This window comes from Bombus flavifrons, chromosome 13, assembly GCF_040668555.2.
Source record: "Bombus flavifrons isolate JBK064 chromosome 13, iyBomFlav1_principal, whole genome shotgun sequence".
Lineage (NCBI taxonomy): Eukaryota > Metazoa > Arthropoda > Insecta > Hymenoptera > Apidae > Bombus > Bombus flavifrons.
Genome location: NC_138454.1, coordinates 1,697,480 through 2,841,425, shown reverse-complemented (window position 1 = coordinate 2,841,425; position 1,143,946 = coordinate 1,697,480). Strand labels below are relative to the sequence as shown.

General features: G+C 41.0%; 12 protein-coding genes and 1 long non-coding RNA gene across 25 annotated transcripts; 6 read left to right on the top strand and 7 right to left on the bottom strand.

The window, feature by feature from the left end:
- Positions 1-721: 721 nt before the first annotated feature.
- On the bottom strand, positions 722-55,884 carry Ser (protein serrate). Its single transcript, XM_069126286.1, has 6 exons — positions 54,096-55,884; positions 31,562-31,861; positions 14,492-14,783; positions 4,314-4,932; positions 3,034-3,674; positions 722-2,588 (listed from the first exon to the last, which is right to left on the bottom strand). The coding sequence occupies exons 1-6, from the start codon at positions 54,141-54,143 to the stop codon at positions 871-873; spliced, it is 3,618 nt and encodes a 1,205-aa protein (XP_068982387.1). The 5' UTR covers positions 54,144-55,884; the 3' UTR covers positions 722-870.
- An 84,219-nt stretch (positions 55,885-140,103) lies between these two features.
- On the top strand, positions 140,104-140,853 carry LOC138186419 (uncharacterized). The gene has a single exon (XM_069126298.1). The coding sequence runs from the start codon at positions 140,104-140,106 to the stop codon at positions 140,851-140,853; it is 750 nt and encodes a 249-aa protein (XP_068982399.1).
- Positions 140,854-141,107: 254 nt separating this feature from the next.
- Positions 141,108-144,190, top strand: LOC138186413 (uncharacterized). Its single transcript, XM_069126287.1, has one exon. The coding sequence runs from the start codon at positions 141,140-141,142 to the stop codon at positions 144,188-144,190; it is 3,051 nt and encodes a 1,016-aa protein (XP_068982388.1). The 5' UTR covers positions 141,108-141,139.
- A 229-nt stretch (positions 144,191-144,419) lies between these two features.
- LOC138186416 (uridine diphosphate glucose pyrophosphatase NUDT14) lies at positions 144,420-145,720 on the top strand. Its single transcript, XM_069126295.1, has 3 exons — positions 144,420-144,985; positions 145,244-145,317; positions 145,485-145,720. Exons 1-3 carry the CDS (start codon positions 144,543-144,545, stop codon positions 145,640-145,642), a joined length of 675 nt encoding a protein of 224 aa, XP_068982396.1. The 5' UTR covers positions 144,420-144,542; the 3' UTR covers positions 145,643-145,720.
- A 68-nt stretch (positions 145,721-145,788) lies between these two features.
- Positions 145,789-147,604, bottom strand: Atg6 (Beclin-1-like Atg6). Its single transcript, XM_069126294.1, has 5 exons — positions 147,424-147,604; positions 147,052-147,212; positions 146,580-146,992; positions 146,017-146,505; positions 145,789-145,929 (listed from the first exon to the last, which is right to left on the bottom strand). Exons 1-5 carry the CDS (start codon positions 147,533-147,535, stop codon positions 145,812-145,814), a joined length of 1,293 nt encoding a protein of 430 aa, XP_068982395.1. The 5' UTR covers positions 147,536-147,604; the 3' UTR covers positions 145,789-145,811.
- Positions 147,605-294,942: 147,338 nt separating this feature from the next.
- On the bottom strand, positions 294,943-797,469 carry hth (Meis homeobox homothorax). Of its 5 annotated transcripts, none has more exons than XM_069126288.1 (14): positions 795,324-797,469; positions 782,693-782,952; positions 773,032-773,173; positions 764,696-764,746; positions 740,812-740,862; positions 731,477-731,668; positions 648,549-648,678; positions 575,721-575,729; positions 524,182-524,289; positions 493,969-494,117; positions 418,806-418,882; positions 328,898-328,956; positions 302,966-303,134; positions 294,943-301,934 (listed from the first exon to the last, which is right to left on the bottom strand). In XM_069126288.1, the coding sequence occupies exons 1-13, from the start codon at positions 795,336-795,338 to the stop codon at positions 302,968-302,970; spliced, it is 1,410 nt and encodes a 469-aa protein (XP_068982389.1). In that variant the 5' UTR covers positions 795,339-797,469; the 3' UTR covers positions 294,943-301,934; positions 302,966-302,967. The 5 variants fall into 5 exon arrangements, with proteins under 5 accessions (XP_068982389.1, XP_068982390.1, XP_068982393.1 ...); XM_069126289.1 differs by having other exon boundaries at positions 294,943-301,931; XM_069126292.1 differs by having other exon boundaries at positions 302,966-303,113.
- A 54,913-nt stretch (positions 797,470-852,382) lies between these two features.
- LOC138186140 (uncharacterized) lies at positions 852,383-853,172 on the top strand. Its single transcript, XR_011174819.1, has 2 exons — positions 852,383-852,716; positions 852,788-853,172. It is a non-coding gene; the product is annotated as an uncharacterized LOC138186140 (long non-coding RNA).
- A 569-nt stretch (positions 853,173-853,741) lies between these two features.
- Positions 853,742-855,018, bottom strand: Rrp46 (exosome complex component Rrp46). Its single transcript, XM_069125694.1, has 5 exons — positions 854,812-855,018; positions 854,640-854,753; positions 854,428-854,549; positions 854,216-854,359; positions 853,742-854,144 (listed from the first exon to the last, which is right to left on the bottom strand). Exons 1-5 carry the CDS (start codon positions 854,909-854,911, stop codon positions 853,962-853,964), a joined length of 663 nt encoding a protein of 220 aa, XP_068981795.1. The 5' UTR covers positions 854,912-855,018; the 3' UTR covers positions 853,742-853,961.
- Positions 855,019-855,417: 399 nt separating this feature from the next.
- On the bottom strand, positions 855,418-860,144 carry Rsph4a (Radial spoke head protein 4a). The gene is made up of 11 exons (XM_069125610.1): positions 860,026-860,144; positions 858,851-859,040; positions 858,511-858,719; positions 858,250-858,337; positions 857,817-858,068; positions 857,264-857,386; positions 857,008-857,161; positions 856,677-856,829; positions 856,120-856,336; positions 855,682-855,872; positions 855,418-855,596 (listed from the first exon to the last, which is right to left on the bottom strand). The coding sequence occupies exons 1-11, from the start codon at positions 860,142-860,144 to the stop codon at positions 855,538-855,540; spliced, it is 1,755 nt and encodes a 584-aa protein (XP_068981711.1). The 3' UTR covers positions 855,418-855,537.
- A 5,989-nt stretch (positions 860,145-866,133) lies between these two features.
- On the top strand, positions 866,134-1,023,369 carry Ppn (proteoglycan-like sulfated glycoprotein papilin). 9 transcript variants are annotated; one of them, XM_069126191.1, is made up of 39 exons: positions 866,134-866,272; positions 965,912-965,972; positions 982,200-982,387; positions 985,486-985,546; positions 995,060-995,142; positions 996,448-996,598; positions 996,947-997,070; positions 997,193-997,273; positions 997,381-997,553; positions 997,925-998,060; positions 998,734-999,077; positions 999,623-999,802; positions 1,000,012-1,000,185; positions 1,000,569-1,000,751; positions 1,001,325-1,001,466; positions 1,001,677-1,001,792; positions 1,001,998-1,002,361; positions 1,002,607-1,002,816; positions 1,003,096-1,004,007; positions 1,004,252-1,004,597; positions 1,004,857-1,004,981; positions 1,005,069-1,005,278; positions 1,005,793-1,006,191; positions 1,006,522-1,006,878; positions 1,007,163-1,007,339; positions 1,007,540-1,007,719; positions 1,008,457-1,008,636; positions 1,011,143-1,011,358; positions 1,011,496-1,011,666; positions 1,012,498-1,012,911; positions 1,013,494-1,013,706; positions 1,013,936-1,014,121; positions 1,014,685-1,014,921; positions 1,015,442-1,015,764; positions 1,016,096-1,016,246; positions 1,016,597-1,017,106; positions 1,017,696-1,017,851; positions 1,017,941-1,018,054; positions 1,018,480-1,023,369. In XM_069126191.1, exons 1-39 carry the CDS (start codon positions 866,253-866,255, stop codon positions 1,018,680-1,018,682), a joined length of 8,571 nt encoding a protein of 2,856 aa, XP_068982292.1. In that variant the 5' UTR covers positions 866,134-866,252; the 3' UTR covers positions 1,018,683-1,023,369. The 9 variants fall into 9 exon arrangements, with proteins under 9 accessions (XP_068982292.1, XP_068982293.1, XP_068982297.1 ...); XM_069126192.1 differs by lacking the exon at positions 866,134-866,272 and adding an exon at positions 869,004-869,133 and having other exon boundaries at positions 1,003,099-1,004,007; XM_069126196.1 differs by lacking the exons at positions 866,134-866,272; positions 1,008,457-1,008,636 and adding exons at positions 869,004-869,133; positions 1,010,413-1,010,583 and having other exon boundaries at positions 1,013,936-1,014,112.
- A 100-nt stretch (positions 1,023,370-1,023,469) lies between these two features.
- Positions 1,023,470-1,027,653, bottom strand: LOC138186418 (potassium/sodium hyperpolarization-activated cyclic nucleotide-gated channel 1). Its single transcript, XM_069126297.1, has 8 exons — positions 1,027,421-1,027,653; positions 1,027,109-1,027,330; positions 1,026,760-1,026,946; positions 1,026,522-1,026,656; positions 1,025,972-1,026,164; positions 1,025,706-1,025,897; positions 1,025,405-1,025,628; positions 1,023,470-1,024,022 (listed from the first exon to the last, which is right to left on the bottom strand). Exons 1-8 carry the CDS (start codon positions 1,027,651-1,027,653, stop codon positions 1,023,738-1,023,740), a joined length of 1,671 nt encoding a protein of 556 aa, XP_068982398.1. The 3' UTR covers positions 1,023,470-1,023,737.
- Positions 1,027,654-1,028,106: 453 nt separating this feature from the next.
- On the bottom strand, positions 1,028,107-1,034,065 carry Task7 (TWIK-related acid-sensitive K[+] channel 7). Its single transcript, XM_069126205.1, has 5 exons — positions 1,033,929-1,034,065; positions 1,032,589-1,032,744; positions 1,031,882-1,032,225; positions 1,031,475-1,031,593; positions 1,028,107-1,031,004 (listed from the first exon to the last, which is right to left on the bottom strand). Exons 1-5 carry the CDS (start codon positions 1,034,053-1,034,055, stop codon positions 1,030,746-1,030,748), a joined length of 1,005 nt encoding a protein of 334 aa, XP_068982306.1. The 5' UTR covers positions 1,034,056-1,034,065; the 3' UTR covers positions 1,028,107-1,030,745.
- Positions 1,034,066-1,070,135: 36,070 nt separating this feature from the next.
- LOC138186417 (probable splicing factor, arginine/serine-rich 7) lies at positions 1,070,136-1,075,626 on the top strand. Its single transcript, XM_069126296.1, has 3 exons — positions 1,070,136-1,070,265; positions 1,074,294-1,074,651; positions 1,075,383-1,075,626. Exons 1-3 carry the CDS (start codon positions 1,070,136-1,070,138, stop codon positions 1,075,624-1,075,626), a joined length of 732 nt encoding a protein of 243 aa, XP_068982397.1.
- The last annotated feature ends 68,320 nt before the right edge of the window (positions 1,075,627-1,143,946 follow it).

The following is a 1,143,946-nucleotide window of genomic DNA, read 5'->3' as shown; positions in this document are numbered from 1 at the left end:
CGAAACACCGATTGACTCGTAATTTTTCCAAGAGGGTGTCACGGAGTTGGTTAAATCTTACGCACGATATTCTCTCTCGCACTCTTTCTCTCGTTCGCTCTATGAGTATCACAATAATATCGTCCGATGGAACGTCCGAAGCCTGCGTTGACGCAGATTAATTCGCCTACGTGCTATAGCTCTACGAAACCTACGGTGGCTGCTCGCCGTCACTTGGCTATGTTCTTGACTTCGGATCGCGTGTGAATGCCTACAATTGTAACGCGAATACACGTCGATAATTACACCTTAAGGCTGGCCATGTGGACGACGGCGTTCAGAGATGATACAGGCTTAGCAGAATTAATAAGTACGGGCTATGTACATATGTACAACGATAAAATAACTCGGCGTTGCTGATATATAATTGTAGACTGTCGATTATTGTCGTGGAATAGCGAGGGGTTCATTGGAGGAAGTTAGAGAACGATGCTTCTTTCGCAATAAATCTTTAAAGTTCTGTTAAAAAATCATCTCTTATCTATAATCAGCAGAATCTTATTAAAAAGGAAATACAATCTCTTTCTCTAGCCTCCTACGTCGTTTTGTATTTCCCAGGAAGAAAAAATAATCTATAACGTAACATGTTTCTCGAAATCCTGATTTTAAAATACAATACACAATTTTTCACAATTTCATTTCCTAAAAGTGATTAATGATTCATGCTTTTAATAGGAAATTACCCCAATTACAGTTCGATAATTATTTTTCACTTCGTTTCTTCATACAACGTCCTTTACAACCGCTTTTTTCATCTTTGTTTCTGTCATCTAAAGATAGAAGATCTTTCCTTAGAAGTGGATATCTTCGAACATTTGCGACTCTATCATATTACACGTGAACCGTGAGTACTTGATGGGGTGCTGAAGTCTGGCTGGTGCCCGGTTGCTGATGAGAGGAATACGTCGGCTCCTGTAGTCTGGGTTTGCTGTATGGTTTATGGGGTCCTTCCTCATACGTGAAACTGGCAGTATTATTTCTAGCTTCTGCGCTGGGAGGTTTATAAAGCGGTGGCAAGCGATGTCTACTGTCCTCAGAGACCATCTCCAAGCTTTCCTCTGTTGTACCCAAAGCACCCAGCGAAGTTCCAGACAGAGGTCTCACCACAGAGACTCTTGGTTCTCCTTGGTCCTGGTCTTTCAAGGGATTTGCGTATCTTCTCAGGTTTTCTTCGTTCTGAAGATTGTTCGACTTCTCATCCAAATCGCTACGATGCCGATGCAACGAAGTCTCGCTGCTAGTTGTTGCAGTTAAACTCGATCTCTGTCTGACCATTCTAAGATACCACAATCCACCAAATAGTGCCAGGACCAGAACAGTCGCCAGGGCTCCGCCAAGAACGGCCACGTAGCTTCCGGCGCTGCTGGAGTTCGCGGAACTCGGTTCACTGAGCAAAGCCGTCTCCACTTTGACCTCCAGAACAGAGGCCAGAGCGAGAGGCCTGCCCAGAGGTCTGCTGAGAGCTTCGCCTAGATCTCTAGCCGCATCTGAAGCTGCCTCAGAAAAGATAGTCACTTCCACTGTATCGTTATCTCCAGGTTTAAGATCACACAAAAGAACAATGGATTGTGGCCTTCTTGGGTCAGCCAGGAGCTTTCTCAGCCGTCTACAGAGGATCTCAACGGACGTGCCAGCAGCAAGAGTATCTCTTCTAAGCAAAATAGTGAGTCTAGAGCAGGTTGGACCTGGTGTAGCCTGTCCAGGCCAACAGGAAGGCGGCGCGGGCAGAGCAGGTGGTCCTACTCGTCTTCCGGTTTCCACGGGACGACATTCACCCCAGGCTGGACACGATGGAGCCAGACAACTCTCGCTTGGACTAGGTACACAAACCTCGTGAGCTAGACACGATGTACCATTCAGACAGTTTCCAGGACCACACCAGATATTGCTGCACTGATTCTTCCCGTTTCTACACTCGCAGACGTTGCAGTCGTCGTCCCAACTGGCTACGGGACATCCTAGACCGCCCGCAGTACGGATTTCGCAGCGAACTCCTGTCCTTCCTGGCGAACAGATGCAGGAATAGCTCGCTATACCGTCTACGCATGTCGATCCGCCTGTGCAGGGATCACTAGCGCATTCGTTCACGTTTATTCGACAGTCCGGACCAGTGAAACCTGGCGCGCATTCGCACCTAAACCAGTTGATTCCATCTACGCATTTGCCACCGTTTAAGCATGGCAAAGGTTGACAGTCGTCCACGTCTCGACGACAATTTGGTCCTTCGAAACCTTCGCGACAGACGCATCTGTAGTTGCCATCGGCGGTGTTCACGCAGGTCGCTCCGTTCTCGCAGGGATTACTCGCGCACGCAGGTGATGCTATGTGACAGGCAGCACCTTCCCATCCTGGAGGACAATGACAAGTGAATCCGTCGCCACGATCTTGACAGGTTCCACCGTGGCGGCAAGTACCTGGTTCGCAGTGGCCGGCACGTAGGGTGCATGTTTTCCCTTTCCAACCACCCCTGCAGATGCAGGTGAAGTCCGCGACTCCGTCCACGCAAGTGCCATTGTTGCGACAAGGAGCTGTCGTGCACTCGTCCACGTCTGGAAGACAATCGTGTTGGATTTTAGTTGGTAAATCGCTTATTTCTTTAATATTTTTTAATAAATCTATCATTTTGAGTGACATAAATATGAGGTCGAATATTTGGAAAATTCATAGAATCGTACAGCAATTTTGAAGAAAGGTCGACAATTAATCGACACGAATATTAATAATTGTAGTCATTAAACTATGAATGCCTATATAAATTTACATCTTCATAGACCGATAACGATAATGGAACTTGAATGATCGTAAACATTGTACGCGTATCTGTATGTTATGTATAGTTTTTAATTTGTATATATATAATTCATTTTTGATATTTTATACATTGAACTCTTATCGATTCTCGATCATTTTTTCATATTTGCATTTGTACTTTATTATAGTATAAAGACATTGTAACTTCGAACGAAGCCAAAAGAATTGAACGTAATCACTCACCTTGGTCACACAGATCTCCAGTCCATCCCTCCCTACAGATGCACTGGAACGAGTTAACCAGATCGACGCATGTTCCACCATTCAAGCAAGGACTTCCTCTACAGTCATTGATATTCTCGTGGCAATGCATCCCGGTGTAACCAGCATCGCAAATACACCTTCCACCAGTACATTTGCCTCTGCCTCCACAAGGCGTACCTTCGCTACCACAGCCAGATTCTTCATCCATGACGCCAAATTGTGGATTGTGAGCTGCTGGCTCGGAGCAGTTTTTCCCCTGCCATTGTTCGGGACAGTGACAGTAGTAATCCGTTTGAGTGTTGAAGCAGGGTGCGGAATTTCTGCATGGATTCGGACTGCAGTGATCTCTGTCGATCTCGCATTGGAATCCGGTGAATCCGACTGGGCAAACGCACTCGTAAGAGTTCACCAGGTCTCTACATTCTCCGCCGTTTTGACAGGGTTTCGAGGCACACTCGTCGATGTCCACGTCACAATCCTTGCCCGAATATCCTGCGGTGCAGCTGCAATGGTAGTCGTCGACCAGGTCGATGCACAGTGCCCCGTGTTGACATTGGCCGATGCAGTCGTTGATGTTCTTCGTGCAGTTCTTCCCTGTGAAACCACTCCTGCAGCGACATCTGAGATCAGACCAATAGGATTCAGTTAATGATAGAGAAAAATTAGTAATAAACTATAAATGTTAGTATTTTTCTTTCAAAGTTTACTGTTGGAGAGGAGACTTATTTATGTGAATATTTGCAGAGGATTACACTATTGTGCTGGCTTGTACAGTTGTACTAATATTATTGGTGAAATTTTGCAAGTTAAATACATTCTGTCGCGTAACAGCAACAGGTTTAGTAATAAGACAAATGAAATTTTACGATAAATTTTACAATTCATAGGGTTCCCTCAGGCGATCAATAATATTGTCCATGTTTCGAACTTCTCAAGGAAAATATAGTTTGTCAATAAATATGGACAATACATATTGATTCTTTTAGTTGAGAAGTTTGAAATATTAAGAGCAACTATAAGTTGTTTGATTAATCTATCTGACGTAAAATTGTGAAAGTTCGGAAGAAATGAAATTAGTTTAACTTTCGAGCATAAAATGTGAAAAGTTCGACGTTATCCTAATATTAGATCAGGTATCTAATTCATGCGTTATTAAGTTTGTAAAAATTCTAAAGTTATCTGTACTAGAAACAGAACTTACGTCAACGTTCCAAGTTCTATATAAGAATCAAACAAAGTACAATAAAAATCGTACTCACTTGTAGTCACCAGCAAGGTTCACGCAAGTCAGCGAATTTTTGCACGGAGACTCCTTCAGAGCACATTCGTCCACGTCGAACTGACAAAGGATACCTTGCCAGGCTGTTGGACAGTTACACACAAATTCGTTCTTTCCATCGATGCAAGTGCCTCCATTTTGGCAAGGTTGAGACGCACATTCGTCGATATCCGTGCCGCAGTAAGGCCCGGAGAATCCAGGAGCACATTCACAGTGAGCGCTCTCCCCAAGTTCTCTGCAGGTCGCTCCATTGGCACAAGGATTGGAGGCGCACGGATTGTCGACTTTTTCGCAGGTTGGTCCTGAGAATCCTTCGGGACAGGTGCACTTGTACTGATCCGGCGCCGTATTTTCACACGTCCCACCGTTTTGACAGGGTTCGTGCGTGCCGCAATAATTGAGATCCTGGTCGCAGAGAATACCACCCCAGTTCGTGTCGCAGATACACTGCCAGCTGGAACCGTTGCAGTATCCGTGCTTGCAACCTGGATACGGGGTGCATTGGTCACAGAGTTCACCGCGCCATCCGTGTCGGCACTTGCACTCGCCGCTCACGTTGCAGTGGCCGTGCACGGGGTGGCAACCCTCCTTGCAGACGGCTGAAAAATAGTTTAAGCGATGGTTAGTTCGATATATTATTTAGTTTCCTTTTTATTACTATCAGAGTACGAATGTTTATGGAAATTTGTATTTTTGTGAATATGACTAACAGAATGGAGATCTAGATAAATATTTGTCTTCTCTCTGAATATTATAACGAGTGGTTTATTTTGGACGTGCATCTTTGCATCCTTGCATTTCTTATAGATGCATAAAAATTCACAGGTTTAATTATCATAGCGGGTGGTGTACATGGTGGTTTCTGTAGCTTAGTCGCTTCTAGTGTGTAGATACCGTCGGAGATCAAAAATGATCTCATTAAATATCGTAGCCTGCTGATACAGCGAATAGTCGACTGTTCAAATATTTTGACCATCTTTGTGCAATATATATCTCGTAGTTTCTATATACATTTTCAGATTCGTTTCAATTCTTGCCAATATAATCACGATAGTTATGTTTCATTATTCCTAAGAAGATTTCGCAATGTTTCACATATCACACATAATGGCACCATAACTATACCAACTCTAATCTGCCTCCACTTGTGTGCTGTTTAAAAATCCAACATTCCAGCTTCCCCAATTCCTTTATCAAGCTACTTACAATAAAAAACCCATGCATCTCCTTATTATAATCCACGAATATAGTATCGCGGAGCTATTTTATTTCCATCCATCCGTTTTCCCGGTTCTTTCGAGCGTCGCATACCGGGATTTCAATAACGTAGAGAAAGAAGAGCCGCCGGCAGCCATAATTCAAGGGACTTTCCAAAGGAATAATCTCGTCGTGACGAACAATAACCGGCGCTCCATAACGCGGTACAAAAGGTGTCCGTGAATGAAAGTTAAAACACAAACGATTAATCCGCCCACGGTCACGAAGGCATAAGTGTCGGATTATTTTCCGCGGTCGCGTTTACCCGCCGGATTATACGATCACCGACGTTTCATATATCTCCTCTGGGAATCATCGGCGTGTCCTTCCATCTGATGAAAAGATGGAAGGAGAGAAAAGAGACGAAAGAGTGGAGGAAGAGGACGGATGGCGGGATATAACAGGTACGAATTCTCCTTCTTACAGGTGGTAAGAATGACGAAATCCAATTTCATCCACGGTCGAACAGACGTACACCGTATCCGTGGAAACGACAGTTCCGTCGTTCGGACGCTGACGGTGAAACGGAGACGGGAGAAAATGAAACGTGACAGAGATCCGTGGCCGGAGCCGGAGCAACTCAATTAGCCGAGGGGACAGAAAGACGGATGAGAAGTGACAGAGAGAAGGATTATCCTTCTGACCGTGAAACGAAAACTCACGCCGTGGCGACACACGCGTGTGCACACACGTATCCGCACGACTTTTAGCCGACTCTTGCTGACTCTTTACCGTTAACCGTGGCCCCTCGAACCGGAGGAGGAATCGCATGTTACACCGACTCTCCACTACGCTATATATATTCTATGAAGAAATAGCTGAGTGATAATCGCTTCGATGTCGTTTCGATGAATTTGATTCGCCTTTACCAACGATTTTCGAACGGGATGACGAATAGCTATAGAGTAGGCAGATAGCATTTAATATATGGAATCCTATATAAATAGTAATTCCAATCACTATTGTTATTAATAGAGATTACTACTGGAGATAAGCATTTTATCCGAAGAATTGATAGAGCCGTGAGAGTAGATATCTCAAATTAATTATCATCTATAATAACATACATTGACGATGATATTTCAGAGTTTATTTATTTTTCACGCAGCAAATGCTACTTAAACGCTTCGTACGCGATTGGCAAACCCTCTGTCAACCGGTGTCTGCTTAAATCTAGGACATCTTACGCTTACACGCGGCTAACAGCTATTTTTCAACCTTAACCACAGGGTACACCAATCACGACGTGCAGCTGCATATTTTAACCTGTTCAAGATAGGTATACGTGTGCATACATTCGCACGTACGGAAGAACGTATATAAACGAAGGACTCACACTGGCTCGCAGAATCTTTAATGATTAATGGCCGAGCTTTCTCGTTCTCGCGCGGACAACGAACGTTTACGTATATTTATGCGACTGCAGCGTGACGTTCGTGGCCCGTCGGATCCACGTAATGATCCATCCGGCCGTTTTCTTGCATCCACTGAGCGCCGATCGATTCCGTGCTATCCGGCTTCCAATTGTTGCGTGGAAGATGGGAACGCCAAGATTTCCCTCGCGGGCAACTCGCGCCTGGGCAATTACGGCGCAGAGATCAAGGGAAGAAGCGAGTGTGCTCGATCTACGGTGGTTAGATGAACTCACCGTGGAGCCCTCTTTTTCTTCATCAGCGACGCAACAGGTGCGCGAGGGTTGAAAGAGAAAGAGGATCGCGCTCTCGTGACCGACGATTCGCGCTTCGTTTAGGCAAGTCGATTACTGGGGATATGCCTGGGAGTTCGATCGACTGCAACACGGTATAGTGCGCTAATTGCGCTCGTCTGCCCGTGAAATCGAGCAAATCGAGTAAATCTACCGTGATGAATGCGCCACGACTTCGTCTGGTTTGTTTCGGTTCGAATGTTTTTCGTGGATCAGTTTTATGGAAGAATACATGGCTAGTTAAGGTAACTTTGATTAGCGGAAGTTTTCTAACGTTTGTGATGATTCTTCATACTTCAGTTAATAGTAATAGTTTAGTAGAGATTCTACATATATGTAAATCCCTAAATTTTTTGTTTAGAGATTTAGACGATATTTGATCATTACGAGTAATGCAAAGATTTAGTCCTATGAGTTTAGATGAGTTTTTTTTATAAGAAGGAAGTTGCATAATTCGTATAAATGACGAAAAAACAGTGGTAAAACACGTTCACTAGCAGTGACAGAATGCGGGACCGACGTGCGAGATGAATCAGTGTCACATATCGCACCTTAACTTCAAAACTGACACGATCCAAAGGTATTAGTTCTTCAACAACTGCAAACATATTTATCATTCTCAATTTGTACAGAACCTTCTTGTAGCGAGTTTTCATTTTCAATTGATATAGATCTTTCTGGTGAGTTTTTTGAATTGTGTTTCTTTTTTGCCGTATCAAGTTGTAACGATTTCGTAACAATTAAACTAAATAAAATCTAACAAAGATGCTTGTGTATAATATATCGTACAAAAAGTAACAAACTACACGTGCTTTATTGTTGCAACAACGCGTATCATATTGCGTAAAATGCTTAAAATTTGCGCACAGTCTGTAATGGTCGGATTTTTTGGATAAAGAGCGGCAGGAAACATGTTAATTGAACGCGAGTCGTAAAATTTTGACGAATTTGGCAAGTTGGTCGTGCGAAAAGCAATTAACAGAGCTTTCACCGTGGCTATCTCGTCGAAGTACACCGTTTCGCATGTAGGATCCTCGACATTAACAACGCTTCGCGTACAGTACCGTTCTCTCGTTGTTCAGGCTCTATAAATCTACCCGGGAACGTCTACAGTTACACGTCTGTGGAATTTTTTGCTAATCCGCCGGCAGTAGGCGAATTAACCCGCGCAATTCATCTTCGTACACCGTGGTTTCTTTATTTTTGTATTCCCCCGATCTGTTGAACAGAACAGATGCGCGAAGAATCGGATTACAGGTGAAGGTTCACGACTTTCACGCACAACCGCTTCAACCGTTTTACCTTTGCCACCAACGACCGATAATCTCTCCATAAAACGATCAACATTTAGCTTATCTTGCGCTATTAGCCGCGATACTGTACAATTCATCATCTGTCAAATAACACAAAGACTGTGCATAAAAGCGCACTCTCATATGTACATCTCACCCACCAGCCACACTTACTATAAATTTACATATCGGTTAATTTTCTTATAAATTAAACTTTCTACGTAGAACATCATCTGTTTCAACTGAACTTTCCAATTCCTAACGACGGAGTAGATGACGTAATAAATAATATCGATACTCTTCGACTTGATTAAACTTTGTGTCTCAAAGCAATTAACGAAGTCAAGAGTTTGTGATTAACGCAGCATTTAATTTCACGGCGATTCTGCGTTATATTAAACGCGGTATTCCTTCCAACGCTTCCTTCTAACGCTTCTGATCCTCGTAAAAGAGCAGTATGGAAGGATTTTATGATCGTGGTGAAAAGGGGTCAAATGCAAACGAACGTTCGCGCTACGAGCCTAGAAATACGCTGTACTCTCGACAAGGAACGGTGTGTTGCATGATGCGGTCGGTGCATAGAGCTCGTGTGAAGACGATGCACGAGTGAAATTCTCGTATTGACCTTTCACAGCGCGACAAAAATGCCGGAGCCAGTTCTCTACCTCTCCATCTCTCTCTTTCCTCTCATCTCTCGTAAACGACCGACCGGCTCGTCGTCTCACGAGTACACGATTTCCACCGATAGTCCCTAATTGGGATCGTTTGTCCTTTCCTTTTTCCCTTGCGTTCGACGAAAGTGGAACGTGTCTAATTGTGATACCGATAATATGATCCTCCTGCATCGTTAAACCGTCGCCGCAATAATTCCGTGTCAAGGGGATGCGACCCGGTTCGTTCCACCGCAGAGATAACGGAATTTCTCTTTTTATAGACTGCTATTATTTTTGATAGACTCGATATAGATTACTGTTACTTTTATTACATATCTATCGTGAACTTGTTTACAAATTTAGCAATTTGCTTCATGGAATATTTGTCTTTCCTTATAGATTATTTTTCATTTTCATAAACTCGCTGTAGATTATTATTATTTTTATCGTGGATCATTGCGTGGAATTTTTTTAATGAATTTCATGATCAGTACTTAAAATATTTATGTTTTTTATAGAACCGGAGTCTAGGTGACTCCTTTGATCTTCTTTCTTAGCGATTTTAATGAACGTTTTCTGTTTTTAGAAGCCTGTAGCTACAGAAGTACGTTTGTAAGTTAAACTAGTTGGAAAAATTGTATCACAGCTATAAAAAAATGTGTTTGATTGCGTGAGTGGTTTGCCTCGCACTGTAAAGTTTTAAGGAGGCCGAGAAGATCGAAGTGTCTCTTCATAAATTATTGTAATTACATTTTTTATAGATTCGAGTTCTATCGCTTTCGATACGTCGTAAAATTCTGTCTCCTCGCAAAGCCCAGCATACGTGTTCTTACATCAATTCTTATGTTAACTTGGAAATTTCTGTAATGGATATGGAAAGTTGTGTTTAATCATGTGAATCTTTTATTGTGCACTTTGAGGTTAACGAAGTCGAATGACCATAATCTCATCGATAAAAGGAGCATTAAAACAAACGTTAGGCAAACGAGAAGATCTTAAAGTTCACAGTGTCAAGGGAAACCGGCTGCGTCTCCGAGGCAGCCACTGTTTTCTGTTAAAGTTGAACGAGCAATTTAAGAGATTCTTTGAATTTGATGAGTGTCTTGTCACAGTTCCTATTGCCCTCGAGCACCGCAAGTCCGAACAGTTCGGTTTCACACGATATCACAGCGGTTGCTAATTACTATACCGCAGAAAAGTCTAATAGTGCTTCGTCCTACTTTCTCTGGCTCGTTTTCAACTGTTCCAGCACATTTAAGCCTTTCGAAAAATCCTGCGAGCCTTTTGTTATCTATGTTGGATAGATAGTCGGTCTTAATGGATATATAATTAACGAACGATTATACTTGGCATTTGCATATGAAACGAAAGATAAAAAATGGAAGATATATGACGATTCTTGAACGACGCTTAGATAAACATCGTTAATGATATATTCATGCAACAAGGAATAAATAGACTTATTAAAATTCTTTATCGAAGGACAATTGGAAATTAAAAAAAGCCTTTATAAACAGTTACTATTAGAGTTACTCTCATTTTTTACATTCTGAATACATAAAAATACTATTTTCCTGCGATCTAATTCTCCATGATCGGAATTTTTTTCACTATTATGAAGATCACAGCTGTACGCTGTTTCACACGTTTTTTTAAGAACTTAAAACTCGCAATATTGTCGTAAACAGATCGATTCTTATTAGAACAATTATACAATAAGAAAATATAGAAATAATACGGAGATATACAAAAGACTTAAAATAACGCGAGCAAAGTAAAATGAGATAAAATATAAATTAAAAAATATAATCTCTAATTATAAATTATATATTATTACAAAGCATTAAATAGTTTCTACATTTTTAACTTTATGAATATGAAACACGTATTTCCCAATTATTAAGCTACACACAAGAAATTAATTTCTAATCATAAATCACGTATTTTTACAGAGAACGAATAAAGATTAAACAGTCTGAACGTTTTTAACTTTACGAATATCAAACACACTTTCTAAGTATCAAGTGACACACAAAGTTCAATTTTTATCATTTCGTTCTCCTATGATACGAAATATGAATCTCTTTCAGCGACCATTAGGGGACCATACTTTCTCGAACAATGTTACGAGATTCGAGGATGATTTAAGCGTTTACATAGCTGGTGCCTTTCGAAAACCATGTTCTCGAGGGGGGATACAACGTACCACAAGTCGGATAAACACACGGGGAGGCGGAAGTAACGATTAAGCAGCGAAGAAAGAGCTGGCGTATTAGCCCGGGCAGCATTGTGCTAGGGGATCTGGCGTGATGCTGCTCTCTACCTTTATACGATCGTACGACATGCGTCTAACGTCCGCCCATTAAGGCACGTTTCGAGATAATTCGTGTGTTTCGCTGTGCCGCGTGTTTGCATCTTTGCCTATCAGACACTCGCGAGACTCGCGCTTTCCGTCTCGATAAAAGCTCCACGTGGAACGAGCTTCTTGCATCTAACAGCTCGATGCTTATCTTTTTAGTCATTGAACTCTAGCGAAAATCTCTCCACATTTTCTAAACTTTTATTCAATCTCTTATCAGTTTTGAATCTTTCCTTTTTCTCCAAGTTCGAAATGGAGATAATTTCTCTATCGTCGAAAGTAGGAAATATAGAGAGGTAAGATTGATTTATATCTGCGTCAAATCTACTTTTCGAAAATTTTTTCATTTTTCTGCTAGAATACTCGATTAGAATAATCTTAACTCTGGAAATCAAACGATTATCCCTGGTGGAATTATAGTTACAAGATAGGTCTTACTTCTGGATGATTTACGTAGCATATCTTTGGTATATTTTTTGCAATATTTCGGAAGTTACAACAACAATGAAATATCTAGTGGAGAGCTTTTTATTATAACGTAATATCGATCCTCTTGATTAGTGGCTAATATGAACATTTAAATTCTATTAGCAACTCCACCTTAGCAAAAATCCTATTAATAAATAATTTACAAATGACTATTCATTACTTGTAATAGACTTATAAGTAGGCCACTTCGATAAATGAACGCCAAACAAGGAAAAATAAATTATTCTGAAAACGATCGAAAATAGATCGGAGCGCGCTGTAATTAAACGGCCTTTTCCATCACCGCTAAAACAATGTACCTTCGTAACCTCAGTCATTAAATTACCGAACGATTTTCAATTACCGGAAGCATTAAAACCAGACAAAGGAGGAGAACGTGTTGATCGGAGTCGAGCGGAACGACACACGATCGAGGGGATGGAGGAGAGACGAAAAAGTAGATTACTATTTTATAAAAATCAGAGCCATAGCAAAAAGCTGGCATGAAACGACGGAGCAACACGCTTTTGTCGTCGCTAAGATCTCGTTACGTATGCAACGAAGCGTCGCGCAAGGTCTTTGCCAGGATATTGGCGGCTAAACGATTCCACCAGCCTTTTTTTGTTCGCCACGTCTGGCTGAGGGAATAATTAATCGATCCTCGAAGCGTGAAACCTCGCGTCTCGAGTAGTCGCGCCTCGCGCTCTGCTCCACTCGCTTTTCTCACGGACGGCTGCCGCTACAACCAAAAAAAGCCGCGTTTATATTAGACACCTAATGATTCGAGAACCAATTAAATTATTTTCCATTTGTTCGAAATTGTAAAGGAAATTTTAATCGAATATTTTACAAGTTATTTTTAATTCTTTCCCTCTAACGGTATAATAAAATTAGGAAGAATTTAAAATGAGCGATTTAGGAATTAATTATTTCTTCGTCGACAAAATTTCTTCCATTTTTAGTAACAGAAATTAGATACATAGGTGGAATTTTTTAGGAGACATGAATATTATAATTATGGAAATATACAGGGGACGTGTAATATTGAAAAATATGCGGACCGTTCAAAGTAAAATATTCGTTATGAAATTTATAATTTTTATATGTATTTTAAAATTGTTTATCTGCGTTCATAAAGATATGATTTTACATGAAAATCCAATTTAATGGCAACATTTAAGATGTGAAATTTCCGATATATTATATTTGCTTGAGTCCCTCTTAGGTTAACCGTGAAATGGTTAAGATCGATCAACTTGGTCGGCTAATCAAAACTTCTCTAAAGCAAATACAGTTAAAGCGAATCACCATAAATCGATAAATTCGAATTCTGAGCGGAGAAATATACATAAATTCTTCTTTTTCTTGGCTTTTCACGATGAAAACGCGCGTTCGATTAGCAAAGACGATGGGATAAAATAGTGGCGGCTTTAGATCCTAATTCACGATAATAATTATTCCTAACGGGTAAGATGGTATATACGTATGAACGATTCTTTAAGTCGAATACAGCCGTTTAATCGGAGATACCGATGCGACTCGCAGCTAAGTAACTTTTCCGTGCTTCCTCGAGGTACATTTGATTAATTAGACACGTAGCTTCGCCGCCTCTTTGCAATAAATATAACCGAGAAACTGACCGTTTCTGTGTACGGTGTATTCGGAACCGAAAAACAATTACGCTTCTCTCTGGCTATAAATGCCTATCCAGCAATCCATGGAACCGATCGTATGTATGTTTCCCAGCGTGCTTGTCAAGCCGTGTCAAACCGCGAAGGGGAAAGCGAAAATCTTCCGGACATTCGCTCTCTGCATAAAATAATCGTATATGGATATTTATGTACGTGCATCTTGAAATGTCTACTCTAAAACAGCTACGAACGCTAATGTCGAAGTGAATTGACGTCAGTCCTACTTTTTTAAATTCTGCGTTACGAGCATTTGAAATCAGGAAGAAGAAGCTAATATTAGTAGAGTGTTCAGAATTAAATTTCTAAGAATCTAAAGTGTAAATTCTTCATCCTAAATACAAAGCGGATATACTAGTTCCAGGTGTTCAAAATTTCCATAGTGGTCATTCAAAATGTGATAACAAAGGGCTGATATATAGTAGATATTGATAAAGCCTTTAGAATTAAATTTATACAAGTTTAAAATGTTACGAATAATATTCCTAGCTGCAAACGCAAAGTGATATGATATTAGCTTTCTTTTCTCAAATTTCGATATTTCGATCTTTCGAAATTTGAAAAAGAAGGAACTAAGCAATTGTTTGAAATGAATATTGCAATGTTCAATGGACATGATAATTGTCTCAACGTTAAGGTTGAGATACTTTCTTTTAGAAGCAACGATAAGCTTTTTTTTAATGCAATCAGACTCGTAATGTTAATATGTTGAAATGAAATGTGAGAATTGACTCACCTATTTCACAATCGGCGCCTTTCCAACCCTGTATGCACGCCTTATCGCCATTCTCGTCGCAGGTGTAATGGCCGAATATGTCGTTCCTCGGCCTGCAGAACTTCGTGCAGGTCGCGTTGTAATAATGGTCCGCGCACTGGACCCGAACGCGATAAGCTAGATGAGCGTTTCTTCCTTCATGATTGAGAGTGTGCCACGTGGGTCCTGGCAGGACAATGCCGCTGAAACTCGCTTCCTCGATCACGCCTGTGCTCGCCTCGTCTCTCGCTTGCAGGATCAGCGTGAATTGCCTCTGCGAGCCAAGAAAAAAATTCGATAACGAGGCTGGGAATCTTCTAACTAAGGATTTTAGGAATTCTGGGAAATTTCCCAGAGCTCTTGGAAATTAGCAATTATGAGTTAAAAGTAATCCTTTATTTATATTTCCCGTTTTACTTTGTTCTGCTATACTTTACTATTTTATTATACGAATAAATAATTCTCAAAAAAACAAATTGTAAATTAAAATTAATTCTCCTTTCATATCTTTTAGTTTATTCTATACCTGGTTTTTACTTTCTTTTACGTTATAGCCTACGTACCTCATATTATTCATATTTTACACTGCATTTTACGTTATGTTACTTTATACGTATTTTGTAACCAGTATATGCTGAATAGTCGTGTTCCGGCAAACGCGAATCGAATACGGAAAGATGACGTCACGCTTGTCTAGGGCTGCTTCGAAAGAGGAAGAGAGGTGGTTTGATGAAGCCAGCAATTAACCCTTGGTCAGCTTGAATAATTCCTTAGCCAGTGTGGCCTCTAAGTGGAACCTTCCGAGATGCACTTTTGCAAATTTAACACAGGGCTTCCTGACCCTCGGTAACCTCCCGTATTACGCCACAATAGGATTATCAATTTTTTACTTCCGTTTCCCACCTCCAGATACTTTATAAATTTAATTCCGCTATTTTCATCGTATCTTCGGGAACACGATCATCGATCACGGATAAATCATTCCTAAATCACCCAGTTTACGATTCATACGTGTCCGATCAATCTACACATATATACATACGTTCGTACGTTCCATCAATATCTTTTGATTGGCGTCGAACCGAACTCGAATGTTGAGCGTCTATGAAAGATTAAACGCAACATTCAATCATCCCTCCACCATATCGAGACACCTTGAGAGCTCATCGATAATCTAGTAAAAAAGTAGCCGAGCTACCCGAGGAGGAGGACGCGACGTCCGACCACCGGGGATGCAACACAACCAGCAGGGATTAAAACAAATGTTCCATCAAAAGGTGGCCACCGTGTCTCCGATAATTACCGATCGTCGTTGTAATCAGAGCACCGGCGTATTTTTCACCCGTGACACCTGTGTTCAATGTGTCGCCACAAATCAGAATAATTACAGCCACAGAGAGAGTTTGCGTGCGTTCGTTGGTCTACCGATTCTTTGACCAACGTTGCCTCTCCTCTAACGGCCGTACCTGATTGGTACCACCAATCAAGGCCCGTGAGTGACGGTCGGCTAATGCAATAAATAAATTCCAATCGCGCTGTCGCGGAAGACAGCGGCTATCTGTTCGTCCGGAGGCTGCTGAAGCAGAGACAGAAACAGCAGCAGCAGCAGCAGCAAACGCGACCAGCAACGGATCCCAAAGGGGTGTCCAGGGGTCTGGGTTGTACGATAGAAAGCTGGAAGCGTTCCCGATGGAACCGGTCTCGTGGAGGAGAAAAAAAAAATAAATAAAAAAGGATCAGCGCATCGGCGATCTCGCGTGTGCTCGCTCGTGTGTGCGCGCGGTTTAATGAACTCGGTTGGATCCTCGCTGGTAGACAATGAGAGAAAGGACGAGTCCAAGCTCTGTAGCTCTTCGTTCGACTTTTTAATTAGAACCGCAGGTGTTTCGCGTGATCACTCAGACCACGGGGGTGGCTGAGTCGATGGAATCGGTGGAAAGTGAAAAATAAGCTGCGAGTTGCCGTTCCGCCGCATTGAGACCCGAGGATAACAAACGACGCCGAATAATAGATATCTTCCGTGCTTTTCAACGATCCACTCTTTTTCTTTCTCTTATTTCTCTTCTGGAGCCTACTTTTCGATTAGCGAGCCAGTGGTACGCCACGCGGGGTTCCACGCTGGAAAGAAGCGTTTCGTGTCACGATACATGTGGGAACCGTGTTGTTTCCCCTCGTTGATCGATTTCCTTTTCTGTCCAGGACCTATTCAATATGACCGGCTAACCGCTCGATCGTGACTGAACTGTCGATCGACAAATTAGCGAAAACATTCTCCCCCGCTGGCAACCCAAATACTTAGATAACGCGGCTAATGTCGCGCGCCTTTCTTGCGGACAAATAGCTTCCTAAAGCGGCGCGACACTTCCACCGTTGGAAACTCCACGTTTTTGCTCAGCTTCGACCGATTTGGCAGCGAACGATCGTGGAACCTGTTCGACGGTGATTCCCAGTGATTTTCAGTCACCCACGAGAGACAAACCTTTGAAACGAATTCCGGTTGCTGGTTTTTTTTTCTTTCTCTCGATACAGTTAGGATTGTGTGAAAGTGTGTCTTTAAAAGCTATTAGCCGATTTTTTTTAATTTCTCAAAGACATTGAAATTAATAAACGTTGGTTACTGTGTAATAATATATATCGTTTCATGGGTAAAGTGAAGATTATTTCTTTTTATGGCTAAAGTAAAGCTAGACAGGCTAATTGCTTGTATTCGTTTCGACTAACAGCGATAAGCGATAAAAAGTATATAATATTTATAAAGAATATATTAATTTAATAAAAATATTAAAGTACGAGTAAAAGTACGATATTGTCTGTATGATGCGAAACTACCATATTTTCTCCCACTAACCGTTGAAAGTCGCGAATTTCAAGAATATTTGATACAGTTCAAAATGCGAGTTATTCTTTGAGTTTGATTCAAATTAGCCAAGTTACCGAGTCCAAGTAGCTTGAAATTATTTTGCAAGTGTGAACCTGTTGTTTCTTGACTTAAAATTTCCATTTATCCTTCTCATTAAATCAAATCACTCCACGTCAAATTGTTTGAATTCAAATAACTCGGCAACATAAGAGAACCCGACTGCCAGAAAACAGTAACTGTTATTCTAAAATTAGTAGCTGCTTACGATTACTCTAAAAGCTTCTTTGACAGGAAGGGTACAACGGAAGGAGCGCTAAAAGCAAAAAGACAAAAGGGTAGAATGATGGAGTAGCTAAACGATGCTGTGTGATATAATCCGAAAAACGGCCTTGAGCAGCCGATCCATCTTGCTCGAAGAATAACTCGAATCTGTTCAGCTGTCATTTTCTATTTACCATCGATCGGATCGTTCTCCTTTAAGGTTTCGAAATTCATCGTTCCATTCGTTCCCTCTTCCATCAGCTGTCCCGTTGAAGAAAGGAAAAAAGAGAGAGAGAGAAAGAGAGAGAGAGAGAGAGAGAGAGAGAGAGAGAGAGAGAGAGAGAGAGAGAGAGAAAGAAAGAAGAGAAACGTTTCGATCCGTACGCCACGAAAATGTCAGAATAATAGAAATTTTATCTGATCGTAATCCACGCGCTGACTCATATCGATTAAGACGGCTGGACAATGAAGAAACGTCGGACGGTTCGCGAGCTGCAAAGGCACAAAGAACCGGCTGGATGCCGCGACGTGTGGAAGTGAACGCGACGGACGAACGAATTAGAATATATGTACGAGGTGCGAGAGAAAAAAAGGCGAGCATGAAAGTCGCGGGCGTGGGAACGACGGGCCCCAAGCGAGCCACCAATTAACACCAATTAGCGCTCATCTGCTCTAGGTAGTGGCAGCGACGAGTGAGCCGACTTTACATTTAGCACGAGACACTCGGCTCGACGAGGATTGGCTACAACGGTGCTCTTTGTGCTGTCCAGATCGGCCCCGAGAATTTTGCACTTCCGCGAAAGGTCGGGAGAAATGGATTAGGGGCACTCAATAGAGGAAATGTGTCTTTCTTACTATCTGCCAGGTCATTTAACCTTTCCAATTTTTATCCTCAAATTTTTACTAACATATTATTTGTATTATACGAAGTTTTCGGAAAATTCACGATTCTTGCGAATTGCATGCCTGCAATAAATATCTTGTAATCTCTAGTATATGCATTTTTAAATTCGTTTCAGATTTTATCAATACACGTAATCGCGATAGTTTGGTCTCATTAAAGTTTCCATGAACTTTCCAAATGTTTTCATAAATAAATTAAAGATAATATTCATAAAAGGTTTCTATATTAAGTATTCAAACACTTTCGCGAGCCACTGCATTCCTATTTATGTATTCCTATCCATTATGCCTATGTTCATCACGGCATACATCGCATCTAAGTTCTAAAATTTGCATTTCCTTGTTCCATCATCGAGGAAAGTATCCACTCACCACTCTGTCACAATACGACGAACGAAGTATATACAAACGAAGCGTCTAGGAATTTGCGTGGGTGTTCCGCAGAAAACTGCGTTACGTGCGAATTTCCCCTTTCGCCTTTCACCGAGCAAAACAACGGACTTCGTTTTGTTCGGACGCGTTTAAAGAGCGCGGCCGCGTCCTCGCACAGGCGTGTAATAAATTATCGGATGGATCGCGGGTAAAAGTCACGATCCGACCACCGGCGGTCTCGATCATCGATCGATCTATCCATGGACGTGGGTCGTCCGGTTTCGTGGGCGTAGGAAATTCATTAAGTCGGATATTATTCCGTAAGATGCGGTTCCAGGATCAATTAATTAATTTTCTGTAGCTTCGCGACATTAATCGTCACGAGAGTTCTCCGCACGCGTGTTTCTCAAACTTGATTTCAGACGCGTTATGGTAATGTGATTTTGCACCAGCAATATCGTGTCATTCGACAAATTCATATATCTAATGATGCAACGCAGACAAGTATGCAAAAACGGGATAGCACGATAGTGTGCATTGTGTTATTAGAAATATAAATCAGACATATGTGTCGGTGATTATGAAAGCGGCCCGAGTCGAGAATCTAAAAAGAAAAGGAGATTATCACTTATTTCACCTTGCGTCTATTTATACTACAATAATCTGAAACGATCTTCCAAAATTAATAGAAGAAAATAAACGAGTTAGATCACTTTTGTAATTGCCTGCATATATGTTGATACATCGTCATCGATGCGATATTGTAATTATGTCGCATAACTCGTTCATTCCAAATCTTAACTGGATTGCTATTTAGTTAGAAATTTCAAGATCTCGTGAAGTTATCTACAATGTTAGCGAAATATCGGAAATAGCTTTCTGTTGGATACGGTTTACGGTCCGGAAGCCTCAAACAGTATTAGACGTAAGTGTTTGTAGTGTTAAGTATAACGGTGTAAAGCGTACCTAACAGTGTTAGGTGTGATAAGCCAGGCTATAAAAGCATCAAGACTTCAGCTAATTTTATGATAGAGACTGAGAACAACGTCTTGAAGTTTGTCTACAGATTTCAGAATCAATTTATCTACATTTTGTAGTCACGGTGAGTCAGCATTTTTACCATCTTGATAATGGATCAGAGCATCACAACGTGAAAATAAGGTGTATTTGCCGGGAGCCGAAAGGGATGGACAGAAGCCGTAGCGGGCACGTAGAAGCGGTTGAGGAGCCTCTATCTGGCGTTGACTGTCGTTCCATCGCATCGTGGCGCTCGTCGATGGTAGACGCGTACACGTCGATCGTGTGGCTCGGTAACTACACGTACGTACTTACGTACGCCGAATAGAACGCCTTCTCCTTCTCTATGTCAGGCGACGTGTCTTTGGTTTCGCGGAAAAGATCGAACGAGCGGTACGTGAGGACGCGTACTAAGCAGAAACGAACCTCCAGCACGCCCGCTACCGATCCGGGAAGCCGTGAATGGTTTATGTCTTTTGTCGATTTATTCCGTGAGGCTTTCTACTTTCTTTCTTTCGACGACCCTCGTCCCGGCTTTATGTCTTTCCATAAACACTCGGTATGGAAAATTTGAAATTAAAATATATTTCAAACGTGCAGTTGAGCATATAGCGACAAATTGCGGATTTTGTTATGAGATTTTGTGAATGTAGTGTTCTGTGTATGAACTGCGTATTTGGTATGGAAAGAAGATCGTATTGGTTTTGGAAGAAGCGAATGTGATAAATCACGTTTTTTTTCTGTTATAGAAGAGCAATTTTCGAATCCAATACATTGCGAACTAATTCACCGATCAAATTTTATTTTTGCATGTTTGTATTTTATTTTAGTATCAAATAGCTGTTTTTGTCAGCCACTTGAACGTATCGAAAATATTAGTAACATTAATTATATAGAAAGTAGTCATATCTACAGTCTACCCAATATTTAATCGTTTTATTTCTTTTACCTTTCTTCTCCAAAAATGTGTTTCGAAGGGTGTACACATCCGAACGAGCCTCCGTGTTCAAATTTCGGTACAGATCTACACGACTATTAAGCCAATTTATTTCGTGAAAGTTCCTTACGTAAAATCGTTGCGATATATTATTATTCATTGTACTGTATCATCTCGGCGCATTCGTAACTCCATACTTGACGGTAACACAATGCCAATCACAAACCATTCTCCAAAGGTTGCTTTATGAAAATCTACTGTTCTCCTCACTTCTTTACGTTCGTATTTCTTCAGATATGTCCTTCCCTTATTATACTTTATTTGCAAAGAGCATGGAATATACAAAAGATCGAGTAAAATTATATTAGATACCATAGCCAAATATTTACTAATCGAAACTATCTAAATTTTAACATTTATCTATATTTTAATATAAAAAATCTAAAACTCGAATTCTAAAGTTGAAACTATCTAATACCTATCTAATTAACCTCTAATTAACCTCTAACATACCTCTATCTAATTAATAATACCTATCGACATCGATGTAACATCCATTTTGGGTCATATAGATCAGTGGAATTTGGCGAATTACAAGGCAAATTACTTAGCTCGGCTGAAGCATCCTTCTTATTCGAATAACCCTGCCTTACCTATTCCGAACATCACCTTTAAACAGACTCACCTTTCAGCGGCGCGTCGCGATAAATTCGATTCTCTCGCTATAAGACGGTTTGCAATGGAATTCCAGCGCTCCGTTCCTCCCAAAAGCTGCATTCCAACAGCTCCTCCATTACTTTCAGCTCTTCAATTACTTTCGAAAGCGATTTCCCAGGAACGCAAGGCGCGGACGAGGTCCCTGAATCCTTGTGGAATTCCGACTTTTGATCGCTTTCGAGCACCGCCTGGCCGTGATTTACCCTTGACCCTAAATCTCACCGCAACAATCGGGGGTCTCGAGGTCAGGCGTCGCGATGCGATAAATTCGCAGACTTATTCCCTCTCCTCTTATACTTCGGAAGGAACGATTCATCTGACGGCGGGCCAACGTAGAAGAGGGTTGTTCCACGTCCCCTTGAAAATTCCAGCGAGCGCCGAAGGGGAAGTTTCGTTCTGGAATCCTTTCCTGCGTCCTCGGTTCCCAATTAGCCGGCTGGCTAATAAATCTCGCGTTGTCCCCGACGAGAACCGTAGAGCGAGAGGACCGGCAGCGCGGAAGGAGAGAAAAAAAAACGAACGTCCGTGAGGAGGAAGCGGACACGCGGCCAGAAAGGGAAGGAAGAAAGAGTTGTGGGGGGATCCTCGAACGACAGAGGACGTAGAGAATCCTCTTGCAGCCGGTGGTAGCCACTGTTCGCAGGGGCACAAGGCCAAGAAGCCTTCGTACGATGTCGCGACCAGCCTCTTTCCTCGCTTCGAGACGCTCAAAGGAGGAGCTTCGCGAGGAGTCAGTACCTCGTGATACTGATGGTTGTGCTGTATGCTGGTACCTCTACCTGCATATCGCGGGGAACCTGGCATTCTTCGCGTTAAATGCCTGCTCGACGAGCGGGCTCGACTCTCGCGCCCATTTACACGTACACGAGTTCGTTCTTCTCTGTGTATATGGATGGCTATAAGATGAGCTTGGAAACGAATGCAAGTATTTCGTACGAGAGATATTGGAAGAATAGAATTCTAGATGCACAGGTGTCTCGAGTGAGACTGTTGGACATCTTGAAGTAGAATGATGTCTCTTGAGCGTCGTCTGTTTCCCAGACCAAAGTGTACAATGGCGTGCTGCAGATTCGTTTGATGTCAACGGATTGGAGAGTAATTTCGTTGATTTCAAGATGATGTAAATTGATTCTCTTTTAGTTAGTGCTACGTCGAGGGGTAAATTTCGTATTATTAAAAATATATATGGATGGTGCGAATTTTGGAGTTGTATTGGAAGAGAGAACGATTGATGGATTTTGAAAGTAAAACTATAAAGTAGAACTTGGAGGATTTTATTTTGATCGGTGTATATTCGATGAGTGAGATTCGAATGAAAATTCTTTTAAATTCCATCGTAAATTCTACATCGAGGGATTAATTTCGTACTATCTGAAAGATAAAGTCTGTAAAATTGCAGGCTTTATAAAATATAAAATAGAATGGTTGATTCCACGTAGAATGCAGATATACAATAGCTCATCTTGTTATTTTATCGTATATTTATACAAGTATCACAATGTTCCACTTTTACGCAGATTATTAAATCCTGTAGCACGATGCAACACAAAATATCGGAACGTTCCATAATTCACAGAAGCCAGCGAAAAAATTCTTAATATCCTATCGCCATAATTCTTGCGGCCATAAAATGGTCCCACTAAACATTCGTATTACAATCTCCTCTGAACACACCCGGGAATAATGGCAATATTTCAAGCAGGAACGATAGCGCATTCTTCATTCAAAAATTACCTCTAAAATTTGCCGACGTACAATACGTACACACATTCCCCTCCCCTAACTTTACACACAGTCACAAGTTGATATCGGTGTACGTGTACGCGAGGTCGCGGCGAAGAATCGAGGCCTGTACAGGGAACAGAAAACGTGGTTCGGGAGACACGACGGCAGCGACTCGTACACGGGCTAACTAGCGATGGAAGAAGACGAAGAGGACGAAGAGGAACGATTCTGCTGATGCGGATAAAAGAAAAGGAGGAGACGATCGAGGAGATTGGTATGCGGTCCGCGCAGCGGGTTCACACACGACCTAAAGGCGGCCCAAAGCCAGTCTAAAGGCTGAGTAAGCGGAGACGAGGAGAAGAAGAAGACGAAGGAGTCGTAGAAGGAGGTAGAGGACAAGCTCGCGAAGCATTGCCCAAACCGGGGCGACAGTTTCTTCCTCCCCTCTTTTCCTTCATTTGCATACTCGCGATGCGGTACACCTGTGTGTTTCGTTGGCTGCGTGTCCGTCTCTGGCCGCGTACACCTGACCAATAAGTTCCACAGTGAGCATAAATCTACGTTGTAAACGTGAATACTCGGCTGGCTCCCCTGCCGCGTCAACGAGGGCAGTTTCGTTGGCCCGGGATTAATCGATGACTTTCGCCTTTCTCTCAGAGAAATAATTAATAATGTCGATCCGTTCTGCACTTGCGGCGAATTATGGAGATTCCTCGTGGAATTAACAAGTCACGGGGAGCAATATAGATTGAATTCACACGTGTGGGAACGCGGAAACGCGCAGAATCTCTGAGACATCGAACGATATAGAAGCCTCGGGGACTTTATTTCTACGTACGTGCGTAAGTAGGTATATAAGTTCACGTCCTGGGAACAGGATCGTGCGGATGCGTGGACAAATCGATGGTTATATTACTTCGTTGAACGTTTAATCGATGTCCCCGGTAAATGGTGTGTCGTTAATTCATGGAAAAGGAATGATAGCAAAACCTAGAGACCGGATGGTCGCTCGACAAAATTTGTACGCTAATTGTGGGACGTTTTATAGTTCTCGAATTATAGTTCATTAGCGAGACATCCGCGAGGTGCGTCGTGGAATTTGAAAAAAGACTCGATGGAAGTTTTTCATTCGTGTTGAACGTAAATCTCTCGTGTTGGCCGACGACCAACAGGCAGCCTGATTGCGATCCCCGCGGGCGACCGAGAGCCGGCGGAACGATTTTGGAGCCGTTCGGTCGATTAACGACCGGTTCGCGTACACTTCTTGACAAATCGATCCTGCTTCCGTATCTGCGCCGCTGCGTGATTTATACGCGCTTAGAATCGGCCGCAGTCCCCAACGAAAATATAAATGACACGCCACGAATATCTCTATTGGTAGATCCACCGTCTACCTATGAAGGGTGATTTCGTTTACATTTGTAAAATGAATATCAACGTGGCCAATGAACAATGGTTTAGATCGTGAGATGTCGTTCCCATTTGAAACGTCGCTTCTCAAGAACCACACACATTTCGTTTCAGATTAAGCAGCTTAACAGTTAAAGTAAAGTATGTAAGCAAAAGCTACAAACGAAATTAACAAAATCAAGAGACCAGTACAGATAGCATCGCCGAGAGCGTTATGATCGTAGAATGTTAAATTAAAACACCATCTCCAGGAACATCAAAATACATCAAGAACCACGTCAGACCGTGTCCGAAAGCATAACTGCGATAGAAAATTTATATTATCAGACTCATTTAGAAATACGATTAAAAGCGATTGACGTGGTATAAACTGGTAATTCTAGACGATACTCTGTTCGCAGGTAATTCTCGAAACGAGGCCACGTTCCTCGACGAAACGATACAGTCGGATGGAATGTGATATCAACAAAGATAAACGAGAGATTCGATGGAGGGTCAGGAAACGAGTCTGGGCCCGAAAAGTATGCAGAGAGGCCATAGAGGAATCGTTGGAGGACGCAAAGAATACACCTGTTGGATTCTGACTCACGACGATGATCCCCTGCGGGGATTCGAGGCGTGCCTTCACGGGCTTGACTCCTTCATTTTCGTTCTCCCGCGGTTTTTATCCGTAGTTCGTGCGGCGAACACCGTTTAGACGACTATCGTTTATCATTACACGGGTTATTATCGAAGCTATAATTATCGGAATTTATCACGCGCCACGGAGAAAGGAGGGTAAAGCGTTTTCGTCTCTATTTCTCACTGGATTTCGACCGAGAGCGATTTTCACCTCTGTCTGGCCGATCTCTAAGCCGAGCCGAGGTCGTTTAATACGCCGGTGCTAATTATGCCAGAAACATTACCTGGGAAATTTAACGCCTACGGATTATTTGTGCTCTAGGCGGGACGAGAAACGGTGCTGCGTTTGGTCTCTGGCTACTCCAGTTACGTCGATCAAACGGTTTTAGCCATTAGGCTTCCAGCCACGGCGAACCGTAACGACGAACTTTATTAAAGCGTGAGAAAGTCCCCTCCCGGAGGTGATTAAAGCCGCTCGACTAATCTACTTACGCGACGCCGCGGTTTGGAACTCAATAGCGACCCGGCTAAATTGAATGATGCCGTTTGACGCGTGACACGGCCGCTTAAACGTCGCATCGATCATCCGACGTCCTTCGGCCACACCAACTTCAAGAATGAATCGGTCATTTTCTTCCTTATATTTTTTTGTGATTATGTGACATGTGTGTGGACAGAATCGATGAGAAGCTTGAAGGGAATCGGATTTTTAACGAGTGGATTGTAAATGAATTTTTAATTCTGGTGATAATTGGTTATTTATAATTATTTTCGTACTATAGTTCAATAAAATGCAATTTTATCATCTAGTAAGATTATTAGATATTGCCGTTAAGGTTATATAATGTCAATGAAAACTTACGATTTTATTTTAAATTTCTAGATTAAATTAACAATTTGTAAAAGTAGCGAATCGATGAGTTACTATCCTCCGCTAATAAAAACGTTAAAACAAAATCTCATATATTATTAGCTCATTTTATATTTAGGTTATCCGAAACTTTTCGTTAACTATGCATGATTTATGATTCAGTCAATTACGATTCAATCTCGACACTGCCAGTAGTTTCCAACAACAAAGTAAGAATATTACTCATCAAATTTTACGCGTGTATTTCGATGTTATTACGAACTCTACCTTATAGCTTACACTTAGTCATCGACGAATCGAGTTTCCGATTAGTATATTAAAAATTACTATTTTGAGATACGTCAATATCGACATATGATTGATTTATTGAGTCGCAATCAAAATCATGCAAAAATCTTTCTCTATGACGTGCGTATCATTAAACTCGCACGAGAAATAAGAAACAATAATCCAACTATAAACATTTTATACAAAATAGATTCAATTGGTTACTATAACAATTGTATTGCTTACCAATTTTACCAAATTCTACGGATACTATCTTTCATAAGTATTTCAAAGATACAATGAAAAAAACGTTTCTCGACAATTATTTGGAAGTATTCAAATACTTACGAACGTATATACTTGGTACTATACGATATAGTATACCAGTTGCCTATATTCCTCAACCAACAACGTCCAATTGAATCATCCAGCAGTTTTCAATCTCGCCACCCTCGAGCGAGCGAACACGTCGAGCGGGCGACTCGCTAATTCAGCCAACATAATGCCCGGTGAGTTCCACGTGGGCCCGGCGACTGTGACGTCACATCATTGATAGAGGCGCCCACATTGGATGCTTAGAAGTCGCGGATATTGTGTCAAGAATAGATACGCCAACGGGTTTGCTTATTTGCGATTCGTTGTCCGTGTATGGAAAATGAAAATGAAAATCGACGAAAGTTTGCGATTCAACGGACGAGAGAAAATGATCATTGTGGGAAAGAGCGAAGACTCTGGATGAAAATAGCAGGAAAGCGATAAAGGCTTTCGATGAGGCAGAGTAGACAAAGATGCCTCGAGGAACACGACGACAAAGATGACGCGTCTATATAACGTAGAACGAGATGAAAAAGGATAGAAACACGTGGTTGGAGAAAGGAAAGATGCGAAACGTGGTGTTTGCTCAGAAGACACACACAGACGTCAGGATTGTGCAAAAGCTCGGCTAACTCTCATCTCGCTGATCGTTTCCTGTGCCATTATGCTACCGCTGAAAAGGCGGCTGGTACTCCCTTCTTATGTATGCCTCTTTACGCCGCTATTGAAATCGCAAACGGAGAAAGTCGAAGGACGATTACTCGCCGTGCCAGATGTATACATATATGCCTGTTTGTTTCTTTCTTTGGTCGTAACCGGTATCGAGTGGCGTGCTTATTAACTGGAAGACTATGGTCTTAAGCGTGGTTTCGACCGAGCGAAGTGCACGCGGTATTCCAGAGAGGAAGATTATCCGAGGGTCTACGGTCGATTTCACCGGTCTCGAAATGTTTTATCGGATGGCGGTGATTGGGAAAATTTGTATGTATTGGATTGGATAGTCTATGGATTCATACATGCGGGTGGAACTTTTAAGAAAATAGGGTTCCTTTGGGAAAATTAGGATTTCTAAAATTATCCGTCAAATGCAAATTCAACGTTCCAATTTCTAGTAAGAATAATAACCTATTGCGTGGTCGTAACAATTAATACCTATGCCTCTGTTCGACGAGATGATGAGATGATTTAAAATGAATTTTAACAATACGTAGCTGTAGTTCTACTCTGTAATGGGCACTTTAACCAAGTGTATTAAATGTAAAAGTATATTAAATTATTTAGTCGTAATTTTATATGACTAGAAAAATGTGATATTATGAGGATGAAATTGAGAGCCTGGTAGGTGTAGAACGCTTCATTGCATACGTGCAACCATATGTTGCAAAATAATAGGGTTTGCCAACAATTTAAAAATATCTTTCACGATTTTCGTTTTAATTTATAAATTTCGAAATATCTAATTGTAAAATAAGTTCATCTAATTATTCTTCAGTTGAGCAAAAAACCACCCCATACAATAGCCAGGTTCTTGGGTGAAAAGAAACAAAGAATCGTCGTGTGTAACAAACAAATTTCTTCCCTTATGGTACTTGGTGCGAAGCAACAAGGTTTCAAGGCGGAAAGAAAGGAGATCGTCGTTTCAAGGCGTTCCTCCTCGAGCTAAAATCGCGCGAAATCTCATTTAGAGGCGGCGCCTGTGGCTCTATTAAACGGCGGCCTCTTGTTCTCATTCTCGAAATCGTTGAAAGGCAACCGAGTGAATCTCTGCCGGGCGGGCCGGCAATTTCGCAACAATACAGAGGGCTCCGGCCGCTCCATTGGAAAAGGACTTCTACGGGAGCATTGTATCGCGACGTCGATCGCAAATTTCTAGCCCCGATTCCTTTGTCGATGCGGGGCGCGCGAGAGCTATCGAATCCAAAGGATTTCCGGTCTGTTGCTCCTCTATCGACGAGTCGTTACGTAGAATTCCAGTTCGGTTCCAGTCGCTTGGCAACGTCTCCTCGTGTTCCTCTGCCTCTCCTTCTTCTTTCTTTTTGGCTGACCTCTAACTGTGGAATTCTTTTTCAAATCGTCCATTTTCATTGCTAATAGTCTCATTTTCTTTGGAGCGACAAATGACTATTAGTGGAATCGCGCGGAGATTTTTAAAGTAAGAGGCTTATAGAAGCGTAGGGAGAAGTTCTTGGTAAACACTGGAATAGTGTAAAACAAGGGCAGCCATAAACTAGAGAAAACAATATCATATGAACAATATAATATCAACGATACGATATCTTCCTATAATCTTTTCAAGTTGTTCATTTTCTTTGGCAATATGTTCGTTACCTTTAGAACAACAAGTGATTATCAATGGAATCCCATCAAGATTTTCAAAGTAAGAAATTTGTAAAGTTCCGGAGAAAAACTGCGGGGAGAAGTCGAAGAACACTAGAACGATGTAAGTTTCTCATTAATGATAAATCTTGTGCTAAGAAAGACAGATAAAGTAGTAGAAAAAGGTGGTCTCTGAATTATTTTCCTTAATAATACATTACTCTTTTCTAAAATTACAAATAATTATCGACGGGTACGAGCACGGGAACTACAGGAGCAAGAATTTCCTAAGATTAAATGCAGAAGCTCTTGGAGAACCTCAGAGTGGTACATAATAAATCCTCAACTAAAAGAGACAGCTACTAATTGGAGAAAACGTCTTCAGTTTACGAATTCATACGATTCACCAAACTTCTTTCATAATACCATACGAACTAGAAGCCGCTTTCCAATTATTACAAACTCCTCGAGGAACACTTGACTCGAGATGCCTAGCAATATATCTTCGCGTAATGAAAAAGCAGTCGTCGAATCTTTAAACCCAAACAGCAGCAGTAGTTCCAATGAACGATTGCCAACATCCCACCCACGTGATGTGTCACCAGGCCCGGTCAGGCGGCTGTCGAGCGTAATTACGTCGAGACGAACGGCCGATTTCGACGAGTGGTACCGAAGAGATCCTCTGAAGATCCTCGAGAGCAACCATGACGACGTGTTTCCGCGCGCAAGAGGTATACACATCGGCTGAACGTATACGTCAAGGGCTCTCCACTGGAACCTAACGGACCAAATCGAGGCACAGCTCTCCTTTTGTACTATGCCTGTGTGCGCGCATTAAAACTCGCGAGGTACGCGTTCGCACGCAGACAGGCAGACACGGTCAGTAGTGGATTATTTGAAGAGCACTAGCATGTTTGTATATTTCATAACTCGCTCGTGAGGCTCTAAGAAGACCCATGCCGGGGCCCGTTTCTTCCGAGGGCGACAAAGGGTGGGACCGATGCGTTCCCTCTTTCCTCGTTCCGTTCCCACTTGAGAGGAGGGCATAAACAGAGTCCCTTAAATTGCTTCCTTTCCGTGAAGGATCTTTTCTCTCCCCTATCCTCCAGTTCCACTCGCTTTTTCCTTCGTTTTTCTTTACCACGAGTGACTAGGTTCACGGGTGTGTACGTTTCTTTGAGCATTTAGCGCTCCCCGAGCTAATTCAATTATGGGGGGCCATGGGCGCGCAATAAAAAAATATATGGAAAGTAAATATACGTGCAAGCCGCCCCGCTGTTTTTTTTCGAGGGTAAACGTTAAGCACGGAAAACCGTGCAGCGTTATGTGCATATATGTAGGTGTGCGATATTGTGGTTAGGAATTTAGAAAATATCATAGATCTCGTACTATGTTCGGGTTCGTTGGTTTGGTTTCCTGGTATTATAGCAACTATGAAATCATTTTTGCGGCGCGCGTCTTGAAAAACTGCTAAGATTGACTTTCGTTACGGTAATTGAATACGGAGAATATTGAGTATATGGATATTATTTTTCCTGATTGGAGCCATATTGAAATATTGACTGCATTTAACGATCTCTTAGGAATTCCCACCTCGACTGAATTCTTTGAAGTCTCACCATGACCAACGGACAAAGATCTCTATATCCCAATGATAGAATCGCTCGCTACCAAGCGATTATTTGAAATTTTCAATTAAAGTTGTTACTTACAATTAGCGTTAAAATTCTCAGCTCATGTTTATGAATAGTCGTACAGTGTATGATATTTAATTAGCCCACGAATGGCACGTACTTTAAGTACTCTTACTTTTGACAGGTTAATCCTGTTCGAACGTTTCACACTTTCGAACACGGTCGTCTTTTTGCCTGAGAAAATATCATTATGCTGTTTATGATAATTCGAGGCTGGAATGAGAGAAACGCGTGTTTGTTTAAGACGTAATGGAGGATAAATATTTTCTTCTGTCAAGGTTCGTGAAACTGCGTGATTCATTTGAAAATTATTTTTTCTGGACATCATTATTTTTAGTATCGAACATGCTATATATTTGCAGAAATTTATTCCATTCTTCAACGAAAATTTATTTTTCTTTATAGTTGTAATTTGTCTGAATTTATAAAACTAATAAAATGAGACAGCTGTTCTTAACCTCCGGTGCGCGAATCTCCGGAGGCTACGAAGTTCTCGCAAGTTGTTATTGTATTATTCGAATAAAAGATATTTAGTATGTCTATTTGCTTATCTATAATGAATCTTTTCTTCCCAAAAAAGTTGTTCAGCAGTTGATGTGTGTTTTAATTACTTAATTATTAGTGGTTAAATGATTATTTAATTACTTAACATACTTGGCACACTGAGGATTTAAGTCTTTGGTGTCCGCGATAACAGGAAATTATTTAAATGGGGTTAGTGGTAAACAAAAGGTTAAGAATCACTGAAATAAAACATTTTACTCACCGTCCATCGAAAGGTGAAATGAAGTTGTAGGGTGACAGGTTCGCTTAGGGTGAAGGTGTTCTGGCCGAGGGCGTGACTAGATACGTTGCCAAAGCTGCAGGAGCCGATGGCGGTGACATTCGACTGATATTCCTTCAAGCAGAGCCAGAAGGCTGTCGAGCACGGTGTCGTGCACGGTGGTAATTCTCCCTTTCCTCCGCCATCACCTCCTCCGCCGCAACACCTACCGTCCACCAGGGTGCCCCTGTTGTTCGTTAGCGAGAGGATCTGTACCTCGAAGAATCCGCTCGCGTTCGTAGCCTATGACAATCGACAGAAGTATATTTATAATACTGTTCATAAACTTCGATCATACTATCGAAGAATTAATCTTTTATACGAGTTTATCAGTTAGAAAAATTGTACGATATGAAAATAAATTTTTCTTCGAATATTTATTCTATATTATTGTATTTTGGAAGAAAATATTGAATATCATATAATGAAACATAAGTAATGGATATTAAATATACATAATAGAATTCCATTCATCCGAACTTGTCGGAGGGAACAGTTTATATAACAGGAGTTCACATAATAGGAGCTCACCAATTCTCCTCGCTACCTATTATGTTTCGTTCACATAACAGTTCACGTTTAGACAAGTGAATTCAATCAACAAAAGTGCAGTTAATCGGAAATTAATTAAAATTTTGTTCCAATAAGTGAACTTGAGATAAATGGAGTTCTACTGTGTTATATTTGTTGGAATTATTTATGAAAAGAATAGGAAAGCGTTAAATATTATAGTTATATTATAATTAATATTATAGTTATCTTTTGTGACTTCTTTCTTGCGGTATTAAATTACCAGGTTATCACTGAAGGAAGATGTTATTGCAATTTAAAATATTATATTTTTAAGTTTATAATTTAAAAATTAAATTTTATAATTTAAATATTATATTATATTATATTTTTAATATTATAATTTTTATTATATTTTTTTTCATCGAAAAAGAGTCCAGTTTAGTTGCGGCAATTTATATTTTGATCCGTGCACATATCACTTTTACATCTGACATTTGGATACCCCTAATGGCGCATTAAACTCTATCAGTGCGTTTACATTAGCGACGAAGCTGTCGCTGTTTTTCCGTTCAATATGAAGGCGAATTTATCGGGCTCGTTACGCGGAGAAAACGGTCCGCATTAAACACAGCACGATTTCATTCGGCTCTTTCTAATGGGCATAATAAAACAGCGGGATTTTCCAGCTCGGGTCCCGCGAAAACGGAAGTCTCCGCGGCCTTAGGAGGCGAAAGGCCCCTCGAGTATCTATTACGAACGCTTCGCCAACTTCGAATCGATTCGCTGGAAAAAGTCGAACTATTTCGAAACTATATTCGAGCTCTGGCAATTTTTCGATGCTCCCTGTTCACCTTTCCATTCTGACATTATTTTTTTTGTACTTCATCCTCATGTTTCGTGTAATACCACGTGATTCGGTGCAAAAGAATGTTTCTCCAAAAATATATATAAATACTGTAAAAATTCCTTACGGTAGGATAATACAACATAGTTCTACAAGATTTGAACACGATATAATTTCTCGATGCTTCCTTTCATTTTTCATGATAATATCATAATTTTGCATTTCGCTTTCAAGCTGTCAGTTGTCAGAAATTAGATGGTAATACGAATTCCTAATAAATACAGTTTCCTAAAAATCTCCAATTAAACTCGTAACTAGCTCCAGGAATATTGACGCTTTTTCACGCTACTTCCTGTAGTTGCAAAATATTCTAAAATATTTCTCATGCTTGTTATTCTCGGCGATAGCAGAAAACTGAAATTTCATAATTTAGCTCTGCAAGAAATTCATTTGCCTAGAAAGGTTCTTCAATCCGACTCTCAACTTTCAAGAGGTTTAACTCCGATATCTTCTATAAATTGGCAGTCCAGGTTAGTCTACACGAAAGTCCATCTACTTTCCCATTCACGGTCAAAATTGCGCGGGGGATCTCGCAACCGCGCCGATGCCGCAACCCGTGGTGAATTTACATCGGCCTCTCGCTTTTGCCCACGTACGATTAACAATAAAAGCGGCACGAAATCGTCTCGTTTCAACGGCGGAGAGTCTTCCTTTCGTTGCAGTTACGAAACGCTCTCTATGTATGCTTCGCCTATACCTATCGGTTTCTAATGCATCGAGCGAGCACGTGTATTCGACGTACTCATACACTAAACGTATATATTATATGTGTATTTAAGCACGTATTGATATACGTATATGCCTAGACGTGGATACGTGGATATACAGGGTGTACCAGACTTTGAAAGTCAAACTTCGTTAGTATATTCTATAAGTATAACCGAATAATAAATATCGTATAAACTCAGAATATTAAAAAACTTTATTAGAAAGTTAGAATAAAAATATAAAATACGAAGAGAATTTCTCGAATTTTATGCCAGATAGATATTAATATTCGTGTGTACGATGAATTAGTACAAGGAGAGATTGGTCCATTGAGACGATGCAAGATCAAAATGATCTTCGTAGAGCAATAAATTCGATATTCTTATCGTTCTAAATTCGTGGTAAAAGTAAAGACAGGGAGATTGTTTGGTCAAAATAAGACGAAAATTAAGAGTAACGAAGTTGTAGGTAAATTCACGTATACTCGACAAGACTCGATTTCCTCGAGAACGTAGTTTTCAAAGCAATTTTCTTATTCTCCACTTTTGTCTTATTTTCAGCCATAGGATTTCTTCAACTTCGCTTGTACCGCTAATTTAAAACCACGATGTATTTTCGTTTATCATTTGAAATAACGAAGACACCCTGTACGTATAAGTGCATCGAGCGAACGAGCATACACGGACGAGCCCTGGGGGCCTATGTAATTATCGTAAGAGTAAGATCGAAGGTAGAAAGCGCAGAGGATCGTCTGCTGGCCTTTCCACGACGCGCTTCCTACTATGTTATATAACGTCGTCTCGCGAGTGACATTTTCGCTCTTGCTAGAGCCAAGCTTCTGTGGTTTCGTGCGAACAACGTGGAACAGTAAGAAGGGTAGAGGCTGGCAACTTCGCCAGGATGAATCCCGCGGAAATTGAAGAGTAAATCACGGATAATGTCCGGCTGTGGCGCACGGGAAATGGAGGAGCCATCAACGTTCGCGCGAGGGACACAATGCAGTGTTCCTTCCTCGAACGAGGAATCTTCGTTAAAACGAAACGTGTCCTCGCATTATCGTTACCGCGAATAGGCAGTTTGTTCAATGATGAATCTTCGGTTGGAATTTCTGTGATCGTTTCGAACATATTGCAGAAGCCAGTGAGGAATGTGTAGATATATGCACTCGGTGTCTGTTTGTTTGATAATCTTTTCTTAACTCTTTGTACGTTTGATTTATACCAAGTAGTAGATCTTGAGGCAAGTACAATTTTTAGATCTGTCGATGACGCATTGATCATTAGAATCTTGAGGAAAGATAAAGTAGAAGTTATATTTGATGCCTTTTAAATTCTTTTTTGTACGTTGCGTAGGGCAACACGGACAATTCTGTCCGATATTTGGATTAACTGATGATTCAATTGTCAGAATTATGAGAATAAAGCAAAGATCAAAAGTGTATAGTATTACGACGGAAGTGATAATAATGTGCCAGTAAAAAGACAAGTACAATGAGAAATTCTGTTTGATATTTGGATCGCCTGATGCAAAAAACTACTGTTCAACAAATTTACATAGGATACTGCACATAAATTTCATAACATTTGTCAAATTAGACTCTCGTATTTATTATATTCCATAATCCAGAGTTATACAATAAACGTTTCACTTACCAAGCAGTTTGCTCAACCTACCTATAAACCTAAACTTTCCTGCCAGATAGTAATCTACATCGAAGTTCGTCGAGTTATCAAGTTCAACATCAAGATCTTCAAACTAAACTCTCTCTCTCTCTCTCTCTCTCTCTCTCTCTCTCTCTCATCTTCCTATTAACAAACATATTTGTTCTATACATATTTTCCCACAATACACAACCAGCTTGCACAACACTGGTACACCCTGTACGCGATTCTGAAAAGATCTAACCGAGCTAAACGTCGATAATACGCAGCCTGCCGGCAATATCCGTTAACGGCGACGAGAGTCTTTCTCCTCGAGGGGAATATATCAATCGAGCGTGCAAACGGCGAGTATGTCGTGGCCGTAAAACGAGCAGCGTGCGTTTGCTCGAGCGGTTGGTCTCGGTTGGTACCGCGGGCGATCGTCGTCGTCGCGTTTACGACGCCTGGACCTTCACTTGGTCCAAGAAGCGGTGTGTTTCCGCCCTGTTCCGCGGCTGTGTTTGACCAGTCCGGCAGTGTAACGACCGTTCCTCTTCTCTGTCGTTTTATTAGCCGTGTATACTTATTCTGGAGGCACTCGCCTCTGGAGTAACCCGTTGCCTCCGAAAGCAGCTGAAAACCGTGAACGACTGTGACCAGGGTACAAGGGGGATTGCGTTTGCGTGGCCAAAGTTTGCACAGTCCGCTCACGTGCCGACGTGAAATTGCTCGGAGCCGCGGAGATGGCTTTCAGGCCGCCGACACGGAAGAACATGGCCTTCTTCAAAACTGGCATCGGCCAGTACGTTCGATGATACGTATACGGATGGGTATCGTCGTGGATACGAGGCTGGAATTCTTAACAGCCGATCGCTGTGCCACGACGCTACTCTTTCTCACGCGGTCGAACCGGTGAACTATGCGCGCCAACGCGTGATCTGATTCTCTTATGTCGGATTAATTGGGACGATTAGACGTCCCGTAAGAAATTTGTGGCTTCTTTTAGAACTTGCTCTTGTATTTCAGCACGCGTTTGACTGTGTTCCTAGTTGTATATAATTAGTCGTGTTTAAGCTAGGTCGTCGAGGAGTCATACGATATTTCATTGTTGGAATTCTTCGAAAAGAACTTCTATCCGTATCGACGAAAGTTTAAACTTCAGATTGTATATATTAATATACTTAATCTGACGCTGAAGTTTCTTGGATTTTTTGGAAGTTTAAAATAACCTTTCGCTTAACACAAATAAATTCGTCGTGAATAAAACGTGTTCAACAATGCGCCATCGATTAAGCCTACGCTTATCAATGTGCGAGAGGAAAGAACTTCAACAGACGAATATCAACAGTCAAACAGTATTACGACCTTAAGGAGAATTTTTGTTAAAATCAAGAATTCTCAAGGCTGCAAAGAAATGTTTAAAATCTCTGTACGGAAAGATTTACTATAGTTTAAGGATCTTTATGCCTGGAATTTATGCAAAGAATATAGCCTGGCATAAAAACGACATTTGTGTCTCTGGATGATGCTCGAGCATCGTGAAGAGGCTCGATCCGTTGTTTTCCCACAAGGTCGGGCTCCACCCAGGGATAATTGAAGTCTCTCAGAGCTGTCGAGAGGTGTAATAAAGGTGGACACCTCGTATTAACGTCCACTTCCCATCATGCTCCGCGCCTCTCGGCCACAGAACAATCACTTTGCCCGTGGTGCTCGCTTTCACGGTTATTAGGTCAATTGTGCGAAAGCTCATCTTTCACCGGGTACCTCCTTCGTGAAGTCGATTGTTCTTTCGGTAACATTGTTTCCTCCCGACCGTGTTCTGTAATCCTATTCTTCGAATCTTGTACGCGTAACTCCGCTTGACGATCAATTTTTACTTTCGATGCAGATGAGTGTGATATTTTCTTGTATATTTTCGTAGTATTATAAAATTGTTTTACGTACTAAATATATATAGGTATCACAAAATGTATGTTATATTATGAAACATAAAATAACGCAAGTATCGTTGCGATAAAATAACGCTTACGGTCAAACACGTGACAACAGTGTAAGCGTAAGTATAAGAAAAAGGATTCGGAATTTAAGAGTAGATATTCAAATAGAGAAAAAATCCTAATAAATAAGAGTTAATAAAAATCAATATTTTCAACGTTATACAAAACATTCCGCTTCCAATCACGTGTCAATTTTCATCTATCGCGAGCACTCTATAAATCGTCATAAATACACGAGAATCTGAGTATGTTCACTTGTATGCATTCCCCTCCATTTAATTCTATTCTGTGCGTTCTCTACATAATGTACATATTAGTAAAACAAAGTTCGCTATGGTATATCGAGTGTCATTGGATTCGAATTGCTTATGAAATATTTGCTAATACGATAAAACATTCTGATAATGTACTCCTTCCCATAATACGCATGTCACAATGAAAGATATGTTCACTCAATTCTATTGATCGTTCCTGGTAACGTTTCGCAGTTATGAAAGATTAATCCGCTTAGGAGGACGTTTAGTAACTGTCAAGCCGTTTGTCGGAAGTCCAGCGAAGTCATACAGCGGTCGATGCAATGAGCCAAGTCTTGTCTACGATTTTTCGCGTCCGATTCGTGCGAATACATGCACGATCATGGCAGTAGTACCGTAATATAAACAGGCATTAACGCAGCAACCGGTTAAATGCGTAAGAAAACGATGCACAGAGCCGACGCTGCATCAGTCATTAAAGTGTCAACTACCTCCAGCTGCTACTTAAAACCTTCCACTTCGTCAGGGCATCGTCTGTCTTTCGAATGACTGAAATTACCGCGCTTTTTCGAAGTTCCCTCCGCGAGTTACCCTTTCTTGTTACATTGTCAGACAGGTTATTGCTATGGTCTCCTAAAAGACTTTCTAGATGAAGACGTATCTAAGATGACCTCTATTTGAAAGGCTTATGGCTTTGGAATTGGAGTTCAATGAATCTTTAGTAAAATTGGAAAAAGTTAGAAATTTGTAACGTCTATCAAAACCTAACAGTAAATATACTATCACGTACTGGTACTAATACACATATACTAGTCAAATTGTACTGTAATTTTTACTATAAGATACTTAAATATAATATATATATATATATATATATAGATATTATAAATATTTTATATATAAATTCTTAATTTGTAAAACTATATTCTTTATTTTACGCTACTTCTTTTAACTATCATGTAATTTATATTCCAGTAAGGATTAAATTAAACAAATCCTGTAGATCTTTAGTGTTTACTATAAAGCAATCAATTCTGAATTTATAAGATTATACTCTTCAATATTTTACATTTCACGCTTTCTTTACCTACCACGTAGTTTATAACATAACAAAGAAATGTAAAGTCTTACAAAACTCTAATGCTACAAAATTCATTCTGACAGTGTAAGTTTGAAGGTCTGTTACGTTACACGCCATTCCCTAAGCCCATATCGTATCGTAACAATATTATAAAAATATTTATCCACGATATGATCCACGCAATGATCACCATTACATTCTTCATGTTTTTTAAGTAAAATTTCTCAAAGAGATTAAAAATTCGAGCAACGGAGCTTATACTTTGTCCAATGCTGAAAACATTGTTATATCGGTGGACCACCAAGGATCTGCGTAAAAAAGCGATCAGTCGCTGACACGGGGAAACAAAGGAGCGGCGTTTTGTCGCCAGATTGATTTCTGGACACCTGGTACACGAGAGTAGAGGGTTTTACGCGCGTTTTAGGGCTCCTTTCTGAGAGCATTACCGTGGCCGTCGACGCGTATACACCTCTGCTCGTGACTTGTTACGAGTTTGCCGGGCCTCTCGACGTGCACGACGAGGATGAGTCGTTTCTCTCTACCGTCCGTGTGCCGATTCGCAGGAGAATAGCCTTTCCTTTCCGCATAGCCAAGGTGCAGCGAGCCATACCTCGCTTCGGCTCTTAGTCTTCTGCGCGTCGAACATCGCGGGAGTTAATACGAATAACTCATTCGACCGAAAAAACGGCCGCGGAACGCATACTGAGAAACGATCCTACCGTATCCTTACCGGCGGTTCTCATGGAATTTTCTACGCCTGTCCTGAAGGATGTCGACGGAAGTCGATACTGTTTCCGAGCTTCTTTCCTTTGATCCCATATTCACTTTTCTTGTGTCCACTAATAAATTTTAATAATAATTTATTTGATTTTGACGAAACGCGAGCCGATTATAATTTTTTCAACCGCTTCCTCATCTGATCTTCTAACTCGTTCTTCCATACTTTATTCGTATCCTTAACTTGTATTAGATTGTCCAAAATGTTTCTTTCGTTTTATAAGGAAATAATAGATGCACAATTTTTTTTGTTTTATATTAGTTTTATGAATTATGCACGAACATAATAATAGAAGTAGAACGAAATGGATCATACCTAATTCAATAAAATAATATAAAACAGAAATTGTTGTTCATCTATTATCACCTTATGAAACGAAAGAAACTTTTCGGACAACCTAATACTTTTATCTTGATTTGTTGTTCAGTTCGAAAAATTAGATATTAAATAGTCAGCTGCTGGTAATGTTTGGATTTAAGTTGGGATTAGTCAGAGTGGATATACGAATTCATAGTTTCTTTTTATCCTCCTTTATATGCTAATGCATTCAAGCGAAAAGACATTGATTGATAGGAAGAGCGACATTTTCTTAATTAAACATGGCTTTCACTCACATTCTGTGTTTAATGTTCCATATTTAACATTTAATCTCTAGCTATCTGGGTTACAGGTGGTTTCGACATAGTCTCGAGGAAACATCTTAAAAATTTCCAATGCTCGACGTAATTTGCAATACAAAGAATGTTCGAACGCACACCTCTCATTTAGATCTTAAATTATTTTTATACGATCAGCGAATAGTAAACCAGCCTGATCAGTCTTTCCTATGAAAATGCAATCAAAACGATTCGATGCTAACAAAATCACCAAACATCCTACCAATCCAAAGATACTATCAGAAATATTCCAGTTTTATATCGGAAAGAATTAATTTAGCAATTATCCTAACTCTTAACTGTCTGGTGATTGATCGAAGAAGTAGCAAAGAGGCTAGAATAATCTATTCCATGGACTTCGGGACGATATTAAATGGCTGTGTTCTTCCTAGAAATAATTGAGCACTCGAGTTGGAACAAGAAAGAGGTCGAAGAGGAGGATCGTCGAACGAAACAGGTTGTAAGTGACTCATGGGAATGGATTATCGATAAAACCGTATTCCTCTTTCGCCGTTGGTAGAGTGCTCCTCAATCAGACGCCTTAATAACAGCATGACTCTCGAAAACGCGGCGATCATCGTCGATAATCGAGAGTAAATGGTGCACGGGGACGTTCGTTTAAGCGGGTTAATTGTTATCAGCAATCTCATTAGCGCGTATAAAGTTGGGGGCGGGGTAACGTTTATACGGAATACATATAATTATGTAAATACCTAATTAGAACTGGATGCAATTATGTAAAAGCAAGTGTGTGTTTAATATCTTAATTGAAAAGCAGCTAACCGGCCAAGCTCGTTATGGGGATGGATCAATGAATGTATCATTATCCTTGTTCGTGCATGCTAATTAGCGAGTTCCAGTTTCGTTTCTGATACTTTAAGATTAGATGTACGTACATAGAAGTATACAAATCAAGCAGCGACGGTGAGTAAATCTGCGCTTTGGAAATCCAGGAAATCCGAGAACGAGGAAATGAACGCTGGACGTGATTGAAGCGGAGGAAATTACGCATTCGAACCCGGAAGTTTCAGTTCAAAAACTATGCCTCTTTCATTTATTTAACTTATTTTTGGAATACTTGTGAGAATAAAATTTGCTTTACTAAAGTTATCCGATTCGAGAAACTTGAAATCAATAATGTGAACCTGTTATTTTACTGGTCTTGATATATTCTTTCAGTTTGAAGTTGAACATTTCCCAACTATTTACTGATTTGGAAGAAACACTATCGACGAATACTATCTAACGAAATGATATTCCACTTTTGTACTTGTAAACCCTTGAACCAATCTGAATTTGACTTTTTATGTGTTTTATGGATATCCTCAAATACTTCTTCTTTTCCTTTCCTTCTTCCAACTGATTTATATCTACAAGTTGACGCTTGTCTTCTGCTTGTTTCGAACAAGTCATTAAGAAGACATTTTTTGAAGAAGTCAGATGCAACATGATGACTTCCAGTGAGCTGGGTATTATCTACCCCTTTACGAATTATCATGTATTTCAATGCAGTTTTTATACCAAAGAGCAAAAAGAATTTGTATCGTTCTAAGATGTTTCACGTACAACTCCACCAAGAATTCATACACACCAATTAGAATTCTTATCTCGTTCAAACTCGAGATATCCTTTGAATTCGACTAACCCGATCAATCTACTTTCTCTGCACATCCGAACCTAATCAACCAGCCGATCACCTAACGAACTTCCTCCGTAACAATGCATACAGTGGATCAATCGTCCCATCTTCGACGACCATCGTGATCCTCGTTCTTCCCAATACGATGCAGAGAAAAAGAGAAAAAAGAAAGAGAGAAGGGAAGAGGGCCAGTTGCTCACGCGACCCAAGTCGAACCGGAAAAGGAACAAAACTTCGAAGTCTGCGGAGGGTGCACGCTGCGCTGGTTGCGCGATGGGTGCACGATGGGTGCCTCTACTGACTCTATGGCTCGGGAACGGCAACAACAACAACTGACGCGAATTCGATTTCGAAAATCGTCCGGGCCCTTTCATTTTATCTTTGAGCTCCTAAGTCGTAGGTAGTAATTACCGGTGGCCGCTACCTGCCCCGCCGAAATAGACTCGGCCGGAGCACCATTTAATTTTACACCGTAGCACGGACGAATCGTTGCTCCGTGAAACACGTTGCTCGAATCCTTCGCCCATGTATTCGCGTATATACGCGCGCGTGTGTACGTTTCAACAACCATATATCTCTCTGTTTTCGCGGAGAGGTCTATACTTAATATCGCTACCCACTCGATCCCATCCGCAGCCGGCTCGATCAGCCACAAATTACCAAAATAATTAAAAACTGTTAGCTCGCGTGGGAAGTCCTCCCGGGTTGTTCTGTTCTTCGACTACCGATCATCGAGCAAGGACGATTTTAATCGGTCCACTCTTTCAGCCTGCCAGTAGATGGAGAGAATAGAATAAATTAATCCGGTCGTTTCTTTTAGTTCGTTCCTCCTTTCTCGTTTTCGAGTGAAAGTTCGTACGGTGGATAGGAAGCAGAAGCTGACGGAGGCGTTGTTTCGGCGACGTTGATCGAGTGTGTTGATCGTTTCACGCCTCTTCTCGCTCTTATAGAATACCACTGCCTCTCGCGAGAAATTTAGACTGTAATTCGTGATAGGAACGTAATTTGGCGCAATCGAGATCGGATTGATAGAGTACTGTGTCTATAGAATGACTAATTACGTTTCCGACACGGTAAAATCTCCGAAGTTAGCGAAGATTGTAATTAGTTTGAGTAATCAACCCCGTGCTCTGTGCTTTCAGTGACATGCTGGCAAATAATGCGCGCCATTTTCTACGAATACCAAATACATCGAATATCAAACAGAATGCTAGCGAAATAGATATTTAACGAGTAAACTCTCGGAAGATCAAATATTCTAAGTTCTAAATATTTACAAAATGTTCGAAATTCTTCAAAGGTACCACTACGTGAAACGTTAAAAATTCATCAAATCCAAAGGTTATCTTTAGAAAATGCTCGAAAGATTCTCCAAAAATTTCTCACAAAACACACCGGCCAACGTCTTACCCTCTACAGAGGGATTTTTTCTGTTTACCAAATTACCCAGCAGGAATTCCTCCTGTGTACACAGGGCAACCCGACGCAATTTTCTGAACGGTCGTCTCCAGACGCACAGCAGAGCCGGAGGACGCCGACGGATGAAATTTTTACCGGGTCGATCGGCATTTTCTCAGGCGATTTAAGAAGTAATCGTTGCGTGGGTGTATCGTGTTCCCCGTGGGAAGAGCCATGGGAACTTGTCGCCGCTACTAAAAACGGCAGGCTGTTATCGATGAGCTTTTGTTGGCCCGGTCAAGGGTGGATGAAACACGATCGGCGAGTAAGCCTGGCGTACAGAGGGGAGAGGATCATCCAGTTTCTTCAACCTGATCCGTCTACCTGGCGGGAATCGAACGCTCGAAACAAGAAGAACAGGTGTGAGTCAAGACACTCGAAGGACTAGAGGCATCCGACGTCGATGCAGACGTTAGTCTCGCTCTATTAACTAATACCCTTGGTATCCCAAACTTTGTGCCACGCAGAGGTCTCAATAACAACCTGTTTCCCTCGTTGCTCGCCGGCTGCTGTCTTTCGTTGAGCTTCGGTTCTGCTGGAGATGAATGATGCGACGTTGTTGTGATTTTTCAATGCCGATGTTGTGATCTGCACGCTTTGGTTCGTTTGAAAATTTGATATATAGACGACGACGCGTTATGATTTTGTAACGGTGATGTTATACGATTCGTAGATTTATATTTTTAATGATTCGATTGTGAATTTTTATGAGTTTATGGCAAATCTGAAGGTGCAAAACACATAAAACGTATATAACGTGGAAAAATATAAGGTATAACGTGAAGAGTTTAGTACTCGTCGTAATATTTAGTAGACAAAACATCATTCTTTGTATGGATTTCGTTTTTGTTAATTATAATATGTTTATCGAGGCATGAATTTCTATAATTATACGCAGTTCAATGATCGTGTAATACATGTAAGTTTGAGGTTTCGATATTGCGAATATAAAGATGTCGAATCGTATAGTTTTATCACTGTAAATTATTTTATTTTCTTGTACTAACGAAATCGTACAACTGTGTGCACTGTATTATTAAAAAATTTAGAATTGTTGAATGCACAGCTTACCGGTACAAAATTACACCGTTAATTTTCATTGGGTTCTATATTTCTAATAACGGTATCGCGTACTTTGTATTGTATTCTTAGGAAACTACATTATTGTCAAAAAGTACAGAGTCACCACTAGGAAATCGCAACGCCATGGCATCGTTGTGCTTTATATACACATTATGTATTTCTAATAACGGGATCGTGCTTCGCGTACATCGCGATTAGAAATATAAACTTGCCAACGTCACATACGACGTCATTATTGCAAAGTCACAACAACAGCACGTTTTATTATTCGTTTGTATTGAGCCCAAAATGCAACGATTAAACGGTTTCAATATCAACATTTAATGACAATTTCAATCGTATTTTAAGTTGTATTTATTGAAAGAAAAGGAAACGTATAGGTCTCACATACGAAAGTAAAAAATTTCACTATTACGAATATTAATCGACTATGAATTTACAGCAGAGTTCGAAAAAGTAATTTGATTTTGGATCGATTTTCAGTTGGTTTCTATTGATTTAATCAAATTACTAAATTACTGTCTCGTCAGTTGATATCTCCAAATGATAACTATCATCTTCGCAAAATTTTCGTTCAATTGGATCCAATCGATTAAAATTAATCATGCGACGAAGTAACGAGGATTAAAGTGTCGCAACACTGACAGTGATCAATGCTTCGTAATCAGGTGCAAATTTCGCGTGCAATTTCTTGTCGTTTCTTAGCCTCGTTTTTTCGGCACGCTCAATGGCGAAGACGCGTTGGAACGTGTAAAACAATCGATCGTGTCGCCCAGGGCGTAAATAGGGCTGTTCGTCGAAAAGACGCGGCGCGCCAAGTCTCTAATCAAGCGACCATAGATCGTTCGGTCGATCATCGACGATTACACGTTGCGTAAGCACGCGTGACAGTGGCTGTGTGCGCTGTACGACGTTGGCGAATCGAACGGTGTGACAATAAATTAAATGGATACACGGGCTCGTTGATGGGTGTCAAGCGTTAAGGCGTACACTTAGTCACGATCGACGATGGTCGTGCACGGTGAACATGGAAATGAGCGTCATTGATGCTACGAGATATCGAGAGGTTCGAAGAAAAAGTGGCACAGGCGACTAAATTTATAATAACGTAATAAATATATAAATATCAATTTATAAACAGAGATTCTGAGCAAAATTAAAATCGTAATTGGGGAATCTGTATGTTATTAAATATCGAAACATATTATTTAAAAATATTTGAAGATCGATATTTAAACTGAATTTCTATGCGCTTGTGGGAAATTGAAAGATGCAAAGAAATATATGAAATATCTAAAATAACGTATTTGTTATAACATTTAATAAGCGAAGCAAACTTTTATTTAGGTACTTCTTCTGTAATTACATTCATAAAAATATGAATTTGAATATTTGCAATCTATATTTCATACCTAACAAAATCCTCTAGATAAATACGAATGTCGTGTTTCTTGTATTTATTTCACTTTTAGAAAAATTACACTTGCACCATTTTTTCCACTGAATCCTGCAGTTTATTGATATTCGATAGCCAGATTTGTGTATGCTTGACACTTTGTCGAAATTTTTAGTATGACGTATAATCGACAGGATATGAACGACGTTGTTGAGAACAAAGAGAAACTGGAACGCTTCTGCCGTTTGGAGATATTCTGGATCCAAATGGTCTCTTTTGTTCAGGCGTTATTATTCAAGATTTTTGTTCTCGATAAAATGTTTGTAGGAAGTATTTGAGAAAATAGGCATGCTATTCATCGAACGAAAGCTAAAATGTCTCTGGTGAACGAATGACAAGAATCGTGGGCAACAAGAAACGTCACCGGAGCAAGAGCAGGCTTCTTTGTTCAGAGTGCTACCGTGGAAACTGCCTTGGTAATTCGCTGTTTTGTCACTCGTTCCCGTCGACACCCGTGAAATTACCGCGCTTCTGCTCTCAAAGTTGATAAACGACGGCCGAGGTGGAAAGAACAGGCCACGGTGAATGTAACAGCTAGCTAAACATTGTAACTGCGACAGTAGCATTTGTCTTTAATTTGCCTAACATACCGTACCCTTTTCTTTCAATCTTCAATGAAATAAAAAGTTCAGGCGAAGAACTTAACGTTCGACTGTAATTAGTTTCTCTACTGTAGCAGAATAAATATGAATCTGTTACCATTTTGAAAGGAAAGAAAGAAAGTCAAAGAATAAAAATAGGTGTTTCCTTCCTTTTACGTGCCGACAAACAAATTTCCATCTCTCTAAATATTGTCTGTAAAATTTGTCATAAATTGGAAGGAATATATAGAATATCTACAAACTTTCTATTACATCAAAAACAAAAAAAGAAGGAGACTAAAAGATAAAAGAGGGATCTAGAAAGCTCTCTTACGTGTCGACAAATAAAATTCGCGTTCCCCACGAATTGTCTTTGTTTATTCCAAATTACTGCGACAGCCACACACCTACAAAAGCGAAAAAAGAAAAAAGAAGCAAAGAGATTAAAATCTCAGAAAAGAACCAAAAAATTCTTTCTTTTCACGTGTCGACAAACGAACTGCATCCCACCAAAAATTGTCCCTGTTTATCACAAATTGCTCGAAAGCTGCCCCCTTCCTATCCATTCTGTTCCCCGAACTCGTAAACCCCTGGCTACCTTCCCGTCAGTCTGTTCTCTTTATTTGTTCGGCCACCGCGTCGTGGACGACTGAAGAACAGCCAGGGAAGAAGGACTCGCAGGCACGCACCTGTACGCCACGGTGCACAACAGGGTAGAAACGCACGGGGCTAAGAAGAGAGCACACAGGATCACGGCGTGTAACACTGCCACGAGACGGTATTATCTGTCTATCTGGACGAGCATCCGGCGAGTCCAGCCTCAGGGCAGATTTTTATAGGAGGTTCGCGTGACCGCCAGCTAAACGCTTCGCTTTAACCCGCCCAGCATTGCCTCGGCAGCGGTTTACCTGTCTCTGTTTCTCCCTGTTTTCACCTTCTTCCCGGCATTACCTCTTCTCGTCACTCTCTTTCTCTTCACACTCGACTTTACTCGACACTACACGACTCGTCGACTCGTATATATCGTTTCTTTTTTCATCTACTCTTCTAGCGTTCGCGTGGGTCAGATTCTCCGCTTCTCGCTTCCTCGCGATCGCTTAACTCGCTCGTCTTTCAGTCACAGAACACGCCTGTCGTTCGATAGTCGACGAGAATAAATTTATCCCCCGCTTAGAGCCGATTTCTTTTTATATATGTTCCACGAGCAACGCGTGTATTTGCATTTTCCTTATCCGGAATAGGGATCGATTCGACGCTTTTCTCAACGGTACTTCTGCAACTCGGCATTCGTGTTACCTATTCGTCCTTGCGTTTCCACCTGTTCCACGTTCTCGCCGCGTTTATCTTTCCCGTCACGCTATTCACCCTTCTTACTTTTCCAATTCACGACCATAGGGTACATGCGTTATCTGGCTGGCTGCATCCCGCTGCAACTTCCTGCGAGCAACGAGACGGCGCTCTCACTTGTTGATAATTGGCCGCGGCGATAGCGGCGCAAGAAGAGGAACAAGAACGCAGCCGGGCGCCCGTACGGCCAGAGGGAACGTGTATACGTCGGGAGAGAGAGATCGGTTCCCAGGGTAAAAGCGGAAGCGACGCGCTAATGCGCTAAACGGGTCGTCGTCGAACGCCGCGGGGCATACGCGCGTCTTTTTCTCAACCCTTTCGCGTGGGACGGCTCCGATCATCCGCTCGTTGCTTTTGCAACTTCTGGGTCTAACAACTTTAATGTGCACTTGCCTTTTTTTCTTTTTTAGAATAGCTCGCTTGTGATTTACGCAGTATTATCTTTTTATTTTTTTTTTCTTACAATAGCTTGTTCATATTACGTCCACGTGATTTACGGAGTATTATCTTGGAATATTTCTTTTCTTCGTCGTTTTTCCGTGTTTTTTGGATGATTATAGCACACGATAAAGGTGTGTTATTACTGTTATTAATTTCTAGCCGCGGGCTGACGACTCGGTTCTATTTGTTTCGTGCGAAGTCGAGAAGTGGATGTTCTTCCAGGAGGCTAGATCCAGGCTATTTGACAGGGTGTTTCGAATGAGCCGAGTACATTAGTTGGACGATGATTAATTGTGTTGCAGGTTTTCCCCCGTTCGGTTTGTTTCGTTTGGGAAAGATCGAGAGACGAGATTTCTCGGACGGTAGTTGAGACGTTAACTTTTGCGTAAAAACCCGTTCGAGGCGCGATTTGCACGCGCTTGCTCCAGCTAATTTTCCCTGACAGGGTTATTGAGTTCATTCGAATGAGTTTCATCCGCTGGCGTTGATTAATTACGGTCCGTGTTTCTTTAGGATCCTCGGCTTCCTTCGTAACGACTATGAATGTCAATGTTTGCGGAAAAAAATTCCTCCACGTGTACCGTTCGCTCGCGTTATTTATTCAATATGATTGTCAAACACATCAGACGATGCTGTTCCTTATAATGTTCACTAAAAACCGTTCCATTAATGCGTTCCTCCAATTCTACTTTGCTCTACGCATACATTACTTTCTGACTCACAAATGGATTTGAAAACACCAATTTACTCCTACGTGTCTCTGAAATCCACGACCATGATCTAACTTTCAAATTCACCATCCACTCTAGTAAAAAATTTCACTCTCGACAAACGTAGAATAAAAGAAGATACATAACTAAGGAGGAAAATAGAAGATCGAAGAGGACGAACCGAATCAAATACGCTTAGAAAGCACGGCTTGCAATCCATATATATTCCTCTACATACCTCTACGTATCTCCAAAGTTCAAGATCGAAATCGTCTCTTAAATCTACCATCGATTCTAAGGAAAAACATGCTTATTAAATCTCAACAGGAATAAATGTAAATGAAGAATACAAAATAAAATGGAGCAGGATAAAAGATTGTTGAGGTGGAATCGAGTGAAAAAGGTCTTGTGTCTCTCGGTAGCTCTTGCCAAAGTATCGATATATCACACAAAGCAAGGTGAAAAGCGATCGTGACCGTCGTGATTTTCCTCACGATGGAATTTGATGGAACGACTCGATGGAATTCGACGCTCGTCGACGAACGTCGGCCAGCCCATTAAGCTCGAAATTGCACGGGATGCTTGTAGCAATTATCGTAAACCCCCGTTATGGAGGTTGGTACGAGAGATCGATCTGTGTCTGGACGTGGAATCGCGCACGCGAAATCCGACTCACTCGTACACGGCGGGGATTTTTCTCGGACCGACTCGATTATAATTCATCGTCTCCACCGTCGGCGCGTCTTAATTATCCGGCTTGGACGTGCTCGAAGGATGGATCGAGAGTCGGCTCTCTGGAAGAAAAAGCACACAGGAGAGAGCTGGCTTGAGATCGGTCACGCCTGTGCACAGTCCTCCGCAGACGAACGATCACCTCCGACTCGTGGTGCATGGATTCCTAAATGTATTTTTCCAGTCCTGGCTATGTGTGAGATTACCAGATACCCTTGGATACTCGAGGATTTTTTGAGCTTGTCATTAATCGGTAAGAATGAACAGAAGAAATCTTCACGAGCGGATTATTTTGCCTAGAAGATGAACTAACAATCACCATTGTAGGTGAATTCTTTTTCTTTAGAAGTTTCAATTTGAATTCTTAGAACATGGAGAATTTTTAAAGCTTCTAATTATTCTTAGAGAATATTTCTTGAGAAACTTTATACGTACACATATGCCTTGTAATAACAAATACATGTTGTATACATGAATTCCATTATAAAAGAATTGAAATTGTAACCCGCATTCTACGATTACCCTTCACCTTCTGAATTCAACCTTCCGCCAGCAAATTTTCCGTCCCCCAAACAAATAATTGGCAAATAATTACATACGTGAGGCAAAATCCCCATTTCATAAGAAATATCATAAAGATAATGAACACATATAGTGTTCTCTCTATATTTTTACACCTTCCGTTCCATCAAGTCTACCGTGATATTAAACGTTAGAAATGATCCGTGGTCGAAAAGTGACAGGGCGTTCTTCATGGGGACTGAGGTATCGGTTTCTTGGAATACTTTCGGCGAAGTTTTTTCGGATGGCAGCCACCGTGCGTTATAACGGTAATTCCAGCTCGGACTGTAATTGAAAGAGAGCAGCAACGGCGCTTAATTGCGCTAGGTCGAAATCATCGAGGGAACGACGCGGCCTGGCTCCAGCTTCCCGCGCACCACTTCTTCGAAAGTCATTTGGTAAGGGCCTCCCCCTCCATAACTCGTGGCCATTGTGTCCAACTTTTCGCTCCCGAGCTCCAATTACCCCCAGGTTCGGGGTTGCTTCGCCTCGAACGTCTCGAGTTGTACGGAGGCTGTGTTTAGCCGTCAACGAGATTGCGCTTCGCGAGCCTCTTTGGCAGCTTCTGTTGCGGATGCTTTTCGTGAACGAGACTTTTCGAGATCTGGAAATTGTTTGGCTATCCATGTTTTCAGTTGAGTGGTACCGATACATTTTTTAGAGTGCTCTTTGGAATAAGTTACGGTTCGTCTTTAATTTATTGGCTTGTTGTTTATGTAGCTTGGATCGAGTGCAAAGAGCTTCGCTAAGTGGTGCATTTGGAGTATATATATGCCACATTTTCAGAGAATTCCGAAGAATTTATGGATCGTCCTTAACTTGTTTATAGGGCTTGCATCGAATACAAAAAAATCTTGTTAGACCTCGTGATGCATCTCGAATATATATGATTTTTTTTCGGGGAATACTGAAGAATAATTCATGGTTTGTCTTTAACTTGTTATTTATGGAGCCTGCAGTATGAAGAGTTTTCTCGGATCCTGTGACGTGAATAGTAATTGAAAGATTATTCTATATATCGCGCAAACAGCTCTACGATATAATGGAATAATATGTTTCGTGAAATCGTGGAGAACAATTGGTCAAGTTTGTCTTTACGATAGTTAATATGAAACTTTTGGTTCTTCAGCTACTGTCTTTACATCACAAGGGGCGATGAAAATATTTAACAGAATTTTTGCCGATAATAGAAATGTATTTAAAATAGAAGTTGATTATCATCTACTAAAACATTTATTGAACCGTCTTGTATATGCTTTCAATCTAATATGCCTTTCGCTATAAATAACATGATACATCTTGAAGTGTTACCAATGGTTCAGAATTCGATAAAAAATTCTATCATCAACAGCTTCGATGATTCGAATAACTCTGCCAACATTTCAATCTGTGAACGACATCATCCCTTCTCAGCTGGAGAAGCCGCGCGTTCACAGCGAAGGAGGCACGCCGTGTCCCGGCCACACTTCCTGAACACACAACGCGTGCACGAGAGCGTGTAATAACCGCGCAGGAAGATACAAATAAGACGGTCCCATTACACTGATGCAACGTGTTATACATTTTTCGACGGGACATCGCGGCGCGGACAATAGCACGATACACGGAGCCGGCTCTGCAATAATGCCAACGCGTCGAGCAAAGAAACGACAAAGATACCGAAGCGAAGCCAGATGATAAGTGTGGGTGACGAGGCAACATCGGTGGTAAAAAAGGCCGCGGTTACACCGTAACTATGTATACGCTTGATGAGAACGAGCAGAAGGATGCGGCGCGTGTTCTCCTATTCTCGTGCAATGACACACAACCGGGAAGAAACCAGCAGAGAGAAGAGACAGTGGAAAGGCCGGGAAAAAACTTTGAGCGGGACAAGAATCGCATTTTGACGCACAGTCTTCAAGAATAGCCGTGTGACTGAGAAAAAGCCATGATTTTGATCATTTTCTATTATTTAAATTTCTATGTTCTTTGGGATTCTTAATTACTATGTTATTTGGCTGTGAAATTGGTTAAAGTAGGGTAATGTTTACATAAAAGTCAAGAATCATCGTCTCAAAGAATATTATTTAATGGCCGTGTTTCGTAGTTTCGGCCGTGGAGTGATATTATTTTTTCTTGCAAAAGGTAATATTTAAAACGAATTGTTCTATTTATTACAGATATTATATTTGAAGACTGATTTGAGTTCTGAATAGTAGACGTACTCAAAAGTAGATTTTTAAACGCATTGTAGTTTGATTTTTTAAATAAAACCATCTGGATCGTTACGAAGATGATCATAGCTACGAAGAATCCAGAATTATCTGGTTAGAAGTTTAGCGCTTTTATATAGATTCTCCTGGTTAAGTGTAATTTATGGTGGAAAAACGCGAGCGGAAGAGCCGATCACGTCAACAATGGAACAGTTTGGTAACTATGTAGTCCTGGGAAAGCGAGAGTATGTACATTAGATGATAATGTATGTGGATGTTTTTCGTGGCTTATTATTATCAGGAATTATTATGAATTTAGAAGATTATACCGTATGTAGAATGCTAATGATACGCGATTGTTTCGACTGAATTACAATTATCAATCGTTAAAAATTTGGAAGAGTATGCGATAGAAATGAGATAGATCGAGGTCACATAAGTACGAGGTATATTCACGAGCTGTGAAACGTAATTTGATTTGTCGTATTACGAAATGTATACAAATTTTTTTCTATAAGATTCACTTATAAAAAATTATAGCGACTAATAGATTCAATAAAAAGACGAAGAAAATATGAAAAAGCATTAGAACAACGAAACTGTTGAAGGAAATGGAACAGAAAAGAATACCTGTGGTTATCAGAACGAAGATTGAAAATAAGGAAAAAGGAGTATGGGAAGGAGAGAAGAAACGACGAATAGAATACATATGGTACGTCCAGTCGTCCGACTGTCTTTACGCGTTCATCGAATTAGCGTCTAAGATAAGTTAATAAACCTCGTCCCAATGATTCATCGCCGAGCCGGCCGCTACTTATCTAATCGTTCCACTTTGCGACAGTTTGCGCTTCGTTCACCCTGATGCATGTAATTAATATGTAATCGTTTCTTTTCTTTTTATTTTTCTCTCCCTTTTTTTTGTATCTTACACCGATACATCAAGCTCGATTCATGGCTATGGTTGCCGGTAATTACGGCTTATCTAGCCCCGCGACCTTATCGTTCAGCATCGGCGAGTAATTGCCCCGTCTCCCGTGGTTTGATTATCGGGTATCCAGTTCGACTTTTTTCCAAATGCGAAGCAATTTGATGGGGAGATTGCATCGGGTGTCTCAAGTATAAGCGCACGTCTTGTCCAACACGTACGACGTGCTGTTCCTCCGGTTTAATAATAACTCTAGATGCTGTGCCTGTATTCTAAATAGCTACAGGTTCTCCATAAATAATCGTACTTAACCCACTCGTTTAACAACCACAAACATCTGTCTATAATATCTATTTTATCTATTAGATACACGATAAATAATCGACTCATATCAGCTCCAAATATTTTGCCGCCATTTCTCTGTCTATCAGATACGTGATAAATGATCGATTTATACGAGCACGTTTGAGTATTGTTCGCAAATAGGATAAATTATGTTTATCTCTTAATGAGATTAATATTTTATTTTTTTCATATACCATAAGGAGAATCAATTTCTTTTTATAAAAAAAGAAAGAAACACTCGAAGAAACGAATTTGTTCAAATTAAAATCGCTACAAAGTAAATTAATCTCTACAAAGTAGCGAAAAATTCACGAGATTCCCAAGCGAAAGCGATGGAGGCAGGTTTACGAGAAGAACAAGACGGTACTCGTCGGCTCCATTAAACGCCTGACAGGATACATGTCCGTATGAGTCGAATACGGAAGAGAATCCGCGGTCCGTTGTCGCGAATAGGGCAGATAAAGCGTACACGTTACCTGTATGAGGTGGGCAAGGAACAGGACGTAGGCGGCGGCCGCCCTCATGTCTTTCCTCGAGGAATCCCTCGACTACCGCATCACCATTCCCCGTGGGTCACCTGCGTTCTTCTTCAGCCACTCCTAACGATTTGAAATCGAATAGATCTGTCGTTCCTCGTCAGTGCTGCTGAATATATCCGACGTTATTCCACGGATCGATCGGTTCAGAAAACACTGTTCACACCGTACATACGATCGACCGGTTTATAGACCCTGCCGTTCGTCGATCACACTTCACTTCTCCGATACTTATTAATATTATTTCCGGTCCGCGAGCACACACCGAATACCAGAGCCACTGTTGTCGATATATCTCGAATCTCACGGTTCTCCACTTCGTAGATACATCGCTCGTTGTACAAAAAATACGATATTCCCTCGAGACACTTTTTAAACACTCATTCAACACTGTTTTAGGAATTATCGTTTGGAAACTGAAATTTCTCTATGAAAATCTGAAAACGCACAAGGTTCGAGGTAATATAGAGTTTCGATTGCTTTTCTCATGGATCTTCTCGGATATCGTTAGACGGAAGAGGTACAAGGATCGCTCGTAGCAAAGAGAACGACTACGCTTTCCAACGAGGACGTATGGATCCAGGATACGGGACGAGCTCCGAGATGTTTACGTGCACTCTCGCGTCGCGACAGGTACCTTTCCCTCGTACGGTTGCCTTTGATCGTGCGATATCGGTAGATCGTTACGATCCTCTTCGTTTTCCCTCCTTTCTCTTCTCGTAGCCTTCTTCTTGCTCGGCCGTTTCACCTCGGTCGCCGGTAATTAATCGTGTCAAGTCGCGTCGTTGTGTGCACGTGACGTACACTCGACAACACCAGGCGTCTGTTCCTGGATCTTTCACGAATTCTCCACGACCCACTTCCACGAGTACTCAATTTGTTTTCCAAAAGACGTGCGTGAATAACACGTGATCGAGACGATGCGTTCGCTCCCGTTCCCACCTGTTCTCCGACGCTGTCTAAACCGTTCACGGAGCACGTGCTCACCGATACCGGGAGAAATTTACGCGAGATTCAGACTTCGTCTGAACTCGTTGGACGCTGTCCTAATTTCAGAATCGCCTCGTACTTCAACTGAAAATCCACTACACAAGCCAGGTAGTTGGGCGTCTTTTTATTATCTAACTTACACGTAAAGTCGAGCTCGAAGGATAAATCGAATATCAGATTCAATGCGATTGTAATTCGTACGGAGGACGATACACTTGCGTGTATCGGGAATTTGAAGTCCGACGTTAACTTCCACGGCTAATTATTTTTCATGTAATCCATCAACGAAACATTCACCGAATTCACTGGACTCCACCAAAAACACGCGTTCCAGTTATGTTGTGTTTAGCATCCACGCTCGAGAACTTGTTCCTCCAAAAGGGGGTGATTTCGCCCTTAGCTGTCGATGCGATGTAACCACGCGATGGTCTTGATAAACACGCGCGTCGTCGAACTGTCGCGGTCGTCTCTCGTCGCGAGATATCGGCGTGTCTCTCGACCGAAGGAACAGGTGTGTGGACGGTGGCACACGCGCGCCTACCTCGTGCACATACGCGCACCTTTCCACGGTTCTGCAGATGTGTAGGTGGGCCAGGCGTGCGTGCACGGCCACGTAAAACGTATCCGTGTAAATATGTATAAGGCTTGGAGTCGCGTGTACGTGTGCTTGTATGCGTGTTACGGCTGTGTCGTGCACGCTGGAGCACGGAAACGCAGCACCTCCGCGGGGTACACGAGACGGTCGCTCCGGGGATACTGAGTCGGAGCCGCAGGCCGGCCTGCGGGCCTCCCCCCTCCCCCTCGCTCCGACCACACTCTCGTTCGCTCTCTCTCCCTACCCTTCGTCTCCGTTGCACTCAAGCCACCTGTCTCCTTCGCTCTTTCTCTTTCTGCCGTGAGAGAGAGAACCCCCTACCCCCGTGAAGCTTTCCCTTCCCGCCTCCATTCTCCTCCACCTCCACCATCGGGAGCATCGATGACTCCCACCACCATCACCGGAGGGGCCGCTCTTCACCCCGACCCTATGGATCCAAGACCTAAGCATCTCTCTCTCTCTCTCTCCTCTCTTTCGTATAGTTACCTCTCTTTGTACACGCTTTGCGCGCTTGGCCTCTCTCGTATGTCCAGCGCGGCAAGCTCGTCCCGCGCGTTGTATATACGAACCGTCGTGGATACGCTCGCGGTGCACGCACGTACGCTGATCTAGTCTCCCCCCCCCCCCCCATGGATGCTTGGTGCAACACGTTTGTACGTAAGTATACGATTGTGTAAGGAGAATTGGCCGAGACCACGCTGACTCGTGTGTTGGTATTACATAGCGTATGTATGTATGTAAGTGTGTAGACGGCCAGAGACTTTGGATTTCTATCTCTGTCAGGTTAAAGAGGGATCTCTTCTCTCGCAATACCTTTCTAGAAGGCATTACATGATCGTACACTTGCTGCCCTGGACGGTGGATGCTGGATCCTGGTGCACACGCTGGATAACCGCGACGATCCGCTCGCGTATATCTTAAGATCGGTTTCATCGCGACCGTTCGTAAACGCCGTTTGTGTATTCTCACCTCGTTGAACGCGAGAGGAGATCGAGTTCCCCGCTTGTTCTACGACACGACAAAACGAGGAACGTTTACGTACTTTCCATCGGGTTCGACGGCGCGGATTTCGTCGATCGGGAGTCGGATTCCCGTACGATGGAGAATTTTAGCACGGAAGTCTTTGACGATATCGAGATCGAGTTGTCGAGCAGTTGTTCAGTTTCCGTTCCGTTTTTTTGCGTTTGGGAATTAATGCTGTTTAATGTACGGTTACACGATCAGAAGCGTAATGATACGAGGATGAAGGGAGAGAAGGGAAGAGAGGGGAGGAAAAAGGGAGACAAGAGGCCTCGACCGACGAAATTATGTATATTCCGGAAGAATGATTTTGGACGATGAATAATGGATAAGTGGCTGTCGCGTGTCCACCGTCATTATATTGCGGATCGGGAGGCATGGTACCGTGGCTTCTCGGCGAGAAATGCCATCGGCGCGGTTCGTCATTGAATTTCTGCCCCCGTATACGATGTTCCGCGTAATTCCCTGTGTCGAGTTATCGCGCGGGCCGAAGGGACGGCCGGTTAAATGGCAATAAATTATCAACGGTAACCGGGCCTCTGGCGAGCTTGAACTCCTTTCTAGTCGTGTCTCGTAGCGCTTGTTGAGCGTTATTCCGCGAAACGGAACATCGCAAAGAAACTTGTAGCGTCTAACGTCGGCCGATTTTCACCGACGTTTTAAATACCTTCTAAATCGATTTACCGTAATGTGTTCCACGTTTACAAGCAGTAATATGGATGATAAAATTAATTTCCCCCTGGTAGAGAACCGCTCGATCGCGTTAGCCTAATTGCGATCAGCCGCGCTCGATCTCGAACATTTATTTCCACCCCCTGCGTCTCTCTCTCTTTCTCTATCTTTCTCTCTTTCTCCTGCTGTTCGCGGAAGAAAAACGAGCGTTCATTTAACGATCCCCGCGGCGATCGAAATTAAATTTTCGCGATCCTCCCGGCAGCCCTGATCTCTTCCACTCGTTACACCGGCGAGGTCAGCTCTGGCTTGAAAGAACCTGTACAGCCGAGAGAGACGATACGGCGCAACATCGGAGTCGCCTCTGGTTTCCCTCTCCGTCCGACCGTCTCCGCGAAGGCAGCCCCGCGATACCCGACGAAGTCGAGCTACGACGCTCGGATGGTAGCGTGCCAGTATGGTGCACCGTGGACCACGAACGGACGGATGGACGGACGGACAGCCAGTAGTAGTGGGATACTGCTGCGCCGGTGATGCTGCCTGGACCGCGTCTCACCGACTTCACTATCTTTCTTCCTCTCGCGTATAATCCCCTTGGTCCCCTTGTATAAATGGTTGTTCGCGTCTCTTTCCCCCGTAGCCTCTCATCCTTCATCTTTTTCCCGTCTGCCTACCGCAGCCAGAGAGCAGTAGGTACTTATATCCTACTCCATCTCTTCGTTCGTTGGCGCGTTCGGTCTTCGTCTTCGACTGGCTTTACCTCTCGAGGGCCCCGAAGAGAAGTTAGCCGGCGGGCATCATGGTGGCTACACCGCTGGCTTCTCGCGTCTCTCGAAGCGCTCGCAACACACAGAGTGTGCCCCCCGAGGGTCAAGGAACTCCCTCGGGAACAGGTTCACCTCCTCCTCCTCCTCCTTCTTCCATCCATGCCGCGCTGTACTCCCTCTTCCCTCCTCCTATCGTTCCTTCTTCTCTTCGTGGCATGGTCCTCCCTCTCGCCCCCTTTCCACCTTCAGCCGCCCTATGCCCCCTCCGGTTCGTACCTTAGGGTTTTACTTATTTTCTCTTATTACCGGCTGGTGGGCATGTGGCCACGCTTAACGCACTCACACGCCTTACCTCGCGGAGTCATTGGTACACGTACGTGTGGTATATACACACAACGTGTACGTTGGTCCAGCTCGGGGCCCGTCAGTCTTCCTCCGACCCCTCTTCTTCTCGGGAGCATCTTCTTCTCCGTCCTTCCCGCTGTTTTCTTCGAGCTGTTCCCTCTTCTCTCGGCTCTTCTTGGGTACTCCAATATGTGAGCACATTATTACAGCCGCAACAGAGGCAAGAGCAAGAGCACACGGGGCTTTTCAAGGGGGTTACACGGGACTGGGGGGTCTGTAAGGATGGGGCTAAAACCCAAGCGAAACGCACACGCGCTTCTGCCTGCCTTGAGAAAACGCGTGTGCGGTACACGCAAGGGTGTTTAGGTGCAGCCACCACTGTTCTCCGCTCTCATCGTCAGTTTCTTTTCTTCCTCTCTCTCTTTTACACATTCCCGTTGTATCTTCTTGTCCTCTTCTCCGCGTTTCTTGCCTCGCTTCTTCGCTCTTCCTCATCCTTCTCCGTGCCACGCTGTCCCAGGCCTGCCTTTTCGTCAGATACCAGATTCCACCTGTGCTGCATGTGATATCTTGCCCGTTGCTGCCGTGCTCATCTGCCTTGTCTTCGATGTCTCCCCTCGTGTCGTGAGATCGTCTCGGATTCGTTCACTTGGGGTGTTTCTACTCTTCCCTCTCCTGCCTGCTCGAATATATACTGTCGAAATAAGAGAAATCGTTCCAGAACGAGGATAATTTCGTCGTTCCTTCCATATCAAAGATTTTCTTTAAGGAGATACACGGTTTCTTCGGTTGTTTTAATTTCTTCGAGACGAAAATTTATTAACCCTCGAGACGATGGTTCTTTTCCCGATTTCTCTTCTGGTTTTACTTATCGAGATGCGTTTCCGTAGATGCGTTTCCTTGCTCATTTCCATTTCGATTATTCCCGTGGGTATTATTCGTGAGTCGGTTTACCGAAAGGCCTTCGCAAAATTAAGGCGTAATGGATACGCGACGGGATACAAACCGCGCGAGCGTATACGCTGAGGGATTTTAATGATCTTTCTTCAGGTATTCGTCGGCTGGCTATAGATACCAGATTCCAGCTGGGCCGCCGCCGCACCGCTTGAAAATCCACTGCGTCTTCCCGTCGTCGTCATCGCTTCGCCGACCGAGAGCTTCTTGCCTCTGGCTTCTGCGTTTGATACACGCTGTCGCGAAATTACTATTCCCTGTTGACGTTCCTAAAGGAACTCCTACCGGTTATATGACGGAAATACGCGCCACGTCTAGAACGTAACTCTTCTCGATGTAAACAAATTTACATCGGGAAATTGACTCTAGGTTTGCAAAAAATGAATGAAGCGAGAATTTACTTTAAATTTATTTCGTAGAAAATAACACTATGGACGTGGATTTTGTGGCCTAGGAAAACTCCAAAGGAAAGTTGGACACATTATCTGATAGCAATTTAGGTGGATCCTACACAATCACTGAAGAAGAGTTTCTTTTTGAAAAATTATTCAAATACAAAGCAAAATATGACTCTAACAGAGTAATGTCTCTTGTAAGATAAATATAAAATTTTCTAGGTTTGTTCAAAATGAAATGTCTGTAGATTTTATGAAATTTTCTACAATCGTTACTTGGTAGAGTCAAGGAATCTCATCGTGTTTAATCTGTACATCTTTCACTGTATTTACAGTACCATTATTTACTATTAAAAGATTTGAGATTCGATTTCAGATTCATCTCTGTTTATTCATATCCTATTATCATTACAGTTATTATCTAAATCTAAAGACTGTCGCATGAAACAAATACAAAAAGTACAACCGTACAAATATGAGTAAACAAGCGTATCAGATTAATTTCGTTTGCTTCGTTTTAATTAACAAAACGACTTTATCTGGAAAAGTGGAAGAGATAAAAGACAAGAAAAATTACTCAGGACGGAGTGCTGGTTGATCGATTCCCGAGAGAATTTGCATGCGTATCACGAAGCATCGAGGAACCCGGTGTTCTTCCCGGTTCCGTTAACCACGAACACACGTCAGTTGTCCTTCTGACACGGCACGTTAATTGCTCTGGCTGAAATCGTGTACCCGTTACGTAGTCACGAATTAAAAATCGCATACCGCGCTGTGTTCGCTCGTCTTGCGCGTCGAAATCGCGTCGACTCTCGCTAAATCTAAACGGAGAACGCTTACACCGTGGCCATGCAAATGTTCGTGGCAGGATGGTGCAATTAGTATCGGTTCGATGGCGGCGAACCACGCGGGAAACAAGAAAAAGGTAGCGAAATCTTATCGCAAATTCTTAGCCAGAATCGGCATCGTAAACTCGCGCAATTAAAATCGAAGGACGAAGAAACGGCGAATTATTCATCGAATCGAAAGGCTTGAAAGAAAGCGAAAAAACGTCCGTTGCTTACGGCTTCTATCTTATTAAGTTACTCCAGCGGCTAACAACGTATTAATTCTCGTTCGAAAAGAGGCACAAAACGGTAAGAATAATAGCCCCGTGTATTCAGCCGTTGTTGAATCGTTAAACAGCGAGGACTAATAACACGTCGAGCCTTCTTCGAACGAGTGGACCCATCGAAGAATAAAGGGAAAAAACGGAGGAGAAAGAGAGAGATCCTTCCGCCATCAATAATGTATAATTTTTCTGCGCTGCTTATTGAACGCCTTTTCATCGATGCTCACGCGAGGACACCACGATTTCATGAATTAATAACCCGTGGCCTGGCTAAACATATTATTCAGTAAATTACACGTACCCGTGGCTCGCGCTAACTCGCGTCACGAAATGAGATACAATGCCGATTCCTTAGGTAATTAGGTTCGTGCATGTGAGACACGTTTCGATTGAAACGTGTTAAAAACGTTTGATAAGCGTTGTATCGCGCTGACGTATATGTACATCGCTAAGTACTTACTCTATAGGTATACATATAGAGTAAACTGCGATTCGAAGTAGAAAGACGAGACGGTTTCTATGCCTGGAAATAAAGTGATTAAGAATAAGAAAATTGCTATGGAAGCTCCGTTCTTGTGAGACACACGTTTGAAAATCAACAGAGTATTTAAGTCTACCTTAATAAATTCAAAGTTGTAGGACTTCTCTTTCACAATCTTATAATTTTACTTTAAATAAGATAATCAAATGACTTTTCTATTGAATCAATTGTGCAGAAAGGTTACCTGATATTATGAATTCCACTACAGTCCACTTTGTTCTCTTTGTACAGCTGTTAAATAGCATCCAATTATCCTTTTGAGAGAGTATCATATATTGTTGTAATTTGTTCTTAAATGAATACGACGCACGTGACAAGTAATAATACTGAATAGTCCACCTTACTTTTACTCGAGTTTGCTTTATTCTTTTCATTGAGATATTGCTTAAAATATGGTAGGGTCACAAGAGAAAGAAAACTCCCAACATAATTTTATCATCCTTAATTTCTATTTCATATTAACTCATACAACCATACTCCTACCCCCATTGTAACACAATTTACGACCCACCGTGTATACACGACGAGTACCTGCTCTATGAGCCTCTAATTCGTCCTTTGAGAAGGCGCCTTTCAACCGTGGGGAAACGTGGAAGGAAGGATCCGCAGCCGGGTTCTCGTACCGTTAATTCACTGACGTTGTCAATAACGATCGAAGACGGGCGAAGATGTATAGATAGACGGCCGGATAAAGCGGAGATTTATCGTCGTGGTGGAGGCTCGGATCCACGATAACCGAACCAAGAAAAATCGACTAGCGGACGCTGTTTAATGTTCGTCACCACGTAAAAAACCACACCGGAGCCTAACTCCAAAGCCGAGCGGTTTACTATTGGGTGGTCGTGTTGCGTTCGTTTTGCGGGCGTAATGCGCGACCACGATGCGAGACGATTTTGGGCGCGGCGGAGAAAAAACTTTGTAATTACACGGAGGATCCCGTGATTTTCTTTCTGGTTGTCTTGGTCGTTAAGCGGGGCGGGTCAAGAACGTTTTGGCCCGTAATAATCGAATCATCGTCGATGACGTTCCGGCATGGATACATCGAGAACGCCGCGAACCGGCTGATCGTTCAATTTTCTGCAGGCTGACCAGTCATCGGGGTGACCAGCAACATCGAACAGACCACGAGCGTGTGGCTACGTTCGAGCCATGGTAGACCAGGCAGATAAAAGCAGGCTCGGTTAATTAATGGCAGAGAAAAGGGGGCGAGATAAGCAGCGTAAAGAGGGTTTCGTGGTGCGTGCGTGATTTCGCGTGATGGTGGACCTCCTTCGTAGCACTGGCTCGAGCTTCGACGCGACACAAGCCAACGTGTATGCATATTGTGCTCGTTAAACGAAATAATCTAAGCCGAGATCGGAGTAAAAACTCGAGTAAGGACCTATCTAATCTGGCGCGACGGTCGTAGTGCCGCTGATCGGCATCCATGGGCTCGCTCAGCCTCGTTGGTCTCGAGGGTTCGATCATTAGGAACTCCCTTGCTCCGCCGTGGAGCGAGTCCCGAGATATTCTTCGTTATCTCACCGCTTCCAGAGACGTGCTCTCCTGACGCGTGGAAAGGAAGGAGGCATGGGAGAAAAGGGGTGGGATGGAAAGTCGATCAGCGAATTTTTAATTGAAGATTTAATGAGACTCGCCGGATTGACGTCGAAATCGCTCGTGCAATTCGGTAATGATTTTCGTGATATTGATGGGAACCTGATCGCGTGCTTGATTCGTTGTGGATTTATAAAGTGCATGGGAAGCTGATTTTGATAGTAGCACGGAGACGGCCGCCTCGTGAAAACTTGGGCGGAGAGAGCTCGATTAATTCCTTGATAGCGATCTCCCGGCGAGGTTTACGGGACGAGGAGGTGATTCGATTTTTTCGGATCTGTGTTTCTGAGATGCAACTTTCTCTGGTAAGGTAGGGCGAGAAAATAAAATTCTTAATGAAAATTGGAAACTTTGTCGGTGTCGGCGTAGAAAGCGGCTAATAACTATAACGATGATGGTTGAGTATTTAATTAACCTCTGACTATGAGAAAAATAAAAAGAAAAGCACGCGATGAATGACGTAATTGAAGAAATGTAGACGAATGAGAATACAAATGAACGCAAACGCAACCAAGAAATGGAAAGAAAAAGAAATATGTGGAAAAACAAAAGTCATATTTCATTCTTGATTATTGCGTTAGGTCACATTTCTTGAAATACCGATTATAATATTTTTACAGAAAATCTAACAAGAATATCATCGTATATATTAATATTATCAACAGAAACCAAACAACATATTACCAACACTAATCTCTTAATTATAATTTAAAAACTCGATAAAATCTTCAAACCGTCAATTTTTGCTAATTCCAACGGTTACAGACAGCGAATATTCGATTCATGACACGAAAGAATTCAATTTATTGCCGTGATACATTCTTCCTCGAAGCGAGAAGAGAGGTGAAGAAAGAGCGTAGTATCCTTAATTCCAGGGAGGCAGCGATCGATCGATTTGGTGCGTCTCGTCGCCAGCTCGGTTCTTGTCTACTGATCGTTAGTTAAAATCCCATTAGTCCGAAAGATCGCCGGTTTTCTGGAGGAGCCGTCTGTCCGTGTCAGCGGTGTAGCTGCCACCGCCGTGATATATTGAGAGCGAGCGAACCCTGGCTTTTTAACGAGTAACCGAGTGTCCTGCCTCGTGGGAGACGATTTTTGGGATGAGCAGAATCAACAGGTGTCTCTTCTACCTGTTTTCAGATTTTCGTGTTTCATCGAACTTCGTTTAACAGTTACGGAAGCAAATATGATCATCGAGGTTTGTTCACTTTTAAGAAAGATCGAAGGCGAGCTCCCTTTCACGTCTGATATATCAACTATAAAATGCTTTTTACGAATTTCTCTTTTCTATTTTGAAATACGGCTATGAATGATACATTTATTTGCATAGACAAAATAATTGAAAGCTAGAAAGGAAGGGAGAACGAAAGGAAAAATGGAAGAGAAGTATTATTTTCAGTCCGACTGATCCCAGGATTTCAATAGGAATGATCTAATATTTGTTTGACAAGAATATAACCTACATGCACACTAGAAAATTTTAAATTTGTTTTTCCATATCTCGATCATGATTTTTAACTATAAGCGATCACCATATCTTGTTCGAAGTTCATACGAATTTTTAGCTATTAAAATACTTTAAATATTAAGTAATTAAAGCAACCAAATATTAGGTTGATCCAAAAGTTTCTTTCTTTTTATAAGGAATTTTGTTCCAATAAAACAAAATGGATCATACATAATTCAATAAAATAATATAAAACAAAAAATGTTATGCATCTGTTATTTCCTTATAAACATTTTATAAAATAAAATAATATAATAAAGAAAATTTTGGGGCAATCTAATATGTCCAATAATTGCTACAAAGGTTAATTAAAACCTACATGGGTTATAATCATTGCATGGGTCGGTATTATCTTTTACTATAATTTTATCTTGTTAATTTGTGTATTTTAAATAAGCTATTAAATTTATCTTCTCTTTACAATTTTTAAAATTGCGAAATTTGAGTTTCGTTTCATTTTAATTCATACAAATGATTTCATTCAGAAATTTACCTAACAATTAACGAGAGGTCGAACCGCAGTAAAAAGAAAGCGAAGAGAAAGCGAATCCACAGGAAGAAGCGAAAGCAAGACTAACGCCGGACACCAATGGCCAGACATCCACTTTGAGGTATTGGGTGTTCTAGTCACTAAATAGAAACACTTGTCCCATCAATTACGCAAGTTCATTCGGAAAATTGACCATTTATCCTCCCGAAACGTCCTTTGTGAAAATTTAGGAAGACCTTTTAGATACGCACGATAGGTTATTAATGACTTTTGGTCCTCCTTCGTTAAGGCTCGGTGAATCTTTGGTTTAAGGAACCCAGGAAGATCGTACTTGATAAAGGATTACGGTTGGGACTCTCAGTTTGACGACGCGACGAAGTATAGATGGTTAGATTAACGAGCGAAATTTGAGAGTCCATAGAGCCATTCTACGATCGTTCGAAAGACCTTAAGGAATGTTTCAGGTATTTTTTTTCTATCTTCTAATAGACGAGCGTACATAGCGAGGCACGAGGCATAAATTCCAAAAATATTTCGAATATCCTGTCACACGCATGTTGTAATATTATAGAATTTACTTCTAAACTTCTATCGATCGATTCCATTTACCTAAGCTTGAAATCTTATAACTCGAAGAAGCAATCAGAAATAGTAACAAAATGTTAATCTTCGATGATTAAATAAATGCATAAATACAGTATAATTGTATAATCTTTATCTCCTGTCGAGTTATAGAACATACAAGTGAAGAACTTAAAAAGAAATTAAAAAGATTCCCTTATCCTAAAATGTTCTACGGTAAAAAATTTATCGAAGTACCGGAAATCGTTACTTATGTTATTAGTAATAATTTGTAGATGTAAATGGTGGCTAAAAAGTAAAAAATCGCGTGATCCATAGAAGCAAAGAACTTGAACGCAAATTTAAAAATTTCTTTATCTTAAAATGTTCTACGGTAAAAGACCTATCGGAGTGCAGGAAATTGCTATTGATATTCGCAGCAATAATTTTAAATTAGTAGCAAAATTGCTACAGGATTCAATGTGGATATAATCAGAGAAATGATTGCAAGTTCTTCAACAATAATCATCTGTACTTGCACACACGTAGAACATAGCGAAGTAGCGAAGATAGTAGTGAACACGTTAAATATCCGGAGCAGTTAACACAGTCACAAACGTACATAATAAACGCCCTGGAATACACCTGTTAATTACGACCAGAATTTTTAAGGGCCAAAGGGAAGCTGCTGAAAGCAAATCACGCATACATCCTGCGACACAAGGGCGCCATCGTCGGAATCCCGCAGATCCTTAAGAAATTCCCGGAATGTCTGCGCGTGGAAAAGTCGAGATATACACACGCCGCACCAACGAATTCCAGGCAGTTAATAAGCTTAGAATAAGCAGCTCGAATCTCGATGATATTATTTATAGGAGGAAGCGTGGTCGTTCGACCGCGTCATTTTCACTCCAATTGCGTTTCGTGATCCCGAACTCGAATCGATAATGAACTCTTGCGGATTTTTCGTCGCTATATACCCCAGAGAATCGTCTCGAATATCGCGCGTATAAATTATAACGACGGTCGAACACGGATCAGTACGTAATTGACGGAAAAATTATTACCGTTTCCAGATTAAAATCGTAAAATGGCGGCAGGATGGGTTCGAGCGGTATTGAAATTTCTTGAGGTAAACGCGAAGCGTTAGAGCGTTGCTCGCGGGAGAAACGTCGCGATTGCTAGCGAAGATTGCCGTAATCAAGACTGGTAAACCGAGCTGGCCTGTTAAACCGAGTTTTGTTAGTCGGTGTTTAACGCGGCTCGAGTCAGAACGTTTGGCACCTCGTTCTCTCGTTTCGCTATAAATTCTCCCGCTGGTTTATTGAAATACAGGAGACCGCTGATTAGTCGGGATATCGTGATTAATTCGCGGAATTACAATTGTAAAATGGGCTCGCATGACGTCCAGGCGTGTACGCTCGAGCCGCGGGAAAGAACACGGGAAACGTTTGTTTGTTCTTGCTGCAAACTTTTTCCTGGATTTCAAAAATATTGTTACTTATGGTTCAATGATTCTTGAAATGAATCGCAATCATGGCGTGATGATAAATTGCTTTTAATTTGTTGCAGTGCGTATTGGAATTTTAGTCTCAGATAAATCGGCGAGACGCCACTGATTTATTGAATTACGATAAAATGAAAAGTAAAATTAAAAGTCTCGTTTCTTACTAGAATCAAGTTGCACGCAGTAGTAGAATTTTGCGTGTTGAATACAGATTTCACTAGGGATGAAAAAATTAAATATAGATGCAATTATTGTTATTAATTATTGACAATAACAAGTGTCAATCTGATTCTTTAACCGTTCTTCTTCCAAGTGCATTAAATTTCTAAATAGACGTTATATGGTAAAAGAAAATATGCAACAACTACTATGACGTAAAGTAAATTCGCCTAAATTGTCGAATAGAAAGCTTGTCACATCGTTGTGATGTAGTTACCTATTCTGTACCTACCCTATTTAGGAGTCACAAAAAGAAATGTTACAGCCTCAAAGATGATCTTCAAACGAAGATTTTATTTGAACTTATTTAAAATTACACATAACCAATATTTTACAAACATATTCTCCTTAAATCCATTTCAAACCACTAGAAATCCCTACAATTGTACATATAATAATTTTGGAAAGAGAGCTACTAATTGATATGTGTAACTAGACATATCAAATCTAACAACTAGTAGTATACGTCTGTGTAAGCACGCCCATATATACTAATATATCCATATCCATCGACGAAGTCTTTCATCCTGGCACCAGATTCCCGTATCTTCATACGATTTTTCGAATCCGGGAAAGTACATGGATGGGAGAAAAATCGGCTGACATCGATGACGCCTAAATTTCGTCGAGGACACAAAGCCCGATTCTTATGAATGCCTTTCGGGTACGTGAATGGCGTATGTATCGGCCCAATGGCGACTGGCATCAAGTACCAATCAAAGAATCCCATTAAATTGCAGGAATTTCTTGCCAACCGGCTCCTCTCTTCTCCTTTTCCCTCCCCCGCTCTTTCTCGATCGGTTGCACTCGCTGCGCCGGCGAACTTACTCGCGCGCTCCCTCGCGCGCACACCAACACTGCTGTCAGTTTTATTACTGCTGCGTGTAAGTTTTCAGAAATAATACCGTGGCAAAACTGAATATGTACGTATATAGGATGTCTCAGAAAGTTGATACTAAACTTCAGAACTAAGCAGTGTTCGAAACAAGCAAACGAGTCTTGATAAACGCGTGTCTAAATATTAATTTCGCAGTTATAAAACGTTTTGAAGTACGAGCTTGTAACAGTCCAAGAGGCTTTATTGCGCGAAGAAGCTTTCGGAGATCAGAACAATTCCAAGCACTCGGTCAGCATTACGTTTGATAAGATAGGTTGATAAGATGAGTGTGGAAAGTCGAAATTAGATTGTATTTTTCATCAGTTTCATCAAGAATCTACGAAAATTCAGATGTAATCTGTCGAAGAGTAGTGTACATAAAGAGATTGTTAGCTATATGTATCACTATATGAAGAATTATGAGACTACCACTCGGTGTCTTCTTACCACGTAACAATTCTAGGTAACTTTGAAACTAATGATATTTGGTTCCATGTACACTCCTGCTGAAAAAAACTTACGGCATGTTTCACTCTTACTAAAACTTCAGTACTTTTGTAGATTATCAATTTTAAGCTATATACACGTTATTGTATACATTTTAATACACTAGCACTCTATATACTACAATATATACACAGTATATATAATTAGGTATTTTCTGAGTCATATATAGTGTCAAGGTAGATGATATTCACAGGAACATCGTTTAACAATTATTTTACTGTCTTCAGTTCTAAAGTAAATACAACAAATGTGCCAAGACCTTCGAGCGAGGACGTAGATCTTACTGCTTGTTTCTACTGGCACCACATGCTTCTGAATTTTTGCACCAACTTTCTGAAACGCCATGTATGGAACGTTTGTATGGAACGCGCGAATAGCGACAAAATAAAGGAGTCGAGTACATTCCTCCGCTTGCTGGTTCCTTTTCGGAACGGTTAACAAGTATATGCTTTAATAAAGATAAGGAGAAACATCGAGCTTATCGGTTTGCTCGATGCTGCGGAATAGTCGCCGTGTTGCGTGAACCTCGGGTATTCGAGAACGGTGGCGATTAAACGCGTGAAAATACAGAAAAAAATCGTTGCACCTCGTTGGTGAGAAGCGTTCCATTACGCGGGCGATATTTTAGCGGGGAATGCTCGGAGTAATAAAGTCGAACGTTCCGTATCCCGACGTTTCGCGTGTTAAACGAACGCTGCCCTTGCGTGCAGACGGGTGTAACCCTTTTTGCGTGAATGGCCGCTATATGAAGAAGCACGTAATGTATCGGAGAGAATGTATCGAGCACGGGTATTTAATTACAAGGACACGTCTTTGCGACTGCTAATAGGCAGAGGAAAAACAACCCTTGCGGATGAATTATCTTAAATCGGCTTCGTATACCTTATTATGAATCGCATTGATTATTTCTTATAGTTCTGGTCCGATTTCTTGTTAGAAACGACGATTTTGAAACAGATTACTATTGGTGTTCTTGCGAGGGTTTTTTTTTTTTTATAACTGTCAATTGTAGCTACCTTGTGAATTGAAATAGATTGGACCGTTCGTCAATGAAGATTTTCCTATTGGTAGTTTATAGCAACGTTGATTTTCTGTACGTGTAGTTAGTAATTTCTCGAGTACACTGGAGGAAATATTTTAGGAACGACGATTCTGCAATTCAGTTTTCCTTCTATTCTACCACCGCTCATTTCACTTTTAATACTCTTCCGTACATTCTGATTTCTGCCTCCTGCGCTACTATTTTTCACTACATGCAGTCACCCTAATTTTTTAAACGAACTGGACTAGATTTTCTATCAACAACGTTCACTCTGCAATCACAGTTACTTCGTTCGTAGGATTATATAATCCGTTTGTTTACTAAGCCGGTTAACTCCGCAAAGCAAAATGCAGGGAGAATTGATGAAATTGTATAAGATATACATCAATAACGTTTAATAAAAGTGCTCTATATGAATATACATTAAAACTGAAAAATTTCAACAAACGGAGCTAGCTATCTTGGGCGGCTCATATATTATTCCGAAGATTAATTTCATAGAATTATATTATTGGCATAATAATGGAACGTACTTCTATCATGATAGAAACGTTCCGATCGAAGTAGCAAATATAGCTTCATTAGCGTGCACAGCGACAGCACATTCAACTTTCAAACAGTTCTCCTTGAATCTGAAAAACGGAGAAACGTTCGAAGGCGGTTAGCTAGAGGTGGTCGTGGACATCAATGACAATCGCGAGAAAGCCACGTACGAATAAAAGGCGAAGGGGGGTCGTCAGAGCATTATTCGTGACGTCTAGACGTTTGCATTGACGCGACAGTCGTCAGGATCCGTACGCCTCCTCATCCCATCCCCGTTTCTCTTCTTCTTGTCTTTCTTTCTCCTTTCTCTCTCTTTCTCCGGTTCTCCATTCAATGGACCGCTCTTCAGGGTCTTACGGTGGTACTCACGCAAAACGCCGCCACGTGACGGGCATCCGGATCGTCGATGACCGATGGAGATTCCTCCCCGTGCCCCGAACAGGATCGACGAGTAATTGCTTTGGTGGAGCACGGGACACGGTGCATTGGCCCACGCAAATCTGGTCTTTGTCCTCCCTGGGGAGGCCATCGGGACGTGGACAAGCTCGGCTACCTTCGGTTTCAAGATTGTGACTCTGTTTCTACGCGATGAGACAGGGTGTTGAACTTGAAACTCTTGGAATTGTGCAACCATGGTGGGCGAGATAGGGTTTTCAGAGTTTTCTAGAGTTTGTTTGATATACAGGGGAATTTTACAGCAATAGTTTCTATTTACAATTACACTTGGAATTTTTGGAATTCTATTGTGATACCATGATACTAATTTTAGGGTAACGAATAATATTTCTGATTACGGTACAAATTTTGTTTTATGTACGTGGAAACTTCAAATTGGTGATTTTATTTGTAAAGTAGTTTGAAGCTTCTGGAATTGTATTTGCGACAGTAATTTCAAGGTAAAGAACAATGTTTCTGGTTGCAATAATAATATGAAATGTCTGGTTACAATGAGGTTCTTGAATTTCATGTTTTGTATATAATGCAGTTTCCAATTGGTAATTTTAACCAGATTTTTGAACCGTTTGAATTGTAACGTGATAATAATAAGAGGTTAAAAAAGAAGTTTCCGATTGTCGATTAATGGCGATTGAAAAATAATTTTCTACATTCTAAAGAAATGATAATAATTCGAGAATACAAAGTACGATCTATGATAATAATGGGATTCCTTGATTTTGCTCTGCCATCAGTTAGGTCTAGCAATCGAATTTACGATTTCGATTTTCGATATTAAATTCGTTCAGCTTCAGGGTTATGAAAATGTTCATACGTCGGTATCTCGAATATCTAACCAGCGAGCGTATGCAAGAAAATATAAATACACCTCGCCATCCCACAAACACTCGCGTTTAACCGTTTGCGGCTTAACATGCTTCTCCTGTTTCACGTCTTGCAACCTGACTTACTCATTCCAACACCTGAAACATCTACACGTGTACTTTCTAATGCCACAAACCGATACTTTACACCGCTAAACGTTGTCGTTAAAGCAACTTCAAAAAAAAAAAAAAAAAGGAATTATGCACATACATTATATTTCATCGGACGATTCGAGCTTCCTAGACCATGACTTTTCCTTCGACTTTGCTTGTTATCAGCCATTAGCTATGGATCGTTTAGCAGACCAAAATGAATCCTCAAGGAGATGTTAGAGTTGTAAAGCAACGGGAAAACAAAAGTTTCGTAAAACATCTTCGATAAATTGTTGATTCAACAATTGTAATTTGAATTGTTTGGTTTTATACTATACGATACGGAAATGATATATTAAATGGGATTTTCCGGAGTATTTCGTTATTACATTAAACATTAATAATCGTGTTTCGTAATTAGGAAGTTTAAAATTACAGGAATTTAGGAAATACGGATACTTGAGAAATATCCCAATAAGAAGTAAGATTCTTGAAAAATATTCGATAAATAAATACAATTAATCTTCAATTTCTAGAGATGTACTGCATAAAACAGAAGAAGAAGAAATCGAGATTTTTATCGGTAAGGATTTTTTCCACGCCTTTAGAATCTACGTATTGATCTGGTGGATTAATCTACGGTTAGTCTGGTTGAAAAGTAATGATCGATGATAGCGAACCATGTCGGGCGTTATCCGCGATCAATGTCAAGATACCGATCGTGGCTCATCGCGATTTTCAATAACGACCGAGCATGATGCAAATGCCACGGCTACGTAATAGAGGCACGCATAATACGCGGTGGGATAATCACGTTATCCTGCGCGAGAGAGCAGAAAGTGTGTCTGGAGCTTTGGTTAGAGTACCAGTGATCACAAGGATCCCATCTGTTCACGATCCCCGCTGTCGGATCTAATCGCTCGACTCCGAGAACAGATGAAAGGAAACGGCACGAGGCCGTTGTTACTCGCGTTCACGGTCGTTTCGATTGCGGATAGATTAACCCTTTCAGCGGTAGAATTCCGTTGTGGAAGGAATTCGTCGTAAATGCTACTAGTGGTGTTGCATGCGCTGAAATTTGTATGGTATCGATTATCTCGTTGAAGCGTAATTTGGAATAAATCTAGAGTTTAGAAATACTTCGAGGTGAGATCTGTGGCAAATGTGATTGCTGGACGATCCTTATGATGACGATTTTTCGTTGAGATACGATTTGAAACAAGTATGGGAACACATTTTTAAAATGTAGCGAACTTTGCGAAGGAATTTATGGTGAATGCTATTAACGAATAGCGGTTTTCAGATTTATGTGGAATTGAGTGTGCTAGGTGTGAATAATTTAGAATAAATTCAGAGTTTAGACATTCTTTATGCAAAGATTCGTGGTAAATATATTATTGGTGGTGGAGCATTTAGTCTGAGATCTACATGGTATCCGTCAATCATGGGGTAGTCGTAATTTGTAATAGATAAATTTGCTGTATGTTTAGAAAAATAAACGATAAAGGACGTTAATATAATACAACTTCCAATTTTGGAATTTGCAACGGTAATATCGTAATTTCTAATTTTAAATTCCCGAAGCTCTTTTCTTCAATCTACGATTTTCAATTCTATAGCTTGGAAAATCTTTGCTTAGTATAAACTTCAGCATATTTTACAACAGACATTGTAGCTAATTAACCGTTAATTTACTGTTTCTTTGATCCAACAGCATCTAAACGCAATGTCTTCGGAAGTGGTCGGTCCATCAACGACTTATCTTGCGGTCGAACGCACTAGGTCGTAGTAATCACGGCCGATCCGGGTCTCAGCCCCAAAAAGCGTCCGATATAGGACACACCGACCTTATCTAAATATATCCTCAAGGTGGAAACAGGCCAAGACGTTTTAATTAACTAATTAACATTCCTGGTGCCGTACCATCGTTCGACCAACCTTCGTTATCTACCAAATCGAACTTCGATCTAACCAAAAAAAGTTTTCTCGAGGTTTCTTCGATGTTTAAACTTTCGTCCTCGTGTTGGTTTCGTTCGTTTCTTTTTGTACTCGTGCCGCTGGAATTTCGACGTAAAGTTGCCTTTAAACTGCTGTGCTTTTGAGGCAGTTTTGTGTAGTCGGATGGGTCTCGAATGCGATATTAAGAGTTAAAAAATTGCATAGGCATCGTCTCACCTCCACTACTACGTCCCCCGCGAGAATGGGTTCCCTATGGGCCCCTCACGGAGTGATTCTGTCGAGGCAGGCTAATCGGTGGGGAACACTGCGAGCACGCTTCGCCGCCTCGGTTCTGCTCGAGAGCCTTCGGGGCTGGTATTAATAAACGGGCCTCGATTCTCTCCACCGGGATTTTCGTGTACCTTTCCGAACCCTGGGTCAGAGACCCAGCTCAATTTCATTCTTCAGGTACGCTTAGTGAACACGGTATTTGGTACAGGATATCTTGAACAAGGGTTGCACGATTTACTGGAATAATTTAATGGCAGAGTGTCGGATTAAGTTGATAGAAAAAATGAGTAATTACTGAAGTGATATATCGAAGGGCTGGTTTGAATTAATTCCGAGAAAAATAACGTTATAAATGAGAATAATCTGTATAAAATAAAACGTATTGCGAGAAATATTACTATCGTCACAGAATCATTTTATTAGATACAGTTACTATTACTTTATTTGGAACAATCATTAAACATTCTCAAACTTTGTAACATAGAAAACTTCGTCCTCTAATCTCTATTATATAAAGAAAGATCTGACGAGCACGTTTCTAAAAGCTTTGTGAAATCCATATTACATCTTTTAAAACTTTCATTAAATTAAAAATTTTAAGCAATTAACAACTCTGATTCGTCAGAATAAGGGAATTTCTGAAATTCGGATTACAGATAGCCTGATTCCAACTGAGAGGTGATTAATTATACAATTAGAAAATTTCTAAAATTCCGATTGTTCAATGAGCAGAATTCCCAAAAACCTACCACCGTATCTTTGTTCTGGATCTCTTAAAAGAAACTAGACCAGTTTTACTCGGCGGGGTTTAACCTCGCAACGTGCATACGATTCAATTAACAAGTGTACCAAATAGGAAACACGTCAGGCTCGTGTTCGCGCAAAGGAGAATTGGCAAATTAAAAGCGGACAGATCTCGAGGTATCTGAGTGCCGGCGGCGAATTACACCGCGTGATTTAGCTCCGTGGTATCGCGTCGTTTATCCTATTCGGAGATTAGCTTGTCGCGAGCAATTACGTTCGCTTGACAGCCGATAGTGACACCGTTATATCTTGGACGACTGGTTAACTTTGCCACTGAACGACAACGGAATACAACGACGCAAGTTGAGAGGTTTCGACTTCCCAACGGAGGGGAATTTCGTGGCGCTTTTAGTCGTTTTGTAGCGAGGCTGCGGCGAAAGTTGTGAAGACCGTTCTCGCGGGTCTGTTCTTTCACCTGTCACATCTTGACAGTCGTAGGAGGCCGAAAGGCTAATGCGTTCGGCTAACCGGATTACAGCCACGGATTAGGAGCGGTGAAAAGAAGCTGATTTGCCATCGAGGAGAGTCACGGCTAAGGTTCCAACTCTCACGCGGTTCGCTTCGACCGCAAACATTTCGTCCGTGTAATTAGAATCATAATGGCCGGCGATTTGTCCTGCATTGTTCGCCAGACGGAACGTTTCAAAGCGAATATTTTGAATAGGAAATTTTTCCAAGCAAATTTCATTCCACGATTTTTATCCATTTTTAGATGTCAGATATTTATCGGTTTTCTGTATCTGTCAAATTCGTTTGCAAGTATAATTATGGTATTATAATTGTGTTACTTGGTATGGCTATAGTAATCTAACAATATATTTTTTAAAGTGTAAATAGAATTAATGTTGAATAGAGAAATTTGTATTAAAACATTATTCTATATCTGTATATAAACACCAATAAAATCTGTTATTATGTATCGTTTTTCGTATTTATGTGTATCTTTTTTCCTAATGAGTCCGTAAAAACAATCGAAACAATAAGCGATTGTAAACAAAATCCAATCCGACCTTGAACGATGTTTAGGAGGTAAACAGGTTAAAGAGCGATCCACTGTACCTGAGAATTATCTAAATCCAACATGAGGATTGAAAATTTTCTATCATCCACGTTTTGAAAGATACTACGCTAAGATAATTTATTCATTCAATTACTTATATCACATAAAAATATCCAAACATTACAGTATCGCTAGGTTGAAGTTCAGCAAATAAAAAAAACTTCTTAATTTTAGTTCATCAAATATTAACCACTTGTATGTAAAATCCAGACTAACCAGGTATTAAGATATTCATAAGGGCAAGTTCAGAAATATTAAATACATTAAATATCACATAAAATTCGCCCCTAATTTCACAGCAAATAAGGGTATTTATTTTAGGTGCAAATTGATTCGAAGAAACGCGCCGCGTGATCGATACTCGTTCGCGTAAACGCGGCTCCGCGTGCAAAGGATTTTACTACTTACTCCCCCTGTTTCCCTCTGTTTTCGCCTTTACGCTTTTACAACGGAATATTACATGGGTGCCGGCGATTTACGAGGAGCATCGGCCGCCGTAAAAACGCTTCGTAAATTCGTGAAAGGACAAAGAAGCTGCCATATAAAGTTTACTGCTACCCTCGATGCTCTCGTTTCTCTCTCTCAGCACCTGTGCGTTTCACTGGCCGTCTATATACCTTTCACACGAGCCAACCTAACCGCTGATATAATTTCCGGGTAATATACTGAAACGATGTCTGTATCAACCGAAGTGATTTCCCTTCTTCGGCTTGGTTTAACCCTTTTCTTATGAGCTCGTTCGACGCGTCAGATCAACGCCGATCAAGTTTCACTTGCTCAAGTGAAATTTCCTTCATTTCCGCGTATCGTTTTTTCGTTCATTACAGAAGCAGATCAAAGTAATTTTCGAGTTCTTTTTTTCTACGATGATTACATATGGAATAGAGAATTATATAATGATTCGCATTAATGGAAGAAGAAAACATACGAGGATTTTCTAGAGCTTTCACTGAAGAAAAAGAAAATACCGCGAGGACACCTCTTAAAGTTATCGCTGAAAGGAGAAGAGGAAGAAGAAAGTTACGGAGGATTTTCTAAAGAATTCACCAAAGGATCTTCTCCTGCTTATTTCCTAATAAACATGCAAAAGTTTTCTAGAGTTCCACCGAGGAAAAATCGTAGTAGGTAAAAACATTCCTGTTAGAAGTATTGGATTCGAAACTATGTTTCGGACAACAATTATTTTACGTGAATCGGGTGCAATTTAATACCATCCATGAGAACAGGAACGATAGAAGCCAGAATTGTCTCGATTCCGCGTTCTTCGTTGTGAAAAGGATATACCTAAAGAAAAGGATAGCAACGAAGTAACTTGTGCAATTAAATTCACCTAGAACCGTGTGAGAAAAAAGATAGACAGAATCGAATACCGTTTTTTTTTTGTGAAGGAACTAGAGGAGAAGAAAGATTCGTTCTACGTCATCCTTAGAAATTGATACAATTATACGAGACAAAACGATCAATTTCTTAGGAACCGTCTATTCTTTGTGCCGTATTTCCCTCTCTCTTTCCTTCTCCCCTTTTTTCTTTTCCTTTGGTTCACAGTTCGGTGTTAAAGTCACCGGTACCAATTATAATACCCGAAAGGTAATAATGGCACGGCTCTAATGACAATGGCCAGACCCTTTCCACACGCAACTAGGATTTAATACGAATTAATATACGCGGCTCGAGGCCCATAGAAAACCAGCATGTACGGTCGCAGGCGGTTTCGTAAGGTGGCGGCGAGCTACCACTTTTTGTGTCAATTAATATTTCGTCACGGATCAGAGCCGGTTAAAAGGAGCGTCTAGAGGGCCCTGCGGGTTCTTACGGGGCCATTCAAGCGCGCCATCGGCCCTCGAAACTGGAATATCGAGCCACGATTTTCTTCTACCAGTCGAGCGCTTTGGTCCCACGAGTTCGATCGACCATCGTGCTCCCGTGTTATTAGAACAACCACGGCTTTCAAAATGGATCCCCGTATTTTGTCATTTCTCTATTCCTTCATATGTGTATAAAATTTTGATCAAAAATATGGTGTCTATAGATATTTATATTTATTTTCATATATATTATCGTATATACATAATAATAATAATAATAATAATAATAATAATAATAATAATAATAATTGTATTTATAATTGAAGACTTCTTGTAGACGACGCTGTAAGTGGCAAACATTGAATTTTTGAAGAACGAGATAGAACTTCTCCGATATGAAATTATTTTCGAAAATTAATTTATTTTGATTACTGTAAGATCTTAAGTGTATAAAAAATAATTCAAACGCATTACAAAATTTTCTATCCTTTGGATTAATACAATCGAAATCCGAAAAAGAATTGTATTTGTAGAAAAGTCTGTGTGTGCCACCTCTTGCTTATAGAGACTTGTATTTTTAAGATGTTTTTTTTATTTTTATTACAAAAGTATATTTTGTAATGTACCGAGTGAGAATTATTTTAAAATTTGTAATGTTTAGTGTTTGTGTGTTTGAGCATGTCTATCGCTTAATGACTCTTACATTCTTTTTTACAGAGGCAATGTTGGACGTATCGGTGGCATCACCTTTTAACGCTATTAGTAATTATTTACAAATGGAAATTACTTTAAAATTCTGCATTGTAATAGTTTCATCGGCATGTAGTATATAAAAAGATGAAAGAACAACATTTTTTAATTTTTGCACTTACATCGTTGTTAACAAGATGCTTTCAATTCTTGAGAGTATTACCATTTGTTATTAGTGAATACTATATAATTTGTTAAATATCGCATGATGATCGGTAATGGACCACAACTTAAACTTGGCATATTGTAATAATATACGTATTTAATATTATAGCTGTTCTTTAAGCTTATTAAGTTTCATCCAAATCAGATAACGGATACTATGAATCATAAAATCATTAAAGCCACTACAACTTGCAACCATTACACGTATCATTGCAAAATATCAATTTGTATACAATAAATTGGAAATACTCAGTGACGTTAACAAGATGAAATTCGCAGAATTCAAGACCGGTAGATTTTTTCTTCAATCTTTAAACTAAAAGACACTTTTGAAATGTTTCCAGGGAATCGATATGTACTATGATTTCCATGCATGTGATCCAATCCATAAGATTACATACTCGATAACAAGAGTATTTCGTTCAAGCAATCTTGGTAAATGAGCACGTACATGGCTTAATTAGAGCAAAGTTGAATTCCGTAAATCAAGACATGAAATTCCAAATCAACCGCTCTTCGGTACGTATCATGATCATACGCGATTTTCCACGATAAAGAGCAGCCACAGGGAACGTGTGTATATTTGTACGAACGAGCGGAGTAGAGGTAAAGTTTCGTGAAACAGCAGTCTCGCAGTTTCGACGCGCTCCGCCGGCTACAAATTTATGAACCGATAATGGGATATATTATTATTTACGAGTAATTACCGCGAGCCGGCGAGTAACGAGCCAGTAAATGCAAACACCATGGATCGTCGACGTCCGGCTTAATGAGCTGGAAAAAATCGGCTAGCCGAGGATTATTTAGCGCGAGGAGTACCGTTGATCTTAATCGATGCACCGCGGAATAAGCACTAAGCACTGGTGAACGTTATGCTACGTTTGCAATGCGGAGTTTAGTGTGGAGCTTGATTGGAACTGCCTGGGAAGGGTCTATTCTAATTTCTGGTTTAGAGGTTTACCGAGCATGGTAATTATGTGTACAGTTGAGCCTGTACCCGTGGGATTTGTTACGAATAGTCGTGAATGCGGATATATAGGGTGCGGCAAAAAGCTCGTGATCTACTGTAAAGTTCGTAGAACATGGTATAAGCTATCTTGAACCCATGGCTTTGATCGCAGTAAGTCTCAGTATCTAAAAATTAGGAGTATGAAGAACAAAATTCATATACGTACTCACTAGGGATCTTTACGTTTGATTGTTTCGACGAATAAAACGACTGTTGACCAAAATGCATATGCTCGTAAGAATCATCAGAGAATCTTTAGAACACGCAATTGCCATAACCATAGACTAACAAGTTGTCATGAGAGACTCGCAGTGTAGAAATTGATACCACAAGACATCCAGTTCTTCCAGACTAGTTCAAACAATTATAATAATTCGTAGAATTCGATGAACATGAAACGTTCGTGTGAACGATCTCGATGCAGAAGTTGGTATTTATGAGACTCGATACGAGTGATTCAGAGTCCATGGAATTCGGTGTGCGAATCAACTTATGACTCACTTTATGAAACTTCGTATGAACGATCGTGAATCCATAAAGCACGGTAAAAATGACATTAAGACTTATGGACTGTCTAAGTTGCACAAGCAATTCCAAAGACTTTAAAAAGCACGTATTACAAGTTAATTTTTCCAAAGTTTTTACATCCTACTATTTTCCCACAAACGCGATAATCATAGGATTCCTCGGACGCTTGCAATATGCAGCTTATTTGTCATAGTATGAACAAGCCTTAACACATTCGTGCGAAGGCTCGTTCATTTACGGTTTCTTCGCGATCCAAGGATAATCGGGCAGAAGGTTGGTTCGCGGCGGAAACCAACGATACGTCCGCATTGTCCGCTGATTCAAACACCCTCGAAGATTCCACCTCGAGATTCTTTCTTGCCACTTTCTAAGTAACTATCGGCTACACGATCCATCGATCCTTTCCGGACGAGCGAACAAGCAAATAGCTTCGCTATAACCGGTAGCTGTACGCGATATTCTTTTTTCGATTTTTCTATTTCCCTCGTCGTGAGGCGCGTTAATATCGTCCGGTTTCAATAAACTACGAAATAAAGATCGGCGTGCGCTTCGACGTAGCGAAACTTGCTTCATTACACAACGCAGCTGGAAAATAACGAGCGAATCGTTTCCACGGACGCCGACGTCTGCAACGAACGGACATCCAAGGCCAGGGAATAGCCTTCCGCTCTCAAGGATGCGCTCCCGAGACTCCTATCCTCTTTACGCGACTTTAAACTTCTGCTCAGGTGCATTAAATCGGCGGACGCGTTATACGCTGTTGGCGGCCGACTCCTTCTCGACCCAAGCTGCATCCTCGTTCCCTTTATTGCGGCTCGCAATCAGAATGATGCATTAGCGTTCCTCGAGCTTTCAATGTGCCATTGTTATTGCCAATAAAATTGAGTAGCCACCGTCCCCGAACGCCTTCGTGACGCGCACGGGCTTTTGATCCTCCGGTTCGCCGGCGAGGGTGGTTCTTCACGGTGTCGAATGTTTTATGAAGATTATGTTTGATTTGTATATGAGAACTTTTTGTGAGTTTCAAGGTGATGAGGCTTTTTGTGGCTTGTGTGTGCTGTTCAGATTGGAGTGTCGGAGCGTTGGTTAATTCGAAACAAGCAATTTATCTTTTGCGTTGATGTGTGTAAGTAGCTTTTAGAGGAGAATTTCAAGGACTGATTCGACTGAAGAATTTTAAGAGTATATCGAAGAAATGATTTTTCTTTCCTAAGCTCTTGCTCTCTTTTATCTGCGTTTAGTTGGTTCAATTCGTAAACTATTTTATTTTATATCTTATCTTTGGTCATTAATTCTATTGGCTATCAAGCTTCACATAATTTTGTATTTGAAGTAAAATAAATAACAGTCAAAGTAGAATGTAAATCGTATGATAATTTAAGAGAAAGTATTTTAAGATTTGTGGAATATAACATTTTCCAGTATTCTAAACACTAAAATCCTTTTCAAGCATCGATAAGTATTTTTCCGACAAAACATTGAAATTTAACCGTATCTTTTATAATCTTCAAAATCTATAATTAAATTGGAATTGAGTTAAAGCGGAGACTGAATAAAAAATGGATGAGAATGGTCGAAAATCTCTGGAGCATGAACAGAGCATCGATAGAAGCTTCTTCTTAACCTTTTCCTGAGCTCAGTCTCTTTCTCCTCGTATGAAGCGACCTATCTGAATTGCTATGCTCTGGCGAGAGAGCATCGTGCTCACGAATAAACGAAATGCCATCGTACGCGCACCACTGTCCCTCATAAATATCCCTAGAAAACCGGGACGATATCCAACGAGAATGTATGCTGTGTCGCAATACTGGTCGCGTTAAAGCTCGATGCAGATCAGCGAGTTTTGTAACGCGCTGCTGTTTCCCGAAGGCTATTATTCTCTTGTCTGAACGTCACAATGCTCTCAAATATTTCAACGATAACTAGAGGATTCGCAATGGTTAACTCTAATCTCGATAGAGAGGAGCAATGCAATATCGTTACAAATTTTTATCGGTAACTGATGATTGGATTTAGATTTATGTTTCCAATGACGCAATGCATTAAATTAATATTCGCTTTCATTAAAATTAGAACGGTTGCAATGTCTTCTTCCACACCAAATTCATCCAATCCCAATTAATTAAATTCCAATCAAATCTCCTATTCTCCCTCTATTATATTTCCAGAATAGACCGCAGATTTTTACGTATTTATGAAAAATTTATCAAATTTAAAAGAAAATGAGGAAATACAGAGAATTCGGCGCGTAATATAAAAAAATACATACAATATCGAAAGTCGTTATCGTATTTTTTGGACGAGAGAAACCTTCGATTTAAGCTTCATTTTCTTAATCCTGGTCGCAGAAATATGGATTTTGTATAAATATCCGCTCATGAGTAGGTGAATACATAATTAAAAATATAAATCTGCGGAATCACCAGCGTGAAATCAGAATGACGTCTCGTGGTTGGTCCGTGCAGTGTTTAAAAGCTTGATCGTGATCGTAGAAACGCTTGCGTGCGTTTCGATGCATCTTCCGCGACGTTTTCACTCGTTGATCCACGCTCAATCCGCTTATTCGGGTCACCATTGCGCGAGCGTCTCATCTTCGTTACATTCGCTTAACGAGCCCTGTCCATTGGAGAAATAGCGTCTCTGAACCTCGTTAAATATACGTGGCTTTTTGGCTCGTTTAAAACAGACGCGACACTTTCGCCGAGGAACTTGAGGGAAATGGGTTATTCGGTGGGAAAGTTCGTTTGAGTAATGTGTGAATAAATGGTACGAGTTTTTGAGGAGCTTTGAAACCGTTGATTAAGGAACATCAAGTAGTTACACTGATTTATGGGTAGACTTTTTAACGAGCACGATTCCTTTCATGTTTACTGTGTTTTAATTCCATTACCAGTTGCTTGTACATTAATTTAACGATGGAAAGATTGTACGTTAATTTGATTACGCTTCGCAAAACGTACGAACGGGCTGTTAATCAAAATTTAGTATCAGTTAATATATTTTTGACGACAACACGGTATGAATTATTAATATATTCGCAGCTGGTAATATTCATTTTACGGAGCTATTAAAGTAGAAGATTGCAAGTTTTTGCAAGCGAGGCAAGGATGGGAATTTTAAGATCTGTATCATTCATCGTTGTTAAAAAATGAGTACGAGAAATTCTCTGTTTTTTCCTCGAGTCACTGACAATTGGCCTACTCTACTTTAACAACGAAGAAATATATTGCGATATTACATGCCAGCAGTAATACATCAAAAAACAACTGCACGAAATTTCACGCAACAAATAAATTACGATTTTTCAGTAACAAAAATCCCACAAACACACTTCTACCTACTGAAACCTTGACGCCGCACACTCCTAACCACTAATCACCACTGTCTATAGCTAACCCTCTCCAATGCCGCAGTAGCCTCACCACAGATCAACAAGCAATACCTTCATCATTCCTCCTCCGAGCAATTTGTAATGCCCGAATATCACCCAGGTTGCCTCTCTAACCCCACGATATACAAACACTTCCTGTTGAGGATCCAACAGAGAAAAACGATCTCCGGAAGCGGGCCTCGGGGGACGAGCTCGGAAATCGTGGAGGATACGGCATTAATCTCGCGGCGGCGGCGTTTAGAATCGAGAGGAGAAGAGAAGGTGGTTGCGGGCGTAGGAGAATAAACAAGGAAAGAGAAAAAGAGAGAGAGCAAGATACAGTGAGGTGAAAGCGGTAAGGTGAAGAGTGGGAGGGGGAGACAAAAAGGGGATCGTTTGAGTTCGAGTAAGCGAGGTAGCGTGCCCTGGGGCCCGAGCAGACCGGAGCCGATGTAAACGGGGTCGTTGGTTGCACCGAGCACGGTGCCAGCGCCACCAGCGTCGCCAGCGACTGCCGGGGACCGGGACAACAACAACAACAGCACGCGGACCTGGTCTAGGAAAGCTGGCGGCAGCCGGAGGCGGCCTTTATGAATGCAGTCCTCGCCGCGTTTATGCCGGTAGCTGCAGGCGTTTATAAATAAAGCCTCTATCTCTCTTTCTTTCTCTCTTTCCTCCTCTCTTTCTTCGTCCCGTGTCGCAGGATGGAAGGGAACAGCGCAGTGACTCGAGGTTGAACAGGTGGATAGACAGAGCAGAGTAGAGGAGATCGGTGCGTGGTGAGCGCGGATTCAATTATTCCGCGATTACAACGCGACTGGCTGGCTGCTCGACCGGACTAGCTGCGTACGTTTCTGCGGAGGCAGTTTGTTATACCGGCCTCTAAGTGGGACGTTGTCGTCGATGGACAGTACGGAGGGTGGGGCACAGGGAGATTGCCTGCTCCGTTCGTGAGAATATGCGCGCGATTGTCGGGAAAAAAGAGGAAAATGGAATGAGCAAAGGGTAAAGACGAGGATGTTTAACTGGATCGATTTTGAGTTTCAAACTGTCTGTAGGGGTGAAATTGGAGATCGGTAAAGGTGGGTAAATTGTTCTCATCTTTGCAAATGCAAAAGCTACGAAGTGTTAGCGTAGCAGTATCATATACCATATAAACGAAAGTTACGGGAGAAGAATATGCAACAGAATTGTTACATGTTTGTTATGATTAAACAAAGGAATTTTAATACGACACAATTGAAAATGGAACAACCTATTAGGTTCAAAGGTATTTTAAGTAATCTTTTAAAAATAGCTGGCAAGTTAACGAAGTTTTGTAGAAGCCAAATAATTTCTGTGTTGCGATATTAAAGACATTTTCAAAATTTGGAAGAGAATGGAAAGATACGTGTTTAGCGGCAAAACTAAATAAGGGGTTATTATTGGTCAGCTATGCTCGTAAAAAAATAGGAAATATGACTTAGCACATTCTTCTCCTGTAGACTTTAAACATAAAACGAGTATTTTTATCATCTTCTACTTCATTTATTTTCCTATCAAGATATAGTGTCTACTTCCATTGATGACACAATTATTGATCCACGTTATCCCTTACGTTATTTACACTGCACGAAACGTAAAATAAGGGTAAATTCGTTGTTCAAGCAAGAATGACAAAGCAAACAGTGGATACATGATGGAATGTGGTGGGTCTCGCGTCGCGCAGGACACAGTCTGATCGTTGAAATAACGAGTTCACATTCTTCGCCACGGTTGCCGCTGGAAGAAACGGGAATTTTCTGTGTTACGAAGTCGCGTCGGTTTCGTAAGGATGCTGGCTGAATTTTTGCTTGACCACGAGCAACGAGGAAATCGATCCACTGCTACCACCTTTAGCCTCTCGTTATTTTCAAGTAACGGCTACCGATTATCATTTATATCCTGCCTTAACGAAGCGTTAAAGACACATTTATCGTCGCTGCTTTGAACTTGCTACGTAAGTAACTGGCGGTGGATAATTTGCTCGTAAATTTGCTGCCTAATCGATATATTGTGGGAACGTTGATAGCGAGAATTTGCATATGAAATAAAAGAATATACAATTTGATAGGAATGTCTATAAAGAGTAGGTAGTGGTAGTCAGATACTTACCGAATAAAAATCAGCGCATTATGCGGCCGTTTTACGGACCCCATTACGCATTCGGCAGTTTACGCGCAGCTTCTGAAAATTGCGTGTTTAGTTTGTTTATAACGAGTGACATACAATGTTTGAAGAAGAAGAGTACATCGCCATCGAAGATTTTGTAATTTATCTGAATTGAGATAAAGAAAAAGAAAATATACGAGCATTGGAATATACATACTATGTGGGAAATATGAATATGGGTAATCTTTGAATGGGTTAGTCTTTGTAGAGAATCGAGAGTGAAAGCAATTTTCTTTAGTCGAGTCATTTGCGTTGTTAAACCATTTTGTGCTGAGTTGTAACGTTGTCCTGAACTGTATGCTTAAGAATCACCTACCATGTATTCGGTTATATGTATAATAAATTATATTTTGAAACAGACTAAAATTAATTAAACCGAGACAATCGTCGTGACCTGCACTAAGTTTAATAAGTCAATCTTCTATAACTGGAATATACTTGTCAGAAACTCTAATCTGAATTACGTATATCTAAATTTAATGTGAAGCATAGTTCCGAATAATTAGTTAAATACAAATAAATCATTTAGTAAATCAGTGACGAACAAGTAAAACTAAATTAAAAAAGTACGGATACGCGAATACGTGACTTCAAAATCACGTGGCGTTACAGAAAATGAAATGACTAGGCAAACATTATCAAGCACTAAAAAAATCGCGAAGACAAATAAATTGATCAGAGAAATCGTACATCCGATACCATCAATTGCCCGATGATTCCCACTGAATCTTCCCTGGCTCCATTAAATAACACAATTTCCATGGTACCGCGAAATTGTCGTCGATTGGAACGCGTCATCGGCGTAGTATAGGCGCGGATGCTAATTTTCCGCGGCAAATCGATGGTCGCTTCGTCGCGTTATCAATCGCCACCGGCTCGAATGCCGGTTCCCGCGGCGAGTCATCAGTTTCGAATTATCGCGATTCGCCACGGCGCATCAAGGACTTATCATTTCGCGTGTCATAGCCGGGCGCCGATTCGCCGGCGGACAGGACGCCATTAGCGCGGTGTCCAGGCGTGCGCGTGAAATCGATTCATCGGCGATACTTCGCGTCGCTCGTTCATCCACAGCCTAATATCCATCTTAACGGTCCTTCCAGCCCTTTTACTATCGTTCTGTCCTCGGATTTATCGCGTCTTTCTTAATTAGTTCTGCTTCTTCGTCCTGCTCGTTCTACTGGTGGCCGTGCGTGCGTGTGACTTTCGGATCGGTTGTTCCTGGAGGTACGACCAGTCGGTGGAATCGGCGATGGTTCAGGGTGTGTAACCGGGTATATGTTATCGAGGAAGAACGGGAACGAAGCACGTATAATTACGTGGAAAGAATCGAAGTCGAGCGTGGACGGAGGGGTCTCTGGGTCCTTTCGCCAAGTCGAAGGATCAAAGAGGACGATACCCGCGCGATATGCTGGCTTCGACCGGTCCAACGATGCGTCACGGTTTTAACGGGGGAACGAGTTCGGGCATACGCGCTCGACGAAGGCGTTCCCGGTGAATTTGCGTGAAACGACTCCGCGTATCGGTGTGCTACGGACCAAGGATAAAGGTGGTAGCAGCGTGATGGAGGGCCCCCCTTGGACGAGAGCTGACTCGTGTGGAGAGAGAAAGGAAGGGATGAGAAGGATCGAGACGAAGAAGAGGACGAAGCAGAGGACGAAGGGAGAAGGGAAGAAGGAGTAGAAAGAGGAAGAGTGATGTACAAGGAGAAGAAGGAAGAAAATCGGAGGTAAAGGCAGACAGGTACTCACGGGCAGACCAGGTAGCCGAGGCTCGAGCTGTTGCCTCTGCACCGAAGCCAGATACTCTCTGGGGTAGGCAGCCTTGAGCCAGTGAGACTGGTTTCTGTTTTTGCTTCCATAGTTCCATCCTTCGAGAATCTTCGTCAGCCCGTCCTTCTTCCACTCTGGCTTTTTCCCTGGTTCCCGGCTGCCTGTTCGGTTGCCATCCTTCTTCTGTCTTTTCGCCTTCGATCCGTGTCTTTCTTCATCGATATCTTTCACCGGTCTCTTCTCGTCTCGACTTTTTTTTCTCTCTCCGTGCTTTCTACTTTTTCTTCCCTCGTCACGGGCGCACGGCGAAACCCCCTTCGTTACCGTGTCCACGGTGCTTACCCCTTTTGCGGCTCAGTACTCGGATAGCTTGACATAATCGTAAGGGAGAATTCGTGAACTTGCATTAGAAGTTGTTCCATTAGTTGCTTTGTTTTATGGAGTATGAAGAATGATCACGAACGAGGGTTACGTGGATCCTCTGTGCACGAATCATTTACGAGCTTTTCGCAGCCGAACCTGGTAATTATTTAGACTCTTCTGACCAATGTATACACATTAAGCGTTTTTTATCTGCTACTAATTAGTCAATTGGCAACGGTACAAAGGAATATACAATAAATATCGGTTTCATGCTCGATAAGTTCGTTCATTACGGCCGCATTCGTTGCACGTACCCTGCGTCTCCCGGTCATTTTATTGTATTTCCGGCCGTATCTGTCCGAGAAGGTAACTGGCAATAATGAAAATGTCCGCGACACTAAACGCGAAGATCCTGCGATCGCCGTGGCTTTTAATTACGGCGCGTGCGGTTTTACGAGTGAGCTGGAATGGATCTAAAAATTCCAGGCGTTCCCGTCGAGAGCTCGCAGCTCGTAGATGGGCCCCCATAAAAATTTCTTCCGGCGAAGTATGACCAAACCATCGTCTGCCTCCTCTAACCGCCCCTTCCTTTTACTCTCCTCTCTTTCTTTCGTTCCATCGTATCTTTTCCTCAACGTTTCCGTCTTTCGAATTCCGTCTTGCTCGCTCTGCCTTTCTTCTTCCTTTCACCATCGTCTTTCTTACCCTCTCGTTCCTTTTCTTTTTCCTACGTGTTCCCCGCCCTCCCGGTCGTTTTCGTTGTTCTTTTCACTCGTCGCCCTTTCCGAGTGAATTATTCGACGCCATTAAAAAGCCAGGAAAGAAATATACAAGATGATGTCACGGCGTACAAGGTTAATTCGAAGATGTTGAGCCTGGTGTTGCCTCATTTAAGAAATCAACCTGATTTATACCTGCGTAGATTAAACGGATCTACGTGACGCGAAACAGGAATGCCCGGGAACGAGGACTACGGCCGGCGCGGCGCTCATAGATCCTCAGGCCTCCTAGGTGTCCGCGTAATAAAGACATCCCCGACCTTATTAAAATACTGCGAACAGGTAATGGGTCGGTAAAAGAGCTCGTTCTATTGTGGTCTCGAGATCGATCGACCAACGCTGGGTTAATTATCGCCAACGGGCTTTGCACAATACACGGTCAGAGATAACTCGGTAAGAAAGGATTAAGACAAAAGACTCGGATCGCATACCGATGGTTGTACTGTGCAATATATCGTCGAATATGGAGCAATTAATTAAATATCAGAAATAAAGTTACGAGTGTTTTGGTAATTGAGTATTTATTATATCAGAATTGTCAGTGAATAATTGGAAATTTTGTCATTTTAATTGGAGTTAGAGAAATACAAATAATTGTGAGAAATGTGGAACTGGTAGCGTACACTGATCGCAAGAGCTTTGCGAAGAAGCATGGATCCTATAATGCACTATAGACGCTACAGTGTTATAAACTTCGTTTAATCGTGTATAGAAGGTGTAATTTTTCAAGAAATGTACAATTTTTATGGAAACTGAGAAAATATAAATTCCTCGCCTTTTAGAAGCAATACTTCAGGGTTTCGTAATTATCCCGTGGGATCAATGTGAACCGCTAAAGAACCACGAAACCCACTACGACATAAAATGATTCGTTTCTTCTACTAAATCTATTAGGCAAGAATTAAATCGTAGCAGATGAAAATAAGAATCTTCCACTATCAAAACATTAATATCACCAGGATTCCAATTTCCAAAGCATAGAAATCCAAATATCAATAATTCCAAAAGCAAACCTCACATCTTCCTCAATTTTTCTAAAGCTTTTAACTCAAAAACGGGTTAGAGATCTTCGTAAACCAATTCATCCTTCACAAAACGCGTCGCATAAATACCCAATGCTCGGACGTAAAAACAAACCTAAAAACAGGTCGCATTAATAAAATATCAAAATACGATCGTTTATGAATCATCGCAGTGGTTCTATTCAACCCACAGAAGTATAAATTCCGCGAACTATGGAAGCAAAACTGGTGAGCTTTGCAATTTTTCCGCGGAGAGCTGGCTGGAGCTACTCCGCGAGGGGGCCACGGTGGCGCGATAAAGCGATTTCTTCCCTCTTCTTCCCTGCCCCTCGTTCATCCTTCGCCGATCCCTCGTCGCGGGCTCTCCTTCTTGCCCCCTCGACTCGACTGCACGGTGGTACATGCCGGACAGGTTGGAACGGACCCGGACTGTACACCGGATCAGGACTCGTAGCATTCCTGAGTCGGCTTCTTCGTGCACCACCCCGGTGTTTGCCGGTGTAGCGGAGAAGGGGACGCATCCGTGGCGGACTTCTCCGTTTCGTAGCTGGAATCTGTTCTTCGTTCCGTCGCGTACACAAGTATCAATGGGGTCCAGAGGCATTAACATTAAGTAACAGTACCTGCCGCATACTAACTGCCGTATTATCGCTCCACCGGCCGTCTTGTCCCTCATTCAACCCGTACCCCGTCACCATAATCAGATACCATGGTCCGGATACTTGACGGAACAAGGACGACGTCGACGTAGAAGACGAGAATCACGACGACGTTAAAGTAAAAGATGAGGACGATGATGACGTCTACCACGATGATGTGTTTGTAAAAGACGAGGGCGATGACGACGTCGACGCAGAAAACGAGGACGATAACGACGTCCATAAAGATGACGACGATGGCGACGTCTACGTAGAAGACGAGGAGCATGACGTGATCTTTCTGCCATGAACTGAATTTTTCGTTCCTTATATTCCATTGGATTGGCGAACAACTTGCCTCGATGGCGAACAGGTCGATGCACGGGAAGCCAGGTCCATCTCACGTGCCAAAAACAGAACATTCGTGGTTCGGTCAGGGTTCGTTCAACGTTGAAACTCGCCAGGTTTCATTCACGAATCTGCTACTGCCTCGAGGGAACCAGGAACGTATGATTTGTCGGATGGACCGATCGTTCGATCCTTCGTTGCCATTAGTTTTTGGAGAACAATGGTAACGAGTAGTAGCAGAGCTGATGGAACCGCGTTTTGCTTTGTTTTTTAGTTAGGGAGAAGCTGTTTTTTGACGTAAACAGGGAGTTATAGCTGGTTTCGTTGGATTTTTCTTCTTGGTTGCCTGGTTTTTTTTAAAGAAGAAATGTTTGTTCGAAATGAGAGTTTGGAAAATATTCGTTAGAACGTGGCTTGGGAAGAGAAAGAAAGAGAGATAGACAGAAAGATGTATGTAATTGGAGAATGGTACAGAATCGAGAAGTCGGAGCCAGTGTTATTTCATTGCTTGCGGTTGCTTCGGGAAAGGAGATAATGGAACATCGGGACGACACATCGGGAGCGAACGTGAACAGAGTTCGTGATTGCTTCAGGTTTCGCGGGCATTGGTACACGGGAAAATTACAGTCTGTGTTGCGATGAAAACGCGACAGTGGTAAATGACAATTATTAAATGCCTCTTAAATGCCAGGCGGTATCTTTTTGCGAATAGAATGTTGCTGACGAGGTATGAAAGCATTTCGCGGCTTGTTACTTGAGTGTAAGTATATATAAAATACTCGATACATGCATTCATTAAATGTTTATAAATCCACACAAAAACTCGTCATCTGAGGTAAATCTTAAAAGTGAAAATTTGTTGAAAGGATTATGTGGCTAGGGACGAAACGAAGACTTTTCGAAAGTATACAAATTTTCAAATATAAGCTTTAAGAAAATCTCTCTCTAAACTAATTCTCTTGTAATCATAACGCACAAAGACGTATCAAAGCTACATAAAAAATTCCCCTGTGCAGAAATCTAAAACATAATTTCTCAAATATCCGTCCTGCCACAAAGTTCTCCGATTAAATTTCATCCTCGTAATCGTGCTCCCGATTCTTCGCCACCATACCGATTAACATGGACGAGCAAGGGGATCGTCGTCTGGCAATTACCGATCAGCCATCCGCTAATGCGATAATTCTCGAACGATCGTGCAACGAAAATAATCCTTGCGGCAACTGTCGGCCTGCTCTCGAGTGGCCCGCAGCTAGTTACCACGCTAACTTCGCCCGAGGCACTCTCGTCATCATTATTTTCATCGTGGCAAAAATAGACGAGTTTCCAATCGAGCGTCGGAGTTACTTCGTCATCGGGATCCTCTCGCCACGGCAGACGTCGCTCTCTCGCGACAAGCGTTTCACGATCGCTTCATCGCGCCGGCCAATCTCTCGTTGCACCATAAAACAATGCACACGGCGAATCTCCTTGAGATCGGCAATAAGTAATAACCGTGACGGGTAAGGCCGAGAGAGCCAGAGCCCGGTGAGCAACATTCTTAAAGGGGTCAGCTCGCGTGTCACGGGAAGAAAAAGTCACGGAAAGATCGCCACGGTTTGCCACGCAGTGCAGCTGCCTGTCGAGTTCCTTTTAGCGAAACCTTCGCCAACATTTTCTGTTCATTTTTCAGCTATATTCTTCATTGTCACGCAGACCTTCTACGATCCTGTCTTTTTTTATCAATCTTGGATGCTTCTGAGTACATACTTTGGCATTGAATTATGTTACGTTGTTTGTGAAGCTTCGTATGTTTCATTCTTTGACTTTTCGCAGTATCGAGGACCTCTATTCGAGTAACTATGCAATCAGTTAAACGTAAGTAGTAAAGACCGATATCTGTATGAGTCCGTATGAGTTTAAAAATTCATTTTGGTAGAGATAGGTTAATAAATGGTGTATGTTTGCAGTGGGACGTAAAGAAATTTTGATGCTGATTTAATTTTGCAACGAGGAACAAAAATCATTTAAGAAAGAAGTTTAAAGAATTTCTTAAATATAATCTCAAAAGATCTTTCTCAAATCAACCGACTGACTCTTTACAGAAGCGGAGAGTGCACGAATTTTTTTCTATAATAACATCTCAATGTAATGTGTACTATGTGTAATAAGTACCTGCTATCCAAGATAGTCTCCACGGTATATAACTTGCATTTCTCCGGAATTTATAAAGAATATCGTTTTCTCGAAAGTTACGGCCGCACCTGTGATTAAACAACAATACAAAGCACATATTACCAGAGGGTCGACATAGTACAACTTCCGGAACATGAAAAGGAAGCGAGAACATCACCGATGGCTTTCCAACTTCGCAACGTATCTGGCCGATTTATGAAAGAGGTGAAAGCTCGATGTAAATCAGGGACGCTCGCCGCTCAATTAAGCAACAATTTATTGCACAATTATGCGGGATCTGTACGGCTACGCTTTACTTGAACACCGTGGAACGAGCAATAGTAATATCTGTTGCATATGTAAGTCCAGCGACTACCGGTTCCTCCGATCGCGTAATATAGTGATAATTAAAACAGAAGCTAATAAACACTCTATTGAAATGCCGACTGTTTCCTTTCATTCTTTTTATATACATTATTACAATGCTTTTTACCTCTTTTATTAGAAATAATTAAAGAAAGAGAAGGGTACATTTTCGATATGTCTTCGTATAGGTTTAAACTAGGCTTTTTTATTTATATATACACTTTGATGGAGTTTCTTTACTTTTTTAATTATATAATTAATTGCATACATTTGTTGCGATACTTTTGTTAACTTGGATTTTTACCGTATACGAATGTCTATCTTGTTATTGGAGTTCAACTTCTTTATTCCTTAAATTTTATTACAATGAAATTTCTAATTTTTTTCATTTCTCTTTCCAAAGCATTTTTGAACCACTTTGCATATCTTGTTCCTTTGTCAGTGAAAGTTGGTTGTAGAACACAGAATGGCACTGTTATTTTATATACATTATTATTTTCCAAATGCTTCTTTTTCAAATAAAAGGAAACAAATTGAACTTTAGTTTAAAAACGTCATAAACCAACATGGTACTTTACTCTCCTCTTCAAACCAAATACATAGCTGAAAGAACTCTTCCTTGATAAATACAGCCTGAAAAGAAGAACCTGAGCGTTCATCGACCATAATCAACATACCTCCCTGTTTCTTAAATCCATACCTATATCCACATTCCCCTCTCCATCTTCAAATGTCATCAAACATGTTCGAAGCGGAACAAAGTCGATTTCGAAGGAGCGGCGGACAAATCGATGCTTAAAAACCGCTCGATGGGAAAGGTGCAAGAAAGCGAACGTATTGGAACGGAGGGACGCGGTGGCACGGTAATGAGGCTGCGTCCCGACACAGCGGGCCTTTCCGAATGCAAGAAATCGAACGAACGATATCCCGTCATACATACGTAATGGCGAGTCGCTATTATCGGGATATTCGCGGACCGCGAACAATCTGCCGATAATTCCAATCTAACGTCGAGACGCCGGTTGTACCACCGTGCACATGTAACGTACCGGTTAAATAGAAAAAGGAGCAAAAGAGACCGTGTACACGGACACAGAGACGCCGATCGTCGACGTTGCACCTAATACGAACTAATTGGATGCCGAGTTAATCATAGTTTCTCTACCTTCCACCAGTGCCGCCCAATTATCGTATCGGTATCTACCAAGCATTAATTAAGTTATTTTTAACACCTGCTTTGCGTTACCGTCAACCACGCGAGAGAACCTCTCAGTTAACCTGTATTTTTCTACTGAAACGAAACTGCGTATCTACGGGGGGTAGATTGAGAAACAGGGTGAATATCTGCGATAAACTGGCGCTCTATGCTTGTTGGCTTCCGGGTTCAACTACTGGTAAGATAGGAGCTATTAGTAGAAATATGTTGGGTTATGGAGAGCAAACAAAGATGATATTTTGATTCATTTATTTAATCCCATCGTATTACGTGGCACGAGGAGATAAGTTTTAAATATAGCGCACTATAAATTTTGTATCATCGTACGTTATGGAATCATTAATATTTTCTGTAAAAAAATGAAGATACGTATCTCTCACATTTGGTGCTATATATATAAGAAATCTTTCCTATTATCATATTATCAAAGAGTTAGTAGAATACGAAATGATAAAAGGGGTTCGAAGTTTATTGCTATCTTTTTATCATTGAATACTTGATTATTATTTTGTTGAAGTTAAATCAAATCCATCGCTATTTGTTTGCGAATAATGTGAGTGTGTGTAATATACACTTCTTTAAGATGATTTTAATTTTCATACGGTATATAAGAAGGTAAGTACAGAAGATATTATAGAATCTATTAAGATGATTTTAATTTTCCTATGGTAAATAGAAGGTAGACATAGAAGATATTAAAAGTATGCGAATCGCTCTTGGCACGAGTTTCGTGAGAGTCGTGCAAAGCAAGCAGCGATTTAACCGATCATTATAGTGAGAGGGTGCGAGAAAGCGACTTTCGGGTGTTACAGATGAAGTTTTCTATGTTTAAAAAGGCTTCCTCTCGGCTTTGATTGTAGTAGCTGTTAAGGTTTCACTTTCCCTTCCCGTTGAACTCGTGAGAGTGTTCCCTCGACCGGCGACGATCATTTTCTCGATTCGCCGCCGGCTCTAACATGCAGAAAACGCATGAATTCTCGGATGATCGCTGAAGCTGGGCCGCATTGGGCATGGTTGAAGCTTAGATGGGTGACTAGGAACTTTTCGACTGGCTGTTCGGACTCTACTTCAATCTGCGAATTCTTTATGGCGTGATCGTAACAAGCGCGAAGAAAAATCATGTTGAGTGATCTCGCGTCGTTGATTACTTCCGTTCGGAGAAAGATGCACAGACGATCGAGTATAAGAGAAGATTCTTATGAGGATCTTTAAATTTTATCTCCGACTTCCCTCGCATTACACTTACATAGTTGCATTATCATTCTGGATGTGATGTTAATATTCGAAGAAATGTCACCTTTCGAGGAAAAATCGGGCTGATTATGAGTGATCTCGCGACGTTGATTACTTCCGTTCGAAGAAAGGACTGAGAGATGACCAAGTAGAAACCTAAGGATTCTTCTTACGAGGATTTTCTAAACCTTGTCTTTAATTTCTGCTAAATTATCGTTAGCTACGTTGCTACTTACTCCTTTTTTAGCCCGAATATAATCGTAATGTTCTACTTTCTGTGAAATGTCTTTCCAAGAAATCTTTGGAGGAAAGGTCAGACTGCTTGTGTATACACTATCTCATGATTTAAGATTATCTCTCTACGAAGGAACAATTGTTTCGAATTTTTATATCTCAATTATCCTCTCGTTTATACAAAAAAAATTTCTGTATGGCATTCTAAGAAAAAACTGTAGCACAAAAACTAAAAAGTAAGAATATAATTCGTAATTTCTTGTTTTAATTCGTAATTTTCTATTAATACAAGAATACTGGGTCGAAAACGACGCAATCGATGTACCAGGATTAAACTACATTTTCAAACTGTTTCAACAATCGTCACCGCATTACTTACGCTACAATTAAATTCTACAAAAGTCATATGGATTAATTTCATTAATCGAAACTGTCTTTTTCCCCCCATTATTTAGCCGCCTTTCTTGCAACTAACGAACATGTAGAAATCATCTCTTTGTTATTCGTTCTTCAAAATTGAATATTATACTCACGTATATTACGTAAAGAAATTAAGAAATTAATAAAAAGTGTTGATTTCTTTAATTTTTTCGCGTATAGAGTAAAATTCCGATATTCCCATTTCCCAGCAATTCCACGGCGAATCAAGCGAATACAGTTACTCATTCAACCCTAGAATCCAGCAGAATTCTCTAATTACTCTCCGGCATACAATGTCTTCGCTCATGTCGCGAATAGTTGTGGTTTTCGTGCGCCTCCTCCTACCCCCTCAATACCCTGTGCAACGCTGGTAATTACAAAGCAGAGCGGGTTTCACAAAGGAGCGACACGAATCTCTAATTACGCATGGCTTGAAAAGGCGCGGTTTTCCAGCTTCCTCTCTCTGGCATCGCGGCGTAGGGCGAGGCGTGAGCGTCCAGGAGATTACAAACGTGCGGCATCGCCCCGTTAGTGGCAGGGTGGAATCGTGCGGGAAAGCGGACACCAGGCGGACGCAGTAAACAGAGCGAACGTACGAGTCACCGATCGCGATCCGCGATAACGCGGCAATGCACGCTGATAAGCGACGCCGTGATAATTAACGGCAACGGGCGAAACCGGCTCCTTCCTTTACGCTTGTGCACGCGCGTTAATTGTATTGCTGTCGCTCGTTACCAGCGACGATTGACCCGCACTGAACCGCTTGGCAAGAGAGCAAACGAGTGCGAGGAGGTTCTCTTCGAGAGATCGTAGAAATAATAACGGGACGGGTTTGCAGGGATAAAGAATATTCTTCGGTGACATCGCTATGGGACGCCCTGCCTCGTTACGGGAGCAGGAAGGTAGGTCGTATATACGTTACGACAGGGACGTGGGATGTGTTGAAACGTAGGCGTCGATCTCTTCATTTTCTACTGTTATAGAACGGCGGAACGCTGCAACTTTCGTGGAAGACATGAATATTGTATTTTTCGGCTGAGTAACATCGTGCAGTGTAAGCTTCGATGAGAATTGTTCCAGCGTGTGAGTTGAGATGAATGTGGATGATATTTTAAGCGGAAAAGGTATGTGAATCGCAGGGAAGAGATTTGTTAAAAAGAAACTGTTAAAGATAAATGGAAAAATATTGCAAAACAGTTTTGGCAATGAGTATTTCAGAGAAGAATTAACAAGGTTGAAGATAAAGTAAATATATTTGTAATTTCAACATACCCTTTTAGACTTCTTTTAGACTTTACTAAAATAATCACGGTAATCTAGTCTCATAACAGAGCTGACTATCAAAATGTTCCACATAACACACATAACGTGTTCACAAAAAATATGTACAGATATTCGAATATTTTTGTGAGCTCGTGAACGCAGCAGCAGCAGAAAATACGAGGGATGAACCTACTTACAGCCTCGCTACTCTACAAATCAACAAACTCAACTACCACTGATTTAAACAGAAAACAAACATTCTGGAAAACTTTTTCCCTCGTCACCTCGTTTAATTGAAGTTTCCGCAAACGACGTTCTAACGAAGCCAGGTATCTAACAGACGACAAGATGGAAAGAACGGCGGCGGTGGGTCGTGATCGTTTTAAGTCCGGAGTACCGTGAAATTCCGGGACGACGGAGGCCACACACACGGATTTCCGTTTTCTCGCCGATGATAGAACTCGGCGCGCGGTCGCGGCTGAAAGGCGAAGCTTAGTCACGCCAGTCATGCAACGAAATTCACTACTGTATCTGAATTTGCTTCCCACACTGTTCGAGCCGTCGGTCGTCGTCGATCGTTTTCTCCACGTGGAGAAGCCATCGGCTCATCCTTCGTAACACCTGAGCTATTACCTGTCGTTATTGAGTCTTAATAGGTGCACCAGTCGTTCGCTGGATGTGCTGATTATCGGTTTACCCGTCAACCTACGCCCATGCACCGGTAACTGCACGCTGTTATGCGTGTCCGACAGTACGAGCACAAACGAGCAACTGTTCTCCTGGTGAGCACGCGTGAGAATTGCTAAAGGGAAGACTATTGCCTGATAGTCATTTAATTTTCACTCGTGTGTAGGATATTATTGCTGTTTAGGAAAGCCTAGGATACGGGAGTAGAATCGAAACGTTTTGCTTAATAGGACTAATCACTGGTCTTAGAAATGCATAATCGTTTGAACGGAATAAAATCACATAAATCAATGTACTAACCTTTTTTTCGTTTCGTTATTAAATATTTTTTCGCTGTTTCATTACGCATATTAAATTCTCGATTCCATAGATCTAGAGTCTATACGATCTAAAATCTGTATATGTATCTTACAGATACAGAAAGTTTTGATTTAATGAAATTGATTTTGTCTCACTTTCAAAATGAAAAATTACTTTCTTTCTGTTGTATGCCTACGTGTATGCATGAAACGTAGTAAATAGACAAACCGAATATATGAATTATATAACGTGCCACACATGAGTGATACTGGTCTATAAAAATTTACAAAATATTCAGAATAGACTTTATTATAAATCACCACTGTTATTCGCGTATGATATAGGTTCGTTGGAAAGAACCAGAGACGCGATATTGATAAATGTGTGGAAGTTATCTCTCGCTGTTTTCGAACTTTTGTTAAGCTTCTACAAACTGAACGAAATAAATCAATATCCGAATTAATTGCTAATTTATACAGGTGCACGTAGCACCGAAGGGCACTTTGTAAGTATCATCGAGTTAAGATCGAGCGGATTCTCAACGGCTCGAGAGAATGACGTAAAAAGGAGGAAAAGCAGCGGACGCCTTAAGGCAAACATTCGCCGGCGCTGTTGGCCGCGGTGTAATAACAGAGGTTCACCGTGTGCTTTCGAGCAACGCTTGATATCACGGCTCCCGTTTGCCATACGGAATGCTTCGTGCCTCGATACGATCGCGGATCGAGTCGCCAGATACCACCGAGTCAGCGGTACTATCTACCGTTGATTTTTGGTTGAGTTTACCGTACTAATATGAAGATGCTCGAAAATAGTTCTAAGCCGAAATAAATTAATAAAAAGGAAAGTGTTCTAATACGACATAATTAAATTAACTACCATTGATTCGTGGTTGATTTTATCGTACTAACAGGAAGATGCTCGGAAGGAGTTCTAAACTAAAAAAAGGTAATAAAAAGGAGTAAATGTTTTAATATGACACAATTAAAGAAGAGAAGAAGCCTGTAAATTGAAAGACGTAAATTGTAGATTGGAATAGATATTTTTTAAAACGTTCACGAGGAAGATAAAGTAAAAAGGTAGTTCTGCTAACGTAAAATTGGTTAGTATCTATATTAATCTCTTCGAAGCAGCTTTTGTTAATAAAAACATATGCGTGAAAGTATTCAAATAGCTTGTAAGTAGATACAAATAATTTTGATATAATAAGTAGCATACAAGATAGGAGTGAAGCCGGTTTTATACCATCAACTAGCACTTCTAGCAGCTGATTATCCTACATTTGGACTCGGTATCGTATCAACAAAATTATATTTTAAAATCGCTCTCCTACAAGAAACTACTTGTACCTACCTATCTCCCCCTATGTTCTTTATACATGATAGATTTTTTCCAAAAATTATTCGTACGCATAAAACGTGTGTAACGAGAAGCAATCAACAGCAACATTGTTAACACATTGTTCCACATGTTGGAAGGATAACTACGTGCAGGAATATTCGGTACAATTATCCGAAGTAGAAACTACACGTTCATGATCAGGCAACGGGATCTACTTCCTTTACAGGGCTACCTGTTCTATGACCTTAAATAGTAGCCGGACTTAATAATCGAAATTGCTCGATCGCGGAGGGAATAACGATCGAAGACAGCGGTCACGTAGAGCCTCGTGGAAAATTTATCGAACTCACCGGCGGCGATGAGCCGGCGATAAAATTCACGACGGATTCTACAAGCTTGGATATATACGATAAATATAAATCGCGGTTTTGAGCTTTGTGCCGCGACGCCGGCCCCCGGGTATCGCGATTCCTGTTTGCCAAGCTGGATCGTACCACCGCCGCCGATACGATCACAGATCGACCCGCCAGATATTACCGGGGCCCCTCTTCCTAAGCCCGCGTTTCCGATGTTCTGTTTGCAAGTCGCGAGCTTGGAGTAGCCATCCTCGATCGAGTTTCCAATCGGGACCCAATATCGAAGGCCGTCAAATGCCCGGTTCCGATCGAGAGATCCGACAGATTGCGCTTCAGGCCTCGCCGCGTCAAAATGGATTAAGTTACGCGGCTGCCATTGATTCCTCGCACGCCCCCTTCGATCGATCTACGACTACGATCTACGCGAACTACATATATCTTTATCCCGCGCTTCGATTGCACACAGGCGGGGCTCGTTACGCGCCTTTTCATTGTAATGGATGTTAGACGTTAGATTCAGCTAGCCGGAGGCAATGTGTAATTTTGTATGTGTTAGGACTCGGTGTAGATATAAAGGAGGACTCGAATTATAATACTATAAGCGTAATATTATCTACCTTTCTCAATAGTGATTGAATCTTTGTTTAAAGGTAAGGCATACCTTACAGGATTTTGCCAAGCTCTAAGGATTCATTTTTTTGTTTGTTTGAGAGATGTACATATTAATTTTAATGCCAGGGCCACTGATTAATCACTTAGTATTTTAAAGAGAATGTAGTGTCGTAGAAATAAGAAAAAAGCATATGAGAAATTCCAGAAATAAAAAACAACGTGAGGACTGTGGAGAGAGAGTTCCAGGTATAAAGAGTAACACAAGAATATTTAAAAGGAAGCCATGGTTAGAAAAAGAGCAGCGCAAAAAATGAGTCTCAGTACTAAAACAGCAATGCAAGGACATTAAAAAAATTGCAGTAACAGACAGAAAAAAGATTTCATCAATAAAAAGTAGAACAGGTTTATCAAAAATATATCTCGAAGGACTTTCTTGATCTTAATCTGAAGGTTCTTCGACGAGCGCGGCCTTCTCAAGAATATCTTAGATTCTTAAGTACTAGTTTAGAAATGCAGCAGCGTGTTTAAACTGCGTAGAAGCAAGCGTACAAGAGCGCGCAGAAGATACTCTGGAATTTCTTTGGCATCTGCGAGTTTCCAGGGATGCTGAAATAATTGTCATTCTCCTTGCTACGGAGACTCGTCCTACCTTTCTCTTTCATTCTGTCTCTGGACTTTCCTCTCGTTAGAATATCTCATCTCATTAGTATCCAACGAAACCTCCTCAGCCACACCTCTAACGCGTACTTCTGTCTCTCGGATACCAACATCCTCGACATTCCAGCGCTAAAAGAACAACCAGTCCAAAACAGAGCTGACTTCCTGAACCGCTGCAATATGTAGGGTAAAGTAGAGTTATTTGAGTCAAGCTAAATAATTTGTGTTCGTTCATTGTAGCATATAGTATATTGATTATCAACATTTTTCATTTCACAGCACACATAAAGTAATTGTTAAAATTCTGCGGCACATTAAAAAGTATACCATATTTGGTTCAAGATAGCTATTGTCACTTTCTTCTGACAATTTAAAGGAAGAGTAGCTCTGACAAAGCAGATGATTGTACGAAGGATCATAGATGAGCGACTATGTTATTTCAAAAGCAATTCTACTATTTCTTTTATTTCCTAACATTTATTCCTCACCTCGGTACCCGATGCTACATGTAGCAAAAAATTCTTGCCGGTTGAATGTCGCGAGTATAGAGGCCCGAATTATCGAGCCTCGACAGTATACCCAAAACCATATCGTTACGTCACTCTCTCGCCCTATGAAACTCCCCTCATTTCGTAAATATTCAATCGGCGTAGAATTAGAAGAAGTGAAAGCAGCGGCGACCGCGTTTTTAATAGCTGTGTAGGTATCGCTACGTGATACGAGACGAGGCAGAAAACGAGCCGCGCGCGAGATCTCGTAAATTGGCCGATCCGCACGGCCAGAGCTGGAAGCCTGGAATCCCAGGCACTCGAGCGGTACGCCACGAGAATACTAAGTTTACCTTCGATCCGGTTACGAATCGCCGTGGGCCGTGTCGGGGCCGCAGATGCGGCGACGGGACGCCGGTGCTCGACGAGAACGGGGCGCCCCCGTGTTTTGCGCCCGCGGGAGCGTTACGCCGCCGACGCATCTGGACTGGTGTAGAGAGGAGACCGTGAAAGGAAGGGAGACGAGGGAGAAAGAGAAAGAGACGGGTCGCCAGCGTCAATGGGGAACCCCGGTGGCACGCACCTGTGTTCGTTTTTCAGCGGTGAATGAGCGCCCTCGCCGTTGGGGCCATCGGTGAACGAGGAGCCCTGCACGAGGGCTGCGAAAACGTCCTTTTAAAGGGACACGCGCGACCACGCATCTGTCGCAATCACCGCGGCATTGTCAGCAGGCCATAGGCGATTTAAATGGGGCTACGTGTTTAGTCGCCGACCCTTCTATCCACGCGCCTCCTCTCCTTTCAACGTACTTCCGCTTTCAGCTTTACGACCATTGGCGCCGCTTTTCGGAAGTATGATTTTATTAAGCCTGCTATTATTTACGTGGGCTGTTGTGCATGCGGTTTAAGTTTGGGGAGCGTTTAAAATTTTTAATGGATAGTATTGTTGTTTTATCCTGCAGCAGTTGAGGCGCTGGGTTTTCAGGGATAGCGCAAAATGTATATTGAAATGGTAATTGGAATAGCTTGTTCGTACGAGTATTGCACGAGCCAGTGTTGCTCTCGGTAACTCGTTTATGTTCGAATGTCTTGATGTATGATGGCTGTGGAATATATACACGTTTTGATTGCGTTGTATATTAAGTACTGTGCTCGATATTTTTATATTAATTACTGTATTTCTTCTTCTATTATATTCTACGTATTATATCCTCTGACAGACATTTGAACATTTCTTTCATTTTGCAACTGAAGGTTAACACATAAGCATGTCTCAAATATATTACGTAATCATCTTCTCCAAGATCAAATTATTTTTCCAATACTTGCTAGAAACACCTATTACCATTCTAAATAATCCTAAAACAATTATCCACAATTATAAAAACAAATTGAACGTATCATATAATCAAGTAACCACAAACTTTATACTCATAGAACAAACCTGACACGCTTTCGAGTCTTCTGTCCCTTAAATTAAGGAACCTATTTCGAATCAGGTTTGGCGATTCAAGAAACACCTATGTCGACGCCAATGATCGGAGGTTTGGCGTCGCAGCTTTGACGAATTTCGTGTTCACGCGTGATCCCGCACGCGCTTGGTGTCTGTGCACGGGCAGAATCCACGTGCGACAGCTTAGGACAGCTCGTAATTCGAGAACGGGAGCGTTTGCGCGTTCGTTCGCCGCTTCTTTTTATCCTGTGGCTCTCTTGTTTCCGAACCCCCATCGGCTAGCTTCCCTTTCCACCCTTCCTCGTTCGTTCTTTTCGTTTAGGCCGCGAGGCTAACACCAGTGGCGCCAAAACGTAAGACGAAACCGTGGAGCCGCTTAAACGAACCACCACTACGCATACGCGATACGTATCTGCTTATGTGGAACGCCACGAACGGGTTAATCTTTCAAATGTTGTGTTACGTTGGTATCCAGTTGGCAACTTAAGTTACGGTCTCTCGACGAATCGATGACGATGACGTTGCAACTGACGTAGTGCGAAGAAATGGAAATGGAGATGCGGATGTTAAGGTTGCAGTTGTGTTGAATGTTTCAAGAGAAAATAGTAGAAGGTGTAAAACGATAAAACGTAACGCTAGCCTAAGTTTCGACGTATGAAGAATTGCAGTAACGATTAGACTGCGCATTTTTATGCTTTTGTGAAGAACCTGAAGTTGTATGATGCGCAAGGATATATAAAATAGTCGAAGTAAAATACTCGTTATAATATTTAAGAGGTAAAACAGTTCTCTACTTAAATTTCATTTTTTTAATTATATTCGTAAATACATGAATCTGCGTAAACATCCGCTGTTTAGTAATGATAGATACATAGCGAATCACATCGATGTAATATGTAGGTGCTTAGATATTAATATTATTTTATCTCATATTCAATACTTAAGCATAATTCTTTGCTTCATTTTCTCTATGTTGCCGTAGCTGCCGCTGTACAAATATCAATAAGTAGTATCTATGTATCTCATATTATCTTTCACGAAAATTCTATTCAAACCTTATACCCCTAGACTACCAAGAAAAAGAATTTTACTTGTGAACAGCTGAGCCTTACTGTCGACGTATCAAAATCAGATAATTTACCGTTAAGATTTTGTATAATGTTTTCACGAGATGATCTCGATAGCCAGGTGCAACGAGGGAGACGTTGACGAGGGATGCCACGAGACAGTTTAGTTAAAATGGAGTGACACACGAGTGAAAGGATGTTGAGGACACTTGTTGTCTTCCCAGTAGCGACAGACGGCTCTTTTCCACATCCTGTCGTCGATTGATCGCGTACCCTTCGTCATATATAAACTGATGCAGCATCATGAACATCTCTTGGGGTTGATCGATGGTTTAGCGTCATATTTCACGACTTTCATTTTACGTACTCGAGCGACGAAGCTCTAACGAAACGAGGAAGTTTTATTGTGTCATTTTATTGGGGGTGAAAATTGGTAAAGCGATAGAGTGCACTCTATTAGAGGCATACTTGTGTCTGACTAACGACTGTACTTATTCTATTGAAATCTATCTGTCGTATTGCTCAATAACGCCTTTTTATTTTATGGCATATATCTCTGATTTCGCGTTAATGAAGTAGACCGTTACTGAGTAAAAGATAGGATAAATTATTGAAGAGTATGGACAATTTCTGTCCATATATATAGGCCTAATAGTCCACAGATACTGTTCCTTGTTTTCCATTTTAATGGTAAATTAATATTTGCTTCTCAACTTGTACCTTACATATGTTGTATTATGTTATATTGCATGTTGTCTATAGCTTACCCACAATATATGCAGACTGTTCTAGACGAACATGTCATATTTTTATAATAGTAATAGCGCGAAAACGTATGTGCTATACGTAATATCTGCAGGAAACTAATGAGAAGTAAACTAAGAGAAGTAGACATAACTGGCCAATTTCTACATGTTGTCATTTGTACAAGTAACAAAAGTGCGCATGTCCTGTTTTCAAGATTGTATCTCAAAATATACTTCTATTACATCAAAAACCAATTAGATTTGCATTCCCTTCATTTATCCAACCACGGGCAAGGCACCATCCACTTCGAGTAAATCAAAAAACCTTCCCAAATTACAGATCCCATCGCCGAACGCGATACCAATAAACCGAAGATACCTGTTCCTGGCAAAAACACCAACCAACCGAATCTGAAAGTTGCAGGTCCTGTTTATTCCGAGGCATAACAGATTGCTTCCGCAATGTTCGCCTCCAGGCAGCGTAACAAAGTTCGGACCAGCGTGGGGAATCGTTTCGAACGAATGGCAAAGCGATCGAAGGGAAGAAAAAAAAAGGGTGGAAGGAGAGAAGAACGAGAGAGAGGTAGTCGCGGAAAAACGATCATGCGCGGTGCGTAACGGAACCGTTGATCGATACGGCGTAATCCAGATTGGCTGTGATCGGCGTAACCCACGATTCGCGATCATTAATTCTCATCTAGCTCGGTCTTCACCGGCATAAGATTTGAGATCTATGGCTGCAGACGCACGTGGAGGTTTCATGCGATTTTACGCGGAGCCCCGGAGTGCTCGTGTTGCTGTTGGTAATGATGATATTGCTTGGAACTTAGGCTCGAGTTGGATACGTCTAAGCAGACGGATGGCTGAAGACTGATCGATCGGTTGAATTCCGATGGAATCGCGAGTGCTGACTGCTACAAGGTTATTAATTACTATCAGAAAGATAGCAGCCGCGATTTCACCTCGATGCTCGGATAGACGTCGATGAATCGTTCGCCGTTGGACTAAATGCGGTGTCGAACTGTGATGCATCTAACGTTGCATTTGCTCTCTTCGATATGGTGTCGATCTTACTACTTGTGAGAGGCTGTTTTATTGTTTAAGTTGATCGCAATTTATTCCTGGCTTGGATTTTCTTTTAGAGTAGCTGGCAATGTTCTACATTCGACTGATAATATCGATACATATCACTAGGCTGTCATTACCGATTACATCTTCAGTTTGATTATTTATCTTCTGGGTTCGTTCAGATTGTTTATCTATATTTTCGACGTTCACTTTTTTATTCATATTGGACTTGTTTATTCGTATGAAACTGTAGGTACTTTCATGCTTCTTTACTACTTTAATGTTGTATTTATTCGATGTTTACTAATATACATAATAATATAAGAAGGATAGAAGATTTCTAAAATATTAAAATATTAAAAATTAAAAAATGTACAACAAGGTTTCCAATCGCCTTATTAATACGGCAATTAAATGTAATGTGTCAATAAAACCCATTCTAATGATAAACCAATTACAATACGTCGAACGCTATTTTAGCGAGGCAATAACGCGTATTAAAAATTGGTTGTTTGAACCGAGTCTGCCAACTGCTACGCATAATTCCTGTATCTTAATAGCCGCGATCAATTCTCTCGGAGAGAATTCGAAGAGGAAAAAAAGATTGGCGAACGATAAAATTACCGTTTAAAACGGATTGATCTTATTAATGTTTCGATGGTTAATGGTGTGCGTAGACACGCGTATTACGCAATCGCTATCTCGTGCTTATGTTCCTCGAAACGACAGTAACGGCAAGCTGAAAGTCTAATGCAGAACGTGAGATCATTTAGAATCGACGGGGTACTGTCGATATGCGGGTATCGAATTATTAATTACCCTAACCTCGAACGAGGCGTAAGTTTGCACGTGTATTAGTCTCCTCTTACGAAGTTCGCCGAGAAGCTGTCTTTCATCGCGATCCTTCTCCTGTTCTGTCGCATCTTAACAATTTCTCATAATGATCCATTTTCGTTGACCTCTTAATTCGATTCCACTTCGATTTGATCTTCAGTTAATTCGACATGGTGATACGATAAAAACAAAGGAGTTACGACAGAGATCCTTGGAATCGCGAATAAGAGATCGTTAATTATTCCGAGTTGATCAGCGATGATTCCGATAAAAGAGATTACGTCAAACGGAATCACGTTGAAACCGACCGAAATAATGGTAATAAATGATCCATAATTCACGTTAATGCAGATACAAGTTTATAAATTGCGCTTGACAACCAGTCAGCGCGACCTCGTGTTTCTTCTCGACATAATTCATTCGGTCTTGCCGGGTGTCCACGGGAATAATGCGAGCGGGATACGAAAAGGATATCCCGAAGGATTTATTTCGATGAAATATCGTACTCATAGAAGCATCGTTACACCCTGATACTAAAATCCACAATTACATCGAATGATATTCGAAATTAGAAACTAATAAAATAAAATTGATAATAAATAATAATAATTAATAATAAAATAGAACCATCTTACTATTAAAAATACCATTAAATCACCGTTTTACTACAACAAATCAACAATACTAAAAATCACAATTATGTCACAAAATATTCGACTCTCAATGAAAATCAATTTACACAATCAGATGAATAAAAGCTACTAGTTAGTGTAATAAAAAGAAACCATCTTAATACCAGAAATATATATACCGCTATTCTATTACAAGATATTCGAGCTCGATTCAAATGAAGAACACAAAGCTACTACATAGCCATCCTCCTTAACAAATCTACCTTCTTCACCGTTCGTAGCCATCGCACAATCACGTTCCACTACAACGTATCACGTTATTACAAACAAGCTCTCGCGCACGAGTTTCGTGGATTAAAAAGCCGACGATGCATCCTCATGGTTGGGCCGTTCGCAATCGATCTTTATTACACACACAACATCGTTCGATTTACACCGCAAACCAAAAGTCACGATCCCCGGGGCCGATATCAGCGCGTGGAAGGTCCATCTGCCTGGAGGCCTACCTGGATGACTCGATCGCTCGCAGGATACGATCCGCGAGCGGATCGCGCGCCTATGAATATGAGGCCGGTGCACGAAGGGAGTTCACAGACGGGGGTAGAAAAATAAGGTAAAGAGGGCTCACGGCTAATAATCATTAGCCGGAGATGCGGGAGCAGATATCGGCCGGGGCAATCACTGCGGCGCTCGATCAAACGAATGGAACCCCGGACCACGGAGCGAGCTTACGTGCCGTGATATCTGCGTCACGATAAATCGACGGATTTCTCCACGGCGAAATGTTTTTCACGCTGATTCCGTGCCTTTGTGTCCGGACTGCCTGTTAATGGAGCGTCTTTGGACACTTGCGAGTCGATGAAATGTTTCTGTTTGCAGTTGAAATTCGATGATGTTATCTGGTGAATTTTATTCTTCTTTGTTGTTAATTGGTGAAGAAGAAGAAGAAGAAGAAGAAGAAGAAATTGGGAATAATACACGTGTATTTAATGCGAGTAAGATTTTAAATAGAAATGTCGAAACTTTGTCAATAGTTGTCAAGTTTGAAAAGGTAGGTCTTTAAGAGATTATTCTAAATAAAAAATGGTGTCTATATGAATATGCACTGTAAGCTATAATTATTAGAAACCTACCGTAGTACAAACTGAATGCTTTCACTATCCTTATTTTCTAGTTGTTTAATTATTTTGTTATTTTATTCGTATCACGTATGATTTATAATGTAAAACCCTAAATAAAGTCAAATTTATCAAAGTTTCCCAGTAAATGTAACGAGCAGTACCAATACTTATAGCCGGCAGCGTACACTAGTTTTGAACCACAAAGTAGAAGGTATCATGTATTTATATTTTACAGAACATAAATAACTGAAAAGAAATTAAAATCTTCTAAAAAAAAGACAGCTCAGCATAAGCAGGAATATTAAATTTACATCCAGTAATTGTCTACCAACTCCTGATCTTAACAAATTCAAATTTTATCATTTACCATATTAGTACATTAATTTCTCTCATCTCCCTAACTACTTCTGCATAATTTCTCGTCATCTCTAACCCAAAAATATACGAACTACCATTTTATGACTATCTCGAAGCAGATATTGCCAGAGATTCAATAACAAATGCAAATATATACCTAGCCCTTTTGATATCTAGTCGTCGATAAATTCGAAATTGCATTTCCTCGTGGAAAATCAGGCTTTCCATTTAATATAAAAATTCGTCGAGGGCTGACGAATTTTACGATGACATCAGCCTGCCCGCGGTGGTTGCGGACCTTCCAGGATGAAAGGCAGGGGACGAGGTAATTAAGCTTAACGCGCAGCGTCTCGCAAGCCACCGGCGATTCCTGTCCGCGGTATTCCACCGTAGGTTTTGCCGCGGCTGCGTTCTGCGGTTTACCGCATGTCCAACACGACCGCCACGGGGTCTGCGCCTCCATCGACCATAAACCATCATTACGCTAGTATATACAAGCGCATAAGAGGCATCGCGGATGGGTCGCCGCGTTCCCGGTCTCCCTTTGCTTCAACCAGCGCGCGGACAGCCGACATCCTTCGCGAAATTTCTGCTAATATTTCCAACCAACCGTACACCGGTCTCCGGTGAACATGAGATCGACTTGATCGGAAGCGGTTCCCATTAAATCGAATTTAATTTCCGATCCAGCCGACCTCGGGCTGCGAATCTTTGTTTTAGTTCTTGAATATCAGTTCAAGAGGTAGAAGTATTTTGTTGTTTATAGAATTTGAAGGTTTCAGAAATTAAAAATGCGTTGCATTCTGTTCGATTATTCGATTAGCGAAGAAGCAAAAGAGAAAATATTTTTAAAACGCGAACAGGAGTTGATACCGTAGGAAAACCGAGAAGATAGTTTGAGTTAGGGAAAGATTTAGATTAGATTGTAGAGTTTCTCAGATTTTTGAAAGAATATTAACATTATGCAACCACTGACGATTAGGACGACAGTTACTATATAATAACATAAGAATTTGGAAAAAGGTTTTGGTAATTACATAAGGGCCAAAGTTCACGAGCCGATAAACTTTATTTTTGGAATCTACTGAAGGGTATTAAATTGGTTTATGTTTCTCTTTGGAGTTGAAATTTATTCTCCGAAGGACATAAACGACTAATTTGTAATTACTTATTTTGATTAATTACTATTACTCAAGCCCGGACTAAAATACGAGAAAAGCATAAAGTATAGTAACAGTCGCGGTAATTATTAAATAACGCAACAAGAACACGTTTTATGTCGCGTTCTTTCACTCGACGAGTAATTTCATAAATTAAAGTTTCACTGGTGGCCGATCATTCCCAGGGAAAACTGGTAGTTGGATAACTTAATTCCAGGCACGCGACAATTTTCACGTAATACGAGAGAGAAAGAGAGAAGCAATAACCAACGGCACGCCTATACGCGTTCGTAATTACAATAACCAATAAACCAATTACAGGGGATCAGGATAGCGAACCGTGTATCAGGCGCGTTGTAAAAGAAGCAACCCGATAACGGGTGTCGAAGGCGCGAGGTAATGCCTCTAATAACGTAATCAGTGATAATTTCCGGCTTAATGGTATATATCCGCGCATGTAAAATCAACGAGATTCCCGTTCCCGAGATTCAGGGCCTGTTCATGGGAGGGACGCCGATAAAACTGGGACCGTTAAAGATCAACATAATTAAACGGGTATTTATAACGAGCTCGTGGTGGACCATACGTACTTATGTGGCCTTACGTACGTGCAAAAGGGTTAACGAAACGAACGTTAATGGGGGCGATTACATCTAAGCGGCTGAAGATAATTTGACTTCTTATCGAGTTGGCGTTAAGCAGTTTTGTTCATTAAGGGGACTGCAAGTAAAAGAGCAGCTCAGTTTCCCTCTCCTAACACTCGACGTAATAAAACGTGTTTGCCGTAACAGGCCGAACGGAGCCGGGCGACTACTTATCAATTACAATAATGGGACTATTAAATAATAATGGCGGACATGTTAGGTGAGCAAGAGCAAGCTTTTATGGCTGCAACTTTTATAATAGGGGGTAGGTGTTAGGCGGTGCTTTGGATTTATAGACGATGTAGTAGTACAAACACTATATCGGCCTCGGGCCGACAACTGCTCTTCAATCTTGTAACACCGCTCTGCCCTCGCTTCCCGCCTCATACATATGCCCGTCTTGTTTCCCTGAATCCTGTAACCGGTGATTTTTTACGCTCCCCTTTCCTTTTTCGCGGCGATCCTCTTTTTTTTGCGATCATCTTGATCGTAAAAAGGTTTATCCTGCAAGCAGACATCCGCTGCTTCTCTTGTCCCGGGCCAATCGAAAAACGGGGATGGAACGAGGGAACGTGAAACAGGCCCTTGATGAAATTATTTTTATCCGGATTATCGTCGCTGTGCAGATTCGACGAGAAGAAGGAAGAGCAACAGCAAGAAAGGAGAAAAAGAGTGTGATATTCTTATTGGATGGTGCACGGTGTGAATTGAGATCGAACGCAAGACAGGTCAATTAATTAAGCGCAACGCTCTGATTAAAAAGGCTCCAAAGCAGACTCGCTCCAAATCTTACGCACTCCTCCCGCGATTAATTTCCTGTAACGCGCGTATTCGTTTGTTGAAAGGAGGCCACCGACCGGTGGATCTGCGAGATTCACCATCGGTGACAACCGGTTCCTCGCGATAAAATGAAAAGCGACACCGTCCGGCCGGGACCAATTACAACCAGATATCTCGCCGCGTTCGACGATCAAGCGGCTTTAATAAAACTCTCATATTCGAGCAGAGAGAAATTAGTGAGGAACGTCAACAGCTCTCTGCCTTTGCCTTCGATCGACTTTACGAGCCTGCACAAGATCGACTGAGAATGAAAGGAGAAAATGTACAGGTGTACAAGAGAAGAAGAGAGAAAGCGTAAAAATAAACGGTACCACGAGTCAACACGGTCGAGCACGCTACGAAAGAACGAATTTAATTCTCGAAACGATTCGACACGCATCGCGATCGACATTGATCCTGGATACCCACCACGACCGTGTCATTTATTCTATTAACTTTCATACCTCCTTCTGACTTTTTTCAATTTTTTTCCAACATCGTTTCTCGACCCATCTTTTTCTTCCATGATTTTGTTCTCCTCCCCTTTTTCTTCCCGTTTGTTCTCTTCCTCTCGTTGTTCCCTTTTTATCGTCACCTCCCGTTCGCTGAACATAAGACACAGCCAACGGAGAACAGCCCGGAGAGCAGTCCGGAGAGCAGCCCAAGCAATCCGCCTTTCGTGTTGCGTCGATTCCACGGTGTTAGGCACGGGAACGGCCTTCTTGGACCGCCTAGCGTGATCCCGAATGCCCACAAAAAAGCACTCTCTATAACCGTGATACATGCTACAGATTTAATTGGACCGCCGGATACCTGGCCGGTTTTATTCTCTGTTCGTCGCGTTTCTGCCCGTCAATGCCATGCCGACGGTGATCCCTGGGAACTTTTAGCACGTTTTCCGACGGTTGAACGCTTTGGATTCTTTTCTTTCCACTCGAGACGACGAATCTTGTGGTTCGATAGGTTTTATCTGCGGATTGACGAGACAGGTATAACTGGACTCAAGAAGCGGAGATATCGATCGGAGAAAATCGAGGGAACCTGTTAAAAGTCTCTTATTTCCAATTAATATTCTGTAGGATTGAAATACTTGGATTTCTTAACATCTTTGAAACACGCGATGAGAGCTTCTCCTATTACTTACTACTTATTATGGAGTTAAAATGTTGTTTACTTATATTCTCTTCTAATGACAGGGAATGAAAAACAGTATTCCAGTACATCATGCAAACTAACATTTAACTTCTTTCATTGTCAAACATACGCGCACTGCTTACTGAGGCGACTTTCTATTTTCTCGATGTTAGAGCTTAATAACTTTTAAACGATTAATACGATTCTAGGAAACTCTGATCCTAAAGGAACAAGAAAAAGCAATCTGAATTTTTAGCAAGCATCGCTCATAAATCACCTCATTTCTCGCGCTTACTTTGTAAGGATTCTAGAGCTGCGTGCGCAATATTGAAAGTCATGGAATAATATTCTTAATAGAGCAAGAATTTATCAGGAACGCCGGAGTAGTGCGCGTTTCCGTGTTTCGTCTACAATAAGCCTTAATTAATCAATTAAACGCCGGTATTATCCTACGTTGCGTCAACGGTAAGGCGAATTCAATTAAACGCCAACATAATACCTTGGAACCGGCCGAACAAAAGCAATCGCGACGGGAATACGACTTCGAATTTCCGTCCCTTTTGTTTGTAGAAATCCACTGGCAGTCCTTCTCCCCTCGGGGATTAGCCTGTCGTCTGGTGAGCGTCTAAAAGAGCCGTGTGTATAACGCGTAGGCATCCTCCTACGTGTTATCATTCAGTGGGAATTGGCCACGGTGAACAGGCTTGTTTGCTGCAAACGCGGCACGCAGTGGCGCTTATTGTTACACACCGACTCGGCCAGCACGTAATCGTACAGCTCGTGAATACCCATCGAAAGTGGATGGTGTACAGCGGCGGAGGCGTACGATCGAACAATGATTCCTCGGGTCTCCATAGTTAGATACGTGTTCATCGGCCACTCGAATTGGATTCAATCGACTTCGCTCGGCGGAGACGTTCATAAATCATTCGCGTGGTCGGCCTGGAAAAAGCAGGTAATCCACGAAACGAGGCGCGTTTAAATACAGGAAAATTAATGATCCAAGGAGATAATCCCGGCACGGTATCCAACGCGTCTTGGCCGCTTAACGAGACGATTAATTAATCGCTTACATAACGCGGCTGGAAAGTGGCCGGCTGTCTCTCTCGCCGACAATTTCATCATTCCAGCCGGCGGGCTTGACAAATAGTACACGAATTTCTTGCCAGTTACCTTCCACTTTGTAACCTCTATTGACACATCCGCGGACCGGATGGCAGTCCTCGAGACCACGGATCAGTGCGGTTTGCTTTCTCCGATTTTCGGTCCGGGGATCTAGATAATTTGTGATTAATTAGACATTATAAGCGTTATTGATGGGAACAGCGGGGTCGGGGTGACCGAGAGCAAAGCAAAGTACCCCACGTGCGAGACGGACAGACGTACGAGCGTTACGAAGATCGGATCAGGAACGGTAGGTGGTCCATCGAGGTTTGCCAGTTTCGTTCTCCTTCTTCACTCTGCTTGAAAGACGGAGAAAAAGCTCTGGCATCTTCTCGAGAGCTCCCCCTCTTCAGGTATCTCCTTCTTTACCCATCTTCCTTTTCGTATTCCGATCGTCCCTTCTTTCTTTCCCCTTTCAACGTCGTTGCTCGTCTATCCTTTTTGAACATCATCCTCCTCCCACCATCGCGTCCACGTTCGTTCTTTTCTTCTTCCGTCTTCTCACAACCCTCGTCCCCTCTCTCTCCTACCTCGATCGATCACGATACTCCTTTCCTCTTCTTTGCAGCATCTTCCCTTCCACCCAAGGTAAGCCACGGTACACGGAACTTCTCCTCGACTACCAACACAACCACTCGACTACCATCGGGTACGCAGCGCGCCGAGAAAGAGTACCATAGGGTGAACACACGAGGGTGATCCTGGTCGAGCTTCTTCGTCGCGACGATCCCTCGATACGGACAGACGGAAGAGCGGGACCACCGATCGAATCTCAGTCGAACATCTCCTTTTCCCTCCCTCCGCATCGATCGTCCGCCGAATCTTGCTTCGTGCCGATCCACGATCTTCGAGGCGCGACTCTGGCGTGCGCGAGCTTTCCCCCTCGACGTGCCTCGTCGCGAATACTTGGGCTCGGGAGATCCTTCTTGTGACCCCGTGGGTCGTTACCTCTCGACCAACCATCCCGGTGGCCCGTTGACGAGACACGACCGCCCCTGGGACGCTGGACGCAACGCGCCGATCAAAAAGACGACCAGAGACGATCGTCGATCCCTGTCTGGCTGGTGTATGGCCAGGAGGAGAGCCTGTCGCTATGTTTTCGTGTAATTCGACGTGAAACGACCACTGGTTTGGATGGAGTGTTCCTCCTCACTGTACAGAGATGATTTCGTTGCTTGAGAGCAAGCTCGCCGAGGTGTTATCAGATGGGTGGTTATATTAGCTTGATTTGTATTTTATGTTTAGGTATTACGTACGAATGAATTTTGTAGATTCATGGGAAGAATCAAATGGTGGAGGAAAGGATATGGTAAGACTAGAAATGCAGTTGTTGAAATTTTAACAATTATAGGACATTATTAACGCTGCTATTGAAATTCCAACAATCGTATCTATATCCGCAAGCCTTAGTAAAGATATTTTAGAAACTTGTTCCTTTCTGTGAAATTTTTATTGGCAAAGAAAGAAAAAAGAAGTGGATACATCCCGTGAAGGTTTCGCAAGTTAATTAATTTTTTAAATACATGTGGAAGGATTTATATAGAATGCCAAACTATTACAATACGCATTTATATATCTGTTGAAACGAGATATTATCGGAAATTACATTCTAATCGAACGGATATCATTGGTAAATATAAATCGATTATCCTTCGTTAGGACAATTGAGTAAGATCTTATATGTACGCATATCCTCTCAACGAGAAGTGACGACCTTGGTGTTCGTAACTTGGTAACAAAACCCGACCTCGCGGGATGCATCGAGGAATTCCATTCAACAGGAATCCCAGCGATGCGCTCGCCTCTGAAAGAATCGAACGTTGCTTGTCCCGCGGCTATGTCCTCGACCCTGTTTCGCACCATTTTGTCGCCACTTAACCGTTGAAGTCATCGCTAAATCGAAACAATCAAGCTCTTATAAACATAGAAGAATAGTTACAAAAAAGAACTATTAAGTCACCATTAGACAAGAACAATACGAGTATAATTGTTTTGGAAGTTAATTGAAGGCTTCAGCTAGAATTATTTGACAAAGCGTCGCGACAGATGTTCCGACGAGCGAAACGAGCGACAGATTATCGGATCAGAGAGTCCCGTCGATTGGTATTTATTCCATTCGTTTGTCCCCCGTGTTTATCTCGATTGAACGACTGCTCCGTTGCTAATACGATAATTCTTATCGGGCGCCTCTCTCGAATGGACGAAAATTAGGCCCAGGCGCGCCGCAGCGAAATTTCGATCCTTGTACATACACGGTATCAGTCTGCATCGTTTGTGAACACGATCTCGGTAATCGAGACCGGTCCAAGTCCTGGTATTACTATTTTTAACGCAAAAAACCCATGGATCCGTACTGTAAGCGGACACTGGCAGTTTGCCGTTCGGACATTGAATGTGAAAGCTATCGTTAACGCAAAGAAAGGGGCGAGTTCGAAGAAACGAGACATAGTATTGAATGTTCACTTCTAGGAAAAATTCATTTAATTCGACCTTCGCTCTCGAGGAAGGTTTGATTCGCTTCATTTAAAGAAAAACGAAGGAAATCATAAGGAAGATGTTTATTGGTTGTCGCGAGGAACAAAGAATGATGCAGGATGGAAATTTTGAATGATCAGAGGAAGTTATGTTTTGTGTAGAGTTTCCAAAATTTGGAGACAACCTGTCTGCATCTAGGGGTTATATAAGAAATTCTACTAAAATCGATATATAACATTTAACAGGAATATAATATAAATTACTCATTATCATAATTAAAAATACATAATATTAAATAAATAATGATATTAAAGATACTCTAGAATATTAAAGATCTCTACAAAAATAAAGAAGATAAATTTCAAAACTTTATCGAAAAATGCACAAAATATGCGTAATATACAAAAATACATAACTATAGTATTTTCTATTATTTAGTACCTAATTAAAATAATCTTCTATCTAAATTCCGTCTTTTTATTTATATTCATGAAAGTATGAACGTGCATAAACATTCGCAGTCTAATAATCATAGGGACAAATAAAATCCCGCAGTTAGCTACCACTGTGTAATCTAGCGCATTATACCTTCTGATAATAACAAAACTTAACGTCACTGTCTCCAATTGCTCATCGTATTAATTGGTAGAAAGACTTGCCTATATGAAGTCTCCATAACGTTCCAACCTCGACCCTAACCACCCCGTCTAGAACATGTTTTTTCAAATTTCTCTGATGGTCGATCGTGATGAGCCCGAGGGAAAAAGGCGGTTACATCGACTGGATCGGATCCGTGTCACAAGCATTATACACGCGTGTACCCGCGTGCGGCGATCGCGCCGGATCTCTTCGGCTCGTTTTCCACGTGGATGGGCATGAGCATGAATCATCTGGTAGGTGGCCGAGCGTTCACACTCGTCGGAAGGACGAGGAAAGGTGGCCGGCTTTCGAGCTGGCGTGGAAGCGGCTAGTGGACAGCTTTCTCATTAGAGACGAGGCTAGTCGCACGGATCTTTGAAATTCCTCACAGAGATGTTACGATTATTGGCTGTCGTGACGGCACGAGAAAAGAAGAGAAAAAAGGGGAAAACTAGACGATGGGATATGGGAAACTGAAACGAGGACTTAGCTCGGCTGTTTCATGGCAGACGCTCAGGTGCCGTCGTTTTAATATGAAAATATTGCATTTTGACGGGCGCCAAGCTCGCTGAGTCAGTTTTATCTGATTTTGCAACAGGACGTTTTGTAACATGTTATAACACGGCTGTGACTAAGATAGCTTAGAGCCAAGTGGTCGTTGATTTGCTTAAGAGTCGTTTTTACAGGTTTTAAGGGGGCCGTATTCGTATGTAGGAAAAATATCAGAAATTGTTGTTGGATCGCATGTGTGTGTGTGTGTGTGTGTATGTATGTATATATATTTGATAGGCGACAGTTAAGAACTGCAAATACTTGATACTTCTCACAGATTTGCATATATATATGCATCGTATATATATACGTATATATACATAAATATATGTATACGTCTATCAAATTTCATGCACAGCGTAAAATCAATTTTGAGCATTTAAATAATGTCCCTGCTTAGGTCACTATTATTAGAACTTTGAGTATAACACAATTTATACACACATATTCCCACCAACAATATACAAGCCCCCTTTCTTGTTCCAATAATACAAAAATGTAAGATTTCAGAATTTTCAGATTTAGAAATTTCTTAAAAATGTTTACAAGTTTGCCTGTACTATAACAGATCTTCTACTGTCAGACGTCATACAAATACTTAAAAAGGTGGTAGTCTATTGACGACAGATATACAATAAGTAAGAAAGACAAGAATGATAAACACGTTTCATAGTTCGATTTGTTCACCTTCTGAAACTTTAACTCTGATACAGGTGGGCGGTGTTATCGTGTAAATGTCGTTGGACTTTCCCGAAATATTAAAACTACTTGCCTAATACGTCATCTTGTCAAATTTGTAGTACGTACCTATACAAAACTTTAAATATCGCTGATAAAAATCGCAACTTACATCCAGACAAGCAAATAAAGCAGAGGGAATGACCCCGAAGAGTCGAGGAGAAAAATAATGCGGACTATTGTCCTGTGAATGTGCAGGTTTCGCATGTGCTGGCCGGAATTCATCAGGATGGATGGCATGGTTATTGGTTGCAACGAGGGAAACAAGAAACGGCCGCAAAGGTGAATGCAACAAAGAGGGAATCAAGAGAACAAGTCACTCATGGACTCGTAATTACCCATTGATCGTTTCGATCGACTCGTCTCGTCTATTTCGAGACCAACTTTTTCCACTTTGTGATTTCTGCTTTTCTTTGCCTGCGAATTTTTTCTTCCTTCCACCCCCTTGATCGCATCTTTCGCAATCGTCTTCGATTCCCACCTTCTTCAGTTGCTACGTGACCGTTCGTTCCATAGTTTTCACTCGACAGCTACATGTTGTCTATCTTTAGCCGACTTCGTGGTAATTACGAGGAGACGTTGAACCTCTGTCGCACGATTACGTGCGCCAAAAGTGCCGACTGTTTTCCCGGATTTACGCGTGACGACGATCGTCAGTCGATCGAGAGTAAACTGAACTAAAATATCGATGCTCTAAGCACGATCAAGGAGAACAAAATAGCGTGAATTGTGTGAGAAGAGGTAAACTATATGTTTTGTAAAATCAGGCTTATTGCTTTTAATGTTACGTGTCGTAGACAGGTTAAGAATCTTGGTAAATTCTTTCTGAAACCGATCGGTTTTGTAGATAGATGGTAATCTACAAGAGTTCTGATCAAGTTGTTAAATTTTAGAGCACTTTATTTTAATTTGTATTCTGCATTTCATGTGACAATTGAATATGATATAGAATACAAATAATATTGAAATATAAATCCAAAATGAAGTAAGTTAAGTCTAATCCAAGCGCTTGTGATCACCTAGGATTCAACAATAATAGTTGAATGTTAATATATATTAAGAATATTGATTTGTATGTAAAAAATTTGATATTAAACATTTTATAGCAGTACTAGAACATTTCTTTTAAGATCACATCAATTACTATGTCTCTAATCTTCTTTAAAAATCTAACTGGAGTACTCTGTATGAAAGAATATATATATTTCCTTAACTGACGATAGTTGTATCTTTCGTTTGTCACCGATAATGCACAGAAACACTACTACTCATTATCAAAAATACATATCTCTTATATTTCCTTATCCTATAACGACAAAAGAGTCAAACTGAGAACCACTGCTCCCAACACTGCGCGTTAACCAGGGACGTTAGTAGATCCTTAATGAGGCGTCGATTAGATCGAACCGATATCGAGGATCCGGAGGATCCACGAAGCATCGCGATGACGAATCGCGAAACACGACCTGGAGAATCTCTTTGTGGTGCAAAAAGACCACACCGAGCTCTGTCCTTCTTCCTCTTGCTCCAAACTCCGCATAGTTTTAAAAATCTTGTTCGAGCTTGTTCTAAAACAAAATTCATCGTTCCCGATCTCATAAAACCGTCAGCCCACGGTATATCGGAATCTCTATACAACCTTGGCATCGCTGAAACAGGACCCTGAAACGATCGGTGGGCCAGGATCAAACGTGACAGATCATTAATTGCATTTATTGGAGCCGGCGATCGAAAGATCACTCTCGAAGCGTGGGTCCACGAGGATGAAACGTCGAGGAGGTCGGCGTAGGTCGAGTCAGGAGGAAAAGAAAAAGACGTCGGAGAAAGAGAAAAAGGAGTATCTCGAGGCCTCGAATCGGTTGGACCCGGTTTTCGTTCGGCAGCTTTTACGAGTCTGATCGCGGCGTTATTAGTAGGACGCTTTGTGGTACCTGTGTTCCTTGAGTTGGGCCCTCCCTGCGGTCGGTGTTTCGCGTTTACAGGTGCACCTTATACGAGATAGTCTTTACACGATCATTCGAATAAATTAGACAATGGCCGGTTGGAGGGGATAAAACGGGTTTCAACGGTGAACGCCGAGATTGATCTTCGAGTTTCTCTTCATTACGCTCTGCATCCGATTAACCGACGATCGAACCTCTCGAGAATGCTACAGAGGATAGGAAACGCGTTAATCGTACGGAATGGTAATGGGAATGCATCGAATGGCGCTAGCATGGGGAAACCAAAGCGCGTTCAGACGTAACGATTTTGTTTCCATATTTATAAATCCTTGGGATTGAGACCATGGGATATTTGTTGTAAAAGAAAGTTTTAAAATATGTGTTAACCGACCTTCGGGTAAAACTCCTTGACGATGGATTTCCTATCTTATATTGACTAGGAGGCTTTTATAGGGCTCACCAGCAAATGTGTGAGAAATACAAATTTACGTAACCGCTATTTCACGCTATGAATATTATATTTGCAGTAATTGTTTTTAATACACAAATACAAACATATGCATAATTGGCATGTGAAATTATTCGACGGATCTCTGAATGCTACAATCTTATAAACGAAGTAATATCAATGATCATAACTTGACATCTAAATTCGATTCGTTAAAATAAGTTTTTTCGCAACTTTATGCACTATCCCACAGTTTACGAAGATATATTTATTAAGAGAATAATATAATAGATATGTATACTAAACGAGATAAAGACTAGAACTTACTACAAAAATTAACATAAGAACCCTGTGTGAATGAATACTTCGAAATTTACAGTACGAGAATTAACTCCTAAAAATCGCTACTAGTTCAATAACATATGTACTATGCCGAATTTTCTTCAATTTTAATTACACGAGCCTAATATGTACTCTATGCAAATAATAATTGCTATCAGTCAAACCAGTACGAGTTCCAGTGATCGTTTACGGTTTTCATCAACGTCCACATTCTTTATTTAATTACCCAAAAAACAAAACCAGCAGATAAATTCCGACAAGAGATAAAATAAAAAGAAATGGCGATTTAACCGCGAAATAAAGCAAGCTGTTGATCGTTTGTGCAGAGTAGACCCTTTCGCCAGTTCCATTCGTGGTTACTGTTATTGACATAACAGACGAACGAGCACGAGAAGTCGAGGCGGCTTTCGATTCGATTTCGAGGGCAAATCGACAGCCTGTACTGGAAGATTGCCCCTCGAAATAACGGGAACCAACTCGTCAATACTCCGCAACCGTTCCATCGACGACCGAGTAATTGGCGCCGTAAAGAAGGCGCGCGAAACGCGCCATGAAAAAGAATTCTCCCAGCGGACGGTTGAGAGTTTTGTGATAAAACAGCGAGATCACTTGTGCGGCGCGACAACGCGTCGTCCTCGTCATTCGCGGATTAGCCGGCAGGAAGAAACGGCCCGGATTTCGATCAAGTTCTCACGAGGCTGAGGCCATTTTGACGGACGCTGCAGGCACGTCGATACGGAGGAACGATCGGAACGGGCGTAAAACAATGCGGCAAGAACGTACCCGGAGAATTATAACTGTTTTCAAAATCGAACAGACAAAATCGTAATTTCCGCTGGATGTTGAAGGAAGAAGTGAAGAGAACGAAAAAAGGATCTGGTTTTTTGTCGAACTATAGATTGCTTCAAGTTTAATCGAGTCGAGCAACAGTCTAAGACTATTTCTATGTAATTGTTTCTATGTATATCGAGTAGTTTGCAATTGGTTCAAACAAATTTTTTCTTAATGAACTTCTCGGTTTTGGGATGTACTTTTATACCTATACATATCCGAATTTTGCAGATGTGTGAAGGATATGGTATTATAGATCATTGGAATGATCTTAGACTTATCTATTTCGCGATGGTCACAGCATGTAGCCTTATTTAAGGAAATAACGATGACAATGAAATGTTGAAAAGTACGAGCTTGGGAAAATTTGTATGCTTATCGTATTTGTCTCTTCCTCTGACGTCTTACCCTGTGATTGAAAGTAAGGAAGTTAGGTGGAACACCGTGTAAAAAGAATAATGAGGCCCATTCACCAAGTAAAAATCAAGCAATTTTTAAAACTACGTGATGGATGTCTAATTAGTACAAGAAAATTCCATTCCCAGATTCGAAAAGAATTTTTTAGAAGTTACTTATCTCCCATTACATCACTTTTATACAAATACACAAATTTGTTCGAAAGAATCATACGAAAAAAGTGAACAACCCGTAAATGGCGAATTACACGCCTTCGCTCATTACATTTTCTCCGCCTCTTACAAATCTCGCCGAAAAACCAAAAGAAAAAGAACCCAGGAACGAAAAGGAAGACGAAAAAAAATGCAGTTGAACGAAGATCTTCGAAAGTATCTACGTAGTAATATTACTCACGGAGCCCCGCTGGAAAAGGTGTTTTAAATAAACGTTCGGGGCAGCGTATCGGATACACCTTTGCCTGTACCAACCTGTACCTACCTGTCTGACTGGCCGACGTTCAGCCGAGAGCCAACGTACGCCGGTATCTGCGCTAGAATCGTAAAGGCACGAGTTTTACGAGCCGTCCCGTGAAATTAATACACGTGTCTCGCATTCTCTCGAATTCGGTGCCGATTATATACCCAAGGTTCCTAACTTCAGTCCACCGATGTTTCTCTCCTCCGGTAAGATGTCCCCCTCACACCCTTCAGGCTTTTATTTATTTTCCAGTTTCGGGTTACCTACTCCTCCTTGTCGTGGCCGGCTACTAATTGATCGCCGGCTAATCCGAAATGCAACAGGCAGGGCCGCTCATTACCGTAATGAACAATAAAAGAGGACCGTACCGCGTAATGAGCCACGTCTCGCTGTCCTGAGTCTCCTCTCGACGTAAAGGGTTTTCGAGGCGGAGACGACTGAACAAGAGGGTGGAACGGGGCCACGTTGGTAGGCGACTTCCACGTCGACCGGCTGAATAAATGAGCCGGTGATGTGGGTTCTTGCCACCGTGTTAGGAACGAGCGCGTCCGGATACGTTTTCGCTCGACTCTTCAGACGCCTGGCGTTATCGTCGCGAATCGACGCGATCGTCCGACAACTTCGATTCCGCGAACCGCGAGTCGCAGCTTGATGACTTCTTCCTTTACCCCTAGTCATTGGTACGCGTCTAGTGGAATGTACAAGCTTGCTGAGAAGCGGGACTCCTAAATTTGTCTTGTTCGAATGAAAAATGTGAAAAACAGAAAAGCTTCTCTATTTGAAATGGGAAATTAAGCCAACTTTGTACGTGATTTTATCTTTGAAATTACTTGGAGGTGATAGATAGTATTTTAACTACGTAGCACTATATAGTTTTAAGTTCATAGTATTATGGTTCGGGGCAAGACAAGGTTCGATCGATGTAAACGTATATAATTTTTAAAGCAACAGTGAGTTGTTGGAAAGATTGGTTTATGATGGGATAGTGAATATCCTTGAAACAGTCAGCATGAAGAGAAGGTAACAATTTAAGCTGTACTGACGACTTTCCTATGATTGACAATGTCATTATTTGTACTAGCAATAAGTGCGCGTTACGAAACGCATTTAAAGAATAGATTTTAGAATGTTCACAAAATTCTTTGAAAAAAGTCTATTTTAACATATAATGATGATATATCTGTTGTTAATAAAGTTTATTGCGAAAATCTAACGCGTTTATTCATGCCCGCTTATCTCACACAGATATTAAACTAATTAGGAAGTGAAAATCGCAACGATATCTGTACAATAGGCATAACAAGAGTTCATTACCATGTAGAAAGCCATACGATTCCTAATAACCAGGTAATAATGATTTGTACCTATAACTTACATGCTTATTATGATCCGGCAATTATGAGTATTATAGTTACGTGAAGATATCCGTAATTTATATACAACGATACCGTTTTCGAGGCACCGCTTCGAAGAAGAAGAAGAAGAGGAAGAAGAAGAAGAAGAGGAAGAAGAAGAAGAAGAGGAAGAAGAAGAAGAAGAGGAAGAAGAAAAAGAAGAAGATGGAGAAGGAGAAGGAGAAGAAGAAGAAGAGAAAGGAAAGTATTTTTACGTAACGAGCCGATTACCGGATCGAGAGCGTGGCCGTGCCGGATCGTTCCGTTAATTTTCGATCGACGATCGTTTTATATCGAGCAACACGACGACTTACAGATGTAAGAAAGGGTATCGCAAAGATTTTCTGCACTATCTCTCAGGGGCCCCCAATGGGCTTTTATTGCCTTCAGATCGAGAACAGATAAAACAGTTTCCGAACCCTTTGTTAATTTCGCTGACCGATGATTTTGTAACCAGAACGATCGTAGGCGTAACCGAGCCGATCGGTGCCCGTAATTGTCTGGGACGCGGAATGCTCTGACGGTTGTTGCAACTTTTCCAGCCAGCAGACGCTGGACTTGGCCCGATGACGAAATTGATTCAACCGTACGATTCCCTGCGCTCGTTGTGAATCTTCGTCTTGTGAAACATTGATCAAGAATATATCGGTTCTTTGGTAAGAAATCGATCGTTCGAAGGAAAGAATCGTATCACATCGTATCGTTGCTAAAACGAAGAAAAATGGGAGCAACATTAGCAAACTCGTCGAACGCGCGGAAGTGTTTCGTAAGCCCCGTAATATGTGCCACGAGACGTCACAATGAGATAAAGCGTACGTCAACTACCTCGACGGTGAACGTGGATTCTTAAGGCTGCGTTTACACAGTCGGGTTTGTGTAAAGATCAGCACATTTTAATTAAAATGAATCACTGTTAAAAAGACACTGAAGATCAAATGTATGATGCTAAATATTATGTAGAATCGTGAGAGTTTATTTAGATAGGAGAATTGTAGAATCACATACCCATCATGTATTATATCTGTATAAGGTGTCTTATGAATTTTTCAAATTTCTAATTAGAATTGAAGAAGCTGATTGGAAGATAGTCAGAGAAAACTTTTAGTTAGGTAGTTTTTATAGGATTTACTGCCTAACTATGTAAACAAACCTTAATAACCGGGTTCGAAGACAATGGCGGGACATTTCAGGGAACATAAAGTACCCACACAGTTCTCCTTGTAGAGAGTTTAAAATGGGTGGCGCAACGGATGCGCCTAGTCAGTTTCCGTCTTTTTAGATTTGCGTATTTTCTTCGCGATTAATTCCCAAGATTTAATAAATGTGTTGGACATAAATAGTGGCAACTGCAGGAAGTAAGATAAGAAGGAGAGCGGTCTTCATGAAAGTAGAAAACGTGTAAGACGTTAGTTACTTTCGCGATGTTCTAGGATCTTGTATGAAATAACTGATACTTAATCCATATACCATTCCCGAAGATGTTGGAATTAAGAAGATATAAGAAGGCAACCAGCAAGATACTCATGTACATAAATATATTGTCATAAAATTTTGTTCATAATAACCTATGCAGGAATAGCAGCTAATAAAAGGACCCTGCTCATATTTCCATCTAATCGTTTCATCAAATTCAATCCTGATATTCTCCCAGATACCAGAATATCTCCTTACCTTCACCCTTTAACGAAACGTTTTCGTTTTATCCCATCATCCAAACTGTCCTCGAACGTACATACATCAGAATTTAGTGGCGATCACGATCATCCCGTAACACGTTCCATCATAAACAGGCGTAAGCTTCTCGTTAACCCCATTACAGCGCGAATACAGGAATAAAGCGATCTTTAAACGAGAAGCCGATAATCCCTGTATAATTTCAAAAGCTCGGGTAAAGCTTCGTGAATATTAGGCCGCTACAGATAAGCAGATATGGATATAATGACGAGGCTGGTTCGTTTGAGTGAGCTACGTACGCGTCTATTCGAGGACGCTAACTAAGATGCTATCTAACGACCCCCGCTGTGGCCCCATGATGTATCGATCCTATATGCCCCTGTCTCAACCCCATCGGTATTTGCTTCACCACGAATCGTTTCAGTTCGCTTAAATTCATTGGCCGGCTGCTGGTGGAACAGCGACACCGACACCACAGGTGCCTGTTCCAGAATCGTCTAACAGAGAGTCCCAAGACGAATCTGGAATTTGGAAGCGGGTCAACGACAAACGTCCGGGACTACCATTTATGGGACTCACAGATCCGATGAGAGATTGACTGATCGATGGGTGACGCGACCGATGATATCGAAGCCAGATAAAACTGGTATGACGGTCTGGTTGCGCGTGCAACGGTCCTGACGACCATTCAGGGATGTTGCATGATTAACGAGGAAGACGAATGAGGGAATTCGCGACGTTTAAAGAAACTTAAGTGAACAAGGAACAAATTTGAAGTCGTAAAGAATAATATCGCATGTTAGGATCTATGTTAGAAGAAATCTCAATAGGTTACCTCCTAGTGCTCTTTGACACATACGAGCTTGTGTTGTATACGTGATATCTGAGTAACTTTCTAGCAATCGCAAGAAATATCATTTATTCTTATGTAAAAATAGAAACGTGTGAATTAGATCTCTCATATCATGACAATGTATTCGCGTCAGTTAATTCTCGTTAACTGGAAGTATCGAAATGTTTGGAAGTTGAAGGGATAATTGGAGAATTGCAAAAGAGGTAAATAAAAATTAATCGAAACAGGTTAATTGTAACGTATCATTTAGAACAATGATCTACATGGTTCATGTTCTTCAAAAGACGGTTCTTTAACCTCTTTCTTTAAACCTCTGGAGGGAGTCACGCATGATCAGAGCCATTAATGACTCGTTAATGGCCACGGTTCTTCTACTTCAAAATTATATCAACGACGAGAGTCACGATTGCGTTGCGTTCTATCGTCCCGTCGGTGGTCCACAGTCCCCGGAACACGTGAGACAGCGTGACACGATGAATTTGTCACGGGTTTGGGTCACGCTACGTGCTTCAAACTACTTGTTCCGTCTTTTTTCTTCGTAGCTCTCTACGATCCCTCTTTTCTCACCTCGACTACCCACCGCGAGCACGTGCGATAAATTTCTCAAATACAGTTGCTTTTTACCGTACCCGTGGAAAATACTAAGCTCAAGCTCATCCATGAAACTGTGAGATTGGAACGAGTTCGATTAAAGACTGCCGCGAACCGCGCGAAGAAACTCTGGCTCTTTCATCATTACTTTCTTTTTACTGAACAATTTCTTGCTACCTGAACAAAGTATTTACAGTCATAATGCTACAAAAAATATTCTTGCACTCATTAAGACTAGTTACAGATAAGAAAAAATCTTTATGTCGAATTCACATTAAATCAGTTTATTTAATACTAAATTCCAAATATTTCTTAAAGATAGAGGGAAAGTGATTTATTTGCTATCACGAGCGACCAAAACGTCTTTTTTATACGCTGTGATACTTTCCTCGCTTAGTTATTAGTGCGTCGATCTGTACTTCAACAGCTTCTAAGCATTTCTAATACGTATCATCCTTATCGAATTACTTAACAGAAGACACCATCCGTCGTACCTTTCCTGAAAAGTAAAACATGTAGCTACTTGCGAAACTAATTTGTGGAAGCTGAAGACGTACAAGGACCACGGGAAGGATGTTGAATATCTACACGACACACATCGCACTTAATGACCCGTGGAATCGTCCAGACACGATTCCATTTCCTACTTTTGACCAGCAATTAACAGTTCTCTTGGAGTGTGCTCCAGTCGTGTCTTCCGCTGGTGGATACTAAATTACAATCACCGATAATAAACAGGAGACCGTTCCTATTAATCCGACATTTAAAGCTAGTTTCAAACGAAAGACGTTGCAAAAGCGGCTCTAATTTGCCTCTGTAACATTCCCTGTATCCATGAACATTTGTAACAACGATCAACCGAACTCTTTCATCCAGAACACTCTCGATATCGCTTCAGCCTTCTGTGGAGCGCAATATTTAATGCGTTAATAGCGACACGGCTGCTAAACACAGTGCCTTTAACCTACGGTAGTTATTCTTGACCACTCGATCTTTAAATCGTCTTATCTTTATTTCGTTTAAAAGATCGCGTTAACTGGTCGCGAAATTATTTGAACGAAAGATGCGGACACGACGTCGACTAATGGGAATGGGAAATTGCTGGCAGAAATCACGCTCAAAGCTGATCGTCTATATGAAAGAAGCGTTAAATCAAAACCTCTTAAAGATCGTCACGGTTTGCGGATCGAGATGAACGGCACGAAAATCGTTCCTTAACCTCAGCTTCTTTTTCACGGCGACAACGTTGATCGTACACGTGCTAGGGTAGGATCGAGTGTATCAACTATCTCGGGGGCGATCGCCAAAAACGGAGAGAAAAAGAAACTACGGGCTGCAGAATATCGGGATACAAAGAAGAATCGCGGGCAAGGGCATGCGCGAATCCGCGCCTAATCACGAGTTTAACGCTTTTTACAACGTCTACGGACCTTCTTTTGCCGGAGTCGATCGTTTTCCCACAGTCAGCACGCTGGCTCCTCGCTCGGCTAGAATCGTGGCGGTTCTTATCGCTTTTTCGTCCGTTGCTCCTTTTTCTCTTACGTGTGTCTACGACCGTCGATCGTTCCACTTTACACGATTTCGCGGCAAACCACCGAAACACTACTGCTTACTAAGAAAGAAAGAATGATCGGGAAAAAAAAGTTTCGTTGAACGATCCAAAAGTTATATTCTTGGCTTGTTAGAAGACATGCAAAGTCAATTTTATGATATCAGCAAAAAATTGTAAAAGTGAACTATGTATTAGTACAACAATAATACTCGTGTTTTCCTAATAAAATTATGTTCTTTAATAAGAACAATGTTATAACCTAAAATAGAGCGGATTTAACTCTTTCTTTAATACCAAAATTCAACCACTATTAGCTACACTGTTAAAAAAAAATTTTTAATTGCTAAATAGTTGAATAATTAACAAACTTTATATTCCAACCCAGTTTCCCTGTAAGTTTATTTTTCTTACAATTAGTTGTGTTATTCTTCTAGCAAATCGACGATACGGTTGCTTGATCGATCGCCTCGCGTGTCGAACTATAACTCAAGCCAAGTAGAAATAAACATTTCGCAAGTTGAGATGTTTTTGAACGATTCGATATTAAACCGTCCGATCGATGCCCTAGTTGCGCCGAGCAAGATATAACCAGTTGTTATATGTTCCGTATGATCCCTACTAAATGCTGCCCCACTAAATTCTATCTCTGTCATCCTATATCTTTTCTGTATCCTATACATGGGTGTATATTCCAGACCAAATGTTGTTTTGATTCAAAGCTACTCCAACAGTACTGATCGAATTATGTAGCTATAATAGAGCTACCAGTACCTTACGCTATCTTTCACTCCACATCTTCAGCGGCACTAATTAAAAGCTAACGCCGTCGTGTAATTGAAACCACCGATTAAATCGTATCACACTTCGAACAACCAAGAATTAGATCCAAAGGTGAGAATCGATTATACCAATCTATCGAACGTCCGGTAGCAAACTTCGATCTCTTCTCGAGTATGCACAGTCTGTCAAACGTCAGATACCCTATAATTATCACTTTACATGTCCTAATTAATGTCGTTGATATCGTATAATTAAAGATATAGGGAGTCGTTGTACATGGGATCAATAGATAAAAATCGATCGAGAATCAGTGATCGCGTTGTTATCGAGCCTCTGGCAAATAATCCCTGCTTTTTCACTGAGATCTGCTTTTCTTGCACGCATTCATTCGTTCGCATGATCGAGTCCGCGCCACCTTGATTTTATCGTAGACGCGTGGAAATAAATAGCTTACTCGAACGAGAAAGAACGGTCTGTTTCAGATTATGTAAGTCCACCTTGATCATATCGTCCTGGAATCGTTGATTCGTACTTTAAACTTCTTTCTCTTTTCTGTCATGGTTTTAGAAACGCGTACTGATCGGGGATACGTCGACTGTGAAAATAGGAACGATGAAGTTTCTAGAGTTCCACGAAGATACATGGCCGTGGTAGACAGCCGCGTCTAAATCGTAGGATACGGCGTCTGAAATTTTATGCGATCGCGTGATCACGCCTCCTCCACGTTTTCACGAGTCCTGACTTGGATGCAGCGAAACCGCTGGCTTCCTTATCGCTATTAGAATTACCATTTCGCGCGAGTTACTTGAAGAATCTCGTTCCAACTATTTTTAACCATGTTTCAGGCATATATTACACTGAAGTGCCACTTTTTGCAAACTTAATAATAATGATATAATGGTAATGTGCATATTAGTTTAAAAATATTGCAGTTTATATCAAACGAGATAAAGAAAATATCCGAGGAAGTAATTAATTCTAAGAAAATCTTTCACTCGAAACTTTTTAATGAAACTTGCGTGTTGAACAAAAGGCGACCTAGTTATTTTTGAGAAAATTAATATAGAATATCGAGCTATTTTTTTTTGTAAAAGAATATATAATAAATCAAGAATGTTTAAAAGTGAATGAGAAAGTACAAGTGCCAAATACAGCAGCGGACTGAGTCGGAAGTTAAGGAGGCAATGCGATCATTCTCTATGGTTCTTAAGCATTAGCAACAAGCAAAAATGTTCTCACACTGACCACCGTACCGTGTTTGTAGACACTGGTACTGTGAACGTATTGTAGTCAAGTACACGGTGCGGAGGACCACGGACTGTATAACACATAAAACGGGCGCATAAACGAGATGCTATCGGAGTTGGAGGAGGTTCCGCGTAATCTATCCAATTATCGTTCGATCAGAGCTGTATTCGTGATTGTTCGGACCCTCAGCCACCGGGAGAGACTTGACTGCTATGAAGAACTAGGGTTGTCTGTGCAAGAAATGAACACTCTATGCAAAACGACGTTGGAGAATGCTATTATTTTTATGGGAACTTTAACCTTAGGTGATAAAATATAGATTCTACGTTTAGAAAATAAATTAGTACTTCGTTGCTGAGATACCTTGTCGACTTACTTATCCTACAAAACTTTACATTATATATAAAATAATATCGAAACATTTTTAAAAATACTTATGTTAAATAACGAAACGCCATATTTCGGAAATAAATTAGTCTTTCGCTAGTCGGCTATACTACTTTGTTGCTATCTTCTATATTTTTTGCTGTATAATTACTACAATGAAGACAGGAAGTAGAAGCTTACTTAAGTTGAAGCACAATTACATAAATTAGATGTTATAGTAATACCACTAATCATATCTGTTCCCTTGTAATTACAAAATGCTGAAAAATAATTCTGCTACTAACAATCGCTGCTACTAAATTTACAAACAACTCTCCCTCTTTTCTCAAATACATTAATCATCCATATCGTCCCTATTACAAATCTCCTGTACAACGTAGCCAGCCACTCGTCGCCATCCAGTTATCAGCAATTTATTAGTTATCGAACATAGAACCACTTGCTTCTTCATAGGACTCGATTCACGATGTGGTTTCACAGGGTGGGGTCACCGAAGGTTGCGCAACTCGTGGCTATTGCGCGGCGGTGCTGCCTTCCACACGATTGCCACTTTAAGTGCGCCATAATGGCAGTGGGCTCGCTAAGAAGAACGCGATCTTAAGAAACGGCTCACGGTGCCTCAGCACAGGGCTCGCCGTTCGTCTCGGTTTCGCTTGGTCTCTCGTGAGGTTGCCTGTCTCGATTGCTCAGGGCCCCGCGGATGCGGATCGCCGTTGGGCCTTTCACTGAGGCCTGCGGGCTACGGGTCGCGACCTCAACGTGGTCCACTCCCTCTTCCCTTCCCGCCCCCTGTTCGTTCTCCTCTTGCCTCCTTCGCCTCCTTCACCTCACTTCATCTTTCTCCGTCTTCCTCTCTTTCCTATCTTCCCGCTTTTTCTTTTTCTCCAAACATTTTTACCTCCCTTCTCTCTTACCTTTGTGCTTTACCTAACCCGGCTCCCTTTGCCTACTCGCTCTTCTCCGGCTTCACTCCGGCTTCACTCCGGCGGCGCGGCGGCGTCTCGTTGCCTCTCCTCGCGTCTCATCTCAACTGTCCAGGATCCTTCGTAGTCGTCTATTCTTAGTCATTCTCGTTAGTAAAACCCAAGACGATGACCAATGGGAGTTCCCGACGGTTTAACTTCACCCGCTGGATAGATGCATCTCTCGCGGCTATCCGGATAGATTTGGGTTATCGGCGGTTAGGAGGTTCGGATCGGAGGTTGACATCGCGGCAAAGAACGGGTTCTTGGGAATATAAGAGAGGAGGACGATATACTGTTCGTGAGGTAGATGTCGACGTAAGTTCCCGCGACGTTCCCGCGAGAAGAAGTAGCTTGCCCTGATTTTCGAGGCGAGCGCATACATAGATCGAGCGACTCGTGATCACGACCTCCGCGATCGGAAGAGCTTAATCATGCGGGAACGTGTAGAGTCCTACGCGACGAATGGTATAACTCCGCGGAGAGAGAAGAATCGATCGTTCCACCGTAGGAATCAGGTACCCGGTCAAGCCACTTAATTTCTCCTGACTACGATTAACCTACGTTCTACTTCTATTCAGTAACCGGAATTTAATCGCGCGTTCATCGACGAACGCACAGGATTACGTGAATTTCTTAGCTACCGGCACCGTACTTCGACTTTACTTGTGCTTCGTCGCTGTTGCCTCGTTAGGGGAAACACTTGCGGCTGTAATTAACTTTCTGCCAGCCGCGGACAGAGGAATTCATGACGCTGCGCGATACGATTTTTGTCATCAGCTCCGCTACTACTTCCTAACTGTATCTCCGTAGGAATACGTCGTGTCATCGACGAACGTACGTATCCATCGACGAGCTCCGTTATCGTTGCGTAACGAGCTTGAAAACGCGCGAGAATACGCTTCGTCTGTAGCCAGCCCGACCGCAATTTCTTCAAATAATCCGAACGCATCGGATATATTAATTTGACGCGGCTGAAGGGTACCGCGGTAATTTTCAAATTACAAGTTGCCCGCAGGCGAAGTTACAGGCTGTGGCCGTTCGAGGCACCGGCCTTTAAGACATTGTCTAAATAATAGTCTAATGGATAAGGTATTCCATGGCTGAGGCCCAGTCGGTGGTGCCGTTTCCAAGACTTGCACCATTGTGGTTACGCTGGCAACGATAGTCTATATTCCCTTACGACTAGTTTCATTCCCCTTTAAAGTGTTTTAGAGGTTCTCGAAGTGGGTGCTCGGCCGTTTTCTCTGGCAAACTGCCTCTCGTCTCTGGATCCCGACTTGCACTTCACCGGCCGCTCAACGGTCGTTGCTAACCCGGTTCTTGAAGATTCATCCCGTGTCTCGTGCCGACGTGGCTGGAGCTCTTATGGTTCCTGGTAACGATCTTTTCCGATAGGTTACACGATTTAAACGCGAGCTGCACGTGCATACACGGCCCGGTGCGGCCGCATAATTTCTAGAACGTATTATATTTACGCGAGAAACTCAAACGATCGTTGAACGGAAGTCCTTGGTTTCTGGAAAAAGTGTTCGTATGCAAAAAGTGTTAATTTCATTACGAGATCCTTGAAATCTCGTTGGCTGTCGAGGATCGAAAGGTCTCTCAATACGAGGAAGCTCAAAGCAAGGAAGCTCAAAGTCGAAAGAATTGATACTAGCTATCGTTGGTGAAGCAAATAATCATCTTCTCGATATTCTTTCGAAGGTACGAAAAGAAACGCGACGCTTCTCTGCTGAAGAAGCACGGTAACAACGAGTGGAAATCATAACAGTTACCTTCCAGGAATCAATTGGATCGCCGTGGTAAAAACGGATTTGTGGTATCGAATGACGCCAAACCGCCTAAAAGAAATTCAAACATTTTCTATCCGCCTTTCTTTGGATTGAACAGTTATTCCAATACCATTCTCTGTCCTAAACAATCGTACTTGACAGCATGTTACAGCGATTGCAATGATTTCTTGGCAAGATTGTTCGATTTTTCCCTGTACATTTCTTTCACTACAGCCGATAGTCCAATTAAAATTTCTGGAAAAATATCAGGGAACCTATAGAGTTCGTTCACCTCCGTGTCTTCAGCGGCCGACCAAAATTTCCCTTTAGAGGCGAGGCTGAACGAATTGACCTTGAGATAAAAACTGCCCAATTCATTTCGCCGATAACTTTTTTCGAGCGTTCCGACGAAGATGATTGTTACACGTCCGAGTTAACCGGTCACGAGAGATCGTCGTAAAACAAACGTCGGGGTTAATGCGATCATCCTTTCATCTCTCGAATACTGTAGTGACTGCTGTCACGAGTCACGGTCGCGGCTTTGCTCATTAATTCTGTTAATTTGTGACGCAATCGAATGAGCTAGAAGTGTTATCTCCAGATGGATATATCCTACACACGTCGTAGCGTTGCTCTTTCTACGACTACTGTATATGAATGGATCCAACAGTCAGAGAGAACAACTCGGTGAGAATTGCATAACGATTTCTCCCACTTTTTTACTCTTCTTTTTACTCTCCACATTTCGTGAAGGATTACCATACAATGAAGTACAGCGGGGAACGTCTAGAATGGTAGCGGGCTGAGGTTTATGACGTTGAACAGTGTCAAGCGGTAAATAACTGGCTGTTAATTTGTAGCGGCCATCTGACGCGCGGCTTAGCGCGTTTACTTACGGTTTCCGGCGAGCAAGAAATTGCGCCGTCCGATAATCATCTGCAACGTTATCTGGCTTACGATCACGGACCGTGTCCCCCGTCCGATACGGCTAAATTAGTTCTGGGAACGCGATTACCCGCCACCATGCAAATTGAAATAACATGGCGCGTTACGCCCTCCGTATCTTCCTTTGTATGTATATGTATACGTCCGTATGTATGATATTCCCTTGATTAACATTATTTTCGTCGCCTAATTGCGCTTGATAACGTCATGATTTTAATCAAGCTACTCGGATCTTGCTTAAACGGTGTGCGATAATAATAGGTACATGACGTGGACTTCGACATTGATTCTTAATTCGTTTCACGGTAGCACTTGTCTTTTTGTACAGAACAAAGGAACCAATCGGTATCGGAAGATTTATAAATGTATCGAACGAGTTAGAGACACGATATTAATTCTCGAGCTTTTAATAACCTAATAAGATCATTGGTAGCAACGATAACGACCATCCACTGATCGTGCAGCGAAAGGTTCTCAGAGAACCACCTACGGCTCTTTCATCGTGGTAAAGACACGCAGCAGAACAAATTGGGGTCCGCTGGGTTGTTTGACAAATTTCGTCTAGCGCCGCGGGAGAGTGCCTTCTAATATCCTCCCGGTTGATTCTTCCTTGTTCTCCGGCATCTCCCATCCCCCTCGCTCCTTCTTCCCTGCCCTCTATTCCAGCACAGTTGGTTCGCCGCCGCCGGTCATCCTTTAGCATTCGTTGCACGACCACTTTTCTCCTGCTCTATGAACAGGTCCGTGTGTTCTGTCTGTACTTGTGTGCAGAAGAATCTGCATGTGCATGTGTATATGGATGCGCGCGAGCACGAGCTCGAGGAACGTTCGTACTGGAGCGTGCAATGCATACTAGCACGATAGGTGGTAGGACGTGGAGGATGAGGCCTTCCTTGGCTCTGAAGAAGGTACCGCTATCGCCCTCTGACCTCTGGAGGCGAGCGAACGAGGCCTCCTTCCACTGGCACCGGTAATTTTGCCTTCGGTCCTGGCTTCCTGGTGCTACCCAGATCTAGATCATCGAAAATCGGAGAAGAGGGTCTCTCTGGTTTTGCGAACCTGGCTCTTCACGCTGAAGATCAACGTAGTAGATCGATTTAACCAAAGAGACTCCCTTGAAACTCTCTTGTGCACGCGATATTTCGATCGCCAAACAGATTCGGAGAGTCGATAGCTTGCTTCTGTCCTTTTGTTCTTCTCCCCCCATTTGTCTGGGATATTTTAGGAGGCACTACATTGTTCTGTAGACAACTCTTCTATTAGGTCAATTTACGGATATTACATAAAGGAAGTAAATGTTCGTTGGTCTTAATGAAAGTTGGACCCTGAATGGGGACACTCAGAGACTTTTACTTGGAAAACGGAAATCGGATGGCAGAACCAGGGAGTCGCTTCGCAGACTTTTCTCCGTGGGAATGGAACATTTACGAAGTGGCGTGGAGCAGAAGCACTCGCATTCCGAGGTAAATAGCAAGCGAGCCGACCGGTGCAACAAAAACATCGGACGTTAGGCGAATTCGAGATGAGAAACCGTTCCTTTCGAGAGAGAATTATTCAAATTGCCGATGAACCCACCAGTTGGAACAGTATTCCGCGGCGAGCACAGTAACAAGTACGTAGAAGCGGTGGGCGCGCGCGCGCGAGCAAGCCCAAGAACAACTGGAAACGGGGAGCTCTGCAGAGGAAATAATGTCGTGGGATTGTTTCGCGCGCTATCAAGGTTTCAACGAGTTGCTTCGAGGCCACGCGTCCCTCTGGATGCTGAATAAATGAATGCACTGCTGGATATCGGACGACAAATGATTCGATAGATTATAAGATATAAATTGAATAAACGAACGTGAATAACTATCGAGGCAAAAATGTTTAAGCTGTTGCTAACTGCATTGCAATGTAATAAAGGTTCTGTAAGAAATACGATAAATACGATAAAATACTAGATATATAAAATTCTCCTAACTGAAAAGTGGAAATATAAACAGAAAGAAAAATTTCTATTAATGTAAGAAACTACATATGCTTCATGTAAATAACTAGCTATAGACGCTATAACAACATTCCGCAGTGCGCAATATTTTCTGAAATACCTTAATATAATATTATATCCCCCATGTTAAAATTAGTAGCAATATGTTAATCAAATAATGTTGGCTTACCAATCATAAACATGTATTGAATGTACAAATCATACCTACAGTGTTCAGATCGAAAATCGATATGTTCGAGGATAATGATCAACATCATCTATGTATATTATCCACGTATGTATAAATGAGCAAATCGTTTGCGTGTACAGGCTCATCATGGATTAGCAAGATGACTAATCTCAATACCGAACGTCGGGACAAGGGTAACCGCTTTCGAGCAATACCGAAATAACGGTTATCGGCGAGAAGGCAAATTAACCTGACTGGATTCGAGACCGCTACCGTGGAAAAAATCGCAAATCACAATGGTCGATCCTTAAGTGGCCGCACGGCATTTAATTTCACTCGAGCTCGCCGTTTTCGCTATATAATTCTGATCGTTGATACCGAGCCGCGAACAAAAGCAATTCCGCGAGAATCTTGAGTAAATAGCAGGCGTGCACGTCCTCCGGTTTCTACCACGATTTAATCGCAGTCAACATTATAACCAGGACAGCGATCATGTGTAATTTCTTTATAGACTCCGAAACAGACTAAAATGTGTCAAGGAATTCGAATCGTATGGTTGCGGAAACTGTTACTTATCGTTTTTAAAGTTGTTGGATATATGAAGTTATGATCCTGTTTTACGATGTGTTGCAGAACTTTCTGTGTAAATTTTATAAAGGCATGATGCTATTTATTACGGAACAAACGCCGAAATCTCTCCTGGTATCGTATTTAAAATCGTGCACAAGTTTAAGATTATAAAGAGAGAAAACGAGTATCTTATATAATCCCTAACAAGACTTCGGCAACTTGTATTATCGAAGCGTAAAATGTGTTTTTACTTCGAACCAATTAACTCTTCAATTTATATACTGTACAAGCTCTCTTATATATTACAGACAGAATATTACCCGAAGCACCCTTTTTTTAACACTCCATATACTTGCTGTACCGATGCAAAAATAAATACTATTATTTTTTTTGGAAACAAGCTGATAGCAGAACCGATACCATGAGGATTTTAATACCGTTCTAAAAAGTAGCATGAAAATTAATAACCGTGGCCATAAAACGCAATTAAAAACAGTGGACGTCTGGCGACCAATTTTCGGCTTAACAAGCCCCCTTTTGAGGCTAAATACGATCAAATTAGTGTCCAGCCAGTTCGGTATTTATTTCCGGTCATCCGGATGCCAGTAACCGTTCGCGCGGATTGTGGCCCGCTTGGATTCTCAGGCAAGCGAGCAAGAAATGTCTCCCAATCCCGTCCGGAAAGTGATCATCGTTGCCTCGAGTCGCACGATTAAGGACGCCATTCTCCGTCTCCCTGGTCTCGCGACCAGAGAAAAGAAGCTTCAAAAACGGCCTGGTCGAGTGTCATCGTTGCCAGGTAGAAGATAAAATCGGCCAATCTACACAGAGACCTCTTTCCTCCTCTCTTTTTCTCCTTTTCTAAGGTGAGTCGATAAAAGGCGCTTTATACGAACGTTACTCTGTCCACGCGGTTGGGGACAGTGAAGAAAAGGGCAGCGACAAGAAGACGACGCATTTTGAACGGTGTAGAAAGAGAGAAAGAGATGTTCGTTCGTTTTAATCGCTAATCGCCAATTACCTGAAGCGTCCCGCGCCCGAAACCCCCAGAAGCATTTTAACGAGCCACCGTGTCGCCCAGTCCGGAATTTTACTTCTGCCTGGTCGGCTTCCAGAGCGTCTTCCGAACCAGAGGCGACGGCGCATTCACGATATCTCTTCTCTCTCCGTTCTCGCTTTACAAGCCTTCCTCGACCATACGACTGGGTCGCCCCTTTCCGGTTGCCTCGATCTTTACGTAGGATTCGAGTCTTCTTTCACGTGTGTGCGTGCGTGCACCCGTACCAATTAGTGCATACTTCGGCCCTCGGTGTTCGGCTGGTCCTAACGTTAGCCCAGTCGGTCGCTTTCGGTGGCCAAAGTCCAGAACAGAAACCGCGGCCACGGAATGGAACGAATCGTTCCAAGGTTGTTTCACATTTCGGCATCTTCTGAAAGTCTTAGCTTCCGAGGAGAAAGGAAACTTTCGCGCGGTTCCTATGACTGCAGGTTGCAATGGACGCAAATGGTCAGCTTGTTCGCGAACAGGCGGCGATTACGGATTATCACGGACTGATGAGAAAGAATAGGGATGTAAAAGGTGTAGAGCTACCTGGGATTACGCGGTGTTTCGGATATACTCGACGACACCGAGTAGCGGGATTATCACGCGGCTAGCAAAAAAAAAGTGACGGTTTTGCGACGAGGCTTCCCTTTAGATTTTCGTAACGGTTCTGGCAAGCTGTTTCACGGCGCAAGATTAAGTATACACCACTGTGGGAGCTAAGTAATAACTGCCAATGGAATTAGAGACGCTGTACGGTCGCGTATGCTAGATGGGATATACGTGACTATACGTCGACGCGATTTTTATCGGTAGACTGATGATGGGATATCTATAGACACGGAAGCGAAGTATAGGAAGAGAGTCATTGGTGTATCGGTGTTTAGATTCCCCTTGGAGAAAATTGTCGTAAGAGATAATCCATCGACGCGCTAACTCGATGATGCTGAGAATTTGTAGGAATAAATAGATACATGTATAAATTCACCGATGTCATCAATCATACATCGTACTCGCGATTCGATTGTTACGCATTCGATCCGTCATTCACTCTCGACGTACTGAACCTCCAAAAATTCCCGGTATGAAAATTATTACATACATATAAAATATCATCCTACCTTCTTCTGGATCTTCTGTCGATGCTAATCATTTTCAACACCATCCAATTCCAAGATGTCCTGTTTCGGTGGTAGCGACGATCAAATCTACATGGTCGAAATCCTGATTCACAAGTTGACGTTGACAAAGAGTAAAATCAAAGACATTGGTGAATATCCAGTTACGGTGAAGGTCTCGTTTCTTGATTTCCCCACATTTGAGATTACGCAAGACGACTTTTACTCGGTGAAACCACCACCACCAACCGAGGATGGCACCTTATACTTCATGATAGGCAGAAGTTGTCTGTTTATCAAGCAACCGAAACACCTGGTAGCAGAATTACAATCAACTGCGATGAAAGTCGGTGTGTTTCGCCTTGGGGACACATATCCCATTGCTGAAACCGAAATAACGTTACCTGGTTGTTTATGTGATCAAGTAGCAATGGCTCAAAACGATCCAGAAAATCTGCCAAAACCGTTCAAGGTAAAAGGTAGTTTCAATCTGCTGGATCCTGGCGAAAATCCCTCAGGAACATTGGAAATGGAAATGAGGATGTCGTGTTTCGGTAGCTCGATCATGACTCACTATGAACTACATCCTAAGTTCTTCGCCTTTAGGAATAAGGACCGGGAAAGAGAGTTCTGCGTTAGACGCTTAGTACCATCTAGTTATCAGGAAGGCGTTGCTAAGAATATTTCGGAGTATCCGGATAGAACGACTCTTGATGAACTGAAAGGAAAGGCAAAAGAACAACCATCAAAAAAGAAGAAAGGAAAAGGAAAGGGAAAAGGTGGAGGGGGTGGAGGGCGAGCCAGATAACAGCTTTTAAGAGCGTTATTAAGCATTAAGAGCGTCAAGGAAATTATTTATAAGATGATCACCTGATATAGGAATTCTGTTAATATGGGTTGCCATAGTAATCATAAGAGGCACATTAAATACAAAACTGACCGACTAGCGTGGTTAGGTACATAAATTTATTGGCCATAAAACGACCACAAAATTAATGGCGCGTTTCGGCTAGTCTCTCCAGAAGTTCCCGCGGGTTCGCGATTCTTTTCTAAATTCCCGTGTGCAACGAACATCGAGCAAGACAAAACGGAAAATGGCTCTGAAAAGGAAGATTGCGAAATCGAAAGAGGAACAGCTCTATATGCTCGAGGTGTTCGCCGATCAAGTGACTTTAAGTCCCGAAATTATAGACATTAATAAGGATAATTTACTCGTATGCGTGAGATTCGTCGATCTGCCAGAGTATGAGATAAGTGTCCCTCAAAGTAAAGAAAATGATAATAATAAATCACCTGCAGATTCTAAATTTGGAAAATCGTGTTTGTTCGCCAAGACTCCTAATTCCCTGATTAGAGCTCTAAGATGGTCACCTATGTATTTAGACCTGTATCGTAAAGACGTTGCTTGCTCAAACAAAAATGGTGCTTTTTTGGGAACCGCAAAAGTGTCTTTGCCTACTTGCATGTGTAAGCATGTGATTGCTTCACAAAATGACACTAACGGTTTATCTACGCCATGTACAGTAAAAGATTCGTTCGATGTAACCGATTCTAGTGGGAAAACGTCTGGTAACATAGCCGTAGTTTTAAGATTATCGTGTTTTGGAAGCAGTATCATCGAGCAATTTTCTCTGAGCGGCAAATCTTTTATGCTGGAGGACTCACCACTTCAAAAATTTCTATGTCCTTATATTCTTCCAGAAAGTTCAAAGGTTGAAAAAGATCCGAAAGATGAAAGTGGTTTGGATAAATCATTACTGAAGCGACCAGACTCTTCTCCACGTATTCCAATGGACCATCCCGCTTTTAAGACTCTAACAATGGCCGAAAAGCTCAACGATCCCAAATATCGAGAACTGATATACAAAGCCTATCCAGATGAGCCGACGTGTAGCTGCTTGCCCAAGGATCGTTCGATACATCCTATGATATGTCCATCGGGCTGTACTTATCCTTGCTGCATGAAATTAAGAAATCCCGATATACTACTCAAGGACGAGAACAAACGCGTGGAGGATCCATTAGTCAATACTTACTGCGTTGACAATACCCTGTCTGCGTTGTACGTTCTGAAACAAGATTCTTCGTCTAGTAAACCAACTAGATTGAAAGGCGGCGGAGAAATAGAGCAGATTTATCTGGATCCGTCTAGTTTCAGATGGATCAATTACGATACTGATCATCCCTGGTACAATGAAAAGCATAATATGGAAAGTCGACTAGAAGGTGGCGGCGAGGATAGAGATATGTCCAGCTGCAGCTGTTCCGGTGGCCCGGTTATGGTTTCGGCACAAGCAACTTCTCGAGATAACGACGTAATTCCCATCTTCGACGCTTGCACGCCTCGTATAACGTCGACTGGGACGACTCCTGGTTGCATTTGTCCTGGAAAAGATGCCAAATTTCCTAGAGGAGCTGCTAAATGTATGAAATCACCGTGTTTGGGGATAGATTGCTTGATTCGAGCTTTCAAAGATGCACAAGACTTTGTAGATTCCATTGGGAAAGTACCAGGATTGCCAGGACTCGGTTTAATGGATCCATCAGAGAGTCCTTATTTTGGTAGAGATATCAACAAAGACTACGTGCCTCCAGATCGACTAGCGTCGAAGAGGAAGATACCACATGGGACTTCGCAACCAGCAGTAGCGACAACGACTCCTACTTGCACCGCTCCCTGTAGCATCAAACCTATGGACGATATGCGTCCTCACGTTGTTGCTTACTCGCCTTCGATTGCACGAGGAATCGTGCCGCCTCGGTTGGGAATCGTCCGCGAGGCTATACCTGTTTTACCAGAGGCCGGTTTACCAACCGCGCCTGTAAAACATAGGAAGAAGGAGGAGAAGAAGGACGAGAAAACGGACAAACAGAAGGAGCTCGAAGCCACGTCGTCCGCGCTGATGGACTCGGAGGTGGGTCCTTGCGGTGAACCGAGATGCAAATCGAGGAAAAAGAAGCCACCAGATAATGGTAGCGCGACCCAGAGTAGCACTCATGTCTTTTCTAAGACGCGGACCGGTGTAAAGCGTGCCGCCGCTATCGCGCCAAAAGCCCGTCGTAAAACGAAGAAAGGATCCAAACGGGACTTGAAGCGCCGTAGTCCGCACTCGAAGCAGGACAATCTGACGGTACACGCATCGATACACGATCAACACCATGATGCTAAGACGGTGACTCGACGAAGTGCAAGAGAAAGATCTCTAGGACCTGGTGGTGATCGCTATGTAGCTGGATCAGGTATTATGACCTCGCAACCGGCATTTCCAGTCAGCAGACGAGTAATGCGATACGTCTATTTCGTCGGTGATTATTATCCTGGGATTCACTTCGGTCACAGAGACTGTATCGACATACCCATGAGAGTCCCGGCTAACATGGGTTGGTTATGGAACACGATGGACAAGGCGGGAAAATTGAAGCCGCGCATTGGTTGGAGGCCGGGTGCCATTGGCCGCTATTTGTACGAAATGTTGCAAGATGCGAAGGATGTCTCTATGGATGAAATAGAAGAAGAAAAAGCAGGAATAGAACGATCTGATCGTGCTCGAGCCGATCGAGGAAAAGTCGATCGTGGAAGAGCCGATCGTGGCAGAACCGATCGTGGAAGACTCGATCGCGTAAAAATCGATCGTGGAAAAACTGATCGCACAAGAATAATAGAACGCGCGAGATCAGCACCTTCGCGGCCAAAGAGTGGCACCAGAAGACAGAGAGCCGGAAGAACTATGAGTTACCAGTCGATGCAGAAGCAATCGAAGATGGAGGGAGAAGATGAAGGATCGGGATCTCCACCGACTTTACATATTCACAGGAAAGATGGCACTTACTATGTAACGATGTATCCCATTAGGCAAGAGACATCTGCCGAGCCTCGTTTGTCCGAGCCAATGAAACCGTTGCAGTTTAAAATCGTGAAGAACAAGGACGATGCTTCTATCACGTCTAGCTCGACGGCGTCTGATATGGAGATTGAATTCTCTCCTCCCGCAGCTGTAACCAGGTATCGTAAAAAGCCTGATGTTGTTCACGTTGATACCCAGGTTCGTCAGCAGGAAATTATAGACGCGTACAAAGCGGAAGAGTTTAGGAGAAAGGCTAGAAGAGGACCTAGGAGGGAAAAGAAGTTGAAAAAAGAGTCATAAAAGAGTTAAAAAGAATTCGTCTAAAACCGACCATTGAATAGTGAAATTTGAAACGTACGATATGATTACAGCATAGAATAGATAGAAACTTTTTGAACAGTGGTACAGAGTGTTGAAAAGAATACATTAATACCGCTTGATATATTCTTATCTTACCTAGCACAGATAGTGGAATGATTTATAAATGTTACTTGAACGAAACTATTCTAATGCAAGTTTGAGACTGCGCATTTCAGTTTGGTATTGAGTGCGGCATCTGCAGGTCTTCAGCGCGCATGTTCATCGAAATATTACCGACGGGAGTTAAACGGTTGAATTAAATCGAATAATCAGTTTCTATAGCGCGTAAGAAATGGATATAAAGGCACAAGAGAAGCAAAATAAAAATATACGTCGAAGAATACTCGATGTGCAACAATTGCGTATAGCAGAATGTCCGTCGGATTCACCGTGGATCAGACCCGTTCGGATACATTACCAACAAGATGGCGAACAGAAAGATTGGGATGTGGTAAGAGCACATGATGGTGTGAGTATAATTATCTTCAACATCAGCCGAAAGAAACTAGTGTTTGTTCGACAATATCGCCCAGCGTTCTTTTATACGTTTCTTCCGGAGAAACAAGGTCCGGTAGATCTTAAACAATATCCACCGTCACTGGGTTTAACTTTGGAACTTTGCGCCGGTATTGTGGATAAAGATAAACCACTTGTCGAGATTGCGAAAGATGAAGTAAGAGAAGAATGTGGATACGAAGTGCCAACAGAAGCCTTTAAATATGTTATTACTTTCAGGTGTGTTAATGGCAAGCATTTATTGAAATTTTAAAATTTTGTTGAGTAAGTTGTAAAGAGTTGTCAATATTTCATTTCGTGATGTAAGAAATAATAAGTGAAATGTCATAGTGTCTGTATACGCGCATGTGCTGTACCTTTTTATTTGTCCATATGTAGAAAATGTTTTATTAAAAATAATAATAGTAATAACAATAAATATATGTCATTTGTAATTTGTTATATTTAGTTATTTATTTTATTGTGGGTTGATTATAGGTATGTTTCCACTTCAGTCTGCAAACATACACTGTTTTATGTGGAAGTTACAGATGAGATGCATACACATCCTGGTAAGCTTAATTATAAATATATTTGTTTTCAATATTCCTCTATTTTTTAAATTATATTAGAAATAATGATACAAGCTTTAAATAAATTTATAATGTTCAATAAAATGTTTTTGAAAAGATCTTATGTCTTTTATCCTTATAAGTTTGAGTAATTCGTCAAATTAAAGGAGGGGGTGCTGCATCTGAAGGTGAACTGATCGAAGTGGTGGAACTAAGCATCCCAGAAGTAAAAGAATACATCAATTCTAAGGAAGTTCGAAGTCCACCTTGTTTATTATATGGTGTCACCTGGTTTTTAGCTAACAAATCTCAACACTGTTCTTAACTTAGAATCAAATATCTTTCAAACTTGTTCAAAATAAGTATTACTGATTGGACTCTAAATAAAAGGATTATCCTTTAACTGAGTTTATTTACAAATAACGTGTATGTACATAAATGAGTGTAAGAGAGATGTATCAAGACTGGATGAATTTGCATAAATTAACATGAAGCTAATGTTCAGCCTCGTCTTTTGTGAATTGGGAACTAACCCAAGCAAGACCCCATTTTAAATTCGTTAACAGAAATTTCAATGCCTTGGTCCATTGTTCTTCTGAATTAAATTGTATTCTGAAACACAAAACATAGAATACATTCATCAAATAGATATAATTAAAAAAATCATACATATAAATCATACATATAAACAATAGTTACTTGATGGAGTAAGAGTTTCCTGTTGCAGAATCTTCTATCTTTCCACGATCCATTCTATATGGAAGACAGAATCCGCTGTCTCCTTTTTCCACTTGTTCTTTAAATTGTTGCAAGCAATCAAGAAACGCGACCATTGCTGCATCAAATTTTGTATCCCATAGAAATTTAAATCCTCCACTTCCATATAATGGTAGTTCTCTGTGTTGATCTAAAGCTTCAATATAACTGTGATTACCAAATGGCACTAAACGAAAACGTTTAAATGTGAGATTCATTTTTCTAGCAAGAGCTGTTAATAGCAAAGTGGTCTGTCCCCAAGCAGCGTTTATTTCACTCCAATCTACTGGTGCACTTGGTAATCTACCTAACCGGAAGGAATTTATAGTTCCAAAGTGTCCTGAGTGCCAAATATGAAATGTAGCATTGAAAACGTTTGTTTTCTTCAGTCTCTCTAGTTGTGAAGCAGCATAAGCTAACTGACACTCCAAGCTAAATAAAATTATTATTGTTAATGAAACAGAAATATGAAAGGTATATTTAATGCAACAACATGTCATTATTACCTACGGTATTCATCTTCTGCTAATATGAGATCTCTTTTGTGTTTTGAATATTCCTTCCAATACCTTTCTTCTTCGCTTTGTAACCTTTCCCTTTCCCTTTCTTGTTGAGCTATGGCATTTCTGGTTGCAATTTCTTCCTTTCTCAATGCCTCTAATTCGCTTATCATTCTTTCTTCTTCAGATTTTACATCTTGCAATTCTTTTGTGAGATTTTCCATTTCTGTATCTTCATGACCCTGATGTTGTTGCTCTATTTCTAATCTCTTTAAGTACTCATTATAATCTGACCATTCCCCTTCAGTCATTCTCAGTTGTTGATCCATTAATAATAAAAGACTATCCGTACATTCATCACAGAGTGGATGATCAGCACAACTACTACTACTAAGGATATCAAACAATGTTGCCCGTACCTTCAACAAATAAATTTCATTAATATTTTTCGTAACTAAGTAGTATAAATTTTAAATACCTTTAAATGATGACTTAAACTTTCTGTTTCCCCAGAGTCCCCAACTAACATGAATCCATTTGTTCCATTTGCAGATTCAGTTAATTTGAATGGTGGCACTAAATGTTCCATACTTCCACTTTGGGGCTCTAGCTCACCCACCACATGTTGTTGAATGGGAACTATATTAATTAAATTAAATTAATATAAATGAAATATTGATGATGAATATAATCACTCTTAAGATATAAATAAATCATAAAAAGTCGTAGAATAGCATAATTTAAAAATACTATTACGGGGAAAAAATGTTATCTCATTTTTCTTCTTAATAGAGATAAAATAAGCAATGAAACTTATAAAGTCATATAGTTCGAAATAGAAATTACCTACGTGAAAGTTCGGCTAGCGTGTGTTCTCCGAGATGATAAAAACTTGGATCTAGTCTGAGAGGTTGTAGACATCGTTGACACGCAAAACTCACATTACTTTTCATATCAACCATTTTGATGTTTGGTTATTGAAAAGTAACTTCGGCTTCCGATGAACTCGGTACACTATTTATAAATACGCATTTGACGCTTGGAAGACAGGGTCAGCTGATTTTACTTCTAGAATCTTCCGCAAGGAGACTCTGGTATCTGCGTGTATTTTCTGTTTGGCTTATAGAATTTTATTTTTACAAATAAAATTAAAACAAAAAGATGCTGGGGAAAATTATTAATTATAAATTATATTAAGAAAAACATAAAAAGAAGCACACAAATTACGTATACTTTATACAACAAACTTTTATTGTACAAAAATATAGCAGGAAATTAACTTTTAACAATAAAAGAGGTAAAATTAATATTTTTATAGTTTTTAATTTAAATTTTTTGTCTTAATATTATTATAATGTAAAATAAATTTAACAATTTTCAAGAAAATATCGCTTATTGAACTTTAAGTAACCAGGTTAGCCAACGTTTCCAATATTATTCTAAAAATTAGAACTGGCCGGAACAAAATACGCGCGTCATCTAGCGGTAATTCCTAGAGTAGTACGAAATTGGTAAATTAAACTGGTAAAAATGTAAAGAAAGATTCTCTTGCTATCTTTTATGCTATATTTAACTATTAGGTTGTGTTGTTGGAGAGAAAATTACTGGATACTGCATCTCATTGCAACAAAAAAATAATATAAACATATGTATAAAGTACAATTACAATTTCCTACTAATAAATAATTTTATTTCGTATCAAAAAGAATATCGTCTTTAATTATCTTCTCTGTTCATTATTCAATTTCATTTGTTTGAATTTTAAACAATGCACTACGAAAATATTGGATATATTTCTGATCTTTTTCAGGAAATCCTTTACTCATGTACGTATATGCATCTTCTAACGAGGGAAAAGGGAAATATTGAAAATTTGTCATCGCTCCTAGTCCCAGACTTCCATAATTCGTTGACTAGGAGAATATTTATGACGTTAATATTTCAATTTTTCGCGCGGTTGCGCGAAAGCAGTCGCGTGCCATCCATTCAATAAGGGATCGTCTAGGCGAAACTCTAACGCGGACAATCACTCTGCTCACGAAAATTTATGTGTCAATATGAGTTATTCCGTTTCGACTTTCGACTTTCGACTTTCGAATTTCGACAACATAGTATTTTTCTGGATATTCTATTACTGTTTATTGTCTATTATTACCCTTGTTTAATAAGTACGTGTTTATATAATAGTTTATTGGATATTGTTATCACGAAGTTATACATGTATATGTATAGTTTCTTGTTCCTTTTCCCTTAAGCACGTATTTCATACTTTTATTTTCCAATAGCTTTTGTCATATGGTTTTGAGACAGAATTTGAGTTCGTCTACTTTTTCTTTTTTTTTTTTTGGTGTAATTAATTTCGCTCTTATACATTTGTTTTAAATCTTTGATTTTCTTTCCCATTAGATGATTTCAGAAATTATTTCGAAGATGCAGAGGGCGCCTTGACAATTAACAGTCAATTCGGTGACTTTGAATACCGATTTGCTGACGCCATGATTTACTGTAATAAAGGAAAGAGATATAACGTATACGAATTACCATTATTTAATTAATAATTATTTTTAATGAACAAACGCGTAATATATTTTATATACAATTGATATATGTACATATATATCAAATATGCTCTTCATAACACATAATTTATATATAATATAATTAAATTATAAATAATTTTATATTTCATTCAAAACGTTAAGGTGAAAGTGGAAAAGGTTAAAGAAATCATTTTTATACTTCGAAAATATTGAATCATTTCTTTATTTTAAATTATTTCTTCGTTCCAATCTATATTGTAAAGTAAAATTGCGAATAGTTTAATACAGTAGATTTTTATACATTATAGATTTTGCTACTTTACAACACGAAAACGATATAGCTTTTTTATTTTGCTCCGTTTCACACGTAAATTCTTCAGTGTAACATCGCCACTGATACTTTATCAACAAACCTTTTAAATGCTCAGACACGAACATTGTCGAATATTTATAGAATATCACATAGCTTATTTCTGAAAAACATGTTTCGCTAAAAACTTCGATAACAAGCAGGTGCAGTATAATTTTTGAAATCAGTTATGTTATCTTTATGCTGTTCTTATATATTTATATCTATTTTAAATGCGTAATTCGTGTCTGTAACATTGGTTATGTTAGTTCGTAAGATAAATAATAGTCAGTTCTGATAGTTTTAGAAAAAATAGCAATACTTTTCTAAATAAACGTTGAATTACTAAGTCCTTGTTATTTTCAGAGAATTTTTGTGATCTTGCGCGGTCAGTAGAATCAGTGTTTGCTGCGTAATAATATTTTCAATTATATAAATTATATAATTAATAATTTTTTTAAAAAAATTTATAATTTCTTTAAATACATTTTAATAATTGTAAATTCAATTACAATTCATACGCGAAATTAGAGTCAGTGTTTGTTTGCCGATTTGTATAAATATTTCTTTTAAATGTTCGCTTTCGGTATTAGAATCAGTATTTCTCTCAAGAGGACCTAATCTTTCCAGGAGCCAAAAATAGTAAGCATCTTTGTATATACAATAGCAATATAGTAATGGAGAAATAAAATGTGTTCGAAACTTTGAAAAAATCAAAAGTAAACATTTTGTATAGTTTCTACTTCTATCATGGGGCCAATGAGTCCTTTGTGACGACAATCTTTGTGTTGCAAGATCCAAAGATGTGAGTATTTTTTAATATTGTACTTCAATTAATTCTATTTTATTATTATTAGGATTTCAATTTTCATTATTATTATCATTAAAATTTAGTTGTCACAAATTCTCAATTAAAATTTAATGTCTGCGCGATATTTGTCCCTGGGCTATTGTAGCACTGAAGGCAACGTTCTTCGTATCTGATCGTGAGTCGCATACATTTTTATTCCTCCGATCATTCAATCATAACGTGCGATAAAAGGTCCGAATCAGTACGGATGATTGGTTAAATCATGTAGATTTTATGATTTTATGATGAACAGAATTTTGATGAGTATAGTGATTGCGGGACTAGAGAAACAGAAAACATTATATAAGCGATTTATCATGTACCATTGCGAAATGCAATTCAATTACAAATTAATTAATTTTTGTGCCATTCGTGAGACAAACACGTTTATTTATATATATTGTGTTATGATTTTCGATTTTAATGCATATAGCTTCAACGTGTTCATAATATGAGACGGTAAAGTTAAACTGTCGATGGTCGATATAGTAGGGAACCGGGAACTGGGAACCGGCTTAGGTATACGGGGCAGCACAGATGATGTATAGAAGTGTGGCGATTGGCGAAATACGTACGAATCGAATCGAAACTAAGAATTAATAAATTTTGTTATATCTATGTAACAAAAGATTTTAATAGTATCTCCATTATTAATAATTTATCTCTGTCGTGTTAGTTTTCATTATTTTTTAATCATTTATTTTATTATATTGATAGTACTGGTGATATTTATCAGTATTATATTATCGTAAGTTATTGTGATTTTTCATTATTTATTAATAATTTATTTAATTTATTCATTTCGAAAATAAGAAATTCTCAAACTTTACACATATTATAGCGTTTGTCGGTACGGTAGAAAGTAGGTTGGTACCATAGACGAGTTATGTTGGTACATCTTCACAATAGACACATCAACACACTGTTTTTCACAAATTTTATAAGAGGGCAGTAACAGAGTTCCTGGTTGCTTCTGCCCTCTATACGGGAGATCTTTAAATACTTTTAATTGAGAGAAACAAAACAGACGATAAAACTTAGCATACATTTTTTAAATTCATCATTAATTCCATTATTTCAATTATTGTATAAAATTCATGTTTCCCATAATGGAAAGTGGTATTCCAACTCCGAACTGCTGGTTCCAAAGATTCTTCCATTTCATCCATTTCAACAGACAATTCTCCTCATTCTAAGCAGACATCCAAGTAATTACTTCACGATTCTTCCAACTACTATAGTCTATCACGCAATTCACAAAATCTGTCAAGAAAGAATTCTGCAAAAATGCAACGAATTTGCCTACGGTTAATCTTCGCGTTTTCCAAACTCTTTAAACTTAGCAAAAAAAGAAAAGAACATGAAAAGAGAAAGAAAGAACAAGCTAAATCCTGAACATGTCCACGAATCCAGCGGCGTTTAAAAAGAAGCAGGATATCTGTCGGTAGGGCCACGCCCGGTCGCCAATCACAGCCAGTACCGAGCTTCGACGTGGATCCTTTGTGTCCTCCGGACCCTTTTAAGTCCCTCTTTCTGACTCTCGGGAGCCCAGGGACTCGGTGGCCATCTCTGGACGTCCATTAAATACAGAAATGAGCCTTCCAAGAGCGCCACGAACGGGTCGAACCAGATCCTCTGGTCGGGGCCCCGACCATCGTAGGAAAGAACGAACCGGCAGAAAATAAGAAAGTGCAAAAGAGAAAGGCTATAGGATAAAGAAGGATAGAGCCGGGTCAGACCGGGCCACGTTTAGCTGAGGTCGCCCCGGGCCCCCAGACCATTAACAAGGAGCGGAGCAATTTATGGACCGGCTCGCTCATTTCCACTTTATTATTATTTTCTCATCTCATAGATGGTCTTCTGCATCGTTTTGTTCCGTTCGTTCCCTCGGCACGCTGTTCCTCTCCACGTCGTAGCGGTCGTTCCCTCTTCTGTTTCCGTTTGGCCCTCTCCTTCTCTCCCGGAATTAATACCCACGGCGGAACCGGGAGAGCCGGTGGCGCAACACCCGAGTCGTCGATGAGCCTCGAATGGAACTCACGGCCGGGCAAAAAATTGCGGAACGCGAAATATTATTGCTCGGGACCGCCTCTGCTCCCTCTGCCCCGACCAACCGTCGATAATGCCGTATAGCCGGCCGTTCCTCTCTTTCGCTAATTCCACCGAGTCTTCCACTCTCTGCCCCCGGAAGTCTTCCATTTTTACCTTTCTTCGACGACCGCGATATCGCAATTATAACGAATCATTCATTATATCCGATATAATACGGAATTTAATAAGCATCATGAGCTACATACTTGCTTAAAAAGCAATATCCTCTAGTCGTTAACAATCAACTTGAAACACATCTTTCTACCACTACTGTAAGGGGGCTATATGTGTTAGTCGATTTGTAACATTCGTTTGCTCAATGTCAATCGTAATGATTAAACGTTCGTTGTCCCAACGATACCCAAGAGTATGCAACCGAAGGAAAGGATCAAAGAGGTCAATTCGGAATCGGCGTACACGATCGTCGAACACCGTGGCTGGCGAGGTACAGAGCCAGCTTGGCGACCGTGCACGTCGTTCTAAGTAAGTAACGTTTCTCGGTGATATAACCTCGCGTGACGGTGTGCCACCACTCGCCCCGATAAATCCTCGGTGCGCGAGTTAATTTTAAACGGTCACGACTTCCAGCGGCGATGACAACGCGGTGTACGCCAACCTTTCCCTACCGATAGTCTGCCGTCAGCATCACCCGCGGCTCGTTCAACCTCTATCGGCCACAAACTCGAAGATGAGCTCTCCATTTTACGACTGGGGGCCACGGTGAATGCGCGGACGCACGGTTGCTGAACGAAATAGGCGGCTTTCGTTGCCTCTTCACCGGGATGGAGGTGGACCGAGTCTCGCAAAGGCTCCGATCTCCTTTACCCTTATTTCTGCTTCTTTTTTTTTGTGTTATTTGTTCAGTCCCTCGCGGCCAGTCGAGCCTTCGTTTTCGCTGTTTTCTATAGCTGGCTCGCCCATTGGCGCAAGGGTAGTTGTTATGAAATTAGCATGAGCGATCGGGCCGAGGCTACGTAGGTAATCGCTTGCAAGGCTCCACGTTGGGATTGGATAAGCCGGTTGGAACCGGATGCTTTGCCCTGTGCCGCCAATCGTGAGCCCGAGACGGTACCATCGCCACGTCCCATTGGCCTGCAACGATTTACGAGCCTTTTGCCCCCAACGTCTTTGCCCCGTCGATGAAGAAGATCTTCCACTCTTTCCACGCACCCCCGTGTGTTCCGTTTCGGCTTCTTCTTCATTTCACGTACGCCGTTGCAATTAAGAGTTCCGATGTCTCAATGGAAGCTGCGTGCCAAGATTACACCGCGGACCCGAGCTATGCATCTCTGAACGACCAGCTCGTTCGGTTAACTAATTGCGTTCATTAGGCGATGTCACTTATTGAGGGATTCTTTCGATCGGGGCGGGATTGTATCGTGCCAGGCGAGAATTTTTCGAGACTTTGACTGACACACCCGATATCCGTGTGTTATGGTTCTTAGATTAAGGATATTACAATAGACGCGTATTCTGCTGAACTATGGTATCGACGAATAAACCGAAACGATGAAATACGATACGATGAGTCATATTTCCTATTTTTCTTTACAGAGAAGCAGCTTTCAAATTTCGTTCGCTTCCAATGTTATGTCGTCGTGTTTCTTCGAAATTTTTAAAACATTATTTGTCACAAAATTAAGATATCAGAGACGTTAAAACATTGCTTATGTTAATAAGTATGCTTTTGACTTCTCAGCTATTTTTAATCTTTGTTTAATTTTTAAGCTACGTCTTTAAGCCAGAGCAGACTTACATTTCTGATAAATTTATAAAGCCAGTTCATCGGAACACGCACCCGTTGTAACCACAGCCTTAGAAGCGAATGTTAATCATTTAAGAAGCCTGATGCGTATTAATGCGATATCTGGCCTGTTTTTAATTAACCCTCTGCCACGATGTTAAGGGCGGGGAAAGTATTTCGATTCGGACAGAATTCCTCGAAGAACGTCGCATATATTTGCATACAGAAAGATTCAATTACGAACACAGAAACGCTGCATCTGTTAATTTTTTTCCCAACTGGTGGCAATTTTATTGAGACGTGTATTTATGCCTCCTATAATTAAAGCAACGATGGGCGACCGTGTATTCTTCCTTATAAATTACGTAACACGTTCATTTGTTACTCGTTTCTTATTCCATGTCGTACCACCTATGCTATATATTACTTTGCTGTATTGTATTAATTGATAAACCAGTTAGGTTAACTTGCCAACCCTATATACATTCTATCGTACACCATCCATATTGGTTCTTCGTAGAAAGGAAATAGGAAATTTTCTTGAAGTTACACATCGTACCTTCTTTATAAAATGGCCCACAACTCAAGAAACGTATTTTTCCAACACAAAGTACTTCTCTAACATTCTCGTTCAAAAGATTTTTCTCCCCAATAAATTCTACGCACCAAATGGTATGACATTTAAACACAAATACGTTTCTTAATCGTGTCCGTTTCGGAGCAACACATTTACTAGGAATCCGATTTTCATCATCTACGATGTTGTATGTTAACAAATAAGTTTCATACGACACCTATCTGTTTCTATCTTATAAAACTTCGCATATGCAGAGCATAGGGGAAAACGTAAGTGTGACCCTTCTTGTCTTCCAAAATGTTAAGTCAAATACAATAATCTAAACCAAATAACTTGCAGCTTGTAAAGCTTGTTTCCGCTTTATAAGACTATCATCATTGTGCAAGAGGAATGTAATACTAAAAGCTCGTATCTTGCGACTCGTCAAATTCTACTAACGACATTACTTAGATCGCGCAAGAGGTTCCAGCTAGTCACGATCTTCCTACTTACAAAAATGCCGAGCTTTCTCAAATAAAGCGACACGTTTATCAATCCCCCGGCAATTAAAAGGCAAAATCACGAAGGAACGTTGCTCTCGCCCCTTTCGAATTCCCATCGTTCGTATTTAATTACATACATATCAATAATTAGAGGGCAGGGATGGCGAGCGCGCGACGCTCGATATCGGTCCCGTGCATCGGCCCTCATCGTCCGATATTATCGTCCAACGAAACTAATTACACGCGCCGTAGCCCGCAATTAATACGCGTCGCGGGCCTCGCGGATCCTCCCGTCGGAATTGAGTCGTCGGCCCTGAACGGATTCGTTCCAGCGCTCTCGTTTCGAACGAGAGCCGAGATCGGTTCGTCCGGCGTTGCAGGCCTGTATTCGACCCTTTTTTTGCGCGGTCCCCGGTGAAATTTCGTGGCGTGGTCCATGAATGGAATCCAGGGGCCGAACGACAGTAGCTCGAACTGCTGGAGCGACAGAGAAAGTCGTTTGACGTTTGACATGACTCGAACTGACAGCCGCCTTGTGTAAGACAGGAATCGTGCATCGTGAAACTGACACTCTCGGGGTCCGTGGCGCGCCCGTCAGGGGACCAAGATGCGATTTTGGGACCGTCGGGGATGATGGATTCCCGTCACGCGTACCATCCTCTCGCGGCCACAGTGGAAAGCTTCTGCTGGGCGCTGTTAGTTTTTCTTCTTGAGTTTGGTCAACGATGGAACTCATCAAACTCGTCAAAGTGGTGCATTTTACATTTTCTCTTTCACTATTAGTAAAAACGTGAGAGCATTTTTGATAAAATGAATGGCAATGCTTACTTAGGAACAGTTATAATTATATATAGAGTGGTTGCAGAGAGTATTTTATATTAAGTATTACGTTATATTGTATTACGTTATATTGTATTACGTTATATTATACTACATTATAATGTATTACGTTATACTGTATTACGTTATGTTGTATCACGTTATAATGTATCACGTTATATTATATTAGGTTATATTATATTACGTTATATTACAAAGAGTATTATATACTGTTACCTTTCAATGATGGTTTTTTTTATTTAACATTTCGCTTTCATAGTATTAAATTGAACTTTTGTAGTTGTATGAAAATATATAACGCTAGATGGTTTGAAATTTAATATGCTCGAATCTAATTGATCAGCATGTAAACGTCTTAATAATTACAATCGAATGCAAGTACTTTTTGTATGTTTTCATTGTAGATTTATACTTTTCTTAATTAGAGAAGTAAGTGATTTATCTGATGCATTTTTGTGATATAATAAGAGCTAATTCTGTGATACTATGTTTACTTTCTACGTAGTAGGGGCCGGATGATATACGAGGTATTGAAAAGCATGAAAACGGTGGAAAACTGCGCAATAATGATTGCATTTGATATTTTAACGAATTGTCATATTATTGCATATATGCACCGCATGTATCAGGTAGAACTTGAACAAGAGGATTCTCTAATAAGATCGTGCGATAACGGCGAATTGAATAAACGCAAATGACATGCAATAGTGCTTCGTCATCGGAGAACGTATTCCAAATAAACGTCGTACAAGAAATCGCACTTCGTGTGTTCGTATCTAGATGTCGATCTCACAGGTGTTTATATGATAAATTCATTGGATCATAGGTGTCCAAGAAGGAAAATTGGTGTAACGTTCACACCAATCGTTGAGAATAACGTAATTCCTGGTGAAACCGGGATTCTGCATGGTGTGACGTTATCTGAGCGTAGATCGATTAATTTCATGCTACAAGTTCTACGTTTGACAGCTGACACGACTGGAAGTGACACCCGTTGTTGGTGCACGCGTATACCCGTTCACGCAACACGCGTAAGGAAAGGGAAACGTACGGACACGCACAGGCAAAAAGAGAAAGAGATAGAAACGAAACGGTAGGGATTGTTTTTTCGGTCTGTTTGGGACCCCTGGTTGGAACAAGGCCCGACTTGGATGATGGATTCCCGTCACGTAGCTCGTTCGCTAAACGTCTCCGGTAAAATTCCCTCGATACGTCTGATGCGCGTATACGTGCCGCTATAAACGACGTTATTATCGATAATCTTTTATGTAATTCCTTGGCGAATTGTTGACTTACGACTGACAGCTTGTGCGATCTATGACTTCCATGGTGAACGACCAATCGATGTTCCTTTTCCTGCTTTAGGCACTGTGATATTTAGAAAATGATCTTTCTGGTATGCTGCGATACTTATAATTCGTTTAGATAAACTACATTGGAATACTTAATGAGAGGGAAATGACATTTTTGGTCATTCGGTCTGTTGTTGCGCTTTAAGTTCTTCAGCAATGTAACATGCGATATTTTCATTCGTACAAGGAAAACTTCTTTTTACACGTTACGCTACAATTTATTACGCTACAACGCTAGTTATTTTTGTTGAGAATTGTGGATCTTAGTCACCGAAATACATGTATAACACTCACATTACACACATTAGAAACGATATTAAAATAGTTTCATATTTATTTAATATGTGATTTACAAGATATTTGTAGATACACATTGCACGTGTTTCAGCATTATTTTTGTCTCATCATCTTTTTTACCACCATGCGTACGGAACAGTTGCATTCTTCTGTTCTACGAGACGCTGCGCACACACATACTCCCACATACACTCATACTCATATATGTGTGTCACTACTACGCGGCTAATCCAGTGTAGCACACAAAATTACATATATCTCAATAATTTTATTTGAGTAATATGATAAATGAGCGTTATTTTTATTCATTTAACGAAAATTTGATTCCCTCGGTTACACAGCTATATTTCAATGAGCGCAATATACTTAATTCGAGACGACATATTTAAAAGAGTTTTTGTAACGCAAGAAGTCTCCACACCCTTCAATCTTCCGTCCTAATCCTTGCTCCTTTTGACAAGCCCTCGACGATCATCAAGATCGAGGTTCCTAGCGGTTCCAGCTCGAACATCGTTCACCTCCTGTCCAGTAATCCACCAAGTATCCCGGTTGATCCTCGAACAGGACACGGTGGAAGCGGATGTTTACACAGGAGACAAAAAGCCGGCCACAATGATGACGTTACGGTTCCGTTGTCGATCTGTCAGCCTCGCTTACAAGCCATAACGTTGCCCCCTCGAATGATTAACCGGTCTTTGGTGATCGGATCGGTCTCGTCGATCGGATGAAGACCCAGTCAGTAAAAAGGAAGCAGAAGATCAAGACGAAGAGAAAGAGGGAAGAAAAAAAAAGTCAGAGATCCGATGGTCGAGTCGTTTTCTCTGCCGAAGGGGCGAGGAGATGGTGAAACGAGACCGAAAACTGGCTCTGGTGGCGAAGATAAAGCGCGAAAGAGCGAATCGTCGAGCTTCCGACGGTGTTCCTGGTACGTGTAAGCATAACGCCGCGAAGGAAAGGTCAACGAACGAAGGAGGAACACGACCAGAACCCCGTGGCGCGACGCCGCTCGATCCAATCGCCCGACAAGATTGATGGTTTCTTAATAACCGAGAAAAACCGGCGAAACGATCGACGCAACGCAGCACTCCAGGTGGTCACAATACGCGTTACCACTCGAACGACATGGTTTTTCGTCGCTGACAAGGACCATTTTCTCTGCCCACGTCTCTTGCTCTCTGGGCACCTTTCACAGTTATACTCGCGGTGGTATAACTCTTCGGTTATGCGAAATGGAGATCAATGGACTCGTCGCGTGATAGATTAACGTGCTCTTTCTTCGGAGAACCGTTGTAGATAAAATAGTTTTTAGGTTCTCTTTCTGTCTATTTCAAGTGGCTAGATACATACGTGTTTCAGAGACGGAGGCTTTTAGGTGTTCCAATACGTCAGTAGTTTGAATAACCCGATGTTAATATCGTGTTTTCTGATAAATTTACACGAGAGATACTATCTTATTATGTAAATTTGTTTCGTAGCTTCGTACTTCGCGTGTTATCGATACTTGTTGGTAATAAATCAAAGAAATTGAAAAAGTGGATCAAGTAGGTACATTTTCTAAACAGGTAACGTGTTTAAAATCTTTAGAACCACGTAGATTCTTTTATTTCAGTATGTTAGTGGATTTCTACCATCTCTTTTACCTATCCTTAACGTAAAACACTGACAGTCGTACGAAAAAGTTAAACTTGGACAGAAATTTATTTTACCTTCTAAATATCACAAGTACTTTACTTTTGACATTTTCTCCATTTTTAACCCATTTAACAATTAACCCATTTGCATCGTACAGAGCTACATTAAATTTGTCTTTATCGCAAAATATATTTTTTTTATTACATATCACAGACACCCTGTACATTTTTCTATATTCAACAATCCAGATTAGAACATTAAAATGCTTATAAATCTTGCGAAGAATTCAACTTCGTGTTCTTCGTGTTCACAAGCTGATTATCTCAAGATTATAATCGAAACCGTACCTCAGTGTCTGCAAGATTATCGAATCCTGGAAATGAAACTCGGCGACACAGGAGGGATTTCTCAGTGAGATCGTTGCGAAGATCGTGCGAATAATTCGTGGCGCTGGATACCGTAGCAAGGCTGAGACACACACCGTGTTACCCTTTTTTTCGATGGGCGCCGGGGGAATAAGAAGAACGAGCAATTTCGCCACGGCCGCCGCCTACGTCGGTGCTCGAAACGAGCGGGACAGCGAAGTCAGTTTGGTTCTTGTCACATTCTTGTCAAGCGGGACAGCGTGCCACGTCAATCTCCAGCTCGCTACGCTCCACCACGTTGTCCGCCTTCTTCGTCTTCGTGCGGCTCCACAGCACGAGAGAAAGAGAGGCTGAAGCCACGAAGCCTCTCTCGGACGGATGGATGGACGGACAGTCGGACAAGCGCTCGATGCGTCAAAGAAAAATATAACCGGCTTCCCTGACGCAGCCAAACTGCCTCATTAGCCCGGTTTACCCGCGAAGGCGTACCGTTCTGAGACGCCCGGTCGGACACTCGACTCTCCTCGATTCTTCTCTTTTCATTGGTTCTCAATCGTTTGCTTTCGCGTAATCAACAGAGATGAAGACGAGTCGAGTTATTGAGAGATAGATTAGTGTTCTTGAGGAGCAAGTATAACGAGGATAAAGGAAACGTTTTTAAAAGATATTGCTTCCGAGGATGATTGAAAGCTGAAGAATTTCCAGTTGGAAAGTTTCCTGACAGCTACTGTCGGAAACGTTCTTTCCATTATGTGCATCTTTGGTAAATTTAATTAAGTAATATCGACAGATATTCGAAAGTATCCTATTAATTAGGCAAGAGTCGCCAGGATAAAATGGGAGTTATATCTTTCTAAAAGTAACGACCATATCGTTCTACATATAAATAACAACACGGTGTTTTCGATATTATTCTTCAACGATTATTTGTCACCTGGTATCAAAAAATTTCATTGGTATAAATACTATCGACCGAAGTATCTATCAAAGTAGAGACATCGAAGCTGCACGCGAAACGACCGACAATTATCGAGGCATCGTTCGCTCGATGAAGTGGAGCGCGAGATGGTGGAAGTTCGGCCGCCAGCTCGTCGCTTTGGACAACCTTCATCGACGAGTCGGGTGTGTAAGGAGCGGAGTGGAAGAGGCCGCCGAAAAATACGGCGGCGAATGGGCCCAATTCACCGCGGCCATCGATCAATCCGTAGCAACGAAGGAAAAGGGGCAAAGGGAGAGGCGACTGGAAGAAGGAAGCGACACGATGCGGCGAAGGTAGCCGCTCGATGTTGCATACGGAGGGACATTAATTGACACGAGGTGGAGGCGGGGTAGGGAAGAGCGAAGGAACAGGGTCCCGAATGCTAGCGAAACGAGGGGACCCCGTTCTCTTCATCGACGTGTAGTAAGAGAAAGGATACGCTGGAAAGGGACGAAAACAACGGGTGGTGGCTGTCCAGGAGGCAGCGATGCAACAGCAACAACGCCAGGAGCAACAGCAACAACGCCAGGAGCAACAGCAACAACGCCAGGAGCAACAGCAACAACGAAGAAAAGGATGAGCACGTAGGCGGAGCTCGTGCTTTGTTTCGCCGCTTAGGTTCGCATTGGTCGCGTTCGAAACGAACTTCCGAAGCAAAGATTGTCTTCCGTCAGGCACGTGATCGTCGATTGTTTTCCTCGTCGATTCAGCTACTGCTGGTGGTTCGTTCATGCGAATTCCATGCCTGTCGCTTCTTTGTTTCTTTTAGCGTCTTTTCCTCTTCTTCTTTTTCTTCTCGTGTTTTATTTTCATCCTCTTCTTCTGTCCCTTCTTCTTCTTCGTCTTGTGGCACTGGCTGTGCGTTGTCGTCGTCGTTGTCGTTCACGTTGCTTCTTAGGCTCACTGGCTCCTCCGAGGCTGAACTAAGATTTATGCCTGCCGCCAGTTGAGACGTTTGCGTGAAGAGATTGGACGAGATACAGGGGAGGGCCGCTACGCCGTGTGCGCAGCAGAGACACCGCCGGTAACTGGACGATGATAGTGAAATATGTACGGGATCCGTTCGCCGGAGAATCGCTTCTGTACACCTGTAACGCTTTGTAATCGAACCAGTCCGCTGACTCTCCATCTTGCTGAAGGTATCGATGCGAGACGTTGATCGCCGACAGCGAAATTTTGATGCACGACCGACCATAGTTTTTAGGAGCAAGGGATTTGTTTGTTGAAGAATGGTGAATTACAGAGAATTTCCGACCCGTGGCGTAATTATGGTCTTTTATGAGTTATTAAGTAGTAACGATTTATTTTAAAGTAGTAATGATTACGAACGTTCATGTTGCTACTGTTTCGTGATTTTAGAATAATCTCTACGAAAACGGAGGAAATCATTAAAGAAAAAACATAGTTGTAACACTGTTATAATAAGAACCAACTGCTATGGTACTCATAATAACGTGACTAGAGAATTTATCGTTGCAATTAACTGATTGCTGTAATTTCTCTGCCTCTCTTATTCATGTTGGCATAAATAATTTATAATGCAAATGCAATTCTGAAAATGAAAATACAAATTTTATATATAGTGCAAACTTCACGACCCATAAAGATTAAAATTAATCAGAAACTTAGAAAGTATAAAATTTTAACTCTAGTATGGGAATGATGATTGCATAGCTAAACATTATTATGACCTATGTCTATATCTACCTTTCTCGTGGGAGACTCTAGCTTAACCCATCTACAGATGTAGCTGAAATAAACCCGTATCGAAGCTTCAAATGTTTAGTTAAAAGAAAAGAATGAAAAAAGTAGATTCAACGTTTTTCGTTCATTCGATTTCTAACGAAAGTAAGTAAAGCTATGATTTTGAAAGTAGGACAAAAATTGTTTATTTAAAACATTAGGAGTATATTAGGATTTTTGAGTCACACAGGTTTTCAGCATTTCTACCGTACGCTGCTAGAAAATATTAAAGGATTATGTATGATCGCCTAGGGCAATCGGTACCCGGCGCGCCCGTCAGGACCGTCCAAATAACACGTTTCTGTTTAATTTCACTTTACTACTGTAAAATTGCCCGGTAATAACGAAAATGAAACTGCTCCGGCGTGCCCACTAATAATGGTGATCCGTCTCCCGTTTCTTTCTTCCGTAGCACTGTCTCGAGATCTTTCCGACCAGTTGCGGTTTCAAAAAACTCTACCTTGGCTGGAAACTATCGCCGATTCTCTTTCAAAAGAACGCTTCAACTTTTATCCCCATAATTTATCTCTTCACCGAATCTATAAAGCTCCTGTTCACGAACCTTTCATCGATTTTAAATCTTAACTTACGTGCCCTCGTATGTTATTCCATAATGTTATCTTCGAAGCACCACAATTTCTAGTTTAAAACGTTTCATCAGTTTATAACGGTACATATCCATGTAGAATTTACCTAAAAGAAGAAGAAAAAGAAGACCATGCGATTGGTCTGGGAATGGATCCGCGGAAACGGAACGAAGATTCATGCAACGAGGGACGATCGTCGCGACAAGCTGCCAGTATTCATCAGCGAGCTGCCTCCACGCAGAACGACGCGATTTTCATTAAGATCCGCGCGTGCCGTCGCGTCGCCTTTCCTCTGCACTCGCCGTAACGAACTACACACTCCGCTCGAGCGGTTATTAAATCAGATCCACGGTAAATAACGCGTTTCATCGTTTTCCCTTTCCCATTCCCAGAGCTCGACCACCGTCTCGTTTCATCTCTTTTTCCTCCTCGTCTCTATCCGCCCATCGATCTCTTTCCCTTGCTGTATCTGTATCTATAATCGCACGGTGAACCCGGTCTCGTTCGTTTCGTCGCTAATTATTTTAATTGGCCGGCGCACATTCAAAAGAGATACTAAGAAGAGGAAGGTGGAAGGTTCCCCAACGGCGAGTCCACTTCGATTACCGATCAGACTCTCTCTTCCTTCTGTTCGTTCTTCTTCTCTCTGTTATTCCAAGTCACCCCCACCTCGTCGGTTCTGTCTCACCCCGTTCCGAGCCACGGAATCGCTCGTTAGCATATTGATTGGCGATGACGGGATCTCTCGCTGCGGTGGGCCCGCCTCGAGAAAATTAAATGGAATCGCGAATTAATATCGCCGTTCTAGTCTCCGCGATCGCGATAACCGAAGAAGGCGTCCTTGGAGCCCGATCGTAATGGCTGAAACACGGCGACAGCCGACTTGTGGAATCTTCTCTTCCCTTTGAAAGGCGAGAGTCTGGCACGTGTTGCTTCCTTCTAATCGTTTCGAGTGCAGAGAAGAAGGGAGAATAAGAAATTTCGGCGCACTAGTTTCCGATGTTCGTTTCCTCTTTAGAGTTTACTCGTGCCGAGGTGGCGTTGGATAACGAATTTAGAGAATGCTGCTTCTTTTCGTTCATTATATTTTTCAGTGCACCTATCGTACTGGAAATTTCTTTCCAGTTTTCGTCTCTCGCCAGTTTCGCCTGCGGTTGTAAAGATAGGCGAAAGTTTCCCAGAAAATATCATGTTCTTTTCTAATACCGACCCTTCTAACATTTTAGGGAACTAATTTAAGGAAAGTTATTCAGTTTGATAAGTTGGAGGAAAGCAAGGACGAATAGGTAAATTGGTTTTTATTAGCCCTTTAAATATGGTTGTGGTCGATGAGCGAAGATATAAGATTGTATCCATAATGATATCGTATTTAGCTTTGTCGTCCTTTTCGTTTGGAGAGAACAATTTATGAAAATGTGCCCATGCTTGAATTATTAATTTCCAGCTCAAGATCTAGAAACGGGTTGGATTGCAGTTTCTATATTTAACTACCTATTTATCCACTTTTTTTCCTCCAATCTACTACTTCAATAACTACTGTAATTGCCGAAACGAGTGTAATGTAATTCTCGAAGAAAGTTACAGATTCTTTAAAAATAACACGTTTTCCACTTGAAAAATGTGAACACGCATTACCTCGATCTTAATTACTCATTAAGCATACTCTTTTACGCGAATGATCGACGCGTCACTGTCTGTCGATCGAAATCGATTCGAGAGTCGCCGCGGTGGTACACGTAGGAGATAGGAAAAAGAAGCAGCGAAACGATCGGGGACGCGGAGTCGTGAACGAAGGGAGGAGGGAAGGGGGTGAAAAGCGGCGAACTCCCTTTAGGCTTCGTTAGTCAGCCAGCGACTTATCAAAGAGCAGGCCTCGGCCGATACAATGGCTGAAAATCCTGCAGCGTTGCTCTTCTGTAAAAGATGGCCCTGCTGTCTCGTAAATTCACCAAAGACCCGCACGGTCTGTTTCTACTTTGACAGGCAGCGCGGCTCTATACGTAAATCTGGCGCTGCAAACTTCGACGCTATTATGTTTCGACAGGGCTCTCCGTTCGACAGTAATCGATTACGCAAGCAGCAGACACGATTATCGCGTTTCTTTGTTTCGCCTCTGGTCGCCATCCTTGTATTTCTAATGAGAAACAACACTCTGCTAGGTGATTGTACGTTGTACGTTGGTGAAAGGTACGTTTGGTATGCAGAGTCTCTATAAATGCCTTTGTCGAGATACGAGTTATTAAAATGGAAATTTTTAATTCAAGTAAAAGTTGTCTGAATAGGTGAACTCGTGTAAGGTTGTTGATTTCAATTTTGTAAAAATACCGTATCCTGGCTGTGTTTCGATGTGCTTTTGTTAAGATTATATTTTTGAAAAATGGTTCAAGATCATGTTTCTGTACGTGCTACTTCTAGAGGAGTAATTGTTTCAAGAATATTATTAAATCAGTGAAAAGTAGTTATGTGTGTTTAAAGTTTAAAGCGTAAGAAATGTGGATTGGGATAGGATTATTTAGTTGAACAAGAAAATGGTATGTTTCATAATAATACGTTTGTTTATAACCGAAACATTTGGAGAATTAGAAAGGAACATTTTTTTATGGTATACTGAGCATCGCACGTGTCCGCGTATGAAAGTACGAATCTACTTGCGTTATACGTTTCAAGCGTAGAGCAATCGTATAGGAAAGAATCTTGGAACATTAATCGTTTCTAATTAATTACTGATTTGGAAAACATTTTAAGCTGACTAACAAAGATTAAAAATCGAATTACATTTGCATCCTAAACGGAACATCCACAAAATCTTCTTTTTATCTATGTTTTACTCCTATTTTTTTCTAAACTCGATACTCATCGCGCGCCCCTTCGTCAACGGGTCAATTCCACAGAAAATGCAGTCGTCTCAAAAGAAAAAGGAAAGAGAATAAATAAAAGAAAGAAGACGATACGTGGAGAAAAATCTGGGATCGATGTTATTTTATGCCGTATCCGGACAGATACTGGTGTCACTAGGAGTTGTGTCCGATCGCAGGTCAGTCGCCGGAGATGTTAGAGGGGATATCCTAGATCGGGAACGACGTTGACAGGGGTGGAAGCCTAGAGGGCGGGTGGATCGGGCCGCGGCGTCGTTTCGCGGGCGTCGTCGTTTATTTTGGCGAACGCTTAAAACATTGTCCCGTTGAAGGACTGCTGCCGTTCGTCCGGCGAAACCTGACTCGCGTTCGAAACGGCCGCGCGCGGCGTTTCATTTATTCAAAGTAAGTTATTGCGATCAGCCCGGCCACTATATTACCGGCCAAAGACTCCTCTCCTCCGCCGTCCATTTCTCTTTCCACCGTTTCCGTCTCTGTCCGACAACCGATCCCGCGTTCACGGTCGGCCTTTCTTGATTTCCAGGTAAGATATTCATCTAATTCCCCCCCGATTAGCTGGCCCCGCGGACGACCGAATGGCGATCCCTGGTCGCCGCCTATATAAGCTTCTCAACCGTTTGGACAGCTACCACTAACTTCTGCGTGGCTGGTCAATCCGTTATATCCCTCGCACACGAACGCGATCCTCGACTCTAAGACGCGTCATCGTCCCCTTACCAAGCGATGGATGCCTGTTTTTCTGCACACGCTTCGTTAACGCAGTCTCCCCTGTTTACTTCTCTGTCGTTGATTGATCCACGGATAGATTTGTCCTCGCAGCTTGTAATTTCTGAATTCCCTGGTGTTCCTGGGTGGTTTATACGGTTCCGCGGTGGAAGGAGACGAAGGTTTCAATGGACGATGGCAGGTTGATGCGGGAAGTTGACAGAGTCTTGTAGGAATCCTATTGATGACAAGAAACTTTTTGTTGGAGGAGTAGAAAGTTCTACATGTTATGAAATACGAAAATATTTCTCACATGTAAATAATATAATTTTAGTGGATGAAGGGTGCCTTTGATGATCGACGACTTTTATTGAAACAGTAGAAAACTGTGCGCTTCTATAATGAGAATCTAAAATAACTATAATATATTCAAGCATACAACACAATATCCTATAATTAGTCAGCTGATCACTTAACATGACTTGTGACCAAGAAATAATTCATGACACACAATGGTACCAGATACATGACAGTTTCGTTATATCTGTTGACCTTCTGAAGAACCTGCAATGCTAACAAACACGTCTTACACGCTAAATTGTGAACTGGCCTGAACAACATACGATCAAACGCGAAAGCTTCAAATTCTTCGATCTTACGATTAATCTAAGGTCAAAGTTCCGAAATCTTCAACGACTCCGTTAAACAGTTTCTAAGGCTTCAGGCGATGGACGAACGATGATCCTGGAGGACGTCAGGAACGGAAACACAATGGTGAGCCGGACGGAGAACGGAATCGTTGGAAGTTGTCGGATCTGGCCGCTCAGTATGCCGGTGCGCGTCGGTGGAGGACCCCTGGGAAATTTCTTGACAACGGCTGCCGCGCAACGTGGGAACAATTTGCAAGCCCATGGCGGTTCCGAGCCACGGTTCGTAACATTCCTAAGCTGAACGGTAAACGGTTATTCGGGACGCGTCCTCGTACGTGCATCTACCGCGTATAGAAAGAGGAAGAGAGAGAGAGAGAGGCTTCGTATCCCTCGTGTGACGCCGAAGACGCTGGCTGGAATTCCGGAATTCGTCGGCGAAATTCCATTCCCCGCCAAGCGTCTCGTGCGTTCCGAGCTCGTTCGTCTTTCGCCACGGAAGACGCTTCTCTCTTTTGTCCGCGCCTCGCGTTACGGAACTATGCTGACGTACTCGGAAGAAGAATTCTCCGGCAAGGTTCTATTTCTCTCGAAGCCGGTAAAATGGCGTCCCCCTGTCCCTGCTTTGTCGAGTTTCTGCGTGATTGCTGTCAGAAAGATGAGAGGAGATGAGAATCATTTTCGGAAGTTATGATGTCTCGGCTGGACATCAAGGTACTTTAATTTTGGGAGAAAATTGAACAGCAGTGCTGACTTTGGAAGTTTGTTGGAAGAGATTTTGAAGTTTCTTCGTACCACGTTTCTTGTTTGTTGCGTCCTGATTATGATGCAAACATATTGTAACATACGGTAAGAGCAGGAACTCTTCTTGAAGAATTGATCGAGTCAGAATGTTTTTCATGCGCGATGGGACTAAGTATGACGCGAAAGATGCCTCAATGAGTTTGTTCGGAGTTTGTAGTATGATTAAAATATGAGTTTGCAGGTACAACTCGAGGTGATTTGTTATTAGATCTCGGAAAGAGACTAAAGGGAACAGGGGATCCAGTTTAGATGAGAGAAAGATGAAAATATCGAAATTCTTTGGAATGGCTATCTTTTGGGTAGTGACGTTATCAATTTGAAAATTGTAGGTTCGAATGTTTTCTTACGATGATTTTCTTCTCCCTAACCTTGCTAACAAGGCAAAATGTGAATTTGTCGGTATATTTACATGAACATCGTTCATGGAAATATATTTCACTCAGAGTCCTATACGTTTCTGATTGTCTTCTTCAACTTCTCGATGCAGGAATTGATAATAACGACGATCGGAACCACGATAGCTAAATTGGAAGGGAATGAGAATAACATGCAATATCGTATAGGTGACAATGATCTTCATGATATTTGACAATTATAGTGATAAATTTTACACGTATAGTACCTGGTAAACAAACTCTGTCAGCGATAAATAACCCATTCTTTCAAGAACGTAACCAGTGTTCACGCGATAGATCACATTATCATTCCTGACTCGTATCAGAAATACGATCTTTGATTCGGTGTTATCCGAAGAAAGGAGCAGATTTTAGGCTGACGGTTACGCGTGGATAACGTGCGGGAAACGGAAAAAGAGGTCTGAGATGTCGCCGTTGCCGTTGGCTAGGAGAATTGTAAACGTCGACGCGGCTGACACGCGTATTTCGAGCACGCGGCAACGAAATCCCGTCGGTTCTATTTGTGGGGTGGCACGGTGATGTTTCACATTGACGGGACGACGAGTCTGTTCGGTTGTACGCGGTCGCGCACGTTGAATCTTCATAGCCGAGGAAAACTCGCCCCTTTTTGCCATTCGAACGTCTCCCGCTAGACGTTCCGCGAATTTATTCCGGACCCGCGCGATCTATCGCCCGGCATCCTCGTAAATTCTGTTCCCGTCGTAGGGGGAATCACGGCCTGATACGATCCTGTTATCGCGGTGATTAAGCGTTCGTCGTGTCTTTCCCGTTTTCCGTGGTTTTCGCTTCGAATAAAGGTAATATTTACACTGGAATTTAACTTGGTTGTACGTTTGATAAGATAACATCTTAGGAATATTAAAAAGAATTTTTTTAGTGAAGGGCAACGAAGTTTTTGCTTCTTCGAATGGTAGAAATAATTCGGTTCCGTAAAAATATTAGAATCAAAGGAAATTTTATGTTTTTAATATTTGATAGTTTTAGCGAAAATCATCTCTCATCAAACGAGACTGGATTGTTACTATAGTGATCAAGCCAAGAATCAAGTGAAGATGTTTTTTTATTTTAGAAAATATAATCAACAATGTAGTTTGGTAAAGTAATAATGATAAAATGTAACGTAGAAAGTAACAAACGTGATTATTGACTTAGCCTTCGCTGTTCGATGGTTAGAAAACCGTATCTTGAGTGCATGCAGCGTTTCATTATTTCTGTGATTGAGGATTGGTGAAACCAAGTTGCGGAAATAATGGCAGGCCATATGATTCCACAGAGCGATTAATTATCGACTTAACTATCAGCTAAACATGCTACTATGACAACATTATCACCGTATTATTTTTACGCTTTGGAAAATCTCATAAAACCTGAACATTGCCTTGTAATCTGAGAATCAACACGAGTAATAAATCTTCGCGCGTTTTGAAGCAGACTTGTTTTAACGATTCTTTTTAGAATCATGGCTGCGTTTTTAATTGGAAGAGTATTAAAAGAATCGTCACCTCGCTAGACCTCGAGAGGGGTGTCGACTATTTCTATGGGAATGGGGTTGGAGGCGATTGTTTCAGGAGAGTCGACCAACCAAAGCAATCATATGCTCGTTACCAGGCTCATATGGGAAGCCATGGTGAATTTACCGTTTGTATATCAGTTTGTGTGAGTGACAGATAATGCACACCACCTGCGTGGCCATCGTTTGCGTCTATGCACGCGGTTAGTTCGGTCAAGATGGCGATCGTCAGGCCTCTCGTGCCACGAGCGTGTTCATTATAGCGACCGTGTACCTGTCTTGTTACGCGAAAAATAACGCGTGAATAATAATCTCTCATCGTTGTTACGCGTGAAAGTGCTCTGTCCTTTGAACGTTAATTAAACGGCGTCTCTCTGCTATTCCAGCGGTTGTTAAACCAAATTGAACTACGTAGATTTACTCGGCAGATATTATTAATTACAAGTTCCGTATCTTTAATGTTTTGTTAAATGTGTTTTGGCTGTTTGATTATCGCGGATGGGATAGTGATTAAACAATTATGATGATTCAAAGTCAATGCCTTTAAATGCCGTATGAGTCTGATAGAATATGTTTTGAAGCAATTTTTAGGAAGGTAGTTAGGTTGCTACAATTTTTTTATCGTTAAAACCCATTGAAAGATAGGATCTCGTTATAAATGGAACGACATATGAAAAAATACAATTAATCAATTTTTTAAAATTCAATCATAAAAAATTTTTTAAAATTCTATCATAGTTTGTATTGTTATACATTTAAATGCGTTACTTTCGTATCGCCTTATTGTATTTCTTCCTTTAAATCTCTACAAATCGTAAAGACACGATAAAATAGTATTCCCAGTACAACTTAACCATTTTTATTCACATTCAAGGTAAAAAAATCTCGGACGATCGAGCGAGTATCGGTGCTCTCGAAAGTATAAAACCTCACCCAGCCCTTGACAGACGAACAAATTGCAACGAAACCTCGAAGCACATTTAAAACGACTTGAATGGCGAGACCCACATCGATCACGCGAATAGTCACGCGAACGTTGGGTGGGGTTCTCGAGAAAAGTGGTGGGCCCTTCGTAACCAATGCGTTGTTACCGTGCCTCGAATTGTTACCGTAATCCGCAACCATTATGGTGGTCGTTCGAAAACCCTCGACCATGTGAACGATCAACTCGAGGAACTCAGGTACACCCACGCGTACGTTTTGAAGTTCGCGCTCGATTTGCGAAGAATCGCGGTGTCCCAGTTAGATGTTGCTCGAATTTATGGGAACGATTCAGCGGCCGGATACGAGCGAACACTGGAATGGTTTTCGGGAAATGTCGTCAGTGACGCTGGAAATATGGAAAACGTCACGCCGATGCAACTCGAGTAGAAGTTGTCAACTTTCGGTACATCGATCGAATTTTTGTTATCATAAAGGACTTCGTGGTTTCGCTTACAATATTTATTGATATTATACAGAATTTATATAACATCAATACGTCTTTTAACTATAGTATATATTTTTATATACGTAATACGGGAGCAACTTAAACTTCGTGTAAGTTTCTCTTAATGATGTAGAAATTTTCTTTTTTAAAAATGTCTATGAGAAGTGGAATCTAATAATACTTGTATTTTCGCTACTTTTTAAGATAGTTTTATCGTAATGAGATTTCCGAACATAGTTACGATTTAATCTCCTCTCCAGTACAAATGATTAAATGTCAATTGTAATTTCATTTCTACATCGTACGTACCTTATTCTTCAATTGACTGTACACAGAATACTACTTAAATTCCTAATTTACACGAACTTTTATTTCTAACCAAATCTACGCCTCTAGTGCGCTCTTCGCATAATAAAAACGTTTACTGCGTACGATCTGCCGATTAATTTAAACACTGGAACCGTCAACTGCTGGCGGAAGTCGAACATAAAAGGCAAATATATCGGCGGCTAGCCGAGAATACGAGGATCCAAAGTTTCGACATCGCGCAGCGATTAAAACAGGCCGACAAACCATCCCCGGGCCATCAGCGCCGGGCGAAATTACTGCGGGGCCATTAAACGAACTTTAGCAGCGGCGTTTCACGAATAATCGTGGCGCGTGCGAAGAAGGTAACGGTGCCGGCTTCATAAATCCGCCGCTTTTTCATCAGTGCGCCGCCATCGTAATTTCGTGGGAAGGGTGGATGCGCGCGGGGCGGAAGAAAAATTCGGGCAGATGCTTCCACGACGAGCCTCGCTGGATATGGTGGCCTCCTTCGCGGGTTCCTCGTCCGCTATCGGTTTCGAGGAACTCGCAAGGAAAGCAGAGATGGGGGCCGCCGACAGAAAGGGAAACAACGGCCGAGGGTGTAAGTAACGAGTTCAGAATTTCATTAGCGGACGAGCGGCGAGATTATTTTAAAGAGATACGGAATTACCTGATTAGCGGGGAAAAAGTCATTAACTCAGGCGAAACTAATTAACGGTAGGCTCGAGAGGAGCCGCTATTGGAGCAAGGGCGAGCCTTCGAGACCGCGACAGAACTTTTTCGCTTCTCTTTCTTCACCCTTTTTCTATTTCGGTTCGTGGATACTTCGAGATATGTAGAGATTGTCCTCGCGATGGAAACCGATTCTCTTGTTCGTAGTTGATATCTAGATGAAAATGAAAGAAGTGATTTATCCACACGAATGAGTTATTTATATAGTCTTATAATATATTTGATATGTAGATGGAACGTTGATTTAATTCAAATTAACCTGGAGATAATTCCGAACTTTCTTGGTGGTCTGCAGGTCACAATCAGTTAATGTTTCAACGCAACGTATTAAGAAAACATTTATGATCCCGCGGGAAAGCATGGTCCGTGGAGCACTTCGTCAGAACGCTTACTTAAAGGGAAACGTGTAACAATGCGTCCATTATCGCAGGTCGGTGTGAATTACGCAGAACGCGTGATTTCGTGCGTTTATCGAGAACTAGAATGTTGAAGAACCCTTGTCGTTCCACACGGTAACGTGCCAATGACACCACGATTGTTACATTGTGTATAAAAACTCACTAAGATAAGACTTAATTTCCTGCTGGTTACTTTATGATTTCCCCATGATTCAGATAATCAGAGGCAACAGACAGCGGCGTGACTCACGCCTCGACGATCCAATTAGTGGGAAAACAAACACGTTACGCTTATAATTAGAGTATCGACCGCGACGAGATTTTTCAATCGAGATCTCCTGTTATCTCGAAGGGACTGTATCATTGAAGGAACAATAATAGTCACTCAACGCTTTTATTCGAAGGAACTAGCGCGATAATCGTTCTACTAGGGTAATTATCAAGTTCCAAGCGGATCCTCGCGAGACGAAGCATATCAAGGCGTATTAAAGCACGAGGAAAGACTTCATCGGTCGGACGGGGCGAGAATAAAATTAACCCGCGTCCCTGAGTAGACAGCATTATCCTGAGTACGGCGATTCATAACCGTAACAAGATTAGCCGAGCTCAACCCTACCGTCCGGCTTTTATTGTTTACACTTCCCTTCTTATCCTACTTCCGTCAGGACCCTCTTCCTTTTGTCTTCCTTCGTGGTTCCTCGCTGTCTCCGCTCACCAGGGATCCTAGGTGTTCCTCGAATCGAGTTACGAATTAAGAGAAATGATCACGCAGATGATACATAGCAACGTGAACGAAGGTGACTGGAGAATTTAATGTTGGTAGTTTAGAAACGCTTTCTGTATGATCCTCTTGCACGATAATTTACCAAGTAATAATATTGGTAAACTGACAAGTTATAAAAGTTTCTAGATTTCTCTTTTCGAAGTTCATAATTTTTCGTCGAATAAGATAATTACAGAATTTGTAATTTGTAAATGAAGTAAAATGAAGCAGTGATTATTTACAACCTTTCAGAACAACATCTTTTGACTTTGAGAAAAACTTGTTTTTATCAATTATTCGTAATAGGAACATACCTACCTCTTCTGATATTTTTAATAATATTCTTATAAATTAATTTAGCAATAATGCCGGTAAAGTAACAAGTTGTAAGTTTATAGATTCCTGTTTTTTAATTTCGTAATTTTTCATCGTTCAAGTAAAGCGGAAACGGTAGGAAATGAATGGTAAAATGGAGCAGTAAGTCGATTATTTACAACCTTTCAGAACCACATTTTTTGACTTTGAGAAAAATTTGTTCTGATCAATTATTCGTAATAGGAACATACCTATCTCTTCTGATATGTTTGTAAGAAGGACATAATGAAAAAAGATTTGCAATCTTGTTAAAAACAAATAAGTTTATTACGTAGTTAGTTAACAACGTATAAAGCACAATGTTAGGCATACGCAACATCAAAACATAGAAGCATAGACAATAGACTAGTCAGCGTATTTAAATGGGAATTTGAACAGGAATGAATATAATGGTATATACATTCGTACAAATGCAACGAAGTATAATACACGCTGGCTTCATCATGCCTCGCTTCCGTCTGTTAATAGTGAAAATATGTAGATCTGTAATGTTCTAATTCTTGGACGTTAATAAGGTATTCATGAACTCATAGCAACGAGTGATTCCAGACGTTCGAACAGTGGTACGCATTGCCAGCAGTTCATTTCCATAAATTGTGATCCATTAACGATGTTGCGTAGTATCTGATGTTAAACGGGAGGAATAATTAATCAGTTGCGTTCTTTTGCCTCTGCTCCTAATTACCAGTCGCGTTTTTAAAAAAAGGTAAAACAAGAAAGGAGAAGAACGTCGTACATCTTGAAGTTGGGAATTACACGAAAGCTCCCGTTTCTCAACATTCAGCACAACATTCAAGATCTTTCACTAATTACCCCGTAATCACGGTTTAACGAAACTATTGTTTTGCTCCCTTTTCCATGGGATAAATCTGAAACGATCCCACGATCATGTTGAGAAGCATCGTCAAGTTTCAAGTTAAACGCTATCACTTTTTTCTAATAGTAAAATATGTAGTTATTTTTCTGACGATTATAATAATGATGGTATTTGTGATGATAGGTTTTTCTTTATGAATAGTTTTATACGAAGTTAAGGAAATGAGCGGAAGACTCTGAAGAGCGTTACGAATTCATTCATTAATGTCTGTTACGCTTCAAAAAATTCATCATGTCAGAAAGTCATACAATGGTCCTAAATATTCTTGATTCAGATTTTTGTTTACCATCTTTTTCGTTACACTGACGATCTTCTGGAAACTTGCATTTATTAACGATTAACTAGTTAAGAAAATATACAACTAGAAAACAATGTCATTTTGATAGTTAGAAAATACTTAGTAAAAAATCTAAAATGAAAGAATAACAGGACCTACGGAACGATTTAATACAAGTGTATTATAAACTGTGTTTTTAAGGAAGAACTATCGAAAGGAGGTCTGGCGAACAATAAAGCATATGTTATACATTCGTATTATCGTTAAATATTTATCCGTTTTATGACCGTAGACGAAGAAGTATATTGCCCGCCAGTTAGGTTTCGTAATTCTTCGACCAGTCACATCCGTTTCGTGTAAATATCTGCTATCTGATCGAAAAACGACTGTTTCCATTGCTTTTGAACGCGTGTAATTCGCTAATTAAATAAAGATACGGGCCACCGCTCGTGCCGGGGAACTGCACAATTTCGCGCCGTATATCGCACTGCTCTGCTTGCACCGATAAAAGCAGCTGCGATAACAGGAGTACGAACATCATGGCTGACACCCGACACAACAGCCGCACGTCCATCGTGATCGCGATTGTCGAGAACGTTGAATCGTTTCCGTGGTTGGTCCTTGTTCCTTTCTTGTCTCTCTTTGTCAGAGCTGGTTTTTGTAGCGAATTAAGACATCCGTGGTTCGCAGGTGTGAAAAAAAGGTGAAGCATACTTTATCAAGGACTTTGAGAGAAATGATTACTTCCTTCGAAACCCACATCCAACTTTAGAAACTCTCGCATTAACGCTCGAACCTGTCTGGGAAAGTTGCGATTCTCGTTTCTTTTTCGTGGTAACGTGGAAATGGATATACAATAATTTGGTCGCTGTTATCACGATCAAAGTCGATGGTGCTTTCCTAGACGGGGATCCGTACAACGCTACCTAATTATACGAGGTCGTAATGAATCGCGGGGCGCCATCAGGAATACGTTAGTTAACGCAACGAAAAGAACCCGCTTCTTCACGCGAGGCAATTATCGCGTTAATAATTTATCCGGCTGAAATATTCATAGATGGTTGTTCGATGCAAAGATGTTAGCTCGAGGCGGAGGAGAACGAGAGACGAGAGAAACAGAGGGTGCGTCTCACCTTCTTCTTTCGCTTTGCCACTCGGTTCGAGGGTTCCATCAGGAACCACCTTTTACCAAGCTAATGCTCGAATAAAATTCTGCGCTGGCCGTAAGGTCAGCTACTGATCATCCCCTCCGGGGGTTCGTTAAGCGAGAAATTTTTCGAATCTCTTCGTCGCACCCTCATAAAGTTTGCGACTAAAGCCGGCGACAAAAATCCTCGGAGTTATGGCTGAGCCGTTTTAACGTGCAAAGCATGCAGCTCGTTTTTAGCCGTTCGTGGAAGCTCGAGAGGGTTGTTCTCCACCTCTCCTCTGTTCTAACCCCTGTCTGCTTTCTTCTTTTTTTTCTTTGCTCCTGTCTATTTTACGCCGCTCCTCTTTCTACGGAATTCGCTCTCTTTCTCGTGGTCGCCGCCGTTCCTCCCGCGCATGCAATTCCCATGCATATTTGCGCTGTTCTTTACGAGGTACATTTTTTCTCCCTGTCATCGTCTTGCTGGATATTCGGGAAGGGATACTGCAGTAGCCAAGTAACGTACCTTGCTCTACCTTTCATGCTTTTAATCGTAGCGGATCTTACCAGAGAGCGAGTAGTAAAACATGATGATTATTAGTTGAAACATTGACTGCGAATATTTGATAATCGTAAAGGATTTATTTATATTTAGCGAAGCCTCCTTCTAAAACTTTTTCGAAGTATTTATGCTTTACGAAGTATAATTCTATAAAATTGATATTCAGATTTACAAGCATCCAGATTAAACAATATGTTTCGTACCAAGTAGTGTTTATGTTATTTGACAAAAGTAAAACATTTCACAGAGGCGAATGAAAATATTGTTCGAAGTATTGTTCAAAATGTCAGATATTTATCCAATCAAATATTCTAACGCTGACTTTTCTGGTGGATTTAATATTGCTACAATTTTACTATTATTATGACAATCACTTAACACAGGAGCGAGCATAGATTGTTCTCAATTTACTCAATTATTTCAAACATTGGTTCTTATGGATTCAGATTACAATATATTATGCGTGCAAAAATATATTACGCGGCCATTTTCGTGTCTTTTGTTACAAAGACACTTCATCGTGTTCGCTATTAAACCGAGTAAGAATTTGCGTACTGAGAGGTTAATCACCTGAAAGAGCCAACCCGAGATGATTGATTCTGCACATTGACCATAACGAATACCATTAACAGGAATCACGTTCAACTACGTCGTTCACCATGAATTACTGACTTTGATCCTAAAAGTACACGTAGTATATCAACGAACAAGCTCTCTGATGATCCGCATCCCTCACGGTTCACGCGACGTTCGATCGACGACGACGATGATCGTGATAGTTGAGCGTGATCGTTATGCATCGATGAACCCGAGAATGTAACTTCATCGTGGCTGGCTGGCAGCCGGGCATTCCGGGCTGCGTTCCGAACCGGTTTCGCTTTACAATATAACTTACGACGGCAGAAACGGACGGTCGATAAGCTGATAAACAAATCTGTTCGCTACCGAAGGAACGATTATTCTTCGACCCGGTCACGAGTAGGAGGGAATCGTTACCACGCGAAACTGCCTTTTAATCGCGCCAATTTATTGCCCGGTCGCGTTCCATTTTAATTAATAAAAACGTAGATCCGCTGAAAATGCTTGATATCGAGCGGTAGTTGAAACAGACCGAGAACCAACAAGGGTACAAACAATTTCGTCCGGCCATCCACGTTTGTATCGTAATCCGGCTTTCGTGGCAGGGATTAATTAAAAACGGATTAACCGGTGTCTCGCGAATTCGTGATGTATTCCTGGCTATCGGCAACTACAGCCGCTCCATGCCTACGATATAATTTTATATCGCGTTCGTGTAGACGTTAATGTTCGCATTTAGAACCGTACGTTTGTTATGTACGTAATAAATAAGGCAGTTCGTTGCGCGTTGTACGACGAAATTGCCACGACTTAGTGCCTAGATTTTTCGGTTCCCAGTACGACGGTGAAAGCTTGTGGAAAAATGAGCGAGTAATCGAGACAAAGCCGATGCGATTTCTCAAACGATGGTGTTGCGCAAAGTGGAACGAATACCTCGTATAAAACTAGTCGAGAAATATTAAGACTCTTGTTTTATTTGTTCAAATTCCTCCGGACGAAATGTGTTTTCTTTTATTAACAAAATACACGTGCCTTGGTGAGAGTATCAATTTTCTCGAGCCCCGATCTTTTCGCAGTCTCGACAGGTATACCGCGGTAGCCAGTACGCCACTAAGTACATAAGAGCGCGAGCCATTGGTGTTGCAGATCGATACGAAAGAAACCGCGGCCGAAGAAACTCGTTACGCCGAAGGGACCACAAAAATCGAGAAAAATCCTTGCGACGAAAGCTGACTACGTCCGGCAGACGGTTAAGGGCCAGTAAATATCAGGCCGCGTCGGCTGCACGGAACACGATGCAAGTTTACGCTCGGTCATATACGAGCCGGCACGTGTAACAGGAAACTTACCTTAACCTCTTCACCCTGCCACACTTATTTCGTGGTCGCAGTCGTTTTCATGGTCTTGGCTAGTAAGCGATTTCGAGAGAGACTACCGGAAGGTACTATACCGCGGGTGTACGAGCCACGTGAGCACTCAGAAATAGAAGCCGCCGCGCTGTCACTGTCAACGCCTAATGAACAATATATATAAGGCGGCGAACAGCCGGCTAAGAATCCAAGATGGCCACCTGCATCCCGAAGGATCGCTAGGGAATCCTGTGATTACATTCCATGCCTCTACCTCTACACGGCTTGCCAGCATCCCCGTCTCGCACGCTTCCTTCGAAACCATTCTCCAACCCGTAAGAGCTCCGGATCTCCCTGGGACGTTATTTCAAGGGAGCCAAGCGTCTTGGATAGTTTTAGAACATCCTCGAGTGACACAGACACAAGGCTACTGGGTTCACAGGAAGGGAGAGGTTTAATAAGACTCGCCAAGCTCGATTTTACGTACATGTGTAATAGCGAAGAAGTTGTACTTTGATCAGAGATATTTGCTGTGAGCAACGTTTGTTAGAGATCCGGAGTTATTTAGTTCGTTGTTTGTTAGATCCGAGTTAGGTTTTCTTCATTTCTACGTTTCCGTCTATCATCGAAGTTTGTTGTCCTAGGATTATAAAAAGCACCAGCTCCGAAATTCCAGTATTTTTCGAGTGCTGTCTTAACATAATGCTTCTTTATTTTGGAAGAATTTATTCTCATTGAATAATTGTCTAAATATTTGGAAATAGGACAATTCGTAAGTCTACGTTGTAAAATTCGAGAATTCGTCATATTCATCTTTCTTTATTTCTTTAATGTTTTCCCAAAGGTCGAGTAATCAGAAAATAACTTAGTTTTGTTTCATGTATTATCCTCTTTACTACTTGTCCATGAAAGATTATCGTCGGTAGCACTTTCTAATATTCCACATATTCTCCAATAAAGGATCATTATTTTTAAATTATACGAATCGACTTCAAACAATCTTAACACTTGAACATTCCAAATTTGAAGTCGTAAAGAGAATTATACAAATATCTGAAATAATATCGTGTTAATTCTTCTTGTTTAGTATGTATAACGTTCGATAAAAATTTGAGACAAAACAAGTAATTCTGCCGATAGTAAAGATTTCGAAGTGGTATTTAAATGTCAGGGAACAACCTATTTTATTGCATTTTTATCGCACAGTTACATAGAATTATACCTGTCACAGCTGTTCACGAGCGATCGTGGTCTAGCGATAGAAACCTCGCGCACGAACTCTGTGACAGCGTCGGGGTCGAGGATCCATCGATCATCAGGGCATTACGATCATTTCGACGTTTCCGTCCCACGTTATACACGCGGGACAATATATTCCCATGTACCTTATTCGATCACGACTCTCGTCGATCGCAAATCGTACACGTTGATCGCGGCACGTCTAAATATCTAACTATCTGACAGTCTCGACTTTCGAAAAATAATTTCCACCACCAAATTTTAATATAAATACATAAGAATAATACATTTTCGTGTTATCGATCGACTCGTTTTATTAGAAAAATGTTAACAAACCTTCGACATTAGCAAGCAATCGTTCAACAAACGACTCTTTTACGACCGGTCGATAAATTTTCATGCGCTATTGAACGCGATGGTTATTGGATCGTAATTATACGCGCAGGTTCATACATTCTTTATACTGATGGAAGGTTCGCGGCTGTATAAACGACATAATCCTCTGAAAAACAGTAGATAAGACGTCACATGAGCCTGATAACGATAATCATGTATTAACATAAAATTATTGCGAGTCGAGCTGTTTCTCTAAACTGTCTGGTAATAAACTGTATAACGTAGTATTTAATAGCGAATAAGGAAATTAAGAGCGGAACGGTAAGTCGACATAACCGATTAAAAAGCGTAACAGAGACGTGTATTTTAACGGGGACGCGTTTCACGCTGCGACGAAATAATCGATTTCAATTTTCCATTGAGTGGGAAAGAGTGCGCGTAAGAAACGGTTGTTGCGTAATTTAAGTCGAATCTATTTCACGTTTTATTGACATTGGCGTCGATGCCGATTCCGTAGCCGCGTAACGTTTAATTTAATGAACTGTCAATAACCGACTCAAATCGACAGTTAACCGCGGTTCTTTTTTTTTTCTCCCTCTCTGGCTGGCGGAATCTGCGAACATCGAGCGTTGTTTATGCACCAACGAGAGGTAGATTACATCTGCAATGGAAAAAGATATTCGACGCTGCAAATTACGTGTCAGTGTGAGCAATAATTACTCGTTTGATGAGCATCGTTCGGAAACGAAAGCGCGCGTTTTATTTCCAGACGATCGAGAATTATTATTTTATCTTCGTTGATTGTTACATCGATATGTTGTAATAAAAGTATCGTTATCTTGCTCGCTTAATTTAGTCGTTCCTTGGTGGGTAATTGATTGGTCGGCTACATAGAAGAATTTTCGAAACGAGTTCCATTACGGAAGGCGTTGTTCGATTTACGGGTTCCGCATCGAACGCGCGATATTTAATTTCGCGTATATAATAACAAATATAAAGCCAGATCGCGGTTTCGAGTCATCGTTGCCACTGTCACGCATGATGAAGCTTTTCAATTTCACTCAACAGATAACACCGCTATAAATATTTCGTATCGATTAAAACGGAGGAAGGAAAACTGCGATCGAAAAAAAAAAAAAAAAAAAAAAATGAAACGCAGGAAAAAAGAGAGGAAAAAAGAATAAAAAAAAATACATTACTCATGATAATCACGCGCGTATCGACGTACCACTTTGCAAATTGCGTTCATAAATATTCATCGATAACGTTGGCCCCGTAACGAAAGCGGGAACCGTCGAAAGCGCACGAAATTTATCGATCAGCCTGCTCGATCTCGAATCGACTCGAGATCGAAACGTTTTATCCCAGCCTTTCTTAATGCCCCCGAGATTAATATCGGGACAGTAGAATGGAGAGAAATTTTCATCGTCGGAATAATTCAGATCGAATAACGTTAATAACTCAATAACCGTATAATTTTGCAAGTCGCAACGCATCGAAATCTTTGGATAGTAATCGATTAAGCAATTAAAATCCTATTTGTCTCCTGACTCCGGAAATTCTAAAGCTCACACAATGATATTTGAAGCGCCTACATTTTTTAATTTTCCAAGTCAAAAGGCGTAACGTACTTATCCGCGCATACAAATTTATAGGAGCTATAACATGCTCCAATTCTAAATTATCAATTACCAGTTCTATTTTTCTCAGATTTCACAAATTACGAGGTATAATACTCGAAACATTCGAATTCAATTCTCTAGTTGAAAATTTTACAACTCTATAAAAAAAAAAAAAAAAAAAAAGAAGAAGAGTAGCGTGCGATTCAATGCATACGAATTTACATTAATTTAAATCAATACCACAGCAGTCACAAAATACTCCAACTTTAAATCAACGAAGATTAGCATTTCGAATCGCTATTTTCAGTGCTCCAACTAAACCCAAAGAACTTGAACGCCGGCGCACAATCTACCAGCTTTCATTCATATCAAAGACGTTGCATTATTGCGTTGACGCGACGATTAACTTTTGCAAACTGTGAAACCTAACAGCATAGCGAGAAAGAGAGAGAGAGAGAGGGAAGGAGGGAAGAAAGGAGAGATGAAGAAATGAAAAAAGAAAAAAAATACGTCGATTGCGCAAGGAATCCGTTCGCTGTGGCATCGACTGCATGCGAAAGTCGGTTTCGAACTGTCCGCGCGTTTTACGCAATACTAATTATGCAAACGAGAAAGGAACTCACTGGAAAAATGCACGCCGGGAATAATAATGCTGTCGATCATGCTAATGGCGGAAGTGAAGGCGAGGATAATCGTGGAGGTAATAACAATGGCGTACGCGTCTCGCCGCGACCGCTGACTGAGAGCGTAGAGGTGATAAGGTTGACGTTAATGCATTGCGATCGGAACGGTACACGATCGCAAACAGTTTCGTCGTCTTTTCTAGAGTTTGGCCTGCCGGCGATTTCGTAATTTTGAGCAGACACTGGGGAAATGGTTGTATGGCTGTCGTTAGCTACGACTCCGAGCTGACAGTGACACCATTACCCAGGGAATTGGCGTCGTTAATACGCGCCGCCGCTAAATCATGGAAATATCATCGGCGATATTAATCATCCGACTTTTACGCGATTACCTATACGACTATTTCCGATATTTCTAATCTTTGAAGAGGAATGTGGTTGAATGATGGCAATATCAAGGTAGTTTTTATAGGAAACTTGGAGAAAGATCGTTGCTTACGTCTTGTCATATATCAGAGGTTATTAAACTGACCGAATACGACGCGCACTTAGGAAGAAAATACGTACACGGTGAAAAGTGGTAAAATTTTAGCGAGGAAATTAGAAACTTTAATTAACCTTCGACCCGCACCATCGAGACCTTGTCGTACATTGAGTGATTTTTTGAGTGTATGCAATTCTTCCGAAGGCGACAGAAATTGCTGTAGTTTTGCTAAACATGGGCTGAAGAGTAGTTCGATTAACGCGATCACGTCGCGAAGCTTCACGTTCAGGAATAAATAAGCACCACGTCCCTTTCGTTCGCCGTGGCGTTTATTTTACGTTTTCGAGGTAGACGTTATTAGAAAATTCCGGGCGGCGCGCGACTACGCGAAACAACGCGAACAATTGGCCGACTTGGTTTTTGCCCGGCGCCCAGATTAAAGTCGACTTTACGAGCGAGCTTCGCGAGGTAGAACAACGGATCCGAGGAAGTTCATCATCATCAAGTCGCGAGGCACGCTGCGTGACCAGTACGGGACACGAACGTAAAGCGAATTTATACCTTTTACGGCTACCGCTCGTTAGGTCCACGATTCAATGACCTTCGTCCCCGGTTTTCTGCCTCGAAGTCGCCTTTCGACGCGGAAAGCTTCATTGCCTTGGTATCAACGTGACCAGATCGCTAGATATTTTTTGAATGATTTGTGGACTTGTACTGTTCACTCTGATAACCAAGTTTGAATATTCATGGGCGTATCCTGAGCTCCATAATGGACGCAAAGCTCCGATAAATATGGATCACCATTATGATGGTTACTAAAGATCAGTGACTTTTATTACCAGAATATTCGTTGAAATAGTTGCGAAGCGTATTAGATTTTTGATATGTTTTTACAGCAAGTAAATCTTAATTCAATAAACCTTTCGTTTCTGAATTACCTTAGTTTATGCTAGAAAAGGTAGAATTTACAATATTCCGTACGCTCGTAAGATGTTACGCATCACAATATGTTAATTCATTGCACCATAATATCGTTACGTATCTTTGGAAATGCAGCGAGATTGCTGGAACGCGTGTACATGTCAATGGAGAACGCTTAATACGACATAATTCAATAACTTCAAGTGGTCGTATTTCAGAAACGTAAGGTTCGTGAATATCGGTTTATTAAAACATGGGACACGTGTAAATCTTTCTACTACAATATATTATCGAATATTATCTGTGTATTCCCTTCGATGTTAACTTTTGTACGGTCGTTCACACCGTTTTAAAGGTTCCATTTATATTATATATATGTATATATAACACTATTTTCTCAACTTTTACGTATCTTTCTACAATTCATGTAGTAATTTGTACATGCAACATGAATTTAACCATTCTATAATGCCTAACAACTCGAATATTAGCTTATGTTCTTACCTAAAGAAATTATTCCTAGTAACTAGCTCTTTGTCATTGATCAATTAAATCAGATATTTCCAGATATTTTATGGTTTTCAAAGACAATATTTCCTATTTCAGATTTAACTTGCATATATTTATTAAACTTTTGTATCACGCGTATATTATTTCACGCGTATCTATTATTACAATCATACAAATAGATATGAAAATTATCTTGCAATGATTCCTTTACACGGATAATAGACGTATTTCAGTTAATACAGTACAAGACAATGTCCTTTCTTTTCTCTCTTTTGACAGTAATAACAAAATTCTTATCGGGTAATTTACATAAATAAATTTTATCATAGAAAATGAGATTCGAGGGTCGCGTCCATCGATCGAACGCCGACGGAAAAATAGGTTCTTATATAAAAGAATGGCGAGCGTTCTATGAGGTTACGGAGGCTCCGCCGTCGACATGGATAGCCTGCTGGTAGCGGTAATTATTCCCCCTCGCGACTTAAATACAGTAATCTTTGAGTTTCTTCGGCGTGTTGTTTATGGTAATCCACCTGTGCCGCTATAAATATTCCTGCAAATACAAAAATTGCAAGGCTCGCCCGCGCCGCGATCGCGATGGCCGCCGCTCACGCCACAGGAAATCACCTGTGGACGTTAAAAAAGGACGAGGCCCGGTGAAACTCGGTTACGGGACGCGCGCGGCCACCTCACCAGTGAAATATTTTCGACAAGCGCTCGTTAAGGGTTTCACGCGATTATTTTTGTCTGGTGAACGTATGTGTGTAAAGGATCGACGAGAAACGGAAGTGGATGCTCGACGTTCGATCGTTCCGCGATATTCGATGGCATATGCTAATTATCGGGCTATAATTGGATTTATTGCACTGACATGCGATCACCGGGATCGGTTTCAATTGTAATTTCAAATAAAATTTGCATAGCTTCGAGTGACATTCGAATTTAATTTTGTTGCTTTCGACACATGTAGGTACATTGAACGCCTAGTACAAATCGATCAGAAAGTTGATATCTTCGTCATATTTTGAAAATTATAGCGGAACGTTTATCAATTGTTAATTATTTACTTTTTTTGTATAATTGGAACCGAGTACTCTGTTAAATTTAAAGTGCAATGGCAAGCATGTTTATATCATTCAAGTTCTATGTTTATTTGTAATGTGTAAAACTTTTAGAATGTGGTTGGGAACACCTTTTTCAATTAAACTTGCTTATCTCAGGCATCTGTATAAAATGAATTGCATTATCATCTAACTATCGTTATTTAAGATAAGAATAGATTATTTAGATAGAGGTAAAGATTATATTAAAAAAGAGTTTCATTTACAGTATATCTTATACATTTGCAATAATTTAGAAGCGTCCAAGTACTTGTAGCCTTCAATATAAATGTAATTTCATATAAGCATTTGATTTTTTTCCTATTTACCTCCATATTTAAAGAACACAGATTAAGGATCGAATTGAATATCATTTACAATTAGATCATTATGAATCATTACAAACAATTATAAATAATTCATCATCAAGACCCTATCGTAGACGTATGATCGCTATAGCAGAATCCTCCGACTAATCGTTGGCAACAGAGAATTCCCATCGCCGTTTCTCCCACCGTGGCAACATCCTCTTGCACCACATTCGAGCGCGTGACTGTTAAACTAATCAAGAGGAACGAGCTGCGGGGAGGACGAGTCTCGCGAGCAATGCAAATTACAATTCTCTTTTCATTCGTTCCAGGCACCGATCGTCATTTCGCTTTCCCATTTCGCCCCGGCGGATTCATACTCACGACTCCAATCCAAGACGTCGGTAAATACGTTCGTGCTCGCACGATATTTGCGATAGACAGTCCCTAACGAACAGCCGGGCGAGAAGACAAACGAGTTATTCAGTCGATTATTGTCTCCGCCCACGCCGTGGGCTCGATTCTCCGTCTTCGTTTCTCTGCTTGACTTTCTGTCTTCTACACGGCTACTCTTTCTCTAGCGTTGCCAGGCGTTATCGACCAGCAATGTTAATGTTAGATGAGCGGGGGCACCTGGCGCTCGCGTTGTAGTTATTGTCACGAGTCGCTGAAACTTTAATCGGCTTCCTCACCTGGCTACCTTTCTCCTATTTTCTTGGAAGAACGCGCCCTTCGACCGGCGAGCAGTCGACGTCGCTGTATTTTCACGTGAATATGCAGCCCACGGTGTGTACATTTCATGGCGTAAATTTGGTCTTTGGTGGTCTCGTATTTAGTCCAGAGTGCAAAGATAAAAATCAATGGAGGAGAAGTTGTTATTCAGACTCTTGTATAATTGTATAATCATGGAATTAAAAATAGTTGGACATTTTTGAAGATGAATCAAACTGAATTAAGTTGGTTCTAATCCTTGCAAATGTGAATGTGATATAATTTATTTTGAAATGAAACAACGCGTAAGAAGGTAATAAGAGCTCCTTGAATAAAGAAATTATTACGTACTGAGAAATTGGCAACCTGAATGGCTAGTTAATATTTACCAAATGGAACGATAAAACGAAATAATATAATCTATGAGCAATACTTAAATGAATTAAAGGAGTTTTCTAGCTTTTATTCAGCTTTTGATCATTGTTTCACAAATTCGTTACTTACACAGATGAACCTACTTACACGATATCTGTTTCCTGGACAGATTCAGTTTCAATTTCTATTCTTACCCATCGCAGTACATCATATCGTGTTATTCAATATTAAAACACAGTATATGCAAACGGAAACTATTTCACCAAACGAACTATATTCTCCTGACTATTTTATCATCTCCTAATGTAACTACTCTCTCATTTTCTTAAAAGCTTCTATCTTCTAATAAAATTCTACTTGTAAAAAATGCATAGTAATGCTCTCCAGTACTGGATCATCTTAAGCGTATACCATTGCAAGAAACCAACTAAAATATTACAAGAAACCCACGAAACCACGAGAAACGTTACAAGGAAATCAGCCGTCGAACCAACCCGCAGACTGTCAAATCCAACGATCGACTTTCCAACTTTATAATTTCACGATGTGTTCCTCCATCGATTACTCTGTTTGTTAATAATCCTTATCGTTGTCGCGTGATAATTATTCGAATTTAAATTTCTTAATTCCACAATTTAGAAAGCGTAACGTTCGGAGCATACAAATTCAGCCTGACTTAAATGAATGTTAAAAACATTATGACATCCTCCGCATCTATATCAGCAGGAACTAAATATATCAAATCGTCATTTTCTACTTTGTCAAACCATCCTGCCAACTGCCAAATCTAATGATCGAGCTTCTTACTTTGTAATTGCTGGATACGTTCTATCGATCGTCGTATTTCTTAATAATGCGCATCGTAATCGCGGATGCACGGAACGCGTGTCAGACGCTAATTATTCTCCGGGATGTCAGACATTCCGATCCAATTACCAGACGCGAGTCGACAATCGGCCTCGATGCCGGTTAAGTAATCGCGCGTATTACCAGTAATTACTGGCCGCTGGTATCGTCGATTTATCGGGCCAGAGTTTTCAGAAGGTACCGCTTAAATTAGCCTTCCGCATAATGAGATAACGCGGGGGTATCATTTGTCTCGATCTCTGGAGGAACCGAGCCGCGATGCAATCAACCGCGTGCGCGCGCGCTTATCGCCGCGGCCGTATCGTGTTCTAGTGAGTTGTTATTGGATTATCCTTCTTCGGCCGAGTTCTTTCGTTCTCTGGTGATTAATAGCCGCTCTTAACGGCGAACAATTCTGTTACGTATATACGTGCGAGACGCTGGACCGTGGCCTGCTGCACCACCCTTATCGAGCATCGTTTTCTTTGCTTCGAAATTTTATTGCGTCGGTTTGCCCTAACAATCGATTGAGGGAATCGTTAGCGAATCGATGGACGATGCGAAAGAGGTTTCGTTTCTTTCTTCTATTTTAAGTACAACAATTTTGTAATTGTGTTGTAATTTTGTAATGTGTGTAATTACAACAATTTCTGATTTTGTAATAGAAACGCCTTAAGAGCGCTCAAAGAATCTTCATTCTTTGAGTAATTAATCTATGGTTACGCGTGGATGCGTGTTTTGATAAATTGCAATTCCAATGAATATGAACAGAGGAAATGTATTTATGTGTAGACAGATTTTTACGAGTGTATGCATTTTGGTTTACAGATATCTCAATCAGTTAGAACAGACATTCATTATAACCATAGAGTCTTAATCATTTGTACGTGATCAAGATCTAAAAGAAATTCGAGGTGTTAAGCTTCTAGATACCTTAATTAATTAGACTTGCTTGATAACAACGTGGAAAAATCGTGATACGGTTTATGAATTAATTGTGAAAAACACGAGTCATGCTTGTGCTATGTATTAAAGGCTACAGCTTACGAACAAGATTCCGATTCGTGATCTATTTCTGGATCGAGATAAATAGTCATTCCACTTGCCGCGCCTAGTCACAAATAAAAAATTGTAGACCAATCCACGTTTTATTCTATCTACAAGCAATACGGCGAACTACTACAATCTATAAGAAACTATAATCTAACCCAGAGTTTCCTAAATCAACACGTACAGATACGAACAACTTCCTCCGACTCGCAATTCGCTCGTAAACCGATAACCCTACCGCCGTAAAATTGAAACAAGAAGGCCTCAGCGTTTCACGATCAACCGCATCCCTTTTAGAAAAACGTTACTCAACTCTTCCTTTCGTTTCATCCCTTGATTAAACCTTTCTGAGAAAAGAAGAACACGAAAAAATAACGGACCATCGTGCTTCAATCATTCATTTTGTTGCTGATTCTCCGCAAAGCTTCGATCTTCCGGTCTGTCTTCGCGACTGCAGGCGCCACCGAACGAGCCATGAGACCGGAAAACAGCATTTCCTCGCGTTTCAGCGCGAACTTTTGACAAGTACGAAGGGAAAAGTAGCATCGAAACGAAAAGTCACGTCCACCGCGAATCCCTCTCTGACTAGACAGCAAATAAAAAGCGTCGTTCTAATAATATCCTCGAGTTAAGTCGACTCGTTCGCGCGTGTCACATTTTTCCGTTTAATCGTGGCACGTACGCGGTGAAGTGGATGCACGAGGGTGGCTCGATCTCAACCACCGTGTATCTGGTGATACAGTGGCGCGAGAGAATATTTCAGGGGATGGGTGGTAGATGGGGAAGGGTGGGACTGTTGGAGCTGGCGAGAATGTAATTATGAAGCGGAGATCTACGGGAGGAGATAAGGCCCCGCGAGCGTGATGGATGTTTTCAGCGTCTGCTACGCGTCTGCTCCGTATTACTGACTTACGAGCTCGCAACTATGGACACCGTTGTCCTTTTCCCTCTTCTCCTCTTTCTCTTTCCATTGCCTCGTTGTGTGTCGCTATTGCTCTTCCACCACCTTTTTTGCTTAACCACCAGTCTCTTCTTCGTCTCTTCTGGCCCGTTTCTTCGTCTCTTTCCTCTTCTTCCTCTCCTTCTGCGGGTCTCTAATGCCGCCGATATACGCCCCGGCAGTCGGCCATTCTATGTAAATCACGTCGTAAAAGACCCGACACCACCACTGGACCTTGAGGAGGACCGTAGGACGTGTAGGGCCTCCTCCAAAGGACGACGTCGTGGCACGACATTAAAACGGACGACCGCTTTGATCGCAGGGGAAATTAGAGTGCCGCGGACCCGATGCCGGGGTGTGTACTTTGAATATCGATTTCTTTTTCGTTCGTTCTCCTGTTATTCTTCTTTCCCTTTCGTCCTTCTTCTCCCTTTTTCTTTCTTTTCGGTACCCGGTTCGTCGCTCCGTCTCTTTCGTTCCCCAGGATCGGCCCCTTTGGCATTGTTGCCTCCTCGATGGTATTGATATTGCGGTCGAAACGCGCGCGAGCACGTTAGAAACCCTGAATGGCGGTCCTTTATTGATAAGCTACACCGTTCGGGCCAGAAGCCGCCGCTGGAAGATTTATGGAAATTGGATATTAATGTTGCATTGGTGGCGTTCCTTACTTCACGGACGATCACGGAATTCTGACATTGTAAAATTGCCACTGTATATGCGTAATTCTTCCTGAATTCTCATAATGTCGACAGCTAGTTGACAAACCAAACGATGGAGGAATCCCGATAGGTTTCTATTAACAGTGTAAAAGTTTTATCTTGTGAATGAGACGCAGAATGACGATGGGAGCCGCTAGAGAACTTGTCAGAAAGGTAAATCAAATGCTTTAGACACTGAGGATAGAAGAGGTCGGATCGGAAGTTCTAATTATCAGAATTGACAGACGGAAGGTTTGCGAGAAAGTGTCGGCGTCGATGGACTTCTGGCGGCGAGGGTAGGGAGAGTGCGTACAACCCTATTAATCCTAATTTTTGCGCAATCTTCAGGTTACTACAATGAATTAAATCCTACATCTACGGTGCATCTAAATCGCATTAATCCTTCTCAACAGTTTCAACAGCAAAGTTCTTTCATCACCATCAGAGTTCTAGACACGCGTTTCCCGCGAGGAAACAGCGCGGGAACGCGTTGCTGGCTATCGAGATTGAGAATCTATCCTGGCCACATCCCCAGAAAGATCGGCTAGAGGGAACGAAATATTCCAGCAGGCAATTGCCGGTCGACGAGGAACCAAGTCTGCCCCACATACACGCCGCTGTGTGCACCGGACAAGTTCTCCGGGTCCCGCCCAGGTCTGCCGACCAATAGTCATTAGCTGGGCCCATTAAACCCCCGGACGTGCACGCACGCACGCAGTCCGCGGGGCCACACGGTACACCGTGAGCGGGTACGCGCGTTTGCACGAAGGCGGTTTCGATGGTGGTGTACGAAGGACAGCGCTAGTTTGCTGACAGAAACGATCGACAGGGATGGAAGAGAGGAGGGCTGAGCAGAAGAAGGGGGGAAGCGTGTTGTCGGAGGGCAGAGAGAGGGGTGCGCTTGGTCATGGAAGAAGGGTAGGAAATGGAAGAACTGCGAGAAGAAGCGCGAGAGAGAAGGAAAGTGGAGAACGAGTCGTGGCGAAAAATTTTGGACAGCTGACGATGCTATTGAACGATTGCTACGGAGATCTGATAGATTTCTACTTGTGTGTTCTTGGAATAGTACCATAAAATGAAGGAGTGTTGCTTGGAATTTGGATTGTTTTCTGTATCAGAAGGTTGTTAAAACGGTTGGTTAAAAATAGATTAAAAGTAAATTGGTAAAAAATCGCTCAAGTGGTTAGTTCAGATGGATTTTTAGTTTTTGTCTTTGGAATTTTTAAATGAAAATTAATTATTAGGAGTTTGAGTCGACTTTTGTCCAACTCGTTTGAGTTTCTAAATTGAATTCGTACTGCGATTCTACAGTTTCATTTCATTAAATGACGTTAATCAAGATACCGAACTCTACTTACTAGCCTACCATTCATCTGCTAGAAATCTACCAAATCTATATATCTACATTTTCGTTTCTTTCATGCAACCAGTCGCGTTACCTACTTCACCTATCAAGTCTGCGCACAATCGTTTAAATCTATTTAACTACATTTGCTTCGTATCCGCGAAGCGAAAGTGAGAACAAATCTCAATAACAAAGGAAAAGCTTCACGCTGTGATCAATTAAACAAAGCAAAACGAACGAGAAACCAAACTAAAGAATGTTTGAATGGTCTGCGTAAAACTATTTACATCTTGATCTAGGAAAGTTGATTGTGTTTACTTCGTATCTGTAGAACAGAACTGAAACAAGATCCATGTGGATAACGAAGAAAAGTCTGCGCGTTGTAATTAATTAAAGAAAACAAAACGAACGATAAACCAAACTGAAGGAGTATATTTGGAAAATGAAGGAGAGAAAGAGAAGACACGGCGAGGGGCACGTTGGAATGGCGTGTTACGTAGCCGTTGGCTCGCGATCGTCCGGCAGTTCCGGCGAGGCGAAACGCCAGCGCGGCGAGCAACTTCATGGTTAGCGGCAGGTCTGGTAGCGTCTCCCGGTGAGAGACGGCGAAAACGGTGGGGGATCATGCACAGGAGGTAGAGGCGGGCCCGAGAGGCGGCTTTAACGCCCGCCTTCCATCGACTTTATAGCGGCTGATAGCGGACAGCGTAATCAAACGGCACTTGCCGCGACGTCGAGCGTTATCGTGACTCCGCGTACTCGCTCGCTCGCTCGCTCGTGCGCCACCGTTTCTGGCTGCCGTAGGAGCAGGGAAGTGGTGCCCGTCGACGTGTAAAATGAGCATAATAATGGCCGAAACTGAACGCGACCGGAATCGTGTGCCACTGGTCCCCGCTGGTTTACGCCGCGCGTTAAGTTACCACGCTTACGAGCCTCTCGTAACTCCATCGTGTATGGAGCGATCAAGCTTTCGCGCGGTATCGCCAATCTTTACGAGGTTTTACGATCGTTTTGGGGCGTGACTTCTTCGCGTGCTTCTCTCCGACGCTTGTTCGGTTTCTTTTCACTATAGAACCGCGTTTCATGGTCACATGAGAAACGATACTCATGCTCGTACTCTCTGATACTCTTAAACAGCTGCGATGAAAGATCGATACTTTTAATTAAAATTAAAATAGAATTTCAAATAGAATTGTGAGCACTAGGGAGCTCGATAATACACGACACTATTGACACCGTTTGAAGTTTACACTGTAAACACTCGAAACACTTTCACATTGGTTGAACGTCGTAAAGCTGTTTGATGGATCTTGGTCGCGGGATTCCGCGAATCCTGTAGGATTCAGGCGCGACAGGAAAGACGGTGAAGACACTTCCGTGGCGAGGTACGTCGCCTCCTGGCATCGTGCGAGGAACTGCCGCCAGTCTGCTGGCGGCGTGAAGCAGAAGAGGCAGAGCAACGAGCGGATATTTCAGCTGCCGGCTCCTGCTGAGATGCGGCGATTATGTTTGTCCATTAATATGCGCCGAGACAAGGCAGCTTGGTCCTTTATCCGCTCGTCCGCGGCGCTCAGTGGGTCTCTGGGTCTGCGGGTCTTCTAGGGCCTCCCGGTACGTTCTATCATTTATCACCGGGCTTTCACGCACACTTTTCGTCCTGCCCTCTCGTTCCATGCGAGAACGACCGTTAGTCTTCCACCAGAGACCGGCTTGAAAACGAACGACTCTTCTTTCTGCTGTCTGATCGAGAGTCTTTGACTTCTTCTCGAATGTTTTGGTAAAACGTGAGTAACTTTTATTCTAATCGCCATTGATGGATGTAAATTTGTTTTGTGCAACGTAGTTTTACGTTAAATGTTTCTCTTTCTTTTAATGCGACGGAAAATTGTTTAGATGACCACTTTGATTTTGATGATTAGCTTGAGAAATTACTTGATTTCTTTTCGCATTTTCGGCCGAATAAAAAAGACTCGTTTAGTCTTGCATCTAGAGGTCGTTTCGAATGTTTCTCTCTCTTCTGATGTAGTGTCACATGATTCACGCGACAGTTCTGTTATTGGTCATTGTTCGTTTCTAGAAACTCCATCTGTCGTGTAGTACAGCAGAATTCCATTTCTACGTATTTATATATTTGATCGTGAACTCGTATCGTTTGAATGAGAAATCGCATCGTGGTAAGAATGTAACGAATTTCAGTTGTATGAGTTATTTGTCTCTCGATAAATTCGCATGAACAGGAAGCTCATTGTACAGAAAAATTGTAATAGCGTGAACACACAGTGTACGATTATTTGCGATACAGTTTTCAACAGAACTTATCGAGCCAACTTCCGGGTTGAATACGAGATTCACAGTCTCTAATGGATCAAACTTACTCAGACTTCAGTAACGAAATCCACCAATAAGGATATTACAATAACAAGCGGATAATTCCTTCCGGAAGTGGCACGAGGTATCGCGAAGGCGTCAGGAGCTGTCTCCTTGGATGACGAGCGGATTTCGAGTATCATTCATTATTACAGCAAGTAGCCTGTCGTGACGAGACACGGCTCTCTTCCATTATTCCCTTGCTACGTAGCAATGTATCTCAAGAATTTTTCCGCTTCTCCCTTCTCATCTGCATACATTTTTACCATTTCTGTTCGCATAAATTTCTGATCCCTTCTCACAAAAAGTATCTTCCAATTATGCTTATACAAGGTAATAATTCAACCGTGCATCTCCTATCATAATAAGGAGGAATAAAAGCTAATATCTTCTCTTTCAAAGTCACTTGGAAACGTCGAATACCAATTTACTCTCGATCCCTTGATTCCTCCTTCCAGCTGGCGGAGCGCCGCTGGACGATTCTATAATTTGGAAAAAAACGAACGCCCACCGAGTGGGACCGGCCGAATCGATCCAATCAACGGGGCCAGTCGGTCGAAATTAGACCCGAGAGGAAGCTCGTCTCCTAACGAGATCCATCGTTCCAGGGTGATCACAATGAACGGAGGCGTCCAGAGTCGCGGCTGTCAGCTATTCGTGAACGAAACCCGGGTTACCAGGATATTAATAACAATTCCTGGTCGGTTCCACGGCTGGGTCCGACCGGTGATTTAGTAACTCGTCGGTTAACTCGTTCCTTTTTTCCCCCTTCCTCGGATGCGGATAGAACGGCGGGGCTCCAAGAACACCGCGTCAATATGTTAATCCACGGAATATAATCCCCTCGATACGAAAGAAGGACCGAGGTTATTAAAGCTCCCGAAGGTCCTGTCCTTGTCCACTAGAACACGTTATATACCCGGTACGTCGTCGTAAATATGAAATATCGAAGCCCGGATCCACGAATCGTCGGTTTCGTTCTGGGCCACGAGATCGTCCAGGGCGACGATGATCGTTTCTAACGTCTCCACCTCCTGCGTTCACGGTTGTCTTTCTCCTTCTTTCTTCTACGCACGCTCCTCCATCCCTCTTGCCACTCTACGCCGTTGCAACGTGACTTCCATTCGACTGCTATGCCAATTAAAAATCTTCCTTTCGGCGATTTTACGAGAGAACCAGAGAGAAGAGAAGTTCTCGAGCCTAGCGAGACCGTGGGATCGAAGCACGACCGGATCCTCTTCTTCTCTATGCTTCTATGGAATTACCGTCGGGGACGAGGAAATAATGCCCTCCACGTTCTCTTGTTGCACCACGATCGGCTGGAACTCGAGGACTTTTGTCCTCGTTAATTCCAGCCCGGGTTCGCCGGTCCTTCCTACGAGCGAGCTAACGGCTTGGAAAAATACTTGCGGACGGTTTTTGGACGGTGAACGGGTGCAACATCGCGCAGGATTATGGTCTAGGAATATTAATGGAAAGGAATTTGGACGCTGAGTTTTTCGGGAAATTATTAGGGATATACCACGGCTTGAAACTTGTTTAAATTTTGGACTAAGTTTAGTTGAAAGGAAATTGTATCTAGTTGATTCAGTGAGTCGGTTGATTTTATTATCTTGAAAATGGAATTTCGTAAGAGCGTTAAAAACGAAGAAAATCAAGAAATTTGAGGACCGCATTTCAGAAAAAATTATTGGCGATATATCACGACTCAAAACTTTTTTAAATGTTATATTAGGCTTAGTTAAAGATTAATGTAAACTAGGTGGTTTAGTTCGAGAGATGATTTTATTACTTCGTAAATGATAATTTATAATAAAAATGAAAATATATTTTTTTAACAGGATGATAAGGGTTGGAAATGTTTATACGTAAGATGGTTCTTTCTAATTAGCTACAACTTTCTTCGCTGGTTACGACATAGCAGTGATATCTCATTGAACGACAAAAATTCAGAGGATCGAATCGGGTTTCTGTCTTCCATTAAGTGATTCGCTGCGATATAAATGAAAGTACGGTTCGACTCGTATTTCTCGTGGCGCAGCGAAGGAGAGAGAGGTCAGGTACGAGACCGAATTAAATCTGTGCCATTAGCGGCAGTATTTCCCGCGCGTTCTTCTGTTCATTCATGATCGTAATCGGGGATTAAACAAGAACGAAGCTCGCGATATCTGGCTATTTTGTGCATTGATCGCGATAAATTGCGCCAGATGTAATTGCATCCTTTTCTTCCATCCTCGTCTTCTCGTTTCGACTGTTAGAGACAGTCGAAGAAAGAAGCGAAGCCGGTCGAAAAAAAGTCAGGAAGTGGAAGAAGGAGAAAAAGAAGGAGAAGTAGGAAAAAGAATTGCAGCGAATGGAGGAAAAAGATTGCGATAAATTGAAGTGCAAGAGGAATTTGAAGCTCGCCGAAGAAAAAACTGAAGCAGATTCGGTGGCAGAAGAAGCGATAAATTAAAACGTGGTAGGAATTTGAAGCTTGTACAGGAGGGGGTTGAGCAAACGGTAGTAAGAAAAGAATTAAATGGCGAAGTACAGGCAGAATTACGGTACAGGGAGAGCAGTAGGAATTTGTAACAAATTGATGTACAGGAAGAATTTGAAACCTCTGAGTAAGGAGTAGAAGGAGCCACGGTAACAGGTACTGAAGAAGTACATTAAATTTTGTATTTCTTTTTATATTCTGGGTCCTTTCTAATGCTCTACAGCGCTTTAGCAAAGAAAAAGAGGCATTTTTCTAAACGTTTTTCAACATGCATGGAAACTTCACTTGGAAACGAACTTGCATTTTTTTAAATTTATTGCCATTGTCATTGGAAGTTTCAATCACAAGTATTAAGCGACAAATGTAAATTTAAAACTGGTAGTAGCAGCAAAAAAACTTTCTTAATTTCCATAGACAAGAATTGATATCCTTCCCAAGAGAAAAGGTATAGATTCGGGGGATGATGGCGACTGCGTGATCACTGGTGCATTCGTCGATCATGCAAAGGTCGAAAGTATGAAAATAGGAAGAAAACGAGATTTTTCCGTGAAGCAGCCGCTAATTTCGCGTGCTGCGCAATAAAAGCGTCGTCTAGTGTATCTCACGAAGCAAGCACAGTTATTTATCGTTCTGGAAATTGCGGAGTGCTTCTGCAGAGTTAATATCGTCAGAATATAATTCTATCTTTATAATGACGACGATCTTTTCTCGCGGGCGAGTCCAGGCATATTACCGGTAGTTTATTCTCCACCCGGGAAATTTACACCCTCTGTGTCCCTATGGTGCTCGGTTCTCCGTTGGAATTTTCGGTAAACAGCTTCTTGTTACATTTTAATTATTCTTCGCCCCTTTATCGCTTCACTTCCTGCGTCGTGTTGTACAAATAGGTTCCGCGTTTCTTGTAGCTTGAAACAGGGAACTCATTGTGCTTTGCCTTGCTCGAAATATTTTCTGAATATTCTATTCGTGATTGCGAACAAGTATCAAATTATTTTCCCGTTTTTCTCGCACTTTAGACCATTAGATCAACACCTTGCCTTATGAATCTTTCTATGGCTACATACATCAACGTTAACTATTTACTATGCAATTTTTTACTATACAATGTTTTATACAACACGTATTATTTACAATCATCGTAGTATAATCTAGCCGTTGTTCCAACAAGGTAAATTATCTATAATATTCGAAGAAGAATCTTAGCGTATAATTGTAACGAGAAATTCTTTCGGAAAAGCAATTCTTTCTTTCGTATGTTGTTCAAATTTAAGAACCTTTTTAACGACAGAAGGGAACATGAAGAGAATGAAAACGGAAGTAAATAGAATTGTCAGACAAGTATAACCTATCTCCAATTCGACGTACACGTCGTAAATGTGACTCTACATTCTGCGTTATAAGACGAAGGGTTAGATAAATTTCTACGTAGAGAAAATTAGAGATCTATATAATACAAGAACAGAGACAAGAATTTCTACTAAAAACTACTTTTTGCAAAACGATATTAAACCCTTTAATACCATTGAATTTTAACAGTTCAACAAGTAACCACCAAAACTCCCACGAAGGTATCGAAAACTTGCACCTCGTCGTCGAATTAAACAAACGAGAGACCTATATGGAAGGAATGTCCGAGCATCCCCGCGAGACAATTCCACCACCCGACAAAGAGTAACCATCTAACGTGGCGAAACAAGCATGTTCGCGATCCCTTAACGAGAAGCCCGTCTCTGGAGTTTACCCTGGGGCCAGCGTCCGTTCTCCGCTGGCACGATTTTATCTTCGAATTCCGTAACTCGATAAACAACGTCGAGATGTCACGGCAGGTCCCGTGCGCTTCTTCTGTTCGAAAGCAGGGCCTCGTGCAGCCCCGTGTCTCGTAAAGATCCCTCTTTATAGCCGCCCCTCTCGTTTCCAGACCGCTTTTATAATTTCCTTTTTGAAAAATCTCCGAGTGGAGCCAACGGCCAGCGCCGCGCCGCGCCTTCTGCCCCTTTTTCTTTTTCTCTGCCTGTTCTTTCTTTTCTTATTTTTTCTTTTTTTCTTTACGTTGTTATTTCATGTTCGCCATCTCTGCGTTCCGTCGATTCGCGCGATCCCGAGCTTCCTCGTTTCTCCAACGAACGAAGATTTCATTTTTTCGTCTTTTCGTCATGAAGGTTCTGTATGAGAGAAAGGAACAAAAAGAGAAACGGCGCATAGAATACGTTCTTTCAATCGAGGATTCCTCTCCATTCACGAGATGTTCGAACCGCAGTTCCTCGTCGCGTCGTTCGTCCTACACTGTCGCGATCGTATTAAGATGCGAATTCGGAGACGGCTAGCCTCGTTGATCCGAATTTATTGCGACCGATCCTCGCGGATAAATTCCAGTCTTATCGGTCGTACTCCTCGCTTCTTCGTCTCGGTAGAGGAAACTTCGTTTCTTACTATTTTCTTCGTCCTAGACTTCGTTTTGTGTTCCTCCGGCGTAGGTTTCTGTTCGTTCTCTATTGGCTTGTCATCGATATCTTGTTTCCATTTGCCTTTTCCTTTTAATACCAGTATTGCAGTTCTTGAGAGGTGTTTCTCGACTTTAGTTCGAGGCCTTTCATTCTAGAACCATATTGTGTATCTACTATCTAACGTGTTTGATCTATATATTTACATTGGTAATTATGATTACGATGAAAATTGATAGTACATAATCGTGTCTCTATTTCAGACGTTCGATGTCATATAATAGTGAATTTGTTTAAGATTTAGGTTTTAATTTCAAGTTACAAAACTCAGTCGCAGATAATTGTTGTTTCTAACAAAAATATGTTATAATACGTATAAAAATGAGTATAAAAAACAAAATATAGTCTGCGGTGACTATTTTGCTCCGATTCTGTGTGTTAAATAAAAATTAACGTATTGGATGAAAGTTTTCAATATTCCATTTGTCAGCGCTAGAACGACCTATCCTTAGCAACTAAAGAAGCAAACAAGTCTGAAATTTGTATCAATCTTAAATATTAACCGATTAACTTTCATTAGTACTTGGCAAAAGCAAAAGATAATTCTTCCATCAATTGCAGACTCACCTTTGCTTAACACCTAGTATAATTTGATTTGTCATAATCCCAGGCGATTTCTTACCGCTCATACGAGACATAACTCTCGGTTAATCCCATTCGAAGTCCGATCTGAAGTGTTCTCGCGAACAGAAACGTTGAACGTTGCCCCTTTCTCCCGGGAATTTACGTCGCGTTACTTCCAGCGATTAACGAAGAGGTACCTCAAGCAGCAACGACGCGTACAAATTGCAAGCAGCAACATTATAATAATTCCTCCCACTGTGATACCGGTAACTTCGAGTCCATAAACACGCAGGAGACCTGAATTTATCGAACGATCGCTCGAAACGCTTCTGCATTCCTCGTCCGCTTGAATTCCGCGATTTAACCGCGTGACCCACCGCCACGAGCACGCTCGTCTCATCCTTCGCTTATTTCTCCGCGTTAATCCGCGAACGGCGCAATCCAATCACGGAGAACCCACGCGTCGACGTCAGGATCCGAGTCGATTGCAATTTCGAAATATCAACGAAAGAACAAAAAGAGAGTAAAGGAAAGTGTGCATATTCCTACTTGTAAGTATTGGGACATCTCCTTATCTATTATAAAATTTGATGACTCATCGTGTTACGTCTGGCGACACTCTACCCAGACCAGGCCACACACCGCGGGCAAGATGGCAACCAGATGTCCGCACATCCTTACTGCGTACCTTCAATAGTCTTAAGGACCTATCATAAATCTCAGGAATTTTCTAGCTAAGGTCCTTCAGACCGAACAAACATCTCTTTACTGAATTGTTTCTAAAGCTTATTGTTTACTACAGGATGACACGGGAAAGTTAGTTTTTCTCATGTATGATGCTTACCACTAGCAACTTTATATCGAGGGCGGCTAAGACCCTTCCTAGCCCACGAACCTTCTTATCATCCAATCAGAAGCAATGTCTACTGCCCTCACTTTCCTAACCAAAATTGTCATCAACAAATCCGATGGTCCCTTGCGTTAGACACACCCATCACTAGCTTTCCTCCGACACAGCATCGTCACTTTACTTCACTTATTCTTCATTGTTAGAATAGTCAACATATTTTTACCGGGTTTCTACCCTTAAATCAATCACTTACTTAACTTATACGTACGTATCAGTGTAACTATCTTCTTTACAAAGTTGTTAGAATAAACATTAATTTATACCTGTTAATTCAGTGTAAACTCAATTGAACTACCCCTATTATCGTAACAGAAATCAGGGGATCGATCAGTTCGTGGCGTCGATTATCTAATCGTAACGGGAATTTACGAATCCCGTTGACGTGCTTTCTCGCGATCGCGTCTCTCCGTGAATGGTCGAATAAACACATCAAAATTATCAAAGGAACGATCAGAAAATAAGAACTTTCTGCTTATGCAAGATGATGATTCACAGTTCAAATTTGCAGAAATTATCTGCAAGAATCACAAGGGGAAAAAATAAACGAAGATTGATCTATGTATTCGCCCTTTAATTTTTTTTTAACTGATTTCCACAGATAAGATTTGGAACAAATTATATGGAAAATTGATAGCAAAATGTGCCTAAATTTGAAGGTGGTTTGTGAAATCTTTTACCATAGAATTAATAATACAAATATAAAAAGCGAGAAAAATACTTCATTCTATTACATGTGATTCATCAGATTGTCATTACAATACTAAGAACGCTTACAATCTTAAGTTTCAAATAAGACGATAATTCTTAAAGAATGTAACAATTTTCTAATGATTACATAAATTTATTTTCTTTCCTTTAAGTGTTATGATATCTATGAATGAAATTTGTTCACGAGGGGAATCGATCTTTCGGTGACGATAAATAATTACACGGAATGAGGTTCCTTCAGGCAAATTTCGTTCATGGTAATGTGCGATGCTTGTATGGTTTTTAGTGCGGGAATGATTTTTAATAAGCACGGAGGTAGTTTGATTAATAAACGTCGATTACGGGTCGTACAGCGACCAAGATCGTCGGCATGTATCGCGGCCAGCTTTTGATTTACAGGCGAATTTTAGCTTTAATGCCTCACGTTGAACCGTTCTCCTCGCGATGATGCATACGTCGTTTGGTTAATAAACCGTTTCACCGAGCAAGGAATCGTTTTTCGGGAAAAAATGAACAAGATCTTTCTTGATAGCGTGCCCGTATTTAGGTGGAGTAATGTACCTAAAGAGGATTAAGCATGTTAGAAGTAAACATTGAAACTTTCCTTTGATGTTAAAATAATTAGAGGAAAACTATTTCCAAGAAACGAGAAGAAACTCACGAAATTAGTACCAAGAAAATTAAAATCCTCCACTTAGATTTCGTTTAGCGTTAATATGTAAAGAAAAAGAATTTTTAAGGATGTTTAAAGGAAATTTAAGCATTTAAATTCAGATAAGTACAATACAAGATACAATCGTCTACTCGGACTTCATTTAACGTTAATTATTAAAGAAGAAGAATTTTTCAGAATTTTTAGAAAGAATTTAAGAAACTAACATCAAGAAAATTAAAATTCTCCGTTGCTAAAAATGAAGTATTTTCATGGGTTTTTAGAGATAACTGAAGAAACTAAGACGAGAAAAATAATAATTAATCAGTTGTCTGTATAATTGGCAGGAATATCCATGGACATTATTCTCGAAGGGTCTCGATTGAAGCGCCCGGTTTTTCACCCTGTCAGTTTCTCTTTTTTCCAATCGATTCTTTGCATCGCCGACTCATTATACACGAAATTTAGTCCTTCAAATTTGTTTCCTTGTACTCAATTCGATGATCGAGCTTCGCTCTTGCCAGTTACACGTAATCGTGCTCGAATTCACCGGTGAGCACGCATTCGACCGCAATTTGCATAATTCACGTATCAACGATCTCGCTTTATTGCAGCAAAGAGAGAGAAGAAAGAAGCAACGTGAAAAGGAGAAAAAAAGATCGAAAGGCTTGATACTCGAGGTTATTATTCCGTCTGAACGAGAATCCTGAAAGAACGTGCGGGCAAATATTTAAAGCGCGGTAATATTCCGCGCGGCGCACGCACGAAATCGCACGAGGAATAATAAAAAGGGACGTGTTCCGATGTTTTCCATTTTGAAAACATCTGTATATATACTAGCTCGTTAGTGACGTACCTGGACGAAATTTCAGTTAAATTGGAGTCGATCCGCTAGTCGTTCATGAACACAAGGCGTTGTCCACGTGAAAATCTCGATTTTCGAGATGATTATTCGTGTCTTGTTAATTTTTCCAGCACCATTTCGTAAGAATTATTTCCTATTACTTTCTATAAATATGTGATTAAATTTTTACTTCGTATCAAAAATCGTACATCAATTGTACAATGACAATATGAATTTTGCTATTCTTTCTATTCGGATGTTTCTATAGCAGAGCCATTTAAATCCTCGTTCTTCTTAAAAACTCTAATCCTCCGTTTCTGTTCGCTACTGACATATGCTGTTCAGAAACTTTTGCTTCAAAAAATTCCTCCGAGGCATCAATGACATCTCTTACAAAGTATTAGCAAACCTCAAAGATTAAACGTATATAATAGAAGGATATCAAGCAATAAGAGTACTACTCCGATATTTAAATTGCATTTATTCGAAGACAAAGAAAGGTGTATATTCAAAAGTGCAAAGCTTATTACTATGAATAATTATTATAACCAACTATGAATTTATAGTACGTTTGAAAAAGTGATTTGATTCCCCTTGAGTTGGTTTTTGTTCGTTGATTAAAATTACTGGAAAATAGGGCCTGCTTTTTATCGCAGGAGTCCTTTATATTCAATTACATTGTGCATTCTCATCCAGTACAGTATCACCAATACTTCCAAAAGCTCGTAATCAACCGCATCCTTACGTAATATCGGAATCAATTAAGCGGGAATCCGTGGTTGCATCACTTGATCGTGGCCGTTCCCAAAATCGTTCGTATCGTCGACAGCGGTGCATGTTGCATCGTTTACACAGCCTCACGCTTGCTACACGTGCACGTGATCGAGCACGGAGCGCACGTCAGTTGATTTAGTGTCAGATTGGTCACGGGTTGTCGCCTCACCCTCCGACCTGCAGGTTCTCTCGCTTTCTTTCCGTTGCAAGCCGCAGCCTCCTTCTCCGACTAGGCTCGACACCCGCAATATTTTTTCGATTTTTCCCTATCCTCTTTTTCTTCTTGCTCTTCCTCTCGTTGGTTTCTTTTAGTTCCTTTCTCAGGCAGTTCGTAAGGGCGCAGCCTGGGATCTTTGATCACCCCGCCGACCATCGAGAGCGACCTGATCATCCGCGGTCTCGCGTCGAAAAGAAACCGATCCCCCGACGCGTCTTCTTCCTTTTCTTCCATCTCTTCTTCGAGCTTGACTTCTTCTTCTTCTTTCTGGCCTCTCGTCGGAGCTCGAAGGAGGCCTGGGATCATTAGTCGAGCTTTCTGCTTCGTCAGAGGATCCGGCGACGGAATTTTTCGAATTGTCCGCAACGTTTGTTTACATGGTTGGCTGCGTATTTTGTGAGAATTGTACACTGCAACTATGGGCGAGGCATATTTCGTATTAATAATTATCTCATTAGAACCTGAATAGAAAGCTGTTTCGAAATATCACTATGCAAGTGTAATAGACGACAGCTGGAAAAACGATTAGGCTTTTTTCTGATAAATCCGGCAGAATCATAAGGATGAGCACTCTGTATTCAGCGAAAGTGTCATTGTATATTCAAATAAGACCAAATAGCAACGCATTACGCTGAGCGATAAAAAATACTTCTTTTGTTTCTGCAACGTACCCGCTGATCATCTTTCCTTTACTACTTTACTTTATTTTAGGTATTTTGAGTATTGTTGCACATCCTGTAGGTAGGTTATATATTACAATTTCCCATAAACACGTTTAAAGTTACTACCTTGCAAGTATGAAAATTTATCGCATAGAATTGGCAGCTTATAATTTACGAAGTTTCATTAATTGAGTTCTGCAGTAGGAGACAGGAAAGGGTCAGAAATTCCCAGGAAAGGTCGAGTTACAAGAACAGTAGCATGATGTTGGTGCCGAACCCTCGTTACAAGGGCCATAATCACGCGTGTTTCCAAGTGACACCGACGATATAACAAGCGTTCGGTGACTTTTATTCTCGCTCGCGCGAGAACATCGTAATCTTCGGGGTCGGGAAGTTTGTTCCGTCGCGTGGCCTACCATTATCGCGATTAAACGGTCGAAAACGTTCGTAACTGCTCGCACGCTGCAATTTCGTGGTGCACAGCTGTGATCCGTTCACGGACAGACTGCTCGTGCCGTGTTCACCACCCCGTTTACCCTCGTCCGCTCTCTCTTTCTCCTTTTTTCCATCGACCGAGGCCCGTTTCTCTTACTGCCTCCTAATGCCTAGGTGTGGAAATGACTTGTGGGATCGGCTGGTAGCGGAATGGCAGAAAAGTAGTACTTTCGAGACGATACCCTAAATCATGGAATCGAGGGAGAAACGTACAGCCGGTTTAGCGTCGGAACAGATCGTTTTACTCTATTTTCTTTAACTCCTTTTTGTTCGTCGAGATTGCGATGATGTTACGATGGTGTCTTGTACATTGATAAGAGAAATCAATGTACCGAGCGTTTGACACGGTAATTCGCACTGATTGCTAACTAGATGTCAGTGGAAGTCATTTGAGACACGTGAAAAATGATTTACTGCTTATGACAATGCATTCTACGAAATTAGATATATAGAATTTGGATAGTGTAGCGAAAGAGCAGAAAATCGAAGAATGTCTTGATGTTCATAAGAATTGTACATTCCTGAATATAAAGTCGATGAAAGTCAAGAAACACATTGCACAAGTAAAAAATCGTAAAATGTATCCTTCATAGACATTTCTGATTTTCAAATAAAATCTATGAAACCGAGGTAACTCGTTCTGAAAACAAACAATCAAAAACTGAATACGGTAGAGTAGAAACTCACGAGCAGAACGGAGAGCGAACGGGAAGCGTTCGAAGCAGAGCGAAAATGGAAAAAGGCAGACAACGGTACAGAGAGGAGTGCGTATTTGATTTTTTTCATTAGAAACCTGGTAAGTTCTGGTCTACTTTTTCGAACGCTCACGATTATCACAAGTACCACAATTAGCGTTTCGATTATACATATAGGTTCGTGTTTGAGTAACAACGTCCAGTTACATGCTATAATACTTCGTATAGTTTGTATAATGCTTCGCATAAAGAAAAGCAGGAACAAAAGCTAATGAACGTTAGGTAGCCAGGTAAAAGGTATTCACGTATTTTGATTAATTAAAGAGACGCGCGATGCTGAGCATACGCTTTGAATACGGCTTTTTTCGTGGGCGGGCAAACGCAAGCGTCGAGACTGAATGGCTGATGAATTTTTGAAAAGCGAGAAACGCGGCTAACGGTTTGGATGGGTCGTTTAAATGCGAATGCGGGAAAGATGAAAAGGAAATACGCCGCCGCGTTCGTCCCCCATTTGATCAAATAAATACCTCGAAGCTAAAAATTGAAATAAAAATTGAAATAAAAATTCCATCTCTATCGGAATTTTTAATATGAGAACGCAGATGATATTCAATTATGGAATTCGTAAAAACTTGCGACAATCTCAAAATTTAATTATTCAATTTACAAGGCACGAAAGAGTGATTGTCAGCCAGAGTGGATATTCGAAGTGTAGCAAAATGAGCGAGAGACGTCGATGAATGAAATGGAATTTTTTAACCTGGCGTTTTGTTAATTGTAATTATGTCTAGGTAGGTGGCTAGGGGCGAACGTTAACGAAAAATGTCTGGGTCACGGTGGGGAATAAAATGAGAAGAAGGGGGATGACGGCATGACGGACAGGAGGCGTTTCAGGGCGGAGAAGGCGTTTCCTCTCGTGTTCACTCGTTCACCGGCTGTTCCATCGTTTCCTTTTTTTCTCGATCCATCGAACCTACCGCTAACCTTTCCTAACCACTTCCTTTTTTTCCCAGAATTAACGAGAGATAATCGAACGTGTCCAGTTCGTAATCAACCCTTAAATCTTTGTTCGAAAAGCCACGAACATCGTTCTCGTTCGAGCATATCGTTCTGTGTTCGTCAGAATAAACGAAACCGTAACGATGATACGTCGACGAATCTGTCGATCGTGAACTAGCTGGATCGTTCGTGATTCGTTCCATCGTCCATCATAATAGGTCAACCAGAAAAGTAAACGTCGCAACGACAATCTGGCAGAAGTTCCCGTGAAATAACGGTCCGCTCGCGAATGAAGGATGGATGGGCCGCAGTCGGAGATCGCGTGACAAATTATCAATAACTCGAACCGTGAGTCTAGCAAAAAGACACTCGGGCAAGAAGTGAGCGAGGAAAAGGAAGACTAATGACGAGATTGATGTCGGCCGTGGTTGTACGAGCGTTGTAAAAGAGTGGCCGACGACAAGCGACGACGACCGGCTGAAAAGGATCCTCGTATCACCTTGCCAAACAACTGTATATCATTTCGTGGTTCCGTCGCGGGAGGACCAAAAAAATCGCTTCTCGCGCTCTATTTCCCGCCTGGATCTATTTTAGGGATTGTATTAAGAGCTCCGAGTCGACGTATCGATTTAACACTGTATTTTTCAAAGAAGCTGCTCCTAGAAATTGGTCGAGCATAAAATACACTATAAAGATTTTAATGGAAAATACACGTAAGACGAAAACAAGAGATAAGACGTAATATGTGAAAAAAAGTAGAAGAATAAATTTGATAGATTTTCCGCCAGACAAATTAATTCAAATCTAATTTTCAAGTTTCTACGACGTGTACTCAACATCGGCATTTAATGGAAACAAAACCGAACAGCCAATTTTTCTTAATTTACGTGCCTTGTGATAATTTTGAGATTTGACAAATCGCTTCGAACAAGTCTAATTTCGTTCGGAAGACACTTGTTCGACCAGTAAACTGGAAATGCTAGAGGAAACGGGAAGATGAATGCAAATCTCCGATTTGACGTAGATAATACGAAATCGTTTTGAAACGGCGAAGCTCGAGAGGGTAAGAGGCACTTAAGGCTGGCTCGGTTAGAGTTTCACTTAAACGAGGAGTTTATCCGAAACGAGCTCGTTTCGCGGATTAAAGCGTAACGCCGCGGACGGAACTGTCTGCGGGGCCGCGAACAGATGGCAGAAGACGAGGCAGTCCGCCACCAAATTGGCCGGTAAACGTAACAGGCCGCCATGTACAGCGCGTATAATGAGTATGCACGGACCGTGAAATAATAAGGCCGCTTACATGGATGCGGAACGCCGCGCGTTCCCGCGAGAAACACGTCTGTGCGCGTGCTGCAATTCGACGAAGATTTATATGCGATGCTCGCGGGAGAATGGTCAAGAATGTCTGTGGTCCAGATTTCAATCGTGTCCTGCTAAATAACGAGAATCGTTTAGGGAAAGGTAATAAATCATTGGAGGGAAGAGTTCTCAACGTTTCTGTGGAACTCGGCGATGAGTATTTGATCGAATAGTAGGTATATTCCGAAGGCCGTGCAATGGAATAATTTATCGTCGATGATTTTTATCGGGAGAAGGTTTCATTTTTCTGTGGAAGTAGCTTCTTTCGGAAGAATGTGCGTGTAAGTCAGAGTGGCTTTTTTCAAAAGAAGGTGGAAGTCTACGGCTGCGGTTGAGATGGATGCGTGTTTCGACGAATAGTCAAAAGACGACAAAGAATTGTAGGAAATATGAAAAAATCGACCTACTGGGGCAAATTCGACGAGTCGTTATTTATTATTTAATACTTATTATCGCGAAGATATTACACGATCGAGGTCATCGTGCTCCATCCTCAACGACACTTGTTCGACTATGACTAAACAAAATTGGATCAAACTCCGCAATTTACGGATATTCTCTTTTTCTCTCATTAAATCCTACACGAAAGAAAGCTGGTAAAAAGGAAAGGGGAAGAACCGCGAAAGGAAGCCCGCGTATCTCGACGCCAATACTCCGGCTCCTAAATACTAATCACTGAGCCGGAGGCTCCACTCGAGGGAAGAAGTAACGGTGCGAGAGAAGATGGCGAAGAGGAGGAAGGAGTGGAAAATGAAGCGGGAGCACCTTCTCGTAAAGCAACGGAGAAAAGAGCAGGATGATGGAAGAGGAGAGGAGAAGGCAGCAACAACAGCAGCACGGGCCAGCAGTTGGTGCTCGGCTGTATTTTAATTATACCGCAGGCTGCGCGAGAGCCTCATCCAATCTCGTTGGCTCTCTCTGTTCCTTTCTCTGTCCATCTTTCGTTCTCCACCTCTGCGCCTCCGTCGGCCTCCTCTGGTTTCGCAGGCCAGCCGTGGTACACCACCGAAATGCGAACAAACAAAAGCAGAAGAACCGAGGACGGCCCACCGGCTTCAGCCCCTTCAACCACGCTCGTCTCGCTTGTAGCCTCTGATGATCGTTACTAGTATTTCCTTCCTTCTCCTTTTGGATAAGGAACAAGATATCTTTTTATGCAGAGAGAACTACTAGAAAAGCGGACGAATATCAGAACAGGGAAGGAAGGGTGGATGATGGCTCGGAGAAACGACGAGGCAGATAGTAAAAGTCAAGCTCGATGGGCGGTGATGAGTAGTTTAGATCCTTTTACTATTAGGGACACCGAGAAGTGGAGAGTCTTAAATACTTCGAAACTACTTCCGTAGAAGAAATCTAAAATTCGATACTCCCGCGAAATTAAAGACTTGCGTTCTTAGAAACGAGGAATTGGAAAATAACAAATTGGGAGGCTAAGGATTACAGTGCACGAGTATTCTGATAAACTGTCTTTCTAACGAATCTGAAGACCGAAATGCAAATACTCTCGAGTCTTTTATCTCGACGAGTTCCATTGTCCTAAATTCAGTTTTTTAAAAAGCCACACTGTTTGCGCAATTGCCTAATACATTTTTAGAAATTCAGCTGCGCTCTATTTGCATTAGGGCAAGATGGATAGAATTCTTTAACTTGGAATCTCATGCTTCCGAAACTTGCTCTCACGAATCACAGTTCTACTTAGAAATCGTAATAGTATCAAGAAATTAGAACGAAAGCTACGTAATCGTTTAACAAGCGAGTATGCTACGGCGAATTTAAAACATCTTTGATACCGAAACGCAATAAGGAATCATCGATCCGTTGCAAGGTAGAAAAAGAAACCGATATACCAATCCCCTTATGCATCCGAAAATTTTTCATTGTCGCGAGAGCTTGCTCTGGCTGCTCGGTTCATTACGCATAACGAAGCGATGGCTCATATCGATGCAAAGAGCACGCGGCTGGCCGCGTGGATACGCTTCACGCCAGCAGATTACAAATTACGATACCAACCGTCTCTTTCCTCTCCTGCACTCCTTCACCCTCCTCGTTCCTCTTCCCTCCCCCTTCTTCTATCTTGTCGTGGTTCCGTTCGCCTTCGTTGACAAATAATTAATATTCATTACATATTAACGAAGCTATCGCATAAATCGCGGCGCCCGCGGCAAAAATGGTGGCAAAATAGCGGACGAGCTGGCGGTTGTTCCGATGGAGAATGGTACATAGTTCCGCGGGACACCGACAGATGTAGCGAGGAGTATCGATTGCAGTGGAAAAGGACGAGCCAGCAGGTTGCGAACAGCGGTAGAGAATGGTACTTCAAGGTAGCAGAACGTAGAACTGGATCTCGATGTGATAGATGAGAAAATATCGTAGAAATTGAGAAAAGAACATTATAGAATTTGAGGAAAAGGAGTGGAGAAGAAGAATTTCAGGATAGATATTTTAGAAGTTAGACAAATGTAGTTTGGGACATTTGCCAGATTGAAATGGTTCTGTGGAGAAGGAAAGAAGTGTTGTATCGTTTAGAGGAATTTATTGTAACAGAACGACGTGGAAGATGGAAGAATGTTTTTGAATTTAAGGGAAGAGGAAATTAGATAGGATTTTGGAAAGGCAGGAAGACGTAATTTCCCGACGTTCCTTTGATCGGAATAATCTTGTGAAAAATGTGCGAGATATGAGAATGTGTTTTTAAATCTGAGACGAACATTTGGAAAATTAAATATAATTTCTGATATCGATTTGGTTTTGCGAAGAAAAAGATGCGTAGAGATTTCCTAAAATATGTTGTATAATTTAAAGAAATTTATCATAACAGAAAAAGAATCTCGATTCAATATCGTCACCTTGTAACCAAAAGATATGATTTAGTGCTGAAGGATTCACACGGTTTCTTTTGGACTTCGGTAAACGACAATCATAAAACAAGCTTATTGCACGATTTCAACAGACCTGAAGCTACAATATCGTAACAAAATATGAAGTACATAAATCACGGAAATCTCAAACTTTTTTACAACATCTAAACGATCGCAGTATCGTTTCTCAATGTACCGTGAAAGGGATCGACAACACGAGATCTTCACCTGTCTTCCCAACTTTCCCTCTCGAAGCGACATAAGCGTGAATACCAGAGTTAGGCTCATTTTTTTAAGCGATAAAGCACCGTTTTATCGGCTCGTTTAAGGGTTATCGTACAATAAAAACGGTATTATTATCAGTTAGGCGGTAGGCAAGGTCAAGGGCCAGAGAAGAGAATAGAAGAGGGTCGAAGTCCTACTCTTCGGAAGCGACTTGTGAGAAGCACGAGTGACTTTATGACTCGTAAAAAGCTCGAGACCTCTATTCTTCGCCCTCTTTCTCTTCTTCACATTCGAAGAAGTCCTCTTTCATCGTCGAGGACATATTTCCTTTGTTTTACGAAATCGCAAAATTCGGACCATAACGGAGGAGTTTTAACAATGAAAAAAGAACCTTTAGGTCTAATACATACAAGTATAACCGCTAAGCGTACAGATATAGAAAATATTTCCAAAGTAACATAGTGGTTATGATATTTATCAGTGAAACTAATCCCCACTTGGATCCTACTCTTTTAGTTTTATACATAAAACTACGAATTTGGATAAATGTCCGCACCTGAATAATTATCAGTCCAGTCGTAGCTAATATAAAAAAAATTGGAACCAAAACTTTCTCAAAATTACTATTTATTGCTATTAATGATCAATGAACAAATTTCTCCAACAACCCAAAAAGATGTTCAGTCTTCAAAGTATTAGATATTAGACTCTTAAATTACTAAGGATCGTATTAATAATATTCAAATAAATAAGGATCAGGCAGTGTCTCACAACCGTCCGGTAGACTGGGCATGTCAATGGGTTAATTCTCTAGAATTTCGAAATGCCTATAATTTCCATTTCTCTTTATCGTGAAGCTACGTCTAGCTAATCTCGCTGGCCACGGGGACTCGTCCAGGCTTATTTAGAGATTTTCAGATTAGATACGCGCTCAAGATCGCTGGATATGTCTCGCCGTGTGGCAGCCTTTAATTAACTCTTCCGCGATTTTAACGGGGTCCCTCGAAACATACGGCGGATCGTATCTCCCGGTGAATTCTGATGCGAAATAAATTCAGAGTCGAAAGATCGTGCGGTTTCTGAAGAATGTCGCGAAGATGGAAAATAAAGATTGCGCTCCTCGCTGCCCGCGATAATTGCTCGCTGGGAACGCGACTTACCAACGAGCGACGTTGATGAGTTTATATGAAACGTCTGGAGCGGAGACTTCACGCGTAAATTCTGACCGTGTAACAGGGGGAATTGGGTTAGTCGACTGGTTTTGTGATATCCGTTCGTTTAAGCGAGATTGATCTTGTTTTCTCAAAATAACTTTTTATTGCTTGTTACATCTCTGATTCTTTTTTTCTTTTTGCTTTCTTATTTCAACTACCTCTTTGGTATTCGAAATGTGATTTTCTCATTTTCTACTTCCTACGAGTATTACAGTTTATTGTTTGATACAAACAATAATGAAGTCGAAGTACCATGTTTCAAGGTAGCAGAAGCTATTCTTCTTAATATCATTATTCAGACAATGTCGTAGGATTTCAAACATATGATTTCATCAAGCGGATAATATATTAACACTTTACAGCTCACTGACATTGCTGCAATGGAATTGGCAATATGAAAATTGTTTCTTTTATTTTTTTCATTAATAACGAACGAAGAAGGAAAAGATACTATATGAATAAATTTAGAAACATCTTAAACCTTCCTCTTCTCGATATACATTTTAAGATGCTTCACTGTAAATTAAACACTGCGCCAATGTGCTTGGTCGATCGTATCATAAAAGTCTTGTGAATGTAAAAGGTTAATCGTAAAAACCTTCATTAACAATGCTTGACTACTTCGCATTGATTAGATTCAAGTTTGGTTGATTTATCTGAATTTTACTTTAATATAATCTTGGCTACTGTCAAGTGCCACTCGTTTATTAAAATCAAGATTAAGTTCGCTGGCTTTCTGTAAATATACGAGGCAATAGTCAAGGGAGCTTTAAATAAGCTTGAAGCGAGAGAGGAAGGAACAAATCGCGGAAGCACGAAAGGGGAACGAATTAATCCGGGTGTAAGTGGAAACGCGTGTCCACGCTGTAAGAGGCACCGTTTGAGCATTGACCCTGAGGGATTTGACAGTGATCGATCGATATATTTCCTGGACAGCCGGCTTATTTTCAGAATTCATAATTCATCTAGCCGATGTGACACGTCAACGTTCGCTTTCACCGGTGTGATAAATAAAACAGGCAAGGATATCGGTACCGACGAAACGTACATAAGTGCTGTGTCAATGGCAAAACGTTGACTAGTCGGTGGACAACCGCCCGAGATTTATTCCTTCGATCGGATCATTGTTTTCGCGTCGTAATAAATTTATACGTGTAAACATGATGAATTATCCTTTTTTTGCCGGAATTGGACCGCTTCTTGTCACGAACCACGTTCAAAAAATTGTTTCTTGTTTTATCGTGAAAAAACGGAAGGAAGAACGTGCTTTATCTTCCCACGGTTGTATCGAATATTTATTGACGTATAATTGCTACGAGACTGGGTAAACATTCGAATAGTCTTCTCGATCGAATTCGAAGGGAAGTTGTCATTTCAAATTAGCGGAGGTGAGGCGGAAAGATTGATCGTTGCGAGATTGTTGCAAGCTGGCAGCCTTTCGTGCGATGGAAGCACAAGCATCCGATGTTACATTCTTAATGACATCCACGTTTAACCTTCCTATCTGACATTTTGCCTAACCTCCGTCGACGTTTCTCGGAATCGCAAGCAGCGTTTGGCGCAGTCGAAGGTTACATACGTCGCAAATGGTGAAGCGCGCTGAAATATACGTACGGTGCTTCGTGCATCGACGCGACGCTATAGTAGAATAAAGTACGATTCGAATAATTAAATGCGAAGACAAGAGGGTATAAATAGCGTCAAATGTTCCTCAATTACCATCAGAAAGGAGTTCCATCGTATAGCAAGTGAATATTAATTTCTTTCGTAATTTATCTATGCCTTTAGAACTCTCGTGACACTCTCTTGCAAAATCTTTTAAATCATAGGTTATAAGTTATCAATTTCATTACCTAGAAATACGACTAATACATTCGATTCTCAAAAAATAAATGATTTACTTTCATAAGTCTATCTATCTTAAGGAGGTGTCGTAAATAATAACAAGTCGCAAGGTAAATGAAAAAAAAAGCTTTCTCACCATATCATTATTTTTCTTTACTTTTCTATTGAGAGACTTGATAAATGTGACTTTTGAACGACTCACACGTATATGTTGACGATTCGTCAACTGTGCAGCTTGATAGAGGTTCGACTGACACATCGATAGTTCATCATAATTTATTATTGTGTCAATTTATTGACAAAACTGATCGAGACACTCAAATGTCGCGATTATCATAATTATCCATAACGATAATTAAAGACCACAAGAATAAAACATGATAAGCCACATTCACAATCTTTTGTAGAATAGCAATTTTAAAAATGAACACGTTGTCGATCAATTCCACATAACCTGCTATCTTTTCATTACTTTTCAGAATTAAATATTTTGAATATTCTGAATTTGAATGAATTATTGAATGATTTACGTCAACCACAGGGACATTTAAAAAATATTAAAAACATTAGTTACATATGCAGACTAATAGTAAGCAAAAACTTAAAATTGTTTTTCGTTTCGTAATGTTATCTAGCTATCTATGTTATCTAAAATGTTTTATTACTTATCAATCGTTATAAAATATTTAGAAATAAATAATATTATAAATAATATTATAAATAATATTATAAAAATAATATTAAATAATATTATAAAATATCCGGTCACCGGTGACCATTGTGTCAACGTGTTAATGGATTAAAAAAGCATTTTTCTTCCCAATCTTCTTCCGCCGGATCGAACATCTATGCGAAAAAAAAGGAGAAAAATGGAGGGCCAGAACGAGAGTTCGTACGGAACGATATATTTTTCCGCGTGCAACGCGAGACGTTCCGCGCGTGTTGCGTGCAACCGCGACGAAGGCGTCTCCACATTGGCGGAAGGGCTGTTTGAGATCCGAATGCGCGATACGTCGGCGATAACGTTTATGTAGCGTGGTTGGTACGAGCGGTCTGGCGCGAGCAAACTTCCTTCCAGGTTGTACCGGAAACTCATTGTAAATCTCGGTAGTCAGCGAGGAGGAGCGAGGACGGGCACGGTTGCTCGCCGCACGCGGACCCACGCCACGGTTTCCGTGTGCCGTAGCTGAACACGATAACGTGCGCGCCGCGGCCGGGATTCCACGGGCTTTCTCAAATATTGAAGTTGGCCCCGATCTTCTCTGCCATGCCGTGGCGACGGGCCACCGCCGCCGCCTCCGCGCCAAAGGTGGCGTCAACGCGATCAGGAAACACAGCTGGCGTGCCTGAATTAATCGCTGTAAATCTTGCGCGACACCGGCCTCTCTGCTTTCGTCGTTCTCTTGCACGCTGCGGCCCGTCATTCGCACAGACTGAATATAGTGTAGATATTTAACCGGTGATGCATGTCCAACGGATCGGCCTCCTTCTGCTGGTCTTTCCTCTTCTCTTTTTTTTTTGTGGAGAACGATTGGGTTCATGGACAAGTGATTTCGGGGCGATTAGTTTTGACTCTTTAACGGTACAACTCGAGTTACACAGAGAGAAAGAGAAAGAGAAAGAGAAAGAGAAAGAGAGAGAGAAAGAGAGAGAGAGTAAACTCATATGCTTGTAAATTTCAGCTCTTAAATATCATCGTACATGCATAATTATTAATATTTCTTTTTCATAAAAAAGTGTAGGTGTGCATTTTTTGCATCTAATATCAGAAATTCAAATCTTGACGATGGAAGGATAATTATTTTATAAGTTCATTTGTCTGTGTCATTTCATTACACTGTCAGAAAGTAATACCGTGGGTGTGAGTGATACGAAGCGTGTCAAGTTACAGGATGCAGTAACTATTAATGGATTTGTTTGAATGAAAGTTGAAGATCTACTTTTGAGTTCCTGCGGTCTTTATAATAATCATCTAATATTGAGTTCACCGATTCTTCTTGCCATCTATAATTTTCTTATTCAACTAGTAGAACTAGAACTTCAGGTTCAGGCAAGTGAACTTAATCGAAGGAAGTTGGTTTAATCGAGCATGTGAACTAAAATTTTGTTTTAATAAATGGGATTCTATTGCATTTACGATCGTAAATCTGGCCTCTATGTTTATGTAATATTGTTTATGACCATTTCCTATTAAGAGACGTCTAATTAAAGAAGCCTTGTCTGTTGAGACTGCCAGACACTGTTTAGTATGTCGCATCTTTGAGGGTTTTTTTCTAATAGGAACATGTCGCAGACAGGAGTGGTCAGGCATCAATAATTCATCGACTCTAGGACGATTACTTTCTTTTCTGCACTCTCAGAAACTCTTCAGACTTCCACGATATCAAAGAGAAAATAAAAGTATGAAGGAAAGGAACAACGAGATAATCCTTTATGTGTTTAACAAATTTGAGTTTTCCAAGTTAGTGACGTACAGGCAGTGGACGTGGGAAGGCTGGCGCGATAATTAACCGCCTTATTCCGTATACCGGGCACCGGGCACAAAGAGGAAAGAAGACATTGAAGAATGAAAAGCTCGGATGGCAGTCGTATAAAGAAGGATTTTCGATTCAACGGAGGGAGAAATCCTTATAAGTTGACGCGCCTTGGATCGGTAATCCCGGCTATCTTGGCAGAAGGACGACAGACCACGCTCTCGGCGTGCACCTCTGATGCACCTCCCCCGGCTGTTTTGCATACTGCAACGTTCGCTGACGCACACGGCCGTATGCAAAGTTCTGACGAGAAACAAATACCAACTAGTCCGTGGATGTTCGAGAGGTGCGTGCACCTCATTATAAAGCAGCAGCCGGATCCGCGATGAGATGATTCGAATTTACGGTAGCGCGCCGCTGGGTTTCTTCGTTTTTTCCACGCTGGAATTCGCCGCGACCTTTTCCACGCGGAGACGCTTCTCTCAAGCTTTTGCTCGAACAGCCGATTGTCCTTTGATTAACGTGCTCAGGATGTGCGTCGCGTCCTGCTGGAACGGGTATGGTAACAATGTCGGGTAAAAGTCACGGTTGCTCCTGAGAATTTGTAGCGGCCTCGTCAATTTCTTGCTTAGCTCGCGAGAATAAGGTATCAGGAATTGTATTAGTTTTGCAGATTTGAGAGATGGATTGTTTACCTAATTTGTCGGCAAACGTACATGGTATACCTGATCCTACCATCTGATGTATCTTAATTCTTCTAATTTGCGTCGTCATTCAATCCGATTTATTCTTGATTTACATTGTGTACTTAATTTTTGTAATTTATTCGATTCGTCTAATTCGCTTGATTTATCTGATTCGTCTAATGTACCTTTGTGTCATTTGCTTGATACGATTGTCTATGTACAACCTGCTTCGTTTGATTCACCTAATTCTTGTAATTAATCAGCTCGATATTATTGTTCTTGCAAGATTCGTTTCGCCTTATTCACCTGATTTGTCTGATTTATCTAATTCATCTAATTGATCTACTCGGTACGATTCTTACGCGATTCATCTGAATATCTCGATTTATTTAATTCACCTAACTGAACGAATTTATCTTCTTGATGTGGCTGTCCTTATATCGCTTGCTTCATCTGCTTCACCTGACTTTCCTGATGTACTTAATTCATTTACCTAATCCGTTTGACAAGACTTGTTTCACCTGTTTCGATTAAATTACCGCACAAGCTTTCTACCGCCTTTCGATCTTCCGGCGTTATCTACAGTTACAACCAGAGAACGCTATTATGTTAGTCATGACAGTGCTAAAACTAAGAAGATTTATCTAAGAAGATATCGACCGGTTCACTCGTTCAAATATCCAGGTACCTGAAAGCATCCGCGGAATGAGCAGTTTCAGCTACCGCAGGAGTCGTTTGCGAGCGTTGTCTCGCGCTCGCGTACGCGAGAGAGAGTAACCTGCATCCTGTCGCTGCAGTTGGGTGCATTCGTTGCCTCTCGACCTCCTGCAACTCGATCTCCAGAGGAGAAAGAGGCCGGGTAGATCTTATCGCGGGAAACGCAGCCGGTTCGACGTAGCAGAAAGATAAAAAGGAAAAGGAACAGGGTGTTCGGAGAGGGCAAGAGAGGGGAACGATCCGCGACATCCCGGTAAATTAACTCCGTTTGCTTCGTTCTGCCTCCCTTCGCGTCTCTGAATTCTCCACTCTCGTTTCGCCTGTTTCACCTCTCTTCTCTTTTCTCTCCTTTCTCGTACTTCTCCCTGATTCTACCGCCTCCTTCGTTCGCCTCGTGTAATTACAGAACGCTTTAAATACTCGAAATGCCTCCATACCGTCGGCGGCGGATTTAAAAGTTACGTGCCGCCGAGATCGATAAAACGCGCGATCCATAAATTTCCTCCTGGCGAAATCTACGCTCCTATCTTGTCCTTTATCGTGTACCAGGGCAGAAATGAAGCGAACACATCGGGGACAGAGGTATTAAGTTGACGCGGAGAGAATAAAATATCACGATACAGAAGATTAAAACGATCGTCGTAAGACTTATCTCTGAAAGACAACCCTTGAAACTAATCTCTGTTCGAACGAATCGCTTTCTATCTCCTGAACAACACGACAGATTAAATAAAGCCAAATGAATATCGAAACGAATGAATAACTTGGAATAGTCGCATATATTTTTTTCTTCTCATATAGAGATCCAAATCCACTGTCAAATTTTAAATTACTCGCGAAGAACTCTCTCGTATCTCAATCTTACTGTGCCTTTAAAAATTTTATACGCGCAACACACGTTCTTGCAACATTGTAATCAAATTTCTACGTATTCTACTACCATGTGTACCAACTCTCCATGGGCATTCTTTGCTTCATCCTTCCAACTTTATCAATATTCTGAAATAGAAATTCGCTTGATTTTCCACCACTCGTCACATACACGAATTTCCACTGCCACAAGATCAACGAACGCGGTTGGAACCACGATGCTCATTACCGCTGCACGTTGCTGGTCTCAGAAACGTCGCTGGCCGCAATAGTGGAGGCTGTAACTCAATGGTCCCTCGACCTAGCGACCGTGAACCAACTGCTGCCGTGGCCCACGCCCACAAATATATATATTTTAGCTTCTCGACCTATGCGGTGGCACAGTAAACACACTTCGACCACACGGTGCACCGTATCTCGACGATATCCAAGAGAAATCCTGGAGAAATCCGCGTGATAACTAACCACGGATTAATATATCGTCTCGTCGGGTCACTCGGATATTGCTTCCACTGGTAGACGATCGATACTTCGTCTAAGTTTTTGCGCTTTCGGTGACTTCGTTTCTCGTCCCTCGGGGAGTTTGCTGGAACAAGGGGGCGGGTGGATGATGGAAGGAGTTGCCGCTTTGGTTCTGTGAAACGGGAGCTTGAGAAGGGTTTGACTTAGTTCTCCTTACTCGTTCTCCTTCGCTCGTGCTTCGCTAGATCTTGGAATGTCCGTGAATATTTCGCTGCTCAGCAAGAGCAATAATACGATTTCAAAAAAGTAACTTTTTAGAAGATGAAAGAGACTAACTTTATTTCGTCAGACTTGCAATTAAATAGCGAAATAAATGTTTGACGATGATACTGGCTAAATGATTGATGATGAAAGGCGAAATAATTGTTGGTTACTTCGTTTCATTGGAAGAACTAAGTGTTTACGAGATCAAACGTCTCGATCGTGTAATCAAATATTTCTTCGTCTTTCTGTCTCTTACAGAAAGGTTTATCTGGTTAACTAAATGGAACAAATCTACTCTAAAGAAACAACGCGTTTAGTTTGTCCAAAATGAGCACGAAGTCTCTAAGTATTCCAACTTCTGCCCTCAAAATTGGCTGCAATGAAAAGAAGCTTAAGGTTCCTGTCCTCGAAACTCGGAGGAAATGTTTGCGCGACCACGACCGCGACCGTTCCCTCATAGCTTCCAGTGTCCGTCGGTTAATGGAGTCTGAATATTTATTAAGATACTTAAATCGAATTCTCCGGTTTGGATCTCCCTTGATCGAGCTCTTTCCGAAACAGTTCACCGAGCATCAAGCATAGCTGGAATTAGCGAATATTTCGTTTGCGTGATAAAACGTCCACTAGCTGCCTTCGTTTCCCAGCTCGACGAGAATCGATGGCGGCGATAACCGGTGTGTTCACGATTCTTTCGTTCGCGTTCCGTGGGAGAAAGGAAGATATCACGAAGCGTTATCGGTGCCGCGCCGCGGGACATCGCTCGAGTTTGCGAAACATCGCATGCAAAAATATTCAGCGGCGAGCGTCTCGCTGAGATCCGTGAATTCAATCTACCGAATGATTAAACATCTCACTCCGGAGAGAGATCAGCCCCGGAGTGCTCACCAGTGCCAAGACGAGAGAGAAAGGAAGAGAGAGAGAGAGAGGGAGGGAGGGAGAGAGAGAGAGAGAGAGGGAGGGAGAGAGAGAGGGAGGGAGAGAGAGAGAGAGAGAGACAAAGAACGGACGAGCAAACGGAGCAACAGGGAGAAAGAGAAACGACGGGGAACTCGTCGGGGGATGGGGAATATAGGATGAGACAGCCAGAAAGGCTCAGGGTATTCCTCTGCGAAACTTTTTCTTTTCTCCTTTCCTTTATTTTTATCTCGGAAACCGACCGCGTCCCCGTACAAATTGCCTTTCGTCCCGCTTATCTCGCCGTGGCCCCTCGTGCGCACATATTTAATTAGAATTAATGCTCGAGCCGCGTGAAAATTAGCATCGTGCCCAAGCTCGACTCCGCTCTCTCCTACCATCGCCACCTCTTGCCCGTGTCTTGCCTTTCTCCCTGGCTCTTACGTCATTACCGGAAATAACCTGGCCTCGCAAGGTGCGAAAACCCGAGTCGTTCGTGTGCGAGTTCCACGGCCGTCGAGGCCCACGAGGAGTGGCCAGGGGTCGTTAAAACTTGGAATTCTTATCTGGCCGGATCGCGGACCGGTGAACGCACCTTTTGCCTCCCGACTCCATCTGCTCTCTTTCTCGTTGCTTCCACGCGTCAGCTACGAGTGGCTGATCGGCGCCATCATTGATGGAAAATTCGACGGTGACTTGTTTGGTGTAATTTTGGTAGATGGAAAGTTTATAGGAAGGAAAGTGGGAATTACCGTCAGTAATCGGGTCGGGTTGATTGGGACAAACTATCTTTTCACGTTTAAGCGGCTTTTAACGTAATTGGAATAATGGTATTACTCGTTTTAATTTTGTTCTGAGTAATTTGTTTTCGACCATCGATTAGCAGCTCTGAGCGGTATATATCCAAGCTTTAATTTTTGTTAGAATACTTTCAGTAGAAAGCTGCTATATTAGAAGGCTATGGGAAACTATCGTAGCCACCTGTAACCAAACAATGCCAGTTGAGGGCTAAGTTTGATATAAGAATTTTCTATGAAGTTAAATTATTGTTTCATACTCGATTTCTCCAATTATTTTGGATATTTTTGGTAGAAGCAGAAATGATAAACAGTAATTTGATCGGATTTCCACTGTTACAATTCGTCGGATCTCGTTGGTTACATTACAGAAATCTAACTGGGAGCATAAATCATGCGAAAGTGGATGCACGTGCATTCAGAGAAGCCATCGATGGTGTACGGCGTGGACGGCGGACTGTCGATCCCTCGTATCGCGATCGTACATCCCCCGGGGAGGGAGTCAGGATTTCGCGGGAATATCTTTTCCTCCTTGCATGCTACGATTTTCGAGCGTCGGACATATATTATATTCGGCATTCAGCTTTTCACGCGAAAATAGCATTCCTCCCTCGAGTCCAATACGATAACTCAAGCTCGTTGAAACAACGTTATACACGCTGCTCTTTCTCTAGCAAACACTCGCTCGAACTTGCGTATGTATCATCCGTTCGCCAGGCTTTGCATTAGAAACGAATTCTCATGGATCATCTGTCGTGGTCACCCTTAATCTTCGAATTTGAATATCTGCAGAGAAAAAAGCGACGCCTTCTTCCACAGATTTTAAAGCATCGGCAATATTTTGTCTTCTTTATATAGCTGGAAACTCGTATTTCTGTGAGTGGAAAGTCAAAGAATCTCGGAGGTCTTTTAAATGTATGTATGTAAATAAGTGTATTTCATATGAATAATTTTAACAGAGGTTGTGTCACACGTCCAATGTAGTTGATAGTTGTGTTCGTCAGCCTCCATCGTAAATTTTGTCATTATCGTCAAATGTCGAAGAGGTTACATCACAAATCAACTTTACAACCGATATTTTTACATTCTTATTGTCTAAGGCCTGATTATTTAATTGACAAGAAACCACTATACTATACTATGCTATATACAGGTTAAAAAATATAGTAATCAACGAAGAATTTTTAACTTATTCGTATTATAAGATTCGTATTTCTGTTACGTTTTTCTCTAACAGATACGTATAGGTCACTCGTATACTATACGAGTTAATTAAAGGTAACTACAATGAACGATTATCAATAGTTTTCTCTTACTTGGTTAAGATCACAACAAAAATTACACCAGACATCGTTGTCACTTCTGGTATGGCCGATTCCGCGTTTCTCCGATGAAAACGACGCATGACGCTTTAATTACTTTCCTTTCCAGGCCGGACAGTCGGCCATCTGAAAACTGATAGAACGTCCCTCATCTTTCCGGCGGTGACACACGAGCTCGAAACTAGCTCTTTTGTCGCGCCATTGTTCAGCTTGAAAGTGGCACGATGGGTACGATTCGCCGATCCAATTATCTAGCGACAATGTCTCGCGCCGCATCCTGTAGGCGGAACACGGGCTGACAATCACGTTTCTATCTGGCAACGGCAACGCGGACGTTGCCTTCGCGCTGCCTCATCGGATCCGATCGAATTGTTCGAGCTTTCAGTTTCGTGCCTTTATTCCATGGACGAACGAGCCGGTCGCGAAAGTCTTCTACAATGCGAATCGGCTTTTATCGTAATTTATATTCTAATTAGGTCTCATACTTGCGTAAGTTAATCAGACGTAGGAGTAGATTTGGATAGATCGTATTTACGGAAGGGTTGTATTTCAGCCTCTCAGAAACCAAACTCATCAACTCTGCTTTCAGTTAATTTCGTGATTTCATTACGTAAGAGTGTTCGAAAAGATAAGCAGTTATAATAGTTGGAAAGCGAAATTAAGTAACTTCATTCAGACTACTATAGATCACTCAGCATAATCGGTTGAGGATATACGTAGTATCGTTGCGTTATATGGCTATAATAATATATAATAGACCACTAAAATTTAGGCTGTTTCATTTTATTTTGTATGTTGAATTCTCCGTTACATATTATAAATTACTAGAGTAATTAAATTATCTAACTCCCCAATGCTCCAACGATACTACTTAAGAGTTAAAACAAAAAACTAATCATCGAGACTACTGAAATCTATGATACAATAGAAGGTTATACAACATTTCCTTAACCTATCATCCCTAAAGACATACATCAATCGTAAAACACGAACCACGTCGCTCGCCATTCACGTACGAACGATCGCATTAATGGCATCCAGTTTGAGAAGGTCATTCACCATCTATCCACAAGAACGCTCCCCGTTCAAAGTAGCATCATCGATATCCCCGCGTTCCTTTCGACGGCCTCGATGAAACACGCATCGATCGGAACGTGACGTGGATCCGATCTAATTATCCAGCGATAGCGTCTCAGCGTCGCGGTGGTCAAGTGACAATCGCGCTTCTATATCTGGCGAACGATATCGTCCGGTGGTTCTGGCCGCGTTGCTTCGTCGGATCTGTCAGGGAGAACCAATCACAGCGGAGCCGTTCCCGTGCCGGAAACCGGAAGCGAAGGAATCTCGTCTGACGGTGTACGTGGCGTACGTACGCGTACGTACGCGCCCGTTTCGCCAACGCTTCTCAACGTTACCGTGAACGTGTGTTGGCCCACGGAGGGGAAGGATATTGAGAGCGACTCGCATCGCGCTGGACATAATTTCCGCCCGACGAGATCGGAATTGCTAATGACGTCACTACCGCCTTCGCATCATTCAGCAGAGTACGAAATGCTGCCAGGTTTGCGCCAGAATCTCCGTGCCTTGGACACAACCAACCCCCTCTCTGTCCTTCGATGTCAAAGGGTCTGGTTAAATGTCGCCGGGCCAAGGGTGACACGGCCTTTTCTGAAAGTAGGAAATCGTTGATCGATGCGATGGGACAAGATCTGACAGGTAATTTGTGTCGTGAAGGGTTTGGAGAGGTAGCCTCCATTATGAGATTATTATGAGTGAAAGTTCGAAAGATTGAGAAATTAGTGAATATTTAGTATTACGGTATCTGTAGGGATGAAGGAAAGATTCGAAATATACATATAAATTAGTATAGGATGCATACTGCAACATGGAAATTTGGCCACGTGAGATTTTTCAGAGTGTGATATAATCAAGAAGAGAGAAAAATTTGCGTAAATTATCGAAGAATTGAGACAGTGATTTGATAGTCGAAGTGGTGAGTCCCGAGAGAATTAACAGTTGTTTTGAAAATTGACATTTTTTTGGCTAACTACTTGGTTGCACATCACTCCCGAACATTAGTCTGTCCTTTGTTTCAAAGAGATGACTCGTAAGTTTGTTTAACCTCCTCTTATTATAGTCGTAAAACACAAATTTCAACGGATCAGCCTCTAAAGCGTCACCGTTGAAGGTAATCTACGTTCTTCCTTTCTCTCACGGTTACGTCTAAATCACGCTTCCAGAGAACAAATATCCTTATTTTATCCTACTACATAAATCGAGCAGCCGTCGAACTAGTCGACGAAAACGCGACGAGTTAACAGATTAATGTCCCAAAAGTAGTCTATGCCCGGATCCAGGGGAGAACAATGCTGCCGAATCTCCCGCGAGTCGGCCGGAATGAAATTCAATTGTTAAGCACGCAACGAGACGTAGTAGATTTACGATCGCGCCTCGATCTTACAAATTCGAAAGCGTCCTACCCTCGCTGACGGCTATATGCCGCGATAAATATTTCCCGCCGCGATCATTGTCAGCTCGATCGAACGAAGAAGAAAAGACAAACGTTCCTGATACTCGTCATCGCGTCACCGTTCTTTTCCTGCTGAAACGATTTTATTTCATAAAAACTGTCTCCGGCATGAAGAGCGTCCGTCTACGAGTCGATATTCGTTCGCGCCGCTGTTTCTTCGCGAATTTCAATCGGTCGCTGTCGTTCTCGCCGGCTGTCTTTCTCATTAGTGTCACACACACGCCGATGAGGTTTTTCATTAGTCCCGCCGATGCATTCCTGTTAGACAGCCCCGTGGTGCCGCTTCGACGCGAAACCTGGGAGCGAGAGCCGATTCGCGAGGGGGTGGTCGCAGTAGGGTAAAAAGAGCGGCGGCCGGAAGGGGTCGGGAGACATTTTTAATTACAAGCCGGAGGTAGTGGCCTCCCTCGCGCTCCAAATACTCGCCATCAGCTGCCAAATATTTCCGGCGTGTCAGTGGATGGCCAGCCCACCCGTCGTCCTCTGCCACCCTCTTAAAACGCTCTCGATTCCTCCACAGTAACGAGTTCGCCGAATTAGTTTGAATTTCTACGATTCCGTGTCACTTGAAGGAGGGTAGACTTCTTTTTCCCTGCAACATGAAACCTTTAACGTATAGGGTTAAATGTTAGATCGCGTTGAATGGTATTTAATCGAGGGTGAAGTGAATTCGAATTTCATGATCGGTAGCAAGAGGTAGGACAGGTTATACTCATGGAAGGCTTTCGTGCAAGGCTCTTGCGCAAGGTTGTAAGTTTTATTGGGATACGGTTAATGATGAATTAGTAAACCCTTTCACGGAACGTTAAAGGCAAAGTCCCTATGCGTTAGACTTCTAAAAAGTGGAGAGTGGCATCGACGACGAAACATGGACGCAATTTTATCGTCGTTTTACATATTACATATCGAAGCGCTTCCATTTGATCAGTCCATAAACCCCCCGCACGTTTTTATTCTCCCCATGACGTTTGGAATATCTGCACGCGGACCTGGTAATTCCCGCGGTAATAATTCGTGAAACGAAACAGAACTGGGAACGTCACCTCGAAAAAGCGTCGACGAAGAGTGACCAAAACGAAAAGAAAGGAAGGAGAAATCGAACAAACGAAAATGAAAAAAGTAGTATGCAAAAACGGGGAAAAAGGAAACGAGAAAACGTAGATATATCGAGCCTAACTTTCATATTTGCACGATCTATATGGTGGCTAGCGTGGCGACAGGGACGAGGGGGGTAAGAGGCGTGTTTTCCCTTCCGCGTGTGCAGTCTGTGGCGAGCGTTCCTCGCACTGGTAGGGACGATTTAATAACGACGCGGTAAATTAAAATGATAGACGTCATCCCTCGACTGGCGGCCACTGAGAGCCCATCAATTAATGGAAGCCTCTACTTCATTTGCCTATAAATAAATAATCGTCGAGTGCCTTCGCTCGTACAAGAGGTGTCACTCTGCGTGGGACGGAGAACGTGTGGAGGTGGAACGATGGAGGACGGAGGATGAGAAGCCAGCGGGAAGATGGCTTTCAAATATTAACGTCGTCTCGTGGACGTCACATACGTTACCCTTGCCCCGACGTTCCGTGTTCGAGCAGATGCGTACCGCTTCTATGTAGCGTTTTTCTCGCGGGACTACACGAACAAAGTCGAATTTTGAAGGATTATTTTACTCCTTAAATTAAAGTTATCGCAGGTACAAAAAAAAAGAGGATTGAAATTTATTCACGGCCATTGTAAGACACATTATTTGATAAAAGTTTTAATTTTTATAGTGTCTTTAACTCGATACGATCCCCACCAATCCTCCCGCTTATTTCAACAACTTCTTGTCCACAACTCTTACCCCTTGGCTGTTTATTTGCTTCGTGATCCAAGAAAAATCGTTGCACCTCGTTGAATAGGGAAGGCGATGCAAGCTCCGGTTGTTTTAATTAGTTTTTAATTTGTTCTGTAATGGCGGGGCGTGCCTTTATAATTCCAGGTATTTTTACCGCGCGACTCACCCCTTTTCGTTGGCTAGTTCGCGCGCCGTATCTATATTCGTCCCGAATAATATTCAGACCGTGAATAGTCGCTGGGTATCAGCACTCTAGGGACGACTACATCACCGGAAACTTTCTGCAACGGGGAAGCCACGAGCCACCGCTAACCAGGTAGAATTAGTTTACAGTTAAAAACGTATCCTTATCTGCTGCATTGCTACCATTTTTTATCCCACTGGCTACTTATCTCCTCCTCCTCACGGGTGATAAAAAGAGGTCGATTAAATATATTAACCCCGCTCGTCTCGCGGATAGACGGCACTTTATCGCCAGCTCGTTGGATTATCGCCGTTGGACACCCTTATTTGCAAGCTTCTAAATTTGGAAAGCGATAGGTTATGAAATTTTAGATTTTAATTTTTTAGATTTAATCTAACGCTCGCTCGTAGTAACTTAGATGGCAAAATGAAATTTTATGAACGTAACGGGAAGTTTCGCTTTTATTCGGGCAACAACGATGGATAAAAAGTGGCCACATCGGATGCGCTATTTCGGTTTGTATTTTCCAGCCGAACCACATTGATGAAGTTCTCCCAGCGCAATAATGTTTAATTGTATCGGCGAGGCTCGCTCGTTTACTCGTGTTCGGTCCCTCGTGAAAAATAATTCGATGCTGTATCGATAACGAAGTGAATGAGCACCTGTCACTCCATATAATTAACAATTATTGCGCCGGACCTTTATTTCCAAAAGCCATGAATAATCGTGAGCCCGGTTTTTGAACAAACACGGCGAACGGAAACTTCGACGAACTTCCTCAGTATCTAAGGCACCTCAACCTCCAAAAAGTACGAGAAAGCTCTGTGCCAGGCGCAATAATGACTTCGAAGCTGTCGAAATCGCTGCCTCGTAAAATCTCGACGAGGTCGAACTTTCCGACTGGTCAGGAGTTAACCTTCCGCAACAAGCGGCGCGAGTTGCTTTCGCGGCGGCAGCAGCAAGGCAACGCGGCAGACAGAGCAGTGATCGTTCCGGAGTAACGAGGACGGAGTAACGAAGAGAACGAAGGACGCACTCCGTCGGCGGGTAAGCTCAGGATTTATGGTAGCGTCGCGACGTCCGTCTTCACTCGCCGTGACGCCCTTCCACCACTTGAAAAGTCCAAGGTGAGAGCGCCACGGGGAACGACGCAGCCAAAGCTACGTCTCTCTTCTTAGCTTCTACTTCTACGCGCACCGATTTCCCCCAACGTCGCAAAAAGAACAAAAGAGGTGTCGCTTTATCGTTGGTGTTTCACGAATTTTATGAAGAAATTAAATTGTTCTGGTATTTTGTTAGAATATACAGCAAAAATATTCGTAGGTTTGCTCTGTCTGAGTAGAAATGTTTTCATCTACATACGTGATTATATTTGCAAGGCAAAAATGTTGTCATAAGAGAATTTATGGTACCTTTCATAGTACATTTTATGCTCAAACTCAGCCTACATAAAAGGTAGACTATAAACTAGGTTAAAACTTAAAAAGAAAGTCTCATTAATATGTTTTCGAACAATCGGTACGTGTTTAATAATAACGAGGATAAAAACAAAAGTAAAACACATTACTGAAAAAGAGCAGAGGAGAGTATATATTCGCACAGGAATATCTTTCACAGACAAAGACATTAATTTATGTACGTAGAATTTTGGCAAATAGAAATTATTCAAGCCTAACTATGCTACCGTGAATCGTGTTTCAAAGCTTCAAACTTCTGAAACCTGTCCCATTTCTTCTCAGCATTTATTTTTCTTCTCGCAATTTCTATCCCCACATATCGACAACAAAATCACCCTCATTACAAAAGGAATGAAACAATACAATTCAACGTACGCGTGCTTTCATCGATCGACACGAAGGAGCGGAGAAAATCGGAGAAAATAAAGAGCGAGAAGGTCCCCGCTTCCCTTGCTCCCACGAGCTTATCATCGGGGGTTAATGGTACGAGCGGCTCGCGTATTTCACGAGCACCTTTCGTGGCGCGCCAGCGAGGCTCCGCCGTGGAAGGTTATCCCGGTGTATATATGCTCCACGAGTATCTGGACTTATGATGGAAACAATTTAGAGGCTTTGGCTGCGAGGCGGACATGTGCGGCGGCCAGATCTGTGCACGGAGCTACGCTCGGCTCGGGGATGTGCTCAGGGTGCGAGCAACCGGTCACAAGGACGAATACGATGCCGTGTGTGCCACGTTGGAGGGAGTTAAGCCGCAATAAGTCGAGGGATGAGCGCGAGATGTGGCCGAATCGTAGCTCGCATACTGATACCGTTTTCCCGTGGATGTTACCGAGAGAGAAACGGATATCCAGCAGACCCTTTCGCCATTCCCTCCACCTCCTCACCTTCACTTTCCTCGTTGCTCCAACGTGTCGCGGTTAGAATTTTCAAGTAATTTCAGCAAAGGCCATCCCGTGTGTCAACGATCCGGTCCATAGGTCCCTGTTTTAAGAGGGACACTCCGTTTGGTTGAAAAGACCAACGATACGGAACGAAAGCGACTGCTCTTTCACTCGAAGAGCTATGGTACAACGTTCTTAAATCGTCGGAGTAATTGCGGGTAATTCGAAGTTTCGAGCAATTTTGTGATCGACTGTGTTACACGTCGACGAACCGGTTCTATCAGAGCAGCTCTTTTTGCTCGCCACTACGATGCGTATGGAAACCGGGCGTCTTTCCTCCAGACTCGATTCAGTTTTATTTACCATCGGATTAACGAATAGTTGTCTTTTTCTTCGAACTACTTGTTTCTGATTTTTTACGTTCGGGGAGATATTTGGAATTCCACTGTATCTGTTTGAATTCCATAGACTGTCGCGTCTATTCTTACAATACCGTATGCCAACAAATAACTTCCATATAATAATTTAAATATCATAATTTAAATTTACCATGCATAATCTGAAATTATATGCGTACCATATCGAAGTCGTGTCGTATGCAATGAACGTGTTAATTTCTCATGAAAATATCTGTAATTATACGGGATGAATTTCTAGAAGATTTAGTCACGGAACTTTGAGTAGTCTCGTACGAGCAAAGGCGGCCGCTCATTCCGATATACGTTTGCCAATAACCCCAGAGGCCATATACATTTTTATCCTCTCGGTGCCAGGAGACCACCTACCGGCAGTTTAATACCTTTGCATCGAAACCGGCAGACCGGATAAGCGTCCCGATGCGAGACCGAGAATTATGGATCCGGTAGCCGCACCGCGTGGATCTCACGCGGTACCTTGTCGATCTCTCAAACGATCGAACGATCCGGTAACGACAGCGGGAGCAAGCGGAGAAGCTGCCGCTAACGAGTGCTTGAAACGAAATTGCTCCATCCCAAAGTGGAACGGTTGTTTTATAAATTTCATCGGCGATACTTAATCGACCTGGCGCCATCACGCTGCAAGTTTTATGCGTTTGGCGATAGAGCGTGCTGCTTCGAGGACTTGTTTCGGTAACAGAAATTATTAGGAAGACATGTTTTGTTAATTTTATAGTATGGAACATGTTTTTGTAAATGTAATATGTTTATGGGCCCATAAAGTGCAATTACAGATTTCTTTTCTACGGTATAATTGCCCCCTTTTGTAAGCGTGTTTTACGAAATTTACAGCGGTGTACGAAAGTGCCTTTAGGATTGAATGTATTAATATCGAGTAAGGATTTCGTGGAAAAAATTTCTTGCACGGGTTTGCATTGGTATGATAATTTTATGGTTTCATCTGTACATTTACAGTACTTTGAAGAAAAGTTTTATATATCAGATAACCACGAAAGTCGTGTTATTTTTTCGTAATACAATGTAACAGAATTATTCTATTTATTGAGTTTATAGTTCCTTCATATTAAAGTGCTTTTTCTTATAATAAGTGGGAAACAAGCTTAAACATACAGATCTTATAAAAGCCTCATAATTTTGAGAAGTGATGCTTTCATAATTGCAAACACAAAGGTTCTAAAGCCCATTGTTTCGACAAATTTGGTAGTTCTAGCGTAAATTGTCGATTTAATTTCCAACAACAGCAAGTGCAAATCTTTACTCACTCGCCCCACTTTATCCATTGACTTCAAAATCTCCAAAAAACAAACCAAATGTTTCCAACATTCATTATCCATCATTTACATCCCTTTTGCTACGTACGTTCAGTAAAAATACCTTGCTATCGTTAACACACGATTCTGTATTGAAACAGTGAGCATTTCCTTGATTCCATTATTACCTACAAGTTGTACGTGTAAGAGTACAATTATTCAATAAACGTCCATCGATTATTGAATCCTCGAAACATCATAATTAGCAACCCACGAAGGTATCTACTAGGGTACATGTCCCTGTTAACAGGGTTCGAGATCAACTTTAATGTCGCTTCGCGATCTCAACGGATCGTGACCGCGGATGCGGAGGATCGGGATCGCGGAAACTTTGCCATTTTCCGCGAAGCACAGCAGGTGGGGCCGGTGCAAAACGGCACTCGAGCATTCCCCCAGCCAGCAGCCGGTAGCGTCAAAGTGTCGCAATGCGGTATAGAAGATCTCATACGTGTTTTATAGGCGTCGTTGTGTAAACCCCGTATCGGTATGGAACGTTGGCGGCAGGGACGAGCAGGGTGAAGAGAGCGAGAGAGAAGCTGGTCGATGGGATGAAACCGCGTCTACGACGATGGAGACCATGTTCCCGCAGAGCTGTACGGGACGAGCTGAAACGAGAAATACAGCGGCTCACGGGGTTAGATACGAATAGGGTGGAAGGGGAGGCGGGCGACGGGATGATAGCGAGGTCTGATTACGTATTTACTAGGAACGGAGGCAGAAACGGAAGGGAAAATTCGCTCGGTTCCGCGGTTCCACGGACGGCTGTGCGACTATTTGAATTATGCATGGACACGGCTTGCCTACAACGTGTATTGTTTGCGCTACCCGATCCTCCGATTCTTGAGGCTTCACCGCGCGCACGTATGACGTCGGGCGAAACATACCCGTGGTCCCACGGTCGTCGTTGGAGTTCGAATTTAAATTCGGCCCCGTTCCCGCGTCCTTCCGCGGTCACGCTTGTCTCTCGTCTTTACGCACGTCGAGGATATTCGAACTATCCAACAGATAAACGCGTTAAATGCATTTTTATCAATCTTTTGATTTCACTGTTGTTTTATGGTAGGAGAAGAGTATCTTAATGGGACGTAGCTGAAAATGAAAACAATTTGTTAGGTCTAAAGGATGTTTCACCCTCCTGATCCTTTGGTTCCATAGGGTTATTTTGCTAGAATGCTAGAAAATTGCGCGACTTATGAGACACCAGTTGGGAGTTGATATAATTACTAGTTGGAATTTAGTTTCTCAACCATTATACAGAAAGTCTTCGCGTCAAAGATCACCGGACAGAACCACATTCCCGAACATAGCACAGCTATTTTCGGCCTTCTCGGTCGGTTCCACTCTTCCCCGTGTCGCCGTTAACTTATCCCGAAGAACGTGGCGCGGTCGCAACGTGAAACAATGCTCGTCGATAGCCGATATCGAATCCGAAATGGAACGGCGTAGTGGTGGCAGCCAGCAGCCGGAGCTTGCACCGTGCTATTGGAATTTACTGCTTCGAATTTCACGGTGCACCGCTTGCTGGAATCGTCGGAGAAAGCTTTCCTTGGCTCGATTCCTCCCTTCTTCTGTCTCCTCACCTCTTTCCCTTTACGCTCCACCCTCCACGCAGTCCGTGTATTCCTCTTTCAGGAAAGAGTTTCGCGGGGCGACAGTTTAAAGTGCAAGACAGAACCATGGCGCTGTACATTAGCATTCCGCAGCTGCGACGACGTTTTTCACCGGGGCTTGACAAAAAGAAAGGCACGCTCGTCCGCGACGATCAACCGCGCGAAACTGTTGCGAAGGATGGTGCGGGGATAATGTCGAGAATCGGCCGCAAGGGCTGTAAGCCACCCTCGAAGGAAGTCGAGGAATTTTGCAGCTTTTGCAGAATGTTCGTGTGCCCGTTCATCTATCATTCTTTTTTCTATAGCGACGTTTTACTTTGGAGATTTAACGTACACGCTGTAAAATTGTTGTATTTGTGCGTTTAAAGCTGTGGTCAGATTTATTAAGTTAAAGCTTGAAGCAAACGACCTGAGTTCAAGTAATTTGAAATCGCTTTGCTGATGTTGGTCGGCTGGAAGCTGGTCGGTTAGTTGGACACTGGTATTTTATTTGATAAGAAATATTCTTTTAAGTGTCAAGAGCAGTTGGGTTTCCTTTTACCATAAATGGTAACGTTATGAGCTGATGTATATTTTGAGTACCATTTGTAGGTATCTAATACTTGAAAACAAATTGTTTGAATCCAAATTGCGTTTAGATTAAAGCGACATGGATTCATGTAACTTGCACACACTTAACCTTACACTTACACACACACATGTAAACTTGGACTCATGTACTTTAATTTAAGCAACTAGAATAATCTGAACAACGTTTTACGTTCGTGGAAAGCACACCTCTAACAGGCATTTTCACTTTAACCACGTCTAATAAATACGTAATAAATGCAGATCTGCAAAGTTAATATAAAAAATCTTGAATTATCCAAATTTTCCATGCAGTAAACCGCCGTATAATACTTAGTATAGCACAATACTAATATCGGTGCAACCTTAATACGGCAAACAAGACAATGTTGGTATAACGCGTTATGCAAACTTACAATTCAGTGATATCCTATATTACGAGATACAATCAATGAAAAAAATATAGCAAAGCCATAAATTAAAACACTTAATGGATTCGTAATATCGATTGATATATCGCAGTACCTAAAATTATATTGTTATAAAAAGCTATACATATGCATAGAACGAAACGAGTCTACTCCTCGAACTTCAGATTTACTTCAAAATAATCTCCAAATCCAACTCACTCCCAAATTCCACACCATCCTGACGAATCTGGTTCCTCGAAGACGCAGGAACCGCGGGTGGTGCAATTAAGCACGATACACGTTCGTCGAACGTGCACGTCCTTTAATTTTCCTAATGGACATTATAGCGTAGCGGGGCCACTTAGCGTGACATTTTCATCGGGAGATTTTCGTGGGATAAACACGCGGCAGTCCCGGCCACGAGAGCCCGGAGTAATGCTTGCGGTTCACGAGGCAGTCGCGCGGAGCTTCGTCCTCCGGTAATCCGGCGTGACACATCGCCGATGCATCGAGCTGAACACCGCCGCCGTTGGTAGAGGGAGATGCATTTGCAGCCGATTGTCACGGCTCTGTGTTTCTGGCGAGGTACCAGACGAGGACAGGGACTAAACCGAGACACGAGTACGCGCCGTTCACTAAAGCGAAACAGAGATGCAACGGTACAGAGTGGAGAAGGCCGGAGGGGGAAGAGAATCCGTTGTCGCGGCGCGGTTGCCTTAAGTCGGTTGGTTGTTAAGCCGCGAGACGAATTCCCCTGGACGGGAACGTTTCTTGCTAATGCCAACGCCGTCCCTAATCTGCCTTTCGCCTTTCCTTCATCCATTCCGGCTGCATGGCTCGTTCGGGATCCTTAGCCAGCGGAAAGCTCTTTGCGTGCATTAGCGTGCGCCTGTCATTTGCCTTGTCCATGTTCGAACGCCGCGTGCCCACGGATTTTTCAGTTTAATTTTGGATTTGATGAGATCTCGTGTGGCTATACGTACGTTGGTTTTATATATTCGATATCTTGAAAATGTGACTCCTCGATGTTCTAGGAATGGTGCATTGCAGAGACGTTCGTAATAGAATTGTGAAACGAACCATTCAGAGGACACACGATGAACTTCGTAAAGTGAAGAGTACAGAAGAACGATGATATTACAATTGTTTTTAAAATTTACCTCAGTATTTGACATTATTATTATTGGTCGTTACGAATGAATTTATGGAAGTAAGTCATTTGTTTCTTGAGAGCCGAATATTAATCGTGTGATCGTGTAATGACATTAAGAAATTAATGAGAAGTAGAGCTAGCTTGGAGTTAGAAAACAATTCTAACTGATGAACTAGTTAAAGTGCATTATCTTTCAAGATTTAACAATTAAACTTCCAACGTTTTTTCATCGGAACTATAAAATCATTCTGCAAAATGTTCAAATTGCTACAACTTCAACCAAACGAAGATTACCGAAGGGAAGTAAAAATGGCCTCTCGTGGGACCTTATGAAAATTTAGCCAGCAACAGAGTCTTAAATCTCATTAAAACGCGGAGCTCGCCTCGGGGGGTGATCGAAGGGGGTTCGCAATCGAGACAGAGAAGAACAGAAAACTCGCAACGATATAAAGGGAAAAAGTGGGAAAAAGAGAGAGAGAGAGGAAGAGGAAGAGAGATTCACCGGTTGGCTGACGACGTTTCGAGGGAGTAGTGACTGCAGGGATGCCACCCTAATTACCCTTGGCTCGATAAAAAAAAACGAATTAAAGAAAAGAATGAGGTGGAGCCGAGGGTGGGCTGCTCGTGACAGCTAGCTAATCGGGGTGTTTAAGAGTCTACATTGATCGCCCAGGCCTCGTTAAAACCGGGCAGAGGAAAAGGCTCTCGCCGCCTTATTTTTGCCAGGCGTGATAATGGGGGTTGAACGAGGCGACCTGGGAGGCGGCGGAGGGTGAAGCGGGGAAAGGCGGAGCGGGGGCCGAACGAAAGAATGCTGAATCGTATGGCCACGCTTGTGATTTACGGGCCTGGGCTCGCGCCACTTTGCATACCGATCGACGAAATCGCGCCCGGCCATTACCGGATGGCCAATGAGGAGCCCACAATGATTCATGTATTACGTGCAAAAAATTGCCGGATAATTTGGCCGATAATTAAACGCGCGATCGATCGGCCCTTTTCTCGTAAACGCTACCATCGTATCTTGGGAGAATACCAATCATGCGACTACGAGTGAAGTGGCTTTCGTATCTTGCAACATTGAAATTCGCGGTACTTTGATATATTAGGATTCGGAGATATCGGTATGGTTATAACTAACTTGCAGTTGCTCTCGTTTTTTATTCCTACGATTTATGAGTCTTCGATGTTCGCTTTAATTCTCAGATATTATATTTACGTGTATATCTATATAGAATCTTGTTAATCCTAGCTTGGGTAACTGAATGTTTCAACTATGAAAATAATAGAACAGTATAATTTTATTGACAGCCGCTTGAAACAAATTCAGACCTATTATTGAGTTACATACACTTCTTGTAAATATGAATTTTAAAAGAAAATGGGCGAAGAATGCAGCATTTTATTATAAAATTCCACAGTTAAAATACCTGAAATATTCGTATAAACTGAGATAGCAATGAAGGTTCAAGAGATTCATCAATGTTAATTCCAATTATAATCCGTAATTTCTTATTGTAATGATTAAACGCACGGTATCATTTTTTCAAAATTTCTCGACAGCGGAACTGTCTTACTCGCCTAAAGCCAGGCTCTTCGTGCCAAGCTCATGCATATTTTCGAGCTGTTTCGAGAGTCGAGACGAAGCCAAGGCGGGATCATCGATTTCGACGTTAATAATGAAAAGAAACGAGATAACTGTGCGTCCGTTTCCCTGGACGACGTGGAGGGCTGTCGGCGGGGGAGAATCGTAATTAAATAAAGTCAGCTTCTTCCGTTCTCCATTATCTGTTATCTGAGCGTCACGATGCCGCTGCCGTCGTCGTGACGCCGACCGAGGCGCGAGTCCGATATTTTATTTATTTAGATGCCGAGATGAGAAAAAGTAATCAAGGGTGCGCTAATGGATGGCCCCAGCTCTTCCTCGTTTCCACCGTCGGACAACTTTTTGCTTCTGTTTCCTTTGCCCCCGTTGGCCCCATCATCCGCCATAATTACGCGGCGACTGAACTCTTCGCGCGCCTGTCGACTCGCTTCGAATGAATAACGCGTATGAAACTCGTCCGTCTCGATGATAATGACGCGGTTCCATCTACTACTTGTTTGATCCAGCGTTTCTTGAGTATAGAGTCGCACATTGTGATTAACGGGTAATTGCTGGAGAAGGAAATTCGCGATGATGTTTTGCCGAGAATTATGTTACGAGATTAGATGGAGTGCAGAAATGGTAGAAGTAGATCGTACCTTATGTGTCAAACAGGTTTTAATCGCTTTATAATTTTTTTAGCCTTAGACGGGTTTCAATTTTTTTTATGGTTTTTTTAGTTGTAGGGACGATCTACATAATACCTTCTCTTATAATGATTTATTATAGTTAACATATATAATCTAGAATAATAATGAGACAGTTTTACAATAAATTTAAAGGTGAATATAATATGTGGAACATATATAACATTGATGAAACAAATCTGTATCTAAGTTCTATTTCTCCGCTTATATCCATAAGAGTATGAATTTACATAAACAGCCGCATTATTATTAAATATCCACTTACTGATAACATTTCAATTTACGAATTAGACACTTACCCACTAACTTGGTTACAGTACTATTTCCTTGATTTAAATCAAACTCTAAATATAATCTACGTAAAAGAATAGTATGAACTTAAGCAGAAATTCACCCGTAGATTTTCTTCTTCTTTGCCAATCTATGGCTCCCTTTTTCAGGTTCCGTTTCCTCGTTCCCAGTTTCCTGCGGTCGGTGCAGGGACCATCAGATTGCGCTTCAAGGAAATTGAAACATCCACTGCCTAGAGGCGAATCGAGACCATGATTTAGAGTGCAATTTTGAATTATGCGTTCTCCTATATTAAAGTATTTCGAATGCAAAGTCATTTCGCGCGATGCCCTTCTTACACCACCATTTCCGGCAACTACATTCTCTACTATTTTTTTTACGAAAATTTTCTCTCAAAACACGATTCATCGATGCTCGTCGGAAATTCAACGTCGTAAGTTATTAGAGCGGTATTAAGGCGTTTCAGTTTCGATCGAATTGGGATTCGGGGTCGGTATTGAATCTTTTAGAGGGTAGCTTACGATATTAATGTATCGAATATTGGTTGGTCGATATAAATCTATCAATGATTCAGAACGCGTCAATTTCGAACGAGCGAGTCGCTGGAACGTAAGAGGATAAATGAAAATTGATCGAACTTCGGATTCTGATTTATAATGTGAGGAAAAGTCAAGGAGCTATTACTTCCTAACTTCCACCAAGTTTCTTTTTCATTGCCTTATCATTTCTTTTCCACCTATCCCATTTACCACACTCGTTAAGCGATCAGAGCTATTTTTCTAGCCGCGACCTTTTCACTCTCAGTCGTAAAAGCACGATTGCACCAACTACAACATTATTTCCAATAAGAGTATTAATAGATTTTACTCATCTTTTTTACTGTGTTATTTGGCCGATAATACTTGCCTTCGTACGAATATTTCATTCTATACGTGTATGATTTAAACATAATCAGATTTTTGAAAATTCTAATTCCTAAAATATGTTGCGATCTGTGAGTCTTTAAAAAGTAGACGATATCTCGGTTCTTTGTTAGAACCTTTATACGATCCCCTCAGAATTCGAACTGATCAACTCAACTTTTTAGCAATTACTAAATTCTATCACATAAATACACAATTAATATTCAGTTATAGAGGGATAAGTTACTTATCGTCACGAGTTCCATTATTACAAGAACTTGAAGCAATAGCAATTTCCGAGGTAAATGAAGAAAATAATGTTCGTCACATCATTACCTTTTTCAGCTTTTCAATTTATGGCGCCGATCAATGTGTCTTCTGAACGGTTCGTATAACGGATATGTATTAACAGTTATTTTCGGTACCTTCTCAACCCCTGTTGAAGTATTCACGAGTCATACATTCTCTTCTACGCAACGAACCTCTACTTTCATCCTCACTTTAACCATTTAAGCAACTACAATTTACTCGGACACCCAGCGACGATATATCCAAAGTAACAACGTGTTTTCCCTCGATAACGCCATAATCCAATCTTCCATCCCACCAACCTCGACAATCAAGACCCGGAGCAGCTTTTTCCTGTGCGGAAGGCCCATCGACGAAGATCGATCAAGTCTGATGACGAGAACAGGCGTTGAAGAACATCCACGCTCGTTTGTCCGATCGTCGTCGGCGCGATCTCCCGAGGAACGCGAGTAGCCGAAATCGAATTTGTCTCTCGCGACGATCCATTACCGAGCACATCCCTTCAGCCTTTTTCTCGAGTCCTCCGTGACGTCGGCGGCGTAGGAAAACCGGTGCTCGCGCACGTCTACACAGGTAGCGAGGCAGGCGACCAGGCGGGACGGGCCATGCATTATGTATAATACATCACGTTATTGGTTCTCTCAGTGATTCCACCCTTGCCAGCCTTATCGTGTACCGCGCCACGACTCGGCCTAGTAAAACATAAGCATCGGGAAACGATAAATAAGGGAAACGTGGGCCGCATGCCGCGCCACGGTTCCCGCAGAAAGCGTGCGCGGGGAAAATGTTCTGGGTCGAGCTCCTCTTTCTCCTCTTTTTCATTTGGATCTCGTGGTTCGGAGAGGGTAAAACTGGTAGTTGTATGGTAGCCAACCTTTTCACAGGGCCACCCTTGGATTCTTAAGGAAGGTTCGAAAAGCAGAACCACTCGACCCTCGACCTATCACGTATGCACGTTTCATGCCACCCTCTGCACCGCTTACGTGCTCTTTTCGATATTGCGCCAACTTGTTTAGGTTATTTAGGTTGTTTAGGTTGCAATTTATTAGAGTAATTTTGTAGAATTTGCGAATGGACGAGTTTGAAATTCATAGGAATGATTCGTTATCGATCGATGTTACCAGAATTACGGGTACGATAATTTACTATATTGCTTGTTTAGTATCATTAGTTAGTAGTAGCTACGTAGTGTGTAACTACGAATGTCGGATTTATTAGTACTTGTTACAGTTACAATTTCATGTTATTAATCGATACTATTTCTGACAAATCTGTTTTGTGTAAATATTACAGTTCAGACTAGTTAATTCCAAAATTATCCATGCATTATGTAGCCTTTATCAATTACAACTAACTGCAAAAAAGGGAGAAAACGAAAGTAAGGGGAAAAAGAAAAAAAGGTTTCAGAAATTTCTAGTTATTAAAACACTCTAAATTGATTGAACCAACTATAAACTGCTTCAAATAAACTGCTTTAAACCTCACGAAAAGAAAAATAGAAGCACACAGCCATAGTTCCCATTTTCTTTCTATATTATCTGACTCATAAACTATCATCTTTCTCTAAATCCAGCCTTATCCAGCGCTCGCTAACACGGTAACCCATATAAAAGGTGCCAGGGTTCGCGGATATTTTTCCAGCGTGATTCCAACGAAGCGCGTTTCCCTCGAGTCCTGGTATCAGTCAATCGATCATCTCGTCAGTGTCGTGACACGGTTGCTCGACACTCGATACTCGTCGTTCATCGGCAGCCACCATGATAGAACAGGGGGAAAGGCGGTTGGTACAACGGCATTCGTCACGTTATCAAGTCGGCCGCACACGCCGCGTGTTGATACACAATTATGCATGGAAACGTGCCGACAGGGTGGAGTCGCCGCGCCGTTCGTTCGCTAGATTCTGCTCGGAGACGTTCTTTCGTAGAAACAGGGGGCTGTCCAACGTTTATCATACAACGTTGAGTGCCAGCACTCCGGTGATCCATGACTCCTTGGAGAACGCGACAGAACGAGGGAGTCAGGGAAATAGGTTTGAGAACTTGTTCGCACAGTGCGACAGCGTCCAGCTTCTCTGGTAAGAATACGAAATCGAGTGAAACAGCAACCGGTAAAGTTGCGTGGGAGACTTAACTCTTCTTATGTGAATTTAACATTTTTACTTCGCTTTTACAAGTACCACCGGTTGAGTATTTTAGTTTAATTATTTTAAATAACTGTTCGATTACACGAATACAGCCTCTTAGGGATTAAATCGATCAACTCTACATTTTTCTAATTTTTTAGTTTCATTATATAGACATACAATTAGCGTTTTATTCTCAAGAGGCGATTGACTTTTGCAAATTCATGTATAGCAAGAGAATGACATAAAAAATGACCTTTCTGTATTTTTTTATCGTGGCTTCTAAACGCATCATATCACAGGTTTTATACGAGGCCACAAGATGTCTTAGTATTTAAGAACAGGAGTATATTAGGTTGTCCCAAAAGTTCCTTTCGTTTTATAAAGAAATAATAGATGCACACCATGTATTGTTTTATATTATTTTATTGAATTATGTAGTAATAGAACAAAATGGATCATACATTTTGTAATAATAGAACAAAATGGATTATACATTTTGTAATAATTGAACAAAGTGGATAATACATAACTCAATAAAATAATATAAAACGAAAAATGTTGTGCATCTATTATTTCCTTCTAAAACGAAAGGAACCTTTGGGATGACCTAATACTAAATATTTTTATCTTATCGCGAATATCGTTACTTCGATTTCTGCAGCTCCTTCGATCTTCAATTTATAATCTATCTATTATCGCTCACTACGATGGCGACATTAAACTTGAAGAAACGCGTTCGATTTAAGAATTCCACGACAATCTCCTGAACCTCGGTCGCCATATCTGCCCGGCACGCAACACACAATAATCTTACCGATGCACGAAACGTCTGCGGGGCACTTTACATTCTCGTGATTTCCTGTCGTTCGGCCATTCTCTCTCCCGTTCTGCATTCATCGACGGATCTCTCCGCAGGCTCTCCTCTCTTTCTTCGGCTGACGAATTTATTGCATCCGAAACGGAGCGAAGATTTCGCGGGACCGTGTGAAAGCGAGCGACTCGCGCGCGCGAAAGAAGCTCCCTTTGCTTGGCCCGGGACGCGGAATCTCATTTAGAATTCATGCAGTATGTACGACCGAGACTTCAGAACAGAGTAGATCGTCCTATCGGGCTGCAGGGGGTTTGGGGGTGGTTCTTCGTGGTGTTGGGGAAGATCCTGAGCGTCGGGAGAATAAGAGAACGAGGAAGGATGAGGACATAGGGAAAAGGAAAGGGGGCGAGGAGGGTGGCAGCGCGGTGACACTCTCATTTCGGGCAAAATTTACAAGCCGTTCCCTCGCGTGCCTCGCATAGTCAGACCTAGTCTAACCTTACTATGTAGATATTCTCGACATAGCTAACGGTCTGATGTAATTCAACGTGCGGCAGCTACTATTCGGTACTTGTCTTTTAGACTCGTTTGACGGTGAGCTGAGTTCGGGGTAAATAATTGGATGGATAAAACAACGTTTATTTGATATTGAGAATGGATACTGAATGAATATCAAAAATGGATACTGGTAGTAATAAGATATTTTAACTGACTGAAGACCATACAGGAAAAATATGTTAAGTTAATTTTTGTTGATTTTGTAACTTAGATTACTTGGTAGCTAAAAAGTAGTACTTCGATATGAAATTGTTATTATTATTAGTCGCGGATATATAAGTCTTAAGTATACAATTTTATTACAAGTCGTTTGTGGATGACAAAGTTCTATTAATATCATACCTGAAAGAGGATTGTGAACAGAAAAAATCTATCGAATCACAAACTTTATTGACGTTTATTATTATGCGGTTAACGCAATTAAATCGTTTAGAGATCGTATGGTAAGCTTCTTGATGTAGTAACATACGATTTCTTCCGAATGACATATTTAACTTAAAAAGAAACAGTATCTCAGGACACATGATAGTATCATTTAGCATTTTATGTGTCATCAGTAAATCAAGTATAATGGGCCTGCGACCCATTCGATGGGCGGTTGGTACTTGCGAACATGTTACAAATGTAATGCTGATATGGAGATCAGACAGCTCTCAAGTATTCCAAATCAGGACGGACACATAAACAATACAGAATTCTCAAGGTATTAATATTCTTAAAAAATTTTAATATGCAGGTAACCTAAAGCTTTAAATGCACTAGATAGTTATATTCACGTGTCTAGTAAAAGACAGGTTCGTCCAGAAAGTGGCGCCAAGATCACAAATATCATTTGCACTAGACAAAATTGCTGAATAACTTGATACATTCAAAGATATAAGCTTTTTGAAAATAGGCAATAAATTAGCAGAATAATAGTTAGGAGTACTCGTTTTCAACTTATAGGAACAAACATGAGAATCTTACGAACTTTTAACACTAGAAGCAATAAGTTTGTTTCTTTTCTAGCATTGTGTATCTTATGTTGAAAATTCCATTTTTATTTCTTGTTCTTAATACAAGGTTTATATCGCATATTGCCCATAACTCGCTGATAGAGCTACTTGAATTGTAGGTGTTAGTGATGATAATACCCTAAGTAACCCATACATCAACGCCACCCTGCTTCTTTTTGGCTCTTTTCAATAGGGCGTCCTCCATGTACTCGTCATCCACGAAACACCTCACTACCGGTCGGCACGCAATGATCGCGAGCTGCCCTCGCGATATCCCTGCTGCTGGCCACGCCAACCGAATTGTTGCGCCATTATGGAAGTTACGTGGGCGTGCACGATCGCAATTCGCCGCTTGCCAACTTTATTTACGAATTGGATCGGTCGACGGCACGAGAGCAAGGGATCGAGAAACCTGTTCCTCTTCGCGCGGCTCTTCCGCAAGCCAATCGTGAGTCTCAGGTTCGTTTCGCAGCACAAAAGGGAAAATTAACGATTCCCTAACGAATCGATGTTTATTTGACTTCCTCATGGTATGTGCTACAAGTGGTGTAAGGTTTATCATTGGTTCGGTACTTAATTTTTGGAACCGAAGAAACTGAATGTCCACATATTTTTGTTTGAAGTGTAAAAATGATATGGAAATGTGTTCAGTATGTCGTAGATGGAAGATAGTTCGAGATAGGAGATTTCTTGAACTTCGAAGAAAAGTAATATAACTGTTTGACTATTAGCGCCCAGAGTGACCCATCCTACTTAAATACTCTAAATCATAATATAAGAGACGTCAGGAATTCGAAGGAAAGTAACATTACGGCCTGGCTAGTAAAGTTTAATCCGACCTATTCTACTTAAACTGTCAGAATCAGGTATCTACGTAGCGATTATAACAGTTACATAACAACTCTTACGTCCATGACAGATTTCATGTTCTCTTCCGCTTCTCATAGCAACCTAAATTATTAACTAGACTGTAAATGTTCATATATTTATGAAAATATGTTAAAATATACAGGTTGTATATAAAACACAAACTATCGAGATTGAAGTTCTCATTATAAAATTTGGGGGATGGAACAATGCAAACAACATTTCCTAAACTGTATTCGTAACGATAAGTCCATAAAGTTACAAAAAAACCTTTGACAATCAAATAGTACTAAAAAATGTCTTATCACATCCAACACCACAAAACTGGACTGCCACCACAAAACATCACTGAGCTCATATCCGCAATATCTCGACCCATATCTATCCCACGTCAAACATCGCCAGAATTCCAACACTTTGTTCAAGAGTCGAGAGTGCAAAGGTCCTCGAGTCTCGGTTCCAGGTGTGCATCCTGCGTGAGGTCGGGATTCTAGAAGCGGAGACGTTGCGGGATAAGGATATGATAGGACAGGACAGGGTCGGGCGGGGAACGGTTGCGCGAGCGTGAAAGGTACGTGTCGCCGCGAGGGAAACTTACATGCATATCCTGAGGGAGGTCGCGCAGCGTCAGGTTGGCACAAGGGTGGCAGAAATTACGGCGTCTCGACGACGCCACTTCCTAAGTCTGGCCCGGCATTACTTTACCGCCGCGTCTAACCCTGTATCCGTGGCTCTCTGCCGCAAGCTATCCTCCTTCAGCTCGCAGCATCCACGCTAGTCGTGGCCCAGGTGTTGCTTTCCAGCCGGTTAAAGCTACTCCGTCGTTCCTGTCTCACAAGGAAACGTTGCCTAGGCCCAACAACGTGTATCGAGCCTACTCGACAGAGGGTGGAGGCGACTTGCACGGCTTCGAGTTGACTCTGCTTTCGCTCCGTTGGAGCACCTGCAACGCCCAGCTTGCCATGTCGCGGGCGAAACGACGAACTTGATGTGCCTTCCGGGCTGATGCAAGTTTCCCAAGAAGTTTTCCTCCGGCTGGTCTTCCTGAGTTCCGAGAAATTTTAACGCGTGGCCCCGGGAATATTAAATTTGTTTAACAAGCTCTCTTTCTCTCTCTTACTCTAGCTTGCTCTTCCTTTCTCCTTTTAATTCGCTGTCTTTGTTGGTAGAGTGGTTCGGTTCTCGCAGTAAGTTTCGGTCCTTCGTTCGAGCCTTCGAGAACTTAAGGGATCGCAAAGGCTGAAATTAAATTTCGTCTAATTAACGACTGCAGACGGGAACGGTCCCGGTGATAACCTCTCCGCGGAAACGTTATTGCCATTCTGCAAATATTCCTGGAACTTCGCTCGTGATTTTATTTCTCGCTAGATGGTTGGATAATCGAAGACGCGCTTATTAATACGATGGAAGAGAGAGATGGAAAGTTTGCATATAACCGTCGTAATTGCTGGGCCGTTGAAATCTCCTTTATATAATAAAAGTTTTAAAGCTAATATACTTTTAAATGGTTACTTTTAGATTGTGTATTATAATTTGTAACATAAATTGCGTATATCTGTTGTATGTACTAGTATAGACAGTTGAAAAACATAATTATATTAATATAATATCCACTTTAAATGGGTTGAAATTTATCGTAAAATAATATTCACCTTTCTAAAATCAATTAAAAGATTATAAGAAAGAATGAATTATAAAGAATCACCATATCATGGGAACGATAAAAAAAGAATAATATTTTTCTTTCTCCATTTTTCTTTTTCTTTTTTTTGTAACACAATTTTTCAGTATTAATTGATTTGAACAATTAATACTGAAAAATTCATTTAATAAATCCACAGCAGAAATTAATCAACCGCCTTTTATATTAAAAATTTTGCAACGCAGGTGCCTGATTAATATCCAATTCTAAAGGAACATATGATTCACTTCCACAACTTTGCTTAATGCAAGAAGGTGACATAAATAATATTAAAACAATATAATAAGACAAATTTCAAAAAGTGGCTACACCATCGATTTCCATTATTTTACGATTGTATGGGGTAAAAGAATTGCTATCAACGTTCTCTGCGCATTCTCTTCGACTACCAACCCCCGCGACACGGTTCTCCATACATTATCGCCGACAATTCGCCAATCAATCTGCGCTCGCCTAATTATCGCTTAGAATCCATCGATCGGTCGCGTGTCCCTTTTCGCCATTCTTCGAGCGGTTGGCCGCGATCTCGCATAAAGAAGGAAACGTCGCGACTAATCCGCTCGGTGTGGTGGACAAAGCCGTTCGTCGATCCAGACGGACGAAGATCGTGGCCGGGATATCTTCATCCATATCAATTACTCCGCGATTAGATGGATGAAGATACGGATGCCGGGGGAACCGTCGCGGCTCTTCGACGACAGACGGACTCGCGCAGACGTCCGGGTGGACCCTTGCGGCGAGGACCGGAGGTAAGAGGCCCCTCGTGATTGACAACGAGGCTGCCACGATCGGGGACCGGCTGATTCTTTGATTGAACGCTGTCACTGGCCCGATAAGAAATGGTCCGTCGAATATCTTAATGAGAGTCGCCCGTAGAGAGTCTGGCCTCCGCCTCTCGGAATACGGAGCCCCGTTTGCGTTTCACGTGGCTAATTAACCAGCATAGGATCTATTTACACCGCAGGGTATCGGTCTCTCCTGTTGACGTCGCGAGTCGAAGACGCTGCCAATTAACGTTGGCCAATCGATCTTGCGCGCGTACCGCAACGTACTTGCGGTAGCGCGCTTCGTTATCGCTGGCCAAGTGTCTTTTTGCCTGGAAACGTAAACCGAGGGGGGTGACTGAATCGATCGCTGCAATTAAAGGAGGCCGCGTGTTAATTGATCGGCGAACTTGCGACAGATCGGAGCAGGATTATATAGATGGGATGTCGAATAATGAACAACGTGGTGAATAGGTCTGGAAGAATTCTGCGAGGATATGGATTGGTGTACTTGAAGTAAAATATGCGGATTTCATGTTTTTCTTATTGCGGGTTCGATGGATTTCATATTTTTAAATGAAATTGTGGGACAATTTTTATACTCACAAGCAGAGGTTCGAAGTATCGCTCACGTTTTGACGAGTTTTTCAAGAATGGTGCGTAAGCCTTGAAAAAACAGAGCTAATAGTATTTTTAATTTAATGTTGATGTTTAATACAGTAGCGTCTCGTTATCCTAGCTACAAGTCAGCACCATAACTCGCCAGTTACGAAGAGTGATATGTTTCTAAAAAATCCCAAGAATGTTTCTTCAACGTTGATTGACATTTGTTTATTCTATATACGTTAGAAATACTCATCCCACAAACTCATCTTCAAAATAGCTGTCGAAGGCCGGGTCGTAACTGGCTGTCGCTGTTCTGAGGCTATTCGATCTTAAACTATTAAACAGCAACACCCACCCACGCAGTAAACTTTTAAACACTTATCTTCTCACTGCTATATTCAGAAACTCCATTCCACGGGAAACTGTAAAATACGTAAAAAAAAACCACACGTTCGGTATTAAAGTTTCTTTTCTTTCTTTGAATGGCAAACAAAAGAACAATATGGACAAATAGTCTAATCTACGATCGATAAGGAGCGGACGATCACGATATCGGTACGCAAAGGCGGGTTTCCAAAGCGGGACCAGCATCAGACAAGAGGACAGGGGGAGAGTGGGAGTAACGTCGGTCGAAGGGAAGCGTGGAAGAGTTAAGGAGATGCGGTGCATGTAAGACGCGGTCGTTATCTTGTCGATCAAACAATTAACAATGCCAGCCGGTAGAAGCGAAGCGGTGAGGAAGAAGAAACCGGCACGCAGGAGGTGCACCTTGATCAAGGGGATCCACTGAGTCGAGAGATACCGGCACGGTACAGATAGAAGGGACACAGAGGACCCGATCGCCTGTGTAGGGGAGCCTGGCCTCTCGTCGACGTCTCCTTTTCGCAGTGTTACCGTTAATTACCCATTAATTAGCCGTCCCTTAATTGCCAGTGACCGTGCATGGCCGCGTACTAGTCGAAGGACAAGGTCGAGGCTATATCTGCTGCTCTTTGTGATCGGATACCGTTGCGACGATCTCGTTTTCAGTTTCTTCGATGAAGTCTAATCGCGAAATCACCGTGGTAAAGAGATTAGGTTCGAGGATCTTTTCAATTTTGGAAATTCTGTCGCTGATTAAGTTAATTTTATCTTTTGAAATATATACAATCTGGAAAATGTCTGTAACTTAAACACGTGGGCGAAAAACCAAAAAAGAGAGAAAAGGATGACGAGAGAAGTAATTAATTTTACATTGAAATACCCGAAACTGAATATCGCGTGTGAATGTTTGAGCAAATCTTCGATAAACTGTGAAACTAAATTCCTAATACACAAGTATCCAAATATTTGTTCATCATACACTAGTTAATAATAACAAGTTCATATAAAATCAGCTTGACTCATCTATTACACTTAGAGAGGCAAAACACGAATATCGCTGGGTGAAACTATACCACATCTAAATTATGGTATATCTACAATTTAAAGGGACCCTAATGAAATTCCTCAGAAGAAATCTTTCTTTCCTAGAATACATTTACATTGTCTTAAGTCTTCGATTTCAATTACACGAGATATATCGAAAAGAAAGGAACTATAAATATAGCAGCATCGGCGAAGAAGATATGTCTTAAAACGTATCTCAGACTCCTTGCTTGAACCTTCTCCATAACAGGAACTCATCATCGAAGGAAAAGACACATCACGACCGCATGAAGAAAGCAAGGAAGGATGGTCCCACGATACTGGAGATAGTCGTGGGGGCAGAGCGCGGTCGGACTCAAACGGCGAAAAGCGATCGCTTCATAAGTCAACGCCAATCAGGGAAACGTTGCGGTGGAGGCTGGGCGCCGGTTCGGCTCGGATGGAGAAGAGGAAAGAGCCGTGGAACGTCTGGGGGCCGCGAATCGCGGCGCAACAAGAAATATAGCACGAGGGCCGCTATTTCACCCGCTAAAAGAGAACTGGCAGGACGCCCGGTTCGACGAAAGTGCAAGAGAGAAGAATGAAGAGAAAGAGAGAGGCCTGGCAGGATATAATGGCACAAAGCTTCTTTGAATCTTAGAGCCTCGCCGCCCCGCACTGGTCTTCGCTATCGACGATCTGCTGCATCGTATGCAAATCCTCCTCCTTATAAATACATCAGCCTCCGCGGATCTTAGTTGCCCCTCTTTCAGCCTGAGCCTCTCGGTTCTCCGCGTTCGCCTAACCCGCCGTCCCGCTGTCGGCGCATTGACAGTTGACTGGGGGACGCGGCGTCGCCGGTTCGAATGAATATTCGAATCGGCCGACTTTGTGTCCGCGACGGAACCAGAGATTGATGGCCGAGTCGATACGCTGCGGGGTGTTGCCTCCCTCGACAGGATAGCGCGAAGGAAGCTTGAAAATTGCGCGTTCGCTACGTGCAACTCGGTGGTTTAGGTGAGAAGCACGAGGTGGTAAGTGGTTGCGAAGAGTCGATGGCTAGGATTTATCGCGCTTGAAATTTATTGCGATAATGAGAGTATTTGTTAGAGTTTACCAGGGTTATATCCCATATATATGGGAGTATATTTATTTATTAGAGGAGATCGTAATAAGTATCGACTTAGGTTTGGAAAATTCTTAGAATTTGAAACAATTTGAAGATAGTGTGATTTTACAAAATTAACGCTTTGTTAAATGACATATATAATATTTTTCATGTAGTATTGAGTGTTTTTGCGGGACACTCGTCTTTTCTGATAATTTGTTGGGGTTTTAAATATTCCTTGAAATAGCTTCTCCAGATTTGTTCACTCTTTTCTTATCACAGAAGAGGAAGTTTTGTGAACATCAGAATGAGCAATAGTTGATTCTAATGATTGAACGTTTCTTAATTTTTTTCATCGAATTTTATATAAAAATGTTTCTCTTCAATCCCCATCTAGAATTTATTTTATCCAACAGTATTCCATAAAAGTACATAATAAATAATTCTCTTGAAATCTGTCCAAATATACAATGCACAAAATATTATAGAATAAAGCAATCATTAAAAGCGCAAAGAATTTCCAAGCAACTTAACGTACAGTTTACAAAATTAAGAAGAGAAAAGAGAATTAAAAATAAGTTTAAAAACAAGATGGGAAATCAAAAAGAAAAACAGTCAGTGTTTCCATTGTTTTCTTCTTCAACAACTATTCCCGGTACAAAGCAGCACCCAAATTACCAAAACACTTAAGAATCAATAGACGCTGTGAATGGCCGATTACTTTCGATCACCATCGAAAATCGTCGTTGTCTGACTGGAATGGCGATTTCGGGTGTCGATTTTTCTGAGAAAGATCGCGTGCTTTGGCAATCCGGTCAGGCCTGCCCCCGGCGGTGCGAACAAATCGTTATAATCGACACGACGCATTCGGTACGCTGACTCCGTGACAAGATGTGGCAGGATAAGGATGATACGTGTCTCATTGTACGAGACCACGCCGCCGCCACGGGGGCCAGTCAACGAGGGCCGGATGATCGGCTCCATCAAAATGCACCGCGCTTCTTCTCAGCCTCGATTCCCATTGTGGATGGTCTTTCAAAGCCCGTGATAGCCAAGCCGGGCCACTACCAGGACACCTGCACGCCGTTGCATTAAATCACCATCGAAACACGTCCAAAGAGTTTCTCGCGCGCCTCACGGTGGTCCTCATCTCCATGCGCCCTCGCCGCGGAAAGCGGACGGACACGCGCCCATTCCCCGACAAGATTTATCGCACCCGTCAATGAACAGGCTACTCGAAGGGGTGAGTTCGGTGAGAAAGAGCTTGGATTGGTGGATGAATTGTGACGGGGCGAGTTTAGGGGTTTTTAAGTGTAGAGGAGTTACGTTAATTGTTATAGTACAATACATATTGTGTATATTTGAGCTGCAGGAAGTATTTGCACACCGTTGTATTTGTTATTTATTTATTTATTATCGGGTTAAAGAAGAACACTTTAGTGTACAAGTAACTATGCAATTATTATCATCGTGAAAGATAAGAAGATACGAATAAGACGGCATCTAAAGATTGTATATGAACAAGAAAAGTCAAGGACCTCATAGATCTCATTAATATTTATTTATTTATTTATGGGTTGAATAATAACCCTTTGGCGTACAAATAAATATGTAATTATTGTCATTGTCTATACGAAAGCAAGACATGAATAAGACCCAGCCTAAAGGTGGTATGTGAACAGGAAAGGTCGAGAACCTAGCAGATCTCATTAATATTTACAATGATGCAGCTGATACAACTAAAAAGACCATAAAGAGCATTATATAATTCTTGTATGAGAAGGAGACGCTTTAAGTCGGGCTGAGAAACATACAATTTAAAACAGGATTATAGTATTTGGAGATATGGTACAAATAGTGTTACAGTATTGAGAATCTGGTTAATTATGACTAAGCGTATTAAATTTTGTATATTTTGAATAAGTTTTATCGTTAAAATAAGGATCTTATAACAAAAATAGATATTATAATAGATATTGAGATTGTATAAGTGCTACATTCTTGATATTTTATTTAATAAAAACTTAATCTATCATTCTTACAAAATAAACGAGACTCAAAATACCTATATGTTAACATACACCTTCGTTTATTCACAGTTTAGTTTGTCCATTTTCATTTTCAGTTTGTAAATTTCCATAAATTTCTACACGTTTCTTAACACCATATAAATTTACAAACGTTCTAACCACCCGACCACAACAATTTTAATCTCATCAAAATCCGGAAATCAACGTGTAATACAATTCCACATTGTATAATAAAAAAACATTATTATGTGTTGCGAAACAGAGACGCGAGGTCACAATATACAAGCACAATGTGTTACGTTATTACCATAAAAGGAACAAATATCGGAGATCTTGCAACGATTAAAAGATACGTTTGAAACCCGGTCTAACAGTTTTCTTTTGGCCGTGTTTCCTGGGGTGAAATGAATTACTACAGTCTGCGTGGACAGGCTCGTTGAACGCAGGAATTACGCGGGCCAGCATTACGCCATGTTACATCCACCGTATTTCCATATTTTTAATTCTGCCGCCGGTGTAACGAGAAAAATGTTACCTTCGCAATTATAGATAACAAATGGTTTGTTTGGTGGTCGGCACGTTTTTCGGGGATGGACCAACACGAATGTAGCAAGCGTACACCGTCGTTTTGTTCCCTACAAACTTGGGAACGACGGAAAAAGGGGGACACGGCGCGGCGGCGGCCCACGCGCAATAATGCTGGCCTGGAAAAGCTGAAAAAGAGGGCCAGAAGGGCAACCATTACTTCCGACGTTTCGCGTCCAAACGATCGCCATTTGTCTCGTCGCAGCCGGTATTATGCAAAGAGCCCTCTGCCATTCGGTGACTCGGCTCGTACTGCTAGTGAAAGTTATAAACAAACGACATGCCTCCGTTTTTCTTTTCCTGTTCCTCTTTCGCCATCCTCGTCCTGTCATTCTCCATCTATTTCTCTCTCTCTCTCTCTCGTGCGCGCGCGTAGCCGTCACCAAACCGGAATACGTTGGTGACGTACTGCGAAAACAAGGTCAACTTTCATCCCCCGAATTTATGAATGTTTGAGAATTTTTCGTCCGCCAGTGCGGGAATTTGTGGCTGGCATTCAGCCCAAGAATTATAATCGTGCCTGCATCATGTCCACACCGTAGAATTATGCAAATTCTTGGCCGCTTCAGAGATGAATGAGTTGGATTAAAAAGAATACGAGGTAGGCTGGCTGTGGCGTGGTCTTTGGTTTGTCATAGTAGAATTCTTTTAGAATAGTTTTTGAAGTATTTATGTATACTACAATATTGGGATATTGGAGATTGAGGTTCTGGCAGGTTGAAGGAAATTGGATAGAGATGCTATATTGTAGGTGTTCGTGATGGAATTTTCAAAGTTATAGGACGTACTTCTGTTCGTACCTTTCGCTAGCTACCAGCCAGCGAAATACGAACGTGATCGTATGGAAACGCGGGTCAAGAGATGACCAGATGAAGGCGAAGACAATGTATGCCCCCAGCGCTGCTGGACAGAGACATCACAACGTCTGGAACGTGAGTATTCTCCGCGGAGGATCTTGGAGATACCTTCAATCACGATTTATCGTCCCCGATGTGTTCTACCCTTTGGAATTTGTATGATTTCTAACCTAAAATATACATAAAGATTTCTATACGAAGAAAATATATACATTTTCTTCATAGCAAAATATATCTCACTGTCTTGTCGGCCTAAAAATTTTTGTTTTTGCAAAAATTCTACAGAAATTTTATTAAAGTATGGATAATAAAATATAGTTGGAAATAAGAACAGAAATGGTATGTAATAAAGAAGTTATATTTCAAAGATTCCACGTTGGATTCTCGGACGAAATTTCTATTGTTTTCGAGAAACGACGATCGCTGGTGTTTCTCGCCGAGTGAACGTATAAAACGTGCAGGAACCGCAGTAGTGAGTCGGGTTACGTGGTAGACGATGGTCGATCCGACGGCCATTAGCTCTGGGTAAACAGAGCCATACTTTATTCGAGGGGCGTCACTCTTCCTCCAACGCGATTCCGCTCCTTTTTGCCCTGAAACTCGTAATGTTCTGTGTCAGAAATACGCTCGAGATCGGAACGGCAACGGTGTTCGTTTTCGCGTTTAAACGCAAAAAAACGCAACCCCTTCTCAGCTTCCTCTCTATCATCCGTAAGGAAGTATCTCTTCCTTCGCGTCGATCGTGCTTCTTGCCGTTTTCCTCTTTGTTCCTAGCAATCGAACAATTTAGGCCTATCCCTGGTACTATTACTTTCGAAGAAACGAAAAATTTAGGTCGATTATTGCAGAAAATTTATCTTATGAATTGAAGTAAAGAAGTTTTGTTAAGTCAATCAAATTTTCTTTTGTAAGCAATTCTGATCGATATTCTAGTTTGTAGGTCTTCTGGGTTGTAGGCAAATTTTTATTCATGAAATATAAAATGGAATAATAGACATACTCAATAATACGATAACAGGTTTCCGCGAATACGGCTGGAATTTTCTTATTTCTCACAGGACATATAAGGACAGGATATATAATCCTGCAATTTGCAGTCAAATTTCCACGTGACACCATGCATCTCAGTTCATTTGCGCATTCTTCATATCACTTCTCATCGCACACAAGCAATCACATTTGAGATCGATACTTCTAAATATTCGTTCGATTCTTAATCCATATAATTATGAAAACATGTTTCTCGAATACCAAGAATATTTTTAAAAATCTCACCCCTTTTTACTCGGAATTTTAAGAATTATCATCATCATAGCATCAAAATTAATTCAATCTACAAATTGTGTCCTCCATGATTCACTTACTGGTAAACATCTTCGTCCTCCTTCTCTCTCTCTCTCTCTCTCTCTGTCTCTTTTTCTCTCCTCATCCTCCTCCTCCTCGTCGTCTGCCTCTGCCTCTCTTCCGTGGCAACTCCTTGACTTGTAAATAAAATATCGTAGTCACGAGGAAAAAAAGCGTCATGTAACAAGATACAAGCGTCATCGGATGACGGCGTCCGCGTCTGCACGGAAACGGAGGCCGGAGGATCGAGAAATACACCAGGAGCGGAAGCATCGCAGACGGCGGCGTCGGCGAGACATGGCGAACAGTCAGACGAGAGCGTCGATCGAAGAAACGACCTTGTCGATCCACGACATGCAGACCGCGTCTTCCCTTTCGCGGAAACTCGTGGCACGCGAGGAGACGGATTTTACGAGGAGGCGGACAAAGTAACGCGCGCAGGTTAATTGCCGGGAAGGGCAACGCACGGATAATGGCCGAATAGCAGGACGGCAACGCGTCGAACTTTCTTCGAGGGCGCCTTCTCATTGCGATCACGTGCCTCCGTTAGCTCGTCGCGTCTTATTATTTTGTTGCATCCTTTTCGCCATATCACGCAGTCGAAGATCGGACGAATTATGATTTAGGAATAGGGAAATGAAGTTTTGCTTGTGTGAGTTGTTTTCTAAAGAGATTGTGTAACATGTTCTAATTGGTTGTTCGATTGATGGTACGATTAGTCAGAAATTTTAGTTTAGATTGGTTAGAAGAATTAGTAATGAGAGTATGTTTCTTTCTCGCAGTTTAACTGTCAGTGGATTTAGTGCGCGTTAATCAGACATAGATGCATAAAACGCTGAGAAGTTGATCGATTCATTACAGGCATTGTTTTTTTTAAATTTTGACTGAGAACTTGTAATCATTTATGCTATCTTTTTGTAATAAGTAAATTTATGAAAACATGTTACTTGTTTGTTAATTAACGAAATTAGCAATTTCATAGCAAGTGTATTTGATTGAATCTTATACTTAATTCGTATAAAAGTGATGCTAGAATTATACAATTCGCACTATCGAAAATATGTGGTTCACATATCAGCAATCGACCAATAATTAATACTTCATTCGACTGTGACTTTGTGTTAATATTTCTAATTGTAACAAATATATCAAGAATCTGTAAGATTTGTATCTCATCTTCGTAACTCACACACTATCTTCACGATATTTAAATAACCATCGTATCCACTGAAGTTTAACAGAAACCAAAAAATTGAATCTCAACCATCATCTCCACAACACCTCATCTCTACATCATCTGAAAACACTTTAGACCATCAACAAGCGAGACGACCCAACGCCACGATCCCTGCAGAAACCCCATTATTCCCAGAGGCCTGTGGTATCTCGTGCACGGTACGCGCCACCCCCTCGAGCGAGGTTCCGTTGAATCTGTCGGAAAGTGGCTCGTCGATACGTCTTTTCGCGGGGGAAGCTAGTGACCGGGATGGCGATTCACGTCGAAAGCTCCAGCAGGGGATAAGGTGGCCGTGGGCCAGGGCCGTTTAACCGGCGATAAATCTCGGCGTTGGGCTTGGAACAGCCCTGCGGCAGATTCGCGGCGGGGAAATATAAAAAGTCGATTCCGCGGCCGAGCGAACGAGTTCTCCAGGTATCGGGGGACCCCGAAGAAACCCCGAGCAAAGGGGGGAAAAAGAAGGACGGCGAAATGACGGTGAAGCGGACAGAGAGACGATGGAAAGAGGAAACGAGTGAAAGACGAGGAAGAAGAGAAGAAGAAGAAGAAGAAGAAGAACAGGAGGAGCATGGAACAGGGACAGTTTGTGCGCGACTCGAAGACGAGAGGAAAAGAAAAGGACCAGGCCTCGAGGATAAGGAATACGCTTAGTGGAGAACGGGGCCACAGGAGAGGAGGGAAGGATTCGTTAAATATACGAGTGTATTGAAATTCCGCTTGGAGACGGAGCGCGATGGGACCCGGTCGTTGTGGAAGGACAAGATCGCATGACGGCTCGAGGGCTTGGGAGCCTCCCGCTGTTTTGAATACGATCCACCGTCCGTAAGTCCTCGTGTTTGCCGCGTTGTGTGCAAGCGAACCGCCCGTACACACACCGGGTCCGTCCTACCACGGAGACGACAACGACCCGACGCGACTCTCCGCCACGCATACCGTCGTCCACTCTAATTTGAATGTAACAACGTTCCGTTCGCCCGCAATCCGATACCATCTCCGAGAGTTTCTCTCTCTCTCTCTCTCTCTCTCTCTCTCCCACCCCAGGGTACGACGAGTACCTTCCCTTCGCAGCAAGATTCTCCCTCTGCCTTTCTTTCTCTCTCCACGCCTTCCTTCTACAGCTCGCGGTGTCCTCTTGCTGCATCCGCCGCTAGGATCGCGGACAAAGAGTATCATTACTGGAGCAACGATGGTTCCGTGATTGGAAAGGTATCGATGTCGTAGCCGATCCGTAGTTGGTGATCGTTCCTTGGTGCGAAATTACGAAGGTGATGATTTTTGATGCGATTGAGGGGACGGTAGTGTAATTTGGTTTGTATGGAAATTGTTAAAGATTCTTCTGAGTCTGTCATATCGATTACACGTTAATCCTCACGTAATATAGTTGGTTCATAGTTGACGATGACAATTTTTTTTTAGATTTTTTGGAAACTGAGGACGATACAAATAACAAAATTAAGCTCGAATATAAACGTCTCAGTTTACCTGAAGGACCAAAGATTAAGTAACGTAATCCAAATTCTTCGCTTATAATGAACATACTAATATAATGACATACTAATTGAGAGGTAACATCAGTTCATGGGTACTCGCAGTAATTCACTTCTCGCCATATTTTTGCTAAATCAATCTTCATAAACATCTCGTGGTACATTTGCTCGGTGAGCAACCGATTTATTCTCATTTCGTTTATCCTTACAAGCTGTTCCTGTTATTCCCGAAGCCTGTAAAATGAACACGTGAAATTATACAAGCAAAAACGAATCGAAAGTACCATCTGCAAGATACAAACGTCATTCCGCAACGGAAGAAACAAAACAGGCAATCGTCTGTTTAATACAAGCCTCGGAGCATCTAAATAAAACGTGTGTAATGCCCGAGCTTACCGTCTCCCCGTACGGGTATAATATCCGATTACAGCGTACAAATACGACAGGTACCGAATTAAATGCACGTCGATTGTGTCAAGCAGGCCGTCTGTGCGAGCGGGACGTTGCACGAATTTACCGTAATGTTGCCTGCAGCGATTCATGTCAGCCGTTCAATCGGGCCGACAGTCTTCGTTTCTCTCGTAGTGCTGCTGCTACGTATCCCCGAAGCACCACGGGGAAAAAAGACGAGCAGCGGATGATGAAAAGGGTGAAACGCCTCCCCGCCGGGGCTCGATCGTTCATGACAATATTCGGTTACACATGGTCCCGTGTCGCCTGGCGAATACGTTGTTGTTTCCCGTTGCGATGGAAAATTACCTGGAGCGTTGTACGTCACCTGCCTCGTCCTTTTTCATTCCTGCCAGCCGATCGGTTGAGCCCAATAGACATGCGTGTTCTCAAAACGTCGGCTGAGCGTGAAAATTCCAGTTTATTTTTCGCCCTATTTCGATACGAAGTGACAGATAAACGCTCCAATTCGTATAGACAGGTATAAACGGTGTAACGCGATTAAAAGTTAACGTAAATGAAGCGAAAGAAATTGAAGATTAATCGATACCGATGTATCTTGCCTGTGGAATTATTCCAACGATATTCACGCAAACTCTCGACTAGTATCCTTACGTTCTAGGTGATTACGGTAGTTTGGACCAAATTTACTTTCGATTTCGCGATATTTTAATTTTTCTATACCTCATATGATGAATTCCATTTTCTATGTGTATATGCGATGGCTTTTGTCATACGCAAAATTAAATAATTTCATCTACATTTTTATGGATCATTTACTATGCAACGATACGAATAAAGGGTCAAGAAAACCTTCTTTTAGTTTATGTTCTACGTAATAAATTCCATTGATGACACAGAATAGAAGCTATGAAATGAGATGTCTTAAGATGGAACAATTCCGTTTAAACTCTTATGGATCGCCTACAATTTAACAACACCGATTAAGAATTAAGACAACTTCCTTCAATTTCATCCACAGAAACATACAAATTACATCTTCTATCGCTGTTATCATTCAAATTAGCAGCTGACATCTGATGTCAGTTTGTGAACCACTGTCCTAAACTACACGCGGATCCTCTCCGCCCGACAAATGCGAAAAAATTCGAAAGAGCAGCAGAAACACGGATTGTTTACACGATCGGGCAGCCGGACCGGTGTTTGGTTATATTACATGCAGAGTGCGCGATGACGGGGACGTGTCTCTGGATGATTGACGGACGACGGTGCACCATGTCGCATCGCAATGCAGGACGTCGCCTGGCTTCCCGGTAGCCGCATGACGCGAATTCGCAAGTTCTGCTGTGTCTGTGCGTGCCCAGAACGGGAGAAAGAATGGGAGAAAGATCGCGTTGAGGTGAGAGTGCGCCGGACACAGTGTGGAACAAGGGAGAAACGAACGAAGAAAAGGGAGATCCATCGTGAACGATTGCGAATGCGTGGATGGTTCGGTTCGCGCCGAGGCAAGGACGATCCCTTATCTTCGGATGGCTCCTCTTCTACGAACTCAAGGGCTCCGCGCCAAATTACTATAAATAGGCGCTAATCGATGCGGTGGGAAAAACGAACGGACGTGGATCGAATACCAGTCATCTTCATCGAAGATGGAACCATGACTTGCGCTTGAGCAATGAGAAGATTTTGGAGACTTCACTTTCTCGTGATGTCAGATTTGGATTATCGTCGACTCGCAGGAATTATTTTTTATACCATTATCCATGGAATGAAATATATTAACAACGATATCTGCGGAGTAAAGAAAATCGAGTTTTTTAATCGCAAAAATGATTTAGAAGCAACCCATATTTGATCAGAGAATAATCACGAACTTCGTTGAACGTATGTGAGAGTTTATAGGGTGAATTTTTCCAGCGAATATATGAGCCAGTTAGAAGTCAACCTAGTCAACTATATTTTCCAAAAATATCTTAAAATTTTGGATGGATTTTGCTTAACATATGGAAGAATTCATATCATTGAACAAGTTTAAGAATGTTAGATCGCGCAGGAAGAAGTGTCTGCTCGTGATTAAAACGATCTATCCTGTAAGAGGATATTTAAAGTATTCTAGAACGATTCGTTTATTGAAACCCTGTTACTTTAGTTTCCAATGCTACAAATAGTATTTATATTGATTCATCAAGATACGAAACGATATTTTAAATGAAGCATACATGAGACACGATACATAGTAAATTCCCCGTGACCGCCAATAATTTCGTGGCAAACGCAACATGTTAGCTCAGCCATAGTAGACCGAAAACGGTCTGGTTCGTGGCATCGTTCGCGGGAGACACAACAATTGCCCCGATAAATCTATACCGACGATAGGAATCTTCCGGCCGGCTGGACCGTTGGTGGGCTGAATATAAACCGTGACATATTCCTTTCCGCCGATGGAGAACGTCGACGTCTACCGTTAATTAGTTCCTGACAAGAGAGCCGTTTCCCCCCTGTTACCTACACCCTCGTGCCACCCGATCTGACTCCCCACCACCACTCTACCAGGTTCCCCGTGTGTCTGGAATCGCTTTTTTGTCGTTATAAAGTAACCGAACGTACGTACGTCAAGCGACGCCACTAGACAGGGAGAAAAGGCCAGTCGATTGGTAAATGGAAAATACGTAATCCGGCCGACGGGTCCGCGGACAGCCGAGGACAGGCTTCAGAAAATGAGTTTGCCAGCAGCCTCGCATCGCTGCGTGTAACATCAAAGAAGTCCAGCCTCGTTCGTTGGACGTGCACGTCGTCCATACGGCTGTTTCACGTATACACGAACGAACATAGAAAAATGTGTGTACGTGTGTGCATGTGTATTGGAGGATCAGTAGATCGGTGTCGATTGGGACCGGATTCTGGCATCGGTGTGTCCATTCTTTGTCTCGAGAATAATAATTATCACGTCCGTTTGGCGATTCTTTTGCGGCGACGATATGTAGTATCGTGAGCCACGTTTTCGTCGGGCTAGGCAGGCAAATTAAAATCGGTATCGGGCACGGCGATATTTCACAGGCCGATTGCATTACAACGACGACACTTGTGATTGGTTGTCACCCGGGCCTTTGTGTATTTTTTAAACGGCCGATGCGACTACGCTTTAATCGTCCGCGGCTCGTGTTGTTTCTCGTTTCAGAATGCCCGATCATGGCTGTCCTTTTCTACTGCGCGTCGATCGCTCTCCGCTCGCTGACTTTTCCTCGATACATGGAACGAATGTTGTTTCCTTTTCTCGTGTCGGGTAATTGATTATTAATTATGATTGAGGAAATCAAATGGTAAACGACGTTGTCAAAAGTGACAAAAGTGAAGTAAGATTATAGGGAGGCATTCAATGTAGATACATTTTTAGGAATCATTTTAGGATTTTAATCTTCTGATTTGCAATGTTTTTGCGTTAAATATAACGCAATAAAATACATTTGTAGGTTTTCCATGATAATTAAGATCGCACGAAAGGTTGACTAATCACATTCGAGTTCGGTTGTCAAATTAATATTCGATTCCGATGGAGGTCGAAGGCACATTAATGTCGAGACGTATAATTGCTTAAAAAACACTCTTGACATGCTTTTAAAATTATTATTCCGCGAGGATCCAGTCTCTCTTGTCAAAAATTTCTGCTTCATAGACGTAAATTAGTTTTCGATGGACACTTGGGTCTGAATTTAACTTCATGAATTTTACTGTATCTGTCGACGATAGCGACAATTTCCTCGATTCTGACAATACTATCCTACATAATAGAAAAATGACAGCTAAGACATTCCAAGATGTAAAATTTGACGTATAGAGGAACAATGGAGATTCATCTTCTTCTTTGATCCAGAACAATTCTAAGAGATATTATATTGATATTTCTCTGGAAATAAAGACATTCGTACGTTAATTTGTAGGATATAAAACACGAAGACGATTGAATATGGTTTCGAGTGAAAACACGGATTGCCTTGCAAACAGGTTAAAAACATTCGATATAGCTGGAGAAATCCTATACGGACGACGAGATTCTTAGATTAGATGAATCACCTTCGACTGCAAGGACCGAGCCTCACGGAGATAGAATTCCCGGGTGGAGAATTTTAAACCCGCTCATTTAAGAAGGAATGCTTCTGTTACGAAATCAACTTTATCTACGTATCCAATCAATTGAATAATCTTCTGTCGACGACTTATCAAATCGTAATTTCTTTGAAACAGAATCTCCATTTATCTTTGACAAAAGTATAGATAGAAAATTTAGATAGAAAATTTCTAGATAAAATACCGTATGCCTCTACTCGTAGTGATTTAGCGTAGATGGAAAATTAAGATAGGAAATATTTAAACAGAGAATTTCTTTACCGCAGTCGTACACAAAATTGTTAATTTTACAAGAAGAATTCAAGATTTCTTGGTGGAAATCAGATGCACAGACGATGGAAACATGGCGGAGTTAACCGAGCAGAACGTATAACGTTACCGGAGCTAAGGAAAATACAACGTGGACGAGTTTCTTGAGGATCTCGCGTATGGAATACGTAAAGGCTTGGCTATTGGAGAACATTTATTTTCCGGTCGAACGTAAATTTGTTTAGGGGTGGACATCTAAGGGACGAGTGGTGGCGAACGGTTCGCCGTTACGGAACATTTGCCGCGAAAAGTGCTTTCAACGTAGCCACGTCTTCGGTCGCCTTTCACTTCCGGTGATCCTGAATTTCGGCGGCGTCACGCTACGAGAAAGAGCTCGCGTTTCCCGTAGATAGTTCCGCGATATTTTTCACCGAGCCGGCTGAAACGAATCTGAACAGAGTGGAATGTCGTATCGGGAAACGATATCCGACGTTATTGTAGAAGCTTCGTGGGGGCAGCCATCAACGAGGCTTTTTGATATTTGTTAAAAGCCATTTCGCGAAAGATCTATTACGGAAAATAATCTTCTTGTTAGTGAGTTTCAGTGGCACGAATTTTGTTGTGCGGTTTACAATCTACGTGTAGGACAGCTATAAACTATTCATAAGAATAATAATTAATTCAGGATAAAAACGATGCCGAACGATAATATCACAAACTCTAACTGTTATTTTTCTACGATTCTACAAGTTTACGATTTATTAAATTTATAGGGTGAGGATGGTCTTACGACGGAACTGCCATACACCACGCTGTACATTTGCATTTTAGTTAATTCAGGAATTGCGTTAAGAACGACTTTACAAAAGGAATACTTTAAACATAAAAAGAGATATTCAGAGCTACCGTAGTGGAGCTCCTTAGAGTTCTGTGAATTTGCATGAACATATCCTAAATGGAACCAGAGGTGTGCAGTAATAAAATACCTGTGAACCTGAAGCTGTAACAAGTGTTTCACGAATATCAAAGATATACAAGTATGTAGTAATTCCAATGGATTTAGAGGTGCACTAGCTACAGCTGTTTGCAGATCATAGCTATTCATTAACAGAGTTTCACTTATTGAGAATCGACGAATAAACAGTTCAAAATCCATTGAATTAAAGATCATAATTATATGAGAATTATTTGGAAAATATCATTTTCGGAAGTGGGCTTCCATTTTATTAGATCATGTAACTGCAAAATCTATCTCCAATGGATCCGCATACCAAATATATTACCGTATATTCTATCAAAACTTTGTGTCGACATAAATATAATCTAATCATTCGCGAGTAGATCATAGGCAACTAAAAGACCGGTCCCGGCGACAATTTTATCAATCAGAAATCCATAAGGTCGCCGTCGTGGATTATGATATAATAAAACGAAGCATCCTGACGGACCACAAGCCGGTACCGTATTTATATGGGACTCTCCGTCGAGTGGCCTCATGTATGGTGCACAGGCGTGTCCAACCATAGACAAGGTAAGAAGTAAGGGCGAGTCGTAAAACTTGGCCATCCGGGCGACATAAGTTCACGGTGTAACGTGACACGTGAACGAGAATCTCGTGTCTTCGATGACGACCACAGTTTCGAGCTTTTCTCCGACCCTTGTGAGACGCTTTTAGATCCGAGTACTCTTCTCCGACGCGAGCACCGCCATGGTAACGTCGCGGGTCGCTTTTATGAGCGCATCATCCGGATTTGTGCTTACTTAGGAACCGCTACCGTGCGCTGCCAGTCTGACCGTCTATGGGAATAGAGATCTTAAACGATGCTCGTTCGTGAGAGACCGAAATGGTCGTCTTTATCGTCACGATTATGATTTATCTCTCCTCCTATTGCTTGAAGTATCTCTTCCGGAGATTGTCGTATGGTAATATGTGATGTAGAGTCGAGCCTCGAGTTGAATTCAAATAACTTCGAGTCACTTGTCAAGCTTCTCCAATTCAAATTTTTATTGCAAAGTGTCTCCTCTAAGGATTACCGTATGGTAACAAGCGATATAGAGTGAAGTTTTGGGTCGAATTCAAGTAATTTAAAATTAAATTACTCGTTAAATCATTTTAAGTTAATTTTCTATGGCGTAAAGTGTGTTTTATGGAAGTTATCGAATAGTATAAAAAGCGGATTCGGATCACTCAAGTCGTATGAATTCAAGTACTTTACCTCAAGTTTGTCTTTATATAAACCAAGTTACTTAAATGATTTGAATTCATGTCACCTAACTTTAGGTCGCCTAAAATGAAGTATACTTCAAAGATTAAAATTCGTTTTTGAGGAACTAATATGAGCAAGCAGAAATAATATTTCGTTACTTACCAATCCTCGTTCCTTTCAAGTCAAGAAATAATTGAAAGAATATCAACTTTGTCTAAATCTTAGAAGACTTAAAACTTCGAGTTAACAAATCGATATTAGTAATATAATTTCAAGAGGTTTGAAGACAAGTGACTCGAGCAATAACAACTAACACGGAAACTTGTAAGGATGTTTGAACTTAGATAACTTGATTCATATAATCGAGACAACGAGAAAGTTATGGTACGAAGTATATTTGTTGAATATTTAACCAAATAGATCAAGCAAGCATACGACTTTTTCATAAATCAACTACGAATGAATAGAAGGATCCTCGAGCATTCTTCTCGGAAAAATATTATCCGAAAGAAATAAATTGACAGTGGATACAACAGGGATGAGACACGCGCGATTTATCCGAGTGGCAATATCAAAGAAAAAGAGGAGAATTCGCGCAGATGTATCTCTCGCGGAAATAATAACCATGGCGTTATCGTGTTTTTATCGTGCATCGACGCGCTCATCTTTAGCCAATAAAAACTCCGCCGAGTCCAGTTCTATTAATCAACATGGTCACGCCCGGTTCCGGTCCGGTCGTTTTCCATAAAAACTTATCGCACGGTACGTAACGTTTGTTAAGTGATATCCGAGCAGCCTGTGGCACAATGCACGCCGTGTAATATTTCCGCCCCGTGCCAAACGCAATCCGCGCGCAGTAAACATTCATCGGATGTTGTGAGTCCGGCTAGAGGAAGCCTTGGCGAATTGATGGATTCTGAACGGGCTAGCTAGACGGAATTCCGAAATTATAGATTGCCGATTAGATATCACTTTGAATCGACAATTGCCCGCGTAAATTGTAATTTTATACTCCTCTAGGCTTCATCTCTTAATTCTCTTAATTTGCTTTATTTCTTCTGCATTACTTCGTCTTTATTTTAATTGTATTACGACATGATAAAATTTTCATTACAATTTCACTAACTGTTGCGACAATAATGACAATTTTTCACATACAGTTTCCGGTAATAAACTTCATGCCACTTAATAGCGTAAACGCAAATATTTAAACAAATCCACGAATTTACACCTACGCGGAATAGATGAACAAATTCCAATCGCGATATTTCACATTTCGTTCGCCATCGTTTCACCAAAATTGCCCGCAGAAAAAAAAAAGGAGAACAAAGCAGGGAAAAATCTCACGGATTGAACAAACGTGGAAACAAACTCAAATTTTCTATCAAACCGTGAAATCAAAAATACTCGGACGGCAAGTGCTGGCCGGAAACGAGTCGGCAATCATTTAACCCTGGCCCCACGGGTTCCCGTGGGCTAAAGCGGCCGGGTGTATCTGCAAATAAGGTATCGATGGCAACCGGTTGGCCTCGGCACGGCGATCGTTCGGTTATTCGGTGGCGTGCTGCAAATTTTGCATTTGTCCGGAATCCCTTCCGGCCTTTTTACGCGGCCAGCGCGGGATAGCAAAGAGCGAACGAGCGAGCAAGCGAGCGCGAACGCGTAACGGCACCCATAGGTACACACACGTCGCCGATTATACGGCGACGCCCCGAAATCGCAGGTCGGTCATTAATTTCGACGCATAAAAATCAATGAACAGCCCATAAACAACGCCGCCCGGTGTACGCGCTCTCCCATTTTCCAATTTGCAATTGCGAATCGCGTTTTTAATTATAACGAACACAATGGCAGCCATGCACCGAACGGCACACCATCCCCTACCCTCGTGCAGAACTCGTTCTACCCCTCCCGAACCAGCGTGGTTTCAGCGATTTTTCGCCGTCCCTTTCGCTCACGTTTCGTTCCGTTCCGTTCCGTTCTCCACCGTTTCCGTCTCTTTTCACCGATCTTTCCATTTCCCTCGTTCCCTCGGTCTCCTCTATCTGCCTCTCTTGTTCGCTCACGGCACAAAACGACGCGACCGGGAATGACATCCGGTTGGTCTGTCCCACCCCCCGCCAATCCCCGACACATCCCTTCGTTACCCAGCGAGATATTCCGTTTTCACGATAATTATTGTCGTTCGATTTCTCTCTGATTCTATCCTTCTCCGTTCCTCCGCGCTATTTTCTGCGGATCTTCTCTGTTTGTTTCCATCCCTGCGCCCCTCCCGCCGATTTTCCGGCCTCCCACCAGCGAGATTCGTGTACCAAAAATCGCAGCCAACGCGCGATAACCGTTCGTCCGTCGCAACGGCAAACATTTTACGCGTTGATGTTCTCCGCCCTTTTCCTTTTTTTTTCCCGTCCTTTTTTTTGGCGCACGTTTTGTCCTCCTTTTTTCTCCTTTCCGTTTTGTTTCCTCTTTTTCCCCACTTTTTTTTTTATTTTGCTGTTCGATTGTTTGTTTGTTCGGTCTGTTCTCGTCGAACCGCGCAGCTTTTTTTTTGATCCTACGCCCCGGCCACCCCCTCACGATCGCTCTCTTCTACCCCATTCCGAAGCGTTTTTACGAGCCGTAAGTGTTTCGAACGCGGACGCAGAGTGAATTTTACAGTCCGGTAATTTTTCTGATAATGTCTGACGATTAATTCCAGACCCCTTCAAAGCGCTTTTTTCTCCCGCGTTTCACCCCCGTGGAAAACACCATACTTTTCGAAAAACGATCGTCATCGTTTCGACAACGAAATCACCGCTGTAGTTCCACGTCGATTTTGTCCTACTCTTGTTCTTCTCGTTCTTCGACATCTAGAATTCAATATATACACCTGTATATAATACATATATTTCGTACATACTATACTCGTATCTTCGCGCGACGTTGATGATTGGTTTTGCTTCGTGTCGGCAACAAACGACACCGCGTGCTTTGCCGAATTTCTTGGAAATCTCACGGAAAATCGCGAAACCATTAATGACACGCACTGACGTCTATTCGAACGTATTATCGGCTGGCAATTGTTCGGTAATACGTTGCGCATTTTATATTCTACATACGTCATACGCATCAGCGAGCGCGGAAATTTCAACGGTGCCACCACCCAGCCCGAGGGGTTGCACACAACGTCATGACGGGGGTGGCAGCAGGACGCGGGTGGGGAGGGCGTTCACCGGTGGACGGAAAAGCGAATCAGCTTTCAAATAAAAACGTCGAATTCACACGCGCGGCCGCGTCGAATGCATCCTCTATAATTTAAAACGGCTACCGTGAGCGTTGAAGCATCAAATAAAAACAATCGCGTCGCGGGGATATGATGTAATGAACGATATCGGATTTTCAGCTAATTTTTAATCGCACCGCTGCGCCCTCGTTGGAACCGGCCGCGGCGCGGAGGCAGCGGCTGGAAAAACGCAGGTTTTGCCCGGGCTTTCTCCGATCGGTTCGAACGTTGAATTTACATCGAGCTTCGAACTCGTCCTCGGCTTTGTTTAAATATTTATGAAATTCTTTGTCCCGACCGACTGATAATTCTTGCAAACCGTGGGAGTTTCATCCCCTTTCTGTACCGCGCATTATCGTGTAAATTTCTTTAATGTATATCCCCCCATTGTTCCCGATATCGCGAAATCGATTGTCGATGGATGAGTAAATTTTTCCGCAAAAACACGGTAAAGCCAATTAAACTTTTTTATAGGTTTAGCTGTATATTAAACTCTACGTAGCTGTTAATGAAATAGATACGAATTAATCGACGTAGATTATGTAGTGTCATCTCCTTAACAAAGTGCACAGAGATGGACGAGAAACAGGAGCACGATGCCCTCTGGACGAGGAAAGGAAAAACAGAAAAACGAAAAATCGCGAAACGTCGTGGCATCGAGCTTTGATAGAAAATATCTGGAAAGAACAGTAAGAGGCTTTTCCATTTTATTTCCTCTTTTTTCTCTGCGGCCATTCGAGGGGGACGCGAAATTGATTAGAGGGCGCGTAAACGTCGCGCGTAATTGACGGTGAAAGAGAGGAAAACACTCTTTAGGGTGTTGGCACGACTACTTCCGTGCGACGCAATAAAACAAAATACCGGCTCGCTTTTGTGCCGGCGCGATGCTACGGGCTTACGCAGTCGTTAAGAGTTAACGACGTAACGATTATGTCGCCATCCGGGATAATCACTATCGCCACCGATACGAATCTTTATAACTTCAAACGCACCGGAAAACACGCTCCAGAGGCACGCCCCCGGGAGTGTTTCACGGTGAAAATGTACCAAATGTCCGTCAGTTTCCGCGATCTGCGGGCATTTTGCCGGAAACGAAATGCCATCTCCTCTTGATTATTGCTAAAATAATTGCAAAGGGAAGAATACTTTATTCTTTGTACGATTATAATATTGGAAGAGCAATTCTGAATCTATTATATTTCAGTTGGCTTTTAATTGAGTGAGGTTTAATTGGATGAAATTGATCGATCAACTTTACCGACGGTGAGATTACTTTGGTGAAATGTTAAAATAGTAACAATTACTAGACTAATAGAAATTTAATTGAACAAAAATACATATATAAAATACTTGAAGCAAATTCTATGTAGATGTAGAATTTCTGTAGAATTTCAATTCTATGGTGAAACGAATTTCTATTTCAGCCTCGCTTCTCTAGTTGTATTCATTATTAATTTTTATTGTTATCTTATATCGTTGTTAATCATTTCACTGTTACTCACGCGTCCTACTACTAGTACTAGAATTCAGAAATTTTCATCGTCAGCTTCAACTTCCGTTCGACGATCAGGCTGACCTCTGGCTTTTCATTGACATTCTTAGGTTATCCCACACCAAATACATTTCTTTAACCAATAATACGTTCCTCCTCGTTGCCTGCAATTGCATTTTCCATCATTCTACTAAGTTTCCTACTATGTTTTCATAAAACTCTTACCATCAAAAGTTACACTATTTTAATCTCAATTTTCGAAGCCAAACCAAGTATTAAATAATAACGTAACATCGTGGACACCTTTATGCAATATTTGCTGAAGAAATAATTTTCTTGAAAAATTCCGTGGACCCTCGCCGCTCTCAATGAACATCCCTTAAAATCTTGAAGCAAAGCCTCTCAAGGAAAGCTTGAAAAGTCTGGAAAGAAAATCCTGAAAGCTATTCCTAAATTTTTCACTAACCATTTCCAAGCTTATCAGAAGCTCGCATGCTTCAGGCGGCGCCAGACTCTGCCAGATATTCGTAGAGCTATCAGCCGCCGATTACAGAGAGGAATCCCTGGATGTGAGCGGAACTGTTGACTTCTCATTTGTTTTCTATTTCTAGCGGCGATGTAACCGGTCTACGTAGCTACGTAGTGACTTTTCTTCGCCGGTATAGGTCGGCCAGAGAGGTATAAGGGTAATCCCGTGGGGTGCCCCGGAGGGAGTTTCATATAGAGGGCCGCCGCGGTGTGGCCTCATATATAAGGATTTATCACGGCTAAGTCTCCCGTATATTGCTACGTACCGAACCCTGCTTCTTCGTCCACGAGCTTCGCTATATTCTCTCTCGTTCTTCTCTTTGCTCTTGCCTTCATCCGAGCTTCTCTGTTCGACCAGTCTAAATGCTAGATCTGCTGGCCTGTTCTTCGACCTGGTGCTCGGGCACCGAGTCATCTTCTGGCTCATTTCTAGGCCGGCGATTTTCTACCTAGATTTTAATTTGATGTTTGATCTTGCTCGTTTTTAAAGTCGTTTAATTTCTAAACAGTAGAATGAAATTTTTATTGAATAAGTATTACGATAATTGAACTTATAAACTTTATAAATTAAAAGAACAAAACAAGCGATGGTTTTATAAGTGTTATTCTTTAATATTCACCATGGAATTTATTATTATTTATAATGTCTGTTCGCAATTAATGGGCTCGTAAAAGTGAATCATTTGTCTTTTCAAACAGTTGAATGCTGGTTATGTTTTTGGGCAATGGATGTGAGAATTTCACGAAATTAAAGCTGGTCAATGATAATGAAGTCATGTTTACTATATAGGAGGATTTTCGTTTAGTTGATTAAGAAAATATATGTGTGAAGTTTAGTGTGGATGCTTAAGTTGCATTAAAAGCTTTTCTTTTATTTGTTATATATATTGTAAAGAAAAGAACGGTTGTTACATCTACAAGCAATGAACACAAATAGGAAACCGGTTCACCACGCTATTAACAGGTACACCATAAAGAATAATAATGCGGCTCAGCTGACTCCTCGCAAACCTCATCAATCTGCGAGAAGTTTGAATTTCAGATGATAAATGCGTGGCTGTTCAAAAGAGTTTCGCTCTGCTGTTTCTTCCAGACTTTCCACTTCCAAGAGAACTTTTCTGCGAAAATGTGAATATCCCAAGAAAGTATTGCAGTAAGATAAATGAAATTGTTTATAATAGACTGCGTTATTTTTTCGTTTCTATTCGTTAAATCGTAAAATTCGTGTTATACATATACGTACATATACCAGCATGGTCAATACTCACCTATTGGCACTTTACTTATCGCAATCATTAATCTTCAGGAGTTGTAGCTACAAAATGATATATCACATTCATTTTCATTGCCAATCGCTTACTATAAACAAATTTATTTAGTCTCCTACTTATCTACAATTATTTTCCTAATTATGTATTACAAAGAAATGTAATTGCTTTTTACGTCGGCACATTTAACTAGTCGAAGATATTTGCATTTCCTATTTATCGACAGACTCGACTTTAGTTCGCGTGTCATTTAAATTTATTCTTCTCTGTTGCAAGAATCAATAACGGCATATGCTCTAATGTAGTTGCACAAAGATTATTAAATTAAAAATCTAGAATAATCGCTTACAAATGCATTACAAAACTACCGTTCATCAAAGTGGGAACACACCCTCGGTTTGCAGACTACACGATTCCGAGGTCCACGGAACAGGACGCATCCAATTGGGAAAATAAAGTTATTTGGAAACCGCGGCGAGGGCGCATTAGGGGTTCGCCGCAAGTACGGGCCGATAAAACCTTTACGGGTAACCATGACCTCTTCGCGTTCGCGGGACGTCCCATGATGGCGCGCACTGGGATCTAGAACATCTCTGGTCTTTTCTTCTTTTTTTCCCCTTTCTCCAGCCAGCCCGCAAAATATCTCCTCGCGCCGTTTATTCCGAATCAGATCCCGGATCCACTCGTATGACGTCGCTTCCGTTCCCTCAGGGATTTCAACGTTTCGCCTCCTTTCCGCCTCTTCCGCCAAAGAGATCCGCTGTCCTCTTCAAGCTCGCTTATTCGCGCGTTCTTTCACGAGGGTTGGAAGCTTGGATCGTCCGGAAAAGTAGGGTAGGTTATCGAGAATTTTCCGCTGTTTTGGGACCGGAGTGGCACATCTCGCGGGGATAAAGGATACTTTCAGGATGTCGGTTTTTAGGCAACCATTGTGTTCCAACACATTATCGGGATGCGAATGGGGTGAGAGAATGTGATGAGTCACTTTACCGTTTCGTTGAACATTTCTTTTTTTTGCGAGGAATCGAAAGATGTTTGGAATTATTTCTATCGAAGTAATATACACTCTTGTTCATATATAACTAGATGCTTATAATAATCGTTTAGGATAAGGATAAATAAACGTTGTAATTATGAAATGAAATTAATATATTAAGAAGGAAGCTGTAATATGTAACATTGTGTCTTATGTCTGATTTAAAAAATTCATTTCAATGAAAATTACATTTGAGACTAATAAGCGTCTATTCATAAGAATTATGAATTGATAAACTCCAGAATCTTAAATATTCTACTGAATTATCGATCTAGTTACTCAGCACAGTAGGGCTGTACCATTAATCTAGAACAAATTATCAACATTTCTGAGAAGAAAGCGATATAACAACAATTTCTCCTATCGGATGTATCCTTACTAAAATGCAATAAAATCACCTTAAAAACAAAGAACAAACTACCTACATCAAAAACCCGTATAGAATTTGAATAAACCAAGTCGCTCTTCCTCTAAAAAGAAAAACCTTTTACCTATCCGGAACAAGAAACTCTTCCAATATCCGTTCTCTGGGTGGAGCGGGATCGTCTGAACGTTTAAACGAAATAATCCGGCGGAAATTCCCTCCGTCATCCGGAGTTTAATCGCGTATAAGCGTGCGTTCCACGGCTCGTTCCGACAATTTCGGAATGTCTCGGCCGGTTGTGGCAGCAGACGGAATCGCGGAATTCCTCGTAGGTGCTGGGACCAGGATGTTTCGGCGGGCCGAACAGCGTCGTCGTCGTCGTCGTCGTTCTCTCCTCGTCGCATCAACTCGCGCGGCCACGGCATCGTTAGCGGCATACCTTATCGTTTGGAGCACGGGACCCAGCCGTTTGGAATGCGCAAACACCAGTCCGTTACTTGCCAGGGTCTTCCTGCGCCCTACCATATTAGACGGGATAGAAATGGTTGTCTCTCGTTTCGGCAAGTTTACACGAGAAGATTGACAATGGGGGAACGCGTGAATCATTCCAAGTTTCCGCGATTTATACGGCCGTGAATTCATTCCCCTGGATGGGTCTCGTATATTGGGACAAGTCGGTTTAGCTGCGACGAGAAATTGGTACTGAATGATTTAGTCGAACCACTCTACGTCCCTTGGGTCGTTTCGAACCTTAACGTGTTCTTTTTCGTCGTTAAAAAGTTCCTTAAATTTGAGGGAAATTTGAGAGATAGAAAAGTTGAACAACTTTTATATTTTGTCGTTTCAATATGGTATTACCGTTGAAATATTAAAGGTCTCTTTGTCTCCGTTGAAACGAACAAACAATCAGGGTAGATCAATTTTGGAAACCGTAATAACGGTAAGATTTTGACGTCGTTAACAAAATACGAGGATGACGTCTGACCATGTATTGTCTAAAATCTCTGTTTCAAGCTACAAGACAGATATCGAAGGTGCAACAAATATATCTGTAATCTGCAATTGCTCGATGAATTTAATATTACGATAATAAATAAGTATTCCATGCGAGAATAAAATATTTCAAACGCCTGAAACGAATTAAGCACGAAGTAAAATCGCACAATGTAATGAAATCCAGCCTAGAAAAATCGACCTCGCCCGTGAACAGCTACCCGAAACGAATTTTATAATTCGCCTTACGTAGGAATTATCAACTTGAAAAAAAAGAAAAGAGAATGGGAGAGGGAAATAGGTGAAAATATTAACGATGGAACGTGCTGAAGAGGATGAAGTTACGACCTTGGGTAAGGTCGAATTGCCCTGCAACGGACGAAACATTTCCGTCCGAGCGTGTAAAGCGGCCTTTAGGCAGAAGCTGGGTTCTATCGCAGTTCGCGAATTCCGTCCTGTCATTTGTAACTGTCGGGCTGCTCATTACAATTCCCCATTCCTCGCCTCTGAACTAACCCCCTTCCCCAAAGCCCCGAGCGTCCCAACCCCTCTCCACGCTGCCCTCGAACGTCTCGTTTCTGCAGCGGAGGCAACGAAGGGTTCTGCCGTTTGTGCTTCCTCGCTTTCTCTCTCCTCGTCTCCTCCTCTGTCTCTCCTACCCCTTTCTCTTGACGTTTATGCGCAAACGCAACCTATTTTGCCTCCGTGAAATCATCCCCGCGAAGGCGAAGAAGAAGAACAGGCTAATAAAAATATTAATTTTTAATCGCTCGTTTAATCGTCTTTCATCTTGCTCGAGATCGAATCCTAATTTAACCGGTTCGACGAGCTGCAACCCTTTGTTCGTAGGGGTGAAAGGTTAGGATAAGGGGATTTTATTCTATCGAGCGCGGCAGTCGGCGTGACGAATAATGTTTGGAGGTAAGTTCGTCGCGATGGGGGATTTATTACGGTCAAATATTGGCGCAAAATTTTGAAGGTTACGCCGGCCCGCTGACATTCTCGTAAATTATAAATATACGAGCGTAACCGATAAATCCCGCGTTTATCCTGCACCCTGCAGATACATCAAAATTCCATCCGATGACTGTCGTGCATGCTACATCGATCAGCCTATCTCTTCGATAAACGTGTCTGGCTGTAGATCAAAACCGAAAGACCGTTATCTTTCTTGGATCGTCAAGAAGCTTCGAGTACAAATTCTTCCGCCCCTCGGAAGTCCGTAAAGCATCGGCGAGAGTAAAGAAAAAGCCCGCAATGGTTCCATTCACGGGATACAATACACGGATCTTGAACGAGTCATCCCGGAAAAATATTCCTGACAAAATCGGGATGACTGCTCGACGTTCTTCTGTTTGCCATCCTCCAACTGGAATCAGCCACCCCCGACTTTGGATCGGCCATTTTCTTTATTACATTCCTTATTTCCTATCCACCAGCCTCTGTAACTGTAATACAAATTCCTATTGTGATTTATGTTGATATCAATGGCAACCCCTCGGTGTCGTGGCGTCCGCTGCTCTCACCCCTGAGTCCCCGTGTCGAAAGGACGCCCTCCACTCACCCTCCTCGTCCAGATATTATGCTTTATTGAATCAGAGTTGTCACTGTTATTGTTGCCTTCTCGCCGCTCTCCCCTGTCCCGCTCGCTTCTTCGACTCGTTCGTTCGTTTCATGGCTGCCAGACCAGACTCTCTCTCTCCTTCTCTCTCTCTCTCTCTCTCTCTCTCTCTCTCTGTCTATTTCTCTTAGGGTGGTTTGAAACCAGCCTGGGGTCTCTATGAATTTTATTAATAAAACAACATCGGCGAGCGGCGCCGACAAAGCGACGACTGACAGGCGTTACGCGTGTATCTCTGTTTGGAGCCGACGAGCGTGGAAAATTTGCACGGCTCCCAACCCTCTCCGCGGAAAGGAAGCGCGTCCCGCCGTCGGATCCCGGTTTTCTAAAGCGGGACAAGCGCGAAGGCACCGCGCTACTTATCGTCCCCGAGGGCGGACTACCTTTGTGCCACGGTTTCAAGAGCCGAGCGCAACATTGTCGGCTCGCTCGCACAAGCTAATAGCTAGTAACCCCGAGGAGACTGGTGATTTTTTTCTTCTCTGGTGATGAGTGACTGGGAAGTTCTGTGAAGATCGAGTTAACCTCGGCATTCTTGGTATTGTTTAGGTTCTTTAACCTTTCTATGGTACGATGATGCGACAAGGAACGTAACATTAATTATTCTATGATTGTGGGTTAGGCTGATTTAGATTCAGGTAGTTGTTTTATAATTATTATTATAGATTTAATAAGGAGTATGATGAGTGAGAATTCTGTACTTCACATACCAGTGTAACAGTAACATCAGAGTGGACAAACAACAAATTCTTGCTGAGATCTTGAATTCAGCAACAATGGAGATAAATAAAATGTTATGTTCTAGTCTCCCTGCTATTGCTCTTCTTCCTTTCCTTTCTCCTCGCTCCTCCATTTTCACACCTTTTCCTTTGATTTTTGTATTTTCATTTCTTTCCTCTTTCCTCTTTTACTCTTCGTTCCTTTTTTATTACTCCTCCCCTGATTTCATTCAATAAGGAATTTCTACTAAAATTCTGTTTTTGTTTCAGGTGCATTAGCATTCAGTTCATGGAACCGGGACAATAAAGGAGAGCTGCTGGAGTATACGCGTGGGAAATATCGTTTCGATGGAATCAATGACCATGCATAGGCCACGTGAACCCCGAAGAATTCACGGTCCTCGGTAATAGAAGCAGGAAACCATACCTGCCGCGTCATTGGCCAACCATTCGCGCGCTTCGCTCCTCTGAATGGGATCTAAGAAGCAATACTCCCATTAGCGGCCGATTGAAACGGTGCTCGAACGCGGAAAGCGAGAGTTGGCAGAGAAGGAACGGGCCGAGAAAGGAAGAGGCTGAAACGAAAAGGGAACACGCGTACGTTTACACAGTACACACGGTAACTTGCGTCAGTGGCCCGCTATAAACGTGATTAATGGACACGAGTCGTTTACCATTCTGATACTCTTGCTGCAGTCAGAACAACAAAGTGTTCCTTCACCCACCGTCGACCTTCTCCCCTTGTTCTTTCCACTCAACACCTCCATGACTGTCTGTCTTTTTCTGTCGAGTTCATCGTGCTTTCCAGAAGGGGACGCCTTTCATATTTTTGAGAATTTGGTTCGAGGAATAAATTTAGGAATAACGCTTGGGATTGCCAAGAATTGTGTTTTAGACATCTTGACGTTGATGGTAATCGATTATTAAAATAGTTGAGTCGATTATTAAACTAGTTAGTAGTACACATCTTGAATATGGTTCTTTGAATTTGGTTCTTATTTTTCGAATAATATTCGTATCATAATATAGAATGTTTGAAAAATTAATTAGATAAATATAAATATACTTAGACGTACATAGAATAAACATAAGAGGATATATATTCGGCTTTCGAGGTACAAAATGCAAACAAAGACTACAATTTTTCTACAGATAAAAGTTTCAATTATCCTCTGATGCTAAACGACCAATTACCAAGAACACTTTTCTAAAAGAAGCAGTTCCCATTGAATCATTCTACGATATAAGCGAAGAATACAACAAGGATATTATAAAAACCAACTATCGATAACGCAACGAAGACACGGTTGAACATTCTCACAAACCTTTTCTGTCGTTCGACTATAGTCTCAACACATCGGATAGCAAGACGAACATCCCTTTCGCAGCCGATGACAACTCGCACGATGTGTGCACATGCAGGAGTATTCTCTCACAGAGGACAGCGCAAACATTCTCGATTTACACGTTAGCCATTCCATTTGGCTCGAATCGGTTGGAAGCCATTAATATTGGCCAGCGTGAAACCCACTCGAGGTTCTGGCTCGCCAACAAGACAGACAACCCTTTGCTCCTGATTCTCTGAAATCGTCTAAATCGAGTTAAAAATTTCTCCAAGCAACTCCTTCTCCTTTTTCTTGGTCTCTGTCACCCTATACTCTTCTTCTTTCATCTTCAATTTCGTCCTTTCTATCTTATTTTTTTATATTCTTCTCGTCGTTCGTCCATTTCGCTCTTTTTTTCAATACGAATCTTTGCTAGTGATTTTCTAAAATTGTTTGAGCTGATGTAAAAATTCCGCTAAAAGTCTCTTGCTACTTTTTCTTTATCTCTCGGCCTATACTCTTCTTCGTCCACTTTCGACTTCATTATATTTCCATCCTCTTATATACTTCTGTTTCTGTTCTGCCCTATCTTCATCGTTCGTCTAATTCGTCCTTTTTCCAGTACGAGCCTTTGCTCCTAATTTTTCGAAATCATCTGATCCAAGGACAAACATCCCTCTAAAAATCTCCTCTTCCTTTTCCTTGATCTCCCAACCTCGTGTTATCCATTCTCTTATACTTTTCACTTTCTCTTCTAGCCGGTCCTCGTCACTCGTCTAGTTCATCCTTTCTCCAGTGCGAGCCTCGAAATCAATAAATACATATTTGTTCGCCACACAGCGCATCAACTATCAATGACACTAATACCATTAGTCGTGATCTGACGCAGCACGCGCGTGTGATTCGTGCTTGTCGACGAAAGACGAAGACAGACACGGTTGGATCTATGGGTCAAAGGGAGGTAGGACGAGAGTGGCAAGAGAGTGTGTGTGTGTGTGAGAGAGAGAGAGAGTGTATGTGTGCGTGTGTGAGAGAGAGAGGGGCGAGAGAAAGCTCCTGTTAGAACGGTTCCTCTCGTTCCCCGTGATTTCCGCAGAGTCACGTTACAAATGACTGCGGCCGCCTTCCATCCTCGTTATCGAAGTGACATAATCGTCCGTTCGTAACGCGCCTGCTACCTCCACGTATCGCTACGTAGGCTAGGTACGCAGAAACCCGAGGCGCCACGCGCCGCAAGACCGACGTCACACAATGACGTACCAGCGTTTAATAATCCCGTATCGTCGTCTCTGTCTATCAGGACCGTTGTCGGCGGCTGAGCGTTCATTAACTGGGAAATACTGGCCTGTCGTGGTCAAAAGATACGCTGCTACTTGCAGCCAAATGGCCGAGCGCGACGCACGTAATACACTCCAGTTAATGCTTTGGCCGATGTTACGTGACTTCGATTAAAATCAACTCGTTCCGCTCCTTTCGGAAGATCGACTTGTGGTTGTGTAACGAATTTCGGATTTTAATTTCAAGAAGATTTCGGATTGGCCATTTTGCCAGTTGTTGCGAAAGGGTTTCATGATTGATCTGGAAAATTCTTGTTACGTAGAAGGGAGAAATGATAAATACGAAAGATAGAAAGAGGTGGAGCTAGAATCAAAATAATGGACATAATTTTTAAATAAAGAGTGTAAGAGCTAATGATTATATCGACTATGTTAAAGATTGGTTCATTGTAACTTCTGTCGTGTTGTTATATGAAAAGTCTTTTATGATCGTTTTCTGGATATCATTCCATACGTAACGTTTTCTTTTAATCTTAAGCTATTTATTTGTAAAATCAAACAGTGAGTGTTGTAATTTCGAAAATTAGAGAAAATTTTTGTTACTGTTTTTATGTTACATACGTAATCACGATAATACTTATGCAGTGACCTAGTACAAAGTTTCTGTGATTGAACCAGTTAAGCAAAAACGTCTCTGACTTACAATGAAACAACGTAAAATTCATCCAATTCCCTGCGATATTATGGTAGATCCAGGAAAATCGAGGATCACCGCAAACGAACGGACAAAATCGAAAGGAAAGAAAAAGGGACAGGTGATGGTCGGTGAAATTAATGGACGGGTATCACGTGTAATCCTGTATAGGACAGTAAACAGTGCCGGGAGTCCCTTTCGCATTCTTATATAACCATAAATTATGATCAAAGCCTATGGGGGTCGTGTATTCCCCTCCGGGATTACCGGTGGCAAAACGAAAGCAACGCTGTTACGTTATGCAGTCGTGGACCAGCTACCTTGCTTTACTTCTTGTCACTCTTTTTTACCCTTTTTACTCCCTTTTTACTTTACTTTTCTTCCTTTTCGTTTAATCGCATGGGGAATAGGCAATTACCTGGCACGATTAAAGCAAGCTTGATCGGAAGACGTTTCTAATTTCAATCGAACCGATTTCGCTGTTATCCATACGTTCAAATCACGTTGATCGAAAAATTAGTTCATGACTTGCTTGGCTAAGATATTGCAGCTCCAGAGAGCTGCTTCTGCTGCTCGTAACTCTTTGATTTTTCGCGCTGTCTTCCATCTGCAGTGCTCCGTAGGCACGTTTTCTATTAGCACAAATGCAGCAAGAGATAGGTAGCTACTGAATGTTAACATACGTCGCTGGTTCCGAGTATACTAAATCTTTTTCTTTGCTACTTATGGATTAATATCTGACAGAATCAATTTAATTACAAACTGGAAGTTTGCATCGTATATCTTAATTCTTGTTCCGTTTTATTTTATTTTAAGATTTACTATCTTCATAACTTTAAAAATATCGTTCGTCGTAATATTTATCTATTTAATATTTGTTTGAATAGTTATACCTTTTATTATAGTCGAAGTTCATCAATTATATATACCATTTATATGAATGAATTATATAAGATTCTTCCGATCAAACTAATAGGATTTTTTCGCCTTTAACTATTTTCTATTAAAATGTTCCTTTCTGGTCACAAATATTAAAATATTAAAATTATGAAATCGAGGTAACATACTTGTTATGTTTTTTTCTCCTACCTTCGTGTAGAAACAGAAAAATTGTAAGGTATACAACATTTTCGTACATTTACCTAATTCGAAGTTCCTGCAACAAAGTGGAGAAATCCAGTCCAACGTCGACAATATTTCTTCCAACCTAAAACTTGTCTATCCTAAAATCATCAAGACACGCATCATTAGCTCCCGACATTTACCGAGACTCGAATCCTTCGGACAACATCTCGTTCAATCAGCCAAACGTAACATAAATCACTCGAATATCCCGCGCACATGTTCGTCCAATTTACGTTTCCCCCTCTACCTAACCCAAACGACTGACTGTCTTCGGTTTAAAATGCTAATTTCAAATCCGACAATAAAAAGGGCCGGTGATCCTGTTGATCAAAAGGAAAGAAAAAATATACGAAGCCGCGGCTCACGGGGAACACCTGCTGCTCCCGATCGGGAAAGAGTCGGAGTAAATTACTTGGAACGCGCGGCAGTTTTCGCGAAGGACGATGGTTCACCGGGTAAAGCCTGTGGGAAGGGTGTTGCACACAACGCAAAAGGGTGACGGTTCCGTGTATGTGCGTGTGCTAGGGCCACGCCATCTGCGCCAATCGCGGTTACTCCGTTACGTTAAAGCCCCTCAGCCAGTTTCCAGTTGGCAGTTCCAGTACGGTCGTTTCCAAAGGGTTTCAGAGTCGTAGATTCACTCGGTCGGTCGGCCGCCAGCCCGCCATTACTCATTCCAGCGACGCGAATACACGCCACCCTAGACCGCGCAAACAATTTGTTTCAACGAAGGGGGACAGGGGGTGCATCTCGTTCCTGTGTGCAAGTCGCGCGAAAGCGACGACGAAATCGCGGAATGAAGAGGCCTGGAATTCGCTTCCGGGGCTGATTTCGCGGAATTTTCCAGGTACTTTTGCAATCGAGGTGAATCTTGCAATCTTGTTACGAGTCCTGCATGTTGAATAATAGAGGGACGAAGGAGGATGTATTAGGTTGATTAATTAAGATCTATATTTTTGTTACCTTCCAACATAGTTTAAGGAAAGCGTAATGCATTTAGAAGAGGTAAACGATGTTACCTGTTTGTATTAAATAGATAAAGAGTTTAATCAGGGTAGTAAAGGGATACGGAGATGATACTAATGGCTACCACTCTTAGCTAGTTAATCCATTTTCCCTATAGAAAAATCATTTTATCACATGTTCCTACAAGTATGATTAAAATTGTTATGAAAATCTCATTATTGATACATCTTTATAAAATTTTTAAGCTTTTTCCAACACAAAAATAATATTCTGGTCGTTTATTCTCACATTATAATTGTGAATAAGAAAGCTGAATATTCGTATAACTGTTGAATCATTAATATCATTGCCAAGCTTTTGAATATTAAGGAACTGAAAATTACCCAGCAATGGAAATTTTTATGATTTATTCGTACAATATAATTGTATTACCGAGTATTATTATAACTGTTGAATAATTCATGTATTCCTGAAATATTTCTGAGTGCCGAGCAGGTTTATAAATCTCGATCTCATATTCAATTGCAATTAAGATTTTCCTAATGGAAGATATATTCGATAGATTCAATAATTTCTATCATTTTTCAAAAATCCCTCCTGCGAAAGTAATATCAAGCTGAAAGATTGTGCATTGAATTTAATATATACATATCATTCTAAATTTTCAAAAGTTTAAGACTTAAAATACTCGCGATATATTGTATAATATATAAATCCAAAAATCTCCCATCTATTTTATCTATCTTAAATTCCTAGTAATTTCTATTAAGAGAATTCCACTTCTGACCTGCACCATCACAGATAGACGTTCACCTAAATAATCCAGCTGGAATGCACCAGGAAGCCAATGTGTCGAACGACACGGACATCCTCAAACATCGTCATACAGCGAGATTACTCCGGCAGTTTATCTTCCTTCCACCCGATAGTCAAGGTGCTTTCGTTATCATCGGCCACGCTGTCGGCGGCATAAATTGATACAGATGCGAGTTAGCTGGAGTTTTTCGCTTGTGTATTCTCCTGGAATGGCGAACAGGGGTTGCATCATCTATGGACGAAATCGTTCGCGAAGGAGAAAGGTTGTCCGCGGCGAAAAATGTCTGGATCGCCACAGGAGCGTGATGTTCTTTTGGAACGATTCCCATACGAGAAAAACGAGCAGGAATCGTTGACCTCGATAAACGCGATCGTTCGTTTGTCCAACCACGAGAAGCGAGCGATTCGGAAAGGTAAACCGATAATGGTTACGCGAACTAGCTGGACATCGCGCGTCGATTATGAGTAAAGTGGCCGGGAGAAAAGTGGCTTTTACAAATTATCATTAGCATCGACTAATAGGAATTTAATACTGAGAGGTTGCTCGATGTACTTTTATTGGAAGGGTGTAAATTTGGCGGAAGAAGAAATTTTTGACAGCAAGGATCGATAAGAAAGTTTGGTGAAATTTAGGTTGGTAATATGTACTCTTGTAAGTACCCGTGCACTTACCTATTTGCGAATTTTATGCATTTATTATGCTGTCTTATTATCTTAATGTTATTTTTAGCCAATATTATGTAATATTTATTAACAAATAATATTGATAAAATTATTGTAAAAATAGGTAAGAGGAAACGTACACATAGGAGTGATATGAAGATATCAAGATGATAAAAACCAGTTTCAGATGATTTCGTGTCCCGTCGATTTGTTTTTTACGGTGCGATCTACTTGATATGTTTATGTTCTGTAAAGTTTGATATTTCTATACCTTTAATTGGATATCAATCATTTAAGATTCATAAACATGAGAGCAAGGCGATGTATGCGTTCTGCTGATTTCAGTCTTCGTACGGTTTTTTTTCTTATCCTTATAATAACTTTGCCAACATTATTCGCTAATAAATATCGCTTATGTCATCCAAGAATTGTATGAAAATTACAAAGAAACGTAATCAATTCATTAAAAAAGCTCAGATACTTATGGGAGGAAGCGTATATTGCTTTGTGGGAGGATAAATATTATATAGTATGAATTAGCGAAATTTGAAGAAAAGTAAGATACATCAAGGTTTTATAACGAAGGACGCAACAATCTTTATGAATTTTTAATCTTGCGATATTTTATTCAATTCTTTACACCATGATGAAAAATGTTTCATTTATTTCTTCGATAAAAATTCTAGAATATCGATACTAAAGTAAAACAAGGTTTCGCTATAAAGAAAACGCGAAGATCATCAAGAATTTTTAATTGCACGATACTATTACACTGATTCCCTAAACGTCAACCAGTTCTAGTCATCATACCACTAATCATCGTGAAAACATTTTTTGTTTCCTTGTCTGATTTTGGAAATAGAAAATAACAAGCGGTGTCAAAGTTTCTAATGACGGATACGAGTGGACCTGTTTATAATTAGAGTCAGAATCTTCTCTCTCTCTCTCAGGGCGCGGTTGGATCCTGTTGTTCCTGTATTTTCGATGTAGGCGTTGTTCGAGTGTCCCGTGTAAACAGACAACAAATAGTCCAGGAAGGCCGGATAAGCTGCTAACATCGGTGCGGTCTATGTTCAATGCGGTAATTAACGGTGCGATGTCACATAGGGCCTTTAATCTCCCGGTAACGATTCCCGTGGCCGCGAAGTTCCTTGAAAATTAGCATAATAATATATCGTCGTCTATCTCGGCCAATTAAACGGCCATAAAGCCGGTCGAGCTTTGGCGACGGCCCGGACTGCCACGACGTCGTAGCAGGCTAACTCGGGCTGCAGCTATTAATGAATAGTGGTTCCTCGTCGAGGGTGACGGAGAACCATAAACTTGTCCCTTCGCGACTGGACGATCCTTTGATTTCTCTTTTCCTTCCGATTCCGTCGCTCGGTGCACTAGGCGTTTTCGTGTCGCTTGTTGAACGCAAGAATTTAACAGAATTGGAAAAAAATAAGATACTAACTTGTTTTATAATATGTAATACGATTCTATATGTAATTAAATAAATAGAATATTATCGATGAAATCTTATAGGTTACGAGTTAGAAATTACGAGTGAGAATAAATTCTGTCATATGTTAGTAGAAAGTCTGATAATAAAATGGGTAAAGTGAATTTTACAAATTGTGAATTGATAATCATTGCTTTATTTGACTTAAAATTACAGAATTGTGAAAGCAGAATTTGCGCAATAGAAGTCTGTAGACTTGGAACGTATCGCACGTAGAATCAGTCGTTTTATTAGTTGATAAATTATAAAGGACAGTCTATAAATTCAGGTCTGTCTTCGCGCGTGTATTAAAAATACGAACGTGGATAAGGTAAGAAATTGTTAGAATAATAGGATACATATTATACTTAGATTAAAATAAACTTCGTTATTTAACTTTTGTCGCTGTATTGTATTAAATGAAAGTACGTACGAATTGTAAATTGGTTCAATAATTATCATTATTGTCAGAGATTATCTCGACTTCAACATTTATTTTCACGAAGAAAGATTAAGTATAAGTTCTTTATCTACAGAGGGACAGGATGACAATGCGAAGGTTTTTCGTTTCCAGATCCATCAAAGTAACCGATAACCATCTCGCTATTTCTCAGTCGCCCCATGGGATCTTCCGATTTTCTTGCTGTAGAATCGTTGGAATATTTAGACCACAGCATCGTTAAACGATCGTTAACCAGGCCTCCTTGGGTCGAACACAGGATGGATAGAACGATTTGTCAAGATCCGTGACGTGGGTCCTGAGAGGACTTCCGTTGAATAGCGGAAAGTATCAGGAACATAATTCCGTTAAATCCTACTGTATCGCAATTTTATCTTAGATATACTTCGATCTACCATTAAACGAATTTTGCAAAATCAACATTTCTCTTTTCTTTGTTACAGAAACAAATATCGCTTGCCACTCTGTTATAAAAATCCCGATATTGGTTCAAAGAAAAGTAGCCTAACAGTCATAATTGTATCAACATAATTTTTCCACATTCTACTATGTCACAATCTCATCCTGAATCTTGATCAGCCTCCCCTCAGTGCGAATGTAGAGGCTGATTTAAAAGAAAATAGCCTAGTACTCGCACATAAGTAAGAATATCAAGAAAATTCCATTAAGTACTACTCTATCGAAATTTAATTCCGAACGTACGTACGCACTATAGACAACCTTTCATGAATTTTAAAATATCAGAGATCTTTTCCTTATTAGAGAACACCGACTCCTTCCATCCTTTCCCGTGGACAACCAGATTAAAAGAAAGTAACGCAACAACTGGAACGTAGAATTATCGGAAATCGTTGGAAGCAGCGAGCCCGGGGATACTTGACGATCGATTAGCCGGAAGCGACGCCAATCTTGCCGTCGATTTTCAGTGCGCGCCTCCCTCGGCCGCGCGAGTCGTTGGGGGAGGAGAGAGGAGGATGAAAGTTCATTTGCGCTTAATGCCGCGCGATTAATTGCCGGCCGACTACTCGGCGAGAGGTTGTAAGGCCATTTACGGGCGGCACTCGAGCCCGTGTTAGCCGGTTGCCTACAAATTCGTTCGCACTCGAATTCCACAGCGCGTGGTCGCGAGCCCCCGATTTATCGGCGACTTCCGAGCCGAGGGAGGAACCGCGGAAACGGTGGACGCTCTGCACGACGATCCCCGTGGACGACGACTGGACACGAAGCTATTTTGCCAGCTAGGCCACGACGACAGAGCCGTGCTGTGCGAGAAACGAGCACGGAAACCGGGCAAACGCGAGGCGACAGGCCGCGGCAACAACTCGTTCTCGCGACAACTCTTCTCCATTTCCGTCCGACCGTGTTCGAGGATCGAGCCGCAATTAGCAACGACGACCTCTCGTTGACTCGGGGCCCCCGATGCGCGAACCAGCACGTAGAACCAGCCACGGAAACGGCATTTGAATTGCATTCGCTCCGTGAGAGCATTGCCTGATTCCCGTGTCTGCCGACGCAAGAAATTGCGAGCGAGCTGTGGAAGGCGAGTTGGATTAAAATAAGGAGGGGAAAGAGAGGCTTGAAACGGGCGTCGCAGGACGAACAGGCTGTATTCCCTCTCGAGAGGGACACGCGTAAATGAAATGGGACCCGGTGGAACTGATTCTTTTCCTTCGAGGAACTCGTGACTGGTTGGTTTATCGGTGACTCGGGTTGGCGGATCTCGGGATATGGTGTGGGTTGGATGAAGGAGAAGGTGGAGCTTACGTCTTTTTTGTTAGCTGGATTTTGAGGGGATTAGAGTGATGGTACCCTCGGTGTAGCTGTAGTTACGGCGTATCGAGTCGATGAATGTTCACAGGAATCGTTTTGAATTTTGTCGTCGTTAGGAGATGACGCGGTGGTATATTTGATGGTACTTATTCGTTTCTCGTTTTATATTTTTTGAGGATAAAATATCGGTTAGATTAATTGTTGATAGTTAGGATCTGGAAGCGACGTCTTAGCAAATAGGTTTCCTGTTCTTTGATTTCATCTGTCTTTAGATGCTTGTGGCTTTTCCTTTTGATTAATTTAACGACTTTCTAAATTAGCTTTATTACCTATCGTATTTTCTACGAGACTATAATCCTAAATTAGTAATCATTATCAGTAGTCAATGCTTATAATTATTGTTATATGCACCACGTGTAACTTAAAGTAATCACATGGTAAATTCTAGTATCAAACTTGAGAATCGATGTGAATTTCACTTCCGAATAGCCTATTACAACGAATTACTTAAATTGAACCTTCAAGCTTCAACATGATCTAAAATATCCATTTTATACTATCAAACCCCTTTCCTACGTCAGCTATATCCTTCTAGAGATTGCACGCACAATAAAGATCATCCGAGTCTAACAGAGAAAGCACCGTTACCAAATAAAAAAGAAGCGATCTAGCAGAAAAATAGAATGATGAAAGAGAAACGCAGAAGAACGGGAACCAGAGAGGATGAGAGAAAAAAAAGAAGAGAGTCGCTTGTGGAAGAATATCGCGCGCAGACGCCCGGTAACGATCGAGCGGCGGCCTCCGGGGCAGCTTGGTTACAACATTACAGCCGCGTGTTTTACAGCTTCGCGTCGCGTCCACCGGTTCGGCCTTAAATTTCTCGATCGTCGCGACGGTGGTCCGTGGGAAAATTGGCGTGTCGGGGCCGGGACCAACGGGCAAAAAATTACATGAATTTCTAAAGGGCAAAGGACACGGGGAATTGTCGAACGGGCCAGCGGCAGTTGTACGCGGACCCCGCGGCCGCTGTAACGCGATCCTACCGTAATTCACGTTGGTTTTACGCTTTATGCGACACGCAGAACATTGCGCGCGGCGCGCGCGAATTTACGGGGAGGCTACGGCCGCGCTAGAGGCCACAGCTCCGGACAAAACCTTTGCGACCGGCCCCCAGGCTTGATGGACGCCTGGCCGGTATTGGATTAAACGCCTGGAAAAAAAGAGAAAAGGAAATAACAACGGGCAGCCGCCCGAGCAGAGCAGCCCTCCTCTCCTTGTTTCTCCTCTCGCTTTTTCTCCGTCTGTGCCAAGACTTTCCGCCGCGGTTCGCGTCGCGAACGTGCCGATCGCGATACGCCCGACCGGATGGAAGAATGGTAAAATATGCAGACAACCTTTGTGCGCCGAGCCGAGGTTTCTTTCGCGAATACCGCTTGCGCGATAGAGACGTGCATTTTTATTGTTTCAAGGAAGAAGCTGCAAGTATCCGTTGTTATCTGCTGGATCGACGAAATATTGCGATGGGCTGAAGGGAAAGATGAATGAGATGATCGATTGCTCGGTAACGGGTGAATGATTTTGGTGAATGGGTGATACACGCTTGGAATAGGATTTTTTGGGATATTTGTGTTGTTTGGTCGTCGAGGCTTAAACCATTTATCGACTTCCTTCTTTTTCTTGTCTGTGTTTTATATTTTTATTTGGGAATCTCGGAGGATAGCTTACGAGGATACTTAAGAAATTTCTTTGACGGTTTTAATGAATTCTGATATATTAATGAGAAATCGAAGAACCGCGTGGTAAAGTGTCTCATACAATCATACGTATGTCGTAGCAAATATCGGAGATGCAAAAGACTTCAAGTTTTTGGTTGTTAGAAGGTTATTACGAAAGAAGTCGTAACTTGAGGTTAGGCTGACACTTAATCATACGGTAACATTTGATGTAATATTTAAGAGTTCTAAGAAACCAAAAGCCATTACAAAAAGAGTTCAAAGATCGCATACATTTATTTCAAGCCTCTGACAACTTTCATAATTCTCCTATTTTATCGTACCATATTTAATATTCTTCTTTTATTGTAGAGCAATCAATCGACCTTCGTTAAAACTATAACCATCGTTACCTGACGTTTACATTTTACAAAATTCATCAAATTTTTATCAAACTAGGATGAAAATTTATTCTCCAACGGCCAAGCATCGAGTCCGTTTTTCGTTGCTGAACGCATAATTGTAAAAATGTCCAGAGCGGTGGGCAGCGGGGTCGGCGGTCGGGGAAAACCATGAATCCGGAATAACGCGTACGATTTTAAACGAACGGCGTTAATCTGTTCTGCAAACTGCGTTACAGCGGAGCGCGCTCGTCGATTTTATTATGTGAACGCGTTCATAGTTAAACGCGCGTAAATTTCGCTAATGTTCGTATGGGGATGCAACGTGTGACACGCGCGCGCCTGCATCGAAAAGTTGCGAATAACCGTTTTTATATTTACACGGTAATCCGACGATAAATTCGCCGCTCTTTTCGCACCGGTTCATCGGTATTGCAAGAGCGCGCGCGCGCGCGAGTTATTTTAAATTTTAATTTCGGTCCGGTCCTCTCACAGCGAAAAAAAATCGTGCATTGTACATTCGTCAGCGATTTTTCATTAAGCTTTAGCTTGGTCGTCTGAACACGTTTTAAAAACCGCTTTCTTATCGTGCTGAATTCTTTTCTTCTGATTCTTAATTTCACCATGGAAAAAAGAAGGAAAGCGGAGGATGTATTTGATTGCCATGGAATAATGTTAAAGAAGTGGCGAATCAAAACGGGAGAAATATTTGACAATTAAATTACTTGGAATCGCAGTCGCTTGAATTTATACAGTATATGTTGCAGAGCCTTACGAAGTTATCTTTGGTCAGAATCTATTGACCACTCTCTTAAGCTGCATATTCATCGATGACTTAAGCCTTCGAATGTGCACGGAGAAAGAAACATATCTGCACATCTGTTTTTCTTCTTTGTATTCTTATAGGGTGCGAAAAGTTTTAGAAGAGCTTTAGGAAAACAAAAGTGAAAGTTGGTTTATTCGAAAAGTGGCGCAATAGGAAATTATTAATTACTCAACTATTTAGCAATGAAACAATATTTCTTCTCTTACGATTTAACTAATATTCTTCAAATTTTGAGAATTTCTGATAAACTATTATTTTAGAATATTCTTTAGTATTCAAAAAACGCAGATAAGAAATATCTTAAAGGTTTTTTACATTTGTTCAAGTAAATCTACTGAGAATGTAAATACTGCTTCATCCATGCCATCCATTTCTAACCCGAAAAAGAAAAAATAAATGAATATCAACCCTACGTTAACGCTTGGCCCAAAAATTCCAATAATCCACAGACGAAAACCTCTTCGTTTCAGTCCAGCTCTCGAGAAATTCCAAGAAAGAATTCTATCCGACTCCGAATCCCATTCGGACAGGTACGCGCCTCGATACACTGGCCCGGTATGTCGACCTTTAAAGATTCAATGGCCGAGCTATCTGCTGGGTGGCTGGCTTTTGTACGGAGCCTGCACACGAGTGCTCGCAACACAACATCGGGGACACAGGTTTGCTGGAAAAAGGGTTGAAAGGGTAGCGATAAGAGAGGATGGCTAGCCGGAGTGCACGGTCCAGAGAGAAGAAAAGAGGAAGCGGCTTGAAGGGAGAAGAGGGAGGAGGGTTTGGCCTGGCTAAACAGGGGGTAGAGGCGTCGGGGGTGGCAGTCATGCATTGTATCGCGAGCTTTTTGAGCGAGCCTGCTCCAGGGACGACGCCACGACCGTGCTAGCGCCGGCAGAGGGTGTTTCGAGAGGACGAGGGCACGGGGGTGGGTGGGAAGCGAGCCGCGGCGGGAGTGAGTCGGTTGGTCTGGTGGGCGAACGTCTGTCTGTTGGCTGCCAGCGAGCCAGTCAATCATTACGGGCTGCGCAAGCGCCTACGACCCACCTTCCTTCTCCTCCACTCACCCTTTTCGTCCTTCAAACCCCCTCCCATCGTCCGTCTCACTCTTCCCCTTTCGCTCTTCCCGCGAGCGCGTCTCGCTTCTCCTTCGAATCATCCTCTCGTTCTTCCTCGCGTTCACCTCTGCTTGTCCTTCTCTCTCGCCTTCTCTCCAGCTCGTTCATCCCCATCGTTTCCCTCAGTAGCGAGTTCACCCCGTTGCTCCGTGCTACAAGCACGCTACAATGCTGCGCGCCGCCGCCCATCCTGCATATTTAAGCGAGCTGTCTTGCTATGCAGCCACCCGCACCACCTACGCCGACCGCTCGACGACCGTTCTCCACCATCACCGACCCCCGCGCCAACATCCACTTCGCTTTGCCGCGTTCGCTTTGTCCGCCGCTTTTGTACAACCTCTATAAAGAATCGCCCCACGCGTTTCGATGTATTCTTCTAACCGGGGGATTCTTAAAAGAGGACGCCAAAGTGAAACGGCGAATAAAAAAATAGGATCTATGTGAGAATAAAAAGGGATAGAATGAGAATAAAAACGGAAAGGAATAAGTGCTACGTCCCATCGAATATTAAACACCGCCTGTTACACACCATTAAAAAATGTATCGAGTTATAAAACATTTAAATTCTTCAAAAATGCTGGTTACTTTTTTAAGAAGCAACACCATGCCCCGACTTTACCATCGAACTAAAACCTCTACAATACACCCCCGATACAGTGAAACGATACGCGTCCTCAGGCGCCACCAGTGGCGAGGGTGGCGAAACGGCGAACCGTCGCGGCTTTCCGTCGAGCATGCGTGTAGGTTGGCGGCGCGACGAGTCTGTTCTACGGTGGTGGTGGTCGCGCGGAGGGTATCGGAGGAACGAAAGGGTGGTATAGCCCGGCGGTGGAGAATGGTGATGGTGGTGGTGGAAGCCCGGGGGTTACGTTCTGCCGGCGGGGTGGTAGTCGCGCAAAACCAAGGGTCGCCCACGGCTCCGCTCGGCTCGTTCACTCGCTCGTGCTCGCTCGCTCGCTTACGCCGCTGTCGGCTGGCCGGGGGTGTTTCCATGGATACGGCGCTCGCGCCTTGACATTGACAAATGGCTGACCGAGGGTGAGCCGAACACAGCGCCGCTTTTACATATGCAGGGACACCCATTTGTCCGCGCGGGGGTGGGACAGGGGTGGTGGACGCTGGCAGACAGAGAAAGAAGCCAGAGGACAGAAAGTGGGGACAGTGACAACGACGACCGTCGGCTACGACCGCCGTGTCGTCTACTAATTCGCGATTCTCTGATCTACCCTGGTCGTGCGATGTGTGTGCCATCCGCGTAAAACGGGGTCGTGAAACGGTTGCAGAACGATCGTTCTCTGTACTCGAGCGACGATCATTGGTCCCGATACCGCCGCCGTTAGTTAACTGTTAATCTTTTGTAATTGATACGCCGCGCGGCATATCCGTGGAAAATGTTGATGCGACCGCGCGAGCAAACGGGCACACCGCTGGGTAATGAATTAGGGGATGAATTTAATCTTGGAATGGCTGGCTGACTGGTCGGCCTGCACGAGGCCACATCGAGTTTGTTTACCTCGTTATTTTTCGGGACAGGGTGGGACGAACGTGCTTGGGGAAATTCCTGTCACGTATATATTCGAGCTGGTTGATCGTGGAGATTTCCGCCGGAGAAATTGTGTTGGCCGTTTCTAGCGAGTCAGGAGCGCCGATAATTTTGACAAAATTACTACGATTCTTTCATCGGGGACGATAAATTCTTTCGATTGAAATATTCGGAGTTATTCCGCATCGCGTTGAGCCAGACGTGAAATGTTAATGCGTGTAATGTCTCCCCGGGTGGCTCGTTGAACGGAAAGAATGGAAAAATTAATGTTTATTGAAGAACGATAAAGCCGTCCATTATTTCGCACGGTGCTTTCGGTTCTGAACGGAAAGGCGGACGCTGAAAAATAACACCGGGGAAGCGTTTAAGAGATAAACGCGTAGTTGACGCTGCCTCTCAGATCCGATCGTCTCCGTGTCGCGCAACCAAGTTTTCACGATTCTAGTTACGCGTCGAGCGACTGTTAACGATCTTAATGGAACGTGTTTGCTAGTCTGAGATCTTTCTTTTTTATCAAATTAACCCCTTAACCTACAACTACGGGCGTAGCCCGTAGTACGATGATCGGGCCAAATATAATATATAATATAATATATAATAGCTTGTTTACGGTTTCGGCCCAAAATTTTCGAACGTAAATCGTAGGTTAAGGGGTTAATGGCTAAAACAGCACTTGTACAACAGCTTTCGTTTCTTTTCCATTTTTGAGACATTAAGAACTATGCAGTGAAATAACACCAAGAAGTTGCATGAACATTCCTGAAAATGGCAAATAAAGTCACTTATATAATGTGTCAACAAAACACAAAACAGATATTAGAATAGTAAATATTTTACTAATTAAATACATAAAAAGTTTCCATGATAAGAAAAGGGGTACTTTTTTTAAACATTATAAAATTATAAAATCTAATTAGAAGAAGAAATAGTGACTTAAATCAAATATCTAGAAACTTCTACGAATTCCCGTTTACATCGATGATATTAATAAATAGAATTCAATAATGTAAATCGATTGAAAAAAGTTGCAAATAATATTGAGTTTATGCAACATAGGCTTATGAGATTAATCTTATAAGAATGCAAAGCCGCTTTCGAGCTATAGCTACCAATTTAGTAGATGATATATAGTCTCGTCAAAATATTCTTCTTGAAGAAGCAGGACGTTTCTGAGTTCTGTGGTTCGGTTGGCAATTCGGTACGCGAAGACATCGAAGAAAACAACATCCTAATCGCGTCCCAGGAGAGAAAGCGATACCAGCCCCTTAGCAGCGCTCCCTAATAATGACCCTCGAGTTCGTACGGCATAAACGGCTGCCTATCGCGCATTACTACTCCGAAGTGGCCACTCCCTTCTGGCAGGCCAGCCTCGAGTCTAATATCTCATTACCGCGCCACCAGTCAGCCGTGCCGTGCTGCCATTACGAGATTGTTTGCTCGCGGAGCGTCTCGTCTAATGTATTGCCGACTTCCTGACGCGTTCACCCGTGTCTGACGAGAGAACCCGCTCATTCAACCAACTTTCCGCGATAATCAACTCCCATTCGTTATCATCGCTTTCCAAAGTCACCGAAATCTCATTAAATCGAAATTTTTAATTAACATCCGATGTCTTCGATATCTTATTTATATTTGACATTATCTAATTTAACAAACATTTATGTCGGACAAGATTTCTTATAAAAAGTAATTTTTCATTAAGTTTTTGGTACCTTTGCTTGTACTCAGACGCAAGACATTCCTATTTTCCTCTACCTTATTTTACCGGTATTTCATTCTATCCGTCAAAACATTGACCATAATACCAGAACTCACCCCCGCAAAGCTACTCACGCATTACTTCGATCCATCTCGGTGGCCGTGCCACCCCCGCGCGCCAAATAAAACGAAAAAAGAAAAACAATAGACGCAGCGAAACGAACTGTCGCGATGGCGAGAAGAAAGGGGACGCCTGGGATCACGATTTGTCTCGTTAGAAGGTGGAAAACGTCGACGACAGAGCGCCGAGTCGGCGCTTTCCCGGCTCTGACGCCCGCCAGAAAGCATCGACGGCAGCGAAAATAATTGGTGCCTTCCCCTTGATTCTCGACACTCGCGTAACAAGGTCCATTTCCATGGAATAACCATCAGCGGTAATTGGCACCTACGGTGGATACGCGGCCCCTATCATATTTCAGAACGAGCACAGGCGAACTAGGAGAGGGTGGGGAGAGAGTGTAGATGGGGTTGGAGAGAAGGCAGGAACAGGAAACACGGTCCAGGGGATGCGACGATGCGGATCGCAAACGCGTGTTTTATACATCGACGGCACCCTTTCGTTTTTCAGTCTGACCGAGGGGGTGACCTTTGCGGATAACAAAGCGGAGCCATCGACAGCTCGCTAACGATTCTCCGTTGCGTCCACCTTGCCAGAATCCGACAACTCGTCGTGCATCCAACATCGTTCGAACGTCATTCGAGGCACGTTGGAATCTCATTTAGTTTGGTTCATATGTCGATTGTGTGAAACGGTGCTGACTATGGTCCGACGATTGGGATGATCGAGAATATTCATGGTTTTCGAGGGTTGATAAGGGTATCTATAGTTGAAATATGTAGCATATCATGACTTACCTGCTTCGAGAGAAAGGAAGGTGAATTTTCAAAGGCTGTCGAGGTTGAATTGCGATAGAGTTGATAGATAGAGTTGACTTGGTTTCTATAGTTTATAGTTTATATAAAGTGGAAACTTGGCTATTTTTAAAGATCGTATGAGAATTTTTGAGGGATACAAGGTGAATGTTTACTTTATTTTACTGGATATGTGAACTATTTTTAATATATAAAATTGCAGCAAAATGAAATTAACTTGATTTGAATATGAGAAAATCGGCCAAGTTCCGTAGACTTCTAGTAGACGGGAAAAAGGAACTGGAGCAACGGCTTATCACTCGTGATAAAATGCGATGCGCGCGTGATGCTCCAACAAAATTGAAGGACGATTTCTTCCGCGCAGTACTGTTCCCTCGAACATTTTTCAGAAAGAGTCTTACAAAAGAACCAATAAAAATAAGAGAAAGGAAAAATAAGGAAAAAAAAACATATTCAAAAACGAGGCGTACGAGCATCACACCCACGTCAACGTATTTACTCGCGAGCACTGTGAAATAAAAGATTGGACACAAGAGGGCGTACACAAGATGTAGCATTTAATGCTCACGTTTCAAAAAAACACTATACAATGGACACTCTCTAACATAGACCACCTTTGACATCGTCCTTCCTTTCATCGTCATCACGTTGCGATCCGTGAGTGTTTTGAACACAATCGATCCGGGCCAATTTACGCGATTGATCGACTCTGTTCCCTCTATGCCAGAGACGCCGTCACGCGTCTCTACGCAAACCGGGGACGCGTGTACGCGCGTGTCCAGACACATTTTCTTGTTAACGGATGGACGCGTGTGTGCACGTAATCCCACGTATATGTTAATACTAATATTTTACATCGACAGGTATCAGTTTCCGTTTCACTGTGTTTTGTTCTGTTTCTACGCGTTTCCTTTAGTTCCGTTTCACACGCGTCTCTCTCTCTCTCTCTCTTTCGCTCTCTGAGTTGCTCAAGAGAGAGGTGAGAATATACGTAGATCGACGCGAGGGATCAACGAACATCCTCGCCCCGGGGATTCTCGAGGGGTCGAAGGAGGAACCACCTCCCGCACGACCACACGCGTATCGTAATTTCCGCGTCGTCGCGTTATCACAATCGTGCTGAAACAACGATCGAAGAAGCGGTGTTTTTTCCCGATTTCACAAACACAGAACACAGTTCGATTCGATTAAGTTTTCTTTTTTTCCATTTTTTTTTTGTTCAATTTATTTACCGTTCCTCTTATTTTTGCATTTTTTAATCTTTTTTACTTAAGAGTGTCAATAGGTCGTCAATACGCAAACAGTTGAAAAAATCTGATTCCATACCGATATAATAAATTTTTAGCTTACTATACACATCATCGTCACCATCAGCATAATCATAATCATCATCATATATCATCATCAGCATCATCATTGTTGTGAATAGCATCATCATCAGCATTATTTCGTAATCATTTCATCGCTTGATGATCATAATGACGATTATTGGCGATCTTCAGGTGGCCGACAAACCCCGCCCAACACTCGTTATCGCTGTCGTCATTATGATCATCGCCGCCAACGCCGGCAACGCGGTTACTAATATCGTCGTTCTTCCGTAATTACACGATAATTATACATTACTCTTTCTTCTTCTCCTTTTTTTACACTTTCGCGCCATCTCTTCCTTGTCCATCACTTCTTCCTAGTCGCTTCATTCCATTCGCTCGTTCATTCACGTGTTCCTTTCATACACAGCATTTATTTCTTCGATCGCACCGTTGTCTCGCTACCACTCTATTTCTCTCAGACTCTTTCTCTCTCATTCTCACTCGCGTTCTCTCGTTGCCCTATAGCCGCTCTTGTCGTCGCTCATAAAATCTTTGTTTTAAGTTTCTTTACCTTCTAACATGATTATTACTTAGATACCTTACTGTTACTTCGTATACATTTTTAAGGCGATGATTCATTCAATCGGGTGAACTCATTTAGAAAACGAACAGCCAATAAACGTCGTCCGTTCGCCGCCGTCTTCACATTCCTTTCATAAGCGCTACAACATTATGTTTTCTTTTCTTTCGTTCTTTCATTTCCTTTTTTACACGCCTATACATTTCGCACCAATTGCATAGGCTCTTTTCGTTAATCGTTCATGCGATCCTACTTTTATTTTCTATATTTTTGTTTATTCCTCTTTCCTTCTCCCCCCTTTACTCTTTTCTTCGCCGCGTAACGCGTCGCCGGGCATTTCCACGAAAATATTGATCGCGTTCTCCGACCTCGGGAGTGGTGTGTCAGCGAGCGGGGTAAAAAGACGGAGTCGTGTTCGTACGCGAGTCCACCATGGACGTTGCACTTTCGCATGCTGCTACGGAAATGCGCCGACGAACGTTCCACCGGCGTCTGTTCCATCGGGATTTTTATCGGATATCGATATTCTTCATGAAAAAATAATTTAATCGTCGTTGTCGTAGCCCCTAGTCGCTGGTAAATCGGGACATTTACCGTGTATCAATCTACTCGAGAAATTCATCACAGACGGAAACGACGGCCCAATGTTGCTCATTTACATTCTCGTTCTATAATTTCATCTGTTTGGAAATATTGTTTCATTTTATTTGGTAAAACGATTTTGATAAAGCTCTAGCTAAAGATTCCCATTGAAATTTCTCGTATGCGCGACGACGAATCGGTGCGGAATCGGGAACGATCGACGGAGCGGTCATTAACAAAACTAAACAATATATCGTCCAACAAATAGAATTCGTAAAAACACTTCGCTCCGTAAACGATCGTGCTCGATCAGGCATCATTTCGTCGACCATCATCCGCGTTCGTCTCCATGATTGTCTCGTATTTGATAATCGATTATGTATTATACGATTGTTCACCGGACGTCGCGAGATCGTCCCCTCTAGCATTGACAAGATCCAATTCGGATAAAAACGAAAACATTCCACGTCTACAGGAACGACTCTGCTTATTCAGTAAAGTGGTATAAAGTCTCAGTCCCCGTGTCGTAAAAAGCTCTTACTAAAAATATTGCGAGAATTTGCATCAAAATGTTAAAAAACACGTCGTAGCCGCGGGACGATTTCGAACGCGCGAGATTCTACTATTTTCGCGTTTTCTCGTATACGATGTATCCAGGTAACCAGGTCGTCGAGAAATTTCAACCGGGAAAACGTGATGCTAACGCGTTTTCATGTTTCTGCCTTTCTCTTTTCAGTTTTTTATACATTTCTTTTTTAGTTTTCGTATTTTTCGTTTCAAGTGACAGATTCGAATTGTCGAAATTTGGAAAAAAATTCGCGGATGAAGGATCGCACGATCGATTGTCGCATTCGTGAAGAGGAGCTACGCACGCGTGCTCGCGCTCACCGATCGGAAAATCGGTCGCGATGGATCTCGACGAGTGTCGGAAATTTCACCAATTAACCAGGACCTATAACTGACTTCTCTCGCACCTGAGTCTTTCGGTATACGTAGGTTATCATTTTTTTTTCTTTCAGTATACTAATACGCCGCTCGACCGTGGCTAGAAAAAAATCGAGCGTCGTTTCGCGTTATCGTTCCGTAGAAGATTGACTTTTCTCGCAAATACAATTTGAAAGATCGTATTTTGAGATCGAACAGGGGTAACGAGAAACGACAGCATCGATTTTCTCGTGAACGTCACGACTCGCGGCAAGAGCAGTGTGTTTACATTAAAATTTTTTATACAAGAATTGCGTGTATGCGGGCGTATTGAAAATATCGATAAAATTTGTCTCGTATGCTCTGTGTTTCTTTCGTTCGTTCGCATCTTCTTTCTCCCAAGCCTCTTTCACAATCTCCCTTCTCCTTACTTTCGTTCCGTTTCTCCTGTTATCTGTCGTTAATCGAGCAATTCACCCGATTATCAAAAGATACCTAGGACGAGCTATTTCGAACTTCACGCTATTCATCCTTCCATGCGTTGATTTATAATCGGCGTTTAATTTAATTAAATTTTTAACTCTTTCTCTCTAATTCATGTTCTCTTTCCTTTATCCTTACATCACAAAAATTCGCTTCGCTTATGTATACTCTTTGCGTGTGTCGCTTCTTTCTTTCCCTCTTTCATTCGATTCTTTTCTGCGTTTCTTGTCTACCGGATAAAATTAAACGTTGAATCAATGTTTGGAAAGTTATTCATAACGAAATAAAAATTGTTCACTAAAGAAATTTTCAACATCGTAACTGCGTCAATTAGTTTGTTAAAAAAATTGTATGAACAACGCAGTAAGTAATTTCTGAAAGGAAAACGGTACGGGAAGGACGAGAAAAGTGTCGAGAAAAGTGTCGAGATCAAAATGGCCCATCTTATAGTTGCGATTTTATTCGACGATCTGTTTCGAGACAGTTCTAAGGCTAGTTCCATCCAATATACACAGCGATTACAGTCACGAGCTGCATTCGTTTCGAGAATCCAATGGAATTTCGATAGATCCTGAATACTGATCAACAGTTTCGTAGAAATGTCGCCCATGCTTCGGACGAAATTTGATCTCGTTCTGAAACTTATTCTTGGAAATGGGAAAAATTTCGACGAAGCTGCAGCCAATTTTGGATCGTTGTAAATACTCGAAATTTCATTGATTTTGGATGTTTCTCTTCGTCCGAGGCACAATGCGGTGTCGTTGGATTACTCGAGAATTTCACTGCGATATCGTAGGAAGTCTTCCTAGAAACTTTTACACTAATACAAAAACTAAATCGATGGGCGGGTTTTCTCCTCTTTGACAGCAAAGTAGAAGGATTACGTCTTATAGGGCCAATTCGTTCTGTTTTGAGACATAGGTGAATAAAAAAGGGCATGGCATTCGTCTCGATTACTATCTTTAATAGTACTGAATGAAATAAATAGTATCTTCTTTAAGCTCTTGATATTTATTCCATATATATATATGTATGTATGTATGTATCCAAAAAGTGACTAAATGGAGAAAGGAAGAATTACAAACCAAGAGAAGACGAGAACGAAAGAAACCAACCAATGTGTTCCAATACGATACTCCTCGTTGTCGCACGTGTTTCCCGATTCAACCTCCACTGTTCGCCGAGGATCTCACTGGTCCACAGATTCTCCGTTTATTACCGAGCCCTTTCATCTCCCCGCGGTGCGGCTAGGGGAAAAGAAAACGGCAGGAAAAGAAAGGAGCGGAAAGACGAGAGCGAGAGAATTCTGCGCGGTCGCGAACATCTTTCGTAAAGCCTTGCCAATCTTGGGTATTCCTTTGCCCTCCTCCCTTCCCACGCTCGCCGCGGTTCAATTAACTATTTATATATATACACAATATATTATATTAATTAAACTTGTAGATCGTATGTAGTTCGCCTGTTTTTAGATTCTCGCGCGTTCCTTTCCTTTCGTAATTATACTTACGGTGCGGGGAGACGGGGCTTGGGTAATAACGCTCATTTTACGCGCGCCTGTGTCTATGTGTTTTCCTCTGTATCGCTGTATATGTTATATATGTTTGTGTGTGTTCACGCGTGTGTATCGTTTTCTATATGTGTGGAGTCGGACAGGTCGGGGAGGAGAGATCTAACTGTGTCATCAAGTTGTAGAATGATGAAGAAACGTCTGATCCTCTCGCAGGTATCTATATTTTTGTATATATATGTATATATGTATATACATATATATTTATTTATATTTATATATATACCTTTTTCCATATATATAAATATATATAATCCCTCACCAACTGTCGCTTGCGTATACTATTCTCCTTCCTCGCGCTCGCACATTTTCGCGCACTATCGTCATGTCTGTTTCGGTGTACTTTATCCGCTTTTGCCACCCGTTTCTTTGCTTTTTTTACCTATTCTTCTTTTTTCCCGCTTCTTTCCTTTTTTTATTCTTTCGACGCGTCTCCTCGGTCCAGTACGCACATCGAACACGGCACAACACACACGAGAATAATTATCGTCCCAAAGTCCAATTAAAACGCTTGCTTGTATATATATATTACAATCGGGGGAGGGGGGCGCACATGTTACTTCAGTGTGTGTGTCTGTTATGTATATATTTATATTATATGATAACTCCTTCCTTTAATTAGTAAATTCATTTATAATTAATAACTGTACAAATTTCAATGTCACCTATATATATATGCAAGTGAATGTGATCGACGCTCGAGTCCGGCACACGCGTCGATTTCATTCTTCTGTCCTAAAAGTTTCTCTTTTGTTCTGCTGCGTCCTTTTGTTTCGTTCGTTTATGTTTCTCTATTCTTAAATTTGTTCCATTCAGTCCCTCACATTGCCTATATTCTTTACCCTCGCACCGTTTTTTCATTATCGGATTCGCATTTACGTTTTGATCGCGCGTACATGCGTTTGTTAAACGTTTATTAAAGTTTGAACCGACTATTTCTCAATTTTCCCCGCACATATCTTTCTCTCATTTCATTTCCTAGTAGGCTTCCGAAACGCCACCCACCACGTATCTAAAATTCTTTTCCCTATATATATTTATTTATACACCCATATATATCTATACACATGGATGCGCATCTGCGCGCGCGCGTTTGTGTGTATATATATATACATATATATATACCGTTCGATCATATTGAATTCCATTCTCCGTAGTTTCGTGCCTCCAGAACTTCCGAATTTTCTGTTTCATCGTCTCTCTCCGCACGTGGATATCTATCTATTAATTAAATCGGATCTGAGTTCGCGAGTACCGGGTTTGCCTTAGTTCTCCAACCCCCTCTACCACTTTCGTTACTTGTATTTTTCTACCTTTTTATTTATCCCGCTTTTCTTACCACTCATTCTTAATGTACACATGCCCGCTAGAAATTGCCTATATCACTCTGTTCGAGGTTACCTCGTTCGTAGCCCCCAATGTCCTCTCTATATAATTGTTAATTAATAATAGCTCGATCGCAACCGTATTAAAATTTAACATTTAAATTCTTCGATCACTACAATATTACACCGCGACATTTGTACACAGAACAATCACATGAATTTCCATCGTATTACGCGGCTCCTCGTACTCTCGTCCTCGTTCAAGCCGCGCGTCTCTCGCCATTTGTTTTCTTTTCTCTTTCTCTCCAGCCATCTTGCTTCCGGTTCCACGCGTTCCACACGCCCCGTGTCGGCTCTTCTCCGCCAACGGAGCCTTTCTCTGCTTTGGCGAACGAAACCGCCGTCCTTTGACTCTCTTTCTTTCTTTCTCCTGTTCTTCACGAGTTTCTTTTGCCCCGCCTCGATACTCGATTTCCGAGCCACAACCGGACCGACGGCTGTTTTTCCGCTTCCACCGTCCGCATCGTGTGCTCCTGGCTCGAACAGCCGGCACCACGAGCCTCGACGTGCGACGCTGCCGAGAAATATTTCTCCGCTTCCGCGTCGATCACGCCCTGGAGGCGACGAATCGCTCCTTGTTGCCCCCGTGCACCTTGCTCTAAACGCCAACCGGAGCACGCTGCGCTTCCGTCACGCTGCTACGTTTCCCGTTCCGCAAGAACCGTCATTCCATCGCCTACCTTTATTTGCGACTACTGCTGCAATGTGACAAATCATTTTCTATTAATAAAACCGTTCGTTTTCTATTTGCCCCGAGGACGATGGAAAAAAGCGTTCTTCCCCGCTTTGTATATGCAATTTTCAAAGCTTCAGGGATTGTTTGATTACTGACTTGATTGCTATATCCGGAAGTTTTCAAGACTGACTGAATGGTAATTTGAAATAGTACGAGAATCTATGATTTGTACAAGTCTTCCGATAATACTTGGTGGAAAAGAGACGATAAGGCCGTGAAATTTGTTAGGAGATAGAATCGATGTGCTTCCAGGCGTGAAGTACTTTGAGGTTGAGACATAAGAGGCTAGTTTCAACTGTACGATATGTTTATATCTTTTAAAAATAAGAACACGTATTTTTAATGTAGTCGTAAATTATTTTTTGTCAATAAATGTTCTCACAAGCGCTTGAAAAATGGGACAATTTTTAATGGAATTATTATTGAACGGGAGATATCATGAACTTTAATAGCATTCAATCTTGATGAAATATTGGAAGTAGTACAGTTCCGATGAAAGACATTTCCCGTTTCAAGCTTTCAAGAATTTCTTTACAACCAGTCTGTTTCTATATAGTCACTTAATACTTTAATTTCTTCGATCAGGAACTTTCAGAATCACGGAATCAAAAAATGATACCAAACGCAACAACAAAAGCAGTCACATAATATAAAAAGACAAGCAAAGTCCAAGAAATTGAAAATCCTTTCACGAATTAAGAGATCCATTCACGACCTCGCAATATCATTTCCACCAATAATACCAAGAAATACTTACAATTTCCCAATGATAAGAACGATGTTTCATGTATTTCATCAAATTCAACCCTTTATCCGGGTTTTCATTAACGTTTACCAATTTAACCATCCGTTCGATCTTCGTTTCCGGCTATCAATCTTTCCATCGTCATCGAGCTCGTCACCGACTCGATTATCAAATCAACGATGGCCGCCGGTGTCGTGTTCGACGTCGCACGTACAACACGGAACCGGTCGAACTACTTTCCCACGTACCTTTATAAGTGATGTCCATAGTACTCTGGCGGGTAATGGTACTGATTGTGGAAGGTGGGATCACCGGGCGGCCGGTGCATCATGCTCGCCGCCTGTCCGTCCATCATGTAACCCATCGTCGCGTCCGGACTGTACGCCCCGCTCGGACCTGCGGACAATGGCGGAAACACTACACGTTACTACGGTTAGATCACTGTCCTGTAATTGGCGAGGGGATATTGGAAAAGCTTGTTGGATCCCTTGAAACCGTCATTCGCTTGCCGTTTTCTTCCCTGCAGTAAATCAAATGACGTTTTCGTGAATTTAAAAATGCGATCCAACAAGCTGTGTATCGTTTTCAGTCAATGTCACCTGCTTACGCTTCTGTTTCTTTTTTTCTTAATTTTGGGGATAATAGGGGAATAGCAGTTGATGCGATATATTAGATATTGAAAAGAAGAATCAAAGATACTAGGATTCTCGTAATCTCGAAGATATATCATTTCTTTTGTTTTAATGTGTGGCTAGAATCTTTTATTCTATTCTAATCTCTCATTCATTAGAGTAGTTACACCTTTGCAGATTGCCACCTTTGAATTCTCTTTTATATACGTTTCTTCTAAATGATTAATTCTAAACCTTGATAACTACTCCGAATCACTAGACGCCTTGCCATAAATTATCGTATGCTGCAAGTATTCCACGCAGAAAATCTTCATTTGAAAGCGATAATCGACATTTAAACTGCTATATCCACGATTATTCCGAACACAATATACAGAAGGTCCACGGCAAAGTTCACTCAAACTTAATTAATTCCCCATTTTTATTAAAAAAAAACTATGATAATTTGCTTAAGAACTGGAACGGTAATGAATATTCGTGACATCGACTACATTGACGCGTTCATGTCACCTGAGAAAATTCATCATCCTTGTTCGAAAGATAGGGAATATCCAAAGTGGTGGATTCTCCTCGAGAATATCAATATATTCATCTATTTAAAACAAGATCCATCCCCCACGCAACCCTAATACCGGGAAAGAGGTACGAACCGGAAACGCACACGACGCCAGCAATTCACTCAGGACTCGACATCGGGGAATTCAATCTTCGTCTTCGTATATCGAAACGGTCGACGCGACGACAGCACCTCTCTCTTTTCGTAAGCGGTAATGGAGCAGGAATCCACGGGAGGCTCCCCTAGTTTTAATGTCGGTATCTTAATGTATATTGCCGCGATAAATCAAGGCCACTGATTGCGTCCTACCCTCGGGCACCAATACGCGGTGGGACGAAGAGCAAATGGGACGAGAGGAAGAAAGAGAGCGGTGGTGGCGTCATCTCGAAATTTCGTACCGGAGGCCGGCCATTGTCGAACACTCTTCTAAGCCTTTCTTATGCCAAATCTGGTTAGGCTATCTCCCAGGGAACGATATTGCTCGTGTATGGTCGTTTATTGCCTGTCGAATACGAGCTCGTTTTGCGAGATCCTTTGTGCGGGTCAGGCTATTGCGTTAAGTCTTGGTTTCTTGGTAAAATACTACAGCGAATGCGAGTAATTGTTCCACGTGTTGATAAATAGCGATGGTATATATATATAGAGGAGGTGTGTTGGGTGCTGGAGATTGCGATAATCTGGATGGATAGCTGTATGCGAAAGTAATTTCGAATAACTCGTGATTTATCTCAAGGGGAATTATTTCATCTTCGCTGACGAGTATTGTAATTTGAAAGTTTGGTATTTAGAACGATAAAATTAACAGATTTTGCAACGCGCCATGTTTATTGCATGTACGAAGCGTTCTTTGAGATACTTTGATTTTTATTTAGGTCAGATTCGCTTAATTATAGTGACATGGATAGTTATTCCCTTTCGAAGAATAAAGCGTAACGTTTACTCAATCTGTAGCTTCAATTTTTCAATAAGACTCACTAGATAATAATTATGTCTAATTTTTCAGCATTTTTGCGATTTATACGGTACAGTAGTTAATAACAAATGTCTGCTTAAGTAGATACTGAAAAAATTGTAAGAAAAGAGGCTAATATCCTTAAACGCAATCGCAAGATTTTTACCCGAAATTCTCTTACAGTAAGGAAAATAATTTTCATACAAATTTCGCAACTGATAATTAATCAAATAAGTGCGATATTTATCTGTGTACTATTCAAGGAACAGACAATTCTAGGACGTGACGCGCTGCAAACAGACTCCTCGCGATTTGCTTCGCGGCCGTATCGTAAATCACAATTATCGCGAATGTTTCTTTGCCTCGCCAATCTCTATCCATCCTACGACTCTTTCGTTTTCCCGGACGCGTGTTTTTCTACCGCAAATTCCATACTCCGCCAGATTCGTTCGCTCTACCCCACGGAGGAACTCAAAGAATTGCAGATTGACGAGGGAGCACCGACGATGGCACGCAAATAATTTCATCGTAACCTCAATTCCCTCTCCGTTTCTTCATTGAAATAAACAACCAAAATACCATTGGATGAACCAGCATACCATTTCCTGCTGAAAATTGCTGTTAAGTTGCTGTTAAGTTGCTGTTAAGTGCGACGAAGATGTTGAAAAAGCAATTTGTTATATTAAAATAAATGTGTCATTTACTATATTGAAATAAATTTGTTCACTTCTTGATAATATATACACTTCAAGAAATATGAAAATATGTTAGTTATACTAAATCAAAGTAATGGAAAGGTTTAGACAGATGGTCAGAATTTTAATTAACTAGTAGAATGCAATTTAATTTGCTTGAGATAGATGACTTGTAGGATCACCTACTGAGCACTTACTGACACTCCTTTATTTAATTTGAAATTAGTTTGAAATGTAGAAAACCCTTTTCTATAACGAATCAGTAAAGCGTCATACATGATCTCCTTTCGTATATATATATATCTTTGAGAAGATAAAAAGTAGTAATAATACCTAATACATTGCACAAATAAATGTCATATATAAGCTCTTGCCTCCCTCTTTCAAAATCATCCTTCATTACTCAATTAATTTTGATTTAATTTCCTAGATTGAATAGAAATTAGGTACAGTATTCTGAACCAATTTACATCCTTCCTCAAAAGATTCCAGCACAAATAGCAAAGTCATGGTATCTGATAGATCCTATAGAACATATTCAAGCAACTTCACAGTAACACCAACCAAACACATTCCCAGTAAACACACACCCTTTCCACCTCTTCTTCGTCTTGGCTCGACGCGAATGTAACTTTCGATTCGCGACTGATTTCGCGAGGAATAATCGAAAGAAGAGACTCTGCGAGTGTGCTTAACGATGCAATTTGCACGCGGAGAAGAAGACAAGAAGCTGGCGCGCACAGTGGCGTATTCCTCGAGTGCGCGATTTCTTCGAACGCCTCCCGCGCGGCCGATTCCTTAATTTCCCATACTGTGGCCGGTTCTGGACGTCCTGGGACGCCCCGCTGCGTTATAGCGCAGTTTAATCACACTACAAGCATGCGTCCCTCGTTAGTGGAATATCGTGGCGGCTATAACGCGAGATTACATTCCATGACAGCCTTCGTGGGCAACGCGAAAGACGCTCAAAGGAATCGTTCTCGGACCCTCTTGTTTCATCGGGCTCGTGATAATCGTTCCATGCACCCGTGATTGGTGGAAAACGGTTCTTACCGATCCTTTTCGCCGCGGGATCGCACACAGGGAAACGAATCGAACGTTTGTTCGCTCGTCTCCTGTCAGATGCTGCAATTTCAGCTTGTAATTCTCGTTTTTCTCCTTGTTGTTCGAGCAGGATGAGGCGTAAGAGGCTGTAAAACGATCGGTATGCTCGTATGACTTGTCTCGGGTGGATGATAATGATCCAAGTTTTTGTTGAAAGTTACAGTCTTGTAATGGTAGTCGATAAGAACTTCATATGGAAACGTGATTTTAAACTCGCGATGATTCAGAATGATATTGAAATAGGGATCCGTTACTTCGAAATAGAGTCATTGTATTAGCGTAAAAGCCATAAACGATTGCGATAGGAACCACCTTTATAGACTAACCGTGATATTTAAATATCTGTACGAAACCAAGGGAACTCTCTCGATAGTGTAAATAATAATGTTACTGATTCGAAGTCCCACCGAAACATTATAAAAGGTGGAAAGGAATACAGTGATCGTATAATGATAAAGTCAGAGGTATTTCAATATAAGTTACGTACAAAAACAATCAGATGCAAAATGATACGAAGAAACGAACTAACATTATGGTGTACTGACACCATGAAATACAATTACGCTATTCCACAGCGTCCAGCTCTATCATAAATAACTTACATTCTCGGACACCCTATATAACTCACTATTTTGGCGTATCGTAGCTCAAATGACGAAGCCTACAAAACCACGCTATCGACCATTATCGAATCAAGAACAAAAGGATCGATGGTATCTCCAGGTCGTCAGGTTCCAGAGTATCTCGAACGCTTTCGTACCTTTCATCGTGCTTTAATACACGAAGACGAACTATCGGAGGATATGATCGCCGCCTTAATGGCACTTCTTACAGCGCCTTTGAGCCTCATGGAGATAGCACTTCACAGTCGTAGAGGGAGTTCGTTAACCAAGGACCCTTCATCACGAGTGTGTATACCGCGTTACCTTTCCTCAAGCTCGAGACGTGCAAGCCTTCGAGGACCAATAGACCAATGACACGAGAGGGTCACATTGGTAACGACGAAAAACTCGATGCAGCGTAATAAAGCTCGTACTTAGCTCGAAGCGTGTTACTAACGCGCGTAAATCCGCGAAGTTTCTCGCCTAGGCACACTTCGGACCCTCCTCGAAGGGGTTTAACACCGAAACTACGAGTGCAATACCGTGGTGGCCGGTCATTTATTTTAAAGACCCTCCTGGAGGAGGAGGTTAATTGCAGACGCGGCAACTTGCGAGAAAGTATGTCGAGGATGCGCCTGGGAGTAACTTTGGTGTATCGTTTAAAGGGTCAAGACTAATCAGGCCAAGGATTTGAATCTTCGAATGGCGTTAGAATTATGTTTGTTCTGACTTTTGTGATAATTGTGAATATCTCCAAATAATAAGCAGAATACTCCAATAAATAAATAAAGATGTACATTGATTCTACTGGTAACATATAATGTCATTGTCTATGTCGTGATATTCATACAAGATTTTTTTACCGAACATATTCTACTTTTCAATGATTCGCGCGGAACTGCTCCAATTTTCAATCGCACCGCAGTTATATAGGAAAATGAGATTCCAAGAGGGAAGATTCTATACTACATTTCCGATTTATTGTATTTTAGACAGAAATTCTACGCGCAGCCAGATTTCTACGCGACACCCTTTCTATATATTGTATATTGTCCGGATCACTTGTTGAGATATTCACACGATTTTCAGTCGGTATCATTTTTGATTCTATCAGATCGCTCACTTTAACATACACATCCGGGTATGTAATCACTTTGTTAATATAACAATAATCGACTGAATGTAATTATGTATATTCGGTACTATATTTTATTAGAGATCTATGGAATTAAAGAGAGGCCGATTATTCAAAGCGAAGATCGCGCGAGGGAAGTGTCAATACTCCGTTTCCTTGACGTCCGGCGATTTATAGAATTGAATAATGACTGAATTAGCGACGATTACAAATTGGCCGGCCGCGTAATAAATAGCCAGCGAATTGATTAATAAGGACGCGTTAAACTGTGCATCGTTATAATCGATGATAAATTATGTGAGCCACTGCGGATGCAGAAACGACTGGCGAAATTTATGAGACGGTTCCCGAGCCGTATGTATCGAGAGTCGATGAAATTCGATGAAGTCAAAAAAAAGAAGAAAAAAAAAATCAGGATGACTATCTCGAAACACGTTTACTCTATCGTTATCTACGAATTAACATCAATATCGTCAAAAGTTACAAGGAACAAGCTGTAATTAATGGACATAAATTAGGCTGGAAGTAAAATTAGCGATGGTAAAATTCAAAATCTTATTACGTCGCGGATGTTTATGTGTTTATGGAATATATAAAGGTGCAAGATCGTAGAGAATGTATGCGAAGAATGCGGTGAATATATAATGTGCAAAATTATACAAAATGTCTGTAATGTAGTAGCTATTGCGATATTTAAACGGTAAAATATATCTCTACCGAGGGTCTATTCGTCTTATATTCATGAATTTTATAATCATAAAAAAGTATAAATTTTGCATAAACATCCAGTCTGCTCGTGATATACACATAAATGACAAAATAGTAAATGTCTCGTCACATAATTACATCGTGGATGCTACGGTATCGCTATCCTTCTTATCGAAAATTTCTAAAAATAGACAGAATACATTTGATATTTAAAGTGCACAATCCATTTTTTTAGCCCTGCCTAGAGAAAGTTTCATCGAACGTCTGATATTCATCTCAGCGTAATTTTACAAGACTACACCTACACAATAATATTTCAAATACACAAAGTATATAAAAGGCAAATTTTCATAGGAATTTCACGTCTCTAGTTATTTAGAAAAATGTGAAACCGCACGAACAACTACAATCTACTGCTCGGCCACGTAACACAACGAACTCGTAAAAGTTAGATCAAACAGCCGCATCACAAGCGCTGCGCGATAGATTTCCTCTCGCGCAAAGTTTCGTCCGCGATTACCTCTGATCAGCGTGCAGGAGCAAACCGCAAAACACGGAAAGACACCTTCGTGCAGCCACTAAAGCGTATCTATTATACCGGCGAAGATAATCCCCTCGGAAACGAGGTAAAACTTCGAAATCCGTTTTGCGGGGGCGTATAGAGGGAGGAAAGGGTTGGGGGTGTGCCTTCTCGGTAGCGCGTTCGCCCGCCAACACGGGAACAACATTAGTAACTTATGGTTGCGGCCCAGCGGCTGGATGGCTGCTTGCGTTTCAGACGTAGATCCGGAGCTACGGAACCGTGGTAAGAGGTCGAAGCCTAGAGAGACCGGCTGCAACCAAGACGAGCGTGGAATCCTTTTGCGGGAAGGGGTTAAGGGGTGGAAGGTGAACGAAACCGAGGCGAACCGAGCTTCTGAACTTAGTTACCCAGCGACACCGTGAGTTTCGGCCGGAGTTCCAGTTCGAAGAGTCTGCCCGGTTTCCAGCCACGGAGAGGGCATAACCCAGGCGAGCGCGGCAGCTAGGAGTTTGCCAGAGGCTTTCACCGGCGGAACGCGGTGTGAAAACCGCGGAAGAAGGGCGGCCACCGAGCCTGAGGAGAACCAGCCGAGAACCGTGATAAATATGAGCAGTCTAAGTAACAAGCATCAGTTCCCAGAGAGTTCACGCCGTGGCCGAGTCTAGTAACGAACTTCCGGCAAGATTTAAAGGAGCCGGCAAGTTCGACCCGCCCCCGTGAGCTCCCACCGAAATTGACGACTTAATTAGCGACGGGAACCGACTGCGAGCCCAGCGAGTGCTATGGATCTGTTTTCTTGAAAAAGTTGAGATATGGTGCAGTAGTTGTCCATGTCTTACCGACATATTCTAACGTTCTATATAGTGGAAAATTGTCGTGAGAATTTCTTTTTTCTGCAAGAATATCGTAGTTAATCACTGATGAATACGAATATAGATCCGATGAAATTACATTTGGTCGTTTAACGCACTTGAAATTGATGACGGAGTGTGTACGTCATATGCATTCTTTATCTAACTTGATCGACAAAAAATCATAGTTAACGAAGGACATTGAAATCTTTCTACTATATGAATGATCTACTTACATGAACAATTTGTCCTTCGACAAATTCAGATAAATGGGGTTATACTGCATATACGTCTCTAGTTTCTAATACTAAGTGACAAACACATCACGTTACTTCGTATATCATCGTGATATACGTTTCTAACATGTACTCCAAATTTAAGAATATCAACATTTTGAAACCCAAAATGGTCTCTCAAGAATGTTTTGCTAGAACAGTAATACACATCGGGAGGCAAACTATCCTCGAGTTCCATGAAAGGAGGAAGAGAGAAAATCGTCACGGTTAGTGGGTAACAGAGGGAGCCAAAATCCTCCCTCTTCCCTTATGCAGCCCTTGTCGTTCACGGGCAAGCAAATTCCGAGAGGTTGCGGAGTCGAGACACGGATAAGAAGAAGACGGGGAAAGGGAAGAGTGATTCGTGGAGCGGAAACCGGAAATGTGCTCCGGAACCTTCAACAATCCCTCGATGAAACTATTGGTCATCCGCGACGCAATACCGGATACGCCGGATCTAATAACTCATCCGCCTGCTGCCTGCTCTCTCCCACTCTTCGTCTCTCTCTCTCTCTCTCTCTCTCTCTCGCTTCCTCTCTCTTTTCCTAACACTCTTTCCCTTCGACTATCCATGCTGTATTTTTTTCTCTGTTTTTCGCTCTCTTTCTATCTATTCTCCTGTAACGGCGTCTCCCACTTTTTCTCTCGTGTCGTGTCGTCTACCGTTTCCTAGCGCATTGTTTGTTTCGACGGCGATCGAAGATAATGTCGTCGGGCGAGGAGAGAATAATATCGGTGTCACGGAGGCCAGTGTGTATTGTGACGATTTCACAATGAATTTCTGCCGAATCGGCGGCGCTATGTCATTGCCGGCTCGTACACGAGATCCGTAAATGGTATGATTAAAACGGCTAATGGAAACAATTCCGGAAACTGGTTGACATCGTCACGGCTCGCTTGCCCGGCCAGCCTTTACATCGTATTGTCAAAACGCGGATCCCGCGGTAATTCACGTCGGATATCGTGGTCAATGTTTGCCAACTGAAGGTTTCCGTTCTTTATCTCTTACGATACTGAATATTTTAATCGATCAAAATTCCAAATATTCAAAATTACGAGCGAGAACCGTGAAAGCTTGTTGGAAGATCCGAAGAGAGCATGTACATTAATTATCTGACATTTGACATTTCATCTCGACTGATTCATATTCCATATAAGTTACTTTCGAAACCTGCTCATAATTTCAATGAATTTTTATATTCTCGTAACCAATAATATATTTGTATTTTCGTATTTATGATATCTATATATAATTTGTATATTTCTACCAAATTCATACGTAACACGGAAGAATATAATTTACGTGTTAAAAATATTCTTCATATCTCTACGGTTAAAGCAGAGTCGAACGAAATAGAACAACGAATCTAGAAGGTTAAAGAGTCTGTACCTGGAATCACTGGCTACCGAGACCTTCCTCAAATTCAAGATACAAAAAGCAACAGCTCTATCCTCAGTAAGTCACACTATCCGAAGGAACCCTGTTGAGTGACGAAACAATACTCCCTGGTAGGACTTAAAACAACCTCTCTGGAGGATGTTCAGTGTGATATACGACACGACGTAATTGCAGGAATTTAATCAATCAGAAACATACCCTAACGTGAGTACACGGCAGTTTCCTAGTCTTGCCAAGCCGAGTTAAGCCCCGAGGGAGTCTCATTTAAGATAAATCCAAGAGTCGGCGACATCGAGTAGAACGGCGAACTCGGGTCATCGTTGTCGTTCCGATGATGAAACGCTAGGACTACTATCCTAGATTCACTCTTCTTTTCTTCAGTTAACATCTCCTCTTCTCGTTCTTTCTTTTTCTCTCCTCTCGAGAAGAACGTTTTCTTCTTCCTTCTTTTGGTCGATTTTTGACTTCGCCTCTTTCTTCTCTCGTACGTGCAGAAACGTCCACGCGAGAGGGGCGAGCTTGTACACGGAGTGGAAACGGCCACACACAAAACTCCCCCTGCAGCCCTCTGATATATAGCCCCTTGGAGGTCGATGACTTCCGCTATTTTTCTTCCGCTGTCTCCAGCAAGCAACTTCCCTATCCTAACGTGCACCCCGCCCGGCCGTTTCGGTACTTTCCTACGCCCCTGCTCTCGGATATCCAGCGGCGGACATCGATCGAGACCAGCCGGCTGTTCTGTTGCACCAGAAGATCCCGTAACACCGACCAAATCTTCGGGAAATCGAGACCACGCGAGCCTTTGTTTGCCCTCGGAACATCGAACAGCCCCTTCGATCGCGTTTCATAGCACAAATCGAACGACAACTGTATTTTTAGTAATGATGTTTCGCGTTCGAAGAAAGAATATAGCAATTGTGTATTTTAGAAAATTCCGAAGATTGTTCTTTAGCGGAATTTGTCAGAAATTCTTTTTGTTGAATGTAAGAGTCACGCAAAGTTTAATCCTGAAGTTCTGAATGCAGTATTTTTTAAAGTACAGTAGAGATAAAAGTGAGTAGGCAGGCAATGGGAATGGGTATCGATGAAATTTTATGAAATACGGCTTCCTTATGCAAAAATGTAAATATCAATCTCAATTATTTATTAAGTAATTAATGTGTTATAAGGATATATAATAAATAAAACTTCGCTACTACTACGCTAGTTCTACGCTAGTAAGAATGCTCTGGATACGAAAGCAGATATATAATAAAAGATTAAATGTAAAATAAGGTGTACAATAATAGAAATTATAAATGGCACCGAGGTATTTTTATTACAAATGGGAATTATAACAGAAAAAGTAGTTTACTTATGACATTCTAATTACTAGCGTTTCATTTATCTAATTGCATTCTGGTGAAAATCATATCATCCTATCAATTTGTTTTATACCGAAGCTCTTACTTCTTCACAAAAATTTAATCCGCGAAAACGTCACAAGATAAAAGAGCAATAACTCTAGGCTTCTGCAAACAAAAAGACATACTGTATACCAGAGAGAAGAGCAGTATTGATTCGCCTTGAGCAACGTTCAACGAAGTACTTATTTACGAATGCATAAGCAACCAGCGTTACAAGACAGATTTTTATCGTACAAGATGCAGAGCAATCTCCCTAAAGAATGAAGGAGAGAGAAGGAAGATAGGAAGGGAGCTAAGGGAGAGAATGGGAAGAGGAGGAACGAGTATACGAAAGCGGGACGGGGTAGCAAAGAAGCTACTGCATTTATGGATGTCCTCCCCGTGACAAGCCGAAATTAATTTACCCCCTACTCCAGACCGTTGAGCGTTGTGGCATATTTTAACCCAGTTCTTCAGCCTCCAGTGTTTTTTTTCCAACCCCTCGACCGTTCACCCTCCGCCCTCTGTGTGTTACGAGTCCACATAAATTTCTATCGAACGGACACAGACGGATAGAGATTCGCTAAATCCGCCGAGAGGCGATTCGATAAAACCCGTGGAGCGCTCGCGGCTGACTGGCTCCTTAGTTGACGCGATAAATAATTAATGATCGAACGGCCAGTATGGGCCGAGGAGAAAGGCGAAGGAGAAGGAAGAGCAGACGCGTATTGCTGGTCCATAAAACATTTAATATTTATAAGGTACGAAACGGAGGAGAAGCGAGGGGGCGGCAGGACAACCGCCTGACTCGGATATATATTATCGGATCTTATGCGGCCTATACGGTATTTAGATATTTTAATTAACCGATCGGCTATAAATTATGATAATTAAGGAGGACCAGCGCACGGGAACCTGCCTACGCTGTCGAGTTTCGCGTTGTTTTGTCTGCACCAGGGATCTATAGACGAGTTAACATGTGCACGATGTATCGCCGTGGATCGTCTCGTCCCGAATTCCGGGATTAGAAACGTTTCCCGAATTCCCGCGTGTCGCTTACGTAGTACGCCATATGGCAAATCGAAAGACGTCGTTGGTGAAGGAACGGGATCGTTAAGTTGGATTTTGCGACCGTTTCTTCAAGAGCTACTTACTCGGCCTCCTTGAACGTTATTTTACGTTTATGGGGAACGGTTTATGCGTAAACTGAAGTTGAAGAGAGCCCAGGGAGACGTAGAATCGAGCGTAGGAGCTAGCAAGTTACTTATTCTACTGATCGTTCTATCGTTAAAGACCTTCGATATTTGGTGTTTAATTGTGAGCCAGCAAATCATAGATAATTTGTCTGTAATTTGTTGGCGTATTTAAACCGAATATAAGAACGTATGTAATTCGACGTCCACACGAAACGAGAATTCCTTAAAAGCGCTTTTTAACGTCAATCGAAGGTATCGTCTCTTCCTCTGAATATTTATTAGGAGTCCCGCGGGGAATCAAAGTGGACGTCAGCAAACAGAAAGACGCATCACTCGGCACCTTGCTCGGGCCTCGATTAATCAAGCGTCTGGAGAGCGAACGTCATTCTGCGATTCCTTTCAATTCCACCCATCGTGCGGTAAGAGACGAAGCGGAGGCATTGAAATAATAATACACGGCTAAAGGTGGACGAGGAATTACGATTTTAACGAGGCCAGCGGATGCAACAGCCCCGTTGGGGGCACCCCGACCGCTGGATTACAGAGAGCATTCTTAACAGTGTCAATAAACGGAGGTTATGAGAGCCACAAACGTCGGAAGTGTCTCTCCTTACGACGGACATAAATAAGCCGAGCAGCGGCTGGCTGGTCGTTTAAATGTCGCGAAGTAACTCCCTGGCCCGAGTGAACTTTGCTTCGACGCTCGGCTTCCTCGCTGTAATCTGTGGCTGCTTGTTCTTTGTATTCTTTATGCAAGAGACTGAGTGCTCTCGCGTGTGTCTGTTTGATGGTCGAAGAATATTGATGGGTGTAAAGTTTAATTTCTTCGTTGGAGGTTATTGATCTGAGCATTTTATTTCGGTGAGAGCGTGCAGGCCAAATTGTGGCAGCGCTTGATGAATTATTAGGGAATATTTTAAAATACACTGTTTACTGGGAGCTGCAGAAGATGTTTTAAATTGAGTGATCGAGATATGATAGAAGGCAGTGAGATATTAAGGTAGTGGAATATTATAATGCAACTATTTCTAGGTAGGTACCCATTTACTTATAATCATTGTACTTTATATTGTTAAACGAAGTTCACTGACCAAGAGATGAGACGATCTTTTAAAGTGACTTTGTTTGAAAGGATTGGTCAAGATGTTTCTGTCCTCCTGATGTTATAAGTTTCTTAAACTACTGGAAAATAATACATGATACTACTAATCGTTGATACTACGATGGACTACTGCATATTAAAGATGCCTAGCTTTTTGTTATTTATACTTTCTAATGATATCCAAATCTAGACTTTCGTCAAAAGAATGCCATATGAATAAAATTACATTTTTCAATTATTCAATTTCACTTTCACAATTCACTACATCGATTAATTTTAAACTAAAAATTAATTCGTTTTATATACTACCAAATATTCGTTGCAAGATAAAAAGGAAGACTAATTCTATTCTTTTCATTGGAAACGATTACAGTAACAAAAGTAAGAGATAAAACCACTCTATAATATTTCTTCTAATCAAAAAAAAAAAAAAAAAAGACAGAAAATTCACGCATAGACCAACACACAACTGAATGAGGAAAGAAGCGAGATGACGCGTCGATCTCATGTCGTGGAATCAAAAAACGGCCCGATGGACGATAGAGCGACTTAACAGCCGAGGAACGGCGTCGATGCGTTTTCACGATACCACTCCCTGCCCCTTGCCTGTCCCTCGAAGCGAGCCAGGTTTCTTCCTGCTTGCCATTACCGCGGCGGAGCCTTGATGGCGAAAGTGGTCTAGGGGGCAAACGGTCAACGAGACTCGAGATGAGATAGAACAGACCATTATGGCTACGCCGATAAGATAGGTCCACCCTCCGTGATACGTAGTAGCCACGGTCAGAACGTTCTAGGTACGGGTTTGATACACCGGACGCGATCCACGGCATGAAAAATCTAGTTGGAAGAGACGAGAATGGGACGATAGACGGGGGAAGGCAGACGTGGATGGCGAGGGGGTGGCGGCGAATGGAAAGGGGGAGGACGAAGCGAGGGCGGTGTCCAGCGCCCCCGAGAACTCGGACCTTATCTTTTCATAGCGATCGTGACCGTCCAAGACTTCATTTCCGTGCTCGAGGAGCCACCCCAGCGTCGGTTTATACACGTAACGTAACCGGTAACAAAATGGACCTCTTGGCTCGTTTACGTGGGCACGGATTTCATTGGAGGAAATTAGTCGACGCGTTGTATTCGACGGGGTAACCGCGTGTTCAGAATGCGGTATCAGTAGCTCTACGTTATTAGCCGATGAAACGATTTACGGACAAAAGGTATTTCGATTTAAGGATGAGAGTAAAGGTCAGCGTATTTTCTTGGAATTCTTGCGGAGAAGGTGAATATAGACTTTTATTTTTGTCATTTCGGATATTTAGACAGCCTGATAAAAGTTTCTAAAACTACCGACGACTGAAATATAAGATTCGTATTCGGTTGAGATGAAACGTATATGATGAAATACATAATATAAGAGAGACAAGCTTTAAGCTACGTATTTTATAAAGATTTAAGAGAGATCCTGAAAAATGTGTCAAATTTATTAAATTTTTATAAGAAATTAAAAATGGATGGTTTTTAACCATTCCAGCAGTTTTAATATAACGTTGTATGTATAAATACAGCGCTATATATTGATGTGTAAAAAAGAACTGTAGCAAATCTGTAAAATTACTATGAAAAGTTAAGAATTATTTTACCCACTTCCAGAGATTTAGTATTAAATACAATGGACATTCGTTTGTTATTCAGAACAGATTAAATGTAACACAATTTCGTTAACGATATCTATAGAGAAACTGATGTGCAATGTGCTCGAATCGAGGCAACCAATCGATTCCATCTTAATATCGACAGACGCAGAGAAATTTCAGAAATTGATAGTTTATCGAATAATTCAGAACGGTCAACCTCCGTCGGCTCAATATTACGTTTAACCACTGAAAACTGAGCGCGTTGATCGAAACTCTAATACGACCGGATGCAATTTCCCCGGTTAAGCTGGTTGTGTCCCAGTTCCACTCACCCTCCGGCAAATAATAACATTTCTATAAGTCGGTCGTTTGTATTCGACGACTGGCGCTCATGCACCCCATTTCAATTAACGTATGATGTATGTCGTATAAGGAGCCGTATCCAGCACCTTTCAAACGTTGGGGCCGTAATGCGCGAGGGATCGCCGCTCTAAGTAACTCTATATCACGTCTACGTGACACGAAACGCAGAGAAAAAAAAATCTTATATGGTCGAGAAGGACAAGAATTGTCCTTGATCTTTTAACTGTCCCCTCGGTTTCCATTGTTGTTCTCTGCAGACAATGAAATATCGCTCCTTATTCGTCAAAGAATTCGTTACACAACGTGTTGACGCAAGAAACATTTATCTGAATATCGTGGATAGAGAGATGTTAATTTTATTAAGATACGATGGCTTAAGATACAGTTAGATACGCGAAGAGTATAAAGTTTGTAAAAAATAGAACTGGTGACTGGATTGCAAATGGAAGATTTTAAGATATAAAAATTTATAATAAAAAATATTCAAAGTATAATATTCGTTATAATATTTGGTAGATAAAGTAAATCTCTGCTAAGACCTCGTTTCTTTAGTTGTGTTCATAAAAATGTACTAATATCCGCAAATTCATCGTAACACGTGTTATTCAAATCATCTTTGTTCTCATATAAGAGAAACTCCAACGATCTTTACTTCCGCGATAATTTGTAAAATATCAGTCGTCACACATTATACAATTAACCAAAGTACTACGTTTTCTATATTCCTCATTATTATATATCATTACGATCTACTTAATAAAATGACCACCATATTAATTAAGGGTTAGCAAGAGCACAGTACCGCCCAATTTTTCGCCCAATTCAAATCTACCACGATGTCTATATCTGAGCACGAAGTAGTCAACGTCGGCGCTTCCGATGACGTTCTCGGGAGTTGGTTTGGGTGATGTACAGGGTGTTCGCAATTTCTCCCGATTCCCGACCCTAGGACATCCATTTTATTTAGCGCACCGGTGGACCACGAGGCAAGTGAGGGGGACGTTCGACGACCAAGGGGCTTTCTCTTTTTCTCCATCTACCGATATCCCATCAGTGCCAGCAGGAACGTTTACAGCGGGCTGGTGTCCAGCCACCGACAGAGAAAACGGAAAGAGACAAAAAGAGAGAAAAAGAGAATGAGAGAGAGAGAGAGAGAGAGAGAGATGGAGGGGAAGAGAAGAGAGAGAGAGAGAGAGAGAGCGAAAGAAAGAAGAAAATAAAGAAAAGAAAGAAGAGAACCTTCTTCACCATCCCCCTTCTCGACGAGTTAGCCAGATATAGAGTGGCGCGGAGATCGAACCGCACCGAACGGGGTGGAGAGAGAGACGGGACGGAAGAAGGGAACATAGAGAGCGTGGGCTGGGGTGTCTGGACCGCTCTCCCGAGATGGACACAGAGAATCGCCATTACAAATTGACAAGCTTGATTGATGGTCAGCGCGGAAGGGACGACGCCAGCCGATCCGCTGGTCGGACGAGAAGAGGAGAGAGAACGAAGGATAGGCCGGGAAGAACGACGAGAAAAGGGGAATCGAATGTGCCAGGAGACCGAGGGGGTTGCGACGGGCCGAAGGGGATGCCGGCCAAGTGAGATGGAGTGGATGTAGTGAACGCGCGCGGCGGACTAAACTGGACTCCGCTTCGAGGGACCTTCTCTCTTTCCAACATCGGTCAGATAGCGTTCCGCGTGCAATGGGGAACGATAAGAGGATGGGGACAGGGGGCGCGTTATCAACCGAGACCTCTCAGCGAGTGCGTGACGAATGGTCCGCGAGCTGATTCGCAAGGGGCTGCTCTCGCGGACCGATCCGAATATTCGATGAACTAGGCAGGATCTTTGATCGTACGAGTTTCGTTACGATCGTTCGGCTCTTGAGGCTGAAGGTAAGGAGATGGGGTTGATGCAGTGGATAGATCCGACTGATATTCTTTGAATTTTCGCTGGACTTTAAAGAGAGTGTAAACTTGGTATATAACAAACGAAGTCACATCGAGTAATTTTCTGTATATGTGTTTCAATTATTTCCTATCAGAATTGAAATAATTTTTTGACGCCACGGATTCTGCATTTATGTGCAATAACAGAAATGTCTTCTCTAATTTGTATTTTGACTTGTGATCTTAAAATTTGAAACACTAATTTTCATTTAATCATCATTCATTCATTTTTAGTTTATACTAATTGTAAAAGGGAAAGAATTTGTTATTCTTCTGCTAATTCGTGAAAACATATTACAAAGCTATCACCCTGAAATGTGACCATAAAGTTTCTGTCTCGCAATAGTATCAAGCAATTAAAAGGATATTAAACATACGTACATATATACGTACATCCCTCAAGAGATTAAAAAGATCATACATTAATATTACTCTCACATATCTAACGTTTAAACTTTGCACGAACAAAAAAACATCCTACCACGCTCCAGCCAACGATCAACCACCCAAAGCGTCCGCACCAACCCTATCCGATTAGGATCAGGCCGTAACGCGATTACGTCGCACGCATGCGACCAGTCGAATTAAAAACAAGCCGGCCAATTAAACACTAATCGCCGGATGCGCTGCGGTGTCGAACCTGGAAGGGACATCGGCTATTAACAGTCGACGGTCACGGACGTTCGCTTGTCGATCTCTGACAGCATGGGAAAACGAACAGGCGATCGTAAACGACAATCGAGCTTCTGTGAAAGTGAGCGTAGAGAGGAAGCTGAAGACGTCGTAGAAAAAACGAAAGAGCGGAATCGTTCGGTTGGAACGGTTGGTGGAACAAAGACGGAAGACAGTCGACACGAAGCCGACCTTTCCCCGTGATCTATGGCTCTGAACTCCCATATTCTCGCGCTGACCCTTGGCTACCGAATGCTGAGAATAATAAGCAAACCCGGCAATTAAGATATCTTCGACTGAGTCGTCATGGCTAGTCGCTGATTCCTTTGCCCTTTTCTTGGCCATCGTTTCTCGGTACGCGTAAATCGAATGCGTCTCGTAAAATCGAACGCGGGTCCGGCCATGTTTATTGGGACTGCGGTGGCAGGCGATTCGCGATAAATCGCGCTTGTCGGGAACGACTGGCCGGAAATCGAGATTCTCCTGGTACTAGAGAACGCAGATCCTTGGAATTACTGAGAATTTCGTCCTTTTGATATCAAAACCTTTGGAAATGACAATCCAAGTTATCAAGATTCTAGCTGTGGAAACATTGTTGTCTCGTCTAATGTTTTTTTGTTTAGAGCTTTGAAAATAAAGAATTTCTTAATTGTTGAGAATACAATTCTAGAAGAATTCTAGGGTTCTAGAAGCGTCATGGTTCTCGAAACTAGCCCCTTTAGTAAACGCTTATATTGGAAGCTAAAATTTTCGAAACAGACATTTTTTGAGTGACTAAAATTTCAGACAGCGTTGTTCCTTTAGCAAATGCTCACGTCTAAAGTCCCTTAATTATCATGCTTTGAGCCCTATGCTGCACTTTTAGCCAATAATTACACTGAAAATTTTGAAAATAAAGACTTTGTCAGTTATCAAAATTCTAATCTTCCATATATTACCTTCTTTTTACAAACGCCTCCATTGAAAGATTTAAGGGCATAGAACTTGCAAGTTATCAAGATTTTAATCTGAAACAGGTTGTTCTTTTAATCAAGGCTTGCGCTAAAAGCTTTGAAATACTCAAAGGAGAAAGAAATTTTCTTTTTCGATTAGTAGCACCCTAATTTGCAAAGAGTGCAATTAATCATCGTCACCATAAAACTCCAATCTTGGAATTCCAATCATAGGTAGGTGATGAAAAACACTCGACCGACTTCGTGCTATCAGAAACAGCTTGTTCAACAGCGGGAACGAAGGGAAACAACCGTTGGAAGGTTCGCGCGAGCTTGGCCGACGCCTTTTATCGCGGCATCGTTACGAAATGCACCGTACGGTCACAGCTTTACGGTACTTCGGGGCCGCTGTTACGTTTTTACTGCGTCGTTTCACGAGCACGCGAAGGGACCACGATTCTGGCTATGTTGCTTGCGCGTCATTCGCGCGTTGGCGTCGGGACGTCAGGTTATTGGGCTAAAGGTAAAAGAACGCACGAGAAACATTCTACTATGAAACATAGTAGTTATTCGTGCCTATAAAACGATAAACGTTTCATTCAACGAGGAGGAGATTATCGAACTGAGTTTCAAATTCCTTAGAAGTAAACCAAGGAAAATTTTAGGAAATTTTTGTCTCGCGAAATTCTTTCTGTGAATTGTAATAGTACGAATGAAGTAAATTATGATGCGAAAAGTTAATAACAAAAGAATACGTATTTAACAGATTGAACAATTTACGTAATGTGCAGGTTTGTAGGTATAAAGAGTTGCAAGGTTTGTGTAGTCGATTGTTTCGTGATTAAGGGTTGTAAATCTTAGGTGATCTGGAGAAACACTTATGAAACTAAGTTGCTTGATATTTATTTCCATAAGATCATAGATCACGTATGTGAGATTTATTCTAAATTTATCAATCACCAGTGGATTGGATTTGAGATTTTTTACTACGCAATTATAAAATACTATGAGTTATTACAATTTCATTTACTTTGTTTTAGCTATTACTAACTGTAAATATATTGTAGCGTTGATGGAATATTTTAAGAGGAGCAAGAACGCTGGTTTACACATCTCGTTACCGTTGCACGCTCATTTCTATAGCCGTCAGATTTTTGAAAACGTTGGTAGTTTACTACGAATGATCGGTGGTGTTTTCACGCGTTTCGCCGACACACGTTCCAATCAGCAGATTGTGGAGCTTTGATTTCGTAACGGCCCGTAATCGAATTCAATTTACACACTGACCATCCGATTTGAAAGTGTAATGTAATATTTTAGGAGGAAGTGCGCAGGGAGCAGAGGCGGAGGTCTCTCTGTTTTTGAACGATGCTCGCAACGTAGAATTCACTAATAGGAATTGGCGGCCGCGTTCCAAAAACACGCGGCTCCCCTGGATCATAAAGCGACGTCGATACGCAGAAATTTTACATTGTCCCGCGTACAAATTGGATGGATTCTAAGAAGCGAGAAAGCAACCAGAATTATTGACAGAGCAACCACTGAATGGCGCACTGCTAAACACAAGTTCCTTAGCGAGCGGGAACATCGCTTACAATTAGTTATGACTCCATCCGACTTTCAATCCTTATATATATATATATATATATATATATATATATATATATATATATATATATAAAATTCATTAAATGTCGGTGTACTACACCTTCATTATAGAAATATCAGAAAAGATGTTCCTATTATCAACAACTAATAACGAGGAAATTTCCCCTACAACCCCAACAATTCGGTCTAAATAATAGAATACTTAAACTTTAAAATCTTTTGTAGCTACAAAACTAAATAACTATCCACTTTATAGAAAGAATAAAACGTCCAATTTCCCTTTTATTCATCAAAAAATCGTACGTTCCAAGCATCATCAACGGAAGAGATAGAATCTTGCAAAAAAAGCTAAAAGGCACTTAGTGTAAGAAATCAGCAAACCATTCATTTCTACTGCGATCTTAAAGTTATTAAATGGTCCAGGCTGAGTTCATCGGCGATATCGTCCGGATCTAGTCTGTAGCTCGAAATTAGTGTAAAATTAGCCGTGCTCACGCACGCCTGCTATGACAGTAAAGGCATTCGTGCGGTTTTAACGCTACCGCCCTCCTAATACCAGCCGTAAAACCGCGATCCCTTTTAAATCCTTCCCCATTCGATGGTGAGCACGATACACGGACGAACAGCCACTCGAACTATAAAGTATAAAGCCACGACGCATCGTTTTACGACGTACAAGCTGCCTCCGTGTCTCCCCGAATCCGGATTCTATTAGGTTTATATTGTACCCTCCTTGCGATCAAAGAGACACGCGTTGGGGATTTCCTTGCTCGAATGAGTATAAGGGCATGAGAGCCTGTTACTTGGAAAATTGCCTTTTTCTGCTGTGTTTAGCGATGGGAAATAAAGTTCCAATCGGAGGAAGTTTAAAATCGCCATAAGCAGATTTAAATTATTTACTCGAAGGATTACTTTGATTGGTATACTTTGTCATAGATGACATTTGTTCTATTCACTATGTATGTATCCTATTGTGTTCTGTTGTATGTATTCTATTTACTATGTATGTATTATATCATAATTATGTGAAATATGCAGGTGTAATAATAGAGCTATAAATAACCTGTTAACCAGAGAAGAATTTAATTTATCACTCGGTAGCCCATCCCTTGGACATAACAATTTCTTGAGATGGATCGTCTTTTATAAGGATTAAAACCAATCTAAATAAGATTAGTTTGCTAACTTGTAACTCCACAAGTCCAGCAATTTCTAATTAAAGAACAATCCGGCTAACAGGTTAACTGAAGCGGATAACCGATTTCCTAGTCATTCATATCTGTCAACCTAGTGTTTAACTTTCACCACAGAATGCTCCGAGTCTTCATAAACGCCCAAGAAAAACGCCATTACCCCGATACAAACTCGGTTCTCAGTAAAACCGACAAATCGTATCCGCTCATCAATATCTTAACCAACCATCGCCAGCCACGACAAGCATCCTCCAATCATCCTTATTATCATCAGTCCTCCAACCAAACCAAACACGTTCCCTTGCAACTGCAAACTAGAACAAGAACCGCGCGCGATCTTCATCATCAGCTTTATTCCTCTGGATTCACACGTTGCAATGAATCGTTATCGAGGCAGAAGCGAAGCATGAAATCACTGATTGCGCCGGTTCCATCGTTATCGCGGGGCAAGAACGTGGCCGTAGCCAGGAAACGAGAATGTTTGCGCGACGAGGATGGAAGCTGGGAATAATAACAATGGGCCGCGGGCCACGCGAAGTCAATGCGGAGCAGCTGCGATTCGCGTAATGAAAGTATGATTGATGATCGAGTCGACGCGCGTCATTAGCTCGACACGAAGAAGCGCGACGACGCGGAGGATGCTAACAGTCTACCTCTTTCGAGACCTTTCTCTCGTCCCATCCGGGGAGATGTTGCAGCCATGTCGCCGTGAAACGTGTTCTGAATTAGCGATCTGGCCTAATATAATTCGAACGAGCTCGACGTTCATCCCTCAGCTCCGAGTATTCTTTTACCGCGACGGACGTAATATTCCCCGATAAAAGAACGTGGGAGACAAATGGGCACCAGAGCAGCGATTCTTTCGAACACTTGAAAGGTAGCTACTAATTTATAGTGACGAATAAGAAGGAAAAACACAAGTATTAAAACCATCTTATTATCTGCAAATACATATCACAAATGTAATATAAATCCATCCTGTTATGTGTACAATGTACAGCGTAAAGAGAAACGAAGTAGAATACGTAAGTAGTACACAAACAGTGTATCGCTCTATATTCACACAGACAGTAAACGAAAGAAAACAGGCATTAAAATCATCTTATTATCTGTAAACACAGATTTTACATAAATCCACGCTATTAAATCCGTAATCCGTAAAATGAATTAATATATAAAATGTAAATCATATAGAGATATGATCAGTGTATTCGATATATCAATCAGAAAAAGAAATATGGATTACGGCTGTTAACTAAAGCGACCAATACAAATCGTATCTCAAAGCCACCTCGATCCGCAAATAATTAATGAACAGTGAAGAGCGTCCACGCAAATTGCAGAGACAATTCTCGATTCGGGGTTTGGAAATAAAACGTCTCAGCCAGCGACCAAGGTTGAAAATCGACGAAGGCTCGAAAGTTGGACGATCCACGGGGGATCAGCAGCATTTGAAAGACACATTCATCTCGCTTCCGTTGGAGCAAAATCTGCCCAGGGGCCTAATGCTTCGGCTATTAAGGTTTAATGGACTGCTGATCGTCCAGAAGCCAAGAGGGAGAACGAACGATGCCAGGATCGAATCCCGGAGGAATCGGAAAAATGGATGAGAACGAGGGCGAATTGCACGTGATCTTGCGAATATTTCTTTCACAAGAAAAGAGTCGAAGCTTCGCCCACCTTTAGAAATATTTCCTGATCTCTGTGTTTGGTCGAATGGTCCGCAAAATTCACGTGTAACGACATCAATTTCAATTCGAGAGGCAAAGCTCTTTGGGAAGAGACTGAGAGAAACGTTGGTACACGCAAAGGAAAAGGGGTTGCGAAGTGGCCCGTGATCAGGATTGACTCGGGATGACAATCTAACCGTACACGGGTTTCCACTTTACTCTTGATACGGACTGCGACATTTCGGCTCGTTAGTTCCCTCTACCACCGCTCTTTCTCGAACTGGAATTACCCTGACGGTGCACGCATGCTCGCTCTCTAACTGTCGCGATTTGCTAGCGTAACATGCTCCTAGCTGGCCAACGATATTCCCAAGTTAGGAGAGTAGGACTCGATAAACGGACGTGGCTTTTGATTTTGAGAGAAATATATTGGATTTGAATGAAATCGTGTAATGCTTTCTAGAATTTGTTGACGACGACAGTGACTTTTTCATTCAAAGTAGATAATAAAATATTTTACCGATAACATTCTTAATTTAGGAGCAGATAAGTTGAATAAATATTAGTTAATAATTTAGTTCCAGATATAATAATGTAATAAGAATTAAAAATTAGAATTTCTTAAAGATACCAATGATTCTTTTACAAAAAAAAAATACTAGAAGCTTGATAAGCTTATGGTATGAAATATAGGTACAAAAAGAATCGTTTTCGTTATATTTTGTCGCGAGCAGATTTTTCTATCTTAACTACAATCCAATAATTTCGTAATGCTATCCAAGCAAACTAACCCACTTGCGAAACACAGGAGAAAGCTTCCGAGAAGGCAAACTCGGGGCTGGAGCAAACAACCCGTAACTCAGTGAGTGTTTATGAGCGAGTCAGTCGTAAAAATACTCGCTGTATCGAGCATTCTCTCTCGTTTCGAGCGTTTAACCGAGAGAACCAACCCCGATCGCCGGCAGGTTAGCTCATCTACGGCGAAACAAAGAAACGTAACGAGAGGAAGGTCGAGAAAGACGCGGTTCGGGATTGAGTCGAGGGGTGAGAGGCATGTTGACTGCTCGTAAAACCCGGTCTGATCACCGCTACCAATTATCCCGCCGTTATCCGAACGTTATCCGAAACGTTATCCACCTTTTGCCCGACCAGGGCCCTCACGAAACAGCCCTCTCCGCCATCATCCGAATCACTAGGCGAACCCTTGAACCCCTAGAGGAGAGGTCCACAGAACGAAGAGAGCGACGCTACTTCCACGATCCCCAATATCGGGCTAGGTAACCGTTGTTGTCGCCTTTTACTGCAAACGAAGTGATTCCCTCCTCGTAAACGCGACGTCTTTACAGATTACACGGCCCGGAAACCGGAGGTTCCTTGTTTTTCTTTCTCCCTCCTATCGTGTTTCGCTGCTCTTTCCCGCTGCTTGAGTATCAAGGGAAATTTTCGAATACGCTATTAACCCTCTATATTTACAATACGAGTAGAATTTTCTTTTCTTTTCTACTTTTCTCTTCCCTTATTAGAGATAAGAATCAGGACTTATATATATTTCAGGATTTTAGTATTAGTAGAATTGTAATAAAGTACAACATTATAGTGGAAAACAAATAAAATAAAGTATAAAATAAAGTATATAGAACTAAGAAAATATGTAACTTTAAATTTCCTGAAATATAAAAATTAAATTTTCTTAAACATTTTCGCAACGAACTTCCTTCATTTGGTACTTTAAATACAGAATGCCTGGATATTAAATATTTATTTTAAAAGAAACTCTGCGCCAAATATTGGAGAACGTAATGTAAATTATATACTTGCTAACTAAATTTTCTAAAATAAATTATTCTCCTATACTTTCATCGTGTTGTCTAATCTCCTGTAACATTTTTCTTTCGAATAATAAATTCTTGATTATTAAATTTCTAGGTCAAAGAAATGCTACTTAAACAAAAAATTGAAGAATATTTCGCAAAGCAAAATTAAGGAAGAGAATTCGTGTTTTATGACGTGTATCAACTCGATTAAGATTGAATTCGTTTCTGCAGGGGAAAAATGACAAAGTACAGAGATCGAATTCGAAGTCGGAACGTTAACGAGACAGAAAATAGAGAGGTCGGACGAAGTACACGATTACGATCGACGATAATCGAGTCACGAGGGATAATTGCCTTCCGCTAAAGAAACAAAACGAGCTACCGGTTAATACAGTTCAAATTGTTCGTTTATTGATAAATGATCAAAGTGCTTGGAAATGCGAATACTTCCGAGCAGCCGAAAATTACATAAATCGCACGGACAACACGTCGCGGTCAATTCTTCGCCAAATTATGAAAGAAGAGATGAATTAACGGACAACGTGATTGTCAGTTCTCAAATTCAGTTTCTCATGAATATCTAGAATCGATGTTATATGTAAAAAAAATACATCAATCTAATCATAAATCTAATCATATGTAAAATAACTGTCAGCTTGAAGTAATAAAAATGTGTTAACAAAGATATCTAATTATAGAAAAAGGGAGTATAATTGATTAACTATAATAGATTCAACTACTAATTAGACTAATTAGTAATTACTAAAGAGAATAACATTATTGTAAAGTATAAAAAGATTTTTCTAATAATCAATAGATCATATTTTTCTTAAAAGTACTCTAAGAAATTATGCTAGAAGAAGAAATAAAATATTGCATATAACATAATCATTTGCTGTGATACAGAGATTAAAGAATATTATAAATCATACAATAAAGAGCAACATTACTCTTTATTTTAATTATAACATCTACGTTAAACAACATAATAGGTAAAGCAATGATTCTAATGGAACGATCTTAGGTTAATAAGAGATATCGAATTCGACGAGCCCTTATAGCTAGGTTTCCTTCGTTACAACGCATCGATCTACGTCAAGCGATAAGGACCAGGAGTGTAACCCTCGTGATAAGCCGGATAAACGTATCCGTGATGCATGCCCGGCGCAGGTGACATGAAATTATACGCATCTTCGGTCTTGTATGTATGTGTGTAAGGGTCTGTTGACAGAATTGGGCTCGTCTTACCGGCTCGATTGCTCTGGTCGATCATGGGCTGGACGATTCTACGCCTCGCATTGATGAACCTGTAACAAAAGAAATGTACCAATTAGAAATGGAATGTAGAATCTTTGGATATTCAATAATTCTATTTGAAAATATTTCTTCTTCTATTTAATCAGTTGTCTTAAGGCTTCCTTAGTGGTTATGTAAATTTTATGTTAGTTATTTACTGCTATAAAATCATAATATCATGGAAAATATAAAAACATTATGATTTATATTTATAATTCTATAATTATATTTGTAATACACATTGAAAAATTGCAGGTCAAGATGCAGATGAGATTTATAAATATTATTAGAGATGTATCGTATTTTTGTTAAATCAATACCATTAGATATGGCGTTGACTATGAAATATCATAAAAGTTAAATATACATTTAATGAAGAAACATTTATAGAAATAGCTGAGTGCAAGTCTCGTCATACAGGAAAAAGTGTCTATTTTAATTATCCCTTCGATATACGTATGAGTCACTCAGAAGGGAATCGAACAATTCTACTTTCTGTAAAAGTTCTTAATTTCAATAGCAAGATATAGATCAGAAATATGATCAACTTTTTCCATTTTCGTTAACTCCAACAAGAAAATCAACAGTTTCAAATAATTTCATTTTTATAACCTCGAAACCCAAACAAGATCTAAGAACATTTGTCAATTTATCTACCACGTTAAATGCGAACTATACATTAGCTTGCTGAAGAAAAATAGCCTCAAATAAATCGGTAATGCCACCAATCAGCGTCTAACGTCAGTCATTTAGCTGCTTACGGATCTCCCCGTAGCAGCGTCCTTGGCAAGAAATCTATTCCGGTAATCAGAGATAACGATAACAGTCAGGTAGCCAGACGTATTCATGACTCATTATGTAGATCAGTGGATCATGGGCAGCGGGCATTAGGCGATCGGCGTGATAAGGTCGAAAGCTCGGTCAGAACGCGCATACGTACGTCGATGTATCGTTCATCTCAATTTGGCCGGCCGGGGCGGTTACCGTCGATATTTCATCGGCGTAAGGTCGGTAATTGTCGGACGTAATTTCCGGCCGAATCGTGTATGTTAATTTGACGAAGTGGCCGAGCGAAATGCACGCCCGAAAGAGAACTACAGGTGCGCGCCGCGATGACCGGAATCGAACTGTCCTCGTTCCATCGATCACATTTCGCCCTATACCTATCTATCTTCTGTACGAAATTCTTGTTTTCTTTTTCAGAAAGTAAAGTTTTTTTTTGGAAATACAGACCAACAAATAGCTCGTATAAAAAGACTGACAAATGGATGTAACTTCTGATTGCAGAAAAAGCTTAAAATTTGTACAAATCTTTAAAATGCAAATCTTTTGTATCGAACTGTTCCAATTCCAATGAACATAATTTTTTCGCTTCTACCGTCCTTTTATAATTCTTGTGTACTTTTAGAGAAGAAAGTAGTGGGAGAACATAGAGTAATAAGTTTCTCGTATAGAATAATGAAAATTACAGGTGGATACAATTGTTCATTGCAAACTGCAAGACAGTTAATTAGATTAATCTAGGTCAATTCATCACAATTCTCTTGTTTTTATCATTCGTTAAAAATTATAGATCTTCATAGTAAAAAATCGGAAGTAGATTAGATTTTTACCCATAACTATGGACGAGATATCTCGCGTATTACCATTTCCTTCATTATGACGTATGACGAACGTATCGCAAGATACCTCGCCAAAAAAGTGACACAGTTTAATTCCTTTCCACGATTTAATTAACAATCACATCCATCAATTGTCCAAAACGCTTCGTAAAACACGTTCTCTCAGGATCATTTGTGTAAACCCTGACTAAATTTTTCAAAAAACATCCTAGGGGAGTATATTCTCCTCTCCATCGCTTCGCGACCTATTATCTGGCTAACAACGAAGAAAAAGGAGGCGGTGTGTTGTTGGCGGAAGACGGAGCAACCGGGGCCGACAAGAAGAGAGAACTCCCGGGATCCTCGATACGTCATTAGCCACGGTGAAGGAGCTTCCATGCGAGCGCTTTCCAAACAATAGATCTGCGGTCTATTTCGAGTTTGGTAGAGGTCCAACCTGAGAGGGAGGTTGCTGCAGGCCACGAAGAGGGAAACGAGAAAGAGAGGGAGGGCGCGACGGAGAAAGGAAGACAGGCGAAAGGGCGTACGTCAGCCGACGTCAGCGTCGCGGCGCCCTAATGGGCGCAGACGCCGGAAGTGATTGGGTTTCTGCTCGACTGACTCGGGAGCACACCCCTCCTCCCTCTCTCATCGTGGAAAACCATGGTTCCGATGGGCGAGAAGAGGGATGAGCGAGAGAGGAGGAACGCGGTGGCAGCTGCAGCCCCTCTTGTTTCGCGTCGCATCTTTCTTGTTCGGTCTCACGCCTGGCCGGCTCCCTGTCCGGAGTCTTATGAATAATAATTATTAAACTCTAACGCTCGACGCAACTCAGCCAGTTGCGAGTGGCCGGTCCGACCGGCACGAAACTCACGCGTAAGTCGACAACGGAGATTTCCGGTTCAATTAGAAGGAATTGGAGAGCTGCACGGTTGGACGTGTGTCGATGGTATGCGCGTGGATACTATTAAATATAACAGATCCGCATATTACATACTTTACTACAGAAAAGAAATTCTTTGAAGAAGTAAAAGATTCTTGAAACAAACTGCTAAGAAAAATCAAAACCTGACACTTTAGAGTAAATGACAATGCACGAAACGCCATGAAAGCTTTCAAGATAAGAAAAATCTAGATGGATTTCAATAACGAATATATCGTGTACTACTGTGACTATTTAATCTTCCTCCGAGTTTCTTCACAAGTACTAAAGAAAGAAATGATAGGGTTGACACCCTCTTAAAACAAACGACAAGTGGACACGAAACACAGATCGTCGATAGAGCACAGTATAGCGTACTTGGAACGGAGAACAGCGAGTGTGTAAACGCGCGGGAGGATCGTAACACCAACTACCCACAAAGTCAAGGCCTCGGCTATCGTTGGATGAAAGAGTATCCCTGCTTGTATAAACTGAGGGCCCCTTTCCAGCCCCCAAATACTCCTAAACGCCTCTGGTTCCCCTTTGGCGGCGTAGGCAGCGTGTCACAGCCAGCTGACTACTCCCGCCAACCCCCGCGTCGCCCTCCTGGCAACCATCCCCGTGGCTGAAATATCGCCCGAACAATGGCGCACAGCCCCTAGTCAAAGAAGAACAGAGGCGGAGAAGAGAGAGAGTTAGAAAAGGGACGGAAGCAGTGGCAACTGCCCAACCTTTTCCCTCTCTTTCTTTCTTTCGTTCTTCGATGTATGGGAGGGGGTTGGAAACCGGCAAAAATATCTTCGCCACCGGAAAACTTAAGCTCACCGCACATAGAACGGACAGGATGAAATTTTACAGTTGAGGTAGCGGCTGGCAAACGGTACTGTCATCCCTCGACCCTCCGGCGGCCTCATCCCTGTGTTGGTTTCGCGAATTGTCCGTTAACTCTTCGTTGGTCAGCGTAGATCTCTTGTTTTCACGAAAATTGTGGAGTTTTAGTTAAGCGTCTGATGTTTCAGGATAGTACGAGTGAAGTCTATCTTTTTATAGAATTCTATAGGCTATGGTTAAATAAATATTACTGAAACTTCTTCTTTAACTGTATTCGTTATTCGGACCTCTAATTTTCTTTTTTAGAAGTTCTTTATTTATGGATTCTTTATTTTTTGAATTTTTTCTAACCTCAAATTTTATTACAAACAACCAACTAAACTTGAAAATTGATTTGCCTTCAACAACTTCTTTATTCTACAGTTACAAGAGCTTCCAATTAAGGGCTGATCTAGTTCACAGCTTGATAACTGCTAACTAAGACGTTTAACAAAATTTTACGATAGACACTAAAAACCTACAATAAAATAAACCATTACATTTATTCCAATAAATTCCAGCACCTCCAGACACATCAGAGGGCATCATCTTGCCGTTGATCGACAGATAGGAAATTAGTTTTTACGATTATTATCGCGATCGAGAAAGCGCGAGAAAAAAGCGAGCGCGATTAAAACGGTTTCGCTAGTATTTTCGCGGGAAAGCATCGCGAGCGGTGATGCACTTTTTACGGGTTTGTTATCGTGGACGATCGTAATGGCCCGGTAAAATTATCGGTTTACGACGCGCAGGATTCACGCCGTGTTCGGCTCGCGACGCGGCAAAGGGAGAGGCATATTGCGTCGTGCTAACCCCCGTGGGATGACAAAACACTTTTCACCGCGCCCTCGTCGCCGCTTTCAGGATTTTAATGCAGTTTTGATTATGAAGCCGAAAGGATGGGGTGGGGGGCATCTCGGTTTCGCGGCGTGAAACAAACCCCCGTCACGCGAGGGGTGAAAAGCGCCCGGCTCTCGCCGCCTCGTCATCGTTCCGGAAACGAATTTGAATTTTTCATGGAACACCGTGCCCTCTCTCTGTCTTTCTACGCGTCGAAGACGCTTTAATAAATGCGTTTAACGAACCCTCCTCGATCGAGTATATCCGAGGGATGGTTTTAGTTTTTCTGGAAATTCGAATTGATGGGAGAATTAAATTCTTCTACTTGAATAAATATTATTTATATTCGAATAGATTGGAATTACTAAGTATTTCCATGAGTATAATGCGACTGTTTCAAAAGTAGAAAGAATTTAGGTATCTACGCCGGAAACATGAATTAAGAAGTGCAAAGAGGGTTGAAATGAAATAATAAATTCGTAAATTGCAATCTTTTACTATTATGAGAATCTTTATACATTTACAGGAAAATGTATAAAAATGTATAGAATACCGTGTTCATTATAATATTGTAATACTCTACTTATTAAAGTACTCACTAGTACACACAAGTACTAGTAAAGCAGTAAAGTACAATAGGAAATTCAACAAATTTCTATTCTTCTATGTTTCTCTTTCTTAATATATATAAATATATTGGAAATGAAAATATAAATTTGCATAAACGTTCGCAATTTATATTGATCATCTTATATGTAAAATAATTTTACTAAGTAATCAACCTCTGAAAAGTGCATAATCCGACATCGTTTGAAGTCAATTGACGAATCGCTGATACTCGATGGCGAGGCTTAAGTTCATCGTTACTTTTTTATACGAGTAGGGAGAGAGGTAAGAACATATGACACGGTTCTGCCATGGAAAAAGATATAAAAGCCAGAGTTACGAGAGGGTGTCTCCCGCATGACCTTCCAGCGCCGTGACGAAATTTAGTACGCTCCAAACGCATACATGAATAATGCTCGAATTTGCTTATACGCCGCGTGGATTCGATTCGTACGGTTTCATGGGCATCTACCGTCGTCGTGAGTATCGAGCGAATCGTCGGCCATTTGCGCGTCGACTTTCGGCAAGAAACGGCACCGTCATCAAAGCGAATTGCGGAAATGAAGTAACTTCCCTTCTTGGATGAATAATCTTCTAGAAGCGAATGCTCAGAATGCGGAAAACCTTCGCAGAGAATGTATTCAAGCAGACTTTACTTTCACAAACAAAATATGTTTCCTGCTTTATTATTAATTTATTCGGCTTCTTTCTGATATGAAAGAAATTTTTCAGGAATAACGTATAAACATACGTATAAAGTATTGTATTTCCCCTGCGTGACGTTCTTCTTCATATACAACACTCGAAAGTCTTGGTACATTTGTCATATTCGTTCCACAATTAGAAAAAAAGATATATCATCCAATTTTGAAGTTTACACATCGATAAAAAAATTACTAAACAATTTTCCAAAAAATGTATCGAATCTAAATAATTTATATTAAATAACAGTAAAAAGCAGAAGCTATCATAAGCGTTCTTTATAGTTAGTGCTTTATACTTCTCATTTACCTCGTACATGTTTTCTATTTTAGTCGTAAGAACCAATATTATCCGGTTGAAAAATTTCCCGACTTTCATCTCATCAAACAAACCCGTACTATCGAGAGTTTCTCAACGGCGGTCGAATTCGTTTCGCGGTGTGGTAGAACAGCGGTGGTAACGATGATTACTGTCGCGCTGGCAACATTTACTCTCCGGCGGCGCTCGCAATTATCGGAGAGCTTCCATTAGTTAACTGCAGTCGATACGCGGCGGTGCACTGGGGTCCTCGCATCAAAACATCATTACTGCACGGACACGAGAACGCGCGATAGTCAGGCCAGCCAGCGAACGAGCTGGTATTGGTAATCAATTTCGCCGCTGTACAGAGAACCGCGGACTAATGCGACGCGAACGGCGAGCTTTCGCATTAGCGAGGCTCGAACAGCCGTCCCCGTGATCATTGCCCATTAGAGAATGAATCGAATCGCCTATCGAGCACCACGGAAGCTTCCCGTTGATTTCCCGAAGAACTGTTTCTTCGAGTGGTTCGATAGATACAAATCTCGTATATGTTTTTCACGTTTCTACAGATTACGATTGGTTGAGACTTAATTCTTCGTAGTTATTTTTAAGGAAGTTATTAGAACTTGCGAAGATAAGAATATTCTTAAGCTTTATAGAAATATTATTATATGTGCTACTTAGAAGATTAATTGATTAGACAACTCCATTTTCTGAAGATTTCCTTAATACTTTCGACCATTCAGAAATTAAACGATTAATGCAGGTACAGTCTACTAATCTAATTTCTGTATAACTCACATCTACTATAAGATTTGTAACCTCAATATGATTTATTTTTGGAGAATTTATCTATAATCGTCATAGTATCTCTATCTCTATCTATATCTATAGTTCTGTATCTAGTGAACACACAGTCAGGTATTTCATTAATACGAAGTTTCATATTCCTTGATAAAGTATTTTCAAAACATAATAAATCAACTAAAGATTGCATTGCCACGTCGATTAAATCCGATTGCAAAAGCTTAGTACTTTGCAGAAAAACTCGAAGCCTCGGGTCACAAAACGCCAACGGGAAAGAAAAACGGAGGTGACGGTGAAAAGATCGTCGAGCCGCCAATATCCAAGCGTTGCGAGCGATAGAGTCATAAAGCAGGCTCATCCACGTCGAATTTTTATGCGGCCATTGGAATCGCATGCCTTTCAGGACAATTTTGTTGCACCGGCGAGAAAGAAGGTGCGTGCGAGCCTAGCACGGAGGACATACCAAGCCGATGGTTGTAAATCCAGACGCTCATAAGCCGGCGATGCCAACCGCTGCATTTACGATCGATAAAATCATTTTATCCGAATATAATGCGCGCTCGATTCGCGCGCCATACCTCTCTGCCTCCACCTCCTCCGACCTTCTTTTCTTCTCGCTCTTTCGACGCTCTTCTTCTTCCAATCCTCTTTTTTCCGTATCTCTTTCTCCCATTCCCCGCCGCCTATCCCTTTTTCTCCTCGTCGCATCTCTTGTTGGCTCTTTTTCGATCGCGATCGCGATTTCATTGTGATGCATTCGAGCGATCGGTTCGCGCCGCCGGGACCCCGAATCCTCGCTTTCTAACTCACACCCTTTGACTCTCGCCTTTTCTCTGTTCCCCATTCGGACAGCACTCGCGATACATAATTCCCGTTCGACAAATTCAATGAGCATTGTAGACCGTGAGCATCCTTCCAGCGTGTAATCGGGTTTCCTGGCGGTGTTGCGGCCAAAATCGCGGCCGTGCCGCCCCCGTGCCTCCACCGAATTTAGGGGTTGGCCCGCGTGGCCACATCGAAAATTTGTATCCAAGCGCCTGCCGCGCCATCCCCGATTTTATCAATACTTTATGATCTGTTTAGCGGCCGATACTCACGCCCACGGATATTGAAAAACTCGCCTCCCTCTGTGCGAGCTAAACGGAATCGATCCACGCTGCTTTTCGCCTTGCTCGCTGGTGTTTAAACTGTGGATACACGTCCGATATACCGTTGACACTCATGTGACTCGCTACTTTCTCACCAGTAGTTTTGTGCTATTTCGTAGATAAATTATAGCTACGTGTACGAAACTCTGGTAATTTTTCCAAAGCAATATTTGTAACGTGTGGACTGCGGATTTTATATGCATACCAGAAGAACAGATTTCTTTTTACTATTTTCTTCATTTTGATGTTACTCGAGCAACTTGTATAGATTCTTAAATATAAGTTCCCTGAAGGTAGATGATAAACCAGGTAAATTTGACAAACCATTAAGTGACGAATCATTTTCGAAATGTTATCATTTTAGAAATGAAAAGACAGGTTTGGTAACACGGAATCGATTATTGATATTTAGGGTTGCTTCGCAAGAAGCTACATCAGGAACTTAATGAAACAAGACTTGAGCCTCTTGCACATTTAAAAGTCACAGATGACAAGTTATTAATATTAACCAATTTCCTCCCTAACAACAGCAAGTTTAATATTAAAACAAGGAAAATTGTACCTATTAGTTCTGTGATATAATTTACTCTATTAAGTGCCTGAAATACTAAAATCGGTAATAGAAATTTTTAACCTACAATTTGTCATTTATTAATTCACTAATATTATTGGTTGCTAGATATCAACGTGAATGAGAAATGTGATATTAATCTACTTCCCGCGAAAACAGTAAAAACAAACAACGCATAAAAGAAATAAAATGAAAAATAAAAATAGTGAAACAAAAAGTGAGGGAACGGTGGCGTAAAAGATGGGAAGGAAAAAATGCGCGGGCCGAATTTCTGGTGGCTCGAGGGGGTTGTGGGGGTCGCGGCGCTGTGCCGGCTGGCTATGAGCGCGCAACGAGCGCGCGCGGCGATCGCGCGTATCGGATACGCGTAGACAGGTTATGTGTGTCAACAAAGCGATTTAACACGCGACGTGTCACTGATAGCTCCCGCCGCTCGTTGCCACTGCAGCCGCACGGCCGCGTCGCATCGACGTGTGCAGCTCGGCTGCGTTTAATCTATGGCCGTGGCGCAACGCTTTTTCGGAAAATTCCGACCTCCGTGGCGAACACCACCCGTCCGCCCCCGACCATCCACCCCCGTGGTTCTGCACCCCTCACCTCCGTGCCGCGGCCCGTGACCGGTTCGGTTCCCTCTCAGCCGCCCCGCCAGTGGAATTTATATAATTGTTTTGCCGGGGTCGCCACTAAATCGTGTTCCGAAGCGCGATAGCGCCGGCGCGTCGTTTCGCGCTGATGTTGATGGGCGGTTCGACGATCCCGCCAATAAAAGGATCCGGAAAAATGTTCGACGTCCGACGCGACTCGCCCGATTTTCGCCGCTCTTCCGCTGACTTTTAACGTACGATCGATTTTCCTGCTTTTACAAACGAACTGAGTTCTATTTTTTTTTTGTTCTTTTTTCTTTTTTAGAGCTGTGTTTCGTTGGTTTTTTTTCGGTTCAGAGGGGATCAGGCTAGTCTCAAGTGATTGAAAAGAGCGTAGCGAGGTTATTGAATGGAATGGAGCCGTTTTTGGTGATGCTGCTTTTAGGGATTTGTAACTGAGGCAGGATTTTGACGTGCTAAATTTGACATCTTGTATTTTTGCTGTAATAGACATTGCACTATATTAAACAGGAAAATTTGGTGATATTTATTTACTGAGATGAGAAGGATGAGACTTGAGATTTCTCGTTGTCACATCTAATTACATATTAATTCACTATAAATTTGCTATCATTGTTATCTACGCGAATAATGGATCAATCACAATATTCCACACTTCATAATCCACGATCTTTATCAACCCCTAAGGGACCTTGTTTATTAAAGAAAAGAAAAAGAAGAATTTTCATAGCCTACAAAATTTTTGAACATCCTATACGAATTCTCTAATATAAATGTAATATAAATTATCAAAATCATCAAAGTGTCCAATTACATCCAAACTAATGTACTTATAATTTTAAGAATACATTCGAAGAGCAGCATCGAAACTCTGGACCATCGTCAATAGAACATCGTGGCAGAGAAACGTCGAGCCAGGTTGTCGCCATTTCAAGCCCTTTGAGGGCAAGCCTGTTCAGTTCGCGGAAGCAAGTTATTGGGTCCACAGCTGTTACAACCCTCCCCCGTTACTGGGTAGTGGATACTCGAACCGATTGTCACCGGCTACCTCGTCGTCGGGGTCAGACTCATCTCGTCGTCGGGTCGAGGGTTGATACCCGGTTGCGCCGCGCCTAACATTCTCTCCCGTCCGTCTACTTTCCTCCCCGTTTCTATATTCCATGTCTGCCCCCTTATAGCCTGATTTTCACCCTATCTGCGTCGTCCCCGACGAAGGCGTCAGCTTGTAACAGTCTCTTAAACTCTCCGGCACCCGAGTCACTATATGTACCAACTGCTGACGCCGTTATAAACTGCTACACCTCCCCCGTCTTCGTGGCATTCCCAGGAATCGCGGGACCAGACGCACCGACTACGCAAATAACGATTAGACGTTTCGCGAGTGCACTTATGCGCTTTTCGTAGGAAGAAATGTATTAGATTCTTAATCTTGAGATTTTTAGTGGTATACTAATTAATCATTTCTCTGTCATCTGTAAAATTGATGAGAAAAGTATTTATCGTTCAAGATGTATGTACGACGCTAACCAGTCGTATTGATCAAAAGAAGAAAAATACTACTTCGTACCACTTCACGTTTCTAACAATTGTCATTCGTAATATTTTTATCTTTCATTTAATAACCAATTGAGTCAATTTCACCAAGCCATTAGACATTCTTTCTGTAATTGCCCCTATAGTCATAATTTTTTCTGAAATAATAGAGAATTGTCCTTGGAAACTTATACTACTTAGTATTTCTTGTAACACTACTGTTACTAGTACTGCAATTTCAATGCAGTTTAACAAAAACTTCTTATTCTTTCTTCTTAGATCTCGGGAAAAAGAATTACGAACTGCACCTGGATTATTATTCCGAGATAGGCTATAAACTTTCACGTACTTTATATGCTAGTGCACAGGACACGATATTTATTGTTAAACGTACCTATCGTAAATTATATTTTATGAAGTTTCTCCGTATGGTCCCTGCACCGATGAACGTTACGACACTCTACAAACTTTCTACTTTACTTCCTTTAACATGCAAGTCTCCAATATTCCCATTTTCCTCTTCTTAGTGTCTCTATTCCCATGTTTTATTCTTTGCATATTTATTACACCAGGACTGAATAGAAAATAATCTTTAAGTACAACAAAATTCTCTCGAAAACTGAAAAGAAACAATGTCTCCATCAAACAAAAGAACCGAAATGAACCACCAAAAGACTTCTACCTCGCTCATTCCATTGATAAGTGAAAGAAATCGAACTAGAAGTTAAGTCGGACCAAGGATTGACTTTCACCACTGGATGCCTCAAATTTAGGGGCACGTGGCGGCAGTAAAGCAAACGCGTCGGTAAGCACGCCGTTTCTGTAGGCAAATGTGGTTGTTTAGGCTTCTAAAACCGCGGCCGTACCATCCGTCCCGGACGGTGGCCCGAGGAAAAAGGTACCCATTATTCCCGATCTCGACGATCTCTGTGTTTCACTCGAATAACTACTTTTTATTCAGATTTCAAGCGAGAGGAAAAAGCCTGTCGGAGAAGGCCTGCCTCGCGGTGGAGAGATAAGGGGTCGTTTAGATTGACCGTTCGTCCTCTGGATGGCCCTAAAGCGTCCCGTTTACCATCTCTGCGCGCCATGAAATCTTTTACCTACATCTCCGCTCGGTCGTGCACGTGGAAGCGTTACGTACATCCAAGACGTTTCTCATTCTGACGTTTGGTCCTTCGCGCGACCGGCTGCATTGCGCGGAGTCGCGCGTATTTTCGCGCGCGTGCCTCGCGGCTCCTTTGCCAGGATTCTGCTCACGACTTTTGATACCGAAAATTCGAGGATCGTGGAGAAATAGGGGAAGAAGAAGCAAACGAAATTTATGGAGGGTGAAGTTGGAGTTTTATATATTTGCCCGCTTGAATCGGTGCTGAGTAAGATTTGTGTGAGGTCTGGAAAACGAGACCGTGAAAAAATGAAGAAATATTCTGATAACGTATAAAGAGAAAGTTTGAATTTGTTTGCTACTGTAACTGGTTATGTGACCAGTAGATTTTTTAAAATAGTTCTCGTAAACCTTGTACTTGAAAACCTGTGAGCTAAATTTCAGAGGAAAGAATATTTAAAAAATACATAGCATATATAATATATAATATATACATAGTATCGATTATGTTCAATCATAAACTTAGCATTGTGCACCTGAAAGTAGTTATGTATTTGTATGAAACTGATTAATCACGTCCTCTTATGATTGTTTCTGATCAACACCTTCCCCTCTCCTTTTCCCGACAAATACTAAATACGCGATGTAATTGTATTACACTTTATATATTCAAAAGCAGATACCTTATTCGAAACTGAACTGCAAAATTCATCAAATTAGTCAATTTACACAGAACTGACAATAGCACAACAATATAGGTACAGTACGTATTCTAAAAATCCCCATCATAAACCTTCCTCTTATCAAAGATAATCACAGCGAAAGGATTATAAATCGCGAAACCAATTAAAACAACGGAAACTAATATCCGCGCTTAAACAAGTTTAAAAACACATAGCGACGAGAAAGAGCCTAAAAGAAAATAAAAGGGGAAAAACGAAGAAGGGAATAGTGAGAAAAGAGAGAAAGGGGATAGGGAGGAGATCGAAATTTTTATCCGCGAGAAATAGAATACGAGAGTGGTTTATGGGTTTACACCGCGGGAGGATTCACGGGGTCCAGCCGGTATTTTTTATATTCCTACGGTCTTTCTCTCGTTTTCTCCGGTTCGTTCTCTTCGCCCCGCCCCCCCCCCACGAACCGCGGCATGGGGGCTCGCCGTGTGCGCGGAATTTGAATCCTCTTGTAATAAAGTCCGGGCTTTATGCGACGTCTGGTACCCCGTGCGCTCGTGCAGCCCGCGCATTTACCTACGAAAAGGTGAAATGTATACAGGTAGGTTCCGCCTATATGGCCTGTGTCGCTGATCAGGTATAAAACGTCGGTGACCGCGTCCCGCTCACGGAACACGTAAATAATACCACGAAATTGTTACCAGTCTCCTTCCTTCTTCTTTCTGCATTTTTTCGCTCGCGTTTCCATTTTATTTCGCCTCGTCTTTGTTATTCGTTTTTTGATTGCCTTGACTTTAGAAAAGTCGAATTTTACTATTGAGATTATTATGAGAAATCGAAGAACTTCGAGTCATTAATCTAGTTTGGAAAATTGAATAACGTGTTTTGAAAAAATAAAAACCAAGATTTGTACTGTATCTAAGTTTGTTGGAAACAGGATATGAATCTTTTTGTCGAACTTCGATATACGACCATAACAGTGGATATTTCTAAGAACGGATAATAGAACTATCAGATTAGAGTGATCAAAATGAACCAATCGTAATTATTCATAGAAATTCTATGAATTTACAACAGAAATTTAGAAATTTCAATATATATGCATAAAAATTTGGTTTTCTCTTTGCATCGCATCTTTCATTTTTATATCTCCAGTACAGGTTTTATACTTTAATGATCAATAGTTCTAGCGTTAATTTCTTGAAAGGTTTTGTCACGTAAATATGCGTACATTTAATTTTCTCCAAACATGTTTCCAAATTACACAAAAATCAACATAATTGCTTTCGAGCATTCAAAATATTTTTCAATATTATACGCCCCGTTAATATTCGCAACTGTGTTTCAAGCAAATACATCTACAGAATCAAGCAATCATTATCTTCCTCTATCCTTAATAAATTCATCCTCTATCCTAAAGACATTAATGTGCCGTTCAAACCCTCAAACACTGCAAAAATGACATCATACTGCCTGCTCTGTGAGGTGAACGACCACTAGTCTTACAAGGAAGAATCGCGATTTTCTCATAAACGTCGTCGCATAAATCATACAAACTCGTACACATGGATCTACATAATCATAGAGGTTTCCCTCGTGAAATTCGTGAAGCTCGTACGCGAAACAGGTGAAATCGTGAGAAACGAAAATATCGGTGTCAGTTTCGGTCACGGTACGAACCGCGACGTTTAAAGTGGCGACGACTCGGTCGAACGAGGGAGAAGCAAGGAAGGAGCGGAGCCAGTGCAGTTCTACGAGTCCTCCGGTAATTTGTAATTCGCAGGTGGGAAGCGGAGAGATGCGAGATACCGGGAAGATTTAGTGGAGAGGAGCACGGCGAACAAACAGACACGCCGTAGCTTGTCCGGCCTTTTTGCAAACGATGTACCGATGTTGTGCGTGACTATAACGAGGCGACATTTAGAATCCGCCGACTAAATTTTTCCACGGCCGTTTTTCCGCGCGACCCTTCGGATCTCGATCCTCCACGATAGCTAGGAAATTCTGCTCCGCCCGTGTTTCATCTTAGACTTCAAATATCGACTTCAAATCTAGTCAATTTATATATTTCATTTAAGAAGAGGAAAATATTTTCGAAAAATTAATTCGTGGAGAATAATTGCAGATCACAAGGGAGGAACGTGATTAAACACGTGCTTGAAATTAGGGATGCAGTTATTTTCAAATTTAATACGCTGTCAATTAATTTCATAATAGTGATATTTCAGATATTGATTACTGTAGCATTGTTACAAAAGCTTCGTGTGTTTGTGGAAAATTAAACATTTTTGAAACGTATATAATATTACCAGAGTACTTGTTGAGATACTTTGTAAATGATACAAATCTCTAGCTAATTTCTATCATTTAGCAACGTCCACAAACATATAAATTTGCATAAGCACTCACGGTCACCTGATCTCTCGTATTTATCAGATCGTTCTTGTTTTATATAGTTATGTCACACTAAAAAATACTCTATTTTCGCGTGACATCAAAAACAAAAACGTATTACGTCTCTCCCATATATTACTGCACCATACCACGCTTTGACCATGGTAAAAATTAAATTCTTCCATTCTCATCACACATCGACAATACCAAAAGCATTCTTAAAATGCTATCTCCTCATTTACATCTTCTCTGCAAAGCATACAATTTTGTAACGTTGTTCATCGAAAGTCGATCGATTGTCGCGAGCTGATCTCGATGAGAACGGCTCGTCTAATCTCTCGTTAAGCTTGAGGAGGGTGCGGGAAGCGCAGGTCGGTGTATAATTACCCAAAACGGGGCGGAGGCAATGACGTTGATAGCGAAGTCGAAGTAAATCGGATTACTCGGATATCATCTGCGTAATGTATGTATGCAGGCATGTATACACGGTCGCCGTGTATACACGGGGGTTGGTTGGTGAGTTAGAAATCGGCGAGTGTGGGTGGGGTGGCGTCGTGCAGGGGTGCGCCTCCTCCACGCTCGAGGGAAATAAGGGTGACTCGGGTAGATAAAGGGTGCAGTGCACGCGCGGGAAATGCCCCGGCTACGACATGTTTTTCTAGACAATTTGTTCGGCAACATTAATCACCGGGAACGCCACGAAATGCTCGAAGGGGTGCGGGCGAGCGAACGGAGGGGGTCGATGCACGGCGAACGTCATGCTTCCTGTCCTTTATCCGCGCTTTCGCAGGAGAACGCTGCATCGACGGCCAGCGAATCGTCGATTAGTCGATTCTCGCGAGAATGACGCGTTCCATCCCCCTTGCTTCGTGTTAGGGTTGTTTTATACTCGTGACGTGGAACAATTGAAATCATGTCTTTCTCTCTCTCTCTCTCTCTCTCTCTCTCGCGCGCGACGATATCGCGTCTTTTGTCTTGAAATTGATTGTCTTACTGCTTTCGAGTGTTTTTGGGAACGATTTTTATCAGAATTCTTAACAGTTTATTTGATAATTTATCGAAACTCCCAGGAGAATCGGGAAAGATACAACAGTGTGAGAAAGAACTGAGGGAATGCTTATGCCATACTATAAATAGTGATTGAGGGACGATTCGGAGAGTGTTAGTGGTAATTTGGTTGCACGTGACAAGAATTTGTTTTGTACTAGATCATTAAGAATAATCATACGATTCACAAGTTTTCTGCGAATCGTTGAATGATTCAAAGAGTAATTTGGGAGCCGAAAAGAGAGAAAGAAAAAGAGTTTGACAAGAATAACGAGCTATTCTTCCACTTCTGTTCCACTATCTTACTTTACATTCAATGACTAGACACTTGTCTGCAGCCTAACATTTCTACAATAGTTTCTATTCTTTGTAGTACAACAATTACGAAGCAAGGCAAGCTATAAGACAAGAAATTGGACGAAACTATGGAGTGTTGATTTGAAAGCCTATCAAAGGTCAAGTATATAAAAAAGCACCGAATAGTGTGAAAAAATTGATTATCAAATACGTGTTCATAACTAGTCATTAATCCGCATTTGTATTTTAAATCGCGCTTGCTGGCCGCGTTTGCGAAGCTTATACCTCATCCTCGAAGCGTTTTCACCCTCTCCACTCTTTCCATCCATTTGCTCTCTCGTCCAGGAAACTACGAGACGCAACACACAATGCCGTGAGATGATTATCTGGAAAACTAATTCCAGGAACGCGCGCGCGAGCGCGTTATTGCTACTGCCACCCCCTGCCACGCGTTGCTCTTCATCCCCCGCCACATTGAAGATGTCAGACTGACGGTTGTTTTCATTACACTTGGAGAAAGAAGTTATAAATCCTGAAACTACCACTTTTATTATGTTTCGCGTTCTCTGCAATTGAGAAGTTCGTATTTATATCTCCAATTCATTGTTAAGATTTCATAATACAATAGAATTACGTTATTCATTGAAAGCAATAGTCGAAATATCGAAGCGACTCGTTATTCTAACAAAATCCACAAGAAATGGTCGTTTTGTGGGATAGTTAATTTCCTTTACGGGAAGTGGTGATTTCTTGTAGGCAATTGGTGGGCTACATTTTACGTTCCAACGTTACGCATAAATATATTCTTCTCGCTTGAGAATATATTTCTTCTAGTTCATTTGGAATATATGGCGCTTTTGGGTATAGTACATGGAAAATGGGTTTAAAAAAATTGGTAGTTTGATTTGAAATGTAGGAAAAAGCAAATAGAGTGTAGGATATCGAACACAGAGAAGGACACGCGATTTATTAAATATGATACTATTTAATAAATATTGGGCATAGTACATAGGAAAGAACATATCTGAAAATATATTACAGGCTGAAAAATATAAAAATGTGAAATATGAAACGTGTAATGGAATCGCGTGTTGTGGGAAAACCTAAAAATGTTTACCTATCGTATTAAATTCCAACCCTTCTTGCCACCGAATCACTCCATCCTCCGAGAAATCTAGATGCCAGACATTTGTCTCCAGATAACAATGAAACGACGACGACGAGAACGAAGCATAGTATAGCCGGTCAGTGGCAATTGGTTGGAATCAGACCGGGGAGCGTGGTTCGGTCGGTAGCCAATCTACTTATCGGCACTTCGAATGTATTCCACGCGATGACTTGCTTCCTGCCGCCCCAATCCTCGGCCCCAGCCGCTAGCAAATATAACAGCCGACAATTTCCTATAAGTCCAGGGCGCGGCGTGCTCCGCCACACGGTCCACACACTCCTGACATTGGCGAAACTTTCGACGTGGAAATTCCAGTATGGACGCCGGACGCATACGTCCGTGCACGCACGTACAGTGCGGGGCTATTTGTAATTTTCATTATCTCCGCGTAAAGGGGAACATTTAACCGTCGCGGCACGTAGGGAGTTAATAGGGGAACCGGTCCTTGGGGGGTGTGCACGGCTTCGTTTTTGGTTTCGCCTCACAGCTTCGACGTGCTGTTCTCTTGCTCTCCCTCTGTCTTCTTCTCTTCGTGGCCAGGTGATTCTGCACGCTGCTCGATCCTCGTTATACATCTTCCTGCCACGGAGATCGATCGCTTCCTGTTTTGATAATTCGCCCCGGCCCGCTGATGCATGGCCCTCCTTGGGAAATACTGCGATCGCTTTTACCGCGACGCGACGCTGTGATTCACCAATTTATTGCCACTGACGGCGTTGTTCTTGCCCGTAACCAGGGAAATGCTGGGAAACGTTTCGATTGTTTATGGATGGTGTTGAGGAAGATGAGAATTTCAACGGTGGTGAGGGACTATCCTTGGAGTGATAGTGTTTTATGCAGCGAACGATGAATAGATGGTATATGGATGAACTAATCTTTGTATAATACGAAGTATAATAGATAAAGAGAAAATATATTTAGGAATGTAAGAATAAATAATTAGGAAGAACGTCAGCGCGAATTACAGTTAGTTAAACAGAACCAGAGCGAAAAACGTGAAATCAGGAATCGAAAGCCGTAAGCTATCATATCGGAAAGCAAACTTATTTTATCGAATAAACAAATTCAGTGATAAAATCCATCGTTTATTACGATCGAAGATTCAAGATATTACAATTCATTGTCATTAAATCTAAACGTCATAAAACAATGATAATTCTCCAAAACTGACCTCGATTCTATCACTTCGAATCGAACAAAATTTACGGCCTCAGACAAAATTGCAAAGAGAGAGAAATGGGACCTGGGAGTAATTTAGATAGCGAAGAGGCCGTACGTCAGCGATCAGGACGCGTTCGTGACTCTCGACGCGATCCACGTTTGTCGATTCAGCACGCGACACCAGACGCCGTTCCTGGACGCAACAACAATTTCCTGAAATCTGACGAAATTGGCCCCAAAGGCCGTGAATGGAAAGGGCAGCCGCGTAACGCCGTTTATTGGCTACTTGAGGGCAGTTTCTATGCGCGACACATTGTCGCTAAATAACGCGTGAGAGTAGAGTCACCTCCTGGTACACCCTCGCTTCCTTCTGAACGTGTAGAACGCTATCCCACATGCTCGGTGCACGAGATGGGTGTGTGGGACAACAAAAGCTTCCACGGAAGTTACGAGTGAGCCAATATGCGGGCCAAAGCCTTTGAGATTCGACGGAGGCGATTGGAACGAAGCCGTCGATGACCAGCTCCTTCTCGCCCCTCTTCGATCGCAGCAACATCGTAAAGGGATTAGGTGAACGCGCAGGAAGAATTGCGGAGGCTTGTATTTGCATCGATTGAACATAAATCTAATATACTCTTTTCTACCAAATATGGTCGAGACAGTGGGAATTTTGATCGAAGAGAAAAATATCTGTGGTATAGAACGTTTGATATTAGATAGAGAAAAAGATAACATTGAAGTACACATAGAAGTTGGACTACCACGGAAATCAAAATGGATAGTAGATGAAAAAATATATAGTGCAAGGAACAAGTTTTTAAGTATATATTTTGAAAATGGTCAAAAGATTCTGCTGTAAATCCATATAATTTTTGTAAGAGGTAAAGAACTATTTTTGCCACTTAGTTATTCTAAATAGTATTAATTATATAACGTACGTGGTTTTCTCCGGTTTATTGGCAGCAATTGATTAAACTTTTTTCATAATAAAAAGGAAACAAGTGTCATAATGAAAATGGATGTAATATATCTTTTATAAAAAAGCTTAAATCCGTAAATACCAATGTTCTGGATCAACGAGCTATGAAATGCGGCGTATTACTTAATTTTACAAAAGCATCGGAAAATGTATGTTCCAATATATGTTTCAAAGGAAAAATTCATCTCTGAAGAGGCAAAGAAATATTTTAACGATAAGAAAAAATACGCTTAGGAAAGAACACAGCAAGTTTGATCTTTAATTTCAGTGCCTGATTAAAATCTTCCATAACTCGCCGTGTCAAAAAATCACGAGTAATTCCCAAAGTGTTTTCGCCACTTAAACAATCGGACCTACAGTCTCTGGACGAGCATCTCGGTTGTCATCTCTATTATCAATGCGTGTTCCCCATTACGCTTCCCCGGATGCAGGCTCATCCATGCACGTACACAGCAGGCTGACAGAAACGTAACGTCGAAGCATAAAGGCTGCTTCCGAGGAGTCATTCGACCCGCGTATTCCCTCGTGGCCTCTATTAGGAAAGTGTGATGGAGTTTTGCGAGCGCGATTACACACAAATGAGAATTATCCCCCTGGCCGTGACTCTCTGTTCGCTCTGTCTCTCTTCTTCTCGGTTGTTCCGAGCAACTGAGAGCAAAAAGGGTTGCCCGGAGTTCAACCCTTTCGCTGCCACGTCGTTACACGTCTCCGCTCGTGTGTGGGATAGGTGTCGGACGTCGCGTACTCGAATAATAGTCGACGGAGGGGAACAATGGATAGAAAATTGCTTTATACCCCGGTTCTTAATACGTCCGGGGCTGGAGGTTTCCTTCGTAGGAAATTGTGTCACGATGGCTCCAGGTTCGGTTGTTGTTCATTGTAAGACACAGTGCAAGTGACAGAATGTAGAATTTAGAATTTGGTACTTTTCCAATTTTTCGTTGCGTTTCTTTGGTCATTTTAATCATTTAACACACAGCTTGTGACCTGTCTTTCTATTCGTTGAAGTAAGATTGATTTATAAAGATTCGAGAATTATAGTATAGTTAAGAATATTTCAACAAATTGATTTGTGTAAAGAAAAAATATCGATATAATAGTTCAAATAGCAACGTAGAAATTCGTGATGTTAGCTAAGAAAAGTAAAAGACAAGAATCGATACATTCTTGTAAAAACAGACCAAACTGAAGTAGCAACGAAAATATTCGAGAGACTAATCCGATAAGTCGATAGTGATTCTATTGTAATTCGCTTAGGAAATTTATGCGAGTATCGAGAAACGATGACTATTTCTTTCAACGTTTCCACGATACGATATTCGTACCTATACTCTCCAGAATTTACCCCACGAAACGTTTTCCCAAATCAAATTTCAGTTACGGTCCCACCGCGGCAGCCTCGGAATCATAATTTTTCCGGCCATCTCATTTGAGAGCGGGAGAGCCGGGGTGAGCAAGCTCGGCCAAAAGAGGGAAACAGGAAACAAGAAATGCAGCGGCGTACGTGCCGCGTGTGTCTGGCTTTCGTGTTTTACATATTTCTTCCCGGAGGCTCGCGCTATTTTTACATGGTTCGCTCGTCGAGAATATATATAGAGAGAGACGCAGGTGCGGCGGGGCAGGATCGAGATTATCGGCGAAGAACCGAACCGGAAACCGGTATCCCGGGCACGAAGCTCCTCCATCACTCTGCGTGGAGCGGGTTACGCCGCCATTGCTCGCACGACGTGTACGTAGCAAACATCCGCGCGCAGTTTCCGGAACGGTGCCCTCCACAGCGTCCTTTTCCACCTCTTCTGCCGCCTCCACTATTCTGCATACTCCTCCTACGATCACCTTCGGCCTCAACCGATGGATGCACCACCGTCACGGACCACCTATAACCAAATATATGGGAACACGTAACGTTCCCCTGAAACAAAAACTCGACAAAGCTCTGTGGTATTTGAAGAAAGGCAAGGTTGTTGATAATTGGCTCGGTTTCAAGAAAGAGATCTTGGCTGGAAGAGAAATAGCAAAAAGAGTTCTTAGGAAAAGATTCTTCTCCTATGTGGGATACAATTTTGCGGAGATCGGTAAAAACGAGATATCAGAGAACGAGAAAGATACGTTAAGAGCACTTTGCTTAATCGAGACGACCAAAGAAGACAATTCGATGCCAAGAACGTAAAGGGATGCAGGAAATCTCCATTCAATTTCTTCCATCGAATACTGGAAGCAGAGTCGTTGCCTTTCGAAAACGATCACACTGGAAACGCTATTTCGAACGCGACTCGAGGAAAACTGGAAAGAGAACGAGAAGAAACAACGTCACAAGACGCAATCGCAATTTTCCAAGCCGGAAGCGAAGTGTCCTGGACGGACGATAGCGAGCCGAGGGAAAAGAAAAACTCCAGACGTCGCAATTACGGAACAAAGATCAACAGACCGGAAGGGATAACGAGCTCCAGAAAGGGGTGGTTGTGTAACGCAGGGTGTACGTCGCGCAAGTAAATAGGCGAATTCGGTCGGGCGTGGATGGCTTAGTTGCCGCGATGGCACACCTGTGGAGCAAATTTACGAAATGTTTACGAGCGTCTGAAGGGGCGTCCAACCCCGACGAAGTCCCCACCACCCCTTCGAACCGTATCCTACGAGAGAGAGAAAGAGAGACAGATATGGTACAATGCCGCGTCATTCGGTATTATTACATCGTCGCTATCACCATCTCGCGGAAGCAACGACCACTCTTGAATCCACTCTTTTCCGATCTTCTCAGTCTCGTCTTCTTGCCATACTGTTCTTCCTGTAAGGGTTACATTCTCGACGATTGAAACAATATTTTGTTTTTCTAGTTCGTTCTTTTTTTTTAGACAGAGATGTGAAAATTTTGATACGTTTTCTTATATAGAATGTGGTATGTTGAGTGATTAATTTTAATATCTTTTTCTTTATAACTTTGTACTTTTATCGTTGAAACTTGCGGATGCATTTTTATATACACGGTCATATATATTAAGAGACTTACTAATATTTAATGTGATCGAATGCTTTTCACTGTTTTTAGTTTCTGGTTGTTTCATTAAATATCATGGATCTGTTATTTCATTTACATCGTACGTGTCTTATAACGTATGATATTAACTAAAACAAAATTAGTTAGAATTGCAATGTAACAAGTATCGAAATGACCTACTGTTTTTATTTTCTAATTATTTTGTTATAAATTTGTTATTACACGTCCATTGTATGTGGCTTATACCATAAAATGCCAATTAAAATACAATCTGTTAGTTTTCCAATAAATGTAAAGAATAAGCGTTCTAATACCTACGATCGGCAGTGAATATCAATAATCAAAAACCAAATGCACGACACGACCAGTCTAATCCAGCTAATAAAAACCCACGATCAACGTATCTTTACTACTAACCACTACACTCATCCCTATTTATTCATCGAGTTCTTTCGTCGTTGGAACAAACGAGTGCTGTTGGTTGGAAATGTTTCGCTGTAACTCACTGGCGAGTTTCACTCTATGAAAAAAAGGCGACGTGTATATAGCTGTATCAATTACAACAGTGTATTCTTGCGCAGGGGTAGATTGGCCTGCCCCCTCCCCGTTGGCCACGATTTTTCTCTCCCGGTCTCCTTCCACCCCTGAGTTATGAATGTGCCCAATTACATCTTAAAAGCTGTGCTCCATTAATTTTCACAGCTGCTGCCGCTTAATTGGGAGCCCGGCCTGATAATAAACCCCGGAGCTTGCACCCAGGGCCCACTACTGCGTTTATGGCCTGCGAGCGCTGAAACTTCGTGGGGAAAGAGTAGAAAGAGAACGAGAATTCGGCGGAACCGGCGTCTTCCCAGACGATTGCATCGATCGGCCACTGCCTTTACCCCTCCCTCTCCGCGATGTGTCGTTCGCTTTTACGACTCTGACCTTGATTCCCATCCACATAACCCTCACTAACCGTGTAATCTGGTTCCGAATACAAGCAATAATAAACGGGGTTGCGTATCTGGTGTGCAAGTGAGAAATTTTTAATTGGCTATCTGGGATTCAGATCGAATTTCATTTTGTTGAACAAATAAGCAATTATATATACTGCACTTGAAATAGGATGATCTTTTCTCAATAGTTATCTATCTGCACAAATTTCTTCGCTACCTAATAATTCTGCATCACCAGAATCACCTTCGACCATTGCTCATGTTTTTCCTTTCCTAGCTCGATGCACGTTTTAGTATCGAATTGGTGTAATTATAAACTACGATCGCCGTAATGAGGAAGTAAATTACAAAGAAATGAAATTTTCAGACAAGTAAAAAAGTATATTGCTTTTTCTGAAATTTATCTGAATATAAAAAATTGACAAATAGGATAAATGATGTTTAAAATTAACGTATCTCCTTAAACTAACCTCTGCAATTGTTTTGTCACGACTATTGATAAATCTTATGCAGCAAAATCTGCAATTTTTGACCAAACTTTTTCCACCATAACAAAATCCGCCTTGGACGGCGATAAACCGTGGAACACGACTAGGGCAGAATAATCCTAGCGGTGACGACACCGTGGCTCGCATTTCCATAGATCATTTCCCTGAAACCGCGGACTCGGAGGATCGCAACGTTGGAACAACAATGACGCGGCGGGACGAGCGTTCCATAAATCGACGCGGACCCTTTTCAATAGGAATCGTTAACGTTATTCCATAAAGTTCGGCGCGGCGCGATTCGAGCGAGCGGCAGGTCGGCTACGGAGACGGATAAATCCGCTGGTGGCGGCGGAGCATCAAGCCGGCATTAAAAATAACTGATAGGGTCGTGGCAGCGATTTGCATGCGCTCGTTACTCGGCTTCGAATATTCCTATACGCGCGGCAACAGAGAAAAAAGAGGAAAAATGAAAGGAAGAATCACGACCGTGAACGGTGAAGCTTAAACCATCATCGCATACCTACTAATACCGGCAATATCTTTGTCGCGGTATGCCGAGGCCGGCCACGAGCTTGGAAACTCTCTCGCGAACCTGAAAGCTGTGGCGCAACTTTGTGCACGCGGCCAAGCGAGCGAATGATCGCCTGTGTATACATTCGACCCGTTCCACCCACCGCGACTAAACATCTCTCCGTCCTCTTGCGAAACGTCTCGCGGTAATATTACCCGAAGCAAACGACCAGGTAAGCCGTGGCCGCGCCACCCAAGTGGACCTTGTTAGCACGGATATCCCGGAGACGCACCACCCAGAAACCGGAGGAGCGTGCACACCGAGACGCGTAGAGTAACCAGAAAGAGAGCCGGAGGAGGAAGGTCCGCGGGTAAATAGAGACTCTGCTTTGTGGCTTCATTATCGAGATAAAGCCGCGGCCGAACGGTGAGTGACTTTATTGTAAACACGCCTCCTAGAGATTCAATACTCTTCGTGGACGAAATGATGGATGCTGAAGATGCAGGTCTGATTAGTTTATAATATCGTAGAATTATCTCAAATAAGACATAATTTTGAAAACAAGGCACATGTATACATTTTTATTATTGATTGAAACGAAATACATCTACAGATCGGAGGAAGACTGAGCATTTTGTTATATAGAGGTAAATCATTGCCAAGAGGGTAAATCATTGCCACAATCTTGTTCGATATTATCAGTGAAGTGACTGGTCGCTCAAAGTTCAACCTTAATAACTAATAAAACGTGTAGTCACTTAAGGTTACCGATTTTATAAAGTGATCTTAGGAATTAGCCAAATACATTTTTTAATCATCAGTCTAACCACGTATAGTATCAATTTGCACTATATATATATATATATATATATATATATATATATATATATATATATATATACACAATATAATACAATATAATACAAGTGGGATAATTAATAATTCACCACACGATTTTTATAGAATCTTTCGAATAAATATCTTTAGAATCTTCACGTATTTCAAACGATTCGGTTAAATGTTCGCTTCGGGAAAAAAGAAAGAAGGACGACTTAAACAGCGTCACGGGGCTTCGGTTGACGCATGGGGTTGTCGCATATCGAGTCATGTGTCATTGGGCCGTACAGAATCGGGAAAAACCAGGGTAAGCACGGGCTTTCTCCTTGCTCCCATGGAATGGTGGAGGAACGAGGGCTCGCGATCAGCGAAAAGAAGAAAAGGAAAAGCCTGGTCGGGGAAGAGGGGTAGTGGAAAGGGTACGTCGGAAGGGGAGGTGGGGCAATGGCCCGTGAACCACCGCCACGACGTAATGACGCGGCTCTCCTTTCAAAGATTGCATCGCAGGAAAAGCTTCGTGCGAAGCTGCCTCCCCTACGTCTCCTGCCACACCCCCGTGCACCCCCGCACCGGTCGATTCCTACTACAGGAATCGATACGATGGCTCCAGGAATCCGGAGGGTTTTACGTTAAAATACTGCAGAAAATAATGGTCCGATATATACCTTCGACCGTGAAAGGATGGCGCTTCGTTCGCTGCACGTCTCATGCTCTCATTCTCTTTTATTTTCTTTTCTTTTGTTCTTTTCTCTCTCTTGTTTTCTCTCTTCCCTTCTCTCTCTTGAATCAGTTCCGAATTACCATGCACAAGGAGCGCATCCCTCTAATTGCAGGCCGAAAGCGATCGGCTTTGAACCGGCGCAGGAAATTGGTAGGAAGGCAATTCATCCTGTAGCAAGATAGCGGACAAGGGGACAGGCTGGAAAGACTCTCGAAACAGACTGGGTGAGAACGTGGATCAACGTGATTTCGTGGAATCGAATCACGATAACGCGGCTGTCACGAAACCCTTTCGTGAGCGTCAGCGATCTGTCAGTCTGGTGACGACACTGGCCGATCCTTGGGAATGGACGAACCATCCGCAGGATCGAACGAACAGGTTTCTTTCACAGAGCCCGTCGATCTAAATCGTGTCGGCTGATGGAAATCACTTTGGGTGATTATTCGTCGATCCCCGAGAGCAACAACCCCAGTACCTTACGGTATATTTAGTATTACAGTGTTAAAAGGTAGGAATTTTCCTCCTTTAACTAATTTTAAACGAAGACTATGTTATATGAATACGTTTGACACGCGTCAAATATGGCAATGTAATGATATATGTATCCGAGTACAAAGCATAGGATTCTCAACTACGATACAAGTCAGCAAAAACAATTAAACGATCTAGCGGGAGAGCAGGGTCCCCACCGCAGCTATAAAGGAGCGATAAAAAGGGTCACCGGAGTTGGAAGAAACACTCGGCAGGGGATCGAGATAACGCAGAACTTTTAAGACGGCGGTGATTTGATTCCGCGCGAACCCTGCCCCCCGTATTCAAAGTTATAAGAACCAATTTAAAAATCCAGACTCTATCTTTCCTCCCGTCCACTTGCCACACGGAACCGGCTCCACGCATCCATCCGAAAGTTAAATCCCGTAATCTTAGTTAAAAGAGGCAATTATAGAACGGACTACAAGCGCAGATACGAATGAACCGATAAGGGGAGAACTGATCGTCCTCTTCTCCGTACTTCCGCGTCTCTAACTCTTTCTCTATTTCGTCTCTTTTATTCGTTTCTTCTGTTTCTGTTTCTTTTCTCCTCTCTTCATTCTGTCTCACCGACTGGAAAATAGGAACAGTCTCTCAGCAGCGGCACGGTAAAAGCGTCTCTCCTTCCCTGCAACTTAAACGACGAACTTTTGTGGAACGTCGAGGCAAAGTTGCAACCGCGACAAAAGCTCTTTTCTCGCCGCACCCCATCATCCCTCCCCTCTCTCTCTTCTCCTCACCCCGTCAGCCACGCAATAATAGGCGTTTCTATTCTTAGCCAGGCTGCCGTTAGCCATCTTAGGTGCACGCCAGCGACTTCTGGTTCAACCGTGAGATGTTTATTTGCGCTATCTATCACGGCCGAGATAACAAGACTGTCGCGGAACTATGCTCGCGAGGTAATTATGCGGGAAATCGAAAGTGACGCACTGCGCGTATCCGTAGGCACGCTCGCGAGATTTGTACGCGTCGCTCCTTGTCGCTTTAGGCACTTCGACGCGCTGCGTTATGTAATTTTCCTTTTCTGTTTTTCTTAGTCTTGATCGAAGCTATTCGTGGAGGAATGCTATTTGTCCCCTTGCTATGATATGGGATAGATTATATTGATCTTGTTTTATTCTTGTGGCATGTATTACTGTAAACTTGAATTTGTGAATATTGTTTTGCATTTATAAAGAGATAGATTATATATTTTATTTAGATTAGATATTTTGATATTCATATATTTGGTGCCAATTAGTATATAATATGTATCTTTTACATGTGCATTATAATTTCTTTTTCTAGTCAAATACGGTCGTGACAACATGTGTTTAAATTAAAAGTACAATTTCGATAATTATAAATGTTACATTTCAGGAACATTTTTGATATGAATTTATTGATCATTTAATTGCAGGCAAAAAATAAAATCTGACAGTGGAGGAAGAGACTTTTGAATTTTTTTAACATAATATTCATGGTCTTAATAAGAACGCGTAGTGTGCACGTATTGCATAAACTAAAATTTCAAATAAATATTAAAAATAATCTATTCGAGAGTCCACTAACAATATTCTTATCTTATAAATCTGCAAGTAAAATGAACGTAAGTTGAAAACAAATCAAGCAGCGTCAGCTTTCCAGCAAACTGTGCACTGTCTCGACGGGACGCATTCCCTACTGTCGTGCTATTTGTCAACGAGATCTGCTCGATCGGACTGTACGCTTTCTCGTGGAGAAACGCTGCCTAGCTAACCCGAATCCCCGAACTCGGCGACGTTTCGGGCCTAATTTTCACGAGCTGGTGATCGATCACGTCACGTTCCAGCCCGGCAAACACGGCCACGTGCATACATTTCCACGGCCCCGAAACGAGCCCCAGGCTTTTAGCCCTGGCTCCCTTTCCCCTTGGGCCGTGAAAATGCGAAAAAGGCAGCGCTGAAATTCAGCCCTGCTCCTTATCGGCGTCGACCGATTTTTCGTGTTTACTCGCGAGGAGACGTAGTGCCGGCAATACATCAGACTGAAACGCGCGCGTGCAACCATGTTTATGTATAAGTCTCGCGCGGCCACTTTCCAGAGCGGAATTTGGATCGAGGAGGACGAGAACATAGCATGAAGGATCGAGGAAAAACCTGATGGAAATACGTGGATTAAATTGATTTTACGTGTTCGCGTGTGTGTTATTTCACATGCATGAGCAATGGGCTGGACATTATTGGTGGAAATGAAATTATTGCGATAGAGCGTCGAATGCGTTGATTTCGAATTATTAAGCGTTTTTTGAAAATACATTTTAGAAACAAATTTACAAATACCAACATGATTCCTCTGCCATTTTCGTATTCGTAGTAATAAGGAGCAATAATTATAACAAATCATCTCATATACGAGCTACTGGTAGCATAGAAGATTCGTTCTAAAATAAAGTCAAGAGGCTAACATTAATTTTCATATAATTCAGATTTAAAATTACGTGTTCGAGACAAAGCGTGCAACATACAGTGGAAATGAAACCGTTTAAAACGTGATATCAGCGTGTAACGGTATTCGCAATCCCCCAGAAGAAAAAAGACAAATCGTCATGGCTTTGTCTCAAAATTAGCACTGGTTTAATTTCCCGCCGGAGGCTGTCTCCGAATAATGAGGATTAATTCCCTGAAACACGCGGCGTCCTCGTAATTCCGCGCTATGCGTATATCAGCAACGTCCATTCGACTACGAGAACAAGTACTGCGTGTTACAACAAAGTATCACACTAATATATAACATTTCGTAAAATAACATTCTAAACTAGCTTCGGCAAAACCAATAAAAATCAAATTTAACAATACGAGAAACTTTAACCACGGATGTTCCCAAGAGAAAGCCGTTCGTATCAGCTCTTCCAATAAATGTACGTGTTTCGTTTGTTTACGAAATTCCACATTCTACTTTCGTTTCGCTCGGCAGTCCGTCATGTCGTTGAATCGTCCGTAGGAGCAGAACGAACGGTGACGGAGGACGAGAGAAGCAGAATGGTGGTCGTGAAGGGGTGGGGAAGATTCGTGGATAGCGTAGGTTGAACGGACGGAACGAGGGATGGTGGAGGATGCTAGCAGAAGAGGGTAAGAGGGTGAGTGAGAACGAACAGAAGAGAGAGAGGAGGGCAGCGTGTTTGCAGATCCTCTATCGGCCGCTTCAACCCCCCGATCCCAGCATCCCCATTCCCGGTAGCCCGGCTTCGCCTCCACCAGCAGCTCCATCCGCCCCTGGAGCTCGGATGGTTTGGGGTAGAGCGGCAGGCGGCGCGAGGCAGATAAGAGAATTGCACTGTCAAGCCGGAATGATATATTTGACCAACATTTCCATATAACCCCGGCAGAGGCGCTCTCGCGCATCACTCCGCTCTCTTACTCTCGGATTCTTCTCCTTCTTCTCTCTTTCCGTTCCTATCCCTTTTTTTGCCTCTCCTCTTTCTCCTCCTTTTTCCCCTTTCTCTCGTTTTCTTCCTCTCCATTCCCTTCCCCGTACAATTCCAGTTATCCTCCGCTTCCGTTCTTTCGATTTGTTCGATTCGTTTCCTCTTCTCCGACGATTCGTTCCACCCTTTTGCCCTGAACGCCGCCGCCTTTTATTTCCTTCTTTCTTTCGATATTTCTTTTTTCACCCCATATCTTTTTCTCGCTTTTCTCGATTTCTCTACCAGCGATCCAGCCACCTTTCTCCAGCGCTCTCTATTTCCCGCCTCAGTCTCGATCTATCCTCTCGTCCCCGGTCAGCCGCCGCCACCGCCACTACCGCCCCCGAGTTGCAACCGGGAGGCGTTCTGAAATTACGTTTGGGGTCAGCGCGCTTATTGACAGTTTTATACGCCGACATTCTTATTACAAATCCGGCCGTCCTATAACCGGCCCGGAGGTGGAATCTCCGTCTCGATACCGCACCCTCCACCGATGCTCTCTCACCCCCTCGCAGGCAGATCCGATTTTCTGCTACGAGCTCGACGTCGGCGACACGGAAAAATCGAAGGAATTCGTGCGCCCCCTGGGTCGCGATAGATCACACGGAAAATGTCAAAGAAATGGCGATACATAGGAGAAGATTTCGTCGATTTTAATTTAACATAAGAGTGTAAGTACTTAATTCCTTGTGATCATTAGCTGGATACACCGCAGGAGGTGAATGAGTTAGAAGCAAGAGGGAAATTAAAAAAAGTAATGAAAACGACGGAATGACGTGTCGTTTCTATCGGTTGAAATAAAGCGAGCGTCGCGGTAACCAGTCGCGTGCTTTCTAGCCTTGAATAAGGGGCAATACAATTTAGATAATTAAACAGATATCAGGGAATCGTTATCTGGCGACTAGATGTAAAACAGTTCTATTCCATTGTTGGAGAAAATCTCTTCCGTTATCTGCCCCTGCCCTACCCTGTTTTCGAAAACGAACCAACCGGCGCCGCGTTACGCTTAATTCTCGCTAACTTATGGTAAATACACGCACATGTGCATGCGATGTTACACCATGTACCTTGAATATTTTACTATTTTTTATTCCTTCGATAACTAGAAACCCGGTAAAAATGAATATAAACAGGAGTTTCTAAAAACGACTAGATTCACTCGATATTCTTCGTAATTAAATCTCTGCCATATTGTTTTATCGTTAGAAAAAGATACTTGTTCGGGATTTTGAGTGGTCGTCCGTTTATGGCTCGGTTAGCACCTATCCCTTCTTTGGGAAATTCCGAATTACCTGTCTTCCCCGAGCTGGTGACTCCGAGGTCAGGAAATACTTCAGTCTCAACAAGATATTACAACCGCTGTGTTCATAACATCGAACTTTATTTTTATACATTAAGTGCAAATAAAGTGCTAAATTACACAAACACTCGATCTATTAAACCTCCTCCACCTTGAGCGTTAAGTCATTCAAGGTACGCGATATCGTCCGATCGGTTTGACCTGACCGGTTCCACTTTAGTTGATAATTCGCAGCAACTCTCCTCTTAAGCGTAATCGAATCCGTGTTTAATGAATATCCAAGAAAAAGTACGATGTTCTTTCAACAATAAAATGAAAATTAGGTATCTATAGTTAATTGTTTATAGAAATTGTATAGATATACAATGGTACATTTTTGGGTATTTAAGTGACATTTTATAAAATATACAGCTAAAGGCTTGCTTTTTTAATTGCATTATATATCTTTTAAAGTATCGTTGACATCTTTAATACAAGCTTTGTATAATATCTAATACAATACTGAAAAAAACACATCTTAAATGTTATCATACGTAAGGCAATGATTAATATTCATTTCCTATAGAAAAGTTGGAAATATATAGCATCGTATATAATTTTGATGGCAAAGAAATAATTATTTTTGAAACTCGGAGCGTTTCTTCGTTTCATTATAATTAATCAAACAATTAATTACAGTAAAACCTGATCTAATAGACACATTCCAAAAACCACATTTCGCGAACTGTATTTCCACAACTCTCGAATAACAAGCTTTCCTAATGCATGAGACTATATCAAACAGGAAACTTCCACTTGAAAATATTTCTGCACCTTCTTCAAACGTATCATCCATAAGAAAAATATTATTCAAACATGGGAAGACAGAAGAAGTATATCGTAGCGAGAACGAAGAAAGGAAGAATTAATTGCGTCGGGGTTGGGATTGAAAATTAATCCGCACTGACTTACGGAGTGTCCGGGCAGTCGCAATCAATTCACTGGGGATCCTTTACCGCGTGAATCAGATCGGAATCAGCCAGAAGAAACTCGCTTACTGAAATCAGCCGAATCACGCTGACGCTGCTGTTTATTCCCGGACAGTTCTTCCAGGCGAACGATCTATCAACCGCGCGTACAACCGACTGCACGGTGTGATCGCAGGTGCAGTTTATGAAACGTGATTTATCTTTGCCGCGTCGATCTTATTTACGCGATTCGCGAGCGCAAACAACCACGTGCCTCCCTATGTCTCGCGCAACCATCAAAACGACCGCGAACACTGGAATTTATGTCGGAGCACGTGCCTCTTCCGGTTCTCCTTTTATTTCACCGACAAGTGTTCTATACGCAATAGTTGTACATACGTCTTCGATTTTTCTCATTATCTTTTCCTTATTTTGCATAATTTCTGCAAAAGAAATTTATTTTCCTTATGTTGGATAACAAACGTTATTCATTACATTTACTATAATTGTAAAAAATTGTCAATTTAGAAATTTCTTTAAAAAATCGTTAACAAAGTTAACACCCATTTTAACGGAGACAAATATTTTTGTCTGGATGTGGATGCTATAAGTTTCTCACTTTGGACAAGTTTATATTCATAAGAAAGATTAATCCGGAAAACGTGTTTCTGAATGTTACGTACAAAAGAATACATCTTGTTTCTAGGAAGATGATTAAACCACTAACAGGTATAATAAACTAAACCCTTCTGAACAGATCTGAAAGATCGATACACAGATGAAAATCATTGTTGAACGCTCCGCAATTTTGAAGCCTGTATTTAATTTTAAAAATCTTGATCATTCGGAGCCAATGTATATTTCGAATATTCCGCAAAAAAAAATTAAGCAAATTCGATTTCTAGATGACTGGTTGGAGACAAAAAGAAAGATTCACGAAAGAACGTAACGACGGACAAATTCTCTGGGGAGATCGGTGGCCACGGGCGCGCGGAACAAGACGTACTTTTTCGGAGCGGGCCACTCTCGGAATATCCACCGACTGGCGTCCCCCGTCGCCAGCGATTTGTCAAAACCGGCGTGGCGCCTGTCATTCGTCTCTTTACTGCGCGATCGTTAACGTGGGGGAGGTGAAGGAGGGCGAAAGAAAGAAAAAACGAGGATGGACCGAGGGCTCGCCAAAAGAAAGACAAAGAAACGCGGGATCCACGGCGATATTATCTCTTCCATACCGCGGCGCAAGTTCCCTGTGGCACAACCTCGGCACCCCGGCGAGCGCTGCGTGTGTTAATTTGAATCGAGAGAGATTACGCGGGGACTCCCCGCGGTGAGCAGCCATTTTGTATCAAAATGTCGATAAAGGAAGTCAGTGGTCGACCCCTGCGCCCGCGTGCACCAGTCTAGCGATCTACGATCCGTCTTCTAATCGTCGACCCCTGCACTCTGTTTTTCTCCTCATTGCTTCGAGAATTTCTCTTTGAGAATTTGTTTCAAGTTTGTTACCATTATTCTCGGCTTTGAATTTAACGTATTCACTGCCGATGAATTTTGTACGTCTCGCACATCATATTGAAATATCGTTTGTCATTTCAGCGTGGCACCTTGTAAATATACACGTGAAAAAGAATAAACTTATTTAAGCATTTATTTCAAACATTCGAAATATTAAAGACTTTACGATCGACGGCTTATTTAATATTAAAAATGTCATGAACCTAAATGTCATTGTTCGTTAAAGACTGCCACAATTTTATGAAGACGGTTAAAAACATGGAAAGAAACTTTATTCACTCGTCTAAATATATGATATATTAAATACTTTGCTATGAATATTGTATCTGTTTGCACATATTATGTATTCATTTTTACACACTTGAAATGTTCTATTTAAATACGTAAATATCCATGCTTCTTTAATAAATTTAGTGCAAGTCACTGTGATATCTATGACAACCAACGTGTTAACTTAATATAGCGTTTAATGAAATTCTTAAATGACTACTTCTCATAAAAGGAGAAAGAAATACAACAGAAGAGGATATCCTTGCGCTTTTTTCGCAAGATGAACATCTCTATGCATTACTCCAGCCTCTGAGCTACCCAATCACCGGATACGTGGAGCAGTTCACGCGATTCTCCACGGGCTAGGGATGGCCATTAGTCATTTATTAGTTCGCTATTGTTGTCTCCGGATTCGGTCGCAACCTATAAACGTGTGGACTCGAAGAACGTTCAAACATCGAGCGTGTCGATCACAGCCGGCCAGTGGGATTAATTTAATCCAGCGGTTCAGCACATTTCAGCCCTGTTCGAATTTCCTAGATCAAATCTACCGACAGCAGCCTCGTTTCGGGAGGCGGTGGGTGGGTCGACAGGAATTCGGTGCCGAAGTTATTGGAGTTCCTCCGCTGGAGCGTAGCGGAGAGCATTCCAGGGAGCCGTATGACGAGCACCAGAGAGGACGTTGACCTGCCTCGGAAGATTTATTCGACCATCTGGTGAACAGGTGAACTTTTCCAACTCTAGTTGCTCGTCTCTGCACGCATCGTTCCAGAAAAGAGAATTTTGTAATATTAAATCAAGCTACTATTATAGATTACGGTGAAAATGTAACTATACTACCATCTGTGAAGTTTGTGTATCTTTATAATTGACGCAGTTGGTATACGTGTAATTTTAACTGTAAATATAATATTTTATTGTTTAAAGTCATCAAGTAACTATATGTCTAATATTTTACATATACCTTCTGCATGTTAATATTTCGCAAAGACAGGCATTCAGAATCAAAATCGAACAGTTGTATATTAAGTAATATGTATAAATTATGATAAGCTTCTAATATTTCAACAAATCTTCGAGAAATCACGAGTAAAGGTATTAAGTAAAGGTTCTAGAAGCCAGAAATGATTGAACGTACATATGATTTAATGCGCTTAGAACAAGCCTAAATGCGGAGAATTCTTGTAGTTGGACTTTGCTGGATCTCCTATTCGCTGGAAAAGGTGGAAGAGGAGAGAGGGACGCGCGAAGCGCGTTATATCATTGCCGACATCGTGTAATTCTGCTCGAGCGTACGCGATATGCCCTCTTCTAGCTCGCGCGGCAACACTCTGCACCCCATAAATATCTCTGAATCATCGTCGGTGCCCTTCGTTGTTCTCCCGCCGCTCGAACACATCGCCGGAAACGCGGATTCGCTGGTCACGATCTTGTGTTGCCTCGGTGTCTCGCGCGACGCTGAAGAAATATGGTGTCGCATCCGAGAAACGTTTTCCGCAATATGTTAATTTTATTAATCCGTCACACTATTCGACATTTTCTCGTCGCATCAAAAGCAATAGACACTGCCAATTTAAGCAGTCACAATAAGATTTATTAAGAAGTACATAAAGTATAGACAATGGGAAAGTTTTGAAAATATTGCAACCTTCGCTCGATCTAATTCTTCTTCAAGAACTGAACAATGAGACATGAATTAGGAAGGAGAATAACTAAAATGTAGTTTGCTACATAATCATGTACAAAATGCATGAAATATAAGGCTGAAGTACTTGAAAGAAAATAAAAACTTTCTCCATAGAATCAATTTAATAAATTCAATAAAGCTAATCAGTTAAATAAAAATTCATCTTTTACGTGAAATAAAATATTAAATGTGAATGGAACGATTTAGAATTTATTCGGACTATTTTCCTATATTTTTACGTTGAATCAAAACACAGAATGATCATAATTTAACAGCATCAGGATGAACGACGATCATCAGGATTTCCTGCGCTTGCAGTGTCAAATACAAAAAATACATACTTCCAACTTTCAAAAATAATTTTTCTGGTACCTTCTCTGTTCCTCTTCAAGATTTTCTGCAGCTCCAGTGTCAAATACAAAAAATACATACTCTTAACTTTTACAAATAATTTCTCTACAATTGTACTACTGTCTTTTCCCATAAACGAGTTTACTCGATTACTCGCACATCAGATCCCCACAAACCTTCTTCCTGCACTTAAAAGCCAACCTTCCAAATCCTATCAATTTTCACTTCAAAAATTCCTTCTGTGGCTCCATCGCTAACCTGTCGCCGATATATGGTATAGGCATTCGGGAACCATGATCAATCGTCGCCCCTTTGTCCAGCCTGTACAGTTTTCAGCCGGCACAGCGATTTGCCGATCTCGCGCTTCCTGTCGATAGTCGGGCGTTGGAAACGGGTCGCGTATTGCGGAACACGCGGCGGCCAGCAGCACGGCCGATCAAATGCTTGCCGGAGCGTTTCGCGCGCGATGCTCGTTTGCGCGGAAGACGAGCGGACGCCGGTTGCGAATCGGGCCGGAGTCGTTGCTGGGATCGCCGAACGCGATTGTTTGCTGCACGGCCGATTAAACGATCATTGTACGATTCGACCGGGACCGGTAGTGGCGCGAGCTGCGAGCAATCCGCGCGGAATATTACGTTTCCAGCGCGCGGATACCACGGAATGGCCCGTTTGCGTTTTCGTCACCGCGGACACTCGCAATTTCCAACGAAGTAAGGTACGACGAGATGGAACGGTGCAACTGCGTGAGAAATCGTTTGGCGTTTTGATCGAAGGGAGATGCATCGTTTTTCGGAAAATTCGATGGTTCACTTTTAGGCCGTTTGTAGCTTATAAATAGGACGTTTGACTGACTAAACTTTCATTTGTTGCATAAATATAACATGATTGATTCCAAATTGTTAAGCAAAAACAACGTGTTGAACTATTAGGCAATGATAAAATGTGCATTGCTGTTTTATAAAAGTAAAGATACTAAAACTATTGTGGATTTTTTATTTGTTTGTTCTGCTGGTTATTATATTAGTATTTTTATCAATGTATCGTGGAAAGTATAATGTTCTATTGAAAGGTACTAAGAAAAAGGAAAGATTACTGTCTCACTTGGGAAACAATGTCTACAAATTATGTTATAGGTATCTATGTATAGTATGAAGAAAGGAGGAAAAGAGATCACCGAAATCGTCCCAGTAAACGTCACGCAAAGAAAATATAGCTTCCGACGGAAAACCCCCTGCCTTTCTGACACATTATTTGGCACAAACATGTTTATTCTCACCCCGTGCGGAAACATCGTGCAACATATGCAACCCCTGTTTTCATCGCCACCCTATTAATGCCACGAATAAACAGTAACGTCATCGTGCTGTCCATCAAGTTACAGAACGGAACCGTAGAAAAGCTAAAACGGAATGATTTCCGGCGAAATTCTTTAACATTCGACCCAGGAGGGATCTAATTTATTTCGTTGTTTCAAAAAAGAAGTCACAAATGTTTAAAACTCATGAAACTGGAAAATCTTACCGACAGATCGCACGATAGGTAACAGCAGAGTCCAATGTACTCACCTGTAACAGAAATAGAAAATAATTAATAATAATTTAGTTGGAAACTGATTACGAACAAGACCGTATTATAAATTCATCGTGACTCTGGATAACATAAAAGCCACGAAATTCAGAGTATTAGAGATTCAAGATGAAATCTCGATTCCTTTTTACGAAAACCAAGGGACACTTTCTCGCCAAACTCTTTTTCAGGAAAGAATACAGGAGAGGAAAGGGAAAAGGTACGAAAGACTTGCGTGCCACGCTGTGAAAGACATAACACGCATCACGTGACCGACGCAAAGGGTGTGAACAATCTTCGCGGATACGGACTAAGCAGTAGTATTTCGTTCAACTGTCTCGAGGAACATCGTGGTAAGATGAAATCTCTTCTTCACTGAACCCAGTATTTAGCAATTTCTCATGTGAGTAGGAGCCGCAAGAGAGGTCAAGGACACTATATCTTCGTCGATCCACGCGCGGATCTCTTGATGGAGCCTCGAGAAGTTTTACGAGCGCCTGCGAGAGCGTGTCCTCGTAGTCAGTGACACACGGCAAACGAAGTTGGAATAAAAGGTAGGATGAGGTAGTGGCAAGCAAAACGAAAGAAAAAGGAAACGTTTCGAGAGTTGCACTCTTCGGCAAATTCGCGAGATGCCTGGCCTGTCCGGTGAATTCTCGTATCAGGTTCCACGGCGCGGTAGGTACGCTAGCCTATCGCAATCTTCGACATTCCATCTAACCCAGGACGAGGAGTTCGTCTTCCACGAAGAGGCCGAAGACGTTCGAAAACGACGATGGTTAGACATTGAACAGTTTTGTCATTCCGAGGTCAGTCAAAAGTTATGGAGACGTTGCCAGTAAAATATCAGACCAAGATTATGAATTTCAGATTAGGTTTTGGGAGAATGTGAGTTTAATAGTAGATATGTTGGAAGAATTTAGTGATTGTCTTTAGTGATTATTTTTAGTATTTCTTTATATCTTTCCTGAAAATATAGAGAACATGTATTAGCTTTATCAGAGGCGAATTTATTAAGACCAGACCAACTATATTTCATTTTTTTTCAATAGAATAAGACGGACGTATGTGAACATTGAGTGTTCAAAATCTAAATTTATAAGTTATAGATATAAATGAAAATTATTCAGCCACTTAGCCTTATCTGTTACCTGAGATCGACGTTTTGACTATATTTATAATGTGTTAAGTAGTCAAGATAGCCTGACAGTAGCAATTAAAAGCTAATGCCACCCATTCTTAAAACGCTTGTCCATGATCAAGCTTGAATTAAAGAAAACTTAAATGTACCGATACTCCAAGCTATACTTATAATATATACTTATAATGTATTCTTCCAATCTATTTTCTAGAAGCATTTCCTTTCTTGTATACCCAATCGAACATGCCTGACTGAGTCCTACATAATTTATCCGCGTCACCCTCTCGACAACACCTGAAGGTACTCCATCCCCGGCTTCGAAAAGTGACCGGCGCTCGCGATACACGATCTCGAAGCAACGACAAACGTTTCCTGCGATTCATAGATTCACCTACACTGCCTGTTCGAATTTACAGCGGTGGATGCTCGCATTAAATTACCGCGACGCGCGTTATAACTCTGACCGCCCTGGCAGGCCACAACGTCCTCGTCGCCTCGATAATCTTCATCCGTGTACACGTAGTAAATAGCGAGCGAACCCTTTCCGCGTTTCTTCGAAGCATTAATATTTCTACGAGCTGGACGTTCGTTCGCCTACGAAGAACCTGTTAAATCGTTTGTGAGGGACAGCTGCGAGACGTGGCGCGATCCATTGCATTTGAATTCGTCGATAGAATCATAGGTGGAAACAGAAGGTGGGACCTTTCACCTGCCACCGTGTTCTGCACATGTTCTCGTGGATAGAAAGCGGATAGACGAGAGGGAGAATCGACGCGAAACAAATCCAATTGGACGTTCCTATGCCCGGTTAGAGAGAGACTCGTCGCCACTGAAGACGTCAGCTCATAAATAATCTGAAATGGGACACGTAGCGTGTACCGCGGTCGCGAAACGTGTCGAAGATATTTATTGGCCAATGCGTCCGCGTGAATCTTATCGATACCGAGCTGATCAATTACGGATGGTTGCGAAATCCTTGCTATGCAAAAGGAATACCGGTATATTGAAGATCGTAATGCAGCGTCGTGTTTTTATAGAGTTATTCAGTGCCACTCGCTTAACTTTCTTACAAATATCGTAGTTGGAAACTTGTATGCATAGAGGGGAAGGTTTTTTAAAATAGTCTTCAGATGTAGAAGTTATTTTGCTTTGCAATTAAAGACAATGACGTAGCAAGTTCTGTTTCGCAAATTAAATCATAAATCATTAATCGTTCTTGTAGCTATCGAGCGATATAAAAATTAGAAAATCAACAAATTATCTCATCATGCTTTTTCCGTCTGATTTTCGATTCTTAAATGTTCTTCAGAAACAGAAAGTTTTAAGAACCGAACACCATAGTCCCAGAAATATACCCAATATAGACAAACTTCCAATTCGGCGCGACTTTCAACATCCACCCCCGCGCCAAAGGACAGATCGGTGGACGATCGGGTATCTATGCGTGAGTAAGGAGGATTCCGCTCGTTGGTTGAATAATTGCAAGCGGCGGTAGACGGGAGGTACGAGAGAAGGCGGAATCGCGGGCGAAACTTCGCGTCTATTATTACCACGATCGCAAGAATGCCGTGGCAGGCGTGCAGAAGAAGCCTCGGGGGGAGCGGACGAGGGGATTTCGTGAGGGAGAGACAAGAAGCGGTTGGGAACGGTTAGTAACCCGTGGAAGAAGGACGAGACGCGAGAAAAAAGGAGCAGCAGATAGAGGAGAAAAGAGTACTAGAGAGAACGTAGAGTTGAAACGAGGTGGTGGATCGACGAGGGGTGGACGCGGCGGAGAGGGTGCGCGTAGCCCCCTACTTACGTAATTTTAAATTAAACTGTGACGTTTTCAAATTAAGGTTTTTGCCGGAGCAGCCAGCTCTGCTCGCGCCTCTCCTCTTCTCTTCAGCAGCCGTGCACGTCGTCCCTGCGGCGCTTCAACGTGAAGCTCGCGTTAGACACGAGAGCGTAGACCGTGGGACGGAGACAGAAAGAGGAAACTTGCGATATTACAGCGAGCTTTTTTCGTCTCTCTTTCTCTCCGCTCCGTTCCCCACCAAGCGACCGGTGAGTGGGAGCGGTGGGTGCGGAAGCGCGCGTAATTTAGGTACCAGGAAATTGGTTTTCTCGACGCTGAAATAGAAGAATGCGATGCGCGACGACCGGGGCCCCGCGCAAAAAAGACGAGCGGGGTCGGGGAACGCGATGGAGCGGTGTATAGCGTCTCGAAACGCGCGATTCCTGTCCATCGGGCGAATTCGACTCGAAATTTTTCCGACGCGAGTTTTATTAAAACTGCGGAGGGGAACGTCGTCGTCGCGGCTCTTCATGGAAATTTCATCGGCGAAAAGTAGGAAGGAGTGAAAAGCGGCCATTGTTCCGGGCGCAACGCGGAAAAAGACAGCGACGACGACGCTACTAAAAGTCACGACGAACTGGAAATCCACTTCCGCATCCTAATTTCGGGAACAAAGACTCGACGACAACGTTAATCCCTGGGAAACCGAGCGAGGAGAGTCGTCGTGCGAACGGAATTTTCACAAGCATTCGTTTAGCAGTCCAATTATTCGTGGCGACAGCTCTGTTCGAATTCTCGTTCCCCTTTTTTCTTCCTTTTTTTTTACGTCGCTTTTACTCTTACGGTTTTTATTCCATCGTTAAAAGAGATCACAATGGCCGTGTATAAGAGCTGAGTATCGCGGGAAGAAACCCAGCCACCATGGACGTTTCTGCTTGCACACGCACACACTTTCTTTTCATTCTGAAGCGTAATTAAGGGAATAGGGACGTGATTTCTTTCTCGTAATGGAGAACGCTGAAAAGAAGACCTCGGGTAACGTGAAAGACGCTGTAGAATATGTGGTCGAAATTGAAAAAATGTATACTTCGTACCTTTGTATGTACGCTGTTCTGCGTAAGAACTCGGATACTTTAGACAATTTGTAGTGATAGTATTTTAATTTGATCAGGGTTAGTTAATATGTAGTTAAAAGCAACATTTGAATATCATACTGTGCCTTTCATGGAATCAGTTTAAAAGAACTTTTATAATCTAATTCATAACTTGGAAATAAAAATATTTGAAGATCAAGCTTCGCATAAAATAATTATACAAGATTCGACAATTGCATACCCAAATTTTACTCTCGCTCGTTGACTTTTAAAAATCAATGAAATTCTATCATAACATGAAAAACAGTTAGAGCCCAATTTTAAATGATAAACAAAGCTTGCTACATACACCTGGTAAGATTCTTCGCTCCATTGCAACGAATCACTGCTTCTTCGACATGCGTTTGAGGTTAAACCCGTCGAAATACGGTCACAGATAAGCTTGGCAAGATTAACCACCGAGCGAGTTGCGCACCGGTGGATTCGTGTCTCTCCTTTGCGCATCGTTCGACGATAATTACCGGTCGCGCTCGCACACAATCGAAGTATCCTGCAGCGAATCCTGCGTCTGCATCCTGTGCAATGCGTGTCCGCTAGGGCCAAACGCGGAACACTCGTAATTGTTCGGTCGTCGGGGCCATTGAATAAAATACAAGCTACCGGTCGCGTTGTCTGTCAGTCCGTCAGGCCTGTCTGTCCGTCACGCTGACGTGGGAAGACGCCGCGTGGTTCCACCCCGAAACGCCTGCTACCGAAAGCTAGTTACGATTGTTGTCGAGAAACTCGGAGTCATGCAATGCTCGCCCATTCCCCTTCCGTCGCGCCGCTTCCTCGTCTTCTGCTTCCTCGATTGCCCGCCCCCGCTCTCGTCACGAGCAATTTCATAGTCATGCAATCATAATCAACTCGAGATAATAGTTTTCTCGGCCGGCTACGCTGTGCTCCGCATAGACGCCTACGGCCGCTGCGGGACAGCTAAGGACTTCCGGTTACGATGGACCTTCTCCTTCCATAAGAGTTTCTGCTAGAATTCGTATCTTCCAAATATAAACGTATTCTCATTATCTTGTGATGATGATTCCTTTTCAGAAGTCGAAGTGTTTTGTAATGGATATCGATGTTAGGTAGTCATCAGATGAAGAATTTAAATTGAAATAAGAGTGGGAAGAATGAAAACTAAATTTCTCGTTTAAAGATGAGAACAAGTATTTCTCTTCTATGAGTGAATTTATTGCTCCAATATGACTATGATTTCAGGTAGGAAATTGAAGTATTTCGTAATGGATACCGATTTTAGTCAAAGCTGGTCGAATAACGAATTTAAATTGAAGGAAGACTGGTTAAGGACGAAAGAAAGTTTCTCGCAATAATTTTTCTACGACAAGTGAATGCGCCTGTTTTATTTCCTAGCAACTATTTCTTTCAAGAAGACTTTTATAAGCATCAGAGTTATCGAATGCTGAATTTAAATTGAAACAACGGTAAGCGAAAACGAAGGGAGAGTTTCCTGTAATTTCATACGACCGATTGAACGCGACGTCGTCGAGATATCACTAGCTGCTTCTAAGACGAACACGTAATTTGCCACATCCTGTTCCAATTACGAGCGTCTGTTAGCTTCCAGCACGATTTCTTTTCTGACCACCTTCCATTTCACGAAATTCTATTCCAGGATTATTGAAGTCGTTAGCATTACGGTTACGCAAAGAACCGCAAGCTAACGAACGCGGAAGAAGGGCGAAGCCGTGTAAAGGGTAGCCAGCGACGAAGTCAAAATATGTCAATGGCCCTGCTGCGGTAGACCGCATAAACAGTTACGGGTCTAACCCCGAGGAAAAGAGTGGGGTGGCTTTGAGTCATGCGAGGTGACGTGTCGACAAGCCTAAGTGCGCCATCGTCTCGCCTTAAACAGGGAATAATGAGCGACGGTGGTTTCCTTTGCAATCGAAAAGAATATGCACCTTTACCGGATGCGACGAGTGCGCGGCACGACGGCGCGGCAGCAAGAAACTGGGAAACCGCAAATTGTGGTTTCACCGATGAACGTGCATTCTTTTCTGTTGGAAGCTTCTAGCTGTAATAAATCAAATACCTCGTCCTAATCACGTTTTCTTTAACGAATTTCAAATGTAAGGTGTGCATAACCACAATAGATTATCTTTTTTTTTTTTAAATCAACAACTTATATTATAATTAAACGTTATAAGTGAACACTTCATTTTAATTCATATTCTATACGCAAGTATCTTATTCGATGAAAGTGATCGATGGTTTCTATCATATGAAGCATACAATAAAAAATAGAATTAAGTAAGCCAGACTAGATTCCATAAGACTTAATAATATTACTTGAGAACTATTAATCAATAATACCAAGAATAATACCAAACAAATCAACACGACCTAAATACGCTTTTCCAAGTACCAAAGCCTCCCTAATACTCCATCCAAATGAAAAATTCAAGCACCCCAGTTTTCGCCGCGTTCTCTCATCGAGACTGCGCGAAAGGGCTCGTTGACAATGCTATTCACCATGTCGTTTTATCGAGCGTGCTCCGGAGAAAATAGCACGGGGAACCCATAGTGCATTAGGCTAATCTAATGACGTAAAGAACTAATAAGCGAGCCAGGGCTGAATCCGTTTCCCATTCGGGGATCCCTTTTCCTCCGCCGTTCTCGTCATTCTATCAAGGTCCTTCCATTTCTTCGCGGCCCCTCCACCTCTGGGAACCTTCGCCATCAGGCCCGAGGATAAACTATCTGGTACCCGTAGAGCTAATGCATCGCACAATAGATCAATTACATACATTAGTGGCTCCATGGATAGCTGAGGGTGTCTATAAGCTTTTCCTCGTCCTCCTCTCGCTGGTTCCCTCTGTCTGTTTCCCGTCTTCCTTCAACCTGGATCACCCCCTCCCCCTTCGTCTCCCTTGGGCTCCCTGTCCTGGCTGGATATCGATATCTCGGGGTAGCATCGGTGCGGAGGCGCGAGTATGAACCGGGCTTTAACTGGCCATTCTCCGTGGCGCGCGCGTAGGCTTACCAGACGTCTCCCGCAGTGTAATGAAGCTTTATTATTAATACTCTTTCGGGTCGCGTTCAGTTCGCGCGCGCCAGAGGCCAGCCGAAGGTTTAATGATTTTCGGTGCGCCAGTTAGTTATTGGGCTCTTTGTCTTGAGAAACGGTCGACCACGGGAGAGCACGCGATGAATTGTACTGTTCTTTATGATACAGACGGATATGCCCGTGTCCCAGCAGCCTTTTTCTTTCTTCTTAAGAAAAAATTCAGTGTACTCCTAGCCCAATTCCTAGACAATTCGTACTTCTACAGTGGATAAGGTTATCAAACTCTAAGAATCGAGTGGAACAGTTGGTTTAAATAGGTGGCTTGCCAGGCGCATTACAGAGTTGCGTAAAATCGTTCCCGTTTGCGTAAAATCGTTGCGTAAAAAAAGTTCCCGACAGTGGGAATTTACGCAATTCTTCGAGAAGAACTTTCGAAGCTGAGGAATAAGGTACGGGGCACGAGGTAAGCCGTGAGCGCCATCGTCATCGCCGCCGGCGCCGGTAACAACAGCAACGACACGGCAGCAGAAAAAGGCGGAGTAGAGGAAAAGAGGAGGAAGAAGAAAGTGAACGAGAAGCGGTACGATGACGACGAAGAGGAAAAGGAGGAGCACGACGACGAAGAGAACTACGACGACGACACGAGACGTCTCAAGCAAGGCGAAAGCAAGCGGCGCGGGTATGCGAGGGAATCGTAAGTTAAGGTGGGACGGCAAAGGAGGAAGGTTAGCCGGCGTAAACATAAAGTTCCAGACTTACGACGCGAGATCCCCGATAGCTCGTCCGCGGTGGGCATAAAAGCATTAAAAAGCGGCGAGGCAAAAACGCAAGTGCATACATACTGGTACACACGTGTAGATACGATTCGAGCATGTGGGTGAGAGAGAAGAGCTTATATAGGTATATTCAAGAGACTGGCTCGTCTTATTCTTCTTCTTCTTCTTCCATTCCTTCTTCTTCTCCTTCTTCGTTTGCTTCTTCCTCCTACTTCTCCTTCTTCTTCCTTCTCTTCTTCTCCTGGTTGTTGGTTGCATGCGTTCTTCGCGGTAGACCCCCGCGGCGACCAACCTGTCTTTCCAACACCGTTCCCCCCGCTATCTCGCCGTGGATATCCCGATAATACCAGACCGCGTCTAAATTCTTTTATATCCCTCAAGCCCCGCCGCTCGCCGAGGGAGCACGCATCGAGCCGCGATAACGATAATCGACGAGCGTGAAGTCCGGCCGGACCACAACCGTCCGCGTTCCGTTCGCGTTGGATTACTCCGATGCACGCCTTTGATTGTATTTTTTCAAGCATCGCGCTGCCACGCGATTACTCGCCGCCGATAACGCGCTGCCGTCAGCTTTTTAACCCAGTCGCAGAGCCACTCCGCGTGGATTTCCACCAATATAATCCCTGATTCATCGGTAATTTGAGTTACGATCGCTCGAATGATAAGAACGACTTTCTTCTATCTTTTGCTGAAATTACTTTAAGCCGGTATTATGGCTGGTATTCAAGATTTGGATCGCCGAATGGAAGTTGGTTGATCGTGTGGCGAGTTAAGGAAAATAGCCGTTTTTATGAGTTCTAATATGTTGGTTTAATTAATAGTGCTATAGCAGGACTATATACAATCCGGTTGATGATATGTGGAGGAAATGGATACTCTAACTGTAGAAGTGATTAGACGTATAACCGCTTCAAAGAAGGTTAAAGCAGCTATTGAGTGGTATTGATATTTCAATGTTAGGAAATGACCAGGAAACATAAATAGTTCAAATGAAAATTAATGAGGTCATATGATATTTCGTGATAATTAGAGTTATTACTGTACCGTATTTGTGAAAATAATAGAAACGAATTTTCATAAATTTAGTAGCAGGATCTGAGGTTCATTGAATTTTACATAGCCCAATACTCTATCTACGAGATGTACTGATCAGAGATTCCATAAACACGGTTCAGCTACTCCAAGATCTATTGAACTTTAGAATCCTAAACTGTATTTGTAATGACTACGCAATTATCACTACAAAACCAAGGTTAAATTTCAAAGCCCTAGTATACATTTCATACATTACTCCTTTACTCGAAAATGCTCTTTCAAAACCGTCATTTCTAACTTCAATCTCCACCATTTCTAGCATCTCTACAATGAGACGACTTGAACACAAAGATTAGTCAAGAATCCCAAAAATTCTTAATGGAACCAGCATAAATAGTGCGATCATAGATGGAGGAGGACGTACAGTCGTGTCCAAAGTGACGGGGGACAAGCGTAAAGAGGCGAGCGCCGTGCCCTTTGAAATATAGGCTCCCCGGCGATAATGATGAACCGTGTTTACACTGGAGGGAGCTTCGAGGGGCGCCTCGTCGGGGATCCGGATCGGGGGCGAGAGGAAACGGCGGGTCCCGGGCCAAACGGGGTGGAAAAGGTGGAGGCGACTCCTTTCTCATGTAAATACGATGTAGCCGCGTGTAAAGGCGGCTGACCGGTCGTGTATGTGGCACAATGTCGGCTGCTGGCCCCTCGCGGGCCACGCAGAGCTTCACGATGATGCACCGAACCCGAGCCCGAGGGGGAAGAGGGTTATATGGTGCCTCGGTGCTGATGGTGGCTGAGAAGGAGGCGAAGAAGTGGAGGTGGAGGACGGCCGCCCGTAAAATATATCAGCCGCTGTGTGACTTCTCGGGGCAGCCACAAATCACGCGACCCCCCGTCGCTTCCCGCCAAGCCACGGTGTGGGTGTACCTACGTACACGTTGCAGCGAGCACGAGTACACCTTCCTCGAGAGCATCGGACCCGGAGGTGGTGGGTGATCCTGCCAAGCTTACTGGCGGCGGATGTTTTCTACGCTCGGGTCAATGCTTGATTGGATACACGCGTGTAAGTATGTTTTTAGAGTATTCGTGTGTTCCAGGTTTTAAGCAGCTTCTTTCTGGAAAGTTTCTGACTGACTTTAGAAAATATAGGTTCATCTGTGCAGACTTTTTTGAGGTAAGTAGAAGGTTTCGAGGTCTTCGCACAGAACATGTTTTTGATTAAACGACTATATTCAGACGAGTTGCATTTAGAGATTAATTACGAATATATGAAGTCCTATGCATGCAACGTGTCCTAGTCTAAACACATGATAAATTAGTGGCTTGAGTCTTTCACTAGTGTGTACATTTTCAGAGAATATTATAAAAATAGTTTAAAACATATAAAGATCGTAGCTATGTAAAGTTGTAGAGAAATGAAATAAGTTACATCTCGATTATAAACAGATTTTATTTCAAATTAATATAACGCAATGTTATGTTGATAGATTCGAGACAATCTCGATTTGGCGTCATACGATTATCAAAATCGTATCAGAAGTTGGTATTATATGATACATTATTAATTATCATTCATCCCCTAGTATAGCTAGTTCCAACATCGACGTTGCTTTAGAGTACGTTTTCCAAAAGGCAGCAGTAACGTTAAGCTTTGTATATTATGTATTTGTAGCACAAAGCGGACGCTTTTCCTGGCAGCGACAAAGAGACACGAAGGAAACAAAGAGAGCATCTCGGCCGAAAATACACCGAACGACGGCAAAGTCCCGATGACGAAGAGCACACGAGTGGGGTTCCGAGGAGCGTGCGTCCCGAGGCAGCCTAATCCGACAAACCCATGTATCATCCGAAGTTCGTTAGAAACCTTAAACGTGGCAGTGGCCAGGAGGATGAGGGAGGATATCATCTCGTATCCAAGCTGCGAGCGTACAACGCGATCAAGCTGGAATCTTCTCCGGTGAATACTATTAATGAGGGCCCGTCCGGGAACGAGAAGCAGAAGAAACGGGGAACGCAGAGAAAAGATGCTGAACCAGCCGGCGTCGAGGGGCACACGGGGTGGGTTCTCTTTTCAAAGGAGCTGCCTTTTGTTGGTCCACGCTACGAGCGAGGAAATAATGCGCCGTGGAATGTGACCCATGCACCTCTTCGACCGTGTGTGGATCAACGTGTGCTCGATCCTGATGCACGCGAGCGGGCACCAGGACATGGTACGGACAGAGGATGACGCTGGACGATGATGACTTTTTGGGGCAGCCGGTTTTGAGGCAGATGGACGAGTGGGGAACAATGTTAATATTGGATATATCTTGGAATGTTTCGGCCGCACGAAACATTCTTCAGCAATTTTTGATTTTTCTTACTGAATCAACCTATGAATTGTAGGAGAATTAGATAAGAAATTTCTATGTTCAAGTACGAAATTCATTCGTCTTTCTCAATTAACAAATTAAAGACATAATAGCAAAGAAATATAAATTCTCGTAGATTGCCCCGATGCTCTTACTATCAACATATGTCATCCAACTCCAACAAATTTCATCCCCTGACGTCCAACGTCATGTTTCTTACTAAAGACTCGACCATATACATAACACACGAAACCGTTGAATCGGACAAAACAAGCGGCGGCCAAGGTACCTCTCAATAATCAGTGGCCGGAGGCAGCAACGGCAGTACGAATCGAGAGGTTCGCGGCGAAAAAACAGGGCAGTCAGGGGACGCAAGATGGAGCACGAGACGAAAGCAAAGGGTCATTTATAACCCCGACGGAGAGGCACGTGATTAGAAGTACCAAATGACCGGCAGCCAACGAAAGAGGAGCATCAGAAAGAACGTGAACGTCCCTCGAAGATCTCCTTCCACTTCTCATTCTATCTTTCTCTCTCTTTGTCTCTCTTTCCCTTCTCCGACCGCGCGTCGAAGGAATGTTTTAAGTTTTAACCGGTAGCGAGCGGAATCATTATAATGATTCAAATCTACCGGGAGGAGCAGCCGGGGAGGCGCTTCTCCGCTCCGTTGGTTCGCTCGTTATTAATATCGAATAACGAGATGCTGCGAACGCCGATGGTATGCGTGCCCAGGGCGTATTCTTTATTAACGATGCACGCTCTGCCGTTCCCCGGGATCGCCCTACCAAAAACTTCATCTAACGCCGCGGACCGAACTATGTTTCCCAGCTGATCATTAAATGGAACTGGTCTATTAGAGGTTTTGCTCGAAAACTGGAGGAAAAATGCTTCTTGTGCTGCGAGATTAGTGGAAGAATACAAATTTCTCAGACTACAGGCGGTATTATGCAGAGAAACTGGTTGTGTGATACGATGGAGCGACATGATAAGCGAGTTAATGGAAAACAAGTGGATTAGAAGCGTTTTGATCTCATTCTAGAATTTTAATCCGTGTAATCAATATACTGTTCTATATTATGTATCTTATCGAATCAAATCTTCTCGTGTCGTTTCTGTTTAGAATGAAATAGAAGAATTTTTTCCACGTATGTACTTCGTTATATAACACTGAACAGTCTTGAATATAATGAAATCTATCATGAAATTTATAAATTTGTGATTTAAATCATATAACCACAAATCATTTTGAACTGTTTATCGTAATTAACATACGTCTGCTCAATTTCATGAAAGACGACTGGAAACAAGCATCGCTCACAGACCACCTCGTTAGACCTTGTCCACCTAACAACCTAACACGTGTCGATAGCCAACGAGATACAGAGACGAAGATAAAGACGAGCCTGGTTTATCGTACAAAGAGGATCAGGCTGATCGCTGACTGCGTCCGAGATGTCATAACTCATCCGGAAGGCGACTTAATTCCGGCCGCGGCGTCACCCCGGCCTCCGTATCCACGTACGTACCAGCTCCGTTCCCATTCCGCGGCAATCCGCGCTTCATAAATTTTCATTTGAGGCCAGCATCGCCGGCCTGCGTGCACCTACGACAAGATAAATGCCCGGCGTAATAAACAAGCCGCGAAAAGAGCCGAGACAGAGTCCTCCCGCTTCGATTTTATTAATACGTCGACATCGATCGCACGACTTCCCCTCTACAAAGGCAGTTTTTCTCCTTTTGCGAATCTTTTTCGCTTCCTTTCCACTCTTCTTCATCGGGCGACGAGACATTATTTTCACAAAAGTCGCGCACGTTTCTAATTGCACGCGTAAACCTAATGATAATTGATGACGGTCCAGCAGTTGGAGCAGAGCTATTTACTTGGGTTGGATCAGAGGATGGTAACGCTTGGCCCCTTCGCGCGTTATGGAAGCGATGCTACAGCCGCGATACTGTCGGCCACCGACCCCCTGCCGCACGACCGACACACACAACTTGATTCACCACGGGGCCACTGACGCGGCGCTGCGGCCGCTTCCTTTTTGTTCGAACCGATCTCATAGGCGATTCACGAGCCCAATAAAAATGCACCGGACCCCGCAAGAAACCGAAAGGAACGCCTATCGCTCAGCGGAATCGAACCTCGGTTTCTACCTCGGCCTCCTGCGCCATGCCACTTCGCCTCGAGACATATTAATCGCCTGGAGAACGTGCTGTTTTTAGAATTTCCTGATTTTCCAAGAGATTCGGGTATATTTTGAGATATTTGCGGATCCATGTATCTCGGTTACATCTGGGATACTTTTAGGTTTCTCTGGCTTTAGAGGATTCGAAGGTCGATGTATCTTGGCGCGAGCTTTCACGAGTTTCGGAGACTTTTGAGTAAACTTTTAGCCCTAGGTACTATTGATAGATACAGTAATTTCTGAAGAAAAACCTATGAGCAATTCACGGTAAAAATAAATGAAACGGATTCTAAATCCTACGCACAACGAAAATTGGTCAATTCGTGCAACTTGTTCGATGAAGAATTAATCGGCGGATTACATGCGATTCGGTCAGTAGGTCAGTGTATTATTTTCTCGGTCCCGGTACGAGACGAATAGCGTCGTCATCGTGCGATGACGAGGCGGAATTTGCGGTGTAAGTCGCGCGCACACGAGCGACCGAGTTCTCATGCAAGTTCTTAAGGCTCGTACAAGTAAGAGAGAATTCTCAGCCCGTTTCGGTATTGTCTACGTTTGCACGTGGAACGCTAATTATACCGCAAAACGTTTCCTGTAGGTGGCATGCATAATCGGCCCGGCGGTTGCGAAAGAAAGCGCTAATGGCGAGTCGATCGAGTCGATTAGCCGGCCGAAAGGCGAAAAAGAATCGTCGATGGTGCACAATGCGCTATGAAACGGATCGCACGGGCCGCGACTAAAGACACTGCCACGGCCGCTTTAATTACTTTCTTATCTGAATTCTCTTTAGCCGGCCGTTCCTCTAATGGCGTTCGTTTTTGCGTGATTTAATGGCGAGTCCGGGTTCGTTCTATCGAACGTAGAGGAAAAATCGCTCGGTCGTTATCCGCGACCGATGAAAAAAATTGCAGTTAATGGTCAAGGTTCGAGTAACGAGTTAATCGTTTCGTTAAATGGAAACAGTCACCGTGGAAATTAACGATGTTTTGAACTTGTTGTTCGAGGATTATCACCTTTGGAGCTTGTTAATTTTATCGAGACACATAGAATGCGCAAATACTCATTAAGTTAATTATTGTCTACGTAGAACAGATATTGTGCTCGAGTAGAGTTTCAAAGTTTGAACGAAAAAATGAGACGTAATTTTTGTAAATGATACACGATGTGTTTCAAGACACAGAATCGTAAAATGTTAAATTTAAATCACATCTTTAATAAATACAATACGAATATACGTAACATGTAATTCAAATCTCGTAACAAAAGCGAGCTGTGTCTAGTTTTATCTTTCTCCGGGGAAGCATCTTTATCTTTAGTTTCTGTCTTTATTTTTTAACAAAATATTCGTTATATTACATAAATTCTATAATCTACTTTATAACTATATTGCAGCAGAATTTTGTATTGACTCAAATCACGAAGTTGTGGAGCACGTAACAAAAGTTTTTATAGAACCAACTAATTTTCACTCGACAAAAAAGCATTTCACTCACGTAGACCATTTGAAGTAATATCGATTCCATGATCTTGTAAGTTAAGAAATTTGAAAAATTTGAGCTTTGCTTTTCACATAAGTCGCCCAATTTTCCTGAATTACTTACGAATCACGGAACCCTTCAAAACGATGTCACCAAAAAATTTCAACGATCCGCGTGCGACAAAGCATCGTAACCGCATTTGTGAATACTGAAAACCAGCTTTGAATGTCCGCAAACCGCAGTTCGTTCGCCTGCATGGTCCGCGATATGGAGAGTTCTCGAGAGAGATCTTATTTTCCTCGTTGAAAAAGAAGAAACGAGAGCAGGTGTTTCTCGGTCGGCTGAAGGGACCGCAAACACGCGAAAAAGCCGCGTCTCGCTTCGTTTCGCGAGGAAACGAAACGAGGAAACCGCAACAGGGAGCCGCGTTTAATGACAGAACGTTTTACGGTCTTATGAAACACGATTGCGGGCAACTCTGGAATCCCAGATATTTCGTTTAGATCGGTCGTAGCCGGGACCAGTTGGCTGGCAGGCGGGCGCGTTTGCTTTCCGCGAAACTGTCTAATTGCGTGCCGCTATCCGCGAGCGCCGGTTTCTAAATTACACGAGACCGATTGTGAATACTTAACGAGGACGAAAGCGTTCCCCGTACAGGAAGTCGGCCGCGTTTGTAGCTAGTCGGAGAGGGTATCGATCTTGGTACGTGGTTTCGTTTCGTTTCGGTGGCTAGAGGAAACGTGATTCGAGGCAAAAAGTATGGCGTTTGTTTGAAGAAACCTGACTGAACCGGTGAATGCCTTAAAGATGGCTGCGTTTTTATAAGCGAGTATTATTTTGAATTATATTTCGATTTTCCAGAAGTATTACTATGTCGCTCACGAAGGATACCGTATGTATAAAAACATTTTCTTGAAGGACTAAGAATTGAAAGGTTAAAGGGCGGCCACCCGAGTGATCGTGTAACTGGTATTTAAGATTATTTGAAGACTAGAGAAGAAGACCGAGAGTGTGGCATTAAGACTCAAAATTATTTGAAATTCAGGGAAGCTCACCGAGGTTAAGTCATCGAAGTTTAACTTTAAAACCTTGTATAATATATCGATGAAAATCGTTTATCTCGGTGATACGATCATATCGTATACCATGAAAACCGATGTTTAAACGTTGAAACGATAGACGCTGGAAGTCGCTGGCGACCGCGAAACTTTTCGAGGATAAGCGAAACGAAGTTTGAATTTAACAATGGAATTTCTCTCCCTCTCTCTCACTCTCCCCTGGTACCATCGTGACGCCAGTCATATCGATAACCCCTCCTCGGATAATTGAACTTAACGAAGTGTCTGGCAGCGTGGAAACGAATTCGTCGTCGAAACGCGCGCGCGCTCGCGTTCCACACCCCACACGGCAGTTACGACGACGATCCAAATCCAATCTTCCAATCGGAGTCAATTACAGGCTGACAATGCCCGGACTAGCTCGCTGCCTAAATGTCAGAGCCTGTACGAAGAGCGACGGTGTCATTTCGTATACAAACGGGATTACGCGATCTAATTCACAGGCTGACAAAAGGCCGACAAAGAAAGCCGCGAAAGTGGAAGCCGACCCCAGCTTCCCGGTGTCTTTCTATTACCTTCTCCCTCGCTGATTCGACCTTCCCCCCCTATACCCTGTCATTCGTGCAATTTCACCGGATCTTCCTAGGCAGAACTTCGATTCGCGGATCCTCGCGATGTCCGCGTCTCTCGTCGATTGACACTGCTCCCAGCGTTTATTGAAATTGATTCCACCGGATCGCGTTTAACGTCGTTCACCGTGGCCTCGTACGTCTGAGATTCTGTTTGAAAACTGAATCTTGAACGGCTGCTTGGGAAAACTGATAGCGTTTAACTTAGTAAATTCTATTTCTGCCTGAAACTCTTTTCATTTCGTTGACGTTCGTAGTTACAGAGAACAGAGATTGAGACGAGGATGTCATTCGAAATTCTTCTAAATTCCACGAAATAGGAAACACACTGCCGGCCAATAATTTAGAATTACTTCTTCAAATGTATTTATACCAAACTTCCTGTTAATTTAGTTATTAATTGGAAATTAGTTAATTCAAAATTACAAATAGCAATTCCCTTTATTTTTATATCTTTGACTAATATTTCTTAAAATTTCAAAATTCCTTCAAATTCCTAAATATTATGTAACACGCAGTACTGTCAAATTTTCAAGCAACAATATTTCCGCGTGAATTTACAGATCAATTACTCACACGGGTTTCGAATTTTTCAACGTCTTACACAACCTACACATGCTCTTCTACTTGCCAGTTTCGTAGCATGACCTCACACGACCCGATTTTTCCTGGTCAAAACACAAAGTCAGGCCGGAACAACGTCCATGCCAGGATACTCGAGTCTACTTCGCATGTTAATATAATGTTTTAGGTGGCCGTAGCCGTGTCGACAAGCCGGGGATACTCCTCCGTATCCCGAATGTTGCCCCTTACAAGGCAGACGGGTAGATAATCGCGGCATTGTCTTACATCGGCGCTCGTATTATACGCGTCGGGAATCTGTGCACACGCTGTTGCACACGCGCGCGCCGTAGAAGTGCGACACGCGTTTTGCATTGCGCACTAATACCGCGGCTCTTATTTCATCCGGACGACGATCAGCCGCAAACGAACTGACGAAAGTAATCACCCGTCCGCCGTAGAGTCCTCCGCACGAATTCTTTTCTCATTGTTTGCATCTGCAGGTCAGTTCACCTAGTGTCCTCTGGACGGTTATTTGGAGTCGATCACGAATTGCAGTAATCGATAGAAGAACAGGGCTCTATGTAAGTTTCAATGGATCGCTGTTGCGAAAACTCTCTAGTCACGAAGAAATCATTACTAAGATACGAGCCTCTTAGAAGCCAATTTCCTTAACTCTAGCTTTCATTAATTTCTTAATTTCATAGCATAGGTACATAATTAATATTCAGTCCTCGGGAAACAAACGACATATTTCGATAATAAAATGTCAGAAATAATAAAAAATAGTAAAAAATCCACTGTACTTAGTACATAACTAGAGAATTGCTTGTGATATTTCTTTCCTACTATATATCACATCAAATTTTGTAAAAATCTTATCAACAATCCTTCAAAGAATAAAACCAAAATTTATGCATGTTTAATATGTTCCAACAGAAATTTATCGCGAATCATCTTTATCACGTGTAGCAACCACAAATTAATCGTTAAAATCACTCTCACACTCTAACAATCCTACCAACAATTTCTTAAAAATCAAAACCAAACTTCCGACATCTTCTACTCAAAGCTGCCACATAGTAACACGTTTCATATTTTTGAAAACATTAGTAATCACTATCGCATAGCTTATGCAGTAGCAACCGCCAAATCAATCGGTGAAAACGCTTTCAGAACTGAGCTGAATTATTCGGGACCGCGACGCAGCAACGTCAAAGAATCTGACAATTTTGCCCATTATTTTAGCAGCCGGTGGTGCACGTTCGAGAGCGTGTTTCGGCCGGTGAATCGAGGGGGTAAATATTGCAGTATGCACTCAGCGCGGAGACAGGATACACAGCGAAGCCGAAACCACCCCCGCCGGTATCTGGTGGCGGCTAACGTCTATGTATTAGCGTCCGCATATATTATTTCGCGGGATAGCTGGCGTGCATGCTGCGCATAACCGAGCGTTCCGCTGTTTCACCGTTGTTCGTGCATCGCTCTCTCACGTGATACCGGAATACGTGGCACGCGCAGGTACCAGTTCACCTGGAACGGGACTTCCAGCGGATATCAGCGTGTGTACGCTCCAGATAATGGCAGCGGCAAGTTTTCTACAGATACATACGTATCGAACCAGCTTGAAAATCTATTCGATCGTGAGCGATGGTTCAAGGGCGAGGCAAGTTGCGGTTTAACGAGAATAGAAAGGGGTGAAATGTTCGGTTCGAGCGATTCGAATTTGCGATGCTTGCTTGAAATTCGTACTTCGAATGGTTAAATGGTCGACTGTAAGCTTGATTGGCATCTGGGGTAGTTTTGGTACGATGGGAATGAATTTGGAACTTGTTACTGGTGTTGTAGATTGCCTGGATATTAGAACAGAAATTCAACAAAATTGAGCAACTGATAAAAATGACGTGTAGGAATGTTATTCTATTTGATTCTTTAATGAGGCAAGTATTTTATTGAAACAACTCATAATCTATAAATGGAAGGTTACAACGTTCATGGATTACCCTCCCGCAAAAATCGACAGAAGAGTCGATATACTCACGAAGAAGTATCTAAATCTTCCAATAGAAGTTCGTAATCTGCATTGAATATTAAAATTATATAGAAAACTAGATATTCTTCTGAAAGTATCAGAATTCGTAACTCGAAATTCATAGTACTCATTGGATACAAAAATTGCATGAAAAACGAGAAATTTGGAGCGCATTATATCCCAAGAATTCTTTATCGAAACTGCAGAATTTTAATTTCGAGGTTCAACGCGTGCCAACATCGCACGTTTCTCTTAGAAAATTTCGCAACATCTCATCCAAGACGGATAGTAGTCGTGAAGAGGAAACAACGGCGAATCCGACGGAAGGATGATCGCGCTTTTACGAAAGTCGCGGTTGTTCCGGGAGAAAGCGTCATAAATAACAGGCGAACTTTGGATCTGCTGTTGTTTTCTCTTTTCGACGCCCTGCGCACCTCTTGCCATCTCGTGCCCCCCCCCCACTTTTTTGCTGAATGCTTTCTCGGTCCACGGATATCGGCCTGGCTCCGCAACCCGTGGCGTTTCGGGGGTGTAACTCGGTCTACGACGTCGCGAGACACAAGTAAAAACCAGCCACGAATAAGGGGGTCGACGGTGCGAGTTACATTCATAAATAACGGGACACGTGACAAGCGAGCCGCCGTATTACCGTGTCTCGTGCGTGCTCGCGCGGCTCGAGCCCCCGAGCTCGCGTGCACGGTACCCGTGGGATGTTTCTGACAGAAAACCTTGTCCTCGTTTTGTCGAAAATTCGGCGACGATATTTCAGATATTCGCCGTGTGACACGTGCTCCTCCTCTGTTTTTCCGACACGTGGGGTTGTACCGTGGGACACGGTGCAGGTGCGTACAGACGTGGAAATATCATAGTTTCGTTTATCCGTATCTTACGTTAAAGTGCGACAGTGTAAAATTGTCAGGGTGCAACTGTCAAAATATTCTGCACGTAGGTTTTTGATATCTCTAAATCTATTTAAAGATAGATTGGATGTTTTAGATTTGCAAACACGCGGAACTTAAATCGGTCAACTCTACGTTTCAGACCCTTTGCAATTTCAATTTTTCCAGATATACGATTCGTGTGCAACTTCTGTAAAACGGAAATAATTTACATAGAACAAGAGTAACGTACAAGGAAATACCATACATAAAATCATAAATTTCAAGGTAAATTTTACTATATAATATTTGTAGCATCTTCTCCTCTCATCCAATTTATGGAGTCTTCTAATGTTTCTGCTGATCGGTTCAATACAGATTCCTTCGATAAAACAAAAATCGAGTATTACCGACAACATCTCTAAAATACGTTGAATCTGTGGTTGCCCCGGATCGTCTGAGAAACTTCGACGCGAAATTCGCAGGTGTGTCCGCAAGAGCACCGCAGAGGAGTTCGCGAAATATGCGCGGGCGAAGGGGATTGGTGGTCAGTCGTAGCGGGCCGGGGTTTAATCCCTTATCCCTTTAAGCGTTGTGTATTATCCTCGTAAAAACTAATACAGAAGCGACGTTGGTCCGGCTCCGCCTAAAGCCTGCTCTCTCTCCCCGAGCGAGGGACGCATAAAAAAGAGGGAAAAACGAGAGGAGAAAGGAAAGGGGGCGGCAGAAAGAGAAAACGGGGAAAAAGGAAAGGAAAAAAGAAGTAGACGAGTCCGAAGAGTGGAAAGAGGGGCCGGCAACGTCGGCCCCAGGGGCTCGAAAATACGTCGGCCTCGCCTCGCTTTGGCTGGCGAGACGAAGATGCAATACAGGCCAGGAAAGAGAGAGTTTCACGCGCAAGAGGGGCGATATATCACCGGGCGACGAAACAACCAACCCCCGACGAGAGTTGCATTTGCATCAACGGACTCGACGTTCTCCCACAAACACGACGACGTGAACCAAACAGAGAGACACACGTACGAAAACGATGTTGCACACACATATTCATTGAAGCAACCGATCGGCACCTTTTACAACCCCCTATGCACCCCCTGAAGCTGGCGGCACACAGAGGCGCAAGCGCCATCCTTCTCCCTAACCCCAAGGTCTGATTTACATTTTCTTTCCTGGCGCGAAGTCTCGTTCCACTCGATAAGAGGAAACGCCTCGATCCGACGGTATTTCAACCCTTGCGAAGGAAAGATTTCCAAGGCTCGGTTACTCTAAGGTTCTCGCGAAGGGAGAGCTCGGTTGAAGGAAGAATGGAAAGAGAGAGAGAGAGAGAGAGAGAGAGAGTGCGTTGGCCTACGGGGTGGATCGTGAGAGGCTTAATAAAGTGGAAAATGCGACAGTGGTGTCGTTGTCTTCTCTTTGATTCGGCAACGTGTTTGTAGACTGAGTAAAGCGTGTTTTTTGAGGGGGAAATGGAAAGAATATTCCAAGAGGAGCTTTATGTGTTTTAGATGTTTGCACATGGTAGATGTAATATTGTGTAGATATATTTTAAAGGAAAAAAGGGCTGGTAATGATTAGTATCTTTCGAAGCAGTAAAGTTTCCAGACCGTTAGACGGAACTGTAATCTGTTTCGCGTCACGTTCGACAAGCATTTACGATTGCTGGGAGCGTCGTAAAGAGCGGAATAATGGGCGACGCTTGACCGCATGATGGACCTGGTTGCACCACGTGAGATCTATACACAGCTCGATTGTGGAAGAAACACGAAACGTAGCGAAGGAAAGAATAGAAGATCTAATTTCCAAATTCTACATACGATCTTACTATCGATGAACATACATCGACATCCTCGTTGATAAATATTCCAATATTTCGTTTGGTTTGTAGTAACAGTAGATGAATTTTATCGAAGCGTTTGAATTAATGATGGATTAGTAGCCAGGAGAAATCATCAGATTGTAAATTTGCATTAACTATTAAAAAACATAGCAATAATATACTCGCATGTTACTTATTACTAGTAATTTAAATATCGCTCATCGTTAACATCAGTTGCCTTTTTATCACTTTTAGAAGTTTCGTGAGCAATTATATATACAAATTAAGTTTCATCTAAGTCTCCTGTTAACAAGAGATTACCTAAACAAGAGCTCAAAGAGGAACGCAAACGCAAAGCGGTCTTGTGAATAGCATTGGCAAAGGAAATCAGGAATACGATTTCTAGAGCGACATATAGCTGGGACAAGGTGTCACAGCGATAGGTTAGCCGAAGCGAAGCACAGGATAAAAGCTTCGCCCATACTTTGAAGATCAGAGGTCTGGCACGAGGCTCTCCATTCTCTGTTCCATTTTGTTCTCCTTCTCCCTCTAGCTCTCTCTCTCTCTCTCTCTCTCTCTCACGCTCCCTCTGTCACTGTCGCTCTCTTTCTCTCTATTCGCCCGCGCCGTTTCCTTTCTCGGTTTACGCTCTATAAACGGAGGCAGCAGCAGAAGCGGCGCCGTTACACGATCACTGAATCGTTGTTGGTGATAGATAGCGCAGCTGTTGCGCGCGAGATCACACGATCTCGAAATAGTTTGCAACAATACGCGGTCCCGGGGTTGCCCGCGGCCGAACACGTCGATTTAACGAACCACCAGCCGCTTCCTAACACCCAAAGGTCGATACCTGACCGCCACCAGGTCCGGCTTTATCTTTAGTCGACCGAGAATTATTGTCGAGCATCATACTCTTTGTCTGCTAATGTAAATCCTATTGATAACTGAGTTGAGATGCTTTACATCTATGCTATTTAAGTATAGAACAATAGATCTTACATTGGAATTTGATGTCTAGGAATAATTTTTGAGTGCAAGATAGCAGAAAGAAACATTTTTTGTCCAATAAATGAATATCGAATTTCGTTTCGTTTTCTAGTGGCAAAGCTTTAATGTTTTGGACGTTTGAAATCATCGATGATTTTCTTTAATGTTGTGATACTTCGTGTAGTAAAGTGCATTCATCGTTGTTGATCTATAATTATAAAACGATTAGTAAGACGTGAATTGGTTCTCGTCATAGAAAAGCTGGGAATAACTTGCACATGGATTGAGTTGTACTACTTACAAGTAGAAAGATATCTTACATATAATTAGCACTTATTAGTGTGAAATCGAGGTGCTTTTGATATATACCGATGTGTTATACATGTAAGAGGATATAATGCGAATGTTCTTGCACAGCAATACCGAGGTGCCTCTCTATTGAATATTCATCGTAATGAAATATATGTAAATTAGTACAATATGCAATTAGTTGAATACAGTAAACGGTCGATTACCAGAAACAATACGGGACTTGTTGCACCCCTGATCAATTGCAACTATGAATTAATGAAAATGCGATTAAACAAGTCTGTAAACGTAACAGAAATTTAAAAAATAATTACAAAACATCGATGCTTGAAATTGAAAAATTTCTAAACTTTGTTATTGCAATTATTTATGATTTTAAAATTCCAAGGTTTTAAATTCTATTCGAGAACGAGACGGTTCCGGGAAGCGTTTGCAAATTATTGGCTGAGAAATTACGCTGCTTGTTGCACCAGAATAGATAAAGTATCAATTTCAATGGGACAAAGGAATTTCTATATAAGTGGCGAATAATTGAAAGACAGTTCGCTGGCACCGGAGACAGCCCTAAATAGAAACGCGCGAAAGTGCGTTTAAGAGGCGGACGATTAGTCTGATTCATCGCCGGGCGACTCTCAGCCGAAGTTAAAATTTATACCATCTGTTTAGTCTGCGAGGCGATCTCTTTTTTCGCCTCCCGGTACCCTAACCCCTCCCCCGTCTAATCCTATGGCTGATTCGCGGGAAAATTTACTGGCGTGCGAACTTGACTTTCTATTTGGAAATCTGCCTCGAAATCACCGAAAGAAAAACCGTGGCGATCTCGCGACAGCTAAATATCTAAGAAGAGCAAAATATTCTTCTTATTCAATTTACTTTTACTGCGAATTTTTATGTAAATGAAAGAAATGGGATCCGAGCAAACATTTGCTTCTTCCATTCAATATTATAAAGAATGCTATACTTTCGAAGCTTCATATATTTTTACATATACCAGACATTTTTGTATCTTTGAATTTCTCACAAATGCAGAAATAGCCGTAATCTAATAATTAATACCATTTGCACGTTAGTCAGGTTACAAATCAACACTATGCCGGCTAGTTTCGAGCATTTCTATGTCAAGAATTCGCAAAACATTTCTTTTAATATATTCATAAAAAAATTCAATGGTTTTATTCGTTTGACAAATAGAAAGGTAGAAGTAACAAATAATTTAAGAGATGCCTAAATATATGAATAAATATATATACAACACTGATTGTTAACACCTACATCGCCCTAGTGTAGCTGCATCAGAACTCGTTGAGTTAGAATAATACTTAAATCAGTTTTGACGAGACGTCACGACATAAAAAGGAAGCAGAGATTCAGTATACAAGGGAACGTTATCAAAGATCGGGTCCAAACGGGCGGTGAATTTGAGTAATTGGCAAAATACGCGACGACGGCGAAGGAGAGAAGAGGATGAGAAGTTACGGCCATTCGTTTGCTCACCCGCGCCGTTATTACGTTATGAGAGATAGGGCGCATTATAGGGAAGACCGGTAGCCGGTGGGACCAACGAGTTTACGGTTTAGGAAAGGCGAAAGGGCGAGAGAGCAGAACGCAAGAGGCAAAGAGAGGAGGCAGTCGCTAGCTACCGTATAATTACACGAACGCCCCTTCCGGAGATGACGCGTTATTGCCCCGGGGCGATTTCCTCGTGCGGCCCAAGCCGAAATCCTCAGGACCCTTCTAGGAGGAGGAGGAGGACCCAAGGGGGATAGAGGGGATAGCGTAATCGCCTCGTTATGCCGGCTCTTGACACGTTTCGGGGATTTATAGAAAAACGGGCACGAAAATCGTCCGGAACCAGGTATTAACTACCGTTTGCCACGTGAAAATTGCTTGTTTCTTTGTTTGCCCGAATTCCTCCCAAAGTAATCGTTTTCTGGAATTGTTGCCTTTATAGTAGGTATATTTCATATGTTGCTGATCCGTGGCTATGTGCATTATTCTATATTAAATTCTGTATTTCGTTCAGCTATTTTGAGAGACGATGCTTAACGTTACATTGACTGTTTACACTTAGGTTACGCTCACTCTGTGATTCTTCATAAATAAACAAATCCAAATAACTGTAAAATGTTTTGTTAATATTAATGTGAAATTTCTATAATTCTTCAAAAGTATGAATAAATACCTCTTAAGGTAAAGATAAAAAGAATTCTACCTTTTCTACAACGACTAATGCTCGAACATTTTCTTTCATAGACATTGTGACTTTAATTGAAAGTAGGGTTAAGCCATTGTTAAAAACAGGAATTCCTATTTACCGCGAGGTTTAATTTCCCGAAATTTTCCGAAATCCGAAATGTACAGATGAGCAATGGAGAGAATTAATGCGGTCGTTTTTCAATCCGGAACGTATTAAATCGTATGATTTGTATAAAGTAATATATGAAGGAATAATCCGGTCGTTCGCGAACCGACGACGATCTACATTCTCGAGTCGCACCTTCTATGCCCATTCTTTGAACGAGTCTCTTCAGGCTATATTGCTTTGCCTAGTTTCTTCGTGCCATCCTCTCTCTCTTTCTCTCTCTCTCTCTCTCTCTCTCTTCTCGCTTTCTCTCCACCTGGTCCCAGCGTGTGATAAATGGCCTTGTTCCATCCACCCTCGTTCTCCGTCCTTCGAGAAGGTCTTATCAACTTGGACGCGCACCGACTCTCGTCGTTCTCTCCGCCATCCCCGGTTAGTGGCCACACACGCAGAAACCCCATTTCACTCTGAAAATTCGCTTCCATCTCGTTCGAACCGTCTCTGGTATCGGTTAGAATTCCTACCTTCCTATCGTGGTAGTGTCCTTCCATCGTTTTCAATTCGTGAATCGAGAAGATATCTACGAAGGTTAATGTTTCGGCATTTGGAATCTTAATAAAGAAGGGCGAGACAAATTTTAGACGTCTTGGAAATTCGTAGAAAGAAGATATTTTAATGCATAGTGGGATGCGAGAAGAATTGTGCAGTTTTATATTTTTGTGAACATAAACACGAAGGAATAGAATTTAAGTAAATATGTTCCCGCTAGAATTAGAATGTTACCAGCTATTGTAATCGAACACCGTAGTTTGGATACGATACATATTTCTGTATACTAAATGCATTTTGTATATGTCCTTAGTTCAAGAGAGATAAGAACCCTCTATCTTTGTATTCTGTCAAAAATAACTCAAATTCTTGAAAACGGATCATAGTGAATCTATAAAATTACTATAACGATTTCCGAATTAGCTCTCTTGGCTACGTTCAGAGATTAATTATTAAATTCCTCCATAAATGCGTAAATATCCGTAGTCTACTAATTATCGAAACTATAAAGATCTTTATTTCCTCGTTTCTCATCCCCATTTCGCCGAGCAAAATCGGAGCTACGAAGCAGAGACCATACAGGAGACCTCGTTACGATATGACGTCTTCTTTTTCTCGTTTCCGCTGGAGCAGAGTATCCCAGTGAGCTATACTATCGTAATGTCCGTGCTGAATCCGTAGTCCCGCAGGCGGGGGTGCAGGGATGGGGATCGCGACCAGGACGGCGGCGAGGGAGGAAAGAAATGGCCCCCGGAGGAGTAATAGAGGCTACCTAATAGCTCACGGAATTACCCCTGAAACACCTTTTTAATGAACTATTGCTACGGGAAATGAAAGTAGGGGAGACGACAAGCCTCCTCCCTTCGTTCACAGTTGAAAACTTTTTTTTCAGACTAACTCGCGGATCTCTATTATTCTTTGTAATTGACCATCCCCTTGTGTTGATCGGCAAAAATTGCCGCATTTAAGAGAAACGAGAGAGAAAGAGAGAGAGGGGGGGTAGAGAAAGAGAGACATAGAAAAATGTTTCTTATCGCTCATAATAATTTCCCCCGTAGAACTAAACACATAAATAATCTTCTAATTAAGAAGCACTCGAAGAATTCCGCTTTACAAAATATTTTCGCGGATGGTTTCGGAATTCGTGGGCCTAAAGAAACGCGAGGAATTCCCAGACAGAGGAAAGACGCGGTCCGACGTATCTATCCACGGAATCGCGAATAAATTCGACAGGGAAGAGTGGGGGATCGAGAATGAAGAAACGCAGGAAGAAAATCCTCGCGTGGACGGGGGCAAGCTGGGCGCAGCGAGAGATCGGTCGAAAACATTCCGGGGAATTAGACGCGGAGTCTCGACAGGAGATAAAGAAGAAAGAGGAAAAAAGTGGAAGAATATAGAAAAAGACGATAGAGAAAAGGGAGAGCTTCGAAACGAAGACGAGGAACAGGGCGATTTGTCAAAACGCGCCACGGCGCCCTCTCTTCGTTCCAACCCCCGGTCCATTTACTCTTTCCCTCTCATTGTTATGCTAAACACGATCATAGACAGCGGTACGGAGAACGAAAGTAGTCTAAAGACTCGAAATTCGTTTGTACGTGAACAGAAAATCGTGTTCACCGTTTACTCGTCAGTGACGATTCTCTTGGATCGTTGTTACAACGCAAGTAAAACGTTCCATCGCGTGTTTTCAATGATTCGTTTCGTCTCGTGGGAGAAACGACACCAAACACCGAATGGTTTCGCCTGCATTTTGCAACGCGACGTCGTTGAACACTCGAAGGAAACGGACATTAGTAAAGTTCGATGACGTCACAGAGGACACGGCGAACTACCCCCGTGGGAATCAAAACGTCGGCCACCTGACCCATTAAGGGGTGACTCGGCCTCACCGTGGTGGTTTCTGGTCAGCTAGGTAAGGGTTTGGATTATGGCTGTAGCCCGCGGTGTTTACGAGTCCACGAAGGCCGATTACAGTCTGCTCGTCCGGTTAGGTGATCGTTTTACGAGAAATAGGTTCGCCCCTTAAAGTCTTTATGCCCCCACGGCCCACGAACGTGCTCTGAAAATGTAAAGTTTCACGGGACGGTTTCCAGGCGATTGGAATTTTCAAGCCAGTAAATGATTGAAAGATTGTATGTTTAAAGTCATCGTTTTCTAACACCATAACGAACGGTATCGAACAACCATTGATATACATTCGCAACTATTCCCTGTTCAACGACATAGTATCAAAACAACAATGTTTACTTGCTCACGCATGGTGAGGTTCACTGTGCGCTTAAATATTAAAATCAAGAAAAAAAGAACGAAGCTCATAAATTACGCGGGCATTAATGACGAACTAAAATTCTATCGATATTTTCGAACTAGTTCTCTGAACCTTACGTTATCCATTTTGTACGTGTCGTTATTTCTTCTTGTACAATAATTTACGAGATATAAGAATATTAGTAAATTATGAATTTTCCTTTCAAAATTTTACAGTTTGAATTCAAATACCACAATTAAATAACTTGTATATCAAATCAAATAATTTTATGTATATATATAAAATTTGCAAAATGTATTTCTTAAATTTCATTACCAAACTTGTTATCGTTGTGTAAGAAAAATTTATTAATACCAATATCTTACGACTTATACAATTTCACTAATAACCTTAGTTCAATTGTGCAGAAAGGCCACAATCAGCAAATTGGAGTGGTAAAAGAGTATCAATATTATACCCTTGTTAAATAGATGCACTTCTATTAAAATACCTGTAATAACATGAATATGAAGACCATTAACGTAATTCGATCGCCGAACGGGAGAATTGGGAAGATCGATTCGAGTGTTGAGGGTAAGAATCATTTCTCAAAGCGTTCGACTGTTATTTTGCTGCCACATCGAATTAGCCCTCGTTTCTTTGTTCTACTCCTCGTACGTAAGCAATACACTCTCTTGTCCCCGTCGATCGTTTTCCAACCCTCGGCCTTCTCTCCGGCAACCAGGCCCGATTTCATTTCTTTTACAAGCGCCGCGTCATCATTTTTCATAGACCCCGTCGCCGCTCGGTCTCGCCCTTCTTGAACGGGGGAGAGTTTTCACGATACTCCGGCACAGTCACCCTCGACACATTTTGCACCGGCAACACGGTGCGAGTCAAGTCGAAGGAATAAGAGAGAAGGAGATAGGTAATACCCTTATTCTTTGCCACCGTGAACCGCATTGGCACTTTTAAGCGACTCGACCAATAACGCTGCGTCATCGTTGCTAACGGGCTGAATCCGCCCGAGCTGATTTTCTGCTCGCGACGAAAGCTTAGTGGTTCACTTTCGTAAAAAAGTTTTATCGATTGAGGAAAAAATATTCATATGGAAACGTGGGTGAACTTTCATCGTAGCGTAAAGGTATTTTCAGATGATCTATAGTCACTTAACTGTTGTATAATATTTGTGTATGAAATCAGTATGAATAACAGGAGTTAATGTGTTCATAGTACGTATCGCAAATTATTATAATGCGTTATCCTAACGCATAAAGGACAGCTTCCCTGTTTTATTTGGAACCACGAATCAAAGTATGTGCACGATTTTCATAAATCGTTCCCTCTAAGCGCGAAAAGATAACAAAGCTAAACACAGTATCAATACAATACATATCATTGACGTTACTGGTCATCGATGACAGTCGTGTTTCATGAAATTTTCGTGTCTTTCTTTATTAATGGCAACCGTATTTGTCGGGTTAAATCAGAAAGCATGAACTATAAAAAAATCAGGAAACTTAGAAAATCTATAAGTTACGTGAATCCTGTCTGCCAAAAAATCTTTCTCAGCCGAGCCATGTATTTAATATACCAAACAGCCATTTCATTTTATCAAACCTTATTTCCTTCAAATCGTGAAGCAGCAACGGAGCGTGTAATGCTAGGTATCCAGCTCGCATGAAATATTTTCGGAGCAATCCAACAAATTCCTGATAAAATATTCAGCCAGTGACTGGGTAACGGCGGAATGGGAAGAGGGAACGCGAGTGACGGCGAGGTGTGCATCAGCCGCGCTTCGCTTGCTTGGCCACCGACAGTCGTGAACTCGTAAACATGGAATGACGTGGAACAAGGACGCGAACATGACACCGACGACAGGAGGAACGACGGGGCCCCGACGAAGAAGACGGCGACGACGAGCAAGTGATTTAGAATATTCGGTGGCGGATGTCAGCTATTGCTCGCCCACCGGGACGTCATTATGTCATCATCATTCTCCTTCGCGCCGACCTATCCCGTTGACGGGAGGCGCGCGCCTGGACATCACTCACCCGGTCCAACGTGGCATCGGTGCCACGACGATGCCCGGGTCTTCACTTACCGACTCACTGTCGGACAAGGCTAAACAATATTTATCATGGTCCCGGGGCCCCTGGCCAAGCTGAATTGGAGTTCCGGTGCCACCCACGGCACCAAGCCCCGTAGACGTCATGGCCTTGTCTGCATAATCGTCTCCGAACGAGATTCGACCGCGTTCGTCGATTCCATCCGCTGATCGCGCTCTGGGAAGCCTTTGACATATGCTCTCCCTTTCTCTCTCTTCCTTTCTCTTTCTCTCTTTGTACCTCTCTGTCTTTCTCGCTCGATTTGTTAGAGAATTGTGAACGAGGCACAGATTGCCGGTCGTGGGCGCGCACTTTGGTGATCTTTTAATGCGACGTTTGTGGCAAACAGATTAGATGAGATGATCGCTAGGTTGAATGTACTCAAGGTTTTATTATGTCAGATACGGTTCCCAGCTTACTTTTGGCGAAAGTTTTCTAGTGCTTTGCGATTGATTGTTTTTAGGAGATGGATATTTATAACCTCAATTTTGTAATGTTACATTTGGTCATGTAATAATTCATATTATATTTATTTTCTTGAAAATAAAAAACGATAGGATCAGAAATTTTTCTAATGTTAGGTGTTTGTTTCATGGGTTTCTTCACGATGAACATCCTTTCAAAATTTGTCGAAAATAGGTGAAAGTGTACTTGTAACTTTTGATACACACGTTTATTCGATAAATGGATATATTTTCTAATTCATGATAGTTTCTTTTTTAAATAGATGTTTTCAATTTCAATAATTATAGAAAAAATTGTGCGAGTAGAAAGCATGAAATTTTTCAATTAAAAATATATCTGCTTTAAAAAGCATGTTAAATAAACATCTTAATAGTCCTATTTAATTTTTAGATAAAAATAGTCGAGTGTCGCGTAATTCGAAACGAGGAATTTGTCTAACACCGACAGGGGAATTATTTGAAAACGCGAGCGATCGTTGTGGGGTCGAAACCATTAATAATACACTCGATCGGGTGGAGAACAATACGTAAAGTTCGTCGAAGCGCGGGGGAGTAATTTGGTTTTAACGATTCCAATTTTGCCGTTGCCGTGGCCGCTTTTTTTATTCTTCCCCTCGATTCGGGAATGTGAAACGGCCGAAGTCTCCGAGGAAATCATTGAATATGCAACTTAAGGAAATCCTCGGATATTGCGCTTTATTATAAACGGGCTGCCGCTCTCTCCCTACCGCCCACGAGGATCCCCCAATATTTCGAAGACTTTGCATATTCCCGAATCTGAAAATATTCGCGTGCAAAGTCCCACGGGAGCTCAGATACCCGGGTTATATTTTCCACGGGGGTTAGGCCGCGATCTCATGTACGCCTCTCTAATACCTTTCGCTCTCTCGAATCAATTTGCATAAATAAATCCTCGATAATCAACAGTGTAAGGTGAATTTCTGCAAACATATCGATGAAACTCACTATTGTCTGTGATGTTTTTTATTTGAGAGATTGAAGAACAGAATGTTGTTATGCCGTTGATGGGATACGTTCTAAATATGTGTATTTTGTTGCTGTATCAGCGTCCAATTCAAGTTACGCAATTCTTAAGCTAATTACGTGTTTATGGAGTTACGCAAAGAAAGAAGTAGAACGAGAAAACTGTACTACGCTCTCAAGAATCTAAATGAAAAATTCTGTAATAAAGAACCCGAATGGAAAAATAGAGATACAATCACAGAAAGTTGATTACAAGGTAACAAGAAATTGAATGAGGAAACTGTAATACAATCACAGGAACATGAATGAGAAAGCTAGAATACAGTCGCAGAAGCTTGAATGAGAAAGTTAGAACACAATCATAAGAATGTGAATAAGACAATTAGTCACAGAAATGTAACTAACTACAATTATAGCTACAATTATAAGCTGTCATGTACAAAACCTACGATCCAATCATAAAAATCTGTCAATGAAATCTAATAGAAACGTACACTAACAACGTTTCAAGTTTTCATTCCTTTCTTAACACGCTTCAGAACCTTCATATCTGAAACGCCAGCTCGCTCCGAAAACACATACGATGTTTATCACTAACTATGATACCATATCGCAGTAAAGCAAGCAAACTCCAGGTTGGATCATACGTCTAATCCAGAGCGATCCATTAAAAAGTTGCGCGAAAAGTTGGAATCCCGCACGACTTGCCGTGACTTCGTTATCCGTGTGGACCAATAAGATTCCGTGGCTATGCAGAGAGAACGTTGAGTCGGAGCCGTTCGAAAAACCCGAGGGAATCGAATCGATGGAACTGGGTCGAGCGGTGTATTATGGCAGGGGGTTTGCGGTGTTCGTGGCGCGTACGTAACGATTTCAGCATCCATGAGGAGTGCCGGAAGAGCTAGGTAAACCCAGGTGTACGCGTTGTGCATGTACACGCTCGCGCGTAACCTCCATTATAAATGGCGTCCCTCCGCGCTTCCTGTAACGAGAAGAGGGCTCCTCCTCGGGCTGCGCTGGAGAAAGGGTGGTGTAGAGAGAGTATGTGTATGTGTGTGTGTGTGTGTGTGTGTGTGAGAGAGAGAGAGAGTGGTGGTGCGGCGAGAGATTTCGGGTTGAAGGAAGGATAGGTCGGATGTATAATTAGGCAGCGTTTGTAATTAGCGTAAATTGTTTCCCAGTAAGAGGGCTCGTGGATCTAATACCGAGCGGGAGGTGAAAACTATGATAAATTTAATATAATGCAATCCAGTTACCGTGCTCCAGACCGTGGCCGGGGGTGTAATTAATAAAGGCGAACGAGCGCGCCGCGGAAGGGGATCGCGTCTGCGTACCTCGTCGCAGTCCGCGTTCAAACTAGAAATTAATCGCGTGACAGAATTTTTGGATAACCTTGAATTCAAGTTGAAACTAGAAGCTACCTGTGATAGAAGTTTTGTATACTTTATTAAATCGATCTTGGCAATTCATTTTAACCTGTAATGAGAGCATTGTGTAGAAGAAGGTATAAGGGCACACGAGTTAGAAGACAATTCAAATCATGTTGTTGTTTTGCCTCGGAGTATCAAGATCGTTAGGATACACGTAATGTAAGAATAAATAAGCTCCGGGCAAAACAATGTCGCCGCTACGTGCAACCGTCGAACAAAGACGAATTTGAGTTTTCCGACTTCCGAGTTACAGTCAGCTGTCGATTAGTTATCAATCAGTTATCAACGAATTAACAGCGATCTAATTAACGAGTCATTAGCGATCCTATTTTACGACTTATATACTGTACGAGCGTCTCAGCGAATATTGTCCGTACATTAATTTATTTAATTATTTTTAAATATATTCGACGGTTTCAACAACGAGCAATCTCGTCCAATAAATCTCATGGTCAAACATCCTCTACTAGTCCTCTACAAAGATTTTAGATTTTTTAAGATGAAACTTAATATTGCGACGGAATTTTTGAATAGTCGTTGAATCGACACTGAAAATAGCTTTTAAAAGTGTAATGGAGTTGTTCGAAAGTGATTTTCAACCCATCTGAGAAGACTTATCGTAGAAGGAATAAAGTTAAAACTGCAAGTGGGGATTCGCCGGTGATTCTTCTCCGTCGAAGGAATTTCGTTTTGAATTAAACTCGTGGATAATATAGCCGCAGATGCAAATTACGGAATAAGAGGTTAAAATCGCGAAGGAAAATGAGTGGACTCGGAAAGAGGGAAAGATTCGGGCTGTGGAACGCAGGTGCGTGATTCTGCTTCGGAAATATACTATTATCTGCTTAACTTAGAGGCCGCCGAGACGGAAACCATCGCCGGTCCTCGTAATGGAAGATCCAATAAAGATCGGTTATCTTTTCTCCGAGACTTTGCTGGCGAATGAGCCAACGCGACGAGAGAAAGCATCGTGCAGGTGAAAGAGCATCGAATCGATACATAGAAGATAGAAGAGGAAAGATAAACGTAAGATAGAATTCGAGTAGGATCCGTGATGTCGTATGTTTTTTAACAATTTCCAAGACTGTCGTTATCGAACGTGTGGTCAACGGCGTTGTAAGGAGCGAGCTAACGATACGAGATGCCGTCTTGAGACAATAACGGCTACATGGGCCATCAACCGAGCGTCCAAATGGCGGAGCAAGGACTTCAGCAGCGCTATAACACAAGACCTTCCTTGCTTTCGTACCAGATACTGGGTCGCGTATCCTTAACCAGCGGCTCTCGTCTCGGTGTTTCCTTTACGAGCCTCGAAACACCCAGACAGTCGTTCCCTTTGCAGCTTTCGCCAAAGACCTGCATTCTCATCGTGAAACTTTCTAACAAGGAAGATATTCCATGAGCCAGTTGGATAACGTCATTGAACGATATATGGCGGACCATATCAACGATTACTAGACACTGGATTTCCATACAAATTTCAAGAAACGAAGTTCGGTGAAAATTTCTTTCGTTCACAAAAAATCATAAACATTACCACACCTTTGATATTAAAGATATTTTTTATTATATTCAATCGGTGTAATCTTGCATCTTTAAATTTATTATAAATAAATCATGATTATCCTATATTCTTCTTTCTGATCAGATAAAATGCAAATCGGGAAATCAACAAAAATGTCTAAACCTGTGCTTGATATCTTCGTCGATCGAAACATGCACCGAGTATCGGTTGCTTGTCGTTATGGAAAAGCTGGAGCCTGTCTCATTAGCAAATCCAGTTGTCAGACGAGGCAGAGTTATGGCGTTAATCGAGTCGAACTGGCAAGTAATTTTGTAAATCACCGCCGAGGCGTCGCTTTTTCCTGATTTTCCGACCACGAGAGTAAGAAGACGTTACGTCGTTAGTCTGGTATACCGAACGGAATTAAAGCAAGAAACTCGGCTCGGATGAAAGAGAGGCGCGAGGCGAACGATTCATCATCGAGCTATCGTCATCGCCCGGGAACGAGAATCCGCGGCGAACAAAGTTCACGGACAACATCGTAATAACCTGCCCCCGGTGCGTAATAACACTCCTAGGCGGAGTCTTTAATAACGCGGGGATGACGCTAAACTAGGTAGACAAGCGTTAAGTCAGCCGAGTCTTGGGCAGCCGCCGCACAGCGAAGCAATATGAAGTCCGACCGGTAAAACTTCCGCAATATATACACGCCGCGGCACGCTCGGAAATTAGAATCACCTTTCTTCGAAGGAAATTAAAAGTTACCACCGCGAGCAAAGGAAGAGTTACGAAGTGGCTTAGGCTGCCGTCCCTGGTACGGCCAAATGGAACTCCATCGTCGCTACCTTCGCATCGGGGAAAAGTTGGAACGAGAGAAAAGCAACATGCTCTTTGAAAGGTTTGAAAACAGTTGTGAGAATATTAGATTGTTCGGTATGTTCGTGGCGGTTTTGATAGTTCATTCATTGTATTGTATTCCGTATATCGCACAATATCGCACGGCAGAAAGATCATAAATCCTTTTGTGTCGATTTTCAGACTTTGTAACGAGTAATCGATGATAATAACACGAGAGCTTAACTAATACTTTTGATTTTGACGACTTAATACAAATGTAGAAAGATTAACAATGGAGTTACTAAACCAATAAAAATGACCGGTGTTAGATCTTTTAATTTCCAAACTACTAGAAATATTTAGTGATAAATTTCACAAAATTAACATTAATTTTTATCAAGACCAAAACATAATTATTATATAGTTATTCTTTCTTATTATACTTCTATATTTCATATTTAAGTACATATTAGGTTTTATTAGTAATAACGTTAACATTTTTGTTCACAGTAAGATACAACAAAATATAATCTACATTGCAGAAACATTAATCAAAAGCTCAGTTTCCCTAAACTCGTCGACGTTCAAAAATCAATAGACTACACCATGCACCCTATTCACCCTCTGCTGCACCCTCAGCGTGCAAGGTGAAAAATAATCACTCCAGCCGCGAAGGCATATGCTCACTTGAGGCGGATCACGAAAAGGCTGAAGGGTTGTGTTTTGGTTCGCCATCCAAGCAACCGAGCACTCGGAGGGTGGCAGATTGTTTGATGGTTGATTGTCGCGCACCGCTTCGGGGGTCGTCTGATTGGGTCGCCGCGAAACATCTGCCGGCCTCCCGCGGGGCTCCACGACGACAATCATCCTACAATCGCGAGGTAATACACCGAAAGACGTCTTCATTCGGCTAGGGGAACACGTCGGATGAAAACGGAGGATTTGTCAGATCGGGACGGAGAAGTCAGCCGGGCCGTGTGTCGCGTGATAAACGAGTCCCCGCGATTAGTGTGCCACTCTCTCTGTACTAACACGTTTGAGGTTTAACATAGCTTAGATTGCGACGAAATTATCGGGAAAAACGAATGGAGATGTTCTAATTGCAAATATACAGTGGCTACAAATAAAAGATTATTTGCATATATCCTTATCTTGTTATGATATGAGAAATGTATTTTTATCAAATTCTATAAATTTCATTTTCACAGTATGAAATTTTTGTAGTTATATGGAAGTAGTACTAAATTATATGAAATTTAATGTACTTGAGCCTAATTAATTGATATATAAATGTTATAATAATACACATGCATAATGGTGTGCAGATATTTTTCACAATTATTATAGGTCCATAAGATCCTATGATCCCATAGTAGAATCGTCAGCAATTAAAGCGTAAATAAAAGAAAGCGAATAAATTGCGTATATATGAAAAAGAACATAATGCATTCATATCTTCGCTATTATAAAGTTATGCAAATTTCATGAAACATTATGAACTGGTCACGTTATTAACACATTAATCGTTTTAGTGTTAATATTTCCTAGTCACTTCTTCTAATGATTCCTAAAACTTTTTATTTCTATTCCTTATTTCCTTTTTTTACTCTGATTATTAAGTACATAGTTCTATAAAAATCAACGCTTCATCTCTGGCAATTACAGCCTTAAATTACTAGCTTCAACTGCGCAATATTTATAATTTTTTAACAAATCTCCTCGACAGTTTAACATAATAGCGTTTGTTAAAAAAATATTCTCGTAAATTCTACCTTTGAACTGGGTCGTTCACCGGATGCCACGGAAGGACGGTGGAGAGACGACTTTGAGCGGACCGGTGCAGGACGGGAAGAAGCGGCGGTATTGTGACAACGAATTAGAATCAAAAGCGACCCTCTTCCTTTCAGCCGATACGACTTTGTCCGCTCGACGACTTTCTGCGAGGGCCGGTGCTCATTCCATGGCAGACTCGCTCGTGCGCGTCATCCACCTGAAGCGCACACATAATCGCGCGGCCCGGCCAAAGAGGAGTTGCAGAAGAGAGGACCGTTTCTGCCTTTTAAAAACGCGGCGCATACACCGAGCCATGGGACGAGAGGCGACTGGTTAGGACGGTGAGAGGAAGGCAAGAGGAACCACCGGCAAAGGACGGAAAAAGAAGAAGGGACTTTTACAAAACTCATCCATCCCCCAAACCCTGGCCCGCGTAGAGACACTGATACCTACCGGCTGACGGTACCCACCTACAACCCGACGACAATGGATCCTTTGCGGGCAAAAAAGCGTAAAAAGAAAGGGGTAAGAGGGGTTGGGTTCGGTGAAAAAGGAGGAGAGGGCAAAAGAGAGCGGTCCACCTCCGGCACGGGGAATGAAAGAAAGAGCGGCAATGATGAAAGCATTGTCCCTGTTCAACGGCTCCTCTCCCTGTGAGCCTTCGAGGCGGCCAGACCATCTTCTCCACCTTCGCCAGCGCCCCATCAGCCCCTGTCCGCATCCGGCATCCCCCTCCTTTTACATCCGATTTCTGTTCTTTCCGACACTATGTTCACCACAGAGGTGACGTTCAAAATTATTTAAAACGACGTTTACAGGAACTATGGGCAACTAGGACGGTTGCCAACTTAGGACGGTTAAATCTTGATACTGATTTTACGAGCAACGTCTTCTTGGTTAGGTTAATTGGAAAAGGGAAAAATGAGTGACGATACGTAGTCAAGTGACTTAATGTGATACGTCCAATTTTGAAACTAGAAAAGTTGTGTAGTAAGTTTTAGCACGAATGATCTATAGCATTTTTATACTCGGAATTCACTATTTTACGTAATATTCTATGTAATAGTAATTAAGAAAAATATGATTATATATTTCCTTAAACTTTAATACTCTGATACTGGTACTAAACTTTGATATGTAGCATTTTCATCTATTATTATTTGATATAGCGAACACATTTGAATTGCTATAGGTAGCAGTGTCCGAATCACGGTTCGAACAGCAAATATCGAGACACGACTTAACACGGAAGTAATTACTCGGTCCACATTCTGCCCTAGAGAACGTCCGGACACGTGTCCGTCCGAGGCGAGCTTCCACGAAGATTACGAGACGTGCAACCCCAATTCAGGAATGTAATTCGAGAAGCCAAGTGTTTGCGTGTCTTCGAACGTCGGAGTCCCACGAGCCGATCACAGAAGACCCTTGACTCGTCCCGCGTAATAACGCGATAATCTTCTCGTGCAAAACAAATAATGGGGGTTCCTGCCCCTTGGCTAACTTCAACCCTTTTCCTGAAACTCTGCGATGAAGGAGAGAGAGAAAGAGAGAGAACAATCCCCGATGATCGATCACAATCGGCTCCTTTCGTTCGAGGGTGTTCTTCGCAACGTCGACGCTCGCAGAGAATACAGCCTATACAGGGGTTTAGGGTTACGACCCCTACGCAGCCGTCGCGCTGTTATTCTTCCAGCGAAAACTATTTACAAAGTCGGGGCTAATGGCATCAAGAGATTTCGCTCCATATGCCTCGACGCCCCTGCCAGAATTTCGCTCGTTACTACGACTCTCTTGCTTTCTTCTACGACATTAGCGTACTGTTTCTAACCAGATCCACTGAGCCTCCAGTGGCGTACCATCTCCTTTCTTTCGAATTTTTCTATTTCTTCGTTCCGTAAATGAGTTTCTCCGAAGCGAAATAAATCCGTTTTTTGTTAATTTCCTAATTTCGTTATACAAGTCCACGATTAACGTTCAATTCTCAATTTGCTTTTAGCTGTTCTCCCCAAAAGGATGGCATAAGTGGTGGTAAAATCTAAAGTAAATTTAAAATATAGTGTTTATAACATCATCATTTTTCTGTGCTTTCCAATTTATGGAGTTGATCAGTGTGGCCTCTGAGCAGCTTAAATGTCAAAGTTAATGAAAACATATTATTCACAACATTTAAAAATCTTTATCTTCATCGCCACGTGGCTACTTAGGGCAGACTCTTCAATTTTGGCCCAACTGTATTTTAATCTAACGAATGATCTTACATATATACACCGAAGTTAATCGGTCTTCGCAAATTTTTAGAACGCCGACACTTGTTGTGAGATCATAAATACTACCAGCTTTAGGTTTAAACGATTACATGTCATCGAAGCTTTTAGTAGCCCCGTCAAAGTCAAAAACGTCCTTCCTGCCTACGCCAGTGATAATGCCGCTTCTGAACGAGCGTAAAACGAGCCGAGGAAGGGGCCAGCAAATGCACGTGTGGAGCGTAATGCAATAAAAGTTTGTCGAGTGGGTTGAAACGTATGCATATTGACCCGGTCAATCTCGTAACGCTACCGATCATCCGCACCTCCATCTTCCTCGCCCCTCCATATTGGTGTCGGTTTCCACGGCTCACCATTGCGTAGGTGCGATCCGTTCATTGAAACGCATTTAACTCGATTTCCAGGACCGGTCTCCATAACACACAGTTGCCTTGTATGCAAATCGTCCTTGAGAAAACGAGAGACGTACGTACGTGCGTAATTCACGCTGCTTTTCAAAGTCCAAACACGTTACAATTCTCCTATTAAAACCAATCGACACGTACTACATCGCAATCAAATCACACGCTAAAACGTGTCATCCCCTTCATAATATCGATTACATTTGCCCTTAATTTTCCACCGACCAAGTATACAAACGAGTGACAATGGTGTTTTCACAGGTCAACATCCGTACTCGAGAAGAATCGAGAAGGACCGCTAAGTCTACGAAAACGGCGGCTCATTGTGAGAATTTAATTGACCGAGAGCCCGACAATCCCAATCTCGAAACTACCAGCGGAATCGTGGAACAACGTGGATCCACAGAGCGCACCCCTTTGCTCTCGACTTCGGTACCCCTTTCACTCGTGTACACCAACCCTCTCTTGGTCGTCGCCCGTCACGAACGCCTATTCTTCTCGCGTTCTCTTCGTGGCTGCCGCCCCCGCCTACACTCACCCCTAATATCGTCTCGCCCCCTTCGCGACCACGGTTCTTCTCTCCCTTTCGCACAGGCGAACGCGCACAGCGCGCACAAATGGAAAACGGATTGATTAATCGTAGTAATTACCGATCAGCCCCCGCTAATTAGATATCCGACTCCTGCCCACCCTACGGCCCCCAGAGGGTTTCCCGCTTCGCTATACGGGACATAGTGATGGCGGTAGTGGTCGTACCACTGCGAGAGGGGACTTCGCAGACGACCGACGGTACTTGATGAGAGAGAGACGCCGTCAGCCAGCTGAGGGTGGAAAGCACTGCTAAATGAGATTGTTACACGAAGCCAACCAATGAGTCCGAATCAACGATGTGTACTACACGATTTTGGATTTCTCTGGCTGGACGAACGCACCGGCCGCGCATGCATTGCTTAGTCTCGTTTGTCAAACGTGACGTCTATTCTTTGAGTTATCTTTGGTGGCCTTATTGTTAATAGGGTTTGCTAACTTCTACCATTTATCTTGGATGATACGTTCGTTGCACCTCTTCGTTTTCTAATTAATATTTTGTTTCTGGAGTCTTTAGAAATTCATTCAAATAAATTTATCGTTCCACGAACGATACTACAGCGAGTAATTCGAATGGTACACGAAAGTCGGTCGATTATTAGAACTATCACAATTTAAACAAATGATTTGAAGAAAGAATTTCACCAAGCCGGAAACGAGACAAGGAATCGATCAAAGAACTTTAAGGTACGCTCTTGCAAAGAATACTGAAGACAAATATTCCGTTTACCACACCTTTGCAAATGTTTCTGCTATCTTACTGGCATTTTGACAACAGTGAACTTATCAAATATCAAAGAAAAAATTTTTTTAAGCTACGAACGAGACCAGAAATCCGTCAAGCATCTTTAAACGACATTCTACTAAAGGACACTAAACACACAAAACATCGACCCTACCGTTCCTGATGAAATATCCAATTTCAGCATGATCCAATTTCCACCAACATCAAACCAAAGTTTCCGCACATTTTCCTACGCATCACTCGATGACTACCAAACAGTCTGGCAACGAACGTTGCTCCATTCCCTTTGGTCCGCTTCTATCGCAGCACCATCAATCGCGCGGCGAGGTGCGCGAGCTCCTGCGGGCCTCCTGCGCGTCGCGGATCAACGTTGTGTAGGCTCGTTTGTACGTTGTAGGAGCAGGTGATGCCGGGGACCGTAAGTCAGCCGGGTGTACGGTGTCACCGGTGCGCGCTCGTATCGCGTCACTCCATCACCTCGAGGCCCTTTCTCGCACCGCTGACGCGCCTTACACGGCTGCCCCAAGATTTTCAACTCGGTCGAGCATGAGCGCGGGGGCTTCGGTTACCCTACAGAGTTTCAGCAGCGGCCGCGACCCACGATAAACTTGGATCCTTGTCACGCATCCGGATCTTCCGTCGTCTCCAGAAATCCAAGAGCCTCGAGGAGCACCGGGCTCGAAAGTGTATAGGATGTTCATACGCTTCCGTGGTATGAATTTGCAGTTTCGAAGATTTTTAAGATGCAGGAAGATGTATTCTTTGTGGTCTGGTTGACCAATATTTAGTAATCTGTTGCTTTTTGAGTTTTTTAGATGATCCACCATAAATCCTCTTGAAATGTTAATCACACGTTTTTCAACAGGCTGCACGTTCTAACATCGTTGTTTTATTTTCCCTGCTGTGGCACGAATTATGGGACTGAATAAATAAAGGGGAATTGTATTTATAACGAACTATTTTCGAATTCATTTTTATCATTGTGATACGATATTTCTTCGCACATGAAGGGGTTGAAATATGGACACGAAGATAGAGTATTACGATTCTTATTCAAATGGTTTATACAAATTTAAATTACTTTTTAGCACCATATAAAGAAAAATTTCTCCGAGAGATCAATTTTCCCAATCCCAAGAACAGCATCAGAAAGAGAAAGAATTTTTCTTTTACCCGACAAAGGCCGACTCGTGCACCGAAGGTCCTGCTTCCCGCAACGAGCTCATTTGCGGCGAATCGGCTGTTCTCCAGCTCTCACGGCTAATCGAATCGCCTAATCTTCGTTCGGATTCGAGCCGAATCGCTCCTTACACGGAATGCAAACGACTCAGGTCGTATCCCGCGCAACCTTTCTTCCCACGAGGACCAGGAACGGAAAAACGTCGCCCACCATAAATCCAGCCAACACAAACCGACCAAGAGGATCAACCTGTACAATCCCACCTGTACTTCACGCAAACATTACCAAACTCCGTTTACCTCGTATCAAACGACAGTCTAACTATACCATATTCAATTACCACGTCTTATTTAAACGCTGTCTGTAGGTTCCGTGGTGGTTCACGTTAACAAAACACGTTGCCACCTCCGCGCATCCGGATGATTTATCATCAGCCATCATTCCATCGTCCCGACAGCGATGGTTTTGGCCCAGCAACGTTTTCGCGGAACGCGTAAAAGAGATTAGTTCGGCCGTGGCCGCAGAAGTGACGTTTAATGGCCATTGCGCTCAAAACTGCGACAACCGCGCGCGCCCGGTGCAACAATATTTGCGAAGCACGCGGCACAAGTAGGATCGGCGATGTGACGAGGAAGGGAGGGTGCAGTGTCGACCAAGGGGGAGGGATATTAACATCCGGTCTGAGGATTTACGGCGCCATTCGCGTGGCTCCCGGGTCTCGGACGATTTTGTAAAACGAAACGTCTCGTTAGCAAGTCGCTTACAGCCGAACGCTCTGCGTGTCCACGTGTTATATGCATGTGTATATATAGACATGGATGTACGTACACGTTTATAACGTACACACCGGGACGAAGACTGCTTGGTGGTTTTACAGCGGTCTAAATTACCCGTGCGACGTACAGTTATGATGTTAACGATCCGCTCGAGGAACCGCGACAACGACGGAGCAGGGAGGAAGGGTGGTCGAGTGCTTGTACACCGTGCTAGTCGCCTGGTGCATGCGAAATCACTCTGTGAATGTTACTCTTCGGCTCAGAACAGATATCGTATCGCGAGATGAAAAAAAATAGCGTGTTCCTTTTGATAGGGTGCTGGTGGTAAACGTGTTAGGTTCGTTAGCGGCGTCGATAAAGTTGTTCGTTTTGTTTTGGACGAGTGGACGAGTTATTAAGCTTGTTTCGTTTGAAATTGTCTACTGATTGTTCGATAACGTTCGATAAGTCCAATAAGCGTTGTAAATATACGAAGATCGATGCGTATTGGCTTGATTTAAACGTAATTTCGATTCTTACTAAACCTGTACCTACCGAGAGAAATAATTTCAAGAGACTCATACTTCGTAGTGTATGATAAAATCGTGTTGTGAAAATGATATTCTGTGATCACAAGAAACTTGAACCTCGACCGAATTTGTTAGGCACAGTGTGCGACAATGTCTGTTTTAGGTCCATTACGTTACATAAGTTTGAAGAGGATATGAATACAACTACGTGACATTCTTTCATGACACTATTTGACTAGCATCTTTTGCAGACATTGCGGAGTTAGTTAGATAGAAGACATATGAATTGTTTCACAAATGGATGACGTATGACTGAATCAACGCGTACAACATCTCAGTCAAAATCTTCATATGGATGATGACAATATGATACGAAATAATACTATCGTAATGAATTAACTCATTTTTACATTCCACGAAACCACTATTACTTTCTCATCAAGGGAATAGGTAAGATTCGTAGAACGAGAGTTTCAATAAACGCGGCGTTGCTGTATGGCAACGGAGCCGAGTGCCAAACTCTTTTTCCTCTGCTTGGAGAACGAAGGCCGGGCCGGAGGACGGTAAATTTCGAGCGGTGATTAAGCGTCGTCTCGGGGGCTTAAGCGAAATCGCTCTTCGTCTCCGTTAACATCAAAATCCTCTTAAGACACCGGTTCGCCGTCGCGGCAGCTCGGTTGCAGCTGTAAGTGATAAAATTATTTCAACCTCCGGTCAAATAGAGCAAATCGCAAGCTCCGCGACGGACGTGCATCGCGCGAAGAAAAACACCTCGACGGCGATGCGCACAAGAGCGCGGGGACGCGGCGCGGGAATAAATGGCCTGGCCGATAAAATTATTTCGGACGCGATGTTAAGAAAGGAAGTCTCGCGGCGCCGCGCGATACTCGTCGACAGCCACGCGGTTGGAGCAAAGAGCAAAATGATATACCTGCGAGAAGCGCCCTCTGAAAATTGATTAACGAACGTGGCTACCTTCTTGCGTAAATTTGTTGCGACTAAGTACTTTGGGAAAGCAAACGCTCGTAATAATTAATGTTTCGTTTGAAACGAACAGACTTTATAGTAGCGTGTGCGCTAAATACAAAAAGAAAATACGCCCTTTATAAAGATTTATTGATCGAAAATGGTATTCTAGAAGAAGCATGTGAGCTAAATACAAAAAATACTGATTCTTCGCAAAGAGTTCTCGATCTAAAATGGAGATCGGAAAGAATAGCACGCTACGTAATAAATTATTATGCTTCTCAAAGAGTTACATTAAAATTACGTTAGTTATTAAAGGTCACGCGATAGTAATCTAACTATCAGCGAAATCAAGAAAGGAGAAATAAACGTCATGAGTAGACACGAGAATCTACCGCAAATTGCGCAACGTCTACGAGAACACGCGTCATCGGGGATGAACGGGCCGACTGATAAACTTATTTCGAGCGAGGCGCACGAGCAGGGAGCCGGTAACAGCGAGAAACGGTCGTCAACGCGCGGCAAGGTGTCGACGAAACGAACGGCCTAGGCGATAAAATTATTTCGACGAAATAGAGTAAATGGTGGATTCGCAGCGGAGGAAAAACGCGTCGGACGCGGCGTCGAAATAAACGGCCTAAGTGGCAGTTGCCGCACGTGGGGCGGGAGGAGATGGACCGGAGGGACGGGCAGACCGATAAATAACTGCTGGTTTATTAGCCAGATACGCGACGGTGGGGAGGGAACGGTTAAATTAGCAGAAATATTAGTACACATTTGCGCCACTGCGAAACACGCTGCTGTTCAACGGAAGTAGTGACAGTCGTGTGTCATACTCTACAAACAAGGAGATGGAATAGAATAGTTTTCGAAGTATGTTTCCTCCGACTCGCATAAATTAGAACAACTCAGTCTTAAATTAACTTAATGATAAATCACATCAATCTTATTAGATTTTACGTAATGGAAGTGGCTTAATTGGATTTAGTAGATTGTTTCGAATTTCGATAACGATGAATCGTATTGTTTGGGTATAAACATTAACAAAAAGAAATTTGTTAATTTGATTTTGATCGACTAACTTGTACGAAAGCCCAGCATACCTCTAGTTTTAAAAAGATAATATTCTTCTTTAGCTTTTAGTAAATTTTGTCCTCGAAAATAATTTACAACACCTCCTTTGATATCGCTATATACTGTACAATCTAACGAATCGAGTTCCACTTCCGACTGTAGGATTAATCAGCCTGGTCCAGGAGAAAATGACATATACGTTGTCCGATCGGATAAATTCCATCTTGAACTCAATTCGAGAGCTGTTTCATCCCCGCGATACACGATTCCTGGTAAGTTAGCACGCGTACGCGGAGGATCGCGAAGGGTTACACACGGTAACAAGCTGGCAACGCTTCTAACTACTGTCCGGGCTGATATATGTGACGGAAAATTGTGGGCGAAGGTAGCGAGAAAGAGAGAGCGGGACAGTGAGCAGAAACAGAGCAGCGAATGGAGAAAACGAAGTAGCGGAGGGGAGTGAAGGAGGTGTATCGCGGAAAGAAGAAAAAGGGGTAGTTGCCGTTGGGCGAGGGCGGACTGCGTCCTTCGTGCACGTAGACGCAAGGGGAACGCGTTTTATTTACGAATTATTTCATTTGTCTCGCGTATTCTAATTAGACCTGCTATTTCTAAGCAACACCACTGGCATCGTCCGTCGACGTCGTCGTCGCCGTCGTTCCTGAACGCAGCCCTCGTCCGAGCTAACGTTCCACGGTGCAACGGCCATGCTCTAATTGCATTACGGAAACATGAGTTTCCCCCGGCGAAATATATCACGAAACTTATCGCGCCACGAAGAAATTGCCGCGGCCCTCGCATACACTTCGCCGGCGCGCAAGTGCAAGCCTCGTAAGCTCTGCGGCCCGCCTACGTGCGCCCTTATACCTGCCCACCCACGCGAAGCATACATCACAGCCCGCACTTTCGGTCTGCGTGAAAAAAGAAAGAAAGCAGAAAGAAAAGAAACAGAACGCCTCCTTTCCATGCCTCTCGCTTCGTTTCGCGAATTTCTCTCAGGAAAATACACGAGATTCCGCGACCGAAGATCGAAGCAACTTTATCGTTTTTACGTAATTTCTTTAACCTCCTTCCTGGCTCAACCATGATCGACTTAATTAACCTCGAAGTTACCGTGGAATGTGAAGAGCCGCACGACGAGCCTCGTCGAGGTTATTTCGGATGCATCGGAGCATGGTCGAGCGGTGAAAAGTTATGCGCTACTAATTTGCGCGTGGACATCGGTTACGGTTAATTACGAGGCCGGCAGCGACGGAAAATGTCAGCGATATGGACAGATGCCTGAGAAAATATTGGTGGCACGGGGGAGCACGTAAACAGGGAGCCTTGCCAAAAATTCCGCGCGCGTTACATCGCACGCGTCTCTCTCTCTATCTCTCTATCTCTCTCTCCCTCTCTTCTTGCGAGCGGCTGCACCGCCGCGACGCAATTAACACCGTTCAGGACTCGGCCGCGCAATTATCGTGGCATCGCGTAGGCGTCGCTAGAACGTGCACCAAATAAATATTAACGCGTGGCTCGATGAAAAAAATCCCGATCGCCGGAGGCCTCCTTAAACTTGATTTGTGCTCAATTACCGCGCTCCACGTCCACCACCCTTTATCCCCCGTCTTCTTGTCCCTTTCAATTCCTGTCTCGAGCCAACCTCTAGTCTCTTTCTCCGTCTTATTATACGAGCTCGTCGTTTCGCGAGGCGTCGCGACGATTTTATTTATACGCGCCGCAAACCACCCGCGTCTCGGTGGCGTCGCGATGCAATGAGAACGCGAGCAGACGTGCCGGACCAACCGCGTGCAGCCAAGATGGGCGAAGGGAGGAAGAGGATGGGAAAGGTAGAGCAATTCGTTTCGCATTTTATATCCGGCCGCAGGAACCGTCGCTGATTCACCCCCGTGGACGACACCGTAAACGGGAACGCGGATTATTTCGATCCTTGGTGAGGTTTACTGAACCTGAGACAGCCTCCGGGGAATTCTTACATTCCGGTCGGTATAAACAAGATTCTTGCTGGACGACGCCGATACATCGACGGAGTTACAGTGCGATCCGTTAAAGACCACGACAAATTTTTTGACCCGCAAGTCCCATGGAGATTGTGTGCAACAGGACAGTTCACTCTGAGAAGCTATCGAGTGTATGTTATAGAAAGTTCACACTCGTGTGAAAGTTACTATCTTGTAGTTAAATTGTTCTTATATAAGCCGCTCGTTTGCCAAATGAATTTAACTTCGTGAAATAAAGAGTAGAAAATATCGATGAAACTTGGCCTGTGAGCGGTGCATACTGTACCTATATACCGTGCTTATTATAATATTACGCGAATGTTCTTTCTTGGTCACTAGCGCATCCCTTTCTGCCATAGATTATGTAACTTCTTAAGCAATTATAAAAAAATAATTCTCCAGAAAGATTGCAAGGATTATAACTTGTTTTTCTGAGAAGCACCTGTATCCCATTTCGTATACCTTCTCATAATCCCTGAAATAAATTGGGAAAGAAACGTTTAAACGCAAATCCAATCCCCTAAACGGTTCTGTACGAATGCGACGAAATTTCAAGGGGTGACAGCGGGGAGGGAACGCGTATTTTCCGAGAACTTGTACGAGAACGGAAGGGTGAAAGGGCCGCTTAAACATCACGGTAAACAGGGGCCGGTGTAATTCGGATGCTGGCGCAGGTGTTACGCGGAAACATCTATCAAGATAGCGAGATACGAGTCAAGGGGGACGCTTTCGTCCTCTGTAAAGAGAACGGCATGGATTGGGGAGGAGGAGAGGTAACTGTGGATCAACTCGAAGAAACGAGGGATTTCACGGGACAGGACGCACTAAGCTTCCACGAGGGTGCTCTCTGGCTCGTCTTAACCCTTTCCGCCTCGTAACGGATCGCATGGAATTAACTTTTCTTCAGGACGCGCGACTCTTCCAAGAGTTTGTCCAGGAACTTCCTTTGACGTGACGTGAATTAGGAGGATCTTTATTTTGGATTTGGATCAGAATTTCGTGTAACCGGTATTTTTAATATGTGTCTTTACGTTTATAAAAGATAGTTATTTAATTATGGATATTGTTAGACTGGAGTGTTTATGCAAATCGATATGAAGTACGATACTATGTGTCGTTATATTCAATAGTTTGCTGTTAATGAAACGGATTTAGTGCTCCACCACCGATTAATCGATTAATACATTTGATAACAACACACACGAACGTAACCAATAAGATAATTCCTAGAAATATTTCTCGGTCTTCACGGTTTCGATTATGGTCTACTCATCTAACTCAATGTTTTCTATGCTTTTTCATGACGTGTGCAAACTATGTTTCCAATGCTGAAATTATTTAGAGTAACGATAACACGTTCTATTTATAATACGGTGCGTATGGTATATCGTCAGTTTTGATTAGGATAAGAATCTATGAATATTTCATAAAGACACTTCAGTCTTTTTGAACTTCGTACAACGATAAAAAAGAAAAACACAGCCACAAAAAGAATATCAAGCGTATTCTGGGAATTTCTGACCACAAACACGATTTTAGAAATTCGAATTCGATAATGCAAGTTGAGTCTAAAACGCTGGTCCTAATGATTTAGATGTACCCTATTCACTTTATGGATCTAAAAAACTTATATCTGATCCTTTTTATCTCGATCTAGCAAATGAAAGGAATATTCAAGCTAATAACGTTAAATAGATATCTCACCGATACCCGAAAATATTTGAAAAAACTCGCTCCCGCTCATCCCCTTCTGAATTTCCTTCGAATTTATCGATTCGTCGTAAAGGCCTACTATCATAAGCGGTCGTGAAACTCACAATCGAATGTCGAAAACTAAACGATTCCCGTGCACACGCGCCACTGCCATCAAACTCGTGGAGAACTTGGGGATGATAATCCTGCGAAGGCGCATCGGCAATTAAATTCGCGTTTCCCGGAGAACGAAACGAAAGGCGGCATATCCCGCGAGACTAATCCCGGCCCGCTATAAACAGCAGTCGAACGATTAACCGTATCATTATGAATCATAAGAGGAACGAAGGCAGCTGCTTATTAATTGCGATCGTTCCGAAGCGGCATTCCGCGTACGGCAAATTGCCGTAAGGTAACGCGAACGACCGTAAAATGTAACCTCGCCATCTCGTTGGATGGAATCTCGAGCGCGTGTTCGTTTCTTTTCCTCCTGCCCTCTCTTTTCCCCTTTTTTCCGTTCTCTCTTTTTCATTTTAATTCGAGCATCGATGGGGAGAGCGTGAAAAAAAAATCTGTCGACATTTAACTGGAGGCAGCAAGCCACTCGTAACGCGTTCCATATATCAGCGATGCGTTCGTGGAATGTTGCTGCTAACGATTATTGTTCGAAGGTCCGCGTACGATGAACGATAATAAAAAACGAGTACAAAGTGCATATTTTCAAATAGACTAATTTAGCTTGGAATAATACATACATAATTTAACACACGATCAGATAGTTGTTCAGAGATCGGAATTAGAAACCGTGCGGAAAGTATTCCAAGAGCAGAGGCAGCACGCCTTGTCGAGCTTATCAGCCGCACCTGCAGCCGCATTCTAAGCGGATGCAGCCACCTACGAGGGGCCGGTTAACCTGTTCCTTGCGACGATCGAGATCCTGGTCAGCGGACGATACCAGCGCTTGTATACCGCAGAATCCCGCGGCGATGGGCTCGCGGTGTCTCGCATTTTTCGCTATCGCGTTTATGGCGAGCGGAACCGAAAATCTCGCCGGAGTACACGCGCTCGTGAGTGCGTTTATCGGTAGCGTCAAAATTCCACAGAATTTACGGTATTCTTGTTTCGATATACGAACGTCGAATACAAGGAACAAGAGCACAGAGGCGAACAGCGAAAAAAGAAGAAAAACGAAGAAGGTAGAATAAAGAGAAAAGTAGAACGAGGCGGTTTACTTGTCTCGGAAATCGGTCGAGAGCGAAGAAAGACGATCTCTCTGTCTCGCTCCCTCGACGGCCCAGATACGAAAATCGTAAAGTCGCTACATAATAGCGGCTAGTATAATCCGGTACGGCACTTCGCGCCGAGATTAAAGGTGCATAAAGCGGGCTCGCATAAACGTTTTACAGGCTGCTCGCCTACCTGGCTGCCAAGCGTGCAAGCCGCGCGAACGAGATATTATTTTGAACGTCTCGTTACGTCGCTGCGTGGCCGACTTCGACAGTGTTACGGTTTTATTCCGCGGGAAATATTCGCCTTACCCGTGTTAACGCGTGTGGTCGAACCGCAGCGAATAACAGAATAGAACAACCGTGGTACGGTTTTAAAGAAATAATCGTCGAACAATGCGACACTCTGAGGGTCGTTAAGGTTTACGACCGGTGAAAGTCGAACGACGATGACTGTCGGATAGAGAACGTGGGAAATGCGGATAGAGAGATAGCGAGATGGAAATTAAGAAAACAATGTTGTCACGTCCTTTGTCTTTTCGTGATTTATTTACCTTTACTCGGATCGATAAAATTTTGTTCTGGATAAAGGTGCCATTTGTAAATTTTCGATAATAAAAAGATAAGATTTCTCAGATTGGCACATTCTACTTTGTTGTAACTACGAGTCGCAAAAATCGAATTCCTAAATTCCTGGCCGACACACCGATACGTCAAATTCTTTTCAGCTTACTTCAATAGCTTTCCTTCGAACGGAACGCGAAAACCTATTGAAACGGCAGCTTTATCTTCGACAAGGGGCACGCCAGGAATCCCGCGGGCTCAACAATGCCGTCTAATGGTGGTGCGGAGACAGGTATCGCGGGAATTTCGAAATCTACCACATGGTTGCGTACGTTTCAAAGTGTTGTCGATACAGTTCTCCGTATTTCGCGCGATCGACGCATTCAACTAATCTACTTGTCGCTGTTTGACTAGCTTAACCGACGAACTTAATGCGATTCAGATTTTATGGATAACATCGATGTCGTAACCAGGCAAGAGGAAAAAGAAATTTGTGTTTCAATGAGGCTAAGATTGAGAAAGTGTCTCTGGTTGGAAAACGAAATATTAACTCTCTGTGAAAGACTGTAATTCATGTAATCGATTTATGTATATCTATTGAGTTGTTCGAACAATTCATAGCGTGTTTGGCACCAGTCGAAGTATTCTATTTAGTATTTGATTGTAAAGAAGTTCCTAATTGTATTGATACTAAAAGAGACTAAAATGAAATATCTGTATTCGATTAATAATAGAGTTTCGTCTCCTTTACGATAAACTGATGAAGATTAAAATATTGAATCTGAATGGAATGTTGAATTTCATTCACCGGATGTAACAAATCGCGCCGTCATTTATTCAGGCTCCTATAAAACTCTTTTAATTGTCAGAAATAAAATACTCTAAGAACTTAATGAAACTCGAGTAAAATCTCTAAAGTGAAGTAAGAAAAAAGGATGAAAACCTGTTCGAGAAAAATTCGTTGAAAAAGAATCATTGAAGAAAAATGAAGATTATATATTTATGTAATAAGACTAAATTTTCACATATTTCGCTACGAGTTCTTCGAACAGTTTAACGCAATAAATTTTCTCATGGCACTCACCAGTTGTTAACTTGGAGAATCGTCAACCCCGTGTCCTGAGCCAGTTGCTTCTTCTGGTCTTCCGAAGGGTACGGATGCTACAACAAAAAGATACGAACGAACTTAATAACTTTCTTCCTCTAGAAACCTAATTACCACGTACATTTTACAAAATAGCATAATCACATGCTATCTGTGACTAACTCAGCGAATCTTCCCCTTCGATGGTAATACTCGAAAACATTTCTAGCCAATGTTACATCTTCCTTACTATACGCGAGAGTAGTCGAAGCGAGCCAGTCGCAACTTACGCGTTATTTACGACGACACAGCGTCGAAGCGAGGGCAAAGCTCGGGCCGTTCCGCGTTCTCCGGCAGTCTATGCTTTTAAACAATTTATCGAGTGATTTATCGCGTAACAGGTAAGTGCACAGAGCGCATAGATGGCACGGGGGACTTTTATCTGCGCGACGGCAGTCGCATTACTGGGCATCGCGTCGTCTGGACGCACCTGCGAAATGCTATATGCTATATTTATTGCTGGGCAACAACGACAATAAAAAAAGAGAGAAGAAGAAAAAAGAGAAAAAAGTAAGAGAAGAGTGGTAGAAAAAAAAGGTCGTCCCTCTATAACGGAGCAACAAGCGTTTTATCGTGTTGTGTCGATGCAGATGCACGCACGACGATCAGTCCTTCGATGCTCGTATTGGCTTTCAGGGAAGACAGAGTTTACGAGAGGCCATTCAAGATATACGGGAGAAAGGTCAATGGTGGAGGGACACGTTCTGGATAGGCGGTTTACAAGATAATCTCTGTGTCGCGAATTATTGAAGGAAATCGACGGATCCGCGGCGATAAAGCCCTCGGAAACGACAGCTTTACATGACCGAGCTGGATTTAGTGGTCGCAAGAAAGGTCGTAGCAACTTCGTTGCTGGTTGCACACTATGTCGTTGTAAATTATTCTCTTGTTGCGTTTTAACGTTACCCTTTTGCAGAAACTTGTTTCCTAACGGCACATGGACGATGTTAACTTTGCGAGCTATAACTTTGTTGCTAAAATAATTCCCCAACGAGGCGCGCCTGTAATTATGGTTTTACGTCGGTCGTACAAAAATTCTTGATTAAATGGGACATGTTGCAAGATTAAATATTTACGATTAAAGCGCCGAGGCTTAAAACGTTAATGCTTAATAAAGCGAATGCAATTTCACTCCATGTGAAGTTCGTTTTATATCATCGCAAACTTTTCCGTACATTTCGGCAACTTTCCTATTTTTAATACTTTTAATAATAAAACATTTAATAAGTTATTCGGTTCTGTAACGAAATTTAGAGGATGATTACTGATTATCGATTTCGAAAATTAAAAAATATAAACTAAGGTGAAACTACAGTATTTACTTGGTTTTATTTGTATCTTAGACAGTATTTAAGATTTAACTACGTCAAAGTCATAATATAATTCTAATTTGTCGAAATAAAATTACACGTATATAAACGCCACTTTAAAATTCCATCAGGATACATTCAGATTCTCGCTTGTCGTACCGAAAAAATGATTCACTGTGACACAAGTGGCGAAGGGAGCTCGCCATTGGCAAGAGCTCAAAGGCGCGGCGGCGAAAGCGGAGCTAGATGCATAAATGATGCACTCCTCGGTTATTCCATCGGTCTTGCTGCGCGAGTCCATAAATTCGTGTATAAATCTCATCGTTCTCCAAGCGAAGTTACTGCTCGCATTAATTTCACACTTGCGGCAACACCAACCGCTTCGATGCACGCCGAGCAACAGGAAGACGAACGACACGTGCCGAAACCTACGCGCGTTACAACGAAAACATTTCCGCGAAATGTCTTGGTTCGTAAACGGCGTTAATCCGTGCGCACGGTGTCTATCGAGTGAAAAATATAATCTGTGAAAATTGGAAATTTAAAGATGCGTCTTGATTCAAATCTTTCTTTCTTGAGTATTTTAAACGTAACAAAAACAGTACGATCACTGATCAAGAAAAGGTGAAAATAAATTACCATCTATAAGTACCTGGATACATTAATTTTGTTAAAATGTACAATTTTATTGGTTTATGTTACCTGTTAAAAGACGGAGCAGTTACATTCCCCCTTTTTGCTATTATATTTATGTTCTTCAGATATCATTATTTGAAATGTCAGTAATCTTTATAGTAATTTAAAAGAAACTTAATTGTACGATTCATAATTCCGAAATGAAGCCAATCAACGCCAAGAAGTTAATTTTACTGTCATAATCAGAATAAGGATCAATATTATTCTTCTTATAGCTATGATTTTGTAATTGAATAACATTCTGTCAAAGATAAACAAGTTTCTGAACACTATTAAACGATATCATACATAATTTATGGATGTTACAAATAACTGAATCAATTTTACACAAGACTAAAATGCTAGCTGAATGACCTGTCAGAGCATAGAATCATATCCTGCATTATGAAGAAAAAAGAACGCACGCGATCCTCGGATAATCACATTAATTACATCACGAGCTACACGAAACGCTCGTCCCCCGGGGACAATGCGTCGTGCATCTTAATTTTCATCTCTTGTATTAATTCCCACCGCGATATTAAAGTCGTCACTGAACAAACAAATCGAGGTTACCATGGATCCATTTATCATAGGAAACATGAAATTCGTACGAATGTCGAACTTACGTACGTACATTGCTAGCCCTGTAGATATATCATGTCGCATTTTCACATCAGCAACTTTGTAGTTCTACTCTCATCTAAAACTACCATTCTCAGATTTCTGGCATATGTTCTTGAGAATCTTTAGGAGATTCGAAGTATCTTTCGTCGTAGCTTCACTCATGTTCAAGTCATTCTCCTCATGAAACCTCATTCTTTCAAGCGCTTTAGTGTTATCGTCCTTCTTTCTGATGCCATTGTTGCTTATTCTTATTTAGGGTATGTATTCTTCGTGTTCCTCGTATCTTCTCACATTCTTCTTTTTATTTCTTTGGGTCTTTTTACTGCCTTTTCGCTTCTTTTATGGAGTTATTTCATAGTTTTTCTATCCTTTCATTTTCCGTATCTTATCACGATCTCGTTTCTTTATTTCATTACCAGACTCTTTTTATCGATGTAACTTTCTTCTATGTCGTTACACCGTTAGTATTTCTCCACGCATTCCTTAAGTGCTGAATTCTCTTTTTCTGATACTCTTGTATTACTTTTTCTCCTTTACCTCGTGATTCACTTGCACTAAAATTTTTATGCAAGGTATTTTATTTCCATGCTTTCAGTCGACAACAAAGAACATCTAATAAAACGCCTACTCTACAATGCTACTGTCAAAGGTTTCCGATTTCTTCTCACCTCTTCATCCCCCTTTTTTATATACCTTCGACATCCCCTCGTCGACCTCACGATCATTTCTTAATCGGGGAACGTTCAACCGGAGGAATGAGAAGTGTCTGCAAGATTCATTCAATTCGCGGAGTGTTACCTGTAACTTTCTCGCGGTAATACTTTTAGCGAGTCAAAGTTGTGCATCGTCACGGGTGGCCCCAGCGGGGGTGGGGCGACCCTCCTGGAAAAGCATCGGCGGCGGTACGGAGGAGGGAGGAGGGTGGGCAGGCCAGAACGGACCGCCGCGAGCACTTAAGACTATTGTTTTCAATGTAATTGGATAGCTGCTGCCTTCTCTCTTTCCCTCTTTGTCCCTTTTACTTCCGCCTGCCTTCCGTTCCGGCAGCTACCACGATCCCAGACGAGGGTGGAAAGCAGTCAGCCAGCCGGTCCCCATGTAGCTTCAACAATTATCTTGATTGTTTTATGCATACACCAACGAGGAGGACGCGACTTTGGCCAATAGGAGGGGAGAGACGGTCCTTGGATTTTGCGAACGAAACACGATCCAGTTGAAACTCCTTCCGACTTTTCCGCGTGCTCCTGCCTTTCTCGGTTAATGATAAATCTGTCGCCAGCCAATTTTTCTCCTTATTGTTTCGTCAAGGACAAAAGTGGTTTCGGTTACATTTCTCTGAACATCAGTTACTGACGCGAATTTACTTCAAAAAGCTGTGTTAATAATACACAGACGAAAGAATTAAATGTTTCTAGATTACTTCCTTTAAACCATTCCTTTATAACTTTCAAGGATTATTTAATATTTCTCAGTTTAAAAATAAATATAACAACTGCCCGAAGAATTCAGAATGAAAGTAGAAATATACAATTACAAAATACGCGAATCTATATTAGAAAATTTCTTCACACGCTCTTAAACGAAATTTTAAATCCTCGTCTGTTCATACTTTCGATAGCTCACGACAAGCAAAACACGTTCGCTCTAACTTCCCACTGATTTGCACCCTCGTATTATGTTCCTCGTTATATTCCTCGCTTCCTAAATAACAAAATTCGTATCCATAATTTTCCATCAAAGTTTCTTTCTCCCTTCGAGTCCCAAACTCGTCACGACTTGCCTTCCCAAAATAATTGGCGTTTCTCAATCCTCCGCTCTTTATTTAGCCACGATCAATCCTCGTCGAATACGCAGCCACGTCTCAATCGACCCTCTCGCGGCTGTATACCGTCGGTATGACGTTACCGCCGCAAATGGAGAGAACGCTAGGTAGCCAGGCAAGATCCGATAGAAACTCCACGGGCAGACAATGCTCTGGGCCGATTTAATTAGGATAAGAATCGCTTGGATCGCGTATACACGGCCGCACAATGGGCTTTCACGGAGGGGGTGAGAGAGGAGAGCGGTTCGAGCGGAGAGGAGAGTCGAAGCCACGCTTCTGTTGCATGTATACTATGGCTCGCCTCCAAGAAACATGATATACAACGGGGTAGAGGAATTGGCGGCGGGCTTACAGCGGTTTCCAAAAATACCGCAGGTTTCGGGAAAAAGTAACGAGCAAAGGGGGGAGGTTAACCAGGGGGGTACGAGGGGCCAGGAACGTAATACCGCGAGCGCCACGTGCTAATTATGTAAAAATATGATGCGGTTCGGTCGCTTGCGGTGCAGCCGCGGGCTTTTATGCGCAGCCGGATCCGCTCGCGCGTTCGTGCGCGCTACCATCGGGTTTGGCATCGGCTCGTGGGGCCCGATATTCTCGTCGAATTTAGTGTTTGCGCGACCTGGTGAATTACGGGCGACAGTGTCGCCGTGCAAAACCTGATTTAGTCGACCACCATATTCCACCATACTTACGCAATTATCGCACGAGAAAACGATCGGGACTACGTTGATTAGAGTAGATAACGTTGGATCGGTATGCGCGTTAAATGAAGCATGTGGCAAGAATTAATAGAGATTTTGGAAATTTAAAAGGAATATTCCTACAATTTTTCTTAACTTAATCCGCAATTAATATGATGAAGTTCACATTGTTAATAAATTAGTAAGTAATGATTATAAAAGTCATTTATAAGAAGGTAGCAATTGTCCTTGTATTACAATTATATCAACTAATAGAAGTGCAATAGGTATTGAGAAAAATGAAAAATCCGGAAGGAAATATGTTATATCTGTCAATGATTTGATCTGTACCACACCAGTTGATGACTGACACTTGAAGAATATTACAAATATTATCTACATGACCTTAATTCTGTAACTTGAAGATCTCCAACTATATCGTGTTTCTTTTAGTGACGTCTAAATTACATATACGAAATTTCCAAACTTACAGCTCGCTAGACGACTGTCAGATAGATTAAATAGGTTTGCGCGAAACGCGAGAAAGAAAATAGAGGTCAGAATAGTAGCCGTTTCAAGCGTAGAATCAGAGCTGGTAGAAGAAAGAGACACGCGGAATTGTCGAAGCGGATGACTCGAGTCGGCAGCCAAACAAGCGATAAAATGAAAATGAGCGATAAAAAGACAATATGAAAACCATTTGTGCTCTCGGTCGACTCGGGCTGGGGTAGAAACGAGCGAGGCGGAAGCCCGACTAAGTGTGTAAATGAGTCCGTAGTTTAGCCCGATTGCCTCGAGACGACCCCTTTTCGTGGTACGCTAACCTCATCGCACGGGCTGCTACCTTGATAGCGGAGACGTAGCTGAAATAACCGCGGCCCTTTCGTGGAGCGAACTACTCTGCAAGACAATTCTCGAGGCAATGAGATCGTTCGTGACCCAAATTCAAATCAGTACAAACTCGCAAGCTGGTGAAGTATCTTTTCTAAGGAGTTCCAACCTCTTAGCGTATCCACAGGTGTGTGTGTGGTACCAGCGTTCGATATTCAGAATTCAACTGCGATGATTTGGAATAAAAATAAAATTCGACGGAGAATCAGTGTCACGCGCTTTCCTTGAGGATGATCAATTAACGCAAGAAACGGATCGGGAGAATTCAACGTCGTGGCAAACCGATTCCACGTCAAATTAATTGAAGGATTACACCGAAAGATTACTGAAAGAATGATACGCCCACTTCTACCTCGAGATATACGGAACCGAAAAACGTAAAAAGAAGAAAACCAATTTCACTGTCTATTAATATTCAATGTACGCGCATTAGCATCGCGCAATGTTTCAACTTGTAACCTGTTCTCGAGCGCGAATAGCCAGGCTACAGACGATAAATCATAGGAAAGCCGAGCCCGTTATTAATCGTCCTCGATAAGCAACCGACCGACTGGTTTCCGCAGAATTGCCAAAGTCTGGCCGACGATAACGACGACGACACCCCCGGCCCCCAGAATGGCCGAGCCACATCTTGCACACTGATCGGACCAATTGCGCACGTATCCTCGTTACGATCAAACGAGACGATACAGTAACCGGTTGTCACGAAGAAGCCGCTGTCCTCCCCCGGATTCGTCGTCCACCCTTGACTACGCTATCCACGTAACGCCCGACGATCGACGATCTCGCTACGTCGCCGCGAGCACGACAATTTGCTGGCTCTCGATGCTGCGTCAGGTCGTCGATGTCGAATGGGCGGACTTTCACGTCCGACCGACCCGTTTCCTGATCCTCTTCTCTCTTTCCATCCACGCGTCCTTCGTTCGAAACTCGGGTTTCCCCTCGATAACCGCGGCGCTGAATGACACGTCGATGACGATCGCTGCTGACTCCGACTAACGAGCGGGGCGTTGGGGGCGTGGGAGCAGAGATCGCGCCCCGTCATCACGCGCCTCGGTTTCACCCTTCTGGTACCCGTAGATCTCGCGGCAAAAGTGTTACGCGTTGGAGCAAGGATTCTGCGAAGCTTGGTAATTTTTCGAAGGCTTGGGTTTGATTTTACAAAGGTTAAAAACATTTCTCGGTACATAGTTATGGAATTGTGCTACCGTTAGGATCGTTGACGAATGTATAGCACTCGTAGATTTAGTGAGTGATAAATGGCAACTATTGTAAAGAGAAAAAGAATTGCCTAATGTTGTTTCCTCTCTTCCTTTTCACTCGGTGTCAGATAATGGTATAAAATTCTATTTATAGACGCGAAACTTTTGGCCAATAACGAGAAATAAATTTGGCCAATTCTACGAGAAGTAACCAATCGGATTCCATCTATAAAATTTTCTTCCAACTCTGCACAACATTTTCATAGAATGGCGTGGTATCTTCATAACTTGAAACTTGTATACGTGAACAGTTTAACTCGTTTATTCGACACCCGCGATGAAATCAATTATCTTAACTTTTAATAACCGTTTTTCCGAGGGTAAAAAGAACCGACCTATCGTTAGGAAAGCACCCGGCAGTAAAGCTGCCACGGTCGAGCAATTTGAAAGCAGAGGGTCGGTCTTTGCTGATGCGAGAAGCGGGACGAGCGAACGGCGCGCGAAGGAAAAGGACCAGAGAACTGGAGGACGAAATCGGCGACGTCAGCGCGTCAGTCATCCCTAATACCTTCATTCCGACTGTCTCCTTCCATCGGTGGATAGCTATATAAGGCATTTCCATGAGCGAGCATAACTTCGTTACCGTCTCGGGGGTTATTCAATTTCGGCGTTAAAATCCTCTAATGTGCCGTTATTGCAAGCGGGCTGAGAGCGAAGAGTAGCGCGGAGGTAATGGCTGGCGCACGTCGAAAGGACTTCCACGGGATTTCCTTTAAGAGGAGAGGATCGTCTACGCGAAGATTCGAGAGCCGGCTGGATATTATGGAAACCGGAGCCCGACGATGAAACTCTCAGCCAAGACCTCGGCAATCGGTAGGAGGACCAGGATAAAAGACAGAATCGAGAGAACTGTAATACGCTCCTTGATCGATGATTCTCTGATTTTGCCGGAGATATAACGTGTCTGCTTGAACGTTCGAAACGTCAGTTACAGTTAAATGCGACAATTATGACAAATGAAACTAGAATGACGAATGTCCATTTTTATTATTCGGCATATGCTTCTCGTTCATATGTATTAGGGCACATTCTATCTTTATACATAACGCGATAATCGGTACAAATTATCAATGTAACGACTGATCTATCAGAATTCTGAATTCTGTGCAAGACACTGATTTAAGTATTTGTATAAGCTATCTGTAGACGTTACTGGATAAACGTCATAAGTTAGGAATTATATATTAAACAATTATGTAAACTTCACTGAAAAATGTTTGGACGAATTAGATACAAAACCCAAAGAAGTTTATACGTATATAAAACGTCTGAGAAAAAATTTGAAATCTGGTATCGATAAATATAATATAGAGAATTTAAAGAATCGAACATCAGAATTGGTTAAAAGAACGATGCGAGGATGTAATGCGAGGATATAAGTGGGAAGAAATGTGTAATCTTAATAACGATAAATTCACTTTGAATATTTCCCATAAATTCGCGTATCATGTGCACTCTGTGTATGATAGCGCTTTTAAATTTCCCATATATGGATAAAATACATATTACCATAATCCTACCATTTCTCGATCACAGTCTGTCAAACAGTCGTGTAACGTGGTGACACAACTTTACAGAACATCAGCGAAGCTCGTTACCTGTACGCATTCCAGTGTATGCGAGCGTTAGTAGATCGAACCGTGATGTTTGAACATTGAATGCAGAAACTCGGTTTTGCAACGATCGGAACGCGCTGTCAATGCGACGTTTGGCCGTCAGGGATGCACGGTACTGATTAGAATCGGAGATGGGGAACGCATTCTCCGAGCGACGAGCCGTGCACAGAACGAAGACGCGCCATGTCCCCTTTCGGTGTAATTACAGACGAAATACAATGGAATGTATGGAGGTATGCGCGAGGACGCGCCTGCTGGCTATTCGTGGCAAGCTCTGAACGATACGAGATAAGCCAAGCCCAAAGATGGTATGCCGCCGCGATGTTGACCCCCGTTGGAGCATCACGACGACGGGAACCGAGCAAACGTGGAGCTCCATCTGCCAGATAGATATCGTCGGCGAATCTGCCTCGTCATTGCGGCGGCCGCGCTTGCTTGCGTTCGATAATCAGCTATTCCGGTATGCTGCATACCGGGCTCGACGGCGTGAAAAATTCCCGGACCACTGACTTCGCTTTTTCTTATGATTTTTCGTGATCGTCGATAACGTGCACCATGAATATTAATAGAAACGTATATGTGTAGTAATCGTTGTAACTGTACTTGTATCTTTCTAACGACGAAGGATTAAGAAATTTTGTAAAACGTAGTCTTTGTATTGTATATTTCATAGGTACCAAGTAAACAAATATATAAAGACCGCTAATGAAAACCACGTTATTCCTTGTCTTCTACAGGAGAAGATCACGTCTAAGAAAAATGCAGCTTGGAAATTTTAGGAACTGTTGCTTATCGATTACTACAAGGTTTGTCTCATATTGACTTACATTATTATACTTAGAGCGTGTCAATTATCCAACGAATTTTAACTAACATTTCTAGTCCTATCACACCTAAGCCTGAATCTTCCATTGTTAATATTATTCATTTTTATGCATATCAAAACGTTAACGTCCCACAATACACCATAAAGCATAACACCTTTCAGACTTTTAATCGATCTGATCCTCCTATAAAAACAGATCTTCCTCAACGAAAAATCCCTAAAATCACATAAAAGGTATCTTTAACGTCTCACAACACACCCTAACACTTACTCGAACCACCTGATCCTCCTGCAAAAACAGATCGCCCTCAGCCGAAAGCCACCGAGCTCCAATCTTCCCGGAACACTACATAACTTATTGTTAGCTTCTTAGAGGTCAAAGAGCAGGATTCGACAGGGTGGCCGAGGAATCGATGCGAATTGGTACGGCGACCTGCAGGGCGTGGTCGAAGCGGGTCTCTGTGACACGGCCACCTCAATCACCGTGTAACGCCCAGGCCTGTCATTATCACGCGACCCTGTCTACCATGGGGTCCATTCGCGCGCGTACACAACCGAGGAACATCGAGCGTGTCTGCGTTGCGTTTCCCCTGGACCGAATGAAGTGCACGTGCGTTCCAAGTCTCCCACGATCGCGTTTCGTCAAGAACAAGCACGAAGGGTGCGTAAAGGAGGAACCCTGAAACGTGGCGGTCAGACACACCTACCTCATTGTGTCGTTCGAGGTAGCGTTAGCCTCGAGATCGAGGTAGTTCAATCGTCGCGACAACCGATGACCGTTGACCCAAGCTACTGACCTGGCTTTGTCTCCCAATTTCATTGATTAGGCCGCGTCCCGCGCCCTAAGGATCGTCTAGAGGCCGTATCGAACTGATTGGACCGTGCTAATGAAACGTCTGACGGCTACTCCGGACTAATCTCCACCGAAGAGGGACCACTGGTTGCGATTAACTGACCGGTTAATGGTCCGAGGAAAATGCACACCTGCAATTTCGTTATGGCGTTGTTTTCAGAGAACTTCGCTGATGCAACGTCGGGCGCTTGAATATTTTGCTGAAGTTACGCAAGGAAGTTGTTTTCGTAGGATATCGTCAATAAAAACGTTTGGAAGAAGGTGATATATGTTGCAATAATATTATTAGAGAGCAGATTTTGTAAAGAAATTGGAGAATATTCTGAAGAAAGGTGTTTAGGTCCATGGATAAATATATAAGTCTCGAGTGGTATATGTTACTTTATGAATATATAATAAAAAGAGCAAGGTTTTTTAAGAGTCATTATAATTATCGAGCCAAACGTGGCTGATATTAAAATGACAGAACTAATATTTATTCAATTCAGCTTTTTGTCTTATGGACCTTTCTTTTAGACAATTCCTCAATTAGTCCCACTGGAAAAGAGTGAAAAATAAATCAATAGTGATTTAATCGAAAAATTCTTCGTAAAATTCTATGGAGAACAGACGTTCAGTAAATTACATAGTCCATAACATACACGAGAGTGTTAATTACCGTTACATCCTCGGATTTGAAAGAAAACAATCATCACAACGATATGTACGTCGAAAATTATAGAACTTCACAAAACGAGTTCTAATGATGCATTTAGGGCCGAAGCGTAGGCTGTGCACCGGGCCGACATTTAACTATTCAAGGCAGACCAAAAAGTCGAGGTCTCCGAGGTGCTCGAAAGGTACAACGTCATCGACGCAACACTGACAGAGTCCTGTTTTCCTGGGTAAGGGCTGCACCGGGCCTTTTTTCCTCGCCACGTCAATCGGAACCGTAGAGAGCTCAGACCTCGTGACTTGTGGGAATCAGGATAATTATAACGTTTCCGTTCGGTTTAGACGCGACTTTGGGGTGAGAGGACGGAGCCGTAATAACGTAGCCTCCTCCTCTTCAAAGGGGCCCCCGGGCGGCAATTCCACGCTCATGCTCGCGCCGCTACCCGGCAATCATCCCCAGTCAGTCTTTCAGTCAGTTTCGTTGCTATTTAATTATCCATTTAAACCGTATAATCTTCTGCTACGGGGCACCGCGCGATTCTCACTCGTGCCTCGCTCTCGATTCAGACAACGACAATCAGAAGAAGAAGAGCGAACAGGGGAAAATCGGGCGAGATATCGAGAGACTGTGCGATGCAGATCGAATATGTGGATACGAGAGAGCGTCGGCGTAACGTGGGATCTCTCGCGTACGCAAGCACCGATGGACAGGCTTAGCCAGGCGTTGGTACATCGATATCGACTTGAAACTAAGTCGAGATAAGGATGGCAAGCAACTTTGTTGCGAAATAACTGTTTCTAGGTCGTGACTATGCGATACGTCGTCGTTTTCGCAAGGCTGATTTATGGCGCCTCCGGTTCGAACTGTTTTTTAACGATTAGTTCGCCAATAAGCAACGTTTTACCAGTGTCACCAGATAGAGCGTGTATATCTAGTAGAATATCTCAAGGACGCCAGTGCTGCTTTGTTGATAAAGATAAAGTTTCTGAAGAAGTGAGTGGAAAGTAGAATTATATCTAAAATTTCCATAACTTCCATTCCTTTCGTGTCTATGCGTTTCTTAGATCAGGCATGTTGTTTTTTTTAATTGTTGACAAGTTTCTTGAATTTTGAGGAAAATATGCAAAGACTAAAACAAGGGTGTAATAGGAATATAAATATTCAAAGACAACGACATAATTAGTGGTCGATTATCTATATGAATTAATCTGCTGGAACCTTCGGAATTTCAAATTCGTTATCCAAAAATATACCATACTAAATAGCAACAATTAAAGCTATCTCGCGGAAAATTTTACAAACTTCAATGTCAGCAGATAGAATATGTCCATCGAGTAGAAGGCTTCAAGAACGTCAGTGTTATCTTCTCAGCAATGATAAAGAACATCGAAAGAAACAAACAGGAAAAAAGAATTTACCAGTGATGGTTACAGATGTCGTATATTTTTGCAGCTTTTCGAGATGTTTTCTACGCTTTCTGGTGGAAGAAAGGAAGAAGTAATTGGATTGCACGGCAACAGGAAGCGTGGGAGTTCGGCGTATATACGCGTGGAGGCTGGCATAGCGCGGGAATGGTCGTCCTCGTCGTTACCGGTATCGGTAACAAGGATACGCTTCGCGGCGAGTGCCATTTCGTTCGAAGGTTTACTGTCCGGGCGAACGTTCGACGCGGTGGCGAGATAAAGAGGGAGGGAGATTAGAATCGACGCGATCCGCGAGAGCGTTTCGCTCTTCTCCAACCCTCTGTCCAGGCGCGGAGCAGCAAACGCCATACTCTGAGATCGTAATTTAGATGATTATACGATACCTCCGCTATTTACGCCGTTACCAGGGCCCGGCGAAAAATGGCAGAAATTACGGGCGGAGAAACAACCGCCCCGCACGACGGAATATCCGCGCGCCGATAAATTACGGGAACGTATCCAAACACGGGCCAAACTTCTATCGAATTATCATCTGTCGGGATAACGAGGATCGTCGTTTCTACCTCCCCATCGACGATGTTCTGAGAAAAATTGTGCAACCTTCACGAACCCTGTTGCGTGAATTTAACCTCGTTGTACACCATATTTTCGATCCTGTGGATGTTATCGTGATAAAAATGTTGTCCTAAAGCGCGAAGTTACTTGAGTCGTTCATAGGACGAAACTGTTAACTTCACTATATGAAACTTCGGAACTTTAGTGCAACTTGATTGATCTTTATGTTTACTAAGTATTACAATTTCATCGATTTTCTTTAATTTTTGTTTTGTGCAGTAACCGATTTGTCGAATAACCGACTCAATCGAAAATTAGAGAAGAAAGATACAGCGAATCGTATTTTCCATTATTCAATTTTCTGAGGTTCTTCCTTCCTCCTTCTATTTTTTCTTTTATCTTTCTTATTCCTTTTCTCTCATGGAGAAATGTAATTCCTGGAAAATAATGCAATTGCAACTAGCACAACCGCTAACGAAACAAACAACATAACCATTTCAAACAAATTTTCAAGAACAAAAGAGTTTGCGAAACAACGAACGATGATAGCAGGAATTGGCCCTTCGTCACTCGGCGTGTCGGCTATGCATAGATTCCGGAAAAACACATTCCCGGTCGGCACGATCTCACCCTCTCTCGCCCTAACTTCGGCGCAGGGCGCGTATAAACGAAATAGCTGTTAGGTGATATTGGAATACGGCGTGTTGTGGGAGCATCGATATATATTTCCGGTGTTCCCCGTTGTTCTGAGCGATCCGTGCTCGTAGCTGGATCGCCCGGTTGCTTGCACTCTAGCGAGGAAACGCTGGCGAGGGTAGTCGAGAGGAAGGGGCAGACCCTTCCACGTTTAGTGTCAATTTATTCGGGATTCCCGAGATTCCCGAGGCTTTGCCGAGCGCGATCAGCCCCGCCCGTTTGCATAATATTGTATTTATTTCGTCTTGTAACCCCGTGCAGGGCAACCAACCCCTTTCCGCCGACAGCCCTTCGTAGGGGTGACTTCGTTTAGTCGTCGAGCTCCGCGCGAATGGCCTCATATACGCGAGCTTGAAATGGGCTATACGGGTTACAAGGAGATCCACGAACCTCCACCTCTCGTTCCTTCCTTTTTCTTCTTCTTTTCGGTATCCTCTTTCGACGTGTACCGCTACCCTCCTTCCTCTGTTAGCTCGTGTTCGCCGAAACGATTTGCCCCGCCATGTAATGGCCGATCGCGAACGAGATTTTCATTTTCCACCGTGATCCCTTACTGCTACGGGCGAACAAGGTTTCCATGCATTTTTGAAGCCTCTCGATGACGAACAAAATTCCCGATCATCTTAAATATAACTATAGAATGTAAAATCAATGCACGATCGTGTGTTTCTTCGACAAGTAAAAAAAATGAATTTGTCGGTATATTTAAAATTTCTAGGTTCCATTTTTCTTGATAGATGGACATTTATTATCGCCGATTACCTCCATGAATCAGTCTGTTAGAATCTTTGCGATTTGAATGCTTTACAAAAAGATATATAAAGGCGAAAAAAGTAATCTAGTCGAAGTGCCTGAGGTCAGTGAATATAAATACATCAATTATAACGGAATATATAACAGTAAAGAATATTACTTGCCTAATGAATATTTGACTTCCGTCGACAACCATGAACCACGAAATGTGTCAACCAGCTAACATAATCCTCTCTGACAAATTACCTAACTCCGAGCTTCATGCTTTATCGTTTGATCCTTCGTCATGGACAGATAGAGACGTTACAACCATTCGTAAGGGGAGAGACGTGGAGCGTGAGGAATCGAGGACGAGATCGTAGAAGAATGAACGAAGGAGAAAAAGGAGGAATGAGAGCGAGGAGTAAAAGAAAAAATTGCTCGGCCATGCAACCTATGAAGCGGCGCGCGGTTAAATATTCAAATTAATACGGCACGTTCACGATACGACCGATAGCGGACCGTCCGACTTTAGCGATTCGGCTTATCGGCCCTCGGCCCGCTCCTCGCGATGGATGCGAATGTTTGCGTGCTTATTCATGAAAGGAAAGAGCGATAACGGCCGCCTCCTGTCATTCTTTATCGCTGGAGCCACGCTGTTACCTCGGCTTCAATAATTCCGGCCGGCTGTCGTGCCTGGCAACATTAACATTGTCAGGTAGGTGTTTTCTCAAGTACGTTTTCAACGTTCCGCTACGTCATCGGGATCGTGGCCTGCCTGGCACTCCGCGAGCCTAACCCGCCTCGAGAGGAGAAAAATTGCGCGCACGATGGCTGCTTGTCGTTTCGTAACCACCTTCGGAAAAATTCTCCGACCATTGCGAACGCACTTCGATCTGATCTTTGATCCTTCAGCTATATTGTCCGATCGATCGGTTACGTCACCTTTGCGCTTTCGTATTTTGAAACGTTGCTGTTGGACGACCGATTCTTTGTGTGAATTTTTCATTCGTGATACGTGAATGCAATAGATAGAATAAAATTTGTTCAAGATACAAAGATACAAAAGAGAGTTTAGAAACCAAGAAGTATATAAAGTAGTATAATTTTATGAAACGGATTTATCTCTAATAACAACAATAAATAGATATCATATATACAACAAAACAGGCGACTGCAATTATCAATATGGTAAAAAATTTTTAGGATAAAAGTTACTAAAGTTCATTGTGTATCAATATTAAAATATGCGCCACTGTATTTATACGCATTCTCATGTATATACTATCTATAACAAATAAGATAAATAAAGAGCACAAAACTGATTAAGGAAACCAATACCTCGCAACATTGTTTCAGAGTTAACACAATAAACGAGACATACAATTCACAAATAATTTCAATACCATATCTCCATCGCATATCTCGCTTTCAGAAATACGTGTTCTAAATTTCACCTCCAGAACATCAACATGGAAAATTACTGCGAAATCCATCAAAGTTTGGCATTACAACACCATCGAAAACACGCTCATGATTCGACCATGATGAACGTGGTGTCGTGATCGAGGAACAGAAATAAAAAAAGTCGGAAACGGGGAGGAAAGAAATGGGTGGAAATGAAAACGCGCGATCATAAAATACAATATTCATAATGAGGACCGTTGGATGGTCAAAAGCGTGCATCGGGTTCGCGTACGTTGGATCGCGGGGACGGCGGGCGGCGGCGCATCGATAACCCGCGCGCGTCGAAGAGTTTGAGTGATTGACGCGATCGGATGGAACAGATCGTGATGCGCGCACGAGAAAAGTGTTGACCGCTCGTTCCGGGCGAACATACGTGCGCCGCTCGACCCATTGACAGCTGCATAACGCTTTCAAACAAATAGGAACAAATTCCTACGTTCCCGTTGGCCACGGCGCGAGCACGCGCGCAAACCGCTCACCGTCGTTCTCTTTTGTGCGCGGAATGCATTTTTAAAGCTAGCCCCCGTGCCCGGCAATAAATATCGGCCAACGAGCACTTCCGTGCCCATCAACAAAACCCGCGCTTTTTTTAAGATATTTATAGTACACGCATATGTATGCGAACTGTTTGCCCTAGTAATATTTGCCCGGATTTGAAGGAATGTTTTTGGTGCAGGAAATTAATCTTGTTGCGAGAAGATGGTTATTTGTATATCGTTATATGTTTGTTAACGCTCAACGGAATACTAATAGTTTAAGGCAGAATAATTCCTGGTTCAAGTTAAAGATATTATATGGTTTGTCGAGATCGGCTCGTATACTGCCAACAACTTTCAAAATCACTTTGGTATTTAATTACATATTGCGCTTCAACGCGAAAGAAGTTTCAATGTAGAAATCCAAATATGAAAAAATAAAATCAAGTAGAATATTCTGTAGTTGTACCTACGTATGGATATGTTCACCTTGTTACTGCGAAACAAATAAAAATCAGCCTCGAATTCGCAAACACACACCAACCTATTTGAATACAAGCATATGCACAACATATAATAATAGGCAAATTATTATAAAGACAACGATGTCGAATATCTCGGAAATGAATCATTTCAAAGAAACTGAAAGGAGAAAGTGGTCGAAAATTACAGAGGCAAGAGCAAAGAGTAACATCGTGTAGCTCGTCGACAATCAATAAAATTGAGTCACAAACAGGCATTCTGGTAAGCTTTCGAACTGAACTGTCTGCGAGAGAAGTCTCCCTCGATACGTTATTGCCACCATATCGATGATAATAAACGGCAAGTGGCAATAATTTAAACTATAACAGCGGCAATGATGGTCAGTGGAGGCGAATTAAAATATTTAAGGAGCGGCGCGTTAAGGGAAATCGGAGCCCGGCGAAACACTGTCCAGACTTCATAACGCGGAAAATTAAACGCTTTCAACGACTACAACGCGTGCACAGGCGGAATATAAAAACGGCAGTTCATTCGATTTTACGAACTGGCCGTGGCGGCACGTTTCACACACGGGCCGGCTCTCCACTCTTACGTACTATGCACGACCCTGGGCCATCCCAACCGCTCGTTTTCAGTGCGATAATCACGCGTTTATCGGCATTCCGTCTCGCGAATATCTCGACAAACTTTCGCGAGGATCGTTTTTATTTTATTTTTCGAGATTGTGATCAGATAACTTCGTACTCTCCTGCTATGCCAAAGTCTTTAAACATAATCAGAGTTCCTAAATAATTCTGAATATGTAATTACTCGAAATGATAATCTTTCTGTATTCGACGAATAAAAATTTGTATGAAAGGCAATAATTTGTATTCCTTAATCGAATGTAACCAAATTTCTTAAATGTTTGAAACGTAATAACCTTTTAGTGGATTTATTATATCATAATTGCTTCGTTTCTACCAAAAATAAATTATAAAATATTTGTGTTTGAAAGAATTGAAATCGACGCATTCGAAATTCATTTACCTTTATCATCTTTTCATTTCATAAACTTCTGTTATCGAAATCTCCGTGTAAAGGTGACGTGGTTAACAGGTTGAAATTACACGGAAATTCGCAGCGTATAATACTACCAGTAATTAACCAACTAACGCGTATCATATCACCGTGATTCTCACGGATGTTACAATTTTTTGCTACTTGGATCACCATGCCCGGGGCGTGTAACTAGCATGCATGTCAGCGTCTGGTTCGACGCCGGGTTGTAGCCGCGCGAACCGACGCTCTATGAAGATCTCGAGGCGTCGCCCGAGGCACTGACAATCACCTGTCCGGTACCTGGCTCGCGTTGCATCCAGCGTCGGAGCGAATTGCAAGCCGCACAGGTGCACGCTTGGCTACCTGGTACGATGGATCAATTGCCTGGGACTCGTATAACTCTACAACTCAGCCGGAAGTTGCCATCTGTTGCCATCTGGCCAGAGATACGATGACCGTCTCCATAGAAAATTTAATAGAAGAAAAATTCTGAGATCCTGAAGATTTAATTCGTTACCGACTATTATGTTTCCTCGGTCGATGTGAAACTGAAAGGATCGATTCTTACGATATCATCAATACGAACGAAAAAAAGGGAAAAGAGAAACAAAATTTAAGAACAGAGGATGGGATATTAAATGGTATCGAGACAAGCTAATGAAGGATTTGATGGCGAACGGAAGTTTGGTAGAGGCTGTTTCCCGCGCAACGATCCTCCATCGTCCTGATCGAGATATTCTCTTGTATCGCGGACGACGTAGATATAAAAGCAGCAAGGCGTTGTCTGGGATCGTTCAGAGGATAGCTTAATTACTTGCGATCCATAATTCAAACGTCCTTAGAGCATCGCGGGATGCGCTGCACCGAGTAATGATTATCGCTGGCCAAGTAGCTGACACGCGGACGCCGCGTTTGGATCGATCGATCATCTTGTCTTATCGACGAACGGCCGAGTAATTACTAAAAACAGAGTACGAGAGCGGTCGATTATCATGGCTCGAAAGAAGCGGCCAATCTCGAGAGCCTTCCAGCACGGCTTCCTGTTATCTGATGCGACGCTTAATGCGCCAACGAATGTGGTACACAACGCGCGAGCCAATCGATAGGGCTTTTTCAATTATTCATTGTTCTAGCGATCCTCCTTTTTTCTATCCGAACAAATTACTTCATGCGACAGTATTGTAACTTGTATTTCGCAATTCCATTTTTATTTTTTGTACTTGTTTTTATGCAAAATATTTGTTGCGTACGATGGAAAATTTGGCTGTTTTTATGATGGCTGGAAACCGACAAATTTGATAGAAGATTGTAATATGTTCAATAATTTACGTAGATGTATTTAATCGTACAAGACAGCTGTTTCAGTTGTTTCATCTCCATTCGCGATAATCGAGATTCCCCATTAGAACAGTGAATAGCAAACTACCATCTATTTTCCACCTTTCCACCATGCATCTGTAGCGATACTATTGCGACGACATTGATAATTAGTATGACAATTTTTATTCGATTTAATTTTTTTAATAAAAGATAGGAAAACGGATCCTTCCTATTTTATACTGTATAAATAATAACTCACTACATTCGATGTTTTCCTTTGCAAAATTTTTCCAAATTTCTCCAAAAGCTCAACTGCAAAAATGTACCTACTACAATTCCTCGTGAATTGTGTCAAAAAATTCTGGATTAATACAAGGCATAAAATTGCAACGAATCTCTCCTTTTAACAAACCATGGGGAGACTAAAGAATTTCACCACACATATTCGAACTGAAATCGAACAAAACCAGAACGTGCACATCACTATCACGCAATCGGACAGAATCGCGTCAGGGTAGGAGAAGAACAAAAGGGAGGAAGAGAGTACCCGAAGCGTAAAAGGAAGTCGATTATTTCGTGGCACGCACCGGTCAATGTTCCGGCTAATTAAGTTTGCGAAATTTCTCCGTTGAAATTCGCGTGATTCGTGATCGGATCCAACAACGATGGAGGACGGGCTCTCGCTCCACGAGAAGCGGCGTCATCGTGGGCGATACAGCCGGCAAAAAAACCGCCCCGTTGACGGCGTCATTATCGTTATTTAATATCCTGGTCATTAGCGCGTCCCGTCGTGCCACTCAAGAGTGTTGTTTATGTACTCGTGCCGGCTTTCAGGCCGTGCCGCAGCCTCGCGGGACGATCGGTTCGCGTGCTTTTTGCACGCGAGTGCGCGCGACGCCAGCGAGCTTTGAAGTCTCTGTTTCGAGCGGATGAACAGCGTGACCGCCTCTGCCGCGCCGGTTAAATAGCGCGACGCGACTCCACGATGGTTTAATTATCCTCGTCCGGGATCGGCGCGGTTCCGCCGGGGGATGGTTTCACGAGAACCGCCGGTTATATATCGAGCAGCGGTATGTCGGCCGGCAATCGTTAAGCTCGAAAAGAAGCGATCGCTACGACCTGGCTACGATGCCCGGGGAGAGGAAGGTGGGCGTCTGGTATTGGATTTAAGCGAGCAAAAACAGTCGTTGGAAAAAGCGATCGCGCTACATGGACAGAGTAATAAGGGGTAGAGCGATATCGTCGCATCGCATACGTGGAACGTTCCGAGAATAGCGATCCTCTCTACCAGAAAGGTGCTCCCACGCTGTTTTTCGTGAGACGAAAATTGTACTCTTGATCATTGGCGGTTCGATAGTTGAACTATCAAATGGGAAACAGATGAGTCTCTTGTGATGAAACCGATGAAAGAAGGGTTAATTTTGAAAGTGGAGAGATTTTGTAAGGATTATTTGTGAAACGGGAATTGTTAATCCATTGTTATATACTTATATACTTCTTAATAATATACGTAGTTGGTGTATACGATAGATAAAATACTACATTTCCTTTTTTCTTTCACGAATTTACAGCAGTACTCCGTATTCAATTCTTTGAACGAAATTTAGTTGCTGTCTAGTCGAATAAACTGCTGATTGAATTCACTAGTCTGAACATGAGCTTCTATTGCACGAACGAACATTCATAGGTAATGGAGAAAACCAGTGAAATCCTATTATATGAATTGCATGACCCTTGATAAATTCGAAAATTCAAGTTCTTAAGTCCTATTGTACTCTTGGTAAAGAGAGGGGAAAATATAAAAATGTAGGGAAGATTGTTTAAGATACCAAATCAGTGAAGTTCGATATCTACAATCTTAGTACACAACAACAACTCTGTTTCACCAAAGTTCGCGAAACCGACTACCCCTATCATGAGCACTAATTTAGCGCGAGCGAAGAATTCATAAGGCAATTTGCCATATGGCAGCGGGGAACAGCGCGAAGAAGAGGTCGACGGGAGGTAGGTGACCGCGGGAGCGGAGATTGACAGCCGGATATTTTTATGCGAAGCCCCATTCGATAATCTGCGAGTTGTTTTATGGCTGCCGCCCGCGGTGACGTTACGCGTAATGCATGAATTTCCACTGTCCCTTGGCACGACGTATTCACCGCGTTCTTCCATCTCGTGAATGCACACGCGTGTCGATAATGCGTGCATTCGCACACACGTGGCCGCGTCGAAAAGCCACGACGACCGACCAATCGACAGAAGAGTGCACGCGATTCGCGAAAATTTAGCACCGCGCTAACCGTGCGTTCCCATTTCGCCTTCTCTTTTCCAGTAACGCGGCAATTTCTCTCTCGCGCTCGTTCTCTCCTTCTCTCGCTTTCTCTCGCTTTTTATCGGCCAGGTTATTGACAGATGATGCTTTTGCCCGATCGCGATACACGCGTTCTCCGACCTCTCAGCGGTTTACCGCGCCGTGGTCATAAACACCGACAACACCCCTTTTGAAATGGCCTCGCGTGATCCCTCGAGATATTTATAAGCTAATAATAATTGCCAACAAATTCGAGCCACCGCGATCGCCCAGGGATTTTTCGTGCCCGAGAAAGAACACGCTGAATTTTCCTCTCGTGAGTTTAGCATTACGTACTTCAAAATTGATGTTAACAACGTGGTGAACAAGGCGTATGAGATTGAACGGCGGCTGCAGCGAAAAATTGTTATTAAGGTTATTGAACTTTACCTGCCATTTATCACAGTCGAATAAAATCTAGAGTTTTTTAAAAGGCCAAGTGTAATTGTTTAATATCCGCTTTGACACTTCTAAACGTTGCCTTCTCAGCAACCGATAAAGGGGAATGTTTGTTGAACTTTACCATTATTTATCTCATATAAATAAATCTTGCACAAAAATACGTGTAATTGCGAATTAATAAAAGATGTGGTTACTATTCCATTTGGTACTTCTAAACGTTTCCTCTTCGGCAAGCGACAAAAAGAAATAAACACGTCAAAATTCAACAATTTTGAAAGAACGCGATATTTGGTTAACTTCAACATCAAGTATTTTCTTACCTAATATATACAATACAGTCGCCGTAAACTATCAGTTTAACCTAATACTTTCCGAAACCTTGGCGCATACGAAAACGCAATTTCCTAAAAACCATCCTAACAATGAAGAAAAGGAACATATATTTCAGAGTCAAATTCACTCACACTCACCCCCGCGCCGACATCGAAAGAAAGCGACGGCGGACCGCGGCGTCGCGATGGCGACAACAAAGAACGGAAGAACAGAGACACGGGGAATCGTAGCGAGCGGCGAGAGCAAGCTTTGATTCGGTTAAGCGAACCGCCGCAACTCCACGCAAGCGGCCCACACCGAGTACCCCACCGATATGGCTGGTTATGCAAACAAGACGGACGCAAGGTAGACAGAATTGCGCGGAGTCGCGTTACCATTATTTATCTCTCTGCGGGGCCGGAAAGAAGGGTATCCCGAGCTAACACGTATCCTCCGGCCAACAAAGACCCCCACGCAGAAATTTGCATAGAACCGCGGACGTTTTACGCGCGTACCTTCACCCCCGGTGGGAGCGAGCGAGCTTGATGAAGATCGGATTCGAGCGGCGTAACTCACGAGACGCGTTCCACGGCGACGAAGAAGACTCTGTCGCGTGGGAAAGTACGAAAACGCCACAGAAGAGGAGAGAATCGTGTTCAGCGAGGTTTCTTGGTTGTTAGTATTCGAAGGCTAAGAGCTGTTTCACGCGACGTACAATACTTGTACGATGCATATCGATTGCATATCATCACTAGACTGCGCATTCTTGCGCAGATTCATATTCCTGAGGATATAATTGAGAAAGTATAACCTCGATGGAAAATTGTTTTATCTATCGAGTATTATAGAAAGAACTATAATTTGGATATTTTATATATACGTTTACATATTAAGTGCATTTTGTATAATTTTACATTGTCAAGTTTTATATGAATACATCAAAATCTGCAGTCTACGTGCTTGCCTGTGGCAGCGTTCAAATGGCGATTCTATAACAGAATTGTAGGATTCGAGAATTTCATAGATTTTAATTCTACATGTCTATAGTTTCTATAATACGTTCGAAAAGTCAAAATTGTATGAAAGTAGATCGTTTAACGTGGACGACTAAAAATCACAAACGAAACAAACGTTTTTTTTTCCCGCCGCTGAAAGGAGGGAGTAATTTTAATTAACTCAATGAATAGGAGACACGATAGAATTTATTAAAACTCGGTGTTTTTACCGGGCAACCGATGGGGACAAGGTACGCAATTGTGTGTACGGGCTGGTAATTCCTGGACCTTTGTCGGTGCTCTAAGATACGCTGGCGCGCGTCGCTCGCCGCTCGATTTATAGACGCGCAGCTGGATAAAGAAATTCGTGGGCAGCAGGTGCTCGCTAGGGGGACGTTTATTTAAGCCTATGTCGGGAGCAACGTGATGCTCGTGCGCCAGTCACGCTGAAACCTCGAATTAACGAAACCGCCCACCGAAAGGAGAAGAATCCAGTCGAATTTCCGACGTCGACAATCATCGAAGACAACTGTCGAAACGAAACCGATAATCTACAACCGATAATTGCATCGTCGATACAAAGAGGAACTTCCAGTCATTCTGTTCGTCCTTTGAACGTGCCACCGATGTTCAGTCGATGCTCAAAGTAGCATTAACTTGAAGGGAGACAAAAAGTGTTGCAGAAGAAACATAAAACGCAATTTCGAGGATCGAATAGCCGCCCATCGGCGGAATTGGCAATCTGTAATTAATAACTGTATCACCGAGCCATCGGAACCTTGTAAGCATCCTTGAGTGTACGAAAACCGAGACGTTTAAATATTTGAAGGGGAAAGGTAGGAGAAAGGAGAATGTTCGTCAGAAGATGCTCGCGCACGCGAAGTGCAATTTCGGTATACTCGGACAGCCGCCTATCGAGATCGAGCCAGCGATTCGTAATTAGTAACCACGCTACGAGAAGGACGTGAAAAGAGAAAGAGATAAGTAGAAGGGAATAAAAGAGGGAAAGGAGAGAGGCAGCGAGTAACAAGCGAGAGAAAAGAGAAGAAGGTGAGTCGCGCGGGCGGTCTGGTCCCCGGCAAATCGTGGCTCTGACCAGTCCCTACGGCAATTACCGTCGGGCACGGCCTCCTCCTGCATCCTGAACCGCACATTCGACCTCTCGCTGCACGTATGCTTCACCTTCGTTGCGACATTCAACCAAATGCTGATTTTGCGTGGCGATACTTTCAACGGTCCGTGCGAGAATTCTCTGGTAAATTGAAAAATCTTAAACTTACAAAATAATCATTTTCTCTTATAAAATAAAAGAAACGAACGTTAAAGAGGATGAAACAAAAGCAAGCGAAAGTTTCAATGCGATTCAGTCAATTTCCGGTTAGAGTCGGGGTAAACAGCTCCGACAGAATATTCAAGAGCGCGATCTCGAAGGACGCAAAGTGGTTGTTGGTGTAGGTATACCTGAGGCTATTTACGGAGGTGGCACGACGACGAGCTGTTATGGCTCGCGGACGCTCTGTGTAGGTTTGTACGAACAGACGTGATACGGAATATATGAATAATAATGGGTCGGCAGTAACGCGAAATCCACCACCTCCGCCGGTCGTTCCACAGTAGTCAACCCCCGGAGCACCATCCCCTCAACCCTCTGCACGGACCTGCGAGCATGATGTACTGCGAGACCGCGATACGGCATGATTCGCTCTGATTAGCGGTATCTGTAACGATAGTCACCCCATGGTACCATTGTAATCGGCCAACGGCCGATTCCGCCAGAGTAAATATTCTAATGATCATCGAATTGATTTCTAGCCATTTCGCGTGTCCGCAAGGAACACTTTGCAAACTGATGTTTGTTTCGTGCTGAATATATCTTTACTAAAGGATCGTCGATGGAGGAGGGGTGAATTGAACGATTTAAGGAGTGTGATGAAAACATCGTTGAAAATGTTAAGAGGGATTGGATTAGATCTTACAATTTCAAACTTGAAAGCATTAGATCAATATACGTTGTACGATTAAATTACAAGATATTTTTTATATCCGTACTATTCAATATTGTTTGGACGTTTATGTACACAGTGTACATATATAGTGAATAAGGAGGAAACGATCTATATTATATTAAAGATTAAAATAAAATTGATCTACGAAAAGGAAATTAGAGGAAGCTATTTAATTTGTAATAATTCGATTCCTATCTTATTTTTTTACTTTGGCATTAGAAACTTAGACTTGCCAAGCACTACTATTTTACATCGCGAAAGAAAAGAATTACTAAACTACTATATTCTAAGGTTACCAGAAGAGAATTCCCTCATTGCTAATTTTGATACATGAATCTTTAGAAGAAAATAACATAATTCTTTCACTACCCAAATCGCAAAGGGGGAAAAACCAACATGGCGTTAAGGATGTTGTTTTGGTGCATCTCGCCAGTAACTCGGAAGACAGCGCGGACGGTATTTTATCAGTCGAACACCGGCGAACGGTATAATATTCGATGTTACGGATGCAGGCGATATCGTAGTCGGGATGGCAGCTGAAACGAGGGACCGCTTGATTTTTCCGCGGGCGCGGCGTATGCGCCGTGGCATCGAGAATGGAAGCCCTTTCAGCAGGGCTACCAACGGTGTAATTGGATCGGCGCGTGATATAGAAACTGAATTCAATGCCGGCGCGAGCTTCGTAGCCCGGGCCCGCGTCGATTCGTAACGCCGATAACCGCTTCATAAATATGCTAGAAGGTGGTGCGCACAACCGTGGTTACATTACCTCTAATATTTCATTACTTTTAAACGACTGAACAAGACCGCGCTAACGAATGCGCACGTACAACCGAGTGGCCATTCTGCGTTCATCGATAACCATTCTCGAGGAATATCTATCTAGACCAACGGTTAGACTTCTCACATAATGAGTACACGCTACCTATCGGTCAACGTTCGACGCTTCGTCCTTTCTCATTCCTTTTCTAAATCCTCTCTCCTATACTTGCTTTCGTCACTTCCACTTACATATTTCCTCTGCATGCTACGCTATTACTTAAATTGGAATGCGTAGAAAAGTGACAATTGCGTTCATTGTTTCTTAAAGTATTATCTTAGAATTGGTGATTATTAGTATTGTTCGTTTATGATAAATAAATTTCGAAAATAAGATTTCTTTGTTCAAATGCTGAATATTAATTAGGTATCTGGATAATATGGGAAAAGTGGAGTCGATCAGTTTGGCGTCTGTGAGGCTCGTATCAAGGTACGACGTATCATAAAGAGTTTACCGCTACCCATCAGTCAATGTTCGACATTTGGTCCTTTCTTATTCCTTTTTCAAATCCACTCTTCCCTTCTACCTCTCGGCGATTTACCTCCCCCTTCGATAATCTCTCCGCGCGCTACGCTCCGGGATATATTACGGTACGAAGTGTTATAAATATAGTTTATAGGAGAGCGTGCAGCGCACGCGGTGCATTAATGCGTCTGATTGCCCGTACATCACGATGCGCCGCGTTGCACGACTCTCTCTCCCTCTGTCTGTCTCTCTTTCTCACTCTGTTTCCCTCTTTGTGTGTCTCTCGGCCTCCGTTAGCCACAGGTTAGTCGATTAGTTACGGGTGGTGCGCTTTATTAAAATATTGGGTCAGCCTGGTGCGCGACCAAGCCACGCACCCTGACTCACGAATGTTCGCACACATGTACATTGTACATACATGAAAACGTGGGCCGTGTATCCATACACACGTTGCGACAGCGTGGCCCCGAAGGCGCGAGTCGCAACCGAGCCGCAGTTCGAGTTTCGTGGGGGTGGGGTGCTCGTTACGTGGCTCCTTTCAGGGCCTCTAAGTGGACGTCGAGTTCGTTAGAGGGGCCCTTCCAGCGGATCGCGGAAGATGAACAGGGTGAAGGCGGGAGATGCATGGGCTCGTGTTTCCACAAAGAGATATAGCTCTCGCTTAGACGGCAATGAGGCGCGAATCGAGCCTCCCTCGCTCTTTCTTCCACGCTCGTTCCACGGATTCTCTGTCCACGTTGACCGGCTATGCAAGAATCTCTCTTGGATTCTTTGCTATATTACCCGGCCACCACTTGTTCCGTTTGATTACCTGCGAATAACGAGCAGACGCGAGAACCTCTCCACCCGCGCAGTGTATTACAGCGTTAATTAAGAGCTCTCGATTCCGCAACACGATCGAACAATGAGGATTTTTGTAACACGTATGAGGTGTAGATGATTGCTATAAACAATAGAAGATTTACTCAAGACGAGAGAATTTATCGAGTGTTGATATCTTGGGCATTTTTGAAGATTAAGATTGTGCAAGGATATCAGAGTAATTTTGATGAATTTAAAAAAACCTTTATCATCCCCTCGTTGATTGTTTGCTGTATAAGATTACGATTTTGATATAATAAACATCGAATCTGTCATGATTATTCTAGAGTTTTTATGTGTTCAATGAGCGAAAAGCCTTTCATGTTTTATGTAAAAGGTAAAAGAACACACTTTTTCTATTAGAAATATCTATATCAATTTAAGCTTAGTATCAGCAAATAATCCCCCAAAATCAGTGAATAATATCACAATAACACGCAATATTTTTCCCTTACAGTGTGAACATTCGATGCCCGATGAAAACGAAGAGGGAACAGTTTGTACTAATGAACGTGTTAAGAAGCTAGTAGAAACCTGACAAAAAGGAGAAGTTTATTGCGAATACATTAGTCCTAAATCTTCGAGAATAAACAAAGAAACACTGAGCGTAAAAATCTGCGCGAGCTCATTCGCTTTCGAAAGCCGAAAAAACTCAGCGATCCATTTAAATTTAAATCACTGCGTGTGTCTATCTTCAAAGAGCGGCCTCGGCCGGTTCGTTAGGCATGGTACGTTCGATCATAATTAAGGAGAGATCGTTTTTCCCGCGCGGACTTTGTACGCGGTGCCGCGCGCTCGAGCGCGAAAACTTTCCGTGCCGGAGTCATCCTATATATCACCGTCATCCGGAAATTACTTGCCCCGCGGAGTTTCTCGACGATAGGGAACACGTGAAAGGGGTAAAGTTACGAATCCCTGAATTATGCTCTCGGTTCTCGACCGATTCGAAACCTGGCAGGGATTAACTTTGACGGTAGGGCGACGGCGACGCGCTTCCTTTTCACCGTCGAATCGGCGACCGCGAGCCGTCGCGACGCCGCGCACAACCACGCTCGCCCCAGGAAATTACCAGTAGAACGCGTCACCATCTGACAGCCAGTATCCGCATTTAGTACATTATGCCATATCTTCGTATTCGAAATTTTTTTTAATTTTAGTAAGATCGACTTAGTGAAAGATTCGAATTATCGTAAGAAGGTTGGATGTTGGCAAAATTCCATTATGGATATATGGAAGTATTTAAAGCTCCTGGGCTTTTGTACACTTTAGATAAAGATTACGTTCATTTTAAATTGAATAAAGAAGAAGAAAGATGGCACAAAGAAGATAATAAAACTTAGTGTTCCGTCAACTTTGGAATGGTAGATAGGTAATTTTAACCGAGATAAACGAGGAAATTGAAACAGAAGTTTAAAATTCTATCGAGAAAACCTTAACAGACGTTGAGTGCAGATTTACAAAAAATCTATAGAATTTTAAAAGTTCACTAAACGACAAGTGTTCCGAATTAAATCTTGGATCTTTTACCATCAAATTCATTCATAATACCTTTGAAACAATATATGAAAATAGTGACATCTATGACATATCTACGGAAGAAATTTGGACTTAACGTTCCTCTGAATTTTGCTAACTTAATAACCAAATTACACCTCGATGGATCTAAAACTTGACAATGTCTACGGCAGAGACCACGTTCTCCAAAAAGCGTCACGAAGAACCGTCTTTGGCGACGCGTAACGGGGCAGATGTTCGAAAGGAAGGTCTCGAACGTTCAAAGACGAAAAGGATGCAAAAGAACGGAACAGGAAACGGTCGAGACGGTCGCGTTGTAGCTCTCGAAGCGGTGGTGTGGTAATGCGCACAGGCCGCGAAACGCGTCAGCGTCTAATGCCAGCGATGCGTGTACGCTTTGATACATTGCGACGAGTCGGTAGCACCAGCGTGTCACCGTGCAGCCCCGTCACGTCTTAACATTTCAGTTTACACGACCGCTGATCATGTCGACGACACGATACGCTGCGCAGAAACGGTCTGCCAAACGGAAATAGACGACTGGCGTTCGTTTCCGTGGCGGCCAATAAAAGCCCTTGGACACAACCTCCAATATCACGCGGAATCCAGTGTTACGCTTGAATTACGCGCGAACATTCTGAACCCCAAACATTACCACTACTACCGGTTCATCACTCTTGTAATCGTAATTCAGCTGGAGAGTTTTGTATACAGTGCTGTAATCGTTTTATAGACTTGTAACGTTGCGATTTGATTACGTGACGTTTTGTCGCGAAACTCGAAATTGAGGAAATTCGCGAGGAATTTAGCCGCGTGTTAGGGATAATCGACGGTTGAAAAAAGATTTGCAATTGTGGCGACGTATCGGTAGACCTGTTTGAGGTGTAAGGACGTGTAAGAGACTGATATGTTTGACTGTATTCGAGAGCAGGTGTCTTTTACAAATATTTTTAATCTCCGTGTAATCGTATAAGCAAGTACCACGTTGAAACTGTTCAAAACAATACGTCCGAACGAATATCTTTTGTTGCAATTTAATTAATACGCGATATGTGTTTCTATATAATATATCCCTTTAGTGATACCAATAATCTCTTGACATTACATTATTAAATACTGTCTCTTTTAAGATACAATTAACCCGAGCAATGCGACAGAATTAAAGATAATGGTATTAATACCTTTGTTTCTTCCTTTTGGTCGACAAGAATGTTACGCCCAAACAGCTCTTTAAATTAGTAATTAAGTTTCTTTGCCAATATCCAACGTTAGCATCGTATTCCCTTTGAGACGCTCCTACACAGTTTGAAATACCGTCGACAGAAATATGTGTTTTCGTACAATCATGAATAAACCTTATCGTACACAGTCGCTGGGAATAAAAGCTCTCTTGAATTTTCAGTAGAAAAGGTCAGTCGGGCACAGACAGCCGTACATCACGAGTGGCCGGGAACTCTCGCGTATTACATCGAAATCCACTAAACCTCAATCACCTCGATTCTGCGTGTAGCACAATATCGTGGCAGATATAAAGTTCGACATTGCGGGCAGAACCCGCAACAAAATGAACTCCTTTCATTTTTATTCCGTGCCCATCCGTGGGATTCGCGGCGAAAGGGCCGTAGGGCGTCGAAGGAGAGGTCGAAGACGTCGAGAGGACGAAAGCTGGTCTCGATAAAAAAGAATGACGCGTACCGCAGCCAACGTCGTTGTAAGTATGTCCTAAGTGCATTTAACGATTATTTTATATTAACGGGTGAATTTATTAGCGGCCTCCATTATCGGGCTTCTCCGAACCCCAAGGCGACCGTCCGTACGCCTTTCGTTTTACCGAGAAACGACCAAGAGAAACGAGGGATCTTCGAAAAGGGAGGGTAAAAAGAAGCGGCCGAGGACAGAAGGAAAGAAAGGCCGGCTACGTGGGTTAACGGAGCACTTCGCGTCTTTATCCGGCGCCGGTCGACCGCCCTTTGTTCCGCTTCGAGCACCGTGAATACTTCAAAGGATGTCCGGCCTCCAGTAGTATTGATAGCAGCGCTTCCTCGATGGTTTCTAAATAAATTTACGTGGCGCTCTACCGCAGACCCTTTCCCAGACTACCGTGCAGCAACCACGGAAGAGACATCGTTTATATCACCGAATAGCAACCGTCGAATGTTTGCAACGGAAAACTGTCTTATATAAAACAGGTAAATATCGCAAGAAGTAAACGTGGAGGTAAATTCAACCACGTTCCGCCATCATATCCGACTACTCTTTCTCCTTAGAGTCGCTCCCTCACGATTGTAGCGGGTGAAAAAATCGCGAACGAGGGTAAAAAGTTAAGTTCCCCGCGGCATCGGGGAACGGGAAATTAATAACGAGTTTCCTGAGGGGTGATGCCCTCGCGGAAAATACGAAAATTCATTCCATTCGCGAACGCGGTCGGGTCTCTGGTGGGTAACTAAGGCCTCTTTTCAATCCCCGTGAACCGAGCGGCGGCGATGGTGTTTCCTTCCTCTTTTTTTTTTTTTTTTTCTTTTTCGGGAAACCTTGCCAAGCTTCCGAAGAGACTTTGCAGAGCTGAGAAAAAAGGCTACGAAATGGTAAAGGAGGAAAAGTGGGAAGACCAAGAAGTTAGAAAAAGAAGGAGAAGAAGAAACGGAGTAAGACTTCTGGATCTGGTCCTGAAGACCGCAAGAGGTGGTTTCGAGACGCGGGCCAAGCGGAGGGTGGAGAAAGGGCCGGGGGTTGGGTTGTGTTATGCCGCCCCTGGGACAAGCCCTGATGGGGTTATGAGCCTCCGAGGCCTACTCTTTCCACTCGGTTTCTACATCCCGTTTTCCTTCCATTCTATTCCATAATACGCCGAGAGATGTATACGTCCTGCAGGACGGCCGCAAAATGCGTTCTAGATTGCATTCGGATATAGGGAGATTCACGGACAGAAATAGAGCGGTAAAGAGAAAGAGAGAGAAAGAGTGAAAGACACAGGAGAAACGATCGTAGAGGGAAAAGAAAGGGGAAAGGAAGAAAGAAGCCTGGGCAATCCTTGCTGGAAAGATCGAGCTGGGATTTGCGAGGGTATCCCGATTACTTTTCGCATCGGTGATTCGCTGAATATCCTAAGAATCGAACAACCGTGATCAAGCGAGAGATCGCGAGCGTTTTTACTTACGTCCCTTATATATATATAAACGAAATTCGATCCTGGTCCCGCGGGGACTGCGAACTTCGAAATTGGATGTGTTTTTGCAACTCACCTGAAACAGAAAAAGAAAACGGGAGATTAGTTGTACTGATTTTAAGCGACTATCTTACGGGACCGATTGCCACGCACGCGAGTATATAAAACGTCTTCGAAATGACTACTCTGTTTCCTCTCAATCAGTCACCGATCGTAACCTCGTTAAACGTGCGCTTTGTGTTCTCGTATTTTATTGTCCATCGTTCACGCTTCGATTCTCCCCGTGTGTTTCTCCATTTTTCTCGCCGTAAACACCATAGTCCACACCATTCCATCTTTGTGTATCGTTTTTGCGAATAATAACTCGCTATCAAACTCGTTATCCTGTAATAACCAGGTGCGGACGTGGCTACATGTATTCCACGATGGAACGGAGAAAGGAAAAAGAACGGAGAACGTCGATTCGGCCTCTTCAACGAACCAAGAACAGAGATTTATGTTGTACGCGCGAAAAGGAAGAAAAAACCCGCATCCCCTCGTTGCTTGTACCGAGAATCGAGAACGAAATCTTGTACCGGTCGGTTCGTGGACAAGGGACGGCTACGAGGGAAGGGAGGGAGCGAAGGGGTGAGACGGTGTAATTAATAAACCGGTATGCTAATTTCGCGAGGACAGAACTCAGTGTTTTCTGCTCGGTCAGTGTGCTCTTATACCAGCTTGATTCGCGGCGAGGTCCACGACCATATCGACAAGAAAGATGTAAATCGTGGCGGCGAATTAAAGTTCGTATTTCAATATCGGCCTGCTGCGCTCACTCAACAACCAGAGGATCGTGTAATTAAATTATTAAGTCGATTAAATACGCAGCGTCGCGTTCCTTTTCCTACGTGCGACGTGAAAGTCGCATTCGTGATATCGATCGAGCAAATACGAGTCCTTGGGCTTTGTTTGATTTGGATGTCATTCATCCGAGCAATTCAACGCTCCAAGTTGTTTAACATTTTGAATATTATATTTATATGCTGCCCCCGAGTTATGTAAAATTATAATACATAACGTAAGGTAAAACTTCGTTTGCATTTAGTGAGAAGAATTAAACCTTGTTACTTTTAATACAACAATCAGTTACGAATAATTTTCTGATAAATACCCCCACGCTACCAAAGTTGCAACTAATAAGAGTTCTCTATCTGCGAAACAATAAGTATTTAACAAATTAATTGAATTAACTTAACAATGGAAATTAACAAATTTAAAAAGAAATAAATTTTTCTACTCCCACATTTCAAAGTTACTAATTGTGAAGAGTTGTGTGAGACACCATACGTTAAAGAGTTTAAACATCCCTTTCTATTCACTACATAATATAGGTAATTTCCCAACGAAAAGCTTGCAGACAAATCGAGAAGTAGTTAAAACAACCTCGCGGAAAACGCTCTAGGCACTTGAACCAATTTTTCAAATGGCGTCGTTAGCGAGCACGGTCGTGATTTGCACAGGAGAAAAGAGGACGCCGTGGGAATTCGCGAGACCGACTGGCATTTACGCTCGTAACATTCGCGGAACAAGAAGGTGGACAGTGAAATGGAGCGAGCGTGGCGTTGTAGACGGACAACGAACAACCAGCATCGCTAGTCCGACGGTAAATCAACGCGAGAAGGACTTCCCGATGCGAGGCAACGACGACGAATCGAGGAAGAAGAAGAGAGCTGGCGGAAGACGAGAAAAGAGGGACGTCGGGAGGACACGACGAGTTTTCCGGCGACAAGCAGCCAGCGAGCTTTGTGCCAGAGGCAGCCGGAGGGTGTAACCCCAGCTTATTCATACGCAGGAAACGGCGGACGAAGGAAACGGAGAGGACGCGAAACACGTCGCCGCTTTTACGGCACTCGACTCGTCCGGATGATAACGTCGCAACGGGACCTCTGGAAAATGTGCACGAGCAAAGTCCTGTCGAACTTGTTTCTGTCAGTAGGAGAAAAAGTGAGCGTTATATTGGAATGAAAATTTTGAACAGGAGATACGCAAATTTGTAACTTGATGAAGAACACTAGGACGGGCATAAAAGAACAGTAGATATGTAGATATATAAATAGATATGTTTGAGTTTTAGAAAATGTACATTGACTAGTCAATGTATTCATTTATGCAAGACTTAATAATGTCTATTATTCTTAGCAAACGTATTTATCTAGCGTATCATTAGTATACACATAATATCGATTACTGTACGTATACATCGACGTAATATATCTTCTCTACCCATGTGTCTAAAATAACAGCTTTTTAAGAACGACAACCAATTTTAGTTTCCAAAAAAAAAATTTAGGAAATCAATAAATAATAATACACGTACGTATCTGTAAGACCTCCAACCAAGTCCAGTCTAACGCGATCAAAAAAGTGGAAGCTTCGTAAATCAAAAACCTCGATGTTGCTGCTATCAAGTAAGAGGCTTCGTGGCCGTCTGTTATCAACGGAAAGGACGAAAACACGAAATCGGAGGCTGTTTGGATCACGATACCATGGACCACACGCGAATGAATGACGTGGCCCGGGGTATTAAAACGAGTCGTCGAGCTTGCCGCTGAAAAACGAAGATAATTACCACGGCCGATAGGTCTTGGTGACAGAGATCGAGTCCTGTTCTGGGAGGAAGCGGGGAGCAAAGGAACCTTCTGCCAGTTGATAACCTGGCCGTAAATTAAGATCTGAGACAAAGAGAGGGAGATCGCGGGGTGATGTTGGATGCAGAGGACGGACAACGATATCGATCGACGACGCCTTTCGGTCGAATTCGCAAAAAAGAGAACGCGGAGATTCGGAGGCGTGCTGGGTCTGGCTGGGGCTCTCGCGATCGCCGCCACGAGTACACGTACGTTCGTTAATATCCTCCGAGAAACAGGTACACCGGCATGCTCGACGGACTCAGTGGATCCTCTTTTTTCGCTGTTTCTTCTGCGTTCCCGGCTCGTCCGTCGGTCCGGGGGACCGCGAACGTGCGCTGGATTACCAGACACCCCGCGGCCTCGCGCGTGTAAACGCTCCTTATCGCGGCAACGATGCCACAATTGATAAATGCGCGCGTGATTGTGTCCGACTGACGCGTTTCCTCGTTCGTAAAATTTTACTCCTCTTAACGATCGCGCACCAAGCTTCTACTGCCTCTTATCCGGCTCGAAAAAGCCGCGCGGTTGTCTATTATACCCATGACTAACGCGTTAGACGACTTCCGTGTGAGGTGCTGGCAACTGACCCTTCCGGGAAATTGGCTACATGCACGTGTAATATATCGGCGATTCTTATCGACCACGACCTGAATGATTATATCGTAAAACGGTGATTGTATCTGCTCTTGATGACTATCTCTTATGGAAATGAAGGTATAATACAAAGGTTCTTGATTAATAAACTTTGTGTTAGAAATTTTAGTCAACTGTGCAATTGTAATTATCACAATCGTGTTAGCGTATCGTATGAAGAATATAAGGGCAAAACATGACGAATCATATATTACATACTTTATGTAATTTAAAAATGCAGAGTAATTTAAAAATTTCAAGTAAACTGTTGATTAAACTCGTTTAAACAAAATTCTCTTTTTAGCCGATCTACCACGCTCTGAATATATCGAAAAATCTATCGATTGTCATCACAGTAGCAAGATATTCTCCTTTTTTAAAAGACATTATTTTAAACCTTTACCTCTGAATGAAAATTAGAAAATCAACAAACCATAACTTATAGTGTTTCCATGCAATCTTCTGCCATACTTCCACAGGACATAACTCGTTGGAAAATTATAAATTCGCCGCACTCGCCAGCGAAACCAATTTCACTGGATCGTACGAGCGCCTCGAGAGTCGTGGAGGCGAATCCTAGAGGAGCGATCGCGGAGATATCGGGCCAGAGGGCGCGGGATCGCGATGCGGAAGATCGTATTCGAAGATTTGGTTTTCCCCGCGACGGGACCCGTTACTTCGCGCCGTTTCAACTCCGTTTCGCAGCTCGCTACCGGGAAACGAGTCGCTCAGTGCCGAGTTTATGGAGCCCGGGGGCGGTGCGTCGCCCTTGTAAAACCATTTTCAGATAACGCATCGCGTCCATTACAACCTGACGCGCGCTCTCTTACGTTCTATATTATGCATACCTATATCCACGTACGACCTTCTTCGCTATAATACGCACCGGCCCTGTATCGTTTTCCCGATCGGTTTATGGACCGACGTGTCTGTCTGGGTTTTACTATGATAGGAAACGCGAGCGGATACGCGACCGTGCGTATGCAACGGTTCTTCGTTCGATCGAGAAACTTCTGACCGGGTTTTGTGACGTTTCGATAGATTCTTTATTCGAACATCGATCAGTGGAAAGTCACCAATTTGTAACAAAATGTTTAATCATGTCTGTCAGTTTTGTATATTAATTCATAAAGTCTCTTAAATTTGTGCATATCTTCACACAGAGAATTTAAAAATTCTTATGATAACAATTTGGAGCTACTAGTTTCTATCGAGACATATATACCTCGAAAGTGATACAAGTATGGAAAGCCTAAGAAAAAATGTGAAAGTAATCAAATCAGAAGAACAGATGAAAAATCATCCAAGGAATATATAGAAGCCTTATCTTCCTTTGCTATATGAATTTCGCACGAAAACGACGAACTCTGTAGTGAAGAAAATTTTATTTTACGAAACGTATATTACAAAGTACACCATCCTGTAAAATAATCGGTCACAATCAACGAGGGGATGTAAAACATTCTACTAAGAAATTCTACTGAAACTCTACCTCGATAGAATTTAACTTTTCCCAAATGCCGAAACTTTTACTCCCAAGCAACCGCGTAAAATGCGACGAAAAAGAACGAAATGGGGTCCGGCGAGAATATCACGTAGACGCGTTTATATGGTTTCGTAGTTACGAAGAGGCGGTAGAACGTTGGCAGGAATCGGCAGAGCGTCATAAAAATTGCATAAGCAGCTCTTAGGAAACGATCGAGCACAGCATCCCGCGGGAACAGTGGCGCGTGTGTGTCCTGCAACACGCATTCGCTCGATTACCGGCGGGGCCACGCTTTTTCGTGTATATGGACGTCGCTTCTAAAGCGGCAGGGGTAGATCGTCGGGCACACGGGACAGATCGAACTCGTTACGTTAAGTGGCTCAACGTGACTCACGAGACCGGATCTCAAACCATTCAGTTCCATTAAAACTCGAACCTAAACCGTTTAAGCTATAACAATTTTTCCAAACGTTCTCCAAAATCAATATTTGTCACATCGGTAACTACATTTGTTATTTCTCTATTTAAACAAGATCAAATGATTCTCGAATATCACCGCATTATTAGAACCGAATACCATGTATTAATATCTAGCTGAGTGAACATTGCAGCGTGTAATTATAAGTAGCTGGAATTTAACAGCAGTTAGCGGCAACTAGTGATTGACGTAGAACGTTCTGACGGCTGCATATGAAAACCGAATCCGTCTAACCGTCCGATCCGTAGCAACATGAACCAGCATCCGAAAGCTTGAAAACCGTGATACAGCAACGATCTTGCTAAACAGAGACCATCTCCGCCATTCATCTCGAACCGCATCGTTGAAGGTGTTTCAAATTAATTCCCAAAGTGCAACGTACTCGTACTGATTTCCACATACAGGGGAACGCTGGACGCGAGCTACGACGAAGAGGATGCATAATGCATGCGCCCAGGGTGCAGCAGATGCCAGGGATAAGAATTGGCGCATCGACGTCAAGCAAAATGGCGCTTATCGTCGCCGCCCCGCTCGCGTGAGAACTCGCCGTGGAGGGGAAGTCGGCTTGCAAAGACGCGGCTGCATTTTAATGCGTTCCTTATTCTCGAGCGCACACCTGACCACGTCCGTGTATACGTCACGTCGGCGCGCGTGTACGAGCCTATATGCATACACGCGCAGCTAACATGAATATATACGCGCTGTCGGTGACGTGGGAGACGAGACGAAGGGCGCAGAAGGATGCCCTTCTTTTCCTTTCTCGAAGAAAGCCGGGTGTAGAGGAAGGTGGCCCTGGTTGACTTGTAGATTTATTGACGAATTTGGCCGCACATTTGTTCGCCGAGGATTTCAATACAATTGAAGGGTTTTGCCATTGTTGCCCCCGCGGCGAGACATCGTCGCGGCTCTGTCCACCACGGGGAAGTTGCCTAGAGGGAGAAGAAGAAGGAGAATCGTCGACATTTGGTATTGTAATGGCACCTCGTCGATCGAGAATCAACCTGGACTTTTTCTGGCCTGACGGGCCGGGATTCGCACGTTTCGCGAGTTCTCATATCCATTAACGTTGCGCCCTGCCACGGTCTTCGCTGAATTATCATGGCTGCCGTTCCGTGGGAAACGTCTCGATCCCTCACGTAGGAACTCGATGATTTCTGTTTTGCGTGTGGTTTCCACCCACTTTTTTCTCTAATTGCGTCGTGAATTAATCACGGCATCTCATTGTGAATGAATCTTGTGTGCAAATTCTTCAAAATACGTATACTCTAACGCTAAGAGATTTTCACTCGATTATCCATTCGATCGATGTGTTTTTTTTCATAAACACGTAATTACAGTAAATTGACTTCGATAATTGAGCCGCGACTCCAGTATCATCGACATTTACCACCGTTTAAACGTTTAACTCAAAGACTTGTTTTATATTTTGCCTTTACGTTCTGAAACGCGATCGATCATTCGGCGGCCGGTGATTTTGTCCCGACCGCGAAGTTGTCAATAAGAAGAACATCGGCGAACGTCGCGAGCGTGGACAAAAGGGGGATGCAGGGGGCGAAATCAGGCTGAAAAGGAAGGAGTTAGCCAGAGGCCCATACGCGATGCGTGCGAGAGATAGCGGCGGCACGTATAGCGACCGGCCGCCGTATCGAATAATTGGCTCCTGCGGCAAGTGCACATCCCGCCCATTATGTGCATCACTGCACCGTGCACTGCCATGCCGTGGACCATGGACGCGTAGGATATCGCCGACGATGCACTTCCCTCCTGTTGTTCGCTGTCCCGTTTCCTCGTCCCTTTCTCTCTTCCTCGCTCCTCATTCACGTTCCTCTCCACTTCTGTCGCGTAACGCAACATTGTCTCGCGCATCGTCCTTCGCCCTATCCTCCTCTTTCAATTACCGGCCAGCCATCGAATTTCACGGCCGATTTTTACCTCGCTCCACCCGTAATTGATAGACTTCGCTCGAATTTAATCGAAAGACCGCCACGGGATACCGTGTGTCGGATGACGATGGTGATTGTTAAAGCAACGAAACGGGAGACGTCGAGCAACGACGCACCGTACGACGTAGACTGGCGTGATCTTTTCGATCGAGAGTCGATGGCGCGCGAGATCGTTGCAGCGCAACGTCGGGAGACGTCGGTGACGCGGAGTGAACGACGGCGGCGTGCAGAGTGCAGTCGACCATAATTTCATCAACGGCACGACTGTGTGTGCAGTGGTTGTTAGGTATATGCATTTGAATTTGATTAGTGGTGCAAGGAGGGTAGGAGGATTGGGGGGGTGGTCGAGGGGAGGACTGGTGACACCCTTTGCCACAGCAACCCCAACCGAACAGCCAGCCAGCGCCGCTGCCACCACGGCTGCACGGTCGTGGCTGTAACTACTGCAATTATCCGCACACGTCATACGCGTGCATTACGCCAAACCCTGTACGCCGTGGCTGCGGTCACCTCGCGCCTCTGACTAACCGACTACCCCCGCGGTCCCTCAACCCCAACCCACCACCCAGGCCACCGGCTTCGACCGGAGATATAATTTTAAACTCCGAACTGTCGGAGGACTTTGGCTACGTTCCGATCGCGAGCAGCGAAATCCCACCTTGCGGCTTCGCGTAATTTCACCGACGCGATGGTCGCTCGAGGGTTACTTCGAAACCTACACATAGCTCTCATTTTGTCTCACTTTCCGTCTTGCTTTTCGTTTCGCTTTCGAATAAAACGCAGTTACGCTTTAGAAAAATTACTACGAGTAGACTCGACATAAACTCGATGTTAAGAACTCGCGGGTCGTGAACGCCCGAAGGAACTCGCTCGCCTTTCTATTATATCGTAATTTCTGTTCTTCACGGAGATCACGCGATCGTCCAGGCCGATTTTCTCGGCAAATTACGATGGCCGAAGATTTCTCGATACCACGACATCGATCACCCGATACGACCGGTGATCGGCGCGAGACACATGATCGCGTTAAGTCGATCCGTGCCAAGCGATGGTAGCTCCTCTGGCAGGGCGGCCAACTCTCGCCGGCAGTAAACGGTCTTTACGAGCTTTTCTGCCTGTTTATCGGCGCGACCGAATACGCTGTCCTTTTTTCTTCGGTCTCTTTACTCCCTCCCACCTTTCTTTATTCTTTTTTCTTACTTTTTTTTCTTTCAATCGAACGCCACGCCAGGAAACGGAGGGAAGGATAAAAACAAAAAAGAAATAGAAATCGAGAGGGACGGGAACCGGGCAGCGAAACGCTTTCTGTATACCTACGTATATATTTTATCGCTGCCAGTCTCGTACGGCGGAGTCGGCGGGCCCGCCCCCTCGCTCGCTCCGAGTTAGGTTTAATTAAAACCTAAATCGTATTTAACTGCGCCGTAAAACAAACCTGATGTCTTTCGTAGCGGCAACGCGGTAGCTACCAAACGACTCACGCGTTCTCTGCTCTCGATCGTCCAGTCGATATTCCTTTTTGGTCGCCGCTCGCGCGATCGCTGCGCGGGGCTGTCTCTGTGAACTCGCATAATATATTCCCCGCGCTTTCTTTTATGATCCATATTTCCTCTTTCGTCAGCTATAAATTTACCAGAAAGTCACGGCGTCTCTATAGACTATAGGCTTTCTCTCTTTGGCTCTCTCTACTGAGCGCCACCCTACTATGAATATTTACAAATTGGACGAGCGAATAATTAACGACGAAGATCCTGTAGGCACGCATTAAGAATTAGAACCGAAGAGATTGACAAGTACAGGCGTATTCCGCAAATGTAATTCAGAAACTACGGTTTCTCAGAGAGAAATACCTCGGAGAGTTTCTTCGGACAGTTCTCAGAGTGTTCCTCCTTGAGAATCCCTATAGATGTCCAATATGGCGTCGATTCCAGCAGAAGGATTCCCATCCGACCAATCTCTCTTCTTCTCGTACCTTGTGCACCACCATTTCGTCGATGGTGAATGAGAGAGGCACACCACGGATAAAGAAGAGAGAGAGGGAGAGAGAACGAGAGAAAGGGAGAAAGGACGCTTGACCAAACGCGAGTACGAGAGAAGGAGGGAAGAGAAGAGCCGCGTATAGCCGAGCGGCAATAACGGCGAGCACCAGACGCTAATAACAGACCGTACTGGCTGCCCATAGGCCATCCCTTGCAATGAAACGGGACCAAATAAAAATCACGGGGGAATTATTATGGTGGTCGCTAACGCGGCTCCGAGAAGAACTCGTGGCGCGGCCGAGTTTTGCCAAGCTACGACCTCTTTCACCATCGAGGCTCTCCGGTTTTCCAGCCGGACAATTTTATGAGAAACTGCCGTCCAATTATGCTAGCGCAATTGGATCGATCCCGCGGCCGTGTCCTGTCCGTTCTTCTTATTAATTCTTAATGGGCGGCGTTCCACAATCGACTCGTTTCCTGCAGGCCCATTAACGAGCAGTATGCTCCTCGTCGCATCGTTCCACGACGAACGACCAACAGGATCCCCGCGAATGCGATTCCGCGATAAACGACGTCCAGCTCGGCGTATAAAGCAAACGCTATTAGAATATTTCATGCTGGAATGTGTATGCTATTTGTCAGCCGTCCGGTGAATTAATAAAGTCGATTATTTACGCGACCGTAAGATCCGCACTGGACTATCGATGCACGAGAAGAAGCAGCGCGATGACACTTGCGTTTCGTCGGAAACCTTTCTTTCGTAATTATCTAATAATTTCATCAAGCTTTCAACGAAATCAACCAATGCTTGCGTTTGTCGCGGAGAAAGCAATACGCTAGAGCCTCTTATATGCAAACAGGTCGGAAGGCAAGTCTTCGGATAACGGAGAAATTTCAGTAACAGAGGTTGGCTATTCCCCATTTTCATTACTTTTGGTAATGGGATTTAGCCGTTTCTTCTTTGATACACAGAATTTATTTTGAGTACAGATTAATACTATGTATATTACATATATATTATACATGCGACGCGCATAACTGAAATTACATTCGTAATTCCAGATAATGGAAATTCAGTATTAACTTTGTTCCTACAAACGAGATACGGTTGAATGGAATTCTATTTTATGCGACATAGCATAGTCTTTGCACTGTATATCGTGAAATCGAACGAAAGCGCGAGGAAAAGGATTGAAGTAGCGGAACATCAAAGGCGAGTAGAAGCCAACATGTCACCACATACAAGTATCGTAAACATCGTCTTCTAATGGCCTCGTCATGATTTTCGACGAAACCGCGAAGAAAGCAATGTTCAGATACACTATCACTTTCGTACGTTACGGGATTTCACGAAAACGACAGAATCAAACTGAGGCGTAAGAAGAAGGCTTAAGGAAGTATCATATCAAAGACGAGAGGAAATCATGGTGGTACCATAAGAATATCGCGAGCATCCCCTTGGGAAATCTTCTTACGTCGTGGCACGTTCGAAACCTGGTTCTGATTGGACTTCTCTTCGTACAGGAAGATTCCGACCTTCGCGTACACGCATCATTGCCCTCCGGTCGAATGATCGAGGAGGACCGTCGGATGAGGAGGAACATCGGTAGTGGAGCGAGAACGAGAGGATGAACGAAAGCGCGAAAGCACCAGGTGGAGCTGAGACGAGCAGAGGGCAGCTCCGAGAGAAGAATGGCCGACCGCAATGAAGATTTTAACTGGTACCTCGGTCTCGAGCTCTTTCTCTCTGGTCAGGCGGCTCGCTCTTTTTGTTATTGTTTCTTTCTGCCTGCCTTTTCTCTATCATTCGCTCCTCGGCATCTCTTTCCCTCGTTCCTTTCTCCTCGAAAACGATTTACCGAGGCCATTCCCGGCGAGGCTACGATCGTCGGGGTTATTTGTATACCGGCGAAACGTTCACGGAAATTGCGGCAAGGTGTGCGGGTGCGCGCTCGCGACCGCACACAACGCGCTCGCCACGAGGGCGAGAAAGCGAGCGCGGATCGCCGAGCGGTTAATGGTTATGTAATCGCGATAACCGCTGCCCGAAATAGGAAACTACGAGCCGGGGGAAGAATCGTATCTATTTTAGAGCAATTAATCGTCGGTAATTACGATAAATTCACCGCATCGTTAAGGCAGCCATCGCGCGGAATTATTCCCCATATACGGGGGATGATTTAAAATCGCGGCACGGTGGGCCAACTCGCAGTAGCACGGTCAACGACGATCATTTTTATCTACCGATCGAGCGCAATTGTATTAAACGATAACGACAATTGTTACGGTATCGTCATTACCAAAGTTCTCCTCTCGATTTTAATATGTACATATATACATCCTTGTTCGTAACTGTTGGGACGTTTATAGAGAAACGAGGGAAATTTAACAAGTCATTAGAAAATTATTAAAGTCTATGAAAATCGTTACCTCGATCAGAACCATGGATTATAAATAACTCGTACTTCTATACATGTTGTTATTCGATCACTTGCTACGAGTTTCGCGCTATTTGATTCATTCGGAGTTCTTTTAACGAGGTTTAGATCAAAGAGCTATACACGAGCCAAGCAAGTAATTGTCGATTCATTATATTTCTTTGAAACTCTTCCAAGTAGTTCTCGCAATTTCTTTTAGCATATTTAAATACAAAATTCCATCCAACTAATCGTGTTCCAACAATTTAAATCATTATCACTTCTGACGAATACGAAACCAAGTATTCTAATACTCAAGAACAGGCATATAGAGCTATAACCGCGAATTAAGAGAATAATGTAAAGATACGATAAGATATCGTGTCTCTTGGAGCGCCTTCACTTTTTTTCATACGAGAGATGTTCGATACCTCGTTAGAAGCCATTGCACCCGTCATACTCGCGTCTTTTCGCGCCGCGTAAGCCGAGAAAAAGTGGGTCAAAGACGAACGATCGATCTTCCCTCGGTATCGTACACCCTTCTAATCAAGCAAGATTGGCAAGAGTGTTGCTAGTCGGCACGCATACTTGTGCATAAATTCCATCGATTTTGACCGTAATTGGCGGTGAACGATACCAACGATACGACCGCAGGATCGTCGTCGTCGTGGAGATCGACCTTGTCAGTTAGTCGCGGCTCCTCTTCTTTGGCCTGTCCCGAGAATCAACTTTCATCCTGGTGGAATTCGTCGCGAACAGAGCTTTTGTACGCGCCGAAGGCAACGATATCAGCGGCTCGGCATCGCACGCTCGACTCGCGCATAATTATCGCGATGACGACACGCCAGGACGGTCGACCGTCTCGAGGATATGTCGCGCATCCAGTGTGCCGATCTACGTACGCGTACAAATGAAATCGCGCGGATAATTACACGTGTCACGGACCCTCGATGTGTCTGCTTTCCGCCTCGATCCACCAAACCCGCGATCGTATCAGCAGCCGTTCGAATTCCAGATTAAAGGTTCTCTTCCTTTTACAGGAACGAACCTCGTTCCGATCGATCGCCAAACAAATTGGAGACTCACGAGAACCATGAAGATCGCTGACGTGAGAAGGGACGTGATCTACAAGCACGACGATGTTGCTGAGAATTCATTTCGAGCTGAGGTTCCGAAGATTTCGACGAAGTGCTTTTTAATACGCATCATGAAGTTTTTTATTCCTTCTCGGGGATTGTGAAGATTGTTTCTGTTAGCCTCTGTTGTTCTCTGACGGTATAATAAGACAGTAAAGAATTCACTGCGAGCAATGTAGAAAACAATCATCTATTACTTTGTCGTCAAGATTTCTTGTATTTCTGGCGTCAGATATGGAAAATATGTAGCGGCACATGAGTCATAGGACGATTCGAATCGAGGACGACTCATGTCGTTATGATATATGAAATGTAATAATAAACAAACTCCGGACAAAACGAACGTAAGCGTTAGCTTGTATACGCATATCGAACAACGCTGAGCAAACAACGATTAACTCTGTACTGCGAATAATTTTAAATACATTTGACTACATAAAATATCAACTTTTCTCATCACTATATAAGCCAAAACACGTTTAATCGTCAACCACAAATACATGCCTTCAACTTCTTGCAGGTAATCAATATCAATAATTCTGTTACAATTAACGCGCTACCTTGCCAGATAGTTAAGTCATTGACACTAAATATTGATATTGTTGTAAAATCAATTAATAATCATATTAACGACCACGATATCTGTATTATAAAGCAACGATTAAACAAGAAGACCACCGTAAAACTACGAAACAAAAGTTCATCGATTACAATAAAATATTTGCAAATGTACAACCTAGGTCGCTAAATGTTCAATCCCTAAGCAAAAGTTGCTAAATGGAAAATTCGTGAATCGGAAAAAGATCAAAGAATCGATACGACACCATGAATAGAAGCAAGATATTAGATCGATACATCGATACGGAAATATAATAGTGGCGACAATGGCAGCAACGCATGGTAAGCACTCATGAAGAAGTGCGCGCGCGATGTTCACAGTGCATGTGCGTGTGCGGGGACGGTGCACGTACGCACGCGCGCAATTCCACGAGGTGTGCACGCATACACGCGTGCAAACGCACGCCCACACGGTGTGCCGGCACACACGTCCGACGAAACACGCGAGAGACGGGAGGCAGGTGCTCTGCGCGCCATTGGCCACCTCACCAACATGGCCGTACCCCTTTTCCTCACTAACACCATCGCGAAACAGCGCGTTAACGCAACCTACCGAGATGTCTGTACGGTTTAAGCGAAGGTACCGTGGTTATCGTCCAACATGCTTCGTCCTGTCGATCTGCGGAAACTTTGCTTACTCCCTTCTTCGACTTCCAATAAAATTGAAATTATTTCTCGTTGCCGGATATTTGAATATTTATTTACCCTTTAAGCACGGGTAGATTTTCACGAATCCTATCAAAGGCAAAAAGAACGGCAAAGCTAAATACAATATCAAACGGAATCGGCAATAAACGACTCCCGCGTCTCAAACTCAATTAAAATTTTAATGTCGTCCATCGATTCGACAGCGGTGTTTCATAAAATTCTCGTTTCAACGTCTATTGACAACAGCCGCATTTAAAAGGTTAATATCGAGGGATTATTCGCAGAGATCATACGAAAGTTGTTGGTATAAAATTTCGAACAGTCGAGTTAAATAGAATAGATTGTACGTGGATGGTATACGAGGGTGGTTTATCAATGAAAGAATTCCGCTGATCGTACCGTTAAAAATCCACAAGTCTTGATTATTTCGAAATGACGAGGAATATCCTCAGGTGTTTTATTCCAAACGTCTCCTCACTCGACCAATAAAGTCATCGACTCGTCGTCCTTCGACGAATCTACGAAACGCCGGCTCGGATGCGCATCAGAAATCCCTGACTCGTCGACTCACCCCTAGGGTGTACCGCTTCAATAATTATTACTTAGAGGCTCCGATTTCGAGCGTGCGCGCGGTTTCGTTCGCTCATCCACGAGCTCGTCGATAAAACGCGTGCACACGAGCGCGACCGGTTGCATCGGTGCAATGCTGCATACAGAGATACGCGATCTCCGTTCGGCCGTAATGGTAGAGTCGGACCAGGCCGAAGCAATTAGAAGTACGAGGTAAACACAGAGGAGCGTGCGCCTTCGAACGGAGCCATTCGAAAGAGGCCCCCGCCGCGTTATTTTCTTCCCGTTCTTTCTCGACTCCTCGCGAAGGCTGTAATTAAATATTCCCAGCGAGAGAGAGAGAGAGGCGGCCGGAGTCTCCCGGAGAGAGACTGACTCTCTCTTCGCGGTTCCATCTCGTCCTTCCCGCCTCTGAACGCCGCCAGAGTTCTTGCTTGCGTCCTGTCCGTATCCGGCGTTGATGGAGAAAAGATAGATAGACACGCGGCTCGTTTCGTTGTCCGCGTCTAAAAGAAAGGCGGAGGGGAGAGAGAACGAAGAGCTGCCCGGTGAGACGAGAGCCCCGGGGATTTAAGTTTCTATAAATCATCTCGCTCACTCGAAACTCGGCCCCGTATTTACGACCCTTCGACCTTAGCCAACCGGCTGACCTAGCCAGGCCTCCATTCCATCCGCGCCGTTGTTCCTTTGTATTGCGGGACGCGAGACCGTTTAAACCACGACGACAAAGTATTCCGTCGATTTCGACTAAGTTTCTATTCCTCTGACCGGTTGGTCCCGGCGAACGTCTCTGTCGTCAACATAAATTATCGGCAGCGCGGCGGATCCCACGCGGTCCGCTTTACTACCGGTTCCTGGAACGAATATTCAATATTCCAAAACGAGAAATCAGCAGTGACCAACGACGACGTTCCACGGTCCGCAGGCGTATGGGAAATATTACGATGGGTCGGTTACATTTGCGCGAGGCTACGTTCACCTTGCTTCTACAGTTGATTCGCTTCTGTCGTCATAGGACTAAAATAAGACGTTTCCGAGTGATAATTACTCGCGGGATAACGCGCGCCAATTACGATTGCATAAGGCATCCTCCGGTTATCATCAATTCATCGAAACCTCCGGTTCATGATCGATTCCCGATAGCTGCAATTAATTCGACAGGCGAGTATTACGCGACTATTATCGGCGCATCCGTGCGAAAAGGAGAAAGGGAGAAAAAAGAAAAGCTCGGTTAAAATGTTCCAACGATACCTACTGGGTACGCCTCCGCTCGCGCTGTTGCTGTCGCGCGCGCTTGCGCTACGATTCGCATGCCAGCTTCACCGGCAATAACAGGCTTTTCGGTAATGCAAAGAGTAATTAACATTCCTGTTTTAATTACAGCCTCCACCCGCCGGTCACCCTCTTTATTTTCGCCACCCTTTCCGTACCATTAGCCGACGTCGGTACTCTGTAGGTACCAACACACAGCCAATGTTACACAGCATCCACACACGTAAACGGTCGGCACGCTTGAAAAATCAAGCTTTTCAGAGACACGCGCACCTGTTATTCGCGAGTACACAAGAGGGTGGTCTGCAGGATTGCTGCCCCCGGCCTCGAGCTACGCAATTAACGGAATTAATATCAGCTGCTTTCTATTTATTGTGCGTTCTCGCGCGTTTGATGTACGCGGCACGTTTGCATACGCCGGAAGCGATCCGGTCACTCGCAGCCGCGGCCTAAAAGTTGGCCGTGTTTCGCGGACTATACGTGCCACGGATAGCGGCTGGATTTCCACCACTACCTTGTGTGCGTTTGACCAGGACGTGTGCTCGGCCAGAAACCACGTATGCGTACCCCCGTCATATCGATCCCGCCCCTCGCGCTTCGCTTTGTATCGGACGCTGAAATGCTCGGCTGTTAACGCGTTACCGAGTTACATCGATATTTTTTAATTGTTTGAATATAAATAGAGATACAGTGAAAAAACAATTACTTTAAAGGAAAGGATATAATGTATGATTTTTTCACAGGTAACAGATTTTAAGTTTGTTGGGGGAGTGAGACATCTCAAATAAAATCAAATTCCGGGACACGTTGAAAAATTAACTTTGAAAGTAATATACTTTTAGAGGAAAGTTGTAATAAAATTGTACCATTTAATAAGAGCAACGTCGCAATTGAAAATAGAATTATTTCAAGTCATTTTTCAACTAGTAATCGATACGTCAACAATCATAAACAACACATAGCTTGTTAGAAACTCTGGAAACTCTGAAAACCGAAAGACTAATGGCTAAGTCGTAAAAAAAATATTTCTAAATAACCAAATAACTTCCTGTTTCAATCTTTTAATTTCAACCCGATATTTGCTGAAAAATATACTTCTCTCATTCATGCTATTCTTCCAGTAAATCGACGAGATTTGATGTACAGACCGATTCGTGGAAAATTTAACGAACCCACTAATAACCATGAACTGTATATGCGCCTGGAATACAAAAACTGCTCGTTGTGACTCGGAAATTTGCAAAGATTCGCAGAAATCGTTTATCGAAGATATTTGGTGCGATCGATTAGATGCAATCTTTCGGAAAGACTATCATTTTCTAGCGATCAGGGAATCAAGTCGAACGGTGCTGTATATCACCGGCATTTTCGCTCTCCGACGCGGCTCTCCCCGACCAAGACAAGATCTGCCGTTCGTGTCCTTCGTTCCCGGAGCCAGAAGGACGAGAAAGGCCTCGCCTCGTCGCCCGGAGGCGCTTGAGGAAAGACTGGAGAGAAGATCGTCCGGATCCTCCGGACCGATCATTAATCTCCCGAATCGAATCTCGAGCGCCTCGGGACGATTGGAAAAGGTGGATACGCCGCAATGTCCTTACCGAGTCTCGCGTTCCGCTTTTTCTCGCTCTTCGCTCCACTTTTTTCTGCCTTGATGGCTCTTACGAACCTGGTAAACCTTCCTCGACTTCACGTTTACGCCACGTTGACGTTGTCCGCCCATAGTTGATAGTAGAAATCGAGCTAGCTTGGAAAGAGAGTCGACCAGCGGAGAGAAAAGTTCGTCGAGGTCGAAATCGTGGCTCGTCGAGAGGATGAAATGGCAAGGCGAAGCAAGGGGGTGGTCGGTGGGAAGGGTAGGACGGTCGGAGGTTCCATTTTGTTTCTCTGCCGGCGTGTGGCGGCGCGATAGCAGCGGCACTCTGTCAGAGCGTGACGTTATCACGACACCCCTTCTACTACCTAGCCAGGGGGTGCCCCGCACCCCTTTCCATCCGCTCAGCCCCCCTCCTTGCTGCAGCCCCCATGAGCCACGGGTACAACGTGGATCAAGGCAGGGGTTGCCTGACTGCCTGCCGTACCTTCTCTTCTCTCTTTCTCACTCACTCTCTCTCTCTCTCTCTCTCTCTTTCTCTTTCTCTCCCTTGCTTTCTCTTTATCTCCTTCGTTCGATTTCTCTCGTCGCATCGTTCCCTCTCCGGTAAGTAGAAGGCTACGAGAACTACGCCACCACCTCGAATACGGGGCAAGGGATCGAGAAGGCAGGAGGAAAGCCGTGGTGAGCAGGGCTCACGATAAGATTGTGTAACGGGTCGAAGGGGTTAGAGTTTCACCGTGAAACGCGTGGAAAATGTTTTTGTGCTCAGAAGCCCGGTTCTAACTGTTACCTGTTCCTGCATTCCTTTGTCACGATCCAACACGAATCTCGTCACGATACGCCTTCTGAATAGTTCCGTCTCGAAGCACCAAAAACGATCTCACCTTTGTTCTATACGGAACGAGATAACCAGTTGGAAAAAGAAAAGATACTACGAGCGACGATATTGTGGTCATCTTATTTTTATTACTATTCCACTTATTCGCTTGGCCGTATGCGTATCTTCGTTCGCAGCGGCGTTTCATCAGGCAACTAACAACGAGCGTGACAACGATAACGCAATTATCGCCTCTGTCGCGACGACTGGGGTAATTAAGCGGAGAAACGATAGACGAGCAAAAATCGCGATACAAGCTGGATCCCGCGGTTTCGATGCGCGATGACGCGATCAAGGCTGTAATTGGAGCCGTAACGGGACGTGCTCGCGCGGCCGCGCGATCAATTGCGCCCATCGAGGATTATAATTAGCACGTTCGCGCGGGCTTTCGCGTGACACACACGACGCGCAGCCGATACACACGCTGGTAGGCAGGCAGGTTCGACGCGAGCCGACTCGAGCAAATAAATAAACGGGAACGGAGACAAATTTGCGGCAGTAGGCGCGGCGGAAAAGAGCAGAAAACGCGAATCGCGATGTCGTCGGCGTCAACGATGGGCGGTCGAGGACGACAAACGCGACAACCGCGACAACCACGACGTGAGACGGAACAACGAAAGAGCGAAAAGGACGACGAGTGGTTCGAGCAAGACGAATAGATCGAAGCAAAGGGGAGAGGGATGAAAGCAGTAGTATATGATTTCGGATCGGAGCCAAGAACATTTCAGAGATCCCTCTCGGATCTAACCAGGTATGCAGGCAGCGGGTTGAAAATAAGCAGCGACACGCCATCAACATAGCATCGCATAGCGAAGGGAGCCTCGCGTTTGACTTTTTTGCCAGCTGGCAGCCTGTTATAGCGGCAGATGATCTCCGAGTCGAGTTCTCCTCAACCCCTCCTTCCCTCTTCGTCCTTCTCCACTACCACCGCCATCACCTCCTTCTCTTTCTTCCTCTTCTTCTTCTTCTTCTTCTTCTTCTTCGTCATCGCCGTCGTCGTCGTCGTCGTCGTCGTCGTCGTCATCGTCGTCGTCGTCTTCTTCTGCTTCTTCTCTTCTCTTGCTCCACGTCTCCGGCTCACTCCGTTCCTTTTATTTCGGCTCCTTATTTTCTCCGCCGCGACTCCCATCATTTCTCAGAGGCTCGTGCGCGCTACGTACCTCCATCTGATCGTAAAAACGCGCTACTTTCGTCCACCTCCGAAGAATAGTATGTATCGTCAAACGTGTATTTACACGTACCGAGGAGACGAGAATCCAGTTGCTTGAAAATTATCAAAAACTTCGATCGTCAGATATTCTCTGCTATAGAGCGTTAGAAAAATGGAGCGGAAAACCTAACTACGATTATGTAACTGGATCGGATAGCTCCGGTTTCTACTTTGTATTAGAAGCTACTCGAGGACAAATAGGTCGCCTATTCGATCCGTCGACTTTCGCAAGGAAACGCAAAACCATTACGCTATCCTCATAATTACGTAACTTACAAGGTCTTTCCCGTTACGGATACGAGTCCTTCGAATGGTAGCTCCGTATCAGCTTTTATCCAATAGAAATTCAACGAGATCAATGTTCACGTTTAAAGCGTTATTTTTAATAGTCAACTCCCCAGCGTCTTATGATCAATGTGGATCTTGAAGATTTTCGAAGAAGGCCAAGACGAGGATCACCGTTAAAGGGAAGAACAAAAGAGCTTCTGCCAGAGAGATGCGACACGTCCGAGCCAGAAATCTACGATCTCTATCGGATCCCCGAAAACGAACGGTGAGGAACTTGATTCTAAATCTAATCATTGCTCCGTCATCAATCGGAGACACGGATCGTGGGATAGTACGGGCCTACGAGGGGTCCAGTGATCACCAGCAGGCGTCGCCTCGTCGGAGAAGCATCAAATATCGTAAAGGAAGTTTCTTCTGTTCCAAGAATCCGGCCGGTCCGATGGTTGTTAGTTTCGGGTTTAAACAAAAATAATTAATCAGCTCGCGCGGTCGGGCCGTTTCGCCGGCGGCTTGTCTTTCTCCCTTCTCCCATTCTCTCTCGTTTGTGCTCTACCCTTCCTCTTTCTATCCTTCTGCTTGTCGCGGTATCCATTACATTATACATCACCGCGGATATTCGAATTCTAATTTATTCACGGGACGACTGTTCGGGACGAAAGTTCCGTCCTCTTCGATCCTCGCCTTCTCGCTCCGCGTTTCTACGCTCTTTTTCTTCCTCCACCGTGTCTATAAATCTCTCGGACGTCCCGTAATTGTCGCGATCCCCGCTCGAAGGGACTACGCTCCGACCCGACGAAAAAACAGATTTTTAAGACGTTACCCTAGCCACTACACCCCCATTCTCTTCGTTAATCTGACTTGAACCCATAGTGCAAGAAAGATCCACATTACTTTAAAAATTTACCCATCGAATGTCTATTCTGTACCTACGTATCAGCCTCGTCTTCTTTGCCAATCTATCCTCGATAATATGAGATCATAATACAACGGAAACTTAGATACGCATTGTAAGGCATTGCGTAAGAACAGCAAGTCACTGTAAGACAAGCATAAGAATTCCATCATTAAGCATCGTTACCAGCTTAGTCTTTCCTACGTACCATCCTCATTCTCTTCACCAATATATCCTCAATAACATAAAACTATAATCCAAGGAAAATTTATGCACGTATGTAAAACTCTGAATCTAACGTAAGAGTATGACCATCAATTATCGTATTCGTTCTCCGATACGAAAATAAGCTATGCAGTTCCAGAAACGTTCCGTAGCCAGTTCTAATGACGGAAGCAACCACGCGTGCAGGCTTCGGCTAGACGATGAATTATCGTGCGCGCGTGGAATACACGCGGAGTGACGTCTCAGAAAGGGGGGAACGGTATCGCCTAATTCCAACGCGAGTCCCGAGCACGACTATACGGAGCAGCCGGTGGCCGCTATCAAGGCTGATTCGCAGAGGTGGTTCTGGGGCTGGTTCAGACACTAAGCCCGTAGACGCGGAGAAGCACCTGTGTCCCTGCTCCGCCCCCGGCCGAACCGACGACTAGATCGATGCCAGAGCTCTGTGTTCTCCCTTCTCCATTCCTCTCCACCGTTTCTCCCTCTCTCTCTCTCTCTCTCTTTCTCTTTCTCTCTGTCTCTATCTCTTTGCAATATCTCTCTGCGCATCTCCGCGGCGGGTTCTCACGGCAAACAATGCACCGCGCGACGCCCTCGAAAACATCCACTTCTCTTGTCGCGGCGAGGCCAGAGAGCCGCGTGTCGCTTTCGAAATTTATTTCCCGCTAAAGCTCCCGATGCATCGAACGCTCTCCTCTCTTCTCCCCAGAAAACGAGGCCCGTCACCGGCGGACCTGTCCGATGTTTCGCCAACAGCCGCCACGATGCGTCCGTCCGGGAACTTATTCACCTGCCCTCGGACCCGATCGTGAGCTATTCGATGACTTTTGAAGCTGCTCCGTGTTGCACGATGGTTTCGTCGCATGATATCCGATCCCTTTTATAAGTTCTTGCTTTGTTTTATAACAAGTTGTGGTTTTTTACAACAAGAGTTGTAGCATAGTTCAGCCAAATATATATAGTTCGGTTCAGTGTGAAAATTCGTAGGCTCGGAAATATTTAGACTCGCATCCATCACCGTGAAAGTTCGATATTGAGCAAAGTATACAATTACGTAAATAGAGTATACTAAATAATAAAAGCATAAACTTATATCACAAAAATACCGGTCAATAAGAAGCAAGTGGCCGAGTCCACAAATTTTATACTAAATGCAAATATGATATTATTGAGTAATAAAACTCTTTGGAGTTTATTACATTCTCCGATATTTCGAAATATATTACATCGTGCTACAATTGGGATATCGAAGCATCGATGTGCAATGACCGATGGCTTTAATCCAAAAAGCAGAGAATACTACGATCACAAGAGCATAGATCTGACGAAGTAGCAACGGTCTAAACGGTCTAGTAGAAAGAGGCTCACCTCCGTTCATAAATCAAACGCCCTAGTCGCCTTCCAGGGATAACCATTGTCGACAGTTCCGGAACCTCTGTTCTATTCGTCGAGACAGATCTAATTAACATCCTAACGTAGGACCAGAGAGACAGAGCTACCGCAGTGAGGCCCATTTTAACCGAAAGCTGTGTCGATTGGCGATAAACCACGATAAACGACGGTCCCTTTTTCGCGACAAGGGGTGGTGGCAAGGGTCATGAGCGTGCGGCGTATTTATCCGGCGTCATCTGGCGACTTCAGAGAATGGAATTTGATTGGCCGTTTGCCATAACCATCGCGGAGTTGGCTCGTCTGGACCTCGATGGTCTGTCCCTACGCGTATCCATTCTCCTAGCTTCCTCCATTTTCTCCCTGTTCCGTTCTAACGCGCACAAACCCACGCTACGCAGGCACGTGCGTGATACGGTCGTTAGGACATTTCGCGAGGCAAATATAGAAATGCAAATGAACTCGATATCTCGGCTCTTATCGGGCTGCGCAATAAGCCGGAACATTAGATCGTAATAACGCCGGCGTCGAATTAAAACGCGAACAAGCGTCATCGATTTAGCTGTCCGTAACGCACTGACTCCGTTATTATCCCGCGTGTTGCAATAATAGTTGAATTACTAAGTAACAACAGCGGCTCACGCTAGAAGATATATTATCGCACAAAAGCGGCCGATTCGAAGGATCCGTATCTAGTTCGCAGGATCTTAGGACTACCCTCGGAGGACGTAGTTCCTCCGCGATTCTGCATCGATACCTTCGAGAGAAAGCCAAACCGGAATAAATGTCTCGGAAATACAGCCAACTTCTGGCGGACACCGGAAATAGAAGCTTGTGCTCGGATGCGGATACGTACTTCGTTTGCCTCGGCGAATTCTTTTTTCTGCCACGTTCTCGTCCTCGTAACAGCTTTTGATATCCGGAGGGTAAATATACTAAAGTCTTGTTACACGCTAGAATTCCTAAACCAAACTCAACAATACTCTTCAATAGATACTTTCGTGTATGGACGAATCTCAAAAATGTGATTCCAGAAATTCGACAGTGGTTGTCGTTTGTTAAACCATGCGATTCGTCAGAGTTGCCACTGTGTTCTGCAATTAACATAACCGTAATCGTTTATTTTATTTTTTCTTTTCATCTTCGCGTTTTTCCATAGTACGGAAGAAAATCATACGGGACAAGTTCAAACTGAGGCTGCCATGCATAGAATGTGATTCGAGAGATGCTGTCGCGCGCACGAGAACGCGATCTGCTGGGTTCGTATGTCCGCGACATCCACGTTCGGCCACACAAAGCGTCCCCCTTCGCGGATCAACGTTGGACAAAGGGTGCGTTGTCCAAACAAAAATTCGCGTCGTACGCAGAAAAATGACGACGATCGTCCCAGTAAACGACGAAGCGAGTGGTAGATCGGCGCTGAATCGCGGAACAGGTGGTGCTCGATGCCAGACGATCACGACGACTTCGCTGGATCGCTGAGCGTGCGCTCGCTTACCGCTCGATGATCGATCGACCCGTTCGCCGCGTGTCGAATTCCGTCTCGAATACGGCTCCGATACTCACGTCGGATCGTTTCCGTAACCCGAACTCTGCAACGATCGGTGTGAAAATGGATCCGACCGGCGTGAGAGCCTCTCGATCGCGATTTCTTCGGTTCGAAGACCGGGAACGACAAATTGCTCTGCACGTTGTAAACGTTTAATCCTTCAGGGATATACTAGAGGCCATAGCTTCTTGCGCGTGACTCTTTGAATGTTACACGTTTGAATAAAAATATTGCGATTCGATCGATTATTCGTTTCTATTAACGCGTAATTAATATACGATAAAAATACGGTTGTGCGAGTGCAACGACACAGTTTAGTTTAATTAAATTTAGCGTTAAACTTCGTTAAAATTGCTAACATTCGAAATTTATATCGTGGGATATCTTTCAACTGAAAATCCTCGAAGATTAGATCGGACGACTGTACGTTTCCTCGTCCGCCTGAAATACGACGACCACCTCGGCCGTGAAACGAACCGTACGTACAATGTTCACGACATAGCCAAGACAGTGTAGCGTGTACGAAACGTGGTCGCGATACCACGTGCATTAAAACTCACCTTGCAGATTTCGTGTAGCTCGGTAGAGACTGGCGGGCCGTGCGGATTTACCGAGAAGCCGTTGCATTTCGTATCTTTGCGGCACGCGATAAACGACACGACGACGTAGAGGAAGAAGTCGGAAGGGCGGCGCGCGATTAAAAGTCCTTCAGAGAATAGCGTAGATACACAGCTGGCGAGAGGTAATTGCGCCACGTGACTCTGTTCCTGCACACTGCACTGAGCAACCAACCCTCTCTTCACCTTTCTCTTTCCCTCCCCCGTTCGCCCATCTTCTATACCTTTCTCTCCGTCTCCACCACCAGCGCCTTCGTGCGCCTCGAACAACGTCAAACCCCCCGTGTAGGTCCCACTCGGTTCCCATCCCTTCCACACCCCTCGAGGAACGAGCAACGAGCAATTTCATTACTGCTTAACGCCTGTCATAAATCTCCAGGAGCACCCTCTGCCCCTCTTCCTCCTTGTCCCACTGTTTCCACCTACCACCCGCTCCACGAGGCCACCCTCGACCTTCCTCTTCTCTATCCGTCTTTCCTCGTCTCTCTTACTCCTTCTAACCTTTCGTTCTATCTATTCGTTTACCTTTGTCGCTCTTCTTAGCGTTTTCTCCTAGCGTTCCAGCGACTCCAGGCTTTTCTCTCCTCGTTACACCGACATGGTGTTTCTACGTTTCTTTTCTTCTTACCACGACCTTGTTGCCCCGTTCTTCGCCGGAGCACGGATCCGCTCGTTTCGCGTCTGCGTTCGGGTCGCGCCGACTGGAAGAAGTTCGGGTCAGAGAGGTCAGAGGGGGAAAGGGACACGGAACGTCCATTTCTGTAGTCTCTCTGTTTAAGGAGAAATAACGAGGAACCCGTATTTTCGGCTTCTTTCCGCGCAGCCACTCTTCGTTCCGCGACCTAATCTTCCTGCTTGCTCGTTGAAATTGAGTAGAGACGCTGAGAGGAGAGATGACTGAGGAAAAGGCTAGTACTAGGTAGGATACGTACTTGCAGAGACGGAGGGAAAACAGAAGATGCTCCCCGAGCGACCTACAACCCTCCCCGTCTGTCTTTTGTCGCAGCTTTCTTCGCGGGTGAGATTGTCGTTAGACGCTTCATTTACGCTTGCTCGGTGAAATTCACCGGCTACGACGCCAACGTCGCGCTGATAAATCACGCGCCTCCGTTTAAACGCTCCCGACGAGAGCTACGCTGCCGCGCGTTCTCCCCATTTTCTTTTCGCCCCATGCACATCCCCGAAACGTATTTCGAGTTCAACGAACTTGAGAAGATGCGAGAAAGAAATGGGATTATCCGTTTAATGAAACTACAGAGATTAATTTCATACAATGCCTGGTAGTTGAAGAAAGTTTCTTTGAATCAGGCGTTAGATCCTTAATTATATGACGTATATAACTTATAGTATATATTTGTATGTGTGATGTATGTGTTAATTTAAGCGTATTTGAAGATTATGCAAAGTCAAGGATAAGTCGAAAATATGGCATTTTTGTTTTCAAGGAAATCGATTTTCAATATTTTTGTTCAACAATTAAATACGACGACTGCGTTTGAAGAATTAAGAATATATCTAAAAGTATATATGGTGCTATAATCCCGAGAATATTTTGACTCTACGAGCAGCATTTTGAACAATTTCTGCATTATTACAGAACATTCTACGTTGCTTTTTCATTTTCCTGACACTTTATTAAGCTTTCCATTTTAATTTCCAGAAGAAAAATGCTTATAGAAAGTGGTAATTTTCCAATATGAAGGTACCCGAGCTTCGTAGTACCCATATCCACATTAAGACGTAACGAAAAATTTACAGAACTTAAACAGCGATATTTCCTTCGTCTCTTAAAAACACCAACAAAATAAATGAAAAAAATAAAATAAAATAAAACAACCATGTTTCTGTCTCCCATAACGTACATCAACCCTGAAGACGAGTTTCTGGTTTCCCCAATAAATTCCACGGGGTGAAAGAACGCGGACGGAGAACATTAAACCGGAATTCATCAAGCTGGCGGCAGAGAGTTTGGTGGCGCGCGTCGGTGCCGGACTGAAATCGCGTCAGTACCGAGGGGATAAAGGAGATAGAAGTAAGAAACGACGATCGCGGGGCCCGTGCGGACGGCTTTCTCGCCCTCGGGATCGGAATGCAGATGGCATTGTCCCGGGGCGCCAATGGGTTTCGCCGCGAAGCCGGAGGCGTTGATGAGCCGGCGCGGGCCACGGATGTTTTCTACGGTCTCGCCAACTTCTCCCCAAGCCCTCGTGGCCCGCTGCTCATTCTCACCCGTGAAAGACACTGGAATGCGATTCGCCGAGTCTTCGCCGGCCCGACTATCGCTATACGCGACCGCAAAAACTCGGCCCTCGCCGGCATTTCTACGCTCCGGCGTCGGATCTCGAGGATTTTGCGCCTGCTTCGTTTCGATCTTTACAGGCAGGGGTTCGTGGATGCCGAGTTGCTCGTCATGCAAATCGATGGAGGATGCTCGAGAAACGTACGATGATTCGGAGTAGCAGATTACAGATAGAAAATATAAAAGTTTCGGTGTTAAAGTCGTATTGCTCATCGTGCAAATTGATGGAGTTGGTTTAAGAGATACGTGACGATTTGAAGTGATAGATTAGACATGAAGTTTTTAAGAGTTCGAGGGTTAAAGGGTTTAAAGGGAGAATTTTTCTTAATGTTCTAACGACATTATGACGAGAGTAAGATTATGAGAGGATGCATCGTTACAGACATCGAAGATGCGATAGGTAGTTCGAGAAAACTGAAGAAACGTAGTCTAACTTCAAGAAGGTAACGCGCGACGAGAGAGCGTCCCCGACGCGTTTGACCGCGATCGATGCTGGCATACTGGATCACCAACGTAGACGATAGACGACACGTCTAGAGTCACTTCCAACCGTAATCCGACACGGTTCGTGTAATATAATGTAAAGAAGGCTGCGTAAAGGGCAGAGAGCTATCTCGGTATTGCTGCTCGGTTGTATAAGGTTACCCGTATGCATGACGCTAGGCTCGCTCTTTTCTGACCCTGACTACCAATCTGAAGTATATTTTACACATGACTGACGATCGTCGATAAAAGAAAAAAGAAAAAACTAGCAAAGATAACAAACATTAACCGTATAAACATGTTACGTAACGAATAAAAACAAAAGAGGCAGAGTATCATCAACGTTACAGGGTGTTACGATCATGATCAAAGGAAAAGGTTTACGAATGCTGCGTGAGGTTTCCGTAATTCACCGGATAGATCGCATCTCCGATCGGCGATACCGCGCTTAAAACACTCTTCCTGGATGGCACCAGTCTCGACACGACCCCAGCCGCGGTTTCAGTTCCGCGAACACCGAATAACACCGCTAAATCATAGGGGCTTCGACCGGTACTAGCAGATAGCCCGAAGATAAGAGGGAAGATCGTCGAGCGCGGCTCGGCTCGTATGTATCAAAGGACTCCATCTGCCTCAAGCTACAAGCTTGCGTCAATGTCAACGGCCTAATCATGACTAATGGTTCTTTGGCCGGCCACTCTCTCCTTCTCCTTTTTCCTTCGGTCCGGGCTCTTTCTTCACGCTACCACCTCCTAGCAGCCACGGTCGGACCTCCAGACAGGGCATCTCGTCGGAGAGAAAAAGGGAGAAAGAACGAGTGGCGACTACGAGAGAGGCCGAAGCACGCATTCTGAGCAAGAAGTACGCACACCTAGTGGCGCGGCCCACACGTACTCGCGACGCACGTACGCGGGTAATGCGCCGGCATAATCGTGCGTGCGGAGAGAAAAAGCGGATGAGACGCGGCACGAGGGGGAAGGCAGGGCGCAACGTCGAGATAGGCACTTTGTAAAATCGTTACTCCTCGTTTCCCCGGTGGTTAGCCACGGCTTGTATACGCGTACCTTACCTACAGTGACGCTCACGAGGAGCGAAAGGCGATCCCTATCTCACCGTGTTCTCTCTACGACCGACGATTCGAGCGCGGATCGTTCAGCGGCAAACGAGAAAGTCAGCGCGCTCAAGTACCACCCGATTTTTCTCCAATTAGCATGCACCGCGTTGCGGAATCTCTGGTCCGATGTAATCTTGGCCCGCGAGCCAGTCCTACATCTCGCGATATTACGATTAATGCGATCTGACGTCGGTATTCCGGCCGATCCGAGAGCTTAGTCCATCCATCGCGAGATTCGATCGCGAACATATCCGTCGCGATCGCTGGAGATCACCGAGAGGATGAACCGTGGCACGGGATACTCCGTTCGCCAAGACCAAGACACGCGGAACCGATCATTACGCTTCGTTTAGAGAGCGCAGGGAAATTATTCTCCGCGTTGTTGGAGAAGAAAAACGGCCGTCTGAGCCTGGTCGGCTGTAACCACTGGCTGGTAAACGATTACTTGTGCTGTGAGAAACGCAAACTAAGGTTCCTGGATGCTTTTGTGCAATTCTAACACCCTTTTACAAGCCCGTGTCTAAACCAACGTTACACGAAAATGCTTTCTATACTCGAACTAGACGAACGGCCCTAACTGCTGCTATTCTCAACGAATATTAGTAGATAGTGGGTTTTTACGTACGACATTTATGGGCGATAGGAAAGTCCAAAAATACTAGGTAAGTTTCATTATAGTTTTAAATAGGTAAGATAAATTGGTATTTAATTTCTATTTCTTATTGATATTTGTATTGGTATTCCTATATCTTTAGTTGCGTCATACAGTCGTCGGTCAGGCAATCTGTAAACGTTTGATGCGAGAAGATTAAGATGACGATGCGTGAACTTCCTCGTGACATAGAGATCTTTGCAGAAGAATAAAAAAAAAGAAAAAAAAAAGGAAAGAGTAGGGAAGGACCGGTGATCGATATGTTCCAATTTCCATCGCGCGGGGATTTCCCAGGCGCCGATAAAAGAGGAGCAAGGCGCAGCCAGAATTGCGTAATTCCGGCGCATTAGCCGAGAGGAAATGTTTCTGGATTCCCAGCAGATCAAATGCCAGTGCTACCGGCAATTCGGATGAGCCAGGACGAAGGGCGGGATTGCTTATATAGAGATGGCCGTCGGTGATATAAGATCCACCGGATCCCGTAGGAAATCCCGGGAACGGATCTATCTTACCCCGAGGGATAGCGGCGTCGCGGCGGGAAGGGAAAGGAATTCACCTGTCAACCTGAATTAAAGGATGGTTGGGTGGGACGCGTGTGAGAGAACCCGGCTGTGCTGTACTCGCCTATGCTGGATTCTAGCAATTGAAGTGTCTTTCGGATCAGGTTAACTCCTATTTCGAGGAACCATAGACAGGATACTGGTGTTTTGACGTCCACGTTCGGCCACTCTCGAGGCTTGTTTCGCCAGCGAATTCGAGCGAATCTTAGTCGGGCCTCGGTGTAATACATTAATGGAACCAGGGATTCGTGTGGAATTCGGTGACAATGAGAGAATTTACTTTTCTCTCTTTCGGAGTAAACCTTTTCTATGTTGCTAATAACTGTTGATGGTACTTTCAATGGTTTAACAGATCAATAAAATTATGAAAGTTCATGTATTTTAAATTGTTCATCTTTTATGTTGCTACTAACTCGTTGATACCCTTTTGCGAACACTCCTGTTGATTTAATTATCATTACGCGATCCGGCTGCGTCCTCGCTGTCACCCGTATCTTTCTATCTTTAAGAAGTTCCTCGAGTTTGAGAAAAATATAGAAGAATCATCGTTAATACGCAAAGTTTTTCATCCCAATGTTTCATTTGCTGAGACGATAGCAATACGAAAACTAAGAAATTACAAGTTAGACACGCAACGTTTTAATCCTCATACCAGACTATGTATATTCCAAACTTTGCCATATTTATGTAGCGTAAATTCGCAGCAATGAAATGTCTTCTAATCAACGAACCTCATCAACGAGTTACCGCTACCAGCTAGAATATCCCGCAGCTTAACGCAAAAACCTAGCGGCTTCTCTCTCGTTCTTCCCTCTTCTTCTCCAATCATTTCCAACCGCTACAAACATATCCGAACGTACGCGTAAAATATGCCGGCGGAAGGATCGAGCGGAGCGCGGAACGGCTCAGGCTCTGAGAAGTCGCCGCGTAAGAACGGCGAAAGAAATGAGAGAAGAAGAAAAAGGAAGAGGCGACGAACGATACCGCCTGAAGACCGTGAAATCCGGATCCACTGTAAGCCCCGTTCAGCCGGTAAAGCAACTCTCTTTTCTCTAACGTAGACTCTTCTCTCTCTCTCTCTTTCTCTCTCTCTCTCTCTCTCTCTCTCACTAACCCTCTTCTGGATGCCCAATCCAATAAAAGGAGGATACTCGCGCGAGAAACGCGAGGAGAAACGCGAGGAGAACCGCGTGGAGAATCGCCACGGCGATTCGTTCGCTTCGCTGGTTCGTTAACCGTCCAATCGCGATGACGGCGTACCGGCTGCAAAAGGTGCCGCAAAAATCGCGAGGTTGGCTTTGTTCGAGAGTCACCTCGTTCAGTTGGCACGCGTGGACGTGGCCAGAGAAAGAAACCTCTACCTGAGAGACCGCGAGAAACCAGGAACGCCTCGCTCTTTGCGAAGCCGTATCATCGAGTCGTATTTTTCGAACAGCGGGAATGGCGCGCCTCGTGTCAGCCATTGGAATGAGCACAGGTCAACGGACGTAGCAATTATTAATTAACATTTCGTTAATTGCGCGCGATAGAAATTCACGAGCCGAGCGCACGTTTGTTCGCTCTTCCGGCATAATACGCTGGCCGACTCGTCGCTATTCGCCCGTAAATAATTTATACCGGAGTTCCGGTGTTTTGTGTTACGCCTTTATTATTGATTGAAAACAACTCGATGATATTTTGTTAACGGCCCGGTAATTAATGTTCCGCACATAAACGTCGCGCCATTGTGTCAGAATGCCGGGAGCTACGGGCGAAAAGACTTGGTTAACCCGGGATGAAGGAGAAAAGAAAGGCAGAGAACCAAAAAAGGATTGAAACTGTTGATCGACCGTTCGCTGCAAATCATTCGTTGATGGAAAGAAGGAGATGCGCGAAAGAATGCGACTCTAGCGTCGCTCTCAAAGCGTCCAACGTGTTGTGAATAATATAATCGATAAGACAGCCCTACGCTTCGACTATATACAGTAGCGGTACAATCTAAACTGCTAGTCCTGATCGTGGATGAGCGAGAGCGGGCAAATGAACAAAAACCAAGAATAAGATAGATAGATCGGGAAGGTCGTAGACATAAATGCATCTTGGTACGCACAGGTACGCGTATCGATATTTGATCGGTACGAAAACATTCACACACACATGCGCGCGCACGCACGTACCCGTTCGACGTCACACGGACAGGGGAGCGTCTAATGCTAGTTAAGTACACAGGCTGCTTGGATGTCCGGCACTCTCCTTAATGGGTGCCGCCTGATATCCTGATCCGTGAAACGTTCTCTGGCACAAACACACCTAGACACGATGGATTCTAGAACAAGGCATGGATGAACTAGAATCGAGTTCATAGACTAACAGAAGTACTTCTCGCGGTCTATTCCGGATCTTCGTCGTGCAGGGCGAGCTGGACGGTTAAAAGAAATTTAAAGGTCCAGGGGGAATCGCGGATAAGACGCCTCTAATGGGATTGGTGTTCGCAGAAGGATCATTAAAGACGACCGGCGGGAGAGAGAAAATTCGAGGCGTTCGAAAGAGGAGCCACGTTTTATCCGTGGAGCTCGGCTCAACCTAGTTCACGGACAGCGTGGCTCTGGCTCATAAATCCGCCGGAGGCACCCATGGGACCAGCCGTGACTACGCTCTTTCGGAGTCGCGATAAGTGCGGTACGTTAAGCGGTTATTAAGCGAGTACTCTTAACAGTAATCGAGCTTCGGCTGGATGCTGATGAAACAGAGTACGCGTACACGCCCGGTTACTCCTCACGCGTACACGCGAGCTCTATTTTAAAGATAAAAGCGATCAGGGGCAAAAGACATTTTTCAGGATAAAACCGCGATGTTTTACATTTGACGTCGAAGTAATTGCTTTGATACGAGATTGAATCGAATGTAACGAGGGACGATGGACGACAAATCAGCGTGCAAGGTGTTCAGCGAAGGAGAGTCGCCACGTAAATTCCGCCGTCCCGGATCCTTTCGAAATCACCGTGACTAATCCTTGCCGCTGCGAGGACGTTTTGCATATGGATGACGGCGCGGACCTTACGTCCATTATTCGGCTTAAACCTTTAAAGTCCGAACCAGAGGAGAACGGCTGTGAAAGAAAGAGAGGGAAAGAGAGAGAAAGAGAGAGAGAGAGTGAGAGAAAGCGGCGAGACGGACAGAGTAGTCGGTTCTTCGGTTTGCTCGGCATGCATAATTGGATTAATTTAAACTGTAACGAAAGCACCGTCCTTGACAGATCCCGAACACGATTCTCACCTGGAAGTCTGTCCATCGTTGTACCCTCTCGGTATCGAGCGAAAAATCAGCGTTACCGAATGGTGTTACGTATACAATCGGACACGCGAGAAAATAATCGCAAAGAGGAGAGACGCTCGAATCTTCTTGGTAGCACGGCTCGACCAACCGAGTATAATAACTCATTTCGTCTGTCGTCGTTGTACTTTACCGTGGTATCTGATAACGGAGCTAGGAATCCCGTGTGTGTGTGTGTGGCGAAAAGTGCACAGAAGAGGAGGCGGCCCTCGAGCCTAGGTCTAACGAGCGTCACGAGCTGCAGATCTCGACGGCGAAGGTGATAGCCCCGGAAGTAGCGACGTGGAGCAGCGTCAAAGTTAAGCCTGGCCGGCCGGTCGGGACGGACGTGAGATTACGTCAAGCGACAAGTAGGACCAGAAAGGCTAATGAGTGGCCGAGCTAATACCCGGACTCTACTCGCCGCTTAGCGAGCGTAAGGACGAGAGACGCATACAATCACACCTACATACGTATACACACATAGATTCGATACGAACACGCATCCACGTTTGCGCTTACGACTTTCCCTTCTCCCCTTTGCCCGCACGCCGGCGATGGGATATACGCGAGCCAGCCCCGCAGGTTTAAACCTATGAATGCATATTCAAGATACGAATGTTTTAAATCCCGGCCGGATTACCCGTCGACGAGTAGTCCAGCGCGCAGCTGAAAGAGGCCAGGCGCCGCGTCGGCGGGGCAAAGGGCGCGCCTGCGACTATAAAGACGCGGCATTTTATTATTTTTCATATCGACAACGGGGGCGGGAGGGATCAGCAGCACCGGTGGCAGCACCAGGAGGAGGAGGAGGAGGAGTAGCGCAAGAGGACAAGAGACGAGGAGACGAACGGGCGAAGGTAGAAAGAGAATGGCAAAACCGGAGAGGACAACGAGAACAACGGGCACGATGGAGAGAACGCCGAGGGTGAGGAGGGTGAGGGATTAACGGCGATAAATTTCGCAAAAATAGGGGCTTACCCTGTCGTGGGGCGACAGTCTAATCCTGGGTCCGCGCGCGCCACCCCTTCACCTAGACGGGGGATGGTGGCTCTCGACACTGAACCCGGTGCACGCTCCCGGTGCACCGTTCCTGCACGCTAACTTCCAATACCGTCACAACGACGCTAACCGCGTACAGTTTTTGCAATTATCCAACCGGCTCTTAAGAATTCTCTTCCTTTTTTTAATCATCCACGTGGCCCGCTCCCGTCCTTCCACCATGGAGAGTTAATCTCTGGGAAACTGAGCTGCGCCAATTAATTTCGCACGGGGATCAGTAGTTTTCCTTTGAAATTGCACGATCGATTGTTACCAATCCTCTTTTCCTTTTTCTCCTTTTATGTTTTTTTTTACAGATACCAGAAACGTAGAATGGAGATAGAGCATGTTACTAGCAACAAATCAGAACTTTCTCGTTTTGCTCGTTGTCCGGTTTCGGTAAAACGCATCAAGCATACGAGAATAATCGTCTCGGTATCTCTCGCCATAGCGGCGGCGTGGGCGAGAGTGGAGGCCTTTCCAAAGAGGGAAAGAAGGAGATTCGGCATTCAACCGGGCGTCCAGGATGGACGCAACAATGGCTGCGCATCAACATAATTACAGTTCGCTTCGGTTGCCGGGACGGTCGCTCGACGAGGGCCAAGTATTATATTCAAATGCGAGCCAAGGCGGCGCCAGTGAGCACGAACCAAAAGCCAGAAGGGTTTGCCGTACCCCGGGGCCAACCAGCGGAGGTTGAAGGTTGTAGGTTGACCGTAGAGACACAGCGTGGATGGGGTATACCTTTCGCCAGACTAGGACAACCGAGAGGACACGGAAACGTCCCTTCGTGCGGACTACCCCACGGACAGAGGAAATTACATCGTCTTGCTTGAACCCTCTAACTCGTCCAAACGATATATTTTCACACTTTGAGAAAGAGAATTTAGGGACATAAACGCACAGTGCGAAAGAGTTTATGATTTATTAGATTCCCTTGAAGTGTTTCATTGTGTTTGTAAAAATGGTCTGCAACAATTATGCGTATTTTTTAAACAGAACAAAGTTTGACGAATCCATTGACGTGTCCTAACTAACATACAGTGGTCACAAAAAGAATTTGAACATACTTGAATTTTCATTGAAGCTTTTTTCGAATTCGACGCTTTATTTTCATAGTATTAAATTGCAGTTAAGTGAAGTTATTGCTAAATGGCATGAAATTTAATATACTTGCTCCTGGTGTGCAAATACTTCTTTATACATATCAATGAAACAATTGAAAATCTCGATACAATAAAATTAAATCAATCTGAGAACGTGATTGGGTCATATAAATCTCAAACAAATAAAAGAAACGATTAAAGATACAATTAACTGCGAACTCCATTTAAAATGATCCATGACATACAGCATCCGAATCGTGTATCGCTTTCCCCGAGAAAATCCCTAACGTAGGCAGATCGTAAAACGGAGAAACACGTTGGAATAAAGAAAGCCCGCTCAGAGGGGTAAACGAGCGTCGGTATCGGCGCAGGAAGAGGAGAAAGCGAGAAGAAGCATCGACATCCCAGCCAGGGAAAAGAAAGCGAAACGAGTCGCGAGGATTTGTTCGAGCGGAAAACTGCCGCCCGATGTATGCAAACGTCTCCTCCACGTCCTTTCGAGCCGATAGGGTGACAACGGGTGCGTCGAAGAAGCTTGTAACTTCGCAGCGGAACAATTGTCCAACCACCAAAGGAAACTATGCAAGGATCACAGCTAACGAACTCATCAAACATAATCGTCGGACGCCATTGAAGAGAGAAGATGAGGAGGGCTCGTAGACCTTGACCCAGCAATTGGCAAGGACGAGTAACCCGGTAGCGGTAGCGAGTCCGTTAAATGGCTGGTCCAGGGGTGGCAAGGGGACAATAGATATCAGCCGGTGTACGCGGACACCACGCCGGGACCGAGATAGTAGATCTAAGTGGGCCATGGTGCGCTACGGTTATGGCGGCATAAAACGCTCGGGTAGTAGTAGTTGCGGCGACGAAGAGGGCGGCACGGGGGCAGAAGCCAACCAGTCAGCCAGCTGGCGGATCGTGGCAGTCGACTCGAGTGTCGTCGAGAGTCCCTTTATGGCCGAAAAAACGGCCGCTATGATTGTCTATGCAAATTGTTTAAAATATCCGGACTAAGACCGTTCCACCGTCTTTTGGGAGGGCGTCGTTCCGTGAAATCCGCTGCGCGGGACTCGTCGACAACTGCCGACGGGGGTCTGTCTCGACAGACAGCGAGAGAAATCCTGCGAACGACCATCGTAGGATATTTTAGTCAATCTGAGTAATTTGCCTTGTAATTCGTCATGCTCGGTTACGAACGATTTTTAGGTAATTTGAAAATAGACCAATTCGGCCTGTTATTTGTGGCATGATGAACGGTGAAATAGTATATCGTGTATTTACATTGACTGATCGACGGCCATTGTTTTCTACTTATTGCGAGAATGCAATTAAGTTCATCCAACGGAAAGTTTATTCAATTAACGTCAATATTCTCGGTTGTATAACGTGTATTACTTTATTTTTATGTGTTTATAATCCTATAATAGAGTACTCATTTTTTATATTGTTTCTTACTGCATCTAAACGATATTTTTTCATTCTCTTGTTATTATATTGTAGCGACACACGAGTCAACGGAAGATTCAAATCCGTGTGACTCATATTGTTGTGCCTTTTAATGTCAACGTTGTTTTGACTTGCTAGGTTCAAAAGTAAACCAACTCCGCACAAAACATAATCGCCGTTATTTGTAATCGTCAACCGGAGCTACATTTGAACTTTTTGTAAGCCCACCGATCGATATAAATAAAAATTCATGCTCTCTAAGAATCAGAAAAGCGAATCCTGCAGTATATTATAGTATAGTATACAGTATAGCAGTATAGCGAGTCCTACAGTAGCATTGAGCAAGCGAAGATTACGACCGACTATCTCTGCACTTATATTTAAAGTGATTGTTCGGAATTTTAGTTGACCGTCCGTTTATGGCACGGACAGGCTCATTTCCCTCATTAGGAATTTCCGAATTACCGGTCCTCCCAGGGCTGTAATTCGGAATTTGAGTGGCCGTCCGTTTATCATACGGACAGGCCCATTCCTCTCGTTAGGAAATTCCGAATTACATGTCCTCCCAGGGCGGTAAACGTAATGACTCGAGGCCAGGAAAAACCCCAGGAAAGGACCAGCCGGAAGGGCACGTTGGAGAGAAGAAATCCGACGGCGAGAGGAGAGAATCAGGAACAGGGGAGTTGAGTTCATCTCCAACCATCGGACAGTACAGACTCAGGACGACAGTAGTCCTCACTTAGTTCGGTTAAGTGCTACAACTAGTGCAAATAAAGTGCCGTCTAAATCTAACACTCGAGTTATTTCATCTCCTCCACCTTAAACGTTAAGTCATTCGAGGTACGCGATATCGACCGATCGGTTTGACCTGACCGGTTGCTCTTTAGTCGATAATACGCAACAGTGATTTTAATATACACTGACTATTAAAATTTTATCACTCGTCTCTTAATAAACCACCTTAATATCAGATAATAGCGAAATCTCATAACGTACAACAAATTTCATAACTCCGTGCAAAGTTCAAGACTGAATTTTACGATGTTGAAGCTTAAATAATTCGGATAACTCTATCTTGCTGTATTCTCTCGATTTCGACGAATGATCTCAAGAAAGGTTTTACTCTCCTGGAAGGTGGCTCTCGTGAAATGATGACGTACAACAGCTAGTAGATTTAGAAAGAGACGATTAAAAGGCTTGCCCGTAGTCGTGACGGGGAAACATGATCTCGGTCGGAAATAACGGATTAGCAATTCTATTGGTCAGAGAAAAAGGACCGGATTATGGCGTTTTACACGGAGAGAGTAACGTCGAACGTGGAAGAATGCCGCCACGCGTCAGATCGATCTGCCCGTTTTTGTTCGCAGCTTCACGCTGAGTCCTGATCCGATCGGCGCGCGCGATACGGATGAATTAAAGATCGCGGCAAGATATATTGGTATGGCAGCGCGCAATACGCTAAATGAAACGCGGTTCATTATCGATCTTGATGAAACTGCGCTTGCATCTCTCAACCTGCGGTCGCTGGTGTGCACGCGTGCGTGTGCGCCTGTACGTATGCATGTGCATGTGCAGATAATGGCATTGCCGGTTTGTGGTTTGTACCATAGCAGCATTACCTGCCTTAGATGGCTTATTGATTGCCACCACTATGCTCCGTTCTCGCGTTACAACACGAAACACAGAATAAGAATAGTCGTACGCTTCCCGGTTACTCTATCTCTTTACGCCTTAAACGTTCTTTCGGTAGAGTTCACCTTTCCCTTAATTTCGACGAGACGAAAGACGAGTAGAATTATATCGATTAATGACCGGAGACTAAACGAAGATCTTTGCTACAGGTCGGAGTTAAACATTCATAGATCTCGCCGAGGAAGGATCTGATACGAAACTAGCTTGCTCGCCGTGAAATTTATTTGACCGAAGGTAAAAGAGATTCCTGGGAGCCACTCGATACGTGAAACGGCGCAACGCGCGGAACTGGCAAATGTAATTTCGCGAAATGTTTCCATTGATATAAGAAGACTCCGGTACGATGTCTAGGGATAAGGACGACGCCGAAGCAGGAAGAAAGATCGAGGAACAGGCGGGCAAAAGGCGGAGATAGAAAATGGAAGAACGAGAGGAGCCAGGGGTTGGGAACGGAAGGCGCGGCGCGGTGAAGTCGCAGGAAACTGCAAGCTAGACGGGATATATCTTCCGAGTAAATTAAAATGGATTATATATGTCGACTCCATCTTCAATCTTTCTTCTTTTCCTGCCCCGCGTACTTCCGCATTATCGCTCGAGCGCCACGCGCAATTGTTACTGGCTCGAGCGAAACTTTCCTAATGAATTTCTATTCTTTCGTTGAAATCTTCCTTCGTTGTCTTAGATTTGCTGGTAAATTCAGATACGATATGTCAACTGCAGTTCGATACCAGTTGGCGAATCGCGGATTATATCGCCAGTTTCGTCGGGAAGAATAATATCCTACATAGAACAGATTGCTACATACATGTACGACGACACAGAATCCTAAAAGGAGGGCAATCCTAGAGAAGACTCTCTCGTAGTTCCAAACATCGTTGCCGAAGCAACGTGTGCGAAGGAAGGAACGAACAGAGAGAAGTGGTAGTAGGTCGGTGGCCACAATTCTGGAAAGCCCAAGTTGGCTGGCATGGAAGGTCGGGACACGGAGTCGACCATGATGTATGCTCCTCTTCCGTCTAATTAAACTTGGGGAGGGTCGCAGAGTTGGTTGGTTGGTCGGTTGGTTGGTACGCTGGCTGGTCGGACAGACGTACGGACGGCCGGTGAGGGGCGGCCGTCGGGATGGCTTTCAAAATGACAGCCAAGGAGCAAGAGAGAAGGAGCGAAAGCGGCTGAGACCCGGTGAGAACTGGCGAACAAGAGACCCACCGGAGAAAGACGTCGCTTCTCCCAACCTCTCGTCGGTACAACCGGAACGATTTCGTACACTGACGGCGTTACGACGTTCTCGCTGTTTGAACATCCTTGTATCGAATTAACGTCGACCCTTTCTATTCGCGAGCACGTCTAAATTATTCATGTTCTAAGCGACTTCCAGACGACAAATAAATCACCGATCTGGCGTCGTGTCCCGAACGCTATTTACAAGTTCCTGGTTTAAACGATTCTTTCCCGGCGCGACTTTCACCCCGTTGACCGTGACTTTCCCGTTCAGTTTTCGCGTTTTACACGACGCACGTCGCGAAACTTCTCGACCAGAGTCAACATTCCCACTTGCTGTGTTACGATATTTAGTGACACAAAGAAGAAGAAGCTAGACCGTAGAATATCAGATTGCATCTAACGCAAGCCAACTAAGCGTAGCCACTCCGCCTCCATCAAATTAATTTAATGTATACTTGGTCGTACAAGACTCGGCTGACAACTCTTCGCGTCTACCAATCGTGCAGCTTTCCATGCAACAAATTCGTCTCCTTTGATCTAACATCGGCCAAAACACAGATTAGTTTTTCCCTTTTCATCGTCTACGACCGCGACAAGCGCTTTTATCCAAACTGACCGCCACGTTCCTTATTCAATCGTAGTCATCTATATATGGCTGCATGTAAACTATGTCTATGTACTATCTGATGCCGCTTTCCCGCTCCTGTTGCTCTCTCTCTCTCTCTCTCTTTCTCTTTCTCTTTTTTTCTTTCTTTCGCTCTGCGTCAATGCGGAACGCGAGATTGGCGTTGGCTTTCTCGAACGGGAACAGGTTATTGGCGAGCTCCGACGAATTCCTTGGCGCGGGTCCCCATGATTCCGAAATGTTTCGCCGACGGGGTGAAACGACGTGGCCGGTGGCCTGCTACGATCTGGAATCCTCGATGAAAACGACGCGACGCCCGACCACGACTACGACAAGACACGATGGAACGAACGACAACGTCGCGTTCGCTTTCACGGTGATAAATTTACCGAAGCGAACAGCTTGGTATTCAAGTTCGACCGTTACTCGATTTATTTGCACTTTAACGTGACACAATAAGCAACCAGAGAGACACTGCCTGCCGATGAAAGTAGATATCGAATATGTAGAATATATAGGTATAATGACATTAAGGTACATCGAAGAAAAAGTAGAGAAGCAGAATGGTGAAAATTCGTGCGAAAGCAGCTTGTACCGTGATTGAGCCACACTCGTTTCAGACATCTGTTCCGCAATAATTACCGACGAAACGGTCCCGCGGGGTGAACAAGGAGAATGTTAGCCCTTGTTGCGGTCGTAAGTCATCGCGGGAGAAAGATTAGGACGCTAAATCAAGGCTGTTGAGGCCGTAATTCGTTTGCTGGAAAAAGGGAACGTCGGAAGGAGCTCTTTAAGAGACTGCCACTCGAGTGAATACACACTTGGCTCGAGTCAGTTACTCTTTTAAGCCGTAATATGTATCCAGTGCGCCGAATGAATTCTGGTTCATGATATAGTTGCTTAATCGCTCGTAATAGAGCCGAGACGAATGCCTGACCAAGACGACCGCTACGAAAAACGGCTGTAATTTCTGGCAGTGGATATCGCGTAATAGTACAGCCATGGAGTATCAGACTTGCAACGAATTCTGCGAGTATATCCCTCATGAAAATTATTTTTATCTTCTAATCGTACTTATCGATACTTTGGTCACGCGGTTACATTGCTGAAAAAACAGGATCCTTCTAATCAATTAAACTCCACTTCTATCGTCGAAAATTGTTTGTAAATAGTTTTCTTTTACATCGATTGTGCGAACAAAATGTACATGGTGCTCTTCTCGACAAATCAGTGTCATGAACTACACAGCAGATCACACACTTTCGTTTTTATTTTACGTACGATTGGTCGTTTCTGATCTAACACAGGAATAATATCGGCGTCTTTATATAAACCATAGATTCTATATACTAAGAAGGCATTATCACCTTGTCACCGTTGCTTCTAAATTAAGTAGCGAAAGTGTTATCCTGTAACATTCTGTCCACATTACCTCGATATACCGCGAATCTAATCTCCCGAGTAAATAATAATTTCCAACAAGTTCGTTGTTTGCTACTCGTGATAGCACGTATTACCACTGAATGCTATTCACGATCCACAATATTTGCGAACTATTCGCCAACTCTAGCGCGAAAGCAGCTAAATAACATTTCGTAAAATCGCCAGCTAAAGCACCCTAAAACGACCGAGTACTTGAAGAGCATCAACACAGAGACACATTCTGGAGTAACATTAAAATCCTTTCAAGCACCGCCGCGTTAACCTGCTGCAAGCTCTGGAGAACGCGATTAACCGAATAAGAGGAAGGCCGCGGTCGCGGTATCAGGGGACGAAGCTCGTCTTTTCACGACGCGCGATATCGTCATCGCGCAAACAGCGTATATGCATTAAACCATGAACCTACTATCCCCGACGTCATATCCAATACACGTTGTTAGGGGGTTGGTGAAGCCGGCGCTAGAGAAGCGTAGAGAAAGCGGGGTATCGGGGGACGCGGACGGCGTGCTGGTTGCGGGGTGGTTTCGAGGGTAGCTGCCAACCCTCCCCCCGGTGCGGTAATGGCATTAACCGAGCTGCAATATGATTACCGCTCTCGCAAGGTAACCTGATCACACCCGAAATCTATGGGGTGTCCGTAGTATGAGGGACAATGTACCGTGCTCCGAATTGCCGCGCGCAACGTTACGCAACCGCGGCCACCGGCAACCAGCGCGCAACATTCTCTCTCTCTCTCTCTCTCTCTCTTCTCCCTTCCCGGTCCCTTTAATCGCGTTGCGCTTTTTGCGGCTCAGATTACCCGTGAATCATTAGATGGCCGAGGACCCGCTGGGTTACGAGCAGAGAAGGCACCGCGGCCACCGCTCCTTATCTTGGCATTAGGAGATTAGTACGTCCCTCTGCTCTCGAACGCGTTTTTCCGTCTTCGCCTTTGCTTTTTCTTTTTCTCATCGTTCCCCGAGCTTAACTCCAGCGCCGGGTAAAAGCAATTTAGGAAATGTTTCTTTTTGCCGCGACGTTTCGTTGCGTCGTTTATCTTCGCTTCTCGGTTTTAAGCGCCGCTTGATAAGTGAATAATCGTTTGGAAACGATATTTAAACGGATAGGTTTTCACTTGCTTTACTACCGTTATTGCAAGGGAGAAACTTAGGTAGGTTTCTTCCATGTAGATCACGTTTGTGTACGGTTTGCAATAAGAAGATATACGAGTGAGAGTCAGAGCGATCATTGACGAAGACGACGAACGACGTCGTTTGTCGTTGCCTGGCGATGCGTGTGAAAGACTCACGGACAGAGAAACGTCATGGAGACGTGCGATGCACGATGAAAGATATATGCAAAATACTTACCGTGAGGTGTTGAAACAGCCACGCCCTGAGGATATTGGTCGCGACTTTGGGGAAGATGCCCCTCTTCTTCTGGTTCTTCTTACCCGATGAATCGTCGTCTTCCTCACCGGTGCCCTCGCCGCTGCCGATACTCGCGTTACTCGCGTCACCTGTAACCAAACGAAATTCGATCACATTAATCTTCTATTAAAAATCACTGAAAAAACTACATTTGAAACGATTAAAAATAACAATTGATTAACGTACGATAACGTGTCATTTAAATATTGATAGATAGCATAAAGAATCAAATCTGTTCCTAGAAATAGAAGAGCTTTCGATCGTATCATGAACTTGGTCTAAGAACAAGCTCTAACAACAATAAAACTTAACATAGATATAAAAAATTACAACGATCACTTCGTACGTCACCCTTTTTAGAACCGAAATATATTTCGAATGTATTATTAAGGGCGAGATTTTAAAGTACTTTAAACCACGTCCCGATTTTCGGCGCAAAGTAGACTGAGCGCGATAACTGCCTCACCCCTATGACCGGTTCCCATGCATACAAACACCATTAAGCCACCCGCAATCACCCTGTCCCTCTTTCTCCGGCTGACCCCCCTAAACGTTCTAGCCCCGATTCCGATGCCGTGCCTCTGCCCCCCATCCCTCGCTTTCATCCCCTGGGCGCATTAATTCCCCGTCATTTATCAATCTTAGCTTTTTAATTGCACGGTCACCGGGGACTCGAGCAGCGAGACGGTAATGAGAGATATTAAGACGGCTTACGGTCACGCTTTGCCGAAGCAAATATCATTTTTATAAATTATCGGGCCGGAGCCATTTCCAGGTATCCTCCCCGTTCATTTCTATCCCCTTTTTCCGTCAGATCCATTCCTCGCATTAATTAAGAGCCAAGCTGATGAACTCGTCCGGCGCTGCCGGCTGGGTGAAAATTGATGCTTTCGAGAAAGCCACTCAATGCTATTTTTCGCGAAGTCAGCATATTATACAATCAGAACTTGCCTAAGTATCACAAAACAACTCGGATCGTTTTTGTTCAGTTACACATAACGCCAAGGCTATAGCGACGAATCAAACATTCGAAGATTACAATGCATATGCTCAAAAAAATCTGTATACCGACACGTTCGATTACATTGACGCCATTGAATTCGTCAGAATGTCGGTATCGTCCGAATACGCATCCACCGTAATCATAGCCTTAAACGTTTACTTCTGGAACTAGTAAGTAGAATAGGAACATCCTGGTCAGATACTTGGTCCCATATTCGAAACTAAATCACTCGCTTTCTAAACGAATTCTTCGTTAGAAATTGCACTAAATTCAAGTCGATTATGTACTGGACTATTGCTCGATAGGTGGTACATAAAAATAGTAACGAACGATTGAATCGGAGCAGGAGTAAACGCGATCATCAAAATTCAGCTGGCGTACCGGTCGATCGATCTCGTTTGAAACGGCCGGAAGTTCGAGGTTTCCTTTATTCTTATTCCTTTCTCTCTCTCTCTCTCTCTCTCTCTCTCTCTCTCTCTCTCTCTTTCCCTGTGGATTGGCGCGGAAGGAGAACGGCAGGCTACTTACGCCGACGGATTATAAATGACCGAGCCTTATCGTGCCGCCCAAGGCTCCGGTTCCCAAGGTTCTATCGTAACAGAGAGATCAGGGTGAGCCTCGGTGCTCCCGGGGGTTTCACGATGACAGGTCGCCCGGGGGCGCCAACCCAATATCGCCACCAACGCCACCACCCCTCGTGAGCCGAGGAACGGTCTCGTGACCGAGATTAACTTTGAATTCGTCCGGCGAAAAGGGTGGCCGGCAGCAGGACGAAAAATTTGTCCGTCGTAGGAACGGACGGAGCGAAACGGCGGGAGATCGATGGAAATTGGAGCCGTGCACGACGTATCTTCGCGTTCGCCATTCTCTCCGGCAACGATCAAGGGCTGGAGAAAACCGAAGGGAAAAGCGATCGACTTCGATCAGCCTCCGAGGACCACCTGCCATTCGATTTCACCGACGAGATTTCGGATCTGACGGCGTATTTCACCGTACGGAATAATCGACAAGAGGAATGCACGAATATTTAATTAAGAATGGCGAATTCTTTTTGAACGTGTGGCTTTCGAACTACAATCGCCATGGCTAGATCGATAATAGTAACAGTAATTCGACAGTAATTCGATACATTTCCTGAGAAGACAATTTATATTATATCCTTTGAGATCGGATAATTGTTTGTCAGGATACGATTTCTATAATCGTTTCTACGTACTACTCAGAAATTAATGTCCATGTGATTTCCCCATTAATAAAGTGACAAATTTTAGGCTGTAAGAAAATTGTATAATAGAACTTAATTAGCTGGACTCCGTTTATATTTACTTATCAAACGAAATTTTAGTTATTGCTCGAATAATTGCGCTACCAGAACTTCTATTACACAGATGTGAAGAGAGGGAACATAGAGAGGGAAATTGATGAACCCCTATTACATGAATCCCAGTTATATAAATTGTTTGTCTCCCGACAAGTTCCAGTAAGCGTATTTCTACCGCATTTATATTTTTCTGCCCCCATAACGTGACCAGACATGTCTACAATAGGTAAATAACTCTCTCTTCTCTTCAATATATCAAAGATTCACGGAGAAATCTGGTGAATCTACATCTCGGACTAGCCACGATTTATCCTAGAATCGCAAATTGCTTCTAATGTATCTAACTAAATGTAGAAATCAGTGCGATGGAACGTGCAGATAGAACGGGTATAGACCGCGGTGCAGGAAGACTAGGCTCATGCAATCGCGCAATAACGGCTAAGAAATCACGTCATCACAGCGAGCCATCACGGTTGGATTCACAAGGAGCCAGGAGTCTTGGCGTCGATCCGTTTCCCTCTCTGGAGTAGGACGCTTGTTTTCGTCCGGGGAACAAGAGAGAGCCGTTCGTGGTGGTCCTTGTGTTCACAACACAAAAACGACGTTAGGTCCTTTCTCGATTCCTCGTCGACCAACGTTGTTCCACGGGCTGTAATGGCGAGCCCGTACTGGAGAATAGGGCGGTCTAAAGGCGCGCGGAACGGCTAGCAACCGGCTAACGGAATAACGGAATGGCCAGCGGACCGTCCCTCTGATTGCAGTTAATTTACTCGGTGAATCGAGTTAATGTAGCGTGCCGATCGTACGCTGCCGTTACTGTGCCCTGACGTATCGGTCGAAGAAGCCGTGCTCTCCGGCTCCTGCTCGTCAGGAATTTCTCATTTCCGCGAGAGAGAAACTAATCCCACCGAAAAACGAACCTTCCCATCCTGAGCGGCTACAAGAAACGGAAGACGGACGTCGCGAACTAGACACCCACGCTAAAGAGATACGTTTTCCAAGGAGACGTGGAATGCTCCGATTGTTTTCAGACAGGAAGGAAAAAGGTAGAATAATGGAATTACTCGAACTAAGGTTGCGTTTGATCAGAGTTATGTGAAAGAAATACCGTGTCCTATTCATCGACAATAATGTGGAGAACGTGTTAAAGGAACGCACTTTTCAGCACGTGGAATATTTTGAACGTTTCCAGAAACGAAGATAAAGAAATAATGTAAGAAGGTTACGTTTGATTAAAATCCTGTATCGTAAATGCCGACTAATATTCACCGTCGATGATTAAAGCGAGTTGCTTCTTGTTTATATGTATCGTTTTATCTAAAGCATTAAGGTAACTAGAAGTGCTAGGCTAAAGGATACGCATCTAGCGCACGATGCATCTAATTTCTCACCATTCTAGAGCAATTAAGACCCGGCAATTAAGAATCCTGGCAAGGAGAATCCGGTTCTGTATAGTTCGCGCATGTCGTTTCGCAATTTTACATCCGCAGTTTTGCAGATGAACTTCAGCACGCGTGAACCAAGGTTCGAACTGCGATACGTATCATCATCAGTGAAGAAAGTACCATGAGATCATAACATGCATCGATTAGGCTTCGATATTTAGATGTTTAAATGTCGCAGTAGTGGAATCGACAGAAACCTAAATACATGCATAAAGATTAACATCTTAAAAAGTAAGTCTTTATGGAGTATAATTTAGTCCGAATTAAATCTGTATAGAAAATTGCGCATACCGCATTAGCTGAAACTGCATGAATCAGAAAGCTACTCGATACTTAGCCACACGACCTCGCTACGCTACTACTTAATAACGTTCTCGTTTATAATCCAGTCACGGCGCTATTCACGCGTGACCAACTACCCACGTCCTGTCAATCATCGAAACCACATTTGTCTACCTTCCGATCCTATTCAATGACCAACCGCTACCCCAATTTAATTCTCGATCGCCTTAAAATACCTCAAACACATTGCGAAACATTGCGCGAAGCAGAAACAAGTGTCTCCTCGGTGTAACCAGGCAACAGTCATAGGAAATTAAACGCGTGCAAGCATCGGGATGAAATTTAACGCGGCGATAAATTCCAGGGCGGAAAGTCGCGAAAATTGTGGATGGCATGCGCTGGTGCACGCGTGCACGCGCGCGTACCCTCTACGACGCGTTTACGAGCGACACACAGCGGCCAACGCCATGGTGGGAGCTATATCGTCCTCGTGTTGATTTACCGCGGCGCACCGCGCATTTTTACTGCCACGTTATAGAGATTTAAGTGTAGCCAATTATACGTTTACGCCGTTCCTGTTCCCCCTTGTGCCGGGAACATCAGACGACGAAGAGGATCGTCACGTTCTGGGACCAACGTGGATGCAAGAGAGAACACCGATTCCCTTCTTTCTCCTTCTTAGCTTCTTTCTTTCGAAAGCTTTCGCGAGCTATATTTAGTCGATGGGTCAAGAATAAGCGAAGTCTCACGTCGGCCTGACTATACGCTATTTCGGGGGACACGGTGAAAACACGCGGTCTCTACGCCGAACTGGTTGCCATCGGGGAAACAATCTTTTCTGCTTTGGTATTCGTACCGATGATAAGAGCGCTACGACATATTTTATGAGTATATTAAGTTGCTACAAAAGGTGTTGGCACCCTGACCTTCCAATGAAGCGTATTTTTTTCAGGTTTCATTTTCGTATCAAATTTTGGTAGACGTATAAGAGCCCTATTAAATGATACGAAATGCAATATTCTTGGATCTAAATAATTAGTATGTAAATTCTATACTAGATTGAGTGGTATATGGCAATACCTTCCATGGGTATTATGCATATGTTCTATACACTGTATGTGTGCTATACGAAACATTTCATTATGCTGTGTTATAGAAGCAAATATTCGACACCCAGCCACCTTGTACTTCATATCGCGTATCACGACACACGTATCTTTATATGAAATAGGATTAACGGTATCAGAAGGAAAGTCGCGTCATATTTTATATCTAAGGCCCGCGAAACAATCGAAGAATGGTTAATTATACGCGGCGATTCGTCTCGCAGTGATAAATACGTTATTCTCTTGAACTGAATAGAGGATAGGATGATCAGGATGATCACGAGTGGAATTCATGGGCCTGCAGCGTGTTCGCTTGACCGAGCATCGTGCACGGTGATTCGCCTTTGGAAATAATAAGCCACGATGATTGTAATAATCGTGATCGAAAACCAATGAGGCGGACGTATGTACGTGATCATTAACAAAGTTGCGTGCACGAAGAAGATAACAAGGGAGCAACGGGCTTAAACGCTACGATAACACAATAATTCCGATAGAAGGAAGTAGCAATTACTGTCACGCGTCGTCATTTTTATCGACGATCGAAAGGGAATCTCATGGTGTTCTGGAAGATGACAGAAACGAGATAAAGAAGCTCAACACCATCGAATACGTCTTCGTCGGAACCGAGAGCCCTACCTCTATTTAGGGTGGCCGTGCGGACTGTCGAAATAAACCGCGCATATGGCCACCGAAAATAAACTCCTTATTCCCATTCCGTCGAACGAACCCTGTTCACTTCAACTCCTCTTCCCTTACTTTACTATCTCTCGTAGTTGTTCGTTCCAGTCTTCGTCCCAGTCTTCGTTCCAGCCAAGCGGATCTGCTTCGAACTCTTTGCAAGTACCAAGCGTAAAGGCGCCACAACCTTCTGTCTACCAGCGTAGGTAGAGAAACTCATCGGATACCGAGGTATTTATTTGCTGATACGCTAGCTGATACGGCACGCGTAAAATCACGAAACTCTGGAAAATGTGTCCAAGCAAAAAGCAAGAAGAAACGAAATAAAAAGTATCGTCCTACACGCTCCCATGACTATCACGTTTCGTAGAAAAATGGCGGAAGTCTCCCACGCGATTGAGATGCTTAAGTTATCGAATCTTGGATTGCTCCTTAACTAATTTGACGGAAAAGGAAAGATAACGGAACGAAGAAATCATTTCGAAAGATGTTCGACTTAGCAGTGTATGGTAAAATTACAAACGAAAAAAAGTGGTTTAATGGAAAACGCAAGTTTGTGCATTATTTGAAAGTAAATTGCGAACAGTATCGCTAAAGTTTGACGAAATATTGGCCCGTTAAAGCCGCGATTTATTTATCGATATTAGAGGATGTGAAATATGAAAGGAGTTAAATCAAGCCCAGCGATACATATATGTGTATATAGATACGTATATATACATTTCATTTTTCAAAACACATCGTGAACGTCACGCAAAAATAAACGATAAAGAGCGAATGCCGTTAAGTGGAAAATTTAATATCCCATGTTTCTCTATGATGTAATATTTGCAATAAACGTTCGTTGTATTTTCACGCAGTTTTCCACGCACGCATCGAACGTATGAAATAAAGTCGTACCGGTGTATATTTTAGATTCGAACGCTATAAAAATGTGCTTTACTAAAATGTCCGCTCTTATTTTCCTATTTTTTTTTTTTTTTTTTTTTTCAATCTCACGCAACGAACACTTTTTTCTATCAATAACCATTTCGCTTCTAATTCGATTATCCAAACCAGCACGGCCACTATCCATTAGAGGCGCCATAAACGTCAACGAAAGTTCCAACAATCGCGCCGATATTTCCTCCATATCCGTTTAACAGAAAAAAGAGGGGAAAAAAGGAAGGGAAAGCTGGAAAAGATCGAACGGCTGTAAGATAAAGTTCGATACGCCATCTCGACCGGGGGGAGGAAAGGATTTTTCGCGTGGTTGAAAATCACGAAAGGGGTCAATGCACCAAAACACGCTTATTCTCGTTCGTTCAGAACGGCCTCGACCAGTTATACTAGCACGACCAAAGCGAGAGAAGGAGAGTGCAGGTTCTCTGTTCACCGATTCCGAAACTATTTTCGGCGATGAAATGCAGCTCGACGGATCGTAGCCCACCTCCCGCATCCCTCTCTACTTTCCACTGGTGGTTGACTCCCACCCCCATTTTTTTTCCACCATGGCCAGCGGAGGTGGATTTCTCGTGTCGCCCTTGCGCTAAGATCACCACGGTCGATTTCCCGTGGCGCGCTTGTATCACGACTGACACGGACAGGCCGCTTAATCCGAGAATCTGCTTAACCAAAAGATTAATTGGCGATTGTGAGAGAGATGAGGCGCGATGAGGAGTTTGCCCTGTCGCGGTGACGGCGTCCCGCGGCAACGAAATCGGCCCGCGTCGGCGTCGCGCGGCGGCAGCCAACGGCGAGCACGCTTTGTAGGAGTTTGTCTTACAAATGAGCCGAGCGACGGGGATAATTTAGTACGCAGCGGCCGCGCGCGTTAACCTTTCGCTGCGCGACACTTGGACGCGCTCGTTACGCTTTGCTTACCACGCGGCTGGCTATGCCTTATTCGGTGCGAACGATCGCGAGCAGATCTCACGGTTCGATTATATGCGAAGAAAGAAAGTGGTACGCGACGACACGTCGCGTCTTGGAGAAAACGTTCGGTAGGATTCTGGTTTATTCTTTGTATAGAGAGAGAATCGTTGGAGACTTTAAAGAAATTCAAGTTGGAAAAGTTATTCCAAGAGTTGGACACGTTCATGGCTGATTGCATTTTCTGAGTGCTTTTGTAGAAAATTTACCTCTCTACCGTAGAACTTTAAGGAAATCATTCGAAAAGCTATTTTTCATAGCCACATGATTATAAAAGATAATAATAATGAAATGTGGAAGATTTAAAATCTTCGTGTTCTTTATATCTTAGGTGAAGGTATATTGCACAGTCTGTTACGAAATAGCGACCAAATATTTGAAATGAAATGAGGAAAAGCAGACATGTTTTGTAATTATTCGTAGGATATTTTAATTGAGAAAAGTGCTATACGTTAATCGTACTAAGATATATTATTGCTCGTGTAATGAAACTTTTGTCTACTATGAACCATTGATGACTCGCAGTAGAGAAAATAGTTTTCGATTGCGTAACGTACAAAAATGTAGCAGTCAATTCGTCGAAAAGGAGAGACTCTACTTTTGTAAAATTCCTGCAACCACGGTGACGTAAGACACGTCGTCGAAAACCGAACGTAGAGACGAAAATACCGACCTATCGTCATCACGGGGCGAGGAACACGAGTCGAAGGGAAGAAAAAACCAGCGATGACACCGAATTTATCCGAATTAATGTCTCGGAGTAATATCTGGAACTCTCTCATTTCGAGCGAAGCTGCATCTTCTTTTGTTCGTTTTGGATTTCCGAAAGCGACTACAGGAACGTGGGGGAGATGTTGAATCGAACGAGTGATTTCGAGTAATTGTTTACACGAACTTGGGAAAACGGCGCGCGAAGCGACGAGCAAGTCAAAGTGGTCGAAAGAGAAACACGTATTTTTCGACACCTGACGCAGCTCGTCAACGATGAACGTCGTACGCTCGCCACTTATTTACCGAGTCAAAATAGAAGGTATTAATAGGTCTCGTAAAAGAGGGTCCTGCGTCTTCATTCCACGAAATTATTTGGCACTTCTCGCGGTGGTCGAACGCGTTCAACCATGACTTTTCCGAAACGAATCGCCAACGTAACCGAATCCATTTCCCAATCTCATAACATCCCCTTGCGCAACATTTTTAAACTTTCCATCCAAAACATTTCGAAACACGAGAGCGCAATTTATTCTTAGACCTGCTCTCGCACACGCGCCTCTTAAATAAAGAAACTCTCCGGCGAACCACACCTTCCTTCCATTTCCATCGTCTCATCCGTTAAAGAATAAGAAGAAAGAATAAAAAAGAAGACCTGTTGCAAAACGGTCAAGAAAATTCATCCATACGAAAGAAGGGAAAAGAAGGCGGTCGGGGACAAGCGTTGGATCGCAACGCGCGAAGGCGAGGAATGAACGAGCGAGCGAGTCGAGCGGTTGATTGAGACATCGACGGAGCAGCTGTGACAGTTATCTGATTCATGGACATGCCGAGTATATTTTATGCCGTACGACCTATGAATACAGATCGATCGGACGCGGGACAGCGGTGGCCGTGGCGGCTCGACTGGCCCGAGGAGATCATAGGTACCTCCGCGTATATGGATATATCAATTACGCGCGCGTACGCGGACGAAGCCGCGCCGCAGCACGTACTCACGCGAAGAAGCTACGCGGCCGAGCAACGATGCAACGAGCGCGTCGCGTTAGACGGAACTGCGCGGCGGGGAACATCGCATTACGATTCATCAGGCGTCCGGGTACCAGTTCCGCGAGGATCCGCGGAGATACTTATCCGGTAACAATCTACGTGATAAATCGCCGATTTGTATCGACGCATCGTGTTGTCCTCCGATACGAAATGACGCGGCGTAAATCGACTCACGATCCAGCCGCTTTCGAACTCTTCTCCTCGTCTTCGTCCTCGGCGAGCGATTACAATTACGTTTGTCGTGATCGCGCAGCGTGCAGGCGATACAGAGGATTACGGGACGCGTGTAGCGTGTGGGAAAGCGATATCGGATCGGTCGGAGAGAAAGTCGAACGTTGGCGGAAGAGACTCCATCGAACTAATCTGCTCTGGTCCCGGCTAACGCATCGTTCGCGTGCACGGATATTCGGCGGCAAGACGAATCCTCGTCAGACGCGGCCGCATTAACATAAAAGTCGCGACGCAGATTTATCGTGGCGAGTAAATAACGATCGTCAGCGGGAAACGACGCGCGGAGCTCGTTGCGCAACCACCGAAGGCGCCTCGGTTAACGCGAGCATTAGCCATGGCGGTAACGCGCCGCGTCAGGAATCGCGTAATTGCGCGCGTGCAAAAGAAAACGAAAAAAAAACGAGTCGACCGCAGACATCAGAGAATTTTGTATTTAGTTCGTTTCGTGTACCTACCGTAAGATGTTGGAACGATCGTAGCAAATGCAAATCGAGGTGACGCGATTCGAATCTGGACTTGCGTCCAATTCTCTGACAGATAGCTAGTTGATGTCATCTTGGAACGTCCAGCTGGCGTCAAAAGCCATCAGCTCGAATGGCAATGCAGTCGTTAAACGTTAGCGTGGAACGTGAAATGAAACGAGAAACGTAGAAACGCGAAAGGGAGATATCAACGTGGCCGATGCTGGCAGCCAGGCACGTACGGAGATTGCACTAATTAATGCCACGGGACCGAGAGGCCGACGCTGCGGACTCGCTGATGTGCTGCCGCTAGGAACGACGCTGTTACTATGATAATTACCGGCAGAACGTGAGGCTCCGTCTTAATTGGGACTACCGGAGCGAATTAATAACGCGACACCAACGATGACCCGTTTCGCGACACCACCTACAGCTTCTCGATTGCTCGCTTCCGATTAGTTATCGTCGATGGGAACGTCACCGGTTGACGTTCATTAAGGGAACGCAATTTCTATGCTAAAGGACATTTGATCGGATTCGTGGTTACTTGATAATGGAACGAGACAACCATGGATCAAAGAAAATAGCAGAGATAATGCACGATATAAATTACAACGTAGGACGAAAAAATGTAAGATTTGATCGCAGAGAAGTAGGAAACCGACCAACTTTGTCGGGACTAATCGTTTAAACTTTGAAAAATTAAGCGTCGATCATAAGGTATACTAGCTTGAAATGAAAAAAAAATTTTAAGTAGATTAATTTCGCGGATAGAAATTTTAAAACACTTCCGGCTAAAACTTTACTTTACTTTCTCAAGCGGAGACGAACATCCGCGGAAGAGCCAGTAAAATCACTCGTATGAGCGGAAACTTAACGCGTGGTAGAAATAAAAGCGTTAATGGCGATGCGCCACCGGTAGATACGTCGGGACGCCGTTTTCGTCGTTTTCTTCTCCGTCTACTCCGACTTCTCTGTTGGTTGACGTACGCGGGATGGCTTTCGGGTACATGTGACGAGCACGTGTCTCGAACTGGTACGTATCGGCTTTCGCCTTGGAATTAGTAAGCGGGTAGAGAGAGATAGTGAGTTTTCGCTGCCGGCGACGGAAGGGAAGCGGTAGGCAGCTCTACTTTTTGTCACCGTGTGCGGCGTCGCGACGCGTTTAAACTTTTCGTCATGCATCACGACGCGTTAACTCCCGTTTATTTCCAGTAGGAACCCTCTGCCTCATATTTATAACCTAATCGGGTGCGAACGCGTCGAAACTCCCCTTTGAACGTCGACTATATTTACGTTACGTCGCCGTAGAAAATTTTGAAATTCGTATCGAACGTGAAGAAACTCGACCGATTCCACCAACTTTCTTCGTGGCAATTAGTGCGTTGCTCGTGGCCGAGGCGTCCCATTAACCGGCTAATTAACTCGAAGAATGAAACACCGACGACGGAGAGCCGTGGACCTTAATATCGACGATCTATCAAGCCGACTAGAAATTTAACCGTGACGTCGTATTCACACGGCCGACCGCGTGCACGACATCAGCATGCAAATACGAAACTCGGTGCAATAGCGAGCACAGTTCTTGCCCGACAGACGCGAAACAGTGCCACGAAGGGAACGAAGGGAGAGAAACGCGGAGAGGAGCTCAAGAGAAATGGGCGCCGGTGGCCAGTAATGAGCCAGAAAACTGGCGACAGCTACGCTATGCCCTCTATATCCTATCCCAACGAGACGAGGCGCGATATTGTGCGACGTTCTCTCGCATCTAACTCTCGCACACGGCCGCGTCTCTGTTCCTTCGCAGTACGTACACACGGTGCGTTCTCGCTGGTGTGCCGGTGCACGCGCGGGCCCATAACTCACTGCGACTGGCCCGCAGGCCCGTCTTGTTAGCGCCCCGCAGAAACCGAACTGAGGACCTCTCTTAACTATGATACCGTCTGTTCCACCGATATACGCAGCCCGCTCGAGGGACGAGTCGAGGGACGACGATCCACGATGAGAGGAGCAACAGAAGAAAAACGAGAAATAGACGCGAGTAGGAGACGCAAAGGAGGGGCAACGGAGGGAAAGAGATAGAATAAGAAGAATAAGGGCATATATACAAAGACGTGGTTAGAAGCGAGTACGTGGAAGTAGGATAGAAGATCGAAAGTGGAGGAAAGCGAAAGAGGAAGAAGTCAAGATATACCCTCTTGCTCTTCCGATCCTCTGACTCCGCCAACGCGCATAAATGCATAGCTATCTCCGACCGCATCTTCCCCGGCGGAACGACCGAACGAAAAGAGCGCGTTATCGGTACTTCGACCTGATAAATCCCCCCGAAAGAATAATGAGTCGACATTATTCATGCTGACCCGTCAGCGTAGCTCGACCGGTCCACCGCGTTGGCCTTTCTCTCTCTCCCTCTCTCTCTTTCTCGCTCCCTTTGCCCAGAGCCGGCGCGAGTTTTCGACGCATCGCCATTAGGAGTTCCCGACAACGAGCATCGGGAGAATCCGACCGGTAGAATCGGACCGGACGATATTAGGAGGCCGCTTAGCTGGATCAACTGGAATTCATCCGGGGTACCGGGCCTCGTTTCGGAGGCCACGAAGGGGGGCGGTGGATCCGTCGGCACCGTTTGGTCGATAGAGGACTGCCTGTGAGACTTTTCGTATCAACGACCACGCGGGATCGTAAATTATCCAGGAGCACGGAAGGAGAACGCTGCCTGTAATGTCGCGTGCTCACGACGACGAAGATCGTTGTTTGAGAACGTTGTCAGGGGAATGGGATAGCCTACCTACGAATTCGCCACGACACGTGTTGTTAACGTTAATGGCACCGTGACACTCTTCCCTGTCAACGGGAGAATGCCTTTTACGCGGCGTGGCTTGTTTGTCGGGGGATATGGGTAATATAGAATCTAGATAGAGAAACGATTTCAGATAAACGGGTGCAACGATCTCACACAGAGTTTGTCTTCCGTATGTTCACATATTCACGTAACGTATATTCTAGCGAAATTATTTATCGTCTCTAGTTGATTACAAATCGTACGATTCGCCGAATCGAAAGTCGAAGAATATTGGAGTCGACGGGAATAGATTTGCAGAACACAGCCGTCCGACGGTTGTAACTGTTCCGATGCAATTTCCGCTTTCGCCAGAAACAAAACTCTTGTTCGCGTTGGATATTACGGCACCGGCTAGAGTGCGGAATCGTTGCCGCGGCTCCGCATCTATCTGTGACACGTTGAGTGACACGTTTAGCACGCGCGTCCGTTTTATTACGGTCCCGGTTTCGCGTCCCCCTTCGCGCGATCCTGGCCGCGGCTCTCCATCCAATTTCATCGTACAATAAAACACGTGGCGACAAATTCGCTGCTCGGCAATCACGATCGAAACCAGCCCGGCAGTCACGAGTCTCCCCCGCGCTCCGCGACGATGATGACGCGACTTTGCGGTCCGCTCGGCAGGGCTTTAATTTCCCATAAAACCGTCGATAACTTTGCCAACGCTGTAAATGTGATTTACGCGCGCCGTTTCCATTTCCGTGAATTCCACCAGCCGGAGAACGTTTCGCAAACGTGTTTTTCTCTCGTGCGTTTCCCGATAGATGGACAGACAGGGGTCCTTCGATTTTCCGCTGAACGTCGAAGAGAAGTTTCATTATCGATTCGGTAACCTAGGCGGCCACTAGAGTTTCTTGAGTGTAACAGAGAGGTAGGGGAGAAAGAGAGAGAGAGAAGTTTGAAGGATCAGAAAGATGACGCGAGGGGGAGTCGAACGGCGACGTACAAAAAGCTAGTTTGTTGCCCGCTCGCCTTTTGGACGCGTCGCGTTATTTAGTGGCGAGCCTCGTCTCAACTCGCTTAAGTGCTCCGGTGACTTACATCCCTTTGGGGCAAGGGCGCGCTAAGGGGGCGTGACCGTGTACCGTCCCGTCAGGGATCGGACGTATAATGGAAAGTTTGTCGAAAGCGGGAAAGGGCGGCTCGGTTCGCGTCCGTCGGCCAAAATAACGAGTAGATTTCTTCGGGTACATAGAAGTAGAGAAACTTCTCAAATAAATTCGCTTGTCTTGTATCTTAAATAGAACTTGTCGTTTTCAAAAATATGGCAATTCTTTGGAATATTTGATCATTCGATTGTAAAGGTAACGAAGTGTACAAAAGAGATGAGAAATTTTTTATACATGCTGGAAATATAAATGATCTTCCAGGTCATAGGAGCAGGCGCGAAAGAGGTGGTTTATGGAACAGTTTGTACCGATATCGAATGCCTGCTCGAATCTCGAGGGTCCTTGGTCGGAAAACAGCACGGTACCAAGTTCAGGCCGGTACTTACGATCAACTGGCGCAGCGAAGCATCGCTGGCGATACATCATCCGGAGAGCGCTTATCTCTCCCGGATCTGCTATCTCGTTGGACCCCCGTCCTATCGAACAATGCCTCGCACGAGATATACCTTGCTCGCAAGAGATCGTGGCCGGGCTGCTGTGCATCGCGACACGCTTTATGCCATTAAAATTTTTCCACGACGCACACGCGATCCTTAAAGCCCAAGAGTAACGGAATAAAACGAGTATCGATAGAAATAAGAAACTTCCCCTTCAAATTTGCAACTTGTTAGGAGAAGAAAGTTTCCAATACAGACAGCAAAGTGTTTTGTCAACTAGTGAATTTATGATTGCTAATTGTTAATGGGTGTATCACGGAATATTTTATTCGTAATTCCACATTTTCTGAAGCATTGTATAAAACATAGGATATTCCATTTAAAAAAGAACAGAGTTGCCTTCAAAAATAATGAAATGCTATCAACAGCCACGAAACTAAACAGCCTTAGTACAGAACGTTTTACATGTGCGAGATAAAAAATTTCCCATGTAGAGATGTATACTAACAATTTATACTCTCTTCTCCTAAATCATAACAAAGCAATCTCTCCGAGATATTACTTCAAGAATCGTTGCGAATCGCTCAACCAATACGAACATTTAAGAAACCTTTCTCAACGTATCGTAATACCACGGAATCAACATGGAAAGGCTAACAAAATATGCCACGTATTACTGTAGCACAATTTCAGAATTACAAGTTCCTGGGTCGAAACTTGGGTTTAAACTTCCTGTACGCTTTCTCACGTTCCAAATATCCCCATCCGTCTGCGTGACGTATTATAAAATCGAATACCACGAGCGAAGCTGCGAAGCCATTCGGCAAATAACAGTGCACCGCAGCGGTGCACCGCGCAAAGTACCAAAAGGTTAATAAGAAACAACGGTGTGCGCCGTGGTTTCAAGGAGTTCAGAGAACGACGTCCATCAGCGGCGGCGTGTACGCGCGCTCGATGATCTCGGCGGCCCTTGGCCGTACCTTGTGCTTCCCACCGACGTGCCCTAATACGAGCGGCGTACGCAGGAAACACCGACAATCGTCTTCGGCGGCTGCAGCGTGCGCGGCACCGGGAGAGAATCGCATAAGGGGAAGCCGTGAATGGCGCGATTCGAGAGCTACCTGGAATCCGCGACAGCCGTCTAATCAGCGCGGCGCGATTATTATCTCCATTTTAAGCATACGCGGAACGTCTTGCGGCGCATAGAGGAGGCCATATACAAGCGCCTAATATGGCGGTCCGTCTCATTGGCTGCCTTAGGTGGATACAGATCGTTCCCCGGCTATTCGAGAGACCGCGTCTCTCTTTCTCTTTCCATCTTGGTGGATACGCGCCGGCTTCGTAAGCGCGAGAGTCGTCTTAACACAACCTCGCACACATGTTCCGGCACGGCGAAGGTGGGAGAGAGGTGCTGAACATCCGAGACGAGGGAGGGGAGAGGACAGAAGTTAGGGGAGGGCCCCCGTGTGCTTGGGATGGAGGCAGCATTCCATCAAACCAGACTCCATCTTATGTACGTTTAAACCCCAGGCAACGTATCTCCATTCTATCTCCTTTCCGCGCTCGTCCCCGATCCATCCGTCCTCCTTCCGCTCCTCTCTCAATTCTGATCGAACGCTGCTCCATCCGCGGCTGCCTCGTTTTTTATGAACACCGTGTAAAGCCTGCGCGGGATCAAGGGACCGCCGATCGAGAGGATGAGGAGAATAACGTGTTCGTCTCGAACGGAGCAGTCGGCGATTAGTTTCTATTATTTTCGTACGGTTGGGGAACGAAGCGATACGAAGTGAAACTGTTGAAATTTAAACAAACGACTGAAAGAAGTGGAAACGGTGGGACGCGTGTTCTACTTGAATTCTTCTCGAGACGTCAGAATTGATATTCCGTGTCAACAACAAGGGCATCAGTCTTCGCGGATGCGAGAAAGGTCGACGACGCGACGGCGAATGGGCGCGTTGACGTGTCCCGATGGATGCATTTTTAACGGCACGAAAATAGCGGCAAAAACGCGGCGTTCGGCTTCGTTGCCGCGGAGAAGAGCCCACGGAGTTCATCGCAGACAAAACAGCGACAGCTGCGACAAAAACGAGCACGATGTAAACGGCCACGACGACACGGTGTCGGAACCGAATTTCATGTCCCCTTCTTTCCACTGTGTTTCATTTGAATCCTCACGTCGCTCCCTTGGCGTGCACCTTCAAAGTGGTGTAAGAGTACATAAAGTCTAGCGCTGGTTCCCGTTCGTTTCGCATCACACGACTATTGAAACCGCGCGTCTCTCACTAGCAAACGTTGTAATCGCCAAGTCTCGGTCCTCTACTAAACGTCAACGACCAAAGTGAACCGAAGTTGGCACATAATAGCGCGTAAAAAGCCCGTGATTATTCATTCTGAAATATTGCCACTCTCTATCTGTTCCCTTTCGTTTCTTTATCATCGTTAAAGTAGATCCGAAAAAACCGAAATAGTGGATTGTTAGCGCTCCTAACATTTCGCCACGAAACGAGGATAGATTTCGCGTGATCATAGGATACCTGGACCGAGCAAATACACTCGTCGAAGGCGCGGGACCAGGTACACGCGTCCATGGATCTAGAAGTCGCAGAGGTCAGGCACACTCGCAGCGACACGACCACGATATCGACACCCGGCTCGGCTCGTAAACCTAACCCCTTATGGCGACGGCGAGTACGTGGTTTGCACGGCACGTCGCTATCTCACGAGAGGCCAAAACGAGTGAACCCGCGTGAAAGAAGGAGGGAAGAGAGCTCGCGCTGGTCGATATGTAGATAGAAGAAGTAGGTGTACAGTATGTAACGTCGCTCGGGAGACCCGTTGCGTGGGCGAGACCTTCCATTACTTTACGATTATTTTAGCACGGCTGTCCCGACTTGATGTCGCTGAAATCGCAGCAGAAAAACGTCGAGGGGAAAACACGAGGAAAGATGATCGTTTACGACGGATTGGATGTCCCGCCGGATAATCGATGCTCCGTGATAAAGCGAATTTTATTCGAACGTTCGGCTAACTGTAAAAACTGTGTTTCTCTCAAGTTATGCTAGGATAAGGAAATTGGCTGCTTCGCGCGGAACGTCCAAGTGCTTGTTATCCGTCGATAAATTCTCGAGTTGTCTAGAGCGAGTCCCTTGAATTATTTAAATCTTATTTCTATAGAAGCGAGTATCAAGGACCGATAAAATTTGTCGAAGAAGAGATAGACAATTATGATATAGGATGGAGTAGTCGGAAAATCGTACGACCTCGTGGATGGATAAGTATTCAGATTGCATTCGCATTAGCACCGTTTTTACGATGAGCGCTACGCGATAGAGATGAAGTAGATCCAGACGACCTTCGACAGACGCGTCCCGCAAGCCTCGCGGTTGCGAAATATCGGCGATAGTGTCCGTATATATAACCGTTTGGTTAACTATACCGAGATGCTGGAGAAACTATTAGATGGGATCTTCCATCCAGGACGTTGATCCTTGGCGTGTCAACGTTCTGTAAGAACGGTTACATAAAAGCTATTTCGGTACCGCGACCCTTGTCTTTCTCGTGATTAATGAAAGCGACGAATTTATAAACGTTCCGATTCTGAACAGGCAAGGTCATTACCTTGCTATTTTACTCGGCATCTCGAGGTCGTGTTTCTTTGAAGGAACACATTTCGATCGACCGATTACACGAAATGGGGGACGAAATCGTAGAAAATTGCTGGAAGTTAACCGATGCACGACAACAGAGCTACACGAAGGCTTGCAGACCGCGAAATGAATATTCAGCTGTATCAAAAAACGCACCGGCGTGTACCCAGTACTTTTCCCGGTATCGCGTCGCGAGATGATCGACCATGTAAAGCGATCGAAGAGGAATTTGCATCGAGTTTCAGCGCGGCAATTTGTACCGGCGCGAATAACTGCGCAGAGAATGCGAAAAGAGCGACGGCAAGGTAACGACGACTTCTCCGTCGTCTTCGTGTATGTAAATGCGCGGAGGCACCTGCAGTGATAAATTGATTATCCCTGCTGCCCGTGCCTCCTCGCCTCTCGCCGGCGAGGACCCGATGGAACAACGCAGCCGCTCTCGATCGGCCGGAGCCTGGATCGCATTATAATAAATACATAATATCGGTACTTTACATGTTGCGCGGCCAAGAGACCTAAAGAACGCCGGTAAGTGGTGGCCTCCGGCGAGGACCGTGCAATTTTGAGAATTTTTTACGCCGCCTACGACGCAACAACGTCCGCGAATATAAATATGCACACGGTGCTCCAGATGGTAGCTGTCTTCCATTACCACGCCCCCGATTTTCTGGATTCCCTTAATGCATAGAACGCTGTACTATTTCATCGATATTGGCATCTTTATCGGCGGCCGGCTAGCCTCATCGATATAAAATCGCAGGGATTTTGTGTTTCGAGATCGAACGAGGCTCTCCTCGATACACGATGCCAAAGTGCCACGTAGAAGCGTGTTACACGAACGAGAGAACAGGGACGGGTTACGGTTCTCTGTCAGGGATGCAGAGGGAGAAGAGGAGAAGGAGGAGGAGGAGGAGGAGGAGGAGAAAGCGGAATCGCATTGTTTCTCTTGTCGTGGCAATCCGTTTGTCGGAGCACTCCAGTCGAGCGTTCTCATTCGCCCTTCTACTCCGTCTAGTCTCATCGTCCAGCTCCGGCTTCTCCACGTCCGTGCTCTCGTCGAGTGCTTGGACTTCTCAACCACCCTCGAATCGACCCTCCAAGCAGCAGCGGAAAGTCCCCCCCGGCCATGCACGCGCACCCTCCAAACGCCGACAATTAGTTTCCCATTGACCTATACCGCGGACCCCTTCGTGGTACGGCTTTGCGAAAGAATTAAACCAGAACAACAAACAAACAGAGAAGCGATTACTCTCTTTCGTTAGGGTGGACGGTGTTTGGATGTAGCGTGGCGAGAAATCGTGAGAGCCTACACGATTGCTTGCTACACGCTCCGAACAACACACGTATGGAGTATCTCTCAACCCTCGAACTGTTGTCAGAATTTATGGAGTCGATTTTCGAATTAAGTTTCAAATTAGGAAAAAGAATGTCTATGTGGTGAAATTCCAATCGACGACATAAAAGTCAGGTAGACGGAGAACGAAGAAAGTCGGACTCGGTCGAGGCACAAGCTCATTACCGAATCTCGCAGCAGATCGAGCAAGGCGACGTGGAACAAAACTGGTCTGGCAGCGAGCGAGCCGCGTATACGTGGCACTGATAGCGGCGATACTAGTCGATACGTGGTGGGAGCGCGTGTTAGTCGCGAGGATCCGTGTGTCACGTCCGGCAGGTAGCGGCAGAACGTGTAGCACACGCGCTCAACCTTCTTTTCACCCCCCCCCTTTCCTATCCCTCCCTGGCCCCGGCGTTGCAGAGACGCCGGTTGTAATTAAACGGCGAGGATGCTGCCGGAATAAAAGTCGAGTGGCTCGGCTAATTAACGACGGCGAGGTGTTGAAATCGAGTCGCAGTATTTCACGTGGAGGAGACCCCGGTTGAACCTCTGGTCGCCGCGCGACGAGCGTGTCGCAAGCCCGAGAAACGAGCCACGGGGACCGCAAGAAAAAACGGGCACCGGTCGACCGTATGGATTCTCGAGACACGGGCAACTAATAGGGCGGGGTGAGAAACACGTCGGCGAACAGATAAGGAGAGAAGAAAGAGACCCATCTGGCCCGGCATAATAATTTGTGCTCTCACCTCTTTCCCCGTCGAGCGTTCCTCGTTCGACGGGGATGAAGAAGAGAAGATCGAGAGTTAGTTGTCTCAATTATAGAGGAATGAGAGAATCCACGGTAAAGGGAAAAAGAAGAGGGTAAAACACAGCGCACCGCGTGTGTAACGATAAAAGGAGAAAGGAGGGAAAAAAGGGACGAAGGCTTGGAAAAGGTGGTTTGACTCACCTGTATCGAATTGCAAATTACGATCGATCCTCCCCCACCCCGTGTACGCCGTTTCTAATAAGAAATTCGATTTATTGATGTGGGCGAGGCATCGTGGTTGCGTACACGCTCTCGTACGGCGATATACCGGAGCGTGTAGTAAAACAATAATAAAACGGATGGAAAGTGGACGAGTTCCGTGTACCGTTATTTCGCAAAAGGAACGATGATCGTCGATAATATTTTTTAAAGGAGTGTCACCGCTCGAAAGAAGGGAACAGGGATCGTAGCGTGTGTCCCTGTGAGTTTCTTCGGCGTGTTTCTCGAAAGCCCGACCAAGTTCTGACGGCCCCGCTACGAAAGAGGAGAAAAAAGCGAGAACAACGAGGATCATTGTACTCGTGGATCGAACGCGACGGATTCCTTGTACGATGGAATGTAACGCCGTAATAACACGGTGAACGTACTGGTAATATCTGCCGAGGTATATGCGAAGTACCTCTTGTACGACGATGTAAACGCATCAAGTGCCGCTCGGCTACGTTCTAATAGATATACCTTCTCTTCCACCATATCCTTTTAGCAATGAACATCGAACATACTTTAAGCTAACGTCGAAAAGGGACTCGAATGACTATTCGATGCGGTCACTATGCTCGTAGTGCCGAGCGGCAAAGGTCGGGTTGTATACACGTTAAAGGTACCTGCTGGCACTTACTTCTTGAAAACGTTGTTCCTGTCTGGTGCCTAACGTTTGAAGGATACGCTAGGAATTCCTTTGCAATCGTCTATCGTGTATTGCAAAGGCGTAGACGTTAACGTAACGATACTGTTCCTCGCGTAATAGGATACCCATTGAACACTATGAAGTTTATCGGTGACTTTTATAGTTTTTAAAAGCGGGCCAACTCGTTAATTATCCGGGTATCGGCTGTCAGACTGCCGAGTGCTCCTTTCTTGAAAGGTTACGCCAAGTTTCGTTCTATTTTCGCGCGAAGTCTCAAGAATTTACCGACTCCGTTGTTTCCAGTCCGTTCCATCTGCACGCGCTCTCTCCATCCTTCGCCTCTTCACCTTCAGCGCCCATTGTAGTCGACGAAGCCGGTGCGCGCATTGTGCTCCGACACAATAATAATTGCGCTAATGATCGCGCTCGAAAAGCGCTTCGTAATCAGTGGGTACGAACCCCTTCCGCCTCTTTAGTCATCCTTTAAAGTATCCTACGAAAGTATTACAAGTTTCGTCCAGTCTGAAATCTGTTAAAAAGTGCAAGTTGCAATTCGTAATAAAAGGGGTTACGCACAGTTGTGGGCTTATGGATAGTTCGAAAGCCACTGTCGTGTCACCGTCGGGAAAAAGCATAAAACCGTTCGAGTATACGCCAACGAGAGAGTCGGATTATAATTCCCTTCCCTTCGGCCCTTCGAACAAGACAGGAAGGGCAGAAAATGAGAGAAAAAAATGGAGAAAAAGCCGATCCACCTTTGTCGAGCAATTTTGCGAACTCCCATCGACAGAGAGAACAATTACGGACGAATTAGCGAGAAAAAAAATGAATCTATCCAGACGCAGACAAAATTAAAAGGGGGACAGGGGTGGGGGTAATGAAAGAACCGGACAAAATGAAAGAGACGGAGACAGGAGCACCGACCTCCGTTGAACTCGTGCTCGTCACACAGGCCCCTGGTCCACGTACACGTTAAAGGGATAACGTGGACACGCGTGTGAGAACAGAACGTACATTCCTAGGACGCGCGTTAACGTACATAGGAAAGCGGGTAGGATACGCCACGCGGGGGCACTCTCTTCATTTCCAGGCTGTCACGAGCAGAAGAAGATTCGGCCTGCGTTTGACAGCCCCAGGGTCTGGGTTGGGTGCTGCTGCTGCTGCTGCCGGGGCTGGGCCGTAGGTTGGGAGAACTCCGTGCAGGGGCACGTTCGAGGTGGATGTGGATGTGGAGGTGGAGGCAGAGAAAGAGAAAGAGAGCAAAGCGGAGAGAAGACGAAGGGGTAAGAGAGGGAGATGTGGAGAGAAGGATGGGAAGAGAGGGAGAGCAAGTCGGCGTGTGCCCATGTGCCGGCACCACCGATTGTACGGTGCCGTACCGTGCTACATCGAGAAACCACCCTTCCCTCCTACCTTTCTCTATTCCATATAGCTTCGACTCACCCTCCACTAGCACACTTTCAAGCTATATTCGTCTCTTCCACGTTTTTTTTTCTTTTCCTCTTCTCCCTTCTTTTTTTGTCTCTTCGCTTCTCCGTGTATATTTTCCTGGCGTGTTCTTCTCTCCCTGTCCTGCTCTCTGTCCTCTCGCTTCTTTGTCCTCCGATGATGCAGCCGGCAGACTCGCTGCCTCCGTCCTTTCGTAAATTCCGCGTTTTAATTATTCCACCGTGTTTCCTTTGTCCTTTGGCGCGCGTACTCGCCAATGTGCTCGAGCACATCTCTCGAGGTGGACGAAATAGAGCACGTCTGCCCTGAAAAGCTTCTAAAACGTTGGACTACCGGCAACGATTGATGAACGACACTAGGAATACGTTCTACGTGAGAATCGTAATTTTCCGACGAAAAATATGATCTGCTCTAAGAAAAATGTGGGAAATAATAAGTAACCTACATAATCATTATTTTCAGACGGTACGTGGACACGTTTTGCATTTCAATGAAGGACCATGGTCGCTTGGATTTTCATATTTCGAAACATATCGCATGACCGTGAGGCGATACACGCGTTGCTCGACGCTGAAGCGAGAATAAAGACGCCGTGAGGCAGTCGATAACGACAATGGAAGGAAGAGGCGAAATTCGGAGAGGCCGCGCGGGAGTCTGCTACGCGATAGGTGGAAACACGTACGGGGTAGACGGGAAACGCAGATGCAACGACGGCTGCTGTTTAATATCGGAGTCGCATATGGGCACGCTCTGAGACACATTTCACTAATATTGCACTGCGGCCCAGCCGCCGAAGCGAGAGCGGAGTCGCGCGAATCCCAGTCACACACGCTTTACATATTTCTCGGCGCATTAATATATTCAACACATATGAATATTGCTCGGAGATGAACGGAAGAAACAAGGTAGATAGCAAAAGGAAGAACAGAGAAGGAGGGAGGGGAGAGAAGGTGGACGGAGAAAGAGAGAGAAATGGTGCACTCTCACCAGCTAAACCATTGTGCCTATCTTCGACTTCATGAAATCTGCAGTTCTCCCTCTCTGTTTCTCTTCTCTTTCTTCTCCTCCTCTCTTACTCTCTCGCGACTATCACTGTTATGTATGACTCCACCTCTCGCTCCTCTCTCACTCCCCGCTATCTCTCATTGTTCTGCGACAGAGCTTTGTGCTTTGTGCCTCCCGCAACTCCGGAACTATTTCCGTGCCTTTGAGTAAGGAACTAATGAATACGGACCGTGGATAGCGGCACGCCTGTGTATATCCCGCGACGTGTATCACGTTTATCGGGCTGTCGCCTTCCTTCTTCGTCTCCTTACTTCCTTTCCCTGCCTGTTCTTTTTCCCTTTTAACTTGCCGTATCGTCACGTGACGCCTCGATTGTTCCAACGTCCACCGATCCGCTATTTCCACCCGCTGCCACCGGTCGCCTATCTCCATTCCCCGTGTCTTTAATCCTTCTACCGTTTCACCTTTCTTTCTGATACTCCGACGACCATAACTCCTCGGTTATACAGGGTGTATCGCAACGGAACGACGATATTTCAATGAGAAGATAATGACGACGGATTCGTTTCGTTACAATACGATTCGTACACAGAAGAATTCCATACGGTACATGGAAATTTTCATCGTTCGTAATAAGTTCCCCTCCTCTCGTGTTTCGCCTTGTTCAAAGTTCCTCCTACTTTGAGATCCGCGTCACGGCCGAGTTCGTCGTGCAGTTTCGACGGGACGTTTTCGAGCGAGGCGTTTTCTGCCTCCATGGGAACCAATTACCCTCCCACCCTTTCGCAAGAATGGCCGCCCCTCTAGGCGATGGTCGCCGGTATGCGAGTCGCCTGTGTTCCTGTTGCTGAGTGACTGCGTGTAAGTACGCGAGTGCTACGTGCACGCGTGAATGTACGCGTTGCGATGCATCGCACTTGTAAATGACCCAATTACCGTTTCTAAACTTCTTCCGTATGATGTTCTGACGAAACCATAGAGGATAAATCTATAGGAAAGGGAAGATCTCTGAGATTCTTCTCAGAAATCCATTTATACGCGAGATATTTTATTTCAACGAAAGAAATTCGAAAAACTGAAATACAGCTGAAATACATTGGTCCGTGCGATTCTCATATACCGAGACGCCGTACTCTCTGAGTACCTCTCGCAAGCTTATGTATTCACCTATGTAGGTATATATATACGAGCGTACATACGCACGTGAACGTGTGTCCGGTTCCTCCGTAAGAATGGTTCCAGAGGAAACTGGAGAGTAAGGGGCAAGAGAGACAAGGGGTAGAAGGAGAGGGAGGGACGCGGAGACGAAGGCTGAAGAGAGAGGAGCGCCGGTGATGGATCGTCCAATCAGTGCCGCGAGATGGAGCATGAGAGAAACGGAAAGGGAACGGAGAGAGAATGAAAGAGCCGGAGAATCTTCTCCACCTATGGCATGGTACGCAGCGGACGAGGAAAGGAGAGGAGAGAGGTCATGGTCGGGTCGGTCTCCTGCTAATCGAAGAACACGAGGTGGCCCTGTGCGGCCTCGCCAGAGAAACCCTGCCTTCTCTCTGTCCTCCGTCGTTTCTTCGCGAAGCCTGATTCTCGGCTATTGTACGAACCCGCTCCTTGCTAACTCCTTTCCGTGAAAACTCTGACCAGGATGATGAATTCGCAATGACGGAACGATGTTTCCACGCCGAACGTTTCAATCGTTCATCGGCAACGCATCGACAGATGGAGAAATTCAAGCTGGTTTCTGGCAGATTTCACGGACACACCGTTTAAGCAACGTAGTGGTAATACAAAGGGAGTTCGAGTCTGCAATTAGAACGGTGGAAGCTCGCTTTTAAGGCGAGCTAATTATAAGACCGCATCGATCACCGAGCGAGACAGTGTTCCACGGTTTTCTCGGGCGAATCGCGATGTACCGGTTAGAATGGGCAAAGAGAAGTGCGGTTACGAGGGTTGGAGCGAAGGGTCGCGAACCGTGAGCTCGAACATCGTTCAAACCACCGTGCTGCGGAATAGCGGAGGGGTTGCTGGAGATTGGCGTTACCGAGAAATCCTACTGGAACGACTGTTTGCGCGCGAAGCACGGTACAATAGCGTAACTTCGATATCTATCAACGAACTGGATATACGTATAGACGATAAATTTCATCTTCGTTAAAGTATTCCGTACGCTACGAAAATGACTCGAGAACCACCGAATAGAGTCGGAAAAAACAGGGAATATATGTTGCGCTTCCACTGCAAGACAAACACGAAACAGCGTTACGTTCTTAGCGTTATTACCGCGGCAAAATCTCGATATCCGGTTGCGCTCGATGGGTCTTTGAGTGCCTCAGGAAAAGGACGAAAAAACGACTTGCTATTGAATCGACTACGCCACTGGCCGCAGAGAAGGTTGAAAGAGGAAAAGAGAGTGGAGAGAGGGCGGCTAACAATGGCCGCCAACCAAAACATCCGATAAATCTAACCGGCCTGGACCTCAAGCCCCGAGGGATTTTAAACTCCCTCACCCCAAAACACCGTCGACGCGGGCGCAACCCTTACATTACGTTACACTCGGCGGAAAAGGGAGCCATGTCGTGTACCATTGCACCAGTGTGGACCGAGGGTGGCGAAGGAGGAGAGGGTTAGCCTAGAGCACCGTTCCTGCGAGGCGGGCAAAGGGGTGCCGAGGGGGTTGATATGCGATCCACGAAAAACCAAACAGAGAGAATTCCGTCCCGACTCACTCTTCTTCTCTGGCCACCCCTCCCTCAAGTCCCTTATACAGTAACGGGACAGTAACGAGATCTCCCGTGAATGAGCGGTCAAGTAGCTTTTCGACGGAACCTCAACGAATTTGACAAACGCGATCGCGTAGTAATTTATTCGCTCGCACCCTGGTTGCTCGCCGAAATCACTGAAATCCCGCCGAGTGGGGCGAAACTGAGGCCGTTTCTTTCTCGGCCGCATTTATTTCGGAACGAAGGAAAATTTAAACGTCTCTTAAATTTGTCGGCGACAGGCGCGACCCACTTCGAGTAACCAAAGCGGAGTGATAAAGTTTTCTCGTTTGACGAACGAACGAAAGAAAAAAGGAGAGGATTCATGTAACCTCGTGTCTTTCGTTGAAATGTAGAGACCGATCTATTTTCTCCAGATGTTTCGAACGTTATTGTCCGTTGAAAAGTCTCTATCCTCATCAAGATAAACAAAGTACACACGATTGACGTCAGATATCTTAACGAAAAATCTGCGAAACGCGTGGCGAAGGAGTAGAGAACAAATTAGAATGAGGTCGCGAAACAAGTTTGTCGCTGTTTCCGCGCGCTAATCCCTGTTGGCTCGGTCGACGGTATTAACGAAAATTAAGAACACGTTGCAAACGTTATCGTCGGCTGGATTGAACGAGCGAAAATAGTTACATTTGAAGGCGAGCTGTAATTTTACGATACTGAAAATAGCAGTGGACATCGACGCATTGAGCAGAGACCACAGAGCGAACGGTCCGGCCCGTAATGAATGGGGCCGTAAAAATATATAATCGGGGATAATGCAGACGCGGTAACGCTGTCGTCGACACGGAAACTCGATTCTCGTGCGCGGAAGGGTCGACGTATCGAGAGTTAAGTGACGCCTGGAATCCCGCGATTTCTCGGCAGTCATACATAATCAGCCTTGCGAAGTTGGTCTACGACTGGGATCTTTCACGCGGCTGGTTAAACGGCGAACCACGTTTTCGTGTCGAAGAATGTCGATAGCTTCTAAACTACGTGCGCTTGAACGCTCACACGCACCGCCATCACGCTGTTTCAACGGTCGTCCACGTTCGTCTTCAAGAGTAGAAATTCAAAGTGTCTAGCGAGACTTTCGCGAATTTACCGAGAACTTTTCCATTAGCTTCAGCTACGTTTTACCACGCGACTGCGATTCTGAGAAATTTACAGCTTGAACGCTACAAAAGAGTCGATTTGAAATTACGAGGGGTGGAAACAGCGATTCGAAAATTTCATGCAACCGAGTGCGGGATGGGACGCGTAAATTGCAATCGTTGCTGCGGTTCTATTAACGAGCTGCTAGGAAATAGTCATTATTAATAACCGGTGCATCCTGCAACAAAATTTATCCCACGCTTCCGGCCGGTCGTTTAATTCAGTCACCGATATCGGTTGCATTCAAAAACGTGCGCGGCCCAGTGCGATCTAGCCGCAGAGAGACGCGTTGGGGGGAAAGATTATGAACGCATAAATCAAAAATTAGCATTAACGATTCATTATTAACAGTCGAGCTGCGCGGCCGAGATAAAATTTATCCCCCGTTTCCGTATTTCGATTAATTAATGCGGCTCCCGTAGCGCTTTTTAAATGACAATATTAACGCACCGCCGCGGAACAGGCTGACGTTTTAACGAATGGATACCGTACGAAACTCAATGGACGAAGAGAAAACGCGCAATAATAATTCTAAACCTTTGTATACTTTCATCAATCGACTAAGAAGGTGTCGAAGTATGGAACTCGTCCGATTGTACGGCAAACACGATAAACTAAATATATGTACCTATCGTTCTTTCTTCTACTAGTTTCTTTGATTACCGATGAGCTACACCATTATTTACCCCCCCCCCTTTTTGCTTAACGTTCTCTACCAGCTGTCTATCAAAGTCCCCTACATGTATTCAAAGTATTTCAAAGTTCCGCGCTCTACATCGCAATTACAATTAAACCTCGATCGGCCTCTGCTACTTCGCATATTTATCCATCGCGTCGATATCTCGGTTTAACCGGCACGATAAAACGGTGCTATTGCTATCGCAATTGTCGTCGTATAGAAGAAAAGATCGCGAAAAGAGCAAAACGAAGAAGCCAGAAGCTTTCTCGAGAGCGCAGATCCCGCGTCCACTGCTCCACCTTCTCTCTTTGCGGATCCGTCGGTGTGCTCGTGGCTCAGTCCGTGGGCGGAAGGAAGAGGTCCATATGAGAGAGGCGAACGAAGAGGAAGAGGGACCAGAAAGAGGGACAGACAGGTCGGTCCGAGAGAGGAACCCGCGGCTGCCATGGTTACCGTCGCATTCCCGCCTCGCCTCGTTGCCATGGAGACGCCTCGTGGACCTTTCTCTTTCACCTTCGCTTACCCTCTGTCTGTCTTCTTCGTCCTCCCAGATTCTACGTCCCTTTCCCCCAATCGTCGATTCCTTCCCGTTCTCACACCCGGGATCTCTTATACCATCTCTGTCATTCCCTCTCTCCGGGTTTCTCCCCGTCGCGGCGCGCCAACTCGCCAAGCTTCTCTCTACCTCTGGCATTCGCTCATATTCTCTCCGTTCCTTCGAACGAAGAGGAAGAGAGGGCCCGAGATAAAGAGGAACGCGATAGGGAGAGAAAAGAGGGAAGCGGCGGTGTTCGCGGGCGCATGCGCGATACTCCTGTCTTCCACGACGAGCCTGGACGTCTTTCGTTTGGAATCGTTCGATTAGTTATCGGCTGAAAGTGATTTACGTCCCCTTATCGAGGTCCTCCTTGGCGGCCGCGTAATTTAATTAAAGGAGAAATCGAAGATGGACAGCTTGACGATCGTTTCCGCGAGAATTGGACGGGCATCGATAGGTATCGATGCTCGACATCATCACGCCACTGCGATCGCGACCCACCGGTAGCAAAACGAGACTAACGAGACACACACGAGGAATATTCAAGAAATCAATCCCCTCTTTCGCGTCTCAGAGCATATATAATATATTTTTCGTTTTTTATCTCTGGATATTTCGTGCCTGAGTATATCGTCGATAGGCAGCGATGTTGTAACACGTCGAGATGGAACAGGGGCGCGCGCGCGTGTGTACGCGTCGCAGCATGGATAGACAGGCGGAGGTGTAAGCGGCTTGCTTTATAAGCCCCGATTCTGATTGGCCGTCGCGTCACCCGATATCAATATTTATTCAACGCGGCGAATGCCCGAGGCACGATTAAAACTTGTTTATGCCGCGAACGATTGCGCTCCTCCCACTGACGGCCGCGTATATCGCGCGCGTCCTCACTGCACACCGTGTCTGCATGCGTATTTCAGACACTCTCGCTCCCGTTTCGTTCCTTTTTACACTTGTTTCTTCGTCTCCTCTTCGGTGCTTCCTTCGTGGAAATTTATTCGAAGGATTAAGAACGAGACTCTTCAGGTTCCTCGTAAACATCGTCCAGGCTAGTAGCTTTCGATGAGAGAGTGGAAATTCCCGACGAGTACCTGATAAATATACTACGCGCGAAATCACGAGCCTAATCGCGACGATTAATGCTAGTACTCCACGGGGACGTTAAACAGCCAGAGTCCCGTTTAATTAAGGGTAACGTACGAGCGGCTGAAAATTTCCACAAGAGTTCGGCTAGAACGTCGGAGAATACGCGACCAAAGAAAACCAGGCCGGCCCATATTTCGCCCGGGATATTCAATTTAGAGAAGGGTGAAAAGTTTCAGAAGAGAAGTGAGAAGAGAGAAGTTCGTAAAACTTACCGGGGCTACCGAGGAAGACGGAAGAGTAAAGAACGCCACGACGCGCGTCGCTCGCCGCTCGCTGCGCGTCCGGCGGCGAACTCCATTCCCTACGCGGACACCATTTACCTGAAGCAAAGAAAAAAATCGATTCACCGTTAATCACAGCCTTCTCAATATGACCTGGTATCAAACAAAATCGCCCTCGACCGGTTCTTTTCTAAAAACGCTGGATTAGAACCGCACGGTCACGTAATCAATGACCGTGAGCGAACACCGATCGGAGTACGAATCGAATTTGCATCGTGTGAACGATATCAGAAACGAGTCGAATCACCGAGAGAGTCGCCGCTCGAGAGTTTAATGAAACACATAAATTCCTGCAAATACATAGGGAAACATAAAAATTCTGTCGACCATCGAAAGAGGAGTTCCTCTTGGTGATACAAAAATAAATGTGGCTCTGTAGTAAAAATTCAACACAGAAACAGTTATTACACGGATACGTAAAAAGGCGGAGAGCAATATGTGCACGTGGAAAGAATGCACCGAGTCTCGATACACAAAGGGCGCAAAGAATTCGTGATGCGAACGATCACGACTTCGACCAGAGAGATTCTATCGCGTGCTGCTCCATATATATCCCGTTACTTCTTTCCTTTCTTTTTCCCGGCTTCACTGGTCGGCATGCGATCTCACCCCTGCCGTGGCTCGTTCGACCAAGAATAATCGCACAATTATAATAATTAGATAAACGCGCGAGGAGAGCTTGTTGCGTTAAGAGCCGGTACTCGCTCAAACGGGTTCACCGCCTACCGGAATGTATCGAACGAATCTTCGGAACGTCGCGCCGGATACGACAGATGCACTGGCGATACCGAAACGCGAGATATTCCGTATTTCACGATTAAATTATCGTCGATTAATATCAACATTGACGGTAGCGTGTTCGAAAAAATTCTTCTTTTATATCTTTTTTTTTTCTTTTCTTCGTGACATCGAGAGTACGATGATAAATCAAAGCACTCAGCAGCAACGTAAATACATACGACGAAAATAATCAGGAACTACGAAAGGAGAAATGATCGAATCACGAACCGATTAACGTAGCAAACGGGAGGCCGCGAGACTGATTTATAAGGCGGACAAGAACGAGTTTCGTAGCCAAGGTATTGCAATTTTCCGGATGCGAAAATAGGAAAGGTATCTACTTTATTTCCAGGGAGATCCCAGCTGAATGAGGATACACGGTAAGAAAGGGTGGCACCGGGGGATAAGAGTAAGCCGCGGAGCGAAGTAATTTCACACGAGAGAGTAGGGTCTCGCCCGGGCGGCCGCCGGATCCGCCGGAGCTACAGTCTTATCTACGGAAATATAGCCGACCATCCCCCGGCGAAAATTATATTCTTGAAAAGCAGAAAATTGCTTCGGAAGCTGTGGACCAAGCGCGCCGATATTAGATGCCCTCCTTCGTGTGACTGAACCACGGACCAAAATAACGAATCATTTTATTATCCATGACACTTAATTAAACAAATCGACTGCACTGTCTTTCAGCTCCTGATAATGCGATGAAAAACTAAAACTTGCGTGAAAAATATAGAATTTGACCCGTGATTTAAGGTGCCACTACGAAAAGTAAAAGTCTCTCTCTTTTCAAAAGGTTTAGCGGACTAAAAAACGGAGCTGGGATTCTAATTCTACGGCCCGAGGAGAAGGTGCGTTTAACCCGAAGTTACGGTTATGGTTAGTCGTGTTAATTTGTAGCCTAGCCAAATGACAGGGCCGAACCAGTGATTCGAAAGTAATGATTATCCCTGGCTCGGGGGACAGCTGGATTCACGTTAATGATGAGGAGATTAGAGATTCGATGACGCCTAACTCACGGATCAACGTGCATCGAAAGACGAATTCGAATGAATTTCTCGAATATACTCGTGTGACAAACGAGAGTGAAATAATATTTTGGAATAACAGAGACGAAAACGGTATTATGGGAGGAAATACGCTTCAGGCAGGTAGAAGTATGGGTCGAGAAGGAACGAAGTCGAGACCAGCTCGAGATCCTTCGGAGAAAGCGAAAATGACTGCTTCACGTCGATGGAATCCTGCCTTTCTACGCTGGAAGCAGGAACGAGCGAATAAACGATACATCAGGATTATTCGGAGTCGGTCGCCAGCGTTGTCGACCCATTAAACACTGGCAGACCGTGCGTCACAGTTATCCCCGAAGTCGTCGATGAAACGGGACTCCGGGAATACCTGTAGGATCCTAGAGTGGAGGTGAAGCGGCCGTGAAGAAATTTATAGCCGCTAAGAGACAGGGTGTAATCATACGCGTCACCCCGTCAACTCTGTAACCGTGATTTATCGTGGGAATTTTCAAAGACGTCCGAGAATGCCTGCGATGCTCTATAAACGGATACCACGAATTCCATTCTATTTGTCTGTTTTCCGGTATTCATCTCGTTTGATAACGATCAATTTTTTAACAGTTTACCAGCAAATGTAATTCGTCCTATTAATCGAATCGTTCATAGACGCGATAGTCACGAGCTGATAATTGAATCCGGAGGGAAAGTCCATGGCAGACACACGAAAGCGACGATTCGAATTCATTGAAGCGCTCGAACCGCATCATGAATTATTCCGCCCCTGAAACTTTAATCACGGCCGATTCCGTGTTCTGAGGAGAGCAATCGTCGCATCTGGAAACGGAGCACGAGTCGGGCCGAGCGAGGGATTCGTTAAGTGGCATCAAGTGAGACGTCTCTTTTGAACGATCGCTGTGCGGCTAAATTGCGGGTTAACTTCAGGGTTCGCGTGTTAGCGACAGTCATGCCACGCGGTCGAGTCGTGTGTAGCAGATGAAACCCGGAGTGAATGAGATAGAAAGATCGAAGGGAAGGAGAGTCAGGAATCGAGGAGGACCGAATTGGAGGAGAGGTGGATGATTCGACGACCGTCTTGTTCATCTTTGTCGCCGTCTTAACCGGAGACGAAAAGTCAGGACCCGAAGTCTGATACGTTCTGCACGAGCGCGTCTCTCACTACGGTCCTGGTTTATTTTTACAGACTATCATACGCTCGACGATTGTAAATTGGAATGTAATTCGAGCAGCGCGTCCATGGATCTCTCATCGGTATCGGGTCCCCCGCTGTCCGCCACTGATTCATCTGCGTTAACGAGTGTCGTGCTTCCAGTTTCAGCGGATGGTTCGTTGAACTTTTTCGCTGGCCAATCGCACGGATATTCTCAATTACAATTCTGCTCTCTTTTTATGAGTCAGCCTCATGCATCGTGTTACTCCATTCGGTAGTCTGTCATCGGTTTTGTAATTCGTTTGGAATCTCGCTTGGCTGAGGGTTACTTGACCCGTTCGTTAATCTTCGACCAGCATCGCGCGAAAATAAAACGCAACATATAAGTGTCTTTTCAGTTCTTACGATTGCTTGCTATCAACTGTATATTAAATGTATATGTGAATTAAACGTGGATGAAACGTCCTAAGGATCGGTATAGATAAACATCTAAAAGGGCATAACGTAACAGCAGGATTCATCAACCATAGAAAACATAGACGAGGTTATAGGCCGGATATAGATACATTTCCAAAAACCCCATCGTATTGAGGTTGCGTCCTCGATATAAATAAATCAATATAACCTACTTCCACTCTGAGACACCGCCCTCTTTCTCCGTAAGGAAGTGACGTATGAGACTCGCATCCTCTTGAAACGAGGGTTGAGGAGGCCACCCTGTTATTTCACAGTTAGGCTGGTCCCATCCCAGCTCGCGCCACCTTCAACCTTCTTCCACGCTGGCATCTTCTCTATCCGAGCTTCGTCCCTAGTCTTGCTTCCAGGCGTGCACGAGTCCCTCGGGAAGCTTTTGTCCTCGAGCTGTAAGCGACTTCCTGACAGGCCAAGTTTGCACCTGCTCTCCTCTTGCCGCCGCCTGTAACTCTCCTCGCCCGTTTCTCTTTATTCTTCTCTTTCACTTTCGGCCTTTCTCTTCCCGTGACCATGTTCCTCTACATTTTTCTCTTTCTTCCGGTAACTTCAATCTAACCTTAATGTCAGCCCATACCACCCACCAACGTGCTACCGGCACGAAATTTATTCGGAATAGCTATCCTCGTTCTTCCTCGCCCGTACTCTCGAGACTCTTCGTTTAAGGATAATCCATAGATGAATCAATGAATATATCGAGATAAAAATTATTTTTCAATAATTCGTCGTGTTAAAATTGTGACAACTTTACATCTGTTGAGGCGCATCCAACCTCGGAAGACACTTTCAGCTGAGAAACTTTAGTTCTAAGTCTTTAATATTAGATATATTCAATTGCTAATTACAAAGAACTTTATTCCTTTCGTATTCATAAATAGATTGAAAATTTCATAACAATTCAACTACTTGACTAGGAAGTACACTTAACACCTGTACTATATGTAGCGCCAAATTGAATGAATCTATAATCCTCGTGTCCCTTCTTCCCACTAGACCCAATGAACTTTTCATTTACCACGTGTCACCGATGGTACTATGATAAATTACGTAGAGTAGTTAGTATCTTTTCTCTAACCATTAAGTATCTTCGAATAAATCAGAGTGAAGGGGAAGAAGACGAAAGAACACACACGATAACTCCTAATCCAGCAAGCTTCCACCGTTATCGAGTTGTTCTTCGTATAGAATGGAAGATCACAGCGATAAAGCGATCAGAATTTTCCACGACGCCAGAGGCGCACCACGGCTTGTATTTTCCGTTTCGCGTAGTCGGTGTCTTTCTCTCCCGGGGGGAGGTGGCAGAGCTGGAGGCGGAGGAAGTGGAGAAACAGACAGAGAGAGAAAGAGGAGAGGGACGTTCGCAGATGTTCGAGACGCCGGGTGATTAATGACGCCCGATAAACGTAATTTGTTGCGGGGCCGCGGACTCGTCTTCTCTCGGCTCGTCTTTCGAATTCAAATTGATAAACAGGACGCAGTTTGTAATGGCCGGTGGGTTGCGCTGCTACGGGACGGCCGGCTGTCGGACAAGCCGGACGACTTCACTGACCGGCCAGTATAGTAATTAATTTTAAGCAGCATGCTACGCGATTTTCACTATCTCGACGCTACCGCTCTTCGTCTCCGCCGTTCTCCACCTGACCGTGACAAACACACCCTCGCCACAGCCGGACGGACGATTACCCTTCGCACTTCCTTCTTTCTAACGCGCGCGATTCCCAGTCACCTGCTAATTCAATTACTTGCGATTTCAACGATCCTCGAATGCCGCATAATATCTGAAAGCTATCCTAGCGGTACGTTTTGCTTATTAGTTTTTCGTGAATGACTGCTCTTTCAAACTCCGAATTCCTGTTTTTCGCCAGTTGGTTACTGGGAAACTAAGTCCACATTCTCTTCCAAACTTATATACTGCCCTCTTTAGTTAAAATGCCTTACCTAGTGTCTTCTCATTTTTAAGATATGTTGAAATATTTCAAGTTCCCCATGTTTTTTAATTTTTGAGCAAAGCTATTTATACAGTCTGTTACGAAAACATGAATAAATATAAAAAAAAAAAAGAAGAGGAACAAAGACAACACAGAGCAGGTATAAAACATCAGCTTAGTAGAAAGTGACGGAATGCTGGATAGGATATTCTAACTACAGAGAACGATATAGATCTCTTCTGGACTCTCCTACATCAGATCTGTGTTCAATTAACGATAAGTACTATCTGTATAGTATGAGTTAGCTATGAAGAGAATACTGAATTAACTGTAAGCATTCTTCTTTGTAAATCCGCGTTATTAAAATAATATTATATGACTAAATATTATATTATTAATAAAACCACTTTCTAACAATATACTAACAAAGTTCGTATGTAATCATAAAAAAATAATTTGACGAGTCTCCTTAGAACAGTTCACAACATTTGGATATTCTCTCAAGACCATCAAGATGGACAATCGTCATAAAGGGATGGTATAAACGGACGGCGAGACGAAAACGAAACAAGTTTGATAGGGATGCGATAGCGTGACACGCGCGCCGAATCGAATGGACGTTATTAAGAGGAATAAAGATAAGCTGAGGAGAAGTGGGACCGGGATAGAAAACGCGCGTTTCAGATCACGGAGAACACGTAGGCGCGTACAGATCGGGGTCTCGCACGTAGGCGCGGCTGACAAACGCAGCTATGGTCCACGGTGTGTCGCGCGAACGCGCGATTACCATTAAACGCGTAATGGAAACGGGTTCGAAGGAACCTGGTCACCGACGATAACATCGAACAAAGGTGTTAACGTAACTCAACGGAGACAGGTGAGAGCACCGAGCTGCGGTGTTGCGCGCGGCCACTCGCGAACACACTCCGCTTCCGCGACTTCCTCCATAAAACGCAAATCCACAATTAACACTCTTTCCTTCCAGGACGCTCGAATTTACGTTGCCACTTAGCGCGGTCGTCGCGCTCCCCGTCACCCTTTGCCAGCCGATTCGAACAGCCGTAAGCTGGATTTTTAAACACCATGAAACGGTCTCAAACGGAAATAAAAGCACCTTGCAAAACGTGGTTTATTAGTTCCTTTAAATAGTGCTCCGATCAGTCTACAGCGTTGAATCGATTATCGTTATTCGGTATGGCTGTTATATGTCATGGGAAAAGTTTCCAGATTGATATGGAAACGAAGACAGACGAAGCATTTCGTTGAGAGAAATACGTCAGCAGACATAATAAACCGAAAGTCCGTGGAATTTGAAGAAGAAACGCTGGTCTTAAAATAGGGAACGTAATAAGGAGCGTAATAATAGGCTATCCCTGACGAAAGCATAGATCCATTTTTAGGATTCGCTCCTGGGAGTACACAAATAGAAGAAGCCTGGAATTTGTTGGGAAAATTTCCACGGAGCGCTTCGTCATGCCTCGCGAAGGTGTCCCTTGCGTTTCAAAATACATACGTACATTCATTCCTCGGACCTCGAAATTCGGCTATTTTTACGTTCTCCGCGGAGACCTATCTTGACCGTGTCTATTCCGAATTCGCGAGACGAGAAGAAGATCGAAGTCGAATTCGCTAGCCTCCATTGAAACAACAAACGAAAGGGTGAATTATCGTCGCGTCGACGGAAGAAAACAGGTCGAGGGAAATTCTCGACGGATCCTCGTCGGCCTTCCCTATCCGTATTCACGTCCGATTGTTCGAGTTATAAACGCAGCCCGCAGCGGAGGCCGTTTGATCGATGGCAGCCAAAAGCCAGTCGCGGCGTAGCGCGGTAGAGAGGTGGAGGGAGAGAGGGATGAATACGGAGTAGCAGAGAACACGAGGGAGGAGGATAGAAAGAGAATGAGATAGGAGGAGAAGACCGAAAGGGACGGAAGGGAAATGCAGAACGTGGGGCCGAACGGAACATAGAAGGTAGAGGCGAGGTAGTAGTAGGTGGTTGGGCGGTCGGAGGTGGTCAGGAATCACGGAGTGATGTCAGCCCGTGACTCGTGACACGCGCTGGTTTAATTAGCGCTACAATGCCGAATCTGTGTGCATGTGCAGCCAGAAGGTGGAAACGCAGCGAGAGAAAGAGGAGGTCGAGAGGGAGGAGGTGGAGGAGGTCGGAAATCGGACGATGGAGGACGCAAAGCCCGAGCAAACCGCACCACCCGTGTGCCCTGTTCCCGACTACGATTCACTCCTCTCTTTCTGGCACTCTGCCTGCCGACCTACGACCCGCCCCCGGGACCCCGGGACCACGTTCTCCGAATTACCGGTCCCGTCGCTGCAACAGCGGTGCACTTAGCGTAAATTCAGGGCGAATCGACGGCGCTTGACGTCCCCTTTCCCAGACCCCTCAATTTCCCCCACCCCCTCCGGACCGCGCTCCTTCTCCACTCGGTGCACCGGTTCGCTTCTATATCTCGTGTATATACCGATCGTCGAGACGCTTTCCTCTTGCTTTTGCTCTGGAATTAATGTTACGTGGAAACGGAGCGGGAGAATTTGAGATGGACGCGAGAGTAGCCTCGATAACTTTAAAATGAAACGCTCTTATGCCTGCTTGTTCTTAGGAAAGATTTCATTCTCTTCTCTCTGAAGCATATATTGATCGCTCATTCGACTGTTCGATTTGCACTATTCAATAGAAGAGGAGAGACAAAGATGAAAAAGAAAAAAAGAACCTTTAAGAGAAACGGGATATTGATTTTTATTTTTTCCAGTTGGTTGGTTGGCGTTAAAAAATCTTTATCGTGACGTAACCATGTTTCCAAACAAGTTTCGAGTGCAAAAACTAATTCACGATAGGCAAGAGATAGGAAGAATCTTTCCTCGAGCGCATGGGCAGGCTCGAAAGCTGACGTGCTCGCGCGTATAGCAAAGCATATGTCCTCGGCCAGCGCGACACACGGCCGAGATAGGAGAGATTTAAAATGTTGCGGCAGGTCGGGAGGACTAAATGATGATAAACTATCTCACTGGTCCCGGTAGACTGACCCTGCACGCCGACTTGAATTACAGCCAAAAAACAAAACTATTCGCCGCTCGACGTGCACGGGCGAACAACTAAAACACGTCAACTCTGCTCTGACCAAGACGCAAAATCCTGGATCACTGGATTTTCCAGTTACTTAGCTATCATAAATTACACAATTTTGATCGAACAATCGGGACATCCTCGTACAATTATTTGTAAATATGAATATTCCTATATCTTTCACTCGCGCTGGCTATAAGAGATATTTGTACATATTTTCATTTTCCTTAGCTTCTTTAACTTTCCTTCCTTAACGAAGAATTTTTTTATCATCCGTTACATATCATTATCATAATGATATGTGAGTATTACTAGGTGATATGAGATTTAATATATGTACTTGGGTATATACACATACCAATTAATTGGCATATAAACGTTACAATAAATACAATACTCTGTAAATACTTTTTGTAGTCACTGTAATTCAGAGAAACACGATTTAAATTCGAAAGTGCAATTTAAAATTCGTGATATAAATAAACCAAAAAGAAAGACAAATTAAGTAAGGAATAAAAGTAGATCGACATTTGTACATTACGCAACACGTTTGGAGGTCAAATCTGAAATTACAAATAAACCGCATATACACATTCAGTGCCTTACGCTCTGAACGAATTTTCTTCGTCAAACCATTACGTTCCCTTGTGAAACTAACGGTATCTTCGATCTCCGCTAACGATCGTCCGAAGTAACGCACAGAAAAGCTCCATTTGCAACTGACTCGACTTATCAGCGGCCACCTTGGTACGCGGTCAATCCGTCGCCATTAAACCCCGAGCCACGCGATTATGGTCGTTACTTTTCTCCCTGTGTATGCTCGCTTGAATTCGCCCCGTTGCCTTCCCTCTCCGGCCCTGCCACGTCCTCTCCCCACCACCGCTCTCCGCTTCCCACCCTCCGCCCGTCACCCTCTTTCTGCCGAATTATTAATTCCCTCGTTAAAATCCGACCCGCGGCGTCGCCACGGTTTGTTATTTACGAACGAAAATTGTAAATACAAGGCGGTAGGGGGGAGGCGAGGTAGACGTATCGACGCGCGACCATTCCCGTGGCCGCGGGCAATTAATAATCGCATCGGAGCTAATTAAATCCGGAAAACATGCAAATGCACTGTGTTTATATTTCAAAGGGACGACCAATCGGCCGCGCAGCGGCGCAACGATGACGAAGAGCCGCTCAGAAGCGTGGGGGGAGGGGGTTATGGGTACAGAATGGTAGGGACGAGACCGCCCAAGGGATTCGATTACGAATTGCCCATAAAAATACATAAAACACGATTATGCTCTATTAGTTGCGTTTTTACGAGCTCGTCGGCGTCGATATTTATCCGATCGGCAAAATGACGCTGTAGAAACGTCGTACGCTTATCGTAAAATTTTGACTTGCTACGTGCTATGTTCCATGAATGGCGTGTTTACGTATATACTTACATTGCGTTACATGTAGATAACAGCTATCTGTGAAAGTTGTCTCATCCCGACTGTCAGCCTAACTGTCCGCAAGTTCTTCGCGATTGTCGGTTAATTAACTAGTGGCTATCAACAACACTACGCACTAATTATTCAGATAATTAACGAATTTTTCACGTTTCTACACGTAATGCAACCCAATCGCGCCTTGCCTGTGCTGCCAACTAGCGAGGCTTAGGGTAACTACTCGCTGATCCAGTCGAAGCGCCGCATATCGGCAGCTGTCTGAACTAACACGGCTCACTCGCGTTATTCGTTGCCAGCGATTACGTATACGAGGAATATGTGTTCAATTTGCTAAATTAATTGAAATTTATGAATACTTGGGTACAAATGGTAGAAGAAGGTTGAGGAATTGTGACAATATCGCGGGTAAGCTACTGATTTTCTCTTTTTGAATTAATGCATTATTGAACGCGACAATTAACTTGAAAAAATCGAATAAACGGTAATTCTTTTTACATTTCCTATATTCAATCATGTTGACAATAGAACGGTGTGTCGTATGGTAAGCAGGCAAGAAGTAAAGGAGTTGGCTATGAATAAGAAGGAATATTAAAAGAACTCCATAAAAACATTTTCTTCGATTGTTGAATAAATAAAAGCTTTTTTCAATGGCGACAAATATACTAATGAATATTTAACGAGAACCAAACAAACTTAACCTTGGAAACCTATTCCGGCATTATCAAAAGGATTCTGTAAAATGCGACATAATTTCCATTTATATTTCTAGGCTCTATACGGATACGGAAAGGATAAACTTCTGATGTCGTTCAGTTTCATCCAGTAAACTTAGAAATAACTTTTGATCATTATATGATATCTATCAATTCCAATCCTTCAACAAGTCTGTCATTGAATAGTTTCCTAGTAATCTTCCGCCATTTTTTCACTTTAAATTTGGCGATTTCATATCAAAAGTTATACGCGACATATAGTGAAAATAACAGCGTTTCGCGAGGACGGCGACCGAAACATCAAAGAAAAAGAAAGAGAAAGACTACCATTGGAGGTAGTACGGTATGACGGCCATAAAAAGTGTATATCGAAGCGGGTGCATAAGGTGTATGCACGTACGCGAGGTATTACATACGAAGTGTACCGTGTATTGGCAGGTAAGCAGTATAATCGGTAGGGAGGGTAAATACGTAGCCACGCACACGGGAAGAGAGGAAAAGGGAGAAATAGAGGGAGAGGTGGGTGCATTTGGACGGGCATGGCGGCACAGCGGCGAATCAAACGATATCGGGCTTCTGGATTAATTTATGCACCGTGGCTTGTTAAAACGCGAGACACAAAGGCCTCGCCGACGCTGCATTCTTACGGCTCGGCTTAGGCCCAGACGCCAATCAATTCGCCTCGCCTCTGCTTTCGTGCATTTATTCGCGCGTAATAACGTTTAAGCCCCAACGAAATAAAATTACGTCAGCTCGAGCCATTTCATTGTCGTAGCGTAATGAAAATAGATCTTAATATTAATAGATCGTAGCAGCTAATCGTTTGAGAATTCTCCAGCATTTTAACCACCGATTATAGCAAATACATGTAAAGAAATTCTGTATGTAATTACTACATCTATTACACGGCCTATATTTTTTATATTTTTCAGAAAATTAGAACTAACAGAAACAGCTCTCCTACGCGAACCTCCTTTTGTGTCTCGAGTTGTCACCGGGATAGAAAATAGATCGTGCTCCGTAATGGTTGCCGGATTATTTTGCCAGTTGGAATTCGACGATTTTTAACTACCACCAACAAGGAGCAAGTTTTTCGCCGGTTAGCGCGGGCGAAGAAAACCTCGAAGGCTATCTATTTCCGACAGGCCACCAGTACAAATAGTATGGACACTTTATCAATGTTCCGTGCCGCTATCTTCGGTCCTGATCGTGGCGCGCCGGAACTCGCAAGGATCCCTCCACGTCCGTTTTCCCCGATCTAAAAAGTGCCGCGGGATTTTTAACGATGGCCGTTCTTTCGTGAACGTTGTTAGGCGGGGGTGGAAAGAATTTAGCTCAGCCCGCGTATCTTTGCCGGCATTAATTACTTTCGTGGCAGAAAGAATCCGGGGTGATATCACGCCGGTGCAACGACGATACTGACTGCAACTTCCTCGCTACCCTCCCACATCCTGTTCCCCATTCTACTAACCTCTACCCAACCAGTCTTCTTTCAGCCCGATTTCTCCGTTTCTCTCCGGACCGGGATGCAATTTACCGAATTGTTTTTAAATCCCTCGGGCGGCACGACGGCGGAAAAGAAGGAAAGCGCAGCGGAGAAAAAAGAAACAAGAGGAGAGAGAAGAAGGAAAAGGCGGGTAGGAAACGGAGCAGGGAGGAGGTTGTGGCGGAGGTGGAGGAACGAGGTTGGCGGCAGCCATGGCGTCAGCTGTTTTGTCCCGGAGGCGCGCCCCCCGCTTTCTTTATGTTTCTTTGCCCGGAAGCCCCGTTCCGATATCGTCCCCGATACACCGCTTGCGCCCGTTCTCCGCGCTCGAATACCTATACAAACGCATCGGTGTACTTTACGTCCGAACATGAAGAGACGCGAATAGCTCGCCGGTGTGTTCCTTTTCTTTTGAAGCAGAAAATCGTATGGACTGATTTTTCCAGATGAATACCGCTAAAAATACACCGTATGGTGTCTTAACTACTCTGTGATCAGCTATTTCTGATTAATAAATTTTATAGAACAATGGAATCGATGGAAAGTTATATGAAGACATTACCGCGAAACAGTTGGATCCAGCAGTTTCTATTATTACGCCTCGCGACATTTGGGACGTCAGAAGATACGTATGGTGGAACAAAAAGAAGGATTCCTTGGGAATTACATGGTCTCGATAGACGGATGTCTCTTGGACACGCATGCACAAGTCCGTCACGTGACTGACACAGTGCGTTAAGTGTCGCGTTGGCTATCAGCGAAGCAACACGACAGGTGCGCGTCGATAACGGTGCCGACAATAATTGCAAATCGTAGCCGGTCACCGTGCCCCGTCGTGTCGATCAAGATTCGAATAATATGTTCGGCTAACGCGGCAACGTTTCCATTACATAACGGACGATAAACGGTCGCGTTAAGCGCAACCATCCCTTCTCACGTAGACGCCCGAACGATCGTGCACTCAGACCCCTGAATATGCCACTGAAGTCGATAAATCGCAGACATAGCGAGGGTACGCGACATGGAATCTAACTGTAAACGTTAATTACGAATTAATTTCATTTTTACGACATCCTCGATGATTTAACGCAACAATAACGTATCTATTTATTTTATATTTCTAGATAAATCCTTGACTAGAGTCGAAGATTTTTCTTCGAGTCGCTTTAAAAATCTAGATCGCGTTTAAAACGCGAAAACACCATCCTTAAGCTGGAAAACGTCGGATCATCGTCGAGCTAGCTAGCGTTTCGAAGGGTGGAGACGTGGCAAGGGGAAGACGAAGAGGGGCAGGTCGGGTAACAGTAACGACGTCGACAGGGTTGCGCGGAGGGAAACTCCCGTTGGAGTCTCCTCCGGCAGCGAAGAGGGATGGAAACGGGAATACGATTGGTTTGTGAGGGTCGCCATTCACGGGGGTCGCCGGTGCCGTTTGGAGTCTGCGCTCTTCCTTGATCCTAAGAGAAGCATTTCGCTCGTTTCAGCCGAGAGACACGAAAGGAAAGTGGTCGAGGGAAACACGGAGGGGGTGGAAGATTCTCTCTTCGACGAAATCCATAGAGCATAGGGGCTGGAAAGAGAGAAGGCCAAGTACAAGAACAAGAGTGAGAAAAAGAAAATGATAGAAAAGGAGCCAGGATGCTCTCTTGAAAGACCAACCGGCGCGTTTTGACGGACGTCGCGACGCCCTACCTCACCTTTATCGCCGACGCCCTTCTCCATCACCTTCTTATTTCTTCTCGTATTTCCTAAATAGCAGAAAGAAGCGATACCGTTCTTTTTCTGCCTCTTGGATTGGAGTAAAGCTTCGATTCTTTCCTCCCACTAACGTTTCCTACGAATCAGGTTAAGTATAAAAATGAAAGAAACGGCATGTGTACACAGGGAGAAAAGCTGAAGGATTCCCGACTCTCCGACATTTGAGATACTCTGCTGCCGAGAATTACGATCACAATATCAAGAACGATGTATGAATTTTTTTACCGCTCGTTATTCTAGGCGCACGGACTTCCCGTAGGTCGGTCTTGCTTTCTGCAGAGGGTCGACGCCGCACCGTGACGCTATACTTAAGACGTTATTTATGACGCCGTTTCGCCGCTAATGTTTCAGTTGGGCCAGGTCGGCAACGATAGTCGATACTTGATATGTTTATGACGATGCGAATCGACGCGAACATTATCGGACGTTGATTAAAAAAGGAAGCAAGAAAATTCTTCGTGAAAATCTTCGACAGGGATATTTTTGAAAATCAATGATATCTCGAGGTAATTGAAAAATAACGTTTTTCGAATGAAAGAACAAGAAGAAAAGAATATAAAGAAGTCGTGTTTCCGTTTCTATTTATGGCCTGACGAAATTACGGAGCAGTTTCCCTCGCACGACACGGACGGGAGAAAAAGGGGAAAGAAGAATCACGAAGCAGAAATTATATGCAGACACGAGTTGACTGCTCGAGGCCCTCGTTTAATTAACCATCGCTCTCGCTCCACCCTTCGTAGCCTGCAACAAAGAGGACGACGAATCTGGAGGCCGAGCCGACGGAACTCTCACGGGGTACCACGCGATTCGGCTGGTCGAAAACAAGCAGGAATTATTTCGAGTTGGTCACGTGATCGTATCGACTTCAGCATTGTTTTCGCGTGGCCTGCAATTACAGGCCGGGAGTTACGAGGCAGCGGGTGGCAAGCTGGCCCCCGTCGGCTTCGAGCGAGACAAGAACGCAAGGAGGAGGGACCAAGAGGCGACAGGTGGGGTGGAGAAGGCGGTGGTAACCGCCTGGCTGTGTATTTAAATTTAAATATAATGCAAATCGACTGAGATAAGATGAATAATAATTGTAACAGCAAGGGAGGGGTGTCTTGGAGGCAACGGTACGAAGAAAGAAGGTTCGTCCTCCATAAGACAACGTCTACGTCCGAGACAATCTTGCAATTACCAGAGTGCTTGCTACCAGTATCGACATGCAGATGAATTTTCATTTTCTGTAGATAGTCGGCGAACGACACCTGAGTGTACACGATGTCGCATACGACCCTATATTTTGTCCTAGGATTTAATAATGAATCTCTCTCGGTCGTGTTTTATTCTGTGTTCATTGATCGACTCGACTCGCATTTATCATTCATCGTGTTTTCTACGGAGTTTCCCTATATAGCCATCATTAGACGCAGTTGGCTTTCTTCGCAGCACAACACACCGTCCTGGTATAACGTTACAATGTAACGTCGATTGGCTCCGGGCGAAGTTTCACCGCAAAGTTGCGACAGTAATGAACAATCGATACGCTCGAGGGGAGGCTAACTATAAACAGGTGGCAAGAATTGGAACAGGGCTCAAAGTTTAATGCGCGGTGTAACTCCGCGAGCGAACAGTCTGACAGTTTTGACGAACTTACGCGACTATGTTCCCGGAGAGTTGCAGGCGGACGATGTGTCCTGATACGCGGAGGAAAAGTTCCAACGTGGAAGAACCCTGCAGCATGGAAAACTTTCACGGCAACTGCTCGTGTGTTTATCGAGGTTCCTTGAAACCAAGATTTCCGGAAGCGATCGTGAAACTCGCTGATGCATAATTCGCGATATACGAACTGCCATTAAAAAAAAAGGAGAAGAAAATAACGTCGTATATATTATCGATAGCGAGGACAGACCAACTCCGAAATTAGATTAGCGAGTATCACCACCGCGTAATAAATCGCCTCGTAGTCTCCTAGCAGTAGCGACAAGTTCCTATGATCTAATCGAACAGAATTAAAAATAATGAGCATAAAAACTCGTTACCGACATAATTAAAACATTAAGGTATCCCAATGCACAATGCAACCACTGAAAGATAGAGAGCAGCCGATAATCGAATTAAAGACAGTTACGATTCCTCGAGCGCAATTCCCTACAAGGCAGCAAATTAATTCTCCGATCGAGATTAAAATCTCCCCGTCGACGTTGCGTATCGAGCCGGTACGGTCTGCGTCGCTTCTTTCCCTCCGGTCAGAAAAACGAAGCCGCCGCTCGAAAAGTCGTATGCTCGCGGCACACGGGACGGGTTCGTTAAGTATCCACCTCGTGCACGTATGTACGCAGGTACTTACATACGTCGCTCACGCGAGAATGCGAACGAGGGTGGCTTCGTCGTGGTCGTGGGCCCGCGTCGTGCTCGTGTTTGTCGATCGACTGAACATACTGCACAGGCTCTCGAACGGTAGCGTGGTGTGTAGAAGGCCGACAAGCGGGTGCATCGGAGCGTTGGGTGCGCTCTCTAAAAACGTGCCTCGATATTATTCCGCCGCGGAATATCTCCATTCGACCCGGCGGCTCGACCGGCAAAAAGGTGAAATACGAAGAACGAGTAGGAGAGTAGGAGGAGTTGCGCCGGTGAACGAGAGAAAAACGAGCGGGAACGAGAAGAGAAAAGAGAGGCGGTCGAGCGCGCGCCGTCACGGGACCAGCGCAACAATGCAGCCCAGAGTAGACGGTAGATACGTAGATATCCGATTAATTCCCATTGAATGTCTTTATTGTATTTAATACCGCGAGTTGTAGGCCGAGGAACTCGGCAGCAAGAGGAACGACGACAGAGACAGAGATGATAGAGCGTAGTGGTGCAGAATGCGAGCCAAGGAAGGACGAAGGAGAAGGAGATAAGACGAAGGTTGCGCGTTGGGTTCATACGAAGGCAGATATGGTACCGGCCATATACAATACACGTGACTGTGCACTGAATGCGCACGGTGTACGGTTGCGTCGGCAGGTATCTCGCGCACGTGAGGACGGTGCTCGTGTGCTGTGTCCGTCTTCTCGACAAGAGGGGACGCTTCCTCGCTGGAAAGTTACATGTATATTTATAATATAATCGCGGATACCGATCTCCGCGGAGAAACAAAAAACTCAACTCCAAGGACGTGCAAGGGGTAGAAGAGAAAGAACAGAATTCCGGAATAGGAACGAAGAAACGCAGCCGAAGCGTGGTCCCGGCTTTTCTTTCTACGGGAAGGAGCAGGCTTCCTGCTCTTTTCCACGAGCTACTCGAGGCCCCGTTTTTGTCAGCTGGTGTCTGGACTAGGTGCGAAGTGGCTGCTTCCCGTCGCGAATTCCTTTCTGAAGCGGCTAGCACGTCAGACCTGTCGAGGGCGACGCGTTAATTAGTACCGAGGCGAGCAGGTGAACGCCTGTTAGCGTTGCGGCTCGCGTGATTCTGCGCTATTTTTCACTCGCGCGTCGCGCTCGGACAAATTTTTATCGTCCATCGGGTGGATTCTGTTTCCCGACCGCACGATTTTAGGTTCAAGCTTGATGTAACATGCGTAACCTTCCCTCGATCGAAGATTTCTATCTGCATCGGCGAAGTGTCTGGAATGTTTGGAAAGTCTAAAGACGATTTCAGTGTGTCGTTGGAGGATGAACGAGACCGAGGTCGCAGAAAATTCACAAAATTATCAAATCTAAAGCAATATCGCAGGTACACGCGGACGCGAGAGGGCTGTTTTCGGACGTATATAGATTTCAGTCGGCTCGGGAGCAGCCGGTAAAGCGACGGAAAGAGAGAGAGACAGGGAGAGAGAGTTCAGGGTCGAGGCATACAGGTGGTCCATAACATAACAGTCACTGCGTTTTATCCGGCAGTAAACCGGCGGCAGGCGCTCCGGCTCTATGATTTAATACCCCAAACCCTTCCCTCTCCGCCGCTACCCGCGCATCCCTTACGACCGCCCCTTCCTCCGTTGACTACCGGTGGCCCCTACCCCCGCCCGTCGTCTCCTCACGTTTCTCTATGCTTTCTCTCTCTCCGACCCCTCCTCTTCCAACATTGCACCCGCGTGCTTGCACTAACCCAGTGCCGCGAAATGGCATTATCAACCGGATGCTTCTATGACCGTGCAAGGGTCAAACGAGGCCCGGGGAGAAAGGGTTTGAAGGACGCATTAATTTCGTGGCCGACACAGTCGTGTCGGTGAAATCACGGGCGTGCGCTCGATTCACAATCATAAGAGAAATTTAATGATCGACAATAGGACAATGTGGAAAAGACACGATCAGCGTCGATGACGAAATTGCGCACGGTTCGTGTGGGCGACAAGAAACACGATGGAATTCGTGGGCAACGTTTGCGCCGAGGCGCGATTTAAACGCGATCGTTTCGCGATAAAACAATGGAAACAGATATAAACGAAGAGGGAGACGGGGAGCAGAGTGTATAGGCTAACAACGGGATTCCATCGAATACAGATCTCGTGACAGATTACGCATCGACAATAATCAGCATTCGTGACGAGTTACCACTCCCACGCTGTCCGACTTAATTACCCTATTAGTCCTACGCGTGTCAGGCGTACAAAAAACGCCTGACATCGCCTTAGCGCTGTGTGCCGGTGAATGGTCGTAAATCAAAAGGTGTACGCGATCGAAATATTCGATACGGGGAGTTGCAATTTCGAAGATCAACGAATCGTATCGATGTATCGCCGGAAATAAGGGGGACGCGAATAGTGAACGCATGAACTACGACGCAGCAACGGAGTGCCACGGAGACGTTCTCAAGTTGGTAAGCCGCATAACTCGAAGCTCGGCCGCCGCAGAAGCTCCGTAACTCTGTTAATTCATATCTAGAAAGTTGGCCGTCGCTCGGAAGAGAAACGACGGTGGAAGGAAGGGCTGTTCGACGGGGTTGTCGGTGGGCGGAAGACGGGGGTGGCAGAGGAGGGAGGCAGATGGGTGAGTGGTTGGGTCGACTAGGTGGGCGGAAAGAGGGAAAGAGAAGGCTGAGTTAGCCGACACGGCCGCCTGGGGGTGGTTGAAGGCAGAGGAAGCCGAAGGGAGGGGGTGTGGGGTTTGGTTTCCTTGCCTGGCATCGAGGAATCGATACGCTGGTGGGAGCTCAGCGCCACCAACGCCTCCGACGCCCTACGTCATTGCACCTCGACGACCAAAGCCCCTCTTCCTTCGCGAGCTAAACTTTTGCACCTTGACTCACCTACGAGGGCTCGTAGCAACATCTTGTGCATCTCCCTTTCTTCAGTTTCGTCCAACGAATATTTGTTTCGCGTTGTCTAGCGGAAGAAACGGAGGTTTCCTTAGAATTGCTACAAATAATTCAGGTAAACTGTGGCATAGATATTCATCAAAAGCTCGTGCAACGCGGTAAAAAGCACTAGATATGCGAATTACAGTTGTGAAGGAGGTGCTTTAAAGCAGACGGTGCGTTATCAACGATCGATGGAACGAAGGATCAAGGTAGATAAGGGTTCAAAGTGAAAGGTGTAGAATAAGGGCTCGTAGAAATTCTATTGATATCGTAGCGATCCGACTTACTTGATCCACGACGTAGCCGTGAAATTTTAGAACGCGCAAGATCCCGAAATTCTAATCATGCTTCTTTCAAAAGAATCTATTCTCGTTCTCGACGCAGTCTTGATTAATTCATTCGGCTCTATGCATTATTGGCGATGACGGAAGGTCGCGCGCAACGTAATCGCGTGCAATTTTAAAATGCATCGAGCTCGACGGATCCGTCCCCGATCCCGAGGTTCTTGGGATAGTTATTCCCTGGAAGAAAGTGGAATGGAAGCGAAAGTGGAGAGGGACGGTCTAAAGAGACATCGAAATGACACGGAGAGCTTAACTTCTGTCACTTCTCGATGTTAATGCTGCATCCATAAGCACGCTGAACGTCAGAAGGTTGGGAAAAGTTGATGTCCCCCGCGGATTTCGCGACTGCGTCTTTGCTTCTTATTCAAATCAAGCTTCCCTCTCTCTTTCTCTCTGTCTGGTTCACGATGTTTGTGTAAAAGCGCGTTCAAACGATCCCGTTCGCCATGTACTTCATTTTTTATTGATATTTTTTTGGTCCCTCGTTCGTTCTTTTAATCGGACATTAATGACGCGAAGATTAATGTTCAAAGCCCGCACGAACGCATAAACAGACCAGTTATTTATAACGCGATAGCCGAGCATTATAAATGGCGAATATATCCCGATACAGCTTAATCGGCGTTAAATAAATTCGAGATCAAAATCGATGCTTGTTGCTCAAAATTTGTTTTTCGTACCGGGCACAGCGCAACGAACCCGTATAATTGCCCGAAAGTACTGATTTATCGCGTCGACCGTACTGACAGGGTATCAGCGATTTATTTGCCTACTTTTATTGGATCGATCGCAATGTCTCCCGTTAATTAGAAACTACTACATATTGTGGAATCGAGCCGCGTATTACCTATCGCGCACGCGAATCGACACACCGGCAATGCGTATTAATTAACGCGGCCGACGCACGATTTAATTTCGTTTCGCGGGTCCACGAAACGAACCGAGCCCGGGATTAGCGGAAATTCGACGACACGAATTTCATCCCAGCCTCTGTTATGAACGAAAACCACGTCGACACGATAATTCGAGTAAAAAACCGTCCCTGAAAACCGTCCGAATTTGACGAAATTCGTTAGACTAATTATTCCCTGAAACGACAGCCGGCAAATTCGATCGCGGCAACTGCACTGTCGTTGATTCGAAGATGAAAATTCGTGGCGAAAGATCGAAGTTAACGACGACATTCGAGTTAATGTTCTCTGTTAGCTCGCAAGACTGACTTATAACGATCGATACGATCGAAAGAATGAAGATGAAAGAAGGTCGGATCGGTCTCGCGACAAGGGGAACGAAAAGGACGAGGTACAGTTTCTCTGCGCGGTTTAACCGAGTGCTGTAAAAATAATGGTGCACGTCGAACCGTTAGCTAAATGGCATGTAATAGCAAAAGTCGACTAGAGCAAGAAGCGCAGCCCACAATACGGTTCCCGTGGTCGTGACTGGTAAACAACGTCCAATCGCTAATTAATACCGTGTTTTCCGTTGTCATTTGCGACGTTCGACCAACCTGACATTACCCCGGTCACATCACGACTCTATCCTCGCTGCACCTCCTAATAACAAGCTCCGTCCCCGGCTACGAAACAACCAGGATCGAAGGAAACTTTTCAGAAGCGTAAACACACGTCATTACGTCTAACTGCTTGTTACGAAGGAGCACAGCCATCGTGGAAAACTTTAGGAGACCGAATTCCGCTTCACGCTTCCATGGCAAACAAACTCGTCGATCGATCCGATAAAACGGTTTCTGGTCGAATCGTTCATTCATCGACGGTCTTGTGACCGAATTAATAGGACGATCAACGCCTGCTAGTCTTCCGATTACTTCTCGTTGATGAATCATCCATCCCAGGGAAATAACCGCGGATTCGATCTAATGTTCCGGTCGCGTGACCCGCGATTTCATTATACAGCCACTCGAGCTCCTTTACGTCCTCGTCACTCATATCCCGTAACGGCAGTCTCGTGTTTCTCGTTTCTTAACGTCAAGCTTCGCCTGTATGCGTCCTTACGCGTCCTTCTTAGCTACACTTGGCTGACCGAAGTCAACGTTAAACGTATTCGGTAGTTATAGAAAACCCGCCCTTAGACGCAATGGAAAGGAACCGACTCGCAACGAAACGATCGTTCGATTTTTCATAATTCTGATAAAATCAGTTGTCTAAAACAATATGTACAACTATATAGGAAGTTTTAAACTTCGAGATATCGTTTCGTTTCTACCAAAGAGAAATCTCTTCATAAACTCTTTCGCAAAATGGTCGTTTAAGGAGTGTCTTAATCCTAGAACTTACGATAGTCGAGCACCAATGCCGTAGAATCGAGATTCCAACACTTACCTGAAACAGAACAGAAAAAAAACACGGGTTAGTAACAGAAAAATATAAAAATTTGCTGGGTAATTAGTCGCATCGTTTTAACTTTGATAATTCGTTCGGTCGCTAATGACGCGGCGTGTGCCGTTCTCGAACGAAAAGATCGATCGAAACGGAGGATCGATATTTCGCCGATACGACACGGAGTACGTTCGCTAGGCTGTGGGGTAGGTGAAACAAGGGTGGCAGTTTCCCCCAGCGCGTGCGGTCGCAGCGATTTCGCGCAAACACGCTTCCATCTACCTGCGCCAACTTGCACGCATGTCGACGGTTGGCCGCGAGCGCGCGCGTGCTTGCTAGCGCGATCACGTTCGACTGTGTGCGTACAGTCGGCGACATACATCATCGTGCGACTAATTTCCGCGATAAATATTTTACGGACGGCCATTACGCGGGGGCCGCGTGTTCGTGCGATATAAACTATGGATGACTATGGCGGGGTGTAACGTCGAGCTGGCATAGAGGGGGTTACCGGGGGTGGAACCGAAAGGTTTGACGCCCGTAAAATTCGCGGGAACGCCATGATGCAATTCGGCCGCACCGTTTTACTCATTAAAATCTGTTTGTCCGCGAAATAGTAGAGCGTGGTGCTTTCAACCCCCCGTAGTCGTACACCATCGGAGGACGGGTAAAACGCGCGCGAATAGTGGCGCACCCCTTCGACAAGAGCATCCCGCGGGAACAACGTTAACGCGATAGTCGTGTATCCTCTACGAAAAATTGCCTTTTCGCGAAGGGGCGTCAATATCGAACTCTGAAAGCTTGCATATGCTCGCATCTTTTCGGCTGTAATGTCGGCTTAATGTGTTTCGCGAGCTACGCTTCTGAATCAAATATCGAATTCAAGCAAAAAATTGATGGATGGTTACGATTAGCATATTTTGAGAATTTTATTATAAATATTTTAACCGTGTGCATATTTAATCGAACAGCTGTCTAGTGGAAGATATATAAGTCAGTCTCTTTACCAACTGCTTCCCTAACTTAATAGTTACATCGACATTCTCCCACGAAACTTCAAACGGTGGGGTCACACGGGCAGAGGGTGTCTCCGTGTCAGGTGACTTCACACGTAGCCATCAAAAGTCGTTTGAAGAAAAAAGAAAGTATCGTCCGTGTTCCACAAAGTTGTCGTTAGGTTTCCACTTAAAAGGAGCCTCTATTCTCGGTAAGATTACCGCGACGAACGCATAGAGACTATTCTTCAGCTGTTCCATTCCTGGGGAAGCAGGTGGCGGTCTGTGTACGCATCTGACGCGTTTCATCTAACAAGAAGACGAAAAACGTGAACGCGAGGGCGTGGCGAGGACAGGCATTGTTGCGGTGCGTTCGTTGCTCGGTTTCACGAGGAACATTGATTCGATATGCGAGTAGTCTCTCCGACCGTTTACAATCGTCTCTCGTTGGTATTGTATCTCTCATTGTTCGCGGCCGTCGGAGCCGTAATGGCGTCGTTGCCGTTGCCACGCGGCCAGATTACGCGCCGCTAATTACGTGGCAACGCACTCGATGGTCGAGCAACATCTGCTTGAATCAAGGCTAACTGTTGATGCCGAACAATGCCTCTTAGAAACGTTGGCAACGTTAGCCGCTCGGCCAGATTGAATAAGATATGGTATTGTTGGGTCGCCAACGTTAAACGATGTAGCCCGGGCAACCGGTCGCGTTACACGGGCATTGTTTAAACGGCACCGCCGTTTTCTGGCACCTCATCCCCCTCGACCTAACCGGGAGGCGATGCGCAAGATATTTTGATTTATTTTATTGGTCCGTAAGCGTGCAGGTTATTCGAAGGTTCCGCTCGATAAATATTCATTACCGCAAAATTTCCCGATCCCGAAGTAATTGGACTTGAATTACACAGCTGCAGCGCATAAATTAGTGACCGCTCAAATAATAAATAACTAGAGCGTAATTTACATTTTCAAACGAGCCAGTCCCGAACTTTTAATTAACATTTCCAACTGATTCACTCGAGGACCGGGAAACGGATTCGACGTCAGGATTACAACTGACACACCGTCGACCAACTTGCGAAACGCCGGTCTTCCCCAATGGCGTATGAAGACGTTAAACCCGTTGGTCGAACAGGAAAAAAATATCGTCGAACAAAAAGCGTGGAACTCGAGCCGCGAGCGAGGCAAAGAAAAGGAATGCGTTTTCCGTTCCCATCGTAGGTACGCGGGGGAAAAAATTGTGCTCGCACGAGGGAAAAGGACGGCGCCAGGAAGAGGCGCGCAATTGGATAAAACGGTAATTGAGTTCTTATCGCGCGCGTCGTGGGCAATTGGGCGGCAAAACTTCTTCCGCTGTTTCCTTTGTACAGCTCCTCGTGCAACGACGATATTGCTAACGAGGTCGCGCGTTTGTCTCCACCTGCGTCACGCTGTTAATTACGCCCGAGACGCGAGTGGAATGCACCGCTGTTCGACGAACGAGGCGAACCGTGTAACTATACCGAAGTCGAATCACCTACGTTGCTCTAGAGAAAATTGTATGTTGCCATTTGTCCCCTGGCTCAACTCGTAACTTTGCCTCTGATCGACGATTAGTCTTTAATAAAATGGTACCAACGATCGAACGAAATTCCAATTTGACGCGAGGCAATCACGACATCCGGTCGAACGTAAAAAAGGCGGCGCCATTTCAGATCGCCATCGATCAACTTCCCACGGACAAATGACGATCGCGAGCGGCGACGAACAACGAGAACCAAGTGGAAACGCGACGTTCACCCCCTTTGGTCTGCGGACTCCGCCTCTCCGATTATTCCAATACGAACTCAACCGATCGGGAATCGTTGCGGGAACAACTGAACTTGGCTTGGAAACAGGAAACCAAGCGTGGATTCGTGTCACGGACGTGACTCGGTCTGTGCCTGGCCGCAGTCAAGGAACAGTCCTCGAGGTCGCGCAATGCGTGAAAGTTGATCTGTGTTGAGCGATCGTCGCGATGTCCTAACATATTAGGACATAATTGTTTATTAGAATATTTTTGCCATGTCATCGATGATCCAGGAAGAACTAGAGTAACAATCGAACAACCAGGAGAAGTGTAAATAATTAAGACTAACGCTAAACCATAATTGTTTATATTAATTTGATTACGTACGCGCGGCTCATAATCCGTAGCGGTGCCTTTCTGCCTCGGCCTCGTGCTGTATTTATCGTGACGCTAATTTTAATTGATGTTACTCTCTTATCAGGACTTACTAAGAAGGCTAATTAACGACGATCGAATAATTGTCGGCCGTATGTGTGTCGTCTAAATTTAAGACATTAAACCGCGACGGACACCGTGGCACGCGTAAAAAATCGGTCGACGACGTAATATATGCCGGTTGCCGCGCGATTACGAAGCAAAGAAACGAGTTCCGGTCGAGGTTGTCGATGGTTGGAATGTAACGAGGACGAACGACATTAAATATGGACTGCGCCACGGGGGAAGAAGCCCCGGGCTCGCACCTGCGGGTGGCTTCTTTCCCCGGCTGGTTCGGTTGGTAAAGCAGGGATTACCCGTGCTAAGAGGCTGAACAGGGCTTCGCGCCTCATCGTCTGGAAAATGGCTTACTGCTTACATTTACCAACCGCCCTCAACCCCTCTGTCACCCCTACGTGTGTACGTTGCACGCGTACGCAAATCGTCTCTCTGCTCGGCTATCTACGTGTCACGTGTTACTTTTCTCTAATGTTTATCTTGTCATTTGTTATGGAAACCGGTGCAAGAAGAATTTATAATAGACTCACTATTTTGCATATTAGATTATTTGATAATGAAGTAACGATTCATTTAAAGATAGAGGAGTTTAAACTATGGTCGTTGAATTTCTATATCCTAATCTCTTTCTCGTTTCGAACAGATTTAGGGTGTCGTAAGCAAACTTTAGCATAATGCTGAACAAGAAGTGATATTGGAAAATGGTCCAAAGCATGTAGCCAAAGCTGTAAACTGACATGTAGGTTAATGTATTCGTTGCTTGCGTCAAAAAATCTTTTACAATAATCCATGTAACGTACATATTACTATGAGGATGGAGATAGATTTATTTGCGAGAACTATTTATTCGATTAGCGATAAACGTATTGATGGATCAAGATGCAAGATGTAATTGAATTGTTATCATCAGTAGCCAGCAAATATTCGCATTTTGGTCAGAGGAGGGTAATTCGAAGGAAGCTGTAGTGAAACTATGTAGCATCGGCAGGAAGCGAAACGTTAGCAAGGAGCAGTCGCGACAGAGGGCAAGAGGAGTGATTTATGCATTCCAGGGTTTAAGGAAAGGGAAGACGGAACCACGGGGTGGATTGGACTTCCTATTCCCGTGGGAAGAACCATCCAAACCCCTCCTTAACTTCACTCGAGTTAACTTCACCGTTACCTTACCAGAAGGCAGTCCACTTACGGGCGTCCACGAATCCATGGATCCGCAAAATGCTCGCGGGACTACACACACAGAGCGTTTTGGATCGCCCCCTTCTCCCGACTTCTAAGAGAGGTAACCATTACTGTGTGTGCTTCATAAAGCTCGGCCACTTCGCCGCTCGAGTGGAGTGTCGCACCCCTTAAACTTTCCTACCGCCTCCTTTCCATGAAAATTTCGTTCGAACCATCTCCCGCAAGCAAATTCGCATGCACAATCGAGCGAGAGAATTAATTCACCGATGATGCGTTCGCGATAATTCAACGTGACTCGCCTGAAGAATCGGGACGCCTGACATTTTCGGAAGTGGCCGCGAATCTGGCCGACAGAAATTACAAGGATATTAAAACACAAATGAGATTTTACCGAGAACGAAAGCCTTATGAATAGCCGCGATTAAATCTCTTATTCGTGAGATCACATGCATAAGAATATTTCTCAGTAAATATACACGTGTACGATGAATGAATGTAAATGCTATCTAGCTGCAACGACAGGATCGAGAAGCAAGAGAGAAAAATCTTGCAGATGAACGAGTACTTTGTTCGCTGTTTCTAGGCAAATGTGGTTTACTAATATTTTAACAATTAGCCTTAGTTTCTCGCGAATAACAGAGGAAATACGAGAAAATGACAAAAAGAGAAAAGATAAAGTGACTGATTCAAATGTAGGAAAGGCTAAGGGAATTACAGCGTTTGTTTTCAATACGGTCTATATAAAAACACGTATATTATTGCATATACAAAATCAGGAAGCTGGCAACCATGTAGTTTTTCAACGACTAGCTCTCCACGGTGATGATTGACCGGTATCACGCGACGCTACTCGCCACACCGATGTACTCGTTTGGAGGAGAAAAAGGGAGAAAACAGTTGATCCTCATGGGTGGATGCGATCAGTGGCCGTTTTCGTATTTCATCGTTGCAGGCTAAGTATAGAAAAATATGGAACCACGCGAGGCAGAACCACAAGCTCAGCAAATGACGGCCTTGTCTTTTTTGAGGGAACGAGACTGGTCCTGCACGAGGCGTCGATTGACTCTGTGCGACAGGAAGATCGAGATTAATATTCACCGGCCGGTGAAATTAAGCATCGCGACGGACACGTGTTCCTAGTGCTCGTGAAAGTCGAGAAACAAGCCGAGCGATCCGGCTCCACCCCCAGCCGATTCGAAGGTGTCGGGTGTCCTGAAATCTATATGACCTTCGTCAACCCACCCCTACACTCATTTTACTCGTATCGCGTTTCGCGTGTTCTCGACTCACGGCACGCTCGTGCTGGTTGCATTTTTTCACTCGAACCGAACGTCTCGAAATCCATTACGATTTTTAGTTTATGTAGCAGTTTCGCTAGTTGGCAACAGAGATGCGCATTTTTAGGTAAATCATAGTATACTCATTTTTCGCTAAGAGTATACAGTATATATGGATACTCGAAACATTCGATTATTTTATATATGTAACATCAGGACCGCCTTGCACATCAGAATTAATATTATTAATGAAATTTGGCAAATTACAAATTACCAATACTACCAGTTGGGTAGTAAACCAAATAATTAAAACATAAAAAGTGAATGCGATTATCCTATTCACTTTGAAATTGTAAAAGAGAAGTCTACAAGCTCTAATTTGTAATTTGCCAACTCATTAATATTATTGACAAATTATTGCACAAGAAGTTTACTTTAAGAATGTTAGTTCCAAGAATCAGCGGCAGCCAGTTAATGAAGAAAAATGCAGCCGGTTAACGTTGTACTATTCTATTTACGTATTCTTTGAAACACTCAACTCGTCGAAACTGAAACGTAGAAAGTGTCACAGGAAATGGAAGAATCATGGAACAGTCTACATAACGAACGACAGTGTCGACGGTCTTTTAATCACGAAGAGGGATCTCGCTGTTTTACGACCCGCGACCACGGCCAATAGACTAGACTCGAGGGGAACTTTAGTCACAGGAAATCCCAGAAAGAAATCGCCATTACCTGAATATCATATAAACACGTCAAAATATCTTTTAAATACTAAGAAAGCGGAAGTCTGTATCATTCTAAGATTTAGTCAATGAAATTCAGTATTTCCAAGCAAATTCCAATGGAACCATCAATTTCTTTGACTACTGAAGGCGGAAGCGGATTCGAAATCCATGACACGAACACAAGCCCTTTTTGGGCGCGGAGGCTGACGGGTTCATCATGCGGCTGGCGTAGGTGGATCGTGCAGGCTTCGCGATAATATGTAAATATTCCGTTATCTCCGTCGGCGCGGCCCTACGAAGTTTCTCAGCCGGGAGCGGCGATTATTCGAAGCGCGTAGTAACTCGTGCAATTACGCGGCTTACGACAAATCGATAGCTTTTAATTACGTTCCGGGGGATATTTACGAGCGGCGCTCGGCCGGAGCGCACCCCTGCGAATCTCCTTGCGTACCCTGGCGACCGATAGCCCAAGTCGCGCACGCAGAATTTGCGATTTTTCCCTGCTTTCTTCCTGCCTCTTCCTTCGACAATCGATCACCGTTGGCACGCAATCGGAAGATTCGACGAGGGATAGGAAATAGGATTCGCGAAACGATTTAGGGGTTGTCTTTAGCTTTGTGAAGGTCGCAGCCCTAAAAATTTTAGTACTAGTTTGCGGTGTATCTAAAAGATATAGTAAATTATATACGCGCGATAAAAATGTTCAATTTCATTAATGCGAAGGCAATTTATGATTATTAAATAAAATACAAATATTCCCTTGCTAGTAAAGTTGGTAAATGAACGATGATTATCAATGTGCAGCGTATTTACTGATGTACATTTCAGGACAAATTAAAAACATTTACAACAAGATTTTGCTCTATCTGTCAGATAAACCGCGACTTTCACAGGGTTAATGACGCTGATGAGAAGAGGAGGAAGCGATCAACAAGCTACGATGTTTTCGAAACCTTCTTTCCCATTCTAGTCGCTCGTTATAAGCCACTTCGTGTCTGGCTATTAATAATTTGCTTATCTGATTTCGCTAACGTTGCGTGCCTTACTCAGACAGACTCATACCACTGACATACAGCAGGTGCTTTTTACAACATATAGACTCCTCTTTTTTCTGTTAAATCTCTAACCTATTTATCTTATCTAAACATCTCTCTCTCTCTCCCTCTCTCTCTCTCTTTCTCTCTCTCTCTCTCTGATATCCCTTTTATTCTTCAAAACTTAACATCACTTTAGCCTGTTTCTCTCGTTTTATCGCTGTTTCATTAAACATCTGGTAACCTATCTACAGCCCACGATAACTCTCGTTTGTCAACACTAGTTACACTCACGATTAGATGACTCGGTAATTACGTCTGATCCACAAATTCATCTATCCTTATACCGGCTGCCATCGATTCCCTTTTATCGATAGGATCTCGGTTCGTTTGTTCGAGTAAAGACACCGGCGTGATTACGATGCGTATACGCTTGCCGAGAGAGGAGGAGCAAAAGGAGCCGGAGATACGGTAGCGGAGTTCGTCGTCGGAAGCTGCTCCTTTCTCCACAGAATTGCGGAGGAAGAAGAAGAAGCCAGGGAAAATGATTAGTTATTAAAATGCCGATAATTATATATAATTAAGTGGCTGGGAGTGTCCAACGCATACGTTTACCGCGGTTGCACGGGTAAACGTTACAGGATCTTCTTTTTTTCTTCTCGTTCCCTTGCCTGTCTTGCTTCCGTCTCCTTTCGTTCCTCGTTTCTCGTTCTTACTCTCTCGAAGGGCTCTCTCGATGGTTAGCCGGCCTTCTGGTAGGTGGTTGCCGCGAACTGCGAGAGCAACGAGGAGCAAAACCGGCGTGGTACCAAGAGAAAGAGAAAGAGAGCGGGGTACGCGCGCATTATAAAAAGCCCCTAATAACTGTTATCCACGATCTCGGTCGGCCAGCGGGAGTATCGAGGCTGAGCGTCGAGAGTAGAAGTCGCTACTCTAGTAGGCGGACCACGGTAGGTAATGGTTCTGACGACGAGTTAAAAAGAAGAGTCGCGCGCGATTCAGCAGCTCGTTGTCGCGCCACCTCGGCAACATACTCTCTTACCGGGTCATTACCGAAACACGAAGCTAAATGGTCAAACGTTGAACCCTAGTTATTTAGAGTATTATACTTCAGTTGTTGTAAGCGTACAATAAAGTTATTAAGAATTATTCTATGCTCTCTGAAGTTACATACACAGTCACTGAGAAGAACTTAATTCATGACACTCTCAAGTAATCTCGCTTTCTCTTTCTAAGGCTCATAACGATCAGAATCGAACAGATTTTCTTACAAATCCTTCGACCTATCGTCGAAATCCTTACATATTTAATAACTTAATCCTCAGCCACAGAATTGAGGGAAATCCAAAATGCTCTAAGATGAGAATAAAAATGGACAACGTGGACAGAAGAGGATCGCTAAAGGTTAAACGCGTGACTCTAACCATCGTGTAAGGTTAATGCACACCGTGGAACGAATTAGCGGTGCAAATCGGTGCCGTCTAAATCAGTAGCCGAGATCGGAATTAACGCCATATTTCACGGCCGGTCGGGATTATTCGCGGTACCGAGAGCGGCCACGGGTACGCACACCGAGAGGCGAGCCAGTTCCTCGATAAGTTCATTCGGTCGAACGGTTGATAAGCCACGTGGTCAGAATACATTATAGACGCGGTATGTACATGTGTGTACGAGTGTGTGTATATGTCGCGTTGTGCGCGCTTACCTACGCCGCCACGATATCATTAAAGCAGACCAGTTCAGATGCCGTCGCGTCGTCTCGCGCTCATGATCCCGTCTCTTTATCGACGTATCCTTCTTTCGGTTAAAGAAAGATTATGAAAAACCGTGATTTTCTATTCGATGCTTTTTCTCACGAAAGCTGTACAAATTTTATCCGAAGATTACAAAAGTGTGATAAATGTACAACTGGTAAAAACGATAAGACTGTCTTTTTACTTGGTTTTCAGATTAAACACGTATCTTCAATTTCTTGAATATACCAAAGATATTGATCATTGTAATACCAATTCTACCCTTGGTTTTCCACAAAACATCATGAATTTAAATCTAACAACTCCTCTTTTTAACTTTGTAAACACGCAAAAAGTACTCCATTTTAACGGTCACGTAAATTAAAAATTAGAAAATTACCAAAACTGAATTTCTACTGCAATCTCCAAAAAAGTTACCTAATCTGTAACACACCTAATCATGATGTTCAAAACTCAAATCTTCATAGAATTAAAATAAAATGAAACAAATTTTCTCAGAGTTTCGAAAATATTCTGCAATGATATTTGAGGAAATTTCACGTGGAATACCATCGAGGGAGTCCGAATAGCAGCCGATGCGAACAGATGCAGTCGAATATGCAACGCACCCACGAATCCTGTGAATGGCGGGGCACCGAGGAATCGCGTCAATGAGCCGCGGCCATCAAACTGGTCAGGCACGTATCGCTACTACGTCGGGCCCCGGTGATTTACAACGTGTCACGCGACGAGAGTTCAACCGTGCAGGGTCAAACGAGGCTGGAGCTACACATCGACGTTCGTTTATGTCGCCCCGTCTCTCTTATCCCGACAATAACGAAATTATGCGTCGGAAGTGGCCTGAGCGAGACGAGCCTCATCCTTGAACCTTGCACGACGAATTTTTATGTATACAATGCGAAAAGCCATGAAGAAAACCGTGACCCAATGAAATTATCTTCTTTGTGGGAGATCTCAGACATCCTTTCCCATTGAATTAAACAGTACGTCAAGACTTCAAGGTGCACGCGTTCTGCAACCACTGGAAAATGGCGCAGCGTTTAATTTCCACATTCTTGGAATCGCGCTTGTATAATGTATATTTGTTCCGTGCAGAAGGCATCAATCTAATATTTACACGCTCGTCGATTCCAATATAATTTTCTACAAGAGCGATGCAGTGTATAAACTTTACGTTTAAAAATGTCATCGCATGTAACATATTTGTCGTTATTTATTTGCCTAAAAATAGTTGAAAGTAGACACCTTCCGCATCTGATATCAAAAATCCAAACGATCTAGAGAATAAAGAAATTCATTATTTTCCATTCGTATGAAATCATTTGTATGAAATGCTGGATAAACTGTTTCAAGAAGTGAACTTCGATAGCTTGAAGATGCAACGAGGAAGATTATTAACGGATCAATATTAAATTTACAAGATAGCCACGAGGTCTAGACTTCTATAGCCATAGTTTGAACGAAGAGAACGACAATACGCGAAAATCGAAGCGGGCAATGAGCCAGTGGCGGAATTAAAATCAGTCCAGCTGCTCGTTTCCCTTCACGGGCTTCTGCGCGTGACGCGTTTAATCCGATTTCGTGGAGAACATCGAACCGACTCGATAACTCAACGGCGTCCAGGTGAGACGCGATGATCAAACTTTTTCCGTTTCCTCCATCTTCGTGAACAAGAATATACGATGTGTTTTTTCCATATTTGGATACAATAATTAAACGATAATTAAACGATTAATAATAAAACGATAAAATAATTTTAAAACGATACATTTTCTGTATACCATGTGTATATTAACGCAATTTCCTTAGTTGGAGAAGAGTAAGCGTTTAAACAGAATTCCGGATTTTAATGAAAACTAAATTACACTATTGAATTCGTCATCAGTTCTTTCCTAATGGTTGAATTTCCCGCGACCAGATCGGCAAAACCGATATAATGGTTAACGAAGTGTTGATCACTGAATAGATTAACGCAATTGACGAATACCAGGAACGATATAATACAGTTCAATCGATGCATAGGTAATAATTAGAATCAGCAGAATCTCACAATTATATGACGCGAAAAGAATACAATTTAAATCAGTAATCTTGATTGTTCTTTTTTAGATGCTCCATTCTTGAACGCGGTGACATCATTCTGAGAATTGGGCAGCCTCGTATCAAGGACGGATAAGCAACACGGTTTTTTCCACTAGCTTCTGTCACGGGCCGCGAATTCGGCTTGTTACGTTCTGACGGCCTTCGAGTCGCGCGACCGTGAAAAAAAGAATGGACTAGATTCGAGATGGCTGCGCTATATTCCCATGACATGTACCGCTTTCGTTGTACGTTTGTTTAACGAACAACTCCCTGTCCAGTTTGTGTGGAATAAAAATTTAACAAATGAAACTAAAATCTCTGTAGAACATAGTCGACATACAAGCGAAACTTAATCTTTAATTTTTATTTTTTCGCATACAAAGAAGAATGTTACTATTGCACAAAATGAATGATATAACCTTATAAATTTGAAGGAAGCCGGACAGCAAAATAACCGTAAAGATAACATTTATCACAGACATTTTACATAAGAGAAAAATTAAAAGATAACCAGTTGGCTATCCACGTGGAATTCCATGCGGGGATTTGCAATTTCCAAGTCAATTTACATAAAAAAAAATCTTTTAGCTCGGCTTAAAGATAGATCTTCGATGAAGCGAGTTAAGGCATCTCCCGCGAACAATCGATCGCCGATCTACTATACAGCTCAGTCAGCTAACCTTGAATCGCCATTAGTTTGAATAAACGCAGGACTCTGAAAGCGCTGAGCGATCATCCGCGAACCGTTCACCTACAACAAGCAGCGATGATTCCAATTCCTCATTGTGCAACGCGAACTAATCAGAAATCAACTCGACCCACGTGTACACACGTCCACAGATCGTATCACGGCGTAACGCGCCACGTATCATTCCTAGCGATTCCTGGAACTATCGGAGATCGGGACCGATAGCAGGCTTGTTAATAAGAGTTTCGAGGAACTCGTTAATCGACTAGCGTAAGTGTGCGTTCACCAGCGACCAGCGGAGTCCACTTTAATTTCTAGGACAATTTAATTAGCTTCTAACGACCAATGCAACCGCACACGCCCGTACTAATAACTTCTTCATTTGCCTATTCCGCTAAACGACACAGACATTCTCTATAGACGTCGATTTATCGCGGAGTCGCGATAACGCGTCGCGCTAACGATCCACTTTCACCGTATCTCATATCCGCGTGCAACGTTATTCCAGCCATCGGGTGCCGCATTCTTCCAGTCTCTCCTTCCCTGTTCCACGAGGATCTGGTCTCGAGAGGTTCCATCGCTCGCGCGAGCCAAAGCCGATGCTGACGTACCGGCTCGAAGAGAACGAGGTAAGAAAAAAAAATGGAAAAAGGAGAGGGAAGAGCAGAGAGAGGCTGAGAGGAGGAAAAAGAAAGAAGAAGGGTGATGGGGAAGAGGGGCGGGGGATGGAGAGAAAGAGATTGTGCCAAGATAGGCCGCCTGCCGCCGTCAAAACTGGTAGGCCTTGAAGAATTATGCGAACTATTCTTGCCAGTTTGTCCGCCGAGAATTTACGAACGGCGCGTTGACGCGCTTGCCACAGCCACCGCGCGGTCTGTAAACTTGAGCCTGATTGAAGTGGGGATCCAACGTGGATAGATACTTTCGCATCTCGATGGGTGCATCCCTTAGCGCCCATTCACGAAAGGACAGAATCGTTAAGGTTGTGATAGGCTGAGGAGATTCGATTCTAAAACGATACGGAAGATACGGCAGTCGACAGGTTTGACAAACGAACGACGAACGAAAGACGAACACTCGTCGTGGCAACAGCGTGTATTCTTATTGTTATCAAAGTTTAAATAAACTCGGCACAATATCAAGATAGATCATTCGCAAAACAGGCTTAGTTATCAGGAGCGACCACGATTATCGATAGGAATTAATTTTAATTTCCATGGGAATTAATACGACCCGTTATTGAAACGGAATATAACAACATACCGTGTCATCGTTAACTTTTAACACGGCAATTAACGTTTCCAACGGATGCAAATCGATTCGTTTAATGTACCTAACTCGCGATAATTCCTCTGCCATAAAAGCAAGTTCAATCGACCAACAAATCTGGAACTGAGATGGAATAACGGAATTAATATAAATCCTCATTACTTGCGTATCTGCAAGTTCGGAACGATAAGAATCGATTACGAGCCCTCTTCTCTCTCTCTCTCTCTCTCTCTCTCTCTCTCTCTCTCTCTCTCTCTGACTCTCTCTTTCCCTGTCTATCTCCGTCTCTCTTTTTCTCCGTGTTCGCTACCTAAGATCGCCAGTGGTCACTTCCTGTTCGCAACAAGCAGATCCACGAGTACACTACTTCGTTTACTCGCCGCGAATGATTTATCTCCGATAACCGCCGCGATCCTCTTCGATGGATGCACGACGTGCAGCCTAGAGACGTTCGTGAATGCGTCGTTGTCTTTGCGCTTCCTTCTGCCTTCGTCGTGTACTTCGAATTGCGCAACGTGCTCCCACAGAAACGTGTCTGCTTCCTTCTCCCTCGTTTCTCGTCTTCGTCTCAAGCCGCGTGCTTCCGATGCCCGTGCATCATCTCGTGCCTCTCGTTCCCTTTCGCGGTCCCGATCCGGTAACGAAGAGATCAAGCCGCGTCACGCTGCGCTCCCGCTGAACTCCATCCACCGCAAACGGTGTGCACGTTCACCTGTCACTCGGTGATTTGCATCGAGCGTTACGTCAACCGGTCGATCTATCGGTCCGCGGCGAGCAAAAATGCGTGTTGCACGGGGGAGCCTTGACGACCGGAGAACCGGTGACGTTCCCGACGAGCCACGAACGAACCGACGTACCTACGTCTCTCGTCGGTTCCGGTTCAACCGCCTCGTGATTGCTTCTTGATGACCAAACGGGTACGGCGCGTCAGCGTTCGAAATCGATTTCGATTTACTCCGAATACCAACAGCTTCTTCGTATTATTTAATTCGGATTTATACAGGAAAGTATTTCGTTCAAATTTACGTTCCTTACAATTACGTTTGTTCGTGGGTTTTAATAATTGGTTCACAGCGCCGAACGCTGACGGTTAACACGGTTAAATACGAGTCGTCGAGCGAAATAGTAGTATACATATCATATTGCGTTTTCGGATCACCTCATTATATCGTATCATTGTTATATTACCATGGTTATTATTACCATCGCCATTATCTATACAAGTATAAATACATACATCATCGTAGCACATTCGAATTTTCATTCTAAAAGTCGATTCTTTGTCCGCTGAAATTCAAATTTTCTCGTGTAAAATGGCTTCAAAGGTTTTCCAGGTTTCATAGCTTACGCGGTACTAGCAGTGTGAAAAGCGAATTTAAGACGCCAGCAGACACGGTATCCGGAGAGCCTTTAGATTTAGGGCAAAGAAACGAAATCGCTCGTGGATGCGAAGCACGGGAGTCGCTAAAATGTCCGGGAGGAAGAGCGGTCGTCGGTGGCAGAGCCGTGCGCGCCATCACGTGAATTCTAAAACGTCGTCTTCGTCTTCCCCGCCCCAGGACCTCCCCCTTTTCCACCCCGAGATAGTTTTCTAAATGCACCGACCGCGAGACGCACGAAACTCGCCAGATGTCCAAATGCCCGAGGATCTCGCCGACGGGAATTTCGAATGAAATTTCGATAGCGGACAGAATCCGAATTGAAACGACCGGTGACCTTGGCCGTTGGTATCCAATTATGGGTAAAATTCGCGGTTTGAATTTCCTTAAATCGTCGCCAATTCCGAATGCAGCGTACGAAGTATGACGACCAGGATTGCATTTTAAATTTCACGATGGCGGTTCGGGGAAGCCACAGGACCACCATTCTTATTGTTTAAACAGGTGCAAGAAGTCTTGAGAAATTGCAGAATTTCCACGGCTATCTTTCAATCTTAATTTCGCACACATTATCTCTGCTAGTTGGAAAGTTAGTGGGAAATCGTGGAGTTGATGGAGAATATCGATTCCATTGGTCCTCTGCACGTTTCCTTGGAAGAGTTTACTGGTGAGAAATACTGGGTCAATAAGTTGTTTGCTTCGACTTCACCTTACTTAATAGAAACTTCAATCTTGTCACTATTATCAGATAATTTAGTAGTTATTTCAGAGAGAAAGAGAGAGAGAGAGAGAGAGAGAGTAACAAGAGGAACCATTTAACTCCAATAAAACGCGAAATGCAACGAAGAATAACGTGATCTTCTGTCGTTTAACGATCTGCTACAAAGCTGGAAGTTTTTAACGCGAATCGCCGCACTTCGTTAGCGTATCGCGAGAAGGGACGACGCTCATTATCCGTGACTGACCTTAAAGACTCACTGCGATTATCTTGCCACGGCAACGTCGTGTCACCTGGACGACGTGTGTTGCACGTGCATGAATCATTATGCCGAACGGGTCACGGGACTCCGTTCAAAGCGACACTTTCCACCAATCTTCAGACTTATATTATTTACGGTTTATCGCTGTGCCTAATATATGCATTGCTACCAGCATATCTCTCGACGCCATTGTAGTCGTTGCGGACACGTCGTTTGTTCACGCGTTGAGATCCTACGTGGTTGAAGGCCCCCGCTTCACCTCGACTGAATTCTCGGCGATCCATCGGCCAACCGTTTCATAATTTTCTATTATTCCATACCGTTATCGGTGCCTAACAAGTACATGCGGCAAGCTTCAACGCAATAATTCCGAAAGAAGATAGGAGAGGGTAGAATTACACGAATCGAGGCCGATTAAGCGGCGACAGAACGTCCGCGAATGGCCGACGTTCCCTGTTTTTTCCATCCTTCGTCTCCTCCTTCGCCTTCCTGTCTCGCGTGAGAGACCTCGAGACAGCGGATCGTGTCCGGTGCAATTATCCCCCTTCAGGCCGGCGGGGCCGTTCCGTTCCCTGGTCAGTTCGTTCGTTCGTTCGACCAGGTCTTTGCAGAGAGGTGAACGCGAGCCGAGTGTGCTCGCCTATCGGAAGACAGCGAGCCGGTGGCGAGCATAGTGTGCACAGCTCGTCGAACAGCCACACGGCATTCCCTATTCCTCGCGCGGACGGCCATCGACAAAGCGAAACGTCTCATGAAATATTACACGGTGAGAATTTACGCGTACCAGCGGCCTTCCCTTTGATCAGAACCCGAGGAAATCGTCCGTTCCGGTCCCGAGGGGAACGTGGATCCCGAGCCACACGATGCAACAACATCGTCGTCGTCTGTATCGATTCGTTTACTCTCTTCTCTCCTTTTTTATTCCATCACCGTCGCGTGCTCCCTTTTCTCCCATCCTCGTTCGTTTTATGCGATTTTCGCGCTTCTTCCACAATACACGCCTTTTATCTCGCTCTCATCCTTTTGCGTTACCACTTTCTCTTCTCTCTCTCTCTCTCTCCCTCCCTCTCTGTCTCTCTTTCTCTCCCGCATCCGTGTCTGTGGACACGATCATACCTTATGTACAGCACGCCACCGTCATCCGCAGGGCGGACACTCGTTCGTTTGGTATTCGACGCGCTGACCACTCGCTACTTTCGTGTGGATCTGCGCGCCTCCCTCATCCCAACCACTCCGTATATATACGTGCCCGTCGTACCGTGGTCCACGGCTACGAGAGAATTCGCCTCTCGCCTCGATCCGACCGGCTGGGATCTACGTACGTGCCGTGCACCGAGGAAAACGTTTTTACAAGCCCGCTGAGAACCTTGGACCGAGGGAGTATATACATTTACTTGGACGCCGAGGTGGGTTAGTCGCGTAATTATCGATGTAGCTTTGTCCCAGGCTTTGACTAATTGCAATTATTACGATTTCTTCGCACGTTCTCCACAAGTATTTATTTTTAACGAAAAAGAAAATTCTTGAACTCTTAATCGCATCCAGAGGACGCTTTGGACATAAACAACTTCATAATTTCACTTTCAAGTAACTTCAAGAAATTTGGTGATCTTCTATTTTCCATTTTACAGTTACAGTTGATAGGCTTAAGTTTAAATCTTTTCTTGAGGCACTTTGGAATTTCGTTAGCCGAGTTTTATTTTCTTTGCTATAATCATGGAAATTTATTTTTCTATATTTTTTGCATTCTTTTCTTTGATCAGCATACATATAGTTTTTATCCTTGTTTTAGGAGGACGTGGATTAAAGTCGAGTTGACCAATGAATCGATACTTATAGAACAGTATTTGATTATTGTCGAAGATTGGAATTCAGAGTAAATATTGGAATCTGACTCTTTGACATTTTTATGGTAGCGTTTAGGGGACAATATGAGGAACTCAAGTATTTAGATACATAAGTAACGCCGTGCAAAATTACAATTATCGTTTCTGAATCGAATCTGCTGTGCACCTATAAATATAATTTATAGGAATTTGAACGGTTCGATCGAATCGATCGTAACTCAAACGTTTATGACCGCCCCGTCCGATTCCTAGTCGCTCTGCGTAGCTATAAATTTTTCCCGCCATCCGATCGCTTGTTTATTTAAGCATCCGATCGCGAGCTGGAAATTAGCAGACTCATTAGAGTAATTTTCGCGCTTTTTTCCGACATAGAAATCGAAATACTTTTTTAATCGTTTTTAACTGCAACCAAACAAATTTTCACCTCTGTATTAAACATATTTCCATTATATGTACAATTAATTATGAAAAAGTATTTAAATGTTCGCACAAATATCTCTTTCGTATTAACAAAAACTGCTTGAATCTTTATGAAACGAAAAGTAAGTATCTACAGTTGCAAGAATATTAGATATAATAATTATCACAGATATTCAATTTATAACCAAAAGTCTGCTCTTTATTGTACCAAATATTCAAATCTCCAAGCGGAGAGCGTGTGACAAGATATCCACATGCAGATGTCTTTTCTATCAAAAAAAAAAAATTGCTCTGATCTATATAGAATCAAAGCAAATATCCATAGCAAAGATATTAAGACAAACCATCGGAGACACTCAATTTCTAATTAGTATTCTTCATTCATTGTTCCACCAAATATTTAAATGTCCAAACAAAAATTATTAAAAAAAAAAACAAGTTAATCAACTCGGTCAATCAAACTCCCGTTCAAACAAAACCGACGGAAAAACGAACCTGGCCACGATGATATCGCAACTCACCTTCCACGGCAACGTTATGCGTTGCCGATAAGCGTGAATTTATCCACAGCAAAGAGCGGCTGCGATTCCAACTAGAACGTCATAGGAATATGATAATCGCGACACTAAATTCTCCGTCCCGTTCGCTCTTTCATCGGGCAATTTACAATAACCGACGGGAACACGATAAATCGCGTGACGTCGGCCAATAACACAGGCCCACGAATCTCCGGCGCGTTTACACGCCTCGACCGACGTGCACCGGGCCGCTTGGTTGCGTACTCTTGGACCAGATTCTGTGGCTTTGCGAGGACACGAAGCAGTTGATCGGGGGCCAACAGCTTATTAAGTTGCAAGACGCGTTCGAACCGCGATACCGGCGGTCCGCGATCTACTACGCGAACACCGCGACGGATGTCGTTAAACCGGTCGTCCGGCTATACGCTGCCTTTTCGGGTTTATGTTCCGCCGCGTGGCCGGATAAACGGTGCTAATTGTACGATAAATCGTCCGCTGAGTAGCCCTTTCCCACCCCTTCCACGTGTGGATGCTACATGGGTAAGGAGGACCAGGTTGGGTACTCGCGATAAGAAAGTCGTTAATTCCTTTATGGATAATGGAACCGATAGTGCGTTGCAAGCACTGTGCACCATTTTAGAGCAATCGTGGAGACGCGCGATTGGAGGACGTGGTCGGTCGAGCTGCAAGAACGAGGCGGATCGAGACCTCCATGAGAGAATGGAAGGGTTGTAAAGAGGCAGAGAAAAGTTCTCGAAATGAGAAAGATTTATGCGGTGTTTTTATAGAAATATTTATCGTATGCTTCTAATGTTTGTAATTTAGAAATCGATTGAACCGTGGCACAGGTTACGGGGTCAGAAGCTTTTACAATTTCCTTTTCTCTTTACCTAACTGCAACAGTGGAATCGTGGAAGAAACTTACAAGATCTTAGATATTATAAGCTATTATTCGTACCCTATGTTTTGTGGCATTTATAGCGTAAAATATATACTGAATGCAAATTAACAATTCTAAAATTAAATTACTTGATTCAAATTTATCTTAAATTGTTGTGATCATCTATGACCTATTGACTCCAACTGAGGATTCAAAATTGCGAGAAAATGAGTTGCCTAAGAGTGTAAGAGTCGAAAGAAATTCTCATCAAGACCATATTATCCGGAAGACTGCGAATTTGCATAAATATGAACTTCGCCTGTCTCCAATCTTCCCTTCCAATCATACATCGATAGACGATCGTATTGCACACCTGTCTGACATTTACGAATCGAGTTGCACTTGCATTCACTCAGCCACGATACATCAATCAACTGTAATTGCGATCGTTAGGCAACATAAAATTTCGCGACACGATTTGACATGGTCTTTAGAAAGGACCAAGTTTCCGACACGATCCAGCTCGAGTCCCGTTACAAAGGGTACCGAATCGACGAGGTAACCCGCGTTGTTTCAACCCACTCCCTCTGAATGAACGCTTTCGTGGTTAGGCAAAACAAGAATCGATCGATTCGACACAAGGCGGAAGACGGTCAGAGCAACCTCGAGTAACCATGGCCAAAACGACGGATGGTGCTCACCCCCTCCCCCCATAAATCATATTAATAAACCTCACTGGCTTACTACACACGTTCTATTCAGCGGCGGATAGTCTACCTTCCACCTCTTTTTGAACAGCCATTTTCGTTGAATACATTTTATTTTCTCTTTCTGCCTCTTCCAACCCTACGCTACGATGTACGATTTAATCTTAAATGTAACATGTTCTAAATAAATATGAAAGTTACGTATCTGTACGCTTCATTCATTTTTAAAAAACATGTACTTCGTTTTTGCATTTGTACCACTTGCCCGTCGATCTCCTTAATTGTAACAGCTATAACGTGTATTTGAAACTATGTTTTCAGGGACCAAAGAAAGTCAACTTAAGAAACTGCAAAAATTTCAACCTGCCGCTTAAAAATTTGAACGCAACCATATTAGAAATGATTCGGTTCAAAGGCCTCCGATTCTAACCCCCCGAATCGTCTCACGGATCTCATGTTTCCTTGACCATCGAAGCCCTTTTACGCGAGAACGGTCGCTGGAAAAAGCGCTATCTGGCGTGGCGGAGTCGCGCGTGAACGGCTGTCAGGAATTCCAGCGGGAACGGTATCAGCTGCGGCGATTCCAGGATCACCGGCGATCTCGGACGAGCCGTGCACCATTCAAGATCGATCACCGATAAAGCCGGGCTCGGGACATTCCGCTCAGTAGCGGCCTCGAAAATCTGCGTCCGTTGGCGCGGAATGAAGCGATGCATCTTTCGAGCGAGACGGCCGATGCCGCATGAAATCCAGGGAAGACGCAGAAAAAGCCAGAGCACGGAGACGGTACTAGTTTGAAAAAGAGAGTGGTCACGGGAGTAGAGAGGAACAAAGACGAGAATACAGAAACAAAGAGGGCAAAAGAGAGGGAACAGAGAGAAAGACAGGGGAGAGGATCACCGGGGCCAACGGTGGGATGCTTGATGGCGCGATAGTTCCCTAAAGACGGATGGTAGCCGAGTCATGATCGTTGAAAGTTATGCGTACGTTCTTGCCTCAGCTCGGACCAGAGCGGAGCAACCGGCACGGACACGGCTTCCGTCTCTTTCGTAGCCAGATATTATCCTCTTGTAATCGCGGCCCCCGCGAAATGCCACGAACGCGGAGCAATCGTGCCGCGGACGAGGGGACCGGACGATGAGAGCTCCGTCGATCTCTTTTATACACTGTAGATATACGTGCGAGCATCCACCCAGAGAACTGATCCTCAAATATGCCCAATTAGCCCGGGCTGACATAATAAGTAGATAAACAACTCTAAATCCTCTCGCGCGGTGAGATCACAGGCGCGAAGTTTTTCTGAGGGTATCCGGTCTCCGTGACAAGAACAGACCACAAGGTGCTTTCTCTACTCTCTCGTTCTCGTTTCTCTATTTCTCTCAAGGTAGAGATCCCTATTCTTTCTTTGTTTGATTGCAGCGTTCAGCTGGTTGGTTGGGTCGCCTCGTGTCTCTTTGTGCCAGGGCGACGGTACTACTTTAGGGTCGATTTAGTCACCCGTCCGTCAAGAACGTTCCGGTTTTTCGCGGCGGTTCCACTCGTTTTGCCGGTAAATCGTGCCGCTGGAACTGTTCTTCTCCTGGGCCGGGCATGCCGATCGGACGGTCGACACGGAGGGCCTAGAGGGGGTCGGAGATTTATCGGGGAACAGGGCAGCCGCCACCCTGCCCTGTCAAATTTGAAGTCCGATCGGACCGGTGATTATCGCGCTCGGGAACGGGTTTCGCGTGTTTCTTTTTCGCGCTCTGATCGCGAGATTTGTCCGAGCTTTGCGATCGACGAAAGATGGGCCTGATACGAGCGAAGATAAAACGTTGAAAAATTAACAAAGTAGAATTAATTTCGTATAAAAGGTCGAAAGTAATATATATTGTTTGTATCCTATGTTAGAAGTGTAAAATATCTTAAATCTTGGTTTCCTTTGACTTCTAAATCGTACATCCTTAACTCTTCGCAACTTTATTGCGCTGTTAAAACACTTTACTTTTGTTCTATGTTGGTACCCGGAAATGTATAAAAAACACCGGCATACGTAGGTATAGTCTGAGAGTCATAGCTTTGACGTCAGCGTTGCACTACGTGGTAGTTGAATAAATTATAAAGACTGCAATATTATTACTATTCCTACAATATCACTAGAGGACTGTCCTTCGATGAACGACGTCATCTTCGAAAGAATTGTTAAACTAAACCCTAGGACGCAACGAAGCGCTAGGGTTATCCTCTCGTATGTAGAAATAACATTTAAAGAGAATGTCTTGGACGATTTGAAAGTAAAATCTGTTGAAAACGAGCCGGTTATTCTTACGTGAACGTCCATGAGAGAGATCAGTGATTGCGTTCCTCAACCGATAATTAACGTTTTTAACAGCCTCCGGCTATCGAATGTCCGCACTTGTTTGATTTTCATAAGTTGTTGACTAGGTGTGCGCGAAAAAAAGAATCGTATACTATCGTTCGAGGATCGTGCGCGGTTGATTCGTATGCAAACGTGTTCTTCTAATGAAATGCTTCTATCGTTTCTGGTTGCTCAACTTAAGCGCCGATCGCTCCCCAGCCCCGACAAATAAACAACCTTAATGACGAACAACGTGTGACCACGCTAATGGGAAATTAAATCCGCGAATCGTTGGTACGAGGCTCTGGAAGAGGCTCGTGATTAATTTCGCGACTCGCTCATCACGAGCCTTGATCAATGGTAATTTATTCAAAGAACATATTGTTCGACACTAATCTTTCGACCGCGTCGCTTTTCAACGGGTGTTTAATGTAATTTGGAACTCTCAAATTTAATGGATTCCTGTCACGGAGCAAAAATATGTACACCCCTGTCCTTTTATTCTTTTACAAAAATAAACTCCGTATCTTACATGTATCGCGCATTAATGCACAATAATATATCTTATCGAATTCATCGGATGGCGTATTAATTAGAAATGAAGCCATTAAAATAAACGGTGGCAAGTATTTTCTTTTTAATCTTTTTTTTCAGTAGATGAATTTGTGCTTTTCATTAGGAACGAAATCGGTATCGTAAAGTAATATCTGCATGAATCAGAATCAATCCAGTTTCAATAGAAAATTAATTTCTCAACTGCTGCATATCGCAAACTGATCCACAATCGATAAAAAGAATCGTATTTCCTTCAAAGTAGAGTCACCATCTTCCGCTATATCGAATAGCGAAGACGAATGATGTAAACGAAGTATTCGAATTGAGTCACGTTATCGTCGCGCGATTAAACGCGATCGCGCGTGCTATACGCGCAAATCGAGGCAAGTTATTACGGTTAATCTATGCCAACCTCTCTCGACGACGAATCGGCGTGGTTCGTCGGTCTCCACCGTTTCGATGGCTTCGACGCCAGTTGAATCGTAATGTCGGCCCCCTTCGAGTGCCGGGCCCCTTTCGCATGGCATACGGTAATACGGGCGTAGATTTAATAATGGAATGCTTAGCGGATCTCGAGCTAACGCGTTGTAATTTTTGGAGAGGAGAGAGGAACACGGGAGGGATGACTACGTGAGTAGCATGTGTGAGGAGTGTCGACGCGAGACAACCCCCTGGAAAACCCTCGACGAGCACGTAATCTATTTGTTGAGCGACCGCAACTTCGTTCGCCCGGGAAAGATGCGTACGTCCCAGCGGGGACGCCAGTGGAAGACAGACGCGAAAATTGGAACCATTTCGCTCCTTTTTCGACGTTCAAAATTGCTGTTTCATATTTCTTATAGAAAAGTAATAGATTTTATTTTATCGAAGATCTTTTGTTCTTGCAAAATGTTTCGAATTTCTATTTACGCTTTGAGAAGGTATCGTTATTTCGAATATCTTAATCTTCTATGGAGCTGATTGGTAGCTGAAGGATTAGAAACTATCAGATTTTTTAGTTATCTTTTAGTTCTTCTGAAATCTAGATATTTTTGAAAGTATATTACTTTCATTTGAGATTATCTTATATTACATATGTATTTTAATATTATATCTTTTAATGGCTATAGCATTGTCTATTGTCTATTGAAATAAACTTACCTATTTTTTATTTCGAGCGCCACAGTGCTATTTTGTCCGATTTAAAATTTCTCATTTTGAGATTTCATTTGACTAAAGTCCCCTAGGTATATTACATACATATATTCCAACTATAAAGGTTGCTAATTACTCGCTTTAAACAACCATGTTCGTGTCGAAAGCATCTCAGAAACTTCCCTTCGATTCAACCAAATTTCTCGATACCTTTATCGCCTACTAAATATTACAATGCGGGCGAAAGAGATTTCTTGCGATCGTTTCGAGCATAAGCGAAGCAAACAGTCGTTTAAGGGACCGTTCGGGGCATCGGGAAACTCCGCGATGCCTCGAAACTCGTAAGAATCACTATTAGGGACAAATCCGGCGGGGACCGAGCGATAGGAACGTGAAGGAAAATCCCCGCTACGAACGACGTTAACCGGCTCGTATCCATTCCTGGCCGATGTAAAACCGACTTTAATACTGTCGTATTTCCGCTCGTAAGAATCTCTGTATCTCGGTGCCGTTCACCGAGCTGTTGCGGTCTGCCGTTCCATCAGATCCGAACGTCTCAGAAGAGGCGTCCATCCGTTCGAATACATTTCGAAGGACCTTATTGTCGTGCGAATTTATGGCCACTTTTTAAAGCCGTAAACCCAAAGACGTTTTCATGATTTTCAAAGTCTTCATCCAAGAATTATAGTACGGCGTTAATAAGGAGTTAATTATTTTCAATCGCGAAGGCACCGCAAAAAACATGATGTTAAAACGATGTTTTAAGTAATTCACGTTTGCTCCTTTCGTAGTTCTTATTACCAACATCAACTGTGAATAATTTTGAGAAACACCATTTCTTATTATCCGAATTACCAAATAATCGATAATTAATTACCAGATATAATTATTGGATTAAACCGGATTGTTGGTTGATCTTCGATGCGTAAGTTTATACGGAAGCAGGGAATTTTACGGATTTCTAGGTGGAAGGGTAAAAAAGAGAAGCGGAGGATCTAGGCTAGCTAGTACCGAATAAAGTTTTACACACGTCGAGCACCTAGTAGATTTGCATTCTAATTATTGCATGATCTGACAAACAGGCGGCTATTATCCGACCCGGCTCGAGGTATCGCGAAAGGAGAAGAAAACACGAGGGACGAACGGAGAAGATGAGGATAGACTGAGGTGTCGAAGAACGCTGACGGGTGTATGCGAGCTCGTATTCGAGGTAAAAAGAGGCAAGCACACACACACACACACACTCTCTCTCTCTCTATTTTTCTCTCTTTCTCTGTCTGTCTGTCTGTCTGTCTCTCTCTCTCTCTCTCTAGCGAGTATAGGGTGCTTATCTTATCGGTGGGCCAATGATCCTTCCCAAAAATCATTCCCATTACGTCAGGCTCGATCGAAGCCCGGTAGTCAATAAATACGTGCCCGCACCACGGGATTAACCGCGTGCCCATAAAATTTAATTTTCCTCATTTACCCTGGCTACTGAATTTTTTAATTAACCCCACCATCCCATCCTGGATCCTGGGCCATTTCCTTAGCTACCCGGCTACCCTTATGCAGATTTTATTGCACGTTAAAGTAATACTATGTATCGGTTTGTATCGTTTGAAGAAAGTGGTAATACGGTAGACGTAAAGTGAAGATTCGCCGGTTACGCAGGTGTCTTCGAAAACGACGATCCCAGGGAGGAAAGTACTTATGAACATGGTTATGCCATGTTGACCGTGAACGCGCCTGAATGGAGTTTTAACGTCGATTCAGGTTGTTATCCCGTGTACATAATGTCAGCATTTTTCAAATTGCCCTCTGCTTCAGATGGCCTCAAGTGTTCCGCTTATCGGTTCAGATTGCTCATTCCAATGCGAATTATGCGTCGCTAAATGCTTCGATTCGTTGGCTTACTGATAAGCTGCCCATACATACAGAATCAATTTCTTTCACCCTTGTTTTATAGCGCTCGGTGTGTTAACGCTTGGTACACGATATTGCTATTAGCATGAATGAAAATGAGGGTGCTTGTATCGTTTATGTTTGCATAAAGAAGAAACTTTCGGTTGAAGTTAAATTTGAATAGAAAAAGGTTGAATACAAACTATAAAAAGAAGCAATAATGAAAAATACTTTCCTCGAATTAATTCTATGGAATGGAGCGTAATTTCCACGAGATTCTCAGAGGGCAAAACTCTCGTACGGCTTTCCCAAGATCATTAACATCAACACCTGAGATGGTCTTTTAATTATCCTTGGAGTGACGGGATGATCGAGTCGCGAGCGATTCGACACAATGCAGACGAGCTCGCGCTGGCATCGATCTAACCTGTCGCTCCCACAAGGGACACGCGGGACCCGTTAATGAATACTCAGAAGCATGGCCGGTAATTACACTTAAACGCGCCACATGGCGAGCGTATTTCGCGCTGATTGCCGCATATGTCTGTCAAAGGGACTCGATCAGAACGGTGAGAAGATCGTGGAACGCACAATGCTGGACATTATGCGATTCAGACGCGGAGCAGCGTACTTTAAAAATTAAGTCTCGTCGCTACTAACGTCGTTCTGCCTGATCTCCGTTCTCTTTTCCTTTCTTCATTACTCATCTTCTGGTTTCTTTCGTTCTATCTTTTCCTCTATCCTTTTCTTTTCGTCTCGTATCTCATCCTTCCGACGAGCTGTTACGCTGCACGTGTGTGCAACGCAGCCAGGGATCGTAAAAAATGCAACTAATTAACGACCAAAAAGTCGGTCCAGCGCGGATGTTTTTTACGCGGTTCAAGAAGCAAGAGAGATTGAAGTTAACGCTTCGAACCTTCTCTGGACCTCTCCTCCTTTCAGCCGCTTGTACACCATCTTTCGACGTGTATGCTGATCAGATTCGATCGATGACCCTTCTTCGTTATCGATTTGTAGTTCGATATTCGTGCGAAACAGGTGCGAAATTTTCAAGTTCTCAGTCATTCGTTCCTTCGCGATTTTACTCGTTTTAAGGACAAGCGAAAATAATCGAAATATTCGACGATTAGAAGATTTATCATCATAGAACGATGATGATTCCTGATAAAGTAAGGACTAAAATAAGGTCAAGAGATTCATAACTCGCAAATTGTGCCAGGACTCGTCCTTTTTCCACACATTTGCCGTCGCAAAATTATTACCCACGCAATCCGCTATTTCTATTCTTCGAGATTACCCGCGGCACCGCGTTGTCGTTATCCGGCTCGTTTCACCGACTGAATAATACAATACATAAATATTTATAGGCGACCACGTTCCTGGGCTCCACCACCTTTAGCCATTTATATATTAATTACTTCACGCGACCGCGCAATGAGTCTGATATACGACCGAATGAATAATCCGCGATAATTCGTGACTCGAGGGCGTTTCTTCCCCGAAGAAGCGCGAAAGTCGCGTAGACGACGCGTCGAACATGCTACATTGTGCTCGTAGGAACGTTCAAAGCATAAATATTCATGGATAAAAATTCATCGACGTCAAAGATTCGACATATCGTTATTAAAGTACGGGATCAACGGAACTGCTCTTTCTTACCGAAGCGTCGAAAGACGCCACGAGTGGAAACTTGGTATACTCGGCGAATATACTTTGTGATCGACGCGCACGGGTCGATGGTTAAAAAAATATGACGGCAAAACTACACGTTACTATAACGAAGAATGCGCCGGCCGATCTGTCGCATACATATTTATAGGAATCGATTCGGGCCCGTACACATTTTACAGTTTACATATTAATTACATCGTTAAGGATTCCACGGTGCAGCGCGACGCACGGTAGATTACGCTTTTGATATACGATTTAGTAAAATTAGCATTCAGCCGCGATGCTGACGAGCGCGACCGATACCACACGCGTCTGAAAAACCTATTTATAAATGCGGCGAAACCGGCCGGGAAACGGGCCAGGCGACAAAAATCGTGTAACCAAAGTCGATGGAATGATCGAAATCGAGAAGTTGCGTGTGACGGCGATTGAAATATTCAGCATAAATACGAAATTCTACCAGGGATTTTAAATATTTGGAATCAAATCGATCGACTTTATTTCGGTGTCAGATGTTTAAAATGGTGATTTATGTTTAATTTTTGACAAATCAAAGGAATCTGTAGAAATCATTTATTTCTGGAACATAACAGAAATTAGAAGTAAATTATCGACACCATCTGAAATGAAATTGAGATCGGAACAATATATACTTTATTAAGGTGATATGAAATAAAATTGGGAAGGCATATGAATCTATCGGTATAACAAAATACAAAACCCCAAGCTTGCAGACCGAGACGCATACGAAATTACAGTCGAGAATTATTATGAACAAAAAATGGTGTGGAAACGAGCTCGGTCACGGTTCGATTCTTTAACGAGAATTGCGTAGAAATGAAAACGTAACGTTAGCGGAGGCGATCGCGGATCACGACAGATCTCGGAACGCGCGATCCGCCTCGGCTGCAATCTAATTAATCTAATTAAGCCGCCGGAGCGGCTCGTTACCGCGGCGCGCGCCGTACGCGCCAACACAAAACCGAGTTGAAGAAACGCTTGAAAGAAAGACCATCGGTACGAGACATGGATCGCTTCACGATCGTTCTAGTACAGCCACTGTCATTCCTTTGAAATACTTGAAACTTTATTATTTGGTGCTAATTATATCATTGCCATCGAACTAGCCATGTTCGCGTTTGAAGATACTATTAATGGAAACGTGTTGGCAATGAAAAGATTTTGTGGATTATGGAATTGCAAATGATTTGTTTGCAATGCTACTTGCAGATTTGATAATGGTATTTAGTTGTAGTCTATCGCTTTTACTTCTTGCTATATTCATTTAACATGTAATAAGCATATGGTTACCGTTAATGAATAATAAATACCTAGTCAACAAATTCATTTCTAGAATTCTATTGCATATTTTTAGTCTCGTTACTTGTGACATACCACTAGACTCATCATTATATTTTCCCCCATTTCTTGTACTTTTGACATATGAGATAGATTCTTTGATATTAAAATTCAATTTAATCGAAGTTCAATAGAAATTCAAGTTGGCCATATTGAAGCTAATTCCCTGGTGCGTGCTATTTCTAGATTTTAACTGACTCATATATCAAGACGTACGTATATTATCATATTATGCAGATATGATATAGCGCAATTATAAACAACCTCGAATTTTACCAATTAGTATAAACCAGTCGCGAGAAAATGTTGAATTTGACTCGGACAGTAATGGTTAAAGATATCTTAAAGTTTTTAAGAGCATAATTATCAATAAAAATACTCGTATACATTTCAGAATAACAATACGTGAAAAATTCACGACACCGACGTCGAAGTATCGGTAAGATAGCGGTGGCCGCGATTAAATCGTTCGAGCGACTAGTTTCGTCAAACGAGGTATTTCATCGAGCACGCGGCATGAAAACCTGCGTGGCCGGCCGAGTCGAAAGAGTTACAAGTGTAAAGAATAACTTCGTTAATTACGATCATTAAAGTATGTGAGCGGCAATTGCACGGATGGATTTCCGCAAGGATCGATTCGATCATGTCGAGTTTACGGACGATCCTTGATTACGAGAAAGAGAGCGAAGAACAAAGAAGAAACCGGGGTGACGAAGGAGTAGAATAGAAATGAATAGAAAGAAGAAAGAATTCGCTTGTCCACTTACCCGTGACGTCTGAAACAAAAGAAAGGGAGAAGCTTTAGTCGAATTTTCATTTTCCACGATGATTATATATAAAAATTACATTCACTCATCGTGCCCTTTTTTCTACACCAAAATGCCAATTATATATTTCTCATAATAATGTACCAACATTCGCTGTTTTAGCAATTTTAAATAACTCTTGCCGCTTCTCTCTTTCTCGATCACTGTCAAGGGGTGAAAAGTCACCCGTTGAACGACGTTACGCGCGAAGAAGGGAAGGAAGATAGAGCGATGCATAAATGGGAAAACTGACAGAATGCACGGCTAATTCCGAGCTAATTGCCTTCTTGGCGCTAAAGAGCGTTTTACGACGAAAAACTGACTTTCCGTGGCTCCGTGGAAAAGGGGATTAAGAGCGCGAATGGCATTCTTCTCTTCACGGTGTGCCGTGCCATACGGCCGCGAGGATAAAAGTCGCAATTACCCGATGTGCCGTCGTTCCCGACCTCGGCTCTTGTAAAAATGCGAAAATCCGTTCCTTCGCCTTTTGTTGCGTTTAATTGAAACGTACGACGGAAGGCGAGCCGTCGATTCGCCTGTTTTTCCAGCGACAAGAAAGCAATAGAGCGGAGGGATAGAAGCGAGGAAGAAGGCAGATAGAGCAAGACGGAGGGAAAGGAATTGCAATCGAGCCAAGATGCCATTGGAATGGAAGCTCGCAGCTTTTAATCGCGAAGATAATCGAGGTCTCCAGCGATTAGCCAACACGATAATTCGATCTGATGATCGTTGCCGATCGTCATCGTGATACTGAACGATTACAAAATGAGCGCGACCGTGCTCGATCGTACAACACAATAATATAAAGAGCGACAAATTACAAGCGTGCAAGTTTCATGGACGGCTGACGTCGTGCTCCGCTTCTTTCCTATTGTTACGATGACTGCGTTCGCGCGAAATAATCCTATAAATTACGCTGATTGAAAGAAATACATAAGCTATGAAATGTCTCTGGTTGTTGACAGATGATTGACGAAGGAAAGAGACATTGAGCAATATCGTTGAATAAGGATGAAGTACAAGAATTAATTATTCGCCTTGTCTGGGAACACTGAAGAGATAATTGTTGAAATGGTCTTTGATATTCGTGGCATTGTTTGACACGACTAATTTACATTCTTTCATTTAGTTCTCAATATCTTTGAATCACAGACAACCCACAACTTGGATCTTTAAAATTTTAAACTACTGTATTTTAATTCACATTTTGTATTTTAGTCGGCTATCAGTGGTGATTAGCGGTATATAGAATACCATTAAAAATGAATATTTGAAAATTAAATAACCCCTTAATAAAATCTAATGTAATTATTTACAACCCAAAGATGCCAGTTGAAGCTGAAACAATTTCACAAAATGAATTCTTCCCTCTTCCCGCAACAACTCCAACCCTTCCCACATCGACTGGAAGATTCAACCCTCTACCCTTGACAACCGATCAAGCGTCTGTACAACTTGTACTCAGAACCATCGCCCATTTCACGGACGAACAGCGTCGATAGTTATGTCTGCTTTACATAACCTAGAAGCCGGAGCGGTCACTCATAATTCCTCGAGATAATCTCTGCGTGGGCAGGATACGCGACCTCCCCCTGGCCCATGCCAGCTATCTACGCTCCTCTATCTCTATTTATTATTCCTAGGCGGCAGGCGCGACTTGGCGTCTCCGCGCGAGCCAGCGAGAGATAGCACGCTGGAGAAACGGGTCCGGGAACACGCGAGAGAGCGGCGAGTGTGCGTTCTGCCGCCGCCGTTGCGCTGCTCTCCCGCGCGCCATTTACATATGTTGCAGCCGCGTTCGGAGGAGCGAGAGAAAGAGCGGCGAATTTTTCGCGGCCGTAGCCGTACCTCGAGTCGTGTTCGAGCTGACTAACCCATTAGCACCTCGGCTGCCGATCGACACGGCGAATCGATCGATAAAGGCGCCGGCAACCGCTTCCTGCTGATGCCACGAAGCTACTCAAGGGATAACCACGATCAACCACGATAGGTATTGTAGAATGGATTCGTGTATAGCACTCTGTAACGCGGATTCGCATAACGCGACGAAAACATCGCGACAATGTTCGTGAAATACGATTGCCAGGTAAATTTAAGACAATATTTTACTCGTTACACTCATCAGGTAATTAGATCTAATGATTTATAGTTATACTGGTATGGCTGGTATAAAGATATAGTTTGTACAACGCGTGACATATGTCCTCAACGTTGAACGACGATTTGCTAGATTTCAATTTATCAGAAGAAATATTTTATAGATTTTCCGGAGTGATCATAATAGAGAAAGTTCTGATTGAAATTTTAAACTGATGAAGTCGGAGGATATAGCATTGAATTATTAGGTAATCGTGAACGGAGCGAGACAGATGTGTTACGGTTTGAATTGAATTTGAGCGTATTGGAAACGTGTTAAAGTAAGACAAAGATTGTGACAAAGTTGCGAGTGATACTGCAGTATAAAAGTAATCTCGAGTTACACCTACTATTAACTGCAATTCCTTACATGCAAGTAGCGTTAGTTTAAACCAAATTTAATTTCATTGTGGTCTGTTTTCGTGAATAAATATTTTAGCTGAATAGAAATGTACGTTATGATGTATGTTATGTTATTTGTGTCCTTCGAAACATTTTACTCGTATATTTATTTATCTTGTATCAATACACTAATGGTAAATTTATGTTAAATTTAATCTACCTATACGTGATAAGCGCGAAAGTAAAATTCGCAGAAGTAATTTAACAAAAATATCGACTGTTTCCAGCGTTAATTATACCACGCCACGAACCAACGGTTAATTAAAGCCAGTAAAAGAACAAAAACGTTAAGATAGCACGTTATCGCTAGAATAAATTGGCGCGATAATTCGTGTTGTCTAGAAACGACCGAACGAGCCGGAGTATAAAAGGTGTACAACACGGAGAGAGATCAACGTCTTAAATATAGGGAAAAATTATGGTGACAAGTCGGGGGTGAAAATTGGCAGCGCGTCTATAAAACGGCGCGCGGATCCGAATAGTCTCCGCGATGAATGACACGATGACACGGAACGAGCGCGATAAATTCGACGATAATCGTTCCAACGTTGCCAAAAGACAGACCCCGCCTGAGCGCCGCGATGGTCGCCGACATATTCACGGGTCTTCTTCGACCGACCGTTTCGAAATCGTCGTTGAAATCGTCGAACGAGGTCGATCCCTGGAATTCGCCTTCTCCCGTCTTCCTCGAGTATCGAGTCGCTTCTGGCATTCACGAACGTCCTCGTCGACTATATTTTCCACCACGAATCGAGATTTTCAAATTTACGAAGATTTTTAAAGCTTCCATGTGGGAAGTACTCGTGCTCGTAAAATCGTAGCAAGCAATTTTGCAGCAAGTGTCTAGGAGTCTCTAGTATTTAGATATAATATTTTTCTTTGGTCTTCGAAGCTAGGAAATTGTTCTTACGGTAAAATATTTGTAATTGATAGTTTTATAGTCGTATAGAATCTGTTAACTCTTTGATAGTGTAATAAAATGACGAAGAATTCGAAATTGTTGATTTAGAAGATAATTACCCTGAAATTTTTCTGCGTTTCTGGTAGCAAAGAGAAAGAATACGTACCTCCAACTTTTCATAGAAAATAAATATTAATAATTACATAGAATGATACGATGTAAAAATAGTATTCGATAGCTCGAGCAACGCTATTAAACAAAGTAGTAAACGTCATCAACATCAGGCCCGAGCCAGCCGTATTCTCCAGAAAGGATTCGACTTTACTCAGATCACTCTTACCATCGTCTTAACAGAAATGAACAGAAATTTCCAACTCTATACTTGTCCATGCATCGAAACAACCATGAGGCTGGCGAGGACATTTTTCTCAACGTATAAACGATCGATGAGGTGCAATTAAAGGATCGAATCGCGTGATTCGATCTGGTCCGCGGAATTCCTTAGACGTGCGCAGTGACTCTTTACAACGGTCCAGCGGAAAGGGAAGCATAGGAGGAAGAGAGGAAGGAGGCCGAATTTTCGAGATGGTTTCTGCCGATCTGGGCTTAATTTGTAGCACGTTCTTGCGGTCAGTAGTGACGAGCAGGCGCTCTGCCGATCAGCAGCGTTGGCCGGTTAGTTAGCGCGAATCTGAGGCGGCTGGTGATGGTGCCGGCTTCTTGCCCCGGCTCATTTTTGCTGCTAAAACATCGTCCCTAATTAATCTCCACGAAGCCCCTCCCGGACCGTGAAGCCAGCCGCTACTAATACGGACGAGAACGGTGACAATGACCGGGAGCCAGTGCCTTCGGACGCCTGGAATCCGCCGAATTCAACACGCCGTGCCGGCCAATCCAACGAAAAACCCGGCCGGCCGTTTAACACCGTCCGAGGAATCGGGGGTCGCGCCTAATGGGAATTTGTGAGACCAGCGAAACGTACGAGCCGCACTTAACGTCTCACTTCGACATAGCGTATAAGAGGCCGCCAAACTCCGGCGACACTTTGCCAGTCCGCAACTTCTCCTTATTCCGGGCCCTGATCAAGGCATCAATTAATTGGTCTAATTAACGCGAGTTCTGCAGCTAGTTCGAACTTCCGAGGAATTTACACGATTTGAGGATAGATCGATGGATAATTTTGGAACGTTTTACTACGACACGAAAGAATTTGAATGTTTCTCGTCTCGTGTGTTCTGGTTAGAATAAAAGAGCTGGTCGCGGCACCGTGGCACGAAAGATCGATTCCCATGGATGAATCGAAACGAGGCTAGCAGGGACCGGTGAACAAGCGGCTAGACAGACACGAAGCCAGATATCCTGTGCAGTGGTCGGCAGAGAGGAAAAGCAACGGCGTGGTTGGAGTGGCGGCCGATCGTCGTCGGTCGGATCGTTTCTGAGGGCCGAAAGACACCGTGAAACGCGAGCACGTCGATCCGCGCGCGCTTAAAGGGGGTTGCCGCGATCGCAAAAAGACATACGCGATACTCGGGCTCCAGTTCCTTTTTAAGTCTCGCTAAGCTAGCGCCGCTCGTTTCTGGTATCCCGTGCCTCCAATTCCCGGGAGTCAATCAACCGAGTCAGGCCGCGACCGGCTGGCTGCGACTCCTATATACGCCACGGGAACCAGCCGCTCAGACACGAAGGGACGGGAGAAAGGGAATCGCCACTTATTCTCTTTACATTCCCCTTAACAAATTTCCAACGGCAAAAACTCGTTATGCCCGTTCGGGGCCCGACGCCTCCCCGTTCGAGCGGACTCGACCGTTCCTCTCTTTCCTCCCCTTCCACCCTTTCTCGACGAGAGAAACCGCCGCGGGAACCTTCTGCCTCTTCCGCTCCGAAATTTCATTCTACTTTTCCGTGCTCTCACAGTTTCTCTCTCCCTCCCTCTCTCTCTCTCTCTCTCTCTCCTTCTCTCTCTGTTCGCCATTATGGATGAAATTTAATGGAACTAATATTTAATTCATGTTTTGTTGAAATAAATCGTAACGATAAATTTCCGCGAAATCTTGAAATGTGCTTGAAAGGTTAAGGACCTCGACGAACGAAGAGCCTGCCATACAACGGAGCAACAAGAATCCTGCGTCTATGTGGGTGGCGCGAGATAGGCGGGAGGAAAACGGGAGGCTCTAATACGTGTAATTAATGCGATCTCAGCAACGTGTTCGTCGGACCATGACAAGTGACAAGGACTCCAGAAGCGGCGTGCCTCGTATCGCCGCTTCGTTGGTTTCTCCAAGCTCTTCCTGAATGCTCCAACAGCTCCATAGCGTATTTTTCATATCGTCGCTAACATAAATCGACGATGTAGTCAGCCGAAGATACCGCTTTCTCCGAGTAACAGAGGATCGTAAAAAAAAAAAATGTCAAAGATTATCCTTTAGAGAAATCCTCGAGAGACATTCAAAGGAATACTCCGAGACTCGAGCCTTAATTCTTTTCCACGAAAAACGTCTGCCATTCTGTAGTTTCTATAACGAACCACCGACAAGAAGCATCGAGCACGAAACGCGATGAAAAGGAAATAGAGGAACCGCTAGTCGGAACGAGTCTAAACTCGAGCACCGGAACTAGGTCGACTTTTTCCAGCTGTTCGAGGTAGACGGGAAGAGGCAACGAACCAAACAAGAGGATGGCTCGTGAGCGTCGATGAGGGGCTAATTGGTGTTCTATGAATTTGATGGCGATTACCGCGAAACCACGGCCACTGGACCCAGTAGACTCGCTTCTTGCGCAACTCGCAGCGAGACAGTGGCGACCGGAGACTCCCGCCGGCTCGCAGCGTGGAATTTTAATTATAAATTAGTTGATTAACTCAATAGTGTTTTTGCTAGTGGCGACAGTGTCCTTCTCTCCGAGCTACGCAACATGTATACGTTTTATGCCGGTGCACGGGTCTCACGAAGAAACGTCAACCAGTCAGGGGTTCTCTCATCGTATGTTTATTAATCGAGACAGGAGGACATTCGATTTCTTGGACTGGAGTTAACGAACAGGAAATATTCTTTACCCCGTAGATGATGTTGTTTGATTTATTGAACAGTGGTCCATAAAAAATGAACGAAACGTGATGATAATCGTTTGAATAAGAATAATTGGTTGGTGGTTTTACGGTATTATGTATTTGATATTATCTTGTTTAAGGTTAAGGAAATCAAGTGTATATCTGTGATCTGTGTCTACACGCATAGCTATTTCGTGTGATTTCAATGAAACCATCAGATATCACGTAGATACCAGACCTACGTCTAATATGATCTGCTTTCCGCAACTTCTACACTTCGTATCACAATTGACAAACATCTCTTTCATCCATACACGATTGAATATTTACCATCGCCGATATAACGGTTCGAAAATGCGACGTTCGAGGTCTTGAAAGTCCGCACGTCAAGAAATTTCCGCACGGCAGGTGCACGGGACTTGCGTGCACGTAATTCCGTGGCCGGGTAAGCAGGACAGGAGCGCACGGCTCACGTACACAGTAGCTCGCGCCCTTTTTCGCGTGGCGGAAGCGGACTCGTTTGTTTCTGTCGCGGGAAAACGTAGAACAACTGGGAGGTTGAGAACCCGCGACGATCCGTGGATACCTACGTCCGAGTGAACCGGCAAACAGGAGAAACACAATGGCCGCGAGAGGATGCGGCCGCGTCGATGCCCTCCTCGTCGTCGTTGGCACGCACAGCACGCGGGAATGCGTTTTATTTCATATTAAATAAAATTTTCGGGCCGGCCTGACTACCGACATTTGGCGAACGTGCGTCTGCCCCGACGTTGATGATCCAACGATCGAGGAACGCGATCACCGCGATGGATATGTCTTGATACGACCCCGATCCTCCTTCGAGGTAATTGAATAGCAAAAACGTTATTTTTCTTCAAACTACAAGTATGAATAGAGAATTTTCTTATCGGTATATTGGAGTAGAATAGCTACGATGTAGAATATGAAAATTACATAGATCGTTAATGACACGAAGTGAGGAAAATAAATTGAACTGCGAGTTATTAATGATAAGTTCTCGCGATGGAGACGGTTACGCTGTTGCGAATAGCGGAATCGTTTTGATTCTAACACTATCGTCAATTTTATCGGACAAAACGTCGGAAAAATCGTGGTTATAGAAGAGTCTGCGTAAACCCGTTTTATTATCTTTTCCAATTTAACGCCGACAGTTCTTGCGACGGTGGAACGTTCTCTGAGGAATTACCGAGGAAGAAGCCGAGTGCACGGTCGTCAAGGCGTTGTAATCGACTGTAACTACTAATTAAGCCGAACCACGTATCCATTCGCGTTACGCAACGCCAGCCTGTTCAGCATTCTCATTATTAATTTCATAAATTAACTGGAAGCACACTGTTTTATGCTCGCTGCCAGCAACCGTCTGCACGATCGCTATAACAATCAGGCTTAAGCTCTTTCACTTTGACCAATTACCTTGGCTCGAGTTGTCGTTAACTCCGTACAGAAGCTACCAAGTATTTTATATTAATTTTCATGTACCGCCTCCGGCTATCGAATTAGGGCCACTCAAACCTTTCAACATTTTTCAGTTTTTTAGCAAAGTTAAAAAGCATAGAACTCTATAGTAGCGAAGTTTATCAAGTACCGAGGTGTTACACACGCGTATGTTAATAATCTGTGTTTCCCCACTTGTATGCATTACCGTGTCGTGTAATTTACCTTTCCATTACTGCCAAATATCTTGAAACATATAATTTTAACACATTCCAGATACTTTCAATGGGAATCCTAATCCGATGACTTGCATGTCTATGGAAGTACTAAGATCTTCTGTGATTTAACTCCACAGGTTACTAAGTATACCTATATTGAACAAATTACTAAATTCTTATCCTTGTATATAATATGTTTATATATTCAGTATACTATGTATATAATTGTTTATATATTCAGTAATAACTTAGGTAACCTAAATTAATTTGCTATTCATATAACATAATATTCTAATAAGAAATGTGCAATTTTTACATGTGAATCGTTCTTCGGTTTTCTAAAAAAAAAAAAAAAAATTCATCAAACTCACTCTTTCCGAAATTCCTCTCTGTAATGTCTTATTAAAAGTAATAGGATGGGGTAAAAGCAGTGGGCTTCTAATCTGAAAAAGTTTCCGGAAACAGCGGTTAGCGAAAGACTTCTGACGAACTAGAAGCAAGTTGATGGAAAGTAAAAGAACGCAGTCATGGTGCGTCCGGAGACGAACGGAATCACAAATTAGGGACGAGGTCCTCGCGGGTCAAAAGATGTCCTGGCACGCATACCGAGCGGACGGTGTTGCCGCAGCCGCAGCCGCAACCACAACCGCCCCAGCCACCGGACAAAAAGTACAAAACTGGTGACCCGGCTGCGGGGGCCCCTGGTCCTGCCGTTCGCCTCGGAACCACCATACTTTTTGCCGACACTCCGCGTGTACGAGAACGAACTGTGTCCGGCACGAACGTCAGCAGAATGTAAAATATGCAACACGATGGTTGCTCTCGCCGCCTCCGCCTCTGTCTCTCTCTCTCTCTCTCTCTCTCTCTCTCTCTCTCTCTCTCTCTTCTTTCGCGTACGCACGGAAGCCTCCGGCTGCGATACGTGTCCGACGTGAGGATTTTATGTTGATAATTTAGAAAGTTTTCGAGTTAAATGGGATTTTTGAATATTCTAGTAATTTTTCGTTGAAAAATGATTTTTAGAAGGCAAAAGGCTGATTTATGGCTGAGAATTTGACATTTGAATCTCTTCTCTTGTGATAAGGAGATTAGATTCGCAATAAATGAATCATACTTGTGACAAAGTTTGAATTGTATCGTGCCAATGATCCTTTGAAGATTTAATACACGTTGTGTTTAATATACTGGCTAAACGTGGAAGTTCTCATTGCGTTAATGGACAATGTAGGTTGTTTGATATAAATGGCTTATTCTATAAGAATACAAGAGTATTCTCGTAAGGAGCAAAGAGATCACACATCGAAACATCAGTAAAAGTTAAATAAAGTGCAAATATAACACATAAAACGTATGTTGCTGCATTACTTCAAAACAACTGCCGAAAAAACTAAATCTCCCATCTGACACGATATTAAAACAGAAAACACCTAATGCACACGTGCTGCTAAAAAACAGCTAGAACAATGACTTAAAGTTTCACGGTACCAGTTACATCAGACACCCCGTGTGCAGCATCACGCAGCGGCGATACCCGTACCTCGGCAAAAAGTCGCAAATTACCGCGAATTCTTCCATCGAAGCGAGGATCGCTTTACGAATCCTCTTTCTCCTCGATTCGTTCACGAAGGAACGACACGCAGACGTTCGCGATCTGGCGAAACGGCTCCGCTTCCGGGAACTCTTACCGGCGGTAAATAAGAAATCAATTATAGCGCGGCGTTCGCGCGAAAATACCAAGCTGATCGCTAGTATCGCCGCATACTCCGAATTTACACGCGGGGATTCATGCTGTCGCGGCACCGCCATCCGTGGCCGATTCCTCGCGGCGAATGCTCGGCTAGACCAAGGCGATCGCATCGCACGCGACGGTTTTGCCGGCATTCCACGCGCGTTTGCTTGCGCTAACCGCTCTTAGCGCGAGGAATCCGTGCCCGCCACGTACCAAAGCCAACTCCTAGAAGGAAAGAGAAACGAGGGAGGATCGTACGGAGGCAACTAGTTTCTTCTTCGCGTTATTATCTGTCGACCGCGCGCGAGGAAGGTAAGTGGCGCGGCTAGAGTGGTCAGAGACGCGACGCAGGGACCAAACTCGCCCGCTTAGTTATGCGAAGATACTTGTACGTTGTATACTAATGATTCCCGGAGACGTTCTTTACGATTTGGTAGTTTTACGATCGATCGTTTTTTTCTCCCATGCTGCTGGCTTGTAACGAACAGAACGATCCACGCACCGGAATTCTCTTTCTCCTTCGCCGTAAGAGATCGCTGTCCGTTTCGCGAGGATTCCTTCGAAACGGGCACATCGAACCGGCCCGGTGCACGATTGAAGAGGCAATTAGCTACGAGACCGGCAGCATCGGTAACGATCTCGATGAATCTTTTCCGCGATTCTGAAATTTTACGACCTGGCTACTCTCTGCTCAAATCTTCTGTGGCGACGATCCTACGTACCAGAGGATCTTCTGGGACTCGGGAAACGACTAAGTTAAACGTGAAGCAAGAATTAGAAGACGCAACGAGGATTCTATTCGATGCTATCTTTCTTCTGGACTTCTAGGTCTCACAGGTTTGAGCCTCGTTTCATGAATTCTCCGAAGAAAGCCAAGCTTCTTCGAGTGTCCCGATGAAAGTAATGGCATCAATCGAGCGTTCCTTCGAAACATTCGGTCTCAAACGAACGATTATTCCCTTCCGACCCGTAACGACACCATACTCAGAGTCCCCTCGATCGATCACCGGATTGTACTTGATAAATTCTTTTGGAGCTGAGATATCGAGCTCGCGCGCGTTGACGTGGCTATGAAACGATGCCCAGCCGGAACAGCGTTGTTCGTACCACGGGACCGTCGCGATTTCTTGCTCGCACTGTTCGCGGTTATCCTCCTCTCATCCACGCTAACGTTCCGCTACACCCACGCCACGGCCATTTGCCTTGATGGTGGCCATACCATTACATGACTTTTGATCGCCGGCCGTTACCCCGGGTATTTGCAGTAGGTATTTGCATACCTAGTTTGTCAATGTTGCATTGACGATGTTTAAGGGCTGGTACACAGGAGAACATTTCGATTCGTCGCCCGTAGCGTCGTCAGGACGAAAGCAGCAACGACGATGATTCTGACTGTGTAACGAGATACCAAGCCGATTTCACACGCGCATGCAAATCCCTTCCAGTATAAAGTTATGTCGGCTCTCCTGTCGCGAAAGGATCCTCAGCTTTTGTGGAAAGAGATAGCCCGAGGATGGAAGAAAAAAATAAAGAACCGATCCGTTGGCACGCCCCACTTTCTGTTCAGGTACGTGTTATCCGGTCTGACCGTGGGAAACGTTCGCTTTTCTTTGTTACATTGACGTATTTTATGAGACTTGTCCTGTTTCTGCAACTCCAGAGCGACCTATCTTTACATCGTACATGTTCAATGTTCAATTTTATTTGTAATCCTTAAGTGGATCATGGATGATCGCAATTATCCGAGTTAGATTTGATTTATTCGATTTATTTAATTTCACAGTATTTATTTTTAATTTATATTCTATATCTCATGTACGTGATAAATACCACGGATGATCTTCGTTGCGTAAAATATAAAATGCAAATTAAAATGTACTGCTTCAAAATTAAGTAACATATATCAATTAATATATCGACATAACGAGTATCGGGAATAAGTTAAATTAGTCTGAAATAATGAAATTGTACCAGTCTGTCGTGAGTCGACAGCAACCAAACGGAATCACTCGAGAAATAAAAAGTTGTCGGAATAAAAAAAGAAAACTGTCTAAAGCTGTAGCTGTAGCACGTTATATTCTCACGATCCAGGTATAGAAACCGAGAAGAATATCCATCATAAAGCAATATTCATAGAAAGGGCAAAAAGGAGTCCGATGTGGCATTTCTGCGTCGGTGAGATCGGGCTGACGATAGAAGCAAGGACAGACGAACGGCGAACAAGAAGAAGAAGAGTCAGAGAGTCCGGTCTTCTCGCGGTCCTCTGGATCGTCCAGGTTGAGAAAGGCGCGGGAGTCGAGGGTGGGGGCGAAGGAGGAGCAAAAGGAGACGGGTTATCATTAAGTGAAATGCCGTGTCCACTATCTCCCGGCTCTCACGCGGCTCTTCGCCTCAACCAGGGCTCGTTTCCTTCGTTCTTGGATATCTTCCTAGCGGGATAATCCCTCCGTCACGGAGGTTATTAATAAGGCCGTCGCTATCTAACGCAATTAGACGCCAAGTCCTGGCCCCTTGTTGCGTGGCACACTCTCGACCAACTGCTCGCGCGAGAAGATATCGCGAAAGCGAACAGCGTTTCGCTTCTCTTTTCCTCTCTCACTTCTTTGAGATGAGATGCTATTTACACAGAACGAGGCCTTATTTATGGTCCTGGCTGTACGACCGCCAATAAAAGCCTTTCTATTCCGCGTTTATCTGAAAATTCGTGGTTTATTGGCTGTTCGCTAACACGGACCTTCCTGTCCGGCTAATTCACTTTGATTTGTACGGGCTGCTGTGACGGTGATTAAACCGTAACCGTTCTGTGGATCTTGATTTTTATTTCGATTTTAACGTTTGTACAAATTGATGTTACCGCGGCCCTCTTGAATAGACAGTTATTCACGAAAGTATTCGTACACGTTGTAAAAGGGACAATTTTATTTGAAGTAACGCGTGATACGTCCACATACATAACATTTGGAGCACTAACCTTGCAGTGAAATTTTCTAGCACTTCATTCTGATTAAAGTAGTACTTTTATAGGGCGTAGGAAGATTGTCGCGATTGATTGTGGATTTATTTTTTGGAGCACGAGATGTAATTTCATTTAGAATTTAACAATCGAACCGCGATCTTTATGCATTTATGAGAAACTGAAATGTACAAAAATATACAAACTCCAGATAATATTCAAAGTACTTACTCGTTACAATATTTAAATATTAAAACGTATTTCTACTTAGTTTCCGTTTCTTTAATTACCTAATAAAAATACGAATTTGCATAAACATCTGCAGTTTAATAATGGCTCTAACAAGGTCGACTGATTTTCTAGATATCGAAACAGCTTTATTGCAGGACATTAAGCGGACAAATCAAAGGACACGAGGTTCACCCTGATCGAACGGAGACGGAAAAGTTCGAAATAACCGGAGCCTAGTCTCTAGCGCAGATCAAGATACAGCATAGTCGGAATGATCATCGGTGTCCTCGTCATCGAACGACGCGCAGATATCGATCTCGCGACAGCGAGGAGCCATTCGCGTACGACCTTGTCATTGCACTGCACTGGCTGGCTCGAAGAATGATCGAATCACCTGGACTAGAAAGTAATTAAAATAATTAACATAAGATGTCTGCAAAAGTAACATCAATAGAGGATTGAACATCGCTGATATAAAAACATTTATTATTTAGCGCGCTACTTCATCATTTATTTAGGATTCTAAGACATCGACGCAAATTATTCATTGAATGAATTTCGTGAAGCTTTGATAATTTATAATGTAGGTAATAAATGATTGAACGAAAATTGAGTATTGGCGGAGAAATTCATAACGAAATTCCTTCCTCCAGTGAAAGTCGAACATAATAAATTGATGAGTAATTTTAACACATTCAAAAAATTTTTAATTTTAACTTTGTACCGAATGAATTACGTTCTATATTGTCAAGGAGGATGGAAAACGGAATTCATCAATCGTAGCTAATCGAGTCCATTGACTAGAGAAGTAATTGAGAACCGGCGTTGATAATTCCATTAATGGCGGAATCGGATAAAACGGAAGATTCATTTCCATGATTAATTTCAATTCTTCGTAACTTCAACTTTTCGTTCAACTTTTCCGAGTTTTAGTCGAGCAACGTAATTGAAGTAATTAGCATCTTTACCAATAACTGTTCATATCCACATAATCTAAACCCTTGTCTTTCATCCCTAAAAAATTTCTCGATTTTCCCAATATTTATCGCCAGACTGCGGATTTTTATGCATTTTAAGATGTAGCAATGAAACAAACTTCTATGAAGAATCCACTTCTTTAGTTATGTTTGTGAAGATATAAAACTGCATAAAAATCTGCAATCTATTCGTCACTAAAAACATCTTTCAATTCTATCTATTCGATGCAATTCGGTGTAGCCGAACTCCCTGTATCTCGAGCGAGATTTCACAACGAACCTTTCTTGTACTTCGACTTTGAACTTTGATACGTGTCTCGAGAAAGACAAAAAAAAAAAAATGGAAACTTAATGAATCTCTTACGAGTGCCAATAGAATCGAGTCTCCGTCAAATGCATTGCCGATTATTTTGTCCGGCGAACTAACCAGCAAAGGCAATCAGAGCCGAAGGATATTGACGAACGAGAGAACGACCGTACAGCGAGGCCGAGGGAAGAACGAGCAGGAGAACAGGCAATACGAAGAACGGGAGGACGGGCAAAAAGACGAAAAGTCATTTCTAGCGCATCATTACGACGAAGCCGCGAGTGCAGAGTGCTAGTTACCGGAGGTGTCTCCTCGTAAACACTCGGGCATTTACATAACGAGTGACATCTGCCGGCCCAATCATACACACCACCGAGAGGTTAATGCCGCAACTATACCACTCTGCGTGCCACACTGTCTGCCCGGACTGGTCTTCGGACTCTCTCGCTCGCGCTTCCATCGTCTGCGAGCATCGTCTTTTCTCTTCGAGTACCATGTGCGCCAGCTTTTTGTTCTCTGTCAGGAACGTTAATATATTGTATTTTTCGGATTATTGAAATTGCCGGCGTTATTTTCGAGTTAACGATGCGCAGACTCCTCGGTCCGGAGATTATCGTCCTCTCTTCTTACGTTCCAAGAATTTCGCATTTAGTCGGCGAACCGCAGTATTCTATAAGGATCCTTGTATCTTTCACCTTTCGAAGGCGATAGTTGGTTTCTACACGCTGAGTGATAACTGGAAGATAATTGGAGGATTCCTCGACCATTCGGCCATACAGACGAGTGCCTCGATTCTTTCAAGGACACGTTTTTCCCTTAGCCATTCAATAATGTAGAAAATTTTCCTACTTAATCGATGAGGCAGAATCAGTAGAACTAGTAGAGTAGAACTCCGCTTACATAAATTTGTTGGAGAAGAAATAACCTATACACATATGTAATTGGAATTTATACGATAGGAGGCCGCTGATTCTCCCTACTATCTATGATTTTTCGTTCATACAATAAGAATTCACATTCGGAGATAAGTTTCTTCAAGCACCATGATTTTATCGAACCGAACACTAACTAAATTTCGTTTAAATGAATGCAGCGTACCTATATAGACAAAGTTTTTGTGGAATCTATAAAGATACTTGTATCTTTCGCAGGCGACCGTCGATTTCTATGAATTGAATGATAACTGCGAGATAACTGGAGGATTCTTCGACGACTCGATCATATAGAAATTCCTTCGATCCTCTCAAGGACGCGTTTCTCTCTTAGAAATCCAAGGATGGTCCGATAGAGGTCTATCCGTGGCGAACGTGTATACGATCGTTATAGCCACGTAGCAGACGCGACCTAATTTGTCGCTGGAGGTCGGTTAATTGGAGACAAAGGCACGGACGATTCCTCTTCCTTTTTTCTTCCCTTATCCCCGGTTGCACACCGCGTCCCACGTTTTCTTCGACGCTCTCGGTCTACTTGTTTTCAACGCAAAGAGAGAGCTCCGATCGTACCTACTCTTCCAAGATCGGATGCCCTCTCGTCAGGCCAAGTATGAAACGCATCGGCTCTTTCGTAATCCTGGAGACGGTGGCTTTTTGCCAGTGTCACCTGTCGCTCGGGCAACCGCCCTCGATCCTTTATTCCGATCATCGGCCTCGATCCGCTGTCATATTTCTTGCCGCGCGCCCTGCTCGACGGGCCAATTTAGCGGACGCGATCCGAAATTTTTCCAGACCCTCGTGTCTGGCCACCTTTTTAATACCTTCTTATGAAGAAAATGCACGGTCGACTTCTTTCAAACATTTTCATTGAGTTATTTTCGAATTAATTTCAGTCAGGTACACTATTAATTTTTCATTCTAGAAAAATAAATGACAATTCCATTTATAGCAAAAGCATAGTATAAATTAAATAGTTTTCATTGTTTTCCAATCTGTGGTGAATGCCACCACATGCATGAATGCAAATGAAGAATCCATATATGTGTAAGAAAGCGTGCTAACTTTCTCAATTCTTTTCCCGAATAATCGTAAACCTACTTAAAAGCCAAGTCTAACTCCATCTTCTCGTTAAACCAGCTTCTCATAATTAAACCGATCTTCCACGGAATTCTCTCTTAAATCTTCCAAATAACGCCACTTTCATCAATATATAATGATAAACAAAATTCGAATGAATTTTCCATTCTTCATTCCATTAAAAATTAAACGCGTGAAAGTCGAGTTAGCCACGATACGCCAACGCGACGCATCAACGTGTACAGGCACTACAGGGATCGTGATATCGCTATCGAGGGAGAAAAGGTGAAACGATGAAACGGCTGGCGGGTTGGTGGCGCGCGAAGACACGCGAGAGAAATTACGAGCAGATTTACCGCGAGTGGCCGGCTGAAAATAAACATCGCGCCGCTACAAATCCTCTCCTCCTCTCTCCTCCCGGCCGACGAAGCCAGCCAGTGAAAGAGAGAGAAAGAGAGAGAGAGAGAGAGGATTAGAGGGGTGGGGGAGGAACAGGCGGTCGGGCGGGTGTGGCAACATATAATTACAGTAATTAGCGGACAAGTAATTAATTAGGATCGCACGTCGTTTGTTATTTCCCGTGGCAGCGGCGCTTACGTACAGGCCGCGGACCGATGTGTGCGTGATCCACAGAAGGCAACCGTCCCGGTACCTGTGGGATACGTGTAACTACCGCGCCATGTCCCTATACGTCCGCATGCTCGAGGGGTTACGTCTTGATCCCAATTAACGAGCGATTTTTTGCGCGCTCCTGGCCAGTCCTCTCGTGGCAGTCACGTGGTGGGGCGAGAGCACGCGGCACCAAGCCGATCCTGCAAATTGTGTGACCGTCGGCACACGGCTCTTTCCTCTCCTCGGATGGATCGGTCGATCGACGGATCGATCTCGGATGGAATCGCGGATCGCGGACCACGCCAGCCTTCGTTCACCGCATTGGGTGGTATTGATGGATCGATATTTGCGCGGCTGGTGCACCTTGAAAGAATGCGCTCCCATAGCGGGACGTTCGCCTCGTGACCAGATTTATCTTGCCGCGAAGAGACACGCGTCTACTCGGCCGTTTGCCCCGCGATCATCACGGTATTTCTTGTGCTTCGACCTATCCCAAGGGGGTGACTTCCTCCTTTGGTCGCGATTTTTTCTTGCGATTTCGAGAATTTTTCAAGGGCATAAGAAAATCTGGTTTTTTTAGTAAGTAAAGAACAAGTGTAAATGGAATTCCTTTCGTTCTTGTAAAAGGACCAATTACGGTGGCTGCAGAAGGTATTGGCACACCATTGTATTTATTATAACTGTATTTATTTAATATTCACTGATACTTATTAGGTCCAAGCATATTAAATTTCGTATCATTTAACCGGTACTCTCATGTGGCCACAAAAATTAATACTACGAGAATAATGTAGAACCTGACACAAAACGCTTTATTGAAGTACATAAAGATATGTACCAATACTTTCGTAGCTATCGCAGTTTCTTCAGAATATTCTGTCATCTATTAATTTCAAAGACAGTTTCCATAGATTCTTGATGCTGCAACGAAAGATCGTGATTACGATCAAATATTTGTCAGGCATCTCGTCGATTTTTTTTACAGTAATATATCGCTGAACAAAGAAAAGGAATACAGGGGTGTCCATGCATGGTCAGTTTTGTCTGCAATAAACATAATGGCGCGGATCGTTAATTAAGTGGATTTTCAATCAAGATTCAATCAGTCCCGTTGTAAATGTAAATGCACCGGCTCGATCCCAGTCGATCAGGACATCCCCCTTGTCTACTTCTTTCAGACTTCGCCGCGTTGGTTTATTTGCTCCAAGACACGAGGGAAGCTACACGACACATCCTGCACATCGTATTACGCGTTTCCTGTTGCTATTAAAATTCGCTGTGTAACGGAAATCGCGTGATTTCAACGAAGGTCTTATACTTTCTTCGCTCTAACAACCCAATTAATTATTGCTCCTTATCGAGAAAGATATTTACCATTGCCATACAAATTCCCTCCTATATCTCAAACAGAAGTTTGAAAAATGATCAGTATAAAAACGCATGACCTATCTGCAACTCCAAAAATCACTTTAAGGGGTACATTACATACTTTCTTTTATAAATGTACCAGAGTATTTTGGAATGGAACATGCTACGACAAATGAATGCTATTACAATCAGTTACTTATCAATAAAGTCAGGATACTACAACAAAAAGGTGGATCCTATAACGAACGCGATTTGTTTCCTTCATTTGTGTTAAATTCTTCATTCCTTTTTTAAGAAAAATTTGTTTGCAGCTATCGTACAGTATAAAGGTCAAATAAATGAATTTGATATTATCCTTATTACTTTTATATTGCATAGGAATTTTGTTTCATATTCTGGGATATATTATTTGCAAAAAAAAAAAAAAAAATACAGTGCATATTAGAAAGAACAAGGGCTATAGGAAACAAAATTCCAGAATCCGCGTACATTCCTCTTAGCATACTGCACTGTACTCAAAATCCAAAGATATTCGAGTGGCTTTAAACGGCCTTGCCTCTCACGTACACGTCTATCAAGTAAAATTAATATTCGCGTGTCGAGCCTAGTTTTCCATTTTGACAAAGCTACTCCGCTCGTTTGCCTGTCTCTGAACCGATACACGAGATCATCGACGACACGTTTCGGGAAAGGAACGCGGTTCAAAGACAGAAGCTATGAAATCTTTGTAGAACTTGTTAACGCGTTGTACCACCGGCCGCGCATGTCGAACTCCAAACGAATCGGCACGTGTACAAACGAATGGTTCACGCACCAGTGCCGGTTAGCCACACCTTTGCGACTCATTGCTCCGACGTGTAACGACGGCATCAAATGGTACGCGGCACGAATAATGACGAAAGTCCTTGCAAGACGAACTTCTCCCTCTCTCTTTCTCTCTCTCTCTCTCTTTTCCTCGATGGTTGCGGCGCGTCTGGAATTACCAGTTTCGCGCATTTTTGTAGACGACCCGTGTTACGCCCTCGGGACCGAGATTTTCGCCAGATGAGATTGCCATGGATAGCGGAGGTCATAGTTTAACCAACAGCTTCAAACTCGAATCGTTTTCACAGTTATATGCGTTGCATTGTAGGTTTCAATCGCGCGCGATCGTTGAATAATTTAATTATTCCTGTAACATAGTAAGAAATTGGAGCAATCTTTATATAACACGGGGTATTTCAATTGTATGATTTTTATAAAGCTTTCTTCTGCACAATTCTTAAATATTTTGACGTTTCTAGCGGGTAGCACACAATCTGTTAAGTATCGAACGACGACAATTATTCCTTCAAAATGTAAGTGTATTTTGTATACCGTAACCATGACAGTTTTATCATTTCAAGTCCCGTATATCACAGTTTCGAACAACATAGAAGTATCTATTCGATGTTTCTAGCTCTAAACTGTGCACCTTTATAAGCGGATCTATAAATATACAATATAAGTATACAGAAGTATTTGTTGCATGAAAAATACTCAGAAAGTTGTCCTTACAAGCAATCGATAAGAACGAACATTAATATAAAATTCCAAATCCCAATCATTAATAATCCCTGCACAATCTTTACAAAGAATAATCTACGATATTTCCAACAGCTAAACGAGTCAGCACGCGTGATCCAGAGTCGGTATAAAAGAAACGGTTGGTTTGCGTCGCGATAACGTAGCGGTTGCAAAACCGTCGATCCTTCCCGGCAAAAATAGAGTCTGCGATCGTCCGAAACGAGGACGAGGAGATATCCCGAGCAAGGAGCAACGCGTCGTGATACACATTTATCAGCGACATGTACGCGCGCACGATATCGTAACGCCATAATTCGCGGCCTCGTAAAAAAGTTCAAGCCGCGGCTCGGCGCGATTGCAGCTCGCGGACGCCGTCCTGAACTGGTGGATATGCAAATATCTCTCCGATGGAACACGGCTGGGGGTCCCGCAACGTCGAGACAAAGTCACAGCGGGATCCATTCAGTTTCGATTCTCGCCTCTTCCGCCGCCGTGCTGCCTCCGCCTCCGTCCCAATGAAATTTTCCACGACATTGCGTTCGAATGCGATTAAAGCGCGTATAGCAAGCTGATACTTCATGGAAACGGATGGAAAACGGCCTCATCCTCTCCCATTCCACACTCCTGTATTTCTCTCTTCCGTACACCGCCCTCTCCTCGTCGAGATCCTCCGTTGTCAGGCACACGAAATCGAATTGCAACTTGTAGCGGAGCCTTACGCAGCTGGGGACACGCGTGATTCATCGGCGAGCGACGCGGAACACCAGGCTGATTAGTTTCTGCTATCGATTCGAGTGTCTTTCGCAAGAGGGTTTAAGCTACGATGAATTCGTTGAGTAGAAAGTTTGACCTTTCCCTCCCCCCTCTTTTTTCTTTCTAAAAAACTAAATTATTTTAAGCAAAATTTGTTTGTCGAAGGTGTGGAGGAGTTCGTGTAAACGACCAGCGATAAAGCACGCGTTTATGCCACGAGGATTCGAAGAATGTATTAGTATACTGGGATGCATAGCACCACGTGGAACTTTGGTTGCACGTGACAAGAATTATAGTGCGCGTGAGATCTGAGAGAATTACTTGAGAGTCTCAGAGAATGTCGAGAGGATCAGAAGGTATTCTAAAAGTTATCTTTGTTATTCTGTTAGGAAGTATAGTTTTGATTACCTTGTTTTATATCGAGTAAAAATAATTTGATTAGGAAAGAGGAAGTTAGTCTCGGTGGAAGATTCCTGGTTTTCGTTAGACCAAAAACAAGGTAGGTGTATGAAGCCGTCAATTTTCTACTCGGAGAAGAATGTTGCCGGGGAGTTTTCTTGGCCGACAGTGATGGACGGATATTCTCGGTTGACGTCACGAACGCTTCCTCGTGGATACCTCTGATGTCAGAGGTCTCCAGGCGGAGGCGCGACCAACCCTTATCCTCCTTTCGAAACAACTTCACCTACCTACTTCTATGATGTACATATCTTCTGAAGATTTAGCTAAAGCGAAAATATATCCAGAGAACTACCAGAGTGTAGGAGCGTTCTTTCATACTTTTATTTTGTTTTTAGTTGACCTTGACCCTTGACCTTTGACCATTAGTCACACGCTGTCTCAGTCGGTCGTGTGAGCTTAAACTTTCTCTTGAAAGGTTACTACACACTGGCTATCAGAAAATTATTCACAATTAACTATCTGTTCGACAGTGAAAACGAGAAACTAACCGAATAAACAACTGTATATCCTCCAATACTCCAATAACTGCAGTGGATGATGGGTGGAACTATCATATTTCTTAATAATGGCATAGGTGACACAATGATAGAATAATCGGAGAAAAATCGGAGAATTTTCCAAAAAGCCAGTCTCTCGACCCTCTTTCCACCCTTCGTCTATCGTCTGGCCTCGCTTCCATCACGAAAACTTTGCAGCACGGTGGCGAGGGTATCCTAGAAATAAGCGATGACGTGGATATAGGATCGTACGGGGATAGAGTGGCTCGCGGCTGTTCGCCGTTCACCAAGAGCAATATACGCGTCATATATCACCTGGCTGTAGCTAATGTTGCCGTAGAAGGAAGGTGTGCGTGAGGCTATCTTCGCGCCATAAAACACTCGCGCTTTGCTCCAGGAGGGGTTGCTAGCCGTTCGGTGGCGAGTGTCACCACAGGTGCGGACATTCTCATCATAAATATCGGCCGAGCTACACCCGTAAACCGTCCGCTGAACCTAATTGGGGCGTGGCTGCGGTTACACCTTCGAAGACTTTGTATTTCGCGCCTTCGTTCCCGCGAAGACTTTGCCCACCCTTTCACGCGAACACTTCGTTTGCGAGCTTATTCTAATTTCTCGCGAAGGATAGACAACTTCTGGTTAATAGGGATAAAGCTAGGACGATTTGATGAAATATTTAACACGTTCGTTATGTATAATGAGGAAATATGTATTTCTATTTTGTGGATATAGCGACAATCTCAATAAATATAAACTAAAAATCGACGGAAACTGTTAAAATAACTTACGGCAATTATATATGAAGAGTTTCACAACATAGAAATAATTATAGTTAAAAATAAGAATCATTTCTTTGAATGATAAACTTTGATGGTCGAAAAATGGTCAGTGATAAACGAGAATTTTCTGTAACTTTCTGTATTTTATTTTTCTGTAATTTTCTGTATTTTAGAAACAGTTCCGACAAATGGATATTCGTGGAAGAGTTCAGAGGGGGAAAAGTTGACCGAACAAGAAAGATAGGCAAAGGGGGCACCTTTGACGAGATGAAAGATACCCAACTACGGTCTTCGAATTGGAGCTCGACCTAGTTTGCGTGGGAAGACCAAGATATCACGAGATTGGAAATCAAGACAACGAGAGACATGTATGTCGATTCACGTGGCAATGAGTAATGACCACTAAAACGTGGGAAAATCCTGTCTCCCTGAAGAATCTATTTACTACGTCCAACTTTATCAATTTATGTTCGAACGAGATACAAATAGAACATAACACCATCATCTTATTAAATGTGTAGAAAATATACAAATATATCCTTCCACCAATTAAACAATGTTAAAGTAAGGAAATCTTCTTCAAGAGTTAAGAACGACATTAAAGAAAGAGGATTCTTAATCAATCCTATAATCAACTTATGTTACGATCTATGTAATCTATCCATAGTCTATGAAATCATATTGTGTTACGATTTACGAAAGTAACAATTAACGATAATTTGTGGGGCAATAGAAACAACTCCACGTAGACGTGGAACCAAGGTGTTGTCCGTAATAGGCCGCGTGCGTGTTTCATCAGAGGGGTGGATGCGAGAAGAGAGTGTTAAAAGGTAGGCCGGTTCAGGCACACCTCCGCTTAACCATCTCGAATCATTTTGCATCCCCCCATCTCTCGGTTCCTCTACCTCAATAGTCTGTCTCTGTTTATATCGGTCGAATTTATAACGTCGAATATCCAGCGGACCAGGGACCTTAACTGTCCGCTGGCATGAACCTGCGAACGATAACGAGCGTCAGGAGCACGGATGAGATCTCTTCCTCACCTTCTCTCGCTCGCTAAAAGGCCAGGTGAACGTAACGGTAAGAACACGATGCGTACACTCTTGACACTGGCGTAGTTGAACAGCTTTTGCGTCTCGATCTGTCCGTACGATTACTTTCTTCGTGGCGTTTCATAAAATGGGGTACTTAATCGCTGAGAGGATAAGATATTCGGCTTCGAGTAGATTCAGACCGAATAGAATGGAGGAGCTTTTATTCTTAATTTTTTCTTTTGAATAATTCTCGTGTAAATAAGGCGGTAAATAAATTGTGTGCACTTGTATAGGATAGATAAGATATTTGGTTTGGAGTTAATTGGATCAAATAGAACGATAGAATTTTTCATTTCTAATTTAAATTCTTTGTTTTTCGAACAGAGGATTTGTAAATATATTTTATAGAAATTTTGGAGGTAATTGTACTTCGATGATTAAGTTGAAGGAACGCGAGATTTCACCTTTGCGTTTTACAAATGTCATTCTGTTAGCCGAGGGACGGAAGTTATGTAAATTTCGGGTAAAATGGCCCCCGCGAAGCGAGTTTACCGAGCTATGGCCTAGGCAAAGTTTTCAAAGTAAACAATATGCTGAACACTTGTTCCTTCTTAGTAGTTCTTAGAGCATATATGAACTACCTTACAAGGACCGTCTTACATCCCCAAGACGCTTGTAATTCTGTAATACTGGCAGCCATTTTGTCCCATCGCAAACAAAGTAGAACATTCAATTCTTTCCTCGTAAATCGGTCACCGTGATCATAAAGTTCCACGAACATCAAACGTCTGACATTTCTTATCAGTCTCACCACAACTTCGTGCGAACTTTTCCAAACCAAGTACCATAATTCTCCTTTCACACGCGAAGATTCTAAACCAATCGTTTAAAAACAAAACGAGTAGGGAACTTGAGTTTCCTTATTGGCCTGTACGCTACTGAAAACAAACTGAGAAAAAGACAGAGACAGAGAGAAAGAGAGAGAGAGAGAGAGAGAGAGAGAGAGAGAGAATGTGCGCAATCCTGTTGTCGACGAGCACAACGAAAATTGTTCTCGCCTCGGTAAGCTTGGTACGTATGCACACGTCTTGGTTCACCGGGAATCCTTAATTATTATCGTCGTTTCGCGACAAGAAGCGGCGAGAATGTACCACGCGCGATAACCAGAGACGCCTGGAGACCCGCCGAGACTCTTTATGAGGCTTCCTCATGGAGAGTAGCTCGAAGACAGGTACGAGATGGCGAGGCATGCGGCTCGATGACGCTCTCTTAAGCGGCGTACCTCGGCTGGCGACGCGGCATTTGCGTTTTGATTAAATCTTGTGCGCGTGTGTAAGTACGTTTCCATGTTAAGAACCATGCGCGCCACCGACACGGTCCTTCGCTAAGGCACGGCAGAGTTCCGGATTTTTTCTCGCCGTACACGCCGACGAACCAGCTCCGCGTGCCACTTCCGCGAGACGCGACCCCTCGCCCGGAGGCCTGGCGCGCGTGTGAAAACGTTGTTTGATTATGCCAGGAATCGTAGAAATTCGCGTCGTCGGCGTCGCTGAATTGAAACATGGAAAACATCGACATCATAAGAATGTGTTCGATTATTTCTGGTATTACTAAACGGAGAGCGAGAGAAATAGCACAACGTTTCTCAACCTCTCTCGTCGTATTATTACAAAAATTTGTATTACCACTTTAGGTAATATCTCGGAAAGAGTTAAGGGGAAGATAGGAGTTTGATACATAGCAAGTAATAAAAACAATTTACTTTTGTTCACTCTAATCACACTACGCAGACATTTTCAACACCTTATTAATGTCCACTCTATGTCTCAGATAGTCACGCAACCTTCCTTCACGCTCTAATTTTGAGCTATCATTCATAAGTAAACCATTGCCAAAAATTATTCTCCTTAGATTTTTTAGCAGAATATTTTAACCCGTGGAGAGTTGCAATTTATAATTCTCTAAAATAGAGATTTTCATAGTTACGTAAATGAATTAATGTATGAAATATATTACACTTTAACAAAAAAGGTTTCAATGCTATCACGATGGGACACTTCGGTAACGTATTCAAGGTAAAATCCGCGCGTGACAAACGGAAGAAGTCACGTTCCTCATTCGTTATGAGATGGAGGCACGAGACCGTGTATGAAGAGCACTTGGCATCGGAGCCTGTTGGCTTAGGCTTAGGATAACGCGAGGCAGACGGGTCGTCGTTCGTCCAAGTGTTGCTCGGTTTGTTGCTCGACCATGTTTGAACATATTTGCCCGCTACTCGAGGCAACGGGACTCGTAGGCTTGTCATTATCGTTAGTACAATCCTTTCTAGCAATGAACGAGCCAACCACTATTGATTCACCCCGAGATACACACTTTTTGACCACATCTACCTTATAATATCTTTTTGGAATTATTTCTTTACTGCGTTATAAATTCTCTTAACCACCCAATATCCTACACTATGAAATCTCCCGAGGAATTTTCAGAAACTTTTGGAACATTGTGTTAATCTAAAACGACTGAAGCAACACGAAAAAGCAGAGATCTCCTTGGAACCAAATCTAAAACGCTAGTCGAGTGAAACACGGAGGAGGAACCATCACGAAGAGCAGGATCGATAAACAGGTCCCTAAGTTTGCCTCTTAACAGGCTGAGAAAGAAACAAGGCGTTCATCGCGCGTTATCCAGACGGTACACATCCCACGCTTTGGTTCCACGAGCGTGTAACGCGCCGGCTCGGCTTGAGGGCGGACTATCACCGAGGCGACGTGTGTACCAGCCGGGGCGTCGCAGAAATATACACACGAGGAAGTCGTCGGCGACAACGAACGGGCCAACAAGCACCGCGACGACCATGAGCGCGGCTAACAGGGTAAACACGGAGCCAGTTAACCGGTCAAATATTTGTACCTGGCCGGATCCCCTGGCCGTTATCTCGAACACCGCCGGCTTCTACAACTCGTCCAAGATCGAGGGAAAGAGAAAGAGTTCGAGGGATAGCCAGAAAGGTGGGTCGATTCGGCCCTATTAACGAAAGGGCCCTTTTCACGGCCAAGAAACCGGAGACAATAAAAGCGTGACTGTTTCTGGAGCTCCGTTTTTCCTCGTGGAAGCAACAATTTCCGGTTTCCTACGCATGATAATCTAATCTACGTTTACGACAGGAGGCGTTCAACCTGTACCTGTCTCGCGACGAGCACACAAGATCACACCGTCGATGAAAGGTGCCGTTGTTTTCGCCCGAATCGCCGCGGATGAACGTAATCTCAGCGCGATTTCCGTGAGAATCGTCTTGCTCCGGCAAACCAGTTTAGAGATCCTCGCCGGAAGAGCGATATCGAAAGCTTAAACTTCCGTTGTCGATCAGGCAAACTGAATAAATTTGTCTCGCAATCTTTGTGTTGCAAAAAATTGTCTTAAATTTTGCAGCTATCTCAGAAAAATAACTAGGAATTCACTAGGAGTAAAAGAAGAAGGAGAAAATTACGGAAAGTGGTGTTAATCGATTTGGCTTTCAAACGACTTGTGTAACACTCCGTATATTATAAATAGCAACACATTAGACTACGCTTACAATGGATGCGTGTTCTAACGAACTATTTATTCCAACGAATTGTAGTCTAGATTAAATCTATGTTGCGTTTAGAAGTTACACTGACCGATACTATAAATTGAAAAACGCGAAAATATGACAATGTTACAAACAATATTTTTTAACTTTGATTGATGTAAATGATATCGGTGATATTCTCCTTCGTAAGTCTTATACTAATTGTTTAAAAGTGGATTAAACAAACATAACATCCATACGAGGCACTGATGTGCACGCGACTAGTTTAAATTTTGTTAGAAGTTGGAAGCGCGGGTATTCCCTTACGATACGAACGTTGTCGCATTACAAACGTTCGGAAAAATCTTTCTCTCCCTCATCGACGGAAATCATTTGAACCCTAAGATTTCTCTAATCGACGCTCTGATCATCGGGACGGCACAAACCGAGAATCGGAAGGATAAATCGCGGTTATTAGCGCGAGATTACGTGGGTTTGCGCTCAGATTGGAACAGGGACCAAATCCAAAAATCTATACATCCGGGGAGGTACTATGATTCTAACGCAACGTCTGGACGTAGAATTCTCTCTTCGTTTCTCTCTTACACATCCTCTAGCAACGACTGGAAGAGAAACAAGGACATGGAACGCGGTAGCCAAGCAAGAAGGGGAATGTAAGAAGATTCCGACGCGTGCACATTGTTAGGGGAATCAGATTAGCCGACGAGCCTGATGTATGTGCTTTCGCCTGGTAACGCACCGTGCCGAACTCGCGCCACATCTTCTCTAGAACTCTTTCTCCCTCTCTCTCTCTTTCTCTCTCTATCTTTTTTTTTATCGTCTGTTTCTGCTCTGCCTCGTACGCGATCTATCCCACGAATGATGGAAGCTAATACCCCGATACCAGAGTGCTACACCTCTGTTCCTGGATTAAGATCGATCTGGCTCTGAGTAACTCCTAAGCACCGTCCATCGTCGTAATACTTCTTTTCACGGCGCCAAGCACGCAACCGATATACAAGTCCCTCGGAGTAATTACGCGAGGGCTAATCCTACGAATGTCGAGAGTAACGTGTCGTGCTCGATATGATTCTTGGCGATGTGTATAGAAATGTATTTTGTAAGATTTTGGGCGTTCTAGGAAAACAAGTCTTGTTAGCGATATTTTGCTGCTGGAATTATTTGATTATATCAATTTCATATAAGATAAAAATAAAAGTGTAAGATTTTAGAGCAGTACAGTCTTCCATCAAATGGATTCTGCAATCCATATTTACAATTTTCGTAGAGTCCCTTCTCTGAATCTTATCACGCAGTTAATATATTTCCATTTCATTACACCTGTTGAGAATTTAATCTGAATCTGATCCACATTTTATTTTCTCATCTAGAATTTACTTTCCCGTGTTGCAAAATAATTTCCAATTGTTCTCTTCATTTCTTTTTTAATCTTCTTCGATGAAACTCTCACCGCAATAAAAATCCTTATAAACTCAGTTTTGAGAAGTCTATGCAAATCAAATCTCTTTTCACTCGCAAAGTTATTCGTAACCTCACAGTATGGTATATCGTAAACTACTACGATCAATAATACTACAGATTGTACAAAACCTGTAAGAAGAGTCAACTACTCGACATGTTAATCAGAGAAGGATCGTGAAAAACCACGAGCCAGCAAAAAGCTAGCTCCTCAACGAGGCTCACTTTATCACCGATCGCAATCGTCCGGATAAACAGACTGATTCCCAACAGAATTGCATCTGGCGAGTGGCGATAGACGATAAATCATGAAAACCAGCGACAGAGGATCAAAAAAGGCGAGGAAATGATAAGTCGGCACGTAAATAGTTAAGATTGGATGGGCCAGGATGAAAGCTGTAAATCGATGACTATTTACGCGAATCGAACGTCCAATTAAATTAACATCGGCCGCCGTTGTACACCGTGAACGGCGCCGCGATAGTCACGTTTCGAGCGGAGAAGCTTCGGGCGATCGCGCCATTCTGATCCTCTCCGCCCAGCCGCGCGTTTGAGACTGTACGATAATTTATTAGCTGGTTTTCCGGCTCGAGACGAAAACGGCTTGTGGCGATTCCACGCAGAAAACCGGGAGGCAAGAATCGAATGTGGACACAAGGCATGGGTCCACGACTGTGCTCGATTTAATTAGACTTTGCTCCAATACAAGAGAGTCTTGTCAACTTGTCTCGCGTAGAGACCTCGTAACGAGACCGTGTTCCGCTGGTTGCTGCTTGTACGTCTGTAAACGAGGGAGGATTTAATGGTTTGGTCGCGCTTCGACGATTGTTCGACGCGGGAAGACGAGATTGCCTGGTAATACAATTCTACCAGGGAATGTAACTTATGAGTAAATGAAGTGAATTACTTGTCATACAGTGCTCTACTTTTTATGGGAAGTTACTTTGCTTGATTGTTTGAGCCAAGCTTTAGTAAGTTTGGATAAGTCGGTTTTTATCTGTTACATGTGGTAATAGTGTATCGTGCTTCGTACTGTTCACATACTGTTTCTTTGTTCATTCGTAAGTACAATTCCAACAATGGAACGGTACTTTATTTATTTTCATTGATCTCGTTGCAGGACAGATAATTCATATAATAGAAGTATACCCATGATTTCTCATACAAATAGTAGAAGTTCATGTTAAGATACTAATCGATATTACATCTCGATAAATGCAGTTTCATTGTGCGAAGAAGATATTGTTGCGAGTCTAAGTTAGGTGAATCGCATGAAGGAGATATTCTTGTTTTTGATTCATCGTCATTCGTTATTCTCTTCAAGTGATATACACGTGCAATAAAAGATTAAACAAATAATAATTAGTTTAAATCGTGCAATTTATATTCGTATAATCTGCTAAAGATTTAAAAAGCAATGAACAGTATTCGTGAATAAATCGACATTATAGATCGTGATAAAGACATCGAGAAAATATGTTGTTCGTATTAATTCCATCACAATACTCGTAGATCTTCACGTCCAATTGCCATTCTGAACAATTATTACAAAACATTCCAGCAATCGCAAAATTCGATGCATCAAATTCATCTTCTCGACGGTTCCTTACGAAAGAAAACCAAGCACAGCGTACTATGCAGAACTTACTGCAAATCATTGTCATTAATCCCGTTACTCATGTAGAAGGTAGAACTTTTAAAATAATAGAATCTCTTTCGCGTACACGTGGACATTCACTGAGTGCCTAAAAATCATTCATCCAACGTCAAATGACACGACCGTCACGCCGAATAGAAGTACTTAAGCAGAACTTAAATGTAGCCAGGGCTTGTGGCTTCCGTCCCACACGTGTCTCGAACAAGGTGGACTACTCGGATCGCAAGAGAACGTGGGAACAGATCGGCGATTTGCTCGACGGTTATGCTACACCTGAACGTGACACGCGGCAGTAGCTTCTTAGCAGCAGAACGCTTCTTACTCGGAGAGAATCCTCATGTGGGTAGAATCAATTACTCGTGACCGCGACACCTGGACGCACCGTCGACGTCGTTAACATTTATACGCGTACACCCACGGCACCCGCCGAATTCGATAAATCTCCGCGGAATTGTGACGGAATAATGGTAACAGGACCGCTAACAACGTCGTTAGTTGGAGAACGCCGAGAACACGCTGAAATCTGCGCCATTCCTTTTCTTTGATCGATGAATCTGATTACATGATCGATAGAACCGTGAATATTTCTATGGATATTCTTGGCAATGATAATTAAGACACGTGTCTTTTTCTGGTCTGGTTAGTTGTATGTTTAGTCGTATTTAATGTAATATACTTGTACGATTAGATAGTAAGAATAAGAGGTGTGATTTGAAATCGATTACCTGGAATTCTTATCGAGTTAGGCAACTAAATCCGGATATAATGTAAAGATATCCTATTGCGGCTCAAATAGACTCGAATAATTTATATATTGATCTATCAGGTACATAATTATTGCTTAACACTAAAGCTATCGACACTTTGTGTATACCTATTCCTACCGTACGCGGTCAAAATGACTGGCGATTAAAGAAGTAATAGTTTTTATGATCTAACTTAAATAATGATTAATTTATAACTAAATGTATGTAAAATGATGAACCTTCATAAAATTTCGTCCAAATTTACTTTTGTTTAATTTCAATTATAGACCTAAATAGAATTACACTTTTATTTATATAGAGGTATATCTTATACAACTTTGCTGCATTTTTTTACAAATTATCTTATTGTCAAATGTACATTTGCCGCATAAATATTTCCCGCATCTTAAACAAATTTTCCTAATTTTGTAACCTTTACAATTTTTTACTTGACACGTTTTTTGTAGTAATGAATCTAAACTTGTTGATAGTTTTATTGCATGGCTTTTTTCCCGCGATTTTTCACACTCAACAGTTTCACTCTCTGCTGTCAACGATAACACTGAACAGTCTTCTTCTATGTCCGTCATTTTTTTTTATAATTTTTTTCTTTTGAAAAATCTTGACATATCTAGGGTAAATATTTATCAAAGAGTAATACCATATACGGAATACAAAAGTTATTGCCAAATTTGATATGTTTTATTTTTCCTTTTATAACAATTTTACACAAAACACTCTGAGATGCTTCCTGTCTGCGTTTTAGAGATAACAAATTTAGATGTCGACTAATCGACTTAGAAACCGAGATGTATTCTAGTCGAAAAGACAATAGCAAGTAAAAATATGATCTATGAGGGCGATATTTATACGAAAACATTGATGAGTATTGACCGTTCTCCACCAACGGTTACTCGAGGGTGGAGTTGGGAAAGCTTTTCCCGTGTTTTATAGCAATGAGCAATAACCCTAAGAAACTTCTCGATTTTTAAAATGTTTGTAACAATAGACTGTAAAAAATGCTAAATTTTGTGGCGGTTCCTTAGGATTATTATGGACCTAAGTTGATATGTCTTGACTGCTGGTGGCTATCTTGTGTAACAGAAGGTGTAACAGCTGTTACTATTTGTTATTACTGATTTTGTTTGTCATCTGACCTTGGAATAGCCTCTTCTTTGTACTGATTGCATTTATTTTAAGAATAACTAACATATTTTGTCGGGCGGTCAAAATGAGCGCTCATGGTAGGCAAGACAGTGTACAAATTTTTCTCAGAAAATAAAAGAGCAAACTAAAATTAATTACCGAAAAATATACTGTATGCATGTTTTAGGAAAAGTCAGAAATTATGAAGCGATATCATAAAGTTTAAATATGGTTAAATTTGTGTAGAAGTCGCGTGCGCGGTTAATTTGACCGCGCCGGTAGGTTTAGTGTTAACTCCATTTTCGAATAAATTGATCAAAATATATTGTAATGAAAATAAAGTTGAAGGTTTATCCATTATATGTATGACTTAAAAATGATTGTGTGAATACCACGAAGTTAAACCTTTAAAGTACTGCGTTTTATACAATTTATAGCAAACAATGAATAAACTTCAAACTCAAATCTTTATCAAATTTCTCAGATATAAATAAACTTTCAGCCATCTATGAATAATAAACAATTATTCGTAACAATAAGTTTCGATTCCTAGTGAAACAAAACTGAGAAGGCAGTCCTATTCTTCGTTGAAGTATACGTAGGCACGAATCGAAATCGCAACCAGTCGAGTCTAGATGCAATTACACCGACACCAAATGACTAATGTTATTTTTATCTAGACTCCCCTCGCGCCGATGTCATTACGGGTCGTTAATGTATCGCCTCTGGTATTTCGGAACCGCCCTCGTTCCGCGCCTTCGAAACCAACCCCCGCTTCTTGTCTCCAAACGAGGCATCGTGATTTCGTATGCGTCGGTACTCTCAGGCTGGTTTAAAGTTGCGCACCGGTTATCGTTTAATGAAATCAACGGATGAGCGTCCAAGTTAAATGCGATCAAGCCACCGCCGAACCCCGACACCCCCGACACGGTGGCGAGGGTGCCGTCTCGCGAGAAGGAAACGCGAGAGAGCTCCTCGAATCGCATTTTAATTTCCGACTGCCATTAAGGGTTCGATGGGAAGTCGATCGCGTCGACGTTTCTTTGAGCCATTACCACCGAGAGAATTACGAGCCGAGGATAAAGATTTCGTATTCTGGGGGCACTTTCAGCGATTGCCAATAGTCAGTTATTCAGTGGCGAGCATATAAATAGGGGAAGTTCTTACAGCTAGTTTTCTCAACTTAATTTTGTTTGTAATTGGTACTAGAAGTAAAAATTTGTAGTCTATATTTATAGTGCTCCAAAGTACGAGAAATGTATTTAAAATTTTATATGAATCGGAATTTAATTTAGTTTCCGTCTTCTGTATTTATATAACATATAATTTAATTTAATTCCCTGTTTATAGTCCTCGCCACTGTATGTGTTTTAAAAGATTATTACTGTTCTTTGTATTTTGTCTAGAATTGAATAATAATGAAAAATCTAGCTCTTTTCGGGAGAAAAAATTCGTAAATGGCAATACCTAAATAAATGATTTAAGATGATAACACCTTTGAAGATGATCCAGTGAAAATATGTTGTAGTATTTATAAAATATAATAATGAAATGGAAGGAAAGATGAAAATAAAAAAAAAATCGTAAACGATTATATCACGACGATACAGTCTACTTAACATATTGATAGTCATCTGAATGTACGCAATGTACAAAATCTCCATAAAATTGCTTAACTTAAACCATGGAACAGTGTTTCAGGTATCAAACAGTTCTTGTAGCGTCGATCTATGTATTCTACAATCTTGTGCGGCCTTAATGTCAGAGCATTCGACGTGTAACGAAGTGTAGTGGTATAACTCGATTCCATGGAACCGCATAAAGTTCGAGCAACGATATGATTGGCGAGGTAATCGCGGGGGAAATGGGCGCGGCGATCAGCGTGTTACGCTCAATTGTAATAACGCCAGGTACTCACGATCCACACGAGTCACGACCCGCCACGCTCAGAAACGAAGTCATTCACACTTACCTGAAACAAAAGAGAATTACTCGGTTAGTTACGCGATCGAAGATAAATCCGGCGCGAAACTCCGGACAGAGATTTTAATCGGCTCAAACAGGACATACGTAGCTTTATTTAATTAGCCGGTGCAACTTCGTCTGGCAAAAAAAAAAAAATTTTCATATCGACCATCTCAACATTTACATTTTTTTCCATTGTTGCATTCAGACAGAAACATAAACTGTCGGAGGTAATCGTTTACTTACGAAATCCTAAATATCTTTCTTCCTCCTCGTTAGAACGTTACCAGGAATTTAAACATTCCCACAAACAATCTACCCTTCGTTCGATCCTCAAAAAATTTCGAATTCGAGAAGAAAGAAGATTAGATCAGAGCGGACAGCATCGATAAATAAATCGTTCGGGTATAGAATACAGTTCTTTCTTGAGCATAACTTTCTTGATGTATAACTCGCGTTATAGGCTTCTTCGAGTTCACGACAGTCCGCTGCTGCGTGTCGTCAAGAGTTGATTTCGAGGAACTGAAGGTGGTAGTAGAATTCATCGACCTCTCCACTCATTTTAAACGAGAAAAAAAATGAAGAAGGAAAGGGAGTAGAAGAGGAAAAGAAAGCATAGAAAGGACGACGAGAAATGTAGAGGAAGAATAATAGAACAGGAGAAGAAGAGGAGGAAAGAACGGGAAAAATTTCACGAGCTCACGCATAGTCAAGGCTCCTATGTTTAAGAAATAATTTCAGAAAGTCACATGTGATAACATGATCCACCAACTTCTCTAATTATCACAAGGACGAAAAAGTCAGAGAAAAAGAATGAATCAGAAAAGAAAAAAGAAAAGAGATAGAAAAAGGAAGAACAAGAGAAAATACGCACGTCTACATATAGCCAAGATCTTTTTACATTCAAAGGATGATTTCAAAGAATCGAAGACGATACTATGATGCACCAACTTCTGTAATCATCACGAAGAGGGAAAAGACAAAGAAGAAGAATGAAACGAAGGAAAAGTAGAAACAAGAGAAACATACGAACTCACGCACGGAATTGGGATCAGTCTATCGTCGATGTCCGTACACGCGGAACCGGCGCAACCCTCGCTGGTAATGGTACTTGGTGGCAAGACTCTTTTGTGGCGCGAGAACGGTATTGTCTTTTTACGGCCTTCGCAGGCAGCGGCGTTTCCCAACGCCCGAGGGAGTCAGGGAACCGTCTCCAGTTCCAGTTTCCTCGAGCTCCTCCACCTCCGGCTGCCGGCGCTATCCGCCCGAGATCACCTTTTTACCGGTCGTTGCGACCTCGTCATTCCTCCCTTATCTCGGGGACCCCCCACGAATACCGAGCAAGAGGACGTAGAACAAGAAGAAGAAGAAGAAGAAGACGATGGATCTCGAGTGAGTGGGGCTGGAAGTCGGCCGAAGGGAGTAGACGTAGCACCGTGACGAGGTCGTCAAATCCGTGGCCCGATTGAAAATTATACAGGGATCAAGTTTACGAGCGGACGCTTTAGCCCGCTTTCGCCGACGAGCAACCTGCTACGCGTGCGATATCCTACAGAACCGATCATCCATTCGTTGCTTTATGAACCGTGTGCGGATTCTCTCGCGTGCCACTGTGTCTCACTGTATTTTAAGGGTTGCACTGGGTCAGTGGAACGTTCAGTCAGTGGTCTTTGAGCAATGGAATTATCTTAAATAAGAAGGTATCTTTAATTTTGTTAATCGGGTCGTTTCTTAATCAGAAATTTTTGTAATTGCAGAATTAAATGACTACAAAGATAATTCCAGTTAGGTTGATTGTAGTTCTTACATAAAGGATGATGTAATTTCTTAAGAGATTTTTAAGGAAAGTGGCATGACATATTAAAAGATAGGAGATCCATACAAAAACATTTTCTGTACCCTTAAGTGTAAAAAATGATATGCGTAACTGACTTTCAATAGAATTTTTAAAAAGAAATTATTATATTCAAGAAATTAGGAATCACAATGATGAATTAACTCATATTCCACGCTTTTGTATCTAGTGACGCAACTATGTGCGTCAGGTAGATAGCGTCATTGTACCTAATGGAAAAAATTTGTAACTGGAAAAAGGTTCTTCCACTAGAGGGTTGTATGTTTGAACACATATTCAATAACATCGATAAATGTATCTTATAAAAAGAGAACTGCATAGCTATAGTGAACACTCTCCAATCTTCTTCAAAGCGAAGATCAAGGGTGTCTGTTTTACAGCAACGTCGACGATAATATTCTTTACGGTTCGAAGAATTTGCAATACGCAAACTAGCTTATTTCATGCGAAATGTACTTGACGTCTTCTCGACTCCACTTTCGAGTCATGTCTAGCAAAACATGACCAAACTAGTAACCGGACAGTTAGAAAAAAAAATCCCTACGACTACTTTGCCCAATGAATACATGAGGATTAATGCTTGAAATTACGAATAAACCGTGGGCACGATTAACGACCAGACAGCAGATTTACGGAAAAAGCCGAACCGTCGGTTCGATGATCCATACGCGATAATTGCTCGTTCCACGCGTACGATGGGACACGTACGCGTGGGATTATAAATAAGAAATTATGCAGCGTCGTAAACGACGTGCTTTCTCGCAGGGAACGTGGCTCTCGTTAGACGCTCTCGCTGGCATTATCGTCGATTTATTCGCGCGTTGTCGCGACCACGCTGTAACTGCTCCATTAGCCAGCGAGTGTATACAAATAACCGAAGTCGCCGGAACGTTAAGCTCGATTTGATGGCCGGCCGCGTAAGCAGTCGGCCACCGGAGCCGTGTTCCGTCGCGACGATGCTCTAACGAACTATCACGTGGATCAACCTTCGCGTTGGGAGGAAATTAAACGACAGGTAAGGTCCAAGGTGATTTCAAACGAAATATGCAAGATATACATGCTGTCTGAATAAAAATCAACGGAGTTCGAGAAGATGGAACGAAGATACTTGATCCTTGACTGGTACCGTTGGATTATAGACGATTGCTAGACCGTGAATATTTATGCTTTTATGGGAAATTTTAATGTGCCACGGTATATGTATATAATACGGAAAAATTTCTAAAATGTCGGATATGAAGCACTCATTGCGATATTTGGGCAGCGAAATGAATCTTTATATTTAAGTGTTATCTTTTTATGTATTTGTGCAAAAAGATGAACTTATGTAAAAATCTACAGGTCTAACGAAGAATATAGAATATAAGCTCATAGAAATACTATAAAATTACTATAATTATAATTAAAATTAGATGTGGATCACCTATGACCCAATAATACTACATACTTCACAGTTCAGAAATACTTTCCGGTTAAATTCTATAAAATTTGGAATTTACTAGTGTAGACTTTCCACTAATCTACGCTATGATTCGAGTTTTATCTAAAGATTCTATGATCTTCCCTAATAATTTGTTAATGAGAGTACTAAAAGCATTCGAAGAATAATTTTCTGTCACTAGGGATCACGTAAGTCACAAAAGAACAATAGAGTTCAGTGGTGTCCAGTTGCGTCGTAATAGAGCTGCGATAACGAGGAACGAGGAGAATTTTCGCGATAAGACTATTTTTTATTCACCGCACTCGAAGGTATGAAAACGTCACGAGCAGGAGGCGCCGAGCACCTCTCGTCGTTTTGAACGGCTTCTTCGCGGCCTGTCGGCGTGACGGCCGCGTCAATGACGGCACGTGGTTCTCGCGTGCATAAATAATTCACGCTGTCACGCGCACGAATAGCAGCCGTGGGTCGCTCTCAATTAAGTGACCCGCGCCGTCTAGACGAGCTGACGAAATCCGGCGAGATGCTGTGTTTGGAAAAACCGCGGCAACGAAACGTACAAGATCACAGCCGCGATTTCTTTATACTACCAATTATAGCTACCAAAGAGTACATGAAAGAATAATACATGACTTGGAAAATTGAAGGAAGATATTAAAGTGAACATTTATGGAAAAAAATACATTGTAAGTAAATACAAGCCTTTGAGTATTTTTTATGAATATTAGATTGCGATATATAAAATGCCTGATTTCCTAAGTCATTTTTTTGTAGATAGATGTTTTAACTTTCATGTACGATTTTAATGTTTTACTATTTACAAGTGTAATAAATAAACGCATTCTTTCTGAGAGGAAGTATGAATCATTGAAAAATGAGGATATTTTATCAGAAATTATATTAATCCTAAAGATGCATCCTTGACCATTTAAAACACTGAAGTACTTCTATCATCGAAAAGAAAGTATTATATCATAAATCTAATATTAATAGACAATTAAGCACACAACTTACAAACCTCACAAAGACCAATTTATTTCTATAATGGAAGCAAAGTCGAAGCCAGAGACGCGATATCGCGAAAGGGAAAGTATCGCATTGCGGCGAGTGTCGACTGGAGATTTTCATCGGAACAGGGAAACGTAGCGGGAAAGTTAATGCCTGGCCCGGTAATGGGGTATCTCTGTAAGTAAAGCCCTTCTTCTACCAGCCACCCCCGTTTTCTCTCCATTACAACGAAGCGAGCCGGACTCCATACGTTAGGCGGCCAGACAGCCTCAAATTGCTTCATTAGCCGCGCGATATTTTATATAAATTGGAAGGCTAAATTACCTAGCGGCGGACATCGGCGAAAAATTCGTAATTAGAGCAAGTAAAGCACGCGGGGACAAACGGAGAGAGAGAGAAAGAGAAAGAGAGAGAGAGAGAGAAAGTGCGGCTGAAATTGGAAAAGGCGCGAATGCAAGAACGAAAGAGACGAAGAGAAGCGGAGTGAGGCTGAACCTGAGTTATTTCTTAATTATTTACGCGCCATCGTACAAAGTTGTACCGTGCCGAATCGCGCGGCTGTCCTTTTGCGACTCGCTCCATCCTCGGTTCATCGGTTCCGGCCGCATGAATGAACTAATTAGCATTCGGTGGCGTAACGCGCCATCAACGAAAACCTACGATTCGTCATGACGATCCTGATCGTTTCTTCGCCGCGATTTCACCGTAATATTGTGCACCGTACTAGCAGAGAGGAACTTTTACGATTGCGGAGCCGAGATAGAGAAATCGATGCTTCAGTGGTGTGCAGGATCTGGATTTTATTTGGACGATTGGCACGGCTGCGAATGTTTTTGCTGAGTTGGGAAGTTTGTAAATAGGAGTGAATTTAATCGTGCATTAAGAATGAATTCAATAAAGATCTTCATTGAAGCTCTATGAACCCATTCCAATTCCGTAAAAATATCATTAGAAACGATTAAAATATTCGAGCTAAGATCGAGAAATTATTGGATGTGATTGGGTATATATATAAAATTGGAGATCCCTTTTAGGTTATATATAAGATCCTGACTACTTCTGTTGAGAATAAAGAATTTTGTATTATAAATAGAAATTAAAATTTTTACTGATGTCTAACCATCCCCTTTACAAGCATTATTTAAACCAGAAACATACAAATCTCTGAATAATTGGTTTCCCTAAGACCAGCTTGTACAAACTCGTCCTTCCAACAAACGAACAATCGCAACCAACCCGCCTAACTGTTTCCATAGCGTAACCCCAAACGATAACACGAGAACGGAAGAGTCGGACGGCCATTAAGGTCGCCCGTACTTCTTTATCGTTTCTCGATGCAGGCGAGTTGCCGCGATTAAGAAACCCTTGCCACCGTTTCAGTCCCTCCACGTACACGTTTTTAAACGAGCCGAGAGCGAGCTGAGAAAAGACAAAAGAGGGTGGTCCGCAGAGTCTTCCCGGTGGACCGCGTTGAAAAAGAGGGTGGCTGCTTTTACTTAATTTCCTTCACGGACGAAAACTTCTTATTATCATCTCTCGACGTGCTTTTTTCTGCTCCCCTTGCAAAGCGAGACAAAAGCAGCCTTCGGCAAGGATGTCTTGCGTTGGCCGGCGTGGAACTGGCGACGGGGGTAAAAGAGGGTGGTCGAAATGAATTGGCAACTTTTAATTAAGATGGTATCGTTCTCGCTTCATCCCGCTCTCAAGTGACGCGTTCTCCTTTCCGGGAAATCAACAGAGAGAGACCCGGAACGAGAGTTCGCTCTCGAAACGAACCGAGGGGGTTCACGAGGGTGGTTCGCCGACGGGGCGCGGCCGGAGGGACGCGGTTAGCATTCTTTTTGTTCATGCCAACTATTCATCATGGGTGACACTTCTCGAGATAGAGGGAGCCTTTCTTCTATATGAAAAAAAGAGAAAGCTCAACAGCCGTTCTCCTCTTCCTTAGCTTGGGGGTTTCCTAATGGACCTTGACTACGCCCGTACCACCCCCTCATATCGTTGCTGTACCGAAATCTCTCTATAACGCATCGACGACGCTTCAAGGCAGATTCTAATCTGTCGCTTTAAACAGACCGCCTTCTACCCGATCATTCGTCCCAGGCGTCCGGCAACGCTCCAGCAAAGAAATTCACCGATCGAAACTTCACGCGTTTTTCACTCACGAATGGCAATCGGCAGTTACGTTAGTTGTTCCTGGGCACGGGCCAAATGCGTTCAGCTTTGCTCTCGATCATCTCGCTTGAAATGTTTGTAGATAGATGATTACGAAGACTGTCTCTACGATTTTACTCATAACAAACGCTAGGTCACTGAACGAAGTTACGAAACCAAGATACTCTGTATTTTCATTAATCATTTCCTTCCTCTGCTCGCTTTAAGGCACACAGTGATAGCGCATAGTACGCAAGCAAGAAGCTGCACGCTTCAATTTGACAACCTCAAACTCACGTCAACTAAGTTTCAAAAAGGGGGAAATGAGGAAAAGAACCTGTCGAGGACGCGAGGGTGTCGCGGACTTGAATAATAAATGTAAGTCGCGAAGAAATAACGTAATCATGGGAAGCGCGACGTGTGACACGCGTGCCATTTTTCCCTTCGTGTCTGAACGAAAGGCTTTTCCCGGAGCTTTTCGCAACGGGTCCCTTAAGGAGCGGAGTAGACCGCGTGTACTTCACTGCGGTCCCTCCGAAAACGAAACCAGGGATGTCGGGTGGTAAGAAGACGGAGAGAAGGCCGACGTACCGGCAGGTGGCTGTTAACGTCCCCCGGGAGCCTCTGATAAAAACAAATGGTGGCGCGAAGGCAAGACGGAACGAAGAGGGTTCCACGCCCTTGCACTCCTGCCGGAGAAAGAAATAAAGAAATTACTCGGTGCCGCGCCCCCGTGTAAACAGACCCGATGAATGGCAGAGGAGCCCTGTGGGGGAATTTCTTTCCCTCATCCCGGTGTCCGACTTTAATCGCACCGCGAGAAATTGAGGTTCGCATGAACCACCCCCTAATGGGCTGGCTTCTTTGGAACGCGTCGCGTTAATCGACTTTGTCAACCGGTTCAAAATTTTCCTTCATCGAATGCTTCAATGGTAATTTACGTAATGGAATATCGCGTTTGATTTGCCAAGTATTGTAATATAACGTATATAGTATGCCGAGCTAGAAAGAAAGTTTGCGTCAGAATTGCAGATCACAGATATTTCTACTAACGTAATTAAGAAAATGAAACCTACAGATTTATGCCTTTTCAGAAAACATTGTATGCTTATTAATAAAAGCAAGCTTCACTTGTAGTACGACATCATAGGAAAACAAAGAGATTTAAAGTCGAAGTTTAAAAAAAGATCATCCCCTGTCGAGAAGTAACCGACCAAGAAACCACCTTGCCCCAAGCTGGACGGGGGTATGGTTAACGTTAATAAAGTTAGGATTCTCAGTGGGGTGGATGACTCGCCGCGAAGATAGCAATATAAAGTCGTCGTTCGTCCCCGTAATGATGCTTTATATAACTGTATCAAAGAGAGAGGCGGCGACCCCCGTTCTCACGGCGTTGCCACTCCATAGAATATTAAAGGTTCAATTTCATACCATCGCGGTGGGTGTCTCGGTTCGTGGCATATTAAAAAAGAAAGCAATAAAACCGGGGTACAAGGTCGCCGGTGAGAAACTAAGAAGAGGAAAAGAGAGGACGAGAATATAAGATCGTCACGCGGAAACCGAAAGAAATTACGAGTCGAGGTCGCCGATAGGCGTCGAGGAAGAGCACAATGGGAACACGGTGCATCCCCCGTAGCGTGCCACTTTCCAACTGCCACGTTATGTGCGATTATTATTCATTATGCAACGTCTCTTCTCGCGCGTGTATCGCGCGCACAGGCGATGAGATCGCTAGAGAATCGGCCCGTACGCGTGCGAGTCGCGGCGTATTCGTTGAATTGCAAATGTTGGGCGGGGAAAAAAAAAGAACAATGAAAGATTCGGAGGGCTGCCTGACTCTAGGACGCGGTAAAAAGAGGAACGAGTGCAAGGCCGGACGAAAGAGCAGCCGAAAACCGACCAGAAGTTTTGCATATACGCGTCCGACCAGCCAGATACCCCTCCATTTTTTCGACACGCTTTTGCATACGTCGGCGTACACACGCCTCTTCTCCGCGCCATATTCCTTCCCCCTTCTTTTCAAACGCGCCGTTTCCTCCGCCTTCTCTTTCCTACAGAGAATCCGTAGCTCTCTCATGCCGCCGTATCATTATGGTTACGATATTAGGCATACGAGGCAAACTACAAGCGGTTATTCCATCGAAACGACCTCGTACCCGGCTCTTACGGGAAACGCTTTCTTCCCTCGTGCTTCTGCTTGCGACGATAAGAAATGGGGAGAGAATTTTTCGTCTCCGGAATGGGATACGTTTGGCCGCGTTGCAGAATATCTGTTCCTGCTGTTTGAAGATGTTCTTGTAAACAGGAGGTTGATGTGATAGATACGCATATATGAAATCTTTTTAGAACTAGTTTCAAACAGACACACTATAAATGTTTTTATTCCATAGAACGGGACATATATGTATATGCAGTAAAACCCTCTATGAAACTTTCATGAATGAATGTTCTCCTTTTATCAACTAGAGAATTGAATATTCAGGTGTTCCATAAGAAACCTATTTCATTATGCTTTCTTCATATTCACTAATTAATTCATGTAGTAAATTCATAGTCACGCTCCATCAATTACCGTCGCTAATATCGCCAATATCAGCCAATCGATTAAAAATCTAGGCAACATCAAACCATCGTACAAAAAGAGTTCGCTTCAAACAGTCACGATCTATCGATCAAACGCCACGCAACTTTGATCCAATATTCGACTTTAAGATCGTATGCTCAAACGAGTGATCGATTTCACCATCGAATAAACATCCCTAAATTTCGCAACAGCCGTCGACTAAGGATATTCTAAAAATAAAAGGTAAATCATGCATGATCGATTCGAAACGAACGTGTATAGTAACCGGTCGAGCTTAAGAGTAATACACCACCCCCGAGATTGAATATTTCGATTAAGTCCGCGTGTCAGCGACGAGATCATCGTTACCACGACGCAACGTTCGCGATTTGTTTCACTCCCGCTATTTCGCTTTTTATTACTCTCGGTTAGTCAACTAGTTAAAGCCGCGACTGCCTCCAGCGTACACCTAATGACTTGGCGAGTAGAGACAAAGGGTTCATTTGCCAGGTGGCAGGTGTACACTGCCGAAGGACTCGACGAAACAACTTTCCTTCTCCTCTTTCTCCTCGCCTCTCCTTTTTCATCCTCCTTCGTGGCTCCTACGTTAGTTCCCGATATTACAAGTCACCGTTTTCCTGCGCGGACTGGGCCGCGTTCGTAACGCAACGCATCTGCTTTCCAGAAAGCGGCGCTCGTGAAAGTGCAACGACGAAAAAGGACGGAGCGAGTAATTAACTGCGTGAAAAAAGGTCCTTTACTGCGCGATCATTAAGCGCTCTTTGTCGATGAATTCGCGGGCCCCGTGATTGCAATCTACGCGTAATCAGAGGGATCACTCAGGCGCTTTTTTACGAAACGGTTCCGCTTCTTGCGCCAGGTCGTGGTCGATGACTCGCAGCTTCGAGACTCCTCGCTGTCTTCCTCCTTTATGCTCGTGCATCGCTTAATTACCGCGGTGCGTTTGTGAATGATGCTTGATTTTAAGGTTTCTTCCTGGTTTTGATGGGATATGTGGGTGTAACTCCTCGATTGTTTAATCAATCTTCAGCTACGTACACCATTATAGTATTTAAATTTGATCGAAATTTACAAATTAATGATCAATACCTCATTAGAACCAGTTTTTACTTTAATTGTTGTCAAAAATAAACAACTATTGTTCAGATTCTTTTGAATATGTGTATTCCTTAGCTTTGGCCAAGATTATAATTAACATTATCAAGTAGCTGGATTACTATTAATGACTATTATTGCACCAAGAAGCTGATGAAAAAGATGAAAGAAAACAATAAGAAAGTAACTGATAAGAACACGACACATTCTATTCAAAAACTTATCGCAATCATTCCCAAGAATCCTTTCATTTCTCATTTCCCCGATTATCTCTCTAAAAGCAACCATGCAAAAATTCATTCCGCCGCACCACACTCACCCTAGCAGATCAAGGTCACGGTACACGGTTATCTACTCTCTGAGTCGTAGACACCTGTGACTTCGTCGGAGTTCACGAGCTGTCACTCGAAGGTGTCCTCTTCATCAGATACGCCGCGCTGTAACCGAGGCGAATCTTCGCGCGGCACAAGAACACGCCCCCACCCCCATCCACATCGTCTTCGCTCGGCCACCCCCGGGGGCCTCTCGTCCGACCTTAAGATATTAAGTACTTTACCCGCGATTAGATCTCTCATTGTGCTGCGCGGTGTCAGACAAGCGGTTCGTTAGGCCCCCGGGGAGAGTGAAGCGGAGAAAAGGAGCGAGAGAGAGACGGAGGTAGAGAGAGTGGAGGCTGAGTTCCGTTCGAGACAATACCAGCCTAAGAGACAATTGCTCGCGACCAGGGACGAGGAGAGGGAGGGAAAGGCCCGTTCGTCTAACTGCTGTATAATTTCCTGCAACGACACCTTCATTGTGAGCCTCGCCGTTTCATTCTTATCGCGTCGTTTCAGGGTGAGAGAGGGTTGCCAGGCTGGGCCACGCTTCCGTGAATGCCGCAGCCTCCACAAGAGGCTCCGGTGACGCGAGGAGGATTTTCTCCTCTTGTACGGTAAGCTCGAGAAAGTCTGGTGCGTGAAATCTCGCTCATCTTTCGGTAGAAGTGTTTTAAAGGCATGTTAAGTGGTTGTGGCGTGAGACAATGTAGCGGAGAAGACTTGTCGTCAGTGAAAGTGCAGGGAAGAATGGATGAATTTTATTAACTATTTAAGTCAATTTTAATTAATCTCAGTTATCGTGTTGATGTGAGACATGGGCACATTATAGATCATTCTTTTTCCAGTTACATTTAGGTATGAGGAATTGGAAATAAAATTGCAATTCAAACCAAATATCTTTGTTGATTCGGTATCATAATTATATATGTGATAAATATCACGATAAATGTGATCTAATATCGCAAGAGAAAGGAAAAAGTTAAGGGAAATTGAAAAGATTTGAAGATATCTATTTAAAATATCTATTAATTAGACGATATCTAATTTATTTTAAAGACTTGAAGCTTGTATATGTTTGTACGAATATCATACTTTATACACTGGAATGGTCAATGCAAATTATCAATCGTACGCGAACGATAGATCGTGGACAGGTGGATGCATATGTAAATCTGCTATCTAAATAAGAGATCCATATTTTCACGTTAATGAACACGTTACTACTTTATGTCCCGAGTATTAAATCAAACTTTTTACTCATCTTCATTAAAGCTTCACTCAGATAAGAACAAGTTAAACCAGAAATTAATCGCGAGTGATCTTGAACCTTTCAAGAAATTTGAATTCCGATCGACGATCTTCCGCATCGAGGCGCCACGCCAGCGGATTGCAGACCAGTTTCGCACGGGCTACCGAGAAACGCCGCGACGATACGATGTACGTCTGGCAAATTTATTCGGAGATTATCTCGCGAGGTGTGAAACGACAAGAAGAAGAGGCGCGTAATGGCAGCCGTGACAAACCCGTCCATCAACAATAATTTCAGAGAAATCCATTATGAATTACCGGGGAAGAAAAAATAAGATTACAGTTGGTAATAAACATAATCGCGATTAGAACGCACTCTACCATTTTTAGTCTTCGATCATTTTACACCGACCAACACGACAATGTTATTTTAGCAAATATTCTGATGAATATTCATGAGCCCTACGTTTATTCAATAATATAATTACCGAGTGAAACATGTTTTAGGTAAAAACATACTTGTTTCATAGTTTTTATATTTGTCATTACGATTGAGTCGAAATTTCTCATATATTTTTCCTTTTTTAAAATATTTTTAACTCATTGCCTTAAACTCTTTCTGCTAGCTATATAACTTAGCTATTCATTGCTGTAACACTATGTCTGACACAAAATATTAAAACATGATAACATAAAACTGCTTAAATCTAGAAATCTTCAGTCTAAAGAAATGAAGCTAAGCTATGTTACAACTAAAATCCATGTTGGATTGTAACCATGATCCATATTACAAGCCTGACATACATATTATTACAAGACAAAGGATTAAGGTAATATAAATCAGTATGAAAACCAAAACTGTTTTCTGATTTAGAGATTCAGAGTTATTCGTGGTCGAAAAATTTTCAGCGCCAGGAATAGTTCCCAGCAGGGGAACGAAGGAATTTCGTGACAGCGTGAAGGTTGTCTCCCACGATCGAAAGAGGGACAGGGATCGCTTGTGCGTTTGAAAACCCTCAATGGACCCAATCACGAGCCTGTTGTCCCCTTTGGGGTCGAGGGGGCCTCTCCCCCAATCCAGAGAAAGAGAAACACGGACCAGATTCACAGTTTGTTTTCTCAGCGAAGGCAAACCTGGCGAGATCCACTCGAGTAACGCTCGATTACTCGACACAACAAACATCGTTGTCTGCTTCCAAGCATCCCTCGTTTTCTCTCTTTCTCTTCATTTCGACATACAAGGAGTATATCCAGGTGCAAGATCGTCGCATTGATGACAGAGGGTGATGGAGAGCTGATTGCCACGCGATCTTATGGAATTCTCAAGAATTCAGGTGATAATTACGTAATCGATAAATCCAGTCTCGAGTTTCCAATGAATGAGTAATTGAATGATTCATTGTTTGAGCCGTTTGCACGAGTGTTTTATAAGAGACGGGGAAGAGGAAAACATATCTCAACAAACCACGCTGTTATTTAATGATTCATTTCGATTCAATCACCGTTTAAATTGGTAATTACCAATCATTTACCTTATCTAATTAACCCTTCAAAAGCAAACATATATTTTTACACTTTATGGACAAACTGAATTAATGTCCAATCTTAATATTTCTGCTATTCTAGATATGCAAACATCAAATTATAGAAAAAATTCTGGGATACGTATCGATGTACTTACTATATAATTTTTTATTGATACCAGTAAAAATAAAAATTTCGCGTCCGTCGTCAACGACCCAATTTATTTACATAGAAATGACTTTTAAATAACAATTTTAAGAGGATTTCATCATTGTAAATCATTTGACTATCGATGATCTAAGTGTAAGTACTTCAGCGTACTCTCCAAACAACGTTTGTCGTATATTCGACGTTCTCACAGCGAAACGAGAATCGTTCCCGCGGATCTCGAAGGAGGAGCGTAGAAATAAGAGAAAAACGATTCACGACAAGAGACTCGTCGAGGCAGACGGGAAGCTAAATTTCGGAGACAGACGGGAACAAGAGGGAGCGAGGGGGTCAGAGAGAGAGTTTTTGCAGATTCGCCACGCAAGCCGACCGCAAAATCAGAAATGAATGAAGAAGTGACACAATGCAACGTTTGCAGCCAGACAGAGAGCCTAGCGTTCTCGGTATCGCCCAACCCCCTTTCGTTGCTCTATCTACTCCCTCTTGCCCTTCTGTGTGGACCCTCGACACGGAACCATTCACCACGAACGTAGAAAAGGGGGAGGAAGACCGGCCAAAAAAGGCCAAACAGAAGAGCATAGTGAAGAAGCAGGTCGCTTTAAAGAGCATTGATGCGTGGCCAAAAAACCGACCGAGTGGTGAGTTCCCCCTTCCATTGTATCGATATCGACGTTGTGTAAGAGCTAGCGTAGAATAGTATCTGCATGTGACGGATCACAGACGCTGGAATCCGTCACGAATCACAGGGAATCTGGCCATTTTCCACAGCGACCACCCACGGACACTCGGTGCTACTGGTTCTCGAAAAGGAGTGCGATTTTTCGATCGAAATTTCTACTTGAAAGCTAATCTAATAGATTGCTTCGTGATTTATGTAGCAACGTTTGAGCATTTCTATTTTTTGATACTTCCGAATAGTTATATAGGGACTTTCTAGCATTTTGAATTTTTAATGCCACTGTATGTATAGAACGAACTTTGGACAAGTGGTGGTCTTAAATATTTAAAAGAATTGAAATTTCGAATTTCGACAGAGAGAAGGGGAGCGTATTATTGAATTTTCTAACATCGGATAATCGTATTTGCTATGGGGCAAAAGTAGCAGCAGTGGAAAAGAACACGATTGCAAAGTGGCATTTGAGTTGTGGCGAAAAAGCGGCGAAATATTAAACGGCGCGTAAAAGCGCGAAAGGTTTGATATTCCGAGACGAAATGAGGTAAAACGGCGTTTACTCGCGCGAATCGCGCGAAGGCGTTTAGCGGTCCGTTCGTTCGCGCCTTGTCACGAATCAATCGAGGGAAACGAGCCGTGACCACCGCCGACGTCTCTGCTTTTTTCCTCGTTGCGCGTTAAATCGCTCGACGAAACAAGCCTGACGAAAAAGCCCGGTGACTAATGAAATTCCCTTTCGCACGGCAACACTTTCGTCCGACTTCTTTTTCCTATCGACCAGAGAACACACTACGCGAAACTCGCTCGCCGTTTCTTCTTTACGCGAGTCGGAGAAAAAATTGCGCTCGAATAAAAAGCGGATGACGCGCCGATTCGATGATCCTTATATGACACCATTCATACGAAGATTCACAACAATACAAAAGACTTTCATCTTTTAAATCATCTAAATGTTATTATCGTTATTTTAATGGTATTACTAACTTGAGTGGAATCATAATGATTTAGGTTAGATTGCTGTATCTTTAAATTTTTTTGAAAAATTATTTTATTTTTATTGGAAAAAAACGTCAAATGTAAGGCTTCGTGAATAATTATATAAAGTATCATGGAAACTTTTCAAATTTTTGTTGGTATAAAACAGAATAAAAATTAGATTCATACATCGACTACAATATTCAAACGAACAGGGATGAAAAAATATATTTGTCTATATCAGGGATTGATTTTAGAGTATTTAATTTTCTTGCATATTTTATGTTTTATCTACTGCAAGAACTACTAATCGCGAATAGAAATTTAACAATTTAAATTAAATAGCTGGGAGTTAAAGTTAAATAACCTCAAGTAACCTAACTCTAATTATTATTTCAGGTACTAGAAGTCGAAGAAATGCAGGTTTTGAATATCGATTCAACTTGTCGATAAATTTTCTTATGCCCCCACAACACAGCACGCCATTTATTCAAATAGAAAGAATTCGGCGAACTCGCGAAAAATGGCGCGATAAGCGCGGAGAAAAACGCAATTACGTAACGGCATTACGGGACGGTAATGGCGCGCCACGTCTCTTCCTCGACATCGACCCTCCTCGCTGAGCCATTTCACCGGGTCCCCGGCGTTTTCAATCATACACATCAGTGAGTTTCATTATTACCGAGTTTGAAGGCATTCTTCGCGTTCTCCTTTTTCGGGACCAGACCTCCTCCGGGGGTAATAAGTCCCCGAGTAATCGATAAACGTCTCTCATTCTCCTTTTCCTATCTCGCATGTACACGTACAACGTCATGGTAAATTATTATTCTGATAGGGGAAAATTACGTTTCTATATTTTATACCCTTGTGCGTCAGATTTAAAATGAACGTTTACGATCGATTGGAAGTTTTACGATATATAATAAGGTAGAATCGCTACAAGTATTTACATTTCTTCTATAGTAACGTATTTTCATTGAAACTTGGTCGACTTATGAGAAGGGTGCAGATCGACGATTTCATTAATTCTACTTACAAAAATATATAATGGCATTGAAACTGTGTTAAAGTACAGTTGAAACGGTGACTTTAACATAATGAAGAAATTGTAATCGTAAATATAAGGAAAATTAAGATCTTATAATTGCCCACATATATAATTGAAATAGAAATTTATAAAAGGTCTAGTATTCAATGTATCGATGAGAAGCCTTGTATGCTTCTCATTAAAAAAAGAAACCATAAAGTGTGAAGTTAAGCGGCAAGCAGTTGGAAAAAAGGCGAGTTTCTTCCGAAAGAGCGTGTTTATGGAAGCAGCCACACACCCGTAACATCTGTTCCAGAAACAAGCCAGGCTACAATTCCAAGGAATACCTCGTTCAGACGGTGATGTTCTTTTCCTGTGACCACAAAGCACACCCTCGGTACCGCAAGCAAAAGAGGGAATCTCGTCGAACCATCGCGGTTTCTTCAAACACTACGAACGCAGCTGTAATTTCCATCTAACGGCAACAATGAATTAATACACAATTCATCGCAGCCAGTATCATTTACCGATTATTGTGGGCGCGTCATTATTCGCTGGTCGACGTCGCGTTTTAAAACCACAACGAGGAGGCCCGAGTAAAAATGGCGGCCGTTAGCGGAAGGTGTTCGCGGACAATAGGGCTCCTTCAGACCTGTTTCTCTTTGCAAACGCGCAACGTCCAGATGGTGTATCGACTCGTTAGCTTCTGCCGTTCGAGTTTAACCGTGCGGTTCTAACGAGATAAAGCCACGCTCGCCTCTTGACGTCGCGTTTACGCCGTACACGCAATAAAAGTCACGACGTCGACGAGGGACGCCAGGCAAAAAATATCAACCCACGAAGAACACCCTGGTTCGCTCCTCTGTCTTCGTCGTTCTTCGCGCTTGCTCTCGTCTCTTTCGACATGTGATCCTCGTCTCTCGCGCCCCTTGCTGAAAACGCGCACGAGGCCCACCCATTTACGACCGTACTTTGCGGTTTCCAGAGTTTCTTGCGTTGCGACCGAGCCACACGCTTGAACACATCATCCGCCGGAAAACTGACTCTGCTGGAACTTGTCGTTCGGGGAATCGATGTTACGCGGAGGAGGATGTGAATATTTAAGTAAAATGGTAACTTTTTGTTACCTGCTTTTATGCGAGTTGGATGACCGTCGCATGACGGAGGCTGGATAATTTTAACTCAGACATAAATCGCGGTCTTTTATGCACTTATCTGATACTTGAAAATGCAAAGATACACAGAATGCACATAGTAACAGGAAAATATATGAAATGTCCAAAATTCGTTAGAATATTCCAATCCATTTTGTCAATTGCATTTAATAAAATTTGAATTTGAAATTTGAAATATCCGCGGCACGTTTATCTGTATTATTACTCTACTCAAGATATGCAAGCGATCTTATTTGTTATGTAAATATAGTTATTACGTCAAGAGAAAATCATTTTCAGACGGCTCTTCATTTTATCATTGTAAAATAAAATATTTCACAATGATGATCCAACCCCAAGTTCTCCGATGTTAGACAGTACTAGATATTATTCTAATTTTAATTTGGTTAACCGTGAATGAGAAGAAGCTTCGTCGAGTCTCGCACTTTATTACAAACGAAATTACGAAACCTGGAATTGGGTAGAACATTTATAGCCAGTTGATAGTAGCCTGGTCATAACTCGGACATGTGTTTACAGTTATAAAGCATATTTTACAAATCCGCAGATAGGCAGCAATCTCGCCAGTACACGTCCACTTTCTCGAGTAATTGAATCTTTTATCTCGTTTCTCGATAACGCTTCCTCGAAAGCGGTTTTCGTTGTATCTCTTTGCAATTTCGACGATCGTTTTTTTCCAAACGTACAAAGAATGGACAGAGCGCTTACAGCTTCTTCCCTAGTGCAAATTGCTCTCTCGTAAAATCGATGGTTTATAAGATACACCATGAGAGAGGGCGAAGTGGCTGCTCTTGCTCTTTCTTTATCTCTCTCTCTCTCTCTCTCTCTCTCTCTCTCTCTTTCTCTCTTTGGAACGAGCGTCGAGGCTCGTACGAGAGTTCGACGACTTATCTTGGGTCGATGCCGGATGTTATCTCGGGTGGAGGCGCGGGTGAACTTTGTCTTTCGGTTATCGTTTCGCCTTCCGTATTTCGAAACGCGAGCAATTTGTTTTCGCGGACCTGTGATGAGCACGCTCCTCGGGGAAATGACCCTTTCACGCTTATCTATTCGCGTCTGGTACGTTGGCACCCGATGCGTTACCCGGAGAGGTATTTCGAAACTTTGATCGCTGCACTTTCCATTGCCGCGCGCGGCCATTACGCGTTAGCTGTAACGCACCTCACAGATTACCAGGAAATTACAAACGTTTATCAGACCGTTCTACTTCGAACGCATTCTATTTGGAATTCTATTCGTTCGAGCTAATGAGGTTTATCAATCGGAACACAACCTTGTTGCGGAGATTCAGACGATTGACCGTATGCAAATGAATATTAATATGGAGATCGGGCAATTGTCTTAAGGTTAAAAGCGCTTAAATGTTTCGCTAAGCTTCATTAACTCTACAACTGGTACGGTTAAGTCACAGGTGACTGTTCCAATTTCGGTTGAACCGAGTTAAGTTGGTTTATTTTAATTTATATCCCATATTTCACAGAATAAATGGCATTAATTGTCTTTACGGTGCGCAATACAAATTATAAGTTGTAACAAAGTAGCTTACGATAAATAATGTGACTGAAAGTGTTGCTGTGGGTTTACTACGATCAAACAATTCTAAATGATCGTTTTACTTGTGTACTTAATTCTTGAACAAATTAGAAATCCTAATCTAGATTTTGAAGGTATATAATTAAATCTCCCGTGCGACTTCTATCTTCCACGATTCTCAGGCAATTGCAGCTTAAATTGCTCCAAAATTTTTAACATGAATCAGACTCGAACTGTACTGAATATTCAAATGCTTCAATGCAAAAAGATTCTACCCGACTTCTTTCCCAATTCTCAAGCAATTACAACTCAAATTACCGCAGAATTCCCTTCTTTCGAATCACGGAAGAAAACCGCAAGCCTTCGACCCATTGAATGGGTTGATTCTCGTCACCACCCTCTTCGTGCTCGTACGCGGGCACGCTTCTATTTGCGCGTACCGAGCGAAGAGTGATCACGCGCGTGTTCACACGCACTCACGCACATACACAGGCACACATACGCGCGAACGTTTGAAACGCACGGCTGCGAGCGGCGAGCTCTGCGGTTATTTTAACAACGTTGCAACCTCTTTGTAGACCGCACGCTTGTAAACCAAGAATGAAGTCTGTTCGGCGCAGCGAGTGGGAAAAAAGAGCGGGTTTCACCCCTCGCTGCCCCTGGCGCCGTTTACCACCGACAACGTTCCTTTATTTTTCACCTTATACGTCTGCGTCGTGTTTTATCCCGAAGAATTCAATCGTTCTGCGGTTTCCGCCGTCATCTCCGCGACCTTCTCGTGGTCGCGCGGAACCCGTTCCTCCGCCACGACGCGACGTTTCGAGTGTCGAAGCGCGTCCCTCGCGACGACGATCGCATCCTCGTTTTGTCCCCCGTTGCGCATCGCGATACGCTGCCATACGATACACCGGTCTATCGGTGGATCTCGTTTCGCCGCGTCGTTCTCGGCTTCGAGAGGAGTCGAACCATCCAAGAGGAGACCAGAGAGCTCTCTTGCCTTTGGGAATTGGGTTACGAATTCCGGCCTGACGAACGATACCGCTTCGAGTTCGCCTCGAGCATCGTTTCGACTCATCGAGTACACTTGAGGGTGCAACTGGAGACTCCTTCGTGATTGGGGTTACTACAAGGGAAGCTATCTCTCGTGGAAGATGTCTTTGCACCTTGTTTCTGTGGCAAGGAAGTATTATTCAGAAACGGAACAGTGTGAATTTTAAATAGTTCGCGAAGAAGAAATTTCTTATTTGCAGAGTATCGAAAAGCACAGTAGTTTGAAAAGGATCTTTTGTCTTTGAGTAGAATGGTAGAATTTACAGAACGATGTAATTAAAATACGAAAACATAATAGAAAAATGTATGGTGAAGTACGCAACGGCTGCGACTCTCATCATTGTTTCATAATTTTTGTCTCGATCACTTTATTGACACGTGTACTTCTTGCATGATCATATTACTACTTGCAACACCAGTTAAAAAAATACATATATATATACATAGTTAAACATACTATTTCACATACTTCTTATGACTTTTAATAATCACGTTATACACAGTGAAATTTATGTTCTATACTTTATCAATTTATTCAATGCTACATGAAAGGATTGAAGATCGAATGTAAAACTACTTCGAATTACAGGAAACTAAAAAGGAACATTAAATTATCAACAACGTTATGCAAACGTTTCCAAATATCATACTATTTCCTCTTGAACAGATTTCAAGTGTAAATCCAAAGAGAAGATCCGAAGACATATCGCAAGCAGAAAGCGCGCAAGTACGCGGAAAGCGTGGAGAAGGTGAACGCAGAAAATGCGGGGACACTTCGAGGTTACGTGCGCGAGTTCCTCGTGACGAGACGAAGAGGACGACACTCCGGCCTCTGTATTTTTGCACGACTCCTTTCCTCTCCTCTCCTCTCGGAGCCGCGCGTTACCGTGACTCACGCTCTATATTTAGACGCTCGTAGACGCGTACTCGCGCTTGACTGTGCTCACACGCACGATCTTCGCAAAAATATGTCATACTTCTCTTTATATCCATGCATCACGACCACGAGGTATCTTCGCCCTTCAGTCGTAATGTGTGGTCCATCGTAAAACCCTTGGGAACGTCAGCGATGTTGAGAACTTTGTTCAAGATCACCTAATCGCGATCCTAATACTCTGTCCAACTGGTATCTAATATATATTTCATATTGGAGAAAGTTCGGATTTTAGTTGACCAAAAAACTGGGGATCTTTCTTCAGAAAATTAGGGGTGTGAAATTAAGGATGATTTCAAATAAAGCGTCGCGATAGTGTTCTTTCATCCGGAAAGATTAATTCTCGAACGAAACTTCCAACCGGGGAGTTTTGAAAGATGTAATTTCAAATTATAAAGACCACGATAACAACTTGAAAGTTTGAAGTTTCAGATACGTCACAGGAGTTTGACATATAGTCGACTGTATAAGTAATCGTCCGCGTACCGTACTCGGTTTGCGTACAGATAAATCAATGAATACACGAAATCAAAGTACACAGAAATTATTCCGCGCGGACATAGCAGCCACAAAGAATTAAATGAAATATCATAAGGTGTTGAATAACGTGGACGAATAGTTGTTTGATCAACTGTATATAAATGTAATATACCATGGTAATAAAATTAGATAAAAAATTAAAAATTCATAAATAAACCACGGATATCAGGATGCAAAGTGTTCCAATTTTCAACGCACAAAGGAGAAAAGTAGAAAAAAACCAACAGATGCAGCTCTCGATTATCAATTTTGCCCTGGAAAGCGAACGAAGAACGCACTCGAATGACATCGATCCGCCAATGAGAGAGCAAACAGCAAGTATCTCGACCGATCCGAGGAAAAATCGAGAGCAACGCTGCTGGTCGTTCGTTTAAAAGCAGAAACGCCTCGCGAAGGCAGGAATGGCGGCGAATCGGTCCAAAGGGTGGGTTTTAGAGGCGAACGGCGTGACAACCCCTCTTTCTCGTCACGGCAAAGTTTCATCACCGCCGCGACGCAAACTCATTCCCAACCCCTCTCTGTCTCTCTTTCTCTCTTACTCGCTGAACTTCGACCAACAACTTCGGGTCTCCTCCTCGTTTATTCCGGGTGACTGCACTTTCGTTCCATCGCGCGCGGGGCCACCCTTTCTACTCACCCCCTGTGCGTTCCTGTTTCTTCCCTCTCTACACTCCGACCGTTGCCGATCTTTCCTCCACGGCGAAGCAATTTTGTTCGATGGTCGTACATACGATGGAAAATCTGGCACGTCCTCGCTCGTTCCGGCGAATGCTAAAGCATGCGTCTCGCACAGGAGACGAGTCGAGTTTACTCGCGCCGCGTCGCGCATCTTTACGAGTCGTCGCTCTTTATTCCCTTTCGTTCCTTCCCTTATTTTCTCGTTTTCCATGCTGATTTTCTTTCTATGGTCTGATTATGGGCATCGCGATATATGCTTCGCTCGGTTTTGAGCTGGCGAAACCGAATTGGGTGCACAGGTGGTTGCGTTGAGGTTATTCGAATTTTTATAAATGGAGAAAATAAATGGATATTATATTATTACACGTAGTTTATTTCCGAATATTCTATCCGACTCTTTTCAATATAACGAAAGTGAAATAATACTTTCGTAGGATCTACCAATTCTTCCATTATTTTCCATCCATAAATCCATTCTCACAAGTCCATTTTCTATGTACTTGTGTCATCTAAATTTCAAAATCGAAGGATTCCGAGAACCAATAAGAGAAGAAATTCCATCTTTAAATTCCACTGAACTAAACCCTTCCAATCCCACGAATTTTCGTGGAAACAAAGAGCTAGCTTCCAAACCGTCGAATCATTCTCGCGTTTCGGGAAGCCTGCGAAGGACTCGCTGAAAGGGGGTCCTAGAAGAGCTGACGAAGAGCTCCTTCGGGAGAGAAGCCGAGTCAGGAATAAGAGACCGAGACGAGCGAAAGAGTAAGAGAGAAAAAGAGAGAGAGAGAGAGAGAAAGAGAGGAAGACGTAGGCGAGGAAAACACACAGAGTAAGACGCCTAGGGAAACCGCAGCGGGAACGGTAAAAGGGAGCGCGGAAAGGAAGACGTTAGGAGCAGGGAAGAATTAGCTAATGGCGCACGATGAATCCGTAATGGGTTTGCGCTGTTCCCGGGGCCGCATCGGGATTTGAACGAGTTTGCGGGCCAGCCATGTTCGCTACGCGAAGAGAAACGAAGGTGGAGAGGTGCGGGAACAAGCGTCGACTTCGCGAAGAAGCTTGGAGGAAAATCGTGCTACGCCCGTCCGAGTAATACCCCAAGGAATGCAGACAAGATAGAAGCATAGATAGGGCTCTTTCCACGTTGGGGGAACGTCGTTGGAGCAAGAGAAAGAGAACGGGGGAAGAAAGGGAAGGAAAACACGCGAGACCGGTGGAGAAAGAACGACGGTAAAAGGGGTGGCCACTCAAGCTTGCCCACCCGGTGAATCCTTGCGGAAAAGCTTAGAGCGACTCAGACTCTCTTAGAACGAAATGCTGTTTGCGCCTCGAGAGCCAACTCCTCCCGGGGTTTGCCAGAAATCGGCCACGGGGCTGCCTCAGTCAACGTATTTCTTCGGGGTGGATCTTTGGTCCTCGTTTCTCTAAATCGACTTTTTATAATTTGTTTTCCGTTTCTTGGTTCCTTTTATTGATGCGGCGAGTCGGATAGAGTTGATGAAATTGAGTGAAAAAAGATTAAGTTTGATGTTTCAGAGAGGTTCTAGCGAGATGCGTTTCGGGATACGGTGATAGTGGATGTTGCCTTACGAGGATGGGTTATGTACGCTTCTAAAATTGATTTTACTGGATGAAATAACTGATATTGTGAAAAAGATATATATATATTTAAGAAGCTGACAAACACTTTGTAAAATATTTTGTAGCCACTGTATGTTAGAATACAGAGATGAAATTCCCATTTTATTGTACATAGAAAAACGATGTAACTTTTGCAAAAACTACAAGAAAAGAAACAGATAATGTATACTTTTTCCAACGCTTGCACAATGTCGAAGACGGAAAACCATCATTTACATTTACGAACACGTTTGACAAACGAAACTGGCAGTTGTCGAAGAGGATCGGCGTATTTCTCCGGAAGGAAAGAAGAAATCGGTGGATATCGAACGGCACTGGTCGCGAGCACGCCGCTATCTCTCGAGGATAAGATTTTACTGCCAGCACGGACATAAACTCCAGAAGAATACGTTTCGACGAGGTGTCGCGAGGACTCCCTCGAGGACCGGCGCGATTTATGAGCGGCGTCTTAAGTATCCGTGACGATTCGTAGCGGTGGAACGGGGCGCGTGGAAGCAGCATACCGCAAGAAATCGTTAAATCAAAGTCTCAGCCGGCCTGTTCTCTCTTGTATAACGAGACGAGAGAGCGTTGACACGGTCCAGCCGGCGCGTTATCGTCGCGGCAATTGCAACAGCCTCCATTGTCGCTCGCGTTTCATCGCGTTTCGCGCCACGCCTGCATGTTTGCCCGCAAGAATATCGGCGCGAGGCGTGTGAAAAAGAGACAGGCGAGAGGGGACCAGCCAGATCGGACGGAATAACTTGTTTATTTAGCCGAGATAAAGAGCAACGTGCGAGAAGTTCAAAGGTGGCTCGCTTAAACTTTGGCGAAGACCTCGAGCATGATCTTGATTCTGGAACTTCGTCGAAAATAGAGGAAGCTGTTGATCTTATTCTCGATCTGCGTATGAATATTTTGTTGGTAAAGAAACAAGATGAAGCGATACTTTCTTTCATATGCGATATTTGAAGCTCGATATTCGGCTCATTCGCAGTATGATTAAAAATACAACTGAAAACGAAAGTCTTATCGTATACGAAGAATATGCACCGTCAGCTTTCCATAGTCAGTAAGTACGTTTATTTTAATAAACATATAATGATATAAGTATGTACAGTTCTATGCTGGACAGCAAGTCAGTTATATGCTAATTGCATGAAAAATTCAGGTTGCTTCAAAACAGGACACTTCTTAAATTTATATCAGTGACGGTTTTCAGGAAACATACTTATATTTATATTTGATAAGTATCAGTCACCCTTGCTCTAAAATGAGATCTATCTCGATTTACGATCCTCAACGTTTAATGAAAAAGCTCATTGATGTTTCGACATCATTTCCGTAACCGTTGCATTTCTGCATTTCGTTTCTAGTTTCTACGTTATATTCGACGCGCGCGATTAATTACCAAGCATCCCCCACCCTCTGTAACGGAACATTTTCCCTTTATTCAGAGCGCAGGGAACGAGCAGAAGGAGAAAGGTTGGGAAACGCGGATCGTTTCAGCGAAGCGAGCCGATACCGCTGACGGTCAATTTTCCGATTTCGACTCTAATTAGCGTTCGAACCAGCCGGCCGAGCGTAAGGCGGCCGATTCGAGACCGCCGCCGCGCCGCGATCGCAATCACGCTCGAGCGTTCGCAATCGATTCCCTAATTACCATATAAAACTCGCGTGCACGCGAGACAGCGAGTTCGCGTTTCCTCCGCGTCGTGTTCGAGGGAAAAAAATATTGCATAACCCCAGTCGCGAGAGCTGGCTATGCTAATTATATTAATAGCGACCGCATCTGCGTCACTGTGCGCTCCGTTCATTAGCATACGATAAAACGGGCAAAACACATCTTCGACGTTGATCGAGCTCGTAGGAAACGCGATCTTCACGCGGGTAAATAGACTAGATGAAACACACGTATTCCTTATTTTATTTATTTATATTAGAGGTTGTATAGAATCGAAATCTTCTAGAATTGTTTAGTTCATAATACAAAATATGATATCAAATTCTTCCACAGTTTAGATAATTATACATTCGAGTAGTCAGAATCTACAAATTATTACAAACATTGTTCATATCAGAAAAGATTATTGTTTTTTTCTCGATTTAAGTACAGAACCTAGAAACCAACAAAACCGTTTAGAATTCTCTTATTTATTGAACGTTGCTTGATTTAATAAGTATACTCGAATTTGGGAGGACTTTATTCGAAGTATTCGTTTAATTATATCCGAAGATTGTTTCAAGGTAATTCGTACAGAGAACCTATGCTCGGAATTGGAAATAGGCGAGACGAAATGCACCGCAAGACTAAACGCTCGAACAGACATCGTTCTATCATTTGCCTCATTAAGCAAATCAACAACGACGATTAACATTTCCTAGAATATTTGAAATCCATGAGAACTTCTCTTAACAACATCGAGAACGAGTGAAAAATAAATTCCTGTCTGTTGTTCTTACTAGTAAATTAGGAAAAGCAACCCCTAAAATATTTTAATAGAAAACTTCTCACGAAAAATTTCCTTCTGTTTCGTCCTCAAGATTTGTCACTTTTTAGTTTTTTCGTTCACTGACGAATCGACCGAACCATACGTTTTGTAAAAATCTTCTCGTCAAATTCTCAAATAATACTCTCTTACCAAAGATTTTCTCCTGTTTCAGACAACTGTTCCTCACTTTGTCGTTTCTCCATTCATTGAGGAATCGATTCGACCATACGTTTTCTCTATTCTGAAACTTAACGATTCGAAGAACCCGTGGTCCAAGGAGCGAACAGAGTTTCACGGTAATTCGTGACCGATCTGCTAACCGGCTGACAGGAAGAAAGAATCTCGGTGCTTCCGAGAAGACAATCAAAGGGAGCTAGGCCGCGACGGCGCGACGGCGGCGGCCATTTGGGCATTGACGACTTAAAAAAATCCAAACTGCTACGTCAATACGCACGCACGCGAGCAGAAAGGCGAGTTAGGTTATCTTACGTGGTCGGAACAGCTGTCGGTCAGAGGTGCTCAACCGCGACGGAATAAATTATGGAGACAGATCACTCGTCGTTGGCTTTCCGTCGTGAGGATCGCGTGATCCTGCCTGATCGCCGTCGCCAAGGCTAATCCGGCGTCATTAGAAAACGCTTTGTCGCGGTGAAAAATGGCTCCAGGCCTTGATCCATGGCTCGATTCAACCGCGAATCCTGCTCGCGCCGTGATAGCACGGAGAATCCATCGAGATCGTGTTTTGGACCAGAATTCTCTATATAATGGAGGAAATTCTTTTCTTAATACGTTCTGTGCTGCTAATGTATACATTACGTCCGTTCGTTTATCCGTTAATAATTCTGCTGATGTGCATTCCTTTCCTTCGCGTGTTTTTACAAATAAGTAGCATGTTGAAACATATATTATTGCTTGAAATTGTTCGAATAATTCGTGATGAGTAGAATATGTAACTTCCAAATAGCTTTTCATGTTTTTTATCGTGAACAGAATGATCTTTTGATTTTCGAAGCGAGCACGAAATTGACTTATAAAAATTCGAAAACTGCAGTAGGCTTAATTTGTAATCGTACGTGATACGGTACATGAGAAAGTTTCTTACGCGTTGAAATAGAAACTGTTCAGTTACACGCTGCTGGATTTATATGCAGGCCATAAGTCTGATTTGTGTTAAGTTTGCCCTGTAACGCGTATCGCGAGCGTGACTTGTATTTTTCACCTTTAAACTACCACGGTCTCGGACGTCACTATACAGTAAGCTATTTAATACTAAAGATTGATATTAAAGCACAGATATTTTCATTAAAGCACAGATATAAAAATTAAAAACATTAGTAAATTACGCTAACAGATTATACCGTATTTTATGGACGTCCCTTCAAAGATCACGAAGAGTCCTGGTAGTTTCCAAGTTGCAGTCAATTCGCATTCTCCGCGGGGATACGAAAGAAAGCTGCCCGGTTGAAAACTACCGTAACACGAGTATCCCTATGAGAAATGAAAAAATCGCGGGAAAAAACCTGCATCGAAGTGGAAACTTCCAGCGTGAAGAGCGTCCCGGCGCGAAGAAAAACCAGGCCTCATTATTTGCTGCGTTTTGCTCGAGTATTATACTTTCTAACGACGAGCGGCGAGTAAAGCGTCGCGATCGCGAACAGACGTGGATCGTGATCAAAGCTGCCGACACTGATGTCGCGGGATGTACAGGTGCATGTGTCGTCGGGGATGTTCGCCAATGAATCGATAATACATGCGCGATCCACGTTCTTTTTCCCGGGGGGCTGTCACATTGTGTGTTAATCAACGCTACACGCGCCAAGGGACACCGTGGACTTCCTTTCTCGGAAGCAAGGATCCGCAACAAAGCGGGCAAAAATCGGCAACACGAAATTGGACGAGGTTCCGCGAACAAGCACGCGACCTTGCTCGACATTTTAGCCCGATCTTCGCGTCCTTCTCGACTTTCTGCTCCGGTTTCGACCATCTTCTCGTCGATCGATGATAATGTACAGTGGCTGTCAAAAGATTTTAGGCCACCTGTCTCTTAGAAGGTTATTCGAAGCTTAAATTAATGGAATCTTCTCTACCTAGTTTTCTTTTTCTGTTTCCTGACGAGATATTTTATAAGATGTAATAAATATTACATTTCCCGAGTTGGTTTCTACTTTAACTGCTAGGTCCTTTAGCAGTCACTGTAATTTGTTAATACGTAATTAGTAGATATAAATCAATTAAAAAAATGTCTTTAATAATAGACATGGATAATATAATAATATATTGCCTCAAACGAACATTGAATTAAATTCATTATTTAACGAAGTAAGACAAATCAAATTATAAAATATTCGAGGGTTGAATTTCCCCCTGAAGAAATTTCTCAGATAACTTGTTATAATTATATATCAGAAGAGACACTGAATTTTCAATTTTTAATTCTTTTTTTATTGATTCTCGAATCAGCAAGAACTAGTAAATCTTTAAAATCTTGCAGAATAGGTGAACGTTGCAAGCAGCGGGAAGAAATTTTCCACGTGTAATCATCTTCATCTAATCTCCCTTACATCGCCATTAGTTTTCTTTTCAACTAGACACGTACACATAAGATGGAATCTCAAAAAAACTGTGTTCATAAACCTTCGTCTCAAGTATACTCCTTATATGCCTCCAGTATAGAATAGAATTTCAAACAAGCGAGTCCTATTCTCTGCTTCCACTTGATAAATTCTTTCAATAAACCCAGTGAACTAATCAAACAGCGTGGTTGTTCGTATCGATGCAACCCCAAATGTATCCATATCGCAAACGCTGGAGCATCTCTCTCGATATCGAGAGCGTGCTGGTAACAGCGGCAATAATTAACAAAACTAAATACACGTGGGCTGCATTATTTATCTGCCGCGTTCGCGAGCAGCAAATTTCAGAATATTTACCTTCACGCGGCCCGTTTCATCGGCATCCTAATAAACGTCCGTATATTCCGGCTGATTTAAAAATAGTCGTAAATACAGCTCTCTCGTTCTCCCTGCTCGATCCTCCTCCTCTCTCTCTCTCTCCCTCTCCCTCTCCCTCTCCCTCTTTCTCTCACACCCGAGCTAACCAACCGGCCAACCAGCGAGAGAAAAATCAATTAAGCCGCTTATGTGAAATATCGATGCAATTACGCGCGATTGCCAAATCTAGCCGGGCTATCGATGGCCGTATTATCGAGCGGCCGGGAGCTCGACCATCGCCGATTTCACCTGCGATCCTCTCGCGCCCCGTCACTTTTTCATCCGTCGCTGTGTTTTTATTAGTCGAACCGAACCGCGGGGATCGCGCTATCGCACGCATCCATCCGGACAATCCGGATCCGTGGAACGCTCAGCCTCGCGAGATTTATCGTTGCACAAGCATCGCACGATCACTTTCGTGTTCTATCGTTAGATATTACATTATCGGCAAGAACTTTTGCAGAGCAACGATAATCGCGTTTATTCCGAACGACGTCTAACCAAGGTTGAATATTACGTAATTATATTACATAATTAAATACGCACGTTATATTACGTAATTGCAGGGGAAAAGAAGGTACGTAACGAGTAAGCAGACTGATTCTGCACTCGGGTCGGAATCTCGAGTGAGAGGATTTATCGAGGAATTCGCGGTCAGCGATTCGCTCATTCGATAAGAGAATTTTTGCTGCACCGTGCACTAACGTTTTACCGAGAAATCAGCGAGGAAGCGCGATAGACGAGAATTATTCAAATCAATGAACTCTGACAGCGTGAGGAATGGGAGGGTATGAAACGGAGAAAAAATCTGCGATTAGAGGCATAGTAAACAGTAATATTAATGAGAGTTTCACCGGCTGTCATGTTCGGCTATCGAACTGTCCCGCGAGCCATCGATAGCTGACCACGCTGACGCGCGACTTTATTATTCATTAACGTGTCGATTAACTCCAATGTCGTCGTGATGCCTGAACCGCACCGCTTTGTTGCAGCTAGCCTCGTAAACTTTGTACGCGTTCTCGCGTCACTTCATAAAACACATCTGCGTTCACCACGTGCCGTAAGACTCGCTTATCGATTCGGTTTTTCATTTCGAATGGGATATGAACCAGGAAAGTACTTGCATATGGAGAAACTTGCAATTAAGATAAAGATAATATCGAAATAAATTTTGTTTAGAAGAATGGCAAAGAGAAGCTGTAGATAGATGTGTATTTATACGAAGTGTATCTTGAGAATATTCTTAACCCTCTGAGCACTGATTATTCCGGATATGAACATTTACTATAAATGAAACATACGATGAATGTTTAGAATGAACGAAGTATAAATTGCTTGTGATCAACATTAAAATGCTTGACAGTTTAAATATAAGTATACTATACATAAGAATAATTAGAATTTATAGGAATTTTTAACCTATTGATTTCACTTCTTATTTCATCTAATAAAATAATGTAATAGATGAAACGTTTGTTTTCGCTGCAAGCATTTTAATGTTGAATTTTGGCCATACTTTGCTAGACGCATAAACTACGAAACGAACTAATTTTTACTTATCGTTGCCAGAATGTAGCTTAAAATTACTCGACTATGCTAAAAAATAAAATATACCAGATAAAAAGATGTTATACTATTAATATAAAATTACGAATAAGTAATCTGCATGATCACCGTAACTAGTCATTCTGGCTATACCTCAAACAGCAGAATATTAGAAACCGATAACAATATGCAAGCAATATGCAATAAGAAAATTGTCATGTGCATTTGATAAGACTTATGATATTAATGTATTCCACTAGCACTTTCTTGTCGTTCGAGCAGAAGGGAGTACAGAGTTCTCGCTTTAAAAGCGGATTTCTAAACGGCAGCTAACAGAGACACGTGGAAAGGTAGTCGGTATCCGGGGACGAGGTTTTACGCAGGACACCGAGATCTCCGGGGCAGCATGAAAAAGGGGTTACAAGGCGCAGAAGTTCACGACATGAAGGCCTCATTATGCCGCGTGAGGGAAACTCGAAAGGCAGAAAGAGGGACCCCGATAGCGGCGCGGCACGACGTGGCGAACCGTTCGGGGAATACGGGGGCGGAAGATGGCGGTGAAACAGAACTCCAAGAGGGACAAAGAAAGACGAAGGCCAAAAGAACAAAAAAGAAAAGAAGGAGAAGGAAAAAAAAGAAGGCCCCTGATAACCAGCCGATACCGCCGCTCGCTGAAAACACAGAAAACAGAGAATCAGCCTCATTACTTCTATCTTCCTCCTTCTCTCTGCCTCCCTCTCCTACATGCGCCGATTTCCAGGAATTCTCCGTGATCTTTGGTCCCCGTACACGCTTTAACACGCTCCCACCCCTCCCTCTTCGTCCCTCGTTGTATCTCTCGCCTCTCTTCCTCGATTCTCTCTTCATTTATTTCTTTCACCCAACCTCCCCGTGCCTCTTCAACCGTCTTCGGCCAGATAGTTGTCAGAAACCGGAGGATATCTGGTCCCCAGGCTTTTTCCCTCTTTCGACACGAGGGAGGAAGAAAGGGGGCCAGGCCAGAGGGGACAGAGACCACAGAGTCGACGAACCGTCGATTAAGGATCTCCACGAGAAGCACGAAAAGTCCCAGCAAGCTTGAGGAAGGTTGTTACCGGACGAAGACTCTACACAGCAACAGAGGAGAGAAGGAGGAAGAGAGTGGAGGACGACGAGGACGGGCCCTCCGTTGACAGGACTCGTTCCTGCCGAATCGAGAGGGTCGATCTAACTGTTTAAAGTCCGAGGATAGTAGGAAAAAACGATCGGGCGCGGAGGTGGAATGGGCCCCCTTTCACATTGGGGCCCCAGATGGGTCGCCGCGCACATAGCAGATAGAGGGATCGATAGAGACTCACGGAGATTGTTTCGAGGTCTGCGTCGGTTCGCTGCTTTAGATCGTAGATCGACGTCTTGTTAAGCTAACGAACCCCTTCTAACAATCGGTCTCCGGTCAAGAAAACGGAGAATCGAATCGAAGTTTCGGACCGTTTGACGATAGTTGCATTGGAGTTTGTATTTAAGCGCATGGTTAGAAGTGGACGTTGAACTAAATCGCTTGGTTTTTTGGGATCTTTGTTAATCGCGTTTGAGCCACAATTAATATATTTCGTACAAAGTTATCCGAGTGTCTATATTAGTAGGTGTGAATTATATGAGCCATACTGATTAACTTTGTAAACTTAGAATTTGGGGGAACAAGATGATACAAGCGTAGAATTTACTCTTATCTACGTCTCCTTCTTATAATAACTGAACTTATCTTGAGTTGCCCTAGGATATTTAACTTATAGAAACAAATCATTTCTTAACAATTGAAGAGAAATGAGGGAAACAAAACGAAGAAACTTACAAAAAATGTAGTTGATCGGTTAAGAAGTTTATATATTGATGAAACATAAACTGTTCGAAACGTTGTAAACTTTATTGCGAACATTGACGATTTCTCACGAGGTGCAACAAAGCAAGAATCGAACAGTTCCTCGACTGAAAGGAACGCTTTGTTCATCGAGGACGTATCGCGATCGACCAGCTAGACGAGATAGAATCTCTTCTAGCCTCGACGAGAGAACGAACGTGTTTATCCGCGAGCGATTGCGACACGATATGTTAATGCCCGGGCTGCGCTCTTCCCACGTGACGCTGACATGCGTTTCCATCGTGTCCTGGAAAAATATTCCGCCCCAACGACGTGTATCGATATACCCGTGAGCGAATATAATTTCGTCAAGCCGAAGAAATCGCTCATTTACTATTAAAACGAAATCATCACAAACGACGAAGTCAATTTTAATTTACAAAATCACGAATCTAAATCAAGATTCCTTCAAATCTGTGGAGGATTGGTCTATTTAAAGTATAATGAAATAACAGAATTGCGTTATTTCCGTCAATATATATATTTGTGATAAATATTTCGTTATAGGGTATAACACAGTCCACAGGTACAATATATAAATATGATTCGCTGATATCTCAGAGAAACTTCGTATGTTCGCTTATGTCCGTAATCCTTTATTTCGTATGGTAAACTCTCTCTGTCGTGACTCCGTCTGTTTATTTATATTGGTCGGGGGGACAGCCGGAAAATTTGAACTCGGCTGCGTTTGACGGTTGTATGTAGCGGCGACATTGTTTTGCTCGGAGTTCGTTACTTTCTACAATACTTGTGACCTAACAGTCTTGCTAATCCGAAGCAAGACAACAACAGGATTTGAATTGTCCTGTTCGCGTCCCACTACGAATCTATTAATCGGGTCGTTTCCTAAACTAGGAACTTCTATAATCACGAAACTAACAAGTAATAATAACAAATCAATTTTCGTTAACTATTATACGATACGATTTATTTGTAAAACAATCGAAGTGGCACGTAAAACGATAAATAATGTCCAAATAAAGAAATTACTTTGTCAAAGAGATCGACAACTCATCTTCGTCGACCAACGAATAAATACAATCTCTAACCATCGGCGCCGTATCTTATCCCATTCGAGAAATATCCATATCGGTCGATAAGAACTGGCACGCCAAAATTAACTGTGACTCACCAACGTCTGTTTCATTTAGATAATGAAGAAATGGGAAAAAGAAACGGAGTACGAGGCATGAAATTGAACCGGCTGCTTCGTAATCACAAAACGAATAATTATTTCCAAATGGTTCGCATTTCTATACCTAGACGAATAGTCGTGGAATACGTTTAAGGGATAGATACTACGATCCAAGCCTCCATTCGACAGAAATTAGGTCCAGCCAGAGAGGTTCCACGGTCGCGGACAAGACCAACGCAACAGAGAGACCTCGTCGAAGATGATATCTATCGGCAAACAAGCCGGCACGTTAACGAGCCCACGGGACCAGAGGGAAACGACGAAAAGGGCCGATAGACAGGGCTGAAACGACGAAGAAAAGCCTCGATGGGCGCCGAGCAAATGCCTTGTCCGTCGGTGACAACTTCGATGAGACTGATGCTATCTGGACATTAGGTAACCTGACGAACTTGTGTCCCGAACGCGAACTGTTCGAATCGTATAGTTTCTATACGATCTGTAGAAATGCGTGGGCGAGGTCGGAGGTGTTTATACCATCGTGAAAAAAGCTCGTAACCGTGTGACATCGTTTGAAAATGAAAAAAAAGAAAAGAAAAGAGAAAACGGAGATGGAAACGTGAGATCGGAAGATATAGAAAGGCTCGTTCCGACAAACAAACCGTGCGCAACGGTCACTGGCGTGCACGGACGATTTAAGGCGGCGTGCTTTTCCAGAAATGCGATTCTCCAGCTCGTTTGAGGTATAAACAATATTGTAATTGAGGATTAACGAGAGAATAGCATGCGGCCCGCTACCTCGTTTACCGAGGGGAATCGATTCGCTGAACAACGTTTAACAGAGGTTCTCAATAGAGCTAGAAACGTTTTTAATATTTACTAAAAGAAAATGCATGTTCAGGATGAAGATTTTAAAGAAATTTTTCAATAAAATAGTTATAAATCTATACAATCAAAATGTTGTATATAGGCGTTTATACTATAAATCTATATATCCAAATCCATGTTAATCTTGGAAAAGTCAAGACGTCGACGTTAAATCTATCGACGAGGAAACAATTTCTTCGCTCTAGCACGCGATCGAGGCGAATCGAGGAGAAAGTCTTGCTGATTGCCGCGTTTCAGCGAGCAGAGGCTGTTTCCACTTTTACGTTACGCGCGAAAATTCCTCGAGGTCGCGGCTACGACATCCTTCTCGCAATCCATCGTCTTAAAATTCTCCTCGCGAAAAATCTTTCTTTTAAAATCGATACCCGGTTGAATAGTCTCGATTCACTCGGATCGAGCAAAAGATTCAATATGTATAACGTTGGATAATATTTTACGATCGTAGTGATTTCATTGTTGACCGCGTCGCATTGGGATAAAGATCGTGATATTCAACAAGGTAACTCGCGCGGCGATACGCTCGCGGATAAAAAGCGCTTCCGTGCTGATCGTGGTGAAACGCGACGACGTTTGATCCACGGGGTGTTGCGTTACCGTTTAGCGTCATTTAATTAATACCGAACGTGCGAGCGCAAGTCGCGAACGAGAATGTGCCTGATCGAAATCTCGTCACGAAACGGCCGATGTTTCTCATGCGATGAATTTTAAAGGCCGATGACAAATATGCGACCGGCAATCGTCGACGCTTAGCGAGAAGAATTCGTGACATCATCGGTGAACGTAAAGATACTACGTGCTTCGTTTACTTCTGGCTAGAATTATTCGATGAACATTATGCGATATAGTTGAAATTAATATTCAGAGTTTACTGTATTTTCATAATATCGTAATGTTGATTAGATATAAGTTTTGTTTGCAAATCGTTTCTCAATTTTCTCAGAACATTCACTGGCCACAAACGCGTGTAAAAGTTTCTTCCTGGAAAAATACGAGTTCTTCTCAGTTCGCTCTTTTTAAATGGCAGTAAAGAATAATCAAGCATTTGCTCTCCAAAAATTCTTACGGTACAATCAGTTCTAACACATATTTACAGCGGACATCAATGTTTTTAAATCAAGCGTTCTGTTTGGTTAGTAAGTTTATTTATAAGTGGACAAAGACAGACACATCGTTAATGAAATATTCGTAGAACAAGTAACTATTCTTAGGTAACATTCCAACTAAAAAATGTATGCTATCGAAATTTATATCATCGACCATTTCATTTCCACACTTGTTCTTTATAAAATTTGCAGGATCGATTCTTACTGTAATAAATAAGATCCGAATTTCATCAAAAATCTATTTTCCCTAGTTAATGCGAATTTCAACAAATCTAATTTTGACAGATTTCTTTCATCAATGCTAGTTTTCATCAATTAAAGCTAATACGTTATATACATTCCGAATGTAAATGGAGCAACACTCAATGAATTAATGTTCGAAATATCATAGCGTTCATCGTAACACATAAGAATAATATAAATGTATGGATCTACATAATAATTACGTACTATTTCTAGAATCGATTAATTCACAGATGATCGTTAATAAATGTATTGTTGACTAGTTCGATCAAATTCCGGAATTTTGAAATACACGTTTCAACACAATCTTAATTAATCATATATTGAACAATGCTCGCGAGGCGCGATAATCGATCTTAATTACGGACAGATTTCGAAGAATTCTCATCAAGAAATCACAATCGCGTGAGATTCCAATTAAGATACAGCTTTTGAAAAATATTCTCTATTTGAAAAAGAAACCTCTTAACAAAGACATTATTGCAATCTATGGACCACCTTATCGACGCGCTATTACGAGTCTAATCAAGGACGATGAAACGGCTTAAGGAACTCGCGACACCGTTTTCCCAAGTTGTTCCTACGATCGACACAGCGCAACGCACGCTTTTGATTATTATTGATCAACCGTTTTGACTGTGGCGTGTACTTACACGAGCACGCAGAAAAGTGAGAGGACGAGCACGAGTAGAGTACACCTATACGATACACACGCAACAAGAGCGAACTGGCACGCCACGCGGCTCTATAACGCTGCCACGACACAGCGAATATAGAGAGACGGGCGGACCTTAATGAATCTTTATGGGATGGTGTCGTGAACTTGTGTACCCTCCGGTGACTGACTGAACCCGGCCGCGTTAACCATTGGCGCGCCTCATCACCGCGGAATGCTTCTATTCTGGTTTGTCCTCCGCTCTTTTTTGTGTTCAACCAGCGTGAAAATCGAGGCAAATTTGCTTCAAACTACCAATGTACCCGGAAATTTTAAAGGATAAGAACGGGGTAGTTCGTCAGCAGGTGGTTTGGATGCTTGGCAAGGTATGTATAAAGCGAAACGTTTTGTTCGTTCGTGAAATTAGTGATAACTGTTTGCAATCCTGATGACGAGATTGTCGACATAGGAATTGAAATTTTTTATTAGAATGAATGGAATATACTGGAGGCTCGCGACTTTAGAAGAACGAATTAGAAACGTTAACTGGGACTTAAGAAACTCAAATGACAGGAGTATTCTCGATGACTCATGGAATAATCCATTAATAATTTATTATAATCTTATAAATATTTAGTTCCATAAAATTGTAAAATACGTAGGTGTGAGAAATAGCGGCACAGTAATTGAAGCGAATTCTTGAAATTTCCTTTCATATTAAAAAACACTATTCGACGATGTAAATCGATTGGGAAAAAAGTTACAAATGTTCCATTAACAAAACTCTAGTCTCTACTGGATCGATAGGATCAAACTTCCCACCTTTAAGATACATAGATATATTATATCCATTGTACAAAATCAGATAGTTCCTATAATTAAACTTCTTTGATTAAACTTTCGATTAAAAAATTCTGTAAACCTTGTCTATTTTCAATAGATAATTTTTCATTTGAAGATAATTCATAGAGAGCAAAAAAAAAAAAAAGAGGGGAAACATTACGCCAATGCGACGGGTTGCTCATTAGAACCGACGCTGGCGTTGCCGCGGCTTTGATAGTGTTGACGCGCGAGTCGGTGTTCGTAAAATTTGAAGGGCGTGCAGAAGGTCCGTGGGGTCTCGACGAGTCGCATCTTGATTGTCATCAAGCCGTTGCTTGTCGCGTGATATTGTCATTAGCGCGCCGAACCCCGAAGAACGCTGACACTCTCGTCCACGCAGAGACCCACTTCGCGTTTCGTTGATCGATCCACGTTGATCGATTCGTTCGAATGCTTCTCACGATCCGTCGACTTCTACAGAGTGAATCTTCATACGATCGATAAACATTCGGTAAACGTCGATTGCAAACCTGTCGATGGTCGACGATTAGGCGAATAATTCCGTCATCTTTTATTTACATACAAGAGCCATTTGTCTTTTATTTCTCTCGCTTTCCTTCTTTACATAATTTATATGTCGTGAAAGTAGAGTGAAGAATTGAATTTAAAGTGAATTCGAGTTTTATCAATTTTCCGTTTTATTAATAATTTGTACGATTTTATCGATAGACATCATAAAATGTTTGTTTTTATCGTCAAACGTATGGAAAATCGTTGACTAAAGGAGTCGTAAAGCCGAACTTGCACTGTTCCACTTTGGAAGAACACGATGGGCGAACGCTGTTTTCATCCCCGTCTTTTATCCGCGTACATAAATTCGGCTTAAGCTTCAAAATCGAACAGCAACGAAAAGTCACGCATTGGATTTAGGGAAAAGATTTAAAGAAAAAATTTAGGAAAAAATGGGAATACCGTAATTGAATTAAGGACAGAATGACAGAATTGAGTTAGCATTCTTATCGATTCTTATCGAATTAGTAGAAATGGCATACTAAATATACGATGATTTTTGTACTATAGTTACTCGACAATGTTTACCAACCAGTAATTCATATCGAAGATTGCTCCAGCTTAAAATACTAATATTACACACTTAACACGATACAAGAGAAAGTACTATTCATTCTGAACCTACATGCAAACTACGTTCACAACTATATTTCTAACTAAAGGTCACTTTTTCAATTATCTAGCAATTATTATATTCAATTATTTATTAAACATTACCATTTACATGATTAATTTCTACACTTTTATACCAAAAGACACTCCGGTATTTCTATCCTCAACAATCTTGGATGACCAATCGATCATAGAAAAAAGGCAGCTTTTCACAAAATTATTTGCCACATAAATAGCTACGTTCTCTCGTATAATTAACAAAAAAAAAGAGTCATCAATGTGCTTACCGGGATCCGAGGAGTCCAAACTTGCGGGCGCTTGTTGACTGAGAGGTCCGGGTGTGCCCCCGCTTCCGGGGCTGCGTGCGTCGTCATTACCACCCGCACCGGGGTACGAAAGTGACGAGGAGGGTGGCCTCTGTAATGAACAGAACAAAAAACGATCAGACGATACGCTCAGATACACAGTTCTCTTACACTACATTAAAACAACACACGAAACGGCCACGAAGCATCGAACGACACGGTCATCGAGTTCGAAAAGGTCCCTTTCTTCGGTGTTATTCGAAACAAACGTCACGTCCGAAGGGTTGTTTCGAGGCGTACGCGCGCAATACCGTTGCCCATCCACGGGGAATACCATTGACGAGGCCGCGGCGGCCGATTTCGATCTCGATTAAAGGCGGAGCACACGTACCACTCCTCGAAAATGCCCATCGCATAAACGATTCGACGACGCGCGCGTCCTACGAATCGGCCTCGCGCCAACCGCTGAATATTCTCGAGCGTACGCTCGCTTATTCCGCGGGTGTAGCTGTGTGATAATCACGAAGCCGCGAACCTGCCCGTTCGGGAAAATACGCGCGGCAAATTGCCTGCCGGCCCCTCGTGCGAGGAATACGCGACCACGAGGCCCACGTTTCTTTGAACCGGAGCCTAATTGTTCCATTTCGGATCGTTTCGATGTCTCGTTCGATCTCGGACTTCGTTCAGGCTGTTTCGGATTGACGACTATGTATTTTGAATATTCTTTCGTGGACGCGTATGATACATTCAATGGCTACAAATAATATCGACACATCGTTGCATTTGTTGTAGCATTTACATAACACAAATATAGCAAAATTCGCTTTATTTAGTAGTCCTTTCATGTAATTGCAAAAATTTGATAGTATGAAAATAAAGAAACGAAACGTGATAAGAAAAAGTTAACTCATTGGAAAATAAGGGAATGCGCTAATACTTTCGCGGCCATTGTATGTACATATGTACATGGAAATTTCTAGTGTTCTTCTTCTCATTTGACGTATTATATTCTTTCTTTTTTTTTACTTACTGGTATGAGATTGTAAGAAGAGGAAGGACTGGTATAGTAATGAGGTATTGAATTCATGTTGGAGACAGGGCGTTGTATACGTATTATAGATAGTGGTTGGAGAATCGAAACAGCATGAGTAATGTAAGAATGGAATTATTATTTTGTTAGCGTTCACGGTGTCGTTGATCGAAAGAAAGTTTTGCTACACGACTGGGAAACGAAACACTCGACACGAGTAGTCGTTCTCGTTGAACCTCTTGTTATTTGATCGACTACTCATATTTATTTTAATAAACGAATAAATTCACTTTACGAATGCTAACCATTAAATTATTTCGAAGTATACACATAGAATATATTCAACCCTCGTAAGTAAATAGCATTTTCATTCATTTGTATCGCATTATTAACCCTTTCGTTATTAAAGTCGTATACGTGTGTATATTATTTATCAGTGAATTTTAAGCAGAAAAGAAATCATAGGATCACGCAGGATCGTTCTACCCTGGCAGATTTGTTTACGCGAAAAGCAACAGTATCGATCGTGGCCCGAGGTCGTAGGATAAGAATTCCAGGCAGGTCGGTATCACGAAGCGAAATGTCTGGATATATCACGTCTACCAGGGCAACAATGAGTGACAGCTGACTCCCACATGCTGTCATAGGCATCATCTTCGCGATAATGTACCGACTCGGCTCCCTCTCTCGATTGGTCGCTCTCGTATCTGGTTAAAATCGTTACACGGTCAAATCTATAGGACCTTCCTGCGTCCCGAGGACGTGTTCACGTGTGCACGCATCGACGACGGCGACGACGATGAAGCTGATGAAAGCACGACCGGGGAAAAGATCGTCGTCACTGCGATTCGCCTTGGAGATACGACGAATCATTGAAATTCCATGCGAACCAACCTAACGGAATTCTCAGATATAAACTACTTTACTTTGGCAACGGAATAATCGCATATTCTAGCTTTTGTACTTTAGTTGCAATGTATGATACGTAAGTAGAGGCGCCATGGCGTTCGATTCGCGTGCTTTGTATAGAATTGTAATGGCTACGACTTCACGTGGGTGGTAAGCTTGTAACGATAGAAAATATTGCAAACATGAGTTTGATTGAATGCGATAAGTAGATTGTAGATATTTATGTGTTCATGGGATGTTCGGATGTAAAAAAATTATACAGATTGTACGTAATATGGGAAAATATATAAAATACAGTAGTGAAATGTATAAATAATTATTGGAGTTTATGTGGAATTAATCAATTCTTCCCACTATATATGCATGTATCTTTATTGCTTTTCTTAACAGGATTACGATGTCCCGCTTCCATATATGTACGTCACACGTGATACTCAATACAGTATAACAAAATACAGTAACATGAATTCTTCCCACTATCTGTGATTCTTCCTTGTTGCATATAATAAAAATTCGCATGCAAATAAGTAGATTCAGATAGCAAGAATTGATTTGCTCGAAGAGTAATTAAAGTTCCATCCAAATAAACAAACTTCTCCTTCTAACAAAGTACTTCTAACAATAAATAGAAAGTGAAATAAATTCCAATTCTAGGTTCTACTACTTTCAAATTATAAACTTACATAAACATCCACAATCCTTATTAGATGAAGAGTAAAAACAATTTGTAAGAATTAAGAATAAAGACAATAGGTCATATCTCTATTGTATACAGATGTGTATTGTATTATATTTACATTATCTGCATTTACGTGTCTCCATGGTCATTAATCTAGATTTAATAGCAAAGAAAATTGAATAGACACGGTTGTATACGTTCCAATTAATTTCACATAATTCTCGTCCGGGACGTCTTAATTTTCATTAGAAGGGGCCCGCGATCGTTCGTCCCGGACACACGGAGGATATATACGTCGCGCGAGCGAGTACAAGAGCGGTAACAAGCGAAAGGGGGACATTAATAATGCATCGGTTGTCGCTGGATTGCTTCCTACTAGCAGCAAGTACGAAACAAAGGGCGATGCTTGTCATTGTCACCTACGAGGCGAAGATGATCTTGTCGGCCACGATCGTTCCGATGGGTGAATCTAATCCGAACGTGTTGACGAATCGATTAAATCAACCTTATTCCCTTCTACTATATATAACTTTGTACAAAACGAAGTATACATATTAAAGATCGCTCTAAGTCAAAGGTAACTAAGTTCCTGCAGTTTTCCATCAACGCCAAGTTCCATTGAATAAACATTTTCTTGTTCTCTAGACTTTTTATTTCTGAATACAAGAAGAAAGAGAAGATAAAATACATATATATATTAAGAACTTTATAGTAAAAAAGTGACAAGTGAAGTTGATATCTATGTAAATCTTTGTACTACACACTTTTTACCATATTGGTAAATAACAAAAATTTATCCTGACGCATGCAGGAAGATGTAAACGTAAATACAAGACTACATTTTCCCTGTCTTCCGTAGGATAAGTTTTACAAAATTAAAGTATCTATTTAAAATTATTTGTTTTAAGACACAAACACATTTTAATACTCTTCAAATACAGATGATGAAAACCTTCGAAACGGAGCACTTCACTTTCGGAACAGTTATATACATCAGCTCAACCATTTAATTACCTCTAATAAAGTTTTCATTCACCTCCGACCATTTTAAAATCGATGACTTCACCTAGTTACTGTTATCAAGTATAATTTCGTATTACATTACAAAGCTATTTCTTCGTACCATTTACCTTCTCTAAACTATTTTTTATCTGCCATTGAATTTCGCATGGACGAACGACACAGTTTGAAGGTGGATCTTGCCCGGTGACGTCACTTCCTACTAAAGTCCCGTCGGTCTTTTTCGTTTTTTAAATGGACAGGCAAGGGTCCGGCTGCGTGACTTGTGTCGATGCAATGATAAACGGTTAACGGGTCGACGGGCTACGCGGTCTCGTTCCACCTCGTTGCCCGCTCTCTCTCTTTCTCTCCAATCTGTTCATCTCTCTGTTTTTATCTGCCACTCCGTCTACAGGCGCTCTTAAAGCGTAATTCGACAAACCGGATGTCTGGTCTGCCCCTTAAATAAATCAGTTTGCCCGCATCTCATATTCCACCCCCGCTCTGGTAACCGAGCGTTTCCCTCTCCGCCCCCTTTTCGACGATGGAAAACACCGGGTCAAAAGGCGTCCCCGAACGGAAGAAAAGCGATGAGCTAACAAGATGCTGCCGGGACGCGTGATCGGTGACGAAACAAGACTGACGATTGGGTGGCAATCACGAGTTTCGGTGAAATGGGCAACGCGTGATTCCTTCTTTTCGATTTCATCTAGCGACTTCTGGAAATATACTGTTGCTCTCTACGCGAGTAAAATGGAGGAATTCATGGGCATAAGTTCACTACGTATTCAAATACTCGTAAACATCTTTTATGAATATATTACGAGCATTATGAGAGGCATTCTGAAATTTCATTAGCATTTTTATGAGACTTGACTATCGTGACTATATTGGTAAAATTTTCAACAGATCTGAAAATATATATATATATGTACGAGTAAATGTAAGCGATGTAAATTACAAAATAATTAGTACTAGTATTTCGTGAGGCAGCTTGTGTACAGTGTCTACGAAAAATACTTATTTTTCAATGAAACGTGTTTTTTATCAGATTCTATCTTTTATTACATAAGATCGATGTGTGCCAGAAGGTAAAAAGGATGGTAAAAATGTTGTCGACAATATGCGAATGCAAGGTTGGCAAAAGATTCTATCACGAAGCATAAATAAAGATTTACTGCGCAGATGAGAAGTGTAACAGATACGCGGAGACAGTCGATAATTGATCGATGATCTGTCAACAGCTGTGTCGGTTCGAATGATTAGTGAATGGCATTCTTCGATAATTTGCGATCACGTACTGAATTTTAATTTGGATATGTCGCACACTGCACTAAACAAGAAATTAAACATTTTTCTACAATAATTGTATGTTTCATTGAACAGTTACACACAACAGAATTACTAACTGCTATAATAGATTAGATATTCTAAGATCTACTAATTTTTTAAATCATGCGCATTTAGCATCTAAGCTTAAATATTATCTGACTGTTCGAATAACACGCACTGATTCAACCAATCAACGTTTATAAATTTTTGCAAATGTTTCTAAAGGATTAAGAAAGATATAAGAATTTAGTAATAATTGTAAACTATCTTTAGTCATGAATAATTTTCTAACGCGCGATTCTGCAAAGCAACAAGCCAAATTTGAGCATAGTTCAAAATGTGAAAGTCGGAAACGTCAGATTCAGAAGAGAGAGAACAATAGTAAATAGGGGATCGTAGTTCACAGCGTAAACGCACGCGGACGATAAATTATAAGGCCGATGGTCGAAGTGACGACGCGAGATGCGCCGTTATCGGCGTGGTGATCGCAAGCCGATGACTTACGCGCTCGTACTTCTCGCGCGCCTCCGAGTCATTGTACCCACGTATTAATTGGTCGTTGTAACATAATGCCGTATAATTATGTAATTAGCGGCCGAGCATTACTCTCGCTGACTGTTTTACGGGCGAGATACGTAAATCTCTGCAATTAATTTATTGGTGCTCCGGAGGAAAACGACCAGACGTCGCGCGAGTCCCAACGATAGAAAAGGACAAGCACGCCATAAGATGTGTAGGCGCGACGAAGAGAGCTATAGATGAGTCTCTAAAAGAGATGGATGATCCGTGAGGAGCAAGGAAGACGAAGTTTCTAAAGAGAAAGAGGATGAGAGTCTCGAGTCTGGATCGTAGAAGCGAGAAAGCGCGAAAGGTTCGAGAGCGTGGCCATCGAGCGAGGCCAAGATTCATCGAGGCTCGAGCCTGTCTAGGTCGTTTCTCGGCTGGACGAAGAGGAGGCGGAGAAAACAGGCGCAGAGGCCGTCCACGATAACGAGTGTCGAGGGCGCGACGCGGAATGATCGTCGGTCGCGAGTGACGAAGACGAGTTACCAGAAGAGAAGAGAGAAAGAGAAAGAGTCGAGCTTTCTCGGTTCGGTCTCGCGGTCTTGAATTTCTCGACGATACCGGGTGGCTGTCCGCGGCGATCATAAATTACGATTTATTGCGGAGCCAGCGCCTCCGCTCGACGGATTATCTTGCCGTTATGTCAGCACGCCACAATTATATTTACATTTTCCTCGGTAATGGAATTCCGGCCGGCTTTGCCACGGAAGTCCCAGCGATCGTAGCCGGAACAGCGGATTTTCTGGGTTGTTGGTTTCGCGCCTGACACCGCGCCGCGGGAAATCTTCAACGGGTGCCTCGTCACCCTTGCTTCCGGTGGAACAAGGACAACATAGAAACGGTAACTACATTGATTCACGAAAGTATTTGGACATTTATCAGAGAACATTTTTACGTCTATATTGTACGTATTATATAAAACTTCTTGAATTTTCATTAGCTCTGTAAGGAGACACGACTGTCATCGTATTGATTAAGTTTGAATTAAATCTGAAAATATACGTAGAAATTGTAAAATACTTAATGAAATTATTTAATGAAATTCTTAAATGTTTCGTATAATACGCGTAATATATTTATAAAGAGTATCTGCAAGTATTCGAATATTTTCGCGAGCCTGTGTAGGTGTTCGCTGAAGATGTTATTTTATAGTTTGCGATGAATCATATATTTTTATTTTCTAGAATTGTTATTCATAATATTCCATATATAACAGAGAGGTAGATAAATATTGTGTGACGTGGTTAAAGCGATGAGCAATTTCTTCAAATTCTATTTCGATGAATTTCAGTTTCAATGATGTGTACTCGGCGAATCGGGGGAAAAAATTGCGTGGAACATTAATTTTCTTCGTGAACAATATAGCAGAGACCGTTTCACCAGTTCTCGCCATTACGATCCATCAACGCCATTTTATCGGCGCGATCGTAAGCGCGATTATAAATAATAAAACGGGCACGTGCACGTCGATCCTGGGTTCAATTATTTCAAAACGAGCAGCTTGTCGATGACGTTTATTGCATCGAGTTAATTTCACACCTATCGCTTGAAAACCTACGCGATCGTGCTCTTCGTTCGACGTTTACCGAAATGCTGACTCTTGTAATGGAAAAGAAAGAGGGAATCCGAGGGGTGGCAGAATTTTTCATGAATTTTACGTTTCTGTCGGTTTTATATCTTTTACCGGTACGTTGCGCGATCGTTATAGATCGTAGACGAAGACCGAAGGAACGTAGGGACAAGTGTGATAAATGACAGAGCAATTATGTATTGACAGTCTCCATCATGCTTGCACGCATCCATACCATGTTTTACGTTCAGGTGCGTTGCATAATGCCCGCGTGTTTCGCTTTTGTTCGTCAAGGAACGTAGTTGCGTCGTGTTCCGACTACCTACCGCCATTGAATACGAGATCGATGCGAAGATCGCAGATATCGACCGATTAAACAGGTAGAAAGAAACACAAGCTATAAAAAAGACATAAAATTCCGATTCCATGAATTTAGCTCAGAATTATATTAATTTAAACATGTACTATTTTATATTTAACACTAGGACTAATAAATTAATTACGCCGATCAATTAAAATTGGTCAATTCCCTTTTTAATATTCGGTGTTCCAAAAAACAGATGAAATATTTTCATAAATTTATGTACTACAAGGAGACAATACGAATAATTATGAATACCAAGGTATAATGTTTTTAATTTTCTAATCTTCAGTTTCTTTTATATTTTAATTTATGAAATTGATCAGATAACGTACTTGTACGACTTCTACACGTATATATATTTATTCTCATCACTACTCTAATGGTAACCATCTATAATGTGTCTATAATATGTTCCAGTACACACACACTATGGATCAGTACTTTTAGTGTTAACAGACTGATAGCCAAATAAATCAAGTGAAACTCGCTAAATATAAATTCTCTTTGCCGCTTTATCTCGAGTATAAAGAAACTTCAAGCGAGATAACGCAACGAGAAAAATTGTTGGTGCAAGTATGTTCACACGAGTCCCACTGAACAGAGGCCACAGACTCTCGTCCGAGTCGGACGAGAGAGTTTCAAGAAGGTTGAGCAGAGGAAGGAGGGCCGACACTCGACCAGCTGATGGATCTAATCAACATTCCTCCCTAATCACAATATAGTCGCCTCTCTCTTTTCCCCGGGGATCGCCACCAAGCCTCTTCCTCTTTTTCCTCGTATGCGAGACGCTTCTTCTCGCCGAGAGCCCGGGACCCGCAGAGATTTGCAGATGCGTCCGGCCGACGCATTCGTTTTAATTTAGCCGCCGTATAAATTAGACTCCCAAATGATCGTGCTCCTTCAAAAAACCGCGGCGACCGGCGAAAAACCTACGTCGCTCGGTGATCCTCGGGGCTCCTACGTTTCTTTCGAAATCGAGTTTCACGACTTACGATATCCTGCCTTTGTTGCTGTCGACCGACGACGCGACGATCCAAACTGGTCGTGCAACGCAAACATTTCTATGCAAAAATGACTAAAACATCGTGATTCACGATATCCATCGTTGTTCAAACCATCATGCCGACGTAGGATTAACACGGACAAGACCAATTGTCAGGCATAAAATCCTGCAAAGTTTCCTCCATAGAGCGCAGCCCACATCGTCCAGCACAAAAAGTTTCTTCAACGATAAAACCTTCGCTATTACTCTACAGCTACGATGTTGCGGGACATCTATATCGCGAACAGAGATGAAGAAAGCGAGGAAGGGGCAGCAAAGAAGGAAACGTAACTGATCGACCCGCATGAGCTCGGTATCTCGACAGCCGGCAAACTGAGGATGGTTCTCCGGCTGCAGGAGGCAGGGGATTTTAAGCGTCGTCGATCGACGCCTCGTCTACGAGGCTCGCAGGTAACGATAACAGGAACCAGATCGCTGGTATAACAACGCGGTCGAGCCGGCAGCTCGAGCGAATACACTACGAACAGCTCTCCGACTCATATCTACTAGCACGGTGGCGCAGCGTTCTTCGGCTAATTGGTTTCCCGTGTTGCGTTCGCCTCCCTCGGGATAAGGCGGTCACCTTTCTCTTCTCTTTCATATCGTTCACCTTTTTTCCATCGTGAACAACCTTCCTTACGTCCTTCGCGGTTTCCTTCCTTTTTAATCTCTTCATCGACAAAAAGCTATGGATAACGAGGGCGTTATTGTTAATTTCCTGTGATTGGTCAGTGAGAATTATCGATGAGGACTTGTTAATTTTAAACATTCTTGGAATTTATGGAATGAAAATTTGATATTTGCAAATGTGCTTTGGCGTTTTTGGTTAAAAATTCGGAGTCTCCAGAATCTTTATTTTTGCTCTTAATTAATGCCACAAAAAGGAATGCTAATTTCCTTTATTTTCCTGGCCTACCTTTTCTCCGTCTTAATAATCCACTCGAAGATCAACGATATTTCCATTATTCCCACAATAAAGCTATCCGCGTAACAAAACCTTGATATCATCACCAACAATATTATTCTAACAACACACTAATCCCACCTCTCTGAACAACTTCAAACCTTTATATTATCCAATCTTTCAACACTCGCGCTAACTCCTTGATTCCAGGTTGCTCGTCCGGTTTCCTGCTCGACAGTTCGAAAGGAAGATCGATACCAGTAGACGGATTTACAATGCAAATCGGATATTCAAGTGCCAGCGACCAATCAGGATCGGTGGATCGCGACGTAGCGGCTCTAACGAGAGGGTGCGCGAATTTTTATCGCACGCCCGCGCGCGCGAATCGTACGGAAGGGGCGCGTGCGTACGGGACGAGCGCTGTCCGCTAACGATTGCCAAGAGGCGAGCATCTTATCGTGAGTTGCGATCGCATTAAGCGTGGACAGTGACACCCAGGCTCCGCCGCTATTATATACGTTCATTAGCGAAAAATAATCGAGGGTTCAGCGAGCGGTGCTCGCGCGGCCCCGTCTCGAGTCGTTAAAGACGCGCGCGTTGCACCAGTAGGCTTTGTCTTTCCGGCGGATAACAACGCGAGCAACGTTCCTCCGATCGTCTATCTGTTATTGAAAATTATGCCGGACGCCCGTCGACGCTTTATTTGGCGCTGTGTAACGAGGAAAACGCAACGACGGAACGAGCTGGCTGGCACGGAGCGTATCTCGAGGGGCCGAATGACGAATTGCACCTGCTGACTCGGTAATGCGCTACTTGCATTTGTATGAAATCTAGAAATAATGTTTTTCAGCGATGATTTCGTTTAAGAATGTTAATGCTTTCTGGTTTCTAAGACTGAAGCTTATTTACAAGGCTAATGAAATTTTGACGGTGTGAGTTGTTTCGAAGTGGTGAGCTAGGAATTATAGAGATTGTTTTAAATTTCAGACTATTGTATTCATAACTAATTGTTAGTTCAAACTTTTTTACACTATTTATATTCTTATCGTTTCACTAAAATATAATACGAGAATTTGAGTATTACATTAGATCCTGTCCAATTCTTTGAATCACCTTTGAAACGATTAAATTCTTTCTGCGTTAACAAATTTCGAACGTCTGAGAAAAGTACGAAATAATTATTACTGATACGCATGATTCTCCCGATTCAGATTTTTTGCTAGAGACTTATTAAAATGTTAAAAAACTTCATTTTTTGTTAAAAGAAGTACAAGGTTCGACTACCGCAGCAGAGTTAGATAAACTTGTTTACAGCTTCGCTCTGATATATAATAATCTATAGCTAATGAAGAAGTAACTTTTTGTTAGAAATTGTAGATTGGTAGAAAAGAGTATTTTCGAAGTATTAATCGAGTTTCGACTTTATTTTCAAGATTTAGAGATTAGTTGGTCGGACAGAGTAAAATTTGTGAGAACCACTGATCGACAGAGAGCGGAGGGAGTCAGAGAGAGACAAACCGGACGGACGAAGCCTTGATAGCGACCACTCTGTTCACATATGTTAACGTATTCACATAGGCACCGTGTGACATATACTAACGTACACATACGGTAGACACATGATCGAACGAGGGTAACAGCAAAAGTGCCCCAAAATCCGGCAGACCATGAAAATGCCACTTTTCCAGACGGGAAATTGTCCCTGGGAAAACGCTAAATCAAATTGCCAGAAGGACTTCCAATTAAAGAGCAAGGGAATAAAATAATCGACACAGTGAATCTCAATCAAACTGTTACTTATCCTTGCTGTCAATATACTTCCCAGTAATATCTAATAATACTCCCTAATAGAAATTCCTTCAGCAAGGATAATGCTTTCTGATAACTCATCGCAGTATATGTATAATTCTTATTAATTTTTCTGTTTCTATCCTAGCAAATCGAATGATTTTTCAAACGTTGTCTTTGATCATCTCTAACACTATTGTGCGATTAAAACGTATAAAAAAAATTGTGCCCAAGAAATCACAATGGAAAATATTCGAAAAAATGTATGTGCAATTCTATATACACATAATGTAAGAAGAATATCAGGTCATTCGAAAGTTCCTTAGAACCAGGATCCACCGTTGCAAATGTATAAAATTTCCGCGAAAAATTACCAATTAATTTTGTTCATTTTGATAATTCTAGTGTTAATATATTCTAGTACATTCACGTGGTATTTCTTAATTTAATAATCCCTTATTTTCTGTTTCCCGCGAAAAATCAGCACTTAAACCACAAAAGAACCTCCTGAAGCGGTTAGCAGATCGATGGAGCGATCGAACGCAAATATTTCCAGAAACCACGGGCTCGGCAGCGACATTACCGGAGCCGCAACCCCTAGGCGAGGGTGGATCTGATACAGAGGCGCGATAAGGCGAACCGGAGAGGCCATGACATGCGGTTCGCCGTCTGTCAGTCGGTTTCGTCCGCATCCGGGATATATTCACCGGTTGCCACACCCGTGTCACGTGCTCTCCCTTGATCGCGCATCACCAAGGGATCGCACATACGTACATAGATACACACCATACGGCCCCCTTTTTCGCGGAATATGGATCCGTGCATGTAAAATGCATCCATATTTAACGGGAATAAGAGAGAACGAACAAGGTTCGCGATGCAAATTTCTATGAAAGCCTGCCCCAACGTCTTCGAGGCGAATGGAAGGATACGTCACCTCAATTCTCAGTCGAGAGCTCACCGTATCTATCTCCCATGAGTGATCAAATATAGATTTGCATCGAGTGCGTGAACGCTTTTTGAGGAACTAAGGTTTTTCGTGACTGAAGGATGGTTTTACTTTTTGGCGATGCCATATGTAGTAAGGACGATGTGGTTTTTGATGTGGGCATATGTGTTTTGACGTCGTTTGTATTCTGAGAAGAAATTCCTCGAATATTTAACTTCTTGCGATATGCGTATAATTAGGTATCGAAAGTAGAATGAAAAATTTGTGAGATTCCGAAAGAAGGAAGATCGTCAATCGTTCGCCCAGTTCTCGTGAATGCTGTCGACTAACGAAATAAATGAATACACGAGTTTCTAATCTATCTTTTTCCGAAACAAAGATCGATATTTAAGTCGAGCAATATTTTTCTCAAATAAGTTCAACCCGTAGCATAGAAAAAAAATTTTCGATGAGAAATATTTTCGAGAGTTGAATCTTCCTTAAATATTCCATTCCTCGAGCAGACGAAAATAATTTTGATTTACAATAGCACTGGAGTGTCCGTTCGATATTTCATGTCCCACGTGGCACATGGAGAATTTAATTCTGAGGTAAAATATAATACTCACGAAAGAAAGTCTACACAGAGTACGGTAATAAAGTTAACTGATAGTTCTGTTTGGCTTTCTATGCGCGAGCAAACGAGGAAATCTTCGCGATATTCTCACGAAGGCCGGAGAGCAGCACGGTCTCAATTACCGGAGGCGAAACCGGAAGCAGCGACGGGCCTGTTATACGGCGACGGTCCATTCATTCGTCCCGTTGCGACACGAACGCGAAACCCTCGGCCGCTTGTTCTTCCTATAACGCTGCTCGCCTCCAGAACTCGACCGTTCAATTACGGCCTTTATTATTAGCGTGCTACTCCAGTCGTCGCTCATTATGCGCCGCTCTACTGTGATAACGAAACGCACGGTCAGCCAATAATGACCGTTTATCTCGACACGCGGCCTGACTTCTGTTCCAATCGATTCCAGCCAGTACGATCCCTGTCCAGAAACAGTGCATTGAACGGATCAGAATAATCTTTTTTATCGTGACTTCATTGTATATATAGTCATCCAGGCTATTTTAGGTAAATTGGTTCGCAAGTTGAAGTGGATGTTGAATTTGTTATAATTAATATGAAGAGTATAGCGGAGGTTATAAATGAAATTAAGAGTTATACATATAGTACTTTCACTGCTTTATGAGAGAAGATTGAGAAAAGCGATCGGATTATTTTTGTTGAAAACTCTGCGATAGTATTATTTTTTTACATTTTTATGTGGAAATTACATTATGTTAGAAATTATTTTTTTTTAGATTATCTTGGAATTTACAATTCCTCGTAACATATCAGCGTAACACATCGTTCCCTGCAGCATATCATCCATATGAAAATAATCATTTATTCTCCTAAGGAATCAATTACAGATTTAATGATAATTTAATGTTCCTACTACAATTGCCCTAATATAGAAGAAATATTTTTAAAATATTTGTACGTTTTAAAATAGTTGCACGAGTAGACCGTTATATATATAATTCATACCTAGTCTCAATATTTCATTTCCATTTGTAATAGCTCGATCTATTTCTAAATTCCGAATATTTGAACATTTCTGTCGCAAACAGAGACACAACGGCGAGTAAAAAGTGGTTAGTGAAAAGTCTTCGTGAGGAAGAATGTCTTTTTTTCACATCAAGAAACATCAGCGAAGGAGAGAGTGCCAGGGTTGGTCACTTTCTCGCGCGCCTCCTTCGCTTACGTCTGTCACAAAGCGCACGCAATGCGTTCTGTCGCATGCCAAGCTATTATTGCTCTGACCACCGCGCGTGTTCGCATGTTTTTCGTGCAGGGCCACTCTTTCGCGGTTGCAGGAAAACCGCAGACCAGGTAAACATCGCTAACAGGTGCATAGTCGCGAACGGTAATTCGATTTCACGTCCGAACGACCCGACTTGACTCTCAGTCTACCGTAGTCATCAGCTAATATTCAATTTCTCGTTTCTTTCTGCGTTCGAGCAAAATGCGATCATGAGATCGATCGAATGTCGCGAACTAATGTTGCTGTTCCGATACGAAATTCACGGAGGTCGGAACAGTCTGTCACGCTTTCTAAATCCTCTCCCTTTATAGAAAGAAAAGGCAGCGACAGATTGCTGGGTTTCACTTGACCCTCGATCGGAGACGCATTTTCCATCGCCGTTGTCGAGGAATCGGTGTGACTCTGTGACTATAACAAGGCACTGCTGGAATTGAATTAGCTTGCATTTATTCCTCCAAGAGTGCAACTGTCCGATTTTGGATCGAAACAATCTGATCTACCGGGCAATAGTTCTTCCAGTTACATTTTGATCCAAGTTGCACGTTCGCTGTTGGAAAAAGCGTAAACGAGGAGAAAGAGAGCTCTCTGACCGCTGTACCGACTGCCGTAACTGACAGTTCGTGGAAAGTGACCGTACATCAGCGCGAATGTAAAGGTTGATCTAGAGATCGCAGCAAGAAGAACGTAGTTACGTGTGAATCGGTAGAGTGTCTGTCTGACAAACGAGGAAAGACTATGGAGACAAGAAGTGTTTTTATTCGTTTACGTTTGATACTTGTAACCAGGTTTCTTTTCTAGAATGATTCTCGGTTGTATGTTGCTTAAAGAAGACCATCATTTTGAGAAGTTATTTCGAGAGTGTTTCTCTTTGCGATTCCATGCTGAATTCAACTCGATATTTTATTTTCTTCCATTTCACAGGCAAAATATGAACTTATTTGTTTCTATTACAATATAATAATAAAAATTAACTTACTATTTTATTTAAGGTCTGTTACAAAATACAACATGGAAATATAAATTACGAACGGATCTGGTAAGTAACTTGTTGATATCGAGTGTGACTGGAACAAAAAATATCAAACAATAAATAATTTGTTCGAAATTTACGCAGAATCAATTATTCCTTTTGAACTACAAAATATTTCATTTATTTCAAAATAAAGTTTCGACAACCTTTCTCTCTCAATCATCGATGAAACCGTTTAACTTAAGAATTCTAAGCGAAGGAACGAACGCACTCGATCGTATGGAAAATATAACAAAAACGAGATCGAGGAAGAATTGATCACGTGGAAAGATACAACGCGAAGAAATGATCGCGAATTCTCGTCTAGTTGATTGAGCGAATTTATCGAGCGAAGGCGAGGTGTTTCGCGGAGGCTCCATCGTCAGGGATCATCGTGTTTTATACTCGCTTTATAGTTTACGGTAGCGACACGGATCCACCGTATAATTATCATATTACGATTATGTCTACGGTCGGACGCGGCTCTAATTAAATGTGTATTCGGCCGACGAGAGAGATAGATAGATAGATAAATGGAGAAAGAGAGAGAGAGAGGAAAGCTGCAGAGGCAAGCCGCCTCTTGTGTTTACAACGACGTAAAGCCGCGGAACAAGGGGTTCTCCATCGGTGAACTAACCTCGCCTTAGGAACGATGTAACGTCGATTTTATGGATTACCAACGGTCCGCCGTGGCTTTTATTAGGCGACGATGCCTCGCGTTGATTTCTCATCCGACCGTTTCACGCGAACGCCAACCGGAAATGGATTCGCAACGCGTTGCATGAAATACCACTTTCGTTCGATAAATTTATTTAGCTCGCTTTTTGCTATCTGTGATTGGAACTCTTATAATTTTGAATTTCCAATTAAATATGTTTTAAATCGCGCTCTCATTTTAAGAAAAACTAAACAGAATTAAAACTTGAAGCGACAAAAAGTTCGAACTTAATAAAAAATTATATTTGTAACAATCTGAGTATTTCCACTTGTAATTGTTAATTGTATATCCGGTGTCCATGTGTAGACGGAAACCGTATTTCATGATGTTATGTCGAATGCATAGAACCAATATTGTTGATGAGCAAGGCAGTTCTGCTTGAAAAGATGATACTTCTCTTTCTTCAAGAAAGAAGTGTTCATCTCTCTCAAGTAAAAGCCGAACTTCTTTTCTTGAAAATTTCTCGCTACAAGTTTCTTTATTTCTGTTTGTAAATTATTTTAACGAGTCTCGACTTTGCGAATCCTTCTTAATACGATGCCGCCTTGGTCGCGAGCAAATGATAGAGATGCACCGAGGGAAAATTCCACGGGTTCAGCCCGCAGCAATTGTTACGACACGCCGATAATTTGGCTCGCCGCGTTACAACACCGCAGTTGGTGGCTTTTATTATTGAGCAAACACTTTGATAAACTGTGCGTTTATTACCGTCTCACCGCTCCAATATTCGCATTCCTTTTACAGAACCTTTTCCTCACCACTACTTTATCACTCCATGTTTTTCTCTATTAATTTCTATTTTCCATAGACTTTCGGCAAACACATCCTTCTAAATCAAAGTTCCAATTTCTCCGGTATCACTGTCTATTTCTCTTCACTAACCGCAGTTCCTCCTAAACACTCAGCAAACTCGATACTCCAAATTTAAATCGTAGTATAAACCGACATTCACAATGATGAATAAGATTTACCTCGTCCCTTCTTCCTAATAAATAGTCAATATTGAATAATTGTTTGATTATTTCCTAGAATAGCAAACTGTGAACAAATTTCCTTACTACTACCACCTCGACAACGTTGGTTACTCCGAAACTTACAACTAAATCAAATATTTCTTCGATGAAGATTCAACATTTCCAGTGCAGCGGCCCAAGGCCGTAGAGAAAGTTCCAGAAGTGAAGTAAAAAATTCAAAACAGGGAGAGACCCATATTATTGTGCCCTTCGATATAAATGTTGTTTTGGGTTACAAGGTCTAGAAACAAAAGAACTACAAATAGATTGTTATTGCTGTTTCTTGTAGCCTTCAGCTAGAGTTGCACACTAAGGTTAACTTTTTGTGGTAATGTCCCTTGCTATAAATGTATGAACGTGCTCAGATTTTTTGGTATTGTAGTACTGCGAGAGTGAGGATTTGGATCAGTATACGCTATATCTGTACTTGTACTTATTTCAATATATTTTTCTATTATAAATTCATCTACTCGTTCGTCTATCAGTCTACACGTCCTCCACCTCACCAGCAATGAATAAGAATCCCTTCGTTTGTCGTTCATCCCTCTGATAAACGGTTAAAAAATCAAGCAAACCCATGGACAGATGTTTCTTCCGTGATGGTTCTGTTTAATCAGGACTGAGTACAGGACTCGGGTAACGCGTTTCTCTACGTGTAAAGGTCAGAGAAGGATCCAGGTGCCAGGCAGAGGAGTCTGCAACGCGGCTCAGAGCGCAGCGGAACTCCGAAATTCCCGTCAACCTTCAGACGGCGTTCGATAACCGGAAGCACATTACTCGACGCATCCGCCCAACCGTCTACATGTCCCCCAATTCCGTCTCGACTCTCGTTGCTGCCACGAACACTCTCTCCCTCCGCCTCTCACGTTCTAAGCTCACTGTCAGAGCTGTTGCCTCTGTCGGTCACTGGGTTAGATGCGCGCAGCGAACGCCCGATGATTTTATTCACGCTCGGGCGGTAGACTGTACGACAATATGGAAATTAGGAGGAACAATTTCTTTTTTCTAGGAGAATTTCTCCTATAGATGAAAAACAAAGCTATATGAAATGGCTTCTCTTTGAAAGAATCTTTTAGTCCTTTAGAATTTGTTTAACCCGTTTCATTTTTCCATGGGGATTTCCAAAAGTTACCTAAAAAGATTCACATTACGGAAATGTTTTCGTGTCGAAGATATAATTTTTTTGGATCTGAAGGGAATCGATTAATTAGACGCTCGAATTATTAATCTCTTAAACATTATCATATCTTTATACTTGATTTCTATCAAATTAAAAAATTGTATCATATCTACACGTGCATGGATTAAGACCAAGCCTATTGAAATTGATTTATCTTTATCGTCATCTATATAATTCCATGTTTATGAAAGATTCTGATTAAGATCCGGCTAACTAACAGGTTATAACATTAGACTAGTTTTCTAATCTGAAATCTGTTCTCAATTTCTAATTCCATTGCTGCCGCGACTCTCAATCCATCCGTATTTACTATCCACTAAGAATCAATCCAAGAATCTCCGACATCTTTCTGATACCGAAGAACCGATAATCTTATGTATTTTATACCATTTCACATATTACGCTGATCGAGTATCTATCTTTGATCTCCCTCTAACTATAATAAAATGCAAAAGGAAGAACAACGATAAGAATATTCAGATTCGTGGCCAAGGTATATACGTGGGCGGTCAGGAGAGCGTTAATATCCTTCGTAAGATACGCCGGTTCTGGAACTTCTTTAAACGCTTATCACCGGTACTCTCAGAACCTCATCCCCTGGCTCCAACCTTTAAACGCCGCTACGTGCTGAAGGTAAACGGAGGAGACACAGATGAAAGAAGCAAACGGAGGGAAGAAGATGGGATACGGGCAAAACATTAACGTCGTTCGAACGTATCTTCCGAGCGCGATTCGCGCGAGAGGAGGTCCCCCAACCGCTGTTTCTCACTGGGGTATTCCGCAATTTTTGGCCGCTAAATGGCTCCGGGTCCGCGGCCGTTTTAACATTCCCTCTCATTAAGGTGCCCCAAGAACGTTATTTCGCCGCTCTCGATCAAGCGACGCGCGCAATTAAAAAGAATCAAAGCGCGAACGCCGCTCCCGAAGCGAGGGAAACTGGCGGACACCGTTGGAAATCGTGCGGCCGACGACATTTTTATCTTTAACGTGGTTCCTTCTAGCTTGTTCCCCTGCAAATTCGTTCTTCGTCTTGTTTCGTCGTTAAGCGTCTACGACCACAAAGTTCCATCGAGAGATTCGTATCGTTTGCAATAATGCAAGTATATACATGTAATACATTCTTTTTAGCTTCTGGTTCTTTGGGTACTATTGGTTTCATTCATTTAGTTTTGTTTTGATTTTGCATATATATTTCAGGTACATGTAACATTATTAGAATACGTAGATACGTATCGCATTGTATCGAGAGCTATATGTTATGCGAGAATAGAGTGGGTATTCTTGTTGAATGAATACCACAAAACATAATCCACGTGTACATACGTGAAATTTGACGTCCTGTATCGAGAAATAAGCAAAAGGATTCGTGTTTTAAAGATTTTGAGTGACTCTAAAATTTCGAATGATTTTTATTTAATGTTTTAATTCGAAATCTTCACTGTCATACAAAACTATCCTGATTTTCTTTCATTTGATGTTTCCTTGTCGGTAACAGGTGTAACAGAATTTAAATTAATTGTTAATTTTCAAATGTAAAATTGTGGTAAATAATTTTCTGTATGAAAATTGAGGCTTCATAACATACGTTGCAAGATAAAGTCACAAGAAGAAAATACAGAAGAAGATATCTGTATCTCATAGACGCTGATGATCTTTTTTGTCGCTCGATAGACGTTCATAACAGATACAAGATTCAGTTACCCTGACTTACCGCGGAAGAATATTTTCTTACACAGAGTAATAAAGGACCGAAAGCGGTCGACTAGGAGGAGAATTACGGGCGCTCGGTATAAGTAGAAAACAAACAGGCGAAACGTAACGGCGTGGTGGAAGTTAGCAGCCATTAAAACGTCATAAAAAGAAAGTGTCACGTAAAATTTCTCGCGCGACCAGACCGAGTCGAATGCGTTGTTATTTCGTTAAAGGAGGCGCGCTTTACTTTAACCATGCCACCCAGGCGAGCTAACCCGAGACCAAGAGCATTTTCCTTAATTCTTGCATTAACCTCAATCGACTCGAAGCGATTCGCGCACTACTTCCGTAACAGCGGTTTTCCCTTCGGCTAGGATCGAGCCAGGTCGTTACCGAAAAGACGCATCAGGACTGCACACCGATTTAATGACGATATAATGGCACGCTCGGTCTGCGTAATGCTCTCGACACGTGCAGCACCTCCGTGATTCGCTAGGCTCTAGAATAGAGCAATGATGAACCGATTCTCAAACCCGTGAAAAACTTTTTCTCCACTTAATGAATCTTCTCCATTTAAAGAAAATTTCTTGCTCCTTGTGAAGCGTGATTAATGGTAATTGTCAGAAGAAATCATTATTTGAAATATTGACATTTGTAACGTTTAGTTTTAGGTCTAGAATTCTATAAAAATGTATATTTATATTTTTATAGAATGTTTAGATTAATAGTCTTAGATTTAGAATTCTAGGAATTTTTAGATTAAAATTTTACGGACTTAAAATATTTAGATTTCCCTAATTTTTACCTACAGAATTTTTACATCTTTACTAATAATAAATTAGAAAAATTAGTAGCCAACTGAACTAAATGATTCTAAGTTAGTTGAAGATTAGCAAAACTCTACTGTTCTATATCTACGAGACAAGACAACATTGAAATTCCAGTTTGATCGCAGAAAGAAACTTGACGACCAGAAAGTTCTCATCGACAGTGGAATCATGACCACAATAGAACCGCGAATTGTATACTGTTAACCATTTGTTCCCCGTCGTCGTGAATCGGACCAGCGCGAGAGCGTACGATCTCTTATTTCGCAACGCGGATCGTTCGTAAAGGGCTCGTAAACTCAGCCAGACGGTTTCTAATGCCCCGTACCTTTTCTTAGAAAGTCTCGTAAACCGCCGCGAAGAATCGTTTACGATTCCCTTTCCCAACAGCGCGATTTAATAAATGCTCGAGAGCAAACGAGCTAGCCATCGTTGGATCAGGCTGCGTTCCATCGATCCGACTGAATCACGCAACCGGCTTTGAAAACGCGCCCCGCTCTCCTACTGATTCGTCTCTCGGTTCAGTCTTCTAATCGAACTACTCGAATGAATCAACAGCATATACACTTTTCATCTATCCATAAGAATTCATGATTAAAAAATAATTTTATATTTCGAATCGAAGAAATCAGAGGTCTAAAAAACAAAAAAAAAAAAAAAAAGAATAGAAAAAATCGGCGAAATAAAGGAAAGATATGTATATTAGGTGCTAATTGAACGGGAGATCATCATCGTTTGTTTAGATTTATTAGCAGAGTTATGTATAAAGGGAATTTAATAAATTTGTGCTGGGCACAACTCTAATTGGGGCACAGGTAGTGCGTCTTTGTAGCATGTTGAGAGAGTATTAATTATAATAGCTCTCAAAAAAGTGTTAGATCACAACTACTTTGCTATCTCGATATCTTTTGAATAATTTCTGTGCCAACTCTCAGACTTTTGTGACTTCCAAGCAATCCTTGTGCTTAGTACTTGGCAACCATCGTATGAAGATCGACACAACCGCTGTATTTTTATTTTTCTTCCGATGAAATAATTCAGAAAATTCAACCGAGCAGTGAACAATCTATTGAAACAGTCATTATTAAAATAAAGACACTTGTAACTCCGCACATGGCATAGCCACATTTTAGTATCTAGCATCGAATACTTTAAGACTCAAGACAATTTTTGCTTTTAGTCTTCGTCAACATTATCTACCTTTCGACTCTGACAATTTAACGTTTGGTCACCAAATTACCAACCCAACGTATCGAGCAACATTGAAACTATTCTCTAGCTGGCAAAACGATCGAGTTTGAACTTTCGAAAATATAGAAACAGGGAAGCGTGTAAATGACACGCGTGCTTACGCGCGTCAAAGCAACCACCGCTTACGTGCCGCCCGCACACGTCACATTAGGCTCATTTTCCACAGACGGTTTTGCACGCGCGGCAATTACAATAATAACAGGCCTCCGCGGTCAGTTTTGCGAGCGCATAACCGGTGCCCGCTTCAGCTTCGACTCTGCTTGTTTTGTGAAATTGATTTAACATATTCATTAGCTTATGCAAATAGACGATCCTACGCGACCAAATTGCGCGCCTCTCCGCCTTTTCTTGCAATTTTCCGCCATCGGATCGTTTGGAAAGGCGCGTTTGCCGCGAGGGCACTTTCGTTTCTAGCAGGTGCCTTGAATTGCCACTTCCTGGATTTCTAAACGATTTCTGAGAGATTTCTAGAGAAAATAGTACAGAAGATGTGGAACGATGAGAAATTTTTGGGCAGGAGGAAGATTGGGCGTTGAGATTGGAACTGTGACTGGTCAGCAGTTTGATCTCTGCAAGTACGAATATTTTCTACTTATATATAAAATACTTTAGTTCAAAGGCTGCATTAAAAAAAATTAAACATATTAAGTGATAGATATAAATATATACAATATATAGATAAAATAATGTTGAAAAATATTTTAGATTGTGTGAGTTAATAAATTGAATTGTAGATAGAAACCGAACATTTGACACCAGAGGTTGACAATCATAGACTCTCTTTTTGTGAATTTTCTATTATATTTCTGTCTCTTTCTCTGTGTTATATATGTGCACAGATATGATTGAAATCAAGTTCAATACGATATAATAACAGAGTAGAAGAAAGAGAGATTCATCGTGAATAGATGGGACAGCGTATATGAATATTTTTCCAATATGTTTGCCGGTTGACACGTGAATTACAATCTATCGACAGGCAGCTCATTAACGTCAATTTATGAAAATTGCTCTAATTATTAAATAACCAGTTAGTAGCCTCTGATACCTGTCGGCTGGATCAGTTACTTTGATTTACATACACGTAGGAAAAAGGAGATCTCGATTAGATACTCCTATCGGCTGCTCCAATATTTCAGTCAATTTCACTTGCGATAGACATAAGTTGTCCCCAATACTCGCCGTCTGTACCTTGGAAAATTGGTAAAGAAACCGTAACCAAACGATTCGAACCGAACCGTTCGCCGTTCGATTTCCATTGACCATAGAAATTCTTAACGGCAGAAGAAACAGAAGAAACGTAACCCAGAACCGCGTTAGAGAAGAAAGAAAACCAGCTCGCGGTAAAGATGTCGCGAAAGAAGAGGAATGTAGGAGAGGCACGGTGGTGTGCCCAGTATGCAAAGTTTCTGGCCGCTTTAACGAGGCTTCAGCGAACCTCGAAGACGACGAATACTCGAAGATCTTTTTCGCGTGCACCGAAGGAGGCGTCCTTCGTGTGCGTCCATATGTCGACCCTCTGGACGAAGACGAGAAAAAGGGAAAAGGAATGGAGAGAGAGGGCGAGAGGAAGAGGATCGACGTGCAGGAGGTGCCCCTTTCGCGTCGTCTTCCTTCTCGCCCTGCAGCTGCCTCGAAAAACTCCTTGGAGTCAGCCCTGAAAAACTGCTCTGCCTAACGAACCATCGACCATTCCCACTTAACCGAGAATACCAGTTACGCTCTCGCGACTCGCCAACCCGTTTCCTCCTTATCCTTCTTCTATCATTTCCATTTGTCCTCTTCTTCCTTCTTCGTGAACTTTCTTTTGCCACATTTTTGGCAATGTGAAGTACTTCTTGGTTTATTTTTTTAGGTTTGATATATGAAATTTGTAGACGAACTATAAAGTCAGAGACTTTAACTTTACAGATAGACTGGTCATTGCAGAATTGATGATTGTGGGGTTCAATGCCCTTTGAGTGTCTTCTTGAAGATAGGTAACAAATGTTACATTGATCATATATCAATTCTTCAATTGTGATGAATATGCAGAAAGATAAGTACGTGAACGTGTTGATGGAGAGTCACTTGTGTCGTTCATACATTTATTTGTTAATACTGAAAAATATTCTAAAGTGATTCAAAATAATGATCATTGTAGCCAAAATTTGATAGCAGTTGCCCTTTACCATCTAATGTAACCATCTTCTAAAACTATCTGAATTTCGTACTTTTTTTGCTTTCCTAAAACTTGTTCTATAATATCATGTTTCACGTCGCTTTTCACTAGAACTTCAACTATCGAACAATTCTATTTTCAAAGAATTGACATGGTCTACAGAGCATATTTACCCACGAGATCTCGAGTGATATTCGAGATATGCCTAGGCAACATCGAGTGTCAGGGATTTCCAGAATAGAAACAATATCGTCGATGTCGTTTCCTCGTAACCAACTACTCGTCAGACATGCGTTCATCAGTTAACTAAAGAGGAAAGGAAGTCGATTTGCTCGCGACTATGTATTTTCGGCTTATAAGCTGTTGCAACCGGTATTCACAAGAAGGATAGCGATCTGATAAGAGATTGCGCAAGCTTAGCGAGCAGTAGCGAGCCCTCTGCTGATTCAGAGTGTATGTAAACGAGCCACGTGGCTTCGACGACACACCGTTCTTCTCCAATCACCGTCGAGTTTTTCGGGGAAACCACGCGGCGCAATGAAATATTCTTATCGGGTATCGCCAGAGAGTTCGGGAACTAGATTTTAATAGGAGAGGTTAAATAAACGAGTCCCGCTTATCTGGCGGAATTTAATATTTTATTGAGTGTACCTACGCCGCCGGTATCATAATTCAATATTAGCCGGGGAACGTTTATGGTCGCGTCGTAACATGGTCTCGAGGCGCCTCGCATCGTGTCGCGCTACCGCGTTTCTAGCGGGGGAATTAGTCGCGCGCGATAACCCGGATGCTGCGTGTTATCCGGAAATTTACACGGTACTCTTGCTTGTCTGTCACTAGGTGTGGCATTTTAACTGGCTTTTTTCAACGGAAAAGTTTTATTCAATTCTGAATTTTCTATTTCGGCTTTCACTCTTGTACAGTGTTCAAATAATGTAATTGTTGAAAATGCTACGAAGTAATAAACGTTCTTTTTTTTAGCAAAATCTAAATTAGTTTTAAACAAAATATAACTTAACTTTTAAAATTAAATAACATTTGCATCGCCGCGATGTACGTGCTAGTAATAAAAGTCAGTAAATGTCACGCGTGTCAAATGTCGAACAATATTGGAGAATGGATTATCCAAAAAATGTCAAAACCTCGAAGTAACATCGAAATGTCTATTATTAAAATACATTTCATTGCACTCCGTGAAAAGTATTACTATCCAAAGAGTCCCCCGAACAGACGAAAACCTTGCTCTTGTATTTCTCATAAACGATAAAAAATCATAAACTGGCAAGAATTCGAGTTTTTCGACAAATTACAACGGGACGCCGCCGGAGGAGCTACACTTCCGACTGGAGACTGGATCGAATCGACGAACGAGGTCCTCGCGGCTTCCAAATCGACGAAGCGGTTTCCCTTTATAAATTAAACCGCGTCGCGCTTGGCCAGGCCGTGATATCGCCGCCAACCTGTTGCTCGCGACGGAATACAACAGTCGCTCGATTTTTCTAAATATTTCACGGTAGACCAGAAAGGAAAGCGCTTCTGCGGGACGAGAGAGAAAATAAACGAGTCTTCTCTGAGAAGCTTCTTGGACGGCACGTGCCTGTCTCCGGGAATAAAACACCTGTCCCCTCCCCCGACAGTTATAAACGTTTACAGCGGCAACATAAACTTTAATTAATTCCCGATTACCACGTAGCGTAGGTCCAAGACTCCTGGTCCTTTTTCCTCTTTCACGTCCGACGTCCCCCTTCGTCACGTTCACGTGTTAACGAGCCACGGCGTACACAAATATGGACGAGGAATTTCTCGATTGTAAGTTCTTTCTCTCTCTCTTTTTTTCTTTCTCAGATGAAAAGGAACGAATGAAACAGAGAGATTGAGAGAGAGAGAGAGAACAAACACAGGGGAGGAAGGTGGCGTAAATTAGAGGAACTTACGAAAAAACTGTGATAGCTTTAATGCGCGCGACAATTAAGCTGAAAACGATCGAGCCACGGACGGCCATCGTACGAGGAATGTATAATTACATCGTTAAGGTACGGAATACTCGCTAGTCATTGAGACGAAATCTACATGAGGAAAGAGATAAGCATAAAAAGAGAGAGGAGATAATTCCTCGATCGAGATTTCGTTAGTCAAAATACGCGCGTAGGAATAGAAACGCGTTAGCAAGTCTTCTCATTGGCTCGTCGACAAATTTTTACGTTATCAAGCAAGCCATCGTGTTTCGATTACTCGCTGCCCTATCGCAATCTTATATTATCACCGCATTGCGTTAACCCACCCTCGACTCTGAACCTAAAACTACCGTAGACCCTCTAATTGAAGATTCATCAAAGCAATTGAGCCGGCCTTTACAACGAGATACTGCCATGGAGCCTGTAAGGATACCATTTTGGATGGTTAAGGGTGGTTGGGTATCATCCCCCTCCTAAGATGCTTCCCCGTGTCTTTAAAAGGTAGTTGAAACGACGTTTTTAGTCGTACTTTGAGTCCTGGTAGCTACTTGTAATTAATTTTAAGAGAGTCTCGAAGACATTGGCGAAGTTTTGATGCTTTCACAGGGAAACTGTTTACGTAATGGAGATGAGCATTGAACGTAGAATGAATTCTAAGATATTTGAAAATTTTCACATAGATTTTACATGCTTTCTTTCAAAACAGAAAATTAGCTAATTTCCTTAAATCGTATATTGTAAGAATATGTTGTATAAAAGAAAATGCGTTGCTTATTATTGTTCCTCTTGTGTAAATATTCAATTCAATCTTTCCTTTATCACTAGAGATGCTTTTTATTGTTTCTAACTACATAAAAGCGACGTAACAATAATGTTTACTCTAAGCTGCTAGTCAAACGTCTTTTAGAATAACGTCTGTAATTCAAGAAACTAATGCGAAGATACAGTTACTTCATCGTAAAATGAAAAAAAACTTAAAAGCCTAAAATAGATATCTCCTAAAATATTCATAAATTTAAAAACACTGAGTCGTGCTTATTTGCAAGACTTCTGGATTAACGTGTTCAGAAGCAGGTATAAAAGGTACAAAAATATATTTATCGAAGGCTTTTAAGCTCCAATGTAAATAGATATTACACAAACACTCCACCATGCGCGTATCACGTGGGAAGGATCGAATGACGAAAGCTCACGACGAAAAAAGAAGGCCAGCGGAAACGCTGTCCCATGTCGATGATGAGAACTCGCATCGTACTCGACGATATGCTTTCATACCGAAGCAATGCAACGAGGAGAGTCTAATGAAAGTCGCCAACACCTGCCTTTCCTCGCTAGCTACTCCGGATCTTATTCGCCTGCTGTATCTACGGTTTCTTTGGTCGTCGAGTAAGACGACGGACCACCCCGTCCTGATCATTCGCGAACGGTCATTCCGTCGCGTTTCCGTTATCAACCGCTTCCAAAGCAGGCGTAAAATAAACGCGTCGCTCGGCGAATTTGCGTACTGCATTTACGAGGAGAAACCGCGATAAAACGAATAATCACTATTAGTCGTGGAATGAGAACTCGAGGAATCTTTTCTCAGTTGATGACGCGCAAAATTTATTCGATAACATATGGAGAAAGTGTCGCGAAAGTACCGATTCCAGACTCGATGTTCACCGCCACAGTTATATTAAATTATGGAGGCTTGAAATGTAAAAGAATATAATATTTTTATTATTTGGATACGTGATAAATAGAATATTTGTGGAATTTCTGCTTCATGATGATAATTAGAGAGATAAAATATAAATTATCTACTGTTCTACTTAAAATATGTATTATGGTAAGTGTTTAATTTTACCTTGAATAATTAATTCCACTAGTAAGTAATTCTACTGTTGTTAATTGAAGGGTTTGTACCAGCAAGGAGACAGCTCTAATGTCTAAACTGTATTTACAGGCAAAAAAAAGAATAATACAGATCCCATGTTCAAAATTGCAAAAGCTTATCACCAGGAATATTACTTAACATCTAGGCAACCGCGAACTATACGTTCCTCACCGCGCTCGAATAAGCCAACCTATACGCTGCCCATCACGCATTTTTCCAAGTAACGCAGACTAATATTCACTACTTGAAAAACAAAGAAGTCTAAAAATTATTTAAGCGGTCAATTATATTTTGCAGTAATGATTTTGTTTAACGGATTATTTATAGGATTATTGCCCAGCAATCTGTATAGCTGTTGACCATCTTGGCCGAAGGTTGGATTTAAGTATATTTGGGTCACAGGACGTAATATCTTATACTTTATTTCTTAATATTTATTTTTTACACCTTATACTATTATAACTTTATTTAGTCATAACTGATAGTGTTTAATAAATTTAACATCACTAAATTGCTGTATTTTATTATATACTATATTTTATAAAAGCAGAAAAAGTGGCGCAATTAGTTGGGAACAATTTCAAGTAAACAATAACTGATAATAACAAAAAAAAAAAAAAATAAAACGCGTTGCTAAGTACATGCAACCATGTACTTTAAAGTGGGCAGAGCTCCCTATTAGGTCGGCTAAGTGTTAGGTACACACGAATTTATAACACGTCTGAAAAAATGATTTGATTTTAATTGATTTCGTTCTGGTTTCCGCCACAGCAGTCCTTTCCATTCTTAAATCTGACACTGCGGTATATATCCCCTGTACGAGAAAAACAAGAAACACGTTCGATCGAAGCCACAGTTTAAAGTCCCTTCGAATAACTCTGATACCGGCACAGGAAGAACTTTTAAACGGAAAGCATCTGTGCTCATATTTTTTGGGGTGGCAAAGAGCAGAGAGGCGTCCGTGTTGGTGGACAGCTTTATGTTCTCACCGGTGGACCGACACGCGATAATAACAGGTAGTAGGTCGTCCACCGAACGACAAAAACCGGCACAACGAGGCGATACCGGGGGCGCGGAAGGGCCGCGGGAAAAAGTGGCGCTCTGTTTGTCGGAAATTAGAACGTTTCCGGCCACCGTCCGATAGCGCTCACCGCAGACAGAATTTTTTATGGTCCGGTTCTCTGGGCGCTTGAAAGGAGCCGCGCGTAATAATTGCAGGTTGGCCACGCGCCTCCCCGGTTAAACCTCGGCATTTGTTTGAGAAAAGGTAGAAAAGGCACCGATGGAGCTCTAACAATATGCGAGACCAATGATATTTCGTGATGTCATTGGAAGCTTTAAAGTTTAAGTAAACGATAAATGCGGCTGACGGAAAGATATTTTTCCTCTTTTTAAATACTTAATATGGATTTAGTATGTACGAAATATTCATTCTAATATTTAAAAGGATAAAATATACCTTTTTCCAGGTTCTATTTAGTTGTGTTTGTAAAAATATGAATCTGGACAAACATGAATATTTACAATCTAATTATTGCGATAATGCACAGTAGCAGATAGTTTCTGTTATTGTTACAATTAGAATTACAATAAATTTGGCATAATAGCTGTACACAGAAAACGTCTGAAGGAGATAGAAATATATGAAAAATTCCTGCCCTCTGATTCTAACATACAATCAATCTATAAAAAAAGAAAATGTAGAAAAATATAACAAATATTTTCACTCCTAATTTTAATTTCAATTCACGCAAACCCACCCTTCAACGGTACCAAACAGCATACATTTCAGCACCAAAAAAACACCAGGCCCTCATAGATCACGACCGATATGCAACGAAAAAAAGAGCAATGCATTCCAAGCCCACTCACCGTCTGTCAAGACAAATCGATCGACACCACGATAACAAATATCCAAGCAACCTATTTTCTCCCAACCATCCTATTTCATCGGAAAAACTAAATTATGGCGTCCTAAGCAAAAGTTTTACCGGGAATCCTCTTAATTAGTAGCAAGCCGCCCCCGAAAATTTTGTATATTGTTCCAAAAGGACTTCTGAATATTTTCCAGCTCTCCGACCGCCGAGGACCCGAGTAACCGAATACTCCGGTTAGAAAAGACGAATACACAAGGCTTTGAAAAGCCACGTGGGCCCCCCTTGGGGTAAAAGTCTTTCTCTCGGATGATCGTTTGCTCGCCATGTGTTTCAAAGGACACCCCTGCTCGTCTAAGGTTTGGTGTGGTCTCCAAACTGACAGACAGGCCTTCGCGACGCTTCAAGCCGGTTACGGTGGGCTGGCCGCAAGTTTTTCGTAAAAGTCTGCGTCGAAGAAGCGTGCAGACTCCGCGTCGTCCCCCGGAAGAAGCTTGGATTTCACGCTCGTAACGACCACGAGTCGAGCGGCTATAAAAGCGACATAAAGATCGGCTATTTTGACAATCCTCCGTAGAAAGGCAGTCCCCACTCTTTTTCTCTTTCAGTGGTTCGTAAGGTGTTCTCACTTCTGCCACGACGATAAACTTTATGAGGGCTCGTTTCTCGGGTGTAAGCACCCAATGTCGCCTCTTAAGCGCGTCTCCGTTTTTCTCTTTTTCTCGATCGTTCGTCTGCCCGTTGCGGTGTCACACGACGGCTGTTTCCGATCTACGGTCATCACCCCGTCTAATTCGAACGAGATGCACGTCAAACGCTAGAAATGCACCTGCGATGACTTAAAGGTCGTTCTGAAGCGTCGTTGAAGCGTAAATTTGAAAAGGGAAGACATAGTTGACACCTTCCTATCAATAACAGTTGGTAGATAAATTTTATTCGTGAATAGAGGAATTCTGGAAGCCAAGTAAAATTGGAATGTATGATTAATCGAAGAGTTTAAAGGAGAAGTGATATCCATAACGTGAGAAAATAGCGGCGAACGTTCCTCATCGAGAACTTTAATAAAGAATTCTGATGAGAATTCTAAGAAATCTATATACTTTTAAACACTAAAAAGTCTGAACATTCATAACAAAATCCTTTATGTAAATAAATGTAAGTATTATTTATGCATCATTTCCCATGCTTATCTGCTTTTTTTACAAAGTACATCTGCAACACTGTTCCATTGCAATCTGCATACTAACATTCGTAGTAAACGAAAAGAAGAAATAAAATAAGGCATAAATCATCTATCGCATAATCGTTCACCAGACACCACGAACCTTTCATCCGAGAAGAATTAACAATAAAATCGTGCGAATAGCATAGAAGGTGGATGACACGCGCGATACAAATTTGCCCGTCGATCGAGAATAGAATGTGTGGATCGATCGACAAGGAGGAAATCGGTGTCGCCGGTCGGCTGTGAAAATTCATGCTGGTCGGAGGGCCGTCGTCGTAACGTCGCGTCGGTGGGCAAAGAGAGAACGGGTCATCGTGACGCGAAGGGTGCAGAATGCAAGTCACGTCGGGTAATTGCACCGCGCGATCATTACCTCGCGTGCGGCTTGCTTCGTAGGTGAAGGTTGCTCGTAGGTGGTGTATTCGAACCGACGCCGCGGCGACGCGTCGTTGGAAACGTTGCTTGCCATTCCGTTCGCGTACGTTTCGATCGACAAGACTTTCACGGAATCGATGGACTCCATTTCCCTCGAACACGTTTGACATTTAATTGTGAGCGAGCGTTAAGAACTTGGAAGGGGAAGTTGCTCGATTTGCCACTGTCTTCGTATAGTAACGTTCGCGAGTAAACGAGTTCTCGGCGAGTTTGGAATTTTTGTGAAGATTCCAGTGCTTCCGAAGGCCGACAAAGTTTCGTTGAAAATGATATTTCATACATTTGAATCGTTGGAATATGATTAATACGAGAACTACAAAGTTTGATAAAACTTCAACGAAATTTTTCAGATCGTTTTAGTTTTACGATTATTAAAGAGGATACGTATGTTTGACAAAATTAATGTTGACTTTTATTGAACCACAGATCACCGTATTCCCTCATGAATAGACATATCTTTTGCCTTGTTAATAAACGCATGCTGGACTACATCAGATCTATTAATCATCATATCACATTAATCTAAATTATGAGTCACGTATACTATATACTTAATTACAGGTTAAAAATCAGTACTTATGGTGCTAAGAAAATTTCAACGATAAAATGTATCTTTAAATCTCACTTATTGCAATTATCTTCTATTTTTCAAAGACAAAAATTGAAGAATGCGGTGGCAGAAATTCGATCTTTCCCTTGCTTCGAAATGAACACGCACGAGCAGCAATAAGAATCGAAACCAAATTTGATCGCGGTCAAATTTGAAACCACGCAAGCTACTTTACGATTAACACCAAAAGCCACGATGTTCTTGACAAGGCACGTGCGTGCATGATCAATGACTGTATGGTGAATCTGCTGGACGCGATAAGAACGACGGCGAGCGCACACGAGCATAAACCGGAAGCAGCTATCCAAGGTCCTGGGCGCGCGCTGCGTGTAAATATTATTCTCAAACAGTCCGAAACATTAAACATCTCTGCGGCGATAGCGCGGGACAGCGTGTTTGTGTACAGAAGTACACGGGGTCAGCGGAGTCTCTTTCCCTCGTCTCTTGGTGGTTGCTGCTTTCAGCCGCTTCTCCTAGTGGCAAGATAAACGCGACAAGCATAGTCAAACGACCGTGCAGAAGCTTTACCTGGCCTGGAAAAACTCGCTTAAATCTATTTAAAACGGTGGAACGACCCCCTCCCCCATTTGGGGTAAACTCTCTGGGGCTGGATTTGCAAAGAAAGCAGCTGACTGGAGACTACGCTTCTTTTCCCTAGGTCGGAATCTTGGAGGATTCTCGATCTTTTGTTAGTTTCTCTGTCTGTTCTGCGAGCACAGTGGTAGAAGTGAAACTATGTCTATTATAATTTTTTATTCGCTCCTTTTAAAGGGAATTATAAATTTTGAAAAATTCTTAAGAACTCTAAAATTCTGAATTTAATTATTCACACTTCATTACAGATTTCCTTTTCTAAGTAGTGAGATCAATATACAAATCTTTCAAGTTAAAAAGCTATACATCTGTATGTAATTAGGATTCGCACAGAGAAACCTTTCATACACTAAGAGGATCGGTTATTACTCAACCGAAATTTCGCTTTTAAAGTATTTCTTCCTTCTAATTTTTATTGTTTAAAAATGATCATGGTTATCTGACATTGATAAGTACCTTAGAATTTTTTTAAAACTCTAGCAGAAATTCAAGTTAGGAAAAAGTGACTAGGCTTACCGATAAATTATGAAAAAAATGTTTAACTAATGAAACTATGATAGAAATTCAATGGGATTTTCCGTAGAGGGAAGACGAAGGATGCAAATGCTTCCTCATGTTGGCTCTTGTTCTGGGTAACGATTCTGAGAAATCAACGGGCGAAATTAACCCGGTCGGCCAATGGACCGACCGGGACTCCATCTTCGACGTCTCTAACCTACATACATACACGGCCGACTAAATGATTCCGTGAAACGTCTAACGAGCCAGCGTGCATACAAATCGACCGCGTTATTTCCGACAGATAGCCGACGCCCGATTCCCGAAATGACGATAATCCGGTCGTAATTGACGTCCATTAGCCAGATTTTGAAGTGCAAGATCGTACGTAACAGGCTAATAAATTCACACCATTCAACTGACAAGCTGGAATTAATAGGTACCTAAGTAAAGGAACTTAAAAAGTGGCGACAGTATTTTAAAAGCAAACTGGTGAATTCTTAAAAGCGGATAAAAGTATTTCGTTTAATATACAAGAGTTCACAGAAAAAATTCTTCATTCGCAAACTTTCAAAAGCCGAATAACTGCGGTAGCTTCTATATAACCCTGCACTTTCATCTATCATAATGTAATAACTTCCTGTTAGATTAAAAATGTGGATTCATCCTCTTGAAAGTTTCTAATTAAATTATTACCTATGTTATACACAAAAAATTTTTCATTAAAAAAGTCTTCCACAGATTTTCTATATATAATCAATTCAAACTATCACAACTTATTAACTTTCACCTTTCGTAATTTAATAACTTTTTATCCAACTTAAATACAACACCAGCTACCCTGATCTACCTACTCAACTGCATCTCCTGCATTAATCAAATTTCCTTTTGTAACCACATACACCGACAATCTACGTTTGAAAAACAGGCACTGGAAAAGGACAAAAACTGAAAGAAGATCGCTGGAGAAGGGGACGTTTTCGAGTCGAGGTGCTCTTTGAGCGGGTCGACGCGTGAACCACGGTCCCTAGGGACCCACGTTCCAGGGTGCCATTGAACGCGAAACGGAAGCAGCGAACCGCGACACGAGGTAAGAGAGCAACGGGCCCCGGTCTAAGGCAAATTAAGGCCGCATTATTGAATCAATAATGAAATTTGACGATATTGTGCTTTTTACAGGCGGACTCCAGCCGGGGGCCATTGTGAGGAATCTTTGGCCGCGTGACTGACCACCCGCCACGGGTTTGCTCTTCGGGTTTCTATCGTATTATTATTACTACCGACTGGTAGACCGCGTTGGGTTAGCCCATATCCGAAACGGGAACACGTTTCATCTGACAGGGGTGCACGCGCGTGAAATCCGCCGCTCGTTACACGCTTTCGTTAATCTCGACGTAACGATAGAGCATGGCAGAAACGCGCTGTCTCGCACTTCCTGCTCCAGCACGCTTCGCGATATTAAACGCGCCAGATGGATATCTAGGTTTAATTTCCGCGGACGATATTCGTTCGCCGGGAGAACGCTGTTCGGGAGTACGTGACGGGATCTATCGATGCAATTCTGGAAAATTGTGAACCGATGCTTTCGAGAGTTTCTGGTTAAATTGTTATCTATGTATTATCTATATTTGTCCATTTTTTTATAGACGTAGCATCGTAGTTTCCTATGATTTTGTTTTAATAACAAATCGAGTCTTATCAGGCAAGGAAAGATGAAAAAAAATGTTAGTTTTCTTCGTCAGAGAAGATTCGTGAGTAAGTTCATTTTTTAAGTTTAAGTGATTTCTTCTAAGATATGTGTAAGATAGTGCTCCTATTGCTTTTTCATGTATGTACATATTATACTAATTTCTCTGGTACAAGTTTTAGAACAAAACTTTAGTCGCCTGTATTCATTTATCTTCTTGCACACTTCACTTAAAGTAACAATTTAAATGTTTTTTAGCACAGGGGCATTAACTTTCCTTGTCAAAGACCTATATATTTTACTTCTAATCTATATCTTGTCTTTTTCAAACAATTCATTACTAAACGTCGCAATATCATATTTCATAAAAAAAGACCGATTACATACATATTGCTTAATGTACTTCGCTTAGGTATATTTCAATGGTCGCATATTGTTGGAAAATAGAGCGAAGATATCGGGATAACACGTGCTTTTAGCGAAACCGAAAAAGAAATCGAGGAACAGCAGGGGGCCTGCAAAAGCGGCGACACGCTACTCGTTTGTTGATCCAGAAGGAAGAAGAAGAAGCGGGAGCGACCGATAAGCAGCGGCTTCCGCGAAGTGAACCGCTCTGGCCCGGTTATAAAAGAGAAAATTCCGGCCTCGTTTGTTTGCGGGCCGGTCTGCCTCGTGGAAACGTTCTTCCACGTCCGATCACCGGAATCCTTTTATTGTCCGTGTTCGAAATGAAACGCGCGGCCCGGAACGATCTCGTTTCGGCTCGCCTTTCGCGCGCGCGAGGAACCCGCGTTCTCCACTCGTCCTCGCGCGTTCCTCTCCTTGGTCGTTCGTCGTGTGTGGCCGCTCGTTCGTGCCTCTTTATTGGGTTTACACGGCAATACGGTGCCACGAAGAAAAATATATCATCCGACCACTGTAATCGCCGTTCGAGAGAAAACCGCGGTCTCGGTTTCATCTGACGAGCATGACACACGTATCGGAGAATAGAAATTCGAATTTTTTTACACAGACTTTCATCCCGTGATGATTTCATTTTTTGATCGAGTATATTTTATTGCGAAATAAAGGTAAAGTTCTTGAAACTGAATCTTTGTCCAATGAGAGCTTCGAAATTTCTTATGAAGTATTTGATCTTGTTGTAACTATAAAATATTTTACTGTGAAATAGAATAAAAGAAATGATTGAAATTAAATTTTTCACGACGTAGGCTTTTAAATGTATACCAATCATCTGGTTTAGTTCATGGTTTGAGAGAAACATAATTGAAATTAAATTCATGCGATAGTAATTTGGAAATTTATTAGGAATCTTTCGATTTTACGGTACTATTATTAGATCCTAATATATTTGTTCGTAAAGCCATAATTATCGAGATTACATTTTTTCGCAATTTTTCTCAATTATCTTTTTGCTGTTAAATGCTAGTTTAAACTGTCGAGAATAATGTAGAAATCGTTTTCCGTGACATATGAAGCTAATCGAAGATTTTACAGTGATACAAAAAATGCATGAGACGAAGTGATTTAAGATTCTTATTATGGAAATAGCGAAACAGAGAATGATGTTTATAAAAAGTTTGAATAATTGGAAACGTCCATTAGGTTTTTTTTTCTATAGATATTCTACGTTCTGCTTTGAGCTGCTAAAAAGTAGCCGGAGACAACGATCATGACCTAACCACGGCCACAAATCAAGCAACAGAAAGCGCGACGTTACCAAGAGATTTATACCTCGCAACGAAGAGGGGAGTCTCGTCTTAATAAAGCTTTCCCCGTTCGTCACCGAAGTTTACAGTGCGTGTAAATACGTGACTGAATTTAGTCACACGTCTGCATGCTTCGGTGCATCGCGGATTCATTGCCTTTCCCTCGAGATATAATGATCTTATACATTCAAATTTTTATCAAATTACGTTTTAACTAAATATTACGTTATAACATATATTTGTCCCGTTTGAGAGTAAATTTAAAAACAGGATGAATTTATATCGCGACCAAATACTTCGTCGATTAAAATTAAAACCACAAAATTCTGTGGTTTTCTTCTTTTGCAAAGTTTAACTAGTATCCAAAAATGTTTCTGATCTTTGACTTAACTTGGTTAACTTGGTTGGTAACAGAGATATTGACGAGTATGCCACAACTTTTCCAGGTTTTTTGGAAGCTCAAAACAATAGAAGAAATTATGCTTTCACATGAAGAATTCAATTTAATTGAAATATAACAAATATTTTGGGTTCACCATTTCACGGTACTTGAACAACTTATTAACTGATTTATTAGAGAATATATTTTTATAAAAGACAACTATTAAAAGATACTTCTCCCGTGAAAGCTCCAATCCTGTCACGATTAAGGTTTCAAAGAACCTAAAGTCAATCATGAAACACTGGTCCTGTCATGAAGAAAAAATTTCAACAATTCGGACTAATAGCCTCGATAAAGAAATCAAAGCGAATTAAAGCGAATCGAACGACGGAGCGCGACAAGCTCATCGAGAAGCAGCTCGCGCGAGACACCGTTCTACCTGTTGGTAGAACGGGGCTCGGTCGCGGAACTCGCGACATCGAGGTCGAAATTACGCGTTGCCAGGCTTGGAATCACGGGAACGGACACGAGATTACCGGCTGGCGGGCAGAAAGCGGCGCAGAAGCAGGACACGGCTGAGTTCAGCAGCCGGCCGATCGTACACGCGAGTACGACGCGCAAGCCACGCGAATCTCGGTGGAAAGGAGCGCCGACCAGAACGAAGATTATGGTACTGGCGCATGGGAAATTGCCCCGGCGCGACAGCTACGTTTCCTCGAGCGTGAACGCCTCGAAGAAAATCCCGAGAAAATCACTTCGTTGATCGAGGCTGTTTACTCCGAAGATAAAACTGGATCGGCGAAGTAACGATCGCGTGCAATGGGATTTTCTATGGTTCATTGAAGATGATTTGCGGAAGGAATCTCGCGTTCTTGTGAGTCATAAGGAAAGCAACGTGATCCAGAACATAAAAATACATACGTATATGTCGATCGATTTGCTTTAATTGGAGATACCTCGGTTTGTTAATAATTCCGAGAGAATTGAGAAGATAGAAGGCGTGTCTGTGGATCAAGTTAATAGGTGCGGTCAAGTTAACAGTTCGGTGAAACTGCATAAATTTGTATCGGAACGGCTTGAAAGTAACCATAGTTTCGAATCTTTTGCCTTGAAAGAAATTCAGTAAAGTTTTACGTTTCGTTGCTATTAAATGGGAACAGTTTTGGAATCATGAACTCATTGAGTTCTCAGCATGCATGCATAATAACGGACATACGTGTCGAGAATTCGTATTTATATCATAAACATTTAAATCACCTCTAGATAACTGGAAACTCTAATAGTACAATTCATGTGAATTGTGTAACACGACATAGATGATCCTTTATCACCTTCACACGATCTTCAGTTTCGATGAGATATACAAATATAGAAATATAGAATTAACGATTCTCTATGACCTTCGATTAATCTTAAATTGATAAATGCGAACCAAGTCCGACTACTTATACATTTATAATAATTAACAGATAAAGTTATAGTTGTTTGTTCAACGATATAAAACTAAAAATAATCATTCGAATAATCGTAAGTATAGCGCATTCCATACGGTAATTAACATTTAGAGCAATCAACACCCCATAAATTCAGTCGAAGAAAGACGCGTGAAGATACCACCGAGGAATACAAAATTACTTCCCGAAGACAAAACCGATCGAGCGAATACTTAAAAAACCGGCAGTATTCTCATCGTCGATTTCACCACGCGAGGTAAAGGAAGAAAAACAGGCGTTAATTAAACCAGTAGCCCGGCGGTTAATTAGAACACGTCCCTGGCCAAGACCGGGTGGATCTCCGAGAGTCGTGGCTTATCGACGTTAGCAATTTTCCAAGTTGGCCAACTCACTGCCAAGCCGCCACGCGTTGTACGTGATCGGAATACAGCGAAATTGCTCGTAACGCAGCCGATCTCCATTCGCGGAAAGAGAGTGAGCACCATGAAAGGCACCTACAACAAGCTGGCCTACATAATGAAGATGTAAGGGGCGCGCCGCTTTGGTTAGGTAATTAATCGCGATGCATCGTGTTCCGCTCTCAGAACCCGGTTCGATTATCTTGGAAACCGAACACAACCACCATCGCAGACGTCGATCACGGCATCATCGCCGGGACGACTTTCCTTTCCATGAGACAGGTGAAAAATGGGAACAGCCGGAATATCATATGGGAACGATGACACTCGAGACTCGATTCCCGCGCAAAAAGGGATACGTCAACGTTTATGGGATGGATCGTACAAGATTTTTTTTTTTTTTTTTTATGAACTATTAGATGGTGTTTATACGATCTCGAGTCTACTACTAAATTTTTTATTTTTTATTGAGTTGGCAAGGGAAAATATGAAAACAGAGCTTGTAATCGGAGGTTATAAATGGAGAGCGAATTTGAAACGAGATTTGAGTTATTCGTTCTCTGCATTTTTGCGTTATTTGGTTAATGGATATTTGCAATAAAATTTACCGCGCTCGTCAGTTATTCTCGTTCTGTGTCAATGTTTTCGGAATTAACTGTTACTCGTCGAATAGAGTGGGAATTTCACAATTCGTGCGAAACGATTTTTGGAAAATAGCTTTAGCTGTATTTCTGACGCACTCATTGCTTTTAAAATATACTTGTCGCATATATTTCGTTTCATTATGTTCGTAGATCTAAATATTAAATAACAAGTTTTTCATTTCTCAAATCTTTCTGGTACAGCACACAGGTCGAAGAACGATAATTACTTTAGCGATATATTTAAAATCCGATAAAGTGAATTAATCGAACTAATTTTACATATTAGACCGAAAGCCTCCGATCACTGTGTTTAAACGAAGCGAAGGAAATGAAAAAACAAACTCCAGGTTGGACCAACAAACAAATCTAAAACCCCCATAAAACCGGCGTAATCCCCTTAGCAGCGAAAAATCCGTAGGCGCCGGCTCGCGGAGGGAGGCGCGAATAAGTTATCCAGAAGCACCCTTGACTCCGGCCGGTGTGTCGGAGCACGTGGATATTGTTTTTAAAAACACCATTAACGAGGATGACTGTCAATCGCCTGAAGCACCGAGCGACGCGCGGCCTGCACGCTCGTGTAATCACATTACCCGGTGAGAGGAGCGGCCCGCTTCGGTTCTGCGCTCCTCTCGTCGACACACAATGGCCGCTGTTTTTGTAGTGTGCTCACGGCAGCCATTGTTACGTCATTATTCGCGTCCTGCGCTAGGGGCACCGCAGAAACGACGGGTAACTATAGCAGGATCTCTACCGTTGAATCGAACAAACCTGCCCTTCTCTCGAGTTAGAAAAGGAGGACGAGCTCTTTTGCATGCTTCTCCTTTTCTAGTTCGTTTCCAACCCTCTGTATTACGTACGTATGTACATCGAAGGTGTTACCTCGTCGAACATAACGTCAGGGACGGTAGACGGGAAGGACTGGTTCATATTTTTCCTTTTCTTTCCTACTTTTTTCTCTCGCTCTCTGTCTGTTTAGCGGTGATGGGGATGATCGTACGTGGACCAGAATGGAATCGTTTCTTCTGGTGGCTCGTGATCCACTGTCGCGAACAATGAAAGGAACCCCCGGAAAAAAGGAATGTTTGCCGGCGCAACCGACTTTTCCGTGACAGCTGCGGACACTCGAAGGGAACGTGAAACGAACCGCGGAAGCGAGTGTGTAACGCGTTGCCTTCCGTGGCCCGCCGGGAACTGACACTGTAACGCGTATATACACGACGTGTATTCGTTGATCGAACGTAACCATTTGAATTGTGTCCTACCGTATACCTTTATTGACAATGTCGAATAATATTGATGCGTGAAGAAGGAAGATATCGTAAAGACACAGTTTTATGTCTGGAGATTTATGAGGAGAGATATAAAATGAAGAATACAGAGGAATACGAATCTTCTAATTCGTTTCTACTAAACTTCAGTAGAAATTTTTGTATACGAACACGAATGATTTAAAAGAAATTTTAATTCATCTGACTACTAGAACTATTGTATTACAATTTTGTTTCATAGAAAATTAATGGCAAGTTAATGTTGATTTTTATTCAGACTGAAATTAGCGTCGATGTTAGTTTCATCATACCACTGATGTTAAAAATGTATAACACATTTAAGACAACAAATTCTAATGATAAATGTCTCTTCTAATTGAATCTATCTATCTGAATTTGAAACACGATTCCGGCTACTAATATAATTAAAACATCTTATTCGTCTCTTTAAGAAAATTATTTTTCTAATTTCCGGTGAATCTATATAACACGAAGTAATCGTGAACACGCTATAATAAATAAATAAATAGATAAATAAATAAATAAATAAATAAATAGTGAAATTATTATATTGCATAAAAGCAATTCTTTCGTCATTAGAAACCCCTAAAATCCATCCCGGAAGTGATCGGTAAAGCTTGCCAATGAACGATACGGCAAAAGCAAACGGTGACACCTATCGCTTCTTGGCAAGGGGCTGCACTTCGTTAGTTTCGAATAAATCGGCAGGAAATGTAATATCGTGTCGACTTGACCCTCGACTCGGTCCCGGGCGGTCTGCCCTGTCACTCGACTCGTCGTTTCACGTTGACGCGGGGTTACTGGTCGCATCAGTCACCCATCTGGCATTGCCTGGGATCTGGACCATCCATGCGTGCCGCCTTTACACCGTACCCTGTTATGCATTTGACTATCGACAATGCGCGCAACATGTCGAGAACGTACTGAGGGTGCATAAACGAGAAGGTTCAAGGGAAAGGGGCAGCGAACGTGGTTTCCATGAGCAGATCAAATCAAGAACCGGAGCAGTCTCTCTAGTAACTAAATTGAAAGCTTCTCTATCGGTGAGGCAATCGCCGAACGATTTAACTTGCAGAGAAAATGGAACCTCATGACTATGTATTTTTTTATCCCTTTGATAGGGTGATCCATTGAGTGATAATGTTACGTTAATATCTTATTTGTAACTTTAGTCTTTCTTCTCAATTTAACAAACATTTGTTTGTTGAATTTTGTTTTTTTAATATCGTGATTGTAAAAAGAAATTCCAAGGATGTGTCTAATAAATTTCTCATCGTTACTTTTTCTATTTTATATATCTTGTAATGCTATGAAGTTTGAAGACATTGAAAAATTTATAACTATTTTTAAGATGTATTTTTAAATCGTGAATATTTCTTTCACATCCCTCATTTGCGAACTTCTAGAACTTCCAACGCTGATTTAATTTAATTCAATTAGAACTATACTAGTATCGTTAATAAAAGTATCGATAATAAAAGTATCGTTCTATGTCCTAAGAAAAACTCGTAAATATCAATAAATAATCATAACATACCGCTATCCCATTTCTCACCATTGTTTCATTTGATCACGCAGTCGAAAACCACCCTCGACGAATTTCATATTTCAAACATCAACTCCCTCAACGTGACGTTCTAAATTCTAAACTGCCGTTTAACAAAGCATCTCCCATAGCCGGAAGCCGCGGTACCCCGTTCGTATCCGGTAAATCGAATTTTCCCGAAGAACGCATTCAAATCGAATAGAAACCCCTTTTCGCGGAAGTGGCACTCGACTCCCGAGCAAAACCCAGTCCACTTTTCGAACGGCGTTGCCACCGACTAACAGGATAAGAGCGTAGACCGCGAAGAAAACGAGGGACGACCGCAAATCGAGCATTCGCCGGCCGCTCGAGTCAATTGGTATTATTAGATTGGCAGTCTAGGGGGTGGCGAGCATCCCCCGATTACCAAGCACCCTCGGTGCTCGGCCGCCGCTACGTTACTGGCTACGTGCGTGATGGTCGGCGGTAAATTTCATTCGAGGAATTATCATGATTGAATCAGCTTCTACTCGCTCCTCTCCGTCCGCCACTTCGCTACACGGACCTGGATTCCACCCCTTCCACCCACGTACAACCACTTCAACCTCCTCACTCTCTCTCACCCCCTTTCTCTCTCTGTCCGCGCTCGTAAATTCAGCCTTGAAATTTTCCGTGAATGTAAAAGACCAAAAGACAGACGTTCGTTACACTTCGCGTGCACGTCGCAGCATATCGTACAACCCCCAACCTGTCCGCGTTTCTGTTGGAATTTCATTTACCAAAATATTACTCGATATGGAAATTGTGATCGTGTCTCGAAACTTCGCGTGAGTGTGTTTGAGCAGACGAATATTCTGAAGTAATTTTAAGCCGCCTCGCGGTTGTTCAAGTTTGCGACAGAAGAAAATAAAAGAAGGCTATGTTTAAGAGGGAGCAGCACGATATTTCGTAATTATCGAGAAACTTGCTGAAAAGAGGTCTTGTAATAAAAATTTATGCTAATATATACATAGACGGAGAGTGTGCTCTTTAGTTTAGCATTTATTGAATTATTTTATTAAATTTATATTTATTTTGTAAATATGGGAGGAACTATCTTTTTCGAAAGAGTGTAGATGATCACCGAATAAAAATCTGACGTTGTTTCAGAGATTCATGAATGGTACGTGAGAACACATAATTTACGAATATACGGTTACGCGTGCGCTCCTTTCTTAATACGCATGAGAATGCGTTCTGTCGGCGACGCTTCTTACGCCGCAGAAATGATTTATGCACGGCCGTGTCACGGCCAACTTGATACAGTTACAACCCGCTAACTCGTTCCGCGGCCACTGTGACGGGTTATAATTCGAACGAATTTTTTTCAACTCCATACTCGGCTGAGAATCGTTCGAGAAGATAATATCTCGGAACTACATAGATTGGAAAGTTGCTGAGCTCTTAATTGATCAACTGTATCGTATTATCCTTCCAATCATTTAAATTCCGTTTCTGTCAGCATATGTTCCACATAGATCCTTCAACGTGCAATTTCTTGCTTCATTTCCACTAAATTATTTTTCCTGACCGAAACTATTATAAATTTTATGCCATTATCACTGAAGGCAAATACAGAAAAGGTGAGGAATATTGCTGTTGAAATTTTTACAAAATAATGTTACAACCGTCTGAAGCGTCCAAGTATCAACCGTGCACAAAAAATCTCGGCCAAAAATAGTAATAAAAAAATATAACAGTACAATCTAGAAAAATTTCGTTTGATCGAAACTCGAGCCTATCTGTCGCAATCGAACCAGGAAGAGTTTCGAAGCTAACGGCGTGCAAGCTACGCGTCAGCGTGGAAACAATCGGCCACGGATCGACGGGATTCGATTCGAATCTGCGTTCATTTCGATCGATTATCTGCGGAATTAATCAACCGGCCGTGATAGCCACTCTCTGGTCCGAACGTTGTCGACATAGTCGAGTCATCGATCGAACGGTTGTTACGCGAAATCGTATTTATGCGTTGCTGCGAACCACGAGTGACGTTCAACCACGACTCGTGCGTTCTTCGTCGCTTCGCCTAATTTCATCTTTCACTGGCGACCTTGATCGGTCCATTCGACTTATTCGTTACAATGTTGGTGGATTATCGAACGACGATTAGATAACCGAACGATAACGATAGGCTGGGTTCCGATATCTCTGACTTTCTACGCTTATCGGTCACGACTAAGTTTGTGAAAATCTTGCCGAGAATCACGCGACGCGATGCAGTGTCAGCAGATGCCCCGCCACGATACGGGAAATCGATCGATTTCAGGCGTCACGTGGTCGATGAACTTTGCTGGTCATCCGAGAAACTTTTTGAGTAATCGTCGAAACATTGTTAAAACGTTACGATGAATCACGACGATATTTTGCAAGCGTAAATACCAAGATCTGTGATGGTGAAGTGATACAGTAATAACAAAACTCGACTATTCGATGTAATTGCGGATTTAATCAACTTTAAAACTTCGAGGTTATAAGTAATAGATATCATCAACCTTTTTAATTATGTTTCATTCCATTTCTTGCAGTGATAACGTAGAAACATAAAGTATTTCTGAATAAATATTATTGTTCGAAAATAATTATTACAGAAAATAAGAATTATCCCCTTGCCCTATAAACTTGCGCTCAGTTTATTAGCGAATATCATCAAGTTATTATAAAAAGAACAACTTACGACTTAAATGGTTAGAAAATACTTTTCTATAAGATATATAAATATTTTAGCATACGAAATACTCATTGCATTCATTGACTGAACTAAATGTATTTACTACGTGCCATCGTTAAATAAATAAATAAATAAAATATTCCTTGAATAAAACAGCTTGAAATACTACTGCGTATTCTTCTAAGAAAACAAATATTAAAACGAATTATAGAAAGTAAAAATTATTCGAAGCTTGAACAATCGTAAACGAAAAACTCTAAAATAGAAAATCTATCCATTTGTCCACTTGACAGGATAGATCCGACCATGAGACGCTGTCAGCGAATACGAGAACGCGCGATTGCGGGTTTGAATCTTCGTAACGGCGCAATAACAATTACGAGGCATTCTGAAATTCATAGTCGCACCGGCTAATGCGATCGACGATACGCGTAACGGGTGGCTTCGCAAACACCAGGGGTGGCTTCACTCGGGGGTAAACCTCGAGTGACGAACGAAGGGGCTGGATACGCTGAAAAAATTGCGGAAAAGCCGAAGGGCGACGACAATGGAGCCACCCCGTGTGAGAGAAACGCTCGCAATGTTGTACTACGCGCCGCCCCGCTTGTCTGCCAGTGACTTTTGCAAACAGTGCCACCGAGTACCGCTGTAATGGACATTTGGGAACATCGGTGAGAACACCCTGCTGCTATCTTGTCGAATTTATGCGTATACCTTGGATATTTGGATATTTTGAGAGCCCGATATTCTGTATGGTTTATACGACATTGACATTCTTATGGACATTGAGTAGATGTCGTATAACACTCTCTTTTGTAATTGAACTGACATTATTCTATACTAATTGCTTGATATTACTAATAACACTTTACAAATTGCACGTTACAAATTATCAGTGTTCATAAATTTTCTCGCCAGCGTAACAAGTTAGTTAATAAAACAAATGAAACTTCGGAAGCATTTGTAATTTTTCAAATTGCAAGTTATCTGATTAACCTATTAAACGTAAAATTGCAAAATCGAAATCTATAACCTACAACTTGTAACTTGGCATCATGAAATATTACTAGTTGATAAATTATTTTACAAGAGAGTCCAGGTGCTGGAAATAGTATCCCAGTTGAAAAGAAGTCGAGAAAACTTACAAGTAGTTTCTGTCGGTCAGTAATATTGATAATATAATCAAGCTGTAATATTTATTAAATGAAATAAATCTATCTCTATTTGTATATAAAAATATGAAATTGCACAAAGATCTGTAATCTGATAATTAGATAATCTATGCATAAGACCTATTAATTATTGTTAATAACACGTTCTTTAGAGACTTGGCTGAAAACAACAATACGATAACTGGTTTTAAGAGAGTGAAAATAGCGATGAAGTATTGAGGGGATAGGATATACCGAAGATCAAGATGCATTTGTGATAGGGACGTTTGGACGATAAGAACGTCTAGAGATATCATTTGTTAATTTAAGACTGCACCTTGCAGCGATACACAGCTAAGGCAGAAATATTCCATTAAGGAGATAGCTATCTAACTGGTGGGAACGATCTGCTTCTAATCCCCTTTGAAACGAAATAATTGATGTCTCTGGTAAGATGATCTATCCAGAAACGATTAACATTTCACGATTAGTGCTTGATTAAGTACTCATCCTCTAGACTCTAAATTGATCTTAAAACGGTGTAGTTGAATATTTTACAAAGTACTTGGTAATTTTCCTATCAACAGAATCTTTATCGTTTTTATTAACTTTTTAATAAATATAGGTGTCGTCTTAGCTTTTTCTTTATAAATTTCAAACAACGCAGTGATTATCGTTGTGAATAAATATCGTCGAGTACATGATCAATGATTTTACGAATAATCAAGTTTTACTGCAATGGTCAGTATCGGCTTTTAGCATTAATAGCTGTGTAAATAAAAATTAATTCTGTTGTTGTTGCACAAATAAGCTAGATATGTAGAACTTCCTTATCATATAAATGAATTTTACTTCTATTAGTTATGTGTGAGGTGTTTCAAAGAAATAAATAAAAAGTTAAATAATTATAAAGCTATTCAGTCCAATAAGAATATCAAATGTCAAAGTCTTGCAAAACCAGAGTTAGTATTCATTCTACATATGTAACATGCGGGAATAATTGATTTAACTCAAGACATATTTATTCGCGCGTCTTTAAACATGCAAATTTATCTTGTAAATATTAATCTTCTGGGTTATCTCAGTATTGGTTCCAAGAAGCAATCTGTATACATTATTTTTCCTAGGAAAGCAAAAAATCTCTGTGAATTCACTGCTCAAAAGTCTTGAGACAGACATTATATGTGTTCTGAAACTAGAAAGAAATTAAATAATCTCTGAAAGGTATTTAAATGTAATATTTTATCTGAATAATTTTATTCGAAGAATTCTTAGAATTTTCAAGTTATCAAATACGCAAGCTTCGTTATTCCTATTGTAATACTCGAATTTACTATATTTCAATCTTACTCTAGTTTTGGCAAACAAAACAGCTCCTCGATATTAAAAAAAAAAGTATACTGTAGAGAATTGAAATGAAAAATTGTGCGTATCAATGATAATTATCTTATATTTTGTTCGAAACTAGAGATACTTTTTAATATCAGAAAAATATATTTTCATTGAAAATAACCGACAGAGTACAACAGGACTGAAAATGGAAGACCAACGTACCGTATAATAAGATATAAAAAGTTGAAAGTTTGTTTCTCAAGAAATTAGACGAATAACAAGAAAATATGTCAGAGTCAACGGGCACGTGTTTCACCTCCAAAGGAAAACTATCGTGAATGGATCGCGCTTAGAGAAGAGAAAGGCAATTTGGTATCGGGGCGCGCATCGTTAACGCGTAATTGCCGAAATGCAGGGTCGGAACACAGCCTTCAGGACTGATCGTTTCAATAGCGGAGCTTACGGCTTAGAAATCCGCCCCGATCTCGCCATCCCCTGTTCAACCCCCTTCGAACGCCGGTATTACTGATTACAGAACCGCAACGGCGGCGACGTGGCAGCACGTGGCCCACGTCTGCGCCCGTCACAGTCACACCGGCCAATTTGCGTTTCCGTAATTTCCGCCTGACAATGGACCACCCTGTATATAATCGGGAGCGCTGGATAATCCGGCGTAAGATGAAATCAGGGTCCGCGGTCTATCTCCTGCACACATCCTGACGTTTACATTGATCGTTCTGTCGTGAAAAGAATCGTCCACTTTTCACACGGTTATTCTTCTCCTTTTCTCTCACTCTTTTTGTCTTATATATCGAGTTTTTCACGAATCGAACCGATCAACTGCACATTTATTGATTTCTCGACTTCATTACATATGTACGCGAGCAATATTTAATTTTCAGAAAACAAATTGCATATTCTGATAAATTCATTTAGCAGAAAAAGACATTAATAGCAGTACATTTCTTCTACTCTTTATGATCTTGCGTATTACGTGATTGAACGATAATTGGAATACTCATTTCGATTTGTTTCAACCATCAGACATAGCGTGATTAAACGATCATTTATTTTGGTTTTTACGAAGCTTTTCTGGAATAAAGAAACTCGATACTCTAGAAATCTGTGGAAAGAAACTTCAAAAATTCATGGTGGAAAAGAACCGTTCAAAAAAAAAAAAAAAAAAAAAAAAAAAAACGGTCACGATGCAATCCAACAAATTACAAAAATTCTCTCAAAGAAGACACGCATATACATATATTACGTAAAATTTACTTCTACAAAAATACGTATCCCTTAAAACTTGATGCGAACTCTAGAACAACCTAGTATTTCCTGTTCAAGAACGAGGAAGAAGAACGAATTCCCACTCAAAGTTAGGAAAATTACAAAGAAGGTCGTCCTAATTCCTCTGCTTTTGGACGAAAGACACCGAACACCAAAGAAGAGGGAGGGCCCTGGAAGATCGCCGCTGGAAAATCCTTTCGAAAGCCCCGAATTCGTTAATCCACAAGCTACCAGGGCAGCTTAGGTATCGTTGAAAACAGGTCGGTTGGGCCTGACGTGGGTTCGAACAATGGTTCCACTCAGCGGGGGTGTTCCAAGGCCCGTTCTTCGTCCATCTATTTTCCTTTCGAATCCTTCTGAGAATTTTCCGCTCAACAAAGGCTGAAGGAAGAAGTTCCACGACATAGAACCTGGCCCGTCTCTCCGAGACCCAGGATAACTGTTGACAATTCTCCAGGAAAAGGGCGGGAAAAGAAGGGCGCAGAATTGAGAAACACTTTACTGCCGGACGCAGGCAAAGCGAACGACAATTTTGCACAATGGCATTAGAACGGTGCACCGGGAAATCCGTTTAGAGTGGCTTCTCCCGACCGGAGGGGTTGAATGCACAACACTGTTGATGGAAAATGTGCGTGAAAGGCAGGACACGGTAGATTTTCATCGAGGTTGATGTTGTGATCGGTAAAAGTCCGATGTCGATGGAACCACGCTGTATGCGACAGAAGTCCATGGAAAATAATCGAGAATGAGGAAACGGATCTCCTCGGTAGAAAGAGTAAACAACGCCTAATACGAACTTTTAAAGATATATCTAATTATATTTCGATCATTTTTCCAAATGTTTACTATCTCGGATAAAGGGAACAGGAATCTATTATTTTCACGAATTTGATGGTTCTAGTATCATAAACTATAAAACATAATTATATATCTCAGATCTACAACGAAATCGTTAGCATCTATAATAGTCTAATTTAGAAATACAATAAACCATATATTGAAACGAATATTAATACTTAAAATAGAAACATTTCTTATAACAATATGTAACTCAAAATTGCAGTAGCTGTATTTTTAATAATAGATATGCTGTTAATCAACGAATTATACATCTAATTAATAAACCATTTGAAAACTCTCAGACTCCCTAAACCCAGCACCATCAATCAAGATGAATCGAACAAACGTGAAAAAATCGAACAACACGCAAGATCGTAGAACAACGCGATTCGATGAATGCCCGTCAGCCGCGTGTCTGGCGAACAAAAATGGTAGCCTCGAAAATCAGCGGTGCCGCGGCGTCCTCGATATGTGACTCGAATAATAGTCTCTGAGGGAGGGGGTAAAAGTTGTCGGCACAATGGACGCGGGAGGAAGCTCTCGAGCTCCGAAACGGGATCTAGGCAAAAGGGGTTGTTAGCCACTCTCTCTTTCTCTCTCTCTAGAACCACCTAGATATCTGTGTCTCTTACACGCGTGCGTGCATATATACCTATTGCATATATCCGATCTTTGGTCCCGGTGGCGCGCGTTTGCGCATGCAACAGGCCCGGAGCGCAGGACTCTTTATTTAACTGGAGCACAGAAAGATGTGAATGCCTGGCCTGGTGGATTAAAAGCATCGTGACGAGCGGTGGTTGGAGAGTGAGAGGGTTGTCAGGGAAAGAGAGCGCCACAACATTGGTCAGAGAAAGACAGAGATAGGAGATGGTAACAAGTTAGAAAGAGAGCGAGAGAGAGACCGAGAGAAAGACAACGAAGAGAGAAGGAGAACGAGCTAGTTCTGGAGAGGATCATTTGAATGAGTAATACTATACCTCGCGAACCCACCCACACTTCTATGGAAGTCCCGTGCGCGCAGCAGCTTTGTTTGATATGGCGCATTGTGCTCGCTGCCACCGGTTCACTTTATACCTCTGCAAGCACACAGGCATACACACGCGTAATCGGCGTGCGTACGCCAATATTCTCTTGTGCTCGCACACGGTGGCCCTCTCGCTCTCTCTTCTCCGTGTCTTTCTTCCCTTTCCACCTTCACCCCACGAGGACCACAACCTCGGCTTCAGCTACTGAAAATTGTATTATAATGCAGCCAGGACAATGAGGGAGCGGCTCGGTCAAGTTGCCTTATGCCAATCTCGCGGCGGAGGCGGTTACGATTTCAATGAAGAGGAACCGAGCGAGCTACGGGGAAAACTGCGTGAAAGAGTTCTACGTATAGACCCCCCCCCGCCCTATGGCAGTTCCTTCTTTTCGTTCCTCGGCGGTAAGGTTCGTTAGCCGCGATTGTTTGAATCTCGTGTATACAGTGAAATTTCTTGGAACTTTTTGGATTCGAAGGATATATTTGTAACATGTAACGTTATTCTAAAGAAACCAGGAATATTATTTGTTGCAGCTACGATTGTTGGGGTCTTGGACTGACGATTTGTAACGTCGTTCAGTGGATGTATCACACTGTATGGTAACGAAGGTGTTTTGATATGGACGAGATACTTGTTTAGGGAAATCATTGGTAAATTGTGTTGAAACATGTTTTAATGCATGTTAGTTAATCCTGCTGTGTTTCCTAAATCATTTTAGGTCCAATCGTTTTTCTTTTTATTTCTAATAAATTTCTTAAGTATAAGGGAAGTATGAAAGAATTGTTGTTGTATGCTATGTACGCTACAGAATTTCTTAGAACGTTGAAGATATTTTTGCTTGTTGAAACAAAAGCAAGATTGGGACGTAAAAATTCGAGAACCATAGCCGACTTGATTTTCTATGATTGCATGACGTATTGACAAGATTTAAGAAATGATACGAAGGATAAAAAAAGACAACTAAAATCCTATCGTAGCGATTCTGCTTCAAAGATAATGTAACGATAAAAATTAAAACGATTAAATTTCTCTTTTGCAAGTATCCTATGTTGGTATGTAACTACACTTTTAATACTAAAATTCTCAAATTTTTCCTAGCAACAAAGCTAGATCTCTAGCAGAAGTGGAAACAATGGAACACAAAAGGTAGAAGTCACGCAACCACACGAAGTGTCGTCTAATCGCGTATCCAGCAGCAGGAACGCGGAAACGAGACGCGCGTGGCAGGACGCTGCAACGATGCCGATAACGGAATGCACTATCCGCACGAACCTAATCCGCGGGTCCTGCGAAATTTATCTGGCGGCGGGGACAGATAAGAACCTGCTCGGCCCTGCTTTATCCCGGCCCAGTTAATAGTGATCTCGGTAAGCTCTCCAACGAAAGGTAGGTTAGGCGAGCTCGCGGATGCTCGACCACGCGGATAAACGTGAATTTCGATTAATCGAGCAAACCACGGACGCTCGTAATCCTACGTCCGCTCGTGGGCCAACCGTGAACAGCTAAGAATTTTTTCCGAAGTCGGTTTACGTTTGCTATATATTCCGACAATGAATAAAACTTCTTTTGAATGAGGCATTGGAATTGTCGAGAAAGATGATCGTGGGCTTGTGAGTATTTTTTCATGGCAGTCTATTCAGGAGGCTTCCCAAGGTACTTTTCAAGCAGAAGAGTTCTTTTTGGGTTCGTTTACTCGTGACTGTGAATAAAATTGCTTTTGAATAAGTAGTTTGAATAAGAGTGTGTCAGTGGATCAAATTTTGTCACAGGACATGAATTATAGAAAAAGATGACTTGCACAAATCTTTCCATAGGTTCGTCAACAAGTTCTTAAAAATATTTCCAGAAAGTGCGACTAAGTTTTTACTTAATTTCCAGAATCGATACATTTTATCATCAAACTTGTGTTCATCGGCTTAAAACACGGAATAGAATTTTTCGTTTCCTCTAGAGGAACTTGTTTTTTGTATAACTAGAGATAGAGAGCCATAAGAGATAAATTGAATTTTTCATCTATCCCTTTTCGATGAAATTTTGATCATAGTGGTAGGTACAATCGCGTAGAAAGTGTTTCCAACGATCAGAAGGTAGGTGGTGGTTCAATTTTTGAGAGGAAGAAGACAATCGTGGTACACCAAGGTAAATTCCGGGCCTGATATCTACGATCTGGATAAGCCCGCCATAAGAAGCAAAGATAGAGCGGGTACTACAAGAAAGGGATAAACGTGAATTTCGATTAATCGAAGGGACAACAAGTTGTTATAATCTCGGAGTATACCTGAATAAACGAGAGGCCCGTGTAATCTGGGGGTTGGAACCGGAAATCACGTTCCACCCTGTACGTTTCATTAGCCGGAAAACTTATAAACAATAATGGTAATAATGGTAGCGGGTTAAACTGTTGGGCGTTCGTGCATTTAACCGGCAGAATCAGAACGCGTATTATAGGGGAATTTACCTAACAATTTGTCACGCAATTCTCTAATTTTACGCCAGAAATTAGAATATTTTAATCGCTTAAGCTCGGTCATCCCTTAAGTACAAACTTCTACAAGCTTGAAATTCGCATTAGATTGGTTTTAGTTCATGCGGATATAAACGTGATATAATTTATTTTTGAAAGCAACGAAATGCCACATAATAGATGTGAAAATCCTCTAATAGAGAAATTATCCAAGAAGATAGCGAATCAAGTAACAAATTAACTTCTCTTCTCTAATCAACAAGTTCACGAATTATATCTTCTACACGTTATCTGAATTTTTAATATCTTTGCAATTACGGATAAAAATTCCAGGAATCTTTCACTAATAGAATATTTCTAAAATAAAATCCTACAAATAAAATTAGAAATTTCTACGTTTACCCAAGGTTCACTTATTTACAGTAAATTATCGGCCAAACATCCAAATGCACGGAACCTCTGGTAACAAGAAATAATCTAATTCGTGTTCATCGGAGACGAAATAAGCACCACAAATTGCAAAGAACCTCCCTTTGCCAGTCTTATACACACATAAACGAAACGGAAAAACAGCAGAGGCCGGGTTTCCAATTTACGAAAGGCGTCTCACAATTTAGAAGGAGGAAAATGTAGGAACCATCTTTTCGCGGATTTTCCGCAAAGAACGTGGAGGAAAGGGGTCGATGGAGGCGGCCGAAAGCTTAAAGGGCTTGCAAGATAGGTGAAGTTAGACAACAAGGAGGATGCGCGCCAGGCTTTATCGCAGACAGCAGGATAATTAAATTTGTCGAGGTGATTTATGGCGTTGCACGAAGGGCTCGGTGATGCAGGGAACCAGGAGGCGGAGACGGGGGTTTGATACGCCTCGGTTCCTGGAGTTACACGACAGCTTCGGCTACCCCCTATTCTCTCTTTTTCCCCCTTGAACGACTAAGAAAAATACATCGAAATTACGAGCAAGATTTATCTCCTTATTCGAAGAAACTACTAACGAAAGAAAAAGACCAAGGGAAAAGATATATTGCAATTACCAAATTATAATATGTATTTAAATATGTTAATATATTATATCAATTTTTCACGCAATCATTGGAATAAGGTACAAATCTTCATTATTAATAAAAATTAGTCGCAGGAAGTTCTAGAAGTTAATCGATGATGGCAAAGAATAAAATTGAAATTTTAATTAAATCTCTGTGTTGTAACTTAGCGATGATACATAATACATTGAAATCTGTATAACTTCTGTAGAATGAATAATTTACGATAATGATTGCGACCAAATTCCTATCATCGCATATCAACTTTGACTGTCCCTCTTCCAATAACTCTTGCCTTTTTCCACCTCTGGAATTAGAATTACTTCAATTATAGGAGACCTCCAAGCGAATGTGTGAATCGTCTCACGATTGTCCGACTGATGTCTCATACGATAAATCGTTTCGCCTATGAAGGATGTAGGATCTACCCTAAGACAGGTGTCGTCAAAACAGCCTATTAAAGGTAGAGACGTCGTGACTGTAACAGCTACTTGCACGACAAAAATTTAACACTGCGGGACACATGTCGAGTAAAACTTTAAAGAGGCGAACGCCACGGTAACAGGCGCAAAACACGCGGTTCCATTAAAAGAAACGCCTTTGGCTGAATAATTCACCGATATCGACGACTTTCAGCGTCGTGTTACAGTCTCGCCTAAGCATATAAAGCTGGTGACATGTAGCAAGCAGATAAGAGGGTCGCTATCGCTGTGGTTTCCGTGAAAAAAAAAAGGAAAGCAGAGGAGAAAAATTTTCGCCCCTCGACTATCGGGAAAATCGAGGCGAAAAGAATTAGGGGCAGCGGTTGTACACCTCCCACGGGGGTGGGAGACGTATAAGAGTTCGAGAACTTCTTCTGCCCCTCTGGTGCCGAGTGTCGCCCGGACTTGTTAAATATTCAAGCCTGTAATACAATATCCAGCGTGTAGAAGGCCCGCTACGAGAGGGATAAACGATTTGCGAGCGGGGGTGGGACGCACGAAACCGCCCGCTGAAAAAACGCCACTTTACTGACGCCGTTTACGAAAACACGAGTCACGTAAAACAGCAAACGTTCGTTTGATCCTTCGATTAATTCCTTGATCGCGTGTTGACTTTTAGTATATTATACAGTGTTCTGATTTGACAAGGGAGAACATTGACTTCTTAAGAAATCTAAGGGGTGAGTACTAACAATTAATCGATGACGATCAGGATCTTACGCATTTATAAGAAATTTGGAGGTTCAAAAGTGTGAAAATAGAATGCAGAAATATGTAAAATATCCATGTAGAGTATCTGTTACATTTAACATGTATGTAGAGCAGTGAGGCAATCAAAAATGTCTCTACTTAAGTTACATTTCTCCAACTTTATTCATAAAAATATGAAACTGAAATATGTACGTCTGTAGAATTGAAGTATTAATTAAGTCTGGTGTCCTAATTTAGTAATGATACATAAATTAAAATGTGTGAAGTTTTCATAAAATCGAAGCTGTAAATTCATATTTCATATTTTATATTAATTTCATATTTTTTATATTTTATTTATATATGTACAGGGTGGTTGGTAACTGGTGGTACAAGCGGAAAGGGGGTGATTCTACGCGAAAAAAGAAGTCGAAAATATAGAATAAAAATTTTTTTAATTTTTTTTTTTTAATTTTTCCATCGAGAAACGATCTACAGTGAGATCCGTTGTAACGAGACGTGATAAAGTGCACGCGTACCGAGTGAAAATTCAAAGTCGATTTTCTCGAAAACAATGCCTCAAACGAAAAATTTTTATTCTATATTTTCGACTTCTTTTTTCGCGTAGAATCACCCCCTTTCCGCTTGTACCACCAGTTACCAACCACTCTGTATATAAATTTATATATATAATATAAATTATATATATGTATATATATTTATTTATATATTATATTTTTATTTTTATAGTATTTGAATTTCTTTTTCATTTCTAAATGATTCAATTTATTCACATTCAAACGTAAACTAAATACAGCTTGCCAAATAGATAGAACAAGATCTCATAACACCATCGTGGATACAAAGGGCTCTTTTCAGAAGACTTTCAGAACTCTCCCACTGGAAGGCAGATAAAGCAACCACGTAATATTTGATAATTAGCAACAAGATAAAAACAACTACCAGATGTTTTTAACCAGCATAATTGTTGATTCGATAATAGGCAAATAATGACGATATATCAATGACACGCGACACGTCGATGAACTCGTAAACACGATAAAAATGCGCTCCTGGCGATTTCGAGGGGAAGTTATCTTTTCGCGGCTGATTGCACGACCGGGGTGTCGCGCGAAAGGGCAGGAAATTTGCAATATTTTTCAATGGAGAAAAAGCGACACGGGGAACGGGGCTGTGAATGAAAAAGAGCGATTTTTTCGAGGGTGGCCGAGGGTGGCTCATTTACTCCGTTTTAACGCCACTTTCCTTGCAAAATCTTGATTTAACCTGGAAATAGGCCCTTTCATAGATACGATGGAATCTCGAATGGCTAATCGATTTGGATATTTCGTAAAAAAGGATTCTAAAATATTTTATATGAAAATAAGGACATTTTGGCTTAGAACATTTTTTGTTGCAATAGTATTAAGGATAAAGATTGTAATGCCGCCAATAATTTCCACTAATTTAAATAATAATCAGTCTGTTCTAGCATCTGCTTTGATAATATTGACCATATCTAAAAAATCAATTCATATTTGTACATACATCATATTATATCTACAATTCGATTGCTTATCACTGTATTAATATTCCTACTAGCCACAAGTTCAAGATATTTTTGACAGTATCAATTCAAAGAACTCGATGGAAATTCCGTACATACACGTACATACCAACACAGAGGAGGAAGTTATTTAATATTCATCAAAAATTTTACCTTTAAGCATCAGTTATAACAATATCTACGTAATTTGCACTTACCGTCTATATCGTCAATCTAACCATCTTACAAACCACTCCAACGATATCAAATACCAATCGTAAGATTCAAATATAACAACACCATATGATACCAATTCAAAGGAATCCCATTCAATGGAGATTTCAAAAGAAAAAAAAAAAAAAAAGAAAAAGAAGAGAAATCATAAGGGATTACGCTATTGATGACGAGGAAAATCATTCAAAGGGAATGGGAGCGTTTTCGAAATGGGGATGAGCGCGTCATAGGAGCCAAGAGACGCCCAAGTCGAAGAAGCGAGGGACAGAGGGGCGGAGGAATCGTGAACTAAGTTGGCGAGGGCCGGTTATTTTAATAACGTTATAATAAGACGTCGGGATTGATGCTGAACTATTCGCTGGCAGCGTAGCGGGAGCTTAAAGGCACGGCACAGAGAGACGTCTAGATCTAAAGGCTGTCGCCTACGAGTCATTAACATACTTACTACCGTGCCCGTGGTGGCGTACGATGTTTCCAAGAGATCTCGCCGCGGGAGCCGCGGAACTCCCTTTTTCCGGCGATAAAATTAAACGAGCCGATTTCTGGCGCACCAAGGTTCCCGTTTGTATCTGTCGGTTCGCCGCGTGCCTCCTCTTACCCTCGTGAGCACGCACAACCGCGCGAATTCTCGATTAATTCAACGCTGTTTACGCTTTATGCGTAAAGTAGCGAACGATGACAGCCATCCGGCTGGAGTTAACATTTGAACGGTGACACGACTGCTATATAGCTGGCATATATAGTGATAGGCATATATATAGTGATACGATATTTGCTAGAATCTTTCTTTAGTCTTTTTTAAGTTGGAACAAATATACTTTATTTAGGCTGAAAGGGAATTTTCAATGAAAATTATTCGTATTATTGATAATTTGTTCTTAGAAGTTTCTTAGGCTGCAGTAAGAGAATCTGTTTAAGCAGAAGAGTCAGAAGTTTTGAATGAATATTCTCAAATTTTAGCATTAACATTTATCCTATCTAAATACCTTCTCTTCAAAAGAAATATTATTTAATCTTTCAAATTATTTTTCCACTCAAACGTTTTCCTAATTGAGGTCTTCACATTCGTTTCGGTTGAAATTTTTCTAGTTTTCAAACATTTAAATGACTCTTTATAATCATTAAACATAGCGACGAATTGAACCATCAACAACATGAATGCTCGTAATCTTCACTTTTAGCGGTATTAAATCTTCCACGATGGCCAATTATATAATAATGTAACATTGAAGCAAAAATGATTAATATCATTCATCATGAACCTCAAAGGAGTTATTTTAGAAGCCAGAATTCCAATGTGTATATTCGCCACTATAACTACACGGTAAACTATCTTTCGAGTAAACTCTATTAAATCATCTCTATTAAACATGCTAATTAATGCTTCCATATAATAAATGTATATTACCAAACGCTATCATTCGTTTCGGGTCAAGCTGCACGATTAGAAAGTTCCACAGAGTAATATAGCAAATAAAAAGGCATAACAGGCGAAGAGGAAGCGATCAGATTTACATTTGACTCCAATCGACGGATCGTCGTGGCGGGTTTAGAGGTGCAATAAAGGAGGATGTTTGAACACGAAGGCTCGGCCTCTGAGTCTCTTCCTCTCTTGCCTCGTGGCCGCACACGGCCTAATCGTTTCTCCCACCAGTGTCGATAGAAGTGATCGTGGCCGATGACTTTACGGGCGTCGATGCTCGTTCTCTTGATTTACGACGCCCCTAACCTTCGCCGCGTTACCTACATTGTTTCCCCCGCGCTGGTTTCTCTTTACACGCGCTGCTCGTGCCTCCACCGAGCGGAGAGCAACCCGAGGCCGACCTCGACCTCGCAAAGCCTAATGGCGTGCACTGTTGTCTTCCAACCGATCGAACCATTAGCATGGTGCACGCTCACAGAGCAACAAATTTTGTGCAAAACTCACCCAAACGAAGGGGTTGTGGCAAGACTCGAGTGATCTTGGGTTGATTATAGATGGTCGCTTTAGTTTGGTTGTAGACGGTGAATTTTTTTTGTGATCTTACGGAGTACTTTAAATGAGTGGCATTCAACGAATTTGAAGTATTGGAACCTTTCTTCGAGGTTTCTCTTAGATATAGAAAGGAGATATATAAATAAAGTCTACCTTTCGTAGGCTACGAATGCTGAGATTAATAAACGAATATTTTTGTTTGAATATCCACACAAGATTTGTTAATTTTTTAATTATTGTATCTTATACGGACACGATACAGTTCTATTGTAAGCGTAAATCGTAAGTGGTATCAATGACAAAGTATGAAAAGAGACAAGGAAAATAGAAAATACGAAAGATCAAAATATATATCTCATTGAATCCTCATTCAATCCTCATTCAATCCTCATTCAATTCTTAGAAAAAGATAAATTCTAGCTACATATTTAATGAACTCTAATATTTCCATGGAACAGACAGAACCACAACGCGTTCAAAACGAAACATCAAACTCCTTTCAAGATTTCCATAGATATACTATTTTCCAACGAATTAAACCTCGTGAAAAAATGCCAACCCCTATCATAAAATTACAATTTGCATCAAACATGTTTGACGAGTTTCATTTTTTGCGTTGAACCGAGTGTTGCTTGCTGTTATTTTTCTCTTGGAAATGGAACCTTTTCTTCCAACGAAGTACAGCTGCGCGCCCGCACACGGAAACCGAAAGGTGCATCAGCGTTTGCTAGAAAGACCGAAAAGAGAGAAAGAGAGGGAGAGAGAGAAGAAAGAGAGAGAGAGAGAGAGAGAGAGAGAGAGCGTAACCCTCGGTATGGTTGAGTTTCTCGGGCTTTCAGCGTTCACTTTTTTAGAGGACGCAGAGGCCAGCTGCGGCGTCAGAGTGGCGTACGCGTAAAAGAGGAAATACCTTGGCAAATCAGATGCTACGAAACGACTGAATTACGAGCGTGGTCGTCGTAAAACAGTTGCGTCGCCTGTACCCCTGGATAACAACTTAATTGCACGAGCTCTCGCGCGTTGTACGTACGTGCATTAACCGTAATTAAGAGGAATCGAATGGCTTGTTGATTGAAGCCGTTTTATCTCGATCGCCCGACAAATTTTCAAAGAATTAACCAATCTGGGTACTTTGTTAACCACCGTATCGTTGTTTAATTGATTCCCGGATTATTACCAATTTCCGGACGATTTTTATCCTGAGGATATCGCGACATAAAGTATATGGAGCTTATATTCTTCTCGATGATACAGGAATTCTTCCTGTCAATGGTTTTTAATTAATCGCGGGATCAGGTAACTGGAAATTCTTCGTCTGTTTCGTATCTCAAAAATAACCTACCGAACCAGTTTCGACGTAAAAATTTATATGGAGTCACTTAGAGGATAAAACAATCGGCTTTCTTAATTTTGTTCTCAGAAAATATCTTAACGTATTATTTTGTATCATTCTATTGTTTTATTTTGTCTAACTAAATTCTGTGATTAATAAAACGACTAATTTAGATACGGTTAAATTATAGCGCTATATTATTGAATTATTCTGGAAGCTTTCTTCAAAGTTTCACGACTTCCAGATCTGCATTCTACAGCGAATATTTTACAGACGATGACGCTTCCACTACGAAACACAAATTAACAATGGACTTTACCACTTTCAATGGCCATCCGAAGGAAGGATTCGCGATATTTTTCCACGTGGCCGGTCTCGCGAGGCGCGAGCAGCCTAGAGATAGCGCGGGTAGGCTAGTCGGACAGGGCTAGAGATGTTGTTTTGCAGCGCCGGAATAGATATCGGTGGTGGCTGGCGCGGAGACAGGGAACTGCCACTATTTCTGACAAGAAGCTTCTTCTTGCCTCCTCTCGGCCTGTCCCACGTCACGGACCCTGGTCCGCCGCCTCCCAGCCACGACGGTGTCCCCTTAGCGAACCAAAGGGGAGAAAGGGGAAAGTCGCGCAAGAGAACGCGCACACGTTAATAGAGGGCAGACGCCGAAGCGGCCAGGAATAACCATCGGGATGTCACACTTCCATATAGACATCGACGCCGAGCGGTTTCGCTCGATGATCTCGTTCGCTGTTTCGTTCTCTTGTTCTCTTCCTACACGATCCTTATTTTGTATCTCGTCTCGTTTTATGGAAAAGTTTCACGTTCACTAATGTCGGCATGAAGTTGGTGAATAGGCTAGCAATAGTGGATGAAAATTTGAAAACGGAAGGTTATTCACGATTATTAATGAAAATGGGGCGTACACATTTGTAATTACTGCTAAAAATGGAATTGTAGATGTATAGCATGATATTGGTAAAAATGGGGTTGCAGATATAGTACGTTAAGTTAAGAATGGACGTGCAGTTGTTGATACGAATTATTGATCAAAATTATGTACATATGTTATATATATATATTTACTTTTTTATTTTAATTATATTTTTATTTATTTGTAATTATTTATATTATATATAATATGTATATTAATAAGAATTATTGGTAAAAATTATGTATCTATGTATTATAAAAGCGTACAGGCTAGTAAGTAGAAAATGCTTCAAAGCTTCGTAGATAAAGAATAAATAGTACACTCCAAATGCAGGAAGAAAATCCCAACAAACATAGGTCAAAATTTGATATAAAATTTCAAAACGATAAACAATTTTTTATATGAATTTATAACAAGTAATATTGGAAAGATCTTGATTAATTTGTAACACGAGACATTTGTTAAAACGTTGTTGAAGGTGTCCTATATAATGTATCAAAAGGTTGAAAAGAAATTTAAAGCTGGACTAGATACCTAGATTTGGACGGGACAAGAGCAAGTCGAATAATCCCAAAAGACGACAAAGATTAGCGACCCTTATCACTTGCGGGATTCTAACATAGGGGATCCAAGCTTTAACGATCGATCACAGGGAGTAGCTGAACAACGCGGCCAAGATGAATGGAACTGCGTGAAGCACTGAATGAATCCGGGATTTATGAATCTACACCGGCGTTCTCCGTTGTGTTTATCTTAGCAACGATTCATATTTTCCCCGCGTCCATTGTACGATCCAGACTTTCCGGAGTCGAAGGTTCGCGAATAAAAAAAGTAACACCTTCGGGTTCCTCCTTTGCAATCTCTCGATCTACGAGTCGGCCGACTTAATGGCTCGAACAGAAAGCAGTTGAACGTATAACAATTGGCGTTAATCGTGCATTTAAATTTTCATTAAACGTGTCAGCAAATGGACGACGAAGATCTTTGAAGACGACGGATACTAAACGTTCGTGGTATAAATCTCTCTCGCGACAATTGTGTAGTGCCAACTGTATATATTCAGCACTTAGGTGGAAGATGAGTGATTGTTTAAAGTTAAGGGTCAATCTCTTTTCGGTGTCATCAGAATTAGGAAAGATAGAGAAAGATACATTCAAAAAAGTAGAAAGTTTTTATTTCAAAACATTGGTGTTGCTCTAAATAATATGAGATCGGTAATTTTCTTTACAATGGCAAGCAAAGAAATTGCTCTAATTTTCATTCGACGATTACACGACGATTATAGATCTTGGAAATATTCCCATACTCCCAAGAAATAGCGGAATTTCAAAAAAAAGGACAAAGAACTCGCCCTGAGAACGCAGCAGCCTCTGCGAACGATCACAGGTCAACGCTTCTGGTGACTTACGCTTATAAATCCTCAATTAACAAGAACTTATGATTCACGGGATGTGACGAGACGATGAAACGAGCCGGCAACTTCGTAGGCAGCGGGCGTAGCGCGAAAGCGGCGCGGAAAAAGGGAAATCGCACGCGTGATCTGCAACCGACACGGCGGATTCAGCATCGAACACAGGCCGAAAGGGACGAAGAGAAGCAGAGGAGCTGCGAAAAGTAGCATCAGAGGTCCGCGTGCATGCACGTGCGCCTCCTCTACAAGGGTCGGCAAGACGGCCGGGCATTCTAAGTTTCGCGTTACTAAGTTTATCCTAAGCTCGGTGTCACGCGAACGAGCACTTAGCAATACGTCGCCTCGTTCCCGAACCAATGATGAAAGACGTGCATGTTGGACAAGCACCTGCCGCCCCAAGACCGATTATCTGGCCCTGGACGAACATTAAGCTCGATGCAGGCTAGCGATTTTTTCTCGAGCGTTTTACCAAATTGAGAACTACATACCTTGGTGAAAGATTAAAAAATAACGCTCGTCCTATGTAAATATCTATGTATATGTAGAAAATGTGACAGGACCTGTAATACATGTAAATAGAAGGTTGTTCTTCATGCAAAAATATATAGACACTTTAAAGAACAATTTTCTCATTTGAATCTCCTTCTTCGAAAAAGTCGAGTTTGAAAGTTTATCCAGTACGTGTCATTTCGTATATGTTATCAATGAAACATTGTACCGTACATATCAAGATTACACTGTATTTTAATTCTTAACTATTTACGTATTTTCTCAATTAGATAGTATTATTTAATCTATACACTAAGTATACATTTCAAAAAGATCGACGAAATGATAAGTAAATGGCGATCAAAAGCCTAGATTAGGAGAATTTTCGACATTATATGTTTTATAAATTTCCTGAAGGAAAAACAATTGCATTGAAGATATTAACTCAATTCGTACAGAAGCTAAATGTAAGAAGGAAAATGATTTTTGATATTCGAATAAGGAAACTTTTACTACGAGCTTTTGGTCGAGTTCTCGAAAAAAAGTCATAGATTTTTTAAGTTAGAGACATAAAGTCATTTTTATTATTCGCGTTTCGTCTTTTGTTGCCCAAAAGGTACGTCATTCGGTTACTCGTCGGTAATAATTGGATTAAAGCGGTTTGTTAAAAGCGAGGATTCTTTGTTTAGATAGTGATCCAGGTATTTTGTAGCCGATTACAAACTCTTTTTTTATTTTGATTAGAAGATTACCTGTTAGAGATTCTTGAGTCGATATTTGGAGCACGTAGAACAAACTCGTAGGTCTCACCGGGTTATTGTCACGGCTCGACGTTATCTCGTTATCTTCGCCGGGTAGACAGAGATTTCATAATAGGATGTTTAGTACACGCAACCGTACACGGGTGGACGTGGAAGATGTTGATTGTTAGCTTTTCGTCACGCGAAGTTTCTTTCTCTGTTTGCAAAGTTCGATGACATTTGGAATTGTTAAAAATCTACAGCAAGGCCATAGAGATAGATTTTTAGGTATAATAACAGATATATATGCAAATATTCGAATGTAATATTCTTGCCACTACTATAAACATAACAAGAATTGTAATAAAGATTCTTCTATAATTATATTAACGCTTGTAAAATTAAGCTTTTTTTTTTGAGGCTTTTTTTATAAAAAAGACATACTACACCACAGTTTACTTGTTGAAGTATAATATTGTATATATTAGAGTGTAAAATGGTTAAGTATTATATTATAATATCCTCAGTAACGTTGTATTATTATCGTTGATAAACGGGTCAGGAACGAATTCCTCAATTTCCCTTCGTGCAGAGACGCGACGAGTCACGAGTCACGAGCACTCGACAGGCCGAAGTTATCGGGCTAATCGAAGATGCTGAGACCATTGTCGAAGAAGATAAGCGAAGGCAAAAGGTTTCGACGCCTGTCTGTCCCTCAACTCGATGACCACCCAAGATCTAGCGCCTATTCGTGAATGACAAATGCGTCCTCGCGATACATCCGGGCCGCTGTGGGAACAACTTGCCAGAAGATAACGCCCGAGATACACTATCGTTCATAGTTCTATAGGATTCCAATACGAGAAACGAGTGACACCAAGAAAGGGAAAAGAATGTTTAATCCTTACAAATATAATCGTAATTGGCCACAAAAGATAAAATATTATGTCTAATCTAAGGAGCAATTTTATATCAATATATATATGTACCTATAGAAACGAAATTTTTAAATGAATCTAACTCTACCGTGTTGTTTGGTTCAGTTCAGCTGGTAGTGATCCTCTAAATGTATGGTAAATAAGTAATATCAGTAATAGAGCAGTTTATATAAATTGATATTTCTAGAAATGAAATTATCAGATATCTTGTATATCTTTGCCTGTTACGCGCACTCTGCGGATTTTTGCAATTTTCTATAAATTCACGAACATGCGAAGTCTATAAATAACCGAAAGAATAAAAACTACGATACATATTACGTCAAGGTAAAAAGTTGCGTCAACTAAAAATTTCAAATATTTCATGTCTCCAACATCGAACTTCACGGTGCTTCATCTCTGAACACTGACAAGAAATCATCCACCGAGGAAAGCACTTTGTCCTATCTGGTTGAATGATGAAACTCGAATAGATAACATAGAGAAGGAGAGAGGCGTAGATAAGACGAGTGAGATAAGCCGGATAGGGAGAGAAAGAGGTCCTTTTTCCGTGGTCTCGACAAAGGGAGGGATTCCAGAGAAAGGCAGAAGAGGAAAGAGAGAAGGCCCACGCCCACACGCGACGTTGACAGAAAGAAAAAGATCGTGTCGCGATGTGGACGTGGTTCGCACCAGACTGACTGACTGATCCTCTCAGCGGCGCGTCTTTCAATACGCGCGCGGCCGCGGACCAACGCTGATTGCCGTCGTTCACTGCGACGCGTTTCGTCTGCGCCTTTTGTTGCCAAATCGCCAGAACTACGTTTACGCGTGACTCCCGCGGCGACTACCGCGCGATTACTTCACTGCCAATTCACGCAATAACTTTCTCTTCCTTTGACAACGACGAGGGAATCACGAGTATCGGGGAAAAATGTGAGTCAAATAACAATTGGTAGCAACAAACGCATTCGAACGTATTTTGAGCAAGATTGGTAAATGAGAATTTCGACGTGGAGGAAGTTTCAATCATTTTCAGAATGGAAATTAATATTTGAAAGTATAGTTCCGAAATTGGAATGACTTAAATAGAGGCACTCTAATTTAATATAGCCTTGGAACGTACTTACAATAACATTCGTATACTTCAAATTTATTAGAACGCTTAAAATTTTGTTTGATTATATTAAATTTAATTTAACTTAATTTTATTTTATTTACTTAGGCAATTTGTTCCCTTGTGCACGAGGTGAATTCTTGTTTAATGTTTCAGTATTTTCGGAGATGTAAAAAAATTCTGGGATATTCATACACTTTTCTATTGGATCGCACGATTGTCGGTTAAATTAAATGTTTCAAAATATACCCGATAAACATGAAAATTCGAGATAGAGAAATCGAAGGTTAAAGATAAAAAGCTAAAAAGACAAGAAGATCTTTCGTTTCTTACGACCCAGTTTACGTAGGGTTAAAGACACTCGATCTTATGCAATCAAATTTCAAAAGTAATATCCAATTGGCCACGGTACTATTCAAAACAACCGATAAGTCTCTCGATTCTAAATAAGAAACTAAAAAGGTGGTAAGGCGACAGCAACAGGGTTAATTGCAGCGTATCTATTCGCGAAAGCGAGCACAAGGCTAAGGTCGCGATCGCCGCGCGGTTCGATCGTTCGATCATTTCGTTTTGGTTGGCCGTGGTGGTTCGTAATGCAAATGGACGAGCGCCGCTGTCGAACGTCCCCGAGTGACACACGGGCGTCGCGACTCGGCCTGAACTCCACCCGTGAAATCAGGCTGCGCTGACGTGTTACAAGACAGCCGCACGCAGAGGGCAAACGTAGCACTTAACACCAGCCCGTCGTCGGGCTCTCGAGTCACGCCGATTATCTCGACGATCGACTCGCTTGGAATCCGATCGATTAAACAGTCGCGATGAAACGAGACGAATTCAAGCACGAAATTCGACGACGTCGAAAAAAGAAGGAAATTCGACATGATTTCCGTTATTAAGGCGAAATTATATCGCACAAGAGAGGGAATGGTGAATTTTTGGACAGAATATCGGAGGCACGTCGATTTTTCGAGATTCTCGCGGCGTGCGTTCCCTTTTTCAGGCCGAACGAATTCTGAAGCGGCGACTGAGTTAAATTTAGCCGGCTGAGGTCGAAAAACGAACTCATCGTGACTCTCGAAGCCACTCGCGTTAGCTGGCTAGGGGAACACGGTTATCGTTCGACCGAGAAGAAAAACCGAGGTGTGCTATCGAAAGTAATTCACGGCTCGCTGGATTATCGAAATATCGTTTGCATACGTGGAATGTCTTGCACAATTTTTTATAAATAATCAATGTGTAAGAGATCGACACGTATAAACTAATTAAGACTGGAATGTAAATCTTGGGAGAACGGCTTATTCGACGTCGATGTACGGACCAAGATACGGAGGCAATGTTGAAAATGACGTTGCGAAATATTTACGAAGTTTAATACTACTCATTTTTCGGCTGTGAAGCTGAAGATATTTGATCTGATTACTGAGAAACGACACTATGTGAAAAACAAGAGAATTCTTCGTGTAATTTCATGCTTAAAGATGATAGCTCGTGATAGACAAGTGATTTAATTGGAAGATGAAACTTCTCTGGCATGTTCTGCAGTATCAGTTAAGAAGTTCTACGGAACGTTTTTTGGAACAGATCTGGAATACTCGTTTTACTAACTTTAACACCAGAGATTTGTAACAACATATGTAGATATTTCAAAAAGCAGATAAATATAAATATTATAAAATGGCAAGATATGAGAAGATATGAATGAACCGAAAACCACCCCAGGACGTTGAATGACACTACGAAATAGCTATCTATAACATTATAAAGCCACATTCGTACTTAAACACTTTATATTGATATTTATATTATATTTATATTGAGATATTGATAGAATAATGAAATTGCCAATAATAAGCAGGTTATGAATATCAAAAATACTCCAAAATAACAATAGAAATTTTATAAATATTATATAAAACGATAGACCTGAAGAACCAAAATCTACCCGAGGATATTAATGAAATCTCGAAATAGTCACATATCACAAGAAAACTGTGTTCAGAATTAAACGTTTCCCAAGAAAGCAAAAAGAGTACTAAAAGTACCATAAAGAAAGAAAAAGGCAGAAGAAAAAACTTTGTAAAGAACCGAAATTCACCCCAGGATATCGGTGAAATCTCGAAACAGCCACTTTATAGTCGACGAATCGAGTATCTGTCCCATTGCTCGGGCTCCAGTCGGGAAGTCGTAGGATCCCGAGTCGGAGGGTCGTTCTCGCGCTCGATTTACCCGAATGCATCCGGTGTGGATCGTCGTTGAGACGTCCTTACGGGCACAGTTTCGCAGACGAGGACGGAAGTGGAGCGGTAACGCGCGTGTTCGCACGTACAGTGCGGCGGGCTCGTCCCTCTGATCCTCTAATAGGATTTATGCGTTCGGGCTCGATTACCCTCGCTCGAAAGGATAACACCGGGCTCGAAGTACGACGTAAGCGTGTTGACCGCGTTAATTTCACCGCACGATCGATTAATCAGCTGGGAAAAAACAGCTCGCAGACGAACACGATCGGACACAACCGAAAACGCAGAGAGGTGGCGAGTCTCGATTTGAAGGGACGCAAAAATCGCGCGACACGAAGGACAAGAGGACGAGCAGAGGAACGGAATGCGTGCCGCAAGCGCGAGAAACCTTTCGTAGCTGTGGGAGTGCTCATGAGAAAAATCCGAAAGAGAATTTGGTCGCAGCGGAATCTACTCGCAAACAAAAAACTAACGCGTTCGTGGAACACCAAACACTATTCTTTTGGAAGAAAATCGCGCGAAACACGTGCCCTCTCTCCATCTTCCTCTTCATCTTCTACCACAACTACCGCAATAACGATAAAGCCAACGCGCGGTGACGCGAAACGAGGGGGAGATTTCCGTTCACGTAGGCAACTCACGTAGCGTCGCGGTTCTTTCGCGATCGTATATCTAACGGCTCGTCCCGAGCAAAAATCTTTGTCAAATAGTTTTCTTCGCACCTCTTTCAACGTATTCTCCTCTCTTCGTTACCTCCCCTAAGGGTTTATCGGAAAGACCAGTCCAGATACCAAGAATCTTCGTGCCTAAGCCTCGTGTGTGATTTTTCTGAACGAACTCTCAACTGAACCATGCGATGTTAAAGATAACGACGAGACAAGAAGCGAAAGAAAGTGGAGGACGAGGAAGAAAGAAGAATAGTCAAAAGAAGCTTCTCCTGCTGGCTCGCGTTACACCCGCTCCTTTCGGTTTCTGCTTTCTGAGTTCCTGCGTGAGTACGATCGGAAGGCGACCGAGAGACAGGCTGAATCGCAGCTACGACGACGGAATGCGTGTCCACTGGGCTTCGTTTCGCTGGCTGAAAACGACGGGACGCCGTGATCTCTTCTTTTTTTCGAGGTCCACTCTAGCCGAGCGGCGCGCGAGCGAACGCTTCTCTTATTTGGCGGTCCTTGGCCGAAGCGAGCGGATGGAAGGACGAAGAACACGAGCAACCGGCAGCATCGACGATCCTCTTTCGGGGTAGAGAAAGAGAAACGAGAGATGTACACCGAGAGAGTTGGGCCGAGCAGAGATACACAAAGGTGAGGGGGATGAGACAGAGAGTGCCGATCCTCCCCCACTTCCTCCCTTTGGTCGTCCTCTTCCTTTCATGCGAGCCGGCCCGTTAATCCTCCACGGATCCCGCCAGGATCCCACGGAGATGCACCGAGAGAATTTGCATACAAGATCTCCTGGCATCTTCCCCTTCTCCTCCTTCTACCGAGTCTTCTCTTCTGAACAGTCTCTACTCCGTCCTCTTTGCTCCAAGGGTAGAAGATGCAGGATCCTTTTCGTCGTCGCCGTCGCTGTCGCGACCCGCTTCCCGCTATTCCCGCTTCGGCTCTGTCGGTTTCACCTCTCCTTCTCATCCTCTCGATCGAGAAACTCGTCCCTTCGAATGCGACTCGCGGGTAACTTTGTATATACGCCGCTTTCTGTGAGGGTAGAACCTCGCGGTCAGAAAGGGATTCAGTAGGGAACAATGGACGAGACCGTCCATTCGAATTCAAGGTAAGCGACGACCTTGGGGACTAAAGAATTTAGAGGAGTTTAAATCTTAAGACGCGTGGTTGATGAAAGTTGGAAATTTTTCACGCGTATTCGGAAGATACCGTACAGTGATTTTAAACGTAGAAAATATGCCAAGCGTGTCTATCAAGTTGTGGAAGATGAAATTAATTACTATATCACTTGATCCCTAAAGAAGCTAGCAGCAACATTTACGAAGCGTAACTACGAAGTATGTATAATTTCTATCAGACGTGTTTTACACGGAGAACCCGAAGTGTGACAATTTGTACTTGTTCATTCACCACCTTCCAAGCCTGACTTGCCACGAATCACGAGCTAGGAACATGACACATAAATGAAGCCAAGACGCACATCTAAGTGACAGATTCGTACATTAGTCAAAATTTCGCCTATCAGTCAACGACGAAACATTTCAAATTCGAATGTCATTTTATGTGTCTTCGTCCATTCGTCAACAATATGTCGAGTCAGTCCAATTTTCCGGAAGTGGCTGGCGACCACAACGAACAAAAGTCGGCGAGCCGTAATCCCGTAGGAAAACTCATTCGATCCGGTAACCCCGAAGAATTTGACGCGGGTCTCCCGCTCCACGGAGCTTCCCCTTCGGAGTTAATCCGAGCCATATACGCGAGCGATTACCGTTAATTATATTTTCCTGGCCTCTCACCAGCACGCAGGCCTGTGTTTGCGCGTACCCGCTACTCATCCCTCGTCCTCGTCTGCGAGCACGTGGCGTGGCGCTCGTGTGCGTGCGTGTTTTCGCTATGGAACGTGGGGTGGCCCTTACGAACTGCGTGGGAAGGGTGTGCACGAACTCCCGTGCTTGGTCTCCCTCGTCGTCGACGACGAGACTCCCGTGCTCCTCCCTTACCGTTAATACAGGCTACGTCGAGCGAAGGGCAGGTTTAAATTGGCACCAATTACCAGCAAAACACCCTCCGCGTACTTTCCACCCCCATCTACTTCCCCCCTCCTCTCTCTCTGTTCTCCCTGAAGCGTTGACGCCCGCTGTGCGTGGCATCCGCTCCACGAAACCACCCTTCAGAAAAGAAAGTCCACCCCTAAGTGGCGCAACGATATTACATTATGAAAATATACATCCCCAGCTGACGTAGCTAGTCGCCCCGACGATGTTATTATCGGCTGCCTCGCAGTTTTGCACCACGACCACGAGTTTTGGAAAGACAAGGTTAGAAAGACAAGGTTGGAAAGACGAGGTCCTCTGTTCTTCCGCGTTGGGGAAGTTTAAGTGGAAACTGGTGCGAGTGGTTGATGTTACTGGTACGATATAATCGTATATACAATACTGTAGATAGCTGTTTGAACACCTGATGTAATTCAATCGAAAGACTTTCCGTAATTTTTATTACGTTAATGTTATATATTGTATTATTATTGTTATATATTACGTTAGATTTTCGTAATATTTTTAAAGTTACGTTGGAAGTTTCTCTGTTGTTGGAGCCTTACCTGATATTAATGTCGCTTTACAATAAAACAGGAGAATTTTAATATGGCGTAAATGAAAATGTAAACGATTTATTAGATCTGAAGATGTAAATGTTTAAAAAATCGCTGACAAGTTGCGAAATTTAATTTCTTCGATAGTTCGAAGATTTGAAAAAGGATAAAAGAACACACGCTTAACTTCAAAAAATAAATGAAAAGATTTCAGTAATACGAAGCCAATCGACAATGAATTGAATTTTATAACTGCTTTTCTATGTTTTCAAATGTTTATGGTTGATAGTGCATATATTACGATGGACATTTGTTCGTTAATTATAGAGACGTTTAATCGGGGATAGTTTCGATATTCGACGGAATATATTACGTCACTATCTATGACTACGATTATCGATTCGTTGTATAGAATCAATTAGAAACACCGTTTCATAATAATCATGTAATCCGGATAACTATTAGAATCTCGAAAACCAGTCTCGAAAGCCTGAAACACCAATGTAATGGTGTTCTTTACGAAATCTTTATATATACAAAAATTATCGAGAAAGGAGCCAAAACATTCGTCACCAAAAATCGTCTACACATGATTCGTGTATAAACTCGAGTCACAGACGAATAACATAACGTAAACTCACAGACAAAATTGAGTTGAAACTACCGTCACGAGCAAATTACCGCGGATTTATCTATCTTAGGTAAGAGGCACGTGTACACAGAAATTGCTTAACGTCTCGATAGGGAATTTTCCACGAGATGAGAAGATTTACGAGTGACATCACATGACGTCTTTACCTATTCGTACACGCGTGTCGTTGACGAAGAAGACGATGTTACATGATGACATCAAAACGTATGTTTACTATACGTATAGTTTGGCAAGTTTACTAGTATAGACAGTCGGTTCTAATGTCACGTAACGCAATTGATCCGTTTACTCGTTATACTTATCGCGAACATGGGTCTGAAATAAGCGTGTGATGGTTACACATCTTTAGGAAGGTCTCTATGGTCGCGTGGGTGTGGGAACGCGGCTCTCCGGACGTTTGTATCGCGCGGTTTTGCGGCGATCGAAGCGGATTTTCCTTTGTGGCTGGTGCGGTCGAGATGCGAGGAAAAAACGACGACGCGGCCATCAGCAGCCTCGCTTTCGTTCAGGATTTATGAATATTACCTCGTGAGCACGTTCCTTATTACGTACTTGGGTTGGACAGACAGGTAAACATTGATGGCGGGGTAAAATTTTTGTTAACGAAATTGGGGTGTTCTCTGTTGTATTATTCAATTTTTGTATTTTTCTATCAAATGAGCATGTAATTTTCAAAAGTTACTTATGGAAGTATATCTAGGTGAAACTATGAATGTTCTATTAATAGAATTTGAAATTCGAAGGCAGATAGTATTATCTTCTTCATAAATTTTTTATAAATTTCCAAAATTCAGTAATACGTAATTAGAGAAAACAAACTACAGAACGTCTAGTTTCCATGATATTATAGAAGATACAGCATCAACTTTCGGAAACTATTTTCGCCCCTTCAATATAGACGAGTGGTGATGCAAAATTTTCGATATATTTTCGTGGATAAGACACGAATTAAATATATTTCGTTCATGGTGAAAAATTGTAAAGTAGAATAAAAAAGTAAATAGCAATCTAGTGTTCTTAATTAAATCGTTCTTAATTAAATATTCCAATAGAAATAAATATTCCAACAGTATATTTAAAGTATTTTATTAAAGTGTAATTCAGGAATCAACCTTAAAGTTTAAGAAATAGTTCGGCATGAAGAAAAAAGAAACGAGGTCTAAGAAACGGAGTTATGTGGCATGCACCATAGCTGCTTCGGGAATATTTTGAATAATCGTCGGTCTCGGCACATATATCGTTGTGAAAAATTGCTTAAGTGGTAGGTGCCAAGTGATGTGTATACGTGTAGTGTTGCGTATCACGGATGAGAAATGAGCATCATGGCTTTCATACCCAGGACGACGCAACGTTGTAACTTAATTAATATGCAAACGGGAATATATGTATTATACATTTTAGATTCATCCCTCATTCTACTCACAATGAGAATATTATCAACTGACCCACTGACAAAGACATTATTTCGAATTTTCTTCGTTCATATGTACTTGTATGCTTTACTTCTACTATAAAAGTCAATTAAGTGTTTCTCCCCATTATTAACGCACTCGATCTTCTTTTGGAAGAATGAACGCTGCTTTGATTGTATCGTCAATTAAAGATTGTACGTGACTTCAATCTAAACCATTAAAACAGTCAATCGACTAGTGAAATTGCTCGAATAATTACGAGTATCAGTGTGTATCCAAGAACAAAATTTTCCCATGGTAGAAATTATATAATTATCTTTAATACTTTTCTCAAGGAAAAAGATGAATAATTGTGTTAAAAAGAAAAATGCTTAATTACCGGCTGTCCAAATCGAGCAGTTACATCGAAAGACATTCAGGCAATATGGTAGGTACACGATAAAATTTAATCTGAACTCTTCCGAGAGCTTCATAGCGGCGCTAATTTCTCCACGGTCGCAATTGGAACGATGGCGACTGGTCAAACGGGTCCGATAAACAGCGGCCAAAGAATGGCACTGTTCTCGCGATATAATCGCCGGCTGTCCTCGCGATTATTGTCGGGAAACGGGTGTGCCGGACCGTCTTGTATCGCGTTACAACGCTACACGTACCGGTACGCGCATCATCTCGCAAAAGGGAAAGAGGAAGATCCGTACGACAACCGGGCAAAAGTCTGGAGAACGCGAGGATGTCGAAGAGCAAGCAAGAAAGAGCGAGGACAGACGAAAGGCGAGAGGAGGGAGAAGGAAAGGATAATTTATTATGCTGTCAGTATGTCGCTCACAATGACCGCCTCCTCGATTTTAGTGACATGGCGATTATCGTCGCAACCGATCTCAGCCGATCATCGTTAGCATGAATAACGTGACAATGGTAATCCCTTTCGTGAAAGTGCTAACGGCCATATACGTGCCGCGACACCAGATGTCGCTCTGAGAATGTAGAAGAGATCGTTGTTGCGAACCCCGACGAAGAAGAAGAAGAAGAAGAATATGGAGGAGGAGAAGAGGAGGAGAAGGCGCGAGGACATTCACCACGAAGCACGAACGGGCCTCGACACGTGGCGCGTATATACGCGTTCGTCACTCGATGAAACGCTTCTAAAAATATTTAGCGGCGGGACGAGCACCGAGAAAAAATGAGGAAAACAAGAGGACCGGAGGGTTCGGTTTTAATTTGGCTAGTGGAACGCAAAGTTTCGCGACGCGACGCGAGTATCGCCCACGTGATTGCCATTCTGCATCCCTTCCGGAAAGATCAAACGTGTCTTAGATCATGTCATAATCTTTGGTCTAAAATTAAAAAAGGCTTTGTTAAATCTTTCGTTCTTCGCGAATAGTATCGTAAATCATTTGATTTTCGAAATGTCAAAGTGCTCGTTTAAATTACTTTTTTGACATATAGCATGCAGAAAAATGATATGTTTGTAGCTCCTGAATAATTTGTGAGCGAATGAGTTAAAACATTTTCTATAGACACAAAATTAATTGTACGCTTTGTCACTTGTTTCGATCTAATTTAATCTATCAACATATCACTATGATAACTGATGCCACAAATATTAACGCATTAAACCCTGCGATAATCATCCTGAAAACAATTCTAAAAATTATTTTACCACCACAAGAGACGAATTATCGCAATTCGTCGTAAGAGAGGTATTCTTTGGGGGCGAGTGACTATCGGGGATATAAAGGTACGATCAAGGGAGCGAAGAAGACTTCTTACGCGTTACGTTCGCCGAGGTAAGAATCTGTCCGTCCCTCTTGGTTCCCCGGGGGCGGCGAAATATTCTCGAAGCAGTTTCCAAGGGTTGATCGCAGCGTGGATCGCGAAGGGTAGGTTAGGAGGCCGTTCCTCTCGCCACGGAAGAGGCCAGCCTCGAAACGGGGGTGGGTTTTCGGGGGATGGAAAGTGGCCCTGTTACAAGTTTTACTGCAGTTTTGCGGCTCGGAACAGCGAGCGCGTAACGGCAGGCAATTGAATTTAAATATTCAATTATGCGATGTGTAAATGAAATAGAAGTCTTATGCAAATCGCTACACGCGCCGAGGGTTGTTGCAAATTTAAAGGGTTAAATATTTATTAGCGGAGGGTTAACCGAGATTTATGGCCAAGCTTCTGCTAATATTCCCTCGTCGCGTCCGGTGTGTGTCGTTCCTCCAGGGAATATCGTCCACGTTGTTCCTCTCTGCAGCCTCGTCTTCGCAATTTGATGATCGATATCCACTCGCTCTCTCGAAAACGATCCACATCGTCCTTGAGCCAAAATCGAGGCGAATCCAGCGAAATCTTTACCACGCCGAACGCGTTTCCCTGACTCATGTCTTAATTAATTCCCACGATCTCGATGGACGAGTTTATCGTTCCAGGAATCGTCCCTATCCTCGCGATTCGCCGTGTATTCGCCATTATTGTCACACGTCGAGAGGACGAAGGCGTCTTCCCTTACGCTCAAGCGTTCGACGATGAGTCGAGGGAATTTAATTAAGCCGATCGCAATTACACAACCAACGACGACTACGAGCATGACGAAGACGACGACGATGACGACGACATAGACAACGAGGAACAGCGACGATCGGAGCGCGTTATTCAACATAGTACGATGACGACGCACAGCCGTGCGTTGACGCTTTAATTAAAAAAGACACGAAGGTGTTCTGCATGCACAGGAATAGGAGCTGGAGGCTTCGTTTTTTTTATCTCGAGCGAAGATCTCATTGGTATCGGTGTTTTTTTTTCTTAATGGAAATTACCAGGCAAGTGAATGTATTGTTCATCTCTCGTAATTCATTCATATTCTTTTTCTTTTTTTAACTCAACAAAAGGCTAACATTTATTTATAATGAAAATACGTTGATTGAGACAATAGTTTAAACAAGTTTATCATTATCGGTAATATATTATCGCTATGTAATGCTAGTCGTATACAATTGTTCGGGTGAGTCCGCCTTCTTTTTATTTTCTCGTCGCTTCTTCTTTTTCCTTCATCTCTTTTCTTTTCGATACTACGCCCGATCCTTCTCCGTACCAAATCTCATCCAATCGTTCCTTAAGCCTACGTTTAGGTAAAAGATGTAGTCGTAAACACACATACATGCACAATGTCCGTCGATGTGTACAAGAGAGCGAAAGAGAGCGTCTCTCCCGACGCGCGTCAATAATTATGTGCCGTCGGTTAATTGAAACAGCGTGTACACGTGTGTCTTCTCTTTGCCGCTGAATATACGTGTATGATTTACGTGTGCGAGTGTGCCGCGTATGTCTCTCCCTATAGTTGTGACTGCTTGTGTGTTCCGTGTGTGCGCGCGCGTGCGTGTCGTGTCACCCTCAACGTGTCCGTATGCGTTTCGTAAACTCATTCAACTACTCACGCGCGTATACATATGTGACTTTGCACGGTGAAAGAGTAAAGTCTCGTCTCGACTAAACGTTAACAATCGCACGAAACAAGATACGAAACGGACAAAATCTAAAAACGAAGAATGAAGTACGTACAATGTTATTCGACGAAAGAAAAGAATAAGAATAAAAGAAGAAATATAGGCGACATCCTCGACAAACGATCGGTATTTTATCACTTGATAGAAGGAGGAATCGATCGAACGGCGATTGCTCGCCTCCTCTCGCCTTTACGAGAGCTTCCTCAATGTTCGTCGAGGCCAGCCTCGCCCGCCCAAAAATAATAAGTGTACAGAGCACGTGAGACGCAAGCCATATCGACCGAACATCTCCGTGAAACGATTCGACCACGATCGCAGAGAGATCCATGCATTATCGCGAAATTGAAAACATTAGATCGGTGGAAAAGCTCGTTCTATCGATGCACTAAACTGATATACGCGTTAGATTGTAATACGATACATCTTCGTAATAACTGATCCCTAACTGTCAGTCTCTCGTTATACTTTAAGTAGGAAACTGTCGCAATGAATAACAAATGTGACAATTTATCAACAATTTATTCGAATAAAACGAACTTTTCCATCGAAATCATATTAAAATCGAAGGAAAAACAACAAACGTGGCTCGCGATCTTCAATCAGGAAATGAATCGTGTACAAATAAAAACAAGTAGATTCGTCCCGATTTGTCTCTCGTGTCACAGCATCGACTGTCAAGCGATCGTGGTCAATCGACACATGCTTCATTCGCGTCGAAGCCATTAATTAGTAAGATTTTGATTAATGATAATTAAGTACACAGTCTGAGCGCACGCGTGAGCGCCTGCCCTGCACCTATGGCACTATGTATTCACATCAGTTTTATCATCACCTATGCGTGGTTCATCTCGTGAACGCGCTCGAGAAGACGCTCCGCGTGTGACGTGGATCCGGTCGTTCGTTCGATAAGCGTAAATTGGAGCAAATCTGTTTTTGCGTAAACTTCTAATAATCGTAGTAAGTACAAAACTTTTCGATCAAGTTCTATATGTGTCGAGAACAATAGCACGAAAAGAAATTATTAAAAAAGACAAAGGAAGAATATCACGTAAATATCGCGATGCAACGATCAATTATATATTCTCTATTTTCTACTATAAAGTTGCGGTAATCAAAAAATATACAAATTCCAACGATTCTCAACTGGAAGACGCAACAAACGAGAATTGAATAATCACAAAAATAGGCGTAAAAAAATGTACAAATCCGCGCGGTGAACAAAAAAAAAAAAAAAAAAATGAACAAACGAGACTTATAATAGGAAAACGCAGCTTATCCTCCAGAGCGAAATATGTAAAAATTGAGCGTCGTTATGGATACATACAATGTAATGATCGAATAGAAGACACTTCGGAGAACACCGGTAGCGCGGTTCTCCATTTCTTCAGCCCGGTCTCTTCAAACATGGCAACTTCCATCGCGCTGTCTGTGTTCCGTTCGACACTCCACCGTGTGTCGTTTCCCAGGATCCATAGCGTTATTTTTTTCAGGGGGAGAAAGAAAGAAAAGCCGAGAGACCCGTGTTCGAGGTCTCTCGACCCTAGGTTCGGCACTCGTAACTAGGGTTCCGACCGACTGGTGCCGAAGCCCACCTTCCAACCTCCGTACACACCCTTGCATTTGTCTTTCTTTTTTTCAATCGTTGCATAATATATGTTTATTATTGAAATCTTTCATCATTATATTTTTGTTTCGTTATATTTTTTCGTCTTTTGGTTCTTGCATTTCGTCATTTATTTCAGATCCTAATTTGGGGTTGGTCATGTAAAAGGAGCAAAGGGAGAACATTGAAGCACGAGGAGCCTTGGAGAACGTTCCTCCCTCGTCTGGTGCCCTGCGCCCTGTACCCTATTTCCGCGTTACGTACCTGCCGTCAGTGATCAACGTTTGTTCCCCATAGACTCTACTCTACATGTATATACATTATATACTTGCATGGTAATTGTGTATATATTTCCCTCTGATAGTAAATGTGTATCGTTGCGTATACCGGTAGATCATGTACCTGGCAGCGTACACCCGCGAGACGATTTGGTTCAAATGTTCGCGTGTGTCCGCTTGTATAAGTCTCTCGTGTGCTCCTGTGATTCATAACGATCGTGTTCTGTATATTAGTCTATAGATGTGTGTATGTATGTATTCGTATAAGTGAGTGTCAGCAAATCGCATGTGTATCGGTTCGCGTGTAGAAAATGCTAATTTCCAGGGTCAAGGAGCTCTCGAGGCTCGTTTCCTACGACGGGCACCAGCTGGGGAGCTCGTACGGCTCCTTCTGCCTCTTGCTTCTCTCGATACCCCTTCTTATCAGTGTATATGCAGAAAGTTTCATCTTTTTGTTGTTTTTTTTTTTATTGTTCTTTATTATTATTTCCCTTTTTTGTTTTATTTTTACTGCAGGGTTATTAAGTACGGGGATTGGGGGTGGACCTCGCGCGCCCTGCCGGCCAGGACTTGTACCTCACACAACTCCCTAGTTACGAGTACCGAGACCTAGTGTTCTGGTGATGATAGTTCGATCGCGTACGACTTCTGGGCATCTCGCTCAGTTCTCTGCTCTTGTCGCTGTTTTTCACGCGCTTCACCGTGGGTGTCTCCGTTTTTGCTCTCTTTCGATCGCGTGCATCTTCGAGATCGAGTCTCGATTTTTCCGTAGATCGTCACGAGACACCCTGCTTAATATACCCTTGATAGATTCCTAGACTACCACATTCTTAAATTTATAATTTGAAATGATCGAGTTTCGTATCCATTCAGTGTTCAGAGATATAGGAATATGCTTGCTGAAGATCTATCGATGTACTTTAAGCAGGGTGAAATCGTCGAGACCGCTCTATCGCTGTACAATTAACAACGCTGTCCCTTCGTGTCCTTTTTTCAATCAGATCAACGTCAGTTGCGCTTGTTCCGCCCGGTAACCACTAATCGAAAGCTACTAATAAGTTAAAAACTATTTTACGTCTACTACCGCTGAACGACTCTTTCTACGAGCGTTCCTATCATTCATTCTCACCTTTTTCTCTAGCACTCGCTCTCATTCGCACTCTCATCGTTTCCACTCTCCGTTGCACACGTACTCCATTCTTAAATTAGAAATAACTTGAACAAGTTTTCCCGTTTAAAAATAGACACAAAATTCATTTTGTTACGCGTTATAAGCCTTACATCCTATTACGTATATTCTCATCACGATTAATAGTTCGGTTCAGCAATGAATTCGCATCGCTCACGCCCCGACGCGATGTCCACGAACGACCGTCTCGTCGTTTTCACTCGTCCTCTCTTTCATATTCTCCTCTCTTTCGCGCTTGTTTCTGATCTATTTTCTTCTTTTCTCGCTCGTTTTCTTTTTTTCCTCTACCCAAACACGATACTATGGTCCACGACACGCGCGACCTTCCACATTCCCACGAGCCAGGACCATTCAGAAAGCAGACGCCGCGTAGACGATATAACGCCTGTCATAAACACGCCTACCGCTCGCGATACTATCGATCGCGCGATCCGCGACGCTGAGCGCGTTTCCCCGGCTCTGGAGTATCCAAACGGGGAACAATCGAAGGGGACAAACGAAAGAAGACAAAACTAGAGCAAGAAGAACGATTTAGGATTCCCGGGTTTCGACAGACACGCGCGATCTGCTGCTCTCGTTCATCGCGTTCAAAGAACGGGAGATATTGTGTCGTTTAAAATAAATTCAATATATCGATGTTCGAATCGAATTATGTCCTAAAATAAGAGAAACGAATTAAAATAATCTTCTATGTCGAAAGTGTGAAAAGTTGTAAGTCAACTATCGTAAATATTAGTTCGGGTGACTAAAAGAAACGCTATAGGTGGCAACGAATCGCGCGAAACCTAAGAAACGACCTACCTAAACAACTATCGCTCTCGTTTGTGTGCCCCTCGAATGCCTGATCCTCGCCTAACGACCTTCTCTAGCACACCGAGTCGCCGTGCGCGGCCGTTTCTTCGCTATAATGCCCGTGTTTGTTCACGAAATTCCGTGCACTGTGCCGCACCGCGACAGACCTTTCGTTTTTGGAGAACAGAAGGAAAAAGCGGGTAGAGAAAGACAAAAAGAGAAAGAGTGGACGCGTCAGTCGTTTCTTCGGCGGAGCACGTGGCGCGTGAACCACGTGCTACCACGACGACGCTCAAGACCGAAACCAAGGAAGGAAGAAGAAGAAGAAGAAGCAGAAGAAGAAGAAGACGAAGAAGAAGAAGCATAAGCGCTTGAGAACAACAGGTTCGAAACGTAGAATCGATTGCATGAGGTCCCGTTCGGCTATAATAGCTCATCGTGACTGGTTGGACCTCGAAACGGCGGTCTCGGAGGGACGAGGACATCTCCGGACGTGTTTTGAAAGCGGAACACTAGCCGAAAATCGATGTCATCGGACGGCTGGTGTCTCTGACTCGGGACGAATTTAGAAGCGTTCTTCCTCGCTTAGCACGCCGCGATCTTACGTAATCGACCGTAAGAGCGAACTTGCCCGAACTTTGGCTGACACATGGTATTTCCGTATAGAACCATTTGTGGAGAAATTTCTGCGATAAATTTCATTGCACCGTCTGTAGCTTCTAGACGAAGGAGGTAGAGTGGAATCTTTGAGATCCAGTGGTTTCATTTAGCGACCTGAATCAACGCGAGGAAGCCCTCGAAGGAAGAATTCGGAGAATGTTTTGAGACCATGTGTAAAATTATGTACATACGATGTGAACTGAACGGTTTTTCTCTACGGATTGAGCAACGTTTAACAGAGAGAAAGACAGAAAGGTAGTGACAGAGTGGAAGAGAACGGAAGTAAAAGAGAGAAAAAAAACGGAACGTGAATGAACTCAAAAGCCAGCCAAGTGCCAAACAGAATAACACTCGTCCTTTGCTCGGAGCAGTACGAGACACTCGCTAGCAACGTACTGGAAATTCCGACAAGTAGCGCCAGTCCAACAATTCGCGACCTATCGTGTGCGTTACCGTAACCTAACGACCCGTACGTGACACCCCTGCAACCCTCGATTTTTTTCATCGTCGAAACTTGGTTCGTAAGATTTGGACGAAGAAACGAAGTACAAGAGGAAAGTCGAAGAAGACGAAAAAGAAGAAGTGGAAGAAGAAGAAAAAGAAGAGGAAAGAGAAAGTGTTACGAGCAGAACGTGTAGGTACACATCTTTCTTCGAGCGGCTCGCGTGGTTCATTCGGATGGCACTTCTGCCCAGACGTGTACACACGTGACCTCGAGCCACGAGGACGAATCAAGAGGGCGCCGTGCGCGTTCGCGGTGGTTCCCGCTACGGTCAGTCGCGATCGAACCATCCTGACGCATGGGTCACCAGCGATCTCATCAAATCTCTCGTTTCAAAAGACGAAGACGCGACGGGATATAACCACGAGGCTGATCGCAAGATAAAAAGACCGGAGAACGTTCGAACTCCTTTAATTTTCACAGCTGACGAAGAGGAAGTAGATCTCGAAGAAAGATTGTCACCAGAGGGGAGTACGAATGACCGAAACGTCTAGATGACGAAGAATAGCTAGACAGCGTATAAATTGGATAAAGGATCGTAAGAAGAAGAAGAAAAAGAAGAAGATGGAGAAGAAAAAAAAAGAAGTATTAATAGTAGTAGAGGTTGAAACAGAATAACGCGCAATGACAATAGAATTGGAAAAAGACTTAATAGAAGAGGGTAACAGAGGGATAGAAAGAGAAAAGGTCTCACGGTATCGACACGGAAGTCGCGTCGTCTATTACGAGCACGGATAAACGGCCGAGCTGATGCTGTGGTAGGCGGCGAGGGCGGCGTGCGCGTGCGCAGGGGGCGCGGATGCGGCTGCGTGCGGCGAGGTGGCCATCGCGGATGCCGCCGCGGCTGCCATCATCATCTGTTGGTGCGTACGCTTTAGGGAGTTGGGAGTTGTGGCGGCGCTACTTGGGGTAATAGCAGTAGTAGTGGTGGTGTTCGACTGCGGCGCAGGGTGGTGGTTTTGGCTTTGGTTTTGGCTCAGTTGCAAGGGGGTGGTAGTGGCGGTACTGCCGATACCGGCGTGATTATTATTATTGTTATTATTATTCTGGCTCTGGTGGTGGTGGTGGTGATGGTGGTGGTGGTGATGGTGGGGGGTGATCGCGTCGTGCGGATAATAAGACGTTGACGATGGTGAGGTACTCACGACGTCCGGCGTGCTCGCTCCGTCTGTGTGACTGGTGCTGTCAGCGGTGCTCCTTGGTCCGCCACCGTCCAGACCGTTCCCGATCTCCGGCGGTTTCGAGCTCTCCCTATCGTCGATCACTAGGTCGATCGGCATCTTTCCTTTTAAGCAGCTGATGTACCGGTGGCAGAAATTGTCGCACAGTTCATGGACCTACGATTGCATAAAGAAAGAACGAATTGAATTAAACATTGGACATCTTTGATGGACGTTTGAATGTCACGTAATATAGATATTTGAAATGGTACAAACGAGTCTTGACCTATTCTAGGCACCGTCGAGACGAGTTATTTAAACCGAGACTTTCACTTTCTCTCTCTCTCTCTCTCTCTCTCTCTCTCTCTCTCTCTCTCTCTCTCGTCTCTTCGGTTAATTCCGTAATTTCAATATTCTTATAACCGCTATAAACATCGACTAAATTGGCAACGATTTCGTTTGGTCGAATCGGAATGGACCCACGATCCTATGGGCTTCGAGTAAAACGTTCACCCGGTATTTTCACCATCGAAGCCACGGTTCCGAAAGGGCCGCGCGCGGGATGGCGAGGCCGATACGAACGCTGGTATCGATACACAAAGATGGAGGAGGCCGGCGAAGAGCTCGTTGCATCTCGAGGCCGTGGAAGCGGTCCGGCAGCGAGCAACGAGACCCGTTGTATCGTCGATAGCGAGTCGAAGCGAGAGGGAGCGAGGAGGTCTGACCGGTGTCCAGTCGACCAGAATGTTATGTATGCAAATGAGGTCTGACAGGCCTATAGGATACCCGGTCCTCCAGCGTCCTCCTCACGGTTCATCCTCCTCCCGCTCCCCTTTCCCTACCCCCGGTCCTTGGACCGACTTCGCCTCTGCCTGGTCGCTCGATTCGGTTTAGAAAAAATGTATTATATAAGCAAAAGCAAATAAAAACGCTTATCTTGTTATATGTAAATCGACAGGGAGGAGGAACGGAGAGAAGCCAGGCGCATTACGAGGCGGCGTGTCTTCTCTCGTTGCAAGCGCGTACACGCGCTTTCTTCCTGGCCTCTCTCTTCTCTCCTCTTCTCTTCTCTTCTTTTCCCTTCTCGACGGACTTCTCCAACAGGCTCTGCCTGGCTGCCTCTCGGCAACCTATCCACCTAGTAGATACTTATACGACGTTCTTCTTATTAGGCATTTATATGTAATAGAGAAGACGGCCATCTTTGCCGTAGGCGGCACCGTCCAATGGTGGAAGGCCGTGGCCGACACCGACCACCGTAGACAATGCACGCGTTTATCATGCGTTAAACGTATGCGAGAGAACGCTTGATCGGACGCGAAACCGATCCGCAGTCGATCCTCTTTTCATAGATCGTACTATACCGTATGTTGTCACGTTTAGTACGTTACATAGTACGGTATTTTATGCTTCTTGCTCCGAGATTCTTTTCCTCTTTTTTCCTCCATTCTGTAATGCTTCTTCATGAAGAACATCGAAGATCGACAAAGACGGCCGCGTTGGCTATACGTATATACACTGGGTCAGCGAGATCGTGGTTCTCATGGTGGCGCGCGCGAGGTTCTCCAGAATTTTCTTCCAAGTACCAACTATGCCACGGAGCACGGTAACACAATGCCTCCTCGAGATGACTAGACTCTCTTTAACGCGGGACCAAAAGGGCGGCGAGGGGGGGGGGGTCGGTGGAGAGAGAGAGCTCGAAGGACAGCAGCTATAATGCCGGACTGGTTAGAATTTGATCCGCCGGGAGTCGAGTCGAACCGGCCGACAATGCTCACCGAAGAAAAGAAACGGGGTTCCGTCTTTCCTTCTCTCTTTTCTCTCTTTCTCTCCTCCCCGGGACGGATCGCCGAAAGGAGCCACGGCCAGAACGCTGAGAAGCGTTCACCTACACCGTACGCCTTTCTCTGTGTACGTGGCGAGCACAGAACACGGTTATCGAGCCATTTTTTACCGCTGGTACACGAGCTCGGAACACACCCCGACCCCATCACTGAGCAAAAATCGTTTTTCGAACTTGGCATCGCGTGAAACTCGAATCTCCCGTCTCTATAATCGCCTTTAATCGCTCTAACTTCCGGCCCAAAAGAGACCGTGCCGCGGATAGTTTGTATCGACTCGCGTGAGTGGATGCTCGAAGTTGATACCGTACTCCGCGTTCACCAAAAACCTCTCCAGTATTCGGCTCATGATCTAGAACATGATACGATGCATCGCGGACACGAATTTTTGCCATCTATCGGCCCTCTGAATCGCGTCACCCTATACCGCAGACGATCGGTCCAACCGGCGCTGACACAGGATCCAACGGGTCCTCTACGACATTGACCGCTCTCGACTTTTATTAGAAACGGCGTGACCATTTTCTGCTCCGACTTCTTGTCACGAGTAAAAGGGCCTGGTGATCTGCCTGCGGGTTTTTTTAAATATCTAGCACATGTATAACAGGTGATACGTCGAGAAATTTACATCCCCACTCATGAATACTAGATTACTTACGAGAAATTGTTAAAATCATTAAAGATTGCTATCTCAGATAATTTATATTTTAAATTTCTTAATTAAATTTCTTCAATGAATTTTACATCGGAGATCGTGAGGACAACATATAATTGTTAATTTATTATTCCTCTACTTCTCTAGCAAACGGTTTCTGCCAATTTTCATCGTACTGTGGTGTACGATTGTACGTGTTGGTGTATGTAGTGACGAGACGGGTTAATGCTTAGTGTAGTCAATTTATTTAAAATTATTTATAGTGCAGAGTTAGTCGTCGTTCACTCAGTATTATACACGGTAATCAGTACGTTCGCTCGATATTAATCGCTATAAGATTGCTCGGTATTAACTCACTAATTGTCTTAACAATTGTGTTCGTTTATTTATATTAGTGGGGGGAGTACGGGGAAGTTTAAATTCGATTTCGGTTGACGGTTGCGTGTAGCGGCCATATTGTCTTGTCCGGAGTTTGTTTATTATTACATTTCGTATATCAAAACGGTGTTAATACGTGAGTCATCCTCGATTCGAATCGTCCTATGACTCATGTGCAGCTACAGTACATTTCGGAACCGTATTTTGCGCAGGTACAAGATTCAATCGTTTCTGTGATAGACTGCATCCAATATCGTGTTTTATACAAGACCAGGAAGCGTTTCGATGCTAGTGAACAAAGATGTACGTAAAGAAGAAAACCAGATAGAAACCCCCTTAAAAAAAATGTTGTCCAAATTTAACTAGAAGATTCGAGAACTACCATGACATAATGATAAATATTCAAATTTAAGGCTTCGGACGATTCTTCTGCCGTTCCACTTACAATATCATATCCTTTCACCGCTCACACTGCCGCATGGTTGACACAGTATCCCCCTGTCCTAAAGCCAAGGATATGCTAGGAAGCGCAGCACTTCTTTGGTATCTAATTCATCCAAGCGGGTACTAGCTTCTCGGATTTTCTGATACGGCGAACGGTTCGCGGTGGTAGAAGAACATGGCACGGAAAATATCGAGTGTCTCAAAGGATCGCCATTTCCTTCTCTCCTCGTCAACTTTCTGGTTCCATCGAAGAAGGTGAAAGCTCTTCCCCTCTTCGTCCTATCGATGGAATTATCCGGCGAAGCGCTGTGGTATTTAATTTCTGCGATGAACCGCGGGCGTAAACTTTCACGTGCCACTCCGAAATAAAAGTCACGAATAGGAATAAAAAGAGAGAGCGTATACACTTGCAAACAGCGAGGGGTATCGCTTTCATCGCGTCCCCGCGAACGCTTCTCGTGTTCCTCCGTAAGGTACATGCGACACCGGAGGCAACGCCATTACCGGAAGGTGGCTCTCCTCTGCGCGTGTAGAAGAAACGCCACAGAAGGAGACGAAAAATCGAGGCTGGTTCGCGATGACCGAGCACGATACCAGCTACAGCGACAACGTCACCTGTAACTCGAGATTATTCCCATTTTATGGCCGATTTAACAAGTTGCGAGCGGATAGGGGTGTCGATTCGATGGCTCGCCAGTCGGCCAAACCGCCGGATTTCGTTCCTATTGCACGTCAGAGACATTCCCGTCAACATTCTATCTTCCTCGTTATCGTTACATAAATACATAAAAATAAAGATCTTAACACGTACCTATGTCCAAGCATATAAACTGCAAATAAACAGAAAAAAGCTTGGAGTAAACGCGCTATTCCAAAATTATATTACGATCGACTAAGTAATGCTTCCAAAACCAAAATTGCATTTGTTAGATTATCAAGGGAAAGAAGAAAATTCCCTTGCTTACGGGTGTTCACGACCAGATAGATCCCCGCGAGTTTCCGTTTGAGAGAGTTCAACCAGTCCGCGGCGTCGATGTTCCGGCTGAAAAGGGACAGCAACACCGAGAAGAAGCGTGTCGCCGACGAACGGAGAGCAGCGGGCCCTCCACTCGAAACGAGTTCTCGATTCAAAGACTTCTTAAACGGCCCGTTGTCCCTTCTTCCTTTCTCTGCCTCCTTTCTCCTCCCCTTGGATCGTGCGAGGGGAGGTTCCGCACGAGGCGACATTATACCATCGCGACGTGCCCTCTCCGCCCCCAAGAACTTCGCGTACCACCAGCCTCCCCCTCGTTCCTCCTTTCATTCGACCCCCGAAATTACTCGAGAATTTACGTAAACGAAGAAACGAACGAGCAAGTGTCTCTCCCTCTTTGTACTCTCTCTCCTACCTCATCCCTTTCCGTCGACGGCCTCTCGGAAAGGCAAACGGCTCGAAGAATGGAACGGATCCGGGGTACGCGCAGGAACACAGCGAGGAAAGGAGGGAAAGAAAGAAAGAAGAGGAGGAAAAAAAGAAAGAAAGAAGGAAAGAGGAGCGCAGAGCGAACCCCATTTACGGCACAATGGGTTCCTTTGAAGCCGAAGGTAATGAAGGTTTCGGGGTGTCTGTCTCGGTTCCTCTAACGTGCCCCGATTCACAACCTGACCACCCCTTACGGCACGCACGATACCTATATACCGGGTGTACACCTACGAACGACTCGTATTATGCGTTCCATTCGGCTATCGATGACATCTTGGTCCTGGCGAACGGAAGGAGTGGGGAGTCATTCTGGTTTTCGAACGTTTAATTCGCGAACAGTGTTCGCCAACACATTCGCTAATGGAGACGCATCTCATATCAGGGACCGTCTTGTGGAACAGATATATCATAGATATTATTATTTAACCTCTCTTTTTGTAGTCAAAACCTTGCAGTCCATGTTAAAGAAGATTGAATACTTATAGTCTGCACTTTTAAAAAGTTATTTTCAATTTTCACAGTTTTTTGCCCTAATTTTAATTTTACATCCGACTCTATTAATTTCCAAATAAACAATTGAAATCCAGATAGGTGAATCCTTTTTAAGGGCCACGGCTACGCTATTCTTCACGATCGAAAAGGCGCTGAAATGGAGGCAGAGGGTAACAGCCTGCGGAGCAACCCGGATGTCCTGGCCGTCGAGATGTCCACGAAAACACATAACCCGAACAACGGAGAAAGGAGGCACGCGGATGTCCCTACAGGACTAGGTATAACTTAGAACCAGTTTCTAAGGTAGGGCAGCTGGAGGAGAGGGTTGTGTCCGCGTGTTGCGCCGGTATGAATCCCGGTTGGTATGCACGGTGCACCATAATACCCCATAAGAAATTTACCGCTCTCTAACCGGTGATAGCGTGTATATACGGTGGTGTGTGCCACGAGTGTACAGATCCAAGGGAGAAGAACGAACGACGAAGACGAACGGAGGAAAACATGGTAGCTGAACGAAGACGACGAACTAGGCTGCAACTCAAGGAAAGATCGATGTGGAAAGAGAGGCCGACTCGCGATGGAGGGAGGCAGAGAGGTTGTATAGAGCGAACAAGAAAGTTGAACGAAACGAGAGAAAGAGCAATAAAGAAGAAGAAACCTTCCTTCCACGCACCGGGCCCCTGCAAAACGTAATTATGCTAATACGCGATTGGCTCGAAAATGTTAAATGCACGAAGCGCAGCACCGCGGGCTACCATGCTTCTCCCTATTGGTCAAACATCCTCGTCCCTCTCGATACACCTCTTCCTCTCTCGTCTCGTTTCTTTCTTCATCTATCACTTTCTCGTCCTCTGTCTGTCGTTCGCTGCTCGGAGCTCCAGATATTTATGGAATCTTCTTGATCGCGCGTTCGCTGCATTCCGCTTTGCTCGCTCGCTCCGCGTCCTCCATGTCCCGGCTCTGCTCGTCCCCGGAGGACTCCGGGGACCAAGAACGTTTCAATCTTCATTACCGTCGATGCCAGTGCGGCGCACACCGTGCCAAATTGCGACCAGGTTTTGTCGCGGCTTTTCGAGACCCGCCCCGATATCGCGACCGACAATCTCGCTGAAATAAATCCACCGGTTGGCGTATTGGAATCGTAGGAGCCTGGACTTGTGGGAGGAAAAAGCTACGATCGGGATCGAATATCGGTTTGGCGTCTTGATCCTGGTGAGACGGTTTCTTATCTCTTAGCGGTCTTCCATTGGAGGATGACTGTACGCCGATTTCTTGCAACTCCGATCTGTACTTTCGACGTTCCAGCAGAAGAATCGATTGATATCTTTCGTGGGAGTGTACGTGTAATTCTTTCGATGTATAAAAATTGACGAAACTAGAGAAATGTTACTGTTCTTCCAATTTCTAGAGTCCAGTTTTCTAGTCGTCTTGTTAATACAGTGGGAAGATACGAAAGTTATTTATGTTTGAGCGAATAGAACGCAACAGGACCTGAACGTTTATGTTACAATTCGTATAGTGTCAACGGGAGACGACGAATATACATATTTATTTCTTTTAGTTTTAATCTCGCCTATCGTCCAGTTGGCTATATTCCCAGTCTTCTTAACGCATCTTTCTTATCATCCTTTTTGCCAAGACTTCTTAAATAAACGGACGACGATAGTGATTACGATTTTGCATGTAACGGACCAGGCACGACCATCAGAATTTCTTTGCACGAGTAATCGACGTGCATAAGAAAAAGTACCTACTCAGGATGCTTAAAGAAGAAAGAGAGGAAAAAGGGTTGGCCCGCGTGTACTTCAAGCCAGCGTGGATTCGCCGGTAGGTAGCCCCGGCCTTTATAATAATGTAATCGCGGCAAATGAGGAAAATTGGTATAAAATTGCAGGATCGACCGGTCGATCCAGGCGGGCCTGTCGAGAGGGAGCAACACACACGAGGGGCGCATCGAGACGGCCTGGTCTCCCTTGGCCAATGGCTGCCGCCACGTCAGCTGCCATTTCGATGGAAATGCGATGGATGTCCGCTATTTCGTATGATAAAATATCGGCGCAAAAACGGCGTAGCCAGGCCGAACGGGGCCCGCCCCGGTATTCTGCGGCCACGCAAACAGCTCCTCCTGAAAACTTGCACTCTCTTTCCTTCTCCCTTTCTCTTTTCTGTTGCGCACACCGGCTTTACCGGTCGAACGGTTATCAATCGTTAGCGGGGGAAAAACGAGCCGAAACATGCCGGCCTTCTAATGCAATATTTATTTACCCTGGTCCCGAAGTAACAACGCGAGAACGCACGCGGAATATTAACCGGCTGCCCGGTTCAATTAATCCCGACCGCTGTTCCTCTCGTGTCGTCGATTGAACCGTGACACGAACCAACCTGCAACTTTTTCGATGTCCGCTGGGACCGATCGCGGCCGCGGTATCTTCCGACCCTGTCTTAATTAGAATTCGGCGAAAATCGAAAGTTGCTGCCGATAGAATCTTTAATCGTAATACCTGTACTAGCTTTACAAAGCAATGACGTTGTGGATTATCGAAGACTTGTGAATGAGTTTTGTTTAAATTAATTATGTCACTCATTATGGACCGTCGATATTTTATGCGTCTATAATATTTATAAACTATTTCAACTAATCCAATTATCCAATAATCCTTTGTACGATTGCAGGATTTAAAACTGACGTAATTAAAATTGTCTCGTCTACATTCGTTTTCAACACCATGACTAAAAGAGATTCTGATTAATGCAAAGCTCGATGAATAATTTAATCAGTCGATCTTAGTAATTAATATTTATATTTTATTATTTATATTTTACTAACTACCTTTCGTATTAAGAATGAATATGCTAATACACGTCCTCTGTGTTCGGCTTCTCGGTATAACACAGTTCGTACCATTTTATACGATCTAATACGAGACATGTACTCCGATTTACAGGTTTCCGGTTTACGAGAGGGGCAAGGGAAAAAATCACGATCTCGGTGGAGAAAGATGGCCGTTCCAATGCAAACAACTTGGAGCGTGCACCGTGTTCGTACGTCTAGCGGCCATTGGACAGCTAAATGACGCCACTTACGGCTGGAACTCGGTCCGAGCCGAGCAAACCGCCAAGGTGTGCACCATAGCTGACCGACGACCGAGGACGGGTGGTGCCGAGCTTTCACTACAATTACGGAAAATTGCGCTCCGCCCGTAACAGTTGTTTTTCAAGCGTTACGAACGGCTTATCTACCGCGACACCCGGTAATCCCCGACAATTGGAGTGGACGAGAGAACACGCCGCTCGCTGACGTTCGCTAGTACGCTTGAAAGTTCACCTAAACGCGTCAACCTCGCGCTTACTCTACAGTTTTACCTACTTGTTCAGTTGTTAATGGAACTATACCCTTTGGTTTATGCTAGTCATCGTTACACTTATATTGTAGGCCGTAGAGTATGAAGACAACATGATAAATCATATTTTTATAAAGTTTGTAAGTATATACTTTCACACGATTTCGAAATGAATTGTCTTTGGCATCCTCCTCTTTTCTGAAACCTGAGGAGCTTCTACATATAGTAGTTGTAAAATACTTCCCTTCAAACGATAAGTAATACAAAATTTAGAGAATTAAGAAACGTGGACGTGGAAGGTGTGTTTATGCGGTTCTTTATCGGGAATGAATACCGTTTTGATTCAAGAAATGTCCATCAACTATTGTTAATATATCTAACAATTAAAGGATTAGAAACATACGCGAATGATAAAACGATAATAAAGTGATCTATGAAAAAGGTAAAACTAATTAGAGGTTTAGAAACTTGATAGCACAAAGTAGAAAATTTCATACGTTACGATATTATTATATCTATTATTACACTACTAGGTATATTACTAAGTATATTATTTTTTAATCGATCTTAACCAATTTATGAAGCTATATAAAATGTTACTATTTTGTAAGAAATATAACTACATCAGACAAAAAATCATAATTCTTTCCAACATTTTATATAGCCTTGGAAATGGGAAGAAAACGTGGAATTTGAAAAGTGCTCACCTTTTCGAGCTCGAGGAGGTGAAACCGGAGGACCTGGATCGCCTGTACCATCTGAAACAAGAAAATAAAAGAAACCGAATAAAATTCGTTCGCCAGAGGCTGTGCACCGGATCGACACAAAGGAGTAAAAGGGGATCGAACCAAAGGGAAGGTGGAATACGAAGCTTCGACGATCTCACAGAATCCACAACCAAAGATTTCGAGACTGGCGTATCGCGAGCGATTCCATTTATTTCCCTCGTACATGGAAAGCTCCGCGGACTATCGGTCGATTCACTCCGCGAGGATTAACGGGAATTAATTATTATTGCATCTGCACGCCGCTAATTGCGTCCCCGAAATTCCGTGTGCTCCATCGAGCGATCGATACGCATCGGGCATAGATGGTACCGGTTCAACGACCGTGTATGTCGATATCGTGTATGTAACGACGTGCAGACCTCTCCAGTAAGAAGAAACACGGCGAATAGAGACCATTAGAAGATCTTCGTACACGATTTCTTGCTTCAGCCTACGTATATAAGTATTAAGATACTTGCTTAAGATATTTAGTACGAATTCAATTTTTCCCATTACTTTTATTTTCTACCTATTTTGCGATAAATCTGTTACTTTATCCGCCTCGCATCTAGCTCTTAATTCCTATTTACTCTTTTTATATAATAACACCGTATCCCTTTCGATAAATTTAATTCTATTAACCGAATGTGTATATCGGTCAACAAGCTCGATGACGAAATCGATATTTTTCATGATTCTATGACAGCCTTGAACCGAGTGAGTCATCGCCAACAGTTATTACTTGTAATAACTAGTTTATCAATTATTATTCTTTGTCTTATTTTTTTGCCTTTGTCTTCCATCTGCTTCGTTCGTCACGTCTTGTTTATATTAAATGTGCCAAAATATGTATTTAGCATGTTCTCCGTTAATAAATATTTGCGATATTTAAATATTTACGCGTAGCTAACTAAATACATGTTTAACTCTTAGAACTTGTCGCAGTTTATCAATAAAAGGTAACAAAAAAAATACTTAATACTGGCCGGCTTACTTCTTCCCTCTTCTCCTTTTTCTCCTTTTCCACCCTCTTCCTCTGGATAATTGCTAAAAATAACGATATCTCGTAATTTTCTCTCGGCACGATCTCACGTTGCTCGATCGTCGTCGTGCCTTCGCTATCAGGTCCGCGCGAATGGACTGTGCTCATCGCGGGCAGTTTCTTCTCCGACTAACCTTCCACTCTTCCTTCTTTATTTCTTCGAATCAGCATCGGCCGTGTATATATAAATACGCGTTTTTCTAAAGCGACACACGGTCACGCTTCTCCGAGGGCGTTTCGTATCGAACGTGTGCATTGTGCATACTCGAGGTACGACCATCGGCATAATTTTCCGATACGGCGTTACGTTTAAAGCCACCTCGAAGCCCTCTCCGGATCCACGTCCCCTCCTGTCCCTCTTTTACCGACCACTTGGCGACCGATCGAACGAGGAAACGGGGTGTCCTCCCTCTTCTCCGCTCAGCTAGCAGGAGCGGCGATTCAATTAGGCAAAGCGGCAATCTTAATTGTTAATTAACATTATATTTATGCAATTATGGCCCATTATGATTCCGCGCGGCCGATAACGAAGCGACCGCGATGAGTGCTCCCTCAGATAGTGACTGCTTCGAGAGAGCTACCTTACCTCTTTCTTCTTCGCCATCCTTCTCGACGCACCTTCGTCTCCACCTTCTTCCAACCGGCCCTTTCGGTACCGCCACCGATCAACGAGATTCACAGGACGCACGTGTGCCTCCCGATGCGAGTCCTCGCGATACCGACAATCCGCAATTAGCGGATTTTAATGGAGTGGAGGTGGTCAACCCCGAGGAGAGTTTTTGCAATCGTAGGTGAAAGTTTTTGAAAAAGGTGCCGGAAGGAAGGCGGTTTGGAGAAATTATTGTATCGGAGAGAGCTCGTTTTGATACGAATCTTCCGATGAAAGTACGGATTTTACAGCGGAAGATTGGTAATAGATGTTATTTTGTGGGAACGATATAGAATTTAGAAAAAGAGATTAGTATGGAGAAATTATATACTAGTCAATATAATTAGGGAATTGTTAGCATGGATGATTTTATCGTATCAACTAAATGAACAGAGGGAAAGAAGAAACTCTGTAGACTTGAGTAAACGCTATTCGTATGACATTGCGTTAAAGACGGTATTTAAAACAGTTGTAAAAGAGGAAAAAAATGTACGGATGTAACAAATGTCTAAATAATCCGCTAATTATTTTGAGCAATATACACACGTACTTTTATGCAGAAGTTGGCCTCATTCAATATAATAGAGAAGATTCTAGCCGGTCAGTAATATTGACTCATATAACGAAATAATTAATTTTTTTCGAAATTTCACAGAAAAAGTGTTCTAGATACCATATAAAATAATACCTTACATTTATTTATATAATCTACTATTTCTTACTAATCTGGCTATCTATTTTATTTGTGGAAATCCTCGAAGAGCTTGAAGGAAGATAACCACCCTAATACAAGTACTATCTTTATATAACGAGAATAAATGTTAACGGAAATTTGTTTAAGCGTTTTAGAAATGAAAGCTATCCCCATGAGATTCCCGAGCGAAAGTAAGACAAAAATTTGGCACGGGACACGAAGGAATTTTTATAATGGAGGTAGCACACTTTACTAACTTCCGTGACGAAAGCCTCGTATCGGAGCCTTTCTGCGAGATAATAAAGAAGAAGAGGCTACAATGAAAGGACGTCGTCAACGCGTCTCTCGATGCGATAACACCGATTCGTCGAATAATAAAGAACCTCCGATTGGATGCCGACAGTCGGATAACGAAGTGAAAAGTGGCCACGGTTACGAGTCCCGTAAATATCACACCGAACCAGCGCATTGGGTTATAAAATCGAGGTCCAGTTCGCTAAAACGGCGCGTTAAAGCGAGAATCACAGCAGATCGGATCGACATAATTAAATGCATGATCTTAGTGTCTTGTTCGCGTTTACTATCTCTTGTTTTCTTCCCCGTCGAAGGAGAGTAAACCAAGCGAGGGAAAACCGATGATCATCGAGGCGCTCGTTATTCGCAATTACCGAGCCACGTAATTGGAAATGAAGGGTTAATTGATGCATGTTCAAACGTAGTAAACCGTTATTAGAATATCGTCGCGACTGGATTTTGTCGCGCCCTAAGCTTTTGCTTATCAAGATGCATTCAGATTGTACATGTTAATAAACGATGAGGAGTTTTTTATCGTTTAAAATCTTTTTTGATGTATTTTATCTATGAAGGTTTAATAATTTTTGTAGCATTTGTCAAATGTTTAGCATGCGCTAAAATCCATCGTGTATTCATAGATGTGAGGTAAAATTCACACCACGCTGTCTCTTTTTTACAAGCGTATGAGTTATTACTTTTTTGATGAAATAATGATTAAAAATTGAATTGGAGAAAATGATTAAAAACCATCATTCCTCCACTTTTTAACTTATGCAATTGATTGGTATCGCTTCTAAGCAGCTTAAACAGGAGACAAACAGAAAGAATAATTATTTCGTAGGTACAAGTTTCGTCCTACTATGCAACAAAGATTATGGATTTCAATAAACACGATAATTTCTAGCCACATATCTGATTAATACAATCAAGAAAGTCGCAATATTTCGGCTCCATATATCTCTACTTTCTCTACTAAATTAGCGCATTTCATATTCTGTCTAGTAAACTCACATCGCATACCTCATCCCTTTTATCAACCTCGCATTATTACCGAAACGCAACAGAATTTTTAAATCGACGTAATTCCTTAATTTCCCATCACTAGTTGAATGAAGAAGAAAATCGCGGGAAGAAGGAAAATCTGTGATCGAGAATCGAATTTCAAACGGTTTGCAACGACTGGACGTTCGTCGACGAGGAACAAGCGAAGGGCGTCGAAGAAGGCGAGGTGAAAAAAGACGCGCAGGCACGCTGCAGCAAGCAGAATGCGCTTCAAGAGAAAAAGAGAAGATGGTATCGCGGTGGTAACGAACGGACGCGCAACACTCGCAGGGGCTGCGAGTGCTCGAGTTGACGAGATGGTGCGAGGCGAGCAGTCGATTCGCTGCGACGCGTTCCTCCGCTCTCTGTCCGCGCGCGCACAATGTGTCCTCTATATCCGAGCTGCGGTTTTGTTGCTTCTCGACCAGCGAAAGCAGCACCCGCTGCCTCGTTCCTCGCCGCACGTTTCGTTATCTGCTCCGGCCAGCTCGATGTTCTCGCGCGTTTCTCTCGCCTCGATCGAACGCCATCGCAAATATGTGTAGCGTATATATGTACGATGATCCCGTGTATGAATTCGAGAATTATCGAAACGAATGCCAGATGCACCGAAGTTTTCTTGAACTTCCTCTGAAAGCACAATATCTTCTCTATGCTCTTATAGACTGCATATCACTTTTGGCTCACTGTGATTCGATCGTTTATGACTCTAAATGGAATAAGGGAATACGTCTTCTAACAATTTCACGTTTGACACGTTGAGTATAAACAATATTACGTTTTAAATTGTCAACAATTAATTAGTTGATAATTGAGTTTGTGTTTGATAAAACAGCTTTTAATTTTAGTGTACTATGTCATCCTCGCGAAAAGATAAAAAAAAGAAAAATGTGTTTCTATCGCCAGCAATTAATAACAATAAATTTCTAGCCACAACTTAAGAGACATTCGATCTTGAAACGATTAATATTCTATGCAGTATATTCTAATATATCGAGAAAAAGCGTTTATAATAACTTAACTTTTACTCTGCAAAATATACCTAACTTACCATATATTATTTCTTCTTGTGTTTAAGATTCTATACTTCTCATTACATAGTGAAATTTTCTTACTTTCTATCAATTCCATAGTTCAAATCGCCCATAAGCTTCCAGTAAACGGACAACAATAAAAACAAGTAAATCCATCCTTTTTAATGCCAATCGTAATTAACTACAATTATATTATTTCATGTATCAATTACAGTTACATTATATTATACAGTTGCATAATATAACATAATTAGAATTTCTCGTTTCTCTATTTCCATTTCGTCGATTTATCATTTCTCCATTTCTACTTCAAAGAAGAAAATCACAAAGATGCAACCGAGCAAGAGCATAGATCGCAAATGATCGAGTCATCGTAATTCACGAGTGTTAACCACCTCCGTCCCGTTATGCCATTCTCGATATGCATTCTTCCTTCGCGATCTCGGCGGCGAGGTTTTGCCACGATCGCTCATCACGTGATATTAATTAGCCTTGCAGCAGCATGCTGTAAGGTTGAAGAGGGCCTGGAGGAGAATCGGAAGAGGAGGACGAGAAAAACTGCGAAATGCGCGAAGAAACGAGGAGATGGTGTTATTTATAAGCAGACAGGGACGACGCAGTCGGAAGCGACGCCCGATGATGCGGCCTCCGCCCTACGCTCGCTGCCTGCTCGAAACGTCTGTCGATCCTCTTCGCTCTTGCACGTTTTCCGGCGGCGTTCGACGCGCACGCTGCCGTGTATACGCAAGCGTATTTGATGGATGCCCAAGATACGAAACGCGTACGCGCGTAAATGAGCGCCGTGTCGGGGCCCAGCGATTCATGCATGCTGATTTCCACTGTTTTTGTTCATCCTTGTCCGTCTTCATTCCGCTTTAACGAAGCCTTCGCGACGAAACGTAATGTATGTGTTGTATTTTTTATATGTTTTAAGCATTGGTGGGAAATTTATGACGCGATAATGTTGTGGAAAAGCTGCGATGCGAGATATACATGACAAATGAATGTCAGGTTTTCGAAGAAATTTTATTCGCGAGTGTACTATAATGGGTTGGTGCAGTCGTCACTCGTTTTCATTTCGATTGCTTTTGAAAGATACTAATTTTTCGTTGTTCACATTTTCTGAATCCTCTTGCATAGTAATTTACTTAAATAGTATGTATTGGTGAAGTGATAAGTTATGTGCATATTGTGTGTTTCACGTTTCACTATTAGAACTTTACAAATTTGGGCGAAATAGGATTATCTGGTGACTTGTAGCTCGTAAAATTTATTTCTGGAGTTTCATTCGCTTTGTTACTAAACTTGTTATCGTTATGCAAGAGGCTGTATTGATACTAATAGCACGTGGAATTTCAGTAGTAGTATTAGTCCTATTGTGTATGAGATCTCTGACAATTGAAAGACGGAGACTATTCAGTAGCCAACAGATCTATACACTTTTGATCTAGTGCATCGAACATTTAAATTCTATTTGAATTATTTTTATAGTTAGAGCATACAACTCTGTAATATGATATAAGTACAGTTGTATGAAATGTAGGAGAATAAACGTGGTATTCAATGTTCTGAGAATTTTCATGCTTCCTTTGATGTAAGTCGTATCTGCTGATGATTTATAAGACACGTTTCTGCGTCTGACGAAGATTTTACCTTTGATAATTACCATACACTGCCGATTGATTTAATACGTGAAAATAGATAGGAATATGTTTTTGGTAAGCGGAGAGCTCGTTTCCGCGTCGATTGCGTCGTGTTCGGCAACTTTTGGCGGCCAGTGTACTCCTTCAATGCCAACTAATTTGCCCGAATTAAAGAGAACGAGACGGATCGCGAGACTTCAGAATTAGACACGCCGCTTGAAATAATTGAGGATTGGCTGTAATACTACATTTGTTAGAATTCTACTTCTCCAAACTAATACATCCAAACTTTTCGTTCCACATAAAATATGCATAATATTTCACGTAATATATCAAGAACGTAAGAATTGATTATTTCTAATTATAAGGAAATAAGAAAAGGAAAACAGCCAGACAAGAAAGCTTCGAATTACTGGCACTATGTAGCAATCTAATTAAAAGCCATCTTGAGACCAAGCCGCAAATTAGCTAACGCGACAACGACGCCCATTAATCTGCGCCAATGAACCCCGTCATCCTCGACACCTATAAACCGCGCGATTTCTCGTCTGCCTGCTCAGTTTCGATCATACCAAGTCGCTCGCCAAGTCGTCCTCGTATTAATTGATCCTCGTTTAGGAAGAGAAAAAGCCAGAAACGAGCCAGACGGACGACACCAACGCCAATTATAAAAGAAAGAGACACCAAAAGAATTTATAAAGTTGCGTTGCATATGAATAAAGTCGATTCATGGAGTAACTGTGAGAAACGATGAGATAGCTCGTTATCGAGTTGAAGTAGCTAATTAATGGTACGTGTTAGGATATCATTCAGAAGTATAAGTACTCGCTATACATTGTTGTAACATCGATGATACAAAATGATAATTGCAGTTTCTACTTAATCATTCTAAATCTCACGAAATGGAACTGAAATGAAAGTTGATATATTTTTGCGGATTTAGTATTATAACTATAATGGAATTATATATACAACTAATATGACCTAAGACATTGTATGTTTCTATATTACGCATTTTACTATTGCAACATTAACACTAGAACTATCGACAATTAAACTATGGAACTTGCAACCAAAAAGATCAAAATGGATGGTATCTATTAATAAATAAATACGCGGGGCAAAGCAAGAAACAAATCTTCGTTCATATTCTTTGCAAAAAATCGTTGCAATCCCTAAAAATAAATCTATAAAATATCTTCCAAAGATAACTTTATAATAAGTCTATAAAACAATTATAAAATTAGTAAAGCAATAAAACTTACGTCAAAGTATATCGAACCTATATTTCCTTCAAATCACAGAATTTATGAAATTTCTAATAGGAAATTAGAAGCTGGTAATTCCGCTTGTTAATAGAAAAAACCCAATGAATTCTAACAACATGTAAGGAGTTGACTGACGGAAGCGGAAGAAGAGCCAAGGACTTTGTACGACGACGAAAGGTGGAAAAGGGAAGGTCAGGCTCTGTGCTTCAACGGCCGATATTCAACGGAATTTCCAACTGGTCGAGAGGATCTACGACGTCGTAAATCTCGCGGTTGACGCGGCGCGGTCCGTTGTGATACTAAATAGAAATATGGATAAGCGGCGCGCGAGGCGAAAGAAGCGAAATAAATTACGCTCGCCGCGCGACCACCGGAACGAGCCTCGATGATTTAATAATTGTAACCGATAAACGAATCACCGGCCGTTGCTAATTAAATTGCGCCGCGATTCTACGTCAGCGAATCGATGAAGAGTTCCTCGATCCCTATTCGTCTGATTCTTTTCAACGTATCAATCGATTGTGATGTATTGAGAAAGAATACCGTCAATACCGATGACTATTACTATAGCTTATAATAGTACTATAATTTATAAGTATTCGGGCATTTTGATCAATTTCTATTAACAAAGAGTACAAATTGAAAGTGTCTAATTACTGATTAGAATACTATGCAAACTGCATGCATTAATGTCGAGAGTGTTTGTATCAGTTTGCAAGTACCTTCTTAATCTAACCTGTAATTTACTATTGGGTTGGCAACTAAGTGATTGCGGGTTTTGTCATTAGATGGTATTGACCATAATTAAAGAATCCCAAGATAAAGATGATAACATGTAATTTAACTGGAAAGTTATAGACAGAACGAATTGCAGTAGATTTGTTTTATGTTATTAGTACAACGATCGTAAAATATTATATCGTGATAAGATTAATTTTGTTTAATTTGTGTATTAGCTTTTTAAACCAGACGAAACTACTTAGTTATTATAAAAGTTCTTTATCTGGGATCTGCTTAATTTCTGAGTTACAGGACTGATAAAAAAAAAGATTCTTTGAAACTGATAGAAAGACCATCGCTGTTAATTTAAAACTACTACATGTATAAACGAGTAGATTTCACATACCGTCCTATAACGTGTACGCTAAATTCACAATACGAATATTGATCTCATCAGAAGATAATGAGTATTACTATCAGTAATTAAATGATCCATACGGTTATACTACCTTTATCTAAAAACTATTACAAGCGATTACACAATGTTATTCTTGTTCGAGCGAGTAGACAAATTATTTTTCGTAGCGTAGCGCAACCGACAAGATCTTAACAGGTACGACGGTGTAATTTCAAATAATAAAATACTATCTTCTAACAAACTTTTCATATCTTACCAAATAGACCAATAAATACATATTTCTACGAACGATTTGTTTCTTCCGTTGTATTCATAACTGTAAATTTGCATAAACATTCGCAATCTGATAATTATCTAATAAAAAATTAATATTTTAATATACCTAAGATTATATTACCTATAATATAATAATATAATATAATATATTATAATAATATTACCTAAAAAAGAATAATAATTTTAATATACCATTCTTGTAAAGTTTACAAGGTGATGTACCTTACGAAACGTAGGGGGAGAACATATACAGCAACTTGACACACTATCGTGCGGTTTATCGTAGAAAAATAGACGACAACGATTCTGTCCAAGAATATCCATAGACCAAACAATTCCGATAACATTGTTAAGCATTCAATATAAGGAAGAACCGATAGTCAGTTATCTCGAAGCGCAACCACGAGACGCGCTAACAACAAAGCGAATCACGTGACGGCGCACCTCGCTGTCGAATCCTTTGCTTTCGTCTTTCGTCTATCTATATACGTGCACGAGCGGCGTCTCTAATGAATGGTCGTTAATTGTATCAATTATTAACGAGGGACATCGCGCGAACGCCGCGACGACTCTTATCGATGTCCAGTGATTTACGAGCCGAGCCTCCTTCTCTTCACTTCGTTCTGCTTCTCCTCTCTCCTTCCGTTCGTCTCTATCGCGTATACGTTCGTCTTCTTCCGACATGTAAACCTTGATTCTACTCAACACTTGGCCGATTCGCGACCGCTTCATTATCGGTCGTGCCTCGTGTGCCCGACGTCGAAAATACCGCGCGACGCCCTGCCACCGCCGACGTCGCCCCCTGCCGCACCCTTATTTCCTGGTAATTAATTTCCAACCACCGATCCCGGCCACTGTCACGATCGCGTGTGACTTATTCATTGACCATTTGCTCCAACTACTTTCTCGTTGTCCTCGTCTACTCCGTTTACTTCTCTGCCTGCGCGATTTTCTCATTTCTTCCTTCTACCTTTCTGTTTATAGTTTCTGTTTTTGAGAATGTTTCCTCAGAGTGAGGACGAATACCGCAAGGTATCAATGGAAAAGAGAATTTACGACAATGGAATGCCCCATTTTGCAAAAGATTATGACATTCTTCCGTCAGTGAATGTATATTTACAAATATTAGAAAGCTTTTCAATGGATATTCGTCGAATATCTATAGATATGTTTAATATTTGTCGATATTTATTGACATTTAACGCTTCGCAGAAAAAATCTGGAAATTGGAATAGGAAGATCTTCGAAATAGAAAGAATCATGTAATATCTATCGATACTCGGCGATTTTCGTTTAAAGTGTTTTTCTATTCCATATTTCCTTTCGGAAGCGTTGACACGCAATTAAGAAGGAATTTGAAGGACTGTGTTTTCGGGGTTTGAGGAAATCGTTCAGAGAAACGTAAGAGGAGGCGTGAAACAGGAGCGATGGAGGAAACGATCGCCTCGAGGCCGACGAGGCACTTTCGACGGACTTCGTTTCCCTGGCTGTGTATACAGGAGGAAACTGTCGAAGAAGCTGCGGTACACGGTAGTCAAGAACGTTGTGCAAGCAAAGGACGGTTTATATATGACCCTCCGGCACGTTCGACGGGCCAACATACTCGACGTGACAATATTTAAATATTGCTAAGCAGCGTGATACTTGCCATCGATAAACATACCGTGATGAAAATACACCCTGTCGATTCCATTCTGAACCAGTCTGTCGACAATGTGTCGATTCATTCGTCCTCGATTCGATGGAAATAAAATTTGGGGAATTGCTTGCGAAGGAATTCGATCCTAGATATGTTCCAGAAACAAAAATCTTCCAATTATCCGAAAGTTCGACGTTCGAGGTTAGTATTTTCGAATAGGTCGCTTCCCTTTTCCCAAAGAATCGTCCTTTAGCCTTTTCTCTTTCTTTCTTCCCTCGCGGACCACCCAGGCTAGGCGATAACTTCTTTCTTCCCTTTCCTTCATTTTTTTCCTTTTTCCCCCATCTCTTCTGCTCTCTTCTCTTTTGGCTGCAGCTCTCTCGCGGTGGCAAGAGAGACCTTTTCCCGTCCTCCACGGATCTCCTCGTGTTTCTTCCTGGCCGTGTCCCTATATATACCTACACCTCGCGGTCGTTCTTTCTGCGCTCGAGACTATGGACTGGATTAGGTTACGACGAGGCTGGGCCTGCCTCTCTTACTGCTTCGGCTGTGACGTTCCCGTCGACTCGTCGGGACTATAAATCTCCGGCTATTAAGACGGTAGTCCGCCGTTTTGATGGCCCGTGCCAGGACGCACTGTCATCTTAATATGTATTCTTCCTTATACCCGCCAACACTGTGCCAAGGGTTGCACGCATCCAGTTCCCTGTTCAAACTTACTCGGTTTGCCGCTTTTCCCGGCGAATAATAATTTTTGGTGAAATGGAATCGTTGGTCGTTGTTTTCAAACGAATTTCTCAGACATTTATAGATGTTGATTTTAGAAACGGGTCTGTGTGTCGTAAAAAGTATTCACGTGAGATACCGCTAAAGACAATTTCTTAAGTTTAATGGAAGGACTTAAAACGATTACGATTAAAGAAACGGTTGTTAATTATTACAAGGACTCAAGAATCATAGCAGAATCAAGACGAACATGTTGCCAACAATGTTACCAGCCAGTTACATTTTTTTTATCACATATGTTTCAATTGTTACTAATTCTTGAATTATAATTGTTCTTAATTGATACGTTTAAAAAGAGGAATCATATAGATAATATCCAACGACCTTTCATGGTACAATATGTAACGCGATATGTACCGTCGTGTATTGTATTAAGATCATTGCATCACGAACATCATTTACGAGATTTCTCATTCTAATGAAATAAGCGATCGTTTAATCGTCGTGAATACGAATGCTGAATATTTTAACTGACGTTAGACGAATAGCTCATAGAAATGATAAATATCCCTGCATATAAATCTTCCTACCAGTATATCTTTTCAAAGCCCGATTGTTAACATTTCCACGATAAATCTTTTAAACGTAACGCTATTAGAACATCGTCGAAACTCCCGGTGATTATTAACTTAGCGTGTTTTATATAGCATCTGTTTATCGTTTCTTTCCGCTTTAAACGATAGTAGAACGACACTTGCTTTCGCGACGTATCGCCATATTTGGCGAAACGAACAAAAACAGAGAATCGAGAGGGCCGGCATAGAAATTTATTCGGCGGCCGAACAGGAAACAACATCGTTAGGCGCCGTTTTTTCGTTGATTCCGCAAATTTTCAATTTTACATTCGTACAGATTAGACCATAGAGATACGGGTGGGAGGAACGAGCGCCGATCCGAGCCGGCAATTACGTTAATCGGCGCTTGATTTACGATAACCGACCGAGAATACGTGTAACGAGCACGCGTGGCTTCCCGTGCCACCGCCACCTGCGTTTTACGAAACATTTTCGAGGCTATTAACGTTCTAACAAGGTCTCGTCACTTGACCTCAACAGGGTCAAATTTTGTGAAAAATCATATACCCTGAGAAGAAATTCCTTTCAAAAAGAAGAAGCTGATTCGATATCGAATGCGAACATATAAAATTTCAATGTATTATTAGTTCTTAATACTCTGAAACGCTACATTATTACATTGTACAATAATTATACTCATTGAAATATAGAATAATAGAATTAAGCAACATCATGATAGAGTAGAATCGTACAATTTTATGTAGATCAGAATTCTATAACTCTAACATATTAATTTCTCATTTGCACAATTCTGCATAGGGAAATGAGGTTACGCAAGATTCTTTATAAAATTTGCGGAGAACGTATAGCTCTCCCGACGAGCAGCGGTGCCTGGCGTCGTTCTCGAAAGAAAAACGCGTCAGCGCATCCATTTGCATGCGATCGAGGCCGTGGAATTCCTGGCGCATTTTTCACAGCGATTCGCAACAGGCGTCGATCGTACCTCGTGAACCTATTTTTCAACGTCACCTGCGCCAAGGTAAACAACTCACGCAGAAACACGGAGAATCGGCCAGCTCCCGCTTATCGGTCATTATCGAACCGTCTCGTGCACGATCAACCGCAGTTTAATCGATATAACCGCGCGAAATAATTTTGTATTCAGATATTTCCCTCGATATCGTTGCCATTCCCGTTTCATTGCTACTTAACCGTTTAAAAATCATTAAAACACACAGTTTCGTTTAATAACATGTAAAGCATGTTTGAAGTTACTCGTGATAAGTGCAAGCATGGCTAAAACGGCTTTGCAAAGTGCTTCTGTCATCTGTACTGTTTGCTTCGTAGTTTCTCTCTTCGTATTTTTTCTTCCTCTTTTTCTTTTTTTTTTTTTTTTCTTTTTTTTAGCCACCTATCAGATTGTTTTATAGGAAGTCCTCTAATAGCTGCTATTACGCTTTATCTTGCCAGTTCGCTCTGTTGTCTCAATTGTCCGTTGCTTCTCGACGCTTCTCTTCTCCATAATAATACCCGCGTTTCCGCGATACCATCGGGAGTTTGTAATTTTCTACGACTTTATTTTCCCTCTCGCGTTTGCATGTTTAGCGCGCCACTCCATTAATGAGCGAACGAATGAACCAATAAATCTTGCAGCTTTATAAAGTAACTTCCGTCTACTATCATGCCATATTCGTAAACCTACAAATGACCGTGTACATTTTAGACTGCTTTCCACTATTCGTTATACATACGTTACACCGATTTGTATCCAACGATGTGCATAAATAAAATATAACGGGACAGATGAAAAGTCACGCCATCGGATACATGGTGCAAAGCTTGCAGGCAAAAATTGTCAGCCATCGGAGAGCAAATATTTCGATAATTTAGACGGGGACACATCTTGCGTCACACAAAGTTGCGAGAAAGTGCCCTGTCCTCGTCGCCAGGAAGACCGGTATAATGGACCACCAGCGTGGCAGCGCGTTCGCCAGTTCCTCTGTTACGTTATACTTTACACATGCTTCTCTGCTCCCCACCCCTTGGAGAACGCTTCTTTAACTCCCGACTCGTCCAACAGAATCTCCACGAGGCACACCTCCTACGAGCTCGCGGACAGCTTTTTATTTCTAATTCGCGAACCGGCCTCCAAAAGAAACCAGACGACGCACGAGCGAAGCGGTGCATCGCTGGCAGAACGACAGTGGCGTGGGCGTAAAGAGTTTCGGTGTAGCCAGCTGCTCCGAAAGTTGCTCGAAATCGACGTGAAACTCTTCGAAACAACGTGGAGTCTTTCGCAGAAATCATTCGTTCTTTATTCACAGTATTTACAGCAGATTCGAAGCTTAATCTAAAAATCATCGCGATAATTAACTGACATTTGGAGTGTAAACCTTAGAAAGCAATTTATTGTTTACTTCGAATAAAATTTCTATTTCATATATTTCTATTTCAATAATGAAAACATTTCGCCGGTACATGCTTGATACTTTTGTGTTCAAAAGCGAGAAAAATTTTCTAAGTAAATGACGTAAATAAATAAAGTAAGATGATTTACGATGAAAGTAAAGATGAAAGTAAGAAGAAGTAATGAAAGTAAGATGATGTATTCAGTCATTTGTTAAGATTTCCAGATAGTTCTTGGAATTTTCTACAAAAAGAAAGTGAGTAAATATAGATATCTGAGAAAATGATACTGGTAAAGCAAGAAACGAGTCATTCAATTACTCAATTATGTTTGTCACATGGATATATAAGAAAGTCGATAAACAACCCTCTACATCGTTCAGGATAAAATCGCCTTTAGACACGAAAATTCCGTGTACGTGCTACGAGTTAGCCACCCAACGATTTCGATTTTCCAATCATACATATAATCAAACACGCAACCAGGGCCAACATCGTTGTCTCCAAGACGGGCAATTATTCGCGCAGAACCTGGTTCGAATAACAAGCTGCGCATCGCGTACCTTCGAGATCCGCGTAACTACCGTTCTGTCACGTAGCTCGTTACCAGCGTCGCTCATTAGATCTGAGGAGCATCCGGGCACGCGATCGACCATGTAAATCATCGTTCGTTCGAAACGATCAACCCTTTACCTAGCATGAGAAGAAATACGATAACATAAAAAGCAAGAAACATTTCCTAATTTCGATTGGTGAAATTTATGGCAAATTTATAATGAAATTTTTTCCTTGATTTTTGGGTAGTGTGAAAAGTGTGATGGAACGAGGGAGTGAAGAGTGAAGAAATTTGCGGCGATTCCACGGCGAAGACGACGCACGTGTGTTAGAATTCAGGCGATCGACCCAACTTTAGTGTTAGCTTCGATTGATGAAATTTACGAACATTTTATAAAGGTTTACGTTTATAATAATTTACATTTAATATTTATATTCACAGAAATTTATAGAAATAGATCCTTGAATAATAAGAAAAGAGGATGGTGAGAGAGTAACGAACGAGAAACTTCGCGATGACTGCACAATGAAGGCGACAAACGTGTCAAGCATGATGATCGATGCAACGATTTTCCTATTATATAATTTCTCCTGATCCACGTGAATCGTGATTCACAAATTACAATAAAATTCATTAAATGTTGGATAAAGTGCAAAGTGAATGATATCGAGAGAATGAAAAACGAAGAAACTCGCGATGATTCCGTTTTGAAGGAGACACGCGCGCTTTGCGATCGAGAGACCGATGAAAAAAAGACGGAAAGATTTCGTTCTCCTGATCCTTGCGGCACAGCTTCGGGTATCCTTGGCTTCCCGGGTACCGTTACCATGCCGCTTCTCTTCTTGTACCGGCTCTCGGAGAGCAGGAGCGCGTTTTGTCGCTTTTATTGGGCTCGTTTCGACGCAAGGTTGCAACCGCCTGCGACCGTAGCGTCGCGTCGTCGCCGATGTGTCCAGCGCGCGCAGTTTATTCGTGGAAATGGAGCAGATACGAAACAAAACGAGAGGGTATAGTTTTACTAGTCGATGAAAAAGAGGCTTCTAATGTTTCCTCGTCTGAACTTTCTTCTCTTCCGTGTCCCTTTCTTCCGACACCTCAAGAAGTAGATAATGGGAGGTAAATAAACAAATTAATCGTTTTGCCCTCCTTTTATTTATCCTCTCCTTTGAGAAGGATTTATAGAGCACGATTTGGTGCAGTTCTAAAAACGTAAAAATATAAGAAATATTGTCAAAGTTGTAAATGTAGGGTTAATTTTATTTAGAATTTTGTGAAAAAAGTAATAAAGAAAATATCGACAAATTGAGCTCAGACAGGTTCCGAGACAGTTTATAAATAATCAACGTCGAACTGATCATTCCTCGTACATGTTTCCGAAGCAAGAAAGAATTCTTACGGACGTGTAAGTTATTCGAATCTATTACCAACAATTTCCACTGATTAACATAGGAATGGGTAATACATTTGAAGAAACTTCGTCTAGTCACTAACTTCGATACTCTCGTTTTTTCAAGAGACCTTTCTCTCTGTGCGTACTGCACTCTCTTATTTTGTAAGACCAAACGTTCCTAAGTAAACGTCCAGAAATACAGCATCGAATTGAATCTTGGCAACGTGCAGGTAAGAGAATATCTCGTGAGAAAAAATCTCGTATTTCGCGTGTAATATTAACAGTGGTTTGGCGAACGAAAGGTCAATTAATAAATATTTGATCGGCACAAATTGGTGTGTAACAAATTGATAGACGGTATACCAGGGCACGCACGAATAAAATATTCCTGCCGGAAATCATCGGTTCTCGTTCAACGTGTCAAGGAATAATTCCAGACATATTAAATGCATTCCAATTGAAAATCTGCCGCCTTCTTTTTCGCGCCATTACGCGCCCTCTCTTCACACATCGATTCCACGATGTGTAAGTACTCGGACGAACCTTTCGCATCCTCTTATTAATCGAACATCACAGATTATTGCATGCTTGAGATCACCTCGTTAATCGAATTTCGTTTCCTCAATCTCTGTAATTTCACGCAATAATTCCACTTTCTGTTATTTTATTAAATGGTTTATCTCGATGAAAAAAACGAAACTTCAGTTTTCCGATATATCAATTACAAACACTGAGCCAGCTAATGAGAAATGTTTCATAGAACAGATGGTGGAATTGGAAACGGTCCAAAACTTGCGAAGAAATTTAACGTCGGATATGAAAATCATCAAAAAAGAAACGGAAAATGTAATTTCTGATATGACAGATGAGATACGACAAAGAAAATAGATGTTTATATTTATATAACTTAGATCCTCGATTCTCATTAACACGCGATATTTTCTTTGTACTATCATAGTAAATATGCGTCGTGAGGATTAGTCAATCTTTTTATTTTCCTCTGTCTACGTGTTATTACACTCGTGCATCCTCTCGATTTATCCATTAATCATTGACGCTGCACTTCGTCTCATTTTTTCGTCTAACATCCATTCAAACGATACGCGTTTTTCCCGCCACGTAATTAGCTTCTTTGTGTACCTTGCCCGTGATAGACGTTGGCCGACCTATAGATACCACGATACTTCTCCATTTTGCAACGCGTCGGTAAAAACAGCCCTGCGACCGCTGTACAATTTCTGATGCCTCCTATGGGAAGAAAATAACGACTCGCCGAGAATTTATAGCTTCTTCCTCTTCGAGTTCGTTGTCGATAACCGTCTGGAGCGGACTAGAAGGACACCAATTCCACGCGGAAACGAACGACTTTAACCCATTCGAGGTCGCCCTCTCATTACAAGACGATTCTCGGCCAATATACTTTCAGGTTCCAATGACTTCGTTCGTGGATTACTCGTTCTTTGACTTTCACTTTTTAACGAACGTCAATTACGAATTTTATACAGCTCCTCCAATAATTTCGTTCTTGTTTTTTTACCTTTCGAGGTGAATTCGTTTTTGACGATGAATTCAATGATATAATAACGCGAACTACAATACGCTGAAATTTAAGACAAATATTTAAGATTCTTCTCAAACTATGTGCAATGTATCGTCGATTGTATTCGATAAGTCAAAGCACAGGCGAGAAGCTACCAAGCTCGACTGGATCATTTTAATGTCTCCGGTCTATTTGGAATTATATTTGGATTAGAGGGTAGAACAGCCATTAACTCCCTGTAACCGGATTTCTCATATTATGATCTCATATTATGTGATAATTTTTCATGTCAATGAAAGAACCAACAACTAATGAATATCATAAATTGCCATAAGAAATGTACGGAAAATAATACTGCTGAGTAATACTATTAAAAAAATATAGATGATAACGCCATAAATAAATGGCACTATCTTTATTGCCGTAAAAAGATATGTGTACGTCATTGGCGTCGTGTTTTTCTTTGTAAGACGTAATAACGTAAAAACGTAATAATAATAAATCATTCTCAGCATAGTTCCTATTTTCTGCTTCTAAAAATCCAGAAACCTCCAAATTGTAGTTGTTCCACGTTTCAATCCGCACGGAAACGATACAAATCCAAAATCGTGCAAGTATTGGCGCATGTAAAAAGTGGCTCCACACGAATCGGTTCCCCCTCCGAAGAAGCAACATGGAGAACGTCGTCAACCGGTGGCTAACGTCCGAGCGGGTTAAGTATCCTCGTGGTAATAATTATTCTCGAAACGCGAGAGCGGCAATTAGCATCTCATTGGCTCATTTCTCGCTTATGCTAATGGGAGTATTATTTAAAGCGCGTGTGCGAGGGCAGATCCCTTCACAGAGGTCCTCTCACAAATGTTGCTCAAACTCTCGTATGCTTGCTTTGCTCTCTTCCGCGGTCGAAACAGCATAAGACCATTCCTCGTTTCATTTACGACGCCGTGGAAGATGTTTTGACCACCGTTTCCTCCGCCCACGACGCGAGATTTCGACCTCTAACGCGACTCCACCGCGTTGCTTCTTCGTGAAGATCATGGAAACAGCTGGAAAAATTAGCCATGAATTTGAACATTTGAGTGATGGATAGCAATGATTTTGAAAGATTTTTTAAAAGTTATATCGAGGTGTGGAGAATTAATTTTTATCGGTTACGAGAGAACAACACGTGAGAAATATTTTTTTAAAGAGCAGAAATTAGCTGATTCTTTAAGAGCTGAGCGGGGAAGTTGCGTAAACGTAATATTATTATCAGAAAAGCAAGTTAAAAATTTGCCTCGAATTTCATAAAATTGTTAAAATAAGCAAGTCTTTGGAATTTCTATTCATAATCACTTTGTTAAAAAAAAAGAGCAAAATTTAAAGCCATAAATTGATTGGAGAAAAACTTGTAAGTATTACATTGGCACAACGTTAAGCCTTGGTAAGTTAAAATTCCCCTCAGCACGAGAGGTATTTGTCAAAAATCATTATAAACTGAGGGATCTCTAACCATAGAAAAGCTTCCGATCTCCATCAAGATTGGCGAAAATAAGCCTACTAACACCCATCCAGATAACACGAAACAAGGGAGAGAGAAAGTACACGAAAGATAAGGTTCGATGGAATTAGAGGAACAGGAGGGGCGACTTAAAAAGAGAGTTTTCGAAGGCTACGCTGGATATTTTCGTGCCATCGGAACGCCTCAGATAAGATCCGCATGCCAGCTGGAAAACATGGATTCCAGCGGAACGAATGGAGAGCACGCTTTCTTCGCGGTCAAAGAATTCGCAGAGGGCGAACGTGGATTCTCGTTTTTAACCCCGAGGGAAACCCTTGACCTTCGTTGAATTGAGAGAACGAGCTCGCTACACGCCTTACCTTGTCCGCCATTGTATGTACGTGCCTCTTCCGGCGTGGAACAACTCCCCGACTCCGTTTTGCATGCCGTTGTCGAAGGTTAAAGGTAGAAGGAATGAAAGAAGAGGACTGCTCGACATTCGACGTACTCGCGATACAAGTATCGTTTGTCCGGTTCTGGGGCGTCATTCGTGTTCTAAAGACGAAGAAACAACCATACTGCCAAGACAGCTGACTTGAACGAGAATTATTTCGTTTTGATATCGAGGAACTTCGGGGAGGAAGAATCTACAAGAAAAAATGATAATCGAACAAAATATGTATAAGGTTTCAATTTTTATTTTTCGTAAGGAGTTAATACCGCTAGGTTCTTTCGATCATTTTCGATTCACTGATATTTTTCTAATGAAACGTCTTTTTTAGAAAAGCGTTTTGAATTTGAACAAAATATGAAAGAATTCTTATTGGTGCGACAGGTTTCTCATTTCAATTTTATGTTAAACATCTTTTTAAAACACCTTAAGCTCTTTTCGTTTGGAAAATTAATAATAAGATTGAAACAGAATTTTGTTTTCTTCGATTTACGAAATGAGTAAAAATACTTTATAAAATAGTCCAACTACTTGACTAGGAAATACGCTCGATAATTCTATCACTTCTCACAGATTAATAAGTCCATTTTTTCAGAAATCTCCTCCAATTTCTTCACTGTGCGGTCCAACGAGTCTTTCGAAATAAAGAATAATCCGAAACGATCGATTCAACCACAAATCGCACTACACGACAGAACGATTCTGAAGCTCGGAAACACTCAGGAACAGCGCAACAATTTCCTTTGTGTTGCACCGAGCTGAACCCAGCTGAAGCGAGGCTCCTTTTCTACGCTTTCCCGGGGCATTCCTGGGGACCACCACAGCTGTGTCGCATTTTCTGCCATCTCGAGCCCTTTCGTGGCTGTTCCCTCGACCGTGTCACCACGTCGTTTCCAGGCGACCTTTCCAATCAACAGACACAAGTCGTCGTCTCTCGCGTGTGTAGATCCGGACCTCTGTAACGGAGTACTCGTGGCGAAGCACTTTCCGTTCGGCGAAATAATCGCGGCAAAAACCGGGCTTCTGTCGATCGACGGCCATCTCTCGCGAGACAGAACAGAGAGAAGAAAGGACCCGTGTGTCGGCGAGAAAGGGGAGGGAAGAAAAAAGGACCCCGAGAAAGGATGAAAAGAAGGGGAACGAGAGGAGGCGGGCAAAGGGCGCGGACAGCAAAAACCGCGGACGTTACGTGCCTGTTCTTTACGATAGAAGCTCATTGCTCGTAGATTGCGATTTGCCACGGACTTAATGAAGCCACGCTACTGGCTTTTGCCGGCGAACGAGCTACGCCGATCCACGACTACGATTTTTCGATTCTCTTCGACCTTCCTGCACTTCTCGAATTTTTTATTAAATTCGATCCGTAGGTCTGTAATAGCGTTACTTTCGAAGAAATCAGAGAGGCAATGGTCATTTTTGGGGGGAAAATTCCACGACCGTGAAGATAGAGAAACGGTGTGCATGGTGATGAAATATATACGAGATTTGAAAATGATCCGGGCGACGATTTAGTAATTGATGATTAAACTGGTTTGTTACGATTGGGGTTTCTTCTACGAAACGCTTTGAATTATTGCATTTGTAATAACAGGTGTAATAATGGCGTAACTGGAGCAATAATGTCCGTGGAGAGAAACTTGAGCGCCCAAAAGGGAATAGAAAAGTGATCTCAAAGAATCGTATTAACTATCACTTCATTCTTTGATTAAATTCGGCTGGAAATTACAAATTTGAAATTTTAATTCAATTTCAAACTACATATCTTCTTCCTAACATTTCTTTAATAAATAATAAACTTCACCAAACCATGTGTTCAATGAACATATCAAAGAATCTACGTGAAAAGAAGACAGAACTGCATAAAACCTAAAAGGGACTTTATACGTTCGTTGAATGCAATAATATGTACTTGAACTACCAAATATGGAGGTAAAAAACATTCGAAAGCACGTAGTAACAGTTAATTCCAACGCGTCACTGCGAAATCATCGAAGCGTCCAGTCTCATTTCCTTTTAAAATTTAGATGAAACGCGTGTCTGGCCGTTTCATGCTTACAATTTATTTAATATCACGGATGCATAATTCGACGCGGCTCTTTCGATGATACGAAGCTACAGAGGCACACAACACCATCGGTAACTATAGTAAAATATATCTTGCTCGTTTTTTTCCTCTCGCGTGCTTTTCCCGTCCTTTTTCACGCGGTTCTGCGTTTTCCCTCCTATTTTTTATTTTTGTTCCATTCTGTTTCGATTTTTTTTGCATTTTTTTTTTTTTTTTTTTTTGTTTGATTTCGTTCGTTTTCTGTTTCAGCAGATCGAGACCGAGCGACAGTTGTGACAACAGCGGCGCGAGATGCGAGTCGGTACACCTTGCGTGGATGTTTGCGCGCGGACCGATGCCGTCCTGACAGCTCAGATAACGGGCGTGACATTTTGAAAAATTGAGGCCAACGATGCGAACAACGTCAACGAAATGCATCCTCGTCGTCCGTTTTCCTTCTCCCCCTTTTTTCCACCGCTGCACCACCACGAGCGTTGGCTTCGCGAAAAAAGCAGGAAAAAATGCAACAAAACAGAACAACAAAAAAAGAGAGCCAACGTGAAACAACGTACACCGGTTCACCATTAACACGCTCGATATATCCAATTTTGAATTACGAGCGAATATTCGAAAACGCGCGACACCTTTTTCCGAGCAGACGACGCGCCTCTATAAGGCCTTCACTTCGTTGAATGAACTTTATGATGAAATATCGTAGTGGCGGTTCGGTGTCGCTCTTTCAAGGATGGTTAGAAATCAGATCTGGAAACAAATATAGCCATAAATGTCTAATACGCTACTTTCCTTTGGGCCTCAACATTTTTACGTTCTCGACAATGCATTTTATATGATTTTATCGAAGCATAGGAGCGAAGTAATCGACATATCTATGTTTGTTTTCGTATGCAGCGTCAAAAGACATAAGCATTTTGAAAACATCGAACGTAAGCGTGTGTGTAAATTTTATTATCGAACAACATTCTGTTGTATTAATAAGAATTCATGTGCGGCCGTATATACGCGAAAATCGAAAGAAAAGGAAACTAAGTGACCAGAACAGGGACAGCGCTGTCTGGAAGATGGAATCCATAATGGCAGGTCGACGTTGAGCTGGTCCGAGCATCGATGGGCCTCATACACGTCCTCGACCAGCAAGGAATACACCCGAGATATTTAAAAAGGCCACTATCCGTTATCTCGATCGGAGAACGCGAAGGGTCGTTTGAAATATTTCTTCCTCCGGTGTTTCGAAGGTCTGCCATTCGAATGGCTGCCGGCCAGCGCACGAGAAAACAAAGGCGCACCAGCAACGTGTCCTCGTGTCTCGTTTCTTTTTTAATTATCACCCTTCCCTGGCTTCACACGCGTTTTGCTTTACGAGCTGTTCATACTGAATTTTCCATAAGTCTCGTAAGTTATGAATTTCGTAGGGAGTAATAACAATAACTCTGCACGGTCAGGATGTTTCTTTCTACAACGATGTAAAAGGACTAATTTACTCTCAGTTCGTAGAAGGGGGAGTAATTTTCAAATTTCTGACGAAGCAACTCCCTTTTTTTCAATTATCAAATATGCAAGTTACAACGTAGTTACAAGCTGAGTTTACGGAAGCTTCGTAGCAACGTCCGGTTTGATTTTTCCAGCAGTTTGTTTTCCCCTCCCTTAATTTCCATCGTCGATTAAACGTTTCCCGTATATAAGGCGTCGATCTTTTCCATCGTCATTCTTCAAAAGGAACGCGCCGGGTGGCCAGTAGCGATCGTCAGATAAAACAGAACGATTAGCCTTTGAATGAGTCGAGCGTACGGAACGAAACAAAGAAACACCAACGATAAAGAAAGAAAACGTCTATCGGTAAGGAAATTGTCATTCGTGGCTAGTGGAAAAATCTATATCGGTATGAACGATAAAATATATATATAACACGAATGTACTCACCAGCGAATCGACCTCCGGATCCGCGATGTAGTAGGGTTTTTCTTGTCTGATCTGTAACACACAAGCACACACGTAAGAATCTTTAACAATTAGGTTCGGTGGTAATTGCTGTATTAAAACTATAAAGACGATCGTATCTTGCCCAGTTGTATATGAGTACACGCGCGTTCCTTTATCTTGTACGCCCTGGTTCTCCTTCTCTTAGATCGATCCTTCGTTCCATATCCCTTTTTTACCATCATTTTATTCTATTCCCGTGCACCTCGTGGTTGGCCATGGGATTCGCTGTTCCAGCCTAGTGCCTCTCTCTAAGTGATTTCCTCCGCGTGCTTTCTCTTAATTGGACCCCTACAGTTCAATTCGTACGTATAGAAACGGAAACGCGTCGGTGAACGCGATGGAATTCTCTGAAGCGCGCGAGAGAACAGTTCCGACCATTGGGGATGCGTAAAAGAGGGGAAACGGTGAAAAACGAGAGAGGAACGAGACGAGGAGATTCTCAAGCATTTTCATGGCGCCGCATAGTGCCGATCAGAATGGAAACAGAATGCACGGGGGAGAGAGCTCGATGCCCGAGACCGCTCGATGCTCGGGGCCCGCTCTTAATTGGACCCACGGTGTTCTTACTGAAAGGAAGCGAGCCGGGATCCAAGGGAAAAAAGAAGGAACAAGACGAACGACAAATCTTGATGGAAGTACCGGTTAATCTCGTGGAATCCACCGACGGACCGCAGCAGATTATGCTCTCTCGACACCGAACAGCGCCATCTGATTAGATCGCTCGTCCCCGACTCTCGCATGAATATCGTTAACATTCTTCCCGCGCCGCTACGGTCCTCGATATTGTTTCTCTGATCGGTATATCGAAATAGGATACCCAATGAAGTTTCGTAATCAGTTCCCGCGGTTTTCTATGGGAGAAAGGAATTAAGAGGGTCAAAAATTGCTCCATGACGTGGAAGAACATTAAGTTTTCTTAATTTTCTCTGATATAGGTTCGACGTTTAACCTTCGTTCATTTCTTATTTCAATTTAATGTTGCTTCGTTAATGACGCGTGATGCTGACGAACTTATTGCTCGAATGTGTAAATTTGATAAAAAAATTTGATTGGATTTTCGTCATATCGACTTTTTCTCGTCGCCAATTTGACATCGAAGGACAAATCAATTTGGAACTATACATGATGGATGAAGAAAACGGCTATTAGAAATGCTTGAAGAATTTTAGTAATCGCATTAAAGCGTAATGAACAGGTTATAGTTTTCTAAAGTGCCACACATAATTCTTAAATTCCCCATCGAAATTCATCTCTCTGTGTTTCCTATTGCATAACAATATATAAAATCGTGTCTTCGGCGAATAAAAAATTTCCCCCGAATAATTCAGATATACAGAGTCGAGCGACCGAAAGGGGGAATCCAGGTGAAAAAAACGGGTCGAACGTTAAAATCGAATTACCGGTCGACGACGGAGATCGACGTACGAAACGCAATCGCGAGAATTCTGGGAACGGGTTCGAGAAGCGTATTCATGAGTCTGAATTCTGAATGGGAGTTCCTCTCGCATTGGGTGTATGGATAATGAAGGCGTCTCGTACGCTTCACAAAAATACTGTCAACTGTTCGTAGTGGGGAAACTAGTTCTTGCAGGGTCCTGTCACTGTAGTTTTTCGGCGATCCCCAAGCGGCAAACTAAACGCCCGTTCAGGTAGCCACGACGATTACAAATTGTAAGCAGTTTCGTCTCTTGTCTCTCTTTCTCTCTCCCATCCTTTCGAATTTCGTTCCTTATCATCAGCTATTCGACCACTGGTCACGAATAAACGTATAATTTATCGTCCTACCGTAGAATTTTACGTGGAACATGTAAGAAATAGAGATAGTATTGAGGTTAATCGTTTCGGTATAAAGATAAAGTAAAATCTACATGAAAGTTTGCGCCTTCTATCGTGAATGATTGAGACGACTGTATCACGGCGATTAGAGGTAGAGGGGCTGCGAGTGACAGCTAATTGAGCCCATGCATACATATGTATAAAGCAATACGAAAGCTATTAATGTGACGTTGTTCGCCGTTAAATATCCGAGATCGTCCATATTTATCGCACGCCAACTCGTGAATGAAACGAAGACACATCCGACTTCGACGAAGGCGCCCCGTTGGGGTAAACTTTCTCTAACCACGTGAAAATTTCGACGGCGAAGCAAAATATTACCGTTAAAAATATGAACGAAGTATATCTGAACACCTTCGTTTTTCTTTTCTTCGCTGTAGACAACAGCGAAAAGACGGACAGCCTGCTGGTGAAAAATAATAAATATAGAATACGTCAGAGAGAAATTCCGCGGGGCCTATATAACATCTTCATCGACCACGAGATAAAAATATGTATTGCGCGATAATATTTAGAAAATGTTCTCGCTCCGGCACGTCTATTTAGGACTAGCTGGTATGCACGTAGCCATTCGTGGTGTACGACGATCCCGTCGAGAGATATACGAAGCAGCTGCTCATCCGTCTGGCTGTTACTTCTGTTTCCTTGGCCATCGCTTCAGAGCCACCAAAAACGTACCTTCCTTCTATCCTAAACTTCCATCTTCGACCATGAAACGCAAATGACAGGAATTTGGAACGATTTGTCGAGTCATTTGTAAGAATTTGTCGGTATTCTACTAAAATCGACGAGAAATTAAAATAAAAGGGCTGTTTCGGAAGAATAGTCTTTGGGCTCCGAAACCGGTAGACTTTAACTGTCTTAGCACAATAAAACAAATTGCACTCTAGGTAACCTTCACGAGACCTCTGAACCTTGCCTGAAACGTCCGGTGGAAATAGCAAGCATACCACGTTTCAAAGTGGCTAGGCAAAAGGTACGTTGCCGCAATAAAACAATAGACAAAAGCCTGTCGAACCTGACTGGACAAGAAGATATATATTCGTCCCTTTCCACGTGACGTAAACCTAAACTTCAATGCTTGTTAACTTTCCCCGGAGGCCTTGATTCTGATGGTCACCCTTCGTAGTTTTACCTGGCGATCGTAAAGAAATTTAAAATAATTATCCAACTTATTATTTGAACGAGTGCCAATTCGAAATGGAATTGGAGTTACTCTGACGAACACGACATAGGAGATTGTAAAAGGAAACTATTTTGTCATAGACGCTATGATTATTTAATTGCCATTATAGAAAATAAAATAATGTTCTAAATTTATTAAAGTGTCCTATAGAATTATCTACTATTTAAATTGATCGTTGTAAAATTCCATTTACCTTGGTCGAAGTAGTTATAAAATTATGTGTGTATTTAAAATAGACCATAGGACAATCGATTGGTCTTCGAACGAAAAGATAACAATTGAGCGATTAGTAAAGATAACAGAGGGGAGCCAGGTGAGTGCAAAACATATGTAGTAATATGTAACAGTCTTAAATACCGTTTGTGGTTGAATAACGAAGAAAATAATTCTTCGCCGATAAAATGGAAGAATAATACGAAAACCAATGAGAAGTATTGCACTAAGCAATGAGCTTGAAAAATCTTACACAGCTTTCGCAGGTGAGGTGCGTTTGGTTAATTACCTTCGAATCGATCAGCACGCCGCGCCGTTCAAAGCATCGATAAGCCAGGAATGGAACCTGCGATCGTTCAACGCTCTGGAATTCTGTGTAATCGCGTTTAATTGCATCGTTTTATAAGCGGCCAATAAAGCGAGCAATAAAGTGCGAGTCTATTAAATTTTTCCATTCCACAAAATGAGAGAGAGACAGAAGGATTCGTAAAATCGTACGATTACGTTGAACAAACGAACCGACCTTCGCATGAAAAGACCGGTAGCGTAGATAACTCGATGATGCATCATCGATCTTTGGAAGCGACGATCACGCCTCTGGCTGCGCGACAAAAGAGATGTCGCGGATGCCGTTATCGCGATTATGATAATCCGGCTTTGCGCTTGTTTACACTACCCCTCGTGCTCGGGGCAGAGGGAATGAAGCGTCCTCGAATGCTACACGTCATCGATGCGGTTATCGAGACGCCGATCGTTAAAAATTATACGTGTAAACAATTCATTGATTCGTTCCTAATTGACTTAAGTCTGGTAAACCCTTTGAAAATTCTTTAACCATACAGATTGCATGATTCTATGAAAATGCCTATAAATGCTTTCACCAGAAGAAAAGAAGAGAGGCAAATAGATAAATTCCTGGGAAACGGTGTCCGCACGTTCGGGACGGGAAAGCAGGTAGCGTGCCTGTTTTGTGGTCGCATTAGTCAAGCCGTCTAAGTGCGGGGGCTAACGTTTTACAAGGGTTTAATGTCCCTGGAGGTGAAATCTAATTGCAACAATAAATCACAACGGATCCTTATGCGGCACTTTTCCGTATGTCTCCTTTCTATACCGTTATCGCCTTTACGAATTGGGTCAATGCAGTGACGTTGTACTGACGTTGCAGATCACCACAGTTCGAGTGTCTGAAAGAGTAATGACGTATGCGTTCCAGGTAGTGTGACTACCTCGTGACGTGGCTTAAACTTTAAGTCGTTGCCGCAGGCCACGCGAATAAATCCCCTTTTCGGTGCTAAGGCGAAGAATTTCGTCAAACGAGTTTTTCGATCGCGCAATAAAAGAGCGTCGATGCTCCCTTGGACGCGCGATTAATTTGGGCGCGGCGAAGCGCAACACATCGCAACGGGACGCCGACGAAAGCGAAATTTTCACAGCGGAGCGCCCACGGTGGGCACGAAAACTGGGACAGCCGATCCATCTGGTAAAAAAGGGCACAACAATGCGCGTAACGTGGCGCAGCGGGACGCTCCTGCGGTGCGCGCTGCTACGTCGCAGGCAGCCACTAGCCTGGGCTGAACGCGGAGAGGCCAAAACCGAATAGCTCGGAGGCAACGCGAGCGCAAAAAGGGAGCGCGCGGACCACGGGGAACTGGGTTGCGTGTGGAATGTATCGGGGCCCCATAGGGCACGCACGATGCGTGGACCGCACGGGATAATGCCAGGCCCCATTGAATAGATCAATTTACAATGGCAGAAAATGAGCAGCGCTCTCTCCACCGGCTGCGGAGCACCCCTTCTCTCTGCCCCCTCCAACGTGCTGTGCTCTCGCCACGGTTCGTCGCTTCTCACGACTTGGCGGCGGCGGTGGTCGTGCCGCGACTGAGACTGCGCATGCGCCGACCGCCACCGCCGAGCTACGACGCATGCGCCCGCTCCTGTGCCGCGCACGCAACGAAAACGAAACGCGGACGAATAATCCCGTGTACGCGAGGCGCGCGCGGCCCTTTTGTCACGCGCACCGGCCCTACTATATCTCTCTCCGTCCAAGTATCGACGGAGTGTAAAAGGGCTCGAACGACACGCCTCGAAAACCACCGCAAGAGGATTGTCACCTGCTTATCTTTTCACGTGTACCGCCGATGTGCGTGTACATAATCTCACCTCCCTGACCCCTCCACCTCTGACATTATAAAACGACCTGCCTAGACATCGGCGACGACAGATCGATGGCAAGTAAAGAACGAATGGGCGAGGCGGCGCGGATTTCGCTATAATCGCCGGTGTAATCTTCCCGTCAACGACCATAGACTAGGAAAATGAATTTAACTCTCATTATCGTGCTTACGAGCAAACAAGAAGAAACGAGAAGATGAATGTACAAAAAATTTCATAACGACCGTGTTGACTCGATATCAAAATTCATTATCTGTACTGGGAAGAAATGGGGGAACACGATCGCGACAACAGGGTAACCGGCTGTCCCCCTCGACAATTTGTTTATCCGCTCTGTGGGGACCGCGACGTAATCTCTGAATTAGCGAGACACGTCCCATGGGCGAGGGCATACACTGTGACACCACTTCCTCGTTTCGAAAGTTTTTCACGGCGTCGCGCAATCTTCTTCATCTTCTCGAAAAGATAGTGACAGAGGCGCGCGAGGCATAACGACGTCTCTTCGCGACGTTGCTCGCTTCCAACGGACAGAAAGGGAAATTAATTGCGTCGATAGCACGGTTGAAATACGAGGTCCCTGCGTGAAAGAGCGTCAACGAGAAAAAGAGATACGTTTGCACGGCGTGGATCGCCGCGGATAGGAAGGCAAACGAGTAAAAGGCGGCACGCAATTTACTACACGCGGCACAACGACGGTTCGCAATACGCGACCGCGTTGGGAGAAACGCGACGGAGCCTTCGGCTATCCTTCTTTCAATACTTTTTTCCTTTTCTCTGCTCTGCTCCCGCTCCGTCCCTCGTCCAACCGCGTAATACTATGCACCTTATTAAGATGCAAATGTCATGTCAATTTCGCAATCCTAACGGACTTCTTCGAGAATAGTACGCGCTGTTGTCTCGCTCGGTATAATGTCGACATGCCGCGGATAAATAATAGAACGGGTGAACGATTTAACGAGAATACTAGGCGATCGAGGATAAAGAAGAATCGCAGACATTCATAAACTCGGTCTTCAAAAAAAAAAAAAAAAAAAAGCGCGTAGTTTGTTTTCAAATTACATACACGACGCCGAAACAATGACGCAGCATGGAATTAACGCGAAGAACCAGGCTCACTCCTTATCCTACCTTGCGGCCAGGTTTAACTCTTATCGTTATCTGTGCGTATCCGTAGCTCGAGTCCGTTGCTACCGTGTTACCGACGCTCTATATTTGAACGTTACGACCTATCAGCTGATTTTTCCATCTGTGACGCGCTCAATGAAATCGCACGTAACCCTTCGTACCCTCTCGAACGTTTAAAGTCATCGAGAACCGCGCTCGCACGGCGCTCGTCTGGAATAATTAGCCAACCGTGCCAGGCAAGAGAAACGGAGGAGCGTCTCGTCGAAGGCAGAAGTGCAATTTTATGCAAAGATAACCCACGAACAGCGTGGCTATCTAGCTCTACGATATACATAGGCGTCGATATCCCTCAATCTAAATGTGCTGCATTCGTTTGCATCGACTAAACGCGCAAAGAACCACCAAGGCAACATTTTTATCGTTCGTACTGTCGGCTCGACTTAATCGCCTCCGCTTTGTTTTGTGTCTTTGCGAAACCGTTCTATCATTACCTATGAGAAACACCATCTTTTCCGTTTCTTTGCTACGAATCTTCGTTTTTCTATGCACGGAAAATCGATAATTTATTCGGGACGACAAATCCATCGACATCCCAGAACGTATACCATCCAGATAGAATTACGGATGTATACGGCTGAACGTGCTTGAAGACCGATCTACGAACACCTTTCTCGTCGGCCTGGGCTAAGGAACGTAGATGGCGAAACGGTGTGTTTTTAAAAGGCCGAAATGATTTCGCGTATAGGTTCTCCGGTTACCTACGCGTGTGTCCTTGACAGGACTCGCCTCAGGTGAGTTACCAGAGTGAGAAACGTCGACGAAGACAGAAATACCCAAGGGAGAAAAACTAGGAACGAAGAGTGAGAAAGTAGGAGGAAAGGAGCATGCCGCACGAACAACAACGTGAATACGAGTCTTCTTCCGGTTGGTTGGCCGCGGCAAACCACGAAGAACGCGGTTCTGAACGATCTTTCGCTCGGTGCTCGTCGTCGACTGGCTCGCTGGAATTCCTAAAAATAAGTCCCAACGATGAGAGCCAGCGCTGTTTTGGACCCTAAACATCCCACGGGTTACATCCATGGCCGTGCAACGCTATTTCGTTGTCGGAGAGGAAAGGACGTGTCGAGAGAGTCGTGACTCATTTAGAGCGGCTTCAAATCTTCCTCCCTTTCTTTTTCTTCCTCTTTTCAGAGACCTAGGAGAGGTTACATTTGAACATTCTCTCACGAAGCATCTGAGCGACGACGATGTTGTTGGATAGGATTGGGGAAACCAGGGGAGTGGACCGCTGTTTCTAGTTTTCGAATTACGAAGGGCGAGAGTATTTCGGAGTCCCGCGTTAGTTCTACCTAGGTTCGCTTGTGAAATTCGTTTATACTGACTTTAATTCTTTATGTTGTCTAAGTTCAACTATTCTTGAGAAGCTTTAATTTAAAGGAAAACGATTATTCGATTTTCTACTGTTTTTGTACTCGGAACCAAACTGATTTATATTACGTTTTATAAAATTACCTATTATAAGATCGAGATTTGTAATTAATATTAAATTTTCCAAAATCGAACGAACTTCAATATCGTAATTCTGTTATATAAAGTAGAAATTTGAAATAAAATAGAAATTTAAAATAAAATAGATAAAATAGACATAGATAGAAGGATAGAACCTTTAAAATAGAAATATACTTCCCTACGCTATCAATACGATGTCGATCGGATATTCAAAATATGAATTGAAGACACGTACCTGTTTAGAGAAGACAGCGATGTCCTCGTTGAAGCTTTCTGACGAGCATACGTCACCGCCCGCGACGCCGGGTTCACGCGGCGTACACGTCGCCAGCTCGCACTTCTCGAAAATCAACGCAAGAAGCGGGAACAAGGGGTGTCTGTAACACAGCAAGAGAAAGCCACGGTGAGATAAATGCCTGCAACCTACCAATTCAACCAGAACTCAAGCAAATGTATTTCATGAGAGGATTTCGAAGTATTAATTAACTCCATGACTGTCGACAAACTCGTTTCATTTCTCGAGCGACTTTTTTTTTCTTTTGAATACTCCTGCTTGACTTTTCATTTGGTCGACTTTCTTTTGGTAGAAGGAAGGAACACGGAGATGGACATGTATTTAACGTCTAATACATTTATCCGTAGAACGGAAAACGATATCTTTGATTAAAACGCGATTAAATACTATCGAAGATGCAGATAAGAGCCGCGAAAACAACGATGAAATGGTGAAAGCGGCGCTTATTGAATGCGTCTCTAGATAAAAGCAAAAAATGTGTTGTCCTCGGTGGTAAAAATAGCTATAACTTCTGGAATACAAGTATTTCGTTGTGTAATAAAATAATAGAGATTAGAGTGTTTTTTCTGTTTATCTAAATTATTTACTTGCGATATCAGCGTAATAAACTGTACGTAAGCGTAATACACTAGCGATTAATACTACGCGGGTATAACTATCGACGACTAAGGTGAAAAATTTGTAACAAAGGAAGTAAAAGTATATGAAAAAATACTTTATTTACATACTTTATAAAAACATCGTGAATATGCACAAAGATTTTCAAATCTTAAAATTTGTATACAAAAATTACAAATCGATCATAATATAAGTAATATAATAATAAAGAGAAACATTTTACCTGCCACAGATATATCATTTCTTCTTTCTCTTATCTTTTTGTTTTTTTTTTTAATAAGTTGTATCATATTGAGTTGACAACTAAGTGATTCCGGATTTTGTCATTAGGTGGCAATATTTACATTTGCAGAAACTACAAGCGACTAAAATTGATCGTCCTGTATCAATATTTTTAATTCCATTGCATAGAAGTTTCCGATTATAGAACGACTCGATTCGCAGGCCAATCAACGTTCACCAAAAAATAACAATCGTTCGTTCGTGTTAAAGTCGTAAGGTGAATCCTTTCGCTGTCCGACGGCCAGCGTTCTTACGAGCGTTGTCCGATAAGTCCATCGACGTTTACACGTAGCTCGTGGCCGATTCACGTGGTTTTTCGCCAGGGGCGACGATATTTTTCTTCTCCCGGCGAAGCTTTTCTAATTGAGTGATTGCTCTGCGAGCAAACGAATGTCGTCGTCGCGCTCGTTGAAAGAAACCGAAGAAAAGAGAAAAGAGAATGGAAGAACGCGTCAATTAACGAAGGTGTTCGATCGACGTGTTGCCATAAAGTCTCGCCTTAGGTTTTCTATTTCGCGCCTTAATTATCCCGTTTCTTGTATCGACGCGATCGTGAACATCCGCCGCAAGTTGTACTTGCACTAAACGCTTTTATTTCGAACCAAGGGGCGAAAAGAATATTTCCATGGTGTTCTCAAGCATGTTGCGCACCGAGCGCGGTTACACCGCGGCATTAGGAGGATCACCGGATAAGATAAGATTAGTCGATGCTGGTGCAACCACACGTTGCAACCGGGAAGGGACCGAGCTCTTGATTTAAAGTGCGCGCAACACGAGTGTATCTGTATAAAAAAAAAAAAGAGAAGGAAAAAATAGAAACAGATATACCCGTGACGATTTACGGCCTTTCGGCTTATGATTTACAACGTATATGTAAATAGTTGATTGCAAGATCGAGCTTAAGGCAAGAAAGGCTTATTAGTATTTTTAAACGTAGTGCGTAATAAATGAACAAAGCAGAGGAAAAGGAAATGACCGCCAAGTTAGTCTAAGGATAATGCTACCTCATTTGCTAAGTTATTGATGTGTGTGCTCGTAAATTATTTATTTTTTTATTATTTTCTGTTCTTCTTTAATTACTACAATTCTTTCTGATTTGAAAAGACGGCGAGTTTCCTCGCGTCGTGTGTATATCTTTCTTAATCAGGTATATAGCTATCAAAAACTATACAAGTATATACGATATTATTTTCTAGATTATATGAATGGTTATTGTTCGATATCCTACCAGCAAGTAGAATTTCACAGAAGGCACGATACGGGCCCGCATTTCTTCCGAAAACCCTGACAACGTGCAGCAGCCTTAATCGCTCAATTATCGTGCTCTAATCGCCAAACAATTCCCAGCGGGAAACGAACAATTTCTCGGTGGTGCGGTCACAGGCAGAGGATAGCGAAGAGAAAAGAAAAAAGAGGAAGAGAAAAGGGAAAAGCACGAAAACGACCTTCTTCTCTTTCTTACCACCTTTCCTACCAACGAAAGAGAGATGAACGAATTTTTACGCGGCCTCGGGAGGTCTCGAGACGAATCATCGACGAAACGGCTACACGGTGGAACCAAGATACGTGGTAGCACTATGGGCAGAGGCATTGTGTACGCATGGTAGCGGGTCGCGTCTCGCGGCGTGGCAGACATAAAACGAATCGGAACGAATTTCGACAAATTGACGCGGAGCCGCCGCGAGCAACGACTCTGCGAGTCGAGCCGAGCTGAGCTGAACCGTCTAGCCGACAAAAAAAACGAGCTTCCCTCGTGCCCTCTTTCGTTCTCTTTTCTTCCATCCACCACGAAGCCCTCCGTATATTTTCAAACCCCAGTCCCATCCTGTTTTTAATTCCAAACCGGAGAAAAAACAGAGAAAAACTCCTCCATTTTCTCTCCATTTGTTGAATCGTTCTGCGTTTTCTATCGTATCCCGAAAGGGGTTTCTATTTTCACCTATTAGCCTAATCGCAACGGGTACCAACAAAACGGCCGAATGAACACTGGTAAATCGCAGAAGGAAAAGCAAAGTTAAATGTTGGCTTGTCTCGGCCGTGCTTAATTATTGCGTAACATGTATCAACGGATCATTACCGTCACTCGTGAAACAATGGAATTAAACTATGTGCGTGTTTATTGACGCCGAGGGAAAAGAGTGGCGTTCTTTTCGTCTCTGGAAGATTGTATCGATTTAATTAGTGCCGCGTGGTTGAAGAAGCTCACTCGGTTTTGCAATATTATGGATAGAACGATTATCGTGGTATTCGCGATTTATGATATCGTACATGCATAAGTATATACATAAATATGTGGCTGTCGAACTTCCTAGGACCAGTCGTTTCCGTAATTGGAAGTTTGATCGTTGTACGATCGCAGAAGGGTGGGTATTATGAATTTTAATGAACCGTGAAGCAGGTCTACTTACAACGTGCTAATTAAAAGCGTAATTCTTAATACAAGACCGTGCCTGCACTGTGCGTAATTGCTCAATAAACGTCTACTTCTGAATGCGTATTGGGGAAAAAATATCGGGTTTCCACCTGTTATAAACGTACAACCTAACAAACACCGAAGCAGCGCAAAAAGGACCAACATAAACGATCACTTTCACCACATATATGGCCTGATCGTCACAGGTTCAATCTCGCCGCACCGATCAACCACAAATACCTAACAATAAAACCTACTTTTATCCGATCGAACAACGAGCCGTTTAACGGACAACAACCTTGGAACATCCGCGAACAATTACGCTTATACTCCAAAGCATAAAGATAACAAAGTAAAGGTACTAACCACTGTAACATGAAAAAAAAAGGAATTATAAAAGTAGCGTCCTTTTTTTTGTACGGGGGAAAATTAAAAGCGGTTTCAGCAGGTTCTAAAAAGGAGCGTGCGGTTTGTCTTTCGTGCAATCAGGAAAACCGCCGCTATGAATGGAGGTGCACGCTTCTTAAGCGATCGCGGTGCAGCAAAGTGCAACGTCGATGACAAATGACGGGTCGGAACGAGGTGTCAGAATGACGGAACCGCAGAACGTAATGATATGATTGTCCGTTGAACGCGGAGGATATTTGCGGTTTTGTGGTTTCCGCCCTCGATTCCTAGTCCCCGCCGAACCCCCTTTTGCCCTTGCCGACCCAGCCCTTTTTTATATGCGGCCATCGGCAATTTCACGCTGTGATTCGACCAGTTACGATACACACTATTCGGTGGTGCAGTGATTCCGGGATTCGTCAACATCGTGCTTTTTACGCCGACGTTTTTCTGTGGAACGTCTGTAACAGTGGTTAAGGCAGCATGGTTATTATTAAGCGTGGCGAATCGCGGTATTAATTGGGCGTAAAAGGTGGATCCATGGAGAGGATCACGGAGATTTTCTGTGGTAAATCAGAAGTTTCTTCGTTTGATGTTACATTCATTTCGAATTATTTTCAGTTCGGATGGTTTCAGCGAATGATATTGGATAATTGGATGATAGTTTTATCTCGCTACGAAGGAATTAAACTTGGGAAAGAATTGTTATTTGGTTATTCGGTGTTTTCCAGTATATAAAACTGGACAATAGAATGGCGGATTGAAGATACGGACAAATATTATCCGAGTACAGAAAAAATTTTTTTAGAAGAAGATACATGTTAACGTATTAATCTGTTTAGAGAGGGTTGAGAATTCTATTATTCCGATATTCCAAACACTAGCTGGCCTTTTAGACGCGTGCAACGCGTGAGAAAACTGAATGGGAATATACGTATCCTAATGGTTTAGCATTCCTACGCGTCGAGGAAAGTTTATCAACACGTATTAATCAACATCAACGGCGAATTGAAATATCGAAATGCAACCCTCGCAACACGGCAAAGCGAAGCGGCGGCAAACCGTCGCTGGTGAAAGTAAACTCTGCTTAGCATATCTGCTCTTGTGCGCTGATTTTATCGCGGCTTAAATAAAAACAACGGAAATGCGCGTTGCCGATAATAAGAGATAAAGGTGGCGGGTTGAAAATCAATCGCGATATTATATTTCCCGAAAACCGCGATCTTATTCAATGTGGTTCATCGAAATGTCCACAGGTGGTTTTTGCAGCTGTTTCCTTGTTCCCTCAAAGGAAACTGCTATCAAGCGTCGAACCTTCTCTAATGAAACACTATCGCTTGTCGATATTAAAATCGAATTTAAAATCGATTTTAATGTAGCGAGAAACTAATGGTCCACATTTTTGTCTTTTCTATTCCTCTTAACTCTCCTGTACCTCTCCGTTCACTACTTTTCACTACTGGTATCTGATATCAAACTAACGGACTTCTATGTAACCAAATAAATGTAATAATTGCTAATAACCAAGTAAATAAGTAAACCTGGATTTTTCCGAACACGAAAAGTGTTTTAACCGTTTGCCAAGGGGGAAAAGCCAGACACGTATGCTAGGTACCGAAATAAAACCTCGGGATCCTGTTTTACCGGGTGGCTGTCTAACTGCAACGCGTGTGATGTAATCATAGAGCCGACGCGCACCGATCAATTCCATTAAACAGTGCATTAATATTCATTAGCCGCTCATCTGCTAAAACGTCACTCTAATGCACTAATTATCGTCAATCAGAAAAATGGAATATTAAACAAGACCACAGTCCCGTGCTTCAGCGTACGAAATCACGAAGCACTTTGAGCGAACATGGAACGGACAAACGCCAAACGTGTGTTCCGCGGTGTGCTGCCGAAGAGAGAGAACGAGAGATTTGCGTAAGACGTCTAATCCATAAATGACTCGGCCAATCATGCTCCTTGCATAAGGATCCGAGTCCAGCCGTGATTGGCAGATTCGCTTGTGCGTTACGTCTGCCTGCCAGACTTACGTAAAACTCTTTCGTGCAATCGCCGTGCAACCGTAAAACCATAGCAAAAATCAACGCTCGTTTCGAATAAATTTTTTGCATTTCCCCCTTCTTATTCGCTGTTAATCCGTCCATGATAACATCTTCAACGAATAGAATTTTTGATAGAAATTTGATAGAAATTTCGCCGATCAGAGATTAATAAAAGGAGAGTGTAGTTTGTTAATTTGGCACTATCAGGTGATCTCTTGTTTGAGTACAAATGAGTAAAAAACAATTCATGTATATAATTGGAAATTACATGATTGGCGTTCAGGTTCGGATAAGTAGATTCGATTGGCAAAGTGCATTTAATTGGGCATTAATAATTTATTTTAATAAGTGGAGACAAGGTGTTAGATTTACTATCTACTGTAAGGTATTAGATTTCTAATATCCTGTCAGAGAACGTACGTTAACGCGTCGTGGATTAGACGTTTTATCGTTAACCATGCCGGGCAATTTGCGTGACGTATTCTCGCGTTAATCTCGAAAGGGTTAACCAATTGCTTTCCGCGACTTCACATCCTAAATCACCACTATTCTCTGTAATCTCGCGCTGTCCATCCAAAATAGACAGACTATCAAATAAGGCAACGATCCGGTCGCTGTCTTCGCAATGTCCAAATAAATCGTCCACAATTTCCACGTCTAAACGAAGACAGAGACGAGTCGCGGTGGCGAATGAGAGCGGTATAGACGACAGCAGCAGGTCGATTTCACCTGAACGACTCAATCGGCTTGGACAAGCGTACACGATCAGTTTGTAAACACGAGTTTATCAACGAGCAAGGAAATGAACGGCTTAGAAGGGGCTAAACGCCGCCTCGTAACGGCCCTCCGAGACGGTTGCGAGAAAGCGCTGGAATCCATTCGGGATCGGCGGCCAGGGCACACGACGAGTGGACAAATTACAGGGTACACGAAATAATGAGGCTCCCGTTCTAGGATGTATACCAGAAATCGGGCCATCTCGCGGCTATAAATCACACGGAACACGACCGAGCCGCTTCGTAAAACGGCCAATTGACGAGTTTCAGAGCCTGCTGGGAGCGTGGCACGAGGCACAGCCTCGAAACGCGTTTGCTCACCATATCCACCTTCCGCCATCGTTTCCCTCAATCACCTTTCACGCGTAGATCTATGTTTTTCTCTTTTTATTAATCTTCTCATTTATTTTTTGTTGAAATATGTCGATATATTGCCAGAGTTGAAGCGCAATCCATTAAGGTTAGCTATTATTTTTCTGAGCTGCGAATCCAACGCGGTTGATACGAAAAAACGGGAAATTATTCGGTGGGAGAGTCGTAGAAAGCGTCTCTCGATACGAGCTAAAGCTAAAGTTATTTTACACTCGCTTCCCAAAGTTGATATCGAGTACCTTTCATAAATCGTATTCTGTCGTTACGCGTTCCGTTACTTTCATTTATCATCGTACTCGCTTCGACGTTTTTTATCTGCAAGATTTTAGATCGAGGGAAATCTTGAACTTTGAGATTCAGAGCAGCTTGGAATTTCACCGCGAGTATAGAAATTCACGTACGCGCATACCTTAGTAGGAATGTCGATTACCATATGCTGAATTATGTTATTACTGGAAAATGGGCTGGTGCGTATTGAAAACACGCAACTAGAATTTTAGACCACGTCGCTTAGCCACGCAAACTATTAAACGCGTATAATGCGAAAGAAATGCAGGATCGTAAGATAATTTCGCTCGCGGTAAGAAGTAATATCGAAGAGAGAAAAGCGGACAGCATGGCGAAAGATCGAAAGTTGGACCTCGTTTCGCGAACGAAAAAGAACGACTCTGGCGGATCCTCTGAATTTGGCTGGCTGGATCATGAATCATCGGTCGGGGACTCGTGTACGTGTGCACATTCGAAATTTATTTTATTCGTGTAGTCGAAGGAGGGGAGGAAAGTTCAATGGAAGAAGAACCTTCCACGACGCGACAAGAAACCCGAACGCGTTGAATATTAAAAGTTGACACCGGCACGAAGGTTTTGTTTCTTGATAGTAACACGGTGAGAAGCACACACGACAAGGAATATGCAAAGAGAAAGAGAGGAAGGGGAAGAAGGTGTTGCAATAAAGAAATAAACACGTAACGCGTCATGAATTTTCATGTAAATCACGTGTCCATTACGATTTATCAAACCCCATTGTAACGCTGCATTCCTCCATGTCAGCCGATGTATAGCGAAATTACGAGCAGATTAATGCCGATAGGGGCGTATTAACACGAGTGCCGGCGTTAAACGGTCGTCTCTAAGTATTAACCGACCCCCTTCTGATAATAGATTTTAATTCGACCGATTTTAAACGCGCGTTTTAATTGCGCGACGCTCCAAGGTTCGTGCACGTCGATGGACTTCGAACTCTTATCGTTGCAATCGTACGCAATACCACTCTTCCCTACTAGACGTTTTCAAATTGCCTATAATTCTACCGGTTGATAACGAAAATCCTTATCAAACGATAATTCAAGTATTTAGGTATTTATATACTTTTGGGGGGGGGGGGATTACAAAATCTTCTTTATTTTTCGAGAACATGAGACTTTTTGGGGCGAGTTACTAAGATAAGCCAATGAATGAGCTTGCAAAATGATCGATAGATTGCAAATTTTTATGTTTATAAGAAATTTAAAGATGTAGAAAATGTACATAGAGAGTACATAGATCGCAAATAATAGACGAAGATAAAAATAAAATGTAAAATATCCGAAGTAAAGTAAACGAAACGGATTCCTACTTAGATCCTACTTTTCTATTTGTGTCCATAAAAATATCAATTTGCGTAAAAATTCACAGTCTGCTAGTAGATCATACTGTCCGAGAAGTTCTTAATTTTAATAGCAAAATGTACGATGTATGTGTAACTTTTCGGAAATCAAATGATTACTCTAAATGGAAATTAATTTGATTAATTTAACTATTGTCGACAAATTTCTTCCTTTTTAAATACTTATAAACGCGTCTATGTGTTAGTACTTAACGTTAGTACTTAACTTAACGATTTGTACATGTTACAGCATAATTGTTTGGTTTCTACATGTTCGCCGTTCTTCTTTCATTACACTTTTATACTTATGTATCTTATACTTGACCAAGTAACGAAGATTATTATATCATGTAAGCATCTTTTTCATATTACTTACGCATATTATTGCATCTAGCCATACGTGTGACAGAACTATACGTATCATTCAAACACACCGTCACGTGTATTATCCTTGAACGTTATACGTAATTCGTTAACTCGCCTGTTATTATACTCTACACTATATGGTTAGATTTCATCATTGCGACCGCAATACACCTTGTCATTTATTCTTACAGTTCGTTTTACAATTCTATATCTCGCGAAAAACTAAAAAAAAAAAAGAAGTATAAATATTCGAGACTGAGAAAAATCATTTACACTTTACACTCTTTTTACCTTATTTTATTACTACCTGCCCAATACCTCGATAAAAGTAAATAAAAAATCAATACTTATTTATTATTTGCTCTCCGTATTCCATTTTATTTCAGTGAAAAATGAAAACACCGATGATGTACATAAAAGAATAAGAAGTTTCGTCTACTCGTCACTTGGAATTAACTTACCATGCTCTTTATATTTTACTATTCTGGATTTTATGACAGGTACAGAAAGTGGACGATAATAATGATAAAAATATTCGTCGCTTACTGTCTGTATTTTCCAATTGTATTTCGCTACTCCATAATACTAACGAAAGGAAGGATAATGAGAATAAAAATCTTCAAGCCGGGAAAAGAGATAGAAAGATGAGGAGACGAGAGAAAGAAAACAGAGAGTAAAGAGGCAAACTCACCCATAAATCGCGTCCTTGTCGCGTTTGTGGACATCGGGTACCGCAGATGCTGCAGCCGCGGCTGCCGCCGCGAGAACGTGTTGGGGTGGTTGCGGCGGGGGCGGTGGATACTGGGGATGTGCAGGTCCCATACTTCCGAGGTGTGGACTGTGATGGAGACCTGGTACACCTCGGGCGCTCCCGTGCGGATCGTACAGCCCTGCGCCACCTCCGCCACCTCCGCCCTCGAGGTAACTCCCGTGCAGCCCGCCGTCGTCATACTGAAACCACCAGAAAGCGAGAAAAAAAAATTAGTACGAATTATCGATCGTATGTATTCGCGTATACACACGTATATACCATATGTGTGAATATCCGTATATGTATATATGTAAACGCGTAACGCAGTGCTCGTAATTAACGCGAGACCCACACCTTGACTACTGGCAGATGTTCGAGGCGACCGAAAAAATTACATCGGCCAAATAGTATCGACCAGAAGGAAATTTACCATCGTTCTTAACTCGAGTGAATCATTTTACGTGTTACGAGGTTAAAACAGGCGACGCTCGGTTTCATTCAGCTCGAAAAAGTTGTTAATCGAACGTAATTACGAGACTAGTTGGTATCACGTGTTCGCGCAGTTTAAAGCAGCCTTCGCACGCTGATACATATTGCTCTTATTGACTTCTCTAGTTTTACGAGGTTTCCTGAAACTATATCGGAATTAGATGTCGTTCGTTAGCTAGATATAGCAGTACTTCGATAACTGACCGTTTCTATCCCAATCGATTCTTAGAATTGATTTCGTGCAACAAGACTCGTATATATTTTATTTCCATTTAATAGAAAACAGAGACACATAGCGCAATTAACTATTCGTGTCCAATTCAATGAATTTCTGCCGATTGAATTCATGTATCCGAACGTGAACTTCTGTTAGTTAATCATAAATGTACCCAGGCTACGTTATATATTTGCGATCGGTAGATTTTATGTGACGCTATAATATACAAATAGGAAAGAAAGAATAAGCCAAAATTTATTTTTGATAAATATTCCTTATTATCACCCGTTAGATGACTGTGACCACAGATTGGAAAATTATACATTGGAAAATTATATTTCAAGCAAATATGAAGCATCAAGCACGCATGGATATTTTAGCGTATTGACTGTATGTGAACGACAAATTCTAAACAATAGAGAGAACCAATAAATTTCTATTATATAAACTACTTATTTTGATGATAACTAAAAATAAGTAAAAGTTTACTATACTCGAGATTTCCATGTCACCTGCGATAACTGACCCGATAAAGTCTCCCCTGATAGTCAATTAAAGATGTACTACATACTCATTCCTCTATCGATGTAAGTAATTTTTACTACCGATACATCGATACCATTACATCCAAACATAATCATCCAACTATCGCAGGATCGATAGAAATCGATGATGGTACTGCAGTACGTATCATCGTGTGCAGATCGTGTAATATACTCATGGACTGTTTCTGTTTCGTCGGAAGCGCGTACGCGAGCTTTGAAATACCACTTCGCGGAAGCGGCTACTCCTCTATTATCAGCCATCATTATTATCCCGCCTTAGCGGCTCGCGATAATCGCGATAAGTTCGCGCAGATTAAGATATCGAGATGAACGTAAGTGAACCTTCTAACGAAAAACGAGCAACATTGTTTGTTAATACGCTTTTAATTAGCAAGGGCACGAATGAGCAGCAACAGCGAGACACATTTATCTCTGGCTTATCTAAGCAACGCTCGACTTTGATACAGTTTTATGAAACTTACGATTCGACGAGTGTCAGTGACAAATAATTGAAGGATAAAGTCGAATGTCACAGGTTAAGGCGGTCGTAAACTTTAACGAACCGGATCCATCGATTTCGCGCTATTAATGCATTAAATATAGAAGACTCGACCGTCCTTGTTCCGAGTGCCATAGCCGTGGAATGCTGGTTGTTCCGTGCAAAAATAGGCGGAATTTATTTCCGCTCTCCGCGAGACAACCGTCGTCAAACGGGGAGGTGTACGCGCAATCGAAAATACACCGGGTTACAGAAATACCGAGGGGGACACTTGGAAATTTATTGCGAAACCTCTTCTGCGCTTCTGTCTGCGTCTTTTTTTACTCTTCTTTTTATTCTCCTTACATCTATCTATTTTATTACCTTTTTTCTTTCTCTTTTAGCTTATCATTGGACTGGACGTAAGTAGAATATACGTAAGTAGAATGAGTAATCAATATTGATGGACCAAGAGGAGAGGTGATAGAGTAGGGGATAGTACAAGATGGCTAGAAAGCGAAAGCAACGCACGATCAAGCAATTCGAGGTGCAAGTGGAATGAGTGGAGCGAACCTTTAGACGATAGCGACGCGCGTGAAATATGAATTTCGTAAGCGTGCGTGGTACGTGGCGTGTGCGGAATCGTTGAAATTTGATCGAGTGGAAGGCGCTTCGCTGGAATCGTATTTTGAGAGGAATTCGCGGAGAAAATTAAGACGTGGCGAGATCGGGATGTTAGCATGAATTAAAGATTCTGTTCGCTAAAATAAATTAACGATCAAATAAATCAAAGGGAATTTAGAAACCTGACCGCTGAAACATAATGGAGCTTCCAGAAGTCGGAGTCGATTACGGGGAAGATCAGCGTTGAACGTTAAACGGAGAATCGTGCGAGGGAATTACTTAACTTACCAGTAAATGACGTGCTATTCGAGCGCAAAAAATCGAGGAAGTTTCTGAATATCGGCAAACGAGCTTGTGCGAGAAACGAACGTGAAACGGACGAGACAGCGAAACGTCGGCCAGCAAGTTTCCTCGAGTTTGTATCGAAGATATCTCGATCGTGGAACGATCAGGAACAAGGAAGCCAATGATTTTTCTTGACTCGTCGCGGCATGTACCTTGTCACGATATCGCGGAAACGAAAGCAAGGCGATTATTATCGCTAATTACGTGGCTCGACCGTCAAGTTTGAGAGCTGGTAATTTCGCGACGGAAAGAAAAACAACGAAATAAAGGAAGAAAGGAAAGAAGAAGAAGATGGAAAAGAAGAGAGAAGGAAGGTTAAAGAGAAAATGAAAGAGGGGATGAACGACGGTTCTCCTTCGGCTATCGTGATTTCGAAAGGAATATGGTTTACACGGCAAATCGCGAATCTTTGATCGCAAGCGTTAGCAAAAATGACATGGAAACGTTGAAAAAGTTTTATTTCGTGCGTTTTCAATTTGACTAGTACTATCGGTCGAATGTGTTACAGATCGGAGTACAAAATATTTCGTGCAGGACGGAACGAGCCATCTGATTTCACCGCATTATCGTAAAAACAACGCCAGTCGTCCGGTTTGCGATCGAGTGGAGCAAACTCGAAACGATATTTCCTTAGTTCCTTGACCGTTTCCTTAAGTGCATTTTTGATATAAGAGAAACAGAGTGATACGTATAATATACTTTGATATTTCCATTCGTAAGAAGAATTCCTACGCATACTACGTCATAGATGCATGATTTATCCATCTTCGAAGTTGGATTTTTTAATCGAAGTTAAAGATATGCATAATTACTACGTCGTTGATCGTAAAATGTTACGAGGACTCTGTTAGCAGCACCAAGAATCCCGTTTCATAAAAGAAACTACATAAAATATGAGGAAAACGAATCTGAATCGATCTATACGTAGCTTTCCATTCTCGCCGAAATTCATGAAATACGGCAAGCTGCAAAGGAAAATGAATTCGATCGTCAGAAAAGGATAAAGAAAAAACGACTAACGTCTAATAATTCAGCATGGAGAGCAAAGCTATGAAGATATCACTAGTCGATCGTATAGAATATCTTAAACGGAAGAGAGAGCAACGGAGGACGCGGTAACTTCAAGCCTTGATCGCAATGGAGCAATACCAGGTTCCACGATTTTATTTCCTACGAAGAACTTGAAAGATAGTACAACTTTTTAGCTAAATTACCCGCTGTTATGATCAACGCTTGTTCCTTTATTTTTTCGTAATAAAATTGAAACGATAATTTCTTGGTTGGCGATTGTTAGCGTGAAAGAAAAAAACGCTGCGAGTCGATTCGCGACTCGAGATGCAGAAGTTTATCTGGCGTTAACGTAGGAATGTTTTCACGCGGTAATTCCGCCGATGTAAAACGACGCTGAATGCCTGGAGGCGAATTATTTGGCATGAATTTCCACGGTGCGCAGCTGCAGCCGCGATGAAATATTCATAACGCGATTGAAGAGCTTACTTTTCTGAGCCGCGCTCGATTCGACAAATGCGCATAGCGGGAAATTTTAACGATACTCGATAAGAGAGGTAGAAAAATAAGAAAATAAGACGAGTTATTGCAAATGGGTAAAGGCTGCCCGATGCTCGTTATTAGTGCACTACGTTTGCGTTGCGACAGCGTTGATTGAGGATAGACATTTGCATATTTCTTTGTTTCCCGGATCAAAACGTCTTTCGAGGGTGACGTAATTTTCTTAGTACATAGATGACTATCGCGTACCTATATCTAAACGGTAGAATCTCTATAAACACATGTTATAGTAAGTAGATATTACTAAAATATCTAAAAATATGAACGAAGAAATACATCAAATCATCATTAGTTCTTGATAGACAGAAGAACACTGGGAACGCGAAACAGCATACACTAACATATCATCCGCATTACATATTAGGAAACTGGATGAAACATTTAGAAGCATGAAGAAATTCTCGAATATGTTAGAGTCCCGAGAAATTCTAAAAAATAAGAATCCTTGGATCGGAAACGTAGAGACGATTTCACCGCAAGAATCTATCAAAAGAATATCACGTACACCAATGAATAACGTTAATATAGCCTACGTGTCGTTAGAAATTCGACAAAGATAACAAAACGCAAAAATGTTCTCCTTTGTAGGTACTTGAAAGTCCTAAGAAATTCGGAAGAAACGATCCCTCTTACATTCAAGAATCATCAGACAGGATTTCACCGTTGGAATTTAGGAAGAAAACATCGTGTACACCTAAAAACATCATACACCGCTATATCGTACGTGTAACGTTATTAAATTTGATCGAAATTTATAAATACGAGAAACCAACAAATATTGACATGTAAGAAAATAGATGATACGTTAGAAAGTAGATACTGAAATACATTTATTTATTTTATAGAATGGGAGCAGATACATAAGCGGATACACAAGGAATTGCGAAAATCGACTAGTTTCGACTCGCAAACACATCGAGTATGGAATTCACATTAGAATGGTCGATACGAGGCATACGGAACCGATCGATCGGATCGACCGGTTCGAGGATTCACCGTGGTCCGAGAAACGTGGCTCATTTGCAAGCGGATAGGTCAAGGCGAGTGTGCTTAAACGCCACGGTATAAATCACCGGGGACGAAGTAAGGGGGCGAGCAGGGGCACGACGCGGAAGACGCGTGTGCACCCTCTCTTTCACGATCAATACGGTGAACGCGCGCGCGCGGCTGCTCGCGATTATAGACACGACCGGAAATATAAATCGACGAAAATCCATCGGGAATGGCGGATCACCCAGCCAGAGGACCCAGAAAATTAGCCGGTGATCGACGAGCAGCCGCCGGCGAATTTTTCGAACCGACGAGGTAAACACCAATAACCCGATCGCGGTCCTTCTCCCTCTTACTTCCCCCGCCCTTCTCTCTGTATGGTTTCATACCCTTCACGTCGAAATCAATTTCAAAATGGCATAAACGCGCCGGCAAGAAACATCGAAGCCATTCCCATTTTCATCGCCAGTAAGCGGAAGGATTTTGAGAATTCTGGATAATAACGTAACGCTCCAAACTTTTTTCAGTGTACTCGCTGTTAAGTTCATTCAATTATTTAAATACTTCTGTTCACGCAAATGTTATGCTTTCGAGTTTGTGTGCGATAAAAAGGCTTAATAATAATAAGAAAAAATAATTTGTTTAAATGAACAGTGCGTGGAAATAAACGTTAAACTTTGAACTTAAAATTTTAATGACGGATAAAAAATGTATTTTTAGTTACGTTAGAAATGAGGATGTATTCGTAGAAGAAAGTTACTGTTCCCATAAATACATTTTCGTATAAATAATGAATTAGAGTATTATACATACTGTTACGATATCAATAATCATTATCAGTAACCATTATGTATGCGCTATGAAATTGTTGATAATATGAAAATGCAAGAAAGAAAAGTTTGTCCGACTGAAAATGTTTGCACGTTGCTGAAGTTTAGCCAGAATTGAAAAAAGATAAAAACGGGTTCCGTTGGACGGAAATATTTCGAAAGGTGGTCGTATGGTGTGCTGGTGTCCTATATTAACGTGCAGGCTACCCTGCGGGTCGTCGACATGACATGAGCTTACAGGCTTAGTTGCAATGCTTGTATAAACTTCTGGCCGACGCTAATGCGATGAAACGTAATGTAAAATAGATATTCGAACGCCTCGGAGAAGTGGCTGTAGTTCGCGACGATGATGGCGCGGTGGATTAATCGAATCATGGCCGATGAGTGAGGTTTTCCAACACTTTTACATCCACCAATCCAATTTAAATTTCATTCGTCTTCTAATCGCACGAAGAAATGTAAAAAAATCCACGCGACAGAAAAAAACGAAATAAAAACAACCACTAAACGTACGATTTTCAAAACTCTTGATAATTAAATCTAATACTTTCACGCACAACAGGATTATTCTAAGAAATCTTAAAAATCGAGAGATTTGCAAGTTGCGGATACTCGCGATGTAGCCTAACTTTGCAACGCGTGGCGAAACGACAGATTTCAGAGCGCGATCGTTCGGGCAATTTGCTCAAATCGATAGCGGCTCGGGCCACGTTCCACAAGTAAATCGATTATTAATCACGCCACGCTCTCGGGGAAATTTATACGGGGCCAGAAACCAGTTGTGAATAGAGCCTAAAGGACGCGGTTATCGAGTACGTTTGGTTCGCAGAAACATGGCTGAGATTCCAGGACGGAGAAAGAAGTCGTGAGGAGAGGAGGGAGGCGAGGAGAAAGAAAGAGAGAGAAAGGGCCCGGCGACTGTTCGTTACTTTCTGATTGATGTCGACATTTGGAAAACATTGCGACGTACAAGCACGCATCGGGACAACGCCATGTGCCTCGCCTATCTTAAGGGCGCATCGTGCATCGTCCGCTTTATCGTCCGCTCTTTTTCGACGAGCTCGTCGATTTTAGCCCTCGAATCGCTCTAAGATTCGGCGATATCACCACTACGACCCTGCTGAACGAAACTGGGCTTAGATTAAAACGTCTTACGAAGATGCTCGAAATAATTGGAAGCGCGAAAGAGTACGGTAAATTGGAAATCGATTAATCGAGCTTTTTGTCTCTGTCGTAGAGACGACTATCACGAGACATTGGTTTTTTTCTCTGCGGAATACGTACAGATACGTTCTTAAGAATTGAATAATTATATGTAAAAAAGTGTATGATGCGCTTTCTCCGACGATACCGTTTACACAATTAAGCAAAATATCTAAATTTTTATATGCGTATTTCATGGCAATAAAGACTGGCTTAAATATTCTATAAATTATGGACGCTTCCAATTTCAAGAATACCGTCTGTAATGAAAAGATTGCAGAATAAAACTGGAGCAATTTCGTCTCGCTTTGAGATAGCAATGAAGCATGTCTATCTCGCAACGAAGATTGTGGCATAATGAAAAAAAATGGCTGATTACTCGAAAGTAATCAGTACCTACGATTAAGAAATTTTGACATATATCAGTACAGAACTGAAATTGAGAATGAAGCAAGAACTGGATTAGAATTACAAGTACCTACAGGTACAATTCCAAGGAAGGGGCATTATTCAAGCTGACGCCCGTTGATGTTTAGAATCGAACATGCTACCGAACGCAATATTCTTAATTTTCCCGTGACCTGAATATTTTTTCGACGGTGAAAACAAACGACAGGACGGTGTATACATCTGCTGGAATATTTTCTGGCATCCAAGCAAGACACATGGAAGCAGACGATATTTAGAGACCCCCACTAAATTTCACTCCGAAATAACCAGTCAGGCGACAGAAATCCCTCGATAACTTTCTTTTTCAACAGCCGAACGTTTTCCTCCGACCCGTATACCGTTACCAGAAGGGGGTCCGTCGAAAAACCTACAGAAACCTGGCGAAAAAAGAAAAAAGGAGGACAAAAAAATATCGCCTGGTCGAGGGCAGCGAATGGAACGCGCGAGAAATCGATACGACTTTAATCCACAGGCTAAAGGCCGATATCCGCGGCGATCGGGAGAGCGAAAGTGATTGATGGATACCCATAAATACATAATCACGGTTCGTTCGCCACCGCGTGGACAAAAATCCGCGCTCGTCGCAGCTATTCACCGAACCTTGGAATTTTTAATCCCGAAAATGCTCGGCACACCGGCGCGCACCGATTCGCCAAAACACGAAATTCACGAACATATTGACGAAACACTTTCGAAATTCCCCTCTGGCTGGCGATTTTTTCCAGAAACAACCAAAAGGGGAAAGAGAAAGAAAGGAAAAAAAAAATAGAATTCATTTCGTCGGAACGTCGTAAGTCTCGTGCGCATTAATCACAGCAACAGCGTCGCTGCCACGACTTGAGGAAGCATACGCAATAAAATTACCGACGAACTGGTTGAATATGACAGGACAAGCTCGATAGACCCGGATGCAACGCACGAATTGCGTTTACGCGGTATTCGGAGCTCGGCGATGGAACGAAAAGAGCGATTCGCACGCGAAACCTGTGCATGCACGCATCTTGGTATCTTGGCAATTTCGAGCAAGGAGCAGTGAAGGAAAATTGAGCGGTAAAACGTGCACAGCCATAAGAGAAGCGATTGAGACGCCGCGTCGATGCACCGTGTTATTTCGTACAACCAGCCAATCCGCGGCTCTCATTATTTCCACGCTCGCCCGACTCGCAATTAAACGCACAGAAGCCTCCCCTTCTGCTTCCGTCCTCCGTGTCGACATCACCATCGCGATTTTTATCGTTTCTTGCGTTCTTCTCGATGGCAAAGTTAGTTTAACCGTTACAATCGTACCTTAACAATACGTAAAACATCTGATTAGACATTCGGATACCGGAACATTTTTGAATTTCAAAGATATTTGGGTCGTCGGTTGTGTAGCAAAAGTCGATGGCTGATGGAAGAAGAGATTTCATCGAATGTTTCGGTCGCTAGTTCGAAGTGGATCATTTTTCGCGATTCGAAAGACAAACAGATTGCGTAACAGAGTTGCAATGATGTTTGAGCTAGAGTGTACTCTCTCGTGTACACTCGATGCTAGGGTAGTTTTTTTTCTGGTATCGATCAGGGTCGCGGTTTGACGGATATAAGTGGCAACGTGGTGTGTACGGCTTAATTAAAGTTAGTGGAGGCGGTCAGTGATGACCAAGATGGCGGCGGACAAGTCGAAAATATATATTTCCTTTTAACAGTGTTTGAAACGAAAGGCGAATACAGTAATACAAATGTCGAATTGAATTTTGATTCGAATCGACTTGAATTTTTACTAAATGTTCCAAGCTGTGATCATATTACGGGTTATGAAAGGTTTATGAAGCACGAATGCGTCAGAGAGATTAATAAAGAACGTTCCTTCTACTCGTACTTGGAATATCGGTGTGCCTTCTAGGTGAAGTTTTCTATCGAATTAATATATTAGAATGCTGGATACATAATTCAGACCGGAACACATCAAACATACTTTTGCTCAAATAATATTTCTGAATAATGTACGACTAATCGAAACGCCTCAAGGTACCATTTGCAATATTAACAAATCGTTCGCTCGTACTTTACGGAAACTAACCTCACCTTGCTCGCGTATACATGAAAATTCATTCGTCTCCTCGTTCACGAAATTGCTCAGACACAACCGGCTGTGTCCAATGTCGAATTTCGAATTATGCATTTGAGACGACTCACTGCCGCTTTTTCTAAACGCCACTGTTCAAACTATGATCCATTATCAAAACGTGACACAAATTTTTTATTAATATTCACTTTTCGAAGAACCCTGGCATTCACAAAGCGAGCCACACAAATATTAGGCAATAAATATCGATCGCCGTTTCAAATATTCGAAACGTGTCGAATTTCTCGAAGACGTCCGATTTCTGAACCACTTTTACGTAAGACGATATTTCGTACAAAGCAATTTTGCAAAAACGCTGGATAAAAGGGGCAAATTATGGAGCGATAGCGTTAAAAAGAAAATATTTAGCTCGATAAGCAACGTCTACTGATTGGACACATGGAAAATCGACAGAAGCACTTTGTCGAGATACGATACTGACAGGGAAGAGGAGACCGACGGTAGAATCTGAACGAGAGGTAAGTTCCGTCACTTGAAAATCGACCGGCACGCGAGCAATCGTCGCTTATCGACGATCTCGTAAAGCTCTTTATCGACACCGATACCGTTTTCACTTGGCCGTGTCCGATAAAACCGTAATCGTCGCTGGAATTTGAGAAACGTCAGAGAAAATCTGACCGATTAACCCTTTACAAGAATAGTAACATTATGCTAGACAAAATCATGACACGATGATCGACTAGACGTACCCGCTGATAAATTTTATCTCGACATCTGGTGCTATCGTTCTAAGGGAAACCTTTTCTTTCTTAACGATAGCCATTTTCGTGCGTTAAACGCTGCATGAATGGAACGTTAATGAAATACTCGCAGACGAACTTGGATGTCTTTCTTCCAAAGAGTTCTTCAAATTGTACTATTATCTCGGAATATTCATTTCAACAAATGGGAATTTATGGAATAGATTAAACCACGGTTCAGATTTTGCTGCAGGTATCCTACTGGTTATTTTCCGGTATTCTCACTAAAAGTAATATTTCATGATGAAGAAATTTCTACCAATTATAGGCCACGGAACGGTACTTTAAACTTTAGCTCAAAAATTCTCCACGTTATTTTCTCTAATTTTCACTCAAAATAAAATTTCGCTATCAAGCAAAGTTCTATCATATAGGTTTAAATCTCGCAGGAAAAATTCTACCGATTATCTTCACTAATTTTCCTTAAAAATAAAATGTCACAACGATGGAAAGTTCTATCAGATTGGTTAAAATTTTGTCGCAAAAATTCCACTAATTATTTCCACTAATTTTCACAAAAAATAAGATCTCACGATAGAAGAAATTTCTCGTAAATCACGGTCGAAATTTTACTCCAAAAATCCTATGGTTTTCACTGATTTTCCCTAAAAATACGGTTCTATAGCGAAGGAAATTCCTACATTCGTTGAAAAGGTTCAAGAGGTTTCCCATAGGGAGACATAAAAGTCGAGGTATAAAAAGAGAGGACATCTGGCAGAGTGGACGCAGTTTCACGTCCGACGGACAGTGAAGACCAGCGCCAGCCAGAGTTTCGAGACTGCCGCCAAGTGAAAATCAAGGGGAATACGATCCACAGCGAGCAATGGGTCGGAATGATCGTCGCGTGAACAAAATTCCAGTCGACGACAAGAATCGTAATCAATTCCTCGAACGGCGGCTATCCGCGGGCGTCCAACAGACGCTCTCACATATCGATTCGTGCATCTCGATGGCATGTCAATCCAGCCGTGCACGATATTCACGTAAAATGATAATTTCGGGTTGTCTACCTCGAGAGAGTTTCTCTGGAACGGACCACTTGAACACGGATTCCGGATCGACGACACTACACTTGCACGCGACCCGTTTTACTCGACAAACGACAGATTTTCCTAGTTTCTCCTAAATATACTGTTTGTCTCGTGAGTATTACCAATTTCTAAGCAATTATGATTTTCTACTCCGTCAGCGATATTCAAGAAATTTTGTCGATTTCGCTGCTACAGCGGAGATATACGTCGAAAGAGTCGGGAATAAAATTACACGCTTATGAATCGGTCCCTCGAGACGCCCTTCGAGTGCTGCTACCTACCACGATTTTGCCTACATGAATCTACTGAGCCTCGAGCTGCGAAGTTGCTCGATTACACCGAAGCCCCAGTTAAACAACAAAGTCCTATCGAGACCTGTTCGAGTAGCGCAGGAATCGTCCGACCAGCGTATCGACGCGTACGATACGTGTCCAAAACAGCAAGCATCCTGTTGCCGGTTTCGAACTCGTTTTAACCTGATCTATGGACCACTTTCACGGGATTCTGCGAGTGCACCTCGAAACCTACACTGTCACGTCTCTTACAAACGAATATCCTATGCCCAAACGGTTACGTCACAAGGTAAATCTATCTGGACGCTACGCTATACGAAAGATTTATAGTCCCTTGAGCGTCGAAATCTCCGGTCGATCGCTAGGGTAAGGTCGTAACCGCGCACCTATTGGCGGCCACCGATTTTCAAGTTCATGCGTATTACGGCTATTATTTAGATACCTACATAGCGAACACCTAGAATCGTACGGAACTATAAATCACATTACGCAAGGCAAAAATTATCCACGCAACACGTACCGCGATTCACTCGCGAGCTCTTTTTATTCCTAACCACGCACCTACGTTTTTCATCGAGTTCTGATCGGGTAGGGAAATACGCGTAATCTGAACATAGTAAAATCATCGATAAATCGACGTACCCTTGGCTGCGCCATGAACGCCCTGGCCGCGCCGGGGAACTCTGCGTGCTGAGCCACCGTAGCGGCTGTATTTTCCCACAGTATAAGCAAGTAACCTCGAACACTTCACACACACTGGTTTCCCCACTTTTCGATTCGCCTTATCGGGGCGATCGGTTTGCCCGTTTCCCGTTCGTCACACTCAGAGGACTCGCGGATTATTGCCTTCGTCGAATGCACAGAACGACCAAGAGAGAACGACGCTAGAGCGTCGCCAGGGCAAACGTCCGTTCTCGAGTAATTCGCTATCGGCTTCCAAATTTCTGTTTCTTAGCTTCGTCACGTCACGATGGTGGATCGCAGTATTGTCCAACGATGAAACGCGGCCGACGGTTCACAATAAAACGGGCCCACAGCACTTGGCGATTGTTCTACTGCACTTTAACCACTATTAACGCGTGCTGTTGGCTCCGTCGGTCCTCGACGATCCCCGGATCCGAGTCGACCGGCGACACGAGATACTCTGTTTGATGGCGAGAAATCGGGGCGAGCGTCAGCAGAGCTCAGCACGCGCGATTGAACGCTGCAGCAGGACTACGGCTACGGCCGGACACACGTGCTTCCTCATCGTCGCGGTCACACCGCCGGATGTTCCGTTGATACAAACCAAAACAAGCACCCACGGAGCGTGTCTCTTCGTAGCGTCAGTTTCGCCACATTATACGCTCGAGTTGTCCGCTTTTTCCAACACGTGGTCTTTCATAGATTCTCTGTTCGACGCTATTATTTATGTTAAGCTTACGGATATTCGACGATAGTTTGGAATAAGTTTCTCTTGGTCGTCGATATCAAAGACGGATAAATCAAACTTCACCGATATACGACACGAAACAACAGATTATTTCTGTTTCCCGACGGACAAGATTCACGATCACGTTTCTACTGAAAACTGATTTGTATCACCACGACGTATCACTCGATCTCTAGTTGTCACGGATATTATCGTTGTTGCTGCTGCGTCGCTGCTGTCTGCTCAGAATCGACACACGGTTTATCACGTCGGCCGTCGGAGAGCAATTCTCGGCTGCACTGATTATTATTGTTGTTTTCACAGATAAAACAACACGGGTAAACACCGGGGAGATTTGCATACGTCACTGCCGGAACACGTTTACATCCTTCGTTACGATGTAGCCGTTGGAGTATTGGCGCGAAATTAAGGCTGCCGTTGGAGTTTCATTCCAACGAAAGGAGATAGGGAAATCGAGCGGAGCACACGGGCGGACGGCTTAACTCGCGTGGCCGTCGATCGCGCGCGCGTCACACTGTTGCTTCAAACTTGTGCACGAACAAAGAAACCAAGATATCTGCCCGATATGCGGATAATATTACTTTCGCGATAATTCTGTCGGACGATGACGACGGGCTGTCGTTGAGTTGGTCAAGCAGAAAGGTTCCCGTGCATAGGTCGCACAAGCGCGACAAACAACAGTCCACTGTGGTTAAATCGGATGATTCGTGGTAGCCGAGTTCGTTCGTCGTCGCGTATTCGCGCGACACGAACGAAAAGTCGAGCGTCGGTGGTGCGGCGGTATCGGCGTTGCAACGATGTATCTTTCTCTCTTTGTTTGCGAATATTGCGTTACCGCGCGCCAAATTACATATCTGTGGTTGCCCGTTGTTTTACGATGATAAACGAATAGACACACCGAGCGATTCGCGGTTCGTACCAGCGGCAATATCCTCCACGCGACAAGGTGGAGAAACGGTGCGGAATACGCGTCGTCGACGGAGAGTTCGCGGCGGAAGAAGAAGCGCGTTCCTCCTCGCGGCGATTACTGAACGAACGAACCGGTCACGCAGAGGAGTGAGAGAAGAGGTGACGCGCGAGAGAGCTGTCCGCGAGACGGCGTCCGACCCACCTCCCTTACCGTAACTACTACTGCGTGTGCCACTCGTAACTCCGGCGGACAGAAGGTGGAAGGTTGGTGTATATGTTGCGCGCGGGCCGGCAGGCAAAGGCAACCACGGGAATATGCGTGTTTCGAGTTCTTCCCCCACGAAAAAGCACCGGGTAGATCCACGGGTAAGAGAAGAGCAGAACGAGCGAGCGAGCGTGGAGAGCAGCGCCTAGCGCGGTTTTAGATCCTGCGCCGTCCGCAGTCGTTCGCTAACTGTCAATCAGCGCCGTGCTACACGAAGGAGTGGGAGGCGCGCAGTCACGCCCATCGAACGCGGCCAATGCGTCCTCTGGTCCCGCCCATCTCCCTACCACCAGCCCACGAAAGTAGCGCCGCGCCGGCGAGACCGTGAACCACGGGATTCTCCGCCATCGCTACACCACTACCAACGAGACCGCCGACGGACGACGACGACGACGAACGAGACGAGAGGCCGACGAACACGAGGACGAGAACGACGCTGTCGTACACGAGAATGCGTTGTTCCGCTTTTACCTTCTCGCATAGAGGAAAGCCCGTATCGGTTAAACTAGACGCTTCTATCACACTCTCCGCTCTGTATCCAGGTTTCTACCGTTCACGGTAGAATCTTGTTACGCGTTCGATGTGATGCACGAAGATTGTACGAAGCCAACGGAACAAGCGTACCGTTCTATCCGTGTCCGTGAAACGACGAACAAGTGATAGCCTTCTATGTATGTTCCTGCATTCGTTTGTAGGAATCGCGACTGTATCATTGACGTTGAACGAATCCAACCGTGTGTGATAAAGAATATATTCCACTACTAACCTATGGTTACCACCAGTAAACGAGAGTGTCGAGGCGAGCTAAGCAGTTTCTTTTAAATGCTTGCTGGCGAATCCTACGAATCTTAACGCCATCGCTCAACTTCCGCGCGCTCTTCGTATTGTTCTAACGGACAGTCGAGGAGCACTCAACATTTCTCGTTCGACTCTGCCAAGGCGAGGAAGCCGGTGTGCGTATATCGCGCCAGAAATAGTAGAATAGCCGCGGAGATAGGAGCGCGTCTCTTGGCAAGGAATTCGTCGCGTTAGCTCGACGTCTTAAATAACGCAGCCGATGATCCTGACAAATAACGAGGCTCGGCTAAATGCCGGCCGTCGGACGGACCCGTTGGAACGCGTTCGAAGACTCGACGAATTTACAGAATCGACCAGCGCGTATCGACGCTGTCATTCTCGGCTCGATGCCATATTTCATTGCTTGGGCAGAAAGGGTGTTAGAGCCGCAGTAGGGCGAGAGGTTGGAAAGCCCTCGACTTTCGCGCGTTAAACATCGTTTCGTTTTATCGTTCTTCTTTTTTCTCTTTTCTTTTCCTTTTTTTCTCTCTCGCTACTTTTTTTCTCTCTTTTCTTCTCTGTTTTTTTCCTTTTTATTATTCCCTGGTTATTAATTCAACGCGTCTGGTCGCGGGACGGCCAGCCGGCGGCGGCGGTCGATCGAGCTTTGAATGAACCGAACGAACAGCTGACTCCACGCAGGAATTGGGTCGCGAACGTGCGGTTTCGAACTTTGAATGGTATTCGGCGTTGGGTGAGTAATAGCGACAGGAGGCGGCGGAGGCGGAGGAGGGCAGAGAGGCGGCTGTCACCGACATCACTCAGTGTCTCCCTCCTGGCGTTCACTTCGCTCGATTTTATGACTCTCTCTCATCCCGCGCGTATACTTCCACCCCCAGACCCCTACGGTTCTGCCCCCGTTGCGTTCGCGACAGTGCCGCGTACACGCGTGTCCCCTCGCGTTTGCATAATATCGCGAATCGACATGTATCCGTTTCCTTCCATCTTCTCCTCTGTATCCCTCCTCTCGGTCTGTCTCTCGTTTTTGGTCAGACTTTTTTTCCGCCATTTATTTTCTACGTTTCAAGTAAGTAGCTTCTTTTTTCTTCGTTTCTGTTCGTTCGGTTTCTCCTCGTCTGCCTCGTCCAGTCAGTCGTTCTTCTTGGTTCGATCGGAGACAGTCGTTCAACAGTCGGTCGAAGAATGCCGTCACCGGCGAAATATGAAAGGACCAGAGCCGCGAATCTGGTTAATATTCGGCCGGATTAAAGGATGGGCCAGACGTCGTTGCTTTCGCGCTTAATCCTCGGCCCCGAACATCGGGCGCGCTTCTCCTCTTCCGTTTGCCTTTTTTCGTCTTTGACTATGCTCGTGGATTTCTGTTTTTTATCTTATTCCTTCGATTTCTTTCGTCTTATATTCTTTCTTTCGTTTTTCCTTTTTTCTTCTTCCTTCTTTTTTTAAGTGATTATTCATAGATTTTTTAAGAAGACGATACCTGATCGCACAAAGACTAAATTGTCCCGTTAAAAATTTAAAGCGTCGCGCTTTGAAGCTTCCTCGTACAAAGAAAGTCGTATACTAGCGTATATGCAACGTTCGCTAGATTGAAATATTTTTCGTCGTCGATGAATGCACCCGCTCGTTTAACGTTTCGTTTTTACTAGCGATACGCATCTGCGGATTTTTCGCGCGGTGGTTTATTCAAATTACAGCGCCACCTCGATTATCCGACCGAAATGGCGGACACTTTGTTCGGATAATTGAACGTGATTACGTTTTAACGAAGCGAAGAACGATCATCCGTTGCATTAATAAACCAACGCTCGCGAGCAAAAACTGGTCTATCGTTTTAACCAAAAGCTGTTCACCACTTTTCGGTTCCTCTCTACTATTTTTCTCCATCCGTTACTCAACGTTTCGCGATCGATTAATTAACGCGTGTAATATATACGCGATATGTTTCTGCGTCTCGAGCGAACGCAATGAATTAAACGACTGTGCGTGGTTACGCCTTTTAAGCTGGCGTGAATTTATGCAAAACGAATGAAACGAAGTGGCCAGAAGAAAGTGCCATAAATATCGAATGACTAAATTGATTCTGAAATATCAGACCGTGCATTCTTCATTATCTAAACGAGTACGCGTCTCGATGAAAATAGGATAATTACACGTTTTATGCACGGCAGTGAGAACGACTATTCATTTAGCCAGGGTGCGAGGCAACGAGCGGGCAGCGGTTCTCGCGATTTATAAGCCCGCCTTCAAAGACAGCGTTAAGTAATCTTAATTCCTTCGTGAGCATAAATAAGTAATACTTTGTACCACGCTTTTTATGAAAACACCCGCAAACGCTAATTATTATAAAGTCACCGGTATAATAAACCTATTTGCCACGACTAAACATTTGTATTGTAAATTTTCAGCTATTAAATTTCGTTCGCCAACATCGCGTTACTCCACGTGTAACGTCGGTTTCCTCCAGTTGCAGTAAAAATATTTACGAGCCACGAAGCGACGTAGGCATTTCATATTTCAAATCGCATCTGAACGAAATCGGAAATTTACCTGCAGCAGTCGATTATTCTACGGGGATCTGCTTTTGATTCTACTCTGCGATTGATATCGTTACACGCTTCTCCAAGTTATTCGGTGACGCGCTTGCAAATTTCATCGTCTTTTTTGTTATCTTTCTATTTTCTGAATTGAAGCGTCGAGTTTTAGAAATTGGAGTTCCATCGAATTTGTAAAATATTCTGCATGTTCGAGGCGCGCGATATTTTCAGCAGTTATGAAAGCTGAAAGCGCAGGAAACTAGCACGGACCTTCGACGCCACACGCAGCGACGATGAAAATCGCACGATCACTGTGAGAGCGGATCTCTCGCCGGTCGAAACACCATTTATCCGGTTAATTCGTAGGTGTTCCGGACATTGTCGGGGGTTTACCTGGCACGGGACACTTCGAGCCTGTTATTTCGCAATAAATCACACTGCGAGATGGAACCGAGCTTGTCGATAGTAACGAGGGATTCTCCCCCGTGCGATTTGGCCCCTCGCGGAGTAAACAGCCACGAGCCATTAAACTGCGCGTAATACCCGAAGATGATCGATTCTTACGTAACATGAAAGCCCACGCTTATATTCTTTGGGAGACTACCAAAATCGACCTTCGACATGTCCGTTAGTCCATCAAATTATTCATAAAAATTTCCATAATAAAATATGCAATTTTATTGTACGTTATAACGTTATAACGCTGTTAGGATAAAATATACAAAGAAATTTAGACGAGGAACGGATGAAAGTTACGTAAAATAATTTTTCATAAAACTTAAACCAAACCTTAATCGTTGAAACGAAACACGAAGTCGATGTTATCAGGCTTTTTATTCGCGCGATTATTAGAAATTATTACGCTTTTGCCAATATTAATATTGTATTAAAATGAAAACATAATTACGTAGGTATATTTATTTATTTTCGTGATATCGCTTTAACTCTAATTGACTACACACCTATATAACTGTTTATATAGTTTCAACGTTCAATCAAACACCTGCAATTTAATCTTGGAACCGATTAAATAACAGTTTAGATAGTCGCTTATAATTCAATACGCCTCATTACCTCTAAATAAATGTAAAAAATACATACATACACAGAACAGAAAATTCATTCGGAAAGAAAATATGATTTACCATTTCTATACACATTTCGAAACCTTGTCCTTGAGGTACGTTGGATTTTAGTTTGTCGATAAAGGGTCAGTTTAAGGGATTAAGGAATTACAGGAGACGAAGAAGGAGGCGAGGATCGCCGACAGTCGGGGTTAGGAAAATGTTTTGCGGAAGTGGAATAATTGGGGTACATCGCATAGTACACGTTTCGTCGACGGATTAACGGTATAGACATTGACATTGTTATGCCCGGAGGCACAATAGAGGAGACAGTAGGGGTGTTTCGCAGAATTACGCAGGGACAGTGGACGAGTTAGGTCGCGTAGACCCATTGTATGAACGCTACGTTGCTGTATTATACCCGGTGTATCGTTCGGAAATGCCTTCCATCTTAATATAACTCTATTTCCATGAAGCGCGCGTTGCTCGCTTCGTTCGAGGTTACATAACGATCGATCGATCCAGGTACGAGCCGTTCCTCGAGAAAGTTCGTAACCGAATAACGAGTAATCCAGACTATGTCTGATGGTTGAAATTAAGGATCCGATTCGTAATGGGTTCCACAACGATGTATCGTATCGCTCAACCTCATCAATTATACAGCCTCTGCATTTTTCTCTTCGGATGGGATACAGTATATTACAAATATTGGTGGAATCTGACTGGAAGATTTTGAATTTCTCGTGAGTAGGCACTCGAGAGAAAGAGATCTAAGTTCGAACGCTTTCCAGTTATTTGAGTGAACCAATAACGACCAACGTAAAAGATCAATTAAAATCAAACGACTCTTTCGAACGTGATATGAATTTGTAGTTAATTAATATTCGTGATAATAAACTTCTACGCTTTTGAATACGAAACATATGCTTGTTTTTCTCTCCCAATAAACACAATTTAAATATCGGAGCTACCTTCTTGTTGCTGCAAACCAGTTATTTAGAGGAACGTAAGCTATACTTGAAATAGACGTAAAAAAAAAGCCAGAAAAACCAGAATTACAACGATACGACCAATGAAAATTCAATGTCTCGCCTGAATGTATAGAAATTTTATATTTTACAATTTGCAGGTTCGAACATATATACTACATAAATTAAGTCAAAGATTTTGGTAGTATATGAAACTTTATAGTCAAGTATGAAATGATTTTTCAGCTCGATCGAAATAAATGGGTTCGTCGCGTCCAGCGTGGATTATCGGGACTGGTAGCCCTTGTAAACTATCAGTCGGTTTTTCACGTGCCCGAGGATACGTACGGGCGGTGTTAAACCGCGGATCCAAGGCGATTCTCGCCCGATCCGCCGGCAACGAGCCAAAACTCGACTCCACGGGGAAAAGCTAGCCTCTTCCCGGGCTTTCTTTTGGTTTCTTCAACGTATTTGCGACGGACGAGGAACGCAGCCAAATTGGTTGAGCAAGAATAAGACGAACTTTGAACGACTGGAAGAAAACCATTGTGAATCGAAACTTCGCCTCTTGATATTTCGAGTTTCGTGCAAGAAAACAAATTATGACTTTTAGCACCAGACAGCTGACCTTTGAATTAAGTTCATCTTGCATCTTGGCTTCCTATTCTATTATTCAGTTGTTATATCGGATGTATGTGTAGGTACTTCCTTTTACGATACGAAAAATTTTACAACATCGACGAATAGCGTTATCGGAAAGGTACTACAACTTTCTGGTAATTTTCTTTTTTATATCTATCCATTTAATGTTCCAAGTCGTGGAACTAAAATTATCTTTTCCATTCTGACAGTCTTAATATATTTACGCGACCATCTGATAGTGATTTCTGATGTTGGCACTCAATGCAAGCGTCCAATATTTGATTCAAGAAAATTGGAATCATCCCAACGTTTCTATAATTCATCTTACTGACGAAAGGATAGACTCGTGCTTCGTATTTACAGCGCTTAAACTTTCCACTCAAAGAAGAAATTAAATTAAAATACGATTCGATTACTTTCGAACCGATGAGGAAACAAGTCAAAGATCTTATTTATTTATTTCGACGTGTGTAGACTCATTTATCTTGTAAGAACCATTTATACACAGATCTATGTTATAAATATTCCATCGAATCGAATTATTGAATTATGAATAAATTTTATGAACTGAATTAGTAATAAATAACGATATTTATTATACAATACGAATTGTATTGAATTAAATCGCATGAATAATTATACTGAGGAAACTAGTACGGTAACAACAATTAGTGCCATTGATAAATTGCACAATAAGAATAAATTATTCATACGTACACTAGTAACAAGCAACAATTACCTGAAGTAAGGCGTGTCTCTTGTAAGAATAAAAAAGAAGACATAATAGAATACATTAAATCGTTGAATAGCAAGTACAAGTTTCAACATTGAAGCAATTAAAATTGAAATACACTACAATGAGAAGTAGGCACTGCATATCTATACATGGATAAAATAATTCCTATACTCGAAGTATAATATATGCCTTTTTATCTGTAAGAATTAAAGATATTTTATCTGACCATCAATAACTATGAGTACAATAAGTAATATTCCCGGAATATTAAATATTCGTTTCCGAAAATTGAAAATATTTTTTTATCGATATTCATGATGATTCATTTAACAGTTGTATATTTGTACAATTTCATATTTTTATGAAGACAATTAAACAAATTAAATCTGAATAGATATTTATTTCATTTATTAAATATTATTACAACATTACTTTGGATATTTTTATATGCTTGCGATGTGTACACTTTCGCACCTTTAAATTTCCGATAAATGTATAAATATCCGCAAGCTAGTACTAAAAATAAGTAATCTATCCAAAGTATTAAACGTACCTCTTTCCAAAATCTAAATAAATTTTCTCTAACCATTATTCGGTTTAATATGATTAATGATCGTGATGATCTTTCAACTCGATCAACGAACCACGATCATACCGATTTCCCGTCTCGTTTCGCCAATTACATAGATGCCTAATTAGCAGCTGTCCGATGGGAACGGTAACGACGCGAGTCGTCGTCGCGCCAATTTTCCAACCCCCTCTAGGGACCATCGAAAAAACGGGCGAGAGGAGGATGGATAAAAACAGCTGATCCCCGATTGCAACGAGGCCAGGAGGATTCGAACCAGCGTGGTTCGTCAGGCTCGCGAAACGCGATACCGATCCGATTATGTTTCTCAAATTACCGAATTCCCGAGGCTTTCTCTGTTTCCTAAATGCGACACTACAGCCACCCCTTCTCTTTCTTTTGTGAGAGTAGTCGTACTCGAGGCACACTCGACTCGCTTGTAATCGTGTTTATGGTTTTCCAACGAGTGCGCACGGCGAGAATTTGTGGGTTTGCGAGCGTCTCACCATCCGGGAGACACGCTGAACTCCGTGAGAAAAAAGGTCTGTTAGTAAACACGGACCACACGGTTCGGCGTAAGCAGCCTCGAGCGCAAGAACCAGAGCAAACCGTGTCGCTTGCTTTGCCTCTCTTTCCCTCCCGCCGATCTTCCTGTATTCATTGACCATTTGTGCGTATATTTCGAACAACCAAGCTTTTTCCTCCTGACTCGTGAACATCTTGCAGATTCCCTGTTTTGTCCCATTTTTTTTTTCTTCTTCTTTTCCTCGCCCTTTTTTACCAGTCGTTCGGTCGAGACCATTCTGGGAAGTATTCGCGAGACACGAAGAAACCACTGGTTTTTTGTCGATACGCTGCTCGACTAGAAGTTCGACGTTATTCTTTTTTTCCTCTCGTTGGGGTAATGATCGCGTAAATGGTCGTTGTAATAGTGAATCGGGTTTCCACTTACGTGACGAGACTCAACGTGTGCTGGTAACGACTTGCGAGTTTATGAATTACTGTTTGTACTATGTATGGTATGGTGTAGTATACTTATTTATATTTGCTCCATTTCGCTAGGATTTCCTTTTATCGTTATCGTGGAATTGTTCTTACGTGGGCTTGTGATTTTGTTCTTTGCAAGGATATTTCAAAGCGTTGCTTTTTTCTAACGCACTGTACCACTTAGTTGCGATACGGTGGCGCATTCATGCGCATAATTCAGACTGATAAGTATGCTAACCAAGGTGACTTAACTGTGTTCATCGAGTCACGTGACTTGGTTATCAACAACTGAATATATAACTTTGCGTTGCACGTAATCGTTTGTCCAAAACTTGGTCAAAGCAAGAGAATTAAGGTGAAAAAGTATCATCGAATTCAAACTTTGTTATTTTACAGTCATAAATCAAATTCAATACTGTATCGCTAATTACACTCACTAATCGATTAAAAATCTTTTCGCATCTATAATTGAGGCATATATAGCAAAAATTTATTTGGAGTAATTAAATTAACATGTAAGAGAGGATATCTAATCCCAGCCTTCTTTCTTTTTTATTCTTTCACCTTCGTTTCTTCATTAATATTCACAACTCTAAGCTTAATATATTCATAAATTACCATATTCAAACACTTTGCTCCATATGCATACCTACAATAATTCGCGTAAACCAGATATGTGCAGTAGTTTGCGAAAGTATTTGTATTTACACTTTCTACAAAAAATGATATATTCGCAATAAATATCTTGTTACTTCTGTATAAATTTTCCGACTGGTTTCAAACCTTACTGACGCAATTACGACAACAGTCTAATTATAGAGCTTACGAAATTCCGTAAGTGTTCGAATACTTCCGTAAGCTACTCTACGTATATCGTAGCTAGACCTCTACAATAAAAAAATGCTACAAAGATTATTTGTATGGTAATGAAAATTCGGTCGTACATCAGCTCACGTGTTAAAGTCGTCGAACGTAGTTTTTAATCTCGTATGACCGATTATTCCCGTTAAACAATTAAAGCTCCTTCCCACAATCACGACACACCTACGTACACGATTCTGAAGCAGGTTAAGCGTTCAATTGCTCTCAATCGTATTAAAGGACCAACTGATAATCTTCGGTGCGCGCACACGATTCGCCACACACTCCGGCTACATTGTTTCGCACGTTTCTTATGCAGATGCGCGGCTTCGGACCAAGTCACGACGGAGCCCACCCTCCGCATCGCGATACAAATTTTATTCATGGTAAACACGGTGACCCGATGCACCGTGACGGACGCCTTTCAGGAATTTATCATCTCGTACGCGTGATCTCGTCCTGAAGCTCCGAAAGCGTATACACGTTATACGGGGTGCCGTATTATAACAGGACTAAGGCCGGATAACCCAGTGATCGATCACTCGACGTGAATGCGACACCCCTAGGAACGCGTATCCGCGCCCCATTAAGCCCGCCCTTGCGAACCGCGCGCTTCTATCGCGAGTCGAAACCTTCCAGCCCTAAAACCATTCTATTCGCGCGATGGAATCGTCAGTCTTTTGCCTCTCGAGAGCTAAATAATTGAACGAAATGGCCACGCTCGATATTTTAGTCCGGTGGTCCCCTGCGATTCGTCAGCGATCGATCGAAGTCGATGATGCTAGTTGATGTTTGACCGCTGTTGTCGAATACGTTATTAAGTAATGGGTTAGGTTTAGGTTCGGAGGCTAGGTGACAAGTGATGGGGGGATGAAGAGGGCTGGTATGTTTAAACGTGTTTTCGAAGCTCATGTGGGAAGTACGTGAGAGTCGCTGATCAGAGGTGCTGAATGGTTCTTGATTTGAGCACTAAATTGCTTGTCTTTGATTACATCTATTGGGGATGATGATGTATTAGTGAGTATGGCGAATGAAGAGATAGATATGTAGGTGTGATTATTAAAGCTTGTGCATGTTCTTCATTAAATTACATGAGTGTTTTTTATATATAAAGGACAGTTAAATGAAATATTGTAACTATCTAAATGAAGAATAACGAGAAACATGTTGATACATCTGAAGTAAAGGTCATCAAAGAACGGAAATTCTCGTTCTGGACACTAGACATACGACCTTGATCGTATTAAAAGAGCCAGAAATCGATAAGAAAATTAACGGACAATAAAAGAGCGAAGATCATAAAATAATCGCTTCTTGAGCAGCAATTATCGCGATCCGCTAAACTGCTTAGCATCGCGCCGCATCGCTACAAAGAGGATGGCTTTATATTGCGTGTTTCACGGTTTTTAAATGGCAATGATCTCCATGAAATCGAGGGATCTGCTCGTTGTACATGGACAAACGAGCTCGACGTTGAACAGCGAAATAATTACAAGTCTTTTTCCCCGCTATCCACGGAATCTAGCCGAATGTACCTCTCACGGTCGTTGCGTTAGCGATAATAGTGATAGACAGGCAACGAAGTTAACGTGGGCGTCTTAGCGAGAAGGCGCGCGAGAGTACCGGGGCCCAGGCATAAATTACCATCGTGAATGAAGCAAAAGGGAATCTGATCTCGTCATTAAACGCTCCTCCGCGATACTGAAGTTCCCTCGATAGGCCGTAATTGCGGAGAGCGTTAAAACGAGACCGCGCCGCCCGTAAAAACGCGAGCACTCGAGGAGGGTCTCCGAGACTGTCGGTAACGAGCGTACAAAACGGCGACCGTCTCGTTTCTCGTTCCGCCTTCGCGCTCAGGCCAATAATCGCGTGTACGATGTTTTCTTATCGACGGACAGCTAATTGTTTCCTTGTTACACCAGCGATTTTTATACTACCGGCTACCATGATCCATGTACCTCGATTCCGACAGCTGAAATTTAAATCAATGCTATCCAAACCTCACACGCGGGTAAAACGCGGCTTCGTCAATTTCCATTTCGTGTTATTCTTGTGGCCTTTTAACTAATCGCGGCTAGTTTCGAGTGTGGCTGATTCGTGGATGTTCGATGTTTATGCATTTATATTTTATTGTATATTGTATATTTTATTGTAAAAGCAGTTTGAAAGTTCAATGATGTATAATATTTCATATTTCTTTGCTGTAGTCTTCATACGATTTTTGTTACGTTCGTAGGCAGATTCGATAAATTTGAATATTTGGAAAAAAGAACGGTAAGAGTGAGGAACGATGATAGAATAGATAGATTCATATCTGTATTCCTTTTTTTTCTGTGCCAATGACGTACGAAGGGGGATAAAGACTGCAAATCCTACTCGTGGGTAGTATCGATTTAAATGACATTCCATGGAAAATTCTATCGTGCATACATAATTGGTACGTCGATCACGTTCGGATAAAAATTGTAGCAAAGGTGAAGTTGCTCATTGCTAGCACGATTGACAGGCGTGTTAGTGTCAAGCGATCTTCAATTTAGAGTATTTTGTTGCAATGCCGAGGCGAATCGACATTGAAATTGTGTCGATTATTGCTACTTGTTCCCGTATTTTTGTTTTTTATGTATAATTTCCAATTATGTATCGTAATATTAGCAATGGCAATAAGTTTGGTATATTGGAGAAATTTTCCGAGGCCGGTAGTTTGTTGAAATTGAATATCTGATGTATCCATCTTCGAAATATCTAAGAACAGGTCCAACGTTGTACATCGAACACCACATGAACACAGCCGTGAGTTTTTCCAACTTGTAATTATATTCCGTCCTCTTGTTTACAAGCGCTTTAAGACGACAAGTAAATATAGAATATGATATTGATAACGACAATTGAATAACACTATAGTTGTTTGAAGTCATAATTTTACGAACACAATTAAGTAATAGAACATAAATAGAATTTATTTCATCCTCGGATATCTTCGCCTCCTCGATCTAATCATAGTAACCATGATATATGAAAAGTCTTTTCGGAAACCGATAATTTGTCTAAACACAATAAAATAGAATAGTCAAACACATCCAACCGAGAAAAATCCTAAGACGAGCTGAAGGTAACGCGTTGAATGCCACAGAGAGGCAATTGTGAGTCGAACTTGGAATACCGAAAGGTAAATCAAATATCGAGGCGACACGTAGCACAACCCTCGTTTCATTTTCCCTCGGTCCAATCCGGACCGAGTAACAGCCGCGATGCGCATCAAAACGGAATAGTTTGGTCTAACGAGTCCCGAATACCAGCATCGACGACTCGGAAGAGGCCGTCGTGTGGAACTCGGCGAATTCCACGGAGCGCCGGATGGACAAGGAATTTCGTCGCTCGCTGCGTTCCGAAGCGCCTTGCTCGCACGGCAGCAGGAGACGCGGCTCGATCGAGCAAAGGACAGCCCAGCAGAAATCCTCCAACGAAATTCCAGTGTGACTAAACCCCCGTGGATGACTGGCAGGCCGGCTGCATACGGGATGCAGCCGGAGGGGTTGGGGTCGACCCGGGTATTGCCATCGGAACATCTCTTCTTTCTCTTTTTGCCTCTCTTTTTCTGCCTCTCTCTCTCTCTCTCTCTCTCTCTGCTAACTTAAAAAGATTTTGGTTGAGCCAAAGGGAGGAGTAAGGGGGAAAACAGGAAAAGAGCGGCGGGGAGATGATGCATCGAAACGAAGATCGTTCGAGGAACTGTCTACCGAACGATAGCCACTGACCACGTCGAATCATTGAATCGTGGGATGAGAGTATCGGCGTGAGATATTAATTTCGCGCGAGTGGCGAGTTTGGTGGCTCGTGAAAGTACTTGAATGTTTACCACAGTCAATTTTTATGAATCATACATAGTAGCTTAGGAAAGTAGTTAGACGCTTACCATAAAAAACTTTTATGCGGATATAACATTTTGAAATTTCATCAGTGTTGTAACGAGAGACGACTGTTATGCTTATAGCAGTGAAATTTGAAATAATTTATAAAACGTATATACATAAAAGTTACAAGACATTTATGCGGTAATAAAAGTAGTGCTTAGAATATACGAAACATGTAATAAATGTGAAAGATAGTACCATTAAATATTGTGGTTTATTAATATAACGAACAACCGATTGTGTATATCATATCAAACGAATTTGGCATAATTTCCAATCTTCCTTTTGTAAAACACAACATTTATCTCTTGTTTATGCATGCGCGAGAAAGTTAACAGGTCTGGAAGAATTTAAAAAGCTTCGTTTCTTCCAGCCGGACGGATACAAAAGCGTGGTTTCTCATGCGTATTGCCGTTGTACGTGGGGTCCACTTGCATTGCAACATCCTAGGATAGAGGTTTCTTAGAGGATACCTTTCGAATTTTGAAAGTCGACTCTCTTCTCCGATATTCCACGTTTCAGACCTTGGCTTTTGCTCTCGGCAAATGACGTCAGTCAACTATGACGGCGGGACATTCGTCAGCGTTACAACGGGAGCACACGCGCAGCCTGATTTACGACAGAAAATGACGAACGATCCGGCGGAGACGTTATTGTTTGTACACACCGCGAGATCAGAATCTCGATGCACGCTCGAGGATCGTTCAGTATGCAAGCCGGCACTCTCATTACGTCTGTTGGGCCGCTGTCAAAGCGGGCAACGGTGTGCCGGGCTCTTTCTCTATCCCGAAGTCGAAGGAAAAGGAGGCCGCAGGACAGAAAGAGAAGAGAAGGATCCCCCGTCGGTCCTTCCACGCCACTTTCGGTCATTCTGTTCGTTTCTGGTGACGGTAATGCTCGTTCGTAGGCTACCTTATCTCGACTGGAGGCCGTCGAGCGCACGGACTGGTTAGATGCATTTCGTGTAAGGTCGGCCCATACATTTTCTAAAATGACCGAATTACCTGACCCCTTGCCTGTTCGCCCACCGGTCACCGCCTTTCCCACCGTGAAATAGGCATATTTGTATAGTTTATCTTAACCGCGGCCGTCACATCGCCGACTACTTGATAACAAATTTCGAATCCGTGTCGCGATATCTAGTTTCGTGCCACTTATCGAAAAAATTCGCATATCAATCATCTCTGTGTCCGTTTTCTTAATTTTTGCGAAAGATATTGTGAGAGAATAAAGCTGTACCTTGTTGAACAGATATTTGTTAAAATTCAATCAAAAATCGCAGAAATCCAAGCATACATCTTTCATATGTCGATTCTTTCTTTTATTTCTTTTTTTTTCTTTTTGTTGAGTTAGAGGATGGACATATCCCTAGTTCAATTTTTAAAGTTGCCGTCAAAGATTGTACGCGAGGCTGCAAGCGTTGCGTTAATTTGAAACTGGAGTATCCCACGTGAATGTAAAATATCGAAGTAATGGAAAATTAAAGGCAAGCGTATTGGCGAGGCAACGCGCGGACAAACTTGAAATGAATTCGTCGGGGAAACCGTGCAGGCTTCTTTCCGGAGTGGAAAATCGAATGGCGTTTGCCTCACAATGGAGAACGCCGTACACATCTCCATACATATACATAACACAGGCGGGCGATGACATGCGAGAAATCCCAACCCCCGTTGCATCTCCCTGTCGTCACTTGCAAATGCATAGAAATTCTACGTGCGACGGGGTGACGGAGAATAATAAACGCAATTGTGCACTTTTCCTCGTAAATAACTAAACGCAAGATGAACGGATTCTTCTCCGGTTTCTACGACCGGAAGCTTTCTTTTTTTCTCCATGATTCTCTGTTTTCTCCAATCAGATTAACGCGACTATCTACCGAGAAACAAGTTTCCAAAGTTTGCTTAATATTTCAAGCTTCACTGACCAGAAGAACGTTTCACCAATAGTATCTCTTTTTTTAATTTCTATAACACGATCCAATTTATCCTATTCCGCGTCAACTAACCTAATACCGACGAAATGAAATCGTGAAAAGAGTTTCATCGAATCTACAACCACTATGTGGAAAACCAAAGCCAACGCGTATCAGGGCAGAAAGTTAAGGAGGACTGGTCTTCGCTCATGTTCGAGATATTAATTAATTAATTAAATAGAAAAAACAATCAATCAATTCCAAAATCTCGAATCGTACAGATATATCCAAAATAAATATCACATCCGTATTTCATATTGCACGTTCTATAGAATATAACGAATAAAGAATAATGTAGGAAAAAAAGAAGCGGTTCCATACGAATAATAAGATCGAAGAACGGACAGAGAAATAGGAACGAATAATTAAGATGAACGATGCGTGCACCCCGACGAAAAAATTGCGATGTCAGAGCGTGGCTGCGATTTGAGATCACGATCCACCGAGAACGAACTCTCCGGATGATCCATGGTACCCCTTTTATTTGGAAATGTTCAATCCCCATTCGACAACCACTTAACGCTCCGCTCGAGCGTTTCGAAAGCGCGAACTCATCCTGACTAGTATGCTGCCATGGTTATTGAGACCAGTCCGATTCTCTCCTAGACAATCCGACGCGGCATTTACAGATCCATCGATCTGACACTGTCGTTCGACGTCGGAGAGATCAGAGATCCGCGTAGGTGAGACTTCACAATGTTTCAATCGACCCGTGCGCTCCGCCTCTACGGACGTTATTAATTATCCATTGAGAAATCAATAATAATAACGACTCAATTGTCGCCCCGCGCCGATTCTATCCTTCTCGACTGCAGTTCCAGTCGACTTGTCAACGCTGTGTGTACTCGAGGAGCGGTTTCACCGAACGACGCGCGCCACAGTATTCGCCAGGACCTATTTATCATTTCTGCTCGAACTGCGCTCGTCGCGAAAATTTATTCGACGCATTCGACGCGCGACAACGTCTCGTTATTAATCGCGTAAATTACTGTGAAAAGAGTACACGCGCTGCTGTCGCTTGTGACTCGCGTTGACATTGACGAGAGAAGCATTGCATCGAATTCTTCGAGCAAAGGAAATCGGGGACTATATGCGATAGGTAATTTCAACGGAGATGTTGAGCGATAGGAAGCATGTATGTATGTGTATGATCTTATACACGAAGCGTGTCATAGATCGTATACTGGCTATCGTTTCACAAAGTTATACTTACCTACCACTTCACGAGATGATAATCAGTTACGGAATACCTAACACTTGGTCGAACCGATAACGTATCATCAGATCGGATTATAGAGCGCCGCATTCACGCAACGCTTTTCTTTTATTTCTCGCTCGATAGGTAGTATCCCTCGAAGGCAAAAATTAAGAAGCGGTATCGTGCTTGTTCTGGTAACGCAAAATACATACTAACGTCGTAAATCGCTGGTGGCGACGTTGCTCGTTTGATCGGTGGCGTAGCCGTTGCACAGTCGATCGAGACGGAGTAACATCGAGCGTGTTTACAAACACCGATGTTCGCAATAAGGATCGGCATCGCGTAGCAGACTTAAGATGTTATTTCAGTTATTTACGAGATGTCTCGGAACAGGTGACACGCGTCCCATACCTGTACCGGGTAAACGGCCTCACAGCCACGCTTCACTGACCACTGCCGAACGTGAAACGAAGCGAAATAGAAAGAAAACGAGCGAGGGAGAGAGAGAGAGAGAGAGAGAGAGAGAGAGAGAGAATGAAGAGAAAAGGGGGAGGAGTGTGATAGACACCCTGTAATTACGCGAGGGTGAGTTATGGCGGTAAGACTGCCGTGGTTACTTCGCGACCCGGGGAACGGAGGATACCTTTCCAGTAGATGACACTGGAGGATAACATTGCATCGACCAGTGAAAGGATAAACATTGGATCGCATTTAAAGCCTCTGTATTTTAAATTTCGAGAAAGATTAGGTCCACCAAAATTTGACATTCTTCTCGACACTGCTATTAGAAAAATTCAATATACTTTTGCAAAAACTAGAATGCACAAACCAAAATATAACCCTGATGATGAAAGACTTTGACATAACCAATGATTTTTAAATGGTCTTATATTGCACGATCTTCGATGAAAATTTTGCTTTCAAGCAAATTGTACATTTCTTCGACCAAAGTTGGATGATTGTAAACGATTTATCTCAAACCTTCAATAATCTTTATTCGACTTCAAATAATCTTTCAATAATTCAGTCCTTGATCGATCCTTGAATGTTCTTCAATAACTCGATAAGTTCTTGCAAGGCTTCAATTTATTTCTGAATTACCTATAAACCGCTTTTCCTCAAATTTTATCTGTCTTCAAACTACCTTGACATACTCTCAATGGCCTTCAGAAGCATAGACATAATTTTGAACGACCTTTAAATGATCTTAGTGTAACCTTGATTTTCTTCAAGTTACCTTAAACGACGTTTGACAATCTTTTTAAATTACTATGCATACCATCCAAATAGATTTGACGTGACTTTTAGTGACCTTTAAAGTGTGCCTACTGAAATTTTGTTACACTTACTTATAATGAATGGATATAAAAAGAAGTCGTATGGAACATTCGCTCGATAAATTTTGAATCGATCAGTGAGTGTGAGAAAAAGTCGCGAGCAATTTCACGTATTGAAATTTAGGACACAGCCAGGGAACCACTCCATCGGAGTGTCTTCAAGCGTCCTTGGGGATAGAAGGTAACCGAGTTTGGGACACGGTGATTTGCGCGAAATCCTGCTTCGTTGTGACGTACGCACGAGGCCAAGGGAGCTGTTGAAAACGGAATTTTTTGCCAGGCCTCGGTGGATCCTGTGACACGATCCTTTGTTTTGACGCGGTCGGACAAGTGAGTTATCTGCCGCTGTAGGACGATCGTTCTTCTTGGACACAGACACGTCGCGGAAGTTCTCTTCCCGAAAAAGATCCATTCGAGTCCCGGTGTAAACACAGCCGATAAAACGACGAAGAGAGATCCGGAGCCTTAACCGGCGGGGAAGAGTGATGCGCCGCGGGAAACCATTCTTTAGAATCCCGCACACATCTCGTGCAGCCCTTTCGTTGCAACCACGGCCCACCTCGGCCAGTAAAAACGCCTCCACGAACTCCTGGAAGATGAACTACTGACGCCATCCTCCGTTAGAGATATCGGCCGAAACTATTTTACTCCCATCGAAGTCGTATCGTTCTTGTTTGCCCTGGACCGAAACGACGTACTTCGGTGAATCAAAAGATCTAGACAGGTTCCTTATGTCTTAATAGCGCATTGACAGCCAAAGTGTGAATAATGGAAGCAGGGTGATCGATTTGGATTCCTTGTGTAATAGAAAGTGTAGTAATCCAATGAAGAATTAATTGCAGATAATGTGATCATTGATCAAAGATTGTGGTTAGTTCATTGAACAATTCGAGCCAACAAAGGACCAACGAAAAAGCCGCCGGTTCATAAATCCGGCGAAACAAAGCAACAATAAGACCCCGTTACTCTTTCGTCGAGCCCCATGCCCCGCAAAAACGGCACGAAATCTAATCGCAACGGTAATAAAATCGTTAAACCGTCGGACGTACGACGAAAGAAATAGACCGCGGCAGAAGGAAGAGAGGAGACGTTTGCCGTGAACGGAAGAGCGGAGAGGTTGGTCCAGAAAAACGGGGCGCTGAACAGCGAAAGAGAAGCTGCTCGTCCCGGAAGCCCAAGGGAGGGTTTCTCGAAGACAAGTCGGCCATGTCGACGGCCGTGAGCACGAAAGTCGGGACATCAGTCAGTCAGTCAGTCGGTCGAACAGTCAGTCAACGGGGACGTTTGGTCACACGCGACGGGACATTATCGCATTAAATATCGACAGCCGGCTTTCAGCAGAGAGACGAGGAGCAGCGAAATCAGGAGAAAAATGCCTGAATCCATTCTGGGTTCCCCTCCTTGGACCGAGGTTCAGTCGCATCCACCGCAATCCGTGTCCACCCACACCCGCTGCGTTCATAATAGGCTCTACGAAGCTAAGCTCCTCTAATACCTCTCTTCTCCCCCCCCCCTCCCCCGCCGCGTACCTTCACCTGACCGTATCCTCGCGTTGTATCGTCCTCGTCGGTCCTCCTCTAACTTCTGATCTCTGTTCCTCTTACTCCTTCCATCCCGTGCGCTTGCCCTCGCCTCTCTCCCTTCAGAGCGTGCCTTTGAGCAGGGTTCCCATAGATTATTATTAGAATGCGCGTTTGTGCTCCGGTCGCGGGCAGGTAGATGGACAGTGCTCCGCCCCAGAAGAGAAAAAAGGAGCCCTATGCAGCCTGGCTGCAACTCGTGCTCCTCTCATGACCTGTCTCTCTTCTACCTGAGGAATTCCTGGATGAGAATCAACCGACTGTCCCGAGACCGGGACGGGTTACGAACACCATGGGGACACACCGCGTCTTGGGAATTATTTTTGGGGAAACGGGTTTGCAGGCTCTCGTCCGACCGCGCTCGTCGTTGACTTTTACATCGGGTTTCTGGTTACGCTATGATTTGTCGCGCGCGTTCCTTAGTTAGGCGACATTATCGCGGCTAATCGAGAAGAATATGACGAGCTCCGCACTGCTCCAATGAGTAAAATCCCTCTATCTGGATGGCACGATCTTATCGCCGGTGCCTTGTACGAAGGCAGAAGACGCAAGGAATCGACGAAGTGACGAGGCACCCAGGGTGAACTCTCGTGGAAGAGTAACACGAAACGAAAATTTATCGCTGGCACTGTAGCTACCAACTACGCGCTGTTTTTCGTTGAAACCACTCGTGTCGCATCAACGATCGGACAGTAGCTTCCAAGACGGGTTGCATAACACGTACCGGTTCGCTCTTGTTGGAAAAAGTCAAAGTTCAAGGACTCGTCGTGATTCGATCTACGTCGGGTCTTCCTACCAGAAGGCAGCACCTCACGGTCCATTCGTGGCTGCTTTGGTTTCTTCGATTGGAGTCAGTCATCCACTATTCCACGACTTTTTCCCACACATTCTGGACCTTTCTTTTGACGATAGTCAACGCGATATCTTCTCGCTATGAGTCAGTGGAAAAGATAAATCGCTTGTTTTGGAGCGACATCCTTTTCGACGTCGTGGCTAGGCGATTCGGATTTGTTCAGGTTATCTTTTAATTCAAGAAAGAGCCAGTGAGAGAAGAGGAGATTATTTTGATGTGTCTTGCGACTTCTTTTCACCGTGCGCGAAAACTGCTAGCGCCATCGATCACCTGGTCATTTCCACCGGCTGCCAATTGAAAAGCCTGTTTTCAACGAGTTCCGTTGATAACGCCTTATTAAATCGTTGTTCCTCTCCTTCTTGGTGACGATTCGAACCAATGGACCGATACATCGACCGAGTAAATTCGTCCCGACGTGTTCGAAATGATGAATCGTTATCGCTAGAACCACGTGCCAGATACGTATCAACCACCGGTCAAGTTTCCATTAATTATTAAGATAAGATAGGGTTGTTGAGTCACTGGAATATGTAAGCTAAGTTAAGTAATTTTTCTTGTAATTTATCTAATTTGGTTATGAATAATTTTTAAGCAGCATGCATTTGAAAATATACTATGTAGGTTCCTGGTTATTAGTGACCAAGTTGTTTTATTGTTTATTTTATCATACATAATACCTTATCGTTGTCATAAATAACTCTACCTTAGAGTTCTTCGAATCATTTTCTCGTTTTGTTTTGCAGTTTTTCTTTTCGCTAGGCCTAAAGCACGCCTAAAGTTTCTTCACTCCTCCGTTATTACTTTAAAGACTAGTGATACCACGTAATTAAGCAGCGGATTTTTATACATTTATACAAAATTTAAAAACGCGAATGCTCATAGAATGCATATACATATATAATTTGCAAAAGTACGTGAAATATCAAGTGTACAAAGTAGAGCACTTGTTATAATTTTTAGTAATTGAAACAGATCTCTCTCTTTAAACTCTATAACTATACTAATGCATATTCATAAAAATGTAAATTTACATAAAAGTCTATGGTCTGCTCATAGTGTACAGGAAGTTTAATTATTCTGTGCAAAATTCAAGATTGAATTTTTACATGTTAAGGCCTAGCTGTCTCAGATAATCCTACCTTATTATATCGTTCTTCGTGATTCAACCGCGTTCAGTGGTTCGCAAAAATATTCTACATCTTCTCGCGTCTCTATTTGTCACATCGCTCGGGAGTTTTCTAAATAACGGCCGTTTTATGCTCGGTGATAATGAAATTCCGAAACTATCGATAATCGGGACAATTGATTGGTGGCAGTCACGACTACTGCCGCGTAACTTATGTACCGGAAGCGAAACGCGTACCTGCAAGCGGTTCAATGTCAATTTCAAATAGCTCGAATTCCGTCGCGACGAAATCAGAATTTTATACGGTTCGACTGAACTTGCTCTCTGACTAACGAGCTAGTTCGGTTCCATGGATACGCGCGGTCGTGTCACAAGGGTATTGCGGATGGTATGGCAAATTCTAGGGGTAGATACGTGATACGACGAATGTGATATTGTTGGTTCGATTTGGAGAAATAGATATTGTAAATGTCTGTTCTTTTTGTGAGCAAAAAGGTTCTAGAAGAAATGGAAGCTAAAAAGTCTTCTAACAGACTGCGCATGTTTATACAAATTCATAGATTTATGAACATAACTGAAATAATAAAACTTATTCGAAGATTTATTTCGCCTATTAAATAGTACAATGTGTACTATATTTTAGATAGCCGATTATTGAAGCAGCATTTCTGGAAAAATAAAGAGGTATCAATGTGTTTCTTACTCAAATAATTGAATTAGCTACTGTGACATTTTTATTTCGTCCGTGGATATAGGAGACGAGATGTTCTTTCGGAGTCGCTATAATTATCAATTCAAACATAGTTTTCCCAGAGAGATTCCTTTTTGGAAATTTTCTTTTCTTTCTTTTTTTTTTTTTTGAAGTTTCACATTTTGAATTTTTATTTTCTATGATGTAATAGTTAGACGTAAAAGTTATAACATCATGATATTTAATCACGAAACAACTTTTCCTTTGATTACACCCTAAAATATTATGTAATTTTTTCAGCAATATCGATGATTAATTAGAAACTAGACAGATTGAGCTAATTTATAGGGTTGGAAACTAAGTGTTCAACAGTTACTTAGTTGCCAATCCAATAATACCTAGGATATAGTATTTAAATAACAGTATAGAAAATATTTCATTGCTGATAGTATCTTAAAAATTACACAATTTCCGCAATGAAACAGATGTTCTGTAGACATCGAAATGATTTGTAACCCTCCTGTTTCCTAGAAAGAGCGACGTTGCAAAATATTACGGTTACATTACGATAAGTATTATGGTCAATATTGTATGAATTAATGTCATATTTATCGAAAATACCCCATCGCCGATCGTATCTTACGATACTCTGGTTATTATTTTCACATATAAATCATATTTTTATATAATAATTTTCTATACATTCATTATATACTTTCGATTATTATATAACGATTTATTTTCCAATGAAACGAATATTTAATTTATAAGCAAAAATTCCTTCTCTTCCTCTACAGCATATAATATTAACGAATTGATATTAGAATTTTAACATTGAGATATTTTATTAACTTTAACTTATCATTTTACTATTTATTACTTATTAAGTTTATTATATTATATAACTCATTAACTATATTAATATATTATTATTAACTTTCATAATGGAACTGATATTTAATTAGAAGACAAATAATTTCTAACTACCGCTTGTTCAATAATTTAGGATATTCAGGAATACTATTCCGACATTAAAACACTAGTATTGATTACACCTTAAAATTTTATCTTACTCCTACAATCAAAATCATATTGTATTAAGAATCAGATAATTTCTGTTCGATGAAGAGTGCAAAGGGCCAAGCGCTGCCACCTCTCGACCAAGAGCATAACTATTCACACTCAGCCGATACTTCCAGTACCCTTATCAGCTCGAACTGTTCTAAGGTCATCGTTCCTCGCTTAGAATTCAACCTTATCGTACGTCCATCACGGGGCGACTGCTCTTCGTTGCAACCTTCATCCACCAACGATACGCGAATCCAACGATAGGTACTCGATTATAATTCACTCTAGACGTTCCTCGAGTTCCGAATCACACGATCATCCTGACGTATCCACATCTCGTTAAACTCATCACGCGATCGTACGATAACGTTATCAATGGACCAACGAGCGTACACACGTCGTCGACATTGTCGTCGACGTCGTGGCCCGCTTTGCGGCAACGAGGGTCGTAAAATATTCATAACTTTTCGAAATCCCGTCAATATGCAAATGGAAAATGCTAATCGTATCCTGTTCGCGCCTACGATGAAGGCTATCGTTCCGTTGACACTCGCCCGTCAAGATTTTTGTTTTTCAAATATCCCCCTTGGCTGATCTCTCACGCGATTTTGCGATATCACCGAAGGATCCAGTCTCGTTCAAGGATCCTTGCATCGTAGCTGGATCGTTGAACGTGCAACGAAAAACGCGTTAATTCCCTGCCCGTGAGCATAAGAGACGAATTAGCAAAATCTCTAAGGTAGACTTTAAGTAGGTAAGTAAACTTCGAAGGAATGCGTGATAGTATTTCATGTGTTCCTTCAATATGATACTTATTATCGGTGGGATCAGTGCATTGGAGATTCTATACGGTTGAGGAGCAATTGTAAATTCATAACTTTCCTCGAAATTCCCATCCAATGATAATTTTATGGCGATTACGATCGCATGATTGAATTAAGAGAATTCTATTTTAATTCTATACTATCTATAATTCATGAAGATAAATTAGACCTTTGCAATTCAATCTCTTCATTGCTCCGTAGGAGTTATTTATCCGTGTTCATCGCTTCCTTCTTGACTTTCCGCTGTCGTGTTGCATGAAAGAATTGAAAGTATCGCGGCCATAGAAAATATTTTAGAAAGCGCGACGGATTTGCATTCGTTAAAATTAATATAATTACGTGATACGATTAATATAGAAAATTTTCAGAGACCAGGAACTAGCAGTAAGAAACCACTTGGTGTCGGCGAACACAAAGGTACGCCACGGACAAATTAAAAGCCGATTAAAAATAAGACACGCCTCGCTCATGCATGGAACAACGGCACTCGTTATTGTTCCTAATTGCCTGCTTCCCCGTGTATCTCGACGTAGGAACGAAATTCCTGCAATTAGTTCATCCATCTCTTTACGGTGAAATTACGAGCGATCGCCCCGGTCCGCGATTTAAATTTAACAACTCGAACCATCAACACTTGTTTATTTCGCGTGATTAAACGATTTATTTTGAAAAAGGGGATAGAGATCGATTGTTGGAAGAGTTCGGAGAAACAAAGTTTGAAAGAATCAAGTTGTGCAGAGTTAACGTCATATTATTATCGTATTATTTTTATTGTTTTGTCAATACTTTTATCTTTGTTTATTCGTCTTTCATTTAAGCCTGAAATTCTTACTTCATTCGCCTAAACTCCTCATGGTCTGAAATAATCCTATCGTAGAATCATTTTCTCATTTTCAATATTTTATGTCGTCGAATCTAAAGTACACGATATTTTCTCATTCTTCTATTATTAGACCAATAACGTTTTATAATACGTATATTATAAAATTTATTATCCTGTGCAAAGTTCAAGATTGAATTTAGCTGGTTCAAATAATCCTATCTTATTCTATCTTACAGCGACTGTGTTTTAACAAGCAATCAAATTTTGAAAAAAGGTGCGATCGGATGAAAACGAAGAAATCTATGTCCCTGTGTTTTAAATTCGAGCAAAAAACCGCGACGGCCGACCTACACACAGCCCGTAGATCACATTGGCTTCTTCAATCGCGCCGCGAATAATTAGCGGACGGCGATTAGGGTGATTAAGGGCGAGGGATCGAGTCACTGGGACGACGCAATTAGCCGAATCACTTAACAGGGTCGGTCGACGGGTGTAAGGCATGACGCCGAGCATGCGGATCGTCTGGTGGTCCCTTCCATTGACAAGTGTAAGGACCTATATCTACTTACTGATTTTATTGAATGGTAGCCGGTGAAAATATTATTTAGAAGATGGTAGAATATTTTCTTTGATGGAAAAATATGAAATTTACAAGATTTCTTCTAGCGACGTTGAATGTGTATGCATTTAATAAGGGAATAGAAGTTTCTGAAAGACTGTTATTATCTTTATGAATGAGCATCAGAATTATTGATCTGTAACGTAAATTAATATAATTAAATATACACTCCTCGTCAAAGGGATAGCCCACGTGAGCTATCTTTAATTTCTCAATGACGCGTGTAAAGTTTTTCGTCTGTAACGTATAATATCAAAACATTATGAGCTCAGAACATGCGGCTTGCTGGAAATAAGTCACAATGTCGTAGATGTTTTTATACAACGAAGAAAAACTATTCCAATCTAGGGTCGAAATGATAGCACACTCTATTAATATGTTTAGGAATTGCTCAATAGTTCATGATCTATCCACGAGGAAAGGTTACAGTATATATATTATATAAATTTGTAAATATGGGACGCGGAAAAAGATTAAACGAGTCTGAAAAAAAGCAAATTCTAGAACTAAAACAGCAACAGTTATCAGTAGCAAAAATATCGAAAGTAATAATAAGAAGTGGCAAAGTAATTCACAATTTCTTAAAAAATGTTGAAAATTATGGCAAAAAGAAAAGTACCGGTCGGCTGTTATCGTTATCCGATCGTGATAAGCGAGCGATTTTGCATGTAGCTTCCAACTCGCAGTTAACCCAAACAATTAACGAAGCAAATAATGGAAAAATCTAGTGTCAGTGTTTCAAATGTTCGTCGAGTTCTACTATCCTGCAAAAATATCAAGAGGCTAAAATTGAAAAAGAAACCTTCGTTAACAACGAAGCACGAAGTAGAACGTTTACGCTTTGCAAAAGAAAGAGTGCATTGAAAAAAGAAATGGAGAAGGGTACTATTTTCAGACGAAAAATATTCAACATGGATGGTCCTGATGGGTTCCAATATTATTTTCATGACACAAGAAAACGGACAATGTCAGCAACTCGACGACTAATGGGAGGAGGCAGCGTGATGGTTTGGGCCGGCATCGGTTATTTCGACAACACAAGTATCAATTTCATCGTTGGGAGAATGAATAGTGTCCGATACATAAATTTAATCAGAGAACAAATAAATAATCATGCAGAACGCATTTCTGGACCTGATTACATCTTTCAACAAGATAATGCATCTGTACACATATTACGATTGGTCCAATCATACTTTAATGAAAATAATATATCTATTTTGCCGTGGCCTGCACGCTTCCCGGACCTTAATATTATTGAAAATTGCTGGGTAGAACTTGTTCACGGCGTATAGTAGTATCAATACGTACAACAATTAAAAAATACAATTGTACGCGAATGGAATACGTTAAGCCAAAATTACATCTAGAAACTATATAAATCGATACCAAATCGTACAATAGAAGTAATAGAAAATAAGGGGGGGGTGTACCCATTATTAAATAAGTATATACGTTTGATAAGTAATTATTGTTAGTTACAATTTATGTTGATTATTATTTTCTTATTGTACATGTGCTATCATTTCGTTCTTAAAATAAAATAATTTTTTTTGTTACACACTAAACCTCATAATATTTTTAATTATTTTCAACGAACCGCATATCCCGAGCTCATAGTGTTTTGATATTATACGTTACAGACGAAAAACTTTACAAGCGTCATTGAGAAATGAAAGATAGCTCACATGGGCTATCTCTTTAACGAGGAGTGTAATTGCAATAAATAGATATATCGTAAACACACTACGCAATTTATAAAGAAATAGAAACATTCAATAAATTATTTTTACGATTTAAACAAGTAATTATATCACGTGTAATTATATCTCTAACTACATCATAATAATAAATATATTCCGTATAATTAGTGAATAGATAGATAACATTAAACTATATACCGTTCCCATTTAAAATGAACGTCACAGACGAAGAGTCTCTAGAAATCGAAATTTACACTACAACTCTCAATCCAGAAAATAATAGATTTTGTATTTTGTGCGTACAATAAATATTATGGGATAAGTGTTAACTCGTTAACATTAAGCATCATCGGAACGCGAACCACTCGATTTCTAAAAAAATCTCGATTTTATATTTCTTACAAACGATTCGATTCTGAAGGGTAATTAAGTCTCGTCGAATAACTCAAAAACTCTACAATGTCTACCATGACGATTATTGCACTATAGCTGTTCAACGCGGCCATAGAGAGGCTACTTTCGAAAAACGAATGTTCTCAACCATGTTCTCGCATCCTTTCCCATGAACGACCGTAACGAAACGAAAAGGCTATACGATCGAAAGAACACGACGAAACCGAAGTCGTAAACACAATATAATTCCTAAAGTGTGTGCTTGAAAACGCAGCCGTTATCGCGACGAAAAAATACGATAACGTTGCTCTCCTAATTTCACGGACGATTGTAAACCCACGATACCTCGATTTCTTGGCCGATTTCGTTGATTTACGAAATTATTCGCGTTTAAAGACATTCGCTGGAATCGAACGTTAATTTCCGCCTGGGTTTAATCTTCTTTCCTCGTTCGTGAACGTTTCGTTTCTCGGCCCTTTCGATATTTATGCGAAACGGACACCGTGTGTTCCTTTTTCTTTTTTTCTTTTTCTTCCATCGGTTCGCCGATTCGCGCCCAGAATCCACGTCTCGTCGTCGACGACGAGGACGGCTCGGCAACCAGGTTCGCTCATCTACATAAACATCTTGGTAGCCGATGCAACGTGGAAGGGAACTTGGAACAAGAGAATGGCCCCTCCCATTCTCCTGTTCGAGCTCGTGCACGCTGTTCCAGGCATCGCTTATGCTCATCTGCATGAGTCCATCCGATGCAACTAGCCTGGAGGACGCTTTCTGCGCGCGGACGCCGGCTCTTTGTCGGTTCGACTCGTCTAAACCTCGATTATTCTCCTACACAACGATCGATTCTTCTGAGGAGTTTGCGAAAGCGACTTTGAAATATGGCTGGATCAAATTGATTTTCGTATTACGTTTATTCAATTTTTAACGCTTCAATTTCTTGTTCTATAATTTTTTAAATATCTAATTACTCGAACGTTATGTATTCGCTACTGTAACGTCATATCAAACACACAGTATTGAAATATTGTGCGTAACTTGAAGTTGGTAATCTCTATCGAAGGACTGAAATTTAAATTAGAATCGAAATTAAGTTTTGTTAGGAGTGGAGCTTGTCTTTATTGAATCTTTGTTGAGCTACGGTATTTATCACAAATGTAACTCGATACCATAAGGAAAGGACCATGACCGATTTTATTGCTTCCGTTCAACAAACATAAGGAAGTTCCATATAGGTTTAATAGATTCTTACATATATTTATACGATAGGCCGAGAATCATAAATCATAAATCAATCTCATTATAGTGTTAATGAAATTTAAAAATGTCCCGTATAACACACACGATTTATTTATAAAAGATTTTTGCAAATATTCGAATACTTCGTGATAAATATCATAGATATTCGAGATAGCCTGTCTAACGCGATTGAACTCCATTCCAACAAAACAAGGGATAAATCAATCAAAAACCAAAGTTTTGGACAATGAAACCTTAATTCGATATTCTATTTTTAGATATGTATGTCCCGTATAACACACACGATATATTTATAAAAGATTTTTGCAAATATTCGAATACCTCGTGATGAATATCATGGATATTCGAGATAGCTTGTCTAACGGGATTGAACTCCATTCCAACAAAACAAGGGACAAATCAATCAAAAACCAAAGTTTTGGCCAATTGAACCTTAATTCGATATTCTATTTTCAGTTTCAAACTTCAATCCAAATTCGTTCGAGAGAATCCTCTCGATATCGAGGCCGAGTCACTCCACTTGTAAACGGAGAGAGGATGACGAATTCCGTATATTCAAGATAGCTTTTCCAAAGAGTTCGCCCACTTGATACCTGTTTCGAGACTGTTTGCCAGCCTTCTTTCGATTCCTTTCATCGTTTCGCCCGCCCACCTCGCTTCCACCGCGAAGATTAAACATCGCCCCGTTGTAACGGGTACGAAGCGCGCGGATCGTTTTTATCAAAGTCGCTCGAAAACCTCGTGAGTTCACGCGTGTGCCTATACGCGCCATCGTCTGCCTCGGCACAGCGCAAACAAGTGGAGCAGATAGTGGCACGGTAGCAACGTCAAGAGATTAGGATTTGTTTTACAGCGAGCGGTAAAGCTGTCGCGAACTCCGCTGCCGTATTTAAACTCGCGCCCTGCTTAAGCCACATCGTTGAACGAGCTCGTTCGAGCTCTGAATCAACGTTTACATCCTGGATAGTATCTTTTCAGGTACACCGTCTCAGCTGCCCTACAGATAGCCCGGCCTTTGAAACCTTGTTTGTTCCATCTGTAAATTTTACTGCACCTTTATCTGCCGTTAAGATTCTAGATTTTATACGGAGAGCAGTTACGAACCTCGACACCTATATGCGCTGCTCTCCGGTTTTATTCGTATAAACGTTTGTCGTTAACGCGGACGACTGTGCTCAATAATTCTGTTTTATCTAATTAACCAGCGACGTTCTAGAATCTACAACCTAGATTAATCGACTGTTCTCTGATGCAGTTTAGAGTATTGTTTTCAATGTACTGTGTGAAGCTTCGGTTAACGAGTCCATTGATCAAGGAGAATATCAGGTTGTTACGGGTGAAATGATCGAGTTCCTGATTACAATCAATGAAATAATATTAATCAAAGCATGATCAGGTGCAATATACCCTAGCTATTGTAAAACAAAGTTGTCGTTCAGATTAGTATTTTTAATTGATCGTTATTGGTACTATTTAACTGCATGGTTTATTGTTTTATCTTCATAATTTTCGATCCAAATTTTTCACACAAACGACAGGTTATTTATTCTCCAAAAGCTGTATTAACATTGCGAACAGATTTCCTCGCATTATGCTCGTGTTGAAATTCATATAAGAAAAGTAATCAAATTAGACGTTGATGCATGGTTCGGTTTGAGTAATGTATACACAGTCTCGCAATTTTATAATAAAACAATTCACGAAATACAAATCATATTGTATTAAGAGTTAGTCTGCATGTTTAATTACTATAAATTTGGAAATATTTTAAGTGGTTCTAAAATCGTTTGTTTTACGTGAGACAACCTAACGTATAAACACTTTAGGGCAAATCTAAATTCACGAAGGGAAGTGTATATTTTAAGATATAATAACACCAATCTTCCAAAACAGTATGGCAAGAACTCTGTATCATCATTTCCTCCATGAGAGTTTCGTCTCTATCTATCGTTTTGTCTCTTTGTACGAAAACTCCACAGGTCATGAAACATGCTAAACTCAATAGATGATATTAACGTCGCGTACCTCGCACTATCGGTTTCATTTTTCGCGATCAGAGCTCGCGAGCAGGTTCGACGCTAAAGCCATGGCATAAAAGTATATCAGTGGACGAGAGCTAGAAGGTTATTCCACAACTGAGAAAACACAATTAAGAAGCAAAGAAAATAGACGTGTGGCGCAAGGGTTGAGCCACGTCGACACGTCTGTCGAAGGCAAACATTGGCGTGGCCGCCTACGCCTCGAATGCAGATGGTGCGCGGCCACGACGAGTATGTGTCATTTGTAAAAACGAGCTGTTTCAACTCGAAACCAACATGCCTCTTTAACATCGGTATCCTCACAGGTGAAACTCCATGATCGTGATCGGAGCACAGACGAGGTTAATACGTTCTAGCGAAACGAATGCATCGCGTTATCGTCCTCGTTAACTCCTTGGGAACGAAGTCGAATTCGTCCAAGGGGAAACGTATAAACCCTATGCCCTTTTGGAGTCGGACATATAGCGGAACTTTTATCTCGGCCGTACGTCCGGCACAGTGTTACTGCACCGAGCGTGTATCTGATCGTCAGTCAACGAAGGTCAGCTGCGCGTCGAGGCGAAAAAAATGGGCGAAAAGGTCAAAGTGGATGTTGTCGCGAGGGGACATCAGAGACAACGTAGCCGGGTGACAGGTGCGAGCGACACCTGCCAGGATTTAAGACGCGCCACCCATCGATCGACGTCGACCTACCTAAAGAAGTCGCATGCAATGATAAGTCGCGTTTGCATTCTATGTGTGTGCTATCTGTATCATAATCTAGCTGGGGGCGACACATTCCTTACTACCAAAAGTGTTTCCTTTAATTAATTTTGCTCGGTAAGATTGATCGAATCGAACGATGATTCCAACTGATCATGTTTCAGGGTGAACACCTCGATGAACTTGATCAACACGACCAAAGAACGAAAGCGAATATTTTCCATAGATGGTGGCACAAATTTATAGGCTTTTTACGACGCCGCAGCTCGCGTTACCAACGTGCCGCGAGTTTGCTCGATAAATTACGCGGGTCCGGTGCCTCATGGCGAGAAATCCAGATCCGGACAGGTCGAACGCGCACGCGAATCGCCAGCGTATTTACACTGGCCAGCGCTTTTCTGCTCCAACGAAAGTTTACTCTGGCTCGAACTGATCGCGTACACGCGCGTAACGCGCTCGTTGCATGCTCGACAATCACGAGATTACGCACGGCCGTGTGTATACAGCAGTATACACGCGGGAGAACGGCCGGCCCGCGGGATCTCGGGGATCTCTGCGTCTCCACCCCTTGGCCCCGACAAAACCCCTTTCCAGAAATGAAATATGTGAGACGGGATCGCCTCGCGGGATAATTCTGAATTATGTTTGTCCTCGTCTATTCCGCCGCTTCCAGTGAATCGCGCGAGCTGCTAGCCTCTTTCGCCTTTGTCAGCCCTCGCACCCGGGACCATTCGGGTTACCATTCTTCCTACGTCTTCCATGTTTCGATGCGTTCGTTCTCGATTCGTTTTCGAAGAATGCGCCTCGTCGATCTTCGATGCTCCTTCTTCGGCATCGTTCGAGTTAACGGTCGAATATTTTTGGAAATCAGTGAAGGAGCAACGGCGATGATCGTGGTATTTCAAGCGATAAATATCGACCGCGACTTGATGGCGCGACGCTTCCCATCATCTTCGATGTTTTGGTAATAATCCTTGTTTCGGTATAAGCATTGACTTTCAAGTTTGTTTTCTTCAGTAGAGAATGTTTGATAGAAACAGAATTTAGAAATTATTGGAACATGGAAACATTGCAATCATTAATTTTAAGCTTCGATCAAGCTACTTTATTCCTCTCGTGTTTTTACTTAATAGAAGATTATTATATTGGCAGCGACAGGTATATGATTTTTGACATATCTCGTACAAATAATTTCTGATTGAAAAATCATCCCTTGCTAGGGAAGAAAACTGAGATTCCGATAACAGTAAAAATGTTAGGTGACTTCTAGTGAAATGCATCGCAACGGTGAAGGAATTCCAAGGAACTTACGCGATCGGCGTGTTCCACGGGGGCCAAAACGCGATCCACATGTTCGTGGAAGAGAACTACATCGCATGCATCTCCCGATGCATCTCTGAATCCCCCCGGAGTGGAGGATGGCCTCTGGTTCGAAGCCGCGCGTCTCGTCTTTACCCGTGGCGGACAATTATTTAAAAGGGAGGCCGAAATCCAAAGGCGAAACGAGACGAAACGAAGGACGAAGCCGTGTGTGCGCGAGCGGGGAACCAACTGGAGGAAGAAGGGCCTCGTGGAGGCAAAACGAAGAGTTTTCTGACTGGCAGCGAGGTACCAGGGGAAGCAGCAAGCCGAAGAGAGGAGAGATCGGTTCCAGTCCGTAAGAGGGATAAGAGCGGAAAGAAGGAGAGAAAGGAGGGAAAAGAAAAAAAGGAGCACGCACCACCACCCGCTGGGTTGGACGAGACGCATGCGTGCGATCCCATACCCATGGCGTTCCATAGTTGCCCATAAGGCTATCCTCTCGTACCTCTCCCCCTAGATTTCCTTTCCATTTAGATTTCCTTTGCTCTTCGTCGCCCTTTGCTTTTCGGCTTTCTTTCTGCCGTTCGTTCGCGTTGCCTTCTTATTCGTCTCACTGTTCTCTTGAATTTTCTCTCTTTCTCAAGAAAGTCTACTTTTGGAATTTCGTTTCGTTACGAGAGTCTATGGATACTAAACGATGGGGAAAAAGTTTGGGGGCAGAGGACTCTGGTAACTCCGCTGTATTGTCGCGATATCGTTTTTTCACGCGCCTCACGGATCTCCTGTTTGTTCCTTCTTTTTTATCAAGAACAGGATAAACGACGCGATGCGTAGGACGCGACGAACGGCTTAACCCGTCGAACGGATCGCGAAAGGACGATGTCTAGATAAAAAAGGCATTTACATATTCTTCGAATAGTTGTGCCGTTGGAAACTTGATGCTACCCGGTCGGTCTCTCGATATTCAAATCTTTCACGCCATTGTTGCAGGGACACGGGCCAATGTCTTCTTTTTCTGTACCTTTTTTCCTTTTCTTTTCGATCGAAGAATTAAAAGGGGGAATCTTTTCCCTTGGATCTCTTCCATCCTCTTTATTTGTAGCCAGAAACAATCTTTATTAATCGTTAAACGTTACGATCGTCGTATCCTCTTTTTCGATTCTTTTCTGACGGATCTCGGATGATTACGTCGTGATGAATGTTAAGTTGTGTCATTAGAAGTCGAATAGTGAAATGGTACGAAACATAACGTTATTAGATACTACGTTTCTTCAAATTTCACAAAAATGTAGAATGTAAGAAGATAAAAGAAGAAATATTCAGCAAAATATGAGAGTTTCCTTTTAAAAACGGCAATGTTAAAAAGCAAAATTCGATAATGTAAATTGGTTGAAAAAAGTTGCAAATGAAATAAATTTTTTCACGGGATTACGTGAGAACCGTCGATTCAAGGTTTCGCGAGCAGTGAAGTAGAATCATGAATATAGTTTTAAATAGTAAGTAGCAAATATTTCCAGGGATTTATTTCGCCGGCACGTACACGTTGCAACAGAATATTATTTATAGAGGCTGGAGTACGGTCGAGATAAACTTTCTGGTCTTTCCTATCTGAAACACTATTTTACCAGGCTCTGCGCAGGACTGAACGCGACGGCGGAGTTTATTCTAATGAATTCAACCGCGGACTACAATTTTGCACGGATTTACATAGATATATATTTTCAAGGAAATATGTCTTTATTTTAATTGCCTTGACAACCATAGCAATATCGATGAACGATTAAATAACGGAGAGTTTGAGTACAAGACACGTGATTTAGGCCATTACGTAGAGAAAGAGGAAAAATGGGATTTTTAGAGTATTACTACGTTGCAAATGTTTGTGATTCTACCTCTATAGTGTTACTTCAAATAATTTTCAAGTATGCAAAGTATTAGTTTCTAAAACGATAGTTACGAGATAATTTAAATTGATCAAGATATATTAACCAGATAAAATCAAGTTACTGTTCCTTCATGCAACATTGAACTAATGTTATTGATAGAATTTTGCAAGTTACACAGTCTACAATTTACCTAAACCTGTGAGTTATAACCTGCATGCTACCAAGTTGCACATTACTAAAGTATTTGCTTACATCACATGTAGTAACAAGTTTGATAATAAAACTGGTTTTACATGTAAATTTTATTAATAGTTTTATTAATAGAATTTTATGAGTACTTTTTAAATCGACTGGATAGTCTATTTAAAATAAATAGAAATGTAAAGGATATTTATTATCAATCATATCATACTACCGTCGCTTATTAATTACGAATATTATTAATTAATAAATTATTGTATAAGAGAGAAAGACAACTCTTTAATCTAATTTGTTCGAACGATTTTTCCATGCTTCGATCTACATACACATAATAGATACCACAAAATTCGAAAGTGAAAAAGATCAGAACACGTTACGATATGTTGATCGAAACGGAACGGAAAGGCCAGAAATCGAATCACGAAGGGTCAAGGATGCAATGGTCCGTCACAAGAGAGGAAAATAACCCCTTTCCTGCATTGCTTTTCCACTGTATTCTGGCGGCGGATTGTTGGCTGTGATAATTTACGATGTTGCAATGGCCGTGACAAATCTTGTATGCAAACATTGTAAAAAGGTAGACCTCTATAAAAACGGCACCTCCTCCTTAACCTTCGTCCGTCGTTAGTGCAATAAAACCGAACTATGCACTTTTGTCACTCTTTCAGGTAGCGCAATGTCTCGTCACGGACACAGGCGAAGACACGACCGGCCGAATGCCTTCGACCAGACATAAAGCCGACAAGATGCAACCCTTAGTGTCTGCAATTCTGGACTTCTGTCACCGTGATCGTAAACAGCGGCATTTCATCACCTGGTGACAATATTGGATACAGCTGGAGGTAATTGGCGTTCGCCTTTGGTTCGAGTCATTCGTCAAAAAAGTACTTTTTGCTGGTGAAAGTATATTGGAAATACGAAAATTTGTGAACGAGCCTCTAAAAATGCAAACTGATCAACTCCACTTCTTGTAAGTTTTCTAATTTCATTATCTGGACATGTTCTCGAAGAAATAAATTATATCATTGTATATGTTTTTTTTTTGCTGCAAGAAAAACTGCAAGTAATGCTAAATATCAAAAAACTGTAACGTTTAACATACTTCTTTTTATTTTTCAATTTACGGTGTTAATGAATATATGGCTTCTGAGCAACTCAACTGTTATGGAGATATTTAAATGCTCGAAAGCTTTCAAGTTTCTGCAAGAGGGCATCTAGTGGAATTGAAAAATTGGATTCTTAAGTTTCTGTGTTTTATTATACACAATAATAACTTTTACAAAAGTACGCTATCACAAGTTCAAGGCGTAGAATCATCTATAGCCAAGTGACAAAAATTATTTTATATCCTGTATTCTTTAGGGTCATAAAAACGCATTTCTCGAATAATATGTAAAACGATGTTCATAAAATCACTGAAATTACCGACAACTTCAAACTTCGCACACGTATACTTCCAATTTATTTACATTCGTGAACTATCTTGTACCACAGTTGGATCTGCCATTGGGACGAGTAGCATAGTAGTGGAAGCAAACCGAACACAACGCATAGCCAACGTAGACGCGAATCAATAAAGTTAATAAAGCAGCCAAGCTTCCAGTCGGAAATTGAAAGATCAGTTGTCCAGATGCAGCGAGCTTTTTCAATCGATTCCGTCCGATTAATAAGTAGATACATCGGTCAGTGGATGTCGATCCCTCTCCTCTGCTCTATGTTCTACGAGGACAGAATGTTGCGCACGAACTGCAACCAGAAAACGTAACAAACCCCTCCAATTCGAGTATACCTAAACGATTTATCCCAGATTTTCGTCGCGGATAAACGCAGCCTGTAAAAAATGGCCAGCTAATGGAAACGATAACGGGCCACGTGAAATTAGCCGGTTCAACGAATAAAAACAATTATCGAGCGTGGGCTATCGCGCGCGGCAACCACTGAAAAGCGTGGTCCAAATTATTTATGGACTGCGCGTAGTTATTCCGCTTTATTATCCCCGTTCGTTGGTTGGAGAAGGAAAAGACCAGAGAGTAGGAGTGAAAAAACTGGCAGAAGGAAAAAGAAAGAGGGAGGAAGAAGGGCAGAAAGGAGTATCGGTGTCCCGACATCGGGACTAATTATTATCTTGTCCCCGCAGGTACACCTGTAGCATTCGAGACATGAGAAATCGCGCCACTGATCCTCGTCGAACACGACCACGATGGTTCGTATTCTTTCTCTCTTTCTATCTGTCTATACTGTCTCTCTGTCTTCTGGAAGTGATATACAACCGTCAACCCTTTTATGACACAACGCCAGGAACCGACACACCGTTCAAAACCGTTTCGCGTCACTTCTCTTTCGTTACGCCGGTTCGTGCCGCGTAGAGATCGCCACGTTCGTGTATTTACGCGTGACTATAGCGGTCCGCTAAGTGCATAATGCCTGCTTATACCTCCCATTACGACGAAAGCTCCACCGCACAGCACCGACCTGACTTTCAAAGTCTCTATTAAGGGACCACGCGTCCATAAATTTTGCCCCCGAGCCGAGGATCGACTCTTGCTCTCTTTGTGCCGCGTGCAACACATTTCGTATTAGAACGCGAAGAAGGAACAGGGGATACGTACGAGTAAGCGCGCTTCCTCACAAGGAAACGGTAAATTGATTTGCGATTCGGGGAACACTGTGAGCATCACCTGATGCTTGCTCGAAAACTTGCTCGAAGAGCAAAAGTATAAATACCTTTCTATACTTTGACGAATGAGCTATACGCTGTGGTTGATTCAGTTACTTTTATGATAGAAGCGATGTTTGGAGTCTGGATATTTATGCCTAACCCTCTAATGGTGTAACGTGTACTTTAGGTTGAATATTTTGAATATTTTTGTATATTACATTATTTTGTTATATATATATATATATATATATATATGTTATATATATGTTATATATATGTATATATATATGTATATATATATATATATATATATATATATATATATAACAAAATTATTAATTTACTCGTATTAATTTATCGTAAATGGATAAACATTGGTCTAACGATATTATATAAGTAATAATGACATTGATCTGTTAAACATTTGCTACTATGTATATTATACTTTAAGATCGATTTAGATTTAATTTTACGAATAATTCAATTGTAACATTCAATTAGGAAATAAATGAGTATACAACTGATGTATTAACAGAAGAACAAATCTGAAACATTTATATTTTACAGTGAAAGACAAATATGCGATACAAAGTTATTATACGACGTAGAAAATATGATCCGCAATGGATATTTAGCTGGATGATCCAACTTCGTACACAAATTTTTTTTACAATACAAAAAAAACCAAGTAGCTCTTAGTACCTTTTCACTTGCACTCGTAACGCTTGTAAATTATTCCCACTAGACACAATATAAAGACCATACAATAAATCCAAATTTCAACAAAGTTTCACCGAGTTTCTTATTTTCGCATAACCGGCACTCTGTCCTGGAATGTCTGGTTCGAATTTATGTTAATTACAAATCACAGATAAAGGAGTGTCGGCTAGTGATCGGCGTCAAAGAGTCACCGACATTGCACCGACGAAAAGGCAAGGAAGGTATTCGAGGGAAAAGAGGGACAGATCAGGTCGAGGTCTGGGTCTTCTACATATTCATACGGGATTAAAGTTGGTCCTTGGTAGAAGGAGCTAACGAAAAGGAGAAAAGGAGAGCCACGTTGTGGATCCCCGATTATTCATGACACTAGAACACGGAGAAACCTAGTTTGTTTGGACGGTAGAGGGAAACGCGTTCGCCGATTCTGTTGTTTGCTCTTTCGCCTTCCGCAGATAAGATTCGTTTCCGGTACCCGGTGCTCAGATTACCAAGTTAAAAAAAGGGGATGGAGACTACGGTGCGACTAATCAATTCTGAGAGGAAATCCTGCTCTCGAGATACATGGCGTTCCACGCTTTTCTTGACAGCCGCTGAATTCTCCGCGCGGATTTCGCGCGTTTAATCGAGCACGCCCGGAATAGTTAGTTTGGACTAAATGGCAGGTGCTTAGAATGAAAATATACTAGTACGAATGTGAGATTTACGTACTAGAATTTTGTACAGTTGTTGAAATGTATGTTTTCTTTAAAGCTGAAAAAGGATAGAACTTTTCTCGAGTCAAAAGCTAACAAACCAAAGAATACCGTAAAAAGCTCTTGCGCAATTGAATCAGAAAAATAGAATTATTATTGATTCAATCTTACGAATCACAAGTTACAAGTTACCAGTACTAAATACTCTTATGTAACAGTAACAAATTTCGCGATAAAAAATAAACGAATCTTTCTAAATAAATTTTATAAATTGCAGAATCTTTACATTTGATATAAAATTATACAATTATAAAAAACATGTCTCTATAACGTACAGCTTGTAACTTCTCGATTTACCGATATTATCAATCGATAGGTAAATTATAATGTAATGACGACTAGATCAGCAACATTTTAATTATCCTTTTACAAATCGTCGCAAAACTTGATTACTATTTTTAGTCGCCGTATCGGCTCTTGGAGAAGCGTGGCACGCAGCTGATAGACTAGATACAAGAAGCGACATCCCTGTCTCGTATTTCTCACGCGCGTTTCTCCCAGCTATCTTATGATTAATTGTCTTCAAATATTCTGGGGGTCATACGTCTACAGGAGCTCTCCCTGTTAGCCGAGGCATGACTCGTACGCCAGGGGTTGCTTACTCTTCTCCTTTTTCCTTTCCCTCTCCTTCTTTTCTCTTTTAAACACGAGAACCCCTCCTAGCCTGCTTTCCTTGTCCTCCACTACGGAAGACTTTCAATTCGGTCCATGTTTCACGCGCATGGTATTTTTAAACAAGAGCAAGAATGAGTAATGGCGAAAGCGTTTTTTCTTCCGATCCCCGAAACCCAAGGGCTCCGAATATAGCAACGTGTGCACAACTAAACACACTGTGTATCGGCTCGTTCAATAATGAAAAAGTCATTCGACAACCCTCGTCGAAATATTTTATTTCAACGAAGTGAATCACCAGATTCGTGAATAGTGAGGTATGGGTCGCTGCAGTTGAATTGAATACTTGAAATACGAATTGAATTAAATATTCGATAGTTTCATGCAATAATTCGTATACAATTGATTACTCACGAAGATTTTAATAACGAAGACACGCCAAAATTGCCACCTTGTATAAGATAATTATTATATTGTAATATAAGTATATATTATATATATTGCAATGTGTAAACACGAGATATAAATATTTCAAGTAATACCTACATGTAACTTGAGTGAAAATACATGAATAACGTAGAAGTGTAATAATTATAAGAAAATCTTCAATACATCCTCCTGTCTTCTCATTAGTATCGTGATCAATTTAAAAGATTCAATTTCGACAAAATATTACTCATTATTTACTTACTATTTCACATGATTTAATTTATATAAATCTTAAAAAATGAAATTCTGAAACAAAATGGTTGGAAAGCACTTCAAGACAGTAATAATTGCTGAAAATGATCGCTTGCTTGGGAAGCATAGGGACAATACATGAAAAGGAATTCCAATAGCAAAAGTTTGACGAGAAAGTTAGAAAATTACAGCAGCAGATTCAATGTCCAGGTTACGCGTATCCAAAATTCTACCAAATGTCCAAATCGGACAAATTGTGAATGTAAACAACTAAATAAAAAAAAAAAAAGAACGTATCCAGGTCCCTCGAAAATGCCGCTTTATAAAAGGATTATGCGGTTCGCAATTTGGATTATGAATTTGATTACATGGTACTATTAATCGCTTTAAACTCCTTCATCACAGTATCACTGGCTATTGTAAACGCGCAATTCTCCCCTTATTGCAAACTTTCGCTTCCGACAATTTTACCTGGTCCAGGGAAAAGACTAACCATCCCCGACATAAAATCAAGGATTTACCTTGGACAAAATGTAGTTTTACCTACCGTTTACAAATATTAACCTCTGTCTCTCCTGCTGTCTATTTCATTCACAAATTCACAGGATGCCGAAATTCAAATCGTTCTCTTTGCCTCTGGCTACCTTTGACGAATTTCAACAATCGATGAAACATGCGCCGTCGCTCAGAACAAGACAGACTATAAATCTAGGAGGACTGTCGTAATGTAAGAAATACTAACGAGGAATGCGCTTCAGGAGAATGGAATGTTATAATGTAACCGAATACTTAAGCTTCTGGATCTTACAACTGTTTCATTTAGAAAATAAATTGTGCATTTAGAATTATATTTACATATTAAGTGATTTTATAATCGATATGAAGGAAATAAAATTCCAGAGATTAAATATAATACTTGAATTGTAAAATTTCTCGTATTTCTAATTTTCCCGCATTGATCTTAATCCGAACTGAAAACAGTGTCATTTAAATTTGTATATCTATCTAGCACATTTTGCACTTTGCACTTATTGAATTCAACGAATTCAAATCATATTGTTCGTGAAAATATACAACAAACGTCATTTTCATTGTTATCTATTTTTTCTCAGTTCGTTTGTTTTATGCTTATTGAATAAATAAATGCATTATTTAATAATTGTTATTTGCTAAAAAATTAGACAATAATTTATAGACAGTAGTGTCCAGGATATAATCTTTCATATGCCAGTTTTACTACCCCATACTAATGTACCCTGGCATGTACAGATATGACTTTTACAACCATATCACAGTTTACAATTATGCAGGAGCAGGAAAATGACCAGCAATATTTTCCGAAATATTCTGTACCTAGATACTATAATTATGTTTCTTAACTGAATTTACCTAATAATTACTAAACACTATAGCGCGCTTTAAAAAAACAATTGTGACACGAACATTTCAGAACAAAATAAATTCGATAATTCATTAAAACATTTTCTTATAACGAATTTTTATTAATAGATACGTCAATATGTTTGGAAGCAACTATCAAATGATCTCGTCGGGCTTTTGAATGAATTATGGAAATAAATATGGTATATAAATCGTAGTTTTACACAGATTTCGTTAAACGCAGGAGTTACCTCCGGATTAATCGATTTTTGTTTCTCCAAACGAAATTTCTCTGTCGATTATTGATCTGCCTCGTTATTTTCTATCCATTGTAATTAATAGTTCTCGAAATTACATATGGAAATTGCTGATATCCTCGATATCTGGCGTGGAGCTACGGTTGTTTACGCGTCGTGATCAGACTGCTGCATTAATTTTTCGCCGTGACTGGCCGAATATAATTTGTTGGTCTCTCTCTCTCTCTCTCTCTCTCTCTCTCTCTCGGCCAGGTACCCGTTTCCGCCAGTTGAAACTCGAGGAATTCCTAGACACCGCAACGATGTGTTTTCAACAGGTGTGCCTGGTTCGTCGGCCGTGGAATTATGAAGTCTCGGTTAAAGTAATCGGTAATTATAGGTTTCCTTCGGACTCTGTTCGAAATGAGGATCCCCGGAGCCGTCCGATCGTTCCGACTTATCTTATTATACGACTCGTTTTTAGATTTTCAATCGTTTCACGGATTCCACAGACCGAGCCGACATACAGAAGTTTAGAATCGGCTCGCTTCATTCGTGTAGATATCTCGACACGGTGAATCGATATCGAGAGGATTGAATTGCAGATTGAAATGGTAAACGGTTGTGTTCGAACTTAAAGCTTCTGATGGAAACAAAAAATGCAATTCTGTTAATTATCGTATTTATAGCTATCATTCATGAACGATATGGATTTTCACTACTTGTTTATCCATTTAATTCTTCTAAAACTCTTTAGAGTAAATGATAAAAAAGAAAATATCGGTTTGGTTAAATTTATGTATTTCTACATTATATGTATTTTAGTCTGTTTCGACGACAATCTACACAAAATCCAGGCACGATACTAGTACGTACTGTCTTGGAATACTTAGACTTAAAAGTTAAAGCAGATTATTCTAGCGCTTATAACCTTTTACTTTCGCAAAATTCCTCTTCATTAAAAGAATAATTTTTTACTTTTTCGACACCTGTATCATTTACCATTTTAACTCTTCCAACTCTGCAGTTTTATATCGAAGAAGAGTTCAGAATGACCATAGATAAATTTTTAAGCCTTGAATCACAAACATTTGCAATTTCATAGTACTAAAGAATCTTTCATCTAACGTAAATAACACGTTTGGTTACTATATTTTTTAATTAAACAACGCGTGAAACTATTACCTAAATATAAAATGTGCAATATCGTATCACGAAACTAAAGATATAAAGAACATTACAAATCCATAAAATTCCTATGAGAGATTACGAATAGCTGTTTCGATTACTCCAGCTACAAAAATCCATCTAAAGTAGAAATTATTTTCGAGCAGAGTCGCGTCAAATAGAAGGTACGAGGGAAAGGTACGAGAGGCAGAGATACACCGATACGTCGAAAGATCGCGTCCAGCCGATTCGAGACGGGTGCACGACTTCATAAAAGGATACAATGCGACCTACGAGAAGGAAAAAGCTGGGCGAATGGAGGGGAGACAAAAGGGAAAGAAAAAGAAACAAAGCTTCGCGGGGCCAGAAAGAAAAGATGGAAGGGTCAGGAGAAGAGAAAGCAGCGCGCCGTGGGGATCACCCGCAGGGACGAATAATGCCCGGCAAAATGCGGTGGGCCACCCCTTGCCACGCTTTTTAAAAGCGCGCGAGATCGACCGACCCGGACGACCGATCTCCACCAGTTTGGAGGGGAAGCGAAGGGCGGGGAACGGTTAAGATTTCAGTTTAAGTGCCCAGAGGTAACCCGCAGCCGTCAAATGTGGGCGGACGCGGCGGGCGTTTCACCTGCTGTCAGGGTGAAATTTCCCCTGTAGCCCTTGGGTTTCACCGATTCTTTCAAAATTCTCTTTCTCACTCTCCATTCGCTGCCTGCGTCAGATGTACCGGTTAAGAGATCGAAACTCGTAGTATTTTCCCTCAGCTACTAAGCTGATCTCGTGACAATGAATAATAGGTACGAGTATGTATTTACTTGCAATAGCCTGGTATAATGTGTAAAGTTGATAAAGAAAAAATTGTGGAGACACGAAGGATAGAACTGAATTTTCTCGCTAACGATTCTATTAGATTGTCATCTGTAATGTGGATTTAAAGGTTCTGAGAGAATTGGTGCGCTGAGAATCATTGTGGTATAAGGCACGCTGGTGTTGTTGGTATTAGTTATAGGAAAAATAATTATCTAACTGTATCTGTTTTGTAGAATATATACCAGGAAAAGTATATAAAGTAGTTGTGTCAATTTATATCAATGTAAATTCTACAAGTAAGATTGACTGGGATGGATAATTCAATTACTATCTAATCCCATAGTCAGAGTTCATAACTAGAATAATTGAATTACTTATTCGAAAGATTTTATTGATTTTTAAGATCATCGATACCTATTTCGAAGTCCCACGTGTTAGACACCAATTGAGCGTTTCTTCTTAACAGTCCACTTATTATTCTTCTATATTCTATATTCTTCAAGCTATTTTACTCTAGAAAAAACAATAAGAAATTCAGCGATGATGATACGTGACCTGGCAATCCGCGAAACTTGTGACGTCATCGAAGCGACGCGATCTGTTTTTTTCACTGAACGATGATTAATGATACACCCACGATTCAGCGGGCAGTGCCGTGTCATCGGATCCTCGAGGATCAGCCCAAACAACTCTATTCATCGCGTTTCGCCAAACTGTAAACTACTTGCTGGGTTATAAATGGAAGTTTAACGATCGCCAGCGGGGCTGCTTACGATGTACCCGCGACTCCTGTCAAAAAGTCGTCGTTAGAAATTGCCGACTGCGATCGTCGTGTTATTACGATCGATAATATTTGGAGTCCAGTGATGAGCTTAAGATGAATGGGAAACATTTGTGAAATAGACTACGAGAACTAATAATTAAGCAATTGTATTCTTTAACGCTAAAACTTCTGACTTATAATATACTACAATAAGTAACACACAAACTATTATAACTAAAATTATGAGTAAAAATGAATAGATAGAATCATGTTTCTATTCGAAAAAAAAATTAAAAATACTTGTATAATACATGTTTTTAATAATCGCAAAGATCAAAAGTCTCGAACATCATTTTGACGAATTTAGTAGGTCTAGCGTCTACGTTAACGATAAACTCTATGCATTTATGTAACATGAACGCAACACAGAATGTTACATATATAATTCGTTTGATGAAAGAGTGATTAGAAAAATAACATCTAACGTTCTACTTGTCGGGTATTATACTCTTTGATAATTTTAGTTGTTGATGTTAACAGTTGCAGCAGCTATTAGCGTTAAGTTCATAAATCATCCTCAAACATACATGCGCATATATTGCCATTGCAACTATGTTACTTATTTTTAACACGATGAGATCTGATTACAGGAAGCTACAAGTAAACATACTAGTGACGATTTTATCCTTTTTTACTATTACAGCTATTATACCACGTAATAAACCTGATTCTCGAAAACTAATATGCAATAATAAAATCTATAAGTACCAAACGTTTAGAACAATTATGTTGTTCCAAAAGTTCTTTATCCTCGGATTGTTTTGTTTCTACATTACGGATCGGATGTACTAAATCGTTGTATACTATAGGAAGAGAGAAATGCTATCATGTTTGATTCATAAACAGTGACGTTTCAAGCCTGTGAACACGTCAGTGAATTGTCTATTTAATTCCAATATACTGTTGGTAAGTTTTTAAATAAACTACACAAATTTATAATCTGTTGATCTTATAAAATGATAAATATTGTTTTTAGTCATTATTTTAACCACTTGTATATTGTTATTACGAACCTATCCAACTGTCTGCATTACTTACCCATATAGATAAGTGTTACTACATCTATATATATATACAAATATATAACAGAAGAGATATATACATCGGTGATTCGTGAATATATTGCATAGTATTTTAAACATCATGATAAAAAGTTACAAAAACCATTGAATAACATCGTATACGATCTTAAGATTTATACAAATCCAAAGATTAAAAGTGAGTTCTGTATTCTTCCGAATAAAATGTATCTTTGTTTTTAACAATGGATATAATTTCGATGTACTTCTCATCGAGCTTTTAAAATTAAAATCTCTTACACGATCTTGATGTTGATTTTTATCAAAAGCAGAATAAATCATTTCCGTAACTTAAGCAACATTTTTATCAACTTAATGCATAACGAAAACATAACATCTATTGAATATACTTTTCATACATTTACGGCTATTTTTTCAATTTATATTCCAAACAGAATGGTAAACGCTATCTAAACACTCCAATATCACCTCCATAGACACGGCAAAAAGCAACAAGATATCTCAATTTGAAGTAACGTTATGGACCGTAAAACTAAAATTATAAAGTATACAAAATTCTTTCCCGCACCCAATATATGTTATTCAACTACCTACATATTTTCTCTTCCCTCGTCGAGTCGATTATAATGAGTCGATTATGACGCGCAATAAACACAAAACAATAATAACAACGACGGTAAAATGGCCGTCACAAAATTCAGCTGCGCAACGAAGGTTCAATAATACCAGTATCCCGCCGTCGAGAAGTTAATAATAATCATAGCTACGAAGCAGAGGATATTTTTCGCGTATGCAAATACGAGCCGGTAGTGCAATTAGAGTCGCAGCTGCAACTGCTCGCGCGGCCGCCTCGTAACTCGTCTGAACATACGTCGCAACGAGTAACCAACCGAACACGATACCACGATTTCTCCAGGACTTTCTTTAAACGAGGATACTTTGCACCCCGCGTATACGCCTCGGCTAATGTGTTAAGTGGTTGTACACGCGAGTCAGGCCAGCCAGCGGGAGAGGAAGCGTGCGCTTTTATCATCGATTTAGTTGACTCTGATGAAGCTTGCTCGGACATCGAGAAACACCTCCGAGATTTAGAGACGATTAAGAAGCACCCGACGTGAATCGAGGGTCGTGAGAACGTCGGAGCCCGCGAAACTTCGACCCTTTGAACCCCAGTGACGATCCACCGGCGGCGAGATCGTCGCGATGCATGTAACGTATCGCGGAGTTCGCGCCGGCTCGTTTTTCTTCTCTTTTTCCACCCGCCACCCCCGTCGAGCGTAATAACGACGAGCCTCTCGACCACTCTTGAGTGCACTCGCGCGTACGAAGCAAGCAAAACGAACGGTGTACTAGGGAGTGTAATACGTTCCGCTCGTTCTCACATTTTATGCTTCGTTAGCGTGCATTATAGCGCGGCTCGGTTTCGCCATGCAAGCCGACACCGGTTCCAGCAGCACACGGTGGCACCCCCGTGCACGGACAAAGTGGCGTAAAAACCAACGAAAAATCCTCGATCCCGATCGATATCCTAATAACTTTTCTGGTAATCGCGCGAACCTATCGCGTCGGTTACGTACCACGTATCTACTACCTTCGAGTCCTTACGAGGAAACGAGGCAACATTGAGAGAACACGGTGGAGATTCGAGTTCTCTTTTATACGGTGGATACGCGAGCTGCTCATTTGCACCACGATCCCACGAACGAGGGATAAGGAGAAGGAAAAGGAGAAGCAGAAGGAGAAAGAGAGAAAGGTAGAGTCTACCGTGGCTACGTATCTTCGTATTATTATGATAAAATATTTTTTCGGCCATAAATACACGTCCAGGACGAGAGACCCCCGTGGCGCAGCCCACCCGAAGCACATTGCACGTTGCATCGCGCGATAAACGCGCCTCTCGCCTCGTGGTTACACGTGCACTACTCGCGCGTCCGTTCGCGCGCGTTATGAATAAGCCTTGACGACGAAACGCGCGACCCTTCTTTCCCTGTTACCCACGTCGAAAAACGACGGCTATTTGCCGCGATAACGCGTTTTAATACTCGCTCGTATATCGGCGCGTACGCAACACGTCCGTTTGAGGGTAGTTCGGTAATATTCGCGTTTACGAACGAGGTATTCGGGTGGAATGCCTGCTCTCCCGGTGGGTTGAGGATCAATTGCTGTTCTTTATTTTGTTGGACGATTTAATTGATGGGTCGAGTCGAGATTTTTTCTTTTTCACATTATTTCACATTATAATGGTTAGGTATATTTATTGCTAACGTATTGGTAGAAGTTTTTATTGCTTTCATCGATGAGTTTATAGGTTTTTGATTTTGCAAAAATATGGGTGTTTAAAGTAAGAGCGAGATAATTTTTGGTGACGCAGATGAGGTTAATTTTGGTGCTACTACTGTAAATACACGGTTTTCGTTGAGGTTGTGGCTAATAGAGATCGGCGTCGATATATTGGAAATATATATCAATCTCATTTATTTTATTTAAAGACGCGATAAATTTGTTAAAAAAGAGAAACAAACCGTACTTTGTGTTAAATAATTGCATAGATAAGATGACAAGGATATAGTATTTCTTAATAAAATCTTCGTTTTATATCGATACAATGCAATGGCAGGTATATTTTTTCGTGCATGACCAAATACTTATAGACCCTCAAATATACGTATGTACAATTTGTTAAATATTTTAATTAATTAACCATACGTTATCTACAATATTTGCTACTTCTGTAAATAGTGCCTTATATCACGTAGCTGCATGCCATGGTGTTAGAAAATTATTCAGAAGTATAAAAATATCTCGGTTACGATCATATTACGATACGAGTGTTTCAACGTTTCCGAGAAATCGGTGCATGAAACGTAGATCGAACGTTCGAGCTCTATGTCGCAACGACGGATCTCATGACCGCCACGTGACAATACCTGAATTTCGATTGTTCCCGGGGCAAAATGATTTATTGCTTCCTCCGACGGTGTTTTGCCGAATCAGATAAGAGCTCGCGATTGTGAAGATAAAATCCTCGCTCCTCGAGACGCGGATCTTACTTCGACCGATTAAATTTCCTTCCCTTATGTTACGAATTTCGATACTCCATAAAACCGATATCTTCTATATACCGTAAACACGTTTCTTCTAACCGAAGATCGTCGCAAATCTCGTCTGGTTTCAACGCAGTACCAGGCCATTCGGTCCAGGCAAGGATAGCCAGGCCAGGGGTGGAATTAATAATTAATTCACTCGCGTTATTGCTCACTAACACCGTCAGACAACGATCGTTGGATGTGTGCGTACGAAACGTGGCTCGTACGCTGCCGGCCGGTTTATTTAACCAAAGGGTTTACATCAGACGATCGAATCCGTGGCACGGTTGGCCGAGCTCGGGCTGGCCAAACATTCGGCGACTCGTGTTTACACCGCAAGTATTTATGGGCCACGATCCGCCCACGAGAGAAGCACGGTCTCGTTTTCGGAATTCGGAGCATCCCCGCCGAGAACGGATCGAGCACGATCTCTCTCTCTCTCTCTCTCTCTCTCTTTCTCTCTCTATCTATCTATCTTTCTACGTTTCTGACCCCCGTGGATAGCTAGGTCTCGTCCGCGGGATGTCCTGGCTTCTAGAACCCCCAGAACCCTGAAATTCGATGCCCCAATGGAAGAAAGTCAAGTAGTAACGTGAAATAACGCGATATCGTTAAATCGCTGTCCCAGATACCTAGGGCAGACGCTAGAAGCCTGACAAAATTGAGGGATGATAATTGCACTGTGCATTCTTAGGCATTTATAGGAAATTTAAAAAAAGATCTATAAAATATCCAAAGTAAAGTATGATATTAGTTATAATATTTAATAGATGAACAATATGATTGTACATAAATATCCGAAATCTAACGATCATAGAATTATTCAGACTGAAACTACGTTGATCGCCAGTTAAAAATAACGATAGACTTTTCTCCGAATAGGTTTGATTTCCGCAACAACTTTCGAATTTTTGTACCTACATACATGTAGGTGAAAATTTGTCTTTTTCAGTAAATCACAAAACTGAATGGGATTTCAGGTTGATACTTTTTCGCGAATCGTAAGTCACCGATGTAAAAGCGGGCAGTGTTTGACAGAATAGAGAGAGAACAGGATGAAAGGGAGGAGATTGGTCGATTTCGAGAGAGAACGGCAATTTGGCTGATGGGGAAAACAGATGAGTTATGTTGGAGATAATAGTTGGAAGATGAATGCTCGGCCGTTTCCAACTATTTGACGCGCGCGTCGACGCTACGCGAATAACGTGTGCGTGTGTGCACCGGCAAAAAAGCCCGGAAAAATGTTTATTTTCACCCGGTAGCCATCTAGGACGGCCGAACAAAATTTCTAACGGCAAAGAAAACAAATCACTCCGAATTCGATCTGTATATTTTGTCGGGTTACGCAAACACCGGGGATCCGCATGCCGGACGCCGCGTTTTCCACCGGAAAAGACGGTTGAATTGTAGGACGATCGTTCGAATGCTGTTCTGCGATCTTCACAATGATTAAATACGATTTTAACGTAAGCAGGTATGGGTACTTGAATAAAATGATGGAAAAATATTTACGGATTATACCTACGTGAAAATTCTATCCCCATTTTATAGTTCTGTATAAAAGTGCCTATCACTAGGTTTTGTTCAGATTACTCAAATTATCCGAACTCATGCAACTTGAAATTACCATATCGATGTAACTCTCATATATTTATTGAATTTGAAATATTCTTCCAAGTTTTTACTCTCGAGACGAATAAATAGAAAATGTAGAACAAATTGCACTATGTTTGTGTATCGTATTTTTTAGTATTGTCAATTTACTATCTTTGGCTCCAGCATAAGCCTCGATGCACCAAAAGAATCCGAATGATGTCGCATCGCGCTGTCGTCAACCGAATAATATTTAATTATACTATCTCTGTTTGTGGAAAGAAGTTGATAAACGTTAAGAAAAGTTAATTTTAAGCCAAATGATATCGTAATTACGTTTCAAATCATCTTCATAAAATACTCACTGGAATAGACGTCTACTGAATTATTTCTTGATCAGAATTTGATCGCAAAATTAAAAATGAATAAAGATGAATTGTTAATAATCATATCAAATTTAACTTCTAATAATTTAAATGTTTTTAATATAAGTAGATAGTTACATAGGTACAACAAAATATTTCAATATTTAAATCCTAGCGATTTGTAAACTCGTTGTTATATATTTTCTATGCAATAAAAACACAGCATATATCACAAATTTAATGATTTTTATACACCTTGAACAATTATATTATTTACTTATAATTTATTACTATAAAGAAATAAAACCATTTTAGTAATCTGTCTAAATTAATATACTAACAATAAATAACCATTTAATATATTCACGTATTACATATATAAAGTATTTAGAAATTGGTATGCTACCTTCTGTCCTACACATATCCGGCAGAGCAAACAACTTAAAAAGATGAATTCTCAAAGAAAAGCGTGCAACGAAACGTGATCGTTCTCGATTTCCTCGGTGATATCTTCATGTTCGGCTAATTGATTTGTAAGAAAGATCGTAACGAGCCAAGGAATTCCATCCGCGCGAGAGCAACGCTATACTATACCAATAATTGCAGAGTTTCCCGGCGGGACCCGCGTTCGCACAATTATCCCGGCTCTCTTTCGCCGCGCGAAGATCTATAGGACAGTTGACGCGGTCTCGAAGGCGAAATACAATCGCGCTGGCGGCCAGAGCTCGCAGCCAGCAATTACATACGATTCGCGTAATCGTAAAACGAAATGTTAAGTACGGAACTGTTATTTCCCAGTTGCAAGGCGAAAACGTTGCCGAGTAACGCGGCGTAAATCAACCGCTACGCCGCCGCCTAGACGGAACGACGCGGAGGGAAACTCGAGTGGCCGTGTGCATCCTAATAATTGCTCATGTCCACGCTGGAAATAATTCACTTCGACTTCACAGATCCCGTTTCTCCGTCTCGTATATCTTACAGATTCTATTGAGTCGATGCGTTTAAGTAACCACCGCGTGGAAGATTCCACGCGAACCGATCACTTGTTCAGGGATACAGTTCTTCAATTAAGCCTCGTTTCGGTTAGTCAAGTTAGATGAATTCTTACAACTTGATATCCAGCTTGTGTTTATACACGTTAATTGATTTAAAATTTGTCTGAATTCAAGTCACCCCACTTTAAGTAGGACATACTTATGTACTGGAAGATGGATACCTAAAATCGCATTGAAAGGGATGATATCTACACGAAAATGACACTAATAGTAAAATAGCAACTATTATTCGTTTCGTATTCAGAAATAATTGAAAAAGTCTTAAGTTTATACATATATCTCAACTTTGTATCTTTTCCTATAAGATCTTTTCTATGATTCTATTACGTCACAATTACGTCCCAAATCATTCTGTTACAAAATGAACGCAGGAGAAGCATTTAAAAATGATGATAGAAAATGAACGATTCTGGCAAGAATATGAGATAAATAATTGTCCCGGAAATATTGCATCAGATTTCCGTAGGATTAAGAATATTCTGTATATAATAATTCTACGTACAATTTTTAAACGGTTTGTATAGAATATCTAATTAAATGAACCAAAAAAGCGCCAAGACTTGATGAACTAAGGAGTGTTCATAAACCACGAAGATCAACGCTACCGTGACACGATCGGTTCTTGTACCGAAGCGAAAAGGGTCGGCTGGCGGTCAAGATACCAGCTGTATTACGTCATCGGTCACACAGGTGCGCGATCGGCTACCCCCGAAGAAGAAGAAGGTGGCCGAGCAGAAAGAGGAGCTACAAAGAAGCGCGACTGCGAGAAGTGTAACGCGAGCGCGAACGAGAAGAACAAGGTACGCGTACCAGATAGAGGGAGCGAGGCGAAGGAAGAAAAATGAAACAAAACGAATGAAGAAAGAACGAAAGAAAGAAGGAGAAGAACAGAAACGACAAGAAGACGAGGACGCGACGTTGGTTGCGAAGGAGGAGAGCAAGCGAGCGAGCGGAAGAGAAGCTTGGAGAACGTAAAAAGACAGAGACCATGGCGCTCCGCCCCAGGTATACGAGCAACATGGCCGCTGAGGGACGGATTGGCGGAGGCCAGGCACGATACCGACGTCGTCGTGACGCCCGCGCTTCACTCACCTCGCCTCAAACTCAACGGTCTTCGTTCCTATCGGCCCCTACGGCACTCCTCCGCTTGAAACGGTCGCCGCCCACCCTACTTTGCTCTCCCCCCTTAGCTGTTCACTCCCTCCCCTTTTATTTCATGCTACGCGTTTCTCCGTCCCCCTTCCTCTCCCTTTTCCTCCCCTTATTCCTCTCCTTTCGTCTTTCACATCGTTACCCTTCTCACTCTACTCGTTTCGTCGAGGCTAGCTGTCTCTTTTCTCTTCGAGATCTCTTCGTAGGCATTACTCTCTCCACTGTCACCCACGTTGCACGATACGCTACATAGTACACATACGATACACTCATACGCGACTAGCATGCACAGTCAATCGCTCGTCGATGACACGGATAATCGCGTAGGAAGACTCCCGACAAGGTTGAAAACCGTCAAGCAAGGACGTTGGTAAGGGTTTTTTACGTGTCAGTTAGTTACTCTTTGCCTCTCTGGAAAAGGTCTAAGATACTCAGCAACGATAACCAGAATCGCGGATAGACCTCATTATCCTGTACGTTAAGGGAACCGTTTGTTGCCAGTTTAGAAACGGAGAACAAACGTACAAGCACGGCTGAATTTCAGTCACGGTAACATAGTTACTTCCGAGCAGGTTTGCTTCGACCTCTGACGGAATTACAAATGATAATTGGCCAACTGGCAATTATCAAAGTCGAAGAACGGATCTGGGAAATATCGCAGAGAACGATCGTTTTCGTACGGAGATGGTCGCAATTGCATTCCCGCGTAATTGGTTGCCATTCGTTTTTAATAGCGCCGCGCTACGGCGATAGGTCGAAATGTAGTACCACGTGCGCGGATGCAAATTCGCCGGACACGATATCGATATGCACATTTATTCTACCATATTATATAACTTTATTTATTCCACAATGTCACGTTCGCTACACGCCACACTGGCTTTAACGAAGCAACATGCATAACCGATGCATATCTACTCTTGCATGGTAATGCAAAGATTATCGGAGAAGTCTATTTGTATGCATTGTTACATTGTTTCGAAATCGCGCGAATATGATCGATTACTTGAAATATTATGTAAAAGTCAAACTCCTGCGATAATATGATAATATTGCATTTGAATTATTTCCACAAACGTGGTATTTTACAAATAGGTACATATATACATTATTTTTTACAGATTGGTATATATACATATGCATAGGTTATAAGTATCTATGTGGTTATGCATACTATACTCTTAAATCGTCTACTGCACGGTTCCTCTGAAAACAACCAGAGAAATTAACGCAACCGAAATGATTGACACAGCTGAGTCAGCGATTCGTCACGACACTCAAGCTATCACGATGGAAGAGGGAAGTAACGAAACACTTGTATAATAATTCATTGTATCCAGTAGACAAGATGGCAACGAAAAGTCGTAGCTGTTATTAGAGAAGCATATACACGGTTCGTTAAAGCTGCACGAAAATTTACTATAATTGCAATCTAAGAAACGCCGATTGTTATGGCGTAAGTTAATGGGCTGCGATGATAAATGACCGCGAAACTTAAAGTTATATTGCTAGGGCGACGGAGGAAGTTGAGAAGCTACCTGTTGATTTGAATTTGCTTCTTGATATTTATGCATTACAGGGAAATATTGCACGAGAATGTCTGGTGAGGCGATAACATAACTCTGAACATATTAATGCAATTGCATGCGTTTGAGATATAAGAAAGATCATGCAGGTATGTAATTATATGTAATTAAATAATAAACTGATTAGACGAACCTATCTCCTCAGAAATTGATTGAATTTGAAGTATGACAGTTAGAAGTACTTCCCAATTGATTCTAGCGCTGATCTGAAAATAGAAATAAGTACATCGTAATAAGGAATTGTATTGCAAAAAATGATAACAGAAAAGTGATTAACTAGATTGTTTACTGTGCTTGTTGTATAGTAAAAACTGAATTATGATTTATGACACGACAACAAGACGAAAACGAAATTTTCTTTAAACGTGACAAACCACAAACCGCGAATAAGAATTCTTTACTAAAGCTACAACTAGAGTGCAGCACTTTACAGAGAAATTATTGGAGCCATCTGCAGCTACTGTATTTAACTAAACGCTAATTTCAAATAAAAGTTTGTAGGAATAGGATGTTAAAGTCTTGTAATATTTTATGTACACTAATAATTAATATTATAAAAATATTACAAAAAATATTATAAAAAGTATTATAAAAATATAGCATTAAAAATTAGTCAGAATAAAGTTCTTATTCTGTGATATTATATCCACAGAGAAATTCCGCCACATGTTCTGTAACACCGACCATTTAGAGGTTTTATTACGCCCTCTACAGTTTATAACATTATGTCGAATGTAGTTAGTTCGTTTGACGCGCTTCGTTTACTTATACAAAATTTTAATGAAATAAACATTTGGTGATTAAATTTACTTCTTTGAACGTGAACTATTATCATATGAAGAAGAAATTATAAATAGTAAGGAGAATAAGTACGCTTTTATCATATGAACTTCAATTATATGAATTACGTATTCATCCCGCGATAAATTCAAATAAATGTAATTCTACTGTATACTCAATTCGAATATGAAAATTGGTGAAATTTGAAACAAAGTCAAGGTACTGAAGAAGTGAATATAACATGAAGTACTTTCTCGTATTCAACGATTTGGTATTAATTTATAACAGTTAAGCCATTAATTTATAACATCCAAGCAAATTTGAGCATTTAATGGAGTTCAATCACTTTTTATTATAGATTTTGCATAACCTCCATTTCCACCATAGGATACGATATTTGAGGGACGATCTTTTCTGAACAGAGATAACATTAATCTTTCGCGTCTAATGGTGAGTTGGATGTAACTTTTATTCTTCCAGTCACCCAATCATGTCGTAGGGCGAATAGTCCGAATCGACACGGGTGATTGGTTAGATAACGTAAATCTTCTACCTGCGAGTAATAATATTTTATGCTTTATTTATCAATTCAGGATAGAGTTAATCGCCAATAAAACAATGGTCGCTAGCCACCGTCAGTTGATTTCAGGAAAATGTTACGTTAATTAGAATGTAAAAGTTGTATGTCAAACTTGAATGTTGGAGAAGTTTCGGAACCTCTCTCTAGTGTAAGCTTTTCGCATCCGGATGGTATGTCTGAGAACTGAAGGATGATTGTATTGGTTTACTTGATTCTTGCCATTTTTCCAAATCTAGTGTTAGGTAGACAGGTAGCATACCTTCTGGTGTGAGTGTTAATTATAAATGGGTAGGATCAGGACAAATCAGACAGTCTCTGGAATTCAAATTTAAGAAATCGACCATGAAACTGGCACGAGTAGAAAATACAACTTGTCTCTAGTTCCGCTTACCGATTAATCAAATTCATTATCACGGTCGTGGTCACAAGATGGATTTCAAAACGAACTTGTGATTTTATAATTATGTATGGGCATTATAATTGTTTGCACGTAGGTATGTAAAACAATGGTTAACCATGGTTCCTTTTTTTCCTTTTTTTTTTTTTTTGCAATTAGAGATTTTCGGGACTAAATTTAGAAGAGACCCGACAAATTTAATGTAATGAAATGATAGTTGTGTTTGTTTTAGTGTTACGAATAATGAGATATCGCGATTGTTTTTAGAACTTTTTGATTATTAGTTACCAGAATTTATTTCCTTATAATTTTTCCCTAAATAAATAATAAATAAATAAACAAGTAATTTTTTTTGTTTTCTTATATTTAAAGTTGATATTTGACAAAATTTATATCATTTTGATTAAGATTGAGATAAAATCAAAATACTCATTTTTAATTGACTTAATAGATCATTAAATCGATTTTTTCGCATGTGATAAAAAGATGGTAATGGTAAATTGCTTGATCCTGACAGAAGTATTTAAAACATGTTTTGCAAACAATATATATATATTATATCACATTTGCATACTTTTTTACAAGATTTCTATAGAAATCAAATACATATTGACTAACTTGTTTACATTTTTCCATTGCTTCCAAAAATTCTGTCTCCGTAAAACTACCAACAGTATTACAACATATAACATCTTTTTTCATACTATCAAATGCAAATGTAAATTCTGCTCTAGCTTCCTAAAATGGATAGATAATTCGTTAAATATCTCAATTTTTCCCTTAAAGTATATAAGTATTCCTTTAAATACCTGTAATTGAGTAGTATCAGGATCTAATACAATATTTTCAGTGCCTTCCTGTATCATACAATTCACTGCTGCAATAGTAAATTTCATTGGAATACCAGCATTAATAAGTGCCAAGCATGCTGCATTTATTGTACAGGCTAATATCTAAAATTTATTCATATTTATTAATATATAGTATAAGTGATTTTATACTAGGAATGTAAAGATCATACCCCACCAGAATCTTCTAATTCTTGTATATTAATGCATATAGCAGTTGCTGGATGGAAAGTAACAATTATTGCAGCTTCACAAGTTTCTTTGATATACATTTCTGTCATTCTGTCATCCACCTCTTGAAAAATTAATAATGTATTAATATCATTATGTTGTTGAGCAATTGAATCAGCTTTAATTCAATAATTAAAAGTTTTGTTTCACTTACTTGCTGGACCTTTGATAGGACTGTATGATACTTCAACTGATGCTTTATCATAAATCATTTTTTGTGGTTTTGCTTCTATCGGTCCATATATTCCAGCAACTACAGCAGTATTTCCTAAAATATATAAAATGTTATTAATAAATAATGTTAGTGATAATTAAGGCTAACCTACCTTGCATTAGCATTGCCGATCCATCAGGCATTGAAAGTTGGTTTAATTCACAATTCATTGGTCGTAATCTAAATTCACCTTCCGGCGTTTCTTCAGACATGTCCGCTTCTTACAATTAAAAAGCATATGTTGTTTAATTATACTTGGCGGGAAATTCGTGGTTTAGAGGTTATGATATGATATAGAACAATATATATATACATATATATATGCAGCACGTGTTACAGTAATTCGAATTAAACGTTTAGGAAACAAAATTCCCTAGGAAGGAATTCCTATCTTACCGATTGAAAATGATCTATAAGAAATGTCTTTTACTTTAATTTTAATTCTTAAAAAATGCTGTACATCACTAAAATATACAAATCACCATAGTTATAGTTTTTAATACTTATATTCAAACATTTTCCAAACATTTTTTGATAGATATAAACTTTTAAAGATCATGTATCTTTTCAATTAATTTTTAAATACTAAACTTAATTATAATATATATAATATATAGTATCATGGTTTTTCATATGCAGTATTCACATGAAGTGTTCAACATTAGAATATTATTTTCTTACATAGATTGATTTGAATAGTAAGAAATCTTATTCTCTTTCTCAAGATAAGTCAATTATAAGGGTACCAACAGTCGATTTCGTCTGTTTTACCAGTAAATCTAGATCCCTTTAGATTCAAACCTTACTGGTAACGTAGTTATCCAGATTGCTCATCTTCTTAATCTTCCTCTTCTTCTTCTTCCTCTTCTTCTTCAACTCCTTCTTCCTCTTCCTCTCCTGCAAGAATAATTACTTTTTTGCATAACGCGAGAAAAATAAAATCTTCTCAACCCAATTATACTATTAATTTCATTGATTTTACCCATCGGCATAACTGGCGGAGGTGGCATCTGGGAAATTCTGTAAGCTTCTTCTTGTTCAAAGGTGGGATCTTGGATTTCCATAATCTCGGGACCGATTATGTACTGATCTTGCACAGGTGGCATGGACGGTGGACTGTAATTGTACGTGATGTATTTGTGACCCCAGCCGATGTACACGTTAGCGAAACGCCTGTGGAGAGACATCATTAAAGTAACATTAGCGTAATTTCTCGCGCATTAATTTTCCTTTAACGCGCCATAATTCCTCTTTTCCCGGTTGATTCGCCCCATGATAAAACCGTACCCCTCGTGGCCAAGCTTGGCGTGCTGTTTCTTCGATATCCCAAGGGGAATTTATATTCGTCGGCGACATAAATATCAAAGATACGTCTGCTTAATGGAAAATCATTATTGAGTAGGGGCTAGAGTGCACGCACCTTCCACAGGCGAACGCGAATGCGCCAGGCCAAATATTTGATCTAATTAACGCAACTGCCTGGTCAAGTTGGACGTGAGAAGATTGCAAGACTCTCCACGGTATTATCGAATCCACGATAGCGTCTTCCGATAGTGGTGTCAAAAGTGGTGGACCAACCTCTGCCTCGGGTCCAGCTCTTGTCTCCTCCTCCTCTTCTTCACCCACTTCCTCTTCCTCTCCAATTTCCTAATTTCATGATGAGTAGTCCATAATAGATATTTTCTATGTAGATATTTTCTACATAGATATATGCTAAGTAGATTACATTCTCTCTCATTTATATAGAGTAGTACTAAATAAATATTGTCCTTTTTTCAAGTTAATCTTTCCGCTTCCAATGTTAGATCGGTGCAATATTCATTTTAAAAATAAAATTTTTATTCTCGATTAATTTTATCTAAACTTTTTCGGTAAGATTCTTTTGTTTCGATCATAACGAAGTACATTTGATCGTTTTAGAAGTTTCGTTTATTCTTTACAAACTTGTGTTTCTGTTGTTATTATTATAAGAAAGACTAACTTCTTCTTGTGCTGCCTTTGGATTCCACCATACGACGCGGCCTTGTTTCAAAAGATACGGTGCATGATGACACCAGTTCGACATGGAAGGGTCTATTAAATCCTTAATAGGCAAAGGATCGTAATGTACGTTCTCTGACAATTCTCCGCCTATACATGCAATGAATGGTATTTAAAGAATATTATATTTATATAAAGTAGAAAAATTCCTCTTTTATGATTAATAAAACGAGTCTTATATAAAACAGTAACGAGCGTTGCGAATAATTTATAGTACTGATCCTTCTTCTTCGAATTTTCTTCCAGATAAACACGAAACGTTATATACCTTCCTCCACTTCCTCCATCAACTCTTCCTCCTCGTCTCCGGCGCCAAAAGTGAAAAATCCAATCGGAGAAACTTGGGTGGTCGCGCTAATCCTGGCTATTTGTGCACGGAGATAATTCTTTTCGGTGCCAGGAAATGGTGGGAAAGTGTGAAACTATAAATCGGAAATATAATCGTGGTTCGATTTTTGATATTTTTCACCTTTCTCTTTCTTTTTTATTTTATTTTTTTGTCTCTGTGGAAAATGAACACGTACCGGCGTTTCCAAATTTCCTGTACAGTAGCGAACAATCTGTCGTGCAATTACTATCTGCTGCGGTGTAACCGGTGGCAGTTCGATCCACTTGTCCAAACCGGGCTCGTTGCATACAAAATACACCTGGAACAAAGTCGACCACCGGGATCACGCTCAGGAAAACACGCCCCGTGTTTTGCGTCGCATATTAATTCGATCGAACGTTGCGCTTTGAATGCTGCCGATGTTTTCGTAATGTTTTCCAATGTTGCGTAATGATATCGTTACGTTTAATCGTTAGTCAGAAACCATGACTCATATTAGATAATTTCATTTTTAATTCTGTGGAAGTTGCGCTCCTAACTTTTTACGATACGTCGTAATTTTGCGTAAAAATTGTACGAATACATGAAGAGCGTTTTATTTTTAAAAAATAACACATGAACTACAATTTCCACAAGTTTAATAAAGCTCAATCTAATTCGCGTGTAACAATTAACTTCTATCTCTTTTTTCGGTAAAAAAATTTTGCTGTCTTTATTGTTCCTACATTAAAGATATTCGTGAAGTGTACCTTGGTATTTGCACCAGTTCCGATTCTCTCCGACGGTACTTCCGTTGGTGGTACCCACGAATGAGTAGGTAGAGGCGGAAAGACGAGCTTCAAACCTTCCGGTTCTTTTTCTTCCGTTGCTTCAGCTACTCCCTCAGTTTCCTCCGTCGCTTCTCTTTCCATGTTTTCAGCAACTTCTCTCTCTGCTATAGCCATTTCTTCCGCTCTGGTTCGCTCCTCTTCACGCCTCTGTTTCTCCTCCTCCGCCATTCTCTGCAGACGCGTGGACGATATTCAGAAAGTGCTTTGCTCTCTTTCTCTTTCTAAAATGAATTTACTCTATCGTGTTGGCTTACAATGTTTCATGATTCAAGCAAATAATATCAAGATAGACAGTACTTGGATTTATTTCATTGTGAAAAATGGAAGTTTCGTTTCCAAGTCATTTTTTTACCTCTAATCTTCTGTTCAATTCCTCTGGTTGCAAGTCTGCTTCTACCACGTAATAATTTTTTAGACTCCCAAGTACTTTTCCCCAAAATCTATCATGTAAAATTATTAATTTAAGAATATTGTTTAAAAATTTATTCAGAATCTTTGTCCAAAATATATCGCATGAAATTAAATTATTAAGGATTTTTATCCGAAATCTATCGCGCGAATTTATTAATTTTCGAACATTTCTTTTACGATAATAAAATTTCTCGGTATTTACCTGACATTTTCTATAGGAGACTCGGCCATGAGTTTTCGTATAGACAAATTAAGCAACACCATTTGTACTCGTGGCAACCCCACGCCAGTCTGTTCGAAATAGAATAGAAGATCCAACATGTTGGGTATTTTATTCTTTGTATCCCCTTCTTCCTCTTCCTCTTCTGTCTCGAGTTTTTCTCCCTTGTCTTCGTAGATACTCTGAACATTCTGGAATTGCAGTAAGACGCTCAAAGTATCCGTCTAAATAACGACCAACTTCCTCACGATTCACGTTATTATTTTATACGACAGTTAAATCAAAGATCCCGGTTTAATCGTTAATTGCCTGCTGCCCGTACCTTGAACAGCTTGATGATCTCTTTCGCATCCTCATACTGCGCTGGTGCAACGTATACGTCTCGTAGATGATTGGACTGAGTCTTGAATCTCTCCTCCTTGACTTTTCTGCTGAATTCCTCGAAAATATCCACCGCGTTCTTTGGCCTCTCGGCGAGTATCTTCGCTAATACTTCCGTCAAGTGATCGTACCTAAGAATCATTCGGAATCGAGAATAATATCTAAGGAAATTTTTACTATTACAATACTTTGTATTTGTAGAGATAATGAGATCGATTCCGATCGTCGCTATTAATTAATTATAGGTTGAGCAATGAAACAGTCGAGTCTTTATTTCATTAAACACTTCTTTTATATTATAATATCGAGTCACATTTATGGTACAGATTTGGTATCGATTCAATAAAGGAAGATTATATGTCTAACAAAGGTTAATTTAAATTTCAACTTTACTAGCAATTTTTGCAGATTGGGAATTACTAATTAAAAATTGTCTGTGTGCAATCTTTTCATATACTATAGTAACATGATATGGTAACAATGACTAGTTGAAGTTGCCTTAAGTAGTTTCCAGAAGATCGTAAAGCAAACTTATTAATAATAAATCGACCACTAAAATAGTTGATTATATTCAAAAGCGAGTAGTAGTCAAAGATAATATTTTTGATTTGATAACCTCGATAAGATTTCTCCGAAGCGTCTCGCTATTCCTAAGAAGCTGATATGTAATTATTATTAAATTCTAACTTCATAAGGGATGCTAAGAGATGTCTGTACATTTAGTTTCTGTTTACAACGAGTATAATTCCAAATATACAATGATATAGTGACCAATGATATATATACGTTCAAAAGTTTGGTACGCTGTCAGCCTTTTATATCAAACTAACCTTCTCATACATTCTTTTGAGAAATAAGAATATCCTGATCATAACTGTCACTTTGAAATATAATCAATTACAATTCCTAACACGCTTCAAACTTTTCTTTCTCAGGAATTTCGATATTCGATAGTCATTCTATACCTAGATACACATCCCAATTTTCTTTTAACTTTAATCAATTTATCCCACAAGAGGTTCTTCTTTCTTTTTTCAAATTTTCTACGTTCAACGATTCACCGATCCACCGATTAAATTCGGTGGACCATGTCGCATTTCAAATTCATGAACTCACAAGCTATCACCTGACTCTGGACTGTGTTTTTGAAGAAACTTTTTAGCACGCCGTATATCATGTTCCACGCAGGGAACATCGTCGGGCGGTACTTCTTCGATGTTATAGCTGTACGCCATCTTAAACGTCGATTTATTTTCTCCGCCAACGCATTTCTATACGATTCTACTCTTGTTTTCGATGCAAACTACGCGAAATGTTTCTAATTTTTATCGTACACTAAAACGTAACCGTTTTATACGTTTGATGTCATCGTTTTGTAACACGCGTATATCGCCGTGTCAGACAATGGCGATTCTCTCTTTTTTTCTGTCGCCTTCGTTTATTTTCAGCGTATAATCAGTGTCGTTCATCCGCTCCACGGACGCTTTAGGTTACTCGCGGCTACAGTTTCGAAAGCGTTATCTAATGACCCAATTATATTAACGAACCGAAAACGTTGTTAATCAGAATGAAATTAATTAAACCTGCAGATAAATGTTACTCCGCTGATTTTTCGCTGATACCTGTTTCTGGAAATAATGAGGTTATTCACAATGGAGATTCATCGTGAACATATTCATTTGTATCAAAATGAGTTACGTTTTGGCTAGAAATATGTATTGTCAGATTTACGTTATTGAACTTTGTGTTTATGCGACTGAAGTTACTTCACCTGAAATTAAGCTGGGATTTAAACAATCTGATTTCTGATGGCTGAGTAGTGGAAAATAGATGTATTTAGATAGAAATATATTTAGATAGAAAATAGATGATAGACTCGATTTAAATTACACGCAGAAAATATGGTTTTATATTTCTGACGTAGAATGCAATGCATTTTTTATGATTTACGTATACGATGTCGACCTGAATGCGAGTAATAAATTAAATATACGTTATGAAATTAAAACAAAATCTTTTGTAATAATTCATGTAAATCACAAATTAGAAGTTTTACTATATAGATATAAATTTTATACGAAAATGATTTAATAGTGAGTATATAACATCGGAGATAATCAAAATCCAATCAACAATGAACAAGTTAATGGCGCAGTACAGTGAGAGACGCGAGAATGAATTATGTCGCGCATATGAATGACCATCTATCTTAATGAAATTAAATCGCACGCGCCGCTTTCTATCAGGCTGCATCCTGGAGCACGGTTTATCGTCTATCGTCTGCCCTAAATAGAAACGTTGCTTCTCGAGGTCACTAGCTGCTTCCTTTGACGCCCATCCCTAGTGCTGTGTAACAGGACACGTGTCCTGCCATCGGAAAAAGTGACCTAACAGAGCGATAACCGACGAAACAGCTCGATTTAGAATATCTTCGGATAGATACCTTTTGGAAATAGTAAAAATAACGAAAACGAAGGAATCATCGCCGTGATATTTTAGGTAATACGTAACCGTACAATTTGAATTTACCGATATTCCAATTATCCGATCATTATGATCCGGATTGAAACTAAGATTACACCAATAGAGAGATAAACTTCGCAAGGAATAATTGATTTCGTTCGTAAATTACGTAAATTTTAGAATTTATTAACCTACCATATTTACGTACAACGAATTGTAGAATTATATAACATTGCGGAAGTGGAAATAACAAAAGTTACAATTTCGTGGAAGGGTTAGGAAAATTAGTTTGCGGAGTAGAAAAAAAAGAAATTGAAATTACAAGCAAGTTGAGAATTGCGCGAGAGAACTTTTACAAAAATATCCACTATTTAAATAAATAGCGATGCTGCCACCGCCCCCGCGAATTTTACGATCAAGATCATCGTTTGTTTAGCGCTCCCATTTTCAGACGGATGTTTATTTATTTGAACACGACCAATTTCTCTTACGATGTGTATATACAATTTATACCGTACGACAAGCCGTTTCTAAACACGCGCTCCTCGAACCACGACGGAGGAGATATGCCGCAGAGAAATGATCATCCAACGTAGTGTTAATAGTTTACCAAGCACCTTGACTTTTAAACATGATTACGCTACATACACGAAACGCAATTGGTCTTGTAACTTTTCGCCTGCCAAATGTTATTTATGAAATGTGACGCAACATTTGACGCATTACCCTGTTTCCAAGAAATTTTTCGAAAAGATCACTGGAAATATGTTTAATAAATTGAATAGAATTTAAAATTCGTATTTAATTCATATTTAAGACCGATTAAGTATATGTTTCTTGTTCTACATATTTTCCATCAAAGAGCGTAAGAGTCTGTATATTTACAGTTTTATGTTGCACAAAAAGATTATTTATTGAAAAAACAATTCTGCTCTACTGAAAATGTTTTTAGTTTCTTCAAAATACATAATTTCACTATGAATAACTAATGCGAATAAAGTTACGACGATATATTATTAACAAATTTTCCATCATCGCCGTCTAATTTTAACAATACTTTCGACCGATCTTTTTTTTTGAAGTCAGGTTAAATTCGTCTATATTTCTCAATCTTCTTCAAGTCGCTATTCCTTCCTATAATAGAATAACCCGCAGAACTGGCTAAAACGTGTTTTCAATAGGGAACACATCTAAATTCGATTTATCAAAATACAATTTTAATTTAATATATACTCAACTGTGGACTACTATTGGAAAAGTAATTAAACTGAAGCAATATTACAAATAATATATTTAAAAGCATAATATGGAATGTTTGCGTACGGCGACAAACCATTATAATACGATTTTTATCACATAGAACTAGATAATTACTTTGCTTGAATATTTCCGTGATCAAATTTTCTATACAAACAGTAATTGAAAATAGCTATTCAGAAAACATTGTTGTTCCTTCAAAAATCACGACTAGCAAATTAGAAATTTGAAGCCGGAACCGTTAATCTTAATTTTCGTTTCTATCGTCGTTGATAAAAATACGAATATGTAGAGTTGCAGGAAAATCAATAGAACCAGGAGATTTGGAATAGAGAGAGGAAATCCTGACTGCAGGCTGACAATCTGTACGCACTAATTAACTGAACGCAATCGCGTTCGCTAATCGGCCACCAGTGGCTTTAGGATCGCGGGGATTACAGAAGCTCGCGCCGCTATCAGTTAGTCACACGTGCGACGCGATTTGTCATCGGGGTCAATTCGTCAATGAGGGATCGGTTAGGGAGGGGTCAAACCGCGGCATATAGCGAATTTTCGACGGTTGAATCGCTAATAATCTCAATCTCGTAATTTCGCGAATGGTATAACAGGTGGCGTCTGGCAAAGAGATTCGCGTTTACAACGGTGGAAATGTAAACGTTATCGATCTTCGATCAGTGATCGGATAGCATCGGAGAATGGACTTGTAGAAAAAATAATTAGGTTTCTATTGTATTTTCTTTATTACATATTTTTATTGGAAATTATCAGTGTTTCCATGTATAAAGTATCATTGATGTTTTATATGTTTTTGTGTTTTAATATTGGAACTTTAAATCATATTAGATTGAATTCATCTTGAAATCGTCGACAGACATTGAACAAAGTCAATAATTGTCGGCAAATATTGATAAGCGGTGATAGCTTCCGAGAAGTAACGAGATTTGTTTTTCAAGTTTATATTTCTTTTGTTTTTTATGTTAGAATTAATCTCTTAAATGAAAGAGGAGGTACAGAATGCGATTGTAAAAATGCATAATATTTAAATAAGTACTAATCTGTAACAATATTTACAATATATTTAATATCACACGTGTATAATACGTATTCACAGTACAGAACAAAATAAAATTAAAGAGTGGAATATCGATAAAAATATAATAATACAAAAAGTAAAATATACGCCAAATCAATTTCATTAATGTCGATAACCAACGGCAAATATTATCATATAATTGTCAACAACATTCGCATAACTCCATCCTTCTTTTACAGTTTCGAAATATAAATCTTTCGCAGTAACGATTAAACTGTATCGATGATTACAAATATCGACATCGAGATACGGATAACTGTCAATAAATGTTAATCATTCACAAATATTATCACTAAAAACAAATACATAATTTTACTCATTATATTAGCGCTGTAATCTAAACTTCGCGCTTCAATCACTCTCGTCCATATCGATATCATTAGCTCAAAACTTATACACGTTTAGGCTTAAAGGATATGTATATCCTTGAACCTGATACACAATCAGATATACACAGCAGAAATAATGTGCTTTGAAATTGAAAAGCGGCTTGTTTCCTGATCTTGGTTACACACGTGGTAAACTAGAATAAAATATCAATAAATTTTTTTATAATTTCCAAAGAGGAATTAATTATAAATTTATGTCATAAATATAAAAAAATTGATATCAATCGCGAGCCCATTTCGTCTTAAGCCCATGCAGAGTGGCGTAGGTGTGATCGATGTTACCCCGATTATTTCGATCGCGGAGATTCGGTAATAGGGGATAATTAACAAAATCGGAGGGTGATTAATAAAAGGCACGTGTTGACGCCGTGATCGAGCGCCGGCGCCGATTCATCCTGACGCGTTAATCCAGCTTGTCGAAATTGAATTGGCGGGTTCGACGAGCGTATTGTTCGTGCGACCATACCACGCGCATTAATTAACAAACGGACGTTAACGTTCGTCCGCTAATCGCGTCCGTCGAATTTCGCGCGACGTCGCGTCCGAGTCGAAATGAGATTCACGCCCGATAGCACCGACAAGAGGCACGCTTCTAATTACGTTACGCTAACGTTTTCCTTTTTTTGCAACATCGTAACAACTTGTTTGATTACTTTGCGTGAACTATTTGCGGCTTAAGGGTGACCTCGTTGTCCGTTACCACGGAAAATATACAGGAAGCCCGTAGGATGGCGATTGGGGTAAGAGTAATATTGCCATATATCGTTAGTATAACGTACAGGTGAAAAACTTAGGATCACTTTCTGATTGCATCTATATTGAGTCAGGTAAAATTTTATTCTATCCAGGTCACATTTTAACGAGAAATTTCGATAATTACAAATTTTAGATAAATCCATTTTATTTCTTCCAGATGTAATTATGGTATCAAATATGTCACTTATACAAAAAAAATTATATTATCCAAGAGTTGATTCATTTTCTCTGGTTGTCAGATTATGTCAGTCTCATGACAACGTTTGTAATTTGATTAATTGAAGATTAAAATCCTGAAGCGACAATCGAATATTTTACGTCACTATGTTATTGATTTTCCAAAACAAGTAAATATTAAATAGGATACACAAAGATCGAAATATACATAATTCTAGAACAATACATTATTTATGTACATTATTCGATATTTTCATTTAATTTTTATATTTAATCTATAACGCAACTGATAGCACGATCTAAAGACAAATCGCTCTATCTTATCGCTAAACTTTATATCGTTTATTTAACCTCTTTATTACAATGTTATTATAACACGACGTGTAACTCAGTTGCATTTATACCGATCAGTTCATTCATGTACTCATTCATGCAAAATACTCATAAATCTCCAGAAGTGTTCTAACCAGAAATTAAAATCGTACCCAAATACACCATAAACAAAAATCTCTCAAACATCGGTTACCCTTACTTATCAAGGCTTTCATTTTCAAACCGGTTGAAAATTCAATTCATAGAAAAACATCCAAGAAACCCGAACGAAAATCTTCTATTCATGAATCACCGCATTCGTCCGAAACTTTCGCCATCCAATCTTTCGAGCAAGATCAAACCGAGTGCATCGAATTCGTTAATCAAGCAGCGTATAGCTGGCAGTTCGAGCGTGGAGAAGAAGCACCGTCTTTACGGTACTTGCAATTTTGCGGGGGCGTTTGAGTATGAATGAGTAAGAAGTCCCCACCAGGCCCTCTCTCCCACCCTCCAACTATTCTCTTCTCTTTTGGTCCTCCACCCTGTCGCTGTTTCTCGTCCCTCCCGCCCCTTCTACGACCATTTCTGCCGCCAACCTTCTATCTGCCTTCCTCTCTCCATGCGTCTCTCGTAACTCTCTCTCTCTTTCTCTTCGTACGTTCTGCTCTTTCTCTTTCCTTCTTGACTTGAACCGAGAGAGCAGCTCGGTATCGGGGGTCGGTACTCTGTTCGTGTACCGCGCTTCTTTCGGTCAGTTTTCTCTCGTGAGTTCCACGCGCGCGTCCTTTCGCAAGGATTTCACTTGGTGCCGGTCTTAACGTGAATTAACCGGATAAGAGAGGAGGAGGCTTCTTGTCGAAGGATTCCCGCTGGACGGGGAACTGTCATCCGCCACGATGCGCCGTCGAAGCACACGGTTAGTCCTAATGGATCGACTTACGTCGTTTTTCTCTTCCGTGAATATTCGTCTCGAGATTCTGGCGAACGGAACGTTCGATGGTCGAGGGGCTTGTATCTTGCTTCGTGTTTTGCATGATTGATCGATCGGTGGTGAGAGAGTGTATGTATTTGTGTTACAGTGGAAACTTGAATTTGAACGATTTGATAATTTTGGGACTATTTTAGTGAAGAAGGGTTTTACACCAGACGTTTCGTTCGCTAGTGTCCCCAGTAAATGTTATGGTTAAGGTATTATGTATTGAGCGCGACAAAAAACTACATATGTATATAAGATTATTGGAAAACGTGGATATGGTAATTCACATTGAAAAATATATTAGAATAATAGGTAGTTTGCAGGAGTATACCATACAGGTTTGAAAAAATAGATTATTACAATGTTATAAATACATTAATTAGTACAAATAAAATATATAATAAAATCGTAGGACCTAAATATTTAGATTCGAAAGAAAAACCAGCATCGAAAAAGAAATCCTTGGAATTGTCTTTCATAACCATAGGAACAGTCTGAGAGAATAGGATTCGATACTATAAATTGACTAAAAAAAAAAAAAAAATAATGCATTAACCTAATTTCCGGAGTTATTAAAAATCGAAAAATCATTACGAAAGATCCATGATTTCTTTTCAAATACCGGATAAATTTCATGATGAGGGAATAAAATGCAGCGCGATTAAGGTAGTTGTTTCTCAAGCATCAAAATCGAATCGTTTACGGTAGTAGAACATCTCGGGCGTCGAGGAAAACTGGAAATAACCGGGTTGGAAAAAGAAAACGGGGTAGAAACTGGGAAAGGAACGGTGGAAGAACAATTGGTTCTGTGCACATAGGTTGTTAAAACGATTTACCGCCTGTCCCATAGCTATTAAATCTTGTCGTTAAAACTTTCTTGTCGTTTCGAGCTTCTTTCAAGCGTGAGACACGTCGTACGCTTCTCTCGTTCGACGATCGAGAATAGAATCCAGCTAGAATCGCGAAAAGTTAGTCCATGATACCTACATAGAAACGATCGTTGGTGACGTGATAACCTCCCCGTTAAATTTAATTAACTGTCTCGCTACTCCCCGTCATCGACTTTGCCTATCTCTGTTCTTCTGTCGCTCGAGTATCCCATCATGATGGAATCGTGTCGCTGGTTACTATTAAGGGGCTATCCAAGAAGCACGCGTTCCATTATTCATCGGTCGTTTCTACATTCGCATCGAACGATCGCTCGTAAATCGCCGGTTCACTTTTCATTAAGACGTCCGCAAGTAGAGTGAATGAGCGGCTGAATGAATTTCCAGAATCCATTGCTCTTCCTGTCCACTTGCCCTTGAACCATTCCACACTGGGTCACAACCGTGTTGCTTTATTTTCTACAGCTTGTCATATTTAACACGTATGTGGGAGAAATAGAAAGATATCAATGGTATTATCGGTTATTATCGAGAATTTTCAGTATAGAAATTGGCGATATTCTTGTTTTACGATTTGAAAGTATTGACGTAAAATATCGAAAATTCATGGTATATATAAACTGTCCAAAAGTGTAATAGCTATATTTTATGAGTATATTTTATGAATATAACCAAACAAAAAATGTTATATAAACATAGATCATTGGTATTGTTGATAGCTATCAACATAGTATGCGAATTTTGTCGTCGTCAATCTAATAGTTTGCTATGAGGAATGAATATTAATGGTGTTTCGTGTGAAGAACGTGTTAGTTGGTTGGGACTAGGTTCTTAGAAATTGCATGAAATATATTAACTAAATAGACTGATGTTCATCGAAATTTTCTATTAATATTGCAGAGGTCAAAAGCAAATGTTGTACAAGCGATAAAATCTTTCATTTGAAAAAATTATAAATAAAGTTGTTATCGTTATATATAAAACATATCGTTATACGTACTTATAAACGTTTGAATACTTCTGAATAAATCCTATACATTATTATAAGTGTTACCTATGTATTGTATATGTTTCGTACTTAATATGCTTTTAGGAGAAAAACGAAAAAATACGCTTGCACGCTTTTTCGTTGGGCCCTTCGATTGATTTAAACACTACGACTGGCTTGTTAGCATATTTAAAAATAGTAAAATTTTCGTCTATACGAAACAGAAACTTTCCAAAGTGCAACGTGCAAATGAAATAGCGTTCGAACCATCTGTTAGAACCTCTCGTATCTCCTCCATTTCGTGAGCATATTTAGCGAACGATTAGCAAAAACGGACTAACAAAATCCTCAAACAGAAACACCGGTGCAAAGTATATTCAATTACGTCTGGGATCATCTATTGCGCCGTAATCTCCAAAAAGATGCCGATCCCAAACTTCACCAATGAAACTACCATTACTTCGAATTACACCTTTGAATCTCGATACCAGAGACAAATAGAAAGCATGCAAGAAAGTAACCAAGCACACAGACGGTTTTCTAAAGAATCAAATTCCGTTGATCAGTGTAAAAGGGATCGTCTGTTTATCGAGGAAAAAAGAAAAGTGTAAACGAAACGCAACAGCTCGGTGAAAGAGAAAAAGAAAGAGGAGTGAGGGAACGAGAGAAAGAACGAAGGGGGAGAAATTGACGGTGACTTGAGTGTCAGAAGGCCGCAGGCTCGTGGTCCCTGACCGGTCGACGCAGCCTCCTCCCGGTTCCAGAGAATCAGAGTCACGTTCAGTCAGTGGCCGACTCCCGTCCGCGGAGGTGGTGCGCGTTGTCGTTCCTTCGGCTCTCATACCAGTGTCGAGAGGGGTTTTCCGGTATCCAAGCCGTGGGTCCGGCCGATCTTCAGCGGGAATGACGGTCATCAGGAGCACGTGGTTAGTGGGCAAATATTATTATATTTATTTTCTTCATTTTTCCTTGAAGCATAAATGAAGAACTTCGAAATTTATTATCCATAGTTAGGATACACTAGAGTTTCTAGTGATCGGATATTAATTATTATCGTTGGAAATGACGGCCATCAGGTGCATATAGTTGGTGGATAAATATTGTTATATTTAATTTCCTCGTTTCTCCTTGGAGTATAAACGGAGGACTTTGAAATTTATTGTTAGGACGTAAGACAGATTAGAGTTTACAATGATCAAATATTATTATATAGGAAATGAGGTCCACCAGATGCACGTAGTTGGTGGGTAAATATTATTGTATTGATATTCTTCGTTTTGTCTTGGAATATTTCATGGAATGTTCATAGTTAGGACACATTAGAGTTTATGCTGGTCGAATATTAATTAATATTATGTAGTGTGGTTCAAATGAATTATCATTCTTGAAGTAAGTGAGTAAGTGAATTAACTTTATATTTCGATTTTGAATTTGGCGATAACTTCGAGACCTAGACTAGACTAGACTAGATCCTCTCATCAGGCAATTATGTGACGATGTATTGTATTAGCGACGAAACTCGTAAAAACTTTGAAAATACAAGGACTACACATTTTTATCGGTCTCATTACTCCGCTTATCCGAGTGTTACGCCACATACGCGCGCCGCGTACAATTGTGACATAATTACGAGGCCGCACGTCGCATTTGTCCACTTTTTTCGCAGGTTTTTCGACCTTGCCTTCGCATTTCCTTCGAGCCGAGTTGCTTCTGCTTTCATAAGTGATGTTATGGTCCATCAAGTAAGAACATAATGCATCAATGCATATTTGCCTGTGCCGGATTGAATGATATAAATTTCTCGTTAATTTATTGTCGTCAGAAGCTGTCTGTTCGGCGCCATGCTAATCAGAATAAATTAGGAAATAGTTCAAGTATCAAACTAGATAGACATTTGATGATTCATAGGAGATATTAGAAATGTTTCTATAATTGATGTTTGAAAGTATGGAAAGTCTCTTTTATTCGAAATTCTCCAGTCAGAGGATTATCTATACAAATATTATAATTTTATTTTTCTTGAACGAAATTATTTCTCTAAAGACTATATTACAATCCACAAGTTAAATATTTAGTATAGGTATTATTCTATTGAATAGAGTTCTCTTATTCCACGAACCTCAATTTCTTTCTCTTAACCATCAGATTACTCTAAATTATCAAAAAAAAATTACTTTAAATGGTTACTTTTACAAATATGTATTATTAGTAAAGTTTATTGTGTCGATATTCTAAAAGCTCTACTAGAAAATTGTCCTTTATGATCATAAAATAAATGTTTGAAATTTTCAAGTATTTCCTCGATTGCTCTATTCGCCCAAAAAATTTAATCCTCTAATCGCTTCGAACAAAATACACCGGACAATTTTCGAAAGTGGGGAAAGAACGCGGCTCGATGGAGTTTCAGTTAATCGAGGATCGCCGATCGAAAGCTGCAAAGCGGTTTTTCTCGCCGGTTTTCAGCCGAATAAGGCATGACTTTAAAAGCGTAAAGTAGGTTCACATGTTTCCGGCGTTGAAACTTAATTGAACGGGGACGAGCCGATAGCTGGGTCCTTCTCGTGTGAAAATTCATCGAAAAATCCTCGGTCCCCGGCTGTTCTCGGATTTTTACGATCCTCCTGACACACAATTCGCATATGCCATGAGAGGGTAGACCCTCTGGCGAGTTCCTCGAGATGCGGACCGAAGACATGTGCACTCTTCTTCCCGAGAACTCTGTTCGTCATTTGTCAAAACACTCCAGCAAAGCTTGTGTGTTGCGTCATGTGCCGTACGGTTCCTCTTTTTTCCCCTCATAGTTTCTTTGTAAGCAGTTCTCTTCCTTCAAGGGAGATAAAGAGGCTTGTCGCGTCCTATTACATGTCTCATGAGAAAACCTTATTAGAATTTTCTTTTATTGTTAGTTGGACAAATTTCACACTTAGGAATTAATTTCTTTCCGCTCATATTTCTCTTCGATTTCTGGTAATGTTAGTTTTATGTGCGGTTACAAATTCCAATTAAATCTTTGATTAGACTAAATTTTTAAACGAACAAAGAAATTAAGATGAAAGATGTACGAAAAAATATATAATCCAAGAAGAAAAACAGATTTTTACTCATATATTTTGACAAAAATTCCAGAAAACGTATTGTTGTAAATTTATAAAATTTCTATGAAAAATAACGAACTGATCACTTTGTCAGATCACCATTCTGGTAGTTCTAGCTTTAAGATTCTATGGGCAGCTATTTAAAATTGGTTTAAAATCACTCGTTGTTGTCTGTGTGTCATCTTCGTTGCAACACTGTAGTCATATAATTGCATACGACACTTACCCACTACTTACATAGTAATTTAATCTACTTAACCTAGATACAGTAAAGTACTATGTGTTATTACTACTACTTAATTGCCATGTCAATGTATTAAACATTTTATCGCGTGACTGATCGATCGTAGTACTAAAGGATTAAGAAGTACATATATAAAAATGAATATTCAGGATGATCGTACTACACAAGCGTAATTACATAAATATCGCAATTACAAGGCGTGGATATAGAAAGGAGCCTGCAATGGCTGTTTGCGTAATTCTTTTTCACGTAGTGCTAGTGTTAATTAGAAAACAAAAAATACTAAATTCCTTCCCCTGCTTCTACTTTATTTCAGTAAAATATTTTTGTTTCGTTAATAAAAGTTTTATTCTCGTCCTGACACGTGTTAGCAAGGGGAATGCATCCGTCGCATTTTTACGAGCATTCGTCTGTCGCTATAAGCTATTTTGTCGTAGTAAGTTGGTCTAACATTATATAAGGAAATTTTGTATATTTCGTTTGCTTCTTCTTCTCTTTTTCTTGGAAGCAAAGTTCGGGAAAGTTGAAATCCCGGATGAGATAGAATGAATCACGTTTCTTAGTACACCACTGTTTGCTTCCTCTTTTCGATATGGAGAGAAAATATATCTTACGTCAATTGCAAATTCCTGATGTCTAACGTGGTCTCCCAATTAAAACGGAGTGTACAGGATTTATCTGACAATGAGTCTTTGAAAACCGCAAGTTTTGCGTAGACTCGATAATTCGCGTTAATATTTCGAAAACAACGATTGAAACTTACTGGAAGGTTCTGCGGATGTTAGTAGAACGCGTCTATGCAATCAATGACGATTGATATAACAGTATTTACTTAATCGAAAGAGTAATTAAGATCACAGGAAGCTTCCCACGTACTCTTGCACGCGATATTAATAACGAAGTAGACTACAGTCTACTTCCAATCCATAGACCAACCTATAAACCAGCATATAAATCAACTAACCTATATAAAATCAATTTTCTTCTTGTATCATTCTTTAAGTCAAGTACTTCGTGAACCATCCATTCTCCTGATTTTCAAGCATTCTTTTACGAATTCAATAATTAAGAGAGATAAAACGAATTTCTATCTTCTCTTCACTCCTTAAGCCAAATATTTGTTTAACCATCCATTCTCTCTGTTTTTTTTAAATTCATTTATTGATCAAATAATTAATTAATATAAAATCATTGTTTATTGTATGGTCATTCTTTTAATTCAGGATTTTTTAAATCACCCATTCACATCAAACTGCAAGAATTCTTCTACGAATCAAATGATCAACACTCGCAATATCAATTTTTGTTTTCGTTTCGTTCTCTAAGTCAAAGATTTTTTCGACCATTCATTTCCGTTACCCTTAAAGAGCTCTGCGAATCAAATAACTAATACAAAATAAGTTTTTCTAAGAGAATGTCTTCTCTCTTTTAACTTTTAGAAATCTTTATTTATTTGTTCGTAATATCCTTCAAGAATCAACAAAGTTTCTATTTCAACAACATGGGAATAACCACGATCGATATTTTACATTCGATTACGCGATTGTTTAAATCAATTTCAGTCCCATATAATAGGAGGAACGATTATCGCACTTGGCCTGTATTATCAAGACATCCCTTCGCACATATAATTGAGAGTTGACAATATCTGGCCCTGACGATAATCTAATCGGTTAATTGGCAAGTCGTAATTCCTCTGGCCAACCGAATAGAATCGCAAAAGCGCTTACGATACGTTTTCATACGATTTACGGTTATAACAGTACTCCACCTGCACTGTATAAAGGGTTATTGTAGCTGGTAGAGCTTTCAGGTACCATTCTCCTGGTCGAGCCGTTGGCAGGACAATGGCTTATGCTAATTCCCTGCCTCTATGTAGATGTCCTTCCGACTCCTGTACACCAGCTACGCGTGTAATACGTCAGATTTAAAATTCAGCTCGGGTCACGCTCGCGGCGAGCACAAGATTAACCATCGGAGCTTGCGGACGCAAAACGAAAAGAAGATACAGAAGAAAAAAAGAAATACGAGGAAAGAGGAGAAAAAAAAAGAAAATACGGAGGAAAGGAAGTGCGACAGGAGATGCGATTAATTCCACGTGTCTTATCCCGCGAGTGGTTTCGAAAGTGAATTCGTGGAACTTCCTCTGGCTACAGTTCGCGTTTGATTTTTTTGGGATACTCTCTGGTGATTTTGTTAAGTTGCAATAATTGACTAGGAAGATCCTCTCGCAATTTATTAGTTGATTATATTGGTGAATTGACAAGTGAATTCTTGATTATTGGCCTTTAAAACCGTCCAATCAGCTTTTATGACTTTAGAATTTTAATTTTGCAAAATTTGCTTGTAAACTTGTTTTTATTAGATATTTATTAATATCGGCGAATTTTCTGACAGAGGCAGAGTGTAAATGTAAATTTAACTTGAATCTAGAGTGAATTTCGTGAATGCGCGTTATACATGTTACCGAATATATGTATTCGTTTAACGCTCGATGGGACTAAGATTAATTTATTTGTGAGACAAGTAGATTTCACACATAAATTGCTATATTAAAACGAATATGTTTATTGGCTTTTGGTTTCTGCAATTTATTACAATTGTTAACGTCGATTACAGATAAATCTGTAAATAGTGGCAAACGTGTTGAACTTACGAATTTCCACGACAGTTTATTTTCTGTTTTATTAGAGCTATTGCAGTCATGTGAAAATATTTCCGCACTTCATTTAAGCAGATTATTCATCCATATCGGAATCGGCGTTTATTTAATCGCGGATTGGAATTTCGACGTAGGATTTTTCTTGCAAATAGACCATATCGTTAATACACGTTAACGGCATCATCAATCAGCCCATTCGGGAATCCGCGGAAGAAATGTCTGCTCTGACTCGGATCATCGGTCTGTCTCCCTGCACACGTTCCATTTGTACCCTTTATGACACGAATATATATCGCTAGCAACGTTGAGAAATCATTTTGTTCCGTAATATTCCAGTGAGCCGTGTTCGGTTGATGCTCGTTCTCCGCGTACAACTGTACAAGACCACCATCATAACGAAAGAAAATAAAATCCAGATTGGTGTTCCGAGAAGAAACCCTCTGGAAGCTTTAGATCTCGATAGGAACTGTAATTAACACTCAGCCTAGAACTCGTAAAAACTTTCAACAAGCTATTATACCTATACTTGGATTTTTACCTTCGTTCTTACCTTATCTCGATTTTGGTTGCAACATCAGAAAAGAAGTAACATCCGGTTTAATTGCATCTCTGTGATACAGTGGTGTCTATAAAGAAGGAAGTAAAGTTTAAAGTTTAAAAAATTCTGGTTTAACGATTTGAAAATTAAAAAATTTCCAAATTAGAAAACTTCCAAACGTGTAAGTTTGAATATATGAACATTTGGAAATGAAAAGATCTAAAAATTTGAGAATGAAAGAATTTGGAAAATTAAAAGTTTGAAAGTTTAAATATTCAAAACATTGAAAATTCAAGAATGAAACGATTCGAATTATACATATTTTTCCTTCCTATGGTCTCGATCCTAATCGATAGCCACGCGAACATACTCCTGCAAACAAACGATTGTCCTAAAATTTTCTAAAACCGTATACGTAACTACTACGTACTCGCGCCTCAGTCCTTCCACGCCCTCGAGGATCACGCGACAAATTGAACAAGCTAAACGCGTCTGTGAGAACCGATTCGGAGCCATTTAAAACGATTAGCCGAGGCCGCGTTTCCACTGTGTCCCTCCGCCCGTAGAAAACGATGTCTGTCAAGGTTAATCTTAATGCCTCCAACGACGGACAAGAGTCTGTCCCAGTCATAGTCTCTTTTCTCATCGGTGGCTCTTATGCCTTTCGAACTTTTGTCTCTTCGCGACAGGGTGTCCGTAAAGGGTTGTCGAAATAAATAACCAGGCAACAACGACGAGGAACAAATGGAGGCGCCCTCGAATATGCATCGACCCGGAATTCCCAAGTTGGGAAGCGGTCTCTCGAGTAAAAAGACTTGTAAGTCACGGACAATTCTGTGTTCCGCCGGGTTATTTTGGCTCCCGTGGGGAAAGCTGTTATTTCTGTTCCATAAGTTAATACGCACGGCGGCAATCTCGGTACCAGATTCTCGTTCTGCACACGCATGCACCTCCTCTGCCTCCTTATTCGCGGTCGCTCGCGAGATCAACTCGAAAATATTGCCGTTTATTTATTGTAGCCGAGGCAACTTGTTGTTTGCCGAAGTGAAATTACTGTTTTCCGTGCGTTGAACACTTTACTCGCGGAACAGTGCTGTCGAAATAGTAGCTTTGATCTCTCGAGTCGAGAAGAGTACGTTTACCTCTGCTAGACTAAGTGAATACATTGCATCGTTTCGGAACAGAGTAACTTCGATTATTTTGAATGTGGATGGAAGATGATGTTTCGGTTGTTTCCGAAGGTCTTGGCTTTGTGACGTGAAGAAACGATAGGGACGTAAATGATGAATATGACGGTTTACAAAATGAGAATGTGGTGGTTACAAATTGAGCTTAGATGAGTGGTGTTCTACTGTTTTATTATAAATGTTGGCCTTTTACGGACTCATATTTAAATTGGTTTAAAGTTATGAAATAGTTGATGTTTGTTTTTTTCAAAAGGTTTCTTTTTATTTCGTATTGTTCCCGCTGGTATATTGTTTTATTCAAAAGGTTTTAGTCTATAATTCTATTATATATTTCACTGGTTTCATCATTCGTTTAAAGCGATAATGTTTTTTTTTTTTTTTAAGGGAACTAGCGGAGAACCATTTTTCTTTATGAATATTACATTTATCCAAGCCCTATCTCTAAAACAACTAACTCGTCTCACAATCTGCATAAAAATGCATCGTTTAAAATGGTCTCTTACGCTCATTCAAAATTTCCATTTTAACACCAGTGATTACTTATTGGAACCTTTTATCCCGATAATGATCTCGGAGCTGTAATTTTTATTTAGATAAATGGAATTTTTTCTGTGTCTAATCTTATGCAGCACAAAATTTCTTCGTTCCGTTCTCATGATAAACGTCCCCATGCTTAATGCGTATACTTGGAACAACCGAGTTCCTTGAATGATTGAGAACCGCTTTTAGAGGGTAGGCGATTAGCATGAATTAATAAGAGGGACTGCACGTTTCTTTGATGCAGCCGACCAAACGTCCCTTTAGTAGTCGCACATGTGTGCACGTTGCCTGTAATTGCCACCTATATTCTTGGACAGTAAATGAAATGAACGTCGAGTGCTCATTAAGGTAATTCATCTTTCCTAGTAAAGTGTGATTGAAATGACGGGGTGGTTTTAAGGAACACATCGAAATACACAAAAATACCCTATCAATTGGCCCTTTGTGTTGAATAATATATAAAATCACTCAACTACTATCTGTAACGCTCCTTCTCTCTACCACTAAAAATTAAGTATATGATACAATGCAACGATCTGTCATTGTACTTGTACAGGTTTCTCAATACATGAATTTTCTAATATATGAATTACAGAGCCATCGTAATACTCTACCGTATTATGCTACAATATGAATATTATGAATATTAACTGCAACATTTTCATAGTAAATTTTATACGTAAGATATACACCTCCTCTGTGTTTTTATCAAACTTCGACAGAAACTGTAACAATTACTATACTGACCACTATATATACTAAGAAACTTATATAACATTATAACGAATATTTTTTACGGGCATATCCCATTATTACAAACTGTACATTTTTCGGTATACAGATACAATAATACGGTTACGTAATACAATACTATAGAACTCTATTTATCTGAACCTGTCGAGGGATAAACAGTTAATTAATAAAGATACATTTCATACGTAATACGTGTAGGAGTTTACTGATTTTACTTCATTACATACGATTCCTGCAATTAGTGAATGAAAGAAGCGAGAATTTAGATAATCGAGCACTAATTAGAATTTCATATAATAGAACATAACAGGCTCTTCATATTATATTATTAGTTTCGATCATCTTCCTTATAAGCGGCAAAATTTTCTGTTTCCCTTACAAATCTAACGCATATGAAGAAAACTCTGTAAATGAGAGTTACTAATTTCAGTAATACACATGCAAATAGTCATTGAGTCATAAGAATGATAGAAGTATAAGAATTTATATACAAGTCACTTATTTCTCTTAATGCAAATATCCTGTAAGCAAATAAATTTCCACTGTAAATTTTTATTAAACATTCGTAAAAACTACGTAGTTGGCAACACCCTAACCGAGCTACGAGATACAGACAGAACGGTAGTTGAATGTAACCGAACCTGGGGGTGTAAGTGACAAAGCACAGTTTCGTGAATTAAGTATCACGCGTTTCGAGACTGGGTCCTCAACTTCCACCATTCACGGAACAACTCCAATATCTCTGGTGGTCGGTTTTCAGCCAGAGGGTCGGCGGGATCTTGCTGAATAATTCGAAAAGCCAGGTCAATGGTCGACGCTAAACTTTCGCCGTGGCGCACATGTGTTCTTCCCCGGTTGCCCATCCATGTCCCGACACGAGGCTTTTTCGCGGAAGGAGAAAGGTCGGCCGAAAAGGACGCGCGCGTTAACTTCTAGACTTTCCGCCACGACCTTTCCGGCCACGCCATACGACTTTAAATTTACGCCGGCCTGGGAATACCGTGACGCCTATGAAGAGCCACGGAGGAACGTTTCAGCTGTTAAATAGATATGATAGCGAAGGAGGCTTTTAAAAGCCTTAAGGCACTCGTTTTGTTAAAATATTTTTGGTGTGAAGTTTTTAATACATTTTTATCGAGAAAAAAACATTTTTTAATGATATTAAGGATATTATGGGTTTTTTTGTTAGTATAATATATATTAGGCCGTTTATACTCAACATGTATTCACACTTTAGATCACTGTTTTATGACAGCAAATAGTATTTATATAATATTTAGTGTTTTTTTTTTATAGTATTCCGTTAGTGATAGTGTTTATTTGAAGTACAATTTTTTATAGAAAAACGTTTTTCATACAATCTAATATATTTCTCTTTTGTAAAATATTAAACGAAATAAGTCTTTTTTGTATCTTTCGATATAATTCGATTTAAATGGAACATAATAATCGAGGAGCTGAGCGGAAAAGTAGCAGGAATGTGCTTTTTTTCTATAACTAATTGTAAGATAAATATAGAAAATGATACGTAGAAACTGTACTTATCTAGAAGAAAAATGGTACAAATATTTTCTTTTTAACTAATTAAGTATTTTGTTGCTTCAATGAGTCATATAAATGACGTAAACGGTTTGAAATAGCTAGTTTTTTCTAGTTAAAAATAGAAAAGATTTGATATTCATCGAATATAGATTTTCAAATGAATACAAGTTTACGAAAGGAAATTCCAGTGAGTGGTTCGATTTCTATTTCCATTGCAACAGATATTTTTGTCTTTCGAATGTTAGTCTGGTTACTCTGGATCCTATATATACATTGTCGATGGGTAGCGTTGGTCGACTCGATAATCGTTTGCGCCCGCAATTTCCGGTACAGAGGATCGACGTACCTTTAGACGTAATACTCAATGTTTTTTCAGTCGGGTAAAATTGTTTGCTAAACCATCACGCGCGGAACAAAGTTGGAACGCTTTGTTGAACCGCGAAACGCCGATATCTCCGAATGGTTTCGTATATGTATATTCTTAGTGAAATTCACGTGGGAATTATTGAAAAGAACCAACGTACTAACGTAGGTAAAAGATACCTTTTTCGAATTCCAAAGCGTGGCGCAATTTTTCTTTCAAGACGAATTAGATTTACGTCTCCGGTTTAACGTAAATAAATTAGAACCCCTTGTTCTTCCCTTTGCCATTAAAAATACATACGGTGGACGAAGATCCATCGGGATATGCTCCGCGTGCTGCTCTTCTACGTGAAATAATAGCGGCACGTTGTATCCTCGAATTCACGAACCGTAGTAGCGGCCAGTCAATTCTTGTCAGCGTAAGAATAGCCAGAGAGTAAGAATTCCATTATTTATGAACTCAATGGACGGAGCTCCATTATTTATAGAATTGGATTGATATCGATGACTGTGAAAAACGGGATTGTACTTGATATTTTCGTGTGGCCTTGAACGTCTATGAGCACGTTTGTAACATTTATTTGCTAGGAATATCGACTCTTTCTGTCACAATTTTCTACTTCCGAGATGTTAGCAGAATAACGGAGAGCTGGAGCGCTGGAATCCCGATAGACCGACGGAATATTAACGTTCCATTAACGACCACAAGCTACTACTTTGTTTTTTCATGATTAGAGCAATATGGGACAATTATTAACACTGAGAAAATTTTCTTATATGGATTTCAATTGATACAATGAGTAGACTGTAGATGTTTATGTATGTATTTATGGAAAATTTAAATGTACAAAAGTATGCTATACATAATATGTAAAAATATACAAAATATAAGTATTCGTCATGAATACTGAAATTAGTTTTTTGCCTGTATTTACAAAATGTATAAAAAATCGACAAGTCCCATACGTGATACAAAACGTAATACATATTTGCAAGCAAACTCCAAATTCTTATTAGTGTCTTAATCGAATAATCTTATAATATCTTGCCGTAATATCTCGATGAACTTGTCAATTGCGAATGTGTTAGTCAAATGGGCTCAAATTTACATAAAACGTGTTGGACTGAAAGACAATATTGTACATCGACCGACAATATACGTACATATCTCATCAAGCGTCTACTTAATTACATGACAAATATTATACGGACCACACGATATTATACACATAACTACGTTTTCGCATACGTCACAAGAGTTTCATAATTCTACCTAACGTTCCAGCAATTTGGTTAATTAGTTCCCAATGAAGCTTCGCTAGTGTACAATCGTAACGAGCGCAATTACAGAATTTCGAGGCAACTTATTAATGCACGGTGCATTTTAATATTCCATTGCAGGCTTGAATAACAGGAAGACACGCGAGGAAGGGCGGTGCAGGGGTTAAACAATGTCGTAATAAAAAGTTCGAATCACAACTAACGAGTAATATCCTGTCCCCGATTCCTGATAACAATGGCCCTTTCGATTGCGCTCGTCTGGTTCTTGCCCTCTCGGTTTGAGAGGGTTGCGTGCTCCTCTCTTTTTACCTTCCTCTCCTCTTCTTTTTTTCAATCCCTGCGAAGGCCCTTCCGTTCGATTTCGTGCGTTCCACGTCTCGAAAATAGGTTGTAAAACTGGCGCAACTGGTCTGCGTCTTTCGAGGGATGTCGTCTGGAAAAGTTCGAGGCTGACTTCGCGGCTTAAATATTTTGCCCGCTTTATACAAGCTGACGTGAAGCCGATAAGACCGTGCTGATGCGATACGATGGTGTCGTGGAACCTTCTTTCTGTCTCGTTAGCTCTCCACTCGCGAGCTGCTGTTCTCAGATAATCCGAAATTTACGCCCGCGATCGATATCAGTCTCCTACGAAAATCGCTTTGAACATTGAACGCTTTGCTTCTTGGAAAATTAGAAATTTCATCGGACGTAGTTTGCGTGAAAATATTTATGCTGGAATTAGAAATTATTCACAGTACTTTTTTTGAGATCTAATTACGAAGATTTACTTTATGACGGTGAGTTTCTAGACGAGTATTTTTTCAATGTCAAACTCGATAGGAACGATAATTAATTCTCGGAAGATTTGACCGGATGATCGTTGAAACTAATTGAATCGTGCTCTTACGGGTTACGAAGTCAATGTACTTGCGATAGCCGCAATGTACTTCGCTTGCAGTGTTATGCCGATCGAATATCTTTGGCCCTTTAATGCATAGCGCAATTATTTGGCAATATTATGTATATACCTACGGTATCGTTCAAAAGACACGATACAGCTTAATTATGCAATAAAATTGATTTTTAAGAACTACTTCCCATTAACAATTTTTTTTGTTTTTGTTGGATTGTCTCAGTTCTTGCGAATTGTATAATTTTTACGAGTTACGCTTTAGTTAAGTACGAATTCTTCTATAGATTCTTCCTCTAGATAAGCACAAAATATTTTTCTTTTCATTTCTTAAATTAAAAGATACAAAAAGGTGAGGTCGATTTTTAAAGTTATTTTCCTATAAGAGTGTGATACATAAATTGACAATTTTAAACAATTTTATCACATTTAGAATTGTCATAAAGGATTAAAAGAAGACATTCAAAATAGTCATCTACGATTTCTTTACAAATATTCAGTCAGGAGATAAGTTATATTATTTTCAACTCATTCATTAAAGAGTATTATTCTTGAACCATAAATAGCCTGGAATGAAACTCACAGTCTTGAAAAATACATACATATTTACAAAGAGTTGGCCAGATTCGAGACTGGTTAAACTTTGTGCGATCTCGTACAAGTTCTCGACCAGATCTCGAGCCTCTCGGTTTTATATTTTTGAAAGATGCGCAAACTTTTCGCCGAGACGTTTCGCAACAGTATTAACCGTTCCATGAATTATTCCCGTGGTTGAAGTGATTCATGCGCCACCATAACCTTCCATCCTCTTTTATACGATAAGGATATTTCACCACCCGACTGGAGAACACTTTACGCTATTCCATCTCTCTCGTTTGCTCTTCCTCCTTCAACTTCTATATCCTGATTAGGATATACTAGTCCGGCGAGCAGCTTACAGTCTTTTTCTGGAATTTTAACGCGATTCCCGATGAGATAAATAGTCGAATGGTTGATAGGCAGTAAACTTCGAGCTTTTAAATCTTCTAGAAAGCTTTAATCTATCGATGTAATCGAATTTGTTATCGCAGTTCCATATTTCACGTCAAAAACACGATTTCGTAATACATATTCGTTTTAAGAAGTCTAAGAAATTGAAGTTAATCTTTCTTATGGAACGACTTTTACTTTTAGGAGATTCATATGAAATTCTCTTAGAAATGGGTTACGTAGAATCTTGGTATCTCAATCACAGTTAATAGTGATCTTCCGTACCGAAAACATATTTAACGGTTCCATGATACTTTCATCAAATAGAACTGTTCTCCACCGTTCGACGAATTTACATGAAATTCTCTTAGAAACGGTATACATAGGATCTTTGTATATACGGAGCTTCATTAGTTACAGTTGATAATAATTTTCCACGTTGAAAAGATATTCAACTGTTCCATGAAGCTTTTATCCTAAGAAGTCCAAGAAATAAAAATTAGTCTTTTTCATAAAATAGTCAAAACGGGAAGACATGCGATCCCCAAGAAATTCATACGAAATTATCTTAAAAATGGAGGACACAGAATTTCTACGTGTAAACGTCATGAGCAAATGGGACTACATAGGATATTCTTTGACTATAGCTCTTCAGATCCGTTTGAGAATTATCATATGCACCGATCAAAGAGCATCTTGTATAACCACAATCAATCCACGGCCTCTGCGGTGGTCTATCGTGGAATGTCTCCTTAGATCCCGCATTGCTGAGAGCTCATGATGTCAGCAGCACTACGAAGGGACCAGCGAAGCTACGAAGGGAATCGACGCCGTCGAGTATTCCCTGTTGCAACGTAACTATTCTCCGTTGCATTGTTTGATGATGGTAATTACGAGAGCCGCGAGATGCCTGGCAAAGGAAGCAAAAGGATCGAGCATGAAAGCGATGAGAAAATGGTCGCTGGTTCCTCGGCAAGCTTCACCTGTGTGTGCACGCGTCGTGATTCTTTCCTGGCCAGGATGATAATGCTTCGCGGAAAAAGAACAACAGGCACAGTGCACGGTTCATCTTTCGATGATACAGCGTGATAGGGATGCGACCCTCTAGCCTCGTGGTTTGAGGGGATCAGGAGGAGGAAACTGAGAATCGTGGCTGCGAAATTGAGGATGGGAATGAAAAGGGAAATGTAGGCTGCGTTGAACGCCCTGGAAGTGAGTGGCTGGTTTTGTTTGGATCAGATTTTCGCTTGGGAAACCTTAGGGGATTAGTCCGGAATAAATCTCTTGATGGGATTGCAAATTGAGTAGCTTGGGAATTTATTATTCGAAGGGGCAAGTGAAGAGAAAACCTTGGTTTTTGGAATTTTATAGGAGGGAGAATCAAATACGATTAAGATTAATCCTGTACTGATAACTGTCTTCCAAGTATCAAATCCTTATAAATTATATATTTATGAAATTATACATAGTATCGTAATCTTTATATGAAAATGAAACAGTGAATGTATTGATCGTATTCTAAATTTTGATACGAGATAAAAATTGGAAAAGATGGGACTTGTTTCAACTACTTACTGAACATTAAAGTTTGTTTAATTACGTGTCAATAATCAAGAGTTCAATATAGCAACAAAAAAAATATAGAATCAGAATTTTATAAAAAAAAAAGACAAAGTTCTGTGTAACCTTGTTTGACCTTGACCACAGCACGATTCTTTTTCGATTAAAGGAAGATTAAGGCGAAGATGAAGCTACGCGAAGAATGTTGTTAAGAGCGAAATTTTACTGTTTCGTTGGACGTTTATCGAGGGATCACCGATCAGAAACGAACGACCAGATGCCCATGGAGAATTGCTCTCGCTACGTGTTCTACTGGAGGCAGGCAAAAAGTCCGCGATTCGTTGCTGGCCACCGCGGTGCAGCATGTTTTACGATCGCTTCTGATGCTCACCGCCGTTGTTGCATTAAATATGATTCACATGGCGACGTGCCACGATCCGTGCTGGTGAGCCAGACATTCTGTCTGTCGGGTTCGGGCTATTTGCGTTGTTGAAATTCTGATCGCAGTCAGGGAGTAACTAAATTATTCAAGATATTGGAGTAGATATTGAATTGGGGAGATATTTCTCATTAAATTATATGGGGAAAAATTTACTTTCGATATAGGGGGAGGTTGGAGTGAAAATCTTTGAACTTCTCGGTTTAATTTGGCTCGGTAAATTTAAATAGCATTTTTAAATTTAAGTGAAATTCTTTGGAAATGTATTGACATATTTAAATGGTTTTTCATACACCATATTAATTTCAGACACATTTATGATCGTAATAATATTTTCGATATACAATTTATTTTTAAAAATATCGTACATTCTAATCGTTTTTAGATTAGGGTGGTATTTTTCTTTGATACTTCTCTAATATTGTAACAAACATTATACATATGTCACATAACTACATTGTCATTACACAATTATGATAAACATTATAACTATACTATATATTTATGGAAACTTTAAATGTGCAAACTTGTATAAAAATATATAACATGCAAAATTATCCAAAACGTTCAAAGCATGTACAAAGGATAGAACGAATTTCCATTTAGTTTTCGTCCTTTGACTGTATTCGTAAAATACATTTACGCAGATACCCCCACACCCCCTTGCCAAAAATGTTTCCTTTCACCCTCATCGTACTCCCCATACTTCTCTCAATTTCATTTTCCAACGAACGCCATACACAACTGTCCAACTATCCGTGGAACGAAGCCCATACGTAGTGCGAGCACGTGGCGCGGTAATCGCGCAGAAGCGACCACGCGTCGTTCGATCATTCGCAGTGGCGTCCCCGGGTCCTCTGGTGTGTTTGCTAATTTCGTTGGACGTGTCGTGACGCGTGTATCGCGGCTATCAGCGTGGAATTTCTCCGGGGTCGCACATCCCCAGCCGGGGTGGCATTCTGCGACCCCAGCAGCAACTTGTTGCTTCCAGTCGTGGCGTTCTTCTCGGTTCCTCTTTCGGGATCGACCGGCAGAGTTGTCGCGTCTTGCTCTTGCACCGGCTCGTTCCTCGTCGACGCCTGTGCGTTCTCTTTCTGGCTGGTAGTCGGGGTTCTTTCTTTCGCGCTCCGCCGCTGCCTCTCGTCTTTTTCCCTCTTTCCAGGAACGATAGAACGCCCTTCGTCTGCGACTCGTCCGCGTTTATGTTCTCCTGGTATCGCGGAGGCCGGACGCGTCGCACTCTGTTGCTCCGTTCTGGTCGCCTCGTCCTCGTCGCACCGTCGCCGACGCCTATGCCGCTTTCTCGTCGACTCACACTGCTGCCGCTCGTCCCCCGACATCCCAGCTGTCACGCGCCCAGGCTTTTCTCGTCCCGGCTCTTCCTTCTTCGCTTTCCTCGTTCTTCTTGCGATCGCGTGTGCCGTACACGACGTTCCAGCGTCGCGGCGGTGGTACACGCTGCTTTCTAGCCGGGTCGAATTCGCGCCAGCTGCCTCCTCTACCGACTACTGATGCCTTGATCCGATGTTCCTCGATGTAGAAGAGCGCGGTCTCGTTCGACGTTGCATCCTATCTTTTTTCTAACTACTTCGGCACTGGTATACGTGCGAAGTCTGCCTAAGAGATACACAGTCATTTGGCATTAAAGAATTAATGATGTGTATAATACATATTTACGTAGAGTAATGGCGCTCTAGATCGTTCAAAGCATTCTCCTTGGGGTTTTGATCGTTAATTTATACAATAATTTGAGACGAACTTTTTTGGCATGTTATCAGTTGCCCTGTCACGTTTTCTTTCGATAACGAAAAGCTTTGGAGAAAGTTTCAGTTCTTAAAAATTAAATCTGAACTCTAGGTTGATAGACACGGGTGATGCAATACTTTGCCACAACTTAATTATAAATTAATTATATATTACAACTTAAGTAATTAATTAATTAAATGCGGTTATTGTCTACTAAATACTAAATAAATAAATGCCTTACGGAAGGATGGTTGTTCACATATCCACACAGTAAAGTTTTAATTATTTTAAATTATTATTAAATGGCCACAAGATGTGCTCCATAAATATTTCAGATAAGTGCATAAAGTTTTAAGTTTTCCATAGAAATGGGATTCGCGTTGAAGATATCATAAGTACTTTATGAATACGAAGATTGTTCCTAATGCAAGTTACATTTGTGCCGATTTCCGTCGACCATCAATGGCTCAATTGCCACGGAATGGTGTTAATAGGTATGACAGATTTGCAGTCGTTCTGGTAATGTGAGAGGATGGAAGTAATTGGTTCTTGAAAGGTAACATGCGCACACGAAACGTTTAGTTATATCGTTTAGCTTTATCTTTATGGATATTGTCGTGCGTCAGGAGGAGATAGGCGAACAAATTGTTGTAGCACGCGGACATCTTTGTGCTAACGATTTATAAGAGGTGTCAGCTCATGAATTTTTATCGAGGAAGGAAGTTAATCGATTCACATAAATTGGTCGAAGTATGCAACCCATTACGACATCATACGGGGCCAGTTTTCTCGGTTCAAGTTGCGACACCTTTCGATAAAAACTTGTTCTGCTAAATAACGTTATTACGATATGTTATTTAATGATTATTACCCGAGAAACGTTTGACAAAATATGATTTCATCCACACTCCGTCCGCACGCGATAAGAAAATAAAATCACATTAATATCTGGTTTGAAAAAAATTTCTGAAAGCTTATTTCGATTCAAGATACATATGGCAGAGAAAATCGTAGAGGTGTAAATTAATATCTTGAAAATTTGGTTTTAGTTATGTATTTCAACTCTTTAGAGTATCACTTCTCTAGTTTTACAATTAATTAATTTATAGTTTTATTAAAACTATGTTTAAAGCGGAGTTTTTTCGTGAATCGAAACAATACAATGCATTTTTTTATAGCGATAGACACAGAACACTATTTCTTGAAAAGTAGCATTGGATCACTGTATAAATCTTACAAATTTACTACGAACTTAAAAATATGTTAAAAAATAAAGAGCTAGAAACAACAAAAGAATGTGTGTATATAAAAGAGACAGAAAAAGAATGGTGAAGTTGAATGACGTTTCATCATAAATATTTGCAAATACCATGGGGTGCCATTGTATCCAATAGTTTGTTCTACGTACGACGTGTTTCGTCAGTCATAACTGTCTTCTAAAAATTATTATCGTCTCTGCACGAGAAGAGAAGTCAAGGTTTTCGAGCATCAAGGGGCGTCTGTGTCGAGGTACGCCTTTCTTGGTTCAGACCCTTGTTCTTTTTCATTTTTCCTCGCTTTTTTTTTCTTATCACTGCAAACGAGACCACGGTGGCTTTCGAGGGCGACTAATAACAGAGCAGACAGTTTGGGACGATTTGCGGCGCGGCGCTTCACCTCTCGTTCTGCGGTCAAAAAACCGCAGAACACCCAAAGTCTGGACGAGTCCCAAACCGCTGAATGGCCGTGGATTCGTTCATCCTCGAACAAATTTTGCCTTTATAAGGCCGCCTTTGATAATTACTTTTCGCATCCGCAGCAAAAGTTAATGAAACTTATGTAATATGAAATTAACGATATATCGACATTAAGATATTTTTAACTCTATTTATTGATATTTTCATCAAAGTTACAAGCAATTGTTAGTAACAACTCTTTCTTTGTCTTAATTTTTAAATGTAGAATTCATCCAGAATTATAAAATAAAATTTAATATAAAAGAAATGTAATATAACCTTCGATTATCGTTTTGCAATTGAAGACGAAGTAATTAAATAAAAGTATACATTTAAGATTAAATTCAATGTTAGTTGAATACATTAATAAACAAGCTACATTCAGACAGCTGTAAAATTCTTTCTTCCAGCCGTGAAGAAGGTCGAAGTATAATACTCGCACATATGTAAAGACATCTTGCCAGACAGTTAAAAAGATGGACGACGCTTTTGGTTCACGTTGTATTAATGGTACGCGTCTTTCCCTCAAAGCCAGCGCTCATTACGCGAAACTTCCGGTGTATAGATCGCAATTGCAGCCGCGGCGCAGTCTAACGTTGTAAGATGAGAACGCAGCAGACCGGAACTTTCATCCGCGTGCATGGCGCGGCAGCTTCTCGAGCTTCGAATCAAATTGTTCTCGCTTGACGGGTCTCGGGCAATGTGCCGATTTAGCCGGACATCGTTCAATTATCCTTTTCTTTGCTTTGGGCTCTATTTTATTAAATAAAAGTTCGTCCTTTCTTTAAACGAAACGATACTATGCATGAAACATGTATGAGTCTTTAAATAATCTGTAATTTTTATTCTTTGTTTTTTTCTTTAATATTCTTCTTAATAATAAATAGTTATACATAGATATCAAATTATTGTATATGGAGTGTATTAAAATTAATATTCTATTTCTTAGAATATTGTACACGACAAGAAAAGAAAAATTTGCGAACAGTATATATTTCATTCTACTCGGTTAATTAGTCTTTATAATTGGTATTCATTATGAATGAAAGAGGAAGCTAGCAAACGATCGATTAGAATCTCTCGTAAGCACAAGCATTTCAGCTCATTTGCTCAAATTCAATTAACCTGATATCAGTGTTTGAAATAGCAATATGTATTTATTGTTCCTTTTCCGCTTGGCCAAACACAATGTTACCAAGAAAACACCTCCATAATTCGTCGTCCATGTCGTTGTATCGTGACATTGACGTAACGATGTTCTTTCATTAAACGCCTTTCGGAAATGAGATCCTTAGTATACGAGGAATTTTATATATTTCAACAAAATTTCAATTGTACCAAATATCACATAACAGATGACATTAAGTTGTACATTTTCTAAGCGAATTTTCCTTCAGATATAATAATCTACAAGTATATCTTTCTCCAATCTAATAAAAATCGAAAGACTTTTAATATAAGAACGATTAACATAACATCGAAACAAGAAATCAAGCATACATAACGAAAATGCTTTGTTCAGATTCCACAAATTCAAAAATTTTTTTATCGATAGTAAAACGTGATTGAATCAAAGATGATCCACAACTCGTATCAAGATCAATTCTCAATCGTGAAAATTTAAACGCGATCCAAAACAATTCAGTCTAGTCTTTATTAAAAGATTCAATGACAATCCGTGATCCGCCCATATTTTGCACCAGCTAAAAATTCCATTTTTCTACCAAATACCTATCGAACTTTTCATTTATTTTCACACGAATACAAATTTCATTTCAACCAATTGAAAAAAGGTCAAACAATTCTCATATATTTCGCGCGATTGTTCGATTTGCGGCCTCGATCCCGAGTTAAATTCCTAGCATGCTTAGTTATAGGTTTCCGATCACCATCCCGGAAACATTTAGACTGCTCGAGGCCCGTGTGCCGCGCCGTTCCGAGTGCCGGTGGTCTTTTCGAGGTGTGGCGATCCTCTCGAGAACGCCTCGATTTCGTATCTCCGGCACCCGGTTGAATGTAGGACAGTAGGACCTGTTTGTCGAAAGAATTCTAAAGCGGGGACCCCATTACAATAATCCCTCACGTGCTCGTACATCCCCTTCAAGAGGCTCGCTTCATCGTCTGCTGGTTGCTTTCATGCCTGCTGATCCTTTTCAAAACTACTACTCAGACTACTGAATAATCATATAAGAATTGTAGTACTTTTCTAATAGCTTCTTTAGCTATCACTGTACCACCGTTCAACATAGTAATAAGAATCACAACTTTGCAATATCATGTATGAAAGAAAATTTAAGGAAGTTTTCATTTTTATAGTTGTCATAACATTATATAGTTGTATTTGTTTTTTTTTTGTTTTATTTTTTATTCGACAGAAAGATACGATTACATAAGGGAAACGATTATTATTCTACAGTCGACGTTTGGCTTTAATCGATATTTATTCGCATGACGTCAAAATTTATTCTCTTTTACTGGTTGTGAAGATCTACAACCACATACATACATATTATACGTATGCGTTCTAGTAATATAAAGGGTACAAAAAAATTTACGAGTTAAAGAATTTTGTTTTCTTTTAAAACTGAAATATCCCAAAAACTGTTAAAACAATTAATTATATGTATAGTATAAAAATTAAATTGTACTATAGCACTAAAATATAATTACTGGTGCCGTTAGAAGAATGTGCAAGAAATTCCAAACGTTCCAAAAATATTCATAAAATATATTTCATTAGATTAGTTAATGATCTATTTTTTCTGAAGATGGATGATATAACCCGATAGAATTGCGCGGTTATATTTAAATAAGGAGAGAGTTACGCGACGTTTAAATTTAGACGGCTGGAGTGCAACTGTGTTGGACGTTTATCGGAGACATCGATTTGTTAGATCGTAAACATCGCGGATTTCTTGCGTTGACAAATTAATTCGTGATTCCCGTACGGACAGACACAATCTGTCAAGTCCTCGTACTTTCTAACCTGGAGTATTACATAAATATCACGATAACGAACTATTGCCTTTACAACCTTATTTGCATAAATATTTAATATTTCTAAAGCAATATTGACACAGAGATACATGTATATTTCTTGCACGTCGAACGAGACGATTTTGTTACTCATCTTCTTACTTTCTACACGTAACATTTACGTAATATTTAGGTAAACTTTACCTTATGTTGCGAGTTCTTCGAAGAACTTAGTGTTAAGATCTGTAATGCATGTACCATTATAGTGAAAGTGTTATATAGCATTCACTAAGAAATGTTGCATTCATAAAAAACGTTTAATCCATATGAATTCTAAAATCAATACTTTTAGTGTAAAAATATAATTCTCCGTTTGTTTATGGGGGTATTATGTGAGATTAACATTAGAACGATTAATTGGATTATTTTAATCAAGGAGTCGATAAAAGCTATTACTTTCTTCAATAAGTATAGTTATTCGCAATTTTTTGATAGTCAGTATTAATTCTACTAAAAGCACGTTTTTATAATTACTAGACTGCGGATTTTTATGCATTTATAGGAAATTTAAATGCGCTAAATTACACAGAATGCACATAATACGAAAAAATATATAAAATATCCAAAGTATAATGCTTTCTATAATATTTGGCAGGTAAAATAACTTTCTACCGAGATCCTACTTTTTCATTATATTCTCAAAAATTTTCATAAAAATCCGCAGTCTATTAATTACAAAACTAGAAAAGTAATAGAATTTCGTAATTCTACCATTAGTGGAATAAAAATCTACCTTCGCTCCTAGTTCGCTGTTCGTTTTTACATAAACCGTCCTTGACCATCTTCCCGGTTCCCATCGACGAAACACGAACTGGATCTCAGTAGGTCGCGGTATCCCAAACGTGCCATTATAATGATCCCGCACGTGTCCAAGACGAGCGTATCTTCTGTACAAAACGTCCTCCATTGTAAATTACGATTCGAGTAACCGCACAATGAACCAATGCCAACAAAGTACCCGAGCAACGACTTCTTTAAACCACCCCCGCGCTGTAACGCGACGCACTCGCACGGCTATATCCTTTCGAACAAAGCCCGAGATCCTTTCGACATTCCACGAATATCTTACCAGCAACCGGCCCCCCTTTCCTGCCATGGTCACTCGATACACGTCTCACGTGCACTCCAAGTACCTGGCACTCGAACAACGTCGAATTTCGTGGGTCGTTTGTCGAAAATTTATTAGAGTTTATTGGAGGGATTGTTCGTTACTGTTATAGTTTCGTTAAACTTTACTTTGTTTGTTAGTAAACCTCCTTTATGGACAACACGGAGTGTGGTTTACCGACTGACCCAAGTTGGATGAAGTTCGCGGATAGATTAAGTTTCCTATGTTTAAGCGTGGTACACGTTATGGTATAGATAGGGAGGTCGTAAAATTGGGTGATAATTGGAATAAGCGTGTTCTAGATGTTGAAATAACGAAGTTGAGAGAACTGCGGATAGTGAACGAGAAGTTGAGATTTTAGTTAAGATTGTATCAAGAAATTTTTAACGTAAAGGAGATTTTTTGACGCAGTATATTTTGGTGACCGTTGCGGTTATTTTTGGTTGAAGATTTTTAACATTTCATTAATACGTATACAGCTTGAGTTATGCCCTGACCAGTGCTATAATTTCAGTGATTACTAGTATTTGCATTTTGTCAACTAGTTTTCGTCTCTTGCAAATAATGCTTTTGCATAATACGAGACCCGTGCGATAATTGCTGACTTTTAAATTCTACTGCTTTCCTATTGTTCGTTATCTTATCCAAATAAAAATTTCGATGTAAATGATTGGACGTTCGACATGGAAAATGGTTATAGCAGAGCGAAATAAAATTTCGCGCTAGTTCAGTTTTCGAGATTTAGAACGATACAGTTTTTAGTGAAAACCGACGAGTCAGGTCTCGGTTCGAGCCGTATATTTACGTTCACGAGACTGTTCGTTTAATAACTTTTCGTTAGTTATCCATGTTCGAATATAAAACGAATAGAAGACAAATGGTAAACTCAGACAAGAATTAGCTAGAATTCTAAACGAGTATATCAACGATTCCCACCTATGTGTGTAATTCCAGCTCATAAATTTACCGATTATGCAGTGATATTTACCACAAATTAATACCTGGAACCTCACAGATTAATGCTTCTAACAGCACGCCATTTACCTACTTTAATCCTGAAAAATAAAATTGAAGACGATTATACCAAAGATTTCTATCTCATAATTCCACTAATTACGTAATGATATTTATTATAAATTAATACCCATAATCTTACAGATTAATATCTCTAACAACATACCCGTTTATCCGCCGTAATCCTGAAAAATGACTTGCCATCGAGCACACAATGGTCGCTGTTGAGAAGATCGTTTAAACCATAAAAGGATTTTGGAACTTCGTACCACAAACGGAACGTCGATCGTCAATGCCTTCCAACGAGTTTAGAAACGAGAGTGTGTAGAAAAGAAAACGACCATTGACCGTCGTACATTTTCGTCATCCTGACTCTTAACTCACGATATTCCACGACATGACATAGCATAATACGTCGCCGCGTCGTGTTTCTCGAAACCAGCCCTTTTGGTATGTAGACGCGAGTTTGTGCCACGTTGATATAGTTTGGATTTACTGAAGGATTATAGCGTTTTCGCGGGAGATCGATACGTTTTCAGAGGGTTGAATCAGTTGGAAATGGAAACGCATGGGAGCGGCGAACAATATCAAACGGTACCACGATTATTCGAAGATTTTATCTCGGTGAATACTCGTTTCGAAGTGGTTCTATCTGGAGCTCTCATCGTCCGGCAAATGTATTCATTGTCACACAGCTTTGCGTTTCATCGTTACGTTAAACAAATAGAAAATAACAATATCAAGATATAAACCAATTTGAATAATTTTATTTGATAATATTTTTAGTATCAACACTGTTAGTATAGATTCTAATTTAGTATTAATTCTAAATTTTTAAGAAATTTTGTTTGATAATTTAAACTTTAAGTAAAAGTGTTTTTTAGGAGGGAAGAATTAGAATTTGTGGTTAGAATTTTTTGAAGTGAAATTTCATAAAAGGAAAGAACGCGTAAGGAGATAAAAGAAGAAGGGAGACCGATTACGTGGAGCTAGAGTTACGAGAGAGTTTCACTATCGCGTAACTGATCGAGCTGATCAAGCCATTCAACGAATGTACGCGCCAGGGATTCAACTTCGAGTAACGATCCTCGAATCCCACTGATTGCGCGTAGATCCTAGCCCGGATTGCAGTCTAATCTGTAATAGAATCTGCCGGGATTCGCGCGGGAATCAAATATAAACGAGACTAGTCAAGACGACACCAGAGACACAATCTCTCACTTGTAGTTCGAATCAAAGATTCTGTTTATTCAAGGCCAGTAATTAAAAATTGTTTCAAAATGTTGCTTTTAACCTATTAGGCAAGTTATCTCTCAATTAGAAACTTCTATAATCTCAATATATAATTTCAATTTTACAATTGACATAATGTATTTAAAAAGAAACATAAAAAATAATACATTTAGAAATAGAAAATCCATATGACGATTAACAAGATAATTTTTTCTGTTTCGTTGAAATAACGTGCAATTTTTTACCTTTCTTTCGTGGAAAATTTATGAGATAATTAATTGTATCTAACGACGGGAGAAATTTTGTCCTTGAACATTGAAAATCTTTGGCCGCAACTATAGATAGAGCAGAATCGAACGGAATAGGATCAGTCGAGGTGTGAGAATATCACGAAATCGAGCGTTTATTGGCACGATATCCGGCAGAACCAACGCTCGCGGTTTTCACCGTGACGTCAATTCGAATTCCCGAATTTTATGAGATCGTTGACATGCTAGCGTTCACTCGAGCTATCCGGAAATCACGGTCGGCTCGTTATTGGCCCGTTGCAATCGATTCAATAGTTCGTACAAGTGCGTTGATCTCGTGGAAAACGTCGCGTATCCTTTTTTTTATTGTCCAACAATTGGAATGCTGTCGGCACGAACGAACAATTATTTGATCGCGTGTTTAAATTATAGCTCTTTGACATAGCGGTCGATGAGAAATGAAGAACTATGTAGAGAAAGTAAATTATGGATCGTTAAACCATATAGATTATACGACTATTAATCGAAAAAGTTAGAAATTTCAAATAACTTGAACAAGATTAAAGATCCTTATTATCTATTATTTAAAAAACATAACGTTGCTTTATGTCGAACTTCAAATAAGTTTCACATATCACATTTCAAAGTGACAATAATAATTTGATCAAGCACTGTAAATAAAAGAGAAATAGCGTTATAACTAGGTTCCACAAACCATTAGGCCCGAGTAAACATAATTAATAAAATATATATAGATCAAAACAGCAATTGTGCATTAATTTTGGAACGACGATATTTTACGTAACTGCGTCTTTAGGAATTTTGTGGCGCACCATGGATATTTCAACAGTTTGCCTTACAGCACTTTCGAGAGCACACCAACCACCGGTTCATAATAAAACTGTCACTCTTACTCAATGGCATGCCATCAATGTTAAACTCTCGAAAACTCAATACCACTTCGTACAAACGCCTCCCGAACTCCATCATCACCAGTACCAACCACAATATCAATTACGAAATTGCAAGGCACACTTCGTAAACATTCCCTATCGACACGTTTATGATTCATTTCGTTTCGACAGAGTCTTTCACCCTAAAGTCTTCCTTTACGACCCCAAGAGTCCCGCCGCCCCTTCGCCGCAAATTCACCCCTTTATTTAGTTTTGGGTTCAAATTCGCCGTAACTAGGTAAAAACATTGACATATTAGATTTCAACATTCTATAAGTATCTATCTTGTACAAAGAAGAAATACTTCCAAGTAAGTTCGAAATTGTAAATAAGTTCGAGGACAGACTCAAACTTTCTATGAGTGTTTTGAAAAATAAGAAAGATATTGTAGATTAAAAGATACGCGATTGGATGAATAATTTCGAAACTTTATAGTCAAAAATTCACTTGAAATCATTTTTTGATTCGTGTGATCGAAATTTTTGGACATTTATAAAGTTACAAGTGCGAATACCCAAGTAAAAGTTATTGAGCTTCGAAGTTAACTTGTGAAGGTCGAATATTTGACACGAATATTTACAATTACGTGAGTTGTTCAGAAGTAACGTTCATCAACTCCATAAATCGAAAAGTGAAGAAAAGTGATGATTTACCATTACTATAACTTGCTGTTATTTATGTCATCTTTTTGCTACGAACGAACTTATGGAAGTAAAAAAATAGAATTGATTAGTTTGGCTCCTTAGATTCTATGTTTTGAGTAAAGTTCGAATATATAGGGTGGTTGGTAACTGGTGGTACAAGCGGAAAGGGGGTAATTCTACGCGAAAAAAGAAGTCGAAAATATAGAATAAAAATTTTTTGTAAAATTTTTTTTTTTTTTAATTTTTCCATCGAGACAACGATCTACAGTGAGATCCGTTATAACGAAACGTGATAAAGTGCATGCGTACCGAGCGAAAATTCAAAGTCGATTTTCTCGAAAACAAAGCCTCAAATGAAAAATTTTTATTCCATATTTTCGACTTCTTTTTTCGCGTAGAATCACCCCCTTTCCGCTTGTACCACCAGTTACCAACCACCCTGTATAATGGATTTGGTTGCAATACGTTCATATTGAACTTGATCCCATCACTGCCAATTATACTATCCCTATCTTTAATTGTCTTGTGGGAGCAACGTCGACCCATATTCCCTATGAATAACTCTCCGTCGTGTGTGTCATGACATTAAGGCAGCGTTCGTGCAAAGGCCGCGTGAGCTCTCGTTACTTCTTCCCGTGCGACTACCGTGCCTGAAGACAAGTTTCTTGTATGCATAGTGCATTAGCAAGGACGCGTCGAAGCACACTTCCGCCATAATCTCGTTGGACAAAGCGATAGCTTATTTCCCCGCGACGCCATTGCACCTGCAACGCAAAAGTCAACACGATCTCTTCTTTGAATCATAAGCATCATCGTTTGCATCTTTCAGGCTGTGGACTGTTTGGTGTCTTCTTCTTTCCGAAGACCTTTTTCTCTTTTTTCTTTTCTTTTCTCTTGAAACATTCGCAGTGGTTTCTACGTGGTATTCAAACATTGTCAAGTGAAATTTCTGGCAGAGTTGCTGTTACCAATGTCGGTAGCTGGGATTAATCCTCTCAGTCCTAAAATCCTAGAAAGTTTTTAGGTACCGCGGCGGAGCTGCGGATTATCCTGTTACGTGTAGGCGCGAGTTATACTAACTTGAATAATAATTACAGAAGTTTAGAGATTCTTTGCTCGGGGAGGATGATGGTTCTCCTTTATAAGTGTCTTTTATATAGCTTTATACACAGCTCGTAAGTATTTTGTGTTCGATCTATAGTAACGTTGTGCAGGCATTTTATTAAGGTTACGAAAATTATAATTCTTCTCGTGTAATCATATATTATTTATTTAAAAGTTTATGAGTAGCATAATAAAATCGTCTGAAGATTCGCAAAAATTAGACTAAATCAATCCATCTTCATAAATCTTCTTGTCCAAGAAATGATTCTTCACTGTGAAACGATCACGTTAATACACAATTCTACTTTCAATTCTACTTTTACTTGCAACATGTATCACGTATAAAACACGTTTTATCATTTGAGTAAATTCTTAAACCGAAAACAATGTCATTCAACCAGAATATGCAACCATTTCCGTGCTCTCTATTCACCCAGAACGGCAGTGAAAGAATACCGAAAAGCGCAAGCACCGAGAATTGCCCTTTGCATCTCTGACTTACTTTTTCATCTTCTCGCCCGTACGACGCTCTCATCTAAACAGCCCTCGAGACCGGTGGGAGAGCACTAGATCCGCCGGAGGCTGGGACTACCAAGCGGAGAACTATTATTAAAAATACAATCGAGGCCTGTTTGCAGGGAACGGTCACGTTGTACCTGTTCGTTTGCAGATCGTCAGTCGCGCGAGATTGTCGCGGCACAGTGTCGAGCGACACGTGTGGCATTGTCGACGATTCATCTTTCCTTTTCGATACCGAGACACGATGTAGCTCGTATGAATGAAGCACCCTTGTAGGCAGAAAGCTTTCCACACTGCACTGGCAGAAAATATTTGCCTCGCGAGGGTTTCATCTATACCGAGGCTGGAACAAACAAAAGCTCTTGCGTACACTAGGGGTTTGGCCGAGCCTATCCCTCTCCCCATGTGAATGAAAATCTTCGCCCTGCGTTGTATCGTAAACGCGCAAGGTATTCTCGTGGGGTCGTTGCACCCCTATGCGACAGAGACAATAGACGGCTTCTTCGTGAATGGCGCAATTCGTCGGGTCTCGATGACATTATTGGTTTTTCTGCCAATATTTGCGCGAGATTTATGCCTGCCTCCCTTCCACGTTTTTTTCCAGACCATGATAGTGTATCGACGTACAGGCGTCTTTCCTTTTGCTCATTCACCAACCAATCGCTTTTCTGTTTGGACGGGCCGTAAAAGAACCGAACTTTTGGCTAATTTGGCTGTTGACGGTCGGCCGTGCTTTTTTATTCATTTCACTTCCATTACGTCGGCTCTGTCGCTGTTTAGAAGACGATGAAAGGACGAATTGTGAATTACGCTTCGTCTCTGGTTCTACAGTTCCCGACTCTCTCTTTATAATGATAAATAATAATGATACGATAATGATTGTATGCACTGTACTCCAGAATGTATCGTAGCTCTAGTGAGTATGATGTGATTCTACGTAAGAAAATGTACTGAGAATGAAAATTTCACTAATAAAATTAATTTAATTGTGTAAAACGGCACAGGAAGTTATACCAAATTCGGAAATAACTAAAAAATATAGTTTAAAATTGTTTCGTTGAAAGCCTCTCAAGTACACCGTATATAAGCCTGTTTAACTTTTATACATTATATTTTAATGTATAATTAAAATATAATTGTAGTCATTTGCAGTTGTACTTTACAGTCCCGTTTGTCTTTCGTCAAAGTAAATTCAATGTCAGATGCAGAATAAAAATTATTCTAGACCGCATTTCTTTTTCAAAGATTCGCAATTAATTCGTCTTTAATTAATTTCACGATGGTCGTTAATTATTCGCCATGCAGTGGGAAAAGATTTACGGTGGAAATTTTCTTTGAGGTCTCTCTGGTCCGCTTAGGGAACAATGCTGACCGAGTTTCCTGAAGTTCTTTCAATCTGTCGCCACGACAGCAGGTGCATTCTTTCGAGGTCCATTTCGTCCGGCACGTTCCACGATTATTTTGTCGCGGTGTCCTTGATGATCCTTCTCCCGTCTCAAACGAGCATTTTTGCGGTCGCGTCAGGTAGACGAGAGCCCTTTCCCTTTCAGCGGTCGCTTCAACCTCCATCGAAAGATCTCGTCTACAAATTGGCCCCTTGGTTACCTCTGGCCGCAACAAATCTTTACGTCGTCAGAGATGAACGAAAACACAATTTTCTGGAAATTATTTGCTTTAGATACACTTGAAAATAAAGTTTCCATAGTCTCTAGGGATCTTGTGAATGAATAGTGAGCTTTGCGCAAGAGATTATCTAGTCAGAAAGCTGTATAGGCCATAGGTTATCTCATTCTCTATTTTCGTGTCCGAAACAGTGGACTAATTACTTAAATTTGTTGATGTAATTTGTTTTTACATAGGTTACTTGAACTGCTGAATTAAAGAAATATTCGAATGAATTAATCATTCTTGGTTTATAAATATGTAAATCTAAAAGTTTATGAATTAAGTAATCATTTTCAAAATAAGTATTATTCGATACTACTTAATACTTTTGTTTTAAATATTTCATTGATCGACGATATACTTTAGTATAACTAGATTGCAGATGTTTATATATTTCTGAAAAATCTAAAGATGATAAATAATCAAAAGTACATAAAATATATGCAGAGTAGCTACTCTTATGACATTCAATGAATGAAATAATTTTCTGCTTATATTCCATTTATTCAATTATTTTCCCAGAAAAATATGAATTCTCCATAAACACCCACAATCTACTTATAAAGTTAGAAGAAGCATAATAATAATTCTAACGCCACAAGAAGTTTGCATTGTCCCACGAATAATGAATCGCCCGGTTTAAAATTCAAATGTCATTCCACGAACAATAGACGAATAGTTCGATGATTATTCGCTTTCGATCCTTGGAATAACCGCGGAAAAAGATCTCCACTAGTGAGTAGTGGGCAAACAAATCTTCCGCTGATGACTATTGACTTAGGATGAACGTCTGTATATTTAGAGTTTTGCATTTCGCAACGTGCACATCTTCTCTCTTCCCTTTCTTTAGTCGTTTCGGAGACTGGCGCGATGTCGATTAAGACACAATACCTTTCGCGATACTTTTTACAATTGTTGAAAGCTTTCAGTGATTTCGAGATCGTAAAGAAACCATACACTTATCGATTTTTACACGCGAATATAAACGCTCTTATTCATTGATTTTACTTTGATGGGGAACCTTGTACTCTGCTCCAAGAATATCAAAGCTAAATGGCTCATTCAGTTTCACTCCTACGCGAATATTCTGCAACTAGATTATAGAATCTATAAAATTATTTTCTAGTGATGTACTTATTATTATTAACTGTTCCACAGTGTGATAAAACGAAGAAGAATTCAAAAGGAACAATTTCGAAAATAATGATACCTTTCTCCGCAAAATTTCTTGCTCTCCTAACGTCACATTCACAAACTACATCCTTGTACAAATACAAAGATATTTTCAATAAATTTTAATAATCTAATTTTAATATTTTCATAATAAATTTTAATAATTTCATTTTTATAATGAAATGTTCTTTCTTTTTTCATTTTTTATGGATGAAATACAAAGAACAATTCTCAAATTATTAATATCCGTAAAACTAGTATAAAGAAGAATTTTCATATTACGTCAGTTAAGTGCAAAGGATTAAAAGAACGTGCTTTTACTTCTGAGCTGAAACTCACTCAGAAAATGAATTTCGGGTTTGCAGTGAAAAATAAATCTGTTTCTTACTCGATGTTTTCTACCATACGTACGTAATACAAGATCTCATAAAGAAAAGGAACTTTCATAAGCAACCAGCCCTTGCGACCAGCAAATCACAGCGTCCAACAAGGTCCAGTGGCTGAAGAAAATATGAGCGCGACGATGCTCACGTATGATTAATTGGCCGTTTAAGTACGTACACGGTGGCTGGGACAAACGTCAGCCCGCATTTCGGCCAGCGGAGAATCCAAATGGCTATGGCACACGTGATTAATCTAATTGATGTGACATCTCTTGTCCCGCACGCCGGCATACGCGAAACACGCGTGCGCAGCTGCACTCGACATTCGTGCATGAGTTGTCGCCGCACTGTCTTCATTAATTAGTGTTTTGCCACGGTCTAATGTGCCGAACAGACGGGCGTTCGATGGCCGTTTTCGATATTCTGATCGGTGTCTCCGACATGCGTTCATTGCTGACCATTGCTAACTATGTGGGTGACCACCATTTCGCTCGACGTAGCTTTCGAATCTTGTCACAGTTCGATGGAATGATAGAGATACAGTAAAGGCTGATAACGTTTGTACCTTTAGCTTGTTGTAATTGAAACTTTGAATAAAATAAAATATGTTATTTTGTGGAATATAAAATCTATTCGTATTTACAGTGACAAATCGACTGCGGTTTGTGTAAATTTATATGTTTACGAGCACAGGTAAATAGATCTTAAAATTTGGATCTGTTTTAGCTATTAAAAATTATAACGAGCACTCTATCTTGGATATTTTATACATTATTGTATATCCTCTGTATTCTGTGTCCTTGCATCCCCTAAATAAAAATCCACAGTCTAATGGCGAATAATGTACAACACTAATTTTATAAAAATAAAGTATACTCAAATCGAAACATTCGGTGTAGATTCTTAGAAATTCGATAGATATCCGAAACCTTATGAAAATCGAAGAAACTAGGTTCGATATCAGAAATTAAGACGCATAATGTCCTATTCACAAGTTCACGAACACCGTGTTATCCCCATAGTCTTTTTTCCTCGAAACCGTACTCGACAATTTTACTTCCGAAATAGAGGTTAATAAACAGCGTAATGGCGGTCTAAGAGGATGCTGTTGAAGAAAAGAAAACGCGATTCGACGTAACGTAAAAATCCGCTATGGTAAAAGCTAGTGGATGCACGAGGGTAAAAAGGTCGCGGTTAATTTCAAGTCCGTTCGCTAATGAGCGATTTTTGCGGAGTCCAACGTCACCCCTTCGTTTTCTCTTTCTTACCGCGATTCTCGCACGAAATTTGCTCTTCCTCTTTGCCTGTATCGAGAAAGAGAGGAGCGTTTCGCAATGAAGAGGTAGAATCAAGCGACTGTCAGACGCCGTCTGGATTTTCGTCAGGAATAAGTCAATTAGCAGTCCTAAGACGGGGATCCGTTTCGTAAAGCTTGCTCCTCTCCACAGCCATCCTTGAGAAGTTTCAAGTGTTCCGAGATGATATTAATTAGAGCTCCCCTGTAAATGAGATAGCAGGTTGTAGCAGTTTGTTCATTAATTGCTTTTTTTATTTTTGATTGGGTGTGTCGAAGAGCTGGATTCGTTTCTTTTGTTGCAATATACGGGGATAGAAAAGTCGTAAAACAGTGGACGAACACAATGATGTTTCTGGGTGATTTTCGAGCAAATTTTGCACGCGGATAGTTCGTTTCGTACAATTTCACAAAAATTGGCAACTTTTGTGTAATCCAGCATTTTTCCATTTTTCCATATGTTCGTAACAAGACATTGCTTCTATTTTTTAAAAATGTTCTTTATATTGTTAATAAATAGATGGGGAATAAACTGTTACATTTTATTTATTAGAGGTTTACTTTGTAATTATAATTAATCAATTCTGATCGATTAATCAAAACGTTAGATATATTATTGTTTTGACATTTTTCTAAGGTTTACTTTTTCGAAGCAAAGTGTAAAGGTTTCCGAGGAAATGTAGGCATGGCGAGAGAAATTTTGGAAAAAATTAAACTCTCAAATATCGAAAGACCGAGTTTTCCAAAGCCTGGATTATATTTTCGTTGGAGAAAATTTGAATGTCGAGAACTACGAGCGACAAGATCAAAAAGTCTACAATAGTAGTGTAGGTAGAAAGTCGAACAAGCCTTCTGCGGGCTCGTTCCCAAAACGTGTCTCGTTTATTTGAACTCGTTCCACCGACGCGAAACGTTGACCCTTCTAAGCCAGTTCTTTGGTGTCGAGAACAACCGGAAGTCGCGTGAAGCGAGATTCGGTGAATAAGATGACTGCCTGATGACTTTTCTTTGTCGAACAGCTCTGTCGCACCGTAAGAGAACAGAATGAAATGTAAACGCCACCTCGGTGTCTCACGGCTATATTAAAGTACTGTTGAAAGTACTGTTGAAGTATTGTTGAGTAAAGAAACGTGTAAAAAGTAGAGTATAAAAAGTAGAAAAAATTGATCCTAATTAGCGAAACGTGAACGTTCTTAAAAAAATATCTTTACAAATTTTAAACTAATGTTATTTTAAACATAGAACAACGATATTTTTTAAGTAAAATTTGCGGTTGTCAACAGCTTTATCCGACGGTACGTGCTTCAAAGATCATACCACTTCATTCCATGCGAGATAAATGCCCATGAATAACATTTTTGTCTCTTGAACGGACCGTTTCATGAAAATCCGGCTTCCGTTATCTCGCCGTCGTTATCATAGACGGTAGTTTGCGGGTTACACGATAAAGGGTAACCTGCTCCGATGTCTAACTAAATATTATGAGAGTAGGGCGGGCGCAACTCCGACAAGGCAATGATAATAGTATCCACAGCTTCGCATGGAATCACGAAGATATCTGGTGATTCCAGCGTTCCAAGTTTAAACTCTTTTCTCTTAAACGCATTAAACTCTTTTCGAGATTCGATCTAGGTCATTTACTTTTCCACTTACTTTTCGTAATCGTGTCATCTTCCTTTCTTTTTTTAATTCATAAGGTAAGATCGCAACATTCATAAATTCTTTTCATAAATATAAAATAACGAGGATTAATATACTTAAATCTTTTTTAATAAACATATTTTTTTATTACATATAATGCAATCCTTTAAACACAAACAAATTGATTTCCTTCCAAACATCTTTCAATTATATTCTCTCTTAGAGTTTATTACCTTTTCTCTGTTACAAATGACTCTTCCACTTTCCAATTGAATTCTTCTTCTGACGATGCGACAGGCAATGAATTCTCATTTTCTGTTCGATCCTTCTTGCAATCAGACATCGTTTGAAACCCGGTAGCCAACGTCCTAGTCGACATTAGTTTATAACGTCGCAATTGTGAGTTGCGATCGGTCAAGATGAATATCTACAGAAACGCAATTCCAGCTTCGCCAAGACAATGGGCCTCGCGATGACATTGATGCATAGAGCGGGATAATCATCGACGAATAACAGGTATTCCGTGTATTCCGGGAACCGAAGGTATTCGATGTTCGGAGTAGGCCAATAGAATAGGGACACGCGTATAGAGGGCGAGCGAATAATTAGACTCGCGCGTTTACGGTTCAATACACCGTTGAATGCAATAAAATAGTAAATAGTTGTAAAAATTGTATTTTATTCAATTGAATGTAATACTATTGGTTAACATAGTAGTACTAACATAGTTAACACATATATAGAGTTAATTAATGTTGTTTGCTAACGGCATAAATACGAGTATTTACTAAATGTCACAATAGAAATAGATCAATGTATTTCTCTCTTCCATTTTTATCTGCGACATACATTAATTTTTAATTAATAAGTACAATAGAGTAATCAGACACTAAACGTATCTTTCGATACGAAATATAGCCGTAATAATTTTATTTTCTCCTACCAATCTCAGAAATTCATCGACATGCACAAGTCGTCGATCTTTCAAAATTTCCATTTCTCACGATCGATATTCCATCTTCGACCCATCGTCTACTTTCGAAGCGTGTTGCGCCCGGTTATCTCGATCGTGGCTCGCCACGATACATATATGTATACGTAAGCTCTTGGTCCTAAGAGCCATTTAACGAAATATGTACCTCGTACGGAGATTGCCATTTATCACGATCATCCCGGTACCATCCGGACGCGCAACTACTTTATTCTCACGCGGTGAGAAATCGCGTTTGCCCCGATGGACTTGTTCGATTACCCTCGCGTCGGAAATTTATTCAATATGGAAGAAAGGACGCGTATGTATATGGAGGCCCCTCGTTCCGAAACGTTGCGCCTCTGTATCTCTACGCTCGTATCGTTTTCCGTGAACCCGAACGTGTTACTTGGCGCGCCGATGGTGCATGACAGCCTTTCCGCGGCACTTTCTACGCGTTTATTAAACCGACTACGGTGAAAGGAGTTGCGCGCGACCGCCAGAGAGCCGCGAAAGCCTTTTCAAACGCTCTCTTGCCTGGAAAGGTCGGCGTCGGCGTCGACGTCGACGTCGACGACTAACGACCACCGACGACCGATTCAAATACCGTGGGGCACCGGTTGCGTTTCGTTTAATTAATCTTAATTAATCGCGCCAAAAAAGAAAACTCGCCCTCTCTATTTACCTGTCAACTGTAATTATCGTGCGGGCTGGTTCAACTTTCTACGTAGAAAATGTAGTTGATAGCCTGTTACTCGCTCTGTGACGGCTTTACTTACGTATCGGTGATAAAGTATGTCTATGGATGGCTGGTTCGACAGCGGTGAATTTCGATGGGAATTTCGATGAGAGTTTCGACAGGTAAAGATTACTCGAATGTATTATATGAAATAGAAGGATGAATTTCTATAGATTTGAGAAGCAGTCTCTGGATTGCCTTAAACTTTGAGGGGTGAAATTTGGGGGACGAATCTTAAGGGGATCGTAAAATTTATTCTGAAGGGTCGTGGTCATTTTTAATCGTTTTTATAGATTTATTTGCTTATCAAATATAATTAATTTATGTCTTTTCTTCTATGACAACTTATGTATTTCAACGTTTATGCTTTGGTACAGGTTAAGACATGTTTATATAATTTTAATGATGAATGTACCTCTACTGTTTTTCATTAAGTAGAAGCTGCTTATACTTCTTGTAAAGATAGAGAAATTATATTTAATTTCTTAATTAAATAAAATTATATAATTATATTAAAATTATAGTCTGAGAAATCCATTTTCATGTGTCTATTTTACTTTGTTAAGCCTGCCTTTCTACATAATGATAGTAGCGCAATGGTTATACTACAGTCGTAAACATAGTATTGGTACAAACGTAAAGAAGTCATTTGGCTATTATAAAAATGTGTTACTCGAGAAACAAAAAACGCTTCTTGAAGATTGTATTGCATCTATTCTATACTCACTTTATCCACCACACTTGTATCCAAAACTCATAAAGAAGTATCTCGTCGAAAGGTAGGAAAGAAGCTAATAAAATCGAGCAGCGAAGCAAGACACGATCGAAACCAATCCATTTGAGAAGAGCATGACCGGTGATGGACGCGTAACGAGAACTTGGTGGAAAATCGCAAGCGGATTAAATTCATTACATGGGCCAGTCCCTTGGCGGCCGTGAAGTCGATAATTACAATATTCACAGGGAGACGCGATCCGGTGCATGACTTATCGACCGCACGGTGTGTGCCGTGATGATTTCGCGTGGTACGATCGTGCGATTATGTTAGCGTTAATAACAAGTCGGCACCTCGAGCGTGGCTCGTCGCTCGCGGCGTCGTTCCACGGTTCCTGAAAGGGTGCTCTCTCATCAGCCCGGTTTGAAAATCCCAAAGATTAGGTAGGCCATAATTTCCATCTTGGCCCAACGCCATGATATCCACTTCGGCTTTTCGAACGCCTCCTTGATTCCGCGAAAATGTCGATATTCGGAATACCTCTGTCTTCGCCATTCTCTTCTCCTTCCTTTTACGAGCGTCTGGATGCCACGAACGCCGCGAGGCCTACGATTTTCGGTGTCATTTTTAATAAATTATCGGTTCTTTTGGGTGAGTGAAACATTGGATCGCTGCTGATGGATTTTTGGTTGCGGAAAAAGAAAGGAGTAAGATGCTAGGTATTTGTTAGAACAAAATTCAAGTCTTATTTCATTGAAATAATTCCTGTTATTCAAAGTACGAATGTATCTAAGCCCTAAATTAGTTGTTAGTGTTAGCAGAAATATTTAGAAAATATTTCTGATATAATTTTTAAATTTCTTATATGCCATTTAAAGAATATAGTTAAAATTGATATCTTTAAAAACGAGTAATTCTCAGAAAAAGTTCCTTTTGTCAAATTAGTTATTAATTTCTTAAAATCTGCCTTCAGAATCATTAATTTATATATTTATTTCTTAATAAATTAATTAATTTCTACACTTTCTTTTCATATAATCTCGACATAACTCGCGAACAGAAATCACCACATTTACAGAGAAATGCTGAAACTAAAAATACGAAATACTTCGCGAGTCGTAGACGAAGCGTTCAAAATTCCTCCGTCCATTTCAATTTCTCAAAAACAAAAAATCCTGCTTACGCTCCATAGCCATCGCGGATTTCGCTCACTCCCTCAATCTCGGAAAAATTCCATCCACTCTTTGGAAGCACATACCAAACAACTAGGAGCAGATTTTTCGCCTATTTTATTTCGTGCTGGCTCGTTACGTTAACGACTTTCGCAGAAATTCCGCGCGTCGCGTAACGCGATACGAATTTTTCAATCAGCGCGGGAACGACGCAGATCGAGCACACGAGCGCCGGTTAATTAACAGAAACGCCGCCGTTGGATTTTCGCACGGCGCACGCATTCCTCGGGCATAAAGCACACAAGTAGGGTTAACGCGAGTTACGCTAATTAACCACCGCGAAACATCAAAGTCCTCTGGTTGTTCTCGTCGGTTCAAGGCGACGTTAATGGAAAAGTCAAACACTCGCGAAAAGAGGTGACACCTTTCACCTAGCGGGAAATCGGCGCTAAAGTGTTCCAGCTGTTCCAGTGAGAGGATATTCCGCGAACACCGCGGACCAGTTTCGCAGGGAAAGCAGGCGAAGTGCATGGACCGAGACGGGAGGTTGATGGAACGAGATTCGAGCTTCTGGTAGGGTGTCGGGGTTTTGTGTCTTCCATTGTTTTCCTAAAACTCTATTAAACTTCGGTGCTTAAGAGTTACATTGAGTTAACGCGCAGCGATCGATTGGATGTTGACTTTTAGGTGAAAAGTATTGGTGATTTGTATAGTTTCTTCTTCTTCAGGAATTTATTAGGTCTTTTGAAATTACTCCAAACAGATCCAGATTTATCAATAATATCCATTCTGTTCATAATAACTTATAGGTATTTATTCCTTTGTGCACATTCCGTGCACATAATGCGTGAATGTGTCTAAGATACTCGAAGCAACGTATTCATAATGTTTGGAACACAAAATAAATTTTTATTTATTATAGATTTCATTTCATCAAACATCCATAATTCGGTACTAATATCAACTCCTAGAATTTAGTACCTTTGTTAAAGAAATTTCCCATAAATCAATTCCCCGAACAAAGTTTCTCCAACTTCTCCAAAAATGGAGATGGTCACGTTTCGACCTAGGTGAACGATTTCCTTGGCAAGATATCACCGAAAAGAAAGTTTCGAAGTAGCAGGAGGTGACGCACGGGATGTTTTATTAAAAATCTTCGCTGGTTGAAATCGACGTCTTCGACAGGACGTTTTCGGGACGAGGCGCGAGGGCCAATCGTGGCCAGAACCAATCGAGCATATCTAGTTGGCTGGATCTTATATCTTGGCTCAGCCGCTGTTGCTGACGCTCCTTGTTCACCGAATACCATAAGGAAGAGGATGTGGCCACGATCCATTTATCACTGACCTGGCCAGGAGAAGCCGGCCGGAAGTACAAAGCCACGAACACCGGCCCGTCGGTGTTCTTGGTCTGTGCGCCCTTTGGATGACTTAATTACTATCTCCGAATTTCATGACGACCACTCACTCGTGCGGTAGAACTGAAGTTAGATGATTAATGGATGGTTTTAGCTTAATTGAAATTTACTCGTTGCATTGTATAACTTGATTCTGCGTAAGAACCTTATCCTGCACTTCCAACTGTTCGTCTTTCCCCGAATCTTCAGTTTCGCATATAAATCGCCATACACAAGGATTATATTTGATATAACGTGATGTCACGATTTTATAATCACGGTACGATTTAATTATCAGATTTAAGATAAAAAAACAAATGATGATTTTAATCTTCCTTAATGTAAATACTAAATGCAATAGAATACGGTGATATGATACATTCTTGTCACCCAACAAAATATTTCAATTTTCCTTCACAATGCATTACAAATATCAAGTATCTTCTTCTAACTGGAATTCTAAATCACCAAAAATATCTCATTCCAGGTTATATGATACATATAACTGAACACATAGAAACTTTCAACCAGAAAAGTATTTAAATTATAAAGTATCATTTCTTTACTAGGATTTTACACCACCAAAAATCTCTTCATCCGTATTCAACTAACATAACTAACTAAGCTGGTCAAAACGATCGTGCATATCGCTTCTAGACGATGGTATCTCGCAGCTCCAAGAACGGAGAGAGGAATTTATAGATCGTGGACAAATTTAGCATCTTCGCGTTCTCTGCTATCTAGTAACGAATTGTTTATTTCTCCATCGGAACTGGGAGCCGCGTATTTTCACCATCGGGCCAACGATGACACGAAACACGTTGCCAGCCACGCCGAACCGGGGCAATGCGCATCGATAATGTCGATTATTTTCCTGGAAGGCAAGCAGTAAATCTAGGCCCGGACACGTCGCCTCCCGCTGAAATTCACCGGTTGCCCGTTCGATGTTCACCTCGATCGCCGCCGGACTAGAAATTTATTTTCACGAGTTCCTTCGAGCGCGATCCGCTTCCGGTCCAGGCGGAACCGTTGTTCGATTTATTGCAAAACTTCCTCTTATTATTTTCCGTTCTTTTCTCGCCGCGCCGTTTTCGCTCGTCGAGACACCGTGCAAACTGCGAGATAAGACGAGAAACCGTCCCCCGCACAACTTCACGCTCAATTACGATCAGTAGGTATGGCTCGTTATCAAGCTTATAATACTCTCTGCGCTATCGAAAAGTGTAAATGTGTATATAGCTTCAAATGGATCGTAGATCGGAAGAGTGGATGATAGAATAATCGAGTTTTGGAATTAGTGATTTGAGGATTCGGTGAAATGGTATTCTTGTATGACATAAAGTGATTATTTTGAGGAACAATGTACGATCAGTAAGTTTTAGTTTGTTGATAATGCGTATTGCAGGTTGGAAAAGCAGATGATCGAGCGAAAGATCGAGATCACATTGAGAATTTCTGGATAATTTGTTGATTGAACCTATAATTTCATGATTCGGGGAAACAGTAGTTGTGTATGATGTAAGTTTATTTTGAGTTGATCGCTTGGTATGATTGTGTAGGAATAGTGAGAGAAATTGTAGGATTCTAATTTGTTGATAATATGAAGTGTACATTGCGAGAGTCGTCGATAGAAGAATTGAGGTTCGGTTGTGTTGAAAAAACGAGAAATTTCTGGAATTAATAATAAAATATTCAGTAAAACGATAATCGTGAACGATATAGGGTGATTATTTTGAATTGGTTACTTGGTGCAGCCTTAAATATTAGGCCATTTCTTAATAACTACTTGTGAGTCTAGTTTCACTCACGAAGCTGGTGAGAAGCAGCGTGTGTGTCGAGAGGATATAAGCGTAACAAGCGATCCAAACGAAAGTGATCGCGATTAAGCGCTAAGAGAGAAATAGTTAACTACGTTAACTTAACTGTAACTCATTACTGGTTATCGATGTACCACGAAGTCGGTAGGAAGCGAAGTCTCACATCGATGCTGTTCACGTTGCTTTCACGGATGTCACACCTCAGTACGAATCGTTCGAGGCATGCAGAATTCTATATTTGTCCGTGAAACTATTTATATCATGGCGCTTGACGTAATCCACGATACTTATTCATAGCCACGAAAAAAGAGCTACGAGCCCAATTAACGTTTGTGATCACATTGCACTGGATGATCGCGTCATTCTTTTAAATAATCGCTCGCTATTTCATTCAAACACTCCCATTCAGCGATAAAACATTACGACAGAAAGTTTCGTTGCAATTTCTACTGCTATTGCCACAATTTCGTCCTCCTTGTGTAAATTATTGGAAATATTTGGATGGTTATTAAAGTTATTCCGATAACAGAAATTAAATTCGAAATATTAAATAAGAGGTAACCTGTTTTAATTGGGTCATAAAATGCTTCCCAGTTTATACCTGAAGTATTGTTATAGCATTTAATATCTCTAATAATTCCAAGGATAATAAATCTTTGCAGTACGAGAATTATTCTTCAGTAAAGAAAAACCATATGTATGGATGTTTATTTATACATTTATACTAACCTTCTTCTTTTTTCTATTTTATATCCATGAATTATATCCTGATCTTTGATAGTTCTTGTTATAAACTCGTTTTATATATACGTAATTTCGTAAGACGTTTTGTGTATTTTATTATTTAAGGTCCTAGATGTTATCCTAAGAAAGCAAGCTTGCTAATTATAACTCACGTACCTATAGTTAAGCTCCCAGAAGTTTTCCTTAAAAAAATAGATAATGAGAAAGTAGAAACGAAAAAAGAAAGAGAGAGACCGAGTTTCTAGTAACATTATGAATTCCATGTTCATGACTGTTAATTCAACAATAAACATTCGCATCTCATATTATATCGTTAGATCAGCCAAAGTGTCGCTATCGAATTTGTCTATGAAAATCGTCGAATCTGAACAGAGAGCTCCAAATGGGCAGCACAGATCGAATATTTACCAGGAGTCAGTTGACGTAGCAGGTGGTAATACGTCGGACAATAATTTGCACAGGCGATTTAATCGGCGTGTGGTGTGGGGCGGGGCCGAAGTTCGCTGATTAAAATATAAATCGCGGTGGCCACCAGATCAGATTAAACTGGCTGACAGCGTTGCTCAGTTTGCTCGAATCGACGATGATTTAGAACTGGGCAACGATGTGGTATGATTTAGAGACGTATAGGTATGATCGGAGGTAAAACGCACGGCAAAAATCTACCCCTTGGGATATTTATCTTGGCGTTATATATGGCACTCTGATAGGGAAACCGTGATCGACGTCTGATTCATAACTTTAGAAAATAATTGGAAAACTGTGTTATATAGGTTGATTTCAAAATGATATCCGAAAATTCAACAATGTCATGCAGAATTTGCGATCGATGGAAACGTGCGGATTTAAAATTTAGATTTGTGGACTTCGCTGCTGTATTTGAAATTTTAATTCAGCGATGATTCCTCTGTGTACGGGTAGAGTAACGAAGGTTATTTAAAATGCCTTTTCAATTATATTTAATGTTTCTTGTAATTAGCAATTTTTATCCATAATAAAATACGACCTATTCTATATACCTTTATGGATACAAGATATAATTTTCTTATTAAACCACGAATTATGTCCTTGTATTAATATCAGAAACCATTATACTTGCAAGAGAAAGAAGTTTACGAGCCCGTTCATTAAATCTTGTTCGACGCATTACAACTTTCAGTGACGCAGTTTTAAACCTTCAAAGATTACCATTTTAGGAACATCCTGTACGTATCTGTCTCCGCGATAAAAGCAGCGGCCAAAGACAACCTTCGCATTCAATTTCACGCAACAAATAGCAAGATCGAGTATTAAGATTCGAAGCTTCTGTCCGCTTTCGTCTTTAAAAGGCGGCGCAATTTCACTGTTGGCATGAAAACGAATCGCAAAGGTGGTCGCTTTCCCGAATACTGATCCCGAGTCGATTCTACTAGTAATCATCGAAATAATCATCCTGGACGTTGCCATCGATCGAGTGTCCTTTATTGAACAGCTGGCCGTCCCGTATTTTTACGATTTTATTGAATCTGTGTCGGACCACCGCAACGATGACTCGGTTGCGCCCTTCTCTTCCTATTCACTGATCGTCCTCCGATGGAACACGAGCCAAGTCGGCCTCATTAGTCGACGAATTATGTTTTCCGATTGCCACGAATCGATATCGGCGACCTCCGGCCACGTTCACCGTGCCAGCCGCGCACAAGGTGAACGCTAACTATTTATCTCGGTATGCGGTAATTACAATCAATTAAACGTCGAATCGTCAACCAGCCAGACGTCGATCGACCCAACTTTTCGACGTGCCCAGACTTCGTTAGAAAGTTCCTTGTGTTCTCCGCAGGAGAAACTGTCCCGCCGCGCCACCGATCGTACGGGGTCCCGATTAGTGAAACTTTCGAGAAATCCACGCGCCAGCTAATTTGATCATTTTGGTCCAGTATTTTGTAAGTTCTTTTAACGTTTCGCTTATTTTGGAGGAAGGTAGGTGTGGTTATGATGAGCTATAGTTTAGAAAATGGAAAGTCGAAACCAATCATAATTTCAGGAAAGTTTTTAATCTTTGCGAGGGATTTAACAAAATAAAGATAAATTTTTATGTTGTTGAGGTAGGTTTGGAAAAGATGAATGTATAATAGTATATAATATTATATGATTTTTGAAAAACTAAGCGAATTATATTTTTCAGAAGCATTTTGTTTATTTTGGTAAAGTGAAAGTGAAGATATGATGCATTATTTGGTTGTTCTATGATTTCACAAGATTTATGTGCTATATAGTCATCCCAGCAAACCATCGTTCTATAAGCTTCCCATCTCGGTGTATATTTTAGAAGAGAAACAGTGGTGAATATGATAGGCGATATGATTATTTTGTCGTTTAGCGACTCTTTAAGAAATCGGTTGTTTAATCACCACAAATAACTTTGGTGATTAAACACTCGAGATGTTAGTGATAATGTTCTTAGGTTCAATAACGAATCCACGGTCAACGGGGTAACTCTTTGTTAAACGTAGAATATATTTTAAAGCATAAAGTAACGTTTGCTGTGACGCTCGGTATAATAATGCACGTAAAGAAGATATGCAAACTCTCTAAGGTGATCGCAAGAATAAAAGACTGATGGAAATTTTCCTCTTCTTACGATCGTGTTTGTTCGTTGCATATTGGCCGGGGATATCAACAAAATTCCAGCCGCCGTCGCTAGGCAGACCCGCGTAGAGCTGACATTGCTCCTGCCCAGGGTTCGATTGTTAATACAACGTGTGTCCCACAATATTGGCACTTCTCTGTTAGGTAAAATCGTTCATCCCATGACCGTGGCTACGTTTGGCGACCAGTTGTGTCACCTCGAGCCCAAGCCCACCGTCACAAATCTCGGGCAGACATAATAGGATTGAATCATAACAACTATTTCTAAGTTTTATCATTTAAGTACAGCTATAATAAATAATCTAGACTAAAGTATTGGGGATTTTCCCAAAAATTCCAAAAGAAAGGCCCAATTGTCTCCTCATCTCCGACATATATATATTCCGCGATGAAAAATGGAAAGTCGAAAATCAGAATGTGAAATATGATGGGTCATATGAATCATTCTACAGATAATTTAATAAGGCTTCATAAACATTGAATAATCGGAATGAACCATAGTTTCGTCAAACTTCCGTCTATGTATCTTTTGGTTCTAGATTAAACGATTAAATACTGGCAAGTCAATAGGACGATGGTAGAGCCAAAGCAACCTAATTGAAGCTCACTTCTCAGTTCGGTATGCGTGGACGTAGAACAAGTATAAATGTACGCCTATGAATTAAGCAAATACACGAGATAAAGTAAATATCTCTTTCACAACATCAAACTGTCGGTGAAAGTTCCACCGAAACATTTCCACGTTCCAACGACTTGCACGCGTAAATTAACCTCGACGACTTAAGAAACCGCGCCGGCACATTTCAACTATTCCTCAATCGCGTAACGTGTGTATCTCTAACAGATATAATTTATATCCCTCGATGGTATTTCGGTCTCAGAGCCTACGTGAAAATATAGCCGTGCTTGCTTACGTATTTCTCTCGTAATAGACTTCACGTCGGTCGAATATTTTATTCCCTGGTGAAGAAGAAAAAAAAGAAAGAAGTTGTAGAAACAGCTTACTCTCTTTCTCTCACGAAAAATTTACCGCCGTGGGTTTTCCTCTTGTAAACCGGCATTTCGCTGCACGCGTCTAGATTTCGATGCACGCGGGAATTTTGCAATGTGAAGAATACCTTTCGATGGAATTCCTTGGCGTACCTGCGTGCCTGCCATCTTTCCCACCAAGGAAATCGTCTGATAGAAGAGCATAATCGTGCACGAGCGGATTCGCGAAAATTGTGGACCAAAGAAATACACTTTGTCAGAGGAATGATAAAAATTTGGCCCGTGAGTTGACGAAGAGGTACAGTTGGGAGAATAGAGGAAGCATAACATAGATGAAGAGATGAAATTCGTGTATGCGTATACATATAAGTAAAATAAGTAGACAGAAAAAGGGCTGGTACGTTTGCCCAAATTACTCTATGGATCTATATTCTATATATGTACATAGTATTTCTGGTTGACTATATCGCATCTTTTGTTATTTTTGACACAATTGTACGCCTTTACTTCTTTATCGTTAAATAATGTCATAGATTAGAGAAAAATATGATAAGATTGTTATTCAGACACGTGAATTTATTGTTTCAATTTTGTGTCTGATGATTTTCTAAAGATATTAAAAATCTTTTAATTTGTTCAAATTCTCCTAAAATTTTACGAACCGATGCAAATACCAATTGAGCATGCAAATTGAGATATTTTAATCATACAACTTTGCCCGAACAATTAATTTGTCTAGATGTGCTGAATTAATTAGCCACGTACAACTCTATCAATATCGTGTCATCAAATACTTTGGTATATGCATAAAACAAAACCTACAGCGTGGTGCATCATTCATGATTTTAGTAGAACAATGTGTACCTATCGACTTTAAAGCGGGCAAACTGCAGAAACTTCAATTCAATTTTATCTTAAATAAAAAATGATCGATCTTTCGACCAAACTGCTTTATTACCTTTCCACGAAGTTGTCGAAAAACTTATCAAAATACATTATTCGAAGTGAAACAGGCTGACAGTTAACAAAAGTCAACCGAATCCGAATCGCTGATAGCTGGGAATATTTATAACGTGGCACGGTCGTAGAGGTACAAAACGCGGTTTTTCCCATCGATCGATATATTCTCTTTTGGAAATATCTGGCGGCAGCGTCGTACCCATAAACCTAGATTCACGAGGGGAAGTTTTGCTGCGACAGGAGTTCCCTGAATAGAACGTCTTCATGTGGTCGCGCGTAGGAAGCAAGAACTTACCGGATCAGAACTGAGAATTCAACAAGGAAACCAGTCCAGCTAGAACCAGGGAAGAAGTAACCACGAAATGCAAGTGCCTGGGTAAAATGATCAATCGGTGGAAAGAATGGACTGTAGACACATGTAGATAAAATTTGAGCTATGGCAAATGTGGATAAAAGGGTCAAATGTGAAATCAATAGACAGGCCTTTCGTTGTGAATGGCGAATGGTACGTTGAATTCTTTTCAGTTTGATAAGAGAATTTACTGTGTTTATGAATCATTGTTAATTCTGAGAATTAATCTTAATTCTAATATCTTAGAAATTTTAGAATTTTAAATTGGTGTTTTCCACTGCTAGTGTGGCGATGACTCAAATAAAAAAAAAATTGGAAAATCAATATTCTGAAACTCATAGATTCAAACATTTCGCAATTTGAAAATTCGAAAATTAAGGATTTAAACATTTAAAAATCTGAGTACTTAAACATCTCAATATCTGGAAATATATTTAAATGTTTGGAAATATTTAAGTTCCCGAAAACTTGCATATTTGAATATTAAGTTCGGATGTTTAAAAGTTTGAATAATTTGGAAATTTAAACATTTATCCAGTAATTTTTCAATGATAAAATTATTTCACTCTCACTATAAATCTATAGTAATATAAATAATAATATTGTATCAATAATACTATATAATATATATAGTATTATTAATACTAAATAACACCATATCACAACAAGAACAACTTTCTACAGTACAAAAGCATAGTCGATGAAATTAAACAATAAACGAAACTATACCGTGAAAATATAGGAGAAAAGCAAGTTCCCGAGGAAAAAGACAAACAGTCTGCGTCAGGAAAAACATGGAAAAACTCGTGGAACAAGGAAGAGCGCTATCGTTAAGGTTACGCTCAGGTTGACAATGCAGAGGCAGATCAATTCACGTATATAGTCGCGCGTGTCTCTGACAGCGAGCAAGAACGGAAACGTAAGTAAGTAGTCGTTGAATGACGACAAGGAATAGAGAAAAGGGTTACCGGGATTTCCCGAGGAGTTCACTGCTCCCATAAACACCTCAGTGCACATAATCGCTGCATTCGCTGACACAACGGTAGCCTGCGTTGGCAACCTGCAACGTCGTCGCAATTGTTTGCGCACATTTCGAGTTGCATTTGGAATCTCGTCAACGAAGGGAAGATGAATGATAGATGAAGATCGTGCGTAAGAAAGACGACGTTGACGTCGTCGTTACGGAATCTGATTTTACAACGAGTTTGTCTGTAAATCGTTACACGCATTTCGTGTGTATTTACTGTGTATCTGCTAAGCAATGTTAACGAGAAGAGGATTTCAGTTCTAGTTAATTACGATAATTCCGGTCTAGAAGATTACATAATGTGTTGTAAACGTATATAACCAGCGAGAATTGCCTTCAAATGGGAATATATTATTGATTTATATAATCTATGATAGAATTCGTAGATCTTTAAGCGGAAAATATTCTGTAGTACACTTTCTTGCTTGAGGAAAACAAATTAATTGGAAGGAATCATTTGAGCACTTTATATCTCATTCTATTTTTAACCGTTTACATAATCAACAAAACTTTGAAAATCGTTTTGCATATACCAATTTCTTTCTTTTATAAATCAATTGGATGAGTGATTGTACTATAAACAAACAATAATACGAATTATCGTAGAAAATAGCTCGAGGGAAATTAACTGTAACTCCAGAAACACATTTTATACATTTGTAATATACATTCGAACAATGAACACGTAATCCAATGTTATAATCTCATATTTGCTAATTCTTTTGCCATTTGTCATTTTACAATGCAAATTAGACAGCAGTGAATCATGTTAACCGTGCCATCGCAGACCAATGTATGTGTGTACAGTATGTGCATTATGTCACCCCATGACAACCAGAGACTGGTCACACACGGGTTAATTCCCACAAATATATTTCAACGATTTCTCATCCGCTCCAGGCAAAATCTATTTCAAGCTCCCCAACTACACCACAAACCGATCTTCCCAATTACCAAAGAAGCTTCATACAATCCTCAAAATAGTCATACAACTGTCTTACGATTCCATCAATCTTCCACCTATAAATCACCCTCTTCGCACACACTTCGTTGTCCCTAGCTCTTCTTGCGTCTTCCATCCACAGCCTTTTATTCTCATTCCTCGTATACCATTCGAAGAAACATTAAAACATCCTCACGATCTGCCGCCGGCTCAACCAGATGCTGATTCGCGCGCGTAACTCGTACGCATAAAAAAGCGAACGCGCGTAACTGTATGTACATGCAAACAATACACACACGCAGTCGCATGGATAAGCGCGTACACACGGCTGGTATTGCATAGGCGGCCAGTATGAATCACTGGATGCACTTAGCCGGCGGTGGATAAGCCTCGGCATATTGTTGCAACAAGTGCATCGCGGTGCCGCCTTGCAGTCTCGTCGGTGCAGACAGCGCGGCGCGCTCTCGCACGGCCGTGCCCCCGATCGTGTGTTACGCAACGCGGAATTACGTCGGGAGAGCCTGCCCTTTGGCAACCAAGCCAGAGAGATCGCCGTTCCCTGTCGACGGCTGGGATCACCGGTTTCACAGATATTTCAGATGAATCACGACGAACATCCCGTTGCACGGGAGAATAATGTTGCACGACGCCGGAAACGCAATAGTAATTAGCGGAGAGACGTTGACAGGGTGAATTCGAACAGTTTTATTTGACTTTTCAAAGGTACAATGCGTTTCGATATGGATTAAGCGAGTTTTGTAGAGAGGAATGGATGATTTTATGCTTTTGAGAAACGGGATCTTTGTTTGTGAGGAAAACGTCCGTAGAATGTTCCTAATGGAAGTATTTAATTTTGGGTCTATGAGATTTAGTTTTTGTTTTATTTGGAAGAAAGTAATATGGTTATTTTTGTAGAGACATAGATGTTATTGATAGATAATATAGGTGTTATAATATAGTCGGCTGCATGTATTTGACTAATTGGAAGTTTTCTTTGAGGTTATTTGGAAATAAAGTTCTTAGGGTAGTGTTTTATGAATTGATAATGAAAATATTTAATTGTTAAAATCGAGATTCGAACGTCTTACGTTTCGGCAGAGGAAAGTTATTTTTGTGGAAAAATATGTGAAAAGTTAGAAGATCTGTTTTAAGCAGGTGTTATAACTAGAATTGGTCAGTTGTATAATTTTTAGAAGTGAGAATTTTTCTTTCTGAATGTGAAGAAATAAAACAGTAAGAATATTCCTAGGATGTTTTCCTTGAAAATAGAGTGTAAGCTTGATCTCTCGATTCCTTATTTTAGCAATTTTATCAAAAGGCAGAATTTATTTCCACGCGAAAAATTTATGAAGGAAATTAACGGATGGGTTTTCAGATGTTACGAAAAGAACTAACCCGCTTGATTTTTAGAGAAATGGAAATTTTTTCTGCAAACTGAAAATCTGGAAATATTTATGGAAACAGAATTTTAAGGATATTCGTAAAATATTTTTCATTCAGATAGCGATGTTTCATCTTTAATTTCGTAGATATTTCATTGATTTTCCCGGATAATAAATATAAATCTTTGTAGAGAAATGTATAACGGAAATTAAAGAACAATTATTATTTGTATCTTTAAGAAATTGAAGTTTCCCCCTGTGAAAATATACAAACGTTTTTGGAAAATTTTTTTTAATGGGAACAGTATAGAAGGTTAATCTTCCCATTACTTATTTCATTCCAATTTTCTCGGAAAATAGATTTATTTCTGTAGAAAGGAAAATATATGAGAGAAGTTAGGAGATGCTAAAAGTAGGATTACAGTGAAATTTGTTTCCTTATCTCTTGGAAATTTGCGTCGGCAACGTGACAAGGGAGCACTAAGTAAACAGGACTCGTGACCATTGGTTCCATCGACTCACCAGTGTCGCCGGCGAAGAGTGAAAACGAATTTTATCATCGCCATTACATCATTCACAGCGACACGACCATCGAGTTACCGGTCCCTTATGCTGGAACGATGAATTTCCGTGGAGCACTTACAGTCGCTTTTAGCGCATCGCCGTCGACGTTTACCCTCCACATACGACTTTATCCTACGTTTTAGCCCCGGACATGTTTCTGACCATTTGCCTTCACTCGTTTTCTGTCATTCGTACGAATCTCTTTCTTTGTCCATCGAATCGCCACGAATCCAATGCTCGACGAAAATACACAAATGGACTTGAAAAGGCACTATATTTTTTGAATCTTTGTTGAATTTAAGTACTTTCTGTTTTTCACGTGGAGAACACGGGACATATTCTTCCAGTCTCTATTATCAATAGCCATCAGCTAAATTGTCTACGAAAATGAGTATCAGCGACATATAATGCATATCACAATATAAAAATAACCATTCCACTAACCAAAATAAAATTTCGTCCAATTTTTTTTAAGAATCAAATAAACGATTCATCGATCTGTCCCAAATTTTTTGAACCGTCTTTTATCTTATTTTTTGAACCATCATTATCTTCATCATTCATTCTCAATTACGTAATTCGCTGTCAACACCACGATTTTATGACTACGATCGAGATACTCTCGTAGATCACCGCGATCGATAGGACCGGTCTCTTCGCTTACGAAACGCTCATGAAAACGTGAGGCACGCGCTCACCGTTTTGCTTGAATTAACGACAGTAGCTCGATTTCTTTCACTGCTTGTACAATCAAGATTTATCATTCTTTCTCTCCCCATGCGCTGTTATGTGGCAATTTGGACGAACACACGCTACATGCTCGAAAGATGCCGTCTTTCCCCTTCTCTTCTTTCTTTTTTGTTCGATTAATTTAAATCCATTCGAAAAACCGCACCATCATGCTACTCTTTTTAAGGCACGTTTCGCTTGATCATTTTTTTGCCGTTCTGCCGATTATTTCTCCACACTCTGTGTCCTCTTTAATTTGTGGAACGATGATCAATATTTTCTTTCCCACCTGACTTTAAAACCGTATCATGACAATCTGGCCGTCGCGAATCGCACACCGAAAAAATATTGCTTCAATCACGTTCCATGGTTCGAAGAGTCGGCTTAAATCGGTACGACCGATCAAGCGGATTAGGGAGCCTGTTTTATTAGTAGAAACCCGCCTTCGTGAGCACAGTGTATTTTTATTAACTCTTTTAATATTTATCCAGCAAAACACAATAATTTTTATTTGAAGCTTCTTAGTTTATCTGTGCAAGGAAATAATTAGCAGAATAAACTATTCAAGCTCTCTTCGTTTGTTATTATTTTTATATAGCTACTGTGATTGATCATCAAATTTGCAAACATTTAATATTGAATCAACACTACGATTGAACTAATCCCTCTATAATGTCCTCAAGGAGACTTCAGTATACTGTCGGAGATATTGTAATACTAGAAATTTTATTCTTCCGATGTCATTATACGTAATTGCTAATGTAACATTTACGTAATACATACGCGTAATAATTATATATATAGTAAGTATCGTATTATTATATACAATTATTAACTGTTCGCACGCTTAACGTGGTACATTCTATAAGCTATTAATTAACTAGACGTTAAATGTATTTGTTTTTAATATAACGAGTTTCAAATCTTCCGCCACTTTATTACACTGAATGCGTCGGTGATCCAAATAAACAATTACTCTCTATATCACCCTTTACTCTATATTACTCTATATATCTCTTTATTACTCTATATATGAACGGGTTAATAACCTCAATCTCCAATTTCCGCGTTGAAAAATCCACGAGCTAGAGTAAAACCACCGTCTCGTTCGAACAAAACGGGGCGGTCGGAAGCAGGGAAAAAGTGTCCACTTCCGGCGTGTCGCGGTACCGTCTGAATTCGTGCGGTTGGTGCATTGTGCGAGATCGGGGCATCCGTCATTTATTGCGGGCAGGCCTTTCTAAAAGGCTCTCTCTCAGCCCTTTTAATGGTCCACAAAAGAGCCACCATGGAATCTCTGGAGCCGGTCGTCGTCGTAGTCGTAGTCGTAGTCGTCGTCGTAGTCGTCGTCGTAGTCGTAGTCGTCGTCGTAGTCGTCGTCGTCATCGTCGGCGGCGGCGGCTGGCTCGCAATAAATGACGTCGTCCCAATTAAAAACCGTCGCCCTCTAACGTATACCTTTTTATCTGTTTCAGGTAAGTCCCCGTTCCTGTCGTTTTCCTGCGATTCCAAGCTTTAAAGGCGCGCCACTCTTAAGAGGGGGGTGAGGGAGAAGGTCTGGGGAACAAACGTCCCCCCCCCGTGGCCGTTATCGTCGATTTTAAAGAAAGAGAACCGTGATGCCTACCGGTGGAATTTCAACGCCTTCGTAGTGAGAGAGAATTTGCTTCGAGGAAGCTCGGACGAACCGCGTGAGTGCGTTTTACCGCGTGGAATTCCCGATGGAACTCAGCGTAGATTAATTGGCCATGATAATTATTTTGTTGGCGCTCGCATTTCGGATAACAGATGTTGCCGGCAGTGGGAATAATTAATTATGATTGGCCATTAGATTGGTTGGCAAGTGTTTAACGCATAGAATCGCTCGGATCTCTTTTTTGTAGGATTGAAGTAATTCTGTTAATGAGTTTTGAAACTTGATAAGTCGCAAGCTAGTTGTAGGTTAATATGTTTATCGAACTTTCGAAGTAAAAAGTTATGAGGTTTTGAAAATGAGAGAGAAATAAGAGTTTGAAGTACGTATGTGTTTATCGCATTTTACGCTATATATTATTAATTGAAATAAATATAAGAAAACTTTTTTTAAACTCAGAGTTTTTGGCAATGGGGTTGCATGGTTTTATCGTAGATACGAGGAAATGCATAAACTTCTACAAATAAATTTTGCAAATTACAGAGCAAATATGAAAATAATAGAATCGTAAATGATCTCTGCGACGGAAGTTACACGTCGGTTTGCTAATATACTATTAGCTAGTAAATTATCCTGCGAGGAGAACTTAGTGATAAAGATAACGTTCGTTCTGATTTATTAAACCGTCGAGGATAAATTCCTAAAGTTTCTCATTCAGCGGTGTTCGTTGATTCAATTACGACAGAACGAGGAAGATTCGTCTTGATTAAATTCATCCTCAGGTATTTAGCCTCGAGAAGTGAATTACAATGGAAATAGGAGGGAAGCTGCAGTTTGAGAAATTCGGTTTCCGGAGAGGACGCTAAGTTATTCATTTCTTCCGGGGTATCTGTATCGACATCTGGCAATGCCTGGAGAAAAATTACTATCGATTACGCATACAGCTGCATAATTTCTATAGTCATGGCGATACGTACAGAAAAGCATCTCGGTTTCGCGACCACGGCTCCGCTCTTTCCTTTCTACGGTGGAAGATGCGAGGTAAGAGCTCGAATCGATCGAGCCAACGATGGCCTCGGTAGAGTTAATTAGTAACTATTATCTTGATACCAACGGTGCAATTAATTATTGATCCGAGGATCTCCTTGTGCCACCCCATTTCGGACCTTCCACGCGTCTTTTCTTCTTTTTTCGCTTCCATTCCGCTCCCCTTTCGGTTCGTTCGCCATGCCGTCTTATTCCTTTCGTTTAATTCGAATCGCTCCTCGACGCAAAGGTGAAACGTCGCTTCTCTGTCGGCCAGCGTATGCCTCCTTTTTTCTAAGAGGAAGATTATAGCTTCGAGGACCGACAATTGACCTCCCCCGGCATTTTCCCGACTTTTTGCCACTCCGAACCTCAAAGAGAAAATCGATAGAACTACGAAGAGACGCGCGATTGAACTAATTGCGTCTGAAGAGACTTCGTCGATGAGGGTTACCGTGTCGCTTCGAGTCCCGTTTCATTCAATTTCCGACACTTTCCGTCTCTTCGGGGGCACTTTCCCTTTATCACCTCGCCCTCCATACAGAGCGGAAAATCTCTTGGAAAACTTGTTATGACAGAATTCTGTGAGGAGCTCGCTTCTCCACGATCGCCAGAGACGAAAATCCTAAATCTTTTATCAATCATTACCGAGGACCAACGTTTCGATCTCCCAAATTCCTTGTTTCAAAATTAAAATCTCCTTGCTTAAAATTACCATTGAGAAGAAAGGTGTCGTATTTTTTAGCGAATAGTCCAATGACCATATTTTATTTATCAATCGTTATCAAGAAACCTCAGAGATCCAAGAACTACGCAATTTTCAAAGCTCCATCTTTACTTCCATTTACAAAAAAAGATTTTTATACTCTACGACAAATTGGCACCGAAAGACCAACTATCAAATCTCTCTCATTTATTATCAGAGAAGAACGTTTCAATTCCCAAAGCTCCATCTTCTTCAATCTCTCTTACTAAAATGATACATCCACCAAAAAAGATGTTATATCCTCGGCAATTCACGATCTAAAGACCCCTTATCCAAAGTAAGATCCTCGCAGTTTGCAAATCCTACTTTACCAAATAAGTCCAACCGTTGCCAGATCATCGTATAGGAAAGCAGCGCGATCGTTTCGCGAAAAGCTGCATGGAAGGTTTCAACGAAATCCTGACGCGAATAGCACCGCCGAAAGCCGATCTCCGCGTTCCCCCATAAAAATGTATAGGTATTTGCAGGCGCGCGTGCACACTTGCATATTGTGTAGCTGCACAAATAAGACTGCGAGCACACTCGCTAGCCGACTTCATGGACGAGAGAGGAGGCTGCAGCATTCATACGTGGCGGCGACGCGACGACGAAAACGACGCAGCCGGCGAATGCGAATACAATATTCAGCGCTGCCGGCGTTACTCTTTGTTGCTCGATTTTTCTGTCTCCTCCTGATGCTCTCTGCATTTCCCATCCTCCGCGCGAACGACCGGTCTCTCTCGTTCTCTCTCCTCTCCGCTTCAACTTGCGCGCGGTCCAACGCGTTTCCTCTTCCTCCTCCGGATTTCTGCTCGGTTTTTAAAGAGGTCCTTCTCTTTCCTCTTTCTATTGTGTTCTTCGGTCTTTCCTAGCTCTTTTTGCCTCCTCTCCCCTTTCTTTGTCTTGCTCTCGTTTATTTTGGTCTCTTTTTTAACCCGGATTTCTGGCCTTCTTCTGGTATCTGTTTCCCTCGTACCTCAAATCTCTTTTGTCCCTTTGGCGCTCCGTTTTTCGTGCCGTTTACGTAGCGACTTTGGCTGAAGGTAATTCCATTCGTCTGCTTGAGATTTCGTTTTTTTGTCATTTTTAACGAGCCAGTTACGAATTTTCGGAAAGGAGTGTTTGGTCTATGGGAATTTCGTTCGGGTAATTTACTACTCGATCAAATAAGTGGATGAACTTCTGGTTAGCGGATCCCTGGACTACACGTGCGTTTTTGGACTACTATAAATACTTCTTTTTATTAGTATTTTTGTATATTCTTATAAACTTGTTAAACTTGTCTAAGAAAAATTCTTCCTACTCGGTTTATGGTTACAATTCTATCATGGGATTTTTCTAAATCCTTCAGTAAAGTGATACGGGATACTAAAGTAGTTCTTTGATAGCAAGGTTAATCATTTAATCCTTTCTCCTTTCCTTTCATTTTTGCCCAATCTAATCTCTTTTTCCTTGAAATTACGAAACTTTAATTCCAGCATTTACTTCTACATATGTGTGTATACCTCTAACTTTTAATCCCTTAACTTCTCTTTGTGATCTAAACCGAATATTTTACTATTCTTTGAATAGATAGCTTTGGAATATTTATACGGATTTAAGTTCTACTACTTTTTGTGAATAAAGTATCTTAAAATTGGGAAAGAAAATGTCTGAAAGGATACAAAGGTAAACACAAGAATAACAGGGTTAAATAAATTAGACTCTAATTTAATTTAATTATTAGAGAATAAATTAAACCAATCCAATAAATTCTCCAATAAATCCGACAAACGAAGTATTAAATTTTCCATCCGATGAATATTCCACGGGATAAATTTCCACGAATTTCCTCGTAGCTAATTGCCATCGTCTCACGATGTTTCTCCATTTACTTCTAATCTTCCTTTTGTGCGATCGTACAAAGCGAACACGATGTTTACCATTTGTCGTTCGCTGTAAGATTCCCAGCGTGTAACAGCAACGGCGATTACAGCAAATTGCCGTACACCGACGAGAAACTGTGTTCCGTATAAATTTTGTTCGATCGCGCCACTCGATGGAGCTCTTGTTCGCGATAAATGTGGGCTCAAAGGATTGCACTGCGATCGTCAGAGATACGAGGCGGGAGAATCAAAAAGTCCGAAGACTCTTTGACAGGATCTCTCCAATGTTTGTAACGGAATCGAGCTGTTAGTCTGAATACAGCTCGCGTTGCTTTGTGAACACTGTTGAGAATCTTCGCTACGATGGGGATAGATGACAAAGTTAAATTGTTTCGCTAGGCTGGAACAGAAATACTTTATTGTGAATGTTTCGAATGTCCTTATTCTGCTTTATTTTTGCGAGTGTCCTATCAAATCACAATCGATCCGTAAAATCTTTAATTGCTCGTCGTCGAATCATTGCAGTCGCAATCGCATCCGATATATAAACGCTTGATCCTTCAAATAGGATGCATTATTCGAGCGAATAATAAATTCAACGAAGCTGTAATCAGGAAATAGTCAGGTTGACCCTCGCCTCGCCGCGAATATGCAACGTAATCTTCGTGCATGCGTACACCACCGTGTCTTCAGACGCCGTGGATCGAGAAGGGGAAAGGAACGAAACAAAAATCCTTTAAGAGGATATATACGATGTCGTTAGAAACAATCCGGTTAATTTCCCAGCCATAATGAAGGTCAAGAAGATAATAATGAATCATGAACGTAAAAACGAATTCCTAGAACAACCAAATTATGTAATAAAATTCTAATTATGAGATTTATTCAGCAACTGTTTTCGCGTATACTGCGCTTGTCTCCGCGTTTTAATAAGCGAATATGAGCTTTTCTGCAGACTGGAATTTTGGATAACCTGAATATCGTACGTTATCTATTTATTATTGTATTGTATACTCAATAATTTTCAGTTTTAATTTCATGTTTCGGATGTTTATATCTATATTTTAATACAAATTATGTTCTATGCATTTATTTGTTTTTTATCTTTTATATATTGTGATGAAACTTAAATAAATATTATAATCCACAATGACCTGACTGAATATTAAATTAATCGAAATACGTTCTTTATTGTTCTTGCAAGAGAATGATTGCAAGGCAATTTTGTTTTGTATAAAAGTATTTACCAGTGGAAAACACAAAAATTTCATTAATATATTCGATTTAATACATTATGTTTAAAAAGTTCAAGTATATTTAGATTAAAGAGAGTCATCTTCATCTCTCATGCAATATGTTATCAAATTAATGTTGTTAGTCTGTGTAACATAGTATCTGTATCCTTTTATGTTTCTTCTAATATTTCTGAGTACTGAATTTCCATCAAAGTTACATTTATCTGTAACAGATATGAGAAAATATGAGAAAGAACTTCAGCAGATTCCTCAAACTACAGCTTCTATCGAGGAAACATATTTGACAGGTTTGATATCAAACATTTTCATGAATTTGATCTATCGTGAAACTTGTTCCTCCATGAATAGTTGATATTGAAAGTTCTCTTTGTATGTCGTAACGAGATCAAGGTTGACACAAAAATTCGAAGATCACAATAAAATCATAAGATGTAAGATAACGTTAGATTTTGTTGTTAATTCTGCAACGTCCTTATGGTCATTTTCAACCCAATTGTGTTTCCATCTCACTATCTGAAAGATCTCTTAAATTTAATAAAAAATATCAAAATTCTTCTCAAAATAAGCAAATAAGCAAATAAGCAAGGTTGGGTCGTTGAAGCTGGAAAACTATAACGGTGTTGAAAAATCCTTGAAGAAAGGAGAACATAGAATAGGAAAACGAAAGAAGACGAGATTGCCCGGTCGGATTCATAAATAGGCGTATATCGTTACAAGCAAACTCGGTTTAAGAACGAAATAAGTGGAACAAATCCTCCGTAAGAGGATGAGAGCCACCGTTTCAAGCGATCCGACTAATTTTTCCGAGGTCCGGCAATCAGCTGAAGATCAAGAGTAGAAACCATGACGCGAGAGGGTATCTTCGTCGAGGAGATAATCCTCAGGAACGCTCGAGATGCCATCGTTGTCCCTTTTCTCTCTATCGTCGTCCCTCCTCTCTCTATCGTTGTCCTTTTAGCAACTTTAGCTCGCTCTTCGTGGCATCAAGGGATTCTCGTTGAACACAAATGTAACCACAGAAACGTGTCCTGTAACTTACAATGTCGCAGTAATCCGGAACGTACGATATTAGCCTGACAATGCGAGGTCGCACTGCTGACACGTGAATGTAATTAACACTGATTGCCACGTGTTTAGCTCGATTGAGAAACGTGAACGAGCTATTCCACACCTCCTCCCTCCTGCAACTTCCTACAACTTCGCGTGGTTCATGGAGAATTACGATCCTTGTTATGGAATTCGATCGATTGTCTATTCTGTGTTAAATGGAATGAGAAATTGGCGGTTTCTTGTTCGTTTAGAGGATCTTCATTCCTGTTAGATCGTTGTTTGATTACTCTTGTTGAAAATTTCTTGTTCGATTTTAGATAGGAGATTGATTTGATGATAATTTTAAATTTGGTTTTCATGAATTGATGTTAAAATTTGTTATGTTACCATACATACACATAATTCGAATATAATAGAAATTTCCAAGTGTTCAATTTTAGATAGGAGTTTCGATAGTACGTCAAAATTTGATTTTTAAGATTCGATATTAAAATTCATTACATATCCATATAATATCATATATATAATTGAGATATAATTAGGATCATATTTCTATTTGGTTTGTGAGTTATTATGTATCTTTACCATCCTCGTGAACAGTTTAAAAATATTGATCTAGCGTTAAAACATTCTTGTTGCTTTAATTCTATTAAAAATCCAGCTTACAACTCTTCCACATTACACTGTTGAAAAATTTTGTAATTTTTCACCACATTTTCTCGGCCTACACGTTGGAATTCCGTATCGTGGACGCATAAAGACGTCAAGCAAGGTTTCGCCGTTTATTTCCGACGAGCAACGAGAGGCAGAGGTCCTCGCGGAGAATTAACAGTTACGGTATCGTTGGCTTTAATCAGGAACGTCCGCTCAGCTGAGCCTGAGGAACAGGTAAGAATGATGAAGGGCGGTAGATATTATCGCCAGAAGATGCTGCGTGACGATTATTGTCAAACGTTTCATCGGCTGTAAGATGGTCTATGGGGTGGCCCCGTATAAATCCATTCTTAACAGGTTCCACGAGATCTTATAGTCATCCTTATTTTTCTCGGAGACATCTACAGTTACATCGGCGTGAGAATGAAAAGCTGAAATTAATATCTCTCACTGCGTTTTGGATATTCAGCACCAGCTGCCAGGCTTTCCAGCTGCCGCAGAACCGATAAATTTATTTTTCACGGAATATTTATTCCAAGCAGATTTGCCTGAAATTTTCCTAAATCGAATTTTTCTTACGTCCACCTACGTGGAAACGAATCTTGTATTGCAACACATATCGACTATAAGTTCAATAACCTTTCATCTATTTCCAATGTAATGCATGTACTACAACTACCTCTACAATGAATCAATAACTTTTTTCGTTTCTTTCTTCTTCGCTGGAATTTCCGTCAATAGTATCTAACCTCATTCGATATCAAGAATATAAGTTCTGGCTACTTTCAACATGTTGTAGGCCACAAACCTTGGTAGATCACGTAATACATTCACCGTTTTTGAAATAACGATAACGATTCTTCCTATTTATCAAAAACTGCCAATTTAAAAATATTTTGTATAATATATGCAATATATACATAAAAATTTTCTATAATAAGCGTTCAAACACTCTCATGTACCGGTACATTACATATCCAAAATCACAGGTCCCCTAGGAATCTTCATTCTCAGAGACAACCCTCTATCGTACAGAATCTTCTAATCGCATCTTCGGAAATTTCACAATTTCCCCGATCGACGATAATCGTTGAATAAAATTCCCAACGAGTGAATTTAGATGCTAACCTACCATTGAACTATAGTATTCACTAGAGAAATCCTGGCTCGTAGAATCCTGCGATTTCGACGGACCGATAAGTCGTCGCAGTCGGGGTCAATCTTCTCTCCTCCTTCTCCTTCCTCTCTCTCTCTTCCGCGCGCGCGAAGATTCTTGCATAAATTCGCATGATATTACGGGGTACACGCGCAACCACGCGGAATTGCGTTCATTGAGTTTTACGTAATTCCTCGCCAGGCGAGCGATAGTGGTCAAGAACGATCTCGAATTGAATTTCCGCCGCGATGGAATAATAGCGGTGTGCGTGGCTTTGACCGCCCTTCAATTGCAATGGGAACTAGCGACTCGTATGACGCCCGTAAACGAGTTGCGTCCGTTTCGCTCGAAACAGGAACGGACCAACAAAAAAATAATAAAACACAGGAAAAAAAGGAGGGAAAAAGGAAAAGCTGGAATGTGGGAGGAGGAAATGGATAGGTGGGTGGAAGTGCACCGATGCAAATGAAAATTTTACTCGTTTGAATTGACGAGCTGGCGACGATACCACGCTCAATGCTGCTGGAAAATCATCGGCCGAGGCGTGAAGTTCCTGGTTTTTTTATTTTTTATTTTTTTAGAAGAGGATATGACATTCGAGTGAAAGGTAACTTCGAAAGAGCCTTTGTTGCGTTCTTGTTTCGCGTTTTCGTTTATTGATATGCGATCGTGACTACGTCTCTGATATACAATAGATTTGACCGATATATGGTATATATTGATAACATGTGTTGAAAACATGCATGAATGTAATGACATTATTTAATAGGACTCGAATTAGTTTTTGCGCTATTCATCATGTTCATTTTAAAGTTATTTAACTTTGCTTGTCCTAAATACTTTTTATATATTTTTGAATATTATACAGGCTTTTCACTCCTTTACATTAAACGTTTTCATAAATGCATAAACGTATCTAATCTATTTATTACATGAAAACGTAGTTTTACTTCATCGTACATTGTAAAAATCACAGAAAGGTACTGTGTAATTTGTGCCTTTTCAACAAAGATATTTCTAATCTTTCTAACCCATATTCACTTTACAACACAACGTAGCACCAGATTTCTATCCACATAAAACACGCAACGCTAGCAAAACAATTACAATACTCCAACAAGGAAACAGGCGTTATCTACTGCAGCTAAAATTATTTCAACAACCTGCCGGCCATAATCCCTTCGGTAAAACCCACGGAGCTTAAACTCCTGCGTCTGAACAAACTCCAACGCTGTGCTGCAGTTGCAAAATTTTATTCGTTAAATAAGGACGAACCGCGTTACAACTACGACAACGTGGAGACAAAAAGCTCGAAAAAAACATGGCAGTAGTTCTAATGTAACGGGATCAGACGATACATCTACTCTCTTATATTTTCTTCTTCGTACGATAAAGAGCCGCGGGGACCTTCCAAGAGGAAGATTCCAAAGGACGTTCCTGGAAGAATGGCGTTCCTTGAAAAACTGGAGAAGGAGCAGATCTCCCGGAAGCTTTTTAAGCCCGGAAAAATTACAAGGGAATCGTTCGCGTGAGAAACGGGGCACGGATGTTTTCTTATTAACATACGGGCCGGAAAATAACGTCCAAAGGGAATGAAATATTTGTCGTTGAGTCTTAATACTGAATAGTTTTCCGATATTTGTAAGCAGGGAATTAACAATGAAATATAATGCAAAGCATCGTGGCGATATTAGCTGCAAACTTAGGTTCTTAATCCTTTCTCGCTCAGTTTTATGTACATACAACATTGTACTTTACTGTAAGCACGGAATTAGGAATGGGACATAATGTAAAACATTGTGATAATATTAGCTATAAACTTTGATTCTTAACGCTTTCACGGGTATATGTATGTGCGTGAATTTGTTTTCTGGTCTTTTTTCATTTTTTTTTTATTGACACGTTCGATATCACTAGATTGCGAATGTGTATGCATTTATGGTAAATTTAAAATATATAAAAAATATTTAAGGTACAATATGTACTTGTCATAGTATATTTAAAGTGTAAAATAAATCTTTATACATGTGTGCATATATTTGTATCCTATTCCATTCTACTCAAACGTGGATTTGTAGACAATTAAAATATTTTTGTTAAAAACGGTAGTTTTCATAAATTGCACGGGTTTTTGTTTTTTATAATGATGGAACGATAAAATAAAAAAATTTTCTAAAGGTCTTTTTATCACTGTTACACATTGCACTTAACTCTGAACTTGCTTACATATTAATTAGAAGAGTTAGAAATACATATTTCTATTAAAAATTGAAGAGTTTGCAGCAATAAAGTTCTTCCAATATCTAATACTTATTGGAAGCAGAAGAAAGATATAAGTTTAATATTCGAAAGTGCAAATATTTATTACTACGAATATTAATCAACAAGGTATTTAGAGCACGCTTGAAAAAGTAATTTGGTTTTTATTGATTTTGAGTTATCTTTTATTGGTTTACTAAATTAATAGAAAGCGGAACTGCTTTTCTATTTCAACATCCCACGTCAATTTGTAAATTACACAATTCAATAGACAAACTCCGAAAATAGTCTTTAAATTCCACCTACCCTCGTTTTGTTTCACTTTATTATGTAAGTAGTTTTTAAAAATTTCGGCCACCTACTTTCTTATCTTCCTATCTCCAACTTCTACCTCTCTATCTATCAACGAAAAATAAAATCTCCCACGTTGGCTTCCTTCACCCCGAGATAAAAAGCTAAACAAACATCTCGCACACACGTTTCTCGACTTCAGGTGTAGCACGTGTAATACGTGTAAATCCTTGCGTGAGGCGGAGGATAACCCCGTGATGTGGAGTGCACTCAAATTCCAACAGGGAGAACGAGAGAGCGAAAGGAAGAAAGTCACCCTCGCGAGGATACAGACAGAAAGACTCGCTTAGATTACGTAAGAGAGAAAAGAGTGGATACTCTTAGAGTGTCGTTGACGTTACTTCGCAAGAGAAGAACTCTTACGTTTTACTCGTACGGGCATTCGCGGACTTGATAACACTGAAATTTCGAGCGCCACTTTGGACCGCGTGCTACTAACGGGGTGGAAAGACGCACATTCGAAATAGGAGTTGCAAATGCTGTAGTGTCGCGAATTCAGGACGCCCGAGCGAGTTTCTGCGAGTCTATTATGAAATTTCCAAGATTCAATCGCTGCTACTTCCGTTTGTTTCCACCGTGCTCTCGCGTGGAGAAGGGTTAATTTCATTTTTGCCAGAACTGTGTTGTTCAAACGACGAACTGGATTCGGGCGGAGAATTTCGTTAGTGGTCTCGTTCTTCGAAGTTTCAAAATTGTTGAAGCAAGCGAATTCTGCATTCTTAGATTTCTAACCGTTGAACGTATAAAGCGATACACGAGTGATATCAAGATTAAGTGGGATATTACGTTGAATATTATTTATCGCGTATTAAGTTTGGATTATACTTGTAGCTTGTAGGTCTAATTCATAATCCTTGAAACATAATTTGATGAAACTCGAGGCAATTAATTGATATACTGCGCGCCTACGGTAATACGGTGTAATCTGTCGTTCACAGATACCTGTCAAGACGTCGTATTAGATGATCTATTACTTGTCAATAACCTACAGCATACAATAGTCTAACAATGTACGAGCTGCATAGCTCAGGAGTATGATATAGAACTTCAAGCGTTAATTGACACGAACAGAACGCATTCAGAGTTCAGGAACGTGTTACTACGGAATCACTATCAATATTTCATCGTCAAACGTCTGAATTCTAATTCATAAGTACGCTTGCTATCTGAAACAGTCTTTGCTATTGAACTTCCTTCGATAAGAACGACTTTAGTTCGTAACGACGTTTTAATGGTAATGATACTTGAAAATCCTGTCAGAGCATAAAGAGTTAAATGAATTTATCATAATTTCAAACAAAATTCGAAATGAAAGTTAGCTAGTCGATAATTCATACAGATTGCTAAAATACATATGTAAAAGCACTTGTTTCTTTTTTTGGTTTCGTAGAAGGAGGTTAATGTGGGCGTTTAAAGAACCGAGAACATGTATTCGTTCGTATCGTATTTATGGCTAACGAGTATACTGATATTAGGCTTTTGAGCGTTGTTCTTAAAGGCCACTTTACGTGCACTCACGCGCAGTAACGTTCTTGAAGATCCCCCTTACGATGTACGCCGGTGGATCCTTCAAACCCACTTTCGTAGTCCTGAATGCCTTCTTGGAAATGACACGACCCACGGCCCACGGGCCATCGACTCCTCGACAGCGTTGATTCAAATGGATAACGATGAGATAACGTGGCTAGATTTTCTATTTGCAACAGCGAATGATTATATTGTATGTACAATTATGAAATCTTGTTCATTTTAAATAAATTTGTATTTCATTCGAACTTGGATAAAACAATCTGTGTTTGATCTATATTTTGGTCCCATTTTAAATCCTAATAATTAGCCGTCCTAAACTTAATTTTATTTTTCTGACTTTTAACAAATCTAATTATTATAAATTATTGAAAATCATCTATTAAATATAGAGGAACGAAATGAATTACAATAAATTAAGATCCAACTCGATATAAAATTGCAAAGGATTAATTTCTAGGATTTAAGGTAACATGTAAGTACAAATCCTTTGATTGCTTGAATGAAGTTCGAACGGGATACAAAGTATACATTCTTTCGTATTCAAATCTTATTTAATAGATGCATATATATGATTTATCAAGTTTAAGCCAGTTTGGATAAAATATTAAAATATGCTCTCAACAGTCTTATTTTGACCTGCAATAATTAATTATCTCTATCTTAACTCGCCTTCAATTTTTTCAGATTTCTGACTTGTTCGCTTATCAAAAAAACTCGAGACTTTGGAAAGAGCACTGAAGAAGTGTTGTCATTAAGCCAGAGAAAAATTCAGTACAAAGTGCCTTCTTCCACGAAGAGCCCGTGCGTTCCCTTTAATCATCCTACACTAGCTCTTTCACTTATCATAGCTCGGTAACCCGTCAACGAATCCTCGTCTCCAACGTGTCTGGCTTTTTCTTTTTTTTCCAAACACTCTCGACTCGACTCGCGACCGAGACTTTCAGTTTTCTCAATTGCTACCAGGCGAAAGCGAATGCCTGCTTTTTTTAAACTCGCACCAGGCGAATTACACTTGCTTCTCCAATATTCGCGGCGTTTACTTTTCACGCGTGCTTCGTGCACACGTTCGAGTATCTCGTAGCTTTTTGATGGCGGCCAAAAAGCTTTCATTTTGCGCCAGTTTCGACTTTTATACCTTTCAGCGAGAGCTCTTTGAACGGAAGAATTCTATGAAACAATAAGTGCTTCGTCGAGTTGCACTGTAAATAAAATTTAGTGCTCTAAATTCTTTAAAACATTTGCGAACGTTGCGAGTATTTTATTTGAAATTGATAGCTCCTCTCGTCGCAAATGTTTCTATTTTCTTTACTGTTCTGTTTTATATCTCACTTTGTATTTTATGGAGGTTCACATTTTTTTCGATCCAATGTATAATCAGTAATACAAGTTACTTTTCGTAATACGACATAGTATTATCAAATTTACTAAAAATTCCCGCAGATGGAACTAATTGATATTGTAATAAATGATAAGAAAAATAAAGAAAATACTACAATAAATATATGACGATGGAGAAATATCTGAAGAGGTGTGGAAAGGATGGTTGGGGTGATTTGATGATTAACAGTAGTGGAATAACGTAGTGGAAATTGAATTAATTAAATTGAATTAACAAGCAATTAAAGGAATTAATGAAAATGGTTTACACTTAATTCATCCAATTGAGTCATGTTAAAAGTAAATGAACTCGTGAAACTTATAGCTACTAATGTGTTTACTGCTGATTCAAATTTATACAATTGATTTTATAGCATGAAAGGAAGCTTCTCGGGTTTCCTATTATCTTCTAAATGTTAAATTATCTTACATCAGGCTAAATAAAGATACATATCTCTGCATCAAATTAAATATTTTTCGCAACATAATTTCTACGTCGTATTAAATAACAATATTTTCCTGAAACGAGATAATTTTCGAGTACAAAAGCTTTTGCAAGTTATAAATCGGGTGAACGCTCAATGCTTAAACAAACAAGAAATCTCAACACGAGAGATCATTATACATTTGTGTTAAATAACAACATTTCTACGTCACATTAATAATTTATAAATAATAATACTACATTATATAATATAATAATAATAATAAATTTATAAATCAAAATAATGTATACTATAAAAGCTTCGAAAATCCAGTAAATTCAAGTTAATTATAAGTAAAATAAGTTAAATTTAAGTTCAATCCACCAAAGAGGAATAAATCCAAGCAGAAAGATAATTTCACATTGAAGTTAAATAACCCTTTCTGCATCAGATTATGTAATATTTTTTTGAAAGAAGATGGTTTATACTACAAAAGTTTCGAAAATCTAGTAAACGTCCATCAAAGTGGAAGAAATCCAAGCAGAAACTCGATCGTCAATTAGGAGTACCGAAGAAGAATTCAATGAACTTCCAAGAATTCCATCCCCGTCTTCTCCGAGAACGTTCTCTTTCGCCTCCAAAGATATAACTCGTTCCCCAAGCCATCAAAGCGACGACCTTTCGGATCTCTTCTCTCCTGGGGGAACTTTTAACGGCACCCTTGGCTTGTCTTTTTTACTTCCATCGTCTCTCGGTATAAATGCGTTTAAGAAGAGTTTTATCTGTCGTATCCAAAAATAACGCGGTTCAACCGCGAACGGTAAAAGCCCGGAAGCGGCCGCGGACGTTTTGATTATCGCATTGTTAAATTTCTCTTCGTCGATGCAAACCGCTTCTTTTTCCTTTAGAGAGAGAAACTGTTTAAATACAGAGATGACGCAAGCGTCACAAAGTGTCGTGACCGCATAACTAAATTCAAAGTAGTCTCGTACGAGTTTACTTGTTTTTGAATTATTTAACCAAACGACTAACAACGAGGACTTTGTGGGTGACGTTTGTTTTACGAGTTGAAAGTTTCGGAACTTCATAAATTCATACGATTGTGAAGCTGTCACGATGAATACCATTCAAGCACGTTTTAAATGGTTCGTGGTGGGTGAGGAATGAAACAGCGTTGGGCAATATGTAAACGAACTGACGTTTAGCTGGTCGAAATATGGCATATGGATTTTTAAATATCGAAAAAGGAGAAAGTCAAACGGTAGAAATAAGAATGAATAAAAACGTATTATTAGTGGAAGCCAATTTTTCTTCTACCAACAATCTTTTATTTCTTTTTATAACGTTTTTATTCACCAAATGTGTGTTCTTGTAATTTATTTCTTTTTCGAGAACATTTTAACACCTTCAACAACGAGTTTACTTGATACATATGCTACATGTAAAAAATAGGTAAAATTTCCTCCATTACAAATAGTGGTCAATTAGTTGATGTGCAAAATTCTCTTTATTTTGTCACGTCTTTTTTCACTTCTTATTTTATTTGAAGAATATTCTTACAATTTAGATTCTTCTTTAGGAGCCTGTTAACACCGTCTCTGTTTTAATATTCATCGCTACAGACAGAATAATCCTGCTAACTTTTTCGCGCATCGGCTCACAGCGTTTATAAAATCTGGCGTGCAGCGCGATTTTACAAAAACCAGATCGCGTTTTTCGCCTGGGTCATCCAAACATTCAGTGCTCTCTGTCTCCTCGTAAAACGAAGACATTAGGCTCTAAAACGTTGTAAACATCTGAAAATTCCAACAAACTCTTGGCGATTCGTCGCATGAAAAGTTATGTTCCGAGGTTGGCGCGTGCCACGTGCCATTAGCCAGGTCAAACGAGTGTGCGCGCGTGCACAAGGGGAAAGAGATTCGATGAACGAGATGCAATCGGTCGGAGTTAGCAGAGCGCGTCACTCCATCAGCATACCATTAGAGGATCAAAAGCCTATCGTGTCTATCTGGCGCGACGCCGTCGTCTCGTCGTCTCTATTATAGGGATTGTTTATCGGATGTTCTAAAAGTACCAGCCACGGAGACATGGGAAACCGGAAGCGGCAGCCAGTCGCTGATTGCGCGCATACGCGTAGCTATTTATCGGCTCTTCCTCGTCCGTAACGTGATTTCTTGTTTTCCTCGTCAACGTGTTCCGCGCATTAGCGTTTGCTCGATTTAGACTGGGTATTTCTATTAGTCATAGTTCGGGAAATTTTAAGCGATATCGGTATCGGTAGAGGAATATGGAAACCGTTGTTACATCATTGCCGGTGATATAACTTTCAATATTATATGTTATTTAATATTAACATAATATTATCATAAGTAATATTTTACATTTAATAAATTTTATATTATTAATAATATTTACGGGAATAATATTTATATTTTAAACTCCGAAAATTGTAAATAGAGAAATATTTCGAATTTTTACTTCGATTTATTATTTCAAAAATAATACATTCGATGGTATTACATTTATTAGAACGAAATTTTAATCAGGACTAAATGCATCTGATTGAGTTAATAAGAGATATTTATTTGAAAGTGAACTCGTATCGTTTGTACGAAAAATTATCGATTACTTGGAAGAATTAATAAACTTCTACTTATATATGAATTTCAGTTGTGTGTTTAAACTGTCTATCTTCGAATAATTATATTAAAAATATTCAGCCAGGGCGTAATTCTATTATACACATTTCTGAGGCAATCAAATTTTAAAACAAAGGCTTATTGTATGCCGTAGTTTGTTGAATACATTGTTATTAAATATTTTATATATATAATTTGACCTGAAACGTAGCTACAGTTTGGCTGGAAGCTTTTGACAGCTACTGGATTGTACTTTGTTGACTCCATATTCTATAGCACTAATTCTCTATGCATAAGTTCTCGAATTTCGAGTACAATGAATTTCGGTTTTGTTTTCTCGACCTTCTATGATTTTTATCTATATAATTACGAGAAGTCTGCGAAGCCAATGGACATTCTATCGATATTATATGATTGCACAAGAGACAAGCGATATTAGGCCCATAACGGAAACCCTGCGTCTCGGCTACTTACCTTCAGTAATGTCGTCATTGAAATGCCTGATGACTGATTGAAACGCCCACCATACCTAATCTAGCCTGTAACTAATTCCAAATGTACGCGCGCGTTGCCTTGTCCTCGAGGCTACTGAGTTAATCGAGAATTGAATCGAAACAGAGACAGCGCGGTGTTTGGTTGATAGAAAATTCGATCGACCCGTTTCTAATCAATCTTACTCGCTCAGATACGCTTCATTATTCACGAGTATGTCGGGCTAGTCGCAAATATGATCTTTTTATTACACTTTTAATTTCTATAAGTAATCCATCAATCCTGCAACATAAATATTTCATCATTCTCGTATTCATTAAAACGTTAGAAATTTGTGTAAATTGGTTTGCATCAGAAAGTTTTGTTTCTTCGAGATAATTTAATAGAAGATTTTCAATTTCTCCGAGATCCATAAGAGTAGAGATACACAGTATTTTGATTTCGAATCGAGAACTCGTTGAAAATGTAGGATCCGCGGTGATTGATAAGAATTTTCGTAAGCAAATGACTACGTCGTTCGCAAATATTGAACCATCGCTAGAACATCGGTGGTCGAGCTACTAAAATCCAAAAAGCGATTCGAAGTAAATTGTGAAACAACTTCTGGATTACGGGACTTTGTATAGACATTGCGGACATGGATAGTAAAATATATCCGTTCCTTTTCGGTTGATTTTTATATTATCCAAAAAAACAAAAATGATAAAAATAGCATTGCGGCAGACGACTGTCATGTAGGTTTATGTTACCGCTTTCAATATTTTTTGGCAGCAATATCGTAAAAGTTGTATGGCATTTCCATTCAGCTTATTGAATTTCGGAGTCTCCTCGTTCATGATAGACTCCATATATCTATGATACCTTGTTTTTCATTATTATATGAACTGAGAAAAAAAGAATCGTTCAGTGTTTACAAAATTTTTCATTTGTTTTTCAAACACTGCTTTTTAGCTATCCTTTCATTAAAATTTCATCGTAGTTCTAGTTTTATATTTAAAAACCTTTTCCCTGTTTTTTACTCTAAAAACAGGACGTATTGAAATATTATAATACGACGTACGTTAATTTTTGAAGCACGATCTTTTACCTATTTTGCAATATCAAAATTGCACTATGTCGTATATTTAAGGAACTATAAAATATTCTTACTCCAAGAAAAGTACGAATTGAGACATTTATAGCATGAAATTTTAGTAATATCAGAATTACATTGAATTTAATGTTTAAGAAGGTTTTTTGTCATTTTTGTAGGATATTTTTACTTTGAAAAAAAGGGGGAGTGATAAAATAGATCATTATGAAAGGAAACCTTTAAACATGTAAGCTTTTGAACGTGGAAGCGTTTCTGTGTTTCCCCTTATCGACATACATAATTTTTTGCGGAACGACACTGGTGTCAAACTAAAACGAATCTCGGCCGCAGTTAAACCACAACGATGACATCGCTCAAGTCATCTGCATACATTAAAAAGACGTGACATAACGCACACGACCAGTATGCGATACATGGTAATCACATTCAGCGCAACGTCATTAATAATTCATTCAACTCGCCATAGAGACGCATCAAAACTTAAAACACCAAATATAAACGTGTTAGAATGTTCGCTCAATCGTGTATGCGTTCCGAAGAATACGCGTTCCACGTACGAATTACTGGATAAATTCACCTGAAAATCTCTTTCACCATAAAATCGCATTTAGTAAATTGTAAAAAATGTTTTCATTCGTCCGACAATTGCTCTAGAAGAATCGTACAAATAGATGGAAGATTGTTAAAAATGTAAAGATACATAGAGCTCGAAATTTTTATAATATTTCTCATGTTAATCTGCAGTAACGTTATATTATGAAAATTAAATGAATATATTTCAGTTGCATTTATAACTTTTTATATATTGTCGTCGCAATCAGCAATAAGTCAAAATAATTAATTCTATTCCTAGACTTTTTGAGAAACCAAACGATTGATGATATTTCCAATTGAATAATCATTTCACATGTTGTCTCCATAATTTTTCGATTCGTAAATACGTATTTACTCCAATTTATATTCATAACTCTTTACTCTGTATAAGTTGTAAATCCAAGGAACCAAGATATATCATAGTAATATATATACACTTAAATAAGTAATCGTTTTACATTGTACTCATAACACTTCTTTCATCATAAATCACAAATCGGAGGCCTGAAAATACATATCATAGTACAGTAATACATTTATAAAGCTACATAAATAATCATTACAAATTGCACTTCACAACACGCCATTCACCACAAATCATAAACCTAAATCTTCGAGATACACCACGGCGATGTATTTACAACTAAATAAACATTCACACAAATTGCATTCAGAATTCATGATAAATCATGAATCTAATTCCTGGAGATCCTCAAGAATCCCAACATCCACTGGACGCAGCAAGAACGAAACCCTCACCAAAAAGAAATAGTCACAAGTCACGCCGACAAACCGCCATGATGCATAAAGAAGAGCTCTGAAAAAAGCGTCAAAGCGAACCCGCCCGGTCATAATTTACCAGGTTTCGTGGAATCACATACGAGGTTGCAGAAACCTTTTTCATCACTTCATAACGCCAACGTATATTGACAAAAAAGCAGAAAAGAAAGGGGGGCGGGAGAAGATAGAAACAGAAGGGAAATTCTCCATTGAATTTCGCCATCCGCGCCACGTGCTGCTTCGTGTAAAAATAGCCAGGAAAGTCTTGCACGATTGCGTCAGCAGATCTCGTTGCTGTGTTACGCGGGCAGTATCAAAAATTCCGGAGGTCCCACGTGTTCCCGTCTCCATGTCTGGCATTCGCGTTAGCGCGGGTGGTCCTCCGCGTCCTTGAGGCGCATCGATGTTCCTCGTAAATCGCTATAATTGGGCAAAATATCGAGCAATTTTTCATAAATCGATCGATCGAAGGATCCTTTTGAAACGCAACGTTTTATGTTGCAGTTGTTATTTGAGAATCTTACGTAAGGGGCGCAAGAGGATCTGATTCTTTGCAAGCTTATGTAAGCGGATTTCATAAGAGCACTTCCGTACGTGATTGTTGGCGGAAGTTGGTAGTAGATTGGAGATGGTATTGATGGTGATAAGATATGAATAATTCTTTTAAGTGGTAACTATTGAATTGTGGTGATTAGTGTTGTGGATATTATTAAAAATTATATTGTCTGTATTATGAATAAAATGTGGAACTTGTTTCAGAGAAATCAAAGACAAGTATCCACCAATATATTTTATCAAAAATCACTTGAATCCCCAAGAATATGTCGTTATTGATCTATAAAATGTCTATAAATCGAAATCCTGTAAATCGAGAAATTGTTTATAATTGAATTTAATGATATTCAGATATTGATACAAGGAATAAAGGAATAAAGAAGAGCTTTTATTTGGTTAGTCAACATTTCAAATAGTACAGGTGAATGTACTTACATGCACGAAATTGATTTCCCTATTTAGGTAAATTTGCATACTTTTAGTATTATCGGGATATGCAGGGATTGGCACATTGTACTTGTATTTTCTAAATTTACAACTGGACATATAATTGATATGAACAGCTATTCTTAAATTGTACAAATCTCCTTAAACATCGAACTCTATTTCATACTTCATCATTTTATATTTTTATAATTCGAAAGCCTGAGTACAAAAATTTAATCAATGTAAAATAGCTTCCTCATAATAGATATAATTAATCACCATATAATAATAAAAGGATCGGAAACAGCTCCAAGAAATTAAAATCATCACTGAAAATATAACAATCACCTTCGCTACTTAATTTTCTTAATGTTCTAATTTCAACAATTCGCATTGAAAGAATCACTTTTCGACAGTGGATGAATCTCAAAGGAGGCAAAGTTTCCATTGAAAAGTTTCCAAGAAATTTGATTAGTATTTCGCTCATGTGATCAGGGGCCATGCAATTATAATTAAAGCTGGGGTTTGTTTCGTTCTGGCATTAACATAATAACAATGATATTGGTACGCGGCTCGTGGCCACCATTTAAACAACTTTCAGCCCCGTGTTGTACACCGTTGTTCCTGGTAAACAACGAATTACGTAGTGCGCGGCGATTTCGATATTTGCGATCGTGTCCGGATGCAAATGAAATTGTTTAACGATTTAATTACGGCTAACACTGTTTTCGTCGCAACGACGCAACCGTTGCGTCCTATCCACACTCGCGAGATCTAGTTTCATGGTTGTTTGGCCTGATGTTGAGGTCCACCGTTCGACCGTGTTCAGGCTGGATGGTGTTTGAATTTTGTTAACTGACATGGTTCAAAGTTCCGGTTCAACGTAAATTCAGGAGAAACAATAGTAAATTTTATGGGATAGAGGATTTCTTAAATTAACCATAAAGCAGTTTTTAGATACTGTTCAATGATTTAATTATTATTTTATTAAAGAAATTAAAGAAATTAAAGCTTATCGAACAAAGATCGAAGATTTTAGAATATTTTATTGATCTTTCTAGGAATAGATTAATTGTTAGTAGTATCATTTACGTTCGTTTATAAAAATTATACAAATAGAAAAAGTTTAGAATTTTATTATTTTTTTTTTTTAATATTAGGAACTGTCAGAAAGATAAGTTTCAATTTCCAAAACTGAAAGCAAATTAAATGATGATAATACTTTAGGAAAATTCTCCTTATCAAATTCTCGTGTGAACCAGGTCCACTATAAAATCTCTCTAAAATCCTTTTTATCTGTCAAAATTTTTACCGCCAAGTTAGCCAACGATGAACTCAATTCCAACGAGAATTTCGTGCGCAAAAAGCTTAATAACGTAACGAAATCGTCGATACATTGAGCAGTTATTCGCCAGGCGTATTGTGTAGGCGACGATACCAGCCTCTGCCCGTTTAGATAGCAACAACATCCCGGATGCTCGAACGATAGTGCCTCTTCCCCCGCATTTCCTCGCGCTCAATTCGCACCATCCTCCGAAAATGACGGAGTTTCGCGTCCTTCGCGACGGATCGCGTGTTTCACGCGATGATCCTCCGATCCTCATACGCTTTTTATAAAACACGTCCGATGCTGTGAACCGTTCGATTTAACCCTAAAACGATAGTGTTGAATTTGTTGAGATTTCTTAAATATTATAGGATTGCGAGCGATCCAGAATGAAATGTAAATATTTGAAATGTTGCTCGATATTTTCGAAATACTTGAAATATTACTCGGTAGTTCGGGAGTATTTGAAATATTACTCGATATTGTCCAAATATTTGAAATATTTCTACTACAGAATATTTCCAAAATATTTGCGATATTACTTCTAATATTTTTTAAAAAATTTGTTTTTAATTAATTTTTTCCACATATATTGAAGAAAAAGGATGACTGCGATAAAACATTTTTAATTGAGAATACTTACGATAATTCTATATATACGTAGAACGATGTTTGGAAATTGAAGTTGACCAAACCGAGGCTAAAAAATGATTTTTCCTGTAGTGGACAATATTACGAATGATTTGCTTCGTTTCTCATGATGTTGGCTCAACTTTGATGTGGGCAAAAATATAGAAGGAAACAAACGGGGGATGTTTTTGTGTAACAGACTGGAAAAAGAGTTTTGCTCCGATAAATGGAGGGTTTGTAAGCGAGGACATGGAAAGATGGTTCCCGTAGTCGGTTGGATAGGTGGCTCGATGAAAGAAAAGTCTTTTATGTTATTTGTTAGCTTCGTTTTTGTCGATATTTGTTTCGTGTTACAGATGAGCAGAGGACTGTAATATCTCAGGGAAACGCGAAGTTGGTTTTGATCAAAGGAAGCAATCAATACTTTGAAAGTTACCATATTCTATCAAATAAAATATTAAATAAGATTTTTCTTTAGATCATGCCGTAAATAATGCGGTTTTGTTTAGAATTGAACTTAGATGAAGTTTTCTAAGAACGGAATTTTATGTATAAAACAGCAATGGAAAATTTGCAATTAGTAGAAATATTAGATAAAATTATAAAATATAAGAAGAAGTACATCAATTTTTGGCAGATATTTTTGTTTAATGTTAAAAATTATATATTGTATTTAATTGAGAAAGAATTATTTATGAGATTGTAGGAATGTAATTTAAAAGCACTTATTATTAAAATGATTATACAATGCAATGTCAATTATCGATAGATTAAAGATCAATATATCAAGACTCCTAATACAGTGAGTTGTAAGCTCTTCGACAGTTTGGTTGGGAATGCCTCTAGGACGCCAACAAAACCCTTTTGTGTCCTCCTTCCATTCGTCATCAGTCAAGAAGGTTCATTTTAATGTTTACATCATAGCCTCTCGTAAATTAGCTGTCATCACTATTAACAAACCACCCAACTCAGTAAATAATTGTCTTCCCAAAACGACATTATGTGTATTAAACTATACTACATAAACATACTTACTCATTCTTAATATTAGAATATCCTCAAAAAAATTATCTGTCTTTTACTAATATTATTTAAAAACCACTATTAACTTCAATCTTTCTTTCTGTAGCTAAAGACTGCAATAAAATTTTTCAACTATTTTCATCTTATGAACACAACAGTCTTGAGCATAACACGATCGATTCGTGGCGAATTTCAACAATCGCACCTCTTCGAAGAATCTTTATTGAAGATTATATCGAATCATACGATTTCGATACACGTTCAAATGCAAACAACAAATAGGTCAGCAGGTAACTAAAGTTATTTGAAATAGTCGAATTGCTAGCGCGCTATAAACGACAGTTTTAATCGTGAAGATTTGCTTACATTAACAGAATGTTGAGGTAAGGAGATTGATGAAAACATCAGCGAGAAAAAATATTTCAATCTTCCGACTATACCAGAGTATTCAACTTGTTGCTGAAAAATTAACGCAAGATTCGATCCTGATTCTGTGCATAATATATTAAACAAAGCATACATATATTGGAGAAAAGCAAGGTAGGTTCTAAAAGTACTATAAAGTTCTATATACAAAATCCCATATTTATTTTCAAACGAAACAGAACTCCAACCTCCGCAAATACACACATATCAAAGCCTCATCTTACATTCAATTTTTCATCTTAATCAAACCTCGATTCAGAATGAGAGACTTGAAAACATGAGCATACACCGACTGTTAAATTATTCAACTCTACGATGCTTGATACGTTCACGCATAAAGTATATTACACATCTCGTGTACCGTTTCATGTATTCGGTGAAGCTTCTTTACAAGCTCTTTACAAACGCCCACGACTGCACCACGGTGCTTTTGGAAACTGTATATGTTTCATTCCTTGAAATTATTTCGCCGTCTCCGTAGCCACTCGACATCGGGATGAGTAGCGAATTCTCTGAGCGTTCATAGGGCTCCTACTCACGATGATCCTAGGAAGAGGGTCCTTTTCTCGACCAGTGGAAGGAATTCCAAAAGGGCTAGCGTAAAAACGGCAGGGAGAAGAGAGAGAGGTTGGCCAAAGTTGGCCGGCTATACACTTTGAAGAGAAAACCGGCCAGGACGAGAGAAGCGGAGAGTCGATCGAAGCTTCGAAGCCTGTTCTACCTATGGCCATGGCTATGGTTCCGCTCAATTAGCTCGTAGTAGAGACAAAGGGGCTACCGACGGTTTTGGCAGTCGACGACGGATCTCTTTTCTCTCCTTCTCCTCTCCGTGTCCTCTCTTCATCCTCCACCCTGTGTATCTCTCATTTTTTTTTATTTTGCTTTGTTACTTCATGGTCTCTCTTAGGGACAACGATCTTGATAGAGGGTGCCGTTTACGCGACCCGTAATTTTTTTGCGAGCTTAACGTAATACATACACGAGGCAGTTGACGAGAGGAGGGTTGAAAAAAAAGGGAATCTGATATATTATGCTGGTGCTTGAAATCGTGGATCATAGCGCTGTGGGCCGTGGATAAAAATATCCTTCCTCTGGAATTTCTTTTTCCACTTTTTTCTTTCTCTTCCATTTTTGTCTATTTGAGTTTTCCATTTTTTAATTGTCATAGCGTATGTTAAGGTTGTCTCGGTGGCTTTCTCTTTTTTGATTTCGTTAGTCTCAACTGGTGGCGAGTCTCTCTGGCAAAAAATTGCTCATTAACCGCGAGCCATAAAGCTCTCATCGTTTATTGTTCCGAGAACTACGCGAACCACCGGAGGATACTAGGAGAAAATGAAATCGTCTATCTGCAGTTAATGCAATGCGCGGGATTTGATGCGATTTATGAACGAAATTAACGAAGTTTCCGTTTAAAACCGGCGGCGGTGGTTGTGTACCGTGTATGTTTCTGCTTTCAAAGGATGCCCACATCAAAGAAAGAATATTTCGGAATACGTTTGCTGGAAACAGCTGGAAATTACATTTCTGCTGACGCGGCCGGTTTCCGTAGAAGAGTTCAGGATTCAACTAGTTTTCGCAGCAGCGAATAAAATTGCGTCACGGGAATCTACAATGAATCCATTGACTTATTTTACAAAGCCTCCTATCTTGCACTGAGGTTGAAATGATCCTCTAAGTTGGAATTATTTCATATGATCTCGTTATTATTAGTATTCAAACTGAAAGAATCTAATTTTAACTCAAGAGATAATTATATATGTACTAAACAAATAATAAAAGAAATTTTACAGTAGCGATAATAACATTGATTATAATGATGTTTTTTATCGTATATCTGAATTTATATATTTTTCAGAAAGGGATGAATAGCAAATTGTATTTGTCCTGTAAAGTATTTTGAGGATACATAATGTGTCACATTTCCGTTAATTAATTTTTAACATTTATTAATTTAATTAATATTTAATGTAGTCATCTTCCGATGCATGTAATATTGGAAACAATGTTCTAAGTAGAACGAGCATGAAACTGATCAATATTTTAGAATGTACATGAGCATATACAACGAATCCGCTTAGCCCGTTCCGTAATTCATTCAGAAACAACCTGAGCTACAGAAAATAAAACCGTTCGTCGATATCTTGGTGAATCTATTCACGGCGGCCAGACTAGAATTTGCGAGGACATCCCTTTGTTTTCCCTTCTCTTTCACGTGGCCGTGGTCGGGACACTTGTTTTTACGGCATCCGAGCGTGAAACTGGACGTGCTTTCGAAGCCAGTGAGTAATGTTAGCCGCAATTCCGCGTGTCCTCTTTTACTACATTACAAAAGCGACCGTACAACCGCGGTCTTCGTATATAATACAATACAATAAGAACGCTCGTAACCCTTTAATGAACATACCAGACTAATTTTATTACATTTACTTTATCCTCTATTTATAACTCTGTCGACGATTACTCACTCGAATAGTTTTCGAAAATCGAAAATACCTTTCTTCAATAAATCGTATAGCAGATTTGGAAATCATAGCAGTGATTGTTGTAGAATTGTGTTTAAAAATAAAATTGAAAAGGTTTACGTGCGTGAAATTGTTAGAGACTCGTGATCAGAAGAATTCTCTGAAATTAATAAAGAATTTTAAGTGTTAACATCCTTTTTTTCTCCCCGACACTAACAGGTTTCCAACGATACTGAAACCCTAGAAGTTGCAGGATTCATGGACCTCGAGTATGCCTTTGTTACTTTTTGAGAACTAGATCTGGTAGTCCATCATATCTCGATACAGTAGTATGTTATCCCATAAATTAAATGGTAGTTCAGAGCAAAAATTGTATAATACAAAGATTGAAAAAAGATCTTGGATCATCGAAATCTTTAATTTAGGGAAACTGTAGATTAAATTATCTTTCAGTTGTATGATAAACAAAATAAGATTGAGAAAATATAGAAATCGTAATATACTATAGAAAGTTATTGAAAATAATCACAAAGATATAAATCAGGACTAGAGAATGGTATTACTATACACACTATGTAAATACTTTATTTAAACTTTCTATAAAACCAAGTAATTTATTCGGATGATGAACACTATTCATATTCTTTGTTTAAAAATTATACTTGTGTCAAATTTCTATTATTCAAACAACATCCACCAGTTATCGACGTCGTTCGAATAATTATGAACTGTAGTGTATACACGTACGATTCACCTAAAGCAGAACTAACAAGTCACAAGTACAATATCGGACATCCACATCATTATCACGAACTGAAATACCCAACACCCTTCAAACAATCACGATACTTGTTTGGTCTACCGCAATATCCACGATTATTCCCGGGAACCAGTCCGGACCTCCATTATTCCCGCTATAGAATAGTCTTTGGCAAACCCAAAGCGCCATAGTGTTCGATGATTCGGCAAAGATACTCATTGGGACGAGACGAAACGCGTCGCTTCAAAGAACGCCAGGAATAAGGTTGGACGGATGGAAATGGAAAGTTTCATCAGTGGAAGTAAGATTGCAGCGACCATGAGCAGAAAACGAGGAGACAGATAAGTGTTACAGTGGATAGGGACAGGTACATGACGTTCATCCTCCCCATTGGCAAAGAAACCCTTAAAATCGGTTTCTTTGTCTCGGCCAGCAGACAACAATGTAGCAACACTGGCTCCTCGCTACTTTTTTTCTTTCGTCGCCGCGAAAATATTGCGCATAGTCTTGATACGACATCTGTTATTTTCTCTGGTGAATGGCTTGATTTCGAAGATTGATTTGTTATATTGAAAAATTCGTAACGTTTTTGACAGTGGATTAACTTTTTTTATATTTTGCGCTTTTATTGTATGTTTGATGAGTAAACTGTGGATTTTTATACATTTATGGAAAATTTAAAGTTGCCAAAATGTGTAAAATATGATAGGCAAAAATGTGCAAGATATGCTAGGCAAAAATGTGCAAAATATGATAGGCAAAATGTGCAAAATGAGGTGCTTGTTATAGGATTTAATGGGAGAAACAAATTATGTAGTTTCTATTTTTTTGACTATGTTAATAAAAGAAACTGTGTAAAAAATTCTTTCAACTTTTCAAATAATTTAATATCTTTTTGCTTTTTTTCTATAAAGGTACACAATCTTCAAATTCTTTTTACTTTTCGAACAATATTTTTTGTGTGAAAGATGTTTGTTAGAAAGATTCAATCGAGGCATTAGTGAGACTACACATGGAAGTTTCTCGAGTCAAGGTGGATTCTATTGAAAAAAGAATATCAGGAATGAAGTTAATTTCGAAGAGTCTTTGGGCCACCCATCGTAATCAGAAATTCATCAGGCGGAGTTTTGATGGGTTTAAGAACAGCTGGCTCTGGTAGCCGTGAATTCTTCGCTGCGGATTTGATAAATTGTTCGCTGCTATTGGCGCAGTGTTCCGTCTAAATCGTTTCCTCGTTCTGTGATAAGTTTCCATTGTGTCGTGCACTGAGTTAAGATTTATCACCCGCGTGCAATCTTCGAATGTTCAAAAATTTGTGTCGCGATGCGATCACCGCGATCCTTTCGACATTTATTATAAATATCGAGTAAAACTCTAGCGAAAATATCACAACCTCGATTTTAATTTTAATTCAGTGATTCTCAACTGTTTATCCGAAATAGTGATCAATAAAAAAAAAGAAAAGAATATAAGAAAATTTCCTACTGGAATCCTATAACCTCCAAAAAATATCATCTTCGCTACATTTCTATCACAAGAGTGTAGTATATTATCGCTAACTCTGTCACTTAACGCTTTCACAAATGGAAGTTGCGGTAACATAGTCGAAGTAAAAATTGAACTTTATCCAGCAAGTGGATCAAAAACTTAACATCACCGTCGAAGGCACGCGAGGTCTATTTATCAGCGGAAGATCAAAGCGCAAAAAGCACTGGATAAAAACGACTAGGCTGAGAGTTGGGTGCTCGGTGGGTGGCTCGTAGCCTTCGGGACAGACTCCATTCATCGAACCAATCAGGCCCTAGATACTTGCTTCTCAGAAAAGAATTCCAATTTTTCGCCAAGAACACTGCCTCGTAATAATCCTCCTCCGGCCGCATAACTAAATATATTCCCCATTAAGACCCTCCTTTGAGCGCTGCACCGCAAACGAATCGAATTATATTGCATCCATAATAATCTTGGTACGTGCTATACAGAGTGTTCCAAGAAGTTAGGGTCAAACTCCAGGAGCACCAAAAGTAATATTCAACGAAACAAGCAAAAATATCTTGTTCCTCGTAACTACAATCTTATAACTTCGAAAATAATGCTATCTATTTTAGCGAGATTTATTAAGTTCTTTCTGCTTATTTTGACGAGTGCTATATGCTCCCGAAATTTGATACTTTTTGAAACATACTGTATATTGAAGAAAGAGAGAAAGGAACAAAAACGAAACTTTTTAGTCGCGAGAGTTTATCGCAATGAGAAAATCGCCGGTGACTTAAGGTCGGACCAAGAGTCGACCAGTTGTTGCGATTAATCATCTTGCGAAGAATGCGTATCTAATTCTCTAATGACGACAACGAATAACGACGAACGACGAACGACGAACGACGACCCGTTTCCGCCATGCAAAACCTGATCGCTGATTTCCTCGCGCGACTTCAACAACTAGTGTTCGTACATATCTATATATATATAGACACGGAGCGGAAAGGAACGTAAAGCGCGGGATTTATTGGCAGTTCGACGGAAGTGAGACTCGTCAGCTTGACCACGGACGCGGGCCAATTAGCGACGTTGCGTTGCCCGCGGTTTTCTTTCCTCGACGGTTCGTTTCTCTCAACCAGCAGTTCGTTTTACCTTCTTTCTACAGATAGGACAAAGGAATCAAATGTCTTATAATGTGATTCGAGGGACTGGGTCTAGGACAAGATGAAAGAATTTCATATTGATCGATATCGGTGGGTTGAGAGATGGATTGAAAAGAAATTCCTGGTTCTTCTAAATCTTAGGCATTTTTTATTAGTATAAGGGAGTGACGTCTGTATTACTATACTTGTATGTGTGTCGTGTATAAGTAAAATTTTACAAGCCACAAGTTATAAGAAGAAATGTTATGTGTCATAAGTTACCCAAATTGATAAATTCTATTGCATATGACAGCGACAAATTTGGCAATAGAATAAATGAAATTTTATAAGTTATTCGATATCTTGATAGGAAAATTTGTTGGCTGTCAGACATGGACGCATATATGTACATCATACGTACTCACGTACGTACATACTACAAAGATTAGGAAATTCAGAAAAAGATTCTTCACACATAAATACTCATTTTCTTTTTAGAGAAAGATAGGCTTGTACTATTTTCTACTAAATCCCTTAATTATTAATAACAAATATCGGTAGCGAATCAGCAAACATTCTAATATATCGTCAAAATTCTACATCTATCCATCTCTAGTTCATTCTTCATCAGTTAAAGCTTTAACTTTAGACGGACTTGAAGGTTTAATTAAGGTTAAAGCTTTCTAATCCTATACACAACGAGTCCTATTCACTGCGTTAAATTCTATAAAATCTGAACTCCATACATATTTTACGCAATCCTATTGAACAACGTAGAATGACGTAGTCTGATTTAACGTAGAAACACACGCAAACACAATGCCGCCAATATGCTCTCAGTCTCCCATCTTTGTCAAATATCGGAAGCAATCTACATCTGCTCATAACATCTTATTACGAAGATGAGTGCCATGAAGTATACTAATCGCGTGTACGTGTATGCCTAACATGCCTGTTTCGAGCCGGTCGAATTCCGCAATTACTATCGATTCTGAACATCGATAACCGGTATTCTTTCGAGAACAATGGAGTATTGGCCGGCTGAATACGACTTAATCCTGCTCTCATGATACAATCGCATTAGGATTGCAACAATATACCTGGCCACGCAACGGCCGGTGTCAGAGAGGAACAAGAGTGGGTTTGTACTCTCTCCGGACAATCCTCGAATCCTCGAGAGCAGGCTAATAAACGGGCTTCGTTACGGCGAATCGGCTTAATTGAAAGCTGAAATACGCGGCCGCGGGCGTCAGCCACAGACTTTTCTACGTTCGAAACGACGCGATGTACGCGGTTCGAGTGATCGCTCGGATCCACCTCTTCGATGTTTTCCATCGACCGTTTTTTCAACGGCTCCTCCTGCACAATTCAAGTAATATTAGTAATAAAATTTTACAAGACAAGAGTCATCAATTACTACACAACAGTAATACATTTTCTCACACAATGCGTTCGGTGCTAAATCAAATGAAATTTTACAATCAAAGTTTACAAATCATCTTATTACCGTAGTCGATAAATTATTATGGAAAAGAGCTCCAGTGTTTCTTCAAAATTGTTTATACGCTTTATGCTGATCAATTCTAAGAATGTTACATGAGACGTAGAGGAAAATGACGATCTTGTGAACATTACATTTTAAAATACTTAAGTAAAAAAGACTTTGGTATTTGCAATTATGTATTTATCCTGCTTCGTCCTGATAAACGAATTTATGGAAGTAAGTCGTTTGTTTTTTGATATGCTGAATACTAATCATGCATCTGAATAATAAACTTGAGAAATTTGCAAGAAAATGGAATTGATGGAAGAGATTTATAGACATACTCCGAAAAGACTAACTCCGCAAATAATTGGATTCCAGATCGTAATTCATATTCACGCAACAATAGACATGAAAGGTGCCAAAAATACGAGTTATTGGCGATCTCATACAGTAAACAAGAACTGCTATTCTGGGGAGAATAAATCCACAAATACAAATATTATATTGAACGATAAAGCCGAAATTACAATTCCAGATTTGCGTAAAAGAAGTGCGGAAGGTGCCAAAGGTACAGGTTACTGTCGATAGTATATGAAACGGGAATAAGATATTTGAGATTCGCGTGCAGGTGCTAACCAACGGAGTTCTAACCGCGATTTTACGAGGTATCATAATTTCGACCATCAATGTTGGCACGTTGCCAAGAACCGGCCGGCGGCTAGATGCTCACTCGGATAACCGGCTAATGCCGAGGTTTACGCTCTTTTTCGTCCACGAATAGGGTAGTGATCTCCGCGGCGGGCCCTGGAGTCGAGTAATTGGATACCAAAGTCAGGCTATATAATGAAGAGATTATTCGCGCTGCAAAAGATAAGGACCGCGAAATCGCGTTTCAAATTTTCGAGGATCGAGATTTCTTCGAGCGATCGCCGGTTCCATTTTACGTCGAAACTCGCACCGTGAAATTGATTTGATAACACGTTCAAGCTACATTTTTCACGGTGAAAATTATTGCGATAAAAGGGTGAATTTTATAAGAATAAATTGGCGATTGGACCCGTGAATTTTTTATCGTAGAGGATCTCGAAAGATGAATCTGATTTTCAGATGGCGGATTTTCCACGGTGATGGTGGATGGAACTTTGTTCGGGTTAAAAGAAGAGATTAGTTACAGCGTATAAAGTCACTGCGTATTTTGAAGAATTATCGTAATGAAAGTAAGCAACTTGGGCGGCATTATTGGGTAAAGAAGGACGTAAATGGTAGAGCGTTTACTGTTCGATATTATGAAGGTGTAAAGTACTCTTTATGATAGTTCTTATATCTTTTTATGAAATCGTTATAAGTGAAAAATAAAATCGTGATATGTGAAGAAAACATGGGAAGAACGTGAGAACACGCTATTCAATTGATTTGTTCATTTTTATGTCTCTTGATAGATAAGTTGCAAAGAAATTTTCTAGGCAATCATATTTAATATTATAACAATCGAAATTTTTGAAACTCCAAAAGAGTGCAAAGTACGTATCTAATTTTACAATCAGATAAAAGGACTGTTTTGGCAACATGGAATTGCTTACCATGTTCTTTCCCTGCGGTCTTTATATTGATAGAATAATTCGATTGGACTTCAGTGGTTTCTCTTTCACATGTATTGGCTGATTTCAGACAAGTGTCTCCACGATTGCTGTAATACCACGTTGTCTATTAGCGACTAAGTAATACCTATCGCATCTCATAAATGTTCACTTGAGAAAAACGAGACGAGCTACACGCACGCAATTAATAACCATAGCGACGGAGGCGAGGCAGAAAGTGCTCGATAAAATATTAAACTTGCCAGGTTTCTAAGGTCCCGTCTGTCTGGTTAAAGAGTTCCAAGTTAACGCCGCGTCTTAACCAATTTTCTATGAATGGTTGAAGCGGTCGTTCTCGTTTATATTCTTCGAGAATTTCTATGCGTTTAAAAATGAAAGAAAAAAGGAAGGAACGATGGATGTGAAAGATGATGGAAACGCGTAGTATCGCCTAAATTAATCGTGACGACCTAAATGACGACGACTGAGCCGAATCCGAATTCATAAAAATGTTTAAGGCCAATTTGTCCTGGAACACCGTTGGGAGGAGGGGAAATCGTAAATTATGGGGAAAATGATCGATAGTAATTGCTGGAGCTCGCATTGCTTCACTCGATCGCGATTAATGCGCTAAATACCCCGTGTAATATTGTTTGAGGGAAATGAGCGTATAAAAAATGGAATACCTGAAAAAGATTGAGTTTTTTTCGTGAGAATATGTATTTCAATAATTCATAAGAAAATTGTTTGTATCGAATTTTGCATATTCTTATGCCAATATCAGATGTATAAAGTAATTCAAGTGTCTGGAGTAAATATATTTTATTAATACTGCTATAGACTATCCCAACTTATTGTTATGAAACAGTATTCGAAAAAATGAAATCCACAGATGAGATTATCAAATCGGAATTAGATGAAATTGATGAATTACATAAATTGTTTATATGAAAATCTGGAGGTGAATTTTGTTTAAGAAAGAACATCTAACAGACAATTAAAAATTAAAAGTTATGAAAGAATGATATGGATATGGAAAAATTTGGAATGATATTAACATCGTAAAGTCGAAAGTTGGTGTATAAAAATTTCCAGCAAATTCTCGCCAAATTACACAATATCGAACAACATTCATAACTCTTATTTGGTGCTGTTAGCACCCAGCCGTATTGTCCACAGTAATCACACTTGATCAAGTACAGGGAGGAGCTTCGATAAAAAGGGATCAGTTTCCCCGGTGCAATCGTGAAAATTACACGTCTCAGTCGGGCGGTCGAATTACGTTAGTGCACGTGTTCACCGAACCTCGAAAATCATACACCTCCGAATCTCGTTCCATTTGCGAGTTCGCATCGAGAAGATCGAAAATCGCTACGGTAGATACTGCTACTTTTAATCATCGGTGCCAACCGACAAACATATTCAAGCATCGTCAAACTTCATAAAGCGGATTCTTTATCCTCCAAAACGTTCGTTTTACGCTTAGAAAAAAATCACACAGTCAATCGAAACGATCATGTTGTCGATTTAGTTCGAGGAAATACAACGAATGTACAGCAATGGGGATTCTATAAAATTAAAAAATGTAATATGGCGAAATTGTTCGAGTAATATGGGTTATCATCGTGAAAGGGATATACCGTTACGAAACGCGATAATCACCACGAAATATTTCATCGCGAATCGTGTGCGTGAAACGGGTCGACGCTTCGAGAAACCGATTACCGTGTCGTTAATTATCGAAGCCGGGCCATTTGTTTTTCAGACGATAGTAATTGACCGGAGCCGTTGACGGGGTGCGCCTATCCCATTGTACAAGACGTGGTTACACTGGAAAGGTGGTGCATGCACTGAACCAAGATCGAATTCAATATTTCGCGTGGTTTCAAACGACTGGGTGGTCGATGATATCCGCATTTCTGTTATCGATCAATTGTACTAGGGATGCGCGATATATGGGCTAGCGTGTAAACCATCTGTCGATTTTAATGAGATTCGCGACATGATATGAATATTTTTTAGAATTAAAATGTTTCGTTTATTCTGGGATGTTGGACCACAACTGATTCGTTAAGGGAAAAGGAGGTATACATTGTAACAGAAATATGAAAATATTTCAGACGTAAGAGGATATCGTCGTTAACGTAATGAAATTTTATCATTAGAATAAAGTATCGAGTAGTATTTAGAATTTGTCCTATATGTGAATTTGTTCCTTATTTAGAGATTTCTTGCAACCACTTGTTAATTGAAGTTAATTCATATTTGTTCATTTAGTTGTTTAGTCGTAATTTAACACTGTTATGTTGTTTGTAGTTAAAAACACTTTTTATATCGTAAAATTATATTAGCATACTATAATAAACTGTATTACATAATATCTTACTAATAGAAACTATTCTGGATTTTCAAAGTCGTGCATCTGACAGTGAGCGAGTAATTTGAACTCTAAAATCGAAAAAGATAAATCAATCCGAGATTCTTGAAATTTGAAATAGTTTAAAATGTTTAGCTCCAAAACGTTCGAATTCATTTATCCCAAAACATCGTATTATTCTCACCATAAATTAATCGGCGCATAAATCAGATTTTCGCGTTCTGGCGTTAATCCAATATTAAACAGAATCGATAAAACATAATTTCGGGATAAGTCGTACGTTCACGAATCATGGCATTAAAATTGAAGTTTCGGCCTGGAGGATCTCGAGCGTGCGTTGTTAATAGGTCATTACGCAAGCGTAATGGAAATCGATAATTAATTGATCCGGCGAGAGTGCACGACCCCTCGCACCGTGTTAATTGACTCTTGAATATTTATGATTAACGAATTAGCAGCGTTGCTGATCGCTTAATCCGATGCTTGAGAGTCGCCTGTGTGGAATTACACTTTTAAAGCGAACTTACGGTTTCTTGGTTCAACACGTCGCTTGATTACCACTCCATTTACCGCTTCGTTAAGTGGTTAACGTTTTGGTCTACCAAACAAATGTTCATCCTGTGTGATGATATTGCACTCTAACACACGTATATATACATGTTGCAGTTACGAATAACTTGTAACTTCAATTCTACTTTTTAACGTGTCTTCTTTTTTTTTTTGTATCTTGTATTTTTGTTTTATTTGCATCATTTTGAACATTTTTCTATTTTCAACGATATAAATTTCAGAGATGTAGTATCTGTTAGCATTTTTATATCAAGCTTCGAGTTTTGATATAGCATAAGTCTTTTACCACCAACGAAAAATTATTAATCGTATGAAACTAATATTAAAAAATTTCTAAAAAGTAAAAAGGAATGAAAACCTTTGTAGTTCGCCAAAATGAAAACGAGATTAAGAAATATAAATATCGAGGATCGCAACAGATTTGAAACTACATATCATAACTTGAATCCGTACAAATCAATGATCACAATAAAAAGAAACCGCCAAACGATAACATAAGCACATTACAAACGTATTGGTTAAGCGATCAAAAAGCGAAGACAGTTCAAGGAACAATTTACTTAACCCATAATACAATACGTGCATAATATAATTTCCGTGCGTCTACTCGAAAACACGCGACGTATTCGATACCACGTATGTCCAATTATGAATAACCGATAGGTCGGTTAAAGCGCAGTCGGAAACGTTATCCATTGCAGTGGCATGCAACGAAGGCACGCGTGGCTCCGTGGTCGCGATCAGATACCACGTTGCACTTTCGCGTGCGCATACCGCCGCGTTTTTGCAACTTTTGGTATTCTGCATATCGGTTCGCTACTAATGAGCCCGTTGTCCGCGCGCTGGGATTCACTGCGATCCCATCGTACCCGCCTCTCCAATTCTCTCTCTCTCTCTCTCTCTCGTCGTTTATCACGATCCTATTCCGTCCGGAGCGCGGGCAATTTGCGATTTAGGCAGCCGACTTTCGCGTGGCCGCTGAAAACGTGCCACGGCTCGCGCGGATGTTGACGAGAACCGAGGTTGGATAACGAGAAAACGTGTGGCCCTGGTTCGTTAAGGTTCCATCGTGTCCCTGTTGCGATTTGATAAGGTAATGGTTGAAACGTGTGACGAAAAAGCTGCTTTGCAGATTAAGGAGAAGGATATTTAGGAGAATAGAAGCTAAGAGAGGTGGATGCTAAGAATCTTTAGGGGTACGCAGAAAGGCTGTGTTATTCAAATATGATATTTGAAAAATGAATATTCAAGCAGTAGATGATTTTATTTGACTAGATGTTAGTATAAAATGTTTGAGAAAGTATTCTTTAAGTAATGTATGATCTTATTTGTCTATATATTGATTTACAAGTGTTTATGACTAGAATGCGAATTTTTATAATTTGTGGGAAGTTTGAAAGTATGAAAATAATATGCAGAAATATGTAATGTACCCAAAATAAAGTATTTGTTATGATATTTAATGGAGAAAACAAATCGTTGTTTAAAATCCATCTCTTTAGCTATGTTCATGAAAGCGTGACATTGTATTAATATCTACGGTATATTTATAATCTTCCTTTTTTGAAACAAGACATATGTTTAATATTTTCCATAAAGTATTAAAGTATACATAAATATTTTTGAAGTGCAAAGGATTAAGAAAGTTCCTCGCGTTCTCAGTAAATAATCACGAACAGGTAGTATCATCATGTAAATAGCTTGGTGTTGGTTCCCTGAAATGGACCTTCGAAAATTAGACATAAAACCTTGTTTAAACTTCGAGGTCCGCATGGAAAACAGGATCGTCGTAATTGTTCTGACCTCAGCAACAGGGTAGGACTTGGCTGTAAGCCGAAGAACTTGTCATCTGTAACGAACTCAACCGTAGGAGGTCCTCGTTAGAAGCCTTCAGGATGCAGGTTCGGTCGGTCGCTTCGCTTTACATATTCATGCCGTTCCGAATCTCGTTCGATGCGAACCGTGAATTTCACAGTTGCCAACTGCTCGTCGCTTTATAAGCTTAGCTCGTTCTTGGAATCGTAAAAGATGCTGCGTATTGCCGCGAGGGCCAAACTACCGACCTTTAAAAGCTTACAACGTAATAGAATATTCGATAGGATCGAGTTAATAGCCACGCTGGCAGAAGATTATGTCTCGTGGTTATTTTGAAGACTACAGAAATTTTCTTTACTAGTTGCTCTGTTTGACAGGACATTTAGAGCATTGTTATGATTTTATTTAAGGTAATTTTGAGAGGGGAGTCTAATCTCATATCTAAATATTTCAAGAATAGCAGATATTACATTATATTTGACAAAATGGATCATTTCGGCAGAAATGGCATCGTTTTGTGAAATTGATTCGTTACATTAACTTAAAAATCATCCTTGTAAATTGGAATTATAGATATATGTTTGTAATTCTTATTTCATGAAAATGATGTATACATGTATTTACTCTCAAGCAACAGAATTACTCAAATTCTTATAAAAATGGGGAAAGGTTTACAAGAATGTGATGCAAAATTCACATATACACTGAATTATAACAACCATAACAGAACAGTACAGTTTTGAAAAATAGTTTTAAGAATGAACTTAAGTAACTGATTTGTCTGATCCTACAGTTCACTTCTACTTAAACAATCCTATTGTTAATTAATTTTTAATTAACTATAAAAACTCGAGTAACATCAAGTTATACGAAACCAAGAGTTGAAATTTCAATCGAGTGTGTATCTTCGTGGACACCATAAGCGTGTCGCATCGTAACGTGGTTAGATTTTGTAATTGTACGCGTTAGAATCGTGTCGTCTCTTAGCGGAGCCATTTAATTCCACTTAACATCAATTTCACGTTCGCCACCCAATTAAAATTATTCACCGAGGATCAATTACCGCACCCACGTAGCATCCAGACGTCAAGGCCGAGGTACGATAAACCAGTCTCGTGTTTCAGTGAAACCGGTTGCTCCATGGTGTTTCACGCGCGAACAGAAACATTACACGAGGATTTCGCGGACGCAAGTAGATCTCTGAAAACTGCGTTCCAATTAACGCCCCCGTAGATCCCTGTGGCTCGCTGTCATGTTTCATGCAACCGCCTCGGGCAAGTATCTTACACCTGCGACCGGTTACAAAGTAATTGTAGATCGAAAGAGGTATTCGTGCGTTCGCCTGTTTCATTCGATCAAATTTATCGTTGTATGTACGTACTACGTACATGTAGAATTATGATGCAACTCGAACGCGAATATATGGAGTTTAGATGGATCATCGGAAGAAGTTTTAGTAGCAAAATGAGATATAAAAGTAATAACTCTATTTTTGAATATGTTATTGATTTCTATTTATTGTTCTATTTATATGTTTTGAGAAAATTTAGGTAATTTGTGGGGAAGGAAGAGAATGAAAAGAAAGAAGGATAAGAGGGCGAAAGGGAAACATCAAAAAGTAAACAACCCTTCAGAAGTAGTATTTACTTCTATTTACTGCTGCTGCTATTATTCTAAATTTTAATTAATTATATCATTGACAAATTATAACACAAGAGTACCTTGCAAAGTACAAGAACATAAATGTAGATGCAACTATGATCGATTTCGTTCCATCATGTAAGAGATATGTTCCAATAAAAATTCAAATTTTCCCGTCGAAGGAAAGTATGCCGTTAACCGAAACAAACATTCTTTCTTTTTCCCTTTCTGGCATAATTCACCGCGCGATAAATCCCTTTTCAACCAACGAGAGGGAGAGAGAGAGAGAGAGAGGGGGGGGGGAATGCCGGAAATAATTCGCAAAGGAAGCTGCGTGGCGAAATTTACGGGCGGCGAGCTTTTTAGCAATTTATATCCGGCCGGGGCAAGATTGTTGTTCGCCGGCCATTAAAATGGCACGACATCTCGCATTGTTCTGGGCCAATAGCACCGGTGAGCCATTTTTCACGAGAATATTATATCTTCCGACCGATAGCAGAACACGGACTCCCTTTCTTTCTCTTTCTATCTCTCGTTGCCACGATCCAATTCAACGATTCGAACAGCGAATGGCTCACGCCAGTTCCTGGGCAACGTTCCAAACCAGTGAATGACGCCCACTCAAAGAACTTACGTAACGACGCGCGCCGATGCAGCAGAAAAACACGTTCATTCACGTTTTGACGATGGACAAGCAGTCGTTGCACCGGTCGATTCAAGATATCGCCGTTTTTTTTTCATTCCTACTTACATCGATGCGCACTCGCACGTTTCAACTTCCAACACGTGTATTCGAATCGTTGTTACTTCGAAACATTACTCGAATATTTTTCGAGACGGAGGATGAAAGGGTCTGATCGATTTTGTCTGTTGGTGATTGGTTTTTGTAACACCTACTTTCACTTTGTTTATAACTTCTTTTAAGACTGTGTGACTTCTTCGAAGACTATGTTGAGTGATCTCAGGATAAATTAGAATAGGAGATAATTTAAATAGATTAGATGAGATTACAGTAGGTAAATTATGATATGCATATAGAGACAGCTGCGATAGGAAAGGATATACATTTTTTTCAGTTACTAGAATTTATCTTTAATGTACTGTTAATCTGTTGGTAATACCGTTTCAATTTCTTTATTGCACCCTTACAAGGTACAAATTATACTGCAATATAATACACATTGCTGGTCTTTTATAAATTTACTAAAAATACAGAGCATAACTAGCATAAGAATAAAGAATCTGCATATGTGTCTTAGTATTTTATAATTCACTAGAGATGACGATTTTAGTCAGTACAAAGGATATTTTGTATCATTGTTGTGTGATAATATAATACTTTAGTCCTAGAATACCACTCTTATAAGTTCCATTTTTTTCCTCCCACTAAACTTTCATCAGAAATCAATACGAACAGATAAATCTTTTTCTCCGTAAATTTTCCAGTTTCCTTAAAACAACATCCAGGAATCACTACTTTTACACGCTTTTACATGGTAGCACGACGAAATTGCGACCTAACAGCACTCGTACCACGTGAGAGCTCCTGATTTGCAGGCGGATGATACTCGCCGATAAATCAGGCGAGAAAGTAGCGAGCGTCGCGACTAATTCATACAATTTCAGACAGTTGGTAGATTTATCGGCAGCCTCAGCGCGTGCTCGCATGTAAATAGCAAGAGAGCGGAGCCTCGCGGCTGCTGCAAAATAATTTATCGCGTCGGCCGCGACGGCGGGGAACAACGAGCGCGTGATGGTTCGCCTGTTCTCTCTATAAATCCTTTCGTCCACAAGGGAGAGCATTGGCTCGATTACCCAGTGGCTCGTTCCAGTTTTGTAACGCACGGAGAATATCTTGAATTTCCAGTTTGTCAGGTGAAGACGTCGACGACATTCTTGAGATGCTATCTTATCAGCTTAATTAGATAAATTCTGAGAGTTAGAGACCTTCGTGGCTTCCATCATATATCTCACGTCGTTTTCGTTACGTATTCAGACGTTTTGATATTATTTTTCCAATTGTTTATGTATATGTATGTATTCGTATATGTAGAGTGAAATTGGGTTATATTAAAATTTTTTTTAATGTTTTATTGTGTGATAAAGTTACAACAAATTGCAAAAGAACAGTTGATGTTAAAAACATGACTTGACACTAATAGATTGATAGATTGATTGAATAGAATGATAGATTCTAATAATTATATTGTATATGTGTAGCATAATCTAGGATATGAAATTTACGATATTATAGTTGTAGTTAATCCAGAACTTAATGTCAGCATAAACCTCAATGCCAGACCTTGATACTAGTCTTAATATTAATCTACAATCTATGTTAGACGCTCAGTGGCCGAAATGGATTGTTATACACAGAATTTAGGATGGATAGCAGACTGCTTAAAACTAACATCCGGAATCCAGTCTACATTTTCCAAAATTCCATTGGGATTCCAGAGAAATCTAGAATGAATTGCAGATGTGAGACTCGCATACTAACTCAGAACTTCTTGAAACTAAGGCGCCGCACGTATTTCTCGACATTCGATAGAGCTCCCACGAAGATTCTGCGAAAATACCTCGATAGGAGTATTTGCAATTCTGTACAATTGACAGATTTCCTTTGAAGATCAATTGGGAGAAGATATATTTATATTTTCAGTTGTACAATTATTACAGTAGTGCAAATGTCCAATTTGTAATTTTTCATAGAGATTTTATAGATTTAGAACGGTGTATTTGTATGAATTTTTTAAACTTTTAAATACAATTTATAAATTCACCGTATTAAATTTTTCACAAAATATATACATATATTTTTATTATAGAATATTAGAAAATATAATGCATTAAAATTACGATCTGTTTTATCAACATTAAATACGCTTATTTAGTTTAGTCACGCAACGTTGCGTCGTGAGAATAAGAGGGTAAAAAGCTAGAATAAATTATTCTAATCTTTTTTCTCTGTATTTCCCATAGAATTTTCATCCTTATCCACTAAAAAGGGTCATTTCTTATTTTTTCATTTTTTTCTTTTTTTTAGCACTTACACCATTTACCATCTCAACTCCTCAGTTACGAAAGCGTGTCTTGACACGAAAACCTCATTATCAGACTTTTTATACATTTTTATATGTCTATGGACATATATAAATCCAATTTAAATAGAAATTTTTTACCAAACATATTATATTCTTCCATATTATATGCAGTGTGTGTATTTCTGTATCTGTATCGAATTCTCATTTCAGAAATCTTCGAATTAAGAATCATTTTTCCTTTCTCCAGTAACGGTCAGTAATATCGATGACGGCCAGAACTCGTTTCACCCAATGACACACGTAACTGCGTATCCAAGGCTGACGTAACTACTTGCGGGACAAGTTCGCGGTGAAACTCGTCGCAGCGTTCACGCAAGAATCAAAGTCTGGGTCAATGTTGCCGGCGACCAGTTTCCTCGCCGGTTTGCCTCGCGTGCATTGGTCCCGTTGCGTTTGATTTATCGTGGAAAACGACGACGCGGCTTGTAATTAGCTTGCGGTTTCTTGGGTGGTTTAATTGGCGGTATTACTTGTTGGATGGCCGAGTGATTGATTCGTATGGGTGAATGTGTGAATCGTGAAAAGGACAGATGTGAATAGATCGTGACGCAGAGACGCATGATTATTTCAGCCATAGTTTATTATTACCTGTCTTGTCTTTTTTCTATCTTTGATTCAAGTAATAAAGGGGATGTTATAAAGTGAATGTTGTAAAGTACAATTTAAGGTGCTGATTGGGTATTTATTTGACAGAATATGATTGTATCGTTGATCATTTTTATCATGACTATGACAAATTAAATATCGCTGTGGTATTACTTAAAATGTTAATTTAGATAATAAGATGCGATTGTAAAGATATTGTGTTTGTTTCAGGTTCGGATTAGGTTCGAGTCAAGATTCCCTCAATCTTTGATTTCAATACTAAAATGAATGTTACGAAGTAAATTTTGTACAGATAAATTTTAGAAGATGCCGATTAGAAATTTATACGGTATAGTTGCATTCTTCCATCATATGATCATTTTTATCATGATCATAGAAAATTAGATAATATCCTAGTGTTAATTGAAACGCTAATTTAGATGATAAAACGAGATTGTAAAAGAGAATGTTATATTTGTTCTAAATTTAAGTTAGGTTTTACTTTTTTTCAATCTTTGATTTATATAATAAAGATGTTACGAGGTAAATGAAATAAAGTATAGTTTAGGCAACGAAGTATTCATTGAGGATTTATGATTTATTATACGATATATTCGTTTATCATTTTTATCACGATCACAGCAAATTAGTTATTGGTAGGATACTAATTAAAGCGTTAATTTTGATGATAAAACGAGATTGTAAAGAAGAATATTATTTTGTTTCAGGTCGTCGGTGCTTCTTATATTTATTATAGGATTATGCTTGCACGACGTCTTCGCAAAACACGTGAGTATATAAGCTTGTTATTTTATTTTGCTCATCATTTTATTCAACTTTAACGATAATTACAAAACGTTTTCGACAGAACACCCACTCGATACATTCTTTTCAATTTTACTGTTTTTGAAATCACTGCCGCAGGTTGAATGAGGAACGTTATCGATCGAATTATCTTAATCAACGTAATTTGTACAAAATATGGAAACGTAGAATGTAGAATTTATGTCAAATGAGTCTCACTCATTAGCTCTGCTAATTTCGAATTAAAAGCCATGGGTGACCCGTCGCGTTCGATGTAAAACGCCATATTTGAAAAGAATCGATAATAATAAAATTCGGAGATTACAACATCGTTAAAATGAATCTCAATGCTTAATAAACAGTCCTTTAACATGGAATATGAAACGTATTCAAACCAAATACTACAAGGATCGTAACACGTGTTTCCGGAATGGAAAATTTAAGTAGCATATGACTATGTCATCTTATTATACGCACAATTCTTTTACATTCTGGGACTGTAAACGTATTTTTAAAAAATCGTTAACATCTCGTATCGTTTTCTGTTAGAATAACAAGATTTTCTCAAATTTCCACCTGAACTCAACATTACTCACGAATTGAATCAGAGACTTTAACAGCAATATTTTCCCAATTCGCTTTCTAGTGGTAAAACGGAAACTACTTGGCTAAAACCATTTTTCCTCGTATAAAGACGCTCGAGAGACCACGAAATGCTATTCAGGGTAAATAAAGCCCAAATATCCTGAAGATATCCACGCGGTCCCTAATTCCGAAAGAAACAATCTCGAGGCACGAAAGGCACCACGAGAAGGTAAAAGGAATAAAAACGCGCGTATGGAAGATCTCATCGTTATGACGCGAATATTCGCGTGTGAAATGGAAGTCCAGCTTTGTTTTGCTAAAGAAGAATTTCAGGTTGAGGGTAGAGGAGTCAAGGGAGAAGTAGAAATGTGGAAGACGAGAAACGATAATCTCGTTGCTCGGTCGCTGTTGCTGCCGTTCCTTTTGCTGTTCCATACACGTACCTACACCTTGCATCCGTCTTTCATGAGAAATAACTCACCGTAGGAATAACTCAGGATCGTGTTACCCCCTCTGGCCCTTTTACGCGACACTTTGCTCCATGAACGTGTCCCCCTTTCCCGTATTCTTGCCTCGAGATCAACTCTGCGGGTGTTCGTTCGAAGCTTTGTTCGAAGAAATTTCAATTGATTAATCGTCGAGGAAGCGGTTTTGTAATCGCGATTATAAAGGATGAATTGTAGAATAAGAAATAGGAAAACTCGTTGGAGATTTTGTGTTACTTAGAAGTTGGCTTTATGGCGTGTTTGTGGTTTGACTTGCAAAGTGTGATTCAGTTTAGGCTATCTTGGTTTTCTTTGAATATTCAGAAATACGATCCTCTTAGTTATATATCCTACGACGAGCACTTCAGTATTACGTGGAACGTACATATTTTCTGCTGATCAAGCATGAATTTGACTTAATTTAATTTCTAAAACGGTGAAGCTTCTAGACAATCGAACATTTAACTAAATAAGAAGCCTATTGAGGACAAATATGATAATTTAGATTTTTTACTTTTTTTTAATTCAATACTCTGCCGAATAATCTTATATTATTAAACATGTGTGTTTCTCATTTCGTTAAGAGCTAATTGTATCCTTTTTTTTTTTTTTTTTTTTTACTAAACTTTGTGGTATTTTTTAATTTGGTACTAATTATTTCTATAATACTTAGTAGGGATAATTTTCTGCCAAGGTTCTATTTTCCTAATATATTCTTAGAAATATAAATTTGCACAAAGCTCCTCAGTCAATTCATTACGCTGCGCATGTAAATAACATTATACTAAACTGACAAAACTAACTGTGAAAATATCAATATTATCATTTGCTGATTATCAACGTTCCAAGACAGCAATCTTTCCATTTCCTCGTCGATTCTATTACGCTCATTTGGAAAGAACATCGCACAATTCGGTAATGCGCGTGACAGGGTATCCAACAACATAAAATACCGGCTACGTCCATTTTCCCATTTCGAAATCGTATCGATTTCGTGGTTGTCAGGATCTTGTCATACGCGTCAATATTTTAACCGACATCTGGAAATTACGTTTAAAATCCAAGCTTACAATGCTTCTCTCTGCACAAAACCGTGATGTCTTTAACACTGACTACAGATTATCCAAACTGGTATTTTTATGAACACACTCTAAAAAAATAGAACCTACGCACATATTTTTTTCATTTACTAAATATTTTAACTAGTATTATACTTTAGATATTTTATATATTTTTGCATATTTTGTGCATTCTGTGTATTTTGACACCATTGAATTTCTCACAAATGCATAAACATCCACAGTGACTTTACTGATGGGATTATTGGATCAAAGGTCAAGAGAGTCGACACCGTCTTTTTGTAGCTATTAATTAGTATTTTCATAAATTTCAGTTAGAATACAATGGTATGTCGTTGGGGAAAGGTGTTAAAGGAATAAAAAGCGCAGAGAAAACGTTGGTAAACCTTTGACTCGCATTTTTACGACATTTTCACCGGGCACAATGGAAACGCGCAAGAAAGGCAGGAAGAAAAGCAGTCCGAGTGTTCCCATTGAGCATCGCGCGTCATTTCGACCCACGCTATCTATTTTACTTTCTTGTTTTCTCGCTTGCACATAAAGTTTATTTCATTTGTAGTAATTTACGCTGTGTTTTTCTATTACATATTTTGTACTATTTAGTGTGCTTGTGCTGTTATAACAATTAAATTCTGCAGTAACCTTCTACAATCGCAAACGTGGACGCCTTTGACAGTGTATGTGGCAAATTTGAGATAAGGGTTCTCCTGACTAATTTTGCAGGCGCAATGTACAGAGTTTACGAGGGCGAGAGTACAAATTATTGTTAAAGTCAATTATAATTTGTTCGAATTCATTATTTCGTTATTCTTAATAATATAGTTCTCCATCTATTATATCAAATCTATAATAAAACGAGTGGATTATAAAAAACAATACTGTGATGATGTGAGCTGTCCAAATAACATAATAATTCTCGTAATTAATAATGAAACTAAACCACTTACGAAATAACCCAATAATTTTCATAATTACAAATACAACCAACCAAATTTATCTAATTTACAGTTGAAATAGATTTCTCATTTCCCTCGTTTATAAATTAATTAAATATTAGCTAACTAATTTTACGCTCTGTGCTCAAATCTCTAGATCCGTGATCCACGATCTTCTCTGTTAAATAGCAGTTAAGAGGACGAGAAAATCTTGAAGAGAGTTGCGTCAATCTGGCCGCAACTCTTTAGGTCAGTCTCGTCGATCTTCGTACGTCGAACGAATGCAAATGATCTCGAGAATCTATTGGGAATCGAGCACAGTATTCTCGGAACGTGAACGTTGATAGTCGGAAGTTGTCTCATGGTTTGGAGAAAACCTGTCTCTTCTAGATTTGTAATTACCGGTACGGTACTTTTCCCTGTTTATGTGTACATTTAGGTGTATATACGAAGGATCAGAGGGTTCAAAGGATCATAAACGAAAGAAAGGAGAGGAAGGTATCAAATGTGGTACTTTAAAACTATGCTATATAATAAGAGCAATAAAGCACCGTGGATAGCGGTACGATCGGGGTTGTCACGTAACTACGTTTGCAATGAATGAAAGAAGAAATCTCCCGCGACTAATGCCCTTCGTTCTCTTACTGACTTTAAACTCTGAGAGAATATTGGAATATAAGAATATATGGAGCATAAACATAACTCGTGTATCTTGGTAATGAATGGAATTTTCCGAATTATTCGAATTTTCCGCAGTTATTAATCTTTTCGCGTTACATGTTGTGTTAAACCATGAATGTATTTATTTTCAATGAAACTGGTCCAAATTTTAGTGCGTTATATTTTTCTCAGAAACAAATCCATTAGAAACAAATCCGTCAGAAACAAAAGATATATAAAATATTTTTGATAAAATTTACATTTTATGTTTTCTCGAACTTTACCCAGGCATTCCTGAATTCTTCTTTTATGACATTTTTTGTAATAATGTCATTCTTCACTTGACATTAATCGAACATATTAATTAACAGTATCTTTCTATAAAAAATTTCCTCTTTTCCATTTGTACAACACTTCCTACATCAATCTGAGTGTCCATAAAAATAGTTAAAAAACGAGGATATCATAACGGTACCATACGAGGAAAAGATAAAGGACGATTATACAGTCCCTGTCTTCCAATGAGGAAATGTGGTGGTGGCAGAATTTACGAGGAGCTCGAATCCGTATCTATCAGCCGCGATGGATTAGGAATGAAGTAATTAAACTCCTTTTGCGAGTCTCCATCTCTTCGTGCTCGTTTTCACAGTATCCAGCTCGTAAAACGAACGTGAAGAGATTTTATGGGCCATTTAATAGAGTAGATATATTTTTTGTCATTGCACACAGAACAGTTTATTTTGTAAAAAGAGAACAGATCGTCAAATCCAATTTTCGAATTAATACGGAAAGTAATTTTCTAACGAATCGTGATAAAACGTGGTTAATTCCCTCGATGCTTTTAAATGCAGTTTAAAGTCATTTGGTTATTTCGGCAACGTTCTTTCCTCGGTGTTCTTAAGCCACGTGTTCTTAAAACGTAGCAGGAAATGGAAATAAAGTTGCAGTTCGAAAAGTTGCTGCTCAGGTACTTTTTGGAATTACGCCTTTTCTTTCTTGCAATGCTTTCTTTCTCTTTACTTTCTGTAAACGTTAATTTTCGTACAGTTCTCGCTTTATATTTGGCTGTTTCGCTGTGGTGCACATGTAAACCGGGAAACAGGTTAGAAGCAACTTTTAATTGTATCTCTGTGGAATAAGCACCGAATGCAACAGAAATTTCAGCGGCAAAAGGAAACGCGCCAAGTCGTAGCTTACAGGCTCCGCAATAGTTAAGAAACACGATAACTTATCTGTGATTACCCTCGTTGTGACCAGAATATTTGTAAACGTTAATTACATAAGTAACTTTAAAGTAATCCGATAAAGGTTCGCGTTTATGCGCCACTATATCTGAAAATCAATTTGTAAAATACTTCTCTGAATAAAGTTACTTTATTTACTTTTGAGTTTTAATGAATCTGTAAATCACTAAACTTACTTTCAATAGAATTCTCATGAAATATATTAGCCAATTCCTTAAGCACGTTGTTTTTATAATAATTCTCTAAATAGTGATACTTGCTAGATTACAAATTTTTATGGATTTCAACAAACATTTACAATATATCCATACTAAAGGACAGAAAGAAACAGAAAACAAAAATACTTTTGTTACTACGGCTATGATCCCACAATAAACAATTTTCTACATAGATCACCCACCAGCTCCACCATAGAAACCACACCAAACCTCTATCACTCACAATTACCCAAGATAATTGCACGCCAAGATATTACATAACTTTAAATGTACACAGATATACAAAGGTATAGAAGATATCCAAATTAAAAAGATGCGAGAAGATTGTCCATTTAGATCTCATTTCTCGAGCCGTATTCGTAAAAGCACAATTTGCATTAACACAGTCCAGCGACAATACTTGGGATAGATCCATCCACACAGAAAATACTTCCCCAAATAAATCGCAGACACAATCACATAATCGTAACGCCGTTTTAAACGAATTCGTTTATCCCCAACTCGTCTCTAAATTGCACCCTCAATGTCGCGTTTAAGCCTACCTATTACCCCGAGCAACGCATCGTACATCATCATTACCAAATCCTGTTAACTCGTCCGTCTGCCAGAAATCCCGCGATTCGGTGTCGTCCGTGATTTACGCGAGCGGGAAGAAAGGAAGAAGAAAAAAAAGAGGGAAGTCTACAGGAAAAAAAACGCGTTCGTTAACGCGGCGCGCGGTTGCATCGCGCGAAGGCTCGAAACGACGGCTCGTCAACGAACGAAGCAGCGCGATAAATTCACCGTCGTGTCAGAGACATTCCCATTTCGCCTGTGTTATCGGGCCGGATCTCGAGTAGACGAAATCGTCGTGGCAATTTGCACGATTCGAGCACGGTTCGTCTCTGCGAGCAGTCAGACGAGCGGAATGTATACGCGGTGATTATTAAGGGAAAGGCGTGGTGGTGTGTACGGTTGCTTTCGTTCATGGTTCATCGACTGACCCAAGCGACATCAACTTCTCCGAACCATTTAATTAACTCTTCCCTAACCGCAATCTCGTATGACCGTCGAATTTCAAGGACCAGTGGCCATCGGAGATCCTAACGCATTTCATGAGTCTTCGAACAAACGTTTGCGGCATGAGATTTGTTTTGCAGACACATTGTAGGTAAATGTTGATATTTAGGTACACTGGTTGGTACAGGAAGTATATCATATCTTAGTAAAGTCTCTGTTAATGAAATTCTCGAGTAATTATTCTAGATAATTCTTGAGTAATTGCGGTTAATGCATGTCCGGCGTGGTTTGAATGAGTTTGCGGGTAATTATGTAGAAAATTGTTTAATGGGGATTGGAAGAGTAAAATGAATTTTTAGTTTACTGTTTTATTGTTTTAAGTACAGTGGCTACAGAAAGTATCGTAAAATAAGTGGAATGAGAAGTCTGTCTTGGTACAAGTCGTGCTCCTCGATTTGAAGTTGTTTGAATAACTTCGTGTGAATACTTCAAATAGAAATGTGAAAGAATATTTCAAGTAAATGACAGGATAACACTGATAAAGGGGTGATGCATGTTGCATGAATTCAGATTGTTCGACCAATTAGAATGAGGTTTAACAATGAAAGTGTTTACTCAAAAACATGGAACAGTGGTCAGTATACGAAACGTGATTGTAATATTTCACGGCCTCCAAACCGTGTGCATAACTTCAACGAGCGTGTAATGAAATGTGGGTCAGAAGTTAAACGAAATTTGAAATTGTCCATTAACTCTTTCAGGAACAAATTTATTTATGTCAGTTAGAAAGGCTATTTTTTCATTAATTATTCTCAAATTATTATAGAAACATTTTTTCGGATGATTTTATAAAACATATATAATGTACAAAAATTAGAACAAATACGTTTATTACTTATTATAAAGATTAGATTTTATAAAAAGGTTAATTAAAATTTATCTAACACGGCATTAAGCATGAAGTTTGGTTGTATCGTTGGTTAATTAAGGCGCGATTATCTAGAAATTTAAGGCCAAAGGGCTGGAGATAATGCTGTATGTGAGTCTTTCCAACGATTCCAGCTATTCTGGAGTTCCACGAACGCAAGTACCAGAGATGCAGTAAGTCGATGCATTTAAATCCTCGTTTTTGTTGCCAGTTCTGCTCCACCTTTCATAACACGAATTCATGGTGTGCATGATTAATGATCTCCTTCTTGCTAGGAGAAGTTATCGTTCTATTGCTGAGACATTGCTACTAAAAAGCATTCGTGCTTATCTAACCACTAATGTCGCGATTATTGGTCCATGCTCCACGAAAATGTGTTTTAGGCGTGTACATGTTATAACGACGTTCTCATGGGAAATTATGCGGCCGATAGAACTTTTCGTCGTTTAGAAAATTTTGATTGCTTCTTAACCTTTCAATACTACATCCATGCAAAGTTCACTTAATAGAGAACTATATATCCCAACTGGGAAAATTAGTCAAAGGGGAGTTTAAATGAATGAAGGTTATAATTTTATTAACATAGTCATTCAGTCATCTCAAACTGGGATTTTGTTATATAGTTATGTTTATTTCTTCTGTTAAAAGATGGCTGTATACTACTGCACACACAAAATATGAAAAATTAATGTAATACATGATTTCTCACTTCAATTTTTTGTTAAACATCTTGAAACATTACGAACTTTTTTCTTCGACAAAAATAAAAGATTATATGGAAGATTAAGGTATAAGAAGCTATCATTTTTTAGAAATAATCAAAACGAAAATGAGTGAGAAATGAATCGCTTCACATAGTATTTCAAGACTAAAATAAATATATGAAAACTAACATGATTTAAATATATTTTTGTAAATTTCCAGGTAGGATAATAAATTAAAAATTTTCATACATAGATCTATAAGAAACTTTATCTTGACACATAGCATACTTATTCAAATTTAGATGAAAAATTGAAACGACTTTCGAGCTTCCATATTCTAGTCGAGAATATTCAATCTTCCATCAGCTTCATTCACGTCAGAGATCTATCAAATTCGCTTGGATTTCGATTCGACGAAAAAAAATTCTCTATAAACGTATGAAATCGTTTTCGAGTGAATATGATTTCCAATAGAATAGAACGATTGATGTGTTTTATCGAGGTGCGAACGAGAACGAGCCCGACAGGTAAACGTATACGATCGAGCAGCTTAATTCACTGTCATCGAGATTATGTTAATCTCGATGCGGAGAAGCGGTGGCTCGGCTGAGTTATTCGATCGGTGGTCGCAGAAAGCCTCTCCTGCGGATCGTTGCCCTCGGGATATTGGATTATGTTTCACTGTTAACAGGTTACGTTTCGTATCTCGTCACGGCAGACGTGCGACGCGCCGGAGCCAATGCCACGGCTAATCGACTACAGGATCGATCATGGAAACGAGCGTGATCGACACTGTCAAGATTGCCGAGCCTCGATCCGTGTCGATCGTCCCTTGTTTGACCAACGATTCGACAGCTGATGAAACCTACTGAAAGAATCGACACCGTGATTGAAAGTTAATATAGTGTGATATTTTGCCTTGGTATTTAGCATGATAATTTTAGGATTCGCTGCTTTTGTTTGGATTTTCCATGCATTTCGTATTTGGTTGATTTGTACAGGAAATTTGAAGAATGATTCCAACGGAAAGATTCCGTGAGGTTTAGAAACTTCATACAAATTTGTGAAAGAATATGCTAGAATTAAATAAAAATTAAGAATGCTAGAATTGAAAGTTAATATTATATGATATGAAGTTAGTAATTGAGGTATATTAATTTTAGGATCCTCCGGGGCGGATTTTCTATTTTAAATGATCTGGAGGAAGTTTCGAGAATATTGTTAATAGAAAAGTTTCATAGAAAGTTTTCGTGAACTCGCAATCAATGAAAAATTAATCCAATGAAGAAAAGATTTTGTTCAATTGTTAATTCGAGTACTGAACTTTTGAATTCCATCCTTATTACTTTATATTGACCATAAAGATAATTTAATAAATGCAATATTTATTATACAATTTTTTTCGTAAATTGAAAACTTATAGAGTCTGAAATATACAGTTTTGTATGGATTGCATATATCTCGCGAGATAGAAGTTGAATGAAATGAAAGGCCGTTACAGAGCAGAAACAATTTCTTGGTGCATTCCATGGTCATTTGGACAGCATCGTTCTGGAATGGCGACGCGTCAAGCCGCAAAGGTGCGGACGTTGCACTTCCTCGACGCGTAACCACCTCGTATTAGCATAAATTAGCCGGTCGTCCATGGAGCGTCGTAAACCTTAACAATTGTAAGGTCCCCGCTTTGATGTCAGAAACAGCTGAACGATCGTCCGCTTTAATATAGTGAAACGGTGAAACATTGCACCGGGTTAAACGCATTCTTTGACATAATTTGTGTAATTGTGGCACGGCTTTCGCGAGTTTCTAAATGCTCATACAGGAATGAACGCAAGCAACCAAATGAACGGTGAATAATTCTCCGTCCACATTCTATAGCAATTTCTAACCAAATTGTATTCGTCTGCGGACTTTTGAAAACTGTCGAATAAGGATGGAACTTAATCGCCATCTAATTTTGATAATTCTACCTTTTCTCTGTAGTCATTCTTATCAAATTTTCAGTTCCATTCACGGAAAAATTAGAATTTTAGAAGGAAAGAAATTGTATAAAAGTCGAGGTTCAAACCTTTAAATAGTTGAAAAATCATTTTCGAAATGTTCAATAGAGTGCAAAAATACACGTTCAATTCTACGACCAAATAAAAGGACAGTTTTGATAATATGGAGTTGATTATTATTGAACTATAAAATTGCTTATCATGTTTTTTGTCTGTGATCTTCAATCCTAATTGAAGTTTTAACTTTTTGTACTTACAAATCTATTAATTATTAATTACGTTATTACCCATTAATAATAACAACGCAATGAAAAACAATGGATCAATATCAAAAGAAGATATCGAATAATACAAAAAAGAAAGAAGATGCAAATAGAACACATTCCAATTTCAATCTAAAATTCGGCCTACCATAAGATGGTCATTGCCAATACGAGAATATGATACGATACAGGAGAACTATATATAACAACGAACCATTCTAACGAAGCTTTACGAGTCATGAGACAGCGTACCACGAATAAACGCACAGTCACCAATGACAGACATCGACTCGACTTGCGGGAACTGGGTTAATCCAAGAATTCTTATTCCATGATTAACGAGAAAAAGCGGCTAGAAAACCCGGCAGTTGTTTTAATTGTGTGTATCCAACAGAAGCAACTAGGCTGCCAGAAGTGAACGCCGTCTTGCAATTTAGTCGAGCCGCGTCTGCTAGTCTGGCGCAGAAATAGCCGATCATTTCACGCGCGTGTCGCCCGATGATGTAAACGTAAACCATACAACAGTAGCAGCTGGCTTCGCGTACACGGAACGGTTAGTCACCGTTTAAGAAGCCGGTTTAATTACATGATTTATCGCGAGCTAGTCGTGATCGCGGCTATATTGCTGTGAGAATTGCTGGAGACCCAATTTTCCCCTTTTATTTTTCAAAAGATCCCTTTATAGCTGCGGTATCAAAGGGAATGAAGTGAGTCATTGATAATATTCGAGATCTTGGAATCTACACAGCTGCTGGATCAATCTTAGGAACTGTGTCATCGCTTGAATTGAGATCACTTCTTCTCGGGAATCTTTCATTTAAATTTCTTAGCTAAGAGCTTTTTTTGTTTGTTTGACAGAGTGACTTTAGATTAGGAATATTTGGTTGATTGTTCTACTAGGAATTTTGTACGATGTACGAAGAAAAGGATGTAGGATACTATTACATAGAAACACTTAACAATTTTTGATAAACGTAATTCTGTATAATTCTAAATTTTGTTCTGTATTCTGTATATTTAAATTATTTAAATTTTGTATCCTTCTAAATAAATAACAGATGATCTTCATTTGAAGGAATTTTTATGAATTGTCAATTGGTTCATATTTACCTTAACTGACTCGGATGTAAGTTTCACGAAGACAGACAATTTTCACTTCAAGAAATTTTGGCGAATTAACTCGTACACACCAGTCGTACGATAAATCTTTCAATATTAAACAAACATATCAACTATTCATATTTCTACTCCGAGGTTGTATTTTATTATGTATCATCAATAAACTATTCTTAAAGATTCGAAGATATCCTTAATATCCTTGATAATTTAGAACATAACCTAAAAGTCTACTGACCTAACGAAATTCCAAAATATCCAATATCTCAAATACAAAATTACGCACCCCACATTCACCTCTCGCTTTCCTTCATTGTAAATCAATCCCTACCATTGGTTAACCTTTCACTTGAACCGCGAGTAACTCAGGCGAGCGAGACCGGAAGTCCTTACCAGCCAGAAGAAAGAACGTCGAAAAATTACGATTCTCCGAGCGACGACGCATAAATTACACCAGCCACCGGGTGTTCGCCGTCGAAGAAGAAACCCGGCGTTTTAATCTGCACGGTTTTCCCTATGACGGTGGACCTCTTAGAGAGGTGTTTTGCAAAACGGAATCGCGTCTACGGGGTTTTATAGTCACCCACGTTGCAGTCGTGCCATTATTATCGTCGTATATTCTCACGTTACGGTTCCACACGACACACGGCGCAGATGCTCACTGGAAAGAAAAGCCTCTGAGTCGACTCATGCGGAAACGCTGACGACACTTCTGGCCCATGTGTTCTCCCACGCTCCACAAAAATCCACGTACAGCTGCACGAAACTTATTTACAGCCTGCCAGTCTGTAATCTCTTATTTTTTTTTCGCTGTATCGCGGAGGAACGGCCGGAAAAAGCGCCACGAGGAACAGGAATATGGAACCCTTTGAAGCTTGATACGGCCGACGTAGAGACTTCGCGACACATCTTTAATTGCGACTGGAGAGACTGCAAAGGGAACGAAGAGACTTCCGTAGAATTAAATTCGTCTTAAGTTGCGTGATTTTTCTTTTGCTTTCTTTTTTCTTTCATGTTAACCGGTTGCGGTTAGAGAGTGTTTTAGAATATGGACGATCGAAGATGGTTTGCTTGAAGGCTTCGTCGAAATTTGAAGCGATGATTCTCTGTGGCGTGTATAATAACAAGTAAAACGTTCCGTGTAAATTTAACAGGTCTTTGGAACTTTTGGGATAATCTAAAGTTCGTACAATTCTTAGGAAATTCCATTAGCCGATCCTAAAAATTTTGTAAACTTGGAACTTTTGCTATAAATTTTTCTAAGGAGTACAGAAATTTTAGCATTTTCAAATTTTGCAACTTCGCAAAGATTTCTTCCAAATTCTTCAATCTTTTCCAAAACTCTAATTTTTGTAATTTTTCAAAAATTCGGTTTTGTAACATTTCAAAAATTCAAAAAATTTCATAACTTTCGATTTCTTCCACAAGAAGTACATAAATAACAACGAATATACAAAATATATATCAATATATATTCAATATATATTGAAAATACAATTAGTGTATTTGAGGAAAAAGGAAAGAAGGAAGAAACATTCGTGTAGTGTTTACCGGCTAATCTGAAATCGAACATTGGCGTGTCAGTGGATAATTGCTTCGAAATTGTTTCGTTGGAGGCATCGTGAAAACCAATTTAAGGTTCACCCGTGGGTTAACTACTATTTTGTATACGAATAATTGACCAAGACAAACGCAGAGGGATCGGAGATGGAATGGATGGGTTTACAATGCGTAATTGCACGGATGTTTAATGGAAGATAGATTTATTGCATTCGTATTGATTATACCGCGTGGAATTCATCCGATTAGCAAGTTACGGCACAGAGTCACGAGCCACGCGTTAAATTATGCCCAGCTTGTGTTCCAACTTTGATGAGATCATGAAACGAGATTCCCTGAGAGTTACTTAATGTATTGGCCGATGTTTGAATAAATCTCGTTGCGTGTTATCCAACATGGTGCGCCGGGTCGGTGAAGATTCGAAGATTTATAAGCTCGGTTCTGAATTACCGCCGCTTGTACTGCACAATTCTTTGTATGTGCGTCAATTAAAATATTAAAACAGTGAAAATTCTCTGCATATTTATGTAAATTAAAGAACGAAAGAAGCAATCAGTCTGAAAGAAGGGAACAGGGATACGAATTTTACCAAACTAAAATATCTATAACAATTAGAGAATTTCAAAATCATTTAAATAGAATACATAGTAACTGTATGTTATACAAATTATTATCTCGAGCCATTTAACTTTTCATACATAAATATATTTGTCCACAATCAGTAGTCAAACCGATCGTGAATCGCCCATGTCCAAGTTCTTTCTTTGTTACTATTCTAGTCCTTTAAAAAAACTGAAAAAATGTTGAAATGGTTATGAGTGCCTCCATTATGGTACAGAGCATCCGTTTAGTCGAATATCCGAAACTAAAATTACCATTTTCGATCGAATTGAACTGTAAGAAAATATAAAATTTCTAAATTTCGTCAAACATAAATCTTGTCGACCAATTATTTCATGTTATATCGAAGTAGTATCATATCGAGGTTTATACCTTATTTGTCCAAAAGTGTCGATTTATATTACTTTCCCCGGGTCATGTTGCTCCTCTGGAATAGTATCTCGCCTCGGACTATCATCGAGCGATTACTCGCGACCCAGCTTCGTAAATGCGTTACTGGGTTCGAGCCGAGAGCGGCAAGAAATTTAATAAAGTCGGTGAAAAATGAGCGGCTGTTCGGGCCGGTTCATTTATCACCGCTATTTATCGGTCGGAGATACACTTCGATCAAGGAAACTTTCGAAATTGTGCCGCGAGGTTAACTCAGCTCGTGGGACAAGTTTCAACTGGTTACCAGAAACTTTGGAAACTTCCTTCGCGGACCAATAATCTCGAGGAAATGTACACCGACACCAGTCGAACATGCAACTTCTCCTTTCCTTTCGATTCTAACCAACGAGTATCTTCGATCCATGAGCTCCAACTAGAATAGGATCATTTGAATTAAAAGGATGTTTGAACTAAGCGAGTTACCTTACAATTCGCCAAATTTGGTTATGAATAACTTTTAAGTAACTTAAAATGGAAAATGGATTGTTTAACTCGTTGTTAGTGATCTCGTTAACATAATAAAATATTTGGATAAAATACATTGCATAGGATACGATATTTTCTCGTCCTTTCGTTATTATCTTAAGGAGTAACGATGTCACATAATATACAACAACTTTGATTATTCTGTGCAAAGTTGAATTTTAAGATGTTGAAGCCGACTCTAATAAAGCAACCCTGCTATACTCTAATATCTAGAATCTGGAATCTAGAACTTAAATCTCCCAGATATTAAGATATAGAAACTGGAAGGAAACGGTAGAAATCGTTAAATGAAAGGCAATCTTATCTATCTGAGAAGGAGAGAAAAGCTGAAGGGCAAAAAGTGTGGAGCGATAATTCTATTTGGAAACGGGAGGGCATGCACTTTACAACCAACCAATGCAAACTGGCTTGGAGCCATGCCAGAAATGGTCGACCGGTGGAAACGTTATGTGACTGCCGTTCTAAAGGTGAAAGAAGAGCTATAAAAGAGAAAAGAGGCACGAAGGAGAACCCAGGAGTCCTTTCAAGATCGCACGATTGTCGCCCCATTTGCTTGGATATTAATCTCCAGCTTTTCTTTCTGGGTCAACTGAGCAAGGGGTACGCTCACCCACTGCGATATTTCTTCCAGGTTTCTAATTTGCAAGTATGAAAGTGGGGAATGACTAGGGGAACGTTCGTCTCTTGGAGTGTTCCGTTGCTTCCTTTCGCGGTAGGAGAATCTAGTAGAATAATATAGGATTATGCGGACGAAATTAAAAGAAATAGGGAAATAGAAAAATATAAACAAAACCAGGAGTTTCTATTATACAGCGTTGTTAGTTGAATGAAGTTAAACTGAATTTTGCTAACGGTAGTTGTTTTGTTTGTGGGAGGATCAAGTAGAATGATACAGAATTATACGGACGAAAGCAGTAGAAAGAGAGGAATATAAGAATATAAGCATAGACAGGAACTTCTTTGATGGTAGTGCGAAACAGAACTTTGCTAATATTGGTTGTCTTATTTATGGTAGGACCAAGTAGAACGATGCCGAATTATACGGACGAAAGCGGTAGAAACAGAAAAATAGAGAAATATAAATGAAACCATTCTAATACCCTTAATGAACTGCTGAAGAAAACGTTGCTCGATGTTTAAGCTTTTATTACCTATTTTATTTTCTTTTATTAGAAATCTCTTATTCCGTAAAAAGGAACTAGACTTTGCGAAAACACCTGTTGCGTTTCGATAAAATACTGTATTTGGTACAAACCGAGTGCGTTCTGTTGCTTTTATTTTCTTTACATTAGAAATCTGTTACTTCACACGTATCTCATAATACTAAAATACCAAGAAAACTACAACAGAAAAATTTATTACAATTTTCCAACAAATGCGTAGGTATCTTAATACTTATAGCCACCAGCTTACGTCGTGAATCTAAAATGTATGGTAGCTATACCATAGTAACTCGATCACCTCGCCTCCAACTTAAACCCAGCTGAACCAAAGAAAAACTACACACCTGTGCCTGCTGTTTAACGTGAATCTAACCCATAAAGCCATCGAATATACACTTGCAGGCAACGATAACGTAGTTCACGTTTCACCTCTGTCACTAGCTGGCCGTTTATCACTGCTAAAAGCCTATACCTTATCGAAGCCAAACGATAAGGGGATCACGCCTATGTTGCTCCCTACGAAGGTCAGTCATGCTCCTATTGCAACGCAAAACCCAACACATAGGTGAATAAGGAGGCACTTAACGTGAAACCTTCGCCCTGTGTTCCCACGTCTTCTGCGCGACCTCTGATACTGATACTCGATAGTCGAACCTTGCCCTTTGTTTAACCTCTTTGGAGGATTTTGTGCTACAGGAACAGTGTGCTAAGTGTATTTTCGTGATTCTATGTTTCAGCATCACATAAAATTGAGGCACGAAAGACATCGTCGTCAACATGGAGAAAGCTATTTGCCTAGTAGCTTCGTGTTGGATACGGATGAACCTGAACAAGGAACGTGGGGACCATGGTCCACGCCTAGCTCGTGTTCCAGGTCCTGTGGTGGTGGTGTCGCGCATCAGACTAGACAGTGTCTTGATATAGAGTAAGTGATTCGACTTATTCCTTTTGGGGAAGATTTGATAAGTTTGGTTGATGACTTTGTGATAAATTGACAAATATTTACAACTCTACGGTTTTATGTAAAACAGGCATACTTTGTATTATAGAATTCATTTATAGAACTTTACTCGCTTTAACAGAAAATTTGTTATTAAAATAATTATTATAAGAGAATTTATTATCACTGGTAACTTATAAAATCTTGTTAATATTGCTCTATTATATTTTTTTTACTATAATTGTTATTATATTAGTTGTTAATAATGTTAATTTTACAAGAACATTTAGCATTCTAATGACCACGTTTACCATAGAAACTCTTCCAATTATATATACTTTACATTAATTACACATATATATACAGTTTAATGTGACAAAGAGAACGTTTTAATTAAGTCACTATTACATATCCAAACAGGAAGCACCTGAAGACTTTCACGACAATTCTCAGATACGGTTTTCGTTCCTATAAATATTCACGAGATGTTTTTCCTACGTTTAGAATTTCTTATACCGCGTTAATATTTCATTACAAGACATAACTGCAGGCAAACGTTAACGAAACTGAGCTTGAAATTCCAACGACCCGCGAAATGTCCCCAGTCGGACTCGGTAATGGAAAATTAATTTTTTATCTCGTCTTTTCGCAAAAGATGGGTTTATTCAAATTCAATTCGGTCTCGTCGCCGTTTCCACGCTTCGAAGACTTTTCTGGTGAGAGTTTTTGACGGGTCAACTTCTTACGGAGAATCACGGTAAATCCTTCTTATCTGAAGGGGGATGCTCGGCTAAGATTAATCGCGACCACCAGCGCGCGCTTCCGGTGTCCATCTGAAGCTTCGTCTCAAACGATCTCACAATTTTTTTCGTACAAAATTTGTTTCTACATCGTAAGATTTTATGTTGTGCTTTATATGAATTATGAAGCATTTTTTATAATACATATATTTTACATGTATTTTATAATACATATTTTTAAATCATATATAAAAGTTTTAAAAGGAGTAAAATGTCCTGGCTATAACTTTCATCATGCAGGTTTTCATATTATGAATTTTGATCAATTGCTTTTATATTATCTGCGTGGTAGCCAAAGAAAAGATCACGAAACATTAAAGAAATATTTCAACGTAATTCGCTCACACTTCTAATGTCGTCTCAAAACTTGGTTTCCAAGAATTTCGCAATTTTCGTATGGAAAACCCTATTTCTTATATTATAAAACTTCACATATTTAATTTATGTAAATTATTAAGAAATTTGTTTTATTTAAAATATATCTAAAGTCTGTTTAATAATAATAAATAACAAATTATTAATAATAATAATATATTTAATAATAAAGAAATAAGACTAATCGTGACCACTAATGCATTCTTCTGATATCGTTCCAATCGTTTCAAAGAATTTCGCACTGAAAGAAAGGTAGCGGAAACCGTAAGTTCGTTACGTAAATGAAACGAGGAAAAGAGGAAAATCGAATGAGAGAACGATGGGTATCGGTCGAAGAAATCGAGAGCCAATCGCTAATAACACGTTCGATGAAACGAGAAAGCGGGCTAATCGTATCTTGTGAAAGCATTCGGCTTGTAGAATGATCTCATGGATGGATCATGTCGTAGGTCAATCTTAATCGCGTTGCTTTGCAGTTCTTTTCAATTTACGAACTTCGTTTCACGACTTCCGCGACTAGAATTTCGAACATGACCATCGTTCTGCGTCTAGCATATCTAATTTCAAAGAACCCGATGTTAGATTAATTTCATGTTACGATTATATTGCATCGTAATATCGTGATCGAAATTGCTGAAGAAAGTGTTCACGATGTGAAATAGAAACTTTCTAGGTGCTATTTTTAATTGTTTCCGATAGAAGTTAATTTTAACATTTTGATTGGCTTATAATCACTGGTTTAATACGATGTTGGAATTGATAAAATATTTAGATTAAATCTTTCAAGATAGGTATTTTAAATTTAATTAGTGGATGTAATAAAATAATTGTATGAACCATAATACACTCAAATTTGAAAAACATAGAAAAACAAGCGTAATTTTCCAAACAAAATACATATCTAATAATATACTACTCAAAACAAGTAGGGAATTACTACTATCTGTTACACTTCACCCATCTATTTGTTTAGACGAACAAAGGTAAACAGATATAGGCTTAATATAAATTGACATCTCATTTGTACTATAAAGATTTGCTTTATGATCTAAAAGTAAAAAGTAGTCAGGCATAAGAATCTGAAACAAACTTCAAAACTTCGTACTAAGTATATATTTACTTAAAAAATTCTAGCGAGTAGTTCAACTAATCCAGGGCGATAATTCAGCACCGCTTTACAAGTGCATTAAACTCATACGTTAGATTCCTTCCGCCTGATTTCCGCATGAAAATTTCATTCGAATGGAAGCCGTGTAAGGCGAGGGAGCGCAATTTCCCCGAAAGGATTGCGCGCGAATTATTTAGAAACCGAGCCAGCGAATCGCATTTTTTCCCCAGCGTGTCGAGGTGGAGAACGTTGGCGGTTTACGGTGCGAAAAAAATTCGTCGCTCCACTTTTCCTTCGAGTTTCCTCGAAAGAAGCTCATTAACGAGGAGGTACGACCGAAGCAAGATTTAACGGACTGTGAATTTCCGATTAGAGATACGAGCCATCATTTTTTCGGGATCGTTGGATCTACGCTTTGGAATCGAACGGATCAGTGCAACACGTTACAAATATTCGCCTGTTTGTGTTATCTATTAAATTTTGGTACGAGCAGAATTAATCATAAAATTATCGAATTATAGAATTAATCATGCTTTGCGGATGAAATTGCAATTTTGTGAAATCGCGAATTTTTTAAAATTTAATTTGGTCACAATAAATTTGTGATAACTATGAAATTAATTGTGATGTTGGATTTTTTAAAATTTTCTTCTGCGTCTTGTTAAGAACAATAAATGTGGAATCATTTTAAAGTTAAATCTAAGATAAATATCGAGAGTATCAATCTTATTGATTATTTAATCCTATATTCTGTCGTGAAAAGGCTTATTGAACGCTATAAAGATGTCTTATCGTTGCAGCGACAATGGCTACAACAGGTGCAGTGGTGCGTCGAGGCGATTTTTCTCTTGCAATATCCAGGTGAGTGTGATCTATAAAATGCGATGTTATTACATTTATTCTACTCAAAATATCGATATGTAAAATATCAATAAAGTATTAGCACAATAATATAATAAAAAATCCAAATATAGTTACGTAAATCAAATCAATTTTTTAAGTATTTCAAGTATTATTTGGTAATCATTTAGAAATCATTTAATAAACATTATTCGATAACATCCACGTTAATTTGATTGGAACAATTTTCTTTTTATTTTTATATCAGACATAAAGAATAGCATAAGATAAACAAATCAAACGTGTAGTTATACATTATTAATAGTCATGTAGTTAGAGAAAATCTATGCGATCTATTATTGTAATAGATCAGTTCACTGGACAATCTATCAAACAGTAACGAGGCCGCAACGCGTGTCACATGCTTCAATTACTTGCATCTGCATGACCAATGAGTATCGTTCTCCATTATCTAGAATTGCCCGATATTTTCACTTTGGCTAAACAGTTTCTTAATACATTCTACTCTGTTATTATTGAATCCCTACCGACACGTAAGAAATTATGCTTCTCCTATACATGAGTTTAACAAGAAGATTATATAATGATAGTTCTATAGTAATGATGATAATAACAAGTTTTTTATGCAACTATACATAGATATATGATTTAACACATCCACAACTGATTGCATTTTCATTATGCACGCTATGTGGAATAAAACTAATAAACAATTTTCGTGCGAAGTCGACTTCCATATTATATAAATTTACATTAATAATTTGTTTACATAATTGACAATTATGAACCAGAAAACTAATTCGTGTAAAATACAGCACAGTTCATATTCGATATGTGTGCATATAAATCTGTGTGCATGTTATATCGTACAAATATTACAAAAATAAATTTGCATAATAAACTTGCTATAGTTAAAGATTTTCTAAATAATATAAGAAATAATATAAAAATTGATCACACAATAATACTTTATCTCATTCACCTTACATCATTTTATTAAAGAAGAACTTTTCAATTCAAACAAATCATTTTTCACCCTTACTACTTCCCTCCTAAAATTTCGTAATGTATTGTGAAGTAGAAATTCGTCAGCTAAATTTCTCTCAGCTATTCGCGTTTAAAGCAGATCTCTCATCAAACGAACGGCTTTGCTATGAGTAAATATACGTTGCCTGGTGCATGTCCCTAACCTTTAGATATGTCGGTCAATTTCTCGCGGATCGGTTCGACGGTCTTTAATAAAATGATTTATACCATTATTTAATTCAGTTCGTTAAATGTCAGCCGCAGACTGGCTGAACTTTGAACCCGACGACAGATCTCCCATCGACGATCGACGTTTCACGTGTGGCTTGTTCGAAAGAACTTTTGTCCCTTTATCACGCGTCTCGTTCCACCGTTTAACCTGGATCGATCCGGCTATCATTCTCGTCGCTTTGACTCTCCGTACACGTGGCATTGCCCGTTCAACTTTCATTTAAAACCACTTAATCAAAGCGATACTGTTAATCACCATTTCTTTCTGTCCGATTCGCCCCATTTTGACAAATTGGTCCGGCGATCCATTAATCCGCACCAACAGTCGCGATTCGAAGGATGTAGCCGCGGGTTCCACTTCAAAATCTATCTATGAATGCTATTTTTCAAAGAAGAGAAACGTTGTTTTCGTTTACTAAGCGTAATTTTAACTTGTTTGACTTTATAAGTTTAGATGTGTCCTTATTGTACAAACGTATTTATGGGTCAAGAAAAATTGTATTATTGTGATCTATGAATATGTACTTGGAGGTGAAAAGTAATAGAAATGATCAAATAAATCCGAAGCTTTCTTTTCGAAAATAATCTCTGTATTATTTGTTCAGAATTTTTGCAAAGAGAGCAAATATGTATTCAGGTCACGAACGCGCTTTACGACTTTAATCCTGGAGTATTACAATAGGATATTGCATTCTCCACTCGTATGTTTTAGCTACTACTAAGAGATAGCTCTTTGTTATTTATTCTTCTTACTAACTCCTTGACATGGAAAAATGAACGGTTTAAACCACTAACATGAGAAAACTTGTATGGAGTGGTACGTAAAATTATGTTGCTTAATTATCCAAATTCTACTTTTTATTCAGTTTTATAATCAGAATATTCACTATTTTATAGTGTGATATTACAAAATTGAGAACTTTGTCAGTTTGAAAAACAATTGGTACTGAAAGGGTTAAAACAATTACTTTCTCAACCCTCGCTCAGCAGGACCCGAATTTCAATTTGATTTGCTATTTGATTTTATATTGATAAAGCAAAGAGTCGGTTGAAAAACTTTTTACCTCAATCTGGTAACTAACTTTATTTGAAAAATAAAAGTTGTTGGTTTAGTTTGACAATTTTCGTCCGGCGATTGAAACTACCCTCTACTTTTCTATCACTAAATTACGTCAGAAACTATATCCCAAAATTTAAAAGCACAATCATTCGTTGCGAAATAAATACTTCAAACGATATAAAATAACGCGCGATTCTAAACACTTAAACGATCACGTTCTGCCAAAGACACGGTCGATTCCAATCAACCCACGACGAAAATGAACGAGAGAGAATTATCGAACAATAACTAGGCGAAACGAAGGGTTAATAATCAGCGACAAGCAGAGCCGGTCCCTGAAACGTTGCATGCCGCTGTATTCCAGCCAATGATTGTAAGCTCACGAGGTCACCGGGACGCCGTAAAATCTGTGGCCCAGGTAGCGTTTGCAGCAGCCACGACGATCGTTTCGCAGTACATCCGTTGGTTGATGGACGCGTTGACCCGTTTCGAAGCCGCGAGCAGGGATTAAAAGTTTATAGCCACGGTTAAGATCGCCCTCCCACGAGCCAACACTAAATCTTGAGTCGAGGGCACTCGGGGGTGTATTCAGGAAGGTTGGCCAGGTTAAAACCGTACGATCTCGCTCGTGGCAATCGTAAACACACATGGAGACCGTACATAGTCGTCTTCGAGGAAAACGGAGTGGTAGAGAGGCTCGGAGTTTGGTGAACTTCTTTTGAAGTTTTCTTTTTTCTTTAAAAGGGATTTGTTGGGGAGGTAGAATGTTAGAGGTGAATTTTTAGTAACTTCAGCGGGCAGAGTACTTTTCTGTTCAGAGGTAGTATTTTTGGGGAGGAAGAATTTGGGAGGTAGATTTTTAATAATTTTATTGATTTCTCCTTTGAAAAGGGCGGATTTATTCAGGAGAAGTAATTCTAAAAGTGGATTTTTTAGTAATTGTTTATCTATTAGAGTTCCATTTCTTTAGAGAAATAGCAAGATTTGCCAAGGAGGAGAAAATGTTGAAATGAATTTTTATTTAATTCCTTGAGGCCACATACCAGTAGGTTTGAAAACCTTTTCAATTACTGAATGAATTCATTTATTCGATTAAAATTGGGTTGAAATACAAACAAACTTTTTCTTAGACTTGTGTGTTATTTAATTTTTTATTCGATTCCGTAGCGAACACTACCTACTTCTTACTCAAACCATGAAACGGAAACAACAAAAACTTTTAAGTGTCGAAACGTATTGTTAATACTTCAAGTGGCCGTACGATAGAAGCAACGAAGCCAATTTTTGTTCGTATCGAACTCGAGTTGAAACAAACTTTTGAGAAATTGGACGAGAGTCTCGTACGAGGTTTCCCTTTCGTGTTAAAAATTAATTTCCCCGTCACACACGGTCCACGCGATTTTCCCTCGCTGTTCCTGCCGGTAATTGAAGCTACGTCGTCGCATCAATTTTCACGAGCGCCCGCCACGCCAATCGAGCCACCGATCCCACAGCTTTAATTTCATTTTCCCGAATCACGAACCCTCGATCACGGCCTACCAAGACACAAGAAACTACTTCGGAAACAGAACCACTTGTTCCAACCCTCGACCGTTTCTTTCTAGATGGAGAAGATCGCTAGTGAAAATGTATTTCTGAAAGTCACGTACCCGCTATAAAAATTATTTCCACCACATCGCAAAACTTATGATGCTTCGAATTACTTTTCTGCTAGATGGATCTAACTCGAACTTCTATGCAGCATTAAGCACGTCCTCATAATCGCGCTTCTTCCGGGAATATAATGGTCTCCGTAGAAGTACAGAGAATTTCTTTAAAATCTTAAAAATTCAAAGACTCATAAATTTCTTTTTTTCAATGGAGTTGTTTCTAGGATATCTTTTTGATGTTTCCACTATTAAAATATTATACGTAGATATGTTTCAATAGATGTTACATATATGATATTATATATCATACATGCATATCATAATACATATCTATAACATATTTCTGTATTTTATAATACAACAGCATATGGAAATGAATATTTTATTGCAAGATGTGTTATTTCACAAAGATATTTAAGCAGAAACAAGAAGGGAAACTCTTTCTTTTTTGTTTGTTTACCATTATTATTTTGAACTAATGTTTTTGCATAATATTTTGTATTTAAAATAGCTTTTAATTTGTCTTCTTCACATAGAACGTACTAACTCCACGGTGAAATTTTCTAGAAGACTTTCGCGACTGATTGAATACAAATCAAGTTTGAAGATTAACTTTTGAACTATTTAAATAATAGATACAGAAAATAAAATATTGCAAGAATGAGAACAAGAAGAATACCAATATAAAAGTATTTGTCATCTTAAAAATATTTTTTGATTCGTTTAATTAGGATATGAGTTCCAAAACATGATAATTCAACAATATGAAAGGATACATATTATAATATGATAGATCAAACTGTGGACGTAAAATCACGTTAGTTGATAGAAGGAGGATTGTCGAAAATCTTGCGTGGCTTAAAGGCTTTTTAATGATCCTAGAGAGCAACAATATGACCCAACCACCTGATAACGCAGCAGTGCGCTGTCGGAGATGCTAAAATTTATGAACGGCTGGGCATTATACAGCATGGACTCGCGAAGTATTAACTTCGTTAAAGTGACGTGCTAAATGAAACGAGCCGCAAGCTGCGTCGCTGTTATGCGTCCTCGGCCTATGGATATTGATCGCTGATTCAGCTTGCCCCACGATAATCAACTTCAAATCTATATAAATATTCATCCGCATTAAATATGATTATACATGTTTTTAATGATATTCCATGACAAATATCCTTTTACTTTTTCTATTGTCGTCACATTTTAGATATAACATAACAATAAGTGAATTAATGATAATTAACATTCAAGCATCATTTAATTACGTTTATTCCGTACGAGAAAGCTGTTGAAAATTGACGCGAGAAGTGTCGCTTTTATCTTTATCTCTTATCTTTGGTGTGTTCAAGAATTTTTTTTCAAGACTAATTTTCATAAGTAAATTATAAATTTTATTTCGTTATGAAGATTTGAAATTTTGCATTCTTCAATTGTGTTCTCACTGCAAAAGATTTTCTAATTTTTAATAAAGTATATAAAAGTTCCTTGATTCATTGTATTTCGCTCTATTCTTTCAAAATTATTATCTTTCTCAGAAAAGACAAGAAAGTTGAATCGAACAGTTAAAAGATAGTAACGAAATGAAAAATTTGCTATTTTTGCCTTCGATTCTATTTCAATTTTACTTCATTTTCCTCACATTCAGAACAAGAAAAAATCCCCTGAACACTAATTAATCTCGTTAAATTTTAATACTTACCTAACGTCCCATCGTGCATTCTGCTAAAATCATTCGGCGGGTAATCTAGTTCCCCGGCAAAGAGACGTCCCACGGCTGCGATACATTCCAAGGGAATTGAACGAACGCCAGGCCACTTACGATATCAGGGGCAATCCATTTCTCGCCGCGAATTGCTCGCCGTTGCAAAAATTCCCTCCCAGAACACCGCTCATTGTTCTCGCCCCTTTGTCCCGGCACCGCGAAACATTTCGTAATTAGTAACAATGCCTGCCGGCTAAACAGAGATTATTGAACGGCGGAAACTCCCGGGAGACTTCGGTGGATGAAAGCCAGACCAGAACGAGAAATAAACGAAGGAACGGAAAAGAGGCTGAAGAAGATGGATTCCTTTAACGAGGCAAACCTTTAATTGCGAGTCCTCGTAATTGCGGGAATATTCGATCCTGTATTTATGAAACTGTTTCCACTGAATTCTCGCCAACTTCTCTAGTTTACTGCTGGAATTAGATAGGAGAATAATTGTAGGATAAGATATAAAATTATTAAGATTAATACAGCAATGGAAATTACTAGTTTCTTCCTCCATTTTTGAAAAGATTTAGGGCTTAGGTAGGACTTCTTACATGTAATAATTATTTTTTGAGCTTGTAGATTGTGAATCGTAGAAAGGTGATAGTTTGATAATTTTATGGGAGATTTTATTACTATTATCAATTAAATGGCTTAAAGAAAATAACGGAGCTCCCTACGATACTTAATATTTTATTTGATTTAAAAATTTTCAAGAGACGTGTGAAAGTAGATAAAGTATGTATGAAAGATCGATGAATCGAACTACACTTGGATTTTGATGGAGGTCTTCCACTCGTCAGTCGATTGCTTCGCCACTTGAGCTATTTGAACATGAGATCGAATAAATTCCTCTTCTTTACGTCTGACACTTCGAAATGACGACATGGAAAATGTAACAGATCTTTTTTTAGAACTATATATTTCTTGTCTGGCAACTCTAAATCTAATTATACATTCGTGAGTATAGTCGATGTATAAGCATTCTACATTAATATCGGATGTTTATTCTACATTCTTTGAGGATAACATTCTTTGAAACTAAGTAAACATGCATTGCATATTTTTCCTCTTTCTTTTATGCTGAAGCATATTTGACGTTTGACGGGATGGACGACACCTGCTAAAGGCAAGTGGCATATAAAAGATCGAAACAAACAGACGTTCCGCATATTCGTATCCCAAACGTGAGATATTGCGATTCTTTTGAGAATTACGACCACGGTGTGCTGGCAAAATGATAGAGCAATCGTATGCTTTAATACCCCTATGTCCATAAATCACAAGGAAAAGAGAACATAAAATTGAATCATTCAGTAGTAGGACTGTTCCAAAGATGTACTTCTAAATTCTCTTTCACGGCCTTTATTGCTAATTCATTACGTTTCGTTACATTATGTTCATTGTTCATATTTTATCTCTCATATCATTATTCATTAATAATTTCATTGGTTTCACAACTGAAGAATTTTATTCCATTTCTGTCCATTCTAATAATACCTACAGATCATCCCATTTATTTAATAAAATCACTCCATTTACCTCAGCAATTGGAATAACTTCGTTTCATTTTACTATAAAATTATTGTTTCATTTCCATAATCACAAAACTTGGCTGATGAATTCTTTTTCTATATGAAGAACGTACATATGCTTATTTTTAAATAAGATCAAATCAAACTTAACTCGTAGCTTTCAAACCCAATAATAAATAAACCAACACCTGCCATCAGTTCTCTCTGATACCACACTACAGAAGTTAACCACAATTTTGAAACAATAATTGCAATCCTGAAAAGAGGCGAAGTCTCTGATCACGAGTCATGCATCTTGCAGACTTTCCACGAGATTCGTGCAGGTTCCTCCGACTCTTAAACGATGCCCCGTGAATCGATTCCCTACCAAGCGTTCAAGGTCAATCGCAGGACCGCCATGGCAAAGCGGTTCGCCATAAATCACCAGGGTCACAGAACCTTTGACATCGTTTCGGGATCGCGGGTTTCGCGATCAGGATCCTTTTTCTTTTGCGGTCACCAAGAGGCCCGATTTCACCCAATGGCCCCACCCCTTCCCACGGGGTCCCATGTCTCCGCAAGAAATCTCCCGTCATAAATCCTAGCCGACGTATCCTCGTGCGTGCTGTACCAGTCCCTCCGGGATATCTTTTTGCCCGTTTCACCTCGCTCGATTTATCGACATTACCTGAACAGGCCAACTTTTCTGTAGCTCTCCTGTTGACTCACAATGTTTCCCCGTGTGTGATTGGGACCATCTAATTATTGTGACCAGTTGTTAGTGGAAAATAATGTAGCGGAGTATCATGGTTGGATCGTGCTAAGGGGAATTTTGGGGCGTGCGATATTATTCATTTGGTGGTTGCATTTGATTGATACGGGAGATTCTATAGGGGACACGTGTGGATGTTTTGTAGGTCGATTTGAGATTTGTTTGAGATTGGATTTTGCACAGTTTGAAGACCAGAAATAGAGGTTTTTCAAGGATTTTTTGTGGTTTTATAAGGGTTCTTTGTTGAACTTGTTAAATGAATAGATGAGATGATATTTATTTATTAGATATGAAAACTCAATGTGGATATTTACTTACTTAATGTGTTTTACTCTGTATGCGATATTAATGATAGAAACGTGACTAAATTAAGAAAGTTGCAATGTTAGATTATATATGTACCTCTTGCTTTGAAATACATATACATCATTCCAAAACTTATTAGCCTTGATATTTATCATTAAGAGGTTATTATTTACTTCTTGTTGCTGCCTCTTTCGCACGAAATAACGATGTCTGTGAGAAACATAAATCCGAACTTAAAACTGGAACATGGAAATTGACGATAAATTATTGGATCGCGAGAGAATCTGAGGCGAATAGGAAAAAATCTTGATGTGAAAGCACACGAAAAGCTCGCAGTTACGATTACGAGTAACGTGCGTTCATGTGCTTTTCTTTTTTCTTCTTCGTTGCCTACGAAATAATAAAATTGCAGTTTGCCCCACACGATCTTGCGAGACTTGAAAATAAATATTGTAACCTAACGGGGGCGGACCCTTCGTAAAGAAATGTGCGTGTGCGTATAGCAACGACGAAGATTAGAAAACGTGCCTGGTCACGGTATATGACGAAAACAAGAGGGTGACTAGATCTAGAATACAGGTTTCAGATGTGGGGATTTAGTAAATTATATTTGTGAACGATGCAGCAAGGAGTGACCATTCGATGAATCATTCTTGGCACGGATTTCTTTTTATCTTTCTTTTTAATAGATGCAATTGAAGAGCGTAAAATGTCGTTTTTCATATGAGAGTAATTTTTAAATCCATTACCTTGTCAACCATTCACATATTACCAAAACTTTTTTATTTAATTTGAATGTGGAGTTCTCTCGAAAAATGTTTACATCAAAAATATTGATTATTCCACTTCGTATACGAAAAAGGTTTTTGATTAATCTTTTCACAAAACTTCATGGATCTGTCATCTATTGTTGAAATGCTTATATTTCTAAATCGAATGGATTATTTCTTTTTTCAACTATGTCATATTTAGATACACCTAAGTTTTCTAATCACTAAATAACATTAAAATCATAAGACCAACAAAATTATATACTAGTATATCTTTCCTCCATTCTCAACAATAATAATACGAATGTGCATTTAATTCCTTGTCTACTTATCAATTATTCGTTTAAAGTTTTTGAATAAATCAAAATAATTCGCACGTTTAGAAAGAAATTTCGCGCAACTTATTAATACAGTGCTCTTTGTTTCTTTATTCAGGAATGTCCCGGTGAACCGAAGGACTTCCGAGCAGAGCAGTGCGCCGAATTCAACAACGTTCCGTTCGAAGGAATTCACTATGAGTGAGTATCACAAACCGCGAGTTGCCTGTGATCCATTTTGTCAGTACATTCGCTCAAAATAGTCGTGGAATCAGAATGAAGTTTCTGGATACACGGTGAAAGTGATTTATTGTCGACGTCATTTTCGACAAGAAAAGGTCACGGACTTTTTGCGATTCTCTGACAAAATCTAATGGTCGTCCGAAGTTGAAATCCATGCTCGTTTAAATTCGCATTCAATGCGAGGTTTCACGCTCGAATTTCACGTCACGCTACATACATGCTGAAACCTCGAACTGTTTGTAAAAAAGCACTTTTTCTTGATAGATATTTTGACAGTATCTATTGAAATGTTTTTATTGTAACATGTTTTCATTTTTTTCTCTTTTTTCTCTTTTTTGTGGGTTTCAATTTTTGGTTTCTACGATCCATAGTCCTATTATATTTCAAGGATATGGGGAAAGGGAACACGATAAATCAATTTTCTGTCTTGCACAAGGAAGTACTTTTAAAATTCAATACTTTATGAGTAAATTCTATGTTCTTAAAATTGTTCTTTTATTTAGTTTTGGAGCTAAATGTCGTTATAATATTGGAATATTGCCTATCTTAATAACAAGTTTAGTTATGAAGAAGTCTTAAAATTGGAAACTCAACGAAAATATACTTATCATGTTCTTCTGAAACCTTCATTTATTTTATCAAAAGTTTCAGATCTCTCATCGAGTACGAAAATAGTAATAAATTCGAACCTCCATTGTAGTGCTCAATTTAGAATACGAATTTAGAATTGACCTAGTAGAACTATATAGCCTTGTTTTGCACTTAACGTCAGTATTCATTTCAGAGCCGGTGCACGTTTTTTGTTACGAGTTATACGACTCATATTAATTTTATAGCGGCCAAGAAAGCAGACGCAATAAATATGTATATAGATCCATTTAAACAGTTGAAGGTGACCGATCTTCTTAAACAATAATACTTTGAAACGAGATTGATCGCTGATGTCATGTGTTTATATTTATTCCAAACACGATAAAAGGTGATCCAGCAAGCGAATCATGACTTAAAATTGATTCTTTATTATCTTTTAATTTTAAGATTCTACACACACATTTTTGGCCGGTAGACGAAGATCTTTAAAAAATGAAATAAAATAAAAATAAAACAAAAAAGTGAAAACTCAGTACCTAATCGTGACTCAAAAAACTGCTAGCACCTTCAGAAGGGAGAACAGCTAGTTATCGAGAAGATCGATGACGATCGCCAGATTTCCGCGCCATAAAACGGCCCACGGCGAGACTAATCGCGCAAAATCGTTCGCAGTTGGATTCCGTACACCGGCGGGCCGAACAAGTGCGAATTGAATTGCATGCCGCGCGGCGAGCGTTTCTTCTACAGGCACAAACAGATGGTGATCGACGGGACGCCATGCGAGATCGAGAAGAACGACGTCTGTGTCGGAGGCAAATGCATGGTGAGTTAACGATCCTCGATTCACTGCAGCGGGACCAACGCGAATTCGTTTCCGTTCGTGCACGTCGAGTTGTTTTGTCTGTGGGAGACAATCGAATGAACGACGAAAGCTCATGAAAAAGAGTAGATTTAGCGAGAACAAGAAAGAGAAATAATATTTTTCGTTTATTCTCGCTGTATCTATTTAAGTACTATTTCTGTCAGGTTCAGGTTACGCTGAGTTCTAAATACTGAATATTGTAGAGTGGGTTTATTGTTGAGGAGCATTTGAATTTAGGCAAAACAACTCCATTGGAATTTTAGCGAGGAACATTACTGTACCGGCACGTAATTTCTGTTTGATTGTCAGCACGTCGGATGTGACATGATGCTTGGAAGCGACGTGAAGGAGGATGCATGCAGAGAATGCGGTGGTGATGGGTCCAACTGTAACACCGTTTCCGGTTTATTCGATACCGACGATCTTCAAGTGGGTAAGCTGAGAAATTTTATATTTTTAATATTATTGTACGATACGATTGGCAAATGAAACACGATTCAACATACTGAAACAAACTTTATCGTAAGATTACCAATTTTATTAAATTTTCTTTAGGATACATCGATATTATACTGATCCCGCAGGCTGCAACAAACGTGATAATAAAAGAAATCAAACCGTCGAACAATTATCTAGGTAAATGAAATATCTTAATTATAAGCGATTACCATTTATGATTATCCAATAAGACGTTGATGAAACTCCTGTCGTTGTTGATGTTTTAATACATTTTATACCGGCAGCTATTAGAAACACTTCAGGCAATTATTATCTAAATGGAAACTGGAGGATAGATTTTCCACGAAGCTTAAAATTTGCCGGGACCATATTCCATTATTCGAGAGATCCGCAAGGTTTCTCGGCACCCGATACCATTACCGCCTTAGGGCCGACGAGTGAACCAATTTACGTGGTGGTGAGTGGCTGCATCGCTCTTAAATAGCAAATTACAACGTCATCCAGTTAAAAAAAAAATGCAAATTCTTCCCAATAAAATAAGTGAAAGCACTAAATAGTGAAATGAAGCCTTGTCCATAATATTTTTTATTTCTCTTTCCACTTTTGGTTTATGAAGCTAATTTGCTGAAATACGACTGCAATGTTTCATCGAGCATAATTTCTTTTGTACTAAAAATAATCGATGCAATATAATAATAGTAGATGTAATATAATAATATAATAATCGATGTAAAATACTGTTAAAAAATGATCAATGGAATAAGTAGATGGGTATGCTACATTATATCAGATAAGAGAAAGAATAATTTGCCGGATTGATTTCGACAGCTTTTGTATCAAGACCACAATGTCGGCGTGCATTACGAGTATAGCGTGCCGAAGAGAATCTCGCAGCAAAATGATGCGGATAGCTACACATGGATAACCGATGAATTTTCCAGCTGCAGTGCGACTTGTGGCGGAGGTAATATTTCCAAAATTAATACTGTTACCTAAATACACGGTGAATGTAATCAATAACCGGATAGGCCGTCCGGCTAGCGTATCAAACGCGTTTCCATCGGTTCTAAATTTGATGGAGTAATTTACGAACGGACGGATACTCAGCGTTTGATGAACGTTTATTAATTAATATGCTTTTCATTTATCCTACCTGAAACAGATCATTCTGTGTTCATCGCATATTGAATTATCGAATCGGTAGATCGCCAAAGGTGAAAGTAGTTGTATTTTCGCTAACTATAAAAGCAGTTCTTGTTTTCTAGTTTCGAAGTATCATTTATCGTAATTTATTTACTTAGAAGGCATATTATGAATTACAGATACATTATTTTCTTAAATTGTTAGATTACTTTTATATTGTATTGTCTCACTTATCATACGCATATTGACAACGTTAATACCTTCATATTTTATTTATAAAATCAATAATACGATAATTATTAGGTTTCAGTTATTGAAAAATCAATATTCATTAAAAGAATACAGCGTGCAATTACAATAAGGAACATAGTATTAATAAAATAATTTCTCAAATAATAACATATTTTAAAAATTTAATAAAAAATGTTTACAAATCCCTATAGGTCAATGACTTTGCTTTATAAATATTCATGTTAAATAATTCTCTTTCGAAGGTTATCAATCGAGACGAGTGGCCTGCGTACGAAGAAGGGACAGACAACCGGTGGATGAGAGCCTTTGCGATCCACAGATGGAACCAGATACAACCGACGCCTGTAACGTGGATCCATGTCCACCTGTGTGGGTGGAGGGCGAGTGGGGTCCTTGTAGCAAGCATTGCGGCGAAGGAGGTGAGCAGAGCAGAGGGATCAAATGCGAACAGGTCATCTCTGGTGGAATCCCTACGGTGGTGGACGATAGTCAGTGTCTGGAGAAGGTGGGACCAAAAGGACCGACCAAACAGGAGTGTAACAAGAACGTGACGTGCCCACAATTTCACGTTGGACCCTGGAAACCGGTACGAATAACATATGTCTTATTTTTCCAACTTGATCTTTTCAATGTTCACTAAATGGCGAAATTGAAAGAAAGTCGTGTTTTTGTGAATGCAATGAAAAGAATGGAGCCTAATCAGAGATTTGTTTCACCTAGTTAACTTCATAGCGTTTTTATAATGTTATTTCGTATATCTTTATATATCGTGCCTGCTTTTCTACTTTTATATTTTTAATTAAAAGATTGTAAATTTTGCGATATTGTTATAATACTTTTTCAAAATTCTTCAAAATATATGAAATTAAAGAAGAAATTATTTAAATCCAGACACCAAATCAATTTACGCACCCAATTTTTTTTTACGCACCAAACTTTTTCTTTAACTTGTCAATCACTGAAAGTATTAATTATAGTATAACTCTATAAACGTGTTTATTCTCTGTTATCAAACAGTGTGGTTGTTTAGCATATATTTATATCACTTTGCTAATATATTTTTAGGCAACTTATTAAACAATGAAACTATCAATTAGAATTCTATAAAAATCTTTGTTATCTTTTGGACAGTGTGATCATTTATGCGGTCCGGGGAAGCAAACGAGAAAAGTGACGTGTTACATGAAGGTGAACGGAAAGATTCAACTGCTGAAGGATCAGGCCTGCGAGGGAGAGGTTCCCAAATCTGAGAAACCTTGCGAATTGAGACCTTGCGCCGGCCTCGACTGGGTCACGTCGGATTGGAGTGGAGTAAGCTCGTAATTTTTCACGCCATACCCACCCGAAGATCACCGCGTTCCATTAAAAATATTCCCCGCGAAAAAGTAGAAGCTTCTCATAAAAATATTTTTGGCAAGCAATATTACAAGAGCCACGTACAAATGAAATGTGTCCCATTTCTTTTCGTGTCACGGACGTTCTTTGCGATTATCACCTGACTCTGGTCACTTTTCGTTTAGTGCGACGACAAATGTGGTCTGACTGAAGAGACTAGGACGACGTACTGCGCTACTCAAGATGGGACCGTTTATCCGGACGAAAAATGCGACGCTGAAAAGAAGCCGGAATTGACGCGAGATTGCGAAGCTGAAAAGGATTGCGAATTCCTCTGGTTCGCCTCTCAATGGAGTGATGTAAGTCAATTACATTTCTTCTTGGAAAGCTTTTCAAATTATATAGCGACATTAAATTTATTTCCTGAAGAATTGGAACTGCAATTATTCTTCATTTTCTAGACATTTACAACTTCTACAAGTCTAGAACGTCCTATTACGAATATGAAACAAAATGAACTTTAAAAATAACATTTAATCCGATACTTTTTTCAAATTTAAATGGATTATAGTTTGTACTGTTATACATATTATTGCGTTCGTTATTAAAATAAAAGTCTGCCTCGAGAGGGTTAATACATCCTTTGATGTTAGTTTAACATAAAGGATGTATATAATGGCACAAGATCAACAAAATTCATTATTCAAGTCACACTTGACACACAATTATTTTGATCTCATAGTGTTCAGCGAAATGTGGGTCAGGTGTACAGACACGCAAGGTGTTCTGTGGCACGTTCGATGATGAAACGGTGAAGAAAGTGCCAGACGAGAAGTGCGATGCAGACAAGAAATTCAACGAGACGAAGAGCTGCACCGCCAAGGAAGAGTGCAAAGGTGAATGGTTCGCTGGTCCGTGGAGCAAGGTAATGTATATATTTGAAATAATCTTGACTATTCCCTAGGTTTTCTCCTCTTCAATTTTTCTCAACGATTCTGACGAAGACCATTCATTTTAAGTATGTAGTTTCAAGAATAATTTCGTATGATCAAAGATGAGAAAATTTATTTAAAAAAGAAAAGTAACGAATAAAAGGATTATTATTAAGATGAATAATAAATATAAGAGAACAGATGTATAATAAAATAACGATAGAGACAAATGCAAGTATAACCAAAAAATGGTGTTCCAATGTTAAGTAAATACCATTGACACGGATAACTCGAGAAACGAAGTTTCTTTCAAATAATTTCATAATGCTTCATCTAGCCTTTCTTCTTCAATTTCTCCTTGAACAAACGGAATCGTTGACAAGAAGTGTAGAGGCTGATTTTTTTTTCGAAAATCTCGTTAGCGACGTGAAATATCCGCGAGAAATACATCGTGTCCTATTCCCTCGGTCGCCGAAGAAATTCAATATCTTCGACGGCTTTGTAGCGAACCTAACAAGAAGCGTCCGCCTCAAATTTCTTCCATTAATCACCTTACCGTGTTCCAGTGCTCGAAACCGTGTGGTGGTGGCACGATGAATCGCAAGGTGATTTGCATGAAAGCCAACATGACGGTCACAATGAACAACTGCGACTCTAATACGATCATATTCTCCATGGAAAATTGCAACAACCAAGCTTGCGAAGAAGGTACGTCCTAAATCTGGGAGAAGTCCAGAAAAATTGAAAATTGATTTATGCTGCAATTAAAAAATCAGGTTTTCTAGTGTTTTAATAAGTCACCTAAACTAATTCAATTATATTAATTTACGTATTCAATGTTCTTAATGTAAGTGTCGTTCCTCTCCAGAAATAAACAATAATGAAGGATAATTTAGTTAATCAAAATCTTTTTTCCAGACGAGGTGATACCAATGCAACCAGAGAAAATCCCAGATCTCACTGAAGAGGACGAAGAGTGCGAAGTGTACGAGGATGAAAACTTCGTGACTGTCTCTTCAAGCTTGATACCTAGCGTAAGTGAAATTTGGTCGTAGTTAATCAAATACTTAGTTTCACAGCTTCTTCATCTATCGTTACATTTATATCTCATTTTCCTATGAATGTGATGTTAATTTATCATTTTTCTATTAGTACAGGTGTTATTAAAATTTATTTTCTCAATTTACTTTTATGATTTCCCCGATTTACATAAAAGTGTAATTTTATCTATTGATTTAGGATAAATCTAGTAAAATGTTAGATCTTACGGAAGCAACTCCTCTGAGCTCGCCAGATACGAGTGATACTACCGGAAGCGACATATATGATAAAATGCAAGGGGATGCCGGATATACCAGGGGCGACATATCTCCTGGAGAAATGGAAATGGGTGAAGGAAGTGGGACAGATTTCACGGATATATACACATATACATCAGGGTTTGAATCGACGTTCGAAGGCAGTGGAACCAACGAGGTTACCGAAGATGGTGAACTGTTTGGAATGGAATTTGGAATAACGGAAATCGGCGTGACCGAAGAGATCGAATCCACCATGGATTCTACTGACGAATCGACAGTTGAATCGATGACTGAGTCTGATGGTGAGTTGATGTGATTTCATTCTTAACAATTGTAGCGTGGTAAAGAAATTGCTTAATTGAAATGTCTATCTGTATTTCGAAAAAATAATATTTGAAGACATTTCCTTTTTAACTATATAATATAGTAAGTTTTAGTCTTTTGGCCTTAATTGAGGTATCAATTTAATGTATTGACAACAAATTTTATTATGAAATTATCTTATTCAATAATTACATTGTTTGAAAAATATCACAAAATAATTCAGGAACGGATATGACAACTGAGTCTGGTGGAATTGAAGAAACAACAACTGGATCGAGCGACGAGACTACCGAAATGCCGGAGGGCACTGAGAGTGGACCAACCGAGGCCACGGAATCCACTGAATCGGGCCCAACCACATCTTCGTCGGAAACGGAAAGCACAGTTACTGAGCAGACCATTTCAACAGAAATGACCCCTACCGAGGAATCTGGTAAATCGAAATTCCATTATTGTATAAACAGAAATGTTACGTTAGAAACACCATCAATTAAAAATTTTGAAATACTAAATAACAATACAATTATATTAATAATTATAGTGCAATAAATAAGTGCAATTTAATTATACGATGACTTTTGATCTACATGATAAAGTACACTAAAAGTTCTTCACATAAAGGCTTCTACCTTTTTCTTTCTAAAAGTTTTGCCTTTCATTCTGAACTCCGAACTAAGTATTGTTGCTGTTAATTATTAATTTTATATATCAGCAGTTACGCTTGAAACAACATCAGAAGTAGAAGAAACGGGTGTGACTGGAGAAACAACAGAATCAGGTGCCACTGAAGAAAGTACCGAATCAGGATCAACAGAACCAACGATGTCTACGGAATCAGGAGTTACAGAAGAAACCACAGAATCTGGTGTAACGACAGAAGGTACGCCAATAGAAATCACTGAGTCAACAGAATATGGAGCTACGACAGAGCCTGGAGCTACGACAGAATCTGGAGCTACGGCAGAATCTGGAGCTACGACAGAGCCTGGAGCTACGACAGAGCCTGGAGCTACGACAGAATCTGCAGCAACGGAAATCACCGAATCAACAGAATCTGGAGCTACGGAAGTCACTGAATCAACAGAATCTGGAGCCACGACAGAATCTGGAGCCACTACAGAATCTGGAGCTACAACAGAATCCGGAGCCACAACAGAATCTGGAACCACGATAGAATCTGGAGCCACGACAGAATCTGGAGCCACGACAGAATCTGGAGCCACGATAGAATCTGGAGCTACGACAGAATCTGGAGCTACAACAGAGTCTGGAACCACCATAGAATCTGGAGCCACGACAGAATCTGGAGCTACAACAGAATCAATAGAATCTGGAGCAACTATCGAAATCACGGAATCTGGTCCGACAGAAACTACCGAATCTAGCATGACAACAGAATCTGGTATGACTACAGAATCTGGCAAAACAATAACAGAACAAACGACAGTTTCCGGCGAAACCACCGAATCTGGCGCCACGACCGAATCAGGAGAAACTACAGAGTCTGGTGCAACCACTGAGAGCGGTGAAACCACTGTGTCTGGCGTAACTGATACTACTGTTTCTGGATTGACACCGGTCACTGAGGAAGCAAAATCGGAAGTAACTGAGAAGATAGACAGACGTAAGTACATTTAGTTCATTGATATGTTTTGTGTTAATTAATGTAAATTAGAAGATTCGATGAGATGGATTAAGTAGATAAAAGAAACTTTCATAAAATGAAAATGTATTAATAAAAGTACATACAATAAAAATGATAAAAATATTGACCAATTTTATTTTAGAATATTAATTTTATTATCTAAATAATAAACGGTTAATAAAATAACGTTAAATAATAAACGAGGATGAATTTTCTCTTTCAGTATTCGGATTCTGGACGACCATTGGCCCAGAAGAAACCACGCGCAAGCATCGCGTGTGCAAAGTGTTGAGGAAGAAGACCTGTAAGGCCTCGCCCTTCGGTTGCTGTTACGATGGAATTACTAAGGCCGAAGGACCGTTTGGCCAAGGATGTCCCACGGTACAGACTTGCAACGACACTAAATACGGTTGTTGTTCGGATGGAGTGTCTGCAGCCACTGGTCCGGAGAACCAAGGTTGTCCCGAATCACACTGCAAGGAAACGTTGTTCGGTTGTTGCCCTGATGGAATTATCGCTGCTGAGGGCAACGACTTCGAAGGATGCAAGAAACCTTGCAGCGAAACAGAGTTAGCATAATATTTTAAACATCGCGATAGTTATGTTTTACAATATTTCAGAAAATAGGTTTTATTAATATTTTAAAGACATTGATAAGAGAAACAGTAAGTAGAATCTACGTAATGTTTTAAACGTCATAAGAATAATGTTTAATGTTTAATATACTGATATGAGAAATTCTGTTGCAATAATTAGTACGATATTTAATATATATTATATTTATTTAATATTTAGATATTTGTTAATGATATTAAATAAATATTTCAGATTTGGATGTTGTCCGGATAACGAGACTCCAGCTAGCGGAAAGGATAATATCGGATGCTGCAATGTCACTGAATTTGGTTGCTGTCCTGATGGAATTAAGCCCGCTTCTGGACCAAATGAAGAAGGTGCATTGTAATTTTTACTGAGTATATTTAAAAATCCTTAAATGTTATTAATCATACTGAGATGTTTGGTTAATATAATGACTACAGGTTGCGAAGAGGAAATTACTTCTGTCACACCTCTCACAGAAGAGTATGAAACAACTACAGTACAGGAAGATTGCGCAAATACCACCTACGGATGTTGTCCGAATGGTATTTCGACTGCTACTGGCACAAACTTCGCAGGATGCGGTGTTATAAATGCAGAGAACTGCACTATATCGTACTTTGGATGTTGTCCTGATGGCGCCTCACCAGGTATGTTGCATAATTATATAAAAATCTCAAAATATACATTTTCAAAAATTTCTGTGGTTCTCTAGTCAAACTTTTACAAATTCAAATGATTTTATTAGGTTTGCTCTATTATCTGTAAAAGTATTTAATTCCAATTCCCAAATATTACGCCATCTTCAATATTTCTATTCCAAGATAAATTCTCCTTTCTCAAAAAGATACAAGAATATATCCTTCTAATTTATAAATCAATCATCATATTACATTCCACTTCACTTATTGCATATTTTCACATTTTTACTCTAAAATAGTCTTATCGAAAAAGACAAAAATTATAAAAGTTCCGTTATGTCAATTTTCTAAAACATCTAATATTGTATTCAAATAAACTAAAAAGAAAACAAGAAACAAGAATCCTACCACGTTGATTTTCTAAAAATAGGCTGTTGATATATCAGAGTAAATTAAATATAAAAAAGAATTCCAATCTTCCAATTTTCTACGATAATTACCAGCTAATACACATCACATGTAGCTCTGGGTCCCAACAACTATGGCTGTCACATGCCCTGCGAAAACAGTACTTATGGCTGTTGCGATGACGGTAGCACTCCTGCTCATGGTCCAAACAGAGAGGGTTGTTGTCTGTCGACACCGTTCAAGTGCTGTCCAGACAACATACTTCCAGCTCGCGGTCCAGATTTCTACGGTTGTGGCTGTCAATACTCGAGATTCGGATGCTGTCCAGATAACAGCACCGCTGCTCGTGGTCCAAACAACGAAGGCTGCGGTTGCAAGTATACAGCTAATGGTTGCTGTCCTAACCGCTTCACCCCGGCCACAGGACCAAATTACGAGGGCTGTCCGTGTTATACGTATCAGTTTGGTTGCTGCCCTGATGGTGTCACCATCGCTAAAGGACCTCATGGACAAGGTAATTAGACCAAAAACTGAAATCATGTTAATTCTGATATACATATAGTGGCGTGGTAAAGGGAAGTTTAAAATTCTTATTTACTCATATCAGCCTTAACTTAATTATTACTATTAATTATTACAATTAAAATTTTCTTTGCGAAAAGATCCTTATTAATGATCAAAGCATAAAAAGACATAGAAATAGAAATACAGATGTAAATGGAACCAGAAATAGACAAATCTATAGTCTTTATCTTTCTCCCTTATGCAAATTAATTCTAATTCACTTCATATTATGGAGAAACATAACTTCAAAATGTACTCAGTACCACATCGTTTCTTGCAGGCTGCGGTTGTGAGAATACAGAATTCAAGTGCTGCTCAGATGGAAGAACTCCAGCAAAGGGTCCAAACTTCGCTGGATGCACTTGTGACACCTCGAAGTATGGATGTTGTCCCGATGGGGTGGAAGAAGCTCAAGGAGAAAACTTCGAGGGCTGTCTGTCTGTTCCATCTACTCCTGGGGCAGCGTGTGCTTTGGAGAAAGATAGAGGACCATGTCGGGACTTCACCGTCAAATGGTACTTCGACACGGAGTATGGTGGTTGCTCGCGGTTCTGGTATGGAGGTTGCGAAGGCAACGAGAATCGATTCAAGACGCAAGAAGAATGTAAGCAAGTGTGTGTGCAGCCCAAAGGAAAAGGTAAAGTACATAAAATATAAATATTACATACTGTTGAAAAAATTCGAATTCATTTAAAACGTTGAAATGCAATTGGATATTTAAGAAAAATTTAAAAATAATATATTTTTAGGGAATTAGTTTTTTATTAAAAAACATATGCACCTTCTCTGTAATAATTGTGACATTATAATATTTGTGCAATATTTACAACGTTTATGCGTACAAGTTAAATTTTTCTTATAGTTTTAAACATTGCATATTTTAATTATATTCGAGATATTAGAAGTCAAAACATTTCGCAGATTCATGTAACCTGCCAAAAATCTCTGGGCCCTGCGAGGGCTACTTCCCTACTTGGTATTACGACTCTGGGAGGAAACAGTGTGGTCAATTTGTCTATGGCGGTTGTCTCGGAAACGCGAATAAATTTAAAACGAAAGAAGAATGTGAAGAGCTTTGTGTTACTCCCGATGATTTGGGTAACTTCATCAATTCTTATTGAAATTCTTTTCTCGTTTTTATCAATGTTTGACAACATTTACGATAAATCATTATTTTAATATGATAAATATTTTCAATTTACAATTTCTCTAATTCCAAAAAGTAAAAGTTAAGTTTATATTTTATATACTGCTACTTCATTGCTAATATGCTCTCTTGCATTTTGTTACTTATGAAGATCCGTGCGAACAGTCGAAAGAGCCAGGTCCCTGCGAAGGCAACTTCACCAAATGGTATTTCAACGCAGAATCGCAAGCCTGCGAGCAATTCCGCTACGGTGGATGCAAGGGAAATGATAACAACTTCGCGACGGAAATCGCTTGCCACCAACAATGCTTGCAACCAGGGAGGACACGAGGTACGTTCTCCAGCACAATTCTCTTGATTCGACATTCGCACGTATCATGCTCGTTCTACTGCCTGAACCCATTTTTCATATTAGGTATTCTTTCCTACCAGATTCGTTTGAAAGTGTTTCAGATTTTTATCTATTGTTTTGCTTGTAGAACGAATCGAAGAACGTATATTTCATATGGCAACCTTTTTGACGATTGTTTTTGATTTTCATTTTTTAAGCGATCTTTTTACAGTTGTTTTCTGACGAACGTGAAAGGAACAGAAGTACAGCTAGCAATGGGAGTGGAAAGATTTATTATTAATTTATTTAATAGTAATTTATTTAGACGATCAGAAAAATAATTCACACGAGATTATTTTTTATTACATACTGTGAACAGAATTTTTTGATTAGTAGTCAATTTTCAAGCTGCGGTCGATCGGAGAAATTGAGAAGAATAATTGAAACTAAATCGCCAGATAGTTCGTTCAAATTCCACGATACAATACAACGAAATACATTCGGATATATTAAATGAATATGAACTACGATTTTCTATTGTACTACAATTCTGGCGACTTAGTATTCGTCTGAAAATATCACGCCAACAATCCGAATCTACATTTTCAACCAAACACCAAACACGATCTCAGCAAACATTCAGGCACCACATGTCACATAAAAGCACCAAATTGGCACCGACCATCGTCAAATATATCAAAGCTCTATGAGTAATCCGTAAAAATACATATTTCCAGTAAAACTGACAGACGTGTGCCGCCTGGAGAAAGATCCGGGCCCTTGTCCGGGCTCTGTGTTACGCTGGTATTATGACACCGTGCGTCAGATGTGTAGCCAATTTGTTTACGGCGGTTGTAAAGGCAATGTCAATAGATTCCTTACACGTGCTGCCTGTGAGCAGCGCTGCCCCGTAAAAGGTATCAGAAAAAGCAAAAAAGAAACAATCATAAAGAAAAAAAGAAAAAAAAGGAAAAATAATCCAAGAAAAAGAAAGTGATCAAATAAAAAGGATAGCACAGAAAAAAGAAAACGGGGAGATCAAAGGAACAAGCTTATCTGCTTCTTGTATAACAGTATCGCTAGCAATATTCAGAAAGAGAGTCGTTTCTCGTTCATTGATATTTGAGGAATGGCTTAATATTGAATAATTGAGAAATTACTCTCGATGTTGTCGTTGGTGATGGTTCGTTTGTCGTTGTCTCTATTTGTTGGCACAAAACACGTTTAACCCTTTGACAACTAATATTAACTCTGCTGTGATCATCGAATGTTTATTTCAGCAACGAAAAGGATTTGTATTATTTCAAGAAGATATTTAAAACGAAATTAAATCGCGGGATCACGTGTATCAATAAGAATATTTTCATTTTAACGTTAGAAAAATTCGATTGTATCGAATATGCCTAAAAGATATAACAGGGTTTTAACTAACGCTAAAATTCGTATGGGATGAAATTTCATCCATGACAGCTTCCGAGAAATAGTCGTGAAAATTATTATCTCTCGCCAGGTTTCATTCCATGTAAAGTATTTTCTTCAAAGTGACCGATGTCAAGGGGTTAACGAGAAAAGTGTTGATTGTAATTTGAATATCTTGGTTTTACAAATTTCTATTTCTTCTGCCTAACTATTGATCGTAATCGATTATATCAAGCATTGCCTTTTATCAAAGCACAGTATGCACTTAAAAGCACCCTTTCCATTTAAGTTGCACGCGATATCAAGCTGTCGTAGCGTTCTACGAGTCAATCCAATCAATGGAACTTGATTTTGTCGTATTATGTCCTCCGCAAAGCGGTTCTCGTCTCGAGATCGATCGTTCGATAGCTTTTGTCTGGCTTCGAACGAGCTCTCTCAATGGAGTAGTGCGATTTCCTTTCATTAATATTTTATGAGTGATCGCGTCGGTGATTTTTTATTGATGGTGTTACAAGAAAGAAGGAAAGTCATTTAACTTGGTTAATTCATATGACGTTAAAATTCAAATAATCGGGCTTTTCTTATTCTTTCATGAACGCACTGATTTTATTTGTCTTATTTCTTAATTGTGATAAGAGAATTTAACGGAAAAATTTTAAACGGGATATTTTTATGGTGAAATGTAGAAATAGAACTGGTAGCTGCACGAAATAGTGCTTATATTTTCAGGAATTACAAAAATATTAATTTCAAAGGTCGTAAGATAGTTGCAATAACACAACAATTTACAACTTACAATAAATTATATAATTATGACCTTTATTTAATCTGTCAAAATATTGAAACATACGATTAAATATATAATGGTAGAAATAATTATATGCGATACTAAATATGTTTTAAGAATTATATTAAAGAATTTAAAGATTTATGCCACTTATTAAGTAGCATAATGCGTATTTTATTTTGAAGATTGCTGCATATTATATGTATTTTATAAATTTTAAGCGTTTAAATGTTTCGTAAAAATTGAATTTTACTTGATTAAAACTTTAATCATTAAAACGTGATTAAAATTAACTAATTTCTATCTTCAGTTTTGATTTACTAGTTTAAACTACTTATTACTTGAAGTGTACATACATTGTTTTCATTGTTTTAATATTTTTTAGCACTCTGTATCGTGCATTAATTTAGAAAAAAGACCGCAGATCGTTAACGACAATATACTAAAATCTAATATTGCATGATATAATAAATAATGCGATTAACAGATAGTTGCTTGCTGCCACGAGCCGAAGGTAACTGTGGCGAGAAACAATCTCGATGGTACTTTGATCAGTCGGAGAATCGGTGCATGCCATTCTATTATACCGGTTGCGGTGGGAATAAAAATAATTTCGAATCTAGGGACGCATGCGAGTCTGATTGCCCGACTAAAATTGGTAAGATTTCGTCTAATCACATTCATCTTATTTTCATCATATTTCTTAAGCATACAACTATCTCTTCTCTGTTTTGTCTAAACTTTAGGTTCTTTTAAATTATAAAGTATCTTTCAACATATTCCTTTTAGTATAAATTAACAAAAAATAATCTAACGCTTACAACTTAATTAACGCTTTCCTTGTCAGTTTCGTTGTATTACCGTTATTGTTCCTTTCTTGTGTAATTGTTCTCGATGTCAATCGTACCGCATGCACGTAAATTATTTTACGGATTATACTCGAATGTGCGTTTTTTGCAAAAACAAATATATTCTTAATATACGTCCATCGCATAAATATATTTGCAATAAATTAAGTTATATACGTTGTATGTTGCTTTATTTGTTACAAAAGGTGAGGGAAGAAGTTCAATAAATCTTTAAAACGAATGAAAAGGATGTATTATAGAATTTTTCAAGAAATTGTTTCAAGAAATTGATTTTATTGAACTTTTTACTTCTCGGTATCATATGCTGAAACAAGGCAGATTTCTTATGCTATTTTTGTCCAAACACAGAGCAAGACACCTGTCTCTTGCCCGCGCTTTTGGGAGAATGCCACAATTATACTCAACGATGGTACTACGATTCGTACGAACAACAATGTAGGCAATTTTACTATGGTGGTTGCGGCGGGAACGAGAATAATTTTGTTACCGAACAAGATTGCTTTAACAGGTGCCAAACTACTACTAGCACCATCACACCATCGGAAGAGGACGGATTTAGACCAGGTAATATTTTTTGTAGCTAAAATATCGGATATTTTGTCTAATACAAATCCAATATTTGCAGATAAAATGGAACATTAGGATTACATGAATTAAACATAAAAATGCGAAGTTAAAGTTTAATACGTAAAATTTTCCAGATTTCTGCTTCCTTTCGAAGTATACCGGTCAATGCTCCGAAGAACACGTCAAATGGTTCTACGACAGCGGCGATGGTGTCTGCAAGCAATTTGTGTATAGCGGCTGCCAGAGCAATGGAAATAATTTCGACAGTCACGAAGAGTGCGAATATCGATGTGGAGATGTTCAAGGTTTGTATCATTACACATTACACATATGTGACTGCGCTTTCTCTTGCGCAATTCAACCAATATTATTAACTAGTGAAACTTTGAAATTGAAAATGAAATTAGAATTAATAATGTAGTATCGTGGAAAGATTAATCAAGAAAGACCCGATGAAATATAGTGCAGATAGAAAATGGAAGTGCTCACAGGCAAGAAGGGAGGGACAATTTCAACGGGCTAAGTGGCTCATCAATATATCCTTCAGACAAATAGTTACTTGGAAAGCCGTACGTGACCATCGTCGGTCATGGACGACTGCGGAACACGTGCGTGTTGTGGGAATACGAAAACTGTGATGATAAAGGGATGTCTTGGTGGAGAAAGTCAGTTAGTCTAGTTGTTCGTTAGTTGAGAGTTAGTTGTGAGCGAGTTGAGGGCGAGTTGCGAGTTAGTTACGAGAGAGTCGTTAGCCATTAGTTGTCGAGTTGTTGTGAGTTGTGAGTTGTGAGTTGTTAGTTGTGAATTATCAATTTAGTTGTTTTAGTTATATTACATTACTACATTAAGCTCTAATTAAGTAATCATCGTTTTCTTGTTTCAATCACTGTAAATAAATTTACCATAAATAATAAATTTACCATAATCACTATAATAAATTCTCTTGCACTATAGTAACAAGTTTGACAACAAAAGACACGAAATTCTGAAAATAAACTTTACAAATTGCAAGTCGTTTAATTATAATTTGAAAAAAATGGAGAAATAATTACTTTAAATATAATACTTACTACTAATTGCTCTAATGGTTACACTATTTATCTTTCTCATACTTTTCTTTTTACTTTTTTCTTCAGATCCATGCACTCTTCCCAAAGTCATTGGTCCCTGCAATGGTGTTGTTAGACAACACTACTACGACCATCAATCAGATTCTTGCTACGAATTCGAATATAGCGGTTGCCAGGGTAATAAGAATCGTTTCCAGGATAAAGAATCCTGCGAAAGGAAGTGTCAGAAACATGGTCAAACAGAAACACCTGCAAATGTTACTGTCGTACCTATCGTATCAGTTGAAACTGCCTCGAAGAACCCGATTTGTTACAAGACTGTCGATCCTGGTTCCTGCAATGGTGATATCACCGCTTATTACTATGATTCACACAATCAGTTGTGTCAGGCGTTTATCTATGGCGGCTGTGAAGGAAACGCGAATAGGTTCCAGACGGAAGAACAGTGTGAACGTCTTTGCGGAAAATTCCATGGTCAAGGTATATGTAGTGATTTTATTACTTTTATTACTATTCAGGCAGCATGGTTTGTAGAACTATATACTATGTAGTTCTATATACAGGATGTTACAAAATTTATCGGCAAAATATCTACAGATATATGCATAGAATCGATTCTAGACATCAATATGATGACAAAATTTTAATGGATTTTAATGGATTGAATCTTTCGTAATGAAACTTAATTTAACAGCAATTTATCAACGTTATTAGTTATAATATAACTATAGCCAAATTTTAAACAGGATTCGGGGTAAAATTGTATTTTTAGAGATTTTGGACATTTTAAGCGATTTTATTATCGTTTTATAATTCTTTTTACTATTCTTAGGATATTTAGTAAGATAAAATTCAGCGATATTATATAGATATATAATGATTATATAAAACAGATTAATAGATATTGATTCTATTTAAAATATATTCATGAATTATTGTCTAATTTTTCTATTGTTTAATCAGCAGATTATCGTATATATTCCAAGGAAATTGAGTAATAATTTGAAAGATTCCTCTGTTGCTCAACTTTATTAAATCTTTATTAAAAAATTCCTTTTACAGATATGTGTAATCTACCAGTGGATTCTGGCGTTTGTAGAGGCTCTTTCGCCAAATACTACTATGATTATGTCAGTCGCGTTTGTCGCGAGTTTCTGTACGGCGGATGTGAAGGCAACGCAAATAGATTTAGCACGATGGCTGAGTGTGAATCGATTTGCATTCATCACGAAGAACCCGTGCCACCTGGAAACGGTACCAGCCTCTCAAGCTTGTGTAAGTACTTCCACTCGTTTGATACGCAAAATTTCACCCAAACTTACTAACAACGTAAACGATCTCCGAAATCTTTAAACGAAATGCGAAAGAAATTCGAAAGAATATTACACGAAAAGAATTTCTCATAATTTTCTTTCAATAAATCTTTGAAAAGAAATCGGGAATTTCTTTTCGAGAGAATAAAATTAGCTCGCGACAACAATAATTTTGAACAATGATGATCCAGCGATTTGCAAAGAACCGGTCGACACAGGATCTTGTGCTTCGGGTCGACATGATTATACCAAGCGATTCTATTTCGACGACGAACAACAAACATGTCGAGGGTTCATTTATACTGGATGTGGTGGAAATCGTAACAGATTCAAGACTTTCGAGTCTTGCATTAGCACTTGTCTTACCAGTAAGTCGAGTAAGTCGAGGAACGGTGTTCCCCAACGATCTACACGATATTTTTGTTACACGTTTAATATTTTGAGCTTCGAACATGGTGAACACATTTTCATTATCGTATATCACTGTACATTGTAGCCTTAATGTTTTATATCAATGTTGTTACAAATCCTTGTGCATACCTTTCCCTAACATCCTTTTTCTATCTGGAGGGGAAGAGCACGATAAATCGCATTTTCTATTTCTCTTTTACAAAGCAATGGATTTTAATTTAACTGTTTAATTTTGATCATTTTACTTTAAAATATTCCTTCCGAGTCATAAAGCGACATTGTCTGTTTGTCTGAAAAACTCTGCTTCTTATTTTTCCACAGTTTTTATTTCTCAATCGTTCATCCTATCTATTAGCTATTATTGTTCCTAGTTGTAAGCTTCAAAATTTGTGTAATATTGCTTTCACCGCAATATGTTTTTTATTATTCTTTTATTATTACTTTTTATATACATTTTTATATTTTTTTCTTTCTATTGTAAGAATGTTTGTATTTTTCTTTGCTGTGACTGTAATGGGTGTTTTCATAGCTACTAACGAGATCGACTCCGAAGAGAATAAAAAGGATCCTTGTGCGGAAGCTCGCGAAGAATGCAATATGATTCGTTGTCCTTACGGCAAAGAGGAGTTCGTAGATTCTCAGGATTGCGGACGATGTCGTTGCGTGGATCCTTGCAGGACACAGGTTTGTCCCGATGACACCAAATGTGCCATTACTCTGGTTGGTACCGAGGATGGCACCGAATACAGAGGAGTTTGTAGATCAGGTAACTGGAAACATTAAGTTCTTTATATTTTCTATATTGTCTGTATTGAAGATAAAAAAGGAGAACGTGCAGTAGATCGATAAAATTAAAAACACCTTCTCTTCTTTTTTAATCTTCTTGTCATTTATCGATTTCAGATCCAGTCATAACCAAATCCACTTACAAGAATCCAAATACCATATCCATCCTAACTTTGTTAATTTTTCCCTCTTCTAACGAAAGTCTGCCTGATTTCGACTGACAACAAGTTACGTAGTAAAGTAATTAAACATTTTTCTTCTTTTAATAAGAAACAAACCGACATTAACATCTAGAATTGGTGCTCCTCTTTTTATCTCGTAAATTAAATGAATTTTTCTTGCCATGATTTAACTTTGCAATTTACCGCTCACATTCACGATAAACCTATTAAATATATGACGAAAAATCGTTATACGAATGACGTCAACTAATAGTTTCCCAATTACTATTACTTGCATAATTTAACTGTATATAATATAATAATTCGTTTTTAATTTAGTTACGAAACCAGGCCGCTGTCCGAGCGTATCGAACAGCACAAGATGCGAACAGGAATGTCTCACAGATGCTGATTGCGCCGGAGAAATGAAATGTTGTAACAATGGCTGCGGCGCTTCCTGTCTTGAACCGGCTGTCGATGAAGTTCTATCGACTACTCCACGACCGGTAATCACTGCACGGCCGGTTGGTTCGGAACCAGCTTCGATCAAGCCACCGGAAGAACCAAACGTTAGCGCTCAGGAGGGTGGCTATGTGACATTGAAGTGTGTTGCTTTCGGGCATCCAAAACCAACCATTACGTGGAGGAAGGGCACAATGCTGGTGAGATTTTTTTTATAAATTATAAGATATAATCTTAGTTCTAAGAAAACACGCGTTCTGTCTTCATGTCTATAATTTTCAATTTTATCGGATCCTGAATTTATAATAAAATCGGAAAGACGATTGCAAATTAATGAAATTGGATAAAACTTAAAGTTAGGGATATTATTAAAGTATTATAAAAAAGGATTTGTGTTGTTTTAAATTTTATTGGATCCTGCCTTTGTAAGAATAAAAGACTAGAAATAAATGACGTTAGATAAGGATTAGAGTATTGCAAAATTTAAATATTAGATGGAATTGTAATAATAACAAAGATTAATGACTCCAGATTGCAGCTTCAGAGAGCAGGCGTCGCATATTGCTCGATGGTTCTCTTCAAATCATTAATTTAGACCGATACGACGGTGGAACTTATGTCTGCACAGCTGACAATGGTTTAGGACCACCGGTAAGAGTGGAATACCAATTGGTGGTCACAGGTACGTACTATATGTTAAGTACTATAAAGACTGTCTTGACGTCTTGCAATGATGAATGTATCGTGCATCGTAGACTTAATGGTTGATCTCTTTACTTGATCTTTTAGTAGCTGATCTAACCAATTTTATGTAGAAATGTTCTACCATGTGTTTACTAGTAATAACACGTTTTAACTATTCACTTAAAAAAATTGCAATTAATTAGAACGAGAAGAAAATGGAAACACAAATATATCTATAAACCGCGGCAGAGTTAGCTTTACTTTTAAACTACCTTTCTTTGCAATAATTGGTGATGGTATTCAACGTTCTTTTCTTCTGCATGCTGTTTTCTCTCACACACTATACAGAGCCGAGAGAACTGGCTGCGGCTATCATTGGAGAGCCTAATACTAGCGTGACGGTGACCATGAACTCCCCCATATCTCTGCACTGCTACGCGTGGGGTTGGCCTAGGCCTTTTGTCACTTGGTGGCAAGGCGATCGCATGTTACCACTGTCTTCGGAAATTTACGAACAGGATTCCGACTATACGCTTTTGATCCGAACCGTCACGCTGCCCACGTTGGGCGTTTACACATGTCAAGCGTTTAACGCGATTGGCAGAGCTGCCTCTTGGTCGGTAATATTACAAGCTGTCGGTCCAGTGTACAACATCAATCCCGAATACGAACAATATCTCAAGTATCTGGTCGATCCTCCTAAAAAAGATGAGAATATTCTGTATCCCTATAGACCTAACAGAACTCAAACTACTGACTTTCATACCTATGGATCTGTGTACACGACCAGACAAACATATATTTCTACGGTCAATCCTATTGGATATACTACTTTGGACTTTGGTTCGAGGTTCAGAGGTGAGAGGGAGGGTACTCTACTGTAGTCTTTTCCAGTTTTCCCATTGCACTGTACAGAAAGATATTGTCAAAATATTAAATATATTATCAATTAAGATATTGATGTTTTCCAAATTCATATCATAGAATTATTTATAATAATAAAACGAAATTGAAGAAAGGTGTTGTTTAATACTAGAATTTTTTAATTCGTTATTCCTGCAATTAGTAAAAATGTGTAAATCCTATAGATAAAATTAATGCTGACTTTTATTGAGATGATGTTTTAAACAGAATTGACACGCATATCTTTCGAGATCACAGTGCAATTTGGTTTTTCTCTCTTCTTTTGTAACGACTGCGAATGCTTCGGTTTCATTATATGTTATATTGACCATGCTTAATTTGCTTGCATGCATGTTCTTACTAGTAATGATAATGTTCAATTTATGTACAATGTTTATGTTAATAATAAACGTCGATAAAAAAAGGTAAGCACACAATCTATAATATACTCAAATTACTTTCTATACTTTTTCTTTCTTTCTTTTTTTTCTCTTGACAATTTCATTTGCAAATATTTCTTAATGTGAAATCAATTATTTCGCAGTGCCTGTCACGGCCAACATATCGATAGGACAAAACCAATTCCCTGAAGGTAGTGACGTTACTATCGCTTGTAACGTCGACGGATATCCGATTCCTCGAGTATTTTGGTACAAAGATAACGAGCTGATTCACCAAAACAATCGAATTCAAATTACTGGTAGGTACTTCTATTTATCTAGAATTATTGAATAATTCATTTTTTCAGCAGAGAAATTGTTAAAAAAATGTGTGAAATTTTATTTCCAGATTTGAACAGACTTGTGATCAGCGACGCAAATCGAGAAGACTCTGGTCAATACCGTTGCGAAGCGAACAACGATTATTCGTCTGCTTTTGCGATGGTGGATATACAAGTTGCTGGTAAACCTTTGTGTTTTCTATATACTGTACAGACGAAAGTATCCGAAAGCTGAAATTAAAATTAATTTTTACCAGTGTAATTTTGACCAGTATAATTTTAAAATGATATTTTATTTACCATTATTTTATTTATGCAAATTTTGAAACAACTATAACTTCTAGAAATAGAAATTTTTGAATTTCAAGTATTCAACTTGTCAATAATAATATATATACATATAATTAGACAAATAAAAACTCTCTTAAAAAATAAAAGCTTATTTCAACAGTAAAAAAAGTTCAACTGTGCAAGAAAGTGCAACTATCTTCAACCAATTCAAAATATAAAAATTCTCAACAATTTCAACATTTTGATAAATGACGTTATTATGTCATGAAAGAAACGAAATTGATTAGAGTTCAAGAAATAATTTTTCTGTTCCTAGGAATCTTCATTCACCCTAATTGCCAGGACAACTCGTTCTTCGCGAAGTGTGACCTGATCGTGAAAGCAAGATACTGTACGCACAAATACTATGCGAAGTTCTGCTGCCGATCCTGTACCGAAGCCGGCCAGCTTCCTTCCAGAGGGCCTCACCTGAACACATCGAGAAGGAGGCGAAGGTACATTCTGAAGAATCTCGTCTAAGAAAGTTTCGTTTGCTTCCTGCGAGCCCGATGAACAAAGCAGATCAATTACGATAAGGTCTCTCTTGCATAGTTCAATTAGTATTGTTAATAAAATTTGACAAGTCACAAGTTTTCAACACTAATGAATTTTGAGAAGAAAAAGAAATAAATTTCCCAAATTATGAGACTATTAATTATCCTACTTGGATGGGATATGGAATAGAAAAATTATTAAGAATTCCAGGACATGATGTAGTAAAATTATTAAAAATTCTAGGGTGTAGGATCGTAAAACCTCGAAAGAAAAGTTTACAATCTATAAATTGTAGCTTGTCAAATTCACTATTATCATGCAAAAGAGACGTCTGAAGAAAAGAAGACTCGGCTCTCAAATGTATCGTTACTAAAGAAACGAAGGAGGACGACGACGAGGCCGCGTGGTCATTCGATCCGATTCGAGGACACAAAACTCCTCTGTCTCGAACACGTGCCGCATAAACGTGACGTTAATTCACTGCCAAAGCCTTAGAACGTCTATACATAGATACTTTTAATATATAATTAAGCAACAGCGAGACGGAAGAGCGCGAGAACGAAAGAGTTGCACAACGAGACATAAAATGATTTTATCGTTGCTGTTTCTTCTTTTGCTTCAATTCTGTTTCAACGTCGTCGTTCGTCGTTGTTCGTTTTATGTATGTATATACGATCTGACGCTGGAATCCTAGTCGGTCGAAGCCATATCAAGATAGGAATGATCGCTGTCCTCCGGGGAACGAGAGAAAGCGCATCTCGATCGATTAATCGATCGATAACATTTGCTCTTCTTTTCATTTTACTTTCCGTTTAATTCGCGTTTCAGTCGTTGGCCATCTCAGAATATAATCTGGAATCATGCGATGAAATACAGAAATTGAAAGCCGAAATAGCTAGTGAAGATATAGTCGAGGAAAAATAATTTAGCAATTTATGAGTAAACCTAGGTTCTAAACGGTCTTTTTTTTTAATATCCAACTCTTGCAAAATTATTTTTCTCTAACGTAAACAATTCGACAATTTATCAAATATTCTAAAATTCTCTCTTTGTTTTATCATTTAATGTATTCTAAGTTAAGAAATAAAAGGATCCAAAATTCTAAAAAAACTCCATTACATATCTTAATTCTAGATTTAAAACAAAAATCATACGTTTGCGATAATAATGTATTCTGTTAAATTTTAACAAAAATTTGAGCTCTTAAGGATAGAGTAAAAGATATTCGCAAGGTTCCAAGGAAGTCGTCACGATGAATCCATACGACAACGCGATGTATCGATATCAATCTGATTCTGTAAGTGAAAGAGCTTCGTCAGGGGAACAAAGAAAATGTCGCGAAAAAACGAGTTAAGATCGCTATATCTTTTTTTCTTTTTTTAAGCGGATAGATCGCATTAAGCGATCGCATAAAATGAAAAGAAAAGAAGAAATAGGGAATTTGGGGGAGGGGGAACTTGTACCTATTTGTATGAAGCATACAAATATACGCACGTTACGTTGTAAAATATAAATAGTTTATTACGCAGTACACCATTTATATACTCTATGATACTGTTACTACTTATATCCCTTATCGATATTCCAATATATTGCCATAACACAAAACAATCCTCTGTCAATGAACAACATTTTACGATTATCATAGCGACGATTAAGGATGGCGAAGGTGCAACATCGTGACGACAATATGCTGGCTCGTAAAATGAGTAAGAATGGGAAGAATTGGTAAAAAAGGAAAGGAAAATTGACTCTTTGCTAATGTTTTCGTTTCAATTATTTTAAGTTTTGCGCTTTTACGTAGTTTCGTTCTGAAAATTGTATAATAGATTAATAAACATATCGATAAAATTAGAAAGATTTCGGTGGTCAAAATTTTATGTGCAAAGCTCGTTAAAAAGAGGATCGAACAGTTAAGTCGTTAGAGGTTTACAATAACACTTTACAAGCATTTATCAGTAATTCAATCACGATACGCACCTTCTTTCACCATATTAACGTGTTGCATTTATATATTTGTTCCTGAACATTTCAATCGTAATGTTAACTACACACTATTACTATGTATAGCGTATCATATATCGTGAAGCCTCGATGTTTGAGAATAAGAGCATAAGTTGTGTCAATTCCGAACTTATCAAAAAGTAGCGTGAAACTCTTATATAAAATTATTTCCTTTTCTTACACGATATTATATTCTAACAAGTTAGAAACGACATATTTCTTCTTGGTAAAGCTGATACCAATTTTGATATACTATCTCTTCTTCACAAAAATATAGGAAAAAATGTATTTCTATTACTGATTAACAAAAAAGAAGTTCAGGAAGGTTCAATCAACAAAGGGTTAATTTCAATATAGAGTGGAAGAAGGTTACATATCATTGGAAAATTGTATGCATATTTCGTTCCAATATCGGTAAAAGATAATTTATGCTTTTAATCTTGAAGTGTCGCAAAAATATCAGTAGCTTGTAGCGTATCAAAATTCTGAAGGAAGGTACCAAAAGCATTTATAATTATATATAAATATTATAGATATATTGTAAGCGTAAGTTTTACTCGATAATGGAAAGAATCCGCGGAACTGTAGGAAAAAAAGGACATTCTTCTTTCGTCTGATCGTTTCAGTCACAGTAAATGACAGTGCCTTATTAGAAGCCCTTCGAAAGTGTCGAGGAAGGAGTGCTAAATAGAACTTTACATACAGATTACCGTTAGTGTAAATACGAAAATAGTAGTAGTACGCGAAGCAGAACGAATTGTCTGAAGATTTTCAATCACAGAAATTTACTGATAGTCACTAAAAAGAAAAAGATATTAGACGATCGTACCAAAGTGTGAAAAAGCTATTCCTCCAATTTTTTACGTTTCCTTATCGAATAAAATATATATATATTCGTATATTATTTCCTAATTACGTATCAAACGTATGAAGACCACAAGTGGAAATATGACTCAAGTCACATTTTTGTTAGCAAGTCTTCTATAGAAGAGCAATCTCAAAATTCAATGTTATTGTATATTCGATATTATATTAATGAAGTTAGAACAACATAATTGTTCGTTTCGTACAAAATATTATAGATTTATCATTTATCACAAGATGCCCTTTTTGAACTATTTCATATTAAAATAGACGTAACAAATGAATAACAAACATATTAAAATTTTATATTAAAATACGTGTAACAAAATAATGAGAAAATCAACAAAAATGAACTTGTCATATTTTTCCCATGTGTGGTCTTTATGTACAGTAGAATCTAGATAAAATTTGGAAATTGTGACAATCACAGTATTGCTTTAAAAGAAATGAAGCATGTAAACCTTTATTATCGTTTTCTTCATTTACCCGGAGGAATCGTAGCAAGAAAGGAAAGAAACAAGGAATAATGGAAAGATATTGAGTACTCTTCTCCTCCGTACTCCTTTAGATATGACCAAACAGACATGACACGATTGTAGTAACGTAGCAACACGACATTATTTAGTAAATGTATAAATAGCATAAATTCTCCTAGTTTACATAGATATATCCTACTGATTGCATATCGGTAACAAGCAAAAAAATACAAAAATACAAAAAAAAGAAGACTAAAGAAAATGTAACGTAGAAAAGAATGTATCGTGTTTATTACAAGAAGTGATAATGCAAGGAAAGAACAAAAGGTACATAACGTCAAGCAAGTTGTTTCGGTAGATTTTCTCTATTCTATAGTAAATAATTTATATTTGTACCGTGTGATTTTAAAGTCTATGCAATGGCAACATATTCACTTACACGTTATACACTGGACATGTATATAATTATCCCTGTATTACGTATTGTACTCATTTAATCGACCTATCTTACAGACCGCTGGACAATTCCTTATGGAAACTTTGTAAAATTCGTAGAAACGATCGTGACCGGTTGATTCGTCGATTTCCAATTAATTTTCCAAATATCAATGCGTTTTCTTTTTGTAACACAAAGGTAGTGTGATAATGATAATTAACATATAGTGATGTTTAGAATGGCTATGATAGTTATAATGATATATTATAATTATATACGCAAATAATTAAGGATTTAAGATAATATAATGGAACTATTGATTCGTGTAATGAATAATTTTAGTTGGTTATTTAGAACTTGAATTTTGTGAATTTAATCGTTTTGGAAAATATAAGTGAAAATAGGATCTTTCTATACGAGTAATTTTGAAATTCATTTCACTTCTTTTTCTACGTGTTTTACAGTTTTGAGAAACGCATTTCATTTAATTTCTATAGAATAAAGTTAAACAAAAATATGCAATGGAACGTACCTCGCGTAGAATCAACAGAAGTCTTTTCAAAAAATTTTGTTTTAATATTCTTATATAAACTAAAGAGAGTGAAGAAAATTCTTAACGAGTCAGCTACGATTTACGATTGTTACTACGAATACACGACGAAGGATTTAAGCGTAAGTTACATGAGAAAAATACGAGGAAACAAGAAAACTCGCCAAAAAAGAGAAAAATAAAAGACGTGAAAGAAGGATTAGATTAATCATACAAATTCGTGTTTCTAATGTATTATCACACACATCGCGACAGTGCTAAAGATTTTAGTGATTTTAGTACTTGTAAGTTATACCTTAGGTAACGATTAATATAATATAAATATATATATATATATATATATATATATATATATATATATATATATACAATTATATATATAAAATAAAGGTAGAAATGAAGGAATGCCACTATACAAACATTGTATGGACAATAATAATATATAAGATCCTTAAATATATGATTAAACGATTAGCATGATTATTTTTCTTATCGAGGAACTTTGTTGCTATCAGCGACTTCTTGATGAGGATTATTCTTTCTAATTTCTAATTAATAGGTATGTGAATTTTTCTAACAACATTTTGTTGCATCTAAATCTTTATATCACATTGTTTATTTAATAATTATAAGAATTATTAACATAATTACTATATTAACATTTATTACTATTGAGTATAATATTACGTATTATTCGAACTATTCTCTTTTTAGTAACGTCCTACAGTTTTTTTATGATCAACTTGAACAGAACTTCGCTTAAGATGACGTTTATGGTGTTCTTCAATGATCATAGCTCTCTCGATCCTCTCGGTCGCGAGTCTCTCGATCTTCGCGAATAATTCCGTGTGCACGGAGATGCACTTTCGAAAATCTTTGCGATCCAAACGGTACACCTCGCACACTTCAATCGCGATCACGCTTGCGACTCTTCTTTGTTCACCAACTAGAAGCGCTACTTCTCCAAAATGGGCTCCGTCGTCCAGGTGACAGATCTACAAAAAAAAAAAAAAAAAGGGAAACAAATTAGCTTCGTAAATGATGAAAATAACGAATACTCATTACTGCCTTAAGATAATTGAATCTTAAGAAACGAAAGTGAGAAACGAGTTGAAAGAGAATTGTGTCTCACATCGAATACCTTTTTCGCAAAAAAATCTCTCTATATCGATTTTTGTACTCATTTTATAATTACTGGGAGATTCCTTCAATCAAAAGTAATTACAAAAATATGTCAGTAACAAACATTTTATCCTAATCTCAATTAATATGTGAAAAAACTATAACACGCCTATTAGCTCACAATCAGTGTCTTTATAAAGACATCATATAATTTTAACTATGCTCCATAATATTGATCATTACATTCATTCGTTAATTGCCATACAATTTATTCAACTTATAAATAGGTAGTCACAGAAATCAACGACAAATTACCGCAATAATCACTTCAGTTGAATGCAAAGTAGCTTGAAAGATAGCAGGAAACATACACTTTAAAATACTTTTTGTTTTAAGTCGATATCTCAAATGGTTCCGGAGATACAGCGATTTAAAGCGACGCGTACGAATTTGTGCGAAAAGATAAATGACCGAAATTCCCGGAAACAACGTGACCTAGTTATTGCACGTGCTTACGCGCGTAGTACAGTGCACGTTCCTGATTAGTGCGCATGAGCATGTGGGCAGTAGGTTAGGAAAGCCGCGTGCGACAGAGAGATCCAAGAGTGCGAGAAGGACAGCGATAGCGAAACGCTGCAAGTTATCATTCATTTTAAACTGACGTATCCTAAAGACGGAAAGTCGTAGGACCTTAAATCATAAAGCATTTTAAAGGGAAAGGTTCGATCTTTCTGGTGTGTTAAATTTAAGTAAAATCTGGATCAGGCAAGTACCTTTATGAAAAATGAAATGTAACGTATACAAAATGGAGTTTAATGGTACTTGAACAATGAATGGTACAACAAAATTGAAAGAAAATGATTTTTTTATATTTTCTTGTTGATATGTGTATAATTACATTTATAGAGTAGGAGAAAATTGTAGGTATGAAGAGGAGGGACATTTATGAACGGAATTTGGTTTTGAAACCAGGGAAGTATTTTGGGAGAAATGGAATCTAATGGTATCAGTTCGATAATAAAATTGCAAATAAATGTTTTTTTAATATGTTCTTATTAATTTGTGTATAATCATATTAGCGTGTATAAACACGTTTGGATTAGGGATTAGAGATATAAATAGAGGGGAAAATTAATATATGACACGTTAAATCGATACTGTAATTTAAAAGTTTGAGTTAGATTTAATGGAAATTTTAAATTTTTCTTTGGTTAGAAATGTTAAGGATACACTGTCGAATGGTCCTACCACATACCTCTTTCCCAGTGGGTGTTAACACAGCGACAGTTCCAGCAGATAAAAAGAACATACAATCGCCATAAGCTCCTGCTTTGATGATCACGTCGTTCGGTAGATAAAGCTCGAATTTCAAATTCTTTATGATGGATCGTAAGATGTATTTGGGTAAGTCCTTGAATATTGCTACATTTTCGACTAAACGATGGCTCGATTGAAGCGCAATCTCTTGACGTAATTGTTCTAGATTACAACGAGTTATTAATTAATTATAAATCTTAATCAAGAAACGAATGAAATAGTAAATTATATTTGGTTACCTGATAAATTGGATAAGATAGACTTTTCACGAAAGTAACTATTCCTGAAACGATAATAGTAATAAGCCAGAAGACGAATCTTCATGTGCTTTGGTAATTGTTTTTGACTCGTGTAAGCGCATAACTGATTTATTATTTCTTGAAATTTTGATTCCGATGCTTGTTTTCCTGCTTTTATTTGAATCAGCATCACTAAAATGAGATTCATATACTATTTAGAGATTGAAAATATATGCGTCTACGTGATTCTTTAGAAAATATCTTGCCTGCAATGTAACATTCGAGTACTCTACCAATGAGTATAAGAACAAAGCTCAGTACAATGTGACCGTTTGTTCTTGGCACGAAACCACCGTAACCACTCGCTGCTAATTTCTCCACGACGATAAAGAGTGTATATTGAAACCTGGAAGGTATGCTGCTACTGTCTAACCCTGTCATCCAACATTCAGGACATTCCTGTATAACGTTTATTAAATTATATTACTATAAATTTTCTATCTACATTTCTGTAATTCTTAGAGACTATCATTAGTGAAATTTCATCTCACGCGAATTGTGTTTTAATATTATCGTTTTATAATAATATTTATTTGTTGCAATTTTATTATTTGCAATCACTAGAAACAATTATTTCTCTACTCTTCATATTGTTTATATATATTCCTCTTGTTTAACTTCATTAATCTTTTTAATTTAAAAAAGATGCAATGCCATGAACTTTCACTCATGAACATGATATATTATTAAACATTATTTATTAATTAGATTTTGAAATCTAAGAATAGGTGCTAGTATATATTTTTCATCCCTTACTTCTGGTAAAGAGTTACTGAAGTGCAAAACTAACACTGGTATCAAGTAATACAGACACGAAGACCAGTACATTATGTAAAATCCCAGCATGAAGGTGGAAAATAGTTCGTAATAAAAGTGCATCACTTCGAAATGCTAAAATGCCGAATAAAGATATCCGTGACAATGATGTACGCGTGCAGTTAAAATTATTTATAAATTTTTAAAATTTCCTTTAAATTTAAAAAAGGGAGATTACGCTAAAAAGCTCGGAGATTCGCATATTAACGTAGCCATAACGCGACAGCTTCAAACAAGGTAAGAGGTTGAGTAGAGAAACTAAATGATTAGATTCTCTTCCAGGAAGACTTCGCCATGGCAAAGTTATGTGATCCCATGGCAATGAAGAAAGGATATCCAATATAAGAAAGGTTTTTAAATAGTTCCTATGAGAATAAATCATGTTATTTGTACTCTTAAATCAATCAACTTTCATGCTAGATATTTTTTAATATCACATGATATTTAAATCAATTAAAATTCAAATGAATAAAAAATATTCTATATGCAAATTCTGCATTCTAAAAAGATATATATAAAGAAAGTACATGAATATCTTGAAGGGAGCCAATTCCACCTGCATGAGTTTCTTGTCGTAATATCCAGTGAAGCAATTGCATACTATATCCATCCAACAGAAAGCGTAGATTAAAAAATTGAATTTATCCATTCGAATTCTATCGTGACTCATGACAATAAAACTGACGGAAAATGGGATCGTCAGAAAGCCAACCAAATATACCACTGTCATTACCAAGTCCCATAGAAACCTAAAAAATTCCTTTAGTGCAAGCTGTATCTGTTTAACCGTTTTTTAAAAATATTTATTTTTTCGTTTATGACCTTAATTTCATAGGTACCTCCAACTGCTGCAAGGATGAATAATCCACCAATGTATCAAAGCGTGCCTTCTTCTCTCGGCACACACGTGCGCCATACTGTCGAAAAATATTTTCGCCCTCGGTGTTTTCCCATTGATTTGGAACATGTTTATCCATATATTTTTACACGTGATGTCCTCATCTGAACCGAACATGTAGTATTTGTCACTATTTTTTAAGGCACAGATATGGGGCTTCACGCCGGAATCCATGCTTTTCTCTTGCTACAAATTGTCTAGTTAGTTGTAATATAGCAATTTGAAACTTGAAACTTAAAATGTGATATTTGAAATCTGGAATTATAACATTAAATCTTGAACTTCTAGTCGGAAGTCTTGAACGCTAAATTTGGAACTTCGCCCTTGAATCTTGAGCTTTTAACCCCAAACTTTGAACTTCGAATTCTGAAGTATGAACTGTAAACTTTAAACTTTAATTTTGATCATTTTCACACAGTTCGAGTACACCGCGAATATAATATAATTTAGCGTAAAATAATTTCCATATTGCCTTATTTCTATCACAATCCAGCTTTTTCTCGATTGTGGATCAAAATTCATAACCTGAAGGGTTTTCACGATTTTCAAATCCCGATCCGAAGTTTGCAAATTTTGAATCGATGTAAGTGAAAACAGGCAGGGAAGAAATGAACGCGAGAAAGAAAATAATGAACTGTCATTTATTAAAAAATTCTCGACGATAAAAAATATACCCAATCATATACCGTCTTAGAATGCGACGAGCGCCTATGAACTAAGGTACATGTATACAAATGAGTGCACATTATCGTTTACTCTGTACAGCGATGTTCCTATAAGGATCGATCGTGGTTTTGTCGCTATTTTTATTAAACGATACGTAACTGCTTTTGTGCGTGTGTTGATCACTCAGATCAATCATTGATAATTGACGAAAACAGAACGCGTCGTTGGGAAGAAAAGAAGCATTGATATGGTATGGTACCGGCAACTGTAAGTTCGAATGTAAGAAACAATAAAACATAAAATATTTTGGAATTCGTTTTAACCCTCCAGTCAGTTTGCTTGCTATGTTTAATGCACTTTCATTTTTGAGCATCATTTTTTCTGGTAAATATTTCTTTCGTACGTGAGTTACTCTGAAGCCAGAATAATCAAATTCATCGAAATAAGTTTTATTTAGTTTCTGGCTTACTTTGGTTTGAAACGAAAAATATTCTATTTTCAAATTTATTGTATATATATTAATTATATTGTATATATATTTAATTATTATAATTATGATTATCAAAAGTAAACTGTTGTCCTTTTATCCATGTTTCTATTCTTTGTGCATGTTGTGAAAATTTTGATAAATTTATGACCCTATATTCTGAAACTAAATATTTACGAAGTAGCGTTGAATAATCTGGCTTCACTTGTAAAATGTTAGAACATGCTTCAATTAAATATTTGTAATATTTAAAACGAAAAATTATTTGTCTTATGTTTTATATCTCTAGATACTTAAACCATCTAAACAGATATCTAGACTATCGAAATATTCAAATCTTCGAAAATCTAAATTTTTCCTGTTGGCCATAGAAACTGGTCGAAATTAATGTTTAAAAATTCCCTCTAAAATCTCAGTATCTTTAGTAATATCTTAAATATCTAAAATACAAGATACTTAGGAACCACTCTGCAGTTACTTGAAATATTCACAATATATCATTTTTTAGTCTTCAAAAATTTCGTTTCACGTTTAAACTACTAAACATGAATGCTTTTAATCAACAACAAATAAGCGACTATTTATCGTATACTTTTACAAAATTCACGATCGCTTAGACGAATACTACATAATTACAAAATGAAACAGACAAACGTAGATACTATAATAAATGAATTATAAAAATACTAAAATTACATGAATATTTTACAATTCTTAACTTTTTAACTTTTGGAGGGTTAAAACAGGCGCCTAGAGAAATTTGTGTTAAAAAGATAACAACTAGTCAGTTAATTCAACTATCAGTCTTCCCGGTTATTTCTGTTTGTCGGTTGATATATTCTCTAATCTTAGGTTTAAAAAATACGACGCTGAGATGTATGTATGTTTCTTTCGCATCGCAAGTACGATAAAATTGTTATTCAAGTTCGAGTTACAATTCTCGAAAATTGTACAATCACAATTTTCGTAGCTACAAAATTAAGCTACTTCCTAAGATCGACTTTTTCTTTTCGTCGATTGACGATTTACGTGAAATTTTCACATTTTCCAGCTTTTACGTTTATTAGTACAAACATCGAGTCGTATATATGTATTTAACAATCATGCTAACGAGGCCTGGATATTGTTCTGTTTACGTTTTATATATTCAGTATACATACAAATAACCGAGATCGAAACGGCGATCTCTACTTCTTCAACTTTCATCAAACAAATTATTTTCTCTTTTACGAGGATTGTTTTGTCCGTAAAACATTTTTGAAGGATATCAAAATCTAAGCAAATGCTTTTGTCAGAATTTGTGTAAATCATATACGTACACTTTGAGAACAGATTTTTGTAAAATGTAAAAGATTTTATTAACATGCAACATAGGTAGTGAAAATCATAAAAAATTTTAATTTGAAAGTTTATTCGAAGAAACCCAACTTATCTTCGGAACAAAACAATCCTCTAAGCAACAATTTCTAATACCGATGCAACCTTCATGACTAATCTACAATCTTCAATAATTTCAATAATCGTTCAATACATATGACACAGCATGAACACCGAATACGAATTCGAATTCTTAAATTTTCTAAAGAATTTGAAACTCTCTCGGGAGTTCTTCTCTTCGGGAGAAATTCACCGGGAGAGAATGGTCCGTGGTACGATATGAAACGTACGAAACCGTTACAAACCGTTACAAAATCGTCTACAAACGATCAAACACTCTCTGAACGTCCTTCTTCTTACGACTATTCGTAATATTACAACATGAGCCAAGTACAATTCAATAGTTCAATTCTAAAGTCACCTCCACAGAACAAACTCCACTGGCTGTCTTCAAAATACGTCTTCAAAAATCGATAACGAGTCCTTGAACGTTATAAGGTAGATCTTATAAGAACACAATTTCGAACGTCGGTCCAATTTGAATCAACTTGAAAATCTCCATTGTGAACTATACCAATGAAATTATTTCCAATGTCATTGTTTCCTTCACGGATTTTTAAATCCATTTGGTTATATTAATTCTCGAGTCGATCTTTTACACGTCGATACCAAGTAGTTCTCTACTGTCAGCTCTCGATAATCGACGACGTAAACTGCGACGACGGAACTCCTTCCATCAGACGGATGCACGTTTCACGCGAAGGCTCGAGATTGAAGGAGGCCTGTAGCCTTGGTAACCTTGGTCCAGTAGCTCAGAATTCGGAGGTCCTAGACACGTGCACGAGCACACGCTCACGCAGTCATCCGTGTCGTGAACTATGGGCACGTGGCCAGCTAATAGTTTTCCATTTACAGCGACCACCTCACCGTCTAGTGTTAACACGTGATGAGAAGCTGGTTGAAGCTCTTCGTCGCGACGAGCGTCACCCGTGTTCCTATTTAATAATTAAGAAAGATTAGAAATTTCAGAATTTTTCAGGGCTTCAAAATTCAAGATTCAAAATTTCAAGTCATACGACTTGAGAACATACAATCGGTAGCAATGCTTTGATATTTCGCCAGCATTGTAACAAGCTTCAATGAAATTAGGGATAGAACTCTCTTATTAAGTGTAATGTTATAAATATAACTGGAGAACTCCTTTCAATCTTTGGAAATTTTTAATAAAAAAAATTTGGCTGCGAATAATTGACATTTTGTTAAAAGAAACCCTCTTTGCTTTTTGACCATTGAAGAAGTGAAATAAGTGGAAATGTGCTCAAAGATATCACATAAATTTTTGAAGAGTAATATCTTGGACGTGACCTACATTTACAGCGTGGCCTGAGAAGACAGAGTACCGATAAGTAAAAGGGGACAAGTGAGATATATGTGCACGCTTTTGGGTGAAGGAATATGTACTTACATCGTCATAAAACGGAGGACGAGTAAGTTTATGCTGGCAGCGACGACGGCCAGGCCGAATAGTATAAAGACTAAGCTTAAGGCCACGTATCCAGGTTTATTGGAAAGTGCGTGATCATTCTGTAACGTTTTCATCGCAAACAAATATTACAAAAGTCTTTTGCTAAATTTAAATATTAAGATAAAGCGAACTGAAGAATAAATACTCTCCTATCAACAAAAATGAATTGAGAAACTAATAATAACGAAGCAATAAAATTCAAGCAACAAAGAAGTTCTTGCTAAAAATTAACAAATTCTAACTTCTTCTTGTGAAACTTCGATAAAATATCAGAGCTATTAATACGAATTGACAAAGGTTTGATAAGATTTCGATGAAATATTGAATTTATCGTTAGACGAATTTACCTGTAAGGCGACGTAATCACCAAAACCGATGGTAGTCAGCGTGACAAAACAGTAGTAGAAGCTGTCGAAGTAGCTCCATCCCTCGTAACGCGAGAACACAGCAGCTCCAGTCGTGATAATTATGCTCGAAAGTAAACCAGTCGCGAGCATTAGATTAATCTCGGTTGCTTCTGTTTTCTGGCATCTCAAATACGTCTTTGCTCGTTTGATGACTACAGAGGCGAACTTGTTTAGACGTTCACCGATACTCTGGAACATTATCAAACCGAGAGGAATGCCTACCATGGCGTATGCCATGCAGAATGCTTTTCCTCCTATGGTGACTGGCGTCGAGTGTCCGTACCCTTGAAATTTTATAAGAAATTGAAATAAAATCTTATGATGATTGAGAATATAAATATAAAAACTTTTAATATGAAAGTTTCTGATATAAATGATGCAGAATATGTCAAATTAATTTATCTAGAGTAATACAAATATAAAATAATAATAAATATAGAATAGGATAATACTTTATCAACTAAAAACTTAAGATTATTATGTGTCATATAAAATATAGGAATTTATTATGTATTTTATAAATACATACACATTAAAGATTACAAGGTTGTAACTTAATATCGATTATCTACGATACATATTTAACTTCTACTGCACAAAATCAACATTCTAAACACGTAGCAAACACGCTTGAGGGTATCACTCACCTATCATAGCAAGCACAAGAGTCGCGAAATAAAAGGCACCAGCGAATTTCCATTGAGGGCCTGCTTTGTGTGGCTTATTTTCTATTATAACAATCTCCAACATTATGTAATCTTCCTGCGTGATGTTGTACTTCTTGATCATGTTTCGACGAACCTCTAAAATCATTAACATAACCACAATTTTCAATAGTATTATTATTATTATTATTATTATTTATGTATATATTCTATTATTCTTGGCTACATATCTTTCTGTTAATTGAGAATTAAAATTTGCAGGTATGAGAGTAGCCACCCTAAATTTACCCTTCCTTGCTATTTTTCATCCCTAACTCTTAACATTATATTTAATCACGTACTTAAATATTCACAAGCGGAAAATGCTACTAATTATTATCTAAAATATTCATCTATGAAAATATCAGCGCTGAATATCATACTGTGCATCCTATCTCTCTATTTTCAACCCTTAACGTTATACGTTTACCTTAATCCCACGCTTAAACATCGGCACGTGAAAATATCAACCCCGACGCAGCTGATATGTGCGTGTGTATTTATACTACCCCTCTATATATACTACCGGCCTTATCGCCATCAGTGTTCTATATATTGTTCATTTGTCTATTCATTTCCTACCAATCTCTTACTCTAAGCATTTCTCACATTCACATACGTGAACAGCAAAACAAAACTCGTCCAATAGAAACTTTCGATTTTATATATTCTACCTCTTTCTCCATACTTTCATTATCAATTCACATCACGAACGATCTATATACAGGGTGGTTGGTAACTGGTGGTACAAGCGCAAAGGGGGTGATTCTACGCGAAGAAAGAAGTCGAAAATATAGAATAAAAATTTTTCGTTTGAGGCTTTGTTTTCGAGAAAATCGACTTTGAATTTACGCTCGGTACGCGTGCACTTTATCACGCCTCGTTATAACGGATCTCACTGTAGATCATTGTCTCGATGGAAAAATTAAAAAAAAAAAAATTAAAAAAAATTTTTATTCTATATTTTCGACTTCTTTTTTCGCGTAGAATCACCCCCTTTCCGCTTGTACCACCAGTTACCAACCACTCTGTATAACACATTCTGTTTTCCACAGATATATCTACCAATCGCGTACTCAAATATTTACACGTGAAAATAAGCAAACAAAGTTTATCCAATAGAATTTTCGAATTCTATATATTCTGCCTCCATCCTTCCTCTATATACATTTTCACCCTTAACTTTCATCATCAACTTTCCATATAGCATTTATTTTCATATTAATTTTCTACCAACAACAAATTCGCATATTTACACTTGAAGACAACGAGACAAGTCTCACCCGATAAAAACTCCCAGCGCTTCCTCTCCGTGTTCGACTCCAATGCGTCGAAAACCGCCGCGCCAATCAGCAAATAAGTAAACGTACACACTACCAACGACAAAGTCCTCACATTCTGCCTCTTCATCTTCACAGTCTGCCAACCACGAGAGCTGATCAGCTCGTGTCGAAGAACCGCGAAATCCGGCACACCTCCCAACGATTTGTCGTCACGTTTCTTTCTACACGTTCGATTGCACGAACACAGATCGCGCGTCGTTCATGCTTTTTGCAGGTTCAGGGGAATAAGTAGCAACATATTCTTCTTTTATACATGCAACGCTATCGATCCTTCGACGACATGTTACGGACTGAAAGATTCGAAGAGGAAAACGTCGAGGCGCATACACGATACACGAAGGCCAGCACGACTTGGACGACGCTCGGCACACGATTAAGGGAAGTATTGATCGAATCCATGAGCGACGGTAAGCTCCATGGAAACGTAACCAGTGCTGCTACAACAAGATTGGCTATCGGTAAGAGCGGTGTTGCAGTAGAACGAATCGATCAGGAGTCAGGCAAAGAGGTTTGGTGTGGAGATTGATAAAGCAGAGTTGATATTAGAACAGAGGAGGTACAGAATAAACATGATATGCGATATTTTTTCGTGTCTGGCGATTTAGGCGCCATCTGGAACTCTTATTTTTCGTATCATATGTAACATTACCGATTAAGTATAGTTGTAGTTTATATCAAAATTAAATTTTTCGATTGTGTGTAAGTTTCCTGTTAAAAGTCAATTACTTATGAAGCTGCATTACAAATTATCAGTTAAACTATGTTTTATAAATGTTTTATGAAAAGAAATTGAAAGGGCTAAACTTTACTATAGTAATTTTGGTCTAACATTGAGTGAGTGAAACATATTCCTGCATAAATTCTATTTTTTTAATTGTATTTATAAAAGCATTTTTCTTATACATCCGTAATCTAATGATAACGCAGATTTTCCAAATCTTTAGAAAGAAATCACTTAAAAATTCCTTATTAATATCCGTATATAATCCGTATATAATCAAATAAAGCTTGTTAGTATTAATTAATAATGCTAATATCTTACAGATAATCATTACAAAAACTTACTAAAAAGTTATTTTAATGAAAACTAAAAATTATTAATTAAAAGATACTGTTTATTGATAAAGATTTAATTTTTCAATAGTATGAGTCAGTCACTGATCAGACACGATTTCACCATTGGTTTGGCGTTGGAAAAGCAACTCTTTCAGCTACTATGGATAATTCAGGAGATTCTTTACCGACCGGGAGGGATGATAAAGACACCCTTTACACCCTTCAAGAGAATATGTCGATTAAAAGGAATTTACTACTCGACATAGAGTTTCCTGGACTAGTACACGTATAATCGAGTTATTAATGCTACTACGGTCTAATTTTATGAGCAAGTTATGACCTTCGTCATTGTTCATGCAATTATTTGTTGTGTATAGACGTCTATTATTTCTCTCGAAAATTTCTTATTTTCTGCGTTCCTTACTTAGATCTTGAAATCAAAATCACGTAACAGAAATTACTGATATTTCTGTAAATTTTTATATTATTTTAAGTTACGTTTCCTTAGTATCTATCTGAAGAGTTAAATGTTTACTAGATCGTCAAATAGAACGTCGTGTGCTATTCAAGACGCATAGGAATGAAGAAAAAATATATGGGAGTGACTTCAGATCTAGGTTAAAGGTGAAAAAACCGTGAAAGCGCACATTTTATCGAGCGTCAAGCACGTGCCAATGCAATGTTTCCTTGTTTAACGATATTAAAATAATACTAACCCTTTTCAAAAATTTTCTCCTGTTTGATAATATTGGAACAATATTACAACGCGGAAGTTTTTACAGAGGCTAAAGAAGTATTCGCACAGTCCTTATTTTCTGATAAAATGTTATTTATCATATTTTTATTTATTTGTGTATATATATAAATATTTATATATTTATTTATATTTATGAAGTATATTTATGATTATATATATACACTTTCTGTAGCAATTTAAATAAAATTAAAATTATATTGAACAATTAAAATCGAGGTTCTCAAGGACATCCACGGTAACTGGATAAGTCGCGCAATGATTTTACGTTCGCACGTTTCGTTGTTTTATTGCGGTTACACGTCTTACAGAAAGATGTTTACGAGCCAAAGTTATGACCTGGCGAAAACAGAAGGACCCTGTGTATAGCGATAATTATTTTATATACGAGAAATTTACATTATCGAAAAACAAAGAGAACTTGAAATCAGGATACTTGCCAAGTGAATACTGTACAAGTGAAATTTACACTTGTCGCTTCTGTATTCGAAAACGTATGCTGTCAGAAATTTCTGGAAAAACAAAAGACGAGAAATTCACTTCTACTGAAAATTCGATAAAATGGAACAACAACTTTTTCCTGGTAGTGATTTGTGTAAATTTTTCCTGAAACAGCCCTATTCTTGTTTTCAACCGGGAATTAAATAAAACGTTAAAAGAAGATTAATAAAATTTCGAATTCCACTTTTTAGCCTTTGGATTGCATATACAGTGACTTACAGAACCATTGGTCTCATATACAACATAATTAATCTATATTGTCAAAGGAAAAATTAATTGATCAGGATTAAAAAGGCTTAATAGGATTAGTTAGGAAATTCAGTCAAGTTTGTAAAAATATGAATCTCATTTATGAAATGCGTAAAATCAAAGAATAACGAATATAATAGGAAATTTAGTAACACAAATGCTAAAATTAATTGTATTATTTATAAGATTTTTGTTACAATATAGAATAAATAGAGTTCTCATGCACCACGCATATATCATACACACATATAAAATAATAAAGACATGAATTATAAGTTTAATTTCTCAATGATTTTTTAAGTTTGTTTCATTATCTTTGAGCATATACATTTTCAGATTAGTTTTAAATTATATCAATATAGTTATGATAACTGTGCCTCATTTCAAAACTAATGAAATTTCAATATGTTTCTTATAACACACATAATATACTTATGAAAGATCTCTACAAGTTCAAATGTATACTTTCATGAGCCACTGAGTGTTAAATTCATGCAATTATTTTGAAAGCAAAAATTCAAACAGAACATTGAAAAAATAAAAAAACAGATGCAGAATGGTATGCAAAATGCGATTTCAACTTCAGAAACGTGTGTAGAACACAAACGATGGTGTAAATGTTTATACTGAATGGGGTTTTCGTTCGAGTTTCACACTTGATGTTGCAGTAATTTTCTTTCATCCTACGCATCCTACGTAATGAATTTTCTACCAGTTTTAACGTTCATTCTCCCATTGTTCCGGTTAAAACTACGTTTTCCGGAATCCATGGTGTATAATTATTTCCTTTTCAAATTACAAATTGTATCTCATAGAAAAAAACAACAACCATCAAAGTTTCTCAAATCGGCGAACTTATTAATTACATTTTAGTTAATGGAATTCCACATCTTGAAGAATTCCACAGCCTTTGCCCATTGAATTTAAAACCACATAAAACTTCCGACGTTTTTCACTTTTCCAGTAGAATTGTGGGGAACAAGCGATTTCTATGTGATAGCAAAAATTATGTAAAGTTACATCATATTAGACAGATTGGCATAGATTATTAGAAAAATAATTAAATCAGAATTTTTTATTTATTCAAAATAACGATACGAAACACGCAATAAAATGTGTAGAAGTTATTTACAAGATGAAAATAAACTACCAATCATTATCTTCCATGACAGTCTGATTTAAATTCCATTAAAAAAATATGTAATAAGTTAAAAAATCGGAAAGTCCAAAGTGTTAATTTGACTTTATTATAATTCAGAATTGTTATAAATATAGATATACAAGTGCCTGATCTACTAGAAATGTGGATAGTCAAGTTTAATATGCAATTTGTAATACAGTATTATATTTAGAAAGATGAAATATTTGCATGTGACCCTGATTCATCGGTCAAAAGTTGTAACTGTTGCTCTCAGAAAACAACGCTGACTCGTCTTGTTCTCTACAGACACTTTTCCAGGAAAATTGTCCGCTAATCTCCACAGGGAGCATGTTAATCGAAGACATTCGTAAAAAACAATGCTTTGAGCTCGATTGTTAGACTATTTGCATGCAGATACCACCCCAGACGAATGATCTTGTTTGCAGCAACGGGCGGATAACGAACGTTCTCGCTATATCGCTAATAATGAACGCCACACGGGGCTGCTACAAGGTGAAATAGCAAGAAAATTACCGTACGTTTCGTCGATCGTTAAAGGTATCGCCTGTTTGTCAAGAAAATTGCACTCTTCTTCGATCGTGCGCAGAAATTCGCCTTGAACGCGACAGCTCCGAATACTTCATGGAACGGAGAATGAAAGGGTTACGTGAATTCTCCTTTCCTTATTTTTCTCTATTTTTCTTGTTAATAGAAAAAGTTATACGATACATTTTTTCCTTTTCTTCTTTTTTATTCCTTTTACGTGAGAAGTAAAAAATAATTTTATATACTGGTCTTGGTGATTCGTATAAAGTGCTGATTAAAGTTCAATATTGGCTGGTTAACGGAGAAGTCTAACTTTAGGGAAATCGATAACCGATTAATTGATAGAAATACAGAAACTTTTGGTAAATTTTATCGATTTTTATTACAAATATATGTTCAACTATACGTATAAACGATAGCATGAGATGATTTTTACATAAAGTGGTTTTTTTGTATGGTTGTAAATAATAGTATTTACATCATAAAACTAACGTAGTACGCTATACAACAGGGATACATTATATATATATTGGTATTTTATAAGTGAAATAATTTTTTAAATGAGTGATCATGCCAGTTATGAAGTAACTAATCTGCGAGTAATTGAACCAAAAGATACAATTCAATGATCAAAACAATTTATTTCAATTGTATGCAATATTCACAGTTCTTCATAGTCGTACATTATGCTAGACATTTCACGTTCAATTTAAAAATTCACGTTCAATTTAAAAATTCACGTTCGCGAATATCATACCGTTCATCGACAAGGACAACGTGCTTTTCTATCAGAAAAGGTGAAGCTTGAAGGAACGAATCGTAAGGATTCAATGTGAAAGAGAGTCGAGGCATCGTTGCCATTCAACATACTGTTAAGTCAAAAATTTAATAAGATCTACAACGAATAATGCAGCTGCTATCGAAGAAAAAGAAACATTCTACTGGGAGACGATATAAGAAAGGTGACAAATAAATGATCGCAAAGAGATGTCTCTTCCGTAAAAGACCACGAAAAGGGAGGCAAAGAGTTCGAGTAAGGACTGACGAGTGACACGACTTGAAGAACATGCTAGCTTTGCTTTTTATCATTGCAACAAATGGACTGAAACGACGAGGAGAAACATGACGATACGATGCGACAATAACTTAAATTTTTTTTTCATATTTAAATTATTTCGATTTTAATCTTTGGAGATTATAAACATGACGATCTGATAGATGTACCTATCGGATGTGCCTAAAAATAATTTAGAAAAATAATATATAATAACATAAAAAGCTAGTTTCAGCTAGCGTCTGACTAAGTGAACTACATCTATTTACTTCAGGCTTCGGCCGAATATATTTATCATAGTAGTAAGTAGTAAGAAGGAGTATCAGAATTCTATTAGATAATATTGTAAATAAATTTGATCAAGTTATTGTCAACGATTATGTTTCTTACTTACTACAGAAGCAATCACAACTTTAAATATATCAACAGGGTATGTGATTATGATCTTATACAAAATACATCCCTTGGAGGCCCTTCTTTTATTAACATAGCCATTGTCAACGACCCGTTCTTCTTTATTGGAACATAGATCCCCCTTTAAACTATTTTGTAGTCTCAATATTCGTTCATCTCGTGGAAAATTGAGGGATAAAATATATAACAATGTAGGGATAGGATCAAAGTATAGGGCGAGTCATCATTTGTAGCAATCTTCTCCTGGCATGACCTTTTAGTATAGCGAACAATTGGTATCGCAATATCAAACTGATAGCTACGATCCTTGCTATGGAGTATCCAAAACTTTTGTAAATAACTTTGAAGTCATTACTTAGTCAATTATTATTGAATTATTATTGAAGTCAATATATATATATGTCGGGTTTACATTGGAATTAGGATTAGGGGCGTGAAACGAATCGTCGTTTGGTTTACGCATTGTCGATAAGCAATAGAGAAGACATTGACTAGTGCAGATACGATTATTATAGAATTGGACAAGCAACCGTGGCAATTAGATACTTGAGAAACTAATGATAATGATCCTAGGTTCAATAACGAATCCGCGGTCGACGGGGTGATGAATGAACGTGCCCGCAAAATCTAAGTCGGACTCTTTGTTAAAACGGGGAATATCCACCGAGCGTACAGACGCTAAGTAAGTCGCTAATACGATCTCGCGAGAGAATGACTTTTCGTCGCGATGATGCTGCAGAGGAAAACTATGATGGGGTGTGTCTAAGGACACGAGATCATCGGATTCGTCGAGGATAGTCTTCGTTCAGAAAGTAAGGGAAATTAACGTTGGTGCTAATTGGTCAATCTCCATATCGGTGGTTAGAAAAGATGCTAGCCGCCCTCGAGGGAAAGTTGCTAGTGGGAGACGCCGTTCGTTGAAAGAAATAGATCTCCCCTATCTTCCCGTAGTTGGGAAAAAGACTGTTTATCTGTTTGAAGGACTTTAGGTAACTAGATCTTAGTGTTTATAACGGCCCTCGGGCTAGCTGATCACGTACTGTGGAGACACATCGACATCTGGCAATCATCTTACTCGAAGAATAGGGACTGCGTGTGGCCACGGGACAGAGACCGTTGGAATGTTTACTGTCGCGTGTCGCCAGAGATATTTCTTTTAAGGAGAGCTATAGAATTACTTCATACCTTTGTTAGGCAAAGCGTTCATCCCGTGACCGCGGCTACGTTCGGCGACTGGCTATCGCCTCGAGCCCAAGCTCATTATCACAAATCTTGAACAAATACAATCGGATCGAAAGACGACAATTGTTTAATTACGCCTATGATAGAATCTAGATTACGGTGTTAAGGGATTTTCCCGGGGTTCCAAAGGGAAGGCTCCGATGTCCTTTCATCTCCGACATATATATATATAAGAAAAGTATTGATATATTTATATAATAACTATAGCAAACCTAGAGGGGAGATTTCATAGTTATATAAACGTCTTTTTAATAAAGGATACCACGATATGGTTCTGACATATAAGTCCATTCATGGCAAAATATTGCCACTGTCATATAGCAGATACTAGACAGTATGGAAAAATATAATTCTCTTTTTTCACTTCATGATATTTTATTGATAGCGTATCGTACAGCAGTTCTCCAATTGTAAATCGATGTTCGCGGTTCAAAAGAGACAATGTGACGCAAAAATAATTGGAAGCGAAAATGCGAGATGATAAATTGACGTGTCTGAAAAAATAAGCATATGGAACGGGCCTAAGCGAAAAAGCTCATTTGCATGTCGGTGACGTGCTTGGGTCTCTTGTCGCCCGCATAAATTTTCCGCCGTATATCTTCGTTTTTCCCTTCATCGGAAAAAGAGGGAACTGAGAGTGCATTTACCGGAATCAGTCACATTTTTGCACCATATAAAAGCTTGACATTGATGCCTTGATATATCCGCAGCAATGAGAAATCAACTAGACTCGGCGACTTCGCTGCGTCGACAATTTGGCACGTTAAAATGATGTCTGGGATGGATGGATGCTTTTGTATGAAAGCCGACGCGCAATATTCCTGCCTTGTCTAGAAAAGGATTGAGTCGTTGGAGTTTCCCATTGACCGGCATGTTTCGATGGATATCTCTTCTGAAAAATGAATGTGTTGTAGTAGCAGAATGAGTGTCATGGGAAACCTGTAGTTCTTCTGTGGTTAGTGGTGATGATCGGTTTTGTTTTTGTTTCCACCGAAGACAGCGAGCAGCGATGCGGATTAACCTTGGCCACAATGAAAATCTGTCTAAGAGACTGTTATTAACAGGAGTTGTGGCGAGACAAGTTGCTGCTTTCCGTTCTGGTAAGTTGGCCAAAGGTGTTGGACTCCACATAGGCCAACATTCTTCTGATTGCTGCAGCCACCGTGGTCCAGTTTGCCAAATGTTAGGCTACAGAAAGTCTTCGGGTGATTGTCCTCGGGAAATTAGGTCCGCAGGATTATCATTGGTGGGGACATGACGCGAATCAGTGAAGCTAGTTTTGTTCTGGATCTCCGCTACGCGATTTGCGACGAATGTTTTCAATGTATGAGGGGACGAATTGATCCAATGGAGAACAACAGTGGAATCCGTCCAATAAACTGTACGATTTACTTTGACTTGTAATGCTTGCTTTATAATTGTAGTTAATGATGTAAGTAGAAGGGCGCCACTCAGTTCAAGTCGTGGTTTGCGATTTGAGCGGAGCTACCTTCGATTTCGCCGTGAGTAGTCGTGTCTGGATGCTTCCATGATGATCGAGAGACCTCAGATAGATACAGGCTCCGTACGCTCTTTCGCTGGCGTCACAAAAGCCGTGGAGCTCAATCTTGATGGCTGAATTTATTATGGTCTTGCGTGGGAACCGAATCTCGTTGAGTAACGATAATTTGTTATAATATCGGTTCCACTCGAAATGCAAGTCCGCTGGGAGGGACACATCCCAGTCGACCTTTAACGACCAGACTCGTTGAAGTATCATCTTCGCTCGAACGATCACTGCCGCGAGCAATCCTCGTAAATTCTGGCGATCACAGAGCTGATGGATCACTTTGTAACCCGAGAGGTCTTGGCGTTAGCTTCGACCGAGTAGAGTATTGCATCGTCCCTGGAATCCCAAAATATGCCGAGTGTTTTTAGGGTTTGATACTCACCTAATTGTAACCTTCGGCTTTTATCTTGCTCGGATAACCCTTGGAGGATGCTCTGGTCGTTGGAAGCCCATTCTCGAATATTCAAACCGGCGGATAGTAGAAGTTCGGTTAGTTCCCTTCTGAGGGACAATATCTCTTCCTTCGTGTCCGCTCCTGTGAGGGCGTCATCGACGTAGAAGTCTCGTCACAAAGCCAATGACGCTCGTGGGAATCGATGTCCTTCGTCGTCTGCCAACTGCTTGAGACACCGTAGGGCCAAGTATAGAGCTTCCGATAACCCAAACGTCACGGTGTTAAATTGGTAAACTTCGATTTCCCCATTCTCGTTACGCCAAACGATTTTTTGATATCGTCGGTCCTCTGGTCGCACTAGGAATTGCTTGTACATCTTCTCGATGTCCCCAGTGAGTACATACTGGTGCAGACGGGATCTAAGCAGGATATTGAATAGATCCTCTTGTAATTTGATCCCTGTATAGAGTGTATCGTTTAATGAAACTCCGGTGCTGCTCGCCGTTAATCCGTCGAACACGACGCGGAGTTTGGTTGTTTCGCTCGCTGCCTTGATTACGACGTGGTGTGGTAGATAATACCCGCTGTTGTCGGTGTTGTCGGTACTGACTCTTGACATATGTCACCGATCTAGGTAGTCTTGTAGTACCGCTCAATAATCGGCTTCGAAACGTCTGTCGCGTTGAAATCGGCGGTTGAGCAATGCGAGTCGTTTCATCGCTAGCGCCTTGGAGGATCCAAGCAACGGGAGTCGGTCGTTGAACGGGAGGGCGACGATGTATCGTCCTTGGCTGGTGCGTCGGGCGTGAACTCTGAAATGTTCTTCGCATCGTCGCTCTGCTTCTGATATGTGTTGGATCGGAGGTCCTTCGTCGATTTCCCAAAACCGCGTGAGATCTGCTTGCAGAGCCGTTGTGGATGCGTGGAATGTGTTTGTCGCGTTGAGGAAGTTGGACTCCCCCGATTACCCAGCCGAATCGTGTCTTCTGCAAACGCAGGTCCGACTCGTCCGGTCGCGTCAGATTGATTTGTCCGACACACATAGACGAAAGGGTTGCACCCGAGTTTAATAAAACATCGATCGTGGAAAGCACATGAAATCGTGATTCGGCTAGCTTGATATTTTTGAGTATATCAAGCGCCGAGGGATCGATGTGCTGGCTTGGAATCAGGTTCGTTATGGCTGGGGAGCACGAGGCGGCTACGGGTTTTCACGGCGTAGGACCACGCCCTGGGAAACCCCGATGAATCTAATATTCTCCTATAGCCGGACGGTGACTGGTCGGCGCCATTGGCCCCCGCCAGTTTGCCGATCCGGTGCGGAGAACCTCGGAGAAGTTGGTGGGCCCGTATCCGCCAAGACCACTCACCTCACCTTCTTGTGGGGCTCCCCGTCACCCTGCACCAGCCTTGATCGGGGCAGGGTGCGAAAGAGTGAGTGGCACCAGGATGGAAACCCTTGTTGACGACCTCGGCAATTTCTCGAATAACGAATAACAATGGAGAGAAAAACGAATCGAAGAATCGTTTACGGTGCAGGGGAGGGATACCCCAGTACCGGCGCAACTGCGGGTTGTAAAGCGGGCCCCACTGCGTCGTCATCGAGCAACCGTGGCCGTCCGGGGATGGGCCGCCAGGCCCCTGGACACGCTCATACGTCTGGCGAAGGGAACTCGCGAACTGGGGAGTCTCGGAGAGGGTCGGAGGAACCCGACGTTTTGACCATCGGCCCGGGACCTTCGCGGGGTGGGATGCGGCGGCGCCGCGGTGGCGGCGGGGGATTGAGATCCGACGACGAAATGTCGTCATGCTCTTCCTATTCGACCGTCGGCTCCCGGAAAAGGAAGAAGAGGGGCGTGAGGCACAGGACGGATACCGACACCGATACCGACGCCGAGGCTGCCATCGTGGCCGCCGTCGCCTCTACCATCCGCGGCGGTGCCGACGACGGCGACGACATGTGGAGGGACGAAGTGAGGACTGGACCGGTCGACAAACAAGCGACCGTGAAAGAAGCGGAACCGACCCACGATCAGGAAGATGAGGATGTCGCATACCTGCGAAGGAGGGTGCGCTTTCTGGAGGGAGAGGTCAGTCGTCTCCAAGAGACGGTGGAACGGCTGACCAAGGATCGCACGGAAAGGACAGCCAAAGTTGATAACAACGACGGCAAAGGACAAGAGGTGGGGATCACCTCTACGAGGAGGACAAAAGAAAATGCTCCCCGGCCCCAACGGGAATGGTTATGGGTCCCCCTCCCCCACCTCCACCACACCCCTGGTCAGCGTCGCACCGTCTCCACTGTCCCGACGGGTCGGGAAGTAATACACGTAATACACGTAAAACACATACCGAGGGAACGGATAGATTCGGTGGTCCAGGACCTCGAGATCCACTAGAAGATTTCAAGATCCTGTTCCTCCGCAAGTTGGAGGAATGTCGGCAAAACATAATGCCAGGGGGGGGGCAATTCCCCCGGCTACGGATGCTGGAGTCGCAACAGGAGTCGTACAAGCACGAATGCGGTCGGCGAGAGACACCTCGCGGTCGACCATGTAGTCGTCGGCCGACGAGACAGGATTCACCACTGTGGTAGGAGGAAGAAGAGGAAGAGCGAGGCGAAAGAACAGGAACCTCTTCCAAAGGTCCATGCGCCGACCGAGGACGCAAGAACCAAGGGACGGGTATCGTCGTCTCTTCCGTCGTCGACATTGCGAATAGGGGCCTTGACGCCCTGGACGGCGACCGGAAGCGGCGGAACGAGGGCAAGGACTTTCGCGGAGGTGACGGCTCGGCGTCCGGTGCGCCCCCGCACGGGAAGGGAATCCATGCGAGCAGCAGGCAGCGGCAATGGACTCGGAGCCATCGGGGCAGGAAAGAAACGCAACGCTAGCGGGCGGGACGAACACAGCGAGAAAGTGCCGGGCCTTCCCCGACCCCCACTGTGTGCTGCGGCATCGCTCACCGTGAGGGACGGCTCGGGCTTCACGTACAGGGGTGCGTTGTCGGTGGTGAAGAGAGAAGTCAAGCTCTCCGAACTCGACATCACGGAGTTAAGACCGAGGAGGGCGATCACGGGGGCGCTGCTGTTCGAAATCCCAGGCCATCGCGACTGGCCGAGCGGATGGCGGCCACACTGAAGGATATGCCGGCCAAGGTAACCGCCCGCGAAGGACGGCCGAACTAAGAGTGACCGGACTGGAGGACTCGGTCACCGCGGAGGAGGTGGTAGCCGCCGTTGCTGAGGTCGGGGGCTGCCACGACGACGAGGTCAACGTGGGAGTTATACGTTCCGCTCCTCGGAGCCTCGGGTCGGTATGGCTACGCTGCCCACTGACAGCGGCCAGGAGAATCAGCAGAGGAAGAGATGCCGGACCAGGAGGTAGGATCAACATAGGTTGGTCAGCGGCGAGGGTTTCCCCTCTCCCTGCGCGCCGACTCCAATGCTTCAGGTGCATGGAGTCGGATCACGTGCGCCGGGACTGCACATCGACGGCCGACCGGTCGGAGCGCTGCTACCGGTGCAGGGCGGAAGGACATCGCGCCAGGGACTGTTCGGCGCGAGTACCCACGTGTCCGGTGTGCGCGGACCTGGGACTGCCCGTGTCGCACCGTATGGGATCACCGGCATGCAAACCGCCTGCCCGTAAGAGAAGGGCCGCACAGGAAGCAAGGACCGTTCCAGGCGACGGTGGGGATGCGGTGACGAGGAAAGAAACAATACCGCCGTCAACTGACCCCACGAAGGACGGAAGAGAAGATGGAGAAGTTGGACACAACGACTGCGAGGGGAACGGCCCGGAGGAGGCTATGGAAACGGAGCCTTCCCCGACGTGAGCGGAAGAAGAGGAGGAGGACAATTGCTCCTGCAGTGCAATCTTAACCGCTCCCGCCGTGCTCAGGACTTAATGTTTCAGAGCCTGACGGAGCGGCGGATTGCTCTGGCGGCAGTGGCCGAGCCGTACTGCATTCCCGACGCGTCACGAGGCGCTGGAGATCTGACCGGCTCGGTCGCCATATTCTGGACTGGGATTGCGGGAAGCCCTTCCTGCTCGGTGATTGAGCGGGGACGGGGCTTCGTGGCCGTGAAATGGGGCGACCTGGCCGTGGTGATATGGGTCTACGTGTGGCCCAACATCAGCCGGACAGAATACGCCTCCTTTCTGGACGGACTCGCGACTTGTACGAGACGTTTGGGCGCCTGCCCGTCATTGGTCCTCGGGCACTTCAACGCCCACTCAACGGCGTGGGGCTGCCGCAGGACCAGCGGAAGGGGGCGCGACGTACAGGACTGAGAGGCCGCACTCGATCTTCGGCTTATGAACCGGGGGTCGTCCAGCACGTGCGTGGCGTGGCAGAGCGAATCCATAGTGGGCCTCACATGGGCAAACCCGGTCGCATCCCGCCGCGTTTCCGGTTGGGAGGTCTCCCTTGAGGAGACCCTCTCGGACCACCTCTACATCTTGACGGAGGTGGCGGTTGGCGGCGCGATGGGCGACCGTTTGTCGGGTGCGCGCGGGCCCATCGGCCTACCGGGAAGGAGAAGATAATTTCCGCGGTGGGCGGTGACCCGCCGCGACGAGGACTTCATGGCGGCGGCCGCTATTGCCGTGGCTTGGTTGGAAGAATCCCGACCGACGAGGACGCGGAAGCGGGAGCGACCCGGCTGAGGCGCGACATGCACGCGATCTGTGATTCGTGTATGCCACGGTCTGGAGAGCCGCGTCGCGCCGGCGCTGTGTACTGGTGGTCCGAGGAGATCGCTCGTCTCCGCGAGGCATGTATTCACGCTCGGCGCCAGTACACCAGATCCCGCCGTAGACGGCGGGAGGACGAAGGCACGGTGGCTCGTCTGTACGAGGCCTACCGCGAAGCGCGGAGGCCCCTACATCAAGGAGGCGAAGAGGCGGGCCTGGGACGAGCTTCTGGCCAGCCTCGACTCTGATCCCTGGGGGCGCCCTTACAAGATAGTATTGAACAAACTCCGTCCATGGGCGCCTCCCTTAACGGAGAGCATGGATCCTCGGTTCCTGGAGGAGGTCGTCGGCACCCTGTTCCCGGGAGCAGCAAACGAGGGAGTGGGCAGCTTTACCGAAGAGGAAAAGCAGGAGTCTCCATCGCTGGAAGAAGAACCACGGGTCACTGCGGGAAGTTGGAGCCCGGAATCGAGGGTCACCGAGGAAGAACTGGCCGGGGCTGTCGAGAGGATCGAAGCGCGGAAAGCTCCGGGTCCCGATGGAGTCCCAGCCCACCTGTGGAAGGACGTCGCCGGGGTCTTGGCCCCGAGACTAATGCGTCTGTTCGACTGATGCCTGTCTCGAGGTGAATTCCCCACTTCGTGGAAGGAGGGGCGGATGGTCCTGCTGCCGAGGCCGGGACGCTCTCCGGACTCGCCTTCCGCCTTCCGGCCGGTGTGCCTTTTGGAAGAGGCGGGCAAGCTGCTGGAGAGAGTGGTGGCTGCCCGAATGGAGTCGCATTTGTCCCGGAGGGTACCCGGACTGCACGATGGCCAGTTCGGTTTCCGGAGGGGTCGGTCTACGACCGACGCTGTCGCCCGTGTCCGCTCCCTTGTCGAGGAGGCCGAGCGGCGTGGTTACGTGGCGTTGGCAGTGTCGCTGGACGCGGTCAACGCCTTTAACAGCATCCCCTGGGACAGGATATGCCGGGCCCTCGAATTTCATCGGGTACCCGCATATCTGCGAGATGTGGCCCGGGCGTTCCTCCGGGACCGGAGTATCGTCTACACCGTCCGGGGCGGGGGGGGGGGGTGACCGGGAGGGCTGTACACCGCGGGGTCCCGCAAGGTTCGGTGTTGAGCCCGTTGCTGTGGAATATCGCTTACGACGCGGTGCTTCGGACGCCGATGCCCCCGAACTCGGCACTGGCGTGCTACGCCGACGACACGTTGGTGCTGGTCTGGGGCACGGCATGGGGTAGAACCGTCCGCCTGGCGGAGCTGGCGGTGACCTGCGTGGTCGCTGAAATCAAGGGATTGGGACTGAAGGTGTCCCTTGAAAAGTCCGAGGCAATGTGGTTTTGCCGCAAGGCCGATCACGGGGCGCCTCCAGCGGGTTACCGCCTGAGGTTGGAAGAGGCTGAGATCGGGGTCGGAACCAGCATGAAGTATCTGGGCCTGACCCTCGACAGCCACTGGACCTTCGGCGCTCACTTCGAACGCCTGACGCCATCTGTTGAGGCGACGGCGAACGCCTTAGGACGTCTGCTGCCTCGGCTGGGCGGGCCCGACGTCGGAGTGCGCCGGCTGTACGCCGGCGTGGTGCGATCGAGGCTCCTCTACGGAGCTCCGATATGGGCGGAGGACCTGATAACCCACCGTCGCAGTCTCCTGGTGGTCAGGAGGCTGCACAGGACGGTGGCCATCAGGGTAGTGAGGGGCTTCCGCACCATTTCGGCGGCGGCAACGGCGGTGCTCGCCGGATTTCCCCCGTTCGAATTGCAGGCCCTGAGGTGTCGTAAGATTTATCTCCACACTCGGGGTCTGTCGGACGGGGCGGGCCCGGTTGGCGCCGACGTCAGGGTACGGGCTCGGCGAGCTTTGCTCGACAGATGGCGCGCCAGCCTCGACACGAGAGCGGGTGCGCCGGGGATAAGGGTCCTCGGGGCCGTCCTTCCGAACTGGGACGTTTGGTTGGACGGCGGCGGGCCTCCCCTGACCTACAGGGACGCAGGTGCTCACCGGACACGGTTGCTTCGGTGAGTATCTGCACCGAATCGGGAAGGAGACGACCGCGCGCTGCCATCACTGCGTTGCGAGCGTGGATTAGGCGCAGCACACGCTGGAATACTGTCCGGCGTGGGCGCGGCCGCGCCCCGACCTCATTGTGGAAATTGGTTGGGATCTCTCGCCGCCGACGATCCTCGAGGCATTGTTGGTAAGCGAGAGAAGGAGGAGGGCCATGACCTCCTTCTGTGAGCAAGTCATGCTTCGAAAAGAAGCCGCGGAGAGGGTGAGAGTGCGGTACTCTCACCTTGAGAGGACTGACCGGTTAGGGCGCAGCAGAGGTCATGGACGCGCTTCGGTGAGACGCACTAGGTCCGCCGCGTCCCCCGGTGGGGTGCAAACTTAGGCGCTGGCAGCTCAGCGCCCCGGGGCCGCAAGGCAGCCCAGTAGGGGAACCGGATTGCCTGGCACGGCGGCTCCGGCGACGAGGCGCGGTGTGACGTGGCCGCACATCGCTCCATTAGGGGATGTATTGAGCGGGGAGGGGGTGTATCGCTTACACCGGTTTCCGGGCCCCTCTCGATCGCAGCCGGGACGGTCATCGTGGAGGTTTTAGTCGGTTGGAGTCCGGCACTACCACGCCGCTTTTCCCCAGAAACGACCTGGTGTCCGTGCGGATTTCCTCCACGTTAATTAAAAAAAAAAAAAAAAAAAGAAAAAAAAGGTTTGTTATGGCTGGAATGATGAGGAACGTTAATGTGCGTTCGTACTTGCCGTCAATGGAGGTAATCGTCGCCGTTACGAATCGCCTTGATGTCGTCGTCAATGTATCGAGGACTCCAATTGGGACCTAACACTTCTTTTGCCTTATTCCGAGGGTATTTGCAAGCTTTTCTGTGATGAAATTCATGCTGGATCCGGTGTCGAGGAGCGCACGGAACTAGATCGGTTGCTGTTTGTCGGTTAGCATGTGAACTCGAGCTGTAATTACTATATCATTGCACAATACCTCGGAAACTGCTTCTCTGGTATTTTCGATCTCTGTCAGAGTTCTGGATTTTTGGTGTCATTGCTTGTGAGTATTTGTCCGTCTCGGACTGCCGAGTGGACTAGGGAGTGAGTTCGTCCGTGTTGTCCCCGAATTGTGCTTTTTCGAGGTTTTCCGCTTACTTGTGGGTGACGGGGGTGATGCTGTTCTCCTGCTTGACGAGGAGGGACTTCAGCTCAAGGTGGAGGAATTCGACCTCGACGGCTGTTTTTCCTGATATAGCATCGTGTGGTGTCGCCCTCCGCACACCCGACATGAGCCGGCGTGACAATCACGCGCTGTATGCCCCTTCTTCAGGCAATTCAAGCACAAAGACGCCCTTGTAGCGTCCTTCATGCGTTTACTTACGGTTTTGGCCTTGAATGAATCGCATCGCCAGATGGGGTGCGGTCCTCGGCAAGAATGACAGGGTGACTGAGCCTGGGATGCGGAGAATGCGTGTCCTCGTTGTTCGTGCCGACGGACTCGCTTGGGTTTTTCTTCTGATCCTCGTGTCTGTTTGACGATGGTAGTCGATCTGTTAGTTCGTGCCAGTCTTTCTAGGAAGCTCAGGAACTGAACATATTTAGGCAATTCTTTGTTCGGGAGAGTCATTTCCCACTGACTCCGGATGTTCGATGATACCTTTGAAAGCAAAAGGCTTTATATCATGGCACTTGTCTTGGAATAGGATTCGCCTAACTTGGTCAATGCACAGATGTGTTGTTTAAACGCATGGACCAAGTGGCTTAATTCCGCTGACGAGTCTTAGTTTCGAGTGATAAGTTTCGGATACTCGATTAGGGCCGTGCAGTGGCTAACGGTGGTGTCTCGTGGGCATTCGAAACTCTCTTTGAGAATCTTCATAGCGACCTCGTAATTTGTGTTATTTATGGCTAACGCCTCTAGGCAATTCGCCGCGTCTCCGTGGAGAGCGGACCGTAGGTAGTGAAATTTTTGTACGTCCGTGAGGAGAGGGTTCTGATGTACAGTTGAGCAATATGTGTCGTGAAATGTGCTCCATTTTTCGAGGTTTCCGTCGAAAGTGGGGAGCCGGAGATCGGGTAATTTAATCGCTATTGGATTCGAGATCGCGGATGAATCACCACTGGGGGTACTTACAGATGTCGACCGACTCAATCGTTGCTCAGCCAGTATCAGCTTCTTCAAGCGAACTCCCAGGGATACGTAGGTGCGTATCGCCTCTCTTTCCAACGTGAGATCTTCTTCGCTATGATCTTCTAAATCCTCTTGGGCGAGTCGGAACCGTCTCCATTCTTCCTCGAGTTGGGTTTGATATTTTTCCAAGAGGCAAACGTGATGCTCTTCAGCCTGCTTATACTGATCGATGTCGCTCTCTATGACCTTGATGTTGCCGATGTACTTGTCGCGATTTTGCCGCATAGAGTTGATCTTTGCTGGGGTCGACATGATTAGTGATGTAGACCGACTGACGTGTGTAGAACCTTCTATTGGATGATTGTTCAGCTACGTCGGGACGATGCCTGGTTGCGTACCTCGACCAATGGGCTATACTTCTTCGAAGGTGACGCTCCTGACGTCACTGACTTCGATGGAGTGATACACTTCTGCTGCTGGATTCGATGTGGACACGTGACACTTTATGATCACTGGTAAGTTCACTTTTCATTGGCACGTGATCCGGCTCGGAGGACCAATTGTTTTCGCACGTTCGCGAGGAGATGCGATCTCGAAGAAGCGCGCCAACGGGAGTCGTAAATTACCGTTGCGATTGACTAATCGACGTCACGAATCGTTCGATCCCTTATTTCTTGTGGGATAATAAGGATAGTTAAATTGAAGATAACGCTGCTATTAACAGGTTATTATATATATATGTACGATCCAACAACTTCGGTGTAATACAAAATGAATGTTTAATATAAGATGACTACGAATGAGTACGACCTGAGACTCTGTTCGTGCTGTCGCGTATGATAATGTATTTTGTCGACTGACTGTATTCGACTTGTTGACTGCTTGATAAGATGCTTGATAAGATGCTTGATCGAGACTGACTGACTTGAGTTGATAGACTGACCGATTCGCTTTTATGTTTTTCCGGAGGAAAACTTGGTGTGAGTGTGCCCTTTGAACGAAGAACGCAGATTCGTTGTTCACACTTTTCGTCAAGGAAGTAAGGGTAACGATCCGCGATGCCGATTGGTTATGACCCATGCTAATGAAAAAGGATATGAGGAAGTTTCCCACCAACGTGGATCGGGGGCTGACTTCGTTCCTGGGGAAAATCAGCCTTTTTCGGTAGACATATGTTCGTTTTTCCCATTCGGTGACTACCCGCTTTCTCCGTGATATTTAAGAGCACCTAATAAACTCAAGGACTTTTCCGAAACCCGGACATAAACCGAAAATACTTCTAGAATGGTAAATTCCTTCCGGACAAGCAGTTTGACTGGCAAACATGTAGAAACAATGAAGCTAAAAGTTAACGTTTTATGGTGGGTCCTTGAGTTTATTGAGGGTCGGGATGACTGTAGGTGGGCAGATGACTAGAGTGCAGATGTTCCACCACGTAACAGTTACCAACTGATAGATTGTAGGTTTTAATGCAAATTCATATTTTTATGAGCACGACTAAATCAGTGGAATATAGTCAGAGATTTGTTTTATCTACTAAAAATTGTACCGAGTAATCTACTATATAAATTCGAGAATCGTATTGTGTTTAAAAGAGGATCTTCTTAAAAATAAATTTGGAACAATGTACAACTAATCCAGAGATTAATTTTCACAATGAAATTTCCATCTCCTTTGACCAAGATATTAAATAAAATGACGACGATGAAAATTTAAAAAATTTATAAACCGATGGAATTTCCAGAATTGTGAAATCCTGAACGAAAAAAGCTACGCGTTTATTATCGAAAATTCGGCGCTTCTCACGCCCAACCGAACCGGGTAAACGAGATTTTACGTTTCACCGATCCTTGTACGCAATATATGTACGTCGAGCTTAAACGCCCACTGATCTTCCTGTGTGTTATTGAAAAATTATTCAAATAAATTCTGTCCATTGATATTTCCCGTATCATGTGGCCTGGCTCCAAAATATCGCATCGTTATTGTTATAGAATATCAATCATTATTGTTATAGAAAATAGACACGAGTGAAGGCTATTTGGATCGGGGAGATATCCTTGGAAATAAGGAATAATAATTTTGGAAGATTTTGAAATGGTAATTGGCGTAAAGATTGGGAAAGCACAACAATAATTTTGAAAGATAGGTTTAGGAATAATAATTGACATATGAGATTTGATGTTAGAATGTTTAATATTATCGTGCACGAATACGACAGGCATATTGTTTTTGAATGAGACGAGAGTTTTTAATCGAGAAATAAGGGAATCGAGAGTAAGAATTTTGAGTGTGCATCATTGAGTACATCGAAAATTGTTGTTATTAATAATGTATTATTAAATATATTTCCGTAGGAATTTTTATCCTGTTATCTCTAGAGAAATGGAAAGTACGGTGAATTGCTTAAATAGTATGTAAATGTTATAATAAATAAATAAGTAAATAAACAGTGCGTAAATATTTCTTGTAGTTGTATTCACTTTATCATTATTCTATTCTATTTTATTTAACATTTCATAAGTGAAAAATCTATTCCCGTGACTCAAGAGATATATCCATTATATTATATTTAAATTATTTGTCAAAATAAAATTGGATAATGAAGAAATAGCAAGGCACAGTAGTCGTAGCCGGGTATGTAATTTGGGCATCAGTTTACGGTCCTGTTCCTGGGTGGACCGTAATGAGACAAAATGCCGCGGGTTCGCAACACTTGCAGACATCCTCTATGTAATTAAATGGGAAACTGTAATTGCAATCGGCGGTTAACGACATTCCCGCATCGCGTTCCTGTCATTACGCTCACTTTTCCACGATCTAGCACGTTCAAACTTCGCCGAGTTTTATTACATCACGTCGAAAATATCGTGCTTGTTTCTTCGTTTCGTGTTACGTTCGTGACCATTGTTTTGTGGGCGATTATTTAGTTTCATTTAGAAACGCTCCAACGTAATATCACACGCAATACTTTACTCGTATTGAACGAAATAATGTAATAGATTACAATTTAATAAATTATTATTTAATAGATTGTACTTTATGTCATTTAACAGATTATTTTGTGTTTGTATACTGTTTAGTTTGTTAATGGGGCTTTATTGAACGAAGGCAGGTGTATGTGAAGCCAGAGAACAAATTCGTTAGTTTTCGATACGCTATTATGATTTGAATTTCAATGGTTGTAACATAATTTTAGGATGTTATTATACTTGAAATTATGATTATTTTGAGATAATGATATTATGTTACGTATTTCGAGTATTCGAGTATTGTACATGTCGTTTTGGTATTCAACTGCAATTTAAATTCGGTAAATGGCAGAAATGCAAGTTTATTATCATATCAGGATTCCCTATTAATTGATAGTTTATGTAGATTGATTCTTCAAATTTGTCGAATTAATTGTTTGATTTAAACACAAATATAGAAATATCTTCTCTTTCTAGATAAAATAATATAAATGATAAGAAAATATATTCCATGTTTTGAATATACAGACAGCAAGGAGACAAATGCATTGGTTAACAAGTTGAAAATCCAAACTAAGCATAGAAAACAAATTAAAAATTTACAAAACGATCATAAAACCAGTCTGGACGTACGGAATACCACTATGGGGAACAGCAGCAATGAGCCATATAAGCAAAATAGAGACAATACAAGCTAAAATCCTCAGAACAATAGTAAACGCACCATGGTACGTCAGAAACGAGAATATACGGAAAGACCTTGGAATACCAACGGTTAAGGAGGAGATTAGCAGATGCGCAAGAAGGTACAGAGAAAGAATAGCAACGCACCTGAACCGGCTGGCAGCGGAAACGATCAACACATCAAGAATAGAAAGAAGACTAAAAAGGAAACTCCCAACAGGTCTTACCAAGGACATAACCTAACAAACACGAAGATGGTACCCCGCTGGGGGTAGCCACCAACATGTTATGTTATTACACTACTAAGATACAACATTTTACCAAATGTCCTACTGGACAAATTGTAAAATTTAAATAAATAAATAAAAAAAAAATGTTTTGAATCATTGTCGACAGTGATGCATTTTAGGCGGTTCAAATTATTTTATGTAAAATATACGAATAAAAAAATTATATTATATTATTATTATGCTCTTTCTCTAAAAATTATATATTTTCCCATATATCATTTAAATTTGTTAGTACAACTATTATACTTTGTAGGTATTAAACTCGTAAATAGTTTTAATGTTAACGAACGATTCTGATACAATTCAGAAACCATCCCCAGTGAATTTGTCACACGTCCACGAAGATCATGCAATCACTACGACGATCGACGTTGAATTTTCATCGATCGATCAGATTCTCCTGGCAGGCGACGCTCGTTCGATAGGCAAAAGCTCTTTCGCTGTAAAATGCAAGGGGAACTGAGGCTCTCGCGGTTAATTCACGACGTGGCTATAGTCTATCAAGTCACCGTGATTTATTGCGCGCCTGTGCCATGAACTTGCTGTAAGATTCAAGGACAGACCTCGACACATAGATGAAGAGTCAAGTTCAATTACTCTTCAATCCACCTGAACGAGCATAGTCAAGGAAACGTGCACGAACTGATAGCTTTATTGGTTAGACGAAAGAATAAGTGGCGTATCGAGCTGTCTGAGATTCGTTGAGAATGATTCAATATCGTTGCGTGTTTCACATACCAGATGCATGAGACCTATGACTAAAAGGAACTGAGGAAATCAGGCCAAAAATCAAATTAGATCATTACAAACTTCTTGTGATTGAAATTATATCTACGTGATATAAAATACGGTAATATTGTAGTAATATTGTAATTTAGTAGAATTTAAAGAATTTAAATTATGTATACCAGAAATTATTTTTTGTTTAACAATAAAAAAGTTGATCTATTAGAAGATTTAAGAAAATACAAAACATAGTCACCACTGAATGTGAGACATTTTTATTTACTTTATGAATCAGATATTGAAATGTGTTCCTGCGTATATAAATTTCTTAAAAAATATAATTTTTTAATTTGAATTTGTTACACGCCTGTTATACGCTTTTTAATTTAAAGAATTGTTCACCCTTCTCTAATACAAAAAAAGTCCAATCAATTTAGCAATTACCATTAATCTTCATTTAAATATTTTCACACACAAAGGAGACTACTGAAACTCAATTTCTATCAAAGATCCTAGTCTTAGACGTTCGCCTTAGTACCGTCATACACAGAAGACTACCCAAATTCGATTCCTGTCGAAGATCCTAAATGTTCGCCTTAGTATCTTCACACACAGAAGACTACACAAACCCAATTCCCACCAAAGTTGCTAAACTTCCCTCCATAAGAATCACTATAATTATATTCTATCGATCCTGTCTTTACAGAAAGTATGGAGATAGATATCACCTCCTTTTTCATAACCACAAGAAATCTCTTCTCACATATTAGTTTGCTCAGAAAGTTTGTTTTACGATAGATGATGTATTTTCGGCTGTATTTAACGAAATTGGAGAAAGATTATTTACTATGAACATCGGCCTGATAACGAAGTTTGCTACGTTTGTAATGTTAAAATTTTCCAATCTTGTGGATTGCGAATGAACAAAAAATTTTTCAAGAGATCGTAAATGGTCAATGATGAATTATTCGTATGGAAACACAATGTTTAGAAATGTTTGTCAAATGTCATCGTGTTTGTTACATCACCTATGTAATTTTCTAAATTAAATTTTCCTTAAATTTCGCATTTAACATTTCCAACAAATTAACACGTCTTATATTTATAAGCTTCGGAACTTCTTATCCATCCTCGACTCGCGAATTCATTTTCACTGCCATAATCACCCGAATCCAACCATATATACACTCCATTCGCAAACGAGGCATGACGACGTTTGCATCAAGCCATTAACGACGCGAGACGTCGGATCGGACAATCGTTCGATGCTTGACCTATTTTCACAAGCTTGCAAACCGGCAAACGTTAACTCGACCGTAAGGGTGAGAAGCAACGCGAGACTCCCTTTAATGTCTCGGCTTAGGGAGAAGAAAAGCCTCCCTGGAGGATTCTTACGTCGTGTCTTTCCCTCCTTTCTTCGTTGTTCACCTGCAGCCGCTAGTTTACGATGTCCTTCTAAGAAGAAAGTAAGACATTTCCACGGGACATTGCTTTCGCTATCACGGCGAACTTCTTTCGTTCGTGTGTTGCTACACGTCCTTCAAAACGTATTTTATGTCGAAAAGAAAGCGTACATAGAATCACTCAGTTTCTGGAACGGAGGATATAGAGCTGGATATTCGTGCAAAATGTTTGGGAATGTTTGCCTATGTTCGCGAGTATGTATTTGTACCAATGGAAACACGAAGTATGTGCGAACTATATTAAATAATTGTGTATCATTGTAGTATTTATAAGTGTTTTAACATGCTTCTGACAAATATTTGCAGACATTCGTAAATAATTGCATTTGCGAGTGTTTGAAGTGAGATATATTATGTGGATGTATTAAAAGTTAAATATCCATTTTAACTGTATAATTAACTAACTGAATAATTGTATTTGCAATTGTTTAAAATAATTTCGTATATTAAATGTCGGATAACCATCAAACGCGTGCTTTTAACAAACGTTCATAAACATTCGTAAACGTTTATGAAAATTTTCATCATTGTTGAATATCCGTGTCAGATAAATGATTGTGGATGAAAACGTGTACCTGAGCATTTACCGTCGATCTGTAGAAATGGTGAATAGCCATTTATCTCCACTGAACGTGCAAAAACACGAATGAACTGCCATTGTCTTTAATGTGTCAATACTACTTCAAACGCTCGCTATCCTTTTTAATTGTATACTGGAGTACACATGCTCGCTGTTCAAAATGTTACCTAATATTCGCTAATGTTCGCTAATGTGAATTTTCTTTGGCGGAGGCACGAATGATGAACAATAACTAAGGATTGCTAATATTTACGCACATTTAAGATAATGCCGATACATCAAAGGAAATCCGCTGTTCTTAAATTTAGCCCTCATTTGAACGCCTCGATTTTACTTCGCATTTCCTTCTTTCCTTTTGGAATAGTTATTGCAATATACGTATGTAAGAACGTAACTGGAGACGTTTCTCTATATTTGGTAATGTTTCTTAACCCTTCGAGCGTTATTGGCCTTCCACGATATGGAAATGGAATACATACTAGTTTCTCAGGAAACGTATAAAAAGAACTGCTCCTGAGAGACATATTTCGATATTCTACGAGCTCGCAGAAGAAATGAAAATAACGATGCGTTTCTTTGTAAAAGAAATTTTATAGTGCACGACTAAAATGATATAATATTTGACATAATATAGCACAATTAATTTGACACATCTTATGATTTAATTGCTTACCGACATATATTTATATTTATTTATTCACAGATTTTATAGTATCTAACATGTGATAGAAAAAGAAGGGAATAATCTCTCTCTGACACGTTCTACGACAATTTTTGAATTTCCTGAGACTATAGAAAAAACTAATAATATGCAAAAAATATACTTTTCGTTTTGGGAAAAACGATTCAAATCGTAAAACATTGGCTCATTTCTTAAAGAATCCCTTTAACCATCCCATAAAGTCAGTTGCCCTTATACACCAATACTTAACCTAGCAATAGAACTTATATTTTGCAATAAATCTTCGACTTCCTAACACTATAATAAATCTCCATTCCCTTTGAATTCTGCACGTTCGATCCATTACTTCCCCATCTGTTTTACATTCTCCCTATCTGACATCATCGAATTAGAATGTTTTCATCCTAACACCGTACCGATCATCGACCTATCAAGAAGCTTTTCAACTATAATCCATTGTTCGATCGAGCGACGTTTCCGCGAAGGGCGAATTAAAGCAAATGCATCGTCTTTTAACACGGACAAGTTTCATCAAGCGTTCTTGACTCGTGTTCCAGCTCGAACGAGACAGAAATCCGCGACAATCCCAACGGCGAGGCATTCACAAAGCCGTGACACTCTCCCCTGTGGCCAGTCGAGCGCGAAGAACGTTAAATTCGCGAGGGGCGCTGGGTGGCTTTGCATAGTCAAGGACAAAGCTCGAAAGTTTTTCGTCCACGTGACAGTTGATCGATACACAGACTGGCCAAAAGTAGCAAACGAGCTAACTGCTCGAACAACGATTAAAGTACAATAAATCGAGCAGTGATTCTGCAAGAAAGACGCTCTCATGTATAATACATGTAATAATTTTTAAGTGATTAGGAATATTGTCAATTTTATGCATTTATGGGAAACTTAAAGGTAGTTTCAAATAAAGATCAAAAAATTGTTTTAAATAATGTTAAAAATAAAAATGTAGAAAATACAGATAATACGCAAAAAACATTAAAAATATTCAAAATAGAATAAAACTATTTTCTACCTAAGTTCCATTCTTTTACTTGCATTTACCAAAATATGACTGCATAAATATCCGCATTCTAGTGATCGGATTGTTACAACCAGATGTATAGATCACAGATCTTATATATCAAAATTTTAGATAACTCGTATAAAATTAAAAATTCGACGATCATCTGCAAGGGAAGATTCTTTGAGAAAGTGATAGGGAAATTGTTGTCGAATTAACTTTCAATACTATGTGCAACGGAGGAAACATTATGAGATGAGTGTTGTAATGCACGAAGGTAGAATGAAGATAGCTTCTACGGTGATAACGACGAGCTCGAGGCGATAGCGAGGTTGGCAGAATCTCTTGTTGCGGGATTCGACAACGTTTATGTCAAGGATAAGTGGAATGAATTTTGGATTTGTAAAATTTGATGGAACTCTGGAGTAGCTTGAATATTTGACAAGAACGATAGTTCGCTATTGCTAATATCGCTGATGACAATATAGTGTTGCTTGATTCATTTTATAATTGTGAAATCCTCAGATGATGATGACGAAAATTGGATACATTGAAATTAAAAAAGACGTGCACGTTGCAAAATACGACAGTTAGAGTTACGAAATTACAAAACAGGACATTCTTAATTCCGCAATAAGGAAACCTTATCGAGACGATTCGAGACTCGCTACACTTAGATCCAACGTGTGCTAAGTTGAGAAAGCCAAGGTTGACGTCTTCACGGTTGTGAAATTCGGCCGCAGTAAGAATAATAAATCTGTGATATATATACTGGACTTGTGAAAGCTATTTCGAATTGGGATTCAATAAGGATGATCAGGATTTGTGGATGGTAGACCGTGACAGATCTTCCTGTGTATTACTCGGAGAACTCAAGTAAGTTATTGCCTAAATATATTTTCCAAGTAGCCTGTATCCAGAAAATTCTCACCATGATTTATATGGCACTTCCTAGTTGCATGAAATGACCTTTAAATAATCTTCAGTACCAAATTTTCAATGTTACGTACTAACTCTGATCTAACTGGCAACGACACGATCTCGATGAACCTTGTGATCTTCAAATCACCCTAAGTACCCATGCGATTTATATGACCTTTCATGATATTCAAATGACCCTAAGTATCAAAGACCATTGCACAAAGGCCCTCCAAAATTGAAATAGCTTAAAATGTCAATATCCAAATAACATCAAACAAATTTCAGTACTTTCATACACACATATTCATACACACACACGCGCGCGCGCGCACAGTGTACTATTATACTATATATATATATATGTCGGGTTTACATTAGAATTAGAGTTAGGGGCGTGAAACGAATCTTCGTTTGGGTTACACATTATCGTTATGCAATAGAGAAGACATTGACTAGTGCAAATACGATTATTATAGAATTGGGCAAGTAACCGTGGTAATTAGATACTCGAGAAACTAATGACAATGATCCTAGGTTCAATAACGAATCCGCGGTCAACGGGATGATAGATGAACATGTTCACAAAATCCAAGTCGGACTCTTTGTTAAAACGTGGAATATCCACCGAGCGTACAGACACTAAGTCACTCGCTAATACGACCTCACGAGAGAATGACTTTTCGTCGCGATGATGCTGCAGAGAAAAACTATGATGGGGTGTGTCCAAGGACACGAGATCATCGGATTCATCGAGGATAGTCTTCGTCCAGAAAGTAAGGGAAATTAACGTTGCTGCTAATTGGTCAATCTCCATATCGGTGGTTAGAAAAAGATGCTAGCCGCCCTCGATGAAAAGTTGCTAGTGGGAGACGCCGTTCGTTGAAAGAAATAGATCTCCCCTATCTTCCCGTAGTTGAGACAAAGTCTGTTTGTCTGTTTGAAGGACTTTAGGTAACTAGATCTTAGTGTTTATAACGGCCCTCGGGCTAGCTGATCGCGTACTGTGGAGACGCATCGACATCTGGCAATCATCTTACTCGAAGAATAGGGTCTGCGTGTGGCGAGCCACGGGACAGGAACCGTTGGAATGTTTACTGTCGCGTGCCGCTACAAATATTTCTTTTAAGAAGAGCTATAGAATTACTCCATACCTTTGTTAGGCAAAGCGTTCATCCCGTGACCGCGGCTACGTTCGGCGACTACGTTCGAGCCCAAGCTCACTATCAGAAATCTCGAACAAATACAATCGGGTCGAAAGACGATAATTGTTTAATTACGCCTATGATAGAATTTAGATTACGATATTAGAGGATTTTCTCGAAATTCCAAAGGGGAGGCTTCGATGATCTTTCATCTCCGACATATATATAGTACTATATATATAGTATAATACTAGTAGTAATATAATATATATAATATATTATATAGTAATATATTATATAGTAATATATATATAATAATATACTAAATATTGTACTATATATATAGTACAATATTTATAATTTGTATTGCATGGAAATATTAGATTTCCAATATTTTATTGTTATTTTCAAAATAATCGTATTTTAAGAATGAATTAGTAAACTCGACAAAAGTTTGGCACTGAACAAAAACGCAAACATGTGACATCTTTTTATACAACATGACGTAGCTGCTAATCGATGAACCGAAGGAAACGAGTGTTTTTCAACGGCGACAACAACTCCGCTGTTTCTGCGAGAAGCAATCCACGGGACGAAGAAAAAAAGTGTCATTACTGAATAATGGCACCGCCAAAGAGGAAATCAAAAGGCCGACTCTGGAAGAAACAAATAATAAGGCCACGTTATAGCTATCAACAACGTCCTAAGCGACAAAACATTCCACGCCGAGTACAGACTCTTTATCAACCCACGACTGTACGAGAAATGGTGTACAGGCTGCTCAACAGCAAACATAACCAAGGTGCTATATTATGCATAATGAATTGTCATAACGAGTCTCGTCGATAATATTATTTTTCTTATAGTCTCCAAGAAGATATAATACATTTCAATTAAAACAATTGAAATGAATATTATTAGAAATGAAAATAAAAGAGCTGCGTATAAAAGAAAAGATTTAATTTCTTTCTTCCTCAGAAGTATCTTTTTATCGATGTCTGGTAGTAAATTTTGCGATAATACAAATTAATCTTTGAATAATAGAATAGATCTAAGATAATTGCCGCACAGTAAAAAAATAAAGAAATTTATTTAATAGGGCAAAACGTGAAACGCAAAAAATGTAGTTATTTCCATTCGATAGAGCATTCATTACTCTTCTAGACTGCTCTGACCAGAGCGTTGTGAGAAAAAGGAATATTTCACACGATATTACAGCTTTCGAACACATAGAACATTAATAACAATTATGAACCTCTTTCAGGAAAAAAGCAAAAAGTCCCTGGAGGCGGCAGGTTTCACGGAAGCATGCGGAAATATCAAAATACACGAGAGTCCTCGTACGATAGTTCGCCCCATCGCGATAGCTCGCCGTCCATTCAGGACTCAGAGTACACAAAATCCGTGGCAACGTCTGTGGAGAACTTGTCGAGAGTGATGGAGGCCACTAATAGCTCAGTGGCCAGCAGCTCTGGCGACAGCAGCGTTTCGAATGTCTCCGTGGAACCGATTGCTCTCGCGAAGACGATCGATAACACTAGAGCCTTGCTAAAGAAAAAATCTTTCGTTCAGGTCATCAACAATTACATCAAAGCCGGAATAGAGGAAGGTATCGCTTGGATGCTCTCTAACCCCGGTATTTGCTAGAAGCTCGAGGCCTCGTTCGTTGGTATCAATTTTTTGTCAGGGTTACTTTCGAGGAAATAGAAAGACTACTATACACAAATTTTGTACAAGTTTTCTTTTAAGTTTTCTTTAGTTTTGATAGTTATCATAAAAAATTAACTACGTCTCTAAAAATGGAACTTTTTAATATTCTTTATATTTTTTAACTTAGTTTATTCTTTTAATTGCATCTAATATCGTAAGAAGAATTTTTATCAACCTGACGATCACGTAATATAAATTTAGTTATCAAAATATAACGTATAAAACATAAATGAAGATGACGCGTTTCAAAATTTCCATAAGACGAGGAAGTACGTGAATTTAGATCAGCGACGGATAAATCTAAAGGCACCGAATCAATTTACACGTCTATTATATCAATGTAACTCGATTATAGTTAGTTTTTTAAATCTACAGAATTTCATCATTCATTTCAGATTCTATTGACCTTTATAAAGTTTCTATAGCGCGACAAACTTTTTACCTAATTCATAGGAAAACGGCAAGCGAAGAAGTACATCCGCAAGGCACTTTCCTTCGGCGTGAAATCCGGTTACCTAATTCCTGCTGGTCCACAGGGACAAGTGATACGAGTATCTCCAACGTTGATAGAATCGAAGAAGAGTGACATAGAATCACGGAAAAGACGAAGGAGGGCCAGAAGAGGTGAAGAAGACCCGATAGCCGATGCCCAGAAACGGCGTCGATTGACCCCTCCTTGGGACACGAAGAACATCACACGCCGTGAAAATACACCAAATCTGGAAACTCCGCCTCGAAAAAGAAGGAGGACCTCGAAAAATTCAATTCAGGCGAAGAAGAGTCCCAGGAAGAAGACCAAGGAACGTACTCCAGGGGAGAGCAGAAAAAGGAGAACTAGGAAAGGAAAAAAGTTAGTGATCTAAACGCTGTTATGTGCTTCTTATGTTATTCTTTGCTTTTTGTGGATTTACAAGAGCTTTGGAAATTAGGGGCAAATATCTTTGGATATGCTTGCACTTTTTGTGACGGACCATTAGTTAATTTTTATGAGGCCTTTTTTGCTCATTGCTGGTTAATTTTTTCTACTATTAATGATGTTTTGTCAAGTTTGAATAATTGATGAGGGTTTAATTAATCAAATACTAACTAAAATCTTTTTCCAATATTAAAATCGTTAGAATTCTGTTTTAATGATTAGATTGCTGATTTTTATACACTCTCATATTTTTGTTATTTTCTATATTTTTGCATATTATATATGAATTTTAAACAATTATAATATGTGCAATTTTATAATTATATTGTAAATCTACATAATTCTAATTGTATAAACACCCGCAATGTAGTAATGCTTATTTAAACCTTACTACGTTTTTCAGATCACTATCGTACTAATTATATTTTTATGTCGTTAAAAAATATCTTTATTTTGAGAAATGATGTCTTATTTCAGTTTTGTACTAAAGTTTTTCTTAAAATAGCTAATATCTTCCGGTTTGTTGAAACAAAATCGAGATTCGAACATAGAGATTTGTAAACTCTAACAATGTTAATATTTCCATGTAATCGTAATTTCTAAATTATTCCTCTAATATCATAATTACCGAAAAGCGATTCATTTTATTTAAAATATTTATTACAGTCTTATTCGTCGATAAAATAGTTAATTACATAACAAGAAAACTACGGACATTCACAAACAAAACAACAAAGTGTTCTAATATTATGGTCTATGGATAGTAAAACAAACAAGTGGGTGTTTACGAACAAAACAGCAAAATATCTATAAATTTCACCTATTGTGAGCAAAACGATGCAATGGGTATTCACGAACAAAACGACGAAATGCTTGAAGAATAATTTGAAGTTCTGTTTCAGAGATAAGTTAATAATATCAACGCTGTCCAAGAGCCCGAGCAACAAAATCGATGAGACTCAGAAGAAAATAAGAAGTACGCGAAACTCGTACAAATACGATGTGGACAAGGGAAAAGAGGATCACAGAAATCGCACGGCTAAGTCTTCCCGTTCGAAAAAAGGAGATAATGAGAATTCGAAAGAGAATAAACCAGACTCGAGCAACGAGGATGCATACAACGCGGAATTGAGCGAAAACGAAGAAATCAGCGAAAGAATGGCGATAGTACGACAGAAATCGACGACTAGTCGAGAGGATGCTTTGCGAAATAGCAGCGGATCATCCGGAAATCCAGGGAAAATCGTCGAAGAAAAATTGGATGCCTCCTATGAAGAAAATAACGAGAACGATACAATTGAGAATTTGGATTGACTATTTATTGTATAATTTACTTAGAAAAAAGTGAAGGAAATGTTGTAAAAGATTTCTACACAATTTTGAAATATTAAATTTAAAAGAAGAAGCTTTTTATAGAGATTTATTGGATATCTTTTAACTAGGAGTGTATTATTAGTATGTATACAATTTTAATTCCTTTTGTAATTATATAAATTTCAAATAAAATTAATTTTGAATCGTATATGTAATATCAGCTACTCTGGCGATTTTCTGGTAATTCTAGCGAAACAGGATCATCTGTAGTATGTATTTCTTAGAACTATAGCAGTTTAGTATATGTTTGGAATTGTATAAATTTGCCGCAGGACATCGGCGTGATCGTGTAAGAACCAATTGTACCATCTAGTATAATTTTACGTTCATTTAAAATTTCAACAACGTTCACCATAAATTTAGAATAAAAGATATATTTGTCTTAAAATTTGTACTACAGTGCAAGCAACGACAAACTTTTCATCACAAAACGCGTGAAATACGATTCTAGATTTATACTAATTATAAATAACTGATTTTATATTTGAAACTCTTTGTATCGATTGACTGAACTCTCAAAGTAAATAACGAGATTTTCTCTACAATGCAAGTCGGCATTTTTTCGAGAATTTATGACGATGTTGACGATCTCGGGTCGCGGAGATTGACCTCATCATCCTTCGCCAGCTATACAATGCCGTGATCGTGGTTGGTTGATCGGGTTCCACGAATCCAAAGTTGTCGCCATGATTCCGTTAATGTGTATGTGCACACAAAAAAATAGACAGAAAAGTCAACAGACGGAAAATAGTTTGGATATTGCAATGTCAAAGAACTGGCTTATAATGGGACATGCCAAGAGCTTAATGCAAAATGGGAGAAGTAATAATATTGGTATAAGTAATAGTGTAATAACATTGAAAGTTGCATAAATAGGAAACTAAATGAAGAACTGTGGAGTATTTGGTTGTCCTGTTAGATATAAAAAATAATGAAGCCGAAATTCTTCTGTGCATAGATCTAATTTAGTTTCATTTTCTGTGGGGAGCACGAGGCGGGTACGGGTTCTCAGGACCACGCCCTGGGAAACCCCGATGAATCTGATATTCTCCTATAGCCTGGTGGTGGCTGGTCGGCGCCTTTGGCACCCGTCAGTTTGCTGATCCGGTGCGGAGAACTTCGAAGAAGTTGGTGGGCTCGTATCTGCCAGGACCACTCATCTCACCTTCTTGTCGGGCTCCCCGTCACCCTGCACCAGCCTTGACCGGGGCAGAGTGCGAAAGAGTGACTGGCACCAGGATGGAAACCCTTATTGACGACCTCGGCGATTCTTTATGAATTATTATGGACAGTAAAGCGAACCAAAAAATCGTTTACGGTGCAGGGGAAAGATACCCCAGTACCGGCGCAGCCGCGGGTTGTAAAGCGGGCCCCGCTGCGTCGTCATCGAGCACCCGTGGCCGTCCGGGGGTGGGCCGCCAGGCCCCCGGACACGTTCATGTGTCTGGCGAAGGAGACACGCGAACCGGGGGGTCTCGCCGCCAACGGTCGCGGCGGAGGCGGGGGACGTCGCACCCGGCGGGGTGACGCGTCCGCGGGGGATCCGGACTCCGCGTTACTGCCAGCTCCCGATAAAAGGAAGAGGAGGGGCGCGAGGTGCGGGGCGGACACCGACACCGACACCGACGCCGAGGCTGCCACTATGGCCGCCGCCGCCTCTACCATCCGCGGCGGTGCCGACGGCAGCGACGACACGCGGAGTGACGAAATGAGGATCGGACCGGTCGACAAGCAAGTGACGTGAAGGATGCGGAACCGACCCACGGTCAGGAAGAGGAGGACGTCGCATACCTGCGGAGGAGGGTGCGCCTTCTGGAGAGAGAGGTCAGTCGTCTCCAAGAGACGGTGGAACGGCTGACCAAGGAATGCACGAAGAGGGCAGCCAAAGGTGGTAACAACGACGGTGAAGGACAGGAGGTGAGGATCACCTTTACGACGGGGATGAAAGAAAATGCTCCCGGGGCCTCAACGGGAGCGATTATGGGTCCCTCCCCCCTCCCCCACACTCCTGGTCAGCGTCGCACCGTTTCCACTGTCCCGACGGGTTGGGGAGTAATACAAAAGTTAAGAAAACGGATAGATTCGGTGGTCTAGGACCTCGAGATCCACTAGAGGATCCCAAGATCCTGTTCCTCCGTAAGTTGGAGGAGTGCTGGCGAGAAACAATGCCAGGGGGTAGAATGCCAGACGAGGTAGAATTCACCACCAACATAGGAGGAGGAAGAGGGAGAGCGAGGCGAAAGAACAGGAAACCAGCGGCGCAACCTCTTTCAACGGTCCATGCGCCGACCGAGGACGCGAGAACCATCGGACGGGTATCATCGTCTTTGCCGTCGTTGACGTTGCGAACAGGGGCCTTGGCGCCCGGGACGCGGCCGGCAGTGGCGGATCGAGGGTAAGGACTTTCGCGGAGGTGGCCACCAGTGCGCCCCCGCACGAGGAGGGAATCCATGCGGGGAGCGGGTAGCGGCGACGGTGTAGGAGCTATCGGGACAGGAAAGGGACGTAACGCTAATGGGCGGGACGCGCTCGGTAAGAAAGTGCCTGGCCTATCCCGACCCCCACGGTGTGCCGCGGTATCGCTCACCGTGAGGGACGGCTCGGGCTTCACGTATAGGGATGCGTTGTCGGTGGTGAAGAGGGTAGTTAAGCTCTCCGAACTCGACATCACGGAGTTAAGACCGAGAAAGGCGATCACGGGGGTGTTGCTGTTCGAGATCGCAGGCCAGGACGCTGGAAGCAAAGCATCGCGACTGGCCGTGCGGATGGTGGCCACGCTGAAGGACTTGCCCGGCAAGGTAATCGTGCCGCGAAAGACGACCGAGCAAAGAGTGACCGGACTTGAGGACTCGGTTAACCCAGAGGAGGTGGTAGCCGCCGTTGCTGAGGCCGGGGGCTGCTGCGCCGACGAGGTAGTCGTGGGAATCATACGCTTCGCTCCTCGGGGCCTCGGGTCGGTGTGGCTACGCTGTCCGTTGACTGCGGTCAGGAAAATCAGCAGAGGAGGAGACGCCCGACCAGGAGGTAGGATTAACATAAGTTGGTCAGCGACGAGGGTTTTCCCTCTCCCGGCGCGCCCATTCCAATGATTTAGGTGCATGGAGTCGGGTCATATACGCCGAGACTGCACATCGACAGCCGACCGATCGTAGCGCTGCTATCAGTGCGGGGCGGAAGGACATCGCGCCAAGGACTGCTCGGCACGAGTAACTAAGTGTCCTGTGTGAGCGGACCTGGGACTGCCCGCGTCGCACCATATGGGGTCACCGGCATGTATTACGTACCGTGCTACGCCGACAACACGTTGGTGTTAGTCTGGGGCACGACGTGGGGTAGAACCGTCCGTCTGGCGGAGCTGGCGGTGGCCTATGTGGTCGCCGAGATCAAGGGAATGGGACTGAGGGTGTCCCCTGAGAAGTCCGAGGCAATGTGGTTTTGCCGCAGGGCCGATCACGGGACGCCTCCAGCGGGTTATCGCCTGAGGTTGGAGGGGGCTGAGATCGGGGTCGGAACCAGCATGAAGTATCTGGGCCTGAAACTCGACAGCCACTGGACCTTTGGCGCTCACTTTGAGCGCCTGGCACCATCTGTGGAGGCGATGGTGAACGCCTTAGGACGTTTGCTGCCTCGGCTAGGCGGCCCAGCGTCGGAGTGCGCCGGCTGTACGCCGGCGTGGTGCGATCCAGGCTCCTCTACGGAGCTCCGATCTGGGCGGAGGACCTGATGACCAACCGTCGCAATCTCCTAGCGGTTAGGGGCTTCCGCACCATTTCGGCAGCAGCAGCGGCGGTGCTCGCCGAGTTCCCCCGTTCGAATTGCAGGCCCTGAGGTGTCGCGAGATTTATCTCCACACTCGGGGTCTGTCGGGCGGGGTCGGCCCGGTGGGCGCCGACGTTAGGGTTCGGGCACGGCGGGCCTTGCTCGACAGATGGCGTGCCAGCCTCGACATGAGAGCTGGTGCGCCGGGGCTAAGGGTCCTCAAGGCCGTCCTTCCAAACTGGGACGTTTGGTTGGACGGCGGCGGGCCTCTCCTGACCTACAGGGTGACGCAGGTGCTCACCGGACACGGTTGCTTCGGTGAGTGCCTGCACCGAATCGGGAAAGAGGCGACCGTGCGGTGCCACCACTGCGATGCGAGCGTTGACTCGGTGCAGCACACGCTGGAGTACTGCCCGGCGTGGGCGCTGCTACGCCGCGACCTCATCGTGGAAATCGGATGGGACCTCTCGCCACCGACGATCCTCGAGGCATTGTTGGTAAGCGAGAGAGGGAGGAGTACCGTGACCTCCTTCTGTGAGCAGGTTATGCTTCGGAAAGAGGCTGCGGAGAGGGTGAGGGTACGGGACTCCCACCCCGAGAGGATCGACCGGCGAGGGCGCGGCAGAGGCCGTGGACGCGTTTCGGCGAGGCGCGCTAGGTCCGCCGCGTCTTACTATCTAAACTTAAGCGCTGGCAGCTCAGCGCTTCGGGGCCGCAAAGCAGTCCGGTAGGGGAACCGGACTGCCTGGCACGGCGGCTCCGGAGACGAGACGCGGTGTGACATGGCCGCACACCGCTCCATTATGGGATGTATTGTGCGCGAGGGGGGGGGTGTCGCTCACATCGGTTCCCGGACCCTTCTCGATCGCAGCTGGGACGGTCATCGTGGAGGTTTTAGTCCGTTGGAGTCCGGCACTACCACGCCGCGTTTCCCCAGAAGCGGCCTGGTGTCCGTGCGGATTTCCTCCACGTTAATAAAAAAAAAAAGTTTCATTTTCTGTAATAACAAGCTTAATTTAATTATGAGCTTTACTACAATCGGTACAGTAATTGGTACATAATATTGTGTAATAGCAATTTAATTAATCATTTTTTTATTATCTTTCTTAATATATTTCATGATCTTTCTTTAATTGAAATTAAGTAGAAATCGAAAGTAGAGTATTTAATACGATCAAATTTCAAAAAAATGACAAAGAAAATGATTCTTCGGCAACTTCGAGTGATAAATAGAAAATAAATGAATGAGAAAGTAGGCAGAAGACAACGCCTGCTTTATGAAACGCGTAAAGAGAACAGCAAACGTGTGAATGTAGTCGACGAGACGAGATTTCATTGTTCCGTGAAAAAAAAGAATAGGCGAAAGGAACCGATGGATTGGCACCGTCGGTCGTGCCTCTCTTCTTTTCATCAATGTCCTGAAAATTCCTAGACAAAATTCGGCGCCACGACCGATCAAAATCCTAGAAAAAATTCGGCTGCACTATCGACATCCTTCGGAAACAACGGCGGCTGAGGAACAAGTACGGACGTCCAGAGGAGTTTCATATCCATCAGTAAGCACAAAATGGCCCACATAAAGAGACGTCCTCATGCGCGAAGCCATCACAAAATGAGTGAGTGATGATCTTGGAAAAGATTTGAGCAAAAAATGACAAAATTCTTGTTTTATTTCCACGAGAAATTCATTGGAATGATGACGTAGCTTATTCTCTATATATTTTAGAAGTGACGACTTTATATATTCTTCGACACTTTTTTGTTTTTCCCGATGAAAGAGGTAAAATGAAATTGCATTAGAATATTAATTTGGAAAATTATCGAGACTAAAATACATATTTTTTTCAAAATAAAGATACGTTATTGCCTAGCAGATTTTATTGACCTATTTCTTTGATTGTCAGCAATGGCCACAAAAGAAGCCATTCATCGCTTGAACATATATTCTATTTTGTTTATTACATTTCGTAACGACACCTACGTCGGTACTTTGTAATTCTTCAGTCATTTTTCAATTGATTTCTTTGAACTGAAACGCCAAGCTTCGTTCGATATTTGCAACAAGCATCGTGGAACATCATTAAAAATTTCTCCCGGAAATTCCAAGGTACCTTCCAAGCGTTTTCATTATTCAAATCGAATTGACCAATTGAAACAACTGCCAATTTCTTTTACTTAGCCTAGAGATCGTATTCTATACTGGAATTTTCGCGACTTCCGATATAGATATTTTTGATTTGAAGAAAAATTCAATATATTCTTACATTGTATTCTCAGCCTAAAAATAACCGACTCTACATTTTACGAGGATTTCTAAAATATGTATTCGATTTAAAAAATTAGAAATTTTACATTTAAACTTAAGATCACTCGGATTAACTCTCTGTAACTTTTCTGGGTTAGAACTTCTCTATAATATTGAAATTGCTTGACGATCCACAAATAGTGAAATATTTAAAGTTGAAATACCTTTTTTCCAAAGTTTAGAATAAACACATTCCAATTTCCATTCTTGAACTTTCAAGAACAGAAGCTTTCGGTCGAATTTCATAGAATTCTCATATCTTATCACAACTCTTTAAGAATACCAATAAATCTCTAAATCTTATAAAATTCTTAAAAAAAAAAGTTACATTCAATATCAAACAACCTGCAATGCGTCAGAATTTTCACTTAGCAGTCATCTCAAATTCTCTTGCATCTCCTGCGCGCTTCTACCTGAACTTGCGAAAGAATTACACGTAAAGCTTGGAAGCTTTGAAAAAGAAAGTCCTTGTCTGATAGCTGGAATCTGCGCGGCGACTAGTTTATCGCGTTTCAGAGTTACGTCGTAAACCAAATATCTCGGAGCTGGTGTACAAATTCCTGCGTCTTGGCGGGAGCAAAGAGGAAGCTTGTGAAGCGTTGCGAAATTACAGTACGAGGTGTCAGTACTGCAAGCGGCCGAAACCCCGTGAGGAAGTTTTGGATTGCCTAGATTCTCGACCTGGCGGTAACATGGCCAACAAACGGAAAGGTTCGGCAAGGAATTCCAACACTCACCGGGTGAAACGACGCCAAACCTCCAAGGACTACACCCTCTCGTCATGCATGTATAGGGGCAATGGAGGAGAAGGTTAGTGCAATGAAAGTCATGGAAATTGTTTCTGCATTCTAGACGATGCACTGTTCGAAACAGATTAGCAGATTATCTGCGTTTAATCTACTGTTGTATAAATTTTCTAGATCGATACTATAGGTTTTTCAAGTTTTATTATATATTTTCTTTTTACAAGTTATTATGAGTTTCTCATCTTATGGATGATGGATATACTTTGATACTTTGTTTACATTAGACTGGTGTTTAATGAGAATTGTTTTTATAAATACTTTCTATGTATAACTTTTAAATCTTTTTATATTCCTTTATAATAGAGATCTCTTTTTACGCTTTTTGCGTAGAATACTCTATAACGATAGCTAGGTTAATAGTTAAATAGTCTGGTAAAAAGAGTGTGAGATATATGTATCAGAAGGATGTGTGGTCGAGAGTTCAAGGCGAATAAAGATAACAATTGTAATCCCTGTCCCTTTTCATAGTTAAGGGGCAGAAAAAATAAACTATCATTATTATATTCGAGATTTTCCTTGTATTATTCAATAATTATATTTTACAATTTCTATAGCTATACTTAAGACAGTCACATTTGTGATATCGGCATAGTATCTAGGTTAATTTAATGACGTACTGAAATTATATAATGAGTCACACCTGTCTAAACACCATTATTTGTTACTTACTAATTAACTTAACTATAATCGTAGGTTGAGTAATATTTATTATGATCTGAGGATAATTGCAATTGCTTAATGAGGGCGAAAGTCGAGCAACGGGTGTTGTTACCTTTTATTGCACCGTTATATAAAGGCAATAAAATGATTAATTAACACAGCAGTGCATTATTATTATCGAAGGCAGTTAAATGATAATCCGACATACTGCACCTCATATGTAACTTATTGCTTAATAGAAATAAAACGTTCCCTTTTTTCAACATACAACTTACCATTTAGCCGAAATTAATAACTTCCACGTTCCAAGTCACGTTTTCTTTCGATAAACCAATATCATTGATTCAGCATCATTTGATTAATACAACAAGTCTTGTATACAAACCATTTATGAGTTTTTCAATGCATTATTTTTTCTATCCATTATTCAATGCAGCACAATAATTTTGAAAATAATTTTTGAATACCAAATACACGCGAAACATTTCTCAAAATTGTACATATTCTTAAAAATTCTATATTTAGAGTATATATTATATTTATCAAATATATTATAAAATCCTATTTCTCTATAGGAATAAGAAAAATGAAAAGATACATCCAGAAGGCAATCGATTTCGGCGTAGAATCCGGTTATCTGATCCCGAAAGACGCGGCGTACAAAGTTCTCCGTGTATCCTCGGATCTCATGAACGAAGGCAATTACGAAAGTAAGGATAGAAAGTCGGACAGCACGGTTTCACAAGTTGAGGACAGAAGGCCTCGTCGAACGCCGATTAGATTCGAAGACTACGAGGTGCAGGATGCCAGGGGGCGACGACGTAGAAGCAGGAGGAGAAGTTCAAGGCGAAGGAGATCCAGGAGTGGATCCAGAAGAAGGCGAAGGAGATCGCGAAGGAGATCACGAAGAAGACACGGCAGGAGGCGTGACGAGTAATTCTACTGAGTTCTTTTTTCTTTTACCTTCCTGAAATAAAGTTTGTATGTAAGAGAAATACCCATAGAAACTCTTTCAATTACGAGTATTGTGAAAGTTTGAAGCTTAAATTGAATGTTCAACGCATAATGATCTAAGCTCAATAAAACAAAATACTCTATAGAATACTCTATAGAATTAGCCTTTTGGAAATGTCATCCTTCTTAAGAGAGGAAATGCCACGGTCAACAATTGAATGAAAGGATTTCGAATGTTGTATTTTTAAAGAAGATCTGTTTATTCCAATTATCTTGGGTTAATCTATTGCTTGATTCGCATCATATGCGTTTCATATCGTAAAACATTAAATAAAGCAAGAGGTAGAATTTCCCAATAAACGTAATTAGTGTATGTTACTATATTTATTGCTAACAGCATATGTCCCGTATATTTTTGCTTCATATTTTCTGCAAACATAGGAACATCCATAATTTATCGATAATAGCATTCCAATATTTCCAATGTAATAATTCATTTACAGTCTAATAAACCGATTATTAATTTCACATCAAAGTTTTACATTAGAAACGTGAAGTGTAGCTTCCCAGAACATTCTTCTTCTTAGAAATTTAACTTCATAGAACCATCCCGAAGAACAATCATTATAGAATTAGTACTATTAACTTGATCCTGATGTCGTTGCTAGGGCCGCCGTTCTAAGTAATTAAACCGAACGAATTCGTTTTAGATCTGGTGCCGAGGAAGAAGTGGTAGAGATCGAGAACGATGATGATTACGACTTCGAGAAACAGGGAGAGAAAAGGAAGAGTCCGGATAACGCGAATGTAAGCGAGAAAAACGAACGTCTAAATCAGTCCGATGGCGAAAAAAAAGCAGAGAAGGCAGAGGACGATGGTTCGGATCTGTCCATTGACGAGGACGAAAGTGACGACGAGGAAGGAAAAAAGAGAGAAGATACGACAAAATCGTAAACGTGGATACATCGACAAATTGATCGTGTTGTGTCAAACTCATACCTTGAGATTATGACGTCAAATGAAACTGACTGTTTATTCATATAAAAAAGATGAAATGTCCCGTGGTAACATTTTCTTATTGAAATTCTTCTTGCAATTGACAATTATGTAGAATACTTATTTATGGTCGTGGTGATTCATGCACGTGTAGTCATGAGTAATAGGTTCACGTTTACATTTTATGACAATAAAACAATAATATCGTGAAATATATAATTAGATTTATTCCACTACATATCGCGATAGTGGAAATTAATTTTACCCATTTTCTTTAAAAAGATAGGGTTTGATACTATTTGGAATTTGATTGAAATTCAAGCTATTTATTTTAATAATTTAACTTATATGAATAGAAGCTTGAATTCAACTAATTTCAAACTCAAGCTTGAGTCACTTAAATACAAGCAACTTTATTAATCTGAACGACATTTACGTCAAAGAGTACAGCTATAAAACATTCCCACTAAGTACCTCTAATACAACCACATAAATTCAGTCCATCATAAAGCGGCAGCCTAATTTTCCTCTTCTGCCAACTAATCGACTGTACTTCTACTGTTGCGAATCTCCAAACCTCTTGCGAACCACGCGTCCCTTTCCTATAGGAGCGTTCACCTTCGTTCCAAACAAGTAAACGACCTCTGATAGAATTATTAAAAGCCCCCACTGAAGGGAAGAAAGGGTAAACACAAAGGGACCGCCTATAATCCCGTCGCTTAAGTACTTCATTGATAGTAGTAACAAATGACAGCGAGTCATAGCCCAAAGGAAATTGACCATTAGTCGGCCTAGGCGTAGGTTTTCTTGCACAATTGAACTCATTAGCATGATTTTACAAATCACAGATACCAGACTACCAGTGCTAATAAATTTCCTTACATAATAGTATTAAATTTGGCAGGAAAGTAATTAGAAATGATATTTTATGAGTCAATTTTATAAATTCCAAGCTAGCTGATTATTTTATTCCATGTAAAATAATAAAATTGTACAACAAAAATCTATAACCTACACTCGTTATTTGTTGATTTCATTAGTATTATTATTAAATAAATTATTATGCAGAAGAACCCAGGACACTTCCACCACAGTTGTCTCTGTCTTCTTCAATATTTCTTGCAAAATTACGGAAGAATTTTTGTCTCCATGATCCATGTTAAATTAAGAATTGCTCGTGAGTTACGTCTCATATGTAGAAATAGTATCCCAAAAGCTACTTCGAAAGAGCTATCTCGTAAACCATAATTGGATAGAAAATACGCTTCCAACAGGGAGCGAAAACATATCCCTTGAAGAACGAAGGCAAAAAGGTTCCGCGTTTTGTTTCGGTGGGCTTTTACAAGCCTTCCTCCGTTATCTCGACTCGTTATTTGGTTATTGTGTACGCAAGATAATAGAATACAGGATGCATATAGGGTGTGGAATTTGACCGCTGAGTTTACTTAAATTTTTCTAACCGGGAAGTTTCTTGAGAGTAATTCCGTTTCATTTTTGTACGGTAAATATTTATTTTGTATTTAGAATAATTTTTGGGAGAATTGTAATTGATTATAACTTTTACTTTGATTTAAAAACTAAACAGCAATAATTGCAATATATAAATAAATTATACTACCGCAGTGATAAGAAAATAAAATAAGGTTTCGGAAGAATAGGTACATAGATGTAGAATTTCTGTATCAACCAACTACAAAGGGATGTAGGAGTTATATTAGGGGTTGTATTATTATGCAATAATATCTCATGTTTGATTAAAGATTTTAGTTGAATATTCTAAAGCAACGCTTCAGAATCGAAATGGAAGCTCGTCAATCGTATGTATGTAACTTGAGGTATGACTCAATGAAATGATATGTGATTCTGTGTAATTGAAAATTTTGTAATGGTTACTTTATTCCATCATCACAAATTTCTTTGAGGAAAAATGTTTGTTAATCCTGTCAAGGTTCTAATGATGTACATATTATAATTATGGACATATTAAAATAAATATTCTCAGATTTCAACTACATGCATATTTTAAACATACCCATGTTAATTTTGATCATATTCGAGTATCAAACATTTTGTTTTTATCTACCAAGAGAATACGAAGCTTAATTAAATATCGGAAAGGTGTGCTGATGTACATTCGATCCAATCTAATTTTCTTTCCACGTTTTATTTAATTCCTGACTGCACGATACGTTCGTAAATCTAACACTTTTTCTAAAGATCCGTTGCACTTAGTTCAATCAACACATTTGTACGGCGAACATAGATTTTCACAGGTCTAACAACAAAAGCTATTAATACATCTTGTGGATGAATAATGATATAGAAGCAACTGTATCATTATAAAAACCAATTAATTTTCTTGAAATAAGATAAAGGCAACAGTGTACACCAAAAGAAAGTGACAGCACTATAATTCACTATAGTCTAGAATTCGTATCAAAGGAATCAATGAAAGGAAAAAGGCAAGTATTTATTTGTATACTTTGCAAAAACTTATTAAAGTCTTTAAACATGAACCATGTTGCAAATCTACAAAATTTCTACTAAAAAAAAAGTACGATTTGATCATCGCAACCATTTTGGTAACTTCAGTACTTTACAAAAAAGTCATTCAAGTTCGCAAAAATGTGTTGCTATAAATGTATGAAATTTTTACAAAAGCATAGAAATTGTTCATTTTAACCACTCTGATAGTTTTACTATTAAAATACAACACAAAATACAATACAATCATTTCCGCAGACGATACTAAATAAAATAAAACAAAACAGTATTAATATTTATCAACACATCCGAAAAGACCACAAAAACAGCATAAAAGTTCCCATTTCGTAAAATCCGCGGAACACAAATAGCGAAATCAAAGTAAACCCGAAGCCCCAATCCAACCATCCATTAGCCGAAGTTCAATGCACGGCGTTTACAACCGCTGCGGAATAAACCCTGAAAAGCGATCGCATTCTTCTCCCTATGACTCTCAATTCCAGTCTCGACAATCTACCGCAGCAAGTTGATCGCGCGATGTCTCCGGTCAAAAATTCTCCGCTAATTTATTAGCGCGTATATAGTACATACAAATAACCCAGCTGGGCGGAGCGACACACTCACGAAATTGCAGGAAAAGCGTGTGCGATTTCCTGGTGAACAACGGAGTACGGTGATCCAGTGGCCCTCAAACTATCCAATGACTGCAGCCATGGCCAAGCACTTGACCTCCGTCACAGCCCGTGAACTCAGCACCGATATTTACGAGCGGTATTCCGCTCGCTGGTTTCCTCGCCCTCTTCAAGGCGCGTATTCTACCATCCTTGTTCGTTCGACGATGTCATGGCAAAGCGTTATCCTCGTTGCACATATACTACGGTGCACCGATCGATCGTCGTCGGCTGCATGGTCGATGAAGGGCGCAACGTTTCCCGCTTCGACGGCGCACAATGCGACAAGAGCCACAGCTTTTCAACCTATCCCCGTAACGAAAGTCTGAAACGGTGTTCCGCGGTTTCGCAAAAAGCAGCTGATGTAGCAGGGAATAACACGCTCTACGTCATCGAGGGTGGCTTGTGTGTCTTAATTTAGTTCCTTTAGGTTAGGTTTCTTTCTTCTTTTCCTTTTCATGGTTTTCGGGTGGTTTCGGAGGTTTGAGGGTGGCTTATGCCTCTCGGCTTGGTTTTTTAATCTCGGTTTGGATCTTCCTTCTCTTTTGTTTGTTTGTTAACTCATATTATATCATGCGCAGTTTAGAATTTGTTTGATCAAGAAAATTTGTAAAATTACAGGGTTGCTTTTTGGATGACACACTTGACATCATTGAGAGGCGGCTTGTATATTTGTATAATTGTTTGTTGATTGGTGTTATGTTATTGTGGGTTTTCAAATTTGTTGATTAAAGGTATAGAATTAAAGGGTTGTTTTTCGAATGGATTTTTTGACATCATTGAAGGGTGACTTGTATGTTTTAATTTAGTTCATTCTTGCAATGTTTGATGTTAAACAAGGTTCTGAATAGTAAAACGAAATAATGATATCCTAAAGAATTAACGTAAAAGGAGAAATACGTCGCCACCACTGCCCTCATCTATGAAACAATTTACGCTCCTCCGAAACATAATATGTATATCCTAACGATATGTAATAATATATGAACATAATAATTACAGTCTTTTTCTTTTGCCTTAAAGCGTCTCACAATAGATAGCTCTTCGAAGACTATTTCATTAAATGTTCACCCTGAAGTCTCTATTTACCCCTAAGATGTCTCATCCTTGCACATTAACATTCATACCTACATTCCTCCAGAAACTTCATTCTTTTTCATTTCTATCACACATTCATATATAACAAACATAAACCCCACCCAGAGTCAATATATCCTCTGTGTAAACATTCATGTAATACTGTCGTCTTTGATTAAAATATCCGATATAAATCTTTGCAATATCACAAAATACTAAAAGTTTTATTATTTTCTTTTACCTTTGTCTTGTTTTTCTACATTCAGTTTTAAATATTTGAAATATTATATATGAAAGCTAAAGGGAAAAATCTGATAAATACAATTTTATTGATTTTCTGATTTTGGCATTATTCAATAGATATATTTTAGGATAAATTTTAAAAGGGGTCATTTTAATATAACATAATCAAAAAGAAAAACAATATCTCAACATCTTAGACAAAAGTCTTATTTCCATTTTATTAGTTGCAGGGAAACAGTATAAATCTTTGTAAATTCCGAGATAAATTTTAAAAAATAATTCTGTAATTGTTAGTTCTCTATGAATTTAGATTTATATTATTTTATTGATTAGCATGACCTCTGAACGATAAGTAAAAAATACGGAGAATTTCAGATATTTCAGTATAAACCTTTGAAAAATGACAAAAATGCTAAATCAGACATTTTAACACTTAATTTCAATGAAAGCAATCGAGAATCATAATTTTGGGATTAGTAATTTAATTTTACTACTGATCCCTATCACGAAGAACGCAAGATACAAAATACAAAATCAAAGTAAATATCCTAAATTTTAATAATCTGACATAACACAGTAAAACCTTGATTATACGAATACTTATTATTCGAAGTCTCTATTATCCGAATACGTTTCGCATTAACGATCAATGATACTACTAGCAAAAAGAGGAAATAGCTTTATCACCGATTAGATTCAAAAATAATTCTTATTATGTGGTGGTATATGCTTGAGTGGGCTTTAAATGTGTAACACTAAAAAGAGCGTGAAAAAAGCTAGCGAAATACATTGAAGACACCATACAGGAAGAAATAGAAGTTAATATTACGATATAGAAGAGGCTCTTTCTGCATTGAATACAATACCAGGATTCGATGACTGTGATAATACCGACGTGGTAGAATGGTTTCAATGTAATAAATCTCCTTCAATTGACCATGATACTAATGTTATGTGTGCTTCGAATAATAAATTGAGACATGAATATAATAGCAGTAATGATATTCCTCGACATTTTGAAGTATGGTATTTGAAGCTTTTAAAATAGAGTTAAGATGGTAAGAGGAACAAAGTTTTGTAACTGTAGCGAATTGAGTCTGCTGAAAAAGTCGTGTGATTTAGCAGCTAAAGAGATTTGTCACTCATAAATCTTTAATCGAATCATATTTAATTCTATTACTTGTATTGTTATTAATATTTATGTTTCTTTTCTGAAATTCATACATGAAGATGCACGTCAGGAACCTTTCTTATTATCCGAAAATTTTCTTATCCGAACACATTGATTCCCAATTAATTCGAATAACAGAGGTTCTACTGTGTTATAGTTATCTATAATCCAACGATACTATTTCTTAACTAAGGAAAGTAGAATCCTCTGCTGAAAGAGAAAAGTAAAACAGACAGTACGTTTCGACGAGTTACGAGCGTCGACCGGGCGACGATTGCGCACCACGTGGATCTGAATTCGCGCCAGTAGGGGTAGCATAGTAGGGGTAGACTGCGCCTAGCTCGGATAAAGGGGACGGAAAACATGGAGGTGGGGGGAGGGGTTGTTGGCGTCCAGCGCCGGTAGACGCACCCGACCCCCTCCTGGCGATTCTGTGGTCCCAGAAGGAAAAACGACGGCTTCAGTCAGCACGCGGCGTCGCGACGCACTCCATCGTACGCGTTTCGTCCAACCTCGAAACAACGGTCCCTTATGTGTGTCGAATCCCATCGCTCGACTGTGTAACCGCAACATAAACAACAACACTCGGGGTGAGAGCTGCGATCATGAAAGTTGTGTAAGTGATTGGTAAACGACTTTTTCTCTTTCGTTCGTTGCCACAAAGTACAGCGGACGTTCCTTGAACTTCGAACAACGAGCGACCGTGAACGTCCGTATTGCGGCCCTCGACCAATGGTGAGTTTTAAAAGTGTTTTCTCTCTCTCTCTCTTTTTTTAAGAGATATTATTCGTCATTTAACGAGGAGTTTCAAATAGAAAGATTAATTATTTTTAGATTTGATCAAGTGGTGTGTCAAACAGGTAATATTTCTATGAGGAAATAATAGAAGGTAATTGTGAGATGGATGTAATGGCAGAGTAAAGAGGATGGACAACAAATGTTAGGGCTTTTTTGTAAATAACTGGGTACAAGTTTTACAAGTGTTCGTGTTCGTGTTCGTGAAGATAAAATTAGAAATTTATCTTGGTTAGAATAAATAAGCAATTACCCAATACAATTAAATATCCGTAAGTGACTATTACATTTCTCGCGTCAACTTCAAAATTAATTTCTTTGTATGTGTAATTGATTCTGAATCTTGAAATAAGTGTAGTATGGTTTGATATGAAATTAACTATTTTGTGTAACATTTATGACAATAGTATAAAGATACGTTAGAACACTTTGTCAACTAATATATCGTTACTTAGATTGTTAATAAGATTATATATTGCCAATCTTAATATTGTGCATATAACACTTTAAAACAACCGTAGACAAGTGCACAACGACGTACAATTATCTTGTGCAACATTAACTATAAATTCCACGACATTTACGACAATCATTTCGATCCATATTAAAACACCTTGTCACGTATTAACACGTATCAACATTTGTTGTCGTGGATGAACTCGAATTCGATAAATCTCCCTATTGTATGTTTACGGTATCTTAAATCTAATGCGACGTTTAACGCTATCAATTATCGTGACGTTCTATTACATCAGAGCGTTTCGTGTAATTATGTACGGGAATTACCCAAATGTGGTTTGCAATAATCGCGACGCGTTTGTGTAACGATACGACAATGAAATCAACGGAAATCGTTCCTGCTGATGCACGTTCGTATAATTATTGACAAGGCTGTCAAACGAAAAAAGAACTGTATCGATCGCGACTCACCCAATTACGAGAAGAAACTTAAGGGAAGAAGAACTCCAATCAATTCGCGCATTTGTCTAATTGCTATTAAAATTAGCGGAAGCAACACGATTGATTCTCGTTCACGTGGTCGCTCACAGTATTAATAAAAATAAAGAGAATGTCATAGAGAAAATGAAGGGTGCAGGACGAACTAGTCTCGAAGCACATTGTTAAAATTCTCGTCAAACTTTCTATCTTCCGCCATTTTACTATTATTTAATCTAAGACAAGGGACGTACCGATTAATTAAGTGAGATATGAATGCTTCAAGTTGAAAACTCTCAGAAGATCAAAATGAAGACAGTCTTATTAAAATATTCTCAATTTTGTTTGAAAGTTGCTCAACTTTTTCAGTGATCCAACATCCAACACTGTTCACCGCTGTACCTCGAGCAACCGCGACTCCTCATTTTCCACTCAATTTTCTTCCTCCATGTTGTATGCCTATTCATTTTTTTTTTCTTAATTTATTTCTCTCTCTCTCTCTCTCTCTCTTCCTTCTCATTCTGATAAATTCAAGCTTAGGTTCTCGACGTGTTTCTTGACGAAAAACTGGCGACAAATTTTTTTCGAAATAGAAGAAATTTCGCGCAGAAGGCGTTGAAACCACGTTTTTTCCTGAGGTTTCTAACGTGTAGCGTTCGACGAAATAGAATTCAATAATTCCGTCGGTGTTTCTTCCGTAAATTGGTGACTTCTATGCAGTTTTATCGACATCCTCCTGACAAATGCATATTGGAATAGTATCGAGCGGAAGATCCATACTTAGGAGATATTCGTCGAAAATCTCCAGTTTCAGAGTATATTCCAGCACTTTCTTTCGACTTCTTTTCTCTTGTTATTCTAGTCGATAGGATTTTAACCCACTCGATGTATCTCTACATCGATCGTACCTTATTCCCCTTTTTCTCAGTTTATCGTGTTTACTAATTAAGCGATCCTACGGAAAACAGTTAAAATATTCAACGAAAGTCCTCCCTTCAGTTTGACCCTCGAAATCCTCCTCTGTATTACGTCACCGCGCAATTCGTCGTTCCCATCCCCTTGGACGTCCATTAATATTTATGTGCATCTGTCAATTCTACGGCAAGCTTAGAATCGAGGATCTAATAATCGTAAATCGATTTTGACACTGCCAAGATTTTTCCGAAATTACCTATTTCGTTGATTTTATGGTGTTCCGTTGTGTTTTATATAAATGTTACCGTAATGTTTGCAATTTTTTTGCGGGCCAGTGAAATTAATATAATATCATTGGTATTGGTAACTTTATGCCAATATTAATTCTTTTTTCTCCTTCTTCTTCTTCTTCAAATAACTTTGATTTAAAGAGAATCATTGACTACGCAATCTCTGTGTTTACAATTTCCTGCGCGTTTTACTCCTACGATAATTTTAATCCTTTGTGCTGTAACTTCGTACTATGGCACGGATTACATGTAGTACCGATTCAATAAAGGCAAATTGTACTTGTGACGAAGTTTAGTTCAAACTCCAACTTCAGTTTCACTTCTCCAAACAAAAGGTTACCTACTAAATATAAATTATACGGTCGGGTTGTTAGAAGAGCAATATATTTAAAAATCTAAAAAAGTTAAGTATAAAAATGAGTTATTTATCAGTATAATTCTACTGAACAATAATATATTATTTGGCAAGTAAGGCTGTTTTTATCAGCTTCTTAGTAATAAACAATACACGCAAGCAATATTTTATTTTAGACATTCCAAATTTAAAACTTCAATCGCCCACATGAAAGAGAAAACAACAAGAGATTAACAATTTTCTACTTCAAATTTTTCATTTCAAATCTATTTTTTAAAGAATTAGCATAATCACTCAATTACCTAAAAAGTTCACGAATCAACTGTTTGAATATTTAACTTCCTAATAAACCAACTAATAAATAAACACCTTCAATTTTACTGAACGTGCAAAAGCTACGTAAACCTACTTGCTCCAACTTCACTCCACGCCTAAATTTAATTTTCACGGAGTACTCCTAGGATTCGTCATAATTTATTGTTTAAAAACGCTCGGATTCTCTAAAATAGGGCGAAACGAACTTACCTCGAGTTAAAGAGTTAATTAAAGAATTGAGAATTCAAATTCGTTGAATCTTATCTGCTCTGGTTGGTAGAAGTAGTAGGTAGTGCGCGTAATCTCCCTGTTAAATCGTCGAACTCTCGTTCAATCACAAGAGATAAAAGCTATTCGAAATGAATCTCGTTGAGGATTCGCGCGCGCGCTGCAATTTGTCAAGCGAGTTAGTTGCCGCGGAGAAACTGTCAGAAAGAGGAAATGTGCATAATGGATTGTTAATCTAGGCCGAAGGTTGCCTGGCGATTAGATGCATGCACGACAATACCACTGTACCCGCCTTCTCTTTATCGTAACATTAAATTTTATCTTCCGCTCGTCTCTGTCTTATAGCGTGCCACCTACCACTTACATACCTTTACGGGAAAATGCATTTTAAATGGTATTACGCCGTCGACGTGTTGTTACATGTCGAGAGAAAATAGTATTTAAGCAATGGAAATGTGTTTCAGACGCTAATATTCATCGTATCTCTGAGTAAAGGGTAGTTGAGTCAGAAATAAAATTTGTTTATCGGTCGACTCTTCTTTATTTCACGAACCATATCCTCTCAAAATATGTTATATATCGGTATCGAAAGTAAGTTTCCATTTATATATATATACATAAAGGATTGGAGGTAAAAATGTACGAATGATTCATTTGACTTTGTTTTAAAAATCATACGTTGACTAGTAAGATTTATAATAGTATTGAAGAGAAATAATTTTTCTTTTTGGGATTAGGGTTTGTAAATTAGGATATTGTTAAGAAGATGATACATTTACACTGTACATGTGAATGTGTGTGTAAGTGTCAGAGGGCGTCCAGGCCTTAGTTGAGACAAAAGATGATTGGCAGTCGTTAAGAAGCATTTGAAAGAGTCGGTTGACAACAAGCGTGCGTGCGAGTAGGATTACGAGGTCTTAGAGAGTATAAGATATGTGTATAACTGTTGTGTGCTGAATAAACTAAATTATTTGTATTTCCGAATCCCTCCTATATCTTAACAGATATATTTTGTACATAAAATATAGAAGACAATCTCTGTTTGTTAAAATGCAGTTAATGAGTAAAGTAGAAAAAATATTTGGATCTTTAGCTGCACAAAGTACAGCGATTTAACCTTCCTAGCATCTTATGTCTATAACATTGAAATTCAGGAAGAAATTCGAGATTAATAGCTGGAATTCATCTTTCAAATTTATTACCATAAATTAGTTGCTTTTGTGCAAATATATAAGTACCATAAGTTACTCATGTAAGAGGAATCAAATAAATTTAAGTATAATTTTGTGTGAAAAATTTTCTGAAATGTATATTGCTTTATCACAGCAACAAATTGTTACTGTATGTTATCGCAATAAATTCCATATTTTGAATGTTACACATTTCACGTACACTATTATACAATAGTACGTATATATATTTTATTCGAGTTTTATTCGTCCATTTTTAATAACTCCATTAAAATCTACCAACATAGCTAAGCACGTATACGCAAGTTCTATTCTCCAACTGTATCGATGGTGTTTACTCAGCTTCAACCATGAAAACGTATTCGAAACACGTACCACTATAAGAATGATCAATTCCGCCCGATAAGCGAATAGAGTTGAGCAAACTCATTAATAAACGAAAGCTAGGATTGACTGAGTCGTTTTCTCAATAAATAGTAATCTGTGTTGTGCAAAATATTCCATCGAAAACCTTACACGTACTTGAATTATTCGCAAATGGTCATAAATTTCTTGACCAAGACATATGAAAAATATTAGAATAATAATTATGGATAAGGAAATATTAAACGAACGCATCTTTTATATACGGCGAATTTTTGAATAATTAAAACAAAATTAAAGTAGTTTTGTAGTAATGAAGAATGAGCATTCTAAGGGATATAAGAGAAGAAATATGAGTATGGCTCATTTTCATAAGTATTATTAATTTAAAAGAAATTTTCTGGAAAAATAGTTTGTATTTTTTACGTATTATTTTATATTGTTTTAATTATATTAATTATATTATTTTTAAATATTCTTCTTAAATCTAATTAATTTAATATTCTATCTATATTTAATATTCTAATTTAATATTCTATCTTTACCATTTTAGTTTTTTTAACCAAAGTATTTTTATCGCTTTTTAAATTAAAAGTTCTGAAACTCTTCTACTATGTGCTTAGTAAAAGATTTCCAAATAACACCAAATGAATATTACGGGACGGAAATATGACACGTCTGTCTGCAATTTCTTGATCATTACGTCATTTATTTTTAGTTTCCACAAGTAAGCACTGTACTGCAACAATGTAAAGAAAGGAAAACAACCTGTAGTCCAAGGGAAATAAGATTCTTAAAAATAAGTCATAAATCCAAAGGCATAGCAATAATACCTTATCTAGTATATTATCTTTATAATATTATCATAATCAATATTTTTGAAATATTTAGGAAGACAGTGAAAATAAATATCCCAAAATCACTAATATTTGATTAACACCATATTTAATTTCAAATTTTCCTACATACAAAAGACATTTTTATAAATTATAATATATAATTTACCAATTTGCCTAATTTAATTTACTATCAAATTAGTCAAAAATTGCACGACAAAATTCTATAAGAAGTCCTAAAAACACTAGTGTTATTAATATTTAAATCAACGGCAGTATCAATTTTAAACAGCAAAAAGTATTTTACAAAATGTGAAGTGTAATTAACAAACTTAATTTACGAACGAATGGCAACTCGTTTCATGCTAAAGTTCGAAAAAAAAACAGGTAACATTACACGTGCTCGCCAAATACACACGATCAAACGTCTATTTCAATGAATGTAATTTACGTCCAAGACGATGGCCAAAGGGATCGCCGAGACGACGTCAATTTTTCTCCGTTACTCGAGCAGTTCCACGCGTGTTTGTTCCAGCTTGCGTGTCGTAAGGAGGGCGAACACGTGTCGCGAAACCATCCGCGAGGTCTACAAAAATAGGGTGAAGAAAACACGGAAATTGCACGTGCGGTCGCAATCGTTTTAACTGTGCACACGCTTCATTCGATAAAATATTGCATCACTCACGGGAAACTTTAAATAGAGAAAGTTGCATTCAACCACCGACTCTTTGGAAGAAGGTAAGAAGGTTGGTCATCAAAAATGACCGATACTCTCCTTATCAGTCGTACAACTGTGACTACATAACGTTATTCGATAGCTACTTGATCGCTGCGAAACAAATCTTGACCATAACAGTAATAACGATAAGGAGTAACTAGACAGAAATAAAAAATGAGGAGATTGTAATTCTACATGATTTTTTTTGTGAACATGTAGAGACAAAGAGAATTATTTCATTGCTCTCTTACATCTCGAGGGAAAAGTAGTTGTGTAATACTTTAACTTCGTAAAAGAAATTGAGAAAAAAAGATAGTTCCTGTAGAACTCCCCCTTCCAAAATTATCTAATTATATATTAAATAATTAGCTTACTTATTTAATTAGAAAAAGTCTCGATATCTGCAGCAGTAACTTATATTAAGAGCGTACATCTTTCTGCATATTGCATCTGCTAACGTCTTCATGCTATGTGTAGGTTCTTCCCACAATTTATCTCTATACAGTCATTCGTTTAATGTTTCAGCTCTCCAACAGATTCTATCGCATCGATGAAAATGTACGATACGTATATACGACGTACGTACGAGATGTATAGTTACGAGATAAACCCTTGATAGATACTCTATTTCATAAATTTATTGAGAAAGAAGCGATGTTTGATTATAAGGAATTTTCTTTCAATATTCCTTCGTTTTAGAAAAACCACTAAAAGAGGAACGATTAAGAAGTATTAAATAAAGACCCAGAGATTCGGAAAATTACTTTTCTCAGCGTACTAAGAAAATTCAACTACGATAATTATTGCAAAGTCGTATAACTATAAATGAAAATCTTTTATTCTTTCCATATTCCTTTATTGTTAGAAAATGACCGAACGAAAGAGATATTAAGGAAAATAAAGGAAGTGATAAAACCCTGGTAAATTGTTCACCCTAAGAATAGGGTCGTAAAGAAACAGAGAAAAATCGTTTCCGTAGTGGTCCAGGATTTTCAATCGCGAGCCCCGTGAAGACCTCGTGTATCCTTCTATATACACAGCCGTGTAACGCAAACTCGATTCTACTCGTGTTTCCCCTACAGGAGGGACACGTTTCCCTCCTTTATTCTCCACTGACTTTCGAGAAATCTATAAGACGAATGTTTATGCAGACCGCCGAATATGTTTTTCCCTGGACTTAACATTTAGAGCATGAAAATTCTTGAGAATTTAACTAAGAGATTTTGTTCCGAGTACGATAACGATTTTGTTCTGTAAGGATAAAGAGGATCAGCGAAGTAGAATGTAAAATTGAGAAGATTTCGTGGAAAGCAGAAAATTATATAAGGTTTCGTGGAATATAAAGAAAAATATAATTAGCAAGTACATATATTTTTTCAAACTTACTTCATTTTGGAACTTACTAATGTTTGTACCATCTTTTTTCAAAAAATGAAATAAAGATGAAAACAAATCATTTGCCCTTTGTAAATTGAACGTCTATCTAAATTATGAATTTTATTAATCATGTACCTAAATTTTGAAATTGGAAGATTTACGAAAAATAAAGTTTTATATCTATATTATATTATAAATTTTATTGATGACTAAAAAGATTGACATTATATTCAGAAGCTAAATTACAATTGTAGATCCTGCCAAAGCCCAAATTGATCAGTTTCATTCTTCATAGAATTATTAATTTTGTGTTATACGGAGACGTAATTAATATTCAACATCTCAAAGGAGAAATCTTGTTTTCATAAATTTCTTATAAAAAAGTAGCAACAAATAGTCATCAATTCCAAAAAGAATTACAAAGAACGATGTTTGTAATTAAAATCTCGCTATGCATTTTAATTTATGGAATGAATTATGGATTCTCAGCGACTCAATTGTAAAAATATGCATCTATTTCTGACACATTGCCTCTTCTTACACTTTATGCAAGAACGGCACATGAGAACAAAAACACATGTGACTTCCTCAATTAGACACAAATTCAGCAATTACAAAGCGACTAGTCAAGAGAAGAATAAATCATTGTGGCAAAATCACCCAAAGAACAACCAGTACAAGGTAGAATAGAGGACAGTTTGTGAGAATTCAACGGAAGTTGGTTGACGGTAACCTGAGACAGTCGGATAACTCGGGTGAAACGATGTAAAGTTCACGGTAGGTCGTTCTGCCGTTAACTTTGTCGAACTTCCGATCTGAAAGTTATGTTTGGCTATATTACGAGAATATTAGTGATATCGAGACGGGCCAAAGCTTGTTTCAGGCTGGTTTCAACACTGCTGAAAATATCTAGCACATGTTTCTGCTACGCGCTTGGACAACAAGCGTAACAGCAAATGGAATAAAACTATGAAAAGAAACGAAAATCTGTTTCCGTGCATGAAACAAATGTGATCATAAAAAGTTTATAAATCAGGTCACAGCTGCACGTGTACATAATACTCGAGCCAAAGTTCGTCGCGGTGGTTCTCAGAAACTACAATTTTTAACCAATCCTTATATTGCAATCCGCGTTTGATTGGGGCAGAGTTGAGGGAACTTTCGGTGGGTTGACATTTCTACTGATTGTGTTTTTTGTTCAATCTTTGAGACGTGGGGTATACATCTTTGTGATTATATAAGTTAGCTTTTGAAATCACTAATCTTATGTTTATTTATTAATTAATGAATTTGTAAAATGGTAAAGACTTTATTCTTTATAAAGTTGCCAATTTATCTTAGTAAAAGAAATGGGGACAAATTGATAAATAATAATATAAGAAATATGAAAAATAGTTTTAGTTCTCTCACAGTGTAATAGAAAAGAAACTGAGGCTATTACTAATATTCATATTCCAGAAAAATCCTAATTGATATCAGAATTATGAGAAATCATAGCGATAGAAATATGAATGTTTGATAGATTTCTTTATAATTTTTTCTTCATTTTATTACACTGTCAGAGGGTTAACTAGGTATGCTTCTGCTTGGTTTATTTCATTTGAAATGAACATAAATTTGAAAAAAGAAATTGGAATTAAATTGGCTTTTAAATGCAAATTCATTTATTATTCTAGATTGTGCAATACGCTCCACATTATCGCAACCCGCATTTATATAATACCAACGTGTGGCAAAAGAAAGAATCATTTTACGTGATCTTGAATTTCGCACATTGACAAATAATCCGTTGATTAATTTGCATTTGTAAATAATACTTCTACTTCGGTATGTAAAGTCCCGTCATATTATAATGTTAATTCTAAATAGCAAACCAGCAAACTAAATAAAAAACTAGCAAACCAGTAAACTAGATAGAAAACTAGCAAACCAGATTAAAATCACGATAAAATTGCCCATCTTTAATTACTGTATTACTTGATGTAATCGCACAATAAACTTCACAGATCACTCCGTGAAGATACAGGAATACTTCATCGAACTCAGAGAAACACATTTCGAAGATAAATACTAAATAACGAATGACTTATAAATAATGAATACAGAGCTCGAGATAGCAAAATTCAGAAGTATTAAATATTAACAACCGTTAAATATAAACTGCAAATCCGATATACGATAGTAATGTAAAACTTCAAGATCAGAATTCTAAGAGTGCGCTCAGACTATTAATCTTTAAGTTATATATATATATATGTCGGGTTAAGGTTAGGATTTTGGGCGCGTAACAACTCTTCACGTGAATTAGCCATTGTTTTACACAGCCAAGATTATATTTACACGTATATACAAGTCTACTACAAAGATTAACAAATAATAAGTCTAGTGAATAATAAGCTTATGAATAATAAAGTTAGTGAACTAATAAGTTGAACAAATAATAAGTCTAACAAATAATAAGTCTAATGAATAATGAGTTTAACGAACAGTAAGATTAATGAATAGTATGATTTACGAATAAGTTTAATGAACGCTATTAACACTATTTTTGGGTTCAAACGAATCCACGGTCAGCGGGATAACTCTTTACTAAGCGTAAACTGATCTTAGGCACAGAAATACAATTGTTGAAAATGCTCGATGTGTCACTCTCCAAGGCAATCACAAGAATGCCAGCCTCGTGGAGATTTTTCTCGCTGTACGCTTGCATTTGTTTTTCTATACTCGTTTGGAAGCATCGAGAAGGTTCCAAACGCCGTTGCTAGGCAGACTCGTTGGAAGCATCAAGAAAGTTCCAAACGCCGTTGCTAAGCAGTTTCTGCCTGGAGTTTGATTATTAATACAATGTATGTCCCATTGTATCAGCACCTTCGAGGCAACATCACACGTGGTTAGGCCCGCTCCCGAGGCTGCATGTCGCCACAACCACATTTCTCGGAAAACCCATACAACCATTCCAGACCTCCGTTAAGCAAAATTGTGACCAATGGTCACCTCGAACCCAATCTCGCTATCACAAATCTTGAACAATTATAGCTATGATAAAATCTAGGCTAGAGTACTAGAAGATGTTCCCAAAATTTCCAAGGAACGGCTTCGGCTTTCCTTTCATCTCCGACATATATATATATATATATATATATGTATGACAAATATAAAAGTGATATGTATATATTATGATATTTGTCAATATTTGAAGGTTCTGATCTGAAAGGATCAATATGTATTGTCAATAGAAGACTGCCAATATTTATTAACAAACCGCATTTTCGGTGAGAATATTGTTGACGATATTATATTGACAATATCATTGATCGTCTAAGGGCATTCTAACATTACAAATACAAAAATCATCCAATTCAAGAAACCAGAAAACAAAATTTATATCTAGAAGGTATACAATTGTAATTTGAAATTCCGCATTGTGACCTAAAATCTGATATTACAGTGAACAGAACAGGACATAATGAACACAAAAGAATCGCTGAACCCCACTGAAGACGTTGCACATGTGCAATGTGCACCCACCTTAAACACCGTATTTTCCTCCGATATACACAGGACACAGATACATGTATCTGCATCCTAGACTCAAAGGGAGCCCTCATCGCACTCCGTCACCGCCTTTGACAAGGAGTTGTCAGCTTATCAAGCTCGAGCCAAACCCGGTGTGTCGTATTTAACGACACGTAGTCGACCAGTAATCGATAGCTTTGTCTGCTAGGCTTCGCGGCCGAGTAAACAGCCCCTCTCCCAAGGTATAAGAAGGCTCGCGGAAACGCGAATGCTCGAACGGCTCGAGAAAGAGACTGCCAAAGTGATCTTTTCAACGGTTGAGGTAAGCGGAACCAGAAGAAGCAAGACACGGAGGGAATTCTAATTTTATCGTTTAATCGACGATCATGGATCTTTCAACGTGAATCGTTTCATTTTTCGTGCTTCCTTTCAATCTTTTTCGTAATTCTTCGTGCTGATTTTATCTTGTTAGAGTGGAAACTTATAAAGATAGCGGACCAATGTTCTTAACACTAGGTTTACGGGACCAGTCAATTTGACGGATTTCAAACTTCGAATTTTGCATCGTAAATTAATCATTTCATCTAAAGAATTTATACACACAATTATTTTTTCCTAAGCTTTCTAATTTTTGAAATCTGTATGTAGTATACCCATCTCTACGAAACCCGTCAAATTGACAGGCTAGCTGATTTCATAAACAATCCATTTTTCAAAGACAGTGTGCAAAAATTTCAGTTATTGTAGACATTTCCCATTATTATCTCCGCTTATTGTAATTATTTACAATAGGATAATTGAATTTGGGCACAGTATTTTCCTATTTGGACCAACCCCCATTTTCTAGCAATCATAAGTAAATCCAGGAGATATAATAAGATATTGAACAAAATTGTCAACATCAATGAAGATTGTTCTGAGGATACCTCCGAAGAAGATCAGTATGAATTAGGCCAAAGCGAAGCTGACGGTGAAAGTTCTAAATACATTGAAAGTGGAGAGATAGAAGGATCTTCGGATAGTGAAGAGGAACACTTCATGAAAGTGTGTCGTAACAAGAAAAGGATGCGTATTCTTTCTAGTTCTGATTCCGAGGATAAAAGGACGAGCATTTCAAGCACATCCCAAAATGTAATAGGTGAAATTGAAATTGCAATTGACGGGACACAGTGCATAAAACTGAAAGCAGGCGGATCTAGGGGTAGGACGCCCGTTCGTATGATATTTAAGGATATCGCAGGGCCCACTGGCTATGCTAAGAGAAATATTATGTCGGGTTGTGTAACTAGTGCTTTCGAATTGATAATTGACAGACACATAATGGAACACATAAAAGATGAAACCGAGGCGCATCGAGTTTTGAAAAAAGACTGGACAATTACAGTTGCCGAGTTGCGTAGTTTTTTAGGAATTTTATATGCCCGGGGCGCATATGAAATGAGATCATTGAAAGCCTCCGAAAGATTACAAACAGATAAATTTGCGCTGATATCCGAAATATGGAACAGATTTATAAGTAATAGCCAGGCTTGTTACAAGCCATATGAAAATATCTCAATAGATGAACAATTATTTTCAACGAAAGCCCGATGCAGGTTTATGCAATACATACCGAATAAGCCTCATACATTTGGCATTAAGTTTTGGTTAGCAGTTGACGTCCAAACAAAATATACTTTGAATGGTTTCCCTTATATAGGAAAAGATGAAACTCGATGCTCAAGGGGAAAAGATGACTCAAATTTATATAAATCAGAAAACTGCACGCTTACTGTGTATAAAAGTAAACCTAACGTAAAAGTCCTCATTCTAAGCACCAAACATACGGGTATACAAGTAAAAGACAATTATAAACGTGTCCCAGAAACCATTGCTTTTTATAATAAAATAAAGTTTGGTGTGGACGTCGTTGACCAGATGGCACGCAAATATAGTGTGAATGCAGGGAGATTCCGATGGCCCCTTCAAGTTTTTTCAATATTTTAGATTTGGTAGTGATAAACGCGTGGATATTATGTAAAGAGTGCACCGGATCGAAAATATCCAGAAAGGAGTTCATATTTTGCCAAAGATCAGACGCTTCATTTCTGTCACCTTCAACGTTAGAAGTGCGAACAGTTGTCAAGTGACCTACTGCAAAAAAAAATAAAAGTAATAATTGTTGTATATATTGCAAGAAAATCGTATGCGGAAAATACACAAACAAAATTCAGTATATTTGTAAAACATGTGCTCAATAAATATGATTACCCTATACCGTTAATATTATTGCTATCATTTCCGTGATAATTAAAAAAAGACTTTTACTTATTAATAATTTATTTAAACATGAAGCCTAATATTGTTCAATTCAGACTTAATTTGAATAAATCGATTTTTTAAGGAAAATGCGTATTTTCGTTTATCCGTCAATTTGACGGGTGGTCGTAGAGATAGGTATATAAGAAACGCCCGTAAACCTAAGCACATCGACAGGAATATAAAGAAGAACATTTCGTTTTTATAACTCACATGAAATACGTATTATTTATTTCGCAAATTAATTTATGAATACAAATATTGCTTGTTTATGAAATTACTATTAATAAAAAGAGAAATGTTTAAAGGATATATATTACGAAATATTATCGTAATATCAATTTGTTCTCTCTAAATCCTTGGAGAGAATATTGAACAAAAAAGTTGTGTCTGTAAAGTTTTTTTTCTGCCTATAATAGCTTGCAAGTCATGAGAGTCGACACTTTGGAGAGCACTTTTAATCTTCAAATTCGATCCTCTACGGTTAGAAAAATGTAGGTACTTGTTCCATGACAATATCTGCTTTAAAGATATACAAGATATACAATTCGCTAGCTGCGAAAAGAAACTAGTGATTAAGAAATAAATCTTCGTCAACTATCTGAATGTCATTTTTATACACATTAATAGATTCTCTAGAAATCTTACAATATAGTATTTGCAGTTATACGTGCAATAATATTTTAATTTTCTGAACAACCTATATCACGATTTCTCTAAAAATTCTTAAAAATCCCCAAAAAGAATTATTTGCACAACACTCGATTATTTTAAAAAATAGTAAATCAATAAATATTTGATTATTGAAAAAAATCCCTCATGTTCATAATAAAGTATGTAAAATATCTAATACGATATACAAAAGTACTATAAGTAGTAAAATAATATACAAAATGTATTAATCCAAAATGTCAGAGAGTAACTATTCGCAAAATGTCCGATTACGTATATAAAAAGAAAATAGAGCTAAGTAATTACGATATTACGTAAATTAACGTTGAATATTAAAAGCATAGTTAAAATACCAGATATTCCCTCGCTTCGACGTTGCCTATAAATTCAATAAACTTACAGTTTTCCCATCATTTTCTACTTTAATCTTTAAGCAGCGACAACATTGTCTACGGTAATTTCATAACGAAACGCGATCGAAGAGTTCGCCGATCTTCTTTTTCCTTGACGACTGACTTCGGCGGTGACGAAGAAAAACAAACTTTTTTTTACACTTTTTAACAAGTTACTCGAGGGATGAAGGTGTGGTATGGCATAAACGACGTAGGCAAGGGAAAACGCCTAACCCTCGTCGCAAGCTTACCGCAGTAAGACGATCTGTCGCGAATATATCCTCGCATTTAATGAAGGTTATGAGAACGCAACCACGCGGGAAGCGTCGTATTCCCGATTGTAAACTAAACGGAATTTAACCCGGAAGGTTGTCAACCTACTGGGTTATTGAACGGCGCGGTCGAGAAAATTTACCTGTAGGGTGCAAAATAGAAATAAGCAAAGAAGATGCAAATCGAAGGGAATCCGGATTTTTAATGTTTCATTTTTGAACTATTAATAGAGCTTTTCGTGATTGGAGAACTTTTTCGAAAAAATTGAAGATTGTGAAAGGAGATTATATTTGATTTATGTTATTTTTATATGTGTCGATATTTCAGTAAATTTTTATTAGAGATATATTTTATTGGGGACATATATAGAGATATATATCTCTATACTATAATGATTTTTCGATAGCTAAATTTTAATATAAAAGGTATTAAAAATTACGATGGTTTGTTCTTATGAATTAACTGATTAGTAGATCGATTCTCATTGATTCGATTGTGATTGAACAAATTTCTATTTTGTCAATCCCATTCCTTACTATTATTTGCTATTATTGTATCATAATTGTTAAAGTTAACTATTATTTCAAGTATTATTGCAAATTAACTATTATTTCAGATTTCGTGTCCGTTGTAATGTGATAATTTTCTAAGTGAGAGATATCAATAAGAAATATAACAAATACCTAATTCAAGAAAATACGTTATTGTAAACTAATAAAATTTCTATTCTATTCCAAAAGTTACGAATTGATCATGCGACTTATTGCTAAGTAATAAGGATAGATACAAAGTCTCAGGTTTCAATGAGAAAATCAGATCAAGATATTCCTAGTCTGATACCAGAATTCTTTATTCCTCTCATTTTGCGTGAAATACGAAACGTATCCAGAAAATACGAGTCGATTCATTACGATCGTACATCGGTCTCATAAATTGCAGCCGTCACGGAGGCTCCCATAAAATATCACTTTCTGTACGACAAGCGAAATGTATAACACGTTCTCATCGTTTCTCCGTTCTATCTAATTATAATTACAATATATTAAACATTAATATAAAAGAAGAGAAACTCGTCGAAGCGCGTAAAAACATTAGTCTCTTTATGATAGACGAAACAATACTTCCAAAGAAAAGTCTGACAAAATAAAACAATCAAAGAGAGATACACTACAACCGTTATAATACGTATTTCAAATTTATTAGCTGCATAAAGGGAATCAGGACACAAACAATTTTTCATGAAGGAATAACTTTTTTCCATTCAAAATGATTATCATTCGTTACGCGTCAGAGGATTTCAAAGAGGGAAAGAATCGTATATCTGATCGCGATTAAAGGTGTGTTTAATCCTCGGCGTCAACCTGTCTGGTTGTTGAACCCTCGTTAAATTAAAGATATTCGAAAACGAATGGGTGAAAAGCAAAGGCGTTGTGCTCCCTGAGCCACGTTGCCCATAATTCCTTCCGTTTATTATCTTAGCAATTACGAGAACAGGTTTCGAGACAACCTTATAGTCGTAGGTCGACGCAGTAAGGGGTGATCTTGCGATAAATTCATTTTCTTCAAGCCGTTACATATCGAACGAGTGAATGAACCGCGAGACAAATACAATCAACGCGCAGGATTTAATTAACCCTGTGGACTTTAGAGTGGCGTTCGAAAAGCAGCGTTAATTAGGACTGGCCGGGAGTGAAACCGCGTTTTCGTCCTGCGAACGAGTCACGCGTTAGACGCTTTTCAACGTCTCTCGAGGAAAACAAGAACACTGCCACCACCGAGTGAATATACAAAGCCACGAAACTTCCGTGTTCACTAATTTGCAGCGGCAGTACGCTTTGAACTTTGTTCAAGGGATTGCCGTGGGGACAATATTTTGCCTCGAAAATCGAGCCGGTCCTAACGAGTGTGCGAGGATTTCTTTATACGCGAATAAAAAATTAATTTTCTTTCCTCCCGCGCTCGTTGTTCTGGAAAATGGGCCGAGTTCCAAGTGTTTGTTTAGTGAACGCGAAAGAAAATGTCGTTTGTTTGTTGTAGAAAGTAATCCCAATATGTTAATTTTATCGATCCGACGAGTAGATATTATGCGTTAGGTTAAAGCTAGCCAAGTTATGTGAATTCGAGATTATTTCAAGCAGCTTGAAATTGTATCAGTGTAAAGCTACTACTTTACTTGTCTTAAAATAACCTTTCTCTCAAGTGAACTTGAGATTTCTTGATATGAAAGGAACGACAAATGCCAAATAAAATAATTTCTACTTTCTATTAGCTGTCCACTTAACGTCAGATTACTCGAATTCAAACAGCTCTAAATGAAGTAATTTTACTTTTGTGAATAGGATATTCAATGAAGTCTGTCTATAATCGTTTTCTTGAAGTAGAACAACGTGTACTAAAACTGAATTTTGTTTGCTGTCAGGAAATCATTTTACACAACTTAGTGATATTGAGTGCAATAACTTGCACCCTTTAAATTCCACCCTGCCCTATCCATGGCTAATTACATACTTATTACTCATAATCGCTTCATACTCGATAACCTTGGATAATCGCTGATAATTATACATTGAAAATCCCTTCCTTTTCTCGATAAATTGAAAACTTTTGCGTGAAACTTTCAAGTAACGCCGTCTGCGCCTGACGATCGCGCATTCATTAAACTTTTTATCACTTGCTTCATCGCTATGGGTATTTATTCAAACGAAAGGCGAAATCTAAATATATTTCACGAGCAGGGTTTAATTTGGGACTCTGTTTCTCTTTTTATCTTTTGATTACAACGTCTTGGGAAACCAGACAATCTGAATGGAAGAAAGCAGAGACTATCGAAGCCACGATAGGGTTGACAGTCCGCGCTCAATTCTGAAAGAGGCTATTGCCTCTACTGTAAACCCAGATTCTATTTCTGGTATGCACGAAGCTTAGACGATATTCGCGGTTTAAGTTGCCATCCTATGATCCCCACTGGCCATTTTTGATTCTTAAACGTCGCCACATTATCATAAAAGCCTTTCAGTAGCTGTTCGATCGCGGCATGTCATCGTTCGTTTTAAAACACTGCTCCATTTTCTTGGCTTTATATACACAAAATAAAACACGAAGAAATCATGTCAATATTGAGACACTATTTAGATTCATTCATCGAGAAATTATTAGTATACGAATATATACGAATAAAAGAAACATGAAAGGAACAAGATTATATAGTAAAAAGTTTAGATTAACAAAGTGAAACAAGAAAAGATCGATTTACACGCATAAAACACCACGGAGAAATGTGTTTCCTTTTTTCTTTGTAGTCACACTATATGTCTATATAGTGGGGGGTAAACATTATAATTAGTACAATTTATTTGCGTCTTGGTTATTTTTGTACCTAAGGATTGCGCGATTGAAACCCTTATACTTGAAGAAAATATGTGTTCCACGTCTAACGTAGGCGAAAAAAAAATATTATCGCTAAAAATAACCGTTTAGAGTATCTTCACCCCTGAGCAAATGATGAAGTTTAAATAAACGTTGCAGCAACATCTCCGCATGGCATTATTCTGATAAAAATACAAACTTCAAACTACAATACAAATATTTACTGTGAAACCAAATTTGTTTTCCCTGTTCAATTAAACCACAGCGTCGTGTACTGTGTGGCTAGAAATAAAATAAACTATCACCGAAGAAAGTTCTGCGCGTATGCGCGATGCATCAAAGGGTCCAAATCGTTTAATGGAAACTTTATTGATAAATTATTATCATAATGCAGGCTTTGATTCGTTCAAATAAACCTACAAATACTGTCCTAATTTACCAAAATATCCTGAAACTGATAGCCAATTATTAAAATATACGAGAAAAGGATAAAATACATGAGCGGAAAAGTGGCACAAGTGAAACTCATATGAAAATTCTGTCTTAAGTTACGACAAGATCATTTTGTTCGAAAATTATTAAGGAGTAATGTAATTATTAAAGTATAAAATTTCATGGAATATGGGAAAAGTTACATGAAACAGAAAAATTCGATGAAATCTTCCAGAAGAAGTCTATACGATATTTCATTCCTAGATTGCGCCCTTCACGCTTCATCTTGGATCCAAATAGAAATATATTTCGAGATACTCGATACTCTTGGGAAGTGTCGCATACAGGCTGAATGATCCATATTTCATCGGCGCCCGTGTTTTAGACAGGTTTTCATGGTTATTCAAGGGTAGACAGTTTTTTAGCTCAGGACAGACAAAATGAAGGTGAAAAAATTGGTAAGAGGTGACTGATATAAACGAATCTATCTGGATCGAAGGGAGTGGTTGACTAGTTAGTAGTAGGGAGTAGTTAAATAATTATTACACTCGTATACGATAAAATTAAAAATCTAGAATCGGCACAAAGTCTTCATATACTGGATTATACAGATGAATTTAAAAGATTTCAAAGGAAACAAGAGATGCTAGAGACGTCGAGAAAAAAGTTCCTTGAGTGATTTTCTTTCGATGGTTTATCTCCACGTTGTCTTCTCAAGCGGAATCAAGTTTTTTCACTAATTTGACTAGTTTCATAGCAGAAACTATCAGATGATGTAATTAAAACATGAAGAGACAGAAGGGAATCGAATTCTTGTAACGTGCATGAATTGTCATTCGTTGTTCACATTGCTGCGAGCAACCGATCGATCACGATTATTCGAGGATTCGGTTCACGCGGAATCCATTTACCTTCGCCCTTTTCCAAAATATTGAACCAGGGAATGGAGCACAAACATCTTTTTCAGATATTATCGATCCTATTCACGTCATCCTTCGTCAAATAAGAAATATTTTTTCTTTTATTATTATTCTCAAGCATTCGAGCCCTCGATGAAGATTTGAAGATTAAAATTAATAAAGAATTACATAATTACTAGATTGTGAATATTTGCACAATGTCACATTTTTATAAATAACGTTGACAAACTGAGCTTAAGTAAAAGATTGCTTTATTTTGTATTATACCTTCAATATTTTATATATTCTTGCATATGGATTTTCTTAAAAATTGTTTGTGACGCTTACCAAATTATTCTGGAAATTTTTTCAGTAATCTTCATGTACGCTATAATAACATAGTTAAAAATTGAAATGTTGAAAAATTTCGATATTTGGAAGACAATGCTTCTATTATAGGGGTATTATGGGGATTCTAGAGTGAGAAGTCTTCGATTTTCTAAAAAATTGTGCAAAAAAGGCAATAGTGAATAACATGGGAATACCAAAAAAAGAAATTTCAGAAATTAAAAGTCAAGGAAACATCAAAGAGAAAATTCCAGCAATAATAAAACGTCGCAAATACAGTGAAAAAGGAATTCCAACAATGAAAAAAGTAATGAAGAAAAGCAGTAGAGTTTTATAGTAAGAAACAACATAAAACTATCAAAAAAAGAAACTACGGTAACAAAAAGAAAAAAAATGCTGGACGACTAAAAAAGGTAAGTTTCCAAAATACAAAATACGAACAAAAGAAAAAAATTTCTACTAAGTCAAGGCTGAAGAAAAAGTAAGATAAACCAGATTATAATACAATATTAAAATATATTAGACCGGTTGTGAGATATATACTCGTATAAAAACAGAAGATATACTAGAAACGTGCGAATGACAGCTTTAGGTGAAGTGTACTTGCCTTACCGACGTAAAAATGTTGCATGGCGTTACCAGAGATAGTTTATGTAAAGAAACCGAATATTTAAAAAAGAACCTTAAAGAAAATTAAGAGCATATATCTCGTATCATTTCCACACAATAGCCTACTCTTTCAAAGCACACAAGAGGAATTGAAGACGTATTATGATCCTAATAATTTACTCAAAATCTTTTACTCTGATGCTAATCTCATACGATCGATACGGTGAAAGATACCGTCGAACTGCGAAAACTTATATAACTTACTTATGCATATAATAGACGATATTTATTATCAGTGAGTGTTACAATGATATAATATAATGTAATGCGATGTCGAATATTGTCTTACACATCTATGATAAATAAATCAAAATTTGAAGGAAATCCTTTGCGTATTCCAACACTAGAGGCTACCTGTTTACATAGTAGATAATATAAACATGGTGCCTTCACTTCACAATGCGAGCATTCAATTTTTACAGACCAAATTTTTATGTGAATCGTCATAAAGTATCATCGGTATTCATAAAAATACATGAAACGATAAAAATTCTAACAATGCAAATGAACCCATCAACGATTCAGGCCCTCGATCTTTATGATTTTCATCTTAACGTATCCGAACGACGATCAATCACAAGATTTTGTGGAATCACGGAAATCCCACGATAATGGCCGCGAATTCATGTCACGATACTTCGACAGAAATGATCACGTCGCTCGTTGTTTATCCGGACAAAATCTGTGTTGGCGTAGCGATGGAGCATAACAGCTCATCTGGACTACATTCAGGCCGATCCGTAAATGAAACCATACGTGCCCAAGGGAGTTCGTTGCTAATTATAAATTCGGTCCGGCGATTCGGATCGCGAAAAGTCACGTAACGCGACGAGATCGACGCAAGGAATAACCGTTCAACGCGATTAATCGATAATTAAAATATCGTCGAAATGGACAGACCTATGCGCCATCCTTACTTTGTCTCCTATTCCGAATAATTTATCACAGGCTGGATTCCCTCTGACGTGATATTTACGCTGAAAATACCAACCAGAGTCCCATTTGCGATGGATCATTGAAGTTCTTGCAAGCGTTAATGGACCGTAACGATCTTCGTTTCTCTCGCGTAGATTCTGTCTTTCGTTCTTCTCCTTTTTCTTTTTTCTTCATTCCTTTTCTTATTCTCCCTGATACTGGAAAGTCGGCGACTGAAAAGGATGACGATTGGAGTTTGTTACAACGAGAGATGTATTTTGAATGGAGATTCTTGATCGCGAGATAAGCGTTATTTAACACTTTAACTATTTAGGTGTTAGAACACCTACTTCTTATATTTATTGGGATACATTTTACTTTATTTGATATCTTACATTTTAAGACACGCATAGTGTAAAGGAATAATAGATCTGTATATATATAGATAGATAGATAGAGAGATAGATAGATAGATAGATAGATAGAATAGATAGATAAATATAATAATATATAATGCGAAAGTAACTGATACACTCATCAATGCCTAGCCTAAACATAAATAAAATAGAAATAAAAGATACCCATTTTTTTAAAGGATACAGATTCTTACAAATTGTTAAAGTTGGGCATGTACTATTCGGCATATAAACACGTCATTGAAAATAAACAAACACGTATTTCAGCGTTTTTCGAAAGTCAACTCTCAAAGTCTGTTCAGACAGAAGGTAAGAAACATATTCAAATACTGCGCGGACGGGAAGCTAGCTTGTAATAAAATAACAAGAAAATATAAAAGATGTGGAAAGTATTATGGTCTAATAAACATGATGGAAATTAGTTTCAATAAACGACTATTTCATTTTTGAAGAGTATATATATACATATATGCATGACCATATATATGTATATAGATAATAGGATTGGTGATATTTAGTACAAATGCCCTGTTGAATGTCAGAAACGAAATTTTATTTGTGTAGTTGTACTAGATTGTAACGTATTGTAACGTATAACTGACGAAGCAATTCGATTGAAGAGGTTCAACGAAGAATAATGTAATTTTTTCACGCCTCAATTAAATTATTGAGCGAATATATTCGAAAGCGACGTGAAGTTCCTCGATACTTTAGAAAAGACAAGCTCTGTCCACTTAATTCAGACGTACTGTTTTAATTAAAATGACTCATTATTCCGCCCCATTCCTACTTTACTGCTTCAATTCAAGATAACAACTAGAAGAATCGCAGTCGACTCATAAAAGAGAACATATAATTTAATTATGCTATGCAGTGAAGTAATAAATGACACTTTCCTTCATTAATCGAAAAATTTATTCATCTAGCAATAATACAGTTGCTAGTCTAGCAATATTGCAATAATGCAATAATAACATTATCTAGCAATAATGAGACTAATTGTTTCTTTTTACTGCGGTTCTAAAATTTCATATATTTGGAAATAGATTAATATAAAAATTAATATGAAATAATTTATGGAAATAAATATAGTGTATTTATACTAACTATACAAAATAATTCTTGCAGCTTAATTAAAAGAGCACATCTAGAGTGCAGATATCATGCAAATTCGTATTTTAATGAATACAATTAAAAGAATGAAAAGCGGAAAATTATTTTACGTACTAAATATAGGTAAATATATTTGAGAAATTTGTTGTACTTTTATAAATTATGTGATCATTTTAATCATTTTTATACCTTCAAATTACCCATGGATGCATAAAAATCTTACAGTATATCTCGAAATAAATAGTGTAATAAATTTAAAAAGAATATTATAGAACATTTCCAAATAATTTAAACTTATCTACCCTTCTAAAATTTCACTTACAGAATCGGCTAATTCACCCGAACACAATACCGAAAGGTAGAAATCTCGTTAATTACGACAAAATAAATCGAGGATGAAATTTAATCATTTTAAAAATCAGGTTACTAAGGAATTCACGTTTCCGTTAATTTTTAATCATCGAATAAGGGAGATTTCGATTCGAATGGAGATTTGAAATTACAAAATCTAGAAACAAAACGCGAAACACATAAATTGAGATTAAATAATCGGCAGAGTAATAATAATTCGAACTTGTGCAGGCGTTCGAAATTATTAAAGAGAGCCGCCCGATCGGAAGCAATAAGCGAGTTTCTCCCCACTTGTCTCTCTATGTCTCTCCCTCTAATTAATAGACTTGCTCTCGTGCTATTTACACCCGGTTATTTGCAACGCGTACCATTCTCGGAAATCGGGTCTGCCGTAACGTCTCGTCGTTTCAAAGGAGAGAACATAAGGGCAAGGAAGAGAAGGAAAGGGGAGAGGCGACGGAAGGAAAAATCGAGCGTCATTCTCGGATTTGCCATTGCCGTTCTTATAATGGATCACGAGATTGTTCAAACACTTATCACAAAAAATTCTTACGAATGTATTATATGCATTCTACGAAACTTTTTCGAATTTCGTCAGCACTGTCACGAGACATGACTGTCGTAATTATAATAATAAAATTTGAAATTAATCCGAAAGTGTACATAGAAGTGACAAGACACTTCTTGCGAAAAATTAGTATACATCATGAATAGTAGTCCTAAACATATAATTAATGCTAAAAGTAATTTCACTAAATATTATGGCTTATTAATACCATAATACCATAGCGAATAATTGACTGTTCAAACAGTTTGGTGAGCTTTGCTAAGTGTATGCTTTCAATAAATATCTTGTGACTTCTATATAAATTTTCAGATGCGTTCCAAAATTTCTCAATATAATTACGAAAGTCGTGTCTCGTTGCGGTGCTACATTTTAAAATCCTACGCATAGAAAATTTCAAAGAGTGTCGAGATACTTTGATGATCCACTGTACTATGTTACGGGAGATTTGTTAAGGAAAAAATTTCATAATCTCTGTTCCCGAAGCGAAAAAGGCAGGAACGAAGGAAAGCACGTCGATTACGTAATGGGGCAGCAAGCAGTCGTTGGAATAGGGGTGCACCTTTCTTCTTGGCTTCCCTTTCTTTTCATCTCTTCGTCGACCCTCTTCCCGTCCCTGTTGCGCCACTATTCCTTTTTGTTCCCTATAGAAAACAAGCGACATTCGAGGAAAAAGAAACGGGTCCTGGACAAGTAGAAAAGGACATAGATCAGTGGGAAAAGGATGCCGGTTTAATTCGATTCCTTAGAAAAGTTTTATTTCATAACCTTATAATTGTATAATCGGAAATTATATGAAGGAGATGGAGAAGGGTAAGTGTTGAAATACTCCAAAGATTTAAAATTGGAACAGGGACGAGCAAATTGAACGATCCGCTGATGTTTCATCGCGAGCTCAATGGAGATTCGAAGAGATAGGATTCTCTAATGGAAACGAGGTGAATAAATTCTTACTTTACGTTTTAAAATCTCATTAAAATGACGTTCGTAAAAATTTCTGCGATGATTTTTTTACGTTTAAGGATGAAACGACATATCCTTTCCTTTTTTGTGATTATCCAACGTTCCATATTTTCCACGGATATTAATTTAGCTTTCAACGAGTTTGAAACACGCGTACGCGAAATATTTGTCGAAACGAAATATTACGATTATACGCAATACGCTTGTTAGACTAGTAAATAAGCACCGTGACGTACAGACCGTTGCTGATTAAACGATGTTTGGCACGGTTTTTCGTGAGTATTTATGTGCCCGGAACAAGGAAAATCGAAATAGCATTCACACTGCTTGCAAAGATCGGAATGCCGTTAGATTTGCTTTGATTCTTTCCAGTACGTGTAATTAGAGCAAACTCGTGAGATTGTGTAACATTTAAACATTAGTTTCATTTATCAGTCGACGTCTATTTATAACCCGACTAACACAATAGACGAAGTTCCCTATTATTTAACGTACAGTGGCTCGTGAATACCCTGTACACTTGTACATAGAAACATTTTATGTATATATCGTGCGCGTTATAAATAAATATTTAGAAATATTTAGAAATTTCATTGACACTACAACTAAACTCGACTCGAAAATCTATCGATATAATAATTATAATTATTACAGTGGAGTCTTATTACGGAACTAATGGAACATCAAAATGTTTCATACAATCCATACAATACGAATATGGAAATTTTCTATGGTAAATGCTCAAATTCTCTCGTGAGCGACTGTATTTTTTCACAACAGTATCGATATTTTCGACAATAAAAATTGAATAATTAATTGTCGCGCTAAAAGTATAATTGATAACTCAAGGGTCTTTCTTGGCTTCAAAGTACTAAGATTTATTCGCCGATGTCGATTTTATCTCGATTGCTCGCCGACAAAAGAAAATAAGTCTCTATTTGCGTGTGTGTATGCGTACAATGAGAAAGCTTTTTTTTTATCGAAATGATTTACGTGGCGCAAAAATAACTGCTGCCCTGTCACGAACAAATTGCCTAATCCAATCTTCGACCTCAATATTCTGCGAATATATTCATTGTCGGACGAAAGCGACGAAACACGAAACACCGACGTGTGTCTGTATTACGGGAAACAAAAATATCGCAGAAATAGAACGCGTATTGTGAACTATGATGAATGACATATGGTGTCGTCAGGGATTTTTACTGGGAACCTACGATATAAATGTTAATCGATTCATTTTTGTATGAAATTTGAAACGCGACATTCCAATATAATGTAGTTGTTCTGATCGAAGAGTGACAGCATTGGAAAAAATACATTTATCAAGAAATCGGTTTGAAGCCATCCATTTAACGATGGAAATTTTTTTCTACTATCCATAAATCGCACAGCGTTTATTCGTGGTTAATATATTTGAAATACAATGGATGATACTGATCAGAATACTATGTAGTATATACTTAGTAGATGGAACAAATTTCCGTTTAGATTATGAATGTATGAATTGGCATAAGTATCCATATTTTATTTATTCTGACTTATTTTTATCTATTCTTCGAGAAATTACAACAGCATTCGAATTGTTACGTTCTTCTTCGAATTCCTTCAGATACCTCAAAATTGACAATATTATTAAATAAGTTACTCTCGCTACAAACCAAAAATAAAGATCAGAAGTTTCGAAGTTAAATGCTCGAAAAGAAATTGCGGTTGTAACTTGACAAGGAAAAGCACTGCTTTCGGGAAGATAGTTTAATTACCGGATACGAAGTATCTACATGGTAATTAGGAGTTAATTAAGAGACCGTGTGTGGTATCCTATCGATCGAACTATATCAAACACATGTAGATAAAGGTCGGGACTTTTTACTAAGAAATAAATCGCTCGTTCTACAAAGCAAAATCCTTTCTTTTAACGATATTTTTCACTGATGGAGATCGTGCAACTATTTAGCGCTGCCATCGTTATTCCGTTGACATCGTTAAATATTTAGTTTTACGTGTCTGTGGATGCACAGATGCAGGTGATCGCGTGGCGATGAACAAACAGAAATTTAGATACGATAACAGAAATCCGATAATTACGTTTTACCGTTACCACGTGTATATAGCCGTATTGGTTTGACTGGGAATACGTTCATTAAGCAGGCTTGTTTCGAGCGAAACCATTACCCAAACATTGGCTAAATTCATTATAACGTGCAGGTATAGAATTTTCGGTGGAAAACATTAATATTGCTGCTGGAAGGCAGAAAAATATAGATCAGGGTAATTTGAGTTCGTACCTATGACGGATATTTTATACAATCGTTAAACTAAACATAAGGCATTAAAAATAAACGTATATATTTATAGCATGGCCCACAAGTTATGTGATGTTTGATAGCAATGATATTGAAAATATCGAGTGTTCTGTAATCCATGAAATCCGATATATTTTACTTGTTACGTTCCAAAATTTTTCTAATGTTCCAAAACTTTTATTGGTTTATATAAATTTGAAATTACTTCCAAATTAGTGTCCTATTAACTGCAGAAGATAAATTAACACGTTACTTAACCTTTTTTGTAATAATTTCTTTATCTATGAACCCGCTATATTTGATAAAATTCCCTTGTTTATTTCGTTTCCATCTAGCATTTCAACCGATGATTTATTTTTATTAAATTTTAATCTTGTACGTGAGAGGTTTTAAAATCTTGAGTTAAGCGTCTGATTAATGATTCGTTTAATAGATTAATATATCAAATGTAACAGATAATTAAAAGCTGAATTATCACAATAAATATTCTAGTCGAATGGTTGAATGGGTTCTCAGAAATATAGATCTAAAACTCAAATTCCAACAAAAATCTATGCACTAGGTAGATGCGTCATAAAGTCAGAATTGAATCCAAGATAGATATCAAAGCCCAGATAAACTCTAGGATTTGAGATCCTAGAGGTCAAATTATCAAATAGATTTACATAAATTCCGATACATGTGTTCAGTAACGTTCGTAATCATTGCAAATACAATACTAAAACTCGGAAGATACTACTACAGAACTCTGCATTTCATCTTACTGATTCCAAATTGTCTACCCATCGAATTGAATCTATTTACGTTCCAACCGATCCACAACATGCCATCCACAGCATTCCAAGGGATCCGTAGTATATTTTACTAAATTCCGTAGGATTGAGAGTTACCTATATCATGTGTATAGCAGTCTATATTGAATCCTTGGAATCCAAAACAGTCTATATCAGAATTTAAGAATTCGTGACGATTCATACGTCGGGTTCTAAGTGGCCACAGTAACTTTTAAATTGTTCCAGATTTCAGTGACATTGGGAAATCTTACGTGACTTAGAATAATTAATACGAGATTTCGATGATTTTAACAAATTTAGATTTAGAATAGATCAAAGATTTAGAATAATCTTTACGCGATTAAAGTAATTTTCAGTGATCTTCTTATATCTTCTAAAGATCTTAAAACCTCAGCGATTTTGTCATATCTCGAAACAATATTTCGTCAATTCTGAACCGCTTCGCGCCCTTCATGCTTATAATTATTATATTGAGTTCTAACAGGATCATGGTTACTTGCAACAGATTCTATGAATTCCGAGTAGCCTCTGTTAGTATACAATTGGTCTGTGGTCGACTAGGTCGAGTCCCTCGACGTCCGCAATCATTCGATTTCACCGATCTGATCATGTCGTGAATGAGTTCCAGGAATCTGTGCGAGTTCCAACGTATCTGTATACCATTCAAATGTCAATAACATGGTCTAGAAGTCTATTCGTTCTCGCATACTTTCAATAAATTTTCTTTTCCCACTTCGTAGTGAAATATGGATCGAAATCATTAAAGAATAATTTATCAAAAAAATTAATTAATGTGTATAATAGTTTATCGAAATATCGATAAATATATAATATAACAGAACCAAGAGAAATGAGTTTTCGTTATGTTTGCAAGTAAAACATGTCAATAACACAACACTATACTGATAGTAAATTTAATTTTTACTTAAATTAATTAACTGTTTATAATCGAGTGATGCCAGTACAGTAACATTAATAATGTGAAAATTGTTATTTTATTTTATTTCCATCAATAAAAAAGATGGAAGAAGAAAGAAAGTTTCTATATAAATAATTAATTCAAAGGAAAAACGATATAAATTAGCAGAGATTTTTATGCTTCTAAAGATTAAAAATGGAAATTATAATCAGTTATAATATAATAATATACTTGCAAAGAAATCAGTTATAAACATTTTTATCTTATGACGATTTACAGAATCCTATCGATTTAATGGAATCTTATTTTCAATAGATACAAGAAAAGATAGATTAATTATATGAATGATGAATCATCTTCAGTATTTGTATAACTTATTCAATATCAAATGGCAAAAACTTTAGGAGATATTTCTTTTATTTCGCACGCGATAAATATATAATGATTTTATTCACTTTTATCCTAGGAAAATATAAATTTCATTGAATCAAAAAGGAGCTGTTTGCAATAGATAATGCAATGTTGAATGTCAAAGGACTGGATAATGACACTGTGGAGAAACTCGGAGATAGTTTCTATTCTTTCTTCCCGATAGATTAATAGCGATCTTTAATGGAATCCTTTTTTTTTTCGTGGAGGAAATCTTCATAGGCGCCGGGTAGTGCCGGATTCGTACCGGCTAAAACCTCCACGGTGATCGTCCTGACGATTGGTAGGAGAGCCCCGGGACCATCTTATCGTATTGCCGCTGAGGCGCTCCTTCGTCTTCTCCCTGATGGTGTAATCGGGAGTTATCCTTGGTTGATTGGGCCATTAGGAGGGACCACCCCTCCTGACGCCAAGCTGCCTGGGCCGTCGTGCAAGTCCGAAGGAGAGACTAGACCCTCTTCGGCGTGACGGCACTTTCGATGGGTGTTGTCCTCTCACCCTTTCTCTCTCGGCGCGCTCCTTTACGAGCCTGACTTGCTCACATTAGGAGCGGACGGCGATGTACTCCTGTTGCTCCCTCAGCATGGCTTCTATGATCGCCTCGGGGACCAAACTCTTGCCGATGGCGAGTCGTAGGACACGGTGCGGTTCCTCTCACGCCGGGTAGAACTCCAGCATGTGCTGTGCCGTGTCTTCCTCTTTCTCGCAGTGGTGGCACGTACTAGTTACCTCCCACCGAATCCTTAGCAGGAACTCTCCGAACGCTCCGTGCTCGGTGAGCACCTGCATCATTCTATACGTCAGTGGAAACCCGCCACGATCTCTCCAGGCCTCCCAGTTCGGTAGGACCGCTCCAACGGCCCGATGAGGCCGCACCGTATCTTCGGCGGCGAGCTAACTGCGCCACCGTTCCCAAGTCTCGAGCCTTGTCTCCCCCCGGACGTCGCGAATCGACTGGTCGGCAGAGGGCGTATCCTCGCCCGAGCACAGGCCCTGCAATTGATGGTATACCCGTCGGAGCGCTAAGACCTGGAACCCCAATTGTAGGAGACGCCGCCAGGACAGTCGCCGACGCATATGATATCGTCCCCTTACGATCCTGATGGCGGTCGTTCTATGAAGCCTCGTCAACAAGGGTAGACTGCGTCGACATTTCATCAGATCCTCTGCCCACACCGGAGCTTCGTACAGGACCCGAGAACGGATGACTCCTTCATACAGTCGGCGCACTCCGACTTCTGCCCCACCGATATTCTGCCCACATAGGGCGTTGGCTGTCGTTGTCACTTTGGGAACCAGGAGCTTGAAGTGCGGCCCGAACGTCCATTGACTGTTGATGGTAAGGCCCAAGTATTTCATCTGTGGTCCTACCTCAACCTCTCCGCTTATGTCCAGACACAGGTCGGGCGGAGGAGTCCCTCTACGTCGGTAGTCATAAAACCATATGGCCTCCGACTTGGCTGGGGGCACCTTCGGGCCCAGCCTTCGTATAGCCCGTATCACGCAAGCGGTGGCAAGCTCTCCGTGGCGCAGCGTCTCCTGCCACCAGCGTCCTCCGGCCAAGACCAATGTGTCGTCTGCGTAACACGCCATGCCTGAGTCTGGGGGCATGGGGCAACGAAGCACTGCGTCGTATCCAATGATCCACAGAATCGGACCCAAAACCGAACCCTGCGGAACCCCGCGTTCAACGGGTCACCACTCTTCTCCATCCTTGCCGGTGTAGCCGACCCATCTGTTGTTCAGGTAGGCCCGTATGACACGAATGATGTAGGGAGGCACCTCGAAAAATTCAAGGGCCTCTAATATCCCGTTCCAGGGTATGGTGTTGAATGCATTGACTATGTCTAAAGAGACTGCCATCCCGGAGACTACCTCACCCCGGAAAACCATAGCCCGTGACATCTCTCGTACCCGGTTCACCGCATCCATCGTCGAGCGGCCTCGCCGGAAACCGTACTGGCTTTCGTACCAACCTCCAGACGGGCGGCAATGACTCTTTCGAAGAGCTTGCCTACTTCATCCAGTAGGCATACCGGGCGATATGCGGACGGCGAGTCTGTCGGTCGTCCCTCCTTCCGAAGCAGGACCAGCCTCGCCATGCGCCATATCCGAGGGTATACTCCCTCCCTCAAACACCTTGTAAATAGGTGACGTAGTCTGGGGGCCATGATCGCCATCGTCTCTGCCCATATCCGTCCCGGGACTCCGTCCGTGTCCGGCGCCACGTTGCGGGAGGCCGTCTTCTTCGTCGCATCCAGCATCTCCTCCTCCGCAACCCCTAGTTCCTCTCGCCACTCCACTGTCCAAGTCGAGGTGGTGCGCGGCTGTCCCGGGCTGTCCTGTGGCGGGAACAGCGTGCGAATGACCTTTTTCAGCACTGCCGGATGATCTTTAATGGGATCTGTCATGCTCTTATATTTATATTACTTAGAAAGGGAATGTTGAAATGAAGGAAAGGTCTACTATAACATCCTGATATAGAAAAATGGTATTAAAGGCAAGGATTAACAATAAGAAATTGTACTCCTTTATTTTTAGAAAATATGTTTAAAGAATTTTATCTCTTTACTGGCAAATAATTGTGACAAATGAAAATAAGGAAAAAATATCAAAGATAAACATTTCATGTTTTATTTACGCATATTATGAATTCAAAAGAAAGCAACGTTTCTTTACAATCAAGACTTTAGTAATTATTTGAAAAAAATAAGCTTCGATATTAACGACTTAACAAGGAACGACCCTACAACTATATTTGCTATATACTCCAAAGGATTTTTATATTACTTCGAAAAACAATTTTAATGATCTTAATAAAAGAGACGGGAGAAAAATAATGTAAAAATGGCAAGTCATTCCTTTTTATCACAGTTTTGCTCAACATAAATAAGAAAATTTTATTCTCGAGTGTCTGAAGTTTTAATGATTTTTATCGTTGTTTACAAACTTACAACGAATTAAATTTTAGTTAATAATAATATGAAAGTATTGCAGAAATCACAGACAAAATATTTAAAGTACGCCAATTATCGAGACATTTCAGAGAAGTTGGATTTCCACTAGAAAGTTTTATCCAGTAACTACAATCTCCAATATAATCTTCCCTCTGTCGGATAAATCATACCACAATTTCACTCTCCACTACAAAGCTTACAAAACTTAAAGATAACATCAGCCTCACACAGTCCCAACTTTGTTTTACAATTCTACACCTGATGCCACGCTCGAGATATAAATATTTATCGAGTTATCTACATCAGCTAATTCTATATTCACCTCAAAGTATATAGTGACATTCAAATTGTAACTTTATTGTGGTGTCGACATGAAAGGGTTTTTCCAAATAAAGGCCTGTTACACAATTTCTACAGTTACATGTATGTACGTATGTATGTATTATATGTATATATTAGATTGTAATTTAAGAAAAATTTAACATTTTGTTAAATAATATATCTTTTCTGACTATTGAAGTAAGCTCACAAGTTCTTCAAACAACTTTTCATTCTGTTTAATAATGTTTCTTCAAATCCTTAAAGCGTCTAATTTTTTGTAATTAAAAACATTTTTGAATAAATGATAACGTGACTCTGTTACTCTTATCTAATGAATGGAATTGTATATTCTAGTTAAGATTCTACATTTTTTGCCTACTCTTCGTCGATACACAAGACGTTATCTTGTTAAAAAATATAACTACTAAAAAGATATAACTACCAAAATTTGCAACTAACGAATTCTGAATTGAATTCAGCATTTCATTTTATTGTATAATACTTTTGCCACTTCTACCAAGGTATAAAAATTATATCGAACATTCATGAAATACTTTGCGATCCTTTCAAATAATTGCAGAATAGTTAACTGTTAGTAATATGGAATATAATTGCAATGAAACGATAATTTGGTCAGAAAATTCTAATAATAGCTGCAGGATTATATTTACTGTGAGAATTAGAATTTTGGTATGAATATTTATAGGGAACTATATTAACTATAAGTCACTGAGTTTCGAGTATTAGAAATGCAAGGATAAAATTACTGGAGATTAAATTATGGAAGGAGAGGTCCACCCGTTAGAAGGTAGATATGGCCGCTTAAAGTGTAGAATGGACGAGATCCACAATTGTTTGAGCAAAATTACTTAATTCATAAATGAATGTTTTCTGGCAATTATTTGTCTCTTCTGTAACAATATTATCTTTAAATAAACGAATAAGCTAGTTTAATTTTTTAAATTATACATAAAATTATTATTGCTATTTATTGAATAAAACATGGAATAAAAATGGAAAGCCAGTAGCATACCCTAAATCTAACCAAAATTTTGTATTTCTTTATGATTTAACAATAAGAAACTGTATTAGTACTTCTACTTATATAAAAACCTCATATTACATCACTCAATATATAGTGTATATACACAATTAACAAATAAAATACTTTACAACATTATCTCTCAATAAATCCAAGAACGCATTATATCAAAAAAATTCAAATCAACCAAACCCAACTTTTTTTCTATAACTGGACTCCCCTTAGCAATTCGAATCTCCAAATTGATCTGCTGAATACAATTAAAATGCGGCCGAGTGCCCATACCCAATTAAAATTGACTAATTACTCTTAGGATAGGATGCGACAGAATTACGTGTACATCCGATCAAACACGGATATAGCCGCGGTCTGACCCGCTCAATAATTCAACACCATTTCGATCCGTTTTACCACACAGGAGAAATAAATTTAATCGTCGTGGTAAAGCCATGAGTGCCGCCAAGGGTGCAAAGGGGCGCCGCAAGCTCGATACGGTTTGTTTGCATTTGACATTTTGGAACGAAGATTCCGGATGAAGAGAGTCGATAACCAAGGAAAGGATTGGAGTTTCGTGCGGTTTCGGACAAGCGACCGGATAATTTCTCTGGTGGTTGTAGCTCGAAAAATGAAGTTCCCTGTGTGTTCGTTTGGAACCGAATCGGAAACCAGTGATTCCTTCTGATTAGTATTTGGGTTGTTGAACATGAACCTCTGTCAATTTAAATTCATAGCGAAAATTTGCGATATTTTCTGATATTATTGAAAATAAATCTCTGTTACTTTGTAACCGTATTAAAAATTTGTCATCTACCCAAATTTTATTAGACACATTATAGATCTCTATTAATTTGAAGACGTATTAGAAACTTGCGACCTTTTTTGGCATTTTGGAGTCGTATGTCGCAAAATGTTTATCAGAAATGTAAATTTTTAACGAAGAATCCCGTAATGACAATGAAATGGATAAAAATGCAAAGGAAAGCAATTCTCTGGACGAATTCTCACGTCATGAATTTAAAATACTCTTAGTAGAGGGACAGAGAGAGAGAGAGAGAGAGAGAGAGAGAGAGAGAAAGGGAGTGAGAGAGAGAGAAAGAGAGAAAGGGAGTGAGAGAGAGAGAGAGAGAGAAAGGGAGTGAAAAGGAGTGAGAGAGAGAGAGAGAGAGAGAGAAAGGGAGTGAGAGAGAGAGAGAGAGAGAGAGAGAGAGAGAGAAAGGGAGTGAGAGAGAGAGAGAGAGAGTGTGAGTGAGTGAGTGAGTGAGTGAGTGAGAGAGAAAGAGTCGAAAATATCAATCTGTTTCATCTACATTTATCACGAAGCACGCTGAAATTTAAATTATCGCAGCCAGTTAATTTTAATGTTCATATATGAATTAAATTTAACTAAATATTTCAGATGTTATACATTAATTACACATACAGTTTACAATATTTACTATCATTTTTTCTTCTTTAATAAAATAATAAAATAGAAGATAGAGTAGATTTATTGATAACATAATTACAAGTTATATATATAAGAGGGAAGCAGAAATAAAAAGGTAGAAATATAGTGTCCCGTTAAAGGAAATAACTAGTACTTTGAAACGTCCGGAAATCCTCCATCCTCAGTGAGGCTATCTTCAACCTTCCACCTTCAACTTTTATCTGACACATTTTCTGTTATCGCTAATGTAACAGGAAAGGTTGCCCTGGTTGATGTTTATGAATGTATACCAAGCGGAATTAAGAGAATAGAATTTCCTTCACTCTGGCCTTCTCGCATATATTCATTATCAGATAAGAAACGCGGACATGTACCGAAAATGATGAAATTCAAACCTTACGCTATGTTCGAGTAACCTAACTGTATGTTAAATATTCATAAAAGGCGTAGGATTCATTTATTTATCTTTGTGAACTGTTTACGGTAGTTAATAAAAAATAATAACACGGAAGTATACAAATGTATAGCACAATAATATATGTTTATGATAATTACATATATTTTATAATATTAGTATTTAACAAATATTAAGTGGTACAGAGTATCTGATTTTCATATTTCACAAATGTTTAGTATTTTTTTGGGAGAGAGGGGAGCTAGATTACGTCTATTCATGATATTTTTATTAGTGTGAAAAAAGTTTACAGCATAAATATAAACATTTACTAGTTTTAAAACTGTTCTATATTAAACAGAGATATGACATTAGATATAACCAAATTGAATAGACTATAACTGTATCAATTAGGAAAAGCAATTTTCCCGCTATTATAACTTTATATATAAAACCAATGACCTCAACACGTTAGCCGCAATTCACAGATATGAATGCACGCAGCTGAGATATCGTTAATTGCCGAGAAATCCATATTATACATTAGCTGCTACTGATGATTGAGATCACATGCTCGATAATTTATACACTAAATAGACATTCTGATGCGAATAATACGATAAGGCAATAACGCATCAAACAGGATCAAAATTCATTTCTCTATGTGATTTTCACGCTTGTTTACATAGAGCACTAATTAGAAAGATCCACTACCAACATTGCATTAATGCTGTATTTCAGTCGTGATACCTCTTCAATCAATTTACATTATCGAATTCTATTTTCTTAACAATGCGGTTATGAAAAGCGATTCCAAGCAATTATTCAATAACTTTTTCTTCCGTTCTTGCTATTTTTTCCTCTACGATAAACGTTCAAACACCTTTGTGAACCAGTATAAATTTAGTGTGGCTGTCAACGCGTTAATAATATCGCATTTATGCAACTTCCGCTTGCTCCTTTGGGTACTTAGAATGAAACGAGTTGTAATGTTGTTAAAACACCTCTAACCGGTACGAAATTCACTTCAGGAGAATATTGCGGACAATTTATACATAGTGTCATCAAGGAACATCTGTCTTGGACGGAGTATCTTAAGCTAGGCCACAGAAACACTGCTACATTATCTGGACGCGACGTGTTCGCATCATATAGCTAATTTGCATGGAATAGACTTCTGGATGATTATAACTCCGGACTAAGCTAGCTAGAAAGGGCGATGGCGTCAGAGGATGCAGCTGGAAAATCCGATAGCAAGAAAATTGCCACCGCATTATCCTTGAGTTTCGATACGGCAAGTTTAGTAACATCCATGGCAATACACGTTGATATCGATACACGAAACGATAACGTTTCGCAGAAGATAACGAAGTTCGCAGAAGAAGATGATTAATTCGAAACCTAATAGGAGGAGCCTTACTACTATCGAGCGAGTTTGGCTGTTCAACGGGTATAGGCAACGCGGGTGAGGCGTTGATATATTACGCGCAACAGATTTTCACGAATCTTGATGCCACGGGAATAGTTCGAGGTTGTTCCAGGACTTTGGAAATTATGTTGCACGAAATTTAATATCGTACTATGAGGTAGTTGTAATAGTAAACGATGTAGGTGTCAAAATCTCTGTGATTTTATTTAATTAATGTTCTGAGCGAATCTTACATAGTACGCAAGATAACTATTAAGAGATACGAAAGTTTTTACGATTTCTGTACCAATCTTTCGTTAATTTCAACTAGATGGATTTATTTAGTAAACATTGTGCCTGTCTTCGTATGAATATATTGTCAGTTTTTTAAATAATACAGTATATAGACTTTTGTAACATGAAAGAATCTCACAACATTTGGATTTAGTTAATAAATAAGAGAGTTTGCCGTTCTAACTCGTCAGTCACAAAATAATTATAGTACTAATTTGAATTATTATAAAGAGATTGATACATGGAATAAGTTGAAGAAGAAATTTGTAACTTAGCAGAAAAGCAATAATGATTTACATATATATTAAAGATTTAACGCATATTATTACGCATATGAAGTGAAAAGGAGCAGAGTGGATGAAGTTAGTGCGTTTAATCAAATCGACAGGAAAACTGTAAAAACAGTAGATCCGTGAATAATTTCGTAATTTCCAGAGTTTTAGTCTTAAATAAATAGCACAGCAAAACGTGTGTTTAAAGAGCTGAAACTCGTTAAACGAAGCCAGGAAAAATCGGATGACTTTTACACAAACGTAACTTCCACTCGACTTAGATATCTTCCAGGAAGGCACGATATTTTACGATGGATAAATATTGTCAGCTTGATGAAGTTGATTAAAGCTTTTTATAAGCACGAGTACTTGTTACTATATGTCAATCGCGGAGAATATGAATTGAGAATATTAATATGATAGAACCGTATTTATACGAATCTGTACTTCGTATGACTATAAAAACGTAATATCATGAAAATGAAATGTAGAACCTGGTAAAAAACGCTTTATTAGAGAATGATGACATGTGCAAATACTTTCTGTAGTCACTGCATGTTAAAGAAGTTCTATTGTAACGGAAAGGCCATTTTTTATGTCTATGTAGACGGTATGTATTACCGTCTACTTTTTTAAAGGAAGTTGAATATCTTTTGAACACGAAAAAGAAAAAGAAAAGAGCAAATTGGCAAATAAAAGAAAAAGAAAAGTACAGAGACGATCTGGTAAATAATAACTGCCGTTAGATACCAGGACAAATATTGAATTCGGAAGAAAGAATCCACGCATGGTCTGAATAATTCAATTTCTAGTAGCAGATGTCTGACAAACAAAATTCGAACCTATGCTTGGTAATCCAATCGAATAACTTTTCTATACTGTGAAACTTTCTGTAACTACTTTTCCTGTTATTTATTCCTTTCAACATTTATTGATCTAACCTGGATCTTCGAATATTTAACTTTGTAAGCAAAGATTAAGCATTTCTAACTTGAAAACTTAACAACGAGAAGAGAGTACTTGTAAGTAAATACAGTTTTAACAAATGCATCTTGCTGCATCTCTCGCACGAGTTCGCGTAATTAACGACCCGAAGTGCTCATGTACACGTATGTAGCTATCACTATCGTATGACAATGCTCTTTGTTCCATACTCAAAGGACGAAATTAGTTCTACAACTTCTGGTACCGAAGTTGCAACTAACCCTGAATATGATTGCTTTAATCACCAAACCAAATGTACTTGTGCAATCATGTTTTGTCGTCTCTCGGAGATTGTAATATTAGAATACAAGATGTATATGTATATTTATATTTACAGTGTGCAGCGAATAAATCTTAAAGCTTAAACAAAAAGGAAAAATATTAACAAACATCTATCACGTAACGCGAGTTACAAAGTATTAAAATGATTTCTGATTAAAGATACTTCGAGTTTTCAAAATGTTATATCTCGTCAGATAACAAAGACTCATGATATTTGAAATTGTGTGAAATTGTAAAAATTTCTCTAGGCACAGATTAAAACAAGTCGCCCCATTTAACTACATAATGCACACCGTGAGCCAGGTAATCTGAATCTTTCAACGACTCCCGGATATCCCGTTAAACGTTAAACCTTGATGCATGAAGCTCGTAAAACATCCACTGGGAAGAGGTGAAAATTACGATCTTCGACCGAGATCACGTGATCGTTGCTTGAAAAAAATATAACGGTCCTTCGTGTTCGTTGACGGGGACACTACAATATTAATTTAGTAATGGAATCAAGTGTATTGTAAATAGGTTCGAACATCTCGGGAATACTTGGAAAAAGAAAACAAAAAGCTATACCTTTTAATGATCTTTAGGGTAGAGATAAATTCTCGCGAATATCTCTAAAAAGAGGCAGTGAAGAAAAGCTATACTTTTCAATAAATTCCTAAGTGAAATAAATTGTAGATCTTTATATATACATTGAGAAAACAGTACTTTCAAGTTCAAATATAATCGGAACTTGACCGAGCGGGTTTATAAGTATTTTCCAGAAACATTTTATTTTATGTAAACGTGTATAAAGTAATATTTTTTAGATAACTGCCTAGTTGGAATATTAAAAGTGTAAGAAATTGGAATATATATTGTATATGTAATTTCTTATCTTTCAAGATTCAAATATTCTCAAAGATCAACACGGAATAGCCACAGTAGGAGCAATAGAGAAATTCCTGTATGTATTCACAGTAAAATGCGACGCTTTCACGTTTTCTTCCGCGCGACTTACAATTCTCCAACCAGAGTATTACGTTTCTCATTAACTTTTATATCCTTATAATGCAAAGACAGTTGTTAACCGAGCTCTTTATTAAATCATTAACTCTTCATGAAATAAATTTTATTAAATAAATATTTACTAAATAAATTGTTAGATAGATTTTTATAAAATAAATTATCAAATATATTTTTATTAAGTAACAAGTTTTGTTACTTATTTATCATTATCATTTGTACCATATCAAATGAGAATTAAATACGGGTTTCTCAACAATTTTTTACAAACTATCTTGTTCGTGGTAAAAAGGAGAGAATACGAAGAGGAATGTTGCATTTCCTTCGGTGGTAGAATGAGAGTATGTACTTAGTTAAGGTCAATAGGCGTGTGTCATCGTAAAACATTCAAGATAATCTACATCTCCTAGTTAATTATGTAATTACCAAGCCCTTTGCCCGTAGCATTAGGCCGCGGCTTTTTACCTTACACGTACATTACTACACGTACGTATATATATAATGCGACAATGCAACGCTCACAAAACACTATGCAAGCCGATATTTTAGCAGATTTGAATTTTGAACAATTGAAAGCAAAATTAATATATTGCTTATTATTTGTCTTTCTTTTATAGAGGGATTTATTTAAAGATCATTGAATATATAATAATTTGAATACGCTTGCAGTAAATTCTGATTTAATTAACGATATAAATAAATTATCACAGTAATATTAATTTACGTTTTATAATTAATTTCCGTTTCAAGATCGTAAACTATTCAACAATTACGAATTATTTTGTTTATAGAGTTTGAGCGTATTTACTTCATCAGTTTTACGATATTGCTAAAGCAATTACATTCTGCATTTTTTAAAATACAACACGCGATATTCCAGCAAATACATCAAGTTGTTAGTTTGACTAAAAGTGTTCGTTCTATGGCAGCTCAAATTCATAACTTTCATTTTATTTTTAATCACTTTACAATTAACACAAGGTATTTTTCTAAAAATTTCTAGATTTTCCACTCGTATATGTTATTAATAAGTGCTTTTAGTACCGAACAAAGGAATAAAGCAGACGAAATGGATTTTGTATCAATCTATCGAACGTCAGAATAAATATTTCACGAAGAACATTTTAATGTGATACAACTTTCGATTAATACATAGTGTGGTATAAAATTTTCCAATTAATACGTAATACAACAGAATTTTCAATTCAGCAAAAGCACGCTTCAAAAATTTGTGATTTTATGCGAATTCGAAACGGTAATGGATGGTTTTCAAGTGGCGTTTCATTCATTTGTCAGAAGCGATTTTCCAACGTAGTATATAATATAATTGGACATTGATTGCAAAATGAATATTCGTCGCCCACGGAAAATCTGTGGAAGTGAAAAATATGCAAAAATCACGTGACAACTTTGTTTTCGTCGTCGCTTTGGAACGAAGTCAAACATCGTGTTTGTCAAAATGCGTGTGTTGACATCCATTATAACTTTTGAATAAACCAGAGGATAACTCTCGCGATACTTTGTGAAAATACAGCTAGCTGTGTGAAATTTCCGAGTTAACGCTAGAATATCATTTTATTGTGAGATAAATCGCATAAATATAAAACAACATGCTTTCCTTGTCTACTAAATATTTAATTTTCGTTTACTAACAATTTCTCATTAAATAGCTTTGATGTAACCATTGCGCATGTAAAAATCGAACACATGGCGCAGATAGAAAAAAATATAAATGAAGAAAGCGACACTAATTATTTCTGTGTGCAATGGTTTAATTTAGATAACTCGACGAAACAGAGAGATACTGTTTCAGCTGCGTATTGTCGCTGTTAATGATTCCAAATACGTACTGCAGGTCATGAAAATATTCAACTGCTTAAATTTACGAATTTAACAAACGAAATATATATGCTAATCGGAAGTGCATTGGTGTACGTTTAAAACAATATAATCTCTGAAGCAAAGAGGATGTTTTAAGGTTATATCATAAAGTTAGAACATAGGACAAGAACATATTCTGTATTCACTGCAAATGTTTTATGAAGACTAAGAGATATTTCAAACATTTGACTCATTAAATGATTTACATAACGTAGAAGAGTACCTAGAAAGCCAATTAAAAAGACACCAAAATTATTTATACACAGGAGAACGAATAGAAAATATTCGAATTATGTTACGTCTGATGACAATGTAAGAAAAGATAAGAAAGACATATACAATTTGACGTGGACAAGTAGTGGATGATCGCGACAGTGTCTCAACGAGCTCTTAACTTTCATTGGGATTGCGACAAGTGTGGTTTCCAGCACGCGCGTAACGCCCTCTTAACAAGAATATTCTTACTCGCGTCATTATTTCGACATGTAGATCTTGGCATTCGTTCAGCTCGTTTCCCACAGCGTTACCACTGTAAATTTCAAAACTGCACAGGTCCATGTGTCATATCGTCATTTGCATCAACAACCGTTTATGCTTTCATCGTTTGCTCGGTTGATTTTATACAAACCATAAATTGTTGGCTATCCCTTCGTTGCCTGAAATAATGTAAAAATGGAGATGACGCGAAACTGAAATTCAATCCGTGGAATCAGGGAATGTACTCACGGTCTTTATCCCATCGGATAAAATAAACGCGTAATATACGATCTTTAAGTGATGATACAGCTTCATGCAGTTTTATCCCACCTGCGCTGGTAATTACTTGGGAGAATCCAGGAAATTTCAGCGGCCTCGTTGTATATATTCTTGATTTAACAAGCAATTTTAAGAACTTTGAAATGGCCCGGCTCGGATGAAATATTGTAAGAAGAAGAAGGCATGATTTCGTAATTGAAAACGTAGGATGGATCAATTACTCCCCTTTATTTATAAATTAGATCAACTAAAAACTATCTAGCTATGAAACTAATGTATAATATACTTTTATAATCAATCTAAATGTTATTTTTAATTCTTCCTGAATAAATATAATTTTTTACATTCATTGTTGGTAGAAAAACTAGATGGCTCATGTCCAAGCCTAATATTGTTACTACTGGAGAGTCTTAAAATACTGGAAAAGATTCTGGAATACTTATCGATGTCTCTACTATATTCTACAATCATCTACTCTATCAAATGATTACAGCCTGCCCCACTTAAAAAATAGAAGAAGAAAATATTCGAAGAAATTCAAAAGTATTTCTCTAGAATATTTACCTATGGAGGATTAAACCACGTATTCATCTCCCTCATCAGAACGACCCGAAAATAGAAATAATCCTAAACACTCGATATGTACTACCGGCAATCGCAATAATCACGAGAAATCCTCATTTCTCATTCACTATAACGAATTCTGAAGTCTTGCCAATTATCGACATGGAAGAAGAAAGTTTCTAGATAATACAGAGTGTAGTAGCCAGAAGCAGAAGGAACAGCAAGGACGAGTCACTCGAACAGCGCTATTCATTACGCGAGACGATCATCAAATCAAGACGTCCCCGTATGACGTCCGTGGATGCCTTTAAAAATAAATGCGGAACAAGTGGGTGCGAGGGAGGAAGATCGTCCGACGAATTAGACGCTGCTCGACGTTGGAGAGCCGTTGAGCGTGTGCAGTTGCAGCCTCGTGTACAGAAATAACCATGAACACCATGGAAGTGTATAAAGGGAATCAAGGAACGAAGGACGTTTCCCGTTGACCCGAATAGCGTGACCCGTATTCTCGACTACAGGACGCGCCGATATCGTCGACCTGAAGTGAGCTCGATGACCTGTGGGGGCGTATGAGAGGTCCTTTGCCAGGATTAATTGAAATTGGAGCAATAATAATTCGCGTTTAATTGCATCAGAAGCTCGGCTGCGTTCACTAGCAGCACAGTCGTTCCATGTGTGTTCGATTAAAACATTCCACCTCTCGTCCCGTTTACGTTGATTGAACCGTTTGCCTATACGCGTATCCGAATATCCTGAAATAATACGAAATTGTGCGCCATCGAAAACGTGCACTAGGCTTGTTCAAATCGTGGAATCCGGCTCGCGAGAATTTACGACGACGTGATGCAAAATCGAATAATTGTCTCGTCTGGTTCACGTTGGCAAGAATCTGACACGACGTGTTTAATCGTAGACGAAGATACTAGACAGAAAAGAAGGAGCTACTGAACTCGAAGCGTACGATAGTGTAACGTGGTGAGTGGAAAGTTTAAGGTGACTTGAATTTATTGGAATATTGAGTGGGATTAGGGGAAAGGAATGGCGATGGTTTTATAAATGGTACTGTTGAAGAGGTATCAAATATAGTATCGAAGAGGTATTTTTTTAAACCGTGGGCTTTATGTACTGATAGGTTTTATTCATGACAAAATTGGAATGATTTTGAAGAATATTAGGCCGTGCGATAGAAATTTAATTGCAATTTGGTTACAGTTCTAAAAAAAGTTAGATTTTACGATGAAAATTTGATAACCAAATTACAGGTAGGAAACCTGTAATAATTTTATTCTTTATTATTACCGCAACTGCATATAATAAGATATTACAACAATAATAAAATTTCGTGCGCAGTAATAAAATTGATAATTGTTATTGTCAAACAATGTGAAGATGTTTTATTGTTTAAAATTTAAAATTTATCTTTAGGATGTTTCATTTTTACGCTATATATCAGTTGAAGAAAATTCTTCTAAGTTAATAGGAAGATTAGTAACATCAATATAATAAGTTAAGAAATATAATATACATATAAAGCTTTTCTGTTAGTCTCAATTTGCACACTTTGATAAAGTTAATCATCAATGAATCATCAATAATCTAATTATCATCAGTGTCCAAATACTTGTGGAAGATAGTGTACCTTAGATTAAAACGAACGTGTGATGAACTTCACCTCGAAAGAAATAAAGCATGCTTTTCCTCGATGCCCTAGGAAGAACTTTTCCAAGGATTCCCAGCAGTCATAAGAGGCTACTGAAACATTTAAATAGGTACATTAAGTCAACTGCTGCTTCTTGTTTCTTTCCAGTTACTGTAGTAATTTCGTGCTAACAGAATTATCATATTAAAATAACAAGAAGTGAAAGAAGTAAAAGAAAAAAGGCAAAGAAGGCAGATGGTAGATCAATTATTAATGACTCTAAAGAAAGAAGAATTTCTTATAGTTATTTGAATCAATGGTAATTTATTATTAATATTCCACTCATTGATATCTGAAAGCAAATTCTCCGATTTCTTATTATTTCCTTAATTACAAAGACGCGCAATTTTCTACTTCCATATTTTTATTAAATTACTCATCCCTAATGCATTGGTAAATAAAAAAACAACAGACACGCTGCTTCAATATCGAATTCGATTTCCTGTGAAAATCGACATTGGATAGATTGGAAATCAGAATCCGATCAATAGTACAAATATTACTGAAAAACGACATCGAACTGTTCGTCCTGCGAAAGTTCGTTCTTTTTCCGCGTTTCATTCTGTCTGCGTTTATCGCGAATTCAGTCTTTCACCATTTTCTATCTTTCTCTCTTTCCCTGATTCCATTCTCAAAACTGCAATGAAGCTAAATGGATTTTTAGCTCGCCGCCGAGAAAATGCTTTTGTGCCACGACGACAACGCTGTCTCGGAGAAAGCTCAAGGACCCTTTGAAGGGCTGCGAATCCTTACGATTTGATTTACGATGCTCTTCGGTTGGATTCTCTCTTAGAAGAAGAATGAGAGAAAAGAGAGAGAAGAAGGAACTCCTTGCGCATTGTTGTTCGGAAAGAAAACCAGGTAGAATACCAAATTATGAAATTATTTCTCGATGTACAGCGATTTCAGCTCGTTCTAATTAGCTCGTCCTAGAAAAGATAGAAGCTTAATTAATTCACAGTAAATATTATTATTTACAAGATGAAGAAGCTTATGCTTATTTAATTAAATATAAATTTTAAAGATTACCTTCAATTCTTGTTGCGCATATATGTATAACTTTACAGTTTATTTTGTCTATCAGACAATAGACCTTGTAACAAATTCAACGTGTTTGATAAAAAGTATTTTTTTATCTAATAGAATGATACGAAGATAAAAATGTTGAAGTAAAGAGTAATTTTGTACAAGCTGAATAACATGCAAGGTCTCTACTGGAATTTATTTTAAACTGCTATGTATCTGTAAATGTTGAAAAAAGTAAATACGTAAATTTGTTAGTAATTGTTCCAATTAAAAGCTTCATCGGAATATTCTGATACAGCTTCTTTTTTAATCTACTTTAATTTTCAGAAAAATTAGGTCGCTGCATGTAATTCAGCTCGTACAGCATCACTTTATGCCTGCGTTTGTGTTTGAATGTTTTTATCACCTTATTGAATATAGAAAAAGCACATACATTGTATCATGTTTCGTAACTGTTGTATCATAAATACCTCTCATACCTGTTAGCTGACGTACAAAAAACTACAAGGTTGCATATAACAAAATTAGAAGTGTCCGTGAAAATCTATTTAGAGACATGTATACAAAAGAAGTAATGCCATTGGTTAAAAAGTGTAAAATCCAGGACCAAACAAATTTCAATCAACTCATTATCACGTTATATGATTTGTTCCGTACAAAGGAAGAATATATACCTTTGTCTTCTTTAAATTTCTTACGATTATTTTATAACTCTCTCTTATAATAGTTCCATTTTTAAATTCTCTAAATAAGGATTTTCTGCACGAAGGATCTTATCTACCAGGAAAATTATATTTCTCCGAGCATTGTCGTTGATCGTTAAATAAATCTACTTCAATAATAGTATCGTTATACCAGAGGAAATGCTGGTACTACGCAATGTCAAAATAAATAGAAAAATTGGGAATAAGCTCGGGACATCTGACATTTTCGTGATGTTTCCTCTTAAAGTTGGGATTGCCTTGATGCAACGAGTGATCTTGCTCTTTGTTTCGTCTGAACTTGCGTCGAGGGTTATCTTCTCAGCCTAGAGACCATAAGATTCTCCAACCTTGACACAGATCGTTGAGCTTCACGGGGAAGAGAATGTCGCGCGAAGCTGCCCGAAACTTTTAATGCTTCGGCCTATTTAGGGGCAAGCAATTTAGCTGGTCGCTCGAAAAGCAGCTTAACGCTGAAGGCTGTCTGAGTGATTTGTTCTGCAAAGAGGAGGTGAGTGATTTTTATTGAACAACGATTCGTCGAAAAACATCCTACGAAGGTACGAGAGAAGCAACAAAGTAAACAAATAGAGTATACTATACTGTAAGATGAACTTCTAAAACATTTCTTTTCTGAAATATTTTATCGTTGACATATCCAATTGATTTAATATAATCTTAGGGGAATGATACAGTAGACGATCTTTGCTTCGTTTCATAGTATTATTGTACATTGTAAGTTGTAAATTCTCGTTGTAAATTTCATACATGAAAATATATTCTAGGTAAAACTTAATAATAGAGCTACTAAAATGGTAAAAATGAATATAATTATCAATTATTCATAGTTTCTCGTAGTAATTTTATAAATTTAAAAGGATTTACTTCCTTTTTGCTTGTTTTCCTCTTGCGTTATGTAATTTTTCATGTACCTTCCATTTTGATTTCTTAGTTTGATTGATTTCTTGTATATGAATTTCTAATGCAACACTTTAGCCTCGTCGGTAATTCTAGAGTTAAGAATATATAGAGTTAAGAGTTTTTAATTTCTCGAATAATTACACGAAAAGGTACAGTACGCCATCGTCATACGTTTGAAAAATTTTTTAATTAACATAGGAATTCTGTTCTAATTACACAAATTAGGCACGTATTTGCTTTCGTTTGTTAAATATTATGTGAAATTCAGAATCACTAATCGCACACGTCTATAGTCCTATCAAATGATCGTATGGGAAGCCAAACAAATTATTTTAAAATTCAACAAATTTGATTCTACTATATTTGACATGTTGACACATAAAATTCCAATTTGATAGCCTCGTATCGAAGCGTGCAAACACCCCGCTCTCCATTAACACCAACTTTTACCTGCGATCAAATTTGTTTCCTAACAGCAAACTATTCAAAGCATGAAATTTACCTCGTTAAATGTTTGTGCATAAAGTATGTCAAACACTTTCTCAAAATATCTTGCAAGGTTAATTTCTTTTTTTTATTACATCCTCTAGCTCTCGCTAACAATTCTACCCCTCAAGCTCTTCGAACCTCGTAGGTCACTACAACGGTATAAAAACTAATGAAAACAGGAATCGCAATAAGAATTCATCTGCAGAGAAATATACTGCTTACTTCATATCCTGGATTTGTTCTTTCCTTTGCCACGAAAATTCTATTACTCGTTTTTAATCGAATTTTTCGTTTCAACGTTAATAGAATTTAAAAACGAATGCTCGAAGTTTTTTACGTACATTAAAAGATCTTTAAATTGAAAATAAAAATTCCAGAGAATCGTGGTAGTGAATAAATATGGCGAATTTCAAACGTAGAACGTTCAAGGCTCGATTATTTGTTGATTTTCTCTGGAATCACCGTGATCATATGCAGGAACGAGGAATCAGAAGCATTTGCGTCGCGTTTTGAATGCACTGTGGCAGAAAATTGCAAATTTTTGAAGCGTTGCGATAGCAAACAAACTTTCTTGGAGTTCTTGACTGAATTTGTAGGACGAAGTGCTCTGAAGCGACGCAAGCTCCGCCAACATTCCGGGGTCAGGAAGTTGCTTGAGGCGTTGAACGCTATGTTTTTATCATCAACAATTACACTCATATCGACGAGTAAATTGCAAATCCGAACTGTGTTAATCGTTCGGACGTCATTATTGCCCGAGAAAGGTTTCAGTTATCATTGCGATATATAAATACACACCCTGAAACTAGTGCTTATTGTTCCATAAAATTAACACCTTCGCACGAAATAAATTTCAAATGAAATTTGCAAATAAACTGTGATAATTTGAGATAATTCATTTATGGATCTTCGATCTGTATGAAGTATGGATTGGAAATTTATTCTTAAGATCGCTTTGATATTGAGAATTGTGATGTTTCACAGTCACAAATTATTTACCAAACAGAGAAATACATATTTAAAATTATTTTAAAAATGTATAGAATACTTTATAGAATACTAGATGGAAAATATATACTTTACAAAATTAAGTAACATTACATCAATGGTTTTTTAAACGTGTGGTCGAGGATAATATTTTAAGCTTGCTTGTTTGCACTATGTTTCTATTACTCCCATTATTTTTCGTTCAATTTTCTTCTCTGTTTCATTCCTTTCTCTCTTTCAACATTTAGATCAGGACTTTTATTTCAATCTATTTCCATATTTTTAGAAACTGTATAAAATAAGATAACTATACGATTAGCATTCGTCCTACGATACCATAAATGAAAACTGCAAGAAAATTGCATGTAAACTTGAGTGGTAAAATATTATAATATTTATTATGTTAGAATTTTTACGTTACATCTATTAAAGGTAATATTTTAATAAATTACACAGCAATAATTTGCTGTCAATTTTCCTGCCAACAGTTACTTTCCAGTAAGTTCCTAATTTTAATAATTAAACCAATTTGTATAATAGCTAGTGAGTTATTAAACGAAGTAAACCAGTGACCGAAATTTCCATTAAAGACGCTTTCCATGTCATAACTTCGCTTCGGTTCACCTTGTCACATACGATTTGTGGTTTTGCTTTTCATAAAGGCCCAGACCTCATACCCAAGGGTTTCGCATCCATTAGAACCATTAATTGCAAGCACCGCTCCCCTGGTACTATGATATATGAATATATAACTAGGGTGAACGAACAGAATATCCCAAGTATACACAGCCGACAGTATGTTTAAATATAAATCAACTACCAACCTTCCAGGTTCATTATCAAACGTAAACTCGTATGATTTATTAACTCCATTCCTCGAAACTGTCAATCCACTGTATTCTAATTCCGTATCATAAACCCAGTCGCTGTAATCTATTAACTATCTTTTAACTTCTTAACATCCATCTATAATTCAAAAATTAGATTATACACGTAATTTTGAGTCTAAGTACGAAATTAATTTACTATGAACCAAGAAATAGCTTGTTGTTGATGATAGAAATGATGTCATGTTTTTAAATAGTTTTAAGTAAAAATCTCCGGCTAAACCACTAGCCAAATCTTTAAACAAATCTCCAACCAATTGAGAAAGAAATAATTCCAAATTAATATTGTACATATTTATACCCTTCAAAATCTCTCAAATTATTTATTACATTGTTATTTATTGCGATCCTCGATTGAAACTTATCAATCTTTGCTCCTATCTAATACAATTTTAATTTCTAATAGCCCTAATTCCCAGTAAATCGCTTTTTTAACAGATGATACATCTCGTTTTATATGAATAAATTGAATGTATGTATATATTACTTAATCTTAATACACTTGAATCTAATTGATTAATACGTATATAAGCGCTATGATAAGTATAATGACGTATATATACTTATCATAACCACTGTATCTCCTCCGCCAATTATAACACTAAACTGTGCGACTGACCAAAGCTCCCGAAGCTTCACATTCTCTGACGTAAACGTTCTCGCGATATTCTCGTCTAAGCGAGAGTAATCTTTTACCTGACGAATAACAAAAGTTCAACAAACATCCAACCGTGCCGTGACCCGTTGATCGACGTTTCAATAATCAGAGAGCAAGGATCACCACCGTGTTTCCATAACGCTTGGGAGGAGGTGCGCTGAACGTCAATAACGAGGAAAGACAAGGTGGGACCGACCGCGAAAATAAACGTTCCAGTTTTAGCGTGTAACAGGTATTGTTTGAACTTGCGCATCGAGGTCAATTAAACAAGTAGCCAGGACGAAGCACGCTGATGTTTCATGTCAAGACCTCCCTAGTGTCTAATATGCGTATCTTTTGCGTGTACCATGTGTGTCAGGGTTACGAATCATGCGTACGAGGACGGGATGTGCGAATTTTCAGTGTACGTGCGGCGGATGACACACATGGTCACGCTTTTAATCCGACCCTGCTGTTTTTCGGTTTGTTAGATACACGCTGCAACTGCGTAGGGCTCGCGTTCATCCGGTCGATGCAATATACAGGGAAAATAGTGAATGCGATGAAAGAAGCGATTACGAGGTTGATATCGATAACGAGGTTGCTTTATCAGAGATTTGGCACTTTCATCTCACGCTTTTTAACCATGCTATGATTTTAGAATTTGTATATTCTGAACTTGCTCTTATTTCACTAAACAGAGAGACTTTTAATATTTTAAGAAAAATTTTTGTCACGCGTACGAGAATAGTGCATGCAAATTTTCAGGGTATGTGCAGCGAATGACGCACGTGATCACGCTTTTAATCTGACCCTGCTTTTTCCGCTTTGTCAATCACATGCTGCAACTACATAGAGCTCTCGTTCATCTGATCGATTCAATATACAGGGAAAATAGTGAATACGATGAAATGGGTGATTACAATATTGATATTAATAACGAGGTCGGTTTATCAGAAATTTGAGCCTTTTATGGCTCCTCGTACAGTCATATGATTGAGAGTATAAACGGTGTTCTTTTAGAAAAAATATCTTAATCTCTCATGTTCTAAGCTTCCTAAGACTTTACAATTTGTATATCCCTATATCTTCCTTTTATTCTACTAAACAAAAAGATTTATCTTATTGAGATTTATCTATTCCCAGAGACTCGTATGTTTTATTTATATCGTATTTATTTATATCGTCTGTAATCATTAAGGAACACCATAATCAGAAAATCAACAAAATTGTACTTGCCATATTTTGCCTCTGTATTCTTTATTTATTATATTGTGATGAAATATCACAGAAGACTTGATTATTCAATACTCTCGGTTGTTAAGGAGATTTTTCTTCTAATTTCTTGCCTTTTTCAACAATTTTCTTCTTCTTCAACCTTCAAAGTGAATCCAGATAATTGTGGGCACATTATGTCACGTTAGGTTTGTTTTCAAATAAAATGAGAAAAGATTGAAATATTATAAAATAATAATACAACTGTAAAGAATGGAAAACTCAATAAATCACTGTTTCGATCCAATACAGTCACATAGTGCACTATGATCACGGAATAAGCAATAAATGCGGCAATGAATAAAACGCGTAACGATAATAGAATACAATATTTTTAGGATATTCGAGCGGATAGAACTTCAGAATAGGCTGTTTCAAGGGTGACTTGTTGCGAGCCGCTTTAATTAAGGTCGATCCTGTGCACCGCAAAAAAGTTCCGCTTCCACAGATTTTACAATCTGTATTCTGGCACCTATGTAATTCGTTATTCCAAAACTTGAAATTTTAATCACCTTATCATAACACGTTGCTCTCTTCTCTTTTTCAGAAGAAAGAACACGTCGAATAATTACTTAAATAATTGAATCAAAGGGTACGTACATCAATAATATCTGTACATAAATTTGTGGTTTTTATAAACTTGTCAACTGTATTACGTATTTGAATATCTCTTGATTAGAGGAAGATTTCCTGAATTGGCAGGAACTTATTCTGTATGTGAAAATAAGTCGAAAATGTAGAATATGACTTCTTTATGAATTTGAGAACTTGTCAAGTAGCAATCCTCGACCAATCATGCTCAAATTCTATTTTTTCGAAAAAGAAACGTCGTACGAAAGAATTTATTATTCTATAGTTTTGAGTTATTTTTGTATGTATGAGGAATCGTATCCTCTCCGATTACACGTGCATAATTCATTCGTCGTGAAATACCATGAAGATTTTCTTACATTCTTCAACGTAGAAACGCATTGATGTTGTCTGATTAATTCTTCAATAGTTTCACTGGCAAAGCATGTACCAATGGGGAACGCTGACCACAATTTCCCTTTCCGGTCGATCTACCATGCCCCTATAGACATCGATTCAATCTAAACAGTAAACGTCGCAGCCATTATTCAACGACAGATTTTGATGCTCGACACTTGCTTCAATCTCTTGTCGTAATCGGTCAAGCCTATTCAAAGCGAAAGTGACCCAGTTTTCAAGATCGCAATTTCGAGATCGCCACGTCAAAGCCGTTTGCACTTCGATTCCATTTAAAGTGGGTTGCATTCTCTCCTGCATTAAATTGCGAGCGATAATATGATCGAGCTCCATTGAAACCTGTCAATCCTCTCTTTCTCGGGCGACTGCTTCTTTTTTTATTTTTTTATCTCCATTACCAACAACGCTCATGAACTTCGAACAATTCAACAGACACTCGTTTGTTTGGATTTGGATGGAAAATGATTAAGACCACTGCGGCCAATCATCGGTGATTTTCATTGATCGAAGATATTCTTTCTCGAGTGAATGGCTCTAATTGACGAGAGCGATCGTTCGTGTGTACTACAATGAACAAGAATATTGTCATGAATTTGATTACACAAAATGTTTTATTTTATCTTTTATTCGTTTTATGGGATATCGTATATATTTTGTGAACCTTGTGTAAATTTTGTTGTAGAATTCTTTTATTTCAGTTATTTGTAGAATATAAATGCATAAGTTACACGACAGAGTTCGAAGTTTAAATACATAAATATTCGTTATTATTGGCCATCTGTGTAGTAAAAATAAATAACAAGAGATACATAATGGACGCTTCTGATGAAACACGAAATTTTTATCGTGAAAATGTAAAATTGATACAAGAATCGATTCAATATAGAACTGCTTTGAAACTGTTATAAAATAAAAAGATAGTGGGTCGAGAACTGATAGCGACCGTAACTAAAATGGACATAGAAACTTCGATTCTCAGTTATTCAAAATAAGGGTTCTATATACGCGACTGTTGAAGTAAAATCGACATCATTACAATTTCCAACTTCTACTTTCGGTAAACGTAAATTCAAAGATTATTGATATTAGTTCGAAATATTTGAGATAAAAGGTTATATTACATAGAATGGTCAAATAAAATATCGTATTTCTCAGAAATTTACGCAAGATTTTACAGAGAATCTGATCTGCGCCAATATCTTTGTTTATTACTATCACAAGATTTCATATCAACTCTAATAAAATTTCTTGAATATCCATCCGATAATACCAATAAAAAAACGTGATTACTTACAGATTCATAAAAGTGAAAGAAAAATACTAAAAACTAATTTTACCATTGATAAAAGTGATAACAGACTTTACGAAGCGATAGAAACAAATGTCCTATATACAGAATGGATCATTAAGAATTAGTATTGATTACGTGTAGATCTACTATATCTTCGACCTTTCTACGGGTCCATCTTCTCAATTTCTTTTTCGTGTGAGGCACATACTATGCACCCCTCTCCCTAAACACCGTCGGCTCTCGTAAAAGCGAATTTAGCTTCCTTGAAACCAAATAGATCTTCTCGAAATTTCTCCAAGGTTACAGGGCATTTGGGAGCAAGCTATACCTCGCTGAGAACTCATTGCTCCAAACTCTAAATCTGGGCTACATAAATTTAGACCTCCTTTTCGCATAACAGTACGCTTTTGTAAGTAGGTGTAATAAACAAAATTATTATTTCTCATCGATAAATGCAATTTTAGCATACAATTAACTGTATATCTTGAATTCGATCCTTATTACTTTGATATAAATGATCATATTTCTATATATACATTGCGTTAAGTATTAAAAATGTAATTATGTGAATGTAACAAAACATATACATACTTATAATACATCTTTTCTTTCAAAGTTGAAAAGAATCTAGCAATATAAAAACCTTCCTGATGATCTTACAGGCCAAGACACTGTATTTCGTATCGTTTTTACAACCCTTTAATAGAACTTCAATATAACTTTATATCGAGAAATATTAGTCACTTCTGTATTAACAATTTTCGACCATAGCGTCAAACGTAATTCCAATTACTAAAATTGCGGGATATTTCGTGTTTTTTACCTTTCGAATTTTCTCGTCCACTTCCTACACGTTTATAAAAACATCTTTTTCCTAAAATATATCACAATACACTAAAAACGCTTTGACTACAAGAAACGTAAGATACCTTGTATACTCTCATTCATTTTTATCTACATCCAGTATTGTGGAAGGTTCCGATCTCCGGTGGTTACTATGGAGAAACGTTTGATAAAAAGAAAGAAATTATCGTCCACCGGGAAAGCGAATTTCTAAAGTCAAATTGAATTTTGTTGTTAAATCTAGATAAAAGACAACAAAGAGTAGTGATCGAGGAACGGTGCTTGTCACCATTGTATAATTCCTTAGAACGATTCATTAAAACAAACTTGCACGATCGCAGTTTCTTTCCCAATTAATTCCCCAGGATTGTGTTCATCGTTTTGAGGATTGACTGATACAGATACAAATCCGCTTTCTGCAAGATTATCCCGCTGTAATGTGCAACGTCAAATAGAGAGTCGCTACAAACAGGGCGAGTCACTCGAAACGCTCGGAGTCAGCTTCCACGAACAGCCTTTCATGAACTCCGTAAATCCTCTCCGGACAATTAAGTTTGTGACTAATATCCGCGTACGTTCTCACAAGGGGCTACATTATCTGCTTTCCTCTCAGTTAAATTTCCACGAGTAATAATTCCATTTAAAACTTTCGAAGTTTATTTTGTTACTTATGAAAAATATCTCACGAAAAAATACACCATCTTTTAGATGCATTTACACATTTCAAAATTGTTGGAAATTCTTAAATTTTTATGTAATTTAAATGTAACGACTGCTAGACTATGGATATTCACGCAAATTTATCCAATTTTTAATTTCCCATAAATGCATAAAAATCCATGGTTTAGTTATTGATTTATTTCTCTTAATTTGCATACACAGGCTCGCACAGCTACGTACTTGAACGCCTGTATCCGTAGAAACCTTTCATGAATGTATTATGTGGTTTATACGAAATATTTTGAAGTTTGATTAGCATCGTTATGGGTATAGAAATGAAGAAGTACGTAGAATCGATGAATAATCGATCAAGGTTGTAGGGGGGTGCACCGTTTACGCAAATGTTGGGAAAATGTAGTTCATGGGCGAAACGATAAGCCGTGGACTCGGTTGTTTCGCTCCAAACGACAAAACTTGATTTTCGCCGCTTCCACTTTGTCCTCGGGATTTCATAAAATCTTCTATTAATGAAGCGTATCTATAGCGATAACGGCGTGTTTCATTGAAAGCATAATCTAATACGATTCAAGAGTTCACTCAACAAGGATCAAAAGTTTATTTCAAGGACACCACGATCGTATAAAATATTAGGTAAATTTAAGTTCCTTTGACAAGAGGGGCGTTTAGCAATATGTTATCACAAACTCATACAAAACTTTTCCGATAAGGTATTGTGCACGCATCATCTATAATTTTTAATCCTTCTCGTTCTTTTTGTAACTCTTACAAATTTGTAGATTTTAGAAACCTATGCGTCGTTTCAAACGTCGTTCCCACAAAGACAAAATTATAATTATTTAATCATGTGCATGATGATTTAAACAAATAATCACATCTTATACAAAACTAAAAAGTGTTCTAATATTTGTGAACGTGAGATCTATGATAAGCGTTCTAATATTTCCATGACACACCGTATATGAATCTGATTTATACATTCTTCTCTGGGTCCACATAAATTCTATCATTTCAACAGCAGGAATTTTCTATTTTCAGTCTCACTCTTTGAATCTCGTTGGTCGTAGCGACTATATCAAAAATCGATTTTCCCCGTAGATCGCATCTATTCTCGGATTTTGATGTAAACCAACCCGATTTTCGCCATGACCATGGACTATATGCCGCAACAGAGTTTCGCAGTTAATCGTATTTATACAAGGACTTCTGTTTCCCTCATTTGCGTCTCGTTATTGATGATAACATAACGCGGCACGGCGCGATGCCGGACTACGTACGTTAAGGACGTTTCGATCCGATCAGGAAGCAACCGCAAAAAACTTGATAAACCGCGGTCAAGGCTGTCGATCGCACGACAAATTGTATCATCGTCACGGGAATACGTTTAGCCAGTCGCTGTCAGATATAATACGATGTAAGATGCTGTCGACGTAAACATATTACCAGTCAAACATCTAGAATCAAACTTAAAGGACAGTCAAAGATAAAATTTTGTTATCTTAGATGTTGTCAAAAATCTATCAAGATACAGAAAACTATTATCGATATCTGTAGCATAAATTTTGAATTAATAATAAAATCAAGAAGATAAAGTATCTATAAGTAAAATTGATAAAACGAGTTTTTAAATTTCTCCAATCTTTCCGTAAATACCTCGGTGTTTATGAACGTGCTAACCCATTCTCTTTAAATCTCCAATTAAACTGTTATAATATCATACTTGACATATTTTGACATACTAGTCAGTTTTTTAGTGCAATACTTTGCCTGTTTTTGTCTTTTAAACATAATTTTACCCTGCGCTTCGAAATAGTATCGAACATTGTGCAAATATTTGTAATGGTGTATGTGTTCGTAAAACATTAATTACTGAGATATTTTTCAAATAAACGACGCGATGGCTGAACAGAAGGGAAAATAAATAGGAAGGAAAAAGTTCGACGTAACATGCTGATGTTTGAAATAAAGTTGTGAATAGGGCGGTGAACAAAAATATTATTCCATCGGGATATAAAGAACTGTTGAATATTTTGTTGCACTGAATGGAATAAGAGTATAACGAAAGCAATAAAAAATGCATTATTTTTTTAATAGAATAATATTTGCAAGTGGAAATTCTGCGCTGCGTAGAGGAACAAAGTTTAGTCAATTATAATGAGGCAAGAAATCGTAAAAGACCGCCGCATCGAGGATCAAAGGCGATAATGATATTTCACTGAACATGCATAATGCATTTCACTGCTGTAAACTGTAGCATATGGAGAGAAACGTAGTATCATCGATGCCAAACAATATTTTACATCGAGAAAAGAACATTTCGGAAATTAATGCTGAATGAAGGACCACTCGTGTTGATGCCCAATATGAATTTTTAAACTTTGCATTTTACTATGTCTATTAATAATCACGTCGGAAAGAGACACGTAATGAATGTTCCTGATTGCATGTTGTATCGGAGACGTGAATCATTGAGCAATCACACACTGAACTTATTTATTACGCATAATATTTTCTCGGTCTAGAATAATGTAAATCCAGAATCTAGAATAGAGATACTTTTCAATTAAATAAACACTTTTTATACGTTCTTCGTTTTAAAAATTTTTCTGAAATTTTAGGAAGCTCGTGATTAAAAAAATTTTCCTAATAAAAAAGGAAGAAATGCATGCTATTTGAAAGCAGGAAATCACTTATCGAATTAACTTACTTTTTTTATTGCAAATTTACTAAGAACTACATAAAACTACTATGGAAGAAATAATATTATTAAAAAAACAAATAAGTAATATTAATATTAAAACATATTAGAAATATTAGCGAAAACATTACATTCTACTCTTTAAGAGTTACTTTCGAACTCAAATTCAAAGAAACCTGCGATTAGAAAATTAAGGAAATCTAAGAAGTTTAAAGACTTATTTTCGAAGACAACTTACTTTTTTAATAAATTTATTAGAGGCACAGTTATATAACACACCATGGAAAAGGGGCGCATTGTTATATAAAAGGGAAAAGTTTCGTTGGTAATCACCGTCCATCAGAAGCAGGATGAAAAATAGGGATACTGTTCGGAAGAGAGATCTTGCCAGATGGTAGAGACGATTTGGAATGACGCCAAATTTGTGATGTTCCTTGCACAATGATAGCCAGCGGAACAAGTGGCACAAGTAACACATTCATGCAAGAAATACGTCCGTGCAGGTGCCGAATTATTCAACTGCCCACACGTTCTCTCTCCCTTCCTCTCTATAATGAAAAGTTCGTTTTCGAAGTATGAAAATGTGCCGAGCAGCCTGCAAGCGATCGATAATAGCGATCCTTCCTCGATATCTATTCTTCGCTTCATCTAAGAACCATTAATAATATCGTACCAAAATACTGTTTCCTTTAGGGAATCGATTTTCATCGACAAATACTAATATATTATGATTTTAATGCAGCGATAAATGCGTTACTCGATATATCGTAAGTTTTTTTTTTTTAATACTTCAATTGAATCTATAAATGCCAAAGTTTAACCAACATAGCAAGGTAAGATTATTTGGGCCACCTAAGTTACAATGTCTTAAAATTCAATCTTGAACTTTGCATAGAATAACCGAACTTGTATATTACGAGCAAGCCGAGGATCTTTATGCAAATTTATATTCTTCAGAATCTTTCACTTTTCGAGAAGTTACTTTTTGAGAACATTTCGTTTTTTTTTAAGAAGTCTTCCGTTAGGTTAGAGAAATTTCACGTAACGTAATATTAAATCATTCAAAGGTATTGAACTTAAATAAAACTTTAAAAAAGATGATGAGTATCGTTTGGCAAATTCGTGGTATTTTTATTTAACCCAAGGAATTAGATCGTGTTATTTTAGTCTTCCCGCTCTTCTTACTGGCAATTCGACGGTATCAATCTTCATTAAGACGTTAAGTCTACCAGGGAAAGAGGAGACGGTATTAGAAACGAAGGGTCGATCGATGTTATCACGAGTCAGGCTTATTGGTATCAATCCAAAAACTGTTTGAAATAAGAACGTTCTTCCTATTCCGGAGTTTTCTCTTCTTTCACTCGTTTATCTTCGGATATCGTCTCGCGCTGTGCAAATGTCAAGGCTCTTATATAGAAACTTAATTATCCGATGGACGTATTGAATTTCCGTATCGTGTCTCCAATATTTCCGTCATGATCCACCACCCGAAACCTTCAGTAGAGAGCTCGTCGATCAACGTTTTGTTCATACTTTCAATTCATTCAGGTTTCTACTTCTAATGTCATTCGAAAGTCTACTTTAATCACTGTGATAAATTGACAAAATTGATATGACATGATCGTAATTGTTGGTGTTTTAAGTAAATGTCAGACGAAATCATGTTATTTTAATTTGCAATGTCTACGTTTTTCAATCAAAATCAGTCACACGTTCCAATGAAGATTTTCGAGTTATCGAGTTTGTTGAAACTTTAGACAGTAATAGATTTTGTCACTTTTTTTATAAAAATACTTCGTTATAAGATCTAATATTTGTTTTTCAAAATACTCATGATTATTTCATAATTCTAATTTGTAATTTTTTATAGTAATTTTGTAAATTTGCAACTATGCATTTTGGGGAGATTTAGATAATTTTTGATAAAGTACATCGTACAATTGTTACAATATTACTACAATAATTTGTCATATAATAAAATTAGTAAACTGACTAATTGTTAATTATTTTGATAAAATTTTATTAATAATATTGATTAATCTGTACAAAAGATCCTGGTCATTTAATTAAGAAGAATGTGAGTACATATTAGATATCTGAATAATGAAAATCTTAATTTCTTGGAATAACAGAAGTCACATCATATTGCTTACATTGACGTGGGACAAATATCAGAATACCATAATACGAAGGTCATCTTCTATTGAAATCGAGTCTTCTGCGTAGGCGGGACTCCCCATCTTATACTTATGTGTACGTCATTCTGTTTACTAGTCGCTGCCACCCTTAATCTCAGTTCGGTAGAGTTCACAGTGCTGCTTCAATGCGCGCAAACTTTTTCGTAAAGAAATTAGACACGGTAGATAAGGATATCCTAATCGATTTATTAATAGAGGAAATATTTACTATCATCATAAAAAAATCATTTAACGTGAAAATTATATCAAAACTATATTTCAAGCAATTGAAAAAATTTGTGAATAAACACTGCGTATTTGAAACTAGAGTTTCGAATAAAATTAAAAAACTCGTGAATCTTCTGTATCAGTAATAATTTTACATTGACAAGAAATCTATGAGAAAAGTGATTCTTTGAAAATATATCTCGAAATTTTACGTACAAAATTAATTTAATATTGACGAGTAGACTGTGAAATTTTATACATCGATGGAAAAGTTAAACATGAAGAAATACACACAATACGTGGAAGTATATGTATAAAATATTTGATACTTGATTAAATATAATACTTTTTATGATATTTTCCAGCTTTAACTGTATTCATGATAATATTATAGATTTACATAAACATCCACTGTCTAATAATGATCTTTCATGGGAAGATCTCGTTTATCGACGAAGGAATCCTAATTGAGCCACTTTGATCGTGTAATAGTTTTCTTCCTAATCCTGAATATCACTAATCACGACTGTTTACTACAGGAGTGACGTAGAAATCTCTGATCCATATAGATACGCACACACAATTAGAATGGTATCTCGTTGTTATATCGTAATTGAACAACCCAGTTACGTAGATGATGACCTATTTAAATTTATAAATGGGTTTACCTCAGAAAGTCGATTAAATTGAAAAAGTCAAACATGCAGGAGTTGAGATAATTTGTGGTAGGAATTTCTATAGAAATTGGCGTACCGAGATATTGATCATTCTGCAACGTATACAGAAGAATACAGTGAGGTGAATTCAACGGCAACATCGAAACATTCAAATATGTTTAGATGTTTCCTCCGAGTCTGGATTTCAAATTTATCTTCGTTTAACTTTAATTACTTATAAATAATTTCACCATTCATCAACTTTAAAATATCATTAATAATATCAAAATTTAAAACACTATTAACCCTGCTGTCTTTTGGATCATTTTTAAATCGTTATTGCGTGATATGTGTCATTTCTCGTTTCAATTGTAGTATGCTAGAATTTTATTAAAACACTTAAACATCTTTTCCTCAATTGGAACTAAAGTGAAACCGATACATAAAAAATTAGTTAATAGTTAAGTACTCTTATTGTTAACTTTAAAATATTATTCTTCCATTAAAATGTGGGCATAGATAAAAATAATAACAAGTGTATAGTAGAAAGCATGATTGATTCACCAATCGATAGTAGCCCACGAGAAAGAGAGAGAGAGAGAGAGAGAGAGAGAGAGAGAGAGAGAGAAAGAGAGAGAAATTCTGATAACTGTATCTCTACAATATCCAAGACCATCTACATATTAAAATAGGTCAGCTTACGTAATAGGAACATAAATATCGGCGAATTCAACCAAAAACGTCTCAATGTTATTTTTGATTCAAAACTCTCCGGCACCTCTTTCAACTTCATTCGAGGCAAATTATTTTCCTTCCGATACAAAATATTCATTGGAATATTCCAGTTTTTAGCCAAATACAGGGGTAGAAGGAACGTAATCAATTTACGGGGTATAATCCATCGGAAGTCCCTGT

Bases quoted from the DNA above. Each gene is read 5' to 3' on its own strand.
- LOC138186418 (XM_069126297.1), bottom strand. From the start codon at position 1,027,653: ATGGATTCCGGCGTGAAGCCCCATATCTGTGCCTTAAAAAATAGTGAC. The intron at 1,026,947-1,027,108 runs GTACTTTCTTTA...TTATTCTCATAG, and splicing joins GCTCCCTTCAAGATATTCAT to GAACTATTTAAAAACCTTTC. The intron at 1,024,023-1,025,404 runs GTATGTGGTAGG...TTTTTTTTGTAG, and splicing joins TAACACCCACTGGGAAAGAG to ATCTGTCACCTGGACGACGG.
- hth (XM_069126288.1), bottom strand. The intron at 418,883-493,968 runs GTAAGTATTTTG...TTTTTGTTGTAG, and splicing joins GGCTGTTTCAACACCTCACG to CATCCGTACCCTTCGGAAGA. The intron at 303,135-328,897 runs GTAAGACGAGCC...AGTAACGTGTAG, and splicing joins CGACCAGAGCAATCGAGCCG to TGTTTCCGCCATTGTCCGCA.
- Task7 (XM_069126205.1), bottom strand. From the start codon at position 1,034,055: ATGAAGAGGCAGAATGTGAGGACTTTGTCGTTGGTAGTGTGTACGTTT. The intron at 1,031,594-1,031,881 runs GTAAATTCGTCT...AAAACGTTACAG, and splicing joins GTGATTACGTCGCCTTACAG to AATGATCACGCACTTTCCAA. The intron at 1,031,005-1,031,474 runs GTAAGTACATAT...ATTATTAAATAG, and splicing joins GTCCTCCGTTTTATGACGAT to GAACACGGGTGACGCTCGTC.
- Ser (XM_069126286.1), bottom strand. From the start codon at position 54,143: ATGAGGGCGGCCGCCGCCTACGTCCTGTTCCTTGCCCACCTCATACAG. The intron at 14,784-31,561 runs GTGAGTAAAATG...CTTGGCTCGCAG, and splicing joins ATTTCACCTTTCGATGGACG to AGGCAATTCACGCTGATCCT. The intron at 4,933-14,491 runs GTGAGTCAATTC...ACTATTTTTCAG, and splicing joins AGGCGCCGATTGTGAAATAG to CCGTCTGCAAGGAGGGTTGC.
- LOC138186417 (XM_069126296.1), top strand. From the start codon at position 1,070,136: ATGAGAGCTGGTGCGCCGGGGCTAAGGGTCCTCAAGGCCGTCCTTCCA. The intron at 1,070,266-1,074,293 runs GTGAGTGCCTGC...ATTTCTCTATAG, and splicing joins CACCGGACACGGTTGCTTCG to GAATAAGAAAAATGAAAAGA. The intron at 1,074,652-1,075,382 runs GTAATTCTACTG...AATTCGTTTTAG, and splicing joins CACGGCAGGAGGCGTGACGA to ATCTGGTGCCGAGGAAGAAG.
- LOC138186416 (XM_069126295.1), top strand. From the start codon at position 144,543: ATGGATATAAAGGCACAAGAGAAGCAAAATAAAAATATACGTCGAAGA. The intron at 144,986-145,243 runs GTGTGTTAATGG...GGTTGATTATAG, and splicing joins AAATATGTTATTACTTTCAG to GTATGTTTCCACTTCAGTCT. The intron at 145,318-145,484 runs GTAAGCTTAATT...GTCAAATTAAAG, and splicing joins TGAGATGCATACACATCCTG to GAGGGGGTGCTGCATCTGAA.
- Rrp46 (XM_069125694.1), bottom strand. From the start codon at position 854,911: ATGTCTGAAGAAACGCCGGAAGGTGAATTTAGATTACGACCAATGAAT. The intron at 854,550-854,639 runs GTAAGTGAAACA...TAATTTTTCAAG, and splicing joins TCCTATCAAAGGTCCAGCAA to AGGTGGATGACAGAATGACA. The intron at 854,360-854,427 runs GTATGATCTTTA...AATAAATTTTAG, and splicing joins AATTAGAAGATTCTGGTGGG to ATATTAGCCTGTACAATAAA.
- Ppn (XM_069126190.1), top strand. From the start codon at position 869,111: ATGACGGTCATCAGGAGCACGTG. The intron at 1,004,008-1,004,251 runs GTAAGTACATTT...TTTCTCTTTCAG, and splicing joins AACTGAGAAGATAGACAGAC to TATTCGGATTCTGGACGACC. The intron at 1,006,879-1,007,162 runs GTAAAGTACATA...AACATTTCGCAG, and splicing joins TGTGCAGCCCAAAGGAAAAG to ATTCATGTAACCTGCCAAAA.
- Atg6 (XM_069126294.1), bottom strand. From the start codon at position 147,535: ATGGTTGATATGAAAAGTAATGTGAGTTTTGCGTGTCAACGATGTCTA. The intron at 146,506-146,579 runs GTAATAATGACA...AATTTTATTTAG, and splicing joins GCAGAAGATGAATACCGTAG to CTTGGAGTGTCAGTTAGCTT. The intron at 145,930-146,016 runs GTAACTATTGTT...TTTGTGTTTCAG, and splicing joins GGAAACTCTTACTCCATCAA to AATACAATTTAATTCAGAAG.
- Rsph4a (XM_069125610.1), bottom strand. From the start codon at position 860,144: ATGGCGTACAGCTATAACATCGAAGAAGTACCGCCCGACGATGTTCCC. The intron at 856,337-856,676 runs GTCTTTCTTATA...AGGAAATTGGAG, and splicing joins GGCAGCACAAGAAGAAGTTA to AGGAAGAGGAAGTGGGTGAA. The intron at 855,873-856,119 runs GTGCGTGCACTC...GTCTCTCCACAG, and splicing joins TTCGCGTTCGCCTGTGGAAG to GCGTTTCGCTAACGTGTACA.
- LOC138186419 (XM_069126298.1), top strand. From the start codon at position 140,104: ATGTCCTGTTTCGGTGGTAGCGACGATCAAATCTACATGGTCGAAATC.
- LOC138186413 (XM_069126287.1), top strand. From the start codon at position 141,140: ATGGCTCTGAAAAGGAAGATTGCGAAATCGAAAGAGGAACAGCTCTAT.